Source organism: Lasioglossum baleicum, chromosome 4 (genome assembly GCF_051020765.1).
Source record: "Lasioglossum baleicum chromosome 4, iyLasBale1, whole genome shotgun sequence".
NCBI lineage: Eukaryota > Metazoa > Arthropoda > Insecta > Hymenoptera > Halictidae > Lasioglossum > Lasioglossum baleicum.
The window spans coordinates 9,370,847-10,505,535 of record NC_134932.1 but is presented as its reverse complement, the minus strand read 5'-3'; the positions used below and the strand labels follow the sequence as shown (position 1 = coordinate 10,505,535).

Genomic DNA, 1,134,689 nt, shown 5'->3' with positions numbered 1-1,134,689 from the left:
CCGGCATGATCGTTTATTTAGACTTTGTGCAATTTTAATCGTAACTAGACTGCGGATCTTTATGCATTTATGGAAAAATTGGTTGGGTGAAATATCAAACAATAATAGAATAGAAAAATTCAAGAATATTGTAATGTTGTTTTTAATGCCTACGTGAACTTCTGAAAGGAAAGTATCCACGTGGTTATTTATGACATTTTTGTTGAAAGAACAATACAAAATAGGTACATATAAAGTAAGGAGCAAAACTGATCACACACACTTTAAATCAGGATAACTTTTTTATGGCTGTAAGGCTAGAAGAATTAGTTTACTAAATGACGTCTAAAAAATATGTTGAAAAATGCATTTGGACGGAATTGTGAAAAACAATAGTAACAATTGATTTTTACTACTTTTTAAATACTTTACTACGTATAAATTATATACCCTCCGAAAATTTCATTGAAATTGGTTAATTGGTTCACGAGTTATAAACGATCGAAAGTGGTAAGGCCGAAAATCTTGAAAAGTTGCAATTTGTACCACTTTTGATCGCTTATAACTCGTAAACCAATTAACCAATTTCAATGAAATTTTCGGAGCGTATACATATAATTCATACAAGTTGATCAAACAAAAATTCCGACCAAATGCATTTTTTCGACATATTTTTTAGACGTCGTTTACTAAACTAATCTTCTAGCCTTACAGTGAAATTCAAGTCGTTTGATCCATTCATAAAAAAGTTATTCTGATTTAAAGTGTGTGTGATCCGGGTTAAGGGATGAAATGAATTTGTATTTTATTCCTGCTTCCCGCAATCAATGTTGTCAAAACATTTTTATTTTGCATAAAGATCCGCAATCGAATCATAACAAATGAAAACCGGGATGGTAGAGATCGATGATCAAGGCAGGTACCTCCCGAACCGAGGCGGTTGTTCGAGCAGACGCGCCATCGGCGGTCAGCCAGCAAAGAAGAAGATCCAATGGCGGCCGGGTGGGAGCGTGATCCACGATCCAAGGGATCTCTGTGCCCTGTGCCGCAGTAGCAGCGGGCGCGCGCTAGTGTCGGCATCGGTGCTGCTCGTCCCTTTCCACATATCCAGCACCTTCCACCTCCTCGAACACGACAAACTCGGACCTCGAGGGACAGAGCCACGAGTAGAGGAGAGGAGAGAACCGGTTCCTATCGGCTGGTGGAAAGCGGCACGAGTATCGTCCACCGGATACCAGAAGGCTATCCGACATGAGCACGTCGACGGTCGTGGGGTAAGACTCGATTTTCCCTTCGATCCACTTTTGCAACCCCTCGAACCCCTTAACGCGTTCACTGCCACGCGAACTTACTCGCAGAAGCGGTCAGCTTTATTAACACTAAACCTACCGAGCACTAATAGCGATTAAAATGTTTTAGAATATAAAAATGATAAGGCTCTACTTATTTATATCCTGTGCAATTTTTATTATAATATGTGCTTGGATAAAGAAAACCGAATCAATTTCCATGCAAGTAACTTCATCATTTCAATAATTTTAAGATGGAAAATATAAAACCGGTGATTTGACCGGTGATGGTAGCTTTAGTGCTAATAATTTTTTTTGCTTGACGATAAAGTTCACACCTTACACTATAATCTAGTCAGTTTCCAGGATTGCAAGGGTGCAGGATGCGCGTTTTCATTTCTCAATAATGCAAAGTTGGGCTTTTCCAAAAGTTCTACTTTTACGAAGTTTGCATTATTCGACAGCATGTAGCTGTCGTAGCTTTATGAGAATAGCTACATGCGCAGCTTTATCCTTCCGAATAATGCAAATTACGCCTCGTAAACGTAAAAATAGGACTTTTGAGGGCGACCGCTGCCTGGATTGATCTTTTATCTAGCACTTTTGGCCACTGAAGAACCCTATCTTTGCATTATTGAGAAATGAAAGGGCACATCACGGACCCTTGCAATCCTGGAAAAACGAGTCTACTTCCTTAACGAATTGATATTCTGTGGCATTTTTAAGTAATTCCGTAGCGTGGAACGTTTGTTAATACGCTGATCAGCCAACTAACAACCCTCTTCCCCTGAATACAAATCAATTTACTATCGCGGTAGAATCGTTGGGTTTATATGAACGATTCCTTCACCCAAATATGGGTGACACGAAGGCAGTCGACGCGTTGAAGAGGGAAATCCTCAGATCGCTAGAAAATTCGCGAAGAGTGCTCACAGCCTGAAAAGGTGGCAAAGATCTGGGCAGGCTCTCGTCGCCAGCCAATTTACAAATACGTTTCATACGAGCGTGAAGATATCAGCGAAACTTGATATCCGATAATGCGGACATTGTGTTGTTGCAAACATATCCCGTTTTACTACACGCTATTGTTGATAAGAAATCCAGATGCTTCTGGGATGAGTATAGGTTTGCAGACGTTTTTCGCAGTTCTTTCCTCGTGTGGTTGTACGAAAGATTGGCATGTTAGGTGTGGAGTTTTTGTTGGTAGTTATGTCTAAACTTTAGACTTGCTTCCGATCTATGTGACATTTTGAATACGGACAGCGTGGCGTCAATATTTTGCTGTACTCGAAGGAGTAACCCTTTGAACTCGGCGCTATTTTAAGAGTATTTCAGAACTCGGACGTTGCATGCAACAGTCAACATTATGATTATACGAGCGGGCCAAGGCACGAGCCAAATGGACTAATCACCTTTCGAGTTTTCTGACATTTTACTGCCAACACGCATGATCGATGTTCCACACTTTAAAAATAAATCTAGTGAATAATCAGGCTGGATAAAGCAGTCCTCGATGAGAAGAATTGAAAGGATTTTTAAAAACGAGTTCATCCATCGTATTCATCACGAATCATCATTTTCGAGAGTGATTCCAGGCTCGTACACGATTTTCTTCTTTCGAGTCTAGGTCTAGGGTGCTAAGAATGGAGGGACCAGGCGCGACTGGTTCCCACTTTAGCGACGCTGGCAACCCGTAGACCTAGCCACAGCATCGAATGAGTGATTACATCTCCAACGGTCGGTTGTTTATCGAAGATTTGCGATCGACCGCGCCGGCTCGCAGCTAAAAGTAAAAGTGAGAGCTTCTCGGGACGTCGGCGGCGGTTGTCTCTCGAACGTGGCAGCGTCTCCTCGCTGCCAGAAATGGTAGGATAGTCGGAACTGGTTTCCACTTTGGCGGTCGGAGCTACCTAATTCGTGAACGTTCAGATGTTTGTATTTTTATCATGCCATCTTGCGGCTCCGGGCTTGGTTTTTTTGCCTCGTTCGATGGTACGTGGGTGGAGATCCGTTGTTCGTCGATTTCTGGCTTCGATCGACAACGGCGGCGAGGCTAGTTCTGTCCTCATGAACAGAGCAGATTACTATACGGGAATAGTGCAGAAGACTGCAGCTGTTTTGGTAGGAACACGGTCGCGGAGACGGTTTCGGCGACCGAGGTAATCTGCGCAGTTGATTTTCTCTGTTTCCAGGTTGTTACGGAAATAGCGGCTGCTTTTTGGAGCACGTTAGGGGATTGGGAAAGGTCGGGATACCGACGGTACGAGACCATAGCGTTACGTCGGAGATTTCGCGCCGGGACGTTCTGTTCTCCGACGATTTTCCTCGTCGAAATCAATCGGGCCGCGGAGAGTCGATCTGTCATTCAAACTTTTCTTCTACCGCACGATTCAGCACGTAGAAAGTGTGTCTGTAATCATTCGGTAAATATTTAACACGTAAAAAGTACATACAAGTTCTAGAAAATAAAAATTGAATGAAATGCATTTCTTTTATTAACAGAAATTAATGTTTAGATAATCAAAAGTTATTCAGAATGCCAATCTAATCGATTAGAGAATCGTTTCGAACTAATTTCATAGTAAAATGAATTAGTTAATGATTTCGGCGCCACAGGTTCGATCAAATATTACTCACAAGTAATTCTGCAAATTTAAATTGTCCTCAACGTTTCGATCCAAATGTGGACCATTTTCAAGAGAAAATTTGCGTCTGTAAAATACTTCATAGTCTATGAAAATAATTTCATAGTCGCCATCATTGGTTTCCAGAGGTTTTAGAAAAGTTTGCAACCACGAGGTCGAGGCAAACACGCTGAAACAGCATGGAGTAGACTCTCTCACGATGTTTGCTCTAATGTAGGCCTTGCGAGGATTCCGAGAAAAAGCTGCTCGACCTATATATTTCGATGAGGAAAACATCGTCGTGAATTCATCGGAGTGACCAACGCAACGCAGAGTTCTTCGCTTAAATTGCTCGTAATCGTGTGACGCTTAGCTCGAGCAACATAGTGTGCGCTTTACTGTCGCTCAGCTTCTAGTCTCAGAAGCTTTCACCATTTCGTTTTGATCGTCTCGAGAGCCTCCATATATTTTTATTTGAAACACAATTTTTCGAGGCGAATCAAATGGGAAGAATAATTGAAAACAACCTGATCCAAATTCTGATTTCTCTAGCCGATTCTCGTTGAGCTTTGAAATTTTGGGGAGCCGCGGCGGGAGAGCATTTGCGTTATTACAACTCTTCGAAGCGAAACAAATGGGAAGAATAATTGAAAACATCCTGGTCCAATTTTTGATCTAGCGTGCGCATTCCTGCGCGATCTAGCCGATTCTCGTTGAACTTTGAAATTTCGGGGAGCCGCGGCGGGAGAGCATTTGCGTTATTGCAATTTTTCGAGGCAAAACAAATGGGAAGAATAATTGAAAACATCCTGGTCCAATTTTTGATCTAGCGTGCGCATTCCTGCGCGATCTAGCCGATTCTCGTTGAGCTTCGAAATTTCGGGGAGCCGCGGCGGGAGAGCATTTGTGTTTCGACTCCGAACACAAACGAAAACGCAAATAGCTATTTTTGAGGAAGCACGCGATACTCTCTCGAACTCGCGATGCACCGAAGTAAGGAGAGGCTTGGGAAGCGTGTTTATAGTCGCCACCCACGCCGGGATTCTATATCCACGCGGATGAGTAATCTCACCGGGCAGCTCGATGAAATAATCGATGCATCGAGACCGTTCGATTACCCCTGTCCCCGGCGAGACGCGGCGTGGACCGGCGGCGCTAGTCTCCCGAAATTCAAGGCGCAAGATCATCGACACCACGTCAAGATCCCAACATTCTCCGCTTTCTTTCTGGCTCCTCTTCGATTCTCGAGTGGCTATCGATCCTTGATACGCGCGCATTTGGATCACGAACCGACGCCGTGCAAACGCAACACGATCTGCTTCAGCACCTCGAAACAGACACAACAACATTCTCCAAAAAGTAAAAATAAATACACGACGCGATTGCGAAACTACCAAACGCGATTTCGATGTAATCGACGCGTGCTAACGCGTTCACTGCTATTCGTTTTCACTAGATTAACGCTAAACCAACCCGCGCAGCCTCGAAATAGTTAACTACTGTCTTCTCGATGCAGGGCAACTAATTTTAACCATCGAGCATGCAATTTCTACCAGTTTCGAAGAAAACTCGTCTAGCCGAATTTTTTAAGGTACTGCTTCAACACTAAGCCGGTCAAACGATCGGTCATACATTTTTAATTTTGTAATTATTGAAATGATTACGTTGCTTGCATGGAAATTGATTCGATAAATTTCTTTATCCAAGCACATGTTGCAATAAAAATTACACAAAATCTAAATAAATAGAGCCTTGCCAATTTTGTCAGCATTCTAATCGCTTTCAGTGCTCGGTAGTTTTAGTGTTAAACGATTTGCTTGGTTTCTCGGACTGAGACTGTTCAGTTCGAGCAGACATTTCGAGCATGCAATTTTGCTGCAAAGAATTCAGGGAGCTACGACACTCTCGATCGCCGAGAACGCCATTCTTTCGGATGTTTAGAGCGACAATAAGTTTCCGCGCGAGCTTATAATCCCGCGGTTGGCCAGGTTCCTTTAGATCCCCGCCCACGCGTGATCCAGTCTTGGACGACCCGTTTGCGCGGTGTCTGCGAAAAAACAATGTTTTGGATGTTAGTCAGCTACGCTCGATATTTCCGTCGGTAAACACGGGTTGTCTTCGAAGTGGTCGGCAATGGCAGCCGGAGAGGGTGCTTCGGGAAAGGAAAATATTGGTGAAATGGAATGCCGGTGATACAAGCAGTGACATAACGACCGTAACGCGCTGGTTCATACATTTTTCTGTTTGACTTCTGCGTCGTTGCATCGACAAAAATAATATTATAAATTATTGGGGAGTCATTTGTAATGTTGGGAGTTTGCGGAATAAATTGAAAATATTAGAACTCGCCATTTTGATGCGTTCCGATGGTTTACCGAGGTCTATGACTCACAATAAAAGTTGTAGTCGCATTCTCAAAGGCTGGCGGAATTCATTATCAAGGTCCTCTCAAGACCACCCACTCGAGAACCTAGGAGAATGCTACTTGAAAGGCATCTTCCGATGCAGAGGCGCCCATAACTCCAACCTATACGGAGCACTCTTCAAAAGTATCTCCAAAGTTTCATGATATCCCAAACGTAATGATTGAACTGCAGGTCTTTATGCTTCCATATTCATGAATCCGTCTAATTTATTTTCTGTTTGAAACTCCATACACTCGTTTCGATTATAAATATATGAAATCCACGGTCTAATAACAACAATAACAGCAACATAACATAGTCGTTTTGCTTCTACAGTGGTCGAAATTTCTATAAAGTCATCTTCTTTTTCATAGATATTTTAAAAATACATATCACCATTTTTGTGTTGATTTATCGTATCTGGTCTTGTGCCTTGTAGACACTCGGATAGAGGGACTGCGTACTCTAGACCGCTATGTTTACTATTTACGTTTTTTTAAATTTTTTTCTCTGTGGTGCAGAACACCAGTGCGAAGTTTTTATAAAGTCACTTAGTGTTTCTCTGTATTCTGAGAATCCAACAATTTTGAATTTCATCCACTCAACTTTGCTATAAATGCAGAAAGATCCGCAGTCTCTGGTAATAACAAAAGTAATAGGGGCCCTAACAAACAGCAATACAGAATTGTTTATTAGCAATATAGAATAGTTTCGCTGCGTTTTGGACCGATCTGAAAGCGGAGTGATTTCGTTCCGGTAAAATTCCGAAACGACTTCTCCGCGATCTATCCCGTGTGCGAGAGCGACGCTCGAGGATCGAACGATCGACGGGATGGAAATACACCGACGACGGGTTTCTAGGTCCACGCCTACGAATCGTCCAAATTTGAACGTCACGGGAACCTTGCACGCTATTAACAACCCTGCTGTACACTGTGTTGGCCGTACGATCGAAACGTCGTAGTCGTGGTTGTCGTGGTCGTCGGATGACGTGTGGTCGAGTCTCGGACGCCTCGTCATCAGGGAAATTCGCAGGTGTGAACGACCCCTTGATCGAGGGGGTACAAGAAAATTGTTCATTGCCACGTGCCGCGGCGGCCCGGTCGACGCGGTGTATTTTTAACGGCGCGTCTATCGCGGGCATCTTCGACGGCGACTCGACCGAACGGTTCAACGTTCAACAAACGACAGGCTTTCGAGCCGATCTTCCACCGAGTGAACTGTAATTTGTTGGAAATGTCTTTGTGTGGGTACGTTATTCTAAATAGTAAACTACACTTTATACCGAATACAGCTAGGAGCAAAACTGATCACACGCATTTTAAATCAGAATAACTTTTTTATGAATGGACCAAACCGACTTCAATTTCTCTATAAGGCTAGACGAATTAGTTTAGTAAATGACGTCTAAAAAATATATCGAAAAAATGCATTTGGTCGGAATTGTGAAGAACAATAGTAAAAATTGATTTTTACGACTTTTTTAGCTGGGCCAATAACGAAAATTGAAAAGATGCGTTTGGTCAACTTGTATAAATTATATACGAAAATTTCATTGGATTGGTTAATTGGTTTACGAGTTATAATCGATCAAAAGTGGAAAAAGGCCAGAAATCTTGAAAAATTGCAATTTTTACCAATTTTGATCGATTATAACTTTAATACGTGTGATACGTTTTATACAAGTAGATTAAACACATCTTTTAAATTTTCGTTAATGGCCCAGCTAAAAAAGTCGTAGAAATCAATTTTTCAACATATTTGTTAGACGTCATTTACTAATTTAATTCATCTAGCCTTACAGAGAAATTGAAGTAGTTTGGTCCATTCATAAAAAAGTTATTCTGATTTAAAGTGTGTGTGATCAGTTTTGCTCCTAACTGTACACTTTATTAGTATCAAAAAGGTGTTGCTCTAAATAACGACATAGTGTTCCCGCGTATCCTGTATTTAATCTATGTAGAAATAGTAAAAGCGATAGTTAGACTGCAGATCTTTATGCATTTATAGCAAAATCGAGTAGATGAAATTCGAAATTGTAGGAAATTTTGAAAATTGAAGATGTCAATATATGACTTCTTATCTGTTAAAATTATACACAATAAACCTACCACTGCCGGTCATATGACCGGTTTTATATTTTTCATGTTACAATTCTTGAAATTGCTTACGTTGAACTTGATTCGATAAATTTCTTTATCCAAACACATACTGTAATAAAAATTGCACAAGATATAAATAAGTGGAACCTCGATTTTTTATTAAGTGATGTGCAATTAAAATCTAATCTCATTAAATTAACCAAATAGAAGCTATATAAACTAGATGTAAGTTAAGAGAACTAATATGTAATATGTCAATATGTTCATGTATTGTATAAGATACATAAACCAAACTTGGTTTAAAGCATTAAATAAATAATAATAATAAGTAGAACCTTGTCATTTTTATGCTTTAAAACATTTTAATCGCTTTCAGTGCTCAGTAGGCTTAGTGTTAAGGCAGGGAATAACATTAAATTTCGATTCTATTTCTTGCAATCGACGCAGACAATTTTTATTTCGCATAAAGACCCGCAGTCTGGTGCTCAGGCTAGCTGCTTCTACCAGACTGCTTCTTCCGTCCTTGAGAAAAACCGCCCCTTACGCTTAAACCCTTATACCTGAGTCGCTATGGTATCGTTGAATTCCAACATAATTAATCACGCTTGGACCACCACGATTTCTTTCGGAGAAATTCGGGACCATTTTTGGCACTCACGGATCCTCTTGGACCCTACAAGATTAAAATTTATGAACCCCTGAAGAACACATTATTTACGATTATGGAATAGTCTGTTGAGTTTTCTTGGACCTCCTTGTTTCTGGAGGCACCTCTATCGGATCCACTTTCATCCTGTTTACAATCGGTGCCATTTAAATTTGTAAACTGTAAACAATTTAGAAAACTAGAAGAACACAAGCAATGCACTTTATTGTGCATTAACTACGATTATGGAACAGTCTATTGAATTTTCTCGGACCTTCTTGTTTTTGGAGGCACCTGTATCGAATCCTCTTTGATCCTGTTTACAATTTGTTCCATTTAACTTTGTAAACTGTAAACAATTTAGAAAACGAGAAGAACACGGGCAATGTACTTTATTGTGGAATAGTCGGTTGAATTTTCTCGGACCTCCTTGTTTTTGGAGGCACGTCTATTGGATCCTCTTTGAATCTGTTTACAATTTGTGCCATTTTACTTTGTAAACTGTAAACGATTTAGAAAACTAGCGCATTCTTCCGAATCCTCCTAGATCCGTTCAACCTGCATAACGTTAGGTTGATTTTCTTTTTGAAGAATGGTACTATAAAGATGTCCGGAGTGGAAAATGATCAGATCCCGTGCAAAAGCCGAACTTTCACAGCGAATCGAAGGCGCGACGGTGTCGCGATGCTCGGAACCCAGCCAACGCGGGTTGCCGTGGCTTGTACAAGTGTATTTAGGTAGATACGCGAGGTGTAGTTAAATTTAGAGCGGGCCGACCTGCGCACAAAATGCTTCCGATTATTTTATTTTTAGGGGCTTCGACGCCGCACGGTTTTTCCGCGGAGGTGAAGACACACCTGACGGTGCCCTGATCAATGTGACCCGACACTTTGCCAAATTCCAATCGACCTGTGGACCCGCAATCTCGTCGCTCCACTGTTCTTGTTTTCTTTTCTCCAAAATACCTCCTCAGCTTCATACTAAACCTACCACCGCTGGTCCAATGACCGGTTTCAAATGGTTTATTTTCAAATGATTGAAATTATTCATGTAAATCAATTCAGTTTTGTTATTTTTTTTTAGTATGAATCAGTTAACAAATCCTCATTGACCCGACGCGATTGTTACAGAGAATTTTAGAGAAATATAAATGATTCAGTGTTTCTTCACGCGGTAACATATTTTTCTAGTCGACTAAAAACAAAGTGTAATTGCTTGAAGTAATTTGGACCATGTTTTTTGGACCATTGGACGCTAACTCGATCGCATAATCGCCGATCTATAACAATTGACACAGTACAATGATTGTCCCAGGAATTTGGCAGAAGATTTTCCTCGGATGGCAAAGACGATGATCCGTAGTGGTCAGCGTTTATTTGATCCAGCGGATCGTGTTTCGCTCGGGGTCTCTCGTTTTTCATACGAACGTGGTGTAGAAACGTTCGATGGGTTTTCCGAGAAAGTCGGCCGCCCGTGGTGAATTACGATTCACCGTTTCACCATCGATAACAATGACGTCACCCGTCGCTGATTCGATGTTAAAATTAGTGGAGGACCGAGATCCGTGTGTCTGCCGCTTGTAGTTCGCGTAATCCGTCAGAAAATGTTCTCTCAGAGGCAATATACAAAAATACAGAAAACTGCGTATAGAAAAATAGAAATCAAGAGACGAAGAGTATACGAGTCCAGAGTATAAAAATCGAGGGAAGCTTAGAAAGAAAGAAAAGTACTCCACGAGTAGAAAACAAATTAACCCTTGTGTAGTCAACCAAAATGTATAGATTATTTAAAACCTTTCTGTATTTAACATGTTTGCCCTCATTCTCATTATGAGACTATAAATTAATATATTAGCGAGTAAAGAATGGACATTCAGGGAAATGTTGTAATTTTTTTAGAGCAACATTAACAAATTGTTGAAAGAAATACAGTAAATGGGTATCCGGGTACCCGTTGGTTGACTACACAAGAATTAAGTAGAAACAGAAAGCCGTAATCCAAACAGACTATAGCATAAAAGAACATCCGTCCAAATCTCCTGAAAGAGAATCTTCTACTCGTCCACCGAAGAATATTCCGGAAACCTCCGAGTTTTCAGTGTCGGTCTCATAAATCGCACGACACGTGCCACGAACCCGGCACGTCGGAGTAAAAGTTCTCCTTCAGAATGCTATTATTGAACCGGACTTTCGCACGGACGAGAAGTCTACCATGCGATGGTATTGTTCCAAGACTATAATTGATTCTCGTCATCCTCAAATATACGTCCAATAATCAATCTTCGTCGCTCTCTGTTTCGAGCAGGATGAGACCAGGGCTGTTAGTTTTACGAAGCTTAGACACTTTGCAGATTCAAAGGAACGAAGGGAACTTCGAAGTTTTGGAGTCTCGAAGTTCCGAAGTTTCGAAGTTTCGAAAGTTTCGAAGTACCGAAATTTAGAAGTTTCGAAGTCCCGAAGTTCCGAAGTTTCGAAGTTTTTGAGTCTCGAAGTCTCAAAGTTTCGGAGTTTCAAAGTTTCGAAGTCTCGAAGTCTCGAAGTTTTTTTCCGAAGTTTTTCGAAGTCTTCGAAGCGGTTTTCGAAGGCTACGCCCCCACGACCCGGCCGCGAGTCCCGCTTCCCGTGGCGGTCCTAGCGATGCGAAATTGCAAACAGCTATGTCCAAACTTTCGCATCGCCGACGCTTAAATTGTAACGCATTTTAGAAAATGAGTGTCTTCATTTGCGGAGATTCAACTTTCTTCGCCTCTTATCAGTTAACTGGAAACGAATCGAACAAATCGAAGCTTCGAAATCTTCGACCATCGAAGGAAAGCAACAGCCCTAGATGAGACACGACAGTTCTAAGAAGTTCGATCACCGAACAAATCGGCGGCCGCCGTGGACAGTGCGAATCGTAAAAATAGAAGCCTATCAATATTGAGAAGATAGTAGCTGCTCCTTGAAACCGTTGTAAAAATACCGACTCTTTAAATAGCGGATCATCAGAATCGTAACTAAACGCCGTTTCATCAGTGGAATAACTCCCGGCCACTTTTCGTGTCACGGACGTATCCGCGCGCCATTGAAAACGCGAGCCGCGTTCACGAAAATCCATGCGAGAAGGAAATCTCGATTCCGTAAAAGAGTACTGTCCGATTAAGCTCGTTTATCTCTCAAGATTGCTGCTAAAATCGTCGATGACACAGTTTATTTACTTGGCGAAAGAGTAAATGAAGGAGCGGCATGCCGTAAGAAGTATCCATGTATGTAAATCGAGCCGGAGGGGTCACCTTTGCATCCGAAATTAAAACGTACGTCGGTGTTTAAGGTGCGAGAGCCGAGTTTTATGAAAACGACACTCCCACACGCTCGGCTTTGGACGTCGTTTAAATGACAATAGCTACTGCTGGACCACCCGGCGTGTCCAATAAGCCCGTCCTATATATTTCCGATACCTCCAATCGCAGCTAAGACGGCTCGTTTCGAAAACAAAATCGAAGAAGATCACCGGCTTGAACTCCTTCCAATGTTTTGGAAGAACTATTCATCAGAAGACAAACAAGTTTCTGCAGTCAGGGCCTGCTATAGGGGGGGGGGCAAAACTTTAGGAGCGCCATTTTGGCTGTAACTGTGAAATGCTTTTATTAAAATTTAAATAAAATAATTTGATTTTTATTGAAGATAAAAAATATGTACCTTTATTTATTCTTAAGGGGCGGCAATTTGTCTTTTTGTCCGAGGCGATGTAACGGCTAGAGCGGGCGCTGCTGCAGTGTAGAAGCTATTGGGCTGGAAAGAAAGTTCGTAGCATTTTCAAATTGAGAATCGAAGATAAAATTAAGATATTCATTCATATGTTTATTCGATAACACGAGAAGTTACCTCGAAAATGGCAAAAAGTTATAGAACGGAATGGAAAACATGTTATGTATTGAATATAAATCTATGAACAAATATCTGAATTTCAGCTTTCAATTTTCATTTACAAACGCTACGAACTTTCGTTCCAACCGAACACTTTCGATTTTGTGGATTGTCTCGGTGAAGAGAGGCATTCGCTACTCACATTTGTGTTTCCAACACACATTTTTGGGAACAGTTCTGCTTGTTTTCGGTCCGAATGTGATCGGCATCCGACGATACGAGGACCAATTGATCACGAGCCGATTGCGAGCGTCGATTGCCGAGGTAATTAAGCGGGGCAGCCTTCCGTCGGTCTGGGGAGCTTCCTTAAAAGGGATTAGGTAATGAAGCGGGAGCGAGTCATCACGAGATAAGTAGCGGTCGTGACAATGTAGGTTACCATTCGAGGCTCATTCCTTGATAACTCCAAAAGCAGTTTAGACACGGCGGCGGTGGTCGGTAGCTCGCATCCGTGGCCTCCTGTAAATCAATTCGGAATCATAGGCTCGAACACGGCTTGCTAACAAGCTGAAGAACGATAAGAGCACGCTTGTGGATCAGGTATTTCTTCATTCACCTCAGTGTTTTATCGGAAGCCTCTGTTCATCAGTGATCGAACCGGTGTGGTATTTGTAACGGTGCCAATTTTTAACGTTTCGTTCAAAATCGTAAATTCCAGTGTCGTTCCTAGACATTTCCTCTTTGGAAATGTTACAAATTGTTTTATTCTCCCGATTATTTCGAATTGCACCTACTTATTTCCGTAAACTCATAAAATCCGCAGTCTAGTGATCACATTACCAAACCTCGACGACCAACATTAATATACAGGGTGAAAGTGTTTTTATCAGGTAAAAAGCATGGTTTCAAGAGAGCTCTCTTTCACGTGATTATAGCAAACTTTTCGTCGACTCTTTATTTTCATGATTTTTCAAGGTCACCTTCAATTTTTTGCAAATATGTACACCTATAATTTTTTTACGCCTATCCAATCACAATTGGAAATTCAAACCTTATAGTTTTCTATTTATAATGTAATTATGTTGTTAGAATTTTTGATAAAGTAGCCTTCAACGATTAATCGTTGATACGTTAATCAACGATTGACGAATAAATTTCTATTTCAATCGTTAACCGCAATTAACAATTAATCTCCTAGTTTAGTCGTCAATTGCGGTAAACAATTAAATACTTATAAATCTTTAATTGCGATTGACGATTACGTTCCTGTCAATTGTAATCGTCAATTGGATAAGTGATTAATGATGATTAACTGCTGAAACTTCGAAATGAAATACAGAATCAAAACTGTATGAATATTGAAAAAAATGTAAACTGAGTTTTTGTTGAGATATATTTCTGTCAATTCTCCATTACCGCTCTCAGCTTCATCAATCGATTGAATCAATCGCCGATTTTTCAATGATTTCTACTTTTAATCAACGATTGACGATTAACTTCATCAATCAATTGAATCAATCGCCGATTTTTCAATGATTTCTTCTTTTAATCAACGATTGACGATTAACTTCGTCAATCGATTGAATCAATCGCCGATTTTTCGATGATTTCTTTTTTTAATCAACGATTAACTTCATCAATCATCCACTTTCCAATGATTACTTTTTTAATCGTACACATTAATCAATCAATCACGGTTAAAATTTCAATTGATTGGTGCCCAACTCTGTTCTACTGGTCACGATTCGTGGTTCACCCTGTATAAGGGTCAACGAAGCAATGAACGTTTCGAACAGCATATGTAGCTAGAACAATGATAAAACAACGATCCGCCGAGGTTCGTTGAGGAGGTCGCAGGGTTCTCGAATGCTTCGAAAGGAATTCGCCGGACAACTCCGGTGTCCCGTGGCGAAAAGAGTTACGTCCTCGACACTTTAATTGGAACGCGAGCCGTCGTCGCGACGCAATCGTAAAGTCATCGAAATGACTGGTTTCGACAGAACAGAGCTCGCCGGAGCAGAGACACCGCGGCCTTTGCCGCACACACGGTTCGCGTAGGTGCACGAAAATACCGATACGTGAGTCAACGCGTTCCACAGATAAGCGCGGAATGCGTTTCCGTTGAAAACCTAAATGCGAGCAGTTGAATCGCGCGCCCGATAATCTTTGCGTGACATCGTTTTACGCGTCATCGATGATCCCCCGGATGATCCTGATCCTGGGATAGTCTTCGGGCTGGCTGCGTCACCGGAAGCGACGGCGGAAGCGGGCAACGTTGCGGTGTTCATTACTAGACAGTGCATCTTTATGCAAAATAATCATTGTCGTAGAAAAAGTTCTTTGATTTACACTGAACCTACCATTGCCGGTCAAGTGACCGATTTCATATTTTTCATTTCACAATTATTGAAACTGTGAAGTTGGTTACATGGAAATTGATTCGATAGATTTTTTAGAATAGAATATTTAGAATAGAATCTAAATAAATAGAGCCCCTTGTACTTTTTGCAAAGCTAAGACATTTTAGTCGCATAATCTAATCTGCGATTGATATGTATTAGGTCGTTCGGAAAGTAATTTCGTTTTTCATGTAGAGGTGACGTTGCTTCCACTTTTGGTTGGGTAAAATATGAAACAGTAAAAGATTAGAGAAATTTCAGAATACAGTAATGTTGTTTTTAAAATGTAACGAAGTCATTACGGGATGAAATCAATTTCCATTTGATTCCTGCTTCCCACAATAAGAACAGAACATTTTTATGCATTTATGAAGAAATTAACCTGCTGTTTTCGCTTTTCTCAACATTTCTTATGCGGTACAAATTTCATTTCGAATGAAGTCGTAAAAAGTCATCCAACTCAATTTTTTGCTAATAGAAAACAAAAAATTCTACGCGCATGGTAAATGGTAAAAAACTGGTTTTCATTTTCCCATAACTTTTAATTACTCACATATAGTATTTACAATCTAGAAACTTTAAATTTAGTGTTTTAAGCATAAACAAAGGTGTAGACCACACTAGCAAATATCTATTTCGCCTTAAAGTAGTTATTTTATTGAATCAAAATTGATTTATGTTGTAATTGAAGGTTAAGAAAACGAAACGATTTTCCGAACGACCTAATATTTTATCGGATAAGTATAAAGCATAACAACGTTTTTGAATTCGATATAAATAACGAGGTTTGCACGTTCTTTGTTGCAGGAATTCGGAGGGTCCAGTGGCAGGTACGTCTGCCCAAGAGAACAATAGAAAACGGGGAAAGTGTCGGTCAATGAAAGGCGGAAGTCATTGGCAACCTGCAGATCTTGTGCATTCATGATCCACGATAGTAACAGGCCGAAGCCTGTCCTAAGAATGCTCGATCAATCTATCGAAAGTCGAAATTAATCATTAATAGACAGCGGATCTTTATGCAAAATAAAAATGTTCTATCTGAACTGCAACGAACTGAAGTGAACTAGAAATGTATTTTCGTTCCTAATATGTTTAGTGGGTTGAAAATAATATAATAGTATTCGTAAATTCTTCTAATGTGTTTGCTATTTTAATTTACACTCACTCATTTTTACCATAAATGCATAAAATCCGCTGAGTCTAATCATTAATTTCTTATAACTAAAGTTATACCGATTCGCTTGGCAATCGTCCAGAATAGAACTTTAACCCCTTGCCGTAATTAAACGAGTCAGACTCGTCATGAAGATTTTAAACAAAGTCTAACAAATATGAATGGTACGCCTTTCTTTTTAACTGAAATAGAATTTCGGAAGTTTGTAATCAACGTTTAAGCATTCAAATAATTGTAGCCATACAAAAAATATATTTTCGGGATAAAAACGTTCTCGTCGCTGTAACTGGAAAGAAAAAAAGAACTTTTTAAAAACCACGCTTATATTAAAATGCACTAAAAAGCAGAAAATAATGCTTTTCCTGGTTCTCCATAAATACCGAATCCAGTTAAATGATTAATAATATTTTCCCCTAAGCAATCAGTTCAAAATTTCTTCTGTTTTAAAATTAGTGTCGGAATAGATAGAAAACTTTAATATAAATTTAAATAAAATCGTGACATTGGTGACTATAAAAATCAAAGCGTGGAGCGCTAAACTATATTGACGTAATCTTCGTGAGTGCTCCACGCTTTTATTTTTATAGTCACTAATGTCATGATTAGACTGCGGATGTTTATGCAATTTTCAATTTTTGTAGACGAATTTTAAGAAAGTGAAATAAAATGGAATCTTATTTTCCGCGGTAGTAACCTTTTTAGATCTGAAATAAATTAAAATTGTACTAAATTCTGTCATATTTTATATCCTAGCATTTTTTGAAAATTTTCAAATGCCACAATTGCATAGAGATTCGCTGTCTAATCATGATTTTATTTAAATTTGTATTTAATTTTTCTATCTATTCCAACACTAATTTTATAACAGAAGAAATTTTGAATTGCTTAAAATTTTGGGGGAAAATATTATGAATCATTTAACTGGATTCGGTATTTTATGGAGAGCCAGAAATAAAATTATTTTCTCCTTCGTAGTGCATTTTAATATAAGCGTGGTTTTTAAAAAGTTCTTTTTATATATTTTATTTTCTACTTTTATTGTCATCGGAAGCAAGTGTGTATACAAAATTTCAGCAAAAGATTGGACTATGGGAAGAGGTTTAAAATTCGATTACAAGATTTGACAACAACCATGTTGTTGATACAGCAACAACACGGCAAGGGGTTCAGAGTTTTTTCTGTAGAACATTGAACGCCATTCCTACGAGCAGTAACTGTAACATCCATTTGCTCGAATCGTGATGCACAAGGGAGGCATACTAGATACCCATGACCCTCGTTAGCATTCCACTAAATCGCTAATCGTTCCAGGATTCTGTCCAGCGCCACCTCCGCCACCGCCCCCGCCCCCAGTACCTGGCCAGGTGCCGGCCATGAGGATCAACACCGTCGAGGTGAGCCCAGCACCGTCAGTTTACCTTCACGATTCGTCGCGAACGAACATTGTCCTCCTTTCCAAAACGACTCCGCGAGTAAACAGTTACAAAAAAAAAACGTGGCAGAAAAAAAAGACCGCTCGGTTACTCGTTCGAACGATTCTCGCTGTGAAATCGAAAATATTTGCGTTAAAATGACGCTCGGGTAAACAGACGAGAAGGAAAGAATTCGTTCTCAGATTCCTCGTATTATGCATAGTGTATTGTGTGCCGGTTCGAATTTCTTTCTTCTCCGTTGCGGAGGAATGCACCGTGAAATCGAAAATATATGGGCTCGGGTGACGCTCGGATAAACAGGAAAAAAAGAACTTGCTCCGCGATTCTTTGAACAGTTTCTTGAAATTCGTTGGTCGAACTCGAAGGAAGAAACAGATGGTAAGAAACAGTGAAGATAAAATTATTCTGTCGGTGTGTGGTACGTTCGGCGTACCAATTAGCGCATTGGTTTCAGTCAAGTTCAGTGAAATTGTTATTTGGAAAGTCGGAAACACATTTCAAGAACGTATTCTTTATTTCTGACTTTAAAGTGTAGGAATTTCAATTTTGTTTGTTGACTCGCTGCCTTGAAAGATAAGGCGCAAGTGTCGGTGAAGCTTGCCGCAAAACCTTGTCTACACATCAGTAGACCGCGGATCTTTTTACAAAATAAAAATTGTGCGTTTCAACTACAAGAATGAGAAGTTACGTAAAACTACAATTCTTCTCTTAATAATTTCAACTTCTCTTATAAATTTCTTCTTTCGCAATCGTCCAATGCGATCGAACGAAAAATCAGCAAGAACGTCTTAATCGAAAGAAACCTGAGAAATTAGCGAGTGAATTAGCAACGGTCGACTAACGTCACCGACAGTTTCGATCTGAGCGTTATCTTTCGACTGCAGGCGCCAACGATAAGGAGGCCGCAGCTGGCTAACGACGGCTACGAGCCGCCTGCGGCTATTCAGAACGCGATGCTGACGAAGGACAAGAAGCCTTTCACGTACACGCCGGGAATGGGCGGCAAGCTGGACCTCTCGCAGATCCGCAGCCCGCGAATGGCCCGCAGAGTCGCGAAAAACGCGAACGACGAGGGCATCGAGGGTCCGCCAAAGTCCGCGCTCGAACAAAAACCGGCACCGGTCCCGAATGCTGCTCCGAACCTGTTCGTTCAGCCCCAGGTGGCGATACCTGTCTTCCCGACCAATATTCCAGTGCAACCCCCCGCGAACAGGACACCACCCACGCCATCAACAAACAGAACGCCCACGACACCATCTGCTAACTGGACACCGACCACGCCGGCTGTCAACAGGAGCCCACCGATTGGTGAGCAATTTTTCACGATCTGCGTTCATTGTCTTTTAAGAAGATAGACTCGTCGACAATAATGCAAAGATGGGGCTTTTCAGTAGTCAAAAGCGCTAGATAGAAGATCAATCTAGGCCGCAATCCCCCTCAAAAGTCCTATTTTTACGATTACGAGGCGCAATTTGCATTATTCGCCAGCATATAGCTGTCGCAGCTTTATGAAAATAGCTACTTGCGTAGCTGTATACTTCTTCTGTCGCAGAAGTCAGAGAATCCTCAATTTAAAAATATTTATATATCGACACCGATTTTTCAATTTTTATTAAAATAATAATTAGCCCAATTATTATTATTATACATTGTTAGATATATAGAAATTAGACCCCAGGAGTAGTATCGTTTGTACAATATACTCATTGGTTAGATCCGACAGCAACCACTATCCATGATGTTTAGTCCAGCATTTTCTTTTTTAGGAATATTTCATTTTTCTTATTAAGTGCACACATTGCCACAATTGCAGCTAATTTTCGCGCATCTATTCTGTTCACGAGTGTTCTTGGTACTATCGAAATTCATCTAAGGGCTACACGCATGAAATTCACATGGGCACATATCTCGGAGGACATTCAGAGATTGACTCCCACGTCAATCTCAGAGAACATAACATCTCTCAAGTACAGAACGACAGGAACTCTCCGATTGACACGTACCTTAACCCCTTACAACCTGACATTACCTGACTTCTCGCATTTCAGTTCCAGAGAAGCAGCCTGAAGTAGTGAAACCGGTGACGAAGGTGGAGACGAAAATAGCGCCGTTGGTGACGACATCGGTGCAACCGGGTAGCCCGGAAAGCCCTGGCACGCCTACCCAGGTGACCCTAGCGAAAGCGCCGACGCCCTGGCTGCAGAACAAGAACAAACCCCAGGAGGAATTACCCGAATGGGCGAAGCGTCCAAACGCGAACAAGCAGAGCTCCTCACCGGAAAGTCCAGTGTCGCCGCCGATTTACACGGTTCAGCAAAGTCAAGCAACGCCACCGCCTACTCAACCACAATGGCAACCAGCTCAGCAGAGGCCGCTGTCTCAGCAGCCTCAGCCTTACCAGAACCCACAGCCCCAACCGTTTGTTCAACAGCAACAGAAACGACCGTATTCTAGTCCTCCGGTGTCCCAGCAAGCCAGTCCGCAGACGCAGGAACGCGTGATACCGATCCGCGTAAGTCGGCCATCTTGGTCTCGGGTTTGCTCGCTTCGCCACTTTACGATTCCCATTCTTGGAAACCGTGCAACGAAGTTGGACAATTATTTTTGCATTTTGATTACGAGCCGTGAGAGTTTCTTCGTGGCTTTGGGTAAAGCTGAGTTTACAGTACGTCTGACAAGAGCGTGTCGACGATATATCTGTAAATATTCATATATTTGTAAAAAACATCAAACATTAATACGCTCTTACTTCGTAAGGGGTCCAATCTCCACCATTAGCAATTATAGCTTGGCACCGTCTCGCCATACTTTCAATTATACATTTGTACGCTACAGGTAGCGACCGATATCTTCCGAATATGGTGTACAAGCGTTCTTATTTTGGTAATATCTTTCCCTCTCAGCTTGCCCTTCATTATGGACCACACATTTTCTATTGGGTTTGCATCAGGGGATTGGGATGCCCACGGTAGTACTGTGATGGCGTTTTCCGCGTTCCATTCTGCACTCATCTCGGGAAGCTCTGTTCTCTTCACTGTCAGAAACAAAACTGACGAATGTTCAGCCAAGGTGTCTTTAATAAAAGACATCTGCGTTTGTCTACATATTATCCTTATCTCCTCCTCATTGGGTGACAGGTTTCGAAGATATCGCCGACACGCTCTTGTGGGACAGACTGTACATCGAGCTGCAATCGATTCGTGTGTTTCAGATCGAGGACAGGCCGTCCGTGTTCGACGTGAAACGCGAGCCAGGTCACCACCAGTTCAAGCAGCCGAGTCCTCACCATCAGCAACGATGGGGACAGCAATCGAATCCGAACCAGGTGCAAAACCAGGTGCAAAAGCAGCCGGTGAACAGTTCTCAGCCCGCGCCATCGTCTGGAGGAGCTTACATCATACCCATCATGGTGGAAGGCAGCGATAAGAAGCCTGTTGGAGGTCCTGCGCCCAATTCTTCGTACTCGCAGCCTGCCATGATCGTCAGGAACAATGGACAGGGTGCTGAGAGCCAGACCGTGAAAGTGTAAGTCTCTATTGCGAATTAGATCATCTCTAATCTGACTAGAGGATGTATAAGATTGAATTCTGCACAGGATACCGCAACGTGGACCAGTCTCGATTCAAGATTCAGGACCGGTTCAGTCCCGATCGTTCCGCGTGCTCCAGAAAATCACAGACACAGACTCGGCGAACGACTTCGATCCTGAACAGCTTCGTAAGCTTCAATTGCTAGAGGACGACAGAATTTTGATGAACAAATTCAAAGAACAAGGTACAGGAACTTTCCGAGATACACTGGTTCTATTTAGGTTTCTTTAGGGTCTAAAGGTTTGTCGTTTTCCAGTTGACAACGAGAACACGCTTCACTACGAAGAGGATCCAAGATATCGTTGCTCCGCGATCCCGTCTAGAGCCTTTCGCTATCTGCAGACGATGACTGATTCTGGAGATGTCCCTGTTACGTCCAGTGAGTGTAACCTAAGTCAGACTTTTCTGTAAATTCTGCTAGATTTATTGCTATCGATTAATTATATTTGTAGCGCCGCGACAGCAGGCCGCCATTAACAAGCGGCAGAACAGGAATTCAAAGTCTTTCGGTGAGTGTTTCGATCTTATATTTATTATCAATATATTATACAGCGAATATAATATATATTGGTTAATATATATTTATGATCAACCGATATTCTTCCTTATTGTACCGATAAATCACATACAAAGCATTCAGATTAGGGCTGTTACTTTCCTTCGAAGGTCGAAGATTCCGAAGCTTCGATTTATTCGATTCGTTTCCAGTTAACGGATAAGAAGCGAAAAAGGTTGAATCTACGCGAATGAAGACGCTCATTTTGTAAACTGCGTTACAATGTAAGCGTCGTTTGGTCGTAGCTGTTCGCAATTTCGCATCGCTAGGTCGAGGGGGTGTAGCCTTCGAAAACCGCTTCGAAAACTTCGAAACTTCGAAGTTCCCTTCGTTCCTTCGAATCCTCGAAGAGTCGATGCTTCGAAAAAGTAACAGCCCTAATTCAGATCATCTCCTTCTGTGTCAAAATGGACAAAAGAGCAGCAAGTGACCATTCAAGACATTTTGATTTCTTACGATCCAATGATTGTTCGACGATTCGAATGGGCAATTACTCATTGGATTCGGGAATGTTTCAGAGGAAACACAAGCGAACCTGCCGCCGAGCGAGCAACAGGCCCCAGAACCAAAGAAATACATGGGCAGCGCGATTCCCTCGAAGTCCTTCAGGATATTACAGGCGATGACTGCGCCAGAAAGCGTCGGTGAGTATCCTTGCAAATGACGCCGAGCCGTCACCCAATCATCTTGACACGTACCGTGGTATCCATCGGACGTACTGCTCCCGACAGAAAATATTCGATCAACATCCTCGACACAACTGTTGCAAGAATCAGTCTGTAAAAATTAATTGTATTCCGTAAAAATTGTAACAGTTCGTACACTGCGAGGAAGCAAATGTACCGAACGTTCAGATTTGATTGGAAACCATTTTTTCTTCAAGATGATATTTCGTTCCCCACTTCTGTACGTCCATACAAAAACATTTTTAAATCATTTTCTGCACGAGTTCAATTAATTCGATTAGTCATTGACATATTTAAGTGTTTGTATTAACTTGATCGAATACTTTTTGGCAGGCGTGTACACGCAATACACCCAGAGAATACCAAACACGCTACTCGTCCATCAGATTAATCGCAAATACGCTTTTATTGACCACTTGTACCATTAATAGTTCAGCGACAAGCATCTCACTATCTTTCTCTTTCACTCTCTCTCTCTCTCTCTCTCTCTCTCACTTTCTCTGTCCCATAATTCTAATGAACGATTAAAAATACTGATGTAGCAAATGACTGCGTGCCGTCGCTGGGACATTCCAGAATCCTGTGTTCACAGGAACAAACGAAAATTCCTTGGCGCGTGTTCAGGTCGATTTCCGGACTGTGCGAGCAACAGAATCTGATCAGACACCTTCAAACGCGTCCCCGAAATCCCACTTCTCAGTGAGAAGTCCGTTCGAAAGGAGGCAAAAATCATTCTAATGTGCAATTTCAATTTTTGAAGCTTGGCGAACGAGTGTCCGGTTGTTGCACACGAACTGGCCGATCCCTTATCTTATTTGACACATTAACTAGTCTGCCATAATCCTCAGAAGTTGTCATAACGTCAGAGTAATATACAGGGTCTACCCGTCGCTTAATGACCATAGTAGTTGAAGGAGCGACGTAAAACAATCAAACAAAAAAAAGGGTCTACCCGTTAAGTTATGTCACCATTTTTTAGGCATTTCCGGTAGTGCAATTAAAAAATGTTTTATTTTGTCTAGAACATTTTTGAATTGCACTACCGGAAATGCCTAAAAAATGGTGACATAACTTAACGGGTAGACCCTGTATAGAAAAACTTAGCTGGAGTTGCAACAGTCAATGTGTCAAAAAGCGAATTCCGAGTCCTCTTGAATTATATTCTAAATTAGTTCGATGATTTGCACTCGACCCCGTAGATCCGAAGAATTGCGTTCGGTTGGTGAAACGAGCCGATTCCAAGTTTGAATCGCTCGAACCGTGTTCGAAGACTGTGTCGAACGGTCTGGGAACAATCGATGAACATATCTCCATCGATCGAACAATATAGTTCACTCTAGAAATCAATATGGCGGACGTATGGCGAGCTACGAATGGACTGGGTACTTAACCGGGAATGTTGCATGTTCTATTAATGATTTCACGTGTTCACTGTCGCTGATCATTGACGATTTCAATAATCACAAGCGGTCGTTTTGCATGTATCTGGATACGAATCTTATTTTGGACTCCGATACACAGGACACATGGCGTCGAGGCGGCGACAGACAGCTGCTCCACGATGAAAGATCTTCAATCTTCGTCGGAAAATCGATCTTTGCATCGAGGAAAAGCAGTTCCATTCTTTTGTTAGATCTTCGAAAAATAAATGCAAGATCTCCGAAGCAGGAGAAACCTGCTTAACAATCGTATACAATTTTTAAGAGGAAAGAACCGGCCATTACTCCTGCTAATTATCCTGCTGGTCCGCAGCAGGGTACCAAGAACGATTCCTCGACAAAAGACACTTCCGTCCGGAATAATTGTTTATCGCGAGAGCATGTCTTCCTTCTCTGTTTCATCGAGCTGGTTACCGCGTTCACGAAATTTTCGATGGTTTCCTTTGAACACAGGATCACACGTTTTCTTTTCTCGTAACCGTCCGAAACTACAGGTCGCTTATCCTCGCCGTCGGATGTCTTACCCTCTCTTGTCTGTCGGTTTCTAGCTGCCGGAAGTGCGCCCACGGTAGACGTTTGCCTAGTGTCCTCCTCTTGAACGAACACTTTGTTCTCCTTACCATATCATCTCTCTTAGCTAGAAGAAAATATCAGAACAATCTAAAAACACTGCTATATTATCATTCTTCTTACAAATTCAATTTAAGGGGGTAGACAATGCAAAGATGGGGGTTTTCAGTAGTCAAAAGCGCTAGATAAAGGATTAATCTTGGCCGCAATCGCCCTCAAAAGTCCTATTTTTCCGTTCACGAGGTGTAATTACTCGCATTATTAGCATTATTTGCATTATTCAGCTACGTAGCTGTCGCAGCTTTATGAAAATAGCTACATGCGCAGCATCAGGCTTCCAAGCAGTGGCGCACCCACGGGAGGTGGCCAGGGAACCAAAAAATGTTTAGCTTCCAAAATTAAAATCGCGGTATAGCCCTTGACAGATATGTTGGCTAAAAAAGAAAAAAAGGTCATCACGCAAAACCTAGGGCTGGGTTCAACTCGGCCCACCCAAGATTGCATCCTGGGTGCGCCACTGCTTCCGAGTAATGCAAATTGCGCCTCGTAAACGTACAAATAGGACTTTTGAGGGCGATTGCGGCCTAGATTGATCTTTGATCTATCGCTTTTGACTATGGAAAAGCTCCATCTTTGCATTATCGAGAAACGAGAAGGGTCTACCCCCTTAAAAGAAGCTAACAAACATTTAATCAGACTCGATATTAAAAGGCGAGGGGATAGAGAGCCTCCTCTGCAGAACATCCTCAATCCCTATTACCTCACGCACGTCTACCGTGGCCGCAAAGTGTCCGAAACCCTTTGAGAGCACCCTAGAAAGTAGAAACGGCCGGGAACGGGGACGGAGAACGTAGTGGGTGGGATTCAAGGATCGGGTACGATATGATAAATCAGGGAACGCAGGAGCACACCGACACCTGAAGATCGGAACAGCTGAGAACTTGTTGTCTGAATGCATTGTGCTGTTTGTTGTAGCCACGCAAGAAAATCGTCAAGCAGATTACACCTGCCAAACCGAGAATAACGTTCCGGGCAATCAGCAGCCGGTTGTCCTGCCCCCTTGTCCACCATTTTGGACTCCCGAGGGTGGCTGGTGGGGTTACTACCCGCTACCCTATCCGAACGACTCCTACCCCTACCATCCTGACAACACAGCCTACGTGTACTTCCCGATTTATAATCAGAACTACTCGGGCTACCCTGGGCTCAGCGGCGACAACACACCTTATCCTTATCCTCCTTCTTACGTGGTCCCGGTTCCTCCGCAGGCTACCAATCATCGTTGCGAGCAAGATAACGTCGAGGAGCCAACCTCGAAGAGTCAAGAGAAGAATCACGAGGATGGGAGTCTCGAGAACAAGAGCAACAACAGCTCGAAGGACGTAAATGGTTTGACCGAATGGGATAGGGTAAACAACGTGTCGAGAACGGACAGCAGCAACAGTAAGGACAGCGACTGCACCACCGCGATGAACATCACCGACGAGGAAGAGATTCCCGAGACTGTCGTTCCCGAGGAGATCCAGGAGTCTTCGGCGGACAAGCTAGCAACAGCTAGCTTGAACGTCCCCGTGCCTAACTACACCTACATAGACACCAGCGACTCCAGCGAGTCGACAGACGACTTCGAGTCCCAGATGGAATCCATCATCGAGTCCTCCAAGAGTTGCAGCGATCACAACTCCGGGGACACGTCCTCGGACAGCGAGGACTCTGATTCCTACTTAGCTTACTCCACCGGTCTGAATCCTCACGGTAGAACAGAGAAGGATCAGGAAAGAATTGGCAAAGAAGATTCTAAATCCTCCGTGGAAGGAAACGTGGAGGACGCAGGAAGGATCAACGATGCGGAGGGGAAAGACACAACGGTTCCACATCAGCTGAGTGTGATCTACGAAGACGCAGAGCAGGACTTCGAAGGTGCCAGGAAGTTCAAGGATCGGAGCGGAACGGCTTTCGAAGCGACGGACGATCCTCCTGACGAAGCGGTTGACACGACGGTTAGCGTGAGTCTGCCGTTGAGGTTCAAGTTCTCTGTATCGGAAAACAATGAGGATGTCACTACGGTTATCGTAGGGGATAGCACCATCAAGCCTGAAAGAGTCTGCGGCAAGGAGGAGGCGAAATCCTCTGCGAGAAGTCAGGAGCAGAAGGCTCAGCCTGTCGAAGTGTCCGCTAACTTCCTGGTGAACAACGACACTTGCGCGGACTTCACTGTCAAGAGAGATTCGTCGGACGGTAAACGAAGAACCCAGCAGTCAACGAAGAGCGTCGTAGCTGATAGAACGAAAGTGGACGCGGCGGAGAAGCAAGAGGACCCAGTGGTTCCTCACGTGAACTTCACTCTGAGGAAAATCCCGACCAGGCTGGGTCGCATCAACTGCGAGGAGACGGTGGAGACAGAGTTCACGATCAGGAGGAGGAATTCGAGAAAAGAGGAGGATTGCTCGCTCAGCACTAGCACGGTCACGTCGAACGAGGATAGCTCTACGATCAGCAGGGAGACGGTGATCGAGGATAATTCAGAACCTCGAGACTTCAACAAAAACGTCTTGAAACCGGAGGTGATCGTGTCCGAGTGCAACAGCTCCAACAACGATTACTCGAGTACAAAGAGGAACAACGAGATTATGGACACCGCAGTAGACTCCTCGAGGAAGTTAGACGAAGAGAGGTCGACGAGAGACCCGAAGCACCTGCTGAGCGTGCAGAACTCTCGCGAAGAGACCGACGACGAAGACAGCGGCGTCACTTCGGACATGAGCAGGATGATCTCCGAGGTGGACACGGACTCCGAGTGCACGTCCACGAAGAACATGAGGAAATACCAGAGAACGCAGACTCATTCGCGACTCTTCAGGCTGCTGAACGATGACTCGGTCTTACCGGAAGATTCTATAAAGCCCGAGGACTCTTCTTCGAGGAGGCAACAGCTGAGCCTGCCGCTGAAGAACAACGGGTTCAACTATGACGAAAGTTATTGCTCGAATTATTCGAGCGGTTTGACCTCGCCGGAGTACTCGCCCAGCTGCGAGCAGTCCTTGAGGCTGCAGGACCCCGAACTCGCCACGAACATCCTCAGAACTCATGCACCCAACGATCAACAGGAAGAGTACCGTGCTGGGCATGCTCTAACTCGGCAGGATCGAGTCGCCTGCAAGGAGGACCCCTACTACCAGGCCTGGAAGACCAGCAAATCCCCCGTTTGCGGTGATCAAGATGTCGTCCCGTCCCTGGCCTTTAAGGTCCTGGAAAGTAGAAGACCACCGTGGGCCTATAAAGTGAACGTACTCTGTCCGAGGATCAAGAGCACGAAGAGCGTTCCTCGCACCTTGCAGCAAAGGAAGATCGATAACGATTCCCCCAAGGTATCCTCGAATCCCATGTCCTATGTGAACCTGAGAACCGAACGTTGCTGATGGCCCGGGGCAGATTGAGGTCCACGGAACGAGCCTCGCGCAACTTTTCTCTAGCATTCGCAACACTGGGCTGACTAGGCCCGGGGGGGCTACAGGCTACGTGGTTTTTTTTTCTATCGGTACATATCGTTTCCATGTAATGCTCATCTGTATCGCTCTTTACTTTTCTTTGTTTATCTAGTTTTTCTTTTCTATTTTTCTTACCAGTCTTGCGTATTTACTTGATACGTTCTTTTTTTTGGTTTTTTCTGTACTATTTTGGTCATTTTGCTCTTTCTTCCTTCCTATGTTTTTATTGTTTGTTTGTTTGTCTCTCTATTTCTTCTGCCTCCTACACGCATCTCTAGGTCTGGTTCGATTGTGGAAGCCATTTTCTGGGAGAGTCTCTGTTGCGCGATGGAGATTACGAGGGGACATGAAGATTATAAGTGACAACAAATCTATAAAATATATACAGGGTGGTCCATTTATCTTTTACCATTTGGTCCATTTACCATTTATATAAAATATTCTTCATATGAAGGGGCACATTTAATGGCGCTAGGCATATTTTTCCATAATGGCCCTTCAAGAATGTAAAATAAAAAATATGGATTTCCATTTCAAAAAATGAAGTTGCCCTTCATCTGACCCTTAAAGGGCCATTATGGAAAAATGTGCATAGCGCAATTAAATGTGCCCCTTCATATGAAGAATATATTATGTAAAACATTTTTTTATATTCCTGCTGGTTTCCGTAATAATTGACTGTCTCAAGATAAATGGACCACCCTGTATACAGGGTGTCCCATCCGATTTCGACATCTTGATTTTCTGGCTATTGTTACTCGTAGCAAAAAATGTTTCAGCAGAGGCTTGAATGGTATCGAGTGGAGCATATTTTGATGTTATTAGTTTTTTCGTGAGTGGACGCGTAAAGGTCATATAAAAGTCAACTTTGTTTTTTTAAATGGAATGAGGTATTTTTTAATACATCAATCGATGCAGCTGGACATTCGTTATAAAAAAGTAGTAACCTATGTATGTCGAAAAGTTAATAGTTCAGGAGATGTTTCAATTTAAATAACTCTAACTCTAAAATACCATTACTGTCGTACTTAAATTGAAATATCTCCTGAAGTACTAACTTTTCAACATACATAGGTTAGTACTTTTTTATAACGAATGTCCAGCTGCATCGATTAATGTATTAAAAAATACCTCATTCCATTTAAAAAACAAAGTTGACCTTTATATGACCTTTACGCGTCCACTCACGAAAAAACTAATAACATCAAAATATGCTCCACTCGATACCATTCAAGCCTCTGCTGAAACATTTTTTGCTACGAGTAACAATAGCCAGAAAATCAAGATGTCGAAATCGAAATAATTCCTGGTCGCGTGATACTCGCAGAGAAGTACAAAATAAAAGATGAAAGCCATCGGTCACACGCAACAGAGTGTCTCGCATTAAACGGCTCCATTTTCCCTTTCTTTTCTCAGTATAATCTCGCACCTATCATCAATATTTCTCGTTGGTCACAACGACAGCAACGCGTCCCAATCGCGTAGAATCTTTAATCGTCGCGACTGTATCGATCCTGTCAGCCGTCACCGGGAGTATTTTTCTATCTCTTTTTGTTTTTCTTTCTGAAAGTTACTTTCTTTTATTGATTTTATTTATTTATTACTTTTTTGGTTGCTGAAACGTGTTACTTGTTTGTGTTCCCACCACCGATTAACACTTGCGGTTTAGCGTTTTGTTTCCACGAGATCTTTTTTCTGTTTTTGGTTGGTCCACACTCTTCCTTTCTTCCTTTTTTTCTCGCCGGGAATGTTTTGTGAACGTTGAAGTAGTCACGCTTGTGAATCCAGTTTGAGAATGATCTGGTGCGTCTGGTTTTCTTGTAGCGGAGATTTCGCGGAGGCCGGGGCCCGACGGTTCGTTTGTCGATCGCGTTTGAAGATTTCGTTGCAGCAATATTGATTTTTTTAACTAGTTTTCCTGTGAAACCGCCTTCAATTCTGTCCAGCAATTCATTCTCTATCGAACATTCAGTACCACAGAGACCTGTTTTCTTTCCAGAAACCACGTAAACATGCAGAAGAAATCACGGAAGTCTTTGACACTTGATTTTCAACGCAAACGCCATAAGCGACACGTTCATTGTTTCATTCAAGCTTCGATAGCCTGCGAATTTTGTGCAATTAACGACTAAATTGCCGAATGTTTATTTAGCTCCTGTTTCTTGCAATCAATATGAAAAACATTTAATTTTGCGTAGGGACTCGCAGTCTGTCGACAACATCTCGAAAGAACATTTCTCCCCTAGGATTCAGCATGACGAATCATCGCCATCCCCATCTCACGACTAACAAAAATGGCCACCGTTGATCGCCGCGTGCATGATTGGTTGTGCATTTGCTATCTGCTACGATGCATCTTGCGATACAGCTATAATAACAACGTACACGGTGTCGTTCGGATGCGTCGGTTGATATGCGATTTCGCGAGATCGATCCTGGCGAGAATCACGATCGAATCGCGGTCTACTCATTCGATCAGTCGTTAACCGCTCGCCGATGTTAATCCACGCTTCGAGTAAATTGCACATGAATGTCATTCATTGCCTCGATCGGCTTCGGTTCACCAATGGGACCGTTCGCCACCGGAAATGGACCTTGATAAATCAATCCGACTGCAACCACCCTCGAATTTAGTCCCGAATCTCGTCTCGTAGAAAACCCTCGTCCGAGTTTCAAAGAGAAATGCAAAACGAAGTGATCCGTGGGAGTACCATTTCTTGACACGCCTCTGCACACAGTCGTGACAAATCTATTAACATTTGTTTCTCTGGTTTTTCAGGTCCCGACGCAACAGATTACTGAGCAAAGACGGGTACCTACTTAGGAATCGTGGCATTGTTAGTGTGTTTTCTCTCCTTGTTTCTTCTTTATTTTCATTTTTTATTTTGTCTACACCGGCGGTCCGCAGCGATCGATTATGCGACGCTGAAGAATCCGGAATCCTCCTCGTCACCTGTATATCCTACATTATTTTCTCTTCTCCTTTTCCTTCTCTCTCTCTCTTTCTCTCCCCTCCATTCACACGGTTTCTTTCAATAATCCCGCGGTGGGTGCGCAATGCCGAGGGACGATATCACGCGACTTCTTTTCTTCACCATCCTCCTCTGCCCCCTTTTTTTCGCGAGACGATCGATAAATCGCCGCGTCGCGTCGATCCGCGGCCGGTATATCCTGCGAGCGGTTTGTTCACGTAGAATCAATGCCTCGTTGTGACGTTCGTGTACCATTTCGTTTTCTTTCGTTCCCGTTTTAGAGAGAGCAGGTTCGAAACCGACCCGAAGTAACCGGCTGAAAGTATGTTTGTATCGATACTGTCGTTACCTTCGATCTGTCCTTGTGCCTTATTTAGTGTAAGTTGTGTAAAATAAATTATTTGTAAAGTTGTTCCTCGAGATTCATTCCTCCGGGTTACCCTAGCTTGATTTTTCTACGAGATTTCGTAAGAATCGAGAAGACCACGAGGACGGTAAGTTCCATCAGCGATCATATTAAAGGAATCATAATAAAGGTTCATAACGACTACAATGATCATAATTGTTCGTTTCTTGCGATCACGAAAACAAAATGGTATTCCGTTCCAAGATCACGATCTTCCCACCCAAGTTCCCGCAGGTTTCCCTCGAAATTTGAGATGATCGGACAAAAACGGATTACAATTTTTTCGAAAATATATTTGCTGAATTTCGCGAAGTTTCACAGAGTAATATAAACTCGTTGCCTGTGCATAACGTATGCGATCACTGTCCACAAGCCAACGCACCAGACTGATTCCAACAAACGCAGTCCTCGGCTCTCCATGTTGCCAATGCTCCAATGGAACGGGAATATTTGATAGCAGAGCATGTGGCCGACGTATAACAGCAACGGGTTCATGCCTGTTCAAAAATAACATCGACAATTGACTGATTTAACAAAATGAAAGTAGGCGTGCAGTTGCAGACGAGTCGTTACGCAATATCGCGTGAAAGTGGCACGTACCTGGGATTCGGAAAGGCCCGCCATTCCACAGGTTGACAACGTCCACGAGCAGGTAACACGCGGTCAGAAGTGCGAGAGAGAAGGACGTCGTGACGAACACGAACGATAGGGACCTGTTCGCGACGAATAAAATCATGTGTTGCAATCGATGCGTGCGCACTTCGTTTCTGCAAGAGCTATTTCTGGAAATACTGTACGCACCATAAGCTCTTATTCACCGGGATCACGTTGGTGAAATGCAGGGCGCAACCGATGCAGCCGAAAACTGCAGCCCACGCGAGCCACCTAATCACCCGCGCCTTCCAGTCCTTGTACGACATCATGATTATGCCGGCGTGCAGGCCGAGGAACACGTGGAACGTTGACGTAAGCGTACCTTGGAAAACAAAGCACGTTTTCGGCCGTGAGTCTCCGATGACGCGAACACAATAATAGACTTTGAAGCTATCTGCCTCGTGCAATCGGGAGAAACTTTTTCAAAAATTATTTCGCACTAACTTTCCCCGCGCGTTGCTGTGGCTAAGTATTTTTTAAAAGCATGTTTTTACCTGTCACAGATGTGACATTTATATGTTCTATTTTATAATGCTTGTGATGCCCGTTCTTCCTCAATTTGATTTGATCTTAATCGTCGCACTGCTTCCGCTCCGCGGGTACGACGACCTAAGTTTACTTTTCTGCGAGTCATTCTTTTTATCTACTAAAGTAGAAAGAAAGTTGTATCGATAACGTCTAAAATTGCTAAACATTAAATAAGGGAAAAACACGAACTAAAAAAAACAAAGAAAAAACTTAACAATTTAAAAATACTAACTAAATATTTCAATTCAATGAGAAACTTACAGACCAACATACAGCCGAATATTGCAAAATCATTGCTCGGAAACGTATAAGAAGGACTTTTGAGGCAAACAGAGCCCTAGATTGATCTTTCATCTAGCGATTTTGACTACTACAAAACCCCGTCTTTGTATTATCGAGAAATCAGAAGTGGAATCCCGGACTCTTGCAATCCTCGCGTACGTATACGTGGTCTAGCGGTGTGTGAGTGTACCCTAGCAGTGTGTGAGTGTTCACGTGCGAGCGTCATCTGCTGGAAAAGGCACCCTTAAGTAGTAATCGAAACCCATGAAATGAAACTTGATTATTGAACTTGACTCGGATTCGTGAGTACATATTGAACTTGATCGCATCCCTAGTGGTCGAGTTAATTGGCGAAGTGGTATACCTAAAATTCCTTCAGGGTCATAGGGGCCGGCGTTGTAAACGGTCGCGGAATGATGCAAATGAGGTTCTTTGAGCACTATTCTGTCGATGTAGCCGGCTGCCCCGCCGGCGCAGTCATAGTGCTTCCCATCGTCGTGCAGACCGCCGGGACCGAGGTATCCGCTGACAATAATTCTTTGAATCACTTGGCGCGAAGAGGAACGGTTGTTCGTTGCAATATACGTACGTACGTGGGACATCCGGGAACTTTCAGGCAGAACGTCAGGACGCAGTGGACGGCGACAATGGCGAGCATTACGCACCATTGTGGCAGCAACACGGAGATGTCTTGCACCTCGCGTAGCATGGGAGACTGTTGCATACAATTTTTGCGATTTACAGCTTCGAGACAGGAATTCGGCTTGGAATTAGACTATTTTATAAGGATCGTGAGGGAACTTTCGATCATGTTGCACTCACTTGCGACTTCACCGACCTCTTGGACATCAAACCGAGGTAGGTCAAGGCGACAATTAGGTAAGTCAGGCTGAAACGTTGCAGAACACCGAATATTCTGATCGTTTCGAGTTGAGCTCCAGCGGCGGCTGTGTTCAACGATACTCCGATCAGAAATAGCAGGATGCTTCTCTGTTAACGATAAACAATAAATTAAATGATTATCTATCTGTGACATAATACACACGGAATGTCACTTAATGATCGTCACGATAAGCCCACGGTAAATCGATTAATCAAAGATTAGATAACTTTAGAAGATCGGGCGAAAGTGTGTCAGATAAAATTGTGGAACACGATCTACTATCGCTCGACACAATTGTGTATCTCGATAAACAGTCCGATATCATGGAAACGTTGCAATCAAATTCGTGCAGCAGGAACGAGCGAGGGTTGAAGAACATGATGGAAGCAATCAGCTTGTAGAACCTTAACGATTCCTCTGAGGATGACGACTCTAGGTGTCATGCGCTTTATCTGGCCAGCCAGTGCTACGGGGATGCACACCCCCATGATCCATATGAAGCATGGGAAGACCAAGTCCCCTAAGAGCAGTCCGTTCCAAGTGGCGTGCTCCAGGATCTTGTAACCACCGGATCCGTCGTTTACGAAGATCATTAACAAGGTGCTCGCCCTGTCGAAATTCAAACAATTCGAGCCATCAATTTGCTAGGACTGTTTTTCAAAATAGAATTATTTTTATTAAAGTTAGAAAGTGATTAAGAGTTTAATGTCGATCGGTCCTGGAGGTTTTGGAGCCGATCTTCTAGATTTCTAGCCGACGATAAGGTGTCGGTAGAAACTGGTTGTTCAAAGGGAATGGCTGACAGGCTTCGAAGGCTCACCCTCGAACTGTATCGATTGCTTTCACGCGACGTTTCACGGGTTGGTTCGTCGCGTCGTCCACCTGATGTTTCGCGCACTTCTTCCGGCACAGGTGCCATAGTAATTTCAGGCTGGACAGGCCGAGCAAGACGACTATCAGCACCCCGAAAATAACGAAGAGCTCTGGAAGCAGTCGAGTTTACCGTTGAGACACCGAACACCCAGCAATTCTATCGGGCATTGAACGTGATCCGTACACATTTATGCATAAAATCAGGAAAAAGACACAGGACGACGAGAGCGTTAGAAAAAGTTGGAAATATCGTCCATTATTTTTAAGAAAGGAGATCTAGTTTACTTCAATGTTAGACAAATTTCACTTCGCATAAAAATCGGCAGTCTTTTCAACGGGATGATTAATCACGTAAAACGGAACGCTTGAAGCAGAATTGGAGGTCTTGCCTGTGTAAGCATAGGTGGGTGGTGTCAAGACCGTGAGTTCGCAGCCTTCCGGTTGAATGGACAGCTCGTAGACGCCGAATTGGCCAAGACTCGGCGTCAGCTCGCAGATCACGTTGCTGGAATGCGAAAAACAGTTTCTGGGACGCGCTCGAACGATGCAGATAACCGTGAACAACAGTAGAACCGGTTGAACAAAAACACCTCCGCTCGTCGCGTCGCCTGATCTACCTAGTGTTCTTCGCAGACAGATATTCGATGGGGTCCTCGGCGTCAAGGACCCTCAAACTGGATGGCCTGAGAGTGTCGATCGTCACGCTGGGACTCGAGTTTGCTGCTAGTTGCTTGATACGGGTGTAAGGACACTGGAAAAAAAGCACATCAGCGTCTCAGCCTGAGGTCTCGGGTGTTTGGGTCTTTACTAACGCGGGACCACAGGGTTTATTATTGTTACTTCAGAAATATGAACTACATTATATTTATGTTCTTGATGAATATTTTTGATGAAGTTTCGATAAGATCAAAATCATACCAGAGGATACTTCATCCGAAAGGGAACAGTTAAAAATAAAGAAGAAGATGATAAACTCACGGCAGCGCAGTCGAACGATAGCCAGTAGAGCCACGCGTCCAGCTCCTCGTGTTCGTTTCGCAGACGCAGACAGGCTTCGTCGAATCGCAAGCTGTCCTGATCGCAGACCTCGGAGCTGTACATGATCGTCAGCTGGCGGAATGTTCGAACAAACGCCGCTGCAAACAGAAACACACGGCGAACCGTTCGCGGGGTACAGTTTCACATAATTTCATTATATTCCGAGAGAACAATTTCAAACAGCAAATAGATTTTCCATCGTATTTGACTAATTCGTACATATGATAGTGCCTCGATTATCTGGACCTCGGATATCTGATTGCTTTATTGCCCGAGTGCGATTTTAGAATGCAAATCTTACGAATAAATTGTGGATCTTTATGCGAAATAAACGTTTCCGCCGATCGGTGCGGATAATCAGGGTTCTAGCGTGTACTCGTTATACATACTGTTAGTTTCAAAATCGCGCGTGCGTGTACGCTCTGGTAATAGCGGCCCGGAAGACAGCGTCGGATAAAAAAAAAATCCGGGTAAAACGTGCGAGACTTTCAGGGAAAGTGGAATGATCAAAATCGAATTTCTGGAAGCTTGCCGATTTGATCGACTCGGATACGATCGAGTACGATTTTCGCGCCGATCGAGCGACGTCGATCTCTAGCGAACGTCGGCTCGCGACTACGAAGTGGCACGACAGCTTTCCAAGATCCGCGGGACACGAGTCGAATCCCCGCGAATCACGTGGGTGCATCGACTGACATTTCACCTGGCATTCAACAGGTGAGATCTTACCTGACCGCTGCGCTGGCTGCGCTAGTTACAAGGCCGCCACGCAGGAGATGCGACTGCCATGATTCCAGAACTGTTATGAAAACAATTCTGAGTCTTACTACTACGGTACCAGAGAAGATTCATCGCGAAGAATTTATTTTGTTTTACGTACTCTTGTATGTACAGGGTTTATAATTGCATCTCGTCGCACATTCATCGCCGTCGTTTTTATTTTTCGATTTCTAATTGGGTAATGACAGCATTGTACATTTCTTTATTACCTGCGGTACTAAATCCATTTACCTACGCCACTGACGTAGTCGGGTAAACTTTCGAATGTCGGTCAAATTGTTCTGCATAAGAAACATGTTTCCCAAAGGGATTTTTGGAGACACGAAAAAAATTCTTCTTACAAGATAGAAAATTTCTTGTGAGGTAGAAAATTACACTAAAATGATAAGAAATTCTTTCTCCGAGTTACCAAAAAATCCCTCTGGGAAACATATTTTTAATGCAAAATTTTACCCAGAACTTTTGGCGATGTCGGTAGTTCAGATAACTGTAAGTTCCACGTTATCCCCGGGCCCACAATTTTTGGCACTGCTGAGGGGCCGTCGGTGCCAATTGGGCCCAATAATCGTGTCACTGACGAGATCGTGTGATCCAGGCTAAAGATGAGGTAGAAAGACAAGAACAGAGGCGTGGTAGTGGGCGTCGAGGGACGAAGAACTAAGTATGGATTTATAGTGGAGCAAGCGAGGTGAGCTGTGCGGTGAAAAAAAAAGAAAAACAGAGAGAATACATATGTACTTTTTCATTAGTATGTGTCGAAATGTTGGTTTCTTTTCACCGCGCCGCTATCATCGATGCTCGCAGCTCCACTATAAATCCACCCTAAGGGCAATGCGAAAAGTGGAGCCCCTTAGTTCTTCATAGGCTCGGGCACCAACTGCATAGTAGAGGGGCGGTCCATTGGACGTTCCGGGGGTGGGTGTTTACGGGGGTTCGCCCTCGGTTTTGGGGGTGCGCCGGAGCAAAAATATCACTATTTCCGCTCGCCAATCGGAGACAGAGAAGCAGATATGTTTCTCGCAGGAAAGACATTGACAGAGAATATGAAACAGCTTGATTTTTTCGAGCACGCGGGTGGGCTGCATTTAGCGAAGAAGCAATATTTTTTTATGCTCTTTGTGTTGAAATATTCTCTGCGGGGTCCGAAATTATCATGCAACATAGTGGAATAGGCCTACAGGGAATACCACAGAAAAAAACGCATTGACAATAGTACCTCCATGGTAATGTGGAAACCTATTGATACGGGTGTCGCCCTAATGCGCCACGCACAGTTCATACGGTCTGGGATAGGTACGGGCCTGAGGAGGTGGCGCGAGCCGAGAACAGCCTGAAAAGTCTCCTCCGTGCCGACCACTGGGATAAAGGAATGGCTAAAAACGTGATCGCTACAGTCATATAAATTTGCTCCGTGAGATGTCAGTAATAAATTCTGATGATTACAAAAATTATTTTCGTATAGACGAAAACCTATTTAACAGATTGGTGAACAAGGTAGCACCATACTTATTGCGAAAAAATACAGTCATGCGAGTACAGAGTACAGAGGTACAAAGAGGTGCTTAGTCTTAACACCTCTATATGTAATATGTACACCGTGCTTGTGACTCTCGAGATCGGGGATGGGCACGGTAGAGGCCCCTCCCCCGCCAACCACTCTTTCATGCAGCGCGCGCCTTCGTAGGCCTGCGCACTTTTTTGCGACGGGCAAAGCGCGTCCTTCGTCCTTCGTCCTTCCTCCTTCCTCCATGGTAACTGCGAATGCTGGTGAGGGACAGTGGGTGCTGTGGTCGGGACGGCCTTATCCCAATTTCGGCATCATCAGTTAAAACATTTTTTAACTATCCAGCTAGATTCGAATCTATTTGTAGTACACTTGATCCCATCTCTAATAATAACACATTTTGTTTCAAACATATTGTACACACTAAATATTGTTTGAATTATCGATCGTATGGTTATTAAATAAATAATATGTTGATGTTCTCGGCGCAACGATTCGATCAAATTATTTACACACTGTTTTACCCAATGTTCAGGTGTATACACCTTGTTTTTATAATATATATAGTATATTTCTTTATTACAAACAATAATAATATAAGTAATAAAGCATAACTCCTAAACTAGGTTATTTCCCAACACCGTCAGAAAAATGCGATGAAAGAGAATAAAAATGCATGGAAACATAAATACTATTGTGCCCTCGGTGAATTAACTTCGTTTAAATTGAATGGGAAAGCGCTTCGGACGTGTGACGTATGCTCAAGAGTAAAAAGTTCTTTTCAATACTTCACGAGTTTAAATTAGTGAAGAAATAGTTAAATATATAATCTTTATAGCATATCAAACATGAGATAAACTAATGGTACAACGAAGCCCGTCTTCGTCCAAGTACTGGCAAATATAATTTTCACCAACCACCATACTAGTCCCAAAAGTGCAGCTTGTAAACCCAAGTGAGCTACCATTAGTCTGAAAATTGCAGAAACTTGTGTGCATAATTCATTGTCAATAGAAATATAGATTATTCTCTTTTAATTACAATTTTACTCACGTTTTGTCTTTCGAGCGTGCTTTATTCAATGTTTTTGGAGGTTCGCGGCTCAGATACGTTCTCACACCTAGTGTCAAATCGTCGAAAAAGTCCACCCATACCAACGATTTGATGTCTAGATTAAACGACTGTTTATCCTCTTCTGATAAGGACTTATATAACTCAAGCTGGCCAGGATTGTGAAACTTCCATTCGGTGAAAATAAATCTTCCCAAACGATCCAAGGAATTGTTAACATTAGTGTGCAGTCTGACCAATCTGAAAATTAATTTTATGTTAATTTGATTAAGTACACTGACAATAAGTATCGTTTAAAGTATTCCATTTGTAGTTAACATACACTGGTCTTCCTCCTGCTAACTTAGTAACTGTATCCAAAATATAAGCAGGTATGAAATGCATAAAGATTGCGGAAAGTCTGAATAAAAATATTGACGATAGCAGTTTCAAATGTGGATACCACACTGCACTTGCTAGTGGGTACCTGTGCAAGTACACGTTTACTTTGTGTTCTATGTCAATCCATCTAAAAGGATTACACGTACTACTTGTACAATGATACACTTTCAATTCTTTTCCACTGTAATAGAAACATATATTATTAATATGTTGCATGTAATATACTAAACTTTATTTTGGTTCGACTAAAATTTTTATGGTAAAATTTCATTTTACCCATCTCGGTGAACTGCATAGGCTGCCACAATCAGATTGTTTACAACGATATCTACTGGAATGTAATCATAGACCAAATTTTTTGCAACTGGTAATCTTCTCACTACACCTTTGCTAGCACCCATCAAAAATCCTTGTGGACCATTTTTAGATATTGTCCATCCGGGAACTGGTTCTTTCCACGCTGCCAGAACTGTGTATGCATATTATATTTGTAATGTGTGCAAATCATACTTCTTCGTTTCTCAAAGAAACTAATTATGCAAAAATATTCGTGCATATAATGTACGTACTCATCGAAGGACGTACAATAGCAGCTGGAATGCTTCCATTTTTAACCTCGTGTTCAGCTAAATGTTTTGTAAAAGTGTAAGGGTTTGGATGATCTTTTAATATATTCGCAGTTTCTGTTCTTAAAGCGGAGTCGTCCAGCGATTTGATTAATCTGAGTAATTCGTTTACATCATACGGGGCAGGATAGACAAGCTCCTCTGCTTCCAGTAAATACGAGTTAACATAGGCACTAGAGACATGCACCATTGCCTATGGGATATACAAAAGAAAAATTATTTCATGCTACTTGACATTGCAGAACCGATTGGAGAAGAATGGATCGGTGAAGCAGATGCAAATCGTTTAGTAAACATAAAGTGGTTCACCTTTAAGTCTCTTATTTCTTGGCAAAGTTCAACAACTCTGCGTGTTCCCAACAAGTTACAATTAGTAGTACTCTTCAAATCCGCTTCAAAATCTAGCGTCGCAGCAGAGTGGAAGACAATTTGGACTTCTTCGACCAAGGTCAACCTATCCGCAGATGATAGTCCCAAATTTTCTTCCAGCACATCGCCAGCAACAGGAATTAATTTTTCAAGAAGATGCGCCTTGTTTTCTTCCTTGAGTCTATTGAATATCTAAAATTGCAAAGTAACATAATATAAATAGATGAAAGTAAATATTTTCAGAAAACGATGATCAGGGGATATAAGGAACATCTTAATAACCATATTATTAATCGCTTAATAACCATAGCAGTTGAAGAAGTAAAACAATCAATCAAAAGGGGATATAAGGAAGTATATTAAAGAATTTCATATAAATTGAAGCTGAACCGTTACGATCGTAAATCGAACATTTTGTATGCGGAAAAATAGGCATTGCGGACGTCTCGAATTTCTGATTATTGCCGAAGTGTCAATGACCGGCGTTACATTCTTTACGTGGCAAAGACCTACATACTTAACCGCTGCAAGTACTGCTATGTAAATGAAAGTAAAAGAAACCTTGAAGTAACTGTTACATTTATTCCCCTTGAACTTGAAAAGACGTTAAATACGTCGAGAGTCATTTATCCGAAAACGTGCGCCGGACGCAAAGATCGTCGAAAAGTTACAACGGAATATTTACCGGAAAAAAAGGCGTAACTCGGTGTGAATAACACTAATCAAAAACTGAATGAACTCTGAAGAATTATATATAAATGTAAAAGGCTGAAAATCGAGAAGAATTTCATGAGAACAACAATTGCATTTTTTTAATATTGTTCAATCGTACCGAACTTTTCTTAACCTCTTCCAACCTCTCCTTGATTTGTTTATCCTTCTTCGGCCGTAATAGTATATAAATATTTTTCACATCTGGGATTATTCGTAAGAATTTCTCGATCAGACATAATCCGAGGAATCCAGTACCGCCGGTGAGAAAAATCGTTTTGCCGCTGTAGAATCTCGTTACGTCCGACACCATTGTACTTAATTCGTGAATCTCTCGTAAATAACACTTAACTTCAAACAGTTCGAACCTCGTTGTAAGTTATACACTTTTTTCGTTAATACAATTATCGTAATATTTCGTAGACATGAAATAACCGGCGGCGCAGTACGCAGTACGCGGCACGTCGCAGATTTGTTCAGGTTCGTTGTGTACTGTTGTGTACTGAAGACTGACCAAGACTGACGACTGACTGCGACTGACTCGAGTCTCTCGAGTTCGAACGTTCGAACTTCGAGGGATTCGAGAGGACGAGAGGACGCGCGCTGGACTGCGCTGGACCGTTTGACTCGTTCGAGAAGAGAAGACCGATAATCTCAATATTAGTAGAATAGGTAGAAAAGAATACAAGATATGTGACCAATGTCAAGAACAAGGCACCGAGAAAACACACTTGGTGGGACTGCTAAACGCTTGGAAAAAATATGGAAAGTTTCCAATTAGTAATGCGTGCGTTAATACAAATCACCATGGTGGCACAACAATTATGCATAATTGTTAATATATTTATTGTAAGCAGTGCCGTAACGAGGGCGTGGCGAAAGAGGCGTCCGCCACCGGCGCAACTGGGTTTGGGGTGCAAAACAAAGAATACAACCGACCCGGTTGAGAAGTCGCTTGGACGCTTTTCAAATCAAGCAAAAAAATTACAAACTCTCATTACAAAACACGTATCCAAATCTAGACATAGAATTAAGGATTTTCATAACAATGCCTGTAACAACAACTTCCGGCAAACGTTCGTTTAGCAAATTAAAAATTGTAAAATCGTACCTTCGTTCTTCTATTGGACAAGAGCGATTAACAACCATGTCTAATAATATCAATTGAAGAAGATGCTGCCAAAACATTAAATTATGACGATATAATAGGTGTGTTTGCAAATGAAAAAGCGAGAAAAATTAATTTATAAAATATGCTGAACTGTTTTATGTTTTTATTATGTTATTTTAACGTATACCTATGTTTTGTATTTGTTTTATTTTGTCGTCATTGAATATAAATAAAAATTTGTTCTTATTTAGGTTATAGATGTGTGTTATAGACCTTGACAAATACATTAGTGTATATGTATACAGGCAACTCATTTTGATGAGTTATATATAATACTATTTAATATATTGCATTTAGTAAAATTTCACTTGTTACATTAAAATTTTTAATTTTGTTGTCATTATTGGGTTACGGGGAGGCGCAAGTTGTGGACACGTGCCACAGGCGCTTCACACCCTCGTTACGGCATTGTGAAGTTATGCAGCGATTATGAGCGATTGCTACACCTTTCGATCACGTGACCGTCATTACATAGCGCCATACTCACACACACTATCGCAAGTAAGTACGTGTCATCTTCTTGCTTATGCTATGTTATATCTTGCTATGTTTTCCTTTCAAACAAAATATTAATAATTATGTATTTCATGTTATGTATGCGAATATTGAATTTATATAATAAAAGGATTGATTAATTCACTAATTCGATTATAAAATAAATATTTGATTATAAAAAAATTCGAATTTCACTGAAACTTTTCAACACTATCGGTTGCGAAGCTGATACTGAACTAGAACTACCAGTTGCATATACTAGTACCATATATGTATATAGTAGCTGTTAGAAAGTTCTCTCGTTAACTTTTTACAAGTTGAACTAATAAAAATATTATTATAATGTAAACCCTGCTTATGTGACCACTTCATTTCCCGAATGAATGATCATCCGATTTCATAATAAACACGCCATATCTATACGAGCAACCTTTGCCCTACTCAGGTTCTTATATGAAATACAAGTCTACAGATTCATCGCAGAATCACGTGCAAATCTATTACAGAATACAATACAAATTTTAAAAAATTTAGAAAAATTATATATTGTAAGTTCTTTTCATCGAAACAAAATAATCATTTATTTATCATATTCATTTTTAATATTTTACTTTCCTACGTTACTGATTTCAATCGATTGTTTGACAATCCGGATAGACCGGAAATCCGGATAAATGGAGTTTTACTGTACCTCTACACTTCCCTGAACTTCCAATATTGCCGACACGCTTATTTCGAAACAGTGTCTTCAAAACTTCTCTTTAAAGTACTCATTATTTTCTTATTTCCTCGATTGGTAAATAACACGTTTTGCAACATTCATTATTTTTCATCATCTTGAGGCATTTATATTCTTCCTTCCTATTTGCAAATACTGAATATGAAATTTCATATTGACGTATTTTCTAAAATGTATATTTTTATATTGATACAAAAAGCTTCGACGCATGCTTTCCTATTTTTTTTTTTAATGTAACACATTTATACATATATCGTTAATGAGATATTTAATTCTTAGTCTTGGAGGTACATTGAACAAAAATTAAAAAAATAAATGATCTGTCGAAGGGGCACGCTGTTCTATTACAAAACATTGTCAGTAATCAAATTTCCGTTGGTCATATATATATACATATATGATTTCCTGGTTGTTTGATCAGGTCATTTTTTTAAAGTCCACATAGTACAAAAGAAAATCTTGCGCAATATTTGAAGCGCGCGCGAATGTACGTTTACACATCCGCGAAGCAAGTGGACGTCGAATAAAGTATGATGATGACGAAAATGAAGGAAAAACGTGTTTAGCAGTGATTCTCAGGTAGCTAGATATTATATTGTATATTCATGACTTACGAAAAATTCGTTTTTTCAATTTATTTCAAACAGTAAGACACACACACACAATTAATGCGCCTACATTCCGGAGAAGTCTCTAAAATACCGATGGCAATGGCACGACGCGAGATAGAAAATGTTTAAATGACGAACGCCGAGTGTTTTGACGTGACTGGCTGTTATTAGCATGTCTCCATTTAGCAGAAAATTAGTCTTACGTAAATATAGAACGTGCGACAATACGCTTGGCGATTCTTGAGTTTCTAGGCTATCCTTCCACAAGATTACTTTACAAGAATGGTTTCTACGCATTTCAACAGAAAAATTTGTTATTTTCAGCAACGGAAAATATTCCGATCACTGCTGGATTTGAATGTATGAAAAGAGTATTGAATTTCGTTGACTCTCTTCAGCAGACATTCTTTAGTAAATGTTTTCATCTAGTGATCCTTTATTTAACATATTAATGTCACTTGATCTACAGGTTTTTCGTATTCTGACGTAAATTAATAAAAACTATAGCGAACGCGATCCGCGCATCCATTCCGAGATTTATTTACATATGTATATAACTTCCGTTCGTATAAGTATACTTGTCTGATTATTTAATTAATACTTAATCTTTAGTTACATAAAGATTATAATATTATTTTATATTTTCTTTCGTACTTACACACTTATCAAAAGAAAGTGTTACAAGATAGAAAATATATATATGTATACATATATAGTTGTATGATTTACATAATCATTCGTTATTGTAGAACACTTGTTCATTCTAGGCATGTACTCCGGGTATGCAGTGGCGCACCCAGGATGTAATCTTGGGGGGGGGGGGGCGAGTTGAACCCAGCCCTAGGTTTTGCGCGATGACCTTTTTTTTAAGCCAAAATATCTATCAACGGTACCCAGGGCTATTCCGCGATTTTAATTTTGGAAGCTGAACATTTTTTTCTTGGTGGGGGACTTGGCCCCCTGGCTCCCCCCTGGGTGCGCCACTGCGGGTATGGTTTGAGAGAAAAAGGAAAACAAGACAGATATGGTGTGAACAGTGTGAATAAGATCGTTCATGTAGTGATTACACTATCAGATAGCCTAATTTTACATGGGAGACAACGCCTGCAGAATCCGCGGTAGACTGGCTAAGCAGATGGATATGAAATCGGTGGCAATATTGCGCTGTGTAACAGTATCGATAGTGAATCGATCACTTCCGCAACGTTAAGCGGACCCTACACGGTCAATCAGGAATGACAGTCTGATTGAACAGTCAGACCAAGTCGGACTGTCAATCCTGACCAATCCTGACTGATCCTTACTTCAATCACGATTGACAGACTGATTATCAGATTGACAGTATTGAATGTTGAAATTTTTTAACCAATAACTAAGTCGCAATGTCTTTTAAAGAGAAAGCCTGTTAGTCTCCCCTCCACTTCCCGTGATTGAAGCTCGGATTTCCAAATATCTGGAAATCCGTCAGTCCATTTCATCAGTACATCAGTATTAATCTTTCACGATCAATCCGAATCAATCCGAATGTCAATCTTCGACAAAACTGTCATTCCGATTGACCGTGTAGGGGCCGCCATAGAGATCGGTGACGTCTATTATGTACGAGTCTGAACGTACCTGTCACATATTCTGGTCAAGAATACGATTCTGTAGCATACTTCATAAATTTACATAAGTATATATCTTTTTAGGCCCTGTCAGTAAGGAATGCATTGTTCAGATTAATGAGTTATGTAGGATATACATTAATTTATGACTGAGGATCCTCAGTATAATCGATTATACATGACAATTATTTCTCTACATTGTATTCGTGTGTAAATAAAAGGCAGACCATTTTTATGACGTTCAAATGATGAAAACAGTGCGGATTTTTGCAGAGCTGAGACTTTGTCAATTTTCGAAAACCAATTTCCAGTGCACATGTATCTGCAAGTACGCCCATTGTGAAAATAGCTCCAGAACTTTATACACCCAGTGCGCATGCGTACAGAAGTTAGTATACCTTGAACATAGCTTCAGAACTAGTATTTAGATTTTAGATGAATTCGTAACGACTTTATCTATTAATAACTTGCTAAATGCACAAATTTGAATTTGTCATAGGCTTATTAATTGTACAAGTTGTAAGAATGCTAACCAGATGCAGTATGCATAAATACAAATACCTATAGTACGAATAAACTATATGAATATATGCTGTTCTTGATAATAGTTGCAATGCGGACTGTCGATAATGTTGGACTTATTGTTAGAGCTAGAATGGCGTAAGTTCAATCGCAGCTAAAAAATCTCATTGAGTGACTGATCTATTACATTTTAAGTCTATGTTGCATATCTAGGTGAATTATTTATATGATTATCAAAAGTGATTTGTACTCTGAATATATAACGTGATTATGCTGAAACATATTTTACACGCTTTAATATCTATTTTCTGGATTGTATGTAATAATTTCAATAAAATACAAAGCAGTAAGTTTTAGCTGTTTGTAAAGTGCATGCCCCTTACAGATTGATGTCCCGAGCAACTCCCTAGTGTGTCGGTTCCGCAAGATACGTTTTCATGTTTTTCTATTTGAAGTTACATATATCTTATTATTCGCTATTGTAACTTCAACAGATTTCTTCTGTATCCATTCCTCGACAATGAAGTTTTCCAGTGTAGAATGTGCATTTTCCACTATCTACATACGTTTTAACTACATACTACGTGCATGTGGTAGTAATTCGAACTGCAAACAATTAGTTACAAGACGTGCTACGGTAATTGATTTCGATAGCAGTCCTAAACAGTCAACGACTTCGATTTTTATCTAAGAATAAATTATATTTAAATGTAAAATTTTATTATCAACAGAACATAGCTATACAAATTGATCTCTTTTTAATGGTAAGTGTCAATATATGATCAGCTATTGCACATACATACAAAAATCGAAATTGAATCATTTGTAACCTAAGACGCAAGAAAAATCAACTTTACTTATGAATATGAATAGAGAGAGAGTCTATGGGATAGAACATACATAATAGAATTTCTATTTTGCATAGAATATAATGGAAAAATAATCAGTTGTAATTAAAATTGCCGATCATTTAGTATATGTTTTGAATTATAATACACAAATGACACAAATGAAAAGTAATCGCAATTCGAGGACTCCAGTGAATTTAAAAGAATTATTATGTATTATCAAAAGACAAATTGAATAGTAGTATGCTTCGTTTCATTACCAACGACATTACTATGTATATTTACTCACACTAAATGACATTCACCGATAGCTCGCAAGTATAATAAAATAAACACAGGATCAATTTAGTTTAGAATTACATGTGATAAACAGACGCGTTATCGAGAAGTTAACATGTTCCGTTAAAACGTAGGAAAACGTTACAGCGGAAGAGACAATTCCGAAAGTAATGTTTCGCATGGACGGGGGATACGAGGAGAATAAAGTAAAATGTGCTCGCGCGGCTGCATCGGAAGGGATGAAATCACTTCGAGAAGGAAAGAAAAGGACGAACGGTTGCTAGTGACTTTTCATGGGAAACAATTGTCTTGCCTGGGGAGATTTGGCGGTTGCCCCAAGATGGCGGACTCGGTTGGCGTGCGACAAGCACGAGCTGAAAAGTGCCGAGAACGCGAGAAGTTCGCGATTATGTGTTAAATCGGTCGCGTGGATTTCATACGTGGACAGCACGAGGATCATCGACGAGGAGGACACGTTCGGATAATTTAGGTACGTGGGAAATCAGTGACACGAAACCGTTTTCTCTTGGTACGGGGTGAAAAGCCGCGCCTACTGCTATCGTGCATTCACGATGTCGTGGGTGTGCGTGGAACCTCTCTGTGCCGTTCTGTTTCACGAATAACCGGGTAATTAACCGCGCCGCCGACACGTTCGTCGAATCATCGGTTTTCCGACGATCAGGGTAGTGATCGTGTCGCGGAAATTCATAGTGGGGATATTGAGGTTGGCACGGAAAAATCGAACGGTCGAGTGGCACGGCTGAATCCGTCGCCTGGGTTATTATGCGGTGTATATCTGTTGCTTTTCGATTTCATAACAGAAACCTTTGTCGGCCGACCGTTCGCATAATTCTACGACCATACGCGATATTCGCCGGACTATTTTCCCGCCGTGCCTGTGAAAGACATCGCCGAGAATCCGTCCCCGAAGTGATCCCCTTTTATTCGCTACCCGACGGATCCATTCCCGAACACCCGTTCTAATTGGATCTGGCATCTCGTTCGCGTCGCCTCTTTTCCGCCTTGTCACTGGGAATATTTCTACCCCTCTGATCCTTCATCAAAACCGATGATTACTGCCTCCTTTGACGCATTGTCTCGGGCCTAGTGTCAGTGTGTTCACGGTACGTGTATGCATCCGTGTGTGGCTGCGTGAAACTTCGTGGTGGCCGTGTGTGCGCGCGCGTTTCTTGGCGTGCGCAACACACGACCTGCATGCCGGTTCATCGTGTAAAATAGTCGTGACTCGTATATCTCCTTGATTTCTCTCGATATCTTCCTTCTTATGAACACGTACACGCATAACCGTGCGAAGACGTTTTGTTCGCCGTACGCGTGGGTGTTCCGGCTATTCGCTTAATTAGAATTTCTCTCTCTCTCTTTCTCTATCCCCCTCTCTCTCTCTCTCTCTCTCTCTCTCTCTCTCTCTCTCTCTCTTCCTCTTTCTCACTCTGCGGAAGAATTCTCTACGAAATTGGCACGCATTCCTCTATGCCCTATGTCAAAAATTCGTCGTCTTGCTGAGAGAGACAGAGGGGGGAGGGAGAGAGAGAGGGAGAGAGAGGGAGATGTCGGTAATACAGGGGATTGTCTCCACCTGACAGTGAGACATTTCGTGAATTAGAATACAACTCTAAAATAGATGTATCTACGGAGTATACGCATAGAGCCACGTTGACGTCTCTCTTGTTCGAGCATTATCCATGTTCTAACCGGTGTCGAGTACTTGATTTACTGTGGATAACTATGTAGTAGAGATTTAATAACTGTAAGGGTACAATGAGCGGTCGATAGATTTTTGTTCGTTTCCTTTGCGTTCTATGTACCCGATGGTGGAATCTAGTTTCTTTTTTTATATTACGGTACATTTTGTCTGTGCAAATAGTGTGCAAACTTCGTTAATGTGATACGTGTAAGGGGTGGTTAGATGGCTCTGGACGTGGGTGCAAAAGCTGGTTGATACAGTTTTATCTGTCTATTATTCTTCCGTGTTTGAACCGGCATCGAATGGTTGCGTTGTAGCGATATATCTTGCTGGTGTTTGGATAGTGAAATAAATATGGTAACTATGATAACAGAAGAGAACAATTCTCACGTCGGTTATCCTCGATCGTGGAAGGTCGAATGCTCTAATGGAATTTATGCGAACAGAAATTTTCGCGGTGAGTTTTTCCGATTTTGTGTACCTTCACGTGTAGGTGATACATATGCAGCTGCGGTTTAGACCTGCCTTAGGAGGTTACGTCATGGCGTAATTTTATAATGTACGTTCCAGGGTACGTAGATATGTACATAGATACAACGAACGGTTATTCGAACACGCACTGTTCTTGAAATTTTCGAATTTTTGTATTGTTTCTCCGAATACGTTCCAACATGATCGTGAACATGTTAATCATTTTATAGTTGATGTTTGACAGTAAATTCATTTAATTTTAGCCCTCGTACATTTCTCAGCAAAATTCACCCATTTCCTTTTTAACCGACTTCGAAAAAGGAGGAGGTTACTCAATTCGATCTGTATGTGCCTTTTTTTATCTGTGCTATGAGATGCATTTCTTTAAAATCTGACGTTACAAATGAAACATAATTTGTTGATTTAAAGTTTGAAGAAAAAATGAGTGATATAATAACCAAGGGTCTTTGATTCACCTATTTTTTAGGAGCGTATGAGGGTTTTTTCGTATAGTCTGCGGATTTTCATGCAGAGTATCAATTTTCTGAGTTGATTTCAATAACTTTTTTTCAATAATTTCAATAAATCTTAAATATTAAATTCTTCTCATGTCTCCACAGTTTTGTATTTTTCCCGTTCCCTTTTTATTATTAATGCGTAATATCTGCAATCTACTGATGAATAAAAATTCAAGTCAGTATAAATAACTTTGAAAAACCTTGAGAAACAAGTTATTCAAATGATAATATATGTATCTCAATACTTTCACATTACATTTAATTACTACGAAATATCTATATTTACTCTTGTGTAATATCCACTTTTATGAATGGAAAAAGATTCCCGCCGATAAGTAGCAATAATAAAAAAATTTCAATTGCCGTGATTTGCATGTGCATCGAAACAACATTTCTGCAATGTCTGTAATCCCATGGGTAATTAGATTAAAATGAACTGCGATGTAATCTTAACGCATTTAAATGCAGTGGCAACGACTCTAAACCAATTTCTTACTTTTTTACGTAATTTGCTAATTACAAGTATCGTCAACGGTAATTTTAAGGAGATGCTAACATATGCACATTAATTGTATATTTTTATGAAGCTCGTCGTTTTTATAAAGCAATCGTGTAGATTGTAGATAATTAACATTTAATTGCTCGCTCGATTTTCGTTATGATTTGGGTATCATGTTCACCAATTATAAAAATAATTTTTCCCGACTAAAATTTTTATCGAATTTTGCGCAATTTAAGTTTAACGTCATCGGGATGTTGGTCTAAATATTTTATAGCGCGATTCAATTTTTTTTCTGCCGCCGGTAAAACGTACAAAAACGTGTACCGATTAGTGTCAATATTTCACTATTATTTGTTAACATTTTATCTGCCACGTCAGTTGCATATACATATATAGACTGCGGATTTTATGCATTTATGAGAAAAATGAGAACATAGGTGTATTTTAAAACAGTAAAAATATTAGAACAACTTAGAAATACTATTACATTATTGTCAATCTATTAAACATATTAAGAAAGAAAATCAATTTGTATTTCACTCTAGTTTGTTGCAATTCGGGTAGAAAATTTTTATTTTGCATAAAGATCCTCACAATCTATTCGGTAGACCAAATTTCGTTTGTATCTACGAAATGTAAGAAGATCTTCACATTTACCCTCCTTATGGAAATAGCATTTTACCGAGATAATTGAGTAACGATTTGCGAATACTAATTTCAATAGACAAGCAGCAGCCTAATTGTTCATTTATTGAACAGGTCAGCCTATCGAGGCATTAACGTACTTCTGCGAGACGTTCGTGCGGTGGCGAACGCGCTAATTCGTATAATACAGGTTCTACGGTGCTAATATGAAAAAATAATGGTACTAGCATGTCGATTGTTCCGTTGCATGTCTTTGGAATGCTTTCAGCGTCGGTAAAACGAAGGAGGGAATTCAAAGGTTTCACGTAAGTCGAACGTGCACCAGGAGGGGGGGGGGACCCTTGTCGCGAGGGCAACCCTTTTACGCGGAACGGACGAACGCGGAAGCAACGCGCGTCGTATTGATCACGTACCACGGATTTACCGACTCCGGATAAAGCTTCCGGGCGAAGAATCAAATCGAGCCTTACCTACGCTCTGCCGACCGTTTTCGATATCGTTATAATCGAAAAAAGTCCGGTTTACTATTCAAAAAACTTTGGGAGTCCCCTGTCCGAAATGAACGGGGTATTCCGGATTCCGAGACCGCTTTTTCAATCTCTACTTGTTTCCTGTACCTTGTGATTGACGCAGAACATTTCCCTTTTATTTTTAGTAATATGTAAATCTGTAGACTGTAATAGCATTTGCATAGTCTGAAAATACGCAGCGAATACGCATGTTATTACATATGCACGAGGTACATACATATGTATAGGAATCGTCTGACGCGTTTGATGATGACCACTTAATTGTACTGCGTGTATCCTGTATACTTCCAAAAAATGTTATTCCTTCTTTTTCGATAAAATTTTTACACATAGAACTACTCCTGCCCGGTTGTATGTACTACAATTTCTGTCCCACTCTGTACATTTATAAGTATCGGTGCGAGGGTTACTGGGAAAATATAATTAAATATTGGAATGAAAGAAATTTAAATGAAACCGCGAATACAGTGCTCGAAATTACCATAAAGCCACCTGATTTTTTGGTGAAATCTTATAATTATGTCTAAGCAACGAGAAGCTGATGCACTATATCATTTTAGGATTAATAAGAAGAAATTGAGACTGACAATTTCATTTGTCAACATGATAACGCCTCAATTCATGCATCAAGACAAACAAAAGAGTGGTTAGACAACAAAAATATAAGGATTTTGACATGGCCAGCTTGTTCGCCAGATTTAAACCCAATCGAGAATCTTTGGGGAATACTTGCAAGAAAAGTATATGACAATTGTAAACAGTACAACTTTGTTCCTGAGTTATGGATTGCGGTGAACGAAGCGTGGACATCCATCGAAGCAGAAACTCTTCGTACTTTGATTTCATCAATGCATAATTGAATTTTCGACGTTATTCGAAGAAATGGCAATTATACTAACAAGTACATAACACTACCCAACTGATACTCACTGATTTGAATGAAATTTAACGTACTTATGAGAAACACCGAAAAATATTAAATACGTGTTTTTTTGTTTCGGCTAAATACGCTTTTTAGGGGTAGAAAGCACCCCTCAACCTCTGGAGATGGAAACGTTTGTGGATAATTATTTCTTAAAGGATACAGTTTCTGAAAAAAGTGCTAGATCAGTGATGCACTTGATGGCATCCTTGAAATCGACCTTGAGGTCGATTTTCAAGGTTCATTAAATTTGGAAATAATAAGTCGAACTTGCCGGATTTAGCAGTTGCCGGACCTGGAGCGCATCATGTATTTATAATCAGTAATTTACTATGGGAAAATAGGCTCAAATTTATAGAAAAAATATGCAGGAGAAAAAAGTTTTGTAACTTCAGAATAGAAGTAAAGATAAGAAAACATAAAATGTCACTCTAATTGTAAATTGAACATTACATTCACGCTATATTAGAAATTTTCATTTTTTTTTTTATTTTTACTGCTACTCTCAAGTTATCCACAATACCTTTGACTCTTTATTTTGTATTAGGATTTCACTCGGTCATATGATCAATTAAGACGGACGCCATCAAGTGCATCACTCTGAACTGTACAACTCTGGATCTAGCACTTTTTTCAGAAACTGTATCCTTTAAGAACGTTTCCATTTAATTTGTAAATATAGAAGAAATTTTCGACAATCATATTTTCGACAATAACTTTACGTTTTTCTGTAAATAAATAATATATCTATAAATGTAATCATGTAAATGGTTTCTTTTATTAATCTGAAAATGCTATCGTGCATCAGCTTCTCATTACTATGACATAATTATAAGATTTCACCAAAAAATCAGGTGGCTTTATGGTAATTTCGGGCAGTGTAATAGATATTTTGATCTAGACATTGTGAGCTGAATTCACCGGTGCGTCCCAGGGTCAATGAAAATGCAAGTGAACATTATCTGTTGAAAATTAAATAGCAGAATACACTTTTAAATGATGTACAGAGAGTTTTTTGACTGACTCGAGTATTTTCGGGAGTGTTGAACGGAGATTGATATCCCGCGCGTCTGGGTTAGTATGCGCACGATAGCCACGTAAATGCAGGTCATGGTGTAAAAACCGAGTAGTACTCACTTTAATATTTACTCGCGCGACTTCTCAGAAGGATCGACGAGCTAAATTCCTAATTAATATACGAGCGTGTCTCCGTTACCCAATGGCGTAGTTACACACAAGGACGCACATCGTAAATGCAGTTCCAAAGGGGAGAGTGAAGATGCGTACGATGGGACGTAAGGATTCGAATTTAGAATGAAATTGATTGTTTTACGGCGGAAAGAGAATGGAACCTACGAATTTTCGGTCGTCCTTAAAATTCCAGCACTCCGTGCGAAATTGTTTTTCGCCGAGCATCTCCGAGTTTCTTGGAACCGGGGGCATAAAAAATACAGGCCTGGTGCTCGCAACACCCGTACATAAATTATTCCCGCAGAATTGAGCGTCGCACAGGGCATCCCGAGCGATTAGCTAATATATTTGGGATTATGCTAAATAAGTTAGTCTCAGGACAGTCGATTCCCGGGCTGATTTATTTATCGGCGTGTAACAATTTATACGATAAGTGCATGTCCATCGTGCTACTAACGTCTCTCTCTCTCTCACTCTCTCGTGTAAAATCGTCTCTTTTAAAGATATAATGCTCCACGGGACACGCTGCCGGAAATCGAATACATCTTTCTGTTCGAGCACTTTCTGTTCGAGCACATATACGCACGAGATTTAATCGTAATTTATACGTACACACTTGATTAATATTTCATAACTCCTTTTTTGCTTGTTTGTATGTCCAGTTACATTGTAGCACGATTAAATCGAAAAATGTTATATTTGCAACGTCTAGAAATGATTCATTAAGAAGAAACATTTTCTTAAAATAGGAAGAGTTAAATGACATTACGTAACACGCCGATTCAGAATGAATATTTAGGAGGACAGACAGTGGGTAACAAAAGTATTCGGACGGCCTTTAAAACAGAATAACTTTTTGTTAATTGTACCAAACGACCTGATTTTTTATAATCAATTAGAAGCATTGGTTTACGAAATGATATGCAAAAATGATTTTCCAATAATTATAATTTACGAGGTTACATGCAAAAATAAAGAAGAGATGCTTCAAAACTTTCTTATTTGGGCCTGTAATGAAAATTTAAAATATGTTTTGTAGATCTATGTTAGTTATACACATGCTGAAAACTCCATCGAAATCGATTAACATACACTTCAAATCCACAGAATCGTACATCTTTCGTGTCGTTTTTTCCTGCGTCAACCGATTTCGATGAAATTTTCAGCACGTGTATAACTAACATGGATCTACAGAACATATATTATAAATTTTCATTAAGAACCCGAATAAAGAAGTTTTAAAAAATGCCTTTTTTATTTGTGCATGTATGCTTGTAAATTTTAATTTTTGGGAAATCATTTTTGCATATCATTTCGTAAACCAATGCTTCTAATTGATTATAAAAAATCAGGTCGTTTGGTACAATTATAAAAAAGTTATTCTGTTTTAAAGGGCGTTCGAATACTTTCCTTACCCACTGTAGGTACATATGCATAGTGATTCGATTAAATGAAATGGAATGGGAGATTCAAATATATTTGAGTGATAGTAGCACTTGAATGAAAGTGGTGCTCTTAACAGTACCTTCAAGACATAAGCCGTTAATATACTCGATCGAATTGGCCCTGGGGTCTACTGAAACATGACAACAAGTTCTCCAGTCACTGACAATATCTTTACTGCATAAAATCGTCGTCGGTCTGCTATTCCACGTAATCTCTCTTAGTACATTTTCATCTGTAGAAATTCGATCCCCGCCTTATCAGTTTTGTCGGCAACGAAACCGCAAACTGTAATCAAGAGGAAGTATTTCTTTCGTTGATACTAGTCTGCGGTCATTAAATTATTTCTGATCATGACTACAGTCGTAGTTTTAATTGTAGAATATTTAAAAAATTCGTTTCACCACTTGCGTTCACATCGAAAGTATTCAATATCATCTTTCTATCGCCTTCATTATCTTATAATTTATAATGTTGGTATCGGTTGAAATATGTAACTATGCGTCGGAACAAGCGATCATTCTTTGGAGTAATAAATTTCTCTAAACTGAATCTTTGAAGCTCCTCTAATGATCTTTATCGTTTGCGATCCAGTTTTATCACGGAGGAGTAGAATTACTTTGGTAGTTGATTAACGATGGTCCTGCTCGAGAAGAATGCAAGTTATAATTCATTCTCTGACTCAGACTTGTCTACATTCCGGATGATTTGTTTCGATCTACGGCGTGTTATTTAACGTTGACCAACAAAATAAACTCGGGTCACGGATTTCTCATAATTATTCGGTATAAAAACTACACGGAAGTAGCGTGCCATATGTAATTATATATTGTAATTTTTCTTAGCTTGTGTGCTCTCCACACATGGTAATCTGACGTTGATAGTTCTTGGTACATATGTACATATCTGGAAACGTCACATAACAGTAATTTTTCAATTATCATACATAATTCTTTTCCCGAGTAAAAATCCTCGAAATATGTTGTATCATTAACATGCAGTCCGTGTAACAGTCACATTACTTCGTTATGCACGTTTTCAGCAAGGACATATTTTTAACGAGACTTTCATAAAGACGAGTATAATTGCTCGTGTGCACATACATAGTTCTTTGTTTGAACATAATCTACTTGCACTAATGTGTCTACAGTGAAAATGTACAATTCATTTCACTTTCAGTAGCACAAGTTTGTATTCTTAAATTTGTACTTGTATATTCTTAAAAGATTCATTTATTCATGATTGTATCCTTAAATTTGTACTTTTATATTCTTAAAAGATTCGTTTATTCATGATTGTATTCTTAAATTTGTACTTTTATATTCTTAAAAGATTCGTTTATTCATGATTGTATTCTTAAATTTGTACTTTTATATTCTTAAAAGATTCATTTATTCATAATCATGACTGCCATGATTACTTTCCCTAGTCAATTGCAAAAGTACTCTCGGAGAACAATCGATTACTGGCCAACTCTGGTTCTAGCAAGAAATCTAACTACACTTCGGAGGAATTAACCTACTTAATGGTCGCAGAAATACGCGGTTCTGTCGAAATGAAAAGTTAGGTGTTACGTCGATGGGAAAATTGTGGTCACGGAAAATTGGAGCCGTCTAAACTACTTAACCTTTTTCCTTGGACATTACCCTAAATTTTCACGGAAAGGGAGGTACATATAAGCACACTGTCCCAGTTGTATGAGACTGAGCCTCTATGCATATAGATCGAGCTCAATAATAGCCGAACCGAACCATTATTCCGCGGAACAAACAAACGTGTTTTGTCTGTTGGCATAATACATATTTCCATATTAAATTTTATGTTCGAAAGTAAGGCCGTGTTCCAGATTCGTATGCTCGAAAAGGTTTTTTAGTTTTCGCGCGAGTTAATTTCGTTGCAAGCGGCGTTAGGAATGCGTTTTCTTAGAAATGCTGTTACACCTCTGATAACTCGTGCACTTGTGGACTAATTTATGGAAACATGAGTTTAAACAATACGTTTCTTCAGTAATATGTCCACGCATGATTTTGTATTATAATGAAGCAAACAATCTCCAAAGGAGTTTATTGGAAATTCTATGTCACACGGCAAATTGTTGATACATTATTTATAAGGCACGCTGACTTTTATTGTGATGACTTGGATGATTTACGTGTAACTCATTTGAAACTGTTTCCCTCGCCACATTCAACTAATGTTCTGCATATATTCTGCATTTTTTTCGTGTACATTTTTCAAACTGTACGTTTTACAATAAAATACTGAGGGAAACAGGATTTTCCTAGAAGCACGCGTGACAAACGTGACCGATTGTGCGTCATCGAAATCGTTTTGGCTTGTTGATTTTTAGCAATTTTCGTACCGATGAAAAGGAGACGTTTATTACCCATCTTTAACTTAATCAACAACTTCTACAGTGGGAAGGTTCCAAAGATTCGCTGAGTTTTATTATAAAATTAGGGGAAATTGCCACACGAGCAATTTACGGTGACGTAAATTCATTTATTATTATTCATCGCATGCGAGATTTAGCGATAAATATAATATTTATTGTCTTTTCATGGCGTAAGTGTATAATACATATAATCAACTACTTTTTCCGAAATCATTTTCGCACAGCATCCATCAAAAAATTCTTTTTTTTCGACTTGCTGGCCGATTTTCAGAAAATTTTATTGCGCGCCGAGTTGCCGTCTGAGTCAAAGCTAATATTTTTGGATACGCTCCTCGGCACTGTTAGCTCTTGCCTCTTATTAATTAATGTCATTCTTTGAGGTTACTTAGGTTTGTTGGCTTAACATATGCACATCTTTGTTTCCGCCAATTCGCAGAGTGAATCCAAACTTTCAAACCGGTAATAGATTATTCTTATATTATGCACGATTTGTACAGCTTTCCGAGGACTTTGGACATTGGCTGTTTTGATGAATGATGAAGTGGACATTATATCATCGTGTTAGATTATATGCTTTGATACATTCAGCTGTTGCTCAGAATAAACGAATTCTACAAAAATATGAACGTGAAAGAAAGGTTTCAGAGCTTAGAGCAGAAAACGATTTTTGCAAATGAAGGAACATCTTCAGCATGATGTCCGACAAGTTTCAAGTAAATAAGATAATCAGTCTGCGCAACAGATCGTGTTGATTCAACTCGAAAAATGTCGAAGTTTCAGATGTATTTGACTATTAAATCAATCTGACTTGTTAATCATGTATTTCAGCTAATTATGGAAACATTAGATCGATGGTTTTTTAAACGTATAAGTTCCTTTTTAATGGATTGTGCTTTTAATTTGTGGGCTAAATATGGAAATTCGAAACACTTCGAAGTTTTATCAAGATTACTATTCAATAGTCCAAGATCAGGATAACTTAGATTTGAGATCGTAGCTCTCGGTTTACAGGGGATTTAGAAAATACTTGAATGTCGTACCCAAAACTAAGGCAAACGCTCTATTTCTAACAAGTTATTCATTTTGTACCAACATTGACGACCGATGACGTCGAATTATGTTACTGGACCCGATATTGCCATCTGCTATAACAACTTGGACGAAGTTCGCGAAATAACCGCGAACAGTTCACCAATTGTTTGTCATCTCATGCAGGAGTCTAATTGAGACTAGGTCATTCGCAATCGGTAATTGTAGTAATAACGTGTTTGTCTTAATTTTACGAATTAGACGTTTTAATCTTGAACAATCTACGAATCTCAGAGGAACTACTGAATCGTTTCTCCAAGGAATGCAGATTTCGCATTGAAGCTTCACAGCGTTATCATTTATATTTTTACAGTATAATAAAGTTAGCAGAATTAATCGAACGTTCATACCTTTCGTTGATCGAGCTCTTTGTTTTCTGCGCTCTTGGAATCCGTCCCTATTTTTGATCTCGCTCTAATAAACCAATATGTACACGGTTGACCTGCTTGGCGACGCTTTTCACTGATCAATGAACCACCTGTGAAAGCGACGATCTCTATATGAATACATGTGCTTTATACGTATACATACTATATGTGTATACTGTATACTTTGTTTTCTTTTTCGTTTTACAAAGCGTTATAATTCCCTAGTCGCGTCACTTAGCCAAATTAATTTGCCGAATGCCGCAGCTAATTTCATTTGCTAAGTGAAGAGCGCAAGAAAGATACGGACGGCGCAAAAAATCAATTTTTCGAATATTAGGTATTGCAATTTAGTTTACTAGATAGTCGAAACAGGAAACCTGCGATTTTGGCTTATAAATGCGTCTATACATATGTATAAACGCAGCCACAAGAATCTAAAACATTAAAACACTTGAACAATATTATAATTTGATTTATTTAACGTAGATATAGTTAATGTAAGTGTCATCTGTATTTACCTAAAACACAAATTGAAAAAAGGGGTACAATTTTGAATAGTAGAATTAAAGTTTACATTTTTACGTCAAAAAATGTCAAGATAAAACTTGTTGCAAATTATGCAACACAATTTAAAGTACATATCCACCAGGTTTCAGCTGCAAACTCCTGCAATCTTGGCACTGAGACTATTTTTTTCTAACTATATAACAGAATAACTTTTTTACACTTTTATCACACGAACTGATTTTTTGTAATCAATTAGAAGCATTTGTTTACTAAGTAACGTGCATTTTTGAAAAAATAGCAATTACGTAAAAAAAGGCACTTGAAATTTTTTTTATTTGTCTCCGTAAAGAAAATTTAAAATATACGTTTAGTAGATTTATGTTGGTTATATACAGGGTGTCCCGTAACTGGTGGTACAACCGAGTAGGGGGTGATTCTACGTGAAAAATTGAATCGAAAATGTAGAATAAAATTTTTTCATATGACGCTTTATTTTCGAAAAAATAAGTGAAAATTTGTCGAGTACGCGTGCACTTGGACCAGCTTCAGCTCGGCAGATTTCATTGTAGATCACCACCATTCTTGTTCGTAAGCGTTGTCAATGGATCGATGGACAGATTTTCTATTTACACTATTTACAGACAGATTTAATTAAATTTTCAAACTTATTTTTTTCGAAAATAAAGGGTCATATGAAAAAATTTGATTCTACATTTTCGATTCAATTTCTCACGTAGAATCACCTCCTACACGGTTGTACCACCAGTTACGGGACACCCTGTATATACTGAAAATTTCATCGAAATCGATTAACATACGCACAAGCTACAAGCGGTTAAAAATGGTGAAAATCGTAGTTTTACACGACTTTTGTTCAGTTTCTGCTCAAAATCCACAGATTCGTACATCTTTCGATGCGTGTCGTTTTTTCCTTGCGTCAACCCATCTCGATGAAATATTCAGCGCATGTTTAACTAGCATAGATCTACAAAACGCATATGTATTTTGAATTTTCATTACGGGCCCAAGTAAAAAAATTTTAATAAAAAAATTAATAAATTAATAAATAGATAAACATTTTCCACAAATTTTCAAACAGATTTGTTGGATAGTTTGGTTTTTATAGATTTTTTCCGTGTTTTGGCCAAATGGGACCACCGTGCGGCGCGGCGCGGCGCAACAATTTTTGTTCCTGAGTCTAGTACTCTAGTAAGAAATCTGCGATGCGAATCAGTTTCTCAACTTGTGGACTGAGTTTTTCCTAGAGAGTATTTCACATTTAAATATGTCTACATATCGATAAACAGGTTTCGATACAATCCGTCTTGTCCCATAGCCTCGCCGTTTGAAAGAAGTCGTTATCATCATAAATAAGCAGACTCATGAAACAGCCAAATTAGGACATGCTAGAATTGCAAAACCTTTTGCGGGCGAAACTAATTAGTAGACTTAATTAATTTTATATGTAGACTTCACTAATTAGTAGAATTCTTAATAACTTTAGTAAGTTGAAAATAATACATCGGTGTTTTTAAATTCTCTGAATCTTTTCACTGTTTCAAATCGCATCCACCTTTCTCATAAATGGCCACCGATACCAACGAACTTTGGATCTGAAACGTTTCATCGCGACGCCACTAGAACCAGTTTAAACGCGTCATAGTCACCTACACATATAGCGATGGTTTTTTGATAGCTAATTCAGGAATGTTTCGTGAATGCGCCAAATAAAAAAGGCACGAGTGGTGGCATACAAAATGAATCGATCGGCGATATTCACAAGATGAAATACGTAGAAGACCATTGGCGGTGACGTAGGAAGGTCACATTGTCAGGGTTAATTAAATCAGTTTGATTCTATTTTTGGTTCTCGAATAGTCGGAAGTCGCGTTCAATCAATAAAAAAAATTTCAGATCGTTACTCCTTCGATTTTTGCTATTCCATATTAGCTTTGTGAAAGGTACGCTCCTGAACAATATGATAGCACATGCGAATACAAACGCGCGCTGCATGGAAGGGAGGTTGCTGGAGGAAGCAGGAGTTCGAGAGGCGCACCTACCCCGTGCCCATCCCTGCCCTACGCTCACCGAAATTTCTATAAAGTCACTGTCTTTTGCGCCCGTGCGAAATCAAGACGGGCCTGTTTATGTACTTCTTTAAGGCCTGGTTTACGTTGCATTTTTTTCCAGAAGAATTTAAAAGTTGTTGCACACGTCTTGCTGTTACTGGGAGCTTTAATTCAGCTCGAAATTGTGCTGCATTTTTCCTTTCCTTATGTCTCGTTGACATTTAAAAAAATCAAGGTCCCCACCCACAAGAAAACCACTAATACTACGTAATGTAGCCTGTCATACCAAACAACTTTTGCAGGAACACTGTTTTGATAACGACAACGTCTTCCGAGATATCCTGCTGATCTGATCTGACATTTATATATTGCATAAAAAGAAATCGCACAAAAAAAATCGCATAAAAATAGACCGCACTGAAACAGGTTTGACTGTGTTACGTACGGAGGCTTTGCCTACGTAATTTTTACTCCCTTCTTGGAACCACGTGTCCATGCAGGAGGTCCAGCTCGCATGCCCAAGTATGTAAACAGTTTTCCCCTTTATGGGAAAGTGCACACATCTGGGAAACAGACATATCTACCAGATTTCCGTTTACCCCCACTACCATTTTCTGAGCAATTTCACTACTATATAAAAGGCTCGAGCTTGGCCACCACGGGCTTAGTTAAAAACTGAACACGAATCTTGTGAGATTGGGTATTATTCCCTTCTGATCGTAAGTATTCTGAAAGAAGTTTCGAAACGCGGTTCTTAAGGCAAGTCAATTAATTTACCCCCGCATTTCTCAGTGCGTCAAAACCGAGAGCTCGGGAATTAGCGAATCATACAACACATTACAAGTGCATTTCCATCTTTATTATAGAATATATTCTACTCTTGATATTAGATATTTGAAAGTTGTTACATATGTATATGGTTTAAGTTGGAATACAGTAGAGGAGGCAGCGTTTGGGAAGACAGCATCTGAAGCGACGATCATTTCGGCATAAACGTATTTGAGTGATCTATTTGGTTTGCAGCTTGCAATGGATCAGAAGAATTATACTGGCAAATATTTCTACCTCTGGAGGAGCTAGATGTCGGCGGTGTGCAAATAACCTAGCGTGCTGGCTGCAGATTTACAGTCCATATCCCACCGATGTTATGATAGTGGAGCATTGTTGTTGCTGCCTATATCGAGTCTTTTGAGTCAGAGTTCAAACTCACGTGGCTTCACTTTTAGAGCTTAGCGTTCTATGTAGTAACATTATAAAGGTAGCAGAGTTGGGTATTAATCGATTAAAATTTTAATCTTGATTGATTAATGTGTACGATTAAAAAAAGAAATCGTCGAAAAATCGACAATTGATCCAATCGATTGATGAAGTTAATCGTCAATCGTTGATTAAAAACAGGAATCATCGAAAAATCGCATGATTTTATCAATTGTTGAAGTTAATGGCCTCACGGTCTATCCTTAAATTGTAATAAGGAGAGAGAGAGGGAGCAGAGAGCGGATGAAAAATTGACAGAAATAATAATATATTTCGACGAAAACATGGTCGTAGCTTTCCAGGAATAATAACTTCAAGCATAAAAGCACTAAAGTAGAAATTTAATCGCAATTAACGATTAATAAGTATTTAATCGTCAACCACAATTAATGACTAAAACGAGGAGATTAATTGTTAATTGCGATCAACGATTGAAGTAGAAATTTAGTCGTCAATCGTTGATTAAATTTTTGCCCAACTCTGAAAGGTAGAAGCGTTAGCTTTAACATAAAGTAACAAGTTGGTTGCTACTAGTTGCTATTAGGGTAGCGATATTTGTTTTTATTGATGCAAGCAACGTGTCAACGATCTCAAAAGGTTTTACGGATTTTAGTTTGTTTTTCATTCATTGATTTTTGTACGCAGCAGATTTTATTTTGTCATATTTTTATAGTTTCATATGTACCAAATAAATTGAGAATATTTTGATTATGTATAAATAGTTTGTTATTCTTTGAATTGTTTGTTATTTGTTGCCTTTTTATAAAAACACGTAAACTAAGACATTTTGCAATCATTAAAGTTTCATCGTTTTTCGGAAATGTTATTTGTTATTCTGTACCCAGAGTCCCATAAGGCAGACAGTTCCACAATGTATGCGTGTGCATCACGACGCTGCGTCGTCGTGCGGCACGTGGCTCTCGTGCCCCGGGGCTTCTCCTTGGAACCAGTGTCTCCACTGCTAGTACGTTCACCACCAAATCTAGTACTTTCGTGAATTTGAAAAGATTTGTATGATTTGATTCTGAAAAATGAATGTATAACATGTGTATTTGTGTATATTTTGTAACTTGTAGGACACGTCTTACAGTTTTTTTGTTCGGAACAGATTGTTTCGGTACTTTCGCGCCAATATAACTGTCTCAAGTCAAGGCGCAGGGCGTAGGGTTCTACTACCTCGTCATCATAGATACGTTACTGTTTTTTCCGCGCAGCGCCACCAGCGGCCATCCATCGTACGAAAAATCTTGGACGATATCGGAACACTGCTTCACGAACTCTTTTTTCTTAATAATAGAATAAAATAGAATTTAACAGTTTTATATTGAGTTTATCTGTAATATTATGGTACATAGGCATATAAGCGGTATATAGAGTATATACAATACCCCTAATTAGAATAAAACGTAAGGAACTCAAAAACCTAGTACTTTTTTTCAAATCTAGTACCTTTTCTTGTATATTCTAGTACGAAATATTTTTGCTCGGTGGAGACGCTGGTTGGAACTGCCTGCCATACAGTGTCGCCAGTTGAGCTCCAAACGGAGCTCACACATTTCCCTCTTTTTCCCCTTCCACTATCCCATTCCAGCACCATGCGCACACTCCAACGTCCCCCACTAAAACCGTAGCCACAGTGCCCGTGCCGTAGACTGGACTGGTCATCAGAGAGGGGGTACTTGATTCCCCTCGATTGCTGGCGACCTGACGACACTGCTGCAATAAGCAATGCGATTTTTCTTTTATACAATTTGTAAAAAGTAAAATACAAAATAAGAACCTGGACTAGGGTCTTATGTATTTTATCCCACATTCCGTAATTTATAAAACGATATGCAACAGATTAATGTTTGTGACTTGCCTTTTCACGTTCGAAAATGTTCATTAAGTGCTTATGGGACAACTTACTATTATGATTTCAATCGGAAATTTTTGTAACGAAAATTTATCATACTCCTCGTCTATGAACTAGAACTAAATCTTGTCACTGCGTTCTATAGATTATAGATAAAAGATTAGCAGTTTATGTAATTCATGATACTAGTCTCCTTGTTTGGAGTGTCCTAGACGAATGTTAAACATTTTTTTGGTGTATCGAAGCATATGCAAACTCGTCATAACCAAAAAAAAGGCTGCATAAAAACTGTATAATTACATACATCATCATTTATCGCAATACAAATCAATAATCAGAAATACATTTTTTGTGTTGTATCGCGACATTGTATATCACAGCTAAGTCCTAGTACAAAAAGTTCAAGACTCGTTTCCAGAATTACAGGGGTGCGGCATGCGCGTTCTCGTTTCTCGATAATGCAAAATAATGTAAAAGATGGGGTTTTTCAGTAGTCAGAAGCGCTAGATAAAAGACGAATCTAGACCGCGATCGCCCTCGAAAGTCCTATTTTTACGTTTTTGAGGCGTAATTTGCATTATTCGGCAGCATGTAGTTATAAAAATAGCTATGTACATGTACAGCTGTATGCTTTCGAGTAATGCAAATTACGCTGCCGAATAATGCAAATTACGCATTGTAAACGAAAAAATAGGATTTTTGTGGGCGATGGCGGCCTAGATCGTTCTTTTATCCAGTGTTTTTGACTACTGAAAAACCCCAGTTTTGTGTTATTGGGAAACGAGAACGCGCATCCCGCACCCTTGCAATCCCGGAAAAACGAGTCTACTCCCCTAATAGACTTCCTGAAGAAAATGGCTACTTATATTAGTCGCTAAATAACGGGTATTACGGCAGTAATCACATCCGTTATAGAAAATTCAATGCATTTTTGCGACTTGACGCATTTGAAACGCATTTGTGTGCAAGGTTTCCGATAGAAGCGCGTTTCGCATTTAGTATTACCGATTCATTCTTTATCAACGCGTTCACCTTGTTGCGATTTGTATAGTCACAATACAGAGCGTAAATTATCTCGCAGATTCGAGTTACGTTCCTGGTACAGATGAGGAGTCGAGTACTATCGGCGAGACTGACGTTAATGCAAGCGACGCAAAAAATTGAAACTTTTTCGAATTCTAGATCCAACGATACGACAGTTACGGAGACACTAATGTTTTATATGCCTCGTATCCGTTTTTGTCATAAATACATAACATTACCTGTGTATGCGGATCTCCATTATCTAGGTGCACGGTAGTGCACCAGCCAAGTTCTCGCACTACCTCCTTTTACACGAAACAACTTAGCCGTTTTTTAGAGGCTTATAACTCGGCACTGGAGGCAGATGGAGAGATGTAATTTCGTGCACTTGTTAAATGCTATCATGTCTCAATATTGACAAAATATTAATCCTCCAACATTAGTAGGTTCCGAGATATAGGACCTCAAAAATCGCTTTTGTCACTGACTGACTGCCTGACAGATCATCAAAACCTTTTGGGTACTTCCCATTGACCTACAAGCTTGAAATTTGTTACATACGTCCACCATAACAAACACTCAAAGGAATAATTATCAAAGTTTGAAATTTTACACCTTAAAGGGGTGGTATTAACAAAAAAAAAACATTATGAAATAGGTACGTAGGATAGAACATAGCAGCATAACATACATAAGTATACGTTTCATTAGCTTCGAAGTCGCAACAAATACTTATGAATAAAAAACAATCGCTCTAACGTAGACAAAAGAAACTGCACCGAGCATCGTCTATAGCGGCGAGGGGCAAACGGATCCGAGTGTCGCCGGCAGAGTGCTAATCTTCGATACATTGAATTTGGATTTTGTCTTGCAGATTAGAAAAGGATTTTTTTTCTTTAATACCTACTTGATAATTGATGAAATTTCAACAAAAATGGATGAAATCCCAACAAAAACATCCCGTAAACAGGAGCCAAGTTCCTATGGCCGTAAAAAGTTGTGAGATCAAGCAATATACGGCCAAGTTCGTTAGCTTAGAAATACCTCTTGCAATACTGAAAAAAGCGTTTGTAAAAATTAGTTTAAAAGAACGCTATTTAATTTTTAAAGAGTTACATGGAGGGCTAAATTATTCAAACTTGGCCGTTACTTTTTAATCAATGGCCATAAAAGGTGTTAGGTATAGCGGCCAAGTTTATAATAATTTAGTCCTCCATGTAACTCTTTAAAAATTAAATAGCGTTCTTTTAAACTAATGTTTACAAACGCTTTTTTTCAGTATTGCAAGAGGTATTTCTAAGCTAACGAACTTGGCCGTATTTTGTTGGATCTCACAACTTTTTACGGCCATAGGAATTTTGCTCCTGTTTACAGGATGTTTTTGTTGGGATCATGTCTACGGGAAAGCATAATATTAGCGAGAATTCGGCAACCCGACGCCCTTCAAACAACCGACTGGGCCCTCGTTAGATCACTTCTAACATCACAGGATGTTATGAAAGAGAGAGCACTTAACATGCCTCATGACCGACTGGAATTACAGTCCGCGGGGACATTGCGTTAAACTTCGTTCATGGAGCACTGTCAGCACTGGCGACACAGTACACTGGATTTTATCGTTTACGTACCTTTTCTCTGTCGGGTTACTACATTTTCGAAGAATTCAGATCAAGGTGGTCGAGTGGCTTTTCCGTTGAGGAGTAATGAACTGGCCGGTCGTTTAGTTAATCGCACGTGCGGAACGTAATTAGCCGAGTGATTTGACCGTTTCGAATGGCGGATCATCATTCACGCGAATACCGGTGTAGGTCACGGGAGACGTGGCTGTAATCGCGGTTACTTAAGCCACAATTCCATTAAAACCGAAATAATCATTTTATTGTTATATATAACTTTTCACGAATTTAAACACAATAGAACCTCGCTCGTTGCACGAATCGAAATCGAAAATGCGTGCGAAGGTCGAGCTTGTGCAACGGAACAGGCAAACATTCGTGGGATCTGTTTTTCCACTTTCACACTCCGTAAAATAGTTTTCTTCTCTCTAATAATAGTACTACTGAAAAAATTCGATCTGTTACTGACGTTGTTCATTTATATGATAGCGGAATGGAAGCAATCAAATCAACAATAAAACGTGTTTTTCCGTCTTCTTAGGAAAAAGTTCACCAAAGAAGGAAGACGTTTATGACTTGGACAGGAAGAGCTTCCATGTGGACGACTTATGACCTTTTTTGATCCTCGAAGTGAGTGGAATGTACTCTTAATGTATAATTGCTACTTTTCATCGTTCACGGCCGCCGCTGCTAGCCTCATTAAGTTCTAAGTTTGTTATTGCTCGTAAGATTCAGTGATGATTCTCGAGGGACCGTTTGTATGCGAACGTTCTATCCTTTTGCAGGCATGATATCGAGTTAGATTCGCGATCAAGTTCTCGACCAGTTTTTATCTCTTTCTTTTGGCTGCTCTTTACTGTACCGGACTCAAAATTTGTGTCTTTCTCCTATAAATTATGATGTATTTGGTATGTAATCCAGTAGATTTGTATCCGCGGTGCCTGCAGATCGAAGTTTCGATCCTGCCGGATTAATGGTTCAGGAGTTATGCTTGCTTAAAGTTGAGCAATCTGCAGTGTTTTTGACAGGTAAGGGCGCCGCTTACCGAGTTGATTGTGATTAGGTCGGGGGGGGGGGGCAAGGACCGGCGGTTCTGCTCGGTAAGCGGCTCGCGGTCGTCACTATAATCCAATATGGCGGCGGCCTTACCTATCAAAAACACTGCAGATTGCTCAACTTTAAGCAAGCATAGCTCCTGAACCATTGATCCCACAGGACCGAAACTTCGATCTGCAGCCGCCCCGCGTACAAATCTACTGGATTACATACCAAATACACCATAATTTATAGGTGAAAGGCACGTTTGAGTCCGGTACAGTAAAGTTTACCCCTTTCTTTTTATACGCTTTTTATGCGCTTCTAATTTTGTGTTTGATCAATCGATTTTTGTGCATAGTACTATTAGAAACCTCACGATCCTTTAACGATTTTTCATGTGTCACCGGGTATATACGGGTTTCCCGAAACATTTATAGTGCCTCAATAAACACGAGTAAACGGACGTCACAATACATATTTACATATGTACATACCTTGATTATCGTTTCCGTGATGCTTGATTTACACGAACCTCGGGGAAACACCACATTGATGACACTTCAGTATTTATTTTCACCTCACCTTGCATGGCACTTTTAAAAGCAGGATGACTTTTAATATTCAACCATACGACTGGGATTTTTTTGAAAAGTTAGAACAATTAGCATTGTACGAGTATTGCCGATCCTTACCGAATCGAGTTTGAAATTGGTTGTATGGGTTGTTTCACTATAAAAAGTCGTTCTCTTTCTAACTGTCGCCTCTTGTTGTATCCCTACTCTTTAAAAGTTCTTAAAAGTACTCTGAAGTGGTAACCTTCTCTCTCTCTCTCTCTCTCACACAACACACACACACACACACACACACAGCGAATAGCGAGAATGCGTTTGACCAATCAGACGGTTCCTTTGCAACTTCTATTCGTTTCGCATTTCTTCCGAGCATCTTCTTACGAGACGCGAACTGCACTTATATACTTTTCATTAGATACTTTTCACGACACACGGTACATCCGAGGTTCGGGACGTAAGATGAAGTGGGGTAAGTGCGTAACCGGGGCAAGTGCATTAACTGGTTATTTTTATTGTAATATGAACGAAATTTCTCTAGCTTGTATTTATTAATGTAGTATAAGTTAGTATGAACTATTCGACATATATGTCGCCCAAGAACAAAGGTGTTTTCCACGCTTAAATCAACCAATACCAAACAGTCACGTGCGAGGTACACGTACAACTTTGAGGTTACCCTGTACTTGCAATAGTTTACGAGTTATTACTATACAATATTCTGTGTTGTTATTTTAGGTAAGTACAACAAATATTGATGTAGGTTTACATGAAATAAACCGTTTTTATTGTATTTTTTTATCACGCTTATCTTAGCTTGCCGAGTTATCGTCGTTGTAGTTGTTGTATTATGCGTCAAATCCTGTAATCGAATTTTAAACCACTTCCCGATGAGCTAGAGACTTGAAACTTTAAACGTAGCCCAGAACTGGATGACAATGCAATATTAAAAAACAAATTAAAAAAAAACTGTGCGTTCAGGAGAAGAAAAAGATTTTAATATTAACCGTCACACCTCGTCGCGCGACACTCGGTAGTACGTCATCGCGTTCAGCGATCCCCACTTCGCGCGCCAGTGCTCCATACTCCACTACGCGTTCCCACTCCGACTCATCGCTACTCCACTGACCCATTTCGCACCGAAGGAGCTCAGTCAGTGTGGTCACCAGGTCACCACACTGTGGTGTTCCGTTCATTCAGTTCCATTTCGGACAATTTCGGACTCCATCAAGAGACGTCGTCTCTCGGAGTCATCCCCTCATTCTATCTCGCGTATTTGCTGTATATCTTGCGTTTCTATATCATACTATTTCATACGAGTATTACTAAAGTCTGTCTCATGAGAGAAGGGACTTGGGTAACGACCAGTTTGTGTCGTTCGCTGCGCAGGTTCGCCCTGATTGGTAGTACTCCCAATGCACAACGCATGCGCGCAGTGGCACTGAAGCGACGCCACGCGCCGCAGCGCTGCAGACTGCCTCATTCGCGTTCTACCGGGTGTACTCAGGTGTACTGCATTACGCACGCTTCCACAGTTTTCTTTGTCTTGTCTTTGCACAGTGTTTTTGAAGTGTCAAAATTATGTAGATACAATATATTAACACATATCTACAAAAAATGTACAAATTATACAAATAAATTAAGTATATTATTTATTACGCGTGCAAATAGTCCCGATTTCCCATTCCGAATCATTTCATGCTAACCCGTTTCACTCCGGTACACCGTGTACGTGAATACTCGCGTCGAGTAGAGTGGGGAGTGGGTAGTGGAGTGGGAGCTCGGAGGTTCGCAGCAAGCCGCTGCCTCAGTCGAGCTGCGCGAAACGAGTCCCTTTTCTCATGAATATCTTGCGTTCCATTTAAAAAGTAGAAAATAAAAAATATATAAAAAAAACTTTTTAAGAACCACGCTTATATTAAAATGCACTAAAAAGGAGAAAATCATTTTTTTAGACATTGGTGACTAAATAAAAGCGTGGAGCGCCCACGAAGATTACGTCAATATAACAGCGCTCCACGCTTTTATTTAGTCACTAATGTCTAAAAAAATTATTTTCTCCTTAGTGCATTTTAATATAAGCGTGGTTTTTAAAGAGTTTTTTTTTATTTATTGAGAAAAACACTAAGATGCTCTTACCCCGTAAATAACACTACACGGGTTCATACATATTAACCTGGGCTCGTCGATAACTTATTTTGCCGACACTGTTCTCATCGACACGATTTTTTTTAAAATTTATTTATTTAATGTTACTTCAACATCAAAGGTCATTAGCAACACGATTTAATTGATTAACTTTTGTCGACACTATGTTTTCATCGACATGGTCAAATCCATCTACAAATATTCTTCATCGACATGATTTGACCGACACTACGTTTTCATCGACACATGTGTCCCCTTGCATATTTCAGCATAAAAGTACCTGTTTGTTTAAAAATGGATAACTATAAAACTAAACAATATAATTTAATGCAATAAAAAGCATTTTATGGCAGGCTGGTTAATCATTCTTTTCTTGCCCCATTTTCGGGGCAAGTGCATAGTAGTTGACACTTTGTACAATATCTTATCAAAATGATAATTTTCAAGCAAAATTAGAATCCTACATAATTGTACCAAGTTTGATACTAACAATAAGAGCGTCAAGTTTTTACATACCAAGACTGAAAATACGTCAGTTTAGAGTCCAACTTTACAAAAACCAGTGCGCGCTTACCCCACTTCACTTTACCGGTTTTTTTAGTGATGATAATTCATTTCCAGTTGTTTATAATGATTGCTTTATCGATTAATTTTCTGCAATTCACAGCGTTGAATGTTTCCTTCAATGCTGATTATACAAATAAATTCACATAATGACATCGTACACAAAGCAAGTGATAAATTAAAAAAAGAAGCGGATGGATCTTACACGTCAAAAACACTAATGTCGTGACGCAAATACCTTGTCTTCTGTGCGCCCCTTTCGGGTCCAGTGCAGTTACGTCTCGGTAGTTGCAGAGTTGGGCAAAAATTTAATCAACGATCGACGACTAAATTTCTACTTCAATCGTTAGTCGCAATTAACAATTAATCTCCTCGTTTTAGTCGTTAATTGCGATTAACGATTAAATTTCTACTTTAGTTCTTTTATGTTTGAAGTTATTATTCCTGGGAAGCTACGACCATGTTTTTGTTGAAATATATTATTATTTCTGTCAATTCTCCATCCGCTCTCTGTCTCTCTCCCTCCTTATTACAATTTATGGATAGACCGTGAGGCGATTAACTTCAACAATTGATTAAATCATCCGATTTTTCGATGATTCCGTTTTTTAATCAACGATTGACGATTAAATCAATCGTCGATTTTTCGACGATTTCTTCATTTAATCAACGATTGACGATTAACTTCATCAATCAATTGAATCAATCGCCGATTTTCCGACAATTTCTTTTTTTAATCGTACACATTAATCAATCAATCATGATTAAAATTTTAATCGATTAATGCCCAACTCTGGGTAGTTGCGGAAGAAATGCGGAGTTATTTCTCTTTTATACTTTTACCAGTGTAGTTGTGACATTTTCCTGATTAAAATCAAAGCGTACACGATGGTGAAACAGGACAACGAACACAACAATGACATGACAATGAAAGTCGTTGGCGATTCGTTGAAGGCAATTAGTTCCTACCACGACGAAATTTTAGCACGCGTGTCTTCGGGTTTCACGTTTGAATAGAGCACCTAAATACGGTCGTCGTGTTTAGTGTTTGCATAACGATTAGATAAAGTATACGGTTCGACTGAACACGCCGAGAAATATGGAAGTACGGTCATTCAAAATTTTTTCGTTTAGCTGACGGTTACAGAGGTGTGAAGCACATAAGTTCATTTACGACTGTTTGCAGAGGGCAGTTTTCAGTTTAATGTGCAATTGTTGGAATTGCTATCCTCGGAACTCGTCCTTAGAATATTTAGTCTTTTACATTGGAATTTGCTTCTCGCATTTAGTCGATCGATTGTAAAAAAAACTGTTTAATTTGTATATTCTTAAGCTTCTAAAGGCAAACGATAGAAAAAGGTTTTCCAGACATAAAGAAAAAGTCACGTAGATGCAACAGACAAACAATGGTGGACTAGAAATCTAAATGAATTCAGTTGTGTATTTTATAAAACAACGTACACTGGGCAGATGTTCTGCTCGGTTAGCGTTGATGCATTACGCTTCTGCAGACAATGATTACTTAATTCTAATTATACGTAACGCGCGATTATGCGACCAATTGTACGTTGTCTGCGTTACACCTGGAGGTAAAAGGGATCAAGGTATCCAGTACAATGGCACGAGTTACTACACATTCTTACCAGTATGCAATCCGCCGAAAACGTATCGACAGCTTGCACAACACAACATTTTATAACTTCCCATGACCGGAATATGAATGTGGTCAGGTTCATCGTCGAAGCGTTGCCAATCTGTTCATCGGTTCGCATGGTTCTTAAGCTAATTCATTGTGGGTATACCAATTTCGGCTTTCCACTTCGTTTTACCCGGTTGAATTTTCAAGAGACTTCAAGATTTTGGTCTTCCTATGGCTTGATCCGGATCAGCGGGAAGGATTTATCTCGGATAAGTGCAAGCATAATCAGCTCATGGAGCATGTTCCGTCGAATTAACTCGGCCGATTCCTCTGCGCAATGCGACCACTCGGTCGACTGTCGAAGTCGATATTGTCAACCAGAGGAGGGCATTATTTGGCGAAAAAAATATTTGAAATACTATTTAATATATTAGATTTTATTTTGCTTAAAGAAAGTAGTATTTTATTTGAACAACCTGAACCTCGAAATAAAATACTTCTATTTGTGAACAATCTGAACCTCAAAATAAAATATTTCTATTTTAATAATCTGAAACACAAAGTAAAATATTTCTATTTTAATAATCTGAAACACAAAATAGAATATTTTATTTTTTGCGTCGTTATACCTAATACTTTCAGAAATCGCATTACTTATTTAATATTTCTTATTTTAGCAATAATTTAAAGAAGAAATGGTACTTAATATAAGAAGCTATATCATTTGTCACATTTTCGTTTAATTTTTTTGTTTGACTGCTGCTATTCGCATACAACAAGATGCAGCGTTCTAAATTGGAATCTGTTAGGGTGCTCCTTCGAGGACACAGAATCAGTCCAGCAAAGTTAAAATGTCCCTCAACTGGGGCAGAGGACGGAATAGCTGTGTTGTATTTTAAAAATAATGTTTCATGTATTTGTACTTTGCAATACTTTCAATTCGTGTATCACTATCGCTCAAATATTGAAATAATTCTAATTCTGCAATGTTTGTATGACTATATCAGTCGTTTCAGTTGTTTCTTTTTTCATAAAGGAAAAAAAGTCATCTACTTCTTTGTTCTGTGAAAGTAATTGAGGTCGTGACTCTGAATCTGGATTTGCAATCTGTTTCACAGCATTTAATACGGTTTCTTTGATAAAAGTACGTTTTTCTTCAGTTAAGCCTTTCGGAATCCATCGTAATTTCCATTTTGGATGGCTAACAGTACTAATTATACACATAGTCGCTTGCGTGTTCAGAAAAATCGAATAAATAAATTATTTTGAGCAATAATATTTAAAATTGAAAATAAAGACAAAGTCCAAATATTTTCAAAATATTCTTAAAATAAAATACTATTTTCAAAAATTACTGCAACGAATCAAATTCATAAAAAAGTTCTTCTGATTTAAAGTGTGTGTGATCAGTTATGCTTCTTACTGTATACTTTACCTAACAAAACACAAAATTGCGGGACAAACATAAAATAAAAAAAACACGGGAATTTATTAGAGTAACGGGTTCAGAAAATCGTTCTGTTGCGAATCCTCACAATCGTGTTTAGATTCGCTTTCACCGCGGGACCATCTCCATTCCACGCGACGCCTCAATAGGATAATTGCCTATTGTGCAGAAATTAGATGTTCATTAGGGAACGGTAATCGTCATGTTTACATTGTCTCCGGCAGTTCTTGCGACGTGCGTGCGATTGTGATGCGTCATTAGGTTCGAGGTACTCGCACCGGGTTTCCGGAGAAACATTTTCGCACCCCGGCTAAGCGTGAAATCTCGAAAAAGTGTCGATCCTTCTCCATTGTTCGATTTGCGATGCGTTTCGACTTGTTGTCGCTGGGGAAACATCACTAATTGATCGGCAATGTTGCCCCAGCGCGGCCCCGACAAAACAGTGACAGTGAATTTTACATTGAGGAATGACTCACCGTGTGTTTATCGATTCGTTTGCGAACCGATCGTCCAATTTGGACAATCATTTCTCGGGGAAACATTATTCGCGTTCAACGGGGGTCAATTCAATCTTTAAATATGAGGACGAGGAATACATACATTTGATCGAGTATTCTCGAAACTATTAGAACTGGAACGTAAATGCATTTCCAAAATTATATTGCTAACGTTTTTCATATCTTTACATATCGCAACGATCTTTATCTTTTCAACACACCTGATTCAACGCTGCAGATGCGAACAAAATGACTACACTGTGTGTTCCTCTCTTCTTCAAACGAAAGTATTCAAAGGACAGGGATTGTGCGTGGGTTTCCGCACACATATCGAAAGAACTATGATTCTTTAGATTCACTCGACATCAACCTTGTACCTCATTTTATTGGAACAAGCAAATAATCTTCTGAATCGTTTCGTCATTTCATTTGGGGTCAAATGATTTTGTGGTCAAACAAACGCCGGTGGGGATCAATTCACATAATATGGTTTTAGCACAATCTCTACGGCTTGGAGACTAAATAACTCAACAAATATTGTCTGGCCCGCTATCTTCGAATTCGAGAAAGCGAATAATAAACACATCGCATCTAATAATCTGATCAATTTTCAAATATTAGATGATTGCGTAAATTCGTGCCCGATTTGAAAATAAAATTCAATGGTTCAATTTTAAAGATTTGGTTAAAGATTGATTAAATTAAAATCAAAGAATGGTAACTATACATATGTATACTTGATAAATAAAGTTGTATTCATTAAAATTTAACCGTTGAATTTTATTTTCTTGACTTTTATTTTATGCAATCATCTAATATTTCGATTATATCGAGAGTTATGATTTTTAACCGACTTCGAAAAAGGAGGAGGTTACTGAATTCGATCTGTATGTGCCTTTCTTTTTTCCGTTTTTTGTTTCTACGTATGTTCACCGATTACGCCGAGATGGATGGACCAATCGGAACGAAACCTTTTGCATCTGTAGAGTATGTCTCCCGATTGGTCCCTTGAAAACAAATTTTGCATTTTTTCATTCTTTGCAGTTTTTATTGCAAATAACCAATAAGATCGAAAAACCACCCTACGGTGTTCTACAAATTCTGCTCGATCCACTAAAAAGTGTGAAATAAAAAAAATTAAACCGACTTCGAAAAAACTCACTAAAAAGTATGAAATAATTTCCATTTAATTTATGTGAATACACACGAACTTAAACACAATACAATCTTCTCGGAGGCGGCGCGGAACTGAAAATTTTCCAAATGACAGATGTTGCTGATTATGATTTCATTGGAATATGTTGGACTTGGAAATCAATAGGTGGAAAGAGAAGATACATTAATATGTGAAAGCATGTAGAAGAATTTAAGGTTTTTCGTAATTTCCAGTGTCGAAAATTTTCAATTTTTCGCCTCCTCCGAAAAGATTGTATTGTGTTTAAGGATTTTCTGGAGGTAACATGAGAGAAAAAAGTACAAGAAATTCGAAATCCACCAATCTATTGGCAATGAAAGCCATTCATGAGTATATTTTTGTTTTTGAGTGTATTTTTTTTTTAAGTTTCTAGTTGCGTTTTTTCAAGGCTTAAATAGGGTTTGAAGTGGAATTTTATGAATTCTCCATAAGAAAACGTGTTAAAATGTGCAAACTTTAAGTTGCTATAATTCTTAAACGGTGCAGTGAATCGAACCCAAACTTTGTGATAATTGCATTAATTTAGTAAGAATTATATCTTGTCAAATTTTCAAAAATTTTGTTGCGTTTTTATATACCTCTAGAACATCCTTAAGTTCACCCTAACAGATTCCAATTTGGAACGCTGCACCATGTTGTATGCGAATAGCAGCAGTCAAACAAAAAAATAAAACGAAAATGTGGCAAATGATGTAGTTTTTATATGAAATACCATTTCTTCTTTAAATGATTGCTAAAATAAGAAATATTAAATAAGTAATGCGATTTCTGAAAGTATTAGGTATAACGACGCAAAATATAAAATATTCTATTTTGTGTTTCAGATTATTAAAACAGAATTATTTTACTTTGTGTGTTTCAGATTATTAAAATAGAAATATTTTATTTTGAGGTTCAGATTGTTCAAATAGAAGTATTTTATTTCGAGGTTCAGATTGTTCAAATAGAAATATTTTATTTCGAGGTTCAGGTTATTCAAATAAAATACTATTTACTTTAAGCAAAATAAAATCTGGAATGTTAAATAGTATTTCAAATATTTTTTTTCGCCAAATAATGCCCACCTCTGGTCAGAATGTGCGAAACCAACAGAGGGTCCGAACGGATGTTTTGATTTTGTTGCACGTGGAGTTGATCGGCGTGACGCGGGTGATTTATAGCGCGGGAGGGTAACGTACGTCATCTTTCGTTTCCCGTCTCAAAGTTCACCGAAGGATCATGCACGAAGAGTGTGTTGTCTCTCGTTGGCGTGCATCCGACGTGTAGATGCGTCAACCGTATAGTAATCGGAGGGGCCCGGGATTGGTGGGGGAATCTGTCCCGGCCTCTCACGCGCCCGGGTATAAGGAACTCTGGTTGGTCCCAGGTGCGCTCAGTCCTACCTTTCGTTAGTTCGCTGGTCTTAAAAGTGGCTGGCCCACATATCATCCCCTTAGTAATCCTCGACACGCGTTCCCGTTCGCGTCGACGCTCACCGCTGAGGACTTAAACAGAGTTTCTCTGGGACGATCGTGTGCAACGACACCAACAACCCTGACATTTTACCTTGCCCGGATATTATAAGACCCATCATTGTCCCGGTGAGTTGAAGAAACACTTTTTTGCGATGGACACGGTGATCGAAGACACTTATCCGTGCACCGCGAGAACGCGCAGTGTGGTTGTTATTTTGTGGCGTCGTTTTATCTCGCATAGATCCAGTTACGCTGCGAGATCGCTTCGGTGCTCTCGCGAATTCACTCGATGATCTTGCGAGCAACTCGATCAGTTACTTCGTTATTTCACTCGAGCTTGTTGTAGTTTAAGTAGAATATTTTTATTCTGCAAAAAGATCGTCGGAAGTAGAAAAGTTGGAGCGTTGAACGGGCGATTAGAGTGTAGCGTTATCGCTCTGTGGATCTTTATACAAAATAAACATTTTTTCTGCGTCAATTGTGAAAAGTCCAATAAAAAAATCTTCCTTTCTCCAATGAATTTCAAAAGTTACAAGCGGGTTATATTTTTCTTGTTATAAATTACAATCTAGTTATCTGACCGCTTGGAATTTTTCGGTGCAAAACGGGATTGCTCGGCAAGTTTCGATCGGATTTTTGCGAACACCCGTGGTATTAAAGCCGTGGTTGATAACGAAACTGATTCTAAATGTGAAATGTCAAAATCAAGTGGTTCAGCAGTACTGTTGAAAATCTGAGACAGTGGTTAGTCGATTTGGCTTGTGAACGGCTCAATTAACACTGGGACTTCCAAGCACTAAAACTGACTAGCTTATACGGCCTCCGTTTACATAAATTACATAAAACGACATTGTGGTATTCATCCAGCTATTTAGTCCAGGGAAAACGTAAATTACAGAATGAAATCGAACTCGACAGATCCATTCAGCTTCTTCTGGGGCTGCAAATATTATAATATATTTATTGAAATTCGAAAGACAAAACCATGATTCTTAAATCACTAATCGTATCGTATCATCGTATCATATCATTTCCAACCTTTTTTTTTAAATCGCGATGAACATTAGTTAGCTGTTCCCTTTCATGCTTTTGGATATTTAATAGCGTTCTGACGTGTGCATTCTGTTTTTTGTTCGTTTTCAATGGCCAGGCTGAGCGCAAACCTAATCTTCGATTGTCACGGAATGGGTAAGCGAAAAAATTAATTTATATTACGATAGATACTATAATCCTCGAGGAAAAGACTTTTTAATTGATGTAAATATTTGATAGCACAGCTTTCTAAAACTATTTAAATCAAGATACATAACTACAATAAATTATTTGATCGTTGTTTCTCATTAGTTGTGCAGAATCTGATGTAATAATGTTGCAATAGAGACAGTGGCAGCTCGCGTTAGAATTAATTTAAAAGTGACGATGCTTTCAAAATAGTACAACTTTCATGTGCACTACTGTACGGTATACTGGAAGCATTAGTTGCATCACTCGATTATTAAACACACTATTTCTTGCAATGCTCGAGCGTTACGAACCAGAGGTGGGCATTATTTGACGAAACAAATATTTCAAATACTATTTAATATTTTAGATTTTATCTTGCTTAAAAAACTAGTATTTTAAATAAGATATACAATTTCGAAGATAAAATATATTTCTATTTTAACTATCTGAACCTCAAAATAAAATATTTCTATTTTAACAATCTGAAACACGAAATAGAATTTTGCATTGTTATAATACTCTGAGAAACCGCATAGACAATACAGTCTATATCTTATCGTTAAGAAACGATTTGCACTCATAAATGTATTGAATTCGGATCATTATTTTCAGCAATAATATTTCAAATTGAAATTGAAAATAGAGACAAAATGCAAATATTTTCAATGTTCTTCAAATAAAATATTATTTTCAAAAAAATTACCGCCTCAAATAAATTATTTTATTTTCAAAAATTACTGCATCAAATAAAATATTTCATTTTCAAAGTTGTACACATACTTTAAAAAATAAATAGGATTATTTACTATTTAAAATACTATTTTCCCCAGCTCTGTTTCGAACGTTTCGAGATTAACACTAAACCCACTAAAATGGTTGGCACCTGCTGCTTTATAAAAATCACATCATAGAGTTTATATATATATACAAAAGTGTGTATAATCATTTCCAGTGAAAGCGTCATTATAATTTGAATAATTGTGAAATAAAAGACCAGAATCCGGTTGTTTGACCGGTGATGCTAGGTTTAGCGTTAACGAATATGTTCGCGAGGACGGCGCTGAAGAGATTCTCGTCATTAAATTGTGCTACAATTATCCTTTACTCTGTTCGGTCCGAATCTCGAGTTACCAAGCAAGGTTTCTCGAGGCGAGGCTTCGCGCATTCTCGAACACGAGGACTCTTCTACGAGCCGGAAATTTGTTGCAACGTGACGGGATAAGGTGGATCATGCACGTAGCGGATCTCTGTCGCGCTCCAGAACCGCACTATACTGGAATAAGAAACCGAGGGAAAAGGCAGCGCCGCGAATTTAATCCGCGACGACTCGCCTGATCGCGCGGTTAAGAAGGAAATTTCATCGTGGTGTTGCCGTTTGATGACCGCGGCCGCCGACACCGCTTCTTAAGGGTCATTGATCGACGCGTGCTTATAAATCACGGTCGAATTAATTACACCCGCCAATACGTCCGATTACAATATGGCAAGCTAATTGCCCGTTCCGCGTCTGCGTCACGATTTCCGGTTCAAAACAGTACTCTCGATCGATTACTAATACACTGCCAACGGATTTTGTATGCGTTATTCTGGCTACGAGGAACGGCAATTGACTTCTAAGCAGCATAACAACGTTTTTTTTTTTTTATTAACTCGCTTTCTTGTCTGTCTGTTCGGTACAAATTTTGCAATTGATTTTTAACCAACTTCCCGATCAGATAGATGCTTGAAACTTTAAACATAGGTCAGAACTGGATGACGATGCAATATTAATCCGCTTTCTTGTCTGTCTGTTCGTTATTAAAGCATAGAGGCACTTTGCCTTGAACAGAAATACAGTAAGGAGCATAACTGATTCAACATACTTTAAATCAGATAACTTTTTTATAAATGGACCAAACGATTTCAATTTCTCTGTAAGGCTAGAAGAATTAGTTTAGTAAATGACGTCTAAAAAATATTTTGAAAAAATGCATTTGGTCGGGATTACGAAAAAAATAGTAAAAATTGATTTTTACTACTTTTTTAGCTGGGCCAATAACGGAAATTTAGAAGATGTGTTTGGTCAACTCGTATAAATGATACACGCTCTGAAAATTTCATTGAAATTGGTTAACTGTTTTACGAGCTATAAACGATCAAAAGTGGTAAAAATTGCAATTTTTCATGATTTTCGGCCTTTTTAGACGTCATTTACTAAAGTAATTCTTCTAGCCTTACAGAGAAATTGAAGTCGTTTAGTCCATTCATAAAAAAGTTATTCTGATTTAAAGTGTGTTGAATCAGTTATGTTCGTTAATGTATTAGATCGAGTTGAAAAATTGAAAAGCGCAATCTGCAATTTATGCTCGCCAACCTGTCTACTGACCGCCTCTTTGGGTCCTCCCCATGTGTAGGGGTGACTGGGCCGCGTGCATTGCTTATATATATGTATATACTTACTATACATATATACGTGACTCTACGACACTGGGACTTTACGATGCGGTCTACTGAAACTGCGAGGCTAAAATGAATGAATATGTCATAAAATCTTCTCTACTTGTGTTTATTACTATGTGTCATATGTTTGCTGCAGACTGGTCTTCTAAAAAAAAAATAAAGTGAGGAATTACTGAAAAACTACCAGATGGTCGACCGTACCATAAAGTCATTCCAAGGGTCCTTGCCTTGACCGACAAAATTCGCGAGAATTTAAGAGGAATTTCTGGATCTTAGAATGTTCTCCCGTAGGAATGTTTAAACGTTTGACAATTCGAATTAAAGGTGGCGCTTCATCGTAGGGGCACTGTGATTCAAAAGGAGGACGAGCGCACATGGAAGAAATTATTTAAATAAAAGAAAATTTTTAATATAACACGTTTTTAAGACCGACTAAAAAGTATAAAATAATTTTTCCTAGCCCCATACAGATAGTCCTGAAAGTTTGTGATTATGAATTTTTAATAGCTATAAACTTCTAAGATTTGAAACGAAAAACGTGGGGCGCGAGATAATAATAAGGAGTGTGGAGAGTAGCTGCGCCGTTGAGAAAACTCACGCAACAGTTCATATTATTTCCGGTGCAATAAAATTGTTAGTGACTTTGGTGAACTATTCATGCATCAATTCAGTTTTTCGTTTTAAATCTGACAAGTATTTTCATAGCTATTCAAAATTCACACAATCACAAATTTGCAGAACTATCTGTATGGCTAGGAAAAATTATTTTATACTTTTTAGTCAGTCTTAAAAATGTGGTATACCAAACATTTTCTTTTATTTAAATAATTGTCTTTTATGTTTGTCCAGACGTTCATCGATTGACATTTATTTGCGATCGGAACAACGTATGTAATTGTTCCATTTTCGTTGTTTCTCCTAAAGATCGAAAAGTTCAGTCGAAAATTAACTGATCGTGCCTGTGTCGTTACGACATCCATAAAAAGTTTTTTATAATGAAATTTCTCCTTATAAAAATACGATAAAACCGCAAGAAGGATTCTTTAAACGACCAGCACTACTCTCATCGTACATATTACGTCTCGGATGAAATCCGACGATCCAAACTGTCCAGAGTACGTTTTTAACGAATTAGAAAGTTTGTGTTGTAACTATTCCACGAATTTTTAGAGTATTTCAAAGTTTCAAGGCTGGATACAGGCAAAATCTTTCGTGTCAGGTTCCCTGATAAATTGCTACCGCACAAATTTTTGCAATTCTGATCAAGCCAGTTGTTTCGAGATCTGGGTCTAGGTCCAACTCTTTGAGGTATAATCTTTTCATATGATCGAAATGAGTACGTCAGTTGGCATGATGATCTTACACGGCCTTGACCAGCAAGAGTCAGAGAGACCAAGAGATCAGAGTTTTTGAATGGTGCTTGAAGAACACATAAAAGAGAACAGCGTGCTTCGGACGTCGAGAACAATTTCCATGACGGAATAAGTTTCAACGAACAAAAACAACGCATAAATTTTGACTGGACTAATATCTATAATAGAGTGATACTAATGATAATTACCGATTGTATAAGGCTGACAAGATGCTGCTGTCATAGAGACGTCATTTTGCAAAAAATGCATCCTACTTTCTTAAACAAAAAACTTCTAACACGAGATCTAAATGAAAGGATGAATATTGCCGTTCTATATAACGAATCGATGACAAGTAAGTATGGGAAACAATTCATAACGTCAACATCTCTCTTTTTTCCAAGTCGATCTTTTTCTGAGAACTTGCTAATACGAACTGTAACAAGTAAAAGAAGTGGGATTTTAGTTATGTAAGCACATAAATGAATTGCAGATGTTTATGCATATACATTTCCAATTCTTAAAAAATTGTTGATATTGAAATTGTGATCATAGAGTACCTCCTTAAGGGGGTAGACTCGTTTTTACAAGATTGCAAGGGTCTGGGATGTGCGTTTTCATTTCTCGATAATGCGAAGATGGGGTTTTTCAGTAGTCAGAATAGATATACATATGTAAGATCAAAATCGTATGTAGCTATTAGGTTGTAAAGAAAGAAATGCAGGATGTGAACGTATGTTTTTAAAATAACTCGCATAAAAAATAATTTTATTAAAATCTATTTTATTAAAATTGTTTTAATAAAAACAATAATATGAAAATTAATTTGATAGAAAATTTAAATTTGTGTAATAGTAACATTAAATTATCATGAGAATTGATTTTAATATTATTGAGGGGACTAGAGTATTAAAATTAATATTTTACAGAGAATTTAATATTATTTAAGAATACCTGTGCATTCGTCGACACTTGAGCGGCACCTCAGCCTAGTTTGAAATCGTAGAAAAAAATAATGCGAAAATCGCGTTTTGACATCCCGAAATAAAAGCCGAATAATTTAATAAAAATTTGAATGAAATCAAATATCAAAAGCATAATGAAATAAATCGTAAAACAAGCTTTAAAATTACATATAACTCATTAAATTAAGGTAATTGCAATTGATATAAAATTTAAAATAAAGGAACAAAAATCCTGCATTTCTTTACAACCTAATATTTTCATAAAGCTGCGACAGGTACATGCTGCCGAATAATGCAAATTATGCTTCGTAAACATAAAATTAGGACTTTTGAGGGTGATCGTGAGGGTCCTCTTTCATCCCCCATCTTTGCATTATTGAGAAGTGAGAAGGCGTGTCCCGCACCCTTGCAATCCTAGAAACGAGTCTACCCCCTTAAGAAATGATTTTGTTCGGTGTTTTTGTCTCGGTGGTTTTAGTGTTGAAATAGATAGGAGGTTGTTAAAAGCGACATAGGATGAAAGTAGCTGTCACTAAACCCGTGGTCTTGTTCACGCACTGAGCGACGTCCGCCGCGACGAGACAGGAAAATTGATGGTCTTCCTCCCGCGTTAAAATTCAAGGATCGCCTCTTTATCCTGGCCACCTCGGCCATCGATCCCACGCATTCTAAAGATCATATGGATCGTTCACAGCTCGTGACGATTCGTCGCCAAGGGTATTTACTATAGACCGCGGATCATCATGCAAAATAAAAATTGTCTGCATTGATTGGAAGAAATAGAAACTACATTGAATGTTATTAGGTGGTTCGGAACCCACCATAAACAGTAGGTCCCGCTGAAAAGGCGATGGTGAGAGTGGAAAGAGGAAGAGGATTGGTAAATGAATTTGAAACCCTGAGGGGACCAAATATCATGTCCAATGTTATTTCTTCGCGCAATGGTTTTAATAGAGGAGAAATTATATATTGACATCTTCAAATTTTTCAACAATTTTGAATTTCATATACTCAATTTTGCTATAACTGCGTAAAGATACGCAGTCTAGTAATTACGAGTTGGCTACCAGGATGACTATCGATTCCTAATGTTTTTGTCGTTCTTTGTCCGTGTCGTGAAAACCAACAATACGTAATTATATAGTAATTTATGACAGAAATCTTTTTATTGCTTTCAGAAATTACGCAATTACAGGGGACAGAGTTGGACAGCTTACCGGGATTTTATAGTTTAACTAATCATATTTTTTAGCCAGACCATTCGTTCTCCGAATGTACATTATGTGTTGGGGTAACGAGGTTGGGAGATCAAATCTAACTTTATGTACATATTAAGTGTTTATTTAAACTCCAGGACACAATGAAATCAACGTCTACCAGTTGTGAATTAGTACTGTTTTTTTTTATTGAGCCACTGAAACCTATTATAGTTTTATTTCAGCTTTAACAATTATACAGTGGGCTTACAATTAGTGTACAATGACAGACTTAATAATCACTAGAGATGTAGATTGCAGTCGTGTAAAAACTGGAAGATATATTCGCAGGCTTTAACATTAGGTTTAGCAAAGAAAATGTCCGCTTTTAATGGTAGAAAAAACTTAATTTTGCGCAACCTATTTACTAATTTAATTTTTTGGGAATCATAAAGACGACACTGCCATAGAACATGATCTAAGTCCTCGGAGCTATAATCACACTTACAACTAGGATCACTAACAATATTTACTCGATACAGAGAGGCAGCGAGATTATAATGATTGGCCCTGGTACGGTTTACTGTGGAGATATAAAACCCCTTTTAATGTAGTCATCAAAATTTTGAGCAAACCAGGAAGTTTGATTTGAGTTGTAGAATTTTTTGGAAATAATGTATACCCTTGATGGTGCCTTGCTCAGTAATTGAGGATCGAGTGTTGAGAATGCCTTTTAGTCTGAGGTGGCAAATAAAATAGGTGAAAGGAGCTTGAGAAATGTCCGCTGAGTTAGAAGATGTGACAGCTTTTGCAAGGGAGTCCGCATCTTCATTTCCATACACTCCTATGTGTGAAGGGGCCAGAAAAATTTTATGGAATGTGAGTTGTCCTGATAGAATTTCACATACTTCTTTTTCATTTCGAGTATTGAAAGGATTTGTTCTGGTTTTGAAGCTGATGGAATTTAGACTAAGCAAGGCACTCAAAGAATCAGTAAAAATAGCAAAAGAGCGATTTCTATGCTGAAGTGTAATGTCCATAGCGTCGCACAGGGCCAAGCATTCCGCTGTAAAGATCGACGAGTTCCTATCGATACCGTTTTTAAAACGAATGTTTAAGTCGTAGCAAATGCAAGAACAACCAACATAATCAGCATTTGCGATTTTGCTACCATCGGTAAATATAGCCGTGGCACCGTGGTCTATTAGGATTTTTTTAATTTGAGGGTTAGGCTCAACTGGATCTCTAAGCTATGAACCCAGAGTTGTGTTAATTGGGATGGATGTTACCAATGTATTGAAATCATGACAATATAAATTGTAATTAGAGATAATTTTATCTTTTAGCAATTAGTACTGTTCGCATATAACACAATATGATACTTTATAACTATTACATTGAAATAGAACTACATATTGACGGTTAGAAAAGATAGGTGTGAGAGCTGTGACTAGCTCGGTAGGCTGGCTCGGACTGACCGACCATTCCTTCTTAGGCCCTTTAGTGCGGAAAAAATGGCGACGTTTGAGGTGTAATAAACGGCAGCTCAAAAGAGACCTTTGATACATATGTGTGATACATATAATCAATGTTGTGTCTTCTGCGTCATGCCGTGTGCGTCTCTTCTTTATCGTGAACATGAAGAAACACGTAGTTAAGTCTACGGACTCTCCTATTTAATACATATCTACAGACCCGAAGAAGAATTCGTCGAACAAAATTTTATTTCCTCCGATGACGACGAAATGCAAGCTCAAGGTCTGTCAACGACAAGTGCAAATGCGAGGAAGTTTCCCGGTTAAGTGTTCGTTCAAACACACGCCATAGCGGCTTCAATGAATATCTTTCCGCGAACCACTGGGAAAATGCCGCGCATAATCATCGGACTACCGATCTCGCGTGACAAAAATCTCTAGATGAAATTTCCAATCGTAGGAAGACTAAAAGAATTTAAGAATTATATTGGGTTGGTAAGAAAGTAATTTCGGTATTTTAAGGTGAAATACATTTTTTTATTCAAGCAATGAATTTTAATGAATAAGATATTTTCCCTTTTGTTCGATGATCTCTTTTGCCAATGAGAATAAATGAGAAAATATTTTATTGATTGAAGTCCATCGCTTGAATATAGAAATTCGGTTTTATTTCACCTTGAAATACCGAAATCACTCTTCTTGCCAAACCAATAGGACAAATTCGTAGCATTTTCTTCCTCTTCTTGTTACAAGTACATAATTAATGTCTCTCTAATATGACGAGTGTAAGACTTGAACTTAAAAGAAAGTTACAATTGATTAATTCTGAAAGCTATTTGTACACGTAACATTTGATTTATGCGTACTAGTAGTACAAACCACTAATACTGACTATTTATTTAGATTTTACACGGAACTGCATGAAGTCCGCAGTTTACTAATAACGACCCTCGTACAAACAAACGAAGTGTTAATGAAACCGATATCTACCGACAGACTGTCGGAGACATTAACCAGGGGCGAAAAAGGAGGATCGAACAATTTGCGCGCGTTTCCTTTGGCTCTGCCGGTGTTTTCAAGACGCGAGGCGACGCGAGAAAACGAGGCTTCTGTTTGCGGAACGTTATATTCTCGGAAGATCTCTTACGCAGAGCTCACGGTGGGTTTTCGCAGAGTGTGTTTCATGAGGCCAGCATCGATCGTTTGTTTTTTCGCACGGCCATTATCTGAAATTCACAGCGGAGAAAGAATGTTTCTGCGAGCGAGCTAGTCGAGGAAGTCCAATGATGCTCTCCGTGGCAATGCTCGCTCTCGTTCGCGGACGTTACGAACCGAAATTATGCCAGTTTTAGGGAAGAGTTGCGCGGCGTTCACAGGTCTTTCTGCTGCGAAGACTAATCTTCTCTACACTAAACTGCCGGTCAAACGACCGGTTTTATATTTTTCATTCCATAAGTATTGAAAGTATGAAGTTGCTTACGTGGAAATTGATTCGATAAAATTCTGTATCCAAGCACACATTGTTGTAAAGATTGCAGAAAATCGAAATGAATAGAGCCTCGTCGTTTTTGCAAACTAAAACATGTTAATCGCTTTCAGTGCTCGGTAGGTTTAATATTAAAAAACAAGTTTCCATTCTCTATGCTACGTTCCAGAGTTGGGCAAAAATTTAATCAACGATTGACGACTTTTCTACTTCAATCGTTAATCGCAATTAACAATTAATCTCCTACTTTAGTTGTTAATTGCGGTTAACGATTAAATTTCTACTTTCGTCGTGCGAATGTTTATGCATTTATGGCTTATGAAAATTACAAAAATTTATACAATATAAAATTCGATAGTATTTAGTATACCTGTCTTTTTTTTAAGTACATCTACAAAGGCTTTGAAAAATAGGATTTCATTCCATACCACTTTCTTAAAAGTCGTCTATAAAAATTGGAAACTGCATAAACATCTGCAATATACTAATAACAGAGTAATCTGTACCGCAGAGTTGGGCAAAAATGTAATCAACGACTGACTAAATATTTCCTACTTTAATAAACTTACTTTAAAATAAACTCCTACTTTAGTCGTTAATTGCGGTTAACGATTACATTCTTTTAAATTGTAATCGTCAATCGGATAATTGATTAATGATTAACTGCCGAAATTTCAAAATGAAATACGGAATCAAAACTGTATGAATACTGAAAAAAATGTAAACTTAAATTAGGTGTATTGTTATTTGGTCTATATGTATTATATAATACAAACTCTGTTTACATGCTTTTATGTTTTTTTTCGATGATATCTTTTTTTAATCAACGATTGACGATTAACTTTATCAATCGATTGATCCAATCGTCGATTTTTCGATGATTTCTTCTCGTAATCAACGATTGACGATTAACTTCATCAATCGATTGATCTAATCGTTGATTTTTCGATGATTTCTTCTTTTAATCAACGATTGACGATTAACTTCATCAATCGATTGATCTAATCGTCGATTTTTCGATGATTTCTTCTTTTAATCGTACACATTAATCAATCAATTATGATTAAAATGTTAATCGGTTAATGCCCAACTCTGCTATGTTCAACCTTATTATACCGAATTTTATTTAGTCACTCTTGATACGTAGCAGTTTCGTTTTTAAGTCTTAATGGCTGTTTAAAACCAGTTTACGTCCCGGATTATTTCGATAATTATTCGACGTCGGGAATTCTCGAAAATCTCGAAAGTTTCGAGGGATTTAACAGCCTTAATAAATGTAATCATCTCGAAAGACCGAAAAGTCTTGGAAGTTTTTCAAGCTTTAGACGTCTTGAAAGTATTGATCTTGCACGTACACACACGCGGACTGTGGTATAACGCGAGTATTTCTTAACTGGTTTAGTCCTCCAAGACTTTTCGAACTCTCAAGACTTCTGAAATTTGCAAGACTTTTAAGGTCGTTATGGGCATTGCACTCTTCTCCCGTATTAGGGCGTGCTCTTTCGAATTTGCCAAGATTTCCCGGACCTTTTACGTTCGAATCATTTGCAAAATAACTTGGAACTTTAGTCGTATGTACTGAATATCGAGACCTCATCTCTCAGGAAATCAACTTGGAAAATTTATTTTCTTGATTTCTGACTTTTCATTCGTGTGCCAATTTTTATAAAACAAGACCAAGATGTATTGTGCAGCTTCTGTATGTCCAAAACCCGCGAATAACTGAAGGTTAACAAGCGAGGCACAACGTGTCGAGTTTAATTGGGTTTTCGTCATAATATGCATTCGACGGATGAAGCTCCCGGCTTCATCATCATCATCATCCCCTTTGATTCGATGCTCAAATAGCGGCCGACCGATTTACGTGCGAGGTGCGTGGTGACGTAAGAGATCCGGACGAGTTTGGTGGTGCATTTTGCAATTTTTCAAGTGCGAATTCCCTCCGTGACTGTAATCGTCCGCGAGAAGTTTCGAAACGTCACGACGGCGCGGCGCGCTACTATATAAATTATTCAATCACGCACACGTATCGTAAAAAATCGATAAACCATTGTACTTAATCTGACAATTGCTTTACAAGTTGTTACTCTGCATATTTTATGCATTCCCGAAAATGTGACGGCGAAATGTTTTAATGTATTTTATGCTACTAGGGAATCGTTGATTTTTCAATGATTACCTTTTTTAATCGTACACATTAATCAATCAAACTTGATTAAACTTTTAATCGATTAATGCCGAACTTTGCCCGATCAATTAATGCGAGTCTAGTCTTTCCTTACGAATCAGTTTATCGACCGTCGACTTGCATTGCAAATTTTACGCGGGAAAACAATGAACAACGAACCTAATCAACATACAATGTACTCGTTACGTATTTTTCTTCGAAATTGCAGTTTTCCACGTTTAACAAAACTTACTGTAATTAAATCGGAGTAGCTAAAACATTAATTAAGAGCACTGCAAACGAATGAACAGCAGAGAATACCTTTCCGTTCAATGTTGTTGAATACCGGGTGGCTTTTCTTGCGACGGGTTGCGTGTAAACTAAAGGAATTTATTTCTGTGGGATTTAATAAACTTTATGAAAGTTTTTATGGATTCGAAATTTCTGTGTGTGTGCGCGTGCGCCCTTCTTCGCTATTTCGTCAGGGGTGAAAATTATAACACAAAGGAAGTGGTAACGCAAAAGAAAATGGGATAAAATCCTGTAATTCAATCAAACAAATTCTCTCTATTCATTAATTTAGTTTATTAATTTCTTTTTTTTGCGTGAATCGTGTCTGATTTCGTGCGTTTGCAAATAATGCGTTGAAAGCGGTAGCGCCGAAAGCATCTTTAATTTAGATATTCAACGTTTACGATCGATAATTAAGGATTATTTTTTTTAATGCGTTGAACTGTGAATGACGGCACGTTGTAGAATTCACGCTGCGGCCGAGTTTCATTTCGTAGGAGGAATTTATGTGTCAGTCTTGTATAATTTGATACAGCGATGTTGGTGCCATAAACGCATAAAATCGTAGCCTGATTACGATCGCGTGCGACAAGGAGCTTCTGTATCCGAAGAATATTTGCTCGGTTGTCGGCGATGTGTACGCAGATCGCGCGAAGTGTGTCACGAGGACGACGACTTCCGAATTGTAATGCGAGAATGATCGGCAGGAAGAGCGCGCCTTTGATATGATTCAAAACGAGACGCTGCTCAGAATCCCAATGATTTCGTATCGATCCTACCGATTCGGCTAACTGTTCTTTTTAGACTTTTTTAGACTGGCGGTTCCTATTCGTGCCTTCGGAGTCCGGCTCCTCGCGACTCGATTAAACGAGTCTTTCATCGTCGAACACGGTGTTCCACAGACGAAGAGCAGAGTTTGATCCACGCGGCTCCGATTAATTAGAGAATTACTCGAGCGTCGCTAATACGAGACGCTTCGAGTAGATCTTAGGTCACTTTGCATAATTCGAAACACTTATGAGATTTTCTGGCGTAATCTTGCACGAAACTCAGTGTTGATGCGCACGTTCTTTCTGGCGTCTGAAGAATAAGGTTTTGCTGATATTGATGGAAATGTCGCGTCATCAGTCATAAGTAGAGACTGCTAATGATTTTAAATGAAATCTTCGTTTTTACGCGTGCATTATTCCGGGTTTGATTTTTCGATGATTTCTTCTTTTTAATCAACGATTGACGATTAACTTCATCAATCGGTTGATCCAATCGTCGATTTTTCGATGATTTCTTCTCTTAATCAACGGTTGACGATTAACTTCATCAATCGATTCAATCAATCGGCGATTTTTCGATGATTTCTTCTTTTAATCGTACACATCAATCGATCAATCATGATTAAAATGTTAATCGATTAATGCCCAACTCTGCTACGTTCAATCTTATAATCTTATTATACCGAAATTGATTTAGTCACTCTTGATTTTCTTGAGTTTGATTTTCTTTTCGAAGAACCGATTAACGAGGATTGAAATCTGCCTGAATATCCGCAGTGCAATTATAACAGTCGAAATGAATGGAGAATGCGATCGAGGTTACATTCGATGGAGTAACGAAGCACAAATTTCCCTTCAAAGTCAATTTCCTTCTTTGGCCTATCGTTTTGCCGAGCTTAATTAAATCACGATCTATAACTGTTCGCGAACTCGCGATAAACTCGATGCACTGGCGTCCGATGTTGTTTCGTCTCGTCCCGTATCGCGAAGTTTAATTATCCGATCGAACTTCTGATTCGTTTGCTCCAAGTAAAACTCGGATGGCTCGAAGATAGAACGAAGTATTGTTCTATCAAGATTCTATTAGGTCGTTGCATATGAATGACCGATTCGATATAATGGTTAATAGACCGCGGATCTTTATGTAAAATAGAAATGTCCTATTTTTTTTAATTACGACACTAGTCACTTTTGTCATAAATGCACAAAGTCCACAGCGTTACAACAATTTTTAAGAGTTCGCTAAATACGTTCGTTTTTTAAATACGATAAGAAACAAATTATATCGTCTGCTTTGTTTAATACTTCAGCAGTATTTATCTTTATCTTTGCTACAGTATTTTATCAATAATTGTCCCCAACACGGGTCTGTCCAGGGACAATTATCCCCGCCAGGGATACTATTCTTTGATTTTCGTCGAACATAGAAGAGGACAGCAGAGCTCGAGAGAGGCCTCGGTCGCCTAGAATTGTAAACAAAACTTCTTTATTTTTCATTATTCATTGATGGGACTTTGACTATATAGAACTGAAGTTCGTAGTTTTTATGTATTTATTATTTTTTTATACATACAACGAGAAACAAAAGTTTCAATAGAAATATAAAATCGCCCGGCGGACCGCGTGTTGGCCAGGTTTGGTGTAAACTGTAAACATTGTGAAAAAAAAAGAAAATGGGAATTGAGTAATTGTTAACTTGCATGTGTGCAACATTCTGCTCTATATTGCATTTTACATATTATATTGGGTTGGCAAATAAGTTCGTTCGGTTTTTTAGAGTGGAATAAATCACAAAAACCAAACGAACTTATTTGCAAAAATGGGAAGGACCACTAACCTGTATCTCCAGTCAAGATCAGCTTGTTGAACGGAGCAACGTATTAGGTACAGTTGATCGACGTTTAAGAATATAAACAATTAAAGTCAACAAGCGAGGGTTATCGAAGCAGCATTGACACAGCTGTGTGCTAGTATCATTGTCAGCGTGCGAGCTTATGGATTGGGTTGAGTCACAAGTAACCGTTGCCATAGACAATAAGAAAGTGCAGTGCAACAATGATCTAATAGTGTCAAACAAGAACTTCGGTGGAGATACGAGACAACTGTTGTTTCAATACACTCGTAGTTCCTTGTATTATTACTTTTTAGTACACTACAATATTTTTTCTAAAGGAATAGCAATGAAAGGCGTCAACGCTTTTGTCAAATCAAACAGTTTTTGTTAAAATAAAAATTGTCTGCATTAATTGCAAGAAACAGGAGCCGAGTAGAAATTCCTCACGTACTCCAAAAATAATTTTAGAGAGTCGAGAATAGTAGATGCAATTAAAAGCAGCGGACAAATTAAAAGAATTTAAGAAATTCGGTGTGCTAGGCTCAGCTTATCGAAATCATTCAAAGAAGAATGAAACGTCTATTTGACTTTCGTTTTTTGCAACAGACGCAACTTTTTGTCATATTTTGCACGTAGACCCGCTGTCTAGGAAGCACGTATTAGCATGCCGTCGACAATGAACAAACACGCCAAAGAAATATTCAAATTTTGTGCAGTAAATCAGAGTCGTTAATTGACACGTTCCGTGCCGAGCCGTTTTCGCCGCTTTGTTCTCCACTCCATTTTTTATAATGCCTCATTCTTTCGATGGAAATATGTATATTCTACAATCTTAAGAGCTTGTTATAAAATATATGTTTTTATCGCGTTTAATAAATGTGTCGGCGTATACCACCAGTGGCGTCACAACTGACTGAATAATACATACAATACTTATTTATCTGAAGCGTAAAGCATTCGATAAGACATTGTTCCACAATTACTGTCGGGTGGTTCTTAGGGGGTTTCTTGAGCTGATTCCGAATCTGTCCTTAATTTTTCTCCTAGACGCACAGTTTTTGGGGAACAGGACTCTGAAGAAAAAACATATTTTTCAACTTTCAACAAATATGGTGATGTTATTATAAAAGATATTGAATTGTTCTTTACAGCAAAAGATTCCGTAGACTTTCCCGAATACAGTAATATCCAACATTAATACATTATGATTGTTTAAACATGTTTAAAACATAAAAAAAGTTGAAATTTGTTGGACAGTGTAATTTCTCTATTGCTTCTCGATTGATATTAGCATAAGTATATCTATTCAATAAATTACTAAACGTATTTAATATTTTAATGAACGACCGAAAGTAGTGTACGAGGTATTACATGAGTTTTAATCGATAAAATGAAGGAAATTCGGTTTTCGAATTAGCACAGCTCCGAGTGCAAAGTTTCAAACTAGAAAAATTCTAGAAATATTACTATGGCCAGAACCATATAACGAATGAATAGTATACATATGTATAAAGCGTGCAGAGCCGACACAGAAATGGAACGTCGACTTCTCTGACTGGACTTAATGATTACAAACGAACATTGTTACCGGAGCGATGATGCGCCAGCGCCGCTGCATTCACCGTAACGACCTACAATAATAAAACAGTGAAATATACGGTGAAACAGTTTAATTCGTCTGTCGGAGCGAACAATTCGGTGAAATCGGTTTAAATCGACTGTTCGCCGTGCCGGGTGCACGTTCAAGAACGTTCTACAATTTATTTTCAAAGGAACTCCACCTCTCGCCGCGGCGAAATGAATACTCTATACGTTCCGCCGTTAATTTCACCGGTGTGGTTCGCGAATTCGTTATTTACCGAGTCACCTTTCGGGAAAAACTCGGTAAACGAGAGACGCGTTTAATGCTCGCGACAGTCGCCGCCGAAAATATGTTTCTTGGCCGGCGGCCAAGCAGACACTTGAACACCGATAGCTACGTAACACCAGTTTGTATTGATCCTCGAGATGATAGCGAAACGGAGAGCAGAGAAACAGGAATTTATTTCGGATCGTCGAATGATAGAGCGGGGTCTCCAGGCAATTGGCAACGAAGATCACTCGAGCCGCGGATAGTTTCGTTGGCTTGCGTTCGTTAACTGCAATAATCTTTCATCGATAGGGTCCGCGAAGCAACTCCAACGATGCAGCCACCGCATCGTTTCTCGTTGCGTTGCGCTCAGTTGCGATCAGTGCCGCCAGAATCGACCAAAACTGGTCGATTTTTCCTCTTCTCCTTTTCCCATTCCAGCACCATGAGCATGCCCCGACATTTCACACTAACAAGGGAAGGACCCCAAGTGTCCGACTTCGATTTTGATAATTTTTTGTGAGACGATGGTATATGGATCCATAATTATGTATGCAAAATATTAGGTGTAGTTACTCAATAGTTTCAAAGATATAAACAATTAAAGTTTCATACCTTGTTGATATTTTACCATGATTTAAGCTGTATGAAACTTTAATTGTTTATATCTTTAAAACTATTGAGTAACTACACCTAATATTTTGCATACATAATTAGGGATCCATATACCATCATCTCACAAAAAACTACCAAAATCGAAGTCGGACACTTGGGGTCCTCCTACAAAACGCATTTTTAAAATTTTCAATATAGGCCCACGTAAAAGAAAAAGTTGTGAAACGCAACTTTTCGTATTTTTTCTACAATTCCGATCAATTGCAATTTTTGAACAAATTTCTTTGCACATCCAGTAGTAAACTAATTGCTCCAGCTTCCCAAAAACGTTCAAATCGTATTCAACAATATCAAAAAAGTTATCGTCTTCTTTAGAGCGTCCAAATATTAATTCGAGTCACTGTATGGGCCCGTAATTATGAAAGTGGTCTAAGTGAGAATTGAAAAAGAAATGAGTTTATCAGTTATTTTCAACTAAATGAACTCGATGTAGGTTTTATGACATTGTCAAAAGATGAACCGTTTGATATCCTTTAAATATTTCGAAACAAGAAGTACGACTTGTTTGACTGTAAACCACTTTCATAATTACGTGCACATGTGCATGTGGGAGGGGTAAATTCCTTTTCGTAACCCAGATTTCTATGGTGGCGGAGTGTATGTCTCGCCATATGCCTCAGACTGATGAGCTATTCACATCTGAAGCGTGCGAGGATCCGAAGTATGTACTACTGTAATTATTTTCATGGTTCTCAAGTGAACAATTAATTTTCAATTTTGCCGCGCGGCTCTGACGGATTGCGCAAGGTTGGTACATACTCGTCAAGCTCTGGGCGGCGGAGTTTGCATACGCGGTTAAATAAACTTTCACTGTTGCAACCTAAGTTTTCTCTCTAATCACCGACAAAGCGACGTCCACGTCCGCGCATTCTTTCCGATGACACATGTCGGCGCACCGTGCAATTTCGCTTGTTCCGCTATTAAATTACATCCTCTTGTTACCTTGTTATGGCTGCTCTTGTCATGGCTCTTTTGTTAGCTTTGGCGATGAAAGTTCCTGTCCGGCGCCATTGTTTCGCAGTTATTGCAGATCCGAAAGCATCAATGGTGGAATCTGTGTGCGAGCGAAACCGAACGTTATCTGAAACTGTTTGATTCAAACGGTAACAGATTTAATGCATGCTTCGTTGTTTCGTCGGTAATTCTATAAGGTGATAAATCTCACAGTTTTTTGTTGAACATTCAGCCTATTAATTAAACGACGCGATGCGGTGATCGGGCAAGAAGATTCTCACGCCAATCCAGTACGTTACCAAATGTTTGAATGCACACCTCCTAAAAAATGTGAATTTGGCACCTTTCACTTTGTGGCGAACGCTTCATCTTCGGAGGAATTTGTTTATGCAATCTTTCTGCGTGAGACTTTACACGCGTACTTTTTCTAGAAAATCGGTCCCTTTGTATTTTATATGCGAAAATAAATTTCGAAGTTCGAGAGCGTCGGAATAAATCCTGAAGTATCGAAGTTTAATTGAGCGTTACACGTACAAATTCGTAGTCTGGTTGTTATACATATAAGAACTTGACACTAAACTTACCTAGCGTTAAAAGTAACTGGTACATGTTCTCTTATAAAAATGACAAGATTGATTTTATTTACAGTGCGGGTGTAGAAATATTCGTACGCACTTTAAAACGGAATAACTTTTTTATAGTTGTACCAAACGGCCTGATTTTTTATAATCAATTAGAAGCATTGGTTTATGAAATGATGCGCAAGAAAGATTTCCGAAAAATTATAATTTAAGAGGTTCATACACAAATACAAAGTTTTTAAAACCTTTTTATTCGGGCCCTTAATGAAAATTTAAAATATATGTTTTGTAGATCTATGTTAGTTATACACATGCTGAAAATTTCATCGAAATCGGTTGACGAAAAGTCGTGTAAAACTACGATTTTCACCATTTTTAACCGCTTGTAACTCGTGTGTATCTCAACCGATTTAAAATTTTTTTTGAGAGTCCAAACATAAAAGTTTTAGAAAATGCCCTTTTTATTTTTGCATGCAACCTTGTAAATTATAATTGTTAGAAAATCTTTTATGCATATCATTTCGTAAACCATTTCTTCTAATTGATTATGAAAAATCAGGTCGTTTGGTAGAATTATAACAAAGTTATCCTATTTGAAAGGGCGTACGAATAATTTCTACACCCACTGTAGACTTTGTGCAGCTCCTATTGTAATATGTGCTCCACTAAACATATCTATACACAATCATTTCTTATGAAATTATTTTTATTGTATCAATAATCGTAAAATAAAAAATCTGGAACCAGCCATTTTGACCGGTGATGTTTAGTGTTAAGTATTTTTATAGGATCTACTTATACAGCCATCATTTTCAGAAATGAGTGTCGAAGAGAATGAATCAACTAAGTTCTTCCTTAAAGTCCGGAGCTAGCTAAAAAATCCGTACTATAGAAGAGAGCGTCGAGCGACTTTTAATGATGAGATAGAAACAAAAAGAACGAGACTTGCAATTACTGCTTAACTCCAGCTTGCAATCGATACACACAATTCTCATTCAGCATAAAGATTTGTGACCTACCTCTCTACAGTTAGGAGCAAAACTGATCACACACGCACCTTAGATCGGAATAACTTTTTTATGAATGGACCAAACGACTTCAATTTCTCTGTAAGGCTAGAAGAATTGGTTTAGTAAATGACGTCTAAAAAATATGTTGAAAAAATGCATTTGGTCGGAATTTTTGTTTCATCAACTTGTATAAATTATGTGTATACGCTCCAAAAATTTCATTGAAATTGGTTAATTGGATTACGAGTTATAAACGATCAAAAGTGGTAAAAAGGCCAATACTTTTGAAAAATTGCCATTTTTACCGCTTTCGATCGTTTATAACTCGTGAACCAATTAACCAATTTCAATGAAATTTTCGGAGCGTATATAATTTATACAAGCTGACCAAACACATCTTTTAAATTTTCGTTATTCGCCCAGCTAAAAAGGTCGTAAAAATCAATGTTTTCTATAGTTTTTCACAATTCCGACCAAACACATTTTTTCAATATAATTATAGACGTAATTTACTAAACTGATTCTTCTAGGCTAACAGAGAAATTGAAGTCGTTTGGTCCATTCATAAAAAAGTTATTCCGATTTAAAGTGTGTGTGATCAGTTTTGCTCCTAACCGTAGAGGTAGGTCACAAATCTGTATGCTGAATGAGAACTCTCCCTCGGATATAGTCACCTTAAAATCGACGAAAGAAAGAGGGTCGATCGAGTTTTAATCATGAAATAAAATATGATAAGAGCTCGTAGGAAAGCTGGGGCGAAAGGGGTGGTGGGCGGTCAACGATGGGCGACAGTAAGAAAGAAGGTAAGGCAAGTCGTTGCAGTGTTCTGGTGAGAGGCGGCGCGTGGCGCGGCGCGGCACGGTGCGGCGGGGAAACGGAAAGGAAAAGAAGATTTCTGTCAGTCAGTCGGTCGCGGTCGTTGTTCGTCGCATAACGGGTTTTCATGTAACGGGGTCGGTCGGCGTTCCTCTCTTTTCTTCCTTGTTCCTTCGTACGTCGAGGCCGAGGAACGGGTGCGGATTCTCGTGACCGTTTCGAGGCCGGGACGCTGACCTAGAATCCCGTCGGAGCCGCTGCTTCTCTCTGCGCACCTAGCGTTTCCGAAGTTGCGTTTATCAGCATCGCATAGTTAGCACGTTCACTTGCCCGCCGAATTTTATCCGACTTGCCCCGTGCAACCCGTTCTATGGAATTCATGGTTTCACCCAGCGATTTTCTAGAATAACCGGTGTCGCATCTTTTATCTCACGATTATCGAAATTCTTCGCTCCTCATGGTATTTAACCCCCTTGCCTCACAATATCGTGTCAGACTCGCGTTGAAGATTCTGAACAGAGTCTAATAAATAGACTGCGGATCTTCATACAAAATAAAAATGTTTTCCATTGATTGTGGGAAGAAGGAATAACATAAAAATTTGTGTTGAATAACATAAGACTTTGTTACATTAAAAGCAACATTACAATATTCTTGAATTTTTTAAAGCTTCTACTGCTTTATGTTTCGCCCAACCAATTTCTTCATAAACGCATAAAGATCCGCAGTTTACTAATAAATATGTATGTTATTAATTTCCCTTTAAACTAATATGAAATTCTATTTTGCTTTCGTTAATGAATAGATATTTTTTAGGAAATTACGAACCACAAAGAAAGTTCTAATCACTGAAACCGTAAAATAAACCGTAGGGCAACGGGTTAATTTGAAGTTCCTGATGTTTGGACTCATACCGAATAGGACGTATACCAAATCAACTGTTCCCATAAGAAGTACATAATGTAAAAATGATTAAACCCCGTTCTCATGTTAAAAACACTCCTATTGATATTATACCTACATTAACGGGGTTGTAAAATAATTTAAACACGCATAAATAAAAAAAGAGAGTTCATTATAGATTTTTAAATGTAATCTCTGCTTAATGCGAAAATAAAAGAAGAAAAAAACGATATTCTATTCTGTGGAAGAAGAGTCCTCTTGCAAGGAAACCTTTCTGGTGCTTTTTCTTTTTCCATCTTCTGTCGCTTTTCACTAGGCTCAGCTGGTTTGACTGTCCTTACTTGTATGATCAGTCAGTTAATAATGCATCAACTTCGAATGTAATTGATTATTCATTTAATTTTTCCTCCGAGATAATTATTTTAAAATGACGCAAAATTTACACAAAAAACTTATGTCGTATATCGAGCAAAATTTGTACGTCCGAATTGGACGTACTCCAAAGCAGACGTTTACCGAGGCACCACTGTATGCAGTGGATCCTGAAAAACTATTTCAATATTAAATTTTCCATTCCCGAGATATTCATTTGTGCCAAAGATATTTTCGACTGGCAAACTGAAGACGCTTTTCAGGCTCACAGATTGCAATTTCTCATCGCTAAAACCGCCGCAGATTTAAAGATTAACACGCTCCTGACGTAGTTTAAGGTGAAAGAATTTTGTTGACCACGTCCGTCTCGCTTCGTTTAACCCACTTTATGGAATTCCCGGTTTAATCTGGCAATTTTCTCAAATACTTCGCAAATACAAAGTATCCAATAAAGATATTCAAGCGAAATTGATTTATTACAAGCGTTTTAGCTAACTTCGCAACGTCGATCATTCGTGATTAACTACACTGCGAAACTTTATACAAAATAAAATTTTTATACATCGATTGCAAGCTATATAGGAGTTAATTAAAAATTTATTTTCCTGATTAATAATTTTTATATACTAAAAATGGTATATCGACACTGTTAAACTCTTTTAATCTTTTCCCTGAATTGAATACACCTACTCATTTTTTGTCATAAGTGCATAAAATCCGCAATGATGACGTCTTTTTTTCCTTTTAACTCTTACGGACAACAAGTGTGGGTCGCTTCACTTGGAATTCGTTAGTCTCTCTGTCAACAGAAGTGAAGTTTGTGTGTTATGCGCATAGTGCGTCCTGTTTGCAAAAACTGAAGTAGGAAACTACGGAAAATTTGCATAGACACTTGACACGTGTAAAAATTGTATGACGATGCACGTGCTCATGATAAGCCTTAAGCATTCGTAGCGTATAAAAATTCTTTAAAAGATTATTAGTACCCACTTTAGAATTAATACAGCAGTTCAGGCAGCTTCGTCTAATTTTTAACTTACTGAAATTAAACTTTTCTTTTACTCGATATGCACAACAATTGTACAACAATGTACGTTTTCTCTCTGGAAAATTTCGCAGTCCATTAATTAGCGCCAGCTGTTGCACGTGTCCAGAAATTGACCATGAACGTTGATGCTTTCGAAAAGTGGCAATTTTACTGAAAGCACTTTCTATGGCTGCACTTTTCCTGATCTCTGAGAAAGTTGCCGGTGTGTCTAGCTAGAGAAAGGCTTGCGAATGAATTGGGCGCAGCGGAACTTAGTTAGTTTGCTTGATCTTCGTGAAGTGACTTGCATAACACAGTGTCGAGCATGTTAGCACCCTGTTTTATGTGATACATATACATATGTATGTATTCAGCGACTCAAAAGGTGGTCACTTGTTCATATTTCCACTTGACTGCCTTTACTGGAATTTAATCAATACATCGTCACCTTTCTATACTTGTTTCAACTATTCTTAATGTAATATATCCCTGCCATAATTGAATGATATGTTAGACACCTGCGATCGACAGATCCTAATGCGTATTGGGTTGAGGAATGAGTTCGTCATTCCATTTCGTTGCAAGAACATCTGGTGTTTCTACTTTTATGGAAAAGGTGACGTTTCGACCGTTTTGCGCTATTACTCTCCGCCACCTGGCTGGTAATTTGTTTATTCCAGTATGTACCGTGGAATTTTCTCGTTTTCAATCAAAAAGATATATTTAAAGGAAATGAATATACATATAGATCAAATGAATTCCATAAAATGTTGAAATAATAAGCACTATCTAACGGTTCATTTTCGACAATATCTGGAATACAATGGATAACAAAAGTAAGTTAATACTCATATTTTCAATAATGAAATCACGATAACAGTAATATTTATTCACTTATAAAAATAAACAAGTTGATTACATATTTAATGGTAATGTTGAAAACAAAATTTATCACGATTATCACAGTGATCTGAAGATTTATCAAGATATTGATCTTATACTATACTAAGTCTATACTAAATATACAAAATTTGCTGTGGCGAAAGTAAGTTAAAGTATCGTTTAATAACACTGTCCAACACCAAATTTGTGTCACAATTACATTGTGATAGTGGTACTTATAGACTTTTATGCGCTGATTCCGAATCTGCCCTTAATTTTTCTCCTAGACGAACAGTTCTTGAGATTTTTCAACTTTAAACAAATATGGTGATGGTATTATAAAAGATATTGAATTGTTCTTCGCAGCAGAAGATTCTGTATACTTTCCCGCATACAGTGATATCTAATACTAATACATTATGAATGTTTGAACATGTTTAAACGCGATGGCTCCTTACTACATATTCGCAATGCGAGAGAACCCTATCTCAAAATAAATTTATGGAACGTTATAAACGGTTTACTTTCGTTGCAAAACAATTGAAAAGATTGTTTATGGATTCGACTTTTTGTTAACTACACGAATTAATAACTTTTAATCTTTCTGACGTTTGCCGTGCGTCATGGAATTATCCTTTAGGTTTATGGTCGATAACGATATGTATTACTGATATCGTTAGACAGCGAATCTTCATGCAAAAATATATGCAAAATAGGGAAACCAATTATACAACGTGTACATATTTTCATTTATTGTTTACTGTAATTTGCATTATAATATGTAACTATGATTTGATTTGATTTGATGTCTTTTCTCGCTGAAAATTAATTTGTACACTGAAAATGTCCTTGCATCAATTTCGTCTGGTCCTTCAGTAGTGGATGCATATATGGAGTTTTGTTAAGTTTTAACAAAGATAGTCCTGAATTTTTTTTTAAATCTCCTTCCATTTATTTCGAATTCTTTCTCCACAAGCACCAGATACCCGTTCCAGCTCTTCAGTAATATCAGTAACTCATTTTACTGATTCCTGCAATATGTAGGTGTCGGTATTTACACATCTTAAGGCCAAGGCCAATTACTGTTGTTTCGTGCGAGAATCATATGATATGATACGATTCTTTACAATTGTATACACACGTACACACGTATGTATGTACAATTAAATGCAAAATATGTAATATATGTGAAATATTTGCAATGTGTAAAATATATGCAATATGCAAAATGTGCTAAATATTACTATATTTTCAAAATCCTCTACAGACTACGGAAATTTCTGTCTAGGTCCCATAACTTTACCTACTTTCTATAAAAATATACATTTCCATAAACATTCGCTGTCTAGATATTAGTTCTTTTGTTACAAATGATTGAAAATGCAATATCTATACTTCATACTACGTATAAAGCTATAATCAAACGATGATTCTTCTTATGTGCAAATACTGTTTGTAAAAGAGAATTGATTTTCCTGTTTTTTAATATGCTCCTTTTTGAGTTTTGTAAACATCATTCTTATATTGTTTTTTATGAGCTTTTTCCTAAACCTTAGGTCGACACTAAAAGGGTTAAATAAAAATTTCGAATAAAGTGGGTTTAAGTTTAAAAGCCATACATATTTTTGTTGAAATAAAATTTTTTAGCCGAACTCTGGATACAGGTTTGATATTGACGGTAGCGTAGCAGACGGGAACGCCAGAAAAATTCGCGTAAAGATTCGGTGAAGAATGTCGCTATTCTCGTGCGCGTGTTTCGACTCCATTGTTCCTGGAGGAGGAGGAGAGTGAACTTCTTTCGAGTTGCTCGCTAAATACCGTTAATAATGCAATTACCCCGAGTGGAGGCTAAAATGCCAGGTGAAAAAAAGGCAAGTGAGCAATTAGGTTCAGAGATTTGAGGGAATCTGGAAACGCTGCTCAGAAGGAAAGAGGGGGAGGATACGGGCAGCTTCGGTCTCTTTATACGTTCGTCGTTCTATCGGACACAGAAAGTCCCTCGCGTGGCCTTGCTCGAAAGCAATTTCTTTGATCATTATAATTTCCATCGTGGCTTGGAACGAGTCGCTACCGAACCGGGTTAGACACATCTAACGATTTTCCTTTTTCTGTTGCGAGGATTACGTTTTACGAGGACTTTGAACATTGGACCGACGCTGCATGCGTCATATTTATTAAATATTAATATACTTTCCCGTGGAATTTCAATTATGATAACGTCCAGTAAAAGTATTTCAATATTAAACTGTCCACACAGTTGAACTGTGATAATTTTTTTAAAAAAACATAGTGGAAGCCTCCACCTTTGCCACCTATTATCATTCATTTTTGTCTAAGAAAACTGAAGACGCTTCTTTCGTCCAAGCTTTTACGCGCAAAGTATCATCAATTTTTCTCGAGTCATCGATATGGTTTGATAGTCAACGCTTCGGGGTACGCAGTGGTAAAAGAATTCACGGAATTTCGATTTTCTTATCAAAGGCGTCGAGCGACAGTCGTACACATCGGTTTAATTATTAACACGTACGTATCTTCAATATTCAATAGATATCCACTTGGAATTTTTTGCCACAATCAACGTAAACTACGGCATAATGTATAGATTATGCTAATGCGGAATTAAGAGGAAAGTGAGAAATCTTCGACAGGTAACAGCTAGATTGCGTGTTTGATGCATTCACGATACAAATTAACGGATCAAATGCATAGTAAAAAAACCATTTAAAGCATTTAAAGATTACTATCAAATGTCTATGTTGCTTTGGTGTTTTGTGATTAACGCATCTAATGACAGCAAAAACGAATAACGAGATTAAAAGGTTAAGTGAATGATGGAGAAGATGATTCACTCGTCGCTGATAAATTAAAATAGTTGGACAGAGTTTATCAGCTTGATCAAATAAGAACATTACGTGGAAACGGTCACACTCGGCTGGAATTCGACGAGGCGATTTTTTTATCGCAAGCTCGGATTATGCTATAATTGGATAAAATTATCAGTCAGTCTGATGATCAATTTCTATCCGTCGCGTGTTCTAAAACCGGTACAAAATCGATGTGCCCCGTCCCCGTGCCTCGAATTTACACAAGTTACGTCACGCTTCTCATAACTCAGCCGGGCAATTGATAACGTGCTCGTCGCTACACTTGATTCGTAGGTAATTACACCAGGTGGTAACCGATGGTCTCGATAACGCAAAGCCTTCGCGGAACTTTATCATTCATCGGATCTTCAGGACCCGCCTACTCGTATCTTCCGATGGAGATTATGACTACAAACAGCCGATCGACAGAGAAGCAGAAACGCGGAGAGTTTGTAACCGTTTCGACAATAACTGTCCGAAACCGTTGCATAAATGCGATGATTAAAACAGATCATTGTGCGAACTAAACATATTATGTTACAGTGACTCCCACTTATATTCGGACACTCTTAAAAACACCATAACTTTTTTAATATTGGAATGTACGACTTGACATTTTTGGAGAAGTCGGAACAATTGGTTTGATACACAAGGTGACAAAATTTTTTCAGAAAAACTGCAAGTTGTCGGAGTTGCAGAGAAGATACTACAAGTTGTGTTTTTCAACTTTTTTATTATGTATCAATTAAACATATTCTGAAAATTTCATCAAAACCGGTCGATATTGTAATGAGCTACAAACGTTTAAAGATGATAAAAATTGTAGTTTTCCACGATTTTCAGCCGCCAACTGCAATAATTCTAAGGATTCTTACATCTTTCAATGCCTGTCGTTGTTTCCCGCGCCATCCGATTTCTATGAAACTTTCACAGTGCATATAATTCACACAGATCTACGAAACGTATTTTTTAAAATTTCAATACAGGCTCGCATAAAAAAGGTGTAAAATGCAACTTTTAGTATTTTCTCTACAATTTCGACCAAATGCAGTTTTTGAAAAAAATTCTTTTCGCATCCTGTAGTAAACTAATTACCCTAGCTTCCCGAAAAAGTTCAAATCGCATAGTCCAATATTTAAAAAGTTAGTTTTTAAGAGTGTCCGAATACTAGTGGGAGTATGCGCATTTCATTTCTACACACCGATCGATTTTGTAACACTAGGCATACGGAGCTCTAGAAATAACCATTTCACATTATGTTATAAATATAACAAGAATGTGTTCATCCAAATTTTTGGCCATTCTTCCAATATTATATTATACATAATACCCAAAGAAATAAAGGGTCTAGCAGAATAAGAATGGTCCTTTTAACAGCGTGCCGATCATTATAACCTAGGTGCTTCACTAGAGCAAGTAGGTATTGTCGATAATAACCAGCGTGAATGTAATCAGGACTGCGAAACTCTTGACCACATAATATGGCAATGCGTATTGTATAATTCACAAATGCGCATGTTAATAAATGCCCTTCTTAGTATGGGCCTTCAACCTCCTTTTAATGTGGATACACTCATAGCAAAGCCAAATATTGGAGCTTGCCTTAGTATTCATTCTTTTTTCAAAGATTGCAATCTACATATTTAGAGTTAACGGAAATTCACTTGTATTAGTATTGTATTCTTATTGAGTTATTACTGTATTCTATATTATTGTATTCACTTATATCATTCCTGTAAAGCGAAATAAACCCAGAAGGGTTTAAAATGCTTACAAATAAAAAAGAAGAATGGTCCAGCGTCCCCGTCCACACTTTTTATTGGTATTGCGTGAAAACAGTGGTTTTAGGTTGCAAAATAACCCCCTAAAATGTTAAGTCGCTAACCCTTCATATAAGGATAACATGAGGCTAAATACCCTGGACTGTATAATTTTTTTCCACCTGAATATCTTAATTAACAACCGAGAAAAAATGATACAGTTCAGGGTATTTACCCTCATATTATCCTTATATGAAGGATTAGCGACTTAAAATTGTAGGGGATTATCTTTCAAGCTAAAACTAAAACCATTGTTTCCCACACAATACCAATATAAATTGTGACCGCTGGACTATTCTTATTCTGCTAGACCCTTTGGTACATAATTCCTCAGGGAAGCATCTTTACAAGTTTGATAACCGCAAATTAAGAATATCGGAACCCGTCATTTTGACGAATCCCGCAAACCTAGTGTTAAAATTGCTTTCAACGTGTCCACCCACAGACAAAACGACCGACACACGGTTAGCAGTTACGAAATAAAATTCGACTGCTACGTCGTTTAAAACACAAAGAAGTGAAGATGTCAGACTATCTTAAAAATACGATTCTGTTATTTCGTATTTATCAAAATCATTAAGAGAAGACATAATTGTCTACGCAACTTCTGTTTTGTCGTAACCGATGCAGAAAATTCGAATTTCGCCCAAATATCCGCACGAGTCTGCGAGTTCTCTGTAGCATAAGCTGGCGGTCTCGAATTAGGCGATGTCGTTCTATTTTTCGCGGGACGGTGATCGATGAGAGTTCGATGTTAATGAGAGTCTGTTCCTTGTTAGGCGAGCGGAGGCTGCATCTGATTTCCTCGAAACGAGGCGAGATTGCGTTCTCCTCTGACATTGGTCGCTTCGATTATGCGAATTAGGAGCACTTACGTTAACCGATTATGCCCCGAGAACCTTCGGCGTGCAAAAGCGCGACAGGGTAATGCGAAGAAGCTGCACAATGACGAAGAATAGTATTCTCTTCGCGCCGCGCTGCTGCGCTGACGCTTGGTTTCCGTTCGCGACATACCAGGTCGACCACATAATTCATGTCGACCTTTGTATCGATACAAACTTACATCACACGTCCACCCGTGTTTTAAGGATAATATTCACTATGTTCAATATTGGCTTCCCTGGATTACTATCTCTTTTTCTAATAGTATATCTTTTCGAAATATAAACGGAAGAGATAGATTCAGAATATTGACGGTTTTATCGACGTAACCGACAGGGTGCGAGTAGAAAAATTGACACTCCTCAAAAGTAGTTACGAACAGATTCTAAGATAATGCTTAAGGCGGTAGACTCGTTTCCAGGATTGCAAGGGTGCGGGATTCGCGTTGTCATTTCTCGATAATACAAACTCGGGGTTTTTCAGTAGTCAAAAACGCTAGACAACAGATCGGTCTAGGGCGCTATCTCCCTCAAAAGTCCTATTTTTACCACGCTTATATATATTAACTTGCCCTGTTATTGTATGCGTCAAATCTTGTAAACGAATTTTAAACCTCTTCCTATTTTATATACACACTTGCTCCCGATGACAATAAAAGTAGAAAATATGATATATAAAAAATACTTCTTAAACTTATAAAAAATAACTAACCTAACGTAACCTCTTCCCATATAAATATCCAACTTTAATAGGATATTTATTTATTGGCTATAAAAACGGGATAATAAAATATCGAATCAAGACACAATATTTTCCCTTTTACAAAAGATCTTGGTTAGTTTATATATTTTTCGTATACGAGGCGTAATTTGCATTATTCGGCTATTTTCATAGCTACATGCTGCCGAATAATGCAAATTACGCCGCATAAACGAAAAAATATGACTTTTGAGGGAGATAGCGTCCTAGATCGATCTTTTATCTAGCGTTTTTGACTACTGAAAAACCCCGCGTTTCTATTACCGTGAAATTAGAAGGCGAATCCCGCACCCTTGCAATCCTGGAGAAAGGAGTCTACCCGCTTAACCCATTTTTTCTGCAGTATCTAAAACGTAAACAATGAATTTCTGTTCTGGCGAGCATAAGAGGATTTAATGGACAGGGATCGGTGAATAATAGATATACTGGATACAAATGCGACGACACTGAAAACGGACGGAGAAAAATATGGGGGATTAGAGTAATTTACAAAGAAATAGTTTGAACGAGACAAATGACTACTTACCGAGATGAAGAGGAAAAGTGATGGTATTATCATGATTGCGGGAGAGTTTAACGTGGGAATTGGTAGCGAAGTACAGAGGGTCGGAAGGAGTATAATCGAATGGAAGTCGAAAGATGATGTCATCAGTGAAGAAGATACGAGATTACTGGAGATAGGAAGCGAATATTAGAAGGGGGGCTTGGAGAAACATCGTAGTCTAAGACTCGTGGATAGTATCTTAACAGTACACATATGTGCAATGTACAGTTAAGAGCAAAACTGATCACTCACACATTAAATCAGAATAACTTTTTTATGAATGGAAAGGCTAGAAGAATTTGTTTAGTAAATGACATCTAAAAAATATGTTGAAAAAATGCATTTTGTTGGAATTTTTGTTTGATCAACTTGTATAAATTATATGTATACGCTCCGAAAATTTCATTGAAATTGGTTAATTGGTTTACGAGTTATAAACGATCAAAAGTGGTAAAAATCGCAATTTTTAAAGATTTTCGGCCTTACCACTTTCGATCGTTTATAACTCGTGAACCAATTAACCAATTTCAATGAGATTTTCGGAGCGTATATAGTTTATACAAGTTGACCAAACACATCTTTTAAAAATCAACTTTTACTATTGTTTTTCACAATTCACTAAACTAATTCTTCTAGCCTTACAGAGAAATTGAAGTCGTTTGGTTCATTCATAAAAAAGTTATTCCGATTTAAAGTGTGTGTGACCAGTCTTCCTCCTAACTGTATAATGCGCGAGCAAAGCTTTACAGTAAGACTAACCGTGCTCGCTTTTCAAATACCAGGAAGCAAACTTTAAAACGATCGCAGTAGAATTCCCAAAATTGTGTCAAAAATTGTCCAAGTCAATCCTTAGAAATACTGTTATATTATTTTCAACCAATTGAACGTATTAAGCGAGAAAGTAAATTTCTATTCCACTCCGGTTTGATGCAATCCGCTGTCGATTGACTACAAACGGACCGGTTGTGGGGGTTTCTAGGGTCGTAGAATCTAATTCTGGTGTTACTTATTTGCTAGAATGAGAAACTCCCCGATCCATTTCAACCAGGTATCAGCTTACGGGAAGACTATCCGGCGGCATGAAAATTAATCAATTAATTAGATGAATTCCACCTATTTTATAGAAACGGCACACCGCGCAGCGCGACGCTAAGCTCGCGACTATTGTAGACTGCTCCCACTCGCGCGATATTATATCCTGAAAATTTACTATCGAGTGGAACTAGACACAGCGCGGCGCGACATGACACGAGATAAGGAAGCAAGCAAGCCAGCCGGTTCGTATCATTCGCGAGTTCTTTTCGCGCGAAACGTGTCCGCGCGCGGATGAAAACATAAGAACGTGAACGGTGCGCTGTTTCCCAGCAAAAATCGTCGTCGTTATCACCGATTTCCAGGACCAGTGGTTCAGTTTTTGTTTGAAACGATGTTACCAATCATCCGGAATCAGGATTCTCATTCACGGTTCGTTACACGGATCTAGCGCCACGCTCCGCGCCGCCTCGGTCCCAAGCGTGACCGTTTTTGTCGCTCGGAAACTCAATTAGCCTCCATCGAAAGCCTTGGCCTGTCATCCAGACGTTCCGCTGCATTTGGGAATTATAATTTCAAATTAGCGCCGATCACGTGTGGCGCAGAAGCAGAGGGATACCTGTTCTCGCGTGGCTCAGTGAGTGCTCACGATAAGAATCAATTCACCAATTGATTTACGCTACGAGAGATTTGCAGTCGGTTCAGCTTTACGACTTTCAAAAGAACTTGTGTTTCACATACGTCGATAGTATTCCGAACTTTTTCCTTTTTTTTTTAAATGGCATATCTATGACGCTTCGGAGCGATCGCCTTGAGATAGCCGGTGGCAGGTTGTTGATAAACGACTTTCAACTGCTCGATTCCATACACCTAACGATTAGTTCAGCGAAACTCGCGGCCACGTGACTCGACGATTCGTGATAATGACCATTCGTGATAATGGCCATTGCAACGTTTCTGTTGGCTCAATTATCAGGCTCAGTTGGCTCAGTTGTCTGGGGTTAATGACTGTTTTTTATCAGATTCATTATTAATTAATTTTAACCCTTAAGCAGACCTTCAAGCTGTAGGTACATTTGAAAACAGCAATGATTCAGTTCAATTGTATAACGAAGATAAGCAGGTGTAATTGAAAGTGATAAAAAATACATCAGTTTCGACCCCATTTGTAAGGACGATATTTCACGGATTCGTTATGTCGCTTGAGTACGTATATTAAAATTCATGAAAAAGAAAGCAAACTTTCTATTCGGTGTCAAGCATCAGAAGTTTTTCCATAAAAAAAGTGCGCATTGCATAAACGCACAGTAACACCGTTATGTCATTTCCGCACTTCATTCATGCTTCTCAGCGAGTAGTGTATCACCCGCGGGCACCTGTGCAAATACTTGTCTTTGTGAAGTTACAGTTAGCTGGACTTTGACAGAATTCAAGTTTTTATAAATGCGAACCGCCTGAAACAGGTGATATTGCAGTCGATAAAGCGACCGCGCAAGGAAAATATTCGAAAATGTCGAATAAAATGTTGTCAAACTAGCCAGAAAATGTTCGAGTATTGACATTTAAGAGAATTGTACGATCACTCCTTGTCAGTTGGTTGTAAAACTACTCTAGAAGCATTTACATATTGTTCGCACATACCTCGCGTTTGCTTAAAAACTATGCAAGAGTTACAAAATGTGTGCAAAATAACATGTTTCTTGATACGTACGTAGATAGTCGTCGTATAATTTCTGTAACTCCATTGTACGTTTAGTAGTCGCGTCGGTATTTAAATTGACGCTTATATTTCTAGAAAATTGAAAATGGAAGCGTGTAATAAAAGCAAATGACGTATGAATTTGTAACAGAAATATATTTATTTAGTCATCATTAGACTGCGGATCTTCATGCAAAATAAAAGATGTTTGCATTGATTGCAAGACACAGGAGCCAAATAAAAATTTCATTCTTCTTTTGATGATCTTGTTAAGGTGAAACTAATACACTGGTGGCCTTAAATCTTTTTAATACCTCCACTATTTTAAATTGTACGTACCCAATTTTGTCATAAATGCATAATAAAGATTTTTTATATTTTTGCTGATGTCGGAAATTAAGTTGACGCTAAATACAATGTAAATAATATTATGCTAAACTATATAACAATGATAAATACTGAAGTAATTAATACGAGGTTTGACAACCCTTCGTATTTATTACTTCTAATAAACGACTGGCCATACTCTGTATTAATTTTTCGAATGTTTCGAATTTGACGCTCTAATTCATCCCATACATGTTCTATGGAATTTAAATCCTGAGGCGACTCCGAATTTCTCAATAGATTTAGATAAATTCTCCCTCAATAATTCTATGTATTTTACAGCAGTAAGTCTTCCATCAATTATTGTCAAATTTTCAACTTGGTTCAACGTCGGTTTAAACGCCTGTCCTTTTTTTCTCGAAACACACTTCCTCCTCTTATTCGATTTCAATTCGAATATGGATTCATCACTCCATATTATGGATTTCCAAAATAAAGTTGGTTTCTTGTACAATTCTTCGGCAAAGTTCAAACGTTTTTCTAGAAACGTACGGTCTTTCTCGAGATGTCCGTCCGTGTAAATTATGCTAAAGTATGCGTGACTTAATTTGCGTAATTGATATTGGCAATGACATATTTTCTTTCATTTCTTTTGCACTAATAAACGGACTTTTTTTACTTCTCTGAGTATTCGTCGATCTTGACTTCTCGATACTTTTCGAACACCTTCTTTGGATATTCATAACTCTATTGCTACTTGTTGCTAACTTTTTCCTTCCATTCTTCGGTTGTAAATTTCTATTCTATAAAATACCTCCAATACTCTAGTTTCAGGCATGCTACAAGTAACAACTATTTATAAATATGAATATTATATGTTGAAACCATGTTATACGCTATCGGGTATACCTTTATTATTAAAAAGTAATTATACTCCATGAATTTTGATTGGAAAATAAACTTACTTTCCGGCTGATAAAATATTGACCAGAATTTCAGATATTTGTAATTAGTGCACTTAATCTAATCTTTCTAAAAGGGAAGAGAAGCAGTACGGTAAAAACATAAAGAGTAGCGGTGAAAATTTCGTCCGAACGACATATCGTCTGACGACACTAATTTCAGTTCTCTCTTCTCTGTTTCCAGCTGAGTAAAAGCAGCGGTCGCAGGAGGCACGAAATGAATCCAGCAGAAATTAAATCCATTCGTATCCTGCTTGGAAAAACCCGGAACGGCGTGAACGTGTGCCAGTTTTCGTTGTGTCTTTCGAAAAGTCTGTTTCCCTATCTCTGAGCGAGAGAGAGAGAGAGAGAGAGAGAGAGAGAGAGAGAGAGAGAGAGAGTCTCTTCCACTGTACAGTTCAAACGAGATAGAAGAGCTAAAACAAGAGAGAGAGAGCGAGTGTGTGTGCGCGTGTGTGTGTTAGAAAGAGAAAGGAGAGAAAAAAAGAAAACACGACAAAAGGGAAGAAAATCGAAGAGCAGGAGCAAGTAGCGAGAAAAGAAGCGCAAAGATAAAAGACAGATCGTATCGAGACCAAAGAAAAAGCCGAAGAGGACGCACCGAATAACCGGAAGTGGCTATTCTCTGATCTTGTATACAGAGAAGCTTTCCAGGAAGAAAAGAGGAGAGATAGAAAGTGCAGAGAGCAGGCTGTTTGATAGCGCGCGAAAGCTTTCCAAGCTCTCTCGTTCCAGAAAGGAAAGTAATTAAGGATTATTTCGTTTCGCTAGAAAAGAAAAGAATAAAAAAGAACGCCAAAATGAGCACAATGACTGCCACCCAATCCACGTCCGTGAAGGACTTCTACAGGGACAGGTCTATCTTCATCACCGGCGGCACTGGTTTCATGGGAAAAGTACTCGTCGAGAAGCTACTCAGATCGTGTCCCGGTATCAAGAATATTTATTTGTTGATGAGAGCCAAGAAGGGGCAGGACGTTCAGCAGAGGCTGCGAGAACTGTTGAATGCACCGGTAAGACACCTTTTTCTATGTTTAATTACCCGATCCACCGAGTCGAACCTATAAATAGACCGCGCATTCTCATGCAGAATGAAAACGTTACCAAATGTGCATCAATCGTACGACACAGCAGTCGAGTAAAAAGTTCTTATCTTTCTCTTTAGTAGTTTCAGGAAATTTAGAAACATACACATCGAAGTTGCTAAATTCTTTTAATCTCTTTACTATTTTAAATTCTACTAAAAGCATAAAAGCTGCAGGCTACTTAATAGGCTGTGAAATATCTCGCAAAAATAAATTTGCCTCCATCAATTGCAATCTGATAACGAACGTCAAATTACAATTTTAAATTCTACCTATCCAGTTTTGGTTCTGAAAGCATAAAAGCTGCAGGCTACTTACTAGGCTGTGAAACTTCAAAGCTCCTCTAGCCATTGGAATCCAATATTTTATCGTATACGATAGCACAAGAGTCGGCAAAATAAAATCGTGAGCCTGCCGTTGACGTTCAATGTGTTTTGATTTGACCAGCTATTCGAAAAATTGCGACGGGACGCCCCGCACGAGCTTTCAAAGATCATTCCTGTTAGCGGGGATGTGACGGAACACGAATTGGGAATCTCGGAGGCCGATCAGAACACGCTCATACGATACGTGTCAGTCGTTTTCCACTCCGCTGCCACTGTAAAATTCGACGAAGCACTCAAGCTTTCTGTTACCATCAACATGGTCGGCACCAAACAGCTCTTAAATCTGTGCCATCGCATGGACAACTTGGAGGTAAGATCTACACCCTTCCACTACTTCCAAATAATATAAAAATCATCAATATTCAATCTTGCCCCGCTAGAATGCTGTAACAGTACTCAGTGCATCTTTGATTACCTTCCGCGATTACTGAAATCATAAAAATGTCTTCATCAGGAATCTTCGAATAAGCTTCTTCGTTGAAGAACATATTACAATTGTGTCAAGTCCGAATCAATTCCATATTGTCATTGTTATAAAGCAATTCTGGCGTTAAAACCTAGGACGAAACACACCACCTTTGTTTTCCTCCAATAGAATAGCACTTGGCATTTTTAACTGATTCAAATCCGAATCGGAAACGTTATCTGGTTCAAACCCGAATCGAAACGTTTCATGCCTCACATAGCTATATTTAGTGTAGAATTTGATCGAAACTGTGCGCCGAGAAAATATTACTATTAAAACCGTTTGTTGAGGAGGTGCCCGAACCAATGAATTGTTATTTTGAAGGCGCTGATCCACGTGTCGACGGCGTACTGCAATTGCGACCGCAGGGACGTTGCCGAGGAGATCTATCCAGTCTCGGCCGAACCTGAACACGTGATCGCATTGACGAAGGTCATGGATGCCAGGATGGTTGACGACATTACACCGACTCTGATCGGCAACCGACCGAACACTTATACGTTCACCAAAGCCATGACCGAGAGGCTGTTGCAGTCGGAGTCCGGTTATTTGCCGGTCGCGATTGTCAGACCTTCCATCGTGTTGTCTTCGCTCAAGGAACCGGTAGCTGGATGGGTGGACAACTGGAACGGTCCGACCGGAATTATTGCCGCCGCTGGCAAAGGTTTCTTCAGGTACAATGAACCCCGACGACAAGTTGATTCTCAAGTATTGCTTAACCGGTACCATTCTTCCGAACCGATAATGCTAATTAATATATAAACGCTAGAATATATATGTATATATATTCTAGGATAGATAAACGCTATCTATAGCAATTGCTACTACATAGATAGGTAAAGAATTACAGTCGAAGGTGAATTGGCTTTTCATGGCCTGTAACGATTTGTAAAAGTCTTATTGAATTAATTTCCACTTTGTAGTTGTACAAATTTGTAGAAGCCTTGTTCCTGGTTCGATTTCCATTGTTAGCTTCTATTAGGGTTGCCAGGAATGTTTTATCCAAATATAGAAGAAGTAAGTGAAAACTGCAATTATGTATACAGGGTGTTCGCGATCATTTGTACCAGCGTTTTTTCGTAAACGGTAAACATTAGAAAAAAACCGAAGAGGAGGAAGTTGTAGTATATTTTACTAACAATATGATATCGCATCTCAATTATTTCTATTTTTAATATTTTTCTAGAAACAAAGGTGACCTTCATTTTTTTTAATGAAACGCTACATATTTTTTACATCAAATGAAGGCTGGCATTAAGACGAGTTCAACCAGGTAGTATACTATGGTGTTCAGGGTCATACATGAGCAGATATCAAAGAAATAAAGTCGTAATACTGTACGAACACCCTGTATATGAGATAGGCTCAAAATAGGGGGGTTCAAGTAAAAGAGGTACACAGCACATTTTAAACTTTTTTATTCAAACAAAGATTTTTGAAAATTCCTATAGATATGTAAAGATCAAGTTCAAATATAGAAGACTCATATCAAATACAGAAGATCTGGCAACCCTAGATTCTATTTATTGTATTATAGCGATAGAAACCTTCGAAGAATGTCGTTTAGGAAATAGCGGATAGATGTGAATAAACAGATAGATGACTTAAAGGGTTAACATCGACGTGTGATCGTTTGCAGGAGTATGCTGTGCCACGAGGACTGTGTCGCGGATTTGGTGCCGGTCGACATAGTGATCAACTTGATGATCTGCGCGGCATGGAGGACCGCGACGAATCGCACGAAAACGATCCCGGTCTATAATTGTTGCACAGGCCAACAGAATCCGATCACTTGGAGAAAGTTCGTTGATCTGATGTTCAAATACACGCGGATGCACCCACCGAACGGCGCGATCTGGTATCCCGGCGGCAAATGCCGCAACTCCGTTATAATGAACAAAGTGTGCTCGGTCTTCCAGCACATGCTGCCGGCACACATTTTAGACTTTTTCCTGCGACTGAAGGGTAAACCGACCATCATGGTCAGCATACAAACCAAACTCCACAAAGCGGCGAAATGCCTGGAGTACTTCAGCACGCAGCAATGGAACTTTAGAGATGATAACGTCAGACGATTAGGTGAACAGCTTAGCCCCGAGGACCGACAAGTCTTCATGTTCGACGTCCGGCAAATTGACTGGCCGTCGTATTTAGAACACTATATACTTGGAATTCGACACTTCATTCTTAAGGAGAGCCCGGACACGCTACCAGCCGCTCGTTCACATGTTAAAAAGTAAGCGACTATGCTTCCACGAAAGCTCATGTAGGATTCATAAGATGAATGTTTAAACAACTTTACTAATACTGCACTTCGTTCTAGATGCTATTAGGTTCTTGCATACGAATTGTCTGACTTCTAGTACTATTGTCTAAAAGTTTATCTTGCATAAACCCTTATGTATTTTTAGACGCGAAGCTGATCTTTTTAAGGTTCTATCTTCAGTTTTTATTCAGACGTTCGATTGTACTTTTATTGAAAATGTATTCATTTTATATGAGCGGAGGAATAAGCATATTGATAATGTTCGGTCAGAATGCAGTAGTAAATGAACACACTATTTGCCAATGCTATTTGTCAATATATTTCTTTAACATTACTGATAAATGTCAGACATTTGATATGTAAGAACCTAGTACATAGCACGATAGAAACAGAGGATGATAGGGAGCATAAGTAATTCACTGAAGGGTATATTGGTCGTTTATATTATGATTCGTGAAAAAGTTAGAAGGTCTAACTCGACCGAGAAAGTAGAAAGTTTAACAGACGAAAGGCTTAAGAATAGAATGATGTTCGAGAAAAGTGTATCGGCACATGCAAGATACTTAATCGTTGATTTTTCTGTTCCAGGTTATATTGGATTCACAAAACCATTCAATTCGGAATGCTGTTGTTAGTGCTGCGTTTCCTGTTTTTGCGCAGTTCCGTGACCCGAACTGCATGTTTTTCACTGCTGTCTATCGTGTTACGCATGTGCCGTATGATTGTTTGACGGCTCAGAACCGTTGCCAAGGATCGCGAGAAGCGTCTTAAGAAACACAAGTTAATCGTAAAGCATAATTTAACAGTGCGGATCGTCGTTCGACAGTCACTGCTCGGCGTTCCCGACGATAAATCGCTATGTTCACACATCCCATGGGTTGGCCTTTTTGATGTTTCTATTTGTTCGTAAATAAATTAGCGTTCGGTAGAGGTGTAATTCCGCAAAGGTGTATCGGTTGTTTAAAGTAACAAAAAAAAAGAGTAAAACGTTTTAAGAAAGAACGAAAAAAAGGAGGATGAACAAGACAAAGCAGATGAATCGAAAAAAGTGGAAAGGATAAAAAAAGAGAAACAAAAGATTGTGTACCCGACAAGCTTCCGAAACGTTGACTGTAAAAATCCTTTGTTACTTGACGAATTTATCCATGGACAGTAATAAAAAAAAACACATAAGGATCTTTCTTTCTTTTCGTGATGTATTTGTGTCGCCATCTTGTTCGAGGCGAGACAAAACGAAAACTCGTTTTTAACGACCGTTTCTTATGTGACGTGTTTTTCGATGCCACACCATGGCGTTTTGTTCACGAACATCGATTTTTCGCATATCGTCAATTTGTAACGACACGACGTTAGGGATATACGGTCAAGTTAGTCTCTGGGAGAGCGATCATTGTCCTCGGACTTCCTTGACGTTCGTCTCGGTATTGTTTTGCGGTACCAGTACGAAAAAAGGCGAACTCCGTTGAGCCGGCAACTCGAATACTGCTCGAATATGCTCGACAGCTACCTTGCGACTCGCAATATCGGACAATTCATTCAGCTTGTTTTTTTGTAAATGATTTTGTGTAGCATCCTAGCTTGGCGAACGAAAATGGACCGAGCGTTTTCTACGTTCGAAATTTCTTCCGCACTTTCTCCGAGAATAATGTAATTTGTGTGGCGTTCGATGCTTTAAAACGATTTCCTCGAATGTTTATCGCCCACGCGATTTTACCGTATTTCGTTGCCGAAGAAACGCAAGTACGTGTCCTGCTGCTTTGTTTTTGCCAAACGACAAACATGGTAAACCCAGGTTTAATATTAATTGTAGAAATAAATCGAATGCGGTATTATAAAAGTATATATATAATATATATATAATATATTTTATATTATGCATAATATAATATACATATATTATATACATATATATATAATATATACATATATATATTTATGTGTATGTAAATGTATTTTAACATGGCCAAAAATTTTAGCGCCCGCTAACTTCCTTCCCTTTTTCATCATTTTTACGGAATAAGTTTAAGCGATACCGTAAACTGCGTGCTCGAGGCACTTTAATCCTCTTGAGAAACGGGCTTTGGAAGAGGAAACGATGGCTTTTGGGAGTGAATTTTTTCACGGTTTAATATAACGTATACAACGTACGTATACAAAAAGGAAAGGCAAAGGATTAAATGTTGCCCCCGAGAACGAATCCTTCCGAATCTAACTCTGAACAGTCTTTTCACATCCTAGTGACAAAACCACGAGTACAGATTTGCCCGTGGGGAGAAAGTAGTCTGTCCGTTTTCTAGACTCGAAAGGATCGTTTGGAAAATTAAAATGCCGGCTAGAGGAGTTACAAATTCGTCGTGCCTTTGTGTTTGTCGCTATCTGGAATTTTCTTCTGTTCACTTGCATTGCGACGTGAGATACATAGACGGATATTCAACTGTGTTTCTGTATAAAATATGTACATGTATATTCAATTTGTTCGGTTTCACCATCGACGAATCGTACTTCCAAATTGTTATTTTTATTATGTAACCGTTAATTATTTAAGCTAGACGTACGGATAAGAAATTTGTAAAAAGGAGGAGAGGTGTTCGTGAAATTAGCGAGTATCTTGGATTTAAGAAGGGTGTGTAATAATTAAAAATTTTACTTTGTCTGCATGTTATATTCTCCGTGAATTTTGCTTCCTTTATTTCAAACGATATATCTTTAGCTCTAGATATGTAATTGATATTACATTGATGTGCTTGGTTTGTTGTTGGTGAAACTGAAACCAAATTAAAAGGAATGTCTCGGTGTACCCGCCATTTCTAACGGATAACTATGGCGTATGCAAAAACACATTGGAAGTACATCGCCTGTATTTAATGTTTTTTCAAAAACTGCCACCGTAAGGCAAAAACTCATAAATAGAGTGATTCTCGAATCGACGGCGTTAAAACGTTCGACATCAAAATAAGAGGGAGAGAAAAATATCACTACGTATCTTACGCGTATAATGGTCATGGAGTTATACTGACGCAGAAATTTTGAAGGCATTGGCAACTTATCTTTATCTTCCGGTCAAGTTCTTCGCACGTAATGTAATTGTTAGTAGGCGGCTCATCGACCAAAGTGACGAGATTGGCCGAAACTTAGAATCGTTAGGCGAAGAGGAGACAAATTTGTAAATACGAGTTATTGATATTAACGAGGAAAACGATTTTATATAATATAATTCGTGCATCCATTTTCGTGACTCATTCGTGTGTATTAGAGTTTGTCCAACGCATGTTTTCGCCACTGTATCCCGATATACGTATTATGTATGTATATGTATATGTATATGTATACATTTATACATGTGTACATTTATACATATACATTACGTGTATGTCGCAGCGTCCTATGTACAGTACACATTCCAAACGTTCATTTACAAAGACACCGATATCGGATCACATATCCAAAGATCCTTCCAAAATCTCGATGCTCGAACATAAGAAGCTTTCGCCTGTACGTAGTTCTCTACAAAAATGTATGGTACAGGTCTAAATCTTCTTTTATGCGGTAGTCCGACTGCGGAACTTTATGCTGCTTCAGATAAAAGAACCAAAATTCACAGAGGTGTGCCAAATTATTGTACTATGCGTTTGTTGTCTAATGCTTAGGAATTTAATGTAAGATAATAATAAAATCCAAACGAGTTCGTTGAAACTAGACAAACAATCTATAAAGAAGAACAACTGTATTTTACCAAGAGATAAAGACGACGAAACATATTTCCTTACCATCGCTTCTAACTCACGACTAATGAAATTCTACAATTTATAATATATCGTATTCTCTTTCGCTATAATTTGAACGCTAACGAATTATAAGGAAACTGTATTAGTTCTAATAATTTGCACACCTTTGCACGTTTTCCATTAAGGAAGTTCGGCTATACTTAACTCCAAATAAGAATGTACTTGTACTGCGCAAGTCGTTGCGCGTCAGCCAATGATCGCGTGGTCGGCGAAGTTACGAGTAGGGGGATTAGCCAATGAACGAGTTCCGTTAGAGTCAGATGCGCAGTAGAGTCTTAAATTCGTCGGCTAGTAAGTACATTCTTATTTGGAATTTGGGACATGCATTTCGTTCTATACCGCAAATACACACGCAAACAAACATACTCTATAAACGCATAAACTCCGCAGTCTCGTAAAAATTTACTCATGATTTCAGTGATCCGAGAATATAATATACGAACCAACCGAATCAAACAATGTAATGTAGCCTATACAGAGTGTTTCGTTTCACTTGACCGATGTATTCGAGAAAGGAATTTGAACACCTTCCACACCTGGAAGGATTAGTCAGGGTGACTCTTTCTTTCGATACGATACCAGTGTACGTCTATGCTGAGCTACATTTTTAATGTCACTAGTCATACGCAATGAAACGTGGAAAGCCGGCTAAGTGATTAATGTTTAATGTTTTTCAGTGTCCCTGTACATTTATATAAGTGTCTCTGTGATGGATACGTTCTCGCTGATGTTGATTTCCCGGTTGAATTTCGCAAATGTGTGACTCAAAGTTTCCCCTTTGCAGCGTATCACAGTTTCGACAACCTATATTCGCATAACTCGATCTTGCTTTGGTGAATATCTTTTTCAAAATTCTTAACGTATATGCACCTGAAGGTGCCGATTTTTCAGTGAATTTAAATTTCACTGTTTCAACCGAATGCTTTTTAATGAGGTTTTACGAACTGAATTTTTGTCTTCTGTTTTGGCAGCAAGTCCAGAATCAAATCAGTAATTTTATGTGCGACAAGCAAACGGAAACGTTATGCATAATCAGGTACAGACGGTGTGTCGGTAAAATGATACAGGATTTTGAAATCGTGAATTATATTGAAATTATATTGAGTGATTTCGGTGCATATTGTACATTCATGTTAAAGATAGACTTCGTCACAACACCATTGGTGACTGAGATCGTCATCCGATGGATTGTCTTCTTAAAATAAGCCTCAGCACAAAGCCCTTTTCTTCCAATCTTCCAAATGGAACACCATACTACCAAACCCTTGCACATTCAAACGACTTTTTTTATAATTATACTTTCTTTTTAAGTATTTAGCACAATGATTGGGGAAAATTGATGTGATATCAATTTTGGATAGAAAATGAAAAGATTCTTGGCCATTTTGGCGCCATGCTACGACTCTGCAGATATAGTCACGTGGTCTTGCACTGACGAGAGTTTATATCTTTAACGCAATTGAACGATTTTTGAAAATTCAAATGGTCAAATGGAGGGTTCGGTTAATTGAAAAGTATCTCCGCTTTTTCACGTATGATCCGAGTGGTTGATCAGTATATATTAATACGTTTTTATGCTACACGTGTTGCCTGTGCCTTTAAGATGTTTAAGTCGTGAGCCATTCTTCAATCAACTATATAATTTATCGTTTTCTCAGGATCATAAAAACACGTTTCCCATAACTCAGTCGATCGTCTATTCTGAATTCGAATGGGCTTCCTTTGACTATGATTTCGCAATCCATCAAACGCTGCCAATACACAATAAGAGAGCACCCGCAAAGGAAGTGTGCGAGCGTGAGAGAGAGAGAGCGAGAGAGAGAGCGAGCGAGCGAGTGAACGAGAGAGAGAGAAAGAGAGATAAGAAGAGGAGACAGAGAACAAGTTGAAGGGAGTCGATTAAAAGAAATGGTAAACTAATTATTATTTAGCGCTAGGGATGAAAGAAGAAAACTGAAAGAAAAGGGGTAGCGCTACTGAAGGTCACCACCTGCTAGTCTCGTCTGTATCGTTATTCGGTTACACAATGCATACAAGGAAACAATATTTAATATAATCAATTTAATTAACATTATACTGTACTACTTATAAATTACATTAAAAACAATGAACCATCGCAAATCAATCTTTTACCATGCCCTTTGGAACGTACAATTAATATTAATTACAATAAGAATATGAAATCACGTTTTATTAATTTATTACAAGATATCTTTATTGAAAATCTTTCAATACGTTTGTTCTTACATTCTAGTATACAATATTAACTGTGCTGTGGCGACTGTGTTTGTACTATCAGATAGAATCTTACAGATTTAGAAACCCTTTTTGAAAGATCAAGATTTGAAATCGGACATTAGTTACAGAGTCGGTAAATTAGAACCATAAACACAAAATTATGCTGTACGGGACATCTATAACGATTTGAAGTCTGTGGTCGATTCTTAAAAGTCATTTCCGTTCTTGACAGATGGCGCGACGAAGCAATAAAATTGGAGCCAAATAAGACCATGTGAATTGGAACAAAATTAGCACTGGTTGGTTGCGAAAATATAATTGTTAGAAAGAAAGGTAAACTTCTTTTTAGTTTAAATGAAACCTGATGTACTCCTTTTTGTTATGAATTACTAGAAGCCACTTTACCAATGATAGAAATCGTTTCTTTAGTTCTAATAGTGATAGATGAGGTTGTCATTTCATACATTTCTACCAAAATATTAAAATTCTTCTGGCGCATCCATAGAAATAATGAAAAGATTTCGTTTCTCTGTTTATTATTCTGTTTCATTTCGCTAATTTTAGACACTCATCCAGACAAGTCTTTTATACTCTTATGCATATAATGCAACTTTCCACTGAACTTGGTTATACATCGAGAGTTATACAGTTATCTTTTTGCTTAAACTGTTCTCAATTTGGAATGCCTATTGTGCAACTTATCGTGAAAAGGACAATCGAACGCGCGAATGGATTAGAAGTGAACAATATAGCAAACTTTCGGTGCACAACAACGTTTACGGGTTTGTTTTGATGACAAGAACGTTTCCGTGAACACGCGCGATCATGCAATCGGTGCGTATTTGAAAACAATGAACGATTAAGTGAACGATAGGGTCTTGAAACTTTAGGAAGCTATATGTATATGAAGGAATCTCGTGTCGCGCGCCGCTTCCACTTGAATGGTAAAAGCGAGAAAACGATCCGTTGCGCCGTAAGCATGACACGGTCTGTAATACGGTGCCATAACTGCCATAGTGCCGTTCATTGATTGCGCTTGTCCGGTGCCATATTCCACGCTCCGTGTTTATTGCGCAAGACCCGATCATCCGCGTTTCGCCATTTTTGTTGGCCATTCGACAGTCCAGACGAAAACGGCTATAACCTATCCGTGGCTTTTACTTACGACTGCCGTTGGATATCGATACATCTCGACCAAGAAAACCGACATCCCCGGTTACGTTCTTTTTATCGTCGACCGAGATCGTTCTGCTTGACTCTTCTTTTTTCTTTGTTTAAAATTGCAATTTTTGTCCGTATGTAATGGTTCGTTCCAGCGAATTCGGTGGATAGACTTGTGTGTCAATAACACGTGAGTATTGTTGTACTTTCTTATACTTACATTTCTTTAATTGCGGTCGGTGCGGTATAAGAATGAACTTATAAATTGATTGGCACGGAAGTAGCTAGAGAACTGAAAAGATAATAGAGTATGTACGTTTGTATATATATTTATATGATAATCGTTACTCGGTACACATTATTGTAAGTTGATTGTCAAATTGATACTTCGGGAAATTATTTATTAATACCTTGGTAGGTTGTATCGGTATATTTTATATGCAGAGATCAAAATATTCGTACTGTAATTATTTTCAAATATATGTGTTCGCGGTAGTGTCATTATAATTAATATAATAACGCACGTAGGACCAAAAAGTTTAATTACACGATGGAGTATCTCTACACGTATAGTATACGACTCCGGGATATGTAATATGATGTAATATATGTAAAATACGCAAATACTGTACGCGAATTATTTAATGTTATATAACTAACGCAATCTCCGTACAGCAGAAAATGATACGTATTATATTTTATATTAAAGTGATAAATACATTGCTTCTTTCGGAAACAATAAATAACGGATTCGTTGTAAATTAATAATATTGTGATTGTACGTCGAGTAGGCTAAATGTATATGATAAATCTCAATTGCATTTCGTACATAAGAAAAACGCGAAAGAAAATTGTTTTTTGACGGAATACCAGGCATACTGAAATTTCTAGCACGCACGATTTCTGTGGTTCTATAGACCCGCTTGTTCATCTCTCCGTACCATGCTATTTTTGGACCATGCATAGGTACGGAGACGTTTAAGCGATTTCACAGTAATAGAAGCCCGGCAGACAGATGCAATTGCGAAAATCATGGCGAGCGTATATCGCTCAGGATATGCAGATTGCGCGAACCTCTAATCGACGAATCATCTTGTTATCATCGATTAACAAATGTCAAAACAACTAAAGTGCTTCTTTTTGTTATTACAGAGAATTATACTGACCTGTACATTCAAAGTACATTAAAATCGTCTAAATCGCATAGCCATCTTTCGATTCAATTACACCTCATCGCTAGACAGAAGATCTTTATGCAAAATAAAAACTTTCTACCTAAATTGCAACAAATTGCAGGGAAATGGAAATTGATTTTCTTTCTTGATATATCCAATAGGTTGAAAATAATATAATAGTGGCTTTAAATTCTTCTAATGTTCCTATTGTTTTAAATTACGCCTGCCCATTTTTGTCATAACTGCATATACAAATCCGCTGTTTACTCATCAACGTAGATAATTCGTTATTTCTTTATTAACACAATTTTAAATAATCATTACATTTTTGTTAGTACGTGTCGTTAATTTATTGTATTCTGCTAGAAATTTTGTGAACGATTAACACAATTTTTTGCATGTGATGTATAATGCGTATTTCGTAATTCAACTTTTTTAATCATGTTAACGTTACAGGCCGTAGCAGGTACAAGCATGCTCCAGTGAAGCCCGACGTGTTTACAATCGGAAAAAAATAGAAACATACACAACAAGATGTCACGGCGCTCGAAAAACATGTGCGGAAGCAAAATAAAGGACGAGGAAGAAGCGTCCACGTCGTTCGGCCTTCCGACTGAGAATTCCGGCGATGACGATTCGAACGTTGCTGAGGTGTGAGATAGAAGATCCTCGAAACTCGCGATCATTTAACGAAAACATTCGATCCTCTAAATCACCTTTAAAATATCTAACGGAAGCTCTAAATAAAAATAAAAGAACTACATCGAATACTGTCAACTCAATGATATGTTGCGCTAATAAAATTTAATCGAAAATTGACAAAAACGTAAACTCTTTGCCTATCGGAGGGCTGTTAAAAAATCTTCTTTCAAATAATAGTTTCCGAAGAAGTTATTACGTTAATTCGAGTTTGTTGAATTACGAATGAAATTGTAGTTTCTATCAAATTCTCAAGTATTGATTCCTGGTTTAACACTAACCGTACCACGGCCGGTCAAATGAACGGTTTCACATTTTTTATGTTTTAATTATTGAAATTATAAAGATGCTTCCATCATAAACTATTCAATAAATTTCTTTATTTGATCACGTATTATTATAAAAATTGTGAAACATCTAAATAAGTTCAGTTTTTATAAAACAATGTATATCCGGTACGGTTAGTGTTAAGAAACCGCCGGGAAGTAAAGTGTTAATAGCAATGAACTTGTATTCCAGGTGGTGTTATCAAACAAGGGCGGCCCAAAATTGATTCACCGAGGCTACATGTACACACTGCATAAGAAGCAGCCGTACAACATCCGATGGAGATGCGTTGGTAGAACGATGTATTGCAGGGGTAGCCTCATCACGACAACGACCTGCACCAAGCCGAGAGTGCGTATGGAGCATAACCACAAGCCAGATTTTGCGGCCGCGCAGGTTGCCAGAAAGCGATATTTGGCTCTTGGCAAGCCTCGCGTGTTAACAAGTAAGCGTTGTTAATTTTCATTCAACCAAAACTTCATTTACTTCCCGACTATTAATCGACTTTATTTTACAGACTTAGAGGAGAATAAAAATCCTATCAACGGACCGACGACGCTCAAAGATGACCCCCTATTGGAACGAAAGACTACGCGACCGAAACGAACAACCGCTGGAAAAGGTAAGTGTACTTTTTTTTACGCATATTAGACAGTTTATAATTAGCGTAATCATTGTATTCTTTCAATGTCAATTATATTAAATAATAAAGGATTCTTCAGAGGATATATTGGTACAATCGGATGTTTAAAAAAAGGAGCACAAATTGTAATGCGTTTAAATTATTTTTTGTGTTATTAACGAAGAAATTTTAGGAATAAAAATTAATAAAATGTTCATTAAACTGAGTTAGGATTGTGTTGTATAGTAGGGAGAAAGGAAATGTGATATGCTCTTTTCTTTACCATTTCATTCCTTTACAAGTTAAGTCCCATCTTTATATAAAGCTAGAAAATTCATACCTGTACAGTTATCCTGCATAAGATGATATAAAAGAACATACAACTATAGCTTGTCGTACAATAAATACTGTGAAAGAAAATTAGGATTCAACATCGAAATAAGAACAGCAATTATGCATTACGTTAGACTCCCGTATAACGTGATAAAGGGATTGTTTAAAAAAGCAGTATATGGTGTATCTTTTGTGGGAGTAAGTGTGCAATTTGTTTTTTAACATATCGGCCATCGATCGAACATCCTGAAAGATTCAATAAAATCGAAGTAATTAATCAATACTTTTTCGACCTCCTTACCGTTTGCAGAGCCTAATAAAATGTAAAACACTGAAAATAAACTCTGTCACCCGTACATTAGTAACATCGCGGCATTCAACGTATTAAACAATACTTTGTACATTTACTGCCACATAAAACACATGTATTCAGTATTTCTTTTATTAGCTTTTTATCGAATCCGGATCGTAATTCGTGCAATATATCACAAATATTCGAAAATATCGAAAATGAAGGAGCGATTAAATAATGAAAAACTGATAAAATAAAGAAAAACGCATAATAAACTACACGATTCGTGGGAGGCCGTGTGCCCGTCGAAAATCATAAATTCTAGAGATGTTCGTGTGTACCCGAAAATACAGATATTTCCGAAATTCTGGAGAACCCGTCCCGATCCGGCATTTTCCGGATTCCGCACAGCCTCCGGTCGGCTGTAGTTCAGTCTGGTTTTTCAATTTTCCCGGGAACACGTTCGGATGATTGGGATTGGCGTAGCGTTTCATAACAAAGAGATATATATACATATATGCGTCGCGGTATTCCGGAGGATCGACGCGCAGACCGGGTAAGCGTGAGAGTGGCGATCGATAAGTAACAAATTAACTCTCGTAGGAGAAGCGAGGAGCCGTGCTAGGAGATTAACGGTCGACACGTTTGTCGTTGGTTTCTGTGTTCCGCGTCCCAAGATGGCGCGGGATCTTAAAGATGCGCGCGAAAAAAAAGGGTAGCCCCGAGAGAAGAGCGGTTCCCGATCGATGAGAATTCGCGCGGCTCGCTGCCGGAGAAACGAGTCGAACGTGATCAGGTCGGTTAGTAATTCCTTAGCGAGGAGAGGACCCGGGAACGCGCACGCGATAGCAACACGAAACACGGCACGGCACGGATAATATGCGTCGACGACCGGCGGCGCCGTCGCACATGCGCGTCCTGACGCGCCCCTGTTCGTCCACCGATTTCGATTTTAGTCACTCCCGGGTTCGGCTTCGGGGAAAATCGTTCCGCTCTTCTAGCGAGGTCCGTCGGAGCGCGTCGTGGAAAAAGGCACAGATTCGGCACTGGGCAACGGTTCTCTCGATATCCGATCGAGATACACGAGAGCGCGTTCGTTTCTCGATTCGGCGATCGTTCGTTCGTTAACGAAGAGTACACTTTCCGTATACAGCTCTCGGGGAACACAGAATAGAACAGAACACACCACGGGAACGGGAGAAATTCGTAACGATACCTTGTTGTGTGTCCACGGGCTCGATACACGAACGGCAGCGAGTCTGATACCGGTAATCGTGGGATACGTTTGTACGGGAGAGAAGAGAGATAGGCGCACTGGATATACGCGATACGAAGTCAGTGTGTCGGTTTCGTGTCGGTGCGACGACGACGACGGCGACGAGATCGGTGCCAGTTTCTTTTTCGAACGTGAAACATACATTTGAACGAGACACGATCGTACGACTCGAGGGCAGATCGATTCTGTCGCGTGGCTCTCGACGAAACAGTTAGCCAAGCCAGGCAAGGCTCTCTCTCCGAACACGATACGAAATCGAACCGGTTCGCGGCCGCGGATCGAACGACTGCGTACGGTTAAGTGACACTGCGTGGAACGGCAACAAAGAGAAGAAGGAAAGAGACCGAAGGAGAAAAATTTTACAGAGGTACGGTAGAGACACGGGCAACGAGCAGTGGCGTGTGCCACTCGATATCGTGCTCGGTCGCAACGGTTGCCATTTTATAGCCGGTCGCTCGAGCGAGATCTTCGGGGAGGCAAGAAGGAGAGGGAGAGACTGACGGTGTGTCGAGTACAGGAGTGTGCGTCCGATAGAGTAACAGGGACGAGGAATGTGTGCGTGAAAGAGAGACGAGGAGCGAGAGCGATTGTGCGAAGCTAGAACCGTTGATCGTGGGAAGGGAAGGTAGTGGGGTGATTTAGAATACGGAACAGAGGAGGGAGAAGAGAAGAAAGAGAACCGAACAGAAGGTGTATAGCAGAACTTCTCCGTACAGATTTTTCAATCGTTTCTCTCATCGCGTGCCCCGGGCATTTGTCGAAATGTACACCAATGCTTCTTCTTCTTCTTCGCGCCAGTTTACCATTTTTCATGGCTTCGACTTTCCCCACTGTCATATCGATCTACTCCTACGGAATATACGTGTAACAGTATCGTCCACTCTCATCGGCTAAATCGTTAATACGTATAAAGGTCGATTTATACTGTCCGCACAGACACTGAACGGTTTCAAACATTCTTTAATGATTTTCAATATATGTAGGTGTTTATATTTGCCGATCGCGATCAACGCATAAACGCGTATCGGAAACTAAACGGAAGAAATATTCGAGTATTATTATACTGAACGGTTCCATGTCTCTGTACGGAGTACGGATAGTACAAATCGGCCTTTATCCGTGCATCGTCTGCTGGATGATGACACGATATATGCTAAAATGAGAGGGAGCAATAGGCAGAGTCGCCAGCCAGGGCGAAACAGATAGCACGAGAACCATGCGTTACATATTTTTATCTACTCACCGGACGATTATCGTTAGCGCTTTTTATAAACGCCGATTTTAGGTGTATCGCGCCGGCTAAATTATCGGGACAACTGTGCATATTTGCGAGCAATCTCTAATATCGATTAAAGAAGAATTTACGCGACTGCCTCTATCGCCGAAAACGGTTCCCCTGTCGTCGTTGTTTAGATGCTTTTTCTAGTTATTACTGATTCCATTCGGAGCATTATACGAAAATATATTTGATTACGAGTGAAATTGTATAGACATACTTTAAACTAGAACATTTTGATTAATTACTTATTAGTATACCGCGGATTTTACAAGGTTCATAGGAATTTAAGAGTCATGAGACAATTTTTATTTTTCCATAAAAATCTGCAGCGTAGGTTCTACTAGTCTCTATCGAATTATACGTTTTTGAAAACGAAAAGTACAAATGACCTTCGCATCCCCTTTCAACGATACAGCACGGGGAAACAAGGTAAAATAGGAATATTTTCGTTTCTCAAGTTTATTTTAGTCGAGTAGAACGTAATACTCGGTCAGTCGGAGTACTTTTAGTGTTAAAATGATCAATTCATTCGGGAATGATAGAAGAATGTAGTTTTTCATTCATGTCGACACTTCAAACGGGTTAAACGACATGACACAGTTATCTAGGGACAGGCATACAGCGAATCTCATGATATATATCTATCAGAAACGTTACATACATAGATGTACTTCTGATAGGAGCGTAATTAAATTACCAGTAGAAAATGTCGCGGATTCTAAGTCACGATGTTTTTTTACTCGCATTCTGTGTTTACGCCAATTCTACTTGTTCCTCTAACCTCGCTGACAATGAAGTGCCGCGACATTCGAATCATTGCAATTTTGTATGTACGTGCATCAAAAAACGCTTATCGATGAATGAAATGCGTAGAACGCATTGTTTACAATTGCCAAGGAAAATCGAGTTTAACGATTTTATCTAAAAGAAAATTCGTCTCGTCATTTTATATACTTACTGACTTGTTTTTTTAATGCGGATTACATATTATATACTTTTTTCTTTGATCAAAAACTCAATTTTATTAGTACATTCTTGCCAACCGATATCTGTAATATAGTTTATACATATATTCCTCTGGGTACGAAATTACAATTAATACAGTAATCATTGTTCAACGGCCACGCAATTTACGAAGCTTTCGGAATACGCTAATTGGTTAGAAGAGAAAAGCAAATGTAATTAAACGTCGACCAAACATTTCGAAGTGTATATTTGTTCGGAAGTGGACTCGAATTCGAGATTACGTCAATACAAGTACTTTGAAATCGGACGATTAAGATTCTTGCTGAAGCTGCTAATTTATTTGCGTAAACTACCTGTTGAACAATAGCTGTTAATTACCAGGGTGAGGAAAAATCACTTGGGACGACATAGTCGCGATATAGTTGAAGATCTCGATACGAGGACCGAGCTGAAAGAAGTCGAAAAGACTAGGAAGGCCGCATTTGGAATGAAAGACGAACAGAAATATTGCTGCGACAAAGGCGATGCTACTTTGACCTTCGAAGTGCGCCGTTCGTTTGTCCTATATTTCTAAACATATCCTGACTCTAACATTATTGCATAATAAACTCTCAACCACCCCGTGCGTTCGAGTGTCCGAACAAATAGACAGTGGATTTTATAATATTGCTATATCTTGTGTGTGTGTGTGTATTCGTTAAAATATCTTTTGATCTCAGAATTTGAGTTGGAAAACTTTTATTACGCGTCAAGATTCGCAGTCTATTTGTTACAGTAAAGTCGCGATCTAGCTCCCTGAGGATCTCCACGATCACAGTCCCTTCGCCTACCTCTTTATATTTTCGGCGCGGTCGATGCAGTCGACGCAGTCATAAAAAAATAGTTTACCTACACAATCTATGTCTCTGCTCGGAACAGGCGATGGGAGCTAGATCGCGACTTTACAGTATGTGGAAATGAACGCAGACAATTTTTATTTTTGTATATCGGACGTTGCGCTGAAATCGGCAGCACTCCTTACTAGGGCTGTTACTTTCCTTCGAAGGTCGAAGATTTTGAAGCTTCGAAATTCGAATCTCTGTAGTAAATTATTAGAGGATTAAAAGAATGCTAAGTTGTATTTGATACAGTTGCAGCACCCTTACATTTCGAAAAAAATACGCCACCACAGATAAAAGATTGATTAAGTTACAACTTCATCAGGGCCGGATTAAGCCCCGTAGCAGAAGTAGCAAATGCTACGGGCCCCGCGCTTCTGGGGGCTCCGCGTCACACAAACCGGGGCCCCACACGGGCGCTTCATCGAAGAGGCACCGATACATGAGCGTCTGTTTATGCCAGGGGGCACAGATATTTTTGCAAAAAAAAAGGTCATTCATTGTGTTTGTTGAAAAGGTGCGCACGGCGCGACGGCGCTGATACAAAGCCTAGGGCCTTGTCATATCATTTACGGGCCCCACGCTGGCTTAATCCGGCACTGAACTCCATACGATTCGAAGACTTCGAAACTCCGTACACTTCGAAGTTGCCTTCGTTCCTTCGAAGCTTCGGAAAGGTAACAGCCCTAATGCTTACGTTCTTAGAGCAGCGCGTTTTCGTTCCGCAGAGAGAGGGAGAGAGAGCGCAAATCGTCGAAACAGCAACACGATCGGCGTAGGGTCAGGTTTTAAAGCGGAGCAACCGAAACAAGCACAACGGCCGCGACGGCCGCGACGGCGGGTCGGCTTGTACTGGTGGCCTGTAAGGACACCGTGAAGCTGACAGCCCGCCGTCTTCTGAACGAGGACTGTGGTACTGACCCGAACCCAGTCACGTCGTCCACCGAGGATATTGTGGAGGGTCTCCGGCTCGAGGAGATCGCCATGAAGCAGGAACCGGAGGATGAGGAGGACTGCTACCTCGAGGCGGCTGAGCTGCCGTCTCCGTCGCCACCGTCGTCGGAAGGCCGTCACGCGAGCGCTACGCACCGCGTACGCTCGCATGCACGGAGCCTACGGGCCATGACCAACCCTAGCGCCGTTTGGGCACACTTCGACTTGTGCATCAACGACCCGCTCCGTGCACAGTGTCGTATTTGCGGAGCGGTCGTGGTCAGGGGCGGCGCGAACCCTCGACAATGCGGCACCACGAATCTCCATCGGCATCTCAGGGTGCACCACGGCGGCAGACTAATCGGCAGCCGTTATCACGGTAATCATAGTTAGCTATCTAACCGGTCGTCCTATGTATTCATGTTCGACTATCTACCACAACTTCCTGACGTGGCCCATCGAATACAGCGGCTAGCGTGTCCCCAAAACCGGCATCAACGCAAATGATGATCAGACCTCACCCAGAACAACGTTGCTCGTCGTTCGCCTTGCTGTCGATCTTTCTTCCCAGAATCAAAAGATGTTGATCTAATACGCTAACGCGTGGACGGAGATACTCGAATACGTTGGCCGCTGGGTTCATTAGAATGTGGGTCTAGTTAGAGGGAGCACGAACAAAAATGGTTAATTAGGAACCGCAGGCTGTTTATCAGAAATGGACATCTGAAACACACTTGTACAGAACTCCATCTACCCAAACCGTTAGGGGATAAGACGTTGTTTATATAACTGGATTTATATTCATTTGTTTGAGTACAGGGACAGTGGAGTTTTTCAAGGATTAGCAGAAGACTCGTTGCGATTGTTTTTACGAATACTACGAGCTCCGATATGTAGTAGTATACCATGCGCAGTCGGTTCACATAATGGGAGCCTCAGCAACGAGTTCGGTAAATTGGGCATTCTGATAATGAGGGTTCGGGTAATGAAGTCCCACTATAGTAGTTGTTCACTCTGCTCCTGTTTTGCAAGTCTCGAATAGAAGGTCGTAGGGTGGAGGGCTTAAGATTAAGATTACGAGCGTATTTCGGATAATCTTCTTTCGAAAAATAGATCATAACAGGGGACACCACCCAATTTGTATAAAAAGTTGAAATGATAAAGACTATTGTTGAAAGATTATTTTCACGTATGCTCGATGATCTATGATTAAAGGAATGTATATCTTTCTAAATACAGAAGAATCTATTGTTAGTATTATTGTCTTTGCAATATCCTCTGAAGAATCGTAATACTGTCTAGTACTGATATGTGCCAAGAGAAATAATGGTTGTAGCTAGTTTATTATTTATGTTTATACGTTATGTAAAGAAAGTTGATTTTCTTTTGCAGTATTACCACCCGCTAATACAACTACAAAGGCCATAAGGATAGCTACGCAATCCTTGGTAAGGCCACACATAAGAAACATTGCTCCAGCGCCGATGCCACAGCAACAGCAACAACAGCAGCAACAGCAACGACAACCAAAGACTCTTGTGTTAAAAACAATACCCTTAAAAGTAAAACAAGTCGCGCCAACCACTATTAAAATGCCACCTAGGCAACCTAATCAAGGGTTACCTCATAATATTGTACATCAACAACCCACTGAGGTATTTATTTGAAACTACCTCGAAGTATCGTTTGCACATTCCTTATTGGTAAGTTAAATATCGAACACTTGTATGTTTCAGGTCTGCTTAAGATGGAATAGTTATCATAGTAACATGCAAAACAGTTTTCCATCTCTATTGGACTCGGAGCAGTTCGTTGATGTTACCCTGGCCTGCGAGGGTCGCTCGTTAAAGTGTCATAAAATGATATTATCGTCGTGCAGCGATTACCTTGCAGAATTATTACGCGAGAACCCGTGTCAGCATCCGATTATTTTAATGAAAGACCTTAAGTTCTGGGAAGTCGAAGCGCTAGTCAAATTTATGTATCGTGGCGAAGTCAACGTTGCCCATGACAAATTGCCACAATTGTTGAACGCAGCCGAAGCACTGCAAGTGAAAGGATTAGCTGGTCCAAATCCTTCTTCGCAGGTAACATATGTACATCCTACGAGACGTAATGTCATCTTGACAGCGAAGAAACGAAAGGTTTTTTCTTGACGAGGTGTTACATTGCCATAGAGCGTTCTATTATAATGTCTTACACAGCGATTGTTTATTCTTTTAGAATCCAAAGCCTCCGCTACTGATCCCGCAATCTAAGCCAGCAACAACACAACCAGTTCCTCGAGCCACATCGGAGACCAAAGAGAAAGCTTCCACTTCCGGAGTTACTACACCATCTAGTCCAAAACGCGCGCAGAAACGGCAATATACAGAATCAATCGATCCAAAACCATTCACAAAGATACGCTTACAACGGCCAGTAACCCCGACGTCGCCCACTACCACAGTCAAAATGGAACCGTTAGATATACCCCTAAGTCCCACGATATTCCCCGAGAATAACGAAGATAGTTCGAACCCTTCAAACTTCGAAAAGCTAATGAGTCTACACGAAGACGATGATCCGGGTGGCAACGAAATAACCGATGGTGAAAGGGAAATGAATTTCTGTGAAATACCCGAACCACCGGACATAAACGACAGTGAAGATCAAATGGAATTTGTACCTACAGACTTTCTAGAACAGGAACAAGATATAGTCGAGGAAACGGAAACGGAAACGACCTCTATTAAAGACTGTAAGGAAGAGTCCAGGGATTTTGGTTCCGTTGAACTCGACGACGGTGAAAGAAGCGAGGTTGAAAAAGAAGAGCCTTCGAAAGAAAAGAAACCTGTTTAGTAATAAAGAAAATAAGTTTGAATGAAGTGAGTTTAAGGAAGCATTTTCCTTGGTAAGCGGAAAATGAGGGCTCTTCGAGAATCTCTTGCGGGAAAGGTATATCGGGTCATTCGATAAGTCCTTGCATTTTTTAGTACGAACAAATTCTATTGAATAACAGTACTTGATTATTTTGACACTCTTCATGTTAAAAGCATAGATCTATCAATTTTATTATAGCGTGAACAGTATTCGTCTCGTTTCTACTTTCATCAACGATAACAAGTGAATTCATATTTCGTATGAATAAAGTAAAACCTGATTCTATAGTAAAACATTGCAGCTCAATGTCTTTTACGATAAAATATTGCTTCAAGACGTATGTCGTTACAATGTTAAATCAACAATGTTACGACAGTGTGTCGAAAAAAAATCTATTCCTCGACACTCTAAATGAAAGTATTCCTTTAATACTTAAATCGTTTACCGAAAGATGAAAAACGAACATGAAACTACCTATAACTTGAATGTTTTGAAAAATTCATAGATTAACACATTATTGCGATAGAATTGTAAAGCATAGATTTTTATCCTTTGAAAAGCAATGACCTCGATATTTACCTTTCAAAATGAAACGTTTATAAAAAAGCAAGAAATATACTACATTTGTGATATTGTTTTCCATAATCTATTGTTGCCATAAACTTTTAGGTACACGCATACCTAGTTTTCACTCTCATCGAGTCTTGATAATTCGAAACACAAAATACGATATAATTTGTTTGTAAGGGAAACATGACAAATATTTCAGTGACAGTGTAAATAGAGCGTACGTAATTTAAAAAAAAAGTAAAACTATTTTTACCATTCACTGTACGAATCGTAGCGGCAATATATATCTTTCGAGCATGTTTTGCAAGTTCGCTGTTCGAAATTGACATTTCCATGCGAAAGATTACGCTAGAGAGTACGGTTCAAATTTAGAATTATTCGAATCGTAATTTTACTAATTGTACATATTTACAGAGTACCTATAATCGAGTTTATTGTGTGTGCGCGTGGGAGCTTGTACGCAGTACGCAGCTTTCACGTTTTTATTTACAAATTATCTGTTAACAAATCGACCTACACATATGCCTTCGTAATGTCTAGACTGCGGATAACGATGTAAATTTCAAATTGAGAATTGCTTTACTTGATCAATGGCGTTTTACGTCGAAGCAAAGTCGATTACCTTGTTAAATATTTAAGAAAAAATTTATTTTATCGCGTATATTTCAAAACGCCAAATAAATGCATAAAAAATCCGCAGTTTAATAATAACTCTACTATCATTACTTGGAAGTCGATTTAGATTACCAATTAGAAGTTGATTTTTCCATTTTAATTATGTGACTTGTAACATAAATCGTTAATTCGAATTCTGCTAAAAACTATACGCTTCGTTTTTTCAATTTAATCACTCGTGTACGAACACTGTGTGTAACGAGCTTTCGTTCTTTTTAAATGAAAAAAGAAACGTTGTATCTGTTGAATTTAAGTCAATTTTTACAGTATGATTTGAAGAGAACAGTACAACAATAGTATTTATGGATCATGTAAAAAGTTTTGTAATTTTCATCTTGAGTTTTTTGATGCGTAACATATTATTGAATCAATGAAAAAATGGATGCATTTATATATTAGCTGCGAACCTCTGTTATTATTAGATAAGATTACAAAGACGATCTATCGAAATATAAACTAACAACACTTTGACCTGACTTCTACTGTACTGTAATTCCATCTTTAGGTTTCTAGATAATTCGGTAAATTTCTTTCAAGAGAAAGTTGTATGCGCAATTTTTTTCCGAATTTATTCATACAAATTGTGTGAAAGTAACTCTCTACGCATACGACACGTACTAAAATCGAAGCTAGCTACGAAACTACGTTTACTGTAAAAATGCATGTATGATTGGAAAGTATGTGTACATTGTAACATGTGAAATTATGTCTTATAAATAAATTGCTACAGTAATGTATAGCAAAATATGTTCGTCTTCTATATATTTTAATCATTCAAAAAAAGAAATAATCTTCAAATGAAATGTTTAGATTGTATCTCCACAAAATACTCGCGATCAGTAAATTCGTACTTTTCTACCAAAATTTAATTCGCTTATACTCATGACGAAATGCATACGAAATGTACGATAATAATTTGATTGTACAATGGGGTCAGTATGCATGCTATTGTATATTGTTCAGTATTGCCGTATAAGAGAATTCGAAGTGCGTTTACGACTGGACATACGAGTTTTATTTAACCCTTGTGTAGTCAACCGGGTACCCATTTACTGTATTTCTTTCAACAATTAATGTTAATGTTCCTCTAAAAAATATTACAAAATTTCTCTGAATGTCAGTTCTTTACTCGCTACTATATTTATTTACAGTTTTATAATGAGAATTTGTGCAAACATATTAAATACAAAAAGGTTTTAAATAATCTATACATTTTGGTTGACTACACAAGGGTTAAATACATCGCTGCTCCTTCTCTTGTTCACGATTCGAGCACAGCGCGACAGTAACAGTAGAATCGGCTGGGTAAATATAGAATCCGGAATCAGTGTTCCGATTCGAATGTTTCAATGCCGTGTACCACTGATAACCACTGGTTATCACTGGTTATATGTTATATGCTGTACCTGACTTCACTGTACCACAGTCAGTGATGTCAGACGGGTCACCTTTTCTCGCGCATGCGCGTCCAAAACAGTAACGTATCTATAATGAGGCGATGATGTAGCAGAGCCCTGAGGCAGCTATATCGGCGGGAATGTACCGAAACAATCTGTTCCGGACAAAAAGACTCCAGGACGTGTCCTACGAGTTACAAAATATACAGAAGTACACTTGTCATACATTCGTTTTTCATAATCAAATCATATCAATTTCTTAAAATTCTGCGGGACACTCAAGGTGCCACATTTTCTCGAGACTCGTACTTTACTGAGGCTAAAATCGTCGCGCATGCGCGAGAAAAGGTGACCCGTCTGACATCACTGACCACAGTGCGGCTGAGTTGGGCTGAGTGCGGCGTGCAACAACGTGCGTTTTGTATACACGTGTAACAGCGAACAGTAGTTACTAATACTGAATTATAAATAAAACAATTTCATTGAACTCGATTTAATTTAAAATATACTTATATAAGTGCGCACAAGTCGAAAACATTTAGTGAACCGCTAAAATAATCTTCAGGTTAGTTGTTAGTTGTAATCTTTTGTTGGTTATGTTGATCCATTCATGTCAACAATATTCCCGTAATTAGTACATTTTACAGGTTTTGCACTCGAAATTCGCCCTTTTGCAAGTCAAATTCACCCTTTTGCAAATGAAGAATTTTCATGTAAATGAATAGTTGAGAAATTCAAAATTTTATTTATTGCAAAGATATACATCAAACACTTATTTAAAAGTAATTACTATGTAGACAGTGGATTTTATGCATTTATGACAAATATGAGTAGGTGTAATTTAAGACAGTAAAAATATTAGACGAATATAAAAATACTATTATATTATTTTCAACCTATTAAACATATTAGGATAGAAAATAAATTTCTATTTCACTCTAGTTTGTTGTAATTCAGGTAGAACATTTTTATTTTGTATAAAGATCCGCTGTCTAGTAATTACCAATTCATTAACTCTCAGTTGTATGAAAACTGTGTGATTAATAAATTTTTTAAATGAAGGTAAATACACATGTATTTATTGTTCACGTGTGTCTAAATAAACATATAATTTAATCTGTACAAATAAATAATTAATTTTAAATATTCCTAATGGATGAAATTGAGTTGCAAAAGGTTGAATTTAATTTGTAAAAGGTTGAACTTTTTTTTGATTTACGAAAGGATGATTTTGGCTATTTTTAAAAGAGCAGAAAGAAGAACGATCTTGTTTTTACACATTATATCACGTATTTTCACTTTTTCACAGGTGTTGCAAAATGGCAACAAAAAATGCAAAACGAAAATCGCATGCTGTCACCGACGATATCGTAAGTAATGAGAGTAATATTTCTAATGATGATAAGTCTAAATCGAAAAAAGAGAAAAGAGGAATGTATGAGAAACCCTTGAAAAATGGTAACCGTAAATATGGAGCAATGGGTGAGAAGGGAAAGCATGAAATAAATAAAAATCCAGAGCAAACGGAGAAACCCAATTGGGTGGAATTTAAAAAGCAGAAGAAAGAATTAAAGGAGAAGTACAAAGCGAAGAAACTGAACGATATCTATGAAATTGCAATTAGAGCTAAAAAGATTGGAGAGAAGTTGCGTAGGTCAGATTGCAAGGCGTTGGAACGTAAAAAGTTGACGTTACAAATCCACGACTTGCTGAAGTCTCATTATAATAAAGTAATGCTCACACACGATTTGTCTCGTATTATTCAATGGATGATCAAATACAGCAATCAGAAGATCCAAAGAGAAATTTACGCCGAATTAAAACCTTCCATTGTAGAAATGATTTCATCAAAGTATGCAAAGAACTGTGTGAAAAGTATATTGAAATACGGACCATTGGACTTGAAACACGAGGTCATTTCTACTTGTTACGGTAACGTTGTGAAATTCATGAGTCACTCGGTGTCTGCTCCCTTGATAGAACTTATGTACACAAAGTATATAAAGAATGCGGAGAAGAGATATTTCAAACAGGAATTTTATGGTGATATGTACAAACAAGCTAAAGACAATGAAATTAAATCTTTGTCCGATGTGTACAAGTCTGCGGAAAATATGAAATCAGCAACATTAACTGCTGTAAAAGGAAATCTAGCGAGGATATTGAACAAAAAGCTTTTGCACTATACGCTTGTACAGACCATCCTTCTAGAATACTTACACGAGTGTTCAACCGAAGACAGATCGGAAATGATAGTCACGTTAAAAGATTCTATAGTAGAATTATCTCAGACCAAACCTGGTTCAAAAATTGTTGTACTGTGCATATGGCATGGCACTAACAAAGACAGAAAGTTGATTATGAAAGGTCTTAAGGAAAATGTAAAGACCGTCTCAATGTCCGAGCACGGATATTTAATATTACTAGCTCTGTTCGATACAGTAGACGATACTGTACTTGTAAAGAAGATTATACTATCGGAAATTCAGAAAGATCTGACAGACATGATACAAAACGAACATGGAAAGCATGTGATTTTGTATTTAGTAGCCAGAAGAAGTCCTCGTTACTTTCATCCTAATATAATCTCGTATTTGGAGCAAGGAGATCAAAACGAAGCAAGTAAAAAGTTGCCGGATGTTCGAGAGAAAGAGCTTTGTGTTTGCGTTTCTGATTTGCTACTCGACGCTGTAACAAAAGACGTTACGACATGGTTGTCTAACAGTTCTATGGCAATGGTAACGTTGGCAGTTCTAAATGCAGGTGTTGGAGAAAAATTAAAGGAAGCTTTTGAGTCCATCGCTAAATACATTACAGACCCTGATACAAAAATTAAAGAAGGGGACACTGAACATAAGGCTGTTGAACATTCAGGTTTGCATATGATGTTGAAGAAACTTATACAAAACGATTCAAAATTACGAGAAAAGAACGGAGCTACTTTTGGAGAAGTATTAGTTAACCATCTAGAAATAAATGTCATAGAGGAATGGATAGAATTTAATAGAGGTTGCTTCCTACTAGTATTCTTGTTAGAAAACGAAATAGAATTAACAGTGGATGCTCTACGTTCTAAATTGAGTCCGATAAAGACAGCTCTGAAATCGAAAACGAGTCCAGGAGCGAAAATTTTATTTAAAAAGTTGAATTAAACGTTTACCATAAGAATTGTGAATTCTACAAGATGCTTGTTTTAGAAGCAGTTGTAAAAATGTGAGACATATAAATCATTTGCTGCAGTTTTATTGGCAATATAAATACTTACAATTTTTATTCAGTCAAATTCCACAATCGTTCGGATTTAGCATTCAATTTTTTCATTTGTGACACACGTAAGTGACTGCTTATGTAAAAACGATAATACATAATTCGAATTTTTATCTGTATATTGCATATTACTTACCTACAAGTATGCGAAAATATACTTGAAAAAGAAAATGTGTTCTACATAGAAGTTTTATCGATTCAGATAGGTTTCTATAACGTTATTAAAGGTGAAAATGCTCATGAACTTCGTAATCTGTGTAATATATTATTCGTACAGAACTTATAGGACGACAAATATATTTATAAATATACATTTTCCTATCTTTTTACAATCGTGTGTAAAAACATAGGAAACCATAAAAAATATCAGTACTAAAGTTAGATTTAACCCTGCTGCGATTCTTAATTGAACTGTGAATGTAAAGTATTCTTCGGAAAGGAGAGCATGTGAAAAATAATTGCACGACCATAATAATGTTAACTATATGAAAGTGTGTGAATAAGTTGAGGAAAACCTAAAGAACACAGCAGGGTTAAATTATGCACTATTAAAAACGATTGTTATTGTTATACATACGAGCCACGATTATAATGAAGTACTATTAAACGAACTTTTGCAAATATTACGCCTTTTTTTATCACCAATATTTTGCAGTTATTTAAATCGGAGTCGTAAATTGCCAACAACATCTAGATTAGATAGTACTTCAAATTTAATTTAATTCTCACAGTTTAAATGTTTGCTTGATATTCATAAGCCTGGTTAAAATCTCCGGTTCATTATCTTTCGCTAATTGGGGCAGAAACTCTTTGAGTACTGCAATCGTTTTATGAAAATGTTCAATATTTTTAGTGTCGCGCAACTTTGTACCAAGGGATAAAGCTATATCCAAAGATTCACTCCTAATCCTAGTGTACGAAATACCTGTAAAAAAAGAACATTTATTTTATTCACATATTCCGCTATGTAGAAGATGATCCTTATCACACCACTTACCTATACTGTATCCTAGTATTTTATTCAACTTATCGCAAATCTCGTGCAACATTTCTTTATCTTTCATTGATAATTCCGCGCTGTCCAATTTGAGCAAGGCAAGTTTAGTCACAAATAACGTAAGCGATGTCAACATTGACACCTGTATAATTGTCGATTGCGTGGGAAATACTTTTTCAAAACGGGTGACGATTTCTATGCAATATTTGTCTAAACAGATAGAAATTAAATGTAGAAAAATAGAAAGTTCGTGTATCGAGAGTCCAATTGATGTGCTTACCTTGAGTTTCCTTGCAAGTCGGCCATGCTTTTCCAAGTGCTCCGTAAACAGTTTCATGTAACTTCAGAATATCCTCGTTTCTTTTTGTCCTTTCATCGGAGAGCAGAGTTTCGTTGTCACTCTTATTCTGCACCTATGGCCGACAATATTGAGATTAAAGATAATAAATATTATGTAATATCCATTAAAATATTTTGTATTTACCAATCTCCAAATTTCTTCAAAAATGTTGCTTATCTCTTGGAATTTATCGATATCTAGCTCATGTAGAACAGTACCGAAGGCTTGTAGAGCATGTCGTCGATATACAAAAGCTTCCTTTTTACTTTCTCTGTGCAACGTTTCGACTATAACCGCACACATATCAGGGTCTTCTTTGAGAGCTTGCCTATAATTACAAACACAACAATGCAACGTTATCTCATTAATGTTATCTTATTTGTCGTTTAAATAGAAAACATGTTTCTAATCCGTACTTGCTGTTACACGACAGCGTAGCCAAAGCATTCAACACCCTTTCTTTTCCATCCCAAGTTCTTCCACGTAGACCATCTGTTAAAACCTTTAACAAAGTATTGCGAACAGTGGGATCGAGACGGTTTCCCAATTTCTGAGCCAAAGTGTCAACCGCATTGGCAGCTTGTGCTTTTGCAGTCCACGATTGTGACTCAAGAGACGACTGTAAAAGTTCAGTTATTGTTTCCAAGTTTTGCATAATTCCGGCTTCGGTTCCGGGAGTTATCTCGTTCCATAGGTCGGTCCACAAATTGACCATATTTTCATTCTCTGATAAGATAACGATCCATAAATATCGGAAAACATTTACAGATTTAATTGTTAGACCAACTACAAACCTTGCGTCTTCTGCATGTGCATCGCGAAGAAGGTAAGTGGCATAACGATATTCGAATATTTCTTCAGGACATCTTGATTATAATTATTTATAGCCTGCAGTGTTTGTCCAACCGATATTTTGGTCGAGTCATCTGAAATTAATTATGCAATTGTTTTCTTCTCTGTAATTCAACAAATACGTTTTGAGAACTGGTTTCTACGTACCTTTTTCTATATACCATGTGTAGAGTGTTTTGAATAATTTGTCGAGACTAGATTCTTTTACTGATACCACTATGTGACCGATAGCAATTGCATTATTCTTTCTTACGATCGAATTACGATCCGATAGACCGTTCAGCAGTGCAGACAAAACTTTACCTGTGTAATAAGTATTTATATTACATTAAGTCACCGGAGTGATAATAATGTATCTGTGATTTTCTAATTACCGGCGTAAGGTTGCAGTTCCATCTTATGATAAGTACACAAAAGAATTATAAAATGCGAACAAGCTATTTTTGTTCCAAATCCTACGCTAGACTTCATTAAATCTACTACTTTCGATATTAATGCTTTCAAAATCTCCGCGTCAACGTACTGTACACACTAGATCCAAATAAATAAAAAGCATTATTAATAGTGTAAATATATGTATATATTATACGCGAATCTCTTGCTGTAAAAACGAAAAACTTACTTTTGTTAATGTATCGGTAGCAGAGTGCCCTTTAGCAGCGCTAGCTCTAATACTATCGATAGTCTCTTGTGTTTCCGATGACGATCCATGTCTGATACTCAAGTAGGACAAACTTGGATTCTCTGATTCCCCAATGGAAGATAGAATAGCAGGAATCAAAGTAACCAGAGACGGTTTAAGCAACGGGCCAGCTTTTGTTACTAATTGCGACACTGTGTGTAAAGATACCGATCTTACGGTGTCCAGAACATTAGTTATTCCTATGTCCAACAATACAGGTAGTATCGCTTGTATCGTTTCTTCTCCTTCTTTACCGTTAGTGGAATCGCAATAACGGATACAGATCTGTAGTTGTAATTCGAACGGAGTTATGAAAAACAAGAACAACGGAGAGTCTTGATATATTCGAGAATTGCTAATATTTTAATACATTGTTGATCGTGAACCGTGAACAACATGCTGACATTGTTAATTTTACACAGAGGCTATCTCATGTCATCGGCTGTTATTTCGTAACTGAATGTGGAAGTAAAACAATCTAAATAAACTTCAATAAACTTTATTTATACATAATGAATAGACAGCGGATTTTATGCATTTATGACAAAAATGAGTAGGTATAATTTAAAACAGTAAAAATATTAGAAGAATTAAAAAATGCTGTTATATAATTTTCAACCTATTAAACATATTAAGAAAGAAAATAAACTTCTATTCACTCCAGTTTGTTGCAAATCAGATAGAAAGTTCTTATTTTGCATAAAGATCCGATGTCTAATAATGAATTAAAAATGAAACTTTGAATATATCTTTTATAGAACTTTTAATATTTCCTTTCGGTGTGACAAACTGTATAGTAATCACCAAATGAACAAAGGTTTTGAAATATTCTATTTTGCCGTAGCTTTCATAAATTGAAATTGATAATGCAAGTGCAAACACGAGTTAACTCGTGACCGGTCAACAATGTGTTAAAATATGAAACGCAAAACTTACCTTGCTGAATATTTTAGTCGTGCTCGTAGCTGCTAACCTGGTGCCCTCATGAATGTCATCCATTACGCGAAACAGTTTCTTCCACAAATCAGGCGCGCATTCCGCAACATTGAAACGAACATTCGCTCTTAACAGATCTGCAAGCGCATTGCAACTACTAATACGCACTCTCCATTCGTGATGTGTTAAATTATCAGTTATATCTTTCAATATTTCATTATGATACTGTTCGATCTATCAAGGCACGAAAAATTATTGTAAATGATTTCTTGCACAGATGAGAAAATTGAGAATCATCTAACGACAGGTACTCACAGCCTTGTTTGTCGAAGGAACAATTATACGCCAAATGTTAGACATACTCTGCTGTATTTTCGGTGTCGGGTCAAACTGATATCTATACAAGCGTGGTATTATGCTTGGTAAATACTTGTTCAATTCTTCACTGCCCATTTTAGCAATAGCTGCAAATCCAAATGCAGCGCCTTTTTTCGAATTCCACACAGCATTGTGATTCGCCAGATGCATAAAATAATATATTAAATCCGGTTTCTGTAGTTCCGTGGCTAGGGAACAAATTTCTTTGTATGTCGATAGGTTTCCGCTGCGAAACAAATGCTTTTAATATAAATATCGATTCAAAGTACAAGGTGCGAAGCTATTATACCTCGTAGGTGATTTTCCTAGTTGACCTTCCTCAAATAATTTTGTATCAGCGGTAACTTGTTTTACAGCCTTACGACCACGTATAAATTGATCTAGTATGTTAGAAACTAATACTTCTTTCTCCTCCTTCGAGCTGTTAATATGTATCAGACTGAGTGCTTTCGCTGCAATGTCTTGCACGATATCTGCAATTAGAATAACCGAATACTTCAGATAAATTCTTTAATTATTTTCTGAGAATTATAGAGTTTGGTAGCACTTACTGCTATCATCTGATAGGAAATCTATGAATGCATGGTGCAGCAATGAAAACCGTTCTTTGATACATTCCTCGTGAATGTTATATTTCAATAGTGCTAGTAGCCACACGCAGACCGCCTTACAAAAAATGGTAAGAGTAAAGAAAATGAAGAAACCATTGCTTTACGTTAGAAATTAGCAAATTAATACCTGTCTTAAGTTAGGATGCGGCTCTCTATGTATTTTAAGCAATTCGTCGACCGTGTGCATCAGCAATTCCGTACTGGTATTGCTGAGAGGTATTTTATGTTCACTCGGCAGTGTTTCCCAAGCGTTTCGTGTCTGTACGTGTGCTTGCCCTTGGACACAACACACTAAAGCTTCTCCCAAAGTTAAATGAACTTCAACATCTTTTGTCTATAAAATTTGAAAAGATATGCGTATAATTTCTGTCACTGACCTAATATTTTTATGACCACGCGAGTGTTAATACATATCATGTAATTACCTCCTTGACCGTAGTAATTATTTTGGTCACTACATCCGCGGTATACGGAAAATTTTCCCCTAGACACAAGTACCCTAAGGAAATCGCAGCCTTCTCTTTAATCTATACGAATGAAAAACAGAATGCGTTGTTAGAACAAAATAGTTGTTAGATTTTCTTTAGAAAGTAATCTAGAAACCTTGGTATTCAGTTTCGCGTCAGTCTGTACAGAAAATAGCGTTTCTACAATCGTTTTCTTATTTGGTTCATCGCCAGCATCAGGTAATGGCAAGCTATATGTTTTTCCCAGGATACCAATACTTTCTATTGCAACCTCCATTAAAAGTCGTGAATTGTCGTGAAGAAGTATGCCTGAAAGAACATTTTTGATATAAAGCTGGAGATGTTTTCATGGATTCGTATATCGATGGTGACGAACGTACATGTGAATTTTACAATATTAGTATACAAATCTATATTGAACGAGTCCATGGAATTTTTACGAGAAAATAATCTTCGTTCCATCATATATGTGAAGGCCAATATTGCTCCGTGCAGTTCCTCGATATTCTTTTTCTGTTTCTTTTCATATTCGTTCGTTACGGTTGTAAGTTGACGCACTTCGGCCCAGAAAGCAGAATCAACTAACGGAGCAGTTATCGCACCATAAATTTGGGCAGCTAATTGCCGTATGTCTGGCTTAGTAGACTTAAGTAAACCCTGAAGCCATTTTTCTTGAGTTTCTTTCTCATACAGTTTTGTTAGATACTGTGGAACAGAACCAACTACTTCTAATAAAGCTTGTAGGGAACATTGATCTGTATTAGATAAAACGTAACGTTTAGTATCGTAAACCATACATCAAACATACTAATGTCTAACGCATAATCGTAATCGTTACTTTTACCTGCAGAAACATGACTAAGAATTAGAATCATGTCGAGATAGTTATTTAATATCTCAGGCTGTTGTCTGTACAGATTTTCCAGGTAACGTGCAATCAATGGTGTACTTTCGCAAGGATGTTGCAATGATTCGTGGCTTGTAACTACATTAGCACTTCTCGCTAAACAAATGCGAAGATAGGAAATTATCTGTAAGAATAAAATTCATTAGTTACATAAGATATTTCGTCAGGCCTAATACATTCCTTTATTTCAAATCAATTACCTGTGAGAATACGGTCACGCTGAATGGAAGTACTTTACTTTCTATATTAATTTTCCCGGTGTTAGAAGTAGGCATTCTGGTCTGCATCTTCGAGTATATGTAAATTACCAATTTTTGAAAATCTGGTAGCACAACTTGACTGTTCTCTTGCGCGTCACTCTCGTTTCTTTGAACACTGCCGTAAAGAATCCTTACGGCTTCTGAACTGATCTCATCTTTGCTATCTCCAGATGACAGTAACAAAAGATAACGAGACGGTACATCATCCGGTGGGAATACATTAGCAGCGTAATGCATGGCCACAAATCTGTAGTAAAAAAAAATGTATTAACAAAAATAAGTAAAAGTATTGCACAGTATATTATATAAATATATTAATATAGATGGTCGTGTAGACACTTGCCTAACATTAGACTCGGGTGATTCGATGTAGGGGGACAATAAATCATTCATCGAAGCTATATTAGTTTCGTTTTCCTTTTTAAGCGCAAATGCAGATGTTACAGCAATTAAAGCGTCGCGCACAGCCCTTTGCAAATCGCCTTCCGTCTTAAAGATCATAAAAAAATGTGTGAGACATAATGTGAACATATATCAATGCAATTATTACTAATTTACTTACAGACACAAGCGCGTCAAATAAATTCTTTAGCGTATTTAGATTCATTCGAAGCAATCGTGGAACCCTCTGTCCCAACTGTCCAATAATGGTGTACGCCATTATTTTGTGACTGTCTTCAAATTCAGAGATTAATTGCATCATTCCGTTTAGAATGAGACTATCTACACAAGCCAAGGGTGCAAGACTACACCTTAAAGTGATGCAGAAAATATATAATCAATGTTTATACGAATAATAATTTAAAAACAACATAATTAGAACATATTAAGCTTACTGTTGAACAATATTTAATGTGAACTGCAACGCCATTGATTTCAACTTGGGATTTGTGTTCTTTCCATAAAGAGAGTCGAAAACTACCTGTAAGTTAAATTATATGTCATATATTATATATTAGATTGGAGGGAAAGTTCTGTCGTATTTTCTTTAGAATCTTTACAAGAACTTTCCTTCCAACCTAACAGAATTATAAAACATACCTCGATGCATGGCGTTATGATGAAATCAACTTTGGTTATACGACACAGATAATGCAACAATTTCAATCGAATTCGGGTACTAGCAGGCAGTCGCTTCATCTCTAGCTTAACTTCTTTCAAAGGGTTAGTACCCAAAAACAGCGTGTACAGCGGAGTAGCTAACTGCTTCGATGACCAGTTCAATGTACTGAATATTTACAAAAACAATTTAAAAAAGTATTGAACATACTCCATGTTAACATTTCTCATGAATTACATCTATATACGTGATTAAACTCACTTAACAATTTTCTTCAATTCCAAATCTGCCATGTTAGCAACGTTGAATCTAGTGTCTGCAGCAGCTACTATTAAATGTATAAGGATGTCAGAGTCAGGGAAAAATCCTCCAGCCAAGAATTTTACAATTCCAAGCTTCGTTTGTTCAAGCTGTTCAGCTGTTGGCGGTTTCTCTCCGATTACTCGTTTAAAGGCATATTCGCTTAATCCAGGTGGCACAGGAAACTGTGACCAATCTATTGCTTGACCTGGTTGTTGAGTCTCTGTTTGCCCCACAGATCTAGGATAATCATTTTCTATTAGAGTTTAATTAATTGCTATTAACAAGCTTGAAATGTAAGGATATAATAAATATTCTTACCCATACGGTAACAACAGTACATCAAGCATAAAGTTGATTAACTGTTTCGCTACATAAGGTTTGTCTTGCAGGCCAAGAAGGGATGCCCGTTTATCTGGATCCATAGGGATATCGATATGACCCAACACCGGCATTATTATCAGTAACAAACTGAAACATTTTTGCAGATACTTTCAATTGTGTAGATCGTTCTAGTTGCGTATACTACTCGCTCGTAGAAAGAAAACTGCGTAGTGACGATTACCATTTCCTTTAAGCGTAAACAAAATGCAACGAACAAGGTTCACGTAAAGAACTCTAGTCTGAAGAAATTTTATTGGAAACGCGACGAGCGAGAGCCTACCGTAGCAATAGACTATAAACAAACCTATCTTGATGAGACAAAGGTTTTCCTTCTATAGCGTTCAACACGCTCGGAACTAAGTTGGCTTGTCTTTCCATTTCCATCCTAGGATATCCTAATTTTATGTATATAATGGTAAAATTCTACAAACACATAAAAATTGATTCTCATCTTGTAAAAATGTTAGTAGTACTGAGTACATTTCGAAGATAACATACAATGACAAATGAACTAGCAGCTGGATCTTGATATTGCAATAATAGAGCCTCGACTGGCAGCTGAACTTGCGGTCTACTTTTTATTCTTTTATTTATGTGAACTAATAACTCCATCACTTTTTTCCTAACTCCTTCCTGCGAGCTGGATAACTTCAGCAAAACTGGAGGCAAAAACTTGCATACTGCTGTTTGCAATTGCTCGTCGGTGTCTGCGGATGCCAATCGGATAAACACTCGTTCCAATAGAACTACAATGGAGCAAATCGTACATAAATTAATTCTAATCTAAGAATAATATCTGCATTATCAAAAAATAGAAAAAGTTGATTTAAAGAAATGGATTGAAAACCTTCAAGTTTGATCTTTGATATTGTGCGATGAACAGACATTGTATTAATAATTTATAATAACTGAACTACACACACACTATATTACACGATAGAGAAAAGTAATTGATAAAAGATTAACTGTTATTATGGAATAAATGATAGGAAAGAGTAACAGTGTCGTACGGTATTACTCGATTGACAAATACAAATATGCAGAGAAAATCATACTAAGAGGTATGTTGAACCGTAAAATCAATTGAAGAGTAAAAATTTGAATGTGAATTATTGTAAAGAAAATGAAACAATTTAAAGTTGCCTTCTGCAACACGGCATGACAACTGACTTTCTTTCACAAGCAATTATATTTTTGATATTATCGTAATCGTAACCAATTTCGATTTGATTAAATACCTCATAGTATACTTGATAGTATTAAGCATGGTTCGATTCGAAAAAAACATTTCCACATAAAATAATTTTCAGTTTATTCGGGATTACTTACTAAGCTCGTCCGTAGCAGCTGCCATTTTGAAATAATGTGCGCAAGAGAAAGCGAATGACAGTGATTAATAAAGAAATATCACCAGTTTTTAATTCATTGTTTTGCATAAAGCAATTTCGAACTGGAAAATTATTAACGCACTGTATTCCTTTCTATAATTTCACCTGTTTCACTGTATCAACGATAATGTTCGATTTTCAAGATTTATCTTCGTAACATTGGGAACACTTATGGCATACTTTAGTAAATAGAATCAAATTTCTCTCTCTCTCTCTCGCTTCATTTATTATTAAAATATTATTCAATTGTATTTATATTTTTAATCGAAATATCACAAGGAACCATAATCGATTACACAATCATAGATCAAAATACTGTGCATTGGAAAATTATAACCTATTGCAAACGTAAATACTTGTATATATATAGCACATATCTCGACTCTTGTATACAAAAGTATCGATTAAAAGTAATGTAGTATCGCATCATCGCTATTTCATAATAAAAGTAATATTATTTCGTTTTTACTAACAACTTTCAAGATTTAAAAGTAAAGTGACCTATATAAATATTTACATTATTTACTACTTGGAAAAATGGGAAAACTCTTTTTTTCCCTAGATCTCCCTCGTAAAAAAATAAAAGCATACGCGTTTGCTTCAATAAATTTATAAAAACAAAATACGAAGTCATTGTTTTTGAAAACAAAATCTTTGATGAAACACATGAATACACAGCACGTGCAAATGTATATCGATACATAATCGTACTATTTAAAATAATAAAAAAAAAAGAACTGTTTGCTGTATTGTCATTGTTTTAGAATAAAAAGAAAAATGATCTCTAGACCATCTTCTCTCTATTATTACAATATTCTATATTTATACGATTCATATCTTCAAAACTAATTAGTAATAATAATAGACTGCGGATCTTTATGCAATTATAGCAAAATTGAGAAGGTGAAATTCAAAATTGTTGAAAAATTTAAATCAATTTTGAATTTTATCTTCTCAATTTAGTTTATATTTCTTCCAATCCACGCAGACAATTTTTATATTACATACAGATCTACCCCGACGGCACACCGGCTCGGTTTCAGCCTGGCCCCTGTGCACAAAAGGGCGCGTTTTCCGCCTGCCGAGGGCTCGAGCCCAGGGCCTGCCGGCCGGGCTAGGATTCAGCCGATTTGCAAGATTGCAAGGGTGCGGGATTCGCGTTCTCATTGCGTGATAATACAAACACGGGTTTTTTCAGTAGTCAAAAACGCCAAATAAAGGTCAATCTAGGCAGCAATCGCCCTCAAAGGTCTTATTTATTAACTTATTATACTTTTGTCGGTAACAAGGGAGACTGCTACGCATTTGCAAAGTACTGCCACATTGATGCGACCCGCCCTGTGTCGCGCATGCGCGAGAAAAGTTGGGCCCAATCGAAGCACTGATTGGCCACATTAGTGTGATACCGTGCTGCCCTCTCAAAAACAGGCTGAATCCCAGCCCGGCCGTCAGGCTCTGGGCTCGAGCCCCCGGCAGGTGAAAATCGCGCCCTTTTGTGCACAGGGGCCAGGCTAAATCGTCCTGATTTGGTCTCAACGCTGAGCCAAGCATTGCGTTAGCCCGTAACGTGTCGGGCTGGGGCTCGGCTAGCTGGGTCCGACGGTGGGCTCGGGCAGACTGTGCTGTCGGGGTAGTAATGAACGACTAATTTCGTAAAATCTTTCGAATCAAACGCGCTTTTCGATGACTCGTCTTATTCTTAATCGTAAACATTAATTAATCTATCAGATTAGAGATTTTAATCGATTAATGCCTCGCTTCGACGGGCAACCGATCGCAAAAATATATTTAAAGAACGGCTACGAAGTTGCCGTGGATGATTGTCCAATCAACAAGTCTGAATTTGTCATCAACGGCAACCTGTCGTCTGCTTTCAGCTGTTACTTTAAAACTTGAACCATGCTTCTATTTTCGTGACCTCTAAACTTTGTCTGCGTCGAATTAGAGGTCAAATTCGAGGGAAACGAGTTAGTCTTAAGTTTATTATAAAAATAATCCATTGTACAGTGAATCTTATTTAGTATTTGTTTCCGTAGAAATACGCGCGTTAGAACACCATTTCTCCCGACGTTGTCTCGTTTACACTTTTCTCCTGTTCTTTTGGAATGAGAATATAAGAGTTTTTCGTATCGAAAAGTTAGCAGAGTTGTGGTCAGGTATGAAAACAAATGCACGAGATTATACTCAGGAGAAAATTGTAATATTACATGTTTTCTAAGAAGTCGTTGTAACTATTTTATATTTTTGCACTTTTCTCCTGTTCTTTTGGAATGAGAATATAAGAATTTTTCGTATCGAAAAGTTAGCAGAGTAAACAAATGCACGAGATTATGCTCAGGAGAAAATTTTAATATTACATGTTTTCTAAGAAGTCGTTGTAACTATTTTATATTTGCATGCATCAGTTACACGAGGGAAAAACTGTAGAATTTTCTTTGCATTTATTAACCCACTATACGCCTATTACGATGTGCTGTTACAGATCAATCCTAAATATATATTCATATTATAACAACCATAATCGCGTTCGAGCAGCTTTGATATACTTATTTGAAATTGTTACATTCTCTCGGACAAGCTTTACAACATTAACGTCATTTTAAACTTTTATGTTTACACGATTGTATTCACGAATCTTTATTTCGTCAAACATAAGTTTTATACGAACATATTCTTTAACATTTTGAAAAAAAAATAAACGCAAGCAACAATAAATAATATTATTGTATTTTCAATGTAACCATATATGTATTGTATTTTTTATTTACATATATATTTTATGTATATCGAAAGGACAAATAAAGCAGTTTCCTAACAGATTATCTTGTTTTAATGAAACGGAGAACGGTGAATATTAATAACTAATTTAAAAAGAATTACCTATATAATATTTTTATTATTAAACGTGATTAACGGCTTATCATCTATTCTAAATATAAACGTATATATCTTTGCATCTGTTATAGGAAATGGCCTTTGCTTAAGTAACAAAATAAAAAAAAAAGAAACAACTGTGATAAGAGCTGTGATAATATACAATTAATGTAACGAATTCGCTTCGCTTAGTTACAAGTGATTTCAGCCGTATGATTACGTTATTTTGAGAATGGGTTCTGTGCTTGCAATAAGTCATTTTTTTCGAGATGCGTCAAAGGCACTAATCAAGAAGTTTAGGAGCATTCTTCGGTGTATTTACAGTTGTCACTACTTACAATGTCTTTGCTATTATGTAAGTTTCAACAGATATATCAATAATTTCCTAATAACTCCCTTACATTTGTATCATTTGTCATGATTGATAAGGGCCTCATTATTCATTTAATTACCATTCGATAATGCATTGTCTTTGTAATGCTCGATCAATAAAATCATGGCCATTTGGTTGGAAAAAATCATTAACATCCAAGATATTCTACTTGTATAGGTATTAATGTATGTACATGCAATTATGTATTCGACAACGAACAAAAATATATATGTCACATATATCAGCAAATAATCACACAATGACTTGTTTCGTTAAAATTAGTCAGAATCAAGTTGGAAGTCAGATATAGACCCGTAGTAATAAATGTACAGTTAATACTATATGGTAGGAAGTCTGCTTCTGTCCTTACTATTACAAAGAGGTAATCCAAGCATCTAGATGAGAATAGCTCGAGGCTTTGTGCATGTTCATGCAGCAGAACCCTGTAATGTAATACACATCTTGTACGCTCGCTAACTGCTTTGTGCTGCTAACTTATATTAAAGGGACTTGTGGCCTAAGTATTTATCCATTTACCGCATCTTGCGTGTAAGTACTAGGCTCTCGACCAGTAATTTGTCTTACAAGACATGAATTGTCACGCTTACTTTGAATTGTTTCATCAATTTAAAGTTTTGTAATGTAACTTATCTCGTTTCAATATGTACGGTGTGTTCGTTAAAAGAAATTTCTCTCATTTATTCTTTATTTAGTATCTATTAGTTTCGAAAGTCCTGTGTTGTGTTTTGCTAACAGAATTAATTAGTGTTTTAATATGGTGTATTGCAAGAAATATAAGTTGTGAAAAGTATAAAACTATAAATATTTTATGTATATATTTTATGTATATCTTTGCTACAATTATAAAATGTAGAAGTTAAATATTCTAGATCTTACAGAATATTTGTTTCTTCCATAGGCAGTAGCTGAGAATATGACAGAGCATATGTCATCGTCGCAAAGTGTGGACTCTGAGCAGATAAGAGTCTTAACTTTAAATAATGGAGAACATCTTGATGGGATACTGTATAGATTAAAGAAAGGTACGTAACTATAAATATCTAATTGTTATTTACGCGAAATATCATTTTTCTGCGATGGCTGTTTAAACATGAAACGATGTTCTATAGGATGGAGAGTGGAATTTCGATTAGGCGCTTCCTTGCTTGGGAAAACACTTGACCTATTTATAAATCATCCTTTGAGCAACACTCAGACATTCGAGAGACACACGTATTATCCGTTACAATGGTCAAATGAGACAGCCAGCATATGTTTATCTTTGGCTGGTTCATTCCATTATTATCTCACAGATCCTACGTAAGTATTGTTACGCGTACAATGATGATATTAACTATTTCAAATATTCTACATTAATATTTCACATTTCAGTTCCGAAGGCACAAAACCAATTGCTTCTGGATATCTATTGGTTGACCCAGAACTGAAAGTTGGAGCATCTGGAGAAGCATTGCCGTTAGATTGTGTTCAGTGTCAAACTGTTCTGGCTAAATGTTTAGGACCTTTCTCTACATGGGAAGACAAGCTTTTGGTAGCTCGAAATTCTGGGTATAACCTAATTCACTTCACACCGATTCAGGTAATATTATTTAACTGATATGAAACGTATCTAAAAAGTTGCCTATAATAAACCTCTAAACTGTAATAGCGTTTCTTGAAAGAACTGTTTTATAAGAGTTTCATTCTAAAATTGGGCATTTCACGTGCAACAGCTGAATAATACAATTTGCAAACTGCATTATTTTCTAGGAATTGGGATACTCTAAATCATCTTACAGCCTTAGCGATCAATTGAAATTAAATCCATCTTTCAATGATGACGATAAAACGATTACATTCGACGACATCGAACAACTTACAAATAAAATGCGCAACGAATGGAATGTATGTCGTTTAACTTCTAACAAGCAGAATCATTTCTTTTTCTAACATTATTTAATTACAGATGTTGAGTATATGTGATATTGTATTGAACCACACGGCCAACGAAAGTCCTTTCTTAGTATCTCATCCAGAATGTACATACAATTGTTCGAATAGTCCTCATTTGCGGCCTGCATATATTTTGGATGCTGCATTATTTGAATTGACGGTACAAGTGGCTGCCGGAGAATGGGAGTTCAAGGGTATTCCTTCGGTAGTTGAAACCGAAGAGCATCTAAATGTAAGTCAATCAAATTACATCCGTATTCGTGTGCAATAATAATAATTGTGTATATTAATTATTTCTTTCAGTCGATTCGTCACGCGCTTCATACATATTTTCTACCGCTCGTAAAAATACAAGAATTATACATAGTAGACATCAATGAAACCATTGCCGAATTTCTGAACTTAGCACGGAACCAAATGCCTCAGGACATTACTGAGCCAATATTGGAGGATATACAAGTGATCAAAGACTCCAAATACCGTAGATTGAAGGCAACAGTAAATATGCAGCTCGCATTGCAAAAATATAATATATACAGGTAAATGATCTTGTAACAATTAGAAATCGGACACGAACTTTTGCATTGAATCTAATAATATTATGCGATTACAGAGTTGATTGTTTCGACGAGGAAACTCGTTTGAAACGATGCGCAGAGGATTTGAGGAAAAAGTTACAGGAGCTTAACGATGCGATAATTAACGAGGTACAAAACCATTTGAATGCTGCAATCGAGAACACGGTTGCTGGTATCAGATACTTCAGAGTACAACCCGATGGACCAAGGCTCAAAGAAATAAGCGAAAGGAACCCTCTTGTCCCTAGGTATTCTTCTTTTAAACAGATTTCGTTTCTCTTCGGTTTTAATTCGTTTCTCTGATTCTACTAAATAATCATTATAATTACCATTCAGATATTTTACTGACTATGGAGCGCCTCAAACGTTGGCTGAAAGAGAAGCAACAATGTATTCAGACGTAGGATGTTATTTGATGGTTCATAATGGGTGGGTGATGAATGGCGATCCTTTGAAGAATTTTGCAGATGCCGATTCCAATGTTTATATAAGAAGAGAGCTAATTGCTTGGGGTGATAGCGTGAAATTAAGGTAACGCAAACATTTCTGTTTTTTTCACAAAAAGTTCTCTTATTACTAGACTGCGAATCTTCATGCAAAATAAAAATTGTCCGCATCGATTGCAAGAAATAGGAACTAAATTGAATGTTATTTCTTCCCATAATGATTTTAATAGAGGAGAAATCATATATTGACATCTTCGATTTTTCAAATTTTTCAACAATTTTGTATTTCATCTACTCAATTTTCCTATTAACGCAGTCTACTTATTACATTCGAATATTTATTTACGTATTTAAGGTACGGAGAGAAACCAGAAGATTGCCCATTCTTATGGCAACACATGACTACTTATGTTGAGCAGACAGCTAGAATATTTGATGGTATCCGTTTGGATAATTGCCATTCGACGCCTATTCCGGTCGCAGAGGTACTTGATAAAAAGAAATTGAAGAACGCACAAATTTCTATAAATATTTAACGCATCCTTAAACTTTTCAGTACATGCTTGATGCTGCTCGCCGAGTCCGTCCAGATTTATACGTCGTTGCAGAATTATTTACTAATTCCGATCAAAAAGACAATATATTCGTGAACCGCCTCGGTATCACTTCTCTAATTCGGGGTACGAACAATTAATTTTGGCTAAATATTTTTATAGGCACATTCTTGTTATTTTTATCAAGTAATCACTAGACTGCGGATCTTTATGCATTTATGACGTACGAAAGTGTTCAGAAAATATTAAAACACGAAATTCAATTGAATTTGGTACAACTTTCATTAATTTTGTATTTACAACGACCATTGCCACTGACAATAAGATTGTATTTGATTCCACTTTCTTAAAATTTATCTACGAAAATTAAAAATTGCATAAACATCCGCAGTGTAGTAATCACAGTAGACTACGGATCTTTATGCAAAATAAAAATGTTGTGCATTAATTTTAAGAAGGAGGAGCTACATAAAAAATTCTGCCATCCTTTAATCATTTTAATACGTTGAAAATAGTAAATTCATGTTTCTAAATTTTCTTAATCTTTACTTTATTTTAAATTGTACCTACTCATTTTTGCTATGATTGCATAAAATCAGCAGTCTAGAAATCAGTTTTAGTGAAATCGTAAATCTGGTGTTAATTTGGGATACTTTCGCGAACGAAATTAATGTTGCTATTAAATCTTGAATAATTTTCGAAACAGAGGCAATGTCTGCATGGGACAGCCACGAGGAAGGCCGATTAGTATACAGATACGGAGGTGAACCAGTGGGAGCGTTTATGCAACCACGTAAAAGGCCTCTAGTACCGAGCATAGCACACGCTCTTTTCTTAGACCTAACTCATGACAATCCAAGCCCGGTGGAAAAACGCAGCGTATTCGATTTACTACCAAGTGCCGCGCTTGTATCGATGGCAGCGTGTGCCAGTGGCAGCAGTCATGGATACGATGAATTAGTTCCTCATCATGTAAATTTCTTTATATCTACTCAATTTTAATCTTCAATTCTAATCAATTAATTCCCACAGATACACGTAGTGGACGAAACAAGACAGTATGCTTCTTGGACTGATCATGAAGATTTGGTAGACGGTATTGGACTTGTAGGACTAAAGACAGGCATAATTGCAGGGAAAAAAGCTTTAAACGACTTACATTATACTCTTGGACAACAGAAATTCTCTCAAGTATGGCGATCTTTCGCGGTATCTGTTTTCTACGAGAACTATGAATAATCTAATATTGATTATTGAAATTACAGGTTTTTGTTGATCAAATGGATAGTGACGTAGTAGCTGTAACAAGGCATTCTCCGACATCTCATGATAGCGTAGTTCTCGTTGCCTTCACAGCTTTCAAACACCCAGATCCTAATGCAAACGATCTGAGAAGACATGTGAAACCGTTGCGTGTAGAAGGTGTGGTGGAAGAAATTATTTTAGAAGCGTCTTTGTCTCATGTGGGAGTGAAGTAAGAAATTGTCCAACCTTTTCTTTCTATTCTTTAGCATGTATTTAAATCGCTAGTAACGTCGTATTGATTTTAGGAATGGAACATCGCCTTTCCATTATCCAGAGAAATATACGCAAGACGAAGCGTACATAAACGGTCTATCCGAATATGTTTTAAGTCTGAAAGAGCATATACAGATCTGTGATTCCGAAGTTTTGGAAAAAGTTGACTCTGGCGATCCTAAGATCACTCAGCTGAATTTTGTGAACTTCCAACCGGGCTCTATCATTGCTATTCGGTAATACACATCTCCGTGTTTCTTCTTATACTTTTTCTCGCAAAGATTTCATTGTTAATCTATATTTCTCATTTTCAGAGTGTCGCTTCATGTTAACATAAAACCTGCACTTGCGAAACTGCATAATACTATATCAGTGATAACATCGTCGAAGAGCTCTGATTTACGTGTTATAGCTTCTCGTATGAATTTGGTGGATTTGAACAAGGCATTGTATAGATGTGACCAAGAAGAACGCGACGAAACTTCGAACAGGTTCGGTGTATACGACATTCCTGGATATGGTCCTCTTGTCTACGCAGGATTGCAAGGTAAATTATTTAATATTTATACAGGGTGAACTACGAATCGTGACCAGTAGTGATTACTCTGTTATTTGCAGTCCGATCGAAAATGTTTTTATCAGGTGTAGCATGCTTTCAAGAGAGCTCTCACGAGATTATAGTAAATTTTTTGTCAACTCTTTTTTTCATGATTTTTCAAGGTCACCTTCAATTTTTTGCAAATACACCTATAACTTTCTTACGCTTATTTGTTAGAGGATTTCAAGACAAATTCGGTAAGTATCATAACATAAAAAAATTGCAAAAATTGCTTTCTTTATTTCTTTTGTACAAAAAGAAAATTTGCTATAATGTTTAATGTGATAAAAACATTTTCTAAAATCTCTCGAGACACAGAAGACATAGAAAGTTGAAATTTGGTACACAGACAGCAGGTAGCCCAAAAGGGTGCAAAAATTTTTCAGGATGAATTGCTAAAATTAAATCAGTGGCATAGCTCCAGAAATAAGCCAGCCGTTGATTTGTCAACGGGAATTATGCTAGTTTAGTATATAATTCCCTGCATACAGTAATGAATAAACGTTCTATTTTCAGGCGCCATTTCTTTGTTAGCGGATATTCGGCCAAATAACGATCTCGGTCATCCAATGTGCATTAATCTGAGACAAGGAAATTGGTTAATAGACTACACGTGGCAACGTCTGAAGGAAGACGAAGGAACTAAAGCTCTCGGAGAATGGCTGGAAGATGCTGCTGAGCCATTTAAATTGATACCTCGCTATTTAGTACCTAGTTACTTCGATGTCATAGTTGTAAACGTTTACATGATTCTCCTCGAACAATGCTACAGCTTAATGTCAAGTTTCGTGAAAGATGGTTCGACTTTCGTCAAAATGTTGTCTCTGACTTCAATACAAATGGGAGGTGTAGTAAGATCCTCGCCGTTGCCGGATCTGTCGCCTAATTTGGACCCTCCTAAGCCATTAGTTAAACAATACAACGGAGAAACCGAACAAATGTGCATGACGCTGTCTGCTGGCTTGCCACACTTCACTACCGGTTATATGAGAAATTGGGGAAGAGACACTTTTATCGCTTTGAGAGGATTACTTATTCTAACAGGCAGATACACCGAAGCAAGGTTCATCATCCTTGGTTACGGAGGAACTTTACGACATGGTCTGATTCCTAATCTACTCGACAAAGGAAAGAACGCCAGATACAATTGCCGAGACTCTTTGTGGTGGTGGTTATACACGATTCAATGTTACATACAAGAAGTGCCAAATGGTTTGAAGATTTTCACTGATAAAGTCTCGAGATTGTTCCCGACCGATGATTCGCCGGCATTGCCAGCAGGGGAAGCAGACCAACCGCTGCACGACGTTATCCAAGAGGCTTTGTTAACGCACTTCCAAGGTCTTTGCTTCAGAGAAAGGAACGCTGGAAGACAAATTGACGAGCATATGACAGATCGCGGTTTTAATAATCAAATTGGAGTGCATCCGGAGACTGGATTTATATTTGGAGGAAATGACACGAATTGTGGAACGTGGATGGACAAAATGGGATCTTCCGAAAAGGCCGGTAACAAGGGGAAACCTGCGACACCAAGAGATGGCTCAGCTGTAGAAATAGTGGGGCTTAGCAAGAGTATTCTGAGCTTTCTGGCTGAACTATACAAACAAAATCTTTTCCCGTACGGTAGCGTGCAAAGAAAGAACCGCGATGGTGAGACAAATTTCACTCTAGCCCCTTTCATTCTTATTTTCTCTAATCACGTTATATTATTTATATTCTTCATTTTCATTCTCTATTTCGATGTAACGTTTCAGGATCTGTCGTGACATGGAGTTACAAGCAATGGGCAGACAAGATTTCAATGAACTTTGAAAAATTCTTTTACGTTAACGAAACCAAAACCGAGAATGAATTGCAGCCAGAACTAATCCACCGACGTGGGATATACAAGGATAGTCACGGTGCAACGCAAGCATGGGCTGATTATCAGTTGCGATCAAATTTCCCCGTTGCCATGGTGGTTGTAAGTAAAATGTTTTATTTAAATTTTTCGAACACAAAATCAAAACATTGTCGTTTTAAAAAGGCCCCGGAATTGTTCAACCCGCAACACGCATGGGCAGCGCTGAAGAAAACAGAAGAAATTTTGTTAGGACCACTTGGGATGAAAACATTAGATCCCGCTGATTGGGCATACAATGGATACTACGACAACTCGAACGACAGTGGGGATACGAAATTAGCCCATGGTTGGAATTACCATCAAGGCCCTGTAATTAGTGTTTCAAAAATTCTCTATCTCCCTGGAAAGTATCTCGAAATGAAATTAATACAATATATTATAACCAACAGGAATGGGTTTGGCCTATTGGATATTTCCTTCGAGCACGACTATACTTTGCTCCATTGGTTGGCGGAAAAGAAGAATTACTCCGTACGATTGATTCAACTGAAACGATTATTTCTCGACATTATATAGAGGCTTCTACGAATCACTGGAGAGGCCTTCCTGAATTGACTAATAAGGACGGCGAATATTGCAAGGACAGCTGTAGAACCCAAGCTTGGAGCGCTTCTGCTATTTTAGAGGTTCTCTCTTTCTTACCCCAAGAAACGGTGTTCGTTCTTTATTTTTTTATAATTGAATATTTTTGATTCCAGGTTCTCTACGATTTAGATAAAATAAAACGGGAGTTACGTTCCGAGGAGATCGAACGAACGAATTGATACAATTTTGCGTGTGTTCACCACCGCCAATTACACTTAGAACATTTGCGACTAGAGGAAGAACGTAGACGTAGAAGTATACAACACGACGACAAGTTGCACCACTCGGATACTGTCGTAGGTACACAACGCACGGAGACACACGCATATGGTATTTCGCACGTAGACAAACCAAGCACACCGCCGTGCAGATTTATAACCACCGATATCATGTCCGCGAATAATGGTTTGTACTCGATCCAAGAATCCGACGAGAACAGAAGCGTTTCAGACATCAAGCACGAGTACATTTCTCCTGTTTTACTTGGTAATTTGGATGCAATCGAAACATTATCGAGTACCACAGACCTCTCGACGATATCAGGAGGCGATGCATTAAAAACGGTACAAGTTACTTATGGAAACGAGCCATTGAAATACTCGGCTAAACTATCAACAAAGTTCCTAAACGAATTCACCGATCAAAGTAACATAGTTGAGAACAAAGAGGCTGACGAGAATATGAAATATTTGGCGAAAACGGATCACGTTTACGAAGAAGTTCACGCATTCGAGTGTGACATCATGGATTATTACGAGAAATATAGTCCAACGACCGCGAAGACTTTAATCAATACGCTTTTCCTTCCTCGACAAAAGATTTGCAAACAGTGCGCCAGCTTACAGAATAGTCCAGTATACTCTGATCAATTGGTGTATGGGAAAAAACCACTTTACGCAAAGGAAGTCGATCTGTTTCAACAAAACGACGCTGTATGCTTTAAGTATTGTTCGGAAAATGGTAAACGTAACGGTATATTGTTCTCACAATACGATAATACTCAGCATTGCTTGTTAGTTTATACGTACACGAAAACGAATGCGTCCAGCATATTTTATTTTAATGGGTCGGCCAGAGACACTTTCGATGTGAAAACATCACTAACACCGAATATTCTTCTCGTTAACGGCCAAACGAAGGGTGTAGTTAATACAGATTTATTTCACCGTTGCGCGAGTAATTATCATACAAGGATATCTAATAACGGAGTTGCACCAGCATTTCGCGTCGATCACAATAATATTTTGAGCAGTATAAAGCATGTCGGTTACGATACTGATTTACAGAATTGGATGAATTATCGCAACGATGTGTTCCGATCGCATGGTTTTAAACAAGACGATCCAATCGAACACCGTGCAAATAGAGCTAGTTTATTGTTGTTGGAACCATTGTTATTGATGCCAGATTTCACGAGACCCAGAAACGGGCACAGGAAAAATCGCTACGCACAATCGGAACACATGAAAATAGTGAAAATAATTATTGCTTACACCCTTTCATTCTTCATATTAGCAACGATTACGTTTTACATAGTTTATTTCACTTGAACGTCATGCGATTAGTAGATGGAATGTTTTGTTACTTGAATGATAATTGTTCGTACGAAATGCAAAATCTATTTAATGTTATTGAAAGGAGAAAAAGAGAAGGAAAATGTTTTTAAAAGTTTCATTGGAAAAAGGAATTTTTCGAATTTTACAAAACAATATAATTCATTTCGTTCAAAACAAGATTCACTATTACGTCGCATATACAATCATTTTATTAATTATTATTTGTTAATGCTATTTGAAACTAATTATTTGTTCTTGCTTGTGTATAACCATGTAGAATATATATTTATATACTTTGTTAGGAAATTGTATTCCAGCGATTTTATTGAAAACATACCAGTATGAAATTATACAACGAAAAACAAATTGTATTTAAATGAAAACAAATGTCTTCGTTTTTTAAACATATATATTCGATATCTGTCCTTTATAGAGTTTTGGCATTCTGTAAAGCTTGCTGTCGAATGCAAATCGAAACGCATGTTTTGGGACTGAAAATGGGTTGTTGAGATTTCTAACTCCTCTGGTTTTTATTACATTAATAATATATTTATTATCAGATGCCGTTAATATTGCAGGTATATTTTGGACATATATTTTCATAACCGTTTTCATATCTGTATGGAATATTTGCAATAAAATTAATATACATAATGTTATTTTGCATAATAGTGGAATCATTATTGAACTCCTTCTTTTAGCTCTTACATTCTTCCTTTCCATTTATTTCATGTGGTATAAAATAAATTAGTTTATTGAACAATGTGTGCACATATAACATATATATATATATATAATGATAAATAAGTTTCGCAGTGTTATTAATTAGATAATAGAAATATTTCGCCTATTATTTACAAAACATATTACTATCTCATCGAAGCAAATAAAATTCTACTTACAGTTAGGATATACGGCATTGATTTAGTATAAATATAAACTTTTCTCCATTTGTTGAAACTTTAAAATAGCAACTCAACGGTTAACCTTCGTAACACAGATAAATCCCTGTTTCCATTGTAATCATGCAAATTATACAATCAAGCAGATACTTTTTTACTTTAACTATATGAGATAAGAATTATAAGTACCCACTTATATGTATACGTATAATTACTCAATGACACGATAAACTACACCTGTTGCAATCAAGCAATCAATTATTTCTATATTTTAAAACTTAATGTGTAGCTCTCCCTGTGCTTACTCGCTAAAGTGTCTTATTGTTTTAAACCGAAAATAAAATTCGGACCAGCAACACTTACAGTTTGCGTGCACACACTTCGATTTTTCTATTTATATAATTTACTACGATAATGAATATTTATGTTTATTTACGTATACCATAGCTACGTATTCATTGTTAAAAATATATCAAATACTGTACGAAATTTAACACTTTTTGTCGGATTAATAAAGCTATATTTTTACGATTTATTATTTGGACAGTGATAAGTGTTTCAATGATACGAATACAGAAATATGGATGAAATAAATCAACTTTCTGAAAGATTTAGTAAAAAAATCATTGATATACATGCATTCTACTTTTATACGTTTAATAATTTATGCATTTATGACAGATGCGGAATGGTAAATTACAAGGAAACGTATCTATGAACAAAAGTAATATCTTTTCATTTTACTTTGACTACAAATAAATCTTTGTGATCGACGAACAAACTTTCTCTTACTCCGATGTTTATAAAATAACTAATTGAAACGAATATATTTGTAGAAAGTTCTACGGTCTAGTCATAATGGACAGTGGAAATATGTAAATTGAAAATTCTTTGAATCGCACCTTTTAAAATTATAACTTGATCGATACTGTGTTTACGATAGCATAAATTGTGTACTATCCCTACCATTCAAACATATAATTATGTTCACAACCTCTGCATTAAAAAACTCTAATGTACCAAGAGTAGATGGATTAAATGTGAGTATTATTAACCATAAGTGTATTCGTTTACTAATTCATTACTGGGCAAATATACTAAACAGTGTCGAGTTTAAATGTCATCGAACAATCCTCTCGGTGGAGGACCTACACGGTTTGTGTTTGTAGTAAATGCTCTTGCATTGTCTATACGCTCTTCGTAAAAATCATCTACCGGATAGTCTCTATCGTAACTATTATTTGCACCGTAACTTTCTACACCGGAAGTCATACCGATGTAATAATCCGCCGGATCAAAGTCTCGTAGTAGTCCAGCCCTCGCTGATTCCACTGACTCGTCACGTTTCAAAGGTCTCACTGTAAAAAATACAATTTACATTGGAAATCTTATGTTTGTCTCTCCGTATTATCTCTACACAAAGTACACAGAGTTAATTACAGAACTGAGATTGATTAAATATCGTCGGCCTCATATATATAATTGCCTAAGTCCGAAAAAGTAAATTTTACAGGAGGCGAAAAAAACGAAGATTTAAAGCGAAAATATTTTACTGTACACGGAGATTTCAAATTCTGATATTGTGGCGCTACCTAAAAGCTTATCGTTGAGCTATTACCCTGAAATCGTAGAAATTGAAGTACCTAACAAGGCGAAGCTGAAAACTCAATTTTCATAAAAAATGGACTTAGGCAGTTTTCTGGTGAAAAATAAATTTGATACCTGTATCGGTACTTTGCCGTGACGTCCTGTAGCGGGACGAGGTTGCGGAACTGCTAAATCTTTCTTGAAACTCGCGTCTTCTACACAGCGAGTCCTCGGCTCTTTGTCGCTTGCGTCTCTCTGAAAGCAATATAGATAAAGAATACAAGAATCGAAATCATTGATAATAAATGTACAAACACAACTGTACCTCGTTTTATTAATTCTCGACCTTCTTCGACAAGATCCGTTGTAAATTCATCGTCATCAAGAAATTGTTGGAAACCCAACATAGAAAGTAATCTGCTTCCTATGCTAAAATATGTTGCCAGGCAAAATGCCAGAATTGCCATTGGAAAGTACACGTTAAATCCATCCGATATAATGGAAATAACATCCATGTGACCCATTACCTATGCGATTAAGTTGAAGAATAAGTCATGTTAAATAAAACTGTTGAAAAGGGTAGTTAGCACTACGTTTACGGAGCGCTAAAACTGATTGTTTTACATTACTTTGTAAAAATAACGAGAACGAGTCTATCGAAATTTTTAGCCACTTTACTTCTAATATATACTCAAAGAAATAAATTAATGAAATATATTAAAATGCGTCTCGTAAACCTAGTGTTAATATTGATCGAATGAACTAACTTGTGTGTAATAAGTTTCCAATATATGGGTCTTGATAATATGCGAGTCCATATGGATAAGACCCAAAAAATTCAAACACATAGGTGGCGTCAGACGACATAACATCATACCGCTAAATATTAAACTGTATTCATTGGTTTGATGATGTGGCGCCAGGTAATATAAATTCAAGACACGAATTTTTAAAACCGTCGAATAAGCACAGTAACAGAGGTATGCGATTATTAGCGTGGACAATAACTGAAATAAAATATTGCAACTCTTTAAATAGAATCTTTACGCATCCAGTATTGGTACTGTTCTACGATTTAGTCGAAGCAGAAAAATGTAAGTCGCATATACACTAGTAAGTTTGATCACTCATTCTCACCTCGATCGTCAAATAATCGTAATTCTCCTTAGCTAAATTCACAAATTGAGCAAACAATGACAGCACTGGAGATTTGTTGAAAAATGTTACTTCTGACCATACAACAGCTGCCGAAAGGCAACCAGCAATAATAGCTGCAATTTTCTGGACGTAACTCTTTACGACACATTTCCAGTACCACTCTAAAAATTTGAAGAAGTTGCAAACATTCAGTAAAAGATTGAAATTTTACGTGTGTCGGTACATACCGATAACAGGGTTGTAAATGACACGAAGGGAAAACGAACGATGCGCAGGAAAAGTTGGTTTAAATCTCCTGTCGTGACTTTCTTGATTTTTCGCTATGTCCTCTAAATCTATTATTTTATTGACTAGGATTCCCCATTGTGTTTCTATACGTTGCAAAGTCTGGAGCGCTTTTATAGTCTAAAGGAAAAGTAAATACGTCAATATTTCTCCATATATACATGTAAATATGCGAGTATTAGGCTTACGAAATGTCCGTTTCGTACGGATAACTATAAATGAACATAATTTCTCTCGAAATAAAACTTAACAAACATGTTTTTCATACGCAAACATTTCATACGCAACGACTAATATTTGTTATCAACTGAACGAACTTGTCTATGCAAACGAATCAACGATTTTTCAGACGGAGTATCAGTTGGCGTGTCATCAGGCAGCTGCCTTCTGTTCATTCTATCTTTTAATTCTGCAGGAATCTTTTGGAAGATAGTCTCTAAATTGCAATGAAACGGATGTCCGGGTCCAATGGATACTGTAGCAGCTTGCAGCGACTAAACGAAAGAATAAACAATCTAAACATCATACATTAAAATTAACCGTACCTGCATCGTCGAATATATTACCTCGAGTATATCATCCACTGTCTCTTCTGCCTCGCATTTGTCTAAACTTAACTTAGCAACTTTAAAATAGCTATAATTTAAAGTGTACCCAGGTTTACTAGCATTCCATAAACCACGAGGAACTTCCACGAGCGCATATCCAAGAAGCAGTACCAACAGAAACAAACCCCATGTATTCGATGCGGACGAAGCTATGGCTTTCAATTTTTGACTATAAAACATAAGGAGTATCAATGAAATCTATGCAGCAAACGTTGCTTATCAATTGAAAATATTTACCCGTCAAGATCTAGACCAGGCTTTAATGCTATGTATATTAGAAGAATGCCACATATGAACAAATAACTTCCGTAATATATAGCATTGTCGATCAAAGCAGATTTTAGTTTTCCTTGGACAGTGAAGTCTCCTGCCTTTATGTACGATTGCATAAGCGGTAGTATTAACCACGTCAAACATTGCGATGTCCAATATACAATTCTCCATAAATTTGGAAATACGTTTTCTGGAACGTTGGGCCAAGGCTCTTTGCAAGTATGAAACGGTATCGAGGTTGTGAGATCGCTAGTCGCTTTAGTGGTATTGTGAGCATTCTGTTCGACGCATGTTCTAAAAACAGTCTGCAGACATATACAATAACATTAGTTTCTGAAGAAAATATTAAAAACATCAAGTATAAAGTTCTTTAAATAGAATTTCACTTACTGACGAAACATCTGAAGGCAATATGAATATTATCAGCAGCGAGAAGTACCACGCTATGAGCACAGAGATCGTAACAAAGATGTGATGTCGAAAAATATTCCCATATTCGTACAACAAAGTTGCAGCAAAGCAAAATGCTAACACAATTTCTATCGTGAATGCTCCGAGAATCATTTTGTATGTTTGTTTTTGTTCAATTTTGGTTGACGATAAACTTTTTACATGTCTTATCTAAATTCTCAGATACTATTCATTGTTCTCCGCTTTGTTCTCTCCTTCTGCTGTTTCTCGAATTTTCAACTCGGCATCTCTTTGCATTCTTTCCAACTTTTCTAACGTGATTGATTTTAACGGCATCAACTTCGGTTTGCAGAGTATATAATCTAGATTTTCTTCTTGGTACAGTAAGCCCTGCCGTGGAAGTACAACATCAATTTTCTCCGTAGAAGTATCTACTATTTCTGACATTTTTGCTGGAACTGCAGGAAATCTGTAAACCAATGGAAAAACATTTATGTATTAGGTTGTCCCAAAAGTTTCTTTCGGAATATGTTCCTTTAATGCTACTAAATAAATACAAACAATGCGATAATCTTTATGTTAATGTTTTAGTATTTCCTAACATGAATTTGCATTATGTGCATGAATCGAAAACCAACTTTTGATTAATATTTATTTAGTAATATTAAAGGAACACATTCCGAGAGAAACTTTTGGGACAACCTAATATTCGATGATATAAATTGATATTTAGATTCTACTTATTCGAATTATCGTTTTAACTGTAGACTTTCATCGCTTTCCAAGCTTGTCAAGTTTTCGTATTTCGTTGCAAATGATATCTAGCAATTACAGAGTAACTACGAGAAGGTAACAGATGCAAATAATAAATAGTACTGGAATCGTATGTAAATATATCGCGTGTCTGCTTCCGTCAATTTATCCTGCTAGATTTACATGTTAACATACTTTTTACTATCGAGAAATTTAATGTTACCATTTTTTTATCCTCCTAAACGTTAAAAATACATTGTACAATACTATAAAAAGTATCGACGTCACACGAACGCTGTCAAATTGTCATACGCAAGATGCATCACGATTCACGATATTCACGATACATTTTCACCATTTTCAGACAATACGTAAAGCCACGAACTAGGGAAGAAATGAGAAAAGTTCGCGCCTAGGGTTTTGGTGTTTCTGGTATAGTGCTGCACCAAGCGGCGTTTGGTGGTCGCTGTCCATTATTTTAAATTATCTTGTGACGTCAGCTGTGGGTACCAGATGCTCTGTTATCTTGGAACACTGTGTTCATTGCATTTCTTATAACAATGCCGGGTTGCGAGAAAAGTTGGATCGAAATGGCCGAATCGCAGCACTGCTGGCAGATGGCAACAACGGTTTCTATAAGAACGTAATGAACGTAATTGAACGTAATTGACATTCGAATCGTAACTGATCGTAACATTTACCAGTTTTCGACTTATTAATTCTGTTAGTGGCAAATGATATTTTTAGTTAATGAATTACCAATTTCTGTTTGATTTTTTACGTGTAAGTTATGAAATTATTATAAGTGAGTCATATTATGGTACAAATGTGTATATACGTCAATCTGTAAAATCATTTTTACAAGATACATTTCTGTTTACATTTCTATAAATGCCCACGTTATCAAAGTGATACCAAGTTGTACCTTCGCATATTGTCTTTCAAAGTACATATTATGAAACATATGTTTAAACATTGATATTTATAATTACGATACATAATGGTCAGATTTTTAATATTGACATTTTCATTCACGTAGATTTGATGAAAGATGACTGAAAAAGGGAAGATTGTACTCGTAACTGGTGGAACAGGATTAGTGGGCAAAGCCATTGAAAGTATCGTCGAAAGCAATGAAGATAAAAATGAAAAATGGATATTTGTAGGTTCCAAAGATGCAGACTTATGGTAACTTACTTTTCCATTATTATAAAACAAGTACTACCAGCAGATTAACAGAAGTAAAATTTTTTCGTTTTCAGTGATAAACAAAGTACAGAAAAATTATTTGAAAAACACAGACCAACTCATGTTATTCACCTGGCTGCTATGGTCGGCGGCCTGTTTCACAATATGGCCCACAATCTGGATTTTTTGGTAATTGAGATGAGATCGAAAAGAATAATATCCGATTAGCATTACATTAATCTATTGAATTTTTAGAGGAATAACATTCACATGAATGATAATGTATTACAAACTTCTCATGAAAATGGAGTTGTTAAAGTTGTCTCGTGTTTATCAACTTGCATATTTCCTGACAAGACTACATATCCCATTGACGAAACTATGGTAATATTCTTATGGTTTATGAAAATTTTCAAAAAATGCTAAAATATAAAATTCCATAGAGTTTAGTAAGATTTTTATTTGTTTTGGATCTACAAAGGCTGTTCCCATTAAAAATAGGATTTTATTTTATGCCACTTTCTTAAAATTTGACTATAGAAATTGAAAATTGCATAAACATCTGCAGTCTACTTATTATTATATAAAATTCGAATTACTCTGTGCAATAAATCTATATCCTTTTCCTGTAATTTCTTTAGGTTCACAATGGTCCCCCGCATCCATCAAATTATGGTTACAGTCATGCCAAGCGGCTTATAGATATAGCAAATAAAGGCTATTATGAACAGTATGGTAGACTTTACACCAGTGTTATTCCTTGCAATGTATTTGGACCATATGATAATTATCATCCCAGTGCTAGTCATGTTATACCAGGATTAATGAGAAGACTTCATGATCTGATAAAAGATGGTATAGAACATTTTCAATTCATTTTTAACATTCGTATATTGTGCAGAATCTAATCGGAAGAGATATATTTTTCAGGAAATACTGAAGATAAAACGTTTACTGTATTGGGTTCTGGAAAACCCTTGAGACAGTTTATTTATAGTTTAGATTTAGCCAATTTAATAATATGGGTATTAAGAGAATATGATTCTGTGGAGCCAATAATATTATCAGGTACGCAGAAAGCATAAATTAAACATAATATTACTATATACAGTTCTCCAATTAATTGTTTACTCTTGTCTTATTCAGTGGACGAATCTCAAGAAGTTACAATAGCACAAGTAGCTGAAGCAATCGCGAAGGCATTCGATTTCAAAGGGAAAATAGTATATGATTTATCAGCAGCTGATGGACAATACAAGAAAACAGCGAGCAACGCGAAACTGCGAAAACATTTACCAGATTTCCAATTTACACCATTCAACGAAGCCATTAAAGAAAGTGTTGACTGGTATACGGTGAATTACGATCAAGCAAGGAATTAATAAACAGTATTTAAATATTCCTTTAACATATTTGCAGCTTATAATTATTCAAATAATATTAATTTAAAAAGTTGCATTTCGAATTGTGCGTCTGATTATATATTATCTGTTGGAAGGACGGGAATGAATTCAATGTAATTATGCTCAAGAATAAACTTGTAAGCTAAACAGTATCGTCATAAATATTGTATATTTTTGAAGAAATATTCTGTAGATATTATGTACTTTCTTGTAAAATAAAGATCAATTATATTTTAAAATAAATCGTCGTAGTGTATTGTTAAAATTACAATTGTCTGTCGGCGACCAATTCAAATAGAATATTGTTCACTTCATTATTATAAAAAAAGAGTAAATGTAGAAAATTGCCTAAATGGACTCGAGCATTGGTAAATTCGGAAAGAGCAATACAACTTCAAAGAAACATTCCTATTTCCAATTCTCCTAAGAACCATTACAAATTATTAAAAATTTGCGATCACAATAGTCGTTCACAATCTCATCTATCGCATATCGTCGGCCTCATAAGTCCATTTTTCATGAAAATTGGGTTTTCAGCTTCGTCTTGTTAGGTACTTTAATTTCTACGGTTTGAGGGTAACAGCTTCGCTTTAAATCGTTCTTTCGCCTCCTGTAAAATTTACTTTTTTGGCCTTAGGCAATTTTCATATGAGGTCGACGATATAGCAATCCTGTGGTGTTAGCAGTGAGGATAGACAGCAATTGGGGGTAGACTCGTTTTTCCAGAATTGCAAGGGTGCGGAATGCGCGTTCTTATTTCTCGATAATACAAAGATGGTGATTTTCAGTAGTAAAAAGCGCTAGATAAAAGATCAATCTAGGCCGTGTTCGCCCTGAAAAGTCCTATTTTTACGTTTACGAGGCGTAATTTGCATTATTTGGTAGCATACATAACTGTGCGTGTAGCTATTTTCATAAAGCATTTTTCCCCCATTTGCGTTTACTTCATCTGTCTAATTATCTTCACTTCCCGTTTTCACCCAAATTTTTCTATTAGATTGTACCGTTTCCAGGATTGCAAGGGTACGGGATGCGCCTTCTCATTTCTCGATAATCCAAAGATGGGGATTTTCAGTAGTAAAAAGCGCTAGATAAAAGATCAATCTAGGCCGCGTTCGCCCTGAAAAGTCCTATTTTTACGTTTATGAAGCGTAATTTGCATTATTCGGAAGCATGAAGCTGCGCATGTAGCTATTCTCATAAAGCTGCGACAGCTACATGCTGCCGAATAATGCAAATTATGCTCCATAAACGTAAAAATAGGACTTTCGAGGGCGATCGCGGCCTAGATTGATCCTTTATCTAGTACTTTTGACTACACTGAAAAATCCCAACTTTGTATTATCGAGAAATGAGAAGGCGCATCTCTTTGCAATTCTGGAAACGAGTCTACCTCCTTAATAGGATGCAGCGACGACGACCATCTGGCCGGCAATGCTCGATCGTACTGAATCGTAGTATCATTGCGGAGCGTCGTCGCGACGCAGCGTCTGCGGCAGACAGGCGTCGGGACGCCTGCGCGTCGTTGTAGGTAAATTGAGCGCCCCCGTGGCTGTCGGTGGTGCACAGTGGGTGAAATTCGGTGCTCAGTTGCGCTCGAGGTGGCTCACCTCGACGGTCACGAGTGATAAGCGTTTCCCGCGTTGATATCGTGGGAGGCACAACGCCGAAGTGATGTTCCTTCTGCACGTGGTGCGGCGTCGGTCTCGGGTCCGTGGGTGAGATGTTTCAACGGGGTTCGCGAATTTCTTATAATTCCTACCATAGAATGAGAGGGATGGTTTCGCACACGTTCTGCCATCGTGCACGGTAACGCCGGCCGATCGGCTTTGCCGGAGGGTACGCGGCCGCTATGGGGTTTCCGAATCTAACGAATCACGTAAGCGGAAGCAGCGTTGCGATTTCACCGAGTGATCATTGAACCGCATCGCCTGTGTCGAACAGCGTCGTGATTCGAAAAAGAGACACTGTTCTTAGAGGATACCGTGGACTATGCACCCGGAGACTATTTTTGTCTGAAGAACAGCGATAAGAGGTCTTAGGCAGAACGACGATTGTTTACTTGTTGGTTCGGACCACCGCACCGAGGTAAATTCTCGAAGATGATTTTCGTTCGACATGGATTAAAGCGTAATCTCTGCTCGTTTGTTAGAGAAGATGCAGGGTGTCGGAACGTCTCCGGCACACAGTAGTAAGGTGCTTATTTCTGGAGACAGGAATAAGTTGATTAGTATTGATTGTGTCTGTGGAATGGGGAATTGATTGAAGAATGATTTGTTCGTTCCTTTTTTATTGGGAGTTAATTGTGGAGGGATTCTTTTTGTGTGGGTTGAAGGTGATTTCGAGGGTTGCTTTTTCCTGTTTTTTTTTTGTCATAGAAATTAATTTTATGCTTATATTAAGGAGAGTGTTACGTCATCCTTGCTTTAGTACCATACCGAGTAACCACGGCGGTCTTTCTTTAAGGTCTTGCGACTCTTTTAACGGGTTCCATTCATTCCGTGTGAAAAAGCGCGGTAAAAAGATCGAGATACGCGCGACTACGGTTCCATGGCATAGTTCCATCAGATCCGTGGAGGTCCTGGGATTCCAGGAACCCGGTGTCGCACGGTTCTGGAAATCCTACGGGAATTAAAGCTTCACCTGGCACGCGTAAATGTCGTCGCTAATTACTCGTCTACTGTTCTGTGAAAAAAGTTTTTGATACCAAAAGGTTGGGTCGACACGCATGAAGTCGTGGGTAGCGTGAAAGTTGCTTTGGTTAAAGCGGACATGTGATAACTATTGCCACACTTGTCGAAAAATCCTGAGGAAAATTCGCTGCACAAATTATTGTATTAAATTACTTCATTCTTTATATTCATATTACAATCATTTGGAAATTGTACGAGTTTATCATGTATCGATTCTTGACGAAATTGAACGAAGTCTAGTATGAATTACAGCGACGTTTTATTTTTCTCGGTAGTGTAGAAACATCTCGTACAAAAATCGTGCGTGACACAGGCACGCAGGACTTAAAAAACTCGACCGGACCCAAAGACATTCCAAAAAGGAAGTCGCAACGGCGATGTCAGCAATGTCGCTGACAGAAACCAACACGTGACCGCAAGATAACGCGTGTTAATCACGGTGCGCGTCTTCCGTTTGAAAAACACGTTGTCAGTGCGAGATAATTTCTGCGTCAGTGACCAGTGACAAGTGAGAAAGAAAGAAAGAAAAAGAGAAGGAGGGAGCACCAACAAGTCCCTAACTGTTTTGACTCGGTTTTCGGATCGGGATGCGGTGTCGCCGGCTTACGGCGACGGTGCATTGCGTTGCAGTTGCACTCGTTCGGAAGAACAGCCGATAAAGCTTGCCCCCGAAAGAGGATGGAGAGGACTCGCGGTTGGTTGGACGATAGTTACGGAAATGCTTGTCTCGGGACACGACGACGAGCCCGAGGATGCAACCGGCGCCAGTGTCGAGCTTCGAAGAGATCTCGGTGCGAGGTCCAGATCCGCGTGGCCCGGTGATTCGAGGACAAAAATCATATCGAGGCCGATCCCCGGGTTTTCGCCGACCTCGAGAACTATAGGCGATTGAATGGGAGCTAAACCAGCGGGAAGACATGCCTGGTATCGTGGTATTCCGACGCCGATGGAGCGTCGGCAGCGACGACCTCGTCGTGCCCGGTGCTTTCCTGTTCATCGTACATCTGATATGGTGAGCGAAACTTTCGATTAGGTTAACCCTCCGTCGCAACCCGGGTCGTTTACCACCGGAGCGAAATTTCACTCTTCAATTTCTTTCGTTCCTATATTTATCTTTTCCCCATTACCCCCGCCCCCCACCCCCCGTGCGAACAACCAACATTTTCTACGATATACACTACCGGCCAAAAAAGTTTGGAGTCACAATTTGATATTTTTCCATGCTTCTTGTAAAAGTTGTCAAAGATGTCCGTTTAGAAAAGTGCATTTCGAGCATAGTCTTACACTGGGTGTATAAACTATACAAGAGCTTTATGGACATAAGAAAATGCTGAAATCTCAGATCATTTCAAAATTTTTTCGGTATATTGGTTTTTTTTACAAAAATCAGCAAGTGATTCCAAACTTTTAGCCGGTAGTGTATTCAATGATGTTGCGCTTTATACATATGTAGTTTCAACGCATATATTTATTTAATAATATTGCTATTTGTCAATAGAAGCGTTAGACAAGTTTTAAAAAGAAGTTGAAAGTAGATATAACTAACTACCTATAAATTACCTAACCCCCCGTGTGAACAACCAACATTTTCTACGATGTATTCAACGATGTTCCGCTTTATAGTTTCAATGCGTATATTCATTCAATAATATTGCTATTTGTCAATAACAGCGTTAAACGAGTTTTAAAAAGAAATTGAAAGTATACATATGTACCCGATTGTACCCGGTGTTGAGACACGGGTTAACCCATTATCACTGACGCATAATGCGCGCAATTTGATTGGCCACTATCGCCAGAGCGTATTGTACATACATGCGTAATTAGTTGACATTTGAAATGTGAGCGATTGTTGGGCGCGGACCAACTTTCTTCATTCTGGATAAAGCAAGGTATGATCAAACAAAATTTTGGTAATGGGGGAGTATTTGAATGCGATGCAAATGGGTTAAGGGGATCTTCTGGTTAGAGCCTTGAAAAATCGATTTTTCTTTCTCTCGAAGCAGATTCTATAAGTAACGCATAAAATCCAGTCCATTAGTGAAATAAGCAGGAAATAGATAGGTTGGTCGGGTCTAACAGGACCCAACCGCAACCAGGCGAGAGGTTGGCCTGCTAACGATCGTTGGTCGCGCGTGGGTGTGAAGAGTTTTCGCGGGCAGGATATTCGCGGACAGATCCTTGTAATTATAGCGTCGCCTTAAAATAGGATACGTGTCCGTAGGTAATCCTGTGTGACCTAGATTTTCGGCGTCGGTGCACCCACGTCGTGTGTTGTATTACAACTAATTAATAGAGATATTAGCGGACCGTCATTTCCGCCTGTTGATTACGACTGTAATTGAATAATCGGGTCGGGTGAATGCAGGTGCATACGAGCCTCCCTATTGACATTCACGGATACGTGTAGAAATCGGACGTTTAATTATATTGATGTGAAATTTAGCGTGAGTAGGCGTCGAGCGGAATTTCAATTATGCTTACGAGCATCTTCTCTCTGTCTCGCCAACCCCTAAACTCCTAGAACTTGGATCGTTTCTCTTTGTTCCCTTGCGAGAAACCCTAGAATTATGGAGCGAAGAAATATTATGCAGATTCACATTCTGCCTGGGCCCCTTTAACTGCTCGGGTTAGAATTAAATAAATATGTAGGCTCCTGCTGAGTCGGTGGAACGTTTAATTAATACCTCCAAACAAGCTTTCGTAGCTTGAAGATATTCAATTTTTTGATAACATCGTGCAGCTGTTTGTTCTGTAATTTACACCATTTTTCATCTAATCAATCCTGGCAGCTTAGTTCCACCAAAATGAACGTGTTACTGATAGTATTCGTTCATAATTCGTCATAATCTAATCTTCTACTGTCTGCTTTTTCATCCAATAAATTTCCTACAGATTGGTTCCACGAAAATGAACTTTTTCCTCTTTCACCGATAGTATTTGCTTATCTCTTTTTATTACTTCGCCCGTAACGAGCCACGAGACATTTACTATATTGACAGTAGCGCTTTCAATCGAAGCTTTTCTACAATTTCTAAATTTTGAGCCCAGTTTTAGAGTACAAGATAAATATTACCGCGCGAATATCGATAGTTCATTAAAGCAGAAACGTTTTATAGGTATTCATTACATGGTTAAGGAGTTATTAGGCGGCGATATCATTGGCTTATTATTAGCGCTGATCAAAGGGTAGTTTTCGCGTCATGATCCGCGTTAGCACATCTTAGCTTCGGAAAATCGTTAACGGACGTAGCAAATGACCCGGGACAGAGAGACAAGGGTAACAGGAATTGGCGATCGTCCATTTAATTTTCGTTGTCCCCCTGTGCTTTCGTCTTTCGAGATGTCGATGCAGCGACTCGGCTTCTCCGTGTTTCCTTTCACCCCCCCCCCTCTCGCCGCCGAAACGACGCGGTCGATAAAATTTTAATTAAACCAACATTCCTATTGTTGGCGGTTCCAACATTAATTCGTTTATGCAATTATGGTTTTTGAAAATTGTGAAAAAATGCTAGGATATAAAATATGACATAATTTAGGACGATTTTAATTTATGTCAGATCTGCACAGACTACTACAAAACACTATTACTGCAAAGTCTACAAAAATTGAAAATTGCAGAGACATCCGCAGTCTAATCATAGAAAAATTTGTGACAAAACGGGAAGTGAAGGCAATTATATGTATACACTCTTAGACAAAAAGATAGCACTCTGTGAGAAACTCTGTGTAGTATGTAAAACATATCATCTGCGAATATGTAAACAGAACATAGATTGACTTTAGTTCAATGAGTTCTCTTAGTTGGAGGGGAAACATATAATCCGACACAGACAAAATGGTCGCACACTTGAAAATTAAAGATATTCTATTTCATACAACACAACTGGATGTTTCATGAAACAAAAATACAAATATTTCTTATAACAATATACAGGGTGTCTCAGCTGAAGGAGGCCACCTAAATATCTCCTTTATTTTTAATGGCACAAAAAAAAATATTTATGTCATAATTTAAATGGTATCGAAGGAGGAGTATCATAGAAGAACAATTTCTTTTGTCCGGTTATTTTTTCAGTTTTTTCAAGGTCATCGTTATTTTTTTATCGGGAAAACTTTTCTTTTTATTCCATCTTATAGCGGCTGAAAAAATACATTTGGATATGCTTAAGTCATTAACAAGATGGAATAAGAAAAATAAGTTTTCCCGACAAAAAATAACGATGACCTATGAAAACTATGAAAAAATAACCGGACAAAAAAATTTTTCTTCTATCATATTCCTCCTTCGATACCATTTAAATTATGCCATAAATATCTTTTTTGTGCCATTAAAAATATAGGAGAATTAAAATTATTTATTTTTATTAATTATTTATTTATTTAAATTAAAAATAAAGGAGATTTATAGGTGGCCTTCTTCAGCTGAGACACCCTGTATACACCAAACTATATTCTGTTTACATATTCGCAGAAGACATGTATTACGCACTACACGGAGTTTCTACGCTACAGCATGATTTTAACACGAGAAATTAAAGATAGCACACGTGTGCTATCTTCTTGTCTGGGAGTGTAGACAGATGGAGAACAAATTGTTGAAAGAAATACAGTAGAATGGGTACCCGGTTCACTACATAAGGGTTAAATCATGTACGATTTAATAGAAAAATTTAGGTGAAAACGGGAAGTGAAGATAATTAAACAGGTGGAGTAAACGCAAATGGGGGAAAAACGTTTTCGCGCGTACCTTTCGGAGATGCACGGCCAGATTCCTTTAGTGTACTCCGTAACGAGGCGTCCGAGCATAGTTTCGTTCCGCGTTTCAGTGATTCAGTGCATCCGTGACAGCCGGCTGGTCACGAAGTCCGGCGTGGCGGTCCGGTCGTTCGCCTTGCTCGAGTCTGTGTAGTACGAAGAGCGCGCGATCCGGCGACGCAACGCGTCACCCGTCTCGCGTTGTAGGTTATGTCATCGTGCGCGGGTGAAGTTTGCCATCGTGTACGAGGGCGATTTCTGTATCGAGCCACGAAACATCCGCCGGAAGTATGCCGTGTCTGGTGGTGTTCGGCAGGCGTTGGAAAATCGGCAGCGACGACCTGTTGTTGCCGTCCGCAATCTTGGCTCTCGTTCACCTGTTCGAGTAAGTGGTCTAAAGCAAGTACATACATATACTTCTCGCACCGTTCTTCACGCGCGGCGTCTCTAAATACGTCCGGTTGGTAGACTCGTTTCCAGAATTGCAAGGGTGCGGGATGCGCCTTCTTATTTCTCGATAATACAAAGATGGGATTTTTCAATAGTAAATAGCGCTAGATAAAAGATCAATTTAGGCCACGATAGCCCTTGAAAGTCCAATTTTTACGTTTACGAGTAAACTGCGGGGCTTGATGCATTTATGGCTTGTGAAAATCTTCAAAGAAGGATAGAATATCAAGTTCGACAGAATTTTGTACAATTTTTATTTGTTTTGGATCTACAAAGGCTGTTTCTATTAAAAATAGAATTTTATTTCAGTCCACTTTCTTCAAATTTGTCTACAAAAATTGGAAAATGCATAAACATCCACAGTCTATGAGGCATAATTTGCATTATTCGGCTGCATAGCTGTCGCAGCTTTATGAAAATATGTAGCTACATGCGCAGTTGTATGCTCCCTGTTTATTAATTGGTGAGTCTACCCCCTTAACACATTACCGGCCGGTGATTATTGCATAATTTTGAAAAATCTATGGTACATGGCTAAACACTTTTTAATGGAATCTTCAATAGCAACAGCAATTTTCATTATGAACTAACAAGTCATCCTCAATAACCTTGTTACGAGCCAAGGTTCAGGCAGCGATGCGGGAACCGAGGGGAGTTTGGATTTGGAGTTTTCTGGGTCTAGGTAGGAAGGGTACACGTAGGACTAGCCAATGTCTATTTCACCACTGGGTCGCCTCGTGTGGAACATAGGAGTGGACTAGCCGATGTTTATCTCACTACCGGGTCGCCACTATAAAGGATAGGGTCGTGGTTCCGCTGTCTCGTAACTTATTTATTTGAATAGATACACCTCGAGCGGCAAAGGTGTATCGTCATAGGATACTAGCTACTGGAAGATCGAAAAGGAATATGCCTAATGGAAATGAACTCCAAATAGATTAATAAAAATAATATATTGTTGATAATAAATGATGGATACAAATGCTTAGAGTAATGTGTCGCGGTCTCGGGGACTAAGACGCACTCAGTTTTGACGCATCGAGAAATGCGGGGGCGATCTACTACAGAGTGCTCGACAACACCCGATCTTGCTCGAAGTGACTTTCGTCGTGGAACGATACGTACTGCGCGTGTTCACTTGAATCAACCCAACTAATAGGAAGGATCCATGCCTTTATATAGTACCCAAAATCGGCCTAAGCGATGGTGGGGGCCACGCGCGCGCGCGTGCTACTTCCGAGATTGGAAATGAATTCTTAGAAATTATACATATAACTCGCTGCATCGCTCGCAAGAGCCCTTCTATGATCCGATTTTGAGTGAGCGCTTTGTTCTTAAATAGGCCCACTGTTTCGACACATACCTCCGGAAGGGTCAAGAGTCACCAATGGTAGCGTCTCCATACGTAGCAACCTTATCTAATAGTTTCATTTAAGATTGTAGTGTAAAAGAAGATTTCTATGCTTTCTTTTCGTACAGCACAATTATTGATACGCACATCCGACATAAACTTCGAACAGAGAACTTCTACAGAGAAAACTATCATCGACATTTGCACTGTTACGTCACCCCCGAAATTGGCTTTCGCCGGTTAAATTGAGAGATCGCGAGAGTCGATAACGTGCGCTAGTACATTTCGTAGCATCCGGTTGTTACGGTCCCGCGGACCATGTGCACTGTGTGTATGTATACATACGAGTTACATATACAGGGTGGTCCACGTAACTTGCTCACCTTCGATAACTTTCAAAGTATGCATTGTATGAAAAAACTTTTTCTAGAAAAGTTGTATGGTGTGAAGGGATACATTATGTAATTCATATATTTTTTTTGTAAGTAGAGGCGTTTCGGTAATTTGAAGGTAAACTTCGTTTTTTTTTAAATGGAATGCTATATTTTTCATACCTAAACATCGAAGAGCGTTAAATTTTCAGTAAAAACGTACTGACCTTTATTAGCTGTAAACCTATTAGTTAACGAATAATTTCACTTTGTTTCTTGAAAAAGGACATGTAAAGGTCAACTTTGTTTTTTTAAATGGAATGAGGTATTTTTTAGTATATCAATCGACGCAGCTGGACATTCGTTATAAAAAAGTAGTAACCTATCTACGCCGAAAAGTTAGTAGTTCAGGAGATATTTCAATTTAAATTATTTAAATTCTCAAGGCATCATTACTGACGCAATAAGGCGTTAGCTCTGTTTACTAAAGTTACACTAACCGATGGACCACTGACTGGACCGATGTACAAACACCTCATTCTATTAAAAAAAAACAAAGTTGTCCTTTATATGACCTTTACGTGTCCACTCACGAAAAAACTAATAACATCAGACTATTCTCCACTCGATCAAGCCTCCACTGAAACATTTTTTGCTACGAGTAACAATAGCGAGAAAATCAAGATGTCGAAACCGGGTGAGACACCCTGTATATATGCATCGCATGATGTGTACATGTAACGAAACGGTTCGCGGGTTGCACGGTACTTTCGTTATGCACTCGCGGGTTCCGTCGTTATCGGAACGTGGAAACTGCGCTCTCGGTTTCGTCCGCGAAGCATCTCGAATCTCGACCTCTCGAACGTCGTACATGTCAACGTCGATCGTCGTGCTCGAATGGTCCGTATCGAACTTGTTCATCGATCAAAGTCGACGACAGAAGCAGAGACGTCGCGCGTCGGCGCGATCGATCTATCTGTCGATCTCGAGTCGAACGCAGCCTTTAAAAAGCGGATGACAGTTCGAGATACAGTAGTGCTCGGTTAAATTTACATTCGTTACGTTATAGTCTTCTTCCTTCAGATTATATCTAGGTTCTGTTCCTTTGCGAAGTGAATTGCGGGAGAAAAAGTGGGACCGATATAAATTTAACCGGGCATCACACATCCGTTTTTCTAACGTGCGGCGACCGTGCGACAGAATAACGAACGTGTACATCGATTGATACGCGATATTGTAATGACTAGGCTACGGTTCTTTATGCGTTTATGAAGAAATTAGTTGGGCTAAGTATAAAACAGTAATAGATTAGAAAAATTCAAGATTATAAAAGATAAGAATTAAGTTTTAGTTTATGGTTTTTATTTGCCGGTAAAATATTTAGAGATACACCACGATTTTGCGATTTAAAATGAGGTTCAGTTATAACTAGACTGCGGATCTTTATGCATTTATGGTTTCTGAAATTTTTTTAAGAAAGGCGAGAATAAAGAATTCGACAGAATTTAGTACAATTTCTATTTATCTCAGATCTGCAAAGGCTGCCACTCGAAATAAGATTCTATTTTACACCACTTTCTCTTAAAATTCGTTTAGGAAAATTGCGAATTGCATGAACATCTGCAGTCTAGTAAGAACGACCTAATAGTTTGATATCTCGGAGATGGTTCGATGGATTCTCAACCGTCGCAGCGTGTGTCTTATCAGTCTTTCCCTTCATCTCATTAAAAGTGACTGATATCGGAAAAATGGCGGACACGGTGAGTACGTGAAAGCGGTTTACTATAACAGAGACTATATCGATAATCCATTTAGTATATAGATGATGTCTTTTCTGTATGCGTTACGTGACAGCACCGAGTTCAGAGGAAAAGTTTTATCGAACACGGTGAGCAACTTCTCTGAAGAGTAATAACCGCGAATATGTGCACACAGCAGAGCATTTTCCTTCAAAGTAGCGTAGTCTCATATCTTTTTCCACGATGGCAGACGCTTTTCGTTAGTCGGATAGAAAAAGAGTTAGAACTATTTAAGTAATGGTATTTTAGAATTATTTAAATTGAAATATCTCCTGAACTATTAACTTTTCGACATACATAGGTTAGGACTTTTTTTATAACGAATGTCCAGCTGCATCGATTGATGTATTAAAAAATATCTCATTCCATTTAAAAAAATGAAATTGACCTTCATATGTCCTTTACGCGTCCACCTACAAAAAAGCTACTAACATCTGATTACTGCCCCCTCGAAACCAAGCAAGTTCCATCTGATGCATTTCTTCCTAACGCCAATAGCAGCCGAGTTATTCAGGTGGCCTGTTTCTGGCGCCTCACCCTGTATATACCGACGAACGCCTATATAAAAAGCGATTTTTTAAAAATGTATTGCAGGAATAATACACGTTGTAAAACGTTTTACTCCATGGGCGATATCGCTAGAAAATCAATCATCGGCGAGATAGCTTCAGAACTTTCAAATGATTCATTCTTTAATAAAAAATAAATGAACTGCTCGTATCTGACGCGAATCCAATTATCTCCGGCACGGTGATCCACGTGGGAGGTGAATTTGCATATTCCATCTATTTTGGCGTGGACAAATTGTATTTTCCTTCGAATTTTCATAGATAAGGTTACTTCACAAGAGAGACGTTTGCTTCGCAATGTAGAATCCTTTCGGATAAAAATAAATTGGAAATGCCATCGGCGCGGTGCGGTGTTTGTTACTACAAGCGTCTTCTTCCATTTCGCAACTTCTCGAACGGTGCAAATGCATCAAATGCATGTGTATTCGCGGAGTAGCGATGGGACAGCGTGTGTAGAAGCGAGTGGGCGACCGCAGATGGTCCAGCAGCGTTTCAGGAAAATGGTCGCATTTGCTTCGAACGGTTCCCTTTATAGCAACTTCCTTTGAGCTTGTTTGGAAAACGTGCAAGCATCGAGCGGCGTCGGCAAACCGAATAGATGATGTTCTTTTCTGCCGCGATGCTCGATCACGTACATATACATCTATTTCATGCACCGGCGCTGTAACATCCGAAACGTCCGGACCGTGAAACATCGCTACATTCGGCAGGTTTTCTGGATTTATCTCTGACCTTTGACTAACGCTTCAAACCGGATGCTCGTTACACCACCTGTGACATTTAAATCGATTCGCCGGGAAAAATAACTTTGAAAAGCATCCGAGTAATTTCGTTTTGAAGCTTTCCTTTCGTGATAACGCAAAACCTTTATATTTCGACTCGAATTGTACGTTCATGTTCGAGACTAGTATAAGCAGGTGGAGGTGGGAATCTAGTTTCTTGGATTTTGTCATCTTGGAGACGATACGGGATGATGGCGCGTGATAAATGATGATGTATGAAGGTTCTAGCAAAAAATAACGAAACGTGTAAAAAGATATGAAACGATCAGTGATAACACGTTTATGGCTTCCATTGGAGGCCGCATTGAATGCCTGCAAATTTACGATGTCGCTTTAGAATCATTTTGTAGATGGAAATGGAATTTTCTCATAAATAGTGACAGATGTTAAGGAAACAAAGTTATTGGTTGTAAGGATGTAGTACAGTATTCGGTGAAAAGTGGATTGAAAAATGTTATTCGAGAGCAATGGAAGTATTGATGAAATTTTAAACCAACCTGTTTTTAAACTAGTCATTCCCCCTTTGGAAATGGTTCCAAACAAACGTATATTTGGAAGAATCGCCCGCTGCTCTAGGGTCTAAAATTCTGCATAAAACCAAGTGACCTGGAGGAAAATCAATAAAAATGGATCTGGGTGGATCGTATATCTCAAACATTATGCAAAGGAAGATCAAGCTCGGTTACTGCGAAAACAAAGGAGCCTCACTAGCGAACTTCTCGCCGCACTGTTCGCATCATAATTTTCGAAGACAGTGAGCGATTATCGCGCGCAAACGGCCTGAGGAAACCTTCTGTTTCCGTTTAAAACGACGGTAAATAGATTTAGCTCTGAATCCAACCGCACACCGCCGTCGTATAAACTCGTCGGGCTTCCTCCTCGTGGGGCGTCGACGCGACGTTATTCTCTCTCTTGAGAGAGAAAGATACTTTTTCTCTCCCTTTCGATGAAAAATTCATGCAGTTATCGGGCTAGCGCAAAGGCGCGCACGTTTCAGAGTCTATTAAATTTCAAATTTCGCGACGACCGTGAAGCGCCGACTCCGACGTGAAACTCCGAGCATGTAAATTCCGCGGGAAACGGCCGTAACATTGAAGCCGGAGCAAGTGCGAAGGTTATTGACGGAACTGCGTCGGACAACTGCGGAGGCATTTAGACTCGGCTTGAATGCGGAATTTTTCGTTTCTCTCTGAAGTCCACGTAGAATGCGTCAGGATCGTTGACTTTGTGTGGGAATATTATACGAAGCTGCTGAATATCGTCATCTGCAAAATGTTAGGAATTATATAAAAATAATATCACTTTTCGCTGTTTGTAAATGTTCTCTACGATTCTGTGCTAGTCCAAGAATTTTCTAATGATTTTTGGGCATCTTTGTATAATTGTTTTTGAATTAAGGTGGAGTGGGGTAAGTGCGCCCTAGTTTTTGCAAAGTTGGACTTTAAACTGATGTATTTTCAGTCTTGTATTTAAAAACTTAACGCTCTTTCTATCAAACTCTTGCCACAGTTATTACTGATGAATTAGTATTATGTAGGATTCTAATTTTGCTTGAAAATTGTCATTTTGTTAGGATATTGTAGAAAGTGTCAACTAGGACGCACTTGCCCCGAAAATGGGCCAAGTATATGTATGAATACTACATATAGTCCGGAGCTCCTGCGGATCATGTTTCCATCGGAAGATTGCAACCCTGGATTCTTCCAGGGTATACTGCACGACTGCTTCTGTCGACCCTCACTGACATCAGGTCACTTTCTATACATAAACAATGACGAAAGAGTACAGAGAATAGTATTCTATGTATATTAGCTGGTTTTATTTAGATGACAGTGAGATATAGAAATGCATTACACGTACCCTATATTCGGAGCACATACTACGAAATAATATTCGAAATTTATTCAGCGGGTCGAGTCAGCACAGATAAACAATCCTTGGGTACTTGTTCTTTTATGAAGTCCGAAGAATATGTCTCTGTTCATTTATGTTTTCTCGTAAGCCAATGTTGTGTATATACAAACGGTCGCCATATTTTCGAATGGACTGCAACGTCAACTAATAAATGAATGGACAGATGTATTAAAATTATTTCTAATAAATTCTGTTCCTCTCCCTCTAACAATATCTAAATTATTTTTCTATACATTTATGTCTGAGAAGTATCCACCGTATTTCAAAACACGAATAGATTGGAATTTTCATTTTTGCTCAGAAAAAGTCGCAGGTCCTTTAGCATAAAATTTCAAAAGCGAATTTTAAAACCGGCTTTTCTAGTTGGACCCGACTCGTTCGTTCATTTCTGAAACGATCCCCTTTAAGCCTCGCAACACCGTCGACAAGAAGGAGCACGCACCCCCGTGAAAACACATCCCCCATAAGCGCGCGCGGTATTTTTCACAGCGAACCGAGCTCTCTACCGTCTCGCCTATTCGCAGACTTGTCCTTTTGGGTCGTATAGTAAACAGAAGAAGACATTGCGCGTGATCACGTAGCGCATATTTCTGTCAGTGATGACCTTTGGAAAACGCGGGGCGGGAGTGATCGTAAAGGAACTCCCTTGCTACGACACACGTTTATTCCGAGTTCTGCGAACGTGTTAATCCGGGCGAGAACATAAAATTCTCACGATCCTCTGGAAACGAGTGCTGCTGAGCACGAACGTCACCGGGAGGTCGTATTTATACGCCGAATACTGTTCTATGGATTAATGAAATATTTTTGATCACCCCGGATTGCCTCTGAAATTAAAACCGTTTCGGAATTAATAAAATTCCGGAGCCTCTGATACCTGCTTTGTGTATTTTTCATTTATACCGTGACGGGAATCGAGAGGTGTTCGATCAATGTTTCTTTCAGATAATCTTTTTTTTAGAACATTTTTATTCTATTTCCACTTTTCACCAAATTGTACAACATGCTTCGAGGCATCGTTGTACATAAAGTGGAAACTTCAATCTTCAAATCTGTGGTACAGTCCGTGCGTGTCCGCAGCGGACTGACAGGGATAGGTTGAATCAGTATAGCTATCAGAAATCGGCAAAAGGCATCGGCGATAGTACTCTTCGAGGATCAATACGTCAGGCACAACGCTTGCAATGGTTTCGCTCGTGAATGGCCCGTTACACCCTCTCTCGCCAGCTATGAATCATTTAAGGGTCACCCTATATATCCATTCTCATTCAGCGCTATTGTGTTTACGCGCGTGTTACGCGCTCGAAAGAAGAGAGACACTTCTATTTTGCTCTCGTTCGTTGCAGTTCACGTACGAAAGTTTTGTTTTGCATAAAAGTCCACAGTCTAGATTTTCGTATACATGTTAATCTTTCCATTTTGTTCGTTTGATCAATTCGCCAGAAATTGGATCATTGAAAGACGATATTTAATGTTTAAGTATCTTGAAATCAGCAGGTTGTCCCAAAAGTTCGTTTCCGACTACTAAGTGTGCACTTTAGGAAATAGAAGAACATTACCTCTAACAAACTTAATAAACAACAACCTGATAAACTAACGATTAAATGGAATTCGCGAGACCGTGCGCGCCGCTGAGAGATCCACGGAAAATTGTCTCGCGTAGCTCCTTTTGTTTTCCGCGGATTTCCTCGCAAAATGCCCGCCGGGAAACTCGTTTGTTCCCCGAGTCGCTTTCAAAGAAAGTTGAACAAACTCCAGCCGAGTTATATCGCTAGAACTGAACCGATAAGATTTCGCGGCGTGAACACGATAGCCGCGGAGAGATCTTGTCGCGATGCGAAAAACCGGAACGCTTTTGCGCATTATTTTCGCCGAGCCGAGCCCGTACACGCGACGCTGCTTTGTGTTTCACAGGTTTCACTGATTCAGCGGTTTAGTGTTTATTAACTCATTTGCATAGCGGAGCTGTACACGCGCTTTTTACGTTCGTATCGGTCGACCGCATTTCAGACAGCTGTGCGATTCCTCCTTCCTGTGAACACAAACCGTGTCTTTATCTTGATGAAGCTGCGATTGGTCGGTTGCTCAGTGGAATTAGCACGAATCGATATTTATCGATGACACGTTTTTCTGTATGTGTAGCACGTACCGTGTGCGGTGTTGTTTAATTAACCCGCCACTGCTAGACTGTGGATTTTAGGCATTTATAGAACAATGTAAGGATTAAAAGGCTTTGAGGGCAGCTGGGTATTACTAAAATTATTCATTTCTCTATCTGTTCTATTTACTGGAATAAATACACTCCCAGACAAAAATTGAATTTCTCGTGTTAAAATCATGCTAGCGTAGAAACTCTGTGCAGTATGTAAAACATATCTTCTGCGAATATGTAAACAGAACATAGATTGACTTTAGTTCAACGAATTCTCTTAGTTGGAGGGGAAACACACAATCCGACACATACAAAATGATAGCACATTTGAAAAATAAAGAATCGTGAAACAAAAACATACAAATATTTCTTATAATAATGTTATATATACACCAAACTATTTATATTTTTCTAATGATGTGTAGAACCTTCTTTGTTTTCAATGATTTCCACCATCCAGAGAAATTGAAGTAGTTTGGTCCATTTATAACGAAGTTATTTTGATTTAAAGTGTGTGCGATCAGCTTTGCTTCTAACTGTATCTTTATTTTTCAAATGTGCTATCATTTTGTCTGTGTCGTATTATGTGTTTCCCCTCCAACTAAGAGAACTCATTGAACTAAAATCAATCTATGTTCTATTTACATATTCGCAGAAGATATGTTTTATATACTACACAGAGTTTCTACGCCAGCATGATTTTAACACGAGTAATTAAAGATAGCGTGTTATCTTTCTGTCTGGGAGTGTATTTACTGAAATATAATTGACGAGCTGCATATTTTATGCACCTATGATCGCCGCAACTGGGTTAAACCAAAACCTCCTTAAAAGTAAATTTACAAGAAGCAAAAATATGAAAGTTTCAAGCGCGTTGGTCTACTAACGAATCTGTTTGATTAAATACCAAACGCAATTACCGCAGATTTTCGCACTACCGGTCGAAAAAGAGTACTTTTGGTTTAACGTCGGACATTTTAAGAAGGTTCTGACGTTTTGGTCGCGTCGCGTCGGGTTGAACGTCCGCGAAAGTCAAATTTTTCATCGCGCCGCGGTCGAATTTTTGACGAGCGTGTCGTTACTGGCAAACGGCGCCGTCGTGAAACTCGAGCGTGTCGCCGCAGATTTTTTTGGCCAAGATATAGGTAGCACCTAACGCCGGGAATGTTCTATTTATGTTACAACCAGGCCATACGTTTTCATAAATCATGGAATGCGCCAACGGCGAAATATTCTTGCCGCGGGTTTGCCGTTAACGCGCACGTGCACCGCAACTATTACACTGTCCGAAACCATTGCTACATGTATTGCACTAGCCGCATTCTATACCGATATCACGCTCGGCCGACACCGCGATATACATTATATTCGATAAATTTGCGGAGAACCTCACATTCTGTGTGCGTTTCTTCGGACGTGTTTTCACCGTGGCACGCGGCGATCCTTTCGGGCTTCCGGAACGCAAACTTTCGCTTCTTGGAAAATCCCTCGGCATTTCTCCTTGTTGTACAGGCCAATGGTATTTTGTGTACGTAGAAACAAGATTATTATTTATTATTATTACTTTTTGTAACTAGAGGTCCGTGCTGTCTTCGGGATCATATCTGTGATTGTCAGGAAGAACGCTGTATACCACATATGTTCACTTTTGAGATATTACTGATTATTTGAGATATTAGTTCATTGGTTAAATTGGATTATAATGACTTTTTTCTGCTAAATACGTAAATCCTATACTATAAAGTTCAATTAATGCAGGAACTCAAATTTTTTGAAGTTGTCCGACTTTGCCTGGCAACCACAGATATAGGATAAACTATACTATTGCTGGCACTGCAGTAGTTATTGACACTTTTGATTTAAACGGCAAATATTAAGAATTCCTGGTATAGAAAATCATTTAATATTGCTTATCATTTATATTTCAAAGCAACGTTGTAAGTTTCCATAACAGAGTTCCATATATGACTGTTAGCAACGCTGGTGCATCCAGTAAGAGTTATTAAAATTTTCGTTACAAGTAAGTATACTTTACAACTTAATTTCGGACTGTACTACAGATGTAATAAGTGCGTATATGTTTAATTATAAAACAAAGAGCCTGTTTAACGTTTACTTCTCGCTGTGCCAATGACTGTACTATTTGTCTTACGATTGTTATTCACTGAATATATTTTATAATAAAAGATTTATGACTCGTGAAACTGTTTGATTTTGCTGAAAAATCTCTATTAGCTTATAATAATACCAAGTTAAGCTCGTTTACACATTTCAAAAAAAGATAAAAAGATTTTTACTACGATTTTGGCTTAAGGTGCCAATCATTGTACAGTTTACCCTAGTTACTATGGTAGTTCTAGTTCTAGTAAGTAGGGCCTAGTTCTACTATTTTCTGCGACCTTGCCAACCTGGCCGAACGTAGAAAAGGACAGCGCGTGTAAACACGGATAGCGCCGTTGAAATCTTACCATATATCGTCAATTAAACCAGACCTGGGCAATTAGTGCTCCGAAATTCGGTGACATAGAATCAGCTACCTCCATTATCCCGCTCCAGGATTCTTTCCGGACCTGTCTCGTGCTGGCCGGCCGAGTGTCAATGACGTAGAATCGGCTACCTCTACTTTCGCGCTCTAGGAGTCTTTCTTCTCTAGACTCTAGCCTGTCTTTCGCGACAGGCCGACTCGCGCGGGCTGGATCTAAAAATTCAATTTTTTTTTATTGAGAAAATCTCATAAGAGATTTATTACAACATTAGGTACAAACAAAACCAAGTTATACTAAAAATAAGGGTATACCACATCATTTTTCCCTTTTTGTTTTTCCTTAAACGCGCAGGTTACAGTTTTTAGGAAAGAAAGTATATGGAGGCAGGCTTTGACAGAGACAGCTGAAATCTTTTAATTCAAAGGCCTCTCAATCTACAAGGATCAAATCAGATCCAAGTTAAAGGATCTACATACTGAAGAGATCTCCCAGCTTCACTCTAAAACCGCCTGTCACGTGCAATTTGTATTTTATTTCCTCCCAAACGTGTCGCCACCATTTGTACAATTCAGTTCCACTTCCGCAGAGTTTTATCGTCGCAGTTACACGAAATTGTTATTGGTTTTTTTCCTAAAAACAACTGGTCGACATTTCTCCTCAACTTTTTGTTTTGTCAGCGACCCCAGTATACGTGACTTTTCGAGGGTAAAATTACCCTTTCCACTTGTGCTTTTCGCAAACACTGAAAACGGATATGCAACTGACGCGAAGAACGTGGGTGCAAGGTTGTAGAGTTCATGCTTATCAAGTCAAATGAGATTTTGTTGCGTTGCACGTTGGAATCGGATTAACATATAACCTTAACGAAACGCCGGATTCATTTACTCTGGCAAGGTCCCGGGGCATCATAGCCTCGGTGATCCCGCAAACATCTTCCACGGGTTAGACTCGCGCACGTGTATCGAATACTATTTTTTCTCCGATATGCAGGCGGCTAAATATAAGCTCGTTCTATAAGCCGTCACCATTTAGAATGTATTATACAGTGAACTCTCGTGTAACACGATTAATTCGTGCCGGGTTCTATGGAAACCACGTTACAGCAAACTCTGAATTCATCAATCAAATTGAATTAAATTTGGTCGAAATCACAATTACTGTATTAAATGTGTTTTACAGATTCTCCTCTTCGAGACGTCAGCTCGACGTCAGTTGCTTTCTGCAATCAGGATGCTCGAAACTTCGAGTGCAATTTCTTCTTATCGGTGCTAAGTTCTCGTGTTTCGTCTCGGTCATCAAACTCGACTCTACTTGCCCGTTATGTAGCACTCAGTCAAGCACAACCACGAACAAGCTTGGAAATCGTTATTTCTCGCTCTCAACCTTCGATTGTGCTTTATTAAAAGTTTAAACACGCCTGGAGTGCGCGAAGAATAGTACAATAAATCGATAGAAGGTATTCTGGCGTGGAGACCTTTTTTTCTTTCGCTTCGGGATCCTATTGTTCGATGATTTATTCTCGAAACGATACCTTCTCCAGATCAAATTTCCCGCAGTTTCTTTTTTTACTCGTTCTCCTCCTTTTCTCCTTAAGAAAATCCCATTTCGCGGACCGCGCGCGCGTTGCGTAATAAATATCGCCTTCCGAAAGGGATGAGTTATGGCACCCAAAGTCCCATGCCGACGCGACGCTCAAGAAATAATATGCGTTAAAACATTCATCATGTAATCCAACCGGTATACCACCTTGTTTCGGGTGGTCTTGCTTGAGTGACAATACCTGCAAGTTTCGCAACGTTCACTGTCATTTTTAGACGACGGATGGACCTGTGGAAATAGAACTTCTCGAATTTTTCTTTTCGGCGCGGACGTGCCACGATTTTTCCACATTCATGCGCGAAACTTTCTCTGATGGGGACCAAACTTTTTTTAGCGCATTCGCTGCGTTCTAAAATGGTTGTATGTGCCCTCTACTTGATTGTACATTGTATTATATAATTGCATTAAACATCGTGCATTGTGTTGGACAATTGTATTCTCTAGACGTGCGACGGAAAGCGTTTCGGGACGCATGGATGGAGGAAAACATTTTATTTGGCAAATAGTTACAAGTTTTCCGTGCCAAGACACATGTTGGAGCGTTTATAGTAATGGTCGCGATGATTGAAAGGTGTTTTGTGCGCGGACAGACTTATGATTGTATTACACTACTTGTACGTATTAAATCGACGTTATAAAAATCGTTCGCCGCCTGAGGATACATCCCTTGAATTTTCATTTAGAGAATTGCTTGGACAAAAATAGGTCTGTACATATTGTGAACAAATTACGCTACAATTGTCCGCTAGCCGGCGCGATTGATTTCTTAGCGACCTAGATGCTGACAATCGAAATCAGAACCAATGATCGAGTCTTTAGAACGCACGTCGGGGGACCGTGTGTTTCAGAGGAGGGAAAAAAAGGAATTGTACTCGTCGGTGGTCGTCGAGATGTATTACGAGAACAGTGCACACATAAGGACAATGGACGAGGACAAACTTCAGTATCAGTGCTTCTGCCCGTTCCTGATAAGGCTCTCCACAATACTGACGAAACGTCCGAATCAGTTTCTAAGCAATGTTAACTTTCTTGTCCGCCGATAGACACCGCAACCGCCCCGACAACTTTCGAACCCTGATATCATCGACCATTTTATAGCAATTTCTGACAATATTCAAGTCCTGTTAATCCGATTTATCCTGTAAGTTTTAACGCCGACCGCGAAACCGTTGCAACCTTTCTCGCCGTGACCAAAATTGGAAATCCAATAATCCACGTGGGTCACACCAGCCGCAAAAGAATCGAGTTTCTTTGATCTAAAAATTGTCATCCCGTAGAATCAAGCTTCTTATTATTTTAATCTTAGGTTATTATCCGCGATAACAGCTTGGTATACTCGATTTAAGCCGATAAAAGCGAAGCCGCTGTGCAGACGCTGTTCGAGCAAAATGAAAAGTTTCGATTCGCGTACACCCAGCTCCGAAGCTGCACAGTGTTGACAAATTACAAGACTGGTAAATATCGGCGCGCAAACAGTTTCCTCCAGATGTTCTCGCGTAAAGTTATAGGTACAAGCACTTTGGTAATTAATTGTCGCCATTTATCAGCAAATATTGCTTTAAAGTATTGAATGTAGGAAATCTTGGCTCGAGTGTTGATGTATTATATTATTTTCATCTTGTTATTGAAACTGTTACACATAAAAGAACGAAGTGCGAACGCAGAGAAACTATGTAGACAATAGGCCTAACGCGTCAGAATGGACCCCGTTCCACATGATCCTGAACAAATACGTTAAAACTACTTAAAACCCTTACTGTATTCCGGACGTAATATCTGTGATTGTCAGGAAGAACATCGCGTGTCACATACTTTCACTTATTTATTTATTGATGCCGTAAACCATGTTTGGTTAACACTTTACAAATAATAATGAAGCAAAAGTAACTTTTTTAATATTGCACTATACGATTTGAACTTTTTTGGGAAGCTAGAGCAATTAGTTTATTACCGGATGTGAAAAGAAATTTTTTCAAACATTGCAATTGATCAGAATTGTAGAAAAAATACTAAAAGTTGCATTTTACAACTTCTTTATGTGGGCCAATATTGAAAATTTTAAAAATACGTTTTGTAGATCTGTGTCAATTAACACTAAACCTATCAAAAGTGACATTCACATTCGGAAGAACTGAACTGATGATTCATCTACTGAAAACCAGCAATAAAACGAAATTTTGTTTATAAATATCGTTTTACAATGTTTAAATAATTGACTATGTTTATAATAATATTATATTGAGATTGCTTTCAATATAAATAAAAAAGCCCACTTTGTTTCATGTCTATCATCAACAGAACAAAAAATTTTGTCCAAAAAACAGGCATTTCGCGACACTATGCGGCGCGCCAACTATCAACTGGCCGACTGTGCCAACACGCGTCTAGGTCGCGCTCTGATTGGTCCGTGGTTTTTCGTTAATAACTCCTTAACAAAGCCGCGGACGCCATTTTTGCAAAGGAAAATGTCGCTTCAAGTGATCTCAGGAACCTCCCATTTCCGGATGTTGAAGGAATTTTGAGACACCCTGTAGTATTATAAATAGACAAGATTAAATTGATTTATATTTTGTACGATTTTTACTACAATATATACTGGAGTCAAGCTCAATTAATGTGTAAACTCGAGTTTTTTGACATTGTGAGAGAAAGAGAGAAATACGGCGTTTTTCCTTGCAACTACAGATACTACGTCGTCGCGCCGGTTAATTAAAAGTGGCGTTTATCCTGTCATTAGCGGAGTGATCTTAATCTAACGAGTTACCATCGTCTTAAGAACGGTTTACCCGTCGCCGTGGAACAAAGGAGCAACCCACGCGAAAGATCGATACCGGTGATTATCGACTTGAGCAAATTGGAGGGAGCGCGGGCCCCTTAATCAAGCGGATGCGTAATCCAACGCGCGGAGCTGTCGCAAAGAGGAACGAAGGGGAGGAATGAAGATACATACAACTATGCATACATATATGCGACGACGGCGGCGCTCGTTTTCGATGATTATAGAATCAGTCTTGAAAGAACGTCTGAAATGAAACACGCGGCGGTCGTTCATTGATCCGCGGGGCTGCATATCACGCGCCCATTGTCGCCGCTCAGTTTCATAGCTTCGTTTGTGCACCGACGAGCCACGGATGCAACCGTCTCGCACAGATTCTATTAACACTTTGCCGTGCGACTAACCATTTAACTCGCCTGCAGTCGCAGTTTTTGCTGCAACGCGAATTCCACGGATTTACTCGTCTTTTGCGGATCAACGTGCACGTTGCTGATCAAACAGCTTCAGAAAATGGTTCAGTCGATCGTTCTTTCCATTCGTGTATGTCTTTAATGTTTAACGAAAATTTATAATTTCAAAATGAGCACCGCCGCACAAATGCATAAAGATCCGCAGTCTGCACACGATGAAAATCGTCGAGATTGTAGTTTAAATCAGGTCTCATAACTGCTAATCTTCCGGGCTTAACTACATTTAACAAACAATTCTCGTTTTATACCTGAGGGACCATTTATCAAAATCAGTCGAGAAAAACATTCTCCGAGTCTCGGAAAGAAAAAGTAGTTCCTCGGTAAAGCGTCGCTGCGCGCTGCGTGAATAAAACGTCTCCGCCCTTTGTTCATTCTTCTGCGAAAGTTTCCTCTTAGACAGTGGCACCCTGCGTCCAATCTCAAAGCACGACGATAAGGAAAAGGGCCGCGAGAAATTCCGTGGAGGAAGAGTGAAGCTCTTCCTTCTGGCTTCTTCCTGAAACCGAGCGTCTGCGAAAATCGATCTCGCGAAACTTCCGTCGCTGGGCTGTTCTCTGCACGCGACATGAAAGAATCCAAGAAACCTGGATTATAGTCTAGGAACAACACGTCGCTGTCAAGTCACGTTGTCGGAATTAGCTAAAATTTTGTAGCGTCGATGAAACTCTATGGCGAAAATGAACGTGCAAGCTACCACTCGCTGTTCAAGTTTCGTTTGGCGTTAAATTCCCAGAAGAGTGTGTTACTCTCACCGCAATAGAAGTCTAAACGCTATGGCAAGAAACTCGTTCCAGTTTGTTCCTTTCTTCAAAATGCCGTTCAGCTCGGGGAACATGCATTAGGAAACGTATTCGAGTTACTGAAATGAGAATGGAGTGCTCGCGTTCGCGCTCTGTGTACATTGTTTAAACGATTGCGCATTGTGTCTATGTATTAGGTTTGAACCAAGATTCTTCTTTCTACTCATTTTTACCACAAACGCAGAAAGTCCGCAGTTCAGTTACGAAAGTAATTGCTATAAGAAACCTTGTACATACCTTGATATTCTAACGTTACCAACACGTTAGCATCGTTACAGATAAGTGACGCCCACAGTCTCGCAGCCCACTCGGAGAGAGTCAAATTAATTTTATGCAGCTTGTTGCGTAAAGTCATAGTACACAGCATGATATTCAGTATGTTCCACCAGGCTGCCTCTGCTAAATTGTTTGAATGTTTCATAAAGGAGTTGCACGTAGCATTTAACAAAATATTTTAACAATGGAGGTGAGCAACGAAACCGATGCTAAAAATGTTAGAAAACTTTTTGAAACGTTCTTTCTCCTGTTGTTACGCGATTCTCGCGAAAAATCGACCACTGTACGAGATTCCCCTTGATTCTGCGAGTGCATGGGGTCGATACGGTTTTTCGGGGTCTGTTCCCGGCACCCCGTTGCGATAAATGCCCCTTTGTCTCCGGCAAACGACAAAAGTGGCTCCCTTTTGCGGCACAAGGCTGCCCTGCGACCGAGAACCAGCAACGTTCCTTTTTCCGCCTCTAATTTCACGAACCGATATGCTCTCGAAACGAGGCTCTCGACCCCTTCGTTGCTCCCACGTTCTGAGGAACGAAAACGGTGCTGATATACTATTAGGTTGGAACGAAAGTTCGTAGCGTTTTTAAATCAAAGTTCTCAGATAAAATTAAGATATTTATTCATATGTTCATTGAATAAAGGATAAGTCACCTAAGGAAATGGCAAAAAGTAGTAGAAGAGAATGGAAAATATGTTATTGAACAAATCTCTATGTATAAATATCCTAATTTTATCTTTGAGTTTCAATTTAAAAACGCTACGAACTTTCATTTCAACCCAACATTTACCCGACGAATTGTTCGTCGACGCGAAGCCCCGAGATCGGCGGACCCCTGCAATCGCGTTGGCAATTTTGCGAAGCTGTAGAAATAGGGTACTTCGATTTTCTTTTATACAGTGTCTGCGAATCGTGCAATTTTTCGCAGCTACCTCGTTCACGCTGGAACTATAGTCTCGACATCGTTTGATTGCTGTTTTATGCAAAAGTTGATTTCACTTCAGACGCTATGTTGATCGGAATTTTTACTCCGAAATCGGGAGATTTTAATATTGATTTCGGCCCGATTTTCGAGAAGAATCGACAACAGTGCGTTGCCCTGCCGAGAAGGGGTCGCGCGGGCGGATTTGCATTGATGTCGAGAAGGGGACCACCCTCCCACGGTCGCGCAGATACGTAAAACAATTCGGCGTTTGACGCGGGGGACGACGCACCCGTAAGGTCGGCCGAAAAAAATCGACCAGTCGAAATAGCCCTCCAGATGCGTGGGATGCTTTCCGGAACCATCTCACCCTCCCACTGGGGTGAGACTGTCGATAGGGCATGGGGAAAACATTTTGAACATTCCGCCATGGACGCCGACTTTGATTAAAATCGACAGCGCGTATGGTTTCCTGCTTGGACTATTTTGTTGCTCGAGGCTCGCTTTTCATCGTTCATTGCGACACGAGGAAATATTCACGCGATCCTTCGTTGGCAATCATTAGATCGTTCGGAAAGTCATTTCGGTTTCTCGAAGGAAAATGAAAGCCAATTTTTTCGAAATGTCAGCTGTCAAGACATAAGGCGCAGTGGTGTAAGTACGCCCTAGTTTTTCCAAAGTTGGACTTTAAACTGATGTATTTTCAGTCTGGTATGTAAAAACTTAACGCTCTTGTTATCATAATCTTGCCACAGTTATTACTGATGAATTAGTATTATGTAGGATTCTAATTTTGCTTGAAAATTATCATTTTGATAGGATATTGTACAAAGTGTCAACTACTAGGCACTTGCCCCAAAAATGGGGCAAGTCCGTCTCTGGGAGTTAGAAATGATTTCGAACCTTGTTTCAAGTGCTACGGGGCAAGAAAAGAATTATTATCAAGCCTGCTACAAAATGCTTTTTATTGCATTAAATATATTGTTTAGTTTTATAGTTACCCATACAGTACGCACTTACCCCACCGTGATAGTACGGACTTGCCCCGTGTAATGATATTTACGGGGCAAGATCATCCTAGTGTTTTTCTCAATCAATTCTAAAAAGTACAATAAAAACGGTTTATTTAATGTACAACTAAATCAATATTTGTTGTACTCACCTCAAATAATAACACAGAATATATTAACAAACTGCCTTTCAATTTAGAAAATATTGCAGGCGTGATGAGATATTAACTAAAGAAGTTTCAGGTTAGATTAGAATGCCCGGTTTACGAGTAAAGATACACGGTAGCGACAGTCGACATCGGTACAGGGTGTTTGGTAATTTTTCATGTACTTGGCGTCGAGACGCTACCGCGTCTCTAGATAACTTGTAAACTATTGCACGTTCAGGGTAACTTCAAAGTTGTACGTGTACCTCGCACGTGATTGTTTGGCATTGGTCGATTTAAACGAGGAAAACACCTTTATTCTTGGACGACATCTATGTCAAATAGTTCATGCTAACTTACACTGCATTAATAAATACAAGCTAGAGAAATTTCGTTCACATTATAATAAAAATAACCAGTTAACGCACTTGCCCCGTTGACGCACTTACCCCACTCCACGTTACCACGATTTCGTGATTTAAAATAAGGTTAATTGTCTGCATCGATTGCAAGAAATAGAAACTAAATTGAATGGTGTTTCTTCCCTTAATGATGTTAATAGAAGAGAAATTGACATATATTGTCATATATTGACATCTTCAATTTTTAAAATTTTCCGACAATTTCGAATTTCATGAACTCAATTTTGCTATAAATGCGTAAGGATCCGCAGTCTACTAATAACAAATGGAAGCAATTACATCGCTACACGAAAAACGAAATTACTTTCCGAACGACCTAATACATTGAGTATTTTATTGAAAAATAAGACTGATAGTAGTAATCTAATAAATGAAGAAATGTTTTAATTTATTCACTGTAGATGTTCACAATGCGCGTATCAAGTTAAGAAGGATAATAGTAAAATATAGCGGACGAAAATGACAATGATCAGAATATTCCCTACAAACTGGTGCTCAAGTTGCCACCGACATGAAAGACATCGTGAAGGGTTAAGGGTTGACAGAGTAACTTCGAATAAAGCAGAGAAGCGTATAGAACACGATCTCGGGTTATTGAAGATTCACGAGAATCTGTCGGCGTCGACAACAATGTCTGCGCGATTCAAGGAAACTTCTGGAGTATCGTTAATTAATGAATAATCTGAATTAGTGGGTTGTACGGCGGTTGTAGCAGGTATGAATGTAAAGTCTCATTCGGGTATTAGTCAAGTTAATATCGGGCTCTAACTTACTCTCGAATCTCGGGGCCGCGCGCGAAGTCAGGAAACTACTTCGTCAATGTAAACCTGTTATTTACTTCGCGTGACAGTTCGAAGAAACTTGGCATGATATTTTGAGGTGGGTAAGTAACAGAGGGTGATATTGCCAACGTGACTTGACTGATGAGGCATGAATCGCCTAATTGGCGAGGCGCGAGATGCCAATAGTCATCTACATGAAAACGATTAAACGCAAATGTTTTTTGAAATTTTTGATATAGATGTTCTAGATCTAAATATAATCATCTGCGAGAGAAGTCTGAAAATAAGAATGGTATAGATTTTTTATACCGGCTGAACCGCAGTGCGCCCCTATTATTTTTATTATTAGTTGATCAATCAGGATTTTTTCTGCTGCGAAGGGCACGGTTGAAAAGGTTGTCGAAGATAATATTGTTCTCTAACTTTTTTTATGGGATTATTTAGCCTTGTTTCTTCAATCCGAGAAGACGTAGTGTTCATTCCCCCTATTAGTTACTCTTTTTTTTTCTGTAACCTCCCGGAAAAGCGCAAACTTCCTCCATTAATTTTGGATATTACCAATTCAGTTTTCCTTATACTGAATTATGGAGCTGCACGGAAATCCATGACCGTATTTCAAGAAGACTGCGGTTCTTCGTGCGGCTTAGAGAAATCTTTAAAGAAGATCACACGGAATCTCTCTTAAAATCACTTTAACAAAAAATTTCACTTTATCACTAAAAAAGTGTGAAGTCGATCATTTGCAGTCTGGCGATGCGATCAACTGCAGCCTAGTAATGCGATCAACTGCAGCATATGATTATCATTCTCTCTCGCTTACGTCATTCTTAATACCTCTCATTGCCAGTTGGGAAATTAACATTACCCTGACCTTAATTGAAATAGAAAACGAAGAAAACTCAATTTTCATTACACTAGAACATTTTCTCAGATTGCAATTAGATTCTCAATTTCCCTATTATATCCTAAGAGAAACTCGACTTTGCTAATTTATACGTTCCCGACCTTTTCAGAGTTCCGTACCGCTCGGTGCCTAAAAGCAGCAACTAACAATCGTTCGCATAACCAGCGGGTTATAGATTAAGTCGATACCTTAGCACCCAGGGAGAGAGAGAGAGAGAGAACGAAAGAGAGCTGGCGGAAACTCACGAGGCCGCTAATAATAGCGTTGCATCTAATTGCAACTATTACTCGTGATTTGTGATCGATAGCTGAGTTATTTTCTGTTCCGTGGCGTAGGTTCGCTGATAAATGGCAAAACCAACTTCGCCAGGATCATTCGTCGGCGCAACTCGACCAGCTCATCCAATCGACGCAGAAACGCCATTAAATGCTACCGACACGCTCACCGATCGTATCTACAGTACAATTTGTTCATCCAGGAGTATATAGGGTGTTCTCCCTAAAACAACTCTTCTAAATCTCTCTCGAGTGCCACATCTATCAGAAATGACGAAGTTATTTTTCCATTATTATGTTACAACAACAATTTTTCACCGAAGATTCATCGCAGTGTATTACTTAAACAATCACTTCCAAAGTGATTTCTTCTAATAACGCTCGCGGCGTGCACAAAGAGGAAACATATTCAATTTTCTACCCTACAAAATTGCTCTCAGAAATAGGTGCTCCGCGCGACGCGACGATCCGCGCACAGACTTCGGGTAAAAAGAGTGGTACCAGCCGAGTGCCATGCAAAGCAGCTTCAATCTATATTAGTTTCAGTTTTTTAGAACAGTATCGAAGATCTTTGAGATGCTAAGACGTTCCCGGAGATAGCCGGGAAAAAGAATTCCCGCTCAGAATCCCGGCGGGAGAATCGTGTCCCGCTAAACCGCGATCTGAAAGTGTCTTCGAGGAAACTTTCTGATAGGTGTCGGACAGACTTCAAGAATCTTGGTAAACTCCAGTGCACTATTCGGATACAACTAATACAACAGTAAGGTCTTGTTTGAGCCATTACTAGTCCAATTGCAAAGCTGCTCTCTTTATTCTTTTGTGTGACATTCGTCAGTAGACCGCGGAGAAATGGGTAGGTCTAATTTGTGCAACAGCAAAACAATTTGAAACATTTGAATATACTACTATATTAGTGTTATCCTATTAAATAAGAAATTAAATACATATTTATTTCACCCCAGCTTGTTGCAATTCAGGTAGAAAGTTTTTATTTTGCATAAAGACCCGCAGTCTATTCATCAGCTTATTGGTGGCATTTTTCTTATTAAAATACCACTAAACACGATATAAGAAGCGCAACTTTGCAACCGGCAGTCGAATAGACCCCTTTTGACATTTTTAGTAAAGGCTTTGCACTCGACTCTTGAACCCGGGACGCAACAACTTCACCGATGCAACACGCAGAAACTGCTATAGAACGGAATCGCAAATTAAGCAACCGCGGAGCAAAGTCGATTAATTATCGGCGCGGTTTACCAGTAGCGTTGGGACACGTTCTTTCGGAAATCGACTTAGTTAATTGGGCCACTGGCTCGGTACCAGTTCGTCAAACGGCACCGCTGTTTATTCCCGGTGGAGCCTACTCGTTGAAAACGCCGATTACACGCGCTCTGACTATTGCCGTACACGCGAGTAGGCAAACGAGGTTACGCCGCGCCAGCGAAACGTAATCTCGTGTTTCGCAGTGATTTGATCCTATCTCAGGAAAACAACTTGTACGGATCGAGGTGTTCAACGGAATCCCGCCGTTTTGCCGAGATTGTTTAAGAAAACTGCTGACGGCCAATTTCCGGGTCGAAAGGGCACGCCGTTTCGTGTCTGTGACGTTCTCGGAAAGTTCCATTATACATATACTACCTCAAGCCTAATCAACTGGATTGTGAATCTTTATGCTTCGTATAGCTTTAATTTATGATGTAAAGTTACGAATCGTCAAGTTTACCGTCTGAAACATATCGTATTTTACCACGTTTTTATTTTTATAAGAATTTCAATCGAGCGACATTGAAACTGCGACGAGGCATTCATAATTTTTGCAACGACGCATTCATAAAAAGAATAGATTTCCATTTAATTGACACAAGTGGTTCTACGGCTACGTTTGTGTAGAGGAGAGGTGAACGATCGAATATATTTTCTTCGTAACGAAATGTTCGGTTGCGGTGAACTTTAGCTCCGGTTCACAGTTTCTATTCTTAGAGCGTAACATTCAAATACAGATTTAAATACCGGCGCTCGTAATGGAGCATAAAGGTTAATACCGCGTGTGAGACAACGCGGTGCACGTGGATCGATGTATTTTAAGGAAACGACGTCGATTCTTGTCGGGATGAGAAACGCTGGTTCGATTTTACGATACTCCGGCAGCCATTGTATGTAAAATTAGAAGTGCGATAAATTGGAGAGGGCTAGTGAAACAATATTTCGTGTAGTTAGGCAGAGTTGTAGATTAACTGATTCGAGTTCGAGAATACTGTGGAAGTTTACGTGTTCTGATCAAATTACATTCTACACGAATATGTTAATATTTTGAAATGAAAATTTACACTAAGATCCACAGCCTGTCGATAACAGAGTGTTTAGCAATTCAGTGTCCCAGATATTTTTAAAAGGCAAGGAAGGACTCTGGTTTCTGGGTGGAACAACGATTCGATTACGGAATGAACGTCCAATAAGTTTGATTTAACGTTATTCCTAAAGCGCATCCCTCTAGAAGAATCCAGGATTGTCTCCGACGGAGCCAATTTCCGGGTAATGAATTAGATTACATTATTCACCTCTCAGATTCCCTAGGCTCGAAACGCGAAATTCATTTTTCTTCGATTAGCATTCGATATTACACTAAATTTTTCAATATCGAGATTCCTGGTCGGATCAGAGAGATTTCCCCGAGAGATCACCTTAACGAGAGTTTCACGAATATCGAGATCTACCAAAAATTTTCGATCAAAAAACAAGAACGTTGCTAACGACGACAGGTAAAATTGATATCCTGCTAGTTAATCAGAAATTTCAACGCGTCCGTTTCTTTCGAAGCGAATTCCATTTCCGGAGGCGAAGACAGATTGCTGTCTTAACAAGATTCCGAGGAAAACCCGAAGATGAGATCATTTCAATCGGTCCTCGTTGAGCGAAGTTCTGCCCGTTGATCGAATTTTCTAAAGTCCAAATGGAACAGACGAGTGCAAACACATTCCTCATCGAAGGAAACAAACATTCCGTGACCAATCAGCGATCTACGCTATCAGGGGTGAATTATACACGATGATTCAATGCTGACATGATCAGATTACTTGCTGTCTAATCGATATCATGATTTACGATTGGCGAATTAGAGCTGAGCTGGCATTGGCAAATATGATGGTTTTTCTGGCAAATTACGAAACTTCGATTCACTGTCCAACACCAAATTTGTTCCACAACTACTGTTGGGTGGTTCTTATAGAATTTTTCGCGCTGATTCCGAATCTGTTCTTAATTTTTCCCCTAGACGCACAGTTTTTGAGAAACATAACTTTGAAAAAAAATATATTTTTCAACTTTAAACAAATATTGTGGTTGTAATATAAAAGATATTGAATCGTTCTTTGCAGCAAAAGATTCTTTAGAATTTCCCGAATACAGTGATATCCAATATTAAGACATTATGATTGTTCAAACATGTTTAAACAATGATTAAAGACGGAGAGACACCACTTTTGCACCAATTTTTGAGGATATTTTTCAATTTATCTCAAAAAATAAGGGTCCAGCGGAAAATGGCTGTTCGTGAATGTGTTAGAATTGAGCATTTCTTCGAATTGATGTCTGTAAACGTGGTCGGGGTGGTCATTTGACAAATATCGTCTTTCACACATAAATGTCATAGATGATACCCGATAATTAAATAGAAAAACCAATAAAATTAAAAATAGTATGTTTTTTATTATAAAAAAACTTCCTATAGTCTATTTTGGATAACCCTATACATGATTATGTATAACTAGATTGCGGATGTTTATGCAATTTTCAATTTTTGTAGACAAATTTGAAGAAAGTGGCATGAAACAAAATCCTACTTTTAATGGAAACAGCCTTTGTAGATCCAGAACAAATAAGAATCTTACTAAATTCTATCGAATTTTATACATTCTAGCATTTTTTGTAAATTTTCGTAAGCCATAAATACATAAAGATCCGCAGTCTAATTATAACAAAAAAATCTCCTTAGAAGGGTGGACTGAAAAAAAGAATTTTTCTCGAAAATTGAATTTCGGCGCTGTGAACCTTTCGAACGAGATCAATTAGCAGCTCTCGACAGCATATATAAAATCTGTTTGCGGCGACATGCTCGATGTATTGCGTGATAATCGCGCGGACATGATCGATCAATTTTCTCGGATTGCGTGGAAATACTATTTCGTTTCAATCGTTTCCTACACGAGGGAAATTGATGAACGTTTGTCGTCGTCATTCTCATTTCACTCGATCGACGGTCCGTTGATACTGTCGCTGGGAAAGCCCGCAAAATTTTGCGAATGGTCTCCGGTATCCGTTGTTCGTCCGCTTGTCGACAGCTAATCGATCATGCTCGATCGAGTTGTCGCCCGATGAAATTTTGATGAAGCCGACGATTCGTGCGATAAGACACGATCCACTTCTTGGAAAATATCCTCGGTTTCACGCTTTTATTGCAGTATCGTAAATAACGCGTAATACTTGTATGTTCATTCCACCAGTATTGCGAATTTCGTTGTCTGTTTTTGTGAAATGGATTCTGTGGATTATAGAAAATGTAGAGAAATATACCTGGAATATTAATCTAGGTAGCATTAATTGAAGGACGAGCCGACACTTGCTACCCGATACTGACAAAGTGGAGTAGCCATTTTGTCGTTAGCTACATAGAGAATTGGCTTCGCGTTCGAAAAAATATCCACTCTCCTTAATACGTACACACCACAGTCGATTTTTTATTTGTCTGCGGATTCGAGAGCCTTTTTCGATTACAAGAGGGGTTCCAATCGTTCAACGATTGTGTTACCCTGATTAAACACTGTAGTTCCGGATGCTACACAGATTGAACGGCACTAAATATCGCGGGAAGCACTCGGAAGTAATTCTAGCAGGGAAATGGCACCGGGGGCCTCGTTCGTAGGATTTTTATGCTCCTTTAGTGATTCACTAAATTTGTCCAGACAGGATCTAACCCTCCGGTGCACGGAGTCTGCGAGATCCATGGGGAAAATTATTGTTCTTCCAATTTCTCTCGGGTTTCCTGAATTTTCCTCCTCTCGCAGCCGTTTTATTGGGTGAAGTAGCAATTTTATGTCGCCTGTAAATCCAGTTACATTCAAATCTCATTAATTCGAAAATCTTATCAATATCTGTAACAACTGACTGAACAAATTAACTGTATCTGTTAACAACGATGACAAACGTTTTATATTTAATAAGCTAGTCTCAGGATTCGTTACGTGAACCGAACTACGATTTATTTTACGGTTTCAGTAATTAGAACATTTTTGTAGTTCTCGTATAATTTCCTAAAAAAGGAGAAAATTTATATCCACTGTATGTTTATATATTTTGCAATAGCTGTACGTTAACACAACCAAAGTAGAATTTTATTTCGGTTTAAAGGAAATTAGTAGGATACATATTCATTACGAGTCAGACACGATATTGTAGGGGAAGGGGTTAAAATCGTGGCGTGTATTTCAACGCGAAGATTTCGCAAGCTCTGTTTCCTAGAAACTTAACGATTCCAACGTTGCCGTCTCGGTTCGATTACTTTTCTGAAAAGCCATTCGAAGATCAAGGATTCTAGCGTTACCGTCTCGATTCCATCCATCTCTTTGTATTCGAATAACGGGGCAGGGTTAATCGAATAAGGATCATGTTAATAGAGTCTCGAAACCAAGCGAAGTACGATCACGTTGTACGGCTGCCGGGGGCTAGGAGAGACAGGGTCAACGACTCGCTGTAATAAACCTCTGTCTCTCGAATTAACGTCGACCGATTCTTTACCGTTCGATGCCTCGATGCGGCTAGCATCTGGAGGACTGCATGGAGACCTGCAGAACTCCTCCTGGAATTTCTCTCGACGAAGCTCCGGTGACAGCGTTGCGAAGTGGCTACTTCGTCAGGATTGCCCCGGATGTCTCTTTGAGCGAAGTTACCGCTAGGTTCGCGTTAGCGGTCGCTCTTCTTCCCCAGCCGGAGGACACGTTCTGTCCGCAATGTTATTCCCGTCGACTACTCTCTTCGACTGTACCTGTGGGTGTGCTTTAGGACTTTAGGAGATTAAAAGGTCAACTTAGTTTTTTAAAATGGAACCACATGTTTTTCAACTCCTACGATTGTAGCCCTTTTCGAGACAATTTCAACGATATAGTCGTTCAAGGTTATTCAAGGTCGTAAACTTTAAAATTGATGAAAAACAGGAATTTGTCGTAAATGCTTATGAAATGGAATATTCTCAGCTTTATTAATGAAATCGAACTGTTTCAATTCAAAATGTAAACGAAGTGCTTAAATCCAAAACCATGTGCTACAACAGATGCTCAAAGTGATGACCAGTCACAGATAGACAGCGTCTGAAGCGTTCGCCCACTGATTGCGTTACACAGTAAAGTGTGTGGCGATTAATATCAGCACAGGATCTTCGGATCCGTTCCTGCATGTCTTCTTTTGTAGTGGATGCTGCACCCACGATAAACATCTTCTTTTAACTTTCCCCATTAAAAAAAATTCAATGGCGTTAGGTCTGGTGATCGCGTTGGCCATTTTCGATGTCCCAATTGTCCAATTCAACGATTTTTAAATGTATTGCTCAAAATATTAGTAACTCTCTGTATTTCTACTACAGAGATTGCCGCACGTTTAATGGAACATCTTCTAATTTAGCTAGTATTTTGATGTTGAATTGTCCCCTTGCCTTCCTGACTTCTCGTCATCAAGATTAAGTGCCATGACTTCTCAACCGGAGAGTACCCCTGAGTGAATGTAAACGTAAACAAACTTTGCGACTAAATTTCTGTAACTTCAAACTAATGAGGATATTCCACTTCATAAGGATTTACGATAAATTTCTGTTTTTCATCAATTTTGAAGTTTACGACCTTGAATGACTATATCGTTGAAATTGCCTCGAAAATGGCTACAATCGCAGGAGCTCAAACATATGTGGTTCCATTAAAAAAAAAAAACTAAATTGACCTTCTAATCTTCTAAAACGTGAAAAAAGATATGTAGACCACGTAATGGGCCTCTAGAAACCAAACAATTTTTGTCTGAAGCATTTCTTCCTATCTGTTGGATTCTGACATGAATCATTAGTTTATATTTTGAATTGATTTAAAACGCTCTCTATACTTCCTTGGTTCTTTCTCTGTTGTAAATCCCGGGAAAATCCTGTTTACCATTACGTGCGTCCGATGACGTTCCGGCAATTACGAGGGTCACTGTCATAAAAACCCTTCCTTTCCGTCTACCGGGTAACGGCTGGTTTTTTCCCGAAAAAGCATGCAACTATAATTTCTCCGATGCAGACCTTTGCCGAACTGAAGTGAAGAAACGTTTGCCGAGTTAACAGCACCGCGCAAGTAACATTTATACTTCGTTTTTCTATATTGTTTCCCTTAATAAATATTCTTTAGCGTTTTGGAAGCAAAGTCTGTTAATTATTTAACACTATCTCAAAAAATGTAGAAGTTCGAAGATCATTTGAGGGTCAACATATTAAACATGGTTGAATTCGTCTTTCCATTAGCTAAAATGTTACACTAATAAAAATACGTCGTTCCATTTAAAAACAACGACGATGGCATAGAAATATCGGAAAATATATCCTAGAGAAAAAAATCGTCTCCGTCACAATAATTGCCCCACCGAACCAAACATTTTCTTGTATTATTAAGAACAACAGAGATATTTTCGATGTAAGTCTTAGGTGCCTCACCCTGTACATCACCCTCGCGCTCACCGTTTCTTACACTATCGCCGAAACCACTCGCAGCCTGGCAGAGAAAGAAAAACCGCTTAATTCCTGGAATTCCAGGCTCTCTGGAAGTACAGCGGTTGGGGTAGACGATGATCCCGCACCGGTAACCGCTAAGCGGATATTCACTGTAGTCAAATCCGGATGAATACAAGACGTGTGCATCCGTTTATCTCCGTCCTCCATTCTACGCGCGCTCTCGCAGATTGTTTCTGACCGTTTTATGCTCGAGCACCTCGTTTCAGCTTGCTATTCCAGTTTGATTGCGTTGCGATGGAAGACTGGATGGTAGTGATTAAACATGAGGGTATTTGATCTGGCAGATGCGAGCATAGCCGAAAAACACGACTGTTACGAGAGTAACATGATAAACAAGGGGAAGATTTATCATGCCTGTTCAAACTTCCTTAAGATCTGGATCGAATAGTTTGAAGTTTGAGCCTGGCCACTCTGTTTTGAACAAGTTTGAGAAGAAGCTGAGTTTCCTTGGTCAAGGATGTTCTCCATCAAGAATCGGCCTTCGCCGTTGACACTGTTAAATCGTTTGCTGTTTCACGGCCACTATCGATGGAATTAACGCCTTCCGCGACTACCCAATCGATAACCATTTACCGAAGAACTCGATTATAAATCCGCGTCATTTGTCCCGCTGACGCGGTCGTTACAGCGTCCTCCCGGAAACACCGAGCAAACGCAACACCCGAAGGGCTATTAATTCCGGGAAACTTGTTCATCCTCCGTGGAAACTCTATTACGTTATTTGGAAACGTATGTGTATCGGTTGAAGGGTTATGCTAAGTGCTTCGCGAGACTGCAGAAGAGGTTCGTTCGATCATCGAAACAATGTTTATCCGACCCGGCGAATAACCGAATTTGATTGATCGATGGAACTGCAGCAACTGAATACCCTAACCCAGATAGATTCCGCGATCCTCCTAGTTGCATTATACCGTATCTTATGCATTTATAGGAACATTGAGTAGATGAAATTCAAAATTGTAGGAAAATTTTGAAAATTCAAGATGACAATATATGATTTCTTCTCTATTAAAATTATTAAAGGAAGAAAAAAAATTCTATTTGATTTCTACTAGTAATATATATTTTAATTTAAAATTTCCACTCAATTTTAAATTTTACGATAAATCACAATAAATTTACTAATTTATATTTTATTTTGAAATTTTTCCTCAATTTTAAATTTTATAGTATTTCTTGCAATCGACGTAGATCATTTTTATTTTGCATAAAGATCCGCACACTACACATTACCTATCTAAATACTTTTTAATGGAACCTTCAAAAGCAACAGCAATTCTCATTGTGAACTAACAAGTCACCCTCAATAACGTCACCTAATAGATCCATTTCAGATTATATAATTAATGTAAAATAAAATTTCTAAGCTTTCTTTTGGTACAGCACAATTATTGAAAATCCTGTTGATAGGCTTTCGGTAGGTAAAGTGTTAAACGTATTTAAAAATACAATTTACATTATGACGGTAGAGTTACACGAGAGCATAACAAGAGTTCTAGTAAAACGCTAAGCATATTAATCTCTCTTAACCTACATTAAACATTTACAGAAAATAAAAAAATTATACCGACTTCGAAAAAAAAACGCACTAAAAAGTATGAAATAATTACCATTTAATTGATGTGAACACACACACGAACTTAAATACAATACAATCTTTTCGGAGGCGTGTGCAAAATTGAAACTTTTCCAAATGACAGATGTTGCTGATTATGATTTCATTGGAATATGGTGGACTTGGAAATCAGTAGGTGGAAAGACAAGGTACATTAATATGTGAAAGCATGTAGAAGAATTTAAGGATTTTCGTAATTTCCAGTGTCGAAAATTTTCAATTTTACGCCGCCTCACATATTCACGTATTCACATAATTTAAATGGAAATTATGTCATACTTTTTAGTGCGTTTTTTCGAAGTCGGTTTAATTTTTTTTATAAAATTTTTTATTTCACACAGTTTAGTGGAACGAGCAGAATTTGTAGAACACCTTAGGATGGTTTTTCGGTCTTATTGGTTATAAAGAATGAAAAAATGCAAAATTTTTTTTCACCGGACCACCCCAGGGACATACCCTACAAAATGCAGAAGGTTTCGTTCCGATTGGTCCATCCATCTCTGCGTAATCGGTGAACATACATAGGAAAAAAGGTACATACAGATCGAATTGAGTAACCTCCTCCTTTTTCGAAGTCGGTTAAAAAATATTCAAATATCTGCGTACTATAAACGAACTGCAACAACGAACATCGAGTATATGAAAAGCTTAAAGTAAGGAATACGAAGGAGTCATGTCGACTATGTATTCTCGTTCCATATTATAATTTCCCGTAGCTTCTTCCGTACGTTCAGTTAATCGAACAAATCGATCGAACAAGTATTTCGGGGGAAACTCGATGTTGTCGTGTCACGGAATGGCTATCTGTGTGCCTGATTAAAAAGTTTCGATTTTTCGAAGCGCCGATACAACTCGGAGCGAGTTTCCTTCCGGCGCGGATCGGCATCGTGCGAGCATAGAAGTCAATAAAATACGAGTCTCATCGTTCGTCTGGACATTTCTCGATACACCGTGGACTCAATAATCCCGTCGGCGGTAGTAAACGTAATCCACATAGAAGACCTGTTTCCAATATTTCGTTCTGTTCAGTTTATATCGTGCGTTACCCTTTTTCTGCTTCGATTTTTCGCTACGCCAGCACGATTTTGTCGACGGGTAGGTACACACTTATTATTTTTATCAGCGATTGGAGTTCAGAGGTTTTTGCTTGAACCCTTTTGGTGTGTCGATTCAACGAAAAACGGCGTGAACCATGTCGGTGAGATTCGTGAGAAAACTCATTAAAATTTTGTACAAATCGCGTAATCTCGTGCCAACACGGTGTTATATCGTTGTCAGCAGTTTTCGCAAATGCAGCCGACAATGATACATCGTTGTTCTTCTTCTTTCGTTCGTTAACGTACCGTCGACAGCTTGCTCGTTAGTAGACAGTGGATCTCCGTGCAAGATGGAAATTTCTTTTCTTTTCAAAACATCATCAACCAGTGGTTATTTTATAATTTTTGATATATTTTAGAAATTTCGTATCTCAGTTCGATACTCTAAAGGTTAATTAATACGTCGCTGTCAACATTCGTTGAACACTGTTAGACGAGCGAGGGTAGTCAGGCGATTGAGACGTCTCCGATTCCCTCGGAAGTCAAAAGTAAGAGCGTGATTACCCATTGGACGTTTCTTCTTTTTGCTCTCCGGGCACCATCTCTGGGGAAGATTCTCTTTAACTATCTTCTTCGCTTCCCTGTCGACCCGATGTGCACTGAATCTATAATCTCTGCAGCCACCGTAACCTCCTCGTCAACGTGGACGTCATCTTTATCGCTTACTTTGTTCTTTTTCAACGTTTACTCAGTCCCTTTTCACCGGAAGCGTTCGCTCGAAATGATGACTAGAGGAGCTCAACCCTTTGTTAATCCTTAGGTAAGCTAAATGGTTCCTCCGGACGTGAATGGTGACATTAGGTTCATTTTATGTTCAAGTTTCGTTCTCGACAAGTTTTCTATGCAGGATATACACAGTATTCATGGAAGCACTGAGAAAGGGTGACACTGTGTGCAAAAATAAGTCTGAAGGGCAGAATGAAATTTGTTTTCGAGAAAGCTGGCTTTGAATATTTTAGGAGGAATGCATAAGAATTTTTAAGGGTATGTGGTAGGCCACGTCAAACACAGACACACTCTATACGTAAGCTTATTCGGTACCACCTGTGCTTCATGAATTTTAGATGATTTTTATTCTTGTCATTTTGTATGATACATCTACCTCAAATACTGGATAAATTGGAAATTCCCAGTTCAATCATCGTTATAAGTGGTGTTCTGACCAGAAATTAGAGAATTCCAGGATTATCGGTAGTTTTTAAGGTCCAAGCCAGGCGCTCGATACTCTAATAGTGTCTTTTTAATGACAACCGAGTCCTGTGAAGCACCGGCAACGCTTTGAAATGGTCTCGAAGACACACTAAGGCTTCCAGAGATTTTCCGGCGACGTTACAAAGATTGCGAAGGTCCTGACGCAATCGTCCGCTGCTCTCTAACGGGTTCACGGGAAATAACTCCAAGATTAACGTTGTTCTTCAGGGGCATTATTGTTGTCCACTCTGCGAACTGGAAAGCTTCGTGGAAATCGAGGTCGTCTAATGCGACGAATTTTCTCACCGTTTCCCTAGTTCTCGAATGTAATTAGAAGTTATTATTTAAGAGCTTAGAACACGTACTTAGGTCTGGATTAATTTCAAGTTTGCTTAACAGTTTATCTACTGGTATCCTATTAATAGGCTTTTAAATAATTATGCTGTACCAAATGGAAGCTTAAAAATCTTCTTTTACCCAATAATCCCGGCGGAAATGATTGGATTTTGTTATTGAGGGTGAGTTGTTGGTTTATGATTAAAGTTGCTATTGGTATTTAACGATTCTTTTGAAAAATCCTCATCCATGGACCATAGACTTTCAACAATTATGGAATAATCACCGATAGGTAATGTGTTAAGGTCCGAGTCTGCTCAGTTCATCAAGAAGTTAAGATTTAACTCTTCGACAATGTTGGACCGCTTCCTCCTCGCTGAAGTTCGACCAAACAATTCAGTGTCTGCGTTCTGAGCCACTCGTTCCTGGTTTCGAGGGGAACCTCATCCTCATTATTCCGCCAAAGTCGTAAAAAGTTAGCGACAGTGTCGCCTCGGCTTGCCAGGAACTTGTTTCAAAAACTCCATCGCGTTTCAGTTTAATTGCTCGGCCCGCTTTGAAATAATAGCGTCTGACTGAGCCGCGGATGCACTTTGCCTGGCTCCTTGAGCCGGGTGCGTGTCCTGGCACCGCGTTGCAACAAATAAAAAAAAAAAGAAGACCAGAACCGTGGAAAACAAGGAGGGAACAGTATCCATAAAACGCACAAAGGATGATAATTCAACGACACGCGGGGAACGCGCCGCGCTTTAAAATCGCTCCGTGAGCCAAGAGATAGTCGCGACAATACGCGGAACGTTTGTGCGACTATGTTTGTCATCCTGGTGCACGTAAATGGGCGTGCACGCTCCTCAAAGGAACATTTCCCATGGCATAAAAGCGACGGCACCAGGCCGCAACCGATTTCCCTGGCAACTTATCAGAATCAAAGTATTTTGCATGTTCGACGAGCCTGCGGACCTCGCCTCCGCTTCTGTCGTCTCGGTGAATGCCACTCGAAAGTATTTTGAACTCTCAACGTCTTTCAATTAGGCTGTTGGCCATCGACTGCGGATCTTTTCCATTTTAATTCTACATTATATTAATTTAATCGATGCAATTTTAATTCTACATTATTGTATATTGTATATGATTTAATGTATACAATTTTAATTCTACATGTAATGTAGAATGTTTGCTGACATGTTTGAGCACCTGAATGAACTGAATAAAAAAATGCGAGGTCGAAGCGAAAATTATCTGACGTGTTTCGAGAAGTTAATGGGTTTTAAAAATAAGCTCAAACTTTGGTAGCAAGAGTTAAAAAAGGGATCTCTAGAAATATTCCAAAGGACTTCTGATCTGACTCAACAACATTTAAGTTTGTTGCCAGAGAAATTTAATCACTATTTTTTCACAATTAATACGGAGGAACACAATTGGGTTAGAAATCCGTTTCTTGCCGACGCCAAAAAATCAACAGAAGCACTTTCTCTTCAATTTCGAGAGGAATGTATAGAATAAATTAGTTATTATGTTTAAATTAACATTGATTAAATAGGCGTAAGTAAATACCAAACAACAAACTTTATATTTAAATTTAAAAGAGGAGTACATTTTTTTATAATACATGTAATCTTTAACTAAATATTCGTGTTCTTGATTTAGTGTACAATTCAAGTAGTTTTATATAAAATTTAAATAAAAGTAAATATCTACATATATAGAGCTATTTTATTGTGTTTTTTATCTAATAAAAACATATATGTATATTGTAATTTATGTATTTGCAAGATTTTACTAGTGGTGTGACGCGGGATTGCCGAAAAAACTTTGGTGTGCTGTGGAAGATAAAAGCTTGCTGAGCACTGTTATAGCTGATAAAAACATTTTCGATCGGACTACTAATAACAGAGTAATCTCTACTGGTCATGATTCGTGGTTCACCCTGTATAATTTAATTTAGAATTATTATAAACTGTATTGTGCGTAAAAAGTGATACTGGTACAATCGTTTCGCGTGTTAAATGGAGAAACAAGCACTATTGTTTCGTATGCAACGACGTAATGGCTTAGTTCTGCAGGATTTCTTATTCCCACTGTTTATTTAGACTTAAATGAGCCGTGTGCGTTCCGCATGAAAATTGCACCGGCAATAAAACGAACTAATGAGGGAGAAGCTGATATTTGTGCTCGTGGGGAGTACCCTCGATGTTAAATATGCAGTAAACACCTGGCTCAAGAGGGTTGCTTTTGCAGTTGTAGCTTTCGCTTCGGTCTACACACCGTTGCTCGAAAATAATTGATCAATCGGAATACCTACGGTGTTTTACGAAAGGAGAAACGTTGAAGGAATAACTACGATAATTGGAACAACGAAAATTCTATATTTCTACACAGTACCAATTTCGCTTGCTGGAAAACTGCAATTTCCACGCGTCTACACAGTGCTTCATCTACGTGATTGCACAGATATGTTTAATTTTTGTCTATTGATTTTTTAGTTCGAGTTCGACTAGATTCGCGAAATCCGAGCGAGAGAAATATTTCAAGCTTTGTTTAGAACCGGGCGTGATCGTTTGTCCGGCATATTTCTGTCGAATAATCGAGTTTCAGAACGCACAGCGGTGTTCCGAGTTTCCCGTGCGCACTTTTCCGCGAGCGATAACTTTCCGCGTAATTAAACACATCGCCGTGTAAAAAATATTTTCGCTACGCCGGCTTCCATTTTCCTTTCACCATTCACTCTTTTCACGCATTCAAACATTCTTCGCTCGAGTGTGGGAGTTTGCTCTGAATGCCAGCTAGTACAACACGGACTTGGCTCATAAAAAACATCGAACAACAGCAAACAGAGCACAGAGACAGTTTTCTGTTTTTCTGAACCGTTTGGCGGAAAGAGGGAAAGGATGACGTTTATACTTTTGAATATCGCTTATAATGCGTGCACTGATATTTACGTTTCGTTCGGTGGTACTTAAATGTCCCAGGGGAATTAAACGTATTTTCAAAATTTCATCAGCGCTAATGTGGGTCAATATAATTTCAGTTTGTTATTTACTTCACTGTTTCATAATGCCTCGCAAACAGTATAAATAAACAAATACATAAAAAAAACTTTAAAAACCACGCTTATATTAAAATATAAATATGTTTCTTCTATCGATCGTATTTGCTGTTAATAAATGTTAAATTTAACTGCGGTGCAGTTTGTATGTTTCTCGGTCCTGATGTCTGTACTGGCGTAATTTGTTGTAGGGAATTTTAGGGGTCCCTAGCCGGCCTCTGAATAAAAGGGGGGAAGTATTGAAGTCTTTTTTCGATTATGGGGCACAAGTGTTCGCAATCGAGGGGGAGTATTGACGTTTGAAGGATTCTAGCAATACTAGAACGTTGCATACAAGGTGACCAAAAAGTGCAGACCAATCTGCAAAAAAATGCACTTTCAACGCAGATAAAAATTTAAACATTTCTCGTCATTCCTGTTACGTTAATTTTCTAGGAATTTTAACTTGTTTCTGCCTTTTGCCATTGATAACATTGAAAGTCTTTCTCGATCATTTTTCAGATACTTTACATTATAATGTATGAAGATAAATGTTAAATCAATGCGTGAAACACACTGTAATGGACGCCGCTTTAAACTACGACAAAAATGTCCAACAAAACAATGCAAACGATTGGCCTGCATTCTTGCAACACCCGGCGAGAGAAGTTTCTTCGTTGACCTGTTCATTTCTTGAACTGATTAAAATTTGTATGACAGCCTGCCAAAACTACGACAAAAATTTCCAACTAGATGATATAAACGTTTCTTGTGGCACGCGGTGGCAGAAGTTTCTCCCTTACCGTGTTTTTTTCACGAATTGATTAAAACTTTTACGGCAGTGGCTTAAAACTAAAACAATAACATCCAACAAAATAATGCAAACGATTGTTCGGCATTTTGGCGACACCCGTTGTGCATCGTCAGCGGCGAATGGATTAAACCCGAGAAACACGTGTGCGTATCTCGGAAAAATAGCGCAGTTGAGCCATGACCTCCGTTATTTCTCTCGGTGCTGTACCGTCGTAGTGAATTTTGCATGAAGACGATGCACCAGTAACCTTTTGCGAGCGTGGCTTCGTTCCACGAGCTGGGACCTGGGCAAGCGTCTCTCAGCAATTATTCCTGAATGTATCATATTTGTTCGGCTCGCTTGGTGGCCGAACAAAATTTTATCGCGGCACGTTAAAGCTCTATCTGCGAATAGGACGTAACGAACGGTGGAGAACGCGGCTCCCACGGGGAATATTAATCCTTAGCACTCGAATGGTGACTCTAAGAGAGAGAGAGAGAGAGAGAGGCGCCACTAAAAATTGCTGTACCATTATTCAAAATATTGTTTACATTATTAAATATGTCGGTATCTAATCAATTACCCTCTCCACCAGCCAAAACCAGAGACCACAACTGTTATAACAAAAAAAGTCCTAGAATAACAAGTATTTCATCGACTAAAATCGTATTGGTTACAAATAAGTAAATAAGGATTATAAGTAACCAAACATTTTTTCTCTTGTTGGTAAATGTTATCGTTGAGAGAAATTCATTTCGATCGCTCATAACAGTTATCAATGGGAGAAATTTATTTCGATCGCTCATAACAGTTATCAATGGGAGAAGTTTATTTCGGTCACTCATAATAGTTGTCGATGAGAGAAAATTTCGATCGTTCATATAACAGTCATCGATGAGAGAAATTTATTTATTATAGCTCATAACAGTTACCGATGAAGGAAATTTGTAATAGTTATTATTAAATAGTATAACTTTCAAATGGTAGACAATCAATTGTTTCATAAATTTTTTATTCGTAAAATGAATTGCTACAATGAAAATTTAATGTGACAAATAAACAGATTTTGAGAAATTTGATTTTGAACATGTTTAACATGTGGATTCGGAATCAGCGCAATAAACTCTATAAGAATCAAAAAAAGTTGAAATTTGTTGGACATTGTTACCAAAAATTTAGGTATTGTATAAGGTTTTATGCCAATTTGATAAAATTGACAAAATCATAGGGAATGGAGATATTCTAGGTCGGAAGAAATGTTTCATTTTCGCGTTAAAATAGCTCTGAGTGCAAAGGGTTAAAAATGGTCAGAAGAAACCGACGACGAAGAGGAAGGCAAAACCTCGAAGAGACGCAAAGAAACGTCGGTCGGCGCAAGCGTCGACCCTTTTCACTCTCGTTATCTGGTTTTCCTGGTAACCGAGTGCGGCCAACCCGCTCTCTCTCTCTCTCTCCGGCACTTCTTCGTTATGACACGCTGCTTCGGAATTCGCATAAACCGACTACACTCGCGAATGCCGTCTACGAATCCCGTCGAGTCTGCGTCGTTGAAAAAAATTGATTTTTCGAGCACGCTTTTTGGATAGACTGCTCCCTCCCACTTCGTTCTACTTCGTTCCAACCTCGCTGCTGATTCCACCGCGGATGGTTTTCGTGGTTGCACTGCTGCCAATGTTTCGATCCATTTGAACTGTTTATCAATTGTCCTAATTTATATGTTTATCTGTTAAATTCAGAGCCATACATTCTTCTTTGAAGCTGGTTATCGAGAAAATCAATATACAAGGATTATAATGACCTCTTTTAACAAGCAAGCTTGTGTAATGATATTAGATAATCCAGGCCACAAGATAAACCAGTTCAAAAAGGTTGTTTTATCACTACAAACTGCACTTACTAAAATAAAAATGTAAAATTATACATGTTATGCAAATGTATTTAAACACTTGAACTCACGAGCTTATCTGAATTGCTGCGCCTTTATCTTAACCATGTGACCTAATTTGAAATAAACATCGAGCGCGAAGCCTCATAAATAAAACACACCGAAGAAAATATTAGAAAAAAATTGTGACCATCTTTTACCTATTACGTACATTTGCATCTCTGTGTAGATTACGGGATCCGTCATTGTCAAGGATAGCAACCGCGCGGCGTAATTCGGGAAGTTCGTGCAACAACGGGTCTCCGGCCGAATGCTCGTCGATCTGGATTTTCGTGAACGGGTAGCATCGTTGGTAAATTTGTGTCGTCGTTCGATACGCTAATTTATATTCGGAAAGCATTCTCGTGAGTCGACCAGCAGAGCAGTCCGCGCGTTATCTTGTTCGGTTATTTCCCGTCGTCGTGCCCGGTGTACACGAACGACTGGTTCACTGTTATCGACGCTTTAAATTAAGTCCGAACAAGTATCGGTAGACCGCGACAATTTGAACACGTCAGGGTCGACCGGCGAAACCGTGAATATTACTAGGGTTCTTCGTCGAAACTCGATTGCATTCTCGATTCTATGTGAAATCGTTATTCGCCTCGCCGCAACTACACAATGGAAACAGAGAGAACAATCGAAGACTTTTATACATATATATATATATATCTTATAAACATTAAATATCACAACTCCATAAATAGCAACCGCATGGGTTCGATCAAATTTTAACTAAAAAGCAATTTTGCAAATTTTTAAATCGTTCTCAACGTTTCGATCTGGATAGGAAAACGATTTCTTTAAATTAATTATTGAAATTTAGAAATAATCGTAACTGAACTACATGTTGGTTGGCACCACACACTGAAAGAAGAGTGTTGGTCTTTTTTCCTCTTCGGAAACAACTGCAGCAATTTCTTTGGCCCGATAAAACAGATATCTACGTTTACTCGCGATGCTTCATACTCCAGCTTTTGAAAGTTTTCGATTTTTATCTCCGAGTGCAGTTCGTCCCCACTTGAAAATAAAAAGAGATACAATCTCGCTGCGAGAATGAGCCGAATAACAGTTAAGACGATCCCAAGTGCTCCGACAAACACAATAGACGTCTATCTCTCCTCCGTTAGCCACATATTACGAACTTGGAGTGTTTAGATTGAGGTGTACAATTATTATGGTCGCCTGGAGTCTTTTCTTAGGAAAAACAAGCTACAGATACGATAATGGCGGCAATTTTACCGAGACGACTGGGTTAGAATAACGAAACTCTTTATCGTGGTGTATACTCGACACGGGAGAGCTGAAAATTACCATGTTTTCGTAGAAACAACTCGGTATTAGCAGATTTAAATTAGACCAATGTGGAAGGGAGTCAAATAATGACTTGAAATTGTTCTCAGCCGGAAGATAACTACTACGGGTCCAGTTTAAGTGTTTACGTTGTAAGTAGGGGAGCCTTAAATTGCCCCTTCAACAAGAATCGTTTGTAGGACTTTGTATGTACTCGGCAGAGTCTTAATGGTTCTCGTTCTTTGCCGTTGAATGGAGTATGATTCCGAAGAACGGGTATTATTGGCGTGTACTTTGTACGTGTAATCGGTGAAGCTAATATTGCTAAATCTGCGATCGAGTATCTTGTTACCTTCGTTCCGATCCCGGAAACTCTATCAACTCTTATCTCATTAAACTGTATCGGGCTTCGAGATTATTAGTGGGGGCAATAAACGAACGGGCCAATATCATTGGCAATTCCCGCTAGAACAATTCTTGAGCAATTTGTTAGTTCAAAAACAGCCGCACAGCAATTTAAAATAACTTTTCGCGTAGTGTACTCAGCACAAATTTTAACCATAGTGAAAATTCTGAAAAATCCGAAGTACGAAGAGTGCTCAAGGGGCTCGCTATCTTAAAATCCGAAAGTTTGCAACGTAAAGAGAGAACAATATTTCACAGTATATAAAAACAGAAAATAAATATTTTCACTGTGATGGGATACACGTTCAACACGGATAGGACACCTTGTACATGTCCAATAAATAAGCAACGAAACCTCCAATTTCCGCTACCACCAAAAAAATCCTTGCAGCATCCCCGATGGTTAAAGGTGAATGTCCTCTTCCGTCGCCTCGAGGTTAAATCCTCCTCCAGCACGTTCTAGCTTTTCGCACGAAATTCCCGAACCGTTCGATCAAACCGCTTTTCGCCAGGTTTCTCCCCTGGCTGTTCGCGAGTTTTCCGGGCGAATCTCCGCATAAAATTTCGGGGCGGCCGGAGTCGGTGTACAAAGAGGTAAGGGGTAACGTTCGAAGACGAAGGACTCGTTTCGTACGAGTCGTCCGGGTTGCGTGAATGATCATTTTCACGAGCGTCGTGGCCTACGTCACGGTAAAAACAGAACCAAGCAGGCTAACCTCGGTTAGGGGTGCACAGGCGGTTCCGCGAGAGTCGTTGGGGGATAAGGGGGCACACGCGGCTCTCGCCGCCCGCGATGGTAAACTTTGTGGGACGAGTAGCACTCCATTCCCATCGCTGGCAGCGAGCACCATAATCTGTGCGCGAGGGGGTCGCGGATGGCAGCGGTGGCAAGAGGGAACGGATAGGGGTGCGAAGAACCCGAAGAGGAGGAGAGAAAGTAGAGAAGGGCCGTCAGCCTTGGCTGCTGCGAGGTCCGTATCGATTTACCTTGTGTCGAGTTCTCCGCCGTTTCCACGTTACCCTATCTCTCTTTCTCTCTCTCTCTCTCCCACTCTGTGCTCGAGCTTTGTCCTCCCATACTTCTCGACGAGTTAAAAGCCAGAGGCCGACTGCTGATTTTCTTCCTCTCTTTCTGTTTGCGTTCCGCTACTTGTTTTCGGCCCAACATCGTCGTCTCCGCGATTCGTTGACGAAATCCACGTCTGACGTAGCTCCGCGGAGTCTCGCGATAAGTCGTCAGTTGGTTTTCGGCAAATACTGATAACGAGGATTATGTCCTCCGAGTGTGACGATAATCGACGATTTCTTTTTAGGCGGAGCAGTGTCGAGAGAATTTTTTGTACGCGTTTGCCTTCGTTCGTCGACCAATTTTTCGAAGTGTAGAAATTGTCTTCCGAGTTAGGGTTGAGGTTAATCGATGTAGACCTCTACTGCCGTTAATTATATCCGCAACTAAAATTCTATAGAATCCTGAAAATTCTGCAAAATCTTGGACAAATGACACATTGAAATGAAAGTAGATAAACTGATGAAATAATAAATTGAAAGTTGCACTTGCAGCAGAGTGGAAACACAATGATCGTTCGAGTAAAAACTGTTCCATTACACGTTCCAGGTCTATAGTACTTGAATGAGTTCATACACCCGTGTATACATACAGTCGCCTCGTTTCTTCAGTTCAACACATTAAGAGATTCACAACGCCCCGGTCTTAGATTGTCTTGTTATTACGAGATGTCAAGTGCTCTGTAAAATACAATTGTTGAACACGTACCGGATATCTGTAGAATTCCGAGCAGTGCCAGCTGTAACCTGCCAGCTCTTCGTAACTGTTTTTATGCAAGAAGTTGTCGGTGCTGTTTTATCATCGGTATTCATAGTCACTTGAAAAAAGAATACAGCATACCGCCATTCATCGTTACTGGACTGCAAGATGCCAGAATGTTTTTCGAATAAAATAGGACAGAATAAACTGGTCAAATGTGTTTCTGGAAAATTTAATCAACGCTCGCGCATCCATAAAAATCGAAAGAATTTTCGTTGTCCGCCTCGTGCAACGAAAAAGAAAAATTGCTCTGCAATCTGTGCTCTTTACGAACTCCTGCACCACGCTGAAATGTGCAACGTCAAGATTGCAGCTAGTCAAAAGAAATGTCCGGAGCCAAGAAATTTGAAAAAGTTATAAACCAAGCCGGATCAAAAACCGCGATAAAATCGGATGGCAAGCTTGACCTTTTCGAGCATAGCTGTGCAGTGGAGTTGCAGGTCGTATCATAAGCTTCATTTAGCGTCCTCCACAGGAACTGTGCATGCAAGGTTGCGCGTGCATTTTTACGATGAGCTCGCAGGCCTGTCTTCGCACGATAGCGATAGAATTCTTGGGATATCAGTTTCCTGCGAACGGTTGTACGGTGATAGCCGTATATTTTTATCAGCTTCAGACCCCCGGAAACGGACACTTGTGTGTCTTGTAATTCGACACGCACTTTCTCGGGGGGTATACACATTTAAGAGCGACAGCAAAGTTTGCTTAGCACCCACTACCGACAAAAAAATATCACCAGAGTGTTATAAAATTGATCTGACCGAACGAAATTATATATGAGCTTCGAATTGAATTTCGGAGTGAGCTGATTTAACTCTCGGGAGATATAAAATCGAGAATGTAAATTAAACGAGAAGAAGCCGATTACCTGTTTAGAAACATCGATGCTCAATTTCCGCTGGATGGAAGGCAATATCTCGCAGAAATTCTCTGCAGCTAGTGAAGACGGATATGCTTCAAGTTATGGCCGGTTCGGTCTCGTTTTAATCAGAAGAACGTCATTCTTGTTTGACTAGGTTCAGAAGCGAATTTTTTTCTACGATAAGTAGGTGAAGCGTTGAAGACAAGATAGAAGAACATAAATTCGTGAAAAAGTTGCCGGTCATAGCGGACGTTTTTTCCCGACTTCCGCACACAAAATATGCAAAATTAGCATGTCCACGTTCGAGCAGTGTTCCATAAATATTTCTACGGAATGTCTTGTCTCCGTGGCAAAATTAAATTTGAATTTTCGCGAGGACAGCGCGATAACCCAGCCATAGCGAATCGTCGAATCGCGTCGACGAAATTCGCGAGGAATATTTTCGCCGGGTATTCAATGAACGGTGTCCGGGTTTGACTGGACCATATTTCAACGTGGCACGCGCGGTTTCATAACTATAGCCACAAACGAATTCTCGTTTCATCGCGATCGGCTGTAATGCTCGCCGGTTCTAGCGAAGGCACGTGGAAAATCGTTAATCCGATGCGCAAGTGGTACTTCCGGTTGATGTAACCGTTTGAAAGGGCCAACGGTCTCCATTGTGACCGGCGCTGCAGATTACGTCCAGCTTTCGGTCAAAGTTCACCGGTTGATTCTTAACTTATCGCCAGTGTACGAATCTTTGTGCAAAATAAAAATGTTCTGCATCAGAAGATTGTGTGTTTCAGTCATCGAGGCTTTTTCGTGGACTGAATATTGAACTTGGCAGTGCGAAACTTTACTGCTGTCTAATTGTATCGAATATACCTTTTATTTTTTTCTGCGTATAGCTGCAACGAAGGGGTTCAGCGAAGAAGTAGAGCATCAATGAAGCATTTTCAAACCCGAGGAAAAACTGTCGAAAGCCAAACTTTGATAGAAAAGCCTGCAGTATGCTATGAAACGCTTAGAAACGTTATGTGCACTTTCGTTAATCCTCCAATGAATGAACTAAATAATATTCAAGATGAAATATCAAAATATCTTGATCCGTGTAGTTACATTTAGCAGAGCCCGATATTTGTGTACTACTGAAACACGATTCAGCAATATTCGAAATGGAATGAAATTAGGACTGTCGGCGGAGCATTAAATTAGAAAACAGTCGAAGTGCTTTCACGAAAAGCGCATTAAAGCGCAACGAGGACATCAAACGGATAAACCAACGCACTCGTGGAACGGCCATGGGCATTGGCAGAGTGTATTAAGGGTATCGCGGCTTTACTGCCGCATAAATTCGTCGCTATCTTAATGGATGCACTGTAATGCGTTCGGGTGATACGTCTGCAGTAGGACGGACACCAATAGGAAAAGTTGCATGGATATAAACTTAACGCGAGCCTCTTGATCCCGTCGCTACTTATCCAGGATGGAAACGCAACCCCTCTAAATCTCCCCTAACCGCGCGCACGTTCCTCCTTCCTCGTTTCGGGACCCGCATCTTCGCGTATTTCTTCGTCCCCCGCATGTTGCCATCCCTTATCTCCTTCACAATAGCCCTTGCTCTTTTCGAATGCTCGGGCTGGCCTTCAGCTATGCCCGAAAACATTCTCCATCCCCGACAACGAAAACGAAACCGTTCTGGACCATTCAAAACTGCCAAGGTCCTGCGAAAGTCCTGCCAAGGTCCCCGCGTTGTACATTCAATTCTTCAAGATTTAATACGCGCCGAGTGCAACTTTACAAAGTGGAACTTCATAACTTTACAGTAATATCCCAGTGGCGACACTCATAAAATTTTAACAAAACCCCTCTGTTTCGATTGATTTTTTAACGGACCTTTCACGAACATATTTGTTAATTTGGATCACATTTACTTTGAGTAGATCCTCGGAAATTAAGTGTGTCAGCCCTAAGACAATCGTGTTCGGAGGAACAAGAAAATACGAGACTTTAAGCCAGACTGTCACGAAGATCGTAAGGGTTCTGGTAATTTATCGTTGCTCCCGAAACTTCATGAATGAGCTATTACACAAACTTTCCGCCCAGCAGCGCGACTTAACGCGGCGGGACTCGACCAATTAAGGTATCAAGAGGATCTTCGGCTGGGCGGAGACGTTTAAGAAATCAGTGAATTAAGGCGCGATAATAATCCCATCGGGACGGAAGTGTAACACTCGTTCCGAAAATTCTCCTTGACAGAGAGAGAGAGAGAGGGAGAGAGAAAGCCGAAGGAAGAAGCACGCGTCCCACTGCACGCTTCAAGTCCTCCGAATTGTGCCAGCGAGTTACGAATCAATTAAGTCTGCGCTTTCGAGCACTCGCTAACTTGAAGAACATTTGTCAAACAGAGTTTCGTAGCTCCCCGGAACACGAGCCGCGGTGTGGAACGTTTATCTTTGACACTAACAGTGATTCATTAGACCTGTGTCGCAGGCTGGTGGTCTTCGAAATCATTCGGATAGATCAGTCCATAAAAATAAACGACCCTCCCCCTTATCGGGAATTGCGCTTAGAAGACAAGTGCACTGGCTGGAAATAAATATTGCAGAAGTGTTTTGTTCGGCTTCTGTAAGGGTAGTTTTCACCCCACATAAAACGACACATTATAATGTGATTATATATATAGATAATTATAATGTCTTTGATATATATTTTGTATTTATTGTATATATATTTTTATATACTATATTTATATGTATACAGGGTGAGTCTCGTAACGTGACGATCTCAAATATCTCTGTTGTTTTTAAAGATACGTCAAATCTCTGAAGGACAAAGTTGAATGGTAAAATGGGACTCATACAATACCAAAAACCTTCATTTTTTAAATATAATATAGTTTAACATAATAAAGGGTGCATTGACGTTGTATCTGCCCCTTCAAGTGCGCTTGGTGTATGCTTTTTCTATAAGAACCCTAAATCTCTCGATGTTTAAGAAAATGTATGTGTCTTGACAGTGGCAGCTCTGTCGCGCCGCCCAATGCTTCTCGCCGCTCCGCTACATGTTGTCGAATAATGAAAATTACACCTCGAAAACGCAAAAGTAGGCCCTCTTAGACACCAAGCGCGCTAGGTTGGTCTTTTATCTAGCGATTGTGATCACGTAGGAGCCTCAATGTGCATTAGGGAGACGTGATTTGAGATTTCCCGAACCATTGCAATCCTCGTGTACGTATACCTGAATCTAGAGGGTGTGAGTGTGTCACCACAAGCCCAACTAAGGACCGACAACCTTAAAATAAAAAAAAAAGGTTCGGTTATTACGATTGCCAGTTCAGGGTGCAGCTAATTGGACGGAAGTGTCCGCATTTCGTGAAATTTCATTCCGACTTGATAGCAGAGCACAGTCTCGAGTAGCATTCCGCTTCGTGACACGTTCATTTTCCGCTCGGGCCTGTCTGAACGTGGTGCGCTCACTGCGAATACCGTCGCGGCACAAGGCTGTCGAGATCGTGTTCTGAAGTGGCTAACAAACGGTGAAGCACAGCGATCGGTCATATCCCTTGAGACCTTTATCCATAGAACACGATGCACACGTTGCATTATTAAAGCACAGCCCCGTGTATCTCCATTCACAGTTGCCTGGCACGTTTCACCTCGTTTCTTGCGGCTGCTTTGAAGAGATTTCGTGATGTAGTCGCGCGCGAGCGTGCTTTCACGAGATTCTTTACTCGTTCTCTTTCTATGTATAGGACGCATCGTCCGGGATTTTCTTTTTCATATACTCGCAGCGTATCAACCGCAAAATGATTAAAAGGAGATCTCTCCGCGGGACAGTCGACTCGGCGAATGAAAAAGCCGAATGAAATTAGAGGGTTGTGTCCAATCTACAAACGGTTAATCGGCCTGTACACAATGGTCCTGAAATTACAAGCTACTTCAACCCTTTGTGTATTTCGAAATTGTTTCTCAATTTTGTTCCCAACGATTCCCTATTATTTCAAGACGTGCTTCCAAAGACAGCTCTCCTTGTTTGGTACTAATTTATTGATTTAAGCTTCACTCATTCATAGAGTGACATTTTTTATTGTCACATTAGTAGACTGCGGATCATACACACGGAGACTTATTTTACTGAGTGTATGCATTTATAGGAACATTGCGTAGATGAAATTCAAAATTGTAGGGAAATTTTAAAAATTGAAAATGTACATTTATGATTTCTCATCTATTAAAATTATTAAGGGAAGAAATAACATTCTGTTTGGTTTCTATTATATTTCTTGTATTCGATGCAGACAACTTCTATTTTGCATAAACATCCGCTGTCTGCACATTCGTGTGCGTGACACTTGTATTCAGAATTAACGAACGTCACACGTCAACAAATTGGAAAGGAAGCTGATTGATGAAAGGGTTGTGTGTTTGAAGAACCCGGTTCCATTCTTCAAAGAAGAATACAATAGCTCGCGAAGGGGTTCGTGGGCAAAAACTATTTCAAACTCTCCAGAACACCTCGAAAGTGAAAACACGTGATTTATGTTATTTCGTTTCGCAAACACAGAGACGTTCTCCAGCGGAGAAGTCGGCCGACTCTGTGAAGCTTATTTTTGAAACTCGGTAACCGAAACTGCGAGCTTGCGTAAACACTCGTCGTCTGTCGTGAAATATTTTGCCATTAACGACACTAAAGTTTCGTACACACGCTCATAGTAACCATACAAGTCGATTGTCAAAAAAGTATCGACACATTCACTTCCTATAATTCATTTCTCAGCTTTTTAATGTATGATTATTGAACCACTACTAATCCAATTACAAAACTTCTTTATGTTTCATTAATTTTTTATGGGCGTTTCACCAACTTATTTGTGGCATTTTTTTACCACGCTTATATTAGCTTGTCGAGTTGTCGATGTATGCGTCAAATCTTGTAATCGAATTTTAAATCACTTCCCGATGAGCTAGAGACTTGAAACTTTAAACATAGCTTAGAACGGAATGACAATGCAATATTACAAAACAAATTCTTAAAAAAACTGTGCGTTCAGGAGAAAAAAATTTTAATATTAACCGTCACACCTCGTCGCGCGACGTTTGGTAGTATGTGATCGCGTTCAGCGATCCCCACTCCGTGCGCCACCACTCCCTACTCCACTACACGTTCCCGCTACGACTCATCCCCACTCCACCGACCCACTTCGCACCGAAGGAGCTCAGTGTGGTTGTGGTGTTCCGTTCACTCAGTTCCATGCCGGACAATTTCGGACTCCACCAAGAGACGTCGTCTTTCGGAGTCACCCCCCTTTTTCTATCTCGCGTATTTCCATATCTTGCGTTTCTATATATCTTACTATTTCATACCAGTATTACTATATCTTGCGTTCCATTAAAAAAAAAGACTAAAAAGTAGAAAACAAGAAAATATGTAAAAAAACTTTTTAAAAACCACGCTTATATTAAAATGCACTAAAAAGGAGAAGCTAATGTTTTTAGACATTGGTGACTATAAATAAAAGCGTGAAGCGCCCACGGAGATTACACGTCAATATAGTTTAGCGCTCCACGCTTTTATTTATAGTCACTAATGTCTGAAAAAATTATTTTTTCTTTTTTAGTGCTTTTTAATATAAGCGTGGTTTTTAAGATGTTTTTTTATATACTTTTTTCTGATTACGATAATACTAACCACGATATAATTTCAACTGTGTTTAATGGTTTAACTCAGGCCTGAAAAACAATACGGACGTACTGTCACCTTTCAGATAATCATTGTCACAGAAAATTCGCTATTATTTCACTATGGCCTTTCAGAACATTTACGAATTCGGTTTTATCTCTGGATCAGCATTATTCCCACAGTGACCGAGATTAGGTTCGGGAATTGTACTTCTCGATGTTTTTTCACGTCTTCAGTCCTTGTTTCTTTGGTTCCCGCGAATGATTGGTGGTCCCCCGACGAAATGGCCGCCTCTGCCCCTCGATTTTATGTCTAATGAAACGACCGATCGGTCGAGGATACTCCAATAAATATTCCCGCGAGAGCACCACCGTGGCGTCGAGTGTCGTTAGCGTTGTATTGTCGATTGTAGACAGATGGGGATGACTTATTAACGATGCACAATCGATGGTCGCCACATGGATCAGGGAGAATGGGACGCAAGCATTGTCCGGAAAGAATCGGAGTGATCGTTAACAGTAAAACGCACGAACCATTTTAATGGCCCGTCTTTAAAATTCTACGGTTGCGAAACCCTTTCGTTTTCGCCTTTGTTCTTTAATGGCGGTCTTTTAAATAAAGGGTGCGTTCCTTAAACCCTTTGTATAATTTGTTTTAAGCTTGAAATATCGGTTAAAAGATTTTGTACCGAGATTTCTGGTGATAAAAAGAGTTGCTACAATTATTTTATCTGATTGTTTTATTTTAATTCTCGATTACAACTTAATTGTAGAAGTCCGGAATTATTATGGATTAAAACCCACAATGGAAAATTGGAATTTTGAAATATTTGCTCACCAACCAAGTTAACAAATACGTATCTATAGCTTTAACGTTATTTATTATGTATTTATTGTGTGAGTTTAACAAATATGTTGTTCAACGTTTCGATATAATAAACTACATTTTGTACCATTGTACATGCAAATATAATGTAAATAATATTTGCACAATATTCCATTTCTAAGTACAAGAAGCGCGCATTATTCTCGATAATGACCACGGTAAAACTGGTAATAACCGTTTGTGGAATAATTAGGTAACTCGTACCGCAAGTAAAAATTACCTGTTACACACCGGTTGGACGACAAATCCTAAACTAACTTCGTTTCTCTGCGATCGTAACTTTTTTTACATGAACAACACAAATTCACTTCGTCTCTTTTCAGAAATGGGAAGTTAATTGATGTTTTATAATCATAGTGAAATTCGTTCTATGCAGAAAATAATAAAATTGGAAAAACTAGGGTGACTGGGTAAAGGCATGCTTAACAAGCTTTGCAAATTTATGGTAATACCGTACGCAATGAATTAATTCCCCGGCGGGCTGTCCGAAACGAAGTAAATTAGGAATGTGTGCCATAGCATTTTTTTTTCTTTTAATCTCGTCGCTTTATTACCGTGCTGTGAGGGATCCCGCGTGACTACGATGGAATAAATATTTCATAACATTACAGTCTAATTGAACTTTCAATTAAATTACAAAATTGGATCAATTAAAATTTTATAAAGGGAACGATATTTTACAGGCAATTGTTATCAAAAAATTTTTATTTAATCAACGGTATTTCTATTCGAATACACTGGAAAAAAGTTACAAATTGCAAGTAATTGATGCGTGGCACTCGAAGCAATAAAAGATTATTTCCACTGTCCATTTGTTTTTCATGCATTTGTTAGTAACAATCTATTCTTTATATAAGATACTCTAATTTTTAATCCTGACACAGGATGGTCCACCTGAATGTAGTCGTTTAAATATCAGAGTTGTGCTAATTCAATTACATTGTAATTCAATTACGCAATTGAATTACATTGTATTTCAATTATTATTGTATTTTAATTACATCGTAACTGAATTACATAATTCAAACCTTTCAATTAATTCAATTACTAAGTATTTTAATCACATGTGTAATTGGAAATTCCTGGAGTAATTCAATTGTAATTCAGCACTACTCTGCTAAATATCTCCTTTATTTTTTATGACACAACAAATGTTTTTAATGCAATGTAAATGGTGTCACAGGGTTAAAGGTTTTCAAATGTTATTTTTGTCTCAAGATATTCTTTTCATTGCATATTCTTTTATGCATATTAATAACACGACCTTGAAGTAACCTCCGACTTCTAAAATGATATCACTGACATTACTAGCAATAAGTAAGAACCTGATAAGTGAAACTACTACCACAGGAAATAAGATCTGATTCGATGAGATTTTCTTAAAATTGGTCTACGAAAATTGCAAATTGCATGAACATCCGCAGTCTAGTTGTCATAAAAATGAAAACGACTGAGAAGTTATAGTGACTGTGGACGTGGAGAAAGTGTTAATGCAACGGGTTAATAATTAAAGTTGGAATAATTGGGTAAGTTCGGACATTGAAATGGCTCTTGCGAAACAGAAAGTAAAAGAGGTGATCGACTTTAAGTAGTCAACAACTGAAAGGTTCGAGACGTATCGTTGAATCGATCGAGACAGTGTTTCATTCTCAAGTGGAGAACAAGCGCGTAATTATCCGGACGTGTGATGATGTAAGAAACGACCGAGCAATTACGTCGATTGCTTCTCGAAGTAAACTCGCCTCACGTACGACTGACTTAAAAGAATCTTCGCGAACTTCTCGATTCAGATATTACCTCCCCGCATTTGCATAAGAACAGATGCCTCTTCCCAAGCTGATTCCTCGCGCGATCGAATGAGTTCCATCGTGAGCGAGAAAACGATTGTTCTTCGATCACGAGAACTTTTTCTCTTTTTTTTCACCTTTCTTTGAACCTTTCTTAGATCGGTCACATTCTCATTTCTTTAATGCTATTACGATTGCGTGATTAATCTAGAGAGGGTCATCAGAAAATTGTTCCAATGAACGATTCCTACCTAAAATTATGTCCAATGTATATAGTTCGACAGAGGACCACAGCAAGACACTTCAGAAGATTGTAGTCGACGTGGATTTGATCCTCGATCTTCCAGCTATCCGAGGGCATTAGTGCCTTTCGGAGGATATTGAAGTTGCCGGAACTCACCGAGCTGCTGGTTCATATCATCGCTCCTGTTTTATTGGGAATTAAAGGTCGACGTCTGCGATACACCACATTTTCACACTGAATTGAGCCGACAGATCAACTTGAAATTTTTAACCGACTTCGAAAGTGGAGGAGGTTACTCAATTCGATCTGTATGTGTCTTTTTGCTATATGTATATATGTTCACCGATTACGCCGAGATTGATGGACCAATCGGAACGAAACCTTTTGCATCTTGTAGAGTATGTCCCCGGGGGTGGTCCCTTGAAAACATTTTTTCATTCTTTGTGATTTTATTTGCGAAATATGAATTATTTCATGTATGTTCACCGATTACTCCGAGATGGATGGACCAATCAGGACGAAACCTTCTGCATTTTGTAGGGTATGTCTCCCGATTGGTTCCTTGGAAACAAAATTTGCATTTTTTCATTCTTTGCGGTTTTTATTGCAAATAACCAATAAGACCGAAAAACCATCCTACGGTATTCTACAAATTCTACTCGTTCCACGAAAAAAGTGTGAAATAAAAAAATTTTATTAAAAAATAATTAAACCGAGTTCGAAAAAACGCACTAAAAAGTATGAAATAATTTCCATTTAATTGATGTGAATACACACGAACTTAAATACAATACGATCTTTTCGAAGGCGGCGCAAAATTGAAAATTTTCGATACTGGAAATTACGAAAATCCTTAAATTTTTCTACATGCTTTCACATATTAATGTATCTTCCCTTCCCACCTACTGATTTCCAAGTTCACCATATTCCAATGAAATCATAATCAGCAACATCTGTCATTTGTGAAATTTTCAATTTTGCACACGCCTCCGAAAAGATTTGATTGTATTTAAGTTTGCGTGTATTCGCATCAATTAAATGGAAATTATTTCATACTTTTTAGTGCATTTTTTTAGTACGTTTTTTCGAAGTCGGTTTAACTTTTTTGTATTCTGCAATCATAAATATCACAAGCAGGACAAAAGATATCACGAAACGTGTAATTTAAACTTCCAGGGCTGTAATCAATTTATTGCATACAGTACTTGAGGACTAAACGGCTTGGAGGATGCTTATTGCGCCACTCTTGAAATCTATTCCTCGAAACTCGAAAGGAGTATACATCAAAGCAGCAATCTTCCTTCTACCCTTCCAAACGACTAATAAATTCATATTACCTTTCTCGATGACGCCGGCTACGAAATTTACACGATATCGTCTTGTTTTAAGCTGTTTAAAGCGTCCTTCACCGTAGACTTGGAACAAAATCGAAAACGATTCTCCGCGAGGCTCGTATCCGTGGAAAACCGGTTTCAAGGAAACCGCGCAAGTTTAGCTAATAAATTATCGCTTTATGGACTCGCGAGCACATATTCTTTGTTTATAGTTTATACACAGTTCCAGAAAGTAACAAGAAAGTAGTATTCCCAATCGTAAATTATTCCTCGTGTTCGCTGTTGCACGTAGCAGTTATAGTCATATTTGAGGTGACCTATAATGCGTGGAATGCGACGAACTGTTAATGCGTTATGTACATAATATATGTATATATCGAGCTTTTAACGAGAATTCCCTATTTTATAAATGGTTTCCCGAAAATGGGACACACCGTTCGAGCAAGTGGGCTATAAATATTACGGCTGAAGGCAACGATGAAATACGACCCGGTGGAAATGAGTGTAAAGGGGGATGGTAAACGTCATGTGAATTCCGGACTGTTTGAAACCTCAAAGACCCCTGGATAGACTTATACTGCTCGATATATCTGTTCTTTATAGCGTTCACTGTCGCGGATAGAATTTTCCTTATAATTTATTTCCACGGAGTCTGGCGAACTTGAGATTTATTGGTGTTCGGAAAGCGTTCGCTGGCTACGGGGATTATCAGCCAGGTATATTACGCTTTCAATTAGTCGGTTATACTGTTCTGTCTATCACAGATTACCATTAAATCCAGAAATTAATATATATTTTTGCGGGGATTTAACCCTTAGCAGTCGAGTGGTGACTCTGACGCGCCATTAAAAATTGCTGTATCTATCATTATTGAAAATATTGTTTACATTATTAGATATGTGGGTATTTAATCAAATCTCACAAAAAATGGCGATATTTTAGGTCCGAAGAAATGTTCAATTTTCGCGTTAAAATAGCTGTGAGTGCAAAGGGTTAAAATGTGTATATTCGTTTCAGTTGCCCGACGATTCCCGCCATTTTCTATAAACGAACACAGTATTATAGGTCACCAGTTTAGCGTACACTGCGCAATCGATTTTTAGAAGCTTTGTTAAGCTTTGGCAAAGACTTCGAGTCTCTCCAACAATTTCGCACAGATCTATCGTGGAATGCATAACATATGCGACTCTTTTCGCTATAGTACACTATAGTATATATAAGATGGAGTGGGGTTAGTGCGCACTAGTTTTTGCAAAGTTGGACTTTAAACTGATATATTTTCAGTCTGGTATGTAAAAACTTAACGCTCTTGATATCGAACTCTTGCCACAGTTACTACTGATGAATTAGTATTATGTAGGATTCTAATTTTGCTTGAAAATTATCATTTTTATAGGATATTGTACAAAGTGTCAACTAGGACGCACTTGCCCCGAAAATGGGGCAAGTCCGTCTCTGAAAGTTAAAATGCTTTCGAACCTTGTTTTAAGAGTGCTACGGAACAAGAAAAGAATTATTATCAAGCCTGCTACAAAATGCTTTTTATTGCATTCAATTATATTGTTTAGTTTTACAGTTACCCATACAGTACGCACTTACCCCACCGTGATAGTACGGACTTGCCCCGTGTAGTAATATTTACGGGGCAAGATCATCTTAGTGTTTTTCTCAATCAATTCTAAAAAGTACAATAAAAACGGTTTATATAATGTAAACCTAAATCAATATTTGTTGTACTCACCTCAAATAACAACACAGAATATATTAATAACTTGTAAACTCTATTGCACGGTCAGGGTAACCTCAAAGTTGTACGTGTACCTCGCACGTGACTGTTTGGCATTGGTTGATTTAAGCGAGGAAAACGCCTTTATTCTTGGGCGACATCTATGTCGAATAGTTCATACTAACTTATACTGCATTAATAAATACAAGCTAGAGAAATTTCGTTCATATTATAATTAAAATAACCAATTAACGCACTTGCCCCGTTGACGTTAGTACACCATTCGACAACAAAACTGAACAGTCACTAAATTAACCCTTTGCACTCAGAGCTATTTTAACACGAAAATTAAACATTTTTTCCGACCTAGAATAATTCCATTCTATATGATTATTTTCATTTTATGAATATGCAATTGATCTAATACCTCATATAATACTTAAATGTTTAGTAATTGGTTAAATTCCAACATATTTTTAATAATATAAACAATTTTTAGTAGTGATTCTGTGACACCACTCAGTGGCAAGAGTTGAAACAACGATTTAGATAGATAGCAAGCGCCAAAGATCAATATTTAACACATTCGGGATCCGAAACTCTTGAAATTGTCGGGATCAGTAAATCTAGCATTAAACAAGGAGCTGTCGAACAGATATGAATGCGTTCGATTGTGCGCCTAATTGACGGCTGATTCGCAATACTACAGGCGTTTAATTATCCGAGAGCAATGGGGAGAAGGGTTAGGGTACTTTGCATTATGCTAGCGTAGCAACGAAAGTAATTACACGAGAGGTGCGAGGGATTCGCTGTTAGAATGTATTCTGTTCACGGTTCGACAACTGATTCGATAGTCGTGATATTTTTACGGGAACAGCAGGTGATTCGGGTCAGGCATTTTTCTCATGAAGTTTTTTTTCTGATTTTGTTACAGGGTGACAGTACTGGGCGTTCTGCTGGGGATCGTTACATGGGATCGCAGCGTCACGTGCATCCTCCTTCTCTGGGAGTACGTTGTGGGATACTTGGTGATTTTTGGCTTCTCGATGCTGGTCGAATTCTCGATCTGCTTCCTTTCCACCAGGGGAAGCATCCTGGACACTGCGGCCAGGGCACCGATGCAATACATTCTTTACATTCGACTTTGTAAGTCTCACAATTCCGTATCTCTGCCTTCCGATTCTTATGTAAATTGTTTATTTATTCCAAGCAGCAGTCATTGCCAGTTTCTGAACAGTTCTTCTTCAAAACCCAACTTCTAATTTCTTCTTCAAAATAAAAACTTTCTATCCGAATTTCAACAAACCGGGCTGAAATAAAAATTGAAACAATATCGTGTCTGACTCGTGATGAAGATTCTGGACAGATTCTAATAAAAATGTATGTCAATAATTTCCCATAAGCGAAATAAAATTCTATTTTGGTTTTGTTAATGTACATCTATTAAGTTGTCTCCTTTTTTTAGAAAATTATGATCTACAAAAAAGTTCGAATCACTGAAACCGTAAAATAAATCATAGGGCCAGGGGTTAATATGTTCGACAGATTGAAAATAATATAACAGTAGCTTTAAATTTCGTCTAATGTTTTTACTCTTCGAAATTACGTCTGCTCGTTTCTGTCATAAATGCATTAAATCCTCAGTCTAATGATGTTCTCGTAAATAAACACGATTTTACAAATATAAAGCATTCAATTCACATAGAAAAAACATTTCGAACACGTTTCGAACAATCTCTCTTGTTCAACAGCTGTAAGCTTACACCGCAAGCCGAAAGTTTGGAATCGCCCGGTGAATTGATGGAAATAGAGTTATGCTTGTTAAGTCAACAAACTTGGGCAACCGCGAACAGTCTAACTAAGAGACTCTGTGGTTGTTTCTAAAAATAATTAGCGTTGAATCAATAGGAGATTGGTCACGCGACAGAATTTTGTTGGGAATCGGTACCAAAACTTTCGGTCGTTAATGTTCGTTCAAGGTGAGTTTGCCTGTTGTGCAACTCCGCTGACAATTGCCTACGTAAACGTTAATAATTATCACACTTTACGTGTTCGTGTGTTGGCACGTTTCCTTATCCTTCGCCGATGTTCTTTTTCAAATGCTAATCTATTAAAATAAAAATGATCTGGGTTTAAAAAGATATATAAAAAAACTTCTTAAAAACCACGCTTATATTAAAATACACTAAAAAGGAGAAAATAATTTTTTTAGACATTAGTGACTATAGTGTAAATAAAAGCGTGGAGCGCTAAACTATATTGACGTGTAATCTCCGCGGGCGCTTCACGCTTTTATTTATAGTCACCAATGTCTAAAAAAATTAGTTTCTCCTTTTTAGTGCATTTTAATATAAGCGTGGTTTTTAAAAAGTTTTTTTACATATTTTTTTGTTTTCTACTTTTTAGTCTTTTTTTTAATGGAACGCAAGATATAGTAATACTGGTATGAAATAGTAAGATATATATATATATATATAGAAACGCGCAAGATATGGAAATACGCGAGATAGAATGAGGGGATGACTCCGAGAGACGACGTCTCTTGATGGAGTCCGAAATTGTCCGAAATGGAACTGAATGAACGGAACACCACAACCACACTGAGCTCCTTCGGTGCGAAGTGGGCCAATGGAGTGGGGATGAGTCGGAGTGGGAACACGGAGTGGAGTAGGGAGCGCTGGCGCGCGGAGTGGGGATCGCTGAACGCGATCACGGTGATATAAAAATTTGTGACGGTTAATATAAAAATTTTTTTCTCCTAGACGCACAATTTGTTTTTAAATTTGTTTTTTAATATTGCATTGTCAGCTACTTCTGAGCTATGTTTAAAGTTTCAAGTCTCTAGCTCATCGGGAAGTGATTTAAAATTCGATTACAAGGTTTGACGCATACAATGACAACGACAAGTCGGCAAGCTAATCTAAGCGTGGTAAAAATATCTTGATTTTCGAATTAAAATTACTCCAAGTCCAAGAGTATATTAATATTTAATACATGCACGACAGTCTAGACACCGAGGTGGAATAGTAAAACTAATATCGAGCGAATGGCTGATGAGAACAATGAAATAAACCGTAAAATGAGGGCTCGAGGTTACGTGGACAGCAGAAGCGAGAAACGGGGGCGTGTTGCCTCGGTCACCAGGATCGATCAGATTTTTATCAGTTCCCCCTATAAACAGAAAATCGAGCGTCGTCAATCTCAGAACCTTTGCCCGTCCTTTCGTGGTTATCCGATATATTTATGATATCGAAACCGGAGGACGAGTCGGCACAAAAGGGAAGTTGGCGTTGGAAATAGGTGTCGTGACGTGTTGCAGTGCTGGGAGAGTTCGTTACTTAATACAGATCTGTAGAATGTGCATTACTGCACGTTGTCACGATAATGATTATACCGTTGTTTATACTAAAAAGTCGAGACCGCTGTTCAACACGCTAGTTAATGTTCTTAATACTGCCTGGTTGGCTGGTAAAGTGGAGTGGGGTAAGTCCGTCTACAGAGCAAGTCCGTTAATTGGTTATTTTAATTATAATATGAACGAAATTTCTCTAGCTTGTATTTATTAATGCAGTATAAGTTAGTATGAACTATTCGACATAGATGTCGCCCAAGAATAAAGGCGTTTTCCTCGCTTAAATCAACCAATGCCAAACAGTCACGTGTGAGGTACACGTACAACTTTGAGGTTACCCTGACCATGCAATAGTTTACAAGTTATTCATATATTCTGTGTTGTTATTTGAGGTGAGTACAACAAATATTGATTTAGGTTTACATTAGATAAACCGCTTTTATTGTATTTTTTTAAATTTATTGAGAAAAACAGTAAGATGATCTTGCCCCGTAAATATTACTACACGGGGCAAGTCCGTACTATCACGGTGGGGTAAGTGCGTGCTGTATGGGTAACTATAAAACTAAACAATATAATTGAATGCAATAAAAAGCATTTTGTAGCAGGCTTGATAATAATTCTTTTCCTGTCCCGTAGCACTTAAAACAAGGTTCGAAAGCATTTTTAACTCTCAGAGACGGACTTGTCCCATTTTCGGGGCAAGTGCGTCCTAGTTGACACTTTGTACAATATCCTATAAAAATGATAATTTTCAAGCAAAATTAGAATTCTACATAATACTAATACATCAGCAATAACTGTGGCAGGAGTTTGATACCAAGAACGGTAAGTTTTTACATACCAGACTGAAAATACATCAGTTGAAAGTCCAACTTTGCACAAACTAGGTCGCACTTACCCCACTCCACCTTAATTCATTGTTGAAATTACAGAGGATCTACTATTTATTTGTAAACAATTTAAACCACAAAGTTGGAACGCCGTCGTTTGAATTAACACCTATCAAGTGCAAGTGCTGTTAAGCAAGCCAATTAATGCTGAATTTGAAATGAACGGAAATACATAGGATCTACGCAAGCATGAATAAAAAGAATTTGTTATCAGGAATTATTTATTTCGAACAATTTACATAGCCTTGTTAAGATAACGAAAACGGAGTTTTTCAAAGTCTAGAGCTTTATATTCGTCGCAGCTAATCAAGAAACTCTGCATTGCAGTCTTGCTGCACTCGTTGCAGCAGCTGCCTATTTTTCTTTGATCCGAAATTCCTTTAAAAACCCTCTATCTTTGTACATTCGACGAACACGCATGCAAAGTAGCCTACAGTAAAACACAATAGCCCTGGCTCGATTGTCGCCTACAAACAATTGATATTTTCCTAGAACAGAAGCTCTCAAATTACGTTTCGCCCGATCCAATCTAAACGGTTCTTTCTGTCGCGCGTTTGGACGCATAAGTTAATCGACGATCGCCAAATGTGTGAAATTTCACACACGGAAGGTGAAAGAGATTGTCAGTGTATTTTATGCACAAAAATATAAAACGAAAAAATTAAAATGAATTAAAATGAAACAGCTATCCAATTATAAGACAATCGCAGGCTTAAATGTTCAATGAAGATACGTATGCATGAGGGTTAAAATTCTGCAGAATCGCAGGGGACAGCAAATCATCGTTCGAGAATCGTACGTTTTAATTTACGTCTTATGATTGCAGCAACTGCGCGCTAGTCTAATGAATTTTATTATGCGACTCTCTTTGACGATTACGTGGGTAATCAAAGATTACTACGGCCATCAAAGATACTTTCAGAAACGTCAATAATCACGTCGGGGGGAATCAAAACTGATTCGTAGGCGTGCGGTGTGGGGTTCGTTAGCGAAAGCTTCGTTGGTGGCGACGGGAGGCCACTTCTTTCCCTTTCGACCCTTCCAATCTTCGCAGGGCAATGGGGAGAATATTAATAAGGGCTGATCCTTTAGTCGTAAGTCCTTGCCGATAATAAACCGAGGGTAAAAAATTTCGGACCGCGAGGGTTGGCGATCGTTCGCCCCTGGAAACCGTGAAATTCGCTGCCGAAAATATTTATTGCACGCAAATTCGATTATAGAGGACGCTTCTTCGTTTAATTGTTCTGAGACTTAAGATTCCGTAGGTCTCCATGTCCAGCTAGTTAGTTGAAGTGACGAGTGAATGAAGAATAAAAATGATTAAGAAGAAAAGTTAAAGAAAATGTGTTTATGCAATCATATTACATAATTTTGGCATTGTATTACAGTGTAAAAGCGAAAGGCTTTTATGCCACGCAAAATCGATGCATTCGCGTACGGTGTTAGAAGGCAATCAATTTCGCTCGATAAAAATGTACAGCCCTAGACCTAGACCGTTTGAATGGCAGTTCTGACACAAATAATAAATTCAATTACCAACTTAGAGAGGGTGTGAAAAAAGAATTTCAAGGATTCAGTTCTCCGATGGCGGAGGCCATCAAGCTCCAGCGAATTAATTTGCAAGAAGTACGTTCACACACAAAAATATCTTTGAAGAAATGGATGGTTCTAAGCACGAAGACTGTGATACTAACCAACAAAAATAAAATTTGCCAATTTTACACATTATCAGGATCTCATTTTCTCATTGAATACATTATCAGGATCTTTATGCAAAATAAAAATAGTTTGCATCGATTGCAAGGAATAGAAACTACACTCAGTAAAATAAGTCTCCGTACACCCTTTAAAACAGAATAACTTTTTTATAATTGTCTCAAACGATCTGATTATTTGTAAGCAATAAGAAGCATTGGTTTACTAGATGATGTGCAAAAAAGATTTTCCAAAAATTACAATTAATCAGGTTACATGCAAAAATAAAAAGAGCATTTTTTAAAACTTTTTTATTTGGGTCCCTAACGAAAATTTAAAAATGTTTTGTAGATGTATGCCGAAAATGTCATCGAAATCGGCTGACGTAGGAAAAAACGACACGCATCGAAAGATGTAGGATTCTGTTGGTTTTTAAGCAGAAACTGATCGAAAGTCGTATTTTCACCATTTTGAACCACTTGTAGCTCGTGTGTATGTCAATCGATTTCTATGAAACTTTCAGTATGTATAATAACGAACATAGATCTACAAAACATATATTTTTAATTTTCCTTAAGGGCCCAAATAAAAAAGTTTTAAAAAGTGCTTTTTTTATTTTCGCATGCAACCTTGTAAATTGTAATTTTTAGAAAATATTTTTTGCACATCATTCAGAAAACCAATGTTTCTAATTGCTTACAAAACATCAGGTCACATTTGGTATAATTATAAAAAAGTTATTCTGTTGTAAAGGGTGTACAGAGACTTATTTTACCGAGCGTACAGTGAATGTTATTTCCTCCCTTAATGATTTTAATAGAGGAGAAATCATACATTGGCATCTTCAATTTTTTAAATTTTGCAACAATTTTGAATTTCATCTACTCAATTTTGCTATAAATGCATAAAGATCCGCAGTCTATTTATCAGTGCTGCACTATATTTAATCGTCGCGATATTGCATACACTATAATCAATAGGCCAGGAGAATTAATTTTGGTCGGCGACTAGATTACGTAATGGAACCGATGGTTAGAATTAGGCTTCATGTCCTGATCCGCCCAATACGTCTCGTTAAGCCAGCCCTGAATTAGTTCCCTCGCTGCTTTCGCCACGCCCCCTGATTAAAAATTGTTTGTGGAATAGGAATCTGATATTGTCGAAGATATCGGAGGTCGTGACCGCCTTGGCCGTGGACCACACGGCGTGCCGAACAATGCATAAATCGATTGTGAGGAAGAATTGTTGAATTTCACTCCGAATAATCCAGCCAGCGTACAGACTGTTCGAAATCCACGGAGTCACGTAACCGTGAAAGCCCATAGATTGAAGCTTACTGACCAGAATAGAGTGATTTGCCGACGGTAAAAGCCTTTTCGAAGTCTGTGTAAATGGCATCGACGGGTCCCTCACGTTCTAAAACAATAGGAATAAAATACTGGGAGAATGTGGACCATGTAAACATACATAGATTAGATATAGATCCGCAGGCACAGATGTCGATCAACTATCCTTTCAATCGATGTAGTCGCTCGATTCCATCGATTTCTGACAGATATTTCAAATGGTAACACAACCCATCGAATTGTAATCCAAAACAGTTACCATATTAACAAAGTCCATCCTTAACAATGATATATCGTAAATACTCATAGTTGAAACAACATCCCCAATCCTAAATTAAACTTCCTTCCATTCCACGCTATTCAACGCCAAATAATTAGACTTATACGGTCAGCTTTTCAACAGTCGATAATCAAATTATGAAATGTGGAGCAACACCATATTCCGGAAACTTTCCTGCGTTAACAAGAGATATTTTTCCCTTCACGTCAGGATAATAAATATTCCTGCTGACGCAATAAACGCCTCCCGCATCGTAAACGCAAGGCACGATAGTGCCGGCCAATTATTTTCTGTTTTTACGGTTCGAAGGTAACCAGAAACCCTTTAATTTACCAGAAACCTACAATTAACATTCGCCGAGGTTCAGTCTGTGAGCGATAGCGCCGAGATTTCCCGATTGTTTTGCAGGGCGAGAAATTCTCCTCCAGTTGCCTATTACTTCGTGCGATGAAGAAAAGAATTGATCTACTTTTTTAATTTACCGTGCTGTCCACTTCAGACAGAGGAGCGTCTTCAGCTTTTTGCCTGTTCCCTTTCTCTGCGGGAAGACGGGCGTGAAATTTTCTGTCCTTCTGGCCATTAAGAAATGGGAAGTTGCGTCGTTCCACCTCCTTTCCCTCTGTCTTAGTGTACCGAGGTGACTCATTAATTGTTCGTTACGCTAATGCGACCCGTTCGCGTGTCTTCATCAGCGAGTAGGTTTGCACTCTAAAATCGGACATTTCATATATGCAACAAGCTAAGAGATGCAAAACGCAGCGATCTCGTCTCGTAGCCACCCTCAGATCATCCTGAGGATAAAAATTGAATTCTCCGTCCGCCCTCGGAAAATCGTACTTCCCGAACGTGAAAAATTCAAGCTCTCCGCTCTTCGAAACTAGTTGAACTCTTTAACTTAAAAGCCCGAGCCGGAACGTTTGAGCCCGGAGAGCTTAAAACAAAGTTTCGAACGTCGCGCGAAAGCTCACCGGGAACTTCTTTCAAACTGGCGAGGGTCTAATTAGGGAGATCGACTGAATACATATATCGAGGATGACGGATTTTTCTGTAGATATTTTGCTTTCTTCTTGTTAATTCAAACGTTGTAGAACACGAGCAAAATTCCTGGAATTAATTTACGACGTCTTTTATCCTGAACCTCTCTCGAATCTGTCGGTTCTGTTGTGCATTTGTTCAAGATACAATTTTATTTTGCATGGGACAGCAAAAATGTTCTCGCGCGTACGTTCCCGGCATTTACGTTCGAACAGAAGCTCACAGTCGGCATCTATCGAAATCAGACGATCGGAGTCGTGGCGAACAAAAGATCCAAGTGTAGGAGGTGCAACGTCGGTGGCCTGGCACTTCGTACGCATCCAACCAATCAGCTGTACGTGATCGGAATTTCCATGAAATTCTTCGTTGGTGTGCTACACAATTCCCTGGGTCCCGATGGAACAGCGGACCGATGTTGGATCGGTTCCAGAACCGTTAATACGCTACGATGTATGTGTCTTTCCATGGAACAGACGGTTGGAAGCCATTCCTTCGACGAAATACCCGGTACATGATGCGCTGGCATATTGCGACCACTTTAATGTGTACGATGTCGTATAAAACGAAACAATTTATCAGCGGATTACGAACGCGTCTGACACATCGCTCATTTCTTTTTTCTTCGATGATCTTAACCTTTTGCACTCGGATGTATTTGAACACATTACCGACCGGTGATTATTGCGTAACTTTGAAAAATCTATGTTACAACACATTTTAATGGAACCTTCAATAGCAACAGCAATTTTCATTGTGGACTAACAAGTCACCCTCAATAACGTCATCTAATAGTTTCATTTCAGATTGCAATGTAAAAGAAAATTTCTATGCTTCCTTTTGGTACAGCACAATTATTTTTAATTTATCTCAAAAATAAGGGTCCTGCGGAAAATCGAACTATACCACGCGATAGAGCAGACTTTTATCTTGAGAAACCCCCCTTTGAGGTTTGCGACATCGACGTTTTTTTCGAACCAGAAAGCAAAAATCTTCGCCCGACATGAGTTTCCGCCAGTGGCGCTCGGGACGGGATACGGCGGCGCCGCTAAGTGTGCGCGTCCCCATTGAAACTACATACATAGAAGAAACCCAAAACGGCGCGGCGCGGCGTCGGTGGTGCGATGCTGGACAGGTGGCGATGCGGTCTAGTGTGCAACGACCTTTATGCTTCCGAATAATGCAAGTTACGCTGCCGAATAATGTAAATTACGCCTCGTGGACGTAAAAATAGAAAATTTGGGGCGATTGCGCCCTAGATTGATCTTTTATTTAGCCCTTTTGATTACTGAAAAACCTCATCTTTGCATTATCGAGGAATGAGAAGGCGCATCTCGCACCCTTGCAATCCTAGAAACGAGAGTCTACCCCTTTAATCCAGCGACTCTGCCTATACCTTGACTGCATAGGTGTTTGTCAACACGGAAGATCTTCGTATATCTTGACACAATGTCAGGCCTACAATCTCGTCGTTTTTCTCAAATGCTCCACCTTCCAGTAAACGTAGAACTCTAGCCAGAACAGGATCGTGTAATCATTGATCTCCGTTTATCCCGTTAAAGTGAGCGACTTAAGTACCCTCAGAATGATTTCGTGTTCCGCAGCCGCGTTGATAGGTAATTAGGTCAACCCTATTTACCGCGATTCAGTCAGCATCAAAAGCAACCACGGAGCGTGTCAGACGGCTTTGTGACGAAACTATCTCCAGCACGGCTAGCCACGAAGAAAGCTCTGTCGATACGTTCAATCATTATCCGGCACGACGACGCAACGGCATTTGCGTTGACGCAGTTTCCTTTCAACGAAGAAATGCCAACCATCCGTGACAAAAAAAAACGAAGAATATCCACGCTTGTCGTCGATCCTGCAAGACGTTCGACCTAAATACTCTCCAAGCCTTTCGTCAGTCGATAAAGATTTCCCGAAATGCTATTAACGCGTAAGATGTTCAAACTACAAGGATGTTCAAATTGAAATAGTCTATTTTCACTTGGGAGCAAAAAGGAAGCGGCTTGGAAAGATTTCAATTCTAGTCTAGTCTAGTCTTGGCAAGGATTTCTCCTTTCTCGCGAGGAGTATGAAGGCAGGTTGAAAATGTAATAATGTTTATCCGGTCACGCGAAGATAGCTGACGAATTTTTTCTTTCTTTTTACGCCCTCGAGTACTAGGAAAAACGTGCAAGAACTGTTGAGCTTCCGATGTATTTACAGTGAGCCACTTCAATTTGTATTTATTTGCTTTCGCCAAACACGAATCGAAGCCGAGTGTTTTCGCGCGATTCCGCTTGCTTTAAATATAGAATGACGATCGAAGGGTTATAAAATGTTCAAATCGCTTTACGAGGACATCTTTTTTTTTAAAGCTGAGCTTTCACGATCTAGACAAAGATCCTTTGAGGTCTGTTGCCCTCACATCAAGTAATCGGGAAAGTGGAAGATGTAAAGTGTTCTAGGTGGTTGTATAATTCCGTGGAAGAAAGCTGAGACTGCACTTCTCTAATAGCATTCCTCGGCGTGAAAAAACGTGGAGGTATCATCCGGTTGTTCAACAAGTTTCGAGGATCCCACAGTATTTTATATTTTAGATATGCTTTGGAAGAAAATATTTCCATATTCCACTAAATGCACATTTACAATTCTCGTAGATAAAAGAGGCTGTGTTAAATTACAGAATATCTTGCACTGTTTTATAAGAAGTGGAACTGTTCAGAAATTAATTTCTTCGAGCAGACTTTTTGTGGCTCGCATTCTCCTGTCGACAGGATAATATCTTCATTGTAAAACCAAACCACGGAGAAACGTTCGCAAAAGCTTCCGGCAAACTTTTATAATGCAACAAGTTGCGAAGTAAATGATGCCTGAAACAATGGTTAAACGTTAAATTCGAAAGTTGCGAATATCGATACTCGATAAGCTTCTCTACAGGATGTTTTCGAAATCGCGAGGCGACTTATAAACGCGAGTATAATCCTTCAAAAATGAATTAAAAGTTAGAAGTAAACGTTCTCCGAGCCGAGACTGTGTTCTCATGGAAAAAAAGAAAACGAATTGTACTTCGACTGGTTTATTCCTGTGAAAAGTGGGTTGGTTTTACGAATCACCCCGGTACAAGCGTCTTGAAACTCGAAATTGCGAGTCGGTCTGTACGAGTTCTGTGAAACTTTATTTCAGTTCTGTTGCTGGTGGAAACAGGATGGCTGTGCGCAGGTGTGACGTGGCTAACACACTACTACCAGACCTGTCCGGTCGACCAAGTCAGAGAAGTAATGTTAGGTAAGTGAGAACTTTTCACGAAACACTCGAAAACCCGTTCACCGGAGCAGCGTTTTCCCTCTCGCAGTGCGGCGGCATTAAACGGAAACGATTTTCACGGGCAAGAAATTCTTTACGACTCTAATTATACAACCGTGCCTCCGCGAAACTTTTCTCGATATGCGAAACTGCCCCCGCAAATCGTACTTTCTCAATGTCGGTCCTCAGACGTCTAATGGATGTTCGCTAATCGACCCACAGACTTTAAGTTGCTGAACACAATTTTTCCCTTACGTCCATCTCTGGAAAATCGCTTGGAAAAACTAAGAGGAACATTCTGTAATACCGTGCGATCTTCTTTGTTTCTGATAAATAGTCTGCGTTCTTCAAAATGATGAAGGAAGGCTAAAATATAAAATTCGATAGAATTTTGTGCAATTTTCATTTGTTTTGGATGTACAAAGGCTCTTTCCATTGTATAAATATGATTTTATTTCATTCTACACGTTCTATATTCAACTTCATTGTACTTATATCATTCTACTTATAAATAGACAGCGGATCTCTATGCAAAATAAAAACTTTCCACCTAATTTTCAACAAACCGGAGTGACATAGATATTTATTTTCTTTATTAATATGTTCAATAGGTTGAAAATACTATAAAAGCATTTTAAATTACACGTGCTCATTTAGTACGCTGTCTACTTATAAATAACGATTCTATATATTAATGATGAAGGATTCTCAGGTCATTGATCGTAGTTCCAGCGTTAAATTCGTGAGAAGTCGCATATAAAATCGGATTGCGGTGATAAAGCATTTAATGTGACGGGAATCCAGGGAAACGAGAAATAGCTTTACTCCAATCGGAACGATTCGATTACAGTATAAACTTTACGCACAACAGGTTTAGTGGTATCGAATTGGTGCGTGCTGGCGTTCGTGTCGGTGACCGTATGGTGCACGTATGACGCCGCGGGTAGATCGTGGGTGAAAATGAAGAAATATCAGCGCAGCATGAGAGAGGCGGAATCAAGAAGCGGCAAATTGCATTACAACCGAAGCGGCAGCAGAAAGAGAAACTGGCGGCAAAGGTAACGGTTCGGCAATCCTTCTTTTGCTCTTGCCGTCTGACTTATTGCCATCCACTTCTACTGGTTGATACTTTTCCCCTTTATTCATTACCATATTCCCTTTGAATCGAATCCACGACTGTTCCTTCTGCTCCCTATGTTATAGGATTTTATGCATTTATGATAAAAATGGGCAGGTCTAATTTTTGACAGTGAAATAATTTGAAGAAATTAAGTTATAAAGCGATAAAAGTATACTTACTCGTAACGAACATTTTAATAAAACACTATTTACACTGCACTGTGGTCATCCGTCGATCTTACTGAATGTAGCAGCGTTGCTAACAGTGGAATGTGGAACTCTGTTATGAAAACTTACAGCGTTGCTTTGACATATAAATAAGAAGCAATATAAAATAATTTTCTATACGAGGAATTTTTAATATTTGCCGTTTAAATCAAAAGTGCTACTGCAGTGCCAGCAATAGTACAGTTTACCCTACTACTTACTATATTATTTTCAACCTGTTAAAGATTCGCAATCCAGTTATAACAATTTGGAAATTTCTCTGGCAATTTCTCTTCTAGAAATTCTGGCCAATTGTATTTTCTCTTAATTTAATCCACATCCGCAAAGACCTCTAAACATTACTCCAATACCAATAGTGTCTCTAATTTACCGTCCTCCTTTGATTATAATTGATAAGAACAACGCGCACAGAAAGCTAAATTCCATCCGACCACAATTCCCTCAAATTTCCTTCTCAAAGGTGAAACACATTTGCATGGATCCCTGCAGTGAGTTGCATCGCCAGTGAAAACAATGCAAGTTTCGTTGCAGGAAGGTGATACGTGCATACCAGGACAGTTGGGACAACAGGTGCAGAATGCTGTTCTGCTGCATGGGTAATTCGGACAGAAGTCGAGTAAGTGTGCACCTAGATGTGCAAGACTGCGTTGTACTTGTCAATCAAAAAAGAGTTTATGCATTAATTGAGCTGTTTACGTATTCACCAGAAAAGAGTCATGAAAACAAACTCGGAAGGCTCAGAAAATAATGCAATTTAACCAATGTTCTATGTCAAAGTATTAGTAATCAAAACTTTACCCCTCATCCGTCCCTCGTGTCAATTTGACACAGTTTTCCCGAAATAAGTTATGTTGTTCTGTTATTTGTAGGTAAGTTTGACCGAACCTTCATGGCTTTTATTTTTTTTTTAATGTCAACTCGTCAATTTGAATAACAAAAACATCGAAAAATAACTGTTTACCTTGTTATTGTATCGATTTCTTATCACTGTGTCAGTTTGACACCGAGGGACAGATTCAGTTCGTGAAATGAGGGACGGCAGTCTCTCGAAAGTGAAAGTATGCGACACGCGGCGTTCTTCCTTACGACCACGGAATGGTGTGTTTAATCGAATTTGAAGAAAGTAATCACATAAAATTGCTGTGTCGCAGAACTCGTTCGCGGACATCGCTAGATTGCTGAGCGATTTCTTCCGGGACCTGGACGTGGTTCCATCGGACGTTGTTGCCGGGCTGGTGTTGCTGAGGAAATTCCAGAAGATTGAGCGCGAATTGATCGTGAAGCAGCGGAAAAACGACACCTACGAGTTTTTGTCCGGCGTGCCGGTCACGCCCCGCACCAAATTCTTGTCCTTGACCGAGGATGGTGATCTGGGCCACTTTCAATCCGCCATTCACTACATGCACTTCGCCCTTGCTGCTTATGGCTGGCCCATGTTCCTCGTTAGTCACTCGTCCGGCATCTGTCAGCTGTGCGCAAGGTAACTTAACCGCCACACATGCACACAGGTGTGTTGTCAACGCGGTTACGCTTGCCCATTGATTTTCAACAGGGTTCCGAACACCAAAACGATCGATCCGCGGTCATTTAATTACAACCATTGTTACTTCCGGCGCATGTCCACCACCTGATCCTGGCCTCGTCTTTGAAAGAAGCTTGATTAATCGCTCTGTTACTCGAACGCCCCTGCATTAGCGTGATTTTGCACTATTCCTTCCATTGTCTTCCATAATTATCCCTCGGTCGCTAGCAACTCCCTTGTTGCACTACATCCGCAATCTAGTGATTATTTTCAAAAATCATTAAGCTTCTCTCGAATCAAGTAATTATTACGGAATATTATTTAGTCCCTTTCAATCACGAATTCATTTTCTTGCCGTCCCGGGACTGTTGGTATATTTATTGCGCGAAAACGTCGATCAGTTTATTATACGCATACATATCGGCATTTGGTCTGTGATTAACACGAGTGGTTCTGGGTTAGATTTACTAACAATGTAATTCTCATCGTTCAACGTGACGGTTTGTGGTGGAATATTAATTTTCAGAAAGCATATACATTTTGTACAATAGTTTGATTATTCCACTTTCGGAGCGAAAAGTAAGCACAGTAAATTTCATTCATTTTCAATGATCTAATACACATTTCTCTTAAAAATTGCTAATCGCGACACCATTTTTCCCTCGACAATTCTATGCAAATGAGTACTATAGAGCATCGTTGAGCCAATGAAAAATTACTCTGCGGCACCGGCTATAGTTCATCGCAAGTAGAAACAGTGAGTCATGGCCAGACACATTAGTCAGACGAATTCAGATGCACGCGTACCCGATAAATTTTCGTGTTCGATTTTGTCCATTTTTTTTTTTGGACATTATTGATACGATTCTGCACGTAACGTAATATTGTCTTTTTTTTAGTTTTATTATGCAAGTGCTGCGTCCAATATAATACTTGAAATTCTACATGAAATTAATACTTGAAGTTCTATACGAAATTCATACATGAAATTGATAGATGCGGTTCTACGTGAAATATGGTGTATGAAATTTTACATGCAAATTAATACATGCAGTTCGACAGTAATATACAAAATCAATTGGTTGAATTCACAACGTCATGAAATTATTAGGGGTGTACGTGTACCCGAAATTTCGCTTCGGGTCGAGTCGGGTTGGGTTGGGATCTCGAAAGTTTACAAGGTTCGGGTACCCGCGATTTCGCGATTCAAAATAAGGTTAACTAATAACTAGACTGCGGATCTTTATGTAAAATAAAAATTGTCTGCATCGATTGCAAGAAATTTCTTCCCTTAATGATTTTAATAGAAGAGAAATCGTATATTGACATCTTCAAATTTTACAAAGTTTCCGACAGTTTTGAATTTCATCTACTCAATTTTGCTATAAATGCATAAGGATCCACAGTCTACTAATAACGAATGGAAGCAATTACATCGCTACACGAAAAACGAAATTACTTTCCGAAGATTGAGAAACTTTCGTATCGAACGAGATGACAGTGTCAGCGTATCGAATTCTAAATTTCTGAGCAGGTAGTGTCTTCGCTTGCCTCTGTGCCTTGTTCAAAACAGTGAAGACATTAAAAGAATTAAAAGATACTATTATATAATTTCCATTCTATTCAATTTCTATTTCACTCGAGTTTGTTGTAATTCGCGTGGAAAATTTGTATTTTCCATCAACATCCGCAGCGTAGTAATTAGATTGGGAAAATTTCGCTATCGATCGAGATGAATTCTGAACAGGTAGTGTCTTCCGTTGCCTCTGTGCCTTGTTCACAGCCACGGACAGTGCGTTGAATTCGTGATTCGAAGGCGGATGTTCGAGATGCTCGAAATGATTGGTGCGAGCGGATGAATTTCCCGGGGCGAGGGATTGTTCGCGTGATAACAGCGCCGGAATCTTGTCCCGTAGAATACGATGCAGCTGTTTCCCCTGTGGTGGCCACCAGGACGATGCAACCGTGGTGGAGGACAATTGTTGCCAGTGCAATTACGCCGCTCTACGAAAGATGGTTGACGTCGCCGAGGTGGAGGTCATTTACGCGACTTTTCACGTCGACGTCGGCGAGACGCCGTTCTTCGTCGCGCTTGATTACACCAGGAAAAAGGTTTGTCCCCTATCGATTCGAATGCACTATCCCTGAGCAGCAAACCGGAAGTGCATCCAGGCCGGAACGCATTCTACGACCCTCTCCCGCAATCGCGTTCGATCGGCCTCGATCGAAAACAGCGGATTATGCTCATCGCCGTTGGCCGTTCCGACAGTTTAATTCGGAATTAAATCGATATCGTTCAGCTCTGTCATGAATTTTTCATTTAATATCAGATCGTTGCATACGAAATGTCCGATTTTTAACAGTAACGTTAATTAACCGCAACTATTTCTTATTGATCAAAGAATCACACGTTTCTTGAATTGTATTCTGGTAGAAATCGAATTTTTTCATCACTCAAAGGCTTCATTTTCAGGATTGTCATCTCTATTTTGTAGTTCTTTTTACTATCAACGAATAGTGTGTTGATTAGTAGACTGGAGCCACATAAATAATATTCTCACTTTAGTCATTTTAACAAGCTGAGAAAAATATATTAGCCCTCTTAAATCATTATAACCTTTCTACTGATTTAAAATGCACCCGCTCATTTATGCCATAAATGCATAAGATCCGCAGTCTATTGATTAGCCACCACATTTTCACCAAATATCACATAATTAGACTCCGGATGTTTATGCAAAATACAAAGTTCGTGCATCAATTGCAAGACGCTGGAGCTACATATATTCTTTATTAATAATTCCATGACTTTTTTTCTTTTTCGGTTATAACAGTTAGGGCCCCTGCCTGATACTTACCGTGATTCGGCTCGCGTCATATGCACCTCGGTCTCCGCGATTGCTTAATTATAAAGCGCGAGAGGACCGCTGTTAATTAATTGCTGTCCAGTTCGCGTTGGACATCCGACTATGTCATTTTTCAAGAACTGCACCGCTGCTTTTCTAACTTTGCTCACGTTTTCCGGGATTCGTTTAGTCATTGGCGTAGTGGTGCGCGATTCCGTTGAGATTTTGGACGCTGCTCATTAAAGTAGCTTTGCCGTTCATAGTTGAACTGCGAAACTTTTCGGAGGTACAGGCACGGTATCAAATATGAAATACCAGAGGCGGAGCTCTCGTTCGGCCTTTTCAATATTTTAATACGACCAGTTTTTAATAGATACCATTGAAAATATAATGAGATGTTACGGTGTAGAAAATTCGAAAAAGCTGCTTTAATATTCCGTAAAGGATTTGTTAACCCCTCGCCTTACGATTTAGTTTACGATTTCAGTGATTAAAACTATTTTTGTAATTCTTAATTTTCTACTAAGGAGAAACTTTATATCTATTGTACGCCTATATGTTTCCCAATAGCTGTACATTAACAAAACCAAAATAGAATTTTATTTCGGTTTAAAGGAAATTAATAGCATGCATATTTATTAGACTCTGTTCAGAATCTTCATCACGAGTCTGAAACGATATTGAAAGGCAAGGGGTTGAAGTGAAAAATGCTGGTTACTGAAACACAGAGTATATGTTAAATAATTTTGTCGGTAATTTCGGTATTTTTTAATCTAGATGATTGGAAGTTCCGAATGTGCGCTCATTAGCGCCGATTATGTGTGTCCCGTGTGACACTGACTTCGTTTTCTCGTAGAACAAGAACTAGTTTATCGAGTTTAAAAAGAAATTTACTTCGACTGCAGAGAACTTAAAAAGTTAGATTAAACTTTACCAAAGTTTCAAAGAGTTCGACCGAACCAAATAATGTTCCGAACATCTGTAGATACTACAAAAACATAAAGTACGCAGTATAGCTGCGACCTATCAAGTAACTAACGAAGTTAAGAGAATATCCCCGATCAAAGTGTTTAATGTTCCCGGGAAACTTAATTATTGCTGAAACCTAGACGATAACGAATTCAATTAGACGATGAAATATACGCTTCGAAGTGCGTAAATATTGCAGAATAGAGCTGCAGATATTGCAGTTTAATTGCTCATTTGAATTTCAAATGTACAGAAGTGGGTCGTACGAATTTCTACTTACGATATTAAGATCTGGAATCTAAGTGCCGCCATTTTTGTGCCGATGAAACGAAGCGTCACGTCCTCGAGTAATTGCTAGATCGTAGATATTTGTGGATTTATAGCTCATGAAGGTTCTCGCAGGGCAGTGAAATGCAAATTTTAATAAAACTTTAGTGTTATTTTACGAGACGTTCCATCTGCCAAACCTGTCACCTCAGAAATAAAATTTCACTTGCGTTGTCTGAAACCTTAGCAGCATGACCTGTCACGAAATTCTGTATTACCTTCGTGTATATTTGTTTTGAAGATCGAGAGAACGCGGAACGATGTTGATAGAAAAACGATTTACTTAGGAAAATCGAGGCAGTGTATTTTGTTTGAGTGCCGGATGGAGAAATCTGCAACGAAAGCTGGTGAAATTTTAACGATGGACTACGTGAGAGAAAATCGATATCGCAAATGATGATGTGTTATTCGAGACAAATTGGAGGCGGATCTACATACGTTGAATGCGTGTACCAGAACAATGGACATTACACTGGAAACTAATTAATATGTAGCTCTTTATGTGAATCGATATATCCCGAACAAGACCGAAATACGTGTCGTAATAAATGAAATATTATATTAATAAATACTAGAGGAGTATTTCGACTTTAATAGAGTGCTCTTTAGAATGACAGAACGCAAACTGACTTGAAAACCGTGGTAAAAATTCGAACCGAAAGTAAAGTGATTAGTAGACTGCGGATCTGTATGCAAAATAAAAATGTTTTGCATTAATCGTGAGAAACGGGAATAACATAAAAATTGATTTTATCCCTTGACTACGTTGTTACATTAAACGCAACATTACAACATTCTTGATTTTTTAAAATCTTTTCTGCTGTTTTATATGTCGCCCAACCAATTTCTTCAGAAATGGCGCGCAACTTTCGTTTAAAAATGATTTCCGAATGACAAGCAATTCCCGAAGGAAAAGGTGGCAGCGGCAGGTGGTAACATTTCGAGCCGCGACAGTTGGATTTGTTCGACGGAGCAGTTTTTTTGTCGGAGTTAGATTATGAAAGTTTCGCGTGTGCAGCTGCGCGCATAGAGTGATCTTAACGAGCGTGGTTCTCTTGCGATCATTAAAGCCGCTCAGCCGCGAGAATCAGCCCGCCTAATAACGCACTCGTAACGATCGCTTTCATCCCGCCCCCGGAGCCGGAATGTTTAATTACCAATCTCGCGTTCCCTCCGGTCTCTTTTTCCTGTTTTCCAGGTTGTCGTGAGCATACGGGGCACGCTTAGCATGAAGGACGTGCTAACGGACTTGAACGCCGAGGGTGAAGTGTTACCATTGTCACCGCCGAGGGAGGACTGGCTCGGGCACAAGGGGATGGTCCAAGCCGCCGAATATATCCGTAAAAAGCTGCTCGAGGAGGAAATTATATCCCGTGCTTTGAACAAGGTACCGTTTCTCTTCTCAGTCGCTTTAAATGCAAATCGCGACCTGCGCCCGTTGACTCGTTAAACCAGGCGTGGGCAATTTTGCCTCAATTGAGGCAAAACTGTCCCCACCGTAGCGCCCACTGTCCCCCACCAGCATCCGCCGTTACTATGTAGGAAGGACGCGTTTCGCTTGTCGCAAGCAGTGCGCAGGCTTCGTGCATCGGAGCCACGAGGAGCGCCACCGAAAGGAAGCTTGGTGGGGGAAGCAGGCGTTTGAGGGGCTCCACCCGTGCCCACGCCTGCGTTAAACGGAATAATTATGCTTGCCGAATATCGCTTAAGAAATGTTGGATCCTCTGGGAAATTTGCTTTGTGCTTTTTGCTTTTTTCTATGCATGTATCACAATAATCAGTAGATGAACATTTAGAGAATTTAAACATATTGCTCTGCTTGTGAAAATATCGGGACAAAACATAATTTTGGATTCTGAGCTGGGTATTTTGAATGGTACAAAACTGAATTGAATTATGTTACATCATGCATTCTGAAAAAACGGCTTGTTTCTTATTAATATACAGTCAGCGGCAATATTAAGTGGACACCCTTAAAAATCGAATAACTTTTTAGAAATTGGTCCAAAGGACTTGAATTTTTTAAAGATGTTAGACCGGCTAGTTCGCTAGAAAATAAGTAAACAAAAATTTATTACGATTGCAATTGGTAGGAATTATACAAAATTTTTAAAAATGATGTTTTGTCAACTTTTTTATCTGGGCCTGTAACAATAATTTAAAAAATGCGGAAGATTTTGAAATGCTGATTTCAAATCTGGTCTCAAAAGTCTACGACCTCAGGATTTTGCAAAATCATACTCATACATGTAATAAAAAATAAAGGTAAATGTACTAAATACTAACAATAAAAGAAAGATATTAAAATTAATAATAAGTCTATACTTATTCACAGCTTAAGCCACAATTATACGGACAAATGCCATTTTTTCGAGACTTCTGTGGAACAAAACTATTAATTTTTGTTTGCTCACTTTTGTTTTATATTAGACTATAAAAATGCATAAACGGTTTCGTCAATGTTTGTTTCTTTACTATGAAAAACATAAAAATATGGTTGAGTTTATAATTATTCACAGCACTGTAGCTCCTGTATCTTGTAATTAATGTAGACAATTTCTTTGATAACGTTTTCTCTATTACTTGTGACCCGTTCGGTCTGAGAAATAGATATGGCCAGGAAAATAAAACGGTGTCCTCTCTCCCCCGGGCGAGATTGCGTTCGAAAAACTTCCCCTACATCATCTCATAAAGTAGATGCTAAGTTTATCGTGTGAATTCCCGAGCTGTTTCATATTTACGACTGTTAGCGTGCTCACGTAAGATGCCCTACATACAGGACACACTAGAGAGAATGTTTATCGACTCGAGAATCTTATCGACCTTCGAAACGCCTGCCACTATCATTCACGGTTGCAGAAATGGTCGGTTTACTTGACAGTAAATGCCCCCTAAATTCTTATTCTCTGCTGTCCGTTAATTGACCCGGGGTTTACGCTTTTTCCTCTGCGCGGAGTGGCTGCGAAGGTATTCGACGTTTTAGGGGATCGGTGTAAGGGTTCAATCTTCCAATCTATGGCGGATTCAGCATCTTTCAACTTGTAGCATTTCCAAGAGAAATTTTTAGACATCATGCAAAAATATCTTGAAAGAAAAGAATAACAGTTTAAATATTGACAATTCATCAAAAATTGGAAATTCAGTGTTCAAACATTTTTTGAGTAACTGTAGGGTTAATTGCGAGAGTTTTGTGGCATCTATATCGTTTGGGAATGGACACTATGGTTTATCATAATCCACGAAGCTTCTTTCTTGTCAAAGTCCACAAATGAGCGGGACCAACTTACGAGCAAACGTTTGCTCACTTTGATCGCTCTAATTTGTTCGTTAATATCTCCATTCCTCGCTGTTGACGCGACCAAAACGAGTTTACCGCCAGCATGATTATGAATAGCCAAAGTGTGATTCCAAACAGAAAACACCGTATTTATACTTATTTATATGCACAGCCTTAATTGCATACTCCTCGGAGGTATATTTATAAAGCTGAAGAGATAAAGTGTGCGTACAACGTCTTTGTCATTTAAAAATCGATCTTATTGTGAAGCAGTTTAAAATTACGGTGGAAAAATGCTCGAAGAAAGAATATTTCCATCTAAAGGGAAACGTAATACAAATTATAATGACACAGCCAATATTGAAGCGAGCAAAAATCTTTTTATCGATCACTTGGATATAGTTCAGTGCTGCATTTTTCAAATTATTTCAAAGACCTTGATTTCTCAAAGGTTTTGTGGATACAGAATCCATTTATCGACAATCAAGAAGACGAATTTGAGCTGACAATCATCGAAAAGGAAAAATTGATAGAATTATCATGCGACAGCTCACTGAAACAGAAGTTTCAAAATGAAACCATAATTCAATTTTGGGTGAATCTTAGTGGAGAGTATGAATCTTTGTATTGCAAAGCAATGCATGTGCTTCTACCGTTTGTAACGTCTTATTTATGCGAAACGAGCTCTTCGGCACTGGCTGCAATGAAAACCAAATATCAAACCAGGTTAATAGTCGAAAAAGAGTTACGAGTGGCACTCTCCACATTGCCCCCAAGATTTGATGAACTTTGTGCCAATAAACAACAACAACACTCGTATTAAATTTTGATGCATTAGATGTAGTTTAATTAGTAATTAATATAAAAATAAATAAGCATGTTCGTATTGTTATAGCAAAACCTTGTTATTATTCTGTTAATTGTAGTTTTCAGTATTTTAAAACGTGTGTATATTATTATATCGATTAAAAGATAGGGAGGCGCGGAGAAAAAGTTTTTTCGGGAGGCATAGTAGCATAAAGGTTAGAAACCGCTGCTATAAATGCATAAAGATTTGCAGTCTAATGATCGCTGTCCTAAGACTTATGAGCGGGAGAGTGTATAATAAGAATACAAGTGGATATTCTTTTAGTGTTATATCATGCTAGAATCGCATACAAGTTGTCACATCGTTGCCTGGTCTCGTTCGAATCGTTCGAATTTCTGTTTCAGGATCCCTCGAGGGGCACGGATCAATTCGGTCTGGCATTAGTTGGCCATTCCTTAGGAGCTGGCACGGCAGCTATCCTTGCGATACTACTCAAACAAGACTACCCGGACCTGGTGTGCTTTTCGTTTGGTCCGCCTGGTGGTCTGTTGAGCATGCCCGCGCAGCAATACACGCAGGAATTTATTACATCCGTGGTGGTTGGAAAGGACGTCGTGCCTAGGATAGGGCTCCGGCAAATGGAAAGCTTGAGGGCCGATCTTATCAATGCCATAAAGAGGAGCGTCGACCCCAAGGTACGTATTTCTCGAATGCGAAAAACTGGAGCGCCATAGAACCCGGTTTATTGCCCGAAATTATTATCCGAATCGCAAAAATGCATTTACTTTATCACAGACTCCGCGTCTATACAGGGTGGTTTTAGGAACTGGGACAATCCTGTACCCAAAATCATCCTGTATATTAATCTTTTTCACAAAAATGCATGTACATACTAAACCTTCAAACGACTTTCATCGCAGAACACGTAAATATATTAATTGCTTTTAATAAGACCGGTCGAGAACACTTTTATATTCTCAATAATTGATACACGAGTCTAAAAGCAATCCACTACTACCAGTGTTCATTAGTTTCACTGCGAGGACGTGAAGTTTAAATTACCTCTCGCGACAGATGGAAAGTTTAATTACTTCGCGAACGTGGCACGTTTTTAACGAACATTTTCAGAAGTATCGAGTCCTCTGAAATGGATTGCATTTATGCGTTTACTTTCAGTTTGCTTGTTATAGACGCCGAGCTTAAGGTTCCTCAAAAGAGCAAATATCACATATCTGAATATCCTCGTTATTTTCATTAATTTCTAAAAAGTATTCTTGTCAAAGACGCCGAGCTTTAATATCTTCGTCGCGTAAGATCGTTCGTAGAAATTGTTAACTATTTGCGAAACATGTTGTAAATGTTCTCAATAAAGTTCTCCGGAAACGTCAATCTTGTTTGTCAAAATAGCTTTATTTCTATTAATTTCTAAAGAGTTTGTTGTAAGTGGTACCTTTACTCTAGACCGTTGAACCTGATAGAGTGGTGTATTGGTCAGCTATTAAAATTTCGAGGCAACTATGCGACCGTAGATTGCGACTATGCGCCAGAAACTGGGGGCCAATGATAAACCGGTGTATCAATCGCGGCATTCGTTACAGTGGAAAACGATAGCGTGCTCGGTGATATGTTGCGGTTGCGGTTCCACCCCCACCTCAGCCGCAAATTTAGAGGCTGGCGGATGCATCAGCGAGTATCAGAGGGACAAGGACCTGGCCCGTTCGCAGACCGTTGTGCCGAGCGACTCCAGTATTGCGTTGACATTGCACCGACCTCTATACCCACCTGGTCGAATCATACACGTTGTACGACATCACCCAAACAAGGGAGAGTAAGTTCAAACATTTGCTGTCCAAGCTTCGATTGCTTCCTATAAAATCATTCGCGAAGAAATTTCGTGAATCGAGCCTATTGTATCTAGTCTATCTCTAGGATCGAAGAACCGATCTCTCGCCAAATCGACTGTTTTAATCGAGCAATCTTTTCCATTTCTAGGCAGAAGTATGAAAGCCGCTGGAGGTACGTTTATTCGAAAAGTTTGCGTTTTCAGGGCTGCTCTGGGTAATTGCATCTTGAGGGTCTGAGCCCGCATGCCTACCCTGGACTTGTACTTCTTCACTTCTTTTCCCTGACAAGTCTGACGCACCGTCTATCTCGTCCCAGACGACGTTGCTCCCGCAATGGTGTCTCTCTTCCTTCGGCTGGTCGATCAAGCAACCGTTCGTTCGGATTCCATAATCAAAATCTTCGAGCAGATGATTCTTCAAGTTGCACAAGATGCACAACAACGGAGAAACGTTATTTCGAATTTTCAACGATCGGTTGCTTCACCGATCAACGGAACGTGCATGAACGAGTCTAGAGAAGAATTACATTTAGTCCAATACGATACGTAGAATTTGGTGTTTTCTGCACGGAATCATTTTCGTAGATTGATTGATCGATCGAATTATTTCGAAATATTCGGAAGTGTGTTTAATTTACAGGGGATGATGTATAGTTTGCAGGATTCTCACCGGCACGATCATCCTTTTTTCATTATTTACAGAGATTCCCTGACACATACAAAGAGTTTGTAGAGAATTATAATCTAGATCAACTATATCGAAATATCAACACCCTTCCGCTTTGCATTAGTCGAATACAAGTTGACGATCGCTCAAAAGTATTTGATCGCTGCAACAACAGCGAGATCATTGTGAATATACGATCCTTTCTTACAACGTTGAATAAATAGAAGGTTCATGAGCAGCAACTCGCAATTTTGTTACTAAATAAAACCGAAATCATGCTTCGTTGGCGACAAACGATCAGGCATGTTTGAGCGGTTGAGCAGTCGTGGCAATTTCCGGGTGCATAGCATAGAAAATCGAGTTTCCCAACTTCTGGTTCCGCGAATGCCTTCGACTGCATGCTCCCAGCGTATAGTATAGTTGCTCGTAGAAGACGGCAACCGTCGCACGTAGCAGTATTTTCACAAAGGAAAGACCTAACGATTACGAAATTAGATACAGATCAGAAGCAACATTTCCAGGTTATCCGATCGGAAATACATACAAATCAAACTTGAACTTGACATTGTCAAAATTAAATACAGGGTTAAGGGAGTAGACTCGTTTCCAGAATTGCAATAGTCAAAAATGCTAGATAAGAGATCAATCTAGGCCGTGATTCTATTTTACCACGCTTATATTAGCTTGCCGAGTTGTCGTTGTTGTATGAGTCAAATCTTGTAATCGAATTTTAGACCACTACCCGATGAGCTAGCAATTTGAAGCTTTAAACATAGCTCAGAACTGGATGACAATACAATATTAAAAAACAAATTTTTAAAAACTGTTCGTCTAGGAGAAAAAAATTTTTTATATTAACCGTCACACCTCGCCGCGCGACGCTCGGTAGTACGTGATCGCGTTCAGCGATCCCCACTCCGCGCGCCAGCACTCCCTACTCATATTCAGTTCCATTTCGGATAATTTCGGACTCCATCAAGAGACGTCGTCTCTCGGAGTCATCCCCTCATTCTATCTCGCGTATTTCCATATCTTGCGTTTCTATATATATATATATATATATATATCTTACTATTTCATACCAGTATTACTATATCTTGCGTTCCATTTAAAAAAGACTAGAAAGTAGAAAATTAAAAAGTGTATACAAAAAGCTTTTTAAGAACCACGTTTATATTAAAATGCACTAAAAAGGAGAAAATAAATTTTTTTGGCATTAGTGACTAGAAATAAAAGCGTGGAGCGCCCACGAAAATTACGTCAATATAGTTTAGCGCTCCACGCTTTTATTTATAGTCACTAATGTCTAAAAAACTTATTTTCTCCTTTTTAGTGCATTTTAATATAAACGTGGTTTTTAAAAAGTTTCTTTTTATATATCTTTTTAAACCCAGATTATTTTTATTTTAAAAAAGATCGTAGATTGTAGCCTAGATTGATCTTTTTATCTAGCGCTTTTGACTACTGAAGAATTTGTTCAATCATAGAAAAACGAGTCTACCCGCTCAGAAACTATAAAGAAACAGTAATTTATCCAGCTTGGTTCCCAGATACTGCTAAGTGTGTCGATCCAATGAAGGAGACAATTGCGAAGCGAGTCTACTCTTCGATGTTGCATCTGATCCTCTCGTTGGATTGCAGACAGGTGTTGAAGAAACGAGAACCAGTGTACCAGGCTTTGTGGGCTGGACCATGCGACTTCGACGAGGTGTTGATCAGCCCGGTGATGATACAGGACCACATGCCGGACAACATGCTGAAAGCATTGAACAAGGTAAGCCAGGCCGACTCGATATTCGGACAGATAAAGAGGTCGCAGACACCGGTTAGCCGGATGTCTTCGGTAAGGCCCGGTAATTACGAGCTGTTGGAAGAGACGACCGACTACCCGGACGTCCCGAGGGATGCTCAGAAGCTACCCGGAAACCGGGTGCTGGTTGACGGACACGCGAACGGTCGCGAGCGTGATAGTACGCAAGTTCAAATCGCCACGATCAATGTCACGGAAACGACCGGCGAGACCATTGTCGTCGACGTCGAGGTACACGAGCGAAAGGATACGCAATCTGGAGCCCGTTGACGCGACGTCCTCGCCTCATTGTTGATCGGCAGACCCTTTCGAACCAGTCTTTTTCAAACGGTAGACTGCGGATATTGATGCGTTCGCCGTGAACAAAGTGGCAAACGGGGCCAATGAACTACGAGCTTAAATCGCGCGTGCTCTTTCTCTTCATTAGAACGAGCAACTGGATTAAAAGCCGCGATTCTCCAATTTAGCGACCTTGGAATTAATCGCAAAGGTCAGTGCACTGGCAACTTTCATTTAACCTTGGCTTTAGTTTAAACGGTATATAGAAATATATGTTTTCAACGAAATCATGTTGTAGCGAGCTCCTCTTTGGACTACATTTCTAATATCGTACTTTTATACTATATTTGTGGAGAATGTAATGAAATCTACAGCTGTGTCTTGTAAAAACGCTCGTGAAACAAACCGCTATGACATAATCAAGAAATTTCTCGGTCTCTATGTATATACAAGCTTCAGGTCATTGACAACATACTACAAGGTCATTGAAATCCATGAGATAGCCTCTAATATATCTCTTCGGAAACAAATTATGCTAAAGAATTTTCTAATACCCGTCAATTTACATATGCATCCGCAGTCTACTATTTTCGAGGAGCTTTTGTGACTGAAAAGATAACGACGTTCTACGTGTTAGGACCGAGCATATTTCGTTTTATCTATTATGTTCCGTCAAGTTTTTGTACAAGATTATTTATTGTAACCGTAGTGCGAGATAGTTGTAGACGTAGCTGTTGACTAGCGTAGTGTTTTACATTTTTAGTTGTCGTTAGCGATTTGATTTTAGTTTTAAATCGATACGGATTATCGACGATATAATGTAGATATACATATGTTTTCTCTTAGCAAACGCAACGCTCCATTAACGCAATAATATATTTCTACGGCGATCTTGTTTACCGAGCATCGTTTTCTATTATGTATTATTTATTGCTCAGATTTAGGTCGACCGACACGCATGCTCCTCGACACTGCATGAATTCTTGTCGTAACGTTGTCGCAGATACAATTAATCGTGTACGTAGCTCTTTCACGCAATCGATATATGTACTACATATTCTTTTATATTCGATCGTTTCGTTCTGTTTTTTTTTATTTATTATATTTTTATTTATTATGTTAAAGAGGGCTCTCTTTTTTATTTTCACACGAATTGACTGCATCCAAAACGACTGAAACACGATGTTGCACCTGTGTGCTAATTAATAGCCGAGAATTTGTTTAATTACCGGGTGTAATCGAGCAATAAACAAGCTTCTCTGATTCTCTTGTAATTGCAACATACACTACCGGCCAAAAATTTGGAATCATGGCGTAAATTTAGAGAAACAGAAGGTTTATAAGAAGAACTGAATGCCTTTAGAACAATCAAGGAAGATTAACTTGTCAAAAAACTTACGAGCAGTATATTTTACATTTTGTATTACATTTTTTTATCAAGGAATGCGTATTTTTCTTCAAATTGCTCTTTAAAAAAAAAACCGCCTTTATTTTTAATAACAGCCTGACATATTCAGGGTATCCTAGAAATTAGTTTTTCGAATGTTTCTAATTTGATATTTTTTCATGCTTTTTGTAGAATTTGCCAAAGATGTCCCTTTAGAAATGTTCATTCCGAACATTGTTTTACACTGGGTGTATAGGGTAAAGTGCCCAAATATGAACCACTTTTTGTTGATGTCATTTTTTGATTATTTTGGAATGCTTATTTTTGTCCAAAAAAATTACCAGTTGCAGATGCATTTCCTCCCTATAAGATTTTGGGGTCAAGTTTGTTCAAACATTAATACAGCTTGGGAAAAATATTTTTTTTGTGGTGTGTCATTTGCTGGTTCCAGCGAAAGGGGTTCTTAATATGATACACCTTGAGTCCTTAATGAACCACTTTTTGTCGATGTTATTTTTTTATTTTAGAATGCTCTTTTTCGACCACAAAATTACCAGTTGTAGATGCATTTCCTCCTTATAAGATTCTGTGGTCAAGATTGTTCAAACATTAATACAGCTTGGGAAAAATATTTTTTTTTGTGGTGTGTCATTTGCTGGTTCCAGTGAATTGGGGGTCTTAATATGGTACATTTTTATGGTAGTCATTTCAAAGTTTATCGATATATCCGATTTTTACAAAAATCAGCATGTGATTCCAAACTTTTGGCCGGTAGTATATATAATACATATAGTTATATACACGTATATATACACACGTTTCGAATCTTGTTAATAAACTAGTGGTCGTTTTGATTGCACCCGTAACTACTCGATTCTGTATAATTTGCAATGTACGCTACTTTGATCAATATACTTTTTACCATGATGAACGTTGTTATTTATTTCATAAGATTTCGCTTCCTAACTACGCTTTTGAGGCATCACGAACAAGTATTCGTAGACGAATTACAAACAGCGTGGTTTACGTTCCATTGATGATACTCGTCGCTTTCGTAATTTTATTTTCTCTATAAAAGGCGTTCAAGCGTCGACGTTCACCCCGTCCAATTGTTCTATGTGCAAAAACATTTTAAAAGAACGTATCAGCGAACTTGGAATCGTAAACGCGTTGTTAAAAAAAGCCACAGGAGGAAAAATACACTCCGAACGCCTTTAATTCCACTATAACGAAACGGTAAACTTCGCGCACTTACGAGCTGAGTTATCCGAGAACACGGTATAATAAACGGTTTAATAAAGTTTAATGACAATCTCGTTCCATTTGTAACCTGTCGGAAGCTACAATAACAGAGTAATAAAATCTCGCTTTGTCTCCAGTGTCCACGCATTTCCGGCTTCCGTTTAATGCGATGGTATCTGCGAAGATCGCTGTAAAGACTTCATCCAATAAGGATGAAACAACCTCAAAGAGCCTCTGATTATGCTCGTCTTTGTATTTTTCATCCCTGTGGCTCGTGGGTTTTTATCACTCATAGAACACGCTTAAAACATCCTGTATAAAACACTCCCTCTCTATAGTCGTTCTTGAACCATTTTTTCACAAACTATAAGAACTTTTCTAATTAATCTGCATTCTGATCTCTAGACTGTGGATTTATATATCCATTACAAAAACGAATGGAAGAAATAAAAAAAGAAATACGTTTCTCATTTAATTTCTGTTTCTTAGAAAATAATTATTATTAAACAGCGGATCTTCGTGCAAAAGAAAATTTTGCCACCGGAATTGCAACAAACTAGAGTGACATACAAATTTTCTTCTTCCACTCGCTGTCCACTCATAAATCTGTATAATGTTGTTGTCTATAGAGAGGGAACACTATAGTAAATAGATGTAACAGTGAATTATATTGCCGCTTATATTTGTATTATGATTTCAGTGATACTTTTAATTGATTTCAGCTTTTCGTCGATCTTTATTTTAATTTCGCTGTTTTTAGATCACGCTAGTGTGTCGACGCCGAGTGCATCCCGAGAAAATGGCTGTTCGTGTGCTTCCGCTTTGCATGAGAGTGAAACGTCGAAGTTCTTGCACCCTTTGCGATTAGGGTAGTCCGGTATCTAGTTGCAACTTCGACTGTAGGACTTTTACGACTGAATGCACTCCCGCACGGGAACTACTTAACGAAACTATAGAAAGCTGTTTCAACAGTTTGTAGCTGTGTTTTAACTGACACCGGACTCCGAAAGAAACAGTTGAATCATTATATGTACTCCGGTATATTCTACTCGGTAAATTCATCGATAGATCATTTCAACTCCACAGGAGTCCGAAACTTCAATTTTCCGTCTGACTGCTGTATTTGACCCTCTCCTGCCTATCTTGTAGCTTAGGCTGTAGATCAATAGATTGGGTCGCGATCTACGAAATAAGGAGTCATTTTGGTAAAGATATCTCTTTTAAATAGTAAAACCAATTTTTAACACTGAACCTACCGATTGTCAAAAGTAACTGATGTGAAGTATTATAAAAATGACAAGATTAAATTTATTTAGATTTTGTTATAATATAATACCGGAGTAAAAAAATGTATTCCTTCAATTCTCATGAAAACACCTTTATAATTTCAATAATTGTGAAATAAAAATCTATACAACCAGTCATTTGACTGGCGGTGGTAAGTTTAGTGTTGGGAAACAACAGTTTTTCGGAAATTGTGCACGTATCAAAGTAGAACGTGCCGGAAATACAATTCGAGGGGAAACTCATTTGTTTTTAACGAGGGAGAATAAAAAGGCGACGAGACATACTCCATCATCTCGGCCCGCTTATTTCGTACGTTGCAATCCAATTTGTCGTTAACGAGCTCTCTATTAGACTAGGTATTAACCCACGGCAGATAGACAGCGAGACAGCTGCATGCAAAGTGAACGCCGGGTCAGTTCTTACCCATAGTGGACTTTAACTCTTGTAATATGCATTGCGCAACTGCATGGGAATGTTAGTTCTATTTATTTCTTGTCTGTTTCCGAAAATTACGTAATCATTTCAGAGAACACAGGATACGTGTTTGTAAATGAATAAAAGAGATTCAATTTGATTCTTGAGTGTCGAATGACCCGGTGTTTGCTGATGGAGGGTTAATAGCGTACAGGTTGGCTCGATAATTTTCGCAGACTGCAATGTCTCCATTGTTTTTAATGGTCTGGAAGAATTGTAAAAAAATTGAAAAACACGTTCTTTTCCCAGAGAATCTTTCAAAATGTCAGGGTCGCCTCTATTTTCTATGAAGTATTGCAATGACCCCAGCGAAAGATCACTTTCCATAAAGTTCAAAAACAAGTCAAAGGTTCTTGCGTTGAACAGTACGTGAAGAATAAATTCTTGAAAAAATAGAAGACAGATCTCCAGACCGATAAGAACTGTCTCTGCATCATCCAGCATGTCTATGCAAAGGAAAGAAAATGATAGGGGTGGACGGGTGTACCCGGAAATTGGGGTTCCGCTCGGAATCCGAGAATTTGTATTGTTTGGAGACCCGAATGTCGTAGATAGACCGCGGATCTCTATGCAAAATAAGAATTGTCAGCACGATTGCAAGAAACAAAAACCAAACACTCGTTTCTAGGATGGCAAGGGTGCGGGATGCGCTTTCTTATTTCTCGATAATGCAAAGATGGGGTTTTTCAGTAGTCAAAAGTGCTAAATAAAATATAAAAGACCTATTTTTAATTAATTCATTAATTAAATAGTAATTTGCAATATTCGGAAACATACAGCTGCGCATGTAGCTATTCTCATAAAGCTGTAACAGCTACATGCTGCCGAATAATGCAAATTATGCCTCGTAAACGTAAAAATAGCTTTTGACCATTGAAAAACCCCATCTTTGCATTATCGAGAAATAAGAAGGCGCATCCCGCACCCTTACAATCCTGGAAACGAGTTTACCCCCTTAATGATTTTCATAGAGGAGAGATTTCCCACAATTTCGAACTTCATCTACTCAATTTTCATATAAATGCATAAAGATCCGCAGTCTAGTCATAGATTTCCGGGTTGCGATCCGACCCGAGTCATCAAAACCGCCGACCCCTAGAAAATGGAGACACTACAGATGAGGGAAACGATCGTGCCAGCCAGTGCACCCGCGAAGTACACGTTCGAATGAAGTAACGAAGTGCATAAGAGCTGGCGAACGATGATCCTTCGAATCGTGGCTAAACCAACGAGCCTTACGAGAGGATGTGTGGCTGAGGGTGTGTGGTGTGGATTAGGTGTCAGCGTGCAGAGATCGGGGCGCCACGGAGGCCGGTGCAGCAACGCATGCAACAGTTGCAGTTGCAACGGACCCAGGGACCCAACGGAGGCCCGATCAACGACACGTCGTACTCCATCATCAAAGTACACTGGCCACCTTGCATAGCCGCGACGCCGACCTCAATGCCACCACACACTCTTCTCGCCACGACACAAGGTACATAAGACGTCTTTAGGCTTCGCTCGGTGTCTTCTCTACACGAGTTTACGCGTGCACCAGCGCTATTGTTTTCCATTAACTACAAAAACATGATAAATCAGCATTTTAACACTGATCCTCTCAGTTCTACTTGCCACGGAATTCATTACGCTCGTGCAGGATGCAAATAATTGAATTCTTTCATGCAAAGTAAACGAATCTATACTTTTATCTGTGCATGAAGAACTACTTCATCGTCGTGTGTACTCTTCATTGCATTCTTTATGAGTACATTTAATTCTGTGATGAATAAAATTGTGAAGATCAGTCTAAAAGTGTTCAGACATTTTCTATAATGTATTTAAGTAATTCGTGGATTGGAAGAAGTTATTAAGACATCTACGAAGTCATTATATACCTCTGGCTAACATCTGTTGTAGGTTGTTAACAAAAATAGAAATTAGTTATAGCGACTTCGAATGAAATCAAAGCATTTACTTACCAAATTAAGAAGAAGACAGGTAGTCGAAGAACGTGTATAATACACGAATTGCACCAAAAATCGAGGCAATTGTCTGACCTATTTGACTATGCAAAGTTTATCATTCCGCTCTAAATCTGCTAAATGCTAAAATTAGCATTGAATGAAATGCAGTTTACGCCCCAGTCGCGTGCATAAATGGATCAGCGTAATTACAACATTTGTAAACGCTTTTCGCAGTTGAAGGGTTAAAACACTAGGACGGACCCTCTCGCGGTCCAAGGGTAATAACGTTAGGTAGAGTGATAAATGCCTTCCGCTTCTCTTTTCCAGGTCCACTGTTGTACATTACAGTGCCGTGTAATTGTTGCAGAACAGTCGTGCAAATAATTCAAGTGGATGAAATAAAATTTTATTCCGTGAAAATGAATACTTCAATTAATGCTGCAGACCATTAAATGAAGTATTTCGAAGAAAAATTGAAGAGAAGGGTGAATGGTTATACGTCTTTGATTACCTGTCTCTTTGAATGCACTTCGAAACGTCTCTGGCCGGAGAAATGCTTCGTAGATGTTAATTCGGTAGACATCTCGCTAAAAAGAACGCTTGAATTAAACTTCGATCGAACGGTAAAGTGGAGAGAGGAGCTTGAAAAGAACAATATCGCTGGTGCGAGGTCGCTGAAGACGAGTCTCCCTTCTGGAAATTACTTCATTGAGAGCTTCTCCAACAAACTGGTTCGAGTCCAGTCATTAATTCTGTTTATACTAGATACTTAATAATATACGCATTGCAAAAAAAATTCCAATCAATTAAATCATTGCACTTTAATACATATTTTAATGTCTCCAGTTTTCTACGCTCTGCTCGAGTCCACAACTGTCCAAATGCAAACGCGCAAACACGAAACATCTTGCAGTTTCAAGAGCTACATGAAAGATCAATATCAGCAATACAGACTTAATGTTCTAACTGGATGGATCAACGTTGTAATTCATTAGATTCGTTAAGGACGAGTCTACAGCGACCGGCGAACTCCGAAAGATAAATCATTTCTGTCATCGTCACCATTGCAGCCCATTTTCGCCACCTTCGTTTGCATTCGATCAAAACGCACCCACGATCACGGTATTTAGTGGTATCGCTCACTTCCATTCCACCAACGTCCGCTCGAAACGAACCCAAACTTTCGAGGGAAGTATGTATCACAACTGGACAATGTAGAGATTAGTTTTGTATGACATCGTCCGAGAGGACGGTATGGCGATTTTTCTAACGAACCAATTCGTAGATTGGCGTCTATATGATTAGATACAGATCGTCCATTAAAGCAGTGACGAGCAATCTTTCTCAGAAAGAAAAAAAGTCCTTCATCCCTGGATGAAGCAATTTGATTATTAAATATATCGATCAGGTCACAGGTTACTCATCACTGGATTAGGGAATGGTATTCACAGTCGATCATGCATGTGCACCTCGCATCATTCTACATTTCGTTCTATAGTCGCGCCATTCTGCAATAATTCTTGCCGGATGCGATTTAGGTTTCTGCCATTAACATGTTAACCGAGGAAGACGCTAATTTTATGTTCTTCTGTTTACTTGCTTCGAGGATAGTCTCACTTAACGTAGCGTATTATTTGCAACTAGACCGCGAATTTCATGCAATTATAATTCAATTTGTCGATGGAATACATTTGTATTCGGTGAAATTCTGATTTCGCATAAAAATTCGTGGTCTGTTTATGGCAGTTTCAGTTCGATCGTGTTCTTTATTCTTTCCGATGGCTTTCACGGTCGAAAAATCAGTTAACAGGTTAATATTCTGCACACTCCTCCCCTAACCGACTTTCAGCAAAGGTAAAATTAGTTATCAACGTCCAGTACGTAATCCTTTCATCCCGTAAAACTGCAAAAAGAGCGAATTTTACAGGGGAAATCAGCTCAAGCGTATTAGTCGTTCTGCTTTGTAGTGTAAAATGGCGGTTCGAGGTTCTCCTATTCCGCGCGAATTACAATAATCCGTTTTGAGAGACTTCGTTGCGCGACCGAACGGCATTACACGCTACTTTCGGGCGAATTTAAACGAGCCGTCCGCGTTCGGGGACAGTACACGATCAGCGTTAAATATTTAACGAACGTTTGCCGGGAGAACTTCCGCGTCGCATAATGGAGATTAAAAATGTATGATCGTTGGATCGGTTAACGCGTCCTGGTTCCTATTAACGAAAAAGCTGCAGCCGCGGCGACCGCGAAATTCTAATTCGGCTCTCAACGAAATTGCTTCGTGCAAGACGCGAAGAATGGGAATCGGCGGGCTCGCCTCATTACCGAAAACAGTGGTCCTTGTCACTGCAATTGTCCCGCGATTATTCTTTGAGAAAGAAACTGGAGATCAACGCATACCGCTTTTTTCCGCGTCCCAGTTCCCACGAATTTCGGAAAACTTTCGCTCGTTCCAGCCGCCCGAACAAAATCGATCGTTCAAGGCCACCAGGGAACTACCTCCAGCATGCATCCTACGTCCGACATGATTCACAACGTCTTGAAAAGTGGTCTTGAAACGTCGACTGAATTATAGTTTGAAATGATTCGGGGAAAATTGAATTTTTCCGTGCACGCTCGCGCTGTACATCGTGTTTCCCTCTCTATAGACGCGCGTCCAGGGAGGCCGGTAACGTAATTATAGAGAGTTGTCAGCACCTGACGTCCCTGTTTTTCTCCTCTCAAGACAGAATTTCCTACGAGGATCAATATTTTTTATCGCTATCGGGAAAACTGACGCGAAGACTGGCCATTGTTCGCCGGACAGACAATATGCCGACGCGATTACAACGACGACGACAAAGCGCGATTATAGGGAGGGGTAGCGTACGTAAATTGCTCTGCCTCTTTTTCGTTCATCTATACGTCTATTATCTGCTTTGCGAGAGAAATCTCCAGACCAAATAGCTGTCCACCGCGCACGATGCTTCAAACTTGCAACTGTGTGGAGTGGGCTGCTATTAACACATTATTGTTTCATCATTTTTATGAACATGGAACCTGTTTTCTCATACGACATTTGAATTTTTAGCATTTTATAAAATACAGAAGAATTGTCTGATTTAGAAACTGTTCCAAATAATGACGTAATGTCATCTAATCATTTATTCGTTTGACATTATACTGTAGGATCAGAGATATTTATTCACTGAATTTTCACAAATCTCCGTCTGAGATTTACAAACGTCACAAACGTCTTTCTCTGTTAACGTGTCGTACTCGAACAATAATTCAACATCGCATCTATAAAATATGAAGACCGCAATCAACAACGCCGATAGTCGCGTCGCTACCGTTTCCAACGTCGTCGTAACGCTCGGAAACGGCATCCTACAATAATGTAAAAGATTTCTAAGCTTCCTTTTGATAAGAGCAATTATTGATGGTCCTACTAATGGGCTTCTGGTAGGTAAAGTGTTGAGACTGCAGGTATCTTTCGTAAAGCAGACTATGGATCGCTTCGTTGCACATGGGAATGATTCTGGCAAATGGAAGAGCATAAATTGGTTGGTAGACTGCGGATTTTTATGCAGAATGAAAATTATCTTAATCAACTTTACATTTTTCTAATGTCATTTTATTTTCGTGTTCGATTTGTTCGTTTTCGATATAGATGCATAAGATCCGCAGTGTGGTAATCGAATCATGTGCAAGAGCGGAATTCAGTGTAAAAGATTATTACTAGGCTCGAAAGAAGTAATTTGATCAGGGTAGCAACAAAACGTGCTAAAAAAACGGAATATGCAAGTAGACTCTACAATTTTCCAGAAAGCAAGCTCTAGTATCGAGCGCCGGATTCAATTATTTCTTAATCGGCCGGTAATTCTCGAGCACCGAGGTACAAAGCAAGCAATCGATATTAGCAAACCGCACGATCGGATACAGAAGAGCCCCGCTAAATCAGTTCCATCAGTAACACCACTTTATATTCCTAAACTGGCAACTATCATTCGATCATCCGCTAATCGGGAACCACAATAGTGAGAGAGAGGGGGGAGAGAGAGAAAGAGAGAGAGAGAGCGGCGCGAAACGTGGAGAGAGTTCGTAAAACATCGGCGAGCGCGGTTTTGCGCCGATTAATCGGTGATTGAAACGGGAATTAATGAACTTATTCGGGTGAAACGATTATATGGAAATACGCGTCTGGATATGCCAGGTTGTAACGACGTTGGGGCCGGCGAAGCCGCAGAGGCTGGCTTCCGGTCACGCATCGTCGACGGAGGCGTCGGAGGCGCGCGAGGTCGTCGAGATCCAGGAGATGGAGATCGAACAGGAAATGAGAGCGTTGCTGTCTTCGTCCAGCCCGGTGAAATCCCATCCGAGCAACCTGGCTGGCACACCACCGCACAGACTCTGCCTGGAGACCAGTTTCACGTCCCTGCAGAGTCCTTCGGAGTTTCCTCAGGCTGGCCGGGAGCTCAGCGTCGATTCAAGAGGGATCCCATGGGAGTACGTCAGCCTGGCCAGCGAGTTGCTCAACACGCCCAGGGCCGAGGAATGCAAACTGTAAGAATAGCACTTTTATGTACGGGACCATCGAAACTGTCTGGCCACTGAGGATACCCTAGGATTAACTTTGATAAGGAGCGGAGACAGAGAAAGAGAGAGACAACGTTCGAGTCTCGAACGATCTCCGGGATCAACCGTGATCAGGCGACCCCTCGACGACCACTTTCGTCGAGACCGAGCTAAATTTCAGAACGTTGATTCTTACGCGTATTCGTTGTTACCTCAGGATCTCGTTCATTCGATAATCCCATCGGAATTGTGTCACGCTCTCGTTCCCATCCGCTTGTTTCACGACTCGCAGTAATCACCGCTTTAACAGCCGCGCACATAGGCGAACATCGCACTAAAGTTTCCGAGGAACCGAGAGGTATTCTTGAAGAAACGTCGTTCTTGGAGGACGCGCTGCTTCTTGAGAGCTTGCAGCTGTTTCCACGTGTCTATAGAGACCCCTCGAAATTGGCAAGAGTTATGGGTAAGGGAGCAATTACTTTTCAAGTCAAGTCAATTACTATTACTATCATCCGCTGAAGTCGCCGATTTAACATCTCGACACCGGAGAGCCTGTACTAATCGGCTTTCCGGCTTTTACCGAGTCTCCGAGCGGATAAAAATCACCTCTGAAATGTGATCTTTGTTATTAATGATTAATTTGATTCGTTGCAACGAGGGCTACTTATAGACACATAGAGAAATTGCTGCGGCTATTCCCTATCGTGTACTTCAAGAACGAACGCGATCAACTTTGACCCTTTTGGACGTAGAAGAAAAACATTCCAAGCAGTCTAAGAGAAACATTCTGTTTTGTCAGCGTTGTTTTCTCGTTTGGGAAAGTGGAATGTTACTCTTCAGCTACTGTCCTTTTAGAATTGGTCGCGAGAGAAGTTTATCTGGAATGTTGTTCTCGTACAAAGGTCGAACCGGCGAAGCGATTGGGACGATGCATCTCGAACAGCGCCGTTGGCGACGCCGGAAACTCTCTCGGAAGCATCGAGTAATCCACCATCACCGGTACCACCACCGAGACCGATGAGGCGCACCCCGAAGATATCGGGAAACTTGTCAACGGCGGCGGACGATTTGAAGAACAACCTTCACTTCGCTATGCTCTCGGCGAAGAACTACTTCCTGAGGGAGGGAAACAACGGCAGTAACACAAGCAGCGGAAATAGCGAGGCGAGCTACGAGAGCGCCAAAAGCTTAACCGCTGGTCTTCCGCCGCCAGTGCCGAGGAGACGGGACTCGGTCACCGTCAGAAGGTAAACTCGATTAACTCTCTGCCCTCGCCTCAGCTGATAAAAGATTTCTTTTATCTTAAATTGTATACACAATGTGTATAGTTTTTAATTATTTCTAGTTTACAATGAAACAGAAGATTCCTGTTATTGTTACCATCGGGTCCATAATTGTGTATAGCGTATAGAATGACTCAATTAACCCTTCATCTGCAACCCAATTTTCTGTTTTAGGTGATTACGTTTCAAAACCTCTCAGAAAATTCTTGAACACTCCTCCGCGTTGCTGGAATGTCATTAAATTAGTTTTACATTTAAAGACATTTAAAGAAAATTATGTAAAAACGAGAAATTAGTTAAGGATTTCAGCTACCTCTTATTGTTCAGATGAAGGGTGAAGTTTCTAGTAAATAACGAATGTAACTTGTATGAAATATTGCAGAGAGCAAAGAGTATGCACGGCTGCCTGCTGTAGGGACGACCTGTCTGAAAATTCCTCGCCCCACACCTCTTCTCATTCCTCTGGAGCGTCCCACGTCTCGAACAGAGCTCAACCAGGCTATGCTGAAGAGGAAAACGACACGAACGGTTCCAGTTTAGACTTTTATGAAGCCAAGGTACAATACATATCTCGTTTAAAGCAGAAAATGCAAACATACCTGTCAGAACTAGATATGCAAGATCATGGAAGAATTATTCTCCTTAGAAATTCAAAAAATTTTCTTTACGTAACCACAAGAATAAGCTCTAAAACTTATTCCATCGTTTATAAAACTCGGTACAGGAGAATGCAATAAAATGTTTATCCTCCTGGCAACATGATAGATGAATAAGAAAATATAATAAACGGATATCTGGATAATCAGTTGCTCACACAAAGTACGAGTGTAGGGGATCAAGTAAAACTTCGAGTATAATTTTACTAGAAAATGAGCTTACTTCATACGATACTTCAATGTTAAGTTAATTAATTAGATACCAACATATTAAAAAATGTAAACAATATTTTGAATAATGGTACAGCAATTTTTAGTGATGAACAATGATTTGACATTTTAGGGTTCTTCTGGGCAACGCGACAGTAGCAACGACGTGTTCCTCAGCGTTCGAAGTTCTCCGGAATGCAAGGGCCTGATGGCACCGGCTACAGATTTAGGAGCAGAATGGAAAAAGAAGTTCGACGCGACAGGATTGAGCGGGGACGCTTCTTTACCTCTTCTACGTGGGCTTTCGCCGACGCCCACGCACGGGCAACATAGTTCCCCGTTTTTCAGCGCAAAACGGAAAAAATACGTGTATCCGATCACACTGGTTGGTCGAGGCGAAAGTAGCGTTTAACAATAAGATTTCCGACCAACCGGGGACCATATGGAAAGGGCCAGGATAGGTGTAAAATAATGTTGTTAGCAATCTGTGCCAATACCACCGTCGCGTGCGATTATTTAAAAAGTTAATTTCCTGAATCCTTGAGTGGATGCAATTGAAACATTCTAAAATTAAGGGGCCACGCATTGCAGCCTCCTTTTTGTATGAACTTTCGCTGACCGTCTATATGCACACTCGATGAACCTGCAGTTTAATATTATTCTGTAAAATTTTCTCGCTGTAAGGAGTAGATAGTGAAATTCAAATGATATTCAATTTTTATAGTAGAACTCTCTTTCTCTTTGTACAGACTTCATTGACGAAACAGAATATTTTTTAAGTCAAGAACATTTTCTGCCAACAGCAAGCAAAAAACATGGATACCGAATAAATAATGTTAACTCTATATATAATGTATATGTATATATAGTCTTTCTTTCTATATACATACATGTATATGTATACAGAGATTTAAGTACGTGTAAATAGATACCATACGAAGCTCATAAAAAGATTAGTATGAAGGCAACGTACTATATATATATACATATATATATACAAATAATAGTTTACATACAATTGAAATGCCTTGCTACAGAAAAATGAAATAAATTTTTCTTATTAAGTTTCACTCGCGTAATCACTGAACTATTGTAGTATCGTGGAACTGTGTGGACGCTGCATGGCAGTTGCACTGGCCTATTCTACACGGATATTGTTTAATACAAAACTTTGGAAAGACACATTTTTGTACAAGCTTTTTAATAGAGTCAAGAAAACAATACAAAATAAACTGTTAGTTGAATCTATCGTTTGTGATTATCTATGCATAATTTTGTTGTATTGTTTATATAGAAACAGCGTAGTTAAAAAAACCAGTAGATTATTTTATTCACACTCTTCAAATAATTATGATTACTTTTTTACTGATTTTTATGAAAATGCAAAAAACGGGACTGAATAACGCGTATATGTATGTAAATTATATATGGAATGTAAGATACGCAGCCATTGAAATAAGCCGAATCTATAATAAAGATTGAACGACGAGGCATGATGATTTTTACTAGTAATTTCTTGATAATTGAAATTCCAAGGTCACTGTATTTATGTAAAAAGTAGATAAAATATTTAACTCTATACAATATTTATTGAACTTATTGTAAGTTATACCTATAGAATATCTTTAGGAGCAAGTGAAATATAGAAGAAAGGTTCATTTAATGTAATAAAGTACAATACTTTTTAAGAAATAAAAGAGATGAAATCAACTCTGTTTCCTTTTTTATTGTTCCATTAAATCCATTTCTTTCATTCCGTGTTCATTATGTTTTTCTTTATGAAAATTTAAAAAAAATTGAGAGCAAGATATATTAATTAGTAATCAACAAACAGTATAGAGATTTGAAATATATTTATTGAGTTGCAGATGCCCACGGCGGTGTCATAGGTTGTGGATTTTGTAAGTACGACATAACAACTGCCGATATGGACAGCATAAAACTACTAAGAATTTGTTTTGTATCATCGCTTACTTTAGAATTCGCGAAACTGATGCAAGAACAGTATAATGCAACCCATGCGCACCATTTTAATCTCATCATTAAACCACACATGCTAAATATCATTCCTAATATGTTCATGTAGTCTGGTGTTGAATTATCGCCTTGCTGAGCCTGACTGCTCGCTGCAGCAGGTTTATACCTAACTTCCCGTTCAGGACGTCTCGGATCTGCCGAACTGTTCATTTCGCAGCTGAAATTTATACGTACACTATGTACTTAATGGCAAAAAGAACTTTGAACAAACACAATCTGCCACAATGCTACGATACAATTTTATTACAATGAAAATCGTAAGGTTAACGAACTAATTATGTACATGTTTCCATACATTGCTGCTAGCATTAAATCAATACTCATCTCTAATTATAGAAATATACTTAAATCTACTCACCGATCTTATATAAAAAGTACCAACTTGTATATTACAAAATTTTCTAGTTAAATTAATCAATTTAAGTCAGTTCCAGTACCTAATTTATGAAGAATTTTGTCAACACGATCAGTTGAAGTGCGAGTGTACACCTGAAAGTTTTATTTACGATGAATAATAACGTCGAAAATTTATGTTTTATCATACTTACTTTCGTTTCTAAATGATTATAAATATTGTACAATTTACTTTTGGCACTAACTAATGAAATTTTGATAAGTCATACTGTCATATGCTGTCATACCAGATCATACCAGCTGGAATCTGGAATGGAATCACCATGCAAGGTTCTTCCATAGACACTGTATACAATACAGTGGTCGTATTGGGTCGTATACAAATTATTATTGTGAAGCGTGAAGGTTCATGTTCATGCCGTGTAACAAGATTATTTCATCTATACATATATGTACCAGATGACGGATGTGGGCAAAATACTATAGTCTGTTGAGAATTCGCAGTACCACGAAACTATAAAGTGTACCTAGAAGGGAAAGGGAATCGTCGCCTATATTCCTATTATCCATGCTCTCATCGCCAAAGAGTTTGCTCATGCTCATCACTGTCTCATCACCACTGATATATATATATCATTATATCAGTGCTCATCACTCATTCTCATCAGTGCTTCGATTGTGACCAATTGTGACTGATTGTGCCCAACCTGGCCCAACCTTTTTCATACGATGGATGGCCGCTAGAAGCGCTGCGCGGAGAAACAGTAACGTATCTACTATTGGGTAGATGAAATGGGGTTCCTTGAGCACCCCGCAGAATTTAAAAAATTTATATGATTTGATTCTGAAAAATGAATGTATAACAAGTGTATTTGTGTATATTTTGTAACTCGTAGGACACGTCCTGGAGTCTTTTTGTCCGGTAAGATTATTTCGATACATTCCCGCCAATATAACTGCCTCAGGGCTCTGCTCGGGCCGCTCTGCTACCCAATAGTAGATACGTTACTGTTTTTCCGCGCAGCGCCTCTAGCGGCCATCCATCGTACGAAAAATGTTGGGCACACTCGAAGCACTGATTCTCATTCACTGACATTCACTGATAATATCAGTGTTCTCATTGCGTTGCGATCACTTGCGATTACGATAATCTGATAACAGCTAACATTCACGGTGATATTACTTGCGAACACATGTATTGAAATTGACTTTAGAAAAAGACAGAGTCAATATTATTGTCATAAATATTAATTGAAATATATATAATAAAAATGAATGTAATACCGTGCATGACTTGGGTGAGAAAAGGTGTTGCAGCTGAAAACCCTGTGAAGGTTAATAATTTAAAATAAATTACTAACTAAATATAATAAACACAATAACTGCATTAATTTTATGTTTTCATGTTAAATTTTACATTTGGTTGTAACATTTCTAGGTCGAGCTAACAACAACGGAGTTAAAGAAAATTTTAGAAGAAAAACAATCAGAGTTACAGTAAGTAATTTGTGTTATTAAGAATGATTTGACTTTTGACATATATTGTATGAATTTTGTCTTCGAAGTGCTGATCTTGAGGATGAAGACGATGAAGATTCGAAGCTGGAAAACGAGATTGAGTCACACACGCTTCAACAGGATGAATATGAGTTTGATAACTACGATGAAGAATGTAAGAGAACAGCTTTATATATTGTTTAATTAATACATTCTTCTTGGTACATTATTTAATAGCTTTTTCTGATATATAGCTGGTAACATACATTGCTCTATCGGCAATATTACAACATTCGAAAACTATGGGAGAGATCCATTAGTGACAAAGGATGACGATGAAGATTCAGAGAAGGAAGATGATGGTATAAAATGTACCGACAACCTCGTGTTGGTAGGACATGTTGATGGAGATGCAAGTATCTTGGAAGTATATGGTAATTGCACAAATTAGACTTTGTTTGTTTGAAATTATACAATGTATTCATGTTAAAATTATTTTCAGTGCACAACGAAGCAGAAGATTCTTTTTATTGTCATCATGACATATTGTTACCATCGTTTCCATTGTGCATAGAATGGCTCAACTTTGATCCTACAGAATCGAAACCAAGTAATTTATGTGCAATTGGTAATATGACTCCCATTATAGAAGTATGGGATCTAGATTTAATAGATTGTCTAGAACCAGCTTACAAACTTGGTCGTAAGCCGAATAAAAAGAAAAATTTAAAACGCATTGGGCATAAAGATGCTGTTTTAGATTTAGCTTGGAATGAGAATTTCACGTAAATAGCTATTAAAGTAAAAAGTTCTGTACCAATATAAACATCGATACATTATAATGTTGCGGATTTCTTTGTTTTTTACAGGCATGTACTAGCTAGCGGATCAGTTGACCAGACTGTTTTATTGTGGGACTTGGAGAATGGTACGCCTGTTAATAAAATTACCTCTTTCAAAGAAAAAGTTCAATCGATAAAGTGGCATCCGACAGAAACACATCAATTATTAACAGGCTGTGCAGATAAGTAAGTATTGTTACTATTATATTTAGATACGTGTTACTTAAATCCTGTGCATATATTTATAATATAAATAATTTTCTTTTATAGAATGGTTCGATTATTTGACTGCAGAGATCAAACAGTTATAAAATCTTGGGAGATCTCGGGAGAGGTGGAAAGAGTATTGTGGAATAAATTTGATCCGAACTACTGTATAGTTAGTATATCACGTGTAATTATCTTTTTTATGTCCGTAACAAAACTTTTATAATCATTAATAATTGTATTACAGGCAGGCACAGACAATGGTCACATGCTATACTTTGATATCAGGCAAGATAAACCAATTTGGAGTGTAGAGGCGCACACAAAAGAAGTTACAGGTAACTATTTGTAGACAATAAATTATGTACGGAAATTAGAAATGTATTTATAATATTATGATTTTAGGTCTGACTCTAAGTTCATCGTGTCCTGGTTTCCTTGTTACCACCGCAAATGATGGTACGATAAAAGTATGGGATATTATTAAGCATGAGGAACCGTTACGTGTTTGGGAGAGCAAAAGTAATCTTGGTGCTTTGCTATGTCTCGCATCAAGTCCAAACAATCCTCTTATATTTTCTGCTGGTGGTGATAACAAATCACACAATCTTAGAGTATTCGACTTCTCTAAAATAACAGAGGGTGAGTTTTATGTATATACATATATATATCTATACATTTGATCGGTCTGTGTTTCTATGTAAAATAATATTGTTTTGTTAAATAGTATGCGAGAGTTTTGGGGGTAGGATACCGAGAAGCAATAATCAGAATCAAATGATGGATATAACAGGTGATATGGGATCGATAGTGCTTAATAACACTTCTGGTAATACTTCTACCGCTGCGTACCTAAAGAAGAAACAGAAATTTAAGAAATCTGTAAGATCGAAATGGTAAATTGTACCACTGTTGAATTTTACGGAGACTGTAAATAAAAGGTATTCATGTTTTGTTATATTTTGTACATTGCTTGATACAAATAAAATTTTGCCAACGAATCACACTTGGACAGACATGAAAGTTTTCAGGTTCTTTTTCTTAAAACATTTAATTTATTTTTTTCTTGTAATAATATAATGTTAATCCCAACAGCGTTTTTTCGAAAGTTTTACAATCTGTACAACGTATTCATTTTCCTAATCATTTACAACACACAAATTCAATTTTATTTGGTTTAACATATTCTTATACGATGAAGGCAATGGGTACATATTTTTGATTCACATTAATTCAATACTATAATAATATGAAAAATGATTTTTAAAAAACTGATGTTTTTAATATTCACTAAATACCTACTATATTATAAAATATGGATACCCAAATTGCATACAATAAAGTAACAATTTTAAGACTATATTGTTTTAAAGTTACTAATCGTTCAATTTTTTCGCGAAACTAGTATATACACAATAAAATTGTTTATCGAAAAAAAATGTATATTTTACATATCAATAAGAAATAATAAAAATGTTAATCAAAACTGGTATCCTTTTAGTACGAGTCGGACATTTGTTTTTATAAAAGATTTATAATTTCGATGACATTTATGAAATGTGGAAACTACAAGAATGTTACTTTTATTGTAAATTTATCTTAAGGTTGCACGATTGATTACGTATTCCATCAATGCATTTTTTATTTGAGTAATGTTGTACTTATGTGTAAATATTTGCAAAAAGTATTGTTCACTTTCAGATTTATATGATGCAGATTGTTAATTTTCATAACAAGGTAATTTTTATATTTTTGTATAACTGGCATACTAACATTTTAAAATAATTGTTTATGTGACATTTTGTAATTTTATACACTTATGAAATAATCCCGTTATTCTCTGGTCCTTACAGTCAATAATTTTTTTGTGATTAAATTATTTATCACCTGGTAACGTAAAATATCTAAAAAAATAAATATGAAATGAATTATAGATCACAGTGATTTCAAATCAGTGATTAAAAATGATTGGGCAGTTGCTAATATGTGCCAGCTTTGTAGCTTCAATGGTCATCTATAACACCAATAATAAAAAAAAGTTTCCCACTGCATTGTTCGAAATTTCGTGATATTACTAATTACAGAAATTAATATTTAATAGATTGTTCTACGATTGTTTACAGTTCGTATATAAAATCTATGTACTCTGACATCATTTAAGTATATCGTGTAAAGTGTAAATATTTTTCTCTGACGTGTTTTAATACCATAAACAATATGAACCATCAAAATGAATGTGTATGCTTTCCATTATATAAAACCAAATATCTTCTAAAATTTATAAAACTGTATATCACTTTATATTATATTACGTATTTGAATTGCAAAATTCTTTCGTATGTATAAATTGGAAACTTCTGTATGATTGGTATTGATTGTTATGAAAGTATAAAGCTTATACAACAAATCAAAAATTCATACATAGATTAATTTTGGAATGGGATAAAAAGGTATGCATATATATATATACGTACCAATGCCAGTTTCTGAGTTCACTGTCATAGTAATTATTAAATAATCAAATTAAATAACTCATACATAAATGAGTTGATTAAAACATTCTAATTAACAATAATCTTACAACATGCTTCCTGGCAGTGGTGTTATAGATTCAATGAAAGTCATGCAGACATTATTATGTCAACAATGGATATACAAAATTCCATTTTGTAATATTAATGCGCATACTGCATCGGTTATGTTCGATACTATGTAAATAGAGTAAGTAATAATCCGAAGTTGCACAAATAAAATTATATAATATATAAATCAATTAATTAGTAATTTCGAATACTTTCAAACTATGGAATAAATAACATTAAGTACAACTTCGATTGATGGTTCTAAATGTGAACTACATCATTGTTACAAATAGGTAAATATCTGATATTTATAAAAAGAAACAACGATAAACGACAGAAAAAAGGTCTTATATTACATTGAAATAAAGAAATTCAATGATTTCCACTGATAGCATAAAACGTCTGACCTCATTGAATGTTATATAACCTGCAACACATAGAAAAAATAGTTGCTTTTGTCCACAAAATGTACCATAGTTCATAGAGATTGACATAGATTATATAATATATTAATTAGATTAATTCATACACATATGTGATATAGCGCGTTGAGCTAAGCATCAGTTCCTATATCCAAACTTCTAGAGTCTTGATTGGAGTCATGTTGACTTCCATTCTCAGATGAAGCACTGCTGGATAAACCAGACTGATCCGAACTCTTCTTCACTTTTGGCTTATATTCCGTAATTACGACAGTGACGTTATTAACTGTCACTTCATTGGTTTGAGCTGTACTGCGATCTATATTTTTAAGACGTGGTGGATGCCTATTTTTGCGTCTTGGTTTGTCCAATTTACGGTCTTTTTCTTTACCACTAGTAGCTGTGCTACCACCGCTTCCACCCTCCTTTTTCCCTGGCTTCAAAAGTGGTACATATTGTTGCTGCGCAACCTGCATACAGAATGAGCGTGTCATTTTATAGAGCAGAGAAAACAGGTACACAGCGAATAGTACATAAAATTGTGACCTGTTGTGCCACTAGCTGAGGATTTATGCGGGGTTTCCGCGTAGAAGTTCCTTTACGGACGTCACACATGAGGCACTTAAATGCTTCTGCGGTATTTCTATACGTGCAGACACTGCAATCCCAATAGTTTTCTTCCAAAACCTTCGCCTGACGTTTTCCACTTCCCGAATGGTTCATTGTTCATGAAAGTCAGTTGTAGAACACTGTACGTTCTCAAAAGAGAGTCCGCCTTCCTATACGTGCCTTCAGCCTCATTAAAAATGATTTTATGAACACTGGGTACTTTACGACAATAAGATTGCTCCGTAAGAGCAAGAATAAAGATATGCAATAAAGTTAATTGAGAATTGTCTAAGACAATGGTCTGTGCATCAACTAAACAAGACAAACAGTTGTTGAATGTATTCATCTTTACTATAAGGACTATCTATATCCCTTTGTTGTATCATTCTGATGTACATGTTTCAAATTGTACCTGAAACAAATAAAAATTTGGGTTAGTCCAATGATTCGATCTTTAGAACAACTAATCCTATCATAAATAGTACAGAATCGTTTATTTAATATTCTTTATTGTTACTTAACATACTCGCGCGTGCGTGAACGTGATCGTGTGCAACGTATTATTTAAAAAACTAAGATCGATTTATTACAAAAATCCTTCAACGATATAGATTTCGCGCGAGGCAACGTCGAATATTATTTAACCATAAACTTACCGATGGAAAGTGCCAATTTATGGAACTTTTCTTATATCGAGGGTTATCCGTTCTTTTTTTCCTGTGCACTAGAAATTTTTCTTTTCCACAGGGAAAGTTCCGTTTCCTTATTTAAATATCCATGGTAATGTACAACATAAAAAACAAAAATTGAATTCAGGAAAAGTTAGACGTTCCTGGTAATGTAATGGTTCCAAACATTCTTTTTCTTAATGAAACAGATGGAATTCCTGACTTGCATATAAAAGTAGCATTATTGCACGTATACGAACGTTCTCCTTGACAGTATTATCTGTATACCTCATACGTACACGTTACACACTCTGACACATTTACAGTCAGGAGATTTTTTCGGTCTTTCGTGTCATCGTAAAACAATTGGTTTACACAGAAAAGTCAGTAAAAATCAACGAACTCGGAAGATATTGACAAACAATCCACGGCGCTGTTCCTCTATCGGTCGAACAGCGGAATGTTGAATGTGGACCAAAATACTGTTCGCTTTGGCAACATTGCATATGCCAGTAATGTACCCTCTAATGGAAAAGCCCTTACTACACTTTATATAGGTATTGCCTCCATGGTGTCTCGCACTTTCGTGCACTTTCGTGCGACAACAGAGAGAGAGGAATAATGTTATTCTTTGCAGTGATTGGCTGACGATTCGCCGATGCGACGCGACGGTGCTGTTCTCGCTGTTCGAATAGACCCGGCTTCAGATAACATACCTTGTTCCAAGATTACATCGTCTACCTGTCTACCTGGTATAGACTCTATTGACTCTATCAAATGAAGGATGTGGGCAAATTGTAGTCTGTTGAGAAGTCGCAGTTCATTTTTACTTTACTCATTTTACTTTTACTTTACCTACTAATTTTAATGTAGACGTTGATAATATTGAATCTGTGTTTATTTCCTCACAACTTTCAATATGTAGTAAGACTTATAACATACGAATTTCCCGCTCTCATCGCTCTACCTTCTTTTTGAAGCCCTGCGCACTGCTGGATGCGTAACGGAGTGGCGGGGATTGCAAACGCGACAGCGGAGAAGTTGCAAAACGCGACGCTACGGAGGGAATACTACACTTATATATTTAATAATACTTCAAATGCTCTAACATACTATAAATGTCTAAATAAATCGTTTAAACACAATTAGAATGAAAAAAGAAATTAGTTGCTACACTTGAAACAGAAATACAATTGTAAAATTCATTTTATTGAATATTTATAACGAACAGCTTACGTCGAAAAAATATTTGTAGAAGAACAAGTAATTATTTCTTTTAATGTGAATTTATTCGATTTTTATATTATGTTCTTTATCGTATTTCAATTTGTCGATGTACTGAAAATAGTTCTCCGCAAAATAGTGGCCTCTAGCTAAGTTTTGCACATACCTGAAACTTTTCTTTTGTAAGACGGTTTGAATTGAATTATACGGTGGATGTCACAGCACCGAACACCGTGACTGATAATTCCGATTACCGAGTGGGTGTTTTTTTCTTTTGTTCAGTTTGATAAAAAAAAATACCCGACATATGTAAATGTAATTACGAAGGAAAACAACAGTTTATTGTATCAAATTGGACTGGGTGGTATGGTATGTCGTGCCACATAATTGTTTACTAATTTAGAATTGACGTTTCCCTCGAAATTCATTTTCAGGTTAATAGATATAAACAAATATATTATTAGCTATTACTACTTTCTCCGCGTAGAGAAATCGCGATAGAATTCCATGTTGTATTTAGTCGATCATTCAAGCATATTGTACAGTTCTATGAAATACACTTGAAAGAATATTTATAGAAAATTTGATACGACAGGACATATCAGATGGAATGGACAAATCATGGAATCATCCATGGACCACAGAGGAAATGAGAAAGAAAAGAAGAGAATGGAGTTTGGCAGGTGATGCAGGACTTCTTAAACATCTTCAACAATTTTCCGAGGTATCGTTCAAATCTGAGATTTGTTCCTTTTCCTTGTAACCAACTAAAGATAAAGGTACAATCAGCGTTATTCTTTAAAGAATTTAACATCGAGAGCAAATAAAACCGATGAAGCACTAAATTCGTTGACAACACAACTGAACGAAGCAGCGATACTTATAGATAATGTCACTAATACGTCGCTCGCTTTGGCCAACACCCAATTCATCGAGAGTCGTGTGCAAGAGGACGATATAGAGATAGAGAAAAAAGAAACATTGGTTCAGGTGATTCACGATTACCAAGTAGAGAACATTTTAACCTTTGAAATTGATATAATAACTTTTTAGGAGTCCAAGAATGAAGATGTAGCAACTGCAGATTTAATAGCCAGTGTAAGCGAGAGTATAAGGGAGGGTCTAAACATAATGGACTTGAAGTATAAGAAAATGGAATTTGTTGATAGCGATAGCGAAGAAGAAAGCAACGGAGTAGTATTAAGGTAAACAACCTTATCGAGGAAAGCTTCTTATTAAAACTATTCTGTGTTATTTCATAATTCAATTTTAGTGTTGTATTGGGGCCAAACGATCCGTATCAAGATCGGCCATTACCTTACGTTATTGGTTCCGAACAGTGGAAAAATTCAAGCAAAATTGGTTTGGAAAGTAGTAGCAGCAGCGAATCGGAACAAGTAGATGAGGAAGAGGAATCGGAAAGTGATAACGATACTGCAACGCTTAGGGGTTATAATATTGACACTGGTCCAAAATCAGACGTGTTAATTGGAGCAGATTATGGTAAAAGAACTGATATAGCGTACATGGACAGTGATAAACTCGACGTAGTTAGTCAAAATAATATGTATTCTGCTTCTGAATCCATTACACCAAATGATAATACACCAAAGGTTTGTTTATATTGTCGTGTATTGTTCGCATATTCTACCGTACTTTGTATATAATAATACAAAATCTTTGTATGTCGTTTAGGCACCGTTATCGAACAATTTGACTCCAAATTTTGCGGAAGAGTTAGCCAAACGATTAGGTACGGTCCGACAAGCTGAAAAACCAGTCGCTGTGGATGACAAAAGCGAAGCATCGATAAATCGTTTCAAAGGTAATTCAATCAATTTTTTAACTCCGTTGTTGATCGTGTATGTTAACTGTTGTTATATGTTTCAGACGATTTATTTACACCAGACGGAGACGAGAATGCCTTAAGCGATAAATCGAAACCTATATTTACTGGAAGCTCAATATTAAACAACCAAGCTTCTGAGAATTTATGGAAAGAGAAACCTATTATTAAGCCCTACGAGAATAATATTATACCGGCTAGCATCGACGTACCGCCTCCCATTAGCACAGTTTGTAAGTCTTCTTTCATCTTAAATTCTTTTCAATGGGGTAATAAATTTTTACGATGCAATTTCATAAAAATATTTTATTTTTCAGCCACGAAACCAAAATCTGCGATCGATGATCTGTTCGCCGATGCAGATTCCGAAGATTCCGACGATATTTTCTCCTCGAAAAGTACAATTAAGACGATCGCAAAAACTAAACATCCGAGTAATAGTAATGTAAACCCAGAAGCTGTGAAGAAAAAATACTTGGACACCATAACACCGCCGGTAATGAAGGCAACAAGTACCCCAGAGTCTAACACGAACGATAATAATATATTTATGGATGACGATGAGGATGATTTGTTCGGCTCGTCTAAAAACTCGGTGCAAAGCAAAAGAGTAAATTTCGAGTTTGATTTAATATTCGTTTTGCTGAAAAGCGTGTACGATGTAGAAATTTAAGAGGAAAACTATTAATCGTTACAGCCTGCGGGTGGAGTGTCGATACTTGGTAATATTTTAACGTCGGACATGAAGAATAAATTATCGAGTAGGATGATGCGATCCCAATCATCCGAATCTTCTGGCAGCGACACACCGCCAAGGCGCGAGAACAGCCAAGAGTCCATGCGTGAAAATTCGAGGAATACTGTTTCGAATGAGAACAATGTTAACGAATGGAGTCCTATCGTGATGGGAATGAATATCACAGGAATTATGCCTGCTCCTTACGACGGCAACAGCAGTAGCGGAATATCGATCCATCCACCGAGTATTAATATTACAGAAGGTTCTAGCACGAGGTAAGTTTTCAATACAACCCCTGTTTAATTTATTCTATTTCTCTAATTTGGTTTTTACGTACGTGGAGTCTCGTAATCGGGTCAAGTTGCGTCTTGATATTGATTAGAGATCTATTTTCTTACTGACCTAATTACGTGATTCACCTTGTATATAGCTACTAATCACTTCCCTCTGTAAACAAGTTTTGCAGCAGAACTATTTCTTGCATCATACACAATTGGGAACAAATTTAGAAAATAGATTAAAATATTAAAATGTTTTTATGACATTGTCTTCTTCCATATCTTAAGTAGGTTTTAGTGTATTTGCATAGTGATTCATGTAACACGATTGATAACGTTATCACTTCAATTTGCGCGGGCACGACGGAGCTATTTATTCATCTATTGTCCCAGTTGGAGTCGCAGATTGCATAATACATACGATTAATTTTACAAGTATCAGCGTGAAACATTCCAGTACCCACTAATTTGAACACACACGAAATGTATGTGCAAACAAGTGCGTGTTCCTATGAAATGAATTCACGCAGTGGCTCGAAGTTCATGGAGGTGAAAATCCAATAAACATGAAACGCTCAACACGTAATGTCCCGACGTCACTAGAAGAATTTGTTAAAACGGAAGTCATTGTCTATTAAGTTGACTGTTTTCAAAAAATAATATACGCTACTGTGGAAAAGAAAGAAGTACTCAGTATAATTAATTATAAGATATAATGACAAACAATATCTTTTATACTATACTATAAACTATATCTTTTATTTTTTATGTAGAAATCGTATTGTACAATGATTGATTTATTGCATCTAAAGTATTAGATAATCCGCAATAACACATATTCTCAGAACTATTCAATTAAACAGTAGAATCCTTTCTCGAAACTTACTGTGTTCTTACTGATTTTCTACGCTTTTCTAAATAAATATGGCCGGGTGCTTCTTTCTTTTACACAGTAGTGTATAACATGTTTTCTGTATGAAATTGTTCTTGGATCCAAGTTTGAATTTAGATAAGATCGAACGATGCAGCGCAGTTAAAAATATAATTAATATCAGCAGTTTTATCCTTTCTCTGATTGGAGACAATTAAATGGATTTCGGTGATTGAATATGCTTGCACAGGATCTTTTCACGCACACGATAGAACAAGTACGCGTGCCAAATACTTAAAGTGTCATTGAATTGATGATCCAAACATTAGTCATCCTCCATTGCGCTGTGGTGATTGTGTGCCAAGTAAACGGGAGACTCAAGGCGAGCTCCTTCAGTTCCATAGTATCTCATTCAGTATCAGTATCCCGCGCGCGTGCAATTCACTGTCAATTCGCCTTCGACTCAGTTTATTTTCTAATCGGATGGGGTATCAAATGAGTCGAACACAGCGCGCAGATTATGGTACGAGTTTATTTCACTGTACATTGTTTTCGAAATCGTGGGATTTCGTTGAACCCATTCTCTCTGTGAACATCTGGCAGAGTTACACTACTCTCTGCAATGCAGTACCGGACAACATCCTGGAAAAGGTTTACTCAAGTCCGCTTCAGGAGGTGCAATTGGCTTACCCGGGCATATGTACACCCCGCATCTAAACAGTTTTAATTATATTAATTACGATGATTTAGTAGACTGCAGATATTTTTTCGTATTCATTGTTTGAATCCGGGCGAAATTTTAAATATTAGTTTTATACATCGCTTCTCATAAAATTTCGGTCACAACTCCAAGAAAGTTTTAGCGAGTTTTGGGAATTTTATGAGTTGTATAAATTAGAGTGGAGGCGAAGACGATTCTGTCGTTTCACGGTTTATATAACTGTTTTTTTTTCATTTATTCCGAGTTCCCATTGTTCGCAAATTTCTGGTTTGCATTTATTATGTCACGCGGCCGCGTACTGATAACAAGACAAAGATTCATGAACATCTCGATGCAATCGATCAGAACTCGACGTTTATCTCTGTGACGGTTCAATCATGTTTGAAAGGTGCTTCATTATACATTCATTTTCAGCTCCATTTGAAAATCCACGTGATCGCAATGTTTAGAAAATGAACATGAATTTCTCTGTTGATTTCGATTCATGCAACTTACGAACGTCCAAACATAGTTCCATCGCTATTGCACGTCATTTGAACGCAGGTTTTATCGTTAATTACTGTTAAATTTTCTCCGGCTTGCAGTTCCTTGCCTTCGTAGTTGCAAGTTGCTGTAAATGCAAATTCAAATGTATCTTCTGACGTAACGTGTGCTGTGCTTCAACGCAGAAAATAGTTTGCACAAATACAATTCTGCCGTTACGCAATTAAAACATTCGATAAATTTACTGATAGATTGGAATATTAAAGAGTGACATACCGAAGGTTTCCAAAATCAAACACATCGCCACGAAAACTGAACAAAGAATAATTTTCTTCATCTTGCTACTGTAGTTGGAGCGTCTTGTCCCGTTTAGCTCTCTACGATCATTGATTCTTTCAATGAAGATGCTTCACGCATGTTAATAAATACTATCTGCATCATATCGGTGACCTTTTCAGACATTCTCCTCGTGGAAAAGGTTTTATCTGTAATTTTTAAAAATGTATCCCTACCACTACTCTATCGAACTACGTTCGAAAATAACACTGCATCGTATACAATTGTATACATACAGGGTGGAAATTATAAAGCATCACAGACGAATATCTCCAAAAATATTGATTATACGCAAAAATGTTTCAGATAAAAGTTGTTCAGTACCGAGCGCCCCCCCCCAAAGAAAAAAAATGTTTACCTTCCAAAATTAAAATCGCGGAATAACCCTTGACAGATATGTTGGCTAAAAAAAAGGTCATCACGCAAAACATAGGGCTGGTTCAACTCGGCCTCCCCCAATATTGCATCCTGGGTGCGCCACTGCATATATTGATACATTATCTTTACCGCTTATTAGATTACAGTAAATTCTCGGCTTACACGGTTAATTCGTTCCAGCGCTTTCCGCTGGAAGTTGAAAAACCGTGTAAGTCGAATAGTGCCTGAGCACCACCGCTGAAAGGTTTTTAATACGATCTGCTTTGTACATATTAAGTTGTCCGGGAAGTTCTTTTCGCGTTCGTTGCTCGAGGCTTTATCTCGCTGTGCTTAAGGGAATAGATTCGTTTCCAGCATTGGATTATCATTATTGTTTTTTAGTAGTCAAAAGCGATAGATAAAAGATCAATCTAGGCCGCGATCGCCCTCAAAAGTCCTATTTTTACGTTTACGAGTCGTAATTTGCATTATTCGGCAGCATGTAGTTGTCGCAGCTTTATGAAAATAGCTAAATGCGCTGCTTTATGCTTTATCTAGCGCTTTTGACTACTGAAAAAGCCCATCGCATGTTTTATCGCGAAATGAGAAGGTGCATCCCGCACCCTTGCAATCCTAGAAACGAGTCTATCCTCTTGCGTACCGAAAGCCTATTAATAGAATTTTCAATAATTGTGAAACCATAGAAATTTTCTGTTACATTACAATCTTAAATGAAACTATTACATGACTAGATTATTCAGGATGACTTGTTAGCTCACAATGAAATCGCTCTTGCTATTGAAGGTTCCATGAAAAAGTGTGTAGCCACGTACCATAGATTTTTCAACACTATGCAATAATCACCGGTCGGTTATGTGTTAAGTTGTTTTCTCTTGTGCCAAAACATATGGTTCTTTTCAGCGTGGACTTCCAGCCTTCGATGACTTCATCCCGTCTGAAATCTGAAGAGATCTACCGCGAGAGAGTGGGCAGCGATAGCCTGTTCAACGCCCGTAGTCGTAACCCAGTGAACGTCACTTTAAATTCGAATTCGACGGGTAACCAGGCTCAAGAGGAGGCTGTCGCGGAGCCCTCTTTAATACAAGAGGACGACGTGTTCGAAAACGAGGAGCTGTTTGGTCCGCCCCCGTTGCCAAAAGCGGATTCGAAGCCGAAATCGAAAGTCTCGTTCCCGTTCGACGACTCCGATTCCGGGGATGAACTGTTTTCAACAACCAGCTCGGGCTCCAGATCCCAGAAGAGCACAGACTTCTTGACCGGTGTTCCTCAGCTGTCAGACAAGTCCAAGGTCACTCAGCGAAGAGGCTTGTTCGACGAAGACATCGATATATTCAACAGCAAAGACTCGCCGGACGTCGACATCTTTGGTATAGCCACGAAGACGCCGAGAGAAGATAGCAGTGTGGCAGCTAAGAAGATCTCGGACACTGTGGATGATGCTCTCTTTGCCAGGAGCATCAAGGATACGATACCTAAAATTGATAGCTTAGAGAAACGACCGCGAGCCACGCCGAAGAGGATCAGTCTGTTCGACGATGCTGAAGATACAGATGAAGGAGACCTATTCTCTGCGAAACCGGTCAAGAACGAGGTCAGAACCGAGTCGAAATTGTTCACCACCGAAGACGACCGTGATCTGTTCTCGGTGAAGAAGCCCAGCAATGGAGAACAACTTAGGGGAATGGGTTCGATAGGGAAGGATAACGACGAGGAAAAGTCTGCGCATAAGACCGAGAGGAAAGGCAGCGATATTTTGACCGGGAATGGACTGTTCTCCACCACAATCGGTTCCCACGGGTTGATTTTCGAAGACGACGATTACGATGATCTATTCAGTAGCAAGACTGCAACCACAGATAACGATTTATCGGTATCAGATAATAGCAGCGACGTGAAAACAACATCAGCTGTGACTATAGAGGTTGAGCATACTGTCCCCGAGGACCGTACGGAAATAAACATCTCTGATACCAGTGAAATGGAACAACGCGAGAAAGATGTTGCTCCGGCTGTGCCTATTGTTGTTGAAGCCCCGGAGGTTGAACCCAGAAGAAGTCCACCGAGGTCTTTGGATATTCAAGCGACTGTCCCGTCGTCTCAGTCCCAGGAAAATAGCCAAGCTGCCAGAAGAACAGTCTCCGGGAAGATTAAGAATTTGATGGGGAAAATGGGCGACTTAAAAATACTTTCGCCCATGGACACGCCGCCGTTGTGGAGGAAGAGCGACGAGAAGGCGGACGAGGATGACAGTATGGCGGATAGAGACAGCGACGATGGTGGATGTATTAGCACACAGGGTCACAGTTCACCGCCTAGTATATCTGGTAATTTGCAATTTGCATCGCGTAAGTCACTCTGGCGGGGAATGGGTAAATCACATTTGTTCAGAAGTATGAATTATAGAGTCATTAGTCGATCCTTTATTCTGTAAAAAGAATAATTTTTCTTTTTTTTTTTGAAAAAATCAAAAGACTACATACTTCATGTGGTTGGGCATACCCTGTATGCTTTCGGTGGAGCCTTTTGAAAATTCCGTTATTTTTGCGGTAGGACGCACCATTCCCGAGATACAGCCATTTTTTATTTGAGACTAGCTCGGCTAACCATTCCCACCACTTCCGTTACGCATTTTCGTGTCGTGAATTCCGTGACGCGAATTAGGCTTACACCCTGCCAAAAGAAGTTTCACTTCAAAAATGGTCAAAAAACAGAATTGTTCCGTTTGGCTTCTAAGTGGTTCAGACGCTGTATCAAAATGTATTCTTGCCTTTAAACTATGAGAAACAACCGAACTTCTACTCCTTCATATCATCACGATTTTTCTTATGTTATTGACGAGGAATAATTTATATCGAGAACAATGTAATTTAAATATTGAACATTGTCTTGCAGAAGACAGCACCGCTCAGAAGCAGTCCCTGCAGTCGACGGTCTCGGGTGAAAGCAACGTGGAAAGTGCCATTAGCTTCGATGAGCCCGCTCAAGTGGAAACACTGTCTACCGCCGCCTCGAAGGTAACTGTTGCAATCATAAAAATATCCCTCTACTTCTAATTCTATCCTCTAACTCGTGGATAATGTTTCAGACGCGAGTCAGAATTCAAGCGAAACGCAGACCTCAGAGCAGACATGCTCGGAAAACGGCTCTCAGACAGAGCGGAATCGATTTCGATACCGTGGACGCGTCAGGAAATATCGTCCAAGACGAAAGTCATGGTCACAGATCCTCGAATACACATATTAAAGAGCCTGCCGGCTCCTCGAACACCAACATCCCACAAATCTCAAGTTCCGATCGTTTAGCTGCATCAGGCTACGACAATATCCATCGATTAGCTGATCCCAATGCGTCCTTAGCTGCGGACGAGAAGTCCGAACTCGGTAGCATAAGCAAGGAGAGTTCAATGAGCGCTAACAAGAACACGTTACTGTCCCCGTCCACGGATGAGGAAGATCTGTTTGACGTACCACCTGATTTACCGGAAGATCCACAAAGAGAGGACACGCTGTTCGGCAGAGCACCGATTCTATCGCCGGTCGACAAAGTTCTTTCCGAGAAACCGGTGCCTAGTTTCAAACCCCTAAGAGACACCCACATTAAAACGATAGAAAGCAGAGACACGGCTGTAGAAAAAGACGTAGATAAGGATGAAAGTAGCAAATCGGTGGAAGCTGGTAACGACTGTACCGCAGAAATTGCAATTCCCAGCTTGGATGAACAAAATCAGGAGGATGTTGAACCGAGGGATAATTCCATGGAAGTGATAGATCCTTTGAGGGATAGCAGCCACGATCCCTTGAAAGATCCTAGTCAACTGTTCGCATTCGTCACGAAGACGCCTTCTCCAGAGAAAGGTAAGAGTCTGTTGTTCTCTGAAGACGACAGCCTCTTCTCCACTGGTAGCAAGAGGTCGTCTGAGGACCTAACGGCGAAGAAACCGATGTTGGATCTGTTCGCTGATGATGCGGAAGGTGATCTATTCTCAGCGAGCTTAACCAAGCCGGTGAAGAAACCTCTGAAGGACACGAAGATCAGCTTGTTCGATGACGATGGCCAAGACGACGAAGACGATAGTCTCTTCGGTCCTGTCGCGAAAAAGCCAGTAGCGCAGGCCGTGGAAGACAAAAAGCAGCCGATTCAACAACTTCGGAAGAAGATTAGCGTGTTCGATGACGACGACGATGACGCAAATCTGTTCTCCGAACAGACCGAGCATGCGCAGAAGTCTGACACCGGAAGCGTCCAAGAATCGACGAATAAAGGCGAAATGTTCGCAAGCATTACCGAACGCGTGAAAACTTCGCATATCACCGACATCTATGCCGACCACTCGAGCGGCGAGGACGACATATTCGCTGCGAAAGTGATCGCGAAAAAGGTTGCTACATCGAAATCGTTGTTCCCTTTGGACGACGATGACGATGACGATGGTAACATATTTGTGAAGAAAACTTCGGCCAGCGAACCACGAGCAAAACCGATCGAAACACGGTCCACTGTAAAGAAATCGGTCACGAGGGACCTGAAGAAAACGGCCGAGAAGATCAGCGAGGATCCCTTGAGTATTTTACAGGACGATTGAACGCTGTTACGTTCGATCGAGGACATAATATATATATTTTTTTTATTTATGCTCGCCCCACGATATTCCCGAGTTGATTTGAAACAAAACGATCTAAATTCTATGTGAATGGGGAGGGAATGACCGAGAGTAAATATATAAATTGCGTGTAAATTATTGAACAAAAACGAACGTCGCGTCGCGCGTTACGGGAATGGGCACTGTGCAAAGATAATACGAGTTTAGCTGTACCGTTTGATTTCATTCGTTTTCCACGCGGAGGAAATTGCGAAGAACGTTCTGATTTGTAAAATATATACGAACAAAAGATATTTTCTGGTATTTTTCCATGAGTATTTTTGTCCAATGGGAGGTCAGGAGGATATTGAATCCCGATAGACGAACTTCTTTTTTTTCAGCGTCGAGAACAACGAACAAGAGAATATTATTATATACATAAGAATAGATTTGATTTATTGACATTGATTTGTAATATTCGACGATTTTGCATAATCAGTATCAGTCTGCAGGCAGTGCGTTACTAGTAGATGTTATATTTTGTTTCTTGTTTATAATATGTATATGCCATTCCATGATGTATTGTATTGTATATATTGTAGCCTCCTTGCAAAAGATATGCATGTATCGGTACAAATAAATTGGTAGAAGAAATCTAATGTAACATATTGTGTACATGGCTTTAATTTACTCGATGTCATTCTCGCGGCGAGTGAAACACGTTTGTGCTCGCTTTACGTCAGTATTAATTATGCATACTGCAACTTAAACAGATACAGTTAAAGTGAAAGGGTAAATACTAGAGTGACCCCAAAATAAATTATATAAAAGCATAGTCATTGTTTGGTATTACGTTAGTCCACATTCAGACGCATGTTATGTGTGTGTTGACAAAATGAAACGTAGGCATCTTTGTTTGAAGTATAAATGTTTTAATACATCTTTTAATTATATGTAATTGAATTAAATTAATTTAAAATTAAAAATTAAAAATTATAAATTTTAAAAAAAATTATAAAATTTAGAAAATTATATATTTACATTAAGTTGTTTATGTTTATTTAATTTCCAGTATACCACCCGGTATATTATATACATATGTATATGTATGTATACATATGCACATACATATGTATATGTATACATATATGTATGTGCGTCACGTAACGTTTTCACCTCAAATATCTTTGTTGTTTTCAAAGACACATTAAATGTCTTGAGGACAAAGTTGAATGGTAAAATGGGGCTCACACAATACCAAAAAGATTTTTGTTTTATATCATTTTTTGTGGAGATGTCAAGGGTACCTCCATTTTTTAAAATGGAACCACTCTATTTTAAACACCTACAACGATAGTCCCTTTCATTACGAATTCAGTGACTACAATAACTCTAGGTCATTCAAGTTCAAGGACAGAAAAAACATGTAAAACTAAAATATCGAAGCAGAACACCTGTATTTCATAAATGTTCGAAATGATGGCCGTCTACGTCTACGTCGCGTCGATGCATGCCTGTAAACGGGCTCTGAGGGAATGTTGAACTCTATCAAGTACATCCGAGGTGATACATATTCACACATGCTGTGACGATTCGATACGCTGATGCATATCTTAAACTGTTGTTGTAGCATTCTTGTACACATTCTCTGTTAGCAGATCCCACGAAAAGAAATCCAGTGGATTTAAATCAGGCGAACGTGCTGGCCATGAAAAAGTTGCACCTCGTCCAATCCATCCAGTTTCAAAACCTAGAATCCAACATTTCTCTTGTTGCTCGTGCATAATGAGCAGGACAGCCGTCATGTTGGTATCACATATCATAGCGGTTTTGCAAAGGGACATCTTCCACCAAAATTGGCAAATCTTCTTGCAAAAATTGAGCATATTTTTGTCCTGTCATCGTTCCGGTAATGAAGTGTAGTCCGATTACTTTTTCATTCAAAATACAACACCATACGTCATACGTTTACGCTCCATTGTCTTTGGTGGTTAATTTCTCGAACCCAATGTGGATTATCAACGGACCAATAATGAGCATTCCGTAGATTAATTGAAGCATGATTAGTGAATGTTGATTCGGCCGTAAACAAGATATTAGAAAGAAATGAACAATTTTGATGCAGTTCCCATTGACAAAAATTAACTCGATTTTGAAATACGTTTCCGTGTAATTCCTGATGTAGCGATATGTGAAACGGATGAAATATGTCGGGCCAGAACTCGGATTACGCTACTTTGACTCATGCTTGCTCTCGTACTCACATGTGGATTGACAGCTATATGTATAGCTGCTAAAATATTAATTTCATCGTCTAGAGGATATTTGAAAACATTCAATAGCATTGAAGGACCTTAGCATGTTTATTACAAGTCTCACTGTTGATAAACGTAGTCTGCTTTCATATTTTAAATTTTATATGTTCTCTCTGTCCGTGACCTTGAATGACTTTGAGCAATTATAGTCACTGAATTTGTAATGAAAGGGACTATCATCCTAGGTGTTTAAAAAAGGATGATTCGGAAGGAGATAGATTCTGATGATCATGTGTAATCTTAATCCACTTCCTTTATTAAACCTTTAATACCTGCACAATACAAAGTAACGCACGAGAGAACGTACCACGTGGTTTGGTAAGACGAATGTAAAAGAACGCGGAGCGGAGTTCGACGAAGTTGACAGCAAGAAATCGCAAAGTCAAAAGAGACCCTCCGACGCTTTCGAAGGGCTATTTATTTAGTCCTCTACAAAGGACAGCGTGCCCCGTGGAAGGGGGACGAAAGCTCGGCCGCGGACGCTCCTCCAGATGCGGACACGTTCCGCGAGAAATCCCTTGTTCGTGCGGGGGTGACTACCAGGTATGTACGTATACCTCTGTTAGCCGTACGAACCAAGCCGTTACGAACCAAGGACTTTACAAAAAACCGGGTAATTCCGGCCTGTGCGAATCTGTTTGCCAGATGTGTTGCAGGCCTGTCTTCGGCCGGCCCGTACCGGGCCTAGGTAGAAATTACCGTAATTCTCGGGACACGATAGCGATCGAGTCGCTACAGTTCTGTTTAAAAAAATGAAGGTGACTTTAATTGACATCTCTAAAAAAATGACATAAAAACAAAAATTTGTTAGGTACCATTCTCAACTTTGTTCTCAAGACATATAATGTACCTTTGAAAACAACAATGATATTTTAGGTGAAAACGTTACGTGACTCACCCTGTATATTCTGCTTTAAATATCTATTCTGCTGCAATTGCAGAATCCATAAAAAATATGTATTCTATACAAATCAATATTATAAATTCTGTTTTAGATAGATTATTTTATCGAATTCCGTCGCATCGTACGGTAATCATAATAACGACTGCATGTAGCGACGATTAGTAAAACCTCTATAGTCGCAAAAGCCTCGGGGAGGTTTGTTTGCAAAGTTTGTAGACGGACACTATTTTTTTGAGCTTCAACGACCGAGTCCAACGTATACATAAAAGGACCGCGCGTGTAAAGAGAGATCGCTCGCATCTCTTTCTTTCCATGTTGTCCTTCCTGTCCTATCCTTACGTGCGAAACTTTCAACGTCAATTAAACCACTAAATATAGTTGAAATTACATAGTGTTTGGCATTATTTTAATCAGAAAAATGCCACAAATATATTGGTAAAAGATCGTAAAAAAATAAGTAATAATAAAAAAATTTGGTAATTATGTATTCGGAAAGTACCACTGTTCTCCGATTTTGATGAAATTTAAATATGTTATGCAGCAACACATTTTGAACAACTTTTCCCTTTTCCAATATAGGGAGGTCGCTTCTAGTTTTCGAGATATTCGCAGTTTCGTATGCGTGGTCGGGCCGGCCCTTTCAGCCCCCTCAGCCTCCTCCACCACCTAACCACAACTCATTCTGTTCGCATGATTTCTCCATTGTAAAAAAACAAGGTTTTAATTTTTTTAAAAATAATGAAATAAACAATGGGAAGATTATGCGATTGGAATGAGTTTGGATTAGGTTGTGGGAGGGGGCGGAGACGCCCGGCCTGACCACGCATACGAAAATCCAGGAGTAGTCTTTCAAAATTGAAAGCTCACCCTATATATGTATCACCCTATACATATAGAGTGACACCCTGTTCTGTTATCTATCTCATCCCCACAACGTGTTTACGTATTTACAAAAAAAAATTAACAGACGCCGCGCGCCGTGCCGGATCTCCTTTGCGCGTTTTGCCGTAGCGTTTTGTTATTCCAGCGCCATTTATATATTCAATTCGTCATACTTCACATCAGAACTGAATTTAGGCGTGAGCCACTGCGTCTAGACCAGGCTTGCCAGATGCACGCCGTGCCAGGCCCCTTACGTTTCCGTCTCTCGCCACCAAGTTGCGTTAGGGTGCGCTTACAGTGGACCCGTTTCGGCCGACGTACGGCGTTGTGTCTCTTTTTCGCACGCTTGAAAAAAGAGACAGATGCGTCGAACGTCGGCCAAACCGGACGAAAACGGGTTCACTGTAAGCGCACCCTTAAGCCTGCCTTCGCTTCCTCTACTCTTACCACTGCCGCTGCCGCGTGCCGCGTGGAGCATGCTACCGAGTGGCGCAGAAAACACCGTACGCTTATACAAGCTGATTTGCTTCGGAAAGGTAGGCTATACTGCTATAATGAAATAAATTTATTCGTGTATTGTTAAATAAACACAAATTAAGGTTTGTAAAATGTATATTTGCGACCTGCTAATTACAATCACTGCTATTTCTTTCGCTAGTATTCTACTCTACCTAAAGGTAAGCTATACTGCAATAACGAAATAAATTTATTCTTGTATATTGTTAAATAAACACAAATTATGTTTTAAAAAATGTATATTTTCGGCCTGGTCTAGACCAGGCTTGCCATATTCCGCGCGGTACCAGGCCCCTTACACTAAGCCCGCCTGACGCGTGGCGGCGAGTGGGGCAAGCCAGGCGGGCTTAGCCCAGCAGATGGGCGAGGGGCGCAGCGGTAAGGGGCCTGGCACGCGCGGAATATGGCAAGCCTGGTCTAGACACGTGCGTCTACACCAAGAAACAATATCGCATAGGAATATTCAAAAATGTCCCACGATAATGTTTTACATTTCTTTATTTATCTCCCGTTCTTTAGTACGTCCTTGATTATCGAATCAGAAACACGTGCAGAAAGCAGGAACGCAAAGCAGTTCTAAGCGAAAAAAAATGTTTTTACAAGTACTAATGCTACTTCTTAAAGAAGAATTGGAAGATGAGATGATTCTTGAAAGGAGTATAATGAGAAAACGACGAAGAGACAAAAAAAGCATTTATAAAAATCGGCATAGAGATGGTTATGTCAACATATTAAACGAAAATCATTTGCTAACAGATAATAAAACATTTAGAGGAGTTTTTAGATTAAGTAAATCACAAGTGGATTTTGTTTTATGTCAAGTTTCTATCAATTTAAGTAAGCCGCCATCTCGTGTTGTAAAAAATCCCATTACAGCAAAGGACAAATTGCTCCTTACATTAAGGCAAGTTAGTTTTTAAAAAATGATATTTATTAATTTAAATTGTACAATTATAATAATTTATTCAGAGAAAATCCATAATAAACATATGGAAACAACAGTCAGAAAAATGACCGATAATATGATTTGTGAGGCAACTTCATTAATAATTATTATCTAATAATGATTAATATTAGAACATTATTTAATAAAATTTTCCAATTATGGATTTTTAGTTAGTCTCTTTGTTCCTGCACAGCTCTTAGTTCTAATTCGCTGACGATGGCAAATATTCGTGTCTTCGCACAGTGGTCGGAAATCGCCAAAACGTGCCCAAAATAGGAAAGAGTACTCCAATTTAGTTAAAAATTGATACTCATAGGTTTTTAGGGTCGCTGATAATGACTAAATAAGTAACAAATGAACAATTTAAAATTTTAAGACAACAAAATTGAAACAGTTAATTAAAAGATGATTACAAAAAATATATATTTATTACGGTAATTATCAGAACATAAAAATCAGTTTTTAATGAATTTTAGTGGAAATTTCATCTCGATTTCAAGAGTTATTATAAAATGTCACGAACCAGCCCACTGTGTTCTTCGGTCGTCCGAGATTGTATATCGCGGTGCAGCGTTCGCTTCAAATAATTTTAATTTCGTCAATTTTCAAATGTACAGTTTTTTTAAAAACAGGTCCGTGAAGGGGACACTTGGGGCTATATCCCCATTTTTTCAATTTTTGAAAAAGTGACTCACCGTGAAAACACAGCATTTGTTTAAAACAATTGCAAAATGAATGGTAAGAAAGACATTTTTTTCAAATAACAACAGTTTGAGTGGATACTCTTATGTTTTCACTACAAGCTCCTAAAAACTCATTTTTCTCGGTTTGCTAGTTCTGCTTATTATAATCGTATTCTGAATCAGTGAGTCGACAAAACGCATAGCTGAGCGTCTGGACTGATCGACTCGAAAGTGAAAGTGAAATTCTGGATCGTCGACTTGACCGCGCATCCCTTAGGCCTTTTACCACCGGCTGTGCAGTTCGTCGACCTGGCCGTACGTCCCTTAGCTTTCGGTACTGTCGTATACCTGAAGACATCTGTGCAGTTCGTCACCGAGTGACCCAGTGACACAACTTTCGAAGCAGCAAATGGATTTACGGCTGAATAAGTGAGTTTTTAATACAATTAGTTTCTGCTTCTTCCCTCGTTCGGGTAAAATTGCCGTAAGTCGGGTAAAGAGATCCACCCATATGAATTGACAAGTAAAGTTCTTCCGACCGACAAAAACTGTAAAGGGTAATGTTGTTCAGAATCATGGTCTTGACAACATATCCAAAGCTCATCCAAATCGGGTAGAAGATAGTACATCGATCGATTTACAATGACAAGTTTTTACAATTATGTATCTCGTAAACTAAAGCCGGCCGACAAAAACTGTAAAGGGAAATGTTGTTCAGAATCATGGTCTTGACAACATATCCAAAGCTCATCCAAATCGGGGAGGATTCACATAATCTCGAGAAACTCTTGTTCGTTACGGCATCGCGGCGTTACACCACGCTCGTCTCCCGGCGCTCCGGGCTGAACGTGCCATCGCGCGTCTAGGTCGCGCTGTGATTGGTCCGTGTTTTTCGTTAATAACTCCTAAACAAAGCCCCGGCTGACATTGGTGCAAAGGAAAATGTTGCTTCAAATGACATAAGAAACCTCCCATTTCCCAGAGTCGAAGGGGTTTTGGGACACCCTGTATTTATTGAACACACAACTGAGAATAACAATATAAATGTAAACTCTTTAATAATTAATTGCGTAACCGTAATTCGTGTTCCGTTTATTGTTTGTTTGTCTAACTATTTACATCGTTGGTTACGTAGTCAATCGGTATCGCATCAATTGACTCACGCACGCACACATATAATACACACATACAAATATTATTACACGCATACAGAAAACATTCAAAATCTCGCTCCTACACTAGTTTTGAGTATTAAATTGTGAAGACGCGCGGGGCTTTGAACTTTGCCGGCGACTCGACTCTCCGCGTCGCATTAGTAGTGGTTCACACCGATATACCTAAGCCGAGATCAGATTACTACAGTGGAGGGGATATTCTTTTTGCAATTATCGTGTACTGCCTTTTTACGACTATAGCCGTACAACAGTCGATATTCTGTCGCCTACGTGTTTGTGACACAATGCTCCGTGGACGGACGTCATCTTAATTGTTATTATACATATATTGTTTCCGCGGAGGAAAGTAGGCAGTTTAAAGTCATTCGTCGTTGAGTACGCATCGTACTCAATATCAGTATCATCGTGATCGGAGGTAGTTTAGATCAGGTGAGTGATAGAAAAGTCAACACATTTTTTTTACCTGATTCCTAAAATTCTTTAGTAACTTTTATATAGAACTTCGTCTTCGATTGGAGTGCGTGACATTCTGTATTATACAGTAAGGAGCGAAACTGAACCAATAACAAAAAGTTTTGTATAAATCATTATTTATTGCTAGGAATATAGAAGAATAACAAAAAGTCAACATTATAATTATTTTTATCATAGTTAGAAGTAACTTAAAAAATTTTTTTCAATAATTAATGTCTCCTCGTTTAGCAATGACAACAAAAATAGATTGACTCGGTTTTGCACCACGTCCAATACTTGGCAGTATTTAATATATTATTCATTTTTAATATTTCGTCCACAACCCTTGTGCTTGTAAAAGTGCACTAATTCGCTTTGGCATACTTTCTACTAATTTTTTGCAATAATCCGGAGATATTTGTTCCCACTGTTCTTGAATTCTATCATACAAATCTGTGATTGAAGTTGGTTGGGAGTCATATGAATCCCGAAGTCGTCTTTTTAGTAAACCCCATAGATTCTCTATGGAGTTGAGGTCAGGGCTCTGTGCAGGCCAATCCAGAACAGAAAATTTTTTAGTACTGAGCCAATTTTTTACACTTTTAGCAGTGTGCTTAGGGTCTCGATCATGCATGAAAATTACATTTTTTTCTTCAAAAGGCATATTTTCAACAGCATCTATGAGATGATCTTGTAAAATATCCTTGTATATGTACTGATTCATGATGCCATTAATTCGGTGCAGTGATCCAACACCAAATGCTGTTAGGCACCCCCAGAACATTAAGGATCCGCCTCCATGCTTTAACGTTTGTTACACATGTCGTGGTTTAAGCCTTTCATTTTTACGAATCCAGCACCAAGACATGCCATCTGAACAAATTCTGTTAATTTTGGTCTCGTCTGACCAAATAACCCGTTCCCAGTCAGTAATTGTCCAGTTTTGATATTTTGTAGCAAATTCCAAACGACGTTTAATATTTTTTTTCGATAACATTGGCTTCTTTATTTTCTTAATGCTTCTAAACTCAGCTCCTTTGAGGGTTCTTCGTGCTGTCCACTGACTTATTTGTATATTCGTATAAATAATAGAACTTGAAGCTTCACCAGATGTGACAAACTGTATAATCCTTCGTTCATCCTGCGGTGATAATATTTTTGGTCTTCCTCCAACATTTAATAATGTACTTTTACAGTATTTTTTTCTTATTCTCTGCACTGTCGATTGACTAACACTGCAAGTTTTCGCTGTCTTACGTATTGACAAGCCGTCATTCAAAAGAGAAATGACTTTTTTTACACAATTTGGAGCAATTGACTTCATATTTATTCTTACTTCACTTGCGTGCTTTTCCGTTCGACTGATTGCGAAGAACTGAGTGTTAAGACGTAGACTAGTAGTTTGTAAACATACCAAAGTGCTAGATGTAAACATACTACGAGAACATTCCACGTAAACATTTCTTGTAGGGACCGGTGCAAAACCGAGTCAATCTATTTTCGTTGTCATTGCTAAACGAGGAGACATTAAGTATTGAAAAAAACTTCTTAAGTTACTTCTAACTATGGTAAAAATAATTATAATGTTGATTTTTTGTTATTCTTCTATATTCCTGGCAATAAATAATGATTTATACCAAACTTGTGGTTATTGGTTCAGTTTCGCTCCTTACTGTACATAGGATTGAAAAACGTAGAATTGACAAGTTCTCATGTTAAGCTTTGAATGTTATGCAAGTGTAACAGGTATACCGACGAGATGACTTCCGACAGGAGTGACACGAAGAATCAATCTAATTCACAAGTTTCGGAGAACAATAGGAAAAGCGAGATCGTCGAATTTTATAATGGGACCACCGTTCTGATAACAGGTGGGACAGGATTCCTGGGGAAACTACTCATCGAAAAATTACTGAGGTGACCCTTCTCAAAGACAGACATATTCAATTTTTCATATTAATCTTTCATACTTCAATATAACATGAACAAGTATAATTGCAATTTAAAAATTCACACTGATATTTGCATTACTATTCTTATTAGACATTAATATTTTTATATGACTGCGTCTACCGCGTCGACCGCGCCGAGAGTTGAAACGAAAGCCGAACGTAGAGAAGGAAAGCATGAAATACGGATCGCGTGGCCGAAGCGTATGGGTGTGAATCACTACTAATCGAATGTACAAAGACTTCTTTATGTTTCATTATTTTTTCATGGGACTGTCATTCATTTATTTCCAGCATTTTTCTGATTAAAATAACACCAAACACGATATAATTTCAACTGTATTTAGTGGTTTAATCGACGATGAAAGTTTCGGGCGCAAGGAAGGACAGCGAACACGCGGGCCTTTGAACTGTGCCGGCGACAGCGACTGTCCGCGTCTCTTTCTTTTCCCATGTTGTCCTGCCTGTCCTTCCTTGCGCCCGAAACTTACATCGTCGATTGAACTACTAAATACAGTTGGAATATCGTGTTTGGTGTTATTTTAATCAGAAAAATGCCAGAAATAAGTTGGTGAAAGTCCAATAAAAAAATAATGAAAAATGAAGAAGTTTTACTCGAGTCGTGATCAATCATCGCCGCCCTGCGGCACACAGTGAGCAATTTGAACGAAATCGGCGACAAAATCAAAGAACTTTCGATAGAAATAAGATAGAGCGATGAAATTTTTTTAAATTAACGCTGAAACTTTGCACAATATGGGAAAAATAGGGAGATTATAGTACGACCGCGTTTTTTAACCTTGAAAACAGTCGTTAAACCTGCACAATTTCAAGAAAATTTTGGTTTTTCAATACCACGCGCGGAAAATTTTTTTTAACATGTTATGCATCACTTCCAGTAGATTTTTCACGCTGATTTCAAATCTGGCCTCAAAATTTGCATTTTTTTCGAAGTCAGTTTAATTTTTTTTTATAAAATTTTTTTATTTCACCCTTTTTAGTGGAACAAGCAGAATTTGTAGAACACCGTAGGATGGTTTTTCGGTCTTATTGGTTATTTGCGATAAAAGCCGCAGTGAATGAAAATAAAAACGTGGTAAAAATGCACAATTTGTTTTTAAGGGACCAAGCGGGAGACATAAGGTTTCGTCCTGATTGGTCCATCCACCTCTGAGTAATCGGTGAACATACATAGAAAAAAAAGCGAAAAAAGGCACATACAGATCGAATCGAGTAATCTCCTTTTTTTCGAAATCGGTTAAAAATATTTAGCATTTCATTTTAAAAAATGTAGGTCACCTTTGTTTCTAAAAAAATATTAAAAATAAAAACAATTGAGATGTGCTATCATATTGCTAGTAAAATATGCTACAATTTTCTTCTCTTTGGTTTTTTTCTAATGTTTACCGTTTACGAGAAAAACGCTGGTACAAATTAGCGCAAACAACCTACAGTTCAAACCGAACTTACGTATAAGTCTCATAATCGTATAAATTAATGTGAATGTAAACTATATTAATTACTCATTTTAAAAGATTAACAGAACAACGTATTATCCAAATGTTTGTTGTGTATCCTACTGTTCTGAAAATGTTGTGGCGACATCATTTCACGCGCCAATATTAATGGAATAGTTCAAAAGGTTCATCCGGTCTATTCAGAATAATCAGAACCAGTGTCATAACGTTCCTAATTGGAATTAATAAATATTTTGATGAATAGTAATAATAGATGAATAATAGATGAAACAGTGCAATTTTCCCGGACGTATCCGGAGGCTATTATTTCCATTTTGTTTACAAAAAATTATGATACCAATATTATTATGAGAAAACCTTTCAAATCATTGCTCATATATACCCGTCCACAAGTCACCGGACACTTATTCAAATTTGGATGCAGAAGATTTTTTGTTATTACAGGACCTATATTATGAAATAAAAATGGGACTTGCTGATTTTTTCTAATGTAGAGAACATGTAAATCAAAACTGACCAAAACATCGTATATTTTCTAAATTTTTATTGCAACTATTTTCCAATTTGGCTTCCAGCATTTTAACATTTATTCAAATACTATATGCATATATTTAATTTTGCATTGAAATATTATCGTATAATAGTTATATCTAATCAAAATAAAACAATCAATTTAAGCTGAAGGCTTCTATTCTATAATTACCATTTTGTTGAAGATAAGTGAGTGTCCGGTGATTTATGAACAGGAGTGTACATACAGTGAACCACGAAAGTATTTGAACGCACTTTAAAACAGTATAACTTTTTTATAATTGTATCAAACGACCTGATGTCTTGTAAGCAATTAGAAGCATTGGTTTACTAAATGATCTGCAAAAAATATTTTCCAAAAATTACAATTTGCATGCAAAAATAAAATGAGCATTCTTTTAAATTTTTTATTTGAGTCCTTAATGAAAATTTAAAATATACAGGGTGAGGTGCCAGAACCAGGCCACTTGAATAACTCGACTGCTATTGGTGTTAGGAAGAAATGCATTAGATGGAACTTGCTTAGTTTCGAGGGGGCATTAATCAGATGATAGTAGCTTTTCTGTAGGTGGACGCGTAAAGGACATATGAAGGTCAACTTCATTTTTTTTAATGGAATGAGGTATTTTTTAATACATCAATCGATGCAGCTGGACATTCGTTATAAAAAAGTACTAATCTATGTATGTCGAAAAGTTAATAGTTCAGGAGATATTTGAATTTAAATAATTGTAAGACGTTAGCGTTTACTTACTTGCGTAACGTTTTACAATAGTACACACACGACAGTAATGGTATTTTAGAGTTATTTAAATTCAAATATCTCCTGAACTATTAACTTTTCGACATACATAGGTTAGTACTTTTTTATAACGAATGTCCAGCTGCATCGATTGATGTATTAAATTGAAACCAAGCAAGTTCCATCTGATGCATTTCTTCCTAACACCAATAGCAGCTGAGTTATTCAGGTGGCCTCTTTCTGGCGCCTCACCCTGTATGTTTCGTAGATCTATGTTAGTTATACAAATGCTGAAAATTTCATCAAAATTGATTAACATACCCAAGAGCTACAAGTGGCTAAATGTGGTGAAAATCATAGTTTTTCGCGACTTTTGGTCAGTTTCTCTTTAAAATTCTTACATATTTCAATGCGTGTCGTTTTTTTCTACGTCAACCGATTTCGATGACATTTTCAGCATGTGTATAACTAACATATATCTACGAAACGTATATTTTAATATTACATTATGGGCTCTAATAAAAAAGTTATGAAAGGTGCCTCTTTTACTTCCTCATGTCAGTTTTAGCAATTGCAATGCTTTCATAATTTTTTTGCATGTAATTTGGTAAATTAATTCTTCTAATTGCTTAAAAAAAGTCAGGTCGTTTGGACAGATCATAAAAAAGTTATACTGTATTACAGTACGTTCAAAGTACAAATACTTTCGTGATTCACTATATGTATGTATGGAAATAGTAGATGTGTTTGCGTAAAAGCTGGGATTACAAACCGCGACGTTGCTGAATCGTTAAAATTGTTTTCATATAAATAAAATAATCTATATTTTTATGAACACGCCTATGTTACATAATTACAGGTCCTGCCCAGATATTAAAACCATTTACATGTTGATAAGACCGAAAAAGGGGAAATCCGTGGAAGAACGATTCAAAGAAAACTTCCAGGAAGTTGTATGTAATGTATTCGAACAAATATATAAATAATGATAGAGTACTAATCAATATCTTTTATGAATCTAGATCTACGACAGATTGAAGAAGGAACAGCCAAGTTTTCTAAGCAAAGTAGTAATGATAGAGGGTGACGCGGCCGCAGAAGACTTTGGCATGACACCGGAAGTTAGAGCAGCGTTGATGGATACGAATATTATTTTCCACGCTGCTGCAACTGTTCGGTTCGACGAAAAACTCCGTGTGGGTGTGAACACGAACGTGAGAACTACAAAATGTTTGTTGTTGTGGGCGAAACAGCTGTCAAACTTGAAGGTATCCTAACAATTTTCTTAAACATTTACAACGAAATGATTAATCTGTCTTTAATTAATCCGTTCATAGGCATTCATCTACGTGTCGACTGCATTCTCAAACTGCGTTAACAAAACGATCGACGAAATCCATTACCCACCTCCCATTGATGCCGATAAATTGATAACATTGGTAGATTGCTTGGACGACGATAGACTTCTAGCAGCAGGACCTTCGTAAGCATTGTTGCAAAAAATGACAGCGGTAGTTACGATAAATTACAATTGTCGTATCTTATAGATTGGTCCAGAATTGCCCGAATAATTATATCTTTACGAAAGCAGCCGCAGAGAATGTTGTACTAAAATACGCAGATGATTTTCCAGTAGGGATAGTTCGACCTTCTATTGTCACATCAACGGCTGAGGAACCACTCACATCATGGATAAACAATTACTATGGTGCTACCGGCGTAGCTATGGCATCTTGTCTTGGATTGATGCATACGATTCACTGCGTACCCGAGTGTAAAGCAGAAATCATACCTGCGGATTATGTTATAGCGAACATTGTTGCTGCTGCTTGGGACATTTGGAATAGGTAAAAATTTTAGACGCACGCATATTCATTTTATATTTTATGCATTTATGACAAAAATGGGCGGGTTCAATTTAAAACAATAGGAACATTAGAAAAATTTAAAGCCACTGTTATATTACGTTCAACCTATTGAACATATTAAGAAAGAAAATAAATTTCTACTTCCCTCCAGTTTATTGCAATTTAGGTAGAATGTTTTGATTTTGCATAAAGATCCGCTGTTTCTATTTAGCTTCAAGATGCCGTGTAACCTATAAAGTGTAAATGGCACATTTTAAACTTTCATTACAAGCACAGATAAAAAGGTTAGATATTGAGATTTCTAAATTTTCATTACAAATTATGATTTTCTATTAATCTTTTTCATATATTACCTAGTAAACGGTTCGGTCCAATTTTAAAACTGTTATTAGTTGTTAAAAGGTGTGCACTTAATTTTGTCGCCAACCGATTTAGTTTCGATCTAAACCATTCAATGGTTTCTAAGATTTCTGTCAGTTTTATTGTCTTAATTTCCTTACTTTGCGAGACTGATCAGAGTGTCATTGCATCTTTCCATTTCCCTAGCTTCGCTTACCGGAAATTAACTGAAGAAAGTGACTGTAAATGATTTTGTAGAAAAGCTGCAGCGAAATTAGAGCAAAAGTCAAATATACCGGACGAAGAAAGGATACCTGTTTACAATATAGTGGCTTCACCTCAAAATCCACTCGATTGGCAGACGTATATGAAATACACTAGCCTATATGGCATACCAATCGCCTCCGTTAAACAAGTTTGGTACTACATGTTATGGCTGAATAGATACTTAATTGTCCATCAAATATGCGCTTTTTTCTTGCACATAATACCGGCGTATATTGTGGACACAATCGCACGCCTTGTGGGTCGGAAACCTATGTACGTTCGATATTATACGTACATATAACAATTACACGAAATGAACGAATCGTTATTTTCATTAATAAAAAATATATTTTTCAGTTTAGTAGATGCGTACAGGAAAATAGGTAAATTTAGTACCGTAATACATTATTTCTCGACGCTAGAGTGGGACTTCCGGAACGAAAACGTTCGAAAAATGTGGTGGAAATTAAACGCTGTCGATCGGAAACTATTTAACTTCAACGTAGAGAACATAAATTGGGAATTGTATTTATACTACAACATTAGAGGCATTCGTGTATACTTGCTCAATGATCCACTAGAACAACAATCCCTGGCCAAAGGACGTGCTAAATATGCCAAGTAATATTTAATGTTATAGTACTACAATTTCTATGATTAATAATGCACTCGATTTTATTAGACATAATCTTTTTGCATTTCAGGCTACGTATCGCGCATTACACGGTATTGACATTATATCCGATGTTACTTCTATGGATTGCCGTATCTTTTGTATCATTTCTTTGGTCCTTCTGTCCCTTGTCACATTAGTGTTTAATGCTGTCGGTTTTGTAATTTTTTTATTCCAGATTGACTGGTGCCATTACACGAGGCCTATTGTAAAATACATGACATTGAAGATATTTAATACTTATCCTTGATCTATGTTTTGTTATGTACCCAGATAGCATGCGACATATACACGGTGTCCCAAAATTCCTTCAACGTTATTAACGAAAAACACGGACTAATCAGAGCGCGACCTAGATGCGAGTTGGCACAGTCGGCCAATTGACGGTTGGCGCGACGGGAAGGACAGAATAATACAAATTACGTCTCGTAAACGAAAATATAGGACATTTGAGGGCAATAGCGGTCTAGTTAATCGATCTAGCGCTTTCGACTGCTGAAAAACCCCATTTTTGTATTATCGAGAAATGAGAACGCGCATCCCGCACCCTTTCAATCCTGGAAAAACGAGTCTACTCCCTTAAATATCTATTCTGCTGCAATTGTAGAATGCATAAAAAATATGTGCTCTATATAAATCAATTTTATAAATTCTGTGTTAGATAGGTTATTTTATCGAATTCCGTTGAAGTCAGTTGCAATTATGATATGATCAAATAATGAATATTCGGGACTACATTCCAATGAAACGAACGAAGTATAAACTAAATTAGGATGTTGATGAGAGCCGGTTGCACGTGTTACATGTATGTATAATATATGTACATACATATGTACGTTATATATGCACTCTTATAGGTGTGCGAGTTTTTCTTTTTACCTATTGTTCCCGAGAAGGACAGTACGCAGTTTAAATTCATTCGTCATTGAGTACGCATCGAATCACTTATCGCGTTCGGAGTTAGTCTAGACCAGGTGAGTGATAGAAATGTCGACACATTTTTTTTACCTGATTCCTGAAATTCTTTAGTAGCTTTTATTAGAACTTCGTCTTCGATTGGAGTGTGTGACATTCTGTATTATACATAGAATTGAAAAACGTAGAATTGACAAGTTCTCATGTTAAGCTTTGAATGTTATGCAAGTGTAACAGGTATACCGACGAGATGACTTCCGACAGGAGTGACACGTTAACGAAGAATCAATCTAATTCACAAGTTTTGGAGAACAATGGGAAAAGCGAAATCGCCGAATTTTATAATGGGACGACCGTTCTGGTGACAGGTGGGACAGGATTTCTGGGGAAACTGCTCATTGAAAAATTACTGAGGTGATCCTTCTCAAAGACAGACATATTCAATTTTTCATATTAATCTTTCATATACATCGATATAACATAAAAAAGTAAAAAAAAACACAATAAAAATAAATATAACGAAGTATTTGAACGTTTACTTGACGTATATCACTTGATGAACGATCACTTGACGTGTCGCTGGCACTCCTTGTAGGGTATGTGTGACTGTAATGTAATTTAAATTAGATATCTATTTTCCATAATTATATTTTCATTTACACTTGGAGCAAGGTAAGTATTTAATCTTTTGAACTTACTTCTCATCATCGAATTTTTTAACTTCTGGTGATACCTAATTCTCATTTTTATCACCAGAAATTAAAGAATTTGTTGATCAGAAGTAAGTGAAAAAGATTAAATACTTATCTTTCTTCCTGTGTAAATGAAAATATAATTATGGAAAATAGATATGTAATTTAAATTACATTAAGGTCACACATAGCCTACAAGGAGTGCCAGCAACAATGACAGCGATACGTCAAGTGATTTCAAAATTCACGTAGAATTGGCTACTATCTCTTTAGACGACAAATGTTCAGAGAAATGTCTTCAGCAGAAAGGAAAGAGTCATCTTACATATATGAATAGTACACATGCACCCGCGAATGGCGGGTGGCGTAATCTTTTCAATCCTTCAGACCGAACTTACAGTGACTCGAATTAATATTCAGACGCTCTACAAAAGACGATAACTTTTTTAATATTGTGGTATACGATTTCATCTTTTTTGGGTATCTAGAGTAATTAGTTTACTACAGGATATGAAAAGAAATTTTTTCAAAAATTGCAATAGATCGGCATTGTAGAAAAAATACTAAAAGTTGCATTTTACAACATTTTTATGTGGGCCTATATTGAAAATTTAAAAAATACGTTCTTTTGATCTGTGTCAATTAGACATATTCTGAAAATTTCGTCAAAATCGGTCGACGTTGCAATGAGCTACAAACGTTTAAAGATAGTAAAAATTGCAGATTTTCACGCGCGCGATTTTCGGCCTCAAACTGCAATAAATCTTTCTTGCAATAAATACATCTTTCTTACATCTTTCAATGCCTGCCGTTTTTTCCAGCAACAACCGATTTCGATGAAACTTTGTGTTTCATTTTGAATACAAATTTTAGTATATTTTCTACACTTCCGAACAATTGCATTTTTTGAAAATTTCTTTTCACATCCTGTAGTAAACTAATTGCTCTAGCTTCCCAAAAATGTTCAAATCGTATAGTACAATATTAAAAAAGTTATCGTCTTTCTTAGAGCGTCCGATTATTAATTCGGGACACTGTACGTATAAGTTTCAGAATCGTATAAATTAATGTGAATGTAAACTATGTTAACTCCTCATTTTAAAAGATTAACAAAGCAACATATTATCAAAATGTCTATTCTTTATCCTATTGCTTTGAAAATGCTGTGACGACATCATTCCACGCGGCAATATTCAACGCAATAGTTCAAAAGGGTCATCCGGTCTATTCAGAACCACTGTCACAGTGTTTCTAACTGGAATTAATTAATATTTTGATGAATAATAAGAAAAAGTCCAATTCCCGGACGTATCCGGAGGCTATCCTTTTCACTTCGTTTACAAAAAATTATGTTGCCGTAGATCTCGAAGAGAAAATGATTGAAAAAACCTTTAAAGTCATTGCTTATACACCCCCGCCCATATGTCACCGGACACTTATTCAAATTTGGATGCAGACCATTTTTTGTCAATAAAAATTGTACTTGCTCATTTTTTCTAATGTAGTGAACATGTAACATTATTCTTGTATTTTCCAATTTTTTAAATTTAAGGGGGGTAACTGTTTTCCAGTTTGGGTTCTATATGTAGCTGTCCATAATCATCCTCCAATTTCTCAATCTCTTGTTTCCAATATTTACTCAAAGAGTATATGTATATATTTAATTTTGCATTAAAATATTCGTATAATAGCCACGTCTAATCAAAATGAAACAATCAATCAAGCTGAGTGTGTACATATGTCCATTTTTTAAAATTATTTATTTCTTTATAAAGGTCGCATGTACATACATATATGTATGTATGGAAACAGTAGATGTGTTTGCGTAAAAGCTGGGATTACAAACCGCGACGTTGCTGAATCGTTAAAATTGTTTTCATATAAATATAATAATATATATTTTTATGAACACGCCTATGTTACATAATTACAGGTCCTGCCCAGATATTAAAACCATTTACATGTTGATAAGACCGAAAAAGGGGAAATCCGTGGAAGAACGATTCAAAGAAAACTTCCAGGAAATTGTATGTAATGTATTCGAACAAATATATAAATAATGATAGAGTACTAATCAATATTTTTTATGAATCTAGATCTACGACAGATTGAAGAAGGAACAGCCAAGTTTTCTAAGCAAAGTAGTAATAATAGAAGGTGACGCGGCCGAAGAAGACTTTGGCATGACACCGGAAGTTAGAGCAGCGTTGATGGATACGAATATTATTTTTCACGCTGCTGCAACTGTTCGGTTCGACGAAAAACTCCGTGTGGGTGTGAACACGAACGTGAGAACTACAAAATGTTTGTTGTTGTGGGCGAAACAGCTGTCAAACTTGAAGGTATCCTAACAATTTTCTTAAACATTTACAATGAAATGATTAATCTGTCTTTAATTAATCCGTTCATAGGCATTCATCTACGTGTCGACTGCATTCTCAAACTGCGTTAACAAAACGATCGACGAAATCCATTACCCACCTCCCATTGATGCCGATAAATTGATAACATTGGTAGATTGCTTGGACGACGATAGACTTCTAGCAGCAGGACCTTCGTAAGCATTGTTGCAAAAAATGACAGCAGTAGTTAAGATAAATTACAATTGTTGTATCTTGTAGGTTGCTCCAGAATTGCCCGAATAACTATATCTTCACGAAAGCAGCCGCAGAGAATGTTGTACTAAAATACGCAGATGATTTTCCAGTAGGGATAGTTCGACCTTCTATTGTCACATCAACGGCTGAGGAACCACTCACATCATGGATAAACAATTATTATGGTGCTACCGGCGTAGCTATGGCATCTTGTCTTGGATTGATGCATACGCTTCACTGCGTACCCGAGTGTAAAGCAGAAATCATACCTGCGGATTATGTTATAGCGAACATTGTTGCTGCTGCTTGGGACATTTGGAATAGGTAAAAATTTTAGACGCACGCATATTCATTTTATATTTTATGCATTTATGACATAAATGGGCAGGTTCAAATTAAAACAATAGGAACATTAGAAATTTTAAAGCCACTGTTATATTACGTTAAACCTATTGAACATATTAAGAAAGAAAATAAATTTCTACTTCCTTCCAGTTTGTTGCAATTTAGGTAGAAAGTTTTGATTTTGCATAAAGATCCGCTGTTTCTATTTAGCTTCAAGATGCCGTGTAACGTATAAAGTGTAAATGGCACATTTTAAACTTTCATTACAAGCACAGATAAACGGGTTGGATATTGAGATTTCTAAATTTTCATTATAAATTGCGATTTTCTATTAATCTTTTTCATATATTACCTAGTAAAACGGTTCGGTCCAATTTTAAAACTGTTATTAGTTGTTAAAAAGTGTACATTTAATTTTGTCGCCATCCGATTTAGTTTCTATTTAAACCTGTAAAGGAATAGTAGGATCGTGGAAGGATGTGAAAGATAACGGAACTAGAACTGTTAGCTTAGTTTTTTAATGCACAGTCATTGTCCAGTTTATTTAAAATGAAGTCAAAGGAACGCGTCACCATTTAGAACTAACTTAAACTAGAACGTAAAGAGTTTAAACAAAAGAAGCTAGAATCCAGTGTAGGCTGCAAAGTAAAAGACCAGAGAAGTGCAATGGCCTTAGTATTTTAATCGCTCAAGCAAAGCGATAGTTTTAAAGTAGCGAAAAGTGTTAGCCGCTCAAGCGAAGCGGGAGTTCGAAAAGCAACTGACTCTTCGGGTAATCAGATGTGCCCGAAGAGTCAGAACGGTGGGGGTAGAGTAGAAGAGGAGCCTCTATGGTAGAGAATCATTGTTATGGTTTTGGCAACCCCGTCACCTCTCTCGGCCCTGTTCCATACTAAGTCGCATGCCGCCGCATAGCTCGCGCGATCCGCAACAAAACCATTCAATGGTTTTTAAGATTTCTGCCGTTTTTATTGTCTTAATTTCCTTACTTTTGCGAGACTGATCAGAGTGTCATTGCATCTTTCCGTTTCCCTAGCTTCGCTTACCCGAAATTAACTGAAGAAATTGACTGTAAATGATTTTGTAGAAAAGCTGCAGCGAAATTAGAGCAAAAGCCAAATATACCGGACGAAGAAAGGATACCTGTTTACAATATAGTGGCTTCACCTCAAAATCCACTCGATTGGCAGACGTATATGAAATACACTAGCGGATATGGCTTTGAAGTCCCCAGCAATTATATACTTTGGTACTACATGTTATGGCTGAATAGATACTTAATTGTCCATCAAATATGCGCTTTTTTCTTGCACATAATACCGGCGTATATTGTGGACACAATTGCACGCCTTGTGGGTCGGAAACCTATGTACGTTCGATATTATACGTACATATAACAATTACACGAAATGAACGAATCGTTATTTTCATTAATAAAAAATATATTTTTCAGTTTAGTAGATGCGTACAGGAAAATAGGTAAATTTAGTACCGTAATACATTATTTCTCGACGCTAGAGTGGGACTTCCGGAACGAAAACGTTCGAAAAATGTGGCGGAAATTAAACGCTGTCGATCGGAAACTATTTAACTTCAACGTAGAGAACATAAATTGGGAATCGTATTTATACTACAACATTAGAGGCATTCGTGTATACTTGCTCAATGATCCACTAGATCAACAATCCCTGGACAAAGGACGTGCTAAATATGCCAAGTAATATTTAATGTTATAGTACTAGAATTTCTATGATTAATAATGCATTCGATTTTATTAGACATAATCTTTTTGCATTTCAGGCTACGTATCGCGCATTACACGGTATTGACATTATATCCGATGTTACTTCTATGGATTGCCGTATCTTTTGTATCATTTCTTTGGTCCTTCTGTCCCTTGTCACATTAGTGTTTAATGCTGTCGGTTTTGTAATTTTTTATTCCAGATTGACTGGTGTCATTACACGAGGCCTATTGTAAAATACATGACATTGAAGATATTTAATACTTATCCTTGATCTATGTTTTGTTATGTACGATGATCTTGACTTGGAAATTGTTTTGTATGAAACTATGTATTAACTGTTTTCCATATTTATTAAAATGAAATACTAAACAAATGTATTTTGTATTTTAATATTTTTATGATATGTAATTATAATATTAATATATATGATAATATATTATAATTTATAATATGCTGTATTTACTTTCCACTCGTTAAATACTTGTTCTTGTAATTACATTTTTATGCATGTATCATGTCCAGGATAAGTATTATTTAGCACAATAAAGAAACACTGCCTATTATTTTGTTTCTTATTAATTAATGCGTGTGTTTGTCTGTTACTATAACCACTATTGTACAATATTACATAAGTAAACACATAATTTAATAAATATTTCGGTATTAAACATATGAAGGAAATTCAAATAACAGTTATAATATGAAATCGGATATTTTTACATTGTTAAATTATTCTACAGTTTATACAAACACACTTTCCTCGTTTTGGGTTACGAACTCGCATTTACAAAAACAATTAATTACTTCCTTATACGCAAAATGTCTTGACTTCATTCTTTTTATTCGAAAAGCAATAAAGTATTTGCCGGAATTAACATACAAAGATTTTTACATTTATATAAAACTCTATTTAATCACTACATTACAGTTGAAATTCATACGTCGTCGAATGCACTTCGAAAGCATCATTTTCGGAAGTTCTACAATCTAGCTAAACGGTGAGAAAATGTTTCATTATTTAAATAATTTTTACTTTTAAAAGTGCAGCCTAAATCTGTGATTGTACAGAGAGCGGTAAGCGGCAATATCAAAATTTATAAATAATATATAAATAAATATACAAATCGGCTTTGAAATTTTGCCGCTTTTCCTACTTCTACCCATATTTATGATAAACTTATTTCTATAATCTTTATGATTAACTTGCGATAATATTAGCCTTTACTGCACCTCAGTTATTAAAGATTCAGTATCAAAATCTTTCGTATTTATAATTTGACGATTATAAGCAACAGAGATGGCATCAGACACCAATGAAGCAAACAATTTATTGAACTCATCCGGACCACAAGTGTCGGAGACAAACGGAAGAAGCGAAATCGCTGAATTTTACAATGGAGCGAACGTCTTAGTAACTGGAGGAACAGGATTCGTTGGCAAGGTACTCATCGAAAAACTACTGAGGTAATTACTTTTAATAATAAACGTGTTTAAACTTTTCATCAATTTTTGCGTTTCAGTATTTTAAATACAGCAGGCCGCGCGTACATACGGTACATCGATACAGTCATTTTTAACACCAGAATTAATTAGTATTCATTTTTACCGACAAACAAGGAAGAATGATGGGTATAATGACCAGCGGAATTTAAAACTCATTTTATGCTTTATTTATAATTAGCCTGCGGATTTTATGCATTTTTATTGAAATAGAGTAGTTGAAATTTGAAATTCAAAATATTCACAAGATTTATTTACTTGAGATTAATATTGCTTATTTATTATGGATTTTCATTCGTATTGTTATTTTGTAGGTCCTGCCCAGGTATTGTAACAATTTACATGATAGTGAGACCGAAAAAGGGAAAGTCTGCAGAGGAACGGTTTAACGAAAGCTTCGGTGAAGCTGTACGTAATATGATTAAACGAATATTTAATAATAAACAAGACCGAATGGTAATAAGTAGACTGCGGATCTTTATGCATTTATGGCTCCTAAATATGTTCAAACAATGCTAGAATACAAAATTCCACAGAATCGAATACGATTTTTAATTATTTCGGATCTATATAAAGGCAACTACCACTGAAAAGATGTTATTTGTTCCCACTTTCTTGAAATTTGTCTTGAAAAATTCAAAATTGCATAAACATCCGGAGTCTAGTAATATGTGTTTTTGACGTGGTAACTAGGTATTCGATAGGCTGCGGCAAGAACAGCCAGATTTTCTAAAGAAGATAGTGATGGTAGTAGGCGATGCAGCTGAAGAAGATTTTGGCATGACCCCGGAAGTTAGAGAAATGTTGAAAAATACAAATTTCATTTTTCATGTAGCTGCTCTTATTCGGTTCGACGGCAAACTCCGTGTGCTAGTGAACACCAACGTGAGAACTACGAAGGTGTTATTACTGTGGGCAAAGGGACTGCCAAACTTAAAGGTACATTAACAATTCGTTCAAGTCTTTTGAAATTTCTTTTCCTGTAATGATTTTTTAAGAAGTTAAATATAGCACATACATATTTCATAATAATAAAATCGTCCACAGGCGTTCCTATACGTATCAACGGCATACTCGAATTGTCTGAATAAGACTATCGATGAAATTCATTATAAACCTCCCGTTGATGCCGATCATTTAATATCATTGGTAGGTTCTTTGAATGACGATCAAATCGACGCCATCGGGCCGCTGTAAGTATGAAAAAGACAAAAATTATGTAGAGAGCAGTAATGACAAATTGTAATTGTTCTATTTACAGATTGTACGCCGAAGGCCCTAATAACTATGTCGTGTCGAAAGCAGCTGCGGAAAATATTGTACTAAAATATGGTGATGGAGTCCCAGTAGGGATTGTTAGACCATCTATTGTCACAGCTACGGCTGAAGAACCAATTAAAGCATGGATAAACAATGTATATGGTGTTACCGGTACAGCTGTAGGAACTGGTGTTGGATTCATGCGTACAATGCATATCATACCGGAGATTAAAGCAGACGTTATACCTGCCGATTACGTGGTAGCCACTGTTATTGCTGCCTCTTGGGAAATTGGTACTAGGTACAAATTTTAACTCCATTTACATTTTAACACTAGATCGTACGGTATTTTAACGTATTTTAACCTTAGGTTCGATTCTACTACATTTGTATGATTTTCTAGAAAATCTGTAGGAAAATCGGAGCCAAACGCGGCAGCCTTACCTGATGCGGAAAGGGTACCCATTTATAATGCAGTAACTTCTACTCAAAATCCTCTAACTTGGCACCAATTCATAGAATGGAATAGGGAATACGGCGTTCAAGTTCCTTCTATGAAATGTATTTGGTATTTCATGTTTATATACGCCAGATACGAGTTTCTATATTATATCTATGCCTTCTTCTTACAAACAATACCAGCAATTATTGTAGACACCATTGCACGTCTTATGGGACGGAAACCAACGTACGTACATATTCGATATTGTAATAATTACATAAGACAATCATTTTCATAGAAGGATATTATATTATTCAGGTTAATGGATGCATATAAAAAAATAAATAAATTTGTTCTTGTGTTACACTACTTCTCGACGCGAGAGTGGGACTTTCGGAATGGAAATGTTCAGAAACTGTGGAGAAAATTGAATCCAGTCGACCAAAAAATTTTTAACTTTAACGTGGAAAATATAAATTGGAGTGATTACTTTTATCATCATATTAGAGGTCTTCGTATATACATTGTTGGCGATCCAATGGATACTTTGGAGCAAGCTCGTGTCAGATATAGCAGGTAATACCTATTTGCAAGAAACATTTGATTAGAAATACATTTGTTATTTAATGATTATTGAAATTACAATGATACTTTGTATATGTATATTAATATTGGATATTGCAGGATGCGTACAGCACATTATACACTGGTGACATTAGCTGTGCTATTACTTCTTTGGATTGCTGTGTCTCTCGTAACTTTTATGTCGTCGTATTGTCATTGGGATTAGTAACAGTTAATTGATGCGGACCGATATTTTCTAGCTGAAGTAAATAAATTATTTTAAACCATTCATTGTTCCTTCTCTTTCTTATTAATCAATTTGACTATACTTGAATCTGCAGAACTACTGATTTCTGAAATCCCTTGCAGTACAGATGTGCTGCTCCATCTGCACATACCACCGGAAGCTTTACTTGTAATCAATGCATCCAGCCAAGTCGATAAAATTCGGATCGTGATGCATGTACCATCAACAAATTACCAAATAACCCAGAAATAACTGGACCTGTTGACCTGTGGACCTGGAAACCTGTTCGTCGCTAACTCAACAAGTTTTTTTTAAAAATAAAAGGTCTTATCAACCTGTGTTCAAACTTCTCCGCCCGACTATTTCACATTTTTTGTCGGAGTGAACATGGCATTAGTTCCTACAATTCATATCGAGAGTTTCGATACTTCTTGTGGTAAAAGTACTTGTAGTAAACAATTTCTCTACCACTTCACCCATGCGATATTAAACAAATAAATAATGCTCACCCGCAAGTTTCCGAAAGTCCGCGCGTCCGTCACCTAAGTCGATGTGCTTGGCATTATCGATTTGGTCGTTTTAACGAGTGCCATTCATTAAGGCATCCAACCTCGATCCTCTCTTTTCTTCTTCTCCGATTTTTTCTTCGTTTTTTTTCAAAGCGAAACGAAAGTCCGCGTACAAGCCCGCGTAAAGATACCGTCCTCAAGTCGTCGTCGCGGCTATTCCCGCGCTGCGAGGCTACAATAGAGCGGAAGGTATGTACTAATTGGATGCAGCCTTTCAGCCCACTGGTAGGAGGCGAGAGGGGTTGGTTTTAGATTGGAAGAGAGCAATGTCGGAGGCTGGCGCCGTTGCTGGTCCCGGTGTGCTAGCACTGGCTGCGACAGATCGAGTTACACAAAGGCAGCTTTTTAATTGGATAACGTCATATCGACGCGTTCGCACGCGTGTCCTAACTTTTCCCATCGATTTGCCTGGTCCGCTGTCCCAGCGGCCAGAGAGCCACGCCGTTCTACCTACATACAGTCTGTCCCACAAGAGCTTGTCGCCGATATCTTCGAAACCTGTCACCCAATGAGTGAGCGATTAGGATGATGTAAACAAACGCAGATGTCTTTAATACGCTTTGACTGAGTATTTGTCAGTTTTGTTTCCGACAGTGAAAAGACCAGCTTTCCGAGATGAGTGCAGGGTACGCGAAACCATCAATTTGGTACGAAATGGAAAGCGGAAAACACCATCACCGTACTACCTTGGCCATCAATTTCCCCTGATGCAAACCCAATAGAAAATGTGTGGTCCATAATGAAGGGCAAGCTGAGAGGGAAACATATTAGCAAAATAAGAACTCTTGTACACTATATTTGGAAGATATTATGCAGAAATTAGTATGTCGAGACGCTACCAAGCTATAATTGCTAATCGAGGAGATTGGACCCCTTACTAAGTAAGAGCGTCTTATATCAAGTTTTTTACAAATTGTATATGAATATTTACAGAAATATCGTCGACACGCTCTTGTGGGACAGACTGTAGGATCGAACACACACGAGGTCGCGTCATACTCTAGCTCCGCTCTCTCGCCTCACCTGGCCGCACCTTTTCCCATAGCGGAACCAAGCAGAGCAACGCAGAGCAGAGCAGAGCAAGCTTTTCCTCCGCAATCGGCCCCTTTCCATCGTCATCGATACACGGGCGCGAACTCGTTAGCCATTTCGACAGAGTTCTCGCTGAGCGTGGCCACCGTCCACGGACAAAAATACGATACACACCCTGCACCATTCCCCCCACCTCCCCAATTCATCCCCGCGACGAACACGCGAACGCCCCTATCAAAGAACGCGATTGTATTCCCAATTTTCAATCAGTCCACCGACGACCGACAGAGGCCCAGGCGACCTCCAACGGGTCCGTGGCCACCGAATCCTGTTTTTCTAGTCCAACGACCGCGAACAACCCTGCTGGTTCCGGCAATGTTTTTCTAATCGCCCTTCCGCGAACCGCTCTCTCCCGAACACCCTGTCACAAAGCGGTGGGATTTCTCCTTGCTGTGAACTACGTGTAGCTAAAGATTCTTGCATCCTTCGATTTCCATGTCGTCGTGTTTACAGAGCAATTATTATCTATTGATGAGCTTCCGGCAGATAAAGTGTTAAAAGTGAGACGTACGCGTTGGAATCGTCATTTTCGTATCCATTATGATTTTTAATAAAAAATATATTAAAGCTATCGGCGTACTGGTTTGATATAATTTGTTATTTGAAAGCAATTTTGCAAATTACCACATTAACTTCAACGTTTCGATCTTAATTTAGATCACTTTCAAGAAATAATTACGTCTGTAAATTATTATATTATATGATATTATACTGCATGTTAAACTAGATTGAGGAAAACTATTACCTAATTGCTTTGTGAAAAAGAATTTTTGAATTTGTTGAAACAGTGAAATACGTGTTGATTTCATGCCGGTAAACAAGACACTGAGGCAACGTGAACATTTGGAAAGAACGAATCAAATTATCGATCGACGTATTGGCCAATCAATATTTGGTGGTAAATTTGAACCGTGAAATGTCTTTACAACCACTTTTAACTGCTTATATACCATGTTGATGTTATGGTAATATTTTTACCTGATTACATACAGTTCTGAATGTATGTGAGAACAAGTAGATGTTAATCCATTTGGTGAAGCAATAAAGGAATTTTATATATTTGAAAAGGTCATCATAAAACATCAATTGGTTCAGTAATGTTGCATAATATTCATGTATCTTAGGTGTTTCATACGCAAGGTTTACGCTACGGTGTTTACGCTACGGTCTCGTCAATGCAGTATGTTGTATTGGAGGTAAAAAGATGTTACGTTTATGCTCTTTCATATGCGTCTCCAAATGTTTTCACGTTTCTCCAATGTATACTTGGCTACATCCCTTATAAGGTATTGAATATACTATATAATAGTTTTTTAATAGCGGTAACTTATCTCTTTGACTGTTGGAAACCAATTTTTCAAATAATGTGGTGTTTTGAAAATCGTGTGTACATATATTCCTACTTTTCAAAATATCCTTCGTATGTCGTCAGAGATGTTTCCGACATAAGGAACAACTACGGTATTTTTTCAATTAATTGGTCCCGTTTTCATAAATCTTTCCTCTTTTCGTTTTTCAGCGACAAGAAGAGGGTGATATATTTCGAAAATACGTTCTCATATTTTTTTAAATTATGATTTTTGTATGAAGCGGAAGGTCTGAAGGAGGAGTCAGCTTTTTATCGAAACATCTTCCACTCCATTTGCATAATTACCCCCGCGGCCTCGTTGTTAATGATTAAAGCCGCGAATCATTCGATTGGCGAAATGAATGTTTGATGCGGCCCGCCTTCGGCTGCTCCATTTTCTACATCAATTCCTCATATACCGGGATTGCTTCGACCGGTGTTTGTATGTATGTTTGATATCATAGAAAAGTAACGGTTCCAGGTGTCAGAGTAGCAACGGCGGTGAATGGAGGGGACTAGTCGCAACGTTCCAATTATTCATAACCAATTACGGAGCTGAAGAAACAGCTATCGCTCCCTGCAGACGCTCCAAGACACGGCACAGGTAATTTACTAATGTAGAATCGCCCGTTCTCCCCTCGAACATCTCCTTTTATCCCGGTGCCCGTCCTTATTTCACCGACACTCCTCTCGGTCTCTGTCACTCGACGGGAACGCGCGCGATTCTTCTTTCCAGCATGCAGCCACCCATTCGAATCTTCCGGGCTTCGTCTCCCGCGCGCGCTACGTTATCTATCCACTTGAAGCGAGCTATTACGCGATTGTATCTTAAATAAAATATCACCGGCGTCCCGTCGCCAACCACTCAAAATAATAATTGCCTTCTCGGTGTCAACCCTCGCCCTCGCGACTCTTCGACCCTCTCTCGTGTACCATCTCTCCACCCTCGTACCCGGACCCGTCCATCTTTCTATTCTGTCCGTCGCGCGCGAGATCAAGGTCCACGGCGCAAGAAATTTATCCCCATTATCTGCTTGTTTGTACCCTGGAGCAAAGAGGATCCTCTATTCAAGTCCGTCCGACTTCTACATCTGCTTAGACTGTAATCAATATACGCTGGCTTTCGTACATTTGCGACAAAAACGAGTTCGGCAGCGTCTTCGGGACCGAAATGTTACGTATATCGTGTACATACACACTATTCCTTGATATTTTATAGCTGGAACATAGAAAGGAATAGTCAGTCAATGAGGCAACGGCATCGACGTATTGGTGAGAGCTCTCTCACCAATACTCACGAATCCAATAAGGTGAAGTGAGATAAGTGCGCACTATTTTTTCCAAAGTTGGACTTTAAACCGATGTATTTTCAGTCTGGTATGTAAAAACTTAACGCTCTTGGTATCAAACTCTTGCCACAGTTATTACTGATGAATTAGTATTATGTAGGATTCTAATTTTGCTTGGAAATTATCATTTCGATAGGATATTGTATAAAGTGTCAACTAGGACGCATTTTCCCCAAAAGTGGGGCAAGTCCGTCTCTGAGAGTTAAAAATGCTTTCGAACCCTGTTTCAAGTGCTACGGGGCACTACTACTACTACTATTGCACGTTCAGGGTAACCTCAAAGTTGTACGTGTACCTCGCACGTGACTGTTTGGCATTGGTTGATTAAAGCGAGGAAAACGCCTTTTTTTTCTTGGGTGACATCTATGTCGAATAGTTCATACTAACTTATACTACATTAATAAATACAAGCTAGAGAATTTTCGTTGATATTACACATAATAAAAATAACGAGTTAATGCACTTGCCCCGTTTATGCACTTACACCACTCCACCTTAATAAAACGTTTTCGTTTCTAACAGTTTTTTTATGGAACTTTTATCAGCATACTCACCATATTTTTTTCTGATTGAAATGAGTCCGAACACACCAGAATTTGGTTCATCATCTAATCCTTTCCCTTGTTCTAAAATCAATCTTTCTAAATACAGACGTCGAGTGAAGGACTTAAATCGATTATCGGTGAGAAGTTGAAACAACGTGAAAGTAAACCGAGGGGGTAGCAAAAATGTTAACTACGAATGTTGAATAACATCAATTTATTTAGTCTACGGTGCGTGATCGAGTAACAGAGATTACAGGGCTGATTATTCTCGCATTTATGAATTGATAATGACCGGGTATAACGCGCGAACGAAACGAACGATTCAATTCTATCGGTAATTAACATAATTAATGCTCGGCCCCGAGGTTTTTTCCTCTCTCCGCAAGGCGTTCAGCGCTCTCTGCAGCGCCGTTTCAATTAAATATACGAAAACCTTTGTGAACGCTCGGGAAAGGGGACACTATTTCCCTTTATTGCATCAAGCCACCGTGGCACAATATTGTACTTTTAATTATTTCAAATACCGTGATCCTGCGAGCGTTATTAAGCGAATTGCAACAGGTTTCGCTGCGATTCCAGAAATCGTGTCGTTCCAAGGATCGTTCGGAATGCTCGCAACAAAAAAATCCTATCAACCCGTTCTTCGTCTATTAGTTTTAATAGAAGCGGAACGTTCGACGATTTCCTTCCGAAACTGGAGACAATTGAAAATCAATATTAAATTACGATTCTGGATCTCGTGAACAATACGACCAATGTATACGACCAATTCTTTAATGAGGACCTACTCTATCCACGAATCCACCAGTATTATTCTTTCCAATATTTCGTGACGACTTGGAAGTTTTTTATTAACTTGAAGACATGCTGTAATTTATTTTGCATTATTTGTGATAAATAGACCGCGGATGTTTATGCAATTTTCAATTTTTATAGACAAATTGTAAGAAAGTGGCATGATGTAAAATACCATTTTTAATGGGAACAGCCTTTGTAGATCCAAAACAAATAAAAGTCTTACTAAGTCCTATCGAATTTTATATTCTAGCATTTTTTACTGAAAAACGATTGATTCGAATAAACTAATTCGGCTGGGATTTAAAGCGTTTCAATCGGATGATTTTGATTCGTTAATCAGCAGCCAAGTTCGCAGGTGGTATAACGTGACGTTTCACGTAACATGGAGAGGTTGATTTCTGCCAAAGAACCCTTTCTTTGGTGGCGTTTCTCAAACGAGCGAGGGTCAGTCACCCCGCGCGCTAATTAATGATCCATTAAAAGCCAAACGAACAACAAACGCGGTCTTGGCCAGATTACAACTCCGTCGTTGTCCGATCGTGCGGCGTCGTCTTCGACGAGAGCAATCTCTCTCTCCGTTTCTCTTATAACCAAACTCACAACCCCCGACAACCCCCTGTCTGTTGGTCCTTTAACGTGGCCGTTCGTTGCGTGCAATCCCGTGAAACGAGAGGAGGGCAAAAATAAAAGGAATATATTAAGAGTGTCTCCGCCGTCGGCGTTCTCTGCCTCGCCGTGGTCCGTTCGGTCTAATTTCTAATTATTCCGCCGGAGTGGCTCTAATTAGCGTAGGTAGCTACGTACCGTACAACTGTTTCCCTCGTGTCAGGGGGTGTGCAGCCGGAGCAGCCTAGGTAAATAAGCTCTGCGGCTGTGTTCGTGCACGTGTGGTGGCCGCCATTTACGGAGGATTTTATCGTGCACGTCGCACGCTTGCTGCCTTTGCCACAATAATTATTCTCCCTTCGAGACACGACGATGTCCGACGATCGAACGCCGATCGATCATCCATCGGGGATCCTTCGATCCACGATCGAATCGTGTAGGATCGCACCGGCACCGAGGACCAGCTTGGTTCACGTCGAATAGCGTGTTTGCCTGAAATCGTGGACCCAATCGGAAAGAACCTATTTAATGTCATTTTCTTATAAATGAATCATTCCCTTTTCTTGAAGTTTATCTTTATTGATGCCGTTGTTGTTACTGTTCTTGATTGGTTCATGGGAGGATCTCTTAAATTCTACACTTTCTACAACGCTAGAATTTCATTACTTTGCGGACGCCATAACATTTTCTATAGGACTCGCATCTGCAGACTCTCAGGACAAACCTAACGTCCCAATGTCGTCCTCCTGCCTTCCCCACTCTACAACTGTAATAGCTTCCGGATGATTGCACTTAAATTTCGACCATTATGGACTGGATCTTTGCAGAGAATACAAATTTCGTACATCAATTGCAAGAGACGATATAACAACATTCTCGAGTTGATGAATTTTTCAAATTCGTGATGATTGGTGTCCAAATTAGGACAGACTGAAAACTTTATTCAGACAGATGTTGAATAGACTACATCCAGATTACACCTAAATGATCCGCCGTCGGGATTCTCGGTGCAATCATGCTAAACTGATTGACACGCGGTTAAGCAGAACGATCGGCAACGTTAATTTTAAGTTAACGAGGCTCGCCGTTAACAAGGAGCGGTGCACATAATTTTCGCGAAACGCGTACATCCGCGATTTAGCAAGAAGTAATTCCGATGCCGGCGGCGTATCATGAATGGAGCATTTCGTTGCTGTTTCTTGTCAGTTTATTTAAACGGGACGGGAATATAACCTAGCTAGCAAGCGAGAGAGAGAGAGAGAGAGGGAGGAGGGGGCGATAAAATAAAAGACTAGATCGATGCGGGTCGTAATGTCGAGCTCATTAAAATGTAAAGTGCGTCTGATTGGCGGCCGCGGAATTGCCGGACGAGCACTTGGGCCTGTCAGTATCAGGGGCGATGAGGAACCAGAAACCATCAATAACTAGCGGGACCGGTGCTCGCTTAACTCTAACGAAGGACGATTTCTAACGATCCCTCGGCAACGTCCAACTTCTGGACGTAATTAATTCCCCGGCTAACCCGGAATGCTATAATTAATTGCCGGTGGCCGATGAGGGGCAGAAGGGTGGCTGCAACAATATGTACCCCGAGTTCGATTAGAAGCGCGGACCTCCGTGCAGTTATGCAATTAATTAAATTCAGTTTGTTATGCGCGCGGACCGATTGTTAATTACCGCTGAACTTCGACGGGGAGAGAGAGAGAGAGAGCGGGAAAGAGAGAAACCCGGGGCTCCAGCCGCTCCGTTGAATTCGCGTTCTGGCCATCGCGTTGTCGCCGTTTTCACGGAAGACGTCTACACCGACGTCGCTCGAGACAACGATGATTGGTACCGGCTAAATGTTGACACCCCCTTCCCGGCTACTTTCTGTCGTGTGAAAAATCAAAGACTAACCGGTCGGACTTATTGTTCAAGCGAATCCTCCAACAGTTTAAACCATTTTCCACGTCGCGATCGACTCTGCACTCTGCACGCCTGCCTCCACCAGTAACAGGTTCATTTGCAACCCTATCACTCTTCGCTCTGTCGGAAACACTTTGCTCGATGGACACTCTTCTCGCCACCGTTTTTCGCTTTTCCACCTGTCCTGAGCTGAACATTGAGCAAAATTTTCTCTGTCTTGCAAATATTTGACCTAAAATATTTGTACCATTCACGGATCTACAAACGCCGATCCCCATCCGTCGTGAATTTCGAGATCGAAACCAACACACTGGCGACTCGAAACGACTAGAATAAATCAGAGCGGGCGACGTCATTTAACTAAACGACTCCGAAAGGGACTAGCTTTCCCCGGCTGAGAATTATATTTAGAGATTTCCACGTCGGTCGTGCATTCGTGACAATTAAAGCGGACCCGGTAACGAGTTAGCTACAGTCAATTAAGAAAAATTCTGGGCCCCCCGGTATTATTAGAAATCCGTGATCGTTAAAGGCTCGGAAATCTACGAAGAAATATTGTCTTCGTTAAGTAGATGTTTTAACGATTGTCTTGTCCACTTAGAAAGTAGATTCTTCAGAGCTCTTTCAGTGACCATTGGTGTCGCTTGTACTACTGTAGTTAGATTGGTGAACCAGGAACCAGGGAACAAACGATTCTAAATTTTCGCGCGAGGTAGCCGTTGTCGTCTTGGTGTCCGGATCGTCTGGTCTTGTCTGGGCGTCTAGGACAAACTTTTCTTCAAAGTGGCATAAACTTATGGTTGTAATAGATGCGCGCGGGAACGCAGCCGCGCCGTTAGTATCCGGCATTCGCCGGTCGAGGAGGCCAGGCATTTAACGGACGTGCACGTGTTCGACCATATTGCATTTGTGTCGTTCGATAAATAGGCGGGTAAGCAACTCCAACAGAAACCCGTGTTAATTAACGTTGAGTTTCAGGACTGATTTACGTGGCGTCTAATTAGCGGGCCTGCCGGCGACGTAGTAGGCATTTTGATTGGCCACTCCGCGAATAGAGCACGGGCCGATTGGCCTTGCTTTCCTGTTCCGACAGTATCGATTGTTTTCGTTTCTTCTCTGCCCTACCGCCACCATCCCCCTCCGATCCCTCCCCATCACCACCCACCCACCTTCTCTGCTTCTCCTCATCTTCTCTCTCCCTCTCTTTTGCCTCTCCCATCCCTCCACAGGCCGCCCTTGCTCTTTTTGTGCTCCTCGGAACAAAGCGCGCGGATAGCTGCTGTAGTTGTGCGTCCTCAAAGGGATTCCGTCGCAAGAAGAGTGTCGGCTCGAAAATAATGTATTACCGGCCGTCTCGTTGCCCATTAAACCCCACTTTTTACGCTATTATTAAACTTTTATTTCGACGGTGGCCGGCCTCGGGCCCCGCGATCATTGTTCTTCTTCTTTTACATAGTTCGCCGGGCCCCGACGACCACGCGCTTTTTCCCCCGGTAGTTTGTCTTTAATTAAGGGCGAGTCTCCTCGCTACCGAACTCGGCCACAGCTGCTCCCGCTATACCTACTCGATCACCAGTTTTGGATACCCGCTGGCCAACTTTCGTTCGATTCAATAAACCAAACGCCGGATTCGAGGGCCGTTCTTCGGGGATGTTTTTAAACGTGAGTTATTACCGTTGCATTAAACAGCTGGTACTGCATCAAGTCGTGCGACAAGAACCCAGAAGAATAATCAAGACGTTCACTAACCCTTGTCCAGTATTCAGGTAATTGGGACATTTGTGTTTTGAGAATTAACCCTGAAGTAGTTCTACGTTTTATGCTCGTTACTGAGTTTTTACCACGCTTATATTAACTTGCCGAGTTGTCGTTGTTGTTGTTGTATGCGTCAAATCTTGTAATCGAATTTTGTTGGGAATTGGTATCGCAACGACTGAAAACGCTGGAGAATTCTTTCTAAACTGTGAAAGGACGATCAGCAGACTCGAAGTGAAGAAACGAATGTAGCAGGGGCGAAAGAGAGAAAATCAGTCGCCCACTTGAAATAAGGAAAAGCCCAAGGCTGCATCGTTTATTGCCCTGGCCCTTGGGTGCGACAAATACCGGGCCTATGGGTCCGATGACATCTGGTCTGTAAATCTACGAATGAGAAAGTGCAGTGTTTCTCATGAACAACGAAATTCATTTTTGCTCTTTGGAAGTTGCATTATTATTGCTAATAATCCAAAAAATTTTAGGGACTTGAAACTTTAAACATAGCTCAGAATTGGATGACAATGCAATATTAAAAAACAAATTAAAAAAAACTGTGCATTCAGGAGAAAAAAAATTGTAATATTTACCGTCACACCTCGCCGCCCGACGCTTGGTAGTACATGATCGCGTTTAGCGATCCCCACTCCACTTACCCATTTCGCACCGAAGGAGCTCAGTGTGGTTGTGGTGTCCCGTTCATTCAGTTCGATTTCGGAAAATTTCGGATTCCATCAAGAGACGTCGTCTCTCGGAGACATCCCCTCATTCTATCTCGCGTATTTCCATATCTTGCGTTTCTATATCTTACTATGTATTTCGTACCAGTATTACTACATCTTGCGTTCCATTTAATTAAGGCTAAAAAGTAGAAAATAAAAAAATATATAAAAAGAACCTTTTAAAAACCACGCTTACATTAAAATGCACTAAAAAGGAGAAAAGCATTTTTCAGACATGTGACTATAAATAAAAGCGTGGAGCGCTAAACTATATTGACGTGTAATCTCCGTGGGCGTTCCACGCTTTTATTTATAGTCACCAATGTCTAAAAAAATTAGTTTCTCCTTTTTAGTGCATTTTAATATAAGTGTGGTTTTTAAAAGATTTTTTAAATATATTTTTACATCTTCGAAGGCGAAAGATTGTTTACCGCGGAACCAACCGCTTCGATAATGCTCCCCCGGTTGTTGTCAAACTCTAAACAGCGCTCAATGTCAATTGGCCGCTGTTTCTATTCGGAGAAAACATTAATTACGGTATGGCATTGCTTGTGTCACTATTAGCTGAATTCGAGCCCGAGGATGTTGTGGAGATTGCGATGTGATTACAAGGCAGTCGTCGAAGCGAAATTGTGTACTGCATTGTGGACTCTAGGAATTTAATCGTCAACTATTTGGTCTCCTCGTAAACGCAGTAGAATTTTTGCATCCGATCATTAAAACATCGACTCAAGGTATTCCGGGCATTAATTCATCGGAAATATTTCGTGCAAGTTAGAAAAAGACAAGATTAAAAAATCGTAACATTAAATTCATAACAGAAATGTCATGCAAAATAACTATGCATTTTCACCGGGGTGAATCTCGTAAGAGTCCGCGTTCAATTTGCTGAGAATATGTTCAGTGTCTTTCAAAATAAACATTTAATTTGTCCGAAGAATAGAATCGGTGATCCGGTGGCTATTTATCGGACGGCTATTTACAGAACGGTCATTTACGGAGCGACTATTGGCCTAGCGACTACTGTAGTATAATAATCGTTTAATAGCCCGACGATCGTGTTATATGCAATTATTCGTCGAATTGGTTGTTGCGCGACGTGAAATTAATTTCTTCTTTTAGAATCTGTTTTATGGGTGGGGACGAAACTCAATTTGCAGGCATCACTACCTGCCAATTACCGTACGCTGCATGTAGAACAATTTAATCGCGCAAGTATACCGTGCTTATGCGCCGTGTGTGTTTAAGTTATGCCGGTAATAGCTCCGTGGGCCGTGCCACGCACAAAGCGTTGCGTGTAATAGACGGAATCGCAACTATGTTCGATTTTATTACGCGTTATTAGAAGCGTTTCAATAAAATTTCGATAACGATAGAAGCTTATTGGCCTGCGACTATTGTGCGCGGTATCAATCCCCCTCCTCTCCGCGCTCTGTGTGATATTAATAAAACGTTGCAGGCAAATTGAAATTGAAGGACACTTTTCGCCATTAATCTCGGCCTTTGAACATTAATGAAAAATTCCCTGCTTCGGCTCACAACCCCCTTCAGATGTACCAATTATCATTTAAAATCATTTTTATCTTAAATAATTCTCGTCTTTCCAATTATTCAAATTTTGAGTATTTTTTTGAAAAATTGTTGCTTTCCAGTTTTCTTGTGTTCGTAGAATCATTTCAATGTAATGCGATCGCGATACACGACAATTATTGATTTATTGAAGGTTTTCGTTCGCTTTACTGTTTATTCCTGGTAAGTGATAACAAGCTTACTTACTGACGATATTCTAGTCGGTAAAAGTGAATGCTGTTTTGCTGATTCTCTAAAATTCTGGACTATTTTCAACGACCATAACAAGGAAGTTGGGACTATTCATTTTTAGTACACCTATCTTATATACGAACATTTAATAGTTCAACACTCTGTTTAAGGACATCGATTTTCTCAGTCGATAACGGAGCGTTTTCAACTTCGGTCGAATGCTCAACTGTTCGACGCAAAAACGCATCGTCTCTGTATCGCCCGCATCACGAATCACATTGTTACGACGAGATGGGATTGTGACAGTAATGAACACTCTCCCTGCGATATTCCGCAGATATCGCATAGACTATTAATCGGTTAGTATTGCAAATAAATAGTTGTGTTCACGGTTCCTCTTTATCGAGGAGCAGGAGGAGCAGAAGTCGCAAAGTTTCGCTTGGAAACGCAACCTCGGGGATAAAAGCGTGTTCAGAGAAATGTGCGATCAGAAATTGTCATTTGACGAAGGAACGGGGAAGTGAGTATTGTTCCGTAAATCGAAACGTCGTTCGAGGAACGCCGCGAAAGTGTGCATTCTTATGGTGTTTTAATGCGTGTTTCTCATTAGCGGACGCCGCGCCGCGAATCAGTTATCCTGTCTCTCGCGGCTGACAGCCCGGAATAACCGGCGAGGAGGATGATGATAGCATATATGTATACGTCCCTACGTCGAAGGACAAAGATGAGAGCCATGAGCGGAGCAGACTGCGACTGTCTATTCTCTCAGCCTCTCTCAGCCTCTCTCTCTCTCTCTCTCTCTCTCTCTCTCTCTCTCTTGAGTCCTGTTCTCGCTTTTTCTTTCGATTTTTAGCGAAATTGCCGCGGCCGGCCGTCAAATTCGATATTCGATAGCCGGCTTTCATTTATCCGGCATTCCCCGGCTCGGTTTCAATAAACGCTTGTTTACTTTATTCACGCGACAAGCCGGGAAACCGTGGCTGGCCAGCCTCGATATCACGCGGACCGACGCGAAATGGCCCGAGCGAAACGCTTAGGCGTCATCTTGATCGGTGACGGTAATCCTTCGCCCACTGGAAATGATACTCGCGAGATGTTCCCAAAACAATTTCAACTCCACCTCTGTGAGTCGACCTTATTAACCCCTTGCACCCTTCAACTCGAAGATTAAACAGTTCTTCCAACTTATTGTAGAATAATTCCATTCTATATATCATCTTTTTTCTCATTTTTACCATGTTTATATTATATTAGCTTGCCGTGTCGTTGTTGTATACGTCAAATCTTGTAATCGAATTTTAAACCACTCCCCGATGAGCTAGAGACTTGAAACTTTAAACATAGCTCAGAACTGGATGACGATGCAATATTAAAAAACGAATTTAAAGAAAAGACTGTGCGTCGAGGAGAAAAAAATTTTAATATTAACCGTCACACCTCGCCGCGCGACGCTTGGTAGTACGTGATCGCGTTCAGCGATCCCCACTCCGTGCGCCAGCGCTCCCTACTCCACTATGTGTTCCCACTCCGACTCATCCACACTCCACTGACCCACTTCACACCGGAGGAGCACAGTGTGGTTGTGGTGTTCCGTCCATTCAATTTCATTTCGGAAAATTTCGGATTCCATCAAGAGACGTCGTCTCTCGGAGTCATCCCCTCATTCTATCTCGCGTATTTCCATATCTTGCGTTCTATATCCTATTATGTATTTCGTACCAGTATTACTAAATGTTGCGTTCCATTTAAAAAAGACTAAAAAGTAGAAAATGAAAGAATACATAAAAGAAACTTTTTAAAAACCACGCTTATATTAAAATTCACTACAAAGGAGAAAATAAATTTTTTATGCATTGGTGACTATAAATAAAAGCATGTGGAGCGCTAAACTATGTTGACGTGATCTTCGTGGGTGGTCCACGCTTTTATTTATGGCCAGTAATGTCTAAACAAATTATTTACTCCTTTTTAGTGCATTTTAATATAAGCGTAGTTTTTAAAAAGTTTTTTTATGGATATAAAATTGTGATATAACAGCTCGTACGATATTTAACTGTTTAGTAATTGATCAAATGATTGACCAACATATCTAATTAATTAGACTGCGGATTTTATGCATTTATGACAAAAATGGACACGTACAATATAAAGCAGTGGACGTGTTAAAAATATTCAAGGACATCAAGATATCAGTTCCAGTTTAATAGGATAATTAGAAGAAGGATACAATTTTTATCTGGCTCCTGTGCTCTGCAATCAATGCAAACATTTTTTATTTTGCATAAAGATCCGCAGTCTACTAATAATGTAAACAATATTTTGAATAATGGTACAGCAATTTTTAGTGGCACCTCTCAGAATCTCTCACCACTGATTTCAGAAAATTGATTTTACAACTATTCCGGTATCAACCGCAGCGTTTCGGAACTCATTTTCGTTATAAGCACTTCGTTTCGGAAGGAGCAGCGCGACCTTGAAACGTCCTTGCTACTTTCATCCGAACAGAAATTGCTTCTGCCATGACGCCAGACCAGCCTGCGCTGGAAAGTTTCCTGCTATCTCCGAAAACGGGGCCGATAAATTTGGATGAGTAGTACGAAAAGTTTGGGAAGCCGGCTCATTAATCTCGTCGCGTGGACTGGAATTGCGGGAGATCCCATTTTTTTCGCTTACCTCGACGTCGATACATTGGTCACTGCAAAGTGTTCGTCCTCTGATGTCCACTCGATGTAGTCGCATACCTTTTTTATTCATTTAATTGATAATTCTGAATAATATTTTCAACGAAAGAAGAAAGGACGAATGTGAAAAGAGAAACTACTTTAATTTTTGTACCTGTGACTTACACAACTTTTCTTATATTTGCTAGACTTTGAACAGCCGAAGTGTGAAATTACTTAACCCTTTGTACTCGGAGCTATTTTAACTGGAAAATTTCTTCCGATCTAAAATATTCCCGGTCTCTATGACTTCTGAAATTTCATGGATATGATATTGGTATAATACCTCATACAATACCTAAATGTTTAGTAACTGACTAGATACCGATATATTTAATAATGTTACAGCAATTTTCGATGGTGTCTCAGAGGAGACAACCGAGTGCAAAGGGTTAAATGCTGTGGGAACGGAGGGAAAGAAATGAAGCCGGACGGTCCGAGTGTGGTTTTCTAAAAACTTGTGATTTTATTAATTAATAAACGTGTTTTGTATGTGTGTCCGTGTAGTTTGTATTTTACAAGAGGCCGCGAAACCATTCACAGATGTCGGGTCCCGGATAAGAAGTCGAGATTAAACCAAATAACAAAATTAACTAAACGCGACGGACCGCGTGTTGGTCCGGCCGCGTGTTCGCTCAACTGAGGACGTTGCTCTACGTTCCAGCGCCACTGGATGCGAGAAGCGTTCTCAACGGTTAGGTATTCCCTAAAAACATTCGTCTGACAACGTGATCGCGATCTCTCGCGTTTCGTCCAATTTCCCCTCCCGAAAGAAATAACCGAAAAAAGACCGAGGAAGAGAAAACAGAAAACTCGCGTAACAGAATCGCAATGTTCGCAGTATCGCACGCTCAACAACTAATCCCTTAACAGAGGATCGATCTTGGCGTTTCGTCGGGAAAGAATGAACAGAAAGGAGATACAAATCATTTTCACGGTAGATAACAGAGAAAAAGGGAAACGAACCAACGCTATCGAACGTTCGGCAAGTGGGATCGGCTTTAATTGAAACCAGGGAACCAAGCACGATCATCCACGCGAAGAAACATGATCGAAAAACACGTTCTACACATCCAGTGGTCCTGGTTCTCGAAACTATCGCGCGCGGGCGCGCACGCGATCGCCCATTGGACGCGCGATGTCCCATACTCGCCGCATTAATAGTAAATACATAACCATTTATATCACACAAACTTTTAACAATATACAAAATGTACCCTATGTACAAGATTAAATTACACGATCCATCAGCGCCATACAATCTCTCTTTCTCGCTTTCTTTCTCTCTTTCTCTCTCTCTCTCTCTCTCTCTCTCTCTCTCTCTCTCTCTCTCTCTCTCAATCTCACTCTCTTTCTTTCTTTCTCTCTTCGTCCGATCGGTTTCTTTGTTCGCAGAAAATGAATCTCGGTCCGTTTTTGCAGGCCGATTTCGCGGGTGCGCGCGCGCGCGCTGTAGAGCCTTAGAGCGGATTTGCGAAGCCGAGTCGAAGGAAACGCGAGGGGCCCGGGAAAAGGGCTGTGTTTTAATCGACCCTTAACGCTGGGCCGTCTCGGAAGAGCACCGTGGTCACTCGCTCGGCCGATTCGCATAATTCATCGATTCTCGCCCTTGGATCCTCGTAAGCGCGCGTCGGCGGCGCGGCGCGGCGGTCTGAGAGACAAAAGTTCAGCTAAGAACGAGACGGGTAAACGAGTAACGATCAGTTGCGCGGAGCGGAGCCGGTCGTTCGGCCGCTTTACGACGACCCGTCGCTTTTTGCCGATCTCTCCTCGGGAATTTGCAACAAGCCCAACACTGTTCGCGGACCCATCGAACACACAATGCTAATTCAGTTTGCTTAGGCTCGCGAATTCGACGGATCCTCCGCTGGATTCTAAGTAAGACTTTCCTGATCGAAATACGTCAGATTCAAGAGCTAAGCAATTGTGAAACAGCATCAACTCTTTGCACACGACGACTTTGCAAAATGATCATTGGACTGCGGACTTTATGCGTTTATTACAGGAATGAGTAGGCACAATTTAAGACAATATACAAACGAAAAGAATTTAAAAACACCAATGTGTATTACAGTAAATCCTCCATAGTCGCAAAAAGGTCGTACACGATAAACGCAAAAAAAATATCTCCTCCGCTGTAGTAATCTGATCTCGGCTCGGGTATATCGGTGTGAACCACTACTAATGCGACGTGGAGAGCCATAGTCGCCGGCACAGTTCAAAAGCCCGCGCCTCCTCACAATGTAATACCAATATAAACATTTTTTTATTATTACTTATTTTTTTACGAAACTTTCATCAATATATTTGTGGCATTTTTCTGATTAAAATAATACCGAACACGATATAATTTCAACTGTATTTAGTGGTTTAACCGAGGATGAACTTTCCGGGCGCAAGGGAGGACAGCGTATGGGAAAGAAAGAGACGCGGAGAGTCGCAGTCGCTTCGGCCGTCTCTCTTTACACGCTCTGTCCTTCTCTACGTTCGGCTCGGTCTTTGAAGCTCAAAAAAATAGTGTCCGTCTACGAACTTCGAGGTTTTTGCGATTATAGACGATTTACTGTAGTATCAACTCATTGAAATGATTATCTAGAAAAGAGAAAGAATTATCGATAATAGAACTTATCATATGATTAAGAGAAGAAATTATCTCGAGAAAAGAACTTATACGCAGAAAGATCCGCAATCTAATGATTATATTTTTATTCAAAAGAACTCATACATTACTAAATATCTTTGCGATTAATAAATTGGTAAACGTGTGGTACGAGTAAATGCACTCCATGTCAAGTAAGCAAAATGGAGAAAGTTGTACGTAACGAGGTGGGTCGGCAAGAGAAAGAGAAGGGGGCCGTAAAGTTCGCCATCGGAGCCGTCCCCGCCGTTGATTTACACCCAAAACATGTGTCTTTAGTTTCGCATTGAGCTTCGAACGTGTCCGAGCCCTCGTCGTTTTTATTTCGACGTTCCTCTCGCGATCATCGACTTCCGGCCGGAGGTACACCGACGGGAAACAGGAGAGAAGAAAGACGCGCGCGCGATTTTTGTACAAGCTATCGGGGGGCGAGAGGGCCGCGGATATCATTCGGGAACGGCGACGGGCTCGGACGATGGTTAGATACATCGTAACGTGTTCACGATTAGACATTTACGTAAATGTTTATTGCGCATGTCGAAACCTTGCCACTTAGAAAAAGTATGTTACACGGTCCATCGTTTGCCTGTTTGAAACACATCGTCGACACAAGTGGCGCGCGCTGGCCCCCGTCGCTCGACAGTTTTCCGTTCCAGCAATTTTCAAGCACCTTCTTGCAATTTGTTCACCTGGACACGCAGCTGCTCGCGCGATCGGCTTCGAAACAATAATAAAAGAAAATGAATACATTGTTGAATCTGCGAGACAATTGTCTGCGATCGTCATTTTATTTCGCTTCGCCCAGAAAAGTGGAAAGGATCGAGAAGATCCATGTCGATCGGCTTCGCTTCGCAACACAGCGCAAGGAAGAGAGGCTCTGGACGAGGACACGTTAACAAGGAAGATTCGAATGATAATTTCTCTCGTTCGATGGTTTCACCTCGGCGCTGGCTTTTTATTCCGCGGCGCGCGAGACTCGGTTAACGATCGCGGGAACAAGGAACGCTTAATGAGTTTACGGAGTCGGGGACCTTCTCTTCCCAGCGCGAAGCGACGCGACTCGAAGGGATCGGTAATTTTCAAAGAAAAATAATTTTCTAAGGGCTGGGACCTGGCCGGGGCCACCGCTTCAATCGACCGAATTACCCGACCCCGGTCCACGCAATTTTCTTGCTTCATACGTGACAAGTTTTTCGGTGGCTCGGCCAGACGACATTGCCGATCTTGCTACTATTCGACGCCGTTCCGCGCGAAGAAGTCAGAGTCTGATTCGAGAAATTCTGATCGAATAAGAAGTAGCACCATTTTGTTTGCCCGGTTTTTCACTTTCTCTTGCAGTCGTCGTATTTTTTCTTTTTTTAACTTGCTCAGGAGAGATCTGCGAATTTCGCGAACGTTTGATCCGGGCAGTGAATCTCTCCGCAGCGTTCGTTAACGTTAAAGATGGTGTTGGTGTCGGGTCCATTAAGCAGTTGATTATAAACATTTTGGACGTGTTTCAAGATGTTTGCGTAGAATAGAATTTATCTAGATTTGTGCCGGTCTCTTCAATGCGTCCATTCAAACAGATTATCAATACACGAACCGCAACTAAACAAATATTCGAGTAAATGCACCTCGGAATTATTCTTTCGAGCAAATCGTACAGAAAAGAAATTAGAGTTCTTAATTGGACCCACCACGTCGTCATCATATCGCACAGTCAACCTTTCCGAAAGCAAAGCGCGCCAAGCGCGGGTGAACGCGAGCATGAATGACCGTCGCCTAACACACAATTAACAAGATTGGCGAATCGATTCAGCCAAACATCAAAGAATCGGATAAAGCCTCGGAAAACTGTCGTCGCTGGTATCAGCGAGTCGAAGAGACGGCGGCGAGCGCGTAGCCAGGTGCTTCAGTACACTTTGAATTGTATTCGGTTCTCCGTGATTGAGCAAAGATTATCGATTAAAGGGAGACCGGTTGAAGGACGCGTGACAGCGTTGGTAACGCGCGTGCCGTTGCTCTAGCTCGACAGAGGTACATACGGCTAGTTCGAGGTCCGTCTGGATCGCGGATCGACGATGAACACGCACGCACAGAAAAGAGTTCCTGTCTCCGAGCGATCCCACAAGAGATTCGTGACGGAGAGGCTCGTTCACCAGTTATCTCAGACTCGGTCCTCGTTTATCGGGGTTCTGCAGACGTAGAGGAGGCTGGGTACACGTGATCCAGGCACGACGATTGCGTATGGGAGTTACCATAGCCATCGGGAGAGGCCATCGTAGGATTCGAGAGACTGTTGGATTTCGATGAGAGAGAATGGGGAGCTAGCTGAGGTTGCTAGCGGGTCTCTGAGGTCTGTAGATTGCGGGGTCCGTAGGTCACAAGGTTCCTACATCACAAGGTCCCCAGCTAATTCGAATCCTAGGTCACAAGGTCCTAGGACCCGGAAGGTCGTTGTCAGGTTGCTGAGTTCCCAAGGTTCCAATGTCCTCAGAGCCCAATGTCCGCAGAGGCCAATATCCCCAAGTCCCAAGGACCCGTCCTCCGTGCCCCGAAACGGTTCAGCAATGCGGTGGTGGGCCTTGGAGGATCTCGAGTCCCGACGATGGCGCGCTCAGTCGCAGGTGTCCTGGGCCCACGGAGACCAGTCCTGATAGGTGGACGCCTGCAGGTGCGTCGGCTGTACCGCCAGTCCCGGATGCGCGAGGCCCATCTGATGATGATGGTGATGGTGGTGGTGATGATGGTGGTACTGCTGATGACCCGGCGGAGGCGGCGAATAGGGGTCCCCTCCGACTGCCACGTCCACAACGTCGACCTGGGACGGTACGACGGCGGGCGTCGGCTGCGGAGAGGCTTGTACCTTCTTCGGGCGACCGACCGGGTTGCCGCCTCATTCGCGACTCCTTCGAGGCCGACCGACCTTACCTTTTCTGACGGGGGCACCGCCGTTACCGGCCGCAGCGGCGGCTGCTGCGGCCGCCACGCTCGACGACTTCACAATTTTGTGCCAATCCGTCTCGCATACGGGGGACCCCGACAGCATGTAGTACCTGAAGACAGAAAAGACATTGTTAGTTTGGTCAGTCAGGTATTCTCGACCCTCCGCATCCGTATGCAGTAGAGTGCTGCTTATTTTTCAATGTTCGAAACGTTTAAGAAGGAAGTATGCTCCGACTTGTGTGATAGTTGTGTTCGTATTATTTAATGCGTCGTTGAGCCCGTGTTGGTATGATAAAAAACTGCTCTTTGTAATTAATATCGCAACGAAACGATCGGAAACATTTTTGCGTTCTCACTTGATCATTATTTCAGAACATTATTTGATCATTAAAACGCGGAATGAACCCGGCGGAATATTACACGACAAAGTAAATAATATATATTAATAAATTCAGCAAATGAAGTTTCTTTCATTAAAATCGGGAAAGCCCGAGTTCGTCGAACCCGTTTTTGCAAATACTTTTAATCAAAATCGTTGAACCAAAAATGTGCACAAAGGGGAGAATACAAAACGATTTTAAGCGAGATTTTCAAGGTTGATTCTTATATCTGGGTGGGTTGGTTGAATCGTAGATTCCGCGCGCTCGATTCTTTCGCGGTGAATCAGAAATTGGAGAATCGCCGGAAGCATGATTTCACGGATAAAGGAGGCCAGATCAAAGGAAATCCCATAATCAACCGGTAACGGGATTCCCGCCGATGCGACAGAGTACATATACGGGAATCGACGTTCATAAACAAGTTTGCTTCATTACAGGCCCGGAATAATTGTTTCCCTCCTCCTTTATTACAAAATCCCCAATTGCAACCCCCGCACCAATTAACCACCGGCGACACGCCTCTTTTCCAACCCTTTAATTGCCGCATTTCCTCTCGTATCAACGGTTCCCTTTGAGCCGTATCGATTCAACCGATTTCTCTCGTATCGATTACCTCGCCGTCAGAACCGGGCGACCCTTACTTTTCCCTCGACGTGGAATCAAGACGTCCCGAAATGCTTTCACGACTGTTCATTAATTTAACAATCCCGCACAGATCGCGCGCATAATCACCGGAAACCATATCGCGAAATCGTAAAATCAATTTAATCACAAATTAATCCTGCCGCGCATCGAGGAGCATAAATTTTCATGCAATAGATTGATTCAGCTATTTGGACAAACTCAGGCATCTCCAATTTATCATATACATACATGATTTCGATCAAATATGTCCGGATTAGAGAATTTTAATTTTCCAGAATCGATATTAGTTCTAACGAAATGATCAACGTTAACCATAAACAAGTACGTTAAAACATTTTCAAACGATTCTTTACCATAGTTCATGCAACGTCACGTTGCGAAACGCTTTGCCGACTGTTTATTAATGTAACACTCCCTCAGATCGCACGCATAATCACCGAAAACGATACAGTGCTGTCGCGAAATCGAAAATCAATTTAATCTCGATTGAAGGCGCACCTTGAACAGCCTGGCCGAGTAGAATAAATTAATCCAGCTGTCCACCGAGGAGCATGAATTTCGATGCAACAGATTAATTCAGCTATTTTGACAAACTCGTATTTAATAGAATAATTCGGCCATTCCGACGAGTATGAACTCCGATTTAATAGATTAATTTAGCTGTACGTAATTCGATTGACGAGTGCAAGCCAAGCAGAAGCTCGACGCGCATTAAACGGTAGGCGCAGCGTCCGAATTACTATTTATCATTTTCGACGGACTGACAGCAAAGGCTCGAGAGTTCGAAAAACAGTGTTCTTTGAATCTGCGTTTCACACGTTCGGATAATTCCTCGCTAAATATCGGGTTGGGTGATTTGATCTTCGGGCAATAAATGATTGAAAAGATCGGCACAGGTGTCTATTTCATACTTTCTCAAGCTTGGGATGTTTATGGCAGAGTATCAACCGGTTTCGCGGATCGATTCGCAAGAGTCTGTGTACCGTTTTCACCGAATGCATGCAATCAACGGGAGTTATACTCGCGATGCGGTAGCTTATTAGCGGACTCTGGGTCTTACCTATCGCCGGAGACGAGTTGACTGCCGCATTTGCTGCAGGTGAAGCATTTCTGGTGAAACGCCGATCCACCCGCCCTCATCACCAGTTCGTTGGCAGGTATCGCGTTGCTACAGCCCGCGCAAGCACCGCCGCTTCCGAACATCCTGAAACAATCGCGAATATCATCGATTAATTAATCGGCTCGTATCGAAGACACCTTCGCAGAAAACTTCCAGTCCGGTTTTAATTCGCTGAAGTCGTCCCATTTAAATTGCCGACATCACTTTCACGGATTACAATACATTTCATCGACGAATTTCTACTGTTTTAATTGACTTTACGTGAATGTAAATTTCACTCATGGAGTTCTACATTACATGCTTGTTTTATATAGGATTTATTTTTGTATTTTATTTATTTATTATTTTATCATAGGATTTTATCTATTGAAATAAATATTGTGGATGATACTCACACAGTAAATACTAATTTTCTTCAGTTTAATGTACCAAATGAGGAAAAACAGAAAACGATGTGCTATCTTTTTGTCCCGGAGTGTATGAAAAGGTTCTAGTTTCTAGAAGTGGGAGTTCGAACAAAGAGTGATTTTTCGAAAGGGTAAGATCGCTCGAAATGTTAATAATCGCTCGATATTAATCCGCGTACGCGGAAATTAATTAATCCCAGCTGTATCGATGGTTCATTGAGTTATACGGGCAGCTGGATATTCTAATGAGTGTAGATTTATGTCAGGCGCGTATTATGAATTCAATAATGTTGACTGAAAGCTTATACATATCCCGCAAAAACATAAATGGACGTGTATGCTAAACAGATATTAAATATATATTATCCGCATTATCGGGACACCGACAAAGCAGTTCCCCTCCCTACCGCCCCTTCATCTCGACCCCGCCTCACCGAAAATTGATGTGTTTATTAACCTGGTTCGAACGGTATGGCGGCCCCCGGGCTCGGCATGACTTATTGAGAGGGAAAACGGTTTTCACAAAATACTTCGCTTCCCGCTGTTTCGGCCGTATGAAAATTTGATAGTCTCCCGGTTAATTCGAGTAGATGCGCCCGGACATTTTACTTAACGATAATGTCGGATTAATTATAGGCTCGATACTTCGATCCGTGGATATATTTATATGTTGTCTGGCCAAAATATCTATGATCGAATGTTCTATCATTATGCGGTTACGCAGATTTGCATTTTACAACTGCACCCACACGGACGGCTCCGTAAAAAATCACAGTACCCCTTGAAGAAACGACAACGTGAGTGTCAGTAGGGTGCATGCTGATTTAATCCGGCGCTAATTAGAGGATCGCCTTGCGGCGGAAATAAACTTGCCAGTTCTCGAGGCAGCTAAACAGAATAACGAAAAACGCTTGTAGGACAAGGGGCGAGGCTCTCTAACGGGTTAATCAATTGATACGGGATTCATGGATTCAGTTCGCGGAGACGGGTCGCGATTAATTGAAAGCCACTGTACGGGTTGACGGGGTTTGAAAGAGCTCGGGTACGAGTTCGTAAAACTAGACCAAGTCGCGCTATTAATCCGCATATACAAATTCAACAGGGGTTCCCGTGGGTGGTAGACGAGAGAGAGAGAGAGTGAGGGAGAGAGAGGGTTTGCAAGGGTCGCCAGAAAATCCTGGCGGATGGAGCGAGAAAGGCGACCAATTACTGGCGAGCGGAGGGCTCCGAGGATGACATTCTCGGAGCGGTTTGCAGCGCGGAGTGCCGGAGAGCGATAGACACGAGGCGTTTCCAATTAAATCTTGCACCGGTCTCGTCGCGCAAACACTTTCTAACTAAATGAGGTTAGGCCAGTAACAGAGAGCCCGGGCGGCCATGTAGAATCCTATATTCAACCGCCACGGTCCCTTTCTTCTTTTCTCCCTTATTATGCGCCACCGCCGTCGTCGTCGTCGTCGTCCCTGGGTATACCATCATGCCGGAGTCGTTCCAGCTGCTTTAAACGAGACCTGCTCCGATTATAATAAGGCGTCGCGTATAATTGTCGCGGCGTCTTCGTCCGCGCGAAACTCGCGCGCCCACGAGCCTCGACACCTGTCCTCTTCCTCCTCCAACAACAACTACTACTACTACTACTCCTCATCCACCTTTTACCTTTCCTAAACGGTCTCCGTCGGGCTCTAGCCCCCGACAGGGGAAAAAATGAACACGCGAACCGACCGCGGGGAAAACGGGGAAATTCGTGGCTTTCACCAGACCCGGTTTTTGTAGCTTTTCGTAGCAAAATGTTACAGCAAAATGTTCCGCGTGTAACGTTGGTCGCGCAACGACGAGCTGTAAGAGGATGGAAATACGAGGTTGTTCAAGCATCGGATAAAACGATAGTCTGCGTGGTATTTTAATTTTTTAGGCACACCTTTAAGAATGACAAACGTATTTCGTTTTAATTCTTGAAATATTGTGCATTATCTCCCGAGTTCATCATTCAATTCCTCCTTAAAGAGACATCGTTCAAATAAATCTTCCCTCCACCCCAGACCGTTTCCTCAAAACACATTCAATAGGGAACAATCGTAAATCGGGATTCCACCGAGTACAATTCGGTCCTCCGTCACTCAGCCATGCTCTTTTCGTTTTTCATTAGTTCGGGAAGGGCGTGAATTCCTGTCAAAAAGGCGAGGAGGGCGTCAGAAAGGGTGGATTAGTGAAACGGGAGAACTCGAAAGTTCAATCCCGTCGGGGACAATGATTCGTCCAGTTGCAAAACGCATTGTAAACGACTATGGAACAGAAGGACAGAACGAAGAGGACCAGGAACACCGAGTTTCGGATTCTAGAGAGGTCGGACCTTCTCCCCCGCCCCTTCGAAAAACGAAAGGAAGGGTCTCTCTCTCTCTCTCTCTCGTGCGCCGGGATGCCGGCCGCTATCTCGAGATACCGAATAATCGGCTTTACAAAATGTTCTTCTCCGGTGCAGCCAAAGCTTTATAGGTTCCTATAATCTTTAAATGTATGCTCCGTCCTGTGTACGCGAGACGGCGACCAGGCTTCCTCGGTTTTGCTTCTCGCGAGCACAAGAGAGCGCGCGTGGTGCACACCACGCCTGCGCCGACTGTGTGTCATTAAAATTCCACGCTTTATGATCAGCAGCCTTTTCTGAAATGGTTATTAATAGTCGCGTGACTCGTTGCAATTAAAAAAATAATCAATGTAAATATGTGGGTTAAGTGTGGCCCCGGCTTAACGTCCCGTCGCGTAAAAAGCCGTCAGGTCGAAAAGGCGCGCGACGACGCGACGCTCAACACCGTGAAAACCTCGACAAACTTGTTCTCGATCGACCAATGAAATATCGAACGTTTTGTCCCCGAACGGCCATTTTCATCGTGCCCGCGAACAAACATATTTTCCGCTATTGTTCCCCATTCGAACTGCCGCCATGCTGATCTGCAGAGTCACATCGCGACGCGTTAAATCTCGAGGTATATTTTTTTCCTGCTCAAATTCGTGAATCATTCGGGTTTCACCGACTTTTTATCAGACCTTGTGAAGTTGAAGACGTGTAAAGAAATCACACGCTGAAGACGAGTATAAAATTTCGAAGCGATCGCTTCATTGGTTTAAAAAATCGAATTTGAAGGCACTTGCGAACATCAAACAATTTCGCGGATACATTTTTGGGATCAGAGACCATGAGGAAGGAATAGTTAGCGTCGCGCGAAGAGGAGAGTGGCCGGTAACGCGAACGATAGCTACAAGGATCTTCGATTAAGCGAGGTCCGAAAATAATCGAACGGGCCGAGAATCCCGGAGGACGAGCGAAACCGTTCGATCCTCGATATCCCGAGATCCTTCGAGCGTAAATTGCCGTTCGCGACATTTCCGCGGAATCCACGAAACGAGGCTTCTTCGATCTCCGGCGAACGACGCGACGTCGCTGTTTATCGTCGACATCGGGGATGCCCGAGCTTTTTCTCATCCAAGTTCTTCTTCCTCGCGAGCTTTCGCAACTCGTTCTCATCCTCGAGATTAGTTAAAATGTATTTGCCACGGTCAAATTAATATCCATCCATTAGCATTATGCGCGCCGCTATCTCGGGCCAATTTCCTGGAATGTTCGCGTCAGGTGTTCGATTACGGCCGGCGATCTTAACATTTTAGCGTATCCCCTTGACATTGCGGATCTCCAGCGCGGACGCATCAATACGCCGCGGGCTTATATCTTCGTTAATGGCGGCTAATGTTTGCTGAACGTTGTCAGCGGTATACCGGTGCCTCGTAAAGTCCGCTGTTTATACCGCAATTAGCCGTGTTACGATACGTAGGTATGTCGAATCGAGGCGCGACGCTTGGCTTTCTTCGCTCCCACGGGCCGTTTCGGGATACTACTCTTCTCTTCCCCCGGGATCGTCGAACTCGCCCCTCGGTAATTAATTCGTTTCCCTACGATCGGCATCCGTCCCGATTCCACCGAACGATTCCGTTAAATCGAAACGCCGATTTTTGTCGAGGTCGGGGTGTTGAACTCCTAGAAGCACAGAACCACCGTGCAATTTACTCGACAAGTACAGTGTTCCCGCGATTCATGTGACTTTCGGGTATGCGGATGACGTGACTTTTTTATCCCCACTACTAGGGGGTTCCCCCTTGGGCGGTCGATCGCGCTACAAAGAAATTAAGGTATTACGGTGTTTAAATTGGGATTTTATAATACTCGATGTATCATTCTCAGGTATGCAATAGCATTACAACAATACAACAATTTCCCGCTTAGCACCTTTGTTTACCCAGGATCGTCGTTTACACTTGGAAAAGTTATCCAAGAAATCTGTGTTCAGCACACACGTAAAAAAACGTAGTACAGTATTTTATCGATAAATGTCCGAAATGTCTGGCCGACAATTGTCCCAGAACTATCCCCACTCCTGCGGGGCCAAGAAGCTCGAGAGGCCTCGGTCGCCGAGAAGTATGACATCATACGGCTCGGATATATCGGTGAGACCACACTAATCCAATGATAAAACTTCTATATTTTTCATTATTTTTTTGTGGAACTTTCACCAACATATTCGTGGCATTTTTCTAATGAAAATTATACCAAATATGATATAAATCCGATAATATTGACTTGTGTAATGGACGACGAAAGTTTCGAACGCAAGGAGAAACAGCGTACGGAGAAGTTGTTTGAACTGTGCCGTTTGAGAGGCGCGCTGCGACTCTCCGCGTATCTTTCTTTCCCATACGCTGTCCTTCTTTGCGTCGAAAACTATCACCGTTCATTACACGAATAAATATAACTGGAATTATATCATATTTGGTATCGTTTTAATTATAAAAATGCCACGAATATGTTGGTCAAAGTCCCATCAATAAATAATGAAAAATAAAGAAGTTTTGTTATTGGATTAGTTATCTTTACATTTCTCGGCGACCGAAGCCTCTCGAGCTCCGTTGTCCTTTTCTACGTACGACAAAAGTCAAAGAATAGTGTTGGGGACAATTACCGATGAAATACTGTACCATCTCGTTTCCCGAGACTCGATATCCCCGAGGTTTTCACAACAAACGCGGGAAAACTGTACTCTCTTCGATTCTCCGCGACTTTTATCGCGATGTGATAGCCTGTGGATGCGTCCGAACATCCAAAGAAATGAATTCTTTCGCGATTCATCGCACTGTTGCAAACTTGCATCTCTTTATTCTATAGAAATTCGTGGACGAACATTTGATTGTTTAGACTTTTAGAGTGACAGCCTGTGGATGCGTGCAAACATCCAAACAAATGAATTCTTTCGCGATTGATTGCACCGTATGCATCTCTTTCTTCAAATCGCACGAATCCGTCAGTTCTGTAGAAATTCGTGGACGAAGATTTGATTGTTTAGAGGTACACATGTGTGCTTTGATGCGAGTCTGAACAATGGTGCGGCTACTTTTGTTGCTCGGTATTCTAGAACACGATGTTGCCGAGACTCTTTTCGGTATTTTTTCCGGGTGAACGACCCGGCAGGTACGCCTTTGTCTAGATCGAGGGAGAGATAATGAGCAAGTCATACTCTTTAATTAAACGGTTTTACTGGTACAATAATTCTTGTCCCGAGCGGGGAGCTTGATTGATTCCGCTTAGGTTCTTGCCTCGAAAGCTCTCCGGCATGCAACATGTTCCTGCTTAATGAGGTAAAAAAGGGTGAATCATTAAGTCTGTACAAGTTTGTAATCAACTCTGCGATGAACAATCTTCAATGCTGCCTGTGGAGATTAATTGAAAACTGCTCGCAGAACGAAGATTATTCTAGAATGCAATTTCTATCAGAATACCAGTGAAAACGCTTGCTTCGACGTAAAGAAGAAGTTTATACAGCAAAGAACTAATTAGGAAATTTCCAAATTTTCTTCGCTGTTCGTTCTGTTAATCAAGGAACAATACTCGCGCGATGTTGGCATCGTTTTTGGTGGACAGTGATGCAATCTCGCTTCTTACGGCAAACTCGATTTTTACACCCGGCCAATTACATTCGACAAAGAAACCCAAGCGAGTCTTCTTTTCCCGCGACGCGACGCTCTATTCCCTGGATTATTTATTCCAGCTAACGGGGAAGTGAAAATGAGAAAGCGTGCAAGTAGAAAATGAAATGAAGTTCTTGCGTACGATGCACGCCTTGGGAGTGGTTGTGCGTTTAATTGCATCGGAGACTGTGGCTGGCTTTGCATACGCTCGAAGATCCACGATCGAGAAGCGAGAGGAGAAAAAGCGGGGGAGGTGGAGGCAAAAACATGGTTGCGAAAGATGGAGGAAATCTTCCCAGAGTTCACGGTGCACTTGTTTCCTTTAAAATGAAATTAAACGATCATCACCATCGATCTCTCGATCACCTCGCGTCCTGATCCAAGAAAACTTGGTTCACGATCCTGAAGAATGTTTCATGGCTTGTCCAACAATTTCAGTCTCGTTTTAATAGATTTGAATGTCGTCTCGTCTGCAGACGAACTTCGCGACTTCCGTTCACTCTTATTAAGGCCACGGCGTATCGATTGTATCGTAGGCAACACTATCACGCACAAGATCTACATTGTCAGAGATTCGCTAGTAAATCAAGTGCAACCGAGTGTTGCGTTTCAATGCCACATGCAACACCTTCGTGCCCAGCGGTCTGAACTCGACGACAGCTACAGCTGCCTCGCCAATGCAAATTGCTTTACGGAAGACTGGGATTAAAATGAAAAAATCTTATACGAAGCGAACAATCAGCATTTGGAGATAAACGCGGCTGTGTCCGCAGATTTCATCCGCGTTAAATCGCGAGGGTGCACAAACTGTTGCAATTGTTTCGCCGCATTGTGGAAATGGAGATATTTTTTGAGGCAAGCGTGAAATACTCGTCGAGCAAATTTTCTCCGGAATGTGAAAGGCCTCCCACATTTATATTCGTTCGGCTACGTGTGCGAACACCGTTCCGCCTTCGCGGCCACGTATAAACCAAATCAGCGAGATTGTCCACGAGTGAAGAAATTGATCGAAATTATCACGGCCAAGTCGATTTTCGATACATTCGGCCGGCGTGTATCGATTCGAGAGAGCCGGGTTCGTTGCACCCGGCTTCCCGCTGCTTGCTGCTTGATTAATCAAGCACGGTAATCATTACGGCGATTCTCCGATTACCGGGGACACGACGCTGTTTCTCTCGAAAAGATATGTGTTTTTCTCCGGAAGAAACGATTACCTGTTGGACCGAGCCATCTGGAAAAATCGACATCGATCAATTCTTTTTTTTCCAAATTTTCTCTTTTTACTCGGAATTCCAATCCACCCGATTTTTTGTCCAACTACGTGTTCCATTTTGCGCATATAAAGCTTCGTAATCGTTCATTCTATTAGTTTTATTTAGAGGGAAATATTGCGTACGTACCGGCGGCGCCGCGCGGCGAATCGAAATTGCACAATAAAATTTGCCAGCGCGACACTCGGTTTTGAAGAAAATTGAGTTTGGAACAGCGTCGAGCACGCGGATAACTTATTAAAGCTATCCATCACATATACGGAAAAAAATGTACACGCGCTGTTCCACATTTTTTAGTCGTTCCGCTATGCAGATTTTTATGGCGATTTTTCTTGGATGCTCTTTTGACGCGATTTCGTACGAGTATCCGGTTAACTTTCGCCCGGTTTACACGGGTTTATTTATGCATGGTTTTATTTGTTTATTTTATTTGCGCGAATTCGCTGATTTCGTTGTGCACGGGTTTCGCTGACGAGTTGCGCAACTGTATTTACATCGTTGATGCAGGTGCTCGATCTTTTGATAAAAAGAAAATTAAGTACACCGTGGATAATCGTGTTGGGTATTGCTTTACCATTCTAACCAATTTATAATTATTCGGGCGAAAATGTAATTGTGTACACATGTACGTAACATGATTTAATAAAAGCAAGAGAAACAGAAAGAGATACAAACATACAAAGTATTTTTACATTGCAGAAATTGGGGCGAAAATGTAATTGTGTACACATGTTACATGATTTGATAACAGGACGAGAATCAGAAAGATACAAACATAAAGTACTTTTACATGACGGACATTACAGAAATTAGTGACAATAATTCAGCCGATGCGATCAAATGTATGCGACGATTAATAATGGCGCAGGACCAATTCCCCAGCTAAAAGGATGCAGGCAGCTCGCATAAGTGGTCGGCCGGTTGTTCTGATTGCCCGGGCTTGCATTCCTCGAAACAATTCCATCTAGTAGGATATCTCGTTCGGCCAGTATGGCATTCGGTTAAAACGAATGGGAAATTCGGTCCCGATTCAGCGGAACGACTCCGACTGAACGAACGAACGAACGTTTCCCATCCCGTGTGCACATGGAAACACACGTGGCCCCCGCGACGCATGCAAGATCGCATTCGTTCGAGCGTAACGACTTGGTCACAGATACTGCACCTGTATGCACGTGCATACGGCGGAGGCGTTGGCCGTCTCGCAATATATACCACTAAAATACTTTATCTGGTCTGCGGACCGATTCAGAAATGGTAATTCGTGATCCAGGAGGAAAGTGTGGGGGTGCATCGAGGGGAGAGAGAGAGGGAGAGAGAGGGAGAGAGGAATGGGACCAAACCTGTTGATCCTCGCGCGGAAATTCGGCGGCAGCGTCGACGAATTAAAATATTGAGCGACTTTTTCCCCGTCGGTGGAATATTAATTTGTAATCGGATCGGGACAAGCCGAGCCGAGCTAGCTCGCCGATTGTAGACGGCCAGTTCGATCGAACTTTCACGCAAGCGATCTACGATCTTATTGCTCCGGTTACGGGGAATCTAGTTTTCGATCAAATATCGGCTTGGAGATCGGCCCCGGTGTATCGGGGAATTTTAATCGGAGATCCGCTCGCACTGCCGTGTATCGCTGATTTTCAATCGCGCGCTAATGCGAGAGATCCTACTCTTTTTTTTCTTCTATTTTTCGCGACGACGCGATTGCGACGAGAAGAGTTGACGAGGAAATCGAACGGAATCGATTCGAGGATGTTTGATGTTTTTTTTATTTTCGGAGTGTTTCAGATCTCGGGGAACATTCTGATTCGGTAATTAGCGGATAACACTTTAAGACTTAACACTTTGCTGACAGGCGATTCGAAGTAAAAATCAGCTTGTGTAGTGAGAAACTGCTCTTCATTTGAATGCAAGATCAAGATTACTAAGATAACTAAGAATACCTAAAATGCTCTTAAAAACACCAATATTGCTATCAAGCACATCCCGCACACTTGCAATCTCAAAACGGGTTTACTGTCTAAAGGATTGTGGCGAATTGTATTTGTGCGATAATCACACTCGAGCATATTTCTCGCGAGGAAAATAACTGGGTGATTCGCAAACAGTTTTCTGCAACGTATCAGGAGGCGAGAGACAGAGAGTGGGAGAGAGGGAGAGAGCGAGAGGGGTCGCTGATACGCAGGAGAAAATTGTCTGCAATTTCTGACAGCCTTCAAAACGGCCTGCACACACTCATATATCGATATTGCACTGGGAGATCGAGAGGGAGGGACAGAGGGCCCCGAAAGGTTGCTACGACGGATCGGATTGGATTCGAGGTTTCTCGTTATTAATTTAATTACCGCTTGACAGTTCCATAATTAAATTGCTAATTTATCTGTCCAGGATCTGGCCGATCGTGTGCGCGCGCTCGGCAGCTCGATGATTGCTCGCGGAATGACGTTTCAATTCTTTCTCCAATTTTCTTTCTTCTTTTTTTTCTCTCTCTCTTTCTCTCATTTTTTCGCCCCCTCCAGCTATCCACGTCGCCTTTTTCTCGTTGTTTCTGCCGGACCGTCCGGTGAGGAGCGTTATTAATACGGCACCGTCGAACAGGGAACATTGATTTTCATGCTTCAATCGATAAATATCTCCGAGCGGCGAATTAACACGGAAACAAAAGGAATTATTTATTTCTCTTGTCTTGCGATGTTATTCCTTGTGTCATTCACGAGAATAATTAAAGAATCGAATCTGTATTCGATTTTTCAATCCAGTTTAATTAACTCAAGATTAAACCGAACTTCAGGACACTGGGAGGGAAGTAGACCGTTTTCACCAATTTCTAAGCAGTGCCTCATCAGTCTATTTAACTACTATCTCACCGATGATAATCACTAGACTGCGGATCTGTATGCGAAATGAAAATTGTCTATGATAGATAGAAACTAAATTTAATGTTATCTCTTCCTTTAATGATTTTAAAAGAGGAGAAATCACATATTGAAAATTTAAAAACTTTTTTAACAAGTTTCAATTTCATCTACTCAATTTCACCATAAATGCATAAAGATCCGCAGTCTAATAATCACCGATCACAGATTCCTCAGGACTGTTTCGCATTGCCGCGCGAAACAGGTACGGAAAGGCGTCCGACTCGAGGACAAGAACGAGCAAAACAAATTCTGGAGCATCCACAGTGTTGCAACTATCCGTAATGATCGCGAGGTTATCGAGCCGGATATATTTCGAGCGGATAGCCGGCGCGGCGAGTTCGTCTCAAATTACCGTAGCATAACGCGGGCAAAAATGATCGCGAGTCATCGTGATCGCGCGGCAAAGCAAAATTCCCTGAAAACGAACGTCCACGTGAAATCGAGATAACGCGGCGTGCACGTAACCGATTCCGCGCGGAACTATTTATCACGCTCCCATTACATGGTCAATCTGTTCCCGGTCATTTCTTTTACTCCTATCCGCGAATTCAATCCGCCGTGGAACAAGTCGCGAGGATGAACGGTCTCCGCGATCGGCGTACCGTGAACTTATTATCACGACGAGGAGATCGCGTCGCCGTCCCCTCGATTCGACAAATACCCGCGGCCGATCCTCTAACGGGTCCAGCAATTTCCGGGAACCGTTATAGCGCTGCGTAAGAATCGCCGATCGAAATGCAATTAATTATATCGGGGCCGGAATGCGATCCTAGCCAGCCGAGGGACGATCCTCCGTTAACATCTCATTACACCGTGATGAATCGCTGAAGAGGCCATTCCAAGATCGTCTGTGGCACCGAGCGGCGCACAGTGGGACAAACCGATGAATTCTGTGTCAAAATCAGACTACTTTTCATAGAAATCAGATAGAATGATGATTTGTCTTTTTAAATTAAAGCTGAAATATTGCAGAATATGGTTTATAAGTCAAGTGGTTAAAAGTTCATTCGTAAGACTGCGGATCTTTATGCATTTATGGCTTATAAAAATTTTCAAAAAATGCTGGAGCATCAAATTCGACACAAATTAGTACGATTTTTATTTATTTTGGATCTACAAATATTATTAAGAATGAAGACAGGATTTTATTTGGTCCCACTTTTCTTAAAGTTTGCCTACAAAACTTGAAAATTGCATGAACATCCGCAGTCTAGACATGAACATTGGATAAACCACAGTTTTCTTGAAATTCTACAAGTTTAACACAGATTTTTAAGGTTAAAAAACAAAATATTCTGCAATATTTCAGCTTTAATGAAATAAAAATCGTGGCTCTATCTCATTTCTATCAAAAGTTCTTTGATTTTGACACAGAATTAATCGGTTGTCCCACTGTTCGGCGGCTTGACATTCTAGCCAGGCTGTGGACGGTCGTGCGATCTTGCAATTCTGTCGAGGAACCTCGTGAAAGTGCAGCAGAAAAGGCGATCTTTATGAATTTTATGCAAAGTTTGTTTTGAAGACAATTCAATAAGCAAAGTGATCTGAACAAAGTATTCTTGATAAAGTCTGTGTAGACTCAAGAAAGAAATCCCAGATAAACAAGCTTCCAAAGACCAGTAGAAAGATTCTTAAAAATCCGACTGAATAGCTGAGTCCGGTGGTCCGGCTGGCCGGACGACGACTCGGGATCGGTTAACGAAGACACGGGCGGATTGATTAATGGAAAATACACGGTTCCCGGGGAAATTCATCGAGGCGTGAGCCCGTATCAAGGTTAAATACAGATTCTATACGAGCGAACGTTTAATAATTTTAATGAGGAAAGTTCAGCGCGCGGCTTACTTAAGGAAGTAATTGGTGATTACAGCCGGCGGGTCGATCTTTAACGAGCAATCCGCGCTATTTCTAATTAGTTGATTTCACTAATAATAACGCGAAACGCTCCGAGCCCAGCTCCGTCGAACCCCGCCCACGCTGCCCGCCGGAAACCCGTCTATCCGGCTGTGTTCGTCCATAGCACACGCGATTCATTTGGTGTCCCTAACCAAGGGGATTCCCCGCGTCTTAATTATACCGAAACCCCGGTGTCAATCTTTCCGCGGTTAACGAGAATTTCCGGAACGGTTTGTCGCGGGCCCCCGGCCGCTAATTAATACGATCGATTTGCATACAATCCGGCGCCAAACGAAAAAAGAAAAGAAAAGAAAAAGCCATCGGATCGGGAAAAGGGGACGACGTGAATTCAGGCCGCGCGAACAAAGCTTATAAATTAGGGACACCCGTTGTTCGGTGCCGCTTTAAATAGCTGACGATGTCGGCGAAGATGGATCGGATCCGAATCTTCGGGAATCTAAAAGACCGCGGGGGTGAGAGTGGCTTCGAGTGCTTTTCAGTTTTATTGTAGCGGAGATAACCGGATCGAGGAATTGATTTCTTCGTTTTATACGGACGATCGTTACGTTTTAATCAGGCTGCAGTGTCCGGGGATCTATCTCTGTTGTGTCGTTTTATTCAGAAACACCGGGAATATTGATTTCCTGCGATTTTTATCCTGGTAACTAGATTAATTCGATCGAATGAGATAGTTTATCCTCGAAACGGTGCTATTTGATGGCGAATCAATCTTTCTTAAAGCCAGATACAATTTTTTCTTTATCTTCGAAACTTTACAATCATTTTCTGAAAAAAATTCACAAAAATCCTCTTTTGTCCATCTTGTGTTACGCCTAAAAAATTAATTCTGCTTCAATCCTGAACATTGAAGCTTTTAAGTGTATAAAGAGGAGGATTCAAGATCTGTTCCGATGTAAAACGATGTTTCAAAAGATCCTATTAGGCCCAGAAGGCCATAATGGAAGGACTGTGATTAGAAAGAGAATCTAATAATATCATAAACAAAATTAGAAATCCCATGACTGATCCGGGTTCTTTCGGTGTGTAATCCGTTCCAAGCCTCCCCTCGGCTTCCTAAATCGGAGCGATTGTACGATCCGTAATAGCCGTAATTACGCCCATGCCGGGGCCCCATCTGCCACGCAAGACAATTAATAATCTAATCAGACGGGAGTGATTAACACGTTAGACACGGATAAATGCCGAGCGGTGGAACGGCCGAGATGAAAAGGCGCCGTACCAGCCAGCCTCTTTGTACGTCTCAACGGGATCGAGTGAACGAGAGGGAAGGAGAAAGAGAAAGAGAAAGAGAACTCGGGATCGTTCCCAAGAAAATCGATCGCTTAAGAGAAAGGAAGCAGCCAGAAAATTTTGATCGAGTTTTTATAATCGAGCCACCGGAAAACAATTACGGGCCCGTCGCTAAAAAAAGCTAATGATCACCGAGAACATAATCATAATTAACGGACGCTCCTAATAAAAGAAATCTGTTGTCGAAGATAGCTCCGAGATACCCCCTTCGATGATTTATCAAACAATTACACTAAAAATACGAGGTTGAGTTAATTAATTAATTTATAAAATTAATTAATAATTTTTTTACTGTGTACTTTGGATAAAATTTTTTGTAAAAATTATTACTGGGTTCGGGATTGAAAGGGATTGAAAGGGAACAATCTTCCTTTTGTTGAGGCTTTTATTATTAGCCTGCGGATTTTCATGCATTTATGAAGAAATTGGTTAATCTAAGAATATTGTTATGCTGTTTCCAATGTAAAAAATCTATTAAGGGATGAAGTGAATTTTTATTTAACTCCTGCTGTCCACAATAGTTACAAAATATTTGTATATTGCATAAAGATCCGCAGTCTATTTATTATGTTTAGGATAAGATAATCAAAAATTGACTGTCCTCCTTCGGAGTACTAATTCGAGATTCCTTCTTGTGTTATTTCTTCTGCTGGTTCTAGCCTATCGACGCGAGGTGACGGAACGCAATGCCTCTCTCTTTCCCTCTGCCTCTAATTAGTAATTAAGGAGAAATCGAAAATGGAGCGATTCGGTCAAGCGGCTCGCATCTCTGCTCATTACGCCGGAAAGGACGCGGCGCCGGATCTACCGGCGAACGTCCAGGACTAGCTCGATAAGGTCGGAGCAATTAAAAGTTGCCACGTCGATTCGTTTGAGAGCGAACTCTCTTGCCCTCTCCCCTCCTCTCTCCGTGCCGCCCACTTTGATTGGGATTTTCGTGATACGGGAAAGTATAAATCTGCGGCGTAAGGAAAAACAACGGTTCTCGGAAATTTACTCTTTACGCCTCAACCCTTTCACATTTAGAAGAAAACCTGATCGGTCGAAACCAAAGCCTCACCACACAATGTGTCCTATTAATTCTCTAATAACGTCTTTACATAAATTCATTTTTGTCCTGATGTGTCAGCTCGAAAATTTTTATTATTTTTATTATCGAAAATACTTATGTTACTTCCTGATTTAATTCGTTTCATCGAAGTGAACGTATGAGTGAAAATTTCGGCTGCTCTTTATCACTTTACCGGACTCAAAATTTGTGCCTTTCTCCTACGAATTATGATGTATTTGGTATGTGATCCAGTAGATTTGTACCCGGCGCGGATGCAGATCGAAGTTTCGATCCTCTAGGATTAATAGTTGAGGAGTTATGCTTGCTTAAAGTTGAGCAATCTGCAGTGTTTTTGACAGGTAAGGGCGCCGCCGTGTTAGTTTGTAGTGACGGTCGCACGCCGCTTACTTAGTTGGTTAGGACTAGGTCGGGGGGGGGGGGGGGCAAGGTAAGCGGCTCGCGGTCGTCACTACCTGTCAAAAATGTTCAACTTTAAGCGACCATAACTCCTCAACTATTGATCCTAGAGGATCGAAACATCCATCTGCATACGCGCCGGGTACAAATCTACTGGATTACATACCAAATACATCATAATTTGTAGGAGAAAGGTACTAACTTTGAGTCCGGTAAAGTTTACCCAAAATTTCGATCGCTGAAGCTTCTTTACTAGACAGCGGATTTTATGCATTCATGGCAAAAATGAGTACATATGTGCAATTTAAAGCAGTGGACAGATTAAAAGGAGTTAAAAATATTAATGTACTCCGTAATATCTTCTGTAATATCATTACAGCAAATATTACATTTCTATTTGGCTCCTATGTTGTACAATTTGTGCAGGCAATTTTTATTTTGCATAAAGATCCGCAGTCTATTCAGTACCATTGGAAAGATAAGAACAACTCCCGAAGAACCGGGTCGGGCGCGGCGTGCAAGTTGACACAATTAATCAAACCGGCCCACATCTGTATTCCAGCCGCGTGATTTCGATCGAATCTAGTCGGGCCATCAAAATGTTAATTGGTAAACGCTGCGTCGTTAAATACCGGACGTTGAACGCGGATCGATGGATCGGCGAAGACGAAAGGGTAAAATATTATCATCTTGCCCCAAAACCAATGAAAAACACTAGAGAATTCTAAACGTCGTACGCAATTATCCGAAATTTTCATTGAATAAATGACCCCTGCGGCGCGGGTGTAAAGCAGGCTCGTAAACGGACGTTTATACGGATGGATAAAAACGTGTGCGTGGATATGTTTTATACAGCAATGATCCCGCGCAAAATATGCGTTTTAAGGGTGGGAAGCATAGTAGATGGAGTTTCGATTCCGGCCGAATAATAATCTTTTATACGGGAGAGACGTAGGGACGACTAATTTCAGAAGTTGTAACTCTGCTGGAACAGCGTCGTTACCTTCTCTCCCTCCTCGTCTTGCTTTAGTTATATAATAAAAACGCTGGAATTCCGCGACGCGGATCGATCGGAGAGATATAAAAGGAAAAAAATATGGCGAACCTCGGTCGAGGAGGGAAAAACACGGATATTTGTTTCGTTTAAGGGCCTGGCTAATCGCCTGGTGTATATGTAAATATCGCGACCGGTGAAATAATATTTCGGGCTAAACGGCATCGCACAGGTCTTATCCATATTGTATCCGCCCGTATGTTACTATTACGGGCAATTTGAGCTTCCTATTATTACTGGCACGTTCGCCACTGTAATAATATGGCATTAAATCAAATTGCACGAGCGGGACACCAGCGCGCGCGGTGCGTTTTGCGCAAAAAGTCCCTTTTCTAATTGAAATTTGATTGCATCTGCCGGAAGACTCGGAGAGAGCGAGCGAGACAAAATGTCATGGCGGTGAGAAGTGGGAGAGGGAGATAGAGAGAGAGAGAGAGAAAGAGAGAGAGGGAGAGGTGGGACGTATTTAATTAAGTGCCTCTGAAACGAGGCCCTCTTGCATCTTCGCGTGAAATTCCTTCATTGTGTTATTAAAAGACTTTACGATTAAGGAACATTTTTACGCGATTATTCTTTTGTACACGTTTGTTGGCGGAATCGAGTCTTGAATACTTTTCGAGACGTTACCGTCGATTATGGCGTTTCCGCGCGCATTCGAGACTGTACACGAGAAAGTAAAGAAGATATTTAGATATAAAAATTTAAGGGGTTTTCTTAGCTTGATAGGTTGTAAAAAGCGTTTTCTGTTTTGCGCTTTCTTACAGCTTGGCGCCTTGAAAACGAATCCCTGAAGCATTACAGGTAAATTCAAGGGTTTAGTAACGCTAGAACTGCTTGTTGTACACTCTGGAACAGTATCTAATACTTCAAATGCACTTTTGTTAGACGATTATAGTAGTTAGAATAGTTAAAATCATGTTCGCGAGCAATAAGCTTCGTCTGCGATTTCTTTTACATCCTCGCCGCTATAACTATCAGAAAAATGATTATTATTCATATAAGTTCACAATAAAAATGTTCTGCATTTATTATGGGAAGCAGAAATGAAATAAAAATTGGTTTCATCTCTTAATAACTTCGTTTTATTAAAAAGCAACATTACAGTATTATTAAATTTGTCTAATCTTTTATTGTTTTATATTTCACCCAACCAGCTTCTTCATAAATGCATACAGACCCCCGCAGTCTAGTGATTAATAATAAAATGTACGAGTGATAAAATTGTTAATCGGCGCAACAGTGACACGCTGGGACAGAGGTTTCTTCGGTCACGGCAAAGTTTATGCGAAATTCGAACAAACGAATGAATATTTCATGTTCCCCGTGCCGCTGAATAGATGGCGTGGATCGAGAAAATTGAATAGCGAATTATTACATTCCATAGTAGGGAAAATGAGTACCGCTTTCAATGACGGCCGACACAGCGGCGCGGGTAGTTTGGGGGGTGGGTGGCTACGTGTAAAAGGAGGAAACTCGGAGGGTGAGGGTTAGAACGTAATTCCAATTAATTCGGCCCAACTGTCTGCAGCGACTATTCAGCTGCCGTATTATACACGGTGTGTTTCTAAAATTACGTAAGAAAATTCGCGGAACACTTTTAATCATGATACATATTATTCCGAGCAACCAGCAATTAAACGGAATTCTTCAATTTCGAACGGAACCTTCCCAAACTGTTACTCGCTCGAGAATGTTTTGAGCGTTCTAAAATAATTCAAAAAAGGATTGCCTCGTCGGATCCTCGTTACTTTCGATGATCGAACGCGTTTAAAACATTTTTCCATGACGACGATGAAGATTGCAGTGCACTAGATGCTCCGTCGGGCTATATAATTCGAGCGTTCGATAAAACTGTTGCCATAGTTCAATCGCGTTCCCTAATTGTCCGAAAACTCGATCCCCTAATTCCGTGGAGCACTCGATCGCGAACGAGAATCGCCGGGAATCGAACGGGAAATCGTTGAATTCTTAAAAATTCAGCGACGCGTTAATACCGAATATAGAGAAAACTTGAGTTAGATATGATACTGCGGAAACATCTCCTTCAGGTAGCCTAATTGCATTTCGACAGCAGATTTTCAGACGGCGTTAGATCAGAGTCAGGCTGCGTTATACCAAGAAATCAATTACCAGGCATCTGGACGAAAGAAAGTAAAACTGACGGTAGACGTGTGTAGTTCTAAATGCGATTTAGCTGACACGGCTCTCCATTAGTCGCTGTTTCCACTCCTCGTAAACATTGATTGTGTTACAACATTATTTCTCCCATCGCACGCACGACTGAAAGCGGGGGGACCGTGGGGATGATGCTGCCATTACAGGGGAACACAATAGAACCTTGATACGGCAATGGGCTCGTTGATTAGGAGGCAATAATCATATTTACTGATGAAAATGCACAACGCGAGAAATCATGGCAATCTTCACCGTTCAAATACAATGGAGCAAATTAAGGACTTATTCTTTGATTGGGGCTCGTTATAGTGATCGTGTTCATTGCAATGTTCTTATGTGGGAACCTTTCGGTGAATGTCTTCATGAATGCCCTTTATCAGTATTTCTTCCTTTGGATTCCGGATTGTATGCATTTATAACAAACACGAGTGGGTGAAATACTATAACAGTAAAAGCGTTAGGTGAATTATTATCTTTTTTACTACCAGAAATATTTTAGTGTTGAATGCCTTAACGAATGCTCGTTATCAGCATTTCTTTCTTTGGACTCCGGATTGTATTTAGTGATTTATTTTTACTTTTTACTACTAGAAATATTTTAGTAAACGAAAGAACCGTTGCCTTGTTGAATGTCTTAATGAATGCCCTTTATCAGCATTTTTTTTCAGATCCCGGATTGTATGCGTTAATGACAAACACGAGTGGGTGAAATACTATAACCGTGAAAGTATTACGTGATTTATTTTTATTTTTTAAAGAACCGTTACTTTTGAGCAATGTACCAAGCAAATTGTACGCAGCAACATATCAACGAGCGTCTTCCATATCCAAAAACCCATCTCCAGGGGTGTGTATCCACTCAAACACCCCATTAGCACCCTGCACCCCTAAGTCATACACCTCGGATCCCGGAGGTCCGCGTATCATCGTTGGCAGAAGACAAAGGCATGGATCGCGAGTAAAACAACGTCGACAGGGTCTCGACAATCACGCGTATTCATTAACGCAGGGCTGTCTCGCGTCGGGGTTGGTACGAGCCCTGAAAATCGAGGCCTGGGGTGGTGGCAAATTGGACAAGTCCGTGAAGGTGGTCCCGGGTCTCTGTGAACTGGGATTTTTAATCGCGCGACGTGCTAACGAATCTATTTAGACTCTGCTCCTCTCCGCTTCACTCTGCTTTGCTCTGCTTCGCTCCGCTCGGGTCCGCTCTGCTCTGCTTTCCTTGGCAAGAGGATTTTGCGGGGGTGGACGTTCGCTCGGGCCCGGGCAAGCAGCAAGCAAGCGAGCGAGCCCTTCGCGGCCGCTCGATACAGGGATCTTGGATAAACGGACAAACGAACCAAATAATTACGCTAATTAAAGCCGCCCAATTTGCGCTTTAGACAATTAAAGTGGCGAGGGTAAGGTGGTCTAACTCATTAACAGCCCCCGACGCCGTGTGTGCACACACGCGAGCGCGAAACGAGGGGGAAACACGCGTGTGTGAATGCGTTCATTTCAGCGCGCCCGCGCGTTTCCATGTTTCCCTCTTATTCCCTCTTGTTAGCGATGGGGGCTGATCTCCCTCCAGGCTCTCTCTCCTAGCTCTCCGAGGAAAGGGGAAACAGTCAGACGGACAGACGGATGGAACGAGAAAGAGAAAGAGGATAGACGAGGAAAAGATGGCCGGGGTAGCCAAGTTGTTTCGTGCACTCCGTGAAACGAGAACATTGAACGAGAGAGCGAGTGCCCGCTTCTAGTCTCAACACGATGTGTGTACATTCATACGGAGAGATCATCTAATTCTTTCCGAGGAGCTTAGCGATCTGGAACCTCTTCCACGATGATATATAAACTCGCCGGAATCACGACGCAGATCGACTGCCAACCAGTTTCTATTTTATTCTCTGTGCACTAGAGCAACGGAAAGTAACACGCGTTTAACTACCAGTGGCAACCGTAGACATTTTATGAAATTGAAGTAATTGATTCTGGTGACGTGAACGCTGAATGTTCAAGATTTATTGGTGGACTTTTGAGCACAAGAAAAGATGTCCTCCTTTTCAATCCTCTTGATTTCGATCAGAATTTAGTATGTTTAACCCCTTGCCGTAACATTTTCTATACAGCTACAGTAACCGAAACGTCTTCATCCCAAAAAAATATCGGAAGTTTATAATGTTCGTATGGCTACATTTCTTTGAATGCTTAAATATTGATCACTAGACAGCGAATCTTGATGCAAAATAAAAATTTTCTACCGGAATTACATCAACCTGGAGTGACATACAAGTTTATTTTCTTTCTGAATATGTTTAACAGGTTGAAAATAATAAACAGTATTTTTAAATTGTTCTAATGTGTTCGCTGTTTTAACTTACACCTACTCATTTTTGCCATAAATGTATAAAATCCGCAGTCTATTGATTACAAACGATAAAAAATTTGTTTTGATAACATTCATATTTGTTAGTCTTTCTTCAAATCTTCATCACGAGTCGGACTCGTTAAAACACGGCAAGGGGTTAACACGAAAACGAATATAACGCTAGTTTCGAATTTGTACTGTGTTCGAGGCAATTAATCAAAGTTTCTCGATGAAGTGCGTCTCGCGCAGGAAACCGATGCACGCGTTTCATTCTACGCTATCAATTAGCTGGATTGAACCGTCGGACACTGATAATCCACGGGGGCCGGCGACCAGGCTGTTCCTCGAACGAGCCAGCATCCCGAATCCTACGAGCCTTCCGCGAACCCGAATCTAATTAGCGAGTCATTTTATATTTCGCCGAGCGATAAGGTCGCGGGAATAAGCGGCGCTCTGTTTCGCGAGAACGGGCGCAATAGAAACAACCGGTCGAGGTTTTCCTCGAAGCGAACCGTATTTCCGGTTCCGACCGAGTAAGGAGACTGCCTCTCTCTCTCTCTCTCTCTCTCTCTCTCTCTCTCTCTCTCTCTCTCGTTCTCGCGTGATAATTAAAGACGCGCCTCTTCGACGTGCTCCTTGATTCTCGTGTTTCAGATTGCGCTCCCGCGCCCACGCTAAACGGGTTAATTCTCGAGATAAAACGCAGGCGATTTCGGGGCGTCCGTCGAATCTCGCGTGTAACGCGATAGGCTTCTATAAATTTTGATCGCGCGCCGCGCCGCCCGACAGCGCAATTTAGTTAATCTGCATATAATTGCCGCAATACGTACACACCGGGCCAAGGCTTTTGAATATAATCGAGCCTACTTGATGATATCGGCGTCTCCCTTACGAGCCCCAAGCTCCGACAGATAGGCAATCGTGGAAACCGATGCCGATGACCTTGGATCATGTTTGCCTTTCCAAGTGAATGAATCATCGTGCAAATTAAAAATCAAAATTGGTAATTCCTAAAATTATAGAAGAGCTGCGAACCGAGCCGCGAACGGTTATGAAAAAATTGCAGGGAGGAAGGACGATTGGTGGAGATATGGCGGGGAATGCGACAAAAGCTGTCCTATTTAACCGCGACCGAATCGCATCTGGCGAGAGCGTCGCGCATAAATCCGCTCGGGAGGGCCGAATTTTTCAGGACGGGAGTCATATTAATACGGCAAACAGAGTGGACGGGGTCGTGTATCGAATCAGTAGTAATTAAATAAAAGCTGCAGCAACGTGGAAAAAAGCGTCGGAACGGCGTGGCCGATTGCGTGGGTGTGAGAAGGTGTGCGACGTTGGTGAAGGAAGAAGGGGTACGCGCGGGGATGGCGAAGGGGTTGGAGAGGTTTCCGGGGGTGGAAAGAAGGGAGTCGTTCAGAGAGCGCACGAACGACACGGAGGGTCGCGGCGGGAGAGGGAGAGAGAGAGAGAGAGAGAGAGAACGCGAGCACAAAAAGAGAGAGGACAAATGAGGAGGAAATTAAATACCGAGCGACTGCAATCGCGCTAATTTAACTACAGAAAATTACGCCGCCAATTCAACGAATCGCGTTCGTTCCAATACCGCTAAACAAACGGGCGTGCGAACACGCTTTCTCGCTATGGTTGCGTGCATGCGCGTTGCTTGTTCGACGTATCTTGGCGACGGCGAAGCCACAACGTAGGCTAATTGCACAACCGGAAGGCGTCTTCGAGAGTGTGCCCGGGGTTTTTTCATTTTTCCTGACATAATAACGATTAATCGTGGCAAACCGGCTACCTCGGGCACACCGGGTTTAATTAAAAAGCGACACGGCGTATGACGAACCAGATCTCCGCGTCTCTCTTTCTCCTCTCTTGCTACCCACCATTTTGTTCGCCCGTCCTCTCGCGACGAAACGGCCGGCCGACAAATTAAATCGAAATTGACTAGGTCTGATAATGAGACAGAGCCTTAGGCACCAGTTCGCGTCCCAGAAAATTAGTTCTGACTTAACAACAAATTCTTCCTCTCTCTTTCTCTCTTTCTCTCTCTCTCTCTCTCTCTCTCTCTCTCTCTCTCTCTCTCTTATACTTTCTGAGAGCTCCACCCTCTTCCTGCTCCCGCTCCCGTTCTTCCACCCCCTGTCCTACCTATCGCGACACCGTTTCGTCGATCGAGCCGCCCCCGATCCCCACCCGCGCGGCCATCCCGACAATTCGGACCTAATATAGCTAATCGATACAAAAAGCCCGAATTTCCAATAACTATTTAATTCAGTCAATCAAAATTCCTATTAGCTCCCGAGCGCAATTTGGCCGGATATACCGAACATCGCGCTCATATTAGAAGTTCGCTGAGATATTGGATGGGGGCCAGCGATGGCTACGAGCCGGCCGCGATACCGAATTAATCTTTTAACCTAACCGGACCCCGGGCCGAGGGGACGTTCCTCATTAAACCTCCGGCACGCTGCGAGGTTGCTTATCGATCTTCCCTGCGAACCCAGTATCTCGAGATTGATCGGATCCAGGGAGCAAACTCAATCTAGAGCGTGAATCGAGATCGACAAAACCTCGATCTTCGGGGATTTTGCGAACAAGAGGCTCCTTCTCGCGTGCCGGCCGGCGAACTTTGTTTCCTTTCGATTATACAATAATACCGTTTCATCAAGCGGGGCCGCGCGCGATCGCCATTTTTTTAGAGGCCGTTTATACTTTCTCAATTTACCGAATCGCGATTTTACAGCCGAGCCATAAACCCCGACGACCATAATACCCCTCGTAAAACAATTCTTTCCACGGGGAAACAGTCCGCGCTCTTGATTCCCGACACGCGTCGAATTTCTCGCGAGAGAGAAATCCTCCCACGCGTCTCACCCGATACGTTCGCTTCAGATGGCACGGTATTTGACCTTCGAAAAGTCGACTCTTTAATCGATCTAATAAACAATCAATTTTTGTGTGAAGTGTTAAATTTCGAATACACATTTGACACACATTATTCGGTGTGTTGTCAAAGCAGACCAAATTGAATGAACGAGTGCGATAGACCCACAACTTCAATCATTTTAAACCTTTGCACTCGGAGCTATTTTAACTCGAAAATTAAACATTTCTTCCAACCTAGAGAATAATTTCATTCCATATTAATTTTTTTGAATGAATATGAAACTGATATAATACCACGCACAATACTTAAATGTGTAGTAGTTGATAAGATGTGAACAAAGATTTATAACATAAAGAATATTTTGAATAATAGTATAAGCAATTTTGAGTGGGGCCGCAGAGTCATCACCCGAATGATAAGGGTTAAACATTCTGTCAGTTCGTTTTTCTTTTATTTCATCACGCACGTCTCCGCAATTAATTGTAAAAACTAATATTAATGCATTTCGCAAACCTTGTCCGAACAGTCCAGCCCGGAAGAAAGTTTCGAAGATTACAAACAGCGTTGAATGCCAGCGTGGCCGTCGGCGCTCCTCAAGCGCCGCTCGAGGCCATCGTCAGGCAATTCTGATTGGTCTGATCTTCGACTCATTTTAATGTAATTAACGTTTTGATTGCATGCTTTGTTTCCTCGTCTAACCTTCCTTCGCCGGCGCTCGTCGGGCCGCCCCTCGGCCGCCGCAGTCGGATCCCACCCCCGCAACAAGGGGACCGTGCACCAGGAGGATCGATCAGTCGTGACTGGCATTCCGTGCGCGTGTGTGCGCACACCGCCGGACACACAATCTCACGTCCACACAATTTCACTTTCCTATAGTTGTCACTCTACGCTCTTTCCTCTTGAATACCTTCGATCGGCCTCTGCGCCTGTCTTCGCGAATATGTTTCCAGGCCGCGTATATAATATACATACATATACGTATACCCCGGGCCCCAGATATTCTTAATATCCTCCGGATTGATTTTTTCTTTTCCTCCAACGAAGCCCGAACCGTCGCGTCGCGCCCGATGATTTATGGAAACGCTTGGAATCGAACGAAACCGATCCGGACGAGAACTATGCGAGACAAGTTCGAATTAGGAGGGCGGACCTGGCTCCCGTTTATTTCATTCTGTCTTTTGCCGAACGCTCGGCCCGTCCAATAAGTAATGCGAATTTCCTCCTGTATTTCTGGAAATTGATTTTCCAGATTTTTTTTTCGTTCATTTTTCGGTACACGGTTCGTGGAAATCCGTCTGCTTTCGTTTTTGTTCTTCTTGATGTATTCTCTCGGGACACTGGTGCTTTTATCGGAATGAGTATCAATTTTTGTGGAATTTTCTGACGAGTGCACGATGAAGTTGACGAAGGAATGAAAATGAAAATTTAATTGTAGGTTCTGATACAGCGTGACAAACTCTGATTCTTATAGGTCCCACTGTGATCGTAAAATTAACTTAGTAATAATTTTCTGCCAATTCGCCCATAATATCGTATTTTATTTCTAGTGATAAAACGCGCTAAGAAAGCTTTTCTTTCTACTTTGTACATTGCTTTCCCCAGATGGAATTGTTGTCAACAACGGGGATTAAGTCGGCCGCCGAGGAACGAGCGTTGTTCTGTCGGAAGGAAGCGGCTAATTTAAATAGATTAATTAAGTTGAACCAGGGACTCTCCAAGGTTTTACGAAGTCGAGCAATTATTGCCGGTGCAGGACATCTGTCGCTCTACGCTCCCATAGGGATCGATTATACGACGGAAAGATTTGAGCGAAGAACAACGGTACAATTCCCAGTGATTGTCATCGCGTTACCGTAACGAGATTCTTGCAAGATGTCGAATATAATATTTTACTCGACCAAGGTACGGTTTATTTGAAGAATTATTCTTTTCGTTCATTTAACGTGGGTTAACATGGGTTATAAATGAAATATTTCCATAAACTGTAATTGTACGCTCGGTCGTTTGCGAACATAGAGATTTTTGCGAGATAGAGCGAGTTCTCGAATTTCTTGCAATATTGCGTGCGAGCCATACATATATCACGCTGCTAGCCAGAAAGTGAGAGAAATAAAAGTGAAAGAATAGCCATCGCTTTGAACACACGACGCGAAACGTGTATCGACCGATCTCCATGTCTAACACGTGCTCCGGGAAAATTGATTGCCTTGCAAATCGAATGGCCGATTGTCTACTGCCCTGTTTACTTTTCAGTTTATTAAGCGTTGCGCGATTTTTCGCTCGTGCGAAATCTCGGTAACGTCGGAACTTTGAAAATTTCCAGCTTCGTAGCATGGGAATTCCCAACTTTGAATAGTTGAAAACATGAACGTGAATTGAAACGCGGCAACTTAAATCGCGAATCGCGCGACGTGGCGCAGCAATTAAAAGCAAGTTCATTAAAGCGCGACCGCGTTAAAAATCGCGTCCGATAAATCTGACCGACAACGCGGCCGCAAATATTTGCAAACGAATAACGTCCTATAGTTCGCGGCGGGCAGCGCAAACTCGTTAAATGATTCGCAATAGCGCTCAAGGCGATCGTTTAACCGCCACAAACCGATTGACGCAAACGCAACATGTGCCGCAATTAATGCGTCTTGATTAATTCTCTACAATCCGTGTGTGCTCCTCTCTGTCCTCCTTAAAAAATTTATTAAAACGAACGTTACTGGTATCTGTAATTTCCTTACCACAAAAAAGTCTCTGTAAGAAGCAGGGACCCTAACTGTTATAACCAAAAAGAAAAAAAGTCATGGAATAACAAGTATTTCATCGATTAAATTCGTATTGGTTACAAGTTAGGATTATAAGTAACCGATAATTCTTTCACTTGTTGGTAAATGTTATCGTTGAGAGAAATTCATTTCGATCACTTATAACAGTTATCAATGAGAAAAATTTATTTCGATCGCGCTCATAACAGTTATCGATGGGAGAAGTTTATTTCGGTCGCTCATAACAGTTGTCGAGAGAGATCGAAATAAATTTCTCTCATTGATAACTGTTACGAGCGATCGAAATAAAGTTCTGTCATCGATAACTGCTTTGAGCAATCGAAACAGTTTTTCTTCATCGATAACAGTTATCGAGGAAGATCCAATTTTTTGGACACTAATAACTGTTACTTGTAACCAAAAGGTATAAAAATCGATATTTTTTAATAATTTTGTTCTTCGAAATTTTTTCATTATATTTTGTGTAGATTATCTTAAATTTCAATAATAATCAACTTTTTATTAATGATTTTTATCATAAAGAATTTTAGAATAACTATTATTTTTGGTCCCTGTTACGGAGTGAAACCTTTTTACAACAAAGACTAATTACAATCTAATCGATTATCTGATTATGTAAGTGAAAATACGTGTTGGACTTCATAAATTCGAAATAGCGATTACGATTGAACGAAATTTCGGATCACGCGGAACAGTCGGCGACCATTTCGCTTCGAATTTAATAAGACCGCGGATAATTGGACCGAGCGCCTACTTTGCGTCAACTCCCCCACACCGGGCTCTATAAAAACGCGACCACGCACGGACACGCCGTGCAATTACCAATGAGTAACAATCATATTTCTCCGGAAGCCGGCCATTTCGTTTTTCTTTCGTTAGCCATCCGTAACCCTCCGCGCTTTCTCCGGCTCGGCCCGAAGGTCAGTTGTCGTTTCCACTCGTTCCATTTCCCTGCGAGCACACTGCAGCGTTCTGTTCGATCGAACACGATTGCTCGCGATCGCGCGCTAATTGGCGTTGTTTATTGCGAAGTGGATTATCGAGCTCGAGAGAGCGCGCTCGGCTAACGAATTTACTTACTCGGCCGCGCTCGCGTAGATTTTTCCTCGCCTAACCGATGGAGAACCGGGGAAGCCGGTATAGAATTTTTCCGTGCGCGGATTAACCTCTCGTATCAATTCCAATCGGGCGAAGACTGCCCCTGGAGACCGAAACGGGACACTTACAGGCGCAATCGTAAATTCGTCCCCGCGAAATAGCTTCTTGTGGCTCGCCTCGATACTAGTCCGTCCTAATCCCACCCCACGCCGAGCTGCTTTCGATGAAACTACTTTAACGATCTGGCCGCAGCGATTCCGGAACCGTGATCCTCGTTATACGTTATTTAATAGACCGCTGCGGACAATCTACGGGGTGCTCCGCGAAATTTCGACCCACCATTTTTAACCCCTTAACCCTTGTATAGTCAACCGGGTACCCATTTACTGTATTTCTTTCAACAATTTGTTAATCTTCCTCTAAAAAATATTACGAAATCTCTCTGAATTCTTTACTCGCTAATATAGTAATTTATAGTCTTATAATGAGAATTTGTGCAAACATGTTAAGTACAGTTGGGGTTTTTCATAATCTATGTATACATTTTGGTTGACTACATAAGGGTTAACTTGTGTTGAGCGTACTCATCATGAAAAGATTGCTTGATCATTAATGCATTTATTATTGGTCTAATTAAATTCAAGAATAATTGGGTAATTAGTAGACTGCGGATCTTTATGCAAAATAGAAATTGTCTGCGTCGATTGCAAGATATAGAAACCAAATAGAATGTTATTTCCTCCCGTAATAATTTTCATAGATGAGAGATCGTATATTGACATCTGCAATTTTCGAAATTCTCCTGCTATTTTGAATTTCGTTCTCTAAATTTTCCCATAAATGCATAAAGATCCGCAGTCGAGTAATTAGTAATTATTAGGTGGATATTAAACAAACACAACTTTTTTGTACACAAAACCTACTGACGTCCCGTTGGGCGAGGTTTAATCGATTTGGATCGAGATACCGTAAATTGTTTAAATCAACGGACGTAAATAAAATGGAGGCGCGATACAGGACGCGATTCCCTGTGTCGTCGAATCGTGTCTGGCGGATCTTATTGAGTGTCCTTTGGCCCCGCTTCGCGACATCCCATCAAATCCCGGGAAAGCTACACGGTTCTTCGATTGCTTTTAAGATGGACTTCGCGGCGGGGACGGGGGACGGGTCCATGAGAAAATTCACTTAATAGAACAGATCGATATCCGTGGCTCGCATGTTTCTCGCCCCGGAACCGTTCTCACTTAAAAAGTAAGTGGATCGCTGAAAACGGGTAAAGACAGAGATAGACAGGAAGAGACGGGGGTTAAAAGAAAAAAGAGAGAAGAGAAGATAAGTGAAACGCGGCTCGTTTCGTTCGACGATGTTGTCCTATTTGCGGTCGCGGAGGATTCACGCCACTTACGATTTAGATAAACGAAAGCCGGAGTGATCCACGGAGAGAACGTCATTTGCGGTTGTAACATTACTTCTTGCGACAGTTCGCTCTTTCAGCTATTCCCTAACACCTCTCTCGCGAGAATTTAAAACGTCCGCTGCGCGATACTTACAAATTGGACCTCGATAAGAAGACGCGGAGAAGAGTCCGGGGACGATTGATACGTATTCGACCGTGTAATGGCTCGATTAATGACGCATACGTCACTGAATTATCTCGGGGAACAAGTTTTAAAGGGTTTCAGTGCCTACGAGATCGCTTATGCGCTAGGCTAGAGCCTGCAGAAACTGGTTTAGGAAGTTTCGTCGGGGGATAAGCAGCCTGGGACGTCGAGAGCTTCGTAGATCAATGTTTCAGAGAGCTCAATGCGGTGATAAGAATTGCGTATTAAGATTAGAATGTTAATGGCGATGGTGGAGCGCTGAAAATCGCCGGAACTTGGCCGTGTAGTCCGATTTTTGAAAAATTCAAGTGAATTTTTTGTATTCTTTCATTGCGTTCTTGTCTGAGAATATTCTGGTCTGTAAGAAATTTTTTAATATTTTGCAATTGATTAAATTATGAATGGAATTACGGTATGGTGATTTTTAGTGGCACCGATGAATTTCATATCAAGCGAGTCTCAATGTCTAGTTGTTGCGTTTGGGTAGACAACTCATTTCACCGACACTGTTTTCATTGATGATTTGACCGTGTTAGTGTCGGCCAAACCGTGTCGATGAAGACATTTGTCGCCGATTTGATCGTGTAGATGAAAACATAGTGTCGACGAAAGTTACTGTCGGTCCAATCGTCAATGAAAACAGCGTCGGTGAAATGAATTGTCGACCAACCCAGGGTGTCCCGTTGCGTTTCGCGTGTACGTAGATCACAAGGGGTTGCAGATTGAATTTGACTTTGTATATAAATAACAGATATTAAATCCAGTCTTTATTATTGCGAAGGCAGGAGCGCTTTAAACGGAGGTGGAAGCGGGGGTGGGACGAGAGTAGAATCTAGGCGCAAGGAAAGCATGTGTTCATCGTAATATCGAGCGCAGCGTCGACCTCGATGCTCCAGCACCTTCAATTTCTGCTGAAAAATAGCGTGCTTCGTGTTCAGCCGGTTCAGCCGAGGGTTCAATCTGCTGGCCCGCCTGAAATCTGTTATCGCTGTTTAGCCGTCGACCATAGTAACTCCCAAAAATACACCGGTTACGTGCGTTGCAATATGGGAGTAACGTCGTTCTTTACGTGTCAACTAATCTCGTTCATCCCTCGACTTTCCCTCCGTTACCACTGCGAGAACCTGCCACATTTGCCAACATTCCTTAGTTACATTTCACTCGACCACGGTATTGCCTCGTTACACGATCTTCGCTCTCTACAAATGTTACATTCACTTTTCTCAATACGTATTCGAGTATTTCAGGGATTTTATAATATCAAAGAAATGATATGCTGTTTACAATTAACTCTTATATCGCACAGTCACAGGAAATGCCTCGTTACATGTTCCTGAACCGATACGTTTGTATCCAATTTACACGATCTTCGCTATTTGCAACTTTAGGTTAAAGTACGTTAATTGGAAAATTTTGTTCAATAAGGGGAACTGTGTTGGTATGGGGCTGATACAACCGCGGAATACCTCAATACATGTGTAGAAGATTCATGCACGAAAAAGCACATGACTGATCAAGGTACCGATAACTGGACAGTAGATATTTATGCACTTGTGACACCTGGAAATTTGTAAAATGAAAGACGACTCTTATCTTAATGGAAGTTACTAGCGTTTCTTTCTGTCTTTATCGCGAGGAATCTTGTAGTCGACGAAATAAATTTCCCTTGTAACCAGGTTTCTATGGACTTTGCTAGATAGACTCTAGTAAATAAGTTTTCCTTCTTCATCAATTCAAGACAAGAGTTCTTAAAATAGTCTTGCTAACAAGAAATTGCACCATGAAGGGAAGATAAAAGACTCAGAATTCTTGCAATCGATGATAGAAAATTTCCCAATGAACAATTTTTGAAAAAGAAGAACAAACGAGAAACCTGATTTACATACAACCAACAATTAGCCACGAGTAAAGTGAAATTGACTAAACGCAAGTAAGTGGCATATGTTTTGAATGAAGATGCCGGAGTTTTGGGAGTCAAGTGGCCGATTTCGAAAAAATTCCAGCGAGCCTCCGGGACGGGGAAGGTCGAAGGATCCCGAGAAGGTCGTCGGGGATCCAATAAATTCGCCTTGTAAGTACTGAAATCCCGGGATACCGGCATAGAGGATTGCGTACGTGGAAAGAGACGGGCTTCGGATGGGTTCGGTCGGCGCGGAAGATAGGTGGGTGGTGCGGGCGTGGGCGGGCCGGGTAGGTAGCAACAAAAGTTTCTAAACGGTACGGTAATAACAATAATAACTTTTGTAACTCTGCCGGTGCACGCCGAGAGGAGGAGAAGGAGGAGGAGGAGGAAGAGCAGAGAGGGAGAGAGAAAGAAAGAGAGAAACAGAGCCGCGAGCGCGCACCACGAGCTGGTCGAGGCTCGAGGAGCGGCAGGGCTCACCGACGCGTAAATTGAACGTCCAACTTGTATTTATATGATAATAAGCGCGTTTAAATATACCCGGTGTACCTAAACTCGCTACTTAAATATCGAACGATTACCGGGGACCGTGACTTTCTCCCCCGCAGCACGCGGACTTTCTTTATCCGCGCGGCATGTACGCGTGCAACGTACACGTAATAACATCCACCGGCCTCATATTTACATATTTACAGAGCCCGCGAGACTTCGGCGTAAGTTTCAGTTAAACCCGCCTTTATCCCCACGGAAAGTATCTCTTCTTCCTCTACCACCCCCAACCCCTGTCTCGCGATCAGACAACCCAGAACCAGTCGAATCGTCGCGCAGTGGCGTACTTGACTGATCTAGCTGGCAAAAATGTTCCCACTTATTTATTTACATTGTTTCTTGTTGATACTACATACAATTGGTATACGTACTAGAGATTATGCTTTTGGACGTGTATTGACGGTACACCTAATCACGTGTTCACGTGTACTAATACTATGTGTATATTCTTCTTTATACACGGATACACGGGTACTGAAGTAAACGTGTGCATGTGTATCAAAAAATATATTACATGGATAATACACGTGTACCCGTATATTTTGATATTTTGATACACGTGTTCACGTGTATTTCAGTACACGTATATCCGTATACATATCAAATAGTATCCGGACTTCTGCACGGATTCTATTAATTACAAGTGTACTGTATTGAAAATACATGTGAAACGGGTATCTCTAATACATACACACAAGTCGAGTTCGTGAAGCTCAATGTGTAAAAATGAGCCATCTAAAAGAGGAGATAATGGGTGGTTTAAAATGTTGGGGACGAGGGTAGTTTCGAACTGTGACGGAGAAATCTAGATATTCTTAGACTCCAGAGATGGAGCCATAGATGTCGCTGTGGAAAAAAAAAACGTTCGGGTTCGATTAATGATTTTCGGGAGGGGTCAAGGGTGAACCACTCGCGCGACCGGTCGAATGTTTTTACCCCGGCTGATTCACCGGAGAAGTGCAGATGTAGCACTCCGGCGAGTTTCTGTTAGAAAATGGATTTCTTGTAGCACTCCTGCGAGTTTCTGTCAGAAACTAGATTTCTTGTGGAACTCTTCCTATCTCTTTAGCTTCCGTGCGACTCCATACAACGAAACCCCCTTTTGTATTCTTCCCTGCCGCGATAACATCGTGACACAGCGCGTGTCTCCTCTTTTTACGGCGACAGTGACTTGTTAGACGATAATAAATTATAAACGGTTGATTTTTTACGAAGATATTTAGCCACCTAGGAGAATATAATTGTTTAAGGTGCGACGTTTGAATTAGAGTGTTTCTCTCGAGAGTTCAATTGTTGCGTTTCACGGGCCGAGGAGAATCGGTCTCATTAACTTGATCGAGATACAGGCATTTATTTAACGGTTACAGCGAAGGCGTGTCATTTTCATCCCTCGCGAGGCACTTGCTACTTGTTGCTGCCAATTATTAGAATCTGGATACTTGTCAACGGACATTGTTTAGATATTTTTCGTTTTAACGTTCTCGTAAGAAACATTTATAAACCATTTGAAAAAATCGTTCGATTTTTTCCGTACGAATCCACACCAAAGGGGGTGTAAAAATTTCGGCAGGTTCTGCAGGGTGCCTGCCAAAACCGTGGTCGATGTCCGATTAAGCTCTCGCGGGCCTGGCGCGAGCGGCGCGCGCCCCCAAGCGAAAAGGGGTGGAATATACGAAACAGGGGATGGATGGCGATACGGTGGTGGTGGTGGGCGATGGAGCACCGGGGTGGTGATACAGGAGGTTGGTTATAATTTTAATGACGGCGTGTCCGCGCGCAGACTATTAAGAATACGCGTCGCTAGAAACTTTTAACGAGACGCTGTGCCGCCCCCCTTTTCTCTCTCTCTTTCTCCACAAGCTTTCGTGCAACGAGGAGAGGAGAGAAAGAGAGAGAGAGAGAGAGAGAGAGAAACGATGCAGGCGAAGGCGAGCAGAGGGAAGCACCGTCGCAAAACCTGGAGCAGAGAGCCGGGTGCACCCGCAGAGAAAACGAGAAGGAAAGTAGCGAGTTCTCCTCGGCGTGGTGGGGGCGGGAATGCGAACTGGCGGGGAGGAGAACGGTAGTAGGCGACTCGGCATTATGTATTTTATAATGATCTCACAACAAAATTGCAATTTGCAGCAGGCGATGTCGCACACCCCCGCACAACCGCCCGACTCACCCCTTCCTCGAGTTTTGCCCCTCCATCCGTCGCCTCCCCTCCGCGGTATGCTCGTTTTCTCTGCTTAGTACACTTTCTCTACTTGCCTCTCTCTGTCGTAGTAGTCTCTCCTTCTTCGTTCTATCCGTTTCTCTGCCTTCGTGTCTCTCGATCTTCATCCCCCTCGCTCCTCGCTTCTCCATCTTGCTCGTTCTTTCTCTCGGGTACACTGTCTCCGTTCTACCAGTCGAGTCTCACGGTCGGTGCACCGGCGCACACCTGCAAACCTTCGCTTACCTCCGATTCAAAAGACCTCCTTTTCTTCCAACCTCCACTCCACCTCGCAGCCACCCTCCTTCATCGACAGTGTCTGCCGTCCTCCTCGTGGCCGACACTCCGACACGCTCCTCTCGTCTCTCTAACTCTTCCTCTCTATTTCTCACTCTTTTTCTCGTTTCTCTCTGTCGAACCTTTGCTCGCATCGCTTCCTCCTCCCTTTTTTTTCGGTGCATCGTTATATACTCGTTTAACGCCACGCTCGCGGAATGCCTCGGATCAACTATCGCGTGCACCTAATGGCGCGGATTCGAGGAGAGAGTGATTATCACGGCGAAGCCGAAGCTGGACCGGGACCGTGTCGATTTTCGTGGCGTTCCGGGAAATTGGGATTCGGAGGATCCAATTTTGCAGAACTCTTCTTCCGAGACCGCGACGCTCGCTGATCGCTTCCATCGGTTTAATAAAAGGAGATTGTAAATTTCGGTGGAACCGTTGCTATACCCCTTGGGTTTACGTGACCGTTTATTATTACTCGAACACTCTACAGGAATTTATTAAAGGAATGAAAATAAATACAGAATTGTTTCTACTGATATTCTTAAGGTGTTACGGTATTCATCATTAACAAGGTATTTTATGATGATCTTCCGCAATTATTAGTAGGTCAGTCCAAACGGAGGCTTTGTCTGTATCTACATTGTTAACGGCGCATTGTCGTGGAGTTTAGTGCTGTTATCTGTAGAAAATAGCACATTCAACATTATGGACTAGCCTTCTCGAGCTACGAGATATAGTAGATGAGTCAGCTTCATTTTATGGTAATTATATTCACTGGGAATCTAAGAATAGTCTAATAGACTACCAATTAGTTCAACAATTGCACGATGCGGAAGTTTTGCAGCTCTAGAAGTCTTTGGTACGTTAAAGTATCTGATGCATATTTCTCAAAAGAAACACATCGAAAATTATGAAAAATATAAAATCCTAATTTCTTTATGAAAATACCATTTAAAGCGACAACCTCTAAGATTTTTTTTCGGAATTACCTTCGTCATTCAGGTTTGACAATTTAATATTAAGAGGAAGAGGATAGGATACCGGTAACAGAAAATTACAAAAAGTAAGCGGATTACACAATCTTTTTCAGAGATTGACCGAGAATCGCGAAGAAAAGTGTTTCTTTGCGAAAATAGTCGGTTTTGCGAGGAACACCCGGTAGATCAGACTCGCCAGGCACTTCCCATATTGTTCGCGGTCGAGGAGGAGGGACGTTCGTCGCCAGGGAATGAACGGGAGGCTAAATGAAGGTTGCGAAACAAAAGTGCGTTGTCAGTACGCGTCATTACTGGAACATTTGCATGATGTTAACAGTTCTCCAGCTAAACAGAGTTCGGCGACGTTAATTATTCGCGCGTCGAGATTACACCGGCAGTTCGTGATTAATAAACCGTTAATTGCATATTACACGCCCGGGAAATTCCCGGTAATTGATTGGGTCGCTGAGAAAATCGAACGAATCCGCCTCGGAAACGCGATAAGCTCGGTCCAACGTTGTGGCAACTTGTTTTACGTAGGAAAATTGCACAGAATTAGGTATCCTTTTGTAGAACAACGTATTAAAATTTTTAATGGATCCAGCCCGAAAATTAATATTTTACAAAACGCTTATTGAAGTGGCAGCATCGAGTTTTATGAAACATTAGATGCAACCTGGCGGATGAAGCTCTTTTGAAGACGATCGTGCTTTTGATTGACGGTTCTCTTGATGCTTTTGAATCATTATTTCGCCACGTATCGAGTGACTTTCTTCTCGGCAAACGGTTTCTTCGGCGATTAGAGTGGGGTTCTCTATAATGTGTTCTCCGATTATGCATTCTGTCCGGCGAGACCTCGATCTTCCGAGCGTGACCAAGAAAATGTGTAGCCCGCGAGAATGAAAGCACGAGAGAGTGATAAAATATCTAGGAAATCGGTACACCTCGAGCCATTTAGACCGTCACACCACTTTCTCGAACGATTCTGCTTTAGCATTATACTACGTAGAGCGAATACAAAAAGCCCCATATACTCTGACAATCGCCATTCATATTATAATCCATAATTATCGAACAGTCAAACTATAGCACCAAACAAATTATACACGAACATACCAGAATTCAAATCGATACGTTCTACCAAGATCTCAAACAGGACCAAAAAAAGAAAACCCAGCAACAAAACAGTACCTTATTCCGAAAATCCGAACTCCAGAAAATTTTTTGCATCACCGAGGACAATCGCGCGTGCCATAAGCTCTGAACCGGCGCGGCGCGGCGTGGCATGGCGGTCCGATCGTTAAACGATCCGGGGAACGAGATCGACAGACGGTTCTCGGGTCCACGAGTCCCCAAAACGAGGGTGCACAGTGTAAGAGGGGGATGGCCGTGTCGGATTTATTATCGCTAAAACTAAAAAGCGGAGCCGGGCGTTACATATTCCAATGACATCGTCAACTCCTGCCCGAGGGCGCAGCCCATTACGATTCACAACCCTTAAGCAACGTTCTTCGAGCCGGCCTCCCCCTTTACACCCCCGCAGCCCGAAGCCGACCGCGCCGGCACCGTTGAAACCCCTAACCGAGATAACGACTCCGCTTTATCTCTGCGCCAGCCGCCGAGTATAATACTCACTCGACGCTGAGTATTATATAAACGAGTGCAGACTCGCGAACCCACGAATCCCAGACCTGATACGCAGTTGCTTTACGTTTCCTAGGCTGCCACCGTGTGTATCGTGATAATTTATGGCCGCGTATCTGGCCCTCTCTACTCTTCGTTTTCGCGGCACCACGACACCGTAATGGTCGTTCCCTTCGTTTTCGAGCTCGCTTCGACCCTTTTCCAAATTTCCACATCCTGGATTCTCACTGTGTCTTGCTTGGAACCATTTTCCGTGGCTCTACTCTTTTCCCGGTGCTCGGGGTCAGCTTAAAACGATTTTCTTGCTCTCGATAAGTGTACCATTATTCACAATATTGTTCACATTATTATACAGGGTGTCCCACGTAACACTTTTCGCGATTTTTCAAGTACTTGCGATAATCTGACAAAAAAATATTTCAAACAAAAGTTGATCAGTTTTCAATTGGCTATACATTGCAATAAAAAAAGGTTCGAAATTTTTCTTTTATTTTTAGTATCGTCAAGGCCACCCTAATTTTTTTAAATGGCACTTGGTATTTTTGACTTAACAGTACTACAGCCCGTATCAAGACGATGACCTTGAAGTACGATTTAAAAAAATGAAGTTCGCCTTGGCAATAATTAAAAGGAAAATTTTCGAACTTTTTTATTGCAACTTTTTTATTGTTTAGCCAATTGAAAACTGATCGACTCTTGTTTAAAATATTTTATTGTGAGATTATCGCAAAACTCTCAATTGAAAAATCGTGAGAAGTGTACGTGGGACTCCCTGTATACATATATTGGTATCTAATCAATTACCACACATTTAAGTATTGTACGAGGTATTGTACATATAATTTTCACATCCACAAAATGAACAAAATCATATACAATAAAACTATTCTAGGTCGAAAGAAATGCTTGATTTTCATGTTAATAGCATTTGTAGTGTACGACAGTCTGTGAATTCTGTATGAGAATTTTATTTTATTCCCTGAAGTCTCGAAACTCTTAGCTCTTACTGGAGGCCTGTTAAAAGTCCCGAACAATACGACACCCGACCTAATGATCAGCGTTTCGAGCGTTGATTCGCGCACGGATCGGATCGATAGATCATTCGCGAAACGAGGAGAACGTGGCCGGTCACAGAATTTTAATCAGCCCTGCACGAGCGACAGTACATATCGCGGATTCCCGCGGGCGACACGCGCCGATCAAACTGAAATAAATCAGAATGACTCGCGGCGACAACGCAGAAGCGCAATTGCGTAACGCACAGTGGCCCGCGATGTAAACACGAGTGCAGCGCCGCCACGGAGAGATACACCCTTATCAGAAGGGTGGCACGCATTCCCTCATTACCGTCGACCCCCGGCGAGAGAGCACCCTTCTCTCACTTCTTCCCCCACCCCTTCGGGTTTCCACCCTTCCTTTTATCCCTTGTCCCGTTTTCCATTGGCGCCGGCGAACGGGACGAATGCGGCGAAGATAACGCACGCCGACTTGTCCGAGAGATACGGCTTGAAAAACGATTGTTTATTTTTCCCTTCTCATTGTTTTCTTCTTTCTCTGTCGGTCCCACTATTTCGATCGCTTCACCCACGACTTTTTTGCAAGAGAAAACTAACAACGTATTTTCAAACAATTCTTTAAACGCGTCTGTATTCAATCTTTAACCCCTTGCCGTGTTTCAAGGAGTCAGACACGCGATGAAGATTTAATTTTAAATCATTAGCACACAACGGAACTTTTTGCAAAATAAAAATGTTCTTCCTGAATTGCAAAAATCTGGAGTGAAATAGAAATTTATTTTCTTTGTTAATGTGTTTAATAGGTTGAAAATAATATAACAGTATTTATAAATTCTTCTAACACTTTTACTATTTTAAATTACGCCTACTCATTTATGACATAAATGCATTGTATATGCACAGACAATTTTTATTTTGCATAAAAATTCGCAGTCTAATATCATATCATTTCCCGTAGATTTTGCAAAATCCTGAGGTCGTAGACAAATTTTGAAAAAAAAATTTTCCGCGCGTGGTACTGGAGAAACCACATTTTCTTGAAATTCTACATGTTTAACGAATTTTCTCAACGTTAAAAAACGTTCGTACCATGATCTCCCTATTTTCCCATATCCTGCGAAGTTTCAGCTTTAATTTTAAAAAAATTTCATCGCTCTACCTCATTTCTATCGAAAGTTCTTTGATTTTGAATCGAGTTTGGTCCAAATTTTCCACGTACAGCCGCTGTACGTGGCGCGCTAATGTCTGCGAAGCACTAACTTCAAACACAGCTGCCATAGGTAAAAAATTGTCGCAGCGAATTCATGGGGTACTCAATCGAATCGGCAGAGTCTCTGCTTCAATCTGACGTTCCGATCATGGTATTACGATCATTTCTCGCCGAGATACAGCAAGTTAAAGGAAAAATGGAAATTGTGCATTTCTTAAGCATATTTTCAGGAACACTTGGTATATCGAAATGTTAATGAAATTGAAAAAACTAAAGAAGTGCCTCCAAGAGAAAGAAACGCTCTTTCTATTGCTTTTTTGCACAAGATTCTACGATAATTTTTTCGCTTTCTGGAGCCAGTTAAAGTTAAAAAGCCCATATTTACTTCAATGTTGAATAACTCGAATAAAAAAAATCGCACAATATTCAACAACCACGCAATTTACACGGGAAAGATAGCCCTTCCAAATGATATTAAAGCGATTTATCAAAAAAATTTATTTCTCCCGTGTGATGTTCCAAAGTTGCACAAAATTTTTGTTAACCGACTTTTTCCCTTTTTGGTTATAACAGTTAGGGTCCCTGATTTTAATAGAGGAGAAATTATATATTGACATCTTCATTTTCAAAAATCTCCAACAATTTTGAATTTCGTCTACTAAATTTTTTTTATAAATATGTACATAAAGTTCCGCATTCTAATGATAATGTTTAACTGTAGATCGAAAAATTCGATTCTGCCAATTTATGTTTGTCCAGGGGTAGGTCGCGCTAACGTTAAGCAAGAAATTAGTTTGCAGGTCGGCGGAACAGTTTCCGGTCCGTCTAATTTCTTTCGTTGTTCGCGCATGCATGCCATAAACCGCGCCTCGGCCCGGCAATAAATAAAACCGTGTAATATAGGAAAAGCGTTGAGAAACGCGGAGCGTAATGGCCCGTTCCGGTAGGTATACCCGCGATTTTATTGCCGGTATAGACAGACTGAATATAGAATACAGAAGGCGATTGTCCAATCCGCAACACGCGTTTTTACCCCCCGCGTTACCGCCGGTTTTTCTCCGGGGCCGGTCGTCCCTGACGAATCCCCCGTAAAGCGATGAATTATTGCAAATTGGACGTTGTATATGGGGAGCCGGGGGCGACCGCGTCGGTGATAAAACGCAGGAAACTTTTGGAACTGGGACAAGTGCGGTTTCTTGCGAAAACAGTGAGATATAATGTAGCGCTATTATAGCTTGAATTACAGGCATCGACCGCGGGGCCTGGCTCTCTGTCGGATGGCTCGCGCGATAAAAAGCAGTCACGCGTCGCGATGCCTTCGTTCTCTCCTGTTTCAACCTCCTTATCCATCGCCATAATTAGTTCCGAGACAGTTTCATAGAAAAGACCCTCCGCGGCTCGTTAGTTGGCGACGCGAGTCGCGCCTAAGAGGTTATTGCATATGAAATGCCTGATTTTAGAATGCAATTCTTATAAAACGTTTCGATCAAGAAATGCTATTACAGTCTCTATAAGTTTATTATATAAAACTTTGAGTTACTGTGCGGAGCACGAGAGAAAACTAGCGGGAAGGCAACCGGGAAAGAAGCCTGACCATTCAGCTTGCCTTTGCGTTCCTCTTGCCCCGTTCTCCTCCCGCTAGTTTTCTCTCGTGCTCTGGATAGTACATAGCTAATTCTCAACACTAAACGTACCACGACCGGTCAAATGACCGGTTCTAGATTTTTTATTTCACAAGTAATGAAATAATAAAGATGCCTTTATAAGGAATGATTTACTATTCACATGTTATAATAAGAACCGCACAAAGTCTACATAAATTAATTCTTGTCATTTTTATAAGGTGACCACGTGCCTGTTACTTTTATAGGTTTATAGTTTATTGCATTTCAACGTCAATCAACGCAACTGTCTGTGTATTACTTTTATGCAATATATCTGGAAAAATAACGTATTCACCACAGCATTAAATGAAAAACGTGAATAACCAAAATATCTTATTTTTCCCGCAATACAATCAAGAAACTTACAATTTGTACTGTCTGTCCAACGAGAGTTGGCACAGATCTTGCTAGTGGGGTGCAGGGGGATCTGTGAGACCCAACTCCTGACGCTCGGCTGCGGACCCCACTCCACCCCACTCTTACGCTTAGGTTCTGGCGGGAACGGTCGTCATGGGAGCTCGGCGTCACCACATCCCTACGAGTTTCTCTGTGCCAACTCTTGTTGGACGGACAGTACATAGAGCACATTGGGTAGAAAATTGTGTTTGTTGAATGTCACTGCTAAAAATCATATGACATTTCATATGCAACAACCTAATAATTCGCCAGGATTTTCGCGATTGAGGTAGTGCACGGTTCAATTTACAGTAGAACCTCGATCGTTGTAACCTCGTTTATTCTAGAGAATCCTCGTTCGTCTGCTATCGACTCCCACCGCGAGGTGCTAGAAATTCTGAAACTTGTGGACCCCCTCCCCCCCCCTTCATAATTGTAGCACTGCCCGAGTGTAAATTTAACCGTGCACTGTTGTAATACCGCGCCGCGATATTAAATTGTCACTCGCAACGGATTCACGGCTCGATTTCGTACGCGAGACGGCCGTCTACCTTTATTGGGCCGGCCAAGTTTGCATCGATAACGCTTTAAACTGTTATTAAACGGCCCCAGCACGGCCCGACCTTTTTCGTTCGCTTCTGCTCGCTTCAACCCGCTTCGAACAGCTCCGGCTTGTTCTAGCTCGCTCGCACGCCCGTGCCACCTTGTTATCTTCTACACGAAAAATCGATTCGCTCGGACGGCTTGTAAAATAAAATATCGCGCTCTCCGCTCGTCGAAAGCGAAAGGGACACGCTGCGTGACAAGGTAAATGGTAACGAGCGATGGCACAACGACGGATGCGCCATTGACGATTGCCAGCGAGCTCTGTTCCATTGCTGAATTTGGATTGGATGCTTTTTTCGGTGGAACGATAGGGGCGTGAAAGGAGAGCAGCTGGAAGAAATTCGTTTGATATTGATTGAGAGGGTGAACCATCGAACTTCTTTTTTATTTAATCATCTGGAGGCTGTGAGTATGGAGAACGTTGTGTGATGTTGTTTTACATTCTTTTGATGCTGCTCTTCTTCTTAACTTTGTCGATTTAAGTATGTTCGAGAAATATATCTTAACTCTTCAATGATATTGTTCTGGTTATTGTATTAGGTTGTCGTAAAAGTTTCTTTCACCACGTGCACATTCCATATTGTTAGATAACATACGCAAACGACAAAATCTTCTGTTGGTTAATGTTTATTTGGGAACCCGGGACTGATTTAGGTTTAGGAGTGGACTGTATGGAAAAACGAAAGGATCGGGTGCGAACACAGACGGGAGTCCGAATTGGGGAATCGTGTGGGAAGCGTGAGCGGAAAGAGGCCGAACGAAAGAATTGGAGACTCGTTGCGCGGTAGATATTGAACCGTGGTTTATTACACGCAATCGCGTAAACGACAAACAAGTTCAAACGAATGGCAGAACAAAACGACTTGAGCAAAGGGCGCGATTGACGTGTGTAGCGTGTGAACGATAGAACGAATCTCATCGACGAGGTAAGACGAGCGATTAACGGTGGTTGTCGGTAATCACGTGATCATGCATCACGAGCGCGATACCGGGAATCGTCAAAAACATGAGATTCGCGTACAGTTGATCCTCAGGAGCGTAAATTCTGGATCCGTGTAACGCGGGGAGCTACTGAGGGCCGTATCGCTCGCCCGCGACATTTTAAACTAACTTACTACGAAGCTTACTCCCAAACAATGTTTTATTATTCTGCCAGTTATTATTATTATTATGCCATTGGTTTTCAGAAAAACTACTCTGAATTTGCACTGAGCACATTAATCGAGAACGAAACGAACTTTTGGGACAACCTAATGCATAGCGTCCGACTAATGACTTTCATACAAGTCAATAAGAAACACCGAACCTAATTACACGTAGTTTCCACAAGCACCGGGCTTGCTAACCTAAATTGCCCGGTTATTCATTGTTGCATCGTCGGAACGGAGGTAACATTAAAAAACGCTAGTGCCCGGAAACGTTTTGTTGATACCGTGCACATGTACACACCCGTTGGAAAGATGCAATGAAAGCCGGTTCGCGATAAAATAGAATTAATACAGCCGAGAGGCGAGTGGTGAGCAAGACTAGTGAAATTTCGTTGAACAACAATACGGTTCTACGGTGATTACCATTTTGTCAGAAACGCGTACGTATATAAATATATATTTATTTTATATAAAACATGCACACGCGAGTGTGTACATACGTACGTGCGATCTCCTCCTTTTCTGTTCTCCTCCTCAGAGGGGTGGAAGTAACGAGGTACTCTAGCTGAGAGCCCATTACATTTATTATTGCCCTCGCATTCGTTTTTGTTGTGCCCCCGCGCTGAGAGAAAAGTTCGTTAATGAATTTACTATAACTGCTTGGTCGAGGTTTTATAATTGGTGTTGCCACATTCGCGTTACATAAAACCACTCGCAGCGAATCGCGGGACACGTGAACGTGAGCGAGCGAGCAAGCAAGCTCTGTTCACTGTTCACGCGAAAAAAGAACAAAAGGAACACGAGAGGAGGAGAAAAAGAACCATTAACGATAGTCGGTTGCGTTATAATTAATTACTGAAATGGAATTACGATGGAAATCAACGGCGTGCCCCGGACAGGCTTTACATAACAATCTCCGGGACCGACGAGCCCGGCCGGAATTACGGCGAAATTTTTATTCCTCCTACGCGTTGTTGGATATATCCCTCGGTGTTTCGCCGTTTTACCGCGCCTCGCTGACAGATTAACGTTACCGGCAATATTTGAAATTGAAAAATGGAATGGAAAGAGTTACTCTTGCTTTTCCATTAGCCGGACTTTTCCCAGACGGCTGCTCTCAAACGAGAATCAAGCAGCGGGTCATCTCGAGATATTTATTCAAGCATTCCACAAACGATCGGGCACCGTCACAACAGTGTTCGAAAACGCCGAAAACCCAGCCAAGCATTAACAACACTGAAAACCTTTCTGAAAATACCGTGTACTCGGGTTTTTGGGTCGCTCTGATCAGAAATTTAATGTTACATTAACATTTTAATTAACTGTTCGTTAAGGAAACAATTTCAAGGAACAATTTTCAATCGCAAGATTATTCTCTAAACTGTATAGATTTTTAACACAATATGAAGAGATAAGCATAACAGTTTGCAGTGTTTGAATGAAGGAAAACTGGGGTAAACTTTACTTTACCGGACTCAAAATTTGTGCCTTTCTCCTATAAATTATGATGTATTTGGTATGTAATCCAGTAGATTTGTACCCGAGGCGGCTGCAGATCGAAGTTTCGATCCTGTAGGATCAATGGTTCAGGGGTTATGTTTGCTTAAAATTGAGCAATCTGCAGTGTTTTTGACGGCACTACAAACGTGCGACACTACAAACCAATATGACGGCGTTCTTACCTGTCAAAAACACTGCAGATTGCTCAATTTTAAGCCAGCATAACTCCTGAACCATTCATCATACGGGATCGAAACTTCGATCTGCAGCTGCCCCGGGTACAAATCTACTGGATTACATACCAAATAGATCATAATTTATAGGAGAAAGGCACAAATTTTGAGTCCGGCAAAGAACAGTCGGAAACTGAACTGAAGATATAATTTAGCAATGTTAAAATTCATTTTTGCATAGTTCCTTGTAGTTTGAACTATTACGTAACGATTTCACCACTCACATGATTAAAAGATTCTTCACTTCGGAAAATTGTCTTATGACCAGCTTTTCGGCATTTTGGGACACTGTGTGTCGCTCGTCATATCAACGTCTCATTTAACCGCTTGCCGTGATCAATATTCTATAAACACAGTCTAATAAATATGTATGTTATTAATTACATTTAAACCAAACTAAAATTCTTTTCTGGTTTTGTTAAATGTACAGCCATTGCAGAACACATAGGCATACGATAGATATAAATTTTCGACTTCTTTAGGAAATTACCATTTACAAGGAAGTTGTTCTAGTCACTGAAACTGTAAAATAAAGCGTAGGGCAAGGGGTTAATCTCTTTCAGAGTTTGTGGAACGTCGTTCTCGGAGGAGGACGAGTGGAAGAGAGGACACGCGGTTCATATTGTCGCGAAGGTCACGCGAAAGCTTCGAGATTTGTACAGCTTCTGAAGTGCGTCGGTCAACAGTCAGTCGGCGATTGTCACGTGTCATTGACAAGCATGCTCGATCCTCGATGCGCCACTTAGGGCCTCTCCACCGGAGATACTCGGCTTCGCTTTTCTGCCTTACCACATATTCACACGTTTTCCTTAGTTCGAGCTGCTGGCGACAAAGAAAACGCAAAGAGGGCACAGTTCTGTGTAATGGTTTCAAGTTTCATCAATGAACAAATTGTTGCATCCGAACTTCCAATTGAATCAAAGATCACGAACACATGTAAAATAGAACAGAATTCTGTGCAACGCAAGGTTCAATGTAATTTTAAGGTACAGGGAGATCAAGGTTTTTGAAATTTCATGAAGCACATATGTATATACGATAAAAAAATTCCCACTGGCAAGCTGCGTCACGTAGTCGATTCTAACCACCCCCCCCCCTCCCCCGCGACCTCAACTGACCCTCGTCACTTCCGTAACTATCGCCGCGGAACAGCGATTCGCATAAATCAGCGTGCAACCTGCGGCCGACTGTGCTGGCCAACGAAAAATCCCGCTGGAAGATTAAACACGGAAGGACGCGAAAATATTGGACGGCTGCGAAAATCTGATGGGGCTTTCTGCAAACACACTGTATTACTCTACTGGAAATGATAAATTTATTCCGTCAATTTTTCGGACCGCTAGTTGGCTTAAATTTTTTCGGACATTATAGTAAAGTCGACGTATCGACCACCGAAAAAGTACAATATACGATCTAGTTTACAAATAAAAATTGCTGTTCTTCAAGAAGCAAACAAAAATGGCCCTGATTAACACCTAAACTAAGTTGCGACCCATACTCACTAAGAGAGCTTGGAGCTTTTCCAGAAAACAAGCAAAGCCACCGAGGATGTGGATCAGAGAGGAATAGGGTGGGGTGGGTGGTTTCGAAAAACGGTAAAAATTGTGTGGGATGTGGTCGGGAATCAATTGGCCGGGTGACCGGCAGCTTTTACGACGGTCTCCTTCGCTGGTTCGATATCGTCCAGCCGGTTTCGAGATGCCCCCTTCTCGACTTCTTTCTTTCGTTGGTTTGCCGCCGCGAGGCAATTATCCTTAATTCGGTCCTGCGGACCTTTTCCCCACTCCTCCATCAGTTCGTCGGGTCCCCCTCCTACGCAAGGGGGTACGAGAGAGGAGACGCGTTTCGGTTCCCTGCCCCCCGCCGGTGGACGTCGCGACACAACGTCGTCGCGTAAAAAAGGCACGACGGCCACGGCCTGGACGGGACCACGAGAAGAAATGTCGTTCAATCTACATAATCATTAACAGAAAGGAAATTTATTTAATCCTGCGCCCGGCCGAAGGACTCGTTATTTCCCCTCCGGCTAATTTGAATACATTTCGCTCGCGGATGGTAAATTAGAATCCAATTTCGGCGTAATTTCGTGCTATTAAATGCGATTGAACCCCCGGCTCTCGGCTCCCTTGTCTCTCGCTCTCTCATTCTCTCTCGCTCTCCCCCTTCGTTACCATTAACCAACCTCTCCCACCGGTCCCCTGTTAACGATTCAACGCGCGGGTCCTAGTCCAACCTCTTTTTTCGACTTTAAATCACTACCCCCTCCCCGACCGTTTCCTTCGTTTTTTCACTGATGAAGGTTACGCCGTTCTTACCCCCATCATGATTTTATTCGAGCCAGCGCGGTTAAGCCTTTAAGTGGAAATCGTTTGTCGAGAGGCTGTGAATTTATGACACCGACGGTGTAAGTGTTATTCCATTATCGTGCGCTAACGTGATAGGAGTCTGCGTAATGACGCCTGGCTCCCACAGAAATTTGCACTCCTTGTTAAACTGCCTTTCCTGCCGAACAATGTGGCGATAGCGAGTTCATTTATTAATCCCGGTTGATTCTTTCGTTTCCCCATCATTATAGTAAAGTAGTGAGACAAGTCCTACAACAAGTACGAAGGTAACCTATAGTTCAGACCGATCAAACTAATTATTCTTGGACACTATAAGGGGAGCAACGTACCACCAAACGATTTTCTCTCCGACCCTAAAGATTTTGTGCATCCTGTATGTCGCACAGGAGTTTCGAGACACAGTCTCTCGCCTAGTGCGCATCAGCAAACAATGAGCCGATGATCCTAATCACGGCCGATTGTCCACGCACGCTGTCCGGCCGGATCATTAGGCTCGCGGCGAGGACGTAAGCGATCGTCCCGCGGATAAACGATTCACCGGCGAAAAAACTTCGGTCGGCGAGACAAGGCTGCATAATTTTCGAGCGTGCCGTGACGCTGTGGTTGCAGGAATTACCGGAGCGACGAATCGCGCAGGTGAATCCACGCCAGGGCACACGTGGTGCGTGGAATAACGGAGGCTTCTCGACAAGGTATTAAATAATCGTCCAATCAACGTTCGAGCAACTCCCAAAGTCTTTAGGGGGGCAATCTGCATGTTAAGAGGCTGTTAATGCCTTTTCGCCTATCCCCTGCCCACCGACTTCGCGCGAGAGCGTACACACCTACGTGTACACATAGAAACTACGTGGTAGATCGAGTGTCCTGCGAGTCTAACCTCGAAAATCTCGGGGTAAGCCTAGGATGAAATTGTGTCCAGTGGAAATAGAACTTTATATGTGTAACAATGTTTTTTGTGCTTAAACACTCTAAACATCTTCAGCTCACAGAAAAGTAGAGTAAAAGTAGAAACAGCGTATAATGGTCAGACATACTCGCTGAAAAGTTCCAGCGCCCGATGAACGCTTAAGTTTTTATCTTTCACTAAAACGAAGAATGCTATGAAGATAATACGAGGGTATTAGCAGTTCGTCTTTGTACGTAGAATCTTTGTCCTAGTTAGAGAATGTCCTGCGCGTAGAATCAACGACAGACACGCACAAAGAGGTTTCCATCCCCGTTTGAACACGGAATAGCCTCCTTTACCCTTGCCAGGGACAATCTACGCGTAACCAGTTTCCTCTCCGTCCTCTCTTCGTTCTCGTTTTAATCCAACGCCCCCGCATCCTCCACCCAAACAGCGGCAGGCTGTGAAAGTGCCTGGACGCCGGTCACCGCGCGAAAACTGGTTCGGCCGGCAATTTATGCGCGAGTCAATCAACCTGGTAAATAGTAATTAACACCTTTTGCCGGCCGGCACCGTGTGTGCTCCGCGCAACGCGCTATTAACGCGACTCTGCCAACGATACAGCTTCAAAGAGCCATCTTGTCGCCCCTGACTTTGCTAACCTACCGAGAATTACGATACTGCGATGTCTTTGTCGGTTGCCGATCATCGAAAGTTTATGGAAAGTCCAAAACATGGTTGGAAGTTGACGCAATGTACCCGAGTTGTTTCGTTCTTTACAGTTTCTGAGATTGGAACATTTCGAACAGATTTTGAGATTTTCAAATATTTACATATTCAAGTATCCAAATTCTCGAATATCGAAATCTTTCAATTTTCGAATCTCCAAACTTCCAAATCCTCAAATTGAAGAATCCTTCATGTGCTACTTTTGATTCCCACTCTGGTACATGTTCCAGCACCGAGATTATCGATCGCTCCAATTTTCCAACGAGCGAACATTTTGGAAGAATTTAAGATTCGTTAAAAGCGAAGAGGCGTTGCGAGGCAATGTGTCGAAGACATGTCGGTTCGCCTTGGGATCAGAGCCGGAAGAAAACGCTCGATCCGAATATAATCGGCGCGGAGTGTGGAAAATTTGAGGGTCCGCAGGATGAGACACTTCGCAACCACCTGTGGCGCGGCGTTTCGAGAGGCGTTCGAATCTTGCGGGCTACCGACTGCAAGGGAACGCGTATTATCGAATTTCCACCGGTGGATCGAAAGTCTCGGAATGCCGGCACTCGAGATCGTCGAACGGAAGCTGAGCGTGAAACCGTTCAGGGGGGCCATTGTCGTTTGACGAAACGGCCGTGGGGAAGGACTGCGTGGAAAGCTGATCGCGGCCTATTAAATGCTACCTTTTCAAGCTTCCAAGAGACCTGTTACTTCAGATTTACCTCTTCCGCGCAGTTACCTCTGTAATCCCGCCGCGAACACACATTTTTAACTGTTCCTCCAAATGCTATCACCGCTACCCCTACAATTTACTACTAAGCAACATTATATACCTTTCTGTATTCTTCGTTAGTCTAGCAGTACAATTGTAAGAAACAAATAATCCTTGAAGATCACCGAATCGAAATGTTCACTATCATTCTTTATTATCATACAAGAAAGAATCTGTGAATCGTTTTCAACCTGACCGTATAATTTTCTTCGTTTCCAGCCATCTGTATCCCACGTCACAAAAAGCAAGCAATTAATTGCTGAACAAACTTAGGTGAACGTTCGCCCATACACTTCCTCGTGCGGGAAATAACGAGGAAATGATTTTCCAGTGCATAATTTTCTCCATGTTCAGGTACCATTTCTCTCTAACGTTGAACGTAGAAGAAAACGGTCGAAAACAGCCGGGTTTTTTTTTCCGCGACCATAAATGCAAGAACTTCATTTACGGACATAAGAGAAGCAGGATTGCGCAACGAATTTTTACTTCTGCGAAAGAAACCTTGTTGCTGACGTGGCCAACGGTAGCGCAGTAGTTTGCAACACGAGCGAGTCGCGGGGCGTCCAATTAATTATTATTCTACCAGCCGAGTGCTCGAACGTCCCTCTCCCCTCTCCAAGTTGCAGTAACACACTGCAGCTAGAAGATATTATCTTGCGCGTCTTGTAATTAGTTTTCCGAAGAAACAAGGTCTTTATTTGTATTCTACATTAGCGTTCCGCGCGCAACTTCTACGAGGGAAGCGTGTTACCCGATACGTACTAAATATCATATTTAATTTCGTCGGCCGACGCCGCTCGCTAATTATCTTCTCTTTAACGATGTATTGTGAAATGGTTCATCGCGCCGTCGAATCGCTCCGGAAGTTATCCCGATAATAGAAATTCCTTTCGAATCGCTCGGTCTAATGAGAAAATGGTGCGAATCGAACACAGTTTATGGGGAAATATTGCGTGTTTTGTTTATTTCCCTCAAGTTCCATCAGAGCACGCTGCGTCGCGGCTCTCCCCCCTGTTACGGGGGTTTCATCCCCCCTCTCTCTCTTTCTCTTCCTCTCCTTCCTGCTTCATCCCTCTGTTTAGGTTCGTGCAGCCTTCTCTAACCTAACCCCCGGACTTCTCTCCCTCTCCCTACCCCGCCGGCTCTCGTTATACAGGTACACAGATGCGTCTCGTTTCATCCCTGGTAATTGCTTATTAAATTCCTGGGGGATGAGGCGCCATACCCCTCGCGCTGCCGCACCCCCTCGCCCACGTTTCTCTATCCAACCGGAGGTATGTAGAGGGCCAGAAGGGAGACGTCCGACAGAATTGTTTTCCCGTTACCGTGAAAATATGTCGGAGGGTGGATCTTGCCGCGTAATTGGATTATTAATTAGATTGTTAATGAGACAGATTTCCCGTTAAAAGGGATCTGCCCGGCGACCGCGTGGCCCGACAAGTCTCGCGGAACCAATCGCGTGAAACCCCGTCCCGCGGACATTATTACCCACCCACCCCTTCATCCCCCGCGTGAAACACACCTACAATTTCACGGAAAGAACTGTATTTCCCTCTGCACAACTCCCGGAACTCTACGCTCGCAGATTCGATGCAAGTTTTCTTATTAGCGACACTGTTCGCGGAATTCTCGAAGCAAGTCGGGAAAACCTAATTTGTTGTTCACCGATGTTTGCTACAGACGTATAATAACACCGTTTTTAGTATTTATATTCTTAGAATAGTTTCATTTCACTTGCGATAGCAATTTAGGATGCTGTAAGTCTCCGTTCTCTCTCGCGAGGGGGATGAAACCACCCCTAACTTCACTAGTCTATTTCTCCAAGTACAAATGTGATGTGTCATTTAGATTAAAATAATGTGAGGTGTGTAATATCTGATAAACTCATTTTTTCAGAATATTAACTTGTTTATTAACTCGAGCAAAAAATATTTGTTACTTCCAATGTTTGAGAACAACCAGAAAATCGATCTTTCTTGCGACGAAGATGGATGTTACAATTCTTTCGGAATCCTTTTTAACAATGCCTTGATCGAGGGTCGCGAATGAACATTTCTCAGTCCCGGAATTAATGATAGTAATCACGCGTCGCCATTGAAAAGAGCCACATCCCGTGCAACAGTGCAGCGTCACGAAGCAACTTTGAATTAGAAGTAAAATTGGTTTCGGCACAATTGGCGTTACGAAACTTTTGCGCGAGACTGTGCGCCGCACCGCGTTGTCTCCCAAGAATTTCGCAGACGACGACGACGACGACGACGCGAAGTTTCCGCGCTAATGCGAGAATAAAGATGAACATTTTCGATGATAATCCTCGGCCGGTCCCTGGGCAAGATACAGGTCTAGCGAAGAAGCGTTTAGAATTCCGCGCTGGTTGTTGACGACGCTTAATGATACTCTCGCTAATGTTTACGCAGTTCAGCCACGCAATTTAAAATTCGCCGGGGAGCAGCGTGCATAATTGGATCTCGCGACGTCGCTTGTTTTCCCTTTCGCCGCGGAAAACAGGCGAAAATTAAATTTCATACGGTCTACGATGTTTCTAGTTGCTGGCTCGAGTCGCTGCGAAAAAGTTCATTCGGCAATAATAATTGCAATCTATGATCCGATACGAAGATCCAATTATTTGCAATTCCACGGTGCATCAAAAAATTCATTTCTCAAAAAAAAAACAACAACAATCAAATGGGTGAATCTTTACGTAGAGAAATTTATAAAAACTAAATAGGTAGTAGTATCATGTTTTCCACGATCAATTCGCAAAAAAAATATTATGATTATAATCTATGATCCGATATGAAGATCCAATTATTTGCAATTCCACGGTGCATCAAAAACTTAATTTCTAAAAAACAACAACAACAATCAAATGGGTGAATCTTCGCGCAGAGGAACTTATCGAAACTAAATAGGTAGAGTTTGTATTTTCCACGATGAATTCGCAAAAAAAATCTGTAGAAAAGTGCGCTGCCTGTGAAAATAGCAATTAAGGGAAGCAAATGGAAGTATTTCGATCAGAGGTTGAAATTTGCCACGACGTGCACGCGACGGGCTTCAAAGGGGCACACGATGGGGCGCAATTAACAACGTGGAATCCGGGGGTTTCATATCGCTGCCGAAAACCGGGCAACGACGACGCGACACGCCACTTAACGGTAATGAGTGCGCCGTCTAAAAGGCTCGCCGCTAACGCGAGACGCCGGACAACGAAACAATTATCCGCCGCGTCCAATTACGCGGCCCGTCGATACACTCGGGGAACGAGAGAGGGAGGAGGGACGCGCGCAAGGTGGCTGCGCTCTCTCCTCTCTCCCCCATTGAAATCAATCGGCCGAAAGATAAAGAGAAAAGTAATGCCACCCGGAAACACGGGGGCGAGAGCCCAGCCGGATCGGGGTCCCCGCTTCCCTGTTTAATTGACCGGGCCACAACGTTGTGTACGTGTGTACGTGTGCATCCGGATAATGACACGGACACCAACCGAGCCCCCCCCCGGATCTTTTCGATTTCTAGCCCGCCGAAAACGCCGGAATCCAGTTTCCCCGATTTAGCGACATCGCTGCGACTCTCTTTCTCTCTCTTTAATTAGTTTTCTACCTCTTTTGGGTCCAGCGTCCTCCAACGCCGAGAGCATTCGAGCAATTTCATTATGGATATTTTTTTTCTTTTTTTTCTGTGAGCTCCAGTCTGTGAAATAGAGATTTTCTAATTGGAGAGACTGAGCAATTGTTCAATTAGCTCGGGAATTGTTGCGTGGTGTTCTTATTAATTAGGAGACTTCCTTTTCCTGCTCTCGTTTGAAGCTCCAGTTTCCTCGATACGATTCGACATTTGTTAACCAGTCTTCTTGGATCACGTCTTAAGGTTAGATTGTCTTAGAATGTAAAAAGAATTATTTTCACGATGGAATCTTGTTTCGTTAGTTCGAGTCTGCGACATGTCGATTTTCTAATTGGAGAGTCGGTGGAATTGTTCAATTAGTTCAGAAACTGTTACGCACTGTCGTATTCTTATTAATTAGTGGCCTTTCTTTTCCTGCTCTTGTTTCAAGCTCCAATTTCCCCCGGCACATTTCAATATTTCTTAGCCAGTCTTCTCGGATTACGTCTCAGGGTTACAAGCAACTTCGTGTAAAAGTGACAAGATGCAAATTTATGCATAGTTTCCAGGGTTAATGGCGCTGCGCAGTTTAAAGGACTTAAAAGAGCACTTCTCGCTCCTCGAGTAAATCAGGTCTACACATGTACGCATTCCTGTCTCATTAAAAGTGACTTTGCTCCGCGGATTTCCTTTATAAAACGTATCTACTAGAGGTGTGCGAAACCGGGACGGGACGGGACGGGAACGGGAACAATGTTCGGGATCGGGACGGTATCTTGAAACTAGGGATTCCTGAGAATGTTCGGGTTTCCAGAAAACCGTATTCCACACAGTATCAGCAATCCCGAAAAAATGTTCGTGAAATCCGAACACCCACGGTAATCTCGAATATTCTCCGGAAACCCGAACATTTTCGGAATCCCGTCCTGACCTGATACGAGTCTTCCCATCCCGTCCCAAGCATCGGGTTTTGGGAATTCCCGGATCTCGCACACCTCTAGAATCTACATCACTTCCAATTTGAAATTATTTAAATAAAAATAAATTTTTTAAAAATATCACGTTTTTAAAACGGACTAAAATAATTTTTCCTAGCTCCATACAGATTCCTAACCCCGTACAGATAGTCCTGAAAGTGTATGATTGTGAATTTTTAATAGCTATGAAAGTACTTGTAAGATTTAAAACGGAAAACGTGGATTTAAATTAAGTAAGATTTAAAACGAACGCACACTGAGCTTCTTCGGTGCGAAGTGGGCCAATAGAGTGGGGATGAGTCAGAGTGGGAACGTATAGCGGAGTAGGGAGCGCTGTTGCGCGGAGTGGGGAAATTTAATAGTTTATATCTCCTAAACGCATAGGCTTTAAAAAATTTTTTTTTAATATTGCATTGTCATTCAGTTCTGAGCTATGTTTAAAATTTCAAGTCTCTAGCTCATCGGGAAGTTAGTTTAAAATCAATTGCAAAATGTGTACCGAACAGACAGACAAGAAAGCGAGCTAATAAGAGTTTTGCACCACAAGTTTATCCTCAAGTTCTTTCATTGCCGATCAAAAGCGAAGAACTTGAGTGAAACGTGCTGAACGCAGTGAATGTAACTTTATAAAGAATTGGAGTAAACAAAAAATGAAACAGTTCCCAAGATGTCAGTGAAATCGTGTGTAGTCGACTACGTCCTTCTGCGTCCCTAAAAGGGTTGATACCACCTTCGATAGGTATGTGGCACTTCTTAATCGTATGTATTAATGTAAGTCCATCTGGGCGCAGCACGTTAATACGGAAAGATTAACAATTCCAATGGGGCCGTTTTGAATTTCCCGCCAGGAGGGACACGAGAAGCGGGGCCGTAACGAAGGTGCATGCCAGCACGGTATACGCAAAAAGGGCGAACAATTCGAAACGATCCTCGTTAGCGAGAGGACGAGAGAGCGTCGCGTCGCGTCGGTTGGCAGGGTGCTGGGCAGATTTGCCAATTAATCGTGTGCTCTCCCACCTCGCGCACCGGCAATTTCTTCCATAATTCATGCGCGTTCCCGCGGTCGTATTTGTTTTTAATCGGGATTCCCTGACCCCGTAAGGAAGCTGGGCATCGAGCAGTGAGCGAAATGGGGGACCGATTGTCCCCCACCTCTCGATCGTCGATCCCGAGGCCGATTAATTAATCGGCCGGGTCCGAACTTCGGGATCGATTATAATTCGACGGCCGTACGGACTCGGGACGAAACTCTCGCGTCGGAATGCCACGGTAATTAGAATTCGATGGGTAACGAGGGAGAGACAGCCGCTGAGAGAGCTACGAAACTATTACTTTTCTTTGTACATTGTAATTAGTGTTATAAGAAGAAGAAATTGCGTTCCTTCGCTGTCCGGTAAGGAGGACACGGTTCGCTGCTAATTAAACAAATTTGCGGACTGCAAAACCTTGTTAATTAGACGGTTCCTGGGACTTCTGCAAGAGAGAGAGACCCTTTTTAGGCTCGCGGAACGGCGGTTTCACCCGAGGGAACTTCTTTGTCAACGCGCATGTATAAAACCGTATCTCGCTTTTGTTCGAATCGATTCTCCCGGAACATGATTGTATTATTGTTTTCCGGAGCGATAAAAAATTTATTGCACCAGAGGTTTTATATAAATATAAGCTTTCTTCGGAATTTATCGAACGTAATGGAGAAAGCTCCGGCATCGGTATCTTTCGCGTTTATGCTCGGCAAATGCTCGGCAAATACTCGTTACGACCACCCGAGTCGATTCCTTTCTTGCTGGATTCTTAATTATTATTAATTATCCCCGTCACTCATAAACATCACATCGGTATCTAATGTGTGTACGTCCTTGGATTAACTCTTTGCCGTTGCATTAAGTGTGCTCTTTCATTTCTGTTTTATTAGAGATAGTTGGTTTTCGTTAATTGGCAACACTCGCGAAGTTTTGATGTGGATATTGCTACTTACACGAACGGTACCAAAGAGTCAGCGTAAAGTACATACCTGGAACAAAAACAAAAATCAGTCAATTATACCAATAGAAAACTAAGAGTAATTGTATATTAATCACAAGAAGTATTTAGAATCTGAAATGTGGTTCATGTAAAAATGAAGAAAAGTTGTTTTGGATTTCACTAAAATGTTTATTGATTCGTCCTGTATTCGTAACAAAAAATATCAGAATATGATATTCAATAGAATTTCGGACGATTTCTATTAATTTTGTACCTTTGATACGACTTTCTTAAAATTAATCTACAAAAATTAAAAATTGCACAAACATCCGCAGTCTGCTTAGTAATAATGACGCAGTTTCAATTCCAAGCAACAGTTCCGATCGACGAGTGATCCACGGCTGTTCTTCATCGGCGATCCTTAAAATTCCCGTCGTAAACGAACACGGCGGTGGAGAGGCAGGCTCCTCTCTCTGTCAGGGCTCGCTCGACTACAATAATAATCCTATTTTGCGGCCACGAGCCGCATAGTAAATAGCCTCGCGACGCGAATTTCCACGTCGGGCACGACGTTCGGTTCGAAAGAGCGGCGGGGGTGGTTTCCACGGGTTCGTGTGCGAAGGGGGTTGAACACGGCGAGTACACCAGACGTGGCAGGAACACGGAGAGAGGTAGAGAGAGAGAGAGACTAGGGGATGAAGTGTGCAGGAGAAGGAAGAGAGACGAAGGGTGGCTGGGCAGAACGGGCCAGGGGTCGTTCGAATGGGGGTCCGGGGGGTGGTTATACCGTGTACCCAACCTAATAACCGCGATCAGCCGTCGCTTATGTGTACCTAATATATCAAATTATGGCGGCGTGCCTTGAATGACAAACCACCAGAGCGCTAGATGCGGATAGAGGGGCGAATTCCTGGACGGTGGTTGTACCCGCCTCGCGAGACCCGTCGATATCCTTTAATTCGAGACCCAACCAGTCTGCCTACCGGGTTCTAAAACTATTTGTTAGTCCGAGTTGCTCCTCGATTCATAAGCGGATCGACGTTTTAGGCGATCGCTGTACCCGAGTGCAAAGAGGCGATTAGGAAGTAAATATTGACAATTGCACGAAAACAATTTCATTTCAATGGAAAAGAGTGGAATAACATTCTCGTTTAGTACATTCTGTTCGAAATCTGCATTTTTGCAGATATACCATTTAAACTTTAAACCCTTACCCTATAATATCATATCAGACTCGAGGTGAAGATTCTGAACAGAGTCTAATATAATAAATATGTATGTTATTAATGTCCTTTAAACCGAGATAAAATTTTCTATTTTGGTTTTGTTAATTTATAGTTATTAGAGAACGTGTAGGCATGCACACAGTAGATATAAATATTCTCCATTTTTAGGAAATTACGAACTACAAAAAAGTTCTAACCACTGAAACCGTAAAATCAATCATAGGGCAAGGAGTTAATTCGAGACCCAGTCCGTCTGCCTACCGGGTTCTAAAACTATTTGTCAGTCCGAGCTGCTCTTCGATTCATAAGCGGATCAACGTTTTAGGTGCAAACATCGCAATTACGAAGTAAATATTGACAATCGCATGTAAACAATTTTATTTCGATGTAAAAGAATAGAATAACATTTAAGTTCCAGTACATTCTGTTCGAAATCTGTATTACAGGCTCAATACCATAAAGGGGTGAAATAATCGAGAAATATGCTCTCCATCTATCAGCTCATTTCCACCCTAAGAGACGGACCGGAAGTAAATTCGCGGGTGCCGGTGTCTCGATCCGACGCAAAGAAAAATCAACAGTAACTTTGGGAAGGGGTGGCTGGCGTTAACGTAACAGCCGAAAAGAGGGTGGCCGAGTAAAAAAGCGGGAAAACGCCGAGAGCATATCGTCGCGGGGATTAAGAGCGAGCGACCGTTAATTCGTGCCGCGCGACGGTTTTTCCCGAATTGCCGTTATTTTTACAAGGGGACGGTGCGCGCGGCCGCAGACTCGGTATCACGGGCAAACGCGTCCACCGGAAGGGGTGGTTTACCCCAACTGCGGCGCCTTTGACGTCCGAGCCGCGCCTGTGTACATCCACGACCACCCACGGCCCTTCGACCGAAAGAAAAACGCGAAGGGCCCACCTGTCAAGGCCTACGAATCCCTCTAATCGAATGATCCGCCGACGTTTTTATCAAAGCCCACCCCCTCGGCGGTTTTCGCCAAACTTTGTCTTCCTGCTGACACTTTTACATATTTTCGACGTATTGGTTAAATGCTCGTTTTATTTACCAGAACAGACGAAAATCAATTTTTATTACGATCTATTAATTCTTTGATGAATCACATTTGATGTCCATCAAATACTAAAGAAGAAAGAATGAAATTGTATATCTAGCGTCAGATGCAAGCCTCCAGTGCAATGTGTTAAATGACGATCTCGGTTATATTTTACACACATTATTGCTGTTCAGTCGGTAGCGTAAAATTATGGTGAAGACACTCGAGGGTAATGGGCGTCTAAAAAGAGCTTTCTTGCGTGTTTCGCAAATTACACACGGTATTCAGCATAGCGCAACGCCAGTCTCCGAGACTGGGCATAAAAAGGACTGTAAATGCTTCTTGTCCTTCCTCATCATATAAAACATGTATTCCTCCCTGCAATAACACTGCAATAAATTATTGCAATGCACCGAATTATTGAAATATTATAAAATAACGTTGCTCACCGAACCATCAATTTTAATACATTCCAATAATAAATAACTTGTGCCGACAGGAAAATCGGTACACCTAATATTCGCTGTATAAGCTTCGATGCTCGATATTTTACAAATAATATAATCGAATTCTTGAAAGCTCTTATACTACTTTCTTATACTATTTTATAAATGCATAACATCTGACATCTTCACATTACATAGGTACGAATAAATCTATTGGTATGGTTAGAAAAAGAACTTAAAATAAATGACTAAAACAGCTTGAATAATTTTTTCTAATAAACGGCTGCCAACAATGTGCTCAGTAAGAAGATTGTCATGTCTGCCACATTTTTACATTTCCAGAATCGAGCGTTGCCATTCCGAATTCCCGGGCGAAAAAGATTGTTTCGCAGAACCCGCGCGAGAGTTTATGCTCGAAGAACGTAAATTCTCGACGAGGACGGATACTTTACGAGGCGAAAAAAAAGAATAAGGAACGAGTTAACGTCAATCGACCGGTAGAAAGAAGAGAGAGAGAGAGAGAGATAGAGAGAGAGATAGAGAGAGAGGGGGGCAGAAAAAAAGCGAAACGGTCGATATTTAATTGAATTTCTCGTCGAGCCGAGGGCACGGTGCGATTATGAAAATGCAGGATTTATTAGGGAAGTTTTACGACGCGTTCGACGCAATAAATCTCCGCGGCAATAAAACATTATAGTTGCGCGTTTATCCGCCGGTTCATCTTCCGTTTCTTCGTGCCGGTGTCGGTTTTAATTTCGATTCCGTTTTAACGCGTCGACCGCGCCTCGTTACTCGCGTACCGGGCGACAGAGCTTTCGATCCGAAGTTATAAAATTAATCTTCCGAAATGAACCGACACGAAGTATTCATAAAATTCTATGGGCCCGAAAGTGCTCGACGAATTCGCGAAATATTTCCAGAGTAACAATTTTCCCCGACAAAATCGTCAATCCACGCGTCGCAGCTGAGAAATCGTAACCGATACAAAATATTATTAACCGGGGACGCTTCTTTAAATTTCCTGCGAATGTCGACAGTGGATTAACCTACAATTTAAAATGAAAAATCGACAATTAGGTTAAAAAGAAAATTTCAAAAAATTCTTGGTCCGATGTGAAGCATTGTGACCGCATACCGATTTATTTTCGCGAGGAGTGAAAATCGCGTGGGAGGGCGAGACACGATATAAAAGCGTATTATTCCATAAACTTGATCATTGTTCGTGGAACGACGAAAACGTCGACGGCACTATTGTGCTTGAACAAAGTCACTGACAAGTGCGAGAGAGTTTCTGTCCAGGGTGAACTGTTTTTTCTTTCTCTTCCCTCGGTTTTCTCCTCGTTCCTCTCTTCTGGTACGGTTGTTACCGACCGCGACGCCGCGCGCCCATGAATTTTAATTCTTCCTGCCGGATCCGAGAGAAGAAACACCGTCAAAATTTTCCCTTTTGCTCCCTCGTCGGTAGAAAAAGAAGAGTCACGCCAGCGAAAACGAGAGTGATTCCGCGGGCGAAACCACCGCGTTCGATCGTTAGCGACTGCTGATCGATATACCTCGTTTCTGCCGGTCCTCATCTGGTTAGCAAATAGCGAAACGAGGAGGGATCGAAGGGAAGACAAAATACACTTAATATTCTTGCAAATGTTGGAGAACGATCTCTTAAATATACATCGTCGGCTCGAATACGATTTCTTTCCGCGATGATAATACTGACTTCCGAGGTCGCTGCAGAAATTTTAGAGGAAAGAAATTTAGAATTTGTACTGTTCGAGTGTAGTCTGCGAGAGTCTAAATAAAAATTATTTGCTCCTGCTTAAAAAATATATCTAAAATCAGCTACTCCACAAACATGAAGAGCCGCTAAATTCGGACCGAAACATAGTTGAACATTGAATTGTATATTTGTGAAAAAAAATCGTACGGCAATCTACCTGCGATTGTTGTAAAGAAGAAACTTTGCCCTGTAAAATTATTGTTAAGCCAATCAACGAAAAAATTTTTTAATCTCTGCACGATCGTTGTAATTGGCACAACTTTTTCGAACAAAATCTAACTTTATATTTGTATTCCGTTCTTTTTTCCAATAAAACGAACATTTCCATGGGAATTTCAATCGAGCGATGTAAAAGCAGAGGTTTTACTCTTTAAAATGAGCAGAGACAGAGTAACATATGATTTTTATTTTATGAATAAAAATCATATTTATTCGTTTAAGTTTAAGTTTAAGTGATTTATTTGAGTGTTTATACAGCAGTTCGAAGACGGGCAGTATTTCAATCAGAATTTAGGATTGAATTTCTAAATTGCATTGATCGTGTGGGATTTTTCTGGCAGATGAGTCGTCACTCAACGTGTCTTAATTCCCGATTGCGAGCGCGGCTAGAGTCATCGAACGAAAGAAATCGGATTTTTTTCCGCGGCAATGAACCTTCCGATGCGGCGCGTTTTCCCAGAGTGTCAAAGGTTGTCTCATAACTTTCCCGGTCCCTTAATTAACCGGCCGGTAGACATGCTCGCAGGTGAAGCCGGCTGGGAAACGCGTGGCACGTGGAAAACGACGACGGCTCTCTCCTTTCCTCTCTTCTCTCTCTCTGGCAGCTTTCGCGCGCTCTTCCGTGATGATCTCATCGCGAAGAATCCCTCGACGGCGGCGCGACCGTTAAAATCGCTCCCCAGGACCGTTAACTTCGATTATCCTGAGCAATTAGCGAAGTTCAGTGCAGCCGCGAAACGGCCGGCTTCAATCTCCCTGTCAACGTTCACAATTTGTCCGCCATTAAGGGTTATATTGATCCGCGTTGCGACGTGATCCGACGGGAAGACCTGAACCGACTCGCAGATTCCTGAGACGTCACCAGGTGTGCGTTCAATCCTTTTATTTTCAACCCTTGCCCCCTCGCCGCTCGCCTTTTTTCCACGAAGAATACGTTCGTTAAAGGATCGAATACAGAGAACGGGGATGGCGACCTTAAGCCGCGTTCCCACGTGCTCTAACGCACGAGGATCACGTGGAAATTGAATATTCGGGATTCCCCGAGTTTGCGGTTGTGATTTTTAGTAAAGTAAAAATACATTTGGCACACCTTCCTATAAAATATAAAACAAGACACGTTCAAGATTGACACAGAGCAATTATAAATCGGTGTGCTATCGCGCAATAGATTACAATTTGTGATAACGACGCTGAAAAAGTTAATTTCCTCTGCTTTACGCACAATATAAAATTGTAACGACTTGTAAGGAATGTCTCGAAGTAGGTTACACATGATAAAATTGCTATACATATATGCGAGACACGCATATATGTATAAAGCAAGTTTTTCTGTCGCGAATTTCGCAAGTTTATTACTAAGTTTGCCAGTAATTGCTGCACTACGTATCATTAATTCCTGATTACGTGTAAAAAGATACTGTCCGTTGCTTCAACCTGCTCGCCAGCTATTTGTGCAGTCATTTAGCCTGCCATTAAAACTGATTTTTTCGTTATATGTACATTCCCTTCGAACTTTATAGAGTGTAAACGTTTAACCCATATGTTTAAACATTTCTTCCGACCTAGAATATATCCATCCCGCATGATCTTTTAAATTTTGCGGATACGTAATTGACATAATATAGTGACCGAAATAATGATAGGTTCACTTCAATTTGTTGATATAATGTTGCGATTAATGCAGTATTTTTGATTTTACTTATTATTATTTATTCATTCTAATATAGTTAACAAAATACACAGGTCAATTGAATAATACAATGCTAATTAATGTCTATTACAAATTTTCTATTACAACATTTGAAATTTAGTTGCGAAATAGGTTCGTTATGTATTTTTACATAAAACATTAAAAAACAAAATAAAAATAATTCAGTACTTAGTTGAACCTCCTTTGTGTTTTAATAACTTCAAATATTCTGCGTGGAATTGATTAAATTAATTTTTGTAATGTTTCTAATTTAATCAGACCACGCCTCTCTAATCCCATTTTTCCCTATCTGTTAATTTTTCTGGATGACCTGTAGATTTTTTACTGCCGTATTTTTCTTTTAATTTTAAACAATTGTTTATGACATTTAATGACCTTTTCAATCTTCTTGCAATTTCTCTGTTAGAGAGACTCGTATTGTCGAAAGCAATAATTTGACTCTTTTCGTTATCATTTAACGATTTCCCCGTGTCATTGTGCTTTAATAATATTAAACGAAAATAAAATATTTATTATAAATTTTAAACTTTATAAATCTGTGTACTTACCATACGGAAACGTTCAAAAAATGGCACCATCAATAGAAATCTTTAAATATTTCTCCGTGAACCTAAGATTATTTCGTATCTCGTACTCGATAATTTTCAAAGTATTTTTGAAATAGGTACGTCTTTACACTCATACTGTTGATAGTTGTCTGACTGCTTACACAATGTGTAGAATACATTCTTGCGAAATAAAAACAAATATACCACAGTACACTTCCGAAAACGAAAATAGAAGTAGAAGCAGTAAACCAGCCGACGCGGCTAGTGAACCTATCATTATTTCGGCCACTGTACTTCATATAATACTTGAACGTTTAATAATTGATTAGATACCAACACAAGCAGTTTTTAGTAGCACCTCAGAGTCTACTAGAATATCTAAGTAGTTGATACACGCGCACAATAACGCGCGATGCTTTCTTTTATCGGAACAGTTCGGTAAAAGGAAAAAACGACGAAGGAACGGGATGAAACAAAGTTCAAAGATTCGATGCGCGACGGGATCGCCGGGGTAGGAACGTTTCAAGCTATTTCCGATATGGGTGGAGGGGGGGGGGGTCGGCATCAAACGGAGCCACAAATCACTCGGAAAGCACAGATTTGTCGGGGCCACGATTTAATTTGGCCCCGGATTAAGTTGCCCCGCGGCCGACCCGCTTGTATTACGTCTCGGATTTATCGACGCTTATTTGCGGCACGCGCGCGCCCCGACTCTACCCTTTAAGCCGACGGCCTAACTGAAAATGATCTCTCCATCGGGTAGAAGACTTGTCCCCCGGGAGAACTTGCCGTAGAAACTTTCGCCCCGCGTTGTTGGAAAAGTGTGATCACGTGAGGAAACGAAACGAACCGCGCTGGGCAAATTAAAAAATGTATCACGGGCTTAAGGGACGAAGTTCGACTACTCGGTGGTGGAAGTCGGCCCAGAAAATTCTATTGCGACGATTTACTTGAGGGAAAAAGAATTTTACCTTTATCATTCATACATACATTTATTTTGAGGAGGAAAGGTTGTACATTATTATTCGTTCTGTTTAGGAACATTTTGTTCCATATACTCTGTAGGAATGCAGCTTAATGGTTGTATAATTTGTCTGAAAAGAAAGGGTACGTCTCCAGATTGTTGTCGCTAAGTTTGGCGTGGGTTCGGACTCTCGACTGTACCCAGTGTCCGAACATTTGCAGGCATCAAAGATGGAAGAAGCAACGGTGTTGGCCCGTTACGTGTAAATCCGTGCGGGGCCGGGTCACGGCGATTACTGAAATATTAAGAACGTGCTTAGCCGACGTGGCTCTATTATTAACCTCAAAGGGAGCCTGTCAACGCGGACCCCGACCCCGTAAATACCGACTTAATATGTTACCGGCGACAAGCGCGCGAAACACGGAATCGCCAGGCCCTCAAAGAGACACCCTGGCCGACGCGGGTCCAACAAATCGGACGAATTGCACACCGCGGACTTATTAACGACGCTAATCGCGGACAAGAGACTCGGCCCGCGATTTACTGGGCTCCTTGGAAGATGCTGCGACTCTGGACACCTTCGGAGAGACGCTAATCTTGGCGAAGAACACAGTGACTAGAACACACTCCATAAAAAATGATACCCTTTTTAATCATGAACACCACTTGAATTTTTTTGTTGAGTTGTTCGAAAAATTTTTTACAGAGTTCTCCGAGGAATTATTAGAGCAATTGTTTCGTGAATGTACCGAGAATATGACTGGTTAGCTCGGTTAGACAGAAGAATCTGGAAGTTTATCGGCAGTGGGATCTGAAACGAAACTGAATTTATGCATCGGTGCCTCGGCGGAATATCCACGCAGACGAAAATGTTCCCCAAGTCACGAAATAACAGAGGTGTGTTCGAGAACCGGTTTCGGAAAGGAAAACGATACGCACCGTGTTAAAGGGGTTAATACACTGTCCGAAAAGTTGGCGCTACGAGAACCAGAATGGAACTGTCGTGCCTCGGACAGTCCCTGGAACACTGTTCACGACAATGAGCAACAGGGACTGTACATTTTTGTACATATTATATCTAAAACTACATTAATATGTAGATGACAATAATTAATTTCTCAAATTTAATTAAACTTTTTAGGCAACTTAAAGATTGAAGAAGATAAATGGGAATATGGTACTTGATAGGTGAATTATTTATAGATGGGAGAAGTTTGTCGGTGTGTAATTCTAAAAGCATTAAATTGATTGACTGCTGTGGGCACGATCAAAGATCCAATGAAGCTTGATGGCACGTTCATCGGTTATTTATGTTAGGGCAATCGGTGACCAGTGGCCAAAGTATTCAAATATGGCACTTGATTCAGCATCAGACCGAGTAATGATATTTGGACAGTGGCTCGTTCAAACTGGAAGGCTCGCTAGAAGCGTTGGCTGTAGATAGGTATTGCCCGCTCAAACATGGATACACGCGCGTGTCTAATCGTGTCTTCGTCAACGCTCGTTAGACTTAGCGAGTAATGCCGGTGTTTACAATTTCGGTACGAAGTAATTGTACACATTAATGGGTTCTTTGTGGGGAACTGATTACGTTAGTCGCTCAAATCTGTTTGATCACTCTCATAGAGTCCCGGGATCCGCCTATGCGCGCAACCAAAGAACGCAAATAGTGTACATGTGCTTTTCTGACTGCTCAAACCTCCTCGACCCTAATACACTAGAATATAACACGTTATTAATGAATAGACTGCGGATCTTTATGCAAAATAAAAATAGTCTGCATCGATTGCAAGGAATAAAAACTAAATTGAATAAGTAATTGTATACTGACATGTTCAATTTTTTAAATTCTCCGACAAAATTTTGAATTCATCTAATCAATTTTACTATAAATGCACAAAGGTCCGCAGTCTATTAATGAATAATACCAGTTTCGTTGATGCCTAGCTCAAAATGAGTATCATTCAGAAATATGTAATACTTCGAGCAAAACAAAATGTTTTGTGATAAAAATAACAACGACAAACACGTCACACGACACGAACGCTCGAAAAAGATTCTGAAAGGTTCTACAACTTCGCCCTCCGTCGGCTAGATGGTACAAAAGCAACGTTTAATGGATTGTTTACAAACAGCAGTGTAGAACTCGTGACTTTCGGTCCTTCCTTACTGTCGAGTATCCCTTATTCTTGTCTCGCGAATAGGTTCGCGTGAAATTCGCTCTCGGTCGCGTGGACACGATGTACGTGACACGCCGCGGTGCCATAATCTCTGCCGCACGGATATATCTGGACACTTTGCGACCCTTTCCATGGGGAGGGGAGCGGGTTCTCTTCTCTGCTGCCCAAAGAGGACAGTTTGCTCGGCCGTAGTTTGCTTTCCAAGCGAATTCCGAAACGGGTGGAACAACTCGCAGATGGACCGATAACGGACACAATGGTTTTATTTTATGGCCGTGAGTTAGGCTTGTACCCGCACAGAATCTTTCGGCTGCGTTTGGGCACAATGTTCGGCAGGTGGACGCCGAATGCCGGCTCGGCGGGTTCCATTTTTCTACGAACAGCTTTAACTCTGGGAAAATGGTCTAATTGTTACCCACAAAAGACTTTGTTCGATTACACGAGTTGTTTGAAGATGGTCAATTTTGGACCCCTTTCTTCTTTATCCAGTACTTTTTTAACCTTATCGTTTTTAATCCCGTGCAATCCATTGTGACTCTTTTAGTTATATCATACTTTACGCTCGGTGACTTTCTAAGATATTCTACCAGCCACTAAAACACATTTATTTAGTCAGGAACGTCTGGCTTCGTACAAAATCGTGTAGGGATGGAAATAATTGGTCTATTTCAGTCAGAGTTGTAGTAATTCAATTACATTGTAATTCTATTACGCAATTGAATTGCATTGTATTTCAATTATATAGTAATTCAATTACGTCGTAACTGAATTACATAATTCAAACCTTTCAATTAATTCAATCACTGAGCATTTTAATCAAATGTGTAATTGGAATACAATATAATTGAAATACAATGTAATTAACATACAGCTCTCCAAATTATGGCCCAGAACTTTGAAGAAGTGCGATATATTTTTTTATGTTTTTCTTTCATATACTTGTTTGCTGTCTGTGCGGCGTAGTTTCTATTCCTCGTCCTCGTTAATAATACGTAACGCTATTTCATGTTTATGGTTGAAATTGAAAAAGTGTGTACCGCAGAAAGTTATTTCTGTTCAGATATTAGAAATCTACAAATAATAAATTTCTTCTGTTTGAAGCCATCACATAGATCTTTCAACCTTTCCCTACCTATTACTTTATTATTCTTTAATTTTTAATTTTAATTTAATCACATCGTAATTCGTAATTAATGTAATTTAATTACGAAGTATTTTATAATTGTACTCCAATTGCAATTACTTAATTGCAAAATATTCTATCTGACTTTTGCAGTGAACTGGGGTAAACTAAAATTTTAATTTCTTTTTTTAATATGTTTAATAGGTCGAAAATAATATAACAGTGTTTTTAAATTCATCCAATTTTTTCACTGTGTCGAATTACACCTACTTATTTCCTGTTATAAATGCATAAAATCCGCCGTCTAGTAACTATAATTCCTGGAGTAATTCAATTGTAATTCTGCACAACTCTGATTTCAGTGAAATTTGGCCTGAAACTTTATTAACACTGATCCGTCCCTCGTGTCAATTTGACACAGTTTCCCCGAAATAAATTATACTGTTTATTTTTATAATGCGAAACACACAACCGAGAAACTTGAGATGTAAATGTTAACTCATCGATTTGAATAAAAAAACCATCGAAAAATAACACTGTTTACCTTGTTATTTTATCGATCTTTTACCACTGTGTCAATTTGACACCAAGGGACTCATTCAGTGCGTGAAATGACGGACGGATGAGGATTAATATACATTTTATTTTTGACCTGAATTATTTTTTCATCGCAATGTCTGCGAAGTGTTTCTTGGACGGACAGAAATTGGAAAAATCGTACTGCTTCGCTCCGAATTTTCTCGACGAGCGAATCCGCCTCTCAGTGGGCTAACAATCAGTATTATCGAGGAGGAAGATCCCAGCGGCGATATATGTTTAATGTAATGAGCTTACCAGGGAATCGGAAATCAACGAGCCACCTGTCGCGACCCCGTATTCGCTAGGGGATGGGTGGAGGTGGTGATGGTGGTGGTGGTTTGTGGTGGTGGGTCAGATAGAACAATTTCGTCTCGAAAGGGTTGGTTTCAGCTGATTTTCCCTGTAATCGTGGCGATCGCTTTATACACGCGGCACGGAACAGATGCGTGAATTTTCGTAGGCGGTTGCTATTGAATATTTGATGAACATCGATGGCATCGTTTTGCTAACATGCGATCCTGAATATAGTGTGTATCGATCGATGGAAACAACGGCTCTCGTTTGGCCGCGGATATCGACTGGCGGTTGGTTCGTGCGACCGGCCGGAACAAGAAGGTGGATGAGGCGGATAGAGGTGGTTGGAGAAGGAGGAGGAGGAGGTGCAGCCAGGAGGAGGTCCTCTCTCCTTTAATATCCAGGGGGTGGGCAAATGTTCCCGGCGGAATAAATTTAAATATTAAGTTTAATCTCAAATTAAATCTCGGAACAACATGAATTTCAAGTCGACTGTCCCTTGTTCGAGGCGGAAAGAACTGGTCGCCGGGAAACGGGGGCTTTTTTGAACGCCGGCGGAAGCGAAGAATCGCCGGGACTTTCTAGCTGAAAGACGGAAGAATTTTAAATTAATTTTAATGTCTCTCGTGAACAACAAATTCTGGAATACATATCTATGGTTGTCAGGAAGAACACCGCATGTTGCATACTTTCACTTTCGAGATATTGCCGTTTAAAGTTTTCATCACTAATGCTTTGACATAGGACATCGGCTAAATTTTATTCTTTCGAGCTGTTCGAATTTATTTTCATGACTTTTTTCTGATAAAGACGTCAATCCTACACTACAGTGTTTCTCAAAGTTTCGACACATGTGTACCCCTTCTACAACTGTCGTAACACTGACAAGGGAAGGACCCCAAGACCCCGTATATGGATCCCTAATGATGTCTGCAAAATATTAGGTGTAGTTACTCAATAGTTTTAAAAAGATATAAACAATTAAACTTTCATACCTTGTTGATATACCATGATTTGCAGCTCAAGTTTTCGAAGTTCTATTAGCCATATCTTTAAAACTATTGAGTAACTACACCTAATATTTTGCAGACACCATTAGGGATCCATATACATACCATTATCTCACAAAAGATTATCAAAATCGAAGTCGGACACTTGGGGTCCTTCCCTTGTGAGTATCCCCCAATAAGAAGAATCGGTATTAAGTAGCAGGCATGTACATGCTTTGTACACAACAGTAGACTCCCGCTGCACCAGGATTGATGCACTACAATACCCTCCAAACTCTTCCAGTACCCCCAGGAGTACGCGTACCACACTTTGGGAAACACTGCTATACTATAAAGCTCAATTAATGCGTAAACTCTAAAGTCTTTCCTGGCAATCACAGATATATGAAAGTGTCACTATCTCAGAATCGATGAAACACGTGAAACGTTTAAAGTATAAATATCGGCGACTGCACGATTTACTTTTGTCGAATAATTTATTTCGTTAATACCTGGCGCGGCGTCCCTGAACAGCTGGTCGACAATCGAGCATCGAGATTAAGTAACGTAACGAGAAGAAGAGGACGCGGTCGAGTCTTCAATCACGTCGTTTGAAAGATTCGTGACTGCCAATGTAAACGGGAAAGCGGGCGGGACAGTCGTTGGCAACTATGAAAGCAGATGACAGGTCCGTGGAGGGTCACTGATTGACCGAGCCGGTGAGACTGTGTGGCCTATGCAAATCCCCTGTATCCCCGATCATTAAGGTATGCGGGGTGCTCCCGTGGATTCTGCGGAATCGTTTATTACTCTATTCCCCGCTATTACGCGCATTCAGCGCGCATAGTCGAAAAAGAAGAAGGTCCTTCGGCGTACACCGTTCCATAATTCATGCGGCGACGGTGTTCCTGTGAATTCCTTTTTTTTTTCTCTCTCTCTCTCTCTTCCTCTCTTTCTGCCTGTTCGCCTGCGAGTCCGGTTAAACGCGCGCTCTTTATTCAGAGAGATTTTTGCTCAGCCGAGAGACTTTCGGGACATCGCGATTTTTTTCGAAATACCCGCGCGAATCGCGCAGACGAATCTGAATGCGGAGGATCGGACATCGTGATTTCGGCGAACTGTTACAGTTCGTTTGTCCGGTACACGTCCGATGGGATCCTTTCTCCCGCGTGATCACCGGCAATTCATTTTACTCCTCGCCCATTGGTCGGGAAGTCTCATTGTGCAGCCTGCGGACTTTTATGCGAAATGAAAGTCTCCTCGACACTTTTGGTTACTGTCTTATACTTCATCTACTCATTTTCGTCGTAAACGCGTAAAATCCGCAGTCTACTTATCTGCTTTAACCCTTAAATAATCAACCAAAATGTATAGATTATTGAAAACCTTTCTGTATTGAACACGTTTCCACAAACTCTCATTATAAGACTCTAAATTAATATATTATTAGCGAGTAAAGAATGGACGTTTAAGAGAAATTTTTATGCAGTAAATAGGTACACAAGGGTGAAACCATGTACATACAATTGAATAGAAAAATTTGGGTGAAAACGGGAAGTGAAGATGATTAGACAGACGGAGAACAAATTATTGAAAGAAATACAGTAAATGGGTAGTCGGGTATCCGGTTGACTACACAAGGATTAACCACAATGATTAGAATTATAATTGGGGTTAGGTAAAGATTAGATTTCGAAGAGCTTCGGGAAGAACGTTCGAACTGCATCCCTGTATCCGTTGACGCAACGGCGGCACCGCGCGATTCGTCGGCTGAGGTCGTGTCCAAGCGAAAGAAAAATCCGCGGATGGAATGAGCCACGGAGCCAGCCATTCGTGGTACAGAAAGGGAAGCAAACACGGGCTCGTCGCGACGCGGCGGTTTATTCCAGTACGCGTACACGGGAACGACGTTACTCCCGCATTGATTATTCCCCGAATCAATTCCAAGTGAGCCGTCCTGTCGCCCTCGCGGCTGCTACCACGACGACGACGACTGCGACGACGACTGCGGCGTCGACGTCGACGAGTATATGCACAGAGAGACAGAGAGAGAGAGAGAAAGAGAAAAAGAGCCGGCCGGCTCTCCTGCACGCTCGCGAAAAACCTAATCGTTAAAGTAAAGCCCACATTACGTTCCCGGGGACGTTTACCTACGATCGAACTGCACACATAGGTGCACATACGTACATACGTGTGTGCGTGTGTGTGTGTATGCATGTATGAGCGAGCCAGGGCGGACCCTTTCGAGCCGCTGAATAATAAATGCTGTCGCGATCGTCGTCGTGCCTCGAAACGTATTTGTCCCGGCGTCGCTCGAGCTCCTTTGACGTGGCTACTCGATAACGTCGATACTCATATTCCGACGTGCCTGCGTATGTACACCATCGAGCAACTGAACCCCTGCGAAACAAACTCCGTAGATACGTTTTTCCAGACTACCCCCCATGGAAATGAGTCGCGTGACCGGCGCAACGCCGCTAATCTAATTGGAAGAGCACCGTCCAACTGGACGCGTATTCGGAACGATATTTTCTATTGGTCACAAGGTTCGCGGAAGCTCCCAGGACTTTCCCCTTAGCGGCCTTCCAAACTCATTTCTAGAACTATATACCGCGCCCATCGAAAATGATTTCAGATTTCTTATGGAGACGTAGCGAGATCAGCTTATTTTCCAGATATCAAGCTCAGTTTTAATGAGTTCTGCTTGACCCTTTGCGCTCGGAGCTTTCAATTCTAAAATCAAACTTTTATTCCGATCTACGATATTTCTTATCTGCCAAAAAGTTTACCGAATACAAAAAGAACGTAACAATACTTTCGAACAATAATACAACAGTTTTTGCGAACTCCGTAAAGTATGAAAACCCAGAACACGCAGAAGGTATATTATTAACCCAGAACGCAGAACAATTACGTGGACTTTTTCGAAAGAAGATAGTTGCAGTGGTAATACGCAGTTGCCGACACCACTCCCAGTGGTTCAGACTTGCAACAAAGGAGTAATTACGGTTATTACCTCGTCAACTATCTTCTCTCGAAAATCAGACCACGGTGTTGCTGGCGTGTGGGTTCTACAGTATCGATGGAATCAAATTTCCTATCGCAGCCGTGCAAACTTGCATGATGGACCGCGAGAGCGCAACAATGTCGATACTTTCTAACGAATTCTTACGTGGGTACCGCGGGTAATGGTTTCCCCGGCCGTTGCTAATTGAAACGTTCCGCGGGGCGAACTAATTGACGCTGTATCTCTCTTTCTCGTGGCACTCGCAGCCGCGTAATTGCATAAGCAGTTCCGCGCCGAACGTTGAGCAATAACAACGAGTGTTGTATGCGGCAATAGAGGATATATCTGTTGGCGCGATCGGAAACGTTTCTGGAAACGCGACGTGACGGCAACTGCCTTTCTACTCTGTCTACTCTGTCTACTTTCTCTCTTTCGTTATACGTGGCGACAGTGTAAAACGTATGAAAATCGATATTAGGGACTCGAATCGCAGCGGGACCGGCTAATTGCCTCTTGGGGGGCTGTTTCGGTTTCGTATCAAGTGCCTGGCAATTTGCGACGAGGCTACGGCGTAGGTGAAAAGAAATCCACGGGAATATTGTGGTCGAGAGACCTCTCGAGTGCTCGACACATGGAACATTTATTAGGAGAGTCTGCGCACGGTAAATTGGGATCTCCGTTGTGAAAGATTCTTTTATACCCCGCTGGAAAACGCGACGACGAACCAGTGCAGTTCTAATGCAGGCGTCGCATCGTCTTCGCAAATGTGCATTATAATCCAGTATAATCAATAAATGTAATACTAGGTCGAATTTAAAAAATTGAACATGTCAGTATACGATTTCTCATTCAATTTAGTTTCTATTTCTTGCAATCGATGGAGACAATTTTTATTTTGCATAAAGATCCGCAGTCTACCTTATTTTAAATAGCAAAATCTTGGTATATCTTGACAGCTGACACTTAAAACGTCATTTCCTGCTTTGTAGTGCTTTTCAGCCATTCACGTATAGTAATATAATAATGATTATCGTGTAATATAATTTTAAGGGATCCATACATTTTGCAAATGACCGATTTTTCGGGATCGAATCGATCTCGCCCTGTCACCGGATACAGAAACCATAGATTCGCAGCAAGCAGCTGGGCTTGGGCTGTGTATCAACGATCGGAACACGGGGCACAAAGCTTAACGCCGTCAAAGGTGGAGTAATAATGTCGTGTTTGTTATCAGCCGTTATTAGCCAGACGTCCGGAATTTCGACTAAATTGCCGGCTGAAATTCCGGGCCAGTCGAATGCGCGTTAATATCGAAATCCGTCGTGCCCGTCGTTAATAAAATCAAGTTCTCTGTACTCTCTGTATTCGAGTTCGAAGTACGAACGAACATTATCTTCCCTTTACAGACGGTAATCGAGTTGTGTCGAGGGTTCAATCCCCGTACACGCTTGGACCACCTTAATAGATAGTAAAAGAAAGTATTTATTTCCTTTTAACCCGGTGCATCGAAAAGCCTGAAAAAATTCTTGAATTCTTACAGCCAGGATTTTCCGCAGTACAACCAGGAGTATCTGACATGTGTTCAATTTCTTCCAGAATTTTTGCACACGGACTATCAGGAAAAATAGTCCAAAAATGAATTTTTTCCATTTCATCCCAGAACTACCCTCCTGGTCGAGGTATAGGGTTCAAATTTGATACGCGTTTTTTCTGCTATACCCTTTTTAGAATAATTCGAGGGTTAATATTTTTTCCGCAAAAACCAGTTCCGCTTCACCGCGAATTCCGGGGCAATTAATTCGTAACGATCCCTCGGTGAGCTAATTTTCGATGATTAAGACGCGGCTCCCGTGGGTTTTATCGCGCGATCCTTGGATAACGCGCGGCCGCTGTTGGATCAAAATAACTTCACGTTCGAATAATGGCGGACGCATCGACACTCTAATGCCATACATTAATTCGAATTACAATTATACTACGAACGATCGACTGTTATTACAGGATCCTCGTAAATTACACGCGGCAGGCGGACGTTATTTGCTAAGCACTGAAATATTACCATCATTAAGACAGTCGTTTCCGAGGATTACCAGTTCAAGGAACGTAAAATTAATTACGATACGTTCCCCGTAGATTCGTAGCTGTTTTCCACGAGCGTCAACGGAATTTACGAGCGACCCTGACTTCGGTCGTCCCTCATAACCGAAAACTCGAAATTGGAATGGTTGCGACGGGTTTAAAAGAATCTGATCGATTTTACAGGCAAGAGTGCTTCTTGCAATCTTGCTCTCGACATTTCAGATAAGTTAAAAGTCTAGAAGAGCTCTAGAATATCAAAATAAAATATATATATCATTGTGATTAATGAGAAATACAGGGTTTGATGTATTTTCCTAATCAACACGATTTTGTAAAATACAAGATTGTGCTCCAGTTTTCAATTTTTGAAGAAAGTAGACTATTCGAATAATCACGATTCAGCGGATTCGAGTCAGAAAAGACGCGCTAGCATCACGCGCTAACAACATCCTGCAGAGCGCGACCTTATATTCATTGACCCAAACAAAACGCGCTTTATTAACGGGCGCGAATCACGCAAAACATATTCTATAAATGTCGCGCGTTCTCGGTTACGGGGGGGATCGCATAATTTAACCGCGGTGGGTCGGAATAAATCACGAAAGCGTTTGAAACTGGACCATCGGGTGCGATCTGTTCTGGGAAGGCGGTTCAACAATTGCAACGGTGTGAAAAATACCACAAATGTTGTTTATCGAGAATGTAAAGAAGCCAAAGTTAGAGACCCTGCCAAGCGTCCTCTACATTTGACTAAAATAAACATCACAAATTGTTCAAATGCATAAAGTAAAAGTCATCCTTATTGAATCTCACAGTTCAACGATCAGTTTAGCTCCCAGAAGGCTTCCCAACAGGGACCACAGGTTGACCAAAGATCCCAGGGACGGTTCCAGGGGGAGGAAGAAAGAGAATCGGTAGGAGGAGTAACTAGTGTGCACGGGGTGAAAATTTCGCCACGATGGTGGCCCGAATTAAGCGTCTAATTGTTAAGGCGACACGTGCGAGCACGGGGTTTCCAGGGGTGTGTGGGTGGTGAGAATGGTAGGGGTGGCGCAGAGAGACCAAGGCACAAGAGAAGTATGGAAGAGGAAGGAAGGAAAGGAGAGTCTCTTTGGCGCACGGGGGTGAAGTAGGTGGTTCCGCAAGGGTCGAGGAAAGGGTAGTCGAGTATAGGTAGGTCGGAGGTGAGAAGGTGGCGGAGGTGGAGGTAGCAATTAACTTCTCCTCGCGAGATTAGAGCGAGATATTACGAGATATCGAGCGACTTAACGGCAACACGCGAGAGACTTCAAAGGCAGTAATAAACTGCCTCTAATGAACCCCTTATCGCTGCTGCCACCACCCTCCGCCTTCTTCAGCGACCTACCACCTCGCCACCACCTACCGAGGACCTAGCTACCTGTGTGTGTGTGTCCGCGTGTTTCCGAACCGAGCCCAGAAATTCACCTGCAACCATCACAACCACCCACACGGTGTAACAAAGGATGGCAACTACCTGCACAAAACTATATTGTTGTGTCCTTCCGTTCTTCCACATTGGGTTCAAAAGAATCGATCCAACTCCCAATGTAGTCGATGGTTATTAATTCAACGGAATAGAATTATATAATATTAAGCAATTGGATTTTTTAAACACATCCACCCCTTGCCACTACCTACCCCTTAATACTAATCGTACCGAGTGCAAAAGGTGACTGACATACATTATTTTGTGAAAATTACAAGACTGAACTTATTTAGATGTCTCACGATTTTGATAAGAATATCTGCTTGAATAAATAAATTTATGTAATAATTTCTGATGGAAACACATCTTTATAATTTCAATAATTGAAAAATAAAAAATATGAAACCAGTCATTTGACCGGTCGTGGTACGGTTAGTGTTAAAACAACGTCTCAGAGACGTCATGGATTTCTCATGGATTCATGGAAACAATTAGTACATTATTTTCCAGTTTTAAATGTTACTTAGCCAGCACTGTGTTCGAAACACTGAGCGACCGGTTATTCTCTCGTCGTCACAATCGTCCCCGACGTTCTCGGAAATTTTTCCTTCCACCCCCGGCAACGACATATACCAGTTCCATCGTTCTTTTTCCCTTCAACCCCCCTGACCCATCGGCAGCTTCGATTTTCCCAGCCGCGTGTCGCGCGGATCACGATAAGGCGCCATTACCGCGTCGATCGCGATTCCTGTCATACAAGAAAGTCGTCCTCTATTCATCGTCGCGTGCCCGCCCCCATTATACCCTCTACTGTAAATATTTCCCCCGATCGGGAGATGAACGTCGACGATCGTTCGTTCTCGCCCAACTACGTTGCTTTTCGCGGTCGAAAACCACCCTCAAGATATCACCCCCGTCGCGTGACACTTCCACTGGAATCTACGAAACTGCTCGCGCAGAATCTCGTTGTCCAAGGTCGGGGAACCAAATCGATCTACTGGGATCCCAAAAGTTCGTTTCGCGTTCTCGATTAATGTTGTCAGCGCAAATTCAGAGTAGTTTTTAAAGAAACCAATGGCATATGGTTAAGAAATGGGAAGCTTAAGGAATAATAAAACATTAACGAACAGAAGATTGTATTGTTTGTGTATGCTGATGTTATCTAACAATATGGAATGTGCACGTAGTGAAAGAAACTTTTATAACAACCTAACATGATCATCTTGCGAGATCAAAGAGTTCATAAAAAAATAAATGAACTATTATATGTACTAGAGGCTCTCGCGTGCAAATCTTTCCACGAACAATATAAGCCTGAAACTTGGCAACGACGTACCAAATAATTCCAGTAGCGCAACGTAACACGACAAAGCACAATGCCTCTGCGACCGAACACAAGTTCATACAATCGAAACAAGTTTACTCTTTCTTCGAGGGCTTAAGCCGCGATCAGTTATCATCTCGAGTTGGCTAATAGCTGGTAGAATCGTGTGGTCCGCGAACACGACTCGGTACCTCGGCTCTCTTTCTCGTGCTATTCGATCGCTTCATGGTGCCTATTGTTTCTTCTTCCACGGGACGAAGTGACAACGCGTGGCGTAGCCGCCGCCGCCACGGCCACGTTCTACTCTTAATGGAATTACCACCGGCAAACCGGTCCGTCCGCGAAAGGGTTTACGAAGTTCCCTCGCGCTGGAGCGAACGATAGAAAGAGAGAAAGAATAAGAGAAATAGAGAGATATAAAGTGTGTGTGAGAGAGAGAGGGAGGGATCCGGCGCGTCTTCCAGCCGGCCGGAATCGCGCGGCACGACCAGACGAAGCGCCCTGTCGCCGGGCTCCGTCAAGCCCAATCATGTTGATTCAACAAAGTACCCACCTACCAAATTGCTGGAATTTGGTATTCGGCCAGAAAGACGGAGCGAGGAGAGAGGAGAAGAGAAAACGGCGGTGGAGGGATGCTTTGGGGGCGGCGATGGAGGGAGAAAGAGAGAGGGAGCGAGAGGAAGGAGGGAAAGGAGGGAAAGTCTGGAGACAGAGGCAGAGAGAAAGCGAAAGAATGAACGAGAGAGCGAGAAACCCGGACAGACAGATCGAGACACGTCGTGATAGAGAGAGCGAGTCGGAGGGACAGGGGTAAAAGAGGGACGGATAGAGAGAGGCGGAGTGAGAGAGCGAGGAGACGCTCTGAAGCGGTCTGATTGCACATCTAGGCCAAACCAGCACCACGACGATGTCGCTCCAGCGGAAAGCCGAGCGATGATTGGCCGCTCTCTTCACTCCGCAACCCCAGCCCCTTCGCCCTCCGTACACCTTCAATCCCTTCAGCCCTCGTCCGTGCACCCGAAACCCGATGGCGTTGGAGGCTGGGGGTGATTGGACGCATCTCGGTGATTGTGGCACCCGCCACCCTCGCCTCCAACCCCCCTGCAAACCCCTCCCGAAACTACCAGCCACCGGCGTTCCCCGCCAGCAAACCGTTTCCTCCCCTCTCACCCCCATACCTATATATACCCCCGACTCTCCCCCAGTCCAGATCTCCTCTTCACCCCCTTTCACCCCTGCTACAGCCGCCCTCCACCCCCCTCCTCCTGCACGGCTGTAAATCGAGTTTACCCTCTTGCCGTGGCTCAGCCCTTCAATCAAACTGATTGAAACATTCCTTGAATCCAAAAGAAACGAACCACTACCTCCTACCCTTGCCTGCTGCCTCTCTGCTGTCTCTTTTCTTCCCACCCCCGCGCTGCCCGTGTTTCACCGTCTCTCTCTCTCTCTCTTTCTCTTTCTCTGTCACGCTATCTCGCCCGTGTCTCTGGATCAGCCTTCTCTTTCGCCTTTACCCCCCATTCACTCGGTCGATCGTCGAGTCTCTGTCTAACCGGATACGCGTTTCTCTCTCTCGCTTCTCTCCTCGATCCCCTTTTCTACGCGAGGTCTCTCATTCTTTCTCTCTTCTTCTTCTTCTTAGTAGTATTCGACTACTTCTTCTTCTTCTTCTTTCTTGGACGCCCCCTTGTAGCAACCCCTACCGCAAGGCTTGATGTCGATGCTTCTTCTGTCGCGTCACTCCGCTCCGAGTGCTACTTCGCTCAATTCGGATAGCGGCTTGTTTCCCGATCGAAATTTCAAGGGAAATTTCGCGAGCCGATTCTCCAATGGGGTTCCGAACAGCGTCGCGGAATTCGCGGGACCGTTCCTACCCGTTTCCGACCGGGATGCACAAAGGAGACATCGTTTTTCGCGAGACTGCGTCAAAGGACACCCCTCCGCGTTCAAGATACGCAGGATAAACACCGTGATGCAGTTCGAATCGTTTGTACTGGGAATCTAAATTGTTTCCGAATATCTGTTCGGATTCAGGACGTTTCAAGGAAAGATTAAGAGCCTCAGTGTGAATATAGCTTCAAATAAAAAACTATTTAGTATTCAATTAGTATTTTTTAATTAATGATTCGAGCAAAATGATGGAAATATGCATCTCCGAATTTCGTTTATTTAGAAACACGCGTGTTCATCTGCGTCCCTTGTGTTACGTTTCCCCACCTTCTGGAACACGAGGGACAGGAGCGGGAGAACCCGGTCGCAATTAACGGGACGTTTTTCTCGCGTTGGCGTTCCCCGGGATCGATTTCCACCACGACGTCCGACTTCCGGAAATACGAAGGAGCCAGTGGACATCTGGATGGACGATTCTGTCTCCAATTCCGGCATGCGGGACGGAGACGCCTCGTAATCAAATATTGATACTACGCTAGACTAAATCGTTCGACTGTGCTAACAGATTAGGGCGTACGTGTGCTGCGGACTGGTCCGACGGTCCTACCGACGAGAAAGACGACGACAACGAAGAATACAAATGCCAGGGAAAATCTTATAACCGCTAGCATTCACCGGAAATCGAGATTCCATGCTATTCTATTTTTTCCCTCCACCCCGAATTATAATTCCAACGGTTTTGCTCGATTTGGCGCGGTTCGAAACGATTTCAGGGATTTTAGAGCGATTTTTAGAGAGGTTTGATTCGTTTAGGAGAAATGTAATTCACTTTTGATTCCGGATGTTTCTGGAGCATTTAATCAATTTCTTCCTGAGAGGTTCTGTAGTGATTTAACGTTTCTATCAACTTAATTTGATTCGTTTTAAAGCGATTTAATTTGTCTCGAGATAATTTTATTTGTTTGAGACTGACTCAACGTGTTTATGGAGTTGCTCAATACATTTTCGAGCGACTTGACAAGTTTAGTAGCAATTTGGCAAATTTTTGAGCGATTCGTAGCTCTTTGAATTAATTCGATGCAATTTGCAACGGTTTGATGCGTCCCGAAACAATCGTATGCATTTCGGAGCCAGTTTAATGCATCCCAACTTAATTAGAAACGTAAGAAAATGCTTATTGCATAAATGCGTGAGAACCGGCCGTTATTTAGTCGACTGCTGAAAGGATGAGCGAAACACTAATTTGCTTAAATTTCCTTTCACGATTTAATAAGTGTTTCACGGACTTGATGAACTTGACGTGTTTACGCGTTCGATTTCGGAGGGGGGTAATTTATTCCCAGCCTCCCGAGGCCAGAGAACTGATTTTTGAGATGCATACGTAATGCGATTGTGTGCATTTACGTTATTACATTTGCATTACTTTGAATTTAATAAGCAGAACGGCCAGCCGCGTGTGTTTCTCTGTGCGAATGCACCAGCGCATGCGACTCCAATAATTCTTACCACTCGTAACTCAGCGCCATATGGCCCGACCGGCAAGAATCATTAAAGCACTGTGTACACTTACTTATTAGCCTCTTAGCACTGAATCACCGCTGGTGCGGAGCAGCGGTATTAATATAGAGCCGAACATTAATTATCATTAATTGTAATAACTGATAGTTGCACTTTTCAAAGAATTTTTTATCTAACCAACTTTCCATCGAAGAATTTCTTCTCGCCTTTCTCCGTCCTCGAACTTCATTAATAGAATTAATTGCTTCAAAAGGAATGAATTAAAGGAGCGTTTGGAACTTTGAAAAAATCGATTGCTTCGTAATTGATAGAAGAAATTGAGAAAAGAGTTCGATCATTGAGATCTGTCTTTGTACCTAATTAATTAAGTTGATTCGGCAAAAAGTGTGTGTTAGACACGACGTTACGAGCTTTAGAAACTCGATTATTCTGATAATTGAAAAAAAGATCGGTTCGCGCGGAGATAAAAGGAGAAACGGAAGAAAATCGATTGATACCCGGTGTCCGGCAATTAACCGTAAATTAATCGGATTGTACGGGAATCATTAACCGAAAATAAACGGTCGATGGAGTCTCGAGGGGTCCCGTCGGAGCCCGAGGCTCGTATATTTCCCGGTTTTAATCAGAGATGAAAAGGAGCCGTCGGTTCCGTCGAGAGTTAACAGGTCAATGAAGAAAAAAATATGGACAGACCCATTAGATTCCGTACACACGGCCCCGGCCAGATTGTGCCGATCTATTTTCGGGTACGCTAACTAACTTCTGCGTCTGTTTCTCATTAAATTGCGCTTTGACCTCGAATCTTCTAAATTTGGAACGTGGTCCCCGCCGATTAGGTGTATCCACCGCGCGACGCGGCGGATTTCAAAAGTTTTTCTGCTCCACGAGGGAACAGAGACGCGCCACCTGGTATAATGAGCTCCGCAATAATGCAGTGTGTATCCTTGAATACTCGTATAACACGAAATTCGACCGAAGAAATGATCCTCGTACAAAAATTGAATATTGCTCGATAAAGTCGACGAGTAGAGCAGGATGAAATCGATGTAATTCCGCTTTATCAATTTTGTGATATAATTACATTTAATTAAAGCGAACTTCTCAAACATTAGATTTTATGGACCGCCAACTTTTTCCTTTATCCGAGCATTTTTTAATAACAGCTTGTAATTAACGAAAAAGTTCGCTTTGATTCCAAGCACTGACCTGCGGGAGCAGAGACACATTATGTTCGGTTTTAAGCGAGTTTTATAGAAGATTAAATCGAAATAAATTAATATGTTTAATAATTTGCGACGATGGATTACGATTGCAGTGATCGTGTGGGACAAGGGGTCTGAAAATAGGTCATTTCGAGCTGTCTGGTAGAGCTCGCAGTGTCAAAGAAGTTATTACAAACAATATTTCATCAGCGGTGCCTTAATCAACGGTTATAAGTGGCAGCTTCCTAAATTGCACCTACTTTGTGTCCACGGAATGTTGATTACTCGATACTTGGGAGCCGGCGTGTCTCGACTTAATAATCAGTGGCACACCGGAAGTGTCTAATTGAACCATTTATCACTAATAAAGACTCGGTAATCCTGAATAAATTTCGACTGCGCCCGCGTGCGTCATCCTCGCTATTTTTCTGCTTATTAATTACTCCCAGAACCACGGTAATTACTCGACTAACAAGGAAAACGATACTTTTTCCAGCTGAACAAAAATACTGTCAAAAACCTGATCCATGGATACCTCTAAAAATATTGGCGATACGAAAGTCACTGCTACCGTTAATTATTATTAGACTGCAGAATTTATGGTTTCTTTCATGAAAATCAATGCTAAAAGAATTTAACAATTATACTATTTCCAGTATTGTATCATTGAAAATGACTTTATAATTCATAACGATTTTGCCGATTTTTTGGCTATTATTTAACGAACGTAATGAAAAAGGGGTTTAAACTGCTTCACTGTTGCGGCTAGTGATTCGAGGTGTACCTGGAATTTTCGTCGTTCGAATCCGAGTTGGGCATTAATCAATTAAAATTTTAATCATGATTGATTGATTAATGTGCACGATTAAAAAACGAAATCATCGAAAAATTGACGATTGATTCAATCGATTGATGAAGTTAATCGTCAATCGTTGATCAAAAAAAGAAATCATCGAAAAAAAACATAAAAATACACCTGAATTCAGTTTACATTTCTGTCAGTAACATACTGTCAGTTTACATTCATACAGTTTTGATTCCGTATTTCATTTCGAAATTTCAGCAGTAAATCATTAATCAATTATCATATTATAAATAAATGTAATCGTTAACCGCAATCAACGATCAATAAGTATGTAATCGTTAACAGCAATTAACGATTAAAAAGTATTTAATCGTTAACCGCAATCAACGACTAAACTAGGAGATTAATTGTTAATTGCGATTAACGATTGAAGTAGAAATTTAGTCGTCAATCGTTGATGAAATGTTTGCCTAACTCTGGCCTGAATGGTAATTTTTCGGGAAGATCGGTTCGCCGCCGATTTTAGCGGCACGTCTAGCGGCGAGAGTCGCTTTGAATAGAAAGTTAGCTCTTACCTTCTGTAGTCGCTTTTGCAGAGAATCATGCCACTCCTGGTGTAGCACGTGTGGCCGATTTCCGCCAGTGCTGCGCCGCAATACGAGCATTTCAAGCAACCGTTGTGCCAATACCGATCCATCGCGTAAAAGAGCCATCTTTCCACTATTTGGCCGCCGCAGCCGGCACACTGTTGGATTCCCGTTGCTCCGCTTGGACCACCTTCTTGCTGTAACAGTGAAAAGAACAAATTCATTGTCAGTTGTAAAGATACTTCAACGTCATCGCCATTTAATCATCAAGGTCATGAGTAAACAAAAGACAAATATTGAATCTCATAAAATTCTGGAAAACCTACAATTTTTCTAAATTTGAAAATTCTATTTAGGAATAATTTCGCAGCAAGTAACGCTCGATTGTTCGCCGAAGAATGGCTTCCCGGTTTTAAGCCCATGCTGAAAAGCGAGATAAGCTGTTGCTGAAACAGGATGGGACGTGACGTCGCGGAGATGCGCGTCCGTTGGCCGATTATGCAACGAAATTGTTGAAAATAATAACGGGTTGCGTGGTCGGCGAGCATCCGCGCGACCGGCGCAGCTTCTCTATTAACAGGAACCCGAGGCATTCCTATAATTAATACGGAATCGAAAGTCATTAACGGACGATAAATCATCGCGCACCGTCGAGTGAGTAATCTCGGCGAACACTTAGTCGCGATTATGTAAACGCCGGTAAGCGTGAGTAATCGCAGCCGACGTGGCTGATTATTAAAATATACGGTTCCCTCGATAAACGTCACCGGAATTGTTCCCATCTCCTAACTCGATGAATTCACAGCTGTGCGAGAAACGAGCCAACACTTTCATTCAGTTTATGCTGCGCGAAAGATCCTTTTTACAATGCTTTATGTTACCTGTTAATCGAGGTAAATTATCTTATTAGCTGGCCGAGGTGTTTCTCCTATTTTATATAAAATATTTGTGATTAACACAATACTGTCCTTTAGAATGGAAAATTATATTACGAAATCCGATCGTTGCGGAATCGTTGACTCCGTAAGAATTCTGAAACAAATATGAGTATATGTATTTACCGATACAGATGCTCGATCGCATAAGCACGTGCATGTAAACTTTGCACTTGATTTAGTAAGGCGCGTACGCAAACACGAACGGTAATTTATTAACCTATTCGCAACGTGACCTTTTTACCGGTGTAGAAACGTTTAAAAATGGAATTGCAAATGCCAGTCATCGATCCAAGATTGTGGTTTCTTGTTCGCGTAATCGACGTCGAGTGTAATATCGCGTTCGAACGCAAGAAAATATTAAAAGCGCAGGGATATGAAATCGGAGCAAAATACGGCATTTAGGATACGCGCGAGTCCGCCGATCTTAAGCGGTCGTTTTTAATCCGGCATAAGCGAGCTCATTACTCTTTCAGCTCATTACACCGGTAGTAGAAGGAGGAATTCATCAGATAACTACGAAGAAAACTTCACGTGCACGATAACAATATGATTAACGAAGGCGTTATTGCAAAATGGTTCGAGGGGGATCTCGGCCACGGCGATTTCTGCGCAGCCGAGAGCGAAAAAAAGTGAAACGGTAGACGAATCGAGATTAATGACGCCGATAGATACACGTTAATTAAAACTAATTCACGATACACCGAGCATCGGGACTGGTCTTAATCTAATTTCCTTACGGACAGATAAAAACCGCGCGTTTCTCTCCGCATTAATCCTAGATTCTAGTCAACTTTCGATGCTCCTAATCAATGTCGAAAATATTCCTTTCTGTTTTCGTTGTATTAGATCGATGCAAACAATGTTCTACGTGAATTACAATAAAGTAATAAAATTAAAAATGTTAATAAGTTGAAACTGAAAATATCAATGATTCAACGGGCAGAGTTGGGCAAAAATTCAATCAACGGTTGACGACTAAATTTCTACTTCAATCGTTAATCGCAATTAACAATTAATCTCCTAATTTAGTCGTTAATTGTGGTCAACGATTAAATTTCTACTTTATGCGTTAATTGCGATTAACGATTACATTCCTTTCAATTGTAATCGTCAATCGGATAATTCGTTAATGGATTAACTGCTGAAATTTCGAAATGAAATACGGAATCAAAATTATATACGAATACTGACAAAAATGTACCCTGATTGTGAGTTTAGGTGTATAGTCATTTGGTCTATAATATAAACTCTGTTTACGTGCTTTTACGTTTTTTTCGATGATTTCTTTTTTTAATCAACGATTGACGATTAACTTCACCAATCGATTGATCCAATCGTCGATTTATCGAATAATTTCTTTTTTTAATCGTACACATTAATCAATCAATCATGATTAAACTTTTAATCGATTAATGCCCAACTCTGCCAACGGGACGGTAATTGGTTCGTGCTCCAAAGAAATTCCGTGCCCGTAATGAGATTCGACGAATGTCATTCATTGTCGAGTCTTATTAGAAAATCGGACAATTAGCGCGGCGAAATATCACTGAAAATTACAGGTGGCGCAAATGAAACTCGACCGTCATTAATCGACGACAAAAGAAATCGCCTTTCACTGTACCCCACCGGCTGAACCACGCGTTTAACTTCGACGCGACAACTCTACACCGCGCTGTAAACGCCGATAACAAATTACGCGACTTTTAGACGCGTTAAACACCGATATTTATTCTGTTGTTAGAGACCGAGCCTCGTAAACCCCGCAATCAATCATTTCGGGGACACGGTTGTTTTCAACGTGTTCGTAATCGTGTTCAACCGTGTTTGCCCAATTGATTTTCTATTAAACGTCAAGCTACTCGATGTGGAACACGTTCTTTTTCAGAGCGATCTAATCAATTATAATAAAACTCCTTTTGGGGACTGCGCAATGTCATTGTCGGATTCAAAACAGCCGGCGAATCATCATGCGAGCGATACTCGATGTCTTCAGGTGAACGTGACTCATGCTATTATGAAAATTACCCGAGTCACATGTTTTTCGCTTTTTGTTTCCTTCAGATGTCCTTTCTGAAACTGTTTATACAGTTCTTCCTTCAAGATGTTTTTAGATGTGTTCTTTTAAAAGATGTTTTTGACATAATTTTTCGAAGACGTTTTCAATGTGCCCGAGAAAACGGTCTCCACAAAAGCTGTCGTTTAAATATTCACAATGTTATCAAGAAAATACCGTTGTACATACTTGGAAGAGCGTAGAGAATCGTTCTCTATAGGAATCATTCTTGCAGCTTTTACAGTTAATGAGTTAAGTCGAAAAAAATTCTTGAACTTTAAACTTCATTTGTTCATTTTCTCGGAAAGTGACGTTGATGGAGAAGAACGGTTCGCAGAAATTCTATTATACATAGCAGGTTGTCCGGCTGGGTATAAAAAGACAGAAGAAATGTGGAATTTGTGGACCAGTGTGATTAGAGTGGTGGGTCACGTGCGGACGCGTTAAAAACGCGATTATGTCGAGCGAGGCTGAAAATTATTCATTCGTAGCGAGCGCGAGGAATCTCGTCGATCCAATGGAAATTTTCAAGCCGTGGCTTTGTTGTAATTTGCTCACAGTCGTGTAGAGCTTATCGGTCGGCTCCGATCTCGCGAAATATCGCGCGAGGCTAGTCGATACGAGAGCAGGGAAGGGTTCAAGGCAGCCGGTTCCCGTGAACAAGCGAATCAACACACCGGGCTCACTCGCTCTCTCTCTCTCCCTCTCTCTGCCCTCGGAAAAACGACGCGTGCGCCTCGCTAATCCATCTGCGAAAAACCGTTTTCCATCGCGTACCTCTTTTTCTCCCCACTCAGCGTCGCTTCTAGGCTTAACGACACTTCTTTCGCAATTACGTCGCAATTACCAGCGAAGTTACTGTATAATCGAATCAAACTCGCGTAATTGCGCGGGCCGATCGAGCCGACGATTGTTCGCGACGTTTCGACGATTCGCAACTTAAGAAACTCCCGGAGACAATTCTTTTTTAATCACCTATAGTCGTCCTTGTCCTCCGAGAAAAATTACTTGCTGACTGATCGATCGATAGTAAATCTGCCGAGCATTAAACACGTTTTTTATTGCCTCGTAACAATGACATGACTTCATTTATTTAGATTTTGTTTGTGCCCCGTTATCAGGCTTGAATATGCAGTTATTTCTTTGAAATGCACTTTCGTCATTTCAGCTATTACGGGAGAATAAAAGCCAATCTTCTTAACACGTTCGCGACCAGCGTCTTGATGCGACGTTCATAATGCCGCTAGTTAGAGATAGTTAAATTAATTGTATACACTTCGTTGTATAACGAACATAGTGCATAGCATATTATTCAGAGAATCCTTCCTGAATTCTATGTTTCAAATCAAATCTTTTTACAAGGTAATGAAATAGCATCTGATTTCAGTTTAAAGGAAGTGAATAGAATTGATTGGAGTGTCGATGATTTCAATAAAAAGGAAGTAAAGAAGTACTGTTCCATAATCAATACTCAGCATGATAAAACAGAGAGAATTAATTATTAATCCACGTGGTAGCTAATCAGCTCCGACAAGACTGTAAATGTCACATTAGAATTCGCCGGAGAAAGAATTGTTAGCCACATGAAGATACTGAAGGAATAACTAACGCGAACAAACGACTAGAAGTCAGCTAAAAGCTTTTACATTTGGATGTTACTTGAAAAGTATATATACAAATTAGTCGTTGAACGAACGGAAAATACGTACTCGGGCAAGCAGCGAAATGGCAAAAACTACAAATGAAGAATAAACAATCTATACTTTCACCTTGCAGTTAAACCTGCAGAAGCAATTAACCCTTCCACGGTGCTCGGGTCAATATGACCATGTCACAGACATTTTAGTTTTCGTTCGTTGTACAAATAAATTGTGTATAACTTTCTCCTACGTGCTATGGCGTAATGGCAGATTGAAACATTTTCCAATTACTTCTCTACTTCGGACGGAGTTTCACTAACGCAATATACGAATCCACCGATCGAATTAAATTCAATTCACATTACCACACACGTGAAAAAATTGTTTTATTAATACATCCGTACTAAGCGTAAAAATTTCTTTCAAATTTTTGTACAGTAATTCAGAAGTTCGCCGATTGATCCAGCGAACAAAGTGTTAAGTTTCCAACCGAAGTGTTCCAGGATTCGCAAAAATCGGCCGCATTTACTTTCGCCGCTCGCGAATTGTCTCGCGTTAGAGGATAAATCCGCCGACTTCTCGCACTCGTTTTCGAACAAGAACCTCACTTTTACGGTCGTTCGAGCAACCAGTAAAATTCCCCGGGAATAATATAATCCTGGCAAGAATTCGCCAGCGAACAGCACCATTCCGCGTTTCAGCTGCCGGTTCGCAATCGCGCAATCAGCGCAGTCTAAACAAATGTGCCGCCGGTATTTGTTGCGAAATCCTTCTACCGTTCGGCAAATTTAAGCAGTTTATTTAAATTCCTAATTCCTAGTTGCCTAATATCGTCCGAATTGAAAATTCTCACCGTGTTCTATGAATTTAGAGCCCCGTCGAAATCTCAAATCTTGAAATAAGATTTTCACAGTGGAAACAAATGTCTTCTACAATTTAAAATTTCTAAAAAAAGTGTACGATTTCCACAGAAATTAATATTTTTCCAAAAAATTCGACGTGCTTTGCTAATAGCAGATACTTAATTATTTCTTTATTTCAAACTGTGGAAAAAGAAAAAATATACATTCTTTCTGTTGCAATATAAAATTGGGATATTATAATTTTCTATTATTCTGCCGCCCTGGTCTTTAGAAAATCGCACGTTCCCGAAAAGCGAGGACAGACAGGAAGAGATGATTGCAATTAGAAAAATCGAGCGTCATTTTCGATTGGGCAAGACCGATGAATATGGATTTAATTGTGGGCCCCGGTGGAAAGTTCGATCTGCCCTGATACCATTAATGCAACGTTGTAATCGGAAACAGTCGAGTATCGAGACAAATCAAGTCAATCGAAACTACCCGGAGTCGTTTAAGTAATTTGCCCTGGCTAAAGTCAAATCCGATAGGGAACGGATCCCGGAGATACGTGGCGGGATTCCCGACCACGGTGCCCGGAATTTCGGGCTGGCAACTACGGAACGGCTAAATACGCAACGATTTTCCGCGCACAGCCGTTGCCGTTTGTTGTTATCGCCGAGATGCTCGAAATTGATTTCGCCAGGCCCCAAATCCCACCGTTCAAAGACAGAGGTCATGGCAATCGTTCACATTATCTTTCCAATCGATTTCTACAACATTTTAACTTCAAAACGTTTGTTCTCAACGTACTCATTGTTTAGTACATTTGAGCATATGTACATAATCATAAAAATTAAATAAATCGCATTCTTTCTTCGAGTTCACTTCTCTAATACTGTGACGATTGTAGAACATTTGTTATTCTACGCTTTCTCAAGTCCTGTAGTTTATGTCAAAGGTTGACTGTGGCTCTATACAATCCAAGTATGCACACGTAACAATTTTCTGAAACTATAATCGACCACGAACATCACATTAGAATCATCGCTATCCCGAAACAGCCTCCTACTTCAATGATCTCACTTTTTCCTCAGCTCTGCAACGAGCATACACAAAAATATTCCTCATCCACGGATCCGAAGCACCTCGATCGCAAGAAAGATCATCATGCTTCGAAACTGCGCTCCAGGTTCATCACTATCGCTATTACCAGTTACCAGGGTATCCACGCGGAGCCGTGGCTCAAGGACATTTGCTAAATTACTCTGCGGAACAATAGCGTCCGGGTGCGGGGAGGGTACAGTGTCAACACGGTGCAGCATCCGTCGAGTAATCTGCGAAAAAGAGGGATTCTGGTTGCTTACAATTTTGTCTCCGGGGAAGCACTTCATCTGGTTCATCCTTGACGTGATGGTGTTGTAGTGATGCGCGTGAACCTCCATGATCGGTGGTGTGTTAGCTGCTTTATCCTCGAAAAAGGGGAACGTATCCTCTCCTCTCTCACGAGAGAAAGAAAGAAAGAAAGGAAGAACCAAACAAACAAACAAACAAACAAACAGAATAGTGGACCCAGTCTCGGGTTCACCTTCGAGTCGGTCTCATCCGTGGGTCCGTGTACTGGCGGGGACCAGTGGGCTCAAAATCCACAGAGTGGCACACAGATTATTCTTCACTGAGCACGTTGATGGGATCGCGTCGCCGTCGGCAACAAGCAGGTACAATTTGCGGAACGTCTCGCAAGGATCATCCCTGGAGGATGGGGATCTGTCTCCAAAAAACCGGAGCGCGAGAAAGAGAGTGGGAGAGGAACAGGAAGAGGAAGAGGGATAGGGATAGGGAGGAGTGGGAGAGGCCCAACGATCGAGCAAAAGCGAGCTAAGCGACGCGAGAGAACACGCGTCGCGAAGGAAGGAAAAAGCGAACCGGTCGCGACCGAAGTCAACAGTGAACTGACTGGTCCGTCGTTGCTTTGGGCCTCTGAATGCCTCGCGAGGCCTCGGGTTCAGGTACCCCGGCAAGCCAGGAGAAGCGGACCTGGTGGGGGGAATAAAAAGGTGAGCCTAGAAAGGACCTAACTAACGTTGAAAGGGGACGGGACCCATCCATAGCTCCGTCCAGGCCCGACAAGGACGGCCACACTGTGGAAGGGGACCCGAGAGCGAGACGACCGCTGCATTATGGAGTGAAACGCTGAAGAAGAGAAGGGACGAGCGGGGCCCCTGGGTTTCTCGCAGTCCCCTCCGCCCCTATTCAATTATATTTCTCCATGGTAAATGCCTATATTGTTACGTTTGTCAATGGCGAGCTAAGTGAGGGTCACGTAGACGGGTAAATGCCTTCTGAATTTTAGCCTGCCGACCCTCCTTCTCTTTCTTTCTCTTTCTCTGCTTGATCCTGTGGCACAGCTCTCACCTGTGTGCACGGTTACGCAGATTTCGCCGGGTGAAAAGCCGTCGCGGACCTTGATTTGTTGACAGGATCATCACGATCGTCTCGAGAGAGTCAGTGTCCTCGAGAGGGTGGAACGTTTTCGACCCTCGAGAACCGTGTCAATCGACAGTGTGTTGGGATAAGGTTTTCTTGCGGTGATCCCCAGGTGCCCGATCCGTGATTTCTCCTTTGTCGAGTTTTGTTTGTTAGTACGGTTACTAATGGCGATACCAAGAGCTTGTCTATTAATCGGACGATTCGGTGCTTCGGTAGCCAGAGGGATTTATTTGAATTGTAGATGGCGGAGAAGTGTACGTGACCGAAGCGGGGGAAGATGGTTAACTGGGAAACCTGTTTTTGGGGAAACGTGTTCCGAAGTTTAAACACTTTGTTCTATATTCATCGCGGATTTATGATGTCGACTTCTTATTCTTGCTCTTCGGAGAACTTGGAGAGGACTCTTATTGTTCTTTCATTTTAGTCCATGTTTTCTTTATTGGAGACAATTCTCTGTCGGTATTGCAAAATATTTGACGTCGGATTCTGGCGAAATCGATGAAAGAATAGATTTCCCTTCTTTTTACGATGCAAGCTTTCTTTCTGGAACAACCGTGGTTTCAATTTTAATCAATCGTTTTCCGAGGTCTTCGAAAATCGTACAGGATGTTCTGCAATTTAATAAATACATTTTTGGAATACTTCACGCTGTATATTGGATTTTGACTCCTGACTGTTCAGTTTTTCTGATCATCTTGGTACTTCTACATTCCCGTGAACAGAACTCAAGCTGTCGAATCCAATTTTGAAAGAGTTATGCGTTTTTATAAGGTGTACGAAAATTGCAGTCCAGTAAGGAGTATAACCAGTTGTCTGTTGATCATTGTAACAACAGAAGCCAATAATATTTCGCTATCGATGAATGGAACTTTTCCCCGAATCAAATTTTGACGAACGAACCGTGAAGAACGAGTATTAGCAGTCCATTGCCGATTATAATCGGCAATCTCTCGGTGCACCTATGGCACCAGCCGCCGATTACGTTTATTGGGCACGGTGGTAGATTACGGACACGTTTCTCGTTGGCGGGAAATCGTCGAGCGAAGTGGCCTTACGTAATAAACGACCAACAGTGGTTATTACGCGAACAATGCGGTACGTACTCGTTCGTTTTACTTCCGGTTGAAAACTTTTTCTCGTGGCCATCCTCGCGCGACGGCTCCGCGTAGAAAGTGTATTTTAATCGCGACTCGCCTAGAGAGCCTAACCGTTCACTATGAGGATCTATGTCGACGAGAGATGACGAGGCACTCGACCAAAGTATCATTAGACGGGAAGCAACGAACGAGGGGACGCCTTAGGGAAGTTTAATTTCATATTTTCTTCTTTTCTGTTAACATTGTTCCTCTCGCGCGCCAGCTGACCAATGGATGAACGCGACCAGCAAATAACGCTAAATGGGACACTAAATAAATATGAGGGTTATGAAGAGCGCAACGATCGGCGTTCTTACGGTTTCGAATTACGCGGCCGCGCCGTGAAATCAATTAAAATTCCAGACCGACTTTTAGCATTGGAGAAAGGCTGATTTAAGTGTTACTCGTCAGATTTCCACGATATTGCCGAAGAAAATCGTTTAATGTAGCACTACCAGCAAGTGAAGTACGCTCTTCGTTTAATTCTCGTTTTCCAAAACGAATTTGTGGAAATGCGTCTTGAAAAACGCGGTAGACACGGGCCCGCGTGTATAATGCTTTTGAAAAGATTAGCGTAACAGCTCGTTTATAGCACGAGAGTTATTGTAAACACAGGAAATTTATTTACACTGCTTTGAGTCATCGGTTAAGCAAGGAATAAGGACGACGCCGAGCGTTCGTTAGAGCACGACGAACGGTATTGCTAGGGAAATAAAGGAAATTAGGCAACGGATTTGAAATGTGGATTGTCGGAACAATATGTGACTTGTAAATACCCGGCGCCACGCAGCTTATGTTTGGGTTCGTTCACCCTCGATCGGACGCCGGGCTCGAACAGCTGAGTGTCGACGAGGTGTATTTGCAAAAACTATCGACGCGCGACCGTACTTATATGTACCAGCCATCGGTGACTCGAGCAAGAAGTGTTATTGCCAGAAATAGCATCGCATCGCAGAAATTAAATTTCGGATCGCATCTAACGATCTGACCTTCTGTGTACAAGAACTTCTGCGACCTTGCGTTAACACTAAACCTACCACTGCCGGTCAAACGACAGGTTTTATATTTTTCATCTTACAATTATTGAAATGACGATGTTGCTTACATCGAAATAGATTCGATAAATTTCTTTAAATTTAAATAAATGGAGCCTTGTCATTTTCGTAAGCTGAAACATCTCAATCGCTTTTAGTCCGCGGTATGTTTAGTGTTAAAAAGTCCTCAACCATGGTTCGTAGACTTTCTATTCTATCTATTATATCAAGAAGGAGTGAACAATTTATTGGAGATGTAGGGCCGTAGAAAGAGAAGGGTAGAGTGGAAGACAATCTTAATCTGTCGTGCTTAGTCTGGTCTTACCTTGAGCGTACAATTGTTGTTGTGATTGACCGGTGGATAAGCGGGGTGTCCTGGTAAGTGTGGATGGGGGTGTCCCGGGTGATGGGGATGATCGGTCATCATACCAGCGCCGCCGTGATGGTGTCCGTTGCTGCCCATCCCTTGTCCGGGCTGCATCGATGCGTACGGGGTCGCCGGGTCGATTCCGGGCCCGTGTGGCGGTGAATGGGGACTTGGCAGGTCAGGGGTGGTGGTTGTGCCACCCCCACCGCCCCCACCGCCGGTGCTGTAGCCGTGATGGGGCCCCGAGTGATGGGGACTGCTCGAAAGCGAGGGATGATGCGGGTAGGCTGCAGAGTGGCCCGGGTGGTGGGGGTTCATACCAGCGGTTAGAGCGCTCGCCAGCTTGACCGATGAGAGGGTGGGCCCGACGAGCCCACCAACAGCTTCCCACGACGAAAAACAAAAAGCTTCGCTAGCCTACCACGCTCGAAGCTTATTGGGGCCCGGCTCTCCTAGAACCGGCTCGCTTCTTCCGGCTCTCGGACGATATCTGTAACAAGAAAAATACAACGGTGTCAGGCGTGTTGTTGTCGTTGTCGTCTCGCTTTCGGATTGCGGGTCGTTTTCGCTCATCTGGCAAACAGGGACCTTCCTCCGATGCCGACGATGGTCAAACATACATTGATTCACGAAAGTATTCGAACGCACTTTAAAACAGTATAACATTTTTATAATCGGTCCAGACGTCCTGACTTTTTCTTGATATATTCGAAGAATTGGTTTATCAAACGACGTGCGAAAAAGATTTTGAAAAAATGCAATTGCTAAGAACTACAGGAGAAAATAAAAAATGCAGTTTATAAAACTTTTTTACTAGAACCCGTAATGAAAATTGAAAATGTGTAGAAATGTGTTTAGCACTCGACTGGTGACTCAAAGTCACATTAGTGACAGTTTACATTATTTAGTATATTGGTATTTAATCGATTACTAAACATATAAATACTGTATGAGGTATTATATCGATTTCATATTCATGCAAAGAAAAAAATTCATATAGAATGGAACTATTCTAGGTCGCGGAATAAATGTTTCATTTTCGTGTTAAAATAATGCTTTCATATAGGATATCGGTTGAATTGCATTATTTTTCTCGAGCCTTTCGAATTTGTCTCCATGACTTTTCCTCTGATAAAGATGTAAATCCTATACTACGAAGTTCAATTAATGCATGAACTCAAATGTTTCGAAATTGCGACATGCGGCGTATTTTCCTCGCAACCACAGATTTGCTCGAATGAAAATTTGCCACAGCTTCGCGGCTTGACCACCGATCAAATAAATAAGAGTGCTAACGTGGGACGCAGAAATGGTTGCGTCTGTGCAAGATTGGAGGACACTATCCACCTCAAGTCTGGGAAATTGGACATGGATTTGTTTCTTCTTTTTTCATTAGCTTGATGTTTATACTGAACGTTCGGATGCATTGTTTGCCAGCTCTAATACTTCGTACATACGAACCAGAGTCTGACATACTAATGAATTGTGATTGTCGTGGGACAATGAGAGGTATCGGGGGCCGTTAATTAAGTTCAAAGGATAAGCAAAGTGGCGCGATCGAGACTCCTGATCGGGACAGTTCAAACAGCCTTCGAAACTTCTTTCATAAGAAAATCTCGAGGCAAGGATATTTAGCTCGGTGCAGTTCGGAACTGGCCGTAAAGACGACCGCTGCATTAGATCCTGCGATGAAATTGTGCCCGGCTGATATTAATTTCTCCGGAGTTCCGGTGCAATTTTATTGGTCCTTAAGACTGTAGCGCAACGATTTCATAATCCCCTGCCCGATCCCAATGAAACAACGGTACGTAACAAAACGAATCCTAGAGGGCGGGGTTGGAGAGTGCCTTTTACGACGGAGCAATTCGCGGAAGACTTTGTCGGTCGTGGAAATATTTAAATTCAATCCGAACGGGGTAGTATCCAGGAGTCGTGGTTGGTTAACAATCCGAGAAAACCGTAACCTCCGGGAATATTTACTGACAAAATTAATGCATTGTTTCTTTAAACGTGTACCTTATTTAACCCTCCGTATACTGTGCCAGAGTTTATAATTTGCCCAGGAATATCCAAATTGTCATTTAAGTACTCACTTTGTGGCAATTAAACTAAGTGAATAGCTGTTTCATTGAGGATATTGGAAAGACTAATGTGTCTACACGAGATATCATCAAAAGTAAATTTTTTAAAATTATTAATTAGAGCTGTGAACGGTTTTAAGCATTGCCAATTATACATACAGCTATAAAAATAGACCGTTTAAACTATTCACACAGATTTTGTTCATGTATGAACTTATTTAGCAGATGAACGAAGGATGCGTTCATATCTTCATTTATCATGCATCGCAAAACGATTTTCAAGGGTGTTTTTTTAGAAATAGGTCCACAAATTGTTTCAGAAAAAATTCCTAACAATCATGCTTTTTACAGACTGTTAACTAGGCCCTTGAGACAGGTTCCAGACAGAATGGCAAAACGCAATCTTGTTTCGTCAAGGTTGTTTCTCTAGATTCCACCCCCGCCAGATAAAGATGTACTCGATTGTTACTGTAACCGGCGAGGGGGAACGCGGAGCGATAGCCGTAATAAACATTTTACGAGAACCGATGCGACCGGTTTATTTGTTTATCCGGGTGCCGTGCAATTAAATCGAGCATCCACTAGCCCCCACCAGTAGCCCAACTGCCGAATCCGGATCACGGAAACGAGGAATCTCAGGCGAACATAGAACCGCTGCGAACTACTGTAACAAGTTCTCAAGAGTTTCATGCTATGCAGATCGGAAGATCCGTCTTCGACTTTTCATATCAGTTTGAATAACCTTTCGCAGCAAAACCTTGAAAACTGCGCAGTATAAACGAGACAACTAATTGTAAGAAAATTACGAAAGAAAGGTGGTCACCGACAATGGCGCTATTGAATTAGGGGATGATCCCGAAACTCATAGGCAGCGTCGCACGAACACAAAAGGAATAATCCCCTAATCATTTCATGAATCTATTTTAACCGAGAGTATTAAAATTAATCCTTTAGAAGAGCAAATACATGCAAGAATAAACAACGAGAAGTACGTTGTGTGTCTTTCGAGTTGTTGCTTAGACAACAAGGCTTCTAATAAAATCGTGAGCTCCTGCGAAACGATTAACGAGGGGAGGCGTTGCGTGGACAATGGCGTTTGATTGGTTATCAAATACCTCGGTGACCGTCAACACCTGATAATACCACGGGCCGTCGGCCGTGAATAGGCGGGCTAATTGCATTAAGAGCCGGCCGAACGAGGTTAAAAGTCGGCGAGAGAGCCCGACAACCACCGGTGAAATGCAAATGCGGTAGGAGAGAAATTTCGTCAACTGGCCGAACAAACCTAGGGGGTGTAGAGGGGGTGGTGAGGGGGTATGGCATTAGAATTCATAAAACGGGGCTGACCTGTCCCTTCGTTAAGGGCCGTAGAACCGGTGTGCGACTTGCCCGGACACGCCCACCTTAATTAACAATAATCGTCCTTCCTGGTAGCTCAGCGGGTGTCGTTTTCGGGACACGATCGCGGACCGACCTGTACCCGACAAACTTCTGTCTTTTTGTCCCTCCAGGTGCCGTCGGGTAACGAGTGCCTTTTCTTCGACGCCTTATTTCGCCCTGGGACCAGGGCATTAAGGGCAAGATCTAACGGTACACCGGACGTTTACAACACGGAGAATACACCTTCGTAAAATAACCTGAGCACCAGGTAGAACCAGGTAGATCCAGGTAGAACCACCGGACTATCCAATTTATCGTGTTACCGCTCGCGTGGTTACCGTCCTGCTGATTAACCCTCGTCCACCCCGTATTACTGAACCTCTTATGCGGAGTCACCATTTTTCCACCCTGCTGAATTATGGCACAGGTGACGCTCAGAATTTTCGGCTCTCTCTCTCTCTGTGTGTTGACACTCTGTCGACGTTTAATCCCCCGTTACGGCGTTAATTCTATCATTGAAATTGGATTTTCCGTGACAATACAATGAATTTATTTATCGCTGGAAAATCTTGTGCCTTGTTATAAGCTGTTCTTCGTTCATCGTCGACGACACACCGTTTCCGGCGTCGAAGATTTCTCCTCCATCGATCCCGACGTATTCCCAGATGATTCGAATTAGCAAAGAAGATTAGACCTTTGATGTCGTCACGCCGACGACGCGCTCGCAAAAAAAATGTCTCCGTCCAACCCGTGCCGAAACGCAAATAATCTGCTCCATACCCGGTTTTCGATTTCATTTCTATTTTCGGGGACGCGCGACCTTCTCCTCACGGGAAACGCAATTAAATATATATGCATACCGTGGAATATTGAAACGACTGATGAATCCAAACTATATTCATCAGAGTACCTTAATTCTACGTTGCAAATCTTTGATGAGTGTTCTGACATGACTTTTTTCCACCTAAAATGGCCGTTCGGCACACTGTGCAACGTCCAGCGAAATCGAAAATGAAATTGAACTAGTCCGAATCAAGTGCGCGCAAAGACAAATTGCTAGGTCCCTCCAGAGTCAATATTATATTACAAAATAGCAAACATCGAACACGTTTCTTGGCGATAACCCACTTCCGTAACACCAATTAACTTTCGTCTCCTATTTGCTGCGATCCGATCGATCGACCTCGCTCGACGAAACGCTGCACCCCGGCGTTCACAGTACTTATTCAAAGGTGACGCATCTGCGAGTCGCTCTACTGCAAATTGACTAAATAGTTAACCATTTCCGAGGTCCGACTGCCAAAATATTTGTACTCGGAGACATTCGAAAATCGACATTCATTAACTGTATTTATTAAAAATGGTAAATGGCTTTGCTGTCGGAGCTGTTTTAACTTGAAAATTAAACAATTCTTCCGACCTAGTTTGATATGATAGCTCACACAGTACTTAAATGTGTAATAATTGATTAGATGAACATATTTAATCGTGTAAACTGTGAACAATATTGTGAATAATGGTACAGCAATTTTGAATGGTGACTCTCTTTAGTTATGACTAGACAACGGATCTTTACGCAAAATAAAAATTTTTTATGTGAATTCCGACAAATTATAGTGAAATAGAGATTTATTTCCTTTCTTAATCTGTGCAATAGGTTGAAAATAATGTAAGAGTATCTAACAATTTTTATAATATGTTTACTGTATTAAATTAGTCCTACTAATTTTTGCCGTGAATGCATAAAGATCCGTTGTCTAGTTATGACGATTGACAGAGCTACTCGATTGGGATGCCTAACCCAGACTAACCAGTTCTTCGTTTCTTCGTACATCGTCGAAAATCGACGGGTGCTCGCGGGAATGCCCGCTTAAGAGCGTTTTTACCGAATTTAATTATCCCGGTGGGTCTTTGAGAATCTCCTGGCCGGTAATATTTATCAGTGGTGGTTGGTGGCGTGCCGGTGGAGGAAATTAAATTCAGAACGGTGGAACGTCGAAGGAGTCGCGCACGTCCCGTCGCGCTCCACCTGCCCGGCCCCCGTATGTTACGTCCAATTAAACCTGGCGGCGTTACGCGCTAATTTCACTCTTAATTGTTAACCGTTAATTATTAATTACCGGTTCCGCTTATCGGGCCATCTGGACGACAGGCTTTCATCGGAGCAGGCGCTACGCGACGCGACGCTCGCTCCGATAGAAATTCAAAAGGGAGGACCCATTTCATTACCGACGACGACGGCGACAACAACGACGAGAAAGAGAAGTGGTGGGGCAACGCGACGGGCAAGATATTAATTAGGGAAAGAGGAGATGGAGATGGCCAAAGGGGTGAGGAACGAGCAAACCCGTTTGCTAGGGATTAGAGGCTGACGAACGTCCCGGTGCACTGCAGTCGTTATGCAGATTGTTGCACCGGGCCGCCATTAATCGCGAAGAAACGTCACGCGCTGATCCAACGGCATAATAAGATCCTGCGTTCAATCTGTTCCAATTAGTCGCGAGATTTGTTCATTACGCTTGATCATTACTCGACGCCGGATGAAAGCGAACGAAGGACAACGGAGACTTTTATGGAGAAACAAACGACAGGTTGCATGGGGCTTATGCTCTGTCGAACGATTGTCGAGAGGTTCGTTGAACTAGGAAATGGTTCATTAGTCTGTGAGGATTTTTATCCCATCGCTGAAATAATTATTGGTTGTCGCTTATTGACTGTAGAAATGCGGGACTAGTCGCGATGATGGGTTTCAAAGTGTTGGATTTAGGATTACATATTGAGATGTGAGGATATATTTATTGGAAATTTATTCACACACACACACACAGTGGATCTGTTTCTTTGGACGTATATTACGATATAAATTGCTAGACATCTGAATAAGTATCTTCCTGTTATTTCTACGAAGTAAGGTAAAATAGTGAACACAACGTCTGTATTCCTCTTAATATGTACGTGTGTAATTTAAATGTTTCTCATCGCGTCTTACCTCAATATTTTTTCCCATGTCTATATGACAAACTATACTTTCAATTTCATACTTCATATATTCGTTTTCGATATGGTTCTTCTGCTTTGTTATAAGGAGCAGGAGAGAAAATAATAAACTGCGAAATTTGTAGATAACCTCGGGCGGTTGTCGCTTGTAATTAGTTTCAACTGTGAACGGCAATAGACCAGGAAGAGACGGGAATTCGCAAGTTAATAGCAAAGTATTTATTTTGTACGGCAACGTAAATGTCACGTTTAACGCGCTAATGTTTACTGCCTCCCGAAAAGTCATAACGAGTCTGACTCGTTGCTTTTATATTTAGACGTGAGTTACGTATCACGAGTCTGAGTAGTTACGTGGTCTCAGTTGGTTAACGTCGTACTACGACGATGTACGCACATGTGCTCGGTAGATGGACGCCGCGCCGCTCAATCTTCTAATTTAATGTCCATGAAATGTTATTTCGAGGCGCGCTCGCCTATCTCTCCTTTTCTTTATTACAAAAATCTCTAATTTCCGCAACAGTATCATCCTAGCGCTACAATTTAGTTACAGGGCCAAGCGTAAATGAAACTGAACGTCTACATATTAGAGACGATGATGAAACAGCGATATTAAATCTTCCATTCCGCCTCTTTCCATCTTCTTCGACCAGAAGACTTCTTTCCACAAGATTCCACGTTTCGTCGGAATAATTCCGTGCTTACACACCGCCGACCGAAATTACACACCGCCGATCGACAGTAGGATATTCATTTGGATTCGATGAGATCGAGCTAACGCTATACTTAAATCGAAGTCAGAGTGCGTATTAGTCGAATTCAGGTCGATCAACTGTGTGCCTAAACGTCGGGGCGTACCGTTTCCCATTTCAACGAAACGTTTCGGAATAATTGAGGCCTCGTAAACCAACCATCGTTTCTCATGCACGTTCCCGAAGAAAATCGAAGCCGCAACATTCTCATCCGAATAAAAAACACTGTTCCGTTGATAAGCAGTTGAAGAAATAACGTAACGTCCTATAATTTCACCGACCCCTCGAATTTCGAAAAATTGAAAAGGTAAAGTTGTATTCTTTAAGTAAGTCCTGTTCATACTACCACATTCGAAGGAAATATAACAAACGAAACACGACCAGAGAGAAATCGAACATTTTACAGAATCCAAAGACGAGAATGGGTCACTTTTCACCCGGGGAGTGCAAGAGGGATGAAATGCCTGAAATTTTTACGTGTATTGAACGATAGAAAATCGAGTATTCCATGAATACATAAAATTCGTCTGGCATAAAAATATATAATTCAGAAAAATCGGGAAGGGAGATTTTTATATCTTTTAAGGGTTGTATTAGAAGAACGGTTGAAGAGGATGAAGAAGAAGACGATTGAAAGAAAGTTTTACGTGCATAGAACGATAAAACGTGGAGTACTTGATAAAACTTGGCTGAAAAAATGTTGAGAAAAGCCATGGCATCGTGGGGAGACACTGTGAAGTAAAATAGGAACCCGAAGGATCCAGTGCTCATCGATCCGTTAATTATTTCCCTGAAGCCAGCGAGGCGCCGAGCGACCTAAGTTCTAATGGAACAAAATTCCGTCGAACGTGCATACGCAAATGGTGTTGCACGCGCAACACGATCGATCGATTTGGAATCGCAGTGATCCTTTTCCAAGGCTCGACTCGTCTGGGACGGTGATCGCGGGATGATCGACGCGTCTCCGACCGGGTGGATCCCTCGAAATTCGATCAGCCGCGGAAGCGCACGACGGTCGAGCGATAACAAGATGATAACGAGAGAATACACCGGTAATTACCGGAATGATAATGACGAGGAGAACGACGACGACAACAACGGCGACAGCGGGGAGATGTTGGGCGAGGAAAGAGGTGGGGTGGGTGGGGACGACTGAAGGGGGATGGCAGCCGAACGAGAAGCGGAGGAGGAGGACGATCAGCTGCGATAGGGATAATTAACGATCGCAATCGTACGAAAATGAGGACAGGGCGAGTGCGACGACGACGATAACGAGCGGTCCAGCGATCTTATTAGCGATAAGCGACGATAACGAGGACGCCTCGTTCCATACAATAACGACGCCGTTCCGATGCTTGTAGTGGACGAAAAGAATCCCTTGCGTCGAGGAGTTGCGACGGTGACCAAGACCGGGCTGAGCCGCGTTCCGAGTGTACTATGCTTCTACTAGATCGCTCGAAAAAGCTGAATGTCTCGTGGATGGGGGAAAACGATCGTTCGAACGCAGCTGAACTGGAAATGATGAGGACGGGAGGATGTTCGACTTGACTACGTTAACGAGGCCTGAGGATTTCAGGGGAGATCCACGGATCCTGCGATCCAACCTGAGACTCGAACTGGGGACTCTAGGGTCGAGGATACGAAGCAGGGACTCGGAATTCTCTCGGACTTCATATATTCAAGGATTCAAAGAGTTTGTTTGATCGAAATCTCATTATTAAAACACGAATCCGAAGCGATTTCGTCGCGCTCACGTATTAGCGAGCTCGTTACCTCCGGCAGGAATGCCAGCGAACTGAAAATACGAATGCAGGAATTAAGGTGGTCAAAGGAGTCGCCGCAGTTGCCCTCCCCTCCCCAAAGTGTTCTGACCGTCTCTCTTTCGTCGTTGTTCGCGGAACCGGGGGGGGGGGGGGGATCTAAGTCGGGAGCATATCGCGCTCGCAAGAAAATCGTCCGCACAAAAGGAGCTACCCGTCGTCAAATGCCGCGTCCTCTAAGAGGCGATCATTTCGAGATTGTTGCATTCAATGCATAGCCAAGCGATCGGGGAAGCTTTCTTCCGCCGTCAGGATTCCTACATAATTGCATGCCGGGAACGTGGCCTCACTCGGGTCCGTTTCTGTTCTGGTCTGTGTTCGGCTTGCGCTCTGTCCCGAGGGCACGCGGTTCCTCGAAAAGGAGGTCCGTAGGAGTGTACACCTTTTCATTTGAACGCTCTCATAGGCAGCGTATACCTGTAATAGGTGGGCTGCGGCAAACACGAGACTCGTCTCTCTTCCTTGAAGAAGAAACGGAGAGAGGTCCGCTCCCTCTTCTTCTTGCCTCTGCATCTAATTACTATAATCGTCCTCGCTAATAATTAGATTATTTTCAGTGTCTTCGAGCGCTGTCCCTCGCTGGTCATTATACCCCGGGTCCAAGTTACCATTATATCTGCTCTCCGGGGCTGATTCCTCTGGCCCGGGCTTCACCTCGACCCCACCGTGGCCCGACCGCCTCCTTTTGTTTGCGTCTCGTTCGCTCGATCCGACAGTTTTTGTACCCCCAGTCCCTTTTCCCTTCTTCTTATTCTCTCCTTCGCCCTAACGCGTTCGTTGCCTTCAATTACGGGGGACTTCAGATTTGTGAGATCGACCCGCCCGCGGAGCCCGGCGCGGCGCGGCGATCGCAATGCTCCTTTCGTTTAAAATTGCACTACTCCAAAACACAGGTTGTAAAATGTTTTAGTGCGCTCGCGGAGACTACTTTTCGCACCGGGCTCTCTCCGCACGGGTCTAAACACCCTGGTGCTATTTCACCACGCCGGACTGCTGGTACCGGGTCCTTTGGGATTCAGTTGTGTTCTCCAACACTTCAAGAATGATGCTGTTTCGGTCATTTAATTCCTACAGCGATCCTCAAGATTTTATTCGAGAGAGATGTTCAATAATCTGATAGTTTAATAGTTTCAGCCAATCGCTCAAGATTTGCAGCAAGTATCGTGATAATACTTGATAAACATCAGGAAAATTTCCGGGAATAAATCGAGCGATTCTCAGTCGAGATTAGGCGAGTTCGTCGCCGGATTCGGTAGTCTCGGGCGATCCACGAGGATCGTTTTACGGCCTCGGTCGAAGCAATTACCTGGCCGCGTAACGTTTTCCCTTGACTTTCGAACAAATGTTTCCGTTATTATCCTCCATGCGGTGCGATCGCTTCCTAGCGGAGCTAAAGCGGCGCGGCGCTGCAGTAAAGACTGTTTTCTAATATGGCGTCGGCCCGTTCCTCGAAGGGGCCTCGCGTTCACCGGCAGGCGTTTATTACTGAGAACAAATCTTCGCCGCGAGGGTGAGAACGTCCGCGCTACACCAAGCAGATAGTAATGTTTTATTTTATTGTCGTTGGCCAGTTGCACAGGAATGTCCGAACGATACTAACCCGCCGGAGGAGAGAGAGAGAGAGAGAGAGTATTCGTTTCGCAAAGGAGGTGGACAAGCCGGCCCAGGTGCGGCCAAGATGGAGGAGGAGCCGGAGGAACGGAGTCTTTACCATCATTATGGACATTCCCCCGAAGCGCTTTACGTACCGAGTATTTCGTTGCCGGGTTCCCGGTCCGAACAAAGGAACGGCATAGTCTGGCGAAAAACGATGCCCAAGTTAATTATTGCGTAATCTTCGGCGGAAATTGTCGCTCTATGACTTTAGCCGGGCGAGATCTAGCTGGGTGCTTGGATTCTAATTGCGAGTAGATGCGTCGGGGCGTTTCGAAAGAATATTATGTCGCTTGAAAATTGCACACAATTCGGTGAATAAGATCAGAAAGCTGAGAAAATACTTGAAAATATCAGCTCCCCCAAATTTCCAAGATCCGTAACGAATAGAATCTCTTCCCGGTAACACCTCGCGAAACGTAATCATTGCTGAGGAGTTAGGAGGTTGGGGCAAGGGTATTGTCCCCCTGCAGCGGTTCTAGGTGAGCGTACATATATTATGGGGCGATACGGTCGTACATTGGAACACACTCAGGCCCTTAATACGTATTTAATTAAGTATGGCCAGCGAGGCAGTGGGGCGGAGGGTTGGCGGGCGGGGTTTATAGTTGGATATCAGTACGGGCCACCATAACTCTGCGCCAGCATCACAGACCGAAGCAGCAGCGCCACTTATGCACGCGTACCTACCGCGATGGAATTTCATCCCGACCGTTACGGCATAAATCTCCGGCGCATTAACGCCCCTGAGGGCCTGGTCCCCTTCTCTCGGTGTGGCGACCACCTTAATACGGTCAGTCCGCGGACCCCCCTTATCGATGTCGCGTACCCCGCGAGCCTTTCCACCCGAGTTTTTGAATATTTCGCGGACACGGTCGCTCATTATTCCCGTCTCCCGAAGCTGTTCCACTTAACCCATGACCCGGGAAACGAGAATCGAGCCCTCCGACGCGATAAATCGTTGGATTTGGGGACTTAACGCCGCGACGTGTGCGTGTGGCCAACGATAAGGACTCCTCCACAGCTACCGAAGGTGTCCTTTTTTGCAAGAAGCCTTCCGGCGCCGCGGGATTTGTCCTCCTCGCTGCATAATATATCGGTTATAATGGCACCGAGGGCCGCGACTGCCGCGAGTAATGGCGGATTTTTTCCCCCGGTGCCCACTGACGATTTGTGTCCACCAGGCTCATCGTTACTGCGGTTCCTACGAGTTGGGTTTGCATTTTTGCAGCCCGATTTCGTGTTTCATTTAGAGTTTAACAGGATGAACTAGTTAAATTGTTTTTTCTGAAACAATATAGCATTATGCAATAGAATATGCGAACTCGAATGCGTTAATGTAACAACGTCCTGTTATTCGAACGGAGAGCTTCCTAGCAGCAGATATGCTTTCCCGCTACAAATATGTAATGTTTATGTTTACTTTCCTCTGTCCGAACGAAGGTATTCCGATCATAACAATGGCGTGACTACTCCTATGAGGTCGAGAATAGTCGACAACCGAGGGATCGTGCGCAGGAATTTTACGTTTACCGAAACAGCAAACAAAAGCGACGATTCGACTGTAAAAGTTATGCAAATATAGAAAAATCTAAAGAAAAATTCCATTTCCTCCGATTACATCCAGCAAATTTATCAAAAATCAATAGAAACAGACAATCTTTTTTACGCTAAACGTTATCAGATGTCGCAAACACTTAAAACATATTTTTTCTTCATAATTTCTTGATACGGACAAAGAGCTTCTATTATTAGGGGTTGAAAAAATTATAATACATAATAGATTAGAAGGCACTTCGAAAAATCCTTTTATCCGGCCACTTATTTCACCATTAATTTCTCCTCCCCGGAACGTCACGGTCCCCACCAGAATCGCTAAACGCCGAAACATCCTGAAGAATTAAATAAACATTCTCGGTTGCTCGGAATAATCCTGGCACTCGACAAAGTCCTCTACGACTTCCATTATCTACTTTCCCGATCCATTAATCTCGGCCGTGGAAATCTAGCGTCACCTTCGACGACCTTCGTGGAGAGCAAAGGGGGATGAAGGGTGGCTCGACATCGAGGAGTCCTCGTTACCAAAGATCACGCTCGTTTGTCCACATCCCATAAATCACTTTGGGTGCCGCGAGAGAGAAGGAGGCAGAGGGTGCATGAGAGGGGGGTAGTTTCGGCTTGCGAGAATTTGCTTACGCGGCCCCGCGACGGAAAATTGATTTTCGAGGGGGCAGAGAAAAAAGGGGGTAGAGGGGAACAGGGTCGTACTCTGCGCAACGAAAGAAGGAACCCTGGCCTCGGAGATAAAATGTAAAGGTGTTAGCCTGCGTTCGACTCCGTAGCAACCACGGCTTCAACGTATTGGACGGTGTACCGGCTTCGACCCCTGACGGCCCTCATAAATATCCGACGGTGGCAGCTTGTTACTCCGCACCATGCGAACTTCAAACCGACCACAACACTCAATAACCCCCGACTACTTATCCGTCGCGTTCCCTCGCCGTTCAATTACCGAATAATCCGGAGGAACTTACTCCGCTGACTGTTTTATCGTGATTACAGGCCACGCCTGCCTCGAAACGCAGATCCGCCAGCCTCTTTCCTCCTACGGAGCCTAAACCTTTCCCAGACAGTTCAGCAATGAACAAACAAAAATTTTTATTCGTCCTTGTTTCTGCCTTAACACAATGAAAAACGCGTATAATTGAAGGTAAGGTGGAGTGGGGTAAGTGCGTCAACAGGGCAAATGCGTTAATTGGTTATTTTTATTATTATAGTATATATATATTTATTATTATTATTATTATTATTATATATGTTATTTGTTAATATATATTTATTAATGTAGTATAAGTTAGTATGAACTATTCTACATAGATGTCGCCCAAGAATAAAGGTGGTTTCCTCGCTTAGATCAACCAATGCCAAACAGTCACGTGGGAGGTACTACACGTACAACTTTGAGGTTACCCTGAACGTGCAATAGTTTACAAGTTATTAATATATTCTGTGTTGTTATTTTAGGTAAGTACAACAAATAATGATGTAGGTTTACATTAAATAAATCGTTTTTATTCTATTTTTTTTAATTTATTGAGAAAAACACTAAGATGATCTTGCCCCGTAAATATCACTACACGGGGCAAGTCCATACTATCACGGTGGGGTAAGTGCGTACTAGGCAGTTCATGCTCACTATGTCAGCCTATTTTTTGTACTATAATTCTTAATGAAGGGTAAGCAGATAATTTGTTTTTTTTTTACTTTTTTTTAGCCATAACATGGTTCGCAACTACGTAAGAAAAAACTAAAACTTGGTTTTATATCACTGTATCCCCTTTCATATTTCAGCATATAAGTAGCATTTTATAGCAGGCTTGTTAATCATTCTTTTCTTGCTCCGTAACACTTGAAACAAGGTTCGAAAGGATTTTTAACTCTCAGAGACGCTCTTGCCCCATTTTCGTGGCAAGTAGTTGACACTTTGTACAATATCCTATCAAAATGATAATTTTCAAGCAAAATTAGAATCCTACATAATACTAATTCATCAGTAATAACTGTGGCAAGAGTTTGATACCAAGAATGTTAAATTTTTCATACCAGACTGAAAATACATCAGTTTAAAAAACTAGAGCGCACTTACCCCACTCCATCTTATTCATTTTTATTCCCGATACCTTTTTCAACAACATAAAACAATCCAACCTGTTGACAAATTCTGAACATCCACATACAAGTTTTCAATTAGTCCCGTCTGTGGTAGTTGTGAGCAACGTTGCTACAGCGAGGCAATGTATTGTAATGAAACCGCGGATATTCATGTGGGTTCACATTTCCCTGAAATAATTTTTCAAGAGCGTAATTAAATAGAATTTTCCTTGGTGCGTTCAAAATGAAAATTTTTATTTCATTGTGTTTTGCATAGCTGAATACATGAATAAATGCATAGAATCAACGGTCTATTTATAATTGAATGCAATATTGATGTTGACAGTAGTTCTATATAGAATTTCGTCCATTAAGGTCTCTGAATAATTTAACCATGGGAGCGTAGCTAAACGTGGAGTATTAGGCCAATTTTGTAATTTCCTATAAACGTGGAAAAGTGATAGATGCTGTTCGCGCATAGATTCTTTTTCTTCAAGAAATTGCTATTTCCACGCTGATTAAAATTCGTTTTTAATTAAAAAATGGATGAGCATTACTTATCATACACACTATATACTAGCAAAGTCCACGGACCGTCGACAAATCAAAATCATTCTGTACACTACTTTCGAGTCGCTGTTCTCGCAGCAATTCCCAAAAACGGTCCGTGGCGCAGTCTCTCGTCGAGAAACGAGCCACTGGAAGAGTGTATTTATTATTACGACCGGCGAGTAGTATGTTCGGCGAAGGGGTAGGCGTAGGAGAGGCTTGCGAAACGCGAGTGCATAAATTACGAGGGTGGACGGGCGAACGATAATGGAGCACTTCAGCGCCGATAGGGAGGGTGCATATTCGCATCTCCCGTTGCATCGGTAGCCGGACAGAGCTGGATATTAACTTTGTTTTTGGAAGCTGTGCCCCAGCAGTGTATCCGATATTAAAACCGCCTTTCGAATCGAAACGCGGACAAACGAATTACAATCGCCTCTTGACAGTGTTTCGAGCATCGAATATGGTGCGGGGGGTGGATCGATCGTTGCTAGATATCGGATAGCGATCAATTGCCGGCGCGTAGGGCAAAACATAGGGGCGCCGGTTCGCCGTAGATCTAATCAAAGGGCAATCGATCATCGCAATGGCAACGTTCGATCACCATTTGTCCCCGTTACCCCGTCAAATTAGCCGGAATGTCGGGATCGCGTTGCGCGCGCGCGTGCGAGCGTGCGAGGTTACAACTGAAAACGGGTCGCGCGGGTGAAAGAGGAAGTTTGTGTAAACGGGGAGGGGGAAGAGGATGTTTAATAAGAAAATATTTAATCCGCAGCCGCCGCCGCCGCCGTCGCCGCCGCCGGTCCGCAGTGCGCAATGTACCGCGAAATTAGGAGCCTAGCGTCTATCGGTCAAGGTAAATGCGGCGCGCATTAGACGGAGTCTGCAAGTTGGCTCGAGCGCAGTGCGGGGGTGGCGTTGTCGGTGACTGGGGGGTGGTTTTGGGGAGTTCTAGGGTTGGGGGTTGGTTTCCAGGGGGCTGAGGGAGGCTGGGGGTGGTAGCCCGGTCGGTCGGGTGGCGAAACGGGCGGCGAGAGGGGTGGCAGGAGCCTAATTGGTCGAAATTAGCAAGTTTAGTCATTAGTGGAGTTTCCGGCGGTGGCGGTGGGTCCACTTGACTCCACTTCCTGGGAAAGGAAGGACGGAAGGAAGGTGTGTACACCTACCATCGGTTACGCGGTGCCTGCCTCCACTCTGTGTGCATGCATTGCCTGTGTGTATGTATGCTTCTACGGTTCTGTGTGGAGCGCGCGTCTGTTTGCGCGCGTGTAAACGCACGGCGCTGCGCACACCGTCGACCTGCATACACGTATGACCGACTCCGGGGAAGTTTGCACGCGCGAGCGAACGAACGGCCGAGAGCACGGGCCCCGGGATACGTCACGAAGCACTTCGTGACCGCAAATAACTGTTTCCATTGGAATCCTGCGGTTTTACACCTTACCGTCGCCGCGATATCAACGCCTTAACGCGGCCTGTGTATTTAAACCGTGTTACCGCAGTTTCGAGCTATGCCGTAGCCCCTTTCCCCCGAACAATTTTCCTTTTTCCGCAGCTCGTTCGGGAGGGAGGGATACATGATCGTGTTTAATTAACCCTGGTCCTGGTGGTTTTCTGCTCTAAGTTACGTTCGGTTTTTATTTATACATCGCTCGGTTACATCCGAAGTGCCGGTCACCGAGATTGAATTTTATGTTGGAAAACCGCGCGGGAGACTGCGGGTAACAAGTTCCAGTAAACATGAACACTGAAATCAATTGCTCCGAGGATACGACCACTTTAGGTTATTACATGAATTATACGGAAGGCTTCGACGTTGATATAGTTGCGAGCAAAGTGCACGTGACCGAGAATTATACATCCCACGCACGGAGCTCTAATTTATAGAAATGTCTACATAAATTCGCAAGCACCTGTAATGGCTGTAAGCGTACTGTAATGAGGCTGGATTCATTCCGCGGGGATTAAAAGTGCAGTTTAGTTCGACGTTGCGATGGGAGCGCCATGATTTCGCGTTTTAATGTCTTGACTGCACCGTCGTCGCTCATCTCAGAATATCGCTGGTCTTCGCCTGGGTTCGGAAATGATTTATTGTTGCGCAATATCTCATTAGAATTTTACCTACTTATAATTAGACTGGAATTTATGTCCCAACTGTTACAATTATTAACAGTAGGAACAAATGTTTGCGTCACTATTGTTCCTTGCAAATGATGCAGAACATTTTCAGTGATGGGATCAGGATTATTCCGCGTTGATCGTGTCCCGTTTCCGTACAATAAACGCGCTCTGGATGAGGGAAGGTATTAGCGACTTCCTGTCCTGACGAATGTTTACAACAACTCTGTCCGATCACAAGTTGGCGACAATAAACCGTATTCAAACCGTATTATCGCGGTCTAGTAGCTCGGGATGCAAACGAACGTGTCCTCGATCCCTGTATTTACCATGGAAACTCTTAACCAACTTTTGGACCGGTGCCCACCCCGATGAGGGCGTTTTACAATAACAGTACTCTAACTATCCAGACCATCAGCGGATTTCTCCTTCACAAGCTGATATTCAAAGAGCTATCACCAGTATCACATTGAACATGTTTCGCCCAGCCTATACATATACATACACATACGCGTATCCACGATTCTTTCATTAAAAATACACCGTGAGCGATTAACATTATAAATCGAATATTTATTTACCAGATTTTCGTAACGACCGACAAGCTAATTAAGGCTGCAGGATAAACGTAAAGAGACCTCTCTCTCGACGGTTCACGGTGCACGGTTACATAAATCACATATTAATCCTTACAGCCGAGGGCTATCTTTCAGTGGTAACGTAACGCTGTATTCCTCACTATTCATTAGCCGTCCACTAATCTCCGTAGAATCTTTATTGGAATAACATCATCACGCGAAACCCATTTCGTATTTTAATGACGCACCGAGAGGGATTAAATGTTGGTGAACGCATGGGTGACGGCGCACCTGCGAAAAAATTCGGCTTTTCACCGCGCTAGATTTACCACGATCGCTCTCCGTTTATCAATCTTCCATTTGCAAGTGTTACCTATCGATTACCTGAACTCTACAAGAGCATTACCTGAATACATTAGTTGGATCATCATTAGTCAAAATATAACTTCTCTGCGTTAATTGCGGGACGCGAGAGCTACGTAGATATTTACTTCTTTTTCCAATACAGTAATCCACGCTCAAGTTCCACCGAAGACTGAATAAAAGTTTTCATTCTAGCCCAAGAAAAGTTGACTTTGAAATACAGATCTCAGGGCCCGATGGGGTTGAAAATAAGTAAACAGGATGCACGGGTGGGCAGGTTAATCGCGGGTCACCGTCTAAGTTGATCAATATCCTTGGCCGGTGCGGGTCTCGAGGAGCGGGACGCGGAAAGCGGGGAAAAAAGAGCATCCGAACGGATTGATCCGGCTTCTTTCCGTTTCAACGCACAATACCGCAACTCGCATACAATCGCGGGGAACAGCTTTCCCCGTGGTTCCCCTCGCGGTTCCCTCTTGGTCCCCTCATGACCAATTTCTTCTCCTCGGTACAATAAATTTATGGTTCCATTCAGCGGCCTTACTTAGCCCCCCCCCCCCCTCCACCATCTATATCAACTCCCTGTATATCTGTCTGCGTGAACACGCGGGGAAAATGTACAGGCACACACAGAGAGAGAGGGAGAGACACAGGGAGACAGAGATACGGAGAGAGAGAGAAATACAGAGATTGGGAGGGGTAGGGAATGAAGGTGCGTGGCATTCGCGATCGCGCACTACAATAAGTCCGCGGTCCGTTTAATAGAATAATTAAGGGCCCTCGTAGCACAACGCGGCAGCTGATGCCCCTGCGTCCTCGGGTGCAACGATACACGATTGCACGCGTGCACCCCCGTACGTATTGACGTTAATATGCCGGAGGACCGGTGAATGCTACGGGATAACGCGGACCCACGACGCATTGTTGATTCGTGGGGCGCGCGGCCCACGTACAATGGGGTCACCGGGGAATTAATGCATTGATCTAAATTCTGCGCGGCCGGATTAGCCGTGGAAAAACCGGCGCTCGACCGCGAGAAAAAAGACACCGCTATGTTTCTATTTGCCAAGCGTAATAACTGTTGCGTGGCTGAGCTAACGTGACCGTCTCCACGATTGTGATCAGGCATTTCATTTCTTTTCAATTATCAAATTCGTTGCGGTTTTTATCCATTTATTGTTCATTTATTATCTGTTCTCTCCATAAAAACAAGTGTCTAATTAATATGTTACGTTATAAGCATATAGACTGCGGATTTATGCATTTATAACAAAAATCGGTACGTACAATTTAAAACAGCGGAGGTATTAAAAAGATTTAAGGCCACCAGTGTATTCGTTTCACTTTAGTAAGATAATTAAAAGAACAGTGAATTTTTTATTTGGCTCCTGTGTCTTCCAATCAATGCAAACATTTTTTATTTTGCATTACTTCAACCCTCACACGCTTCTCAGGAATAATTGCATAAAAGAGACAAGGATAGTAATTCACCCATGTTTGCTCTACACATAAAATCAACAAATTTTTACCCTGAGGATCGTACAAGGGTTAATAGTTGAATCGAATTTTTATAGAAACGCCGCATAAACATCCCCAGTCGAACTAAATAATTCCATCGGTCAAAATATCGCATGCATTTTCGTCCACCCGAAGTTTCCACACGCGAATCGATTAAAGTCTAATGAACCACTATTCCGAAAACGCTTGGAACAATAAGTTTTTATTCGGCTCGCAGTGAATTTATATGAACGTCATTATGAGTGCCCGGAGCCCGAGCAGCAATCACAATGTTTCACCGAAGGTCGCGCTGGAGAAATTTAATTTCGTCTCCCGAACGTTGCATTACCATAATAAAAATCTATTACAGAGCTCCGTGGAAATTCAGGGAATTTTCTATTTTATTGGACGCGCTCCGTGTAATCCGGTGTACTACGAACGCATAAAATCTGCAGACTACAATTCACGACTCCGCGTCGAACATCGTCTTTTAATCATGGCGCGAGTGCTCCCCGTTCTGTTCAATCAATTTAACGAGCGATGCCGTCGAAGCAACGACAATTCCGTACGATTCCGGGGATTATAAACCCCCGCCACCCCTCTCCGGCGTAGCCCAACGAACGAAAACCCCCCCGGTTCCCCGCCGTCGGTTTGCAATAATTTCGTTTTCAAACAGTTCGCCGATAAGAAATCTGCGATACGGCCTGTCGGAATTGGATCGGCCCGAATTGGCCGGCCTCAATTGGATCAATTTCGGCGACGCGCTCGAATTACGCATATAACGTCGCTTTACGATCCCCGTAAAACCGCTTCCCAAAAATGTCGTTTGCCCGCGAATCGATTTATTTAACCATCGACCGCCGCCGCTAATCTTCGAGCTCCCGCGCGCGCCGCGTCGCGTCGATCGGCAACGGTACGGCCAATAAATGGCACATCAGCCGGTACGTAACTTGGTTATCGCTCGTGAATGCGAGGCCGACTTCTAATTTCGCCACCATACAATTGAAAAGATCGGTTCAAACGCCCCGCGGTTTATACGACCGAGGAACAAACGAATCACCCCGAGAAATAATCTGGAAAATCGTTGACCATCCTGACTAATCATTTGTAGATGTTGCAGTTCGTCAAAAAAATTTGTAATAAAGCAACGAATCTGTGAGTAAAGAGTTGCATCGACTAAAAATTAAAAAGTAATTCGACGAACCGTGTCACGAAGATGGATACTTTCAAAAATCACCGTGCGAGTCAGGCAGAAGGAAATTCCCCGACTAAAAATCATTTGGCGTCCCGGCTAAACGGTTCCAGCTATAAAAAATGGTTACACGCCGGGCAGAAGCTAATCAACCAACAGTTTCATTTCCGCGTTCGAGTAGTGCAATTTAGCTTTTAGTCACGCGGCTAATGCGTCTATCTGGAACAGGATTTGGTTAAATCTGGCCGCAGTCAAAGGGTCAAGCTCGAAACATCCGTAATCGATATCAATATCACCGTGCACAGGTAACCCCGGTTTCGATGTTTTTTCCAATCTGGTAAATTTACTGATTCCGTTGAAAAAATATCAAAATGTTTCGCGTTTTGAATCGCGACAGCGGGAGAAACGAGAAAGAGAGGGAGAGAGAGAGAAGGAATCCGTAAGAGGAGGATGAAAGCACGAGAACGACGAGGGGGACGAAGAGGGGGGCTGAAAGCGTTGCAGTTGCCTGCGGGGGCACCAGGCAATTACAAAATTGCAAAAATTAACCATAAAACCTGGCCGGCATACCGGCGCGCTACCATAAAGCTAGCTGGACGGTCGGCCAATCGGCGCATATTTTTGGCGTTTACGACCAATCACGTGGCCGACGGGAACGCGCGTTGCCCCCTCCCCACCATCCCCCGCTTTCCGTAACTGCCCCCTACCATCGCGGATTCTCTCGCGGAAAGAAAATTGCACGGTGATTTCGCAGCGGCGTTCGAAACACCGCTGTAAAACGACCCTCTCTTTCTGTCCCCCTCCATTTTGCAACCCCCCGACCCCCGCAAGAGTATTTCGCTCCATCGATGACCTGTTCGAAGTGGAAACATTCTTTCGAAACTTTTCGCTCGTTCTTCCAAGCTCGTCAATTTGCCTTCTCGAAATGAAAATTGTAGGGTTCCGAACCCGTTCCACGATGGAAAGGGGGGGGGGGACACGAAGTTTCGACTTTAACTCGACAATTTATGGACTGGCGGAGGGTAAAACAGCGGTTTTAAGGCCGCGAGACGTTTTCGCATTTTTCCGGTCGTGCGGGGAGAACATTCGCCTGCGCGAAAATGTTTCGCGTTTGCGGATGCGGCGAAACTTTTCTTTTGTTGTTGCTCTGGGCGCTTTCTTGGAGTGCGGCCGACTAGTGTGTCTCTCCGAAGACGCTGCTTCAGTGTGTGAGTTTCCGATTTTTCGAAGGAAAAGTTCAGAAGTGATTCTACCCACAAGCAGTGGGTCTTTTCTTTAGAGTTTCCACGATTTTAATCTTGAAGATCTCTTTTGTTTGATTCTTGCCGTAGATTCTATTAGGCCGATGCAAAAGTCCGTGGTCGATTCTGCAGTAAACATTTGACCGATACTTAAACAGAATTAAATGAAATGATGTTGTGGTTCGTTGTGGAAACGAGAACTCCCTGCACTCGAAGCAATTTTAATTCGAAAATCAAGACATTTCGTTCAGTCCAGATCATTTCTATTCTATGCAATCTTTTTTACATTGTGCACATTAAATTGAAGCTGTTCTCTCGTATAACAGCTGAGTTTTTTTTTTAAGTTATAGGACAAATGAATTTAGTAATATCAAAACTGTTTTGCATAATGCTATGGCAATTTTTACAGGCGTCTCAGAGTCACCATTCGAGTGCAACGGGTTAAAATACAATTTCCTGCGCTGGAAAGGTTAAAAAGTCTTGAAACGTAGACTTTTAAAAATGACGGAATAATCGCCGACATAGATAACGCGTTAGCATATTGCTGGAAGAAATGATAGTAGCTCTCCGATAGCAATCGTTTGCCCCGGAAAGAAAATCTGCGAACTCATTAGACTGGGTAATGCAACATCGTGGCCTTTCGAATCGACGATCCGTGTATCGTATATTTTAGCAATCTTTGTTCCCTTGTCTCGTGCGTGTTGCCTTTCCCGAGTACGACGACGAGGACGAGGATCGGCTGTAACACACGGTCTCCGCTTTCACGAGGTTCCCAGCGCAGCACCGTAGCGCGGCGCTCGGCGGGATAATTTCGCGAGCGGAATGGAGCGGAATGAAGCGGAGAGGCGCGCGGGAACGTGCATCGGCTCGCGATAAATTATTGTTCCGCGGCAACGGTGTGTTCCCCCCGTGTGTGTATCGGCCGTGGCGAACGGTAACGGCTGAAGTAATTATGGCAAGTCAACGCGGCGCAACACGTGGCCGCTGATTATCGAAATGTCGGGCTGCTTGGCCCGCCGATGGAATCGCGTTTCACGCGCTGCGGTTTCTCCGCTCTCCGCTCTCCACGACAACGTTTCGATACTCCTGTCACCTTCTGCCGTTTCCTCATCGATGCAGATAATGACCCATTCTACGGAAATCGTTTTTCCCAGCCATTGTCCGCGAAGAAAGTCGAATCCCGAACGTTTTCCCGCTGTTCGACGGCGATCACGGTCTTCCGGGCTCGTAAACCTGTTGAACCTGCCCCTCTTTTAAGGTCTACAACCACTGAAGCGTTCATCATACAGTACTCAACCCCTGCGTACTTCTAATTCATTTATTCCCATCGCTTTTCTGGCCGATTGTGTAAAATAAACGATTTTCGGAACGTTCATCAAGAGACGATTATATTTTTGGCGAGTTACAAGGGAAAATAGATTTGGAATCGATTCCCTTGTCTTTAAATTTAATTCTTTGAACACCACTTATTTTTCAGCGAATGGGAGTTGATAATGGAAGAATAGTGTATTCCCAGAGTTCACGAATATGTGTTGCATCCGCAGCTCGACTGCGCCATTCATTTCTACCTCGTTATGTAACGAGCACGAATATTTCTGTGTAAACAGTTTTACGCAGCGGCCAAGTCGGACGTTGGATTCAATTATGCCAGGAATGTGGAAGCATTCGAACGAATTTACAGGAACGGGATCTAAACAGAGATTCACGTTGAAGGCTTTGATCATCTCGAGGGTAGAACGAATATTAAAGTTCGTTAACTTTTCTATTTTACGGTGTTCTCCAGAACTGCGGGACCTATAACCGCGCAAAATGCGCAATCTAGCCGTAATATCTTTAGCCTAACTAACCAGCCGCGAGAAACTTCCTATCCCCCGGTTGAAAGAGTGGAAGAAGCCGGGAAAAAAGTAAATATTAGTGTCCTGAATAAATATTATAATCGAATTCTTTCTCGCGTCCACTTAATATTCCAGCGAAGTTGGTTAATCTGTTTTTAATAAAACTTCACGATAATGCAGAGCACAGTGAAATAAGTTAGAAAACAAATTGTTCCCCGTTTTCAGACCGGGAATTCGCTCGGAGAGGGATGAAACCACCCTGAGGTTTTATGTACTTTTATATCTCTTTAAATCTTATTAAATTTTTCTTTTCCGTGCCGCCATAAATCTTTCGAAATAATACTGTCTTCGTATAAAAAGTTTTCCTCTATCTGTTACGACTGATGAGATCTATCGTGCTAGGTGAGACCCCGTGCACTTTGACCGCTGATTTTATGCCCTACTCTCCCTCGGTTAGGGCAGCGCAATCGACGCCCCGGGATTTCGCTCGAATTAAAATTCTTGAATCGATGAATCCCTTTCTGGGAACGTTGCCCGATCGCTGACGTAAAAAATTGATTGATTAACATCACATTCAGTAGCATGTTCATCATTCAGAAAAGCTTAAAGAACAATTTTCTTTTTCCCTGGCTATACATTCTAGATCCTCGAGCGCCTATAGATCCTCGAGTAAGGAGGTTTTTCTGACAGAGGTTTAAAATTAGGCTTGTTCCTCGTCCGGAGGAGTGAAGAGGTGGCCTCGTATTTCATTAAGGGGGTGGTCGGCCCGGCAAATTTCGGCGAATTACGCAGCGAAACGGCTCCTGAGCCAATAACTGAATCATAATCCCTTAGTTTTACACGGAAACGCTCGACCAAGGGTGGGTAAAGGGAGGTGAGTTTAGGGGAAGGGGGACGGTGACGCGCGAAGGGGATTCGACGACGGGGCGGGGAACTTTACTGCGCAAATTAAGGCGAAGTGGCAGTCAGTAATTTTATGTGCCCATCTCAGCCACTGATATTGAATTTCCTTAGTCGCTTAATCCAAATCCTCGAACGGCCACGGCCGGGCAGAGAGAAAGGGTCGAATGGCGGGGGTATGGGAAGACGCGTGGGTGAGGGGGTAAACCCTTCGTAGCTGGCGCAGGCAGCGATCTCGCGAAATTGAAATCATTACTTTACGGGCGCGCCGGCAAAATTGGCTACACCCGGTGGATCCCGGTGGAATTTGCAAAAACCGGTGTGTCGCTACACGAGAGAATTATGCTTTCTAATCAGTCGCGACCCTCGGGACTGATCACGGCCTCGGTAATTAGCTGGACACGGCAGTGTGGTCATCGGAGTGAGAACTATACTCGAAAAAGGGTTCGGCTGAATTTTTAGCACTCTTTGAGGCGATTTAATTTTTGTCGACATTCGTTAACTCGTTGCATTCGACTGTCAAGGCACTGCTAGAATTTATTAGATTGGATTGGAACGGAACTTCAGACATTTATTTACAGATTTGTTCAATAACATTAATATCTCTCAGGACTCTGATGTGTCTCTGCACTATAAACTTGGGAATAAAACACCATTCAATGAACGAAGAAAGCTCCATCTGAGAAACGCGAGGATTCACAGGTAATAATTTGATGGTTTCAGGTCGCCTCGAACATTCCGCGATCCAAATAGCTCCAAGATCGCATTAACGCACTTCGGAGGGGTGGTTCACGCTCGCGTTGAAGAAACGGAGAACAAAGGGCCAGAACAAATTCGAGAAAATTGACTGCAACGAGAGCTCGGAGTCGGCCGCAGGGTCGAACAATTCCTGCGAATCCCGTGACAAAAGGTTCGAGAGCGGGCACCGCCGGCCATAAACCTTGTCCGAGTTCGTTCGCAGAAACAGTGCCATTTACAATCGCAATGGTGTCGGGCGCAACGGTCGGGGAAAATCCGACAGTAAACCAAAACAGTCGTAAAACGAAACATCAAAAACGTCGCTGAGCGCGTACACACACCACGTGCGAAACGGAAGCGTGGAAGATCTTGAAGAACCTTGTGGGTCTCGCCAATTCACCCTCTCCTCCGAAAATACGTGGGGGTGTGGGTGCATTCGCACCCCTTGACACTGGCATGTGTCGCTTCTATCAGTTTATCAGATGCTGAGGGCGACTGCGCGACAGCTGTTACCCAAAGGTACGGCAATTTTACAAAGAGAACTAGGCGGAGAAAGTGGATGGAGACGAATGAGGGTGTATAAAGAGAGAAAGAGCGGGAGAATTTGTGGTTTATGGTAAGGAGGGGGTAAGACGGCCAATATCTGTCAAACACATATTTTTTCAGATTTATCACGGCCCGGTTCCATGGACCAGACCCAATTTAATTTTCTTTGCCGCAGCCCACGCATCCAACCCTCCCTCTTTCTCTCTTTTTCTTTCGGTCATCTCGCTTTCTCTCGGGACCGAGCCAGTGAATTCAGATTATTCGGTTTCGGTTTCGTGAATCGCGAGGTGAAAGTAAAGGGGACGATAGTAACGGATGTTCCCCTCCGGGCGATGTTGTATCGGATTATTTTCGAACGGTGTCGGGCTCGGACCAAGTTTTCGTGTCGATATCGCGCGCCGCAGGGGTTGAAAGAACGGAAAAAAGATAGAAAGACGAAAAAAGGTAGCTGCGACTCGCTTGGCGCCGATTAAACCTGGTCACAGGACCCCGACAACGTATTCTGGATGCTGGGTTTCGCAACATTGCAATATAATTCCAAATATCACATTTCTTTCGTCGTTTCAGGGTTAGGATTCAATTTGTTCGGCGATTCGGTTCTTCAATTTTCGAACCGGCCGGCGAACGTGTTTTTGCTCGCGAAATTAATTAAAGTGAGGTTTGAATTAACTGAATTCAGGTCGCGGCGAGAAGTTTAATTAAATTTCAGCCGAGAAGAAAATATATAAACTTTACGCGGGCAATCGAGTTTTAATTGTTGGGCCGGCGCGGCGCGGCGGCAGCGGCGCGGGGGAGGACGCCCCGCTAATGATTCGAGAGCCGTGGACCGTGTAAGAGCGCCGCGGGATTAGCGTGATTCAGTGGGAATGATGCGAGTCTCGTGGCTTGGTCGATACCACGAAGCGTGACGATGACGACGATGGACTCGTGTGGATTGGTACGGAATCGTACGGCAGCATGATGCCGGTCGTCTGGAACTCGTGAAATTCGATTACCCTGGACTGGCGACGAGCGATGATAATCGTGTTGTACTGCTGTTCGGTGGTCCTACTCTAGACTGGTGACGTCAGGTCCTCAATGAAGAAATGCTCACTCTGGAACTCCTTTTCCAAGATCATTTCTTGATAATGCATGCAATGGGGGTTTCCACTGGTGAAAAGCACTAGATAAAAGGTCAATCTAGGCTGCAATGGCCCTCGAAAGTCCTATTTTTATTTTTACGAATCGTAATTTGCAATATTCGCCAGCGTAATTTGCATTATTCGGAAGCATAAAGAAGCGCATGTAGCTATTTTCATAAAGCTGTGACACCTACACGCTGCCGAATTTCGTAAACGTAAAACTAGTACTTTTGAGGACGATTGCGGCCTAGATTGATCTCTTACCTAGAGCTATTAACTACGAGTACTACAAAAACCCCCATCCTTGCATTATTGAGAGATGAGAAGGCACAACCCGTACCCTTGCAATCCTAGACATGAGTGTACTCCTTTAATTAACGATTGATAATGAGCACCGACTAATACCTAGTGCTAATAACTAGTAGACATCAACGTTAGATCGACTACCCATAGAGCCGGACGATAATGACCGCGAGCTCTAAAATTTAGTATAATCTTATTAGAGCTCGGCAGCTCTAATTCGTGGAAGTAAGTAGTCGTAACAGTAAACGCGGGATATTTGAGTCACATGGAAACTAGTATCAACGATTGAGGACTCGCGAGGACTCATGAAAGTGAATACTACTGAACCTGATCTTATGGAATGCGGTACTGATGTTCAACGACCATAAACGTGTTTTCCGTGGGCTCCATATACGAGAATATCTGAGATCTCGGGGATATCTCAAGAGTCTCAATCATGTCGTATAAGTTCAGGGACTTGGGTATTGAGTCCCCGGAGCCCGAGATAATATGCATCAGATCCAACGGGACATTTTAACAGCCAGAGAGAATAAGATACGACTTCGGTATTAAAGGTGGTTCGCTCTGTTTGTGCTACATTGTTTACAGGAGACGGTTCCTGGGGAAACGTTGCTCTTTGCCATTAATTCGAACATGTACGTACATTAATCCAGTTAATGTCGCTCTGGACATGATTTATTCACCCGCTAACTATTACACCATCGATTGTCAGAAAAAAAGAAAATTAAATAAAAGGCATAAATCGAACAGGGTCGAAGCACCCTCTACCCTGCATCATCACCCCGTCATCGAGCATCTCCCGGATGATCTGAGCCGGGGGAGTCCGATGACAAGCGAAACTAACTAACACGTCCCGCGTCTAATAAACCCGCGTTCGCACTAATTGCATCCCCGGCCCGATGACACGCTAATTGTAAATCCCTCTAACGATGCTCGAGTGGATTCACGTGATCGTCTCCCTTCCCCTCCCCCGCCCCTTCCGGGCAAAAAGGTCCTCTTTCGCCGTTACCCTCGCCATGTCGCAGGATGACGGAGGGAACAGGATCCTTAACGTGCCTTCATCGAATTAATTTGCCCAGCGACGACAAAGGACCGAAGTCCTTAAAGAGTGAGCACTTCCTCCCCCTCCCTTCACCCCCTGTCGCCCGCAGCCACCCCTTCTAACCACTGTTTCTCTTTTTCCAGGTTCCCCTTTCACCCCCTTTTCATTCCTTCACAGTCTCTAACTCCCTGTCTTTCTCTCTCTCTCTATCCATGTCCCCTCTTTCTCTAATACAATTCCGAGACTGTCTCTCTTTCTCCGACTACATTGGGGGATGTTCTCCCTCATCCAGAGTGTCCCGACCCCTCACCCCCTTGTCATGCACCCCCCGTTTTACATCTGCCTCCGCGGGAATAACGAAAAGAGCTCCTTTCAGCAGATGCAATCCGGCATGACGTTGCTCCTCGATCGCTCGTGGCTTCCGACATTTGTCGGTTCTCAGCTTACGCCGCGCCGCTGCGGTTTCGCACATGCGTGTCCCCGCCATTTACGTGCTCGCGAAAATGTGCGCGCCTTGATTTCCGACTCGTTCGCATTCGCAGACGCTGTAAGAAATAGACTCAGCTTTCCAATTGTACTATTTTTGTGACAATACGTACCTCATTAGTAGACTGCGGATGTTTACGCAATTTTAAATATCTATGATCAAATTTTAAAAAAGTGGGAACAACCTTTGTAGATCCAAAATAAGGTGGAGTGGAGTAAGTGCGTTAATTGGTTATTTTTATTATTATAATATGAACGAAATTTCTCTAGCTTTTATTTATTAATGTAGTATAAGTTAGTATGAACTATTCGACATAGATGTCGCCCAAGAATAAAGGTGTTCTCCTCGCTTAAATCAACCAATGCCAAACAGTCACGTGCGAGGTACACGTACAACTTTGAGGTTACCCTGAACGTGCAATAATTTACAAGTTATTAATATATTCTGTGTTGTTATTTTAGATAAGTACAACAAATATTGATGTAGGTTTAAATTAAATAAACCGTTTTCATTGTAGTATTTTAAAATTTATTGAGAAAAACACTAAGGTGCACTTGCCCCGTAAATATTACTACACGGGGCAAGTCCGTACTAGCAAGGTGGGGTAAGTCCGTACTGTATGGGTAACTATAAAACTAAACAATATATTTACTGCAACAATAAGCATTTTATAGCAGGTTTGCTAATCATTCTTTTCTTGCCCCGTAGCACTTGAAACAAGGTTCGAAAGCATTTTTAAACTTTGTTTTAACATCACTGTATCCCCTTTCATATTTCAGCATAAAAGTATATGTTTCTTTAAAAATGGATAACTATAAAACTGAACAATATAATGTAATGCAACAAGAAGCATTTTATAGCAGGCTTGTTAATCATTATTTTCTTGCCCCGTTGCCAAAGCATTTTTCTATCGGTAAATTTCTATAAATTCTATCGGTTTTTATATCCTGAAATTTTTTTAACATTTCATATGCCTTGAATGCATAAACATCCGCACTCTACGCATTAGTTCTGACTAAATACATATATTCTGCTTATAAAATAATGCAGAAGTTTTTTTTGTCCGTAACACCTAATATCAATTTTTATACTTGCACGTGAAATAAAACTTGCTCGGCGCACATCGAGGAATTCGCGAGTGGCCGCAAGAGAATCGTTTCCCGAAACACGCGGCAAGTATTCGTCATCGACAAGCGACACCTCCGAGTACATATTTACGCGCCATAAATATTCAAACTTCGGCAATTCGAGTCACGTCCGCGGAGTGGAGAATCAGCGGCTCGAACTTCGGCCAATATCTGACGGTGCTTGTAGCAATAACGGTGGAAGAATCGAAATTCTCGAAGCTGGGAGAACAGTATGCGGTTGGGGGAGGATATATCGATGCAGCTATAACGAGGTCGACAAAACGCGATTTAGAGAGAGAAAGAGGAAACACACTAATTGCATAATTGCGACCGCCACTTTACCTCTTCCGCGAAGGTAATTAAAAATCCGGACCCCGGGAAAACAGTGAAACGGTTCTGTGTACTTGTTAGTCAATATACACCGCTCCTCAAAAATAATTGATCCCTCGTTTTGTGAACAATGAGCGCGCGTCCGATAAAAGGAAAAGCGCGGGAGCGGCCCCGGAAGCTTCAACTTTCGCGGTTCTGTACACGATCGCGGAGAAGAGGCGAAACAGGGATGGTAAAACGGTTTGCTGCGGTGCCTTTTCACTTTGTTGTTGTGCCTGAACTCGAAACACGTAGACAGCGAATGTTACGGATTTATGACGGAAACGAGTAGAACAGAAAACAATATTTTTACTGGAAGAATCTGGAAATATTTCAGTTTGTTGCGATTCAGGTAGTCGAGTTTTATTTTGCCCAAAAATCCACAGTCTAATTATCCGCTACTTTATTTAATCTACAATTTTTGTTTTCTCGCAAACTTGCTGTACCCTTGCAAGAACAAATAATAATTTAATTTCCTTTTGCTTGGAAACCGTAAAAGTTTCCATGCTCCCGCGTGCAAAATTGTAAGAGCAAAATTTAAGGGTTGGAAAGCGGGAAAATATTGATTGTCGAGCCGTCGGTTTTTCGAGAAATGGAGATAAATGACAGCGTTCCGTTCCGGGGAGGTAGAAGTGCGATTGTTCCGCGTGCGAGAAATAAAGCTCGACGGTAACAATTGTTGCAAGGGTGGTCGCCTCACCCCAATCCTCGAGTATCGACGGTTTCCTTCAGATCTCGAGTAGTTAAATCGCGGAGGAATGAAAGGGACAGTAAATAGAGGCGAAGAGGCAACGGTAAAAGGTAAAGCAACAAGAAAAAGGGACAAAGGAAGTCGAGGAAATTGAGAGTGCTAGGTGGGATGAGGTTCCGTGGCGAGAGGAGGATGAGGAATGGAGCCTGGTACGCGTGCAACGCCGAGGGTGCATTCGCGCATCCTGTAGCCGTTCGCTTGCGAAACAGGAAATAATAGAGCATTAGCAATGGCAGCTGCGATATTCAATCCTGGATTGAAATGTCATTCAAAGGCCCGTGGAAAATTCGGCAGAAGGGGACAAGTTTCGGGGGACGTAGCACAGGGGTGAGAATCTCGAACGATGATAGCGTCATTCGGAACTGCAGTGGAATTAATTGCTGCGATTTGTCGGTTCGCGGGGCGACAGTGTTGCTGGCAGGTTGCAGTCTGTTGCACTGAAAGATTGTGCGAGGATTACCAACCCCTTTCTTTATTGCTGCCTTCACAGCTGCGGTAACAAATTAGAATTCTTCCTCATTTCTAACAATTTCCTAATAGAGGAAGAAACTTTGTATATATGTATGTACTTATGATTTCGTGTTTTCAACAATTACACTGACGATTTCGATCGAATATAATCCAGGGGTAGTAATTTGGAGGCTCACGCATGACCGCGGCGTAGGAAGCAAAAAGCCCCGGTTATCCGGTGAAGAACTCGGCAAGGTGCTCGAAAGTTAGCGGGCAATGGAAACACGAGGCTTATCGGGCTTGTCTGTTTCGTATCGCGTCGCTTTTCCAGCGTGGCAGCAGGTCTTTTTTCACCCGCCCCGCAGAGAGAAAGAGCGGGAAAGAGAGAGAGAGAGAGAGAGAGAGAGAGAGCTCTTCCTCCGGCCCGTTGTTCCGTGGAAAACGCAGTAGTCACCACCCCCTCGCGGCCCGTGCGTTTTCATCCCCCTCACCTCGCTCAACTTGGAAATTGTTCTGAGCCCCTCCTCGATCCCGGCCGTCCTTGTCGGCACTCGAACTAATAAGCTCTCCGGATTAATTAAAATTTCGGCCGATGTTGCTGGGTCGCGCTCGCGCGCGCTCCAGCTAGCCAAGACCCGAGTTCTCGGCCGTATAAACAAGAACGCGCGCGCTCTGCTCTCTTGTTCTTCCGCCCCCGCTTCTCTTTCATCTCGTTCTCCTTTTGTTTCTTCTCTTTTTTTTTAATCCGCCGATTCCGACTAATTACGACGAAGCACACAACCGTTTCTCTCTCTCTCTCGAACTCTCTCTCGAACTCTTTCGCTCTCGTCCGTTCTCTCCGTTGCAGACTCTCGGCCTTCGACCACCTATTTTTCGGAATATTTTTCGACTGCTCTCCTCCTCCCCTCCTCTCTCGACTGCATCCCCGGCAGTCGCGCTAATTGCCGCTCGAGCGCTAATTACTCATTAACGACGGGCAATCGTAGGATTTTACGGACACGCTCGATAATTTCCGAGGCAGAGCAACGAGTCGCGAGCCAAGCTGGTGCGGCGCGCAGCCCGGAGAGCTCGCGACGAGCTACTCGCGTTATCGAGGTGAAAGGATCTTTTATTTAGTAATAGAAGTTCGAAGCGGAATGGGTCTGAAGATAAACATCGTTACGTGCTCCCCAGCCTGCGCCGGATAATTATTAACCATTAAGCGGGCCGCGCGTAAGGTCGTACCATTTCCCGAGCTCGAGCCATTCTTATTTTTTTTTTCTTATTTTTCTCGCGCCCGTTAATCAAATAGGATGTGCTCGAGCTATACAGCTCGCTATAGAACCCGGTAACTTGTATAATAGACTGCCAGACCCGTTCTACTCGCTTCTCTGTATTCTGTCGCCAACTGTCTTTGTCAGACTCGACCATTTTGCGATATTCGTAAATTACCAGTTGTTATTGAAGTTTTGACGACCTATTATTTCAATCTTGATGCGTAGTCTTTTTACACAAAATGAAATGGTTATAGTTTAGCTCTTTTTGCTGTACGGTTTAAATCAATAAGTTGTGTTTTATTTATAATGGCACGTTTCGAAGAAATATTACAGCATCTAAAGCGTAGCTTTTTTAATTCAGGAAAGAAGTGGAAACAACAAAGTTGATGAAAAATTGATAAATTTGTTACTGAAGGCTATACAACCCAAAATAAAAATTAGTACAATGATATATTATTATTAATACAAATTGTTAGAGGGGCATCTCGCAAATTTATTTACACCGTCGGCCATTAGCCGGTGCCTTATGCACAACTATTGTCCACATTACTCTCAGGAGCAGATGAAACGAAATATTAATGGGGTCTATACTCGTAGCATTTATTGATCGTGTATAGTAGGTCCATTGTAAACGCTCCCTCGTGTCGAGAGCGTCACTGTCAGTGTTTCGTTCGAATAAAAGTTCCGGCGCTCTAATATTGGAATCCTGAATAAATTGCTCGGTGATATTTGAATTTCTTTTTTTTGTTATTTACTACACGGTCACCGAGAAAGAAAACCGGCAGCCCCACCAGTAATTTCATTGTAATTGTAAAAGTTTGTATCATTACGGGAATTCTTTCACGTGCGAAATAATTGAACGTACAGTTCTTTACATCGCGATAGCTCGGGTCTCCTGGAGCTTGGCCAAATTCGTTTCACTCAATACCGCGAGGGCGAGAGGATTAACTTTCAGATCTAGACCAGAGATTATCGAATAATCAAACTGATAAGAAAGTTACACATCATATTTTTTTATTCTCAACGAACTACCGCGGAGAATTGTCCGTATCGTTAATCACGATCACCTGGTTTCGTCGAAACGAATACATGTGACATTCGTAGACCAATTACGAAACGTTTGCTTCGTTGCTGATGCCTTAACCGCCGATGACGCCACAGCGGCGTCGCGTCCAAAATTTAACTCGATCTTGATTCCAGTGTTCACAAGCTGCACAAAGAAGTGCGATAAAATGCATAATAAAATTTTGATGAAATTTAACACTAGGTTTACGGAGCTCTAGAAATAACTATTTCACATTATTTTATAAACATGACAAGCTTGTGTCTATTCAAATTTTTGGCCATTTTCTTAATAAGAAGAAGAAATGAACTTGGTATGTAATTCCTCAGGGAAGCATCTTTACATTCTTAATAATCGCAAATTAAGAATATTAGAATTAATGTTAACATTGTCTAATTTCAGCTATAAACATTCCAAACTTCATCCGACTGAACATCGTCTCGTACACTTTTTCTGAAAGGGCTGCAAACAGTCGGATAAAAAATTGCGAGGCCGTTTACCGAAACAAATGGCGACAAGAATATCTCAATCGTGAGTCCCGAAAAAGAGATAACTGTCTACCGTAGCTTGCAAAACCAGCGATCGGTGACGGGGGGAAAAAAACGTTTCATTCACGAGGCACACGAGCGTATTCCGTCCGGAGGAAAGTCCATCGAGGTGGAAAGGAGCGTTTCACCGAGGACTGAATGGCGGAGTGTCCAGCCTTGAAGAAGTCGAGGATGTTGGATGACGAAAGCCAGGCTCTTGGCCGAAGGAAATCGAGCGAGCGAGCGAGGCGAGGCGAGTCAGCGGACGATTAACGAGCGTCACATTCGTCAAACCGTTCCCAGAGCCACCGGGTGATACGTGTAACGAGCTAATTAACTTAATTTATCGCCGTTTGACGGAGATCCAATCGTAGATGCGCGGCACGTTAATTGTACGTCCATTAGCCGCCGATACGATCGTATATACCCGTGGACCAGTACTCTCTAACGATCGCTCGACGGCTCGTCTCGTCGCCGAGGACATCTTTCGATGAACGACCCTCGTCGACGTCGCGATTTTCGATTTTTCCGACCGTACCTACCCGCTGGCTAATCCTGGAAAGTGCCGGACCATGATTGCGATCCATGATTTTGCATACTTTGTACAGAGACGACGAGGCCTTTTTTTTCTTTGTACGTTTTGCGCGAGTCGAGAAACTCGCCGGTCTTTAACCAGTTAAATGGACCGTTGTTAGTCAAATGGGTTTTATGCGTTTTATTTGATAATTGTCCAAGTTGTAGAGGTCTTTCTGTGGGAGATGACTGAACACATCTTTTTATTCATGTCTCATCAATGATAATTTATCATGAGTAGATGAAATTCAAAATTGTTGAAAAATTTTTGAAATTGAAGATGTAAATACGATTTCTTGCAAAATCCTGAGGTCGTAGATAAATTTTGAGACCAGATTTGAAATCAGCGTGAAAAAATCTACGGGAAATGATATATAGCATGTTAAAAAAAAAATTTTTCCGCGCGTGGTACTGGAGAAACCACATTTTCATAAAATTGCGAAAGTTCAACGAATCTTTTCAAGGTTAAAAAACATTCGTACCATAATCTCCCTATTTTTCCCATAATCTGCCAAGTTTCAGCTTTAATTTAAAAAAAAATCTCATTTCTATCGAAAATTCTTTGATTTTGAATCGAGTTTGGTCGAAACTTCCCACTGTGCGGCGCGGCGGTAGCGTATTCAGAGATGTCAGGCAGCCGTTGTACGTGGCGCGCTAATTTCTGCGAAGCACTACCTTCAGACACAGCTGCCATAGGTAAAAAATTGTCGCAGCGAGTTCATGAGGTACTCAATCGAATCGGCAGAATCTCTGTTTCAATCTGACGTTCGGATCATGGTACTACGATCATTTCTCGCCGAGATACAGCGAGTTAAAGGAAAAATGGAAATTGTGCATTTTTTAAGCATATTTTCAGAAACACCTGGTATATCGAAATGTTAATGAAATTGAAAAAAACAAAAGGAGTGCCTTGAAGAGAAAGAAACGCTCTTTCTATTGCTTTTTTGCACAAGATTCTACGATAATTTTTTCGCTTTCTGGAGCCAGTTAAAGTTAAAAAGCCCATATTTACTTCAATGTTGAATAACTCGAATAAAAAAAATCGCACAATTTTCAACAATCACACAATTTGCACAAGAAAGATAGCCCTTCCAAATGATATTAACACGATTTATCAAAAAAATTTGTTGCTCCCCCTGTGATGTTCCAAAGTTGCACAAAATTTTTGTTAACCGTCAATGTTGTCTTCATCTCGCTATAACTTTGTAAAAAACCAACATAGCAATAATTTGAAACAGAGCGTCTGAAACTAGAGGTTTCAGGCTTTCGAACCATTGTTTAACGATATCGATACGGCAATTTTTGACGGAGTTATGATCACGTAAAGTGGGAGCAATTCTTCGGGTTCGCACAAGTGATCCCTCAATTCTTTGAGGAGTGTATGATGTTTCCTCTATTAAAATCGTCAAGAGAAGAAATAACAGTCAATTCAGTTTCTATTTCTTGCATTCGATACAGACAATTTTTATTTTGCATAGACTCCCTCAGAATTAAAACGAGTGATAACTAGACTGATTTTACGCATTTATGGTAAAAATAGATAAGTGCAACTGCAGAGGCGTGAGAAGAATTTAAGAATGTGGTTCTATTATTTAGAAACAGTGCATCCTGGTCAAGAGTTCAACAGCCAAAGCGCAGAAAGAAAAAAGCGTTGGTAGAACTGGCACCCTTCAATCGTCCATAAAACAGCATGACTGAATGGCGGAGTACGGCAACGAGCAGAGGATTAAGACAATAAACTCCTCGTAAACCAATATTGTCTCGTCATGGCTCCTAAGTCCTGTACGTTCGACCTTTCTAGCAAAAAGGTCTTGGGTGTTTGGGGGCTGCTGGATTTCCCTTCGTGTTGGGATTTTAGGGTCCCGTTTGCTGGTGTCCTGGGGACCAGCAATCTTTTTGGTGGCAGGGACCAGGGTCCAGGTAGCGAGGACACCTTGTCTGGCAACCTGGCGCACGGTTACTTAAATTCTCCGGGAGCCGCGGACTGAAAGAGAAACGGCTTTCGTTCCTGGGGTGGAGAACGCTCGAGAACGATGGTGAGAGAAGCAGGGCGAGAGAGAAAGAGAGAGAGAGAGAGGGGGTGTCGAGAGAGTGAGAGAGAGAGAGAGTCAGGGAGAGAGGAATGGCACGGAGAGACACCCGCAATTTCGTGATTGCTTTTCAGACGACACTTTGTACACCCATGGACAGCACCAACCAACTCATTACGGTAATGACACGTGTGCATCAATTCGCATTAATATTCTAATGGACGTCAGGGAGGGAAAGTGGTTCGGCGCGCGACAGAGATACGGAGACTGACAGAGACAGAACGAGAGAGGAGAGGATCAGAGGGAGAGAGAGAGAGAGAGAGAGAGAGCGATGATGTAGACGCACGAAAGGGGTAGAGAAACGCATGGAGGGGAGAGAGAGTGAGGTGGGAGAAGAGGAGAGGAGACACTGGACCAAGGGTGGGAGCAGACAGACTAGGGGAAGGGAAAAAGCCCTAGAAAGGAGCCAGCGAGACGAAGGGAGACGGTGCGCTATCTTGCGCATAATGCCAATTAATTAATGGATACTGTGCCCGTGCCTCGGCTCGATATTATGTAACTGGTGCCTAGGACGGCTGTTATCGATTTACGGTTTCGTTGCCGAGGTGAACGTAAGTCGCTACCCGGCGTTCGTTAGAGCCTGGGACACGTTCTCGTGGTTTCAGGATCTCCCTCACACAGTCTTCTCTTGCTTTATAGTTTCTTGGAAATTAGGCCCTCTCTTTTTTTCCTTTCCCAACGTCATCCACGACAATGATTGCTCGAGAATATTTAAGAAGGTCAGTGTTATCACCAGACAACGGATCTTTACGCAAAATAAAAATTTTCTATTTGAATCGCAACAAACTGCAGTGACATAGAAATTTATTTTCTTTGTTAACATGATTAATAGATTGAAAATAATATAACAGTATTTTTAAATTCTTCTAACGTTGCTCCTGTTTTAGATTACACCTACTCATTCTTGTCACAAATGCATTAAGTCCGCTGTCTAGTTAACACTTTTACAATATTGTACTCCTTATACAATAGAGATAGTGTAATACGTTTTGTGTTGTGTTATTGGTCTCCTTGTTTGCCATTAATTCCTTTCCACTTTACGAGAACGAATGGTCTGCTTTATTTCGATTGCGGAATGTTTTCCTGATGTAAATGCAGCCTTAGGGCCTTCTAGAATGTGCTCACTAACGATCTTAAGTAGTTAGCTAGTCTCATTTATTATAGTTTGGTTTAGTGTGAATGAACGGTGTTCCTCTTTAGCAGTGTTTTTAAGGTTTTATAGAAGTAATTACATACTTTTGCCATTTCTAGTATCAGAAGTTCGAAATAGTGAAGCTTACAGTGCAGTTTGTCTTTGGCCAATAATATATGTCCCTGGAACGAAGTGTACAAGGCTAAAAATATAGAAGGGTGAAAGTGCAGGGTGAAAAACAATGGGAAAGTTGTTAGAGTTACGTTGCTAAAATTAGCTGACATGAATTTCAGACAGCAAACTTTAGAGCATCTAATCTTTGTCGGTCAACTACGACCTTTCACATTTTTGTTTATCCTTTTTCCGTAACCTTTTATGGTTCACTGGTGAATCGGACAAGTTTAGCATCAAAAAGGTTATTAAAATTGCGACATAAAAATAACTACATTCACGAGTAACCCAGGAAAATGAAGAAATAATTTAATTATTTCCTTTACTTATTGGTTTTAAATAGATTGCGAACAGAATAAACTTGCACTAGATATAATCAAATCTTGTACCATATCGTATTATATTATTGTAAACGATTTCGACTCGCTATAAATAACAATATAAATGGACATCAATATTTTATCTCGCGTTCTAAATACGAAACGGATTACCATCACCGACCGGTTGATTTTTGCAATTCTTCTTTTGAAATTCCGGCAATATTTCAATTGTCATTACTTGCTCTCTGTTTTGCTCGCATTGTGTCCCTTCACTGAAATCCATAGAAGACAAAGACATTCAAAGTTATTCAAACTTGCGTCGTGAAACGTACAAACGACAGGTCGATAAATCACGCGCGGGATATAAATAATGCCGACAATATGGTCCATATGGATAGAAGAGAAAGATCAAAGGCTGAACAGACGTCTAGCCAGTTGGATATCGTTATCAATAACGTAATTTACAGCTGCACCGTTAAATGTCACGTATATTTGCGATATTTATGATCGGTGTCACGAGAAAGTTTAAATCTATGGACGGAACTTCCGCTAGAACAGTGAAACGACAGACCGGATCGAAATGACTCGTTTGTAACTTAATTACAACTTCTACACCTTCGCTATTTTTAATCCTCCATTTAGACGAGACTGCAGACCACTGGAGAAAAATAGTAAGAAACTAACTGGATGAAGCTAATGTTCTTACTAGGACGCGAAACAAATTTATTTGCGAGGCGTCTTCCTTTACACGCCGTTTATCTTAATTTTATTATTATCCGCGCGATAATGTATTAAAGGATCTCGGCAACAGGTTCGACTATTAGACTGCATTTCCTAGCAGTTAAAAGAGTAAATTGCAGCGTGCAGGGGCACAAAGTTGCTCGAGAGCATGCTCGGCTGTGTTACATACACACGTAGCACCGCTTCCTCCAGTTTCAGGACGCGTACAGATTACACCAATAACTGTTCCCCTGAAATATCCCCGTTATCCTGAACAAATGACTCAATAATGATCTCGCAAATGGAAGAATGGAGAATAATTGTCGCAAAAATGATCGGGGCGAACGAGGAAGGTATCGTGTAATGGGACTAGTTTCTTTGTGAAGTAAAAGTAACGTACAGATCAACTCGGCCGGACCTCATCTACCTTTTTGCGTGCGAAAGATTAATAGCCACCTCGAGAGTTGGATTACTTATAGTATTTAACAAGCACAAACAGACAGTAAAGAAAATGTAAATGTCAACATTATTTATTGCGGACCCGCGAGCCGTGTTTTATTTCTAATATGTGAAATATAATAAATAGTTCGACGAGGCTTTTTTACCGTCGGTCATGAATAATCTTTCCCCACCACGGCAAAGAATGGACCGTTTCTCGAACGTAATCTTTAATTCACGAGCTTATGTTTCAATAAAGAAGTTTCCGAACTCGCGAACTTAGTTTTCTCATGCATCTAAATTTTATTAATATCAGGAAGTAGTATGGGCTCATCTGTTTGTTTTTAATATTATTTTCTGATGGACTTGTAAGCAGTTTCTGAAATTGTGATCGAAGATTAAGGTAATTGTTGATCGTGTCTCGAAGCACTGGCAAGTTTACTCACTCGGTAATGAAACTTGCCACTTTCTGCGGAGAAATATGTTTTTGTGGTTGTGGATGATTTCCTTACCTGCAACAAACAGAAAGTCTGGTGTTAAAATCGAAGTATCATGAGGCTTCGTAAAGAATACAATTTTTGCATTAATGAGTGAAATAAGTTTAATAGTATTGATAGAGCTTCAGACTATCGCAAGGAAATCCTGCGATACAACTATACAAATAGAGCAGCACCAGCAAAAATTGTCAGTCACTCTGGAGCTGTCAGTCTCCCTATACCCCTAGACCCTAGTCTCGCTAGCGTTCCTAACCTTCACTATGAAGGTTCACCGCAGGGTGCTCTGGTCATGAGGTTAACGAGATTATGTTTATATCTATAATAATAATATGAGGGCCCAAAGTAGAGAAAAAATGTAGAGAAAAACCCGCAGATTTCAATGCATTTTTCTGTCTCCAAAAGACTCTTTGGACTTATGAGATGACTGGAGCGCTGTGCATCTAACCTTCCTCTTTAGAATGAGCCCTCACCCAGCCCAAAATTTGCTCAAATAAGGTCGAACAACTTCTGGGCGCAAACCCATGTTTCGACCCATTTTTCTAGTAAGATTCTAGTTCCTTTCTAGTTACAAATCGAGCCTATACTACCCCCTTAAGGGGGTAGTCTACCCTCGATTTGTAACTAGAAAATTACTAGAATCTTACTAGATTTTGGGTCGAAAATATGGGTTTCGTACTAAACGTTGTTTGACCTTATTAGAACAAATTGTGGGCTGTGTGAGGGCTCATTCGAAAGAGGAAGAATAGACGCAGCGCGCTTTTCTCACGAGGTTAACGAGATTATGTTAATAACTAATAATATGATGGCCCAAAGTCGAGAAAAAATCTAGGAAAAAATCCCGCTGATTTCAATGCATTTTCTGTCTCTAATAGACTTTTTTGACTTATGAGATGAGAAAAGCGCGCTGCGTTGAACCTTCCTCTTTAGAAGGAGCCCTCACACAGCTCAAAATATGCTCGTATAAGGTCAAACAACGTTTAGTTCCGAACCCATTTTTTCGACCCAAAATCTAGTAAGATTCTAGTAAATAGCAAATATCTAGCAAATAACTAGAATCTTACTAGAAAGAATGGGTTCGGAACTAAACGTTGTTTGACCTTATACGAGCATATTTTGAGCTGGGTGAGGGCTCATTCGAAAGAGGAAGGTTCAACGCAGCGCGCTTTTCTCATCTCATAAGTCAAAAAAGTCTATTAGAGACAGAAAATGCATTGAAATCTGCGGATTTTTTTCCTAGATTTTTTCTCGACTTTGGGCCCTCATATTATTAATTATTAACATAATCTCGTTAACCTCGTGAGAAAAGCGCGCTGCGTCTATTCTTCCTCTTTCGAATGAGCCCTCACACAGCCCACAATTTGTTCTAATAAGGTCAAACAACGTTTAGTACGAAACCCATATTTTCGACCCAAAATCTAGTAAGATTCTAGTAATTTTCTAGTTACAAATCGAGGGTAGACTACCCCCTTAATAGCCTCCTAGCCCCTAGTTGCCCTAATATCCCTTCTAGTTCCCTAGACCGTAGTTTCCTTAGCCCCCTAGACTCTAGTCTTCCTGGTCTACCTAGTATCCTTAGACCCTAGACTCCCTAGTCCCTATGTCTCAGTCCTTATTCCCCAGTTTGATGGATCTGAAATCTGAGGTAACAGAGACGGGGTCGTCCACACAAGGGTTGCTGGGACGTCAAGTGTTCCTCGAAGGGACAATGGATTTCCGTGTGGCTCTTCGGTGCTCGAATCCGGTGGCGATGCCAAGCGAAGGCAAGATTAATGCGCGTGGCCAGCCTGGGCAGTCCATCAGCCACTAATGCAACGGGAATCTCGTTCGAACGTTAACAAAGTTAACGCGGTGGTCGCAGTCTCACGCAAAACGCACGTCATCGGCCGTAATGACCGATTACACGGGACGAGTGTCATCGTCATGGCCGGCCGAGCTTGGCCCGGCCTGGCCTGGTCTGGTCTGGCTGACGATGGCGTCGTCGCAGCGGCGTTATGCCTAAACCACCGCGCGCTGGATCGTTATTGAATTATGCGCGATGCCCGTAATCGAATCATCATTATCCCCGGTTAACGATCCAAACAGGGACGAAAGGGCTCTCGCTCTGTGACACCGTGTAAAAAGAATTTTCGAGGAGCTCTTGCTCCGCATCTTGCGAGGTCATCCTCGAGGAGGATGTTCCGCGTCAGTTTGCGATCGGGAAATTTTATTTTCTTATCTTAACACTGATTTATATTTTACCGACTTATTTTAATCAAATCTATTCATACATTTTATAAACATATTTTTCGATATAGGTCTGTTGTCAAAGTTTGTCGAGAAGGTTTATTTATTAAGGAACCGCCTAATCAACAATGCCGGAATGAATGGCATAATTGTTAAAGTCATTATTTGTACCGCGAATACTGGATTGACTAAATTACGAACAATGTCAATTAATAATGAAACGCTATTACTGGAGAACGTGAAATGGCTACGGGGATAGACACGTTAGTCGAGCGGATCCATTCATAGATCGTTCACGAATTTTTAATCATATTTACAGGGGAAGAATGCACGCTGTACATTTTAATTGGGTGGATCACCGTTGTAGCCGATGCATCGTGCTTTTAAATCACGCTCCAATTTGGCGCCTTCGATCAAGGATACAAAAATTTAATAAATCACCGCGTATTCAGTGTCGTGACCCGGCTTCAATGGTAATTTGAAAATGCACTCTAATTAAATCTGTAGAGAATGGATCGACCAGTACGAACAACGCTCTATTTTTGAGTGGCTCATCAATTATTCATCCCTTAATACAGCCGAACTTTCGTGCACCGAATGGCGAGCCGAAATCGATGCATCTTTCAACGATTTCGTTTATACAAATTCATTCGTTTAACCCTTGCGAGGACTTTTCGAAAAGCTATTTTCTTCCGATATCTAGATGGTACTGTCGTAGCATAGACAGTATAAGGCAATAAAGGACTAGCCTGCAATCGTCAACGCTATACATCGTTGTCTCTTTATTTACCCGGTCCCGGTAATTGTTTCAAACAGAAGTAAAGTTTTCAGTCGCAACGGGTTTAGTTAAAAATAAAGTGCTACGTCCCGATGCTAGTTTTCTAGTGCGCAGGTGAGAACCGGGAATCGACTGCAGTTTTTCGGCTATCTTTCTTCGACTGGGACAGAAAACGGGCGCATAGCGACTTCAATGACTCACGCTGCATAGTAATAGATACGATCGTAGCTCATATATGGCTCGGAAACGTGCTCGATCAGATTTCCCAGGCCGAAACAGCCTGGATCCACGTCGGTGGCCGGGCGACACGCGAAATTTACGTTCTCCTCTAGTGTTTGTAACGCGCGTTTCGTTGCCGCCGTTACGAAATCGATTCAGATGGCCGGAATGTTGTTAACGCGTTTTAGCTTTCAATTTTGAACGCGACATTTGGTGTCTATTGTGGAATAGTCCGGGGTGGGTGCAGGTGCAAGCGCATCCCCGTGCCGGCCACATTCAATCCACTCTTTCGGCACTCATACTGTCAAATTTATTGGACGTAATATATTCACCGTGTACACACGACGATGGCGCGCGTCAAATTACCGTCACGATTATCGTCGATGCTGTTATTTTACGCGAACGCGGAAACAGCCACGCGAAATCGTCCCTCGGACACCTCTGGACATCCTGGACATTCAAACGTCTTCTAAAAGCTAGTTCCCCAAACGATCAAATGCGAAACGCGTGCTAACGTTCTTATCGAAATTAATTTCCTGGACAACTTATAAAAAGTTCGATCGATACCTTTCTGTAGCAGCTTCCTCTGAAAAGAAAGAGGCCCGAATTTCTCCGGGCACGGGAGATCAGCAAGGTTTTTGTTCGTGAAATCAATGCGCATCAATGTGGATCAGAATAAACAGGTAACGGCATTGTGCGTCTTTTTTCCGCCCTCAATCGCCTCCGTTCTTTTCTCTGTTCATTTTGTTACCACGATTCTCGTATTCTCGCCGGTGGTGGGTTGGTTGGTGGTCACGGTTGACTCATCGTTATTAGAAAAAATAAAGAAGAGGCTTCTCAAGTGGGGAGTCCCGATCCCTCGAGACGCTGCCACTCGACTTCGTGAAGTGTACGGAGGAATGAAAATACGATGATTGGAATTCAGTCCGTGGAGTCTCGACAAAAACTCATAGTACCGGGCTTGTTCTTTAACAATTAGCCGCTTTCATCTGATTTTTCATTCGGCTGGGCACTCGATCCGGTTCTATCCTCATCGGCGCGGCGCGGTTTACTTAATCCGCTAGATTCGGGAAAACTTGACACCGATTGCTCAAACGTGGCAGACATTTTCCGTTTCAGGCGAAAGAATATAATACAGGGATAAAGATACGTTAAATGTCTCAAGGACAAACTTGAATGGAAAAATGGAACTTCAACTTGTATGTAAGGAATATCGAAATAGCGAACGTCGAGAGCGGGCAGCGTGCGGCTCGACAGCGCGACGCGTACCCTTCAGGTAAAAACCCAGTGCACATTTGGGGTGCAGGTAGCAAACACGCTGGCAACAATAGAGTTTACCTGAGCGGTCACTCTTCCAGTGACGCTCGGAGTGTCAAGTACGGAAAGATTCTTTTAATAAATCGCACCTTAGCGGACGGCTTCACCGTCAGTGGTTGTATTTATTTACCGCCCACACCTTCAACCTAGCGATAAGTTTAGTCAGTAGGCAATTATCTTACATATTGTATATAATTGATTGATAGAAGGAGAAATGATTGAGGAATAAAGATACGCTATTTTGAACGCGTTCGAATTCGGAGCGTTTAAAATCCATTAAATACCGGGCGGTGAGGAATGGGTCGAGAGAGCAGGGCCGTATGTTTTTCGTGTCGCGGTGGCGGTACTGTCCCCCGGGGCTCGTTTTTTCAGCGAGGGCCCGGCCGCATAACGGTCGCACGAATATATATCCCTCCCCATTAGATTTCTATCGAGCGACGAACGGTGTTCTCAGGCGATCCTCTCCTCGCCGCTTAATCTCGCCGCAGGATCTCCGTCCGAGATGTCTTAAGAGCACGGAATCAATTACCGCGACTTTCACCGCGTGGGCGCGCCGCATCTGGCGTGTCCGGCTCTCCCACGTGTACGCGTGCATGCGTATGCGTACATGCACATATATGTATGTACTATGTACGCGCCGGTCGCCTGTGACCGACGCGACGGCGAGCGTGTACGTCGACGGCCCCGCACACCGTAACGCGGAATTAACGGCGACGGCCACGGCGACAACGACGTCCGTTAGCGAGAGAGAACCCTTCACGAATGAATCCTCCAGTCTACGATGCTAAAGGAAAGCTTCGGGCTACACCGTGGGACCGATACTCCCACCGACGCCCACCCTCGACACACCTGCTGTTCGCAGAAATATTCCACCTCGCTTTTCGCGCACCTTCGCTAATCCCTCTGACTGTTCCTTGATTCGAGGAATCCGCGATTTTACGAAGACGCACCTTCCGTGAGAATTCAGTGGGTTTTCAAAATTTTTTCTGTGGTAACACGATGCTATGAGTGCACTTTGACGAAAAGGTAATCTAGTGTTCTTGGTAATCGTGGTCTGGAGTTTATAATACGGGCGATCAGCACTTGTTTGCCCCCAGGGACAGTGCAAGAGCAAATGATGTCGAGGATCTTGATTTTGTTAGTCGCGAGGAGAATTATACATCGTAGTCTTTATTTGAGGAGGGTTCGAATGGGCGTGGTTTGGCAGATCGTGATTTTGAGGGAGCCGGAACAGTGCCCCAGGGGGCAATCCTTTCTCATAAATCGTTTTAAGGGACAAAGGAAACTTAAAGAAACTCTACTACCTTGCGATTGTTGTTCTTCTAGTTGTATTCAGGAAATATGTCTCATTGTTCCTATTGAATTCTTTTTTTTTTTTTGTATTTAGCCCACTTTCGCGACGCGAGCGGTTGCGCGCGCGCGGTCGCTGAAGCGTTTCCGAGGTCGTAACGTTCATCGAATTGAAAGATAAAACCGGCACAGGACGCGAGCATCGGCTTCATTTACGAGTTTCATAAAAATGTAGCTTGATCGGGTCCGTGTGGGGACACCTTGCCGACAAAATGGGATTCCAGCGCCAGAGAGTTCCTGGCCTCTGTAAAAGCGTCCGCTCCGCGAGAGGCAGGTATTTACTTTGCCACGGGACACTTTAGCGGTTCCCACCTACTTCCTCCTTCTTCATTCTTTCCTTCCCGGCTGGATCTTTTTTTAATCGCGCTTTAATTACGTCGGCCGGTCGCTTCTCGAACAGGTTCTTCTTCGAACGCGTATCACGGAAGCCGGGGTGACCAGGCACGAAACCTTCCCGTCGTGCACCAGTCTGCGATTTATAATCGAGAATTCTGCACACGGGATCGTACGCGAATCGAAACACGAAAGAGATCGAAAACACAGCGGCAGGAATATTCGGTACGCTTATGAACTGCCGGCGTTGAAAATCGGTTCCGTTTGCCGATCGGGATCGTTAAAACGGTATCGAAAACCGAATTTAATCTGCCGGAAAATAGACGTCCCGGAATTTGTTTCGAATATCATTTGATACGTGTTACGAGAAGGAAAGTAAACCGGCGAATGTTTGCACAAAACTGCGCGCGGCCTCTATTCCCATCCAATTTGCGCGCAGACTTTATTTTGGCCAAAGCTTTCGGGGATTGCCGCTCGCTGGACGCCGGCAGCAGCTCGTTCCCCGCGTTTCTATCTCAAATATCTCTTAAACTGTAAATATTGCGTGGAACAACGGAACTTTTGTGGATCCTTTAAAATCGCTCGCCCCGAATCCGCGCGGATTAAACGCCAGTCTTGCGCCAATTCCTTATCGAGCATAATGTTTGCTCAACGTCCGAAATTGGCACACTCGAAAACACTTCGCGAGATGCCTTTTCCATATTTACTAGACCTAAGAAGTGCGTAGAAGATTAAATTAATAATCTGATAAAAATTGTTATACTCAACGACGTGAAAAAATTTTGAATGACCCCACGACACTGTAACTACGCGAGCGAATAAACGTCACCGAATTATTAACGGTCTCCCAAGAAAGTTTATTTAAACAAATAAAACGAAACTAGTTTGAGAGGCATAGCATTTTGTATAGCTGTCATAAATCGTCATTCACTGCGACAGAAAGTCGAGAGAACGCGAGTCACGTTATCGCGAGGCGACAGTTCACCGTACAAAATGGCTCGGCAAGCCGAGTCATGCATGTATCAAAGATTCACGTAAACTACCTTCCGGAACAATAGTTAGATATACGCCAACAATAAGATTATCTTACGGACTCGGCAGATAGTGTTATCTCGTGGTGGAAACTGCACGGTCCGAGACGAGACACGATAAAGCTATTCCAGGAGCTCCCGAAACCTTGCAGTAACCGCAACAGGTTTAATGGCACTGCGTATCTGTGTAACGCACGATTGAAATTTGCACTAACATCTGCACGCTGGCGGAACGTGGCAGGATTTTTCCAAAATTGATAACCACCACAAAAGAGTCCAATTACTTCATTCGATACAGTGATAACAAGAAAATCATAAGGCAGTTCAAATTTATTCACACCAATAATTTATTCATCGAATTCTTTATTTGTTCTTCTTTAAAAAGTGGAAACATTATTTTGTGTTGTTTCAAGAATTTTAGCGTGAACTGTTTCGTTGAATGTTTTTTGAATGTCATTCGAGGGCGTATTGCATCATCCCCTAACGCGATCAGCGATCTCAATGACCGCCGATGATGGCCCGTTGATAATTCTAGCTGTTGACTGGCCGCCGGCCAGTCCAGTATTTATAAATCTAAATGCGTCTACTCGGAGCTGAAAATTTGATTTTCCGCGAGCCGCAGGTGTGACGACACCTTGTGGGGTCTTGGGCTTGGAACGGTGCCGCGTTTCCAAAAATACACTCGTCCTAGAGTCGGGAAATGGTTCCTGGGTCAAACTTTCGAATCGACGATGTCCGAGAATCGATCTCGGCCGATCTCGACTGTGACTGGCCCGACGGGGCCGATGTTTACCTTAACCGGGGCCAATCATGTTTAATTCGCGGTTGCGGGGGTCGATGAACGCTTTTGGAGCGAAAGTAAATCGGAACAGAGGATTAATTGCAGCGGAAACCAGAATGAAAAACAATGGATTCGTTAGCTAAAAATAAGGGAAGAAAGATAAAAAACTTGTTACTTTGTTGAACAGAAATGCGAAAAAATTGACTTTAATTTACGAACCCTAAGTGTTATAACCTAAAAGAAAAAAAGTCATGGAATAACAAGTATTTCGTCGACTAAAATCGTATTGGTTACAAATAAGGATTATAAGTAACCGAAAATGTTTTCTCTTGTTGGTAAATGTTATCGTTTAGAGAAATTCATTTCGATCTCTTGTAACAGTTATCAATGAGAGAAATTTATTTCGATCGCGCATAACAGTTGTCGATGAGAGAAATTTATTTTAATCGTTCATAACAGTTATCAATGAGAGAAATTCATTGCGATCAGTTATAATATAATAGTTATCAATGGGAGAAGTTGATTTCGATCGGTTATAACAGTTATTGATGAAGGAAATTTGTAATAGTTATTATTAAATAGTACAACTTTCAAATGGTAGACAATCAATTATTTCATAAATTTTTTAATCATAAAATTAATTGCTACAATCAAAATTTAATGTGACAAACATGAGTTTCTCCAAATTTTCTCCTGACAAATTACACTGTAAATCATTTAGCGTTAATTTTAGAGCAGAAAAGGCTCGTTCAACATTAACCGCGGGCACAGCGTGAATTATGCACGTTAGTTTTTTGATAAATACGGGAGTCTATATTTCTAATTTTCCCAGTAATCTATAATATTTTCGTCTATATCGATACGCTTTTCCGATAGTACGAGTAAAGAGGATATTTGGAAATTTATTTTAACCGGTAATTTTTAACGACCACGACAATATATTCGAGGAGTCACGAACTTATTTTCGCGTGTCGCTTCTGAGAACAGTTAGCGATCATTTGTAAACTATAGGATCGTCTTGTGTATTAATAAGATGCCTGTTGATAGTAAATTCATGCATAAATCAGCGGTGATGTTTTTAGCCAGAGGCAGCTGGCGTCTGCCTCCTCTTCTGAACGAGGATCGCACGAAAACGGTTTACTCGCGGCATTAAGAGTAACGCGTGATTACAAGTTACACCGCTATCTTGATTACAGATTAATCGTGGCGCGGCAGTTCCCCTGTTTTTTTCTTCTTCCCTGGTTGCTCCTCCTCCTCGATTTTCTTCGCGATTACCGATAATTATCGTGATCAATTATTCGCTGATCATCGTACCAGATACCGATTAAACATATTTTTCACCGGTTTTTCTGGCCGGCCGACGAAAAAACCGAAGGCCGTGCTTCGCGCGCAACGTTTGGGCGATGAAATAAAATCGACCGACAATACATTATAAATTTTAACACGAAGAGGCACGATAAATATTATTTTCTCGTCCAATACGAATTCATTCACTAGTCGCTCTGTGACCGAGTGGCACGCAGAGCGTTAAGCAACAAAAATGAGGGATGGAGGAGGGTTAAATGGCAACCATAATCGATTCGCGGAAGATCGTCGGGTGCTCGTCTGCCGATGTATCGAGCAACACAGCCACTTTGCGGGCCGGTATGCGCAGGTATTTCGGCACTTCCGACATAGTCGTTTGTCAGCATTAGAGAGAGAGACGGTGGGGCCGTTCGATCGGAATAAGCCAATTTTCCGAGCGATTTCTTATCGACCGCGGTGATCGGCCCTCCGGCCCGTGATCCAACGCCTTTAACCGCTCCACGAGACTCTCGTCACGTGTCGTCTCAGTGTCGAGGACGGTTTTATCGGTGGTCGTTAAACGCGTTGCGCGTAAGTCGCGCTGTTTCGACCTCTGCTGACCGTCTCTCCTCTTTTTCTCAGTTCCTGGCTCCAGCATACGGTCCACCGTGGTCGTTACAGCGTAATAAATATTACCCTCTTCCTCCCCGAAATTTTTACCAATTTTTATTCGACGTCATACGGGTAATTGTTTGTACGAGACGCTGATCGTTACTCGAGGACTTCCGGTTTAGACAGAGACGCCTGGCCACCACTTCTCTTCATCTTCCCTGGGTTCATAATTTAATTCACTAAACATTGTAGACTCGTTTTTCTATGATGAACGCTTAAAAATATATAACGCCTTCTAAAAATATATTTTTGGAGTAGTTTTTCTACCTTCTTCTGTTTATTGTTGGGGTTGAAAAATAACGATAGGAACTGCTTCGCTGAGGGGAGGAAAAGGAATAACTTGATCACGCATCTAAGTTAGTTAACTTACGCCAAGATACACGTTATTTTGAGCACCAAGAATTGTAATTTCTTGGAGGATCAGAAAAATTCTGATTTTACAGGTTTGACGAGGGGGTAGGAGAAATGTGCTTTTCGAGAGCCCGGTCGACGACAGGAAGCCTCGACCAGCCGTTTCGAGGGATCAGGGGGTCGCAGGATCGCGGGCTGATCCATCCGAAGGAAGAAGGACAAATTGTACGCGGGCGAAGTTTACGAGAAGCGTAAAACGGCCGTAAAGATCTCACGAGTGCGTATTAATGCCCCACTGTGCACAGTGTTATCGTGCCATTATGGAAATTCATTAATGCTCCGCCCGGAACCAAGCATTCTTCGTGGATCACCAACTTCAGCCACTTAGATACCGGATGATTTACGGCGCGCATAAAACGTTATCATCGCGACCGATATATTGAAACTTCGTGTAGAAATCGTGGGACTACTGCCGGTGCCCGGGTAAACGCTGCCGAGCTACGGGTTCTGGCCACTGTGCGTTTGACATTGACGATCAACGGTAATTAAATGGCTTATAAATTTCTAAACGAGCCCCCCCTCCACGTCGTTGCAGCTTCGTGTGTTTAGTATATTTTACGGCGCGGAACACGAAACACAAGGCAGCCGAGGGATAGGACTGGTGTTTAGCATTGTGTTCGACTGATGAGGATGTATTACGTAAAAGCTGGTTTAATTGATGGCCGGATTATCTCGTTAGAAAGTTTATTGCTACTGGAAGATCGCTAAGAAATCGCGCGGGCGCAATTTGTCGAATGAATAATGGATAGCGATATGCGCGAATATACCTAATATCTATAAATCTGCGGGACGTGTGTTCGAAAGTAAAAGCTCTCGTCTGTTAGATGAAAAATTCAAGATAGGAGATCCAGTAAATTTTATACCCAGCTCTCGATATTAATGGCCACGAGGCTCTACTGTTATAGATTGACTGAACCGTAAGTCGTAGCATCGCAATCGTGGCGAATTAAAGCTAATTAAGACGGAATTAAAATTGCGGAATGCACACCGCGAAGAGGCTGGCCAGATGCTATCGAGTTTGACTCGGCCATAGAAAACGATTAATAATTTCCATGCAATAATAGTTTCACTCCGTTGTAATTACAGGCGTATCGCATCGATCATCGTTCTCTGATAGCGGACGAGTAGCGAGAACACTCTTTTCCACGATAAAATTATAAGGCAACAATTACTGCAGAAATTGAATTTGATGAACCAGCTGGTGCAGGAATCAGATGCGCCAGTCTTTCTTGAAACACCTGCCCGGTATTACGGGAATGCCGAGAAGATGGTCCCGCCGTTTGTCGGATGCGTTCGTTTACTTTCTTCTTTTGATTCCTATTCAAAAACTGCTTTCACTGAGTTTGCGATCGTTATAAATTAGTGGGAGACCTGAAAACAGAATGCTGTCGAAGGAACACTAGCCAACAAATAATTAGTGGAACTTGGGAACCAAAGAATGATCTTAAAGACTTCGTAAATTATCCTGATTGAATGTTCATCATTCAATGGAGAGAATTTCTCTCTTCGAAAAATTCGCTAACGACCGAAGCAGTTGAAAATAGGGATCGACGAAGAATCGGATTACGGCGATGAAAGAAAACGGAAAAATGTTAAGCGAAGCGTGGCTGGCTGCCGATGCAACAAAATGGGACTTCCACTTGGTTGCTCGTGAATAGTCCCAAAGCACTGGGCCTTAAGGTCCTCCGTGGCTCGATGAAAAAACAACAAAGCGTTTCTCCTCCTCACAATAGCCTGCCTCGGATTCAGCTTTTCTATTTGTGTTTACAATAAGGAACACAGAACCGATGGAATTCGCTCTCGTGGCCAGCAGGAGTGACTAAAACGATGCTGACGTCCCGGAATCTCGTTGGGAACCCTTTGCATTACGAATTCGAGCGCGGATCGCATTACTGTCTGCAGAAAATTCTACAATGCTGAATATAGACACGCATACTGTCTAGCGATATAGGGTATACACACGCCCATGGCAATGTAGAATGCAATTACGAGGAATTTTTGTTTTGGTTCACACAGATAGACGTCGGTTCAAGGTCTCACTCGCAAGACTTCATTCTATTTCTTATTTCGAGGGAGATTAACTTCTTTAATTGCAGTCGTTTTTAGCAATCCTGTACCTCCTCCAAACAAGCTCATCATCTTGAACAACAAATCATCCAAACACTAGGATTAACTTAATCCTCATTAGGATTAACCATAGCGAAGAAAATTCCAGCGAGAAGGAATTTCAGCTCGGTGACCTTCACCACCCCCGGAATGCCATAGCTGACCTCGAAGGTTCCTCGCCAGTAGAGTATCCATCATTGCCAGTGGAGGATCTCGATTCTCCGAGAGGACTGGCCCACGGCTCGATTCGAAGCCGGCCCACGCTCTTCGTGGTAGCTGGTCCTGGGTTGCGCAATCGGCAGAGAAACTTTTTTCTTAAATCAATTTCAACATGTCTCGCGGGGAGATGGAGAGGAGGCAGAGAGACTCGTAAAACCCACGCGCGACCAGTTCAACGGTTTCCTTCACTCTAATTGAGACCGGCGGCAGGTAACGATAGGTGGTGGTAGGGGGAGAGGAGAGAGAGAGTGAGAGAAAAAAAACCAGCGAGGAAGAATGAAGAGGTAAACGGCACAAAAATGGGCAAATAAGAAACGCCTGGTCCCCTCTCGACGTTTGCACGACCCGTTTTCGTTCACATCATTGCCAGGAATGACTAGCAGATACGAGGTCTCGGGGCTACGATACACTCTGGCGAACGTCCGCCAGGTATAATAATGAATGACCGTTATTACGACGTCAACGACGATGACTGGGGACCGGGCGTTGATGCCTGGACAGGCGACAATGATCCTGGTCTCGTTCCCAGCTTCGACAATGCTGGTTTCGACGATTGAAATCGATATGCGCTCGGTTCGGCAGGATGGCGGGACCTGGAGGACCTACAGTCAGTGGCGGACTAAGCGGCCGCGTAGGGCCCCGGGATATTTTCCATTACTTTTCTTTTTTGTTAACAAGTTTATGAGAGTTTTCTTGCAACTTCTACAGTCCTCGACAAAATAATAAGACACCTAGCATATTTTTAAATTTCTTATATTTAAAGGTAGAAAATGTACACTCCGTTGTATCCTATATGTATATTACATACTATGTCCAAAGTAAACATGTAAAATCTTAGGATTATATCGCGTACCACAGCAAAATTAGAGAAAGATATGTGAACACGGACTGACATTGCTTCGACAAAAGTATAAGACACTAACAGAAAAATGTTTGATTAAGCAAATAAAACTACAAAATTACTACTTTGTGATACCTCCTTTGAATTGAATTACGTCTAGTAATCGTTTTCGGATAGTTTTATATAACTTTTTGATTCGTTTTTGTTCTAAATGTGTCCAATTGTGATTTATACTTTTTTTTAGTTCATTTACGTTATTATAATATATTGTCTTGACAAATCTCCCCACACATTTTCTATAATATTTAAATCGGGAGAACGAGCGGGCCATTCCGAAATATTAATATTTTTTGAAGAAAAGAATTGTTTCACAGATTTTGCAGTATGGATTGCTGCATTATCCTGTTGAAAAATATAGTGACAGCGCGTGATACGAGCTGCAGGCTTGTTTAACTGATCTGCTATTAGTTCAATATATTTATTAGTATTCATCCGACCTGATAAAAAGTTTATTTCTGTTTTTCCATACTAACAAATAGCGGCCCATATCATAACACTGCCACCACCCATTTGACGGCAATATAAATGGAGTTCTTCCTTTCTGCAATCATGAAAGTAGTAGGCCCAGCCATCAGGGCCATCCAGATTGAATTTTTTCTCAACACTACTAATGACTTTTTTCCAGTTTTTCATTCAGTGGACGTGTTCCCGAGCGAACTTTAGTCGTGCTGCTTTGTGTTTCTCCATTAAGGGTGGCCGTTGTTTTAATTTCTTCCGTTTAATGTGTTTGCTTCCTTGTAAAATGCGATGTACATTTCTTAAATTTGTTTTCACACCTGCTTCTTCGGCTATTTGTCTTGTTGTGTCCTTAAAATTCGAAGTAACGCTATGTCTTCCACTTCCTTCCGTTTCTCCATAAGCACACTTGGATTTTTTAACACATTATATATCGCGCACCTACTACTGTTTAATAATTTCGCAATTTTATTAATACTGTACTTTTCCGTGCGCAACAGAACGAATCGATCGACCTTACTTTTATCTAACTACTTTCCTCGACCTATTATTTATTTTTCATTGTAATAAATGTACTTATAATGTAAGAAAATCACAAGATTCAACGTCTGAATATGTTCGCAGTAGAACACTTAATGGTAGAAGTCACATGATCGGAAAATAAGCCAAATGTCTTATACTTTTGTCGAAGCAATGTCAGTCCGAGTTCACATATCTTTCTCTAATTTCGCTATGGTATGCGATACAATCCTAAGATTTTGCGTGTTTACTTTGCAGATAGTATGTAGTATTCAGGATATAACGGAGTGTACACTTTCCACCTTTAAATATAAGAAATTTAAAAATATGCCAGCTGTCTTATTATTTTGTCGAGGACTGTATTTCTAACTTGCGTTTGAGAACCCCAAAATTTCTATCGCTTGGGGCCTCCACTTGAAGGTCCTTGATCCTTTGCGCATTGCGGGAACTTTATGATTGGTAATTCGATCGGTTTTTTAATTTGACGATTTCTAGATTTTCATATCGCAGACAACTGTGCAATCTCTTTCCACTAATGTGTCGGACAGTTGGCAGATGACAAAGAACTTGGAGGTACACTCTCCTTGGTCGAAAGGAGCCGAACTTCTTCGGCGAGATTGTTGCCGGCAGATACTCGTCGCTTCTCTTCGTTATCAGAAGCGGTACCGTATAATTTTATTACATCCACCTGATGGTGCATTTCCAGATGCACTTAACGAGGCAAATGAAGTGCACTTTTAGCTTGATTTACTACACACTCTCGTCAATACTTACGACAAATGTAATGGAACCCGGCCGTGCCCGTCCCGCGAATACATTATTTCCTAATGAATCGCCGCGACTTGTTTTATTCGTCATTGTCACGAAGAAATAATGGTCTAACTCGGCTCGATTCTTGTTCCGTCCCGGCTGTTGTGTGCTTACCTCACTTAACACGCCACGTCTAATCTCGAATATATTACGTAACACGCTCGCACGTGATCGCTCTGCCGTTGTCCTTGGTTCAAACTTGATCGAGAACGTAAGCGTGCGCTCGCGTCCCAAGCGCAAAAACCGGTGTTCCTAATTATACTCGATAAAATACAGACGGCGAAAAACAAAATCTGATAAACCACAGAAATTCATGTGGAAAAAGGACGCGGATTAAGACTAAAAAGCCTCGTTAATCCGGATCCATGCATAATGCTAACTCCGGCCACCTCTTACTCCCGTACAATCTTTAATCCGCGAGCCGGTTAAGTAATAACGACATTAACTATGCAATTAGTTTACAAACTTTCAGGCTACGCCGTTCTGTTTGCGCAACGGCTAATAAATCTTCCACTTTTCACATTTTCCGCCGCGAAACTTTCGATGCCCCTCATATTTTCGCTGCGGCCTGGCAGTGCAAGAAATATGCATGCTGGAAAACGTGCTCTGCCAGACCTTAATTCGATACTGGAGCGTCGAACTTCGATACCTTGATCTTGGAAGTGCACCGAGATGCTCGATTACGCTCTAGTCTGGAGATGCTCGCGTTGAGAGCGACATTTGGCAATTAATTTGAAGAGAACGATCGAACACAGTAAGCTGAAATTTTGCAGATTTATTTGCACATGTCTGAAGCAGTGGCAACAAATTTTCATATTCAATACATTCAGGAACTTGAGATATTGTCGTTTAAAGTTTTGGTCACTAATTCATTGAATTGCATTATTTTTTGGAGCCTTTCGAATTCATTTTCATGACTTTTTTTCTGGTAAATACGTAAATCCTATACTGTACAGCTGAATTAATGGATAAACTCAAATGTGTTTTGAGATTGTAACACGCGCCGTTTTTCCTTACAACCACAGAAATATCTGAAGGATGATTTGTTTTGAAAACTAAGGTCGCATAATTTCGCAATAATCGTTTCGGCAGGAAAAAGTGAAGCTGAGCAACGGGACTCTCGATCACGATGTCAAGCCCGCCTCCGACGCGTCGCAGGTTTCCCGTGTTCGTTCAGAATCAGTTACACGAAATTCTAATTTCCCCGGGAGAAAAATCGTGGTGAAATCTGGGGATGGTCGTTCGCTGTCATTTAGCGAGTCTGCGACAGACCAATGGTGTCGGGAGCCGGGCTGTGAAATAGTCATATCTAACATTTATCAGGCGACGTGCTCGTTCCTAGTCTCGTCAAGATCCATTTGCGGACGCAGGATGCAGAGGAGCATTACCGTGTCGCGATGTCAAATACTAACGGCGGAGAAGCGAGTGGTGTCATTACCGGACCTCATAGCGCGTCTCATCCCCCGCCCCCGCTCACGCGAACTGCCACCCACGCTACCACCCCCTCGGGCCGTATTTCTCCGTTGCGGAACAGAGAACAGCGTACACCGGCGCAAACAGGTTGATAGATCTTGATGGAGCACCGAGAGCCTCGGAACCCCGGCTATGTTAAATACCCGTGCCGCAATTAGACGCGCGGTGTAATTCAATTACACGCGAAATAAATGCGACCGGCTCCCTTAATAAAGCCGCTACAATGCGAATTTGTCGCGTCCCTGGAAAACATCTCGTCCTCGCGAATCGATTCTCCTTGGAATGACGCAGTTTTTAAATAACGATTATTTAATATATTCAAAATAGTACATCTATGTATATATATAATAATACATATTGTTCTAAACGCGTAGTCTGATCAAAATAAAAATTGTTTGCATGCATTCCAAGAAAAAGGAATTACATAAGCATAGGTTGGAAATAATGTAATTTTAAATTCTTAAAGTCTCATCCGCAGTCGATTCATTGTAATTGGCTACTATTGGCTTGCACCAATCTCGAAGCCACAATCGGCAACGAATAATTTCCAGAAATTGTTTAATATAAAAGAGACAACGTGTTTCCGATATTATCCAATCTGTGAGTTGCGCGAGCCTTCCTGATTGTTCCCAAGGTTAATTTGCGTCACGAGGGTTCGTCGGTAAGAAACGTGGCGGGCCGAATCGCGTCGGGGATGGCCAGCGGAGGGTTGTTCGTAGGAGCGCGAGGGCAAAAGGAACAAGTTAAAAAAAGAAGACGACGAAGAAGAAGGAAACGAGAGTGTCTGTGAAGGAGGACGGGGGAGAGGAAGAGGAAGAGAAGAAGGAGTCGGTGGAGCGAGAGGGTCGGGGGTTGTGGGGTGGGCTAAGACGTTGTCCTGCCAACAGGTGGTAGCAACCTCACACTACCGGGCTTGCTGCTTCAGCCCGGCAGCAGCTCAACCCCTTTTTCACCCTCCGTGGCAGCAACCACGACGATAACCCGCGGCGACACCCGATAAAACGGGCCGTAGAGAGGGTTGGAGGTCTTCTACGATGCCGGGATAAGTGGGTCGTGGTCGGGGAACGGAAAAGAAAAACACCGGAGGGATTATCGGCCGTGGATACACCCGCCCCGTCTCCTTCTCGTTCTTTATCTCACTCCCTCTTGCTCTCTAGCTCGCCTTCTCGAGCCAAGCCGCCCCTTTAACGAAAGAAACTTGCTCTTTGCTAGCAGCACGTGCGCTGGCTCGAACACGTCGAGACGAGGCGCGACGAGACCAGACGACGAGAGACGCTCACGATTCCAAGCCTGGACCATCGCGTGCCTTCCACAACCGGGACGCTCGAGTGGCCTGTATTTTGCGAGCGAGGATTTTGCGGTCTCCCCTCGGGAAAAGGACACCCACACCATCACCACCTCTGCGCAGCTTCCTCAACGCTCCTCTATGGACTTGCAGTCACGTCACGACTCGGTAGACAGCTCCAGCTCGGCCAGGGCCTCCGACGAGCTGGAAACTTGACCGTGAGCACGATTTTTTCACAGATCCAGAGCCTACCTTCCTATGAACGCTTATAGTGCGCTAGGTCATCCCATAAGCAACGGAACTTCTTTTGCAATATGCACACGTTTAATATCGTTAGATAATACGACGATGTAACGCAATCATCTGTTCATTAACCCCTTCGCTTACATTATCGTGTCGGACTCGTGACGAAGTTTCTGAACAGAGTGTAATAAATATTTTTGTATGCTACTAATTTCCTTTCAACCGAAATAAAATTCTACTTTGGTTTTGTTAATGTACAGCTATTGGAGAATATATCTATAAGCATACAATGGATATAAATTTTTTCACCTTTTTAAGGAAATTATACGTACTACAAAAACGTTCTAATCATTGAAACCGTAAAATAAATCGTAGGGCAAGGGGTTAATGTTTTATTCTAGAAAAATTAACATCACAGGGGTAGAGGTCCGCATGAATCTTGAGTAATTAGAACGATCGGTAGGCGTACTAGGCAGCTCTGTTTGAAAACATTCCCGAGCAACTGTACTAATAAAATCGGTAGCGGCGGTACAGGGGTGCCTTTGAAATCGCAAAACTAAACAAACGATAGATTCGATTTGTTCGAGCGGACGTTTTCCATTCTACGTTGTCTTCCCCCTTTTCTCTCCTCTCTCCCTGCTCCCTCCACAATCCCGTTCGAACGGAGGACAAAGGCCCGTTTGTTGGGCCCCCGGGGCTCACAAAGGGTTCCATTGCAGCCATGCGGCCGCAGAAACCAGGGAACAGCCTGTGAGCCTTCCTTCTTCTCGTTTCTTTCTTCGAACACGATGGGTTCTGCTGTTAATAAGAATTCTGCTACATTGACGCCATTCGACCGTCAGCCGACGCCGCGCCGCGCCGCGCCGCGCCGCGCCGCCTCTTTACCGTGAAATCGGAGGAAATTGTAACATCGCCCCCGAGAAATCATTCCTCCCGTTCAATCCTTTTGGAATAACATTTTGGCAAACTCGATCGACTCGTCCTAACTTCTTTGCATCTCTCAGAACCTAACCAAAATACGTAATTCCGAATATGTCAGCGCAAAAAGTAATTTTTCAATTTACTCGAAGAGTTGCGTCTCCAACATCTGGAGAAGAATGAACGTACTATTGTTAGGTGAATATTATTCGCGAACTCATTAAGGGCCGACCGCCGTCGTCTGGTACAACGGCCCGCGAAAACGACTGCTAATCAATAAACAGCTTCCGGGTGCCTCCGATGCATCTCGTCTCGCTGCCAATATCGTAATTGGTTCAGCCGCGATGCCAAGGAGAATAGACCACGGCAACTGTGAGGGGAAACGAGGCGGATGGCTCGTTATTCAAAATAAAAATCGCGGGGACAGAGAGGAAGGCAACAAAGGACGAAGAGAAGAGGAGAGGAGAGAAGGTCGGCCGCTTAATTCATTCCGCGTTTTATTAAACGGCGAAAACACGGCCGCTTTGTGCCCGGTAATAATTCACATGGGTTCATTGTTCCTGCTCGTTAAGATTTTCCTTTGAGACGACCGAATCCTTTGCATCGGCTCGCCCTCCGATTTAATGGCGTCTCCGCTAAAATTACTGCGACAAGGGGCGGGTCGCCTAAACGCGGCACAACAAACGTTATCAGATCTTTCCCTGCAGAATTTGACCGACGGACATCCGTTGCTGAGAACACTGTGTCAACCGAGAAAACACACATAATACAAGAATATTGTTCGCATGAAACAATCGAAAATAAAATTAAAATTTCCCAAGGCAAAACAAGGATCGTAGCCATCGAGTTTCGAACGGAACGATGATTCCCGGGTTTTCTTGGTCGGTTATGCTTGCGGAATGATGCCGCGGCGCGACTCTCGGTTCCCGGGTCGAGTTCAAGGGTTTTGAGGTGAAAACGGGACCGTGATTCCGAGCACAAACTGGATCGACGGGTTCCTGACTTGACGAAGCCCTCGACCTCCGACCCCCCGGCTCATGGAAGAGGTCGAGATGAAGTTGCAGGATCGTATATCGTCGGTTCACTTGCAGTAAACCGACCTTTCGCTCCCCACCTCCCCCTACGCCTGCCCCCTTCTCTAATTCTCTCTCTCCCTCGTGTATGCTCCTTTTTACCGTCCCTCTCGCCTTCTCTTTCTCTGTATTGATCTCCAGGAGGCAATTTACGTGGCACTACTCCGCGATCGGGCCAATTCCGAATGAAACATCTCCTCTATGATAGTCGGAGGAACGATACGGCACTTTGTCTACTCGCGGTAGTATTTGTGTAAAGAGAGAGTCTTCGACACATTTTACAATTTTATGTTCGTAAATTAGAGTGAGATATATCGAAACCCATTTTCTTAAAAGTTTCCGAAAAAGATAATCGAAGACGCTAATAGCAAGCTCGCCGAGCTCGTTTCATCTACAGGCCGTACCGTATCGAGAGCAACTGTCCAAGCGGATGATCCGCCGCTTCTATCAAGCTTGAAAACAATCGCGTCGTCGGCCGGTTTTCGCAATCACGCGGTAGACAATAGCAACCTTGACACGTTCAGCCGGCCATTTATTTCGGGGGAGGAGGAGGAGGAGGAGGAGGAGGCAGGCGGACCGGGTCGAAAAGCGGCGCATGCCTCAATCTCCTCGTCACAGGTTCGCCTCGTCTCGTCTCGAAGTAACTGTTCCATATACATCAAACCGAATCCCCGACCAGCCCTCTTGTCCCCGTCGGAGCTACCCCCGGGGCTGCTCGGAGCCCCTGAGAGCCGAGGCGAGCCGAGGCGGGGCGACACGATTCCGTGGAATCGGTTTTCGGTACGGTGTGTGCACGGTATGAACCGGGGCTTCGTTTTAATTAGCAGTAAACAGCCTCCATTAAGCCCGGAGCAGTAAATCACCCGCACTTATACCAGCCGAGCCTCTTTCCATGGTGGAACAACGAGGCATCTTGGGTCGCGAGCGGACCGGGGCGTGCTGGGAAACGGAGCGGACAGAAAGAGGAAGAGGAGGAACGGGTGCGTTCACGGCTGGGGGATCGGCCGATCGGTGTGGGAGGCTGGAGGGGTGTACATTACATTTCAATTTGGCTCTGTCCGTCCTCCTCGAGAGCCCAGAACGAACGAGAAAGCGAGAGAGAGAAAGAGAGAAAGCGAGAGAGGAGAGAGCACTCTCCGGCCATGGCCCGATGCGCTCTTCGAAATGGGGGTTGGTTGCCTGTGAATTTTCCTGGTCCTCCACCCACCCCCTCGACTCGCTACAGCGAAAGAGGGGGCTGAAACAGAGGGAGAACGCTCTATACAGATGTCTTGCTCTCCAGCTCCGGCTCCAGGAGACAATAGCAGCACGCGAAAGTTGCCGTCGCGCTTCACGGAAGAAGCCGGCGCGGCGCGGCGCGGGAGCACAGCTTATGTTTTAACTTCGATTATCGATTCCCGACGGTGCCGGCCGCCTTTTTCCACGATGCGTCCTCCCCGTCGCATCGATCCGATACTATACCCCTTTTTCTCTCTACCTTGAGACACCGCGCGACTCTCTAATCTTTTCCTGTTGCGTGCTCGATCCCGCGCCGCAGAATGCTTCTATACATACATATACGCCGCAGCATATTCGTTCGACAACCAACACCGAAATCACGGCGTTCGTTTCGGAGAACCAGACACGCGCAATCGCTCGATCCTCTTCTAGGAGATCGGGAACTTTGTTACAATAGGGCTTTGCCAGTTCTGTTCGGCACGATTCCCTGCAGCGTGTATTGTTTTTAGTTCGATACCGCGCTGAGAAGCCACTGTGTGTTCGGGCCCTGCTGCTTTCGATGGGAACGGATTTTGTGCGGAAAAGGAAAGCCTTTGGATCGAGTCTACTCGAATGAATGGGCTGTGATCTTAATGATGGAAGTATCGGTATATTTTTTAATTTGCGATTATTTTCAAGTTGGACGTAGGAGTAGCTCTTTGTAAAAATTGTTAGGCGGCAGTCCAACATTTTTATTTTGCATAAAGATGCCTGCCCTACCAATCAGTCTGCCAAACGACCGGACCCATCCACTTCCGGTCCCCGGCGTGCATCGAAAAGGGCCAGTTCTGGCTGATCTACCGAAAAGTACAATTAACCGTTCCCTCCAATTAACGCGATCGCCGATGTTGTTTTATTCATAAAGGGCCGGGAAAAGGACATCCTCGCGGCTCGTTGAATTATAGAACCATCCCCAGGAGGGACACCGGGAAAAAACGCGAGTGGAACGTCGTCGGTTGGGGCCTAGGATCTTTGTCCAGGCTGCGCTCGAGGATAATTGCTATTCTTGCGGGGAGGACGTCTTTTTCGAATGGAGAGAGCTGACACGCGTCAAACTGCCGCATCTAGCGGTGCACGGTAAACAATCGTGGGCTGGAGGAGAGAGAGAGAGGCGACGTTACTCCAATTAGTCCCCGAATAATGACAGGCCCTCTGTGTTTATAACGCAGTAATCCGGCCGGCGGATCCAATAAGAGGCCACCACCTCCCTCGTCGTTACGGCTCGGCTCGTTTCGGCTCCACCTTCCCCACCTTTGGCAGCCTCCTCCCACCACACCTTCTTCAGCTCCTCCACATTCTCTGTATCCTCCTTCTCTACCTTCGGCAACCTCAACTTCTCTGCATCCTCCGCTCTTCAGCATCTCCACCTTCGGCTGCCTCAACTGCTCTACATCCTCTGCTCTTCAGCTTCTCCACCTTCGGCAGCATTCAACTTCTCTACATCTTCCATTCTATCGGCTTCCCTACTTGCTCTATGTCCTCCACCTTCTCTGCACCCTCCACTCGTTCAGTTTCTCCACCTTCGCTATATGTATACTTCAGTTTCTTCACCTTCTTTTCCTACTCCATCTTCTCTACGTCCTCCACATCTTCCTCTACATCTTCCACTCTATCAGCGTCTCTACTTTCTTTATGTCCTCCACCTCCTTCTCCGACTACCTCTTTTCCACCTTCTCTACACCCTCCACTCGTTCAGCATCTCCACCTTCTCCACGTCCTCCACATTCTCCTCCTACTCCAGCTTCCCGAGCTTCTCCTCCTGCTCCTCTCCTCTTCCCAATTAAACCGCGCCACGCTACGCCGAGCTTGCATACTGCGTACCGATATCAATTACCGGGGCCAAGTGACACGGCGCCGCGACGGGGACAGGGACGACGATTAAAAAAGGAAATCGGCGGACAAGAGGCCCGGGGTGAGGAGAGGGAGGCACGCCACGCAGCCACCGGGAAAAAAGGAACGCAGGAAAGAAGTGTGGAGACGTAATGAGAAAGATGCTGGTGGCGCGGGCCTAACGAGCCACTGCCGAGTTCGAAGGATCGCGTGTGTACGTACGTACCACCGGACCGATTCCTGCTGATAATGAACGCTCCGCGTCAGATAAGAACCGAGTAGGTAGCTTGGGGACCGCCCTGTCTTCGATCTGATTCGACTAGAGTGCTGAAGCGTTGCTGTTTGTGAATGTTTCGCTGTGGAAAAATGTATGCTTTGGGTTTTCAATTTTTGATGATGGTGCACTCTTGGATATGGAGTTTTGAAGAAGATCGAGTTAGTTGGTTGAGACAGTGGAATCCCTTTCACTCAACCACGCCCATTCACACTTGTCCAGGTGTTGGCTATTTATAGCCACGTCCGTGAAACGCCTACAGACTTGATTGTGGAATGTAAGCTACATAAACGTAAAAATTCACGATATTTATATAGTACTCTTAGCATTGTTCCTGAGTGAAAAGGCTTTCAGTTACAGGCTACAAGTTGTCCCACTCGGATTGCAACGTTTAAATCACTCTAAAGAATTCGAAATCCAGTGTGATCCTTCGCAGGTGCTCTGCTTAGTAGACCGCACTATAGAAAATTAAGATCTAACTGTGCATTCTCGAGTGTCTGAGAAAATGAAAATTTTTTCCGGCTGATTAGGCAATGTCCGGTTTTAAAAATATTATACCTGCATCAATAATTCCTGCCGCTTTCACAAAGTTGCACATGGGATAAATGGACGAACATACGTGGCGTATTAATCAATTAATTCCCGACAACATGTTGCTAATTTATATGTATATGCAGCAGGTGGATCTCAAACTAGTTCCGAAGTACCTGTACGCGAACCTATATTGCGTCGTGGGTCATGCACGACCCGGTACACATTTCGCAACGCTGCCAAACTGGTCCTTGCGTAGAAGACATAAATACAAACGTACATATCCAGCTCCGTATTTATTGAAACCCGATTCTAAATCCTGTTCTTTCACCTCCGAGAATAAGGCACCTGAAATAAATTTTAGGAATTCGTGGCCCATTGAAAATTATTTACGATCTTCCATAAGCAAACATTTCAAGAAAATAATTCAATGAGGACCGTGTAGATGATGCACCAAGCGCAACAGTCTACAAACTCACCGTGGACTATCTTTCACAAGTGATCATCCGGCGACCTTAAGCAAGCGTTTCAAGAAACCAACGATTAATCACGGTCGCGAGTTCGCATATGCAGACAGTAATGGCCACTCAGAAATGGTAACAGTGACTATCCCGTGGGCCAGAGCTTTCGATCTTCGGCGCTGAAGATTAAAGGGCCGCTGAGGGGCGGGGAGTATTACTCGATCGACAAAGAGCTTAATGGAAGCGTATCCATCGTCCCCGGGCGATCGGTCATTTAATTTCTTAAGTGGCAGAGGGGCAAACATTAGCTTTCGCAAAGATAGAGGAAGAAGAGGGGTAGATCAAGAAAGAGAGAAAGAGAGAGAGAGATAAAGAGTGAAAAAAGAGTGAAGGGGGAGAAGGATACCTTACGAGGTCAATGTAAGGAACGAAATCCTTACAAAGTTCCGACGCTGGAACCGTGTTGAAGGTATTCGTCGGCAGAGCACTGGAAATGGAGCTTTTATACGAAAGTACTCCATATCACTTTATTTAAGATTTACCCTCTCGCTCGCCCCTTTCAACCCCCAACAAGACTCGTCCATTTCGTTGCCACCCCCTGTCCCGCCGCGGCCCGCCACGACCCGCCTCTACCCGCTCGTTCTACTATTCTTAAGCCCGATCCTCGCTGCTCCTCGAGCGTCCTTCTGTATCGACGTCTCTCTTCTCCCTGTCTCTCACCCCCTGTCGCCCCATCTCTCTCTCTCTCGCACCCTCACTCTTTCTCTCTCTCTTCCATTCCCCGACCGGTTCCCTCTCCTCGACCGTCGGCCGCCCTCTTCTGCCTTTCGAACGTCTTGTTTGTTTATTCCACTCAGCCTCCTTAACATGATCCGTCTGCTTGGCATTCCACCTTGCCCCATCTCGAGAGGAGCGTTTTGCAAATTGGACGAACACTTCCGGCGATCGATCCGACACGCGATTCGAGATCATAATCACGCCCCGGACAATCCGCCGACTCTAGCTACTCCTCTCTCTTCTCATCTTCGTCTTTCGATGATCCTCTTTCACTCTCTCTCTCTCTCTCTCTCTTTCTCGTTCTGTATCTCTCAGTAAGTAGATGGCCAAGCGGCCTGAGCTAATAGATATTTCAACATTACTCGGACGCTTCGTGCCACCCGGTCGATGGAGATCGTCTCTCGTCTTTTGCTTGTTTTCTGGCGGCATCGCAGGGCGCAGGAATTGAACGAAAGGGAATACAAGATGCGAACGATGTTTTTCTTGCTCCCTATGTATTTATTCTTGTTGCGTATTCCATTTGCTGCCCTGTTTTCCTGCACTCGCGCAATATTATGTCCTTCAACGATCGCTTGTGCCCGTTGTACTCGAAGATGATGCTTTCCGGATCTCTGGTGAATTATTCTGACAACCCGAGGATACTTTTCGTTGGAAGTATGGTCTGGGAGCTATCTTAAAGAGAGTCTGATAGTTGTATTAGGTATTGTAAGCAATTTAGTAGAAGGTGGACATCTGTGAATCAGTTGAAACGTTTAGCGATACTCTAAATATGTGTTTTAGTGCTCGAGAGTGTCCAGATTTATGTGCAGGGTGCAGAGAACACGAATATTCACGATTTAGGGGGACACTGATCAGTCCGCAGTGACTAAATGGAACGGGAGAGTGGCTTGATCCCCAGTGGATGATTTCGACGCGAAATAGATGATGTCCAAGCACTGCAATCTAAATGGGAGACCGGTTCAAGGTGTGGAGGATTCGACCGTTCAGCATTTAGGGGACACTGATCACCTTGAAGGGATTAAAGTGGAGTAAGAGCACGTTTAGATCACAGGTTAAGGATTTCTACACCGAATGGATGACGTTTAGAACACCTACCAACGGTATAGACGAAGTTCAAGTCCTACGATCTAACTGGAAGACCTCTATACGGCACAAAAGGACAGAAATGTTCAAAAACCTAGAGGCTTCGATGGACCTAGAGGGGTTCAACTCCAGTTGACGATCTCCAGGCAAAAAGCTTGCCGTCCAAGTCCTTGGATCTAAATGGTAGATCCGATAATCCGGAATCAAGCCGTTCCAGTGGCGAACGACAATGTCGGGTCTCCGGTACGTGTCTCAAATCCACTCTATGTCCTCGCGTTTTGCCCTTTGGTACCTTTCCTCGGTTCACGCACGTACCAACACGCGTGCGCTTCTCACAATCGCTCCCCTACCCCTAGTCCAGTCGAGTCTCTCGACTGGGTATACACCATGGATCTCCTCTGGTGGATCTGCTCTCTGTCTCGCTCGCTAGGAGAGCAAGAGAGAGGACGAAGAGAGGCGTTCTCGGATCTCCAGCCACGTAAACCGGTCAGTCTGGTCGTTCCTGCCCCACCACGCCGGCCACCTGCTCGCCTAGCAAGGCCCCGTAGGGCCCGTTCGGCTCGACACGAAGCCCTGCCATTAAATTTATTCGAATTTCATCGGCACCGGGCCCCGAAACTCGCGCCGCCACGGCTCGTAATGCTTACACACTCCGAACCACGTAGACACCGAGTCCTACACCACTGCTTCTCCGCGCCTATCTAAACGACGGACGTTTATGCTAATTTATATCCCACTCGGATCGATTCGGAACGAGTTTCGAAAACTGTCCGGATCCGGCGAAAATTGCTTTCTAGCGGGGGGGAATCTTATTAGTAGACCACGGGTTTTATGCGGTTATGGTGACCACGGGTCTTTCGAACGTTTGCTGGAATTTGAGTGGGTTTCACTTTATTCCGGAATTTAAAGGGACACTTGATTAGGCGAATTGCTTTCCACTTGACTCTTCGGCTTTTGTAGATTACAAAAATTTATGCGTCTGCAGATGTTCGGAGGTAGTTGCGGGCATTCGAATGCAGCTGAATAAAGTTTATTGAATTTTTTAGTTCACTTTGGAATATTCTGCCGTACGTTTCAATAAGTATTCCAGTTATCTAAAGTAAATGCAAGTGGATTCTTGAACCACATTGAATATTCATACATTGATTCGAGTGTTTTTATTTATTACATACTTTATCGGCAGTTCTGTTTATCAAGTGTTTAGAACTTTGAATACATAAAAATGCCCATAAATTAAATCTAACTTTCCCTACCGATACAGAGGACTTCCAGGGAACGTTTTAGCCAGAGAATAAAGTAAAAGCCTACCACCGTGACCTAAACAAAAACGCCTAAAACACAAAGGCTAAAAAGGGTAGCCTCCGAAGCTGAACATCAGGTGAAAGACGATTCCATGGTGGTTCCAGGCGGCCGATCGTCACCGGACGAAGCTGTCCAGCATTTCCGCGGATAATCGTTAACGATAGAACGATGGTACGAGGTCTGTCGAGCGGAAGTAATCGGTCGCACGTTTTAATAAAGCGTCCGAGCTCGAGAACGGATTCATTAAAAGTCGCCCGGCCTCGTCATTACGTTTCCGAAACGATTCCGACGATAGGCTCTCGTCGGCATCGCGTCTCGTCTCGTCTTGACTGGTCCGTGACTCGCGAAACTTTCTACCCCGTCCGCTAATTATTCTATTATTAATTGTTAATTGTAATTAATTGCGCGGCGACCCCGCGAGCCGGTCTAATTGACATTGATTTATGGGTTTAATTAAAGGCGGCGCGCCACTGTCTTACGCTGCCCTGGAAGGGCTTAACAACACCTTTTCACCGGAATCTCGCTTTGTGCGACGGCCTTTCAGACGGTCTCGGTCTCTTCTGCTCCAGGGCGGGTCACCCCCTCGCAGAATTGAAACTGTGCCGCGACGACATTTTTCACGCGGAAACCCGGCCGGGCCCGCCTTAAATTAAACGCTTCGCGGCGTAATCTCTCCTATCGCGTTCATTCCCTCACTGCGACCTTAAGGGGGTAGACTCGTTTCCAGGATTGCAAGGGTGCAGGATGCGCGTTCTCATTTCTCGATAATGCAAAGATGAAATTGCTAGATGAAAGATCAATCTAGGCCGCGATCGCCCTCAAAAGTCCTATTTTTACGTTTGCTAGGCGTAATTTTCGTTATTCCGCAGCATGTAGCTGTCGCGGCTTTATGAAAATAGCTGCATGCGCAGCTTTATGCTTCCGAGTAGTGTAAATTACTCCATAGAAAAACCCCATCTTTGCATCATCGAGAAATGAGAAGACGCATCCCGCGCCCTTGCAATCCTGACAAAAACGAGTCTACTCTCTTAACCCCTTGTCGTATTATTTTCTTTGCAGTTCCAGTGACTAACCTCTTACCCTACGATTTATTTTACGGTTTCAGTGATTAGAACTATTTTGTAGTTCGTATAATTTCCTAAAAGAGGAGAAAATTTATATCTACTGTAAGCTTAGATATTCTGCAATAGCTGTACATTAACAAAACCAAAGTAGAATTTTATTTCGGTTTAAAGGAAATTAGTAGCATACATATTTATTAGGCTCTGTTCAGAATCATCATCACGAGTCAGACACGAGATTGTAGGGGTAGGGGTTAAGACGCCTTTATCCCGAAAAATGTCGTAGAAGAGTAAAGAAAATTTATATTTTTTGTACGGCTACATTTGATTACAAACGAATCAAATTTTATATCATATAAAATGAAAGGCGTAATATTCGTATATGTTGGACTTTGTTTCAAGTCTTCATGACGAGTGTGACTCGTTAAAATACGGCAAGGGGTTAATGGTTGCTGTTATGTGTCCAAAACGACGAACCTGGACACCTCGCGCACGCACGATTCTTTTCTCGATAGGAAACATAGTTGCCACCTCGTGAGAAATAATTTTCAACCCTTTACCAATTACATTCTTTTCAAATAAAGCGTTTCGCACTTCAGGAAGGGGTTGTCTAATGAACTTCTTCTCTATTAGGATAAAACGCACGAGTTAAATTGTTAGAACATTTAAACGAATGCTTACAACGTGTAGGGGCTTGCAAACCGGGAGCAACTGCGCGTACTAAGGAGAACATATACGGCATTTTTGTTTGAGCACGACCAGAAATCGACGTTCCATTCGTCGAAACTATTTCTCGTTTGTATTGCAACACATCGGGAAAATCGTTTTGCCGTCCCCGCCATCTCCGCAGGAAACGAAAGGCCGTTCCGACGATTATGGGTCTCCGGTTCAATATTTCAGCGGGTCTGGCGTAAACGGCAGGAATCTCGTCCCATCGTTCCATTCCGTTTGGACAGGTCCAAGGAGAAGGGAGCCCGGCGATAATGAGTGTCCCGGCGTGAAAATAAAAGCCGCTCGATGCTTTAACGACACGGATTGATTAAATCAATATTTCACAAGAGTTCCCGGCACTGTCAAACACAAGTGTGCGAGACCCGATCTCGTCTCCTCCCCGCGGATCTGCACGCAGAGATTTGCATACCGACGTGTAATAAATACGTTGAACAGGTTTCTATGAGCAACATTATTAGTTTATCTCGCGTGCGACCGTCTCGGATCAAGAAATCATTTCCACGGGACGATGGAACCTGTTCTCATGGCGAGAGGGGTTGCGAGGGGATTGACTATTCCCGTTTCTAGCGTTAACAGGGCCAATTAGAAACGTCTCTCAATTAGGCGTTCTCGAGGTATATACTCCTCCTTACATCTTCTTCTTTTTCCTCTTTCCTCGTCGATATACATAATTGACACTGTCCGCGCTCGCGCGGTCGTTCACGCGAAAATAGGCGAGGTCGCGTGCTTGTTATGCACTCTTCGCCGCGAGCCGTTTACACGGTGTTCCTAGAAACCGACGGCAAATATATTTGAAACGGATGAGCTTGTCACTGAGCCGCGACAAAAACGCAAGGAATATTGAAAAGAGAACCGGCTCGAAGGACCGGATGCACACGGGAAACGCGACGCCATCTTCTTGTTTCGGTTAATATTGACGGATCACGCCGCGCCGGCGGTGAGCAAAAAGTTCGTCTACCTTGCGTTCTACTATTTTCACCTCGCTGACAAGACTATGTGTCATAGTCTTCCTTCAAACTCTTTGTACCTCGAACCTTTTTTCATGCCATCGGCTACGTACCTTTTTATACAAAAAGAAATCGAACGGAGCGACTCGTTTACTCTTACTCATTTCGTCGGTCTGCTCCATTTCAATTAAGGTGGAGTGGGGTAAGTGCGTCAACGGGGCAAGTGCGTTAATTGTTTATCTTTATTATAATATGAACGAAATTTCTCCAGCTTGTATTTATTAATGTAGTATAAGTTAGTACGAACTATTCTACATAGATGTCGCCCAAGAATAAAGGTGTTCTCCTCGCTTAAATCGACCAATGCCAAACAGTCACGTGCGAGGTACACGTACAACTTCGAGTTTACCCGAAATGTGCAATATTTTACAAGTTATTAATATATGCTGTGGTGTTATTTCAGGTAAATACAACAAATAGTGATGTAGGTCTACATAAAATACACCGTTTTGATTGGATTTTGTAAAATTTATTGAGAAAAACACGAAGATGATCTTGCCCCGTAAATATTACTCCACGAAGCAAGTGCGTACTATACAGTACCCATACGGGTAACTATAAAACTAAACAATATATTTAATGCAATAAAAAGCATTTTGTAGCAGGCCTGTTAATCATTCTTTTCTTGCCCCGTGGCACTTGAAACAAGGTTTGAAAGCATTTTTAACTCTCAGAGACGGACTTGCCCCATTTTCGGGGCAAGTTGACACTTTGTACAATATCCTATCGAAATGATAATTTTCAAGCAAAATTAGAATCCTATATAATACTAATTCACCAGTAATAACTGCGGCAAGAGTTTGATACCAGGAACGTTAAGTTTTTACATACCAGACTGAAAATACATCAGTTTAAAGGTCCAACTTTGTAAAAACCAGGGCGGACTTACCCCACTCCATCTTATGTCATTTTCGAAATCAGCTCCTTAGGATCAAGAAATCTCCAAGACTGGTTTATTATTAGTGAATGAAGAATGACTAGGAAGAGGATGCGTGTTTTGTGAGGATCTTTGGGTAAATTGGGGATTGTGGGTTACGAATGCCGTCCGCAGCCGCACGAAAATATTGAATCCGCGGCCCCGTTTCACGGTCCCGGGGCTAGGCGTTCGGCTTTCGCGTGTTCGTAATTTCGTTTACACCGGAAAGCGTCGGTAAATCAGTGACTTAATGAATTCAGCTGAGAGGCCGGTGTGCCACGGAGATCCCACGCGACGCGGAGCCAGGGCCATTTAGAAGAGCGACGAGGCTGCCGCAGCCAGAGGGGGTTATTCGCGGTTATCTTTACGAGTCGAAGAGATACGCCTCCCTTGTCTTACTTGTTCCAAAGGCGGCGGAGGGGTGGCTCCGCAGGGGCCAGGAAGTCGACATTAAATCTTCCCTGATGTTGAGCTGCCACTGCCCCGGAACGCCGGCCGTTCGTTATTCTCGTTAACATTATGATCATTGCACGGCGAAACGTGTAATTTCGAATTAACGGGTCGGCCCCATTTTACCAACTAACGAAGAATCACCGACGTCACCCCTCCCCCTACCCCTTTTCGTCAGGCTCTTCGGAGCACTGTGGACTGGATTTGAGGACGAATTGATACTGTGTTGTGGGATTAACCTTTCACCCGTAATGCAATGTAAAACATCGATCAATCTTTGTGACAGCACTCAAAATTTTCTGTGGTGTTCAAAAATATTGTTCAAGTACATTATTCTGAAACGTGAATTTAATTTGTAAGTAGACAGCGGATCTTTATGCAAATAAAAATGTTCCATCTAAATTGCAACAAAGTGGAGTGAAATAAAAATTCATTTTCTTTCTTAATATGTCTAATAGGTTGGGAATAATATAATAGTACGTTTTTAACTTCTTCTAATATACAGGGTGAGTCACCTAACGTTGCCACCTCAAATATCTTTGTTGTTTTTAAAGCCTAAGTATGAAGTCTACAAATAAGGGGCTTCGAAAATTAGTGAGTGATTAACGAGTAGAATGCGAATTTTTAATGGTTAATGCAAAATAATAATGTTCTGTGTCAATGTTATAGTCACTGAATTCCTAATGAAAGGGACTATCATTGTAGGTGTTCAAAAAGGGTGATTCCATTAAAAAAATGAAGGTGACCTTGATATCTCTAAAAAAAATCACATGAAAACAAAAATATTTTTGGTATCATATGAGCCCCACTGTACCATTCAACTTTGTCCTGCAGACATTTGACGTATCTTTAAAAACGACAAAGATATTTGAGGTGTCAACGTTAGGTGACTCACCCTGTATTTACCATCTTAAATTGCACCTATCCATTTTTGTCATAAATGCATAAAATCCGCTGCCTCTTTATGAGTATCCCAGGAGTGTAAACTTCTAACAATTTTGTTATAACGCTCCAATAACAGGTAGGTTCTATCCTCGTTCACCGATTCATTGTAATAGTTCCCTGTTCCGAGACCGAATTGCTCTTGACAAGATCTAATTAGCTCGTCGCTCCCATTTTTCTCGGCGCGAGACGACAGCGGCCGACCGATGGACGAAATCGAACTAGGGGTTGGATCGATTAGCAGAATCGGGGGATTATTCCTCCGTCGGTTTAACCTGCTTCGTTACAGTTCGATTAATACAAGCCACCGACGGCGGCGGACGGCCGGCACGGTAACTTGTCCATTAATTTTCATTATTTCTCTGACAGTCGAAGCCGAATCTCCATCGCCCCCCGCGCAGAAAATCCAGTTCCCCTTTTGCCAGTCGAACCGATCATAAGCTGTCGGGGAAAGCTCCTTCGGAACCGAATCGCGGCAGAGTAATCGACCGAATTAACCAGGAACAGTCCACGGTCCAATTAATCGTTAAACCTAAATCGATGGACGAATTTGTCGGCGAAGGAAAGGCAAAGGAAATTTGAAGTTCATCAATCGAACATTGAAGACGAGTGAGTATACATCACTTTATACTATATCTAGATATTACCTTGAAACTATAAAGATGACGTTGACGATAGACATTGTCGGAAAAATATTCCGAACGCGAGGGGATGATTAAAACCTCCCTTGAATCAATGTCTAACACATTCTGTACAATTTGCTCATACGATTTGATTATTGCATTTGTTTGTATGGTTAATGGAGCCATTTCCAGATTTAGACTACTCGATTTGTTCGATCGAATTGGTTTATCCAGGGGTAGTAGAACGATCCAGCCGAAAACCTGACTACTGGAAAATCGAATGGGGAAGAAAACGACCATCGACCGTCGCGTCGATCCAATTAATCATCGAGGCCGAGTCAACGGACAAATTGATCAAGGAATAAAAGGCTTGGGCGTTAGCATTCACCGGGCTCGGTTAACCGTCTAATTTCGTCAAACGATTCCGGCCGATCGATCGCCGGTGCCAGTATTTCCGGGCGGTCGCATTACCGGAGGGCACACCGTGGCGGTCACCGAATAAACACGGAACAAGCCGGTAAATTGGCGATAATCGAAGTCTTCGTGGTTGAAACGCTGCACCGCGTTCACCCCGCCGTTGGTTCGGTGCGGAACGGAGCAGAGCCGAAAAGAGCCGAGCGGAATGGAGCGGAGCGGAGAGAAGCGTGCAATATCAAGGCTCCGGACGCTGCGAGCGGTTGATGTATTAACCCTCGGCAGACCGGGCGCAGTGTCGGGTTCGTTAAGACCATTAGTACAGGAGGGACACACGAGGCGCAAGAGAATCCACAAAGGGCGACGCGGGGGCTGCTGGGCGCTGCTTCTTCCTTGCTAATGACGATCGTATCGCGGCCCGGCCACGGCCGCGGGAAAACGGGAACGACTCCGTCGAAATACCAAGTTAACGAATCCGTCCCGCAGCGCGTCTGTCTCGACGTCGTTACACCGTTACATACTGGGAAATGAAGTTTCTTTCTTTTACCCCTTCCCTCCCTCCCCACCTCTCTCTCTCTCCGTCTGTCTGTCTGTGTGTGTGAGTGTGTGTGCTTTTCCACGATCATCGGTCTTTATTAACGAACCCGCAATGCGAATTTCGCGACCATCTTCGATTTGGGCACCGATCAGCTTAGGAGACCGCATTTTACGTACGAGGGTAGATCAATAATTACCCGTGTTTGAGGACAGGCGGCGTTGCTGAGGAAAGTTGGCATTACTATAGTATAGTGACAAAATTTCATACAAAATATAGATTATGGACAGTAAATGTTGTTTGAAATATCGATCGCAAGGTTATAAATTGTATAATATGCTGATGTTCTCGGCACAACGGTTCGATCAGTTATTTAGGAAAAAAGCAAATTTTGCACGTTAGTTAAACTTTCAACGTTTTGATCCTAATTTGGATCCTTTTCAAGAAAGAATTATGCACAGTGATTAGAATTTTCTTTAGTGGTCTATATACATATGTATATTCTGGACGATACACTGGTTATAAACACAAACGACTTCTCGCACGCGTGTGAGTTTGCCGTTTCCTCGCGTACGCCTCATTAGATACATGATTGCTTACTTCTAGTGAAGATGTTTGCGATTACGATTATTGATCGGTAACGCAGTTTTTCTGGTTTCCAACAGACAGCCATGGCAGGAACGTTGGGAAAAGTGTATCTTCCTGAAAATTGCTGAAAAACTTGCATTTTCATTCCTAACACAGGTACTTATTGATCCACCCTCATAATTGCGATAGAAATAGGTACGCGATGATTGAGACTTATTATTTTGATCCTGTCCTTCCAGATGGGTCATCGAATTTAGCCTCGTCCACAGGGTACAAATCCCTGAAGCAGTCTCCGTCTAGCCAGCTCGAAGACCCGCGGCTCTCGCCTGCGTCTTGGAGGCCCATAATGACACTTTTACACGCGGATAATGGCGCAGCAAAGGCACGCACAATGTGGCACAAAGCGTGACTGTGGAGCCCCGGGGCGAGCATAAAAACACACGCGTGCATGCAGCGAAGAAAGACAGAGAGAGAATAAGAAATAGAGGAGAAGAGAAAGTGGAAGAGTAAACGAGCGAGGGAGGTTGGATCGTAGGGTAGGACGGCGAGAGCGAGAAAAATGTTTCGAAGGTGAAAGGGCGACAGGAAGACGAAGAACGAGCGGAGAAAAAGAACCGCGAGAAGAACGGGGGAGAGAGAGAGAGGGAGAGAGAGAGAGAAAGAGAGAAAAAGGGAGCGACGAGCGAATCTCGCTTGTTCGTGTAAGAGCACGCCGGTTTCGCGTAAGTTCATGCTCGCGAATGCTAGTGTACGTGCGCAGAAAAACGGGGTGGGGGTTGTAGGGGGCGAGAGAGTGGACGGCGAAGGTGCCGAAAAACGAGCAACACGCCGGCCCCGGAGCAAAAAAGAACTAAACTCATTTCCGAGGCATTAACCAATTACTTTTTGCGAAAGGGTGTCGGTTACCTTCGACTCGAACTCCCCTCCCCACCTCCTCCTCTTCCTCATCCCCTGTACCAGACCCCCCGTCATTCGTTAGCCGACCAGCCACCCCCGCAAGCCCCACCAGCTGTCGGTCGAGAATGTCTACTGTGTATGGCCGAATACACTAATGAAGAAAAATCGAAACCAACGGAAACACAGACCGTGGCGTGCTACCGCCGTTTTCCGGTCGACAAAGGAAACGATTGTCCGCGTTCGAGGGCTTCCAAAGATTCTTTAAAGGGTGGTTGGAAACAACCCTTACAGGTTCTTAAGAGATCCACCAGGTTAGAAACCAATTTATAGTCTGAGAATTATATCTGCAATGAAATTTTTCTAAAGTTCTAGTTTGTTCTGAAAAATCAGAACGAACTAATTAGTGTTCGAGCGTCGAGGTATAGTATCCGAATGAGCACGCAGCGGCACAAACGTGAAACAAGTATCTTCGTAGCAGAAAAGGAAATAGAATCGTTTAAATCGCAACTTTTCAGGCTGTATTCCTTAGAAGATCGTTCAACGAGGTTACCGAGTGAAAACTTTTGTTATTTCTAAGACGCATTCTGCTCGGCGTAGAAAATCAAGCGAGACTCGAAAGCAAGAAACACGTCGGTTGAATCGAGAGACTCGGGTGGATGATACGGTAAACGGGATAATAATAATCGTAATAATAGCATTTAATGAAGGAAACGTAAGACCACGATTGTGGGAAGGCAGACAGGACCCAGAGGTTCGTGTACATTATCTTAGCTGGAGCGAGCGTTCCCTCCGCTGAGAAACCGACAATAATGAATCAATTTTGACCGAGCGAGTTGCCGCATTCATGGTTAATCTCCGTGCCTTTAATTGCTGTTAGAGATGCATCGAATATTCGGCAACTATTTGGTACTCGGAATTCGGTATTCTGCAAATTTACCGAATAGTCCGCATACTCGGACAGTTCGCGTTAATCGAACCAGTCGATCAGGTCCTCGTGGATAATTTTTCCCCTGGTATGAAACAACACGATCCACCCTCTCCGCTGAATGCCTGCTCGAGTATTCGCTGTATCATTTGCGAGCGAATTCTATCCGTTTTCACCGCGTGCAAAATTGATCGAACCTCTATAAACACACTAAAGACCATTCCAATTAATAATCATCGTAATTGACAACCGGAATAGCGAAAGAATTAGGTATAAAATACATTGATTTTTATTAAGCCGAGCGATTTAATATACAACGAAAACAAGATGCCATTTTACTTTTGTGCTTATTGATCTATAATATTATATAGCCATGTTCCAGGTAATTAATTCCAGACAACTAACCTAATTTCCTGGAGCTAATCCATTTAGTTCTCAACCGGATGATAAGTTGTTGCTAGAAGTAACGGGTTCCATACAGGCACTCGTACAGTGTATGCCGCAACTACATATTTTAGTGATAAATATGTATACATGGTAGTTTCTGATAAGAAATATTCCGCAGACGCGTATTTCTTAATCTACACATATTTTATCTTGAAGGCTAATTATAAGTGCGCATATCATTCCAAAGAATAGTTCGTGTAAGAATGTCTTCTGTCTTCAACACAATGCTTTAAAACACCTGTTCAATGTTGCAAATTTAAAAACTGGTTTGGAGCTGGTTTTAAAAATAGCCACACTACATGAGAATTCTAGTACAGATAGAAAAAGAAAAATTTTTCACTTCTTTAAGTAATGCACTTTGAAAGTGTTTAAATGTGTTTCGGTGACAATATTTCTATCCTCGAAAAAAATAATCGAAACGTTAAATACTCTACAAAACGTTCCAACTCTTCAATAAAAATTTTTGTACGCTTCTAAAAAAAAAGTGTTTGTCGACAGTTCAACGAATGCGCTTTAATATGACATGGCAATTTCGGTCACGGAGAATATTTCCTCCCTCGAAAAAATTACCTTGGCCAGATAACCCTAAGACGCAATTTTCATCAGACTCGCAGGACACCCCACAGACTGCCAGCAATAGCAAGTGCAGATATTACTGCAGGGGCTGTCGAGGGTTTGACGGTAGGCTTTGTGCTTGTCTAACCAACCAGGGGGGGCAGCGGAGAGCTAGGCGAGAGAGAATGGCGCTAGCCCGGACCCCGATCTAATATCGAGCGTCGGGACGCGAGGCGTCGGCGTCGCGTCGCGTCGGGCCGAGTCGAGCCGGGCCAGGACACGAAGCACATATCATACGGTTAATCTGAAAACCGCGTCTATAAGAATCCACTTAATGAAATTTCCGCCGTGACTGGACGTCGTGCGGCCGGATCGGTGAGAGAGCGCGGCAGAACCAACCGCCTCCTCTTTACCCCGTGCCGCCCCACGCCCCTGGCATTGTGGAGCAATTAATAATGTCATATCGCGTCCCTCTTGTTCCTCATCTCTTACTCTTCCCACCCCTGCACTGCCATCGCTACCGTCGCGGCAGGGCGAAGGTACGCGATCACTATAAGGGATGAACGTCAGTGACGACGTCGGAAACGGAATCGGCAACGGGACTGGTACGACAATGTTGTATGGGAGGTCAGGGGTTGTTTTCGATCATAAATATTGTAGTGGCAACACGAGGGGTGGTTGCTAGATTTATATTTGTTGTACTTTAGGGAAAGTGAAGGTTTTTTTAGGTGGAGAGAGTTTAACTGTTGAAAAGAGGATGTTGGGCTGGATACATTTAAATCATCCCAATGGGTTATATACAATAAAAATGTCAAAACGTTTCGTGCGAACAGGCATCTTCCAACTGAGAACCACCCCCTAACTCAACCACTAAAATACTCCAAACCCTCCTCCTCCCCCTCCTCTGAAATTAAAAAATATTCAATCCACAAAGCACTCGACAGTCCAACCAACGACTGTAACTAAAAAAACATTCGATTGTTCTATCGGTCAATAAAATATTCAGTATTCAAACGATTCACGCAGCCACCCCCGTACGCGCCACCCCCGCCGTCGCGAAAGCAGCGCACGGCGCGTTGCCCTCGCTCGACGAAGGAACTATGGGAGCGACGTATAGCGATGCAGGAACCTGAAGAGGGTGGCTCTTCCGGGGGTGGACGGAAGGGGTGTCGGCCACCCTGACTGCCAGCTCGAATATAGGCTGTTGCGAATATTACATTCCCCGTGTATATAGACGCCGCGGGTCCCCGGCTACGCTTCGAGGCACGAGGCCAGAGCACAATAAGACGCCGAGCGCAATTAATTTTCGGGCTTTTGCTAATTAAATTTTTGCCCACCGCCCACCCCCCACCCCCGAGCGTACTCCCTCGGCTCGCGTGTGTCGTTCGCGCGAGCATTGTGCTCGGATCCGGTGCGCCGCGCGGCTCGTTGCACGATTAGAAAGGAGATTGGCATTAGAACGCGCTGTCGAAGGATTTTATTGAGGAGTGCCCGAGCCTGTATATTGCTTCCCCGGTTGCTCCATGGGGAGGATGCTGACAGGTCGATCCGCGAATACGCACCTTCGCGGACCCGTTCTATTGGCCCAAGAAGATGGAACATGTATTTTCGTGTTTATCAAATTGAATAGTCCGACATACGAACGATAAAGACGAACAATAAATCAATGGACCTCACTTTTGTGTCTACATAGTCGCCAAAGTTGTAAGCTTGTTTCGTTCTTAAAAATCGTCGAATACTTCGCAAATAGTGCACCAATTATCGGTGCGTCCGACTAGTCACTAGAAAGAAGCGTGTTAAAAAAGGTCTCTTATCGTTAGACTTGTTACAGAGTCGAGTCGCACTTTAGAAACTTCCTTGCCAGTTTAAAAACAATTATTCGCTTCCGGGAAAAATGAAATCTTGTTGGATCTCCCGTCGCTAACTTCGTAATCGGAAAGTCCACGGTATTCCCTCCTCCGTGAAAGAATTACTGAAAAATTCATCATTTTTCTTACAATGAAACCAGATGGACGGATTCCATTCCTCTTTTAATAATCTTAACAAGTTGGCAGTAATACGATGTTTTTAAATCGTTCGAAACTTTCTACTGTTTCAAATTGTAACAGCTCGTTCTTGGTCATTCCCGAGAAAAATTCCTTCCCTTTCGAGCAATAACAATGACGTGCTCGAATCGATCATCGCCGATGACTGCGATCAAAGGATCGGGCCGGACCGGGGCTGATTGGACCTCGTTCTCGATTCTGGTGTGTCGTATGTTTCCACAAGTGCCCCGGGGGTTTCTCCGCGACCGGGGCTTCATAATGGGATTCCCCGAGGATCTCTAAAACTTCTTGAAACCGTGTGCTCTGGAGCGTGGATACGGTAACGAGGGAGTTCAAGGTTAAAAGTGATGGAGACGGAACCGAAAGAGAGATGGTGCAAGCGGAAAAAGGACAGAGGTACGAACGCCCCGGCCACGCTCGGATGCCCCCAGATTAGGATCGTAATAACAGCATTAGAATAATAAGATTTATGCTGATAGACGATAACGCGGATGCTTACAGCGCCGCCATTATCGTAACGCTGAAAGGAATCGCGATGGTAATTAAACGTCGGGGAGATCGTGTCCAGAGCCGGCTAACGATACATTCTGGGAGCCACCGTCAGACGATGGATACAGAGATATAACTCCGGCTAGGTGCATTTGTCGAACCGTTCGGCGCAAAAACCGTTTCTATTATCCACCTGCTTCACAGCATCGGACCAGGCCACCAGATCTCATGAATATGAATGCTGTTTACTTCTTCTCGCCTGAAATTAACCGCTATTGTTCTCCTAACAATTTTTAACCCGCCGCGTAAACACAGAAGCACGATGAATACAAATTTTCTGATCCTTGCGCAGAATTCTTCGCACTTTACCTGCCACAAATTATTAATCCTTGTACGACCCTTAAACGTGCCCGAATGCACACGCAATATTTCATCCATTCTCGCTTTGTATTCTGAATTAATCAACTTTCATTTATGAATCGTATAAATGATTTTATTGTACCATATATGGAAGTTGTTGTTGTATTCAAAATGGAAGACATTGGAGCTTCTACTGAATCTCGAGAAGAAATATTTGCCACGTTGGCGTCGTCTCGGGGAAAGAAGGTGTTTGACGAAGAAGAGCCTGTTTCCAGTCAAACGTCGTAGAATAGCGCCGAACATCGTCAACACAGACACTCCATTCACTCGGGGACAATAAGCAACAAGAATACTACACAAAGCGCCGGTGTACTAGAAACTTAGTTGGATCAAACTTATATGACCGTCCGAGGCCACTTCCTCCGTCAGGATTCTGACACCAACGCAAACTCAGCTTCTGCTCGTCGCCTGACAGACTTACACGATGTGCCAATAATTCGAAACTGTCTCCTACAGTCTAATTAGAGTCGTCTAACACAGTATCATGTACTGTGAAATATTCTTTACGGAAGAAAGAAAATGTTCCTTGGAGACTGCAGCAATCGATTTAATTTAAAAAGTGAAAATTAGATGGCCCACCGTCGAAAAATTAAGTATTTAAACTCCCCGTTTCAAAGAAAACAAGCTAATACGAGAGCAACAGAACGAAAGAGAGGTATGAAGAGAGTGTCGGACAACAAAATATTCCCTGTCCCCTAGAGTCGAATTAGAATCGTGTAACACGGTATCATTTACTGTGAAATATTCTTTACGGAAGAAAGAAAATGTTCCTTGGAGACTGCAGCAATCGATTTAGTTTAAAAAGTGAAAATTAGATGGCCCACCGTCGAAAAATGCTTTCCCCTAGCTCAGCCGTTTTCTTAATCGAATCCGGCGTAATTAAACTCCTCGTTTCAAGAAAACAAGCTAACAAGAGAGCAACAGAACGAAAGAGACGTAGGAAGAGAGTATCGCGGTGGGGATGAGGGTTGGTCGTGGCGGGTCGCTTGTCCCGAAATAATTACGGACTCAGGTGTTCCGTTGTGTTCGTGTCTGCGTTACACCTGTACCCGGTGCTTCTTACCTGAGCAAATATACTCGTTCGTATCGAAGACGAGTAGGAGAAAGAGCGGTGAGGTAGAGGAGGAGGAGGAGGAGGAGGAAGGTTGAGGAGGTTGAGTCTCAAAAAGAAAAGGACAAAGAGCGAAGAAGAAGCGGAAGAACGGAAAAAGAAAACGAAGGAGGAGGAAGACACACCGAGGAGAAACGAATGAAGAGGTGGCCCTGAAGAGGGGGAAGAAGAAGAAGAGGAGGGGGCAAAGTACATTTGCTCGCGGAGGAAGCAACGACAGAGGCAGTAAGATAATACGAAAGCTCTTAAAGGGGGCAAAAAGCGAATTGCCGTAAATCTTGACACACAGGTGGGGAAGCCACGGGTGGCGCGGCTCAAGAGAAAGAGAGAGAAGAGAGGGGTCATTTAAGCCACGGGCCCCGATTCTCTCCGGCTGTAAACGACTGCGTGCCTCTCCCCTTACCCCTCCACGGAGCCCAAAGGGCCCCGATCCGTACCTCGAACTCTCGTAAAAACCTCACCTCGTCCTTCTGCTAATCGGCAACAAACACATTGTCTTTGTATCGTTCCGTACCCTTTCTCTCTACCGGGCGGGCCCCGTGCACACAACCCCCCACCTTCGTCGGACCCCCGCCACCAAACGTTTCTTGCCAAGTTTCCTCGCCCCCTTCGACACACAATCTTATTCCCTCTATCGCCTCCTTCGGTTACCTTTTTCGGTAAATGAGCCCCGGTTGTTAGCGTTTCCCCCTGTCGATTTGATCGATCCCGGTGAACGACCCCCCGCTCGATTGATCCACGTCCTGGTGATCCGAACTCGCTCGCCGTTGATCGATCTCGCAGAATTTCGGCACGAGACTTTCACTTTTGTTCGGCGAAAGGGAGTGGCGGACTGTCTTGTTGGGAGACTGATTGCGGTTGCAGTATTGTCGATTTGTTAACGATTTATACACTGTTTATGTGGATTGCAATGCCATAAACTTCGGAAAGAAAATTCTTCTGTACGGAAAAAAGTGTTATTTTATCAACTATAGCGCGCTCAACCAAAAAGTCTGATAAAATCGATGACAGCAATAACAATGTATCGCTACAGTCGCAATAGTATAAACGATGCTGCACATGTTCCCTTCTTTTTAATTTTTCATATCCAGGATTTTCACTGAAAAAAAAAAATGGAGAAAAAATCCGTAGTACGTGCCTCGATAGCTGCAATATGTCCGATTTTTTTTTTTAACAGAAGTTCTACATGCAACTAAATAGTAAAAATCGACCGAAAACCGATAATCCGACTTTTCTGTAACTACCCTCTATCGATCAAATCAGAGGGGTTGAAACTTGACCCAAAACAATTCTCCTTGATAACTGAATTTTTCGTAGCTACAAACTGAACATTGTTCATAAGTTTCTTTTCGTGTTAATTAACAAGTTAAATCTCTATCAAATGAAGTTAATTCAATCCGCCCCTCCGGTTGGTACACTATTGGTAGCAATTCTTTCGACTTTTTGGAATAATCGGCCACCATGGTTTTCATATAATGGTTCGAACCAGTCACAACAATAGTTAAATCTTCGGATGGGCGAGGTTTTCGACGTTTATCATCGGCGTGGATCTCTGTTGCGTGCACAGGCCTTGTCGTGGGTTACGCGTTTGTGCGTACGCGAAGGACAGAGTGTCCGACGGCACCTGGTGCGCGCGTAGAAGGCGCGGACGTGTCCCGGACGGTTTGCGGACTGGTTTTCGAGTGGGTATACAGTATACAGTATATGTAGAGGGATAAGGTGTATGGGCGAGCGTGCGTGTGTACGAGTGACGGTGCAGCCAGCTAGCCTGGCACATGGTTTTCCACGACGAGGGAACGAGGGAACGAGGGAACGAGGGAGGACGAGAAGGTAGAAGCCCCAGCTAATTAAAACCGCGGATGGTAATTAATTAAGCAGACGTCAGAGGAGATCTTAGGATTCTACGTGAGCCAGGGGTTCTCCGAGCCGACGAATCGAAGCTAACGAGTCCCTGAAACTGTGGCTGCAACACGATCATGTCGCGAATACAATTTTTGTTGAACGCGTTCGCTGATTAACAACTGACCCAAACATTTTTCGGGAGACCGGGTCTTCTGGAAATTGTTTAACCCTTTGCACCCGGAGCTATTTGAACTCGAAAATTAAACATTTCTTCCGACCTAGAATAATTCCATTCTATTTTAATCCTTTCTCCTTTGTATGAATATGGAATTCATATAATACCTCATACAATATTTAAATGTCTAGTAAGGTGGAGTGGGGTAAGTGCGTAAAAACGGGGCAACTGCTTTAATTGGTTATTTTTATTATAATATAAACGAAATTTCTCTAGGTTGTATTTATTAATGTATTATAAGTTAGTATGAACTGTTCGACATAGATGTCGCCCAAGAATAAAGGTGTTCTCCTCGCTTAAATCAACCAATGCCAAACAGTCACGTGGGTACACGTACAACTTTGAGGTTACCCTGAACGTGCAATAGTTTACGAGTTATTAATATATTCTGTGTGTTGTTATTTTAGGTAAGTACACAACAAATATTGATGTAGGTTTACATTAAATAAACCGTCTTTATTGTATTTTCTAAAATTTATTGAGAAGGACACTAAGATGATCTTTCCCCATCAATATTACTACACGGGGCAAGTCCGTACTATCACGGTGGGGTAAGTGCGTACTAGGCAGTTCATGTTCACTATGTCAGTCTACTTTTTGTACTATAATTCTTAATGAAGGGGTAAGTAGATAATTTGGTTTTTTTTTTACTTTTTTTTTAGTCATAACATGGTTCGCAAATACGTAAGAAAAAACTAAAACTTTGTTTTATATCGCTGTATCCCCTTTTATATTTCAGCATAAAAGTACTTGTTTGTTTAAAAATGGATAACTATACAACTAAACAACATAATTTAATGCAATAAGAAGCATTTTATAGCAGGCTTGTTAATCATTCTTTTCTTGCCCCGTAGCATTTGAAACAAGGTTCGAAAGCATTTTTAACTCTCAGAGATGAATTTGTCCCATTTTCGGAGCAAATGCATCCTAGTTGATACTTTGTACAATATCCTATCAAAACGTATATAATACTAATACAGTAGTAACTGTGGCAAGAGTTTGATACCAAGAACGTTAAGTTTTTACATACCAGACTGAAAATACATCAGTTTAAAGTCCAACTTTGCAAAAACTAGTGCGCACTTACCCCACTCCACCTTAATTGTTTCGGTACTAAAATATTTAATGATACAATATTTAGAATAATGGTACAGCAATTTTTAGTGGTGACTCTGAGTCACCATTCGAGTGTTAAGGGTGAACACTTGCATCGAGCAACCAGCAATATTATGTACAATCAACATCGACTTTAAGTAGTCGAATGTTACTATAGAATGGCATTGATTAATTTTTGTATCATAGTCTTCCCTTCTTTGAAAAGTCTTGTTCTTAACTCGCGTGCAATGTGCAGTTGATGTTCAATCAATTTCTACTGACAAGAAACATTACAATTAGTAGCAATGCTCTGCTTTTGCTCAACGGTGAATCGAACAATCCTTGAGGTAGTCTTCAAGGATTTTAGATCGGATTATCGTTGGTATTCTTACTACGAGAGGACCGTGGCGGTCTATCGATCGTGACCTGCAGCACCACGGGCTTCTCTTGATTTTGGTCCCGATATTGCGTTCATAAATTCTGTCTCTTGATTTTTTATTGGACACTGAGAACACTTCCATCATTCCGAGAAAGCGGTCTTGTAAATATTGCTGGGATGGTGTAAGCACCGTGAGCGTACACAGCGCGGATCAAAAGTTTCGCATCGGTTTCGGGGAATTTTCGAGTTTTCGACAGTGCTCTGCTCACACTCGAGGCTTCGTAGTGAGATATTTTTATTTACGAGGACAATAGAAAATTACGAGAAATAGAGAACAATAGAAAAATAAAGAGTTGTTGAATTTGGAGCGGAACTCGCATGTTGAATCACCGTGTACCTTGGGTAAGAGAAATATATACAGTGTTTTTGGTGGTATGGACTATGAATTATATTTTATTATATACAGAGTGGCTCACGAAAGTATTCGAACGCCCTTTAAAACAGAATAACTTTTGTATAATTGTAACAAACGACCTGATTTTTCATAATCAATTAGAAGCACTGGTTTATGAAATGATATGCAAAAAAGATTTTCCAAAAAATTATAATTTACAAAGTTACATGCAAAAATAAAAAAGTCAGTTTTTAAAGTTTTTTATTAGGGCCCTTTAAAGAAAATTTAAAATATATATTTTGTAGATCTATGTTAGTTATACACATGCTGAAAATTTCGTCAAAATCGATTAACATACACACGAGCTACAAGCGATTAAAAATGTTGAAAATCGTAGTTTTACACGATTTTTGATCAGATTCTGCTTAAAATCCACAAAATCGTACATCTTTCGATGCGTGTCGTTTTTTCCTGCGTCAACCGATTTCGCTGAAATTTTCAGCATGTGTATAACTAACACAGATCTACAAAACATATATTTTAAATTATCATTAAGGGCCCTAATAAAAATGTTTAAAAAATGCCTTTTCTATTTTTGCATGTAATAAACCAGTGCTTCTAATTGATTACAAAAAATCAGGTCGTTTGTTACAATTATAAAAAAGTTATTCTGTTTTAAAGGGCGTTCGAATACTTTCGTGAGCCACTGTATGTATTATGCTATTTATGTTATTTGTGGTGTTCGTTGACTAGGCCTTATAAATTATGTTCAATCTAGGAACTGAGCCAAAATTGGCATCCAAAACATGCAACTAGCTCAAAACAATTAACAGTAAACTAATACGAGTTGCAAATGCGTTTTTCAAAAATTGATGGATCGAGGTCTGAATAATTCAGAGCATCGTAAACCGCGTAAAAACGATGTGCCAATGAAAAATGATGAAAATAAAAGTTTCCCTACGACATACAACAACCGTTCCATCCAAAACTAGCCTAGTATGAACACAACCCCGCGGAACCGATGCCGCCTCTCTACAGTCTCGCATCCGGCCCTCGAGCGCGACCATACAGAGGCATCACGGCATGTTCGACGGTAGTCAGCGGGTCCATAAAGCAGAAATGTTTGAATGATACAGAGAGCGAGCGCTGCAGCTTCCTTTAATTGGAACCACAATCCACCTAAAATCCACGAGCCGGTCGCCCGCACCGGTGTTCCGGGCGCGCATCGTTATTTGCAACAGCTTCTAAGCAATTAGTTCCATTCCAATCAATAGCGTCGACATAAAAATACGAGAAAACGAACGGCTCTGCGGGGGTGGTCGGGGCAGAGGAAGAGCGGGGCGAAAGGGAGCGGGGGTAGATAAAAAAAAAGGAAAAACCGATCGGCGTCACGTGAAACGGAAGTTCCTCGGTGGGTGGTTTCGAGCGATATGAAATAAAAAAAAAAACAGGGTGACTGGTCGAGTGCGGGGGCGGGGAAGTGGGGATGCCCCACCTCCCACCCCTTTCTCCACGTCACTGCTCCGTTTCCCGTGAAATCGGCGAAATGGCTCGAGTGGCCGGCAGAATCCGTGGCAATTGAAATTACAGCAATTAACGTTATTGCTCCGAGTGGCGTCACGCGTATCCGTCTTGTTCTTCCCCGCGTTTCAATCCACTTTCTCGCTCCTCCTCCTCCCGCCCCTCCGAAGCCGTCCGTCCCACCCCCCGACGATAGCCGAAGCTTCTAAAGGGGATTGAGAGTGGTTCCGATAGCCGGCCAGGGGCCGTGGGCTGCAGCGATCGTGAATAAGGCTCGAGGGCGGAAGTATATTGTGTCCGATAAGGAACCTGGTGGCCAAGGGGTGGGGAGGTGGGAACCAGGGGCCGGGTCAAATTCTTTCTCGCATTAACCCCCCGACAACTCGTGTCCGTGTTTAACACCGCCACGATATCGAGCCGACGCTCGTAATCGGAGGGCGGGGAGGAGGCACGGGGGCTGCGAAACCACCCCTCGTCGACTGAAACTGACAAGGAGGATGTATCGGCTCGTAATGTTCCAAGTGTCCGCTCGGGGACCGACTCGGATATGTTTATGTACCAGAATGTGGTCGAAAATGTTTGTTGTACTAGCCGTTTCCGGTTTTTCTCCGCGGCGAGGGTGGCTCGGTAGGGGTGGCCGATTTATTGGGACGGTGTTTGAGCTTCGGCTACACTGTTCCTGTTTACTTGACACGGTTGTTAGTGATTTTTATTAGTTTATCTGCCAATTTTTTTATTTTCGGAGAATAAAATGTGTAAATATTTCTCCTTTTTCCCAGCAGCGTTTCTCAGTAGGTTAGAATTTAAGTTAATGATGAAAAAGATGAATGGAATATCCGCAGTCCACCGTAGCACTAACTAGATAAAAGTGTTCGCGTGTCGCTGATAATTAGCGAGGCCCGTTCGGTCGAAGTACTGATTGAAAAACTGGATTCGCGTTGGATCGAGTCCCCGGGGTGTGCGCGATTAATTATATCCGGCAATGGAGCGTCGCCGAGCGAATCTGTTTATCCCGCGAGAGGGAGTAAACGAAAGAAATTTCTCCCGATGGTGGTCGTCGACGCGATATCACCGTCGAGCTTTCAGCTTTTCAGCATCTGTTCGGCCGCGAGAGAGCCTGTGCACTCTCGGCCGGTGGCGAAAAGAAAGGAAGAATAATAAGAACTCCTGGTGGCTTTTAGACGTTCCAAGGGAATACAGTGCCGGGGCGAAAACGTCCGCAGGATATGCTACTGTCCACTATTCCCAGCGAGAAGCCAGAACCAAGAGCCGGAGAGAGAGGCGGCTAGCTTCCTCGCTAAGAGGATCCTAATTTCGGCTGTAACCGTACGATTGTTGTTTATTATTATGTATACTAATGGAGGTCTAAGGGGTCCGGGGACCTCTCAGGCTACTCCGATTCGAGAGGATTTCGCTAATTCAGTGGTGCCTGGGAGCAGCTTCTAACGATGGATCATAGCGCTAAATGGGAATATGCAGTTTGCAGATGGGAGAAGCTTTTCGAGCGAAGCGTAAGCGGAGATTATCTAGCCGCAGCCTCGCGATACGTACGCGTTGATTCCTCTTAATGGGGCCGGAGCATCGTTACAGACGTGTCTGACTCACGTGACCGCGACCCTGCCCCCTCCATGCCGAATCGAAAGAACCTCGAGACGATTCAACGTCACTGTTCACTGACCGAAGAAATCCGAAAATGAGAGGATCCAGGTACCTGTTGTACTAGTCAGACGTCACTAGAAGAAATTCTCCCTCTTATCAAAGCTGTTTAGCATCAGAACACGAAGAAAACCATGGCACTAGGATGCAAGAAATTTGCCTAATGCCAGAAATCTTCAGTTGCAAGCATAGTAAAGATCACCACATGAAAGATCTACTAGAAGACAACGCGAAGTGTTCGAGAGAAAGAATTTTTCGTTTCCAGTGCCGGTGTCTTTCCTGACGTGAAATGAATGCGTTCGAAGGTGTTCCAAAGCCCTAAAATAAAAATGTTCGTTCGCGATGGCTTATCCGACGAGGTGAAAGCAATTAGAAGATTCTCTCTCCTATAATCACGCTTCGCGGGCTTCCTTATAATGACATCGTCATCCCCATCATGTTATGCAGATAGCTAGTTCACGGTAGGTGAACCTTGTTTCGACCATGTCGAAAACACAGGAGCCTATCGAGAGTGCAGATCTACATGCAAAGTCATATTGCTTCGGCCGTAGAAAGGCTCATGTTTTTCATGGCTTTATAATATTCACTTATTGTTAGATCGTTGGCGAGTTCCGCAAAAATATTTTCGAATTCTCAAAACCATAAGCAACTTGGACACCGAAATTCAAAGACTCGAACTCCCAGGATTGAAAGAATGCGAAAGAACTACATATTGGGTTGGCAAGAAAGTAATTTCGGATCCAAGCAATGAACTTCAATGAACAAGATAAATTTCCCTTTGGTTCGATGATCTCTTGCCAAAAAGAATAAAGAAGAAATAATTTTATTGATTAAACTTCATGTCTTGAATAAAGAAATTCGGTTTTATTTTACCTTAAAATACCGAAATTATTTTCTCGCCAACCCAATAATTGTCACTGCCGGAAACCAGAGTATATTCCGAAGTGATGTAAAAAAAAGGACTCGATAACTAATCAAGTCAGAGGTCGAACTCGCTAGAAAAACGCTAGTGGCACTTCTCCAAGGATTCGAACGCGTCTGTTCGAGAACCAGCTGGTAAAATCGCAGAAATATTCTGGGACACAGAAAGTATACGATCGGATCACGTCGGCTGGGACCGGCCCGGTAAATCGTAAAGGTATTCGCGTCCTCGGATCGGCCACCTGTCGGCGAGTCGGGTGTCGGGTCTCAATCCGGTCACCCTGTAGACCGTGGCTCCGGGATAAAGTAAGGTAACAGAACACCTAAGTAAGAGGTTCTGTCGTGTACGGTTGTATATATGGTCGTGGTAGTGGCTCGCGCCCCTCTATGCAGTGGAGAGGTATATTAGCGTGTGTTGTTTGCACGACGATGAGCGTAAAGACGAGATAGAGAGGGATAGAGAGAGAGGGGAGGTTGAGCGAACGAGAACGAAGTGAATGAAGGTGGAGGAGAGAGACAGGCAGACGTAGATAGAGAGGGGAGAAAGGGAGAAAGATACAGACGAGTTTGTGGGAGGACAAGGACACCGTGAACGGGGGTGGAATGAATGAGAAAGAGAGGCTTGCAGAGAGCTCCTCTCTGCTGAAGAGAGACAGACGGTGTATGCGGACGGGAACGGTCGTTGAAATAGAGATGAGAGAAAGGAGGAACGAAGGGGGTGGCGGTTTCAGGGAGAGAAACAGAGAGAGAGAGAGAGAGAGACATAGGAGAGAGCGCAGGCGCGCGTGAGTATGTTACGGGGATGGCCAGAGGGCAGCTAACGTTTATAATATTAACGCTAATGGACTACCTTATACCTTATATACCGAGCCCGAGCCCCTCACCAGCCCCCACCGACCCCCTCCGTCTCCAGACACCCCTCTCTCAGCCCTCGCCAAAGTACGGGATAATATTCATGGATGTGTTCAAGCTAATGCACCAAGGCGTCCCGGAGAAAGAGAGCCCAACAACCGACCAACAAGAACATTACAGATGGCAGGCAAAGGGAGAGAGTGAGAAAGAGGGACAAAGCGAGAACGAGTCTCCTCTCCGCGGGCAACCGTGTATAGTCTTTTCCGATATTCTCATTCTAAATTGACTCCCGAGTCGCGACAGGCTTCTCCACTCCGACCGACAGACTTCTTCGCGAACGATCCCGATCGAGCATCTTCTTTCGCGAGGACGACTGCCAGAATTATTCACCGAGGCGCGAATTGTTGTTTGGATCAAGTGTTCCTACGTGGTTGTAATCCTGTGCGTGATTTGAAACCCCTTTTCTGCTTAATTAGTCGTCGATTGACACTCGCCTAATAAGCTAAATAAAAGCGGAGTCCATCCTCGCAAAAAACCACGATTACTCGTGAAATATTCATCGTCAGTTGAAAATAATGCTCGCGCGCGCAGCTCAATAACGCTCGACATCCCCGGGCGAATGTAAATGCGCGTTGGTCAATAAAACAGACAGCTTCGGCAAGAAGTTTTTATTCGCAATCTAATAATGGCGTCGGCGGAAGAAATAAATTACGGTATCGCTACCGGTTCTGAAAATTGGTCTATCAAACCGCGAATTTGCATAAACATCCTCCAGTCTAGCGATCGCGTTAGCCGTTTTCGACGGGAATGTTTTTTACCGGCAGAATAATACATCGTCGGTGTGTATGTCTGCGAATGGATCCGATAAATCTCGTATCGGGGGCCCCGTTAACACCGGTAATTCGGTAAAATGGCGCGTCTGAAAACGCAAGAAATAATAAAAGCCGCCGCCTCCGCATCGCACGAGATGCACCCTCTCCGACGGAGAAACCGGGATTCGCGCAGCTCTTTCTCTCTCTCTCTCTCTCTCTCTCTCTCCCTCTCTTTCATCGATATATACTTACAGGAGGGAGGGGAGTAGAGTAATATTCATAATGTAATGGAGGCGGCGTAATGTAAGCTAATGCATCCTGCAATTTCTTGAAAGCATTCGAATAACTCAGCCACAGCCAGTGTATTCCTAATATACTTAAAAATTTCTGCCAAGTATCGAGCGGCGAATAATCGACGGCGCGCGGGGCCGAGGGCTTTATGAGATTGAAAACGCGTTCGAGTATCTCCCGGGGATCTTGTTTCAAAGCGGGATTTTCATTCGTCCGACCACCGCGCCGTGCCGACACGGTTTACGTAACACAGACGAAAGGAAACTATTCTTCCTTTTAGAGCGTTCTATCGGGCCATTTAAAATGCTGACCTAAGGATCGATCGTCGAGCCCGAAAAATGAATCGCGCAGGTCGATATTACCCCTTTAGCATCTCAATGAATTCTCTAAGAATTTTCAAACATTACCCTTTTATATTTTTATTTGATTATACAAATTCGTTTACGAACTTGGGTGAAACAATTTTTCAGTCAGTTCTGAAGTAATGATTCTTTAAAAATCGAAGAATTAATCAATTGTTTACCAGCGACATTAATTTCATACGTAATCTAACGAATTATCTTTGCGTAATGTAATCGAACAACTCCTTCCGAGATTAGTTTTGCAATCCGGCGTAAACCAGAAAACTATCTCGAGTAATGTAATTTAACAACTTATCCTGAGATTGTTCTTATCTAAAAAGCATATCTAGCTTCTTTCAGATATAGCACAAACATTAGAAAAAGAAGTGTAAAAGCACTTCACACATCCGACCACTTCTGCCTTATAAAATCGATATACAAATTAAGAATATGAAAATTAATTCATTAGTAAAAGAGAGTTACGATTGAAACTAACAACCCAAAAATATATCAGTTTCTTCGTTCGAGAGCAATCATTTTGTTCCCAATTTGGAAGAATTAATTAGCGCAGAAAAGACTCTGTTGTTTCAAGGATTTTTTGCCAAACTTTTTCTGTCTGTCTCTCGGACATCCTTTTATTGGAAAAATTGTACGAGTTATTCTTTCTAAATAGAAACGTTCGCGCAGTTATCAATGTTCCTCGACGTTTTCCCAAAAAACCTGTCGGCGGCGGCTCCTCTAGAGGCTTCATTAAAAATAATGGATATTCATTAAAAGTAATGAAACTCCAAACGGAGAGAAATACCGACTTGATTATTTGTTTCGATCGCGTTTAATGTGATTAAAAAGTGCCATTACGTTTTTTAATTGCGCCACCCGCGACGGGGGACCCCTGGGTGCGCGCTCTCGCTGTTTAAACTGGGATCTTCTGATCGATGCGAGAGAGAATCGTCGCGCGCGCCTGTTGTTTTTATTCTTTTTTTTTCGTTTCTATCGTCCCCCCTCTTTGTTGCCCCTGTTGCGAAAATGAGAGAAACAACACCGTCGGGGAAAAGAGAATTGATATTTATTATATAAATTCGCTCGGAACACAGACATTCCCCGGTTTCTTTGGCCCCGACGGCGCCGCCACCGACCCGCGTTTTTCGCTTATTAAATCGGACAAGCTATTCCGCTCGCTGACCGTGTTCCCCGTCGCAAAACAACATTCAATTGGTTTAGTATCGGCCCGAGCACATATTGAAAATACTTCGAGAAAACTATTTGTCCAACCGGCCTCTATACACTTTCGCAGAAATGTATTCCTGGCCGCAGAAACCGGCACACCCTTTGTCCACGTAATGAAAATTCGAGACTTCAACTATTTTCTAATTATTACTTCGGCAACGGTGCTCAAACTTTCAGGTTGCGAAATTTATTACATGTCGCTCGATTTTTATTTTTATTGACTTTGCGCATTTGCCGAATTTTTGATCATACTTCAATTCCGTCAATAAACGAGAAAATAATACCTAAGGACCGATATCCATCCGAAAATAATCGCAGTCCCGATGAATCTCGAATCTCTCGCCGGTCATCGATCACGCACCCCCAATTACGTTCTCCTCCTTCACCCTCCACCCCGCTGCGTCGGAACGATGTTTGTCTCCCTCCAAGATGCGCTTAACTTTTAATTACTATCATATAACTAATTAGCCCCGGTGGCCAGGGGTTTTGTGTATTAATTTAATTTTCAATCTCACGGGGTAATTCTTGGCGCAACGTTAGTTTTAATCAACCCTTCGCCCCTCGCGTCTCGGCCTGGCTGGTTCCGGAGGGTGGTGGGCTGATGATGGGGGTTTCGTGAGGGGGTTGAAGGGAGGGCGGTTAGACACGAGCAACGGCGGAGAAGACGATGAGGGGGGTTAGGCAGAACCCCGTGGAAACGGTAGGGGTAGAATGGAGTACACCTACTCAGCTAATAAAAACCTGCAATAAAAACCACCCCTTAGGACCGTCGAGGTTCTCTCGTTCTCTTTTCATCCCCTTCGACCCCTCTCTTCATCTCTCCCTCTCTTCCCCCTTGGAAACCCTCCTCGCACACCCCTCCGCACCCCTTCCTCAACTGCATCTTCTATCTTTCTCTCCACACCATTCTCTGTCTCGCGCGTACAGCAGGTTTATTCACCTGGCCGGGATTAACTTTAATCAAGTATTTACATTTTAATTCGCTGCCATGTACATTCAACCGACCTACAGGTCCTTTACGATAACATCGTCGTTTAATTGCAAACTGCCACTTTCGTACGACAAGACGTCTGCTCTAGCCCCACCAGAACGAGAGAGCCGGAGAGAGCGAGAGAAAGAGGGAGAACAGCCCTATCCCCGGATAATAAGTCGGACTCGCTGAAACGTGGCCAGCAAGACGTGGCCGAAGAAAAATGTGCCCGAGGATGGAAATTGTTCGTTGCAAAATGATCGCTGCCCAGGGACCACGGAGAACTCTGTTCCGTTCTGTTCCGCTCGCCGACACATACGACGTCTGTCTTTTTCCGAAATGTTCCCCGAAAAATCACAAAATCTCACGCAATTTTTACTATTCCAGTCGCACCTCCCTCTGTGCCTCGGAGGGTTATTAAACAACAAGTTTTTAAAAGGTTGAATCAAAATTTTGGCAGATGAGTACAAATCAATTTTTTATTCGTCGTAGATTAAAAGAAAATTAATTCGCAATAAAATAAATAAATCGTAAAAAATTGTTCAAACACTGAATTTTGAAAAAGTTCATTCCAATAACCACAACAGATTTGCATTGTTTAATTTTGTACAAAATGTACCAGCAATCATTTCTCGTCCACTGTGCGTAATGATGAAACTAAACGATTGTTGGTGCAAGATCAAATTTTCTAGATACATTCTATAAACGTGCAATATTTTTGCCAACGAACAAAGGGCTTGCGAAGTCTTGGTGGTAATTCAAAGTGTCCAGAACGTGTTCCATTTGGTAGCCAGAATGCCCATTGCGAAGGACTAATGAATTTTCCGACGGGTATACAGAGGGAGTGCGCTCCGAATATTATCAAGTCGGAGCAATAATCACACCTAATCTGACGCGACGCGAGGCTACAGCTTATCTCGCGTGACAGCTGTTCTATGCCGCGATACGTTTCTAATTGGACTTAATTGGACCCATTGTTGAATTTCATTTGATGCAAACTCGTCCTGCGAGATGGTAGATAAACTCGAAATTGAATTGCAGCAGCGCGAACGACGGATGGGATTTAAAAACTGGTCCCCAACTTTACACCGGTTTCCTATTAAGCCGCGATTACTCGCGCTCGCCGACATTTTGTTTCGGTGTACACGGCCGCGTTATCGAATTAAGTGCACCTTGAGTCGCGAAAACAGAAATTCGAAAAACAGTTTCGAACTAATTTCGAATTACTTTCCTGGAACACTCACTCGAACAAGTACATCTAATTTTTAATTCGTTTTCAACTTCCTGTAGAAACTGCAACAGCTCCCTTGCCATCGTTTGGCTCAATTTTTATTCACCAATTCACTCAAAGAAGTACTTTTACGATTCTCGGAAATGTGTTGGATTATAAATGAAATTACCATTTGTGGCGATAATCGACAGTAGCCATAAAAGTCGGAACTGTTTAGTCAAAGTCCTCAGACTGGCTTTGGGCAGTTTTTGGAGCGACAAGGGAACCCGAGGACGGTCCAGGACAAAATCCCTGGTTTTCGAGTGCCAGCAGGTACTAAGAACTCTATTCACGCTTCCAAAATATTTGGGTCGACCATTTGACAGGTTGTAGAGGCTGGTTATGGGTTTCGGGGTGGTCAAGGACCAAATTCATTATTTTACGACTGTGCCGCTCCCTCGCCCCCGACCTGACGACTATTTTCGCGCCTTTTTTTTCGACCAGACCCCGGCTACATTTTTACGATCTCATTCAGGTGTCAAACTTTCCAATTAACGAACAGGACGCCGGGAACAATGAGTCGGCGAATTCGAGGTTATGCACGTTCACGCCCGTGTTCCGCCTCGAACAAGCGAAACGGAGCCGAAAGTCGTTCCTTCATTCTTCGAGAATCTGTATTCCCCGCTCTACTTGCTTCGATCATACGTTAACAAACTCATTTAGCGCGTCCAAGTTAATATGTTGCCTGTTATGCCTCGAAAAACACTTTTTCAAACCCTTTGTGGACGAATGCCGGCATTGTGGCAGTACGAAAATGATTATTCACGAATATAATTAATCAAGTGTTCACTCAACATAATGAAAAAATGTGACTGGTAAACGTGATATGTTTTTTTATTTGAATAATCGAATGATTTATTTGACGTTCGTGCTGGAAGGATTAAATTACAATTTTCCTATCGATCCAACTGGAAGAATGCAAGACGAGATCGATCATTAGGAGCGGAAATTAGGAGCGCGGGTATATCGTACAGCGAATGAAAGAACTTGCGAAGTTCCCGGGGAGCGATTTACATAATAATTTACGAGAAAGAGGACGAATAACATTTCTGAGAAAAGAAAGCTCCAAGTTTTCAATTGACAAACTTTTATGGGGAACAACTTCCACGGAACGGAGCACCGTGTCTTATTTACTTTTGTAACACGCTTTCTTTAACGGATTTAGCTTTACACCCGGCATACCGTTAAACTCTGTAATTTATAACTTGGTGCTTGTTTAGGTGTTCGCAAATTTATAACGTAATAGACCGACGAGCGGCAGTTCGACGAAAACCATCCAGAGATTATTTTCAGAATTTCGTGGGCTCTGTCAGCGATGCAACATTTCACGTGAATATTGGTGGATGGGATAATAAACTGGCGACTAATAACGGTAGGTATACGAATCCGAGGATAGAATATTGGAGATGGACTAATCACTGGGAAAATCATTTTTATTTGGAAATTATAGGCAAATGTACAGACACTATAATTACGAGGAATATTCTGTTCATCATTGACCTCAATGCATCGAGATTTACTACTTCTCTACCACCATACGGAAGACCATAACTTCTTAAGAGAATTTCAAGCTTCTTCGAAGACCCAAGCGTCGTCTATCAATTTTCAACTGTCCACTGTTTTATTGTGAATACAGATGCCACTGAAAATGTAAGGAATAACAGAGGTCAACAAATTTTAGCAGACACCTAAATGCGCCAAGCACACTTTCTACTACTGTACAGAGAAATATACATATTTAATACATGTTATAACAATTTCAAGAAGCATTGCCAATAAATTTTCGAATGTCCTGCATCTTATGGAGAACGTAGATTTCAGCGGATACGTTGATGTTAATACGGGTTAGCTAATTTTAATGGACATCTTCAGGCGTCATTTATTAAGAGCAACGTCTGCTAGAGACCCGGACAACCAGATCACTCTAAATTCGCGTGCATACACTACCTACGGCCACGGGCGAAACAACGCGGGTCAAAGCTGGCAAACCAAAATAACCCCCGAGACGAGATATTACAGCCGCGGGAATACTTTATTGCACCGCGTCCACGCCAGAGCAAATTACGCTATCGATAGTGTCGCTAGACCTGCTAGCCACTCGTCAGAAATAGAGCAGAACCGTACGAGCGTGGACTAGCGCGCGGTCAAACATCCGCAATATCGTTGAATATTCATGAAACCCCGGTTGATCGATACCAAACATGAGCATTATCGTTAAAATAATTCTATATTACACCATAAATTCTTGGGACGCATAAGTTACCCTAGTCCCCGGTAAACGTCGAATAAATTACGCGAATGATACAAGCTCTATATCCATTAACCTTCGCGTTCGGTTCGTTAATTAAAACCAGACTGTACTTAGCGAACCTATAAAATAAATTGTACATAAATTACGCAATATCGGTTTATTTAGATAGCACGCGGAGAGAAATCTAAACGAGAAACGTTCCCCCGCTCACTGTCACCATTTTAATAGTTCTTCCTAAAATAGTCAGCCACGAATTTAAATCACCAATCTTTGAGAATATCTTTTAAAGAATGACTTGCTTGAAAATCTCCTTGAAAAAGAGCTCGTGCTCATTCTGGCTGAAGATGTTTTATAGATTTTGCAACGGGGAATTGATTATCTAGCATTTCCTCGGTTCGTGGGCCGTTCGAACTGACTGGCAAGATGCAATTTACACCCGCATCAACCAGAAAACGATCGGCCGTTAAATAATTCATGCACGGTACGTTCATTTATCGACACATTAATTATTGAAACGACAGAAAGCTTCCTCGGGCGCGCGTCAATTTTTGTCGCGCGGGATGGCAATTTTCCGATAAAGGTCGCATCGATGGGAATTTTCAACGTGTCAAAGAAGGCGCCTATCGTTTCACGAGCCGTGGCATCGAACATATCTATAACCGACGTCGTCGTTGCTCTAACTATCATGCGTCAGCGTCCCATATTCCTCGGGCCGTTCCTGTTCCCCGGATCGGCCGGTTCTAACGCGAGAATAGAAACAACGTTAAATAACCGGGGAAATAAGCGCTCGATACGCGAGCCTAACGCACGGATGCAAACATCGAATCAGCTGTAACCACCCCTGCGTCGTTTCTACCCTCTCGAAGATTAATGACGAGGTAGATAGAGGTAATTTCGAGGCTAGTGCCGACAGGGATCCGGGGTTGCGAATTTCCTGCGATTTTTCTCGCGATCTTCGAAGATCCGGTTCCAAAAATGGCGAGCAGTCGAAAAAGAGAAAAAGAATGTCCGGGGAACGATATCGAATCGTTAGCTCGGTGTGTGGCGCAGGGACGATCGCCGGTCAGTCGAGAAATTGTAAGCTCGCTGCTCGATAAGGAGCCAATTACATTTTACCCGATGCTATCATTCCGCCACCAGCCGCGATAGCGCCGGCAAACTAATTGGCCGCGCCAGAAAGGAGATTCAGCGGCGATAGCTGTGCGAATTACAGAAAAGAAAGGAAGGACAGAGAGAAAGAGAGCGAGAGAGAGAGAGAGAGAGAGGCGGGGAGGGAGAAAGTACCCTGTTAGAGGACAGGGGTGGCGGAGGCAAGGAATATCAGTTCTCTAGTTTCGTTGTCCTATCTCCGGCGCGCATAATCGCTGGCGAAAAGAAAGCCTAGCGAGCGCAATTTCAAAGTTCGAGGCTCGTTTGGCGGGCTGCCAGCGCTCACGTAACTAACTACTTGTTTTGCCAACGGTGCTGCTTGCCTCCCCCGCGTCTAGCTAGCCTCGACCAACTCTCTGTCTCTCTTCTTTCCTCTTTCCTTCTCTCTCTCTCATTCTGTTCCTCCAAGCTTCGTTCAGCCAGCCGGCTGATCCTCGATTTTCGAAAAAGGTTAACACCTCGACCACCGCGGATGGATCACCATTCGACCACGTGCACGGCGACGGACGCGCCTGCGTGCCCCAGCCTCGAGACCTTACACGGAAATTTCTTCTCTCAGTCTTCCCGTGCCCACCAGTTGGCACGATAGCCCGACGACCGATTGGCAAAATGTTCTGCGAGCTAACTGCCGCGGACATTGGGTCCGGCAGGTTCGCGAGGGTTCAGGAACCGGGACTCGGGTCTCTGCCTGACACTTGTCACTGCGAGCAGACACCTGAGAAACGATCGTCGACGTCCTTTCTTTCTTTAACTAGTTGGTGGTGTTATCGGTGAATCCACGAATGCCGATTTTCCCGAAAGGTCAAATCGGGTGAGAGATAGCGTGCGTCAGTCAGTGATGATCGCTTACCTGGATCCACGGCATGCGTGTAGACTGTGCTCCGGGGGGCCACGTTAATATCCCTTCGGGCCGGTGGAGGCTGCCCGTGGGCACGCAACAACAAAACAAAACACTAATCCGCACAATTCCCGGCGATCGGCACACCTCGAAACGATACACAATTCTCAGATTCAGCGATCGTGATCACGATGATCACGGCCGGTCGATCGTTGCGCTGGCCTGGGCTAGAGCAGGTCCAGCGTAGCGGTCAGCTGTCACCGGTCCAGACCCCTCTGTCAATGGAACGCGTGCAACTGCTACTGCTTCACCGTAGTGGTAAAACGTGTCCTGTCACTGTCACCGACGCAGCCGGCCGAGGTCGAGGAGAGAGACTTTCGGTGGCCGAAAGCCCGCGTCTTCCACGTCGAATTATTGATCTTAACCCTGGCGCTTTTGGTACCGCGAGTCTAACTGCTGCGATGCCGCAGGGTTAATCCACGGCGGTGGTTAGTCCTGTGCTCCCGGGGCTGCGATGCGGGCAGAGGCTCTGTCCCATAGGTGTTATCCAAGGTGGCCTCTGGCCGTGACAGTCAACAGTCCCATGCCACTGTGCTCCGGGCTCGGAGCCAGTCGGAGAGGATGCTAGCTGCTGCTGCTGCTGCTGCAGGGAGATACCGGAGTAGGGTAGAGAGACGACAACACACAAACTGACAAAGCACAACCTGTCACTGGGACGATCGAGAGGAGATATCACTGTGCCACCGTTGTTCGGGAGATGAGGAGGGGCGTTGATCGTGGGTCGGTACGCTGTCAAAAGCGCTGTCAAAAGAAGAGGGCTGTGAATATCGGCCGCGGACGCGAGCACACCGCGCGACACTCGGAACCCGTACGAGCCACGACACGAACCGCACGGCACGACGGCAGACGAGCGAGTGGGGCTTTCGAGCTTTCCCCCACCATGCTGCGAGCCGTGCAGCGGAGCAGAGAGAGCGCGACGAAGATCAGAGCGGATAGGCTGCGAACCGTGGCCGCTGGGACGGGAAGGGACGCATGCGAGGCGCGCCGCGGAAAGGTGAAAGAAGGGGTAACGTTCGCGACGGTGGTGGGAGCTCGACGAGAGGCGAGGTTGCGGGAGGAAGGGGCGCCGAGCCGCACACCGATCCACGGAAGGGCGAACGGGGTGGGGGAAGGATAGATGGACGTCAGGGGCGTGAGTGAAGGAGGGGCATCGATATCGCCCCTCTTTCGCCCTACCTCGACGGTGCAGGCAGCGCGGCTCCACACTCCACGCGACTTTGCGAGTGAAACATTTCGCGGGTTTCGCGGACGCTGGGCGTGGGATGGGGTTCCGCCGGCCGGAGGGGGAATGGAAGGGAAACGTAGTGAGGGAAGACAACAGTATTCCCGTTAATTGAACGACTCTCGTAGAGAACGAGGGGGGTGGCGGCAAGATGAGGAGGCCGGGGACGCAGGGGGGCAGGATTACTCGCAGTAATTACTTATTTTTATTACGCTCCGCCTCTCTGCTTTCCCCCACCTCCCTCTCACCCCCTCTCGCTTTCAACTCTCTGTATCCGTGTTCCACGACGACGAGGACGACGTAGAAGACGACGATGACGATGTCGACAACGAGAAGAATGATGACGAGGACAGCTGAACTGTGAGTCGTTTGCGATGGTCAGTGTTATTAAGCTACCGCCTCTTTTTTTCCTTCTTCCTCGTGACTGTGTCGACCCAGGCCTCCTCCCCGGTGCACCTGGCGTTTATTCAGAGATCGAGAGTTCGACTCCTCTCGCGAATCACTCTCTCCCCCCGTTTGTGTCCCTTTCGGCGACACGGATTCCTGAATGTTCCGGGGAACGGTCGCTGCGGTAACCGTGCAAGTGAAAGAACACTTTCAGCTAATTGAACGACCACGGTCCCCGGGAATCCAGAATGGTGGCCGATTACTCCCAGTAATTACTTATTTTTATTACTTTCAGCCTCTTTGCCCCGCCCCCTCCCCCGCGGGCGTCGCGTCGCTCGCGCGACGTCACTTATCGCTGGCCAACCACGAGCACCCGTGGCTCCCCACGGATCGGACCATATTTCGTCCCAGATGTCTTTGGTACGTATTAACCGGAACGCTGCCCTGCACTGGCCGCTTGAAAAGCGCGGATTTCCATCGCGTCGCCAATTAATTTATGGCCGACGACCAAACCAACCCTTGTTCGTCGTCAACGAAACCGACCCGACCTTCATTACTTCTTACCTCACTCCTGTTGATCCTGCTCGTCGAAACACAAACACCTGCCAGAGGTAAATGGACAGTGCGTTTCGCGGGTCGAGATCGATCGTTTCCTTTCGCAACTTTGCCCCGCGTGTTTGTGGACTTTGTTTTGGTTTTGGGTCACGTCGATCCTTGTAAGGACCTCTCGTGCTTAAGCCTCGAGTGGCTGTTACAATTTTCTGCCTTGTCCTACGTTAACCTGGAAGGTGCAGATGCAAGTGCAACCCCCACCGTCGTCCCCGAAGGGTTAATCCTTGAATGTACTATTAGCAGCGCTGACCCATTCAAGTTTAAATTAACATATGTTGTAGCTGTTCGAAAATTGAATTAATCTAAGCTAGATTGATTCCTCAACTATGTAGGTCATACGAAAACTGTAACCAATTACAGTGCAGGACGAGTTTGGATAACAGAAACTCAACAACTACCCAGAATATGCGTTCGTATAAGTATAACTGAAACATGCGGCTAAGAGGTACGCTAAAGCAGATTCTACTGTATTATGATGGAATCTGATATTTAATCAAAAGCTTTGTTTAAACTTAGTACTTGATACTACGTAGTTCTGACATATCGGTCCACCGAATAGATAAATCGTTAACAGCAACGTTATCCTTGAATTATTGATAGCAATGTCGCCCTTCATATTTATTTCCTCAGCAGAAGAAAAGTCGTGCAGCAAGAAGAACACAAGTATTGAGATCAACTGGACCTGTTCCAGAGATGAAGACTCGACCTTGTTCAGAACAGTGCCATGGAATTCGTTCCAAACAGAGATTAACACGTGAAGTAGGAGCTCATTCTTAACCAATTTTGGGATATCAGTGGAATAGGACGTCTGTTATGTAAGACAACTAGAAACAATCGTTGATCATTGGAGATCGTACATTTCAGCAGGAACTTGCTGTAATGGTGATACAAGTAGAATAAGACATTCCTAAACGGGCAGATGTAGAGCAATTAGTCAGTAGATTAAGACAATTGCTTCAGACACTTCAAACCGGCTACAGTAGAAGTATTAACCCGTGGAACGCGGAAACTATTCATCTTCGCAATATCGGTAGAATAGTTTTTATTTTTGTATTCTCAAAAGTAGAAAAATTCTTTTGTAGGTCGGACAATCTACTCTTTAATCCCCAACCTTCGCCCCCACGAAAAAGTTGACGTTGCTCAACTACAACAAAGAGATGAAGCTCGAAAAGCAATTAAGTCCCGCGACTAAAAGCAACGAAACGTCATACGTCCAATTTTTGTCCAAATTGAGTTACGTGTTTTTCTACCTACGTCGAAATGAAATGTAGAAGTTGTTAGAACCGAGTTTCAAAACTCTGAGTTTGGATGCTGTTAAAACTGTAAAATTGCTGCACTATACTAGATTATGCGTTTCATACTTATACTGCGACAATTTTGTTTCTATTAAACCGAGCAACTTTCTGAAACTTTGCAGACATATTTACACGTATCTAGACTGTTCTCCTAAATTTTTCTACGTTGAAGTAATTATACGCCGAAGATGCAGGAAACCTGACACTGAAGCCATCTAAAATGAAAGCAGGAAACAGTTAAATTCTGCACACTCTGGAAGGAGAAATTATATTTTTTTAAAATAATAGCATCAATCTAGACTGGCACTATTTTCATTAAGACTTCAATATTGGTTCGGAAAATGATATATGATAGGGATGTAATTTCCCGTGATTGCAGAGTTATCTTCGAGTAACATTTACTTGACAATCCAGCAAACATGGAGTATCGTGCAACTTGAGTACCCCGTGCCACCCGAAAGGGGCACCTGGTAACTGTGATTGCAGCTGACAAGTGTCACCGTTAAGGACCATCGATCAACAGTTCGCGCGAATCAACGGTCCAGAAGCGGGACAGCATTCTTCCATCCCCGATGAACGCTCGTTTCATGGAACGTCGGGCTTCAGTCAGCTCCCATCTAATCCAATTGGCCCGCGGGTCTTCGTTTTTCCTATCGCGAGACTTACTTTTACGATCTTACACGCGAAAGACTCCCAGCGACACGCTCCTCGATTTCCGATTTGCTCGACACGCGGATTTCGAAGCCACGCGTGTCTCGAATCAAACATCCGCGAGTTGATTCGCGCCTCACAATACCTGAGCCAGCATGCAGTAATTCAATCTTCGATTCACTTGTTGCCGTTCGAATTAACGCTCTTTTATCCCTCACGATTTTCGCTGAACAAAAAAAAAATCCGCCTTTTCCTTTCCACTTTCTCCAAAAATTACAAAACTCGATACGTTGTTCTTGAGCAGTTGAAACGGACATTTCAAAATTTACATCAAAAGTTATTTTTGTGATAAATGCATAAAAGAAATTTAATATACAGTTACTCGAATTAATATTCGGACGCTCTAAAAAAGACGATATCTTTTTTAGTATTGTACTATACGATTTGGACTTTTTCGGGAAGCTAGAGCAATTAGTTTACTACAGGATGTGAAAAGAAATTGTTTTAAAAATTGCAATTGATCGGAATTGTAAATATAAATTGGCTAAAGGACATTTTCATCACAACATCAATTTCGTGATAAATGTATAAAAAAATTTAATATAAATTGGTTAATGGAAGTTGAATCTTTTCGAAAGAAAAATGCATATAATGTTTGTGGATGGTCGTCGAGACTCGTTTAAAAACGTCTTCGGCATAAAAATCGAGGCAAGACCCGGCGGACGGGGTATTATTAATTGCAAATCGGTCGGAACATTATTTTTCTGCGAGCGGCACGCCGTTCAAAGCGACCGTGCACTGACAATAAAATTCTTTTTGCTAGCCTAACAAGATCGTTAGCGACAAAGCGACACCATGGAGCGCAGTCGCGAAAAAAATGGTAAGGCAACGGTTTAAGATCGTTCAGGATCGAAGCGTGTAACTCGTTACAGGTCGACGACCAATTACACTTCCCCCTGGCTTGCGGCCACTTTTCATTTGCTCGTTTTGTTTGCGAGTAAACAAAGGAGAGCACGGGCGGAAATCGCAGCGAACGACAGACGAGGGGTATGGGGAGGAGGGTGTACCCTCCGTTCTCCCCTGCTCGTAGAAGTGCTGCCGGACTCGTTTATCCCGTTTAATTCGTTTAATTATTCCATTATTAATTACTTCATTAATTACGATCGCGCTCTACTTATTCCGCGACGGGCACGTATTACGTGGATTTCGGGAGGGCCGGAGGGGTGACGGACGGGATCGTCATAATGCACTTTTAATAATTAACGCGGTAAATAGTAACGCGAATGAATTATTTCGCCTCGTGTTCGAAATGATTGAAATCGTCGACGCGCGCGCGGCTCGTTACTCCGAATCGCGCATCGATCCGCGTTCCCGTCGATCTCTCGTGAAAGCCCCTCGCGATCGTATTCACACGATGTTGTCGAAAAGTCATGGCAAAAGCACGACTGCAGTTGCCCAAATTTTCTTCGATTTTGATTATTTACAAGGAAGAGATTATTTTGCAGTACTGTGCACAGACGTTTCAATGCATTATGAAACTTTATATAATACAATACAAATTATACACAATCGTAGTCTACTACACAAGCAGTTTAAAGATGAGGAATTTCGGGAGAGATGTTTTTATTGCGACATTACTGGACGATTTTAAACTGCTTTTCGCGTGTCATTTACATCGCATTAACCTGTGCAAACAACTTCGTTTCGAAGAACACGTGTGTCACATCATTTACGTGTAACAGAAGCATAAAAACTTCTCAGTGCTCCGAACTCCTGACGAAGTATTGTTGTAAGTGGTAAGTACAAATGTTATTACGTTCTTATTTTGTGGTTTTAACTATCAGTATCGACTTAAATAGAGACAATCGTTTCTCCTTTACGATTTTTCATCGTGTTATGACAAAATTTTTTGTACTGGTTCTTGTTTTTGTATAGGTGCGTCTCTCCCTCTATTTAGGAATAGGCGTACCAGTAATTTATGTAAGTATACTAGGCAGTCGTTTTCGTCATTTTTTAATTACATTACAAAGCGATAAATGAAAACTGAGACTCGTTGTTTGATACACTGTTTGTTAACATTATACGCTTTAATTAATTAATATTGGTACTTATTTAGAAAGAGGTACTCCTCTCCGATTTTGATGAAATTTAAATTTGTTATAGATTTCGAGATTTTGAACAACTTTTTCCTGTTCATTATGATTACATTATAAATAAATACTAAATTTGTTTTAAAATGATAATAGTTTCTGTAACTGCTTGATCAATTTTAATCTCTGTTCTTCAAATGTGGGACATTGTCAGTATCTTGAGTTTCACATCCGCATTGACACCTCAAATAAATGATACACTTTCAAATAATTTCAAAATACAAAGAATGAAGGCTTCCAGTATTGAGAATTGCAAATACCATGAAAATAACAGTTCGTTCGTCGTCGAAAAGCATCGAGAGGAGTCGCTTAAATTTCGCCTTAACAAAAGCGCGTCGACAAGCACCTGCCGAATGGCCAGTGTCCACGAGCAAGAGAAAGATGATCGAGGATCGACAACGATGATCGTCGTACCGGAACGAGCGAAATGTTTATCGGCTGGAAGCGTCGCGGCAAACATTTCGAATATGTTTTACAAAGGCGCGGAACAAAACGCGGTTTCTCGTATTTCGCGATGGTCGTTCGTCGAAATTCTAATTTCACGCGGCGGGATATATTTTATGTTTCGGCGTTTTTTCGCGGCGGTTCGGGAGCAGAAACGATCGGGCGTGTGCACACTGTGCCTTCGCATTCTCTCTTTCGCCTTCCGTTGGCGGGGAGCGTCTATTATTATTATTATCGTTTCTGCTCGCGTTTCAGCCCATAAACAACACGGTTGCACAATGGCCGGGAACAATGCCGCGCGACTGATTGATCCTTAACTTTTAAAGTGACTTTCCGCGTGGGACCACGCGGCTCCTCGATCGTCGGTATCGATCCCCCGGTCCGTTGGCTTAGCCGGATGCATTTTCAATTTGCATATCGTAGAAACCCCACCCCCTCACCCGTGTCAATGAACAACCCCGTGTATCGAAGTTTCGCGGGCATTGTCGCGCGCGAACCCGTCCGCGGCCGCACAATGAACGTTTATTCTGTAAACGTCTCTGTTATTTGCTCGCTGTAATTCACGGCACCAGATTTTATATTGTCGAGCATGGAGTTTATCGCTCTCCCCTCCCTCCACCCCCGGAATTACACCCGCTGTTTGCTGCCGCGATTTTCAACGCTTCGGACCCGCGATTTTAGGCGGCCCCTACATCTTCCGTTTGAAACTTAAATTTAAGAATCGAATATGCATGGGACTGGCTTCCTCATTGATGCTCATAAAAGTCACACGGAATCAGAACAATTTATTTATTACGCTCTAACACATGAATTAGTTCAGTGGATAGCATAAAGTGTTCTGTATTTATTGATTTAGTATGATTCATTGTGAATGAACACACCTGTAACTGAAGAGGCTTGAAACGTAAGAATATAAAGTTACTAACACACGTTGGCTGTCACACCAGTGCTCATAAAAGTCACGTAATGTCAGAACAATTTATTTATCAGGTTGTCACATGAATTAGTTCATACATGCATCACAAATCCATGAACTAGTCGTATATATATTACACGCTGAAATGTTCAACCCCTTGCCGTAAAATTTTCTTTACCGTCACAGTGAAATTGTGAATTTATATTTTTTGTATGGCGGAATTTATTTTGATGCTTAAATATTAATTACAAGCGAATCGAATTTTATTTCATGTAAAAAGAAAGGCGTAACATTTATGTTTGTCAGACTTTGTTAAAATCTTCACCACGAGTCTGACCCGTTAAAATACAGCAAGGGGTTAAGCATGATCAAAAGACCAGAAGCCCGAAGGAAGATCGTCGATACAATAAAATCAAAAATGGGCAGCAGTAGAAGGTTTTGCCCGATTCGAAAGTAATCGAGCGCAAGTTGCCTGGCCCGTAGGCAGATGGGGGCAGAAAAAGAATAATAAGGAGAGAATGGCAATCTAGGGAAGTCGCAGGACATCTGACTATACTCGGCGGTTCATCGGGAAGTTCGAAGACAATCCTCGGCCGGTCTCTCCGCCGCACCGGGAATTTTATCCTTATTGGATTACGAAGAAACAATCCTAAGTCGTCCTAACGAGTCCTCCGGGTCGCCGGATATCGTCGGTACTCGCGATAGATATCCTAATGCCTCCTGACAAGCGTGCCGGTCCTTAGCTGGTCGGCACCTTTCCGAGCTATCCGGTGCAATTATCCGAAACCACGGTGAGCTTGGTCGTGTTATTGTTTTTTTTTCTTTTCTCTGTCCCTCTTTCCACTTTAACCACCGGCTCTCCTGATCAAGATCCTTTCCAGGGATTCGCCTATTGTCTTCGGCGAAAGGGACTACGCCGCTCTCGGGATCCTTCGGCTACTTTGCCAGGCCTGCTTTATTGTTTTCCTGCTGGTTGATGCAACCATTGATAAAAGTTTTGACAAGTACGGTGTGGATCCACGAACATCCGAAAAAGATTCGTACACTGTCCCTTCCCCTCAGACTATCTTTTCTATCTTGCTGTGTAACGTTTTTGTCGTCGCGAATTTGACTCAAATAAAGCAGTGGTTCGTACCTTTCTCAATGAAATTGTACCAATACTTTCTTAACTGTGTTGATTGTAATAACGGCAAGTCTGTCGATAAAGTAGGTGCAAACAATTATCATCTGAACAGATAGTTGTAGTGACACCTGTTGTGTACTACTGCGTGTTGTGTATACTCTGAACAATGTATCTAACACAGTCTCTGTACGACCGCACAACCAGAAGGTCTTATATACAAGTATCAGATTAAAGTGTTATATTAAAACCAGTCTATATATTCCTACTCTGCTCATACCCAGTAAAAGTAATACTGTTATTACAACAGACAAAACTCAACAGGTTATGGGCCCAGGTCCAAAGAAAAGTAAAAAAGGTAAAAACTAAAAACTAACCTAATACTAAGAGCTGTCGAAAAGTCTAAGCAAAATTAAAATCAAGTAAAAAAATAAAGAGCAGTAATAAGTAAAACTGTAGGAAAGTGAAAAAATTAATAAGGCTAACAAGTTAAACCATAAGTGTTCTGTTCGAAATTCAAATACACGTGGTCGTGAAACAAAAGTGAAAATGGCTGCCAGAAACGGTTATAATGAAGCAGATCATATAGAAAAACTGAAGGACGAAACCAACTTTCAGTTCTGGAAATTCCAAGTGACGATTCTGTTTAAGTCGCAAAACATACTCGATGTAGCGACTGGGAAAATTGTGCCAGCAAACGATTGGAACGAGCAAAAGAAGCTAGACTGGGAACTTAAGGATGCAAAAGCGCAAAAAGTTATCATACTTTCAAGTGAGAAAAAACCGCAAATGCATCTCCTGCATTGTAAAACCTCAATGGAAATGTTCAAGAAATTAACGGCCATATACGGAAAAGATACGGAACAAATGAAATGTACATTGCTGCAAGAATTCTTTAACTGTACTTTCGAAAAAGGAAGCGATATATCGACTCACGTGAGTACTCTTGAAAACTTAGCTCATCGATTAAATTCATTGGATCAAACAATAGACGATACAATGTTAATAACAAAAATATTAGCTACTCTTCCTGTTCAGTTCAAACATTTCGCAAGCGCGTGGGATTCGACGCCATTGGCCGAAAGGACCTTGACGAATTTAATAACAAGGTTACAGCTAGAAGAAAACAGAAACAAACAAAAGGACGATTCGCCCGACAATGTTGCCTTTAAAGCTTCTGTTAGAAGGTGTTTCAAATGCAATGGTTTTAACCATTTGGCTAAGTATTGCAGGTCAACAGAACGTAATCGCAACGAAAGAGGATATAAGGAGAAATCTTTCGAATCGGCGAGTGACCAATCATCACAAAGATGCGGAATCTGTAAGAAATCTAACCATTTAGAGAGAGACTGTTACTTTAGAAAGAATAAAAATGTATCAACTGCTAGACGTACTCAAGACAAGGTATGTTTCTACGTTAATAAAAACAATGACTGTGAAAATAAATGGGTAGTTGACTCAGGTGCATCGAACCACATGATTAACAACATTAATCTTCTAAGTGATGTAAAAACTGTAGAGTCCGAAATATCTACTGCAAAAAAGTCGGTAACTATGAAGGCCAAAGCAACAGGGCAAGTAATAACTGAAAATTGCACACTAAACAATGTAATACTGATTCCAGAACTCACGAAAAATTTATTGTCTGTAAATGCAATCACTCAAAACAATGGAAAGGTTGTGTTCACCAAGGACAAAGTAGAGATTTCAAAAAATAATACAACGATACTTGAAGGATCTCGAGGACAGAATGGACTATATGCAATCGATTTCAATAAAACAAACAAAACTACAAGTTTGCTAACATTGCAAAACGAGACCTTACTATGGCACCGAAAACTTGGGCATTTGAGCGGAGCAAACATGAAGAAATTGGAAAAATTAAGTAAAGGTATGAACTCAATGTCTATATCTACTAATAACCTAGAAACATGTGACATATGCATGAGAGCGAAACAAACGCGAAAACCGTTTAATACGGAGAGAAACAGAGCCTCAAAACCATTGGAAATCATACATTCCGACGTGTGTGGACCGATAGAACCACCTACCTGGGACGGGATGAGATATTTTGTAACAATTCTCGATGACTTCACGCATTTCACAGCTGTATTTCCCATCAAAGGAAAATATGAGGTAACAGAAACAATTAAATACTATTTAAATCAATGTAAAACTAAATGGGGAAAACAAGTAACAAAGCTGCGGTGTGACAATGGTAGAGAATTTGCAAATAAAGATCTAGAACAATGGTGTAAAAACAATGGAACTGTATTAGATTTTACGATACCTTATTCTCCACAGCTAAACGGCAAAGCCGAAAGGTTGAACCGGACAATTATGGAAAAAGCAAGAGCTCTTTTGCTGGATTCCGGATTAAACAAAGAGATGTGGGGAGAAGCTGTAAGAACAGCAGTTTATTTGTTAAACAGAAGTCCTACCACCACGAGTGATAAAACGCCAGCGGAAAATTGGCATGGAACAATTCCTAACCTGGATAATTTACAAATCTTCGGATGTAACGCCTATGCAAAAAAGCTTGGACGACTAAAAAAATTAGATGAAAGGAGTACTAAATATGTTATGGTTGGCTACTCCACTTGCGGATATCGCTTATGGGATGAACAAAATAGAAAAATAACACTAGCACGAGATGTAATCTTTAACAATGAGAATAAAGAAGAACAAGAAAACAATGAAAGTAAAATATCAAAGGTAATGATTAGAATAGAAGACAGTAAAACAGACGAACATCAAACAGAGAATACAGAAGAAAATCAAGAAGAAGAAAACTCGGAAGAGACAGACAGATCAGAAAACTCTGAAGAGACAGGCAGATTAGAAAACTCGGAAGAAAACGAAACATCTGTAAATGAGGATGAAGATATACAAAATACTGATCAAGATCGACAAGAAATGCCAAGAAGAAGTGAAAGACAAAGAAATCTACCAGAAAGACTTGGAGAGTACTATGTACATCTAACGTACAAGGAAGCAATCTATGGAGAAGATGCAGAAAAATGGAAAGCTGCAATCGAAGAGGAAAAGACATCCTTAAAAAAAAAATAAAACATGGATTGAGGTAGATCCTAATCACATATCAGACAAAAAGATTTTGAGTGCAAGATGGATATTCAAAATAAAGGATGATGGAAGACACAGGGCACGTTTAGTAGTCAGAGGATGTGAACAACAAAAAGGAGTTGACTTCAACGAAACCTATAGTCCTGTGCTACATGCAAATCTTTTCAGACTGTTAATGGCCTTATCTGTTTTAGGAAATTACAAAATTCTGAAATTTGATATAAAAACTGCGTTCCTGTATGGACACTTAGATGAGGAAGTCTATATAAAGTTACCAGAAGGATTCGGAAACACAAACAAATTCTGTAAGTTGCAAAAAGCTTTGTACGGACTGAAACAAGCTCCAATAAATTGGAATCAACGTTTCAAATCATTTGTAAAACAAAACGGGCTAGATCCGATTCCTTCAGACCAATGTATTTTCAAATCAAAGGGAGGTCATTTGATATTGGCAATATACGTAGACGACGGAATAATACTAAGTAAAAATACTAAATATTTGAATCAAATTAAAGAAAAACTGTCAAAAGAATTTGAGGTAAAATTTTTTGGCTCTTTTGAAAATTTCTTAGGTGTTAATATAACTAGAAATAACACTTCGTTAATATTAGATCAAAGTAAATTTGTTGAAAAAGTATTAACAGAATATGGAATGGAAAATTCAAAGGCTGTTTCCACTCCTATAGTAAGTATTCATACGAATACTAATTTAAATGATGAAACATCAGATACTCGTTTTCCTTATAGAGAATTAGTTGGTAATTTACAATATCTAACGTCGAAAACTCGACCGGACATCGCGTTCGCTGTCAATTACGTAAGCAGATTCGTAGACAAACCAACAAACCTAGATATAAGTAATATAAAACGCATTCTCAGATATTTACAGGGAACTAAAAACATTGGTATTCAGTTTTCAAAACAAAACGCTCAACGAGAAAATGAATTAATTGGCTACAGCGATTCGGACTTTGCTGGTGACGTATCCACAAGAAAGAGTACTACTGGCTTTGTCATATTTTATGGAAATGGACCTATCAGCTGGTGCTCCCACAAACAATCCATAGTTGCACTGTCAACCACCGAATCCGAATACATCGCTGCTGCAGAATGTTGTAGAGAACTTACATACCTAAAAACTGTGTTAGAAACTTTAACTAATTCAAAGGTAAAGGCTACACTATTAATAGACAATCAGAGCGCTTTGAGCCTAATTAAAAACGGAATAATTCATAAAAGAAGCAAGCATATTGATGTACGATTTCAATTTATCAGCGAAAAATATAATGAAGGGACTATTGACATAGAATACTGTCCATCTGAAAAACAGTTAGCTGATCTACTAACTAAACCCTTAAGCAATGTAAAATTTAAAGAATTTAAGAATAGTTTACAATATACTATGTAGAAACAAGCATTAATTAACAGCGCTCATGAATCAATGATGTGTATTACTCAGTTTGGTTTATTGTTCTTGTGACTACATATGTTAAAAGCTATAGACAAGGCAATTCAGTAATATTTTTTGGTTTCTAAAAGAAATAATATTCAATCTATGTTGTAATTATAGAAATAAAAAATTAATAAATCTCTTAGACAAACTTACCGTTAAGAGGAAGTGTTGATTGTAATAACGGCAAGTCTGTCGATAAAGTAGGTGCAAACAATTATCATCTGAACAGATAGTTGTAGTGACACCTGTTGTGTACTACTGCGTGTTGTGTATACTCTGAACAATGTATCTAACACAGTCTCTGTACGACCGCACAACCAGAAGGTCTTATATACAAGTATCAGATTAAAGTGTTATATTAAAACCAGTCTATATATTCCTACTCTGCTCATACCCAGTAAAAGTAATACTGTTATTACAACAGATAAAATTCAACAAACTGTATAACAACTGGAAAATCAGACAACAGCTTATCCGTAGGCTATCTTTCCTATTTTGCTGCTTAACGTTTGTCGTCACGAATCTGACTCAAATAGAGTACCAATACATTCTTAACACTTTACCTACCGAAAGCCTATTAATAGGATTTCCAATACTTGTGCTGTGCCAAAAGAAAGCATGGAAATTTTCTTTTACATTACAAGCTTGAACGAAACTATTAGATGACGTTATTGAGGGTGGCTTGTTAGTTTGCAATGAAAGTTGCTCTTGCTATTGAAGGATCAATTAAAAAGTGTTTAGCCGTGTACCATAGGTTTTTAAAAATTATGTAACAATCACCGGTCGGTAATGTGTTGACTGTGTAACAACTGGAAAAAATGGAAAGATTTTTTAACCGCACGAGATCAGGATTGGTCGCACCGATCAAGATGGCCACCTGGCCGATCCCTGCTCACCCCCAACAAGACCTGGAACCGCAATAAACACGTGCGCGACATCCGCTAGTCGTTCGCGGCTCGACTTTTTTTCCGCAAACTTCCGAAGATCATTACGAGAGCGGCGAAGGGCGCGCGAGCCTCGTAAACTCTCGTCGTAAAAATCGCCAAAATACACGCACCTTACATGGCAGGGTCGCGTAGGCGTGTGTCATATCCCTGTAAAATCATTGCCACTAAAAATCACGGGTTCCCGTCGGAAATTTACAGCGGTCATAGCGACGCGCGCGTCTCCGCCGCGAATTTTCTTTTTCTTCGGGGTACCGGCTTCTTTTCACTTGAGACCGGTCCCCCCCCCTCTTTCCACCGATTCGCGAAACACCATATTTTTTCCGTATTTGCATTCCAGCCGCCAATAAACGATCGGCCCGACTGCCCGCGGTGCTACCATCGACTTTCGCGCGCAATTTATTCCGGCGCGTCTCGTTTTCTCTGCCACCACCGCGTTCCGAAATCCGAAAACCGTGACAAAGTCCTCGCATACGTGCTTTCTCGCCGGGTATTAACGAACGCGGGGACATATTTCATATTTTACTCGGATCGCACACGATTATTGGTTTCCTTTTTTCATATTCGTTGTGCTGCGTTGGGAATTTTGACTTTTGGGGTTGTTAGGGGAAGGATCAAATCAAACTATACATGCAGTGGGTAACGAAAGTATTCGAACGCCCTTTAAAACAGAATAACTTTTTTATAATTGTACCAAGCGACCTGATTTGAAGTTATTGGTTTATGAAATGATGTGCAAAAAAGATTTTCCAAGAATTATAATTTACAAGGTTACATGTTAAAATAGAAAAGGCATTTTTAAAACATTTTTAATTGGGTCCTTGATGAAAATTTAAAATACATGTTTTGTAGATCTATGTTAGTTATACACATGCTAAAAATTTCATCGAATTCGATCAACACACACGAGCTACAAGCGGTTAAAAATGGTAAAATCGTAATGTTAGATGACCTTTGATCAATTTCTGCTTAAAATTCATAGAATCATACATCTTTCGATGCGTGTCCGCTAGTTCTTGAGAAAACCACCTGTGAAGGAGGGAGCGAGAGTATCTCCGGAGTTACTGAATCCAAAGTTTTCAGTAAGTGTATTGACTGTTGCGGCAAGAATGCAAGCGGACGACGTAAGTTCGAATGTAAACAATCAGACGAGACGTCAGAACCGATTCTGTTTCGCAGTTGAAACGAATACACACGGTGAATCGATAAAGTAAAAGGAGATATGAATTCCACGTCTATTTTCTCTCGAGCAAAGGAAAGAAAGAGAGAACATCTCGTTCCAAAGCGAGCGTCGACGTTGAAATTATGCGGGATCGAAAGCAAAATTCAAGGCTGGCTCGAGTTTACGGTGGACCGACGGCGGCGGCGGCGGCTGCTGAAAAATCGACGCCGAGTAGGGTTTCGCTGGTTGTTTACTCTCTCCCTCTCTCTTTCTTCTCAGTTTCAAATTAGGGATGCTTTCCATTTGCCTGACGTTCGCCACGCCCCGTGGCAGCTCCTACGGTAGCAGCCTGTTCGAATTCCAAACTGACCTGTCCGCCGAGCAACCAGCTGCCTTGGCGTGGGGTCCCACGTCCACTTTGAAAAATCCACCGACGGAACCTGACTGCAAGCCACTGCCCCCGAAACCCAGAAATCCGTCCACTGTCATCGGACAAAGTATTATTTGCCGCGCTGTCGAGCCCTGCCACTCCCGAGACGTCCGCAAACATTTCCAAACAGAAAATATCGCTTGCGCACATCTTTCGCTTCTCTAGAAAGCTTGATCTTGATCAGTACACATTGTTTTACTTGTTCTGAACTTGTGAGAATTAGATGAACATGGAAGAGACAGAATTTGCTTGTAACACAAGAACAATTTTTTGGACACTGGTGAAGATAACGTCTCTAAACAATTAACATGTTGTTTCAAAAATTCATATGTGTGGATCAAAAAGCCGCTCAAATCCCAGTCGACAGAACGCGAATGAAATATTAAATATAAAACAAGAGTGTGAATATAAAGTGCCCGGACAGAAATGTTACAGCACAACTGGACAGTGTCGATCTCCACGGAGGGAAAAAAGGTATAAGAACAGTGTTTCGGCTGTTAAAGTGCGAGAGGGTCATAGACAGTGCTCGAAGGATTACTGGTATCGCACAAAAAGCTTTAACGACAGGAAAATTGATCAGAATTAATGAATACGGAGGACCCACAGTGCGACGGTACGAGGAGAGAAGCGTGTGCGGGGGTGGAAGAAAGACGCGGACGGTTCTGCACGGTTTTGCACAGTCTCGGCGTAGGGAAGGCCAACGGGAATATTGAAAAGCGGTCCTACGAACGCGATCAAGAGGGCCAATTACCCTGGGGAGAGGGGGTAGTTACCCTCCCCCGCGTGTACGTGCATCGAACGTATTTTATCTACGTGCCTTACGCGAATACTCGAGGCGCACTCGAGCCACCGCGAGTGCTCGCATACGAGCGGCGCATTCGAACGCTCGCCCGTGAATTTACCTGCTCGTTCGTTCGCTCGTATGTTCGTATATTCGTATGTTAGTACGTTCGTTCGAGGAGCCCAGATACACATAATGCCCCGACTAGCTAGCTACGTATGCTCAGCAGCACCATTGTGCGGATCGCGACCCCGTTAGGGGGAGGCCGAACCAGTTGAGGGCGACCACTGTCGCTCCGAACATTTATCCGATCAAATTTCCTCCGAGATCATTTTTACCAAGAAGAGAATTTTCCAAACCCCTTATCCTGCGACTACAGCTTGTAACGAACGAAACCGTTCTGCCACTCGAGCAACTGCCACGTGGATCGTTTACAAACCATTGGGGACCAAATTTCTGGATGCTGGAACCCAAACATCCTATGTAAAGAAGAGAACATTTTTGGAACTTCAGCTCCGTTTTTATTTATTCAATCGAAAAGGACAACCCATATTATGTAGATACACACACAAGAAGACGTCGTAGTACGACGGGGGTGAGTCCAGTTAATTAATCGACGGCCCATTCACCGGATGTTTACGAGGGCCATTGTAATTTCCAGATGAAAACAAAATGGAGGACCCTGGATGAAAAGGATCGGGCTCGCGCGCGGCCCGTCGGAGATTAAATTGGCCAGTGGCGCAATCTTTACGGCGAACAAGGGGAGGGGGCACTGAAATCTTAATTCAAACCTCCCCTCCTACTTCCGAGACCGTGCCGCCATTTCAAAAGCGAAGCTCGTTTTCACGAGAACCTTACGATTGTTGTTCCGCCGCGTAGCACGGCCGCTTACAAACACGTTACACACACAGTTAGGTAATTATATTTACCTTCGCAGTTTTATTATTTACGGCCCGTGAGCCGGATGGCTTGTTCGCCACCCCTACAAGCCTCCTCTCGCCCCATCTCACCCACTTTCGCCCCCTCGTTCCCTTAAATAGGCCGAGTCTCACCCCCTTCACCCCCGTACGTTGATCAATCACGCGACCCCGCGTTTACCAGTCGATGATTATCGAGCAAATATTGCCCGGCGACCGATAACGATCTACAGGTGCTTCTCGCGGCCTTCTTCCAAAGCACGATCCAGTGAGACAGAGACATACGCGTTCGTCCCTGGATTCTACGATCTTTATCCTTTCGGCTCAAGCCGATCGGTTTTCGAAGATCAAAGAATTTTCGAGTATCAACACATCGCTCCCAACTTAATAAAACTAGAAGACAGAGAAATAAACTTTTATTTGGCTTCTCTGTCCTGCAATTAATGCTGAGAATTTTTATTTTGCACGAAGATCACGATAATCTCGTTGTTACAGAGCGAGCTTCAGGAAATGCCTTCCTTAATGAATAGACTGCGGATCTTCATGGAAAATAAAAATTGTCTGCATTGATTGCAAGAAATAGGAACCAAATTGAATGTTATTTCTTCCCTTAATGATTTTAATGTAGGAAAACTTATTGTATATTGACATCTTCAATTTCTAAAATTTTGAATTTGATCTACTCAATTTTGCATAAAGATCCGCAGTCTATTAATGAGGAATTTCTTCTCGTGTTCCTCAGTATGAAAATTCCTTCAGTTTCTGGCAAATGAAAAAAGACTGGAGAAGATCAATTGTTGAAGGGATTCAATGAATAGAGAGTCCGCGATCGAGCAGAAAACTAATCAAATCGCGAACATTTTCCGGAGAGCGTAAACTGCTAGGGAATCGACCGGCCGGATTAATTCGAAAATGAACCTCGTAAAGGTTAAAGTGCTTAACGAAGTTCGGTATCAATGCAGCCCGTTAGCTAAGTGCGCGGCTGCCACGCTGTTTTCAAGATCAAAGGGTTAGGTTAATTAAACGCTTTCTTTACAGGGGCCTCTGTTGCTCCCGAGCTCACCTGCTAAATCTGTTTCGCGAAGTACCGATACCTACGACGACGGCGAAACACTACCCCTCCACCCCCAACCCTCTTCACAATTCCGCGATCGATCCTCGCGAATTTGCTCTACGCTCGCATCCACGCGAGGTTCGATTATAATTGGAGTTCGCGGGCTCGGCTCGGCGACGTGTCGTCTCAGAAATGGATTTTTACACGTTCGAAATATAGATGTAACTTTCTCTACCTCGATTTTCGAACCCATTTTTCTGCCGGACAGAGGCGCGCCGACAATTTTTGAAACGGGGACACGCGAAACTAATTTGAAAAGTTCATTTAATTACGTGCCTTTCGTTCCCGGCCGATGATTCGATAACTTTTACTCGCGCCCTTAATTAGCAGAATTTATTGCTGACACGAAGTGTGTTCGGGAATAATGAAATATTTATGGTAATTGATGTTCGTTTTTACACAACAATGAATACGTATGGCAAAATTAGAAAAATTTTGTTAGAAGTTTGACAGACTGTGATCGGAGCACATTGCCTCATTGTTTGTAAAAAATTCGCGCTCGGAATAAATGCATAAAGAGCCGCAACCCGCAGACAAGTGCATAAAGGGGTTGTTCCGCGATCGTTAAAGCGAGAGTCCGACGATTTTAAGGTTTCCCAGTCTCTCAAAACTATTTGCTAGGCGCGGAACGATCCCGTTCTTTTCCGCGGACAACGGTGCGAAGCGACGAATGAAATTGTTATTCTGCAATTGGCACTCAAGGATCGTGCTCGGATTGGCTGTATTAAAATATCGCACGATCTCAACGCGCAATCGTGTCGAAGGTTAGTATCGCTGTACCGCTGCTCTGTTACAACGACGACGGAACGGCGCGGCGGGCTATAGAAAAGTAACGCAACATATGTGTCGGGGATTCGACGTTAAAACCGCGCCGTGATGATGACGATAACGATAATAAAGAGATGGGGGGTGAAGGGGCTGGCCCGTGAAACGAAACAACGCCGAGGGTGTCGCGGTTGCAAAATGAAAAAAGAACAGACCGTATTTGCTGGAATCTGCGCGCTACTCCGCAATTGATTCTAGCTTGCGATTATCGTCAGGAGCATAATTTTCGACTGAATAATTCATTCAACATTTTGTGCTATTATTTTTATTCTAATTAATTATTTGATGATTATGAAATATTTCTATAAAAGATTGTATTAAGGTGGAGTGAGGTAAGTGCGTAAACGGGGCTAGCTTGTATTTATTAATGTAGTATAAGCTAGTATGAACTATTCGACATAGATGTCGCCCAAGAATAAAGGTGTTTTCCTCGCTTAAATCAACCAATGCCAAACAGTCACGTGCGAGGTACACGTACAACTTCGAGGTTACCCTGAACGTGCAATAGTTTACAAGTTATTAATATATATACTGTGTTGTTATTTTAGGTAAGTACAACAAATATTAATGTAGGTTTACATTAAATAAGTTTTTATTGTATTTTTTAAAATTTATTGAGAAAAACACTAAGACGATCTTGCCCCGTAAATATTACTACACGGGGCAAGTGCGTAGTATCACTGTGGGGTAAGTGCCTACTGTATGGGTAAGTATAAAACTAGACAATATATTTAATGCAATAAAAAGCATTTTGTAGCAGGTTTGATAATAATTCTTTTCTTGCCCCGTAGCACTTGAAACAAGGTTCGAAAGCATTTTTAACTCTCAGAGACGGACTTGCCCCATTTTCGGGGCAAGTGCGTCCTAGTTGACACTTTGTACAATATCCTATCAAAATGATAATTTCATCAGTAATAACTGTGGCAAGAGTTTGATACCAAGAACGTTAAGTTTTTATATACCAGACTGAAAATACATCAGTTTAAAGTCTGACTTTGCAAAAACTAGTGCGCATTTACCGCACTCCACCTTATACGACTTGTGAATAGACAGCACGTTATGTAGACAGTAAAAAAATGTTAATAAGCGAACAATAAACCGGAAACCCCGGCTGAAAGCTGCAGGGAAAACTGCGGCGTGTGTGTCGAGGGTGGTTTTCGAGGGTGGAAACGTGTCGAGCCATTCCGCGACGTAGGATGATAGCGGAACACGTCGGAAACAATGCTCTGACACCGCGTACGTAATACAATATTGCGAATGGTTACGCGTATCATTATCTGCCGGCCGTTATCGTGCCGCGCCGGCACACTTCGCGCGAGAACTGAAAGAACGATTTCACGGTGCGATGCTCCGCCGTGTCTATCGATACCTGTAACCGGTCCCTGTTTCGCGTATTATCACCGAGCAACTCGTAAAGAGGGTGGGATCCGTTAAAGCCCAATGAAATTGGAGTAGTTTCGCGAGAGGAGAAAAAAAAATCGGCGAGCTGAATCGCCGTGCCGCGTCAGAATCGGAACCTGTATCTCTGTATCATATTTTCCTGTTGGAGCCGGGATCACCTGAACCAGATAAGCTTTGTCTACAATTCGCGGACACCGTATTCTGTTGCACTCTATTGTAGATATAGTGAGAAACATTAGAATCTTTTTTAATTGTTTTAGATCATTTCTTAAATCACGTTATATTTAAAAAGTATTGTACTTATCAATGTATTAGGTGTGCAAATAAGGTCCTTCCCCTTTTTTCAAAATTCAAGGTTTTATTGCATTTTACGCATATAAGATGTAATTTTACGCCAATTTCTGCCAATTCTTCTTGCGTCTGAGTCGGATTTTCGTTGAGCAATTCCTCTACCTGACCGTCATCGAACTTTCTCGGTGCATCTGAACGATCGTCGTCTTCCTAATAAAAATTTCCGGCTTTAAATCTTTGGTACCACTTTTTGCATGTTCTGTAAGATGCAGCATTCCCTCCCAGTGCCGCACAAACCATTTCAGTAGCTTCAACAGCTGATTTCCTAAGCTGGATGGCAAAGTGTAAATAGTGACGCAAATGATGCTTCTCGCACGCCATATTGCTTGAAATTGTTGCATACGACTGGAAACTCTTTTGTTAGAGCGCTCATCATGACTGTTCCGAAAACTAAAAGAACGCTCTTTCGGATGGCACCAGAATCGGGAAGTAATTCGAATCCAGTCAGCAGTTATGATCGTAGAAAAAAAAGGGGAAGGGGAACTTATTTGCAGACCTAATAATTAAAGAAAGAAACAATTTTCTGCAGTTCGTGCAGACAACTTTTGATTTGCATATCCACGGTCTTCCAAAAGAAAGCCAGTGTTTCCTTTTATCTGAACAAATATCCAATGTTTAACGAAAACAGGTGACATTTTAGGAAGTAGGATAAATTTCCTTGAATCGCATCGATTGGAAAACACGTTGAAACCGTACGAGATGAATCGATGTCACGAGTTGACGACGCGTGTCCCAAGACGCAGACACCGGAACGTGGAATTCGCCTGAAAAACTAGAATGCACTCGGAAGCAACGATGATTCCGAAAGTCAGTATCCCCCCGGATTAATGAAGCGTCTCGTTGATTCGACCGCTCGTGCTATTTATTCGATTACCGTGAGCGCGATCGTGATTGGTAGAGGTGGAGGCCAATGAAATTCCCATACAATATCGCCCCATGTCTTTCACAGTCCGATGAACTTTGACAATCGGCCGTTTCGGCATTGAAAGGGAACGCGGTCAATTTGAGCCAAACGATCGCTGACAGGCAGAACTCTGACCACACCGGATCCCTCTAAAAACCTCGAAAACGTCGAATAATGCTCTTAAAGACCGTGACAGCTATTCTTTCATTCGAGGAGGCCGCGTTTCTACCAGGTGTGCGCACGGTTTCTCTATGGGAAAGTGTGCACTCACCGGGGAAAATCGTGAATACCGTGAGAGATCCTTTAATGGCCTAACTGCGTCTCCATCCATTGACATCTTTGTCCAGCTAACTGTGCGTTGGCTCCCCGAATAATCCGCTGAGAATTTTCAACATGCCTCGGAGACACAATCGGTACGAGTCAAAGAAAGTTGGGTATTTTTCTGCAAACTTTATTCTACTTTTTATAAAAAATTTTCATTGATTTAACCTTGCTAGACATTAACCAATAAATATGATTCTGTCTGGAGAATGAGTAGAGATAAAAAATCAATATTTTTTACAGAAATAAACGTGACAGCGTTTTGTATAAAAAAGAAACAATACAAATCGTACGACCTACTGATGCCTGACACAGATTCCAGACCCCAAAGGGATAGAATTAAAGAATCGCGTGGTAAGAAAGTCAAATAATGGAAAAAGATGGGTTACCAGCTGGGAGAAGTCAAGATCGAGGCGGAAAACGCGGCGGCAGGAGCCGAAACGCGAAGCGGATTCGGAGCGGAGCGAAGCCGAGCCGCAGCCTGACGATTCCGCTTGTCCCTGGGACGGAAGTGACGTCGCAGGCACCGACGGAAATTCGTACTGGAAATTCCGATGGGTTCGAGAGGTCGAGGAAGGGAGAAGAGGGCAACAATCAGGGTAGACCCGGCATTACGCCCCATTCATCCCCTGCTGCCGCCCCCTTACCACTCTCGAACTGTATTTGGCTGACAATTCTTCATTTGCGTGCAGCAAACTCTACAGAGCGGCCACGGGTATAGCGAAAGGTTTAAACGGCTCGCAAAAGCCCGGCTAAATTTGACTCCAATTTGCCGGCTCATTCGTGCAACGATCGGAAACAAAATGCCTAGGCCGTTCAATTTTTACGTCCTTTTTTTACCTCTCTCTCTCCCTCTTACTCTTTCTCTCTCTATTCCACCCCTCATCCCCTGTTCTCCACCCACCCCGTCGACTTGTGACGCTCTTTTTTCCGCGGATACCCCTTGCGATCCGCTGACCGAACCGGCCCATCGATACACGCTTTTCCAAATCAACCAGCATTGTCTTCCATTGCGAATTTTTGATGCGAGCTCGATCGCGACACGCTCCCCTCCGCACCACCGCTACGCGTTCGCTGAAAGAAAAACGAAGCCAGTGTCGACTGACTGATCATGCACGAAGAGAATTAGGCGAATTAACCTTCCAATGCACGCGTTTGGTCCGCGACATCCGTGAAAAAAATTGTTGCTCCTTTACTTCCGTTTATGACTTTTCTCAAACGCTTTCATCGTGCATACACTACTAAAAATATATGAATAAAAATTTAATATTTTGACCTTGAGTACCTACCAAAATTACCATTTGACTCCTCAAGTGTTGAACGACTGAATTAAATGATCAGTTGTTACATTAGGAACAATAGCAACACTAACAAGAGATGTACTTCAAAAACACTTTTTTTAGTTGAATCGCCAATTGTATACTGGTAAAAATGACGCCGTGTCCGATTGTTAACATGAATGGATTTTGAAGATTTCTTTGCTCGCGGTAATTGGACAGTCAGTGGATTATTTTCTTGTGGGATCCTTGGTTTTTGATGCTTGATCCTTTTTGCGGAGGCTTGAGGACATTGCTACGGCAGGGTCAGGCGGACATTTCGTACGGCACAGTTAGGTGTACATACCACATACATACGCGGCGACGTCACTTGGGCGGTATTGTCAGAAGCTGACTAGCCTACCATCCGGGAATACGAAATTCGGTGGTTCCGCGATATTCCAGCGCCACCAACTTACCGGCACTCGTCGCGCGTGCAATCTCCCAGGACGCGTGACAAGGTCCCCAAATATTTTCTTTGCCGGCGCCCCTTGCCCAATCGGATTCGTCGATCGTTCGTAGACCGCTGCCATTGTCTTTCACTTGAGGAGGTTGCTTTCCAGGTGCAACCCCCCCCCCCACGTATAGTGCATTGCATTGCGTAAGCTTCTTTTTCTTTATTTTTGGTTTTACGTTGCATCTCAACTGCTATGGTTATTAAGCGACGGGACCTATAGTTTTTATTAAGGAGGGTTCCGAACCACCTCGGGCACCACAGTTTTTAAATGGCACATGGAATATTTTCAGAGATGCATTGCGTAAGCTTCTATGGATTCTTCATAACTAGAAGCTTACGCAATGCATCTCTGAAAATATTCCATGTGCCATTATATATATATATATATATATATATATATATATATGTGCTATATATATGTATGTGTATATACAAGGTGTCCCAAAATTCGTGAAAATCCTGAAAGGGGGTGGTTTCTGAGACCATTTCAAGCGACATTTTCCTTTGCAAAAATGTTATCCGCGGCTTTGTTTAGGAGTTATTAACGAAAAAAACGGACCAATCAGAGCGCGACCTAGACGCGAGTTGCCACAGTCGGCCAATAGACAGTTTGCGCGCCGGGCCGACTGTGGCAACTCGCGTCTAGGTCGCGCTCTGATTGGTCCGTTTTTTTCGTTAATAACTCCTAAACAAAGCCGCGGATAACATTTTTGCAAAGGAAAATGTCGCTTGAAATGGTCTCGGGAACCACCCCCTTTCGGGATTTTCACGAATTTTGGGACACCCTGTATAGAGAGAGAGAGAGGGAGAGAGAGAGAGAGAGAGATTATACATATTTCACCGATATAAAAAACATCGATTCGACAATCACGACCTATTTTTCCAAGAGCTTTCATCACTCTCCAACTTGAATAATGTGTATCCCCAAGAACGTGAATACTTTTAATGAATGAAATAAATGATAAACCCGTCTCTCGTTCGAGCAAATTGCAACCGGTATTAAATACGGGCGGAATTTTCCGAGAGAAAATTACTGATAAATATCAACCCCTCGATGACTTCTTATAAATAATCGATAATTCATTAAAGTTTCCTCTGCACCTTTCATAATATGTATTCCATACGAAATTCACTGTTTTTAATATTTCAATAACACACAAAATCCTCGAGCCAGAAATGATCTTCTACGTCACTCGGCAAATATTCAAATGACACATCTACACAGAGAAGAAACTCACCCTCGGTTTTCTGCAGAATTCGATTCACGGTCGCAATGAAGACGTAACTGCCACTTTCCATAAGAAAGCTCTAGCCCATCAAACGCATCTGAAAATAAAAAAGAGAACGATCGTAAGAAAGAATGTCCAATCAAATGTTCAATATTAAAAGATAACGTCACCGAGTTCACGCCGGGAACACGGTTCGCGTCGCCTGGCGGTGAATTTCCCGAATGAACTTCCGCAGGAAGCGGAAAATTCGTCGGTTAACTTCCTAAACGCAGAATTACAGAACAACGCGTAGATAACAAGCCACATCGCGATCGTATTTAAATTCCCTTAACTTTCGACAGTGGGCCCTTTCGCGCGGATCCCTTTAACGATATTTAAAGGGCACTCAAACTGCGATCCGTGTACCGATTAAGGGCATCGCAAAGACTTCCAACATCTTCCTACATAATGCATCCTCTACTGGTTTTATTGTTGAACGGGCGAAATTGACTCACCGTGGCCTTCTAACTAGCTCATTTTAACGAACTTTCCGTACCCAAAGTTTCACCGCTACTAACCACTAGCGGCGTCATTAAAAAAAGAAAATGTTTTAACAGTGCATATTTTTTACATTGTATTTAACGCTCTGACTTCGTTTTATTAGAATCATCGAGTAAGAAACACTTTTGGCATGGACAAGAAACAATTGCAAGAATTAAATCCTGAACTTTTCTAGTTCAATATTAGTGTTGTTGTTTAAGGGATGATTTTGAGGACGATATTAAGAGTTAATTGGATCGATGCAGAACAATTTTCCAAAAATCCCAACAACACAAGTTTTGTCTTTATTTTATAGAATCATGGAGTAACAAACACTTTCGGCCATTCGTACAGGAATTGTTTAATTGTGACGAATAAAATGATTGTTTAAGCAAGAGAAAGAATTGCAAGAATTAAATCTTGAACTTTTACAGTTCAATATTTGTGTTGTTGTTTAAGGGACGATTTTGAGGACGATATTAAGGATTAATCGGAACGATGCAGAACAATTTGCCAAGAATCCCAGCAACATTCTGCAAGGATTTTCCACGAAGAAAGTACTCGTTACCGATTATCCAGACACCGTTCGCAACCAGAAAGCATCTCGTCAGCCAGGTGGTCCAATTTGAGGCGACGCAAAGGAGATGAAGGAAGGAACAAGCGTCAAGGGGTGGAGCAGCGGGGTGAGGTAGGGTGTGGACGGAGAGAAACAGGACTCGGATGGTAGGGGATGTACGTAAAATTGATCCATATTAATAAGAACGGTGGTTCGCGTTGCTGGATTTTTGCATAAATTTGAATCGGTGCCTCGGCGCGCGGCTCGCGGCAAGGGTTGCGAATTTGAATAATCGAGAATAATTCCGAAGTTTTCTCGCCGTGTAAACGCAGGCCGGCGTAATCAGCGCGCTTGGGCTTCGAAACATTTCATGATGTAACGTTTCCCGCGGATGTGCAGCTAATTAAGCGCTCTCCCTGGCCACCGGGCATCGGAAAAAAATACGGTTGGCTCTACGAATTTTCCTCTTTCCACCCCCATCCTCGAAATCCGCCCACACCCTTCTTCTTTTCTTTTCGTTGTGTTCGCGCGCCTCCCTTTTCGGTTTGAAGCTGGTTGAATGGGATCCGCGTTTGCGATTTTAATGAATCTTGACCGTGTGATGTCTCGCTTCTAGGGGTGTGCGGGTACCCGAAATTTCGGGTTCGGGTCGGGGTGCCGAAAGTTTGCAATATTCGGGTACCCGATGGTGTTTTAGAGTTATTTAAATCGAAATATCTCGTGAACTACTAACTTTTCCAGATACATAGGTTAGTACTTTTTTATAACGAATGTCCATCTGCATCGATTGATATATTAGAAAATACCTCAGACCGGATGATTATATTCTGTTTCTTTATCCTTTAAGTATCACGATCAAAATTGCTGATTTATATCGGGAACGACATCATCAAAGATTTATGGCTAAGAAGAAATTCATGTGGCAGTATGAAGATTAAAATAAAAAATGTTTCTTTATCCTTTAAGTATCACGATAAAAATTCCCGAGTTATACATATCATAGATGACATCGGATTTAAAAAAATTTAATTTTTTGGCTAGTTTCCGGCTCTCGCAATAGATGTAGAAAATTATTTTGCATAAGCGACACCCCGACAAAACATCGAGGAGTAAAATCAAAAGTTGAATGAACAAAATGCAAGGAAATCAAAGTGGCGAACAGAATAAAAATTCCAGGGACGTAAATAAACATTCCGTGAGATGGATGCAAGTCTTTGGTATCCATAAAAGGACCCCTGGGTGGTAGAACGGGTAGTAATTCGTATCAGCTCGAGGACGATCGTGGCCTGATTTTCTATCGCGGTAAGGAATGTGCCACACTGTTGCATCAGTGGAATAATATGTGGCCAGGAGTACGGGGAACGATGCTTAACAGTTTTTATCTCGGTATGCGGTAATCTGCGAGCGCTCGGAGCGAGCCTCTGCGCAGCGCAACGCGTCTCGTTCCTTCGCCCCGGCAGATTAAAGCGAATCTTATTATATCGAATGACGAGATCACGTGATCAATCACAAAAACACACAACAGAACTGTCGTGCCTCTAATATGAAGCCGGAGGAAGACAGCGATACTCGGGGAACGGGCCACCCGTCGAGAACGTGGAATGTGGAACTGTACCGACAGGGCCGGCAATGCTGCTCTCTTCGCCCCTTATCGATCATTCCGTTCCGTCTGCGATTAAAATTTCTTCAAATCCGCTCGTACGAGCTGGCCACACATTACAATTAAAATTGATTTCATTAATTTTATTAATTTCAAACAGTTCAAGAAGCATGTCCAAATGATGTACTTCGATCTCACGGAATTTTGTGGAGGTGATTTCTACATGATCAACGCGTTAAAGGGATAGACTACGTTTCCAGGATTGAAACGCTAGATAAAAGATCAATCGAGGCCTTGATCGCCCTCAAAAAACCTATTTATACATTTACGAGGTGTAATTTGCATTATTTGGAAGCATGTGGCTGTCGCAGCTGTATGCATCCGAATAATGCAAATTGCGCTGCCGAATAATGCAAATTACGCACCGTAAACGAAAAAATAGGGCTTTTGAGGGCGATAGAGGCCTAGATCGACCTTTTATCTAGCGTTTCGAAAAACCAGATCTACGTATTACCGAGAAATGAGAATGCGCATTCCGCACCCTTGCAATCGTGGAAAATCGAGTTTACCCCTTAACCTCTAGGCTACGGATCCTCGACAGATCAACAACGAAACCATGGTCCAGCTCTTTAGAAGCTGACGCGTACGGTCGGACAAAAGGCCATCCGGCAACAATAAGATAATAGAAAATTCTTGAACGCCGTCTCTTATTATGTGCCACATCCTCGGCTCGTCTGCGAGCCGTTCCTCGAACGGGTCCAGACTCTCCGAAGCTAAAACGAGCCGCGAAAGAGCGAGACGAGCGTCTCTCCAAGCGCGGGGGTCTGAGGATAAGGGGTAGAGGGCAGAGCGGGAACAATTAAAACACATTTATACGTCGGCCAATTCGTGATCACCATTCTTGTCGGCGCTGGGCCCTGAATGGGTCCCTGGATGACGTATTAACTCATATTTGTCTCTCGACAATACCCGGCTAAACTCTCTGCCCAGGTGTCCGACGTTTTACACTCTTCCCATCTCTCGGGAGGACGTACGGGACGACGAGCGTGTGCATGCTCGGAATTATAATGGGATAGACCATAACAGGACAAGAGAGAGAGGGAGAGGAAGAGAGAGAGAGAGGGAGAGAGAGAGAGGGGAGCGAGCCCGGCCAGTCCAAGTGGTAACAGGATTTCGTGAAAGAAAAAATTTCATTTACCTCGTCCGGAAAGGATGAGTCTCCTTCGCATGATAATAGATCCTGAAGTCGATCTCGATTGAAACAAATGAACAATGTGAAAATTTGAAAAGCCCTAGTACAACAAAATTTCAAATTTTGCAATTGTCGCATAATCTTCTTAGGGTCCAGACGTTATATTTCGCAGGATGATAGTAAAGCGTTCTTCTGCGATATATGTAGAAGATAGAAGCTCGAAGGGTTTGAGCGACCGTCTTCTAGAATAGATAGCGCGAATTTATATCCTCGAAACATCATCGTCGGACGTCAGCGCTCATTTAAAGTGGCATTATTTCAGCGCTGCGCTTCGATTATGAGCATCAGACGGCCGAGCACTTTCATCCCGGTCATCGTTCCTGTTTATCGCGAGACGATACCTCGGGGCATCGATGATCATCTCGGCTGACGAAGAAAAAGCGAGTCGCTGAACCCTTTAGGGACGAAGGGAACGGAATGGAGATTCATCTGGAACATTGTTTTGAGGCGTTGCTCGAACGAGAGGGACGTAAGTGCTTTAACATTCCAGAATTAAAAATTCATCTTCATAATCCTGTATTCCGGGTGAAGAAAATTTTGGAACGTTTTAGGAGATGCAGGGAGATTAACCCTTCGATATTTAGTTTGTCTCGAAGAAATACGTTAAAAATGGCTGGGCTGATTCTTTTAGTTGCCCGTTGAACAGCAGTCTTGATTTAGTGGGATTTTGATGATTATTAATTTGACAGTTGAATCCTCTCCTTCATCAGGAACACCCTGTAGATTCGTGCACGTGCATACCCAGAGATGCATGTCCGTGTGATATGCACAGGCACAGGGATGTACCTTGGAACGCGTTGTCAGTGGCGTATCTTTGCATTGACATGATGGACGGCCGACGTGGAATTAACAATCTTATCCGGTCATTAATCCCAACGTGCGCGTATAATATTCGGCTACGCGGATCCTATTAATTAAATTAGCTTTATCTATGTTTTTTGGATCTCGATGTAGCGGCGTGCACGTGGTGCCTGCGCCTTCCTTAATTTTCTTCGCTTTTATTTGCATTACAATAGTGACATAAAATTGGACAGGTACGACGATTTAGGAGATTGTTCTATTTTCTTATCTCCTTTTTCTTTCTCTTTCTTTCCTCTCTACGAGGAAGCGAGAGAAAATGACAAGTTTATACTGGAATGTCTCGCAGCAAGTTTAAATTGTGACTTTCGCCCATAGCCTGTCAATCTGCTTAAGACGTGGGCTCGAACTTTCAATTCCGTGTCATAAATTTCACGGTTCATTTAGCCTCGCTGTTCCATTTCATTATAATTCCTCGCCAGTGTCAATCCGCAATATTTCATCCCTGTCAAGATTCAAATTAACTTCGGCCTGCGCACAGCAAAACCACACTATCCTTAATGTTCCTACAAACTCTCAGAGTTCTATCTAAAATCTCTCAGCAATTTTATGCATTCGTTTATAAGTAAAAATAAATCTCTACATATTTCTGATCAGAACAATGAACAAAATAAATTGATGTGCATATGTGAAACATAGAAGTAATCTGTTGTTTCAGAACATAGTTCAGCGAAGTCCGACGACTACAATGTAATTGAACGTCATAAAGAAATGTTGGACATCGATATGCGGATTAAACGAGGAAGGGGATGAGATTCGAGCAATTGCAATCAAGTCAACAAAAAATTCGCTTGCATTTGGAATGCAGCAGCATAGCCGGACAAAATCGGCGCGACCCAGAATCTCGACTTCGAACGAGAATGTAGCTGGGCGAACAAGAGAGACATAAATTGTCCGAGCATATCGCTTGCCCTTCTCTCGGGGCCGAGTGATCGATTAGCCTGCCGGTCACCGCCTCCTTTTAATATCGTCGATACGATACGCGGCTAGAACGCGATATGTAAATTTAATTACGGGATTGTCGTGTCGCCGCTCGCACAGGATCATACGTCTAGTTGCGTAGGTGGACTCGGCGAGCCCGAGTCCTCGGCTTGTTCCGCCGATGCATGGACCGGCTCTTTGTTTCGTGTACCGCTGATTCGGAATAATAATGGAGCTTCGCGTCCGATGCGAACAAGATCCGAGCGATCTGTGCCTTGCGAGATTGAAAGCGTCGAAAGAAATGGCTCGATTTTAGATCTTTCTTGGTTCCTTGAAAAGGAACTTGTCTATAGATGAGTGTATTAATATAACTCAAAACCATGAATTTTATAAAAATTCATTCTTAATAGAAATTACCTTTATAAGACTCCTCGTATCAGAACGTCGTTTCGTAGTTAATTTGTCCCAAGTGTTTCAGCGATTCATTTATAGAATGAATTATTAGATGAGTGTATTAATACAATTGAATAGTGTGGATTTCTTTTAATTCGATCTAAAGAGTAATTACCCTCGTACGTTTCTCGATGAAGGAATTTTAGTAGCTGATTTGGACAAAGGATTTAAACGATTTCGAAAGAAAATCAAACAGCATTTCCTCACAAAAACGCCGATGTTCAGCCCTCGGTCCATCAGAATGCAAAAAAGCGCAGCAACACGATACCGTCTCGCCGCGTCAGATCACGAAGTTCGATTCGACGGGATTAACTCGAGGATAGCGAACGAGATGGGACGTGAAGAGACAAGGGAGAGAGAGAGAGAGAGAGAAAAAGAGTCGGGATAATAATGCGGCGTAAGAGGTGGTAATGGGCAGGAAACTCGTGTCCTCGAGAAAATAATCTCGGGGAGATTAGGCGAGTCGTTTAGTGGAACAGCACGCTCCATTCAGATGCAAATGTCTGTCAACAGGTACCCGGGCTCTGTTCTGTGCTTACGCGAGATACGCTCTTTTGAAGCCCCCCCTCGGGTCATCCCACTCTCACTCTTTCACGTGTCGGAAATTTTAAAAACGATTAACCCTTCTGACGCTAAGAGGCTTTTTACCCGGGAAGAATACTGATTCCGTCGGACCCTGATGCCGAAGCTGCGAAGCTTCCCTGTTCGAGGCTCTTCCTCTGCGAAGATTTATGGATTCCCCTCGGAACAAATCTGAACGTCCTCTCGAATCATTGAAATCACCTTCTGTCCACGTTGCACTCAATTCTCCCTAAAAAGGTGTTTAGTTGACCTTCGATCAAGTTGCTCATTCAAGTAGCATTTAGTGTCTTTATTTATTATTTAATGCCTACGTATATCCGAGAAAAAAATAGAACACATCTAGAAACAAACTGCTTAGGAAACTGGCCAAGAAACAGACTTCGTGAGATTTAAAACGAGCGAGACATGATTCGAAGCATCGGATAGCTATCCCAGAAGCAATCCATCAACGAATAACATTCCAGTTCGCGCAGGATCTTCCATAGCACTCAAAGTTTCGCTTTCATGGCCGCGTTCACCGGCAAAGGACATCGAAGTGCGGCTGATATCGCCGGTCCTTCCTGCTTAAGGACCTTTAGGGGACTGGGCTCGTCTCTTTCCGCGATTATACGCCGGAATTTCCGAGAAAACAGATGAAAATCTTGCACACGGCGAATGCAAACCAGTCGCAGTCGCGCGTTGTCGCGCGGCGCGTTCCCTCTTTCGTTACGGAGCTGGTTCGCAACGGTCCTGGTTCTGTTTGGTCGGCTTTCGAAGATCGTATCGGGGTACGTGGCCGCTGGAAACGGGCTAAAGGGGCGACTAAATGCGCCCCGACGACTTCTAATGAATCTTGCCGTACGATTTCCAAAGGAAACCGAGGGAGGAAGAGATGAAGAAGAAGAAAGACAGAGAGAAAGAGAAGAGAAGGCCGAGTGTTTGCGAAGCAGGGAGAGAACGGCCGCCTCTAGTCATTGGAATAAGATTAACAGGAAATCGTATTTTGCACCTGCGCGCACCAGCTACGACCTATCTCGACTGGCGAGCCTCCTCTCCGCCTACAATTGCACCGTTAATCTCGATTTATTGTACCGGATAATAAACACTACGCGTCGAACCTGTCTGTTCAGCCTCCGGCGCCGGAAAGGACTGTTTGCGTGCCGTAAAAATTTGTTATTCTTTGTCTTCGATGGATGCGGGAATTAGGAGGAAACAAAGCGCTGAGTAATGTCTTAATAAATCCTCCGGCGAGATCGAAATAATACTTCCAACGAGAAGGTATTGCAAGTTGGACCTCAAACTCGAAAAAATATATCGAAGTATATTACCGATTGATTAATGAACTTTTACTTCGGTTAAAATGTATACAACGAATTTTTGGTAAAACTTGAGTTTCGTCTCCGAAAAAAATGGTGAAAATCCAGCTGACCCAGATGTAGAGAGGACCGCGAGCCGAAATCGCGCATTTGTTTACAAACGCGGACCAGCATAAATCCGCGTGCACGGTCGGCAGATCCCGATGGAAGATGGCCGTCGGGCATCCTCGTTGAACCGTGGAAGCATAATTTTTACGGTGACCTCGCTCAACCGAGAAGAGAGACTCAGGTATTTACGATGGCACTCGGCCGGTGACATGGGTTTCTGAGACCAATGAATTTTAATTCCTCCCCGGCTCGGGGCCTCATTCTTCGGTGCCCCGTTGGCAGCCCCGCTGCGACACCAGAACGATGATTTAATATTTTAAGAAAATGAGGGGTCCACCCTTAATTTCAGCTCGCCGTAGATGGGACCGTGTTCTTGGCAGCGGGAGACCCAGAAAGCCATTACCCAGATATTCGATTCGACAGTTCAGAAGATGCTTTCGTATACATATAGAGGCGAGTTCTCTCCTTCCTCTCCTCTCGTTCTCGTCCTCTCTCTCTCTCTCTCTTTCTTACTCTGCCATCCGACTACTCTCTCTCCATTGGTCCTCGTCTTCTTTCCTTTTCAATAATCCCTCTTCACGAGGCTTACGATGCACCGGACACGCGATCAAGATTCGTAGATTTCGTATATAACGACGGAGATGGACGGCGAAGTTGACCGTTATCGAAGGAAACGCCGCCACTCGAGAACAGATCGGTTTATGCGCGACGGATTTACGTTCCATGGACTTTTAACAAAATATTACGACCCATTGAATTACCTGCACGCGGTCCTTTAACATTCGAACGCCATTGTGAAACGTTCCAGCGCGATTTTGATCCCGAGTTTGCAGGATTTCGAATTTTTCGTCGAGAACCACTCGATCGGTCCTTCCTTGCCTTACTTGCAGAATTATTTAGCTCTTTTCGAACAAGAGGAAATCCATGTTCGAAGATTTCAAGAAGAGAAGAGGAGAAGACTTTATGGCGGGGCCTGATGAAATAAATCGGCAATCTAGTTAGAAGTTTAACGCACAGGTAGACGGAAAAATGCAGTGATGGCTGCGGCGACGGGTCCGTAGAAGCACGCATTCCACGCACGTGAAGGGCCTCGAACACGGGGCCTTAGGACTCGGTCCCGACGTCGAGGAGGGGGTGGAAGAAGGGGGAGGGGACCGCGACAAAGGACATTCTAGGGGGCGATTCCTCCCTGCTTCTCCCCTCTCTGTTACGGCTTTTTTCTCGCTTTTTCTCCTTACCTGAGAGACCGCGGGACCACAGCGTCTCGACGTTGCCGGTTCGACGACTTCGGGGTTTTGTGCCCTGCACCTACAGGCCTCGAGGGGCCTTATCTCGGGCCCACGCAACGGCACGTCATGCTACGCTATTTTTTTTTCTTCCTCTTCCTCTTCTCTCTCGATCGATCGAACTTCACGGAAAACGGATGTCGACGGCGGCGCTTCGACTTTTTTCCGGTTGGTGTTCCTTTGAAATTCTACTGTTTCTTATTTCGTATATTTTTGACGAATATAATGCTTTTTCGAATTGTTTGAGGAACCGAGGAAACTTGTCTCAATGAATTTTTGAATAAAACTCGTTGAGGTTACAAGTTTGGGACGCGTATACAATGATTTTTTACAAATTTAAATGACACGATCATTGTATCTTCATTAATCAGGCCTGCGTATGCAATTCGAAGCCGTATATTTACTACCGACATCTTCACAAACAAAACGAATTGCACAACAAACATTCACTTTACCGACACAGAACAAACTGTTCGTAGTGTCTCGCAATTTCTTGATGCTCGTATACCAGCGCAATCAACGTCTCGTCAATTACAGCGACTGACACTTAGGGGCAGCAACATTAAACGAATAAAAAGTAGTTAAACCGCTGGCTGGTAGTGTTAATGGTATTCGAAGACGGCAGTATCTCGCGATCGGAACACAGAGCCGCCGCCGGTTGCCGGTTGCCGGTCGCTAAACGAGTCAGATTCGTTAGTGGATTCAAAGTGCAGGTTTGTCTAAGCTGCTAGATAGAGAGGGAGAGAGACAGGCTAACGATCTCTCAGGATGCTGTGCCCCGGTACGGATGACCGGTATTCTATCGGAGGGTCGGTGGTTACACCCAATTCCTCGTCGATGTAATTGAAACGTAACCCCATTGTTAAGGCGTAATTGACTGACACCGTGCAGCCTCTGGCTCGCCTTGGCCGTGTGCTGACTCGATCCGATCGAGGCTCGCGGCAAAAACACCAATCAGGATGCCGCGGGCAAAAAACCGGCCTGGTAAAACGACTAGCTATGGTTCTAACTTCCCTCTACGCGTCTCTGTCGCTCACTATGATTCAACTCCTTGGATACAGCCTCTAGAAAGAGGGGAACGATCACTATGGTTCTCGCGACAAAACCAATTCCATTTTTTACCTCGAATCGGGCCTCGATTTACGATTGTCTTGCTCGATTTGTCTCATCGATGTGACCGATCGACTCTTGACACTTGACAATTTTTAGACACAAGCAAAAAGAATAACATTCTCAAAGAAACTATACACCACTGTCCATAAGTATTTCACCACTTGGCGGAATCGAATCTAAAAGTTTATATCAACGTTATAACTTAAATTACTTTGAAGCAGAATGAATATAAATGTATATGATTCACATAGAAGCATTATAATGCATTACATGTTAAGGATTTTACTAGTGAATAGATGAAATCACTTTCTAAATAAGACCACAATTGTTTCTCCGATTTTGGACACTTTATTTTCACCTTTCGATCTATTTCACACCACAGCTTCTCAATCGGATTTAAATCCGGCGATTGCAGCGGTCAGTGCATAACTATAAGTTTATCAATGTCCTCTAATTGTCTTAAATAATTTTGACACACTTTTGCACTATGTTTAGGATCGTTATCTTGCATAAAAATGAAGTTTTCGCCTATCAGCTTCGTTCCTGGCAAAAGTTACATTGGGACGCCTTATTTTAAATGTATTTTGTATATTCTCGATAAACTGAAATCAAGCTGCATTGTAAAAATGTCTCTTTTAATAATACAATGTACTCGAAATCAACGGAAACAGTCCTGCGGTCTACGAAGAACAGACACACTATAATTGTTCCTGGTAATGATACTCATCAGAGCGAGCTGTTTGACGAGCAATAATTTTTATGGGTGCTAAAACACGGAACAAAGAAACCGATAAATTCCGTCCTATCGTTTTCGACGGTCCCTGACAAAACCGCTCGTTATCGAGCGATCAGTGTTCGCCGAGAGGAGAGAAAAGTTGCGCAAACCGTTAGGACGATCCCGGACAGGTTTCGGCGCGAGAAACCGTCGCAGATTGTAAACGCCGATAAGCTGGTCCGTGGCAAGAAACTGTCGTCTTTATGTGCCGAAGAGGACCGCGATTATTGTCCAAGGAGTATCGGCCACAATCCTGATCGCAAGAAGTTAATAAAGATCCTGGGAACCGGGGACCTCTGGCTATCACCTAGATGCAAACGATCTCATCCCCTATGCACGGTTCAGGTGCGTCGTTGCATTCGTTTGAATCTTTATGATCGATCGAGGCGCGATCGGCTTTGCTGATTAGTGCTGCTATCGGCTGGACGTGTCCCTTTATGGAGTGTGAATAGTTAAACAGAACATTTTTCGGTTTTATCGGTCTTGAAGAATCGAGTGGATTGTGTTGGCGTTTGTTTGCTATGGTGATCGCGGGGGAACGGGGTGCTTCGGTCATCTGTACGTAATGAGATCAGTGATGACGATCGAAAGTGGTGAAAATGGCAGTTATAGGCCGAAAATCACGAAAAATTGCAATTTCTAGTTTTGATCGTCTACAATTCGTAAACCAATTAACCAGTTTCGATGAAACTGTCAGAACGTATATAATTTATACGAGTTTACAAAACACACCTTTGAAATTTTCGTCATTTGTCCAGCTGAAAAAGTTGTAAAAATCAATTTCTACTATTGTTCTTTAGAATTACGACCAAATGCATTTTTTCAACATATTTATTAAACGTCATTTACTAAACCAATTCTTCTAGCCTTACAGAGAATTATGCTCCTAACTGTGTATTTTCAGGATGATCGAGGATTTCAGCCATTGACAAAATTCTGAATTGTTTGAAAAAAAATAATAGATGAAATTAAGATGATTAAAAAAGGGAGCAAAATGCTTGGAATGTAAAGAATCTGGAAAGGTTAATTGATTACTTCAGGTTCGTCGAAAGATCGAGTATGACGCTGTAGCTAAAAAGTGGAAAGTTCAGGGTAGAATTTGATAGGGTGAGTGGCAAGGGGTAGATTCGAGGATGCAGCACATATCCCCCGCGGTATGCCAGGTTCAGGGAAGGGGGTACGGGAGGAGGGAAGGGTGGGGGCTATAGAAGCTATCTTAGATCGAACGGAGTCCAATTACCGACGTTATTAATTAATCCCGTACCCTCGCTGGCCGGTCCATCGTCTCTCGCTTCCATTCTCAACCCCATCGTCGTCCGTCTGTCCGCTAGAGATACCTGCTACGGATATCCCCTCCAGCAGCCCCATGGCCCCGTACTCCATTACCGTGTGCTCTCCGGGTCTTCGAAAGCTCCGGAGGTCCTTTAAACACGTGCTCCACGACCTGCGATCTCGGCCCATTATCTCGTCGATGAATTTTCTGCGATTGAATGTTATGAAGACGTGCGGGGGCGTGGCCGGCGAATATACGAGCCACGGACCGACCGACCCCTCGTCCTAGCTAATGGACGGAATCTGTTTCCGCTGGCTTTTCTAGGAACGTTCCCAACACGACCAGGAACAATCTCTTTACATAGAAGCTGGTCGTCTTTGTCGTCCCGCTGAGTCATAGGGAAATGAAACGAGACTATTTTAATAGTTGTATGTATATATTTATTTCTGTGCTTGTAGATGATCGTTTATTGGATACGAAAGTGTGCGAAGAAATAACACGATCTTGTACATCAAGATAATCTTTTGGTCGGTATTGTAAAACAAAATATTTTATATGTTCGCGGATCGAAGCTGTCTTTACGTCGAGCTAGAAATCGGCGGGAGAACGACGTCCGCCATCGTCGACGAACAATTTGTATTAACATTCGCCGTGCACCGGGAGACAGCGATTACCGTAATGGAAGAAAATGAGACCGCTGACAGGCGCCATTAATAGAAGCCGGAGCGAGAGTAGATAGCGCTCGCAATTTCGAAGCGGATCGCGGATGGGGCCATCGAGAATTAAGTCACTAAGAGATCCGAGCTGAAATTTATTCGGAAACGAGGGAAAACATCAGAGCCTACCTCCGGGAGATTATCATCTTAACGGCCTCTAATTACGTCTGAGGCGTGTATCAATCGATTGACTAGCGACCGGTGAAAAACCGATCTCGCATAATGACCGCCATTACTGCACGGGGTGTGACGAATCTCCAATTTGGCTCGACAAAATCCAAAAAGAACGATCCTATCAGTTGAGTCGGATCGTACATGAATATCAATTACGAAGATCAGACAACCACTTGTTAATCTCTTATCGAGTCTTCGTATTTATCGCTGAAGGGTTGAAATATTTGGGTGAAGCGTCGCTGATATAAACTCGAAAGATGGCCGGCAAATTGTCGCGGATCTCGGCGTCGCGTCGTGTCGCGTCGCTGCCATTTCTCGCTGTCTTCGTCTTGTCATCGTCATTAGCGTCGGCGCACGGTATGTATAAGAGAGTTGGTTCGTTTATACGAAGTAAACAGTGCGTGGACGTGATTTAATTGAAACCCGAGGTGGCTCGGCGGTGTGGCGCGCACCTCTCGCTGGGGACTCGTTGTATGACTCACAGAGTGCTCAGTCAAGAAGTCCATTGACTTGCCGAGTGACGTAAGCAATTAGTGCGCTGTTTTGTTTGCGCAAGTACACACGGCTTAAAGTTGTTTGAGTTCGAGTTCGAGTGGTGCACGGTTAGGCTCGGTGACTCGCCTCAAACCCTTCTTCCAACAACTTACTCCCCCACCTTGGGACACAGGGCACCTACAACCTTCGCTCTCTCCTCTTCTTCTTCTTCTTCTTCTTCTTCTCCTCCTTCTTCTTCTTCTTCTTCATCTTCTTCTTTCTCCTGTTGCTCTTGGTTATTCTTCCTCGTTTCTTGCTCCTCTACTTCTTCTGCTTTTTCTTCCCTCGATCAGAACCTCCAACTTCCCTCACACCCCCGCAACGAAGGCTTTGTCTCCGGGAACCTCCTTTCCTCCCGTTTTCCTAAATCCCAGAGACGGTCTACCACCTCGCCAGCTCCTCCTTGAATATGACTCGCGTAATTACAGCGAATTGTTGCGCTGATCTTGTAAGCGGATCCGAGTAATTGCTTTCGCAATCGCAGCCCCCAGGAAAGAAGTTTCACACGATCTGGAAAGTTGTTTGCCGCCTGCTTCGTTGTTTTCTCGGCTATCCGGGCTGGCTCGATTCCCTCTTTGATCGCACACCGAACACTGTTGCACTGTTGGATTGCTGGGAATGATGACCTTGCCGCCGCTGCTGCTTCTTTCGGGGTGACCGGGTAGCTTGTCAAGGGAGTCGAGCTGGCTTTTTTTTCAAGTGAACTTCATTATCTCGTTCGTGGCCAAGCATTTATACTTGCTCGTTCTTGCCGCAGATTCCTCGGTAAGAGGCGTTGAATTGAAGCATTCGCCAACGAAGTTGCGAATCCGTGAAATTGTTCGCTGCGGGTGTGTGCGCTCGGCTGTTGATTGCTCTTTGTGCAATCGGTGGGAATTTTAAAGTGTTTGGTCGATTTCTGGTCTGCTGCAGCGTTTCGCGGCCCTGAATCTTTCTCGTATTCATGGTTCTTTGGTACGCTTTCATCATCTGCTATCTTGATATTTATAAACGTTGATAACCGGCTACCCACTTTCGATTTCTTCTTAAAAGTCTCTAGCTACTAGCACTAAAAAATTGACGAGGACATTTTTATCTACGAACTTTGAAAATATACTTATATAAAATACAGTAGGCTATGGATGACTTGAAAGTTTCGCACCGTATGCTGTTACAAATGGATTTGGTATGCAATGTTGGTACTCAGAAACGTTTCCGCTCTTCAAGATAAATTGCGTTCCATTAATCAGCCAAGGAAATGTCAAATTTTTTTAATTTTCGCGCGGGAGTTGCAATGACATGGCGAATCAGGTTCCAGCTGTCGGTGTATCCTCAATTCTGGAAATCAGGATGACGGGGAACTAACCAGTATTTGAGAAAATTGCGAGGTAAACTTCGTATATACCGATTCAAAATATCAGAAGCATCCATCACAGCATCGCCGTGGCGAGACAGTGATTGTGATTCATACAACAAAATAGAAAGTTCAAATAATCAAGATTCGCACATCAATTTCCCATGGCCCACCCTGTATACTGACAGCAACCGTAGCCGTGGCCAGTATCTGTGCCGTTATCGTCAGCAATGTCTCTTTCCCCGTTCCCACAGCAAGCAAGAATCTAAGGTAGCGCGAAACGACACACAGTGGGCTGGATCGAAGATTTTAGTGACATTTCAGTATAACTTCTGAATCATTAGAAAATTTTCCCTCAATTTGAATTTTTATATGAATTCAAATAAATTTACTAATTTATATTTTTATTAAAAATTTTTCCTTAATTTTCATTTTCATAAATAACAATTTTACTAATTTATATTTTAATTTAAAATTACCCCTCAATTTTAAATTCTATACAAATTACATTAAATCTACTAATTTACATTCATTCATTAAAAACCATTACATTCATTAAAAACCATTAAACGATTCAAATGAAAAATTCTATCTTTTTAATAAGGTATAAAAAAAATGTTGTTTCGGCAGTGTGATTTAACGTCACATCGACAACAGTTGTTGAATTAGTTTTTGCCATGTTTTAAATATCATTGTTTGAAGCAAATGTAAGAGAATAAACCAAAAGTTTATTCCTTACATTAGATAAAAATATTGTTTACATTATTAAATATATCGGTATCTAATCAAATACTAAACGTTTATTAGGTATTGTTTGAATTATTATACCAATTTAATATCCATAAAATTTCAAAAATCATAGGGAATGGAAATATTCTAGATCGGAAGAAATGTTTAATTTTCCAGTTAAAGTAGCTTCGAGTGCGAATGGTTAAAAGTTCGGTACAACTACAATTTGCATTTAATTTTATTACTTCTTCCATGTTTGTGAGGTCAGTGGATATTCGAAAGAGAATACCAAATGATTAGACATCGATATGAGAAAGTTCATGTCTTGGTATAATGTCACTAAAATCTTCGATCCAGCCCACTATGCATCAATCCGATCACAGTCCGATCAATCAGGAGTAACGATGATCGTCAGCGACGCGGACAACCGGCGACGCTACGGACCTGTTGAGTCAGCGCGTCAGAACGAATCGGGACGGGTTGAAACAAGTCGGTCCGGCCCGACCCTACCTGGACCGGGTCGTACACCTAGCGGTCGGTTACCTGGCCGAGCTAACGGGCCTGACACGGTTCTCTCGTGCACGTTATCGCCGTGACCGGCTCTCGCGGTCACGGATCAACGTTGCGGCGCGTTTCCAAGCCGCTGGGATTTCGGGCTGGCCGCGGCTTTCCACGTTTCCGAGAAGAAGTTTGCACGTTAAACAGGCCCTCAGGCTCAAACAGGCTGCCCCGACAACTTCCCGAGATAAGCCGCGCCGATAGAGGCGTAAACTCCGCTCTCCTTCGCGCCTCGGTCCCCTCTCCCCCCCTCCCTCCACCTTCCCGTGCCCCTGGCCCCCCCTACGTGGACCCTATCTTATCTACTACAAACAAGAATTACGTTTGCCGCGTAATCTCCGGCCGGCTCGCGATTTATTGCACTCACCGGCGGGCCCTCGCGGAATCGGAAGATCGCACACGCGTCACGACCCTACTCTCTTCTACTTGCTATAGCCCTCCCCTCTCTCAGTTGCCCCACCTTGCCTCGTCTTCTCACCTGTGGAAAAAATGTTTCCTTGTCCCGCCGGTTGATGGCGTACCTCTTATATAAGGATGATTTAACTGGCTCGCGATTCGGGACTCCTCTTATGAACCCTGGGCCCACATTCTCAAGCCTGGGGTCCCACGTTCTCACACCTTGCCCTACCATTCTTACCCCCCTGGATTTATTTCTAGATTCAAAGTTGGGTAAACTTGCATTTTAATTAGTCTGTTTGAAATAGTACTTGAAATAGTATTATTGTCACAAGATGGCATAGAGTATACAATACATAGCCACAGATTCCATTAGAATGAATGAGAATGCATGGGAAGGCGCACTCACAAAGTACAAACACATTTAAGCGATTATTATTATTAAAGTACAATAGCCAGAATTTGTCGACTACTCCCAAGGAGCACATAATGAAAACTTTGAACAATGCACCTTGTTACGTCCTCATAACCGCGCTTCAAAAGAAAATGAATTTAGCTGCTAAATATTATAGACTTCCCCTTGCATTTTAATGCAAACTGTCTCCTTCATCTATGCTCATTGTCAAAATATTTCAAGTAATATTTTTGATACGAGTTTGAAGAATGTCGCAACGGTTTATTTGCGGGTACAATTAACAACGCGTCAAATTGATGATGTCGTCGCAGGTGAAATAAATTTAGTGTAGAACCGTCGTCCCCCGATAATGCAGTTTCTATATTTGTTTAGGTGACTCGTCGTCGAATAAGGGGGGTCACAGGTTCTTTTTCGAGAACAGGAGGTTTTTAAAGGAACCTGTGCAGCGGAGAGATTGTGTGTGTGTGCGAGGATGCGAAGGTACTGTTTGACGAGTGTCAGAGAAGCATTAAGTGGTTAATGTAGTTTCCTGGTTGGTGGTGGGAGTATTGGGTGGAATGCGCGTGCAATATTGATCTTGGAGAGGTGTGCTGGGTTGTTTATGGACGGAACTCGCGACTTATCAATTCTATTGGCCTGCGAGTTGGGAAAAATCGTTTATCACTGCGCGTTTAATAAATCTCTAGCAAAACATGTGAACAGCAATATCAAGTAGCCGATAAATGGAATAATATCGATTTAAGCGTCTTCTATTTTCATTACGTATACAACATGGATTCCGCTTATTTGAATCATGGTTTAACGCTAAACCTATCGAGCACGGAAAGCGATTAAAACGTTTCATCTTATAAAAATGACAATTTTTATTAAAGCGTGTGCTTGGACAAAGAAATTGATCAAATCAATTTCCGTGTAAGCAGCTTCGTAATTTCAATGATTGTATAATGAAAAATATAAAATCGGTCGTTTGACCGGCAGTGGTAGGTTTAGCGTTAATCGGCGCGTCAAAGGACAGAACACCTAATCGAATAGCTCCGGTTCTCCTTGCTTAATTAAGACTGCCGCTTAATCGGCCAAAGGACACTAGACTCGTGATGTGCCCGAAATAATTGGAGTCCATTGTGTTTACATTGGTTCGTCTGAAGCACCAACATCTGCCTTCAAAAAAGATAAAGCATTGGAACGTTGTAGTAATGTTAGGTGGTCCTAAAAGTTTCTTTCACTATGTGCACATTCCATATTGTTAGATAACATCAGCATACACGAACAGCACAATCTTCTGTTCGTTAATTTTTTATTATTTCTTAAAAATTTTCCTTTTTTAAGAATTACTCTGAATTTGCGCTGAACACATTAATCGAAAACGAAACGAACTTTTGGGACAACGTAATATAACATGATGACCTTGAGTCATCACTTTGATATCGCAGAAAAGATTGGGCATAATAAATCAAATTGCACATAGTGAGATCATTGCACACAGTCGAGTACCGAATGCAACGTTGCTGGAAACGAGCGACGCGCGACGTTTAGGATTCTCCGATGACCTCGGGTCAGGAGTAAACGGTTCGGGGCCTTAATTACTCGGTCGGGTGGCAGGCCGTGACAGAAACGTCGGTGTCGACTTCTCTCGGTTCTCTCCCCTCCCCCTCTCTCCCTCTTTCTCTCTCTGCAGTTTCTCCCTCGCGGGGTTCAGCTGCTTGTTTTCGCAACAATTCGCACACGTAACGTTACAATGTAGAGCCGGGGCCGTTCTCGACGTGGCGCGGGGCGTGCGTCCGTGTGCGGCGCAGGTTTTGCCATAATTACTCGACCGGTAATACAGAACGGCCCTTGAGTGGCAGCTCATATTACTCGCCTAACCCGCGTGAAAACTAACCCCTTGGGGAATGAGGCGGAATGGGAATTACCGTGGCCCCGAGTCGACGGGGAACGGTGGCCACGGGGGACCACGGGGGGCCAAGAGGGGGCGGGGGCACCGCAGGAAAAAGAACTAACTCGACCGTCCTTTTCAACGATCTCCTTCTTCGCCGTCCCGCGAAAGTCTCGGACGGATTTTTTACGAGTATCCTCTGGTGGCGTGTCAGAACGGACAAATAAATTGCGAATTACCGTCGCGGGTATTATAATCAAGCCCGCGCGACCGCCCTCGGCGACCAGGTACCGCTGGGAGTTGTCGCCAAGCGGATTTGAATTTCGCGCGGCCAATTAGACTCGTGGCGAACACTTCCGGGGACGTGCTGGCACCTGTGCGTCCCAAAGAGATTCGAACTCTTACTTTCCGCCACGGTTTTCCACGTTCGTGACTTATTGCTGCAGTCCTACTTTTAATATCTTTTCCATTAGCCACCGCTTTGTTGTACGCTACTACAATTTACTTTAATTTTGTATAGACTCGTAGTGACTCTAACTTCTGAAAAGAGTGCGTCTCAGAACCTTCAACTTCATGAAGTTCCAAAATTTGAGGATCGAAGGGTTTGAACATGTGAACAAGGTACGAGGGCAAGTCAAAAATTATCTACACTTTTGACAAAGCTCTTCTTACGTTGTGCACATTGATTTCTGTCTTCGCTTATTTTATTGTTATACTGTCGTGGTAGTGCTATGAAAGCTTGATCCTAATGCCGCCATTTTTCTTTCTTCTGGTGCAGATTGATCATGGCCGCTCCATTAGAAGTTTTCACCAAAGCGGAACAACAAGCAGTGGTCCGATTCCTTTGGTCAGAGGGTGTCAAAAATTCATCGTAGACTATGATGAAATTTGAGTTACTGGAACACCCTCCCTACAGCCCAGACCTAGCTCCATCTGACTTTTACTTGTTTGGGCCGCCCAAGGATGATTTGCGAGGTCGCCGATTTGTCTCATACTTAGACGTGAAAAATGCGGTGCAGAAGTGGCTTCACGAGCAACCGAAAACCTTTTATTTGCAAGGAATTCGTAAGCTTGTTGACCGTTGGGCAAAGTGCATTGATAAGGAGGGAGATTACGTAGAAAAATGATGTGCATAGTGAAACCCTAGCTTCATGTAAATAAATTGTAGAATGAAAAGTGTAGATAATTTTTGACTTACCCTCGTATAGTAGGACCTCGATTAACTGGATCCCGATTATAAACGAATATGCGTTTAAATAATAATAATAAAAATAAAAAATTTATTTTGGAACATAATGTACATTTTAGTTATTTCCTCGGGTCTCGATTATCCATCGGGCCTTAATTTATCCGGGCTGTTTGTCTCCCGATCAATCCGGTTAATCGAGGTCCTACTGTATTTGTATCGCGATCCTCGACTCGCGGATTTTAATTTGGGCTCGACCTTCTTCGCGGCGCGGTTCTTATCCAATTAAGAGAGCCCGGGTTGCTCGTCACTTTAACGACGTTCGCTTTTACCCATGCACAGTTGCGAAACGCACTACAATCTCCATCGCGCGTTTTTATTTCGCGCGGTCGTCTTCATTCAACTGCCCTGCGCTCTTACTGAAAGCAAGGAATAGGTGCGGGGACCACCGGCGCAACACAAACATTTACGACGATACACACGGCGAAGTGGCCGAAATATTTAATTAACGGAACAATCGCCATTAATTAAACGGAAATGAATAATTATTGTGCCGGTTATTAAAATTCCGGCGCTACAAGCTTTCGACGAATCCGCAGCCGTTAGAGAACGCCGCGCCGCCCCCCTCCCCCCTCACTTCCGCCACCGAATCCCCAGCTGCAAATATCGTTTAAATTTTATATCTGCTCGCCCGGTATTTGTATTAATTACTGGCTGTATTAGCCTAATTAGGCTAATTAGACCCTGGATATATATTTGCGCAATGCGGGATGCAAAACCCAAAGGATCGGCGCGCGTGTTTGCCCGCGCCGGATCACTGTGATCTAGAGTCTAAATCCCGCGTTCGGCGAATTAGAAATTTCGGAGGGTCGACGAGAGAGTTGTGAATAGATTTTGTTCCCCCCCCCCCCGGTAATTCGCGCGGATTTTTTCGAAAAAATGTTTTACCCGCGCGTTCAATTTTTTACGCGTCTACGCGAGCAATGTCGTGAATCAACCTCTGGCTAAACGGTTTAAATTAATCGCCAGAAACGAAGTCTAACTTGCCAATAGTCATTCTCGTTTTTTAGGCTCGAAAACAACGTCATCGTCTAACGTCTAACACATCGACGATTAAATCTTACAAAAATGTTTATACACATCCATTTCCACTTATTTCGACAGCACTTACGGCGAACATTAATTGAAAAACAGGAATCACAGGAACATTCACAGTCTAATTACCAAATCCGATTCCCTCAGACTTGAATCACCGCGTTCCAATTCATTAGCCATAGAACCACCGGTTTCTATCACATCCTCGGCATTATCCGCCACACCCGTTGATATTCGAACGGGAGTGCCCACCTAATTCCGCCAATCAAAATCGCCGCGCGACACCCGAAAAGTACAATACCAACAGAGACATAATAAAGCAAATAATTAAATGTACCGCCCTGATTGCAACGAATCTAATTAGAGTGGGCGAGGGGGTGGATAGAGGGTGTTCCAGTAGTCGTTTCTCGGGAGTGGCCCCTCCTCCTCGAAATCGTCTAATTTGCCTGATGAAAAGGGTGTCGAGCTCCGGCTTGAATTGGGATGGGGACGCATTGGCGTCGGGCGAGGTGATTATCATCGGCAGTAGACGTTAGACATTTTATATGCATTGCTGTGCGCTTTTTTTCGCAGGCCCATCGAACAAGAGGTGGGTACCAAGTCGGGTACGAGCGGTAAGCGGGTACAACCCTTTTCTGAACCCGGTGCGTCCTCCTGCGCCCTCACGCTTCCGCGTCGCACCCGCCGTCTCTTTATCACTCCACCCTTGCGGCACGAACGACGTTACGAGGGCGATACCGGGCAACACTACGATACCTGCACGAGGCGGCCCTTTGTTCCACCGTGTCCGCCATTGTGCCGTTTCCCGTTTGCCAGACTATCGCGATAAACCGCCGGAAAAGCCACGATGAATGACGCGACGCGCTGCGATCCGTTGCGTCGCGTTTTGCGTTGTAGTCTCTGCAACCCGCGACTCTTGTTGCGTCGATATTCGCGGATTCGAAGGAATTTTTGCGGAGGACACCTGTCACCTGTGGATAGTGAGGTACGAGAACCTCCGGATAATTTTGGGTCAGCGTGAGCTGAGAAGAAAATTTTAGACTTGTGCACAGCTGGTTCTGATCGCTGAGATGAGAACCCTTCAATTATGTTACAATGATTTGCTTTCAAAAATATGATTTACAGAATATAGTGTCATAAATGTTATCTGCATCGATTTTTAGTAGAGGAGAAATCGTATATTGATATCTTCGATTTTGAAAATTTTCCAACAATTTTGAAGTTCGTCTACTCAATTTTGCTACAAATGCATAATGTTCCAGAGCGTTCTGGAACGTTCCCAATTATCATCGATTACATAACTGTCGAAAATATCCGCCCAGTCACTGATTAATGTTTTCGAGTGAAAAATTGGAACTAATCTGGTTCTTTATTGAAGGATTAGCGCGAGCTCCAGTTATCTCTTTTGAGAGGTACCTTGATGAATGATAGCTTATGGAGATAATGGCGCGGCTTGCTTTGGAAAGTACACTTACACCATAAGCTTTGTAATACCTAGTTATGAAAGTTAGTGGAGCTTGTTACAGCGCGAATGGCGTTCGTAGAATTGGTGAAAGTTTCATTGAAAATGGGACATCGACGAATTGCAGCTTTTGTGTATCTGATTAATTCTGATAAAAAATCAACTAGCGCTTCTAGTAATCAATCAATTTTTATAAAGGATTTTATTCGGTTACAAATTAAGTGAAACATTTTTTGTACATCGAAATGGAAGAATTCTTTATACAGAGAAATTGCAGAACAATTTCTCTTGCGTTCTATGTTTTATGTTTCCATCTTGTAAATGTAAAAAATGAGTTTTTTTCAACTATTTTGAACGTGTCGCTAATGGTCTCGGTAAAACGCATATAATCCGCAGTCTAATAATAACGTTCGGACTGATCCCTTGAAAAGTGTCCTGACAGTACTGCACCGCAGTAATCTTTAATCGTGTAGATCGATACGACGGAGAACAGGCGGCGTGGGCGATTTACAATCGGCGGTGAACGAGATCGCAGGCGAAACCGAAATTTATTGGCCGTGGCGCATTCGTTCCGTTAGTCGATTAGGCTTTGCGCCTTAGAATCGGCCGATAAATAATAATTTGCCATCACGGCGACGTGGAATCGCGTGTTTACGAACCTCGATACGAAATAATCGTGCCGTACCGTTCGCCTGGACGCCGGGAAATGAATTCTGCGAACACCTTGCTACTTTTATCCGCACAGTTTCTTAAAATTCCTCAGAAACACTTTGACAGTCTATGGAAACATATTCCTTAATTTCTTTTCAACAATGAAAAAAATTATATGAAGTTTTAAGGTCGAGTAGGGTAAGTCCGCGTCTACGGGGCAAGTGCGTTAATTCGTTGTTTCTATTATAATATGAACGAAATTTCTCTAGCTTGTATTTATTAATGTAGTATAAGTTAGTATGAACTATTCTACATAGACGTCGCCCAAGAATAAAGATGTTTTCCTCGCTTAACTTACAACTTTGAGGTTACCCTGAACGTGCAATACTTCACAAGTTATTAATATATTCTGTGTTGTTATTTTAGATACGTACAACAAATAATGATGTAGGTTTACATGAAATAAACCGTTTTTATTGTATTTTTTTAAATTTATTGAGAAAAACACTAAGATGATCTTGCTCCGTAAATATTACTACATACACGGGGCAAGTCCGCACTATCACGGTGGGGTAAGTCCGTACTGTATGGGTAACTATAAAACTAAACAATATATTTGATGCAATAAAAAGCATTTTGTAGCAGGCTTGATAATAATTCTTTTCTTGCCCCGTAGCACTTGAAACAAGGTTCGAAAGCATTTTTAACTCTCACAGACGGACTTGCCCCATTTTCGTAGCAAGTGCATAGTAGTTGACACTTTGTACAATATCCTATCGAAATGATAATTTTCAAGCAAAATTCGAATCCTAGATAATACTAATTCATCAGTAATAACTGTGACAAGAGTTTGATACCAAGAACGTCAAGTTTTTACATACCAGACTGAAAATACATCAGTTTAAAGTCCAACTTTGCAAAAACTAGGGCGGACTTACCCCACTCCACCTTATTATGTATTTCTAAGGTTTCTTAAAGCGTAAGTTGGGCACCTCTATGCACATGACCATGAGCATTGATTGCCCTGTGGGGCACTGGCCTGACTCCGTCGGAATCGAGAGCAACGAAGCCACGCCTACTCCAATTGGGCGACCTTGGCCAACTATATTAAGACATCATCACCGATTCTCCCGGCATCAAACAATTTCTGTCACTCTTCCCGGGTCACTCGACAGAAAGAGGAAAAAGAAACTGTACTTGAAAAATGAAATCCCTAAAATGAAAGCAATGATCAGACTATGCGCAATTTAGGATCGCATAACGTCCACGTCTTGTTGAAGATCGTAAGAAGGCTTGCGAGGTGTCATGTCGCAGGGCAGGGAACGCGAAAGATTTTCAGTCGGGTCGCAAAAAGACCGGTTTCTTGTCGGCGCACGACACTGCCATTGTAACCTTCCTCGTTCTCTTCATCTCCTTGGACGGTATCTTAGCTCTCCTTCTCCTGCCTCTCTTTCTCTCTCTCTCTATTTGCTCTGCTTTCCGTTAGCGGAGGTTAGTGTTTCGAGAGGAGAGAGAGAAAGAGAGAGAGAATCGAGGCGTGACAAGGGGCGAGGAGACGGAAAGGGGGTTGGAATCGGAAGGGGGACGCAAAGGGGGTTGACTGGACGAAAGGAGAAGGGCTCTCGACACGATCGCGAGATTATACCTACACCCACGCCAGGAGATAATAGATAGTAATTGCAGGGTTGTCCGGTCCGGCTCGGAATCGGCTCGACAGATCGATCGCTGTGAACAGAAAAGAGGGAGATAATGATGCGCCCAGGAAGAAATCGTTCTCACATTATTTTCTCGCGGCGCAAGCACCGACGTTATTATTATTATACATATGCATGTGTACGTGGGCGACCGGTACGTGTGTGCCCCGTGACGGTGCCCGAGCGAAAATCGAAACGGAATTCGCGTTCGACCGATCCATCTCGCTCGATCCAGACGCCATTTCTGAGATTGCACCGATTAGGCGTCCATGCTTCTTTTATCGTTGTCCGGGCGATGCCGATCCTGAGCTTGTTTCAGGATCGTCGGGATTTTTCCGCTAATTCTGGTTTCTATAATAAATCACATTGTGCGCGAGTTGCCCCAGAATGAATCGTTTACAGTGAAACATATTGTATCACAATACGTGGCGGTGTCTAGCATTAAACAGTCGATCGAATTAATTACGATTTGCTTGGTTGAAATTTCGAGCAGCTGGCCACGAATTCAGCAAATTACTATCACAAAGTATCAACGAATACTACATCAAATTTGTTTATCCAGACAATTAACTTTTAATTCATTAAGTGATGCCTGTTGTATTATTACAGTAGTATGATCGAACGAAATCAATGGAAGTGCATCGAATAACTGAAGCAACGTCGCCGACTTTTTCAAGATACATATATGCAACATCAAATTGCTCGTTGTTGCATCATCGTGGACGTAGCGTTAAAAATCGGACGGCAATCGACGCGCGGCGGATCGTTTAAATAAATTCCCGGTCGAATTAAAATTGTATTCGACGTTCACGTGACGACATTAACAGACAGCGGGGCACTCGAGCCTGGCAAAAGGACAGGAATCGATGGAAAGCAGTCCGTTTTCGAGCTTTCAGTCCGCTCCTCGAGCGTTCGTCGTATTAGCATATGCAAATACACCGGTAAAAGGGGGTCAAGCTTATTTATGTATTTCGTTGCCGATGCTTTTTCCTCCTGGCCACGGATCGGAGGAGATTTGCTCCTGTTCGAACGCATTTTTACGGGTATCTGTTGCACTCTGATTTACGATCCCTTAATGAATTTATAATTTCCGGCGGAAGCTCGAATGGGAAACAGCGCGGAACCCAGCCCGGTTAAAGTTGTTTGTCAGCGAATACGCACGGTTAACGTGGATTAATGAACACTTCTCGATGAATATTTACAGCATAAACCGGTTCAAGGTGTTGCACACTCGACCCTCTCGATTCAAACAGATTAAAAACTTTCCGAAAGTAACCGGGGCGTTAAAGGTCTTCTATTAGAATGCCAAAAGTCGATCAATAATTAAACGCGTTCTCCGGTTTTGCTATTTATACACCGGTCCTCCGATGCGCTTATGGCAGACGTGTCTGAATAAATCGCAACAAATTCGAAAGTTACTTTTAGCGTAACGAAGCGACTAAAGCGGAAAGTTGACGTTCGCGTAATTTCACTCGTCGTAAATCAGCGGATTCGCGAACTCGCGTAAACGCTCGCGGTCGGAACGAGCATTAAGTGCTCCGATAATTTATTATGCGCATAAGTACACCAATTCGGGTTTTCAAAATGCACGTGGATGCATCTCCTGTACGCCGAATGTCGTGGAAATTGATACGGACGTATGTATATGTTTAATTAGCTAGGATTAAATATTTGGAGAATCTCAGATGATCTTTAAAGGACCTTGATCTAACAAAACTATTTTTTCTTTAATATTCTATTTGGATTTCAATCTCAATCTCAAAACTGAATCAACGAAGTTGAAGCAATAAGTCCTCATACTCAAGAGCCAGCTAAAATCGCATTTTGTAAATTCCCGTTGAAAGCAGTCCCGTTACAAGTCAGCGAATTATTTGCGCCGTCGCGTCGCGCGCAGCCATTTTTCAAAGTATTCGCTTGTCAGAGCCGGCCCTAAATCACCGAAATTTACGCGCAGGATATTTTGAAGCGGCGTTTGTTCCAAAACACGATCTTGGCAGGGGGAGGAATTCTTGAAGGCTCCGGTGGACCTTTTCCAGACATGATTCAGCGTTTGTATCACGCAGGATTCCCACAGTTTGCGAGAGATCCTGCGATCGCGAGCTTCTCCGTCTTCTTCTGATCCTTCGGGTGCCCCTTCTCCTCGGAGAATGCCCCCCACCAGCCATTCCAGTTTTAAAGAGTCGCGCGGGGGCCCGTGGATGCTCGAGCTGCTCGTTTTCTATGGATTTACATTATTTACAAACTGGTTTCTCGCGATGTGAAATAAAAATCGCTGCCCCCCGACAGGAGCGGGTCGAAAAAACACGCGGAGATGGGGGCTGACTCCCCCCTTGAAAGACGGACGAGTCTTACGGCGATTCGCGACGTATATGTACGTCACCGTGGTACCCTAAGTATTCGAACTCGGTCTGGCCCCTTAGAAAAAACGCACTCGCGAATTATCCAATTCCTTGATCACCGGAGCCCTTCGATTTCTGCCTTGTTTTTCAATCGATTTTGCTTTTTTCACCCAATCAGGGAGCCCTCTGAATTGTCCCCCGTTTTTCGGCCGATTTTGCTGTTTCGTCTCCTCGGGGACCCCCCGATTTGTCCCCGATTTTGCTTTTTTATTCGATCAGGGAGCTCCTCAGACAAAAATTTCAGTCGGTGTCGGCCCCCCGTGTGCGTCCCGGCACCGATACGCTTCCTCCAGTCTTATTTTGTTGCGCGTATGGATAATTAAGGCAATTTTCGTAATTATTGGCTCGCCGGAAAGTAAATGGCTGTTTGAGCAGTTAAAACACGATTACCCCCGCCGGAGCTGTAAAATACGTGGCACTTGGACCGTTTTTATAGGGGGGGGGGGAGGCAGGCCGCGTGTCTCGTGTTATTAAAGTTAATTAATTAAATGCGTACTGTTGTATATTTCTATTTTGCTAAAATATTTCTTTCATTACCACGCTGACTGTCCGGTGACTAAGACAAGTCTAGATAAAAATTAATTACCTCGACAGTAGGTAGCAATATCTTCGCCGAAATCCAGTCACCCAATTAAAAGAAGAATCATGTTTGACGGCGGTCCCCAGTAATTAATTAACTTTTCGCTGGTCGAGGAAGTGAACCGGCGAATTGACAAACGAGCATTGTTCCTTTCCACGTTATGCGCCGTTTGTGGGGCCGCGAGATAAAACACGTATAAATTAAGTTAGCGTTCGCTTTACACGCGAAACAGGCGTCACCGTGGAGCGGCGTTACAACATTTTTACACCGGCGGCCATAGATTACACGCAGCCGCAAGCCTAGGGGGTATCTAAGCGAAAATAACCGGTTTTATCTAAATTGCGTTGTACCGGTGATTAGCGAGGGGCCACCTCTTTTGTTTCGGCACGGCACCAGCGAATTTTCAATTTGCCACACGGTTCCGCACCGACCTTTTCAAACAATTGACACACATTTACCGGTGCAGGCGACTATAAAAATTCTGCGACAGATTTATCTAACGATGTGGCGCAAGGCTAATTGATTTGTTCTTGCTGGCGGAATGAACTGGTACTGCCACGTTAATTAATGCTGGACCGCGTGCACCTTTCTACCAGATTACGCTCTCGAGAATTTTTGCAGACGTTCTTGTTAGGCTAGGGCGAATGTAAAAGATCTGAAGTGTGTCAAATTGTTCATTTGGTTGATTTTTATCAGACAGCACTATCCGGTGAGACAGATCTAAACATTCGATGACTGACAAAATTTCTCAACCAATGGACACCAAGAAAATGCCACAAGAAGCCCGAACAACTATACCAAAAGACAAAACATTGAAATTCCAGGACTTCGCAGCTCGGTGAATTTTACAAGATCGCCGTAGGACGCGGTCTCGGTAAAAAAACAATTTATTAACACTCCGGACAAGTCAACAGGATAATAAAATCTGGTCCGACAATGTTTCCGTGGACGAGTCTTGATCGGAGATCAGCTGGATCCTGTATCTTCCGGGCGCGTCGCTCTTAATTAACGCCTTTATGCCGATTAGGCCACTTGTAATAATCACGATACCGCTGACACTCCATATTTCACGGTTTTAACGATCCCATAAAAACTCGGGCTCTGGTAGGCACAGAATTTTCAGGGAAAGAAAGAGAAAGATTAAGATTGGCTGAACGTGGACAGGGAGAGACACGGGAGAGAAGAAGAAAAGGGAGAGAGAGAGAGAGAGTCGACGCGAACGTGTCACCCAATCAACCGGTTGCCCCCGGCGTGGCGAATTAATATAATTTATGAAAATGAGGCTCACCGTCCGATGGCCAGTTGATTCTCCGAGGCATTCGTACATTCGAAAGCCACGCGATTCAGCACCCGGTTAAGAATTCTGCGGTTAACTGGTTCCTTCTCTTTCTCTCTTTCTCCCACTCCGTTCCTTCATATCGGTTCCTCCACCGATTTTTCGTGGCTCGGTTATTTATTTTATGTCCGGGCCTTTGATTGGCCTCCTCCGAAATTCATTACACGGGTTACGTTATTAATGAACGCGCAGGATTCGCGGGTGATTGGGTCTTTTGAAACTAATTTCGGGAATTTGGCGGCGGCGCGGCGGCTATGGCCGATCGATTCACTTCTCCGGGGCCAGGCGCGGCGTGTATTCAATGTAACGCTCGGAATATAATTGGATTTGTTCCTTACGTGTCCCGGAATCGACGAACTATTTGTGCGAGATTTCATTGCGTGTTTTTTCATTCTCTTTCTCCCGTCCTCCTACTTCCCTCGCTCTCTCTCTCTCTCTCTTTCTCTTTCACGTTGTCGTTGTCTCCCTCTCCCGGCAGGAAAGGAAACGCGAGGTTTGCACGAAGCTGCACACTAAATTAATTACGAATATAACTCTCGATTTTACGAGATTTTCGGTTCCGTGTTTATCGAGATCTTCTGACTGCCGGTTTAAAAAACCGAGCAGAATCGACAAGAGTTTCATTTCAACCGGATATTTTCGCATTCGCTTTCGTGATACTGTTTTCGTGTTCGCGTTCCTGCCACGTCTCGTCCTCCTTGTCCCTCAGATTGTTCGCCGTGATACATTGATCTAGAAGCCTGGATATTAAAACGTCGTGGCTAATTGTTCGCGATTAGATTATTTATATGTATAAGCTCCGAGACAGAGCTTAAAGCATCGTGGACCTAAATTTGAGATCTCCTGATATTAATAATCTTGTTTAACCCTCGAGGGGTGGCTCAGAGTCACCACTGAAAATTGCCGTACCATTATTCAATCACTATACATTTAAGTAAATTGTATGAGGCATTAATCAATTTCATATCCATAAAATGAAAAAAAATCCTACAATGGAATTATGCTTGGTCCGAAGAAATGTTTAATTTTCAAGTTAAAATTGGGGTAAACTTTACTTTACCGGACTCGAAATTTGTGCGTTTCTCCTATAAATTATGATGTATTTGGTATGTAATCCAGTAGATTTGTACCCGAGGCGGCTGCAGATCGAAGTTTCGATCCTGTAGGATTAATGGTTCAGGAGATATGCTTGCTTAAAGTTGAACAATCTGCAGTGTTTTTGACAGGTAAGGGCGCCGCCATATTGGTTTGTAGTGACGTGACAACCGCAAGCAGCTTACCGAGCAGAATCGCCGGTTGGCCCCCCGCCCGAGCTAATCCCAACCAACTCGGTAAGCAGCGCGCGACCGTCACTACAAACCAATATGGCGGAGCCCTTATCTGTCAAAAACACTACAGATTGCTCAACTTTAAGCAAGCATAGCTCCTGAACCATTGATCCTACAGGATCGAAACTTCGATCTGCATCCGCCCCGGGTATAAATCTACTGGATTACATACCAAATACATCATAATTCGTAGGAGAAAAGCACAAATTTTGAGTCCGGTAAAGTAAAGAGCAGCCTAAAATGACTCCGACTGCAAAGTGTTAAAGAGGTGCAAGACCTAGAGACTCCATCTACGGACTTTGCGTACCCCTGGCAATTTTATGTATGGGCTCTGTGCTCATAGATCTAGATCCGAGAGTTTTCGATCGTAAAATATCGCCTACCAGGTCGACTAGAGAGTCCTCAGGATCGGGGACACCAATCCTCAAGGATCTAAATATGATCATCCCGTAACCCACGGATCTCTGGACCTTCTAAGAATCTCTGGCATGAGTGGTTTGGTTTGCGGAGTCTGTAGGCATGGCCAATGGACTCTAATGTGTCTCTGGCTTTGGCCCTTTGTTACAGGGAGTCTAGGCTAACGTTCAAAGCTACCGGAAGTCTTGGGCTCGTGCCCTGGAATCTAATCTGAGTTAAGCTTAGATTAGACTTATCTTCGTCTAACATTCTGCAGCATACAGCTGTGTATAGATTTCTAATTATTCATCACTCACCGAGATTGTTGCTTGGTTGCAATTCGCCTGGATCTGAAACAAAGAATGACGAACTTTCATGATGAACACAGAATTTGAAAATTAAACACTGAACGTGCAACATAAATAAAATGGATTGTAGTTCCTTCTTTAATGCTAGAAGATGCCCTAACTGAGTTGTTGAGCTGTTTGTTGAGATTTGACCTCAATGAATGTTATTTAATATAATAATTTGTCTCGTAATAATAGTAGCTGTATAAATCTGAGATGAATCATCTTGATTCGTTTAGCGATCTTAGGGCTGAGATTCTGTACGAATTATTTGGTAAATGCAGAAGATAGCTAAGCAGATTTTGTAGTAGTAGCTGAATAAATCTGAGATGAATCATCTTGATTCGTTTAGCGATCTTAGGGCTGAGATTCTGTACGAATTATTTGGTAAATGCAGAAAATAACGAAACAGATTTTCCAACCTATTTTGCGAGGTTTTTCCGGTAATACTAAATTCTTCTGTATAAATCGGCAAGGTTGCACGGCCAGACGAGCCGCCGCATTCATCACGCACAATGGGAGAACGTATCCCATCGGAAAATCGCAACATCCGTGTGCAATTGGTTTGAGAATTCGAATATTATCTCTGTTTATTGGATCATATTAACGAGCGTAAATTCCATACGTTCAGCTTAAACAGCAAAAAGGGATCGCGAGACTGCAATTTTTTGACCGGCATACTCGCACACACAACACACACGTTCCGTTTCCCCAGCCCTTCAAGCGTCCCTTCATGCGTCCATATGTTTTTTCACGGTGCGCGCAATTCACAGATTAAAGCTCGAAACATTTCGAAAATTATTCGTCGCATTTAACGTTTCGTTCGTTCAATCGAAAAATGGAAAAAGGAACAGGATGGGATTGCTGATTCTGAAATGCCTGAAAGGAAAAAGTTTGAATAATTTAATTGGCCGAAAAACGTTCGGTGAAATGTATCCACGAGCTTACAGAATATCGCCAGAACCCTTTTCCGATTGTTATACAATATATTTCTATATAGCCGCCGTTGCCGTTCCAAGCTATTCGCAACTTTGAATAATTAATCCGCATACTTGTCTGTTAATGAGAAACGCTCGTTCCGTAATAATTGTAACTTGGCGTCCTTTATGGGTAAACACAACACAAATCGAGATCTGTTCTTTCAATTTTTGCTTTCTCTTTGTTCCGTCGAATTTTCCTGCGCGAGCATAAAGAAATACATTGCAACTGTAACGGGTAATAATTCCGACAATTATTCGTTCGCACTTTTTGTTCTGTTGTTAAACGAGAATGAAAATATCCTGCATGCGAAACACGTTTTTCAGAAACAGTACTTAAAAGATGGATGGCTTATTCACAAGCCTCTCGATCAAGAAATGATGATTTCGGTAATTGTTTAGAAAGAGGGTCTCCTCTCAGATTTTGATGAAATTTAAATATGTTATAGATTTCTACGTTTTGAACAACTTTTTCCTATACATGTTACCGCCGCTCGATTTTAGTTTTCGGGATATTCGCAAAAAACTATCGCTTATACAGTATTGAATTTTGTTTTAAATCTTACAAGTATTTTCAAAGCTATTCAAAATTCACAATCACAAATTTTCAGGACTATCTGTTCGGGCTTAGGAATCTGTATGGGGCTAGGAAAAATTATTTTATACTTTTTAGTCCGTTTTAAAAACGTGGTATTTTTCAAAAATTTATTTTTATTTAAATAATTATCTTCTGCTTTTTAGTCTTGTGTGTGTGAAATTTTTCAATCGATTTTAAACATTTTGATGAGATTATAACAGAGACATATAGTTTTCAGACGGTATTGTGACCGCGTCATATCGAAAACAAACGCCGTGTTAAAATGTCAAAGATAAAGGTTCGACGGAGAATCTCGGTGTAACGGTTCTTTCGCTTGGTAAACAAACATTACAGTATAACAATACGTAGTAACTTTGTAAACACCGCACGGAGCTCGAACGCACACTGAGCTCCTTCGGTGCGAAGCGGATCAGTGGAGACGGGGATGAGTCAGAGTGGGAACGCATAGTGGAGTAGGGAGCGCTGTTGCGCGGAGTGGGGATCGCTGAACGCGATCACGTACTTACTACCGAGCGTCGCGCGGGGAGTAACGGTTAAATTTAATAGTTTATATCTCCTAAACGCATGGGCTTTTTATAAATTAAAAAAAAAAATATTGCATTGTCATCCAGTTCTCAGCTATGTTTAAAATTTCAAGTCTCTAGCTCATCGGGAAGTTAGTATCAAATCAATTGCAAAATTTGTACCGAACAGACAGACAAACAAACAGGCAGACAAGAGAAAACGAGTTAATAAAAACGTGGTAAAAATGAACTATCTGATTCGGATATTTTCATACACTGAAAAGATCCATTCACAGTAAAAGTTTCGTTGCCTGTCGAAGGATCACTGAAAGAAACAATCGCAGCAGATCAAAACCCGCGGCGCATTCGAGTCTCGCATTTTCCCCGGCACGTTCTCGAAATCATTATATCCAGAGAGTAAAAGTTTCACGATCCGATTCACAGTCGTTTAGTTATGAAAAATCCCTAAATGGCTTTGTCTCGAGTGAATGGCCTGTCGAAACCCCTCGACGATACAAATGAGAACACGGTGAAATAAATTCCGTCGGAACAAACGAACCGCCGTTAATTGTTTCGTTCGAACGCGGATCTACGTCGGGACGCATAATTGGTCATAAAGAAACAATCATTATGCAACACTCGGGCAGCTTAAGTGATCGTCTAGCTGGAGAGAGGGAGAGAACAAGAGAGGAGGGAGTTCAGCTTCCCACTTACCGTTAAACGAACCGTGTATCGATAACCATCGATAAATCTGAGGGCTTGCTTGCTCCCTGCGTGCATCGTTGTTGAATAGGCGACAACGGCGACGTCCGCGTTCCCTGTGTTAATACGTTCGCACAAAGGAACTCCCACAGACGCGTTTGTCCCGCGACATTATTAATTGCATCATTATCCCGTGCCCGCTTCTAGCCCAAACAAATGCTAATCGGCCGAACGTCTTCCCTATTACGAACCCTGGACCTCTGCGATTATCGATAGAGTCGATTTGTGGTCGATCATCTCCTTCTCGATCGTCTCCTACAGTAAGTCACCGATAAATCACGCTAAAATTAGTCTTTGCAATCCGAGCTATTACAGGTCAAGAAATTAGTAATTGTAAGCAATAAAATAAAAATTGTTTCCCTCAATTAGAAGTAAGAGGAGCCAAGTCAAAATTCCTTTCTTCTGTTAAGCATTTTAACAAGCTAAACTTGATATGTATACAGTAAAGTCTTCATTCACCAGCTCTAGATGCATAGAGATTATGTCCCCAAAAGTTTCAGCCAGAAGTTCGAAGTAGTCATGTATATAATACAGCCCGGGAAACGACAGCCCATCGCGCAAATGGATATACTTTTATGTACATCCATTATAATGTTATAATCCATTATAATATTTTATTTTCTACGTTAAGTAACTCGGATAAAAATACCTTCGTGCGTCATTTGTAACGTGAAATATTATTTCTGGACTGTGGGTCATTTATTATTTCAAACAGTATCTTAAATATTTAAAAAAAAAAACAACTGGAAACTGCTCCAAAAGAACGACTCCAGTCGAAATAAATCTGTGGACTTATTTTGCCTCGTTTCGACGAGTTTAAATATTTGATTATTATTTAAAAAGCGTGAGCTTCTCTAATTTATCGATCGTCCCGGGCGAGTACTCTTTTATGTAGAATGATCAGGGAGATCGCGTTCCTCCGGGTGCCATTTAGAGTCCGCCCAGCAACTTTTTATTCCATTTCCATCCAAGAAAATGAAATATTGTACGAGACCAAGTCCTATGGACCACCCTGTATGCACATCCGTAGCATGTAAAACGCAAAAGCCACCGCTACTACGTTTATCGTCATAAAATAAGAAACTTAACCGAAGTTCGTTTCAATCTCTGTCCGGGAACTTATCCGTCGGACTACGACGACGACGACGGACTACAGTTAAAACTGGCTTCAAACAATTATTCTCAACTCGGTTGAACAATTTATTTGCAAATGTTTAACTCTTTAATGACAGCGGAACAACCGCGCTGCCGTGTTACATTGACAAACTTCTACGATCTTGCCTCGACCGACAAAATTCGTTCAAACTTTAATACAACGTCAAGTGCCACCGGCGAGTCCGCCATTTTATATGCAACGACCTAATACTAACATCTGAACAACATAAGAGCGGTTGCCGTCGCTGTGCAAAATTAATTCCAAAAAGATTAGGCAATTTTTACAGTTCTTAACGTGATGACGATTTGTATAACAAATTACGTTATCATCGTAGATTTTTCTGTAAAATTTATTCAGGGTGTCTCTGCTGAAGGAGGCCACCTAAATATCTCCTTTATTTTTTAATGGTACAAAAAATATTAATGGCATAATTTAAATGATATCGAAGAAGGAATATCATGGGAGAACAATTTATTTTGTCCGGTTATTTTTTCATAGTTTTTTCAAGGTCATCGTTATTTCTTTATTGCGAAAAATTTTTTTTTATTCCATCTTATAGCGGTTGAAGAAATACATTTGAATATGCTTAAGTCATTAACAAGATGGAATAAAAAAAAAAGTTTTCCCGATAAAAAACTATGAAAAAATAACCGGACAAAAAAAACTGTTCTTCTATGACATTCCTCCTTCGATACCATTTAAATTATGCCTTAAATATTTTTTTTTGCCACTAAAAATGAAGGAGATATTTAGGTGGCCTCCTTCAGCTGACAATGAGACATCGTGTATAAAGATCCGCAGTGTAATAATAACGTACTATTAAGGGATAATTAATGTAGTAACTGCAGAATCTTTATACATTCAAAATAAACTTGATAGAAAGGATTTAAAATGCTCAACAGTAACGTACAAGCATGCGAGTCACACTGACCCGATTTTCCGGGCAGATTGGCAATTCGCTCGATTTTCTGGCAAGATTCGCCGATTGCAAATGTTGGCCCATTTCGCGGCAGAAAAGCCGCGTCGGTTAATAAGGATCTCGCGGTGGATATCGAGCAAACATTTCCCAAGCTGCCCTTATTAATTTCCCTGATTTCCCGGCAACTTTACTTTTTCTGTTTCTCAGCGGAGGAAGCCGCGATGAATCGGCCCGGCTCGAAGAATCGAGACAAAAAGACACGTCTCAATGGATTATTTGTGCTCAGCGGAAACGGGAGCGACGAGAGAGAAAGAAAGAGCGGGGGAGAACGAGGGAGAAGCAGCGAATAAAACGCGGCAGCGGACGATCGTGGTCGTGTTGCGTTAATTATCGTGGCACGAAGTCGCGTTTCAATTTTCCTGCGCTTTCTCGTCGAGGAAAAAAGAGAGCCGAAGGAGAGACCGCGGCTCCCCAGCGGATCCGGACTCGATTATAATTATCAGACTTATTACCGTACTGTGCGACGCGATTCATCGGCGAATCGATCGAACCGTGTCGCGTGCATTGAATTTTGTTTGAATCGCAAATCGCGGCGTCGCGATCCACAACGTTTCAGCTGTTCGAGAGCTTAATTTGTACGCGGGAACGAAATGAACGCGATTAATATTAGGACAAATGCTTCTTAATACAGCATGGGTCACGTTAAGCCATCTAAAAATGTATTGGTTCAATTTTAAAAGAGTCGAAAATACTGTGTGAAATCTTTCTTCCGAGTATTCACATACCATACGTGAATAAAAAAAGCCGACTTCGAAAAACGCACTAAAAGAATGCACTACAAAGTATGAAATAATTTCCATTTAATTGATGTGAATACACACGAACTTAAATACAATACAATCTTTTCGGAGGCGGCGCACGATTGAAAATTTTCCAAATGATCGATGTTGCTAATTATGATTTCATTGGAATATGGTGGACTTGGAAATCAGCAGGTGGGAAGAGAAGATACATTGATATGTGAAAGCATGTAGAAAAAAAGGTTTTTCGTAATTTCCAGTGTCGAAAATTTTCAATTTCGCGCCGCCTCCGAAAAGATTGTATTGTATTTAAGTTCGTGTGTATCCACATCAATTAAATGTAAATTATTTCACACTTTTTAGCGGAACGAGCAGAATTTGTAGAACACCGTACGATGGTTTTTCGGTCTTATTGGTTGTTTGCAATAAAAACCGCAAAGAATGAAAAAATGCAAAATTTGTTTTCAAGACATACCCTACAAAATGCAGTAGGTTTCGTCCTGATTGGTGGGATAAAATCGTAAGCAATAAAAAAATGCAACATTTTTTCACGGGACCACCCCGGGGACATACTCTACAAGATGCAAAAGGTTTCGTTCCGATTAATCCATCCATCTCGGCGTAATCGATGAACATACATAGAAAAAAGCGAAAAAAGGGCACATAGAAATCGAATTGAGTAACCTCCCCCGTTTTCGAAGTCGATTAACTAGTGTCTACTATCAAAATGTGAAGGAGGCACTTGGATAAGGATTGAATAAATTACATTGGTTGTATGGAATTATTTTCGAGATTGCTGGGTTGTAGAAAACAAAATATTTGATCGCACCGGTATTCACGGTTTATCCCCAGGATGCCGGGCATTTTGAAAAAGACATGTACAATAAGGTTTCCCGCGGTTTCAATTAAATTTACTCGGGGGATCGACGGCGGCGCACACCGGCGCGATGCGGCGGTGATCGTTGTAAGAAAACACTGAATAGTGTCAGAAGCGGCGTGCGCTTGGCGCATACGGAGTAGCTGTTTCATGTCCAATTTATTTCCAGGGCGAACGAGCGCAGTAAAGTAACTCGCGCGGGCCCGGGCACTACGTGAGAAACGATACATACGGTACGCTTGCTCATAATATTTGCGAGTACATTTTTTAGCATTCACGGCCGTGTGTGTCGGCCCGGAGAGAGAAGCGAGCCGTACGCGCGCCGCAACGAGACCGAGAACGTGGTTGGAAAATGGCTGTCCCTTTCGTTACACGACAATTTCACGTGGAATTACATTTGTTCGGGCTATCTCAAATTAACCCTTAAATAGCCCTTAATTTTGCTCCCTTCAATCGCAACCTTTAAGGTGACCTTCGGATAAGCTCCAGGAAAGTTGTTCTTAACTCTTTGCCGTATTTAAACGAGTCAGACGAGGTCTAATAAATACGATTGTTATGCCTTTCTTTTTAGATGAAATGAAATCAGATTCGATCGTAATCAATATTTAAGCATTACTCTTCGAAAAGCATACCTGAAACGTCTTGGAAAAATCTTTCAATCGGAGAAAGAGAATTGGGGAAAACGTTTCGAACATTCCTCCAGGGGGCGTTTTCCAGTTACCCGATAAATTTTCCGTTGCTCTTCGAGGATTCAGAAAAGCACACTCGTGGCGCGTCTCCTCCGAACAAATGGTAAGCATACTCGTTTGCTCGCGACACGTATGCAAAACTAAAACGGACGAGCGACCTTAAATTTAATATACGAAAAACATTAAAGCCCCCGGAGAGAGACGGTGAATTTTTTACATTTATCGCGCTGTAAATCCGCGACGGTAGTTTTATTTGGTGCGTTCCGCGCCTCTTCAACATGCTCGTTGAATTAGACGGTGACGGTAAAAAAGGAAAAAAGAACGGAAGAAAAAGAAAAAGGTGGGGATAGGTAGAACGGTAGCGCACAGCGAATTTGACGTGCACACCCGCCTTTTCCTTTTTATTATATCGCCGCCCCGCTCCCCCCCCCCCCGGTAATGCTTTTCGGTTTCGCGTTCGGTTAATAATTTCCATTCCGGCGTTCCCGCACGTTCAAGATTAAAACATTCTTGGTGCCATTAGCGGGGTCGTATTAGCGCTCGCGTTGACGAGCCTGCGAAGTTTCACGGAATTTTTCACGTTCCATTCGACGCCGATCATTTTATTGGGCGGCCATTTTAATTTGATTAGCCGTCGGCGCGCGACCGCTGCCGCGCGGCCTAATTGCAGGGAAATCACCGTGATTGGGAACGCGATGTTCGATCGTTGTCCGAGACGTTATTAGAAACGATTGAATATCGTCGACACCCGGCCGACATTGTTTAATTTAAATATTAATATCTTGAACGTTGGGAGGACGGTCCCTTCTCGTTCGATCGAGAATATCTCACCGGAAACTCATTAATAGACCCGTGTCGATGTATGTATATGCTAATGCGCGTTTTTGCCGACTAATTTATGGAGATAAGGTTTAAAGGGGAATCTAATTATCGGAGATGATGGCTTTAGTTGGCAATAAATTGAAATCTGCGATAGACATCGTGTAAGATTGTGTTTTATTGCGCCCCGTTCACTCGGCCGCGCTATAAACGCATGAAATTCATAGCTTGGCCCCGTCGTCGTCGGTGAGCCGAGTTAATTAACATTTTACTCGAATTGATTAGCCGAGGCGCCTCAGTCCACGGCGACACCGGCCGAGTTACTTCATTTCTTGCAATCCGAACCGCAGAATTACATCCTTCTCTGCCATCGTTAACTCGTTTACCGACACTTCGGCAATTCCTATATACACTCCCGCTCATAAGTCTTAGGACAGTGATCATATTTGTATTGAACTCTGTAAAAATGAAATAATCGTTGAAGTCAAGGAAAGGATGCTGCACTCATATATCAAAAATCTTACCAAGAAGTAAAAAAAACACATATTTATATTTTCTATTTATCGAAGAATCCGCCACGTTTCTTTATTACAGTTTCCACTATTCTTGGCAACCGCGTGATCAATTTTTTCATACTTTCTGTTGTTATACAGTAATGGCGCGTTCACTGTCCAACAGCCGTATTCTGTATCAACAGTGATCGCGCAGTGGGGTCATTTCATGCCAAATCGATCACTTTTTGCAGGCACCACCGTCGATTTTGTTCTAAATGAAATATGTTGTAATCCATGTGAAATTAGGGGGGGGGGTTTAAGTCATCATTTTGCCGGTTTCGAATTTTTTTAGAAATGGCAGGCCTTCAAAGTTTTCAATTTTTGCCCATTTTAGCGAAAACAGGCCTCACTTACGAATTTTTATCTCAGGAACTGTTTGTCCGATTAAGCTACATTTTTTTGGTTTTATTCGGAAAGGATTGAGCTATTACAAAATAATTTTTTCAACCTCGAAAATCAACTTTATAATGTCGAAAAATTTTAACAAATTCTTTTTTCACGTTTTTTCGATGAGGGGCCAGAGTGATTTAAATTTTGAAAAAATATGATTATGTTCTTTGAAGTTTCCCCTTTAAAATGAGCCCTTGAATAAGATGGAGCCACATAAATTAGCGTCACAATGAGCTGGTAAAGGACGCCGTGTACCCCCGTTTCAGGTAGAGACGAGTCGAGCGCGGCGTTGACCGGCAGTGGAATGGGTAGGCACTTGACAGTGATCGCACAGACGACCGCTGACAGCAAACGCGCGATTACTGTATTATTCCTTTCTCGTTCGAAAATATTCCACAAATGTGGTTTCGAAGTAGGGCAAAAGTTTCGCACCTGTCTGCATCCCATAATTTTTCTATGGTTCAAATCTGGTGATTAGGGTGGCCATTTCATAATTCTTAATGAATTATTACATTGAAGTTGATCCAAATAGTTTTTACACATTTTTTACGTGTGTTTTTGATCATTATCATTACATTTATATTATGTAGTTAATACAGAGTTAATGGTTCATAATCTATACGAAATACCAGAGTTTTACGAAAACCGGAGGTGTCCTAAGACTTATGAGCGGGAGTGTACGTTCTCGCAACAAATTACCGAATAAATTTGTTTTTACTAAAGCTCACATTACAATAAAAAGACCAATCTTGTAGTCGCAGCGTTAATGGACGCGAATTTTCACGGAAAGAGTCGGAAGGCTCCGAATCGATGGAATGTAACTGGCAGTTTCTCGTCGCGTAAATTGCAAAATAGTGTTCGAAACGGTTTCTGCTCGGTCGTGTGCCCTCCCACCAACAGCCGCGTTCGTCCAGACACATTCGCCCATTTATATTTCCGTCTTTCATGTAAGTAGCTTTATTTGAAAAAGCACATTAGACGGCCGCCTACGTGCCGTCCTCTTTCACTTTGGACTCGATCCAAATACGAAAATCATCTCTATACCGGGGAGAGCCCCCGGGTATAATGCGGTACAGTGGAAATTTGTAACCTTGGCATTTAGCGGGATTCCCTTTGCGGATCCACGGACGTACTTTCCGTTAATCATTTTCATCGATCCCATTCCTCGATACTGCCCGGCCGGCCCCTTTTCGGATACAGTCGCCAGTATAATCGACGAGACCATTACGTGCCACCATTTGTTTCCCTGATACTCATTCATACAGGATTTCGAACTATTCTTACTGGATTTGATTAACTTGCTGATTTTGTTTTACAACTCTTTCATGTCTGAGGTATCCAGAAATTGTTTTGAGAAGTTTAAGTTAAATGATCTTTTCTAAACAGTCCTAACAGGGGTGGCTAAAATATGAAGGTCTTCAAAGTAACCGAAACGACAGCAATTTCGCCGATCGACGCAAACAAATTTGCAAATGACGCGAACCTAGTAAATTTTTGGTTGGTCCGAATAAAGTGATGCGTTAATTCCGTCATAATAAACAGGAAACTGAGAGATAAGTAGCCGAATCTGAACGCGGGGGGATTTAAATCACTGAAACACGTATAGCCCGGGTCACGATTAATTTATACCGGTACGACGAATGTAAATTCATTATAACCATAAAGTATGGCTAATTGGAAGCGTAAATCTTGAACGACCGGGCACGGACAGACGGTCCGCAATTACGGTGGTAAAAAGGAGAGGCTAACACGAGTGGATCCGGGGGTAACTATCAAAAGGTACTGAACCGCGTGTGGCATTTACGAGGGCTTTTCGAAAAATCCAAGCCCGGTCTGGATCCCGCTGCGCGCACGACGCCACACGGTTTATTCCGTCTGCTTAACGTTAAAGGGACATTAATGTATAATTTACATTCGGCCAATTAAAGGCCAATTAGATACGTTTCCGTTTTCGCGGCACGGAACGGGAGAGAGATAGGGTGCGCGCAAACCATAAAAACATCGTGTACGCGCACGCCCATTCTGGGACACCATATCGCCGGCTTTGATGTCGATCCTTGAAAAAAATTATCCCGTCCGTCCGACTTGTTACTATGTAAATACTGCAAGCTTTCTCTTCGATTTTTCTATCCCGGTCCGTTATTAGTCTTCGTCGTTCGTCTTTCCCCTCCACCGAGGGACGTCTTTGTCGTTCGTTCGACCATTTGTACAGATTTCATTGGACGGGCGAAAAGAAGGAATGGTGGAGAACGAATCACACGGCAGGGAGATAATGAAATTAGTCGCTGTGCAGATGAACCGCGCTGCGCAACATTGCCCCGCGAAAAATAACGACGAATCCGAATTGCAAATTCCCCGGTTACATTATTTCGCCGCGCTGTAATGTTAGGCGATGATTGGCGACCGCTGGAAATGTTTATACTGCGGAGAGCGAGCTTGCAAGACGGTTTTAGATGGCTTTTACTTACAGTTATAGTCTGACTGTAATTAGGAAAGATTTAAGTCAGGAGTCTGTATTTAACGATTTTATCCGATCATCTTATCCGATCGACGTCGCAGCGGGTAGAAGTCTCATTCCTGGTTGATACCATTGATGTCCGCTTAAAAGTAGTGTCCGCTAGAAGCCACAACTTTCTTCCAGCGATCCTCCCACTTACGGAAACACTCCTTAAAATCATCTTCAGGATAGCGAACAGCTGCCTCGTCGTATTCTCTTTTATTGCTTCTACGTCCGCAAATCTTCGTCCTTTGAGAGGTTTTTTCATTTTGAGGAACAAGCAGAAGTCACAAGTAGCTATATCAGAACTGTACGGAGGATCGTACCAATGGTTTCCGAACAGCAATGCCCATGTTTCTGGCAAAATTTAATGCATATCCGTTGTTCCACACGTTCGGTCATTATAATACGCGACGCTCACTTGACTCGATTCTTAAATAAAAAAAAACTTTTTTAAAAAAAATTAAACCGACTTCGAAAAAACGCACTAAAAAGAATGAAATAATTTCCATTTAATTTATGTGAATACACACACAAACTTAAATACAATACAATCTTTTCGGAGGCGGCGCAAAATTGAAGATTTTCGACACTGGAAATTACGAAAATCCTTAAATTCTTCTAAATACTAATATATTTATATTTAAATAATATATTTGCGCCGCCTCCGAAAAGATTGTATTGTACTTAAGTTTGTGTGTATTCACATAAATGAAATGGAAATTATTTCATTCTTTTTAGTGCGTTTTTTCGAAGTCGGTTTAATTTTTTTTTAAAAAGTTTTTTTTTATTTCACACTTTTTTATCTCTGTCAGCCGTTACATTCCAAATCGTAATTTATAAATATCTGAAAGCGGCAATCGATAACGGTAACGACGTCGCGTCGTTACTGTTCCTAATGTCTAACATTCAGCGGAGTTCACGACGGTATCACCACCCTACATTTTCGCAAATAAAATCGTAATTAATAAGGAAATGTAAAATTTTTTTGCACGGGACCATCCCGGGAACATACTCTACAAGATGCAAAAGGTTTCGTTCCGATTGGTCCATCCATCTCGACGTAATCGGTGAACATACATAGAAAAAAAAGCGAAAAAAAAGGCACATACAGATCGAATTGAGTAACCTCCTCCTTTTTCGAAGTCGGTTAAAAAAAGGCACATAGAGATCGAATTGAGTAACCTCCTCCTTTTTCGAAGTCGGTTAAAAACTGCGTATCGCTTTGAAATGACGGCATGCAGAGATTTGTTGCATGGGCAGGCCACTTATTACAACGTCGCCTCTAATATAAACACGCGCTTTAGCCCACTTAGGAACGAAGATATAAGCAAAGGTCGAATACTTTCCGGACAGACCACGTATATTGGCTTGAAATGAACTTTCCGGTGAACGTAATGCATAATGCGTAAATCATGAATCTCCGTGTCACGCCTAAGTGGCGCTCGTAGTCGGAAGAATCCCGCGTGCATTCCAGGCGCGTTCCGCGCGGAATCCGCGAGCGTTTCGCGCGAAGTTCCGCTTTCTATCGCGGGTTCCAGTCCGGGACAAGCCGCGGCGCTTTCTAACGGAAAATCAATTTCCATAAATCGAGCCGTGGGCTAGGGTACGCAAATGAATTCGCGGGGGAATAAAGGTCCGGCGCAGTGGTCGCGGGACAGCCGCCGCCGCCGCTTTCCAACGGTAAATTAATTCGCGGCGGGTAAAAGTTACGACGGCACGCTGGCCGTGGGAATGTAAATAAGAAGAGTGGCCAAGTAAGATGGACGCGCTTTTATTCGTAGCCGGGACTCTCTGTTTAACCGGCTAACTGTACAAATGAGAGAAACAGGGACAACGCGCGAACGCGAGTGTATGGGGTTCGCTATTGCCCGATTGGTAGGGAGGAACGAGGGGAAAAAACCGTCCTCCGACGCGCCGCCGCGTGGAAACCTGTCCTTAATTGATAAGAAATTCCTGCGAGTGCGAGTACCTACCTGCCAGATTTTTCAACGCCCGTAACAGGTTGGAACTGGATACCTCGGCGACGATTTGTAATCCGCGCGCCTCGATCGCACGCAGCCCTCTGTCCTCGTCGACGGATCAGCTTAGGGCTTAGGAGGATCGAGTGATCCTTGCCGGTTCTTATCCGACGGCACAACGATAAATTCCACGACGATCGACTCTCCTTCGCTGGGAATCGCGACGATCCACCGCTTCGGCGGTGGCCTCGCTACTCGCCGAATCGATCACTTTCATTCCAAACAATACATCTTATGCGGTCTGTTCAAAATTAGGGGGTTTCAGTGGGTTGACTCGTTTCCAGGATTGCAAGTGTGCGAAGTGCGCGTTCTCTTTTCTCAATAATGAATTGATCGAGTTTTTCAGTAGTCAAAAGCGCTAGATAGAAGATCAATCGAGGCCGCGATCGCCTTCAAAAGTCCTATTTTTACGTTCGCGAGGCGTACTTTGCATTATTCGGTAGCATATACCTACCGTTAGGAGCATAACTGATCATACACACACTTTAAATCAGAATAACTTTTTTTATGTGAACAGGCCAAACGACTTCAATTTCTTTAAAAGACTAGAAGAATTACTTTAGTAAATAACGTCTCTAATAAAAAATGCATCTGGTCGGAATAGTGAAAATAGATTTCTACATCTTTTTTAGCTGGACCAATAACGACAATTTCAAAGATGTGCTCTTTAAACTCTTACAAATGGTATACGTTCTGAAAATTTCATTCAAATTAGTTAATTGGGATTTTTACCACTTTTGATCGTTTATAATTTGTAAACCAATTAACCAATTTCACTGAAATTCGACTACTTGAAAAACCCCCTCTTTGCATTATTGAGAAATGAAAAGGCACATCCCGGACCCTTGCAATCCTGGAAAAACGAGTCTACTCCCATAAGTGGTCATTTTGTTGGTTTTGAATGTTTATAAAACACAGACCTTTGAATTTGTTTTGCTGTTTCAATTATAGTATTAACTTTTAATTACTCTGAGTACTTACAATATCAAAACTTTAAATCTAGTGGTTCAAGCCTGAACAAAGTTGTGGACTACACTTTATTTTATTGAATAAATATATATCTATCATATGTTGGACACACAAGTTCCAGATAAACGGTTACGTAGAAAGTGAAGTGCCAGTAACTGAAGGTTAACATTAAAGAAGATCAACGGTCTTCAACCCCACCAGTCTAAGCAACAATTTCATTCTTTTTCTTGTTCTACTTATGTATAAATTATTCCAGAGCTATCATGCGATCTGGATGTCACTCTGGACACTATAGTGGACAGTCGTATAGTACCTAAGCGCGAAACGAACGACACAGTGTAACATGAAGACGTCAAGATCAATTAGCGACTAACCACAGTGGCGACTCGCTAACCGCTATAGTTTCAGCTTGATCGACGATTACCTCTGCCCATCATTTTTTTTTGTTCGAACTCCGTAGATGGAGCAAGCATTCAGTTTATCTACGATCAATGATCGATGAAGACTGAAAACGTCTAATAAACCTGCTTCGATAACTGTCCGTGCCTATATAGCTCGTACATGTATTACATCGCGTACAGGTTGGTGCGCGCATGACGTCGCTTTTTGCACGATGAATTATAGCATCTCCACTTATTAATAGACTGTGGCTTTTATGCACTTGCATCGTGCACGGCAGTCTGCTGCTAATTACGCTGGCCTCTGTTTGGAATTCGAACGAAAACGTCAAAAACTTAAGTGGTTGTCCAGCGTCGGTTCTTAAAAATTTAAACAGGGTCGAAATTAAAAAATCCCTTTACATTCTGAACGTCATTCTGACGGGTGTTCTATTTTACATGAAGAATATCTTCGTGAAAAAATTTTAATCACACTTTTATGGAGTAGCTTCAATCAGGCATTAACCCTTTGCACTCGGAGCTATTTTAACTCGAAAATTAAACATTCTTCCGATGTATAATAAATTTGGTGGATATGAATTGAATTTGGTGGGGATACAATACGTAAATATTTAGTAATTGATTAGATACCATCATATCTAATGATGTAAACAATATTTTTAATCATGGTACAGCAATTTTTAGTGGCGCCTCAGAGTCACAACTATTAGTATTTCCTCAAACAATAGAAAACAGTGCTCACTGCTCGCAATAGTTTGGCACGACGTTAAGGGGGGTAAACAGCGCATTTAGGTCTCCCCTGTTAAAGTGCATCGAAACCGCAAATCTTCCTGGCTTTCGATGGCCCAATAAACGATTGCCAGGTGATTCGTTCGACAGTGGATCCCGTTATCCCCGATTCAAGTGACAGATAGTCTGCAGAAAGTAGATCTCGGGTCGGCGTCGTCGGTCTTGTCGCACACGGAACAACCATAAATTTATCGGGAACCCGCGTGGTCGTCCACGCGATATCGGTTAATTCCTGGGGGAACGTCGCGTCGCGCGTCCCGGCGCCGTGCTTACGTAGGTGCGTGCGCAATTAACGACAGAGAGCCGAGTATAATGAAGACCGGTCGAGTACTGTCCTGGAACAGCTGCGAACGAAGGTGAACAGTAGGTTGCCGTGTCGGACGGAGCGAGACGAGAGAGACCAGTTCATTAGCGACACTCGCGGACTGCCTCGGAGACGTCTGTTTTATTTATTCGCTTATTTTTCACCTACTCTCCGGTGCCACGGCAAACCCGCCTTCGCGTTTTCACTCGGTCGACCGCAGCTCGATGTCGTCGCTCTCGATCGCTCGACTTCGGACATCGTTTATGGTGTCGGACCGAATAATGGTACGTTTCATGGGATCGAATATATTCTACAATCGAAGTGATCTAGTCCTTTTCAGTTAATTCCTGTTCGATATGGATTTTAATTAACCTCCAGTTACTCGCACACCACTTTCTCTATAATTGATTAGATGGAGCTTCATACGACTACGATATGAATAAATTATTCAATAAAGTAACTATTTTATTGAATTACATAAAGACACATTTGCTGATGCTTGAAACGCTAAATGTAAAGTTTTGATATTGTAGGTACACTAAATACGACTATAAAAATATTGTTGGTATATATTCAGTTTATTCTTGGCTGGCGAAGTAGGTTTAAAAGGCGCTCCCACTACAGTTTGCGCAACTTTTAGTCCCCGCTATTACGATTGCCCGAGGAACGACTATAAGAGAGCACGAATCACGATAGAATGCATTACTTTTTCGTCGACTCACGATCTGGAAGCTCTTGCACAATAAAATACAAACTGACAATGCTTGCGGAACTCACGTTGCATTTTACTGATATTACGTGTTCAATCGTGACATAAATTTCGTAATACGTATCACGAGCTTGTGCAAGAGGCGGACAAACTATCGGCCCTCTCCCTTTTCACACTAAAAAGTCGCTTTATTAACCGCAGGTAGACTAAGGAAAGGGTAGGAGAGAATACGGGACACGCGCAACACAAAGAAAACAAATGTCCACGACCTAAAAAAAAATAAAACAAAATCAAACGGAAGCAACACAGGTCCAGAAACAGGAGGAGAAACCGAGAAAGAGCGAGAGAAAGAGTACAAGGCGCGAGTTAGCCCGCGGAAAACAAATTTCCGAGGCGAGGTCCTTTCCCATCGAACGGTGACCGCAAAACCGCCAATTTTCCCGATCGGCGTACGTGCAGGAGACCGTATGGGAGAGGTACGAGGCGTAGGAGGAGCATCAGCAGTAGCAGGAGGAGTATCAGGAGGATTGGGGTACAGTTAGGACTGGGGTGTAGAAAGGGACGAAGGCGGGAGGATGAAGGGAGGCGCTAGCAGCAGCAGCAGCAGCAGCAAGCACGGGCCGTGGCGGCTTGGCCGGGGCGACGAGCGACAACAGGTTGAATTAATTGACAAAGATAGCATTTTCCGCGTCGACGTGCCCACCTAAACGCAAATATTCGATTGCGCTCGGCTGGTTCTAGGGTCACACAGAGGCTTGCGACAGGGCGCAGAGAGAGAGAGAGAGAGACAGAGAGAGAGCGAGAATGAAAGTTGGTAGCATGCCGCACGATGGATAGAGCGACGAGGGGGTGGTTCTGCCAGAGCTAGGTAGGTGAAACACGGTGGGTGGATGGTCGGGAGTGGGCCCGCGGTTCGGTTGATCGAACACATTTTAATCAATTCCATTAGTCCGGCCTGTAACCGTCCACACGGATATTTGACGGTGCTCGTGATGGTGGCCGGAGCGCGCGTGCTCGCTCCTCTTCCTGCTTCCAGCCAGCCTCGGGCTCACCTATGTGTGCCCTGTATGCCTCTGTGTGGGTGCTCGTGTACGAATGTATATCTCATGTGCGTGTTCGTGTTTGTCAATGTGTCCGCACGAAGGCGCAAGAGAGTGTAGACACGCGCAGGTGTGCAACACCAACCCGACTCTGGTGGAGACGCGATAGGTAGTCGCCGAACGGTCCCGGCCGGTTTACGAACGGCGAGGGCGTCGGTCGTTGGTTCGCCAGCGACGTCATCGTTTCGGTTTACACGCGCCAATCATCGGCCGACTAATTGGTCGGTACTCCGCGACCGATTCCGCGCTCCATCGATTCCGTGTGCCCGCGCGCCACCACCGCCACCACCGCACCCCTGTCCAAATCACGCGCGTTTTCGTCAGAATATATCGCGATTAATGGCGTTACCCGCCTCGCCCCGCGCGAGACGACTACCACCCGTCTTTCGCAACCCCCTTTCCACCCAATCGCAACCTCCGGCACCTCTTTCGGTCGCGTTCTCGCGTTTTTCATCTAGATGGCCGAGAGATCTTAGATTCTACTTTGGATCCTTTGGGAATGGTTTCTGAAAAGGCGTGGACAGTCATTGGAAATAGGTATAGAGGGTGTAAAAGAAATATTACGTACTTGAAATTACATCAGGAATCAATGATGATGGTAGATAGATGGCCGAGAGATCTTTGATTCTACCTTGGATCCTTTGGGGATGGTTTGTGTAAAGGTGTGGACAGTCATTGGAAATAGGTATAGAGGGTGTAACATGAAATGTTACGGGCTTGAAATTACGTCTGGAATCAAAAAGGAAAATTTAGGTGAAAAAATTAGGTGGATAGCAGGACACATTTTCGATGCGCCGATGGTTGGCACCGACGAACGACAATCCAATTAATGAACGTCTGACCAGAACAGCTATAATAACGCGTTACACCGGCAAGTTTCGAGAACGTAAGACTCGAGTTTCCATCGGCCGAATGACCGAGTTTAGGAGTTCGGTAGAATAGACACGTTACCGGGCGCGTGTTGCCTAATCATCGCGATCCCAGCGCGCGGACCATGGGCGTGAATACCTTCTAAATTAGATACACGGCTGAATGCCGTCCGCAACTGGTGCCTTCGTTAGACACTTGTTTGTTAGACACCAGTAAACCAATACGTCGTTAATGAGACGATACGGTCGGACTTTCGGTGAATACAAGCACAGACGAGGTATAGGAGTAGACCAATCATGAGCTTTCGTGTTTCGCGATCTAAAATACCGACTTCGATAAAAACAACTTGATCTCTTACATTACAAATGCAACTAGACCCACGAAAACGATCAAATCGGCGCTGTTTCTTAGATCGTGTAGTTCTATTATCTTTTTCTGGCCTCACCGAAAACAATGTTTTATTAGGTCGTTGCATATGAAATGTCTGATTCTGAACAGTAACGTTGAACAACCGCAACTATTTCTTATTGATCAAAGAATCACACGTTTCTTGATTATATTGTGGCAGGCATTGAATTTTTTGGTCACTCACATGCTTCATTTACAAGATTGTTATATCTATTTTGTAGTTCCTTCTACTATCAACAAATAATAGTTTAATAAATAGTTTAATCTTACTTTAATAATTTTAACAAGCTGAGAAAAATGCATAGATTAGCACTCTTTTCGCCATAAATGCACAAAATCCGCAGTCTATTGATTGGTCACCACATTTTCACCAAATATCACATAATGCTATCGTCGATGTGTTGTTTTCCCATACATACAAAAAGAACACGCGACAATCGCACTGATTCATGTTGAAATCAAAATTTCAAAGGAAACATGTGTAAATTAAAATTGAAGATAGGATCGTAAGCTTGTACCTCAAAGTGACGTACAATGAACATTTGCATTCTAAAATCGGACATTTCATATGCAACAACCTAATAGTTTTGCAGATGAAACGAGCAGTGTCTGCTCGTCACCACGGAACATTGATACACGTTTCGTATACAGTTGATAATTTACGTGTAACGTCGAAGTTGTGGCAGTCCCTCGGCTCGCCCGAAATTAATCCCGTTATCGGGAGCAGTTTCGAAAGTGAGCGCCGACAAAGCCGATAGAACGTAAAAATTTTCATACGTCGTTCCGGGCCCGGTCGGCAGCCGGAACATGCTCGATCTTATCGCAACGCGATAGCTCTGAAAACGTAAATTGGATCTATTCAAAATTTCATTTTTCCGGCCGGCCGTAAAAACGGGAATAAATTGAACTACTAAAAGTATTCATATCTTGCCGCTCTACTTTTACAAGTTCACGTCGATGTAACCTTATTACGCGGATTCGGGCCACGGTAAAGGGTCGGTGGTGTACAGGGGGTGGTGTGTTCGCTCGCGTGGGGGTAAAAGGGAAAAGGGGGTCGAAGAGGTAAGGGGAGGGGCACACCACAAATATGTATCATCGTACGCGAACGAACCAGCCATAGATGGGAGAGAGAACGGCCAGATATTTCCGGAATTTATGCTCGATTATTGCCACAATTCGAACCACCTGCAGCGACACAAAGCCCCCGGGCTCGGATTAAGGGTGTCTAATACACGCGGCAAATTTTGATTGACGCAAAGATCGGCTCGTGACACGTGTCCCGATAGATGCCGGGACTCCGAGAGCGGATTTCGATCGACCGGACATCGATACACAGTAATTTTCATGGAGGTGGGGGCCAGCGTTCAATCGAAACTTCCAGCTGATTGTTTGGACTTTTATGGGGAATATAAATTGTAGTGGAACGTTCTATCCACCGGATCTTGCGGATACTCGCGTAAAAGCTCGAGAAAAAATTCGAGGGCGTCGTTTTTCCCGAAGAACATCGTTACGGGGATAATAACATCTTCGAATGGTTTTCGGAGGGATTCGTCCGAACGTTTCATAATAATGTCTTGAGGTAGGAGTTTTTCTAAACATGGATATTGATGAAATAATTGCTGGTTTTGAGGCAGAATGATTTTCATAATGTTTCGGAATCGTTGCACATAGGGGTAGTTATATTCAGGTGTTGTTGAAAGGTTTCTAATGGTAACAATTTACAATAAATCCCACCCCTATTTTACACCCTTCAGCATCCCGAAACGAAAACCGAGATATTTCAGAAGTTCCCCAGCTTTTGTTTGCAGTAGGATTTGTTAATTGAGGTTAAAGTGGCCGGCGAGTCTCCGTAATGAGTGTGTTCAGGGCTGTGGAAGGGCCAGGAGACGATTTTTAATTGGACCTGACAGGATATGCGTTCCGGGAAAACGAGAATATAATATCGCGAGGTTGGTTGCTATTTACAATTAACCCAAGCAATCAAGAGGATTTATTTATCGACGTGGCAGGCGGAACGCAGACCTCGTAAAACAGTCGGGGTTAACCTTTTAGGCTAATATGACATATAGGGACGGGAACCGCACTGCTTCACCGCAACGGCGGTTCCGCATACACGCGTGTGCTTTGTGCAACATGATGGAAACTTTACGTTACACGTTCGTTACACACTGTCTATTGATGCCCAGGCAAACTAAATGAACTGACGGTTCATCGGCGAACGTTCAACCCAGGGTCCGATCGTAATAGGGAACATTAGTGATTTATTCGCGGCGCTCGCCGATCCTCGGAAATCCAAGAGAATCTTTTCCCCGATGGAAATCCGGGAACGATACATCGATTCAACGGTAATTTCAACTACCTAAACTTCCTGTTCACTGGACTGAACATCTTCATGCTAAATATGATCTTTTTGCACCGGCTGCAAGTTACGAAAGTTCTGTACTCGTTCTTTCCTTTAACAAATTTATTAATCTAGAGTTACATTTTCCGGATGTTTCTCGATCATTTTCATTAAGGTCGTCAGTGTATTCATGATAATGTCTTCTTAAGAGACGCGAGGAAAATTCAACAAATACTATAATAATCATGGCACGTATCACGTCATAAATCGTAAACATTGTGTGCACCTGAATATTTAGCTTTTTATCTCGCAACATGCAAAATTGAGACCATCAAACACTTTTAGACTGGAAGATTGAGTTAAATTTGATGCAGTTTAATTTCGCGGTTGCTAAAAGCGTCTCACTCATGATTTATTATAGTAATGCAATCGTGTCCAACCCGGATCACGTGAACAAGTTCCCGGAGAAAGAAAAGAAAAAAGCATAAATGCTGGAGATATTTACGGGATCCTATTTACGTGGACCACCCTGGCTGAACGAATTTTTTTCGTCTGAGCGCCGAGAACTGGACGAACTTAATTGATGAAGTGATTACGCGGAAATGTAATTACTCGACGCTGTAAATGAAGATTAAGGTACATCTTGTTTCTCTTTCAATGGAGTACCGTCCTTCATTAATTTTTATATAATTGAGAGCAGAAGTTCTCGACTACTCGATGCAAATCACTATTTACCATCGTTAGCAGAATTCTGGTGACTGCAGTATCATTTTCAAGAAAGATGAAGATACATATTATTTCTTTTTCAGTGGAGCACCACCCCGCATTTTAATTTGTTTATAATGAAAAGCAGAAACTTTCCTGTTTACTACAATCAGTAGAATTTTAATGACTGGAACTTCTGTTTCATTCATTAATTTTTTGTATAATTCAGAAGCTTCCGATGCAAATTATTGTTCACCGCAATCATTTGAATTCTACTGACTGAACCATCATTTAATAGGCAGTCTTGTGTTTATGGGAATGATTGTGGAAAACGGAACAGAGAAATATCACGCGCACAGATGCGCGAAACAAATAAAAGTCCATCGGGTTTCGTGTTCCGCGAGAGCCGGTTCTATTTTCCAAAATCGTTTAAAAACCCGGCTAAAAATTTCAATGTTTTTTTGCGAAAATAAATTTCATCCAAACCGAAGGGACTGAACAAATAGCTTCCTGTCCCTCGGAACTCCCGACCTTTCCCAACTCCGTGAAAAGCTAGTCGATCGTCGGGGTGAAAGCACTCGCTCTCATATAAAAAAAAGAGAGAGAGAGCCGCACGCACACACAGAGAAACTATCGCAATTACGTATATATAAAGTTTGGGAAAAAGCTAATCCAATACCTTGATTAATAGAAACTTCGCCCCGGAAGTACAGACTACGGTAATGTAATTCTACGGTATTAAATCAGCGGGAAGCTCTTCGATGTCCTGCTATACTTCCAAGTGGATTACAACCACGAAATGAGATTTCATTTCGGTTTATCAACGACGGAGAGCCTCGGTGTATGCTCGATCCTTGTTTATCCTTTGGCATCAATAATAAAAGCCCCGATTTTCAATCAATCAACCCCCCCCCCCGCCTTCACCCCCAGTGTCTTATTTTCATTATTGATATTAACCCTTTGCACTCGGAGCTATTCTAACTCGAAAATTAAACATTTCTTCCGACCTAGAATATTTCCATTCCCTATGATTCTTGAAATTTTATAGTCATGAAATTGGTGTAATACCTCACACATAATAATGTAAACAATATTTTAAAGAATGGTGCAGCAATTTTGTGTGGTGACTCAGAGTCTCCATTCGAGTGCTAAGGGTTAATTCCGACACTTGAAAATTTTTATATTTTTCGCACAGGGGATCCTTTGGTCAACGAAAGCACCTTTCCTATTTAACATTCGACAAAATCAAACATAAAAACGGGCATTTGCATAAACATTCAAGGGCCACCAATTGAATAGCACCGATTTTCCGTGATTTCGAGTCGAACGCGTGAAAGGGTGGATGCACCGATCGACTAGGTTAATGTTCCCGATGCAGAGATTAACATGAGCCTTCATTCGATGTATCCGCGAGTACGATAGGAACGACCCGTATTTTTTAAAGGCCGCTCGCGCGCGTCCCGGGATCGTTCGACGCGCACGGCCTCCGTTGTGCTAGCCGAGTGTTTGCCGTTTTATACAGAGCATCAAAAATGAGAGCGAAGCCGCGGTAGTAATAGAAGATCAGTTTTATGGCATGTTCAGGCATTTCCATATTAAATCACGCTCGGCGGGAACGTGAATGCGGTTATAAAGCCACAAAGGCGGCTCATAAAATATAAAAAACACGAAATTGCACGGGTGTAATTCATGTCTCCGTGTTTCGGACTCGCGGAGCCGAATCAAAGGTTACAAAACGCAATCCCCGCCGCCCGTCCGGCCCCTCTCTTCACCGTACACCTGGCCCACCGAGTAATCTGATTAGACACAATACAAAGATTTGCATGGGCAGCACTCGCTCTCTTTGAACGCGCACGCGCCCGAAAAATATTCACGTTCCTACAGTGTCGTGGAAATCTAGTTCGCGTTCTTTAGCCTGGCTTCCGGCGAATATTCAACAACCTCTAGATAAGTCTAATTCGCGCTTCCGACCAGAAGCTCCGGCGCGAAAAATCGATGAAACCGCCACACAATTACCTCATTTTTTACATAATTAAACGGACAGCTCATCACTCTGTTGCGGAAAAAGTTGGCACTGTGTCGCAGGCTGTCTTTATACTGTTTCGATGTCGGGATCAATTTTGTATCGGCATTTGCTAGTGAATTGTTCAAATGTTAACCCCTTGCTGTGCGACTCTTTCCGCAGCCTCATTAATTTTTTAGAACAATGCTATGTTATTTTATTATTATTAAGAAAATGATCGTTGCTTTACGTGTGCATTGTAATTTGCAGGAAATGGTAGAAGACGATAAACATCTTATCGTGATCCGTTCTTTATCTCCGCGCGGTGGCATTGTTACTGGATATCAGGTTGCTCGAAATGCTATTTCTGGATGCTGCTGTCGTCGATATTAAACGGTACCGGGAGGTGGGGGGGATAAAAAAGAGAGTTTAATCAACCGCGCCGGGGAATTTGTTATACACGGTTGTGCCGCGCCGGAAACAACACGGACAGACAATGTTTTCACCGTTTATTGAGTGGTTAAACGCGGCCGTCTTGCCCTGCCGTCCACCCCCGCTGCATATTCCCACGTTTTAACAGAATAAATGCCCGTTTACACGGTGTTGTTTCGAGAGCTGAACAAACATTTTATGACATTCGAAACAATGAAAGTAGGGGTCGGGGTGCTTTTTAATATGCCCCGCTTAACAATTAATCGACGCCAGAGGAAAAAAGAATAAACATGTAGAGAGGATGAACCATACGCGTCCACCGAACAAATACTTTCTCGTGACCAACACACTCGCTACTCAATTTACGCGCGTCGAATTGCTTCTGGAATTTTATGTACCCGGACAAGCATCTCGATGATCTACAGAAGCATTCTCAGCGATCTTCTGCAAACGCGGGAGACAGAACAAAGACTGAACACGTACAGAACGATCATACGCATCGAGCGAATGGACATTTTTTACAGTTCAAAATATTTTTCGCTTCCAAATCGTCTCGATGATCAACGAAGGCACTCGACAACGATTTCGTCCGTTTCGATCCCTCGTTGACACCCACGCGACACTCGAAACCGGTACAACTCGTGCGCGGCAGCTCGGTTGGAACACTGAAACGAAAAATCCCTCTTATCTCGCAGCTCGCATCCCTCGCGACAGTATTTGCGAACGACTGTCCATCAACTCTCCTCTCCCCTTTGCCGATGATTCGTAGCGATCGAGGACCTGCTCGGAATAATTGAAAATATCCAAAAAACGCGACGCCGTCGCCAGGACCCGAAAGCAGACGGAGAAAGCGAGAGAGAGAGACAGAGAAAGAGAGAATATCAGAGGAGCGGGGTTAGGTTAACGTTCGAGGCCTAATTTATATGTTAATTCGCCGAGCAAACGATTCCCGGAATGGCTTCAGGTAACACAGGGATCGGACTCGATCTCGTTCGTTTCTCGTCCGCCCTTCGTTATCGATCTCTCGAAGCAGAGAAGTTCCCGCTGATGAGATACAGGCCGAGTGCTGTTGGCCGCACACATGGGAAATTCTGGTAATCCGGGTAATCATTACTTGTAGGACACCACTCAGACATGCATGGAATACGACGAAAAAATGACGAATGCCGCGCGCACATGACTCCGGGAACAGACGCGTGTCTCTATCGATCTTTCGTCTTTTTATTCCGTCGCTTGTTTTTTTACTTTGTGTTCTGCTTTCTTTTTTTTTTTGGTCCGCGAGGATCGGTTGTTCCGAGTGCAACTCCCCCCACTGTGCGCGATTCTTTTTCCTTGTTTTTTTTATTTGGTCCTTCGCGTCTTTTTTTCGGCCGGGTTTTTTGTTACACGTCGGCCGCGAGAGCCGCCCAGGAGAAAGAATAGAGCGATACTTTGATGCGCCGACGCTCCCGAGTTTTGTTACACAGAAAACAAATTCTCCCGATGTTGTTTTATAACGACGGATTTCGACTCACCCCCGACGTTTGTTCGCGACCAGCTTTGCGCGCGGATATTTGTCCCTTCTGCTCTCGATTTTTGTCTCTGATGGCGCAATGGCGGATCTTTTTCCCTTTTTCGCGTGTTTCACACCGGTGGAAAATCGGATCTTGCGGACCGAGGCTGGGGAAGGGCGAGTAGACCGCGGCGAGACTTGCTAATGACAATTTTCGTTGTGACAGGTCTTATTGTATGCACGATTATTCAACCACTGTTTTAAAAATTCTTGTGGAAGCTGAGTAATTTGGTAAGTTGAACCACTAGTAAATTGTGTTTTTGATTTCTTCGTTTTCGCGGTGTGTGTTTTTAGATGTTCTTAATGGTTAAGGTATATTCTATTCTTGTTGTCGATTGTTATTATACTGTTCCTCTTTACGAAATATTTTAGGTAAACTTTAGTTTACCGGACTCAAAATTAGTACCTTTCTCCTACGAATTATGACGTATTTGGTATGTAATTCAGTAGATTTGTACCCGGCGCGGATGAAGATCGAAGTTTCGACCCTCTAGGATCAATAGTTGAGGAGCTTAAAGATTGCTTAAAGTTGAGCATTTTTGAGAGGTAAGGGCGCCGCCGTATTGGTTTGTAGTGACGACCGCGAAGAAACTGGAAACCGGGTACAAATCTACTGGATTCCACACCAAATACATCATAATTCGTAGGAGAAAGGCACTTTTGAGTCCGGTAAAGTAAAGAGCAGCCAAGATTTCATTTCAAGATTAAAATATTACCAATGCAATTAATTTGGAATGAGAATGACGTCAAATTTTGTTCTCCAAGTGTTAGTTTTCCAGAAAATAAAGTGAAAAAATTCGACGAGAGCGCGCGCTATTGACTAGGGATTGTCTGGCGCGTCTGATCATGGCTGGCCAATTCTACTTGTAAATTCTACTATCCGGGAGCCTCATGAATTGTAAAAATTGATGCTCGCTTAAACGAAGCCTCCTTTCATAAAATTGTATAACATTCTACACTTTTCACGCTGTTCCATTTGAAATTTGGTCTACTATCATTTCTGTCATAAACGCATAAAATTCGCAGTCTACCAATCATTGGTCCCCGCGTCAAATAAAATGTTTTATTTCCGGAAGGTGCATGAATCGTCTAGATGGGACCCAGGGTTCGATCGTCTTCGAATTTGACGGAAGTTTGGCCGCGGTTCGCAGCGCGCGCGGGTCTGTCCGGCCTCCGTCGGCCGATATTTAGCTTGTTTTCGCCTGTCGGCGCTTCCGAGGGAATTTTAATTAAGCGATTTAACGCGGGCAAAAACGGGACCAGCGGAATAGAGGAATTTAATTTTTTAAAATAACCGTCCGCGCGCGCGCGGAGCGGGGCGGGGCGCGGGTCTTCCAGAGGCGGCTTCGCGAGCGCCAACGTGAATGCGTTTTAATTTCGCGCCCGGGCAACGGTATCACTCCGCGTATTTAGCCCGGTCTATTGAAAATCCATAGGCGGTAGAATATCGTTAAACGTGTGTCGGGAACAACTTTTAAAAAAATATTAATAAACTGATGAAAAGCGGCATTGTATCCCCGCGGAAAAATAATCAACGCTAATTGAAGTGCGCGGCCGCACCATGCGTTCGCCGCGCACGCACTCCGCGGCGATGATGCGGAAAAACAATGCCGGCGGCCGGCGCGCCGGTTTCCTGTGCGTGTGCATCGATTAAAAATTAATCATCCCAATTACACAGGCTTTTTTCCGCGAGACGGCGTACCATTTGTTGCTGTAATTGAATCTCGAAAAATTCAATGCATCGAATATCACTGTCCGTAATGCAAACCGAACGCGGCGCTCCGCGAAATTTACGATATTTATGCCTGCATTATTATTACAGATTTTCATTATTGCGCCTTTATTCGCAACGGACCCCTTCCCCGTGGCCTGGGTCTGTACGATTCTATTGAATGTAATTGAATGAAAAATATTTTTTTTAAAATCCGCCACGTGTATCCCGCGCGCTCACCCGGTCGGCGAGCACGCGTTGAAATTTTTCCGTTCGCCCCCTTATCCGGCGGAATCCATATTTAAAGAAGGAAACAACGAGCGGAGCGGTCTTACGCGGATGTTGTTGCGGACGCGAGCTATTCCCGCTCAATTAGCGAAATTACTCCAATTGAAATTTTTCCTCGCACGGTGTGTATCATTTTTTTTTCTTTTATTTATTTCCACACGGTCACGCTCCCGTTCTTCGCCGAGCTTTATTTATTACTTGCTGGATTTTATCGTTGCTGGCGTGGGAGAGCTTGGCTCTAATTTGTGGAAAAGTAATTCACATCGTAGTGAAAAGAAAATTTGATGACTCAAATATTTACTCTGAAATAATTTCTCCGAAACAGCCGCATAATTCCTTAACCCTCTGCAGTCGACTGACGACTCTTAAAAACCACTAAAAATCACGGCTAATGCTATAACTCATACCAATTTCTACGTTACTAATATGCATTTAACGTACTGCTGAAATGTTCTATGCGAAATTCAATTTCATCCGTATGAACCGAAAAAAATCGTCAGCAATTAAAACGTTCTCATATTAAATATCCAGAGTCGCATCAGCCCCGAGTGTAAAGGGTTAAAAACGACGGTCACGCAAAAAATGTAGAATGAGAAAAATTCAGAACGAAGCAATTTTGAGTGGTTGAGGGCCCGGAAAGTTGTCGAAGTTGACAATTACAGAGGCTTTACCAACGACAGCGGGCGAAAAATTACGCTCGGGTATATTCGAGCGTCGGATCACGTCCAAAGGAAACGATAAAAGGCAACCATAATAACTCTTTCCCGCGTGAGCTGTTGCGAGCAGAAACAACCGCTAAACTGGAATGTCGTTTTCATCGGTGATCCACGAGCTGGCCGTTCAGCCTATAATGGTCCTTTCCGAAACAGTGGCCGCCATGAGGAATGAATCGTACGTGACCGATCGAGAATACGATTGTCCCATAGACCACAAAAATTAATTCTGGAACGACATTCTGGGGCTGCCAGCCAACAAAATTTCATTTGTCCATCTTTGACGAAAACCAGCTTCGAAGTTCGTACACGACCGCTTTTAAACACAAAATTGCTCAGACAAGTATATTACGTTCTAGTGTAAAATTGATCAAAGAAGAAATGAAGAGAATAAAAGATTTCAGTTTGGGAAGCTCGCGACCCCGCAATGGCTTGGGTGTCATGATAGTATTAAATGCAGTTTTGTCAATCGGATTCAGGTGGTAGAGCTCTTCGATAGAGAGTCAGTACCGGACACCGCCGACTTTATTTGTTAAATTACTCGCAATTAATGATTAATTCCTTTGTTAATGGCAAACATCGGTGTAATTGCTAATTACAAATTAATTTAGCCGGGCCGGGCACATGGGACGCGCGGCAGGCGTAATTCGAAATTAATTACTATATGATCCGTGATTTAAATTTATAATCCTATTCGGCCGGCATTCTAATTTCCGAGTTATTACCGTTGCTGTCCCAATTTCGATCGGGGCTCCCGGCCATTAATACGTTCATCCCTTGCACGGTTGATCACGCGAAATTAGGGATTTCCTTGCGACAAAAGCTGTTTAAAAGCGAAACGCTTCCCAATCCTGTGCCCCGGTACCGTGTTACATGCAATATTCAGTCACGCGCATGTACACGGTGTTCACGCAAAACCCAATGGGGACTGTGCAATTTTACCGCGGCAGGAAATTCAGTTAGAAACGGAAAAAGACCGATACTTCGTTGCTTTCAATGAATTTCTCGACATGAAAATGATTTCTTCTTTTTTTTTTAGAGTATCGGATACTATGATTTCCAGAAACTAAATACATCGAAACATATGCAGACTCAACTGATTCCAATTCTGTTGAGTTATAAAAATTTCAAAGGCTGTAGAATAAAATTTCATTTCACAAGAGTCATATAAGCTTTACGAACACGGTGAGCCACCAACGTAAAAAAGAACAGTAGAATTTTCTAAAAGACCTCTTCCATTCTTGATTTTTACGCTGTACAATTTTCGAGTAACGATTATAGCCTATCTGCTCACAACATAATTGTCTGACTCGACCATCCCTTTTTAAAATGTATACGACGCAAAGGATTGAAACAGCAAGCCCAGACTAGACTGCGGATCTGTATGCATTTATACCAAAATTCGGAAGATGAAATTCAAAATAGAAGAGAAATGTAAAAAATGAAACATGTCAATATATGATTGCTTCTCTATTAAAATCATTAAGGGAAGAAATAACATTTACAATTTATATTTTGCATATAGATCCGCAGTCTACCTATGACACAAATTTTGAAACCATTACAGTGATGATTAAACAAAAGAAAAAGACACAGTCTGAATCTAACTCAATTTCCATGCGAGGGGTAGATTGCCCCCGATCTCGAACCGGTTGCTTAGAAGATTCACCCCATAGAGCCGATAACCATGGTCCATGGCAGGGAAACTCGGCGAAGGGATAATACCGAAAAACCAAAGCTCCGCCACGACAAACAATACGGGGGTAGAGATCTGGATCGAGGAACGTTCACGTTCCTCGTAAACGTTGGCTGGAACGGTATCCCGAGTTCCTTGTCGGTGGTCGTTCCCTTCGAAAATCCCTCGGCCGTATTCTCTAAACGATAAAGACTTCGGTGATAAACTACCCCTGCGCTGCTGCCGAAAAATCGGCGGTCTTCTTGCTGGATAAAGAAAGAGGGCAGGGAGAGAGAAAGATAAAAAGGGAAAGGGGGTTGGTTTGGTCGGTACGGTAGGTGCCGGTAGTACCAGCACCTAATCAAGCAATAACTATTTGTCAGTTCCCCGGGCAACCTAAATCCAAGCTAATTCGACATCCGTGTCGGACACAGATTCGCTATCGGGTATCTCTTTCTATCTGGACGACAGCATATTCGCATTAGCCAGCCCCGCAACCCACGCTCGATCGGCGCTCTCGACCACCGTCAGCAGTCTCTCCTGTCCTCTCCGCTCCCCTCACCGATATTACCCTCCTGTGATACTCCTTCTACCATCGGAGAACTCTCATTCACTCCAACCGTATACGCTCTGTCCTCCCCCTTTCTCCGTCATTTCTTTCCTCGTTCCGTACCCCCATCTCTCTCCCCCACCCCCTTTCTCTCGACGTTCCCTTCCGATGTCCCATAGACTCCCCTTCTCCCTTTATCTCTCTCCCCGCTGTTGATCCCCCTTCTGCCTTCCCGTTGATCTCTGCTCGCTGTCGACTAAGTACGCCATATACCCACGTGCATCACACCATAGGACCAGATCTCGACACGATTAGGGCGGTACTCAATTCGACGTTTCGTCGATTCGGCCCCTTCTTTCTTTTCTCCAACGATCGCCAAGAACCGTCCTCTATATGGCTCCGGTCCGGTGACGTTTTTACCCCGAAGCGACCCACCACGACAGAGCCACCGTAAATGCGACAACCCTTTCCGTGTGAGCCGGGAACTGCCACTACCGAAGAGCACACCAAACCTCCAGCTACCCAGGATTCACCGTTCGATTGTCCACGGTTTTTACATGGTGAGCTGCACCCCGGTCTTCCCTTTTTTAGTCGTCTTAATGCTGGCGATCTATTTCTGCGATCGAGAGGTCACGGGGTGGCTTTGCATTCTTTTGAGAAACAGCAGGACCAGTTATGAATTTTATTTGTCTAAGACAGTCGAAGAGGAGGAACGCATTGTTGCGTAGAATTTTTAAGATTTTTATCATCCATCAAATAATTTTCAACCTTTCTGAAAGGTTGATTTTTGAAAACAGTCTTGAACTTCACAAAATTCCATTGTACCAATTTTCAGTCTTTTGTAAATTGAAGATTTCTGTTTTAAGTTGTAATTTTTTTTAGTATTTTTTACCACGCTCATGTTAGCTTGCCGTGTAGATGACGTTGTCGTTGTTGTACGCGTCAAATCTTGTAATCGAATTTTAAACTTCTTCCCGATGAGCTAGAGACTTGAAACTTTAAATATAGCTCAGAAGTGGATGACAATGCAATATTCAAAAACAAATTTTTAAAAAAACTGTGCGTCTAGGAGAAAAAAATTTTAATATTAACCGTCACACATCGCCGCGCGACGCTCAGTAGTACGTCATTGTGTTCAGCGATCCCCACTCCGCGCACCAGCGCTCCCTACTCCACTACGCGGTCCCACTCCGACTCATCCCCACTTCACTGATCCACTTCGCTCAGAAGGAGAGTGCGGTGTTCCATTCATTGAGTTCCAATTCGGACAATTTCGGACTCCATCAAGAAACGTCGTCTTTCGGAGTAATCCCCTTATTCCATCTCGCGTATATTTCCATATCTTGCTTTTCTATATTTTATTATTTCATACCAGTATTACTATATCTTGCGTTCCATTTAAAAAAGACTAAAAAGTAAAAAATTGCAAAATATATATAAAAAAACTTCTTATAAACCACGCTTATATTAAAATGCACTAAAAAGGAGAAAATAACTATTTTCCTGGTTTCCCCAAAAATTTAATATTAATTTAAATAAAATCATGACATTAGTGACAATAAAAATAAAAGCGTGGAGCGCTGAACTATATTGACGTAATCTTCAGGCTTTTATTTTTATAGTCACTAATGTCATGATTTTATTTAGATTTATATTAAATTTTTGGGAGAACCAGGAAAAAAATTCATTTCTTCTTTTTAGTGCATTGTAATATAAGCGTGGTTTTTATACAGTTTTTTTTTATATATATTTTTTTCCTTGTGGTGTTAGAATAGTAACAAATGGAACAGAATCCTCACTATCGCATGCTGAAACGTTAGCGCACCCCCAGTATTCTTCCTCTAGAGACTTCTGATGTAGTTTCATGTTTGGAAGCAATTACGGGTTGCACTGTACATCATATTTTCATAATGATCCACGGGTTACGTTTTATCGCCAATTAACGCTGGTTGCATTATTGCAGTCTAACAATGCATCTTCGTAGTGGTCGGTAATGCAGCTTTCACACGAAATAGTAAATCAATCTTATCGCGACGATTAAGACCGCCGATTACGATCTACGTTCGGAATTTATGTTGAATATATTTTTCTGTTGAATATTCTTCACATTTTTATGCGCCGACTATCAGCACTGAATCTTCCAGTTCTGGTTTAACTGGGGTTTATGTAAACATCCAATTTTATGCGAAATTAAACTACTAATTTTATAACCATTTTTGTTCAGGCGGATACATTAAGATTTAACAAATTCGATCAAATAATTGGTCCAATCATTCGCAAATCGGAATATTTGTGGTATGCGTTATCGTAACCAGCGATCCATTTCCAGCCAGATTTTTTGCCGGCAAATTTGTTATCCGGCCCGCTGTAAACGTTATTATTTACACACGAGCCTGACAAATTTCCATCCGCGACAAAAATCGCTGTTTGCTTTCATTAAAACGTTCCGAAGGAATATAAATACATCACGGCGGCGCTCGAACGAAATTAGAATTTATAATTCCGGCCCGGGGTATCGCGCGTGCAATTTCCCACAGCTATCCTTTTTTTCACCCATGCGCCCAGCTTTTGGTTAATATAAATTGCTGTTCCGATCTGTGGCGCGCTAAATTCGGGAAACGCGATTTGTATCTATTTTTTAATCGGTTGAAGGATTAAAACCCTGTTTAACCTGCCTGTTTAACCCCTAAGAGCCTGTTTAATTCCTTGCCGCACTTTGACAAGCCAGAATTCAAAGTTTTTAACGAAGTCTAACAAGTATGAATGTGACGCGTTTCATTTTAGATGAAATAAAATTTGATTCGTTTGCAATCAATATTTAACCATTAAAATAAATGTAGCCATACAAAAACTATACATTCTCTTTCCCCATACAGACGTTCTAATCACCGTACCTGTAAAAGAAAATCTACGGCAAGAGGTTAAGAAGGTGCACAAATGAACCGGAAAATTTTCATTGGGAATTCGTTACGTGAAATTGAAAACAGTGCAAACAAATTGTTTTTCTTTCCCGCTTCGCACAAAATGGCGGCGTACAGACAATTCATCCGGCATGTTTCTAGAATTTTGCCCGAATTCAAACCGACAATCGCCGCCGTCGATTTCTCTTTCAGCTCTCGGGTTCTTCGTTTTGTTTGAGCGCGGCTCGGGTTCGATTCGAGCAGGGAAACAAGCTCAGGCGACGCGACGCTCGGAATAATTCCGAACAAATATTATTTACAACACCATTAAAGTTCACTCGCGCGAGACGGCCGCGTTAAACGTCGAGCATTTACACCGGAGGTCCGGGCCGGTGTTTGCGGATGTAAATAACAATCCTGTAGCTCTTTCCTTCGTGGCTCCTGTACCGTGGCGCTGCTCTCCGCGCGTTATTCCGCGCCGACGGACAAAATCCCCCGCGCCGATGGAAAAGTTCCCTTATTTGCATCGGTTATTGTAACGTTTTGGAGAATGTAATTCGTTACCGCGCGGTACGGAATCCCGCGCGGGGCCTGGATTTTCAACTTGCCATTTGGTATTCCGGTTGTACCTCAATTACGAAATACCGTCGCGGCTTCCGCGCACCCGGCTCTCAAACTGGAAAATCCGTCGACGACGTCGACGATGGTTGGCGGGAGCATTGAAAAATACGCGTCGCACGCGGGCGCTGGAAAACGTGTGTTAATTTTATCATACCATTTCTCGGTGACGTTCCTATCGGTACACTTTCCATCCACTCTGTCCCTCTCCTATCTTTCCCTTTCCCACCCCCACAGTTCGTCCCTTTGTCCCCGTCTCTTTAAACTTCGCGCCGAGGGAACTCGTTCCATTTTAATTAGCGACAATATGGCCGGGAATAATTTATTAGATGTTTTTTGGTAATCTCCACGGAGGTCGGAAGAGGATTAACAGGGTGGGGGACACTTTGATAATTTTGCAATTAAATGTGTAATCACCGGAGCGAGCGCCGTCGCGTTTGTTCGATCCGCAAGACGCGGATGAATGTTTTAATAACGTGTAATTGGGGGCTTGCTTTGCTCTCGCGGCGTTAGAGACCGGAAATGAACGCGCGAATTTGTTTTCCGTACCGGCTTTCGGGGATCTGAGTGTTAATAGTGAAATTAGGTGTTGGTGAATATGCAGTGCATCGATAGTTATTAAAGATTCAAGAACATCTTCACATGGATTGAGATTGCTTTCTGCGAATGTGAATGTACACCACCGTTAGGAACGCGTTCGCGAGTCTTTCTCGACGTCCATCGCAATCGGGGAACCAGAATCGGTTCCGATTAATTCGAAGGCGAAGGATCGGCCGCGAATCCGGTTTTGTAAACCGAAACGTGCACCGCCGGCTCGTAAAACACGTCGGTCCATGCTTTCGGGGATTAAACGCATCACGTAACAGGAAGCTGCGCCCGGCGAATCCTTAATTCGCGAGACTGAAGGACACCGCGACTCGCGTGCGTCCGCAGATAACCGACGGATACCCTGTGCTAATTGAGCGATAGTCTTCACGGATACACACTTTTCTCTTGCACCCCCTTTTGACACGCTTATCGACCACGTTCTATAAAGACCACTAGACGACTTGTATTTTCTTGAGAAAATGCTGGAAGTTCTTGTTCATAACTTTTTTAGGTAGTCCGAAGAGTTTCTTTGGGAATGTGTTCCTTTAATGTTGCTAAATAAATACAAACAATGCGATAATCTTTATGTTAATGCTTTAGTACTTCCCAACATGAATTTGCATTATGTGCATAAATTGAAAACCAGCTTTCGGGAAATCTAATCATGAACACCGCCGTACGAACCAACTTCCCGAACGAGGAACAAAACTGAGCTGCTTCTCGGACTCAAAGAAGAAAAAGCCGACAGTGCTCTGGCAGTCTTAGGCGAAATTGAATCGATCAGGGGTGCACGCAGGATCGGTGCAAAAGCCAAATGATATTCACACCCCTGGCCAAGAAGATAAGAGCAAAGATGGATTCGTCGGCGTCCGCCGAAAATATTCGGCAAACAATGCTCGAGCCAGCGGTGAAAAAAATCTCGAACTGGAATCTAGAAGCAATATATCAAGAGAGTCGATCTCGGCCGGAGAAAGTGGCGTCGGTTTCGCGTGTCGGTTCGCTGATTGGCCGTCGCGGCCGAGTGAAATGGACGTTGCAAAATGACCATTCCGGCGAGTCGCCCCGGAGCCGGAAAAATCCTGAAGAGACGCGGGATTATCATAGTCGTTAATCATCCGCCGGCGTGCCGCGGCCCGTTCGCGGTGTAAACGATCCACCGCGATCCACCTCGATCCTCCTCGATCGTCCCCCGGGGCCCTCGGTTAGCCATGGGAACGCGTAAATCGTTCCCGAGGACGTATTAGAAAGCCGAGGAAGCGAGAACGGATCGGGGCCGAGAGAATGCCGCGCCGGTAACGAGAACAGGAATTCGGGGAGATACATGTGTCCAGATAGCTGGGCAGCCACTAAAATGAGATATTGCCCGCTCCCTAATGAACATCTTTATCGAATTAATTTATCATTCGTCTTCGGTTGCGCGTCGCGTATCGCCCCGCAAAATGGTAAACGTCTCGTCTCGTCTCGTCTTCGCGCGACGCGACGTTGCTGTCCGAGCCGGTTCTCACCGAGCCGCCATTTTCTATCGTGGAAACCAATTAACTCTAATTATCGATATCCTGGGCATTAGCGTTATTGCCGGTGCACGGCCGATCCCATCGCTGGGCAATTAAAACGCGACTGAGCGCTCTCCTGAATTAAAAAAGAAGGGGCAGCCGGGTACAGGCCGATTCGAAAGCTGACCGACTGATCCACGATTTTGGAAATGCGGTTTTTCTGATGACAAACTAGTCCCCCAAAATCTGTCAATCGTATACAATTTAATTGATGCTTTCAGAGAAACAGAAATTGTGAGTTGCGACTCAAAAATCTTCAATCTGTCAACATCTATGTATCTGACGTTGTACTACAATATCAGCAGGAGATATACACGTGTAACAACGCGAGAGATTCTTCCAAGATCGCGAGATTCAAGATCTAACGGAATCCAATACAGATTCGTCTTCTCCAGAACGTATTGAAAGTATCGGGAAAGAAAATTTCTCTGACTTTATAAAAGTGTTTTTCCCGAGCCTCCGCAGTTCTAGTTATTAAATATGCAACCATTGATATCTACCGAAGCGAGAATAAATTCTGGAAGTTTGCTGTACAATCTATAAGATCACTCACGCATATTCTCCTCTAGGTATCTCTTCTTGAATTTCTACATACCAATATTCTCGCATCACTCATCCAATATCCCCGTCTCCTACTCTCGCGAGCAGAGTCCTCTTTATTCATCCCGCATCATCGCTCAGCCAAATTCCAAGCTCCTTTTTTTTCTACTTATCCTCTTATTATTATAATTCCTTTCCTCGTAATATCCGTGCTCTATCATACTACCCCGGGATTGCAACGTGCCGCCAAATGCTTTAGCGTGCACCGTTACGAGAACAGTCGTCCCTCTCTTTTTCATTTATTATTTTACACGGTTTTACAGCGGGATTAATAGCGTCGTGCTGGGGCATAAAAAAAATATTTAAAATAGTGCATCGAATAGTCGACGGACCGATAAATAAAACATTTTTGTTTTCGTTGGCAGATGGAAAAAACAAATGCTTTTATTTCGGCCGTCTCACTTTTGTGTTTTATGTCTAAAATACAATCTTGTGTTTCGGTTTTCCATCGAATGTATTCAGAATAAAACTCTGGCAAATATCCATATTATGATATTATGTTAAAAACCTTGATCCATCCAGAAAAATGTTTTATTTTCGAAGTAAATCGAATCCCTGCTGCATTCTTTGCATTCTGATCAGGGACTTGCACTAATTGGCTTCTAGGTGCTCCAAATGTAACTACGCAATAAACATGAATATCTATGCAGAACATTATGGGGAACAAGGTAGTCTTAATAGCAGTGTTTATGAAGGACAATCGTAATTCTGAACGTTTACATGCACTGGCATTTTTCTTTCTTTCGAGTTGCACTAATTAGCTTCGGACTGCTGGAAATATAAACATAAACTCTCCTTCGCACAGAGACTATTATCGACAACAAAGTAGTCTTAATTACGGTGTTTATGGAGGGAATGGTGAGCGAATGGGTTAACGTGTAGGGTATCGTAGAATCCGTAGCGTATCCGAACCATGGTATCGGACGTCCGCGCAGGCGAATATAAATAGACGGGCTACCTACGTAGACGTCCGGTGGATGTCCTGGGTGGGTTCAATTAAGCCCCCATTACACTTTTACACGGGGCCGCATTAAAGCTCGCAGCTGGTCGCGAAGTCAGATATTATTTATCGGTTGACTTACGCCGAGCTCATTTGCCCGGCAAAACGACCAGCCGGAGAAAAACGAGCCCGTCGGAGCACTTACGTAGTAGGAAACGCACCGTGTGCCCGTGGTCCGCGGCGATCCATGATTGGCCGATCTCGGTTAAATCTCGAAGGTGATTGGCCGTGGGTGCCCGCTTGGAAAGTTTCGTCAGACGAAACGGCCCCGGCCACCGCCGCGCCGCCACGACCACAGATGATAGAATATCTTATTAGTCGGACAATGGGCAATCAGAGACGCCATACAGCCTCTCTGTTAGCGGTCCAGTCTCTCTCTGCAGTGTTCGGTGCGCGCTTTCGTCTGTTTGTCCTGCAACGGAGTGCAACGGAGCGGTGCAGTGTGTTCAGCGCAACGCGCGCCGCTGCTTATTCGCCTTGCCTCGCCTCGCCTCGCCTCGCGGGTATTCAAGGTCGCCTGGATCAACAGTTTCAGGCTCTTCTCGTCCGGACACGCTGGCTCTCGCCGGCCAGGGACCTTTTCGATCCGACGCGACGCCCCGAAAGAACAATAAATATCGGGGCCACCAAATCTCTCTCTCTACCTGCGTCTCCAAACAAATTGCACGCCTCGCTCCATCTTCGCCGCGAGGTTTCTCGTTAGCGGACGCTTCGCATACTCTCCTAGCCTACTTGCTTCTAGCTGGTCTGCTCTTCCGGTCGCTAGATGCACCGTTTGATCGAAAACGTGGACCAAATTCAACGACCGAGGTCAATCTTCTTCTTTCATTAACGTGTTCATTTTTACGGACATTCGACGGAACATGTTCATTGCGAACAGACCAGCCTTACATTGGATGATTTTCATTTATTATAAAACGTTCTAGTATCACCACATTAGTTCAATGCAAATCTTCAGTATGAATTACAACGAACGTACACGTAACAGACAATAAAGAAATTATTATTTCGTTTCGCTGTTCTCGCCGGCAACAGTACACCGAGTACATCGAGCCCGATCGAAATGGCAGGCTGGAATAATAAAATGTGTTTTATCCACGCCTGTTCTCGAAACCATGGATATTGTAAGCGAACAACCAATATCTTGGCGGCGAGTCTGCTGTGTCTGTTTCATGATTAGTGGATCGACATATCCTACTGCGGCGCAGTCTTGTGGTAAGACTGGCCATGCATAAATCCTCTTTACTACTGCGTTTCTCAATGAAGTCGTATATCGGAGGGTATGGTAGAACTTCTTTTATTACCTTCCTTGGATCCGATGTGGAAAATGGTGTAGCCCATGGTGGCTTTAAAAACGTTCTCTTGCCCGCATCGTCCGATAATTGGGTCGTCAAACTTGGAATATAGTAAACACCTTGAAAATTACTGAACGGTGTTCACGATTTATATGTATATCCTCTCAGAAATCCAAAACTCTAACAAGGGAAGGACCCCAAGTGTCCGACTTCGATTTTGATCATCTTTTGTGGGACGATATGGTATATGGATCCCTAATGATGTCTGCAAAATATTAGGTGTAGTTACTCAATAGTTTTAAAGATATAAACAATTGAACTTTCACGCAACCTGCTTACACGTATAATGGAACTTCTATTGAGTAACTACACCTAATATTTTGCAGACATCATTAGGGATTCATATACCATCGTCTCGCAAAAAATTATCAAAATCGAAGTCGGACACTTGGGATCCTTCCCTTGTAAGCACCTAAAAAAGAAAGTATTTCAATTCACCGGAATCGTAATAGGCGCGCGCGAAGGAGGAGGAACTTTCTGGTCCCTATCTTTAGCATTTAAATTTGCTGCTCAGAGGCCAATTTCTGGTCAGATGTGTTTAATTTGTGGGTTTCCGCGTAAACGGTAAATAATGGTTAATCAAGCGGGAATCCCTGTCAGGCGGGAGGAGAAATTATTGCGCAAGAGATTCGTTTACGCGCACAAATTACAAAACACTGGGCGAGAGACTCTCGCGTTAACAATCTTCCGCGAGTCCGTATTTTCCCGGGGACGGTTTTTTTAGCGAGCCACCGTGCAAAAATTATTACCGCCGCGCGCGGTCTCCGCGATGAGGTATCGCGCTTGCTCTCGCGTGCGCGTACAAAAAAAATTCTGTTGTCGTGAAGAGAACAACGCTCCTAACTATTTCGGCCCCGTGCGGGAACAATGGGGCCAGCCCCGAACAACCACTCGGCGTGTCTGCGAAACAATCCGCGCCCGATGCTTTGTTATCCCGACGCCAATCGCGCGATTACTATTCCGTTCGGACGAGCGAAATTTTTTTCCTCGTACTTGCGACGATCGAATCAAAGCTTTGTCGGGAGAGCGCGCGGTACCCTCTCTTTCTCTCTCTCTCTCATTACAACAGTTACACAGGACCTCGTTATCGATGTATTTAAATTATTCGAACGCGCCGACGAATACCTGTTTGCTTTCGTGCTGGATTTTTACCGTCGCGTCACGCGCGCACTTTGAATCACATTTAAATTACAGATCGCCCGTTGGAAATTAAAATTAAAATTTTTCCGCGTGAACGGCGATCATTACACAGAGTTTCGCGGGGATGCAGATTTCTATGTATTTCATTGCGGAGACTATTACCGTCGCTTTCCGGACGGGAATAGTTGTGAATTTTGTTGCGAACTTGTGAAGTATGGAGGAATGTTGATTGTATGGAATTGGGAGCATCTATGTATGTGAATGAAACAATTAATAAAATCTTTTCTATTAAGAACCAATTTTTCAAACACCATTACGAAACAACAACATTTTTAGAACGAGCAAGCAATAAACTAGATTACTGCGAACCAAGCTACTGGATAGACCAACTGGGTAAAGTGTTAAGCACCTCACAGAAAGCGCGTTAACCGAAGCCAGAAATGTTCGGAACGGCATTGCAACGTATCAAACGGCCGGTTTCGGTCACACGATCCCCACGGGGTAAAAAAAGGTTCGAAACAGTCGGGGGACAGGTTCGAACAGAGGAAATTGTCCGCGACGAAAATCCCCCGGCAAGAATCGGACCAGGCGCGAATCATCAGATACCGGTCAGCTTCGGTGCTGCGTCCGAATCTACCCGCGAATCTCTGTAATTGAGGTACTGGGGACAACTGTGGCCGAGGGGGTGGCTCTGGCGAAAATCGTCCAGAAAAAAAGAGAGAAGCGAAGGACAGGTCCGTGTGATTCACACGAAAAGCCCTAGAAATCCCCGTGTGACGAGTTGGAACCGGAGATCCTCGATAACGAAGAAAAAAGAACCGGGCGGCTTATGGTCGAAATCGGCATATTTTTCTCCGGTGTTGTGGCATACATACGTACTGTCATTTTAATAAGATAAAGGCGGTTATAAAAATTTTATCTGCGGTTATAAGGAAGGACCGCCGCATGTCACATCATTTCATTTGCGAGCTATTGCCATTTAAAGTATTGATCGCTAATTCTTAGACTGTGGATCTTTATGCATTTATACAGGAGAATAGAGTAAATGAAATTCAAAATTGTGGGAATATATTTTGAAAATTGAAGGACGCCAATACAGTATTCCCGCGAATGATGTGACTTTCTGGTATGCGGATGATGTGACTTTTTTATCCCCACTACTAGGCGGTTCCCCTTGGGCGGTCGATCGCGTTACAAAGAAATTAAGGTATTAGGGTGTCTAAATTGGATTTATATGATACTCGATGTATAATTTCCCGCTTAGCACCGTTGTTTACCCAGGATCGTCGTTTACACTTGGAAAAAAACGTACTACCATTTCGTTTCCTGAGACTCGATACCCCCGAGGTTCTCACAACAATCGCGGGAACACTGTATATGATTTCTCATCTATTAAAATTATTAAGAGAGGCATTCTATTTCTTGCAATCGACGCAGACAATTTTTATTTCGCATAAAGATCGGCAATCGGCACGACGGACATCGGTTAAATTGCATTATTTGATTCAGCTTTTCGAATTAGTTGTCACGACATTTTTTCTGGTGAATACATAAATCCCATACTATAAAGCTCAATTACGTTTTGATCACTAATTCTGAACGGACATCGGTTAAATAGAATTATTTTTTTGAGTCTTTTTTCTGGTAAATATGAAATTCTACGCTCTACATGCGTTTTTCCTTACGACCAGAGATACATGCAACAACCTGAGTAATTAAGCAGTCATTTTCAGCACCTCTGTTGCGCCCTATGTTTGCGGGGGTGGTTCCGCGGCGGTGGCGAAATTCGCAGGCCATATCTTGTGGACAGTGCCGATCGGAATCGCGGCCAATAACGATAACTCGAGGTGGAAGCCGGAGATCGAGCGATTTACTCGCTCGGTGAGGAATCTCCTCGAGTTCAGAGGGCAGCGCCCTTGCTGCGCGTTAACTCTCCCCCGCTGCGCGCACCGACATGCGATGGTACGGGGTTGATGAATGGATTCGGCATAACGTTCGGGCTTTCTTGAACCGGGCCAGAGGGGTATCCGAGGGGATAGGGAATAAAGGGGAAGAGAAGTTCGGAAGCGGAGGAGATCTTGCCTCTGTGCCATTGGGAATCGGCCAGTGACCGATCGGGTATTAGTATAAGACGACAAGCCCTCTCGTGGGCGTACCGGGCTCTACGAACAGCACCATCGCATCGTCCAGAACGAAACAAATGTGCACGTTCCTGAATGGGGTTGCTACGTGGAGTGGCTTCGTTCCGACACGGGACTCTTGTGTTCTTCAGACCCATCCTCTTTTTCGCCATTGCTGATTTGAGGAATGGCCGCTGAGCTTGTGAATTATACTTCTCTCCGAAAGTGTACAGTGGGTGTACAAAGTATTCGTACACATTTTAAAAACGAACAACTTTTTAACACTAGAACTACTGAACCAATCAAAATGACTGGTTCCAGGTTTTTTCTTTTAGAAATACTAATATTATAAATATGTTTTTCTCAGAAATTTTTTTAGTGAACTTCTTTACTGAAGCATATATTTAAACAAAACTCAAACGAAATCTAAATAAATGCAGTTTTGTCATTGATATAAGGCATGTATGCCAATTGCGGTTAGTGCTCGGTAGTTCTAGTGTTAACAATCTGACCCAAGAGCTTGAATTTTTTTTGAGACGTTAGAAGGATTAGTTTACCAATTAATGTGTAAATAATTTTTTTTTTAATTGTTATTGGTCGCAATTACGAAGAAAAAAATAAAGGTCACGATTTTTAAATCTTTTTGTCTGTGCCTGTCATGAAAATTTCAAACGCGTATTTTGTAAATCTAAGTCAGTTATATATATGTACAAATTTTCATTAAAATCAGTTGACGCATAAAAAAGCAATAGACATCGTAAGATGTAAAAATCTTTGAATTTAGGGTTTGCGATTCATTTAAATCGCAGATTCTTACAATTTTTCGAGGCCACGATGAACTTGTTGGACTACAGAATGATGGATAAGATGGTCCATAATGGTGGGTATTTATGGTTTGCCCGATGAATTTCGTATTTGGCTTGCAGTCGCCGTAGCTCACTTGAAATTTGTGCTGTCATTTTTGTTGTTGTTCGTCGTACAAAGACATACAAATTTTATTTGTAGATTCGGAAGAGAAGATTGATAATATCCGACGAAACTCGTCAAGCGCTACAACCCTTAGGGATCGTCGTGGCGCGAAATTCAAAAGCTTGAGACTCCGCGGACCCGTGAATGAATCGTCCAAAAGTTTCTTTACGAAAAAAAGAAAGAAAAGAAATGGAGGGGAACGACGGTGGCTCGTAAAGACGCCGGTATCTTCTCCGTGGCGAAATAAAAATATCACGCTGCGAATTGGTCGGTGAGCACCGGTGATTTATTAATTCGATTAAACCCTTATAAGAAGCGTACCGGTGGTTTAATCTTAGTTGAGTGCGACCGAGCATTTTTATATAGTGCGTGCTCTCACGCGAACCACTTAATGCGGCCCGATTGAAGCTCGCGTAAACGTTCCCCTTCGACGACTATGACCCGCGCACTATTACCAACCCCCTTCCCAACCCTCCTCCTCCTCCTCTTTCCTCTTTACTCTTTACTCTCTCTGTCCTCATCCCCCATTCTCTGCCGATCGTCCCGGCGGCGTGTAATCTATGAAAACATCGGACCCGAGCGATACCTGTTATTACTTCTAAATGTTTTTCCGACAATGTTGCTTTTTTCCATGGTCGTGCCGGCACGGCGCTGCGTTAAATCAGTGTTCCATTAAATATACACCGTTATTATTCCACGTCGTACATATTTATTCTTCGACTTAATAACTTTATCCACCGGGATACCAACGCTCTCATTAAACCGAACACTTCTTTTTACCAAAGACCAGCTAAATTTTCGATTTTTTTGCGAGAGACACACGCAGTCGACGACTCTGAAACTTTGTGGGTGTTTCCGTCATACTTCAGTCGTCGTGTTACTAAATTTTTATCGGTCCCATTTGTCCTCCAATCTGACATGAAAAATTCCAGTTTGATCTTATCAGGCTAATATCTTGCCTGTAGGTTTTCTTAATTTCTTCGACCAGCTGCTAAAATGTTGAACATGTTGCAACGGCAACGAGAACAGAATTCAATAATGCAATCATCAGCGGGATCAGAACGGTAGATTCGAATCGCGATAGATAAATTTAGTTGGCGTTCTTAATTGCCGCTGTTTTTCCCTGCGACTACTCTCGCAACCGGTGTATTAAATCAGTGTTTCGTTAGAGGCATGGTATTATTCTTCGAGTGAATGAAATTCTCGAAAGAGTATATCGCGTTGATCTGGTTGTGTTCGTCTGCGTCGATGTGTGCTCTTAATTAGTGGCACATTAGCGTTGCATTAAATACGAGGCTTTCTTACACGGTTTGCATATACACGGCTATTCTTCCGCGGATTAACCTCGTTCTCGAAACACATACGGGGCCGCGTGGAGTATTCCGGTATCGTTATTAGAAAAGTTATGAAACGGAGAAAACAAATTTGCCTTCGCCGAGTCCTTAATTGGCGCGTCCGACTTTATTAGAACGGCAGCTCCGTGCGTTTCTTGTAGCAACTGTAAAATCCCGTTGCGATAGCGTTGCCATTGAATAATCGTTTGGTAGTGGCCCGTTTCTCCTGTATATTTATTCCACCAGCTATGTAATATTATCCACGGAACGAGGGCGTGTTATCGCGGACAGAGTGAGAGAAATTGATTTCCGAAGTTACCGATCCAAATTATTATATATGCAAGTTTTCAAGATCCCAGACGAACGGGTTATTAGCGATACATTACTAGCGACTACTCCCCTGTCACTTCTTATCCGATGCATGCCTCTTATAATAGTTCATTTGGCAAGCATAAAAATTCAACTTTGTTTCGCTGCAAAGATCAAGAAAGAAGAGCAGCAAGAGAGACTCCGGGAAATTGCCGCTGGGTAATCTCTATGCATAACACGGGGGTAATGGCGAATGATTAACATGGCCTATGGAACGTTTATTCCGTCCTTGACCCGTATCTGCTTAACTTCGAATGGGGCTCGTCGGTGTTTCGCTGAAACGTCACCAAAATAAAAGTTGATTAAACATTCCTGAATATTTCAATTCCTTGAAACATGACCTTGAGAGAAATTTTCTCTATTCATCATAATAATTGCCTCGTGGAAACAAACAATTTCCTTCTTTAAATTTCTTTTTGTCATCAATAGAAGGCGGATCTTTATGCAAAATAAAAATATTCTGCATTGATTGTGGGAGACAAGAATAAAATAAAAATTGATTTCATCCCTTAATGGCTATATGTTACGTTAAAAACAACATTACAATATTCTTAAATTTTTCTAATATACAGGGTGAGTCAAATTGAGTTGAATGGTTCAGCGGGGCTCACATGACACCAAAAATATTTTTGTTTTCATGTGATTTTTTTTAGAGATATCACCTTTATTTTTTTAATGGAAGCACCCTTTTTTAAACACCTACAATGATAGTCCCTTTCATTAGGAGTTCAGTGACTATAATTATCCAGAACATTATTATTTTGCATTAGTCATGAAAAATTTGCAGTCTATTCGTTAATCACTCACTAATTTTTGAAGCCCCTTATTTGTAGACTTCATACTTAGGCTTTAAAAACAGCAAAGATATTTAAGGTAGCAACGTTAGGTGACTCACCCTGTATTACTGTTTTATGTTTCGTCCAACTAATTTCTTTACAAATGCATAAAGATCCTCAGTCTATATTGTTCATGTTCTATTTGCAATTTCAGGAATTGGATGTGCAGTTCCCATGTCCTCGATGAATGAATTGAAGAGAAAGAATACGAGCATCTCGTTAAAAATTCAAGAAGTGTCCATTCGGTGGGCCAGTGGACATATTTCCGAAATGTCGATAGGATTGAAAGGAGCCAGATGTCCGACGAGAGTACAAATGCCACGAGTACCAAAATTCGGAATGGATCCGGCGTGTTACGGTGTCGCGGCATAAATTTACGATGCGATTAACTTCAGAACGCTTCGGGGAGCCCTCGGTCGCGCGCCGCCCACATCCCCGAAAAACTTCTCCCGGCTTTATTAAAAAGACGAGGACTATCAAAGCCACTTCTCGGGACATCGGAAACATTTTACCAACGCAACGTTACGCCCATCATCGGCTATCTGCGGAATCGGCGAGAGTACATTAAATTACGGGTCCGTCGCCCCGGCTACAAAGCAACACTCCCCGCCTCCTTGCCCGATACTGTCAACCCGTAATCATGGTCACCCGTTCTGACGCTGATGAAAAAGCGTATTCCGTTTCGTTCGATCGAAAAGAAACCGAAAAGGAACGAAAGAAAAATCACTCGAGAATGAGAATGTCTCGAATGCCTCGAGGTACCGATAGTCAGGGGATGAATTGCATTGTGATTAGTAGACTGCGGATCTTTGTGTATTTATAGCAAAATAGAGTAGATGAAATTCAAAATTGTGTCGGTCAATATATGATAACATTCAATTTAGTTTCTCTTCCTTGCAATCGATGCAGCAATTTTTATTTTACATAAAGGCGGATCTTTAGTCTAGTGATTAGCGATAACTTAGGGTTCGTGAACTCTGGAGACCTTTATCAGTGTTCCTGCTCGCCAACGCGGAATCAGTTACTTCCATTTGTATTCATGGCACACCCACATACCGCGTTAGCTTAATTGTTGCTGTCTCTGGTGTTATCGAGTAACTTGACATTTATCCTCATTGCAAAATGAGGTGTAGGAGAACAATTTTTCTTCTGGACGTTTTTCAGCGGAAGTGTTGTGAGACGCGGTACTCTTAAAAATCAGATTTAATTTGTTCTGGTTTGTACTAAATCCGTGTTTCCTATAATACAGTTTCGACTGTACAATATTTTCACGAAGCTGCTGCTCGAGACATTGAATCTCTCGAGACATCCGCGGTCACCGTCGGCAAAAATGCAGAAACATTCAGCCCGGCAAAAACAAAGACTGAGAGCCGATGCACACCGTTTTATTGCTATAGCCAGCGCGCGACTTATTACTAATTTACAGTGGCCATTACTGCGGCGAGTTTCCGCGTGGACCGCAGGGTTCAGAGGAGGCCTTCTGCGTCAGTAGGGCGAGAGGTTAATCGTCGCGGAAAAGAAACGACCCCTGGGAATATCTGGGGGAACGATCCGCGGCTGTTCCCATCGTCTAACGCGGCCATAATCGCGTCATCGCGGCACCTTTAAGATACCGGTCCGCGTAACCGCAAGATTTTCAATTTCCTCGTTATCCTTACGTGGTCTGGTCGTGGTCCGCGCGAGGCAGCGAGTTCCAGCCCTCTCCCCTGGCCCAGGCCGCCTCGTCCGCTGCATTCATTAACGTAACACGATTTATCAATTAGCGTAAAAGGCAGCGATAGATAGTCGTTCTGATATGTTGTCCCGTTCCAGCTACGAGCCGCTCCCCGACCCGCCCCCGCCCCCGGGTCCATCGTTCGGGTAGCACACACGCGTGTTTCGGCGCGTACCCGCTCGCTCGCGAGCGCAGGTTCTCAGCCTGGACGGGTATACCCGTGGGTCGACATCGACGACAGGTTCGTGTGCTTCTCTCTTTGTACTGGAGAGCTACACGGATGTAGAATTCGTCCACGGAAATCGAAGGATGGAGGAAACTGGAGACGTGTGCGTGGGCGGGTACGATGCACTCTGAGAGGAAGATGTCTGTTGGGGATTGTCTTAGAATAGTCCGGATTATTGTGGTTGATTACTCGGATGGTAAGTTGAGCGAGGTGGGATTCGTTTTGTAATTGTAATCTGCCTTATGATAGGCACACTTATGTTTAACAAGAAATGCGAAATCATGTCGAAAACTTAAGGGTACTCTTCGAGCAGATTTTACAATTTGTTTATTCAGAAATTAGCGAGGTTGCAAAGTAGCTTTGAAAGTAGCCGGTATAAATGCATGTTGCCTCATAAAAATAACACGATTCAATCTATTTGAACTTTGTGCGGTTCATATTATAATATCTGCGCTATTAAATATATCTATTTAATCATTTATCAGGAAAGCACACATCTTTAGAATTCCAATAATCGTGAAATAAGAAATCTGGAACCGGTCAGTCGACCAATGGCGATAGGTTCAGTGTAGAAAAATTAAATAGGCGAAAGGGTGTTTATAATAATGAGTTTCCGTTCACCATCCGATCCATTTTTCGCAGCCCCGGGGGCGTTCAGATTAATACACCGTGCCTCGGAACAAATTCCCTGCAATCAGCCATTCAAAGCGAACTACAGAATCAACCCCGTGCACTTTCAAACGCGTTTCCATTGTGGGGGAGACTAATTATACGGGTCCGCGTGAATCCAAAAAAAATCTACGAAATCCCCTCGACTCTCCTTGCGCCGGCAAATTGCAAGCCGATCGAATCGATTGATTCGCGATACACCCTGTGTACCCGGCGCGCTCGCGAGCGCGTTACCAACACGCCAAAGAGCGAGAAAGAGAGAGGAAGAGTGAGAGAGAGGCAGAGAGAATGTGTGATGCGTCCCTCGCACACGCTTTCGTTTTTCCATTCTGCTAAAACTCGACGCCGGGCGAAGTGTGCGAGGGTGTGTCGAACGTTCCTACGTATGAAGGGTTGCACACGGTTTCATTAATGGAAAAGTGGCATTTCGGGGTTTAAGTGCATATTGCCGTTCACGCAGCGGCCGTGCAGCTTCTTTGCGCCGAATACTCCGAAAACAGATCGATGCAACCGGCTGCTCCGATGTGTATCGTCGAATCGAAACGGCGCGTCGCGCCGCGCCACGAAACACGATCTTCCCCCTCGATTTCTTCCAACACGAGCCTACGACAATAATTTGTGACGCGCCACGTTAGTACACCGCAGATCTTTAAGGATGTTCTGGAGGTATATGAAAACGCAACAAAATTTTTGAAAGTTTGGCAAGATATAATTCTTACTAAATTAATGCAATTACCAAAGTTTGGGTTCGATTCACTGCACCGTTTAAGAATTATAGCAACTTAAAGTTTGCATATTTTAACACGTCTTCTTATGGAGAGTTCATAAAATTCCACTTCAAACCCTATTTAAACCTTGATAAAACGCAACTAGAAACTCCAGTTTTTTTTTCATACGTAGTAAAAATTATGTAATTAATTATGTTCAAAATTTATTGGGATTCACTAAACAGTTACAGAGCAAAAAAATTATAAACTGTTACAAAACGTCAAATTGATCGTGTTGTCTCTCACTAGCATGGAAACGTTACAAGCGTAGACCACTGAATATGTATAGCTACAGAGGGTACAGTATTCGCAAAAGTTTAATGCAAAATATCCTTGTGGATAACTTTCATTGCCAGTATATTGATGGATTTCGAATTTCTTGTACTTTTGTCTCCCATTGTACCTCCAGAACATCCTTAAGTAAAATCAAAATTGTTTTTCTTTTCTGTGATAATCTTAACCCGTATTGAGAGAAAATACAATCTTGTTAGATGAACTCCTAGTAGCTACGTAGTTGGCTACTGGAGCTATCAAGCGGGTTAAAATCACTCAGTATGCAGCAATAAACATTTATTGCCTTTTTTACTGCATTCAGTAGCGGTAAAGGCAGGTAATTAAGAAGCGAACAAAATTTTATAGGTACAAACACCTGTGTGCTTTAAGAGTCTTCGTGAAATCCTGACACTCGTTTTACATACCATTAAACTACGTATTTTTCATATCTGTATTCCTCTCTTCCTATACAACGTCTGCTTTAAACGTAGTTTATTTTAATTCTTCGAGGAATAATACTCGGCATATTATCTCGAGGATTTGTTTTCGAGAAAATCCAGTTTGAAAATTCGGTGAACTCGCGTTCTATTGAATAGGAATCGTCTGTTCATGACCTACCGATTCTACTTACGAATGCTGAGCACGCGAACTCGACGCATTTTCAAAATCGGTTTTCTCGAAAACAAAGCCTCGTATGAGAAAATTTTATTCTCCATTTTCGACTTACTTTTTTCCCCATAGAATCATCCGCTTTTTCGTTGTACCAGCCATTTATCCTCAATGTGTCGGAAAGATATTTTCTGGGCCATAAGTATTTTAGAACGATTTTTCATTTTTTCGAGCGCCATTAAGTATTCGTCGGCGGCAGACGTAGCTCGTCGGATCCGAGCTGAAATTATTTGACTTTCATCAGCAAATGGGTTAACGTCTGCTAACATGGACACGCGAGCCAAGTATTAATTTTGTTATTACTGCAGCTACAACACACGGATGATACAATCATAACATGCCCATTCCTGGCCTGGTGAACCGCGCCGGGGGATATTATACAGTCCCTTAAAATAACTGTAATTTCAGCGGAGGCTTCGCGAGCTTCCCGGTCCGTAGAGTCGTTAATGAACGAAATTATCATACTGACAAATACCGATTATCGTTCCGGCTGCGATAAATTGCTTCTTTTCCCGCTGAAGAATGCTGCGCGTACCAGAAAAAACTATATACACGGCGCCGAACAGACGATTCGTTACCAGCGTACACGGTGAACACGATGAACAGCCGGACTCCCGGTAATTCCTTCGCTAAATATTTCTTCAAAGCGCTCGGCCACGGAACCTTGTTTCTGTGACGCGCACCGCGTTACCCGAGTTTTCCTTCGCAATTACAACCATAATTTCACTCTGATACGCGCCATATGCGAACGGGCTCGCTGTCTTCGTTCTACGCGGATTTTAATTGTAGCGGTCAGTCCACTCCGGCGGAATGGTAGAGCTGTATTTAACACGTAGAACCAGAAAAATATTTCAAAATCGGACTAATTCATTTAACACCAGCTTTATTATGCCATGAAAATAACGAAAGGTGTCTATACAAATTTGTAGCCATTTTTTAAAAATACATACCCAAATAAATAAATTTAAATGGGCTAGAAAAAACTACTATAGATGTACAAACTGTATTTTACACGTAGAACCAGAATATTATTTCAAAATCGGAGTAATTCATTGAACACCAGCTTTATTATGCCATGAAAATAACGAAATGTGTCTATACAAATTTGTAGCCATGTTTTAAAAATACATGCCCAAAGAAATAGAAAATGTGTTAGATTTTAATTTATAATTCAGATCTTCATTCAATTAAATTACAATGTAATTCGTAATTGCAATTGGAGTACAATTATAAAATAGAGTTACGTATTATGAACGAGGACTAGGAATAGAAACTACGCCGTATAGACAGCAAACAAGTATATGATAGAAAAACATGAAAATATGCCGCACTTCTCCAAAGTTCTGTGTTTTAATTATATTGTATTTCAATGACACATCTTAGTAATTGAATTAATTGAAAGGTTTGAATTATGTAATTCAGTTACGACGTAGCTGAATTACTATATGTATAATTGAAATACAATATAATTGAATTAGCACAACTCTGTTAAAAAGGAGATGTCAATAACGATTATAATCTTCATTACAAATTTTTCTATGGAACATCCGAGAACAAATGATGTACAGTGTCGCTATGGGTCACTGTATTTTCTCGATGACCGTGTACCAATCACAAAAGAGTTGAATAATAGTAGGAAAGTGTATCTTCGATCGTTAGAGGCGAAGTCGGCGACACGTCAATTACAATGTTTGCCGGGCGGCCGATTTCCGGTGGCGTGTCATTAATCAATTAACAGGGCGCGTTAATAAAGAGAAAATCATCAATCATCGGCAACGTTCGCGATCCCGTATTTTGATTGATTGTCCGGCGAGTACGCAAATGCGGTTTTCCTTTTAGTATTCGGTCGGCCGGATGTGTTTAAATAAAACGTCATTAACGGGAAACTGGGTTAGCGGGCTGCGCCATTAATGGCCGTTCGATGTAACCGAACGAGTTAATAGGAAATCGAATCAACTTATTTCCGCGTTCGTATTGTTTCGCGCCATTGAATTGCACGAAGCAACGTGCGCGCTTGCGATCCGCACACCTGCCGTTTCCATCCAGATGGGACCAAAAAAAAATTCTCTAGCCTTTTCATTTCTTCGTCAGGCTGGGTATCCACGTTGGGAAAATTTATTCGTTGGATTCGTGCTCGCGATGCGAGCGTCGCGTCGCACCGACGGGCAAAATCATTTTTCCCCGTGGCACTCGCGCGTAAATTCGGCCCCCGAAAACGAAAAACCCCGCAACTTTCTCTGTTTACGCTAATTCCGTAATGGCGAAAGTTCGTTCGGTGTTTTCGACGGCGCTAACTGACTCACGGAAAATTACCGGGGCCACTGTAACGCGGAAAACTTTCCCCGCGACGCGTTTTCAAGCGTCCAACAACCACGCGTAGACGATTACAATCTGGAAATCGATATCCAATCGATAAATCCTCTTACAGCATCCTAGATCACAGGGATTCAATTTTTATCTTCAATTTCCCAAAAATGGTCAAAAGTTACAGACATTTTAAATTATACAAGGTGCCCCGTTTAAGTGAGAACAGCAGGTATCTCGGAAAACGTTGTCATTATCAAAAAGGTGTTCCTACTAAAGTTGTTTGGTATGACGGGCTGAATTACGTAGTATTAATTGTTTTCTTGTTGGTGGAGTGGTGGAGGACATTTCAAGGTCGCCGACAACGTCTTCCGAGATATCCTGCTGATCTCACTTCAGCAGGACACCCAGTAGAAGAATGGTTTATAGCTCAAAGATAATGTAATAAATCAACAGATTGACTTTAAACTTCCTGTGTACCTTCAACACACCTGTAGATATAGTCCAGTATCATAATCAAGATTAAAAAAATTTGTCTGTCTTTACTACAACCCCAGCTATGCAGAAAGAGGAAGAAAAAAGGATATTCGATCCCCTATCCTCTAAATGCAGCGATTCTTTCAACAATCAAGGAAATGAGACCGAACAATTGAGTATTATATACATTTACAAGGGCTACAATCGTAGGAAATACGTTTTGCCATTTTCTTGTTTAATAGAGTCCAAAAAAATCGATTATTTGATGGGCTTTGCTCGCGTTCATTCGTCAAACAAATAAATGCAGAGGCGATCGGGAGATCGGTCTCGGCATCGGATCATAAAAAGGTCCGAAGTAGTCCAGATCGAATCCGCGTCGAACCGGGATCGTGGATCGTCGATCCTCAACCGGAAAATCGAAATCGTTGCGGAATCCGTAACGGAATGATGGCTCGGGGACGAAGGAACAAGGACGCCGGGACAAAATCGGCGGGGAATTAATTTCTTCTTCAATAACAGTTTTGCGCCTGGCTGGGCACCGACGCCACGAAAGTGGCCGCGGTGTGCAACAATCCCAGGCCGCCGAGCCGAGCCGGTGCATCGCTCTGTTGCAATCGCCGCGCCGCTTCGAGCTGCACCGGAAGTGGCCACGCTACACCGCCACGCCAGAGAAGAAACGGGGGAGAAGGAACACAGTCGGAAAAATTTCGCGGGATTCGATCAAATTGACCGTTGAATGCAACGCCGGGGAAAAAATTGGGGCCGCAGGTGTCGCGGATCTGATACCGCGGTTATCGTTCTCCGAGACTGTACCCTCCTTTTTTATCCCTTTCGCGTACCTTCGAACCCTAACGATCTGGAACGCGCGATAACTCTTTTTAGTTTTTGGTTTTCTCCTCTTCCTGCTCTCGCTGGTTTTTGGATCCATTTTGTTTGATCACCTGGGGATGCTCTTGCACACAGGCTACCGTGATGGCCTTTGCAAGGTAAGTTACGGCTGCCCATTTTGGATGCTGAGTATTGCAGAAATTGGAAAGGAAACGCGAATAAACTTCTTCATTTCTGTGTTCGTAACAAACGCAACAACAAACTTTGTTATTATTATTATTTGTTTTATGTCGCATCCACTGCTAATGGTCATTAGTAGGGGTGTGCGGGTACCCGAAATTTCGGGTTCGGGTCGGGTTGGGATCCCAAAAGTTTATTAAGTCTTGTACCTCGGGTCGGGTCGAGCCGGGGTCACGAAAATTTGCAATATTCGGGTACTCGAAATTAAAGTTGCTGTTAATGTGCTGTGCATATTAATCCTTTGCACTCCGTTTTCGCCGATAATGCGATATTTGAAATATGAACTTAAAACCACTGTCGCTCTACGGCGACACGACTGTTTTGCTTACTAATATAGTGCTGGAGTTGTTGGTGTACTATATAAATCACTAGGCTAGAGTGCTGAGGGTTAAGATCTACAATCATCGGTTGTAATAATATTTCGATTTGTAGTAAACACCGTTTACTAAACGCTGATTTGATCGTAGACTTGTCCCAACTTTAACTTCGGTTACCCGAATATTGTAAACTTTCGGGATCCCAACCCGTTCCCGAAATGTAGGGGTACCCGCACACCCCTAGTCATTAGCGACGGGACCTACAGTTTATTAACACGGAAATCTTTTTCCAATGAGAAGACTGCATTGGAAATATTTCCAGAGGTGCCGGCGGGAACAACAAACTTGATCAATTTAAATGTGTATGCATTCTTTTTCTCTTGACATCAATTTTATGACTGTGTGAATCTGATTTATTCATACATCTTTCTAGATGAACAGATATAAGAAACATCATTGTTCTCATATAAAATAATATATTTCCAAAATCTTTATTTTCTATTTTAGAGGGTGCATACTTTTTAACTTCAGGTCCCCCCAGTGAACGTCGAGAATCGTCTGGATCCTTAGAACTGGTGGAGGATCGCAGTGAACAGTGTTGAATCGCCTAAGTGACAACTATATTGGCTCGGCGGCGGTCTCTGGGGCGCGGATATCTGGACGTGTAATCGACGGGTCGGTTTGGCTCGCTTCTTAGGCCGTTTCAATTAACCGGAATCGTGTAATCCAGCTCATGTGTACCTGGACTCGGTTTGGGGACCGGTGCGAGTCTGGGCCCCGCGTTCTACAGGAATGCGAATAGCAGGGGCGTGTCGGCGATTTGCGGAGAGGAATCGCGAGAGAGGAAGAGAGTCGGAGAGGCACGCACGAAATGTTGGCTTGTCCGTTCTGCGCCAGGTGAAACAACGACGGACAAACAAATTGCCGCGCGGAAAGAGAGAAAGGAATTAAGAAACGAAAGAACCACCTCTCTCTCTCTCTCTTGTTCTTTCTTCAACAGAGGAGGGGACCTGAAAGGGAACTGAAAAAGGACGGACAGGAAAGGTGAGCGAAGGAAGAAGACTCTCCCCGAGTTGGGTCGGTGCCTATATAGCGGCTGGTAATGAAGGTGTTATTAAATAGATTGAGATTAATTGCGTGATTAGTACTTTATGTGTAATTGGATAGCGAACCGAGGTGGATCGAGGGGGCGGGATTAAATTGGTGTTCGTGTACGTGTTTATATTCTGCGCCTACCCCTACCACGGATAGCTCTCCTGCGTTTATTTGCTGCGTCGTCGTTGCATTCGTACAAAGCTGCATCGGTGGGATTTTTCAGGGAAGAAAATACGGAAAAATTCTTTTTCGAGTTTCTTGATGGTTGAGAGTGCGATGGATGGTTTTTAATGGCAGGATAATTGGCGGCGACCGTGTGACCCCAGGTTCTGCTACGCGGACCGGAATATGATGATCGTGATTAAATCTGTAATTAGCCGAGTGCAAATTACAACTCGGGAGCCCGAACGGTGTTGAGGCGATTTGTTCGACCACTTGGCGAAAATCGGCGACGAGGAACATAGGTCAGAAACCACCAACAAAACACTGTTCGCAGAAAAATTACAATTTAAAAATCACCTGTTGCCGATAAACATCGTAATTTTTGTATTTCTACGCTTACTTACACTACACGAACTTAGTCGTTTGTGTTTCTATAGTAATCCGGCACTCGACACGTGCGTTTGGCATAGTAATCGAGGGGATGTAAGCGCGATTAGTCACGGGGACGAAGAAATATAGCGGGAAAGCGGCCGGGAGGAATATTTGATTCGATCGGGAACATTAAATAACAGCTGACCTTTTGTCGAGTGTAATAAAGAGACTGGAATTGGGAAGATAGCGAAGAGGAAGAGGTGGAGGAAAAAGGTAGACAGAGAGAGAAGGTGTGAATCGGTCGAACGAACGATGAAGAAGGACAACGCAGGAAGAAGAGGTCGAGGAAAGATTGAAAGATGAAGGGAACCCAGAGGAACGGGTTAGTAGTTTATCGAATTAAGGCAATTAGCGGTACAACCATTCTCTTGCCGTGCCACTTAACCGACTATCTCCGTGGACACTCGAAAGCTTTTCGGGTTCCAGCATGCCAGATAACCCGACGTTTTAAGGCACCGTTCACACGTCCGTTTATTATAGCATCCGCCGAGTTAGATATCGCCGCGCGCCGATTCACCGGTGGTCGGACCGACCCCCTTCCTTATGGGGAACCGTCAATGGGGAATCGGGCAGCTATCTTTTCTGAATCATCGGATCCTCCTTTCCATACGTAATTATTTTATATTTCGTACTTTTTAATCGTATTTTAGGAGATCGTCGTCTTCTGGAAACAATTCATAATTTTCGCACCTTTCGAGCAGACATAAAATTGTGTGCAATTTTTCAGTGAAAATATCAGAAAATGATTTTGAGCATATAGTCTTTAAAACTTCCAGAAAATTATTTGAAGAAAATTTTTAATTGAATCTTGAATTTTTGAATGACACCACTTGAATCTTTTGTGCGTCAATGTTTATTCATTCATTTATTTATTTAGAAAACGTGACTCTCAGAGCACATCTCATTATAAGGGATGGAAGAGGAGGAAGTTTTTGCAGAAACGAAAAGTAACTTCCGCGAAAAAAGTTGTTCGTAACGTCCGCGGACAAATTGGTACGATTTCGCGAGTCTTTCGAGTTCGATGTTAACAAGGAACACGCGAATGGTAGTAGCTACGTTAATGAGTATTGTCAGGTAGTTGCGATACGGCGCTGCCGCAAAACAACCGACAGTTTAATTGAATAATCATGTAGAACACTTTGTAAAACACAAATTCGTTTGTCGGGTGCTTGAGCCACGGTTACGTATACCCCGCGGAACTTTTCATTAATTATATTCGTAACTTAATGAAGAGTTTTCGCACAGTGGAAAATTCGGACCTAATCAAAGGAGAATTTTAAACAATCCTCGAGCCCGGATCTGCCGGGGAACGTATTCGTGTAAATTCATTTTCTTTTTGTTTTTTCTTTTTTTTTGTTCAAATGCTCGACTCTTTAACGTAACAGTTTAATTTAACAGTCCCGGCGCGCACAGTAAAATGAAATTACTCTCCGCCTTTCAAGAACACGTTACATTTATTCTTCACTTTCTCCTCCGCGATTGTTGAACACGAATTTCACCTACTTCAAACAGTTAATTAACTCGGCTTAATTATCGCAGACCACATGACCACCATGATCTTGCGGTTCCCTCGAAGAAATCAAGGTGTGCACAGTTTTTAATTTCGTGGCAAATTCTATCGTGCTGAAACAATCGAAGATTTTGTTAAAAGTCAGTTAAAAATTCGTGAACACATAAAAATCCGAAATTCCATTGATACAGAATTGTAATTTTGGTAATTGCGAAAGGAATAATTCGAAATTAACTGTTTCGAGTGGTCAGGTGGTCAGGAGCGGTGTAAAGGAGTCCTAAATGCGATCAGGGCGTTTCGCAGAAATCGCAGGCCTCGGGGTAACAAAAAAAGAACCGGCCCGTAATGTCGGACAACGACAAACGACTTTTTCAATTAGGTTACCGCGCGCATCGACGGAAGCGTAATTAACAACCACGGGAAAGGAAGTTCGAAAGAGGGCGGCGCGTTCAACAGAACTAATCGCTTCGTTCCCATTCTTACGTTCGGAAAGAGCGGTGCGGCGCCGGTTAATGGAGTCGAAAACAATTCGGTAAATACGAGCGTCGACTTCTTCCACCCGGTGGGCATCGCGCTAACGCTCGGCTTCTCGTGTTACAAATCGCTCAGCGCCATCGTAAACGGCCTATAAAAATTTGCCATGGTTATCTCTGTCTGTCGCAAAAACCGTTCGACCGAACAAACCCTTTGTTCCTCGAAAAAAATTGAAAACTTTCTCGTAAACTTGCAAGCTGGCGGTATTGACAAAATGTTGGAAAGATCCACGTCCTTGACAAACCAAAATCAATAGCATTTTCAGTGGCAGAAATGAAAGCAGAAGAGGTGCGACGAGCAAGAGAGAATGATTTGCTTGCAAAGCTTGTATCCAGAATTATAATACGTATCACGAACCTGGTGTTCCGAACGAAGAGTATAATTTTCTACATGCATTAGCGTCTTCGATACCTCCGAGCCAGACACTGTCTATTCAAGTTGTAATAAGTTACCGTGGCTGTCAGGAAAAGTTCAGACCCCGTCACGAACGTCGTACAATTACATAGAAAATTACGGGAAAAACAGTAACTGGTTGATGATATGCGGGATATATCCATGTAAATGACGTTGGATTCCCCGACACGGATTCGTCAGTATTCATGAATTTTGCTTTGGGTTGCCCATTTTCTTACGAAGAAAATCAATTGATGCAAAAATGTACTTTGAGAGTGAAATGTACTTTATACAAGGTCTTAGCTGAAGGAGGCCACCTAAATATCTCTAACAATTTTTTTTGTCCGGTTATTTTTTCAGTTTTTTCAAGGTCATCGTTTTCTTTTATCGGGAAAACTTATTTTTTTTATTCCATATTTTTTTTATAGCGGCTGAAGAAATACATTTGAATATGCTTAAGTCATTGAGACACGATGGAATAAAAGAAAATAAGTTTTCCCGATAAAAAATAACGATGACCTTGAAAAAACTGAAAAAATAACCGGAGAAATTGTTCTTCTATGATATTCCTCCTTCGATACCATTTAAGTTATGCCATAAATATTTTTTTATGCCATTAAAAATAAAGGAGATATTTAGGTGGCCTCCTTCAGCTGAGACACCCTGTATACTGAACTAAGTGAATGCCTTTAGAACAACCAAGGAAGATTAAGTATGTTTTACATTTTATATTATTTTTTTATCAAGGAATGCATATTTTTCTTCAAATTGCTCTTTCATTAAAAAACCGCCTTTATTTTTCATAACAGCCTGACATATTCAGGGCATACTGGTGATTAGTTTTTCGAATGTTTCTAATTTGATATTTTTCCATGTTTCCTGTAGAAGTCGCCAAAGATGTCGCTTCAGAAAAGTGCATTCCGAACATTGTCTTACACTGGGTTTATATTATTGAATATTATTGGTTGAAATATTATTCAACTAGTTAATATTTGATACTATAATATAATGATGGATCATTTCAAAATTTATCTCGATATACTCGAATTTTACAAAAACCAGCAAGTGATTCGAAACTTTTGGCCGGTAGTGTATACATAATAATTTCCCCCTGTGATTCGAAGAGGGAGGGTGGCATAGCATCATGCTCCAAACGTTACTCTAATCCAGTCCCTCTGTCTATTAGCCCCGAAGTTATCAAAGCAGTGCACCGTCCGGTTATCCAGTCGGAGTCCATCTGTCTGGACTCGCGAGGATTTCGCGGAGAAACTCTTGGAGCAGTATCGTATCGCGCAGCATTGTCCCCAGACCGGCCATCCAGCCGTAAAAACCTCTGGGTGGAGGAGAAGGCGGTTAGGCGACGAAGTTAGGCGAAATCGAAAATCCGGATACGGAAAGTCCGAGAGAGTCTCGCGCGGATCCCTCCCGACAAAGGGCCGACTTTCGTCGATTTTCGCATTCCGCGCACGTCCCGGTACCGGGCGGCACGGCGCCGGAAATTCTCTTTTAATTTTCCGCGAAATTCGAATAAAGTTGCCTGGCCAAGCAGAGTATTAGGGCCGGGATTCGGCGCGCACGTCCGTCGGTAACATTTTAAACTCGCATTTCACTGGCTTGAGCCCTAACTTTATCTCCGCCGATGGGCAGAGGGTTTGAAGCCTCGCGATGCGACAACGTGTACCATCAAAACGAGATTCTAATGCTGGCTGGACGCCGCCAGATTTCCACAGAAACTTTCCCTACCCGGACAGCCGGTTCCTCGTCCCAGGTGGACACCGCGGATTTTTTTCGAAAGACAATATAAAAAAGTCTAAATCAAACATTGTCAACAATGTAGGTTATTCGAAAAGAATTGTTGACGTCATTTGTGAAGCGTTGTGAAATGTGTAAGCTATATCCAGAGTCTCCCAAGACTTGTCTCCAACGCTACTCTTCCCTTTCTACGCCGCTACGAGAGAGGGTATCTCTTTCCCCTGATCTGGCGCATTCAGAATTTTTAGAACACTATGAAGAAATATTTAGAAGCTTAGCAAGTTACAATTTTCGTAGAAAACGGTCTCCGCGGCAACGAGGTCTTCACTAGCAGCCGGCCCTCGACTAAACATCGATCTTTCGCGGAAAAGCGAAACGATCGCCGAGGAAATAAGTTTCGCAGTTTTATTCGCCGTTTTCCTATCGACGATCAAACAGAAAATACGACCCGCTCGAATTGCGTGACTCATCTGTACCGTCCGAAACCGGGTAGGTATCGTTCCCGAAACGACAGTCGCCGTCGGGCAAAAGTTTATAAAATTCCGCCCGACACGGTATCGTTCCATAAAACTTTTACACTGTTTTATACAATTTCATTACACCGGGTCTCCAGTATTTTTTCCTTCTCCTTATCCACTATATTTCCTTGCTTCTTCTTGATTTTCTTTTTTTGCGCCATAGAATATTAAAACTACCTTGCATTTTCCAGTCTACCGCCGCGCGCGGGCATTCTATCCGTACCAAATACGATTGCGAGACGTGGGAAAGTTCGGCGGGAACGCGAAACCGGCCGATATTAAACTAATTCCTTTAACAAAACTTCGCCGCGGTCCCTTCGACTTATACGGTGCGTTGCTCTCCTTTTTTTCCGGCCTCCTACAGTTATCGGAATAAAACGGAAGGTACAGGCTGGCTCTCGGGTTTATGGGACTTCTTCTCCATATAGTTATTTAGTTGCGATTGGGGTGCATCCTGGACTTTGGAAATTGTCTCCGGTGGTTTCTTTATGCATTGAGTAGGAAATTAGGACGTTCATATTTCAAGAATTAGATTAGATTACATATTCACGTTCAATTCTGCAACAAATGTAGGGTAATTTCGGGAGAGATGCACCATTGAGAAAAATACACCAGTTTTTATTGTGGCATAGTGGACAATTTTTAACTGCTTTTCGCGCGTCATTTACAACGTATTAACCTATGTACGCTTGTAGTAGCTTGCCGAGTTGTCGTGATGTTGTCGAGATGTTGTCGTTGTTGTTGAACTGAACGACAATGCAATATTAAAAAACAAATCTTTAATTTAATATTAACCATCACGCTTCGCCGCGCGACGATCGGTAGTACGTCATCACGTTCAGCGATCCCCACTCCGCGCGCCAGCGCTCCCTACTCCACTACGTGTTCTCACTCCGACTTATCCCCACTCCACTGACCTACTTCGCATCGATTGTCCATTTCGGACAATTTCGGACTCTATCAAGAGACGTCGTCTCTCGGACTGATCCCCTCATTCTTTCTCGCGTATTTCCATATCTTGCGTTTCTATATATATATATCTTACTATTTCATACCAGTATTACTATATCTTGTGTTCCATTTAAAAAAGACTAAAAAGTAGAAAATAAAAAAGTATATAAAAAAACTGTTTAAAAACCACGCTTATATTAAAATGCACTAAACAGGAGAAAATAAATTTTTCAGGCATTAGTGACTATAAATAATAGCGTGGAGCGCTAGACTATATTGACGTAATCTTCGTGGGCGCTCCACGCTTTTATTTATAGTCACTCATGCCTAAAAAATTATTTTCTCCTTTTTAGTGCATCTTAATATAAGCGTGGTTCTTAAAATGTTTTTTTTTATATATTTTTTTAAACAGTATATTAATGTATTAATATAAAATTTTACTCATACAACGTTATATTTTATTAAAGAGATGTAAATAAAGAATTCAACTATGCCTGTCTACAGTTTCAATTCTTTTTAATAAAATTTTTATAAGCAGAAAACAAAATGTGGTACATCTCTCCCGAAACTACTCTGCTCTTGCAGTCGTTCTGCAATTTCGCAACACTTACTGTTGACGTGCAGAGAAATATTATAATTTCATCGTCCACGTATTTAAAAGATAATAAATTTGATACGAATCGATCCGTGCGGAATGGTGAAAATTTCGGACAGAAGATCGAGAGACAACATTAAATTCTCCGGCAGTGCGGCAGTTACATAAACCCGCGGAATGCACCGTGGCAAACATGACGAAGTGGCCGACCGGCTTTCATCCGTCTGGTTTTCCCTTGGCCCGGGGGAAGAAAAGGAAAATCTCTCGTTCGCCGTTACACCGGGCATTTTTAATCACGTGTTCCGCGCGCGCTCGGAACGAACAACTGCGCTCTCCGTTCGCGAAGGAATGCTTTTCTTTCGCCGAATGTTTCGTGGAGCGGCCGTTTTCTTGATATTTCCTCCCCTTCGCTCTCCGCCTCCTCTTCCATCGTCTCCTCTCTCACTCCCTCGTTTTCGTTCCGCCGTTGAATTCCGCGCGCCGGCGCGCTAATGAAAATTGCGATTAATTATAATTTTTCGCAATGCACCGACGGGCCCCCCGGCAGCCCCCGTAGATCGTAATTAATTAAAGAAAGAACGAAGCTTCTGTATTCCCCCGGCCGCGCGTCAAACAATGCGTTACATTTCTGTACCGTACCCGGCACGGCGTTTTATCGCGACGCCCGAAGAAAGCGAACATTTTCGCGCTACGGACGCGCCGAAGTTTCCCTCAATTTCAGGATACCGTCCCGGGCAACTCGGAGAAAAGAGAGAGGAGAGCGTCGGGTTTTAAATATAACACACCGCTCGACGTTCCGCTGTAACGTAATTAAGAAATATTCCCGGTTCGCGCGAAATTCGTACAATGCGCGCTACAACGGCGCTGCACAACGCGCCCCCTCTCGAAATCAGAAGAGAAAATTAAAGGGTCTCCCTTGTTTGATGGCCGGGGAAAATCGTTCTTTGTTTCCTCGATTTTTCTCAAATTTTTCTATCCGCTTCCAGCTGCAGAAATTATGCTCGTTTATAAACGAGACGTTTGATACCCCTGGGCGGACACGCTATTTCAAGTTATAATTTGTATAAGATGATAGTATAGATGCAGACAGCTATAAATTAATAATGATCTCTATGTTTATTGAATATCGTACAAGAAGTATGAGGAAATGGAGGAAGAGTGCTCGAGTGTCTTATTTCTAGCGTGCGCAGTATAGCGAGCGATAAGCATGGCGTCTGACCCATCCGCGGGCCAAATCCGACTCCACTTAACGCCGTAGTCTCTCGACTACGTAATGGTTCAGCGGTTAATTAAACATCCGATGGCAACATTGAAATAGTTGGCTGCATTATGCAGGGAAATTTGCAGTCAATGCGCGGAACAATCGGAATTCTAAAAGAGACTAAAAGATTTACGACGCGACGCTTCCTGGCTCGTATTCAAACGCGGGAGAGACGGGGCCTTTTGACGAGCTTTTCTAATGGGACACAGAAATATCTGCAGCTCCGATGACACAATCGGAATTAATATACATATTTTATCATTTTATTTGCTGTCTGTCCGCCGTTGATCCGGAGGCTCGTGGCAACGTTGTGGAACATAGAAATACATACACCGGGGCGGAGATTTAATTGAGTCGATGGCTATAAATATAAAAGTAACAAAGATAATTTATACCAGCGTTTCAAGACGATGATGCTTCGGCAAAATAGGCACATAAAGCTCTTAAAGCGCGGAGTAACCGATCGACTGGCAAAGTCATCCCCGGGGCAGACGGATCCTCGAGCACCTTTCGAGCAGTCCATCAATCGAGAACTCAATTGGCCCTCTCTTCCATCAGTGACATTTCCATAATGGCCCTCCAGAAATAGTACCAATCACTTGAAATCAGAAATCAAGCGCCCGCGCAATCACTTTTACGGCCCGCGGATACGCATTTTATTGCGGTGTGAGGAGCTCATAAACCGAACCCGGAGTCGATTCCGAACCGCGATCTATCGACGTACACGGGAAGTAAACTGCGATTCCGAAACGGTCATCGTTTCCGGCAGGGATAAAACGATCGGCCACGACGATTCGCTGTTTTACGAATCTTTTGAATCGAGACCAACTTTGTGGCCACGATGATCGATCCTCGGATAATTATGACTTTTCATTTATAATTTTTTCAACGGAGAGAAAAGTTTCTGCAACAGGCCAGGCTTTTCTGACTCAAGTAAAAAATATTTCAACTGAGTCAGACGAGTGGTTATGGAGCCAAAAACTGGTGAACAAGGAATTCGGAAAACTCCACGGATCTCGTTCTAGGAGCATGGTGGAGAAAATCGAGCGAGGAGCGCAATCAAAAGACGATCGACGCGGGCCAACGAGTTTAAACAAACAGGCGGTTTCTAATTAGAAGTTACGGAACTCGTGCCCGCGCAGCCGGCTCGCAAATTACCCTCGTCGCGATTCACAAATGTCCCCGGAATCCGGTGTTATCTGTTTAGAACCGATTGCGGGGAAACACGGGTTCTGTTTCGTATCGATAACCTCGAAATCGTTTGGCCTCGTGCTCGAGGAAGAGTGTCGGCAGGGTGAGGCCCGGCTTGGAGAGAAGGTGGAAGAGGAGGAGGAGGAGGAGGAGGTGGTGGTGACGGAGAAGGAGGATGCTGGGGGAGGACGTCGGCGGAAGCTGGAGGACAAGATAGAAGGGAAAAAAATGAGAGAAAGAGAAAAACGGAAGGCTCGTGGAAGGAGCGAGAGGAGCCCTTCTCGGCCCTATTAAAAAGCCCGTTTCTGCCTCCGTTTCTGAAAGCCTCTTACGGCACTCGAGGCAACTGCGAAAGCACTTGAAAGCTCCTGAAAAGCCCGACAACACTTCCCTGGTTGAGTGCCGCGTCCCGCCAGGAGGCCGCTGCGACTTCGCACCCTGTCACCGAGACATGGAGCTGCTGCGAGCCCCTCTATGTGTCGCAATATCGCCACTATCCTATGTATTAAACATCGAGTGCCCTCCCTTCCGTCGACAGAGTAGGAGGACCATGCCTGCTAGCCAGCCACCCACACCAACAACCTCGTGGAATCACTACTCTCGGACAGACTTCGGCCACGTTAAAGCAACCCTTCGCCGGCAGAAGCGACCTGGACCAAGAAAGAAGCTTCATGCACGATGAATGTTTTTGCTGGGGAGGCCGGACTCGTTATTTTCGGCTCCCATTACGTTTCTTAATGGCACTGTTCTTTATGAAATTTGTCCAACTTCTTTGAAAACATTGCAACCCTCAAATAATCTTAGAACGACGGATTGATTTAAATTAACACCGCCGGTCAAAATGACCGGCTCCAGATTTTTTATTTAACAATTATTGAAATAATAAAAATGATTTCATTAGCAATGGTTGTATAGATACCTTTAGTAGAGCACGTATTACGATAGGGGCCTCGCAAAGTCTAAATAAAATCAATCTTGTCATTTTTATAAGGGAACATGTGTGTGTGTACCAGTTACTTTTAAGGCTCGGTAGGTTTAGTGTTAATTTCTATGAAAAGAACAGGTGTGGAGTCGGGCCTAAAGCCATATTTCGGGTCAAGTAGATAGTAGAGGGACAGCCCATTGGCTGTCCCGAGTGAGGTTGAGGTTTTTAGTGGGTATGGGTACGCCGATCAACCGCGGCCGTGCCCCACACCACCCCCTTCCGGGGCACTTTCCCCCGCATCCTTAACAAAAAAAAGAAGGTTTAGTGTTAATTTGATCCCCACCAATAAAGTAAAATAAATCTATGCAACCAATCTGTTAAAATTTCCACGCACCACCGCATTCACATCGAAAATTACCAGAAGTGCACCTAAGGAGTTCACGGTTCAACCAATTCACTCGATGATCTCCGAAGCATCAACATCATAAACTCAGCTCTGCTCTGGCCATCGCGAAAACAATTCTACCCCGGTTCGGTTCTACGATTTCCATTCGTGGTAGTAGCGATCGATAACGGAGCTAGAGCATTTAGGAATACATTGTACACAGCCATAAGCAGAATCCAAAGTGGATGTACTCGGCAGTCGGAAGAGAAGGCACGCCCACGCGAGTAGATCCCGAAGAGAGAACCGAGAATCCCCAAACCCCGTGTCCTCTCTTCCTCAGGATCCCGACAAAGAGAAAACATCCCTGTGACCGTGGAGAGTGTCTTGCCGGAACTTCTTTGATAGAATAAAGAACACTTATCCCGTCCCGGCTCCGAGCTGGAATCGTAAATCCCGGTTCATCCTATCCGAGGAACGCAATCGGACAATGGAATCGGCGATACTAATCCCGAACGTGTTTACCACCCGTGTCGGGAATCTCTGGTGGCTCGATTCGATTCCGCTGGAAAAGGAAACGACGACTGACGGAGTGTGGGTGGTGTTTCCGGTGAACCAATGGAGGGGGTGAAAATTAGTGGAGGACGACGATAGTGCTCGATAAGTCTCTATCAGACCATTCTTCTTCGAGCTGAGAACGCTAACGAGGGAACGAGCCACGATCGTCTCTGTTACCGAGAACCACGCTCGGAAACGAGCTAACAGTGAGCTGGAGGGCGTGTGGGTGGATCAAGGGATGCTTTCTTCATGGTCTCGAGACACCACTAAAAGTAGCAAAGAAACCAATTTTCCCAGTCACTAACATTCGCAATACGAATAAACACGTTTATATTTCGAATATCGCTGTCGAATAAAATATTAGACTTTTTAACCCTTAGCACTCGAGTGCTATAAAAGTTTCTGTATCATTATTTAAAATATTGTTTACATTATTAGATATGTCGGTATCTAATCAATTATGAAACATTTAAGTATCGTATGAGGTATTATATCAATTTCGTATCCAGCAAATTAAAGAAATCACTGAGCATGGAAATATTCTAGAATAGCTCCGAGTGCAAAGGGTTAAGAGGTAAAATAGAGTTTGAGACCCAAAGAAAGAATCCTCAGAACGTATGCTCCGTGATTCGAACAATGACGAACTGCAGAGAATATATTCCTGACCTCGAATGTCCACGCGATGAAGTGAAATGAAATCGTTTTTGTCGAGTTCGGTACATTGAAAAAGTAACAAACACAGGTATTATTTTTAGGCCGGAGGGAGAGAGTGATAGGGATTGAGAGTTGTCGAGGACAGAGAGAACCGGGCAAAGAAACGAAATGGAGAGGAACAGAAGGTGCTGGTAATCTGCGTGTTGAAGCGTTCTCGGGCCGGAGATAACGGGAACATACATAATGCAGTGTTTCTCCTGCGGACGGCCAATCGGTGGCGGTCTTAAGCGAAAATGGGCCAATGGTTTCTCGCGCGAGGAGCTTTCCCCTCGAACCTTATTACAATACATTAGAATATCGCCGTGGTCGTCTGACTTCGTGCGCGCCGTCGAAGAGGTAAAAGGAAACGCGGCCACAGGCCGATTTGCGTACCTCCGCAGGAAACTGTCCCTACCGGTCTATTAAAATCCACGCGTCGAAATACAACGGCTCAGCAACGGCGAGAAGCAATTTTTCTAGTGTTTCGAAAACTATTAGGTCGTTGCATATGAAGTGTCCGATTTGTAACAGTAATGTTAAACAACCGCAACTATCTCTGGATCAAAGAATCACACGTTTCTTGATTGTATTACGGTAGAAGAAAATAAGTCTCAATACTTAATTTGCACACCTCGTATGTCTGGGTCAGTAAAGACCCAGCTGAATTTCTAAATCGTTTCGAATCGGCAGAACAAACGTGTCCGCGTAAAATACAGCGGATCCACGGACGGACTCCTTGAAAACGTGCATCGACGCTGTTTGGCCTCTCCGGTCTGTTCGCAGCGAAATGAAACAATTCCTGGAATTCTTCGTGACTTGCCCAGGGCCGACACGGGGGGGGGGGGTGGCTAAGGGCTGAGGGTTGGTTAATTTCTGGACAGAAGGGGTGCCGGCGCACCCCGGTGTTTGAACGGCCAGGGCAACCTCGCTTAATCTGGCGCAGTTTAGACAATTTAGCGCGGTTACCCGGTTAGCGTCAAACATAACCTCGCCACTTGGCCGGGTGTAAAGAATGGCGGCCGTAATGTCGGTCCACGCACGGTGAGTTACCTAACGAAGAGAAGAAGAAGAGACTCGGGGTGGTGGCCGGACTGAGGGCCTTTCCTACACGAAAGAGAAAGATAGAAGAGAGCAGCCCGCCCCGACGAGGGAGGCTATGTGCTTACCAGTCACCGAAGCAGAAGGAAGAGTAGAGGGGTTGGTCGGCACCGGAATAACCCGGCTCTTTAATTTAAAGCCGCCGGACAGTAATTAAAATAACCACCCCCGACACATACTCCTTGAAGCGGTGCCCAACCCGGCGAAGACACTCGTACGATTCTTTCGGGCTTGGTAGATCTGCAAACAGAATTATAATGTGGTCGTTAAAAATAAAAATGTTCTGCATTGATTGTGGGAAGCAAGAGTAAAATAAAAATTGATTGCATCCCTTAATGACTTTATCGCATTAAAACAATTTTTCTAATCGTTTAGTGTTTCGATGATATATATAGTCAATAATAATCATTTCAGGACTGCACTAATTGCAGTACGTCGCCGCGTAAAGAGATGTGGAATACGAAATTTTCAGCACAACTTTTTAACCACCCTATATATTGTTGCATACATAACACTTTTATCTCTTCTTTCAAGAAACCAGCTGACCTCGATTACGTCCACATATCCTCAGCATTCTACGCGTTCATTTTTCAATCGCGACGTTTACATAGACCTGCGCACGAAAAGGATAGTCACCCTCATATATTCAGATTCTATTTACTCGGTCGTCTTATCTGTTCGATCTACAATGCCCGTTTCCTTCGGATAAGCGGAAATTTTAAAAACATGAACGTGCTGTTCAAAAGAATTCACCGAAGAAACTACCATTACTACTTTGACGATAATGCTTGTGAGTAAAGTATGCAGCCAATTCCTACCTATATGTATAGGAAAAAATGTTTAGCCCTCGTAGGAATTTACAAAACGTATTTTTAAAAACTTCGTTACAAGCTCGGATAAGACTGCAATTTTAACCGACGGGAAATTTCTAGGGAACCTTTTTACACACAATTTTAGAGTTCGGTCCGAATATTATTTGCGAACGGAGCCCAATAATTACTAGCTTTCGCGTAATTTTGTAATATATTCCCCTTAAATGATATGTGTTTTCTTAATGAGCGTGTTATATTATACGGCGTCGGTTAATGCCGGTGATTCAACGAGCACGGCCTCGTTGAGCACCGCGTTTCTGTTCACGGTCTTCTCGTTCGCGACCGCGAGCCGAGGTCAGGACACACGCGTGTGCCTCGTAAGATTGAAAATCTGATTTAATTTATTGCACTCACTCCTTCATTCTCCCTCCCTCTCTCTCTTTCTCCATTTCTCTCGTTGCCGGTGTAATTTTCTTCTCCCGTGGAGGAAAAAGAATCTGCAGTGCAACGAAGGAATCGCGTTTATTAAACTGTCTTTAATAAAATCGTGTCTGGGGCAATTAACCTTCGACCATATTTTTCTTGTAAATAAAATGCATCTTATAGCAGGTGTCAAAGTCATCTCAACACTTGCTCGATTCTATTTGTAAAATGAAAATAAAATAAGGAAATAAAAAAGAAAATGAAATTAAAAATTTGAAGTAAGGTGGAGTGGGGTAAGTGCGTCAACGGGTCAAGTGCGTTAATTGATTATTTTTATTATAATATGAACGAAATTTCTTTATCTTGTATTTATTAATGTAGTACAAGTTAGTATGAACTATTCGACATAGATGCCGCCCAAGAATAAAGGTGCTTTCCTCGCCTAAATCAACCAATGCCAAACAGTCACGTGCGAGGTACACGTACAACTTTGAGGTTACCGTGAACGTGCAATAGTTTACAAGTTATTAATATATTCTGTGTTGTTATTTTAAGTAAGTACAACAAATATTGATGTAGGTATGCATTAAATAAACCGTTTTTATTGTAGTGTTTTAAAATTTATTGAGAAAAACACCAAGATGCACTTGCCCCGTAAATATTACTACACGGGGCAAGTGCGTACTATCACGGTGGGGTAAGTCCGTACTATATGGGTAACTATAAAACTAAACAATACAATTTAATGCAATAAGAAGCATTTTAAAGCAGGCTTGTTAATCATGCTTCTCTTGTCCCGTAGCACTTGAAACAAGGTTCGAAAGCATTTGTAAACTTTGTTTTATTATAATATCACTGTATCCCCTTTCATATTTCAGCATAAAAGTACATGTTTGTTTAAAAATGGATAACTATAAAACAAAACAATATAATTTAATGCAATAATAATTCTTTTCTTGTCCCGTGTACTTGAAAAAAGGTTCAAAAGCATTTTTAACTTTGCCCCGAGAATGGGGCAAGTGCGTAGTAGTTGACACTTTGTACAATATCCTATCAAAATGATAATTTTCAAGCAAAATTAGAATCCGACATAATACTAATTCATCAGTAATAACTGTGGAAAGAGTTTGATACCAAGAGCGTTGTTTTTTTACACACCAGACTGAAAATACATCAGTTTAGAGTACAACTTTGCAAAAAATAGGGCGGACTTACCCCACTCCACCTTAGTACTTTTCCAAGCTAGCTGATTTATTCATAGAGGCGGATGTTTTAGAATAGTACGATTGAAAACGAAGTCAATTAGGCTGCCGATCGATTAACGAACAGGAGACGTATCCCCGTTGAATATTTGATGCTGACGCGTATCGCATTGAGAGATCATGGTCATCGCAAATCAGGCACCTCTGTATACGGCAGCCTTGAAGTAAATTTAGCCCTTAGGTGGCCACAGTATACAGGCTGATGGAAAGATCGATATCAAATTGCGGGTAATGACGGAAATAAGAATGGTATTATGTGGGTTCGGCGTTTAAGGTATAATGGCTGGGTACCGGGTGTAATATCGTTTAATAATTTACTTAGCCGAGGGTATCCTTAAGCGTTCCTCGTCCCATCCGCGCCGCGAATGTCATGGTTCGAAGGTACACTTTCACTTTTGGATAAACGACGTTGATGCTCGGCGATAATGTCGTTATTGGTGCGCATAACGACACCGGCGCGGCGCGGCGTCAGCTATTCGATCCGGGAAGGACTGAATCATTTCTTTGAGGTAATAGTCTGGATTCCTTGATTTTGATAATTGTGTTTTCAAAGACAATTCCATATTGTATCCTCGTTGATGGATCTTGGTGTACAAGAATGGACACAGTGTTCAACCTTCTCCTCAACAAGGAATTCACAGATCTACACCTGTGTACACAGTATCCTTATCATGCACTCAGCCGTGTTGACAGAATACCTATTGAGCACTTTGTGTACACAAAATAACAGCCTCTATATTGTCAAATGCAAGTTTGTTAATGCACAAGCAATGGAGGTAAAAAATACGCACTTAAGGCGGGAGACTCGTTTCCGTTGCCTTGTCGTTTCTCGGTAATACAAAGATGGGATTTTTCAGTAGTCAAAATCGCTAGATAAAAGATAAATCTAGGCCGTGATCGCCTTCGAAAGTCCTGTGTTTACGTATAGGAGGCGTAATTTGCATCATTCGGCAGCATGTAGCTGTCGCAGCTTTATGAAAATAGCTTCATGCGCAGTTGTATGGTTCCGAATAATGCAAATTACGCCTCGTGAACGTAAAAATAGGACTTTTTTGAGGGCGATCACGGTCTAGATTGATCTTTTATCTAACGCTTTCGACTACTGAGAAACGAGTCTACCCCCTTAAATCGGAAAAACCGCGCCTCGCAGAATTTCGGCAAGTATCCTAAAAAGGCGTGGGCGCGCGTCAGGTTCTCGCCGTCACGTTTCGAGTGCAATCGTGGTCTGAGAAAGCGTCGATATAACGTAGGCACTCAGCCGGGGGTAGAGCGTGGTCGAGTTCCGATATACCAGGTGTTACGATAAATTTAAACGATATTTTATTCAGGCGGGCCGATCGCTAGTTTTCAATTTGCCGGCTCGTATATATTTCGCGAAGGTCGGCGGCAGTGGGAGGGGTGACTGCTGGCCCTGGAGATGCAATTTCTTGGGGTGGTCCGTTCGTCTGGACCCTCGGCCGAAAACCCTGTTTCTCCCCTCTCTCTCTCTCTGCTATCCTCTCTTCACCCCTCCCTTATTCCCTCCTTTCGGGGCTTGATGAAAAAATAATAATCCCGGGGGAACGGTCAGTTATGGGGAATGAAATCATCCCGGCGCCGTTCGTGCCTCGCCCTATTGAACCTGTGTACTCCTTGTTTTCCGGCCTCCCTCAATCTTTATCTCTCTTTCGGCTTGGATTCTCCAAACGAACTCTGCCCTTTCGCATCTGAACCACGAAATGAGATGATTCGATCCGACGCTCAAGATAGACTTAGATCCCCCTCCCCCGTCTGGATCTTTAAATATTTTCGGAATCGAAAGACGTTTGACACTTTGTTTGATTGGTTCAGACTACACCAACTCGTTTTCGTTATAAATCCATCAAATCTAGAGATTCCGCGAAACTGACCGATTTTTATATGGACGTCAAACTACGCTGAATTCTTGTTATAGTTTCAGAGAAAGAAGAGAATTTAAAATTATTCTTGTTAAGAGACAATAAAAATTGGTTCAGAGCCTAGCTCGAAGGCTTAGGTCCATCAGGCTAATGTAAGCAAAGCCTTGACCCCTCGTTCTGTATTACTACCAGGCGAGCAAGTTTTCGGGCTTATCAGCTTGTCCTCCGCAGGGACAAGGCGTCGGATGATGTACAATGTCTTATCATCGTGAGATCGAAGGATAGAGGGGTAGATATCTCGATACTTCTGGCAAACATGTACATTAGGTCGATTCCTGTCGTAAACGTTTAGCCGCTATCTACTGCTTGCTCGTCGTGCAACGTCGTGCTGAGAAGCTGAGCTAAGAATTTCACGATTACTACGAAACGAATTTGAATCGATATTTTTACGATCGAATATACAAAGTCTGAGTTAGGTAGAAAATGTTTGCGAGGCATTGAATATTTCAGTGAAAAGTAAACGTTTTATCGGCGACCTGATAAGTATCTTCTTCTTTTCTTTCGTAGTTGAAGACGTTCGGGATCAGTTTTACTTCTTCTCTTGGATTCCGGGACTTTGGAACAAGTCGTTGGAGTTTCTTGGACTCTCTCGGAGTGTTTCAGGAAACTTCCGGAATAAACCAAACAAGAATTTAATGGCCCAAAAAAATCATCTACGATTTCTTAGTTCCGACGATCCACGAAGCTGGGAGTAAAATAAAAATTCTCGGGTATATCTCTTTCTTGCGGACATTTTACGTTTGCTACATTGACCTTGCGGTATTATTACGATAGTAATATGGATTGTTAGAGTCAGCCTTGTATCTTGCAGTTCGAGGAATTTGCTATCTTCACCTTCGAGATATCGGCGATGAGAAAAATATCGATCAAATATTGACGCGCCTTGAGATCGAAGCGTTAAAAAAGACTGGACTACGCAATTGTTTATACGCGTAAACTTGTTTCGTATATTTGCAGCTGCAATGCTCTAGAACAGAAACTGCATTCTATTCTCATTGGCAACAATATTAGGCGACTTCGTATTACTGAAATATTAGCGAATCCTCAGCTTTGAACTATGAAATCGTTGAAAACGTAACAATGCAGGAAACTGAAATCGATGAGAACAGTGCGTGTAATCGAAGAGGTTCTCCGCTAAATATTGTTGAAGATTTGTGCAGTACAGGGTGCGGGGCATCGTCGGAAAGGTGGAGGCGCAGTTCGCTCGCAACTGCGATGCATTAGACGCTCATTACGAGGGGACTCGATTAACGCAAACGTTTCGGTGTAATTCCTCGGGACACAATTGCTTAATCTACACTTAAACGCGCGAACGAAACGAGTTACTGCAATAAGCGCAATTCCGCCGGGAGTAATTCCATTATGAACTGCCGAAGAAAGGGAAACGCGTTCCCCGTCACCGCCTCCACCCGCCCCGCTCCCCCACGAGTTTCTTAATATCGGGAGCTGCAGCGAAACGAGACGAAATTGTCCCATATTTCAATGAAGCTGGAACTCCAATTGACCTTAAATTGCGAACATTCATTCGCAATTTGCTTAACTTTCTCCGCTGAGAGAGCGCAGCGGAGAGCAATCAGTACGATGCAACGGTGCAGCGTGGAACTGTGCGGGGGCGGAGTGCACCAGAGGAGCGAGAGAGAGAGAGAGAGAGAGGCGGGGGAGAGGGGGGGGGGGAACTCGGCATTATCCGTGGGACCGTTTACAAAACGTGGAAAGAAAAACCCCGGTCTCTGAAAAGGCGAAGTCATCAAGGCACTCTTAATCGAAACGATCCAATTGTTCCGCGGGGCCGGCGCGCGTGCATTCGCATAACTCGCGTCGGGTTTCGTCGGGGGACGCTGCGAATTAACCCTTTGCGACACAGCAGGTTTTGAAAAGGCGCGGTGTTGTTTCCTTGGAGGACTCGACCGTAAATCGAAATCTTGAAGGCATTCAAGCATCCTAGTAACGAGGTAAATGCACCTGCTGATGATTACTTGATAAAATTATGCAACATGTAACATCGGAGTTTGTGGCAGCAACACGGGGGAGCCCTAAGCGAGTGCTATGACGCTCACGTGTGTCAGGGGCCGCGGCGGTCGGTGGGCGGAAGATGGCCGCGGCAGTCGGAGGAGCGAGTCGGTAGATGTTTGGCTTCTACTGAAATTAAAAATATCGATTCCCATTCGCACGCCGGGCTTCATAGAAGCTCAATTCGTTTCTCTCCTGCAAGACAATACCTATTCTTCCCGCGGACAGTAAGAGGTACAAATTGCAGTTGCATCCCTCCTGGTTCGTTCTCGGTCCCTCGACTCTCTCTCGTTGCGCAGGAATCCCAAACACAAAGGCTCTTTTTCATTTGGTTTTTCCTCCCCTGCTCCCTAACCCCTTACTCGCTGCCCCCCCCTCCTCGCCCCTTCCCGTTCACCCACCCCAACTAGTCTACCCCTCTTCACCACCCTTCCACGCGTCGATTCACCCCCCAATCCCCTCTATCCACCACCCCCCTCCCCCATTTCAACCTCTCATCCTGTGCTGGTCGTCCCGCGAATCGGCACGATCCTTTACCGGGCGTTGTGCTCTTCTTCCCCGGTGTGTGTTTGCTCATCCGGAGTGACCTGTCCCAGAATGCACGGAGACGCAACCGGTATACATAATTGACTAATCCATCGGATTACACGGGAAAGAGCCGCGCAACCACCCCCGCGCCATGCCTCGCCACCGAACCTGCACCCGGACCGGGCCGAAGCCTCGCTTTCTAATCGATCGAAATAATGCCACGGCCAATCGGCCCGATTGGAAAGCAGGAATTCGGCAACCCTGATTCATCCGATCGCACCGCCCGCTCTTAATTGGACCAACCGAGCCCCGCGAACCTGTAACCCCACGAAAATTTATTACGGAGAATGCCAATCGCTGCACCCCGTACTACTACACCAGTTTCCGCAGAGAATACAGCGTCGTCTTGGATATGAAAATAGTAAAAATATTAACCGATGTATATTATCAAGTTTCCCACGAATGTTGGAAATTTCCAGTAGCGATTCTGTCAGTGGAACATCATAATCTCCGGTTCTCGCCGAGTCAAAAATCGTCGATCGTGGATCGGCAGGGCAAACAGGCGCTGCCTCGCATATCTGTCCCCGTCCGAGTCGATCAAACACAGAGCGCGTCACCTGCACGGTGGCTTCGCAATTTCGAAGGGGTTTCAACGATGCGGAGCGACTGCTACCCTCTTCGACTACGAGCCTTGATTAGGCTTCCGGTTAATTAATAACCTCTCGTGCACACATAGCCGTGGCCCACGTATGAATATGCATGCGGCCTGTTGTGCGTTTCGCGGTGTGAGAGTGCCGAGTGTATTCACGACGAGAGGGAGGAACGGGAGGGGGGCAGGGGCACTGGAGGGAAACTGTGGAGGGAGATAGAGCGAGAGAGAAGGAAAGACGAGAGAGGGTGCCAGGAAACGAGAGGGTGTTCCAGAACGAGAGACAGAGGAGCTGACTATGCCGCGAGAGAGACGGAAAGATAGGGGTGAACGAGGGAGACGAGTGGCGGAGGGCTACTTATTTGCATTCGGAAAACAAAGGGTGTGGGCCGCAGTGTATGCTTGCCCCTCATTTCGCGTAACGAAGGACGAAGGGAGGCCGATCAAAAGTCTTTTCCCGCCTTCTTCGTTGTACGCGTTTGAATCGCGAGTTTATGCTCGAGATTTTAATTAGTACCGCACTCCATTCCCACGCGGGCGCATTTTAAGGGCCATATCGTTGAATTAATGTGGCTGTTTACGGTTTGCTTTACTCTTTGGGATTTTTAAGCAGCCAGAAGGAGCCGCGTTTCCTTCCTTCCGCCCGAGCCACCCTCTTTCTCCTCTCTTTCTCTCTCTCCCACCCCTCCGCCGCTCTTTCTCCAACCTCCCCACTCCGCGCTGTTTATTATTCCATTCATCGCGTGATTTCGCCCGACAAAAGCTCTCGGCAATAATCGTCTCGAATATTTCGTATCATCGGAACGATTACGACTTTCTTTTGTATCGCGATAACTCGTTAATCGACCGATAGTATTTCAATCGATGATACCCTTCCGCTTGATCCAAGATCAACGTGCGAGCCCCGTAACGCCGATTCAATTATCATACTTCATTAAGACGTCGACGCCGCGTATAATGGAATTAACAATTCCCCGTAAACTTCAATCGACCGACAGCCACCGATACCATCTGTTGGCTACACCTGCGTTTTCGGTCCCTCGCACCTTATGGCGCACGAAACTCGAAACTATGACGCATCGCAGACCCCGGCGAAATTCATTTGGAAAATGATAGGCCTCGACGCTATTAAAGTGCTATTACCGCCATTGCCAGACCACCAGCTTCCCCTTCGAAAAATTTATAATAAATTCGAATGCTCTCGCGGTAAACATCCATGCATGTTTACTCGAACCACTAACAATGTTTAGAACCACTGCAAACTAATTGTTCTAACTTCTCCATTGAGTCTGGGACTTCAGTGTCTTCCATTGTATAAAAGTATCTTATCTAGCCAAGTTTGTTATTTTCCGCGCCAATGAATCGTGTGTTCAAACAAATCCGACAATACGTGTTCGGCGAGTTGTGACTTGTCAGCGGAGCTCGATGATCACGTTAAAATCGCGACGGAAATTCATTGAATGTCAGATTAATTTGTAAGATTGATAATACTGCTCTCGTGTCACACACGGGGCCCGGGAAAACACAAGCGCGAATAAAACACAACGGAAGCGGCGCTCGTGAGAATTAATCGAATTTACAGGTAACACGATCCATTATTCGATGTCGCGCGACAGTGTACAATTTTCTGACAACGCGTAAATGTCCGTGGCGAAACAAACGCGCCGCGGTTAATGACGATCGCTCGTTCTTCGTCGGTTCACGCGAAATTGAGGAATCGTCGATCATGCAAGCTAACATTTGCGTCCCTCGATGTTGGACAAAGATGCAAAAATGAAAAGGTATAAGAAATCTTTTTCAATCATGATTTTATCAATAGTTGTGCAAATCTTTGCAGCAGAAAAATAAAGGACTGGCTAAAGAAAGTATTAGGTCGTTAGGAAAGTAATTTCGTTTCTCGTCTACAGATGGCATTGCTTCGATTTGTTATTACAAGGCAGCGGATTTTATGCATTTGTGGCAAAAATAAGTAGGTGCAATTTAAAACAGTAAAAACATTAGAAGACTTTTAAAATACCATTATATCCTTTTTAGCCTATTAAACATATTAAGAAAGAAAATAAGCTCCTGTTTCACTCCAGTTTGCTGCACTTCAGGCATCAAATGTTTATTTTGCATAAAGATCCACTGTGTGGCCCGCGTTAATATTCGCGGGAAGTTGAACTGTATATCTCCACTGTTAATGGACTTAAAGAATTCGTCGTTTTGTAATGAGAAAAACCGCTTATTTTAAATGCTAGAAAAATGGTTTTTATCCATTTAATTTGTATACTTTTCGCGTTTATCAATGTTAAATAAAATAATGCTCAATTTTGACGTCGCAAAAATATTCGGACCTTCCATAAACTTCGCAGTTTGACCGTCCTGTTAAGCCAGAAACGGTGTTCGGTGGCAATGTTTGTAAACGTAAGATGTAAGCACTATCTGGTAAAGTTAGTTTCATTTCGAACTTCGTTCGTATCGCACGTATTAGTTGTGAAAATGCCACGTAAAGGTAAAAATACATCGTTTGATGTAAGTACGTCAACTTGTTATTTATAATCGCGAAAAAGAGAAATCATATCGAGAAATCGGGGCTTTATTACGCTTGAGTAAGAGTACTGTAGCGGACACCGTACGAAGATATATGTAACTGTGAGGATAGAATTGAATCTATTCCTCAGAATGGTCGTCCAAAACTACTTGACGTTCGTGACAAACGTAATATGATTAGAAAAGTGAAAAAATTGTTTGCAGAATTGTTTGGAGATACCGGAAAGGAAGTTCATTCTGATACAGTTCGTCGAATGCTACATGAAAGTGGGTACCATGGCTGAATTCCACGAAAAAAAACCATATATCAACGATATGAATCGAAAGAAAAGATTACTGTTCGCCGAGGAATACATTTCTTCAGAAGAAATATGGTCGAAACATGTCATTTTTGCAGATGAAAGCAAGTACAATATTTTTGGGTACGAAAATCTCAGACCCATCCTGAAACACGGCGGAGGAAGTGCAGTGGTTTGGGGCAGTGTCGCCAGAAAGTGCCAAAACTGGCACTCGATTGGATACATCATCTCACCTTGATTCCCCTCATCTGGCGACACTGGTTTAGGGTTGAATTTCGGCTGCTGGAGTGGGCGAATTAGTTTTCATTGATTGAATTCTGTCACTAATATAAACATTCGTCACAGTTTTAAATTTTATGAAGATAATGATCCGAAACACAAATCACGTATAGTTCAAGAATATTTATTGAATAATTTGCTACAAGTATTGAACCTCTTCCACAGTCACCGGATCTAAATCCGATCGAAAAATGGGATTATTTAGATTTTAGATCGTCGAATCAGAATATCACCGATAAGGTCGAAGGAAGAATTAAAATTACGATTAAGTGAAGAATGGTCTGGGTTAAGCGGAATACGTTTCCGCTAAAATATTTAAATAAAGTTATTTCTAGTATGCCCAAACGATTGAGCCATGTAATTAAACAACAGGGCAATCCAACAAAGTACTAAAATCGATATCTTTTTGTGAAAGTATATGTACATTTTTAAATACAAAAATTATAATTCTCGAAGTGTCCGAATATTCTTGCGACGTCAACATTATTTTGTTTAACATTGATTAAATCGATAAGTGTACAAATTAAATAGATAAAAACTATGTTTCTAGCATTTAAAATAAGTGTTTTTTTCTCATTACAAAACGACGAATTCTTTAAGTCCATTAACAGTGCAGATATACAGTTCAACTTCTCGAGTAGCATGGTGTCCGAATATTAACGCTATTTTCATAACTACATGCTTCCGAATAATGCAAATTACGCATTTTTATCTAGCGTTTTTGACTACTGAAGAACCCTGTGCTTATATTATCGAGAAATGAGAAGGCGATCCCGCACCCTTGCAATCCGCAAAATTCTGGTATATTTTGAGAGCTGACATTTCGGACATCATTTCCTGCCTTGTGCTGCTTTCTAACCTTCCAAGTATTGTTTTCTCGTCGAATAATTTTTGTACGAAAATAATGGACGGGGAACCCAGTAGGGAAATGAGAGCCCCTGGGAACTACTATTCCGGTATCGGGGTAAAAACGCAGAAAATGAATTAACTTTTTGCTGAGGGGGGTCCCGTACCCCGCCACGCTCGAGTCACATTCTGAAGCATTGTGCGCCGTGTCACGTGGGGTCCCCATGATGCCCCGGCGTCGCGAATTAACTAGCTGTGCCCCCGTCGATGGACATCGGGCCTGACCTCGAGAAGATTGCCAACGCGAAAGGAACGGCCTTAATCGAGGTCACGCCACGAGGAACTTTTGGTTTTTACAGCTCGTCCGCGGAGAAGAACGCCGTGATTCGTCTTCGGGTCGAGTACTTCACTTCGCTAAATGAAGTTTACGCCTACAACGTTGCCCCTTGTCCTTAGCTCCCTCTCCGTCACTCCAGCTTCTGTAATCTCTTTATTTTTTGGAACGTCATTTATCGTGTCGGCTATTGGAACTGGACGATGAGGTTGCTGAGGAGATTTGAATAAATGGCAGTGTCCGTCAGATTCAAGGACGACGTCTGTATTGGAGATTATTTGTGCAATGGCTGCTGGTCGGACGGATCTTTTAGTTAGTACACAAGAAAATGAAATAGTAAATTTTTTCGACGTTATTTTAGAAGTATCGTACAATATGGAATATGTAAATTGAATGCTCACAGTATTTTAATTTCCTAAATTAACCCTTTGCCCTACGATTTATTTTACGATTTCAGTGATTAGAACTTTTTTGTTGATCGTAATTTCCTGAAACAGGAAAAATAGGAGAAAATTTATATCTATTGTATGCTTATATGTACATTCTCTAATAGCTGTAGATTAACAAAGCTACATAAAAGGAATGTTATTTCGGTTTAAAGCAGCGCCAAAATTTTTTTTGCGCCAGTATTTTTTTGTAATAAAACGTGTCTATATTATTATATCTATTACAAAATAGAGAGGCGGGGAAAACATTTTTTTTTAGGGTGGCGTAGTAGCATAGAGATTGGAAACCGCTGATTTTTAAGCGAAATTAATAACATACATATATTTATTAGGCTCTGTTCTGAATCTTCATCACGAGTCTGACACGATATTGTAGCGCAAGGGGTAAATTAATTTTTCTAACCGAGTTTCGAGACTCGTTTATTGCTAAATGATTAGTAAGAATTAGTTTGCAACTGGTGGGAGATTTACGTTCGAGTTCAGCATGTTTGGAGAAATATTTGGACAGCATAATGTTTACAAATCCGACGACAGAAGCGGTGGCGGAGACATTGTAACCTGGTTCGTAATTCTCCATGAATGGGGGAGTTTTATCGTCCGCTAGGAAATTTACGCAGCTGTTGGATGTATATACGTGCATTCGCGTCGTTATCGATCGCATCCAACGGCGGAAACGCATCTTTGTGCGTGCAGTTGTATCCGAACACGCGCGTTGATTTAGACGTTGGAATGCCGCTTTCAACCGCGAGCTACGCAGCCAGCAATCCCGTATAATTTACGACGATTCGGATTCAGTCAAAGTAAATTAAACGTTATTAGAACAAAGTTCATGTTTTGGAGCTGCGCTCTATATTAGCGGATGTTGTTGCACTCTCTGCTCGGAACATTCCATTGTTGCCAGTCATGAATTCGTCCTCCGCAAAAAGTCTGTGGAAATGAAAACACTCTTTCCCAATATCTGCTTAACGTTACAAATATTCGAGGAGTACAAAATATAGTTATTTCTCGCCTGCATTTTCATCACTAGACTGCGGATGTTTATGCAATTTTTAATTTTTGCAGACAAATTTTAAGAAAGTGGAATTAAACAGAATCTTATTTCCACTGTTAATAGCATTTGCAGATCTGGAATAAATACTTTTTTTGAACATTTTCAGAACTGAACATCACATTTTGTACTGATGAGTAATTAAACTGTGGATTTTTATGAAAGTAAAATCCATAAAATGAAATCCAAATTTTAATTTGCGATCAGCGATATATGAGACTAAGATTGTCTTCGACAAGTACGATTTTATTAAAAAATGTACAGTATATTCAGTCCTCGTACCAAGATCTTTAGCTGAATCAAAGAAATTCATTCTCTCGCGACTGATCTGCATTGACTGGAAAACCGAGGATCGATCGGAAAAATCGAGTGCACCGAAGCCAAGCAGAGTGCATCGAGAGGATTGCAGGATCGTTTCGCCGCGTCACCTCCGTGCAATATCGTGCAGGTTGCCGGATCGATACTGATCGATCGAGCCTCGCAGATTATTATATCCGTCGATCGTGTCTTCTGAGAAATTGATACATCGCGGCGATGAAGGTGGGTTTACAACACGGCCGTATGGGCCGGGTGTGGTGGCTTTACACGAGTGGACCCGAGTATAGACCGACAATCTCGCGCCATTACGATCGCATAATGATCGTTATCCGTGAGCACAAAGGGCTCGGGAACAGTGGTGCTCATCTGACCGTCCCGATCTGCTATGAGTCGCACCACCGAATCACACTTTGCCGCAATTATGATTGCAAAAGATAACTGTCTCGGTAAGCCCATTTAGGGTTTCAAGATCGAAAGTCTTCAAGGCGCATGCTTCGAAGATCGGCTGAGGCGATAATCGTCGTTGGATCGGCCGAGCCGCGTGTGATTTCTATTTAAATAAGCTACGATTGAAACCACAAGGTAAATACGGGATGCGTGCGGAGCTGGCGCACGCGTGTGCGTGCGATTTTCGCGTGGTATCGCGAGCCCGAGCATGATCGCGTTGCGGTTACAGACGGAAGACACGCGGGACGCGTCGATTGCCGATCCACGATTGCCGATCGATCCCCCCACCGCACCGGAAGAAATCCGAGAGAAATAAGCTGCTATTTGTTTTGTGGTCCTTTCTTTTTCACGGATTCGGGACCCTCGATTATGCCGCGTTTCGAACAGCTATTTGCCGACCGATGGCTGCGGGCATGTCCCTGGAATTGAACACTTTGGCACTGGCACCGGTTAAGTACAATCACCCACTGTAATAATCTTGCATCGTTATTGCGCTAACTTCGAAAAGTACGATTTATGAAGAAAGCCAACTCGATCGGTTCAATTATTTGAAAATTAGTTAGCAATTCAGTTTTGAGCAACTTAGCTCTGCAAGGTATTTTTTAGAAAAATATATGGGTGCGACACAAATTAGTCCCCACGATTTTTCAGCCCCTTCGGATGGTCGGACAGAAAAGTGTTTCGTACCAAAGTTAATCAGTATTTAACCGACAAGAAATCGCAATTTTTTAAATTAAAAAAATATCGACTTTCAACAAAAAATCAAGGTCGCTGTCATATCTTTAAATGGAACTGGGTAGTTTTAACTTCATAATATTGTAGGCGCCGTCGAAACGAATTGAATGACCTGCTATACGATGACTTTCCGATGACCTTGAAAGAAAATATCGCCATGAATCAATAGCCAGAATATTTGAAATGTAATTCGACGGTACGTAATAGGAACGCGTCGCATTTAGAGGTAAACGAATGAACGTAAACATTACCTCACAAAAAACCAAATCTATATGGAGCCAAATTGAAAACACAAATGTTAAACGTGTACATGTAGTTAATTAATAATTCAATTAAATTTCAAGGCCATCTGAAAGTCATCGTATAGCAGGTCGTTCAATTCGTTTCGACGTCGCCCACAATATTATGAAGTTAAATACCCAGTTCCATTTGAAGATATGACAGTGAGCTTCATTTTTTGTTTAAATCGATTTTTTTTAATTTAAAAATTGCAATTACTTGTCGGTGAAATACTGATTAACTTTGGTAAGAAACACTTTTCTGTCCGACCATCCGAAGGAGCTGAAAAATCGTGGGGACTAATTTGTGCCGCACCCTGTATATGTATACATATACAACTAACATGTCTGGCAATATTGCCAAGTTTGTCCGTGGACAGTGAGCACTATAGCGGTCAGTACGACCCTTCAAAGCTTAATCCTTAAAATACACTAGTAATCCTCCAGGATAAGAAGACTTTATTTTAGATCGTAAAATGGTCGAGTTCTGTGAACTGTTCTTTTGCTGCATTTTCAGAGACACGTAATACAGAAATATGTAATAAATGCATTTTATAGGATTTATTTTCTAATCGAGGACTTTATTATTTTTTTATTAGATGCAGCATTTTCTCGTTGATTTGTGTTGACTTGTCCAAGGGAGAACGAGTTATTATGAATATAACTAGTTCAATATTGGCAATTCTATGTCCGTGTGCCACAGAAAATTTCGAACTCGTGGAACGCAATACAGTACATACATACAAAACCCGAGAAATTCGATACAGATAACGACGGTTCGATCGTGCACAATGCAGTTGATTCTGAACATGTGCAAACCAATCCTGTTGACCTCTGACTTGCTGCACCTGATACCGTCAATTTTCAAGGTGTGGAATTTGGCACTGATTCTTCAGACTTCGCCGAACACTTCTAATCAATCGAGTCTCTCTATTATGGTGACTTAAAAGTCTTTAAAAAGTATTTCCCTCTCGCGTTCTCTATCGAGTTCCTTATACTCGAGATGACTTTGACCAGCAGTCTTGAGTTCAAAGCAGCTTCTATTAAGTTTATCGAGTCCGAGGTAATGGGTTCGAAGGATGTAGGTTCACCTGTATCGGGTTTCGGAGATCCACGAACTTTTGTATCGAGTTTCCGGTACGCGAAATAATTTGATATCAAATCCAACCACTTCGGAATCGTCTTAAACCAATACGTACACCCACATGAACTCGCCAGGATACTATTGATATTTAATAACACGGCTACATGTCCTATCATTTCCCCAGATCTTGAATTATGCAAATAAAGAGTTCTATAAATATATTTCTCAGGACATGTACCGTGATCAGGATTGCTAGAAATCTGAATAAACAATAAACGTTTTCGTTGCTCCGATAAAATAACGTCAGCCACTTCCAACTAATCTTGAGGGAGCTCCTCGAGGGTTGCAAGTTCGAAATGCCACATCGCGGCAGATGAGCCCCGGCATTTATCCCGCCACCCTTTTACAACCCCTATTACTATCCTTCGGTGGCCTGTGCCGGGCGTTCGCTCGCAATACTTCAATCGGAATTGATGAACGGTTTGTTCCGCGAGCGAATTTGCCGCGGCTGTTATTTCACGCGCTATCTTATTCCATTAACAACGGTATAGTTTCGACAGCGTGGGGGGTGAGTAGGGGGGACGGCAGACGGGGACGGCGGAATGTTCGCGCTCCATCAACGACAACGAGGCAAGCGAGCGAGTGATAATCGACGTGTAATCGTCCATTTGCCTCGGACAAGCGTGCCGCGAACAAACAGCTTTGTCCGTGTTGATAGGCGTGTAAATATTGTAATTAAAATGTTCGATAATCATTGTCATTTTTCGGGGAACCACTTCTCGCCCAGTTTACGTTACGTTATGGCAGCGCATCAAGCAAACAATGATCGCAACAACAGGGGCCCGCGCACACCTGCTTCTCTCTCTCTCTCTCTCTCTCTCTATCTCTCTCTTTCTCTCTCGCGTTTATTGTCAATTTCACGTTTCCTCGCCGTTTATCGTCCACGTTCGCGCGCCCTCAGCGCAATATCAAATGGCTTTAATAAATACAAACTGCAACGCGCGCCACTACTTAAACATAACTCACTGTAACCTGCCCGGGGAATCGTTTAACGGCAATGCTACCGGGCGTCGTGAGTCGCGAAAATGGCACTGCTGCCGTTTTGATTAGGAACACGAGGGTCTATTTCGTCGAAAACCACCCGGGCACTGCTTATTGGCCGGAGCAGCTGCCGGGCTCGCCGAGATTTCCGTCAGTATTCATTTTTTCGACTGTTTAACCAACAAGCCAAACAGTTCCGAAAAAATCAGCCTGTGACGTCATACACAAGAGGCCCAGCACCACCTGGTGATGTCCAACTTCGTGCTGTCACTTTTGATTTGTACAATATGTAATTTTACGGATATTTGCGTATTGCGTGTGGATTTGAACGACATTTTGTGATATTTAAAGTCGTTTCAAGTGTAAATAGTTATCATTAGTTAAAAATGGTTACTAAGTGTTGTGCACCTAGGTGTAATGGAAAATTATCTGCTGCTGATAATTCAAAATTGCATGTTTTTAATTGTGGTGCAGTACTCTGTATCTTTCCAGAGTTTGCCCCGTATTTAAGCAAACGAAGAAATCACACGGAATCTCCATCTGAGAGGAAGACCAGACGAGACGCTGTAGTCATCCAGAATGCATGAATTGAAAGTGAAAAGACTGCTGCAGAACACACAAAACGTTTTTTCTTCAAAACATTTGAAGAATTGTGCCAAGCAGTGAAATTGGTGAGTATTAATGAAAATTGGACACTTATGATTAAAAAAGAACGTTATTAATCTTTATTTAAATTTAGAAAAAAATCAACACGATATAATGTACTAATAACTCTTTAAATATAATGTACATTTTGATCGACTCTAACTTAAATGTATACACTATTATACGAATTTATGTATTATATGTTTCAACAGTTTATTAATTTTTACTTTTGTCACGTTACAGATGAGATTCACGCGGAATAGTTGGAACGTCGAGTTGTGTCGGTGTTTGCAAGAATAAAAAATATTACAATTAATATGCTAAACAATAATGTCATTCAACTGTTACTTCTACAAACCCCATCTTTGCATTATCGAGAAATAAGAAGGCGCATCCCGCACAAAAAGTATTTCAGATTATTTCAGCATCCCTGCTGCCGGCAACAACACATTTACAAGAACCACACAAATTGGTTATCATCAGAAATGCTTACCACCCTTACTTAATTATTTTCGTACATTCAGTCTATTTTCCAGTCACTCCCTCGCCACCTGAACCCAAGATTTGAACTCGAGAACGCACAATAAACTTTCATAAACGCACGTAGACGTACCTGGAAAGAAATAGCAGGATCCACGTCGTGGGTGTAGCTGATTGAATGGGGTTGGAGGGGGTTGGAACTAGCAATCCATATATGCAGATCCGAGATTCGCAGGCGGTCGGGTTCGATTCCCTGCTCGAAGTTATTATCACATATATTAGACAACTGACCCGGCCACCCCCAACCGTTTCTCGTATCACCGTGTACGTATGTACGTCTGTTGCGTGGGTGCCCGGGACTCGGCCACCCCCAACCAGGTTCCCTCTTCTCCCTCGCTTCTCTCTCTCCCTCCCTACCGCCTCCGCCGGATACAATATCGTGCCGGCTCAACCGCGCGGTTATGGTAAGAACCCTTTATTGTTTTATATTGTTTCCAGGCTGCCTTTATTATATGGCCGGGCCAGCCTCCACTCCGCAGCCCGGCCAGAATCGAAATAAAATTGCCGCGAACGCGCCCCGGTATTGCGGAAAGGATTACGAGGGCGGGGGCCGTGTATTTGGGGCATGGCAAAGACAGTCGCTCGAGAGAACAGTGACTGACAACGGACCGCACTTTTTATTACTACGCTTGTATTAGCTTGCCGAGTTGTCGTTGTTGTATGCGTCAAATCTTGTAATCGAATTTTAAACCATTTTCCGCTGAGCTGGAGACTTGAAACTTTGAACACAGCTCAAAACTGGATGACAATGCAATATTAAAAAACAAATTTTAAAAAACTGTATGTTCAGGAGAAAAAGAAATTTTAATATTAACCGTCGCACCTCATCGTGCGACACTCGGTAGTACGTAATCGCGTTCAGCGATCCCCACTCCGCGCGCCAACGCTCCCTACTCCACTACGCGTTCCCACTCCGATTCATCCCCACTCCACTAACCTACTTCGCACCGAAGAAGCTCAATCAGTGTGGTGTTCCGTTCATTCAGTTCCAATTCGGACAATTTCGGACTCTATCAAGAGACGTAGTCTGTCGGAGTCATCCCTTCATTCTATCTCGCGTATTTCCATGTCTTGCGTTAAAAAATATATGAAAAAAACTTTTTAAAAACCACGCTTATATTAAAATGATATTCACTAAACAGGAGAAAATAATTTTTTTAGACATTAGTGACTATAAATAAAAGCGTGGAGCGCCCACGAAGATTACGTCAATATAGCTTAGCCCTCCACGCTTTTATGTATAGTCACTAATGTCTAAAAAAATTATTTTCTCCTGTTTAGTGCATTTTAATATAAGCGTGGTTTTTAAAAAGTTTCTTTCATATATATTTTTATTGTTGAAAAGTTACGCGAAAGTCGTGGCAGTCAATCATCATCGAAAGCTGATGATTAGACTGCGCATCTTTATGCAAAATAAAAGCTTTTTACCTGTATTGCAACAAGCTGGGGCGAAAGAAATATTAAAATTTTTGCTGAATATGTTCAATAGATTAAACATAACATATGTAGTAGTACATTGAAATTCTTCAAATGTTTTTATTGTGAGAAATTAGAAATACCCATTTTTCTCATAAATGCATAAAATCCGCAGTCTACCGATGATCTTTTCACTGCTGTTCCGTGTTCCTCCTTGTCCGAATCATCGATTCGGTCCGACGAAAGTTTGTCTTTAAAAATATTTCCCGGAAATCGAAGTCGTCGGACTCCTTATTGTTTCTTTCGCTAGGTTCTACATTCCTTAATACAGTTTCGAGTTCAGACTTTTCGGCATCGAGCTTTATTTCGCAAAAGTTAGTAGATTTATAATTTGACTTTTTCAGAATTTCCGAGAGAAAATGACGAGTATCGATGGCCACGCGGAGGCAAACAAGCTACGAAGATGGGGTTGGGAGAACGATTATTGGGGTCGAAGGAATCCCGTGCTGGAAAAGCTTCCTTGCCCCGAATCGGGGTTACATTCCGTAATTGAATGGAAAGTGATTCCTATTGTTCGTCTTGGTGTCCTCTTTCGAGGAAGTTCCGACATTTTTAGCCGGAAAGTCCGCAGTCGATGAATGTTTTCGTTGGTGGGGCCAAAATACGCCGAGAAGTATCGGCGACTCGTCTAAGAAACTGAATTATTGATCTTCGGCTACTCTGGTTATCCATTGCAAATTGTTTGGTTCGGTTGTGTAGCTTTTGAAGATTATTTCGATGAGGGATTGTGTTTTCCCTGTGGCAGGTCGCACACTTTGCTCAGAATAATAAATGAACTTTCAATAAAGTCTGTAGGACTTCAATGAATTTAAAAAGTATTTGTTATGACAAATAGTAAAAACGTAGTCCCTAAAAATTAGTTTAATGTGGGGTAAATACAGATTTTAAACAGGTACCCTAACTGTTATAACCAAAAAGAAAAAATGTCATAGAATAACAAGTATTTCATCGACTAAAATCGTATTGGTTACAAATAAGGATTATAAGTAACCAAAAATTTTATCTCTTCTTGGTAAATGTTATCGGTGAGTGCAATTTATTTCAATCGCTCGTAACAGTTATCGATGAAGGAAATTTGTAATTGTTATTATTAAATAGTACAACTTTCAAATGGTAGACACAATCAATTATTTCATAAATTTTTTATTCATGAAACTAATTGCTACAATCAAAATTTAATGTGACAAACATGAGTGTTTCCAAATTTTCTCGTGACAAATTACATCGCAAATGATCTGGCGTTAATTTCAGAGCAGAAAAGGCTCGATATTTTTTAATCATTTTGTTCTTCGATTTTTTTTCTTTATATTTTGCGTAGATTATCTTAAATTTCAATAATAATTAACTTTTTATTAATGATTTTTATCGCGTAGAAAATTATAGAATAACTGTTATTTTTGGTCCGTGATTTTATATAATGTGAAACAAAATGAAAACATAGTCGCCCGATGCTCAACGGTTCCGTCGAAGAATAAAGCAAAGGTCTTGCGTGTTTCCTGCCGAACACATAAATTTTCCTTTCACTTTGCTATTACGAAGCATCGAGTTCAACCCGAACGCCGCTAATCTTCATGTAGAACCATTATTCGGTATGTTGTTACGTCTCAAATAACCAACGAATTAAAGGGAGCCAGACAACCTAACCACAGCCGGTCCTTTTAATATACAGAGTGTTTCACGTAAGGTGCTTTTACTACCTCATAAAGGAACCGTATCATTCCGGGAAAGTAAGCTTCCATTTACAGAAAAATCCTTACTCACGGGACGGCTTACTCTTATCCTACAACTTTCATACCGCAAATCCTCTAGACCGCATTATAATCGAAATAGCCGAGGTAACAACAATATTTACATCGCATTTACATCACCAAGAATGACGGAGAATCGCTCGAATATTCGCGTATAGTGCCATTCGAGAGCTTGGAACTGTCTGGATCTGGAAGGACCCTTACTAATAAATTTATAACTTCTGAATAAAAAATTGTAGGAGGTTGAAATTTGCCATGTGGGTACTACGTAATATTGTAGAGACACTATAATAGAAATTAAAATATTCTATCCAGCCGTTTGACTGAGAAAAAGTTCGAAATATACCATTCTTCCAGGTTGTGCAAATAGATAATTAAAAAATAGTTAGACTGAAGATTTTCAACAATTGTGTCCCAAAAGTTGTGTAAATCGGTAAGCGATAAACATTCTAGGTCCCGTTGTTTCTTGCCTCGAAATTCGAGGGTATTTGGAGTGCTTCAATCCGTGAGCGCGTTCGAAATTCGGTAGGATTCATGAAAAAAAGGAGAACGATGTAGGAATACGAGCAGGGTAGGTCCTGTAACCATGGAGCAGCTCGTGGAGCGTGTGATCCGCGCGTCGCGGCCACCCTTATCCATCGTCTTTCCACGTGGTTTCTGCCGTTGGTCTTTCGGCGCACGGTGCAACAAGCCCGAATGGGACGTTCTCGTCGCATTATATTACGTTACGTCACATTATGCGGCCCGGCCTGCACGCCGGAACATTACGATGTTCTCTGTTATGCCGGCTGCCTGGTTAATGTTCTGTGGCAGGATTCCAGCCGAGCGCTGTCTTCTCGAAACAAAGACTCTGTTTGCCGTTGCTGAAGTGGCCGCCGCGCCGCGTCCTCTATCGGGCCACAACTCACGATTTACATTCGTTGTTCCCCTTCTTCTCGTACCCTGCATGCCCCCTTTTACGGGCTCTCTCGCGAACGAACCAGCCAGGAAGCTGGCCGAGAAGGAAACGGGGCACGGAACGTAAACTCCGACGCAATGAGCGACTCTTATCCCACCGTAAAGATTATTATATTAGGCATTTATGGCGGCGGAACGATTCACGACACGCTCCGAACACCGCCAGTCGAGTTTAGCGAGACACCTGTCTATGGTCTCCACCCCCTTCCCTCCTTTGGAGCGCGTTCCCCTTTTCTGACGCTCTTGCGTCGCGCGGGGAACTTCGCAGCGGAAGAGGCAGCCTGATATACAATAGGCTGACAAATCATTTTATGTTTATATATATACGTATATATATAATAATTGGACTGCAGATGTTTATGGACTTTTTAATTTTTATAGACAAGAAAGTGGTACCAAATAAAATTCCATTTTAATTGGTAATAGCATTTGTAGATCCCAAATGAATAAAAAAGTCGTACTAAATTCTGTTGGATTTAATACTCCAGCATTTCTTGAAAATTTTTATAAGCCATAAATGCATAAAGATCCGCAGTCTGATAATAATGAAATTGCATTTGAGAAGATAACGAAACGGTAGATCGTTTAATATGACGGTATCGAATTTTATGTATTAGATGATTGCATAAGTTCGTGCCCGACTTTCATTGATGTCGCAAACTATACTGCACGGCGGAGAGTAAAAACAATTATATATATAGTCACCATTCTTTTCTACAATTAGAATAAAATACATATAATTGATGAATAAAGCTGTATACTTTAAAATGCAACCATTGAATTTTATTTTCAATTCGGGCACGAACTTATGCAATCGTCTGGTAGTACAGTGAAAGTATATTTTCGTTTTTGGAAGGATCAGCAGCATCGCAGCGGGTAAGTTGAGCGACAATCGTGTTAGGGCGCCGGTCGAAGATCATGCTAGTCCCAAGAATCCCCGCGAATAGCTTGACAAAGAGCCGCGCCGGCGACCGAGGAATTCAGGAAGGCATAACGAGCGTTTTCACGCATCTCCGTGTAGAGGAGTGGCCCCCGCCGGTGGAATTATTAATTAAGCACACTAATTAAGCGCGTTCATCGCGCTCGCCCGGAGGGGTCAGCCGACGGGTGCCATAGAGAGACAGAAAGCGAGGGAGACACTGGAGAAAGACGAAACAGAGAGAAAGATAGAGCGAGCGAGACGGCGCACTGCGAAGGTAACACGCGATTACAAACGCGATCGATAATAAATTACCTTTAAGCTAGAAACGCGGCGCACCGCCTTCTGTCTGCCTCCCACCTCGGCTTCTCTTGCTTTCATTCGGCCATTAGAAGTCGTTGTTCCCTAACCGTTCATTACGGGGTCCGAGCTTACGTGTGGGTCATGCTGCAGTGAGAAAGAGAGAGGGAACGAGTCTTAACGGCCAAGTAATTATGCTTCTACCGCGGGAACGTTCACGAAGAAAGGAGGGATGAAGAGTGGGGGAGATGGACTTTGAATTGCTGCTAGGGCTGCCTCGAGGTACCTCTCGATTGCAATTTTAGCGTCAAGGTAAACACGTTTCCGTTTATCATTAATAGGTTGCGGATCTTTAGGCATTTATAGCAAAATTGAGAAGACGAAATTCAAAATTGTTGAAAAATCTTTAAAATCGAAATCATTAAGGGAAGAGGTAACGTTGAATTTTGTTTCCATTTCTTGCAATCGACGCAGACAACTTTTATTTTACATAAAGATCCGCAGTCTAATCGTTAATGATAGATTCTTGCATAATTCTTTTCTATCGTGGGTCAATTTTTCGGAAAATTGGCCAGCCGTCAAGGGCAGCGTTTACGGCGGACACGGACCTATCCCACGAAATTTCATTAAAACCGTGGAGGGCCAGCCCTCGGCGAGGAGAGCACGGTCGCTTGTAATAAATGCATGGGATTAACGAGGAATAAATAACGAGAGACTGTTAATAATGTCGTACCCTTCGCTCGGAGCCCTTTTCGCGACCCGTGCTCTCCCTTTCAGCTAGATCTCGAGACTCGCTTTCGACTCTTTCGACTCGCTCGTTAACGTGAGCGACTTGCAAAAATTGGGGGGAGCACGCGACACGCGGCGCGGCCCTGCGTGGGCGGTAACTTTCAAGAATCATTAAAAACGCATCTTCGAGAACCCCGGCGATCGGCCGCTTAACGAGGACGCTCTCGCGATCGCTACTCGAAACTCCGCGAAGAATACGAACACTCCTCACGGTAATGGGGATCGTAGTCGGGGGGTTGGAGGAATTGATATCATTGCGGGGGAGAGCGTAATGAACGCTCCGTCGTGTCTGGGATTAAAAATTTTGCACGCAAGACGTTCTTTTTTTTTGCCACAGATTCAATTAAGGTCGAGTGTCGCTAAATATTGTACAAAAGAGGAAGTCGGTATTTCATTTCGTTTCTACAGAAAAAATTTCAAACGGGTCTAATTTTTCCTCCCACTGACACCTGCGCGAAGGAGTCAATAACCAGGTCCGGAACGAATTGCGGAGCTGCCTCGTTAGTTGTTCGGTAGTCTCTTTTCCTCGGGAAAAATTCCAGAAGGTGTCTCGCTTCTGAGCAATTCGACTGTGAGTCGGTCTCCGGACTTTTTCTTCCTATTGACACCTGTAAAGGAGTCAACCAGTTCGGGAATGAATTGTGGAGCTGCCTCGTTAGTTGTTCGGTAGTCTCTTTTCCTCGGGAAAAATTTCAGAAGGTGTTTCGCTTCTGAGCGATTCGACTGTGAGTCGGTCTGTGGACTTTTTCTTCCCATTGACACCTGTAAAGGAGTCAATAACCAGTTCGGGAACGAATTGCGGGGCAGCCCGGTTGGATGTCGGGTGGAAGAGGCACGCGTACGAGTACACGAATCCCATTACTGTGCACAGACGCAGAAAAGTGCTCGTTCAGTGCCGAGGGAGGAAGACGAAAGGTTACCGGTGTGTAGGGAGCGTGGAGACGCTACGAGAACTGCGAGGGCGGCGGGGGAGAAGAAGAACGAGGCGAGGGTAAGGCACTAATGAGCAAATAAGGCGAAAAAAGGTGAAAATTCATTAGCAGTCAGCTAGCAATGGACGGCGCGGAGGGAAGGGTTACCGAGAATCGGCGTAACTCTTTTCTCGGTAAAGGACTCGAAGCTCGACAAAGGACTCTAAAAATAAATACATAATTAAACGTCGCGATAATTAACTTCTTTGGAGCGGGGGAGCATCGGAGCGACGACGAACCGAACCGCGTCGGAAACGCTCCCTCCGGATTCTCGCGTACACACCGGACTCAACGACGGAGCCTGATTTACCGGCTTCGACTAATCGATTTTTCCTTTCTGAATCAATGACAGCATATTTGTAAATTGTATCTGTGAAGTTTCAGACGGAAATTCGAAGTAGTTACGAAGCTACAGCTCCTTGATAAATGTACTTTATATACAGCTAAAAAATTAATATGTACTCTTTGAAGTAGCCACAATATATCCTAAAAATTTGAGAAAGATTCACCTCACAGTTCCTTAAAAATAATTTCGCAAAAATCACCTTACTGTCATCGTTTCGCCCAACGATAAAAACAATGATTGTGTAATGGATAAATAACAGATAGTGAGATAAAAGTGAAACTCAAAGATCCACACTAATTGGCCAATCCGTGATTATACAACAGGGGATCCGGCAAAAATTCGACGACAAATGTCGAGCGTAATTTCTGCGCGTCGATTCCGCATCGGCGTAATCCTTTTTTAATCTTTCGATCTTTTATTTTATATTTTTCGCCGAACCCGTGTTGCGATGTCGACAAATCCTCTTTATTAAATAAATAAAGTTAATCAAATTTGTACGCCGCGCGGGAGCCAACAGTCTGCAAACACGCCACCCAAATATAAATCATTCGAAAAGCTCGACGGTTGTTGCATAGGTTACGATAAATTGATAGATACATTCGGTAATATTTGCTTGTTCCCGAGAAAAATGTACATACACTGTTGCAGCCCTCGCGGTTTGTTAATAAAATCCTATTTCGTTCGGAAATATTGACAACCTTAATGAATTTGAATATGGCGTTCACAATAAAAGAATTCAAAAGATGACCTATTCTTAACAAGAAAAATGAAAATACATTTTGACTTCCACGATCCAATATAATTTCACATATCAGGTTCTTTCAATTTCTTCCGAACATTCACATTTTCTGGGCTGATACAGACTTCAAAGCATTTTTACAAATTTCTCAGAATTTCCAGACTCCGGTGTGACACTTTACAATTTCAGGAAACGAAATGAGGAATCAGGGTTGCCGGTTGCGTCGGTGTAGGACGAAATTAGTACGTGCAAATTTTCATTCGGGTCCTTATTGAGCCGACTCGATTGAAGATCCAGTGGCAACGGGAATCGGGAACACAATCACGCGACTGACCAAATTCCAGCCTCCACCCCCGCTTGTTCGCGGAAAATCCGCTCGATTCGCTCGTAGGCTGCGCTGATCGACTCGCGGATCAGACGAGTCCACACTAATTTAGACATTTTCGGCCGGCGGGTATATTTGTTATATTTTCGCTCGAATCATTATTACGCGGTGCCGCACGCGTTCTGTACCAGAGGATTACCGCTTAATCCGGTCCACTATAAATTGGGCAGAATCGCATCCCCCGCGCCGACTCTCTCCTTGTTCATCCCTTTCTCATCTCTCTCTCTCTCTGTCTCTCCTGCAATATCCTCCCTCGCACTACCCACGACTCCTTTATCTTTCCTCGTTTCCTGTCGTCCCTCGTTCTAGCCATTCCACGTGAAATCGCACAGAATATGCCACGCGTTCGCCGATTTTTTCAAACACAGGATTCACTGTCCTCTGACCAATTAACCTCATGTTACTTGATTTTTTCCCTCGGGTATTTAATGCACGGATTACTCGAAGTGTTAGTATGATTTATTACAGATTTCTGGTTGAACGAGGGTTTGATAGACACGCTCATTTTTATTTTATTTTCTAAATAAAAAATTTTTGCACAACTGCATTTGTAGACGGAAATGGTTCCTCCGAGTCTGACAAAAATTGGTGATTGGCCAGCTAGTAAAAATCGTCTTTCCGTTGGTTCCGGAAGGGTTGAGGGGGTGAGTAGACTTTCTGCATGGGGTAGTTGGGGGTAGAACCACGGGAGCATTGCGTCTGGGAATAAAAAACGAGCTAGGAAACATGGGGAGCAAAATCTGAGAATATCGTAAGGTCTGGGTGAGCGTGGGGGTGGTACACGTACGTGGAGCAAAACGAGAGTCGAATCGCGGCAAAGAAATATCGTCGGTCAACGGAGAAAATCCGTATCCTGGCAGTAACGACCGGGATGGACGAACGGGACCGAGAGAGGCTAGTCCAGAGAGAAAGAAATCGAAGGACGTGGACGGGGCAGTCGGAAGAATCCGAGGAGAGAACGAGAGAGAGAAAGAGAGAACGATCCGTAGAAAGAAAGAAAGAGAGAAAGAGTGAGACTGGGTGGGGAAAGGGAGAGGTACCCTTAGCTGGTTTCCCTCAGGAGATTTTATAATGGCGTCCAGTTATTACCGCAGGACCTCGGGCCACGAACGCGATACGATTCTCCGACAAGGGACGAAGGCCGATTTAACAAGTGGTCAAATATACGGGCGCACCGATGCTCTGAGCATCCTGGCCTCGAAAAGCGGACCGACCTCGAAAGACCGATACAACGGACACCGATAATGATAACGATGATCGCGATCATACGAAAGATCGACGGACCGATCTCCCTCCTCGGATTCTCGGCTTCTTCCTGGCTCGTCGTTTCGACGGGCCTCGACGAACCGTGTATGTTGCGTCTTCCGATTTGTGGATCTGGTCCGTACATCCCCCGGCAAAGGTCGAACTTACACGCTAATTATATTTAATTGTTCGTTTTTGATGGGAGAATTTTTGCGAATTTTTACGGAGACAATTAGCGAACGAACAATTCTAGGATTTTACTAGTATACACGTGTAAGTTGTAGCTATATGCTCCCGTTTTCTGAAGTAGAAATCTTGTAGAATTAATGTTGAAAAACATTTACATTTTGGAGGAAGTTGTAGCTATATGCTCTCTTTGTTTGAGTGGAAATCTTGTAGAATTAATGTTGAAAAACATTTACGTTTTGGACGAAGCTAATGGCATCCTCTGATTCATAACCATTGCACGTAGTTAAAATGGGGAGAGGATGAAGGGGTGGGAGCTTTGATGTGCGAGATCGATACGATATCGGGTCAGAACGTCGCCGAGGACGAGTATTAATTATGATTTAATTAGACGAGACTGATATCGAGACCATTCAAAGGCACAGCGACTGAAAAACTCTTTATTCATAATTATACTGTTGGCAGTGTTAACGAAACAACAAACATATCGTATTACCAATTATGCTCCTTCATCGCGGCGCTGGATTCGAAAAAAAAAAAAAAAACTCACAGAGAGAAGGAAAATAAAACGAGCCGCTTTGAATCTGTTCGAACGAAATCCGACAGTTTAATTGAACGTTTCCTTCTGACGCGCTCGTAATTACAAATTTAAATGAATTATTCCGCTATCACGAATACAGGTCTCTGTCCGTTGTTTCCACGTTTTCTTTTTAAAATGCAATTAACGACGCGCCGCGGCGTGTACTTAACAATACTAGGTTGGGAATGGAGAAAAATTGATATTTTATGCTGATATCGAATCCACGCGTCCGAACTTCAATAATGATTTTTTATGGGCTCCTGATGCACCAACGTAAATAACACAATTAATCAATTCTCCTGCGGTAATTACCATGCGTATCGCAATTCATATTTTCCAATTGTTAGGATTCATTTTTCTTCGTGCGAAACAATACGATTCCACAATTTATTTCTACAAGCAGAAAGAAATTCTTTCTCTGAGCCTTTTATGTTATAAAATGAAAAAATTATGTTCGAAAATGATGTGATTCTGAACATTAGAATAATTGTAGCTCATGTTCTGCGTCTCCTCGCAGATTCGCGGGCGTAGGAGTCGCACAGAAATCGATCTCTGCCGTGGTACGTCTGTTATAATTAGAAACAACACTGAGACTTCGTTAAAATTAATTGAAGTTATTACTTTAACGCTTTTTGGACGCTGGCCACAGGAGCGCGCGCGGGTTCTACGGTCTGTTCATTAATTATTCCCGTCTGCCGATTAAATCGGAGACACCTCTCGGTTCTTTTTAATGAATTCCTCGAACCGGCGCGCGGCGCGGGAAACTCAAACGGCGGAAGGTTGACGAGCCGCGGAATGCTTTTCGGCGGACGTTTCCGCCCCAAAATTCCCCGAATTTCGTGCGACCAATTTAGGACCGTCGCACAATAACGTATGCGGCCGTGTGCGTGTGTTTCGAAACGAATCATAGTTTCCGCTGATATATGAGATGTCAATTTAATTGCAGAAAATACTTCGGAGAGAGGGGGGAGACAACGACACACAAGCCGCGTGTCGGGAAGTTTAAATTAGAGCGAGAGCACAAAGACGCGAGCGCCGGAATCCGAACAACGACCGAACTTGTTTTAAAAGAACGGGCCCCAGCGTTAGATTACGAATCGAACTATGCGTTTTGTTTAGCCGGAGAGGTCGCAAACAACTTCCGGGACCGTTTGAACCTCCGATCGCTTCCGTCCGACAAGTAAAACGACTGTAACACTAGATTTCGAACAATCAGAAACGCCAGTAATATATCTCCGCTTCGTTGCCACTTACGAAAAGGATTTCTTTTTTTCTGGTGGAAAAAAATTAATTTTCTTTTGTGAGATCTTGTAGACCTACTGTTCGAAAATGTACACTCCGGGAGCAAAAAGATAGCACATCATCTATTTTTCCTCATTTGGTACATTAAATTGAAGAAAATTAATATTTTAATATGTCAACATATTCTGACATTCCTGTACGTACAATGTACTGAATATCATCTACCATATTTACTTGAATAGAATTTTCGAAATGGAAACGTAAATATTGGAGCTCACAAGCGGGACAAAATGATAATAGCACAAATAGCAGTTTTACATTTGTCAGTAGTGCATAAGTTACTGAAGAGCAAACATTCATTGCAAAACGCAATTGATAAAGTGGGTACTAGCCAGAGTTGGGCATTAATCTATTAAAATTTTAATCATGATTGATTGATTAATGTGTACGATTAAAAAAAGAAATCGTAGAAAAGTCGACGATTGATTCAATCGATTGATGAAGTTAATCGTCAATCGTTGATTAAAAGAAGAAAATATTTCTATTTTAACAATTTGAAACACGAAATAAAATACTTTACTTTATTGTTATAATACTCTGTGTGTGTGAGAAACCGATATAAACATATAGTCTATCTTATCGTTAAGAAATGATTTACATTCATAAATGTATTGAATTCGAACCATTATTTTCAGCAATTCCAAAATATTAACGATTTTAAGTAGAGCATTTTGGACGAACGGGAGAATATTAGCCAAAACAGTATTAAAAAATTGTATAAATATTTACCAAACCGAATGATTAAAGTCGTTAGCTGTAAAGGAGGTCCTACAAAATATTGGACATTGATTTTTATCGATTAATTCTGTTATATTTCAAGTTTTTCGTTAAGTGTGCTATCATTTTGTACCTCTATGTTCCGTTAATAATTCTACTTCGTTCAATAAAAATAGATAAGTTAATGAAGCTTTGTTTCATTTCATTCATATATGTTAAGAAAAACACCCTAAAAATATGTGCATAAAAAAATTGAATTTCTAATGTTTAATAAACAGAAATTACATTAATTTCAAAGTGTGCTATCTTTTCGTCCCGGAGTGTACTTGTAAAACTATAAATATGTATAAAAAAGTGTAGTTTCTCGTGACAAGATAGAAAAAGATGTAGAACGTGGAAAATGTAATTATTACTGTTTCCAGTGAAAGACAAATAAACGAACAGTTCTCCCAAGGAAAATGGCATTCGCTGATCAACATGAACGAGTTTTTAAAAAAATATGCATTATAACAAGTATTTATATTATCGATGATGATACAGTTTCAATCCAGCGAGAGGACAATAAAAAAAACTGAAATCCGTGTCTCTAATGCATCGTTCAATAATGACTGGCAGTATTTGGGAAAATTAATGGCGCGATCGACGAACGCCGCGAACGCTACGTCCGAATATTCAAACTTTTTCAGCGAAACAAATGAAACTAATTGCGCGGAACGCAGAAAGAATTATTCAAAGGTATTATCATCGTTTAATAAATTTCTCGTTGGAACCAATGGATGCTGAGGGAGAGAAATATTTCGCGGAGAGAGGGAGAGAGAGAGAGAGCAAAAATGATTTCTATAAGCCCGGAGTTATTAATAATGCAATGAATTTTATTGCGCGGGAATTGAAACTGTGCCAGAATAAGGATTAATAATGGAAGAAGGGAATTGTTAGGATGAATGTGTTGCCCCGATGAAAAGGCGTCGTTGTGAACGGCCGTCAATTCAATTTATAATAATACCGTATATTAAAGGTCAACATCGAAGAGATAGTAATCTCGATTTGATCGCGGTGTCGAACAGAACAGCACTAACAGCCCGGCGAACAGAAAAACATAAAAAAATATTCGGCAGACAATAGCGAATGGGCAAGGTTCCCGGTTAATTGCAACGTTGCGAAATCCCGAACGCTATTGACTCTAACATTGTTATTAAACATGTTGCGGTACGATACATGCTCTCCGATGGCACATGAAAAAAGAGAACTTGTGCAACTACGGACTCAACGGTGAACGTAACTGAAATTCGTTCGAAATGACTATACAAACTTTGGTTAGGTCAAGTGTTTTAATTCTTCTTGATACAGATTGCGATCATACATTTAGCAATTATCACGATACACATTTAGCATCATTCGCTGCGTCTGGCTTTAAAATTCATATGAAAATATTTGATGTAGCCGATGGAAACTGTGTAAGGCATAACGAGACTTTTGTACATTTTTCATTAATATTTTGAAGGACGTTGCTTAAAAAACGCGGCTCGTATTTTCCGGGCGGATCACGAGACTTGGCAAATTGATTTTCGAAAATATTATCGAGCCATTGGCCGGGCATTAATTTTATACAATAGTAATTACTGGGCGTCGGCGGATAGGATGGGGGGGATTGAGGGCGAGCGCGGGAACGAGTTCTGGAAATTAAAAAGCGGAACAAAACTTCCCGCCTCATTATTGCGGCAAATACTCGAGCGTCCCGATTAATCTCGCTCCGAAATCGGCGAATCGAAAATTGACCGGCGCGGCGCGAGCAACAGGAACACAGCTCGAAGCGAAACGCGAGCGAGCGGAGAGAGTGCGTTTTCCGTCGGAGGAAGAGACGCCGGTAATTAACAGAAGTAAGAAAATTAAAACGGGAAAGCAATTAACAAAGGAACACACACGGGCCGTTGTAACGCGGTAGCCGGCTGTAAAGTAAACTAGTAAACAAAACCGGTTTAATTAAATGTTCCCCTGTAAAAACTGCTCGGAAACTTTCGAAAGTGGAAATTAACGAAGACGCCGTAAATATTTTATTTCGGGATAAAATCAACCCGAGAGAAAGAACGGGAGAGAGAGAGGAGAGAGAAAAAAGTAGGAGAGAGTGCCGAGATATCCTCGTTTCTCGCCTTCTGTTTCCCACGATGTTTGGCGAACAAGAAATCATAATTTCCATTTGTCTTCGTTTCGTAAATACTTCGGCCGGCCGGGCCCCCATCAAAAGTCTCTTCAACTTCTCTAATTACGCCGCCTCGCGAGCCAAGTAAACCGAGCTGCGTAAATACTTCGTTATACTTGCGCGAAACACGCCTAGCCTCGTCCCTCGTCCGAACGGACCGGCAAAATCGCCTCGCGCGTTTCCGTCCACCTGCATTATTTTACCTGACATGCTGGAACCATCCACAGACTGTCACACCTCGTCCATTATTAGCACTTTACCTGCCGAAAGCCTATTTTCAATAATTGTGCTGTACCAAAAGAAAGCATAGAAATTTTTATTTTACATTGCAATCCTAAATGAAACTATTAGGTGACGTTATTGCGGGTGGCTTGTTAGTTCACAATGAAAATTTCTGTTGCTATTGAACGTTCCACTAAAAACGTGTTTAGCCATGTACCATAGATTTTTCAAAATGATGCAATAATCGCCGGTCAGTAATGTGCTAACAATAAGAAAAGATATCCGGGAAAACACAGTTCGATACGCAGGACGATGCATCGCAGTTAGTAAACGATTTGTTAAGAATTTCACAAGTTCTTGTGGTTCGAATCCTTTTTTAAATGAGACTCTATACGCTAATGCCTCGATTCCAGGGACCAAAAATAACAGTTATTCTAAAATTTTCTACGATAAAAATCATTAATATAAAGTTGATTATTATTGAAATTTAAGATAATCTATACAAAATATAAAGAAAAAAATTCGAAGAACAAAATCATTAAAAAATATCCATTTTTATACTTTTCGGTTACAAGTAACAGTTATTAGTGTCCAAAAAAATTGGATTCTCCTCGATAACTGTTATCGATGAAAAAAAACTGTTTCGATCGCTCAAAGCAGTTATCGATGAGAGAAGTTTATTTTGATCGTTCATAACAGTTATCAATGAGCGATCGAAATGAACTTCTCTCATTGATAACTGTTATGAGCGATCAAAATAAATTTCTCTTATCGATAATTGTTATGAGCAATCGAAATAAATTTCTCTCATCGATAATTTGTTATGAGCGATCGAAATAAATTTCTCGTATTGATAACTGTTATGAGCGACCGAAATAAATTTCTCCCATTGATAACTGTTATAAGTGGTCGAAATGAATTTCTCTCAACGATAACATTTACCAACAAGAGAACAAATTTTCGGTTACCTATAATCCTTATTTGTAACCAATGCGATTTTAGTCGATGAATTATTTGTTATTCCATGAAATTTTTTTTTTTGGTTATAACTAGACTGCGGATCTTTATGCAAAATAAGAAATATCTGCATCGATTCCAAGACACAGAAGCTAAATACAAATTTCTTTCTTCTTTTAATTATTTTATTAAACTGGAATTAATATGTTGATGCACTTCAATTTTTTAAATATGTCCACTGCTTTAAATTGCACTTAACATTTTTTATATCTATAACATAAAATCCGTAGTCTATAGTTATAACAGTTAGGGTCTCTGTTCGAAATACATTTCGAAGTTCGAGAGCAACCCGTATAAAACGATTACGCGTCAAGAATTCTTATGAAAACCTCATTAATATTGTGTATCAACGGAAACCGCCTCGAAATTGCCTCGGATTTCTGAGCGCGTATTGAACCCGAAGCCTAATATGCACTTTGAGAAATAGAAAGGGGAAAGAAAATCTTAGGAGGCTGTTTAGCCTGTTGGAAGAAACTATCCTGTTCTCGAATAAAAGAGAAAGAAAACGCCGCGGTACGGCACGGTGGGGCCGCATCGAACCGATCCGGGCTCGAAGTAACTTTGTAGCGGTAATTGCGAGCTGGCGAGCTTGCGCGCGCGCGCGGACGAACGTAAATTCCGCTTCAACTTTATTTACCGGCGCGGCAATTTAATTAGAGAAACAGAAGACCCGTGCCCGGGTATTATCGGTCTTGTAAAATTCTTTTCGAAAATCTCCGCGTAACTCGCGTCAATTTAGTTCCGTCAGCCCCCGATTCAATTATCCCTCCGTTTGTATTTCTGCAACCCAGTTTACGAAACGTTCCCCCGATGCCTCGGATTTAAATTGTAATGTTTCCCCGGCGTAAATGAGAAAAGTCCCTCGCAAATTCTCTCCCATAATCCCAAGAAAATTAATTCGATCACCGGATCTGGTTCAACGGGCTTCGCTAGTTATCCCCTCTCGCTCTCTCTCCCACTTTTTTCCTCTATCGATCGACAATTAGCTCGATAGTGGGTCAATTGTCATCTAAATTCAAATTTTTCTTTTATTCTGCATGGCACTGTTCAGTAGAGTTATAAATAACTTCCGTTGCAGTACTGAAAACTTAATGAATGAGTGCGAATCGAGAGAATTTAATTACGTGCAATTTGCAGTTGCATCGGTATTTTTACTTTACTAGAGAATACAACAAAAAAAGATCCGAATAGGTCTGGGCTATCGGTAACAAGATTTATTTTTGCATATATTTTATGCATACTATGTATTATGCAGGTTGTACATTATCGGCGCATTTGCGATGTGAAGATATAACTGGCACAAAGGTTACAAAGCCGACGTAAATTGTAAATAAAATTACTATACATGCATACGTGGATGAAAGCGATCCAGTAAAATTAGAAAAACAAACCATGTGCAAAATCGGGTCAGAACCGACCCAGGAACCTCTCACAATCGCGATCATCTATCGCAGACCATTGGAGCGTCCAGGAGCAGGACCATCAGGCGATGGTAATCGAAAAATAAAAGCGTCGTCGGTTTCGAACCATCGAAAAAGGAGCCCGGATCGTCGTGGTGCCGCGCCAGCAAAAAAAGGCAGGGGGCAGGGGGTTGGGAACGAGGATGGGCTATGGGGGTTGGGATGAGTAGTGGGAGGGATGGCCTGTTTCCCATTAGAGTGTCTCCGCAGGCGTTTAATCACCCAATTAAGAGGATTTTCACGTATGTTAATTAGTCGAAACACATGCAAAACGTCGCGCGGCCCCTTCCATCCCTTTGCCCCTGGCCCGGTGCCGGCTGGCTCTCACCCCCTCCGGGGCCACCCTCTCTCGAGGTTCCGGTGGTGCTTGAAGCCCGCGGGAACGGGCGCCTCGATTGCACTCGACGGCTAAAAAGAGATCAAAAGGAGGGCTCCGAGGGCGTTGCAAGAAATATCGTACGTGTACAGTTTTGCTTCGCTACGTTCTGCTCTGCTTCGTTCTGTTCGACTCCACCTGGTTCAGTTTCATTCTACTTGGTGCGACGATGTGTCTGTCAGGTCCCTGCGTCACCAGGATCAAGGAGGCGCGTGTATCGTTTGTTCACGAGAAGATGCCTACCTGTTACCCCCACTTCGCGTTACGAGTACTGTCTGCGTCTGCTAAGAGCAGGCCTGGCCAACCCAAATGGTTTCAGGGGCACTTTGATGACGCGTCACGTTACAGGGGCCGCACTTTAAGTAAACATGCTTTTAAAAAATGTAATACAAATACAAAATGAATGAAACTTTATTGTGTATGTTATACTTAGATTCAATATAATTAACTCTAGAGTCTTAATTAATGAGATATTTGTTTATCCTTCCTTTTTTTTCTGTGAATCTATATTTATGTTCGACGTTGCGCATCTTAGCTGGTTTTCTAAATTGGCATCAGTTAATGAAGCACGTGATGAACTCTGTAAATTTCATCTGCGAAAAAAATGTTTTACGTTACAACTCGTTGTGCAAAATATCTTAAGTTGTGTGGAATATCTCTGGGATGTAATATAAGTATTGTATTTTCATTTATTTAACTTTTTTTTTAAACGAAAGTTTCAATAGAAATATAAAATTGTCCGGCGGGTCGCGTGTTGGCCAGGCCTGGCTCGGACGGAACGCGGATCTTATTAGTCTATGGCAAGAAAGTAATTTCGGTATTTTAAGGTGAAGTAAAACCGAATTTCTTTATTCACGCGATAAACTTTAATCAATAAAATATCTTCTTATTTATTCCTTTTGGCAAAAGATCATTGAACAAAAGGGAAAATATCTGATTCGTTAAAGCTCTATTTCACCTAATATACCGAAATTACTTTCTTGCCAACCCAGTAGGTCAGCCTTTGCATAGAATCCGGAAAGAGTCATACATATCACTTGAAGCCCACACACACACAGTAGTGGCTAACAGAGGAACGTCAAAATTGGAAAGCTACTTACGATTTATTATGTAGAATACGAAATACGGATTTTCTTGAAAGACTATTTATTCATTTTGTGTATTTTTGTTAGACACGAGGTGCGCGATAGAATGAAATTAGACGAGCCCAGGAAACATTCCAGAGCCGCCTTCTATCGAATCAACCCTGGAGCGGAATATCGAGGAGCGCATGGTTTTCTCTTGTTTCCTCGGCGACACGACAAAAAATAATCACGAGCTGGTCTCGCGGGGTCGCTAACGAAGGAAAATTGAAGAAGGGACCGGGTGGCTATCTATTCAATTATCACCTTGGAACGGCTGCATACGTAGGAACAGGTAATCCCATTTCACGACTTCCGGCCATTCTCGGCCCTTGAGCGACGTGTCCTGTGACGTCAGCGGAACAAGATCGCCTGTTTTACGGACAAGGGTCACCGTTTCGCGTGGATTTCCACCAGTTTACTGAATCTCCATCTCGCACCGAACGGGTTCGGTTCACTCAATCTGAAACATTGCCTCGAGAGATACTTCCAGACCCTCGCTCAACAAATCTCCAAAATGATTTTACGGGAAAAATATTCATTCCACAACCAAATCCCAATGTATTCGAAATACAACGGAAAGTAATTCCAATTAACAAAAGGATGACTTCTAGGACTGTTAGGGGCGTAATCACCAGACGTCTCGCGACCCGAGTGATAACAAACGTTTTTTCTCGCGAAGTGCAACGCGTTAACCGCGTCACATCGGAAAACGATAAATTTCCGGGAGAGGAGGGTAGATCGTTCCATAAGCGGCGGTCCACTTCGGTAATAATTTATCGACGGAATTTTAAAAGGTTTAAGGTAAATAAAGCGAGCGGATCGCTATCGAAATCAAGTGGTTGGAAATATCTTTCACGGCAATACTCGCTCGCCGTGAATTCGTTCCAATTTCTCTTTCCTCCGCGTTTCTCTTCGCTCTCTTTTCTCTCTTGTTTCTTCTCTTCTCTCTTTTTCTGTCTTTTTCCGTCACTCTCTCTCTCTCCCTCTCTCTCTCGCGCGCGTTCCGCGTTCGTTCGCTCAGCCGCGAATTGCACATTTCGAAGTAAGTCTCGAAGACAATGAAAATTTCAACGGCCATTCATTTTCCGGTAATGAGTTCTTTGGTCGGTCTTTTAACTGTGCCAAATGACTTTAAAATTGTGCCGTCGGTTAATGGGCTTCGCTCGCTCACTGTTCTCCATCCTTTTTTCCCCTGGCTAACTCCTCTCTCTCTCTTCCTCTCTCGTTTCCCACCCCAACATCCCCTGGAGAACCCACCCCCAAACCATTCTCGCGAAACATTAAATAATCACAAATTTTCCAGGCTTTCGCTTTTCGAGCGGCCGCGTAATTGGGCTTTTGTACGTTCTCCGTTCGTGCTCTTTTATATTATCGGCACTACGGCGGGAGGACTGCGGGGTTGAGCGAACAACGGAGAGGGGATAGGAGAAAAAGAAACGACCGGTCTTTGCCTGTTTCCGTGAAAGATTTAAAAGAAACAGCCCCGGTATAATGAAAAGTGGCGGGAGAAGTTAATATTTGCCTGTTACCTTTAACCGGCCGACGCGACGCGGTGAATACAGTGGGGCCACTGTTGGTCCTCGGAATTCTAAAGGAATCTTGGAAACCGTATTATACATTATCGACGAGCCGGTACGCGTTAATCCGGTAATTTGATGTTTTGCCCGGAGCCCTCCGCGGTGAGTACCAATTTTTATTTTGGGATTGAATGTGTTGGTTAGTGCAGCGCGTGTGCAACTTCATGCGTGCCATTCTGCAAAAATGGAGTAGGAGAAGCTGAAGGTTAATTCTGTGTTACGCGCGTGGGTGATTGGTGTCACCCAGCCTCTTATCCGTTATGGTAATTGTGGAAGCTAAAAATAGAAAGCGGAGTATTGTTTCTTCTGACAGCATCGTAGTATTCTTCAGTGTTTGTCCATTGTAAAATTTCTACATTCTACATGATAGAACGATAGTGAAATTAACACTGCTATTGTAAAAATACGAATACAAAAAACAGCAAAATTAGAAGTGACAATAAATTGCCCGTAACCATATATTTTCCGTGTCGGCAAGCCGGCGGATCCCGCGCGTTTACGTTCTCATTATCCAGAAGGAACTCGTCGACGGGCAATAATGCCGTCCATAAAAAAAAAGAACGATCGCGCGATAAAACAATGGGAACGGTCGGATAATTTTCCAGCGGCCTAGGCGGTAAACAGAATAATCGATTGAAACAGCGAAAGGACCCGTCGCCGGTTCACCTCTCTCTCCCCTTGGACCGCCGCGCGCCGACTATTATCCTTGCCCGGTTTAACCGGATTGATAATGATCAGAAGTAATATGCGCTTTAATTGGCTAATGGCGTGACGAAAATATAATAACCGGCGGCATCGATTAAAACGGCGGACCTCAAATCTCTCCGGCAGCACCACGGGCCGCGCATTTCGCGTCCGACTAAAACCGTACAACCAGCAGCAGTCGTACCGCGCAGGCAGCCGTCCCGGAATTTCGGATGGTAATTCAGTCGAAATTCCGGAATCTACTCGCCCGTTCACACGCCCGGCACCCCACCCGTCCCCTGCACCCGTAATGGCACAAATTTGCCTAATTTTCGACTTATTACCGAACACTTGTTACCGCATTCGTAATCCGTTCGCCCGATGAAAACGAAATCGAGAATCTCTCCTGATCCCGTTTCAACGAGCTCGTCGCCGACGAAGACGCACATTTATTAACCCCTTCTCGACGTTCCCTCGGATTTCATTTCATTTAAGGCGCTAGCCCCCACCCCACCCCTCCCCAGCCGCCGGATCGTTCGCACTTCATTGGAACGAGTGGATCTTTTAATTAATTACGCCGTAACGCGAGCGTGTCGGCGAAAGAGAGCATTTTCGATTCTCTTTTCTGCGAGTCTCGTCAACGAAGTTTGCTTCTGCGTACTGCAAATAATTTACTGGAAAAGACAAAAATTTATATGAAACGGCTGATGCGTTGCTCGGATTTTTCAATTTAATATTTGATTCTAATCTTTTGTATATTTTTATGATTAGTGTTAACGTTCGTGTCATCCCCACGATTTAGCCGGGAACAATCGAGCGTAAAAATGACGACGGAATAATTTTATGGGGGACACTTCGCGCCCCGTTCTAACGTAATCGACCGATCCGTGGTGGATTCTAAAGAAATTTGTAAATCTCCGTTGAGAGACAGGGGGTTTCTAATTCCACGGTGGTTGCGCGCGAGGATTTCATGCGGGGGACACGTTGCCCGTTCTCGTCCCGCTTATTCAAATTGTAAATTTATGAGACGTTGGAAATGAACTATTGAGAGAGGCTATACATATAACGAGCTACTGTAATGCACCTATATAGCGCCCGTGGTCCCGGTTTTATTCACGGAGGAATGGAAATCTACTCGTGTCACCGGCTGAAGTATGGCCTCTATAGGTTCAACTAATGCTGTCGTAAAATATGAATAACTCCGGGAAACAATACGGAGAAACGCTCGCGGAAACCGTAATGGAACTGTTACATTAGCCGCGTCAAGAAAAATAACCGAGCGACGCCTGTATGAGCTTGCTTGACTAACGAAGCTTTGTTTAACGACTTGTCTCCTGAAGCAATTTATTGGAGCCTGTTCTGCATGTTCACATCGCAAAAGGACTCGAAACATTCGATATATTCTTCGTCGTTATGCCCACTTCCATCTGAAAGGAGAATCTAAGTAGCTAGTTAGTAAAGTAAACTAACTAGTTTATGGTGATTTTCTGTTTTTCATTTTACCACGCTCATATTAGCCTGCCGAGTTATCGTTGTATGCGTCAAATCGTGTAGTTGAATTTTAAACCACTTCCCGATGAGCTAGAGACTTGAAACTTTAAACATAGCTCAGAACTGGATTACAATGCAATATTAAAAAACAAATTTTTTAAAAAAAACTGTGCGTTCAGGAGAAAAAAAAAATTGTAATATTAACCGTCACACCTCGTCGCGCGACACTCGGTAGTACGACATCGCGTTCAGCGATCCCCACTCCGCGCGCAAGCGCTCCCTACTCCACTACGTGTTCCCACTACGACTCCCTCACAAGGAGCTCAGTGTCGGACTCCGTCGAGAGACGTCATCTCTCGGAATCATCCCCTCATTCTACCCCGCGTATTTCCATATCTTGCGCTTCTATATATCTTACCATTTCATACCAGTATTACTATATCTTGCGTTCCATTTAAAAGAGACCAAACAGTAGAAAATAAAAAGATATATAAAAAACTTTTTAAAATCACGCTCATAATGCACTAAAAAGGAGAAAAAATTTTTTTTAGACATTAGTGACTATAAATAAAAGCGTGGAGCGCTAAACTATATTGACGTGGGCGCTCCACGCTTTTATTTATAGTCACTAATGTCTAAAAAAAATGATTTTCTCCTTCTTAGTGCATTTTAATATAAGCGTGGTTTTTAAAAAGCTTTTTTTATATATTTTTTTATTTACGTTTATGACGTTGAATGACTATATCGTTGAAATTAAGCACCCCCACCTGAAAAGAAATTATGTACTAAAAGAACATCTATCTAAAAAAATGTAGAATTTATTCAGGCGGCTTGTCTTAGGTAACTCATACTTATATTTGTATGAAGAATACTTGTAGTTATAGTGGTTGCAAAGTGGTGACAAGGTAAACTGATTCTAAAACATACATTTTGCGAAATGAGGACAATGGAGTGAATATGTTCCAATAAAAGTAAAAGAGGAGACGAAACCGAACGATCCCACAGTATCGACAGCAAACAGTTCCGTCAGAGAAAGAAAGAGAGAGGAGGAGTATCAAAGGTGACGATTTCCCCTGTAAAGCATTTAAATTCCATTTAATGCCGATTCCCACCATCCATCGCGAGCACTGGTCCGCATAAAGATTCCTCGAACGATCGCATCGCGTGGAACCGTGACAGACATTACAACCGTGAGGAAAGCCCACCACGAGGAATGTTTCGAACGCGACGGATAGTGTGAATTCTGTGTAACGATGCGACGCGACGACCTCCATTTCCAGGTAATCGCGAGTCCTTGTGCTCGACAATCGAACGATTCGATTTCTGTGTCCACCTGATCTGAACAAGTGGATATGAAATATTTCATATAATACGTAAGTATTAAGTAATTGATTAGACACTAACATATCTAATAATGTAAACAATATTTTGAATTATCACCTCAGAGTCATCTACTCGAGTGGTAAGAGTAGATATAGTTATAGATAACGTAATGCAGACACGCCAGTATTTAACTAAAAGTATTTCAATGATTATTTCTAGGCAGTGGATTTTATTCATTTATGACAAAAATCAGTAGGTGTAAATTAAAACAGTAAAAACATTAGAAGAATTTAGAAATCCTATTCTATTATTTCCAACCAATTAATCAAATTAACCCTTCGCTGCATAGTGTATCATATCTGATACAGTTAACAAATCTGGTATAATAGTAAACTAAGAATGTGTTTTCTTACTATTCTATAGATTTTATCTCATTTGATAAAATATTGTTTTAATTTTTTAAAATATTTTTCCCCCTCAAGTAAAACACAAAAACTGACCTTTCAATTTTTTCATCCCAATTAAACAAATCATGCAATGAAGGGTTAAGAAAGAAAATACACTCTAGTTTCTTGCAATTCAGATAGAAAATTTTTATTTTGCATAAAGATCCGCTGTCTAATTATTTCCAATACCAATTCGAAATGTATCCAGGCAGGAGCAACCGGTCTCCACACCTGGGAAAGTAACTCTTTTGTTTTCAGCTCGAGACGAACAGTGTGCGAGTGCATGAACGTGCCAGATGCGAGCGTGTTTGTTGGTAGGTGTTTACGGGGCGTATGTGCGTGCGTGCACCCACGAGGTAGATGCGCCGAGACAGATAAGGGGAGATACGGTTCGGTTTAAGGAAGCGGTTAATTACCAGAAGATAGAAGATTGCCGGTGGCACGGTCTTATGCTTCGAGTACGACCGAAAGAACCCGATCGTACGCCGTGCCATGCCGGTCGCGGAGGATGCCTTCGGGTAATCATCTTTCAGACACTTCGCTGGGCCCCTATGGTTCCCCATTCGTTCTATCGATGCGCGACGGGGAACACTCGATAGGGTTACCAGGAAACGGATGTACTCGCGCGAATGCAGAGATCGGATTGATGTGATGGATCTCCAAAAACAGAATAACACCTTTGATCCTCTTGGAACTGTTGCGTCGATCCACTTTGATCTTCTCATTTGACTTTGAATTTTAATCCTCGGATCTGTTTTTCAGCTGATTCACTGCGTCGCCTTTAGGCTGTCAGTTCGAGTGCTAATTTTATGATTAGGTATCGGATGTTGGACTCTATTAACCCCTGCGCTGCTGCTTTTCATGATTCCATGGTAGTCGTAGCTAGATCTAGTCAAAGTATACGTGTAAATATTTCTTTTGCATAGTTCACTAGACAGAAATCATCAAAAATTGTTTGAGAAACTAGAATCTTCATTCGGTAGCCAAACCAGAAGTTGAACTTCTAATTTCCTGAACGGCCGAGAAGTTTCCTCTATAATTCGACTCGACAGACTTCAAGTTAAAAATTCAAATATAGTAAATAATTTCTGGTTCGTGCATTATTTAGCTTATCAGAAATTCTGGCCGAACGAAAGCAGAAAATCGTATTAGTGCTCGAACACACATATCGAACTCGATCTCATCGCGATTTGCTCACGCCAGCGCAGCAAGTCGAAGTGTGCAGAAGCGTGTGCACGCGAGGAACATACTAAAGAGAGAGAACGTGAGAGAGAGAGAGAGAGTGAGAGAGTGCATACGGGTGCACACAGGGATTACAGGGAAAGTCCCGGGACGCAGCCAGGTGGCGAAGCTTAGTACAATTTCTTCGAATCAAGCGAAAGCCAATTACAAGTTTAATACGAAACTTTGCGCGGGCGATAATTAGCCGGTAAATTAAATTTACTTTCGTTTCAAAACAATCGCGGAAGTTTCGTCCCAGCTCGGCTCGGCTCGGCTAGGCGTGCAAACGGCTCCAGTCGCGACGTAACGTCGCGCCCCGGGATAATCGAGGATTGTATAAAATTAATTATGCGAAACAACGAGACCGCACCGTCCAACCGGCCGTCGACGACACTGCTTCGTTCGGATGACGACCGTCGATTCGAATGTATCCCATTTTCATTCGTATTAACGGAGAACTACGGATCACTCTGTTGCTCGCCGATCCCCAACTTGTCAGAATGATTGCACAATCATCGCTCGATCATCCTCCGATTATTTCTGTTTATCAATTCTATTCGATTCTCTTCCTTTCGAAACAAATTAGTATTTTGTCAACATTTTATTCTGATTCTAATATTTATTAATTACCTGTACGAGTCGTTTGAACTTCAGAAACAATATTGTACGTACACCTACAATTTTTTGCGCGCTTCTTAAATATTTCTCTGCGAAGTTTGGAAGTTTGTTTGCAGCCATGGATTGGACAATTGCAAATAAAAAACGGTAGGTGGGCGAACGAAGGAAATTCACGCGGAATTTCGTCCTTTTAGTGTTAAACGTCCACGTCGAGTGGACGCTTTCGGGTTCCCGTAAACGGAACTGTCTATTCGATATCGGTGTTTACCGAAGGATCCAGGACGTAGCTGGAAATGGAAAGTACATATCGCGTGTTTAATCGGCAGAAGCTGCTTAGTCGTACCCCGGTTCTATAACAGGTATCCGCGTTCGCGAAAAAGTAACGATTACATCGGCCCGTGAAATCCTGCGCGAGAGAGCGTACCCACTCTACTACAGTTCTCCAGATCGTAGAAATTTATTTCCCGCAAAACGACGCGACTCCGACTGAAAATTCCAGTTCACCAAGCATTCACCGATTCATTCGACATCGTTTCTTCGGGATTTATCGCGCTTTGTTACCGAGCTGGATCTCAAAGCAACACTTTGCACCGGGGCAACAATTTTCTATCGCTGTTGCAGATTTTTTGTAAAATAACAATGAAACAACGCCATTTTCGTTATGTGGACTTTGGGGATGAAGTTTAAATTTAAATTTGACGAAGAAAATTATAGCCACTTTCTGTGCTTCCATTTATTGCATGATTATTTAAAACAATTACTCATTAATAAAACAGAAACTTTCTTTTTATACTTTGTGAGGGCACTTTTGCTAATACAGGAAAAATCAGAAGCACTCTCTATACATTGGCAATTGTATCCGTACGATCCTAAAAGAATTGCAATACAATATTAACGACTATCATAGGCTACGGATGCTTTCTATACTGGCCAATAACAGTTTCTCTTAGAAATAAGTTAGAAAAAATTCAAAATTCAACTGTTAGAATTGCACTTGGCTATCGTAGAAGTACTCCTCTCAATGTAATGATAGCAGAATCCAAGTTGATACCACTATCGGATAGGTCAATCTTTCTATGCGAACGATACCTTGCTAAAATTGTTTCAAACAATGGTTCCAAAATTTTTAATACTGTTTGTCACCTTGCCACCTCAGGCTAAAAGGCAATCTCAACACTCGTTCCTCAATTACAGAGCAAGGCACCATCAAGGGCATACATTATTTCCAAAAATTCTACAACCCAAATCAAACTCCTTGGTTTGCTGAAAATTTTACTGACTACATCAAAAGGGGTTTTATATCCACAGTCAACCGTATCAAGGCCAATCATTATAATCTCGCTGCCTCTCTGTATCGAGTAAATATCGTTAATGATCCTAGTTGTAAGTGTAATTATAACTCCGAGAATTAAATTAGTAAATCAGCTGCGCAACATTAAGTTTTTTCTACCATTAAAAGCGGAAATTTTCTTTGCTGAACCAAATGTTAAAGCCTGCGAATTTATCTTCCACTTTTTAAACGTAGCAATCTACATCTCCAGCGATTATTAAGACTGTCATTTTACACTAACTGTAAGCTTAATGTATAATTGTAAACCTATAATAGGTTTCAGTGGCTCAATAAAAAAGAAAAATAGTAACGAAACAAGAGGAAAACTTGATTCACAAACGTTGCAGAAAATCGAAGAAAAATCTGTGCTTCTTGAAAATTGTGAATCGGATGATAATTAGCAAATTACGCGAAGAAAACGATAAACTAGATTTGTAAGGAAGGGGTTCGTTGAATAATTCTTGTGAGAAATTGGTAAGCGAGCAGCTATTTTTCGCCGGACAAAAGGCGAGCGCAACAACTCAATTTCTCCGGGCCGGTGGCACCAATTAATCGATACTGCCGCGCGATTAATCAAACCCGCCGCGTTTCCTAAATCCATTATTGCCAGCTCAATCAGCCGGTTTCCACTGTTTCGTTAAGCTCGTTTCGATCCGTAAACGCGAGGGCGGCTCGGCACGGCGCGCGGTGGCGTTTCCAGTTCGGAAAAGAAACGGAAGGAGCGTGTTCGGCTTCGTTTCTCGAACGACCTCGTGTTTCCCCGCGACGATCGATCGATACCCATGCGATTAATCCCAGCGAGAATCTATTCGCTGGTAATTACTGTTACGGACACAATCGCAACGAGCTTCCCTTTTCGCGAATCGCGGACGACGATCGCGTGGGACCGCGATTCTCAATCGTTTGCACGCATTTGCAGCGTTTCTAACAATAGCTTCTAAAAATAGCTCGGCATGCATTGTTTTCTAATAGCCCTTTGATGTACAAGAGAAATAATTAGGCTTAAACAATAGAGAATAATTGAAACGATACATAAAAGTGAAAGTTATAAGTTGGAAGCTGGATAGTCGTTTTAGAATTCACAATTAAACGTGGCCGGAACGGTCATATTGGAACAATATCAGATTCATGTTTTGACTGTTGCGCAAAATACTGCTACTGAAATTCTACATAAAGGGAGCCGTATTCATGTTGCCATATCAATCGATTAGAGTACACGGATATTAAAACCGCGTTTATATCCGTCGTACAGTTTTATGGCTGTCGATATCGATAAGCGTTATTAATTATCGGTAACTATCTGTAATTGGCATATTGGGTTATCGGCTATCGGCAGTAATAAAGATACAATTCGATAACGCTAGAACGCGGCGAGATTCGCCGTCAATACTGGTAATTGGTCAGCGTTACGCGCACGTACGTTACATAGGTACACGCGCACACACATGTATCTGCGTACGTATGAACGTAAGATCGCGTGTCTCCGGGCTGTGTATCACCTGCAATTATCTTAAAAATTGCAGTTCCGGGGGGGCACGTAACTGTGACGCGTTACAATGACTTCGGGTCAGGTGTAATCGAGCGACCGATAGAAATTCGCACAGCTGATTTTGCTTACTGATTTTGGTGCCAATCGTTACTCTACTGATAAATTAGTTGTAAGAGAAATTGCGTAAAATCCAAATAAGTTGAATCCTAGAAATTTCCATGAAAATTTTTACGTTCTTCTTTCACGAGACATTTGTCGCTAGCGAAGAATAGGATAAGTTAAATGTAAATAGATTTGTAATGACACGTCTCCGGAAGAAATGGGCAAGCAGAAAGCTGAATATTCCTCGGGGGGGTTTCGCAACCTCGCAATTATTATCAATTGCACTCGAGAAACATCTGAACGAGTCGGACTCGGTACAAAGAGCGAGTCTCCGTAGCGTCTCGACAAATAAGTCGACAGAGAGGAATTAATTTCTCAAGTCAAACAGTTCATCGTAACTCGGTGTCCCCTTACTTTAAATTACACGATTTATCACAGTTATTATCAAACAGCCGTTTACAATTATCAGGCTCGTGCTGCTGCACAAATGAGCAAACGAACCGGCCCTGCAACTTCATTCTCGGAAACACCGGCCGACCTAAATGTACAACACACTATGCAACTTTTGCATTTCAGGTGCGTTCCGACCGCTCAAAAATTGGTCGAACGATCCCTTGAAACCTCGACGTTGTACTTGAACATTTTCATTTACGTAGACTGCATTACCTTTCTCGAAATTCGCAATTTTCCGAAAGCAACCGGACAAAGTAGCGGCAATGGAGTGAAGAGACGAGCGCTGGGAGGGGGTGGACGACGAAAAAGTTTCGTAAAGTGACAACGACGTGTATCGCGTGACCGAGGGACGATGTGCCCGGCGAAAAGAAGGGACGTGGAATTTGAATGGCGCATAAAAATGAGATGTTTAGATGAAAACAAGGAGATAAGCGTGCATGAGGGAACGGACGGCGGCCATTTAAATTGTAATTTTCAGTACCGGGGCCTCTGTACGAGGGATCGCGTGTCCGTAATGTATGCGCATCTCAAGACGTGGAACGTTCCACCTTTACACGCCAGCAATACTGCGTAACCTCCCTGCTAGTATGTTGCCGCCGCGATCGAGCCACCGGGAAGAAACGATGATGAAATCTACCGGGTTTTGCTCGATTTTCTTCTTCGATTCCCATTATTAACTCTTCCCCACCAGCACGCATTTTTCTAGCCCCCCGGTACACATTTTTTTTTTACGTCGTTCCGCTACGAAAGCCTAATTTCCATGTATCGAGGAGCGATTACAATCGCATCTCTCGTTCTGTGTTATATTCGCAACGGTGTTGGCTTCGGTAGCCATCGTACAAAAATTTGGAGATTCAATCAGAAGGCACCGGTGGTTTTTAATTAAACATTAAGACAAATAAATGTGGTAAGAAATCATATAATTCCCACACTTAAGGGCCCCGATGCTCTCGAATTCGCGAGATTTCGCTTGTAAATGGAAACGAGACATTATTCCCGGGTCGTGTGCATTCTACATATTCTTCGTGGCTCTTCCGTGCATCGAAACTGGCATTATCGAGCCGCGGGATCTCGATGGTCCCGCGCGGTCTCTCCATATTTCGCGAATCTTAATTTCATTTTAGAGTCGATTCCGGCTCGGCGAACAGTAAAAACGGGTTGGTTCGAACATGGCGCGGCGGCGGCGGTGGCGGATAATAACATCGGATAACAGTGGCCAGATATGATCGTGATAAGCAGCCGAGAGCTAGACCTGACAGAGACATAATTGAGCGGAATTTTTTCAAGCCGGAAGATTGCGCGTAGAACCGCGCGGCCGATCAATCAGCACGATGACCGCGCGTTTTCGATTTTAATTAGAACACTTCCGCGCTATCGGGCCCCCGGTCCATAAATAATGCTCCCCCTTTTTTTGCCGCGCGCGCGGTAATCAAATGCTGGCAAATTCGGTGACGACGTGTTTCGTCGAGAGACCGATCGACCATTTTTTTTCTCTTGCTCCTTCTCATTCTCTCTCTAGCTCTCGCAATTTCTGTCCCTCGCTCCCCCTCCGTTCCAGTACAAATTGCATTCATAAACCAGGAATTTTTTACAGCCAATTGGATTTCGGAACAATTCGTTTCCTGCGAGGCCGCTCTTCGGAATTGATCAAACGATACGCGAACTGGCGCCATTATTTATGAACATTAAATTAATCCCATGCTGGAAGATTGAATTTTTGATTGACGTCTCTCGCATTGTCGATTGAATGTTATAGTTTTCCTGTGTCTATTATCACAGTCGTTTTTGGGATGTTGAGGCAACCGTTCTCTCCGGAGTTTGCTGAGAGCTGGAAAAATTGTGTGGCAACTGGGAAAGCGAGTTTTTACGACGTCAAAACCTCAAAATGGAGGCAGACTGAAGGTTTCAGTTCGGGGGCCATCAGCATGCAAGATGGATGACGCTAAAACCGGCAAACTTGATAGCCGGTTTCACTTCTTTAAAGAAACATGTTCTAAAATGGAACGACACCCCTGGGCTTGGTCTCCCACTTGGTCACTCACCTAAGGGCGAGTGCGACACGCTCTTACGTCGAACGCGAGGTTATGTGCGAAGTGTCGGGGCCATTTACCACGAACCGTCATTTTGTCGGTGGAAATAAAACGTGCGGCACGTGTTCGTTCTGTCTCGTCTGAAGCACATGCTTCCAATGTCTTGTAATACACAGAGAAAACACCCGCGTCCCTTAAAAATCTATGATATTTTAAATCTATTTTAATATGTCAAAGAACAGTTCCTACTATCTAGAATGATCAGCTACACGGTCGTGCTTTTACCGGAAATAATTACAACGGGAGACCGTTTTGCTGTAAAACGCGCGATGGAATTACAATTCGGAAATGGCGACGTTTAACGAAAAGCAAACGGACGGAGCGCATTGCGGCGTGCACAGTTCTCGTTTGCGGTGGTGCGTGGGCGGGGATCGATGATATTTCAAATAATAAGCGAAACAGAAATAATGTTTTCAATTTTTATCTCGAAATCGGTGAGCGGGCGAACGGAAAACGCGGGCCCGCCGACGCGTCGAGTAATTTCAAAAAACACGGGGAAAAAGTGGAATGTAAATTTCCGGGGATGCGCTTTGCATGAAATGAGCCGGCTCATAAATATTGGAATTTTATTCAGTAGGTACATTTCGGGAACCGGACCAGTCCGAAACCGGGTCCGGTTTGGAGCCGGTGCTCGTTATAGATCGCCCCTTTCACAAGATTGCCAAGCATTTGTTGTGTTCCGGGTTTTTCTTTTCGCTAGGCGAAATCCATCGGATTCCTTTTAATGGCGCCGGATCTCGTTTTCCCGTTTCGTTCTACCCCGTGTCGGTCAGAAAACAGACGGCCGTCGACCGCGAATCGATTTTTTCGTTTGCTTGTTCTTGGATAATCCATCCCCTACCTCTTTCCCCTCCTCCGTCATTCTACATTTCATTATTTACGCTAGCCGATGTCGTTCTACTTGCTGAGGATTCGTTCTACCACGCCGACGTTAGATAAATCGCTTCCTAATTGACAATTAAGCAGCTAAAAGTCGGATTTTGAGTGCAGCCGATTTTATTTGCCTCCGCGCAACTTGATTCTCTTGCGAGCGCGCGTCCCCGTGAAATCTTGGCCAATCAATATTTAATTACTTACGCTGCCACGCATTCTATTAGACCCCGATATTCCTGGATACGGAAATGTAAATGCCTGTAATTGACAATTACCGGCTCAAGAGAACCCAGTTATTCGATTCTTTGCAATTCGATCTTTCTTTTATGTCGAGTTTTCGCTCCTCCGAATTATATCTTGAACGGACAAAATTATTGATTTATTTGGGAATCGTAGATTGACTACCTTCATTTAGATTGAAGTAGTTCTTTTCGATTTTTAATTGACATTTGTGCCACAATGATTGACTTCAGTCAGGGTACTCCTCAATATTCATGTTTCTTAAATATTCATTTTCTATGTTTTATCCGAGAAACATGTGCTCTCTGAAATTGATCTGGCATCAATATCTAAAGCACATCACGTTAGTTTGATGTTTGAAGAATTATTAAATTTAATCCCTAGGATTTATGAGGAATTAACAAATGATAGCCTGACAGATAGATGGAGTTCGTAATCTTTTCATGAACGTTTCAATCTCATTTTCAAACGACGCACTTATTAACATTTTAATACAGATGAACTAATGAAATATTTAGACGTGCATAAATTCAGGTTCCTGCTAATTGATGGTCCGTAAAAAAATTCCCCAAAGTCGATCTTACCAGATTAAAATGGTGTTCGAGAACGAACGCGGCAAGATGGCCGGCCGGCCGATACGATCTGTTTACAGATTCTAATAATCCGTCGGACGATACCGACGATAAATTTCAGCGGCTCGTAAAATCGCAACGATCGGGTGTTCGGCCCGCAGGTCGGGGTTCCACGGTCCTAAACTATTTAATTCTCGTTTAAGTGCCTCCGCGACGCGGGGGAATACCTTCGAAATTGGCGGGACTGGGACCACGGGGGTGGATAGGCGTTCGAAAGCTGCGATCGTAACCGGTCGAAGGTGTTCCGGTAGACACTCAATATCGCGGCCGGCCATTGTAAAATTAAAAACACTACGCTTAATATCGGACGACGCGTAAACTCGTATCGTAGCGGCACAGTGTTCCTCTCGACGTTTCTCAATTTTAAAAATATCCGTGGGACCGGGATTGATTCCCTTAAGTGCTCTTACATTCTTCCATTTTTAAAAGTGTTCAGAACTTCTGCGTATAAAATTTCGTATTTCGTAGTTTCTATTCATTTTTCGTCAGTTGTTATATGTATAGACTGCGGATCTTTATGCATTTATAGCTCCTAAAAATTGTCAAGAAATGCTGGAATATTAAATTCCACCGAATTTAATACGATTTTGATTTATTTCAGATCTAGAAAGGCTACGACCACTGAAAATAAGATTTTAGTTGTTCCCACTCTCTCTTAAAATTTACCTGCAAAAATTAAAAACTGCATAAACATCCGCAGCCCACTCATAATTTTGCCGTTTCTTTCGATAAATATCATAGATGTCGAAACGAGTCGCATTTTCCTTCCGAATTCCATTTGAAGATGCGGTTCCGTTCAGCCGTTCCCCGTCTCTCAGAGCACCATGAATCCCTTTAAGACGTTTCCACATGCATCCCAATGGTGTATCGAGGTTCGTTCGACGAATCCTCGTGGCGATCGACGAGCCTATTTCGGCGTGCAGCGAGAGAAAAAGGAAAGTGTTCGGTCGAGAGCGTTCGGGATGCTCGGACGGACAAGATATGGGTACAATAAAGCCGCGTATAAAATAATTGGCTGTAAAGTTGTGCTCTCCGGAGCCTCCGGGGGCAGGAGGAAGCCGGGGGCAGCGAAAGGAGAGGGCTATGGGGAGGATCCTCCTGTAGTTCCTCCCTTTCTGTTCAGGGGCCTTTAGAAAATCCTGTTCATGGAACGACCACGTCGTAAATTCCTCCGAATATTTTATTGTGTGACAATTTTTATGGTAATTGTCATTATAAATTTGTTTCGATTATTTATGTCAGCTGAGCCCGAAAGGGGACCTAACGGGGGTGGAGGAAGAGAGAAAGAAAGGAACAGAGAGAGATTTTATTCCGACTACGTCAGTCGAAGTTCAGGGATCAGCGAGCGTAAATCAGAACGTCGTCGATGAGACTTTCGAGATAGAGGGAGAGAGAGAGAGTGAGGTTTACATGGTACCTCGGGGTCCTCGGATTGCCCGCTGAGAAATTCATTAAGGGCTCACTCCCTCGTTAATGGTGTCTTCGTGGCGCAAAATTTATATGGTTCTTCTGCGAGCCGTGACACGCGCCCGCGTATCGCCATTGTGTTGCAGCCAATAATAACGCGTTCACCGCGATTTATCGAACGGAATTTGCATCCACCGGTTGGTTAGGTCTCCGTTAGGTACGAAGGACCATGAATGTCGTGGTAGTTAGCTCGCTGATCGAGATGCAACTGGGCAAAGAAGGCTCTTGGCATCACCTGTTGAGATTTTCGAGCGCGTCGATCGGTTTACGGCTACGGGTGCAAGTAGCCAACTATGGAAGATATTGTGGGGCGAGTTCTTTTAACCAACCGAACGTTTCCTCTTCTTCCAAACATTATACAAGGTGTCCCAGGTTTAATGTTCAAACTTTGTCAGTATATTCTATATATGTCACTAAACAAATTAAATTATTAAAACTTATTAAAAAGTTATAACAAAAATACGGAATACAAGTAATGTTAGGAATAGTAACCGATTTGCTGTTACTGCGAGCATTGGCTCGAATAAATCAATGTATTTCGTATTTCTGTTATAACTTTTTAATAAAGCTCTATGTGACCGATGTTCCCAGAACATTTTTTTCTTATTCAGTGTCATATAGAATATACTGACAAAGTTTGAACATTAAAACCTGGAACAGCCTGTAGAATATTCTCTAAAAAATTGAGATTTGCATAAAGACACTACGGAATTGAAACGTTCGATTTAATCAGAACCGATCTAACAAGACAAGAAATTTCGCTGTGAGACGCGTCGCCCATCACGAGATTCCTTAAATTTCTCGAAGAAGTCAGAACCAGGTCGTTCTCCGGGTGTAATCGAAAGCTCCGGATCGTTCAGAGAGAAGACATGGCGAGCGTTCGTTAGGGCAGCTAAGCGGCGGATTATTTACATGACAGTCGTAGTCGTCGTAGCCGAAGAGTTTCGGCCAGGGTAAGGCCGGTAAGAGTTCGGTTGACACATGGCGAGGCCGGCCGGCCAGGAATGTGCTAATGAGATCATTTAGCTGCCCCCAACCCTTCTCCTTTACACTCTTTAGCCCGCCTTCGCGTTTACACCGGAGTCCGAGGCCAGCTTGCTACCGGCTTGATTTACACTGGGCTTCTTCTCTCTCAGTCACGCTTTCGCAAACTCACTGTCCCTCTGTCCTCCTCTCTCTATGGTTCGCAGAGAGGCGATCTGGAAGTAGACTTCCCTCGGAGGTTGTTAGAGAAGCTCCGGAGCCCCGGTGTTTTCTCCTCTCGCGGCTCCCCCGCGACTTTTTTCCCTTCCCGGTTCCTTCCTTACATTTTTAACGAGCCGATGCCCCGCGAAATGACTTTATGTGTCTTCGACTTTCGTAACGATCAGTACCGCGGTTAAGCGAACGGTTAGGATGACTCGGGATTTTGGATATTAGGAGCGATCATCTGGATTGTGTCACTCTCGAAAAGAGGAAACAATCCAGTCACCTGTATAGAATCTCTGATTCTGCCACTCCAGGATCCAAACCTGAATTGTATTCTTGAATTATAGGATCCAAGTCAATAAATTGCTAAACATTCCATTATGTTGGAATTAAAATTGTTGCGAATGCAGATGGTTAAAAAATGTGTTCTTCATACAATAATTCCATGATCCATGAGGACACTTTCGATTATTTTCTGCCTGCCATCAGCTTAGAAAGACGTTCAGAGACTGCCTGACGGAAATTCTTTTTTTAAAATTTATTTATTTATACGTCAATCTCTTTTACCATCAAGGACCTCATTAAGTATGATATTATAAATTAATTCGCGGGCCACAATAAAATGAATGCAGATTCGAAATAAAGAAGATACACATTTTTTTGGTTAACATTGTAGTTACACATACAAAATAACATATAGTACAAACACTACAATATTACAAAAATACATATGAAGTAGAATTTCCAAATTTTTTCCAAATTTAGTTTATTTGAATGAAACTATTTCATTTTTTTGTTTTGAAGAAACTTGGCAACGGTTTTCAGTACCCAATTTTCAAAATTCGGTTGAATTTGTTGAGCTGTAATTATTTTTGAAATTGATTGCACACGCTGGTCTTAATATCTTGACCATTCAACTTTTTATATTTTAACGTTGAAAAAGTGAATCGCACACAGTGTTGGGCAATAAATAAATTTATTTAAATAAATAGTTATTTAAATAAAAATTCAAATAACAAGTTATTTGTTATTTGGATATTGAAATAAAAAGCAAAAATAATTTTTTATTATTTGAGCAAGTGTAAATAGCATTATTTGAAATAATAAAGTTAATTGTTATTTACAAATACCAAAGACAAAGACAAATCACAAAGACCAAAACTATTTATTTGATTTTCACCTCAATCCATATGATAAATAATCTTTTATTTGAAAATAAGAAATAATAAATAGATCACTTTTGGAATTATTTAAATTATTTTTATTTCAATAGAAAGTTTAGTTATTATTTGCAATTAAAATCACACGTTTATTTATTATTTAAAATAAAATTTGCTCAACACTGTTTGCTACCACTGCTACCGAACATAGCTGAAATACGCCTGCTTGCACATAACATATTGGAAAATCCATCGACAGATAAATAATTCTAGAAATCTGGAATCCCAGCGTCCACATATTTTTTGTTAGTTTCAATACGGAATCACACTGTATTTTGATCAATTTCGGTTGTAAATTGTCAGCAACAGTTTCAAAGTTTTTGGTCGGGCCGCAGAGTACTTGTCGACGGGCCGCGTGTTCTACATGCCTGATCTAGGTCATTAGCGACCATAATGATTTGTACATACATTACATTTTTACAATAGACAAATTTACAAGTACATTGGGAAATCAGTACGCAGTAGTTACTACCTACTTAGAAGTAGGATAACTTGGTCGATGCTCTTATCATTATCGAGACATTCACTTAAATTGCTATGGATAGCCAAGCGACGCAGGGAAAATTCTTGCCGAGGGGTGTTCTGGTCTGAATCTTGAAATCGTTTCTTTATTTCTGTCTGTTCTTACGGCGGCCGGGTGTATATAAATTAGCATCACGTAGACTCGCGATATTAATGTCAGGTAGCTTGGGATAATTATATTGTCTATTCTTCCGGCGGGCAGCCGCCGACGCCGGTGTTAGTTTTCCCGATAAGATAAGCCGAAGTTGGAGTGCATAGAAGCGGAGGATTTTAATTAGCGCGCGTTGCATATTATATCGCGGAGATATTTAGACCGGCCGCGGCATAATGGCACCCGCTTGAGAAATTAATTGGCCCCCGGGCATAATGTAAGGACAAATCTCGCACGCTGTAATTCCGTCGGCCATGTCTACTGAATTATCGCGGTGCGACGCACTTTTCCCCTTCGATCGTCGTCGAGACCCGTAACGACGACGACGACGCTTTTCTTCCTCCTTCTCCAACGACCTTTCTTGTTCTTATCTACTCGCCACGCTGCGAACACTATGATTATTTATGCGAATTTTGCCGTACAAATTATCGCTTCGCTCTGGTTCGTGGGTCGAGATCGGGGGATTAGAATGTTGTTTTGCGATTCAGATTCGAATTTCATACTTCTTCCGCGATAGATGAGTGTCACTCTAGAATAATTTTGGCCTAGGTCCCTTAATCAGTTAACTGCGTTCAACGTGTGTACACGTCAATCCAAATTTCTATTGCTGTGTGGCTGACGTGTATACTCGTCGTGTAAAATAAAAAATTACCATTGACTATAAAAACTCGAAATTTCAATAAAATGTAATAAGTAGACTGCGGATTTTATGCATTTATTATAAAAATGGGTAAGTCCAATTTAAGAAAAATCAGGGGCGAAAAGAATTTAGAAACACCAGTGTATTGATTTCAACTTATTAAAGTTATTAAAGAAGGGAAGAACTTTTCCCTTGGCCTGTGTTTTTTAAAATTGATGCAGAAAATTTTTATTTTGCATAGACATCCGCAGTCTAGTAATAAGAATATTATTCGGAGGGATGGTTCCTTTATATTACCAATACAACGCAAATCCACTTCGAGGAACAAAAATAACCTTTTTATTAAATAAAAATGTAATCCTTCCTCGTTTTTTGTAAAATTTATAATAGGACCATTTCCCCTGCGTTCGACGTGCATACTCGTCATTGCTCGATTTTGTTTCCATACACTGTGGGGAATTTTTAAAACTAAATTCCGCAGTTAAGAGGTTAATCTTGACACTCTAGCTGAGTAATTCTGTGCTCCTGATCTCACGCTATGGCTCTTATTGCTTCTTCTCCATATTTCAACAACAATTCCTGAACGCGACAATTACTCGGTGATTTTTCTTGCCAGTTGACTGCAACACCAAGCAGCGAAAGCACGAAAATTTAGTCGGCAGCGCGAATTGAATGTACTTTCTCTGCGCTCTATCTCTCCTCTCTCTTCCTCCGCTCGTTTTTCATTCGTTTTGTTCCGGATTTTTGGTATCATAAATCTGCTCAGGTGCCGGACCAGCGAGTGAATATCACGTTGACAAACGTCGAGCGCGGATAAGCCGTTTCCACGGACTCTAAGTCGGCCCGTAACTTGCAATATAGTTATCAAAACGTTACGTAATCGTACGTCATCGGATTCGCGTAAATCTTACTTCGCTCGCGGAGCCGGCTGCTAGTCCGACGCCTGTTAAAAAATATGTCACACGCGAAACTTCGGGTACGAAAGCGAGTTTTGTGATGAACGTAAAAAAAGAGAGAGAGAGGAAGAGGAGAAATAGTGATGAAGGGGAAGGAAGGGAGAATGAAGCGGGCTTTAAATCATGCAACTTTTATCCGAAACATTTTTCCATTCTGCCATTGGCTGCCGATCGAGCGGATATAATACAGGTGGACGGTTTACCTGTGCGCGTGCAGTCGTTGCCGAGGCTGACTGCGTTTTACACGGAGGGCATAAATTTTAATGCGTTTCGCGCGACTACATTGTCAATGCAAAGCAAACAGCAAGAAGAATTGCGGCCATCATTTGACGAGCTCCGGCTGTCTCTTCGAACAATAAGTCTCGTTCTCTGCGAAGATTTCAAAAAAAAATTCGCACGATCACGAAAGATATAAAACTGTTAATAAATAATTCTTCACGAGAACGTAGGGCCGGGTGTTTTGTAGATTACACGAAATTAAAATATGTATTTATAGAGGGAAGTTACGACGCGAGGCGCGGAGGGTTAAATTGTTTCGTAGATTAGGGGCGGGGGCGTAAAATATAGCGGCGGTGCGAATGTACAGTTTACGAGGCGCGCGCCCTTTCTCGCACGCGGGCGGGGGCGCGTCGAACAAAGAGGACTGGAAGAATTCAAATTTAACGAGGAAGAATGCATGAAGAATTCAGTATCAAAGTTGGATGCACCATGATTCCTGACTCATGCAATCTTTTCACTGCGCAACAGCGGGGAAACGCAGCCGGCGAGAAATATAGGTAGGAAAGGAGCACATGGGGAATTCGGATGCGTCTAAGGGTGCAATAAATCTGGACCGACTGGGATTCGATGCTCGATGAATAGATCAATATAAATATTATAGAAGAGCACGGCTATTCTCCCAGACAACTGCTATTTTCCTTCGTGATCGTACATTTCCTACATCAAATTTTCTTTTCAGTTTATATCACGCTATAATGTGCATTTATTACGGTGTTCACTGTTTTTTTCAACGATCAGTTTCAATCGATCAGTATTAATCATTCCTCAAACAATTTTTCTAATTCCTCAAACAATTACATTTTTAATCAATTTCAGCGAAGATGTGCAGGAAGAACAACTAGCAGACAATCAGCAGAATTTCTCCGTCAAAAATTTTTTTAAACATTGCTAAAAGATGATACGAAACAATTACATTTTCCAAAACGTGAAAGTGGGAGTAGAAGTTTAGGATGTTCTGGAGGTACAATGGGAGACAAAAGTACAAGAAATTCGAAATCCGTCAATATATTGGCAATGAAAGCCATTCATGAGTATATTTTGCATGAAAAAAATAGATTAATTTAAAAAGCTTTCGTTTAATTAGTGAATTTCATGTTATACTTATTTTTTAATCAGATTGTTTTTATATTATAAAAAATTGTAAGTGACTTTTGCGAATAATTGTACCCGCTGATTGTAGCTATATTCAGTGGTCTACACAGTTGTCGCGTTTCCATGCTAGTGAGAAGGACAACACGATAAATTTGACGTTTTGTAACAGTTTATAATTTTTTGCTCTGTAACTGTTTAGTGAATCCTAATAAATTTTACATAATTTTGACTATATATTAAAAAAAACTGGAATTCCTAGGTGCGTTTTTTCAAGGTTTAAATAGGGTTTGAAGTGGAATTTTATGAATTCTCCATAAGAAGACGTGTTAAAATGTGCAATTAATTGCATTAATTTAGTAAGAATTATATCTACTCAAATTTTTAAAAATTTTGTTGAGTTTTTTATATACCTCCGGAACATCCTTAATCAATTTCGGCGTCGATGTGCAGGAAGAACAACTAGCAGACAATCAGCAAAGACGATAAAACAAGCGAGAGGCAATAACAAAACCGGATCGTTACAGGGTCCAAGAATTCTGTAACGCAGTTAAGCCGGGGGTCTCATATTAGGCAACTTTACCGTTCCAATCGAATTCCACCAAGACAATTACAATGGGAGCGGTAATCGGGCCGAAAGTTTCATCGGAATCATCCGGACGAGGCAAATACAAAGACGTCTGACGTGTAGCGAGGCCAAAGGGATAGGTATTCCCCGGAAGATCCGAAATCACTCCGCAGTCTCCGACGGAAAATTGGAGCCTGTTGTCTCGGATACACGGCGTGCACTGTATAGAACTATACCGAACGAGTCCGTGGCGGAACGGTAGGTGTGGGTCAGGTTAGGTACCCCGAGTAATTGGTCCCGTATTACATTCTTGGTGACCCCTGGAGAGACAGAGAGCGAGAGTGAGAGAGGAACAAGAGAGTAAAAGGGAGAGGAAAGACAAGGCGTTGCTTTGTACGCTTTTATTGCCAGCGACGAGCGGACTCGACAACGGCACTGATCTCGTTGCCTCCGAAACCGGAGGGACGGAAAAAGAGAGCATCGTGAGCCCGGCTCGGGATAGTGAACTTAGGGTACACGGGGATCATTCGCTCGTTACGACCCTGAGAGACATGTCCATCATCCTTGTCCAGGTTAAACATGCGAGAGATTCCTATCCGAGCTGGCAGTTGGAAAATGAACGACGTATTCGCGTTCGATTAACTCGACATCACTACTAGATGAAATGAGAAAAACGATGAAAATCTGAGACGAACTACATGTTTGCGTTAAGAGAATGAAGGGTCGCGATTCCGAGATATCGACTTTATATTGAGTCTCGAGCAGGTGAGAGTTTCCTGCCGGCGGAAAATCCTGCTGGCGCCCGTAGGATCCTTCTTCCGTGAGGTTAGAATAATGTGGAATAATGTCAGGATACAAACGCGAGGCGTGCAAGCATGAAGCAAAGAGGCAACCGATCGGCTTCGTCGCAGACACCAGCCGAGCAGAAAAGTTTAAGGGTAAGAGAGTGAGAACCAAAATAAAGTGACTCTCTTCCCCGGGGCTCGTCAACGTCTTCGGGATCTGTCCCGGGTCTTGACGCGCTTGTTAAATTCGATTAAAAGCTTCGTTACCGCGGGACTTGGGAGACCCGTCGGGTTTTGTAAACGCGCCATGGTTTTCCCCCGGCGAAATGAAACCTGGCCTGATGAATAACGTTTCCTTAATAAACCGTGTAACGAGATTAATTCTTTTCTTCCCTTCTCCTTGTTTCCCCGTACCAAATTAATGTTTGAAAAAGATACTCTTCTTCCTGGCATCGCCGTTGCACGCCAAGGACTCCGTTTCCCTCCGACTTTCATTTCCTTCTCAGGAAACGACTGACGTCCCGGCGTTCCTTGTCCTTAGGACCAGATGCCGAGGAAACGTTGGGCTACCCTGCTTCCTGAGCAATCGGATTTTACCTGTATCGCTGTGTGTTCAAGGGCTACCTTAAATTTTCGTGGAAAATTCTTTCTTCAGTGGAGGTGCTGCTCTTTGTATGAACAAATTGAAATGAATAGTTTCGCGAGGAAGCGAATTTTTCACAGTTCTCAAAGAAGATCATCCGTAGGACGGGTAAGCCGGGTAAGGACGGTTGTGCCTCGAATTCCCGTGGCGGATCCTGTGCGAAAGGGTGTGCGGGGCTTCGCGGGGTTTGGCAAACGTCTCCGGCGAGTATTCCGCAATAACGGCAGACGGCGCGGTGTCGGGCCGCGCGCCGTGACCCGGCCAACAGGCGACTTCCTTCGGCAATTTTCGTCTGCAGGGATACTAATTTCGTAACGTCTTCGTCTAATCATCCTAAAGATCCCGCGGGCGCGCGCGTCCCCGTGTATACATCCCGTTGTTTCCATCCGCCAGGCACCAACACCAAGCAGACAGAACGGGCTAGAGACTAGGGTGGGGACACACACCACTGTTTTCGGGGTGCGTCTTCAGGGGGTGGGTCTCGAGGAGAGCTGAAACGGAGGGAAGATGTGCAACCAGCGAGAGAGCCCGGTATAATTAAAACAGCGCCGAGAAGAGAGAGTGTGTCTGCGAGAGGAGACACAGACACCGTGCTGATTTCATTAAACGTCTTACCTCAACGCAGACCCGGTCCGCGTTTCAGTTGCACGGGATCCGCCTGTCGTTCCACAAGTTCCGTTTTTTCTTTTAAAGGAACAATTAATTATCCCTCTGGTAATCGGGTCGTTAATTAGCCAGGTGTTCGATTCCGACGATCGCCATCTGCTCGACATTTATTAACGTTGTACCTGTGGCTTCGATGCTCAAATTTTCCACTTTTCTAGATTGGACGTGTTTCTTCCCCGACTACTTAAGAGGTCCAACCTGATTTGTATTAGGATAGTGGTTTCCAAAGACCCCTCAGAAGACTGAGCAGCTCCGGTCGATTTTTTCCCAAAAGACCGAACTAGTATTTCGGATATTATAGAGGATCGCGAGGTGCTCGAGCAAGAAGGTAAACGCCGTCGTCGATGTCGGTAACTCAACGCATCCTGCCGGCGGACTTAATAACAGGGACGTTAATAAACCGCGGAGCACGGTTTAACGTCTCCGGGTTCTGGTCTGGGTGCTCCGGTTCCTCGGTTTTTCCACGGTTTCCCGTATTAAATTAATGTTTGAAAAGGATACTCTTTATCCTCGGTATCCGGCGGGCGTCTTCTTGAGCCGCAACACGGCGCGGCTACGTGGAGGTTTCGGCGTTCATCGTTGCAGGAGAAGGAAGGTTCGCGGGATCGTCGTCGTCGTTGGAAGAAGAAGCGGGCAAAAGCGGGCAAAGCAGAGACTCGAAGAGGAACGTTGGAACGAGACCCCGCCGTGCCCCTCTTACTGGTGCCCCTCCGCGTGTGCTCTTGAAATAAGTCCGCACACGTACGCGAGAAACATTCAGCGTTCCGTAGCGGCGCTAGGCGGATTTAATCCTAGCAAATTAATTCCATTTTCTCGGAGCATCGCGCATTCTCTGTGTTTCGTCCTTCATCAGCTCGGCTATGCGCAGCTACCCCTTTTCCCTTGGTCTGCCTTCTCACTCTATCTTTTCACCCTCTCTCTCTCTCTGCCTGTTCCTCTCTCCCTTTCACTCTAACGCGCGTCATCGTTTCCCTTACGTGTACACGTACACACGGCCTTGCTGAACCCCTCCACGTGAACCCACGACTCCAGGTTCGGTGTGTGCCTTACCGAACCACCCCCTTTCGACGGGCTTCCCCTTCGACGCCACCCCCTCCCGACGACGACCGCCTCCGCCACCCTTCCACACCCTTGAAAAGCTATACTCGAGCCGGTCTACAAGGAATTGTTAATTGCTCGTGCAGCGCCAATTTGCATAAATCAATTTTAAATCAACCCTCGAGCCCGCGAAGAGTGCGCCGCCTGCCAGCGCGGAACCGAACCACGAATATGCACAGGTGCCCGCTTGCTCCTCGCGAATACCCTCCTACTACTTCTCCTTTACCTCCGACTTCACCCCCTTCACCTCCTCCTGCTGCTTCATCCCCTTCGCCTTCTCGAAAGCTTCGTTTAGTCCCCGCTCTCTCTCTCCCTCTTTCACTGTGTACACATATACACGGTGATTAACCCCGTTGCAAGGAGTTATACTCGCTGCGCCGAGATTATGGTCGCGGTTGTATCACCCTGTGCACCCTCCGGAAGCAAATGCTCGGACCCACGTTGTGTAGGGTGCTGAAGATTTCTTGCCCCCTTGCGGAGACTGCGGATCTTTGGGAGAAGGAACAATTTTCTGGGTCTTCTTCGCATGAAATTGGAAACAGGTAGACTGTCCTTTCTTGGTTCAACTAACTTTTCGTAAATTGCCACCCGCACCCCCTCTCATTTACAAAGTGTTGATGTTTTTAAGCACCCCTGATAATTTGCTACAAATGCTCGAAACAATAACTACAAATTATAACAACAAAAATTTCTCTCGGAGATCAACCAAGATTTAACACAATAATGTATAACGCAAATATTACTCCATGACCTTCGGATAACCTTAAAGGATGAAGAACCGTAGTCTGCCTCCGCAGCGTCGTTTCTCCAGCTTCTAAACTGAGGAAATTGAAAAGCACATAACTCTCGAGACCCTCTTTCTCTTTATTCGTTGATTCTAGCGTCTATCCACCTTCCAGTTGCTTCTCACCTGACCTAATCTTCGAGGCAACTCCAGCGGTTGCTCTGCGGAAACCGTTCTTCAAATTTCTGCAATTAAAAAGCAGTTTCGAAGGTTTTCCGTGTTGAAGGATACTCGTTCTTTCCGAGCGAATGTTGTATAGGTAACTCGACAGTTACCAGGCGTTGAACGGGTTGAATTCTCTCAAGCATTCTTGCTTACTTTAAGGGCTGCTACGATATTTCTGTTTGAAGCTGCTAGTTCCGATGGGGCGGAGGTTCTACGAGCGAAAGATGAATTTCTCCGCTCATTTTCCTGGCTTCTTCAGAATAAAAATTATGAAACCAGAGATGGCAGTGTGGAATCCGTACAAAAATATCCGAGCTCTGGCTACCCTGTCCGCCTTATTATACAGGTTATGAGGCAAATCATGTCTGTCCATATGTAAGATAATTAGACTGCGGATCTTTACGCGAAATAAAAATTGTCTGCATCGATTGCGGGAAATGGAAACTAAATTCAATGTTATTTCTTCCCTTAATGATTTTCATAGAAGAGAAAAAATATATTGACGTCTTCAATTTTAAAAATTTTTCAACAACTTTGAATGTCGTATACTCAATTTTGCTATAAATGCAGTCTAAGGATAATAGATAAAGCATCAATTAATGAAAATATTGTGACAAACACCTCCACAGTACCAATGACAAGACAGCGGATCTCTATGCAAAATAAAAATTGTTTCCTTTCGTTGCGAAACGTATTAACCAAATAAGAATTACCCAAACAAAACATATTTTCTATTCTCCAGACCCTTCTCTTTCCCCGGATAGTCGAGTATCCTGTCGGATAAAGCAGAGATACAGAATCTCCGATTCTCTCGGAGTTTACATCGTGTCAAACCTCTCGCAGTCGTCAATTAACGATTCGTCGGTTTCGAACCGCTCCGGAAGGATTCGAAGAGGCGGCAGCGGTGGTGGCGGTGTCGTGGGGGGTTGGAGGAGGGTAAAAAAGCGATCGAATCGCGACAAAACCGTTCCCGGAGCTCTGGGAGTAAAGTCTGAGCGCTAACGAAGCCGATGGAGAGGGTACGGTATACGACGCGGTACATCGTGTACGACATGGGGACACCCCCTTGTACCCGGCGTACCCAGCGTTACCGGGGCCACCCACGCCCCACCACCCCCTTTTACCCGAGCAGCATTGTATCCCGAAGGCCGTTATTCAAGAGGAGCTGGCTCGATTTGAGAGCCGCGGCGATGCAGCTGGCATTTAGCAGGCATTCAATTAAATATTGATCCAGCTCCGTTTAGCGCCGGTAAACAATTATGCACGCTAATTAATGCCCCGCCGTTGTCGGCGCAATCAAACCGTATCGTCCTCGAGTGCGCCGAGCCGAATCCGACCAATGCCTCGTGCCCCGTCGATGGATCATCGATCCCGAGGGATGCACCGACTGCCTATCGATGACCCACCTCCTTGACTCTTGTTGTGCATCGATCTTTTCTGCTGGAACCCTTTTCTTCTTCCCTTCTCTCTGAATTGGTTGGAACCAGGGCCTTATACCGGTACGTAAAATACCGGTAACGTACCGGTATTTTTCGGTTATTTCTTCATAACCGTTATAGAAACCGAAATATCGGAATACCGGTACATTTGCATATATTTATCGGTACAGTAAATCCTCTATAGACGCAACAATTTCTATACGATACATGCGACCAAGAATACCCCCCCCCCCAACGTAGTAATCTGATCACAGCTCCGTATATCGGTGTGAACCACTACTAACGCGACGCGGAGAGTCGCAGTCGCCGGCACAGTTCAAATGCCTATGCGTCATCACAATGTAACACCAATATTTCATCTTCTTTATTTTTCATTATTTTTTTATGGAACTTTCGCCAACATATTCGTGGCATTCTTGTAATGCTAAATGATGCCAAACACGATATAATTTCAACAGTATTTAGTGGATTAATTGACGATGGACGTTTCGAGCGCAAAGAAAGACAGCGTATGGGAAAGTAAGAGACGCGGACAGTCGTCTCTACGTTCGGCACAGCCTTTGGAGATAAAAAGATAGCTACCCTATACGATAGATGCGACCATATCCCCCCGAGGCTGCCGGTCTACATATAAAGGATTTACTGTAATAATTTCGGTTTTTCTTCCAATGTATAGGATAGATTAACTTTAGTAGGATACAAATTTTAGTAAATATTATATGCTATAAATATGTTTAAAAATCACTTAATTGGGAGGCACATCTGGAAGGTTTTTGGCTTAATGTTTCATGACGGCCACGGGAGATACATCGTCGGTGGGTAGTATACCTGAATTTGGACTCGCGCTTGTTCCTTCGCACGGAGGGTTTTACAATGGAGAGAACCTATTTATAATGTGTATACTGAATTATATAATTTTTAGATGACTGTGCTTTTTGAGGGTTCTGAGCTAAGTGGCACGCTGTTCCTTTTTGTACGGGGCATCCTTTGCATTGGAAAACCGAAAAAATACCGGTATTTATTTCGGTTTTGGTAGTATATTGGTTATACAGAATCCGGTATTTTAACGATTTCGGTTTTCATCCATTTCGGTATTACTTCGGTTTCGGTACAACCTCTTGGTATAACACCGGTATGAAAATTTTACCGGTATTAATTCCCTGGTTGGAACCTGTTTGTCGTTGTTTTTGAATCATCCTGGACTCTACTAATGAATTCTACCGACAGTCCCACAAACACATAGACAGCTCGTCTAATGGTGTCCGATCGACGATCGTCCGATTCGTTCTTTATCGATCGTTCGCTCGTGGATCGTTCGAGCAGGCGTCAAGATAAAAAGAGAAATGGAAACAAAAGGACGGGTCGATCATGCGGCTAATGTCATTTCTAAGTACACACGCCGCCATCGACGCGGCACAACATACTATTTTCCATGGCGTGGCGCGGCCGTTGCACGACGCTCCGTACCTGCTCTGCGCTTTAACTATCCCTCGATCTAAATGCACTCTAATGGACTGCATTAAACAGAGGGACGGGAGAGGGTGGAAGGGGTTGAGGCGAAGCGAGAGGTGAGGCCAGGCGAGCCGGCGAGCTAGGGGGTGAGCTCTGGTGAGTTGGGCAGTCGTTCCGAACGGGGGTTGAGGGGAAACGGGACACCTTCGAGGCAATGGCTGACCGACGCAGACCTACGAACCAGACTGTTGCCAGACGCATCCTCCTTCGGTGCTGATCTCTTCTAATGGTGCGCTTAGACCAGACGAACGAATACTCGTTCGGCCCCCACTCCGAAAAAATTTCCATTCCAGCCTTCGTCTATAGTCTATGCTCACCGATCGTTCAGGATGTTCGAACGATAACATTTCACGTGGTGCAAATTAATTCGTGGCTGTAACACTAAACCTACCGACCATCAAAAGTGACTGATGTGTATAGTATTATAAAAATAACAAGATTAAATTTGTTTATATTTTATGCGATTTTTACTACAATGTATATATTGGAGTCAACAAATATATTCAATAAATTCCCATGTAAACACCTTTACAATTTCAATAACTGTCAAATAAGAAATCTAAAATGTGTCATTTGACTCCTCGTGTTAGGTTTAGTGTTAGAGGGATAGTTTCGTTTCTTCAATCTCGGTCGCGACAGACCGCGACAGACGCGCTGATCTTTACTCGCGGAAGGTACAGCGATATACAGTGGGTGTACAAACTATTCGTACTCCTTTCAAAAACGAATAACTTTCTCAAAATTCGACCCAACAGCTGGAGTTTTTTTTCAGACGTTAGAGGATTAGTTTACCAGCTGATGTGTAAATAATTTTCTTTTTAAATTGTTATTGGTCACGATTTTTAAATTTTTTATCTGGTGTTGAGGGGGTAGACTCGTTTTTCAGGATTGCAAAGGTACGGGATGCGACAAATAGTCTTTTTGAATGTTAGTCATAGCAAAATAGTCATTAGTCAAAACTTTTTGACAGGGACGGGGAACGTCATGTAAAACTCCCATTTCTGTGTTTCTCTTCCGTCCAACGGCCAAATAAGCTACGTTCCGCCGTGTGTTCAATTTATGTCCGCAGGAAAGAGTCCCGGAACGTGGAAAAAATTCGGCTCGTCATTATTAATTTCTTGCGCGCCGAGGGGAAAGAAGTCAAATACCGGGGCCATTTGTCTGGATACCTTCTCTCCGCGGCCACAATTACTCTAATTAACCGGGACGATAATAAAAGCCAGTTGAAATGGAGAAACGTATACTATCGGTAATCAGACAGACGATGGGGCTCGAGATAGTGGCTTCTTTTCACACGAGAATGGTAAGCAACATTTGGAAAATGATACTCATTCGTCGAGGGAGGAAATTGTTCCCACACATATCAAAACATTTAAAAATGTTTACGGGAGTTTATTAATAGGATTTTCAATAGTTATCTGCTGTACCAGAAGAAAGTTCAATGATCTTCTTTTATGGAATAATCCACAATGAAATTATTAGATTACGTTATTGAGGGTGTGAGTTGTTGGTTAATGATTGAAGTTTCTGTTGTTGAAAAATATATTAAAAAATCCTTAACAGTGGACCACAGACTTTCAAACATTAAATTGAAAATGTGTTACTTATTATTTCTCGAATTCAGTCTCCAGAAAGAAAAATTCGGTCTGGTTGATTTCCAAACATTTCTTTTTTAGCACCTGACGGCATTAGTGGGAATATGGGAACTCTTTTGGAAATCGAAAATTTGGGGTTCGTTCGAGGCAGAATGAAATGAATTTATCGTCGAATAAGGAAGGTTGCGAATTGGCCGGGGCTGTCAGACTATCAATTTCGCGGCGAGTAATTCGGATACAGGTGAATTTATGGGGCCCGTGATTACACGGCAGGCGTTCTGAATGAATAGAGCAACGTGTCATTACAAATAGAAATTCCGTGTTCCCGTTTGACGAGTCACGAATATTCGGAAAGTCAGGGAATATTGACCGCTGACTTTCTTGTCGGGGCTCGCGTGCAGAGGGACATCAGATCGGACGCGCACCGTTTACAATAATTATGAGTTACGAGGCCGCATGAATTTGAAGAGCGACCTGTCCAAAACGTTTCGCAACGGAGAGCCACGCAACACTAATTGCGACAAAAAGAAGACCTTAGGCCAGTTGGCCCCGTTCAATTTCCAGAAATTCACCTGGGCCCTCTTTGTTCGACTGTCAACCCTTCCAATAGAGTTTATTCAGGCAAACTGGTAAGGAAATTGGCCTTCCCAGCACAATAAAAATCATTTCCTTATTTAAGGTTCATTCTTTACCGGGTAGAAGTACCAGAGGTGTAATTTTACCATTCGGGACTATCAGCGTGAATTTGAAAAAAATACACGTGCTAATTAATTTAATAGACGGTGCGTATGTATTAAGAACTATTTTCTCATTGATTATTTCCACTTACAACTGCAACAGTGAAAATAGAGGTGATCTACTGTTTCCTTCCAACAATTCAAACTCCATCAGCAAAAGTAACTTTAGCTTTTCAGCAAACTTTTATTAGGTCTACCGGAAAGTATTATCCATTATTTAAAACTAAGTTTCCAAGCTTGAAACTACAAAAATAGATGGAAAATGACTACTTTGTTGTACTGTTCCTACCAGGTATTCACTACACACATGTGAAAACAAATTCGAAAATTCAATAATTAATTTATGAACGACAGAAATTCACAAGAACTGTACAGACACTTCTCTCTTTTCTCAATCATTCTAATAAATTGAAAATAATACATCATCCTCTGAATATTTATACTGTTTTGATGATCATAAATAAATGATTGTTATCATAAATGGCATAAAATCTGCAGCCTAGCGATGACGATACAGGAACTATGAAATATGACTTGACAACACAGTGTACTTTACGACTCATGAAATGAAAATAGCTGTAATCATTTGACAAACACTCGAAAGACTTCAGAGTAAAGTTTTAAAGGTAAAAGGCAAATGATGTGCATTGATAAAAAATTTATACTATAACAGTAAACAGTAACAACGGACTACGGAAGCAGAAGGAAATAAAATTGCACAGTACTAAAACGATGAACGCGATTTCTCCCAGAACTCTCCGTTGAACCATTTACTCTTAGAACCAAGACAATGTCCGACGATTCAGTCTGCAGACAGACGACCCTATCGATTGGATGGTCTTCAAATTTTTTATGTCCGTAGGGTCCACAAACATAACAGTCTCGTTCGAAGGGAAAGGGCAAGGTGCGTAGTAAAAAACTTTCCCGAAAACAAACGCGATGGTTCCGAGCGATTTCCGATTGGAACACACCACTCGAATCGTTTCCTCTTTTAAAGAAAGAGATGCGACGGAGAATATTTTGCAAAGTTACAACATTTTGTCTGAACAGTCACTGTGGTCCACGTTTAGCTTAATCAAACTAGACATAGACTCATCACTAATGGATAACGGTACGCTCGATTGCTATAAAGTCAGGCTGCGTGTCATTTATTCATGGCGGGACTCCTGTGTGCATGTGCGGCGCATCGCGCCGACATGCAAAACGTTTTTACGTCAGAACGATGTACGGACATGAAATAAGTCACTTGACAGATCAATACGGCGAAACGAAACGTTGTATTGGACGGTGGCAGGGAATCGCAACAGTTCTAGCCACACCGTTGCGAATACTTCCTTGACGAGCTCAGCAAAAATGCAGAGCGGCGGTGGACGGTCATTGAAGCGGTCTTTCCGTTGCTTCAATTCCCTGCGATTCGAGTTTTCCTTTGCCAATTTCAATTGTCTCCGATTGAATTTTTACTGTGTACAAATTTATAGTAGAAGTCACTTTTAAGGTATTTGATGAATTTGATTTCTCGTTTGGTTTCAATAAAATGTATGCAATTAGTGGAAGTGATCTCCGAAGATCTTTAAATTTCTGTGAATCTATTTTCACAAGAGATTGCAATTCCAAAAAAAAAAATAATTTTAATTGTCTCTGATTGAATTTCTATTATGTACAAATTTGTAGTAAACGTCATCTTTGAGGTATTTGATTTCTGAGGAATTTAATTTCTTGTTTGGTTTCAATGGAATGTATGCAATTAGTGGAAGTGATCGTCGGGATCTTTAAATTTCTCTGAATCGATTTTTCCAAGATTGCAATTCCAAAAGAAAAAATAATGTTATTGTGTACAAATTAATAGAAGTCATCTTTGAGGAATTTGATTTCTCGTTTGGTTTTAATGAAATGTATGCAATTGGTGGAAGTGATCTTCGACGATCTTTAAATTTCCCTGAATCGATTTTTCGAAGATTCCAAGAAAAATCAGATTATTGCAGAAATCGTTTGAATAAAATATAATTACCAATTACACAGCGAACCAGCCGATTTGTCGAACAACGTTATTAGTCTCGAACGGCCGTTGACAATGAAATTTCGCCGAGCGAAAGTAATCGCGAAAAGCAAGCAAGCAGGCAGAATCGCGCGGCAGGCTCGGCCAGGTAAAACGCGTTCACGTTCGTCTCATAATGAACTCGACTTTACAAGCAGGGCGGTCCATTGTCTCGGCGGCGGGCGCAGATTGCGAGTCCTCCTTTTATCGTGCTACCTCGGCCGTAATCCGATTAAAAGTAAAGGAGATTACGGCTTTTTAAATATCCCCGGTGAAATAATAACAAGACTTAGGAATTCGACGTTGGGAATACCGTCGAGCAGAGTCGAGCCGGAGCTCCGTGCTTTCCGACTCTCAGCAGAGTCGAAGGGACACGGTCCGCTTAATTCCCTAAATCGGAGACGAGTGTAATTACACCGGTCCGGAGGATAATAATTGTACATTATCGATTATCCAACAGCTCGGCGCGACGCGACTGTGCCGGCTCGAGTGTAAGGCAATATCTTCGTAGAAAGCGGGCCAAGTTATCGGCGAACCGGTCTAATTATCGTTATTAATTTAATTGATTTATCGTGGCCCAAGTTTCGTCTTCGTTATGAAGAAACGAGTGGAAATCTCGGATTTGGCGATGTTTCCGCGTTGTTGCGTCACTATCATTGCTCTTCGACGATTTTGCGGTGACGAATCAACTCATGACTCTGCGATTTCATCAATTCTCACTAATAATAACCATCCTGAATTTTTTGGTGTTCGTAACAAGACTGGAAAGGCTAGAAAGTTGCATGGAAAATTAATAAACCTATCATATGTTTATTAGATCAAATCAAATCAAGATCAAAGAAGATCAAATTTAAATTTTTACATGGGATATACTAATTCGAACACGTAGAGGACTAAATCTTTTTCTTCTACCCACAGAGCCCACTAAAAAATTGAATTTCCTCTGTACATCAGCATGAACATCACTATGAATAAAGAACTGTGTCACCCACATTCATCTGATTGCAACGATCGAAGCATCAACCTCAGCTTCAAGGCTAGACTGTACACCAGCGATTATACCAATCAATCTTCTATCAGGTGCAGCATAGAACTACATACGTAATCTCTGAAGAATAATTTAAATGTTATCTCAAAATAAATTCGATCAAAACATTCCAGCCATTGTTTGAAGAATGTTGAACATTCCCGCACACTTAGCTGCTGCTTATCGGCCAGCGTTTCCAAAGAGGTAGCATAAAAGCGTTAAATAAAATAAAACGGAGGAAGCCAGATGATTCATCTCGATTCCGAATGAACACTGTATGGATCCTGCTATCCTCGAAGTTTCATTCAGTATGCCGATCCCCGGCGCGTTCCAGCCGAGGAGGTGACTAAATTTTACGACGTCGGAACAGGTCGATCGTCGGTCGACCACGGCGTTATCTCGGCCGCGACTTTTAAAACGTATATTTCAATTAATCGAGCGGCCTGATAGCTGGCCGGTGAATTAACGTTCTCGGCTAGGCTCGCTCTTTTACTGTGTCCTCGTTATCTCGATGAAGGCCAGGTGTAGAGCGTCGCTCGATAGCCGTTGAGGGAGAGCGAACGCGCGGAGAAAGGAGACACCGAAGAAAAAATGGTAAGGAACAGGAGAAACAGAAAGAAAGGGAGGAGGATCTGAGAGAAGAGGAACGACGAAAAGAGAAGAAGCGAAGCGCGACAACGAGAGTCAAGAGGAGAAACAAAACAAACCCTCCTCGCTCGGAAAATAATTTGCGAAAATAGAAGATATTCTGGAGAAGGAGAGGGAGAGAGGTCGACACGGTGGAGAGGAAAAAATGGATCGGAGACGTGCGTGCGTAGATAAGGGGAGGAGAAAGAACGAAGCGGTGCGCGGCGCGGCGGCCGACAGCGGAGAAAGCGTTCGAAATTAGCCGTGAAAGCGGCGCCTCGTGTTCCCTCGCTTTTACCCTTAGGACAGGCATTAAGCAGCTGGCAACTGCTAGACGACAGGTATGCCGTGACACATGCCGCTCACGAAATGCCAGAACAAGAGACGCCCGGATCGACTGCTCGCGAGGATGTCGAAATCTAACGGTCGCCAGAGAGTCTGCACGCCAGCCGAACCCAACACGATATTTAACATCTCGGAACTAACTTTGTTCTTCGACCCTTCGTCCGAGAGACCGGATCATTTCAACCCTATGCGACTTTAGCAAATTCTGTTCCTGCTAGCTTGTTTCTATCCGATCATCTGGCTGCTCTTTAATTTACCGGACTCAAAATTTGTGTCTTTCTCCTATAAATTATGATGTATTTGGTATGTAATCCTGTAGATTTGTATCCGGGACGGTTGCAGGTCGAAGTTTCGATCCTGTAGGATCAATGGTTCAGGAGTTATGCTTGGCTAAAGTTGTGCATTTTTCAGTATTTTTGATAGGTAAGAGCGCCGCCATATTGGTTTGTAGTGACGATCGCACGCCGGTTACCGAGCAGAACCGCTAGATGGCAGCACGGGCACGCGTTAATGCTGATAATATAGAGCGGGTATTGCGATTGTTGTTTTAATTTGGTCTGGGTTAGGTTTTTGTAAATATTTTCCACGATGTTTCTTCTCCAACATTTTCTGAAACATTTTCTCTATGCTAACGATATTACTGTGTGCCGGTGCTGCTATCTAGCGGTTCTGCTCGGTAAGCGGCTCGCGATTGTCACTACAAACCAATATTGCGGCGCCATTACCTGTCAGAAACACTGCAGATTGCTCACCTTTAAGCAAGCATAACTCCTGAACCATTGATCCTACAGGATCGAAACTTCGACCGTCAGCCGCCCCGGGTACAAACCTACTGGATTACATACCAAATACATCATAATTTATAGGAGAAGGGCACAAATTTTGAATCCGGTGAAGTAAAGCTCTTACCCGATCATGTTAATAAAAATGTTTGACAACTCTTCCAAAAATGCCCACACACGCAATAATTGCATTAAACAACCGATCGCTATCACCTCGGTGGCCCTCGAAGCCTCGTTTCACTCCACGTGATCCTCCCCTTTCCCCTTCTTCCGCCGACCCAGAGGTTCCGTTCAAAACCCTTGTCATTGTTATCTTTCCCCCCGGATAATTGCGCGAGCAATAATCAACGGCCTATCCGACGATCTATATCCTTCTCGCTGTCCGATCTACCTGCAGCTGATCCACGCACTTTCGAAGAACAGCCGAGTCATACTGCTGACTCGAAATATTATTGCCATTAGGCTCTGGAGTGGTCGCCATAGTGTTTCCAGTGGTCGGAGCTCGAAAGTCGGGCGAAACTTTTATTCCATTCGATCTGAACATTTTTGAATTACTAAACCGGGGATCTTTATAGTCTTAATCTGGTGACACTGATCAAAGTCTACAGACTACTAATGACCGTCATAAAACTTTTGGAGCAGAACAAGCGTTATTTGAAATGACAAGCAGCACTGAGAATTTTATTGATTAATTAGGAGACAATTTCGTGGCTGGGTGAAAACGGGACACCCGGTATATTCGTCGCACAGTTCGCCGATCCGTTTCCGTTCGCGAAAAGGGGTTGCAGCTCGCTAATTCCGGGGCAGGCCGGGACACTTGGAGACCGTGGCCTGTACTTAACCGGGCCGATTGAGACGTGGCCAGCAATTAACAGGCCGATTACCGGCTGCTTAAAATTATGTAAATATTTCGGTTGGCTCGGTTACACGGCGCGCGATCGTCGCAACAAACTTGCTCGACGAACACGCTCGGCAAGGTGGCAGCCGACGCGTCTCGCGACCACCAATTATCGACGGGGCCCTGTTCCTCGTGATAATGACAAGGACAGAAAGGCCCCATCGAGAGAGATCGGTTAATGATACGTCCGCGGGGACGAACCCCGCGCGTTCCGCGAACCGATTACGAGATAAACCGTCGCGGACCTAACCGGCTGACAATTGCACCCACCAATTATCCATACCTGGGCAGAGAAGGGAGGAGAACGCGCGAAAAACTTCAGGGACGAACGCCTTCATCCCTTTTCGTTTCTCGTTCTTCTTTTTCTTCTTTCAGCTATGGTTTCTCTTTCTTCGTCTCGCCTCTATCGATTGCTTCCCGAAGACACTTCTTCGAGAACGCTGGATCCCCGTGATTCGATTACCGGCCTGTCTTGTTTCGCGCTCGGCTTTCCCGACAAGCTTTTTGTTGCTTCGTTTGTCGCGATAACGAGTTGAAAGTTAATTACCGCGGCAATCACGGGCCCCCGGAGTTCCGTTTCCAGCCCGGAAGATGGAACTTCGCGATGCAGTTTTGTTTACAGGACCCTTTAGCCGCGATCGAACTCGCCGGCCGAGTCTGATATTGAAGACTGCGTACCGAGTTAATGCTCGCGATAATTGGCGAGACCAGGTATTATCTCTGCGGATTAACGCGCTAATTAACTGCGATCGATCGACTTCCTATTTTACTGACACAACGGTAAACAGGAGGGACGAATAAAATGTTTCGAAAAGAACAGAAGCATTTATTCCTCAGGGTCAAGGAACGGGTAACAGATTTCCCCTTGTACTCGATACACCCGGAAGAAAATCAAACGTTCATGTTGGATTATGGGTATACATACAATAAACCACTCTCTATTAAGTATGAAATAGAATTTATTCTATGTAATATATATCTCTGAAGGCACGTTGTGAGGCACGTCTTTACTGTTCGACAATCTCGACACGAGTGAGGATACTGAGGATCGCTCTAGAAAAAAAAAAACAGACCACGATCTAAGAAACAAGTGAGAGTTGAGGGTCCCATGACGCGGACAGCATAGATACAATGTATCATTTGTGTAGGCCAGTGATGGCGAACCTTTTTGAAGAGTGGGTCAATTATTTTTATTTCTTTTTTAAATACTAGCCCGTGGGTCATAGACTGCGGATCTCTATGCATTTATAATATGTCGAAATATGCAAAATATATGCAAGATGTATGCAAGGTATATGCTAAATATATGTATAGGGAATGCATGTATGGATCTGTAAAATAGTAATTATTTTATTGTTTTATTTATTATAATTCAAATTACAATATACAACAATAGTTTTTTCTATAGTGTCGATTAAATTAATGCCTCTTGTCTGTTAAATTTAACTTATACGCTGAAAAAGAGCGTTCTACATCATGTTGATGTAGAAGGGTTCACATGATGTTATAGGGGCATATTTTTTACCCCAATGATTTGCCAGAACCTCTCGTGGTCCTTCCACGTGTTCACCCTTCAAAATCTTGCTTATTTTTAATAATACGTTAAAGTATACATTTCGTTTTAATACAGATTCCATTTTATGTGTAACCTTTTCTCCATAATCGCCGGGTATAATTTTTAAATTTTCTATAACTGTGTGTAGTTACCAAATCTATAGATTCCGTTATTATAATTTCTTCATGGCCTCAGGTAACATTTGGAAACGGCTCTGAATAATATTTATGCAAAATTTATGCAAGATATATACACTTATGCAAAACATATGCAATATGCAAAATAAAAATTATATTTTTAAAATCCTCTAATGTCAAAACAAATTTCTGCTTAGGTCCCAGTTTTTTTATCTATTTTCGATAAAAATATGCATTTACATAAACATCCGCAGTCTAGTCATAAGTCAGTGGCTTCAATTAGAAGAGGCGGGGGGGGGGGGGGGGGGGGAAGGGTGTCAATTATTTGGAAACATCAAACATTTTGTTAAAAGATAAAGTTGACAGTTGAATCTTTTCGGTTCTCACTTTTGAAAGAATCAAAAAAAAGTTTTAGCTTGCTTTTTGATTTATAACTTTAACTTTTGCAGATCAATATGGCAACAAACGCGTGGGTCACTTACAAAGCCTTCGTGGGTCAGTATCTGACCCGCGTGTCATAGGTTCGCCACCACTGGTATAGGCGTTCGAGAGTCAAGCGACCGAATCTGCCTATTAAATAACAGTAGATTATTTTTGTCAATTTGTTTCTTAAATAAATTCCAACAGTTGAAAATAATACAGTTTTAGATAGTTGCGAGTTTGTCCCAATTCGGCGGGGAATTCCGCAAACCAGCGATAGTAATCTTCCGATTTGAAAGCAATCCGGGGGTGTGGGTAACGCGTGGTGCTCCGAAAAAAGGGGCGAGAGACGAAAAACAAGCGTTTCGCTTTTCGGTACGAGCTTTTATGCTGATTCGGTGGGGTATCAATTTAGAGATGAGCGGTTGACGAGAGACGTTCGAACGAGTAGTGGAAGTAATTCCGGGGGAGCGAACACAGAGAGCGAACGAGAGAGAGAGAGAGAGAGAAAGACGGAGATAGGGGAAAAAAGGGGTGAGCGAAAATGGCGGTGGTCGGTAGGTGAAAATATCTATAGGAGAGCCGGCCGTCCCGGCACCGGTAGCACTACTTAACTAGATGAATTCAATATCTCGGAATAAATACATTGATAAATCAGCCACTCCGCTAAAAGCTTACTTTACTTTGGCTAGCTGTTGCGGCCGCGCGCAAACAACCCGAGCCTGTGTGCGTCCATTCAGCGAGAACCACCCCCGTACACGCATACGTATACACAGCCACGTACACCGAGAAATGACTGGCTACACGAATAGAGGCCCGTGCGAACGGTAGAGACGAGCGTGCAGAGTGTTTCGGAAATAGGCGGTCGAACTTTGACCAAGGAACTACCCCTCGCGTGTGGACAAATTGTTGTTGGTGCTGAGAAATTGTTTAAACAGAATCTGAGCAGTGGATATTCGGATAGTAGAAAACTGCGTATCTTTATGCATTTATGAAGAAATGCTTGGGTGAAATATAAAACAGTAAAAGATTAGAAAGATTTAAGAATATCCTCATTAAGGGATGAAATAAATATCTTATTTTATTCCTGCTTCCCACAATCAATGCAGAACATTTTTATTTTGCATAGAGATCCGCAGTCTGGTTATAATTTTCAAAGTTGGCGTCTGCAAGCCGTTTAAAATTACTCTCGAGCGATACGATCTTCATCGCGGAACGTTCCCGACCGAAGTGTCCGATCGCCGTCGAACAACCATAACCGGGACTCCCCGAATTATCCAATAAAACGCGTAGCTGTAAGCGTCACGACCATACTCGTGCGGTTTCCGTTGGGCTGGAGACGCGCATGCACGATGAAGATGTACGCGTGCCACTCGCACACCTAACTCTGGCATGGCATGGGGCTGGCAACGCGTAAGGAAAGTTTTCCGGGACGAGCATAGGCAGAGATGGACCTGGGACCTTGAAGAAGGGGTTCGCGAGGACAGGGGCGACGGTGTACTTATGGAAGAGTGGTTTGCTTCGTCTATAAAGAATCTTGTTTGTTTCTGGCCCACGGATATCGAAGAAAAAGTATTTGCCTTGGGGATTTCGAGTGTTTCGCGAACCCTTCCTTCCTGCACCAGGATCACCGACGCCCGAATCAGTTACTACCACCAGGAACAGAAACTGGCAAGGCCAGCGGGGGTGGGATTGCGAACGGGGGCGGAAGAACGGACCTAGCGGAACGCCATCTCACGAAGAGTAATACACGAGGCAAATAAAACTTCATTCTTGCCGATTGTCCATCGACCTATCCGCTGCTACGAACCAATCCGCCAGATGGACAGGGAACGAGGGATCGATCGATCCCGGCTTGCCGCCAGCCACATTTAAATCACTGCCGCCGCAGGGCCGACGCTCGCTACCAGAAGGTCTGCGTTACCTTCCTTTCTGGAATCTTCGAGATTTTTTATCGAGTCCCTGCACCGTGTTTTCGTCGTTCATGCTTTCAGCGTTGTCGACGCTGAAGCTACATACATCGAGCAACTTTTTGTTGCCTCTTCTTTATTTTTCTGAATAAAACTCTTCCTTCGATTTTTCAGGTTGTTCCATGATTTTCAGCAGGAATAAAGAGTCTATAGGTAGTAGAATTTTACTTACAGTGCTGATCCAGACCCCGAGGAACCAGTTCAACGACGACAATGATCTCAGAGAATCCTGAAACGGAAAGAACACTAATGTTAGAACTTGTAATTGGATGGTCAGGGATTAAATCATGTAATTTATCGCATAATCAGATGATCTCGCCAACTTTGATCATGCTCGACACGAACATTCATCAAGGTCTCTTTTGAATGCGTCCATTAAAGGTCCTCAATGTATCTCGAAGTTCGCCCGATAGATTGCGGCCATTCAAGAACCTCAATGTTTTATACAGGTCAAGAGACGAACCTTGGTTGCTATTCTAGGTTCCTGACGTTGCTTAGAGGTCATTCGGTAAACCTTGATGAATATTGAAGATCGTTACAGTGTGCCGAAACACCTTGGCATCCCTTCGACGATGTCCGATGAACCTTGGATGGTCAAGATGGTAATTAACCTCTCAACGATTTGCCATTTGTGAGCCATTGATTTGATGGGAATCTCTTGAGCAAATTAATTAAATCTAATAAAATATTTGATATCCACCATCCCACTTTCATAAAACAATTTTCCATTTGATACCAATAATTTACAGGGCTGCTCTTTAATTTACCGGCCTCAAAATTTGTGCCTCTCTTCTACGAATTATGATGTATTTGGTATGTGATCCAGTAGATTTGTACCCGGCGCGGATGCAGATCGAAGTTTCGAATCTGCAGGATCAATAGTTTAGGAGTTATGGTCGCGGCTTATATATAAGCGGCTCGCGGTCGTCACTACAAACCAATATGGCGGCGCCCTTATCTGTCAAAAATGCTAAACTTTAAGCGACCATAGCTCCTCAACTATTGATCCTAGAGGATCGAAACTTCGATCTGCATCCGCGTCGAGTACAAATCTACTGGACTACATACTAAATACATCATAATTCATAGCAGAAAGGTACTAATTTTGAGCCCGGTAAATTAAAGTTAAATTGCTGCTGAAAATGACCGAACAACATCAAAAATGGAGAAAGTGAACCGGTCCCATTCTTTCCCAGTCATTTCTCTCTCCACCAAGCCGGGTCGAAGTTAAATCCAACTTCCTCTCGTGACGTAGCCGTGCCGCGCGGCCAGCCGAACAATTTCTAATAAGTAGCTAACTAACTTTGACGAGTCTGTCGATTGATTACGATCGAGCTTTGTGATATAATAATTATAAACTTCCCGGTAGGAAAGTATCCGGGAACACCCCACCGCTATATACAATCTGAACAAGCGTCGAATGTCGAACGTCGTCGGAATATTCCATTAAAAATCTGTAGAAAAATATGTTTCTCATTTTTCCATTACCGATGATCATTAAAACTCTTCCGGGGGTGCATCAATATCAATTCCTTGGTTCCTCGTAGACGGGTGGTGCGGCGGTGGGCGGGGCGAATCCAATTAATCGCGACGCTCCCGCGCATTTAGGCGCATACCAAATCGACGATAAATAAACGGGAGTAAGCACGCGGCTGCCGCCGGGACGGCGAAAAGAGCCGCCGGATTCCCGGAGCCTTTTCGCGTAAGCGCCGCGAAATCGCTTCCTACCATAATTCGAGTAAGTGGCGTGAACGAGCCGGGGGCTGCCGCCGAGTCGGGGGTTAAAGGCTGATTAAAGAAAAATCCGCAACTTGTTGATCGTCTTAAATATTCATCCACCGATGTAGCATCTACTTAATAACCGGTGTTGCCGACGTCCCTCCGAGCAACCGCCGTCTCTTTTTCTCACCCTTTTGCCGTGTTTCCCTCGCGCCCCCGCCTCCACCTCCTTCTCTCCGCCCTCCCGCTCCTCGCCGCCACAATCTTCTCCGAGATCCATCGTCTCAGAACTCCGCCACGAGGAGAGAGCGCGACGACGGGCAAATGAAATCCGCTAAAACGTTTTCTTAGCGGTATCGCCCGGGCTAAAAGCTAAAAGCGCTTTTAAATTCCGCCAACTCTGCTTCCCCCACCCTCCGCGCCCCTCCACGCCCCACGAACCGTAGACTAACCTCTGCCGTGCTCCCGCTAGGCCGTCCGATCCCCCCACCACCGAGCCCTGAACACGCAGCGGCGTAGGCTCGTGATTGATTAGGCAATTTGGACCGCATTTGTTGGTTTTAGACGAGCTCACCTTTTTTCGGTGTTCTGTTCAGTTGGTGCAGAGTGGACTTTGTACACTTTGTGAACACAACAAAAGTGTTCGGGGAAGAATTAGGGAAATGTGTCCGATTTTTGTCGGACAGATAAAAAGGAAAATTATCAACCGGAGTTTTCAGAAGGTGTTGGTGTCTTGTTGATCCCCATCGCATCGGTTCCGGGGAGCAAAGTTTCAGGGTAAGAAGAGGAACGTTCCCGGTTCCTCCGCCCGTTATCTTAATTCATGGATCAGGATCGTTTATCGCGGAACTTAATAATCCAACGAGGGGTTGAATTATCAGGGACTTCATTGAGCGGAGATCCCAAGTAGAACCGATCCTCCCCCGTAGCGTCGCGGTGACGATCGCGCGCGACTCGGTTCTCTCTCTCTCTGGTCCGGGAGTCTCGCCGGGATTAAAATATCCCGGTCATTAATTCCGGGACCTGCGAAATAAGCTTCTTACGTGGCGCGTTATCTAGGATGCCGGGGCAAATACACCGAAGGATAATAGAAACATCCTTCGCTTAATAACAACGCGATAGCGGTGCCGGGGCCACAGAGACAGGGCCATTTTCGCGCAAATGCCGGAACGGAGAAAGCGACTAGGCTAGGCCTCCTCTCTGGGCTGGACCTCTCTCTGGACGATGGTCCTCGTCCTGTCCCTATGCCTCCACCCCCGCACAACCCCCTCTTACATCCAAGGATGAACAGACCAGGTAGACACGGCCCTGAGGCAACACCGGCGGACCTTGATAAGCATTCAGATTAGCGTGACGCCTCGAATGTGTTTACGTTTAATTACGCTAAGAGTCTCCATTAGGCTGGACCGCTGCCAGCTTCAATTCGGAGACCGGTCTGTTTTACCGAGCGTAGGTGCACCCACTTAACTTCTTCCTCATCTTCCGCCTCGCTCCACCCTCCCTCGCCTCCAAAACCCTCTCGACTCTGTTCGTTTTCTGCTCCCCTGCCAACCCCCCCCCTCGTTTCATCCGCGTACCCTACACTGTCTCTCTTTACAGTAAGCTTCTTCTTTTTCCACAGATTTCTATTCCTCTTTCAAGCGACGACTATTACTGTACACAACCCGGTTTCTTCCGCTCCTCGGTTACTGTCCCTTCTACAGGGCGACTCCTCGGTAAAGTTTCACGTCATTGACGATTCGTAGCTGCTCAGTGGACTGCGGATGCTTATGTAATTTTCAATGTTCGTAGGCAAATTTTGAGAAAGTGGAATCATGTAGAATGTTATTGTCAGTAGTAGTCTTTGTAGATCTGAAATAAATAAAGATAGTGGCTGCTCTTAATCTACCGGACTCAAAATTTGTGCCTTTCTCCTACGAATTATGATGTATTTGGTAGGTAATCCAATAGACTTGTACCCGGCGCGGATGCAGATCGAAGTGTCGAACCTCTGGGATCAATAGTTGAGGAGCTATGGTCGCTTAAAGTTGAGCATATTTCCAATTTCTTGACAGGTAAGGGCGCCGCCATATTGGTTTGTAGTGACGGTCGCACGCCGCTTACTGAGTTGGTTGGGATTAGGTTGGGGTGAGGGAGCGGCAAGGTAAGCGGCTCTCGAGGTCGTCACTACAAACCAATATGGCGGCGTCCTTACCTGTCAAAAATGCTCAACTTTAAGCGACCATAGCTCCTTAACTATTGATCCTAGAGGATCGAAACTTCGATCTGCATCCGCGCCGGGTACAAATCTATTGCATTACATTCGTAGGAGAAAGGTACTAATTTTGAGTCCGGTAAAGTAAAGTTTACCCAAAGATAGTACTAAATTCTGTGGAATTTTATTTCCTAGCACTTTCTGACTGAATTTTTTCGAGCCATAAATGCACAAAGATCCGCAGTCTAGTGATCAGCTTTTGTCATCAGTAGACAGCGGACCTTTATGTGTTTATAGGAAAATTGAGTAGATGAAATTCAAAGTTGTTGGTAATTTTTAAAAATTGAAGACGTCAATGTATGATTTCTGCTGTATTAAAATTGTTAAGGGAAGAAATAACATACAGTTTGGTTTCTATTTCTAGCAATCGATGCAGACAATTTTGATTTTGCATAAAGATCCGCAGTCTAGCCATCAGCCACCTCCACTTTCCTAATCTCTACATGGTGTTCTAAAAATTTTGTACTTCCAGGAAAAGGGCGAAATAATTTTTTCCTTGGTGCCACTGCTTCTGGACGCAGTGCCCAGTGCACAGCAATGCAACTTCCCTTCATAGCATCTTCCCTGACCACCACCCAGTCGCAAATTACCGCGAGACGAATGATCCCCGCCGCGGCGGATGAATTCTCGAAGCGGAGGATCCAGATGGCGCGGCTCGAGTCCGAGCACGTTTATCAGCGATCTCGGAATGACAATGCGGCTCTCTCGGAGAAACCCACTACTTTGTTGCTATCTTAATGGCAATCGATTCCACTTAATGCCGTTTTGTTGCGGGTCGGGTCGGGATCAGGCTACGTGCTGCATAGGAAACTCTTACGCGAAACCGTTATAGGTTTCTTCTAACACGAAGTCGAGGAGTGTTAACCTTGCAAGTCCTGCATGAATTACTTCGCAGCTACAAAACACAAACGAGGAGCGATTAATTACAAGCAATCGTTAAATTCAATAAAGAAAATTCTGGTCGACAGTCATTCCCATCAGGTCGATATATGCTTCGTGTAACACGCCCCCGTGTCGATCGTCGACGTCCACGGTGTTTCACGAAATTGGCAACACCTGCGTACGCGTCCCGCATAATTCAGTGGGCCGTCGAAAATAAAACGCCACTTAACCACCGTCGGTAGATCAGCAATTAATTTGAACGGAAGCCCGAACCACGGTGTTAAGGAGGTAGGCTCAAGACCGGCCGATCAGCTCTCGAGAGATCGAATTTACGAACGAGCGAGCAGAGCGAGTTGAACGAGCGGAGTCGGCCGGCGCTAATGAAAACATCTTAGCGGCAAACGACAGCTCTTAAATCGCCTTAAAGCTTTCCCCCCTCGCACGCACTATCTCTCTCTCTCTTTCTCTCTAATCTTAAACCTATGTTAACCACTTAACCACGACGCTCTAACCGATTGACAAACTCTCCGCCTCGCGCGGCAGCCACTTTCCACGCCGCGTCGTCGTCGCGAGCTCTTTCCGGTTCAGACCGTTTTATTCCTGTACGAGGGGACACCGTCCGAACGGTATCGATCGCCGAAAATAGGATCCGGGAATTCGAGACGGCACCTGTGAGATCGTCGACTTTTTTGCTCGTCTTCCCTGCCAAGTGTACCAATTAGTGAGCCATTTCCCCTGCCTTTTTTCCCCTCTGGAAAACTCCGCGCCGAAGGAAATCCACCGTACGGACCCTGCGACGAACGAGTGAGACGCGACGATTTTGACAGTCGACTGTGACTATTTTTCAAATATATTTCCGTTGGACTTATTTAGGTGCCTTTATACGAGCATCGATTTTTTGCACTGATTTTTAACAATTTAAATTGAGTACCTTTCCATTATTGTGTTCCAACGAAGTAAAAATTGAGCGTCAGAAATGCCACAAATTAATCGTCTATTTTATATTGAAGATTAATAAAAATGTTAAAAATGCTCATTACCGTTCATAACCCTGCGTTGTTGATAAACTATAGAGCTAATTGAAAGTTGAAACAGAAGTCTAAAGATGTACATAACAAAGTGTAGAGCTTATTTCAAATTCAATGTACACACATTTTCCATTACACTGCCTTTCTTGTTTCATTCAAGTTCAGCGAACCTCTTTCATTTTTTGTTTAAAGTGAGTACATACACAGTAAGGTAAATTGGAGTAATTCCGTCGTAATTTGTTTGAAAAGTTTCGGGAAGAAGGTGGGGGGCAGAGGGGCAGAAGCGAGAATCACATGCTGTGGCAATTACACAATGCAAACTTAATAAGGAGCGGATTATCAGATATCATAGGAACGCGTATAAGCCCTATCCGCGTGAAGTGTAATCAGCATTCCAGCGTGCCGGTACAATGAGAATGCTTTTTGGCAAGCTTCCCTCCCGGCAAATGAGTTAAATGAGCTTATACTTTATACTGCAAATGGTCTCGTTAATTTCGGTTCAGTCGTGCAAAAAATAGCGCACGGCAACCGTCTAACGATGCTGATCATGCTGTCGCATGGGCCAAATGTAGAACGGTAATCTGTGTTCTCATTAAAACATTAGCCGCAACGCCGCGAAAGATCTGCAGCGAATCTAAAACACACATGCCGCCCCCTTTGATCACAGTAAGTAGATTATGCTCGTGCCAAAACAGGAATTTCCGGAATTACACGCCGAAAAACGAACTTCGACGAAAGCTGCAATTTAGAAAAATACGGAAAATCAAAGAATTACCAAGTCATTTCGAAACGTGTTTGGAATCACTGGGGTACTGAAGACAGAAAGTTTTAACTAATAGATTTACTTACATTGTACGGTGTTGGGTTATCAATAAGTTTTACCAACACAACGAACTTATTAACCCTTTAACTGCGGCTGTGGTTTATAAACCACATACTAAAATTATAGCCAGAGGAGGGTGTGGTATATAAACAACATGTTAATTTTGCTGGGGCTGGGGCTTATATACCACTAAAATAAAGATAAAATAAATACAATAAAAAAAATCTTTCAAAATTAGAGATCGGCTGTGCTAAAACCTTCAACAGTGACAGCAATTTTCATAGTGAACTAACAAGTCACTCTCAATTACATCATCTAATAATTACTATTATTATCATTAGAAAATGATTACATCATCATTTCAGATTGTAATGTAGGTATGTTACGTATGCGGACGTTTACGTTGGTGACACTTGACCCTTCCGGGGATATGTGTCGAAACAAAGGCCCTATTCAAGAACAAGGGCTTACTCGGAATCGATAAAGATTAGGGCGCTTGCAGGCGATATATGTACATATACAATAATTTCTAGCAACTCAGTTTTAATCAAAAGTAGCACGTGGTCCCCCACCATCGCGCATCCTTTAGGCCCGATTTTGGGTACTATATGTATAAGGGCTTAGATCCCTCCTATTAATTGGACTGATTCAAGTGAACACGCGCAGTTCCACGACGAAAGTCACTTCGAGTAAGATCGGTATGTAGTAGATCGCCCCCGCATTTCACGATGCGTTAAAACTGAGTTAAACTGAGTTAAAACTTCCTCTAAACATTTGTATTAACCACTTCTAGTCAAGAATATATTATTTGTATTAATCCATTCGGAGTTCATTGCCATTACGCATATCCCCTTTTCGATTTTCCCAGTAGCTAGTATCTTATGACGATACACCTTTGCCGCTCGAGGTGTATCTATTCAATTCAATAAGTTACGAGACAGCGGAACCACGACCTTATCCTATACAGTTAGGAGCAAAACTGATCATACTTTAAATCAGAATAACTTTTTTATTGAATGGTCCATACGACCTGAAATTCCCTGTAAGACAAGAAGAATTAGTTTAGTAAATGACGTCGAAAAAATATGTTGAAAAAATGCATTTGGTCGGAATTGTGAAAAACAATAGTAAAAAATGATTTTTACGACTTTTTTAGCTGGGCCAATAACGAAAACTTAAAAGATCTATTTGGTCAGCTTGTATAAATTATATAAGCTCCGAAAATTTCAATGAAATTGGTTAATTGGTTTACGAGTTATAAACGATAAAAAGTGGCAAAAATTGCAATTTTTCAAGATTTTAAGCCTTTTTACCACTTTTGATCGTTTATGACTCGTAAACCAATCAACCAATTTCATTGAAATTTTCGAAGCGTACAGAATTTATACGAGTTGACCAAACACAGCTTTTAAATTTTCGTTCAGCTAGAAAAGTCGTAAAAATCAATTTTTTCTATTGTTTTTCACAATTCCGACCACATGCATTTTTTCAACATATTTTTTAGACGTCATTTACGAAACTAATTCTTCTAGCCTTACAGAGAAATTCAAGTCGTATGGTCCTTTCGTAAAAGAGTTATTCTGATTGCAGTTTGTGTGATCAGTTTTGCTCCTAACTGTATTGTGGCGACCCGGTGGTGAAATAGACATCGGCTAGTGTACCCTAGTAGCGACCCAAATCTCTCAATCCAAACTACCCTCGGTTTCCGCATAGCTGCCTAAACCTCGGCATGCAAAAGAAAATTTCTATACTTTCTTTCGGTACAGCAGAATTATTGAAAATTCTATTAATAGGCTTTCGGTCGTTAAAGTGTTAAATTAGAAGAAATTAACAGAAGCCGAAGTCATTTAAAAAATTCCATTTTTATGTTATAGCCGTTTAGAAAAATAGAAGTAGCCTTTCTGAGATCCCGATCAGAAATATGGAGGGTTGTTGAAATGTCAGTTGCAGGTATGAGAGTCACTGAGAAGCGACACAAAATAGTGATTTCCCCTGAAACACATACTCTCGATGTAACTTCCAGCAGTAAGGGGAATCAGAACACGTCGGACATCTTAACGCGGCCGAACACGAACACGTAGAACCGTGTCGTACCCTAGTCAGACAGTAGATTCCGACTTGCGACATTACCATAATCCGGCTTAATCTACTTACTTCCATAAAGCAGACATTGCGAGGCCGTCCACTTGCAGCGCACTCTCCCCGGGCTCGGTAAAAACCAGAAAAAAGGAACGCGACGGGTCCTACTACGCGATGCCGGTAAATGTACATTTAATGTTTCGAATGATTATTCTTCGTGAGTATGCCCCGCTTGGAATCGGTACCACGCCGAATGAAAAATGATGTTACCCGGCTGTCGCTTTAAATGCATATTTAATCTTCGTCGAATACTCTTATATAATTACTTGTGAAATGTTGCATGCGTGCAAACGATGATTTAATGTATCACAGTCGGTATTCGAGTTAATGATTGATCGTGAACGCGGCTCGAAAGAAAATGTGGAAGACGTGTTGCTGGAAGATTTACATTACGGAGTGGACATTTCAGATTGGAGGCCATGGGTTCTTTTGAGAAGTCAGAGGAGATAGGAGGGAAGGTAGAGGGGACTGTAGGGTCCCCTCTAGGCAAAGTAGGGGGATCCAAAGAAGGTAGGGGTTAGGTCCGTCCTTCGAATCTTCGAGCACTCTATCCGAAAGTACTTGAGAAACGATGCCATTGCCACATTGTGGGAGCCGAATCGATCGTTTGATCGTCGAACAGAGAAGGTCGCAGAGAGTAGGCCTCGCGCTTTCCATCAGCTTTCGTTTGTTTGTACAGCCGGCCCCGTGTCTCGATTTTAAAGGGGAAGTAGGGGCGCAGAAAGGGTTTGTTTTCTATCGATACCGTGCAGTTGATCGGAGTTTGTCGGAAGACCCGATTAGGATCGTCGGTGGCTGCTTTGAATCGCTCGATCCTGTCCTCTTTACTCCACGGTATATCCCACAACCCCGTCATTATTACCCCATCGCTTTTATTTCAGTTCTAAAAATTTTGAAAGGATTTCTAACCATTTTCTTGGTATCGAAGAAAAGGTACTGGATGAGTAAGGTTGGGGCCGTATCGTTGCTGTCGTTACTAATTGAAACGCAATTCCCGCTTTGCGAACGAACGAATGTACCTGATAAATTTCCCGGGGACGCGCGGGGACACGCGTGCGACATAAACTCTGTCAAACATTCAGGGGACCGCGGCCGCTGCAATATAAATAAGGTTTTGGACTCGCGTGCACGCCGCGACGCGACGGAACATCCAGCGCTCCCTTGTAAAGAAGTAATGAGGTCATCCACTCGAGGTGTAACACAACGTCCTTACTCACGGTTGATTTACAGGCGACGATCGTGGACCGGAGAGATTACACGGAGTGGGTGGGACAGATCGGCCGGGGAGCCAAGGAGAAACACATCTCACCGATCCGGGAACTGAATCGCGACCGAATCTGGCTTCGGACGCCGGTGAACTCCGCTAACGATTTTTCTAACGGTTTTACTCGATTGAAAAGGTTGTCTACACATTCGAGACATTCGTTCCTGTAATTCCACATGATAAATTTTGTCACCATCATTCCGTAAACCGATTACATATTTCATTCGTAAGAGAAAGGTACGAAAGAGTAGTATGTAATCGTATTAAGTTCTTCGTGGTTACTTCCCCATTTTGTGTATTCTCTTTTAAAGCTTTCTTGGCGCATTTTAATAATTATCCAAAGAACCTTTTCGACGAACTCTTTTTCTCTTAATCCAATGCTACGGTTGTGCTTGCTGACTGTGAGCAGGATTCTTGAAAAAGCATCTTTGAAGGAGAAGTTAATAAACTGAATTTTTGAAGCGTAGTAGTTATACAGTTTACTTCGTTCACGCTAAATGAATTGCTTGAATTTCGTTGAATTTATAAAAATGCCCGGCAAAATGGTAGCCGCACGACACCCATGACACATGTGTGTCCAATCGATCAAATTAATCGATAGTTATTATTTAATACGCCGGGGAGCTAATAGCCAGAAGTTTGATCCCTTTGACGTGGAATCCGCGTAGGACGCTAATGGACGCCGCGGCATTATGCAGATCGAGCAGGTGGTGGGTTCCGAACCCTTTTAAGATCTCGATCTCGCGGGGACAGGTCGCGGGGATCTACGGCGTATTGATCCCACTGAAAAGTGGCCGTGGTATCGGTGCTTAATTGCCACGGGACATCGGCCTAAATATTTTTCCTGCGGTGGTGCTTGCGAGGAACAATGGAGTCGTCGTGAGAGGCGGAGAGAGAGAGAGAGAGAGAGAGAGAGAGAGAGAGAGAGAGAGAGAGAGAGAGAGAGAGAACGAATGGCCCCGGCGAACAGGTGATTCCGGCCGGTTCGTTTCAGATTTCGATCAGCAGTCGCGCTGGTTTCGTGTAACGAAGTTATAAATTACGAGCGGGGAATAAAGAGATAAGCCTGCGAGACTAGCGACCCGTTGACGAGCCTTTATTGCAGAATCATTGCGGCGTTTGTTTGAAAGCTTCGGCCCACGAACCGTTTACGATGATGAAGATTTCGCCCGCTGTCAACGTGACGCCCTCTCGCGTTAACCGCGCCGATATCTCGATCGTGCTCTCCCATCTTCCCAGAAATTGGCCACAGTGCACGACAGATTTTTGAAGAGTCTCATTGTGGACCCCGTCAAAATGTTTCTTTTTTCGGAAATTGAAAGATCGAATTAAAAGCATTCAAACGAACAACAAAAATAGTAATTTCAGTGATTGCGGAACGAGAAGTGATTTTGATCTATTTCAAAGATTCAAAGAATCAGCTAAATGGTGGTAGAAATTTTAGTAAATTAGAGCGAAAAGTTTTTATCGACTCCAGCATATTAGTTCTACGATAGTATGCAGCTACCATTTTTAACACACAGACTACAGTGTCGCGCACACACGCGCGCGTTCGCCGGTTTGAACCAGTTTCGAACTAAAAGCATACGAGAATGTAATTTGAAAATGGAGAATAAATTTTTGCAGCTGGTTCTGCTTTCTGGGAAAGCTAATTCGAATTTTGGCTCGACTCGGACACGCGATGCTGATCATGTGTCTGATCTTTGCTGACGGTTTCTACTTACTGGAGAAATTACCAATTTTAACTTTCCGCTGACGTCTGGCATAGAGAATCTCAAACGATCAAATAAAATACGTTGTACGTTTCGTGATGTCCATGATCACAAAAATCTTCCGAATAGTTTCAACCATATTGCACTGGCAGACAGAGGATTTCATGCAAAATAAAGATTGTACATACGAAACCCCAGCAAAATGGAGGCTGTTCCCCAGCGTTATTAATTCCAGCCCGTCAGGATTGAAACGAAACAGCATCACGCGAAAACCGCCAGTCTCCCGGCTCCGGCAACATCTTCATAAGTCACAGTGGCGCAAAAATCTGCAGCCGAGCGATCGCTCATTTCATTATCGCGATTCGAAGGTAGCAGGCGGTCGGATCGAACGCGGCCGAGAGCGGTATCGCGAAGAAAACAGAGCAAACCGAGGGTAATCCCATAATCGGAGCCGCGGCTCTCCGTGTAGCCGCGGAATCAGAAATTTAATCAAGGACTGTCACTCAAAATTACCTCGGTCGTTTAATCAACCCGTGGATCGGTTACGACAATGGCCTCTCTCTTTCTGTTGCGCGTCGGAGATTCCAGTAATCGCCGGGTTGATAGTATCAGACGGGATTCGAGGGGAAAACATTAATTGGTTGCTCGTTTTTACGTGAACGTAAATGACGCGAGCCATGGTGTCCCGTGGCGGTCCGGGAGCATGATTTTTCGCTAGGCCGGCTCGCGTATAAAGTAATCGAATGTCCGTCAGAAAGAACCTAATGTCCGTCGACCTCGAGTTACCCCGGTGACCGTGCGCATAATGCCGAAGACGTGCCCGTGATAAATTACCAAGCTTGCTAACGTTTCCAGCTTGGCATTCCGCGATCCTGCCACGGTTTTCGCAGTGTATTTAAAGAATCCCGCCGTTCGGCCCGACTAGGCCCGACGCGACGCAACGTCCACGCGCGACTATCCGCGAGTCCGATTAAACCGGAGAATGCTATTGGCGAATTCAATAAATTACTGCCACGATCGCTATCGAGCCACGCCATCTACGCAAACGAAGATCCGATCATCCTACACGTCGAAATTGTTCGACGTTCTTGCTCATTTGTTTATTTATTCGTTGGACGAGCCCGGAGGATGTCGCGAGATTGACTGATGCGTTTCATGCTATTCCTGCGGAGGAATGCTGTGTTATTTTCGGAACTCGCAAAACTTGATTTTTGTGAATTCTTTTCGCTTGATCTGGTCATGTTTAACATAAATACATAAAGTTCGCAGTGATAATTAGACAGCGGACCTTTATGCATTTATGACGAAAATGGTAACTGTAATTTAACACATTAAAAATATTATTTCCAATCTGTTGAACATGGTAAGAGAAAAATTGTTTGTTGCAATTCAGGTGGAAAATTTTTATTTTGTGCTGTTCGTTCATTCGAAACTCGTTCGTTCAAACTATTATAACTTCGTAACAGAAAATCTTGCAACAATCTATTCTAATTCTAGGTCCATTTCAGACTACATATAAAGCGCCAGCCTTGAGAGTCTTCAGAGTCTGCAGAATCATTTCATTATTAAGTAGAATGTACGAGAATCTGCCAGTATACGTATCGACCAGCAACCGAGTTATTAGTCCATCCGGGGAGTCGAAAAAACATGAACCTGACCGAAAGCGATCCATCAGGAAAGGCTTCTCCGCAGGTAAAAGCCGCCTAAGTAACCGCTACAGTCAGCGCCGAAAGTAAAACTTTGGTAACGAGTATTCTCCCCCCTCGTTACCACCATCCCTCAATTACTAACTATCCTCGGCGAGCAATAACTTCGGAAGAAAACGAACTTCTTCTACGTTTCTGTTTCCGTGGTTCGTCTTGTTACGGTAGAATTACTGGTTGATCCTTCGTGTTGGATCATTATACTCGCTCGCGATCAGAATCGAATAAAGGGATCGGCTGTTGTTGCTCTATTGCCGTCGTTATACCTATTGTCGAGTATCTGTTGGGAGTTTTGAGTATAATGCGAGACAAAGAGAGAAAGAGAGGAGAGACGGCAAGAGAGACAGAGGGAGAGAATTAGCGGGGACTCGGGCGCGTTGGCAAGGTTCGGGGGCACTCTACGAGTCGAGAGCCTGCCTTTGACTGGTCGTTGTAATACAACGGCAATTAGCAGTAAACCTAGCCCTCCCTGGCCGGGCTTTTACCCTGCGCATTTCATAGTGTTTGTGTCGCCTCGTCAACAGCGACATATGAAGAGGTTTAAGCCTTGTTTAACTCGGCAATACGCAATTAGAAATTTTCCCCTCAGGCGCCACGCGACGAATTATTTCGGCCGCGAACTACGTCTCCGATCGTTCTCGACGACACGGTGCTCGTTAACGATACTTCGCCACGCAACTTCCAAAACAGTCGACGAACTACCGTCCTTTTCTAGTCGTTTCGCACGGTCCTCCGTCGATCGTGTTTTTCCCGCAATTTCATCTTGGAGACTGATTTTTGTTACGTGTTCGTTTTCATCCTGGTGTTTAGATAGCGCACCAACTCGGTGACCAATCTGTTTCACTTTTAACCCTTTGCAGTCGAAATAGAATAATTCCATTGTATATGATCTTTCCCATTTTCTGAATATGAAATTGATATAATACTTCATGCAATACTGAAATGTGCAGTAATCGATTAGTAGACTGCGGATCTTTATGCAAAACAGAAAGTGTTCGCATTGATTGCAAGACACAGGAGCCAGATAAAAATTTCTTTCTTCTTTTAATTATTCTATTAAGCTGAAACTAATAGATTGATGTCCTTAAATATCTGTAACATGTACACTGTCTTCAATTGTACGTACCCCTTTTTGTCATTAAATGCATAAAATCCGCAGTCTATTGATTAGATACCTTAATTATTTCTTGATAAAATATTTACAGACGCGTGTTCGTTACATTTGTATGAGTAGAAGAATCTCAATAATCGCGAGTAGATTTTATAACAATTCTTATCATTGTCCAAGATTTATCTTCGAGGCAGTCTGTTCAAAAAATCATTGAACAGACGTGACTGCGCAATCTTGCAGCGAGTCAATCAAAATCAAGAATCGCGGAAGCTCATCACGTGGAAGATCGCGGCTAGTTGAAGGCCGAGAGAAAGAGAGAGATGGTGTATCAGGCGACGGGACGGGACGTTCTTCGGACGGGACACCGGGTCTCCGTCGTCAAGAAATAAATCCGTCGGCTAACGACCTATTATACGCGGCATTATGAGCGATTAACGCGTCGGCTCGCCCGCAAAAATCCGCCCGTAAACGGGAATTTTTCCCGAGCGGTTAGAGGACGGCATTAGAATAAGAAGCGGCGCCTGACTCCCTCGCGCACCGCGCCGCGGCGCCGTGCGGCGTCACGCGGCCCTAACAGCTATGAAATTAAATGAAAATTAACCGTGTTCTCTCTTTCCTCTTCCGTTTCCTTTCTCCGTCTTTCCCAGCGGCAGCGTCCCGCCATTTTTTCCGTCTGTCTTCCCTATCGAGATTCAACCGGCGAACGCCCCGGGAATTACGTTATTACAGGCGACTAGCGTCTCCCAGCCATTAAAATCCCAACGTGGTAATTAGAGACAACGCGTCCGGAAATTATTTATCGCTCGAAATCGGAAAACACGGTTTTCCTCCTAGCCCGATCGCCCTGCGTTTCAATAATCGATGACCGACTCTCTCTTTTCAAGAATCTGCAAGTCTTTCTGAACAATTCGTTGAGAACTATTGGATATTCTTTTTAGGAAATGTTGAAATTATCTTAGCGTAATTGTTATTAAATTCTTCATGTTTTACCCATTCAAATATTCTTTAATGCTGTATCGCTTAGCTAAAGATGTCTTAAATATTGTATATTTCAGAAAAATGTACAAATATTTTAAACGTATGCCTTAACCGAGGGCCACGGAGGAGTTAATTCTGAAGAGAAAATAACACTTACAATTTTAAAAAATTACAGTATCCTAAATAAATCATTGTCTCCTAAATAAACAATTCGAGCAATTCATTTGGGATTTTATACGCAATGTACGGTTAAAACGCAGCTGGAATGAAGCTACAGAGGACTCGTGCTTAATAGAATTATTATTATTATCGTGAAGGGGAAGTTTAAATATTGGCAGAAAGTCGCGCCGATTCGTAAACCGTTACGATTTTAATTAGAAACTGTGTGTGCATTAATCAATTAACGATAAAGAGGCGGTGGGCGGGGTGTCGATGGGCCGTGGACGGGTAGGAAAAAATAAATGTGAAATTCCAAGTATGCGGGGAAAAATTGCTGAAATCAGATATGTTTATTACCGTGTATTCCGCGAACGATGGCACGGAATTTTTCCTGCCCCCGCGCACACCAGCCGGCCGCGGCGCGGCGGCGGCGGTGGCGGTGGCGTCGGTCCCGCGTAATTACTCGATACCGGTGCGCCCGAACGTTTTTCCCTCCAATTAATTAAAATTCAAATTTTACTTTTACATAATTCGTAATATATTGCTTTATCCCCGTATTATTTTTACGTTATATGGAAAACGCCCGGTCCCGGTCGGCCCGGCAGGCGTGCATTTATTTTATACCTTGTTCAATATGTATTGCAGATAAAAGTGCATCATTGGGGCCAACCAGAGAGAGAGAGAGAGAGAGAGAGAGAGAGAGAGAGAGAGAATGCAAGGGCTAGGGAGAAGGAGGATGGGAGTGAAACAGTGCGTGTAACGGAAACGCAAACCGCCAAAGGAAGATAGAAAGAGAGAAAAATGAGTCGCGATATCGTTCGAGGGGGAAAAGGGAGACGAAACAGGAGGACGGGAACGAAACGAGCTAGGGCGGGAGAAGGGAGGAGAGGATGCAAAAGTAAATTCAGAGGCATCGTTTTTCGAAACACAAAGAACACTGGCGGGTATCAGTGATTTCCACGGCGCGAAAGAGTACGACGGATGAGGGAAAAAGGGAGAACAGAATCAATGGAAGACGACGAGGGGGTGGTCCGTTCGGCTATTTATTAAACAGCCAGACACGGAACAGGCGCGGCGATCCATGCATCAGTGTCCTGTTGCGGCCGCCACTCGAAACTATCGCTTTAAGAGAATCGCCGACGCGCTTCCCGGTTTTATTTCCGCTGAACAAACGTTTCCCGTCTTTACGAGATCCCGCGGATCGCCGATCCACCGTTCCAGATCACCCTCTCGATCCGAATTGCTTTTTAACGCCGCCGAAGAACCCGCCGATATTCCTCGACCCACAATCGAATGCAATTTCGACCTCATTTTGTACTCTGCCACGATCTGCCAACGAAAATTCACCGATTTCCGGTTTCTGGAAGCTTCACTTACTTCCTGGGGGGGGGGGGGGGATCCTCTATAATATATTTTATTTATTTCACTGTCAACAAAATATTCTTCCTTTAAGCTCGAGCGGCTATTAACGATTTTAAAGTGTATTGAACGCGCCAGACAACTTGAAGCAATTTGCAAACAACAATTATAGAAATTGAGTGCGTTATGCAGACTTGCGCGAATCACAGGAATTTTTAGGAGTTGCTTAATTATAAATAAATTTGCGAACGCGAGAGCAGTTCGCGAGCAACTCCGAATATTATACGAAATTCATGGACGCGCAGGAAATTATGGCATATATAAATTCTTCACCCTTTTTCCGAGGATAACAGGAAATTAGTATTATCCAAAGTGTACGGAATGGAATACATTATATATTTACGGGTAATGTAAAATATTGACATCGTTGCGCATTTTCTGTAAAATTTATGCGTCTGTATCCGCGTGGCTAACGCGTGCGCATAAAAATGTTTAATATTTCTTTTAATCGCATTAGCAGAGAATTAAAATTATATGAAATTTATGGGCTGCGTTTAAAATGCTGAGATTACAGGCCGTTCGAGATTGAATTTATGTGTCTACGCCCGCACAATCAGTACGTTTACATACTTTTTCGAAGTTGTCTGTCGTTTTCGATTTTGTTAACGAGGCTGCACATTTGTTTCCGTCATTATCAGGAACGGGGAATGTTTTTAACCGGTGACAGGGACCCGTTGCGGCCAATTAGGTTCTGGATTTTGCTTATTTCTGGTAAGCGAGATTTAGTATAATTAGAAATAGTATATTATTTCCAATTGATTAGTATTATTAACCTTTTGCACTCGGAGCTATTTTAACTGTAAAAAATTAAATGTTTCTTCCGATCTATAGAATATTTCTATTCCCTATGATTTTTGAAATTTTATAGATATCAAATTGTTACCTCATACAATACCGAAATGTTTCGTAATTGAATAGATATCGATACATTTAAATAAGTAGTATTATTAACCCTTGGCACTCGGAGCTATATTTTAACTGGAAAATTAAACGTTTCTTCCGATCTAGAATATTTCAATTCCCTATGTTTTTTGAAATTTTATGGATATGAAATTTATATACTAGCTCATACAATACCTAAATGTTTCGTAATTGATTAGATATCGATGCATTTAATAATGTAAACAATATTTTGAATATGTAGTATTATTTATTAACCCTTTGCACTCGGTTCTATTTTAACTGGAAAATTAAACATCTAGAATATTTCCATTCCCTATCTATGATCTATGATGAGGTATACTACCTCATACAATACTTAAATGTTTCGTAATTGATTAGATACCGATATATTTAATAACGTAAAATTTTGAATAATGTTACAGCAATTTTTAGTGGTGCCTCTCAGAGAGGACAACCTAGTGCAAAGGGTTAAAAAGAGAAAGGAAATTTTTTGTGTCAATGGTTTCCTACAATAAGAAGGTCCACAGTATACTAATTATACAGACTTGACAATACATGATTAAGAAACTCATAAAATTTATCAGGCGAAACAGCTTTTAATGATTCACCGTCGTCGGGGAAGTTCGGAATCGTGGCTCGATGAAAACGTCGGTGCTCCCTCGGCGGATATGAAAACAATGAATTAAACAATCCCGGCGCTGCACAATAGAAAATAAACAGTTACTTGGCAGAGCCAACAACGATGTCGGGGTCCGGTAATAGGTTCGACACGATGGACGACTGCCCCCGGCGGTAGCGCGCAGCTGTTAATGGAATAGACAACGACAATATTCGTTTGTAATTGGATTAATTATTGACGATATAATTAATGTAATTGGTAAGTAAATAATTCGAAATGCGGCCGGCAAATGGAGCCCCGGGGCTTGCGCGACAATAAAATATGTAATCAGGTAATTATGGATTAACGTTCGGTTGCGCGGCCGTTCCGGCTGTTTGGCCAACATGGACGGCCGAGGATTTAGTTCTGGCTGTTCGAACTGTCAACGATGATCACCGGGCCATTTATGACGCGACGAAAGTGTTCCAGAGAGGGAGCAAGCTTAAACCGTACAAAAGCGCGACTCGTTAATAAGACTTTTCTCACGTTGTTCACCTGTCAGGATCAAAAGCCTGAGATGACACGTATACGCGAGTATACGACCGGGCCGCTGCTGCTGCTTAAATAGAAAACCAGTTCCGACCGACTGTTTCGGCTGCACGTGGGTTGGGCAGAAATGAATTCTTCGGATTTAATTATCGGTTAAAATTACCGCGGTGCTATTTTAAAGACAGTCACACAAAATCAAACTTATCCATACGAGACCAGAGAAGACAAAGTTTACTATAAAAATAATTTCTGTAACATTCTCGCAGCTCGTGGCTCCATAAAAATTTGTAATGCGTTAAACCAGTGGTTCTTAAACTTATGTAGTCCGGGGCCCACCTTTTCAACAACATTTTTTTGCGGACCCCATCCCAACCCTATGCATTTTACGTAGTTCTTGAGACTTAATTTGAAACATGAAAATGTGAAAACATGAAACATTTTGAACATGAAAGTGATTTGAATAATCTTTTTTCTTTTTAGTAAAAATATCTGCTAATGTCAAAATTGTTTCGCGGACCCCCGGTAAAGGCTACGCGGATCCTCAGGGGTCCGCCGACCACAGTTTAAGAACCACTGCGTTAAACAATCGTTGCTTACAATTCTGAACGAGCATTTCAAGATTCCCGACACCGCACAGTGGGCTGTTTGCCCGATTTCAGCGGCTACAGCTAGATCAACATTCGCTCAATATTGAAACTGCTGTAACTTTGCTAAAATTTATCCAAATTTAATAAAAAAACAACCATTTTAAAGCTTGAGATTTCTAGTTTTTGTAATACATACCGTTTTTACTAACATGGATGTTTTGAGTGCAAAATCTGTCCATAAAGAGGAGCGTATTTGTATTTGTAGCTATTTTTCAATCAGTACTGCAGATTATAATCAATATTTTAACGTTATTCATCTATTTTATGTACACATGTCCAAAATTGTAATCGTTTACAATTAAACTATCTTTTTAAAATAGTTATTATAAAGAATAATCTCCGTTATTTGTAATAGTATGGAAAAATGTTATGAAGAAAGTTTGCACGGTACAAAGGGAGACATGTTGTGGCACAACATTTTCTGCGTTCACCTTGATTTTTTTAAACAGAATGTTCTTTTTTATACCATAGATCGATAGAGCGTCAAATTTTGAGTATAAAAGTGTTGACTGTCTAAACGATGTCCTAAACCTAATAGTTAACGAGATATTATCCAAAGAAGAACGAAAATTATTTCGATAATATCTCGTTAACTATTAGATTTAAGACATATGGAGGTCAATACATTTTTACTCAGAATTCGATAGTCTATCGATTATCGATCCATGATACAAAAAGTAGGTCTTTCCATTTAAAAAAATCAAAGTGACCTTAAATCTCCTCTATACCTCCGCCCACGCAGAAAATGTTTATGTCACAACATGTGCCCTTCTGTACCGTGCAAATTTTGTTCATAACATTTTTCCATATTATTACGAATAACGGCAATATTCAAAGTGGACATAGTTATTGTCCCACCCTGCATATAATTTAAATTTTATGTATATACTGTTTCCTTATTTTAGTGTATATTGTGTGTTTATTATTATTATTTAGTATTTAGTAGATCAACTATAAAACACTTAGTCGGACGTAGTCAGAACCAATTTTTCTTGCATCTTAATCAGAAAACTTCAAAGAACACAATGGCACAGAAATGAACACCGGGACTCTCCCGGAAGTATAACACAATCACTACCGAAGTCTTAGAATCATAAAGAAAGTGACTGAATCGTTGGTTATCTTTAAATATTAATAATTACAAAAATGCATATAGTACAGAAGTGAAATTCTTTTAAAAGTATACCTTATACTTAGCTAAAGAAACTTCTATAAAACAAAAATCTGTTTAATGTATGTATATAAGGTAACAATTACTAATAGGTGAATGCGTTGAGAAATGAAAGCATGTTAGCAGAATTTCAAACTTCCGATAAATTTCAGTGCTTTATGGATACATGAACGGGAAAACGAATGATGGGAGATTGTTCCTCAGACATGCAACTAACTCAAGCCACAAAAATCTTGCAATTTATGTAAAATTTTAAAAATTGAATTTTGACCGCTGAAATCTCGCAAACAGCCCACTCTGCACCGCGTGGGTCCGTTGATTCAGGGATGGTAGCGAAGCAGGTTGACGGCGAGCTCGAGGAAGAATCCCAAATAGAAACATTGTGCTGCGTATAATTCATCGGCAACAGGCCGTGACAGACGCCAGCAGCCCCGTCTGAATCCCTTCCGGGAAGCATCTCGAAGATTTACGAAATTTCTCGTTAAACGCGATCGGTGGCCTCTGGTTCCCTCGGAGGGTTTGTAGGGCGAGTGCGGGGGTGTGGGCGTTCGTTAGCCGGAGCTTTTCTCACGCGGCTAAGCATCGTCGAACGAAAGGGTGAGTAGTTTGGGAACGTGGCCGGGGCCACGAGGAAGAGAAACGAGGTGGAAGAAGCAGAAGTAGAGAGGAAGAAGAAGAAAACGAGGTTCGCAAGCGTACGTGTCGGCGGGAAGTGGTGATCTAAATAGAAACCTCTTTAGGGGCATAACTCGGCGCACACCGTCTGTGAAAGACGCATTGCCCTCGCGGAGGGGCGTCGCCAGTGTCTTCGTAACCGGGCCTGACGGATAGCGCCGGAAATAGCGAAAACCAGCAACCAGGGGCAAGATATCGCACAGCCACGGGCTACCGTCGACGTAAACCATCGGCGAAGGTTAGGTGTCGGGCCGTCTGGGAATCCGAGTGTCGCGCGGATCATGCGTCTGCCATGTCGCGTGCCATCAACCACCTCCTTCGCCGGATCTCTTTGCTTTGGTCCCGTCTGATTCATCGACACCTCCTCTGCTCATCTCTTTTTCAAAGCTTTCGGTTCGTAGTAAAATGTCGAAGCTGTTCCTGGAAATTATCTTAGCATTTGATAGACAACTGTTTGATTTGTACAACGCACAGTGGAGTATTTGGCCCGAAAAAGTGGAAAAAACTATTTTAGCGTTATTTATAGGCTCAAGGTTATAATATTATATATATCGTTGGATTCGTCTTAAGATCAGCTGCAACATTATGAAATCCAAAATACATTTTAGTATTTTAAAAATCAAATTTACCTCAATTTTTCGAAAAAAAATCTTTTTTTAACGTTTATATATTGAAATTTGTAGACGTCTGAATACTGTTCCTCTTTTGTTCGAAACATTTTTGCCTCAGATTATCGAGAACCCATGAAAAAGCGTGGCGATAGTGGAATATTTGCACTATTATAACTTGAAAAAATATTTAAGAAATAAACATTTTATTATAGTGTTTTAGAAAACTGAAAACAAGCTATAAGAATATGCGATAAAAAAATAGGGGTTTCTATTTAAGAAATTGAAGATGACCTTCACGTGATTTTCAAACGACTATCCAAGATCAAATCAATGACACCATTGTATGTCCCCTTCGAAACCATACAAGTTTTGTCTGAAACATTTTTCTCCAAAATGCTTCATTTCCGAGATATATGTCTGTTTCACTTTAAATGACTCACCCGGTATATTATAAGAACATTTTAGAATTATTACCATTAATTTTCATCCGAAATACATAAGAAATTTCTTCCTCAGACAATGTTTCTTCTTCATTTGAGGCCAAGCGTAGCCGAACGTACAGGCGTACGCGAAACGCTGCTAAACGCTTAATGCTAAATTGGCTATAAAATTTGAATCCGGACATATCCGGAATCAAACTTTGTTGGTTTATAATCACAAATCTTTACCGAATGTAATGTGACCAAAAAGAGCACGCAGACTCGCACCGAAATATAACAAAATCGTCAATAAATTTTTGTAATCGTGAAAGAACTTACACAATTATTGGCAATGTTCAAATACTAATAACTATACTAATTTAGATGATAACAAAATGAAATCTGTGCGAAAGTGCTCTGTATATCTTTCTGAACAACTTTTGTAGTACAAGAATTTACACAATTTTCCTTAAAACACTTGAAAATGGCCAATGAACGGATGCTGTTTTAGAGACTGTTTAAGAACGCAAAGCACGCCTTAAAATCTCTTGACTTTCGATGAAGTTTACTACTTCACGGGTGTACAAATAGAAAAAACAATGTTGCAGCTTTATTCTTCAGACCTTTAACTACGGCGCACAACAAAAACTTTATAACATACGCAAAAATTTAGAAATCGACTTTTTTCCACTTTTTCAGGCCAAATACCCCACTGTGCAGCGATCAGCTAAGAATTAAAAATTATTATGATTATTTTCATTCTGACGCTTTTTTTGTAGGTCTCGAGAAGTCGTGGAGTAATAATGAAATTAGAATTGTCGAATCTGTAGATAACTAGCTCGAGACAATTCAATTAAACTTTAGCATCTCTAGAATAGTAAACACGGTATTTTAAGAATGGATACCTGAATGTTTTACAGCCACTAATTAACTTATTTTGCAGGATATATTTTCAGTGAATGACATTTGAAAGAACGGTGATAATTTGATTGAATCACGTTCTCGAGATTTCATCTGTTTTTCCGGAATTGAAGCATGACTTTTTCATATTCGTTGCCTTTTAACAAACTCTATATTTTTGGACCAGAATTAATTACGTTCGACTGTTCGTTCATTCTTGCGTAAAAATAAGGTTCGCCGCTGTTGGTTTGTGTATTCTGTGTTTCGCAAATATCAAATTATTTGCTGAATAAAGTAACTTCTAACAATCGCGAAGTTTACTGGAGCCAGTTTCAAATAACTCGTTCTGGTTTCATTGTTTTACAAGTGCTGCAATTGTGATTGTATTATCATCAGAGGAAACTATCGAATAAAATGTGTTCATGTGTTACAGCATGGACATTTTGCATCTTCCTCGAAAAACAGTGAATTCACTAAACACTAGATCAATTTTCCTTCGCATTTCATGAAAGAATAGAACAGAATGCAGACCTCTGAAATATCAAAATACCCAAGAAATTTGAAGGCTCTACCATGCACACCTCCAGAGACAGGTAACGCAGAAGCAAAGTTTCTGCCAGTCCACCGAAAATAGCGAAGAATCTCGCACGGTGCGCCGGCATAGTGTGCGTTAACTATTGTCGATGGCGCGCGAGTGTCTCCGTATCGGGCGCATCCATCTGCGGCGAAAAGGACACACATTATCCGCGTACTTGTACTCCGTGCATTAGCGGGGACAGAGTGCTAATGCAGAAATCTGGTATCGGTTAATTAATAACCGTAAAACTCAAACCCGGCCCTGCCCCCCACCCTTATCTCCATGCGCGCGGCGCGTTATTTGATTTCCTCGAGATACACTCACCTCCCCTCTTCCACCCCCATACCGCCAACGTTCCCACGAAACTCATGGCAATCTCCTCCCTCTATAGTGTTTCCGCGGCGAGCACAAGTGGGCACGAAACGCGACGTTTTAAAAAAAACTTGCCGGGAATAATAAGTTCCTTTTCACAGGACTTTTTCAAGCTAATACATTTTCTCGTTAATGTAACGTTACTTACCGCGGCCTCTTTGTTCTCCCCGCTCTCCTCTTTCGCTCCCTCTTCTCCCCTCTTTCTACACCCTGGCTTCTTTTTCGTGAATTATACGCGTCCGCCTTGCTCGTCTTAATTAGCGAATTATTTAATGAAAACAGATCCGACGGTTTCCGTTTCGCGGAAACCGCCTCGATCGTTTGCTCTCTGAGTTTCGCGGTTTTTTCACCGCGGTTAATGGCCTCCCATAGACAGAGAAAAGCGTCTGGATCGTGGTCGGCGCCGTGGTGGTGTAACGTATTACAGTGGAAGTTTGCCGTAACGCGCGCTGTTACATTCTCGAAAAATCGATTGTTCAAATCGCTGGCGAATTTTCTTTAACAGTCAGTGTGCCTAAATAAATGTAAACTTGTAATTGTACCCCTCGTTTAAGAAATTTCGAGAATTGTGCTTCTTTAAGAGAAATTGGCCTGAACAGCTGTTAATAGTTCGCAGAATTAGCGATGCAATGGCGAACAGTAAACATCGATTTCATCGTTTTTTACCTTCATTTAAAATTTTGAATTTTCAGGTTCGAATAAATACAAGCGACGGTACATTGCATCGGACTTGATCGCGGACGCGCCGAGCAAATATTATTTTTATTTCGACTGTAAATATTATCTTCCGTCAAACAACGTTTTTTCTGTTAATTCAATAATACCGTGAAGTAGCCTGCAAGTTCCAAAGGGATTCGCTCTATGATTCTCCGAGGAAAATATGATCCGAATGATTTGTAGAACTAATTGATGTGATTTTAATCGGCTCGGACGAACCTCGCCTCTGAACACTGTAAGTATTGCTGGATCTATAGTGATCGTTAGGGGATGGATGTGTTTCGCATTCTCGCAGGAACGAATAGGATTTTAATTGACTTGGATCGACGTTGAGCTGCGATGGCTGAGGAACTTTTGTGCTGAAGATTGATTGATAAATGCGTGCTTGGCTTTCTTGATGTTTTGCGTTGTTATTGGAATTGTGTTACAATCTTCTGCGTGGGAGTGCCTTCTCAAATATTCACAGCAATTTTCTCTTGAAAAGATAGTGTAAATTAGAAAACAATTTTGCAGAACAACTTTTTTATTTCACATAAAAATCCACGGTGAATTCACGAGGAATTAAAAGCAAGTCACTGTAACTAGCAGTTCCAGCGTTAACGCACTGTATCGTGCACTATTACAAGATACCCATTGCCTATCACCGAAAAGTAGATGGAAACGGGGTTGCACGGGGGTGGGAAGGGGGTGAACGGGGGGGCGAAGAGAGGGGAAGCAATTACAAAGTTTCGCGGGGCAACGTTATACTTTCGACGTGACTTTCAATTTTACCGGGGGAACAGCAGCGGCCGTTATTAGAATATTTTGTGGGCCGGATGTTCGATTACCGCAGAATAAATTTGGTGATCCGAAACTTGAGCCCCGCAAGTTATTATCAAGTTGTCCAACGTATTACGCGCAGTTTGCTGTACCGATATGCTTACTGGGATCGATATTCCTCGAGTAATTTTCCCTAGCAACTTATCGTAATTTATCTTTTCTCGCGGGCCGGCTCCGCGCCGCCGTTCCGTCTCCCATCGTCTCGGTTCGCAATGAGAGACAGAACTATGCGAAAGAAATTACAGAAGACAATATTGAATCCTGGATGACGGAGCGGGCCACCGGAATGAGACACGGGAACTGCGAACCTCGGTTAATATAGCCGAAACGTTTATCTCCTGCTCCTGTCATTTAACAATCTCTTTCAATGTCGTTTTGCATCGGAGTGAGACAATATTTTTATGCAGCTGGGCTTTCGGTTTCATGGATCCATGAGTTATTGGGTCTTCCCAGGCGGAATACGAATTTTGTTGTACATTTTGGGAAGGTGAAATTGCAAAGAAATGATTATATTAATGGTTGCAATTTTAACACTTCAGTTAAACATCTTTTATCAAGAAGATTGAAAGAGTACGGAGTATCGTTAAACAAATCACCTTGATTTTGTGGAACTTTTGAGGTTTGCGGATTGTCTCAATGTTTTTAACCATTGTAATCAACGAAGTTGTTCCAGCGGAGCTTTTTAAAATTACCTGAGAAGAATTCTGATTTATATGCAGCACATTCGTTCGCACCATGATTCACGATTGTTCGAGATTCAGTGCAGTTGGAAGTTTGATCGAGTTAAATCATCTTCCTATTTTATTTGCACCCTAAACAGCACCCTTGAGGATTTACATCCGAACTGCACTAAATTAGTGCATGAAAATCTGTATTTGCATGTATTCCCGCAGCCCGGTGATAACGAATACATTTAACCCCTGTGTACTATTTAAGTAATTACTGCGCGGGTATTCATCGATTATTGTGTTGGGCCAAAATTAAAATTGAATTACCGAAACGTATTGTTGTAGACATCATTATAGTAATGATCATAAATTTTCTGTGAGATACCCTCTATCCATTAATATTTTCAATACCATCAGTACCTTCTAAGATCAATAAAATGAAGGTTTTCATTCTCTTCACCCCTTGCAGTTGCAGCGATTAAAACATCTCTATCCCCAAAAACATCGTAGAAGAGACAAGAAAATTTATATTTTTTGTACGACTACATTTATATTAATGCTTAAATATTCATTACAAACGAATCAAATTTTATTTCGTTTAAAAAGAAAGGCGTAATATACATATTTATTAGGCTTTGTTTAAAATCTTCATGACGAGCGTGACTCGTTAAAATACGGCAAGGGGTTAAAGTGAAATTGAAAGTGTTCCTGCCCCAAAACAGCGTAACAGCTCGCTGCAGGTTGCGAAGGGGTGGCTGGGGGAAAGGCTGCGGAACAATCAGCGATACGTCGGTAGCCTAATTTATCGATCAGTTTCCATTAACGAGCGTCCGCGTTAATAACCGGAAAATTGTGGAAAGAAACACAGAACGCGGGCAAAGAGAATCAAACGCGGCACGGGCTGGGGTGTCGTGGGCGGCGAGGGTGTCTCGGGAGGAACGGGTGAAGGTGGAGGATGAGAACTATGATGCAGGGGGAGGGGGGTTGGCCCGGGGAGAGAGAACGAGAGAGACGAAGATGGAGAAAGCGAGCGCGGGGGTAGATCGGGGGTTGCGTCGTAGTCGCACGCACACGAGGACACACTCTCGCGTGCAGCCCTCGCCTCGGGCTGCGGAGGAGCCTCGCAATTTAACCGGTTCGACATTCGCCTCGAGCTCGTAATTGGCAGGACGAATGAAAGAGCCCCGCGGACGAGGACGAGTGGTCGGGATTAACGATGGCGAATGGATCAGAAATTCTCCGCGAAAATAAAGTAGGTAGCTGGGTTGGCGGTATAGGTATAGTCCGCGGCCGTAGGTACGAGCCTTTGTTTGTCGTTCGCTCCAATTACCTCCGGCCTCTCCCGGTAGCTTCATAATTAACTCCCACTCATTTAACAAACTTTACTTTTAATGTTTTAAAAATAGTAATTAGCAGTGGCGGCAAGAGAAGAAGAAGGTAGAGGAGGAGTAGGAGGAAGAGGAGGAGGAGGAGGAGGAGGAGGAGGAGGAGGTTGAGGAGGACGAGGTGCAGCAGCAGCAGGAGGAGGGGTGAAGCGAGGGTGTAGAGGGGGTGAGAGAGGGAGAGCTGAGAGGGTAGAGAAGCTCGGAGGTGGAGGAGATGTATGAAGAGAAAGAGGAGCGGGGAGAGAAGAGGGTTGTGGAAGGCAGACGAGGAGAAAGGGGTGAACAGGGGGGGTAGAAAACGGTGTGGTGGGGCTTGGAAGGAGAGTAGGTAGCAGCGGCGGCGGAGACGGCGGTGATGGCAGTGGTGGTGGTAATGCTGGTGGTGGCGATGCGGGGGAGTGTAGAGGGGGTGTAATTAACTATCATGCAACCCCTTCCCAACAGCAGCAGCCGGCGTAGCAAGGAGGTAATTGGACCGGAGTCTTATACGTGTGGAGCTCCGCTCGAGGGAGGAGGGGGGAAGAGGCTGCCAGGATAAAGGGTTGCTTAAAATTGCACACAGTGCTGCATTATGGAACCTCTGACGAGCTTCCAGGGAACGACCGTACGGATGGCGGCGTGGAAATCCATTAACCTCCCCCGCCGTCGCCTCTGCCACCCTACCCCATCCACTCTCCAGTCGCGAATTAATTGCGATCGTCTAAGGGCGAGTCTTTGTCGGAGTCTGCCCCCACCTCCTCCACCTCCTCCACCACCACCCTCCTCCACCTCCTACGCCTCCTACCTCTGGCTCCTCCACCCTCGAGCCAACCCACCCCCGACTACCTGTATGGTCGAACTAGCGATTCAATTTTCGGCGTACCTGCGACGAGCATAAGCAGCGAAAAAGCGATCGCCCTTCGTACACATGAAAATCGTTGCGACGTCTTCAAGAGCTCCAACCACTCTCTGAAAAGGGATGAAGCGTGTTAAAGAAATCCTACGAGTTTGTCTCCGCTGTAGGGCTAAGTTTAGCTACAAGGTCGAAATAGCGATTCAATTTTCAGTGTACCTGCGACGAGCATAAGCAGCGAAAACCCGACTGTTCATTCTGTATGAGAATTGTCGAGTCCTCTTGGAGAGGTCCCTGGAAAGGGATGAACTGTTTTAGAGGACGAAAGAAGACTTACGAGTTTGTCTGGACTGTAGGGTCCAGACTGATTTGCCCCACTTCGGGGTTGTTTAAATAAATTCAACCTGTTAGCGGATTGCATCCGCTTGATCGGGACACGGTTTGATCCTGCCACCCCAGGTGGACATTCTAAGCTGTAGCGTAGGATGGGTTTAGGCAAATCCCAACTGAACTTTGTCGCTTTCGTACTCCAGCATTCTTCGCTCGATGAATCGGACAGAAATGGTGCTGTTGGAATTGTCTCTTGCTTTGTATCATTAGCGGATTTAACTAACAACGTCACTATAATAAAATCGTAAAGTTCGTTCGGAGTTTTGCGTGTCCGAACATTTGAACGTCGAATGAACATTGTCAGAGTTGTGTCGAACGAACAGAGAAAGACGCAGAATTTTCTGATCGATACCGGAAGATAGACAAAGAGGCCAAGGAAAGAGAGGGGCCAAGAGAGAGAGAGAGAGAGAGAGAAGAGAACGCACATTGCGGCAGCGTAATAATCGCAGAATGGCCTTATCAAAGGGATTATGACATTGGCACAGAGTTCAGACTGCGTTAATCAGAACTTAAAGGCCTTCAGTTGGCCGAGGGTACACGGTGTCGTAAGGGCTTCCCCGTAGGGAAGAGAAACCCCATCGGTGCTCCCAACTAATCAGCACCAAGACGTCAATCTGCCTCAGCCGTGCACATAAGTGGAGTGCGGAACGTGGTTCCCGATGTAATGCCGTGTATACGACTCGCGAAACCGATGCGATCCGCGTTAGGGAGAAACCGGAGATATCATTAGACTGTACTCATTAACTGTTCCGTCCCTCCAGACATCCTTTTTGCACTTTGCACTTCATACCCGAGCGCTGTAAAAAGAAACGTTTAAACCGAGCATCGTCCGATCTCGGGAAATCCGTCATGGCCTTCCCATAATTTTTCCATAACCAATTTGAATGGAGAAATTGAATTTACTACATAAAGTTGTGAACAATTTATAATTGTTTAAAGGATCGTTTCGCACATCAAAACGGTTCAAGACGTGAAGAATCATTAAAATGGAGCACACGCGAGACCAGAAGCCGATGATTCGAGTCACTACGATGACTCGGCAAGTTAAGACGCCGCTCGTGTAGCCGGCCGGGGCGATTCGCGGGGTCATAATTAACGAAATTCATTATCCCCGGTCGAAACTAATTTTGCAACGCCTCGGTCGCGCCGCCGCGGCCCCTTAATCGCGAAAAACCGTGAAATTTAATTAAATTTAGGAACGCGAAAGTGAACGGGGCAGGACGGACGGGAAAGAACGACGGTGGTCGATGCTAACAACGTTCTTGTCGTGCCATAAAGGTATTAAACCGCTGGAAATGAGGATGTTCCGGATTATCGCGGCGATATCCTTCGGACGTCGTGTCTCGATAGTCGAACGGGGAATCTGATCCTGGAAAAACGAATGTCGTTTCTCTCCAGCGGCCCAGAAAATTTCTTTCTCTCTCTTTCTCGACACGGTTCGGTATCTTAACAGGATCTGCTCGTCGAAGGAATCAACTTTTATCGGCCCTTATGGTTATTAGCGGACTTTCGATTTCGTACAAATTCATGTGAGCGTTGAATCCCACGGGGAAATAAAACTTTGCTTCTCTTATTAACGGGCGATATCGAGTAAAAAGTAAATTAGCTCCGGTGAACTTTTCATTCGGGTTTTGTAATCTGTTCTGCTTGGCTACGTGTGCCATAAATGCGTACGGGTAATTATTCGGCTCCTCAGAAAGAATGCATTTCAAAATGCCTTTTTAAGCGACGATAAAAATTGCGAGCGTGACGCAGATTTTTTAATATTATTTTTGTTTCGTGCTCTTACGCGCAGTCGTTATTTCGGCAATTTATGATCGATAATACTTCTGGGATTATTATTAATATGATCATAAAAATGAAGAATTATGAAGTCTAAAGGACAATTGAGGTGGCAAAGAATATTTGAGATTAAATCTATAAACTGGTGAAAAAATGAGTTCAATTGACAGGAAGATAGGAAGAATGCAAATAGATTTAGCGATTAAAAGTTTTGGAAGCCTGGCGCGACATATTCGCAGGATCGAAGTATTTACCGATTAGCTGGTAGTATTTACTATATTGGAATAGCATGGGAAGTGAAATCGAATTTTCTGAAATTGTTCCAGCAGTTTAATTCAACAATTTGATACGGGAGGACTGTTGGAATCCCCTGTATCGGGCCAGCGAGCGCACAAAAGTTTACTTCGGTCGATCCAACGACGTTATAAAGAGAAACGTAATTAATCCTATATATATATATAATAGTATATAGCAAATATATATACATATACATACACTTTCACAATAAAAGTGGCAATAAAATCTCGAGCCGGAGGAGGATACAACGCCTCGGAGAGAGGAATTCAGGTTATAATACCGGATGAGATACGCCTGCGATATTACAAGAAATTGGAACAGCATTACCCTCCGTAAACGTTACGTTATTATATCAGAATTATTGCCGCCGCGGCTGATATTGCGTTACGGAGGATCGTAAATTAAACTCGGCCCTGTGATTCCTGTTAATTTAAATCAAGTCAATTTCTAATTAAACAATTTCGCCCGAGACACCGTCGCCGGTTAAACGGGGGCCAATTAATTTCCCGTTTCGACGAGAGACGCTCTGCCTGAAAAAGTTGAATGAGTTGGCGGTGTTCTTGCGCGCCACCGGCGAAAAAAGAGAAAACTAGCAAAATTTTTCAAGCTTGGATTATTGAATGCACGGTTTTGTAAAAACCGGCGACAGCGGTTTAATCCTGCTCTTGACGACGGCAAGATAATTCTCTTGGTTTTATTCGACTTCTTTCGGCAGATTCTGTATTCGACGTGTTTTATCCTTTGCGAGTTTGCCGTTTTCCTTTTGTTTCCATTTTTGTTAGTAACAAATTATAATATAATACCTAAACTAATTCTTACCTAAAACGATTTCAGATTAACCGCAATTTTTTGAATGAAATATCAATGATAAAAAATTATAGCATATTTTCATTCTTCAATTATTGAACTCGTACAAATAAGTACATGAATATTACATATATAAAAATATTTTTTCTAGGAATTATAGTATCAACGCTTCACTTTATCGACGAAACATCGAACACATAATTCCATTTCCCGCGACTCGTCCAACAGAAAGAAATGCGAAAAATTCATTTATGGTTGATTATTCATTGTTGCAAAGAAAGCGTGCTTTCCGTCGGAAGCTTCGTCATCGAAGTGACTTCGAAACTCCATCAGAGCAGTGGGTATCAGCGGGTCGAAGAGATCGCTTCTGAGAGGCCGGCCAAACAACACGCTCCTCGAAATATTTGCACGGGTCTAACATTTTCTTCGCGCGAAGGATCGTTTAAGACGTTGCAATACCAACAGTGCCGGTATAATGTTCCGCCGATTTTGCTCTTATTGGGATGCCATCGAGTCGTTCCACTCGTCGTCTCTCTTCTTCCATCTTTAACCGAGGCTCACCACACCTCCGCGTTCCCTCGTTTCCATTCCATCCACATTCGTCCCGTCTCTGTCTGGCGACACGCTCCTCGGACTTCCATCCTTGTCTCCTCGATCCTCTTCCTTCAGCTTTAAGTCCCCAGGTAGGTGTGCTTCTTTCCTCCAACGATTTCACACAGTCTGTCTCTTTCGTTCTCTCCGGCGAGCTCCGTTCGACGACGACGACACTTTATCCTCCTCGCGGGAGGAGACACCCCGAGATTCACGGAGGCGTATGTCCCTTCTTCTTCTTCTTCTTCTTCGCCTAACCCACCCCTCGCGGGCCAACTTTCCACTGGCTGGGGGATGTTCCTTGTTCCTCCGCGTGTGTGCCGCCACACAATTACAGAAACGACTGTGTTAACTCTTGCGCCCTTTCGCCTCTCGCAAGCCCCGCCGAGCATTAACCTAACGCAACCTCGCCGGGATTTTCTAGCGGAGTGTATTTTCGGTCGTGATAAAATTCCTCTCGCCCACCGACGCCTGTTTCTTTAAGGTTAATTCAATCGCTGCCAGCTGGAGCGAGGCAGCACGCGGCAACCGTTCTTTCCTACGCGTGATCAACGTCGCCCTTGGGAACTCGGTTAACCAGCCTCGATTAACCGTCTCGCTGCTTCCGCCATCCTCCCACACATCTGTTTTCTTTATCCGCCGTGTACCTGTTCTATGGAATAATGGGAACACTTCGATGGGACCCGGGTCTATTTTGATCCACCGATTCAAAGGTCTAGCTATTCAGATCCTGGTGAGAGGAATAGACTGCGGAGTTTTATGCAGAATACAATTTTTATCCATTGCGATCTATAGGAGCATTTATTTTCCTCGCTAACAATTTTGCTAAATGTTGACAAAAGGGGGAGCAGCTCCGATCGCGTTGCCCTTGAAATGTATTGTCAAGGTCACCTTTTTCTTTTACTCGAAAAATGTATGGTGTTCAGTGCCACCCCTGTACACGGTTAACACTAGAATAGCAGAGAGAAGGTTAACCTCGTTTAATCTTTTTACTGTTTTGAATAAAAGACCAATTCACTTTTACCAAATATGTATAGAATCCGCAGTGTGGTGACGAATTATAACTGCAAGTTGTGCAATATAAAGCGCGGTTTTCCAAATTCGCGGTGGTTCTCCGAAGATTGGGAAATCATGTAAATCATCCCGCATCCCTCGCGCACAGCATCGAACCGCGTCGTCGTCGGCGCGGCGTCGTTGTTAGAAAAATCAATTTTACATCGTCGGTGTCGGTAGGACAATCGTTCGTCCCGGAAATTATTAATGAAGACATTTCGAGGGTGGTAGTACGCGATCCGCATCCGACACGGTGTCAGTGGGCGGGTACAACTGTTACCCGCGAGCTGTGTTTCCGCATATACACACACCGGGTCTCACAGAAGCATCTCCGCCGCGGCGACCCAGCTACACATCCGCGCGGTCATAAGATCGGACTTCCGCGAGCCCGCGTTTCCTAATTAATTAAAGTAATTAAGACTCAGCCGAGTTATTGCTCGGACGTCCGCGCGATGCCACATCACGGCCGTATTATGAACCGCGTAACGAACGCGCGGCTGTTCTCGTGTCTACCGGGTGGCTTGTTCTTCGTCCCCCTCCGTAAAACACCCAACGATCGTGTGAAAAAAGGCGGGCTGTTTTATCGGGTACTGGATACATTCCACGATCCCATACGAACGCGAGTATTTCTAAGTTTACCGGAACGTACAATTGCTTCGTAGAGGTAGATTACACTTTTTACATACCGGAGAAAATAATCGCAATTTTGTTACTTAACTTTCAATTACTCGCATATTTAAATTATAATTATATCTTGTAACATTGTAATACCAACCTGTAAAATTGTAAAGCGGAATGTGGGTCCATTTAGGGGTCTAAAGAGCTTCAATTAAAAAAAATGACTCGCATATGATACTGAAAGTCTCAAAACTTTAAATTTAGTGCTTCAAGCATGAACAAGGGTGTCGACCACACCCTTTATTCACGAATCCGAAGCAATTTCAATAACCAAGTTCCATTTCTTGGGTTTCGATTACTACTTAAAAGCAATAATGTTTCAATGATTATATTTGAAGAGTATTCATTTTTTTTTTATACAAACTGATATCAAACCTCGGAATGAGTACTTACAAGTTTCGAAAAGATACTTATAAGTACTTCGATGTTGAAAGGAATCGAATCTTTCACAAGTAATACTCGAATCTTCGAAATCAGAACTGCATGGTAGGTTTTAACCACTTTCTTTATTAAATTCGTAACTATTTAAGAATAATAGTTCTGATAGATTATGAAATATAGTTATACATGTTGAATGAAATTATCCATTAGAGGACGAGTATCAATCAAAGTTCCAACCCGTTTGCGAGGTACTTGATCCCATCCCTACTAGCAAATATCTATTTTGCATTGAAGTATATAGTTATTTTATTCAATAAAAATTTATTTCTGATGGAGTCATATTTATTCTGTGGTTATAGCAATTAGAAATTCTTCATCGTTCAGAATTTCATAGAACTTCAGTTGGTTGGAACTGAACAAAATTTTACTTTCCATCGATGTCTATTAATAACGTATATATTTATCATTATAAATGCATAAAATAAAATCTTTTAAACGTCCCCGGTATTCTACAACCCTCAAACCCGATGTACCCTCATCAACCCTTAAACGCCGGAAGCGCGCTACGAGAGGGAAACAATGAAAAAGCACTAATTCCCCGGGATCTCAGACGAAATATTCGTCGAAGCTACTAGACACGGCAATTATTCATCCCAACGGAGGATCGTTGATCCCCGAACGTCCCTCGTTCGTCGACGGATCAAAAAACACGAGCCCCGAACGTCCAGCCGTATTTCCTTCCGGTACGTGATCTTTAATCCCCACTCGGACAAAAACGGGACCGGTTGGTCCGTTCTCGATCTCCGTGCCGGTATAATCTATACATATACACACGCAACGTACTCACACAAGTACATAGATTTTTTCTCCTAGTCGGAATACATAATTCCTACGTTATTATATCCGCTTTTCGGTGTGCAGTGGCAGACGCGAACCGTTCGTTCGCTCGTCGAGTGGTTTTAAACAGTTCGCCGGTGGGAACACGTTCCACGTGGACACGTGTGTACGTACAGGAGTGTATACAGGGTGTTCGACACTGTCCAATATTGTAGAACACGATTCTCCAAAAAAATCCGAGGAGGATTCGTTTGGTTGGTTGTGAACTGTTTCAAAGGGATCTTCTCTCGTTTAGAACCTTGAAAAATTCAATTTGTTGTCTCGTATATTAGCACACACCCTGTTGTCGCAAGAGAACAGATATTTTTAAAATCCGTCAATTTTTTCTTATTTTTTTATCGTATATAATATTTAAAAATTTAGAAACTCGGTAATTTCCACCGTTTCTATTTTAATTTCTACCATTTCCACGTTCAGAAACCTTTATTTGAAGAATAGAAGAATTACCATTTTCTCTCTTAAAAAGAAATTTGAAATAATAAAATCGAGACAGTGGATCCTGTTCCGACCGACGGAATCATGCTCTAAAATATTTGGCATACGTGGCCGAACACCCTGTATATGAGCGCGGATGTAAAAGGAAAGAAGTTACCGTAGGGGCGGCGGGGTGTGGGTGCGCACACGTACACACGCGGGCCCGGATGCACGTTCAATATTTGAGAGGATTTAAATTCGGACGTTGGACGTCCGGACGAATTTCAGTTGGATCGTTTAAAGGTACGCCCGCCGTCAGGCCCTCGTGAATGATTAAAAACGGCTCCGTCCTTGGAAAAGGAGCGGGCCGCGCGGCGCGACGGCCGAGCCGCGTCTTGGCGAGACTTTTCCCCGGAATTGTCTACGTGCGGGCGAAATAACGCCGACCGAAGTCCTGCTCGCGTATAAATAGAGAATTTTTGCTTTTTTTCCCAACCCCCCGCGCTCACGCCCTTCGCCCTGGACCACGTTCAACCGGCTCGGATGAAGCCGAACACGATCGTCAGGCTTCAGTTTACTGCTCATACGGGTCCGCAACTTCGACGTGCGAACGCTTTGAAGTGTGAACTCTTCCTCTGCTACCTGGCGCGATGCGCACCCTTCCTGAACCGACGTTGAGTCTTGTTTTGGGGGTTGATCGATGGATTCGGACGTAATTGTCGCGGAGACGAGGGGGGAATTCGGTGAACCGATCAAATTATTTTCCACAATCTTTCCGATGATGATATCAAAGACAACAATTAACACTAGATTTGCCCCGGCAATTAAAATATACCTATTTCTACCGAAACCAGTCAAAATGACTGGTCTTTAGAAAAATGCAGGGCTTCGGAGTCGGTAAAAAAAATTCTTAACTCCAACTCCGACTCCAACTCCTCCTTTTTTTTACCTCCGACTCCAAATCCGACTCCGACTCCGACTTTCCAAATTGAAAAAATATGTACTCAAAATAATTAAGAGTTGTAATAAAACTGAATAAATAGTTGAAATATTGTAATAAATTCTAAGAATATGGAACACAGATAACTCTGACAAAACACAACACGACTGTTGCTTCCTCACTTTCAGGCAATAGTTAGAAAATACTACTACCATAACTTTAACTGTTTCTCCTCTAGATAGTGCCGAGGTATATGTATACATATACAATACGTCTATACTGTAGATCGAATATTAGCAATTTATTTATGTATACATAGATCTATTAATGATTTATAAACAAAAGAGTTGGAGTTGGAGTCGGAGTCGATATATTTTTTTCGACTCTGACTCCGACTCCGGGAGTCGATGTATAGCTTTTTCTTACTCCGACTCCGACTCCAGTGATCAGCAATTACTCCCAAACTCCGACTCCGACTCCACGACTCCGACTCCGACTCCGAAGCCCTGGAAAAATGTATACAGGGTGTCCCACACAACTAAAACAGGCTGTACCTCCTAAACGGTCGGAAATAGAGGAAAATGTTATAAGAAAAAGTTGAATGGCATCAGACAGTGCATACTACGCAACTAATTTACTCACTTTTGTGCATCAGTGCATCAGAAAAATGCAACTGCACTTTTTTTTAAAATGGAAACCTACATTTTTGACTGCACCAATCGATGCAGTTTTTGTTGTGCTCTACATAAAAGTGCTAACATACTTATGCCCTAAACTTATTCGTTAGGAAGTTGTCGAAGCTAAAAGTTCTCCGATTTATAATGGAACATAACGTAGGTACTCCGGAACACTTGCCGAGACCGAAATAATTCAGTGAACTTTTAGCTTGCACTTTCACAGTGCATATAATTGACACAGATCAACAAAGAGTATTTTTTACATTTTCAATATAAGCCCACAGAAAAAAGTTGTAGAATGCAACTTTTAGTATTTTCTCTACAATTCCGACCAATACCAATTTTTGAAAAAATTTCTTCTCACATCTTGTAGTAAACTAATTGCTCTAGCTTCCCAAAAATGTTCAAATCGTATAGTCGAATATTTAAAAAGTTATCGTTTTTCTAGGAGTGTCCGAATATTAGTGGGAGTCACTGTATCTAATTAACGGTTTCAGGTTCGGGAAACGGATTATAGGATACTTTTCTACTTTGAGAAGTACGAGTCAAAATAACTAGTATTGGTATAAATAGCCATGATACAAAATTATTTTCATTCTGTATAAAAAAAACAAAAGTAAAATTCATTATATTACACCTTTAGTTATCGCTGTAAAAGTCATCACATCATTGCGAAAAAAATGTAGCATGAAGTAGGAATTTCAGAATGAAATTGTAAAATCAGTCGTTTTGACTGGCGTGGTACATCTGCCGTTAAAGAGGCTGAACCTAAAAGTTTCTGGTTTTTCACAAAATCGAAAAATGTGTTATTAAATGTTTTTTACCCGTGCCGCGTGTATTGATCATTGGCTAGAAACAGAGTAACAGCTGGTTAAGAATGCCATCAATTTAACAGCGTCTCGCGAGGATCAGTTGATTCGGTGACAACAGCTCTAATCCACTGATGGACGTATGTATATTTCCGGCAGCAACGTAGCTATTGTTGGAGCAAAAAATAATAAAAATAGAACTGACAGAAACCGGGTAAAAAATATTTTGGAAAAATTGTTTTTATTAGAAAAAAAATCGGGGAATTCTATTTTGAACAGGTTAGCTCTCTCTGTTTGAGGGGGTATCGTGATATATGTCAACAATCGCATAGAAAGTCATTTATCGCGGCAGCAAGTATTGAAACTGATATTGAAAAATAAGTCCGCGAACCATAAATCGTGGACGATAACGCTTCGGTGTATCGAGAAACTGAATCGTGTAACAAACGCGATTTGAACGTGCAAACGTGGATCTTTATCTCTGAAATTTTCCGGAAAAATGTTCGTTTTGATTGCGCGAATGGCAAACGTTCTCGCGTGAAATTAAAAATGATTAAAGATAATGATCGAAGATAATAGAACGCATTTATTAGAATAATACGCGTAAACATTTTAAATCGCCAACGGCGGGCGCGCGCATATCCGGCACACGGAACCTGCGATGCAAACGCGGCCGATAATCAACATATTAAACGGCAGCGAGGCGTTAATTATTAATTCTAATTTTCTCTCAAATGTTTAACGTACTTATAACTCATTAACACGCATTAAAAACATATATAAATGGGCTATATTATGCGGCGCTCGGTCGATGTTTGAGAACATTACTTGTACTAAAATACCGTAATTAATTTATGCACGAACTTCGATAAATGTTTTCGCAGGGTAAACGCGTCGCGATGAATAATAACGCGAAAGCGTACAGTTTGCCGAAGATTTTGCGCATCGTTGTAGAGATTCTTGCATTATGACGCATCATTTCCAACGCTGCGAACATAATTGGAAAAATATTATTACGCGATTGGTTTTTTCGAGATTTTATTATTCACGCAGTGAAACAGTGTTCGAATGCTTGCAGGTCACTTTTTAATATGAAATATAAATCTGATATAAAGACAATTGGCGGAGCAAAATAATTTAACAGCGTTTCCGAAACAACAATGTAACGCCGGCTCTCCATATTTAATTATAGCGGGAGCAGAAAACCATTCTAATCCTGGCAAACGTACTTTGTGCATGCCGTGTTTAATGGAAATTTCATGCTGTAATATTCTTTGTAATTGTTTTAAATACTATTTTAATTGCTGGGAATTATTCCAAGGGAAGCCAAGCTCTTTTCGTGTGTGTTGAATCTTTGAACATTTTTCAATGTGAGTGACCAACTTTTTTAGTCCAAGCTGTGTAAAACAATTTGTGCAAAATGTCGATTCTACGTAATCCCTGGTAGCTAAAATATATTCGTGAAGAATTGATGAAAATATTTAAATATAAAAATTACGAGGAACACTCTAGTTATTTGCTGCTTTATGAAAAAAGATTCGACGATCTGTTAGAACCTTGTTGCGGGAAAATTGCGAGAGAATCTGCACGTCATTTCGCAATGCAACGAATCAAGTGCAAAGAACAACGCGCAAGGAAAAGAATGAACTGTAGAGTGGGGAAAACGAGAATGTTCCGTAGCCGTATGGGGTCCATTCGTGAATGGTCAGCATTATCAGATGAAAGAGAAAGAGAGATACACAAGAAGAAGAAGAAAAAGAAGAAGAAGAGCGAGAGAGAATCAGGGCCGACAACAATGGTCCCCTTTCAGTAATTCGACTCTGTCCACAAATCGCGGAATTATGTACGCTGGAAACAATTGCCAGTTTGAAAGCAAACCGATGAATATTTATAAGCTGGCCTCGGAAGTCTTAGACGAAACAATAATCGTAACTCGAGAAGTTTCCTCGCGGACCGGGCGGAGCAAAAAGTCAGCGCTCTAACGAACAGGTTGACGAATACTACCGTTACCAGACAACATTCACGAAATTCCGGATGCGAGGAGAAGAAATTCTACCGGCGACAAAGGGAATGGACTATCAGGCCTAATTAACGCGTCGTCGTCGGCGGAAACGATGCCGAAGTGCTTCACTCGCGTCTGCGAATTTCAGTAACGAGTGGATCGGATTATTCAACAAAAATCCAACCGACTTATTTATGTTTATACAATTCCTTATCATTGAAGGCACTGGTTAAAAAATTTTTCAAAAAGTTCCTTCAATTACTCAGTTTCTGTCGAATTAATAAAATGAACGGTGAAAGCCTATTAACAGGATTTTCAATAATCGTGCTGTACCAAAAGAAAGCATAGAAATTTTCTTTTAACGTTATTGAGGACGACTTGTCAGTGGACAATGAAAATTACTGTTGCTATTCAAGGTTTCATTAAAAAGTGTTTAGCCGTGTACCATGGATTTTTCATAATTATGCACTAATCACCGATCGGTAATGTGTTAACTATGCAGAATAAAAAAGTTGGCTGAAGTAAGAGATGGTAGGAAGCGCATCGATTTCCCATTTCCCGAGAAAAACATCTCGACCCGGTACGAGCACATGGGCGCTGGTCCAGTAAAAAGGGCGACGAAGTTAGTAGCCTAATTCCTCCGTCGATTCGAAAAACTGCACAGAGCGACCGCGTAGGTGACCACACGAAAGGGGTCACTCGGGGACAAACAACGAGGGCATCGGTAACTTACTTTTCGAGGCTAATGGCCGATCGGTATGCAGAGTGGCGGCACGGCCCTTGCGCCCCAACCCCATGGTTCGCGTATTTTTTTCTCCCGTGTTTCGCGAGAGAGCCCACCCCCGCGCACGCTCGCGTGGGCAAATCCCCGAAATCCGCAGCGGGCCGGACAAATATAAATAACGGAATGATAATGAATCAAATCGCACGTGAAAAACCAATAAGTTATTGGCCGGCCGCGGCCGGGCCGGCGCGAATGATTGGCCCCGGGCCGCGTTCCTGTACGTCCAACCCCCTCGAACCCCTCGTCAACCCCCAGGCGTCGCTACTTTCTCCTTCCACCCCTTGCTCGCGAGTCTCTGTCTCTCCTCTCCTCTTCCCCTCCACCCCTCCTCTCTCTCTCTGTCCCGTTTTTTTTGCCTGTCAGCTCTCCCGGTCTCATTCGCCGTTTCGTTCCGGCGACACGAGCGCGATCGGACAACGCACACAGTGCATATTTTTCAATTAATTTAAATTACAAAACATCGCGGTAACGGCTCTCCGCGCGACCACCCTCGACCCCCACGCTCCACCACCGCACACCCTCGAACCACCCCCGATATCTGCACGCGCGAGCATAAACGCTGGTACGCGCGTGCGAGCGTGTACATGTATGCTCGTACGTGTCCACCGCGGGTATGTAATCATTTTTATTTTCGTGCGTGTCCCCGCCGGCCTTTTTTTTTATTCAACACAACAGCACCTCTGTTTCTCTCTGCCCCCAATGGTTGTCCTTCTTCGTTTTACTTGGCACGGTGTTTTTAAGCTCTTTGTTTCACTATAGTCGGCCCGCTCTTGTCACCGTGCACCACCGCTGTCGCGGGAACGGCTGTTTTCGTGTGTTATCTGCGGAGACGCGTGATCATCGCGAATTTGTGATCCAGGGAATTCGTTGACTACCTGTGAAGTCTATGGGGTGAGAGGTGCGAAAAAAAGGGCGGATAAAGAATTAGAATCAGAGAATTTATGCAGATGAAGTTTTTGTAAAAAAATAGTTTCCATACAGCCAATGAAATTTTCATGAAATTCTCAAATTTTTCTGGGAATTGATAAGTTCGATGATAAATAACGACTGAGGAATTTCTAACGAATACAAATCTGGTCCGGCATCTCCGCGGAAGAGCAAGAAGGACGAAGCTAATATCCGGCAGCTTTGTTACACTCTTTTAATAAATCCTCCACGCTTCGGCAATATAAAATTCCTGGCCGTTTATTCCCGCAGGATATACTGACACAATTCGCCCGAAAAAAATCTGCATAGAACCCGTTGCGCGCCCCTTATTTTCTTCCTCTCTGTAGTTCTTTATAGGCCAATGAAGCTTCCTCGTAAAATCATGCGCTTCCTACCGCGAATACGTGACGCGATTCGTTTCCTTATTACACGGGACTCTTTTCCGAAGGAAACCCGATCCCGTTCCGCGAACGACGCCACGCCACGAGAATCGCGAAAATCGCGGAAAGCGAAAAGGGCTAGAACGGCCAAGCGAAACACGAAAAGTTCACGTGCGCTCCCATTTTTTTATTCATAAGAGAAATTAAAAAAAAAAACGTATTTGAATCGTGTGTTCTTCGAATGATTTTGCTTTTTTTCCCCCGCAGAATTTTTATCAGAAAAATCGTGGAAAGCGAAATGCAAAGAGCAAACGGTTTACGCGATCGAACCATGGAGAAATTTATTTCCCTGGCGCCTCGATCGTGTCCTCTCGGGATCACCGAGCTCACGACTCGACCGTAAGAGACTCTTAAGTACTCACGATGGTGTCGAAACGTTCTTGAATAAATAGGGGTCGGCTGCGGGACTCCTCTGCTCGAATACCGAATCGAGAATCGTGCCATGAAACTGGCGTGTCCACGCCGAGCCGCGCCGGTCGAGAGCCGACTTATAAATCGATCGAAACACTCGTCGATGAAATCCGAGATCGCCAACGAGAGATACATTTTACCCCCGGGCGATTTCCCTCGAACCTTACCCTTTTTCCCGTCGTTCGTGGCGCAACAGCCTCATTGTACTCGTGGCGACCTAAAGACCACGTTGGGAAACACACAATCTAGTTCGTTTCCTTCTCGAAGTTATTGTGATTGTTTTTTTTTCGTCGTGCTTCTCATAAACTGATTATAATCAAACTTTACAACATTGCGCAAATTTAAACAGTGCGTCGCAAACATTTGAAAACGTAGAACGACGATTTGATATTTTTTTTACTGATAACGCCGTTTTTATTTCCCCGGTATTTATTATCAGTAGTCCTCGAACTTTTGCGCGTTTATAGCTAAACGTATGAAATGCAGTAAAATAAATGTATTAAAAAATTTCAACATCGATTTTAATATTTTCCTTTGGCTAACAAAAGCGTTTATTAAAATACGCAGGCTTCATTCCCCCCGTTTCACGTCCCCCGCTTTCGTTAATCCGCCAATCATACCTGTTTTGTTACTATAAAATTGTATTTTCTTCTTTAATGGGCTGCACTGAGAAATTAAATGAAACCGTATGAAATTTTAATTAACTTTGTACTTCGTAGGTCTTTTGCAGTTTTTGTATTTTGTGATTTTGTGATTGTGTTAAATATGCCCGAAATAAATCATCCGTCCCCGAACAGTGTATAGCAAAGTAATTCGATTTTATCAGCATTTATAAAAATTTCAACTCGTTGGAGACAATAAACTAAATATTTACCAAAAAATGGGTGGCTACCTCCTATATTTTCCTACCTTCTGTTTAAAAAACACATTTTACGTAAAATCTTGAAAGGGGAACTAGAAGATCTAGAATATTTTTTCCCAATATTTTCGGTGTAATAAATCACTGATTATCTGATTGAAGGAGGATGAAACAGCGATCGAGCGAATCTTGTTTCCGAAATGAAAACTGCGGAGGACGCTCCGAAATTTTACGAGCACGATTCGCAATCGCTTCGAATTACTTTTGCACGGATCCACCCCTCGTGTCAACTACCCTCTCAGCGTATTGGTACAGGGAAAATGGGGGTCGCCGAATGGCGGATTGATAACAGCGAGTTTTTTTTACGATCGGAGAAAGACAATAACATTACCCGGGCGAATCGCGGCTCGTTAAATCCGCCGTTGGAACTTACTTTGAAGCGATACCGCGTACTCCAAAGTATCTATGAGCGGGCGGTAACGGGTGTAGAGGGGTCGCGAGAGGGGAATCAGATGATTACGATCGTCACAGTCGTGCATTAGCATAGACGAAAAACAGGCTCGTAAAACAGCTCGGTGCCCGCTCGACTCTGTTACCATGGAAATCACACGTTGCATGCCACTGACACTTCCTGTTCCAACGGTTCCGACAGCGGATGGGAGAAAGAACCGCGAGATTCGAACGAAAAATAACGGATGAAAAGCTGCCGTGAATTAAGGAGCCCACTGTCACATGGACAAAAAATAATGCCTGCTGTTTCGAACCTTTTTTCCCCCGGGAACGAAAGAATGAACCAAAAACTTCCTTTTGTCTCGCGTAATGGTTTACAAAACATGCTTTCGAAGTTCGAAGAGAATACTTTCGTGCGAATTATGCGTTCTTTTGTTCGAGTATATGAAAAATTATTTGTGCATTCATTATTTCTGAACGATAAAATATAAAGGTGAATATAGAAGAGAATTTTAGACAATCCTTTACGGGCTGTAAAATTTGCTAGATTGTTCACCAAGAAGGTTCACGTTAACTGTTTAGAGTAAAATAGAACAGGATTTTTTATTAAATTTGATCAGCAGAAAAGATTTGTGCGATGTTCTCTACGAACAGAAATTTTGCATAAGAGCCCACAATAATTTTTGCACGAATATTTCAGTTCGATTAAAAGATTTGTTGAATCAACAGTTGCAATAAAGCAAGTTCGACTGTGCAAAATAAATAAGTAAGGTCTGGAGAACGAGGACGACACAACGTTCGAATATGGTTTCGCTATGAAAAAATAGGTTTCGAATGGGATTTGTGGGGTTAGCGAGAATTATAAGGGCGAATCGCCCTTCATCGTAGAATTACGAATAGACTATCTGGCATAGTTGCAAAGCTCGCCCGTGTTTTTGCGGTGGTTACCCGTGGCTCGACAGAAACCCAGGTTAATAATCCATATAAATTTATATTAAGCTTTTGTCCGTGCACGCGAGAGGGGAGGTGAGGCGCTGTAACGTTGAGTTATGCTGACGCGCACCGCTCATTTCCCTTAATTACGATATTGCTTATGTGTGCCGCGCCGCGCCGTGCCGAGCCAAAGACAGCCCTTGTTCTGTACTCTCAAAAACGGGATTCAAATTTAAAGTTACTGCGACGTAATTACCGAACAGATGGATGGGAACGTTTCACTGTCTGTTTCGACTGGACAGCGAATTTTTGTGGTTGATATGCGAAATTTTGTGAGAACGAAAATCTTCTATGTGAATCTGCACAGTGAATTATGGTCGGGCGGTGTACAGCTTTTTAATTTTTATTAGAAGCATATAAAGCAGTCTATTATTCAAGCAATTTGATTTACGTCCGCGGATGTTCTTAAGTATCGATCGGACACCTTCCTGACTTAATTTGAAACAACAGACAATTACAAGAATCCCAAGAAGTCTGACGAAGAATTATTAATCAAGAAATATATATAAAAAGTTCACCAGCAGACTGGCTTAATTAGCTGGAGCTTGGCTATTTTGAAGCGTAACGAAGATATTAATGAAGCGATGTTTAACATTGTTTGCAGCATCAAATAAAGTTTGTAGAGAATTAGTAATTATCTTTGAATAGCAGAACTTTTGAAATATAAGGAAATCGATTTGTGAAATGAAAAAAGAAAATAGAAAACAAATTTTATTAATAGCCTTTATAAGTTAATTAGTGCAGAATATTAATTGTTGCTTGTTGTTAGTTCTGTAATTTTTCCTCCGTGGATAGGGAATCCATCGATCAGACACACACAGGATTAAAACTACCATTATCAGAGCCACAAATTGTAAGAATTTTAATTTGAACATGAAAATTGATGTTTAATAGGACCAATTGGCTGGTACAATTTTTATTCCCCTAGTGCACACGTGCACTTCATTACAATTAAGCTTATTATACCCACCATACTGCACCGAATCACAGTGTAATCGATATCAGACTAAGTATATTGTTATACCTTGAAACATTGTAGTATTACATTTTCATAATAAATTACGGATCGATCTAATTAATGTGTATTTCATGGCATAATTACAACGTTTATAATCCGTTATCCAGTGCCATTCGTTCTATTATAACGGCCGTTCTCATCTTCGTCCGTAATTAGCCTGCGTGTGATCTGCTATAACTCGATCCGGAAAACTCGAATTCGAAGAGGAACAGCGAATTTAGACTGCGTAAGATTGAAGAAACGAAGAAAAATTTAAGTAACACTCAGTTTCTCAAAGTATTATAACGACGCAAAAAGTAAAATATTTTATTTCATTTTTTTCGGTTCAGATTGTTGAAATAAAATATTTTATTTTGCGCTTCACATTGTTAAAATACTATTTTCTTTATGCAAAATAAAATCTAAAATATTCAACAGTGTTTGAAATATTTGTGTTTCACCACGTATCCCAAAGACTCCTTCAAAAACACGATCGTACCGCATCGAACGCAATCAAAACAGAGGCACCACAACATCACCGACGCCAGCACAAAAAGTCGACCTCGCCCCCTCCCCAGCCACACCTCCGTCTCCACTGATCTCGAATGCCTTTCTTCCACCATCGAAATAAATCGGCGATCGAATAGACCGACCTTCAGCCTTCGGATAATTTAGCTGTATCTCCTGACTGTGCTGGATGTGCGTAGGAGGGTTGATGGTTCGCGGGCGCCCCCCGTTGTCGCAGGGGGCGGAAGTCAAAAAATCGTGGCCACAAATCACGGCGCACAATGGCCCCGATTGTGTACGCTACTGCGCCGACCTCTGCTCCGCTGTTCCCCCCCTGATGCCCCCTCGCCCCCTAACTAACTATCCCGTTGTAGTTCCGACACACAGAGGGGTAGCAGGGGGTTAAGAGAACGGGAGCGAGGGGTTGAAACGTTGGCCGTGGAACTGTTCCACTGGTATGGGTGGCTGGGGGCGTAGCACCCTCTTCGCCACCCCCGCGGGGCAGTTAGGGGGGTAGGAGGAGGATGAGGAAATCTATTGCCGGAAGTGAGTATATTCAGCGGCGGTCTGCGGTGCGTGTATGGAAATTCGAGACCGCCTTCCTCGGAAGGGTCCTTCCCAAAACCCGAAGGGAATCCGCACGCGACGACAATTTGACGATGCCACCGGGGAAAACGAGCACCGGCTGCGGGACGCACCCCCCGGGATGGTAAGGAGAGAAAAAAAGCTTCGGGTGGCAGGACGGGGAGGAGGGATGGAAAAGGGAAAAAGACGAAACCAGAGAACACGAGCAGAGAGAGAGAGAGAGAGAGAGAGAAAGAGAGAGAGAAACACTAGGAATCGGTGTGCTGCGCTCTGCGATTTCCACCGGAACGCGCGGTCGTTCGACCCCCGCCCGGTTCGCTTCTAGTTTGATTAACGATTGATTTGCGGCGGGGATCGTTTGAATCGGGACGGTGATCGAACGATCCAACGACCCCCTACTACTACTACTACTAGGAAGCTTTCGGATCGACCACTGAGTCAGTCACTCTCGAGGCAAGTCGGGGTTGCCGATCATCCGGGAAGTGTGTCGGGACTGATGAGAAAGGGAGACGCGACTCCTCGACCGGCCCGGCCGGTTAGACAATCGAATGAATTATGTGGACCCGGACATCGACGACGATTCCCGATCGAAATGGTCTTTTCTCTGGCCGCGGTCTCCGGGCGATCTTCGGCGTCGTGTTTGCTCGGTTCGGGAAAATGAAAATGGTCGGGAGGATGAGATCGGACCGTGTTTGCTCGATCATTACTGTTTAGGTTCGTGAAGTGGTTGTAGATGGTAATATTTGAGATTGACACGTTCACCGCGGAACAATCGGCCCCGAACATCTCGACAAATGAAAGTAGTTCGATCGTTGTAATAGACATTGCAGATTTTATGCAGTTCAAAGAATTTAAGAAATGCATGCCAATCGGTTTTAGTGATTGGTCGGTATATTGTTAAATTCCAACCAGAATGTTCTTCTCGATTTACCGGATGAAAGCGACTTTGCGGATCAGTATGCGGCCCGGTCTGGATCCCAAGATCCTGAGGGCCGTCGGATCGATCGATCGAAATTATCGGGGCCGAATCGAGGAGGTCCGGGATGGATTTGGGGCCTGGTCTGGTCTGGCCGCGTGCGAAAAAACGCGTCACGCCAGTCTCACGGCGCTGTTGGCATGGCGTTCTCTTTCTCCGTCTTCTACGGTAATGATCACGGGCCCGTGGCCTGGCAGTGTTCATGCGAGGCAATTCCAATCAGAAATTAAGTCCGGGCCTATCGGAGATTGCGAGATGGATAGCGATTTCTCTTTTTCTCCCGGGCTCTGCTCTCGCTCCCGCGGAGCGTTTCGAACCCCGCTACAGAACAACAACGCCGTTCCAAGATAAAAAAAAAGCATCGGTGTACTCGCGGTGGGGGTGAAGAGAGGGCCAGAGGAGGGAGGGAGAACGCCATGGTCGTAGGATAGCCGTTGTCTGATTCATATAATGAAATGTCTGTGAGATGATGAGCTTGGAGGCCGGTAAGTATAGCGTTGAGTCGTGGCCCGTGACCTCTGTCGAGCAACACGGAGAAAAAGTCCGAACCAGGGGGCCATAGGGGGCAGAGCGGGGGCCGAATACTCGAGTCGCGTGCGAGATGCATCTCGCAGGGTGCGCTTGTACAGGGTGTGTCCGAACTCGGGGTCCCGAACGATTATTCGCGCGAAAAGGGACGGTTTTAATTGAGAAACGTGAACTCACTGACCCCCTATTGTCTCTTCGCGGTTCCCGTATTTTTAATCTTCTTTTTAATATGTTGTTTCTCAAGTGAAAAGGCTGCTTAGAGAGTCCACCTATCTGTGATTGCATTTTAATGTACCCAGAACAATGCTAAAATATTTCTTTGCAATTTAAAGATGTGCAAAGAGCGAATACGTAGATGCATCTTGCAGGATCATGTTTACACGAGCAACCAAATTACAGAACATTCGTTTCTGACCAATTTTATAAACACATGTATTATATAAAATGATTTTAATGAGTCAGTTTACTAGATAGACCAACGTGTCTGATCATTGCCGACCCTTTCCACTTGCAAATAAACGGATACGCGACGGAGGAACTTTTTAATTGGACACATGATTTATTTTGCATTGTTTCGGTGAAGTTCGTGTAAGTATAGTTGTTGTTCGGACTATCTCGAACACACCCTGTATACATCGCGTGTGTTTTACGTGTTGGTCCGCGGAATTGCACGCGAGTCGACCTTTGACCCCCGATAGACGGCGTTGCCCTATGATCCAGAGGAGGCCGCGTTAACGTGCGATCCACCGTGATCCATCGCGCGATACCTCGTGAAACGGCCGAGCGATTATAACCTAAGAAATGGGATCCATTAAAATTGTCTTGGGATCGTTCCGAATGAACCCCTCACAATGTTGCGGCACGGTGTTGCTCTGATGGGAACGAGAACCTGTTAGTCCCACTTACCGCAATGAGATCGTATATACTATTTTGCTGTTCATAGTTCGTGTGGTGGGCGTCTACGAATCGATTGTTAAATCAAAAATGTACAACACTCGTGTGTACTGTCTACTACTGAAAGGCATACTGTATACAAATGTATACTGTCCCTTGAATGTAGATTGTTCCGTATGTAAGAATAAGCACGGAGAACAGAGTTGGGCAAAAATCAACTAATAATTAAAAATGACTAATAGTCTGATTGATTGTTAGTCAAAACTTTAAAAACGTCAGAGTTAAAACTTTTTGATTAGTTAGTCATAACTACATGGCACTAGTTAGTCACAACTCTAAGTAATCGTTAGTTATTGCTTATTAGTTATGATTAATCAGTCAATATTGTCCGATTAACATACATTAATATGTATACTTAAACTATATCGGAATTAGCAGTGACCAAACGTGTCATAATCTGTATTTTATATGTTTATAAACTAATAGGCTATTTTTTGTTATTATTATGTCTTATTTTAACTTACAACCATTTTTAGACATTAGTCATAGTAAAATTCTGATTGCGTATTTAATCATTAGTTACGTCATTACAGTTAGTATTCAATATTCATCCTTAATAAAAATTTAGTCATTATTCATTAGTCATTACGCTCAAATACTTATGTAGTCATTACTTATAGTCACGCCCAAGTATTTACTTAGTCATTAATTATTCGTCACTTTTGTAGAGCTTGTGAAGTTATTAGTCAATCATCATAATTGTGACCAGCGTTTGCCAAACTCTGATGAAAATTGAAGTCTAGAGAATTGAAATTATATCGTGTTTAGTGTCATTGTAAGAAGGAAAATACCACAAAGAAGTTAGTGAAAGTCGCATAAAAAAATGATGACAAATAAAGAAGTTTCGTAATTGGATCAGTAGTGGTTCGAACAAAGCTCTGTGATATAAAATGATGTTTCTGTCGTTTTACACGTGCTTGGATGAAGGTACATACGTCTCTTTTTGGGTCGGAATACCAGTTCGACGACACCGTGTTACGCCGAGATTGCGTCAACGTAATAAACAAAAACGCGCCGTTGGACTTTTTGGTCGTGCATTAACAACCTGCGAGAAACACATTAATTTTTACCGGGCTGTTCACATCGAACCACCGTCATCGATTTTCGGCGGTGGATCGCGTCGAGAAAGAGCCGAAGGAATTCCCCGCCCTGTGAGCGGCTAATTAAATGCATCGCACGCCGCTTCCCCGATAATCGACTTAATTAATCGTTTCCTGCGGCGTCCATGTTTCACGTCTTCGTGTTTCAGGGGGAAAAAACGGAATCCGCGGCGCATAATTGAAACCCGTTCCTGGAGGATGTTATTTGCATAAGCGGCCGCACCAATCCACGGCCCACGCTCGTAAATAACAACAATTTTAAGGAGATCGATAACGCACGGCGGACGATCGATAGGTCGAGAGGTCGATGCTGTGTCTCGACTTTCCTCAATGAAAAGCAAAAGGTGATGGAAATGCGTACTATAATTTTGCATAGTTTATGCGATGATAAAAAATATACTTCAAAGATTAAAAAGCACAACAAGGCAGGAAATGACGTCCGAAATGTCAGCTTTCAAGATATACCATGATTTTGTGATTTACACTAAGGTTAACCCTTTGCTCTCGGAGCTATTTTAACTGGAAAAAATTAAACATTTCTTCCGATCTAGAATATTTCATGGATATGAAAAATTGGTGTAATACCTCATACAATACCTAAATGTTTAGTAATTGATTAGATACCGATATATTTTATTAAATATATCATGTAAACAATGTAAACAATATTTTTAATAATGATACATCAATTTTTGTGTGCAAATGGTTACGTAATATTAACAAATAGTAGCAATGCCATCTACACAAAAAACGAAATTACTTTCCGAACGAATATTAGATGATTGTATAAGTTCGTGTCCGATTTGAAAATAAAATTCAATCATTTTTTTCTACGATTAGAAAAATATGGTGACTATACAGGGTGAGTTACCTAACGTTATCACCTCAAATATCTTTGTTGTGTTCAAAGATGTACATCAAATGTCTTCAGGACAAAGTTGAATGGTAAAATGGGACTCGTACGACACCAAAAATTTTTGTTTTTATGAATCGAAAGACAAATTCGAAATTTGGATAGACTCGAGATGTCCCGGCGGAGTCAACATCTGATCGGCTAATCCATAGAGCCGCAACCTCGAAGTCCCGTTCAACTATCGGCATTCAAGCCCCAGAATTGAAATGTTTAGCGAACGCCTGGATGCCTCGGTGAACTCTCGCCGGCCGAAGAAAGAAGCGTTAACGTGGATTGATTGCGATGTCTATCGGGCCTGATCGCGTTCGAGGCTTTCGCACGCCGCTCTTCACCGGCGAAATAATTCGAGTGTCATCGTGTCTGGATACCCCCGTCCATTAACGTCCCGCGAGATCTACGCGCGAAACCGATCAATCGACCAGCCGGAATCTACGAATCGAGCGAACCAAGAATTGTGTACGATCGCTGATAATATCGATGGCTGCCAATCACCCTGCGAAATCATTGTTTGATGATGAGGGATGGAGTACCTTAAAAGGTTGCAAAAATACCGATTTTTATTCTCATTGAACATAAACGACCTTATTCTTGTATCACACATTATTTTGTGATGCACGCGTTTGATCGTGTATAGCCAAGTCAATTTTTATTGTTTCTGTCCCCAAAAATTTGTGAATGTAGCCAAAACATGAACAAATATGTCCGCCCAAGTTTTGCAACGGAAGGTTTAGTGGTTTCCAAGTAAAAAATGCCGAACTTCGCGATTTATTCTCGTCGAACATAAACGATCTTATTCTTGTATCACACATTATTTTGTGATGCACGCGTTTGATCGTGTATAGCCAAGTCGATTTTCGTTTTTTCTGTTCCCAAAAATTTGTGAATGTAGCCAAAACATGTACATATATATCCGCCCAAGCTTTACAACGAAAGGTTTTGTGGTTTCCAAGTAAAAAAATGCCGAATTTCGCTAGAACAAAATACTGCACACCCGGAGCGATAAAGAAGAAGATCTGCGAGCTTAGGGTTTCTGTGAAGGCCATGTGTAGATAGTAGATAGAGTATAATCATAACGAGCAGGTGTCCGAGCAGGCGGCTAATAAAACGCGTCTCTTTGGTACACGACTTGGCAAGGATTGCGGTAGAACAACGAAAGCCCACTGTTTCGCAAATTACGTCGATCCGATCGTCGCCGATGAAAATACAAGCGAATTCTCGAAAACGCTTCATGAATATATAAATGCCGTCCCCGGCTGCTCGAATCCGATTGTATCGCTTGATAAAACGACACGCGATAGTAAATATCCGGCGAAGTATGTACTTTCTTCGATCGGATCCGTATTTATGCATCGAAATATTGAATCCCGCGCGGTGTCCCGCACCCCGGATCACCGTGCTTACGTCCAATTAGGTGAAACACGTTTCCCCACCATTGTGCATGCGCCAGCCTAATGACTGTTCATTACGGTGCATTACGTATCCTCGCCTTTCCCCCGGTAATTTGAAATTACGAGAAACTTTCTTCCCCCTCGATCGGTGTCGTGGATCAAGAACGATCCTACTATACGACGACCGTGATACTTTGCGCGAAATGACGTGTTTTCGGTGGAAATAATGAAATGATTACAGCCGCGAGCGAGACCAGCGTCGTGATCGGCAACAGTTACCCGGCTACGTGTTTTTAACCTGTTTTTGTAACTTATAATGTTGTTACTACGTAGCTCCCGATCTCGATAAACAATCAGCCGATGGGGAACTGATATTTTGCGAGGTGAACGCAACAAATTGATAAGTACCGCCCGCTGTCTCTGTGTTCAAATTAAAGAGGGTTGTTTGGCATAATTTCATTCTTTTTTACGGTTACCGCAACTGTTACATATTTAAAGGCGATCTAATATCACGGGCACGCGCGGCGACCCCCGCGGATGTTATAAAACAGAAATCTGTCAAACCGGAAACCCAGGAGGCGGACCGTTTTATCGTTATCTTCGACGTCCGACGATTTTCCAATTATATTATTTATTTATCTATCTCCTTTTTCCCTATGTTGCGCGCAGCCCGACCTCTCCCCTCCTTTTCGTCGAGGATTTCGCCGGGAATCGTATTGTTCGCGGCTGTCCAGAGAAATTACCATAGAAATTGGATGAAGTTCCCGTGTTTAACAAGAAATAGTACTAGTCCAACCCCCTCCCTCTCTTTCTCACAACCCTCTCGCGACGAGCTTGATTTTTCTTTCTCTTTTTCGGAACGATCGAAATTATATTAGCCGCGCGCCCGCGCCGATATTGAAGTAAACCAGCACCGTTCGAAGACGAATGGCGGTTTAGGGAGTGGAAACCAGTCTCCATCTGATATAACTGTAATTGCACGGCCGTTTAGACACGTAGGCAGATATACACCCAATACGTATTGGATGAGCAATAAATCATTCCCGCGCGGCCTGGGCTTATTATGACCGCTCGTTTACGTTCGTAAGTTATCGTCCGGAGGAAAGATTGTAGAAATTATTGACTTTACCCCGAGCTCTGCAACGAGATCTGCACTCGGGGATTTGCACGCGTATTTACATACATACACACGGCCATCCTCGGTTTTGATTTAATTTCTGAATTATGATCCTCGACCTTCAACGCGAAGGATCGGGTCGCGGTCGGGTCGACGATCGATCAACGATTTCTGTTTCGTTTCCTGCGCCCAGGAATCACGTTGCGCGGGATTGGCAGCGGAATTGGCACTGTGAGAAGGCAGTGTGCGCGCACGTGTGTGCAAATGTGATTGTATTGAGAGAAGCCATATTTAAAAAGTTCTTCCATCGTGTGCTTCAAAAGCCATTTCTGTGTGATAAGTATTATTAGGTCGTTGCATATGAAATACCCGATATTGAATAGTAACGTTGAACAACCGCAGCTATTTCTTATTCATAAAAGAATTAGGCGTTTCTTGATTGTATTATGGTAGATATTGAATTTTTTGGTCACTCACACATGCTTCATTCACAAGTTTGTCATCTCTATTTTGTAGTTCTTTTTACTATCAACGAATGGTGCGTTGTTAACTGCAAGTGACAAGTGACATAAATAGTTCATTCGTACTCTAATAATTTCAACAAGCTGAGAAAAATACATAGATTAGATTTGATTATTAAATTTTTGGGTAAACTTTACTTTACCGGACTTAAAATTAATACCATTCTCCTACGAATTATGTTGTAATTGGTATGTAATCCAGTAGATTTGTACTCGTCGCGGATGCAGATCGAAGTTTCGGTCCTCTAGGATCAATAGTTGAGGAGCTATGGTCGCTTAAAGTTGAGCATTTTTAACAGGCAAGGGCACCACCATATTGGTTTGTAGTGACGACCGTGAGCAGCTTACTTTGCCGGGAGGGGGGGGGGGGCTCGATCTAATCCCAATCATCTCAGTAAGCGGCGCCCTTACGTGTCAAAAATGCCCAACTTTAAGCGACCATAGCTCCTCAACTATTGAGCCTAGAGGATCGAAACTTCGTTCTGCATCCGCGCCGAGTACAAATCTACAGGATTACATAGCAAATACAACCATAATTCGTAGGAGAAAGGCACAAATTTTGAGTCCGGTAAAGTAAAAAGCAGCCAAATTTTTTACTGTTTTAAATTGCTCCCACTCATTTTCGCCATGAATGCATAAAATACGCAGTCTATTGATTAGACAGCACATTTTCACCAAGTATCACATAATGCTATCGTCGATATGTTGTTTTTCAACACACATACAAAAAGAACACGCGACAATCGCACTGATCGATGTTGAAATCAAATTTATTTAAAAGCAAATTGATATGTGTAAATTAAAATTGAGGATAGGATCGTAAGCTTTGTACCTGAAAGTGATTTACAATGAACTTGTCAACTGTAATAGTATTTCTTGATCAAAACGCATTGCAACATTCGCATTCTAAAATCGGACATTCCATACGCAACAACATAATTGTAGAAATTGCGAAGAAGCGATGATCAGACGATCGTCCTGGACGATTTTTCTCAGGCTGGTCTAATTATATAAATCAGACCGATTAAACCAGGCCGGGATTGCGTTAGCCTCTGCTTACCATTAATTCCTCGGCGTCTTCCTCGTTACGGATTGCAATTTACATGCGCCGCGGTCTCGAAGCTCGGCGTCGCTCGTAAAATTATTCAGGTTTTGTAAATCCTTGAAATTACGTTGTTACGTGTTCTTACGCGCGATGGGAACGAGCCGTGCGTGCACGCGTGCACGCGTGTGTACACGTGGAAATATTTCACACGTGACACGTAATGAGTGAGCGAGAGTTAAGCTTAAAGTTGGCCACCCCTCTTCTGTGTCCTCCTTCTCTCTCTCGCTCTGCTTGCCTCTTCTCTCATCCGGGACGTTCATCGTGACGGCATGTCTTGATTTACGCGAGAGAGGCGTGCCTCCACGGAAGCCGCAATTAGTTTATTAATAATTAGTAAACGAGCTACCGCTCGAATACACGTCGCGAGGCCACGGCGCTCGCCGTGAATACGAAGGAACCCTGAGACAACGCCGGAAAAAAGTGGGGGAAGAAAAGAAACCGCCGCGCCGTGACAAGCCGACGCGTTCCATCGATCGTCACTTCTTTTTTTATCAAAATATACCGCCCAATTATTATCAGTAGACAGCGGACTTTTTTATGCAAACTCTTGAAATTTTTGACTGCTTTAAATTGCACCATTGCAATTTTGCCATGATTGTTTTTTTTTGTTAAATATTATAGTTACAACAAATTATCTTATGAATTCATCTCGAAAACCCTGAAGGGCAGTTCGATCCCCGAAACACAATCTCAAGCATCCCCAAATAAATAGTATTATCCAGACAACACAAAAATAGTGTATATAAACACATAGAAACCGAATTATCCGCGGAACTCGTGAAAAAACGCCAAGGGGAAGTATCCACCCCCGAAAATAGAATCTCCAGGATCCGCGTGCGGTCCGTCAAAGTTGCGGCACTAAAAAAATAGTACCGAGGGGTTGGTTTCCCGACGATGACATCCGTCTCTCACCCCTTTCCGGTAACTTTTATTCATAGCGTCGTCCCGCTAATAAAAAAGTGCGCGTAGAGGCATTAAAGTCTTGGGGATCCAGCGTGTTGCTGTCACGGAAGGAGGAGGCTGTCCACGAGGCCGCTTCATACTTTGTGCGTGCACGTTAACAAGGTGCGCATTATATCGCGAAAACATACGCGAATATTTGCTTGTGTTAGGGTGGGCACGTGACTTGGGACGGCATTGCTCGTAAAGAGAGGGTCGTTCCTTCTTTCTTTCTCCCTCCGGTCTCGTTCCCAACACCCCGGAGCACTTCACCATCGAGGTGCGTCGATCTTCTTCTTCGTTCTCCACAGACTTCATCTTGTTTCAACGTTTGCGAACGGAGTGTCAGAATCCGCGAGCAAACCGTTCGTCCCGTCGCGAAAGTACTCGCGTTATGTACCGACAAACTCGAATCGAGTGCGGTTTACGATCGGTTTATTCGCGCTGTCGCCCACTGGGGACCGGCAGACGTCAACGGTACCCGACGGTGTCCCCCTTTTCGGCGATTCTTTATTTTCGATCGCTCCGTTTATCGACGGGAAAGTTTTCGCCATCTTGGGTTCTCAATTTGGACCTTCGATGTCAAGTTGATACCGAGTTATGCTATTCTGTTAATTTATTATTATTATTAATTTATTTAATATAACGTTTACCTTGTTATTTCATCGATCTTTCACCACTGTGTCAATTGGACACCGAGGGCCAGATTCAGATCGTGAAATGAGGGACGGATGAGGGTTAAAGTAAAAAGTGGAAAATAATGTGGCGCCTGTGGCGCGAAGACGGTCTGGAGATAAAATAATTTCATGTCGTCCAGATCATTTAGTATAGTACAGTCTTCACTCGTTGAACCGTGATCGATCGGCCCAAGAAAAATGTGGTAAAATCGCGAGCGATTTCTTCAGTGTGCGAAGACGAGGTCGTACCTCGAGGGTTAAGGTTTATCCAGACACGGATTGGCCCGCGAACTTCTAAATTCGATGCGTCGCTTGTGCAAACAGATTACAAACACTAATAAAAAGCGTTGTTTGCGTAGCCACAGGCGGGGCGCGGCGGGGCCGGCCGGGACGGGCCAGAGCTCATCGATTTTGGATTTCCGAGAATTTAATTAAGCGTAATCGCGACCCGGGGAATTTATCGCGGTTCAGTAAAAGTTTCGGAGCCGTGGCGCGGGGCGCCGCACCGGCGCAGCGAGTAGTTTTAATAAGACGGTGAATATTAATTCGCGGGACAAGTAATTCGCATCGGCCGGCTAAACTGCTTACGTCGTCTCTGGACAAGCGGGGAAAGGAGAGGAGCCCCGGCGCTGCGGGGTTGCTATACGGCTCCGGCACCAGGATATGCAGATGAAAGAAAACTCGTTACAGAGCGACAAGTGCCCGGCATCCTCGTAATTATCACATCCAAAGTAATTACAGAGAACGTGCCTTATCCTAACCTGATTAACTCCGCGGCCATAAGCGACTCCCACGCGCAGACGCGCTCCTCTTTTGCACGCGTTCCCTCGAGCGTATTTACTTGCCGACCGAAGAAAGCGGGACAGACTGTGTTCTTACCAGAATTGTGGACGCGATCGTCTCCGCTTTTTCATGTGAACATTTCGGTGAATTCCTTCTGGAGACTCGTCCCTTTCGTTATCAGTAGACTGCGGATTTTTGCTGAATTGTAACAAACTGGAGGCAGATTGAAATTGATTTTCTTGAACCGCTTGCCCTACGATTGATCTTACGGTTTCAGTGATTAGAACTTTTTCGTAGATCGTAATTTCCTTCAAAACGAGAAAATTGATGTAAATTGTATGCCTGTATGTTCTCCAACAACTGTATATTAACACTTTACGTACCGAAAGCCTATTAATAGGATTTTCAACAATTATGCTGTATCAAAAGAAAGCATAGAAATTTTCTTTTACGTTACAATTTTAAATAAGATGACGTTATTAAGGGTGACTTGTTAGTTCACAATGAAAATTGCTGTTGATATTGAAGGTTTCATTAAAAAGTGATTAGCCATGTAGGTATATATTCGCCAGTCGGTAATGTATTAACAAAACCAAAATAGAATTTTATTTCGGTTTGAAGGAAATTACTAACACATTTTTATCAGAATCTGTTCAGAATCTTCATCACGAGTCAGGCACGATATTGTAAGGCGAGGGGTTAAATTCTTCTAATGTTTTTACCGTTTTAAATTACAGCAGTAAAACAAAGATCTAAAAGGCACCTACAATGTACAATGTTTTAATCCATCACATTCCCCCGCTGTTTATCAGAAAAGTACAATCGGAAGTTCGTAATGCGATTAGAAAAGGCTGCATAGCGCAGACGATAGCGCGAGGAATGCAGTACAATTTAAAACGAAAAAGTGTGTCTTGGTACGTTATTTCTGCAACGCGAGGAATTCAGCACGGGCAGAAACGGTCTTATCGTTCTCATTTAAATAGATGAGGATCTCCCCAGGTTCGATATTTGTAACACCTGAATCGGGCCGAGGATTAATGGTCGAACGAGCTTGACGGGCACGAGAACGGCACGCTTACCGTCGCGTCGCCCACAGCTCACTTTCAGTATTGTCGGGGTCTCGTCTCTCGAGCACGTGGCCCCGACGATCTCTTTGAAATCGAATTAGTTCCGATCCGACCGGCGAATACACCGGTAGGTATAGTGTGCACGATATCTTCTCTAGCACGTGGTACAATGCTGCGATGAGTCGCTTCGTCATTCTGAGCTCATAACAACGCGCCATTAGCCTCTCGATCGGATAATTAAACAGTCAAATTCAATTCGTTACAGTGAGACCAATCCAACTGTACCAAATAAAAATTGTTTCTTGACAGGCATGGCTGGACTTTGGATTTTTATGCGAAATAAAAATGGTCTGCCTTAACTGCAAGTCACACAATACGATTTTTAGATACTTAGAATATCTTCACTGTTTTGTATTTCGACTACATAAATAAAAGATTAAGGAATGATTTCACCCCATGAATTCGAATACTACCCTGTTCAAAAAGGTCCAGGACAGTCTCGTTTACAAGAAACGCAGTTACTACAGTGAGGAGCAAAAGTGAAGACACATACAATACTTTTACAAAAACATATTTTTATTTCATGTTTGTATAAGAAACAGAATAAAAATAGAATACATAGCATTAAGTACAAAGTTTTAGCTTTCCAAGAAAATTTTACAGCGTTAGTTTTGCACCGAATTAGAAGGTTTGTGGCTGAGAAACGTAGACATATTTTTTGTGAACAGTGACCGGTGTTATTCGAGTCCAGGAGTACTCTAGTAATTGTACTGTTGTTGTTCGTGTTTTCCCAATTTTCCATATAAGCCCACGTAAAAAAAGTTGGAAAATACAACTTTCAGTATTTTGTCTGCAATTCCGACAACTTGCAGTTTTTTCAAAAATTTTTGTCACGTTGTGTAGCAAACCAAACGTTCTAACATCTCCAAAAATTTCAAATCGTATGTTCCAATATTAAAAAAGTTATAACTATCGTTCGTGTGTTCACTTTTGCTCCTCACTGTACACCTTTTTAAAACATATTTGCGTTGCCAACTTCAGACCAGTCGAATAGTTTCTAAATTCAATTTTGTCAATTGTCCATTAAATTTTGTGTGAAAAACCATCAGAGAAATTGAACTTTTGGGATGTTTTCAGGAGTGAAAAAAACGTAGGCAAATATCTATCGTTAGCAATGGGGATTATTTTAAGTGACAAAATAGAAATTCATAAATAAATGAATAGTACGTGTATTATTTGACTTGTCCTGGAACTCTTTTTGGACAGGGTAGTTAATCGTACCAAGAGAAAACTGGAGATGTATTCTGAACAATATGCTTTGCTATGCTAGCTAGAATTTATTTTCGAATTTCCAGAGTGTCGAGCTTCATTGTCACCGAAACACGCTGACAGATGCTAGTTTCCAGTTCGCCTAAGCGCCGAGCGCTATCATTCGCATTGGCCGGTCGCGAATTAGCAAGGGTCGACGATATATAAGACCTCGTCCCACACTCTCGGACTTGTATTTGCGTACCTGAGCCCGTGGTCGGGCTTGCATATCGATTGGAACCCGTAAGACGTATCGATGCGTTCTCGCGCGGACCCGGAATATGTACTATACTACGGCGAATAAATTCGTTGACGGGAATTTGGGCGCGGCTCGGCCGCCAGATGACGGAATGACATCCCGTCCACGATAATTGGAAAGCCCGTCGGGGACGAATTGGCTCTCCGCGACTCGTATCGTATCGGATGTTGATATCTGAATATCAATTATTTGCCGAGCGGGGACACCGGCTGACACTGACGCCCGTAAGTATATTTTTAACCGCTTCTCGAGATAAACGTCGCCGATATTCGATTGCCGGTGCCTTCGTGACTGCTCAGCCATCCACTTCGCTGAACGGTTTTCGCATTGCGTGTATCCTGTCGGCCAACAATTCGGGTCAGCAGTTGCATTATGCTTCTGTAATCGGGGACGAGTAATTTCTGGCTGATGCACGGGGTGTTTCGATCGGTGACAAATGCCTGGACGCCGTCTTCATCCTCAACTGTTTGAGAAATGTCGAATATTTTTACTGGGCTTCCTCGTTTCTTCCAGCTGGACTTAATTCGTGATTGTTATCGCTATTCAAGAATTTTTCAATTTCTTCGGAATTTAATGAGCAAATTCAATCGATTACAATTAAATTCTTGCTATATCTAGTTGAATTGATGTGTTATGTGTTCCCCGTTTTGTATTCAACTATGTCTGACTGCAGACGTTGACTATAGAAAAAAATAATAAAATTGTAAGGCAACGTGAAAATGGTATGTGAGCTTTCTCTCGTCGATAGCAATCACCGGGACTTTTCAATGCCCATGAAATTCGCACCTGTCACGTAGAAATCGACGTAAGAACGGACAACTATTAATTAGATAGAAGAATAGCCATGTCGGAACATAGACCCTGCAATGCTACAGTGACAAAGTACATTCTCGTGTTGCTGAATGGCATTACCTTTATCTATGATCGTGTAATGCTATTGTAGCAACAGAGTTGTGACACGCTGACAGTAGACAATGTCTTGTTACTTCGAACCTAATCATTTTTGTACTCGTGTCTATTGAAATCTTTCGTTTGTTCCAATCAGTACATATTTCTCACTGGAATTCTTGGAGTCGCTCTTGGCAAAGTCAACGTTAAGCAATTTGTTTAACTCATTCGCATCATAAGGAAGTATGAAACGAAGGTCCTTATCACCAAATTTTCTTTTATTACATTAAAGTATAAAAATTACAAGTAAAAGAACTTCATATTTCAGTATTCTGTAATTAAGGCTGGAAAAAAATGTGAATAAATAATAATAAAGTGTACATAAGAAAAAATAAATTGCAAATATGTGGTTTACGCCCATGTATATTATTGATAATGGCGGGAATGTTGATTAGTTATTTTGTGCAGTATGATAGTATTATTTGAAGTGTTCAATACATAAAGCCACTTCACAATTTTCACAATGATAAATTGTTTCCCTTCTTTTCTTCTGGCTAGAGAGAAGGAGTAAAAGGGTCCTCCAAGCTCCTGGGCGGTGGGGGTGTGCATAAAATGCATTCTCCACCGCCCTAAAGAAAGGCTGAATGATAGTGATAGCAAACGGGTTAATAAAATAGACAGAAGTTAATTAATTCTTGTTGAGACGACCGTCGTGATGAACCAGAATCGAATCTAAGGTTGACCACATTATTTCACCAACGAAGCTAGGATTACGCGGTTTAGGAAGAATGAAACGTTCTTATGAATGGTTTAATCGGTCGATGACATCATATAGTCCTCTCCCTATGTCTCTCTTCCCCTCCCTCTCTCTAATTCTCCTCCGTACCCTCCCTATCTCTTTTCCCATATTCTCCTTCTATCCGGCTTTCTATTTCTCCCGTACGAGGCAGACGTTAATTTTCTGGTTTAATAACCAGGCTGCGTTTATTAACGAAGCTGCTCCGAAAGCGGGCCAACCGTGAACTCTGGTTATTTGTTTCTTAATTAGAAAGAAAACTTTGACTCGCTCCGAGGCGACGATTATCGTTCCCAACTCCCATTAGAACTCGTTAACGCGGTATTGGAACGATACGTCTCGCGGGATGGCGACCCGATGGCCTTCGGTTTAATAACAACGGCCACGGGGATACGTCGTTTTTGGATAGAACGGCTGCTAGGCTACCGTTTCGTGGAAAAAGAGCCGGCCTAGTTAGCCTAACTTCCCTTTAATAGCTCGCCGAATCCTCCTCGCTAAATCCTCGATCTATTAAAAACAATGTGTCTAAAAAAAGAAATAGACAGGTTTCATATTTTTTTAGAAAATTCACCGTCAAAAATACCGAGACCTGTGTTGAGAAGAATCTTAAACATACCCTCGGAGTTTCGTGAATGCAGTTCTCAAATATCGTTGGGAATTGTTAATATTTCTTCAGTAAAAGACGTCCGAGATTCGTCTGAGAAGTATAGTCTTTCGTGTAGGGCAGGCTTTACCGTAAAAAGTTTTCCAGTTTCCTCATGAAAAATTCACAAAGATCATGTTTCTTTCCACCTCTTAAGCATGACGCACTCAAACGGAAATTAGCATTGATACGATCTCCAGAAAACAGCTGTATCTTTGAATATTGTTAATATTCCCAAATGAAAGAATTATGATAATTACTCGAAAGTATAGTCTTTCATACACAAAAGAGTGTGTTGCAAAAAGTTTCCTGGCTTCCTCTGGAAAAATTGACAAAGATCACCTTTTTACACCTCCTGAACATTGCCATCTAAAAACAAATTAGTATGAAAATATCTTTGGAGATTACGGATATTGTTTGATAAAAAGATTACGAGAACTGCTTGAGGATGTAGTCTTTCAACTGCGGAAAGATTTATCGCGGAACGATTACGAACGATTTGAAGAGAAATTGCCGAAGACGGTGCTTGTCCAGTTGAACAAAAGCACAAAATCCTGAAAAATTCGATTGGCCTAGAAATATTTTTGGAAGCAGCTGCAAGAAGTCCTCGACAACTATTATCGCAGATGTGATCGGGATTGTATGAAAATCGACGCGGAACAACATTCGATCGAACCTGAGGAATGGAACGCGCGCGTTTTCCGCGCTATTTATAGTTCCCGGTTGCGTCTTTCTCGACGAGAACGTACGAGGGAACGATATTAAGCCATAACCGCGATATTCGCCGCGATTCGCTAGACAGAACGATCTTAGCATTTTCTTAGCTCGCAAACTCTGATCGAGCGCCGTTATCTGTCCTGAGCCGTGCGGCACGCCCACGCTTTTTCTCTCTCTTTCCTCGCGAACTTCATACACACAGCTCGATCGCGTTACCATTTTTCGTCCCGTTTCGCGTTATTGGACCTGGAGAACGTATCGGAGCTAACGAGACGATCGAGTAGGCTGTTTGTAGGCGCGAGTTTTATCGATATGCACCCGTAAATCTCGACGCTGCATTCGAACGGCCTTATCGGCGCCAATTCCAAATATTAGAACCGCCCAGAGTTTTTTATATCGATACTCCCGTCTGCGGTGTGTGGTATAAATTGTTTCTATCGAGCGACATTTATTGGCAAATTCTACTACAAATATGCGTTAAAAGGTTCTGCTGCATGTTTCAATATTTAGAAGCATTGGACGCTTTATTGAATTAAACTTTGTGAAAATGGTAAGTGGTAAAACATATCGGCTTGATCTATACTGAGAAAAATATTAGGTTGTCCCGAAAGTTCGTTTCGTTCTCGATTAATGTGCTCAAGTAGTTTTTAAGAAAACCAATGGCATGGTTAAGAAAGGGGAAGCTTAAGGAATAATAAAACATTAGCAAACAGAATAGTAAATAGTAAATAATCCTATTTATTTGTGAGAGTATGTGTATAACTTCGAAAATAAAATAATTTATTTGAGACAGTAATTTTTGAAAACAAAATATAATTTATTTGAGAGACTAATGTTTGAAAATAGTATTTTATTTGATGGTTATATTATAAAAATATTTGTATTTTGTCTAAATTTTCAATTTTAATTTTAAATGTAAATAATAAAATAATAGTTCGACTTCAATACATTTACGCAGTGGAAATTGTTTCTTAACGATAAGATACACTGTGTAACGATGTGTACGATAAGATACATCTTGCGTTCCATTTAAAAAAGACTAAAAAGTATAAAATAAAAAAATATATGAAACAAACTTTTTAAAAACCACGCTTATATTAAAATGCACTAAAAGAAGAAAATTTTTTTAGACATTGGTGACTATAAATAAAAGCGTGGAGCGCCCACGAAGATTACGTCAATATACATAGTTTAGCGCTCCACGCTTTTATTTATAGTCATAAATGCCTAAAAAAATTATTTTCTCCTTTTTAGTGCATTTTAATATAAGCGTGGTTTTTAAAAAGTTTTGTATTATATATCTTTTTCAATTTATCTCAAAAAATAAGGGTCCAGCGGCGCGGCGATCGCCCGTTCTAGTGGTAAGCGCCACTGGCGGCGACTCATGTCGGGCGAAGATCTTTTGCTTCCTGGTTAGAATAAAACGTCGACGTTCCATACTTGAAAGGGAGGTTTCTCAAGATAAACGTCTGCTCTATCGCGTGGTATAGTTCGATTTTCCGCTGGACCCTTATATTTTGAGATAAATTGAAAAATATCATCAAAAATTGGTGCGAAACTGGTGTCTCTCCGTCTTGAATGATTGATTAAACGTGTTAAACCAAAAACTCTATGAGAACCACTCAACAGTAATTGTGGAACTTTGGTGTTGGACAGTGTAATTTGAAATGATCGATTGTGCAGATCGACCACAGCACTATCGGGCAGAATCGATCCCCGGCTTCTCGCGGACCTGCGAATCGTTAATGGGACTGGCTCCGAGGGCCATACTAATGAATTTAACAGGGCCGGATGGTTGAGGGCACGGGAAACGTGTCCGCGCGAAAGTACAGCGGCCGTAAAGAATTCATGGGGAATCGGTGTGCACGCGGTATCGGTCGATTATGGCCGCGCAAACATTTGTGCATCTCGGGCGTGAGTATACGTGAACCTGTAGCTCTCTCCGTTCTCTATCTCTCGATTAATGTATATACACGCAGACACACGAGGCCACACATGTATACGTACAACCGGGCACGGGTAGTGTGTATACGAGGCGCGTGTAGTCAGTGCTAATGCGTCCCTAATGGTGACTAAATACCAAATCATAGTTTGATGTGCTCCCATCAACGGCGGTCCATCAGCGGAGTGTTACACAGGCAAACAAAATCAACCGGATCAACGCGCGCGATAGTAAAAACGAGACCGGCCGAGCACGCGCAAGCGGATTAGAATGAAATTTGCACGACCCGACGCGAATTTACGCGCGCGAAACACACACGATAAGCTCCCGATGGTCTCCGGGAAGTAAGTGGATTTATTAAACGCGAAAATACCCGCCGTACGTTCTACAAGTTTGACATGTACATCTTGCTTCGGCGCATCCGCTTTCTCTCAGTTTCGCTGCTTGATTTGATCGATGGGTTCTGTGTGGACGTATCACAAACAAAAAATTGCGCGAAATTTATAATGACACTTTGTATTTGATAAACTGCCCATCTTTATGCATTTACAGGAAAATTGATTAGATGAATTCAAAATTGTTGGAAAATTTTCAAAATTAAAGATGTCAATGTATGATTTCTCCTCTATTAAAATTATTAAGGGAAGAGATGGCATTCAGTTTTCAGACATGCAGACAATTTTTATTTCGCATAAAGATCTGCAGTCTATTACTGACCAATAAACGATAGTTTTCAATATTTAACTTGTGCTCACATTAATTCTCACACTAATACGTACACCTAATGTACCGAAAAGTCGGGTTTCCTCTAAGTGTTTCGAAAGTTTCAGCCGAGAACAGGCAGTTCGAGGCCGGACCGGAAGTTGCGGCGCAACCATACTTGTCTCGGCGAGGGTAGGTATATGTTCGTATCCGGCAATCGCTTGGCGAGGAGCGAACAAGATGCTAGAGCCGATCGAGGCAGCGCTGCCCACGTCAGCGTAAAGCCCGAAATCGTTGGAAATTAAATTTTTCCCCGGCAGTGCCCCGACCACACGGGCCACAAATTCATAAGATTCAATATGCTACGCGAGCGAGCAGGTTGCCAGGCTGGGATGGGGGCGGACTGCGACGATGTTGGTGGGGTTGCCGGTTAGGGGTGGCCGGGAGAAACGAAAGAGAGAAAGAGAGAGAGAGAGAGAGAGAGTGAAGGGAAGGGTGGGAAGGCCGCAAACGGGGTACGTTTTATAGTTTACATCGAATACGTGCCCTTCCTCCGCAGGGCCTCGCGGGACCAGCTACTTTTACACATACTCTTTCCTCTGCCGAAGCAAACCCCCGACCCCCCATCCACCTTGCCGCCTGTCTCTGCGTCGCTGCATGTTTACCCCCGCGATATATATGAACTAATATCACGTGGCACGTGATGCCAACGCAGCGGCACTCGTGCGACCAACCCTCCACCCCTATATTCTCTTTCTTTCTCTTTTCCCTGGGATCTCACTCTTTCTCTTCGTTGCGAATTTTCAGGATCGAACATCTCATTTTTCTGGCTCCCTATATTAACCCTTTAAGTGACTAGCCCGCGATAGTCGCGGGTATTCTTTCACCAACTTGCTTAAATAAGAAGATTGTTGGAATTTATTTCATAAATAAAGAACAAAATTAATCTATTAGTTCTTTAGGAGGAAGGAACGATTGAATCGGCTCTTGATCTGTATATACATTGTGTCTACACTCAATATACATCGTATATTGTCCCCGGCATGGGACCCTCGATCTCAGGCTGTTCATAGGACCGTTACTCTTTTGATTTTGGCTTGAGTGTTCCTCATTCGCGCCGTTTCTTTCGAACTATAAAGACGTGGTTTTGCGTGCCTCTAATATACCGGTTTTAATAAACGTATGGTTTTTCTATCCACACAAACAGTGTATTTAGTTTACCATATACAGGGTGAGTCACCTAACGTTTGCACCTCAAATATATTTGTTGTTTCTAAATCGATGTATTAAAATATACCTCATTCCATTTAAAAAAATATCGATGACCTTAAAATCTTGTAAAAAAATGACCTTGAAAATTTTTTCCCTTACACCGTTACATGTGGCCCTTCAAACAGTGTAACTTTGTCCTGAGAAATTTTGTTATACAACGAAAAGTAACGAAGATATTTAGGTGTTCTGTTTCTCTTCGGACTCACCCTGTATACCCATATTCCAATGAAGATATAACCAACTTGTTATTTCTACGTTAGAACAGTTTAGCTATACTGTAAATTTCCCATAAAAAAAACGGGCTGAAAGAAATGATGAAAACGATTCAATATTGAAGTGCGATAGATCATGCGAGCAGAGAGTATGCGAACTGCATGACAGTAGGTTTCCACGAGCCCGATCGGTTTCATCGCATTAGCAGCCCCGGCCAGCAGCATGGGCGCCGAGGATCGGCACAGGCGGCCGCTATCCTCAATTACCACCCCTAATTTCCGAATCCAAAACAGTCGTCGAAGGAGGTCATTAATGGAAACAGGGGAATTCACTTCGATTCCGAAGCGATCACGAGCGTTTCGCGGAAACCGCTATCTCCTTTCCCCTGGTCCCGTTGCTACAAACCCCGGCGTGTTGGTTACAGCGGAAATAATGTCGGTGCACTTTGAAAGTCAGGGTGAGAGGAGGGTGGAAGGGAATGGGGGGTTGTGAAGGGAGGGCAGGAGGAGTACGGAGGGTTCGCGAAATAACGGGAAGGCGCTAGGGGATGGAGAGAGGGCAAGAGAGAGAGGGTAGTGAGATCGACCGAGTGAGAGAATCAGGCGAAGGGGCTGGGAGGGGTGGTACTCGGAACGGGGGCGAGAATATTGGTTGACTTGTAATACCGAGAGTGGAGGAGGCAGGGACCCGGCGAATATTAAATATATTATTACATTCATTCTCATTTCCCTTTTAGTCCCGGTATCCCCGTTCACTCGCAACACCCTAGCGATGTTCTCGAGCGGGGCTCGTGCGTGAACAACCACCCCTTTCACGCAATTGTCGCTCAACATCAAGTACTATTTTCTTAGTTTGATCTTTAATCCAGTTTAACTTTCGTGGAAAATTTTTCATAAAATATTTTAATTAATAAATCCAACACCAAATACAATTAGGTAACTTGCTTTAATTCTGAAGACTCTGTCACGATTCATTAATAGATGTATATAATTGTAATTAACTCAGATAGTCAGAGACTATGTAATTGATTCTGAACCTACACACACAGTACGATCTACACAGCTGGTTTTATTAATTCTGAACGTCCTATGATGATAATATTGTTAATTACCAGGTGAAAACTAGCCTGGTCGCTAGGGTAGTTGAATCGCATTAATACGGCGCCAGGGAAAAATGCGGTTACATAATGCTGCGGATCCCGAAGCCAATAAGGAAGATTGCAACATCCGCAGCAAGGAGGCCAGGGAAGTATAACGGATTCGTCGAGTGTGTGTATTCGGCGCAAACACATAATCGAGGGTATTAAACGTAATTAACTACCCCTTGCGAGAGCGTGCAGATAGATAGAGGAAGAGAGGGATACACGGACACAGGATAGGGTTCATCGATATATCGATCGATCGGTGCCTAGGAGCACGTAGACTGTAGACGGTAAACGTGTAGCCGAGGCCCTTTCCATTAGCGTACCAGCGTACACCACACTATCGTCCCTCTTTTACCTTTACCCGGTCGCAGTGCCCCTTTGTTTTCCCTCATGGGAAACACATCCGCTCCTTTCTAATTGTTTTACCTCTTCCTATCGATCTAGTCCCATAGAGCGAAGGTTACTCACCGATCTTTGAGGTAGACTCTCCTCTCCTCTCGTTCTCTTCTCTCTGTCGACGCTGTCCACCGAAACTGAAACGAGATAACACGGTTCAAGCTTGTCGAACAGGTGAACGCTAATCGCGAATCGGCCGAGTGGTTTGAGTAATCGTATTCTATTCGTCAGGCGAGACGCGATTCATAGGTTGAACTCTTAAGGATTTCTGGACAAGGATCAGGATAATTCTGGAAATATTACAGTAGTGTGCGAATTAATGTAACACACTTTTTAATGTATTATTACTTTTTGAAAGTTGCAACATGAGTTGCCAAGTTGACTGTACAACAATAGTTTCCAATATTTCACGTCTGTTCACATTAATTCGCACACTACTGTAAGTATGTACTGTAGTTTATGGTTTTATAGAGACGGTGAACTAAAGAGAATTAAAAAACGGATCGATTTCTTTCAACCGAGGGAAAAAGTGTTCTTGCAAGCGACACTTAAACGTGTTTCCAAGTCTGACGAGTATTTCCCTTATTATAACGGGTTGATAATGAATGGAATTCGTAAATGCATCGACAAGCCTCCTCCTCGCCCACGAGGCGTCCGGTTAATTTGTAAAAGCGTTTCCAGGATGTATTTCAGAAGGAGGCAATCGGTTTCGATAGGCACCGGTGCCTTGTTTACGGCGAGGCAATCAGCTTAAGAGGAAAGCGCGCTCAAATGAGGGACGATTGCCTCAACAAATGTCAGTCCGTGCAACCAGCTAATGTCTAGGAGCGGCGCAGTTAATGATCCCGGTGAGTACGATTGGCCAATGCCCGACGATGTTTGCCTAAAAACATGCTTCACCGTTTCTAAATAGATCTTCGTTCTCAACTAGCGATCCCTATCTGTGCACCTGACCCCGGAACTAGCTGGTACAATTCATTTCTTGCGAACAAACGTAAGAACCAGTTTATAATCACTCTGACTAATGATCCGAATTATTAACGAGCCATAATGAACTGCATTCTCGACAGAATAATCCTCTGACTGATAACATGGTACAGGATATTCAGGAGAACAACGAATTTTTATATATTTTAATAAAATGACATTTTTATATATTCGTATAGCATGGTTCCAAAAGAACTTTCACGTGATTACAGCAAATCTTTTGTAAAAAAAAATAAAAAAGGAATTTTTCGCAATTTTGTTATACTATGATACTTACCGAATTCGCCTTGAAATCTTCTAACAAATGACGTAAAAAAGTTATAGGTGTATTTGCAAAAAATTGAAGGTGACCTTGAAAAATCGTGAAAAACAAGAGTTGACAAAAAATTTGCATAATCAAGTGAAAGCTCTCTTGATATAGTAAAAAAAATATTTTCATACAGTTGAAAGTCCGCCTGATGAGTCTACGTTGATAAATTTTCGGGAAAAAGTATTGAGAGTCGCAGTGACCGACTTAAGATCGAGGTCCGTCCGGCAACAGATAAACGAGGACCTCGTAACGGAGTGGGACCCGAGGACGAAATTTTTAAGCGAATTCCTATCAACTCGCAGACGGCCCCCGCTCGCGTAATTGCGTCCCGAGCGTAAAGCTACAATTACCGCGGCTAATACAAGTAATAATCATTACGGGTGATTTAGGACGCGCGGAAGGAGGACAAAGCTATCACGTGTCGGCGGCGCATTGTAGCTGCCGGAGAAACGACGCGTAAATTTCCAGCACTGTGTTGCGGGAATTTTCTAGGGGGAAATTGCCTCTATCGCGATCCTTCGATAGCCTTAATGAACCTCTTCGTTATTTCATTACCGCGAACGTAGCCCGCATGTAAATGAGACTTTTTCGCGTATAAATGGCCGGCCGCGGACTGTAAATTGCTCGGCCAGCTAGCCGACAATGACGACGGTAAAATTAATTTTCGATTGATGACATTTTTCAATCGGTAGCGACCCGTTGCTAACCTCTTAAGAAGACGTCTGAACCGTAAGAACCGGTACGGCGATGCTTGATTGAATATTAATGAGTTCTCCGGGCAAATAAACTCGTCAGTTCCATCGAGCTTACGGGAACTCGGAAGTTCAAGGGTTAATCGCTGTAAATAATTAGAAAGGCGGTAGCTTGGAAGCTGTACAACATTGAAAGAAATAATTGTTCCTGCGAGTAATTTGCAAAAGAATAAACGTGCCTGGCTCGAGGATCTTATAAAATTCGACGAAAGTTGAAAAGACGAGGTAATACAAACAGGATGATCACGACGCTAACAATTACCACGACGCGCGACGGGGAATGTTCTCCGACTAATAAGTCACGCGGCGAGGGCTCGACTCATTGACCTTTTCCTCACCATGTTTCTCGAAAGCGGTGATATATCGAGTGTCATCGCGAAGATCACCAATAAGCCCAGAAATATGACCCACTTCCATCAAACCAGATGCTTCTTCGCCAACATATGTTCCCGTTAATGAGAACGAATGGCGGGAACCGGCGAGAGACCCGTCCGGCAACCTATTAACGAGCCTCGACTTTCCTCGCGCCGCATTCTAAATCACTGTCACTCGATTACACGCGCGATTCGACCTCGCGCGCGCGCGCTAGCGACGCGAAAGCATCCTAATCGAACGCGCGCAGCGGTGTATATCCTTAGGCGAGCAAGACGCAACCGTCCGCTTTATTAGCAAATGTAGCAAGGATTCGACAGCAACGTCTGCCCGATTGGGATTCATGGGGTATCGCAACGAACTTTCGAATTTCCCCTGCAATTTCCCTTGCACACGCGGCCCCGGAGTTGAGCGAGGGCGGAGATCGATTCGACGGAAATCGCGACGAAAATTGCTCGAACACGACTCCGTCCGGGATCGAGCCTCGGATCCACCGCCGAAAAATCGGGGGTCGTTAGATCGATCTATGCCAGTTGCCATAGTGATCCGTTCTCGCGTACACAAGCGAATTTTGAGAGGACTCTTTCCAGTCAACTCTAGAACGAATTCTTGTAGAAATTTTCGAATGTTTGACGATTTAAATTTAAGGTGACAGGTAGCACTTTACGATAAGTGTACTTGGGAAACGTTATTAGAATGTCGAACAAAACAGTCACAAATTTCGGTCTAGCAGGGTAAGGTCTCCACGACAATTTTTATTGATATCGTGTGCACAACAATGCTTTTAGGTTGAAAGATAATCATTTAAAGAAAAACTATATTAAAAAAATTTTTTTAAACCACGCTTATATTAAAATGCACTAAAAAGGAGAAAATAATTTTTTTAGACATTAGCTCACGAAGATTATGTCAATATAGTTTAGCGCTCCACGCTTTTATTTATAGTCATTAATGTCTAAAAAAATTATTTTCTCCTTTTTAGTGCATTTTAATATAAGCGTGGTTTTAAAAAATTTTTTTCATTTATTTTTTTATTTCCTGCTTTTTACTCTTTTTTAAATGGAACTCAAGATATAGTAATACTGGTTTGAAATAGTAAGATATAGAAATGCAAGATATGGAAATACGCGAGATAGAATGAGGGGATGACTCCGAGAGACGACGAGACGTTTCTTGATGGAGTCCGAAATTGTCCGAAATGGAACTGAATGAACGGAACACCACACTGACCGAGTTCTTTCGGTGCGAAATGGGTCAGTGGAGTGGGCACGGGTCGGAGTGGGAACACGTAGTGGAGTAGGGATCGCTGGCGCGCGGAGTGGGGATCGCTGAACGTGATGACGTACTACCGAGTGTCGCCCGGCGAGGTGTGACGGTTAATATAAACAATTTTTTCTCCTGCACGCACAGATTACAAGATTTGAAGCATACAACAACGACAACTCGGCAAGCTAATATAAGCGTCGTAAAATGAGGATAAACACCCTAAACTTCAATCGGGCCTCGATAAGACGCATCGGTCAATCTGTTTAGATCTTTGAAATGCATAGATTTTACGTATTTGATAAATTCTTTTTCGTTATAATTCTGCGAATTTATCCCAAGGATAAATTAAGATTTCCAAGAAGAGGGAAGTTACTCGTTAAAGGCTCGACAGGGAGAGCGTAACATCGACGGATCGTCTCCGAGTCTGTGACCACAGAGAAGCGAGAGAAAGAGAAAGAAAGGAGGAAAAAAGTCACAGCGATCGGAACGGATTCGAAACGGAGAACGAAAACCAGTGTATCTTTCAATGATTTCGCTTCGGTTTTCGACCGGGTCTCTCTCGCAGCGCGCGCGCTTGATTTCACGCCGGCGGATATGCCGGTGAAATCCGATAAACCGCAAAAGGCTATTTGTTAGAATGAAAAAATCACTTCCTCGTGCCGGGCCGCTGATAAACCCCCGACGGATCGTATCGCCGGCCGCGATACGTCAAAACAGAAATGGCGTGAATTCAATATCCCGATTCCGAACTCCGGGCCGACATATGCGCCTCACCGCCCACCGTCCACACAAAGACTCTCTTCCACCCCCGTGTGTTCCCTGTTTCGCGCCTTCCCTCTCGCTGTTTCTCCGTTATTCGCTCTCCCGTCTGCTCGTTCGACAACTCTCTTACCCGAAAATTCGCGCGCGCCAGAGAGAGAGAGAGAGAGAGAGAGAGAGGAAGGGAAAAAATAAAAAGGAAACGCGCACGTGAAACGACGCGTGACAGAAAATTGAAAACGAGGGCGGTGGGACGAAACCGGTCGCGCGGTTAACCGTGAAGTTACCGATCAACACCGGCGCTTCCGGTTGTAATCGCTCGATCCAGATCGAGATGGCGAATTTTCAAATAACCACGCTAACCAGCTAAATTGAAGGATCACTGGACCTTGGCTGGACAGTAGGCGCACTTAAACTGCTACAGAATCGGCGGAAGAAATCGTACGATGCTCCAACTAGGCTCATTTTAAAGCGTAAACCTTCTACTTGCAATCCCTTAAATTGATTTTTCTGCCGAGGTACTTTTGCAGCAAGTGGCGGACAAAATCCTCAAGATGAACAATTTGGAAGACCTCGGATTCAAACAGGTATAATTGTTTTATGTCGCTTCGAGTAGAAACCAGGGACCAAAAATAACAGTTATTCTGAAATTTACTAGGATAAAAATCATTAATAAAAAGTTGATTATAATTGAAATTTAAGGTAATCTACACAAAATATAAAGAAAAAAATTCGATTATTGGTGCCCAAAAAATTGGACCCTCTTTGATAATTGTTATCGTTGAGAGAAATTTATTTCGATCGCTCATAACAGAATCAAAATAAATTTCTCTCATCGATAATTGTTATGAGCGATCGAAATAAATTCCTCTCGTCGATAACTGTCATGAGCGACCGAAATAAACTTCTCCCATCGATAACTGTTATGAGTGATCGAAATAAATTTCTCGCATCGATAACTGTTATAATAGATCGAAATGAATTTCTCTCAACGATAACATTTACCAACAAGAGAAAAAATTTTCGGTTACTTATAATGCTTATCTGTAACCAATACGATTTTAGTCGATGAAATACTTGTTATTCCATGACCTTTTTTCTTTTTGGTTATAACAGTTAGGGTCCCTGGTAGAAACTAAATATGCCAAGTATAAATAAAGAATTCCAGTGCATTGACGAAATCATTAAAAATAGTCTGCACCACTAAACTATTTGGGATTACTAATTCAAATAATAAACGCCGATAGTATTCGAGCACTCGCGGTCCCGCTCAGTTACTCATAATACCATTCACTTATTCATAGTCTAATGAAACGTTTTAACTCGCGTTTCGTTTGCTGGTTCGCCGCGGATCCCGATGGGAAAGTGACACTTGTTCCAGCGAAAGGGTGACCGTACAAAATTTCTTGAAACTGAACGCGCATGAAATATTGAATTTCACCACCCTCCGTAGACACACGCGCGTGCGTTGTCCCGCTGATTACAATTAGTTTTCCATGGAACCGGTGATTTGCGAATGAAACTTTAACGAAATCACATTTCCCGTCGCGAAGGGTTTGCTCGCGCAGTTCTTCAAAGTCCTGGGCGATATAAATGTAGAACACCGAGCGGCAGCGGCGAGATCTACGTCGATAGCGGGCCGAAGATCTATATCTGACAACCGGCATAACGGATCGAGGGGGACGATCGATCACTGGGTCAGATGTACGACACCGGCGATCTCTCGGACGCGTGACAGCCCGACAGGGTCAGAAGTCGCGAGATTAATCGCTCGAAACGTTGAATACAAATCAGCCGTCGAATACGCGCGGACGAGTTTGTCACTCGCTGCGAACAAGGCGAGCGGATACGGAGCGGAACGCGCGCGAGTTCCAAACTTGAACGTTCGTAGTCGCGCAAAATTGGGTCATCTTTGATAATTTATTTCCGGAGAGCTGAATGATGTAAAGATACGGAAACCTTGTGGAATGTGTTCGAGCATGTTTCAGTATTGTTGACGAATTTTTGTTTCGGCTTGTGCCTAACGGTTTTTCTTGGACACGGTATCATTGGACGTACTTTATCGAGTCGCGCAAAAAGTTGCAGATGGTATTTCCTGTCGTAAATCGCAGCTGCTCATTTTCGTCACGAATGCGTAAGACTCATAGTTTAGCAATCGCGTTTATTGTTTCGAGAGTGAACTGAAATGATCAGGAACACCGGGTTCCAGGAGTGCATTCTCTGCTCAAGGATTAGTACCTGGCATAGTTTAGTGTAGTAGCGTCTTCGCAAGCCATTTCTCAAGATAACAAGGCTCGCGGAGATCAGCTGTTCGCCGGACGCAGCTCGTTAATCTTATTTACTTCGGTACTCTTTGCTCCCTAGATCGGCCGACCAATTAACAGCGGCGATCGAGCGGTCCAGATCGTCGTCGATCCTCGATTTATTCAGGGGGTCTCCGGGCGCTGTCGTATTAGGTTTTGCGGAACCAAGGACGGCCGTTCTCATTGTTCCAGGGGCCGATTATCGGCCGCGTTAACAACCCCATTGACGCCGAGACGCTGGCCGCGCATAAATCTTGTTCCTATGAAGAAAAGGTCCTGGGCCAGGCTCTCTCTCGCGGTCTAATCTCAGATCGATCTTTCTCTTGTCAAGGCTTGGTAGCCGCGTTGGCTACTAGTTACCACCTGCCAGCCAACAATGGCCCAATTATACCTGCCGGTTGGCATCCCGCCGATAAAACTCCGCGGTGCCGAGTCGATATGAATCGTTTCGCGCCAAGCTGCACAGGCAGATACGCCGATCCCACAATGCACTTACGCTCTGCCATTCGCCAAAGGTAATGCCAGCGGATGGCAACGAAAAGCCTGCATAATGCCGCTACTTAGGGAGAAACGGGCGAGAATCGTCGAAGGAAACCGAATTGTTCGCGGCTGCTCGGTCGACTGCACTTTTATCGTATGCATTAATAATTAGCGAAAACCCTGTGCAAATTCAACGGGTCAGAGCCTTTATTTCGATCGGCTGGCCGCCACCTGTTTGCTTTCTTGGACGTGACCGATGAGCTTGTTCGTTACTTGCTTCGATAACGGTGTACAGAGGCAGCAGGCTTTGTGTTAATTGTATCTTAAATTTTCCATGTTGATTTAATCAGTCAGGCGAGTACAGGAACATTGAAAGATAAGGAGGTAACGTAGTATTATTAATAGACAGCGGATCTTTATGCGAAATGAAAATTTGTTTATGTGAATTACAAGAAATTTGAGTGAAATATGTAGATTTCTTGCCTTTCTTAATATGTTCAATAGGTTGAAAGTAATGTAACGGTTACTTGAAATTTTTATTCGTCTACTGATTTTTGTCATAAATCATAAATAATTGCAAGCAATGATTTCTCAGGGGCGGTGAATAATCGTGTCGATAATTCAGCAGCCGTCGAGCATCCCTTATCAATCAAAAAGTCAAGCAACGTATTGAAAGTAAGTTGAACAGTGCCACTTTAAGCTTTTAAACTCAGATGTTGCACGTCAACGAAGACTGGCAAATCCACTAGTCAGCGATCAATTCGCCTAACACAGAGACCAATGCCAATTGGTCCGTTTTAATAGTTCAGAAAACATTTGAATAATCGATGGTCTCCCATTCGCACGATTAAATCATGTAGCTGATATAATCCGGTTCACGTCATTACGTTGATTAACGGGTCTGACTCGGTAAGCGTTTAATCTTTGCCTAATTAGTTATTTGGCTGATTAAACATCAGCCTGCGCCGAACGCGCGAACAAAATGTCGCGAGTTCATGAACCGGGATCTACAATTTCGAACTTTTGACCTTTGGATGACCTTGATTTCTGATTCTCCTCCGCTCCTTTAAATTTTATTTGGAGATAATTCCCTGTTAAAAAATCAGACAAATGTAGGCACGATGAATGTTACAAAAATTCTATAATTTTTTTAGTAAAAATGTTGGAAGAGCCTAAAATATACCACTTCAAGTATAATAAACCGTTTGAATATAGTGTAGGTTCTCCTATTAATTTGACTTGATGGCGATGTTATCAGTTAGAATAGTACTCTTGCGAATAGTGGGAGGGCGGGTGGAAAAGATAGGTAGACAATGTGGAGGGGAAGGGGAAGATGCGGTAGGTGTATAATGGAAGCATTCATAAGGGTTGGCAGGTCCTTATCACATAGATAACGACGGGGGCAGCACCGATACACGCGCTCCTCGTTCGAGCTGCGGTTTGATAACGGATGAGGACGGTGTAGTGGTCCTTTCCGGTTCTCGGTTAGAAATCCGTCACCGTTCTGATTACTATGCTCTCTACGAGCCATAAACATTACAACCATAACACCGGTGACCGCGATGCGCACCTAGAAATTCACCGGACCCCGCTTCCGTAATATAGTCTAGATATAATTTCAGTTATACCGTGACTATCAACGATCCTACTATATCGCGGCAAATATAATTGCATCTCGATAAAAATCATTATTGTATTGCATACATACATACATGAATTAACGGAGCCGTGATTACGGAGAATGTGGCTCAGTCATTATCGTGATTAGCGATTACAACACAGTTCTGCACAAAACACAGTACAATATACCTACCTCGCAGAGTCTATCAACTCCTTCAATTTTGCAAATTTGAGGTTAAAAATGTATAGTCAAATTCCCAAACCCTTACGATACAAGAAAATAATTTTAAGAAAATTTCTCCGGTATATCGAAAAAATCGACCAAAAATTACCAAAGTCCCTGTGTTCCGTGATCCCCAGCACTCTGGCGTGAGTATGCCATTTTGCGCGGGGGTGTAAGTTTATTTTTGAGTGTCGAGGGTTGAAGGGGGTGGCCAAGGGGTGTCGTTGGTGGATGCAGGAGACAGGCTCGTCGAAAGGCGCCGTTAAAATGAAAGCCGTGGCTACATGGTGGGGGGGATGGGGGCTAGGCTAGAAGCTCGCTCCCTCGCTTTCCGAAAATCCGCCTTAGTATGGTAATTGATTTAATTTGGGGGATGAATCCGCCCTTAACGAACGCACCGCCGCGATGGGGTTGGAAGGCTAAAGGGACCGTAAAAGCACTGCGACGTCTATTTGAGGCGAGAGACGAACGAGCGAGAGAGAGATTTAGAGACGAAGGAACGTCCACGCGAGAAGACGAGCGCCTGATTACTAACGATCTGATTAATTCATGATTTTTAATTAAGGGGAAAACGGGGGCGGGGTTTCTCGTGACGTCGAAGCACCCGTTGGTTATTTAACACTCCCGCGTCCGCGCGAGCTCTGCAACTTGTACGAGTAATCATTACGAACATAATTACGAAGAGTGTCGCGTAATGATTACAAGCTTTTATAAGGCGCTCACCCGCCCCGCTTACCACCCCCCCCCCCCACACCCCGCGCCACCCTTAGCACCCAACAGCTCTTCCTCTTTACCTTATTCCTGGGGTAAAAAGAAGCGCGCACGCCGCCACCGCCGCGCCGAGTGAAATTAAGACCGATAGGAACGGCGAGGGAAGAAAATCCGCGCTTTCAATATTTCGCCGCGGTGAAAGCAGCTTAACTGGAAATTTAGTTTTGCTTGAATACGTTAATCACGTTTCATTTATTTACTCGGCCGACACCCCCGCGCACCTCGACCCCCGTCAACGAGACAACCCCTGGCTTTTCAACGGTGATTAGTTGACGTTTTCAAACTGGTTTCCGCTGTTGTTCGAAACTTTGCTGTTGGTTTTTTTTCTTGGCGGATCTGTTGCTCGTTTGGAAACGCAGAGGAGGAGAATGATTTCTCCACATATTATAGTGCATTCTGTACAGTATTATAAAAATAGTTTATTTTGAAATCCTACAAACACAATAAATTAGTAAGAAGTATTCTTAACGTTTGCGACTAAAGCTATTTCAATCGGCGAAACCAATTAGCGCGAACAAGTTAGATTAAAACCGTAATAGAAGAAAATATTTGAAAAAACCATTCGGTAATAATTTCCAATCAAAATTTTTCATTACAGCCCTTAATACGATTTTTTATTACACAGAAGCGTTACATCGGGATCGAAAACAGAGGGAGGTAAATATATTTTGTACGATCATTCGAATTCCAGCCGTAAATTCAGAGGTCAAAGTACCGCGGAGGTGGAAAAAAAACCGGAGAGAGAAAAAAGGAAAAACGAGGCACTTCCCGCAATAAAGTAACCGGGCGGGCAATGTTTCACGCCATTAACCATAATTTGTCAGTAAAAGATTATCCGGTCGCGATATCGGCAGGCTTTTAGCCGGGACGCATTGATATGTCGTATTTCAATAGAGCAATAGCACTCGGAGCGGCCGCGTTAACGAGAAAACATTTGTAGAACTAATTGAGGATTGTGACACGCGGCCGAAAATAAATCGATCGGCCCCCGGGTAGCACAGTTTTCCACCCGCGACTTTTACAATATTTTCTTGCTATACAGAGGCTCCCGGTTTGGGGATCGGCAGCGAGCTAATAGCGAGGTGTGCTCGCCGAGCGAATCGCCTCGGTTATGCGGCACGGCGATTTTCCACGCGCGAAAGCAAACAGCGGTTATTTGTTGAAAGACTAAAAATGTCCCGTTGCACTTCGGAACGGTGTTTCGTTGTTAACAGGGTCGCGGATAGTCGCGGATTTGTTGCAGCTGCAACAATGTCGAAACTCGAAAAACGTAAGTGCTCCGGGTCTCCCGGTGCAAAATTCGGGAGCTGCGATTATTTCTTATTAGTTTTATTTGTAGTTCGTGTAGGACAGTGACGAAGGGTTTGTCGATCTCTGTACACAACAAAAATATTCTGCTTTAGTTAGAAGGAGTAGGAGTTGAGTAAAAGCTTATTCATATTGTTCGTCGTATTTTAATTCTGCGAGACGAGGCAACAATTAATGAAGCAACGAGGAATGTCGCGAGTTATCGCGAATCAATAGCGTCGTCCATCATAGACCTTTTCGCGAGTGCCATTAAAGGTATTAAATGGCATCAACTGAAGAATGCGCGATCGCAAAAAGGGCTGTTTTCCTTGTAAATGTTCCTTTGCAATGCAGCTGCACAATTCTACTTCATCCCCGAAGCACATAGTTAGATCTTTACTTTAAATCTGGGTCAGGTAGACTATAATGGTCAAATATATTCTGGTATATAGAATTTCCCATTATTTATTGTGTAAGTGCAAACAGGGCAATCCTTTGAGAAAAGTGGATGAAAAATATAAATGCACTTATTTCATACGGGAAGAGTAGATTTGATCATGACCTTCTCCCAAAATCGAGGCATGGTTTATTAATTTGACGAGGTATTAAATCCATTAAAATTTAATCCACTAATATTTTCAAGACAACAAGACCCGCCGAATCAAGCGTACAGCAAGCACCGCGTCCAATTCAGAGGCGGCCAAATAGAAATTTAGAAATCGCCTGGCAAACGAATAGTTTGCGTTTCATTTGACCGGGGCCGTGGTACAATTCGAGCATCGGCAGCATAGATTACTCCGGGGCCGATTCGTCGTTTCTTCTTTGTCGCCGTTTCGTTTTGTTCGCTTCTTGTTCCCCCGATGTCCGGTTTCTTTTTCGTTTTCGAGCGTTAAAAGCGAGGCCGCCTCTCAATCGTGCCCGCGCGTTACAAACGTATACACGCACGTACACACGGAACGAAAGAGAAAGAGAGAAAGTGGCCACGAGCCGCGTCGAATGCGATGAATCGGATAATTAATCTGTGCGTGGCCGTCGCTTCCTCCGCCCCCGCACCCTCTCCGTTTCTCACTCTTGCCGGCTCGCGATATTTGTTCACGAGTTCGTTGGCGAAAGCCACTTTAGCGATTATTTTCCACTCAAAAAAGCCCATAGAATAAACCCGGCGTAGATGGACGGGCTACGCGAGAGAGATGGCCCGGTTTAATATTTTTTAATTGCGTCGCCGCGCCGCGCGCCGGGACGAGCCTCCGCTCCACTCCGCTCGACTCCGCTCGGCTCGAACTCTCGATCCCGGCTCCCTATCGCTGGCGTGTAATTAAACTTTATGTTCAGCTGTCGTATTTGCATTCTAGCTAAACTAGCCATTCGAAAATTGAAAAAAGTACCCGTCCCCTTTCCCACCAGCCTAACTTCAGGCATCGAAAAGTTCATTACTAGACTGCGGATATTTATGCAAAATAAAACATGTTCGCATTGGTTGCAAGACGCAGGAGCCAAATAGAACGTTCTTTCTTCTTTTAATTGTACAGTAAAGTCGCGTTTACTGTCCGCGATCAGGTACGCGTTCACTGTCCAGTGCCTACCCACTCCACTGTCATGCTGTCCTTCTCTACGTTCGGCTTTCTTTTGAATTCTCGACGTGGTCGACGCGGTCGGCGCGGTAGACGCAGTCATAAAAAAATAATGTCGGTATGCGATCACTGTCCGTGCAGAACACAGGCTGTTACATTACCGACCAGTGTGATCGTTGCATAATTTTAAAAAATCTGTGGTACATTGCTAAACACTTTTTAATGGAACCTTCAATAGCAACAGCAATTTTTATTGTGAACAATTACGTCATCTAATATGTAGTTTCATTGAAGATTGCAATGTAAAAGCAAATTTCTATGCTTTCTTTTGGTACAGCACAATTACTGAAAATCCTATTATGTAATAGGCTTTCGGTAGGGGTAAAGTGTTAATATACTGATATCCTTAAATCTTCTTAATAAGTCGACTGCTTTAAATTGTACGTGTCCATTTTCGTCATAAATGCATAACATCTGCAATCTATTTATGTATTACCATACCAGTGGTCGTAGAAACCTCGGAAAAAGTCAAGACCACTCTTCTGTAATACTATAATGCAAAAGACAAGATGTTATTTTTATTGTGCAAAAATGAAAAGAATTTTGCATTTTTCAATTTCATATAAGCATAATGGTTATACAACCCTCTTTCCATATACGCAATTATGTATAAGACATTGTGCCTCCGCTAATCATTGATTGTTTGAATTCACATACTGAAATTTCGTCAGCAAAAAGTGGAGGTTATTTTGCAAAATAAAAATACCGCTGGAAGACATAAAAATACGCTGTTTACACTGGAACACCCCCTTAATTTCCGTGGCCCGGTTTAACTCGCCGGGATTGTTTACCGGCGGAATTTACATAAAGTTCCGACCCAGCCCCGTCCCACCTCCAACCCCCGCAACGCGACTGTCCCGCCGCCGATATATAAAACTTAACGAATGAATATTCCGTCAACGGAGAACCGGGCCCCGGCTAAACTGATTTTTTATTAGACGCGTTTGCGTCGCGAAAATTGTCCGTCGTTCGACAACGACGACGACGATGACGACGGCGCGACGTCGAGACGCAAGAGCGGATCCGGCGAGCCCCGCGAAATTGCGAAAGTTAAACCGGCCGAGCGAAATTGTAAACTTACACCGTGTCTAATGAGATTCTATTTTGTTTTTCGTTTGCCACGCGTGACTCGCGCTTCCTTTTGTTCCGTTGCTGGATGACGACGTTGCAGCGTTGGAGGATTGCAATTTGTTTTTTACTTGAATCTACGGCGATGTTAACAAATTTTTTAATCACTCGTCTGCAAATTTAGGAGTTTGTCTTATACAATCATTTTTACGATCAATTTTAATTAAACGTTCGTATACATTATATCGAAAAAATTAAAACGCTTTCTTAAAACAAGATATACTGCCCGAAATTTCCATAAAACCACCTGATTTTTTGAAGTCTTATAATTATGTCATAGTAATGAGAAGCTGATGCATGATGGCATTTTAGGATTAATAAAAGTAAACATTTACGTGATTACATTCATAGATATATTATTTATTTACAGACAAACGTAAAGTTATATAGTTTAACAAAAAACGAACTGCTAAATTTCCATAAAGCCACACGTTTTTTAAGTAGATAACATCAAGATTATCGAATATTTCTTCTATATTTACAAATTAATGCTTAGTATAATTGCCGTTTCTTCGAATAACGTCAAAAATTCGATTAGGCATTGATGAAATCAAAGTACGAAGAGTTTGTGCTTCGATGGATGTCTTTCACCGCAATCCATAACTCAGAAATAAAGCTGTACTGTTCACAATTGCCATATACTTTTCTTGCATATATTCCCCAAAGATTCTCAATTGGGTTTAAATCTGGCGAACAGGCTGGTCATGTCAAAATCCTCATATTTTTGTTGTCTAGCCACTCCTTTGTTTGTCTTAATGCATAAACGCCTCAATTCATGCATGAAGACAAACAAAGGAGTGGTTGTACAACAAAAATATGAGGATTTTGACGTGGCCAGCTTGTTCGCCAGATTTAAACCCAATTGAGAATCTTTGGAGAATATTATACCTGCAAGAAAAGTATATGGCAATTGTAAACAATACAACTCTGCTTCAGAGTTATGGATTGCGGTGAACGATAATCTTGATGTTATCTACTTAAAAAACGTCTGGCTTTATCCATGAATGTAATCATGTAAATGTTCACTTTTATTAATCCTAAAGTGCTATAGTGCATCAGCTTCTCATTACTATGACATAATTATAAGATTTCACCAAAAAATCAGGTGGCTTTATGGTAATTTCGGGCAGTGCGTAGGTGAACATATTGTAATATCATGATTTAACATGATTTTAACATGGTTTCTCTTTTTTGTTTTGTTTTTCGATACAATAGGTTATTTCGGACTTGACAAAAAGTAGCACGATTGTGTCGCTTCCGGTGACAAATTAATATTAAAACAAACGTATAGGGAAATCGCCTGAATCGCGCGGTAATTAGAGCTAGAAAGTTGGTGTTGACGTTTATTTTGGCCGTGCGGAACGCGAACAACTTTTAATGAGATATGTCTGAATTATAGAAAGCCGTTACCGAAACGAGAAGACAGAAAGATTAAAGCGGCTGTAATTACTTCATGTTCATTAATTGCTTTTCCAAACCTTCGTGAATTAAATTATAGCGAACTTGGGTCACGCTAGGCCCTCGTTCGGCGCCTGGGAACACGAATCAGTCCTGAAACTACGTATCGCCCGTAAAAATCACAAAGAACGATCATGAAATTGTCGTTTTTATCATGCTGTTCGTTGAACAATTGTTTTGGAATCATAAAATTTCCAATTATCATAATCTGCGTTTAGTTAAATCTCATGCAGGAACATTCAGATTGTTTGTCTTTAATTAGAGTTTTAGTCAGGGACTAAAATAATAGTTATTCTAAAATTTTCTACGATAAAAATCATTAATATAAAGTTGATTATTATTGAAATTTTTAAGATGATCTACACAAAATATAAAGAAACAAATTCGAAGAACAAAATGATTAAAAAATATCAATTTTTATGCTTTTTGGTAGCAAGTAACAGTTATTAGTGTCCAAAAAATTGGATCCTGCTCGATAACTGTTATCGATGACGAAAAACTGTTTCGATTGCTCAAAGCAGTTATCGATGAGAGAAGTTCATTTCGATCACTCATAACAGTTATCAATGAGAGAAATTTATTTCGATCGTTCATAACAGTTATATAAGTGATCGAAATGAATTTCTCTCAACGATAACATTTACCAACAAGAGAAAAAATGTTCGGTTACTTACAATCCTTATTTGTAACCAATACGATTTTAGTCGATAAAATACTTGTTATTCGATGACTGTTTTTCTTTTTGGTTATGATAGTTAGGGTCCCTGCTTATAGTAAGTGAACATGTTTAAAATACAAGAAAATATGTAGTAAACATTAATGATATCTCTACTCTACGCTTACCGTAAGGAATTTTCTAGTAATTGAACTTGTTCCTCGTGCAGATTTTTATGAAATTTAGAATTTGCATAACGATCCGCAGTTTACTTAGCGCGAGGAGCTAACATTTCCCAGAATTGAAGAAATTGATAGAAGATCTAGAGACCTGATCTAAGGTGCATGTATCTACTTAAAGTTCCAACAAAATCGTTGCGAGTAATGGGGTTGATACATTGCACTCCGATGAAAATGATAACGTTTCGTCGCGTACATCGGGTTAATTAGAGAGTAATGAGAATCGAATCGTTATTGGTAATCGACCACTTAACGCAAGGAGCAACCGTGGAATCCTGATCGTCCCTGGACTGGACGTCGGGGTACGTTAGCGTCAACCTCTCCGAAGGAGCCGGGTAAAACGGGTAGGAGAGTCGCGCAGCTGCGGGACCCGCGTTTTATCGTGAATGTGCTAAAAGCAAAATCTCCTTGATACACCATGGAACCTTTTAGCGTCTCCTCGAGTGAAAGTCAAACGAGGTTCGAACGTCCGCAAAAGGCCAGTCACGACTAACGTGGCCGTAGACGAATGCTCTTTGCGAGTTACTCAGCGCCCGTCGTCCCATACCCGTCCCGGACCCGAACCCGTCCGCCTTTATTTTGATTCGCGCGCGCCATTCTTCAAAAATTCACTCGCGCTTTGGAAAAGCAATCGCCACGATCGAACATTCCCACCGTCCATTAAGGCTCCATTTTTCTTACGAATCGTCGCCCGACCATCTTCCGCCATGTTTGTCCCGCGTCAATAAAAGACACTTACTGCTTAATTACGTTTCCTGACAGCCCCTTCTGCGAGTTTGTTGCGAATTTTCATAAGTTGTTCAGAATTCAAGATGGACACGCATGTGTTTAATATTTCTATTTGTATTCTTTGTACCTTTGGTAGACTATTTCATCGAATCGCATGAACACGGTCTCGGGACAAAGTTGAACCACCGAAATCTTGTGCGAAGAATCGTGTGGAAGGGAAACCCGCGGTTTTTTCCGGGTGGCGATCGAAGAGTGGGAATCCAAGTCGACGTCTCTGAGTCATCTCCGTTTAATTAAAACAAATTCCGTCGCGAGGAAGAGTAGCGAGTGGAATCAGGAACCGAGAGCGGTAACCTGGCTGAGGACAAAGGTGAGGGAGCGAGCGAGCAACAAGAAGACAACGCTCTCATCGATGAGACGAACGCTCAATTATCAAGCCATCTCGTTCGAGGTTCCCGGGGAACTCCTGTCGCGTCTCTCTCTCCCTCTCCCTCTGAATCATCCCGTCCTTCTCTCCTCTCTTTTTTTACCCTTTTACCCACGAGATTCCGCTTCGCGCATTTCGCGAATGGCCGATCGCTATTAAACGGAACGAAACAGAGAGGGAGAAGGAGGGCGAGAGCTGAAAGAGAAACGGACAGAAGGTGGAGGGACAAAGAGGATAGCCAACTCCGCGATGGGAGAAAGAACGAGATAGAGTTGGAAAAGGAATGGTGAGGGAAAGGGAGAGAATAGGGTAGAAAAGCAGAGAGAAAGAGGGAGAGAGAGAGAGAGAAGAGTGGAGAAGGGGGAGAGAAGAGAGGGAGGAGGAAGCTCGCGCATCGTGCCGGCACTTAGGCCTGGCTTTTAATCTTCGAGCCTCGAGAAGAGCTCTAATTAGAGCTGGCTCTAGCTCTAGCTACGAGCCCGGGCTCCGTTATAAGCAGGAGTTAGAGTAGGTACCACCGGGGTGGGAGGAGGTGGAGGTATGTTTAGTTTTTAGCCGAGCGCGCAGTTACACGCGGTGGTAATTAAAATCTTGATTAATGCACGTGTCCATCAGGGCTGCCTCTAATGAACTTTCACGTCGCCCGGGCTCGTAAGTCCACGCGAAACCGTGATCGTCTTCCCGGATGATCCTAATCGTTCTGAACGAGACACCCGCCGTCCGAGGAACGAGCGAAACAACCCAGTCGGCTATTGTCTTTTACTCGTTACTCTTCCTTTTTTTCGACCCCTCCTCCGCGCAGTCGTTTTCGGTCGAAGATTAGGACCATAGTCTGCGTCGGACGCGAATTTCTTCCTTTCCAAAATCCAAAACCAACATCTACATTGATCTCTTGTCTTAATCATTCGAATAAGTCGAAACGACTTCGAAATGTTGACGTATACATGATTCGAAACGTATTCAAATTATTCTGAACAGAACGAATTTTGTTCGGATTCTGCTCCCTACAATTTATCCAGATATTTTTTAATTTGCACGAAGAAGAAATTTTGACGTGGCTCCCCCGTTTCTAGCAATTTATGCAGGGAATTTTTAATTTGTTGCTTGCTGCACGAACGCATACATTTGAACATTTAATAATTTGCTTATATTAAATGTTCTTTGGAATACTTGTTTCGTGACTGCATGAAAAAATCATTTTTCTGTTCGGCAACAAATTGCTCATTATACGTGCATTTTCTATTCGAACTTATATCGAGGAACTTACGTGCAGTTAGTTCTGGGTTCAGCGGAACGTGTCTATCGAACCAGCAGAAAAAATGTCTGAGCCTCTTAGAGAGGCGACTCCCCGAAGACGTTGTTATCACTAGAAATTGTCAACTTCCCCATCCGCCGCGTTTAAATATTATTAGAAACAGGAAGTTTCTGTTTGCTCTTAAAAGTATTGATTTCCCAGCACACGCACGCACACCGCGGTCCCGAAACTTTGGTAACCCTCCGCGAATCAACGGGGTGAAATAAACGGCTTCCTCCGGAATAAAAATAACGGCGGACAGTATAAATGAGTTATAAGTTAAAAAATTTGCCCGCGTGATACGAGCTTTATTAAAACTCGCAAGCGATACACCAAGCTTTCGTCGAGGCTTGCGCGCGACGTCGACGAGGGCCACTTTTTATTCAGTTTAACGAACACCGTTAAAACACTAAAATTTAAAAATGTTTCGCCACGAAAATGCAAAAACTTTCCCCCGGACCTGGTATTTCTGAAGTAAGTAATAACCGTTGCATACATTGTCCCGAGATTTCGCTGCAAATTCGATATTCGACGACTGTTTTTCATTTGCAAAAAGCCCATAAACTTCAATACGTGATCTTTCATCCTTTCGCACGAGGTAGCCATTTTATGCGGATTGTTCATTCTTATTAAGAGCGGGTTAATAAACCTTATAATTCTGGCGGAACGACGGTGTAGTAATTTTTCCCGCCACCGAGCAAGGATTAATTTCGTTTTGCCGTTCGAAAACACGCGAAGAAAAATAACCGGTCCATTATACGCGACGCGAGATATCAAAATCTCGATGTATTTTTAAACGTCGTTCCCAATGAAATATCGTTTTAATTACCGGGGGCAGCTTTGTCGATGCCCGATGAAATTCCCGCATCACGGCCCGGCCAAAGAACAATGCGGCCGTTTTAAATAATTCCGGCTGGTCCCGCGGTTCTTACGATAGAAAAACCCGTTTTCATCGGCCGCGAAATTGATTTCAAGTTCGGATTTGTCCAAATGCAGAACGGTCTCCGTTTATTAAACTTCCGCGCGGTCGAAAATTCCCGACACATACAGGGTGAGTCGGTTCTCAGCAACCGCCTAAATCGATTATTTTTACCTCGATATCTCAGAAAATATGAGATCCAAAAAAATATAACTGCATCCATTAGATGAGTCTATCGAAGTACAACATAACTCGTTTGAACCTTTTTTTGATATAACTTCTTCTACGTTAGTAATGAAAAAATAAAGTCAAGCTTATAGATCTTTTGATAGAGTAAAGAAACGAGTTGTCGGCCGTCGAAGAAGGCATCGAGGGTGCGAGAACGCGTTTGGAAACGGCCAAGTCGATGGAACGAGAACCGTCAGGGGTGGTTTCGGTGTACGGGGGTAGTTTTCGGTCGAGTAGGAGGCAGTAAAATCCACAAATCACCGAATAAACCAGAACAATGACGTAGCGCGGGCACGGTGATTCTGGAAAGGGGGTAGAAGCGAAGGGGCCGGAAGGGGTTGCAGAAGCGGGGGTGGAAAAGCAGGGGGGTTGCAGAAGAGAGACGACTGGTTTAGCAGGAACGTTGTAGACGGGGAGGACCGTTGAGGACCACTATACAACGAAACGCGTACTCGCGTTCCTCTCTCTCTCTCTCTTTCTCTCTCTCTCTCTCTCTCTCTCTCTCTCTCTCTCTCTCTCTCTCTCTCTCTCTCTCTCTCTCTGTCTCTGTCTGTCTGTGACGATAAATTTGTCCGCGGAGTCAATAACAGAGGCTGTTTCTGTGATTTAATGATATCTGCCGCGGCGTCTACCGTTCATGCAGCCCGACTGTTTGCGTGTTTTCACTTTTCAGACGCGTCGAACCAAGCCATTCGATTCGCGTCTCGCGATTTTGTCAGGATGCTGTTTAATTAGCGCACTCTCCTTCTTTCCGAAACGCTCGGGATTGTTCAACTGACTGGAACTAGCGCCCCACTTTTGCTATAAACTATTATACTTGTTATATTATCTGGTGTGAAAGAGATGAAAAGGCGCAGGAGGATGGCTAAACTTTGTTTGTAATGATGATTTTCTGAAACCATTGCCGACATATTTCTGACATTGTTCTTATTGAATCGAGCCCAATCGTGACACAATTCGGATCATGTTTGATTGTTTAATTCACGATTTAACGTAATGAACCATCTGAATTCTCCATTATTCTAATACAATGCTATCATGAACAGTTTTACCTAAAGCGGTCATTATACATCACGATTGTACAGGGTGGTTCAAAAGCCACGAGACCATTTTCTTTACAAGAGTAAATATGAATTTTTCGAAAATGAAAGGATTGGTCGATTTTATCAGGATCTAGAGCAGTGTTTCTTAACCTTTTTGAAGTCAGGGAACACTTTTGATTATACGAAAAATTTTCGGAATTCCAAAATTAATGATTCAAAAAACAAATAAAAACATCCCGCGTATAAATAAATATATTATTAAATATATTTGATATATTTCGCGGAACACACTTGTAAAAAGCTCGCGGAACACCGGTTAAGAACCAGTGATCTAGAGAACCACCTTATTGTATGAAGGAGATGGAGAAGAAAACTAATTTCCAATAGAATCGATTCTCGCGAAGGATGCTCGCGTGTTGTGAACGGCGCTGTACACGGCCGCTAAGTATGCCGTCATAGTGATAGGCCAGCCGGGGATTCCAAATTGCTCGAAGATTAAAGTCGCGAAGAAGGAGGCCGCCGCGATTAACGCCGCGATAGGCGTTAACAAGCCGTCGACCCGGGGGCGTTTCACGTTTCGTCGAACAATTTAAATTTCAGAGGTTGTACCGACAACGGGGGACCCGAGACTCGACCCGGCCCGACGATCTCCGTGGCGAGATTCGGAACAAAAGGCCGGCCACTATGATTTCATGGGCGCTCTCGGATCTATTAGCATCGATTAGCCTCCTTGCCTCCGGGATATCTGATCTTCCGGTACCGTCGTTCGCGTCGTCGCGTCGACAGTATACCGTTCGACTCCGATCGCCGATTCATGAACCCCTGGAAGCCTGGAAAACGTTCCCCGAGTCGTATTAATTGCATGCGTCTGGCTGATTGTTCCACGAACCGATCCCTTCCGGGACCCTGAAATATAATCGTCGGGGTCGAATCGACACGCTCCTGAGAGAGAAGGAGAGAGAGAGAGAGAGAGAGAGAGAGAGAGCTGTGAAAATTACCATCGACACTTCTAATCGCGTCCCTTCAACCAATTATGATTGCGAGCAGATAGAATGGGTCGGGAAGAGCACTCTAATCATCTTCTCAAGAAGATTCCTGGAGAGGATTTTAATCAATATCCTTGAGCACTCGTTTCTGATCGGAAGAACACTTAGGATGTGATTGTCAGATTTTTGTGTTAGACTTCGTTTTAATTTTGCTAGAACAAACTTTCAACTGTAAAATTAGATAATAACAATGCAGAAGAAATGGCATACAAACAGCACCGGCTAAAATCCCCGGTGAAAAAAGCAAGCACAGTGTGCCGAGCACAATTAACCATGCACTTGACCAGGATGCATCGGAAATTCGGATCGCAAGGCTAGGCAAAGCGTGGAATTATGCTCGTCTATCGGTGCGCGCGCGCCTGTTTCTGGACCAGCGATCAAAAGTCGAAACAGGCCGGGCCGACTATTATTTCCGGCCGGTCGCGAAACAGAAAAGCAATATTTAAAATCCGGTCGGGTCAATGAATTATTTAAGCGAGCAAATGAACGGGGCTGCCCGGGTTGAATAGCGGTAACTATTATTTGAATTACAATGGGCTTTTAGGCGGGCCGTAGCAGGCTCGAACGGGCCCGAGCGAGTTCGAGCCAGTTGAAGCGAGTACACCAGTGCACGGCCGTGCTGTTTCTCTCTCTCTCTCTCTCCCTCTCTCTTTTTCTCTCTCTCTCTCTATCGGCGATGCAAACTTTAATTCCGGCATCGATTCGAATCTCTGCGATGTCTTTTGAAAAGGAACACGGAGAAAGGCGGAACGGGAAGGTATCGCTAGGTGAACGGAGTCGAAACGGTACCATTTATTTAACCCACCGCGAACGATGCATTAACTGATTGGTAGACCGATTAACAGCGGCCATTCTTTTGCCTTCGATAGATCGAAAGATCTCCGAGCCATTGTTTGTTGTTTAGCGGCGGCACTTGACGTCGACTTGAACCCTTCGTCCAAAATCTTCGTGTAAAAAGTAAATGCCGGTCAACAATTTGCAATCACGGCGTAGATTCAGAGAAACAGAAGGTTTATAAGAAGAACTGAATGCCTTTAGAACAACCAAGGATGATTAATTTGTCAAAAAACTTGCGAGCAGTATGCTTTACATTTTGTATTATTTTGTTATTATCAAGGAATGCGTATCTTTCTTCAAATTGCTCTTTCATTAAAGAAACCGCCTGTATTTTTAATAACAGCCTGACATATTCAGAGCATCCTGGCAATTAGTTTTCCGAATGTTTCTAATTTGATATTTTCCCATGCTTCTTGTAGAAGTTGCCGAAGATGTCCCTTTAGAAAAGTACATTCCGAACATTGTCTTACACTGGGTTTATAAACTATACAAGAGCATTATGGACATGAGAAAATGCTGAAATCTGTTAAGAAATATTATTCAACTAGTTAATATTTCGATTTTTACAAAAATCAGCAAGTGATTCCAATCTTTTGGCCGGTAGTGTATGCTTGATTGAAGAAAATCCTTCATCCAAGAATATCTCCATCATTTCAATAACCGTGAAATAAAAAATCCAAAACTGGTATGACTAACAGTGGTTCAACAACTTTTTCGTGCCACCGTTATCTCCATAAAAATGAGAGGGACATAAGTTAGGTAATTACGTGCACATTCTAAGAGTCATTAGGCGTGATTCGACCACTTGAAGCTATTAAAACGCGGACTGGAAGGCTGATCTAATATTATTCCAGAGAATCGATGTGCTCGACTGAAACAGGTACGCGTACGGGATCGATGAAAATTTCCTGCGCTAAGCGATCGTAAATCACTATGCCCGTCGATCGTTGAGTTGCTCATTTACCAGGGACATTAGTAAGATCGGTAAAAATCCGGTGTATAAATTACGGAAAGTGAAGGAGCCGAGTTGGATCGCGAAAAAAAGGGAAAGAATGTGAAAGCGGCGTTCCACGGAATTGCTTGGCCGGTGAATGAGCTGGTAAATAAGACAAATAAATTAATAAGATGTTGACGTGGAGCGGAGGAACTAATCGAGGCGAATTACGTGTCCCCTTCAACCGCATTAACAACATAATGTGTTCGTACGTGCCGATCGCCTTCCGCGTGTAACCCGTCGAGGCACTTGCGGCACGCTGAAGCAGCCCGGAGAGACACAGAGAGACTGATAGAGAACAAGAGAGAACACGTGAGAGAAGGGGAGAGAGAGAGAGAGAGTGATCTTGCGGCTCGATGATAATTAAATTGCCCCGCGGAGCTAGCAGTGACTAAACAGTCATTACAACGACTAGGTCATAATTGCGGGATCAGCAACGAACATGCTGGCAAGATAATCGCCGTCCGAGATATATCTATCTACCCGCCTAGGTCAGCCGTTAATTTACCATTATAATTGATTTGCATATAGATTGAATCAGATAAATTCGCGGCGAGACGAGCCAGCGCTGGACTGGCGAAGGAAACCAGCCTGGAAACATGCTCAAACTCGCCCGGTTACTTAAATTTCTCCTCGTTCATGGGAGGATCGTCATTTTTGCTGATCATTTTAACACCCTGACATGATGAAAGGTAGGCGGCATAGACGGTCGTCGGTGTACAGGTCCGTCCTCAACACGTGTTACTAGTTAGGCTGTTACTTTTCCGAAGCTTCGACTCTTCGAAGATTCGAAGGATTCGGAGGAACGAAGTTTCGAAGTCTTCGAATCGTAGGAAGTTATAACTTAATCAATCTTTGAGCTGTGGTGGCGTATTATTTTTTTTCGAAATGTAGGAATGTCTGTAATTGTATCAGATATCACTTTTCATTTCAAATCTTTAAAACTCCGTTTCTTTGAATCCTCTAATAATTTACCACGAAGGTTCGAATTTCGAAGCTTCGAAAATTCGATTCTCATTACCTCCGAAGTGTCTGAAATCGAAGCTACAAAATCTTCAACCTTCGAAGAAAAGAACAGCCCTAGTTGCTAGCACAACAAAAAAATATGATGAACTCGTACTCATTTCGTAGATTTTGCTTAAATCCTTTACGACTAGATATGATCTTCAGGTGCACTTAAGAATTAAGATTGTTCTAAGGAAATCAAAATTAAAATCCGTTCAACAAAGGCTTATTTCTGATCCACAAATTCACGAATGTCACGCAAGCATAAAAATCTGCAGGCCTTGGTAAATTTTTTAGACAAGGAGAGGATCGATTTTGTTCGCTTTAAAAAATTATACTGCGGAGGCGTTATGGCGCGGAGGGTTAATAAACAGCAGCAGTTCATACGGGACACCTGATCACCGTAATACACGGTCCCAGTCTAGTCGAGGATTGAGTAAAGGTTCGCTTATGGGGGTGTGGGTCTCCGGGTTGATACCGAACGAATCGTAGAGAGGAACGGAAGAGGAACGACAGAGGAACGGAAAGAAAAGCAGTGTACACGAACGAGTCCTATAACTACCACCTATAGGCGTATCTTCGCCGGGGTAACAGCGACTACAACACCAAGTCCATTCAATCTAATACTTCTAGGGTGGAGGTGGGGGAATGGAACGGGGGTGCGAGATAGGTCGGGCCGAGAGGGGGTTAGCAACAACCATTTGAACTCACACAGCCAAAGGGGTCGACATGAACGTGGTTAGGGGCAGTTTAATATCGGATAATTGAATTCGAACCTCCCACCCCCTGGCCACACGACCTCTGGCTCACTCCTGGCCACGAAGGAACGAGATGAACAGAGGCCCTGAAGAGAGACGAGGAGAACCAGAGGACTGCGAATTCGAGAGAGAAAGAGAGAGAGAGAGAAACGACGATACGGGGGAAATAAAAGGGACACGCGAGGAAGGGAAAAGAAAAGCTGCGAGAGGAGCTGGCTGGGCCAAGAGAGGAAGATAAAGAGCAGATGGGCCGGCCGGATAAGGAATAAATGAAAACAGAAACGGGATGAAGAGAGAGGGATGATTACCTGGGATGTAATACTCGTAGATACGATACATGTGTCATCGATTTCGTAACCTCGAAGTATGTACATGCTGAAAAATATTTCCGTATATCTGTATTGTTGGCACAAAGAACACCGCATGTCACATAATTTCACTTTCGAGATATTGCCGTTTAAAGTTCTCGTCACTAGGTTCAATTGCATTATGTTTTAAAGCCTTTCGAATTTATTTTCACGACTTTTTTTCTGTTAAGGACGTAAATCCTATACGGTGGAGTGGGGTAAGTGTGTCAACGGGGCAAGTACGTTAATTGGTTATTTTTATTATAACATGAACGAAATTTCTCTAGCTCGTATTTATTAATATAGTATAAGTTAGTATGAACTATTCTACATAGATGTCGCCCAAGAATGAAGGTGTTTTCCTCACTTAAATCAACCAATGCCAAACAGTCACGTGCAAGGTATACGTACAACTTTGAGGTTATCCTCTGAACGTGCAATAGTTTGCAAGTTATTAATATATTCTGTGTTGCTATTTTAGATAAGTACAACAAATATTGATGTAGGTTTACATTAAATAAACCGTTTTTATTGTATTTTTTAAAATTTATTGATAAAAACACAAAGATGATCTTGCCCCGTAAATTACACGGGGCAAGTGCGTACTATCACGATGGGGTAAGTGCGTACTCTGTATAGGTAACTATAAAACTAAACAATATATTTAATGCAATAAAAAGCATTTTGTAGCAGGCTTGATAATAATTCTTCTCTTGCCCCGTAGCACTTGAAACAAGGATCGAAAGCATTTTTAAACTTCGTTTTAATATCACTGTATCCCCTTTCACATTTCAGCATAAAAGTACATGTTTGTTTAAAAATGGATAACTATAAAACTAAACAATATAATTTAATGCAATAAGAAACATTTTATAGCGGACTTGTTAATCATTCTTTTCTTGCCCCGTAGCACTTGAAACAAGGTTCGAAAGCATTTTTAACTCTCAGAGATGGACTTGCCCCATTTTCGAGGCAAGTGCCTCCTAGTTGACACTTTGTACAATATCCTATCACAATGATAATTTTCAAGTAAAATTAAAATCCTACATAATACTAATTCATCAGTAATAACTGTGGCAAGACTGAAAATACATCAATTTAAAGTCCAACTTTGCAAAAACTAAGAGAGAGAGAGAGAGAGAGAGAGAGGCGGACTTACCCCACTCCACCTTACTATAAATCTCAATTAATGCATAAACTGAAATTTTTAGAAATTGTGACATGGCTGTGACAATTGTTTTCGGATAGATTGTAATGCAATACTGCATTGTTCGTCAAACTGGCCAACGGAGCTATCATCCCGACAGCAAGGTAAAAATAGGGTGAGCGTCAAGTGGCGAGCTAATTCCTCGCGCGGGCCGATCCGAAGATCGGAAGAATTATTACAGAGTAATCCCGGATAACTTCATCTTCGTACCAGAAGGGAGGGAAAGAAGGGGCTAGAGGGTGGGAGAGCAGCAGATAAGTTTCCCGTATTCGCGAGGCAATCCCGTCGAAGCCAATAAGAGTAAATTAAACCGGTCGCTACAGGGCGCGCTAACAATTCGAACTGTCGACCGCCGCTCTAAATGGCCCCAATATATGCGTCCCCTTCACGTTTCTTTTTTTTTTCCTAGCGCGATATAAGTCGGAACACTCCCCGGTACCCCGCACCCTCTCCCCTCTCTCGTTCTCTATATACACACATAGTTAAAATAGTAGCTGGGACGTGGAATGCAGGACCGCGCAGAATTTATTTGGTCAACGTAAATTTTCTGCCGACGAATCCCCCTGGGAAGTTATTTAATTTCGAAGCGATTCTCAGATCTGGAGTGCCGCTGCCTAGAGTTCCGACTTTTTCGGCCCCCCTCGGCCAACCGGGATACCTGGCCCCCGGAAATTTATGTCGCCGGACTGTCCGCGTCCCGCAGAAATTGCTGAACCACGGCCATCTTTCCTCAATTGCATAATTAATTAACTCTCGAGTCACGGAACCTTCGTCTCGCGTTTAATTCGTGCGAATATACTAGTGATCGGATTCTTTCGCGTCGCGCTTTACTAACTATGTTCCTCTACCACATTTAGTTCGTAGAAAAATGAAATTTTACACAGTGTAATTATTGTGACGTGAAATTTAATCCCGAAAAAGTGGACGATTTGAACAATTCCATGACAGTCTTGGCTAGATTCAACCAAATTCGTAGATACACAAACATCAACGATCATTCTCTGCGCAAAAGTTGCCAACGGTGATCGCACCAAAATGGCCGCCCAGGTAACCTCCAGCATATCGCGGACCGTAAATACTCAGCCCGGATGGTGTACCAGCGACAAAGCTAAATAAAAATTCAAATTTCCTTATCGGATTCATAATATCCGTCGCGTAATGAATTTTCCAGCCGGGGGTCACAAAGCGAATCGAAAAATTCAGGAATATCAAGTCTACGGGAAATATCATCGAGAAAAATATCGTTCGAAACGCGAGCACAGAAGTCGAATAAATCGACCATAGGCAATTATGCGTGTATATTGGTCCGAGGGAAGGGTGGACGAGAGGCTTTGGTCGAGGGGTGGCCCGAGAGCACAGAGTGAGAGAGAGAGGAAGGGGGTGTGTGCAGGAGAGAACCGTAGAAACGAATTGTGCGGGGGGGGGTGGGAATCGTTAAAATCCAGTCGCCATAATGACTCCGCGATATGCAGCGTGAGTGTACACAATGACGACCGGGGCAATATACATACGCGGAAAAAATCAGCTACGCGGCCGGGATTTCGTTTAATTAATTTTTTAATTACAAACTCATCGAAATGAGTTCTCCCCTTCCGCGCCGATCGGACGAACGGTATCGACCAATCCGGGAATTTTTGATGTGATTGATGGGCGGCGAGGAGGGCCGCAAGGACGAACTACCTACCCGCGGTACGACAGCGCGATTATTATTAATTTTACAGGTATTATTGGTCGTATCGTTTATATTTATTCAGTGCCACCCAGCCAGGCTCGCCGCGAGTCTCCTCTCGATACTCTTCCGTCTCTCTCCACCCCTTTCTCTCTTCCTCTCATTCTCTCTCGAGCCGCGTATTTGTCCCCAGGCCGCAGGATAGAGACGAAGTTGCGTATGTATGTAGATCCGAACGATTGCCACGGAATCGAGCCAGTATTTACAAGCGAGCGACGATATGCAATATTAAAATGCCAGATTGGAAGTAGGATCCGGCGAGTGGCTAATAAAAAATCGTTTCAGATCGGTGGACCTTGTCGCCATTAAATGTGTACGCTCTTGGTAGCTTCGCACCGATTCCCACAATCCTCTTTTCAATTCTTAGATACCGAAGGTTATCAAATTCATATAAAGATCGAAGTCTCGAAAATTGCATGAAAAATCTGAAAGATCGTAAATCTACATTATGCTGTTAAAGAAAAAATAGCGTCCACGATTAAGCAGTTGGAAACACACTCTGTGTGCAGCAATTTGTAAGGCGAAACCCCCAGCAATTATTTTTACGCGTGTGCCCTCTGTATTCTTTATTTCCCTTCGTTACCAACGATCCACTGTATAAGCGATCCACGGGGACGACGTTCGATCATCGTTTACCCGGTGCGATTCGTCTCTGCACGGGTCCCGATAAAAACGAAGTAAAATTCGCGGCCCCCGATCCCGAAGACGAATTTCTGCCGGACTATTATTCGGAAGCGAAATTAGCAGAACCGTAAAAAGGTTGGGGGCCGGGTGCGAATAGCCGTGAGAAGCCGGAGGCCGATCGATAAATCGTTGGATCGAAGGGAACGCGAGGGTTAGCCGAAGGTTACGAAAAAGGCGTGAGAAAGAAATGAAAGGTCTGCGAACAGAAAAGCTCTCTTTTATTAAACGAAAAATTGGATCGTGCTTGTCGGAATGCAATATTTCGACGGATTCATTTGGTGGAAACATTTCTTCCTCGGGAAAAAATTCAATCAAATCCAGAAGGTGAGAGGAAGGAACGTGAAAAGGGGAGGAAGAAGCATGAGAGAGAGAGAGAGAGAGAGAGAGAGAGAGAGAGAGACTAGGAGGCAAACACGCGAACGCTGACTGGAGGCAAAAGGAGACACGAGAAGGAACAAGAAAAAGAGAGAGAGAGAGAGGGAGAGAGCTACCGAAAAGTCTTCCAAGTATTTATACAAGGACGAGGAGTTATATTATTTAATTGGCTCAACGATCCTTTCCACCGTGGCGCCGACAAAATTCAATCTCATTGATTGATCGATCGGCCGTTTATAACTTCGCCGAAATTGCATCGTTAGCGGTACCCGGTGTATCGATCAACGCCGGTTCATTATTCCCACGCGTAAGTTCTCGTCGCGCAAATGATGCTTTCTTCGGGAACCACTGTAGTCATTCAGGTTGGCCAATTCCGACACCGAAACATCCGCGAAATCTTTAAGCAGATCCAAAAATGGTGCGAGATCATCAAGTGCATCCAAAAAGTATCTGTGTACTAAATTGTCGCAAAAGATCGAACGTCTGTAAACACGTGAACAAATTGGTTCTGGAAAATATTAGAGCAGACGAGAAAGTGGCATCTTCAGAAGAATACATCATTATGTCGCAGTACTTTGGGCTACCTGACTACCTACGGTCCCCAACGAAGCAAAATTAAGACGCCCGTTAGCCGGTGGGGATCTTTGTTTAAATTTTAATTAAAATAGTCGGGCCGGCCGTTCGTTCTGATAGCTCATTTAGATCGAGTAGACGCAATATGGAGGCCGGTACGCTCGGTTGCCTCCATTACCTCGTTAACACGCGGTATCCGCCGTCTCTATCTCATTAGAGGATCTCTCGGCGGCCTTTGTTGCCCCCGCCGCCGAACACCCCCGCGTTTTCCTTACATAATTGAAGGTTCTACGATGGGACGTGCTAGGCTACGTCACACGTGTCAGTTGTGGACGGGTAGGTAAACAAAAATAAATCCTCCGGAATCACAGAGAGATTCTTCGCGGAGCCTAGCCCCGGATGTTTTAATTTTTCCAGCTCGGATTTCCGGGGGCCGCCGCCGCCGGTACAAAGCCACGCCGAAGGAACGAAGGAGAACGAATCCCTTCGGCGCAAGGTCCCCGGAGCGGTGTGGCAACCGCGGGGACGCATTCCTCTCGTCCGTGTCCACCGGTGAATTTTCACTTTGGCCCTGGGAACGAGCCGCGACGACGATGGTGATTTACTTAATGAGCAGAGCGAGAGACCGGCCAAAGCGACAGAGACACCGACAGAGACCGAGAAGGGATGATAGAGGGCGACTGCGGCGGCTGTTCGACTAACAAGGAACATCAGCCAACAGTGACACGCCGATTTTCATGAAACTTTGCCCGCGCGATGGGGTTCGCATAAACATTCGACGAGGGCTCTTTTTGAGGTAACTCGCAAACTGCAGCCATTTAGGAAAAATTGATGGACACGAGGTGTTCATACTCGTAACACCCGTTCTGTGAATTTATATGAACTCACTTCATCCTTAAAGCCATTTGTTTTAATTGACTGGCAAATAGTTAGAATGCAACGAGAATTACTTAGCGAGTTGAACCGCATTTCCAGCGGTGACTTCGTCCATTTTTGGCCCCGTAACACGGATACGGTAAAAAGAAAACACGTGTATTTTCGCGAGAAGTTTCATCAAAATCACCGTGTCACACTCGGGCAATGTTCCCCGGCTAGAGGAGGTTGCGAGCATGCATTGTCTTCGACGAGGACCAGGATAAAGAAGGGAAGTGTGTCGAAAAAACAATAGCCCTCGTCTTTCTTCGTTGTCCTTCCTCGGCGAACCCTTTTCTTCGGATCATTTGGACCTCGGTCCCGCACCTCGAGATCTTGATGAAAACGTGACCCAGTATCATTTCTGTCCAGACATCTGCCATACCGACCGTGTTTCGCTTCTCTCGTCGTCGAAATAATACGTACAGGGGATTCCCAAGGTGTTGCCGTACCGCTGTTACGCGAATGGACGATAATTATTTAATTTCATTAAATCGATCATTTTATCAAAGTAAATAGGAAAGGAATATCACCATCGAACAGATGCCGCGCAGACGATTGCTGTCGTGAGATTCATGCGCAACGAATTAATTTTCTACGTGTCTTCTATACAACTGCGTCGAAGAATGAACATAGTGGCGAGAAACCACTCGACGCTAACTATCGCTGGTACGAAGTAGCACGGATCAATTTGTTCCCCGATTTGCATTTCTTTGGATATCATTTTAACCCACCGTACCCCCTGTCCCCGGTTATTTACGACATGTCGTGATAGCATGCCGGTACTCCGGTCAGGATTAATGTCGCGACCCTAATTCATCGGTCGAGCGACCTCTCGGCTGGCTTTTTCACTATTCCGTGCGGATGGCAATGAGTTCATTACGAGACGAATGTATTTCAAACGAACGTATTGACTCGACGCTACTCATTGAAAAGATTCTTGAAATCTGCTGAAATCTGTCTTAAACAAATTCATTTCTATTCATAATTATGGGAACGAATATCCGATTTCAAATTCTATAGTATATATTTAATACATAGCGGAACTACACGATCTAAGAAACAGCACGAACCGGACGGTTTTCCTTCGTTTCAGACTTTACTGCATAATCAACACGTCAATCTACCGTGTTAATAGATGTTTAATTAAAAGTTTCATTTAGCCCTCTTATTTTATTTTCTGTTCCCGCCCGTTGGAATGCTTAAATGGGTATTTAATTTGAAGTTAAATATAATTTTTAAAGAATAACGTCGAGGCGAGAGTTTACAGGAACAGCGAAAGAAACAGCGGGCATTCTTATCGCGCGTGTCACCGAGCCCCGCGATAAGACGTTTAATAATAATAACAGCAATAATTTCTGCTTCCGCCACGGCGCGGCGCAGCGCGCTGGTAGCGAGCTCCCTTGCGGCACGAATTAGTTTAGCTTTAATACGACCAGTTTTGCCGGTATCGGCGCAATTTATCACCGGTTCATTATTCAAGAATCTAGTAGTGATACGGTCACGTGCACTCCTAGTGATACGGCCATGTTAAATAGAATATTAATGCCACGGAAAATAGAGTAACATTTATTATTTATGATTAATGACGGCTTCGTGGCTCGTTTTAAATATACGTACCGGGTGCCCCCGGTAAGCCTGGGTTTTACCTCGCACGAGCACACAGATACGACTTATCTCATTCATTTCATCGCGCTTCTTGCAATTAGAGCGTACGATGTCATACGAATGTTTCTGTTCCTCCTTTTGGACGCCCGGTTGTTTCGTAGAAAATTTCTACCTCGTTCCCGGTCGTCCGGCTAAACGAACCCAGACGTCGCGTCGTTCGTTACTTTTTTAATTAATAATGGAAAGGAAACGGTCCGATGGAAATTTCCTTCTGGATTAATCGTTACTGTAATCGCCGGCCTCCCTCCGCTACTCAAGAGAAAAATAAACGTGTCGAATCGAAACAGACGACACAGGAACTACTTATTGCAAACACTTTAACACAGGACTTTCACACTCTTTCAACCTCTACTTGCGAATTAAGTTAAATAACGAAATAAAACGAAGCTTCAGGCAGGTAAGATTACATAGTAACGGACCAAAATGGATCGTTTCGAGTCCAGGATTGCAGTGTACCCGTCATTTTCCGTTTCTGATCGTCAGTTACGTCGAAAAACGAAAGCGGTATCGATCTCGGTCGCTGGGGGTGCAAGCCGGGTAAAAGGCACCGGCTAATTACGCGGATTAAACAAGAGAAATGACCTTGCCATATTCATCCGGTAGGCTGTGGGGGTGGAAGATTGCAGGGGGTGCCAGGGAGAGAGAGAGAGACGAGAAGGGGTGCAGAGCCGCGGCTCGCCGTCGGTCTCCAACGGCTCGAGCCCGGGTTTTCGAGTGTGTCTTTCGAAGGGGTTGTAGAACATTCCCACTAAAATATAAAGTGGCTTTCGGGGTGGCATAGCAATGGGGTGCCTATCGCATGCACTCACCCGGGGACGCAAACGTGGGGGTGCTATTGATCGACTGGAGAGCCCAGTCAACCCTCTCGGCCCTACCACGTACGTAAACCTTGCACGTGGAATGGATATACGTGTACGCATCTGTGCCTGTAGGTCACGCAAACGAACAAAGGGGAGGTGATAGGTTTAATGTCTAACTTTCGCCGTTAGCTACGTTTCCATCCCCACAGTACGATGCTGAGGACTGTGCCGGGTCCCTGAAGACCCGACCTCACCGTTGTCCGGAAACATTTAGCCGGTCACACCTGTCCTGCGAATTGCAAGAAACGCGAGCATCGTCGGATAAACCCACTTTTCTCAGGTCTGCTGCTTTTGCTGGAATTCTTGGGAAATGTTCGTTGGCCCATTAACATTAAACCTACCGACCATTCACAGTGACTGATATGTATTATAAAAATAACAATTGTAAAAAATGTATTCCATCAATTCCCATGGAAACACCTTTAAAATTACAATAATTGTATCATAAAAGATCTAAAACGTGTATTTAGTGTTAAGTGCTCTGAATTAGGTAAATGAAAATAGGAATTAATTAAATGTTTACTCTGAATTAGGATTTATACATTTATGATTTATACAGGGTGAGTCACCTAACGTTGCCACCTCAAATATCTTTGTTGTTTTTAAAGATACGTCAAATGCCTGAAGGACAAAGATGAATGGTAAAATGGTATTATGTAATTTTTTTTAGAGATATGAAGGTCACTATACATCAATCGATGTAGCTGGACATTCGTTATAAAATGAGTACTAACCTATGTATCTCGAAAAGTTAGTAGTTCAGGAGATATTTCAATTTAAATAATTCTAAAACACCATTACTGTCGTGTGTACTATGACATGAGCGTTCATTTACTAGTGTCCTAGTACGACAGTAATGGTGTTTTAGAATTATTTAAATTGAAATAGCTCCTGAACTACTAACTTTCCCACATACATAGGTTAGTACTTTTTTTATAACGAATGTCCAGCTGCATCGATTGATGTATTAAAAAATGCCTCATTCCATTTAAAAAAATGAAGGTGACCTTCACATGTCTAAAAAAATTACATAGAAACAAACATTTTTTTGGTATCGTATGAGCCTCATTTTACCATTCAACTTTGTCCTTCAGACATTTGACGTATCTTCAAAAACAACAAAGATATTTGAGGTGGCAACATTAGGTGACTTATCCTGTATAATTGCGATCAGTTGCAAAAATATCGCACTAAAAGGAACGATCCTCGAATTAGCGCACCACTGTACCTCGGATAACAGTGAGAAAGCACTCGCTTTAGTGAACAGATGAGATCGCTGGGAATAATATCTCCATCTCCCGGGTATTATCGATCAATCTGTCTTCGGCGACGAATATTAGTAATACATTAGACCAGAATTGATCCCGTCAAGTTACCCCGGCTACTCTCTTCGCTTTCACAGATAAATTGGGTCGATTCGCGGTAAGCAGAATTCCCTCTCCTCGGATTAGCGAGCCGTTCGAACCGAGTCCCACCTCGTCGGAACGCTAAATTATTTACCATTCGCGTCGTCCTGCTGTTCTATCCCCGTAGATGTAAAAAATTCGATGCTCTCCGTATCGATTTCGAAATTGAATCAAGGGAGAACGGGTGCGCGCGCGCTTGAACGGTGTCCAATTCGGAAAAAAGGAAGGAAAGAAAAAAAAATAAAAAATGGAAAGTATCGAAATGGAAATTCGGTTGGGTGGCCGCAATCCTCGTTCCGGACGAGCGAGCGAGCGAGAGAGAGAGAGAGAGAGAGAGAGAGAGAGAGAGAGAGAGAGAGAGTCTGAGACCGTTAAAATATTAATACTCGACTTTTAATGAGTGCTGCTCATCTTTTCTCTCGCGGAGTGCCGTGCCGATGCCCTCTGCCCTTCCCAGCCCTCTATCCCTCGCGTTTCATCGCCCTCTCGTGGCCCTTCAGCCCAGTCTCCACTTGTCACGATCCAATAAACGCCGCGCGGAAGATCTTGATCCGCGAACTTGTTCCGAGACATCTTCGCGACGGACGAAATCAAATAATATATATATATATATATATTCCCGTCTAATTTTTTACTTAGCCTCTATTAACCCTTTGCAGTCGAATGGCGATTCCCGGGTGCCGTTAGAAATTAGATTTTGAACAAATATTAGGTACGTGCTGTATCTTCCTGATAACACCGACGATTTTTATTTGCCATAAATTGCGACATTACGTGAGCCATTTCACACTTTTACGCTTCCAACAATTACGAGTTGGCTTGTATTTAATAAAATATCAGTCGAAAGGATGAAGTCTACACAATGTTATCGAACCTCGTAGCAAAATTTCGGGTATTGGCACAAGAGTTAAATTCTTAAACGGCTTCAGACAATGACCACCCTTCGCGAACGGAATTAAATTATGTAGTCCGCTAATTCATTGAAGCCCGCAGGATTTCACGAGCGACGATCGATCGGAAACCCGTTCGTCAAACAATGCTCAATCATACCGGAATCGGTGAAAGACAGATTTATAATTAGTCCGCGGACCCTTGTGCATTCAGAATGTTCGAAAATGGTCGAAAAATTGTCGGACTTAAGGCTCCTTTATCCTAAAGAGCTGCAAAAGACTCGTATAAATTGCTTTTCCTACGGTTCACTCGTTGAGGAATTAAACTGATTAACTATTAGAGTCTGTTGTAAGTCGTTTTTACTCGCAAAATCTGCACAGTAATGATAACTGGACTGCGAATTTTTGTGAATGTATTACAAAAATGTATAAGACACCATTCGAAACAGTAAAATGATAAAAGAATATAATGATCCAGAGAATATAATGAACACAATATTTTTACTTTCTTGGAAGAATGCAACCTGCGTATACAACCAGATATGCTAAACAATAATGTTATTTAAATTGTATTCTGTAATATAATGTAAATTACATCCGGCTGTATAGACTTCATTTGGAGGACTGTGTAACTTAACCCTTGTGTAGTACACCGGGTATCCGGGTATCCATTTGCTGTATTTCTTTCAACCAATTTGTTAATCTTTCTCTAAAAAATATTCCAAAATTTCTCTGTATGTCCATTCTTTTATTTTCTTATAATGAGAATTTCTGCAAACATGTTAAATACAGGAAGGATTTTTTTAAATAAAAAAAAATGAACACAATAATTTTTCCCGAGCCATAAGCACTAGCCAAATCCCGGAAATCTGGAGCGATCCTGGCGCGGCTTGACACACATCCGCTCCAGGCAGCAGATATCCTTCTTCAGCTCTCCTGGCTCATCCTGCCTCTTTGTCCCGTGGCCGTTCAAGGACCGTACCCCGACCATGCTCGCAACGTTCCTACCTATCTCTCTCTCTCCCTTTCTTCCTCTCCATGTCCTCGTGCCTCGTGTTCTCGGTGATCGGCGCCGCCATCTAGCTTAGTCCTGTGCCACCTCCTGCCACGAGCTGCCAGCCTAATCGCGGCAGGACGTTTTCGCGCCTTCTGCGTCCGCCGGTGGCGCCGGAACACCCCCACCATCACCTCGAAGCCAACTCTATAGCGAGAGAGACAGAGAGAGAGAGAGAGAGAGAGAGAGAGAGAGGCAGTCCTCGCGAGAAGTCGCTCGTCGACTACTTTCTTCCGCTCGGAGATTCCGGTTCTCCTGGCCGGACTATCCTGCGTCACGCGATGCTTTGCATGGCCCGAGTGTGCTAGTGTACTGACACTGTTGCCTGTCGACTCGTGATTTTCGCTTGTTGTCGAGGGCTGGTTGATTTTATCGCTCAAGAATATCGGCAGGATCTAGATTTATATTTGGAAAAGCGATTTTCTAGACTCCGGGTCCTTCTACCAAAAAATATATCCTTTCAACCGGACGATAGATCATTTTTGCAAACACAGTCTGTTTTCTTCAATCGCTAAATTCGCTGAAATTCTTGAGTCGCAATTTTTCCATTTTACGAAAGAATCGGGTTTCCCTCAAATTTCGAGAATTTGACATATGACACTCCTGAAATTCGTGATGCACAACATTCTTTCAATGACAAGAATTCCGTATAATAATTAGATATTTATATTATAATAAATATACGATATATTAATGAATATATAATATAAAGAACAAATTTTTTGTTTAGAGAATCCTGGTACATTCGAGAATCCCTACTTTTTCGGGAATCCTCGCACACCCCTGTCAGATATCTTGAAGTGCATAATTGAAGACTAAATGATCCACATGTTCTGCAGAAGTTAAAGAAACTTGATATTTGTAATGATCGTACAATGCACTAGCGAAAGTGTACAGTTTAGTCTACGAATTAAGGGTTAATTTCCACAGCTGTGTTCGAACATTAAGTCCCTTTAAAAAGTCGTCGAAGTACACTCAGTAAAATAAGTCTCCGTACACCCTTTAAAACAGCATAACTGTTTTATAATTATACCAAATGACCTGATGTTTTGTAAGCAATTAGAAGCATTGGTTTACTGAATGATGTGCAAAAAATATTTTCTAAAAATTACAATTTACAAGGTTGCATGCAAAAATAAAACAGGCACTTTCTTAAACTTTTTTATTTGGATCCTTAATGAAAATTTAAAATATGTGTTTTGTAGATCTATGTTAGTTGTACACATGCTGAAAATTTCATCGAAATCGGTTAACGCAGGAAAAAACGACACCCATCGAAAGATGTATGATTCTGTGGATTTTAAGCAGAAACTGATCAAAAGTTGTATTTTCACCATTTTTAACCGCTTGTAGGTCGTGTGTATGTCAATCGATTTCGATGAAATTTTCAGCAGGTGTGTAACTACAATAGATCTACAAAACATATATTTTAAATTTGTATTAAGGGCCCAAATAAAAAAGTTTTAAAAAGTGCCTTTTCTATTTTAATTTTTAGAAAATATTTTTTGCACATAATTCAGTAAACCTTCAGTAATGCTTCTAATTGCTTACAAAACATCAGGTCATTTGGTATAATTATTAAAAAGTTATGCTGTTTTAAAGGGTGTACGGAGACTTATATTTTACTGAGTGTAGACAGTCGGCAAATTCGCAGCGCATTCTAGGCTCACCGTTATAGCGTCCAATTTTTGGCGCAAACTCTCCCCAAGGGAAGGGTTGAGCAATTAACCGGACACGTTGGTTGAACGTCGTCGACCAGAAGCCTAACCAAGGTAGCAAGCTCCAATAGATGCATCAAGTTCGCCAATGTCGATCCTTCGGTTTTTATAATCGCGTCGCGCACGAGTCGAATAAAACAGAGGCGGTGCCGTCCGAATATCTGGACGATTTCAATCGTCTGCTGTGCATCGAGGCATTAGCTATCGTTTTGAACGGCACAATGGGCGGAATTGTATCGGAGTTCTGTCCACTCAGGATTTTTCTGTAAAATTTGACGCGGGCCCCTAGCGATGCATCAACCGCCATAACCGAAAACGGTTTTTCCTACAAAAAAAAAGGAAGACAGAGAAACAAACGCGCTCTCTCTCTTCTCTCAACAAAAAGAGGCAAAAACCGATCCGAAAATGGGCGCGGAACGAAAGCGAAAAAAAAGGACGCATTTGCGCGCGCGCGAACGTACTCGTGCGGATCACGAAATCTCTTTTTAGCCGTTGTATATTTTCCTGAAAATAAATCACGTCGCGCGACCTCTAAACTGTTCAACGATAAACAACATGCAGAGAGGAAAAACGAGGACGGAAGACGCGCGCCGCGTCCGACGCGAATTTCATCGGAACGTCGTTAAAGGATCGCCGATACTTGCTGACGTTTTGCCAATGAAATATCGCGTATCCGTCGCCGGGATTCCCGGCTCTAATGCGAACCTTTTCCCCCACCACTTTCCAGTCGTCGGAGTGAGAAAAAAATCAGCGAATAGAAACAGCAGAAGGGTTGCAGAACACTCGAAACGCATCGATTCCGACGCGCCGGATGCGCCTTTTGACGCGCGATCTTCCCGGAACCCGATGCCCCGTGCAATTACGTCGATCTCCGATGTTTGCCAATCTACCCCGTGATACCACCCTCGAGCCCCAAAAGGGTGCTAATCGAACGTCTGAGTTTTCATAAAAGTTCCCGTTTTCGTTTCGACCATTTTTATATTTTATCCATTTTTTTGATAGCGCTGCATTGAATGAAGGGAATGCTGGAATTAATAAAAATTTACTAATTTAAAATAACTGAACTATTAAATCTAGTATTTTTCTTTAAGAAATACGATGTCAAAGAACACAGAATGACCACAGTCATTCATCAATCACCATTCCGGCTCATACAATAGCATAATAGAACGCGTCTGCGGATTTGCATGTCAAACATTAGCCTGATTCATGAAGATTAGTTTGACTAGAATATATGCTCGCACTGCAGCCGATACCAGTACAAAACGTTAACATTGTAGTTCAAATAAAACTAGTGAAATTCATTTAACGACATCCTTTTGCTACACTGTGTTAATATATTATAATTTATATCAAATATTTTAACGAGATGAAGCTGAGCAAAAAAGGTGTCGAAAACGTGTTCGTCAAATAAATGCTTAATTTTTCCATCCACCTGAAAACCAATTTCCCAAATTTATTCGAACAAACTCTTGAGGAATCCAACATACCCTAATTTCCCTGTACCTCGACGCAAGTCCGAAATGCAACAAATTGCGTTACTTTTATGAAAGAAAAAAGAACGCTGAGGGTCTGATCCGAAACCAGAGGGGTAGAAATGCGGAGCGTTTTTGGCTGGCAAAGTGCTCGGCCCCGGCAGCGAAAGCCTTCTTAGGGCGCTATCAGCCCGTAATGCGTTAGATTAATTAACGTAATCATAATGAGACGATCTCATCTTGACGCACAATGTAGCCGGGCCGATATCACGAGTGTCCCGATGTCCCCGTGCGTGCGTGCACACGGTCGCGTACCTGTAACACGCGCACGCGAACGCCCACCCACACACGAAGGAGGGAGCCGTGTATTACTGACAAGATAGGTCGAACAATGGCTTCCATTACGGGTAGAGACCGGCTGAGTTAATGGGCAAATTGTCTGCTAAGTCATTTAAAGGGCTAAGCCTGCGCACGCGGCGGCCCGGGCTTGCTCCAGTCTCTCTCTCTCCCTCTCTTACCCCTTTCACTAACTCTGTCTCTCTCTCTCTCTCTCTCTCTCTCTCGGTTCTTCCTCTTCTATACATAGTCTCCCCTCCTCTCTGTCCCTCTATTCGCGCGGTTTGCTGACAATCGATGCAATTAGATCGATGGCGTACCGCTAAAGGGACGATAAGGTTGCGAAATTTCGGCCGGTACACGCGGAAACTTTCATTCGATTACGGCGCAAAGTTCGCGGAAATTGAGGCTGTCCGTACGCGCGATGATTGCGACTACCATCCCCCGAATGTGTTCTCGCGGGATTGACTGGAATCTGGGTCCTTTTGCGATTCAATCTGTGGCTCGAAGCGGTTCAACTTCGTTTGATGATGCGTCGGTGACCGGGACCTGTTGACTTTTCGATTTTGATGGAGTGTTGCGTGCAATCCGGAAAAATATTTTATCTATTTTTTTTTGGCGGCTCTTGTTTGCGCTGGAGCGGGGAAAATCGTGCCGAAAGCTGATTGATTTCCGAATGAGATTGATAATGGATCTTTTTTAGAATCACACAGTGTTGACGATAACTAAGATTTTATGAAAGATATTTTTGGCCGTGCTTCCTGTAAATCGTAAATCGTTTTCAAGTAGAGATGACTTTTAGGTACTTAAGGTAATGCGATACTCTTGTAGAGCACCACACACATAATTAATTTCCTTCAGGAAATTGTACGAACGGATAAGTTATTTTTTATCGGTTCGGATATTACAGAAAATTTGCGAATAATGCGAGCGACACTACACACGAAGCTTCTTTGACAAAGCGCATTATGAGATGAACGTAAAAGAAGCGTGTACAGTGCGTTGCTGCACAGGGTACCCATTTCAGAGAAGCAATAGCCTTGAAAACCATTAAGACAAATTCATGCCGATCAATTTTCGTGTCAATGAAAACACTTGTATAACGTGTAAGCATACTTTTCAATGCAATTTACCCTTTATCACTCGTGAGGCGAATAGTCTATTCTAATTTCCCTTATTCCATTCTGATTCTTCCGCGTCAATTTTTTCACATACGCTTAAAGTTACTCCCTTAAAATTGGCGTTGATCTTCAAACTGTTAAAAAACGCTAAAATCATTCCCGAAGTGGGTCCCCGGTATCGCGATACACCCTATATAAACAGCAAAGACGGAGGGTTCGGTATCGAGCCTAACGCAACAAAGAAGACCTACCCTACGCATTCTCCCGGCAAAGCAAGTTCAAGGACCATCGACAATAGCCGTGTGCTAGAGGCGGGAGAAGGAGGGGGACGGGGGTTAGAGAGGGGTAACGAACACGGGACGGAGTAATGCGGGGGTGGGTGGTGGTGCGGGGAACGGTGCAAGGCAATATGCTACAAGTTTGTTCATCGTGACAAGGGTACTCACTCTGGCTGGCAGGACGTTTTCCTAGCAGCACCAGTTCCGAGTGATCCTCTCACTCTCTCACTCTCTCAATCTCTCAAACTATCCCACTCTCTCTTTCTCTCTCTCTCTCTCTCTCACTTTCTCTCTCGCCTTATCTCGTTCGCGGGAATTGCGTGCAGCTCGTTCTTTCCCGGCCAGTTCGAGGATGCAGAGCGCTGATCGATCGAATATGCGGCGAGCACGACCACGTGGCGATCACGAGCGAGCCGTCCAATGGGGAGCGAGAGCGGGAAGAAGAAAGGGGAGAGCGAAGGTAGATCGCGATCGTAGCGGCGTGGATCAACGTTCGATCGAACGAGACCGACTCTCAGAGGATCGACGATCGTTTCTCTCCGCTGATTGGCATCTATTCATTCGATCATCTTCAAGGAGATTTCTAGGTTGTTCGGAGCGCTCGGAGCTCCAGTTGGCCCTTCGACGTGGCCCCACAAAGCGGCGGCAAGCGTGTTCACGCCACGCGGACCACGACACGTGACAACGCGACGCCCGCCCGCGGCTGACTGAACGCCCAGACCGGAAATAGACCCCGTACCCCGAATTCGTGTCGAATATTTTTCTGGCGGCTCCTTTTCTCAGCGAGATTTCGAGCGTCTAAGATTGGTTGGAGATTCTCAGATGGCGCAGACAGGCGCGCCGAAATGTGCTCGCCTGCTCGTGGCGGGCTTTTTTTCGAGCAGAGACGAACAACCGCACGGTCTGGGCGGCGCGGAGCGACTGCGATGGATCGCCGAAAGAAGGCCCCGTGCCATCTAGCGGAACCCGCCTGAAAACGGCGACCCTTTCGCCAACCCCCTCCAACCCCAGCCACCAAACCCTCCCCGTCCCCTCGCGATCCCTCGCCCCGCATCCCAGAACCCCTCCCCGTTTCACGGGAACCGATGCGACGGTGGGAGCAACGATTCAGGGGAAAGACGATCCATTTCCACTGTCTGTTACTTCGAGGGATAGTTCTGAATATCCGTGCTATTGTGTCCCCTAAACGCCACGGTGAAACTTTCATGCGATTTGAGACAATGACGACGGTCTTCGGAATCGTTCTATCGGCGACGTGGTCCCGCGGGGGGAGCGGGGGCTTCTGTCTCCGATTAACAATAACCCGAGTTGATTATTGTTAATCTGCCCAGGCACGATGATGCATCTAGCTGTGTCGCTTGACTCGGGAAATTGCTCCGGGTGATGATTAAATGTTTCGATGATTTTCTGTTAAATGGGTAGATTGTAGTTTTGGGTGTTTCGTGGTATGGCGGAATTTTGCAAAATGCTACAGTCAATTCAGAAGTGGAATTTGATTGTCTTTAGAATTCTGTAGAGATTTTAAGGAGCTTGCGGTGGTGTTTGTGTAAATAAATGTTATCTCTGCAGAGTAATGTAAGTATCTTGAAATACACGATACATCGTTGTGTTCTCGAAAGACTATGAAACATGAGAGGAAACTCTGCAATGCTTGAGAAATGGTCCAATGTTAGACTGCTAGCGTCGATAGCGTTCCACGTATCACGAGTTCGATTAATTTCGAATGTAATTCCTCGACTACCAGCTGATTTATCATAAAAGATAGTACTACATTCTGGAGCGGCTACATACGATGTACATATTACAATGTGTTGTTACTGAATCCATCTTGAGCATGACTCGAAACATGATTCGGGCAACTAGCCAACGATCGAGGGAGACGAGCAAGGTATTCGAAAGAGATACAAGAATCATCGAAACAAACGAAATCAGATCGGAGAAATACAACTCTGTATCACAAGTATCGAGTCTGAGTCAGTGATAAACGATCTGCGATTCTGGAGGCTGAAGAAATATTATAAAAACTATTAGAAATATTATTTACACCGAAATGCACACCAACCTGTTCCACTATGTCACGAAAACATTACTATACAACAGAAGAAGGTCTTGCGACTTCAAAATCTTCATTCGGCAAGTAAACAATCGACTGAATATTGCTTTAAGACGATGCGCGGCGGCAGGTAGTACCGCAGAGCCTTCTCCGTTTTCAGTTAAAAAATTGTTGAAAATTGCTAACCCAAGGGCACCCTGTAGCTAAAAAGATTCGAGTGATCGTGGGATGCATTGCAGCATGCAGGGAGCCAGAAAATTTCCCCTCAAAAATACGAAAGACATCAGATCCAAACTGTAAACCTTGACTAAACGAAATCTACAAGCTTCTAGGACATGATGTACCTAAAAATCATGCAAAAACATGACGTGGAAAGGAAGATTAGCGATCGTGGGATGGGTCGCAGCATCGAGGGAGTATCGGGAGCGCCGCAGTGGATTCAGACAGTGCGACCCAGACGTTACTGGTGGCCGAAACCTCGTGGTCCCTGGTCCAGCGATCCGGTGCCCCACCGCCGCCGCCGCGGAAAGCGTACGTGTAAGCACGGAAAAGCCGCAGGTGCGGGAGGCGGGGCGTGTAGCGCAAGCGCAGGTGCAAACCACACCTCCGTAAGCTCGGGCAGGGGAGGAGCGAGACGCAAGACCGTCCACGGAGCGGTTCGTGATTGGCGATTCTGTTCACCTGCTTGGTCCCATGTCCTTGCCGTTCGCACTCCATTCCCTTGATCCATCCCCCCTGTACCCGCGCGGCGCAGCACCCCCACCAACGCCACCCTCAGAACGGAATCTATTAATGCACCTGCATGACGTTAGTAATCACCTCTCTCTCTCTCTCTCTCTCTTTCTCTCCCCTCGCCGTCGCCACCCCTCGCGTGGTGATCTTCGTTTCTGCCGGCCCCATCGGTTCTGGACCAACACCGGTACCACATATCGTCTTCTGGACTCCGCTCCTGGAATAGCAAACCGCAAACCCATGAGGAATTTATCACCCGTGGCCAACGACGCACTGTCCCCGCTGATGATAATATTAACGATCAGCATACACCGCTTTTCCCTGTTTGGTAACGTACGAAGAGTCGCGGTGACCTCTTTTTGACGATGGCAAAAAATTTCGGTATTGAGATTGAAGAGTTTCGTAGAATTTTGTTCTTTTTACCACGTTTTTATTAGCTCGCTTTCTTGTTTGTGTGTTTGTTTGTCTGTTCGGTGGCAAATTTTTTTATACTGGTACCACAATGGCATAAAACAATCGCACGAACGTCTATAAATTTCGTTTAAGGTGCAGAATTTTCAACGTCCGAATTTTCGAAGGAATTGTCACTGTAGTAAACCCACGAAACTGTCTCTGGAATTTGACTCTGAACCCCAAAGTCTTCAACCATCCGATTAGAGGCAGTAAATTAATCTATAAGTCGAAAGCTCTTGAGCCGGAAGCGACGGGACTCGCCCGATTTTTAACAATTGAAGACAGCGTCTGGACCATTCCTACAGCTCACCCCCAATTTTCTCCCATTCTCTTTACCATCTCCACCACAAATTTCACACCCCTTAACCAGTTAACTGCGTTCGAAGTATATACACGTCAATCCAAATCTCAATTGCGGTGCAGTAACAATATGTATCCTTTTCAAGATTGAATTGTTAATTTCTCATCAGATAAAAATGTAATTCTTCCTCGTTTTTTGTAAAATTTTTAATAGGACCATTTGCCCTGCGTTCGACGTGTATACTCGTCGTTGCCTCGCATAAGCCACAACGTTATTTACCGTCATTTACCATTCAACAAAACACCTCTCTCCAAAGCAAGCCAGAAGTGACAGATGTGAGAAAAGTCATTTTACCGGTCATTTCCATCTCCGCGCGTACAAATAGAATCGCTCAATGAATGGAAAGACGGGATGCATTAAATCACAGTTTTGATCACAAAGATGCAGATTGTTGGAGATAAAGTCCGTCGACGTGAAAATAGATTAGCCGATTAGTGTCTCGTTTTTAGTTCTGACGTTGACACAATGATGCCCGGTCGGAAGGCAGTTGCTGATGCTTTCTATGAAAGTTGGCAGCCAGCGGCAGGAATTAATTACCCAGGAAACCAGACGCGGCACTTTGATGTCCGACTGGCTTCCGGCGGCCCACGTAAGGGGCAAGGTAATCGACTTTGCTCGTTTGAGCACAAGTCGTAGACTAACCACCTACGGCAGTGGATAACCCACGTGACTGACGGACGGCCACTGACTACTTCACCGCTGCACGCAACCGAACAACCGACTAATGTTACTATCGTCCCTCGTATTATCGCTGATCCTAACGCACCGAAAAATTCGTTTTCAAGATATTTTTTAAATCAGACCTTCTCGATATTGGTTCAACTTGTATATCATTATTTTATTTTATCTATTCTGTTTCTTTGTAGACCAATATATATTTCTTGTCAGATAAACAGATTAATATTGTGTCAGTGATTTTATTCGACGTCGTCATTTCCGAGCAGATTTATTCGTGTAGGGTGAAGGATAACATCGAATGTTTGCGACGAGGTTACTTTATTTATCCTGTTTCTTTGTAGACTAAAATATGTTTCTTGTCAGATCAACAGATTAATATTGTGTCAGTGATTTTACTCGACGTCGTCATTTTCGAGCAGATTTATTCGTGTAGGGTGAAGAATAACATTGAAGGTCTGCAACGAGGTTACGTTTCATTATACATATTTCGCGTTCTTCGGTAATGTTCGTGGAACGAACTTCCCCTTCTGATACACAATTTTTGGACTAGCTAGTGTGCACGAGCATATTTCTGAAAAATTCTACGCACGCACGGCGAAAATTAATAATATCCATATTTCAACGAAGAGAACAGCCTGCGCTGTAAAACTTGAACAGAACAAATGTCAGACGGCCACAATTCAGAACATGAATTATTTAAAAGCCGAAATATTACGTACGTAGCGTGTGGTCTGCTCGAAAAGTAGACAGTGCGCGGTTTCCGGAGAATTTAATTGAACGCGATGGAAATGTATTTGGAAATTACGAGTCCGCTGAAACTCGAACCGAATACCTCTCCCATGCGGAGCCTTTTAAATCGCGTTCAAATCTTCAATTTTTCCATTTACGCGCGTCAAAGCGTTTTCGCATTCTTCCAAATGGAACTATATTCACGTTGTTATATTCAATCGCGATAATATAATCGATTCGATACTGTGAATTTCAACATTGAACAGTCCACTGCTGAATTCGTTTTCTTTTGCATAATTATGAGTTACTATGCAGTCCTTAATATTTTCATTATTACTTCGAATATGAAACAAAAGACAGTTTTCCCCGCGCCCCAAGTACCATATTCATTAACACCGAAGGTTCCCAGAGTCCATCCGTTTGTCCGGCCGAACAATGGCGTAGAACCAGCTCGGAAAAAGGTTAAACTGTTGTCGGGGTGGGCCGTACGTTACGTCATTATCTTGTCATCAGGCTTAGGCGGGCGTTCCGAGTAAAAAGGCACTCGAAAAGCATAAAATGGCCCCTTAAGCGAGCGCCGGCCGTCCGGGATCGGCCGACGGGACAGAGTTAAGTCGGCGAGGCGCTAAGGGAAAGAACAATGGCTTATATAATGAGGCCGAGTGCCGTGGCGCAAAATAACACGTGGAAAACTCCCCGGCGGAAATCCGGCTTTCCTCCGGGGACGAAATAATTACCCCGTGCAAATATTCGTAGGCGCTCTCCCGACTTCCACCCTTGCGCCATCTCGCCAACCCCTTCCTCTCTCCCTCTCTTTCTCTTCGAGTAGAGCTCTGTCTCTGTCGGTCCCATTCCGTTCACGGAAGGTTTGGTCAAGATTTACATAAGAATAACCTGGAACAACAATCCCTCGAACAATTACCTCCGTATTTAGCCGGCCATCGTGCCTCCCCAGAAGCCACTGCGCGACCGTATTATTCTAATAAGTCCGAGCCAACCCTATCCGACAATGATATCCGGGTGGTCGACGAGGATCCACGTGGACCAAAGTTATTCCTTTTATTTTTGGATCGTCCAGCGAGACACGGATACGCCCGCGAGCCAACCGTGAACGCGCCCCGAGAATTTTCCGCGATTTAGTTAATATGCGGACCCTATTGTTTTTGAATAGCTCGCTCTATTGTTCCGGCACCGACTCGTGAGCCAACCGGTGCTCCACGTTTTTAGCTTTTTCGAAACTGGCCACCGGCTAATCCGGTATTTGCAATACGCGCCGCGAAAGCTGTGCGCATAGATCGCACGGCGAGAGTGCAGTTGTACAGAAGAAGCTTCGATCGCGAACAAAACTTTACCCACCCAACACATCGTTCAAAATCATCTTCAAGCTTTAAAATGAGTCGAAGTTTATCGTCGTACCATTTTTATTGATTAAATTACTAGACGTTACAGTGTTCGAGCACATGGAAAAGCCATTGTATTAGGTTGTTGCATATGAAATGTCCGATTTTTAACAAATTTCAAGTTTTTTGATTCTATTTCGGTAAAAATAAGATACACTCGTCAAAAGAATTAAGATAAGATACACTCTTCAAAATCGATTTTGCAAAATTTGATACCAGTTTTGAAATCAGCGTGAAAAAATCTGCGGAAAATGATATATAGCATGTTAAAAAAACAAAATTTTCCGCGCGTGGTACTGGAGAAACTACATTTTCTTGAAATTCTGCATGTTTAACGAATTTTCTGAACGTTAAAAAACGTTCGTACCATAATCTCCCTATTTTTTTCATATTCTGCAAAGTTTCAGCTTTAATTTAAAAAAATTTAATCGCTCTACCTCATTTCTATCGAAAGTTCTTTGATTTTGAATCGAGTTTGGTCCAAATTTTGCGCTGGCGCGGTGGTAGCGTATTCAGAGATGTCAGGCAGCCGCTGTACGTGGCGCGCTAATTTCTGCAAAGCACTAACTTCAACCACACCTGCCATAGGTAAAAAATTGTCGCAGCGAGTTCATGGGGCACTCAATCGAATCGGTAGAATCTCTGCTTCAATCTGACGTTCGGATCATGGTATTACGATCATTTCTTGCCGAGATATAGCGAGTTAATTTGTGCATTTTTTAAGTATATTTTCAGAAACACACCTGGTATATCAACATGTTAATGAAATTGAAAAAACAAAAGGAGTACCTTGAAGAGAATGTCTGGGCATATTTAAAAATGAAATTAGCGAATAACTACAATGATGTACCAACGACAATAAATGATTTGTGGCAAAGAGTGCAGTAACAGTGGTACTTTATTCCTCCAGAATACTCCGATAATATAATTTCAAGTATGCCTAAACGCATTCAAGCCACTGCGAAGACCAAAGGCTTCTGGACAAAGTATTAAATGCATAAAAATATGAAATGTTTATTTGAAAATGAATTGTGGTGCAAAACCGATTACACGAATACAATTTGTATTTATCAAAATAATAATAATATTATCATTGTTTAAATTTTTTTGGAAAGCTGAAATATTGCACTTAATACTGTGTATTTTGTTTCTTTTTATTTCTATATGCAAACAATAAATAAAAATACATTTTTTTTTAAATATCGTTTGTGTGTTCACTTTTGCTCCTCACTGTATATGATTTTTTTCAGCATAGACTGTAACGGTATTTCTTGATCGAAACGTTTTATAAGTCGCATTCTAAAATCAGACAAGTTGTAGACACGCAACGAATAAGGAAGTTCGCTGGATAATCGTCAGTGCTCGTCACCACAATTAGGAATGATCGTCGCGGCGACGAGACTCGTTATAAGTTGCCACGAAATCGACGGGTCTTGTGATTACGCGACGCGTACTACAGGTGGCGGAGAGTTTTACCGTAGAGCGACCCGTATCCGGGTCGTAGTAAACCCGTAAAGTCGGGCTTGTAGTAATCTCGTTAACGAAGTCTCTACGGGTCCCCGGATGGCTCTCGTGCATCTCATCTTATCTCGTTGTCTTCTCCATTCGTCTCCTCGTTATCGTCGAATCGCTCGTAAATCGGGCGTGCTCTCGCAAAGAGAAAGACAGAGAGAGAGAGAGGAGAAAGGCCTCTCGCTCAAGTTGTTCGCTCCAGGGGAATCGATATCGTGTTTGCGGGACGGTGATCTCAACTCGATCTCGCAAACTGGGGGCCACAGGATCGTTCTTTGACTCGGATGGTCCCTCGAATCCAACCATTTTATCTGATACCCGTCGCCGGACCGAAGATCACTCTGTTACCATAATACCTCGATCGACGTGCGAAAAATTGCCGGCGACAAATACTACAGATCTTCTGGCGATCCTCCGGCGATCTTCTTCGAGAATTCTTGCTTGTTACCTCGGGTTCAACTTTGACTGCACTCCTGAGGATTGTAACTTTTCAGAAGATAATATATTATATTTTTAAATAATGATATCACGTCTTCAAAAAATACTTTCATCTATCACTAACTCTGTTTGAAAAGTTTAGGCGTCGTCCTGTACAAATCTAATTTTTCAGATCCAACGTGCTGCACTCCTCAGGATTGTAACTTATCCGAAAAAAAATATATTATATTGTTAAATAATGATATCACGTCTTCAAAAAATACTTTGATCTACTGCTAACTCTGTTGGAAAAGTTTAGAGACGTCGTCCTGTATAAATCTAACTTTTCAGGTTCAAGGTGCTGCACTCTCGGGATTGTAACTTTTCCCAAGAAAATATATATTTAATATTTTTAAATACTGATGTCACGTCTTCAAAAACTACTTTCATCTATTGCTAACTCTGTTTGAAAAGTATAGAAACATCGTGCTGTAAAAATGTACTTTGTCTTCGTTCAATGAGCTCTTACTGAAGCACCTGATAGTAAGCTGTTACAATGATTGCCATATTAGAATGCGAATGTTAGCAGGAAGAAATAAATGTCAGCAGCAGCCGGAGCTCTCTGGAACGAGTATTTCTCGCCACGAATATCCAGCGGCATTAAAATATTCGAACGAGCATACAGCAAGGATCTCGAAAGGCGATACCATGAACCCCGAGCAATGAGTACGCTATATTTCTCATTGGGCCGTTAAACGAGCCCATTATCCGTAATTTTTTTCCTGCGCCTACTATCCTACTTGGATAGCGGGTAAGTGGTTGATAGTTTCATGAAACAAACGGATAAAAGGGCGCTCTCTTCCGTCCGTCTACTACGTACTACCCGTTTTTTTTCAGTTTATGAATTGCAAGGGACAAAATGTTCATTCCGGTGTGCAATCATCGGCCGGAAGTGAAACAGCGGCAACTCGGCGTCGGTTGAATGACGCAGAATAAAGCCGAGTTCGAAAAGAACCCGGTTTCCGCCGTTGTCGTCGTCGCCGTTGTTTGTTGTTGTTCTTGTTGTCGCTACTTTTCCTCGTTTCTCTCCGTTTTTCTCTCTGTCTCTCTCCTCTCCCCCAATTTGAGAGAGCGCGCGCATAGAGAACGAGGTCGATAAAAAGAGCCCGTAGGAAAATACAAGTTTTCGAGCCTCCTACCTTCTCTCTTTTCATGTTCTTTCTCTGTCTACCCTTCTGGCTGTTCTTTTATTTCTCGCCGAGCGAAAAAAGACGCGAATCAACGACGGTTCCGCGACCGAACGACCGAGCTTTCAATCCTTTTTCACGGCGGTTTAACTTTCTAAAACGATGAGTACTTTCGAAAATATAATTTGCTTATTGTTGGCTCGCTCCCGATGCAATTACCCTCGAACAATCGCTCCGTGTATAATTACCACACGGTTCTCGTTCGCGCGCACGTATCCACGAGAATAGAGAACACGAGTACTCGTATATTAGGGAAAACAGTTTTCCAATTCCGGCATTTCCGAAATTCGGCTGAACAGCGTCGCGCCAACATTTGTAGCGATTCTATAATACAATACACTTTTTGCAAAACGCTATAGTTTTTGCACATTAATTGCAGTGAGTAGATCCGGCGCTTTTTAATTAAAGAGAGGATTCTGAACGGTGGAAATTCGCGGGGACAACCGTGTTTTAAAAAACCGGCGAACCCTAATTCGCATCGAGCATCGAAATAGTAAGAAGCGAGCGTTTTAGTTCGCCACGCGCGCGCGAGGCTGGTTTTAATCTTCGAAATTGTGCTCCCGTTCGAGCCATCTCGCTCGCTGTTTCTGTGCGACCGAGCTCTCAAAAATTTGAGAAACTCTCTTTCTCTCTCTCTCTCTCTCTCACTCATTCTATCCCTCGACAGGCAATAAGGATATAAATCTTTCGTTCTTATTCACCACCAACCGTCTCCCAACCCCCGCGCCATCCGTTTTTTATCCATCCATCCCCGTTCCACCGTTAACAGCGATACGCATTGTTTTTGCTCCGAGCTTTATCCTGGTTTATTAATCCTTTCGCCTCGTTCCGCTCGTCGGCCTACGGCTAATTAATCCGCGGCTGTTTAAGTGAAAGCTCCACTGGCGCCGTTCGGGGTTGGGGGTAGAGGAAATATGATAATAAAAAGTGCACTCTCGAAAGCGAATTACGCGGAAGAACGAGGACGAGTTCGCGTTGTGGGAGCTGTGATCGCGATGAACGTGAAAATCGCGAAATTAGGCGGACAATGCTGGCGATTATTTTTGTTTCTGTGCTGTTTAATGATGCTGGTGACAGTACGTTTTAAATTCGTGTAAGAGACAGTGTAGCATATAGGAAAAAAGAACGAGGAAAAACATGTGTAGACAAAAAGAGAATTAATGTATCATTAAGAATGAATATGTTATTCTCCAATCTATAATTCTAAAGAAAACAGTGTGCTGGTTAAAGCAGTCGATAAAATATATTTTTAATAATCTAATAAATAATCACTTTGTTGCAATCAGTCTGCGAATATAATGTATTTCATTCACGAATGTATGTTAATGATATAAAATGAATAAGTCCGAGTGTAAGAAATGAAGAATAAAAATTTCATGTGGGCTGGAAGAGTTTGTTGTTCGGACATGAATGATTAAGAAAGCGAAAGAAGTTGATCACGGCGAGTGGTTGAATATACTTCGGGGTGCGACAGCAACCACGTTGGATCGTTATTAGAGAATTTGTTTCCGGCGCGGCGCATGGATGAATATAACAAGGCAAGAAAACTAGATGCTGCCGCCCGAAGAACACGTGCTCGATATTTTAGGAGCTCGTCCCTCTGGGACCTCATGTTTCATGGAAAAGATCTCACCGCGAGGTGAGTTCCGGCGCGCCGCCGCGCCGCCAATGTTCTTTACCTTCCGGTGCAGGCTGCGTTAGCGAGTCTACTTAGAGGGTGGATAGGCGCATCACGTTGCTTCTGGATTCTTTCGATCGACTTATGCTTTTGGCATTGTCCCAAATAATGTACATTATTTTTCTCATTTGGACAATCTTGGCCAATAAACTGTGGCTAGAAAATCAATTTTCAAACAAGGGATGAAACTCGGTATCTCATTATAATCGATTTTATGAAAAATTGGTACACACTGGAGGAACGAGAGCAATATTATTAATCCCATCATTCGCATAGTTATTAGTGCTGCACATTTTTATGTGCCTCATTAAATTGAGTGAGCTGGTATTTAATTAAAAAATAGACAGTTTTGTTAGTGTATTATAGGATTGTTTCACACTTAATGTACATTATCTTTCTCATTTGGACAATCGTTCCCTTGGATAATAAACTGTGGCTCGAAAACAATTTTCGAACAAGGGATGAAACTCAGTGTCTCGTTACAATCTATTCGACGAAAAATTCGTACACATTAGAGAAAGAAAAGCAATATTATTAATCCCATCATTCGTATGGTTATTACTGCTGCACATTTTCATATACCTCATTACATTGAGTGAGCTGGTATTTCATAAAAATAGACAGTTTTGTTAGTGTATTATAGGATTGTTTCACACTTAATGCACATTATCTTTCTCATTTGGACAATCATTCAAAATCAATTTTCAAACGAGGGATGAAACTTAGTGTCTTGAAAAAGAGCAATGTGCACATTTCTATGTACCTCTTTAAATTGAGTCAGCTGGTATTTCATTAAAAAATAGACAGTTTTGTTAGTGTATTACAGGATTGTTTCACACACTGAGAAAAAAACAAAATTCGCACTACTTCCAAAGTCTTCCATTTGAAATTGCCGATATCCGTCGCAGAAATCAAACAAAATTCAGAACCTAAATTCACCCATGCGCCAAAGAGCTCCAATGCGAGCCAGAAGCTTGAAGCCATAATTACCGTATGCCAACCACGAAACAAAGCAATCGTCCAGAAAGAGGAGTATAAAAATCGCGCATCGGTAACCGAAGGATGGCGTGTATACTCCCATCGTTCTAAACCGCGATTCTCTGTCGACCGGTAAGCGTTTAAGTCGAACCGGGTAAAATAAACGGGGGATAAACCGTCCGAGCGAGTGCGCTTCTTCGAAAGCGGCAGCGGTACGGAAACGAGGGGGTTGCAGGGGGTTTTGCGAGGGGATGGAGAAGGGTATATCCAGAATCGACAAGAACGGTGAGAAGAACAACGACAACAACAACGACGCGACGTCAACGGCACCGGCGACGTACCTTCCCAGGTAAAAAACGCGCTCGCGTGCACACGTACACGCAAAACGACAACAAAAAAAGCAGAGAGAGAGAGAGGAAAGGCTACGTAGATAAAATCGTCGAGCGAGGAAGCCGTAGCCGAGCGCGAATTTAACAATAAACCTCCGTTGAAGAGAGAACGAAAAAAAGAAAAAAGTGAGAGCGAGAGAGAGAGAGAGAGAGATTGGGGTTGAAGGGAGGGGTGAGCCGGAGGCGAGTTTTCACATTTAATTCGCGCTCGTCGGAGTGAAGAGGACCGTCGGCGGGGGTGGTTGAAGAGGGGGTGGCTCAGGGATTAACGTCGCGAAATATCACGGAAATATGTAAATATATCGAGAGACAGGCGTGCCGGTCGCTCGGTAGGGTAGAAGTGGGATGAAGTTTTCGAGGGAAACAGAGGAGGAGTAGGAACAGAAGAAGAGGAAGAGAAGGGAGCGGAAGGGTTAACGGGCACGGGTTAGGCGGAAACGGGGGTAGAGAGAAAGGAGGAGAGGTTCCCGGAGAGCGTAGAAGGCCCATTGAAAGATTAAAAAACTCGCCCGCGTACTCCATGTCGAATCTATACTCGCGGATCTTGCTTCTCCAACCCCGTCCACCCTTCCTATCCAACCCCCGCAGCCCTCGGTTTTGCCTACCGGTCTCTACGGTCTTGCTCGCTCGTCGGCGTACAAGTGCGTCCGTAATCGGGACTATCCCGTGGAAACGAGGAGCCGAGATGAACGTGGAAAAACAGAGAGACCAGCGATGGACGAAGACAGAGACACTCGACAAGGATATCGAGAAGAGACGGAGAGAGAAACGCGGGGGAGGATAAAAATGAAGAAAGGGTGCCGGTGAATGGTGTCGGAGAGTTGAGGAGAGAGAGAGAGAGGGAGAGAGAGGTGGAGAAGGAGAACAGAGAGGATGAAGGACGAGAGAGGGAGACAGTATTTAACTACGAAAATGTTCGGCCAAAAGCCGCCGGTTCGGAGCCAGGTACCTACAACGATGAAAGTAGGTGTATGAAGAGATACCAGGTGGATGTGGGCTGCTGCCGTTACCAGCAAAAACCGAGAGCCCCCGGGTCGGTGGTACGGTTCTACTTCATTTTATTCGGCTCCGGGGGTGGTTCTCGCAACGGCCACCCCCGGATATAAGGGTGCACCGGGGCTTGTACGTAACACGCCGGACGTAAAACAGATCTCGGCAAATCTACCCCCCATTGTTCCGCCTTCGGGGAGAAGGAGAGACCCATCGGCTTACCTCGAACGAGCCCGGCCTACCCCTGCTCGATTCCAGTTTTAGGGAATGCCTCGGATCGCTTTTTTACGCCGATCCTATTCTATGTATTCCTCTGCGAGATGTTCGGAAAAAAACAGCTGCCGCTTTCTTAATGCCAGACTGCGGATCGCGCTTCTCTCGAGCAGTCTCACCTGGCGAATTAGCGAGCGAAGGGTTTGCTGAACCTTTCAGGAGATCTGGCTTTTCGAAGAGAAAAAGCCGCTTTTCGATAAGAGAGATTTCTTCACGTGGGGAAATTATTTTAATGGCTTTCGTACGGCCGAAAGCTGGAGCTTTTGGGGATCGGAGTGATTAGACGAATTGTGGAGTGTGGAAGGGATGAAGAATCATATGATAATCCCCAATTAAAAAAATAGTTCTCGAATTATGAACAGAATCGCTGATATAATCCCAATCCGATCTCGGTGTTCTCGTCGCAGTCGCAGTCCCCGCGTATTTTAATTGGAGCATAGAATTCTATAAAAGATCACTAGTTTATTCCCAGCGGATGCGACAAAAAAAAATAGAGAGGTGTACAACGGAAGAGCGAGAGGAATACGTGTAAAATTAGACAACTCGATCAATAATATCAGAGAGATCGTTCGTTAGTCTCCCAGTTACCGTCGCCTCTCGAATCGCGAGTAATCAAAGCCAGCGCAAACGTGATTGAAATATAATACCGTGCGAGTTTGTTCGTATCATTCGCCCTACGGCGGCCACTGGCCGTCAAAGTGAATCCCTGCAGCTCTTTCGCAATGTTCTGGTTAATTCTTTACTCTATATATCGGGTGCAATCCATTGAAATACTGCCCTACAAACGCCCACACACCACTCCCGCATTCTCTGTCTTTAACAACTCCGCGCGGGTTCCTTTGAAGTCGAGATACGTGTCATTAAATCAGAAGAAGTCTCATCCGCGACGGGTTAAAACGGAAAACTATCGTCTGCCCCCTCTATTTACCTGTACGGGCCGCCAATTTTTCAAGTTTTTACTCGGACCGCTGTTAAACCTTTAAAATAAATAATTTACTACTGCCACCTTCGTAATTCACAAAATTCTACGACGAGAATCTCTCAAAAGAAGGACATGAAAACTACGAGTCCGAATATTCAGGAAATTATTAGGTGTACATACAATACAAATAAGTTCAGTCGCCATTTTTTCCAAATTCATTGTTTGGTGTGACTCACAATATTTCTGCTAATTGTTGCTAATTGAGCAACTCCTCCAACTCCCCGTCATCGAACTTTCTCGGTGCACCCGAACGATCGTCATCTTCCCAATTAAAATTTCCGGTTTTAAATCTTTGGTACCACTTTTCGCATGTTCTGTAAGATCTCGTTCTCTCGCAGTGCCGCACAAATCATTTCAGTAGCTTCAACAGCTGATTTCCTAAACTGGAACGCAAAGAGTAAGCAGTGACGCAAATGATGCTTCTCGCACGCAACATTGCTTGAAATTGTTGCATAGTTACTGGAAACTCTTACAGCGCTCATCATGACTCCTCTTAAAATTAAAAGAACGCTCTTTCAGATTTCACCAAAGTCGGGAAGTAATTCGAATTCAGTCGGAAGTTATGATCGTAGAAAAAAGGGGGAAGGAACTTATTTGCACACCTAATATATTTTCAAAGGGATGACACGGTCAGATAGAATTTTAATGGCTTCGTCTTTCTAAAAGCATAAAGCGAGCTGTTTCCAAAAAAAGACGAAGCCGAAAGAGGACCGAGGGTGCAATCGCATAAGAATGAACCGTTTTTCGGTTCGACTACACGTCGTCGTCGGACGGAATATTCGCGCGTTCCGTCGGACTCACGCGAAATTTGGTCGTCGTCGAGGCTGGTCGTTTGTAAGCCGTAAGGGAGGTAGGAACGAGGAGCAGAGAACGAGGGAGATGAGGGACGCGCTCCTAATGGCGGTCATCTCGAATGCCCTAAGGCGGCTATTGTCTCGGTTTATGCCCTCCTTGCGCGCATACCGGCCACATGCACGCTCGAAGACCTACGACAACTACCGTCCGTTTTCAAAGGACCAACTGACATGCACGAGGCACACCGCGTACACTTCAACGCCCTCCCTTCTGCCTTCCCCCTTCGAGGCACCGCTTCGTTAGGTTAATACGCGCGATAATCATCGGCGGTTCGTAACATTTCGCATGCCCTCTATCCTCCTTTAGCATCACCGACGGCTATCCTTCTATCCCGCCATCTTGATCCGGCCATCGGAAAACAAAGCTGCTTCTTTGACGTCCGAGAACAATGTATCGACGATGGAGATACCATTGTTCGCGACGTTAATGGGGTCGGGCGTTTTATTAATTGCGGTAATGACGCGGCTACGCGAAGAGTTTAACGAAGGGGAGGTCGCTTAGGGGTAGTCATTGACGAGCTTGTTTCTGCAGGCAAGTTTGATGGAGGTACCCCTTGTTTTACAATCTGGAATGTTTTCATATTGCTCCGACATTCGAACGTGTTCAAGCGTAGACATACCCAAAGCTCCGTTCATGAATTATTTAACTAAACATTCTTGTTTCGAATTATCATTCGGTGAAACATTTATCGGCATACTTGTGACGTTATTCCGAGTAAAATGATACCTAGGACGACACATTGCCTAGACGATCAAAGTACGAGTTCGGATAATAGAGGTTCTACATTAAAGTATATCGTGTTGGGTATGATTTTAATCGGAAAAGCGTCAGGAATATGTTGCTAAGCGTTCCACAAAGAAATCTCTGTGAATAAAACGCCGATGCGAATTATTATTTACCGAACCGTGGTTAAAGTAGCATTCTATCGACAGTTCAACTAAAAGTAGTCGATTCTGGCGGTCTTTTCCAGTCGACTGGGACTTAGGTGACCGCTTAGGCGATGTTATCAGCATTATCGGTCGGCGTGGGCGTAACCAGTTAATCGAGCCGTTTTATAGGGCAGCGGAAAGTGTCGGATCGAGGGTGTCTACAGGTTCTGGTCGGAAGCAGCTTCGTCTTTACCGTCTGTCCGATAAGATCACGGTCCGGGGTGCGTTCGGCAGGATCTAATACGCGGACGCAGGCGTCGGGACGCTCTAATCTGATCCACGGGACGCTGGTGAACGAGCCGTTCGCGGTTATTACGCTTCGCGACTTTGTCGACGAAGAAGGAACATCGATGGTGATACGTGCGCGAGGAAATTATAGTTCGCAACGCTTGTAGGATAGTTCAAGAGATCGGAATCGTCCCCCCAGGCGGACCATGGTTTGCTGGTTCCTTACCCCACTCTGTCTCTCGTGGCTTCAGCTATCCCCCCTAATTTCTCACACGAGTGGCCCCGCCGCAATTATTACACGTACCTCTGTTACCGGCCCGGGAAAGACTTTTCGATTTATTAGAACGTAATTCAATTTGGACGTCGCGTCGGCGAAGTAATGAAGCCTGAAATTCGCTAGAACGAATTTAGGGGGCCGATGATGCATCGGGACCTGGAACCGCGGAGTAATTTGCGGGGACTTGATCCCGGGCCTGATAGATCGGCCGCGCTCGGTTTTTGTTTCGCTTCTCGTGTAGTCGTCGAGTTAGGATCGAGTTATGAGAAACGTTGCTGGATCCTTCGTATTCGCTATTCCAACTCGAAAGCTATTGGATTATCAATAAGTTACCAGCACAATGAACTTATTGTTCGTTGTCAAAAATGAATCAACGATCTCAGAATCGTATTTTTAAACAGAGATTTCGAGGTAACCCATTCTATGTATACTTTCTTTCACGAGCCGGACTGTGGGGGGGGCTAACCTAAACAGTCTGGAGATACAAGGGAACCCTGGTTTCCTTTTGGTGGTCCTAACGTTTTCCCTCTTATTGTTAGAGTCAGTCGAAGCTAAGACATCGTTTGGTAAAGAGCTTCCTCCCGCGCCGTGAAATAAAAACTTATTTTATTTTAAAAGTACCAGTGTGCATTTATTAACACCCATTTCCAATAAAAGCCAAACATTTCTTCCGGCCTGAAATATTTCGGACATAGAAGAGTAATTCGGGAAGCAGCAAAGGGATCGAAACAGTCCAGCTAAAGAAATTTGCGGGGACTTGATCCCGGGCCTGATAGATCTTATCTGATAGTTGAATATCTTTGACACTAGCAAAGAACGTTGCTTAGTCCTGTTCTTAGTATTGTTCCAGCTCGAAAGCCAAACATTTCTTCCGAGCAGAAATAATTAGAATATACTAGAAGAATGATCGAGAGGAAGCGGCGAAGGGATCGAAACAGCCCGGCTAAAATCAAGAAGATCATTCCCGGCGGCAGCTGGCCAAGATCCTATTAATCGAACGGAGATAACAGGCTCCATTAGACCGGCAGGTAAGGGAAGGTTGAACGAGTGCGGTCGTGTGGCGCAGAAGTTCCTCGAGTATCAGCGGAAACATCGAAACGAGGGGACCGTGGAGTTTCCGCGGCAACTTTGCGTAACCAACCCGGGAACATTATTCTCGGCCGGCGATAATCGGTGAAACTGCGACGCGAGCGGAACAAGAAGAGAGAGAGAGAGGAGAGAGAGAATGAAACAGAGTCCGTTTCCGAGGTATTCGAGGCGCGAACGATAAAGGGAGGAGTTTCGAAAGCGAAGCCGGAGGGCGAGGGAGGTTTCCTCGGCGAGGATATATGGAGGGAAAAGAAGAAGGCGGATGATACGCGGCGGAAAGGGGGCCGGTTTGTACCGGGGAGTAAGTAATAAGCACCTGCCCGCCTTGGAACCAGAGACTTGATTCATTTCGCGGTAAGTACAGACCGCGCCGATGCGGACCCGGCAAAAGACGCCTTGGGCTAAGAACAGTCCGACTTATTCGCCTACTCGGAATACCACACATTTCTGAGGCACCCCCTCTTTTTCCGTCCCTGATCCTGGGCCCCACTTCGCTGTTGCACGCTCACAGGGACAGGCGAATTTCTTATTTCTAAATGTGAAGTCGAAGTGCAAGGGATGGAGTGTTACCAGCCATTTCGATGAACATTGCTTTTCCACACAACAATATTTTATCCAATAATTTTTGGTCGTTGAATCAGGATGAAGATTCAAGACTTTTAAAATTTTTCTTGTTTTCGACTTGAAGGGATGGTCCATGATAGAAATTGTTTGCTCGCTCACAAGAACAGTGTGAAGTCGAAGTGCAAGGGATGGAGATGGAATGTTAACAGCCATTTCGAAGAACATTTGTCTTCTACATAACAATATTTTATCCAATAATTCTTGAACGTTGAATCAGCATCAAGATTCAAGATTTTTAACATATTTCATGTTCTTCACTTGAAGGGATGGTCCATGTACAAATTTTTTGCTCGCTCACAAGAACAGTGTGAAGTCGAAGTGCAAGGGATGAAATGTTAACAGCCATTTCGATGAATATTGCTTTTCCACGTAATAATATTTTATGCAATAATTCTTGGTCGTTGAATCAGGATCAACATTCAAGATTTTAAAAATTTTTCTTGTTTTCAACTTGAAGGGATGGTTCAAGATAGAGATTGTTTGCAGTTTACCATTCTGAATGGTGTTCCACCTCTCCTCGATACGTGCACGTCAGCTCGATTGTTATTTAAGACGTCCGCCGCGGATCGAGTTCGACGAACTTTCTGCAAATATTGGCGCCGGTTACACACGGCCCGCGTCGCTCGAGCTTTGTTTCGATACAATCGAAATCGACGTCGAAGTGATCGCGTCGAGCTATTCTCTGGAGCTCAAGAAAATTGATTTGAATTTTTGATACGTCGCTGAGGAACGCTCGAATATTTGTATGTTTGAAGAGGGCTGTCACAAAGATGATTAATCACTCGTATGTTGCTAGTGAAGAGTGGACGTCGAGAAGGTTACTCGTTGAATTCCGCGGCAAATTGACGGGAATGTGGGAATAGGCTACGTGATCATCGAACTGTCGGGGATTAGCGGTCACGTAGAACAATTCCGATGTTATCCTGGCAAGTTGGGGGCTGGAAAAAAAGGCCGAGAGGGGAGGAGAGTAACGGGATTACGTCAGATACACAGAGGGAAAGAGTGAAAGAAAGGAAGAAAAGAGAGGCCGGATCTCGTGGCGTGTCGGAGAGGGCGAAACTGGCTTGGCGGGCGCAAAGTGGTCGAAAACAAGGTTATCATTTTCTCGGAGAAGAGCCGTCAACTGGACGAGGACCAGGGGGATAGGTGGAATAGGTTCTAGACAGTGGGAAAAGTTGACGGGAGAAACGTTTGACGGACGAATATCCAAAGTTTTGACGGGGACGTCGCTTCGGCCCGATACTCATGAATTACGAATGAATCGCTCGGCTCTCTCTCCCGCTGCTCTTTCCTCCCTTTTTCCACGTTCCTTCTCCACCTGTCTCTTGTTCCATCCCTCTTTTTTTCGACCGCGCACCCTCTTCGTCTCCTATGTTTGCTCTCTCCTTCGAGAAAGCGAGCGCGAAACTCGCTAGACTATCGGGAAAAGTTATTTGCTCTGTCCATATATGAGGCGAGAAGCTGAAATGAAACTGCACGAGGCCGCCATCATAAACAAGTCAGAAGTCTAGACGAGCGTTACCGACGCGAGCATCAGCCACCGATAAATGATTCAACGCCGAAAAAGATGCGACCTGGACCACTGCTCCATCCGCGCCACGACCATTCCGATTCAAATGCGAACGACTGCTTCGTCGAACACTCGATTCCGACGAAATTCCCTGTTTAACCGGCTTCCCCTTCTTCGCTTCAGAGCTACGGCCAATGTTGTAATTAGACTGTCGATCTTTATGCAGTTATGGTTTATAAAAGTTTTTTTAAAATGCTGGAGTGTCAAATTCGATAGAATTTAGTACGATTTTTAGTTATTTTGGATCTACAATACAAATGCTATTACCAATGAAAATAGGATTTTACTTGGACCCACATTCTCAAAATTTAAAATGACATTAACAATCTATTTATGATATTCAATTACTGGGTTGTGTTGTATTATTACGATTTCTGAGGCCCGAGGAGCACTCGATCAAGGAAGCATTCGTCGCTGCGCGAAGAAGACAACGCACGCTCACGTCGGCGAAGTAGGAGAAGAAGAGCAGTCGAAAGCGTCGGGCTTTCGTTTTTAACGGTCACTTTCGCGGGGCGGTTGCAGACGTAACCGCGGCTGTTCTCACCTAATCGGGGCTTTATGTCTTTATTCCTCCGTGGAATAAAGGGGTCGGCTGTTCCCCGGCGTGCAAGCGCCGCGAAATATTCGACGGTATGGAACATTTAACGCCGCGGTCCCTCGCACCGTGCGAAATAGTAAAAACGAGGGGGATCCGCAGGGTGAGGCGGTCCAGGGGAGGTGGAGGTTGGAAACAGAAGGGTAGGGAAAAAGGAGGTGGAGCGCGATAGGAAGGGAATCGGCTGGATGGAGACAGAAGTGGAAGAGCCTCTCGTATTTGTACTCTCTATACCGAAAACCGGTATTATTTCTCTGTGAAATTCACCTGGTTTATATTTTCTGTCGTTTCCGGCGCATCGCGTAATTCTCGCTCCCTCTTTCTCCGACCGTTTCCACCCCCTCGTCCCACCCCTCACCCGTTCCCCTTCTCGTCACACACAGTTTTCGCAACTCATCCAAACCTGCTGCCCCCCTCCGTCCCTTCACGCGCCATCGTCCCGTCGTTCTATGGTTCCAGGCACAGGGATTTTTATGGGGGATAATCCACCCACTCGCGGGCACGGCACTGACACTTGTTTTATCCGTCGGTGAACGACGTTCCATGCTTTCCCCGTGTCCTGCCACTTTTGATAGGAGAATAGCAGGTGAAGGGGGTGCAAACCCTGTGGTGCTGTGGAAGGGGTGCGACGATGGGGTGGCTGCTGGGGCCGGGACGCGTAAACGGTTTTTTATTTTCTCGATTCTCCTACGCGCCGCGCCGGGCCGACGAGCCGTCGATGAAGTCCTGCAGCTGCACGCGATGCCCCGTGTAATCGTTTATTAATTGCCGCGGAAACTTTCAGAGGACCGCAAGCGCAACAGCCGCGCCCTGCGTTTCGGTTGACGCGGTCCCGGATGCCACACCGTGAGGTTTGCCGCACGGTTCTACTGGGTGTCAGTTAACTGGTGCTACGGGCGGATGATTCTACGTTTAAAAATAAGACGAAAATGTAGAATAACAATTTTGCGTAACAGGCTTCGTACTCGGGAAAAAGCGACATTGAAATCATTTAAGCAGTTTTTAAATTGTTCCGGTGTTTTCACTGTTTCGTGTTTCACCGATCATTCTTTCGACGTATACGTGCACGTACACATCGATAGATTTTCTGTCAAACACTTTTTCCAAGCTCCGGCAACAGAAGAACCGCGAATTCTCGGAACGTTGTATTTCCACGGAAAGAGGTATACGTTTTCAAGAATTCCGAGCGAATCCCTTCTGATATACGCGTTTGAAATAAAAAAGAAAATGGAGGGACGGTTCCTATTCGATTTCGCGGAGTAGCAAAGTCTCGAGCGACAAGCGATCAGAATTTCCCGGCTCGTATATCCGCCCGGTTTCCCTCGTTGTAATGCCCGGCTAAGGTGGATAATGCTCCGCGTAACCAGATTCGTGGAAAAGGCGAGTTTCCCTCTCTGGCCGATTCGACTCGACGCGGCACGGTTCTCGGCTCCCGGCTGCGGGCGAAACTTTATCGTTGGCATATTTTCAAAAATTCACGATCGCTTCTAAGCCGTCGTTCCACGGGGCACTAAACGTTCCGCAAACGGCCGCGGCGGATGTAATTCCTACTTGGCTCTGGCCGCGTTTTCAACGGCCCGGCCCGACCCGAAAAACCTCCCGGATATTTCACCGTTTCGTGGAACGATCGGAACACGGTGTGTACGATAGAGAAGAACGTTTATCGCGCGTTCCACGCGGAACTTTTTCCGTTTAACAACGCCACGTGCAACGTTTCCGCTGTCTTCAGCATCGTTATCGCCGCGGATCATTCATTATACTTTCAGAAACCACGGAATTTAGATGTTCTACATGGATCGTAACAATTTTCCGAAACAAGTCTGCGCAGACTGGAAGAGGAAAGAAGATACAGTCAGTGAGAAAGACGTTCAAAGTCGCATACTGGTGTAGCAGTATTTGACCACGCTTGTATTAGCTTGCCGAGTTGTCGATGTTGTCGTTATCGTTGTTGTATGCGTCAAATCTTGTAATCGGATTTCAAATCACTTCCCGATGAGCTAGAGATTTGAAACTTTAAACATAGCTCAGAACTGGATGACAATGAAATATTAAAAAACAAATTTTAAAAAAACTGTGCGTCTAGGAGAAAAGAAATTTTAATATTAACCGTCACACCTCGCCGCGCGACGCTCGGTAGTACGTCATCACGTTCAGCGATCCCCACTCCGCGCGCCAGCACTCCCTACTCCACTACGCGTTCCCACTTCGACTCATCCACTGACCCACTTCGAACAGGAGGAGCTCAGTTCAGTGTGGTGTTCCGTTCATTCAGCTCCATTTCGGACAACACTTATTCTTTTCAGAGTTGGGCAAAAATTTCTACTTCAATCGTTAATCGCAATTAACAAATAATCTCCTATATTAGTCGTTAATTGCGGTTAACGATTAAATTTCTACTTTAACTAAAATTTAACTTTAAATTGCGATTAACTGCTGAAATTTCGAAATGAAATACAGAATCAAAACTGTATGCATACTGAAAAAAATGCAAACTGAGTTTAGATGTATTGTCATTTCGTCTATATATAATACAAACTCTGTTTTTTTCGATGATCTCTTGTTTTAATCAACGATTGACGATAAACTTCATCAATCGATTGATCCAATCGTCGATTTTTCGATGATTTCTTCTTTCAATCAGCGATTGACGATTAACTTCATCGATAGATTGAATTGATTGAATCAATCGTCAATTTTTCGATGATTTCTTTTTTAAAATCTTAATTGATTAATGCCCAACTCTGATTCTTTTGCGACGAATTCGTAACCAACGGAGAAAACAATTTTCTGAGATGTTCAACAGCATTGTAGTCGCAGCCTAAATCTGCAAGCTTGATTGGCAGCCGATTTTGTCGGCGATTGTGCCGATTGCGAAGGCAGGGGACACCGCAAACACGAAAGAAGAGAGATCAGTAGGGAAGAGATTTGTCCTGTATGGGATCGCCATCCAGTGAATTAAACATTCGGCCGATATTTTCGAAAATCGACGGGTCCGATTCAAATATTTGACTGTGTACCCTCCATTGCCAAGATTCCTGTTGACACTGTTGGCCTGCGCCTCCCCCCTGGCACGCTCTCGATATCGCGGTATCAGTTTTGTCTTCCGCAGAATTATTCAAGTCGACCCCCCTGTGTTCGACGTGGCCCGAGGATCGATGTATCGATTTTCGGGACAGACGCGCACGGCCCGCGCCAATTCCATCCTCCCTAGGGCCATTCCGAAAAATAAACGAGCCCGGCCCAATGGATGGATTATTTGATGTTCGGTATCAATGAAACGATCGAATTGAAATGTTGGCAAGCCCCGAGCTCCTCCACTCGGCTAATAGAGAATTCTTCGCTCCTTTTTTTACGATTTCACCGGAACGAACGCAGCACCGGTGCCTTGGACCGGCGAACGTTTTTGAATTTTGCCGAAACGAATTTTTGCAGTCAGTTGAATGGAGGAAGGAACATTGCCAGTATTAGGTGTGGACAAATAGTTCTGCAAGGGATTTCTTTTTTTTTCGTCGGTTTTTTTATCGGCGACGTTGCAGTTGTTTCTTTGATTGACGTGTACGTGAGCGATCAATCTGTCTGATGATTTATTTGCCATCTGGTGAAGTTTTATGACCATACGAACGCTGGAGAATTTTTTTTTTGGGAAATTTTATTTGCGATCATTTTGGAACGTTTTATAAAATATCCCATAGAAACTTTGAAGATGAAAATACAGATTTTGATCGAATGCAGACAATGGACTGCACATTCGGATAAATAATTTTGATCAATAATGTCCCCGCGAAATATTTTCCCCGACAAAGCTTGTAAATGTGAAAAATGTAAAAATATCCTAGCATTCCAGCAAAAGCTCTCCAATGAATTTCTGCTCATTTTTTTTATCAATTCTGGCGTATAAAGTTAATATTGGATAATGAAATTGATATCCCCTGTGTTGTTTCGTATAAATAAAATTTCCAATAATTATAATTAAAACCAAATGTTCCAAATATGCGAAGAATCATTCCAGGCATTTTTACACTATATTTATTTAATATTCTGGCGGAACATCAGCCAGCAAGCATATTTTTAAATTTATTCGTTTGAAGCATCAGTTGCAGGAAAATTCGCGCATGGAATTATTCATTTTCGATCATTTCAACTGTCCTGTAGAAACAAACATTTTCGACGAACTTAATAGGTATTAAAATTCATTTTTACAATATCCGTTCTAGAAATGTGCCCATAATTATGAAAGTGGTCCGATTGTAAATCAAACTAAATTAATTCGTACGAGTGTAATTAAAAATTTAATTCGAAGGTTTCCAGTAGTAAAAAAATTTCTTTTAAGACGACAATGCATTTCTACACCATTAACATAAAATAATACAATTAGAAGCTATCTTCCTGAAAGAATTCCTACCAGGTATCCAACAAGCACAATAATTTCCACCTCCTCCGCGGGTCTTACTATAATTTCTTGTTGCACGCCACACTAAATAGTTTCCGGTAATTGCGCAATGATTATTGCACAGTTTGCATAGTGCAGGTGGCCCGTGATGACGCGTGAAGGCCAATATTAATAGCGAGGCGGCTCGCTCAAATGATTCCGTCGAATCACACAAACGAACGAGTACCTGTTCGACGGTCTGCGTTTGTCGGCCGAAAGTATGTGCTCTCGCGTTTACATAAATATATAGTATACATATAAAGCTGTGCGGGTGTCTGTGTATAGAGGAAACGTATAAATATATATATATAGATATATATATATATATATGTGCCACAGAGAATATAGAGGCATATAAATATCGGGCGAATAGGTATGAAACAGCGGCGAGGGTAGCCTAGTGAGGCTGATCGAGCAGGAGATTCAAAAGGGGTACGAGAGGGGGTGAGGAGGAGGGTGGCTGGGCAAGGGGAGAATTGATTTTAGCGCCGGGCTTTGTGAAATGAAACCTGGCCGAGCCATCCCCATTAACAACGATAAAAATAATCCAATCCGGCGTTTGTTTGATCTATCAGCGCCTATATTTCGCGGGCTGTGCGGCTGATTACTGGCCTTCCCGATTGCCAATGACGCTTCCGCCGGTTTCTAATTGATTCCTAACCGGCTCGTCGAATTTTAACGGCTGGTACACCTACCTGCACCCCACGCACTCGAAATGGATTCGCTGCCACGTTATTGGACAAAGGAATCCTGGCGACCATTACTTATCGATAGTCGCGTTGTAATCGCGCGGCTTACTATACCACCTCCTTTCTACGCAATTATTCCAGTGGAAAAGTATTTCACTCGAAGGATAAATTCGTCGGGAAAGTCATGACGGATTGGCCAATACATTATTGATTGAAAATTACCCAAAAATACGTCATGACTTTCCCGACAACCCAATAAAAGTGGAATTCTTCGACACAGTCGGGTCACAACGTCGCAGATTAACCCTTTGTACTACGATTTATTTTACGGTCTCAGTGATTAGCACTTTCTTGTATTTCGTGATTTTCTAAGAAAGGTGAACATTTATATCTAATGTATGCCTATATGTATGTTCTCCAATAGCTGTACATTAACCTAACCAAAATAGAATTTTATTTCGGTTTAGAAGAAACTAATAACTAGACTGTGTGCGGATTTTATGCATTTATGACAAATAGGGATACGTACAATTTAAAACAGTGAACGTATTAAAAAGATTTATAAGGCTACCAGTGTATTAGATTCATCTTAATAAGATAATTAAACGAAGAAAAACATTTTTACTTGGCTCTCGTATCTTGCAATCAATGCAAACATTTTTTATTTTGCATAGAGATCCGCAGTCTACTGATAACATACATATTTATTAGACTCTGTTCAGAATCTTCATCACGGGTCAGTTAATCATAAAAATTGAATGGGATTAGAACAGAAGCGAGACACAGTGTCCGGGACCGTCTTCAAAACCCCATTAAGTGAAATGCAAACGAGGTTGTATGTAAATCGCGAGTTTCGTGAAAATCGCACGCGTTTTACGTTTCACGCGAGGCAGCACAGCTATCTTAAATCCCGCGCGCAGATAATAAACTAATTTAGTTCGTGACCAAACTTCTTGCCGCGGTTGAAACAGAAGTTATTATCGTCCATGTATAAATAATGGTTTGATAAGGCGGTGAACTTCGGTGCGTCGGCGATCGTTAACAATCTACACCGGAGGGTTGCGCGTTTGTTTCCAGCCTGCACTTCCTAATTGATTAAGAACGGTGGTTTCCGGCCCATCGACTCGTTCTTCGAATACTTTAACACGTGCTGAAACCGTCCACGTTCATTATCCGCATAAAATAATAATTTAACGCGTCACCGGTCTCCAATTTTTGTAAGTAATATTTTAACAAACCACAGAAGAGAGTGGAAACCTTCCGTACCTAATCTAGTATGATGTCCTTGAGATCACATGTTAAGGTCATCGGCCAGGAAAGCTCTAAACAGCAGTCTCACCAATTTGAATACCAGATGGAAGGTGAACAACGTTCTTTTACGATACCGGGCGATGAAAAAGAGGTTTCGGAGAAGAATGGCGAAGGAAGTCGGGAGCAAAGAAGTCCGGCAATTATCGTAATTACATAATCGTTATGATTAGCCGGCCGGCTGATTTACGCGCATGCTAATCGAAGCAGACCAACCACCCACGACGTTCCCCGCGTATGAATTATTAATTGGAGCTGTAAGTCGCGGCGCGACGTGATTATTTATTGAAACTAAGCCCGGCTAGATCTGTGAGAGGTAATTGTTTGCCGAAGACGAAGGAAAACAACAGGCGAGATTCACTGTGTTGCGATCATTGTAAATTCCATTTGAAGCTTCTTAATCTATCTACCGAGGACCCTTCGTGATCTCCAAGTTTCTCTGAAGAATAATAAATGTTCCTCTAAAATAATTCCCTAGCAAGAAACAATTAGCAAAAACCTACAAAGAGTGTATCACGCTGATGGCGACCCGCCTCCTTGACGATCCCGGGGAAAGCAGCCCCAATTACGTAGCAATGAAATCAAGAACCCGAAAAGAAAGCAGAGGGGCGTCGTTGCACGTTGCCATCCTAAGCAAACAGGAGCGGGTAGAACGAACAGAGCCGTTCTGGTGCAACAAACGCGGGAGATCACACGATCTGAAGCAGTTTCGAGGGTGCATAAGCGACTCGGCGAACAAAACCGCAGCTAATTTTCCTTCCAGATGGGATTACCGTGTCGAGTGTGTTCCTCGGCATCGAAAGGGTAAAAATTCTGCTCAGAGAAGATGAAAGCAGCGATCGAGGTGTTCTCGAGCGAGAGAGAGAACAGAGAGAGGAGGGGGTGGGGAAAAAATAAGCGACAAAAAGAGGGGTTGGTGGGTACGATCGTAGGCAAAGTATCGTGTAAACAGAGTGAATGGCGGCGTTGTGACCGGCGGCGCCAACCCCGCGCCGCTTCCACCGCAGTCACGTGGTCTTAGTTTCGTGAATAATGGCCCAATTAGGAAATAATAATACGTCTCTTCCCGTGGCACGGCTCCGAGTTAGAGTTGCGAGTCTCGAGTGGTGTGCGGCCTCTCATTATGATGCCTCACAAAGGAGGCTCGGAAACGTAGAAAGACCAAGGGTGAACGGGCTCGCGGAGAGAGGAGAGAGAAAGAGGAGAGAGAGGGTTGTGAGAGAGGGATGGGGACGTAGGGAGGGCAGAGGTGAAGAGGAGAGACGCCGCTCGCCGACCAAGAATAATTAGCAATTCTTAATTACCAGTCAATTACAATCCTCGGTCCTCCGGGGCTTCCTTCCGCGAGTTTACTCCGCGCGTTCTCGCCGCGATCGCTCGACCTTCTTTTCACTTTTTCCTCTTGCCCCTGCCACGTCTCTCCTTTCCTTTTCCTCCCACCCCGCGAATTAAGTACAATAATTGCTAATTAATTAGTGGAAAGATCTCGTCGTAAACTCACGGCTCCATCCTCAGGGTGAGGAACCTCCTGTGAAATTATCCGGCCGATTACATTCGCTGAATCCCCATTCTCCGAACCCTTGCTTTTTGCGATTCACGTCCTCTTTCTCTTGGAATTTCATGTTGCTACCTCTTTTTGCGACCGTGCGATCTCCGTCATAATGTTTGCGAGAACGGTTAGGTAATAACGCCGAACCCTGGGTAAACAAGCTGGGAACTAAGAATGTAATCGAACTGCAGTAACGTCTCGATAGATGTCGCGGAGATGTGCGTGGTTTTTAATACAACTAAATTTGAACCGCAAAGAGTTGGCATCTACCTCCGGAGTCTCGATCGAAGACAGTTTAATTCACGGGGACGCGGTCGTAAACGCGAAATTTCTCGAACACTCCGGGACGATCGAGCGAAATAAAGCGAAATAAAGCGAATTAATCCGCGACAGAGGGAGCGAGGAGTATTAAAAGAGTGCTGCTCGTCCGAACGAGCGAAAGAAACGCGTTGGGAATGAGGGACTGACAACTCGCGCTTCGACGAGGGAGCTAAAACGCTGGACGAAGTAGATCTTGTAAAATGCACGAGCGGTTGCGAAATTTTCATCAAACTCGAGATTTCTGCGAAAAAATATCGGAGGGTAGGAATTGAAGTGTTCGAACTCGAACAGAAGTAATCGGTCTACATTTCGAAAATGTAAAAATAAAGCTTTACTTTAGTTTGCATAAGAAACAAAGACAGGGAGCACACAGTTTAATCGTTTCGGACTTTGAACAGCTCGTATACACACATAGCTCCGCAACTAGGGTTGGAAACACGACGCAAACGAAGGGTCAGGGCGTCAGGAAGAAAGGGGGTTGACGGGAGACGGCGAAGCGGATAGAAACGCGGAGAAATTTTAAAGAGAAAAGAGACGTACGGGGTGTAGACGAGGTGGGGGGTCGGTCGGAGGCAAAAGGAAGAAAATAACGAGAGAAATTTCGAAACGCGACGGGTTCGAGTCGCAGAAACGAGCAAGCGAGCTCGCAGGCTCGCTATTCGTTCCATGGAAACCTAATTTGAGCGTGCGCCTTACCTCTACATGCAGGCACGTACCTACACCTCTATACATCTGGATACCCTCCGTCATTGCCGCAGCCTTAATTAAACGGCGTTCCACGGATAATTAGCAATGAGTTTCGCTACTTTTGCCGCGTGCGGCCCCGAGATCCACTTCATAGACAATCGGGGTCGTGAGAACACCGAGGCAGTCATTCAAATACGAACGCCCGCGCTTATGACTCGAGCCGCTAATTATATTTGCAATTAACCCCGGAGCGTGCGCCACGGCGGCCGCGAGACGAACAGAGAACGGGGGAGGCTACGAAGCACGAGGAGAAAGAGATCCGCCTGTTCGGTGGAACGAAGACGAGAGAGAGTAAAATGGAGAGAGAGAGGCAGAGAGAGAGAGAGAGAGAGTGGAGAGAGAAAAAGAGAGAGAGAGTGAACGCGCGCGCTCGACCCACCATCCCCGAGCTTAATGTCTCGCGCACGAATTCCAGTTTACGATTGCAAATGAGAGCCGACCCCCATTGTGTCTCGAATTAAGCAAGTATGGCGGACAAGTAAGTAAGTAATTAGTCCCCCAAGCGTGCGTACGTTTATGTACGCACGTCTCGGAGTTAATTAGCCGGATTGTATTCCGGCCAGCGTTATGAATTACGATTGAATTATGGACATTGATTGCGAATGCTTACCGCTGCTGCGCCAACTCAAACCTCTGCCTCCCTCTCTCTCCCTCTCTGCGCCCTTTGTTGGCGGATTAGAAGTTACTGTTCTACAGGATGGCTCATCTGAAACGGACCGTCTTCCAGGCTGATTAACCGACACCGGTGTAACGAATCGAGATTTGCGATAAATTGTTCGAGACGACCGTGCAAAAAGTTCTTTGGCCAAGATTGTGCTCATGTTCGAGCTGTAATGGAAACTGTAAGCGGCTACAGCGGGTTACTAAATTAATAGAACGACTTGTACACGTTGACGAGTTTATGGTGGAATGATCAATTTCTATTCTTCTGGTCGCAGGTGTTGATCGCAGTTCTCTGAACAGCATTTTTGAAAGATCTACTTTTTTCTAAACCACTAAGCAAAATTCTCTTGAAGAAATGCCGCAAGATCGTCCGAGAACATAATCAGAAGCAGTCGCGTCGAGCAACGGGTGTCGCCTCCAATCAGGAACCGAATTATGTCAGCTAATTAGCCCAGAGCGAACGCATCAGCTGTAAAGGGTTGCGCCGGCTAGCAGGGGAGCAAAGTAAATGTTTCCGTTCCCGATGAAATAACCGGACTACGGTCGGAACAAAGTAGACAGCGCTCGTGTTTTCAGAAAGACAAAAGAGAAAGTATCCTCGGATCCAGCGGAACTTTATCGTTTCGGATTCGTAACAAAGAGCATATAGCCAAGGGACGACGACGTTGGGAATACGGAGCACAGAGGAATCGGTGGAATTTTACAGCGGCAGTGTGTCCGACGTACGGACGTACCCAAAGTAATTCGTGGCCGGGGCCCCGGCGATTTTAACGTGAACACGAGGCTATATATAGTATATGCTCTAGACGAGGAAGGGAAATTATGTTTAAAAAGACACTCCACGCGAGCAGAAACGCCATAAGGGTAGGCAAACATTGACAGAACGTAGCGGCGGCTGAGCCGCCTACGCGGGATACACCTGGTGTCCCATTAGCATCAATCCGCTCCTGGCCCAACGTATTTAACCGAGAAAACGCGTCGGACGCCTCCGAAACTTTCAAATTGCATTTCAAGATCAAAGGGATACACCCCTCCTTCTCCTACTTCTCCTCCACCTCCTCCTCCTCCTCCTCCTCCTGCTCTACTCTTCCCGTATGCTTTCGCCGTAAGTATAATATTGGCAGTAAGAAAATAGTTTAATTATCCGCGTGCCTTGGACGGTTTTAAAATAATCGCCCGTACACGGATCCGCCCACGGCGATCCACGGCTATTACACCAGCCATCGATATGTAAAGAATGATATAAGATTCCTTTGACTCAAACGAAAAGCCGTGTTTCCAACGCGCGCCGCCTGCCTCGCCGATCCTGTTACAATGCGTATACGGCGAAACGCAAACCGCTCGGAATCGTGGTAATTTCAGAGAATATTAACTTTCCAGAGTTCATGGGAAGATCGTTAATTCCTCCATTATCGCGCAATGTTAATATAAAAAGCGCGAGGGGCGAGTCTCCCTTTCTCGTTCCAATCTTAGCCTAGTTAAATATTGTCGTTCGTCAGCGCGATTTGCAAAAACTTTCAGGAACGTTTTCATTTCTGGCGTTCTCCAATTTCTGGAAATGTTACGCAAAACTATTTTAGCAGTATTAGGTTATTGCACATGAAATGTCCGGTTATAGGCAGTGACATTAGTTTCTTGATTGTATTACGGTAAAAATAAGATATGGTCGTGCACGTTTTCATTTACAAGATTGTTATCTTGATTTTGTACGAAAATCACATAATGCTATCGTTAATAAGTTAATTATCCAGACATATAAAAGGAGTACACGACAGTCGCGTTGGTTGATGTTGAAATAAACTTTATTTAAACGTAAAATCATATTATAAAACTATAAAAGTAACAGGCACGTGGTTCCCTTATAAAAATGACAAGAATTAATTTACATAGACTTTGCGCGGTTCTTATTATATGTGCTTTGATAAAGATATTTATTAAATCATTTCTTGTGAAAGCGTCTTTATAATTTTATTAATTGTGAAATAAAAAAATCTAGCATTTTTTAGCAATAGCATTTCTTGATTGAAACGTTTTCTGAGAGTTGCATTCTAAAACCGGACATTTCATATGCAACAACCTAATTTTATCTTACACCGTTTCTCAAGTATTTTTCACATAGTTTCGAGGGGACCAAGACTGCAGCAATTAAAATCATCATCAAAGTCATCGTCAACTCTTCGCGCTGACCAATCAAATCTTAAATCCATGTATCTAGATATTTCACCGTTAACCAGGGCCGTTCAGCCGTAGCAAAATGAACAAAGGTGTGCAAACGGCACGGCGGCGGACTAATGCGTCGTCTACCTCGACGTTTCGCTCTCACACGTACGCAAACATACGGACAGTTTTTCTCCCTCGTATCTCCTTGTCGATCCCTCTTCCCAGCATCCCCCTGTCTCATTCCCAATCCATCTCTCTCTCTCTCTTTTCCGCCGCTTTAACCCCCTTCATTCCTCCGGCTCGACCACTTAAAGCCACTTAACCTGTTTGCTGAAAATATTAAGTGCCGACAAATATCGTAAAATAGAACAAATTCGTGTCGAGTGCTTTCGCGTGTGACTGGCTGACGCGAGTCCCTTTGTGGAAAGAGATTTTTTAAGCGACACGCTGCTCTGCTCTGCCTTCCACCCTTTTAAACTTTCGACCTAGCGCAACCGACCGCGATTATATGTATAGGGATAAGGACGGATATAATATATACATTAACGAGGGGGATCGCAATTTTCAGGGAACTTTGCGGAAAGATGGCCGACACTTGCCGGAGAAGGACCTCGAGACAACAAGCATGCTGCTACCTAATGATTAGACTGCGAATGTTCATGAAATTTTTTATTTTTGTAGACAAATTTTCAGGAAGTGGAATCAAATAGAATCTTTGGTTTTAATGGCAATGGCCTTTTAGATACACACTTCATAAAAATCGTACCAAATTCTATTAAATTTCGTACTCTAATATCTTTTTGAAAATTTTCAAATACAGAGTAGGACCTGGATTAACCGGACCCCGATTATAAAGAAATATGCGTTTAAATATGATTATATTATGAAGGGAAATAAATTGTCAAAAATAAAAAATTCATTTTGGATTAAATAAGGGTAAGTCCGCCCTAGTTTTTGCAAAGTGGGACTTTAAACTGATATATTTTCAGTCTGGTATGTAAAAATTTAACGTTCTTGGTATCAAACTCTTGCCACAGTTATTACTGATGAATTAGTATTATGTAGGATTCTAATTTTGCTTGAAAATTATAATTTTGATAGGATATTTTACGAAGTGTTAACTAGGACGATCAAGTCTCCCGATCAAGCTAGTTAATCGAGGTCCTACTGTACCATAAATGCATAAAGATCCGCAGTCTACTAATAATATACTGAAAATAAGAACCGTGTCTGACTATCTGTTAATAATAAACACTATTACACATTTTCTTGCAAGCGAAATATTCCGTTTCTCGAGGATAGCGTTCAAATCATGACGAAGAGCGAATTTCAAAAAACGGAGGGTAGATTTAATAAACCGTCATCTCCACAACCGACGAGATATCAGAGAAATGATAGCGTTCCTTCCGCGTGCAACCACCGCGACAACAATAAGGCCATAAGCCGCTTATCCTCTGCTATTGACATATAATATTCCCGCAGGAACACAGAGCTACATCCATTTGTGGCGAGATCCGGGCCCAAGTTCGCTGTGCGCGTCGCGCCGCGTGTCCTCCATTTTGTGTACCTAAAATGTAGTCGTGTGCAGCCCTTCCACGTTGTAGATAACGTGTGCGCGCCAAGACTCGACCGAGCCACACATACTTTTATTATTCAAAAGCAAACAAGAACCGGGGAGAGAAAAAGGACTGGGTACGCGCGGGAAATGTTTGCCTAGGCTTAGAACAGTCACGGGACGGCTGGAAATTGTATAATGCAGTGTAACGCTGCAAGAATAATCTACCGAAGTACACCGACTCGCCGCAAAACACGAAATATAACTTCCCTAATCGTTTCCGATGCAACCACGAATTTTTTCCAATTGTTAGAGTGCACATTGCTTTACACGATCTACTCTAATGCACACATTAATAGAAATTGGATGCATACGCTGCAAGAGCAGGAGCTGCATAGAAATTTATTCCTTCTTTTAACAATTTTCATAAGTCTTAAATACGATAATTGTACAGTAAAGTCTTGATCTAAGCTGAACGGAGCTGTGGAGCTGAACAACTTTACCAACAATTTTCTTTGTTATAAACAATTTTGCGGCAAGTTTCTCTTGCGAATGTCCACCGATCCAGAGGTGTAGATTCACCTCTAGGACGGATGACCATTACTTTTTATACACCCTGTACGATCTTAGTCTGTTCACCTGACATTTTTACTGTTTTATGTGTCTCCTGCTTATTCGTGGCATGAACGCATAAAAATCGTCAGTGAATTAGTAATTAATTAATCAAGACTGATATATAAGCTATTCAACATCAGTGTTCCCACCTAGAAACAGTACGTTTCTATCATTCGGACTCGAAATAAAGGCGACACGCAGCGGCGCTTGAAGCGCGTTCGCTCGATCAAGATCTTCATGATTTAAGCGACTTTAGTTGAAATTTACGAGTACGAAATATGACAAATACTGCTCCCGCGAACCACCAGAGCGCGAACTCGGAAAGAAAGAATTAATCGCGGGCATAAAGTAAGAAATTTGACATTTATTATACGGAAGTACGTGTTCCACGTACGTTTTATTTCCTGTGCTGGTTTCAATCTTCTCCCCGTACTACGTTATTCATCGGACATTCGGGGACCAACGGACACTCAATTACAATCTCATACGCAACGTATCATCGTATAACATCGATAACATCGGAATATGTTCCACAGACTCACTCTCGCAAGACTTAGGCGCCGTTTAATCGAAGAACACGCCGGAGATTTATATCGCGAGCGCTCGATATAAATCAGCGAATCCGAGAGTTTCACCGCGCTCAGCGATTCCGAACTTCTTTCCAATTATTTCGCGCGAAATTAAATGCTTCCTCCGGCCTCCTCTCCACGTTACCTTACCCTACCCTCCAATCGTCCGGTAATAAATCTGTCTTAGCGATATTTAATAATGCCCCATTAACAACGTTTCAATCCGACGTTCTCCTGCTTTATTAGTTAACACTCGCCACGATGAATCTTGCCGTTTAATTAACGAAAACCGCGATGCCGATTCTAAGCTTTCTCGGTGCGTGCGCACTAATTAATTACCTGACCGATGCTTCGATGCAAGACCCTAGATGAAAATGTAGTCGGGGATTCTCGTTGCAGAAGACTTTAATTAATGATGCGCCGAGGGCGCGTGTTCTTTCGAAATTTTGTTGGGAATGTGTACTTTCGGTAGGAATTTTCTCATCTTCTTTAGAAAGTGCAATTCTGGAAGTATCGCTTGAAAATGGCTTCCAAGAATGTCGTTCAAAAGTGTCTTAAAACCATCTTTTGAGAATGTTGTTCCAAAGTGTCTTTCAAAAATGTTTTTTTCGGGGAGGAGCTAAAAATGAACGAATATCATTAGAAATTGAGATCCTACTTATTCACCCCTTGCCCTACGATTTATTTTACGGTTTCAGTGACTAGAACGTGTTTGTAGATCGTCATTTCCTAAAAAAGGAGAAAATTTATATCTATTCTATGGCTATATGTTATGCAATAGCTGCACATTTAACCAAAAAAGAATTTTAGTTCGGTTTAAATGAAAGTAATAACATACATATACAGGGTGTCCCAGCTAACTTGACCACTTTGAATATCTTTGTTGTTCTTAAAGATACGTCAAATGTCTGACGGACAAAGTTGAATGATAAAATGGGGCTCATACGATGCCAAAAAATTTTTTGTTTGTATGTAATTTTTTTGGTATTTTATGAGCTCCATTTTACCATTCAACTTCGTCCTTGAGACATTTGACGTATCTTTAAAAACAATAAAGCTATTCAAGTTAGCTGGGACACCCTGCATATTAGACTCCGTTTAGAATTTTGATCACGAATCTGACACGATATTGTAGGGTAAGGGGTTAACTACGAATAAAAAATTGTTATTTTAAATTCTCCCGTCTCTTATGAGATTTTCTACGATAAAAAACACCTGCGAAAAAGACGGCTCACACCAGAAAGTCACGAAAACAGAGTAGATTATCTTCCCTTTAAAAACCCGGGCTCACCCAACAGATCGGGGTTCAACCACCTGTAATTGGTCGATCAAGGTCGCGGCTGCCCCCTCCTCCGCGACTAGGGTGAAAAACCGGAAGGTCGAGGCGTTTGACAACAAGGGAATAACGCGAGTAGCAATAGCGATCCTGTTGGAGAGGAAAGCCGTGTGTATTCAGCGTGGCGCGGGAGAGTATGAACATGTGTGTGTGTGTGAGAAGACAGTTTCATGTAGCCGGGCAATATTTCCCAGTGGGAATCGACAGGTGTCCCCAGCTAGGTACCCCCTAAGTACTGCTTACCGGGGAATTATGTCTGTCACGTCTGTCCGTTTGCCCGATTCATTTCACGTCGTCCGTTCTCGTTTCACCTTCCGCTTTCCGCCTCCCTTCTGATTCCTCTTTCTTCTCTCCGGGCCACCTTTCAATTGAAGTTGGCTTATAGCAACCGAGCGTGTCAAAACGCAAATGCTCCTTCAATGGGACCATCGCCGTTCTACACCTTCGCTTCGGTTTCCAAACCGCACCGCCGTGTACGATCGATCCCCGATCGCGAAGGGAAAGTAAGCTTTTTTTCTTCTTTTTCTCTCTCTCTCTCTCTCCTATCTCCTTCTCTCGAGCACCCAGAATCCTTTCAACGGAAGCAGACACGATACCGTCTTCTTCTCCTCCCTTTGAGAAATAAATAAGGTAAACGCGACTCCGCGATGAAATCCGATGAAACGGAAGAACCAGCTTGCTAGAAGAATTCGAGCTCGTATCAATGATCGTAATATCTCCGCGAACGAGCGTTGAACGGCTCGCAAATGGTCGGAGCTTATTATTCGGTCTGGTAGAAGACGTTATCCCCGTCGCACTCCTCAATCGACCTTTGTGCCGCCAGTTCCTAGATGAATGCTCAGGTGAGAAGATTTTTTTAGCGGACTTTATTGAATTCTTGGTGATAAAGATCCTCGTACCTCTGTAAACGTCCATTGAAAAATGCGGGCATGAATGTTTTGAGCTTATTACCCGACTCCTTAGAACGGTTTCTTGTCGCGCTTTTCAATCGACGTTTCTGCTGCAAGTTACGAAGAAGTGCATTAATGTTTGAAGCACGTATGTGCTCAATGAAACATTAATCTATCTGATGAAAGAGTGACTGTAAGATTTTGCTGTTGTGTTAAAATGCAAAGAGTAAATGCAGCATTATGGTGTTGTACGTAATGTTAACAAATCATCTGGGAGTTAATGGAACATTCCACCGAATTTCGAAGCAGGTTCGCCGACTGCGCGATCGCAGACCGTGAAAAGAAGCGAAAAGAAGCGGTCGCAGCATCGGGCTCGCCGAAACGAGATTCACCTGGGAATCCATCAGCGCGCATAAGTTATTAAAATGCAGGATGGTCGAGCACCTCTAATCGATTTAAACGTTCGAACGGGCCCCGGTGGGTGCGCCGGTGTTCGATCGGTGTGCAGGATACCGATTACGGAGCACATAATAAAATAAAATGGCCGAGGCGAAACACGGCGGAACAGCGTGCAGCGGCGCAAATGCAAAAACGATTCGAAAACGGTCGCGAAACCACGATACATACAAATCGATCGTCTTCCTTCCGGACTCTGTGTACAGAGGTACCCGGGGGTGGTTTCGGTTTGAAAGAGAGAGAGAGAGAGGAAGAGGGAGAGGGTGGACCTGTCGGTTCATGACCTTTTGCACCGGTAAAACCGGCCGGCACCCGACACCCGACATATTTCCTGATTTCCAGTTCATTTGCCGTCACAAAGCGCGAACCGGCCTCCCCCGCCGGACAATGCAAACGCGAGCGCGAAATGCAAACGCCGATCGTTGTCGCGATCGCCACCCACGCAACCCCCTTTCTCTCTTTCTCGCGGCGGCATCTCTCTGTTTCTCCCGCTGTGGAGGTGCCTTTTCCAAGTAACGTCGAAAAATATGGTTTTTATTGAATTTTAAGCACCCATGAAATATCCGGTGATCGCATTTTCAACCCGGCAAGAATGCGCGAATTCAATATTCCCGGTGCTGCCCGGCTGGGAAACAAAACCTGTCGAAAAATAACAAAATCGTCGGGGCCCCGTCCGGTCTTTGTGTAACGGTGATCCGCGCGGGAATGGATATTGTTAACAAAGAGTGTAATACTGTTGGTTAAAAACAGTATTCGATTGCGGAAAGTATCGAGCGAGCCAGAGGAAACTTCGCGGGGCCGCCTTGTTCCCCTGTTTCGCGACCAGAGCTGACTGTATGGGTATCAACAGGATTCAGGTGTGGCGAAATCATTGGGTCTTTCAGAGTGATCTTTGATGAGCTGCAAATTCGGAGCTGCGATACAGAGATCCTTCGAATTACTGAGAAGCAGTAGAACATACAAGTAAGTACAGAAAGGTGAACATGAAATTATAGTTAAACGTATGCAATACATATCAATCCATATCTTAACACTGTACCTACCGAAAGCCTGTAACAGGATTTTCAATAATTATGTTGTACCAAAAGAAAGCATAGAAAGTTTCTGTAACATTACAATCTGAAATGTAAGTATTAGATGACGTTATTGAGGGTGATTTGTTAGTTCACAATGAAATTTGCTGTTGCTTTTGAAAGTTCCATTAAAAAGTTTTTAGACACACACATGTACCGTAGATATTTTTAAATTATGCAATAATATCACCGGTCGGTAATGTGTTAATGTAAACTCGTCATCTTATGCGAGTAGCTCAAATAATATGGAGCTACAGTGTTCCCGCGATTGTTCTGAGAACCTCGGGGGTATCAAGTCTCAGGAAACGAAATGGTACTACATTTTTTTACGTGCGTGTGTGTGTGTGCCGAACATAGATTTATTGGATAACTTTTCCAAGTGTAAACGACGATCCCGGGTAAACAACGGTGCTAAGCGGGAAATTGTTGTATTGTACTAATGCTATTCCATACCTGAGAATGGTACCTCGAGTATCATAAAACCCCAATTTAAACACCCTAATACCTTAATTTCTTTGTAGCGCGATCGACCACCCAAGGGGGAACCCCCTAGTAGTGGGGATAAAAAGGTCACATCATCCGCATACCTAAAAAGTCACATTAATCGAGGGAACACTGTACTCGGCGAAAGCACTGATTCACCGCATCCGTAGATCTCCACAGGCAGAAGCCACGCTGCCAGGCATTAGCCTTCGCAAATAGCGACGGAACAGTCGGTCCTTAATAACACTATCGTTGCAAACAGAGTAGCGGCTAGCTCTGTAACAGGGTCTCGCGTAGCGAACGGCGGCGCCGAGCTCGATGGTTATTCATTTTTATGAAGCTCCGTTTGCGAAACGGCCCAATAACGGCTCGGTCGCGGCGCTCTATCGTCGAATGGAACAATAAACAAGTCGATATTACCAATCATTATTGTTTAGTCGAAATCAAACAGACCCGGCCCCCTCCTCCCTACAGCCGATTTATTTCTCTCTGTTTCGCTCCTCCTTTTTTTCCAGTTGTTCAGACTATATATAGATGGGAAACGGGGGTGTGAGAGGGGGCAAAGAGAAGGGGGGACAGAAATCAACGCGACACGATCAAAGGCCTCCCTACCCCCGGTCCTTCGTGTACACGGCAATAATTGAAAAACTGATCACCGAGAGGCGAAATCTCATGCGTGAAATTCTTTGTGCGTCGATGTTTTTTTCGCGTTTTTCTCTCTCTCTCTCTCTCGCGCGCGCCGATCTATCTTTTTGTTTACGCGCCATAGAAAAATTTTCCGAGCGTCGAGAGATTTGAAAAAGAGAGAGAGCGCGGGCGCGCGCGATGTTTTTAAAATGGATTGCCTTTAATCTTCCGCCGGGTACGTACGGGGCTGAAACATTTCCCCCGAAATGCACCCCCCCTCCCCTCCCACTCGTCGATAATAGAGTTGCGCCCGTCAATTTATTAAGTGAGCCGTTTCCATTTCGAAAATTGTGCGCGAGATAAGGGACGCGATTCAAGCCGGCATCGCGTTACCGGGAAACGATTATACGCATGATCGTCGGGCATCGCAATTTCGATCGGCCCGATACACCGTGCTACACTTCGCTCGTCAGTTCTGACACGCTTTCGCATTATTTTTTCCCGTTCATTCGCGATTCAGTCCGGCTCGATCACATTTCAGGGCGTCGGGAATTTTTCGATCGCTCGTGTACTTAACACGTTCGCTGCCAACGTTTGTTTCTTTTGGTACGGAACGTGATATAAAATATAATTGTTAAAACATGAAAAAATTGATGAATAATCACGGCTTCTCGAAAGACCGTTAAGCGACCACCAGCGAATGCACCGTTAAAAGAGTATTTCTCTTCGAGAGGGACCACTGTTTCAGCAACGCTAACATTTATAATGAACTTTCCGCGTTTCTTGGGGGCTAAATGCTCGGATAACTCGATAACAGGAAAGATACAAAAGAACGAACGAAAGAAAGAAAGAGTGTAAAGTGAGATAAGGTAAAGGATTGCGGGAGAGAACGGCGAGACAATTTGATTCGTTCAATTTGCATCGAATCGGGCCGGTTGTGTCGGATGGGAGCCGGATAAGAAAGGATTTGGCTAAGTCTCCATTAATTCTCATCTTCGTGCCCCACCGATCGCGCAGGTTGCACGAGGAGGCTCCTTCTTTTCCGGCGTGGCAGCAGTTTAGTCGTCACTTAGTTAGTTACTCGCTTACTTACGTTCCTTAGACCACTTACTTTAATCGGGCGCTCGTTCCGCGCCGCTTCAACCCGATTTCCACTTGTTTTTACGCCTTATCCCTTAAGGCTAATTCATTAATTAATTCCGTTAGTCCCCGCACCACCGCTTCTTCGTGTTCTACGCCCTCTCTTCGCCTCTCCTCTCCTCTCCTCGTTCCCCTCGTCCTCCTACTCCTCCGTGAAACTCCCGCGAACCTCTTCGAGCACGGCTGGGTGCTCACTAATTAAAGTAATTACTAAATAAATTGCAATTACACTAATGGATCGGGTACGACGACGGATACAGTCATCAGGAACTGTCGTCGAACTTTTCCGGGGTTATGTTGCCGATTTACGTGCCTTGCACCCTCCTACGTCTTCCAAGCCGCCCACGCCTTCGTTTTAGATATTTGGAGGAGGAGGCGGCCGATTGTTCGACGACATCGGAGAACTCGAATATTCTGTTACGGTAATCCGATTGCCATAACTCGATTTTATTTTTCACTCGTTCCGATTGGAAACAGATTATTGTGTTCGAGTCTCTTCCTTGTAGTCGACTGTCCCCTCGGAGCTGCCACTCGAACTTACTATACTGTTATTCAAAATAATTCTTGCGTTACTAGACTAAATTGCTAAATGTTCAACTATGGTACGAGTCAATAAACTCGATTTACAATACAATTATTAACACCAGAAGTACATTTGAATTTTGTTTCTGTTTCCGACAATTTTCTGAAAATCTTGACCGTGTTAAACAATTGATAAACATCAAAATAATAATTGTTTGACTGCAGCAGACTGGAGTGAAATGCTAATCTTTTTACTGTCTTAAATTACTTCTACTGATTTTTGTCATAAATGTGCATAAAATCCGCTGTCTACTAATAATAATAGGTTTTTTTAACTAAAACAATAGTTCGAATTTCATCTGCTCCCGAGAAAACTCGAAATCGAGAGGAAACGAAATGGCCCGGACCTATTTAAAGGCTAGACTAATTCTGGCCCGTTGGCGATTTATGCCGTCTGGCTTTTAAACGAGCGTAAAAAATGAACTGAAATACGGATTTAATTAGCGGAATCAAATTGCTGGACGTGATTGACTGAAAGGTTCTCTGTGAAAGTCTCTGGACATATCATTTAAGCCCGGGTCAGCTAACGTCAATTATGCAAATTATGGGCACGCCGGTTTTGCGGTGGATCCAGTGGGTGGAAGGAAAAGCTAAAAACACATTCATCGTGTTTTATTTCCAATGAAATTTTTGGCCGGTTAATCGCGTTATCCTTCTGTTACCTGCCACCGTGAACCCACTTGACCTTTTTCGCCGTTTTCGCTCTACCCCCTCTAATGGATCGTAAATCTCGCGTCACTATCGCTGACAGTCTGAAAGTGACAAAATTATTATGGTCGAACAGTTATTTCGATCCTAATCCACCGCGACTCTGTTTCGTCGAGCACGCTATATTTTTTCTTACCGAGATAACCTAACTTGAGAATGGCTGAACCCGATAACATGATAATTCAATTTTCTTTATTTTCATCTGACTTTCTTGTATATTTTCGTACGACTTACGATCCTTCAAGCAACTATTTTGGGGAGGAATGGGGTTGAAACTGGCAGAATACCGAAAAGTTATGTTACGCAAGAAGGAAATGTAAGCAGGGACGGAAAGAAGCGTAATTCCGTGTGATGGAATTACCCCTTGTTACTAACATACGTAGCAGCCACCCCTCGGAGTTATTAAACGCGTCAGGGGGTGGGTTCCCATGGAACGGTCAGCGTGACCGGTTCGTTTCCAACCAGGCCCCCTGTAGGGAAGCCCCATAAAAGTTTCACGTCTCTCGATTTCGAGCAATTCGAAAGATCTCCAGGGTTCTCTGGTCTCCATTCAACCCTGTTTCAACCCCGTTTCAACCCTGTGTCGTGCGCGCGCGACGCTTAATCGTAGGAAGAAAGCCCGTCGGATTTTTGCTTCTAAAGTGGACGAAAAAATAGATGAAGGGCTCTCCGGAGTGGACTCGTTCGAATTCGAAAGCGAGTTCCCTGGGAGGAGCTAATTTCCTGGAAAATCGGGTCAACCGATCCCTCCTGCTGGATGGATGGCCACCATGCACTTGCCATTCCGGATAAATCAATCGTATTAACCAGGGTCGAGCCAGCAAGGACAAACGGACCGTATGATACAGCTTGTCCACCCTTTCCTTCTTATGTTAGCGTTTAACTACCCCTCGTCAAGGACCCACGACGGTCATATCAATTATCTTCCTGGTTGATCTTCCTGGCGCGACAATTTGAAGACCTTCTCGATCCTGAATACTCGAGAGGACGGTTTTCCACAAACTTTAGATGCATGATTCAGCTTACATTCACCCTTTCTCCCTTACGGTAGCATTTAACTACCCCTCGCGAGAGATCGGCCAGGAAGAAATTATTGCCTTCCGGATGATTTTCCTAGAACAACTCTTTGAAAATATCTTTGGATTTTTGACGATATCACGAAAGATGGAGACATTGTAGAATGTCCTAATATAATAAATGATGACAAATTCGAAGAAATTCAAAGCTAACGAAGCTTAGCACAGCTTTATCACCTAAGTTCGTCGAATAATTCGCAAATAATTTCCCAGCGTTTGGAAACAATTGACTGCACATTATTCACGGCCGTTTGTTATTACAAAAATGTCCCGGTGAACAAGATCGCCGGTACATCGGGTATCGAGTGTCGCGAATTATTGTCGCGCATCGGAGGAACGGTTTAGATCCTTGTCCACATAGATTTCGGGGTGGGAAAAAATCGAACACGGGGCAACGCGACGTTCCTAAAATTTAGCACGGGTTTTTTTCGCTGTGCCGGGCGCGCGCGGACGTGTCCGCGGGATTTTTTTTTGTTTTTCGAAACAGTGAGAGGCAAAACGAGAAAGAGAGAGAGAGAGAGAAAGAGAGGGAACGACGAAAAAGGGTGAACGAAAAAAAACGAGAAAAACAAGGAAATTTTTTGGCGCGACCGGTAACGGCAGTTGTAGCATCGTGTATTGCATTAGTACGGAGGCATGTTATCATACCTGGGTGATTTTTCTCCATTAGCGGTGTTATTCTCGTACGAGTATTCCGCTAGTCTTCGTACTACACAGGTCGCGCGGGGCTCTGATTTGTAGCCGGGCCGCGGATAAAAAACACAAGTCCGCGCCTTATTTCATCCGCCGCGCGCTTCGAAATGCTGCATTACCGTGACAAACCTCGTAAAATATGGTTTTCAATGAGCGGAAAGCAAAAAGTGGTAAAAATCGACGGTCGCTCAGCGTTTCCACCGCTGGCTGTCCACTCTGCTGCCGATCGTTGCCTGAAGACCGCCGGGGACACGCGAAAATGTATTAACGATTGTGGTATGGAATATTGGAATGACTATCACGACGTTACAATTTGTACAGGTGTAGTAAAAATGACTGCCCTCCTCGAGCTTGCCAAGATAAAATTATTTTTATCATTCTCCTGATATTAAGACTATTTTACTGCAATATTAATAAGTGTCGCAAACTCACTAGATGAAAATTCACCATTCGTTGAGCAAAGTGATAAACATTTGCGTAATTATTGCATCCGCTGGTCGCACATCGAATCTTCCGAATATAACAACGACAAGTATCCATATTCGAAAGTGATGAATAGACTGCGGATCTTTATGCAAAATAAAAATTGTCTGCATCGATTGCAAGAAATAGAAACCAAATTAAATGCTATTTCTTCCCTTAATGATTTTAATAGCGGAGAGATCATACATTGACGTCTTCAATTCTTAAAATTTTCCAACAATTTTGAATTTCGTCTACTCAATTTTGTTATAAATGCATAAAGACCCACCGTCTAGTGATGAATAATGCATCAGCCACGAAAGCGAGAGAGATCGGCCGAGAAGCAACGCGTTCACACGAGAGATACGCATTCTCCTCGAACTGTCGAAATATGCTTATTACACCGGAGGCCTAACACACGGCACGTAAGCAGCTGTCGATTGCTGGGCGTTAATTAAAAGCCCCCGGATGAAGGAGAAATTCGGCGGCGAGGACAGACGGAGTGGTGAAAGAGGTCGCGTGGTCCCAGCAAGCGGGGGCCATACAGTAGTTTCGTCAAATTGTACATTTAATTAAGGTTCCCGGATACACATAAATTTTATTCCCGGGGAAGGTTGAAGCGCAAAAACGAAGCACGGAAGTGCAGTTAATTAATTATTCCCTTATTACGACAGGGCACGGACGGGGCTCGGTTAGGAGGGCCTCGACGACTGCGCTCGTGGGTGCAAAAGGGGGTGAAGGGGATGGGTGCAAGGGGGTGCGTGGGTCTCGGTGAAAAGTAGAGAGAGGGACTAGAAAAGCTCCCGGATCCGCGGTCGTCTCGTTTCTGACTAGCTAGCGAAAATTTCGCTAAAGTGCTGCTCATGTGGAAATGACATAATTCGCGTGCGGCAAGGGCAATTGGCAGTAATTAAAGCGGGGAAAGAGGGTAGGCAAGGGCATGGCGGCGCGGGGGTGGCCACCCCTCAGGGTACAGAGGGCATGAATGAAATTAAGGCGGGTAGCGAAGATGGCCGTTTACACGGGTCCACGTCTGGTCGACTCTCTGTGCCGCGACAATAAAACGAATTTGCATACCGGACAACTCGTCCCCCGACGGATGTCCTCCCTCCCTCTCTCTCTCTCTCTCTCTAACTTGTTCTCATTCCTTTTCGCTCAACGCTGAAGAGAGAGAGAGTTATCCACGGATAGATGGCGACCGGTCGAAATCATCGACGGAAAACGTGGAAAGAAAATTGGCAAGGGTCGGCTTTAAACGGGGACTGCTCTCTCGGAATCGAGGATATGAATTAATTAATTCTACAGGGAAAAGTCTCGGCGAATTTAGAAAATCGGATAATAAGGGCGACGGTGAAACACGACCGATTAAACGAGAGACGAAACCGGTCCCTGCGATACGCGAACCCGGAAAATGAATTTCGCCCAGTCTTTTTCACCCTTCGACACTCGGACAGCATCCTACACGACGATTGAAAATAATATTTCAATATTCTCGGAATCATATTTATTCTTCTGTTTCACACTTCACCTCTACAGACTTTCTTCATAAAATTTATAGTCATCAGAGTATTTCTTGTAATATGTACAAATTTGCCTGTTCATTAACAAGTTCATCAGTGCCACAAGTGTACAATAATATTTCAATATTCTCGAAATCATTTTTTCTTCTGTTTCACACTTTACCTACAGACTTCCTTCATTAAATTCATAGTAATCAAAATATATTTATGTATTACAAGTTTGCATGTTCATCAACGAATTCGTCAGTGCCATAAGCGTACAAGGATCATGTCCCGACCACAGCAAAGAGAAGCCATGTTGAAAAACGTGATGTACGGCTGAGGCAAGAACCGCGCCGGTAATATCGAACGGAAAGATTCGTTTCCAGGCGAGCTGGCTCGGAATTACAATAGTTGCCGAGGTGTTCGGGTCCAAATCAACCAATTAAAACTTAGCAGAATCCGGCATTAATTACCGGCGAGGGAAGCCCAGGGAGATCGTAATCACCGAGTATAATGAGGTAAGAGGTGGCGCACGGCGAATCCGCTCGATGCTGAATCGAACGCGACGCGAAAACAGGGCCGCTGATGTAACGTAGGTCAGGAGTGCATCGGTGTTTGATTGAGACGTCGCTCAACCGTGTATGTTGACTGATAGCTCCATTAACACGCTGACGCACTATCTGTGTTTGCCGGCGTGCCTAGGAATCTCTGATGTACACTACCGTCCAGAAGTCTGAGGCCGTTTGCATCGCTTTCGGAAAATGGATATCGCGATTGCGTCACGACTCCGTGAAACGACCTGCGCGCACAGGAATTTATTGCTGAAAATCTTCTATAAGTTCACCAAACTTTTTTCCTCATATACACTACCGCTCAAACGTATCCGGATACTTCTTTTTTCTCTACAAAACGTAGTTTAAGTCAGTAGAAAAAATATTTATAACAATTTTGTCACTTGTAATTATTATTATGTATGTTGTAGTATCATAGCACAATAGAATTTATTTTTATGTACAAATTATGTAATGAAAATGCAATAATATAATTTCTATCCACAAATACGGAATCTAGGGGAACGGTCTCGGTGCTTGAAAGGGGGATTCCAAGTTCCACTTCATTTCATTTCTAAGGTGCAGAGCGAATTCACAGAATTTTTCGATACAAGTACTAATAATAAAATACTAATAGAAAGATTTCCGCGATTACTGCAAGCGGTAATATCTAATCGCGGTGGAAACGGCGACGAATCTCGTATTTAATCTTAATCTAATATTGGTAAGTTTCCACATAGGTAGTTTTATTTATTTATTTTAGATGCTCAAGGCACTTTTATGCGTTGCTATTACACATGTCGCAAGTGTCCGGACACTTTTGAGCGGTAGTGCAGGTAACCAAGAAAAGGTGGAGAAACTAAGTCTGGAAGAAATTGTGTCACTTGGACATTTTTAAATATATCGCAGTACAAAATTTACCACAAGTAACCAATACGTGCACTTTCAACTCGGACATTCGTTCAGGGAACCGGTCCATTCATTTTTCCAGAAAAAATTCATTAACCAGACGCACCCTTAATTCGGACTTTAATTCGTTTCGTTCGGCAAGTGTCTATTCATTAGCAGTAAAAAAGCTTGGATGCTCGTTTTAACTTTTGTAAAGTAAATTTTTTAATTGCCAAGTCACATTTTTCTCGGATGATTGACTAGTCACTTGAATTGGGACTTCTCGTTCAATTCGACAAGTGCCCGACGACTTATGGATGAGAGTGTATGCTCGCAACTCGTGCGCTCTCTCCCTCTTTCTGTCATTCTCTCCAAGTCTATTTCCCTCTCTTTCTCTCTGTGTACCCCATCGTTTTCCATACGCCTGTCCGCTCGTCTACGCTCTACCGTGCAGCCGATCACCAGCGCTGCTTATATACGTAATAACGCGGCAGGAGCTCGGTAGAAGTCGAAATTGTAGTCGGCTGGTAAATAAACGTGGCCGTGTGTATGCATTTTAATGGGAAATTAAATGTATACGGTGTAACGGGGCCGCGTGTTCCCCCCCTCTTTCAGACCCACCACCCCTCCCCGGCCTGGCCCACCCCGGCACGCCGGAGAATTTATCGGTTCGCGTGATTTTATTTTGCCGGAGAAAATTAACGCGTGAACGAAAGCGGTTTCAGCGTGAATAAATGCGGGGACATTAGTGTAATGGGGTGCGTAGGATGAGTGGAGGAAATGAGCTATGGCGTGCCCGGCCCTCTCTTGATGGAGCACGGGACGATTCGAAGGAACGATATACTTTTTTCGTGAGACTTACACTTTGTTCGGCTGTATCGCCACCTTCTTATTGCTCATTCCTTCATTGTTCTCCGTTATTAATTCTATCAAATGCACGAATGAATTGTGTCTCCATTACCAGCTTTTTATTTTGCATTCCTTCATTGTTCTCCATTACGAATTTTATGGAGTGCCCGAATCAATCATGTCCTTCATTGTTCACCGTTATTAATTTTATGGAGTGTGCAATTACTGCACATCAATTGTAAGTTGCTCAATGTTAAACTTTCATGCAACTATCATTTGTTGCCAATTGCATTTATTTTAATTACGCACATTTTTTATTGGGCAGGACGCAATTAAGTGATTTCTTCCCGTCCTATTTAAATTTCGAGGCGGTCGCCGCGGTTTTTGTAAACGGAACGGCGTATTTTGATTAGTGCAATGCTGTAGATAATGGGAAGAGATCGCGATCGAAACGGGGCGAGGACCGAGACGGTGTTTCCCGTTGCGTGCGTTTCCCCCTCGCCGCTGATGAAAAAGTTTCCATTGCGCGATGAAAAGTTTTAATTTACACGGTTATAAGCGTCTGATATCAACGTTCTGGAAAGATAGCCCCGGGGGCGGCGGCCCGGGAACGTGCGTTTGGCAGTTTTAATCGAGCAGCTGCGCGGTTCTGCCGCGGCGAGTCGATACGTTCTTAACGAAGTTAGCCCAGGCGAATACGTTCTAACGCGATGCCGTGGCGAATTAATTTACCCGATTTCAACCCCTTTGGCTCGCGACATTTTTCTTACCCTCCGAACGACGAAAAACATTTTCTTCTCTATTTCTCCACTCGCGGCACACGAAAAAAGTAAGTCGAAAATCTGGAATAAATTTCTTGGGTCCAAAAAGAGTATGGTGCTTTTAATAGTTCCCTCGCGCAAAATGTGAGGAAGAATAGAACGAGTAATTCCCGATAAAAATTTCCATTAATTATACTGTTCAACACGTACCTGCGGTTTCTATTTGTAGACGAAGCTTTTTACAAAAGATGAGAAATTATGAACGATTAGAGATCTCCCTCACGCACGCGTGTGCGTGCAAGAATTGCGCGGGCGTAATCGCGCGTGAAACGAACTTTTCATTACCCGTTCGCGTGCCGCGATCCAACCAGAAGATTACGCGTAAATTACAGCTACGAAAATAGTTGAACATACGGTTTTACCCGCCCGGATTCATCGTTCCGTGATTTGATGACTTATGCGCGATACGAGCTCATTCTTCCCCGTGACGAGTTATTTCGTCTTTCGATCAAGTTAGACATGTTCCATCTTAATTATCAGCCTTGCACGCTATCGACCAAAAGCTGTATCATCCATTTAAGACATTAGAAAAATGTTCAACCTGTTAATGAAGACGAACCTTAACAAAAATAAAAGGTGGTCAGTATAAAATCCATGGAGCTCGTAAAATGATTTCTGCGACTTGTCTGCGCACGTTTGTTCGCGACAGACACAGAAGCGTTTTCACGGTGGAACAAACAACGAAACGCAGCCGGGAACGATATACTTGGGAAATGAAGCAAGAAACAATAATCGTATAATTTATTCAGATAATTCGTAATTACGCGCGACCGAAACTTTCATCCGCGCGAATCAACAGAGAACCAAACAAAGAGTCCGCTAATAAATTTCGCTCCCATTGAAAACGCCCGTTATTGATAACTCATTTCGGAAATTAAACATTTGTTTCACGGACGCCGCCATATTTCCATCGAACTAGCTCTCTCGCGCGCGCGGTGCTGTATTCCCGTTCCCAATGGGGACCGAATAATTTTCGTGGTATCTTTTAAATCCACCCCGCACGCTTTACGACCCTTCTATTATTTATCTCTTAGCCGCCAAGTTATGTTCCTCTTAAACATTCAGCCCAACGTCCACTGAAATGTCGGTCGCGAAATTCCTACGCTCGTTCCCGCGGTCGTAACTTTCGGCCCGGAAGCAGCCGAGAAAGAAAAAAAAAAGGAAACACCGTGAAATTCTGACTGGAAGTGGATGCCTCCGTGAGAAAAATTATTTCGATACTTCCTGCTGAACTGGAGAAAATTTTATGACGATTGCTTCTATTTGTTTACCCATTTATATCCACAACAAGTAAATAAAGCAACTTTACAGAATGAACATGTTAGTTAGGGGTGAAATAATAGTTTCCAGTGTGCAGGTGAAAACAAACAGCTCTTTAAAATTCTTTAGAATTCGTTACAAACATTCATTGTTCCCCTATTAATACTTTAACAGTCGCAAATTAATTCAAGCCTATACAGACCGCTACAAAAAAGTTCGAATAAAAAAGTCTCACACAATCCACACGGTGGTCGATGTTAAAATAGTAATTTCACATTCCCGGCGAACAATAAATAGCAACATTCTCATTTTTCGCGGATCATGATCCATTTCCACCACCATCTCACACCCCATGGGTGTGAAGAGTAAGAAAAGCGGTACCAGTATCAAAATGCCCGGCACTTATCGACATCATTATCGTGGTCCTTGTCTCGAGTCGAGACACGTCCCGTATCAGCGACGGGGGTGGCAAAGGAGAACGCGTCCCCTATCGGGACCTATCGTCCCCTATCGTCTCCTACCGTGGGGGTAACGGGGAACGTGGAATTCGAAAGCAGCGGGGGCGTGCGAAGACGGACGGTTCGCTCGATTTGAATAAAAAGAAAGGCGGCGGGGGTTGAACAGAAGCGGATGGTACGGGGGGCGGCAGACGGTGGCAAAGTAGCGGAAAAAGCGGTGAAAACAGGTCGCGCGATCGATCGGTTCAATTAAATTATTCGCGCCCACCCTGTTACCTCTGCTCGCCACCCTGGGGCCACCCCCGCGCACGGCCGCCCCCGCACGCGTGCCGGTCGGGGGTAACAAACCGAGGCAATTAACAATCAATCACAGGTGTCTCTCGCGTCATTGAAATGACGTCAAACATTGTATTTGTGTAATTGTCCATTTATTCCAGTCTCTCGGCTGTCACCTGACAAATTGCGAGCCCCCAGCCACTACGTGCCCCCTCTCTCACTCTGCCCCCTTCGCCACCCCTCACCCTCGTGTTCCCCTAACTCCGCGCGTTTTGTTGGCGAGGCAGCAGCTCCCTCTACGGCCAAAACCCCCCGGTGCCCTAAACGCGCCGCGCGGATCCCGGCAACTCGATCCCAAGCATTTTCCTGTCAATCGCGAACGAATCGTCGCCGGTTATATTAATTAGCGCCGGCCCTCCGGGAATCGTTATCTGCCGGATAATTGCGATCGTCGGCTGCAATCGACGTAACCGGCCAACCCTTTTGCTACGGTAAGAGCACCACCGACACACGGATACAAGCACTGACAGTTACCTCTGCGGACTGTCGGACCGGAGAAGTCAAAAACGATGCTGCTCGCGGTATGATCCGCTTGGCAACCTGTCAATGGAGGAAGACGAGCTGTCCCACGCAACGCTCTCTCTTGTCCCGCCCAGCTGAGGTCTTCCTGATTTTTCCACTGGTTTCGAACGGATTTTATCCCGTTCAACGCGATATCGTTCGCTGCTCGTTCCTAACTCGGCTTAGGGGCTCTCTCAATTGGGTATCGTGCTAGATTCGCGTAAAATGCAAATACAAATGCTTTTTGAGATTGAAAATCTTGTAGGTTTCGTTCGGCTAAAAGCATGACGGTTGGGTGTCACACAAATGTGTAACGGAAGTTGTATCTTGGGGTAGTGGGGTGGGGCCAGTTCTTAGGTGCTCGTTCGGCGAGGAGCGTGACGGCGAGTGTCACAAAGCAGTGTAACGGATGAATATTGATAATTCGACGATGTCCGAACGTATCATCCCCGACTTTTTAAAATAATAAATAATTAAATAATAAATAAACGTGTGATTTTAATTGCAAATAATAATTAAACTTTTTATTTAAATAAAATTTTATTTCTTATTTGCAAATAAAAGATTATTTATTATTTGGATTTAGGTGGATATCAAATAAATAATTTTTGGTCTTCTCTTATTTCTTGTATTTTGTATACACAATGAACACACGTACGCGTTTTTTGTCTGGTATAGCAACATTTTCAGGTATACGCCAGTGGTCGGGCCCGTCCGGAGGGCCAGCTGTCTATAAAAAAATACAATTTGATTTATTATTTGTCAATAGAAATAACTTTATTATTTTAAATAATAATTCATTTACACTTGCTCAAATAATAAATAATTATTTGCGTTCCGTAATTCGACGATGCCCGAACGTATCATCAATGATTTTCAATATTCTCATCTCTTGCGTCCTCGCGATGACTGTACATTCTTTTTAATGATTGTATCATTTTAAGTGTTCACTTTTTTTGTCACAATTTGCAACAATTTGATTTTGCATTTTCATTCACCTTTTTATGTCTGCGTTCCTCACTGTTTTCTACGATTACAGATATTGCAAAGTTGCATTCATTAATTAATGTTTACTTAAGAAAGCGACTAATATAATTGTCTCTCGAGTTTCGAATCTCGCGTTAAAACCGAAGTAAAATCGGATCGTGATTATAAGATAGTCCGATCGCGAATTAGCAGAACACAACACACACACACACACATTCCGTTGCCTCTAATTTCGAGGCGTTCGAAATTGCCACCGACTATCGGTCATAATGAACCGAATTAACGTATCCCGATCGATCTGCGAACGATAATCGAGTTTCGAACCGTTTCAGGCGAGTTAATGGAAAGGAACGATCAACCGTGTCCCATTTATTTTAACACCGGTTAAAGAGATCGCGATGAGGCGGGGGAGGGCCGACAGGGGGAAGAAAAAGAAGAGGAGGAAGAAGTAGAAGAAGGAGGTGAAAAAATAAAGAGGAAACAGAGCAAGAACACGGTGTACAACGAACAGTTTTTAGTACTTCCAACCGGGTACTTCGGGTACTCCGGGACTCGCTTTCAGTCGTGCGGCACACTGGAATTTACTTTACGATCGGTATTAACATAAATTACCGAATGCCCGCCGCAATTTACAGTCCAATAATTATCCATTTTCTGTTTGCATTGTTCTCCGCGAAGGCAACCGACAATTTAAGGAAATTTCCATAATAAGCTACGGTTAAGAGTAATATTACTCGAGACATAAATCCCAGCCACCCCTGTTTCTCTCTCTCTCTCCCCACCTTCACCTTCATCGAGAACACTCCACCCGGTTCGTAGTTTCCCCATGACAAAACCTCCAACCACCATGTAAACGACAAGACATTTTTTATTTCCTAGTACGCAGTCACCTCTTCGTAATTTGTTAACAATTGGCTCGAATTTGTCCCATGATATTAAATTCACACAGTGAGAAACAATAAATGCAATGCTAAATAATTAATAAGTAGACTGCGGATTTTATGCATGATATTTTTTAATAATTTTGTCCTTCGAATTTTTTTCTTTATATTTTGTGTACATTATATCTTAAATTTCAATAATAATCAACTTTTTATTAACGATTTTTATTGTAGAAAATATTATAATAAAACTGTTACTTTTGGTCCCTCGAAGAAACCAGTTGCTCCTGTTTCTTATTTTGCTTTACGATACACAGTTTTCCTGAGAGCATTTTCAAAAAAATTTGCCTGCAATGAAAAATTGCGAGAAATTCGAGTGTTTACGCGGAGTACACTCGATGACAAAAGTCTGACGAGGAACGGTGAACACATTACAGAGTTCCATCGCACAATCAATTTTCTCTCTCGCCTCATTCGTCGCGGTTGTCGGAGGAGTGGCAATATACCGGGATCCAGAAAGATACACATTTCAAACTGTCCTCTAGGTTCGATCGCGTTAAAACGTTTGCGTTAATACATTATGGAAACAAAAGTTAGCTCTCTTGAAATAAAAGTTACAAAAGTCCTCCCTCTCTCTCTCTCTCTCGCTCTCCGACCAGGGTGAACTCCCTACATCCATTTGCTGCCGACCAAATCCAACGCGAAAGTTACCGAGTCGTTCCATAAAGTGAATTTCGTTTCATCAAGTAATCCACCTACACTCTCGGAGACGCCGCGAATACGAAATAACCGGAATTCCTTCTTTGCGTCTAGCGCTGTTTGCGACTTTAATTCGCGAAGTTAACACGCGACGACAACAATGCAAATTTCGCCGGTAGGTTTAAACAATTGTTCCATCCACACTGGTGACGTGTATTCATATATCACAGCTAGACTGAGGATTTTGTGCATTTATCACGAGAATGAATAAGCGTAATTTAAAACAGCAGAAACATTAGAAGAATTTAGAAGTACTGTTATATTGTGTTCAACTTGCTACACTCTTATTAAATAAATTATCAATTTAAAAATATTCTTCAGAGTCAGTACGATGTACAGACGTCATCACGAAAGGGTTGTTTGTATTAAAATAATGAAATTGAATTTTTGTTCGATTTGCTACTTAGAGAATGATTGAAGAGATAGATGAATTCATGAAACAAGAAATAAATGACATGGACCACTTGCATAATTACGTGCAACGCAATTCTTCGGCGCAGCGTTTGAGTGAGTAATGCTCTCGTTTATCGATTCGTTCGATCGTGGACGTAAATTTCGGCCGAACAAAGAAGGGATCTAGGCGAAAAAAATATCGCTTTCATATCACAGCCACGCTAACCCGCAAACCACGATTCACGGTACCTATTTCGACCTCATAGACTATAGACGCTGGGAACCACCATAAATCAATACCACTTTATCCCTTGAAATCTCTATTTTCGCTTTAGCCGGGATCACTGGTATACATATTCAATGGAACCGGCGCGGCGATGTATCTGTACGACAGAGGCGCCGGGAAAAATGCTTCTGAAGAGATCTTGTCTTCCGTAATAGAGATCTTATACTGCCACGTTGATGGTACGCACACTATTAACCCTTTGAATTATTTTAAGCATACTTGATCGTATATCGAAGAGCTACAATGGATCCGAAATGTATTTTTGAACGCTGAATTTCCCATTCTCGAAAAATTGTCTATATTTAAACCGTGATAATCTCGTTAAAAGAATAGTAAGGTGGAGTGGGGAAAGTGCGCACTAGTTTTTTGCAAAGTTAGACTTTAAACTGATGTATTTTCATTCTGGTATGTAAAAACTTAACGCTATTGGTATCACACTCTGGCCACAGTTATTACTGATTAATTAGTATTATGTAGGATTCTAATTTTGCTTGAAAATTATCATTTTGATAGGATATTGTACAAAGTGTCAACTAGGACGCCTCTGAGAGTTAAAAATGCTTTCGAACCTTGTTTCAAGTACCACGGGGCAAGAAAAGAATGATTAACAATCCTACTATAAAATGCTTCTTATTGCATTAAATTATATCGTTTAGTTTTATAGTTATCCATTTTTAAGCAAACAAGTACTTTTATGCTGAAATATGAAAGGGGATACAGTGATATTAAAACAAATTTAAAAATGCTTTCGAACCTTGTTTCAAGTGCTACGGGGCAAGAAAAGAAATGCTTTTTATTGCATCAAATATATTGTTTATAGTTTTATAGTTACCCATACAGTACGCACTTACCCCACCGTGATAGTACGCACTTGCCCCGCGTAATAATATTTACGGGGCAAGATCATCTTAGTGTTTTTCTCAATAAATTTTAAAAAATACAATAAAAACAGTTTATTTAATGTAAACCTACATCAATATTTGTTGTACTTGCCTAAAATAACAACACAGGATGTATTAATAACTTGTAAACTATTGCACGTTCAGGGTAACCTCAAAGTTGTACGTGTACCTCGCACGTGACTGTTTGGCATTGATTGATTTAAGCGAGGAAAACACCTTTATTCTTGGGCGAAATCTATGTCGAATAGTTCATACTAACTTATACTACATTAATAAATACAAGCTAGAGAAATTTCGTTCATGTTATTGTTCACTTGCCCCGTTTACGCACTTACCCAGGTCGTACACAGGTCTTCAATAATTGTGCTGTACCAAAAGAAAGATGGAGAAGATCGCGAATGGCTGGGGCAGTTTGGCAAATTCCGGGCATTGATCGTTCGTGAATGAAAGGGACTCGGTCACTATATAAGCTCGCAGTCTCTCAAGGTCCTCTGCCAGTTTTTAGCAAGAAGGATTTCTTTCCGCGATTAAATGAGCCGTTCTCTCCTCTCCCTCTTTCTCGCTGTTGGAGGGGACCACGACACTCGGTGGATGTTAAACTCGCGCTTTAGACATGCAAATCAGGGCCCGGCCGAGAGGTGTATGTAACTAACCCCTTTCCTCCGGTTTCCCTCCTCGTTCTTCCCTCTTCGCCGGCTAAAGAGTGTCTTCGCGACGTATTTATAACCCCTTTCCTTCCTTACCCTCGAGCCACGGTTCTCTCGCCGCGCGGTTCTGATGAATGCTCACCTTCGCTTTAAGTTTATTAAACTAACTTGCGAAAATTATGAATAATTCCGGTGCCATTGTGTCACACTCTCTCTCCACCCTTCCAACCCCCTGTTCGCTGCGCCATCCGTCTTTAGGACGATGGCAAACTAACCAACCCCCTCGTAGCCACCCCCTGTCGTCGGCCGGATGTAATCGTTGAAGTGTCACGAAAATGAAGACCGCCACGAAGACTCCGGTTTCATTACGGGATATTCAATGCTCGGCTCTTCATTCGATTATAACCTCATACGTACCACGAGATCAAATGAACCGTTCTGAGATGATCGTTCGGTGAAGTATCGTGTTAACCCCGCGTGCCTGATTTCTTTCACAGTTACCGTAATTATTAGTTCATTCTAGCGTTAAACAATTACATAGTTCTGGCACCGTTCCGAGCACTGGTTGCAAGAATGTGGATCGCAAGGGCGAATTTACTGGCCAACAGTCAGCATGTCATTTTAAATGTCAACGTTACCCTCGATTACACGAATATTTGAAATGGATAATTAACCACTTAACGCACTCGCCCGAGTCAACTCGTGAGACCTGCAGTTTTGGTTATTTTAATTTTGTATAATTTTGTTTAATTTTGTATAATAATTGGTTATTTTATCTAAAAGCTTATTTTTCAATATTTTTTTATCCTTTTCAAGTTTCTTTTTGTTGCCCAAATTAACTCGGTTAAGCAAAGTAGGTGCAATTAGCTTAGTCTTTTTTGCATAAAACTACATTTTTTGTGTTTTTTTCAAGATTTATTAATGTTGTTTGTATCTTAAGAAAATAGAGAATAAAAAGATTGGTGGAAAAGAACGACCGCATTTTTGAATTTTTAATTGGCGCGTTAAGTGGTTAAGTATTAGGTGTACAAATAAGTTCCATGCCTGTTGTGAGCATACTTCTGATCTTTATTTATAAAGGAAAGAAATACACGTTACGTTTCGAAGCTCCCAAGCTTCTTGAAACGAACGGAAATTGCTTGTTCAGTTACACCAAGGTCCTCAGCAAGTCTCTGTTGTGTTTGACAAGCATTTTCATTCAACAATTGCTCTAATTCCTCGTCCTGCACTTTTTTCGGGATTCCACTGCGTTCTCCATCACTGAGATCAAAATTTCCACTACGAAAGCTTTGGAACCACTTCTTGCATGTTTTATAGGTTACTACATTTTCACCTAACGCGGAACTAATCATTTTCGTAGTCTCAGCAGCATTTTTGTATTTTTGAATATGCTGTTTCTTAAACGCCATAGTGCAAAGTATTGTTTTCCAGGTTAGCTACCAATTAGCGGAAATTTATATAACGCGTTTAGTAGGGTAAGGTTGATGCTTTAAAACACCAAAGCGGCGGGAGAAAATTTTCGTTTGAAATTCAATCACAATTGAAGGCACCGAACTTATTGTTAGTTATACACCTAATAAATGTATAATACAATTAATTTTTTCAGAATGTTGAACTTCGAAAATTGACTTCTGGCCAGTAAAATCGCGTGTTCGGAACACTGTGCGACGCGAAGACGCGCCAACGCGACGATGACTTCCGGTGTGGTTGTCGTGGGGTCGCGGTGATCACGAGACATTAATATTTATGCGGGAAATCAAATTCCTAAGCCGAGGTCCCGACCCAGGAGTCGGCGGAAACGTAAGCAGAGGAATCGAGTCACCTAAAACGCAAGACAAACACCAGAAGGAGAGAGGGACAGAGAGGGACAGAGTGAGAGAGAGAGGACGGGTGTCACACGGGCCCCACAGATTTCCCCAGCAGGTATTTCCACGGATCCACCGAGCCGCGCGTCATCCAAAGCGCAAACCGTTCTGCTCTATTCCAAAATTTACATCGTTCGCCATATTCGCCGCCTTACCAGCCGAGCATCGTCGGATTCCGGATTAAGATTCGGCTTTGTATCAGCCCCCGCCCCTCCGCAAAGTAACCCGTGTTTGCCTATCCGTGAAATAACACTACTTTGCCGGAGACAATGATACTGGCTTAGTCACGACTCGACGGGCACGGATCTCTCTCTTACACCCGTCCAATTAAATAATTATTTATTTACTCGACTGCGGCGAACTTGAATCGAAAATAATGTTTTCCTTTAACATTCGTTTTTTTATCGTCAAGAACAAGTCGAATATTTCAGATAGTTATCTGAAATATATAGCAACGTACATTCTTTCTGTTAGTGTTTACGCCAACACTTTGAGCGATTTGTCTCGCAGTCATCCTCGAATTTGATGCTGTTCTCAATGTTGCACGTTTTTCACCGGCAGTTAAACTTTGTGGACGCCCAGAACTCTTCTTTTTCCCGTAATTTTCAGGATTTTTTAACAAGCTCCTAATAATTTTTCGGCATCTATTCACAATTTTTGATCTTTCTCTAACTTCAATATCGTATGTACTTACTTCACATAATACACTCAGTTTTTTTCCACGACCCATTCTTAACACTTTAGTATGTTGTTTTATTAAATAAGCACGAAAGAAGCTAGTACACACTTTATCAATTACGTTTTGCAATGAATGTTTGCTCTTCAGTAACTTCTGCACAATTGACAAATGTAAAACTGCTATTTGTTCTATCATTTTGTCCCGCTTGTGCGCCCCAATATTTATGGTGGACGATATTCAATACATTGTACGTACAGGCATGTCGGAATATATTGATATAGCAAAATATTTATTTTCTTCAGTTTAATGTACCAAATGAGGAAAAATAGATAATGTACTATCTTTTTGTCCCGGAGTGTATAACACTAAATTTAAATTTTAAAGTTTAAAAAAGCGTAGAAATTTTCTTTTACGTTACATTCTGAAATGAACGTATTAGACGACGTTATTGAGGGTGACTTGTTAGTTCGCAATGAAAGTTGCTGTTACTATTGAAGATTCCATTAAAAAGTGTTCAGCCATGTACCACAGATATTTCAAAATTTTACAACAAAATCGAAACGAAAATACAGCAATAATTCGATGAACTAATAAACGTGTCCACTGATTATAATGGTAATAGAATCCGTGCAAATGGCGTCCCCCGTTTCCTCTCCATCGATTTCGCGGATAAAAACGTTTGTAAAACGAGGAACGAAGGAACGTCGATCGGAGTAACATTGGAACAAGTTCCCAAGTCGACTCCGCCGGTTCGTGACAATCGTATTAAAGGATCTCCGGTGTCGTTAATAACAGTTAATAATTATGGGCCGATGCAAATCGTTTCCGTTTTCAGTGAAGTAGAACACTCGTGGGCCCGTGAGCGAAAAAGGGTCATGTTAATTAAGATAAATTACGCGGGCACCGTCTTGTAACGAACGGGCCTGGGTATATCCCATTTTCTAATTTATTTCCTTATCTCATTTAGCGCAAACCGAGGCCTACACGCTCAATTATTCCTCGAGGAATAACTGCGTAAACTGGTTTGCAGAGTTAAGGCTACAGGAGAGCTGCGGACCCGAGTGCAAACCAGTTTGTGCAGTTCAGTACGCACGGGCAACACGGCGTATTTAGACGGTCCTACATGCTCGGCCTAATCCGTGCAAACCAGTTTGCACAGTTAAATACGCGCAAGCAACACGCCTGATTATGTTTCGGTGCTGGCCTGTCCGGCGACTCTTAATGAGCCATAAATTCCCATAGAAAAATTGGTACGCTATCGGGAAAACGCTGCCAGGACTTGTTCGATGCTCCTTTTATTCGCGTGGCGAATGATCTCTCCCCGTTCCTACACGTGTATTATAGTTAATTAACCTCTCCGTTACGGACATCATGCATCCTACGAAATTAATTACTCGCGTGATAACCGAAACGTATGAAGCAATATCCACAGACATTTTCGAATATCAAGAAAACAATCGTAGAAAGTTACGATTCTAAACATTCTGATGATATTCTAAGGAACTGTAGTTGAAGGAACGACATTTTATTTTGAACAGAGTCACGGAGAATTCGTAGTCTGCTTCCCCGGTTAATATGCTGGCAATGTCTCGATCGTAAACTTGGATTCTGTTCAATGAGGGTTGCAATTTCGATTGATCATCCCCATCTACCAATCCTTGGCTCCGAACGTTTTGGAAGCATTTCTGATTGATATATTCAACGTTGTGCTGGCCCTAATGTTGCATTCGATTACCGGTGCCAGAATTTTCTGCTCGGAAAGCAGCGCGGCGACGCGCAATAACGATTCTGTGGATCGTCATACGATCATTAACCCCTCGCCCTATACGATTTGTTTTACGGTTTCAGTGATTAGAACTTTCTTTGTAATTCGTAATTTCCTAAAAATAGAGAAAATGTTCTTCAATAACTATACATTAAGAAAACCAAAATAGGAGTTCATCTCGGTTTAAAGGAGATTAATAACATACATATTTATTAGACTCTGTTCAAAATCTTCATCATGAGTCTGACACGATATTGTTAGGCAAGGAGTTAATTTTAAGAAGTTGGAGAACAAGACGTACGCCACGCCTAACATCTTGTTGACATTCGAGAAGAGGAAGTTATTACTCAATCGGCAATTCCTCGTTGGACCACATTCAGTTTCGGACTCGAAAACGAGAAATGACCGATCAGCGTGTCTCTCACGAAAGCATACTCCACGTTGCTGCGGGTGTATAAATCAACCATAAATTCCTTGGCCATTATGCGAGGCAAAGGGCTCATTCTTGCCGTTCCGGCTGGAACTTTTCTATTGGGCTTCTTATGTCTGATTCATGAACTTCGTCGTGGCTACCACCCACGAATCTATTACGTTCGTTGCTCAAACGGCCGACTTAACGGGATCGAGGGATCGTCTAGCAGTTCGCGTTTGGTCGTTACGCTTCGTACATTTCTATCGCTTTTGGTCTGCCATGGTCCTTGGCCGAGGCTCGTATAAATCGGTCTAGCATCGATCGAGCAATCGATCTTGAGGAATTAGCGATTATAGGGAGCTTGGCCAGCCAAATGAATCCCGAGCCAAGAACCTCGCTTTGATCTTTACGCGATTTAATGGCATATTTTCAGAGTTTGCTAACCGGTTCCCGTTTGATTCCCTTTTATATATTTCGTTTCGACGCCTTATCGCTCCGAGAAATAATTATAATAGTTTTAAGCCTCGTTCCTCTTCGATACAATTTGTACCTTAATGTCCGACCAAAAAATAGAAACATTTTCTGGCATGTTGATTTCATCTATCGCACAAAAATACAATTTTATTGAACATATATTATATCCAGTGTTGGGTAAATTTTATTTTAAATAATAAATGAACGTGTGATTTTAATTGCAAATAATAACTAAACTTTCTATTGAAATAAAAGTAATTTAAATCATTCCAAAAGTAATCTGTTTATTTCTTATTTGCAAATAAAAGATTATTTATTATTTGGATTGAGGTGGAAATCAAATAAATAATTTTTGGTCTTCTCTTATTTCTTGTGTATTTTGTATATACAATGAACACGTGCGCGTTTTTTGTCTGCTATAGCAACCTTTTCGGGTATACCGCCAGTGGTCGCGCCCGTCCGGAGGGCCTAGCTGCCTATAATAAAATACAATTTCATTTATTATTTGTCAATACTAAAAAAATTGAATAAATACTTGAAATTGTATTTGTAAATAACAATTGACTTTATTATTTTAAATAATTCATTTAGACTTGCCCAAATAATAAATCATTATTTTTGCTTTTTATTTGAATATCCGAATAACAAATAACTTGTTATTTAAATTGGGAGCTAGGTTGAGATGCGTTGTCTCATCCACCATATAGCCCTTACCTTGCGCCTTCAGATTTCCATGTATTTCGTTCCATACAGAACTCCTTAAATGGTAAAATTGTTAATGACGCTGATGATAAAAAATATCATTTAAATTCAGTTTTCTGCTGGCAGAAATCATAAATTCTGTGAACATGGAATTACTTAATTAATTAATAAAGTTATAGTTTCAAGTAAAAATTTTGAATTTTCCGTCTTATCTAAAATCCGCAATCACTCAGTTGCCAATCCAATATTTAAATAAATTTATTTATTGCTCAACACTGATTATATCATATTTTCTAGAAATTCGCTGGGTTCGGTCAATCCTCCAAAAGGATTACCTAATAGATTGCTAATTGGCGCCCCTAACGTGCCCTGGAGTGTTTCTGCTCCAGTTTCTCCGGTTTCACGCTCTAAAATTCGATTCCCTGTGGAAAGAGTATTGTATCTACGTACACGTATACATATGTATACATATATTCCCGTTGAATATAAAATATAGGACGTATGTGTCCCGTAGGATACCCGCGGAAAACTGGGCGCAACATAGTTCGCTAATTACATTTCTATTCCTTCTGTTTTGCCTATGGTTTGTCGGGACACCGGGAACGATTACGTCGAGTTCAGGTGTCCTTTCTCTCCCTCGTCAGGGTGGCGCCTTCAGACTCAGCCATTCTGCACGAGTCATCCCCGACTACTGCCATCATAACCAACACGCCGCGCCGCACCGTTCAACCTACTAAAACCCTCCACTTTCTCCCTATTACTGTAATCGAAACTGGAGCATCGAGGACCGCGTTGTATACTCCGCAGAATTGTTTGCACCGAATTTGCGGGACACGGGACAACGTGCGCGGAACGAGTCTGCGGCCATAAATGCCCAAAAAAAATTCATTCGCCAATTTCGTACAAATTTGGTACAATTTGGTACTTTCGCTTGCAGTTTCAGTATCTGAAGAAAGGCTAATATTTTATCGAGACCGCGGGAGCCGAAAAGTTCATTTGTAAAATTTTTGCTTAAGCATATTTGAAAAATATAATATTAGGACATCCCATAAGTTCGTGCCGACTTTTGTGTGCACATTTCATGCTTCGATTTATAAACTTTACGCGTAACTGTTCGGGAACAGTCTAGAGAAGGTTTTCGTGGGTAATAAGATCGTGAAATAGTGAACACTGTGATTCTAGCAGTGAAAAATCATGAGCGAAATGCGTCTCCATTTGCGACATCTCATGTTATATGAATGTCGGAAAGGAATTTCAGTAACAATCGCCACGAACAACAAATGTGCTGTTCACGGAGAAAGTGCGTTTTCATCTCGTAGCTGTAGGAAATGGTTTCAACGTTTTAAAGGTGGGAATTTTTGTTTAGAAGACGAGGAAGATAAAATTCGAGACCTTGTACAGGGTGTCACAAAATTATATGTCGTGGACACCATAGCGCCATTCTACACCCCCGATTTAGTCGAAAATGACGTAAGAAACCCCCCGCAAAATTGACTTTGAACGTGAAAAACAAGGTTAAAAAACCAACATTTTTTAAAGGATTAAGATTTTTTAAATTTTTATACCAAAATTTTCTTTTAAGATTTAAGAGTGTAGATTTTAAAAGAAAATTTTGGTATAAAAATTTTAAAAATCTTAATCCTGAAAAAAATGGTTGGTTTCTTTACCTTGTTTTTCACGTTCAAGGTAAATTTTGCGGGGGGTTTCTTACGTCATTTTCGACTAAATCGGGGGTGTAGAATCGCGCTATGGTGTCCTCGACATACATATAATTTTGTGACACCCTGTACAGAAATCACGAAGTATATCAGTTGAGGAGATGTCAGATGTTCTGCAAATACCTAAAACAAACTTAAAGGTACGTTTACAAAATTAAGATATGCAACCGCTCGAAAAACGGCATGAACTTATGGGATGACCTAATAGAATCGAACGAGCGTTATGGTCGAGCAGTCCCGGACGCATGGGAAGCTGGACAGACGTCTAGACCTAGACGAACGACGTTGAAACGGAGCCGGTCGATAACGCGATGCAGCACCTCGAGTCGTGACGAGGCTGCGACATCGGGATTGTGATTAGGGGCCGGTCGGCAAACAATGCCTAATTACATAATTATTGTGCCGCGGGCCCGTAATTAAGACACATTACTCCTCCCGGCTGGTAATTCATTACGCTTAATGTCTTCCCTGCCTCCACCATTTCATCGCGGATGACAGTCGCGACGGTTCCGCTAAATACCGTTACCGTGAAATATTACTGCCCGCCACCACCATCGCCGCCACCGTCACTACCACCACCCCCGCCTACCGCTACCACGAGAGAGAGAGAGAGAGAGAGAGAGAAAGCCCCTCCAGCTTGTGAAACCCAGCGAGCAACGCGACGCGACGCGTCGTCGAGAATCATTGCTTTCTCTAACAAAGCAACTGCTCCTCTCCTCCGTTAGACGATCGTTGCCCCGGGAATGCCGTTTGATCCTCGGAATGCCGTTCCACCCCCTCGAGGCGTTTATTTTATTGGACCAGCCGAATAATTGTAAGATTAATTGATACCGATTGTTGTGCCGCGATCGCTGTGGAAACCGGGACGAATACATTTCGAATCGTTGCACAGAAATTTCTGCAACGGAAGACAACGTGAACAACAATTACTAGTTTTATTTTTACCAGGAAGAATAGTTTCGACCGCGAAGGAAACTTCCCCCGCGTTTCATCTAGCAAGGGATTTATTAAATTCCATGTAAAACAATACACTCATTTGGGTTTATTAAATTTTTTATCGCGTGGGTCTTGCTGCGTCGAATGCGTTATAGCCCCGGCATCCAAGCTTTGCGCTATTCGGATGCTCTTGTATCCTTTTGTCACGCCATTATCATGACGATTCGACATGAAATTCTATGCTGTTGTATATACAGCCGGACAGGGGGTAGTTCGACATCCAGAAAACAATTAGTAACATCTTTTTTACGATGTTGAATTGAAGCAAAGCTTTGGATTGTGTTCTCTCTGTGCAAATTCCATTATTTGCGCCCCTATTAATTCGGATACTGGTCCGTGGCGTTACTATCGGAGCGATTGACTTCATTAGTAATTTCTAGACTGCGGATTTTATGCATTTGCGGCAAAAAATGGGTGGATGAAAACATAAAATACATTGAGACGATTTAACAAGGTCCATATGTAATTATCAAGTTATTAAAATTGTTAAAGATATACAGAAACTTTTATATCGTTCGTCCATCTTGTAATTGACGAAGAAAATGTTTATTTTGCATAAACAAGGCACTTGTTTCCGATTTGTGTAGACAAATTTCAAGAAAGTGGAATAAAATGAAATGAAATGAAAAAAGGAGGAGGTTACTCAATTCGATCTGTATGTTCCTTTTTTTCTATGTATGTTCACTGATTACTCCGAGATGGATGGACCAATCGGAAAGAAACCTTTTGCGCCTTGTAGAGTATGTCCCCCGGGGTGGTCCCGTGAGAACAAATTTTGCATTTTTTCATTCTTTGCGGTTTTTATTGCAGATAACCAATAAGACCGAAAAACCATCCTACGGTGTTCTACAAATTCTGCTCGTTCCACTAAAAAGTGTGAAATAAAAAAATTTTATAAAAAAAAAGTTAAACAGACTTCGAAAAAACGCACTAAAAAAATACAATAATACAATACAATCTTTTCTGAGGCGGCGCAAAATTGAAAATTTTCGACACTGGAAATTACGAAAATCCTACTGATTTCCAAGTCCACCATATTCCAATGAAATCATGATCAGCAATATCTGTCACTTGGAAAATTTTCAATTTTGCGCCGCCTCCGAAAAGATTGTATTGTATTTAAGTTCGTGTGTATTCGCATAAATTAAATGAAAATTATTTCGTACTTTTTAGTGTATTTTTTTAGTGCGTTTCGAAGTCGGTTTTTAATGGGAACAGCCTTTGTAGATCTAAAACAAATAGAAATTGTACAAAATTCTATCGAATTTTATATTCCAGCCTTTTCCGAACATTTTCATAAGCCATAAATGCATAAAGATCCGCGGTCTAGTAATTACAATTGCAACAAATTCACGGTATCTCGCGTCTCTTACCAAATTAATCTAAATATTCAGTCGGGAGAGAGGCGCGGCCCCCACCCGCGCACGTTTCCCGACGCACGCCGCGCCGGCTCATCGGCAGACGGATCGCGGGAGAGGCAATTAATCACAATAATGCTATAATTACTTAATGCATCGGGTAACAAACATCGTCGGCAGCAAAGCGAGAGAGCCACGTAAAGAGCCAGGCGTTTTGAAAGAGCAAGGGTGGATTCGCGGTAATTTTTTAACCCGCCGGAAGTCGCTTGGGACACGAGGCGGTGGTATCGCCGCCATATCGAGATTACGTGTAAAAAAACACAAACAGCCGTGTATCGAACATCCGCCAATCTCCCTGTAAGTTTCAATGAGAGAAAGAGAGAGTACGCCGGGGAATTTTCTGACTTCGCGTTAGGTACAATAAAACGTGGATATTTTTTGTAGATTGTCGTAGATGAGGGTGGTGTCTATACTCTACTCCTTACGACAGTTTCATTCATGACACGGTGCTTTTCAATTAGCGATTTTTTTCCTCGCGCCCTCAAATGAAATTGATAACTATAATATCCTCAGCATACTCGACTTTTCCCTTGCGTCCCACTGGGAGACTAGAAGATCTGCGTTTGTGACTTAATTACCACTCCCCAGTACATCTTCAATGTTTGCAGATTCAATGAAAATGTATTTCAATTTTGGTGCGGCAGAGCCAGATGAATGAAGAAACGAATATATTAAATAATTTTTAGTAATTAGAGCCACCAGTGAACGAAACGAAATTCGTGGATCAATGATTCTTCCGCTTTCGAATTGCATGGCACGCGATTTTTTCAAACAATGCTGCGTGCCATTGATACACGGTGTACCGTGCAGCCTCGGTACAGAAAAGAATGTTGATAATGCTGTTTGATTGGCCGACGTGCGTCGCGTTTTCGAAATCCGCTCGAGGGGTGTTCCGCGTCACAACAAGGACGGGATTAGTGTATTACGCAAATATTTTTAGGCACATTACAAACACGTCAGCTAAAGCTGTCCTGTTCAAAGTTGTTTCTAATGGGAAAGCTGCTTTGCCGGTTCGTGAAAGGAGAATTGTTTATTTATTTATTGGGCAGAGTGCAATTACGTGAACCTTTATCTTATTGTTAGCTTTGCTAGAAGACTGCTGAAGTGAATGTAACTCGCGACGAACGCTCGTCTGCAATGTGTCAAAAGATCCGAACATGAAAAAGTGCTCTAAAAATGTTTCGGAAGGTTTCGAATCGAATTCGAGAATCAACCTCTCGAGTGGTCGTCGTAAATTTCGTCTTGACAGACCGTAAAATCTGCGCTGGGACTGTGCACATCGGTGTGTTCTGCGTTTTTCCCTCCACGGTCGCTCCTATTAATAATAGTCACGTGCAGGACTGATCGCGTTTACGTGCTAAAAAATTTGAAATTGAACCGTGAAACGTTTTAAAATTCATACGGGCGCGCCCGTATGGTGTGCGAGTGCGAGTGCGAGTGCGTGCGCGTGTGAATTATAATTTTCGACGCGTTGCCAGCACGGACGCAAAATTACGTTAATAAATTCGCGGCGCTCCGGCGCCCGGCGGATTTTTATTGAAAAATTACATATTAAATAGCTCGCATTCAATTCGTCCGAGAATTACGCACTCGATCGACTCGGCTCGAACACCGTCGACATTTTTAATCGTCGCTCGGTGCGTTCTTGCGGAAGAATTATTGTAGCTTATTATTATCATTGTCTGCCACGCTGAACGTATGCACAGCTTGACCGTAAAGATTTTTTCGCATATTTTTATTTCAAACATTTCAATGATAATGGCAAATAAATAAAAGTAGTTTGACGACTGGTTCAATTTAATTAGCAGCCTGTTGCCACACGATTCTTTAATTACGAAAATGAATTTGTCTTTTAGTGCAGTTTTACTTGTCCGACATATTTGTGCTTCTGTCTTGAGAAATTCTTGAGAAAGTTTGAGTGCCCGGCGAATTTCCAATGTTTCCACATAAAGATTTTCCATTGGCCCGGATTTACGTGTGATTAAATTCTCACATTACTTGGCAGTTACAAGGCGTTTAACGACAGACGCCATTATCCATCCAGCTCGCAGGCACGCGGATTAAAAAACTTTCTTAATTAAAAGCCTCTTTGTGCGCTCTATTTCAGTTGCAAGAGGCGAAATATTTTAAATATGTTTCCTCGCCGGATATATTAGTCGTTTTTCTCATTTATTTAACGCCCCCGCAACCCTCCCGCACCACCGCCTCTCTTTCCCCGGACCCCACCTATTAATTATGGACTTTCACGGCTCTCACCCGCGGCTATTACGTCACGTTTGAGCGTGAAATTTTTATTCTAACGATCTCGTATATCGCGTACAATATTTCCGAATGCGATCCGTTACAAGCCAGCGATGGTGACACGTACACTGATTGGCGTCATTACTGCGCTGACCATTTTTTGGGAGGGATTGGATAAACCGTTTTTCCCTCTCTCGTTGCGTTTCACTCCGCGCCTGTACTCTCTCTCTCCCTCCCTCGGAAAAAACGACCCTTAAAATCACCATCGCATATATTGGAAAAATTTAATTTGTGGTAGCACAAAAAGTTAAATTCTCGCGTGAAAAATAAACATTTCAAAAATATTAATATCTCGAGCTCCGTCAACTCTATCGAACATCAACAGCTCAACAGGATATTAAAATAACTTTTATATTTGTAATCATTTCACGATGTGCTCATTATTAGACTGCGGATGTTTATGCAATTTTCAATTTTTGTAGGCAAATTTTAAGAAAGTGGAATCACGTGAAATGTTATTTTCGGTGGTAGTAGTCTTTGTATGTAGATCTGGAATAGATCAAAATCGTACTGAATTCTGTGGAATTTTATTTCCCAGCATTTCTTGAACATTTGTTGAAACCATAAATGCATAAAGATCCGCAGTCTACTCATTATGTATTGTCTTTCCTAATTTTCCATTTTGATTTTCAAAAGAAACATCTGTTTAATAAATGTGAGGGTGGACAGAACATGTAGAAATCAATTTCTAGTATCTACGTTTGAATCTGTACTAATGGTGCAATATTCATGATGCTTCTACTCGGCTGTCCGAAAGCTGCCGCGGCCGTTCCCGCGAGCATCCGTCGCGTTATAAACAATTCTAACGAACAAGTACGAGAATACGTAATTTTACAGGTTGCTGTCAGAAGCGGTGGTTTCTGGAGGTCCTCCTTAGCCAAACACAACGACGACGGGCTCGACAACATGGCCTGGGAGTTCGGAGGTCTGTTTACACGAGTTCGCAAATATAGCCATAGGTATCGGAGCCAACCGAAGCGAAGAATTGATAAATTAGTTATTCCGTCAGTCGCCCGCCGCTGTTTCTCTAGGTACGTTTGATCTGAGGTTTCGAATAATCATGCGTATTTATATTGAATACCTTTGGAGGTTTCCCAACATCCTGTTACATGGATCCTGACGGTCTCTCTGGTTGTCCCTCTGCGAAACACGCCGATACCATTGAAAATACAAACCCTTCGACCCGCGGAGGATCAAAAATTCATTTACTCTGTCCATGACCAACCGATAAATATTTTTTGCAAATCAACAGTCATGTACAGTGTCTACATTATACATATACAGTTAGGAGCATAACTGATCACACACACTTTAAATCAGAATAACTTTTTCACGTATGGACCCCAAATAGGGTTGCCAGATCTACATTTGATATGAATTTTCACAATTATCTTTGTTTGAATAAAAAAGTTTAAAATGTGCTGTATACCTCTTTTACTTGAACTCCTATATTTTAAGCCTATCTCATATATGCATAATTGCAGTTCTCACTGCTTCTTCTATATTTGGATAAAACATTTCTGGTAACCCTAGGACTAAACGATTTCATCTTCTCTGTAAGGCTAGAAGAATTAGTTTAGTAAATGACGTCTAATAAATAAATTTATAAATATGTTGTAAAAATTAAATTGTACAACTTTGTTAGCTGGGCCAATTACGAAAATTTCAAAGATGTGTTTTGTAAACTCGTATAAATTATACACGTTCTGAAAATTTCATTGAAATTGGTTTACGAATTATAAACGATCAAAAGTAAAGTAAACTAATTAACCAATTTCTATGAAATTTTCACAACGTTTATAATTTATACGGGCTTACAAAACACATCTTTTGAGTATTCGTTATTGATCCAGCTACAAAAGTTGTAAAAATCAATTTCTACTATTGTTTTTCATCGTGAGTCATGAAAAAGTTATTCTGATTTAAGGTGTGCGTGATCAGTTATGCTTCTAACTGTGTATATCGATAGCTAATAATTTTAGAATTGTGTCGGGCAAGCTTCGTTTTTGTGATCGGTATTTTCTCGATATATCGAAAAATGTTTTGTGGGTAATTATCGATTCGCTCGTCACGTCACTAATACTTGAGGGGACAAACCCGAGCCACATCGGACAAATTGCGTTAGATTGAAAAATTTAGGGGATGCATGATGGACCCGATGCTGTGGGGACGTTGTCTCCGTTATTTATAGGCGTTGGGAGATTATAATAGGTTGTAAATTGCTCGAATTAATTCGGAAAAGCTTTAATGGAAGCCGTAGCCGGCTCATTTATCATCGGATAACAGTTCCGGAGTACATCCTTTGAATGTAACTCTACCCGTGAGCAAACAGGAGTAAGGGTTATGACCATTCCCGTTTGTCTTTGCGTCCGGAATCTTCGCACGAAATCCCTCGCCGAGGTCCCAATTAACTCTCTAAGAATTCGATGCTATCCCATGGTAATACCCAAGATAGCGCAACTCCGACGGCAGATTAGAAAAGACAATATTTACCTCGGTGCTTCTGAGTCTAATCGCGTATCGCCCGCCCAGATGCGCCTTCACTTAATATCAGTTACTATTTGTCCTTCTCCGGAATTGAATAGGGACCCTCCTGCTGCATTCCCGAAAGTTCCTTAACAACCTGTAACCCTCGTTCACTGAAACAACCGAAAATTTCTTGCACGTTCTCTTTCTTCTTCTAAAATACCTTTACATAAATGGCAAATGAATCGATACACTCAATCTATGAAGATAAAGATGAATTTTTAAATTAAGAGAACATGCTCATTCTGTCCAATCTGAAGCAAGCTTTCCGCGGTGAACGTATGTCGTGATTTTCTTGGGAATGCGAAAGACTGTCGACATGGCGGGTCGCGAAATGTCGAAGTACACTCAATATATGAAGATAGAGATCAATTTTTAGATTAAGAGAAATGTCGTTGTCCGAGTATGGACAAGGAACATGCATATTCTGTCACCTGTGAAGCAAGGTGTCCGCGGTGAACGAATGTCGCGATTTTCTCGCGAATGTGAAAGACTGTCGAAACGGCGGGTCGCGAAATGTCGAAGGACCTGTCCAGACCGCAAGCCAGTGCCCGCAGGGACGTCGGTTTGAATTGAAGATTTTTGCGGACGATAACTCGTTGGCTCACGCGCTAACGTATTTGCAAGATCCGCTGCGCTGATGGACATATAATGCGACGTGTGATTGTAGGCCCGCCAATCGCGGCCGATTGTGCCTCTGAAGGCCCGCTAACTATCTCAAACTAGCCCCATTCAAGCCGCCACGACCTCTCTCTATCCGTCTCTATCCGCCGCCATCTGCCTCTATGCCTCGCTCGTTCCAACCCTCCTCATTCACCGTGTTCACCCCCTGTACCCTACACCTCTCACCCCTATCTCTCTCTCTTTCTCTTTCTCCCACTCTCATCCCCCGAGTAACTTTCTTCTCGCTCGTATCCAGTCAGCTTGTCCCGTTCGCTCCGACTTCACCAGCGATTTTTCCCACCCCCGACCATCCCCTCCGCAACCCTCAAACCCTGTCTCTCCTCACCTCATCGTTCCCAACTCTGTATTTCTTGCAGCACGTTTCTTCCCGCATCCTGCTCTAATTTTCGGGCCGGCTCTCTCGCCGCACACGTAATCCTCCATTTTACTCGCCTACCCCCCGATACTTTCTTCCACCCCCGTGTCTGCCCTCCTTTTTTTCGCTTCTTCTACCACATCCTCGCTCCATCGTCTACGCGAATGTTTTGCTCCCCATTTAACCGTCCTTTATCGCGCCCGATCTATTCACTGTTCCGCGCCCGCGTTTCCCTGTTTCCGAGGTTTTCGCGATTTCTTTCCGCGAACGCTTTCACCGACCGAGGCGCTCGCATCTTCTCAATTCGCAGACTTTTGTGCAACGTTTACTGCACCGTGTTCAACGTGTTTCAACCGGTGCTTCTGTGTTCCCAAATTCGTACGTTTCCGCGCTACCGCGCGTATCAGAATCTACCGACACTTTAACGAGTGCTAACCATTTGCTGGTTTCACAAGAAACTGGGTGTCGTAATCATTCTGTTTATTAAAAAGTGCAAGGCGACCGTCGAATGACTTTGAACATTGTGTACAAGCAGTTTGTCTTTCTGGAACTATCAAAATATTGAGGTATCGAAGGGCCAACCCCCTCGTTACCACTTTTCACCCTCTTCCCTTCCCATCCCGTCAAAGCCACCCGCGTTTCCTCCTCTCTTCTTGACAGCAGAACTACCGAGCCCTAAACGGGACTGTTGTACATTCCTTTATTCAGATTTCATAGAATTTTTATGGTGACATGTGCATACTTGAATAAGGAAGTATACTAAAAAAAAGTTTCAAGAAAATAGTTTCATAACATCACGAAATGTAAAAGAAATTTTGACGGGCTCTGTAGTTCTAGTGTTAAACTCGTTTCTAACGGTCTCTCTCTCTCAGTCTCTCCTCTCCGTCAATTCTCCGGCAACGTCGTTCCTCCTTCTTTAGGGCAACCCTCATCCCCTCGTCGACTCTTGTCCCGATTCGCCATCTCCGTTCGCCGGCCGCGTTGACACAATCACGCGCGGTTACATAGGTGCAGCAGAACCATATCCAGCCCCGCAACCAGAACCACCCCCTTCACCCAGCGCAGTAGCATTCGTCCCGATTCGAATTCTCGACCCTATATAACCGGCGCACGTTCTACGTGGAAATTTTGAATCTATCACCGACCCAGACGAATGCAAATCGCGCATGAAGCGCGCTTAATAAAGCCCCGCACGCGGCCCGCAACTCGCAATTTTCTTTCCGACGGTACGTGTGCCGTGCACCAACCCTCGCTACCTCCCACCACTTAATGAAACCTTCGTAGATACTGGCTCCGCCATTCAACAACCCTTTCGACCCTCGAAACCGAACGGAAACCTGGCTGTCTTCAACCAACCAGCGACGAGCAATTCGAAAAAAATCGCAAAATCCACAGCGAAATTCGCATCTGTCCAAATAAACACGTTGTTTGCTACAAACCATATTCATTCTACCCACAAAATTTGAATTATTACTAGACTGCCGATGTTCATGCGATTTTAAATGTTTGTACAGAAATTTTAAAAAAGCGGTACCAAATAAAGTCCTATTCTCATTGGTAATAACTAGACTGTGGATCTTTACGCAAAATAAAAAGTGTTTGCATTGATTGCAAGACACAGGAGCCAAGTAAAAATTTTTTATTAAGCTTAATTTTCGTATTAAACTGAAAGTAATACACTGATGATCTTAAATCTTTTTAATATGTCCATTGCTTTCAATTGTACGTGCCCATTTTTGTCATAAATGCATAAAATCCGCAGTCTAGTAATAACATTTGTAGGTCGAAAATAAATGAAAACAGAATCATTTTTTTAAAATGTTTATAAACCATAAATATATAAAGATCTGCAGTCTAATTATTACTTTAGGGATACAACAAAGTATTATAAAAATTCCAGGAGGATCGGTGTCACAGTTTTCCAAAGAAAATTCCAAAAACGCGCCTGATCCTGCAAGGAGGAAGATCAGCTCCGAAGCAGCCCTGAAGAAGACGCCGACGACGACCTAACCGGGAGCTGAATAGAACGAACGAATCCACGGTCTTCTTGACCGTTTAATGAGCATTTAACGCAACCGGTGCGCCTGAATGGTAACTCGATCACGAAGATTTAAGTCGGTAAAATTTGCCGACAACAGACCAGTTAGTATGAAACGAGACAAGGCTACAGGGTGAAAGTGTGTATAAGGGAGCCAGCAGAGAGACGACGAGGATGGGTTTTGGCGTTTCTATCAGCCGGTCTGGTCCCCGGTTGCTTCTCGGTACCGAGTTCTCTAACTGAGTTTGTTCGGTTTTCAAGCTTTGGTGATTCTCGACGGTGTCCGTGGTGCGGAAGGTGAACTGCTCGGTGGGATGGAAAGAGACGAACGAACGGGAAAGAGTGAACAAGAGACAGAGAGAGGGTCGAGGAGAGTACATCGAGGAGCCAAGGCCCCGGGATATTAGCCGGCTTGTTAAGGGAAAGCCAACGCCGTCAAACGTCCTTATTAAGGCCACGCAAATAGCTAGTACCGCTTCTCCTCGCTTACCTCTTGACTTGGCTTCCTGGAAATTCAATTTTCGCCTGCCCCGAAATGCGGTCGGTCAAAAGCGCCGCCCTCGGGTTCAATATTGTTCGCGCCCCCGAAGATCTTTGGATTCGCACGCTTCGACAGTTTTTGCAAGGGATTCGCGACCACGTGGCCGAATTTCCCGGATAACTGAATCTACCCGCGCAAACCGTAACAATTGCTAGGGAAATACACGGTGGCCCTACGAACCCTAAAACCTTCATAGACAGATCGATAGAGATATCCCTTAGCAGATAGTTAAAATTACATATAAAATTTATTTCTCCTACAATATAAAACAGTACGCACATTGTTCTAGTAGTGTCTGTGCGCGTGTACGCAAAAATACGTGAAAGTCTCTGCTTATTTATCTATCGAGGAATACGTGAACGGAAGACAACTTGCTATCTATCTAATAATACATCTATCTTTCTGCAACGTGCAGCTAAATTAGTGACAGATCTTTCCTCGGCTTGCAAATCTCCGGTGGAAGCATCGATACTGTGAATGTTGAACTGATCGTGTCATCCGACGATAAAATGGCCCAGCACCATTGTTTTAGGCTTCTGGTGAATTTTGAGGAACGTGGCTACGTTGCGATCCCATTCGGGAAGTTTTGGCTTCTCTGTAAACGAAGTTGTTACAAGTGGTTGTTCTTGGATGTTCGAATCGTTTTGACATATACTTACGCGTTTCTTTTTCAAGTCTGCTAACAATAGACTCGCTGTTGCTTGGAAATCTGTGGGCGCGGCCACAGTTTCGATGTTAATGGTGGGAAGCTTTGGCTTTGGTAGTAATCTGAAATTAGTTAATCATTTTCCTAAACTAATTTGTTCTTTGGATTTTTTTTCGTTGTTAATCTGGCGAAGTAGTGGCAATTGATTAAATTGCCACGGAGCACAGAGACGAGAATGAAAAATAATTTCTCATCGTAACACGATGTGATCGACTTACGAGTGTATGACAGGCGACAATAACTTTTTATCGATCTTAGAAGGATCTATAGGTCCCGTCCACCAGCTGATGAAATTACCCACGACGATCACTACCAACGTTCCCAATCCAGTGAACCAGTGATAAGATAATCGATAAAGAGGAAACACATCATCCTCGCTAAAAAAAGGTGTAAGTGAAACCTCGATCAGGAGTCGGCGGCGTTAATAGTCACTTAAGATTAAATTGATTATGAAAGACTTAATGATTAGTGTCGGTACTAAGATTCACTTACTCCGGATGCTCGAACTGCTTCAGGAAACTTTCGGAGATATTGGCTGGGCAATGGGAGAGGGGCACTGAAAGTTTCTTAGGGACCAGTTGGCCAGCACTGATAGACCAGTTTGCGCCGAAACTCGCCCAACCGGCGACCGCGAATCCTGCAATGGCGCCCATGAATGCGCCCTGATTAATAAAAAGGGACTCATTAAAGTTTATTCATTTATTCGCTCATTCAATAACAAACGGACCCGTCACGCTCGTCCTACGGAACGTCTACGTATTCTGCATGGGACGAGCTTCGCGCGTAATTAAATGGAAATGCGAACGGTAGGTCCGACGATAAGACAACAGAGTGCGGACATTTTTATTAATCGTGTAACACGACTGCCCACAAATTTTAATAAACTCCCTAGAAATTATCGTCGCGTGATTTTCATTCATTTTCATTTCACACCTTGATTTGATCAGTTGTACTTTAGCGGTAATTTAATATTTTAAATGAATATAAAAAATTACCACATCACTCCCAGAATTACATAGTCTACTAATTCTTTTATGCGTCCATCACTTAAAAGAATATTTTTAAGCCGTAATATATTAGGTCGCTCGGGAAGTCATTTCATTTTGCTATAAATGAAAGACCTAATAATACAGTCATTAAAAGATCTATTAAAAAATTCTACGAAAATTGTAAACCCACCTTAGAGTTCGTCCATGGGAATAGAATGCCCAGGGTAAACACCCCGAACGAGGTACCAGCAGCTATCGCAGCAAGACTTCCAGTGATCTGACACAGAAGGATACAATGAACAAATCGCTAAATATATAGTATAAACAATTTTATGAAAATAGCAACTCACTACTAAAACGCTGCCCAAATGTTCTACTAAGTAGAGCAGGCCCAAAGCCATCGCGCCAAGGATCACGACCAAAATCTTCACGAAGATGAACGAAGCCCGGTCGCTCAGTTTCAGACCGAAACAACCCTTAACGAAGTCCTCCAAGACGACGACGGAGGTCGAATTGAAGCCCACGGAGAGGGTGCTAAAACAAAAAAAATCGTACACCATAAAAATCCTTAATTTTATTCTTCCTTTGTTCTTTGCGTGGCGGATAGATTAAAGGATACTAGATAACTTGTGAAAATCCTACCTAAGCGCAGCGCCGAAAATGGCGGCAATGAAAAGGCCGGGCACTCCGTGCAGATGTCCCGCGACTTGCATGACATAAGCTGGCAATAATTGATCGTCAGCGGTGATCAGACCAACGGCCCTAGGGTCGCATTTCGGCGGAGACCACCAGGCAATCAGAACAAGGCCGCACCAGCAGCAGAGCGATATGAATAGCATAATACTGATAGTGAATATCGCCAATGATCTGAAATCATGAAGGACAATACCGTACGTGGATAATTGGCCACGAGTGATTCGCCATAATAGTCCTACAGCAACGTGAACAGATTCTTTATTTATTGTTTCATCGACGTATTCGCGGGCTCACCCCTGAATCGATCTATGGAATTAACGATTCGATTACAGCGCGATGATAGCGATCGATGTACTCACTTACAGTTTGGACGTTGCCAAATCTTTCAGCGATCTGTACCGCTGTACCATCGTTTGATTCACGGCTATGTATGCGGTGCTGTAGAGCCATGAGCCGATTAATACTGTCCATACTGTGTACCTCGTGTACGGGGATGGGTCGAAGCTGCAGTGAAAAGAATAAATAAATAAATTGAAGAGAATCTGGTAATCTACACATTCGGCGAAGTTGGAAATCGAAAGGTTCTTTGTCTATGAATTTAGTGTTTCTCAACCTATTCTGGTTGACGGCACACTAAAAATATCTGGAATTATTTGTGGCACACCCGAATACAAAAGATGTAAAAGTTGTATGATACCAACAAACAAAACAAATTATTTCTTTACAAAATTTGAAAAAAAATCTGAGCCTGTTTTCTTGAACAAATTAAATCAAAACGAGGTTCCAAAGTCGCCAGACAAGTTCGAAGTTACAAAACACATGCAATTTTAATTATTTGTCAAAAACTTGCGGCACATTTGACAATCACACAGGTTGAGAAACGCTAGTTTAAAGTCTGAATTGAGTTGACTCAATTTTGCAAGTTATTTAACAATTACGAGAGAAGTCGGAAATGTTGTTCTTACTTCAAGAATTCAATTCTATTTGCAATCGATGCCTGCTTCCATATCTCGGCAGCGCCGAGTCTATAAGTGCCCAATACGGTAACGGTTAGAACACCGACGATCATCACTCCAACTTGAAGCGCATCCGTCCACACCACCGCCCTGATGCCACCCTAATAATCATAATTGCCTTGATTAAATCAAATTACACGTTCCCACCACCAATTAACTAAACCACGCCTCCTTCCCAAACAAATTAGAGGAAATATCTTCTCGAATCGCTTGTGAAACACAAGAAAGGGAACGAACGTTTTGCCGCACTCACGGTAGTAGTAGTCGCCTAGTTTTCCTACTCAAAAATTCTAATCATCACTTCAGAGATATAACAAAACACCATAAAATTTCAACCCGTCGCCCGGTTTTCCAAGGAAGAATTCCGAAAAGAGACCTCGTCTCACCTTCCGATCACCTGGCCATCAACGAGATCGTTAAGCACATAGAAGGGGAGGGGGGGTGGTCTTCGCCGAGCATGAGGCCGATAATAAACAAATTTCCAAAGAGTCACCGGTCCGCGATAAATTTTCATTAATTCGGGGGGTGGTACAACAAATTGCTTGAATAATTACAGGCGTGCGAGCACGCGATTAATCACTTCGGCGCTGGCTTTGTGATCCGCAGGCTACGGGGAACGAGCACTCGACGTGCTCCGCGCCATTGTTTCCGGCGGGCCATTGTCGGGCTCTCAGTTTCCGTCCATAAACATTTCGAGTAGCCGGGTCCGCGTGAGAGATTCTTCGCGGCATTGTCCACCGAAAATTGTTTCCTACGTCGCGCAAACCCGGCCCCCCGAAGGAACTCGAGCAATCCCCAGGGAGAATTCCGCGAGGCAGAGCAGCCCCCCCCCTCGCAAAATTAGCTCGCACACACCTAACCGGCCCTGTTTAACTTGACCCTAAACGTGCCGGGCGGGCGCCTCGTATATTTCATCGTTGTTGCGTCTTGTTAACTCCTTAAACGCCGACAATGAATTCGCATCGTCATCGCCGAACGATCATGATCACTATACAGTGGTACCCTGGTCATCCATCTTTGCCTCTGATAGCGTCTTTCTTTTTCAAGAGCGTAATTGGTGCTCGTAGAGGCGGGGTAAACCGATGAATTTTGTGTCAAAATCAAAGAACTTTCGACAGAAGTGAGATTGCTGAAATATTGCAGAATATTTGTGTATGGCTGTAATGTAAATTAAATTATATTTTCATTTACACGGGAAGTAAGGTAAGCATTTAATCTTTCTAACTTACTTCTCATCAACGAATTTTTTTACAGTTTAATATTTAATACGGTCTTTTAATACTTCTGATGAGCATTATTTCATGCTTTTGTTTATTAACAGTAATATTTTGAACAATTGTGTAGCTGATCTAATTGTACAAAGAAGACAAGGTACATTTTTATAAAATCTATAAATAATGCAATCACACAATTGCACAGAAAGGTGAAGGATTATAGCCATTGACTTCGTATTGTTAGAAAACGCTATCAGATCGCATATGGTCAGCATAATTTTTAAACATTAAATGTACAAACGAACCACAAAAGAGACCGGAACGTGTTCGAAACCGGGGAAACCGAGTTAAACAATGTTCGCGACGCGACGGGCTGATTATGCTATTGAAGTAAGCGAAACGCGGCCGAACGAACGAAGAAGCAACATGTCAAAACGTTCGTTCCCTTTCAGCGGCGTGTGTCGGTCGATTAATTACAGAAATGTCGAATTAATTTTCGGCCATAAACTTACCAGAACGGTGTAGAACACACACGTGAAGCACACAATGATCGCGATCAAATGCACATCGATGCCGCTCACTGTAATTAATCAGGGAGATTTTAATAGTGCCCGGTTAATGTTCCACTATGAATAATATGGCCGCGGGATACCTTGATTTAGCGCCAACGCAGGAACGTAGACCACGATCGATTGGTAAAGGACCTGAAATTGGTTTGTTACGGAATTATTACTGTGCCAGCAGCCGGGGCTGATCATTTTACGCGCGGAGAGGACAAAGGACATGCACACGATCGAGGAACTGCAATTTTCCTCCTAATCTTCCGTATAATATTATAATACATTTACAAAATCTCGATATTTCCGAAGCTAATTGGTAGACTGCGGATGTTCATGCAGTTTTCAATTTTGGTAGACAAATAAGAAAGTGGTACCAAATAAAATTCTATTTTCATTGGCAATAGCTAGACTGCAGATTTTATGAATTTATAACAAAAATGGGCATGTATATTTTAAAGCAGTGGACATGTTAAAAATATTTAAGAGCATCAATGTATTATTAGTTTCAGCTTAGTAGGATAATTAAAAGAAAGATACAATTTTTATTTGGCTCCTGTGTCCTGCAATCGATCCTGTGAATGCAATCGCAGTCTACTAATAGCATTTGTATAGATCCAAACTAAATAAAAATCCTTCTAACCGCTGTTGAATTTAATACTCCAGCATTTTTTGAAAATTTTTAGAAGCCATAAATGCGTGAAGATACGCAGTCTACTAATCAAATTAATTTGGCGACAGCTAGACAACTCTTCTACAATTTTACTACTTTATATCTCAATCTAGTCTAGTGATAGTCAGTAGTCAAATTCACACATCGACGAACGTTCCAACGAAGACTAAAAAGAACATATAATACAGAAGCCTATCACGTGCGATCTACTATCAGTCGGTTTTTTTTCTTCGTTTTTAAACAATTATTAACACGCGAAAAGTTACCGCAATCAGTCATTTAAAGTTCCTTCGAGCGTCCCGATAAGCCGCGTCGATTAAAGTTCCGTGTTTCCGTCGCGTAACGTGGCGTGACATAACTTCATTCTAAATGAGTTACCGTCAAATTAAAGTCAATGATGAATTACTTTTCTCAAAGTTTCTGATGCTTTGTGCCGGGCCGAAAATCTAGATAAGAGGAGCCGAACACAGGGAGAGAGAGGAGGGTGGTCCCGTGTGCTTCAGGGTTCGTTGACACGTTTTATGCTTACCACATCAATAACGAAGATCAACGATATGAGGGTCCTTACGCCTCGATTGAATCTTATCTCTAAATACTGAAACAGAATCGTGACGATGGCGAATTAAACAAGCGCGCAACGCTTCGACGTTCTCGTGTCGACGAGGACTTTGCTTGCGGTCTCACGAATGCGATTGTTACTTTGCCTAAACGTTCTTCTTCTTCTCGAGGAAGTGTAAAGTTGGTCGAACGAATTCGTACCTCGTAAACGGAGTTTAGGCCCATTTCTACGAACACGGGGGCGTAGACCGTGGCCACGACCACTCCCGAGAAAAATATGGAAATGATTGTGATCCAGTACTGCGTCCCGAAATTGTAGATCTCGGACGGGGTGCCGAGGATCGTCACGCCGGATATGAAACTGCAACGTAGCAAGCAAGTCTGAGAAACTGTTGATGTAAGGATGTTTCAAAATTATATGGTTATAGGTAGGTGGAGATTTGTTGCAAAAATGGACCGCAAAATTTACCTTAACATTGATTCCCAAGGTCAAAATTGTGTTTCCAAAAAGTCTCAAAGGAGCCATGTGTCTCATATCAACCGTTCTCTCATAAAACGACTTTACTACTGACATTACGAATATCTAGAGTGCGCATGTTTATGCATTTTCTAATTTTTCTAGACAAATTTTAAGAAAGTGGAATAAAATAAAATCCTATTTTTAATAGGAACAGCCTTTGCAGATCTAAAACAAATAAAAATTGTGCAAAGATCAAGAAGAACATTTTCATAAGCCATAAATGCATAAAGATCCGCAGTCTGCTAATAAAAAATGGAAGCAATGCAACAATACAGCTCTGAGAGTTTTGAAAGTTTGGTCCCGGAGTCCTAGACTTTCGGAACATCGACTTGAGACTTGTCAGGGTCCGGGAAATTTGAGAATGTAGCTGTTAGATTATGGAGTGAAATGTTCTTTGGCTAGCCCTTGGAGGGTAAGTGATAGTAGATGTATTTTGACCGATTTGACTGGTCGCCATTTAAAAGGTTCAAGAGGAATACCTAGCGATGAGAGAAGCGGACACCGGGAAAAGACCCAGGCTGTTTCCTCCGAGGAGATAATCTTCTGTGCTCGACTTCTGTGCTTTCCTGTAATGCCATAATCCTGCAGCGGCAGACACGGCGAGCATCACCCCGAACACCAGCCAATCTGCCCAATGAAAGTATCCTCTTTCCGGCGTTTCCTCCATTCTCTAGCCCCGGAGAAGCTGGAACCGGGCGCAAAACCTGATTTACGAAGCCGAGATTTGCTTGATAACGCCGATAATAGCGGTAATGGAAGTCAAGTAACACGGATGAAAGCTTAATGGCTCTTGCGATGATACGCATAATGGACCTTCAACGAGGATTTAGTTTTCACCGGGGCCATTCGACGTTGCCCCGGAAAAATCTGTTCCCAGGAATTAAATGGAAGGATGGTACGTGCAGAATAATGATACGCTTCTAGCCAGAGAGAGAGAGAGAGAGAGAGAGAGAGTTCTAAACAGTTCTAATTTATTACTGAAAATAGAGAGAAAACGGACATATCACGTTTTTTTCAATTATACGTGTCTTCTAGATCCTCTATTTGCGTCGAACAGGTAGGAATCTCAACCCTCTGCACTCGGAGCTATTTTAATTCGCACAAATGAAACATTTCTTCCTACCTAGAATATTACCATTCCCTGTGATTTTTTCAATTTTAAGGAAAAGTAAACAAGTTCGCTGATTAAAAAATTCAGATTCTTTCCGTTTATTGTATGTATCCACACACCACTACATGGACACCGCTAATTGGTACTTGACACGCGACCCTAATGCGGTTCGCAGCTGTTAGTGCTCCAATAAAGCTTGTTAGCTTGATAAACGTTGCACTTTGTATGAACACAACACAACAAACCTATTGGTAACCTACGCTGGTGGTCAAAATGATAAGGCACCTCAAGGTTTTAGCAATGAATATTCATTTGTACATATATACACGTGGAAAGTGAATATACAACAAAATAATGTACTAACTTTTATGTAATATACTAAAAATTAAATAACTCGTTCAAACCATTTATTATTTCTACAAAAATTGACTTTTAGTGTGGGCAAAATGATAAGGCACTTCGCATATAAAATAGGAAAAGTATTAGAATTCAACAAAATTACACAATTTTTGGCAGCTTTATTCAATCGATTCAATCATTCTTCTTGGTAAACTTCTATATAGATTTTTTATATCATTTTGATGTTTGCTTTCCCAAGCTTCTAAAATTGCTGATTTCAATTCGGATACTGTACTGTACTTATTCTTGCAGGCCAATTCAAAACCTTTATATTGTATTTTCCACTTCAAAATAATTTTTTACTATGCGAGAAATATATATTTTTTGTTAGCAATTCTGCGAGCCTATGTTCCAATTTGCTCCTTAATTAAATTTAAGTGGCCAGCACCATTCATACGGCCTTGAATAAATTTTATTTCCATTTTTCCTCTATAGCCGATTCCTCCCTTCATCATTACTCTACCGCCACCACATTGTCGACGACTCAAAACTCTTTGTTCCTTTCTTAAATCATGAAAATAGTACTTGTATCCATCTAGACCATCCAAATTTAGTTTCTTTTCATCCGTGAATATACTGAGATTTGACGACATGAAACTTATATGAAATTTTGTGTGTGTACAACGGTGTCTCATCATTTTGTCCACCATTGTAATAACATAACGGTCGGACAAGTCTTACGGTATTTGCAAAACGGACGGAATTTTGGGAAAGATTCGAATATACAGGGCGCTGAAAAAACTATACTCTATACAACATCGTAATGTTGTTTCTAATGTCACAAAGTCATTCAGGGATAAAATCAATTTTTATTTTATTTCTAATTCCCACAATCAATGCAAAACATTTTCTACAAACTAGTTTGTACGGTAACGGTAACGCATATTTAAAATTGAAAATTAATTGTTTTGAATTTTTTAAATCGAGGTTCCGGCTTTTGAACAACGCTGTACACTCTCGAATTTTAAACACGTGTTATTTCAGCGACACATGGCTACAGTTCGGTCTTTCTTCGACTATCGTATCGGCTACGGGACAAATAACTTACCAGCACACTCTCAGAATGTAATTTCACACTATAACAGGAAACGCGATTCGAACTTTCTAAACGTAACTTAACGACGACACAAGTGTGCAAAAGTGCCCAATGAAGAAAACTGCGTAACTACTTTCACAGGGACGTAAACTTAAATCACGCTACTTACGGAAATCACGTGAATGCGTGTAACTTGTTACGAACTCCGTGACCGTATTTGATTAAAACTGTATTCGATGCCATTGCGTTTCAAGGACTACCGATGCGATCGATGTAGGTCTTTGTCATTGGAAAATCTCTGGCAAACATCTTAGTAGAGTAAACTTCAAAAATCAATAGACTTATTCTTAAAATTGTAATTCACAATGTTCGGGCCATAAAAATAAGATGAATGTGTCCGGTCAAAAAGTGGTAAAAAAAATGCTCCTAGATCATCTAAATAGCTCTAAGCATCGCCAGCTGTACACTGGTTAGAAATGTTCATCCTCTAAGTATTAAAAATGCAAAAACTAAAGTGTCTACAACCATAAATCCCAATACATTTATAAAATGGTAAACTATATATCCTAGAGTAAATAAGGAAGTCGAAGAATGAAATCAAGAATTCCTTTTTCAAGTAAGCTCTTGTTTCCTAACCAAGTGGCAAGGTTGGCAATAAAAATAGAACCATTGACACGTCCAACTACGTCTACTTTACTTAACGGAAGATTCCTAGAAGTGTCGCTATTCCATAAATTGAAACACTTGTCGGAAATCAAGTACAGTAAGTCCTCGACTTGCGTGGATTCGTTTTACGCGGATTCTTAGAAACGAATCAGAAAACCAATTCCGAACTGTGAAATTCGTTTTTTGATTGCGAGAACGGGAGCTTGTGCGTTTGCTTGTTACAGCTTAGGCATTCAGATATTTATGAGTGAGCAATTTTCCATGAACATAGTTGGTTTATTCAAATTTTCCTTTCAAATGAGCTCAGGCACTATTCGATTCACGCCGGAAGCGCTGGAACGAATTAACAGCGTAATTCGAGGACATGTTAAAATTTTATAAAGTCAAATATGGCGCACGTCGTGATTAGTTTAAGAAATTCCACGCAGATGTCAGAAGTGTACAGTAGAAGTGTAAAGTAGAAAGAGCGCGGCGCCGCGCCGGTTAATATGAATGGTCACGGGTCAGTAGATCAAGTAGAATGAAGTGAAAGACATGGGGGGGGGGGCTGAAGGGGCACTATTCCAGGAATGCAAGCAATAATTGCAGAACAAGCATAACGGCAACAATCCGCGAAAACACCATACGTCTGGCTCGTAAATTTCTGGCCGTTCTCACTTCCCAAGAACACAAGTCCCGCTTGTTCAACGATTAGGCACATTTCCTACCATGTAGCAAAAGAACATTGCAGACATTGATCAAAATTTTACTCGTAAATAAAAGCAATTCTAAGGGTTAAAACGTTTAATGATGGACCGAGCAGTTAAAATTACTTCAATGTATATATCCAAATTTAATTAAGGAATCATGAGGTATGATTTGTTATTTGTTTGTCAAGCAAAGAAGAACTTTGATCTCGAGGATGTTATTTTAGGTTCGTGTAGAGTTTGCGTAAAGAATTCCTCCGAGTTCTAAAATTATACCAGTCACGCCTATTTCTTAAGATTTTGTTTTAACGATCTAACAAATGAGTATCTTTTTACGCTTTAGATACGAAAAATGATTCGATTGCATTCAGAAATTCAGAAATACAAAAGGAAACGAGGAACACAGACAGTCTGTGCAAGGAACGAAGAGGAACGGCGGCATTATCGACGGTTAGTAATTAATTGCATTAATGCCGACTGTTGGTAAACATCCACTCACAGGTTCGGCTTTATAAATAGTTCTCCTTTATATTTATAGTCACGCTGAAGCGGTCCACTGCAAGTCTCGAGTCTCTCTTCCAAATTTTTGTCTGTTCTTGACGATCACCTGACGGAGATATTACGACCACAATTGTCTCAAACGTTTCCCGGTTAAGTTACTCGTATTCCTGACACGATCACGATGATTTTGATCAACGATCGGTAACGAAACTGAACCAGGTAACTCTCTCGCACGCTATGACATTACGATTCTCTTCTTTCTCTTTTTATTGTCTTCCTCAATTGATCTCTCGCCGCTCGACTCGTAATTCCAACAAACACTGACCGTGAAACACTTTTCCTCTAGAAAGCAATTCCTCCGTGCTCGTTTAATATTTGAGCAAAAATTGCGTCGCCGATTTTTCTTCTTTCATCACGTACGCGTGGTCCTCCCAAGCCCCCGGTTAATTAGCGACTGTATTACCATTATTTCCATGTAATTATCCTCCGAACTTGTCACCAACACATGTCCTACAGCCGATTGAAATTTCAAATCGAAAATATAAACACTGCGACTCTTGGACGTGAAATTGGAAAATCTGATTCAAGACAAATATTTACACTGTACTAAACCGTAGCCGCGCGTACAAACAACCTATCTGAAATTTTAATTATTCAAGAAAACAAATGAAATGTTACAGAACTCGTAAACCAATATCGATATTGGAATCATTCATTCGAATAAATTGATTGATTACCGTCATTAGTTTTTGAAATTATATGCATTTATGAGTTCACTGCGCTGGCATAGAATTTCATAGGTATAAACAAACGATCGATAATGATCCACGAGAAGAACGACACGTACCGTTAAACGATAGTTAAAATGGTAGCAGGAGAGTATGCTTCCGAGCACCGACACAAAGGCCGAAGCTAGATGTACGAAAAAAAGGGAAACACACTGATGAGTTAGGCAAACGGAGGTATAATAATGTCGCGAACAACCGTCTGCCGTGACCAGCAACAGACTGTCGTGAGGTTCGAGCCTCGATGTCGAGCTAACCGGTTTCCTCGATTCTTCCTCCAGCTCGGTTAGAGTCCCGAGCGAAATTTAAACGGCTGTTCATCCAATCAATCGTCGAAGAAAATTCCATTTCGTGCTCGCAAGCCGTCGACAGCGATCGCGAAGCGATCCATGCACGCTGGCGATCGACGTCGATCGCTTGGACTACTCTGGACTACTCGCTCGATCATTGGAATCGCAACGCAGTGTACAATTAGGTAATTATCCTCTTTACGTATCAATGAAAAAATATGCGAAATACCCAGAAACAATCCGTACCAATCTAAACGTCGATGATGAGTCATCCATCCTTTCCCTATGGTTACCTAACGCCGTGAATACTAATTTATTTTGTCACCGATTACTATCGTAAAGAATGAAATAATTAGGATTCTTTTCCATTAATTTATAAAATGCATAAATTTCTTTAATCTTGAGAAAGAAGTTTAAAATTTGCACTCGAATGCTCTCATTTCTTTTGTCCCCGATTACTAACATTTAACTAGGATCTTTATGAAAAAATAAAAATTTTCCACCTGAATTGCAACAAACCGGATTGACGTAGACATTTATTTCACGTTGAAAATAGTATAAAAGTATTTTTAAATTCGTCTAATGTTTTAAATTACATGATAGAGAATTTTAAAGTTTGCAGTTCGTTGTGTTTTGCATACCTTGTAAATTTGAGTAGTTCAAATCGAATGAAAGAATTTCATTTTTACTTACTTCGCACACGCACCGAGATGTAGGTGATGTGAAAAACAAATTCAGTGTGATATTTACAACAAATTAATTTATCATTATAGAGAATTACAAACGTCCATAAGACAACGATATACAATAATCTTTTAGGTATGTCATTCGATCTAAAAGACGATGCTGTAAAAATTTAACATCATACGGTACAGGGTTGATAAACTGTAAACATTTATCCTATGCAACGCAATATCATTCGATTTGTTCGTTCGCGGCAATGCGATCGGAATATAAATCGAAACATATCCGCATTCGTGAATTATGCTAATCATTATAATGAGTAGGCATTATTTAACATTTACTCCGTATCGAAATAACAAATATGTCTTTTCTCTAACGAAATGAATCGTATTTCAAATTAAAGTACTAATCTGAGTTCGTTCTTAAAGAAAATTGCAAATTGAGAAAATGGAATGTACAAGTAATGATTCCTAAATAATATTAATGTACTATTCTCTTTTAATGAAACCTGTTTCACCCCCAAAATCACAAAATTAACGTAAATGGACACATTACACTGCACGAGAAATCAGGGTGAAACTAGTGTATTATGTGTAATACACTAAGAACATAACTTGACCATGATTCAAGAAGTGCAATGACCTACGACGTCGCTAACTGCTGATGACGACTAAAATTTCTCGTATAATTTTGCTTATGTGCTCGAAATGTTGACGTATTTCATTAAATTGTAATATTCGTATAAAAAATGTGAACTTAATTTATACAACTATTTCCACAGTGCAGCGAACAAATTTATGCAATTTGTGATCGTTCAATGAAAAAAAATATGAAGAAAAAATTCAGAATCTTAAAATTTAAAGTGAAATAATATTTTTTTCTTGAATATGATTCGTGTGCATTGTTTTCGATGTTTGTGAAGAGAAAGAACTGCTAAAATAAAAATAGATTTTATCCGAGCACAAAACACTTTGAACGTAAAATTCTACAAGACCCTAGTTTCGATTAACGATACCTTAAACACAATAATATTACAATGAATCGTAAGTAATTGATGTCGCAGGTAATAAAACTTATATATTAAACTACAATTAAGTTAATAACGAAGACGCGCGAAAGAAATGCGAATTGTTATATCTTTTTATGAAGTGATCTTTAAATTCAGTTTTTTTTATAAATTACAGTACAATTGTTTATCATACTTTGTTGACTATTTATAAACTAGGGCCTCCGTATATGTAGAACGTTTGAAAATCGATAATGCACAATAATCGTGAATTATGCAATTATTTAGCTACTCTCTGTACATACTCACATTACCTATTCATTTGTTCTATTTCATTTTGCGTAATAATACTTACACTCATTAATATACATGCATACCACATGCTCATATACACATATGTATATCTCTCTTTTCCATTTTTGTAAATTATTTTCATTATTTTGTTTCACAAAGAATCATCCGTATCAATTAGTATCTGTAACTTGTGTCCTTCGTTGGTGTTCGTGTCAGTCTTTCAGAAAATGTTATTTTACATGGCAGTAAGACGACAGCAATCCATGAAATGTAAGAATAGCGATGAAGGCGCGATCGCTTCATTCTTTGTGAAACGTAAAAAGAAAACAGATCAATTTGCACATTTACTGTTTTACACGTCTTTGAATTCAGAAGTGGTATATGAAAGATGTACTCTGATCACAGTTTTCGATATCTTCCTTCCCCGAACAGCCGTAAACAGGCTCTGTCCGCTATATAAGCAAGAACGAGATTTGCTATCATTACTTGAACTAACAGGTTACGGAACTGCAACAAAAAAATTTATTTTCAGATGTTAAAACGTCGATGTAACCGGCAATTTTAAATTGACGCGTACTTACATCCCTTGGGAATTCCACAATTTCGAATTGTGCTGCTAAATCGGGTACGAATCCGCATAATCCCAATATAACAGCAATAGTGCCTATAAAACTGTACAGTAAAGATTTGTTTTGCATTAAACTCTCCATATACGGAAAACCCTGTGCAACAAAATTCGGCAGAATTAAAACAACGTACATCGTATACGTAAGCATCGTTGTTGCTAGACTGCGGATCTTTATGCAAAATAAAAATTGTCATTTTTTCCATGCATGATTTTAATTTCGAATTCGATCTTGTCAATTTATTATAAATGCATAAAGATCCGCAGTCTAGTTATCGCGTTCTCCGCTTCGTTTAATATCTTACCCGATAATTAATTGCAAAAGTAAACACTTGGATTGTCATAACGACTATGTAAACTGTGCTGTTTATCAGATTTGCTTCGAAAGGTTTATCCTTGTCGTCGGCGGATGCACTTGCAGAATCATTCTGCGGTGTATAATTCGTATTCAATATAACCGATAACGTATCGTTCCTTCGCAAAGTAAACAAAAAAAAATATTAAACTATAGTTCTACATGCGACCTCTGCTCTGTCGCGTATATACCTCGTTACCTTGGAGCTAATATAGTTGCTTCCCTAACAAGATACACAAGCGAGACAAAGTGTATAGCGAATTGAAGCAACACCGTAGATATAGTGTACAAATTGAAAATATTTGGTAGAGGTCTCTGCTTCGATAACGTTTTCAACGGCTTCGATCTTGATATAAACAAAAAGTAAGTGGCTATTAGACCACCCTGCAGCGTTGCCTGGGCATCACTAAATTTAATTCCATCTAAATAAAGAACAGATTGGCTATACGCCGCTCCGAGCGCGTTAATAGCTAAAATTTTGAACATCTGTAGAGTTGTGACCAAAGTGCATCGTCCTTGCTTGATAACATGGCATACTGCAACGAAACGCGACGTACAATTATAGATCACGTTCGAATGATTCAACATCCTTACGTAATGAAACTTACTGCACTCGATGGATGACATTTTGCTAGTGAAAGGTGCAGCAATCGAAGCGTCACCGAGTTTAACAATTACAGGTTGCTCGTCTAGCTCTTTCAACAACTTTTGTATCCTAGTATTATATCTACTGTTGCCGGACATTCTCGAGTTCATTCTTGGACCATTAACTACCGGGGAATTTAACATCATGGTTTCGTTCCTCGTATCATCCTGTTGCTTACGTTTAGAAACCCTTTCAGGCGGACTAGAAAGAATAGCGACCCCTAACGAAGAAAGTTCATTAATAGAAATTGCTTTCTCCTACACGGCAGCATTGAAAATCCATGGAGTCAACTAACCCACTTGGGCATGTTTCAAAGCGCCAACATCGTTAGTACCATCGCCACACATCAGAGTCGAGTATCCAAGATCCTGCAGAGTTACAATTATAAATTCTTTTTGCTTCGGTTCGCACCTCGCGAATATAACGATGTGCGGTAACAGTGTACGTAAAAGATCTCGGTCGTTTTCCCTCAAGTACGTTATACCCTGGAAATCACAGATATAAAAAGAAACACGGTGAACATATGAAAATTGTACAGTTCTCGGTGGAAGTATTCTTTCAGGTGCATTAGCTGTTCACCTCTCCCGTTACACAAAGAGCATGCTCTCGCCAAATCTCTTTTCCGCGATTCACATTTTTCATTCCCAAGGGTAGACTGATTTCTCCATCCACGCTCTCCCAAATCCATTCTTCGTCGTTCAAAGTCAGTATAAGTGTACTCGGTTTCTTTGTGAAGTGTAGCTCGCGACTCACGTGACACGCTGTTAGGGGATTATCGCCCGTGATCATAACAACCTGTAAAATGAGATTGTGTTAAAGACAGTGATATAAAAGTTGCGTTAAAAGCAAATGGTATAATTATTGAAATGTTACCGAATGCGAGGCATTCACTATCTCTTTGATGACGGCCTTGGAATCAGGTTTTAGCGGGCAGCTTATGATTACGAATCCAGCGAATGTCAGGTTCTTTTCTAAATCTTCTCGCGTTAGCTCTCTCAAATCTTGGGACGATAAAGGACCAGGAATTTTTCTATATCCTAAAGCTAATACTCTTGCACCACGGCGGGACAATGACAAGTATGTTGAGTCATAATTCTTTGGCACGGATGATAACTAAGGAAAGGTTGAAACAATAATTATGCGATGCAATGGGAAGATTTGTGATATCTAGACTGCGGAGCTTTATGCAAAATCAGAATTTTTTACGTTGTTTTCAACAAATAGAAGTTGGCCCTTTCGTATTTCATCTAGTCGTTACTATGATGAATGCATAAAATCAGCAGTCTAGTGATATCTTCAACACAGTAATCACCATGGTCTTGATTATTTCGGGTGCTCCTTTCACGGTGGTCATGTAATTCATTTCCGACGATCCCGCCATCGTGTATCCAGCTACCACCGACATTCTTTTCAACGCAGAGGAAAAATGATGTCTGTGAACAATTCTTAAGGCAGGCGACTGGCCTCCCTTCCTGGGTATCATACAATCATCTAATATAAAAATAATATCGTAATTATGGTAGCACTAGTTTCGACTCTAGTTTCGAAAAATCCAATTTTATCATACTTTTCGTAAGCGTCCAATTGACAGCCTTCAACGTAGCTTTTTCAAGCGGGTCACCGACAATTCCGTCGTCGATTTGTACAAGCGAATGGCACGTTGCAAGTACTTGTATACTTTCTATAGGTGCGTCAGATAGTTGCATAACATCCGCTTTCTCTCTGAAATATCAAGTAATTATTTTAATGGCAGTGTTCAGGAACAACTGATGTTTTGAGAATAATTATAAAAGTCTTACTCGAGGCCCGCTATACCCTCGACTACCAAGTTGTCGCTGGTTAGAGTGCCAGTTTTATCGAAACAACAAATTTCAATTTTTCCGGCGAACGGTATCCTAAAAGGTTCCGTGCAAAATACACCTAGAAAACAAGATAGCGGTGTTGTATATATTACTACACGATTATACGAACCGTATACTGAACATGTTTATTAAATTACCAAGTTTCGATAGCGCTAGTAAAGACGTATTGACAGCTAGCGACAATTCGATCGGTAGTTCCGGTGGAAAAACTGATGTTAGGATAAGTGTACATTCTAGGAATAATTTATATCTGTTTCTTGTGGGATTCTCGCTTCCTGCAAATAGTAATTCGATTAAATATCGAAGGTGTAGCAACAATACAATAACGGTGTTATGATATGTACCTTTAATCCATACATATGTAGCTGCCGCAACCGCGAAAATTAACAAAAATAAGATAAAGCCGAATGTTTCCAAATTATTCGCCGTAACACGCTTAACTCCGAACAATATTGTCCTCAACAGTTTACCCTGTGACGTTGAGAATCCAGTACGTAATACATAAGCCACACAGCCATTGTCAGTAGCTAAAATTTTCCAGGTAGATAAGTAAAATGTTTCGATAGATGATCATTATATAGTTTTGGAAGTGTGCGAGAACCAGAAAATATCGGAATTCTCCGGGAATTTTCTACATAGTACTTGAATAGGTACCTTTCAGACCAGGTACACTTTTACTGGGTGCAGTATGCTGTACAACTTTCGTGCCACCAAAGAGTACGTGAAGCTTATCACACTCTATATCTAACTGTCTATCGTCCCCAAGATCATCCACTGGCTCTTTCATTTGCGGCACCGACTCTCCTAAATATTTTTAATCGTACCATGTAACACAAAATCGATTCTATCAAATATTTCCTACTAAAGTTAATCACCTGTTAGCATGCTCTCATCGACTACGCAAAGCCCTCTTAAAAGTAACATATCACATGGCACTAAATTATCATTCTGAGATCTTGTTATTGAGACAATATCACCAGGCACTAGCTGGTCGGTGAACATTGAACGCCATCTTCTATTTCTATAGACCTTGAATACAAAATGAATTTATAAATATACTCGTAAAACAGGCCCAATTTCGTTTTAATTTACTAACCATCATCATATACGGTTTGTTCCCCATTTTCCTGATCTCTGCCATGTTCCTAAGTTGCTGCTGCACCAGTGTACATTCGAACATGATCAGCATAATAATTGTAAAGATACTGTAGTACCAGTACCTGTCTAAGCACCACAAAGAAACACAAAATACTTGAAACACAAAGAACGGTGCAGTTGCTCTTTCTTTGAATAGTTCTGAGAATTCTGGTACCACCATATCTAATCTGAAAAAGAAGGCATAGAATCATTCAACATAGGATCATCAATCATTTATCTCGCATTATCATAACGTATATTCGGAACTCTGATAATTACTTGTTCTTGCCATATTTCTTCTCTGCGAATACAATTTCACTTTCATTTAAATACCCTGTCCATTCGCGGTAATGCTTCACGGAATGATGAATGGGAAACTGAAGGCCATCGAAATGTTTCTTGGTCGCGTTCCAGTAGTACTTGGTCTTCTGAAATATAAACCATGGTTCCTGCTGGTTCGAATGGTACAGCTTGACCAACTCCGAGCTGCCATTATTTGGAGTTGGAACTACTTTGGCTACAGTCGCATTGTACGGGGTTTTCTCCTGAAAAATAAAATAATGTCAACGTACCGTAGGATGATCTAGGGCTGTTACTTTTATTCGAAGGTCGAAGATTTTGAAGCTTCGAAGTAGACTGCGGATGTTTATGCAATTTCCAATTTTTGTATACGAATTTGGAGACAGTGGAATAAATTAGAATCTTTTTTCATTAATAGCATTCTCTGCAAATCTGAAATAAATAAAAATTCTACTAAATTCTTTTCAAATTTTATATTCTACCATTGTTTGAAAATTTTCAGAAGCGATAAATGCATAAAAATCCGCAGTCTAGTGTTTCGAAGCGTTTGATTTCAGAATAATCTCCACCATTCAAATATTCCCGCCAACAATTCGGACGACCATTACTAGCAGAATGCCGGCTCGAATGGCTGCCACGTTAGCGAAACATATTGAACGGGGTCTAACTCGCACGTGGAAGAATGTTCAAGGAAGTAGCACGGTAATTGTCGACGCAACGAAAAAGGCTTGCACTCACTGAACTGCAATTGAGGAAAGTGTACACGTGTACGGACCACTGGCAACACAAACATATGAAAATCTGTAATAAGCCAATGGCCGCAACGCCTACTAATCCTGCTTCATAGTAATCGTTGACACCGTATACGAAGATCCAACTGTAAATCCATATTGTGTATAATACAGCGAACGGCAATATGTAGCCGGTAAACAATAACTTCCTCGGCTTGTGCAGGGTGACACTTTGCACAAGCTCGTCTATCCGCGTTGTAGCAATAGTCGCCATGATTACAATTCGCCGTAACACAGGGGTATGGGTTTTGCTGTGAGAGATTTAGACCGTTTCACATGGAAAAATCTGACAGCACCGACTTCGGGAAACACTTGACTACACGTATAAGCAACAGTTGTACCGTGCGAAAGGTGTTCGTGATGTTTACCCCTTTCGCACTTTGCTTCGATGCCCTATATGTATACTAAATTATAATACTAGGACAAAAATGAATCTTGGGCTCTAGAGATATTGGCGCTGCCGTGTCATTTCCCTAGGCAAGTGCCTAGAGAACACTAGAAAACATTCCCCATGATTCCCCAACGAGATTGGCAACTTTGACCTCGGGAAAAGCAAACGGGAGAATCGCCGTCGATCCTCTCTCGCTGCTCGAACCTCGATCGATAACGACTGATAACGACGAGATGCACTGATGTTACATATGCATGATGCGGCACAAATTAGTCCCCACGATTTTTCAGCCCCTTCGGATGATCGGACAGAAAAGCGTTTCTTACCAAAATTAATGAGTATTTAACCGACAAGAAATTGCAATTTTTCAAATTAAAAAAAAAATCAAGGTCGCTGGTATATCTTTAAATGGAATTGTAGGCGACGTCGAAACGAATTCAACGACCTGCTGTCAAACGGATAGGAAAAAATAAATAAATCCTCGTTACTCATAAAAGTTTCTTGTATTTCTCATTTCTCTCTTATGTATATTCACAAAGGACAATTACATCTTACTTATAACATATTTCATCATCTAAATGTACCTCTTACGTCGATAATAGTCATCGATAGCAATGATCAGTTGTATATTTTATTACTTATCGTCTATGAAATCGCTACTAAACACTAAGCATACTGTGTCTGTCTGTGTGTTTGTTCTGTGTGTTGTTTTGTTGTTTTCACGTGTGTAAGTGTATGGTTTTTCTGTGTAGATCTGTGTGACTGATCGTTCAAGCACACCCCGCGCTTAGCGCCGTTGCGTCATCGCGCGCATTTCGAATTTCCCGCGGGATCAATCCGCGATCGAGACGATCGACATGCGCGTAGATCAACGCCCGGCATTGCTTGTACCCATTCGGACGCCTAACTGCGCGAATACTAATACATCGAAAATAGACCATACGAAACGAGAATCTGGAAAACATGGGGGAAAAGAAAGATTTACGTTTACAACATCTGTCACGGCACGGCTACGACAAAACACTGTTTCCGCAAAAAACATTTTTCATTACTTTTTCCGCGTGTTCACACGTTCACTCGTTCACCGATGATCGAACATCGAATCGAGAAAATTGATTCTTCATTTCGCTTCCTTTAAAAATCTCTCCTCTTTTCACCATTGCTTTCCCTTTCGCTGGTTCGGCTCGATTTTTTTATAGTTTTCGTGTTTCTATTTTGGCGCGATCGAACGGCGAAAGGCGGCAAAACGCTTTACAATATATATATGTATATATATATATATACATACATATATTTATTATATTTATTATATATATATATATATATATATATATATTCATATATGTATATATTTATACTCATTATAAAACTTACAATTTAACTTACGACCATCTATCTTTAAATCGTCAATATATTAGATTTTCTTCTTCCATTCGTCGCAATTACTTTTTCATCATCTCAACGTTTAATCTCGCGTAAATAAATATTCATAAATACATTTCGGCCCGATGCGGCCGGACCGTTCTCTCGATGGATCATCTACCCGGTTATCCGCCATATTGTTTGTCAGGTGTTCCTCGGCGATCGATCGTCGAACGAGTACGCAAAAATCGACTTTTATTAATTAATTTCCCTTTAAATTTCGCGCGCGTCTTTTTTGTCAAGAGTAACGCCGTTTAGTTTATTTTATAAATAATAACTCGCGTTCTCCCTCATGATTTCGTCTCGACGATCGAGAAGCCGAGAAATGAATCGATCGAGGCAACCTCTGATCCGCGTCGCGGCCCGAATTTCGATTTAAAATTTCTTCATGGTTCTTTCATCCAAAAATATATGTACACATATGTTATCGGTGTATACGTAGCGCTATATTCGTATGCCCTATTCTTTTTTCCTTTTTTGGGGGGGAGGGGAACCCACGGGGGGGGGGGGATATATTTTGGTACCAAAAGTGCAAAAATTGTGAGCGAGCCGATTTCCGCTTTGTTTCGTTTCCGATTTTCGTCGAGTACGCGGTTCTTGCAGTGTTAAAATCACCCTTCTGCGCACAGGACGAGTCTTTCAAGCGTTTTCCTAATCTTCAATATTATAAAAGAAATGTGTAAATACAAGCTGAAAGTTCGAAAGCATTTCCTTCTATTTATTCCATTGATTTAAAAAATGTTTGAATGATCTGTACGTTCGTAAATAAAAATCTGGAGAACGTGCCATGATATGTACCGTGTTAGTTGCTGCTAAAAGTCAGGATGATTTTCCAGCATTATATAAAATTGCATTAGGTTTATTGATGAATAATTCACCGTGTCAGTCAATTGTAATCTAAAGTCATGGCATTTGTGAGTCATCGAATCCATTAAACACGTTGATTGTGCAGATTTCGGAATCAAAATGCAACTAGTTTATTTTACCATCGAGTATTATAAACATTCAGTTTTTCTAGCAGATGATGGTAAACACTGTTCAAATTCATTAAATTCATTTATCGTATAATTCATCACGCTCGTTGCTGCGCCCAACGTGTTAGACTACACCCATTAATTCCATTAAGAGAAAAACACGGCGAATCACTGATTAATAAGCTACCTAATGAGAAGATTCGTTTCTAAAGAAACGCTTCGGCGATTCTCCTGTGCGCAAGGATCAGTTATTACATGTACATACAGGCGATCGCATATTTGATTTCCTTCGTTTATAATCGCAATAATAATAACCGTGATAATCATAATAATGATAATAATAATAGTAAAAAGTCTCACGATTTTCGCAGCCCCGGTATGCTCGCATTAAAAACCATTCACCCGTTCTCTCCCTTCCATCCGTTCCCTTTCCTCGGAAAAAGAATTTACTCCCAAACAACCACATAACCGTCAATCAACTATTATTACTATTTATCATTTTTTGTTGGTCGACTCGCATCGAATCGATCACCCCTATTGTTTCAATCTGCATCAATCGTTTTCATAAGGCGGACATGAGTGTGTTCACAATTCTTCCATTCTTCCCTCTCTTTTTATTATTATTATTATTTTTTTTCCCTCGCGAGACAGAATATACAGTCGAGTGTATATCATTTATCTGCGGTTTGTATCTTCACTTTTGTATCTTGTAATTACATCTATATATATTTATATATATTATGTATATATACACTATATAAATTTATATAGTATATATATAGATACGTTCGCTACAAACTATTTAAAAAATTTGTTCTTCCTCGCTTCGCTTCACTGTCACTAACTTTCCATCATCATCATCATCATCATCATAATCATCCTCATCGTCATCACCATCATCATAATCGTCGTCATCATCATCATCATTATCATCATCATCATCGTTCCGCTATTTCAGTTATCGTTACTATTATTACTTTTATTTATTTATTTATTTATTTATATCTTTTTTTGTAAGTTTTTCGTAGGTTTTTTCGTACAAAACAAAATGGCATCTTTTTGGCATTGGAAGAAAAAATACAGTTTTCAACCTCTTTCTTTCTTTCTTACTCAATCGCGCGCGCGCGTTCTCTCTCTCTTTCTCTCGCTCTCTCTTTTTCTCTCATTCCGTTTCACTCGCTCAAACTCGCGACCCTCGAAATAGAATTCTAACCGGCAACGTTCGAATCGCGTCTCGTTCATCATTTCTTTCTCCCTGATCGATCGTTCTTCGCGTCTCCCCCGAAAAACAAATGATCGATAACGCGCGTCAGCCTAACCGCGACCATAAATCCCTGTCGTCGCGCGCGCCATTAATTTACATCGTTTTCTTTTTCTCGTTTAGCTCCAGCTTTAATACTATTTTGGCATCGTCGCGAATCTCAAGTTCCCGCGGTATCGTTCGCGAACTGAAAAATCCGGAAACGAAGAAAAGAAGCGGCAACGACAACTCCGTTTTTCTCTGGCTCCTTCACCCTTATTGCCTTTCATCATCCCCCCCATTCTTCTTTCAAAAATAACCCTTTCTTTTACTATCCCTTCGATCTTGGAAGCGGCACGATCGATCCCGATGGATCTGTCGAAGCCTTCGTGGAAGATTCTCGTGTCCTGAGAATATCCCGGAGATTCAGAAGAGACTCGTGGTCGGATTCATATATCGCGATCGAGGAAAGAAGCATGCGCGAGTGAACTGAACTGTGATCGACGGGTTCTTCATGGTTCCAGTATCGTGCGAATATGAACATTCTTCTTTGAGACATTTGCCATTGTGTTTAAAAGCGAATTGATCTATGGTAAAATACAGCTCGAGACAAATTACTAGATTGTGTCATAAATAATTTCAGTCTGTGTAAACAGACTGCGACGGTGCTCCCTCTTCTCGTTCTAATTCATTGTACTTAAGCTACCTGATAAATGGCAGCAAGTCATTGCAAATAATGGCGAATATACAACTGATCAATACGAGAAGTTCCAAGTACTAAAAGTAACCTTTCCGGAACGTACTTATAAAAATTCTACGAGAGTCTCCATTTCAGAGTTTGTACGTTTTTCATTTAAATACGTGCGCGCGTAAATAGATTGATTCGATCGTAAATTTAATAACAAAAGTATTTTCTAAAATATCCTGATTGTCGTCTATTTTAAAATGGATGGATGTACCAAGCATGATCTATGACTTGATCCAGTGCTACCAATTAAAAATCCGAAACCATGGAAGAATCGGCCGCACAACGAGATCGTCAGTGACTCTACCATTGGCGGAACGTTTTCCGAACTCTACTGGAGGGATGTATTTCGGAATCGAACCGGAAGTGGCCTGAAAGGCGTCGGAAATGAGAAGAAACGTGCTCACCAAACGGCAAAAAATCGCAAAAAGAAAAAGTAGAGCCTGCATTCGGAACGTTTGCCTGCAAGAAGAAAGCAAATAGCCGTCGAATCTGGCTCGCGGGGACGTTTATGTTCCCGAAGAAATCGGCACGATCTTTCGCGCCAGGAAGATTTTCCGCTTAATTGACTGACCGAGAGATCGGATCTCCTCTTCAACGAAAACGATCCGTGTGTGTTCAATCCACACGGATTAAAAAATAGATCTCTGGCGACGATCGATCGTCGACTTCCTCCGGTCGTTTTCTACACGGGATCTAGGGATCCTGGAGTCGCGTGATCGAGCCTTTCTCGATCGAACTGGAGAAAAGAGAACCTGGAAAGGACTAGCGTGAAAACACCGTCGAGCGCGAAACAACTTTCCACCGATGAATATCAAAGGAATCGGTCATCGACTCGACAAATATCTGGAGCGGACTGATTAACCGACTGTTTGATTCGAAACAAAAACAAAGAGAAGGGCAAAAAGATGAGGACAAAAAACGAACTAATAGAATAGCAACTAGAACAACACGTTTCATCTAGAAAAACTTAATAAATAATCGATTAAATTAGATTATATCGCTAATTATTACTGTTTTGCCGCTAATAATTATTATTACTACTACGTTATGATAGTAATGAATGATAATATATTAATGATTCTTATAATACTCCGATGGGCGAGGGTCCCGGACGCGTCTTCCGCCTCTGTGGCTTTAATCCACCACGTCCTTGGTGCCACGTGTGCTGACCCATCGACCCTCTGGCGACCCAACATCCGGTTCGATATCCGTTTCCGGTCGCCGAGTGGTCGAGAGTCATTGCGAAAAAGGTGGGGATGACGGGAGAGGGAGACGCGTTGATTCGCGAAACAAGAACGATCGTCCCGCGAACGAATAAATAAATCGTCGTTGTCGTGATCATTAAAGAAGATCATTGTCAACGAGGCGAAGAAGCTGACCCTTGCCCTAGAAACGCGTTCCTGCCTGTCCTCTCGGCTTCCCCTGTGACCTTTCTACGCGAACGTCGTTGATTCATGATCCCCGTCGATCGCTAACGACAGAAACGTTCGATCGCTGGCAAAAAGGAAGAGAGAAAGAAGGGAGAAACGAACGAAACGGACGAAAGAGAACAGACCGAAAAACGCGACTCGAAGAAACACGTGAAGGGGGGTGGGTGGTAGGGGGTTCGCGGGCTATTTACAGGTGCGCGAGAATAGGGGACGCGAAAGAGAGAGATACACTCTGTCTCCGCGAACTCTTGAATCCGACGGGACCTCTTTCATCCCCATCCGATTAGCCCCATAAACTGATATCCGGGCCCCGCGCTGGCCGGGACCCCGTGCTAGACTCTAAAAGGCTTGGAAAAACACGGTCGGAAGAACGTGACTGACGAAGAAGACAACGAGAGACGCGCGCCTCTCTATTTCCCAGCCCTTACCCCCTGTTACGTCGCGCGTCCCCACCTCGTTACGCTCTCCCTTTATCTTTCTTCTCGTCTGTTCCCACCCTCGTCGACTCGCCCGCGCGCGTCTCACCTCTCGACATTAGGTTAGATAAAGATGCTTTGTACTCAGCGCCGACCCGAAGGACGAGAATTGTTAGTAATTAATTACCGCGTATACGCGTCCGTATAATATACTTGTGTGTATGTGATTTTGTCTGTGTACATATGTATGTGTGTATGTATGTGGGCGTTGTACCCCGAGACCCACCCACGGGTTTCTCCCTTAATCGGTACATAATCGGTAATGATAGAGCCTACGTGGGTGCAAACACGTGCAAAAACGTTTACAAATAAATACGATGATTAAGAAGCGCAATGTACAATAGGCGAACGAAAACAACAAGGGAAAGGACTTAAAGCGAGAGAGCGAGAGAGAGGGAGAGAGAGAGAGATTGTGTTCAAAAGAAAATAGGAAAACAGAGAAGAAATTAAACGCAGACGATTATCGTTTAATCGATTAGCTTATAAAGTTGAGATCATTTTCGCGTGTATCCTGTGTGTGTGAGTTCCTGTTCGTTCGTCTCTGTCCCCATGTGTGTTTGTGTGTGTGCGTGAGTATATGTTCGTCTGGTCGAGATTGTGCACACTACTATCGAAACAAAGTATAACCGACGTTCCTGTTCTCGCTGGCGTTTTTGTGGGGTAGATGTGGGAGGGTGGCATCTCTCATCGTTTTGAGTTTGGAGTAGTATGTCCACCGTGTTTGGGTGGCGTGTGTGTTCAGGTTTCACTAAAAACCGAGGACTGAATGTGCGGAAAAGAAAAAAATGGCAGATCGACGACTCGTCTGCGTGACTATACACAATCGTAGATTGGCTTTGTACAGGAATTTGTACCGGCACGAACCGCTCGTCGTCTCTAGGCTTGGACTAGCTAAATACGATCACGACTCTCAACGCGAAACCGTCGACATCGGTTTCGTCAAAGGAAAACACATGTACAATCATCAACCGGATACGTCTCATTCATCCACCTGGCGGTCCGACGAATCGAAGTTCTCGATTTGGACCGTCTCTGTTCGACAGCCTGTTCACGATCCTCTTCATCATCCTCTGCGGCGTGTTCCAGACGCTGAAGGACTGGCCAGGTCCGTGGTTTCGTGTAAAAGATCGATATCAAAAAGGGAAGCCCCGATTTAAAACTTCGCATATCCTCAATCCGTCCTCGTCTGTCCTCGTCCCCGTTCATCATCTTCTCTTCCCCATGGTAGCCCCGGTTCCGTTTGAGCTGAGCTCGTGCTCCCCGCAAAAACGTGAAATAGAAAAATGGCAGTGCAAACGTGTGTGTTCGTGTGTGTCTCGTCCCGTTCGTTACACAACTGTACACATCTACGGGACGACGATGGCTCACCGAGCTGTTGCTCGACGGTTATTTTGATCCCTTCGGGAGTACCACTCCTTCTTCTTCATCTTCTTAATCTTCTCCTCTTCCTCCTGCTCTCGGCCTCGGTCCTGTGGCTACAACAGTGTCCACTGTCGACGCGTCCTCAAGCATCAGCGAGATCGATCGATCCCTGGCACGGTTCATCATGGATGGCTAGAACCGTAGCCCCCGACGTTCACTCATCCGATAGCACCACCTTCCTGATACGGACCTGTTATCATACACGGGTGCATGGGAAACAGTGTAGTCCAGGTCATCGTGGTGTACGTCGGCGACCTCATCATGAACTGCGAGCTAGGGACGTTCGGCACGTGAGGAATAGGGGTGACCTTTTCGGTGGTGGTGGCAGGACTAGTTGGCGTTGATGGTGTCGACGGCTGCGACGTGGTGGAGGAATTGCTGCTGCTGGTGGTGGCAGTGGTGGCGGTGACGCCCAGCTTCCTCAACCTCATCTTCTCCTCCCATTCGTCCCAGCCGTGCTTCGGTCTGTTCAAATTCCGATGCTGATAGAACACCAAGCTGATCCTGGTCGGGTTCAAGCGGTTGGGTTTCTTCAGGGCCGTGGTAGCGTGCATCTCGTGCTTCGCGCACTCGAACAGCACGCTGCCATGGCCCAAAGCGATCGCAACACCTCCCATCTGCGAGTCCTTGAAGCATTCCTCATTATCAGAGTAGTCGGCCACCTCGCCCAAAGGCTCGGCCTTCGGCGGTGGCTCTGGTATCACCGGGAAGTAAGGCGGCGGCCCGTAGATGTCCCATCTGGGAGTGTCCCACCTAGCCCAGCTCGGATTCAGGCTCTGATAAGGGGGCACTCCTTGATAGGGATACTGAGCCGAGGGGAAGCAGGCTTCCCTCTTTGGCTGTTGGTAGAACTGCGGCGGATACTCCGCTGTTTGACCGTGGTAAGGCTGGTGGTAGTTGTAGCCTTCCCAGGAGTTAGAATAAGGTTTGTCGAAGACTGGATACGTCGGGTAATCGTACTGCGGGAAGGACGCGTGAGGATGTCCGAGGCCAGGCATAGTGTGGAAGTCTTGTACTTGCTTCATCTCCTCTGGCCACGGGCAGCAATTGGCGTTCGGGTTTCCTGCGGGCTGCCTGGTCTCATGGTAGCCTTCTTTCATCTTATCCTCCGGCCAGTCCGGCCTCCTTTGATTACTCTGAGGCCCGCTGCTCTGGACGTGGTTGCTGGGACTATCCGCGTACGCGTTCCGCGCTGGATCCTGCGGTTTCAGGAACGTCCTATTGGAAGTATTTTGATATGTATTGTCCGTGGGGTTCTGGCTGGTCGCGGTCCTCGATGGTGGTCTGCCCTTCGGCACCCGGAAGGGCGACGGGTCGGACGGTGCTTCCCAGCAGTGCTGCTTTGATTGATCCGGCTGCTGCATTCTCTCGTTCCAGTTCAACGTTTTCTGATGATCGATCTGCGCCTGATGGTTCCTCTCGACATGCACTTGATTGTTATAACCCTGCTGTTGGTCATAAGGCCTGCCCTGCTCTGGACACCACGAGCCCAGCATGTTCCAACCTCCTCCTCCTCCAGCCTGATCAGACGGCGCCGGAGACATCTGATTGATTCCCGCCTTATGCTCCGGCTTCTGTTGACAATATTTCCTCTGGTCCACGGACCCGTAACTCTGCGGATCGTTCGGCTGATTGTTAGGTGTCAGGCGTGCAGAGCTATGAAGCAGGAGGTCCGAGTTGCCAGCGCCGAACGGTTTATGACTAGCGTTGTTGTCCATGCAGGACGACACCGAGAGCCCGCCGGAGAACGCGTCGTTAGGGTCGTTGTGCTGACCACCTTGGTACGCAAAGTTCCTTGCCGGTTGGACAGGATGCGCTGCCGGGTAGTGTCCTTGCAGCCTGTTGGCGAACGGCTCGGCCTGCGACCGCTGAGCCTCTAAGTAGTTCTGCGTCACTGGGTATTTCTGACTAGAATCTTGTGGTAGCTTCGGGAACGGTAATTTCGACTGGTCGCAAACCTGTCCGACGTTGCGCAGGCTATTTTGGACACCAGGGTGCGACTGGTTCGATCGGATCAATGCGTTTCTCTGGTCTAAGTGCGGCGGATACGAGCCGATCTTCGGGGATACGTTCCCCTGTCTGTTGTCGTAGACGTTCTGATAATTCCTGGGAGGATAGCCTGTCTCAGGGTACGAGCTCCTCGGCGAGGCCATCCTCTGGTCCTGCGGTGTTGGAGGACAACCCCTAGGCGACATAGAGTAAGGGTCTGCTGGTGTACCCGCTTGAGAACTTCGAGGTGAAACCGGGTGAGCTCTCGGTGAATGAGGATAGCAACTCCTAGGCGAGTCCATGGTGGAATTCGGCAGGTTCCTCGAACCAGGTCGATGCTCCTCTTGGGAAACCGCGCTTCTAGGCCTTGTGTCATCTAAACTGGTGCTGTCAGGGTCCACCTTCGCGTCCCGATCCAACCCACCGAACGAATACTCGCCCCAAGGGTTCAACCAGTTGTTCTTCCTTTGATCTAACCAACCGTTCCGACTCCATTGCTGTTCGTTCTGATACCCCCAACCCTGGTACATCGACACCGGACTATCCAGGACTGTCGAGGACACCTGAGAGCTCTGCAGCTGCGCGTCCATCCCCTCGAACATCGACGCCATCTCCAATGACAGCTGTGGATCCCTCATCTGTGACCTCGCTGGGTCCTGGTGAACCGGTGTACGACTCTGATCCGATACCTTCTCGTTCGAACCCTTCGAACCGTCCTTCTTGCTGCTCGCTGTGTCCGGCTCGTCCTCTTTCCGCTTCTTCCCGTGCCGTCTGCAGGGCTGGAGCGGAACTGAACGGACCCTCACCTCGCAGGGGTATCTGGAGATACATCGTTTTAAGAAAATCTTGTTATAGAGGTTTTGCACTCCAAATTCACCCTTTCGCAAGTCAAATCAATTTCATACTTGAAAATTTCAATATGGAAAGCCAGTTTTATAATATCTACTTCTTCGATCCAAGTAATGTTGAACGCTTTGAACAAACTTTTTTATAAATGGACCAAACGAATTCAGTTTTTGAAAAAGAAAGATCATGTACACTGCGAAACCAATCAACGGAGACATCTGCTTACTTTGTTAGCAGTTCTACGTGTCCAGCACGGACCTTCTCCTCCTGTCCTTCCTTCGACCCGGTCTCGTCAGTAGTGTCCATAATGTAAAGAGGTAGAACGTGTAACTGTTCGTCGTCAGGTTTGGATAAAGTCCGGTGTTTCGTCAGCGTCACCACCTGTGGAACGAATCTACTTTAAAATCCCCTCGAAACTCTTAGCAATTTCAAAGTACCAATTCTGAAGTTTTACTGACCACGGTGCATCCATTGTTCATGTTATGAAGGTCACGATGAGAGTGCGCGCAGAAGTCGATGCAGGCTGTGACGCCGGAAAACGGTCGGCCGGGCTTGAATCCTAAACGGCATTCGCTCGCTTCGCGTTCGAACTGTGTTTGATTGTTGAAGGCTTCTGGTGCAAGGCTGAGGTAAAGCGGCGACAAAAGTGTCGCCAGGACGTGCATTCTTTCTTCGACTTCTTGCTCCTGCAAGCAACAGGTGGCCATTGTGTTACCGTCCACTGTTATAGGTCAGTGCACGCCTCGCCGGATACCGAACAGATTTGTCATTGTATCCGGCTTGGTCGTGCGAAACTTTCAATTGTCAACGCATTGAGCAACCAGAGAAGCTGTGGATTAAGAGGGTATAAAGGGGTAAAGATGCTCTCATTTCTCGATAATAATAGATTACTATTAATTAGACAGCAGATTTTATGCATTTACGACAAAACTGAGTAGATGTAATTTAAAACAGTAAAAACATTAGAAGAATTTAAAAATACTATTGTACTATTTTCAATCTATTGAACACATGGAGAAAGAAAATAAATTTCTATTTCACCCCAGTTTGTTATAATTTGGGTACAACATTTTTATTTTGAATAAAGATCCGCTGTCTACTAATAATTTGCATTATTCGGCAGCGTAATTTGCATTATTATTTATTTTCTTAAAGCTGCAATGCCGAGTAATGCAAATGACGCCTCGTAAACGTAAAAATAGGACTTTTGAGGGCGACTGCGGCCTAGATTTGATCTTTTATCTAGCGCCTTTGGCTACTGAAAAAACCCATCTTTGCATTATCGAGAAACAAGAGGGCGCATCCCGCTACGCAGCTGGACTATGTGAAAAGAGTATCTCCGGCTGCTCATTGCTGGAGTATTGAACGATTTGTTGGGGAATCTCACCTCCGATCGTACTGAGAGTCGAAATTTGCGGACGGTTTTGCTTCTGGCGTACTTGCAGCCATTGTAGTACATGGACCAGGAACAGCCGAAGGAAAAGCTGGCGCCGCAGGTATCAGGATCGAGTCCTTGGCAAGCGCAGGTTCTTGGCTCGTTGGTCCCGCACCTCCTGGTGGTCGGCAGACCAAATCGGTTCAGTTTGTGGCTCAACAGGGAATAGATCCGATCAGCTTCGTGGGTCGGGACACCTTCCCAGGCGACCATCGCTACGACGATCCAGGCTGTAGGACACTTGTGTCCTTGCCGGTGTTTCACTATAGTCAGGATCTTCTCCTCCATACCGGATCGTCGGATTATCTAGCGAATCACTGATATTACAATCCCATCACCAACCTGGACCACAGAGAGACAACTTGTGCCGGACGATTCAAAGCGATTCGCAACTAGGATAGGAGTTAGGTGTGGTCGATGGTGTCAATCAAGGACGGGAGGGTTTCGCAAGAGTTTTGTAGAGATCAGATTTTCGCAGAAAAAATGCCAATTTATTTTATTCTCACGTTCCATCGAGGGTTTACAAGAACAGTTGTTTTATCAGCGAACGAGTTCACAATATATTATCGTACCTTGTTGTATTTCCTAGTCAGCTGGTGTCTCATTTATTCTCTACTTACGCCTTTATTTATCAGTTAAATAATTCTTTTAAAGAGAAGTAATTAAATTAAGAAATTTGCCGTCTACTTAATTAGCGTTGAATGAGTATTTAAATTATACGAGTATTTAAATGAACATTTAAAGTATTACTTTATTCGCTATTCCAATGTAGATATATTAAAGAATCAGTACTAAAGTGAAATAAACCTAGAAAATTCAGCTACGTTTATTGTCGAGTTTGATGGAATTCTGCAATTCGATTCGAATACAAGAGTTATGTTTCCGGACAAAACACGTTCAAACACACGACCGTATCTTACCAACTAACAGATCAAACGTCTTAAACTGTACTAATTACGGGTGAAATAAATACTCGTGGTCTGCTAATACTAGAATCGATTAAATATATTAGATCCTCTCCTCTATATAACAAACTATATGAAATTCGAATGTAAACGGCCAATTCCCATAAGTATCGCCGCGTGATCATTGATACACGATTACATCCGCATTTGTACAAACTAATTTCCAATACAATAGACATACTAATTCATTACTCGATAAAACTTGTGTATAGAAGTACACAGATGTATAAACTTATCCCCTAAAATTCAGCTACATCGAATATTTGGTAACAATCAATCATAATCGACAATAATAATAATAATACTAATAATAAATCATCGTTACGCGATCTCGTCAAAGAAGCAACAAACGCAGAATTAAATAGAAATAACAAACCGGTGAGAGTCAGTACGATAAAAAATACCGCAAAGTAGAATCGAAAGAGAATTCGAAAAACTAAAAGTAATACAATCATTTAAACATAATACAGATTCTTAGCGATCTGACACAGTGATCTACGGTCAGACTCTGCTCGATCAATTAGGATACGATCAGAAGAAGAAACACAGACGTGTGTGTGTGTGAGGCAAGAGACACATGGAAACGGTAGACTGCGGACTTTCGTTGCAAAATAAAAGTTTTCCAAGCCAATCATAAGAAACAAACGTGCAACGTTTCTACAAAACGTTCTTAAAATTTAGACAGTCTCCAACATGATTGTACTATGATATGCTAAAAGATGAGTCATTTCACTTGGCCAATCTGGGTCATCCTCATCTTGATCAATCATCCTTTATGCAAAGGATGCAACTGTTTGTGAAAAAATCTACAGTTTCTGCTGCAGCTAGCCACGTTCAATTCGATTTTAAAAATTTGGTGGATATCAAATTGATATAATACCTCATACAATACTTCAGTGTTTGGTAATCGATTCCATACCAACGTATGCGATAGTGTGAACAGTATTTTGTATAACGGTGCAACATTTTCAGTGGCGCCTCTCAGTTTGCACCACTTGGATGCTAAGGGTTAAGGTCCGCAGTCTACAAATGGGTGAATGGGACTCGCTTTGAACTCGCCAGCCGTTTAGTTCGCTTACCCACTTAGCCATCGGACATCCCTGGGTGGTCTTGCCCTCCTTTCCGGTGTAGATGACCTTTTCGAATCTAATGGCGTTTCCCTTAAGGCCGGTTCTTCGTTCAAGATCGTTCCGTAGGTCGGGCAGGCTCGCGGCCGTCCCGAGATGAGTGTAGTACGAGCCGGGCTCTGGCGGACCTTGTAGTTGAACCTCATTTTACTTAAGAGACCGAGCGTATTGTTTCAACGGATAGGAAGCAACAGAGAAGCGGAAACATTTATGCCACGCATATTTAACGTAGGTAACACTCCCCTCGTCGAAAGGGGAGCTAGCTTTTTTGGGATCACAGCGAGCTAGGTTTTTGTTTATCGTGCATACTTCTCTTTTGGGTGTCACAGTCCGATCGAGGCGCTTTCGAATTTTTCTATTATACTCATCTATATCGATTACGATATATATATGTGTATATATATATATCTCGGTGTACGTCTCGGCCGGCAATTGGTTTGATTAGTGGATTACAGTGGTAGAGCGGGTTAACACGTTCGGTTTTATTCACGGTTTGCTTTTTTTTGCGGATTTTGTTATTTTTTTTTGTACATACGGGTCTCTCTCGGTTACAACCACGGCGTACAAAGAGGCTTTGTTTATTTCTCGGTGTGATAAGCGAACGTTATGGTATATTTTCGTGGTTAGTGTGTTCTCTCAATGTTAGTGTCGTGCTGAATACGCAATAGCAACTCACATTTGTCCGCTGGGAAGCAGTTGCAGTCCGGCACTTCGGTCCTCACATTGTTCTTCAGTTTGTCCAAGTGATCTTGCAGTTTCACGGTCGCGGGGACGGTCCGCGGGCTCTGCGGGCCTGCTTCGGGCTTCTCGTTATTCTCCGGCGAGTCGGCTAGTATCTCGTCCCGGGTTTGCAGACCCTGGCAGCATCCCTCGCGCAGGTGCTCGGGCGTCGGTTGCTCGGTGCCACCGCGACGACAACACCAGGAACCGACGCCCGCTGACACTTTCGCAGGCCCGCCATCGCCTCGAAACTTATAGTCGCTGGCGTCTTGCGACCTTTGATCCGGCTCGGTCTTGATCTCCCTGGCTTGATAACCGTCGCTCTTCAAGGACACGGCTGGCGATGGCGCGCATTCTGAACCAGAACACCCGTAATCGCCTAGGTTCTCCTGCTTGATGGTCGCAGAGGAGTCGCAGTTCGCATCTGTTGTGGCCGATGCTGTCTTTTCCGGTTCACCTTCCGTCCGATCCTCCTCCAAGCTCACCCTCGCCGTCCCCTGGAAGTCGATAGCTCCCGTTGTCTCGGTCTTCTCATTCTCGAAACTCCTTTCGTCCAGCTTCTCCGTCGGACGGTCCTCGAAGTCTTTCGCCTGCTCTTCGGAGGACAACTCCCTCTGGAAGGACTTGTCCTCGTTCGTCTGATTGTCATCGTTCTTATCACCCTCCTTCCACAACTCCCCTCTGTCCGGCTCGTCGACAACACGTTCCACCGGCGGTTTCTCGAGACACGGTTCCTCGAGACTGGTCGTCGTTGTTGTTGTTGTCGTCGTCGTCGTCGTCGTTGCTGTCGTCGTCGCCGTCGCGGTCGTCGTCTTCTTCTCCTCACCGAACTTCATGAAGCTCTCGATGGACGCAATACCATTCTCCGGCAGCGTGTTGCTGTTTGTCAACGCGCTGCCACCCCCTGACCACTCCCATAAGCCACCACCTTCGGGCAAACTATCGACCCGAGGGTGGTGGCTATGCAATAAAAAATTACCGGTCAGAGATTCGTTCGATTGCGCCATGGAGATCATGCCCGCCTGGCTGAGATACTGATCGTTCTGCTTCTCTTGAAGCTTCTCCGCGTTTTCGTCCCGCACCCTATCCTCGGCATGATGATACTCGCCGTTGGCACCGCTGTTGCTATTCACGTGCTGCGACTGCATCTGATGGTGAAGACTATGATGCTGCTGTTCTTGATGGGACATCTGGTGCTGCTGGGACTGTTGCATCTGTTGATGCTGCAGCTGTTGCTGTTGCTGCTGCTGCTGTTGTTGTTGCTGCTGATGTTGTTGTTGTTGCTGCTGCTGCTGCTGCTGCTGCTGTTGTTGTTGTTGTTGTTGTTGCTTGTTCAGTATCATCGACTTCAGCCGGCTGTTTAAATTAACACGATTAGATTGAGCAAATACGTTACTCTCCTGAGCATCTTGGCTGTCCGAGAACCCGTTCGGCTTTGTAGCGTCGGCGGTCTGTTGCTGTTGCCATAACACTCTTTCACCAGAGTTCTGCATGTCCTGCTTGGTCGCCTGCTGGCCCCAGGTCGGTTGGTTCTCCGCCACCGAGCTCGGCGACCAAGACATCTGGCTCTCCATCTTGTTCTCTTGCGGTTGCGGCTGCCACGCGGCAGGTTGATGACCGGGCGTTCTTCTCGGGCTGGGTTGGGAGTCGGGCCACTGTTGCTGAGGCTGTTGGCTGCCTTCGCTCTTTATACTGTTCGGCGACCAATTCGGTTGACTAGTGGGCGTATCCGGCCAGGACATCTGGTTCGACGGCGTCAGCCTGGGACTTTTCTCGATCTTCGTCTGCTGCGACCATTGCTGCTGTTGTTGCTGCTGCTGTTGTTGTTGCTGAGACATCTGCTGACCGGATGGCGTGAGCCTCGGGTTCGACTGACTCGAATTCTGCTGCATCTCCGGGCTGCTCTGCTGCCAGCTATGCTGAGGCTGTTGCTGTCCTGACGGCGTCATCCTAGCGTTCTGATGCTGCTGAGCCTGCTGGTGGTCCGACAGTTTCGGAGAGTGCTGCAACCAGGCCTGGTGTTGCGCTTGTTGTTGACTAGAGGGTGTCAATCTCGGGTTCTGGCCGTCCCGCAGCTTCGGGCTCTGCCGCGACCAATTCCCCTGAGTCTGTTGCTGCTGCTCCGCGTTCTCCGACCACGATTGAGGTGTCTGAGGCTCCTTCACGCTACCGTTCTCCCAGCTCATATGGCTCGCAGGCCTAGGCAGCTCCTGCTGACCCTGCATCTGCATGCTCTGCTGCTGTTGCTGCTCCTGTTGCACCTTCATACTGTTCGCCTGCATACTCTGCTGCTGTTGAGGAGGTTTCTGTTGCTGCTGTTGTTGATGTTGCTGCATCGTTCCGTCCGACCAGCTCATGTTGTTGCTCACGTTGTTCATCTTAGCCCCGGTACTAGTGTCCGACCAAATGTGTCGCTGGCCACCATCCCCCACCGAATGTTGTCGTTGCATATGCTGCGACTGCTGTTGTTGCTGTTGCGGATGCTGAGGCTGTTGCTGCTGTTGCTGCTGCTGTTGTTGAGCCACCTGCTGCTGCCACTGATGGTTCGCCACGTGCTGCTGACCCATTTCCACGTAGCCTGGATATCCGTTAGAGTTGTGTAAACTCTGTGGGCCCGGTTGAAGTGGATACCCAGGCATCTCGTTTCCCGACACATTGCTCGCGGCAATCGTCGCGAATCCCTTCACCTGCGTGTCTGTCTGAGGCTGCTGCGACTGAGACTGCTGCTGCTGCGAGCCTTGCTGTTGTTGCTGGTTTTCCATGTGCACCGAACTGCTGCGACTCGTCGGGGTCGTCGACGGCGGCGGCGCCATCGTCACGTCCTGGAAAGAGCATCATTCCAGGTCTATAACTTAAAATCGGGTTGCAGGGTTGCAGTATCGCCCTGACGAGCTTGGTTACGTTTCTTTATAAGATCGGCCGCGGGCGCAAGGTGTTCCTCATCGACTCTACCAGTCTTTTTCATTTCATTTTTGGAAATAGCCTGACGATATAGCAGTGCCCATAATTGTGAAAGTGGTCGAAGTCATATATTTATTGTTTCGAGATATTTAATGAAAAAGGATATTAAAAGTGGAATGAAATACAATCTTATTTTACGTGGTAGTAGCCTTCGCTGATCTTTTCTGAATTTTATATTCCACCCTTTTTTAAAAATTTTTAGAAGCCATAAATCCATAAAGATCCGCAGTCTACATGGAATGGTGAAATAACAAGTACTATCTAACGGTTCATTCTTGACAGTATCGTAAAAACTACATTGAATTAATTTAGTTTAAAATAATGTGATGTGAAATCAATTTTAACTTATAGACCACTTTCATAATTTTCAGTTTCATAATAAATTTAGCAAAGCAAAGTTCGACCACAAAGGGTTAATTTCTCTAAAAGAAATGGAGACGTGTTGTAATTTGTTAACACGAAGATTCGGTTGAGATTATGACGACTAGGTAGATGGGTTTGTATCGATTGAAACACCGTGCACGCAGCGCAGCATATTTTATGAAGATCGTTTTTCGTTTCCAATTAAAAACGATTCTCGGGAGGCAACCGTACCTGTTGTTGGTAGCCATTCACGTAATCCTGCCTTTCATAACCGACTGATTGGTTCGCTGCGGCAGCGGGATCCATGAATTGACCGTTTAGTGGCCTCTGAGCTGTCGATGGTACCGTTTGCGGGGCTACCGGTGGCAAGGGCGAGGGCTGCCCCGTGATTGTGTATTGTCCTGTCGCTCCGGCACGTTGAAACGCCGACTGATCCGTCGTAATGAAAGTCTGCTGCTGATATGCGACTGTAATCAGAAAATTCCCGTGCTGATTCCACAGAAAACCGACCGAACCTCTCGGCAAACACTCGCGCGGTTTCGATCTCCCGGTCCGAGAAACTCGAAACCATCGAAACACTCGAGAGCTTTGCCGAGAGATCTTACCACGTTCTTAGTACTATTACTATATAAATTGTTGCTAAATATATTTGTTGCGAAAATATCTGTGGTGGTCAGGAAGAACGCCGCATGTCACGTACTTTCTCTCAGTTACTTGAAAGTAACTGGTACATGTTCCCTTATAAAAATGACAAGATTGATTTTATTTAGACTTTGTGCAGCTTCTATTGTAAATTATTTTTGTTATATCAATAATCGTAAAATAAAAAATCTGGAACCGGTCATTTTGACCGGTCGTGGTACGTTTAGTGTTAAGGATTAAGCTTTATACCTCAAAACAGTTTTATACGATAAACCTACACTTTGTAATAGCATTTCTTGATCGAAACGTTTTATAAGAGTTGCATTCTAAAATCGGACATTTCATCTGCAACAACCTAATACAAAGTTCAATTATAGCATAAACCGAAATTTTTTGAAATTCTGACATGCGGCGTTTTTCCTGGCAACCACAGATATTATTCCATGGATTTTGGTGGGTTGAAATTGCTCGCGAAACCGACGCCGACCGAATGGACGGACCCATTGGTCCGGAGATCCAATATGCGTGGCATTCATAACTTCGTTGAAATCGATTCGTTCTTCAATTACCTGGCTGCGGATGGTAAGGCGCCGCGGCGGTGTACTGGGTATGGTACCTCAGCTCTTCGAGCTGATTCGGAGCTGGAATTTGTTGAATGAACTGCTGAGGTGGCCATGGTGCTGCTGACGTTTCAACCGCGACTGCTCCCACGGGAGCGACTCCCTGGTGCCAAACAGTATTCCCGAACCCGGCTGCCGGCCGGAAGCCGGCGCTCGAGTCGCCGTAGAATGGCATCACTCCCGGTGACTGTGGACAAAAAAAATTCCAAAAATTAATCCACCGCGGAAAGGAAAATTTACATTTAGATGACGAGAATTCCCATAGCCTCCCTTCCAAAAATACTCCGCTCCAATCTTCCCGGATTTTTTAATCTCTTATCAGGACACGTCACTGTTTTCTCTGATTCACAATTTCATCCGCGCCACGAACGAATAAAATCTGACATTTATTATTAACTGCAAGTGTGTTAGTTGAATAAGTGAATTCTTGTCTGTAAATAAATTCACAAATGAACTGCTACGAATTAACTTTCACACCTATTGCGTAACTCAATCCCGAAATAAAGCGCTTCAAAAGTATTTCCAATTTATAAAAACCCACTTCATCTCCAACGCGAGGTTGGCTTCCCAAAAATACACCGTTGCCAGTGCTGCAAGCTTCTTAGATTTTTAAATGATTCACGAGTGCAATTTTCAATTTTTCTACGCAAATTTTAAGAAAGTGGAGTCATGTAAACCGTTATTTTCAGCGGTAGTAGTGTTTGTAAATCTGAAATAAATGAAAATCTCGTACTAAATACTGTGAAATTTTAATTCTAGTATTTTTTAAAAATTTCTTGAAGCCATAAATGCATAAAGATCCGCAGTCTATTTATGAGAAAGATCGAATTCTATTATTTTCTTTCAATTAACTTTCTCGGTTTACGCCGAGCTAAAGGTCGCTATTATTTTTTCATTTGTCCATCGAGAGGAACGAATGCTGGGATTATAAATCGTAAATGGATTTCGAAGACGAACGTCGCCATATCGGGGACGTCAAGCTCTCCAATTCCTAATACCGTAAACGAGTGATTTAATTATGTAATTGTCGAACAAATTCGCGCGAAACTAGTTGAGAACCATCATGGACTGTCCGAGATGGTAACAGCCATTCGTCAGCAATAGTTCTCCGACTATGCAGGGTGCAGTGGCTCTCAGCTTCGAACTTGAGGAAAGTTCGCGTTGGTAACGCACACGTTCCCAACCCAATTAAATAAAGGGCTTCTAACCAGACCGTAATAGAGCCATTAATCAAAACGCGAAAGCTCCACGTGTGCCGGGAATGGGAGCTCCCGTTTCCTGCGGGTTCTTCGCGTTTGTTCCCGTGGTCAGAAGTTACATCCGACCGCGGGGGCTATCAATTTCTCTCGGCGAGGAGACTATCGCGTGACGATTCGACGTTTATCACTTCCGTTTTAATTGCCACCAGTCCCCTCGCCCCTCTCTCCCGACTCACCCCCGCCACGATAGAACGCCGAGAATTCCGCGGAGAGTTTGTGAATCGCTGGAATTCATCGGCAGTTTTTCAAGATCGCTGCCGGGATAGCCGGTTATACTCTTTCCCTTCTGCAAATTGGAACTACAGCCACTATGATTCGGCCCCGGGAACGTCGATAACGTTTTCCTGTTGTTCAGCGTGCTATACTGTATCCTCTCTATCGTTCGATGGGTTGAAAAACACTTTCGAAAAAGGAGCTGCGATTTGACAGGTCTCTTTTCGGTCGAGATGGCAGAGAAAATATTTTAGAAGCGAATCGAGCGTCCAATTTCATTTTTTTAAAAAAAGAATCGCTGCTTTTATCAGGTAAGTAATTTTGATTTTTAGGGAATTTGTTGGAGACCGGGAAGTCTCAACGTGTGTGTTAACAAGTCGAGGCAAATGTAGCCTGAAATGTTGCGGTCACCCGTTGCCTGGTTGATGCATTACTCGATTCTAAAATAGTTTTCATCTAAGTATACTGAAATGTGCATATTCGCGTAGCATGAGTGGACACATTAGTAACAAGACGATTCCTACAAAACCTCCGATTTTCAACGAATTTCCTCGTTCAATATAATTCTGCTTTTTATCGTGTTGTATTAATATGTACGATAATAAAAGATCTTTGATCCCATTTCGCTCAAAATATCGCTCGACAAAGCCGAAACTGTTTCTTCGGCGGAACAAGCACGTACAGGAATAGATTTAGAGGAATAGATTAGATAGTTGATTAAACTGTTGAAATGACCGTAGGTACATAAATATGCTGTATGTTCTGTATGAAATGAACGTCCACCGTGCTGTGCACACAGAAATGATATATGACGAAGCGTCACTTCTGCGAATTAATCAAACTTTCGCGCGAGTATCAATTCTAGCAACAAGAGGATCCATTGGAAGGCTTGTACAATGGGTTTCGTTTATTTTCGTTCGTCCCACAGTCGGCGATGGCTGTAAGAAGTCTACGAAAGGTAGCTGCTTTCGCTGCTGCTAAAGCTCCTCGAAAAATTACTATCGCGTCCGGCTTCGATTCCATACAGAACTTGTTTAAAAACACTGTATTGTATTGTATGTTGCAGTAAACATAAAAAAGCAGTAAGACGACTGTACACTTGCTGCCACAGAAGATGTAGACAGACAGTAATTTTAAACAATTTTCTCACCGCGTTATTTGGCTGTCTAATACAATAAACGGGAATACAAAAATCTAGCTCTCCAAAAGCAACAGATTCGACCAAACGATTGTTTTCCAATTTTGAACCGTCCTGTAGAACCCGCCCAGCATTCCACAAACATGACTGCCGTCTCTCCGGGCCGAATGCTTCTCGTGACCGAGAAGAACGTCCGCTAGCTTTGAGCCGTGCTGTACAGTATAAAAATTCTACGACGCAAACCGTAAACGAGAACTCGGTTGAAATATCGAAAGAGTAGCCGACCAGGGCTCGGTAAAGCGGGAGGTAAGGGGTGGGAGAAGTGAAACAATGGGGGTCCGGTGGCGTGTAAAGAAATTTCCGAACTCGACAAAGAGGCGTCTTGTATTTAAACCGTTCGTTGTGCTCTCGGCCTTTGAAAAATCGATAGCCAGGGAGAGTGACGAGGAGGAACGGCGAGGAGAAAGTGAAATAGAATGACAAAGCCTTCGACGGGGAAGAGAGGTGTACGGACGAGCAAACCGATCGTTCGTGCTCGCCGCCTTCGTTTTGCAGCGAGTTTTATAGTCCGGTTGCGAGTTTGCCAATTCTTTCCTTCGTTCCCTTCGCTTCTCCCTTTTTAGCCTCGTCCTTCTCCCTCTTTCTCCCCCAATCTATTTGCGGCCCCTGTTTCTGTCTCTCTTCCACCCTCTCCCACCCCACCCCACCCAACCGCCACGGTTGCTATCTGCTGTCCTTGTTCGACGCGAAGCTTTCCTTTCGATTAACGATCCTCCGTCTCTCTTCGAACGTCCCACTCGAGGCACACACGTAGAGACACGCACACAATAGGCACACACGGATCGAAGCTTGATTCTCTTTCTCTGTCTTACTCTCTTTCTCTCTCCTTTTCTCTCGTTCTCTTTCGCTCACTCCGCCACGATGGAAAGGAGTAGTGATGGCCTCAAGACAGTTTTAATGCTCGACGGGCTGCGTGTGGTCTTCGGAATTGCTGGGACTGTTCGATATTAAATTGCAGACATTTTCGAAAAGTGGAGTTTCTTTTCATCGGCGAATTAAAGAGCAATCTATTATTACTAGACTGCGGACCTTTATGCATCTATGAGGAAATTAGTTGGGTGAAATATGAAACAGTGATAGATTAGAAAAATTCAAGAATACTGTAATGTTGTTTCAACAAAGTCGTTAGGGGATGAAATCAATTTTTATTTTTTCCTGCTTCCCACAATGAATGCGGAATATTTCGATTTTGCATAAAGATCCGCAGTCTAATCCTAAACCTACCGAGCACTAAAAGCGATTCAAATGTTTTAGCTTACAAAAACGACAAAGCTCTATTTATTTAGATTCTGTGCAATTTGTATTACAATTTTCATAATTGTAAGATGAGAAGTATAAAACCGGTCATTTGACCGGCGCGGCAGTAGTAGGTTTAATGTTCGCAGAAAAAGTAGCCAGCAAAACAAACCCCCAAAATTCAGAAAATGAAAATATGATAAATTGGATTCCGAGCCACGAACATTAAACTTTTGCGATATCTGCTGGCTGAGTGGCGCAGTTATTCGAATAAAGGATTCCAGGAGTAATTCCAACGGGAACGCGGCAGCGGCGGAAAAATTATTCAAAATTCGTGCGGAAATTCGGCACCGTGGTGGTCCGATCGAGCTTGACGGAAATTAGGCAGCCGATTGAATAAAATTCCAGCGTGTTCCTCGGTTCCCGTTCGTGTATAATCTCTGCTTCGTGTATTCTGCACAAGCGACGTGTTTATCCGATGTTGCGCGGCGTGCAGCTACGGACCGTTTTGCGGGTTATTACCCTTGTTACGCGGTACAGTTCAATTAACTGAGTTACGATGGTAATCCCATTGACGGTGACCAAGGAAGTGAAATTTCCTCCGTTGATATTCGAGCATGGAGACCACCGTTCTCTCTCTCTCTCACTCTTTCTCTGTCTATCTATCTTCCTCCCTTGCTGCTCGACGTCGAGTTCGAATCGAGCGACCGCAGGGGGTGAGTTCCACCCTTAGACGACGGGAAACACCGTCCGCCGTGTCTCGTCTGCCTCTCAACTTTGCTCCCCAGTCAAATTATCATAGAATTTTCTAACGAGCATGCGGTAGACTTTATTACCCCACCAAAAAGACATTTTTCGAATAATCTAATTTTTTTTGGACGACTTCAGAAGGAAAATTTTATTTCGCCCTTCCATTTGCATGCGGACGACTCGGAATGAAATTTTTGATGCAAATGTTAGCACTGGATTCAACGAATAAATCATATTGAAAATTTTCAGAACAGGGTGGAATATAAAATTTGACAGAGTTTAGTACAATTTTTATTTATTTCAGAGATCTGCTATTTTATTCCACTTTATTCAAGTTCGTCTACAGAAATGGTACGTAAGATTCTGTAGGTGTTTAAAAGAATTTTTTACATCACCCAAAATAAAATTTAAGTCATCTTTATAGACAGTGAATAACGATCATGTGTATTATTCTTTAAATAATTATCTTTCTACGTGTTTGGTTACAAGCTGACATGTGGTTTAAGGACTTCTGGTTCAATCATGATTTACATCGTTCGTTGTTGCTCGCTTGGAATATTTCGTGTAAACGCGGAACATTTCAGACTAGATTTATTTTACCCCGAAACTAATGGAATCGGGAATAGAGAATAACCGATGAATTGATTGTGACGGATGAATACATGGAGGGATTCCAGCGTTTGAATATTGATCTCCGATGATACGAATTCGCGTGAACACATTCACATTCTGTGAGTAATATTATATTTAGCAGTGTACCGGAAGCTTGTTAATGGGCTTTCCCGTGTCTGCGATAGATCAAAGAGGAGCTCGATCATTTCAGTTCAAGCTGGTAATCCTGGAGGAATTGATTATATTACTTGTAATTCGTTAATTAGAATTATAAACAGTGCTTGATCACTGATTTACCAAACACCTGTGAGCAGTGTTAAAATGCGTTGAAAATATTTCAATATTAATTTAGAATAAAATATATATTTTATTAATATTGAACAATCCTGTAAATCTGAACAAAATCCAGTTTGCTCGATAGATGATAGTAAAAATTGTGATTTTCAAGTGAGAAAAGAATTGTTAAACACATAATCTTGTTCCACTTTCCAATTAGGTAGCACATAAATACAAAAAGGCTTGCAAACCCCATGTCGGTTTAAGACGTTCCAAGTTCCAACAAAGTCTACCGAAGTTCCTACTCAGCTTCCTCAGGGACCAGTGTAGCCTTTAGCACACTAAACGATTACCCAACAGTCCTCAGAATCCGTTTCACGAAATCTCAACGCAAAGCTCCTCGGTCCATCAGAATCATAACCCAGTGGACCCTGAGCTCGCCTTAGTGTGTCGAGCAGGTATCTCTAATCTCCATGATCGCCTTTCTTTCCATGGGGGTCTAATCGGTCAAAACAGTGTCCAGCGTGCGCTGTCCAGCGATTTCGCCATAGTGGTGTCCATGAATCATCGCGAGAAGGAAGAACCAGTCGCCGAGGTGGAAAAACGAAGAATAGGAGAAGAAGAAGAAGCAGAAGAAGGAGTCTGAGCGGAAGGGGTCGAGGTCAACGAACGGCTCGAGTTCCTCGGAGACGAGAGGGTAGCATGGAGACCACGAATGAAAGAGAGATAGTGAGAGAGAAAGAGAAAGAACTATCTAGGGAGAAAGAGAGATAGATAGCTGGGATAGATAGAAGTAAAAGGCTCGGGAGGGTTATGTTTGGGTGCTGTCGCGGCGCATCCCGTTTTATCACGCCTGGGGTTTACGTTGCCCTAGGTCACGATGTCAAGAGAACGGAAGGATTTTCCCCCCCTGAGAGAGTCCCGAGAAGAGGGACGAGGATGAGGAGAACCGGCGTTGGTAGACGATAGAAGAGGAAAGGAGGAAAACACGAAGCCGAAGCTGAGGGAGGCGGTTCTCGGTCTCTGCCTCTGAGGGATCGCTGACTCGGTTGGCGAGACGCCCGTTCCTCTCTCCTTCTCGCTCTTGTTCCGTTCTCTCTGCAGCTCTCTCCTCGATGCTATCAACCTCGACCACAAACACCGATTCACGGCCACTTTGGGGGTTCACGCGGAGTCTCTCGACTCTCGACCACCTTTCCTCGCTGTTATCCCGGCACGCTCGACCCACTCTTTTCGACCGAGGCTCCTGTTTCCGGAGTTGCTCCCTCTGTGGACCAGTCCGTTTCAAATCTGCAGGTGCCACTGGCTGTCGCTGGTCCCAAATCTGCGGTTGCCAGGAAAACCGCCGCGTGTCACAATTTCAATAAATTTCAGCTCATGCATTAATTGAGCTCTGTGATATAGGATTTACGTCTTTACCAGAAAAAAAGTCACGAAAATAAATTCGAAAGGCTGAAAAGAATAATGCAATTTAACCGATGTCCTATATTCTATGTCAAAGCATTAGTGATCACAAAACTTTACACATGCGGCGTTCTTCCTGACAACCACAGAAATATCGTCCCCATTGATCCTAAAGCCTTCGACACAACTGATGAGCCCTCAACACTTCATGTACCCAGGCCCTTTGAATACAGTCCCTTTGAAACAGGACTACTATTATTCAATTCGTGTTATATCGTATTTAATAAATTCCTCTTACGTCCACAAGATCCTAGCCAGATAATTTCGAAACCCAATAGCACAGAGATGAACAACCACACAGCGCAATGGTCGATCTCCAGATAGCATCACGAGGATCAGGACATTCCGATTGCGGAAATCGGGAGCGGAGGGCTGCGGGTTGTCCGAGCCGCTTTGAAAATCGAGCCAGAAATTAATTTCAGTGTGCACGCCGCTCTGTCCGCTGTCGGGCTAGGAACAGAGGGGCGGCTGCAAATTTATCGACGAATTAGCCACAGCAATCAGTCCCGCATCGATACGTTTATTTCATTAAGCGTTCCGTGCGCGCGGATGATCGCGCGCCCGAGCAGACCGCGGCTGGTTGAGCGTGCGTACACGCGATCGCGCGAACGAGCGCACCGTAAATTCATTTATCAATGCGACGTGGTGTCGTGCACCCGCCCCCTCGGTGCCCCACAGCCCCCCCGGTACTCGAATTCGCCAAACCCCCTTTCGTTGAAACGGCATGGATCGACTCTTTTCGAACTGGCACGGCGATCGCGACACGTTCCGCGATAAAACCGAATCGTTTTCGGTAAAACAGTTTTTATCGCGCTATTTATGTATACTGCGGGACGGGAATTTGGACGACTCTGAAAACATATTGAGTACAGGGTATAAATTCTGCTCGTCTGCTTTTCATTGAACATTTCTAGACAAGATCATCAATGAAACATTTTTTAGATACAGAACCGCAGAAACGATCGAGTCTGTTTCTTCTACAAACGATTTTACGACCTCGAGAATATAAGTTTGCTAGCTGTGAAACATTTTCCACATTACAATCTCACAATCAGCTAGAAGACTGAAATTACTCATTGATCCTCGCCCAAACTTAGCGACACGAATCGCAACAAGGTTGATTCCATCACTGGACGATTCACAGCAGCTGAATGACTGTTTCCTGAATCATTTTCCCTCGTCGGGAGAATAATTTCCTCGAAACCGATTTTATCACGGTTCCCGGGCGTCTGTTCGGTTCTCCGTTTCGCTCGCGATTCTACACGAGACAGAGGATTTATATACACCGTTCCGGAGCGCTTAAATCGAGGGTGCCAGGGGGAAGAGCGAGAGAGAGAGAGAGAGAGAGAGAGAGAGAGAGACAGAGAGAATCGTTGAGCAGGAGCAAGGGGACCGCAGAAAACGGGTGGCCGCTATCTACATCTCGTCCGGGGCGGCGCGAAGCGGTTTTATTCACGGCTGCTCGCTTTCGGGCGAAAACAATGCGACCCCCGAGCCGATTCCGTGAAAAAAGGAAACCCTCCGGAGCCAGGCGAGAAAAAGGAACGAAGAAAATACCGTCGGAACAAAGCGTCGCGCGATACACCTTTCGCGCTTTTTTCGCTGTACACCGCCGCGCCGGAGAACGGATCCGAGATTAATGCGAAAGAGCTCGCGGAAATTCCCGGCCGATTTATCGGCGACGTGCCGTCGCGTCGGCGGAATTTCGGGAATTCAGATTCAGGTCTGCGATTCCCTTGATTGACCAGATTCGAACGAGTTGGAATTTATACGAAAATTGAGTAGATGAAATTGATGAAGTTGAAAAAGAAATAACATTCAAGGTAGTTTCTATTTCTTGCAATCGATGCAGACAATTTTTATTTTGCATAAAGATCCGCAGTCTTATCATTACACTCCACTGATTTTCCCATAAAACACCGAACGCCGCTGAACAGAATTTCTCGGCACCGTGGTCTTTCGTGAAATCGTAAATTTGGGGCAGCTTTGCGACGACAATGCCGTCGGAATGTTCGTCGAACACGTGTACCCCGCTGGCGCGGCGAATGTATTCGCCATAGGATTTCGCGAGGGGGTGTGCGGGGGATGGGCCGGGCGTTAATCACGCGTTTCGAGCGCGTTAAACGAGGCTATCTGCGCGCGTAAACGCGGTCAGCTCGGCGATACGGTAATTGGCAATATCGCCGCCGATAAAGGAATCAACGTTACGGTGGTTCGGGGGTCTACGGGGGAGGGGAACACAGGGGTGCTGCGAATAGTTGATGGATAGGGAGTCGAGGGGGACACGCCGCGCCATTATGCAGCAAACCGAAACCGCGAAACGCCGCGTGCCCGTCGCTCGTCCGCGAATTGCGTCCGACCGCGAAGCACGTGCGGTTTTCTACCGTCGAGATCGCGCGGACACGCGCCCCCGATTTGCACGGACGTTTCGCGAACCTGTTCCGAACCTGTTTCGAACCGGATCAAGGGGTACCGTCTTGGAATATCAATTGCTACCGCGCTGCTTGCGGTCGCGATTCAGAATCGTATGAAATGTAACCTATTCTCGAGCGTTCGGTACTTAGCACTTTATCTTTATCCTTATATTTGTTTATCTTTATCTTTATTTTAATGACTGAACTGTATTTAAACAGAAGCTCAATAACTTTCTTCTGATAAAAACTTGCATTCATTCTAATTAAACAATCTATTGAGGAATTCTAAAATCCTAAAGCGACTATTGTAAATAGTATGACTATTATAAATAAGTGCTAAAACGTAAAATGGGCTACCGATTACCCCTAAATATTGATTGTCTTGCAGTTATATTCAGTCGTATTTCACAAAGATTGTAAATTATCTATTTAAATCATAATTACACCTTGTAACATTGTAATACCAACTTGTAAAATTGTAATACCACATTGTAAAGTGAAATGGACCCATTTAAGGGCCTAAAGAGCTTCAATAAAAAAAGAGTGCTAAAACGAACTTGGAAAATGGATCCAACATAATTCACTCTAAGATCGGAGACCGCAAGATCCTAATAATTCGACATCCTAAACACTGTTATCATACGTGTGGAATAAATAGCGAACACTGTGTAAAAGCAAGTAGCTCGGAAGAACAGACCGATGAAGCTAAGTTTCACCTAAAAGGTGTTATTGCCTCCGGGATCGTGGTAGAACGTGTACAGCAAGCCTCCCCGGAGCATGTCGGTTTTTCAGCTCCGTGCAACGCGTTTCTCGACGAGTCGTTAGCTACTCTGTTGACCGTGACACGCCGAGGACGGGCCGGTTTGCCGCGATCACGCTCCGATGACTATAATGTCGGCGAACAAGGAACTTGCGGCCGACTCTCTCGTAATATAGGGGTGTAATATTCGCCGCTGCCCTGGGGACCCGGCTGAATTTCGACAGAAATTCGGCAGAGCGAACACACACCTTTAAATTGCCGATTATAAGGTGCTCACAGTCGCCCACCGCTGTCGGAGTCACTCGCGGCTATTTAACACGCTACGCGTAATTGATGGCGCTTGTGAACTCTGCGAGCTGCTGATGCGATTGCGAACTACTACTACACTGGTTATGTTCGCCGGTGGGACTGTTTTGCGTGCTCGAAAATTTCGCACTTTATTCGTTGCTTGCATTCTTCGGTTTTAGTTGCTGCTCGTGTTCATTGATTTCACTCGTTGCTTGTATTCATTTATTTTACTCATCGCTTGCATTCTTTGATCTTAGACGATGCTCGTGTTCATTGATTTTACTCGTTGCTTGTATTCATTTGTTTTACTCATTGGTTGCATTCTTCGATTTTAGACGGTGCTCGTGTTCATTAATTGTGCTCGTTGCTTGTATTTTATTTTACTCATCGCTTGCATTCTTTGATCTTAGACGATGCTCGTGTTCATTGATTTTACTCGTTGCTCTTATTAATTTATTTTACTCGTTGGTTGTATTATTCGATTTTAATTAGTGCTCGTGTTCATTGATTTTACTCGTTGCTTGTATTAATTTGTTTTACTCATTACTTGCATTCTTCGGTCTTACTTGCTGCTCGTGTACATTGATTTTACTCGTTGCTTGTATTCATTTATTTTACTCATTGGTTGCATTCTTCGATTTTAGACGGTGCTCCTGTTCATTGATTGTGCTCGTTGCTTGTATTATTTTATTTTATTCATCGCTTGCATTCTTTGATTTTAGACGGAGCTCATGTTCATTGATTTTACTCGTTGCTCTTATTAATTTATTTTACTCGTCGCTTGCATTCTTCGATTTTAGACGATGCTCGTGTTCATTGATTTTACTCGTTGCTTGTATTCATTTATTTTGCTCATCGATTGTAATCACTGCTTTTATCTATTCGTTGCAAGCAGATGTTTATGAGAATTTGTATTTTTATACACACGTTTGGTACACAGGATAAATCTTAACAGTTGCAGTTCACTCTGCATGGGTGTTTCTCATTTAAACATTTTGGGTTGTCACTGAAAAATTTTCTTGTAAGGTACACACAGCTCTGGCAGGCGTTTCAGCGACGACAGCAACAGGGAAATACAATATTATTATTTTCCATTTTACGATAGTATCAATATTGGTTCGGAGTTTCCAACATAGTTCCCGTACCACAGCGACGTAGGAAGAAATTGGGTTAGGCGATTCGGGCAGAGAACTCTATAGCGTACCATGTATAGCGAGTCTAAACTGGTATGGGTGTGTGTGTTGGTGTTGCGCAATACCGTGATGCAGAAAGCATGCGAAATCGGAAAATTCTCGGGGACAAGCGTGCGAGTTACGCGTGTCCCGAGTCGTTCGGCCGTGGATATTACTTCTTTTACTATAGGCCACGGCGAGGAAAAGTTTAACGAGGCTCCATAGAGAACATAATTGAAAGACATTACTCGCGAACAAGATTCTCGGGAAACGTTGCCACACCGTTGCGAGACATTCTTTGAAAAGCCACCGTCGCGTCGTAAGGGAAGAAAAATCGCTCGAAGAAACTGCTATTGTTCGGGGAACGTTCCAGGGAAACAATAACGTAAGTTTGTACACATGAATGCGTGCCGATAATCATGGTTTTCCTTGTCGACGGGGGGAATGAGTTTCAAACAATGCCCGAGTCGAAAAACTAAATTCGTGAATTATATTCTTGTGACTGAAACAATCAATTTTTAAATGAACGTCTGGCTACACTGAATTATGAAAATTGAAAGTGTTCATCCGGCAGCACTGTAGATATTTAGACATCATTGATCGCGAAGTTAAAAGATACATTCTTCGTACTGTGGCTCTAAGTGATGATCGAATAAATTGTGAATGAAATTCGAGTTATAATTAACGTCCAATTAAGGCATAAACCTCGCCATTAAATAAAAAAGTATTGTATCATCTAATGGATGTACGTTCTGAAACCACCCCGTGGAGGATACTTATCTTACCATCCCTTATAGGATAATCTTCTTACCACCATTTACGGGGTAGTTTCTTTTCTAACTACCCAATCAAGCTGGCTGATATATTCTTGCAACAAAACAACATACTAAAGAAAGAACAACAGATTCTTGGTTAAACTAGCCTAAATAAGGGTAGTGCATAAAATGTACTGACCCAAACAGTGCAGAAGAGTGAATATGAAACAGGAATTTATTTGTACGTTCCATTTGCTAATCTGAATAGCTGCGCGGAGGGTTAATTCTCGAAAGCCAATTAAAAATTCGTGAATCCACCGAGCCACCGAGTAAATTAGAACCCTTGGTAGCTAGCACGGCCGAAGTACGACAGTATAGAAAATTTATGGAGTGTAACCGGGAAGTTGGGAATCGAGCCGGTTAACCGAATGGAGCGTGTAACGCTGCTCGGTTATGATAGATAAGGGTTCGACTGCATCGAGCCTCGTGAAATATGTGAATACGAGTCGTCTCCGTTTCCATAGAAGACAAAGAAACGAAGGGATGTCGGGATGAAAAGAAAACAGTGAAGAGAATCGAGCAGAAGAGGGGTTGTTCTTACCCTGTGGCGATCCGGCGGACGGCTGGACTGGTTTTCGCGGGTTTTCCACCCCGTGACAAGGGAGCTGCGAGGAGATCGGCCGCCGAAATAACAGCATAACGTCGGGGCAAGGGTAGACTAGCGGCAGACAGCGACTATGGGGGCGGTGACCGCCCGCCAACGCGAATCAATACCCGCAGGAACAGGAACCACCGGCCCGGCAAGAGAAAGGGAGAGAGAGAGGGTGCGTTCCGGTGAAAGAGGGATAGAAACACGAGAGAGGGAGAAGGAGAGAGGGGTGGAAGGAAAAGCGAGCAGTATCAAGAGGAGCAAGCGGGCGGCGGAGGCGGAGAATGACGGCCGGGTGGAAACGGGGGTGGAAACCGCCCTCCCCCCTTCCCGCACACCCGCGACAGCCCGGTGAAAACGCCGCGGAGTAAGTGCCGATACCTGTCTACGTTCCCGAGCCCGATTCCTTCTGCGGGTGCGCCGAGCGACGCTCTGTTTCGCGTCTTTCCTTTTCCACCTTTACAACCCCCTACCTTCTTTCCTGATTTTTCGCGTTTTAGATTTTCTTCCAGAGCAACCTGGACTGTGTGTGTGGAATTCGGGATCTGCTATCTAGATGCAGAGGTGCTTGGTCAACAGTTGACGAGAGGAACATAGGATTTTTGCTTTTTAGTTTTCTTGTGGACCGGCCCGAACGCGCAGATATCGAGTGCAACGGCACAGGCGTGTGACCGAATCTGTTACTAAATCTGTTTCCACTAGGATTACCCATGTCGAATCCAGAATTTTGATCACTCGACAGCGTAGAAGCGCTTATTTTTAACCAGCAGAAAATCACCTCTCCTGTTCAGCACATCGAGCTTCTCTCAAGATTTTAATTTTAGCACTGAGTCAGACAAATGAGAAGAGGATCTGAACGTGCACTCCAGCAGAAGAATTTTTCATCAGACAGAAGCAACATTCTAGTCTGGTCAGCTGCTCGAAGCCCATCTATATGATAATTCTCACCCGGAGAGAATGTATAGGAAGCACGCGAGAGAAAGAACTAACAATAAAACTGACACGGTTGACAGACTGCTGTACGTTTACAATCCGTGGCTAGTGGATAGCTTGGAATAGAACGTTGGCGTTCAAATAGTGTGGCAAAAAGCTGTGCTAGTTTTAAAGTTAAATTTGTTTGATTGCAGATCGTGAATAGAAAACACTTTCATGTTTAGGTGATGAAGGATCGGTTCGACATGATGGTTCTATATTTGGACCACGGAGAGTCACAAAGGAAGAGGCTGGTTCGATATTTGGTAACCTGGTATACTTGGACCTAATTTACTTCGTACTATTTATTAGATAAACTAATAAACTGCAAATATTTCCGTTGTGCAAGATAACAAGGCCTAGAAGAGACTAATCAACCGTCTTAGTCCGCATCAACCACTTTAGAAGCGTTAGCGCTGATCAGAAGGTTCACTTTCTCAATGAGCGAAGCAGCTCGAAGCAAACTGGAAGGCAGAATATTTTCCGTGCGGTGAAGGGAAGCCCCAGTGGTTCAGGAATCAGTGCAGGGTCCGAGACGAGAGCAGGGCCAAGGACATAAAACTCGTGAGAGCCAGTAAACGTCCCGTTGAAGCCGCGTCTGGCATGATCGTTCGAGGTTCGCCGGTAATGGGGCAGTAAATTTCACCGGGGCTGGCCCGTTCGGGGAACGCGTTCCCGTTCCCGAGATTGAATCCCGGGGTTGCAAAACCGGGCGCCGGCCTTGAAGCTACGGTAGCCGATAACCGGAGAGTCGTGTCCCTCGTCAGAACTCCTTCCAGAGTGTGCTGTTCCACCGGGTTCGGATTATCCTGGCCGTGTGTTTCGCGCGGGAAACACGCGTCGTCCTGTGCAACAGCAGACTGGTTTGCCCAGTAACCTCGCGCCGCAGGATCCACGGATACACGGACGAAAACGAACGCGGTGAAACCGCATTCCTTCCTCCTTCTTCCTTCATCTGAAGCCGGCTCTCTCGACCTCTCTTCCCCAGAGGGGAAAGTGAGGGGCGCGGATAAGCAGCTTGCTTCTTCTCCTTCTTCTGATGCAATTCGATTTTTCTGTCACGGGATGCAAGTGCACAATGTTGTAGATCAGTGTAGGCTCGCAGTCTAGTTAGTCTGATTTCTTATCAATGAACGATTATGATACCATTGGCTTGGGAGCTAGAATGATCAGCTGGTATCAAATGGATGAGCGCTTGGCGAACTCGCTGCTAGACGTATTTCTTATTAATTCAAGTCACTAGAATGAACAGGTCGTAGACTAGTGTAGACTGGTAGTCTAGCTAGTCTAGCCAGTTTGTTTCATATCAATGAACGATTACGATATCATTGGCTTGGGAGTTAGAATGATCAGCTGCTATCAAATGGATGAGCCGTTGGTGAACTTGTTGCTAGTGGTATTTCTTATTAATTAATAAGCTAATAAGCTAGGTAGTCTCGTTTCTTATCAACAGATAGCGGACCTTTATGCAAAATAAAAATGTTCTGCCCGAATTGCAACAAACTGGAACGACATAGAAAATGATTTTCTTTCCTGACATGTTTAATAGGTTGAAAATAATATATAACAGTATTTATAAATTATTCTAATGGCCTGGCTGTTTTAAAATTCACCTACACATTTTCGCCATAAATGTATAAAATCCGCTGTATACTCATCAATGATTGAGTATGATACCATTGGCTTGGGAGTTAGAATGATCAGCTTGCTCACTGGGGTGAACATATTAGTACTGTTGTACCAATAAGATGAAAGAAAGAACTTGAAGTCTACCTTGAACACTTCCATGCAAATTTAAAATTGTCCAAAGGCTTCTTCTTCCTCTTCTTCTGAAGAGTAAGTATAATTTGTGTGTAGCCATCGACGAGCTCGAGGAGTTATGGCAGACAATAAACACATCGTCGTCGTCTCACGAACGGAAATTAGTGGCAGCAAGTTTGCAATCCACGCTCGTAGGTATTCGAAGCACGCCAAACAGGCGAACCAGGCGTGTTTCCTTGTAGGGTGAAGACAGATTGAAGTAATGAGCCGGGAATGGTCTAGGTCAAGGTCCTTGGCCCGGGTTTACCATCGCATCGGTGTACTGTACACGAAATGGAGGACTGGGTCGCGCCGATGGGGAGCTGTTTATTCCCCGAAGTGTGCTACGTGTTACATGCCAATATACAGCCAGAGATTACGCTACCCTGGGCTGCCGGGGGTGGCGGGATCGATGCGATCCTTGGGGACCCAAGACGCTTGTAATCCCATAAAGGATTTTCAACTCGAGTTGAGCTCATGCCAGACAAGCAAACTATCCGGACGCAACAGACGATTCTCCTGGCACGGTAGACCCACGGAATCAGAAACATTATACAGGGAAACAATTTCTTTCGAAACTGTCTTCGGTCGACGCCTGTTGCTTGCAGTCTTGTGGCATAGTACATAAAAATGCCCTTTTCATCCCCCTCGGTTTTTCGAACCGTTTCTCGGTGGAATAAATTGAATCGCCACCCTTCTTAGATGTTGTAAGGAATAGAATAATTTATTTCTCGAACAAATACTGAACACATCTTGGTCAAATGAACTGGATGTCTTTCTTACAAGTTGTGAGACACTCTGAACCTGAATAAAGATAGACATTGACCAAAGCACATTCAGCCTGTTGCTTTGAGTCTTATGTTGAAGTACGTAAAAATATGCTTTTCATCTCCTACGGTTCTTCGAACCGTTTCACGGTGGAATAAATTGAATAGCCACCCTTCTTAGATGTTGCAAGGAAAAATTCATAGAATGATTTATTTCTCGAACTAATACTGAACACATCTTGGTCAAACAAATTGAATGTCTTTCTTACAAATTCTTAGACACTCTAAACCTGAATAAATAAATTTGTTATTGTTTAGTATGCATAAAGATGGACATGTTCCACTTTCTGGTAAATGAAAGAAGAACTTTAGGTTCACGTACAAGCTGAAAATAATGGAAGAAGTGCGGCGATGGCTGACAAATTACGAATCAGAGATAACAGAAATCGTTACGCGAGCCCTCCTGTAACCGAATCCCGAAAAGAAAAGGTGGGGGGAGTGGAACTCACCATAGAAACGACAGGCGGCGGCGGATTTCCGTTCCTGAGGGCACCGGTTTGCTGGTTCGCCGCGGGATTCAAGCTGTCCTTGGATTGCTGCATGGGATCCGGTTGATGGATCGTTTGTTGGGTTTGTTGTTGCGGTTGTTGTTGGTGTTGTTGCAGCGCGCCTATGCCAGCTTGTGGACTGCCCAAGCCTGCAGGTGCGCTGTCCGGCGTGCTGACTTGTCGGGCGATCTTCCGATAACTCTGCAACAGGAACGGGTTGATCTTCCGTTAGAGGACTACAGTGAACAAACGTGAAACTTTGTTTACGCTTGAAACACTAAATTTCAAGTTCTCAGATTGCAAATATGTATAAATGCTATATGCGCAGAGAATATGAATAAATCTCTATTGGATTCCGGTACTTCGTAATGTAATTGTTCTCGGGTAATATATGTAGTGTCGGAAATATAAAATATTGGGTTGGCAAGAAAGCAATTTCGGTATTTCCAGGTCAAATGAAACCCAATCTTGTTATTCAATGTGTACATAGCCGTCGCGGCTTTATGAAAATAGCCAATAACTTTATTAAGCTACCAGAGAGATGGCAAAAGATCATCGAACAAAATGTAAAATATTAAAAAATTAAAGAAATTTTTAAAGAAACTTTCTTGCCAGCCCCCAATAGCATAACATGACGCCAAGCAGCTTCTCCGAGATTTCAATTTACGTTCACGTCGAGCACACCGGTCGTGCTAAATACTTTAGTAACCAATAACTCGTCGCTTGCTTATTGTAGTGAGGCATTCGCTGTCTCGAATCATGCGAAAGCATTCCAAAGAGGAAAAAGAAGGGGGTCTCTCATCTGCAGACGTTCCCGCGTAAAGAAAGATGGCGGACAGGAGGAATTCGAGACGCGGAGCCGTTAAGGGGGCAATTTACGGGACAGAGGCGGCCATTGGCTCGGATCTCAATTATCCAATAACTTTCATCGTCGAGCGACGCTATAGTCAGAAAGAGAAAGAGGTTGAACGACACACGCGAGTAAGTTTCTGTTCTTGCCTGAGCAAAATGTCGTCTCGTGACAAAGAGGAGAAGCTTGTGAGACGAAGGAAGGAAGGAAGGAAGGAAGGAAGGAAGGAAGGAAGGAAGGTGGAAAGGAAGGAAGGAAGGAAGGAAGGAAGGAAGCATGGCGTGCAGTGGCCGGTTGCACGCCGCTGTGACCCTAATGCTAAAAATAACAAGGTGGCCAGAAGTAGGCCGAGGCGGCTGAAACCGTTTCCATAGTTCAACAAGCGCCGCTGGCCGAGAGAAGCTGTGACCACCGGGACCCCAGCCCCCTGAGGGGCAAACTTGATCAATTATTACGACGTCCCCAAGAGCGACGCTATCTCGCAGACCTCGGTTCCCTCGTCCCGTGACGCGAATTATCGAGGAACTTGAACACGCCGGTCTTACCGCCATGGAATCGGACCCTTAAGACCCCTGTTGGCGCCGTTCTCGCTCCGCTGCATCATACATTCATTATACACGCACTCAGGATCGCAAGTCGACCACTGATTAATTTTTTCGAATCTCTTATGTAACCCCATACTTTGAAATATTCACATTTGCGGCGAAAGAACCCCGCACTAATCATATGGAAAATCTATCCCGGTAAAATCACTTGGATTTTTCATATGTTGTAGCTTATGATCTACTGAACAAAAGATGCAATGGGCACAAAGCTCAATAATGGACAGTTATTGAGTTATAATCAGTCAAACATGACAAATTCGAGCTGCTGAATACTCAAATCAGAGACCACCACAACAGAATCCATACGAGTAATACATAATAAGATCATTTTTTTATTAATCCACACACACACAGCAGAGAGGGTTTGGATTTTTGTGAAAGATTTCTGTTCACAGACCTTTTCATGGTCATTCAAAATTCAAAAATAATGACACCACCTAACAGATTTTGTGAAACCCTACTATTTTTGTTTCAAACATTTTTCCAAAAGATAAATACTTCCCGAGATTTGAGTATTCGGCATTTGTCATGTTTGACTGATTACAAACTCGATAACTGTCCATTGTTGAGCTTTGTGCCCATTACATCTTTTGTTCAGTAGATCATAAGCTACAACATATGAAAAATCCAACTGATTTATTGCGATTAGTGCGGGGTTCTTTCCAATGGCGATCTGACGCATGGAAACAATACCTTCGAATAATTTATAGAACCGTGAACGGTCCATTATTAATTCTATCGTTACAATACTGCTGCGCATTGTTCAGCATTTATTCCAGAAGTAAAACTCAATTAACCTAAAAACGGCAAGGATTGAGCAGAGCGTTCCGAAACAGATTTGCGGCTCTCTCGTCCCGGTCGAAAGAGTTTCGTAATCGAATCGGCGACGATGTTACAGAATATTACTGATTGTATCGGGCCCGTGAATTTATTGGCCACGCCGCTGTGGAAATTTATGCAACGGAATTCAATTTACATTTACGACGGTCCCAGGTTGCTGCGCTGCGCTGTCAGGAGTAAACGATAAAGCCGGGGAGCACGGTTCGGAATCACAGGGATCATTACTCGTTGAACGGTGCCCGGTGATCTCGCGGATGTAATTCACACCTGTCGAGACGAGCCACGACGAGGAAAGAAACCCGCGATTTCATATTCCCTTGTACCACCTCTCTCTCTCTCTCTCTCTACCTCATTGAAATTCCTCCGAGATTGAAGAGCGTGGCCGGACGCTAACAGAATGATTAAATTCCTCTTCTGGAGGCTCGACGTGGTATTTTTGGGATTACGCTTGGTTAATATTAGCTGCTTTCGGAGTTAACGTCTCACTAACTTCCCTCGCGGTCTTGACACGTGATATTTTTAGGGCGTAACGACCAGCCCGTAAGATGGTATTTTTCAGATTACGCTAATCTTACAGGGATTAAAGTCTCCGATGGAAGATGATATTTTTTCGAGGATAGAGCAATTTCGAGAGGCGAATTGCTTTGCGGGGCCAGCTCGCTGATATGCTCGCTAGATAAAGGACCTGTTTAGAAAGTACAATCGCTGCGGTATAGCGCGCAATTTCGAGTGGAAATTTTATTCATAAAATTCTTATTCGATTCAGTCTTGCTGGAGGGTCACGGAGCTTGCGGTGGCTGAAAGGCATTTTTACTTGTACGTCTGCCAATATGTTAGTCTTTCATCCTTATTACGTAAAGAGAGCTTCTATGTATAATTTAAATATCAGCATCACAAAAATTATGAATTTCTAATATCATGATAAAGATGAATATAATACACTTATAATATCTTCATATAAAAAGAAGATATATTTTTAAATCACGATTCAACTTTAATGGATGCATTTTAAGTTTCTGATTTAATCTGAATGGGTGATCGTACCTTTTGCGGAAGGAACGTGGTGGTAGGGGATGATTGCACCGTTTTACGTACAATGTAGCAAAATATTGACGGCCTAATGAACGACACGAGAAAGTGCTTTCCCCACTTAAGTCGTTAAGTGGTTCGAGGGCCCTAATAACTCGGATAACGATTGCCGAGAACCGCGTATGCGATTCTCAAGGCGTTCGAACATCGTTCTCCATTACATAACAAGCGAACTGATCCGCAACAGCCTTGCAGCGAAGTCTGAAATTACCTGGTGGCATAATCGGGGCGTGTCGATTTACGACACGCTTCAATTTTCCATGTGTAGAGTCCTTTAATGATTCTTACCGCTCGTAAGCAGATAGCACGCGATCCTGACGTGGAACAATCGGAATGTAACATTTACGGACGCGAATCATTCTCGCCGCCTACGACTCAATTTTCTATTGTTTTACGAGAGATCATTATTCGAATTCCCAGTTCACGTCGGTTACAATTAAAACCTTCATTACAATTAATATATTCGTAACAGAAATGAATAGGTGAGATCCAAATCAATAGATCACACAAATTCAGGAATAGCGATTATTAGACTGCGGATCTTTATGCATTTTGGCTATAAAAAATTTTTGAAAAATGCTAGAAAATAAAATTCCACAGAATTTAGTACGATTTTTATTGATTTCAGATCTACAAAGACTACTACCACTGAAAATAACATTTCGCATGATTCCACTTTCTTGAAATTTGCCTATAAAAATTGAAAAATGCATAAACATCCGCAGTTTATCAATTATATTCATATTAAAAATGTTGGGGGGTTTTACTCTTACCGATTGCTGCAGAGAATTTTCATTTTGCATAAAGATTCACAGATTAGTTGGGAATTATTTTTCAAATGTAATAATGAAGCAGTTAATGTGTCTGTACTTGAATCCGTGCAGCTAGTTATCAAACATGCGTCGAAGCAACTATTTGAACCTAACCGTAAACATTTGCTAACTACGTTTCCGACGCAGCAAGGCAATATTGATTTCCATTTGCCAATTCGGTTAAAACGGTCTCTGAAAATATCACTTTCATCAAGCGCTGCTTATTAGAGTTTCTCCAATTTATCCGAGGATAATTTCAAGTAATACATTCGTGCATGATCAGTATAAAAGGTATTTATACTTGGCGTACATGTTATCCGAACAGACTCGGAGCATACATAATAAAGATAGCAGTGAAAGTAACACTTTCTCTTATCGTGTTTGTCGTACGAATAACAAGAATCAGTTTATTCCTGTATACAAACTATTTCAACGAATATTGTCGTGAGTACACATTTGAAGAGCAATATATTTTTTTATAAAGAATACATAGATGAATTTCAATACATGTAGATTGACCACAGAAAAATTGATTGCTTGCACCACCCGTCTGAAAAAAAATTCGGAAAACCCGTTCAGCAGGTTGTTAAACGTCCCCTCTTGAACGATCAGGTGCAAAGTGCACGATTCTTGCGTGTACCTGTGCGATCGCGCATGAATCGGTCGCATCACGTGGGTGTTTCGTTTATAAATAGACAAGGTCTCGGGCCCACGCTAAGCGAACGGGGGAGTAGATATCATGTACGTACGTATTATACGCACACGAAACGTCTCCTCACCCGCTGAGATATTTTCCTCGGACTGGCGACGACGACGACGGCGCCGCGGTGCTGCTCCCACGAGATCAGAGATCCCAGAACAGCAACACGTGCTACAAACCTCCTCTGGGAACGGTTCCAGCAACGCCTGGAACCTCTTGTTACGGTCACGTGACGGAAATATGACTTGCAGACGGAGGAAGTCTCGGTTGGTGAGACGAAGAAACCGAGATAACAATTACCGGAGCCTACCGACCCGTTGAAAACGGTATGTGGGGCTCCATTGTGCTCCGATTGCCCGCAAAGCGGCTCCCCGTGAAAAATAAATTCGCGACGTACACTACAATTTGTTCGCACGACTTTCGCCAGGAGTTTATAGCCATACTAAATATAAAATCATACACAGGCACGATTTCATTGATGATTCAACAGCCAACAAGGTCCTTCATACGAAATTAGATCAGCAGACATAAAATTTGTTCATTGGAGAAATTCCCGACCGCGTTACAATTTCAAATGTTGATTAATAAGATGGATGTTCATTGAAAAGCAGGTCGACAGCGTAAAATAACATTTAGTGTTTGTTTTTGAGAAAATTGACGTTCAATTCATTCAAGTAGAGACGGCCAATGACTGACAGACACGAGGCCCGTTTAATCCGTTCATTGTCCGTGCATCTGAGCTCGAATTCATAAAGGAACAACGACGTTCTTGCCAGCGATAAGCAACCTGCTCTCGAAGATTCCACACTGTCATTCTATCGACTGCAATCGGGTTTCTGGGCTGAGCTACGAAACCGTCTTTGAGGTCGACTTTTCCACAGCTTCTGTTTACGCTTTGTCTCATCGACGAGGATAAAGTACAAAGACGTTCAAAGCGGCGTCAACGATGCTGCGTTGTCTCGTCAGCGTCCGCGACGCGTGTTTTATTAATTTTTCGATTAACTTGCCCGAGGTCGACCTTTTTTGAGCGCGAATTCGCATGATTTTACACGACGCAACGCAAACCAGTTGCATTGCGAACAACGAGTTGCATCAAAAACAACGAACTCATTAACTTAACGAATTTATTTCACGGTTCCAGTTTTCGTAGTTCGTATAATTCCCTTAAACAGGTGAAAATTTATATCTTACAAAACCAAATGTAGAAATTTATTGCGGTTTAACGGAAATTAGTAGCATACATGTATTACACTCTGATCAGAATCTTGATCACGAGTCAGACACGATATTCTAAGGGAAGGGGTAGAAAATCGTGATAATTTTGATTATGTCAGGCTGACGATTTTTCTAAATTAATAGAAATTGAAGTACACGTTGTGCAATGAAAAATTCAACGTAACTATTTAAGGCCTTCGAAAAATATTTGCAACGAGACCTTCGCGGATCGCCGGTTTTTCAAGATTGCCCGAGCAGATTGCGAACGCGTAAATACCATTATCACGGTTCGCTTGCGACCCATAACGCGTTGTTTTATCAGTCAGCCATCGCAGAAGTCCACGACCTAGATCTGTGTCACCGAGCACGTTTAGCTACTAACAATTTTTCTAGGACTCCAATGGAATTCCTGTTTGCGGTAGCGCGGACATAGATCATGCGACCGACGCGACACCTAATAGAAGCAAACACGGTAAGCCGCAGCCATAAACACGCTCCCGGAACATGGTAGAACAGCATGTCCGAAGAGGATGCACCGCCGTGCATCACGATTAGTCTTGATTTCCATAACGAACAATTTATCCGAGTCATTTGATCACGTTAAGTCTTCTATGGCCAGAATGGCATGCAATTGGTGTCCACCTCTGGCTACAATGGCCGCAATGGAGTACTCTAAATCGTATTAATCACATTTATATACTCTTTAGCCGCGGACTTCCGCGTCGCTGAGACCTCCGACGTCGTTTCTATCGTCACCAGGCCAATAGAATTAATGTCGCTACCATTTGCCACCGTCGAATTATCTATTTAGCGATCTCGATATCGAGAATCCCGATCCAGATAACGAAAGGCTACTGTATTGTTCCCGGTGCACACGGAGATCGACGGTATTAATTACGATCCAACAGTCGTCTCGAGAGCCGCGCTATAAATTCCATGGTTCAAACAAATTGCCGTCATTAATTCCACGGGAATGAGTCATAAAACGTCCCGGTCGAGGACACCGGCTGCTCTACTCGATCATTCAGCCGATTCCTCTCGCGGTTTCATTCAGCCACGATCGAAATATCGCGATCGATTCAGCGATTTCAATTTTACAATTTTGTCAATGCTGTGCCCGATTGTTGACTCCTGTTTAAGATGCACAATTATTTCTTGAATAAATTTGCGTACATACACTGCCGCTCACAATCTTAGAACACCTATGGTTTTTAGTAAAACTCCGGTATTTCATTCGTATAGATTATGAACCTTCAACTGTATTAACTACATAATATAAATATAATGATAATGATCCAAAACACACGTCAAAAATATGTAAAAACTATTTGGATCAACTTCAATGTAATAATTCATTAAAAATTATGATGGCCACTTCAATCACTAGATTTGAAACTCATAGAAAAATTATCGGATGAACTGGATAGACAGGTACGAAACTTTTACCCTACTTCGAAAACACATTCATGGAATATTTTTGAATGAGAATGGAATAATACAGTGTTATCCAAAATAGACTAGAGGAAGTTTTTTTAAAATAAAAAACATACCATTTTTAATTTTATTGGTTTTTTTATTTAATTATCAGGTATCATCTGTTACAATTGTGTGTGAAAGACAATATCTAACAAATGACCACCACGACCACGTTTACAGACATCAATTCGAGCATCAAAATTTTCAATGACATTTTGGCATATTTGCTCGTTTCATTCACCAATTTCATTTCTAATGTTGTTTTTTTAGGTCATGAATTGTTGCTGGTTTGTTGGCATAAACTTTGCTTCTCAAATAACAAAGCCAATTCACATCACCATTCCTTGAAAGTAATCGACCATTGAATTTCGATCGCAATAAAGTCATGTTTTCACGCGTTGTGTGTGGCGTAGCTCCGTCTTGTTGAAAAGAAACATTGCTTATGTCGATTGCATTTAATTTTGGCTATAAATAATCAATAATCATTTTATTATAACGTGCACCATTCACTGTAACTGCATCTTCATTCTTGTTTTCGAAAAAGAATGGACCGAGTACACCTTTCGACCAAAATCCACACCAAACAGTAATTTTTTTTGGATGAAGTGATTTTTCTTGAATGGCTCTTGGATTTTCATCTCCCCATATGCGACAATTTTTCTCATTGACATGTCCATCCAATGTGACATGAGCTTCATCGCTGCAGATGATGTTGTGTGAAAACAATGCATCAATTGAACGATGTTCTAACAACCAATCAGCGCAATTTCTGCGTTGCAAATGGTCACGTTCTTTCAATTCTGTGTTAATTGAATTTTGTACGCATGCAAATGCAAATCTTTATGCAAAATTCGCCACAAACTGCCATAAGAAATTCTTGAGAACAACATGGAATTGATGTTGATGGGCCATTAGCAACACTTTCACGAACAGCAGCAATGTTTTCATTCGAACGAGCTGTTTTTGGTCTGCCAAACTTTGGTTCATTATGAACAGACCCAGTTTCATCAAATTTTTTAATCAAATTTCGAATTATTTGCTCGGATGGACAATTATGTATGCCGAAAAAATCACGTAGTTTACGATGGGTATTTTTTATTAAACACTGATTTGCAAAATAAATTTGAAAAACTTTAACACGCTCTTCAATCGTATACGACTCCATTGTTAAAATTGTCTATCATTGTAGGTTAGAAATACAAGAAAGTGACAAGAAACATACATATCGTTTGACAGATATTCTCATTCAACTTCCTAAAGGTACTTTTGGATAACCCTACCTACTTTTAAAGGTACTTTTGGATAACAACCGAAAGTATGAAAAAATTGATCACGCGGAAGCCAAGAATAGTGGAAACGATAAAAAGAAAATATAAATATCTCTTTACTTCTTGGTAAGATTTTTGATATACGAGTGCAGCATCGTTTCCTTGACATGCAAAACTTTTAAATAAGGAAAAATTTGTACATACATTTACAGAGATCAATACAAATATGATCACTGTCCTAAGACTTATGAGCAGTAGTCTAAATGTTTGTACGTTTATGTACATGTGCGCAAATATTCGGGTTAAAATGTTTCCGTATTTCGGCAAACAAAATTCAAACGCGGCAAGTGAAGCACCTTATCATTTCAAGGAGGGAAGATCAGCAGAGCTCGCGTCAGTGAAAACTGGATTTATCAATCAGAGATGCGTTTAACACTCGGCGGTGCAGTTTCAGCCGCCGGGGCCGTCGACGAGAATTTGATTATTCTGACGAACGTCATCGAGCTTCCGTCTTGCAGAGCTCGCAATTTGTTTCGATTTCAATCGCTCGTAATTACCGCGTGTACGGGCGCGCTGAAAAGCCTGGGACGCGTGAACGCGGGTCGGCTGGCTCGCGACCGTAAATTGTCGATCCAATTAAAAGTTTCTAATTTTGATGCGTCTCGCGTGAAAGCACCGACGCGCGTCCGTGTGTTTTATAATGGCGAGGGCGCGCGCGGAGACGCGTCGTCTATGGGTAATTCCCGGTGAAAAATGTTGTTCCGGGCTTTCGAAACTGCGCGCCTCTCGTCAATTGCCTCGGCACGAGGCGCCGCGACGCGACACGAAACGTCAGTTTCATTCACCGTTGTAGTGCGACGTACTCGGAACACGATTGTCCCAGACACAACATTTCCAAACGTTCACGAGCTGCTCGCCCCGGTAAAACAATCCGGAAAGCCGTTACGACGAATAAATTAGACTCCCGAAGCCGAATAAAACTCGTTTCTATTACACTCGTCTGGAAAGCTCTGTTTTTCATGGTTTTCCGGTGCAACATTGTTTCCGACGCTATTTTTCCGGTCCCATGTTTGATTCAACTTTTATCATCCTGATCTGGAAATGATCTTAACACCTTACTTTACAATTTCAGATTGAAACGCTACTTTCGGTTTGCGAAATTTACAAAAATATTGTACTTCCTTGAAAAGGGAGGATTCCTCAGATTATTCGAAACAACTTTTTCCTTTGCGACAATCTTCCCCGCGGCTTCGTGCAGGAGTTATTAACGGAAAACCAGGACCAATCAGAGCGCAGCTACGGCGGACGGATTCCGGCTTGGCCAATGGGAATATCACGCTCTACTGTAGGCCTGCTGTAAATGGTCCGTGTTTTTCGTTAATAACTGGTTAACAAAGCCGCGGAGAAGATTTTCACGAAGGAAAAAGTCGTTTCGAATGATCAAGAAATTCTCCCTTTCAAAGAAATATAAGACATTTCTAGGACACCCTGTAAGATCGACGGTGTAGAATTTCTGAATGAATTGCTCACAAGTGAAAGCAATTTCATTCACAGACTAATAAATATAGTTTTCAGTTATGTAACCGAACGAGGCCATTGTTATTATTTATACTCGTGCGACCATTATCCAATACAGGAAACTATAAAGCTGTTTACAGATCTAACAGAGTCTTCACTTTCCGGTAGCAAGAGTGATGATTGACCTCTCGTTGAATGACAAAGTGAACTGATTAATGTGTCTATTTTATCACGCAACTGTCCGATGATGCGCAAGTATAAAACAACGTTTTTGTTCGTATAGGAAGCGTGTGTGATGGATAAAAGTCGCCGCACTGATATTGTTTGTTACGTTATATTAAGGCCGTCTAAGAAAATTATTTATAGACGATACCTCCGATAGAGGTTCCTGATAATGTTAACGTTCAAGGCAGCTAATCCTAACGTCGCTGTTCCTATTTACAACGCTATTTACAAAGCGTCTCGTGTAAACAGCACGAACCCACGTTACATGTTGTTAACATCGCCGTGTAATTGTACCGATAATAGAGGCCTCGGTAATCAAAGAGGAAACACGAGAGATAATGATACGGTTTCACGTAACAAACTGATATTTAGACGAGTACTGGAACATTAATTAATTATTATAAAATTGTTAGAAAATTGATAAGGCTACAAAAATTGTAATTTCGATGCACATATCGTTCGTTTGTGTTTCTCTTAACAAAATTACTGTTTCTATTATGTTACCGAAAACGTCAGCCAGAAAATCATGTGGAGGGGCAGCAAGGGTATACTTTACGAGACAATTGCCATCGAAACAATACCGTTTCGGTAGCAAACAACCGCGATACGCCCTCGGATCATCGAGGCCCGCACCCTTAATGAATTTCCGTGCTCCGTTTCAGTCGTTAAGAGCAGGATACGCTTTTACTTATGCCCGTCATTAAAAAGCCTCGCTACGCGGCACAGATAAAGAAGAGTCGTCGTTCTCTTCTTCCCTTCGCCTTGTCCCCCCTTCACTCTCTCTCTCTCTCTTTTTTCCTTTTTTTTTATTACTGTGGTCTGTTCCCCCGACCGACGGGCAGATTTATTTCCGACGAGATAGTCGGAAAAATGAGCTCGCGAACAGAGAGATGCAAATGCGCTTCTGGTTCCACCGTTGGAGAAATGAATCCTCCTTTCCCTTCACGGGTGGTTCGACCGTGACCCTTTGAAGTGCCCCCCTCCCTCTCTCCAACCGATCGAGACCAATGGGAAACGTCGATGGCGCGCTTATGGTCGAGAGAAGTGGCTACACGTTTCCATACTGCATTCTATGCTACATATCATTACAACTGTCTAACGCGATTTTTATACTGGCATCAGTACTTAATGTCAATCTTTTGTAGTGTTTTTGGTTTGGCGAGACTTTGTTTTTGTGTGATTATTATAAAGGACTATTATAAAGGTATTGTAACGATTCACACTCGTCATGAAGATTTGAAACAACGTCTAACAAATATGTTGCAAAAATGCTACGCCTTTCCTTGTAAATGAAATAACATTTGATTCGTTTGTAATCAATATTTAAGCATTAAAATAAATGAAACCGTACAATAAAAATAAATTTTCTTTTCTCTTCTACGACATTTTTGGGAATAAAGACGTTTTAAGGAGGTTCTGAAGGTATATAAAAACGCAAAAATATTTTTGAAAATTTGACAAGATATAATTCTTACTAAATTAATGCAATTACCAAAGTTTGGGTTCGATTCACTGCACCGTTCAAGAATTATAGCAACTTAAAGTTTGCACATTTTGACACGTCTTCTTATGGAGAATTCATAAAATTCCACTTTAAACCTTGAAAAAACGCAACTAGAAACTCCAGTTTTTTTTATATATACAGTAAAAATTATAATTAATTATGTTAAAAATTTATTAGGATTCACTAAACAGTTACAGAGCAAAAAATTATAAACTGTTACAAAACGTCAAATTTATCGTGTTGTCATCTCACTAGCATGGAAACGCGACAATAGTGTAAAAAAAAGTATACAAAAATATGCAAAATATACTCGTGAATGGCTTTCATTGCCAATATATTGATGGATTTCAAATTTCTTGTACTTTTGTCTCCCATTGTACCTCCAGAACATCCTCAATCACTGTAACTGTAAAGAAATGCTTAAATATTGTCAAGGAGTACAGTCATATAAAATTATGCCAGTACTCAACAAATTAATAAAATGAATATTCAAGTGGATATGAAACACCCACGATCACATATTTTAATTAATGCTTAAATATTTACAAGTAGTACAGCCACATAAAATTATATCAGTGCTCAACAAATTAATAAAACAAATATTCAAGTGGACATGAAACACCCACGTTCACACATTTTAATAAATGCTTAAATATTGACGAAGAGTACAGCCACGTAAAATTATGTCAGTACTCGACAAATTAATAAAATAAATATTCTCAATTGGATATGGAACACCCACGTTAATTGCCCATGCTTGAGGAGTTGACCGGGTAACGAGGCTTGTCAACAACAAAATCGCTAATATTTCTGGGCCGCCCCTGCATTCAAGGTTCTCGGGGGCAACCGCAGGTCCCGTCCAGCCAACAATGCCAGCCGATGATGTTGAAGACGAGCTCGTTCGTCCCGCCACCGTAATTCGTCTCGGTGTTCGCGTTTTCCCTGGCGTGCGTGCACGTGTTCCTGAATCCATCGTAGTCGGTCGTCGACGAGGATACGAGGGGGTTTCGGTGGAGAACGGGGATGGTGCACCGGGGGTGGATTTACGAGCAAGTTATACGAGCGAGACGCGGCTTTATATCGTCACTCCCACCGATCCCCGCCTCTTTTATTACCAATTCCGCCGGAAGTTTGGCCCGGTCGTTCCAGGTACCATCCGAACCAACGAACGAACGAACAAACGAACGCGAACCAACTTTCCCTCTTCTCCCTTTTATTCGCCGTTTAACGCGGGGAGGAATTGAATGCACCGAGCGATTATGGGCGCCGATGCACCGGGAATCGTTCTAGAGAAATGCGCCGTGGACCGCGATCGAAAACCAGACGGGAAAAGAAAGGAAAACAATGGAAAAACGCCGAAGAAATATGACGGATTCCTCGTTCGAAGATGATGGGCCTCCCTTTCAGACGTCAATCACCGATTAGGCTAACGGCGTCGAACTCTCCCGAGGATTCAACATGGCCACCGACCACCTGGACTTAGCTGTACTTGTAGCGGAGCACCAATTATCTGAATCATTGTTGTCGGAATTTTATCGAGCTCCTATCATGCGAACTAAAAATTGTTTACCTGAGTTACAACAAACTGGAGAGAGACACGCAAGTCTATCTTCTTTTGTTAATATGTTTGATAGGTTGAAAATAATGTAGTACTTCTAAATGTTCATGGACAATAATGAGTAGACGGCGGATCTTGATGCAAAATAAAAATTGTCTGCGTCGATTGCTAGAAATAGAAACTAAATTGAATGGTATTTCTCCCCTTAATGACTTCATTAGAGGAGAAATCATACAGCGAGCCATGAAAATATATAAACGCACTTTAAAACAGTATAACTCTTTTATAATTAATATAATAAAACGATCAGATGTTTTGTAAGCAATTAGAAGCATTGGTTTACTAAATGATCTGCAAAAACGATTTTCCAAAAATTACAATTTACAAGGTTGCATGCAAAAATAGAAAAAGCATTTTTTAAAACTTTTTTATTTGGACCCTTAATGAAAATTTAGAATATATGTATTGTAGATCTATGTTAGTTATACACATGCTGAAAATTTCATCGAAATCGATTAACATACACACGAGCTACAAGCGGTTAAAAATTGTGAAAATCGTAGTTTTACACGTCTTTTGATCTGCTTAAAATCCATAGAATCGTACATCTTTCGATGCGTGTCGTTTCTTCCTGCGTCTGTATATTTTAAATTTTCCTTACGGGCTCTAATAAAAAAGTTATTAATGGTGCCTCATTTACTTTCTCATGTAATTCTTCGCAATTGCAATTTTTTCAAAATCTTTTTTGCATGTCATTTGGTAAAATCAATTCTTCCAATTGCTCAAAAAAAGTCAGGTCGTTTGGTGCGATCATAAGAAAGTTATAATAATATATTAAAGTGCGTTCAAATACTTTCGTGGTTCACTGTATATTGATGTCTTTAATTCTGAAAATTTTTCAACAATTTTGAATTTCATCTTTTCAATTTTGCTATAAATGCATAAAGACCCGCAGTCTAATAATGAGCAACTGCAATTTGCAAAGATCTTAAAAACAAATCAATATGTCGGTTTCAACTGATTAAAATCTGGTTGTGTGTTGTACATATACATATAGTATGTTATATAAGTTGCTGTTCGAACAAAGAGGTAATATCGAAGGGGAACTTTAGCAGACTTCCATTATCGGAACGATGCAGTTGAATCATTTCACCCCTCGGTTTCGATGTAGTCCCATAGTAAATTGGCATTATACACCGGGATTCCCCGGCACAAAGGAGCCTAGGTGTACGCACCACGTGCTCGCACACGTGGTCCACCGATGGGAAATCCTACTTTTATTCGTTGCGACACGCGTCGCAGATCGCGAACGATAACTCCCCTTTGACGGTCCGCCGATTATTAATGGCCGTTCATTGGACCATTTTTCCCCCGGTGCCGTTTTTATCGACACCGGCCGGCGCGCAATTTAATTTGCCGCCGGTGTGTTGTTTCGATTTTTTAATGGCTCGCGTCATGGGGATTTCCGTAGATTATTGGTTTCGGTTTCGCGTCCGCTATCTGCTAATTAATTTTTGCTTTTTTCGCCTCTCCGTGTCCACCGATATCCGCTCGATTTTTTTCTCGTCCTGTTTGCTCTGTTAGTTTCGGATAAAAACGTTGATTTCCGCGTTGTTTATTCTGATTCGCGCTTGTTTGACGACGACAGTTTGTATCGATGAATTTTTTATTTTCTTCTTTTAATTTGATTGATATTTTTCGAGCGGATTTCGCCAGAGTTGCATAGCGAATTAAGCTCGTGAATTTTCGATCACTATGATAAATCACGGCTAGTGATATTGCACGCCATCGCTAGTGAAAAGTGAAAGAAAAAAAGGGACGCCGCGCCGTGTCGAAGCGAAATCTGTTTATCCTCGAATTACCAGGTGCGTGCAAGCTTGAGAAATTCTGACGCGGACACGTGAACATGATTAACACGTCCGACCGTGGATTTAACGATGACCAACACCCGACTCTGCTCTGCCATGGTGTCATCGATGACGAACGCTGAAAATCTGCTTCAGATATATTTGTAATGTTGAATATCGTCTCTACCGTAATTCCTGCAACCACAGCATATGCAAGTCTAGCTTTCTGCTCTAATAGGAATCGCCTAGATTTACTCGTTCAATCTGATAAATTCTCCGGAGCAAACGGAATGAATTTGTTGTTCAGCAAGCCGGCAATTAAGAGTTAAGTTTAGATATAATCATTCGTGACGCGGGTAGTCATGAACGACCTATTAAAAGCACTGATGGGACCGGAGAAGAACAAGATCAATAGAACAAGGTTCGCCTAGACATACGGTCAGCCTAGCACGATTCGTTTGCATACGGTAACATGTAAATTACTATTTTTTTTCTTTCAAATGTTGGTGCACTTTTAGCGACATCAAGGCCTTCAGATCATTTTACTGGAAACTCAATGACGCAGTTTTGTAAATGTAGTTTGTTCTAAAAAAAGAAGCATCAATGCTTTTTTTAGGATTCTACAGCGCGTGAATCGATAGTTTATGTGGAGTTTGTGGAAAATTAGGAATTCTTGCGTGGAAAGATCTTGGAATTCGAACGCCCACCGTATCTCCCGCCGCAAGATGATCTATAGATCGCAGCTCGACCAGCCAATTCGATTATCTCCGTGTTATCGCAATTTCGACTCGAAACCGTCCATTCATCGGAAGCAGTTCGTCCGTCGGCTATTTCTAGAAAAGGGGGCCTTGAATGAAAATCTGTCAACCCACGTGGTGGAACGCGTGGCCAATGACCGCGTCCAACCGGGGCCGTTCCACTCTCGATGACTCGCATTCCGCTGACTCGAGTCGAACGAGACGGCGAAACGAACGCGAGCCGATTCCCGCCATTTTCGTCTTGCAACTACGCGAATCTCGCGCGAGCTCTTCAAACAAATTATTCATGGAATACGAAAAATGTCACGATCAGATGTTGCTAATGTTTAAAGAATGATATCTAGGAACTCTGTAACAATTTCTATCTTCTATGTCGAGCTTTTATGGTTCAAATTTATTTATGAATGCTTTTAAAAATTCCTCGGTCCATTACCAACATAATATTTGAATGAACTATAGCTCCCGACAATTTTTAATTGCATATATCATTGAAACGAACGCGGTGAATGGACACCGAGACTCTCGTGCGAATAATATATTCCTCCATTGATTATGCGTCGGACAAAGCATCGGATGTGTTGAAAAAGCAAGCTTGGTTCAAACATCAAGGCCATGCCTCCATAAGTCGCTCCAATAATTCCTCACCGCAAATTCGCGAGCCACCTACATCCTACCCAACACAAAATATTTTTCTTTCATTGTAGAAAATCTCGTTGGAGATTTATTTCAACGGTATACGAAATTCAATGTAAGAGTAACGAACAAGGGAAATTTTTACAGAACAAGAATATACAATCTGAACGTTCCATCACGCATGCGAATTGTTTAGGCGATTTTGACAGCGGCAATTGTTGACACAATAGATAGTCTTTTGATTGGGACAGGGGTTTGTTGCCGGGAGATGCGAAATCCAATTTCCCGTTGCCGGAAGGAAAATTCGGCTTTCGTAATTGAGGTTTTTGAAACGATAAATATATGACAGATCATAATAACGGGCACAATTGTCACTGGCAACAACGAAATCGATGCTCGAACGACGAGAATCTTGCTCGCGCGACGAGCTCACCATAGGACACGACGACTGACCTGAATTCCACGGACAACGATAGACGAACGATTGCGTAACAAGAGTGGTTTGCGAACTCTGTGCGATTCGCGACGCTCGTTGGTCCTCCAGCCGCAAAAATAAAGGACACAGGACCCGTTCCCGTGCCAATTTCCAAGCGACAGAAACTTCCAACCCGTCCCTCTGCTCTTTACGCGATAATTCCGACCGCCCCGGCCCCCGTAAACATGATTAACAAAATTTCAGCCGGCCGGTATCAACGTAAACACGTCGATTAAGATGGCTTCCTACATGCAGAGCTCGGCGGGTTTTCATTATCGCCTTCTCTTTAGTACTCGGACAAATTGTCGCTGCAATTATCTCGCTTTTTGTTCGGACCACTTTCACTGAATCCATGGACTTTGGTGTCAGTTCGCGCGATAGAGGAATGGAAAATAATATTTTCAATATTGAATTGTTATCGACGAAGTCCGACTTTTGAGGCTGCCGACACAGATTCAATTGTATAATCTGTTGTCCGGAGATTCGCAAGCTAATAATTCATTTCCCGTTTCTTTATTAGAGTGAATGATTTAATTACGCAATTGTTGCAAAGTTGGACATTTTATTATGAAGATATGATGTTCTTGGAAATAATTATCATCGCTCGAGCAACCGCAATGAAACAATTCCGAACTAAACGAGACGCGAAACTGTTCAACCAGCATAATTTACAGCGAGCTATTTCAAGATATCTTTCCGAAATAAGTTCCAGCGGTTCATATGTTGCAGTAATGGTAATTTAACGCGTTCTACAATACATACATGAGTCACCTGTGACTCATGGCTGATATTAGAATCAAAACTATGATCAGTCGGACAGCATTATCCTCGGGCGTCGAAGTAGAACGTTCGAACCGAATAACAAAATTCCAATAAAATTCCATCTACAACTCACTGTAAAAATTAATTACATAGAAATCCTCGATAAAAAGCGAGATTATCTTTCTAAAACCACTAGAATGTTCCACAAAATTCAGTAGTCGTTAAAAAGTGGCAAAAGTCGCTAAGAATAGAAATTACGATGCTCTCTTTAAGCGGCTTATGAAAGAACTTCCGGTCGAGCTTGATTCCCCGAGTCGTGGGTCTCCTCCTTCCCTCCGAGATATTTCCTTCGCGTTCCTTCGTCGCGTAAAAACAGCTCCGGTAATAAATACGTTGTCTAGTAAATGTTTCTAATCATTCTCGCCAGAAGAAAAAGCGCGCGAACTCTCGGGACGGGTTAGCAGAGTCCGGCGAACCGAACGCGCTCCATTAAAAGCCAGAAAGAATGAAACGCCTCGCGAATACCAAACCGCTCTCCTCGTTGATCATTCGCGGTTGTGCGAATCGAAAGAAAAGGCTGCGAGATGCGCGAAGCCGAGCGAAGGTTTATCGCGCGTCTACCATCTCTCTAGGTTACCTTGAGGATCCAAGGCCTCCGGTTCGAATGATACGAAACGCGTTCCGCGACTCCGTTTAACTCGTTGCTCGAAAACTCGATATTCTTCTCGATTCTACACCGCACAACTCCTGTGGATCAGCTCCGAAAAGAGCGGGAAACACGGAACGATCCCCGTGGATATAATCGCGGTTCTCTATACTCGAATTTATTCAGTGAAATAAAAATTGGACACAAATTTTTGTTTTGGTACATCAACGTATCATTATAACAGCTTAGCTCGAATTAAGAAGGTGCACAGTCACTCGAGTGCATGCTCTCACGGTGTCTGATGAAACAAATGATTCTGCATCTCTTGAGCGTCTCGCATGTCCGTGATTACAGGTCAACAGCCACGTCAGTCGCATCTTTGCTATTCCTCGTAATTCTGGCACTTCTCAGAGCCGGAATAAACGTTATTCTCGTACGAATTAATGTTTGATTTTTGCAGTTTCAAGCAGGCAGAAAGACGTGCCGCGGAACAAAGAAATTTATTGTAGTAAACAGTGTGTCGCAATCGACGTGCACGTACGACATGCAAAGTATGTACTATACATTTATAGCTATATGGATACCATGACACGAAGTGAAAGGCTCATTGGTAGAATCGAGAATAAAATGAGAAGTAACTGAAAGGCGAAGATCGTGATACGCTCGATCCATTAGCGCAAGAATTCGTTTCCAAGTTGAATTTCAACGAACATACATAAGGGAAGTGGATAGAACACTACGTCTCTCTGTCTCTAATTATAAAAAGAATAATTACATAACGGGAGAGAGGGGTAATATGTAAAAAGGTTGCGCGGGCTCGTCGATGGAGTTTAACAGAAATCTTTTTCGACTGTTCATATTTTCTTTCGCCGTGGGGCCGGTTAATTCCATATATTTCGGTATTTACGAGTCTCGTGTCGCCGGTCGTTTCAAATAATTTTTCATGCGTGTTTATGGTCGGTTCATGGTCGAAAAAATCTCTCGGTTAACAGGTTGAAAAATATTCATGACCGGACGTGCGATTTTAACGCGGCGAGGCGTCGCACGGGATTAGCCACCATTATTTAGTTGCGGGTAGCCGGTGGATGCGAAATTAGACGACGGATTCCCACGTAAATACGTGGACGAATATTCCGAATATTCAGAACCGGGACGTGGGCCTTTTCGAGCGGCGGAAGAAACAAGTCTGGAGGATTGATCACATTATATGCGGGACACGTACGTACTAATACCTGTTTCGTATATCGTCCGACGAAAATTTAAACTTTAACTGAAAAAGATCAAATGCACCGATAATTACAGCGATTCTTTTAAAATTCTGTCATCCAGTTCAAAATAGCCAACGTATTATTAACAATTCCAATCGAGCACTGGCCGCGACTCGATTAAACCGCAGGAGAAATCCACTTCGGAGCAGCGACGTTCGAGACCGCGAGAAGATCGCGAGAAAGGCGGGTAGATCATTGAAAACGAACTCACACCGCTCGGGATCCAGCAGCCGCGGCCCAAAAGCGATCCACGGTATGTTTCGTGCTGTCTCTGTCCGGCGATCGGCTTCAATTACTCCAATTATCCTCTCGCGGCGCACGGAAACCTCGTTGGATGGTCACCACAAACACCACGTTTATCCCGATATCCTCGTGATATACGGAGAGAGCGCGAAACCACTGGGAAAATAATCACGATCCACCAGGGGGAGGCTAAGGGGGACGAAGAGCACAGAGGAAAAAAGAGGCTTCCGGGGAATTAAAATAAATCCTCTTGCTCTCTCTTTTTCTTTCGTTCTTTTTCTCTCGATCTCTCTATCTCTCCGTTTCGGAGCACCGTCACACCACCGTTTACTGCGTGTAGCAACCTCGTGCTATCCCTCAACCGGAGCTCACCGTGCACTGACTCTGGCTCTCGACTCGACTCGGCTCGACTGCGCTCGCTGAACCGCCAATAAGATCGATCGAGACCGCTACTCGCGAGAGATCACACTAGTCGCGCAGCGATCCGCCGAAAAACTCCCGTGGGACGCTTCTCCGCCCTCTGCAGCCCTCTCTCCTCCCGCCCCTCTTTCCTCCCACCCTGTGTCGAAGTCCTCTCTATCCCTCCCACGTTCCCCGCTCTCGCCGCAGTCCCCTCTCCCGTTATCCCCCCTCCGCGACACAGGCGCACACGGGCGCGCAACGAGGGACGCGTATAGAATCGTGGGAGACCGTGTTGGAACGTGTACGTTCTACCTCCCCCCGCCGTGCCCTCCTCGCGTTCCCTCCGCTCCTCCCCCGTACACCACCATTCCCCTGACCCTGCTTGTTGGCTCCCGTCCCGCCCCGCCACCGCCCTCGATACCCCAACACAGTGAACACAGCCGTCTCCCCTCCCGGCTCGTCAACTTCGATCGTCTTTTTCTAGCCAGCCGCGTTATCTCGGTCCCTCTTATCGGACGCTATCAGGAATTCCGGCGGACACCGGCTTCGTGAACTCGACACTGCTTCTCGAGGTGTCATAACACCCGTAACAGCTTGTCCTCTGGACCATTAAAACCGGTGCCCCGTGTTATCACGTGGCTTCTTCTCTCGGACACGATCGCCACACCCCGCAGGGTACACAGATCGTGGGAGAGGAGAGACAGAGAAGGAAGACGCCGATGAAGAGTGATTTTTGGTTGAAGGTCAGGGAGACAGTTCCTGTGACCGGGGTCGTTGACATACGATCGGGGCCGATGAGCACGCTGGACCCCGCGAACCGTTCTACTCTCTTCTCCGGAGTCTTTGTAATGGAGATTTTTCAGAACGCTTTACGATCGGGTTTAAATAGCGACGGGTTCCCGACGATGTTATTTGCAAGAGCGGAGCCATCGAGATGAGTTGTTTGACTGTAAACCTCTAATGCACGATTTGTTGCTGTTGCCCGCAGTTTATGGTGCCACGGGACGAGCCTTTGTTCGCCGCACGCTGCGCAGATACGGTTTAGAGCCGATGACGAATGAATTTGTCTGCGAGCGGTGACGGGCTAATGGCGGAGATGAATGGTACCTCGACGGCTCACTTCTTCCGGGACCATTTTGCTCAACATCGTTCCAGCCTCGTGTAATGGCTGCGTCGAGACTATGGCTTCATCTGGGGTCGATCGAGGTGAGTTCTCGATTTGACGCGTTACCGAGGTGCCATTGTTTGATCGTGTCCGAGGTTGTTGTGCTCCAGTTTATGGTTCTGGTTTCTGGATTTAGCAGATTTTTCTGAGAGGTGCCTTTTGTAGGTGCCGTTGCGAGAAACATTTTTGTCTAACAATAATTGCACAGAGCCTACTTTTTTCTTGCATTATGTCTACACACAGAATACACCATCTATAGATGGCGTGTCTCTGTTACCATTTTTTCATTACCATTGTGTATACCCCAGTGTCTATGTCTTCCTCCGCGTGTAAGCCTGTCTCTAGCTCACTGTCTAGACTCTAGACACTTTATTAACACATTGCCGACCGGTGATTCTTGCATAATTTTGAAAAATCTATAGTTCATGGCTAAACACTTTTTAATGGAACCTTCAACAGCGACAGCAATTTTCACTGTGAACTAATACTCATCTAATACTTTCATTTAAGATAGTAATGTAAAAGAAAATTTTGAAAATCCTATTAATAACAAATACCTACTCAGGTACCATTTTTATACAACACACGATCCCATCGACTAATATCTTCTTGATTAATTTATCTCTACGTACAAGCGTTTATCAAATTTTTCAATAACAATAAACTAGAGTGCGCGTTCCATTCAGAGATTGTTTTACATATTATTTAAGGCGTAGAGAATTAATTGTATTACAGTGGGCCGCCGCCGTGCTCCAAAATCGGTCATCGTCAAGTGCCCGCTGTTTCTTCGTGGCTCGTCACACGTAGCTCGGAAACGTTCGTGTCTTTTCGTGTTGATCCGCTTTCCCCCTGTTCCACCCCCCTTCCGTCTGCCAGCCCCCCTTTCGCTTCCTCCCTCTCTCTATCTCTCCGTCCGTCTCTGAATCATTTCTCCGCTTTTCCTCCCGTTTCGATCTCTCGCGCCGTCTCTCTTTCTGTATTTCCATTTCTCCCACTCTTCCACTTCTACTTCCTTCTCTCTTTTTGTCTTCCCTTCGTTATTCCGTCGTAGCCCCCCTGTCGCCCCTCGCCCCTCTGTCCCGCTTCCTCCCACACGAGTTCACTGTCTCTTTCTGTTTCGCGTTGTCTGTTTCTCTATCCCACTACTATCGTTCTTTCTCCCTTCTATGCTGCGACCCCCGCCGAGGGTACCAACGTGGTGGTCTAGCGATGGATGTGAACCGCTCGCGAACAATGTAATGCACTCCCATGGAAAATCAAGTGTTTCGAGTGTGAGACATTCCGGAACAAGCACCGATACTGTTCAGGTTCGTAATAAACGCGTAGACCAGTGAAACGTTTCTTTCATCTCTACATAGTTCTCACAAATGGGAAATTAGAAGCTGTGTCAACAAATTTGTTGTCAATCGATGACAAAAGAATTATGACTCGTAATTGAAACGAGTTTAATGGGGTGGCTCGTTTTTCTAGGATTGCAAGGGTGCAGAATGCGCGTTCTTATTTCTCGATAATACAAAGATGGGGGTTTTCAGTAGCCGAAACCCCTAGAGAAAAGATCGATCCAGGCCGCTATCGCTCTCCAAAGTCCTATTTTTTCGTTTACAAGCGCCCTAGATTAATCTTTTATCTAGCGCGTTTGATTACTGAAAAATCCCATCTTCGTATTATCGAGAAATGAGAATCTGGAAACGTGTGTCTACCGACTTAAATCAAGTGAATACTGTTGCAGAACCGCATGAACCTCCCTCTTCGTCATCCCAAAATTGCCGAAAATTTCTGAAAGATTATTCTAGCACATATTATCCCTAGCAAATATATGAAATTATTCATCGAGTTCCTGTAAAGTAAAGTTTGACTAGAGATTAAATTAGAACCATCTTACTCAAAATTAACTCCAGTTAAGATTGAGGTAACATCGTCTGATCAAATGTTACCATAGAGTTTAATAGCCTGAGCACTATAATCGGCCAAGGAATGGTACTCTGTGTCGTCGGATAATTGATTGTTCAGGAAGACGAAGCGCGCAAAAACCACCGGAAGATGTGTATGCAAAATAATTTAGCGCAAAGTCGGATAATATATGGGCACACATGATCGTCGACAGAAAAACCGTTCGGCCAACATAGGTCTGCAGGTTAAGTCTGAAGAAGATACCGGCATTTTGTTTGGTATCGTCGGTAGTGCACAAACTCAGAAATCTCATGATTCATGGTACCCCGATTTATCTCGAACGTTGGCTTATCTTGCTCCTTATCTACGGTTCGCAGCAACGAAAATGTCAAATGTACTTTCCGCGACACCGTGCGACTTTGATGGCAGATATCTGCACGGTTATACTTTTCTTAAAATGGGAAATTTAGGAGAGAATTCTGAATTGTTCAAAAAGGAAACTCTATTTTACTCCAGCTTGTCTCAAGGTAGACAGTTTTCATCTAGCAAGATCTGGCGATCGTATACTTAGAATCCAAGGAACGTATTTTAAGACTTAGCTGATATAGAAATGCCTGAAGATTGTCACACGCTCGAATATGGACATTTTTGATACTTCAACGTCTCCGGATATTTCCAGATCGTCTGCAGTATTCCTGGACTAGTCTCCATTTCTCTGAATATTCGATGACAATAATGCCCACCGAAATTCTGGCTAATAGTGAAATGTATTCGGAAACGTCAATTTTTGAATCCGAACGTTATCATGACCGAAGAAGATATTTAATTAGCTACCTTCAGGTAGAAGGTCTAAGGTGTTTCCATTACTTTGTCGAACCCGTACAGACCTGAACCACTGTTCAACCTTAAAATCCTCAAAGACGAAGTCTAGAGGAAATCAAGAGGACAATATCATCCGGTAGCTTCAAGAGGCGAGTCTTTCGATGACGGAATCAATCCCATCGTTATCCCTGGTTATTACGCTACCTTTCCACCCCCGCTTTTCGTTTCTTCCGATACGCGAACGTTTCCCTGTTGGAGAATCAGGTAGTCCCCTGAACACCCGGACTCCCTTTGGAACGCCACCCCCACTCGACACACCGCGTAGCCACCTCCAGTTAGGATGACGCGTTCGAAACTCACTCTCTCTCTTTCTCTTCCTTGGCTTGGTCGTTGCCATAGTCTCCTGTCCCTGTTCCCCAGGCATTGTCGTTGTCAGCTACCGCCAACGACGACGACCACCGCCAGGTAGCCGGCCGCAGACGTTAGCTACCGACAAAAGGTACCTACTACTTCGGTCCTCGATTCTTTCTCGTTGGTCCCGATCGAGCCTCGATTGCCCATTGTACCGTCCACCAGGATCGAGATAATGGAATGATAACAATATGTGGAACCGGCCGGGCCACCTCGCCTGATCACTTTGCGGAATCATCTTCTCCGAGCATCGGACACTTTCCTCTCGGCGACAAACTGTGGCATTCGAGGTCTCTGCTTCTCGTGCAGCAATATTTTGAGAGTTAGAAGGTACCGAACGGTGAAAATACGTTTGAAACTTGCTTGACGGTGGAGCACGTCGTTTTAATAAACTGCTACTGCTAGATGAAGATTGAATTGACAATTGAAGAACGCATCTAGATTCATGTGTTACACTTACTCTGACAATTTCACTCTTAATTAATCTCTTAACTGCGGAATTTAGTTTACAAAACCCCCCACAGAGAGCGGAATTAAAATCAAGCAATGACGAGTATACTCGTCGAACGCAGGGTAAATGGTCCAATTATAAATTTAACGAAAAACGAGGAAGGATTATATTTTTATTTGACAAAAATTTAATAATTCACTCTTGGAAAGGTTATTGTTATTGCACTGCAATAGAGATTTGGATTGACGAGTATACACGTCGAACGCAGTTAACTGGTTAAGTGAGTAGACTCGTTACTAGGATTGCAAGGGTGCGGGATGCGCCTTCTCATTTTCCGATAATTCAACGACGCGGTTTTTCAGTAATCAAAAGTGCTATCTAAAAGATCGATCTAGACCGCGACCGTCCTAAAAAGTCCTATTTTTACGTCGCACCTTTATGAAAATAGTTACATGCGGAGCTTTATGCTTCCGAATAATGCAAATTACGCCTCGTAAATGTAAAAATAGAGCTTTTGTATTTATCTAACGCTTTTGACGACTGGAAACCCCCATCTCTGCATTATCGAGAAATGAGAAGGCACATCCTTGCAATCCTGGAAAAAACGAGTCTACCCCCTTAATCGAATAGAAAATTCTAGAAAGTGAAAATAAAATGTTAATGATACCATACCATAAATTCAAGCAGCCCCTCTTAAAACATTGTTATCACCAAACAACAATTGATGTAAAAATTTCAAAAATTTCTAAATCCACGTGGTAAGCCTGCCCTGCGATTTCACCCCGAGAAATTGAATAGAAAAATTCCAATTAGCACAAATAAAAGCCAGAGTTATTTCGCGGGAGAAGGACGCTCTCTCTCTCTTTCTTTCTGTCTCTCTCTCTCTCTCGCTCTCGCCTTGAGGTGTCTGAAGATACACGTGGCGGATATCGTAACGGGGGTGTTAAGCGCCGGAGGAAGCCGGCAATCGAGGGAATCTCGAAGGGCAACCGCGATTACCTCGAGTGGCAGAAGTGATTTGGCAAACGCGGAAGCTCTGGCCGCGGCGGTGGCTCTCGGCAGGGGTCGCGGATGGTTGAGAGTGGTTTGTCGGTGGGTTGGTGGGACGTGGCCGGGTGAGTAGGGGGAGGGTTGAACTTGGCTTCCTTGAAAGGAGCGGCGTGGACAGGGGTAGCTTCCGGGCGAGGTCAGAAGGGCGGTTATTCAGCGGGGAGAGAACGCGCGGTGGCCCAGCAACAAGTTGCAGCGACGTTAATAAACGAACCCTCGAGGAGCCATTTTGCCCTCCGTTAGATATCCGGCACCGATCTCTCTGGCAGCCACCCCTCTCGATATCCACTCCTGTTTCCCGATTCAGCCAGCGTTCCGCTCGGGAAATGGGCCAATCGTGCGTCTAACCGTCGCGTCGCTCGCGACAGTCCAATGAAAAACCAAACGAACGAAAAGAATCCAACGGGAAATATTGTTCGGTCGTGGCGGGGACAAACAGTCAAGAAAAAAGGATGAAAGTGGTACACTTAATTGAGTATTAAGTCGCCAACGACGACGACGACCTCGCTGACGAGCCGGAACAATTAAAATATCGATGATACGGAGAGGACGTCTCTTTTGCGACCCGCCGCTGTTCGAATCGGGGGAGGACTCTCGTTCGATCGGTTAATTATAGCGAGTCGATTATTTACCGCCACGTTAAGGGGCAATTCGAAGCTGACGGGGTTGCGAATCCTCTGCCTTTGCTTCCTCCATTAATGTTTTAGCTGATCAATCGTTTAACATCACTTTTATCGGTTCTCTCAGGTTCAATTTCTTTATTGAGACATCCACGTGTATTCTTACACATCCTGAAATATGAGAAATTTTTCACTTCTGTTAACCTCACTCTTCTCTCCAAATTTTCACTCTCTTTATCTCTCCTTCTAGGCTGTCTCGAGGACCTTCCCATTTCCCTCCTCAATATTAAACGTCTATGAGCTTGTCTTATTATTTTTATTAAAATTCCTCCAGATAGATCGAGGAACCCTTTCATGTTATTCGAAGGAAGGAATTTTTTCAAGCTAGTTGCAAATAATGTTTCAAAGGAGCAAGGATTTGAACGGGAAGAACGTAGCGCACTTTACTATAATTTTTCATGTATGAAAACTTCTTGCAATATTTATTTATTTACCTCAAATTCAATTCTATAATGATTCAAATTCTATAATATTTCAGCTGAGAAGATGTATACATAAAAACATAAACAATATAAACAAGTGGAATTGTGTAACTCGAAAAAGATAAAAATGTCGAGCTGCGCTTTCACCTTATTTTGGAAAATAACAATCCGAAGAAGCACGGATGTTTTCACATGGTCTACCTCCCGCTCGGGACAGCCGAGATCCATGTAATAATCTAAACATACGCCGTGACATGTTTCTTGTTATATCGCGGGGTAAATATTTATTCGTGCAGCCTACTGATAACCGAGGAGAAACGGTATCGTCATGCATAGTACACACGACACCACACAGACGCATCGTTTCTGCATGTTCCCTCTTACGGCTCGGGTAGAATTTACACACTTGTCATGGTTTTGCAATCGCATTTTACACTCGACGGTTTCACCCCTCCTCTTTACATCTTCTCTATCTCGCGAACTATTTGTCCTGACTATTTGACAATAACATCGGGAATTCGAAGGGCGAGATTTATAAAACATAGAACCTGAAGGTACTGCACATTTGAATTCAATACCGAACGTAATCTGACGTCTTTTGAATTATTCAATAATTCTGTTATTATATGCGAGAGTTTCATAAAACATGACCCCATTATTTCGAGCTTGTATTATTCATTTATGATCGATCGATTTTTCACTGAAAGCTCCTGGTAAATAGGTTGACGTTTGATTTAAGGAAAGAGGAAGAAATTCGAGTAATCGTGTTGATAATTGTTCCAGTGTTTTCTGAAAATTTCCCATGATGGAAGTGGCTACCGTAGTTGCTGGAAACGAGGAGCTTTATCTCTGCGCAGTGGAAAATAAGAGTAACTATCTTATCCACGGGCTTAGATAAGGCAAGGGAGAGGCCCAGGAGAGACTCCGAACGGAAATCGTGCCCTAATTCCTTCATTTATGCTTCTCCGATAGTCAATAGTTAATAATTGTACCAGCAATGAATTTTTTAACTTCAATTTAAGTAACTCTATGGTAAATGCCATAAGACTGCTTTTCAAAATTGTTCACAATCTTGTCCAATTCAGCACGTTTAGCACAATTTTCGAATGAATTGAATACAACGAATAATCCAGAAAATCCAATTCTTTTCCGAAAATAAAAAGGATGAACGACTGATAAGTCTAGAAACTCAGGAACAAATTGTCCAATCGAAAAAGTGTGAAACAAAAAATGTTATCATAGCTGAAAACACTTTCCCACATGACATGTGAATCACGTTATCCGCAGTTACTCATATTTGAATAGAGCTCTTTAGCAAATCTACGGAACGATAAAGAAACGCAATCTGACAACTTATGTGTACAGTATGTTGAGCTTCTACTTCTACGAATGTCAAACACATTTTCTCGAGAACACATTAATTCTTGGATTGTTTATTTTTCTACGATTATATTTGATTAAATAAAGTCTGGAAACATTTAAGATTTGGAACTCTTAAGATTGTTAATTAGAACTGATCTTTTAATTCGACCCGTGAAAGTTTGCTCATCCTCCCGATTGTCGGGAATTATTGGACTTTTTATGCGAGTTTCAGGCTGTTAGGGGCGTTTCCAATCCTTCCTTCTTTACGACCAGCCTCCATTTTATTGTATTGAATTTATCTCGCTATTAAATCCTAATTCGAATACAGACTGTAACGAAATGAAGGGAACGAAGATTGAAAAACAAGCATCGTGTCCAACAAACTATTAAATATTTACATTACCCAACAACGTTCCACTCTGTTAAAATAAACAAGCCCGCGTGGTTATTGAAATGTGCATAATATTTTCTCGCGAAACCGGATTTTATGGACTGAATAAATAATGTGTAAATTGATAAACGTGCATGTGCCGCGGCCGCAGTGTAATGTTAAAACTTTTATGATTTAGTGCGCCAGCAGCTGGCAGATCTGTGTTTCGAGGTTCTAACTAGGTTACCATAATCGATTAGCGCTAAATTTAAATGCAGATTTAACAGCGATCTGATAACACCGAAGTCGGCTGTCGTGTTTTATTCGAGTTGCTATTTTCTGTGCAACTCTGGAGGCGCTTTAATTTTAATCCGTAGAATAAAAACTAAATATTTCTTTCCAACCTTTATAATTTGCTCACGATTGTGTTCAAGAAGGAGGAATGAAATCTTTGGCGAGAAACAGGGGGTGTGTGAGTGGTACATATAGTTGTTGTCGGAGAAATACGTAGAGGGGGATGTGGGGAGTTCGCTCGCATAAATAATGTCGGCGTTCGTCCTAACTCGATTATTTCGCACGGCCCCAGAACTTCATTATCTTAACAACGAGAATTATGGGGAACGGTTAAGCAACGGGTTCCGTTGCGTCGCTCGCGTAACACTTAATGGTCCTCTCCTCGGAAAAGAAACGTTTAAGCGGAATGGTACCTCTTGCCGGAGCGGGACGTTTATGGGGAATGGAGGACAACGTTTATGGGACGATTTAGTGGAGAACCGTCCGCGCATACTTATGGAAAATTGAATCCAGATAGGTACTTCCCTCTCTAACGAATCCCCGACGTTGAAAATTAAACCTGAGAGGTCTCCTCTTTGCTTTCACTCTTCTTCGGGGCCATTCTTCAAGCCGCGTTTCATTCGTAAACATAGCGATTTATAAATATCTGACGCGATGAAAAATATGCGGAGATAAAATGTAGTTGTACAAAGATTTTAAAGAAAGTCGAAGAAATATGAATGTTACGCATTTAAGCGTTAAAAGAAATGTAGCCACACAAAGAAAATCAATTTTAATTCTCTGTTCTATGACATTTTTTCGGGATAAAGACGTTTTAATCACTGTAATTGTAAAGAAAGTGATACGGCGAGGGGTTAATCTATGTTACAGTAAAGAAATAAATTATTTTATGGTACATAATTTACCTTCAAACAAGGGAACAATAAAATTAACAATAAATATCGAATGGTCGGCTAGGTATATACCATTATAATAATCCGTGTCAATGCAAGAGACCGGTGGAACAGCGGAGTCTCAGGGGGTGAATAGAAACGGGCCAGTTGGCAGCATGCCCAGAAAGAACTGGATCATTAGTGCGAAACTGAAGAATAGTACCGAGTAAATCGTGGCGGCGGATAAGTATGCCAGCTGAAAGGACTTTCTAAACTATATACAGCGGAGGAAGAATCCGACATCGTGTGCACAAAGTGCTGAAAGGAATCGGAAACGGGGACGGACACTTTTCAAGGTCGATTCCGAATTCATCAGAAAACTGGATCATTACATATTTCATATCTCTGACAAATTTCACGTCGAAAGAAAATCCTCCACGATCTAATGTTTCAATCAAAGAACCTCACGAGGGAAATAGAACCTTCAAAATCGTGGGGGTTGATTTTTAAAAATGTTTTTATGTGTGTACGTTATTCTAGGAAACTACACTTTATAAAATATATACTTTATTAGTATTTAATCTATGTGTAAATAGTAAAAGCGAAAGATGCTCTATGGTACCCTTAAACTCCAACCAAAAAGATGAGAAAACGTTGTAACACACATTAACCCCTTGCCGTATTTGGACGAGCGAAACTCGTGATGAAGGTTTTTAACAAAGTCCAACAAATATGAATATTACACGTTTCTTTTTCGATGAAATAAAATTTGATTCGTTTGTAATCAATATTTAAGCATTAACCCTCCACTGCATGATTTTTTTAATTGGGATGAAAAAATTGAAAGACGTCAGTTTTTGTGTTTTATTTAAGGGAAAAACATTTTAAAAAATTAAAACAACAATTTTATCAAATGAGATAAAATGTGTAGAATAGTAAGAAAACACATTCTTGGTTTACTATATACCAGATTTGTTAACTGTATCAAATGTGATACACTATGCAGCGAAGGGTTAAAATATAATAAATGTAACCATACAAAAAATATAAATTCTTTTCCCTTCTACAACATTTTTGTGCATAAAGACGTATTAATCGCTGTAACTGTAAAGAAAATGGTACGGCAAGGGGTTAAACATATTTATCCATATTCTGATGGTGGATCAGAATCCCGAGCAAGGGTCAGTCTCTCCGAAAACGCAGTCAAGGGCGTGTCCATTAAGCTCACCCCTGGAGCGATGTAGTTCGACTGCACTTCAGGGTTCAACCAGAGCAAGGTCAATCAAAATAATCCGAACAAGCGTGGCTTGGGTAAAGACAGCGGGTTGGTATCGGGGTAAAAATCGTTTCCAGTTTCACCGGTCGTATCTACGAGCTTCCCTTTTGTTGGGGGTGTGGGACCACCCCCGATTCGGTTCGTTTGTGTATGTCAACAACGCGGCAGGAAGCTGGCCGTGGCAGTGATCCGTCGGTTTCGCGATCCGCCCCCGCAACGACAATCTGAAACCGTTTGCACCCCCCGATCAACCACGTCGCTTTGCCCCGAGAATTGCTCGTCGAAGGGTGAACGGCAGGGGAAAAAAACCGAAAAAGAGATAGGACAAGAGAGAGAGAGAGATAGATAGAGAGCAAAAAAGAGAAAGAGGGGAGAGAGAAGAAGAAAGGGGTGCACTGTACGCGGCGGTGCACACGGATGAGAGGGAATTAGCATTTTATTTGTGCCCCGCGCGCTGCGATCGATATTCACGGACAGGTTCGTCTTCGTTTTCCGCTGGAACCTTCCGAGCCGACACATTGTTCGCGAATCCAAGATGGCGGACAACCCCGACACCTCTGCCGCCAACGACTCCCTTCCACCGACCCTCTACCCCATTCGCTATCTCTCTCCCTCTCTCGTTCCCCGTCTCGTTTTCCGTCTCGTTCCCTCTGTCGCCCGCCTAATGCAATTTAGCCGACGACGACGGCCACCATGGAAGGGGTAGACAGCGAGATAAAGCTCGAGGGAAAGAGACGGGGGTGAGATCGCGGGGGTTGAACGAGGAAGACCGCTAATTATTTCACCCAGGACACCCCGTAGCTCGATCTTCCAGTGCCTGGTATCCCGGCGTCGATTGCCACCAACCCCCTGCAACCCCCTGCAACCCCCTTCGGATTTTCGATTAAATCGTTCGGAAGCGGGAACGAGCCGCGGATCCAAGCCCCAGTTGCTCCGATTTCGTCGCCCGAAAATTATAGGATCGGCTGGATCCTGATCGGCGACCTCGGCTAACCGAAACTGGGCTTATTCGATCTCCCTAGATGTACGAGGGTCGATCAATAAGTACCCGTGTTAGGAATGCAAACGCAAGTTTTTCAGAAACTTTTTTGTTTTATTTTTCAACATGATCTCCTTTTTGGAGGATACACGTTTCCCAATGTCCCTGCCATTTTTTAAACTCTCCAAAAAATACGATTTGTCAAATTCTTTAAAATATGCTTCTGTCTCGACGATGATCTCCTCGTTTCGGCCGAAATTTTTCCCCACGAATCAGGTTTTCATGTTGGAGAACAGAAAAAAGTCGCAGAATGAGTGAGTGAAAACACCAAATGCGTTTAATACAAATGGCTGTCAAATCAAAACTAACTAATTAATCAGTATGAAATTTTGTATGGCGTCGTTTAAGTGATGAGAGTATACTATACTAATGCCAACTTCTCTCGACAACGCCGCGCCGCCCGTCTTCAAACACGGCTAATGGGTAAACTTTACTTTACCGTACTCAAAATCAGTACCTTCCTCCTACGAATTATGATGTATTTGGTATGTAATTCAGTCGATTTGTATCTACTACTATTAATAAGTTTCGATCCTCTAGAATCAATAGTTGAGGAACTATGGTCGCTTAAAAGTTGAGCATTTTTGACAGGTAAGGGCGCCGCCATATTGGTTTGTAGTGACGACCGCGAGCCGCTTACCTTGCCGCCCCCCGCCCCACATCCCTCGACCGAATCCTAACCAACTCAGTAAGCGGCGTGCGACCGTCACTACAAACCAATATGGCGACGCCCTTATCTGTCAAAAAACTGGAAATATGCTCAACTTTAAGCAACCATAGCTCCTCAACCATTGATCCTAGAGGTTCGAAACTTCGATCTGCATCCGCGCCGGGTACAAATCTACTGGATTACATACCAAATGCATACATCATAATTCGTAGGAGAAAAGCACAAAATTCAAGTCCGGTAAAGTAAAGAGTAGCCCGGGTAATTATTGATCTACCCTCGTACAAGACGAATTTCTTTATTGTGGAATTAATATATAAACAGCTGCCAATCGAATAGCAAACAAATCCGTGTCACCGCAAGACTGGTAGCGACTCGGCGGTAACCGGTTTCTATCGACGCGCCTAGCAATCCACAGACAACAGAAGACAAATAAGACCGCAAACCGGAAGTGACTGACAGGAGCCTTCGGAAACCGCAAAAGTCAAGGAATAATTTACAGAACACAAAGAGAGATGTAGAGGAGGAGTCCGGGCAGAGTTCAGGTCTCGAGCAACAGAGTCTTTTTCCCTCGTAGTTTGAGGAGGCTTTTGACGCGCGAAGGACATCGTTGTCTCCTTAAACAGAATGCTCTGCAACGCGTTTTTCTTTTATTACCAGACGTACCAGTGGCTCTTCAGACGGCCGCAAGGACGTGCTAGATGTAGAAGCTACTGCCGAAGGACGTATGCACAGAAACCAGAAGGAAAAGGACCAACACGAGCTCGGCTTTTCAAGCTTTCTCAATGGAAATTCTCTCTCTCTTTCTCTCTCTCTCTCTCTCGCTCGCTCTCGGAAACTTCCGTTTCATCGGTGACGCGTTTTTCGACTCGAACCACTGATTCGCGGAACTCGGAGTACAGGATGTTTCTGCACACTGCGGAATCGTTCCGCCAGCTCTCACCGTGCACAGAATAAATTGATAATGTTCAGTTTTGCGGTTTCTGATTTCATTTCAAAGGCTCTCCCAATGTATCATAATTTGCACTGGCAGCTCAAGCTACTTCTACATTTATTTCAATCCTCATTTACAGTTATATTGAATATAAATTCCTCTCCTGCTTCGAGTCATTTGATATTAAGATTTCAGGTCACGTTCATTAATTCTATTTGTTCCAGGACCCCTATCACATTTTTACAGCTACTCCAGAGTCCCGAACATTTCCTCCCGGTCTCTCCCCGAGTCCCATAATCCCCCGGCAACTCCGCACTTCCGGATAATAAAGCGAAGACATCAGCGTTGACGTGAAATAAAAAAACTTTCGGACAATTTCGGACGAGTGCCGACGTAAGGATCCGGTGATAAGAAAACGCAATGACCGTTTCCTTCGAGCACGAGGGTTGCGGGGAGTCGGGATAAAACCGTAGTCGTTGAAAATGGCGCGGGGGATCGATCGAGCGATGAATATAAATTGAAACGGCGAAAAAGCGGAATTGCATTCTATCACGAAGACGTTGCGTCGACACAGGTGCCGGTACACGTGTGCACCGGTTGTCTCGAACGAGGATCGATAGCAGAACCGCCACGAAGATATCGAATGCTCGTCGAATACGTCGCGATAGAAATCAGCTAACGTTTGCCCCGTAACGATGCGCACGTTTTATTATTTATTTCTTGGGCGATGATAAACGCTGGCGTCCGCCAATTACCCCTATCGATCGATACCGCGTTTAGAATGCCAGGCAATTGTCTCGTCGCGAAAAAAGAGCCTATCCCACCCCTTCACCCCTTCCAATCATTCGGGGGAGGCATCATCGTGATTGACGAGCCGGTGAGAGGTGACGTGAACACTATCATTTCCCTCCCGAAACCCTGCGGGGCCCCTCCGCAACGCGATAGTTACCAACTATTTAAAGTATGCTACTCACCACGGGGAGAGAGAACCGTGAAAAAATTATTTATTGCCGTTTGTTTCGCGGTGATTCCCGTCCAAGTACCGTTTTTACTTCGGAGCCGGTGCTCCTTCGAGCGATCACGGAAATCAACGGTTACGCTTCCCGGAGAGATGGCGAGTGTGAAAAATTTTCGCTTCGTATAAACATTTTTACAGTTTCATATTTTTCGAAATGAAGCTCTGGTGCACGATCCGTTTATTGTGACGAGTTTTTCTGATATTTTGCTTCGCAGGGAGAATTTTTGCTTAATTTTACTCTTTGGCTAACTGTTATCAAGGCAACCTAAATGTATGAATAATTTTAAAAAAGTTAATTCTTTGGTTAACTCTTATCATGGCAACCTAAATATATGAATAATTATAAAAATGCAATATTTAGGATTTTATAAAGTATTTCCTTTAATGTTACGAGTATTTGTAGTGGGTTGCTTTGCAGGGAGCTTTTTTGCATAATATTATTCATTTGCTAATCAACCTAAATAGTATATTGATCATTTAAAAAAATGTAATGCTTAGGATTCTATAAAGTATTTCTACATTTGATCCAATTTGGAAACTACGACACCCCGGTATAAACGATCATACTGTTCGTCGAAAACAGCTATTAATCTATCAGATAACACAACAAATAACACAATGCATACACCGATTAGTATGCATTATTCTGCGCTATTATACAGTGCTCGTTATCACCAGATCGCAGACTTTATGAACTTCCGGTATACGGGAAACAATGTCCAATCCAAACATTGATAAATATTTATTCCTCGTTTAGCATAATAAATCTATTAACCCTCGGAGCAGATTTCTCCACGATCCGTTAAAAGAACGGAATTCGCGTTAAAGTCTGCGATTATTGTGTGCAATACTTGTAAACATAGAAAAGGGAAATGTTTAAAACAAGACACAGATAAACATTTTTTTAAAAATGCGAGAAAATGGAACGCGAGCGCGGTAAGCGTGGCGTGAGGACAAACAGCTCGCGGGGACCGGAAGTGCTCGGCGTCGAAGCCGGAAACGCATCGGGAGGCGGGGAATATCGATGGCTCGGGCTCCGTTGAAATTTCTCGCATGGTTTCGTCACGAATGAATTTTCTTTGGCAGTCGGCAGAGTTCGAGAACTGACATTAAGCAAAGCTGCGGTATTGATCGAACCGCGGCGCGCCTGTGCGCTCTCCTGCACCGCCATGTTTAAAATGCTCGTGGCCTGCAACCGCGATCCACAGTGTTGCATTCCTGCATCGAACGATATCTCATCGGAAACGTTGTTGGTGCGCGTTTCACCGATTTATCCGCGGCCATATGTCCGTCCGATACCTGGCAGCCTCTCTCGAATATTTTCGCGCACGCGAAAACTTTCCTGCAAGCACTTCCTGTCGCGAGGACTTCCGGAAGCACGATCGTTCTACGAAACGAAGTATTATTCGTCTTAGTTCGCGCGCAATGCCCCGAGATATTTAGCTAAATCGAAATTTATGTCCGAATCCGAAGTTCCCAAGTCGAGCTTGAAACCTACGCCCGGGATTTTTGTTTTAGTATTCTCCGTGCTTCGGCGGGCTTTATAAATGCATGGTTCGTGGCCGAGTGGAAGAAGTGTGCTGTTTTTTTACGAGCTGTTAGGGTTGCGCGATTCTTGTTGACCCGGAAAGTGACTGTTTCATTTTGTAGGATGCAAGACGATAGGTTCAATCTATGATAATATAATAAACAGGCTGCACGATATTTTCGTGGAAGAAGTGTGCTCTTTCTTTACGAGCTGTTAGGGTTGCGCGATTTTTACTGACCCGGAAATTTGTGAATGTATCATTTTGTATTGGGTTGTCCCAAAAGTTCGTTTCGTTGTCGATTAATGTGCTCAGTGCTAATTCAAAGTAGTTTTTAAGGAAACCAATGGCACGATGCCATTGTATGCCGATGTTATCTAACAATATGGAATGTGCACGTAGTGAAAGAAACTTTTGGGACAACCTCTATGTAGAATGGAAGATGATAGGTTCAATCTATGATAATATAATGAACAGGCCGAAAGATATTTTCGTTCGCAGGATATTCTGTCCACTCGTAGTTTCTATTTTTCGAGCGGGTGGCGCGCGATTGGCCGCTCGGGGGGCCATTTTGCATGCGCGTTACCGCGTTTCCGGGATTAGAGGAACGTGGCGGATAAGTGGCTCGGCCGAGGGCGCTCCAGAAAGAAGAGTGGTCGTCGAAACGGAAGAAAGATGGAGATGAGAGCAGTGTAAAAAAAGCGTCGAGTGAAAAAAAATAAAAACAGGAATTAAATTCCGGCCGAAGCTGGGAAAACGAGAGCCACGCGGATCGTAAACAACAATGCACCGAGGAGAAAAAAGATGCATCATTTTCTTCCTTAAATCGAGAGACAACGACGTTCTTTTTAAATAAAACACGTAAAAATACAAAATGCCCCTAAAAAGTCAGTTGGAACCAGTGAGATGAAAATCTTACAAAAATAGATGAAGGATAAAATTGCCGCATTATTCTGTTCTATCTCGGTTCTTTCTAAATAGAAAGTTTAAAGCTGTGTTCGGAAAATATAAAAGCGTTCGTCACCGGAGATTCACGGCAGTCTCTAAAATAAGAAGCAGTGGCAATATTTAAATTGAGTTCATTTGATTTAGCAGTTTCCGGGAAACGGGAGCTCTTTGCGGCTGCAACAATTGTAAAATAAATCCGGCACCCGTTATTTTTACGGGCTCAGAATTCAACGGCGGAACGATACGCGGGTTATTGTTTGTTTTACTGGATATTTTACGAAGAAGACCGTAACCATCCCTGGAACACGTATCAAGCCGGCGAAAGGGATGGAAGTATTACGGCTCCCGGAAAAGAATAAACCATTCATCCGTTTTATCGCCTTATATTTCGCGGTCCCTCGATTCTTTCAGATCGTCGACATTCGGCGGCGTTTCGAATATTCGCAGACTTCACGATCCAATTTATTGTCGTTTTGAAGAGACAAGGGGAAAAAGAAAGGAACTATATATTTTGATCCCCTCCCGCCCCGACCATCTTTACCTCTCATTTTACTATGTGCGAGGAACACTGAATGTAAATTTATGAACCGGCTTTTAGGTGCTCGACGTACTTTTTATTCCATCCTGGTGCTAGAAGCATAATAAACTGGAAAATAACGTCCTTTCATCTTCGTTTAAATTGATACTTGGATAAATATCCTCTTGCTTATATAAGAAGAAATAGAATGAATGTATTAATTGACGCATTTATACTGGACGCCACAAGATTTATATATTCCGACCGTCATTCTGACGAAAGTAAAATCTAGAGTCAATTTAAAGAACATAATAAATTCAAAGGAAAAAAACGGCGGCGGCGTTTTCGGATGCAAAAATCCAGGTTGCTCGGACGATAAATAATTGAACGGGGAGGGGGTAAAGATACGTTGAAAAATATCTGCAAGATTTACGTCGGAATCCGTAGTGTAGCAACTTCGCCATCAAAGTCAATGAGAAAGTGGGCTAATAAATCTCGCAAGAGAAAAATTCTTTCTCCGCCCCTAAAAACTCGCGGGGAAAGAACAGCATAAAAATGGTTCGCCGGTTTTATTCATCCTCGCCAAGAAGAACTAGAATAGCTTGAATATTCTTCAAGAAGAAGTCTCGCAGAAATTGCCTTTCCACCCTCCACCCGTGCAGCGGCCAAAGACGAAAAAATACAGGGGCCGGAGAAAAACGAGGAGGCATAAAACTTATGATCTTTCTTACATCGATCGCGCACAATGTGGACCAGGTCGCAGGAAAATGGGTTTCGAGTTACTTCGTAAGAGATAGTATGCGTAGACGCGCGTGTGAGCCGTCCGTATTTTTCTTTCATAATGCTGTCGTATGTTGCACGAAACTACCCCTGGTGAAACGAAAATTCGTTGAGCACTCCGACGATGGTTTAATAATTATTTAACCTATTAGGTGTCGTTCGGAACGTAATTTTGTAATTTAGCCTCATTTTAAATCGCAATTTAGGACATCATTTAGTGCCGTTTAGTTATAACTAGACTGTGGATCTGTATGCAAAATAAATCATTTGTGGGAAGCAGGAGTCAAATAAAAATTCACTTCATCCCTCAATAATGTCTTTTACATTGAAAACAACACCATTGTTAAATTTTTCTAACATTTCATTGTTCTACATTTCACCTAGCTAATTTCTTCATAAATGCATAAAGATCCGCAGTCCAGTTATAACATTTTACTATTTTTTTTTTGGAGGGAGAGGATTAAAACAGTAGACATTTAATTCATGGATCAGGCAGACTGGAGGGTTAACAGGAATAATGAACTGTTTAGAAATCCCGTTTGGCAACTTACCCTGGTTGCACCTTTGCCTCGTCCCCTCCCTCTTTCTCGAAATGCACCCTCGCCCGTCTGCAGGTGGTACAGGTGCTGAAACAGAAATGAGAAACAGTACGATTAAAATGATGTTTCGGTTTGGTTAAATGGTTGTAGAGGATCGCGGTCGATTCTGCCGACGGGCATTCGGATCGTTATCGTGACCGGCGACGGACTATCGTAAAATCAAGGCAACCGTATCACCTCAATTGACCTCGTTAAGCCCAATAGAGGCGCTAATAAAACTATAACCTTCCAGGGCCAGCTGGTATTAGATTAGATTCCCGCGACGACGGAACACAGCTTCCAGCTACGTATCCACCGAAGGAACACTTCGCCGCTTATTACTAGGCCGCGGGTATATGCATATGTGTACGCGCGAATTCATGTGCGAATTCGTAGCTTCGGGGACCGCTTTATGAAACCGTCTCGTCACGCTACTTCGACATATTGCCGCTGTAAGCGTTTTAACCTCCTCGGTAATTACTGATCGCAAATAATCGCCTTCGTGCACCGCCATTTCCAGGAAAAGAAACACTGTGCACCGGGAACTTGCAAATTAACCCCTTGCCTTACGATTTATTTTACGGTTTCAGTGATTAGAACTTTTTTGTAGATCGTAATTCCCTAAAAAAGGAGGAAATTGTTATAAATTGTATACCTATATGTTCAACCATAGCTGTATATTAACGAAACCAAAATAGAACTTCATTTCAGAATCTGTTCAGAATCTTCATCACGAGCAGAGTTGTGTAGAATTACAATTGAATTACTCCAGGAATTATAATTACAAAGTAATTGAATTACATTGTAATTCAGTTATATTGTAATTTATAATTCTGATCTTCATTCAATTAAATTACAATGTAATACGTAATTGCAATTGGAGTACAATTATAAAATACATGGTGGGGGTGTACTGACATCAAGGGGACTAGAAATATTCGAGAAAAATTGTCGTATTTGTTCGTTTGGTGGAATCGCAGCTTTAGAATATTGTACTAGGCAAAGATGAGTTTCGCATCGTGGCGGGCCGCGGGCGATACACTTCGATCGTTCACCGTGGGCAATTAACGGAGAGCTCGCGGGGCTAATTAGAACAGGGAAATTACACGGTGACGGTGAGAAACCCGGCCGTTTAACGTTTTTTACACGACACGTTCGAAATTGAACTTTGTGAATATTGCTTCGGTGGTATTGGAGTCGGGGATGGGAATCGTTCGACTCCGATGAAAAAGAATACGTTGTCTCGATTTCAAAATTCGATCTGTGGGAACAGAAATATGCTGAAAAACAGAGTAAGATTAAGAGTTAGATCAAGGCTTTACTGTAAGAAATGCTTGTGGACATTGTTGGCAAAAGAGTATTTCTTATTTTGCGTAAAGGTTTTACTAAAAAATTAAATGGCAAGGTAGTCAAGGGAGAGCTTGTGGACATCGTTGGCAAAAGGAATTGTTTAAATTCCATTTAAAGTTAAAAAAACATTAAACAGCTAGAAATAATAAATTTATCAATAATTGTCACGGCGATCGATATCGATCGATATTCGATGGGGTGGGGAGAGTCAATGCGCACGTGCCGCCTGAGCTCGGCGAGAGCGCTCAGGCTCAGTCAGTTAGACGGGCCGGGGATTCCGGCAGGAGCGGTCGTGCTCCGGAACCAGCAAGACCAGGAGGACCAGGGACTAACCAGGGATCATCTAGAACTACCCTGCCCTACCCTGGCCTTCCTTCAATAATCTGGGGGAAGACCAGAAGGAATAATGAATTCGTTTTGACTCCCTTTCCGGGTCTCTTGTGCAGCAACCTCCTCGTGGTGAGACCTGGGCAATCGATATTATCCTCTACTTGTAAGAACTTCTAGTGTCTTACAAGTAGTGGATAATGTCGAGCTAATAGCGGCACACTTCGATTTTTCGTTAATATTGTATACTAGAAATTGTAAATGAATATCTATGGTTATTTCAAACCTATTCCCTTCCATAACATTTTCCAATGTAACCTTTCCTCAGAACAAAATGTATTATTCAAGCTGGTTCACTTCGCGCGTGAACACTCTCATACATTCTCTGGTTCTAATTAGGTAGAGAGCGGGGAACCACCAAACTAGTATCTCGTCGGCGGAGGAACTTTTAGCGATGTTGGTATTTCAGTTGGTTGGCAGTTCTAGTGGAAAATGTGTTTTCCACGATCGGTAAGGTCCTGCACACATTTTTCATCAAATACAATTGAATATTTTACGATTGGATAAATACGTAAATGACTTTAGAGTATTGTCTTTTATGGTATCAGAATGTTTAAGATACATTAAAACAATTTGACTAGGATTAAAAAAGATAATGAAAGGCCACTGTTCCTTGTCGACAGTCGCTCAAAGTAGAGCCCTGCTTTACCACCTGGAACGAAGAATTACTATACTTTCTAACTAGGTTCGATAGATGGCGCATGCTGTGACGGAAGAGAGTTTTTACCGACGCGTCGCGGGAAAATCGAATCATAGAATTTTAGTTATAAGTAGACTGCGAACGTTTAAGCAATTTTCAATTTTTGTAGACAAATTTTAAGAAGATGATACCAAATAAAATTCTATTTTCATTGGTAATAACATTTGTAGATCCATAATCAAGAAAAATCGTTACTAAATTCTGTTCAATTCAATACTCCAGCATTTTTCCAATATTTTTATAAGCCTTAAATGTATAAAGATCCACAATTATAAGCATAATATAAAAGTTTTACAGTTGCTGACCAATTTTTCACATTTCTCTCATAGTTTATGCATTAATACGTCAAACATTCGCACAGTCTTCTACACGTCAACACTTCTTTGTTTTATAATTGATATTATTTTCCCTGCAGTGCAATTTTTGTTTTTATCGTTAGCAATGTTGTATGGTTATATTGTTCATTAAATGGCAGTCAGCTTTAAAAAATTGTTTCGAAGGAAAGGATCGCTCAATATTTACAATAGCATTTACAATACCATTTTTTAAGTAAATCTTACATCATTGGAAAGACTAATGAAAAACTTGCAAATTAATTTCCATCTCTGTTCTACCTTACAAAATCTATATTGAACTATATTATACTGTTAACACTCGCATGCACTCCAGATTCACCCTAAAAATCCAATGTATAATTAGACAATAATTTTAGGACTACTTCGGTGGCTATTCTACTACTATTAAAAATCTATGTTGACAAATCCACCCCTGCAACACTGTTATAACCCACGTCCTCCTCCACAAGATCGGTTGGAAAAATTGTGGATAGTATCTGGACAAGCATGAAACCGCACGAAACCGGAAATTCGTGGTGTCCCGGTAACGAGGGTCGAAGAAGCGAGCGAGAGAGAGAGAGAGAGAGAGAGAGAGAGAGAGAGAGAGAGAGAGCGAACCGGTCCCGTGGTTGTCCGCGCAAAGAGAGAAATTTCTTTGCATCGTCGATTAATTACGCCCTCATTGCCGCCCCAAGTACCATGGGGGTCCGTCGTTCGTCGATGCGCATCGCCGATATTGACATTTGCCTTGCGTGCACGCACCTCCTTCTACCTTGTCCCTCTTTAACCGGCTTCTCCTGTTTACCGAGAAACCGCGATATTTACGCGAGAACAGCGCGCGACCGGATGGGGAGAAAGCAGGAGAGAGAAAGAGAGAGAGAGGGAGGGCGACTACGAACAAGAACGACAGAGAGAAAGAGCGATAGAAGTGAGGGAGAGAAAAGGGGGATGAGGGAGAAACCCGAAGGTGCAACTCTCGAGATAAAGTGTGGGGACCAAGAGAGAGAGGGAGAGAAAGCGCGGTAGAGGAGAAAGGGAGGAAAACCTGTGGAAAGAGGAAAAACGCGGGAAGAGAAGAAAAGCAACGTCGAATCGAAGAGAGTGAGCAGCGATGATGCTCGAGGGAGAAGAGGGGTGGTGAAGAACGGGGCAGGAGGAGGAAATCAGGGTGAAAAGCGGGAGAGAGTGAAAGAGAGATGGAATTAAGGGGACACACCCCTATCTTTCGAGCGTACGCTTATCGAATGCACCGACAACTACGCTTTTCCTCGTTCGCTCACCAAGACGGTTCTGTCATGCGAGGCAGCCAGGTAGGTTGGTAGGTAAGCTAGGTAGGTTGGTGGGAATGCGCGTACAAGGGAATTAGACCATAATCGTCCACGCGTGTGCCGCGCGAAGGGGACGTTTTCCGCCTGCCTCGGACCTCGATGTTCACTCGCGCGGGGATCACATCTCTCTCCTCCAACCTTCTCTGCCACCAACCACGCGTTTATCGCGTTTCTTTCTCCACTTCATCCGAATCGACTGGCATCACCTCCGATGACGTTGCTTTTTCTGCAGTCCGGCTCGCGAACCACTCTTCCCGATCTTCATCCCCTTCCGTTTTCGGCATTGGTGGGCTTCGCGATTAGAATATTAACACTTCACCTACCGAAAGCCTATTAATAGGATTTTCAATAATTATGCTGCACCAAGAGAAAGCATAGAAATTTTCTTTTACATTACAATCTGAAATGAACCTGTTAGATGACATTGTTGAGGATGACTTGTTAATTCACAATGAAAATTGCTGTCGCTGTCGAAGTATCAATAATCACCGGTCGGTAATGTGTTCAGCTTTTCGGCTAGATAACGAAGCTGACTGACTTTATTCGGAAGTATTGATGTGCATCGATCAAAAAATAGTTCACCTTTATTTCAAGAAAAGCAAGAGCGCCTACTTCGAGCTACCACCATGAAATTAAAATGTTTAATTCTTATTCTGTATATTATTTGTATTGTATACTTTCAATAATTGACATCGTTAATTATATACTGTGGGCAATACCTATGAAACGATGAAAAATTTTTCGCGATTTATCGGAATGTTTCGAAAACGATTTTCTTGTTGGTTCGAATAAAATGTGAAAAGGACCACGTCCCCTTGGTATATCGAAGATTAATGAACGATGTGGGGTTAATTGTTTAAACGTGCGTTAAGACGTCTTGTGAGGCATCGCGCGCGCGTCTTGCGTCAGAAGATCGCGAAAGTGACGCGTTTCTATTAAAATTACACGTTATCTCCGCGATATTACGGAAGGATGCGTAACGCATTCATCTCATCACTCCAATAAGCTAATTATAACGCTGTCAAACACGCGCTTTCTCGTGCATCCGTCCCGTTAACTTCTAAGGAAAAGCATCGAACCGGTGTCGAACGATACGTGGGAGGGGAGCGAACTAGTGGATCTTGAGGGGTATATCTTCGATAATGTCGCGCACGGTAAAAGTCCCTCCTTTCTTCGTCCTGTTCGCCACAAAGGGGAGAAAGTGTCGCGGAACGTCACGGGAATTAAAATCTTCTTCGCCTTTGTTGAAGAGGAGCGAAAAAATGAGGGAAATAATGGGAGGAAGAAATCACGGTTTAGATTCAACTTCTCCAATCGAAACTGTACATTGATCATCTCAGAAATAAATACTACATACGCTTAGATCATTGTAACAATGAAAGACAGAAATCACTGATCGCGTCATTTTCATTTTTCATTCGCTGTTTGTCACCGAAATATAACAAAATATGAGAAGAATAAATCACACGGTTTAGATTCAACTTCTCAAATCGAAACTGTACATGGATCACCTCAGAAATAGATACACACATACACTTAGATTGTAGAAAATCACTGATCGCGTCATTTTCATGTTTCTTTCGCTGTCTAACACCAAAATGTAAGAAAATGTAAAAAGACGGGGGAAAAATGGGAGGAAGAAATCACGGTTTAGATTCAACTTCTCAAATCAACTCTGTACATTGATCGCCTCAGAAATAGATGCAACATACACTGAGACCATTGTAACAATCAAAGACAGAAGTAAAAAATCACTGATAGCGTCATTTTCATTTTTCATTCGCTGTCTGTCGAGCATAATTCAGAATACCGTCAAGTATAATTCAGTTGGGAAGTTCTTGTGATTAACGTAGAAACGAGAGGATCGTCATCTGCGTTCTAGATCGGCAATTAGAAGCACGCGCGTCCTCGGGCCAGCTGTCACCGATTCCGATGATAAGCTAATTAAAATATTTCGTAAGTACATTTCCTTATACCTCTCTCGCGTTCTGTGGCCGACAGATGCACGGTTTTCGATAAGAAACACGTTCGGCCGAGAAATGATTTAACGTGAGTTTCCTACGCACGCGTTCTTTGTTTCCTCGGGTATCGATCTTCTGGATCTCGGTCCTTTCAGATCAAGGGACGAAATTATACCTTTCAAGCGGAGATATTAAGTCCTTAAGTGGTCCGAGCAAGGTGACGATTGGGACGAATGAAAGAATAAAGGGAAAGACCTCATTCATTTTTTTTCGATGCCACTTGTTTCTTTCTTTCGGAAGGTTTGATTGATTTTTTGGTTAGGGGAGAATGTGTCAATTTTTCTGCGATGTGTGTGTGTTTTGTGAGAGTACAGCTTAGAAGGACATTTTATTTAGACAGTAAAAAGGGCCAGAAATTAATTTATAAATACAGTAGAACTTTGATTATCCGTTCTAATTACTGGAACAGGATTGTTCGGATAATACAACAATTACATAGTTTCAATGCTGAACTTAATCCTTATTGAAGTGTGTAGTATGAGTTGGTTTAACGCCAACTAATTCTTTGTGGAAAGTATTCAGACGATAAAGAATTCGAACATAAGAGGCCCCGATAATCGAGGTTCAACTGTACTTAACCCTTCGCTACATAGTGTATCATATCTGCTACAGTTAACAAATCTGCTACATATATGTATAGTAAACTAAGAATGTGTTTTTTTACTATTCTACACACATTTCACCTCATTTAATAAAATGTTGTTTTAATTTTTGAAATATTTTTCTCTTAAATAAAACACAAAAACTGAACTTGTTTCAATTTTTTCATCTCAATTAAAAAAATCATGCAGTAAAGGGTTAAAGCATACAGAACGGGCAAACATTCATTTATGGAGCGAATAAGGGTTGAAACAAGATGGATGGCGCTATTTTATTCGAGTCGGATCGAAATATGAATGTCTCTTACGAAAACACGGAAGCTAGAGTTTTATATAAATTGAGAACTTGTGGGGGAATGAGATGAATAAAAGAGAATTGTCTCAACGCAAACTTATATCGTTCTGAAGGGGTCCATCAATCTTCCCGGTCCACTCCGGACGATTTGAAAGCCCGAAGGGGCTGCAGCCCTGCTGGCTGTTTAAGTAGAGGGCCTATTTAAGCAGAAAACGCGTATATACTTTCCAAGTTTCCAAACAACGACGGAAAGGAAACAGCACGGTGGCAGCCGGCTCTTTTATTTGTCTAAAAGTCCCGGCGACAAGGAACATTTGCCCGGGAAGATGGTAGCGTTGCTGTCAAACACGGGCCCGGCCTGGTTCCGATGAAATGATTAGTGTAGGCACATCTGCCACTGTTGACAGTGACGACAATGACGTCGTGAGGAAATGGTAAATTCTGATTTCTTCGACCGTCACGTTAAACATGTACATCCGGGACGAATGCCTTTTTCCGCTAAAAATTATTATACAGCGTTTCCCAAAAATGTTGTACTTCCTTGAAAGGGGTGATTCCTGAACTCATTTGAAGTAATTTTTGCTATTGCGGGAATCTCCGCGGCTTCGTTAACGAGTTATTAAGAAAAAACGGTGACCATTCAGAGCGCGGCTACTACAGACGGATTCCGAATCGGCCAATACCACGCTTAGCAAGATTAACACTCTGATTGGTCCACGTTTTTTGTTAATAAGTCCCTAACGGAGTACGGAGAACATTTTCGCAAAGGAAAAAGTTATTTCGAATGACCTTAGGAATCACCCTTTTCAAGGAAATACTTTAATAATGGTGGAAGAAGCACCTCACAGCCAATTGTTTAAATAAAAATGCTTCTCGAGAGTCGTTTTATAAGGAGATATATGTAGTAGGTAAATTTAAAGGAGCAGTCGCATTCGCTGGTGAGATAAGGGGAGCAAAGGGGCAACGTGAAACAAATTAAAAAAAGAAGGGAGAAAGGAAAAATGTGAAACGGGTAGGCGAAGCGAAATATAAAACGGGACCGAAAGCCCGGATTTCCGTGACTGGTCCTTCGGCTAATGAAAGAATTCGACATCGAGATCCCCCGCGACTCCCTTTGTCCGCTTTTTTCCATTCTCTTCGCAGCGCGGCGCGATTCTGTGAAAGTGTCGCGTGCATTCGGGGGTATTCACGATAAAAACGGTGAATGCGTCGCGACGCGCACCCCGAAAACGTCGATTTCAATGGACGACGACGACGACGTTGCTCTCGCAACGCGATCCTGCGATCTGAACGGCCGTTTTTGTCCGTCGGATCCTGAAGGCCGATTGTTCACCTCGCGCTCGGCGAATATTGTCTAAGCAATCGGAAAATTGGAAATCTTATCATCAGCTAATTAAAGCCTGGATTCCAAAGAATTCATAAAGGATTTGTGCCCATAATTATGAAATTGCTCTGAGTCATATATTTCTTGTTTCGAGAAACTTAAAGGAAAAGCATATTATTTTTAATTTGTTGGAGCTATTCAAACAAGAAATATATTTGTCGTTCCGTATAAAGAACCATAATATTCATTTATGAACCATATCCGTATGATTTAATTTGAAACCTTCGAAATGAAATTGTAAAGCAAATTAATTGGAAATGAAATTTGTGGACAAAGGTGCAAAATAGTGCGGCAATTTCCTGTTAGGTTAAGTAGATGGAAATTGTTCGCGACTCGGCCGGAAGTGGCTGGAGGAGACCAATGGCGTCGCGGCCGGATCCGAATATGGCAGAGCGATCGACGTTTCACGAAAGAAATTCACTGTTTACGACACAGAGGCGTGTGTTTCCGAGAAACTCCGGCAAACATTATGAAAATGTTGAAACGCACATACGCGTTCGCAACTGGAGAGTGCACATGGTACGCTCGATAACCTGTCCTTCGGACACGGTACCTACCATTTTTAACCGTCGCGGTTCTAATGGGTGCAACGGCTCTTCCGAACGGCGCGTCGACCATCTGTCGTCCATTGGGTATGTTCTGACGAAATTAAAGTCAGCTGACCGAGAAAGCGGACGTCTCTAACCATCGCTGGAATTTCGTCTGCGTTTTTAATCACCCTGGCCTCACAAAACCCATTTCCCATTAACCGAATTCTCCTCGAACGAACAACGCTCCACGTACACTTTCGAATAACCAAGAAAACCAATTTGGACGAACAAGAAAAATTAAACCGTACCAATTACACTACAAAGTGCCAAGAATCGTTCGAACTCAATGTGCAGATGTCAGTTCGGTGATTTTTTCCAGGAATAGTAATCTGGCTCGCATCCAGAATGGTTAAAATGGTACAAGCAATTTTTATGAACAAATTGTTTGTACTACCTTAAAGCACAGTAGCTGTTTTATTTCTGTACACTTTAAGGAATTTCTAATTCATTTTCAAGCAGGATAAAATACTTCTTTCTAAACTAAATGTGCAGATGTCACTCCGGTGATTTTTTCCAGGCGTAGTAATCTGGCTCGCATCCGCAATTGTTATGAACAAAATGTTCTTGCTACCCTGAAGCACAGTAGCTGTTTTATTTCTGTACACTTCAAGGAATGTCTAATTCATTTTCAAGCAGGATAAAATACTTCTTTCTAAACTACATGTGCAGATGTTACTCCGGTGATTTTTTCCAGGCATAGTAATCTGGCTCGCATCCAGTATGGCCAAAATGGTACAAGCAATTTTTATGAACAAAATGTTCGTACTAGCTTAAAGCACAGTAGCTGTTTTATTTCTGTACACTTCAAGGAATGTCTAATTCATTTTCAAGCAGGATAAAATACTTCTTTCTAAACTAAATGTGCAGATGTCAGTTCGGTGATTTTTTCCAGGCATAGTAATCTGGTTCGCATCCAGAATTGTTAAAATGGTACAAGCAAGTTTTATGAACAAAATGTTCGTACTACCTTAAAGCACAGTAGCTGTTTTGTTTCTGTACACTTTAAGGAATGGCTAATTCATTTTCAAGCAGGATAAAATACTTTTTTCTAAACTAAATGTGCAGATGTCACTCCGGTGATTTTTGCCATAAAAGAAAAGGCATAACAATCTGGCTTAAATTCAAAATGGCAAATGTGATCCAATTTATTCAGACGAACGAGGTGTTCGTATTTTCTGGAAGCATAATTTGTCCCACTGTGAGTCGGCCGTGTATCGATATGCTCGGATCATCGAATAGTTTCGGGAACCATGGGGGTTGAACATAATAATCCGGGGGAGCCACGGGACTGACGTGGAATCCCATTTCCCGTACGGGCATTAAGCCAACCAGGCATTCTGATCGGCTAAAGAAAAGAAATAATAATAATCCTGGAATTATTTCCGCGTCGTCGGACGGGATCGATGACTTTCGGGGATATTCGGCACGCGACTCTGAGCCGATTCATTATACGCAAAATGGATTGTCAATTCAGATTATGCACAGAATGTGGCTCGAGGAATGTATCTAATTATCTCCCACGTTTTTAACCTCGCCCCGTACCCGTATATGGGGCCCCATGATTTTTTGTGCTCGAGTTGGCTGAGAAAGAAATTCTTCTGGGTTCATTTTCTTCTGAATTAATTAGTGTATTTGTTGCGTACATTTTATTCGACGAAGTTATGGGATATCGTAAGCTGGAAGAATTCTTGGAAGTTTCTACGAGTAATTGTTTAAATTCATTCTTGTGTTCACTTTATTAGACGAAGCTATGGGATGTTTCTGTTTGAAAATAATTTTTACGATATTGTCAAAAATGAACCGTTTGATAGTTCTTGTTATTTCAACATTAATATGGAATTTATTTAGTGTTGATATCCTTTTGCTTTAAATATCTCGAAACAAGAAATGACTCTCATAATTATGGGCCCACGTGTAGGCGAAAAATTACCTCCGAGGTAATGAACAGATAGGTTACCCTGACATTTTTAGAAGCATTAAAAAAATTCTCGGTTTGCTTGAGACTTTATAGTTGCTTAAATAAACACTTGTTTTGTGTGAAAATTGCGACGAAGGTGACGATTTTGTTGATCAACAAATTGCGACGAAGGTGACGATTTTGTTGAGATCAACTAATTGCAGAGAGATTGTCGACGAGTGGAGCGGATTTTGCGCAGGATAAATCGCAAATTGGATTGTCACGCGTGAAAGAGCGTCCGGAATGATAGATGCACTATCGTGACGCAGCTGTCACCGTGTCCGAAGGAGAAAAGCTGTTGATAACAACAAAATTGCAACTGCGGTTTTACGATGCAGCTGCAAACTCTTCGAAATTGACCTTATCGCGGCCCGGCCATAACCGTTGCACTGCGATGCACTTACGGCTCGTTCACACGGGCTGAATGCATCGTAACTGCAATTGCCTCGCTGCAATGTAGTCGCAACTCGTTAAAGCAACCGAATACAGAGCTCCGACAGGAATGACTCGATACGGTGTTTCAATTTGCCGATCACGTTTATAATACCCATAAAGTCTTGCTGCATCTCGTTGCATCTTCGCACTGCATTTCTACCGCACTGCGACGCCGCCGCGCCGTTGCGATTATTTCGGTCGTTAAACCAAAGTCACAAAATCGAAAATCCTTCGAGCGTAGACTTGAATTCCAACAGCTTGCGCAGTTGCGACCTAATCGTAAACCGCGTCAATAAAAAAAAAAATATCCCAGTTCTTTAATTATTTTTCTGTTTTTTATTTTACGGTGGCGGTAACGATTTCACGCGATCGCAATTAAAATCGCGGAGGTCTTTCGCCGGAGATGCAAATTAAATTCTTTCGTTCTTTCTTTTTCATGCGTAAAGGATAATATGGAACTGGAAGATTGCATGTCCGGTGAAAATGCAATGGGAAAAAACGCGAAAGAGGGGGAGGACGCGATGTGTCACGGAGTTTGTTTTCTCCATCAGGAGTACGCTCCCCGATATTTTGCATGCGCGAATCGTGCAGCCGCGGCACGGCATGGTAACGGCTTTAATAATTATTTTTACAACGTTTCCGAGTATACGCGACCTTAGTCCGTCTCGGTTGGCCGGCTTGCAGCTGGCTTCCATACAACCCCGTGACACCGTGTACAAGGGTGTCCTCCTCCTCTCTACACGTACAAGCTCCCGATTCCACGCCGGTGAAAGTCTGAAATTCCGGCCGCAACGCCGTTCGCGACACACGCCATTTGCACGATGAAATATTCGCTAATTGCCTGCCAGACATTTTTTCTCCTCCTACGCCAATGCCGGCGACGCACGAACAACTAGATTTTCGTACACTTATCCCCAAAAAAAATTGATAGGAGTTTTGCTGGATTTCTTGAAAAAAGAGGAACCGTGGTAAACGCTTGTATACGTAGTCAACGATTTACTGTATTTCTTTCAACAATTTGTTAATGCTCCTGTAAAAAATATTACAAAATTTCTTCGAATGTCCATTTTTTACTCGCATATACTATATCAATTTATAGTCTTATAATGAGAGAATTTGTGCAAACATGTGAGATACAGAAAGGTTTTAAATAACACTGTCCAACAGCACAAAACGTTTCGATTTTCACTATGCGTTCAAACACATTTAAACATTTGTAATGTATTAATATTAGATATCACTGTATTCGGGAAAGTCTACAGGATCTTTTCCTGTAAAGAACAACTCAAAATCTTTTATGATAACATCAAAATATTTGTTTGACGTTGAAAAATATGTCTTTTTTTCAAAAACAAATTTCTCAAAAATTGTGCGTCTAGGGGAAAAATTGCAAAAAACTATAAAAATCGCATAGCAAAAATCGAAACGTGAAAAAAAGTTGACATTGGTTGGACAGTGTAATCGATACATTTTGATTGACTACACAAAGGTTAAATAAACTGCGAAATACGTCACAGTGGAAATTGAATGAAAAAATGCTTTGAAATTTCGTCGAAGATTTCTCGTGTTGGTATTGCGAATTTCCCGGAAGAAATGGCCGCTCATTAGAGGTCGCACAGAGATAGAGCGGCCAGGAAGAACGGCGTTGGCCTCAACTTGATTTTTATTGTCACGTAACGAGCCAGTATATTATCACGTAATAAAGACTATGCGATAATGATAATAACAAGGATGGGGAGCGTTGTAGTTGAAAAGACGTCTGTTTAAGGAGCGGATTAATAAGCAGTGGTATATGTAACGAGACCTCCTACGACCTGCCAACCTTTTCGACCTTGTGGGAAAAACAGGCGGACCAGATAGTTGCGGCCCTTCTCCTGAGAAACCAAGTCCGTGGTAAACAGTTCTTGAGTTGATAGAAACGCGATTAACTTTCCTGCCGTTTGACTCTGCATCTCAATCCAATAAAAACAATATCTTATTGTTACTCGAGCCAATGAAAAATTCTCCTCGAAGTAACAGAAGCAGCATTAAATCTTCGGGGGTTGATTTCACGCTCTAAAATTGTTTCGGTGGTCGTAAAAAACATTTTCTTATCGTGTGACTGTCTTTGTTAGTAATTGAATATCTTATTGTTACTCGAGTCAATGAAAATTTTCCTCGAAGTAACAGACGGAGCATTAAATCTTCGGGGGTTGATTTCACCCCCTAAAAGTGTTTAGGTGAACGTGAAACAACATTTTCTTATCGTGTGACTGTCTTTGTTAGTAATTGAATATCTTATTGTTACTCGAGCCAATGAAAATTCTCCTCGAAGTAACAGAAGCAACATTAAATCTTCGGGGGTTGATTTCACGCTCTAAAATTGTTTAGGTGGACGTAAAAAATATTTTCTTATCTTGTGACTGTCTTTGTTAGTAATTGATTCGTAGATTTAAGTTTGTTACATATAATAAAATCTAAAAAACAGACAAACAAGAAAGCGAGCTAATAAAAACGTGGTAAAATTGCAGGAAAATGTTGTAGAAGTTTAAAGATTGTTGAAAAAATGATATAAAAGTTTGTAAATTGTAGAGAAGCATGAAACTTGCAGAAATATATTGCGAACGGATTGAAAATGCAGGAGAACCTTGTAGATATGTATAATAATGGTAGGAATTTGTTACGAGGATTACGTTTCACGATCAAAATCCCAGATTGTGGAATGAAAAGTGGAATCGTTGGATAAAGAGCTGGACCGTCGGATTCGCGAATATAGTAAGTTACAACGCGGTCGATGGAATGTTGAGTATAATCAGGGCGATCCATTGAACCGTGACTACCTTCCGTACTCTCGACTTTATAGCTAATAGAATGATAAGCGATGCAACCGCGTTTCCAATGAAACGTCCTCGTTGCTGGGGGATTCTCGATACGCGGCTCGCCGAGGTTTACAGACTGAATATGCTCTCAATATTTTCTGTAACCGTTATAGCCTCCGCAAGGCTAGTACTTATTTCATATATTTGGAAATCCAAAAATTATTAAATATAAAATTATCTGCACTTCAAATCCTCTTTGAATTACATAGTAGATAGTCCTGTAGAAATAATTTAGATTGTTTTATTTTTTAAATTGATAATTACTTTTTTCACGAATGTGTCTGGGGGTGGGGGGGGGGGGGGGTTAGAAAATTGAATGACTGTGGCATTTTAATTTTTGGTCGATTCAAGTATGGTTAATGATTTCCTCGTTCGACGTGTTTGAACTTGAACTGGCCCGCCATTTTCACGGTACCAGCGGCGGCGTGGAAACGACGCCGCAAGCAGGTGTAACTAATGGATGTAACGTGCTTTTAAAACAGCGGGGGAATACTTAATACGTGTTTTTCTGGGCCAGGTATTGTGCCTAGTGCACGCACTCGCTCCTGTAATTTCTTTATTCGAACGCCGCGCTTGAGAATCGCATTACTTTTCTTTTCTTTCAGATTTTTCCTTCCTATTCTTCCTCTTGCTCGTACGTATATTTCATATTTAATCCAACTGTATTTCTCATTGTTCTATCAAGTCTGTCATATCAAGATTTAATTTACAACCATTTTACTTTTGCGGAGCATCATAACTCCTTGTTCCATTTTACATTTCAATAGAACTCGTACATTATTTTACACAATTTTGTTCGGAGATAAAATGATTTCTAATTAAAGAAATATTGTAAAAACATATACTACAAGAATGATCGGAAATCAGACTTTCAAATAATAAATATATAGATGATTAACATCTCAGCCTTTATGCGTGTACAACGCAGGCATACACTCACAACTTCTTGAATAATTTTACGTAACTCGCATTGTGCGCAGCGAAAACTACCCCTATAGAACAGACAGTCATTTACTTTTAATCATTCATTTCATAGAAGTGCATTTATATTCAATTCCTGGTTCTCGCAATCGACTTAGAAAACATTTTTTTTACATATGTATACACCCGCACATGAATTATGCAATGATCTTCATTGTCTGTATTAGCTGCAGGTCATTTACGACTGGAGTCATTCGAACCCAGGCTTCCGAGAGCTCTTTAACCTTCCTCGAACGTTCCTCAGAAATAGTTACACGACAAATCATTCCACTTTTCAATTACTCGTTTGTCATTTACAGTTACGCTAAACAGCGACGCATGCTTGCAACGCGATATTCAAAGTTGCAATTCGTTTAGAAAGGAAGGGAACATTCTGAAGATATTTAGAAAAGGGATACAGATGGAAGTCGACTCCCGGAGTTATTAAAATTGAATTACCTAACTTCTATCGATTGAATTGAATAAATAAAATGTCACATTAAGGAACATCTTGAAAAATATGTTTTAAAAAATTGTTGATCACTGTTGCGACTGTTGCGAGTGGTCTTGAGCAATGTCAACTTCATAGATGTGGCACGAATCTCTTCACTGGCCTGATAGATCCAATTGAGATGAAAGTCTGCAGAGATTAGGGTATCGGTGCCAGGATAATCGAGCCTACGTGTCGAAAACCGGCGAACGGTTAGATGCATCGATGGCAAACAGGTGGATAAGCGATCGGAAGAGGTAATATCATGAACAGAGGGACGAGAAAGGGGGAGGAGCAGAAGGAGTAACCCGAAGTCCGCAGGGAGGATGGTAACTGACCTAACCCGCGTTTCTCTGGCCGCGTTAAGTAGGATGCAACACGAGGGCGTCCTTGTGTTTGGCTCTCCCTATCTCTCTCTATCTGTCTCTCCCTCCTCGGTAACCATCCCTCCGTATTAAGATATCAAATGGCCAAATTCGAAGTCCCCTTTCCAGATGTCATGCGCCGCCTTGAGCACGAGCCATCGAGAGTAGACCCCGAACAGAGAGAGTCACACCGGGGCTACCCTTTTCTCTGCTCTGGTAATGTATCGCTTGCCCTCCAAGCCCCTGGAGAAACTCCGGGGAACACCGGAGGGGGTGGGTGGGTTCAGTATCATGAATGAAATCCCTCCTGGAGGGTCGAGTCTGGGGTGCCTGACCCTCCGTACCCACACCATACGCCCCGTGTGCCGAGCTCCTGGCCCAGCAGCACTTGCGATCTCGAAACAATAACATCACCACGTGGACAGGGTCCACGTGTCCCTGGTGGTTCACCTGTCGACGTCCACTCCCTTCGGTGACACCTAACCCGACACTGGAACGCCCAATTCTTGCGGTCGAGGTCTTCAAACTACAGAAAAGTGTTTATGAACACACTGCGAGCTTCCGAAAGTACAGCCCTTAAGGGGGTAGACTCTCGTTTCCAGGATTGCAAGAGTGCGGGATGCGCTTTCTCATTTCTCGATCATGCAAAGATGGGGGTTTTCAGTAGTCAAAAGCGTTGAATAAAAAATCGATCTAGCCCGCGATCGCCCTCAAAAGTCCTATTTTTACATTTGCGAAGCGTAATTTGCATTATTTGGCAGCGTAATTTGCATTATTCGGAAGCATAAAGCTGCGCACGTAGCTATTTTCATAAAGCTGCGACAGCTATATGCTGCCGAATAATGCAAATTATAAAAAATAGTAGTAAATTTAAATAGCTAAATACAAATAAATTTTTGATGCCGATGGCGGCCTAGACTGACCTTTTATCTAACACTTTTAACTATACTGAGAAACCCCATCTTTGCATTATCGAAAAATGAGAAGGAGCATCCCGCACCCTTGCAATCCTAGAAAAACGAGTCTACCCCCTTAAGGTAATACCAACTGGATCTTGCCAATTAGGAGATAAGTGGAGGGGAAATATTTAGAGGGTAGTCTCAGCTTGCACGTCGCACGGGGCCGATCACCGGGTAGTCCCTCACGTACCGGGGTTGCGATGATCCCGGGAAGCAGTGCGTAAATGCACTTCAACCCCCTCCAACCTAAGCGATATAAAAAAGAAGCTCCCGGAATACCAAGAGGAGAAAACTGGCAAGTCCTTGAAATTCGAAGCCAATGATCGTCCTTGTGTCGAAAGACGAAGTAGAGTGATTTGTCCGGTTCTCGTGGAATTCGACGAGTTGTCCAACGCATCTTGGATACCGGAGGGAAAGAAAGGGGGTGTTGTATGATAGTGTGAAGAGCACGGCGGCAGCGAAATGGGGCGCGGGCGAACGAAACCGTGATAAAGTGGAAAGCAGAGGTTGGCGAACCCTCGATCGTGGAAAGGCCCTCGCCGAATGGAAGCGAGCGACCGTTGCACAAGGGTGGTGTTACGATTGTTGGCAGGGTCGGGGACACGACTGTCTGCTACGGAGAAATCCGCTCCATTCCCGATATCAAGGTCATAAGACCAAAGCAAATCGACCGGGCCGGATCTCGCGTGCACTTTAACCTTCGCGCGATCGGATATCCCACGCAAGATCCTACGGTAACAGTTTTGCGTTACACTTTACATCAACTTGTGCATCTACTGTATCTCATTTTGAAGGAGAATGTCTTGACACGCGCTTGTACAAACAGAAGTTATTCGTTTCATAGAGTATGGAACACGAAGACGAATGAACTAGCAATCCTTGCAAATTAATTTTTTCATACAGAAAACATGCTGTGCGCACAAGATCGAAGTGAAAAGATCTAGGGCGATTTCACACCTGTCCGTCTCTCGCTCGAATAGCGTTTCATCTCAGAGCGTGACGGCTCAGACTCGTTCACTGCGTCTAAAGAAGTGTTCACTTGAAAAATTGGAAAAAATTGTAAGAAAATTGGAAGCTTGTAGGCATGCTTACGAGTAACGTGTTGGAATGGCAGCGTTCGCGGGTGCAATTTAAATAAAATTTCAAAGTGCGCACCGAGAGGCTGCTTGCCGCGAGTAAGGATAATGTAGGAAACACGTGTTGCATGATTTTTAGGGGAAATCGAAAACGATTTGAAGTGCCGGTAATGATACTTTCGTGGTCGCGTCGAAGGTCTTGCTGGTTCGGTGGTAGCGTTTTCGAGCGGCTCGTTATTATGTTTAATAAGATACACTTTATCTTTAACGCGGCAGATGCTGTGCAAACGATTCCCGGGAGCACAATAGGCCAAGCGAAGGTCATAAAGAAATGATTCTTCGTAAAGGCCCCGTAGAAAAAGAGTGATTCTTGCCGGTCGCAGCTGGCCGACATATGTCCGGCACGGCAAGAATCATCGGCGCTTCGGCGTTACACACGTGAAAACCAGGCAGCCACTTTTACGAGAGAGCCGGTCGCATTAATGACCCCGCCATAACGATAAGTAAATAGTTTATTACCGTAGAGAGGGGGGATAAGGGGAAAAATGCCGGGAAACGATCTTAACGATCCGTTTCGAATATTCGAAGGCTCCGGGCAATTATTCCCTACGGGACGAAAATTATAACGAAAGCAGACCGGGACGCCGCGCCACGCCGGTTATGGTAATAACCGTAATGCCAACCTCCGTTGCGGAGAATCAATGTTGCGATTTTAAAAATCGTATATTACCGAATAAACCGATTTATACTACCCAAATTTGTTAGGCTTCTTCCTCCCCGCGCGCATCCTTCGTTAATCGATACCTTTCTTGGGCTATTATTAAACGAATGTTTATGCAGCCTCGGCATGCTTGAATATGCAAATCACAACAAAAGACAAATTTGAACAACGGTTGATAAAGCACACGTGGTATTTTTAATCGGTGGTGCCCCTTTGACAACGGCCGCGTGATGTAATTTGTTAATCGTTGCAGTTTTTCGTCGACGAAAATTCCGGGACTTTTTGTCACTGTTCTTTCTAACTTTACGATTATTTGCAATGTGAACACAGATGAGTGTAATCAATTCTGATGACTAGGCTGCGGATTTTATACATTTATGAGAAAAATCGGTGTATCTAATTTAAAACACTAAAAACATTCAGACAATTTAACAACGCCCATATGTTATTCACGATTTATTTCAATTGTTGAAAATAGAGAGAAAGTTTTATATGGCTCCTGTGTCTTGCAATTGAAGACAATTTTTATTTTGTTCAACGGCTATTCCTGCGAATTTTGTAGACACTGAGTAAGTGGGAATAGGAGTTTGTGCTTTTGTGAGCTACGGTACGATGAAATGCGTTCCAGCAGTTTCCCTGAACGATGACCGACGCCAACCAGCAGCGCCAGGACGTTCGAAAGGACCCTCAGGTCCTCGTAAATCAGCTGTGTGTGCCAGGTCAAAGCAGCGGTGTCGAGAGGAAACGGCGCAAAAAATACCGAACAGCTGAAATTCGAGTCGACGTGTGACTTCGAATACACTTTCTCGGCTTTCCTTTTTGTTCGACGACGACTGACGACCGACCGTTCCACGTTCGACCAGAAATTGTTTGCAGTAAATGAAGGCAGTCACACGAGAACGTGCTTCGTAAATATTCTGGAATCCCGGGGTCCATTTTCGAACGCCTTTTCCAAATAATACTACTATTTCACTTGACTTCATTTTTATCATCCTTGCTCAACACCTCGTTTGATCCTCCCATTACATAATACCATCCAACCATTGTAAGTTCCATCTTTGGAACCTGTGACGTCACGTATTACTTTATCTCTGCTTGAAGGAAAATTATCTGAGCCGTGTCTATAAGTTTATATGATCTAAGGAAGCAATGACGATGGGGCAGCATCGTCGAAAGTGTCGCATTGCCACGGAGATCGGAAACTTCTAATGAATTCTAATCAACGCGCAGAGAACGATAAACTGGAACGCGGAAGCGTCTGATGCGGGACCAGTCCACCCAAACAGCCTTCGCTCTAGGGTCAAGGCTCCATCTCTCAGACATAATATCACCATCTCACCCACCCCCAAAGGTCAATACACGGCCGTCGTCCGTCACGCCGACTATTAAGGCTCGTGGAAACGTTTGGCGCGTAGAACCGCCGCCTTCAAGAACTACAAACGCCTACCCGCACTCACTCTGAATGATTCGTGGCTTAATACTGTGCAGACATGATCTGCGAGAATCATATTTTAGCGACGGAGATGCACTCCGCTCGAATCATTCTTGACGTTGCGCTCCACAATCGTAAACGTTTATAAAATCCAATAAAAAATTCGATTATCAGATATACATTGGATTAATCATTCCTGAACATGCAACAGGAAAAGGGAACATCACTCTTCGACTGGAGACAAGTCGAAAACCGGAAGTGGCAGCTGTTTTCCAGGTAAATCTCGAAAAACGAGCCGGCAATAGATGAGTTTTCTAGGTTCGATATCTCGTGAAGCAACTTTTGCTGTCGTCCCTGACCCGTCGGCGACGGTATCGTCGTTTCGACGGCTCGATGACACGGAGAACTTCCGTTCGCGAGCGTCGACGGCATTCCAACGTCTCTCTTTCGTTCCTCCGTCACACGGTGAATGCGTCAGCTCGGTCGCGTTTCTCTCTGCACGACCGGGAGAGAGCGTGTACCGAGCACGCACAGTGTAAAGAAAGAGGAAAGAAGAGGCGAGAGGAGGAGGAGGTGGAGGAGGAGCAAGAGGATACGTATGCAACGCAACGATATATAAATTGATTAGGCTGGTCCCGAGCACGGCCGGTAGTTTCGTTCGAGCCGGCTCGGCTGCGATCGTGGATAGAAAAATCCTGGGAACGAGACCCTCGCCACAAGAGGCCCGAGAGCGAGCCAATGAAAATAAAAAGGATGTCAGATTGCCGCGGCGTCGGAAGTTACGGATTAAGTTAGGAAGTAGACAGTTAATGTCGCTTCGGAGAGAGACAGACGGACGGACGGACCGACCCGGTCGCGATCAGAGAGAGCGAGAGAGAGACGAGGAGAGAACGACAACGGAGAAAAAGAGAGATCGTTCAGCGTGGATACATTGGACAAACTGTGTTCGTTCATTGGTTCGATCGCGGGCAGCGCCATTGAAAAATTGCCGGCGGCTGAACGCGGATGTTTTTTCCAGAGCGCGATTCTGCGATACCGAGCACGGTTCGCAAACGATTTTCAACCGTTCCACGTAATCCCTGCTTCGATCATTCGCTGATCATCTGTCAGTTTTACAAAATTGATGGATTGAGTCGTGGGTGTGGTTAAATTTTTTAATTATTGGCTATTAACGGTGCAGAAATTGTTGGTGATGATTTAAAGAGGATTGGGACCTGTTTCGATCACTCAATAATTAATTTAACTATGACTCAAAGGATTCGCACATTTGATATCGCATTTAAAAAGTTCTAGATGCTGCATCTTTAGCTGATCATCTGTCAGTTTCAGTAAATTGATGGATACATTCGTGGGTGTGGCTAATTTTTTAAATTATCGGGTATTAACGGTGCAGAAATTGTTGGTGATGATTCAAGGAGGATTGAAATCTGTTTCGATCACTCAATAATTAATTTAACAATGACTCGAAGGATTCGCACATTTGATATCGCATGTAAAAAATTCTAGATGGTGTAGAAGAAATTCTCGAAGAAAAATTGATGATATAAAGTACTTGGATCACTTATGGTATATTGTGTAAATTTATCTTAGTAGTAGATCTGCGTATGGACCTGTTTTTAGGGAGGTTTTTCGTGATCAAGATACACGTCACTGCGAAGCAGCATTCACGCGAAGCACGTCTCATTCATGGCACAGCGAAGAGCGTGCGTGTCATCGTGTCGTTATCATTCGGAGGATGACGGCCGAAGTAGCCGCCTTTGATCCTTAACAGGCGGTAAAGAAGGAGCGGCGACGCTGATCCTCGAGAGGATCTGGTTTTGCTTCTCGCTGCTGTTCGAGTGTGTTCGTCGGGTTCGCGCTGTCGACTCCTGAAACGGCTCTCCTCTCCTCTAATTTATCGCTCCGATAAGGATACACCTGCCGAGGACTCGTAACGCGGTTCTCGGAAACGTATTTTGTTCACTGACCTGCTAACCGGGACATTCTTTTATTTCCGAGCACCGTTTTACCGTGCGCATTCTTTCCTGTAACTGCATGTTGAATTTGCAACGCGCAAGCCGACGCGTTTTTGCTCTGTTTCTTGTCCCGAGGCTCTGTTACAGGTTCATTGCAAACTGAATGCCAGCTGGGCTACTTTCTTGAAACGTCCTATACATGCTCGTTAAGATTATTACGTTAAACTTTTGTTTTGGAACGCCCTGTACTATCACTGTACACTCAAAATGCGAGCAGAACACAAAATGACCAGAGTTGTTTTGAACGACCTGTACAAATGAACATCGGTAAACAAAGGATCGAGTATATGAAGCATCCTGTAGACAATGCGAATAAACTATGGAAGAGCTAATAAACCTGGTTCTGAAACAGCCCGTAAAAATTGAGCGCCACATTTGAGCCAGTCAGTAACTCGAGACGATTTATTCCATCAGCGCGAACGATCGCCACCCCACCGATTAGTTGACTTGTTTATATTATGCTAAACAAAACATTCCCGACCTTTAATCGTTCCGGCGTCCGCTTGACTATCTGGTTTTCGCGGGCGCGCGCGTTCGTGCGTTCCCGTGGTGGGGGGACGCGAGGGGTTCGCGGGGTAGTGGGTTATTATGTTAATTAATGTGTTAATACGGGCTGACCGTATAAAGCGGTAATTAATGCATTAATGAGAGTACGCGGGCCTTAATTTCGCGTCACTAGAAAAAGGTGAGACGAAGGCGATCATCGGCGGGAAAAGCCAGATAAATTTAACTGACAAAGTAATTACCGGCCTCGCGAGCGCGCAATTTTATACACGGCCTGCATCGCGTCTCACCTCTGTCTCTCTCTCTCTCTTTCTCTCTATTTCTCTGTGTCTCTTTTCAGGACGTGCGTGCGCGCATCTGATAAACGGGAGCGCAGCACATGTCACGCACACGCGTGACGTTTAACGAGCGTCGAAATAAAATACGGGACCCGAGGCAAAAGAGGACTTGCAAGAGCCCAGAGCCGATCGAAAGAAGACACGCGGAGAACAGGCGAATGCTCGATGCCCTGCCATTCCCGTAAGCTGCTCGACGGTGTAATTGAATGATGTTCCCGGCGCGCCGCACCGCAAGGTTCTATCCCTTCGACAAGCAGGACGTCTTAATGGTAGATTCAGGGCGGTTGGGGCTGACTTAGATCGATGCCTAGAACGGGAAAATACTGAGCTCGCACGGTTAAGGTTGCGTCGAGGATGACACCGTTCAGGTCTGGGTTATGCTTGCGAATTTTAATTGACGATTCTGTTGTGGGAAGGGTTGGATCTGGGTTAGATCGTGCTAGACCTGCCGTGGGTCTGCTTCGTTTAAAACTTGGCTGGATCTGGGTTAGCTTGCAGTTAGCCAGCAATTAAATTCGGGTTACAGTGACCCTCCTCTGTCCCTTATACTGAACATCAAGCATCCTTCTTTTTCTACAAAAACGTTCAACTTCTTTCGGAGGTTGTTGTAAGTTTCTTTAACCCTCATCCGTCCCTCATTTCACAGTGATAAGGCGAATTGTTTCTGTAAGAAAACGGAGAAGAAAGGGTTGCAAAATGTCCGAACCCTCAGAAAAGGAAATATGCTCTTGCGCACACAAATGTTCGACACGCGAAACGAATCGGCCCTCTGGCCGGGACCCAATTACACGCGACGAACACGGTACGGAATCCCGTAGTTCGCCGCGACATTTGCATGGGGTTATGAAGAAATTCTTGAGCCAGCGGGCATCATTCACGGGAATCCCGGCGATTTTAATTAAACCCAACGACCGGACGAACAATGGGACGAGAACGTCACCGGAATCGAGCGTCGCTCGAAGAATTCTGGAACCTTCTCGAATTCTATCGTCCAATACATATTTTTCCTTACCATGACACCGAGGTGGCAACGCAGCGCTTCCTCCATAATTTTATTCAATCTTCAAACTGAATCCTCTATTGTCGATTTTTAAGATAAATGATTAATTTTCTCCAGACAATCGTTTTCGAAAATATTCTTTCGAGAGAATCACTGTTCAAGTTTGACCATGCATTGAAATCACCAGAATAGAAGATACTCTAATTGTTCAGTGCCTCTTCACGCATTCAAATCACCAGACTACAGGCGAATGTTTACATCGATACCAGTCAAATCGATCGAATAAGAATCGATTAAAAATATTTCAAATGTTCCATTGCTGTTCGTTGAATGTTCTTCTACAGAAGTATTGATTTTCCAAAAAGTTTAGCGTGGATTTCACGAGCGAAGATACCAAGAACCCATGTATCTCCGCTGTCAGACGACGAAGGCTATCGATATATGCTTTATCGCGGCAAATATTTAGGTATGGCCGTCTTACCTGAGGTTGGAGATCACCTATGTCTCTTGTACGTTAACGAGGACAGTCACAGATAAATTTATACGTATCGCATGAAGATACACGTGCTCGGCTTTCTATTATCGTCGGGGATTCATGATCCTTTCACGTGGAATCGCTCCTTCTGTTCCGGCGAACCGACTAAAAGTCATCTACATAATTATATGCAGCCGTACAGATTAGTGTACTAAAAAATTTAACGAAACTTTTATTCCGCTGGTTACTTCCCCTTTCATTCTAGCGTTGCAACAATAAAGAGTCACTGAACTCAATGATGTTTGTTAGACTACTTCTTTCCTTATTAATATTAATTTTTTTATTACATTCAACAGACTATTCGTCAATCTTCGTGACAGTTAATTAATACAAAAATGAAGAAGAGATTCTGAAAATAGTTGATGCTTTCGCTGCCATTTTTCTGAACAGATAACTCAATTTCGAGGAAGGAAGATTACGCAAGAAGACTGAAAAAAGGCTTCAACGAATCTCGTCTATGGGTTTAGAACCGGGTGGCCCTGAAGGGTGTCAAGTTCTATGGGACTCGGTCAGTTAGTTGGGGAACGGTTCACGGGTATTCGAATTCCACGTGATCCGCGATGTGTATGCGTCCGTATGCATATTATAAACGTGCCGGTGCATAATGTCCCGTGTATATTCTTCGATCGCGATGGCGGGTTCGTCATTGAATAATTCGTCGCGGAGACGGAAGTGCCGGGCAATTTTCTAAGAGTCCATCGTTTTAACGCCCGCTGCTCCGTCATAATGTCGTTTATCAACGAAAAGTTTCACCTTTACCTCGAACGGGAATTCAATTTTCACCGCTGTTCTCGTTAATCCCGCCAATTACGATTCTGGGCCGTTAATTGCGAATGAAAATCACTTATTCGACGACTTAGAAATTGAAAAATTCAAATACGAGATACACAAAAGATGCAAAAATTAATTTCTAAATCTGGACAAACAATTGAGTCTATTATTTTTGGGGGATGGGGAAGAGTTAATTAGCGTTTGAGAAAAATGACGAGTTCGCTCGTCTTGGCTGCGAGGAATAAAAATAATTTATTCAACTACTAAGAAATTGAAAAATTAAGGCACCAGATACCGAGTAGTACACTCCAGTGTATCAGGGCAAAAATTAATTCCTAAATCTGGGCAAATAATTGAGTATTATTTTTGGGGGATGGGGAAGAGTTAATTAGCGTTTGAGAAATGTAGAAATAATTGGACAGGAGAAGTGACGATCGTTGGTTCGGCCTGGGAAACAAGTGAATCTGGAGTAAATTGAGTTAGAGAAACGGGCTCGTTCAGGGAAAAATGACAAACCTATGAATAAAACATTTTACGAGCGCGGTTATTAGACACTTTAAAGCTCCCCTTTCCCGTCCGCCGCCGCGGGGTTTAATTGTGCATTAGTGCATCGGTTCTGAGATCTCTGTGAGTCACGTTTTAACGCTTCGGAGTTGGCGGGCAGCGTACACCGCGCCGCGCGAACAATCATTTGAAATTGTAATTGGTGACTCCCTTTCGAGGGCGTATTGCCTGAAGGGTTATTCATGCTGAAAAGAAAAATTACGTGAGAAACTGGATAGAAATGAGCTTCTCCGACGAGAGAACTGATTTATTAGCCCGGGAAAAAGACAGTATCGCGTGATAATTGGTTTGGCGAGTAACACCGGTGGTCCTGTTTGATTATTAAACATTGATAATTATGATTGAATCGACGCCCGACATTTATACATCATTCATTCGAAATGAATGTTAACAGACTGCGTTATGTGGAAAATGCCGGGAGTGCTTATTATGGAAAGTATATAGTATTAGTATGCTGGATGGTAATTAGAAAATTAACGAGCTGGTGTATTGGCTTCGACTATTTTAAAATTCATAAGTCTTGCACTGTGTGCATCGTCTGCCACTTCGTTCTAGTATATCATTTAATCGTCAGAGAAATACTCGGACAAAATATTACTTAAAATTACCCGTGCTCGTTTACGTGATGAACGATAGACGGCGGATTTTATAAAAATTAGAAACATTACAATGTAAGAGAAACACCTTGCGCTATTATGTATCCACGGTATGTTTGTCCGTTACGCGAGGAAAAAGTATCGTTCCTCGAACAATATGTATTATGACGCGCGGTCGTCGCCCCATATTTCGTCACAGGACAAACAGCTGATCAACGACGACTCGCGCTCTTAGGCACAATATATGTACATATAAAAACGGCGGACAACCAGACCTTCGTTCGAATAATCCGTTTCGGAAGACAGTTAACGTTCGCACTCGACAGAGAACAAAAAAGCAATAAAGCATTTCTTAATTACACGCTTCCACTCTACAACAAGAATTTAAAAATACCGTTATATTATTTATCTCCAACCTCTTAAAGATATCGAGAAAGAAAATAAATTTCCATTTCACTCAAGTTTGTTGCAATTCAGGTGGGAAGCATCATTCCACCATGATAAGAATGAGAACGTGTTTTCGATGGAGATCGGGTCAGAACGATGGCAGTTTGATGACTCGGAGGATCGCAGGAAGGCTCGGAATGAAATAGGAACTTCGGTGAAAGGAGCAGTGCGTCGCGACGGCATTAAATGACACTTTTAATGATCGGTTACGTCGGAAGAATGCCTATGGGCCGTTGATTTGCTCGTAAGGGGAAGCGTTTCCCCGAGGCGTGAAATTTATCGCGGAACGCAGCGAGCAGCCACATGGAAAATGCAAAAATGAACGTGAGAGTGTAGAGAACTTGGTTGACCACCGTTACGGCGTTGTCGACGTCGCCGTCGTCATCATCATCATCATCATCATCATCATCATCATCATCACCATCATCATCATCATCATCATCATCGTCATTATCATCAATCCTTCAGGGCGCACGGTGCTCGCGCACAGACGCGTAATGTATGTCTGTAGGTTAATGCAATTCACTCAGATCTCATTGGGTGAATTGTACCGGCGGAGAATTGATTGATTGGCTGTTTCGTTTCAGCCTCGTACAATACGAGCGACGACGAGCGAGGAGCGTCCGTCTGTCGCGAAAACGACGCCCGATCATCGTACCGCTGCGCTGCATGTGCATCGTGCATTGTGCGTGTGCAACAGGACCCACGCGCGCACTATGCCCATGACCGTGACTATCGGTCGCCATTTTGCCGGCGTGCGAGCTCGTTCACGATCGGGACACGCTTCCTGCGCCCCCTCTTTGTGCGCGAAAATCCTCAGGAAAATCCTCCCCGTCGCGAATTGCATATTAACCTCTGAAGTGGATAGACTTGTTTTTCCAGAATTGCAACGGCGCAGGATGCGTGTTCTCATTTCTCGATAACTCTAGTCAACAGCGCTAGATAAAAGATCAATCCAGACCGCAATCGCCCTGAAAAGTCCAATTTTTACGTTTACGCGGCGTAATTTGCATTATTGGGCAGCGTAATTTGTATTATTCGGAAGCATAAAGCTGCGCATGTACAGTTAGGAGCATAACTGATCACTAGACTGCGGATCTTTATGCAAAATAAAAAATGTTTGCATTGATTGCAGGCCACATCTTCTTCTAGTTATCCTATTAAGCTGAGACTAATACATTAATGTCCTTAAATACGTATACATTTTTTTCATAAATGCATAAAATCCGCAGTCTACTGATCACACACACTTCAAATCAGAATAACTTTTTTACGAATGGACCAAATGACTTCAATGTCTCTGTAAGGCCAGAAGAATTAGTTTAGTAAACGACGTCTATAATAAGTATGTTGAAAGAATGCATTTGGTCGGAATTGTGAAAAACAATAGTAAAAATTGATTTTTACAACATTTTTAGCTAGGCCAATAACGAAACGAGTCTTAATGTCGGATATTCGCACCTCCGCTGACATCTCTTCCGGAAACAAAAAATCCTTTGTTTATCACAACCTCTCGAAGCATGTTTCTGGAGCTAATTCTCGTATATATATATATATATATATATATATATATATATATATATATATATATATATAATCGTACTTCGGCGAAAGAGAATGTTTATGTAGTAGGAACAAGTTCTTAAGGAAACAACGACATATTTAGGAAGTACTTTATCACTATCTCCGAGTATCTAAAGTCTTCTATCAGCATTCTCAGCTCGGTAATACCTTCCCATCGCGATAACTGCAGTCCGATAGTTGGGTGAGATAGTAAGGTCGATGGAAGAGGATAATCTCATGGTCAATGTTTATGAGCGTAAACGAGAAGGAACAAACCGCGACGAGGACGCGTAAAACTTCGACGAACCAAGCCCGAACATACATACATACATACTTCAAAAGTATCCATCATTCCTTTCGTTAAACATTCTTAACTAACAGACTACAAAACCTTTATGTAAAACAACAATGTTCCAGTTCAATTGCAAAAACCAGGAGATTTTGACCAGGCTCAAAAGATTCATCATTATTCTGATCAGGATTTTGCTACCAGAAGATGATAGTACGATCAACTGTGATAAACGTTCTTTCATGAAAGAAACGTTCATTAAAAAATATAGAATTAACACCATTTGAAAAAATTAATTCAACTAAGCTTTGCTGAGAACCACCCACTCCATATATGGCACAATAGGCTCATGCATATTCAATAGTTAAAGCATAGCAATTTAATTTTCCATTTAATGAACGTTTAATGTACCGTACGTGGTAGATCCGACTGAATGCAATTACTTTAATTTTGTGGGAATTTTTGGAGTCGTTATCCAGCACTTGGAATATTAACCCTTAGCACTCGAATGGTGACTCAGAGTCGCCACTAAAAATTGCTATACCATTATTCAAAATATGGTTTAGCTTATTAAAGATATTCGTATCTAACCAATTACTAAACATTTAAGTACTGTATAAGGTGTTGCATCAATTTCATATCAATAAAATGAAAAAAAAAATTAGAATGGAATTATTCTAGGTCGGAAGAAAAAAATAAAAGTCAAAATTTACTTACAAATAACAGAACAGTAGAAATTATTTATTTAAAATGTGCAATCTCGATGGGGGGGGGTTCAACATTATTATATACCATTATTGAAGATATTGTTTAGCTTATTAAATATGTTGGTATCTAATCAATTACTAGACATTTAAGTATTGTATAAGGTGTTGCATCAATTTCATATCAATAAAATGAAAAAAAGAATGTAGAATGAAATTATTCTAGGTCGGAAGAAATATTTAACTTTCTAGTTAAAATAGCTCCGAGTGGAAAGGGTTAAATAGCCAGAGAAACCCAAAGAAGCGGCGACACACACAGAGTTTGAGTAAAAGGACGACAGAAAGAAGCGATCGAAAGTGAAAAATGGAAAGATAGAGCGAGAGAGCGTCGATAAAAGAAGCGTTTCGGTGGCTGAACGGTAGACCGTTACGTGCTTAGGCGTCGCAGACAATGCCGGATATTTTTATAGCGATTCGCGACGGCAGCTACATCAACACGACCGGTTTTCCACTCCGCGTTTGAACATCTGCCGCCTCGGTTCACGCGGTCTTTTTCACTGTGTAAGTGAGCACATGGAGGGAGGGAGGGAAAGAGAGAGTGAGAGAGGCATGCGTGCGCGCGTGAATGCACGCGACGCGATGCAACGCGATGCACGCAATGAAATCGGGAAAAGCCGGCGTGAGAGACTTCGACGCGTGGTTTACCTGCTCGAGGAATCATCGCGTGGCCCTGGGCCACGATAACTGATGATTCTAGATGATTCTAGATGATGCTGTTTGAATTCTCGTTGGTTTTTTAAACGTATCTTTGTGCAATTATTTTACATAACTTTATCAAAATAACGGGAATTTGACTATCCAAATTGTTAGCCATTTTATGAATAATATCTGTGGTTGTCATGGAGAACGCCGCATGTCACATACTTTCCCTTTCGATTAGAGTTTTGATCGCTAATGCTTTGACATAGAACATCGCTTAAATTGTATTATTTTGTCGAGTCTTTCGAATTTGTTTTCATGACTTTTTTCCGGTAAACCTATACTATGAAGCTCAATTAATGCATAAACTCAAATTTTTTGGAATTGTGAGGTATGCGGTGCTTTTCCTTGCAACCACAGATATGCACATATATCTGTGAACACCGCCGCATGTCACAATTTCAAAAAATTTTAGTTTACGCATTGATTCAGCTTTAGAGTTTAGAGTATAGGATTCACGCGTTTACCAGAAAAAAATGTCACGGAAACAAATTCGGAAGGCTCAAAGAGATAACGCAATCTAATCGATGTCCTATGTTCAATTCATACGCATCAAAACTTTAAACAGCAATATACTTTCTTCCTTACAAACACGGTTATACCCAAGGAAATGAATTTGAAAGAATTGAACTTCGTCGATAAGATGCAATGATATTTGAGAGGGTTAGTTGCTGTCAATTTCGACTGGATTCCCAAAAACCACGTAATACACGGCACGATAGGTGTCCGAAATGCGGGATGACGGATGACAGCATCGCGGCGTGCTCCGATTCGCCAGTCTGCGCAGCGCAGGATGCATCTAATCCGTTTAACATGACAATGAGGAACGAGAGAGCCCGACGCGCGTCATCGATTCTGGGGCAAAACGCTCTCGCGGGAATAACAAAAGGCCAGGTATATCTCGGGTAATCGGTGCTCTGTGTCCGATGGGAGGGGCTAACTGGAAAGAGAGAACCCTGATCGACTAAGAGAGAGAGCGAGAGACAGAGAGCCAGGTCAGAAATATAATAATTGTAGACAGCTGCTCTCTAGCTGGGAGAGGATCGGTTGTTCCTGACACCCGTGTTAAATTGAACGCCGCCCTGCGCTCCATACCGATTCCGATTATTTATTTTCTTTCCCTGATTGCTCTTTTCGACCGACTTTCTCCCGCTCCATTATCGATACGGTCCTGCCCCATACATTATGTGACACTTTTACGGCAACAATGCTACTTGATTCGGACAGAAATTAAATCTTGGTGCAATAAATTTGCTTGGTTCTCATTTCCGGACAAATTCGTCTTACATCATTCATGTTTGCTACATTCCATTTTTATAATGTTTTATTTTGCATCTCAAAAACGACGCAACGCAGACCCACCACCCATAGTCAATTAACAGACACGAACAATTTCGAGGAATCACGTACATCTTTTCCCGAAATGTGTAGTTTACGTTCCCCGTGTGTATCCGATTGAAATAAACATCCGGTCGCATCTGCGTTTCCTCGAGGCTGGCCCGCGGCCGTGTGCTTTTCCAGCCCCGTAAAAGGAAATGGATTTCCTCCGCACGTGGTCCTCGTTTCGTCTCGTGTCGACGCAGCGTCCGTTTCAGGGCTCAACAACGAGACGGAACAGAGAACATCTGTCCCAGTGTGCCGTGGAACAGTTGTCGGCCGTGCGGCCGCCATTAAACGCGACCGTATAGGGAAACCGGTGAACGAATCGATTCTCCACTCACCCTCCATAGAGACGCACGGAATCCCAAAAATTACTATTATTCCAAAAATCCTTGCCGAAAGGTTCAGCACCAAAAACTTGTTCATCGAACCGTGCATTTTTGTGCGAAATGAGAATTTTCCTCGTTTCTGTCGTATTTTAAATAAGCAGATAATTTAAATCAACAAGAAATTATGTCATCGAATAATTTTTTTTATTTATATTTATTTTTTACGTCGCTTTCTTAACTGTCAGGGTTATTTCGCGATGGGACCTACAGTTTTTATAAGGTGGGTTCCGAACCACCTTGGGCAACACAGTTTAAATGGCACATGGAATATTTCCATCATCATCGAATAATATTACATAACACTTAGCACTCGAGGGACGACTCTGAGAGGCGCCACTAAAAATTGCTGTACCATTATTGAAAATATTGTTTACATTACTAAATATGTTGGTATCTAATCAATATTGCTAAACATTTAAGTATTGCGTGAGATATTATATCAATTTCATATTCAGACAAAGAAAAGAAATTATTAATTTTCCAGTTGAAATAGGTCCGAGTGCAAAGGTTTACAGTTTAAACATATATTTTTATAAATTGACTGAAATGTTTTCTTTAAAATACGACAGAACTTTACCTCCAACCTAATACATACACTGTACGTAACAGTTATTGTTGAACAGTTTTTGTTGATCCGGGGCGCGGCGTTGGAGAGCCGCGAATTAATATCGGCTCCGAAACTGATCGCTGATAAATCATCGAGGTCTTAACCGTGCCGCCGGATTAACGAGGGAAAGCCACCGGGGACCAGATGTGCCAGTCATTTCTAGGAAAGATGGCGGACGGCCAGCGACAGCCTAAATGATCCTGTGCTCCGGCGCACCCCTTCTTCCTTCCAGCCTCTAACCATCCTCCATCTCTCTCCCTTCTTCCTCCCCCGTGCACCCTTTTTCTATCGTTCTCCTCTCTGCACTCGACTCCGTTTAATTGCCTCGAAGAATTTGCGTCGGAATCCTTGCTCCGACGCACACGTGCGCCCCTGGCTACGCATCCTGCTCTAAATCAATCGACCCACCCACCCCTCGAGCAACCACGCACCAATAGATCGCGATTTTCGAAATGGCTTGCCGAATCGAGGGGGCAGCTGCTGCAATCGCGTTTTCTCGCGACGATCAAACACCCCAGCTACTGATTGCTTGCCTTGAACTTCGTATAAATTGCAATTGCATAATTGACGAGGTATAAAAACATATATTAGGTCGTCCGGAAAGTAATTTCGTTTTTCGTGCAGAGACGGCATTGCTTCCATTTGCTATTACTAGCTGTGGATTTTTATGCGTTTATGAAGAAATTGGCTAGGTGAAATATAAAACAGTGGAAAATTAGGAAAGTCTACAACTAGTGTTATGTTGTTTGAAGTGTAAAAAACTATTAAGGGATGAAATGAATTTTTATTTATCTCCTGCTGCCCACGATTGCTGCTGAACATTTTTATTTGGCATAAAGAACCGCAGTCTTGACAGATTTCCTCCCCTGTGCTTTCGAACCTGATAAATTCATCAAAAAATTCCTTAGTGTAAAAAACTATTAGGGGATGAAATGAATTTTTATTTAACTCCTGCTGCCCACAATCGCTGCTGAACATTTGTATTTAACCAACTTCGAAAAAGGAGGAGGTTACTCAATTCGATCTGTATGCGCCTTTTTTCGCTTTTTTTCTATGTATGTTCACCATTTACGCCGAGATGGATGGACCAATCGGAACGAAACCTTTTGCATCTTGTAGAGTATGTCCCCGGGGTGGTCCCGTGAAAAAATAATCCTAATGACGCGACAACAAGATCAGGAACAAGTCTCGATATCATATTTTAGCTATCACAAGCCAATTGTTTCAATTATGGAATCATAGAAAATCGTAGGACATAGAAAAAATAAATGAAAGATCAAAATTTGCGACGCAAAGAAGGAGAGCATATGGGAAAGAAAGAGACGTAGTTCATAGCATTTCCCGTACGCTCTCCTTCTTTGCGTCGCAAATTGTGATCGTTAATTATTTTTTTCTATGTTCTATGATTTTCTATGATTCTATCATTGAAACAATTGGCTTGTGATAGCTAAAATATGATATAAATATCCTTGATTCAATTTTGTTTAAATGTCTTGCTAATACTGCATCGAGAGTTGTTCATGATCTTGTTGTCGCTTCATTAGGATTATTTACCATTTCCAATCTTAATTTACTTCTAAACATTACTAGACTGCAAGAAGTTTCACTTCTGCCGCGCGTGGTTTTCCACGCGTATGTTTTTTTGCTTACCTGACACCGGTCAAAATTTTTCAGGTTAGTTCAGGGTATATCTCCCGATTGGTCCCTTGATAAAAAGTGTGAAATAAAAAAATTGTATAAAAGAAATTAAACAGACTTCGAAAAAACGCACTAAAAAGTATAAAATAATTTCCATTTAATTTATGTGAATACACACGAACTTAAATACAATACAATCTTTCCGGTGACGGCGGAAAATTGAAAATTTTGGACACTGGAAATTACGAAAATCCTTAAATTCTTCTACATATTAATGTATCTTCTCTTCCCACCTACTGATTTCCAAGTCCACCATATTCCAATGAAATCATAATCAACAACACCTGTCATTTGGAAAATTTTCGATTTTGCACCGCCTCCGGAAAGATTGTATTGTATTTAAGTTCGTGTGTATTCACATAAATTAAATGGAAATAATTTTATACTTATTAGTGCGTTTTTTCGAAGTCGGTTTAATTTTTTTTGCATAAAGATCCGCAGTCCAGTTATTACTTAACCTCACTGTAAATCGCAAAATTGTGATAAATCTTGACAGTCATTTCCTCCCTTGTGCTTTTGAACCTTAAAAATTCATCAGAAAATACCTCCCCAAAATGAAGGAGCTCGGATCTCTATCGAAGAGTCCGCAAGATTGAAAATGGGGATGAAAATCGGCGGGTTCGAATTCTACAATCACAGAGGGGGACAAAAGTGTGTCGCAACGCCCTGCAAAATCCGTGAGGGGGGTGAGAAAGGTAGGTGGTGGCCGTCCCATAAATTCCAGAAATCCAAAACCGTAGGAAGAATCGGCGCCGAGATTTTTCTACAATGTGTCGCATTAGCCACGGGGGAAAAACCCCCGTAGAGAGAGAGAGGCGACGTCGAAGAGGACCCGAGCCGCGGTTGCCTGACCCCGTGCATCCTTACAGAAAGGATCTCCCATGGTAACCATAGTAACAGTACAAACACGATGGCTGACGAGCTTCCGGTTTCGCCCCGCGACAGCTGCGAGGATCTAGTTTCTAGGCCGGGAACAGAGAGAAGCACAGCATCGAATCTCTCCCTCTCTCGCTCTCATTCTCTCTTGGGTATCGAAAGAGAGCAAACCCTTGGAAAAAAAGGAATCGATTCCTGCCACGGGATCCGATCTGCCGCTTTTCTCCTGTTTACCTTCGTTCCCGCCTCGAGCGGTGATTAATGTTTACCACGAAATCGAATTGCATGCCCGTTTAATGAAACTGCACCCGATATCGATCCCGAACCGACTCGAATGGGTTAGGAGCTTGCGTTCCGATTTCTTTCTGCCGATCGAGGGTGATATTTCACTGGAAATCGCCGTGTACTCGGTTCATCTATTTTTTTCTATCTTTTTTCTGCGACTGCGGATCTGTACATTGTCGTCGGACTTCGAGATTTATTTGAAGGAACTGGAATTGGACGATGCTATCGTTTACGCACTGCAGCTAGCAGTATGTTAACAGTTAAATGAAATTGCATCGTGCCGTTCTTCGGACATTTTTACGTCCTGTGATAATAGCTTCTTTTTATATTGTTCTTGAACTTTTCGATTCGCCTGGAAGTAATCATGTTGGACCGCCTTTCTTTAAAATTTGAAGAATTATCCCTTAGCATTCGAGTGGTGTGCTCTGAGTTATTATATCAATTCCATACTCATGGAATTTTAAAAATCATAGGCATAATCATTCTAGGCAAAGGGTTAATTAAAAAATTTTGATTCTGTTCAAATAGACTGAGAAATCGGAAATAGTGGAAACTGAAGATTACAAAAAATGGGCCCAACCAGACCCATCACTCATTCGGTAATCGGAGAAGCAGTTTTTCGAACGACCCACGTTTTCGAGAATGTTTTTGCGGGTTAATCGATCGAAATCGGAGCTCAATTAGTCCCGGTGCCTGTAATCATGGTCACGTCGTTCCGATTGGACCAATTAAGAAGCTCCGAGAGAGGGAGAGAGAGAGAGAGAGAGCCTTCCATTTTCGCGGGAGCAATTTCAAGCGGTGCGCGTCAGCCGCCGTGCGCGCACTCTCCCCACAGTCGGTGCCATGGTGTCCCATGGCGCAAATAAATCATACGTAAGTGTGCTTACGTGTCGCCGCGCAGCCGGCGTTCTGCGCGATCGGCAAAGATGAAAATTAATCGCCCCGACAGACCTGTCGGTGGTGCCTCCGCACATATATTTGTTTTTTCGCTTTGAACCGGCCGAGTCCTTCGGCGATGTTCGAGATTTATATAAACCGTTTTGCCAGCGACAAAGGGGACACGTAATTCCGTTTAACGGGATTATAAGGAGTTCCGAGCGGTTCAACTAATCCGATACCGCCATAGATTTCAACCCCTCGCGCACGGTCTACACTTGCTACTTGTTATGCAAATTTATTTGTTGCTCCGTCCACTATTCTTCCTCGATCCGATCGATACACTTTACCGTCCTCCTATGAATATAGATCATTGTTCTCTTTGCTGTTTATTCGCAGCTTGATTTGTTTTATTTCTGTTTAATTGTGGTTTCGAGAACTTTCAGGGTTGAAATAGCCGGAACGACTAGTTTTATGTACAGATCGCGTGCACGATTTTTGAGCACAGGTCGGTCAGTTTGTTCCATTGTATTTCCTTCTTAGTCACAATCTTATAAATGATAACAGCTAGAATGTGGAGGTGTGTGCGCGTGGTGAGTTCATCAGCTGGGGTCACCGATGACTCACGAGGGAAAATCGTTAGAGCAATGTGTTTACGGAATGATCATTTCGATTTGCTAGCTGGCGGCCAAACAAAGAAAAATTGTTGCAACGTGCACCCCGCATGGATCAACAACATTATTTCCATTATTTGTACATCGAACTACAATTGGCAGTCAATCTTGCTAGTCTGTTACCGAATTCAAGTGTTCCACAAATGACAAAATGTCGACATAAATGACATTCAAATCTATTTCTTTGCTGAATGAGATGGTAATCTGAATCAAAATGCTGATCAAAAATGCAGTAAGATCCTTTCCCTCTGGTAAATCCAATTCCCGGCGGCATTAATTAAAAGTGCCGGGTAATTTGCAAGATTTCGGGATGATTAGTAAATTTAGCAACAGCGATTACAATGATTACAGAGGCCCACAAAGCGTGTCGCAGATCCCACAAATCAAATGTCGTGGAATTAAAATGTTCCACAAGATTGAACAGAATTATTCCTCAATTCGGAAAATGACAAAATGTCGTCACGAATGACATCCCAAGCTATTTCTTTGCTGAATCAGATGGTAATCTGAATCAAAATGCAGTAAGATCGTTTTCCTCTGGCGAATCCAATTCCCGTCGGCATTAATCGAAAGTACCGGGTAATTCGCAAGATTTCGGGATGATTAGTAAAGTTAGCAACAGCGATTACAATGATTACAGAGGCCCACAAAGCGTGTCGCAGATCCCACAAATCAAATGTCGTGGAATTAAAATGTTCCACAAGATTGAACAGAATTATTCCTCAATTCGGAAAATCCCAAGCTATTTCTTTGCTGAATCAGATGGTAATCTGAATCAAAATGCAGTAAGATCGTTTTCCTCTGGCGAATCCAATTCCCGTCGGCATTAATCGAAAGTACCGGGTAATTCGCAAGATTTCGGGATGATTAGTAAATTTAGCAACAGCGATTACAATGATTACAGAGGCCCACAAAGCGTGTCGCAGATCCCATAAATCAAATGTCGTGGAACGTCCCTCGCGAGCGGAGTCAATCAATCTGGCCGGCTGATTCGACAGTCGAATCCCATTTAATAGCTGGAAGCTCGTCAATGTGATCCACGCGTGGATCCACGGGCGATCTCTCGGACCCCGATCCGTCCGATCGGGAGAGAGCTGCAACAGCAATTGCAATCCCGTCGAAGTCATGTGCCCCAATGGCACGAGCCGCGGAACGAAGTAAGCCACTGGCTGATTCCAATTACGAATCGCCATTAGTTTTAAACCCACGCCCGAAAATCGGGTCAGAGATTCTGCGTTTGTTCTTCATCCTGTATACACTATTTCTATCTCTCTCTCTCCCTCTAGATCCCCCTCTACGCGGCCGCTAATCGATCCCTGGCTGCCGCCTACCTTGATTTATGTTGCACGCTAATTACGCTCATTTACATGAGGATAGATCAAGCTCCGGCCAATTAGTGTCCCCCCGGGGTACCGATCGACGGGCCACGATCTGCCGTGATAATCCCGAGGATCGCGTCTTCGCAGATCCTTCGAGATTCTGATTAGCTGATCGCTCCACTGGCGTTTATGCGAATAATGGAAACTGTTTGAATCGTCTCCTGTTCTCGGCGTGTTAGAATATTTATAATTACCGTGTGGAATATGTATAATTATGTTATCGGTATTTCGCGTGGTATTATCGTTGAGATTGAATTGTTGATTGTTGACGCGGTAATTGGCTCTGGGACACCATTTTGATCTGCCACGATCAATACAATGATAACCAAACAATCTCCTAATCTAGTACATTAATCTTGAAACATTGGATTGCTGGAGTACATCATCCCCTAAGGATATACCCAGTTTTATTAAACAGTTGCAAGTGTTTCTTACGATAGCGTCACGCATTCGCGTGACAGCGGTCTCCAGAGCTCGGACAGCAAACGTCGGCAAATTCTAGGTTGAAATTAGGGTTGGTAAAAATGGCAGTGATGGACCGAAAATCGTGAAAAATTGCCATTTTTACCACTTTTGATCATTTATAATTCCTAAAGCAATTAACTTTCAATGAAATTTTCAGAACGTGTATAATTTATAAGAGCTTGCAAAACACATCTGCAATTTTCGTTATTGGCCCAGCAGAAAAATTTGTAAAAATCAATTTTTACTATTGTTTTTCACAATTCCGACCAAATGCATTTTTTCAACATATTTATTAGACGTCGTTTACTAAAGTAATTCTTCTAGCCTTACAAAAAAATTGAAGTCGATTTGTCCATTCATAACAATGTTATTCTGATTTAACGTGTGTGTGATCGGTTTTGCTCCTAACTGTATATTAGTACACGCGAACACGCGAATACGTGTATCCTCAATACACGTCCAAAAACCGTGATCTCTAGTTGAAATCGCGCGAATCGTCTGATTATCACCGAGCTTTCGGGGGGTGGTGGAGGGGGGTCAAAGCTCGATTTAACTCGAGCGAGCATTGTATATCGGAGGAAGCGTCGGCAAACGGGTTAACCGTTGATTATTAGCCGCGGTTGATTACGGGAGCGTAGCCCGGGGCATGCGTCGGCCCCTTTTCGTTCCCATTGTGTCCCGTGTCCCGATGGAAAAGCCACTACACTCTCTCGACGCGACGCGACGATTTTCACGCGGGACCCACGTGCAAACCCGTGCAAACCCGAACGCAAACGCATGGAGAGACGAGGCGCGAGCGATCCGCGGTTTTCGCGCTGGCCTGTACGCGTTTGACAGCGATTATCCTTTATCGTCGCCGGTACTCGCTGTACATACCGTACCAACTAGATTCGCTTTTATGACGTCATAATGAACCGACAATCAGCAGCATTGTCGACATAATTCCCGTGGCGTTGTCTCACTCGACGGGCTCCATTGTCCGCGTTCGACTGCTTTCGGCTTTTCGTGTCTTTCGCTGCCTGCAGCCCGTTTCAATCTCCTAAGTGTTTCGCATGATTCACAAACCGTGCATGTATCCTCTGTTGTAATGATTTTTATGCATTTTAGAAAAATTATACCGCAGCTCTTTTCCAGGAATTTGTGTTTGGCCTACGATATTCTAAAGTTTCTGATATGTTCGAATATTTTTACGGATTTTATTAATATTTTAACTTGAATCGCAAATGATAATCACGTTTCTTATATGTTGAATGTATTCTAACTGGTAATTAGAATTCTATGCATTAACGACGAAAATGAGTAGATAATATGCAAAATAGTATAGTATCGTTTTCTACCAACTCACTAAAATTATTCAAGTCACTAAAATTATTAAGTAAATCAATTTCAAGATTGTTGATCTTATATGTTGGAGGATCAACGAAATTCTTATTTCAAGAACGAAAAGACATTATTGAATCATTTTCTACAACTCGGTAAAATTATTAAGTAAATCAATTCCAAGATTGTTGATCTTATATGTTGGAAGATCGACGAGATTCTTATTTGAAGAACGGAAAGGCATTATTGTTTCGTTTTCTACCAACTCACTAAAATTATTAAGAAAATCAATTTCAAGATTGTTGATCTTATATGTTGGTGGATCGACGAGATTCTTATTCGTATGGATTGAAAGGCCGATCCGGCCAGGTAAGGTAGTTTAACTTTGAAACACCCTGTACAACTGGCGATGTTCCTTCGGCCGTGACAAAAGAACAGCTGCCATGGGCGAAGGATCCTTCGACCGCGGGAAACACGGTCCTCCGATAGGACACTTTGGAATGTCAACTGGTGAACGGTGACTTTTCGAGTTATCTTTGAATCTACTTGCTAATTTTTCTTTCGCTACCAAAAGGCACCGACAGCGAATGCAAATGTGAACACGATTGTGTCGTAAGAGACTGCTGTATGAAGTTGGACTCTTTGTTCATCCTTTGTAGTAAAACATACTGTTTCCAACAAAGTACATAGAATGTACGAACATTTTTGAACTTGTTCCTTCGATGTATAATGTGGCTTCGTTACCACCCGTTGAAGATTTCATAACGTCGGGAGATGTATCGCGAGAAGCGTCTGGTCTCAGAGCATAAATCAACGAATCCCGAATCATCCATATCTCTCGACGATCCCGGAGCTGCCTTTGTTCCATCGATTTCGAGTTCGCGAATCGCGATCTCGGATCGGCGCGGCACGAGCATAAAACGTCGACGGGTAAACCAGTTTCGTTTCGACGCGAACCGTTTCGGCGGGCCGCGGGACAATCGAATATTTATGCGTGCGAGTTTCTCGAGACCGATCGGCAAAGACGGACAAACGGACAGTCGATGGCGAGTCAGACGAATGGACGATCGAACGAATAAGTGGCCGAACACAGAACGAGAAAGAGAGAAATGTGGCCGGGAAAGAGAGCAAAACAGAGTGAAACAGAGTGAAAGAGAGAAATACAGAGTGAAAGAGAGACAGGGTCCCAGGGGCTGGCGATGTAACGAGATTCGCAGCGGGCTCCCCGTGGGGGGCATGGCAGAATCGTAGAAAAGGGATGAAATGATGCGCCACTAATTCTGGTATGGCCGTGATCGGCCCTCCCCGTTCGTCACACATTCGGGCGCAACGGTGCACGTGCACCGAACAGAAAATGCATTTTGTCCGAGCGTATACGGGGTGAGCCGTCCCTTTGCAATTGTGCGAAAATAGGCCGGCCCTAGATTCGCAGATAAACAAATGCATCGGTAATGAGCGTCGCTACAGCGTGTTTCTAAAGAAAATTTATTCGGCGAACTTGCATAAAGAGTGGAAGGAAACAGGCCAACCCCTAAATTCAGTACATTCAACAATTTTATGATTCTACACTGACCATTAAATTTATTTCATGATCATCTGCAAGAAGATCGACTTATCCAAGTTTTGTGGTCGCTGAACACATTTTTCGCATTGGTAATTAATGAGCGGCGCTACAGCGCTTTTATAAAAAAATTTATTCGGCGAACTTGCGTACAGGGCGGGGGAAAGGAACCCATCCCCTAAATTCAGTACATTCAACAATTTCATGATTTTAGATTTAACATTTTTAATTTATTTCATCACATCTGCAAGAAGAGCGACTTATCCAAGTTTTGTGGTCGCTGAACACATTTTTCGCATCGGTAATGTGCGTCGCTACTGCGCTTTTATAAAGAAAATTTATTCGGCGAACTTGCGTACAGGGTGGGGAGAAAGAGGCCAACCCCTAAATTCAGTACATTCAACAGTTTCATGATTTTAGACTGAACATCTTTTTTTTAAATTTCATGATTAAATATCTATCCAAGTTTTGTGTGGTTGCTGAAAACATTTTCCTTTGATATCTTCTTGATAAAATCAGTGGACAAAAATTTACGTGTTCATAGAAGTTGTGCATTGATGTAAGAGAAAACGGATCGCGTCGATTCGGAAAATTGATATCACGGTCACGGTCGGTCCGTGAACTCCCGACTTCGGACCCACCCTGTACATACCTGTGTACATCGGTCCGCGTTTGTGTGCCGAGACGGTTCATCACGTATGTATATAGGACAGAGGCGGCAGCTGTCAGACAGCTGTAAGGGGCTTTTTACCTGCTCCATCCAGCGTGTGCGCGAGCCCAGTAGCCGGAGTGCATCGGCAGAAAGAAAGAGAGAAAGAAAGAAGGAAAGAGGAGCAAAAAGAGGAAAAAAAAGAAATGTGGAGAGAGAAATAGAGACAGAGAGAGAGGGAGAGAGAGAGAGAGAATACGAATCTAAAGTGGCCGAACGAACGCGCCGAACGGCCACCGGGAGTCGTGCGTAAAAGTTGGCCGGCGACGAGGAAACGTCGACAGCACGTGCAACCCGTCGCTGGCCATCACCGACAACCAAAGGGGTGGAAACGGAAAATAATAAGCGCGCCCTTTCGACGACCACCGAGAGCTTGCCCTTTTCGAGTCGATCGTTATTGATCCAGATGGATTCGCGGCCCGGATATTGCTCGTCGTGGACCCTCCACCCGTTAACGACTCCGCGAATGTTTATATCAACCCTTCCAACAAAGGAACCTCGAATTTTCTGGCAGACCCTTTCCTAAAACCTATTTCGTCGTTCGGAAAGTTATTTTTTTTCTCAAGGGAAAATGGAAGCTAATTCTTTACCATTTAATAAGTTTCGTAACATTTTGTTCAATGATCTCTCGCGATTTTTCTATTATGATTCACTAGTCATTCTTATAGCATTACTCAAAATATTTGTTGCATTATTAAATTTGAACGAGGTATTATGTATATCAGTTTTATATAAGGAAGAAAAATTCGGTTTTTGAATTAGGATAGCTCCGAGTGCAAAGGGTTAAAGAACCCATAAAAAACTTTTATTTTACATAAAGATCCGCTGTCTATTTATTACCTACTAAAATTGCTGACGAATGAATTATTTAAATAATAAAATTTAAATTGTATTACTTAATCTAATTTTCTCTAGAGCACATTTTTTGCCATTTCAAAAGATCCTCTTTGGTACAGGGTTGGTACTTTGTGAATGAGCGATCCTCTTCTTTTGTCTAAAGTACGTGTGTTTTGCGAGCTCCGAAGGTAAATGACTCGGAGGCTCGGAAAGACATTAAACTCGCATAATTACAATAATTTATATGGATGACGAATCCGTTTCAGAGGTCGGTCGCTTTGTCACGGTCTCCGGTGGCCGCCGAGAATGAAGCGGCGTGTAAAACACGTGAATAATAACCGAAAGAACACGCGTATAGATACGCGCGACAATTCTGCGGCTCCGTTGCGAGATACGCATCGGGAACGTAGCGAACGGAAAACATCGTGACAAACAAGTTAGACATCCGTCAAGCCCTCATGCGTGAACTATAAATTCCAGCCATTGTTTCAACAATACTTTATCTTGGAAATGCTACGAAAAATCAGTCTCTTGCGCGAAGCGATCGAACAAGAGAGTTAAGGTGAACGTACGTATGTATTTCGAAAAGCGGAGAACCAAGTGATGCGAGAGGGGGCGAACGTTTCTTTCCGAAAACGAAGCACGATCGATCAGGTGACGAGAACGTTGGGGAAGAAACAAACCCCTTCCGAATCGGCAGATGCAAAAACAATTGAAATAAATTGCCTCCGATCTCGATCGGAAAGAGATTTGCAAGGGGGCGAAAATGCTCTCGGGAAGATTAATTCTCAACACGTTGACTGTCGCGGTGAGCATTAGACTGAGGAAGTTCGTACAATTTTCAATTTTTCTAGACTTTGAAGAAAGCGGTACCAAATATACAATCCTATTTTCATGTTGGACATGTTAAAAATATTTAAGAACTTCAATGTATTGGTTGGGCAAGAAAGTAATTTCGGTATTTTAAGGTGAAATCGAACAAAAGGGAAGATATCATATTCATTATAGATTCTTGCTTGAATAAAAAAATTCGGTTTTATTTCACCTTAAAATACCGAAATTACTTTCTTGCCAACCCAATATTAGTTTCAGCTTGATAGGATAATTAAAAGAATTCAATTTTTGTTTGACTCCTTTGTCTTGCAATCAGTGCACTATTTTTTATTTCGCACAAAGATCCGCAGTCTAGTAATCACAAATTCTGTGGAATTTGATACTCCAGCATTTTTCTTGAAAATTTGTATAAACCGTAAACGCGTAAAGATCCGAAGTATAGTGATCATGAATGGGTGACATTATTTTCGACACTAGGTTTACACGTTGATTTTCACTGTACCGTCCTAAACCAGATCACGAAATGAAACATTAAAAAGGTTCACAGGTAGGACGATTCAGGGCGTGCTAGAGGATTTCGGTGAAACTGGACCACGAAATTCCCAGGCCCTGGCGGAATTCCTCGTGTGTCGCCTAAACTCGTTAGGGTCGCAACGTGTCCTAAGGGTCGTCGGTTTTTAGGTTCGAGTTCACGAGGAATTTGGTCGAACGGGGTGTCTTGAGTTTCCCTTTCACGGGATTGACGCGCGAACTCAAGGTCTCGCCTTGGCTTCAGGGTCGGTGCCACGGCCTAACGGTGGAGCAGAGAGAAAGAGAGAACCGACAGTGGGAAGAGAAAGAGAGAGAGAGAGGCTCGCGAGCCGGAGAGAGGCTCTCCCGCGCTCTCTCGCGCGCCCGTATCGATCCGAACGGCTGCCGGATGTAGTATCTTCGACGCAAACGCAAAACCGAGCGAAAAGGTGAATGCGAACGCGAAATTAGACACGCGGCCCCGATGGAGACCGGCGCGCCGCGGCGCCCCGCGTCGAGAAATTGTGGAAACGCTGGCTTGTTAATTGGACGCCGCCGCCGGCCCGGTAATCGACGGCACGGCCGAATTGAAAGGGAAATGGAAAGTAACGGGAACAATTGTTGCGCGTTCACGTCAAATTTTCGTCGACTGTTTTACAATTTTGCGTCTCCTTTCTTCTCTGTCTCTCTCTCTTGCGCGCGCTCCTCGAAGGGGTGGTTTTCACCCTTTGCGCTCTGACGCGGCGTCTGCTCTTCTGAAAACGAGTTCCGACAGCGAGATTAATTATTAAGTAGTTATTTATTTTGCCATTCCACACTCATACAATTTTGTAAACGCAATGAAAAGCGATTGCCAAATTACACAAGACATCCGACAAAGTCGAAGGGGTTGTTCGATGAAACTTCAGAAGATTGAGGGTAGTTTTAAAAATAGGAAGACATTCGGTTCAACTATTGACCTTCAGGTGGCGAGGAAGTCGGAGTCACTGACGCCTGCCGTACGCACAATGACGCCATTTTTCCGCAGAATATAAAAAAAGATGTTCCTCTCCTTTCGATAATCATTATTAGATGTCGCGCTGTGCGAGTTAATTCAATCTAGAGTTAAAGGTCGAGAAATTGTATGTTCATCCATACTCGAATGCACCATCTTAATTAAACTGATGCGCTTCTAGCTAGAAATAGCTGCAAACACTGTGGACTGCAACGAGAATTACAACTCTGTATAAATAGTAAAAAACGAAGGTAGGTACTGCAGCAGGTAAAGTCGCACAAATCACAAACATGAAGTTGTTTAGCAGTTTCAACTCGTGCGTTAAGATGCATGTTTTACAACTGTGACATTATAAATGAGTCACAGTTTGTTAATTTAGATTGCAGAGCTAAGAAGGAGTGTCTCAGGATCTTGTAGATAAATCAATCGCTCTCGCTGCGAGTACTAAAATGCAACATTATAAACAAGACATGCAGAATTCCTTGATTCGAAGTACGGAGGAAAAACGAGCGAAGTATTGCAGGACCTTGCGTGCAACAATTTCAAAGATGCATATGCAGGTAAATCAATCAATCTCGCCTGAAGGACCTCGATTGAATTTCCGGCACGTTCTCGGACAACAAACGTCCCAACAAGCTTAACAATTGTTATTTCTGAACAATTTGCCCAGGTGCGTGGCACAGCGTAAGCTCCCCTCCACAATCGAGGTAAGCCCCAAGCAAGAACCAATCGGTGTGTGTTATCGGTGTTCATTTACAAAATTTCCAGAAAACACGCGACGCTTCGATCGTCGACCGTGGGAGCGTGTAAGCACGCATATAATGCGTGCGCAAGGTCGCATGCTGCACACGCCGTCGTCGCGCGTGTGCGAACGTGTGCGAATGTGCACGAACGTGAACGCACACAGATGCACGATCGCGGACGGCATGAGTCACGCTTGCATCGCCGCCGTTTGCGTTTGAAATGCGCGCGCGGCCACGCGCGTACGTGTGCGTGCACGCACGCTGAAAGCCGGGCCCGGAGGAGACGCGTGCCTGACGCATTAGAGCTGCACGGCTCAAAATCGATATGGCGAATCTAGCCGGATTATATCCTTCACGGGGCTTCGCGCAATGCTCGTAATCCCGAGTAAACTGCGGCCAAGAGTTTAGCCCTCGAGATGATACCGAGCGTGATGCTCGCCGGAAATCGCGAGAGGAACGTCGTCGCGAGCAACAGCCTGCTTTTCCGATTCCTTAATCTGCGCGCAAACCTCCGCGAATCTATTTTCATCTCGATGGATCGCTTATCTTCTGCAATTCTTCTTACCCGGCGCGTAAATCGTTGAGCTTAGCCAACCGAAATGTATAGATTATTGAAAACATTTTGTATTTAACATATTTGCACAAATTCTCATTTTAAAATTACATTATGGTACATTATGGTTAAGGGACAGACAAACAGAAAAAAATTTGCTTTTGGAGGATCGCTTGCCAAAAATTGCGAGGGTATATATTTTCATTTTTTCCTAGCACGAATCGAAGATCTTGATAAAGGATTGACACGTTCCCGAAAAAAATATTTCCAATACACCGAAAGTCCTACCCGTAGAATAGCCGACAAGAGAACAGAACGGAAAGCGAGTAGGTGAAAGCAGGGCGACTCGATAAGGGATCGTAATAGGTGGATGTCGCAGCTCTATCTACCTGTCAACAGTTCCGGAAAAAAATGCCTGGTAGAAGAGATGTTCCCCCGGTCTACTATTTGATCGATTGCCATCGCCTCATCGTCCTACTGTGTGCGGAGCAGTGACAGCGTTAAAACTCCGGCAACGTTGGAGTACTTTACATTTTTCAGCTGTAATTGCACGCCGCATTGGACCGCCCCACCTTGTCATTAGGCGCACGTGAACGGGTGCACGTGCACGTTATATCGCTGGCGTGTCCTGTTCGCGACAATGGTTCCGACCTCGCAAACTATCGGCTCCTTCTCCCTTCGTACGATTCTTGGAAGCGAACCTGGTCACTCGGGGAGAGAGCACGTCGAACGAATAATTCGTGCCCCTCGTGGTCAGTTAACCGATGCTTGCGCCCCCGTAAGAATTATTCGAATGGTCCGAGACTTGCGCAAGACTCGTAACAGACTTCGAGTGAACGATTCCTGGCGCTCTCGTCGATCTCTGATTTCTTGTCGTTTTTTCGAGTATTTAATTTTGTAAGATGTCGAACGAATAATTCGTGCCCCTCGTGGTCAGTTAACCGATGCTTACGCCCCCGTAAGAATTATTCGAATGGTCCGAGACTTGTACGAGACTCGTACCAGACTTCTGGTGTGTTCGATTTGGTAACTGATTTTCTAAACGATCGTAAATAATCGAACGAGTTCACAGTCGTTCAATTACCGCGACACGGGACAACGACAATCGACTCGACTATAGTCGAGCGTTCTCTGTGATTTCACTCGGCGTCACCGATCAGCAACGAACCGACGCCCGCCAGCCATGAAAGAGCAGAAAGAGATACCGAAATCCGCGTGGCCGACAAAAAGCGGTGCAATCGGGTGCATCCCGGAAGTCGGGTGGCAGAGGACCGTCATCCCGGCGGGACGAAATCGAGCGGGAAACAAAAGGGAAATGGTGAAAGTGCGGGCGCACGTCGTGGGTGGGGTATGGTTGGGGATAGTACAGGTGGGTCGACGAGGTGCGAAGGTGGTGCGAGAAGAGCGGGACCGCGGAATGGGGTGGAAAGAACCGCCGTAGGAAACGAAGAGAAGAAGAGTAGAGAGAAGAGAGTGACAGAGAGAGGAGCAGAGAGTAGAGGAGAAGAGAGGTGGCGGGTAGGTGTCGGGTTCCTGACGTGGCGTCCGCGTCTAGCGGTGCAAGTGGCGAAGTTCGACGGGTCGATCGAATGCGTGCACAATTTTCCGCGTGCGTTTCGTGTGCGTAGGGAGAGAGCTCAGAGAGGGAGAGAGAGAGAGAGAGAGAGGGGCGGGGGAGGGAGAGAGAACGAGAGAAGAGAAAGAGTCGTTTGATGGTGTGGCTGTCGGTGTGTTACGGGGAGGCTGTGACTCATCCTGCGGGAGAGGGAGAAAGAGAAGGAGAAATACAAGGGTGGGGGAAGAGAGAGACCGAGAGAACGAGAGAGAAAGAGAGAGGCAGGAGAGGATGGGGGAGAGAGCGAGTCCTGTTCCCGTGGCAGGAAGCAGCGAGTGGGGGCGGGGATCGATATATCGACTCGAGAAACGTTCCTGCCGCTAGCAGGACTGCGTAGATTCAAGGTCCTCTTTTTCTCTGCCCCTCTCTCTCTTTCTCCCTTCTCTCTCGCCCTCGCTTTCGCTCGGCCCGCCACGTCGCGCCGCGCCACGTCGCTCGTAGTCTCTTTCTATAGCCGGGGAACAAATGCGCGCAAAACTGTAAATTCCGTCCGCTTCCAGCTCACCGCTCCTCTCTCGACCCTGGAATCTCGACGATCCCGAGACATCTATGTTCTTCGTTTTATTTTCTTTTTTTTTTTGTTGTTGTTTTTGCCGGTTCCCTCGCCCTCTCCTTTCTTCCACCGGCTTTCGCAGTCCAGCCGGAAATTTCGTTGTCCAGGGGGTGGAGGACGGGGGTGGGACTTGGATCAATTTCGCCTGCTCCGATTACCGCCACGGATACTCGCCGATGGGGATCTTAATTTTCGCGATGCCAGAATGACAGCGTGGACGACGCGAATTTTTAAATAGAATCATCGGTGGATGATCCTTTTTTACGATCGAAGAGGATTGCAGGGTATTGAAGTATAATCAAGTTGATAAATACCAATCTAAATAACCAACTTCGCTGTGCTCAAACATATTGTATATGTATATCCAAAAATTGCTGAACAAAAGTCTGAATCATAGACATATAGAGATAGACTGCGCGGCCTGTACGGAGCGCTGAAGCCCACAATGGCGGCGTGCGAGAGAGAGACAGCATTAGCCGGGATCCATAGCGCTCTCTTTCTAATTGATGTGTCGACACATCATATAGAAAGAGAGCGCTATGGACCCCGGCTAATGCTCTCTCTCTCACTCTTTGTACCGCGCGCCGCCATTGTGGGCTTCAACTCGCCCATAAGACGGCGCAGTCTATCTCTATATGTCTATGGTCTGAATGAACCCAAACGTTGCCAACTCGATAATCGGCAGAAACAAGTTTCCTTTCCAAGGACGGAAGTGCCACAAACAATAATAAACACAGGAAACGTAGACATCATTTCCAAAAAAACATCTTTACCATATTAGCACCCTCTCATGTTCGAAATTGCTATCACAACAATTCTTTGTAAACCATCGATGAACACAGAAGAAGGTGGCAGATTGGTAGGATCGGGGCCGGGATTTTTTTTCGCGAGGGTTCGCGACAACAACAATTCGGGTCCACGTGACGTCCGCAGGATATCATCGGTTCGTCGAGCGCATCGCGGCGCGAGATGGCGCGATGACGTCAGAAGGGACGCGTTGAGAACATCCGGTAGCGGGTTATACCGAGCGATACTCGCTCTCTCTCATTCTCTCTGCCATTTTTTTCTGCCCTCGCAGCGGCCTATCGATTCGCGGTACATCGCGAGAGACGACGGTTCGTCGAATTGGCGCGCGCGGCGAGTTTTTCGGGGGAAAACCGACGCGAATTGAATCGGCTCCGAACGAGAAACGGCGCGCAATGACTGCGTCCTTTAAAATTGGATTCCTGAATAGCATTACGAGACGGAACTTATTGTGCCCGACAGGGGTTCTCAACCCCTTCGCATTCGATACGATCCTTGAAACTTTTTGTTTGGCGAGGTATCAATTTTTTAGATCTTCGTTCCGATCGTTTGGCTTTGATCTGGATTGCAGGGGTTATCAACCTTCTTAGCAACGATGCAGTAAACCAACCCTCTTCTACTTTTCAATCCCTTGTTTCGCGTATTCATATTTTACAGAACTACTTTCCAAGTTTTCCAAACAAAAAGGAACATCTACATCTGAGAAGACTGTTGCTTCACAAATAATCAACTAATCAATTCAGCTCGTATTCAAGAGTATTCTTTTACCCTTGACGCGTCCATTGAACTTCTCTTTATCTTCTGCTTTCACAATTGACACGAGGAAAAATTTCGATGTTCGTCTATCTAAATATGTCGCGTATAAATCACTCCAGTGACTCTCAACTCAAGGTTCCATATCAACAACGATCCTATCTAAGGATGACCGATGAACCGAACGAACACGGATCACCTTGAAAGTATTGTTGTTTCTCATCGCTGATTTTCTTATAATTTATCAGTAACGGCTAACGTCGCGTAATCGTGCAACTATAGCGGTAATTAAGATTCGTTCCGAGAAGAACACGTACGAACGATATCGCCGTCGTGACTAATGGTAACCGAGATTTCGTCGAACAAAAGTATCAGGAAGAATAACAGCCACGAGAACCGATATGTTTCGCGTTAAATTTCTTGATTGTTGAACAAAGTAGCACTGCCATGTGGATTAAGAGGACATTGGAATTAACAGGACAGAAATTGTCAATGAAAACTTCTTGATACAATTTCGCAACTTTATCGTCAATTTCTCCAATGGGCTGCAGAACCACAAAGCGAATTCCCAAGATTCCAGAAGAATATCTGCTAGAACGTCATTCTGAATTGAGCGTAATCAATAGATTGCGGATCTTTATTCGTTTATAAAGAAATTGATTCGACGAAATATAAAACAGTGAGAGACTTAAAAACTTCTAGAATGTTGTAACGTTGTTTTTAACCCCTTGCCCCCTATTTTAACGAGTCAGACTGGTCGTGAAGATTTTAACAAAGTCCAACAAATATGAATGTTGTGCGTTTCTCTTTGGATGAAATAAAATTTTATTCGTTTGTAATCAATATTTAAGCATTCAAATAAATGCAACCATAGAAAAAATATAAATTTTCTTTTCCCTTCTATGACATTTTTGGGGATAAGGACGTTTTAATCACTGTAACTGGAAAGAAAATGGTATGGCAAGGGGTTAACGTAGCAAAGTCATTAACCCCTTGCCCTACAATATCGTGTCAGACTAATAAATATGTATATTATTCATTTTGTTTAAACCGAGAAGAAATTCTATTTTGGTTTCCTTAATGTATAGTTATTGGAGAGCATGTAGGCATACAATAGATATAAATTTTCTCCTTCTTTAGGAAGTTACGATCTACAAAAAGTAATCTAATCACTGAAATCGCAAGATAAATTATAGGGCAAGGATTTAAGGGATGAAACAAATTTATATGTGTTATTCTTGCTTCCCACACTCAATGCAAAACATTTTTATTTTGCATAAAGATCCGCAGTCTAATCATCAAACAGAATCACACCTGGACCCCATCCCGGTGGGTCCAGCATTTGAATCAGTCGCAACCGCTCGGGTTCGCGGCAGAAGCTGGTAACCGTGGTAAAGATCGTAAATATAGTGGCGGTTCGATACACATTTTACGATAACAGATGTTCTTCCGGTGGACAAAGAAGAAGCAGCAGCCACCGCGACAGTCGCAGAGGCCAAAGAAGAAGAAGTCGCAGTCTTTCGAAGTCGACGGGTTCTCGAATTCGCGGCGAGTTTGTCCCATGTCGCATAAAGATTATCGGAAAACGCTCCATTTAAATGCGAGCAGATGTACAACCGAGGCGACAGATGCTCCGGGAGGCAATGCGAGAAATGGCGGGTCTGTCGTGTCGCCACGAATTCGTTCTGGTGTCGCACACGGCCCGTTTGTGTGCCTGGGACCCATTCGACTGCTCTCGGAATCGAGAAACGGACCCCGAGCGTTCTCGATCGATACTCGGCCAACACGTTCGCCATATTCGCGCGTGTTTTGTCCCGTCGCACATATACAACGCAGTCGGTCGCGACTTTGTGCAAACACGAGCCAACCAGTATTTCTGGATTAACGAAAATTAAAGGCTGCCCAGGCTGAGCAAGATCCACGATGACGTTAACCAGTTTCGCAAACAGAGCCACAACGGCAGATGGCGAATCAAAGAGAACAGAGAGACGACACAGAGGGAGTAGTTAGATCTCGTTGCGAGATTTTCCTCGCGAAATGATCCGGCCCTCCGAAATCCGAACCGCCATCTGCCTTCGCCCGCTAATTACATTCCGGTAACACGAGATTGATTCCACCGATACCCGCGCCAGCGAGCCACGGGATTTTCATGAGGAATCCAGCACGTGTTTCCGCGAGGGATGACGACGGAGAGGGTGGAGAGATCGAAAGACCCCGGGCGGCCATCTTGGGGTGACTTCTTGCGACGTTTCGGCGGGACGAGGACCGCTTTTTGGCCGACGCGAAACTTTCAGACGCTCCGCTCAACCCTCGGATACACGAGAGTTTCTGCTACTGTACAACCGCTTTATTTAACAAGCTTTTTAAATTGTGTTCTTTACGCGACTCTTTCCGGCTTCGTTATTTCCAGTCGAGCTGGTACCGATTCAAACGAAGGGATGAAGTTGTAGAATGTCTGTGGAAATTGAGGTTATCCTACAACAGTTGCAAACGAAAAACTTTTCGGCTGATGCGAAAGTTGGCGGCGTTGTTTAACCTTTCGATGGAGAACGTTCTTTAGTACCCCGTGGTTTAATATGAAATACGAATAAATCTCTTGAAGAACGATATTATTAAAATTATTAGGTTTTCCCAGAAGTTTGTTTCGCAATGCGTACATTTAATATTGTCACACCGCATAAGTATTAGGTTAGGTTAATCCAGACCTACCCCAGTCCGTTTTATTACCAAGTAATGAAAAGTTAATAAACAGATGATCATGTTGTTCCTACATACTTGTGTGGTGTAACAATATGAAATGTACGCATTGCGAAAGAGACTTTTGAGACAAGCTAATAATTCGCCGAAGAAAACCGTCGAGAGAAATGTGTTGCACCGCGTTCTCTCCAAAGAGATTATCCTCTCCGCCTGGAGCGTTTAAAAAATCACTCGACAGGAGTGTTATTAGCATAAACATCGTCACTTAGCGACGTACAGATGACAGAACAGCGGTTTCACGGTAACGAGGTGAAGGGTTGGTTCGCAAAAACCTCGACCGATCTCGGTGGCGAAGTCGGGCGGAAGCCTGTAAATCTCGAGATCTCGATCGGCCGAGCCGACGAGGGCTAACGACCACGAAAAGTGGATTTCACACTCGGCTGATGAAGGTCGTCCTCGAATCTGCTCGGTTCCGAGAGAGCGTGCACCAAGGGCGGGATTCCCTTGGCGAAGGTAGAGAGCTCTGGATGGATCGTTACCCGCGCGATCACGGCCGTCGCGGCGCGTTCTTCGCGCGCCTCTCCTCATTCCTCTCTCTCTTTCTTCCGTCTTTCTCTCTCTCCTTAGGGAAAATCGAGTTTTCCGCTTTCCCTCCGGGCAAAACCTTTTACCGGACGCGAACGAGAAGGAGAGACCATAACTCCGACGAAGAGGTACGTCCTAGCACGGTAGGAAAGGCTTCGTCAATTTAGCCGAATTTTACGTCTTAATCGAGTTCGCCGTGATTGAAGTTAATTGATCGACTTCTTTCCGCACTGTGGACGGCGTTTTGTGTATACCGAGCTCGACGGGAAAAATTCTGGTACTGGGAAAATCGTTGGAAATGATTTTTCCTGCAGTTATTGCGATGATGAACTTCTTCTTTCATTTCAACGTGGAATTTGTTCAATTTAAAAAAAAAAACACGAATAATAATAAATGATTGTTTAAGAATGCTTCAAGGCAAGAGAGAAAGAGTAATTGGTGTCAAGTAAGGGTGAAGAGAAAATATTTTATGGTGGATAAGAAGAACGTGAAGAGGGGGTGGAACATTCACGGTCGCGAAACGTTTTACCACCGTAGAGCCAGGAAGTGGGACGAATTTTTCGACTTCCTTGGCTCGATCGATCCCTCGAGTCCCGGCGCGGTCTCTCAATATCCATTATTACGACGAAATGGGCGCACCACCCTTCTGTCGTCGCAAAAAAAAAGCCGAGTGAAAGTCGAAAACGCGTTTTAATCGCTCGCTTCGTTTACCCTGCGCCGGGTAAACACAAAATCAAATTTTTCGGAACCCCTGAAAAACTTGTTCTACCGCTTACGACGCGCTAATGAAAAAACGTGGTGGAAGAGGGAAAACGCCCCTAACTGAACGGCGCTAGCTTTTCCGAAAAAAGCAATCTAAAGTAATCTTGGTTCTGAAATATATTTAACGACCATTTTTTAGCACAATTGTGTTAACTGCAAGATACTGGTATGACTGCAAATGTCCTATCTATTTGTTGACGATTCGTGAGGACTTTCTAGGTGTGGATCCCGCTTAAACTTTCTATCAGCGCCCCGAACAGGCGGACAGGGAATTCCCGGGATCGATTCGCGAAAGGGACTTTCCCCCTTTCAGCTCCTGGCGAAACGAATAATCGGCATCGGGCGGGCTTTTCGGTTCCGGTTTCTCGATAAATCGAAACTGTGCGAAGCCCTTCGGGCGTGCATGACGAAAGGAAAGAGGATCCCCGCGACTAGTGTTCGGTTACGCGCAGCACCGACAACGAACCGAACCGAACCCGACGACAACGTCGCGCTTGTTCGCACTCGCGAGAAAAAGACCGAGCGAAATTGAGAGAAAGAGAGGAGAGAAAAGAGAGCTCGTTCGTTGCCACGAATACGGAGAACGATCCGCGAGCTATTCGCGAAACCGATAACCGCACGATGACCGGACACAATTGTCGAGTGGTCAGGGTTATCGTCCATCAGGCCAATCAACTCTGTCGCCTCTTCTCGCACTCATCTCGCGCCACGGGAAATAATGACTCGTTAAGAAAGGCTCGAGCCGCTTTTCCACGCCCTTGGCCGGCGAAACCGACCACGAAAACGACAATGGGAATCCGTACTAGACAGGAAGCTGCTTAAAGGCTCCCAGACTCGACGTGTTATGGTCCCTTGTTTGTTAACACCTCGAGTGTCGTGCCTTACAAAATCATTTACCAAAATCAAGAAATTAATTTTGTCCAGTTTGATTAGGATCTGCTACTTTTATTTTATTGAACGAATTACTTGGCCAGAACTTAGAAAAGCGCTGAAAGAGCTGAGGGTTAATGGACAGTAAAGGGTGACTTTTAGTATAATCCTCCCTTCAACGAAGAAACCCTTGGAAACCCAAATTACTGTGAAAACACTCCCCTTATTAGATATTGTACTATCAGGTTCAAAGTAAGCGTCGCAACTCATTGTAAACGAACATTGAACTACATCGAAACTTTTATTTTCGTGGACTTTGCACATTTTATTGCGACGTGAATGTGAACAGTGTCTACTTATCAATGCGTGAAGCAAACTTGAATGAAGATTGCAAATTTATTGAGGCTCCGAGATAAACGTTGTTCAGGAAGTGTCAGGTCTCTTATCCGTTATACTAATAAATACTCGTGCAGTATAAACGGCATACAGTGCGTAAAAATAAAAAGGTCAGAATGTCTTCCGATTAATTCATATCATTGCGAAATTTATTGGACGTCTCCCGGGACAATGAAAGTATTTCGAAAACATCCTCTACGAAATTAGCATCGCTCATGCAGATATTATCTTGCTCAACAATTACTTTCTTCCTTAATTACAACATTTATTGTACGTCTCTGAGAACAGCGAAAATATTTCGGAAAGATCCCCTACGAAATGAACATCGTTCTTGCGGTTTATCTTGCTCAACAATTGTTTACCACCATAAATCAGTTCCATAATTATTGTCCCTAAGTGGACGTCAACTTTGATTCAATCTGATTACCAGAACATGGTTAAATTTAGTTTCGGTATATGCGGGGGATGAGCACGCGCGTTCTTCCTCGTGGAACTCGTAGTCGATCGGAAAAGGATGATCGATACTGGCACGAAAGAAAAAGTCCATTATCGTGACTCATAATTCGTTTACATATACGTGTGGTGGATAGTGTATATAAGATAAATATGTTATATATATATATATATATATGTCGCCCCCGTAAGCCATGGGCGGAGCACGACAACAAGGATTCATGTTGAATGGGATCGCACGTTGTCCACTCGGATTTAACCGATTCGGTGGTGGTCCCCACCGCGCGAATCAACTCCGCCCATGCTGTGCAGCAATTTCTAGACCCGGTTGCAACGAGTGCTCTCTCTGTGTCACCGGTGTCCCGTAGGTCAAGCGGGATGCTAGATTTTCCCTTCGCCCTTGGCCTTCGTTCCGCCGAACGGGAAATGCTGGACAACGTTTATCATTCCAACCCGACTCTAGGGCGAACCATGTCGAACACGGCCTGGAGACCTGACAGAAAATCTGCTGCATAAAATTTAATCGATTTTTAAAAGATTCCTCCCACACACAATGTTTTTTAACAAATAAAACCAAACTCTACATTCATCATAGAATTGCATCTACTCCGAAGATTATCGTATGTGCCCATAATTATGAAAGTGGTCCAAGTCAAAATTTTAAACTAAACTTTGTCAATCATTATATATCAATCTAAATTCAAATTCAACGTTCAATCATTATATTTAAATCTAAATTCAAATTCAACGTTCAATCATTATATTTAAATCTAAATTCAAATTCAATGTTCAATCATTTTATTTTTGAATCTAAATTCAAATTCAACGTTCAATCATTGTATTTAAATGTAAATTCAAACTCAACATCGCTTCTCGCGATTCTTTAGCAGAGTAAAACGAGCACGTCATGTTCGAAGTAAGCAAAGTCGCGTGGATCGTCGTCCGAGTTCATTGACGAACACGCGACGAGTCGGTTGTTTTCCAGACAGTGACACACCGTCTTCGTTGGTTTCCCTCTCCGGGAATGATCTCGTAATTGTCAGCGACCACGTGTGAATCGCCCGACAACGTAATACGTAACACGACGCGCGAGTTCGCGTGGGCGTCCACGAGAGAGTCTTTCGGTGTTGCCGCGGTGAATACACTCTCTCTCTCTCTCTCTCTCTCTCTCTCTCTCTCTCTCTGTCTTTCCTGGTAGCGCGATAGCCGGCGTATCGTGCTAACCTTGGCATAAAGAGGCGACGATGCAACCAATTAACAGGTCCGCGACAATTCCGCGTGCGAGACAGTGTGTACGGTCGGTATCGATCCGGTTCTCGCGAAACCCTACGAACAGCGAGCGTTTTGAAGGGTCGATCGGCGTCGTAGAATGGCAATCGCGATTTCGTTACTTCTGACTCTGCACGTTCCGAATTGTCGCCATTCCTATTCCTCTTACAGAACTTAAAAATTGTTGGTTTGTCCAGAATTAAATAAATATTTTGGTTTCAGAATTAATCTCTACGTAGGCGGGCTGTGGTAAATTTAATTCAACAATTGTGGACAATTTTCTTGCAAAATTGTCTGTTGGAATTCAGCGATACCATAGCGTCTTAGGTATAAGGGTTTAGGTTATACCTAAGGGGCGGTTTTTCCAAGGATATAAAGGCAAGACCGTCGTCAGTTTGGTAGAGGCAGCTAGCCTGAGCAAATCGCAACATTGTACATATTTTGACTAGCAGATGATTGCATAAGTTCGTGCCCGATGTAAAAATAAAATTCAATGGTTAAATTTTAAAGAATACAGCTTTATTAATCAATTATATAGTCACCATTCTTTTCTAATGGTAGAATATATAATTGTTATTATATATTCTACATTTTTAATCATCTAATATGTACACGTAGATGAACCCCTTCCCTTACAACATCGTGTCCGACTCGTGATGAAGATTCTGAACAGAGTCTAATAAATATGTATGCTACTAATTTCCTTTAAACCGAAATAAAATTTTACTTTGTTTTTGTTAATGTACAGCTATTCGAGAATATGCAAGCTTACAATAGATATAAATTTTCTCTTTTTTTAGAAAAGTATACGAACTACAAAAAAGTTCTAATCGCTGAAACAGTAAAATAAATCGTAAGGCAAAGGGTTAAATACAGGATACGCGGAAACACTTTATAATACTAATAAGTAGACTGTGGATCTTTATGCAAAATAAAAATTGTCTGCGTCGATTGCAAGTAATAGAAACTAAATTGCATGTTATTTATTCCCTCAATGATTTTAATAGAGGAGAAATCATATATCTACATCTTCAATTTTAAAAGTTTTCATACAATTTTGAATATCATCTACTGAATTTTGCTATAAACACAAAGATTCGCAGTCTACTAATAAAGTATATACGGTATAAAGTGTAGTTTATTAGAATAACGTGCCCACATAAAGAGATTTCCAACAATATCAAATGAGGAAGAGATTTTTTAATCAATATAATGAAGCTTGTACACAGGCTGGTGTCTAGAAAAAGGAAGTGGAGGTGAAGTAGGGGACCAGGATCGACGGTTTCGGAGGCCAGCGCGTGTCCCACACCGGAATGTTTCCCCTGTCGAGAGCGGGAACCGGGTCAAAACAACGAGAAAGACGATAAAAATTGGGGCATCGCGCGATGGATACCCTCTCAACGGCAGGTGTACGATGAACCCGAGGGTGGCCGCCTGTTTCGCGAGGCAAAGACACCGGGGGCGAGCTTTCCCTCGGGATAAAGAGGGTGTTAAGATCGCAGAAGGGTGCGAGTTGTTGTGACGGCGGGCCTACACACGCCTGGCTTCGACTCGTGCCCGTATATACCCATCTATCATCCGCGTCTCTCTTTCTTCCAGTCGTCTTTTTTCCCCTCTTCAACCCCCCGCTGGCAAGATTTTTACCAGTGAAATCGAGTGAACGATTCCACAGAAGTCGTGATACGGCCGAGATTGTCATTCATTATACCTTCATCTGGAAAGGATCTCTATATGCACTACTGAATTATTAGATTATGCAAATTAATAGTATTTTCACGGATCCGAAGGGTTTCACCGGGTACACGGTTTCGTAATTAATTTTGATAACGCGGGATGATCGACCGCGGATTAGACAGCGGTTGTGATGTACAGGGAGCTCCAAATTTTGATTCGTTAATTTATTAGGAAATGTTGCAGGTTGTCTAAAAAATTGAGGAAAATTTCTGCTGATAATTCTGCGGTTGTCGCTTAAAGTAAATATTGCCGTTTAAAGTTTTTACCAGTTATGCTTTGATATAGGTCATCGGTTAAATTATTTTTTGAGCGTTCCGAATTTGTTTTCATTTTTCTGGTAAATACGCAAATCCTATACATTTACCTACAAATTTTTTGAAATTTGACAACCACACAATTATCCACCGTCCAAGTATAAGAGTTCTTCCGTTTTGAAGCTTACAAGTAACAAGGTACGATGGGACCATAGCAAATTTCGCTTTCCGGCGGAATGCCACAATTTTCTCGGTCCCTCTTTTTTTCACGTTACCCAGGATCACTTAGCGTCATGTATTACACGCTCGATGGAAAAATAAACAGTGTGCCCGTCCGGCTAGCCGGTGCAATTCTGGCGCAATTACATCTCGCCCGAGGCCGAGGCCCGTCACATCTCCGTTTTAATAAGGCGTAAAAAGGAGACGGGTTTAACATAATCGTCCGTCAGAATCATAATGGTTAAGGTGAGCCGATACCGTGGCAGGGTCGCGGTCGGGGCCCGATCGACTTCCACGGTGGAATCGCATATTATTTTCAGTCGACAGGCTATCATCGAGCGGAACAACAATTTTCTCGTTTAATCGCGGCTCATCACGAGATGCGGTCTGCCTACGCACGACTGTCCGTGAAAGTCACGATAATAGCTGTCAGTGACTCACTTAAGGTCAGCTCGGAAAGTGGCACGATAAAGCCAAGAAGCAAGGAACGACTATACCGGGGAAACAACGTCTTTACACTCGAAATCTCACCCCCTGCTCGTTCCACCATTTTGAAAACTATCAAACCTCGCGTGGTATTGTTAGCGAAAATTTTCAAGGGAATATCTCAATAGTTACAACTTCTATATCGGTATCGTTCTATTCGGTATCGATTTCAACCTTCTTCGAGAATTCACCCCTTACCCTACAACTTCTAATGACTAAATATCAACAACAAAAGATAGAATACAATTTTACTCAATCTTGATTTAATGATTTAATTCTTGACAACGAGTATGACACGATATTACAATGCAAGGAGTTTGGAAACTAATTAAAATTCCAATATTCAGCAGCTCCAGCGGTTAATTCAGGAAACTCATAAATGAAAGCAATTCGCGATTTGTTCTCAGGAAAGCAGAGACGCGAAACGAATCGATTCTTAATTGTCAGGGAAATGGGGAGGGGAGGTGGGGCAGTAAAGGGGTTTTTATCGCGGCGTATGCAGGGAGGGGCAAGGTGTCAGGTTTGTATCGCCGGCAAACAACACGTTTGTTTCCGAACAGGCCGGAGTTCGATACGCGATTATTATGACCCGCGACGAGCCTTGAACTTGCCCTACGATAAGCGGAGCTGCTTACGAGCTGCGGCGCGGCGTGCAGCGGCGGCTGTTTGTTGCACATACTGCACATTCACGCGCGCATACACACACACAGACACAGAGGAGTTGCTCGTTGCACTTACTCGACTCCAGCCTCGCGACTTTGCCATTAAATTGACTCGCGTCGGGGTACAATGACCCCCGTTGCTTCGAGTTTTCGAAACGTATATATATATATCGACCTCGCTCGTTCTCGATAGTTCCCGATCGCGATATACTAATGCGAGAGGCTAATGACTTTTCCTTTTTTCTTCGCCATTCACGACGAGAACTTTCTGACTAGTGGTGTGAGAAAAGCGACTGGTGAACGAGCTCCTCGAGCACCTGCTTTCTGCGTTGTTTGGGACGCTTGAGAGATGTGTACTTACTTAAAAATGTAAAGAGGAATTTTGTTTTTCTTTTCAATTTGATACTGAGAACCGTTTCACCCCCTTTGCAATCGGAGCTATTTTAACTCGAATATTATATTAAATCTTCCTACCTAGAATAATTCCATTCTATATCATTTCTTTCATTTTATGGATATGAAATTGATGTAACACCTCCTTCAATACTTAAATGTTTAGTACATAATTGACTAGATACCAACATATTAAATGCCACAGCAATTTTAAGTGGCGCCACAGAGTCGCCACTCGAGTGCTAGGGCTTAATAAAACCTTGAACACAAAAACAACTTTAAAGTCACCCGTCGTGACGTAATGAAAAAAGTCTGAATAAAATTTTTGTGGGTCGCAAAAGTGGATTGGTCGACCAGGGTTCGCAGCCATCGCTAGAATCGAGTAAGAGCAGCCGAACAGCCAACCAGCGAGCCAACGAGCCAGTCAACCCACCAACCCCCTATTCAATGTCGCTACAATAATAAACCACCTCGGTTATCTGTATTTCTGTATTTCCCTCTGGGATTCTCGGCACATTCAGGCATCGGGGCCAAGTTCAGACTCTCTCTTTCTCTCTCTCTCTCGTTCTCTTTCTATATGTATACATATACTATATACATAGTATATATTTTCAAACACACGCACACGCAACGACAACAATGGCTATGTCGGTGTTTATCCTACCCTACCGAGCCTACTGTTCACACCCTTTCCCTACGCCCACCACCGATGCACCTGGATTTTCACGAATTTCGCTCGAACCCACCTTGTCGCGTGGCGAATTCATTTTCGTCCACGTTTTACGACCGCACATCCCCACACACCCCTCCGGAACACCCTAAATCGACACGTTTTTACAAATTGTTCCGGTTACGGGGCTTCCACAGGGTGGGGACACTGCGCAACAGGAAATGGCGGTGGCCTCTTTGTTTTTATCCTTTACGTAAATACGTTGTCACTAGAACTAGCTCTATCTTTCAAATTTTGTCGTTCTCTTCAACAACAAACGATGCAACAATAAATGACAACCAAAAAGGTCAACTAAGAATGATCTCAAACAATCTTTCCCTTGATGAACTTTTCTAATCAGACTTGAAGTATAACTTCTAGCTATCCAAGAACAAAAGATTGCTCTCAATCACGCAGAATGACGATTGTGGAATAAATTCACCGATCGGTAAACATCCCCGTGTTACCTCCACATAACCAGGTTCCCCATCAACCCCTTTAAAAAACCATCTCCACTAACCTTTTTCTCGGTGAGTTTCTCGCATCGCCTCATCTTGCAGATCTGATGGCTCTTATCGTTCCTGCATGGCGCGCAGTCCCCGCAATTGTCCTTCCGCTGGCATCCGATGCACTCGCCGCATCGTTTCCGCTTCTTCTTGGCAGGTTTGTCGCTGAGTCCTCCATCGCCATCAGGATCGGTCATGCCTCCACCCATATGATGCGGCCCTCTATTCGCCGTGGACGAAACAGCGGCCACTTGTCCAGAGCTTTCAACGTTTCCAGCTCCAGCACTATCCTCGGACTCCATGGATCCTGCGCGTATTTTTCTACGCTCCTTCTTCCTGCCGTCGATGCCGATGGGCCTGGAGGTTGGCGAGGAGTCTAGGACCGTGGACATCGGGTTCTGGAAGTTGGCGTGGTGTAGCTGCGGGTATTCGGATTTGACGACGGTGAGCACGGTGTGATGAGGATGTCCCGGCGGTGGCGGCGGGAATGCTTGTACCGGGCTCGAGCCGAGCAATTGTATGTGCCTTTCATCGAGTAGCTGTTGCTGGAGCGCCGGCACCTCTCGAGCCTGGACCGGGGCCGGGACCAACGGATACCCGACGCTGCCTCTATGGGGATGCGGCGCGGGCAACGGTGTGCCGAGTGTATGGAAGCTGGGCAAGCCGACCGCGGACGTGACAGGTGGAGAGTGCGATATCGAAGCGGGCGACAATGGCGTGAGCGCCGTTAATTGGGGCTCCGCCTCGCTCGGAGCGGTGAATTGGCTCGCGAAACTAGGCAGACCTTCTCCACCAGGAGGACCACACCCGCCGACCGCGTTCTTCGACTCCCAAGGCCTGTACTGGCTAGCGAGCACCACCTCGCCCCGCGAGTCGATCAACCGACCAGTCAATCCCTCGTAGTAGTCCCAGGAGGACGTCAAACCAAGCCCGACGTCCTGCGAGTGTAGGGTTGTCAATGTCGTCGAGCTGTCCATCGCGTTGTCACCGGCGAAGCTGCTGAACGGCGGCAGGTGACGCGCCGGATCACCTGGCCCCCCGACCGAGCCGCCTGGCGAGGTCGCTACCGCCGCCGGAGGGCTGCCTGTTACCCTCTCGGAGGCGACGACCTCCTTCTTGACCTCGACGCTCATCTTCCCCGCCACGTCATCGCGACCAGTGCCCCCTGCGAGCAGGAGGTCGCGGAACCTTTCAACACGATACTCGTTGTAACCCTCAATTCGAAACAACCACGACAACGCCTACACCCCTCCTTGCTCTTCGACGCTCGGTCGAGAGCAACTGCAATCCTTGATCTCTAGACGATCTACAAGCGATCTCTATTGCTCGTTCACCGGGAGCTCAATGTTCTGTGATGTTAGACAACAGGACACTGGCGCTATGACTTGGTGCTCGTCTGACCTGAAAACTTTCAACAGAACACCTACCCTTGTCCTACGATCCTCGATCAACCCCTAGTCGATTTCTAGTCGTTCTCTATTGCTGGTCCAGAAGGATTTCAATGTTCTTCGTCGCTAGATAGCGGGTCGTCAATAATGGTAATCAATGATGATTGTCGATGGATGCTCGGGATCCTTCCCGAGTCCTTCTCGTCTCACGTTCACAATACTTGCTCCTTCTTTGACCTCTTTAGCTATCGTTTTCTTTCCTCGTCTCCGTTAGGTGATCTCGTTCATTCACTAGTTCTCTTCTCTTTCGCTCGTTCGCTCACGTACTCAATGCTCTGTTTAACTGTCTTTCGCTCGCTCGCTCACTCGCACATTCTCGCAATTTTTCTATAATTCTATTTCTGTCGTTTGTACTCAACAGGTTTAGGCTACGAACTGAAGTAGATCGGTTTCTCTGGGAGTAATTATGCGCGAGTCCCCTTCTTTCTCTGGATACGCAGGCTCTGCCGGTGATGCTCACTCTATCTCTCTCTCTCTCTCCCGCTTTGGATGGGACTGCTTTTGGTCGGTGCGTCCTCTCTCTCTCTCTCGAAAGGAAAATGATGTTCAAAACGTTGTTTACCCTTGTACCCCTTTTGTGATCACGTTTATAGTTGGACCTTCCCTCTATAGAAAACACCTCTTGTCTATGTCTCTTTTTTACTCTGCTGCTGTTGTTGATGTTTGTTCTCGGGATCCTCTTTTTCTAAAATTTAATCTCGCTCCTCTGTCCTCGCTGAGTTAGTTGAGTATCGTTACTTGCTGAGTTGATTAGTAGAAAAAATGAAATGGTAGATTCTTTGGTTTACGGTTTGTCGTTTCGCGCAATGTTTGTATTCTTTTCCTGCTCTCCCTCTTATCTTCACTGTATTCTCTTAATGTACAACAATCGTTTTTTTCTTCTTTTTTTTGTTTACTTGTTTCCCTCTCTCGATTTGGCACTGGCGGACTTTTAGATATTTTTTCGTTTTCTTTTTCTTTCTTACCCCTCCCACGTTTTCCCTTATCTTCTCGTTCTAGTTATTTTCAGATATACTTTTGTACACTAGTTAGATATTATAGCTCTTAAACCTCTGTCTTCTTTCTCTCCCTCTCTCTCACTCTCTCTCTCGCGCTCTCTCTCTCTCTCTCGCGAACCTAAGCTCTTGGAATATTCTTCTTCTTCTTCTTCTTCTACTTCTTTACTTTTTTTGTTTGTTTGTATGTTTTGTTTTGTTTGTTTGTTTCTTCCTCGTCTTTCTTCTCTTTTCGTTATCGTCGATATAAACACACTAATTACTTCTTTCGCGATTCGTAAGAAAATAGAAATCACTTGAGGTTAATGTGGCTTGTTAGAAGGCGGTTGATTTGTACGATCTGGAACAGATAAGAACGGTCGCTCTGTTAATTGTCTTGCGTATTATTAGCGCGCGTTACGCAAATCAATTGCGTCATATATAAGATCACTTTCTCTCTCTCTCACACACTCCTTAAAATATTTATACCCGATGGTATATTTTTGTTCGTGGAATCAAATCATACATTGTCCTCTCGATCGTCCAATTAATTTTTCCAATTTATTTAACCCGTTTAGACGTGTCAGTGAACGTAACATTTCAGTCAGAATTGTATAGAATTTTTGTAAATGAAATAAAATGTTTGAAGTTCATCCGGAAAATACAAACAAAATATTTTCAATGAATCGAAGAGAATATGATACGTACAATGAATCTAAATAGGTTAAAAACATTTTTCTAAATCTGGATTATAAGAATCCTCATAAAATCTACTGGTAAATAAAATATTAATTAGCATGAACGTTTGTAGACTGCGAAATAAAAATTTGTATAGCGGTTTATGGATGATCTTGAACGTTTGAATAATTTTACGCGGACGACGTGGAATCATTGAGCGCCGTCGGCGGTGACGAAGAGCCGATTTAAAAAAAGAAATGATATCAAGGTAAAGAAAAGTCTGTCGGCAAGGCTGATTTATCGAACCCTCCCCTTTGGCCAGCGGTCACGTGAGCCGATCGTAAGCGAGAACGTGACACGCGACTACGTGGGAACGTGTCATAGACGTTACCATAACGTGACCATCGCTAAGCCAAGGTTACTATTACGTTCGGCGTGTCTGCACACCTACTCGCTCGCTTTGATACCCGCGAATGTTGTGCCCTAGTCCCCGGGACGGTTCATTCACGCTGCTTAGAGCGGTGACGATGGCTACGAGCTCTTCGCGGTCTCTGCCTTTCACTCTACGCTATTTCCGATGTTACTATGCCTCCAACCAAACCAACACACGCGCGACACTCGCATGAAATTAGTGTGACCACGAGACTGTGCATCTTCGTGGACATTTATATTTTTTAGTCTTTTATAACAATTTTCTGCGGGAGAATGTACTTTTATTGACGAGCAAGTTCTTTGTAGTATGAGGAAAAGAGAAATATATTTAATTCTTCTGAATCTGATACATTTTGTCGGTACAATGATTATGCGTCAAATGTGCATAAATATGCGACATGTTCTTGATAACCGACAATATGGGAGAATATTTGTGTAACAAAGATTTTGCATTCTATGGCAGATGCAAGAGGAAACTGTGCGAAATATATCGCCGCCGACTTCCGTAATAAACATTCCGTCATTCGTATAAAATATTTCGTCAAAATTGACTCTCTGTTACCCAACAACTGCGGCCTGATAAGGATGCAACTGCCTCGCATTCAATACGATCCTGCTATCGCTACTGAGAGACTTCAAGTTTGTTATCAACTTGAAAGGAAAATGTCTACAGTAAAAAAATTCTGCTATTTTATATTTCTACAATTTGAAGTATCTGGACGCGAAACAGACCCACCCACCGTAAGACCATTATCGAACCAATCCAACTTCACCAATTCATTATAAAATTGATTGATACAAAAGCAGCGATTGAAACATTTGAATCAACGTATAACCCTTTAAGATTTCGATCAGAACAGACCCACCCACAGCAAGACCATCTCCAACTCCCCTCAGAAGGTCAAGTACTGAAAACCACCCCTCGAGCCAATACCTCCCAAAACACCTAGAACCTACCACCCCTACCATCAGAAGGGTGCTAATTTCTACCCCGTAATCAACAAGAGCTCATCCCCTACGTCCTTATCCTACCAACTCTCGATTGCTCGTTTCGTTGTTCAGAAGAGGTTCGAAGCCATCGTCGAAAACCGATGTTGGCCCTCCGTGAGATATCGACCGGCATTTAGCCCCACCCCTCACCCCTCTTTCCCCCTCTCTCTTGCTCTTCCTCTCTCCGCAGGTTTCTCTCGTCGTTCGCAACGCGCGTACATGCAACACGCGCGCGAGAACTGAAACTCCGGCTCGTGTAACACGTAGATCTGGCACGCTCGTGTGTGCTGGGCCGTCACTCGAATACATCCGCGCACACATACATACATACAGTTGCGTACACACAGACACAGCGACACACCATGCTTTTGCACGGCTGGTGGATGTACATAATGCCCGGTTGTACCTATGTACTCTCTATAGAGTGCAACAGCTCTCGCTATCTCACGGACGACGGTTTTCCAGCCCGCTCGCGTGGTCGTGACGCGCCAGCCGCAAAACTCTCTCTAATAGCTTTACTACAGCTGTGTGTGCCCGCCGGAGCTTTCGCTATCGTTGGAAACTTGCACTGTCGTTTGCACTTTCGCTTGTGCTGATCGCGAACGCGCGCACAGTGCAGCACACCACGCGCGCAAAATCAAACCGGCCCGGCCCGTCCCGGAGCATTCCTCCCGCGCGTGTTTCAAGCATTTCGCGCTTCCGACACGTGGCCTGACCTTGCTCGCTCGAGACCTTTGGCCACTGGGAAACTGGTTGCGCGGGTGTTCAGGTAAGATGCAAACGGGGTTCGTGACCTACAAAACCGTCCCGCACCGACACAAAACCCGTACGCCTATAGCAGCGATGCTGATTCAATATTTTCGCGTTTGATACCACTCAATATCTACAAACCACGAAGTCCTAAAGAAATTTGGGTGTGGGTCGATAGATACTGTAGGCTAGATACTCTTGGAATTAGGGTACCTCAATCACCTGGGTTATGGATACATTTTTGAAAGGATAGTTTCAATATTTTAGTGTTTGATAGCGCTCAATAATATCTGCAAACCACGAAATCCTAAAAAAGTTTTCCTGTGGATCGATAGATACTATGGGCCAGATGCTGTTGGAATTCGTGTACCTCGATCACCTGTTGGATGGATATATTTTTGAAAGGGTAGTTTCAATATTTTAGTGTTTTATAGCGCTCAATATCTGCAAATCACGAAATCCTAAAGAAATTTCTGTGTAGGTAGTTCGTAGGTACTGTGGTAGGTAGTTGTTGTTGGAATTAGGGCATCTCGTCTACCTGAATGTTGGGGATATTCTCGCAGGGGTGGTTTCGGAGGTATCAACAAGGGATGCTGAGTGGACCCTCCAATTTTGATGAGAGATCAATTTGACGGGGATTAAAGAGGTTCTGAGGTTAATTGGTGAATCGTGAGTTTGTTTAATTCTGTGAGAGGACCTCTTTTCTTCTCTGATTGATAGCAACCCTTGAGTAAAGTATTTCTCTGCTAATAGTTGTGTAGTGTACGTTGATATTTGTATTTGAATTCAATAGTCTATGCATTTAATAGTTTGTTAAAAAAATGAAACGCACATGAAACTAGCAAACCCAGGAATTGAAGGATCACCAATTTGCCTAAAAGAGTCAGAAAGATAGACTCCAAAAGAAAGCTGGGGCTACCAATGACGTCCATAAAGCAACCACTAGATACCAAATAAGCGAAAGAACAGTGAAGGCCGCGGTTACTAATGAATGCGTCGCAGACTCTAATCGCTAACTATCGAAGCGAAGACGTTCCCATTAGAAGTCTGAAGAAGGAGTCTCGTGATCAGGGGTTCCACTGACTTGGATGTCGAAACACCTGTGCACGCAGGCCACAGGCGATTGAACTTTCCTGGAGGACTATAAATCTAGTCTAGACCGAATGCCGCGAACTTTAGTCTTTAAAGGTCGTGGAACTGGCTGAGGCCCCGATAGTACCCTGTACGTGTGTGTGCTTCGGCAAAAGATGCTCGGTCGCGTTCCTAGTCGTTCGATAAAAAGGATCGAGGGATCGACCACCATCGCATTGGGAAGAAATTCGAAGAAGTTGGTAATCCGCCACCGACGACGACCGACGGCTTCTAACGTGTATAAATCGCCGTCGGGTTGGAAACGCGGCTGGAAATCGATCGGTCTCGTATCGGCGTCCGTCTTGCCGGGCTGACGCGAAACTTTCCAACTTCTGCCGGGATGTTTTATCGTTCCAGCAGTCCTGGAAACGCGCGATATAAATTAAACCTATCTCCCCGACTTCGATTCCGTTCGAATCAGACACCGGTCGCGGACTATTCGATCGCTCAGACTCGATATGGACCTCACAGGAAGACCACGTTCAGACAGTCTATTCTCTGCAGCAACATTTCTTCGAAAAACTTGCTTCTCTCACATGACACTATCACATCTACCAAAACAGGAATTCATTGAGCAATTCAGAAATAGTTTATAGTGGACACATTCTCGCCCGTACCGTGAAAGAATTCGAAAAGAAACAATAATCGTAACTGAACATTCGGATTGAATGGACGTTCGGAGTAGGTCTGTACTATTTTTGGTCCATTAACCCTTGTGTAGTCAACCAAAATGTATAGATTATTAAGAACCTTTCTGTATTTAACATGTTTGCACAAAGTCTCATTATAAGACTATAAATTAATATATTAGCGAGTAAAGAATGGACATCTAGAGAAATTTTGTAATATTTTTAGAGGAGCATTGACAAATCGATGAAAGAAATACAGAGAAAACAGAAACACACAAAGCGTGTGTACGAGCAACGTCAATCTGATAATTTTCGAGCCACCCTGTACAGGATGAAGAATGCGTCGATGAGTTTTCCGATCGCGACAGGGGCGAGAATTCCATCGAATCGGGCGGGCGCAGATCGATAGCAGGGCGCGGAAGAAGACGCTCGGTCCGGAACGATGACGAGACGAAATTTGGAAAAGCTGAAGAGTCGGGGTCGTACGCCGGGACGAAGAGAGGGAGGGGAGGAGAGGGAGAGCTTGTTTCTGAAGAGGCGTCGTCGTCGCCGAGAGGAGAGAACAGCTGGCGCGGCGCCTCGGCGTTGCATTTTCGTCGAATCGAGCGGTAGGCCCGCTTTGTACGCGCGCAGAAAAATTCAATACGCGGCGGGAGAAGAAGCAAACGTTGCGAGAGAAGCTTGATGCAGAGACAAGACACCGAACCAACGAATCAACGAACCAACGAAGGAACGAACGATATATCCCGTCGTCGTCGGATTCTTTCGTCGGCGGAACGCAGGACGCCGGTTCCCAGAAGCCGCGTGTGCAAACCCAGCTGGCCAACAGAAAGAGATCGGAGATTCCGCGCGCTTGGAATTAATATTAGACGGCGACGAGTTGCGCGCCATCGAAAAAAGCCGAGCTAACGAAACGTGTGCGCGAGAGCGCGACGTATGCACAGATGCACAGACGCACACGGGCGCGTGCACGAGCTCGCCGAGAGCTTTTGTGCGCGGATATACGTCGGGACGCCGCTAACTACTTCGCTCGAAATAATTATAATTCCTCGGAATCGAGAAAACCTCTCTTCCTCTTTCTCTTTCTCTGAAGTTAGAAGTCTGTCTACCGTTGTTTCTTTTTTCTCTGTATTTTTCGAGAGATGTATTATATTTCTATGCAGTTTCGCAAGGTGTAGAAAGAATAAATGGCTACCCGTTGGCGGAAAGTACTATATAGTGGTGCTTTGTTTTCGGCAGATGCGCGCATATTTTTAGGTGAATGTTCGATTAATTGAACGCCGGGATGAAATGCATCTGCCGGGTCTATTTATAGTCGGCTATTTGCATAAAATTGTGAGCCTCGCCCGCGTGCGACTATAATTTCACTGTTGATTTTGCAGAGTATGATTTGCGCTATGCAATTCCGAGAGATGATTGGATTGTAGTCGGCGTTTGCGAGATACTATAATGTTGCTTGATGTTGTGCGATCGAGTATACTTTGGATGCAAGTAGTCTGTATTATCGTTCTCTCATCGTTGCTCTGTATGCAGACGGCGGATTTCATGCATTTACGATCGAAATGGTGTACGAATGTATTGCGGATGTATTATGTCTGATCTACTAAACTGATTCAGAAAAGAAATTGATCATTGAGAAATTGACAAACTCGCGGAAAATTTTTGCTAACTATTGCAATATTATTTCCCTATAGCACAACGAAGTTTCTGAATTTACAAGCGACTATTCCTTATGTGACTTTCACACGATACGTTGCATCTGAGGTCACGACCAGGCGATTCGTGCATTGGGCCGATTAAGTTTATCAATACAATAAATAGTCAAGTAAACGTAACCTTTAGACTTCCCGCCGCCAAAAGATTTCTCTTACCATTTTCAGAGTCTGGGCTGTATCTAAGAAGCTTAATAAATTCCCTTCCGATACCAACGACGACTACAGTCGTCCAGCGTTGAATAAGATTGTAATCACGCGATGAGATGGCGAATCCCCATCCGATCTGACTACAATTTCGGGTGTGTGAACTTTAGAAACTTCCCAATTCGAGCCCGAGTTTTGTTTCATACTGCAACTTAAGTGTAGTCTACGTTGATATGGTGCTGTGCCTTAGTAAAGCATTCGCGAACAAGGCCGCCGTATCGAAAGCGTTCAACAGAAAATGTGTAACCCGTTCGTAATCGTGCGTGTTTACCGGTCCGCGGAAACGGAGATAAGCGGAACCGGGCCCCGAATAATTATTCTCGGACCCCTGTGTCTGCGCTCGCGATTCTCTGACCGATTTTTTGCCGGTTTCGCCACGATGAATGGCGAGAGAGAAAGAGAGAGAGAGAAGGTGGGTCGCCGCGGCTTCCTGATTCGTACCCGCTAATAGATTTCTGGTATCTAATCGGGGGGACGTTTTTGTCGGGGCCGTTACCGTCCAGGGAATCAGCGTTTGCCCCTCTCAAGACCATTTACGATATGGACGTCCACTCGCGACGCTTGATTTAGTGTTCCCTTAGCCTTGGATGATGTACTCGGTCGCGTTAGCTGCCTCGCGCAGACAGGTTCAATGTCGTATATGGAAATTCGTTATTTTCATTAGCCGGCTGATTTATGGAACGATGCCGGGGATGCACAAAGGTCTTACCTCCTTCGGAGGCGCGTTGAACATTTGCCAAACGGTTTGGAAACGGTGGGGTGTGCGTTGGAGCAGAGGATTTTGATCGCGAGCAAATCGGCGTGCCCGAGTTTCACTTCCGGATCCCAAACAATGCGAATTTAACACTAGAATTACAGATTACAGACTTTCGCTTTCACAATTCGTGAAGTTGTAGACATTTTCTGGAGAAAAGTTTTTCAAATGTTCTATAGCCATCGGTGGTCGGCCGTTCAACGTTGGACGACTATAGTCGTCGTTCGTGTATCAAAAGGGTAAACTCTTTTTCGGTTTTCGCGACGCCGCGTCGTGGTGCGCTAATTCCGGCATTACGGCGTGCAAAAATGGCGGTTCGAGAGCCTGCGGTGTCGGCCTGGCCGGTCGAACGGCCGAGAGCCGGGCCGGGTCGGGTCGGATCCGACCCCGCGCCCCGTTGTTCGCTACCTCGAAAAAAGGAAACGCGAGGAGGAGTTCGACGAGCAGGAGGAGGAAGAAGTAGACGAAGAAGAAGAAGAAGAAGAGGAGGAGGAGAAGGAGAAGGAGAAGGAAAAAGAGAAAAGAAAGAGCTCTCCTCTCGCGGCGGCTCAGAGCAAAAAAGCTTCGGGTACACTTTCGCCGACCTCGTGGTGGCGAGCGCGCGCACCCGCGCCCGCTCTCGGCTCTCGCGACAAAGGCTGCTTGATTCAAGGTCCCACGCACACGCACACAGGGACCGATTCGTACACGCGGCCGCACGAATGCACGCGTTCTCGTCCGAGCGCATGCCGACATCGGCGTGTTCGACGGATTCGGTGCCCTGTGCTTCTAGCTCAGAGAATCTCAACCAATGTGGGTTCTTCAGATTCACCGATCAACACGTCGAGTGCCACGCCAATGCAAAGGTCACACAAAATTCAAACCACTTATTCCGTAATACAAGATTGAATAGAAAAGACAAAGCTTCTCGTAATAATAACTTTTGTAACATTCTCGCAAATTGTGATTCGCGTAATACGTTGACTGCCGAACAATCACTCGAAGAAAGTCAGGATAATTCAGTCATTGTAATCGAGGCTCCCGGAGAGCCACTTTTTACCATAGCGCGTTGCATTATCGCATTATTGACGCATTCGTATGCGTTCGGTTCAACATTCAGTCACGTTTCAAATAGAAATAAGGATCAAATCGAAGACCACCAGTGCACTACGATTAATCGACGGGAAAGAGTTACAGCACATCGCTGGAACTACCTTTTAAACTGTTTTAGATTATACCGTCGTCCGGCCGACTTGTGTTAATAACGCCAAAACTAGAAAGTTACGATTCGTCATAGAGGATGCTGTCGTGTTTAAGGATAGATCCACGAAAATTTAAGAATCCTCTAAGATTCGCACAGTAAATTCATAAAGCAAAAGTGAAGAAGTGCAGTCTCCAAGTGCTGCTGCATCTATCAATGAATTCTCTCCGCGTGCAAAGACAAGAAGAGATCGCGGAGCGAGATCGAGAGAAAGAGAGGACACATAAAGGAGACCGCAGGCGAAAAACGGTGGCACGCGGTGATCGTAAAGCAGTATTTACTCCCGTGTTAAGTAGCAATAAATAGCGAAGAAAGAGGCCGTGATAACTGACGTCATCCACTTACTCGAGTCATAACAATACTGTTTTTGTGGCAGCCGATTGCTAGCATCGTCGCGGGCTATAACTTATTCATCCGCGGAGAAAGAGGATCGGAGAGAAAGAGAGACAGAGATAGAGGGACTACGGTGGTCTCTCGGGCATACTACGCCATTGATAACCTCTCGTTGAACGGCGATGCAGTCGCAGAGAGCGTCGAGACGCACCGTTAGGCCGAGGCGTTCCGCCGATTATCGATCCACACCGATTCGTCAACGGTACGCGGGTCTCGGAGCCGGGTGAACCGGTTACACCTTGAGGACTCGCCCGAAGGACGGGTCTGGGGAACTCGAGGAACCCGTGAAGTCACGGGCAACTCGCGGGAACCTTGGGAACTCACAGAAATCTCGGGAAGAAATGCAAACCTGGGGGACATCTAAATTCGAGGAACCCGCAAACTTGGAGACTCCGCAGAAGCCCTGCACACACAATCCCTTCCCCAGGGAACCCAGAAACTCGCGGGAACCTTGAGAACACACAGAAATCCGGCGAAGCAACGCACAAACCCGGGGAAATTCTAAATTTGGGGAACCTGCAAACTCGGAGAACCCGCAGAAGCCCTGCACCCTGAAAGGTCTGTTTCTACCTAACCTAGGGAACCCAGAGAACCCAGGAAGAGCCAGCTTTCCCAGGAGGAGTCGCGACAGGAGGGTCGTCGCCGGTCGGGTCACTTGTTGCTGCGCGTACCCGGCGTCGAAATCGCCTGGACGCGGGTCCCGTGGGTCGCTAGACCGACGCAACGCTTTTACGGCACTGGGTACCGGTGCCGGTGCTGGTAGAGCTGCTGCTGCTGCTTTGCTCGCTGGTCGGCCAGACAAAACGCACTCGAGTGCGCACTGATTCGCGCACGAACACGAGGATCGAGCGTATGCACGCGAGCACGTACCCGCTCGCTCACACACGCAGCCCCTCGTAAAGCGGACCACAGCTGGTGCGCTGGACGGACGCCGTTGCCCATATACAGGGTGTCTCGAGTGATTATCACGAGAAACTTCGCTTCGCGGATCGACGGAGAACGTGAGAAGCACAAGGAACAACGAATAGTCTAGCCATTGTTCGACGGATCGCCGTACCTCGAGCGACCGAGTTGTGCTCCTTCTTTGTCGAAAATATATTTTGCGAGGTTAACGCGGTGTTATCGGTTCTTGATGAATTATACAAATATATCGAAGCATCCTTGAAGTTGGTGTGGGTCTTTGTTTCGCAAGTAAGGGACGGGAGCACTACCTTTTTTTGGAGTATTCTTCGGATAATGTTATAGAACAGATGAAATTGTCACCTTCTAATCAATTCATTCGTGCGACTGATATTCGTAAAAAAATTGCTTTCGAACAACCCTTAGCGAGATAGAGCCAATTCTAAATCGATGTAACATAGTGTTTGAAGAACGAACATACCCAGAGCAGTTCTGTGATATTTTTAGAGCATAAAAATCCGCGTTAAATGCAAGACCCAGTGGGTATCTGTGTACCCGTTTGTCCACGCAAGAGTAACTCATCAAAGCGAGACTTGCCGGTGGACACTTCGCCGGACACGAGTTAAAAATCTGTACGCGAAGTTGGTACAATGACCCTAAAAACAGTGAAGTCATGTCCTAAATAAGACTGACGACTGCATCGGAGCGGTCACGCATATGTGACAGCAGCTACCTATATGCAGTTCAACCTCGCTTATCCAAACACATCGAGGAACAAAGAAGTTCAAATCCATTAGCATCTCCTAGTGCATCCTAGTATTCTTTCAAACAATTCTTTATACATTCTCTGTACGTATCTTGTCGTATAAAGTGCATATATACAGCCTTTCTAAACAGTGTCTTGTTCAAACAGTAGAGGAGTCTAGTCCGTGCCGTTCAAAATTTCAAAAATTAAGCGGGAAAGCTCACCCCCGAGATCGGTAACTATCGTCCCACCCAATACACGCGGCGTACCGTATATGCACACGCACGCACGTGCGCGGATACGAAGGCGCGCTGTGCAGCGCATGCGCTCGTGCACTTTCACGGGATATACCGCAAGTACGCGTAACGTCGTCACGACGGCCGATCACACGCGAGCCCCGTGAAAGAAAGAGACCGCTCATCGACGATCACGAGGGACCGAGAAACTCTGTGTCGTAGTCGATCGTCGCGGTTGACGTCAACGTCGACGTCGAGCGACGAAGACGAAGCGTCGTCGTATCGAAAACCGGCGGCGGCGGCGGCGGCGGTCTGTAGTGGTCGTTGTAGTATCCTCGTGTCGAGGTGCGTAACGGTCCGCGGCGAGGTGGTGGAGAGACGGTGGTGGGGGTAAGGGGGGCGGGCGCACTGCTAAACCCACCCACACAAGCACATGATATCGGAAATGATATAAAATTGCGTCGAGCGCGCCGCTGATATTTAAATTGGTTCGCTAAACCACGGATTAATGCGCGCAACGACGTCCGACAGCCCACGCAGCGGGCTTCGAAAAAGGGCACAACAGAATGGACGCGACGCGGTGGGGAGAACGAAGAAAAAAAAAAGAAAATAATCAACTAAAACGAAAATACGCATACTCTTGTCTGTCGACCCGAATCGTCCGGAACATTCGCGTCGATACCTGTTCCTCGTGTTGGACAGGTGTTCTCGGTCCGGCTGGCCACAGTCGTTCTGTGTAGTCGGTTTCTTTATCGGCGTCGCTCGAAAAACCGTACGCAACTGCCGTTCCATTTTTCAGTTCCTCGTTCATACATAATTGCCGGCAAGCACCACCACCGTTGAGATAAACGATGTTGGGCTACTTCGAGAATCATTTCGATAAACTGTTGGACCATCAAGAGATTCGTCGCTAATCTACGTTCTTTTATAGCGGTTCATTTGAATCGGCTTCGTTAGGAGTAATGTAAAGAGTTCAAGAAATATGCGAAAAATATGTATGTAAAAGAATTGATAAATAAGGCTGTAAAACGAACGTCTATCAACAAAGTCTGCTATCCGAAGGTTAAAGCATATAGAATTCTATTCAGTATGTACATACATCGATAAATAATTATCTATTTTTGACCATACGATGCTGCTATCAGTGAGGACATCTAGTTTTGCAACTAGCGAAGACAGAGTTATACGAACCGCAATATACACAGTCTAAATTCGCGGGTCCCACGGCGGTGAGAGTGCCATAAAGGACTTCAATAAAGATTCCGTATCGCGGACAGGCAAATACCGGGCGGGTTATCGAGAGACCGGAACGGAGTAAACGCGAAAAATCTTTCTCTCTGTGTCGCAAGCGTGCAAAACGACCGATTGTTTCGAGAAGTTTCCGCGTCGCGATCGGCGCACGCGTTTCGCGAGAACCGTTGGCGTTCGTTGGAAACGATTCGCGGCCAACTTCGCCGGCAACCCTTTCGAGCGTGCCGGCGGCGGCGAGCCCGCGCGTAGAATTCCGACAGCTATGACCGAGAGGGTCTGAAGAAACAGAGACGCAGAAATGGAGGAAAAAAAAGGGCCTAGAGAGACGAAGCGCGAGACCGCGGGAGAGAGAGAGAGAGAGAGAGAGAGCAAGAGAGAAAAAGAAACGAATCCAGGGAACGGGTAAAAGGGATACTGTGCGTGCCCGTAAATCTCTTGGCGCCCGTTGTTCTCGCGGTCCACGACGTTGGTTCCTTGTCCGTTCCGATCCGTTCCACGTTCCGTAGGCCGAAATTTGCCCCCCACCTCTCGTCCCCTTCCCCGGCCACCCCCTAACGCGGCTCTCTCGCCGACACAAAAAAGGAAGGAACACCCACAGGAAAGGGAACCCGAGGAAAAAAGGAACGAGACAGGAATAGAGCCGAAAGAGAAAGGGCAATTGATCGCGCGTTCGCGACTGCGAAACAGGAGCCTCGGACCGAGAATTTTACGTTACGTTACGTTACGTTGTTCGCGATATCGTTAATTTCGAAAAGGGAATTGCACGACCCCATAGAAAGAGACGCTATCGCGATTTCCGTTATCGGCGCGGGAACGCCGCCGGTCCATATTCCGGAATATCGATTTTTCGCTTGCGGGCACAGAGGACCGAGAGGCCCGATGTGTGCCGGTTAAATGCCGCCCTTAACGATCCCCGAAGTCGATCGCGTGCGTACGCGCCGATTATTATCGCGTAAACTGCAAATTGCACGTTATTACCCGGGCCCGTATTTTTCCCTTTTGTGGCCAGACGCAAACACACGCGTGTATACACGGCCGACAATCGCTCGTGCCTTTATCCTTTTCGCGGTGCACACTCCGAAACCCGTCTCCACACGATATCATGTATAATCCCACTTCCGATGGCACACACGGCGGGCCCCGAACAAGTAGAGAGTCCCAAACTCGGAGAAAACGATCGAAATTTCGCCGAAGCGTGCCGCGCACCACGCGCGACGATCGACGCACCTCTCGCACCGGATCGAGACACAACAAACCGTCCGTCGAGGAATAACACAAACGCGCGAACAACAGGAGGGAAAATTCGGATACCGTTTCTCCTCTATTTTTTCCCAAGCACTTGCGCAACGGTTTTTCGAACTGTAGAGCATCGAGGAACGACCACGGTGTGTCCGTAGTCGATAATGGTGTTTACCAAAGCGTCGTTTGTTCTAGCCGGTCACACAGGCTAGGTTAGGTTCAGTTCGCCCAGGCGGGGATGAAGGGCAAAAAACCAACAAAATAACAACAAACAAACTCGAAAAAAAAAGATTCCTCGCACGTTTTACGTGTGACGAGGATACCTGTGTGTGTGTGTGTGCGTGTGCGTGTGCGTGCGCGCGATATATGTATAAAAGTTAGAGAGAAAAAGAAACGTTAAGAACCTGTTTCCCATACACTACGCGTGGCATCGACGAAGCGTCTGAGCCGAGTCTCGAAAACACCGGGAGAATTCTCGAAGGGATGCACTTTGGCCCGTCACTTGTCTCTCACGACGACACAACGCGTTTTTGTCTGACGCACCGCGCGAGACTCGTGAAACATTCGCAGCACGATGCGTGCACGCCGTGCTCGAGGACACTACCGTGCATCGCCGCCGGCTAGCAGGAGGCGTTGACGGCAATGGTAGTGGTGGCAGCGATGGTAGTGGTGCTGCTGGTGGTGGTGGTGGCGGTGGTGGTGGTGGTTGGTGGTTGGTGGTGGTGGTGGTGGTGGTGGTGGTGGTAGTAGAAGAGGTGGTGGTGGTGGTGGTGAGATTGTGGTAGAGGTGGTGCCGATGGTGATGGCGGTGGTGGCGATGATCAGCGGACGTAGCAAGGAGGCCAGGACGACGGAAACGTGCCGCGGGTGCCAACTTCCGCATTTTTATATCGCAGTACCAAAGAAGAATTTACTTGCAGCAGAAACTCCTCACGAATCCTCCATTTTCTTTCAAGCCTTGGTCCTTGCCGGCAGACACCATGCTTCCCTTGAGGCAGCTTCACGATATCAACAACAACAACAACAACATCAACGACGACGACGACGATGGCGATCCAGTAATCCAATTGGCGTAATTGGAATGCATTTTACCGAACAGTTTCGTCCCAACGGGCACACATATCCACGGAAACTACAGGCTCGCGCATTTACCCTTCTCCTTCCCGGTTTCTTCGGTTGGACGAGCTATCTCTCTCTCTCTCTCTCTCTCTTTATTACTCCTTCTATCTCTCTCTGTCTTTCTTGGCGAATAGCTCCATCTCCATCCCGCAATCGTTCTCTCTCGCTCTCTCCCCGTTCTTCGTGACCAGCGAGCAAGGGAGAAAGGAAAGAAGCAGAGAGAGAAGGATAGAAGAGGGAACGAGAGACAGAGAGAACCAGAGCCGAACGAAAGCGAGAGTGATCCTATGCGCGCGCTCTCTCCCTCTTGCTGTACACTCCACCCGTCCGGTCTGCCTGTCGCCGTCGTTGCCGTTGTCGCTGTCGCTGTCGTTGCCGAGCTGCCACTACCGTTTCAATAGCCCCGCTGCCAGCGACGACGTAACGTTCCCAAAATTTTTCCCTCGATCGGTAATATAGGACTCGTAAACCTTTATCCACGATCACCGGCACCAGATCGGCGAACTATAACCTCGAAAACCATTCGACACTGCTTCCCACCCCAATTTCCCCAAGCCCCCTATCCTGGCCCTTCGATCTAACTGTCGCTCCGTTTCCCCACAGGTTCCTCCGTTCAGTATCACCGTGCGTATACATATACCGAACCCCCGATCGTGCAATAAATACTCCTAGTCGGCGATCAATTCTACGACCGAAAACAAGACGAAAATCGGATACTCCATTTTTCAAACACACAATCAACGATGAAAAACTACGTATACTCCGATCCGCCAATAGTGGCGCGCGTAAGTCAGGTTAGAAGGAGCGCGCACAGTGACGTACCGAGCGAGGGACAGAGGCCCAACTCGCGCGCCGCTATTGGCCGACTTTGAATCGTTTAATAACTCGCGAACGATACCGTGGAAACTGTGATTTCATCACTCCCGACTTTCGTCTTGTCTTCGTGTTCGTATAATCATCCGGGTCCGACACTCTGTTTAATTCCCACAGTTGCGGAGGTTGATCCTACGGGACTGGCCAGACCCCTGAGGACAGCGACACGTGTGTGCAGGTTATTAGCAACGCACCCGAACAACGCTTTCTCCGCGAGGATTCACCTTATTCGTTTTGACCAGGCCCACGGATCAGAAACTCTCCTCGGAAACACAACGCACACACGTACGTATCCCGTTTCTCTTTCTCGCTATCTATCGGTTTTACGTTCTCTCACCCGTTATGTATATTCTCACTCGGTTAACTCCGTTCGAAATCCAACGAGAGCTTTGCTTTGCAACCCCTCGGTCTCTTCGACGGTCGGTCAGTATACGTAGAGAACGTTTTATCACTCCGGCGGGTCCGTGTAGAAGGTACTGTACACCGAGATATACATACACACCGAGGAGGACGACGATACGTGTTCACGGCCGGACACCGTCGGCCGGCCTCACGAGCACGCATCAAAACACTGTAGATACCTTTGGTTCGGCGGACTGCCCCGTGGTGAGTGTGCTCGCCGCGCGGTGACTGTATGCTCCAAGAGTATTCTTTGTCCGTGCGGAGTCGCAGCTGCCCGCGTTTCGGCGGTCGGTCGCGATTCGGCGCTGTTCGGCACCGCTCGGGTGTCATCCCGTTCGTCATGGCGGGAACCCAGGATACGGCCAGGACCATCGCCGGCCAAGGGAAAGGGAAAGGGGAACTCGAGCGTCTCCCTCTCTCTCTCCCTCTCTCTACGTGACAATCAACAGAGAGAGAGAAAGTACAAGAGACAGAAGATACTATGAGAGAGTAACGAAGAGAGAGCGAGCCGAGTTAGTTGACCGAATACAAGACGGAGTACGAAAGATTTCGATGCGTTCCCAAGGGTGGGGGTACATCGAGCGTTGAACGGAGGGGGACGAACCAAGCATGCGCAATAACCGCAGCTACAACCCCTCGCGCGATACCTAAGCAACAAGGGGATGCTGCGAACCTGCTTCGACCGAACGCAAAAGCTTTTCGCCTTCTTCTTCTGATTCCTCTTTCCCGATGACGCTTTCTCTCGTTACGCGCCCGGCTTCTCTTCGATTGCTCCTCGTTGCGCAATCGTTCCGCCCGGGAAAAATCTACCGGAAAATGTGTCAGCTTCGGGGAATTTAGTTTGCCGAGTATATTCCTTTGGCGCCCCAGGGGCTCAGCTCTGCGAGCTCCTTTGCTGTTTGACGATTTTTAAAAGTCCCGGGAATTTGTATTAATGACGAGTTCTATCGATGTAGCGTGTTCTTCTGGTAGGAATGGAATGGACGGGTAAATCTGTACTCTTCAGGTTCCAGAAAACCACGCTGAAAGAGTGGATGATTATGAATGTTTGTGTTATTGTTACTGCGAGCAGCTGTAGATGAGTCTTTTCTAAGAAAATGTGGATCTTATTTTTGGGTTGTAAGGCAGAAGAAGGTCTCTGTTGTGTGACAGAGTTTTAAGAACAAGCGGATTTGCATGATATACATTACAGTATCGTAGCTCTTAACCAGGGAGTGGATTGTTTTGGTCAGCATTGACAGTTTAACCTTGGAATGGACGTTTATTGAAGGATGATTCGCGATGTACACTTTTACGGAGTTGATCTGTTCGCGCGAATTTCAGCTTCGCAGCGGTGCTAATCATGTCGAAGCTTCGTAACAACGAATTGTTATAACTAACAATTGACCCAATAAATGTTAGAGTTCAGGAAGGCAGCTATTTAGAGAATTGGTGTATGAGTCGGTCCACGGGCCAAGTTTCTGAGCGAGTGCTCCACGGAGCATTTAGGAATTCGTTGACCCAAGAAAGGACGCGTCCGATTCCGTTGACCAGAAAACGCGCCGCGATTCTTTCCGCTCGAGCGGTCTCCACCGTGCGAAAGGGTTAATCAGGTTCAGTAACCCAAATTTCGGAATGAACGCCCATCGACAAAGGCGGCCGCAGAAAGGACACGCCGCGTGTCAACCGTTAGCCGACGCTTCCTTCTTCGCATCCCCGATTTCTGGCGGGTGTGTACGAGGGACAAATCCGGGTAGGGGGGGTGGAAGGGTTGCCGGTGTGGCCTCCGGGCCCGAAAAGTCGTTGATATCGAATCCGTGAGAGGCTCGTCGAAATAAATCGTTAGCGACATAACGCCGGGGAGGGAAAGTAGAGGAAGAAGCTACGGATTGGTCGCCGGCATGGCAGTTTCTGGGCCACGGGCAGGGAACCCGAGGAGAACGTTTTACGAGGCTTTTTTACGAGTCCCGGAAAAGAAACTCGGCAGCCTCGCAAATTGAACTCTAATTCCACGGGAAACGCCGCCGATCCTGCTCCACGTGAAACGAGACCGGGGCTGGGGTGGAACCGCAGGATCATGGGATCTCGAACCGATTGCCAATAGCCGAGATGACTTTGAACTAACCCCAATTTAAAGAAATGTCCTCCATTCGTAAGGATTCGGAATCGTTGCCGAAACATTCCGGAGGAATCGAGGTTCGAAGTGTTGCGGAAGAACGTCCAGTTTGGACGTTCGTCGAGAATTATTAAGACGTTGCTGTCCAACTGGCTCATGAGGGTATCCTCTATACGCTAGAAAATAGACGCTCGTCCAAGGTGTCGACGCAAAGCGGACCGCGTATACGGGCAGACGTTTTTCTTATCGAATGCTATTATAACGGACGATGGGTGCGGGCGCATTCAGGGATTTTTAAATTCTGTTAAGGCACACATGTTTGCCTCGGATGGTCGAGACTTCAATAACAGCATAGAGTATAGAGAACCAGAAAGTCTCTTTCCACGATTCAATTTTTTAAGCTTCGCTGGAATTGTTTTTTGTAAATGCACAAAATCCGCAGTCTAGTTCTGACATAAATTAACACACGTCGGTCCTCTAATTGCTCCATTTGTCCCCCGTGAGAGGAGATAACGAGAGACTCGTTTGTGGGGTTGATCTTGCGACGAGTGTTTTTGAAAAAATAGCACGACCGGGGTGAAAAACATTGATTCGCCAGTGTTGGAACGATGAAACGATCCTCGCCGATGGAAAACCCTTGCGGTCGAGTTTCCCATGGCTTTGCCGGGGATGCGTTTAATCGTGAACACCTCGGAGCCGCGAAACGTTCGACGCTCTGGCTGGGTTGCCGCCGCGATTAACATAATAATGGCGTATGCAGATATAAATTAATGCGGGATTCTTCTAAGAAGGGTCGACGACACGGTGGCTTCTCAGCCAACGGGAGGATGCATCGTCCCGAGCGAGGACTTCTCTCGTTTCTCAGGACGCGCGACAACGTCAACGCGAGAGACGACACACAACGATCCCATAAAAACCTGGCCGTAACCTCGAAAATAAATTTTTGATTTCGAAAGTTTCAAATCTAAATGTTTAAATGAAATATGAAATGAGTACAGTTTTGTTCAGCTAGATTCTATATCACAGAATTGTGCGTCGCCTGCCGACCCCATTGTGCCGCAGCGAGCTCCCGAATATGTTTTATCACCGCCATAATGCCCTCGATCATTCCCTCTCCTTATTCACATTTGTTTCCTCGGATCTACGGATTATGGAGAAAGAATTTGCTTCGCTCTCCGCCTTGATCTTGATCGATGCTGACCGATACAGATGATTCGAGTCATCCAACTTACAGGATGAGAAAATTATCTGCGCTCCTATAAATCATAGCGACATTATTCTTCGATATAAATAGAACAACAGTGGCAGTTACTATGTGTTACTTACGTATTACTTATGTACCCTCGTGGGAAACAAACAGGAAGTAATAGAAAACGTGTTTCTTCCATTAATGATTTCATCGAGCTTCGCAGGAGATACGCATCTCGGTGAATATTATTAGACATTTTATCATGTTTTAAATACTTGCACATGCTGTAACTGTATCTGCGTACTCCGTATCCATAATTCTTCATTGAAGTGTTTATGTTTCCTCTGGTCTACCACTTTCGAAGGGGTACATAGTCTTGGATAATTAAGTTGATAAATGGAACGAACGGGTCGGTCGTTAACCCTTGGGTAACTATGTCTAGATTGACCAATGTATTTAGAAGTACCTTGTAAAAGAAGAATTTTCTCAATTATACCAAATTGATGCGACGATTCTAACAATATTTTTGCAAACGCGAAAATTTCGTGAACTTCCGAGCCGAAACTCCGGAGATTTGAACGCGTGTGCATCGGTGCCGGAGATTTCGTTCCCGCAAAATTTCGGCGAAAAGTGGACGCGTTGAAATTTCAGGTTCGGCCACGTTGTAATCGATTCGCGCGGAGCCTGGCCGCGCTTTCGAGAAATTAATATCGGCTATCGAACGCGCTCGAGTTCGAGGGAAATTCAGCGGTTTATTGTGCTCCTTTCGAACTTATTAAATGATACTCGATCTTAATGAAGTTTGCGATGAGCCCGGCAGCTGCCGCCTTACGGGGCCGGCTCGGATCGATATTGGAAAGAATCCAAGGGACAGATAAAATCTCTCCGACGGATTTTGTCCTACGGCAAATATCGGACTAGTCAAAGCTAAATGTCAGGTAGACGGGGGGCTAGGGAACCAGTCTCGCGTGTCAGGGTTTCTCTTTACACAATTCCTTTTTCCTGTGAATTGATCGATCGCCGTGTTATCAACGTTCGTCTAGAAAAATCTACCAGCTCGTTTCGCTGCTTCAAACTCGACGTATCGAGTGGGAAAAGTAGAAACTGTTCAGGAGAAATCTCGAATGAAATTTAGTTATCTTGGCGGATAACTCTATTTCATCCCCCTGATGCAACTCGGCAAGCATGACCGTCAGAGATGAAGCAAAGAAGCGCATTCTTTGAAAAGATCTTTGCGAAATCCGCGTTGATCGAAAGGCAAACTTGTTCGAAGACAAACGCATCTTCTCGCATTTTTTGGCTACCGGAAGACAAAGGGGTGGTTGTTCGTGGACAGTAGCAGGCGAAGTCAGCGTTACAAAGGAACGCTTTTAAAGACGGCAGAGGCGTTTGTCGCGCGTCGGAAAGTTCGTTTCCCTTGTTTCCATGCCATTTCGTGAACGGAGAGGTGCCGCGACGATTGAGAGTCACTGATCGTTCGCGAGACACAATGCCTCGTAGACCAGTGTAGGTACAGAGCGGAGAGGTTCCCACCTACCTGGTCTCGATAAACTGATTTATTTCGACATCATTGTACCGGCCGGAGTCGCATCTGTTCCGGCGAATTTCGTAGCCGGAGACGGTGAACGCCGTGATTCCCCGGTGCCGTTGGCGAAACCGCCGTGCGCCGCGGCTATGAAATACACACCAACTTTCTCGTCCTTCCTCTTCCTTCTTCTTCCTCCTTTTTTTCCCCTCTTTATTCCCGCTTTTTTTCTTTCCCGGCAATATCGGCGCCAGAACCGTGCCGCTCCTCCATTCTTTCGCTTCATGATCGTAACATAAATAACAATAACAAGATACTTTTCCCCGCGCGGGACTCGCGGGTGCGCGATCATAGCTCACGCGAGACGTCCGCCATTATCTTCTCTTCGTTCCTGACGGCCGCGATTCATTTTAAAATATATTGTAATAACGAGGCGAGGCTGCGTCTTGAGTTATTGCCGCCTCCATCCACCGCTATTTTTGTTCATTTCTTTATTTTCACTGACTGTCTTATTAGGTGCTTGGAAAAATTCAAAGAATTGAAAGAATTCTCGGTCCTGATTTGGTACAGCGAGAGCCGTTTCGATCTTGCGAGGCACGGTCACGCGCGTCATTGGCCCGCGTGCCATGTGCACGGGACAAATACAGTGGCAAAAGCAGCTGCAACATCGTGACACGCGTCTATTGTCGGCAAGCCGTGGCATCGAGAAATGAAAAATCACCCCCTCCCCCTCTCATCCAGGCCCCACCCTGTCTGTTCTTGCCCTTTTCGAACGATCGGGCGCAGGGGATGTTCACCTGGACCACGAAATATTATTTTTCGGGACGAAACGCGGACGTAAACGAATTACCCTGTTACGTCTTCGCATTGTGCACCCCTGCGCAACCATCCCCTGAATGCACTTTTTCGAAAATCCGTCAAATATCGTGTTTCTTACGGACAGTTAAAAAACGGTCATCAGTGGAGAACGATGGACTTGAAAGGGGTGGTTTACACACTGGCCACCCTGTTTGTAGCACAAGTTCAATTTAAAATATTTTTTAGTGAATGATTTAAAGATAAACATTGAACTCGGCAGTAAAAATTGCTTTGAAACGTATAAGTAAACCGACAGATTTAATCCAGCAGAGGGTTAGAATGTTGTATGGAGTGTTAAGGGTTTAAAAAACGACGTTTCCCAAGAACGGTGGAGAAAAATGGCGCGTTTGCGGAGGGAATGGTAGCTGCGAGTAGGTCCGCGGGCCGCAGTGAGTGAGCAAACGAGGCGAAATGTGCGTAACGCGGTGAGAACGGCGAAGGTACGATGACACGGTCGACGGTCGCGCTTGTTTCACCTAACCCTCGGGTTGATTTTCCACCGCAAAGGGTGGTCAACGCCTCGCCGCTGGAAGAAAAGAGCATTTAACCCCTTTCCGATAGGGCACCGCGGTAATTCAGAGGCAAGCTACTCCAGTGAAGAGGGCACGCGCTAGCTATCCGGGACGGTAGGACCCCCGATATATATGCGGTCCCACAACTGAACCAACCCCTGCACCCTCGCATCGGGGCCACTGCGCCAAAGAATTCACTGACTTTTCACCGACTGCTACACCCCCCTTCTACCCCCCCCCTCACCCCCTTTGAGCAAGGTGCCCGCACTCGACCTCTCGATGCCGGATTACTTGTCACTATTGTGTCGAGAATCTTCTCGTTGTACGGCTAATTGATACGGGATACCAGGTAATTCGCTACTGTCGAATCTACAGGGTGTCTCGATTAATATTCTTCATACTCGAAAACGATCGATTTCATTCCGAACTTTGTGCATTTTTAACTCGACGTCTGAGATCCAGTTCAATGGTTCAAACAGGTGGTCTGACGTGAAGTAACATCTAGACTTTTAAGAAAGTGGAATGAAATAAAATCCATATAAAAAATAAGCCATAAATGCATAAAGATCCGCAGTCTAGTACATAACAGCAAATCAAAGCAATACCATCTCCTGAATGACCTAATATTAACTATGAAATTTCTTAACAGTCTTTTCCTATAAGATCAATTTTTCCTAAATTTCCTAACAGGATTTGTATATTTCTTTTATATGTAAAGAGAAACAATATTTATGCATTACATTTATTGAATTGAAACGAAATGGACGGATTTCTCGAGAATCACGTATGCTAAATAAAGCCTAGAACAAGATGCTGAATAGCCTCGGCCTCGTATTAACAAGCAGTCATGCAAGCATAATACAAAATGGCGACGGAATATTTTTGTGATTATTATTCGAGAGTTTGAATGGTGTTTTATCAAAGGCTCTCTGATTTCATCCCCGGGGTCTGTAAAGAATATTTCCAGTGCCGGAGAGCGTTGCATTTCAGGTTACGATTTTAGTGCCGGTCCACGGTATCAGGAGCAATATTTTCTCATACTTAGGCCGGCTCATCGTTCATCAGAAACATCTGTCGTTCGGTAGGTTCAGGACCCGGTGCGTGTATACCTCGTCTGGCGAACCACTCGGACAACTTCTGTGCATTGTCCTACATACCTGCGATTGATATACTCCCCCCTCTACCCTTCTATCGGGACAAAAAAAACCTACTGACCTTTGCCCTGCCATAACCTTCCGATCCACCACGAAACCAAAAAATTCTACCAAATCTTGTGCACTCAGATTAATTCAAATTGGTCGAAGTTCGAACTCTTCGAAAATGCTAGGGGCCATAAAATAAGGTTAAGTGATAACAGCGCATCTTTATGCAAAATAAAAATCTTCTACTTGAATTGTAACAAACTGGGATGAAATAGAAATTTATTTTCTTTTTTAATGTGTTTATCGGACTGAAAATGATGTAACAGTATTTTTAAATTCTTCTAATGTTTCACTATTTTAAATTACACCTAGGGAGAACTCTACTCTTGCCAGCACTGCAGTAGTTATTGGCACTTTTGATTTAAACGGCAAATATTAAGAATTCCTGGTTTATAATTACTGGTTATTAAGAATTCTTATTTATATTTCAAAGCAACGTTGTAAGTTTTCATAACAGAGTTCCACATATGACTGTTAGCAAATGTGCCAATGACTGTACTATTTGTTTTACGGTTGTTATTCACTGAACATATTTTATAATAAAAGATTTATAACTCGTAAAACCGTTTGATTTTGCTGAAAAATCTCTATTAGTTTATAATAATAGAAAGTTAAGCTCGTTTAAACATTTCAAAAAAAGATAAAAAGATTTTTACTACAATTTTGGCTTAAGGTGCCAATCATTGTACAGTTTACCCTACTCATTTCAATGCATAAAATCCGCTGTTTAGTAATAACAAATGGAAGCAATGCCATCTCTACACGAAAAGCGAAATTACTTTCCAAACCACCTAACAATTTGATTATTCTTTCAATAATTTTTTATAAGCGGAAGGTAACATAAGAAATTGATTCAACCCTTGCAACACCTTCAAGGTTTTATATCCCGCCTTTTCGATCGTAAATGCAGAAAATCTAATAATAGCGAGCAGTTAGGGCGATCGATTCCTCATCCACGTTAAAAAGCCCATTGTTCGCGTAGGTATCTCTGGGAAATTAGCCGTCTAGCCGGTTTCCACGATTTTTCCGGCCCTCTGGCCCAGTGTGTCAACAGCTGTTCGAAATTTCCTCGTCTGGCTTTTCGGGCCGGTGTTTGATTTTTCCCGCCCGAGGCACAACTTCCCCCACAGGATGAGGATCGGGCACGCGCCTCGTCCTGCAAAAACTGACCGATAGAAAGAGCCTAATCCCCGTCGTTCCTCGGGGATCTTCGACTTTCCCGCTCCCTGAGCCATCGTTTCCTTCCAGCTCTTTTTCGTCTCTTTTCTCTCTCGTGGCGTCTCGAGCCTGGCTCCAAGCTCAAAGCTCCGTGTCCTATTCGGGAAACCGTGACATCTGGAGACTGTGTAGCCGGCCATTGGATCACAGGATCATAGGATCACGCAGATGCGAGGAAGTTGCGACGGTGAATTATTGCCGGCTTGAAGAACGTCGTTTGGACACACGCGCGCCACGATATCGATCCTTCGGGGTTCAAACTTCGTCGTAAAACATTCGTTAAACAACGATTTTTCTGTACAGAGGGTTGTGCATTTGTCACAAGAATGAAACTGTGATGACATTAGAAGAATTGAACAGCTCGATTACTCTGTTTACTGTTTAGTGACACTATTAGAAGAAAAAGTAAATTGGAAAATAGAATCGCGCTTGAGATCGACGGTGACTTTTGATACACCGTGTATACGTCTTTATTTACTAGGGCGGGATAAGTGACGCGCCTTGATCAGCCGATATATTGATTTAACAAAAACGTAATTGTTGGGGCAGGGGTGGCGGCGAACAGGAAACGAATCATGTTTTGTGGGAACCTTGTATGTAAATTTTGAGGAGAACCCCTATAAAATTACATTGTTGCCCAGGATGCGTTATAAATTTTCCCTTCTGTTCTAAACGTAAATCGAATTGTCGAATTTCTCTTCGGAGGTCGAGAATAGGTGCGATTTAAGGCAGAAAAAATATTAGAAGAATTTAAAAGTACTATTATATTATTGTTAACCTATTAAACATATTAAAAGAAAGAAATTATGTTTATACTTATTGCTATTCCAAGACTATTAAAATTTTTTTTTAAATCTTGAATTGTAAAATACCACAAGCTTTAACAGCGATGGACGATAACAGCTTCAACAACATGGAAATGAAGACGAGATAGGGTGAAAGAAATGATTGTGTCATTTTCTTCATGTATGTGTAAGGGCAATTATTGCCTCGAGGATTGTTTCACAAACTGAAAAGGCGCGTCCTTGTAAAAGAGCAGAAAAATCCCGCGCCCTCTTTTGTAAAATCTATCCAATTCTTCGCGATTTGCGCCAAGCCATGCAGTTGAATTTAACAGTACACAGTGGCCCAGTAAATCCCGCGTGGGGTTGAAATCGACACAAGACTTTCCACCTCTGTTCACTCCCCTGCCCGTTTCCGTGAGATATAGATATTAACCTTTCGCGGTTCGATGAGCGTTCCCCATTCGTGGAAATCGGAATAAATTAAACGGCGGATACCTATGTCGCCCGTGTACACAACAATTTTCTACCGAGAAACAAGCCAATGAATTATCACTAGCAACGATAAACACAAGTTCTCTAACTTTGTTTCGCTACGGAAAGTTAACAATCGACCGTCGCGTGCAAAGAAACCACCTGAGCTATCAGTTTCTGACTTGACTATCAAACTATTTTAATGCCAACTGCGTTAATAAACCTTACGGTTACAGAAATAAATTCTATTTCCAACCCTTGTGTCAACTCTAAAATTTCTTCAACCCCTGATTCAAATTTTCGAAGTTCAATATCGCTTTTGCAAAATAATTGGTTGGAGAAATAAATCTAAATTCTTTGGATTCGATCAGGGCTAAACATTTTAGTTTTTAAATTGCATGGATGACATGAATATTGTCTATCGTTTTCACTGTATCAATACGATTAAATAATCAATAATTATTCTAAAAGATCATAGAACAGAATGTTCCAGAACTTATCCTAACCGGTATAAAATTGTCTTCCAATTTCTCTTGAGAAAACGAAACGACTCCAAACGCCCTAATAGAAGTAACTTGTTGGTTCGCAATCGAAATTGTTGCTATTGAGGGGGATCCATTAAAAAGTCTTTAGCCACGGGCCATGGACTTTTAAAAATGACGAAATAATCGCCGGTAATGTGTTACGAACGATGTCGAAGTCCTAATTACAGTAGGAGCGAAAGAAATCGCTAAGAGGGTGGAGTAGGCATTTTAAGTGATGCGTGTTTGAAAGTTCCGTGGTCCTGGCAGACGTAACTTTGAACAAGAAAAGGAAGCGGACTATAGAGGGTTAACAATCATCCCCGGGGTCCATAGAAGACGCGCGAGCGAAAGAGTGGTCCAGAGGCGAGAGAGGCAAAAGTTGCGGGGACGGTAGCCAGGCCATCTAGCTGAGCGAAGTCGCGCACACACATCATCCCCAAGCGTGAGCCTCTTTTCTGTGCGTGCGTGCGTTTGTGCGTGCGCTCGCGCGGGCTGGCTCCTACCAACGTGTCCCTTCTTCTCCGTCAGGAGGTTCGTCTCTACGCACTCGACTCGACGCACCGTCGAGCGGGAGTCTGCGATCAATGCGTGGCACTGGCACCGGTCGTCATGGTAACGGTGCGCGCCACGCACAACGAACGAACGATCTGCCTCGATCGTGCGTAAGTGCGTGCTCGCATAGTCCGTCGGGGCGATGTGTTGGTCCCGTTGCGTGAGCGAAACCCTCTCTCTCTCTCTCTTTCTCTCTTTCTCTCTCCCCTTCTCTGTGCGCGCGCGCGTATGTGTGCGAACCGCGCGAATGCGTGCGAGGCCCCGTACTCAAAGGGCACGGGTCGCGTCGCGCTCTACTGCTAGCTAAGGATCCTGGTTCGGATCCTCTGGAAACGCTCTTCAGCAACTCCAAGATTTTCTAAGAACCACAGAAATTTTTCGAACATTTTTTCTGCGAAGATTTTCTGAAAAGATTCGCTGGAAAAATCAGGGCAAGCTTGGGAACGCTCTTCAGTTCGGTAAAAGGGATTTTGTAGATTTTTCAGGTGACTCTGATACAGAGAGGTTTTGGAATTGATAGATAAGATTTCATGAGGAAATTTGGGTGAGTTTGAGGGCAGTAGCCACACACTGGTTTCTCGTAGAGATGTTCTTCAGGATGTTTAAGAACTTGAAGAGCACCTCGAAGAACTTGTGATAAATGGGGAGGAATTTTGAGGAGTTTTTAGGTGACACTGATGGAAAGCGCGCGGAATTGATAGAAAAGAGGCGATGGGAAAATTGGGGTGAGTTCGAGGACCGAAGCTGGGTTGGTTTCTTCGAGAAATATTCTTCGAGGTCTGCGAGAGCGTTCGGAATAGATAGAAAAATTTTGCTGAAGAGATATCGGCGAATTTTAGTGAACCAGCTGGATTCAGTTTTTCTAAAGATGCACTTGAGGTTTCAGAATAAATTTTGATCGGAAGGAGTAGAATATTTGTTCTTGAGGTGAAACGACAATTGATAGAGAGTGGTTGGAGCTGACAAAAAATCTGTTGAGTGAATAGGGGTTGAATTTAGAGGAACAAACTGAATCGGGTTCTTCTAGACTGCACTTGAGATTTCGAACTAGTTTTTTTATAGTATCAGGGGTTGCGACGTGTTGGGACCTAGGAAGATGAACCGAAGAATATTTATACTTGTACTGACAATGAGAGAAAAATTCAGCACATAAAATATATGAAAATGAAGATAGGACCAGCGAGGAACAATTGAAAATTTTTTCCGAAAAAAATCCTGCCATCTGGAGCCACGTATGTATATTACCGTAGCTTAATAAATTTTACTTACTTACCGACAAAAAAATCTGTTGAGAGAATAGGGGTTGAATTCAGAGAATATTAAATTTAAGATTCCGGACTAGTTTTTTTATAGTATCAAGGGTTGTGTGCGACGTGTTGGGACCTAGGAAGATGAACCGAAGAATATTTGTACTTGCACTGAGAGAAAAATTCAGTACATTTAATGCCGAAGAATAATTGTAAATTTGTTCCGTAAAATCTTGCCATCTGGAGCCACGTATACATATATTACCGTAGTTTAATAAATTTTACTTTACCCGCTAATGGCGTTCGTGCTATAACTCTCTATAGCGGAACGAAAAAGATCCTGAGTTTTTCGCACTATAGCTTGGGTACAGGATTGTAGGCGTGCACGTGCGTAAGCACGGTTGGCGGCAGGCGCAAGCGTGCGGCACACACGCACACAGAAGATATCCTGCGGGCAACGAGGAAAGTCGCATAGAACCGCGTGTACGAGGCGAGCGAACGATCGATGCCCTGCAAACTTCGAGCCGGAGAGCGCGGCAACGAGCACGTGGCATTTGTGTACGTACCTATATATATTGCTGCGCGTACACACTTCCACGCGGCCAGGAGGAAAAAACCGTAGGAGAGAATGAGGGGGAGAGAGAGAGAGAGAAAGAGAGAGAGAGAAAGGTGGGGGGAGAGAGACCCGGGTTGTTCAGCTTCCGGGAGCAGGTTCGACGCCTTCGGGATCAGCGGAACAGAATTTTCTGCCCTTCCGAAACGATCGCAATCCATTTTCTTCTTCCATTTTTACACAATCTGGTTTGCCAATCATTTTTTCTCCGGAAACAGTCAGAATCCATTTTTTTTCCTCCAATTTTGTATATTCCGACTTGGTAAATCTACCAAGAATATTTTTCTCTGACCCGTCAATAGACTGCGGATCTTTATGCATTTATAGGAAAATTGAGCAGATGAAATTCAAAATTGTTTTAAAATTTAAAAAATTGATGACGTCAATATATGATTTCTCCTCTATTAAAATCGTTAAGGGAAGAAATAACGTTCACTTTAGTATCTATTTCTTGCGATTGATGCAGACAATTTTTATTTTGTATGAAGATACATGTAGAATCCATTTTTTTCTTTCTCTTTTGGGGACACTCCGATTTGGTAGTGTACTTTCAGTATTACACGTGTCAACTTTTCAACTTTGATTAGGTCGTTCAGAAAGTCATTTGGTTTTCTCAAGGGAAAAATGAAAGCCAATTTTTTCACCATTTAGAATCAGTTTTATGACATTTTGTTTTATGATCTCATGCTTGCAGGATTTCTGTTTTTTATTATTAAAGAACTGAGTTAGTATGACTTTTTCCGACATTTTATTTTTAATTTTACGGCTCGTTGAAACACGGCGAGGGGTTAAATACCCCTGTTTTATAGAAATTTGAGGCAGCTGACCCGGAAATTGTTCGATCCAGAAGATAATATTGAGCTGTTGATCAGGAGGTTAAGGGTGGGTAGTTTGAGGTTGACATTTTCCATGAAATTGCGGAGCATTTTTGCGGGACCGCGGATTGTGGACGAGCATGTACGTCCGGCGACGATGAAAGTTGGATGTCGAGGGTTGAGGGTGGTCGCATTAACATGTCCGCGATGCTGTTGGAAACATTCGGTGCAGACGGTATTTCGGCAGGGTGAGAGCGAAACTGCGTGCAGCCAGCGGAAGGGTCTCCTGTCAGAGAGGGCGAAGAGTGGTAGGCGAGGCGAACAAGAGGAAGAGGACCCCACACCAAAAGCAAAACAGAAGACCGCGGCATGTTTCGGCTAAGCGGGAAGGGTTTATGGAGAATTGGGGTATCTCGTAAACTTGACCTATCTGACCAACGCGCTTAGGACATTGCGCCGCGGCAACGTCAGGGAAGCGGAAGTGGGTCAAATTAAATATTAACGAAACTCCCCCCGGAAACCCGTGGACTGCTTCCGTCGTATGGGAAATTCCCTGTTCTCCGGGAATTTGACAAAGGACGGATTAAAACCCTGATATGCCCTTCAATCTCTCTGACCGCGGGAATAATCCCTTGTGATACACCTTGACGCACCATTTTCTGCTTTCATGGTCAATCCCAACTTGGTTTCACGGCTCTTCTCGCTTTTATTTATTGTTCGACGACTCTTCAGTATTTACTAATTAAGTGTAATATTTACTAATTTCGAAAAGTTACGTTGTTTTATAGAAGAACGAATACTTATATACGTGATCCGGTGGAAATGTATTAATCGAGCTGGAAACTTTTAGTTGTATTTATAGTCGATAATAATTGTTTAGCGTAGAGAGATTAGTCGACGCGCTACTATTATAATGGTCTGACTTTAAAAGTTGGTCGTCATTTTTCACTTAAGGTTAATAGCGACTCAATGGCGTCGGAGTCCGGTAAGCAATATGGCGGCGCGTTAAGGCGTCCATGTTTTATTTCAATCATTCCGTTGGTCACGACGCACTAGCGACAATCAAAAAATATTACCGTGTAAAATTGTACATATATTTTTACTACACATACTTTGCTGAAATAGTAATAATTCAATCATAATGCAGAAGATAGCGAGCTGGTCTTACTACGTAGCCTCTGATTGGACTGATATTATTTTCTAATCTAATAAAAACAGACACAGTTCCAATTGAATATTACACCTCATAGATTTCGTGAAATCGTTGAAGTAGCAAGGTTACAGACGAAACGTAGAAGGAGGAAAACCAGTGAAAATGTTTGCAGATGGTTGATCGACGACGATCGATCGCGCACCGAATTCCTTTTCCGGAAAACCCCGGTTGAAGGTAATAAAGCCGCGCGTCGACGCGCCGGCAGAAGCGGCAATGGATGAACGAAAGGGTTAGCTTCAAGATTAAAAGGAAGTCACCCCCTCCGCCCCGGCCGCCCTCCCTCCACGTCTCTCCATCAATCACAATTATATCCTCTCTCTCCCCTGCTATCGTTCATAATTACTGCTCGTGACTTTATCCCGGCGCTCGACATCGCTGTTGCCGGACCGGGGCCGCGATCCGTTCCGCTCCGCACCGCTTCGTCTCTCCGCTTCTGTATCGTGGATACAGGGGCGATCCATAGGTGACAACAGAAATAAAGCGTTTCAGGACGAATCCGAACCCTGGAAGAGCTTTTCGCGCGTGAATCGCGATTCACTAGACGCGCGTTCCATTCCCCAGCCTGTTGTGCACGATTAAATTTACATAAAAGTGCACTATTTGTATCCTCGCGTGTAGAAGGGCTCGAAGCCTCGCGTTTACGGGGTGACCACTCGACTTTTCGCTCTCCCGAATCCCGCGACGTTGTCTAGAGGGTGCAACGGGGGTGAGAATCTTCCTGGCGGCGGAAAAAGTTGGATTCGGCACGAGGACAGGACCAGAAAAGTTTGATACGCTCGAGGTGCCGGAACGCTTCGCTCTTTCTTGTTTTTCTCGCTTCAGGAAGAATATTTTGGGGATGCTGAGTGTCGGGGGTGCGTGCTAACCTTGGCTCGGTGCTCGAACAGAAGCATTCTGGAATATTGCAGGCTTTATGTCGCATAGTTCGACGGCATGTTGCTGCTAGATTGTTTCGCAACACCAACGATCGGGGAGAGTGCTTCGGAAAAGTGTCTTGTGAGAAGAGGGTGGGGTTTCAGGGTGAGAATGTCAGCAAAGATTCGAATTTACCTATCCTCAAAATTATCAGCAGTATCGCACGAGGGAGTATTACTTGCAATAAATTAAAACGTGTAAGACAAACATTTTATGGAACAAGAAATTACCTTAGATTGACAAGTGTGTAAGTACAGTGTAAGGTGAACAATCTCGCGTTCTAAATACACCGTGCTCGTACGTTATCGGAATATCCAGCGACAATTCATAGAGTAAATAAAATTGTTTAAAGTCATTCTCCGTCGGCCGTTTATTATTTATTAGTTATTATTCACTAGAGCACGCAGATTACACAGGAGAAAGCTTTTGCGATGAAGTCTATGGATCGTTCGTTAGCGTGTCCCATTTATTCACTCCGTATTATTTTTTCCAATCTGGCCGCTGTCGCGCAATCAGAAAACGATGAAAAAAAAAAACGGGAAAGAAGGCAGAAAAAAGAGAAGATCTCGCGGCGCGGCGCGGCTCGTCTCTGGAATACGATTTTTATCCGTTCTTTTTCCATAAAACGCTCTAGAAATCCCCACCCTCTGTTCGTTCCCCTCTTTTTTCTCTCTCTCTCTGTCTCTCTCTCCACGTCGAGGCTTGATTATTCCCCGACGTCGTCGTCGCGGGAAACTAAGATGTATATAGTTATTTTCAGAAACGGACGCCCGCTGCCGAGGAATAAAACCGCGCCAGCGTTACACGTATGTATATGTATAGTCCGCGCACCCCGGAAACTCTGTCGTATCGGTTTTATAGCGAGAACTTCCCGGAAAATCGTATTACGTTTTAAATCCGACGCGTTGGTCCTGTTTCGAAAATTTGTCTGGCCCCCGACAATTTATGAACTGGACCTAAACATTTACAGTCTCCTTTCTGAATACATATACTGTAAGATATAATATTTCATTAGTAGGCTGCGAATCTTTATGCGTTTATGAAGAAATTGGTCAGGAGACATATAAAACAGTGAAAAATTAGAAACATCTAAAACTAGTGTTATGCTGTTTTCAGGTGTAAAAAGCTATTAGGGGATGAAACGAATTTGTATTTAACTCCTGCTGCCCACAATCGCTGCTGAGCATTATCATTTTGCACTTGGGAGATAATGTAAATGCAATTGGTTAAGATTAGCTACAGAATTAGCAGAAAGAACGCAGCAAGAAAATGTTCAACAGAGTAATGAAACGCAAGAGATCAACGATCTCTGGCAACGATCCACGGAACGTTGAAACCGGGCCGAGGAAGTTCGGGAAACGAAATGCTTTCGAGTCGCAAACAAAAAGCCACTCGACCGCCCCCTCTAAATCATGATCGCAAGCACCAATAATCCCATCGCGCGGTAAATTCAATTCCACGAGATTCAAGCCCTGCGGTTGATCCCTCGGGTCCCGGTACGCGGAACACGGAACACGGAAGAGATTCTCGAGGCTCTCGATTCCGGGGAGAAAATCAGAAGACTTGCCGTGCCTGGAAAAGCCTGGCGCGGGTTTTCCACCGTGGCGGTTTCACCGCGACCGAAGAGGAGCGGAACAGCGAAAAGCTGCGTGGCGGGCGGCACGCAGGATAATTGCGCGCGTGCTGATATACGGTTGGCCTATTACCGCGAAGAGAGAATGTAATATATACTCTCTCTCCTCCAGGAGCCGAGTAGAATTCGTCTCTCTCTCCCTCTTTTTCTCCCGCCCTCTATCTATCGCTCTCTTTCGCCGGGTCTCTGTCCTCGTCGGTTTTCTAGAGCGGAGGGTGGACTACTCCTTGTCTTTCGTTGGGGGTGCGTGCGCGAGCGCCCTTCGACGAGTCGGGGTGCGTGCGCGCATATAAATGGAAACCCTTCAAGTAGCCTCGGTACCCGCGTTGCCATCCGCCTCGTGTGCGAGCTACCCTCCTCTCCCCACCACTCCTCTCCTTCTCCTCCAACTCTCTCTCTTTCTACGCACTCTTGGATTACCGTGGAGAAGGAGGAGAGTGTGTAGCGGGGAAAAGGGTGGCTCTCGGCGACGATAGTGCACGACGCTAGCGATGGGCATTCGATCCACCTTCTCGCGAGTTTTCGTGCAAATTCCTGTCTGACGATCGCCTCGGCCGCAGTCACAATCATCCTTCGATGTAGGCTGACCTGTCCGATCAATGAACCCTTAAGCTGCATGTCTGTAGAATTTCGCAAATTGTTTTAGTATTTTGCATCGAAAAAATCCGGTCGGAAATGTGACACGTATCCCGTACAAACGGTAGACAAGACTAATTTACCCAAGAAACTTCTTTATTTATTACCATTCTTTTAGAAACCTTTTACCAACGTATCGGAGACATTTTTCTGATTAAAATGATACCAAACACTTCGCAATTTCCAAGCATTAATGAAACGTACACTCTGGAACGGGCCAGGCCGAGCTGGGCCGCGCCGGAGCATTTCGTGGCTCGCTGGACCTGGAAATTGTTTGCGGAACAGGGAACTCAAATTGTGTTATTTTTGTTGCTCGCCCGCGGCGATGTGGTCCGAGATGATTGCTCGTGGACGTTCTTCAGAGGTCCAGAGATTCGGGAAGCTGACGAATTTGCTTGTAAATCATGCTCTGCTCGATGAGTCGAATAGACCGGTCTGAAATTGTTGATTTTACAATTAATTTATCAATATTATTTTTCATTAATCAGTGCACGTACCTTTATGATCTATTGTGGAAAATTTGATTTCTTCTTAAATTTACCAGTTGTGTTGTTAAATGTCATTTTCAGCGAATAATAACCAACGTACAGGGTGTTCATTTGAAAACTTTCCAGCCGAATATCTCGAAAAGTATGAAAGATGGTAAAAAAGTGTAAAGTGTTTTTCATTTGGGTGGCGTTGTCAAAGTGATTTGAAGGTCAACTTTGTTTTTTCAAATGGAAACATATTTTTTATAGTACGCGAATAAAAAAAGGAATCCTACGAAACTTGCTGGTCTTTTTACGCACAATAAGATCCCATAATAAAAAATACAGGTTTCCATTTGAAAAAACAAAGTTGACTTTCAAATGACCTTGAAAACGCCACTCAAATGAAAAACTGATACTGCCCCCCTCTTTCCCCCTCGAAGTCCTTGGACTCGTGTTTTACACTTGTTTAATGTCTTTCATATTTTTCGAGATATTCGGCTGGAAAGTTTTCAAATGAACACCCGGTATACATTAGTAGACTGCGATTCTTTATACAAAATAAGAATTGCTTGCACCAATTGCAATTGACTGGAGCCACATAAGTAGTTTATTCTTACTTTAATAATTTTAACAAGCTGAAGAAAATAGATTTGTACTCTGAAATCATTGTAACCTTCCTACTGTTTTAAATTGCACCCACTCATTTTTGCCATAAATGCATAAAATCCGCAGTCTACACGTTAGTAACCAAATTTAGAGAAGTGCCGAATTTTGGACATTTGTCAAATTTTCTCAAGATTACGAAGAATTTGCCAAAAGAAGTATCTCTAGAATTTCCAGCCGGAGAATATGAATACCGAAACAGTGGGATCAGAGACTGTCTTAATTCACGCGAAGGGGTTGAAGGCGACTTGAGGACATCGCTAGAGGCAGCTAGAGGGTGGGAAGCGCGTAGAGCACAAGTGCACGCAGATAGTCGATGTAGGTGCGTTGCACGAGCGCTTACGTGCCTAGAAATTCACCCCTTTTTTCTCCGTTCTCTCTTGTTCTTCCTCTCGTTTCCCGTTGCTCTCTCTCTCTTCCCCACTGACAGGTGGCGCGAGGGAGAGAGGGTTGGTTAGAGAGGGTGAAAAAGAGAAGGAGAGAGAGGGAAAGGGCCTCGAGAGTGAATACGGCACACAGGAGCGGCACGCACAAGTACACGGTTTCGCAGAGTGGAACGAAATCTATAGCACGCACTTACGCGACTGTATATGCGTGTACGCGCACGCAACCCTCCGCACCACCCCCCGAGGACACCAACCGAGAGAGAGCTTTCAATTTTTCCTGCTGCCTTCGCGACCAGCCGGAAGCCGAGATTCTCGCGAAAGAATACGCGCCTGGCGTGCCCGTAATCTAGCGTCTACCCCGGCACCCCACTTGGAAATACAGATACTTCCAAGTGATGTAAGAAATATCATAGCAGGATCTGCCATGCTATAGAGTTGTCTCGCGCGTTGCACACGTGCAGTAATATCTCGATACATGTGGAAACGACGTTCGCTACATTGATCAATTTTTATATCCGTTATTTTTGGACTGAAGATCAGTTTTACTTCAGCAAGATTATTTTTTGACCGTTTCGTTAATCTTTAAAGTTTGTTTGAGTGTCTGATATTACTCGATAGATGGATACAGTATCTTTATTATTCGACCAAAAGCGTAAAACAACACCACGCATACAGATGGAGTGACGGAGCGAAAAATAAATCAAAAGTGAAAGACAAATATTATGAAATTTGACTTATGGGAAGCCACCCCTCAGCCAGTGGAACGTTGGAGATGGATCCCGCCATTCGTATACATATCTACAAATTATATGCTTGAAGATACGTGATCGTAACTTTTCGATGTTCCGTCGAATTTTGTAAATTTCGTCCGACTTTGTAAATTCCATCGAGTCATAATTCCGATTTCTACGACGAACAGAAATTAAGTTTGATCATTTTTTAGTGGAGGATAATTTGATATCTCCTTTACAATCGCGCGAGGAAAATTGCACATGATTGCGCGAACTTTCGATATAATCATCGTTGTAATTCAACCCGGGGCGGATTGAACGCCGGAAGTGCGACGTTCGCGCGCCATCGAAAATATTCCGAGCGCGTGCGTCGCCCATTTGCCGCTCCTCAATCTAACGTAATTTTCAATGGCCGCGAATTTTCCGTTCTAGTAAAATTAACGGCCATCCGCGCTGAATATGCTCGACTTTGACCGACCGGATCCCTCCGCGTTCTCCACAATTTTGTAACATCAGTTCCTAACTCCATGCTCAATTGTTAGCAACATTCGACACGGGGATATGCTTCTAACAAACACTGTACAAAAGACGATTCATCATCAACCTACAGGTTTGTTTCAACAAGTTTATTACAAATATAAATATTCTGACTCTTAGATAGACAAGGTTCGCAGACGATAATTTTCATTCTCTAGTAATTATTCTACCGTCGGAACTGGTTCCAGAGATTAATTTCCGCGAAAAACATAAATTATCCGGCAGGATCGCGGTCCAGCAGCCGTCCCAGGCGGTTCTTCGTTTTTCCTTCGAAATTATTTCCCAGGGTGTAATCACATTTCCGTAATTAATGGCTCGCCGGGATTCCGTGCGGCAAGATGGCCGCGAAGGAATCGAAAGGGCCACATCGCGTCGGAGGGTTGAAAACTCGAACGATCGCGTTCGCCTTGTAAAACGAAGAAGGGTGGTGCGTGTGGCCTCGGTGTGCCGCGAGAAAGAGAAAATTCCGCGCATCCTGCGCGTGTCTGACCTCCTAGCAGTTATTCCTGCCCCTCTCTGTCCCACCCTGTTTCCCTTATTCTCCCATTTTCCCTGCGCCTCCTTTTCGTCCTTTTTTCCGCCTGTCGACGGAACGGGCCGAGATATACTTTTATTTCATGGCTGCGAGGTCGTATTCGCGTTCCAACGACACGCGGTTTAACCTATATCGCCTCCGTCCTTGATAACCAGTTACCATCTCCCGTAAATCGCTTCCCGCTTTGCGCGATATTCTTCAACGGTCGATCTAGATCGCACGGAAATTGACTACACGCGATATTTCACCGATCCAGCAACGCGAAATCCAATTTCGATAATGATCCGGCCGCGCAAAATTACACGTGTAATTTTATTTTCAATGATTATATTTAAATCTAAATTCAAATTAAACTCTCAGCAATCCGATTCAAATCGAAATTCAACTTTCAATCACTATATTTAAATCTAAAATCAAATTCAATTTTCAATCATCACTTTATACTTTTTAGTCCGTTTTTTAAACATGGTATTTAAAAAAAATTTATTTTGTACTTTTTAGTCCGTTTTGAAAACGTGGTATTTTTAAAAAATTTATTTTTATTTAAATAGTTATTTTCTGCTTTTTAGTCCCTTGTGTGTGTGAAATTTTTCAATCGATTTTGAACATTTTCATGAGATCATAACAGAAATATGTAGTAAATTTCAGACTGTATTGCGACCGCGTCATATCGAAAACAAACGCCGTGGTAAAATGTCAAAGATAAAGGTTCGACGGAGAATTTCATATATAGTATAATAATACGTAGTAACTTTGTAAACACCGCACGGAGCTTGAACGCACACTGAGCTCCTTCGAAGCAAAACAGGTCAGTGGAGTGGGAACGCGTAATGGAGTAGGAAGCGCTGTCGCGCGGAGTGGGGATCGCTGAACGCGATGACATACTACCGAGCGTCACGCGGGGAGGTGTAACGGTTAAATTTTTAATAGTTTACATCTCCTAAGCGTATAGGCTTTTAAAAATTTTTTTTAATATTACATTGTCATCCAGTTCTGAGCTATGTTTAAAATTTCAAGTCTCTAGCTCATCGGGAAGTTAGTTTAAAATCAATTGCAAAATTTGTACCGAACAGACAGACAGACAAGAAAGCAAACTAATAAAAAAACGGGGTAAAATGATCTGTAATTATTCAACTGCGGACCTTTATACGAAAGAAAAATGTCGTGCTTCTTCTGATGTATTCTGTTTCTCATCGAATGAACTAGAAACAACGGGTTCATTAATTTTCCGTGTGTATTATTGATAATATTCCAGTACGCTACAAACTAATGCGGATATTGCGTTGTGGGTCACCGTATATATTAAATTTCAATG

At 42.2% G+C, this 1,134,689-nt stretch overlaps 22 protein-coding genes and 6 long non-coding RNA genes across 65 annotated transcripts; 14 read left to right on the top strand and 14 right to left on the bottom strand.

Annotated features, from left to right (window-relative positions):
• Window positions 1-1,083: 1,083 nt before the first annotated feature.
• On the top strand, window positions 1,084-31,609 carry LOC143207762 (uncharacterized). 2 transcript variants are annotated; one of them, XM_076421534.1, is made up of 12 exons: window positions 1,084-1,253; window positions 16,097-16,119; window positions 17,775-17,857; window positions 18,781-19,204; window positions 19,945-20,408; window positions 21,108-21,421; window positions 21,492-21,670; window positions 21,743-21,865; window positions 21,939-21,995; window positions 22,561-22,686; window positions 25,713-28,275; window positions 31,005-31,609. In XM_076421534.1, exons 1-11 carry the CDS (start codon window positions 1,231-1,233, stop codon window positions 28,154-28,156), a joined length of 4,260 nt encoding a protein of 1,419 aa, XP_076277649.1. In that variant the 5' UTR covers window positions 1,084-1,230; the 3' UTR covers window positions 28,157-28,275; window positions 31,005-31,609. The 2 variants fall into 2 exon arrangements, with proteins under 2 accessions (XP_076277649.1, XP_076277650.1); XM_076421535.1 differs by lacking the exons at window positions 1,084-1,253; window positions 16,097-16,119; window positions 17,775-17,857 and adding an exon at window positions 17,899-18,274.
• Window positions 31,610-31,875: 266 nt separating this feature from the next.
• On the bottom strand, window positions 31,876-38,541 carry LOC143207763 (heparan-alpha-glucosaminide N-acetyltransferase). Its single transcript, XM_076421536.1, has 12 exons — window positions 36,251-38,541; window positions 35,802-35,959; window positions 35,441-35,574; window positions 35,213-35,328; window positions 34,771-34,933; window positions 34,355-34,559; window positions 33,890-34,057; window positions 33,661-33,782; window positions 33,432-33,592; window positions 32,405-32,579; window positions 32,204-32,316; window positions 31,876-32,100 (listed from the first exon to the last, which is right to left on the bottom strand). Exons 2-12 carry the CDS (start codon window positions 35,922-35,924, stop codon window positions 31,919-31,921), a joined length of 1,662 nt encoding a protein of 553 aa, XP_076277651.1. The 5' UTR covers window positions 35,925-35,959; window positions 36,251-38,541; the 3' UTR covers window positions 31,876-31,918.
• A 421-nt stretch (window positions 38,542-38,962) lies between these two features.
• LOC143207764 (putative fatty acyl-CoA reductase CG8306) lies at window positions 38,963-42,024 on the bottom strand. The gene is made up of 7 exons (XM_076421538.1): window positions 41,425-42,024; window positions 40,533-40,784; window positions 40,167-40,416; window positions 39,874-40,066; window positions 39,539-39,778; window positions 39,199-39,456; window positions 38,963-39,116 (listed from the first exon to the last, which is right to left on the bottom strand). Exons 1-7 carry the CDS (start codon window positions 41,614-41,616, stop codon window positions 38,978-38,980), a joined length of 1,524 nt encoding a protein of 507 aa, XP_076277653.1. The 5' UTR covers window positions 41,617-42,024; the 3' UTR covers window positions 38,963-38,977.
• Window positions 42,025-47,882: 5,858 nt separating this feature from the next.
• Window positions 47,883-123,498, top strand: LOC143208209 (putative fatty acyl-CoA reductase CG5065). Of its 8 annotated transcripts, none has more exons than XM_076422387.1 (8): window positions 47,883-48,065; window positions 68,223-68,311; window positions 79,383-79,420; window positions 113,574-114,402; window positions 114,922-115,170; window positions 115,651-116,000; window positions 116,966-117,562; window positions 118,181-123,498. In XM_076422387.1, the coding sequence occupies exons 4-8, from the start codon at window positions 114,190-114,192 to the stop codon at window positions 118,320-118,322; spliced, it is 1,551 nt and encodes a 516-aa protein (XP_076278502.1). In that variant the 5' UTR covers window positions 47,883-48,065; window positions 68,223-68,311; window positions 79,383-79,420; window positions 113,574-114,189; the 3' UTR covers window positions 118,323-123,498. The 8 variants fall into 8 exon arrangements, with proteins under 8 accessions (XP_076278502.1, XP_076278501.1, XP_076278507.1 ...); XM_076422389.1 differs by lacking the exon at window positions 47,883-48,065 and adding an exon at window positions 49,061-49,737; XM_076422386.1 differs by lacking the exon at window positions 79,383-79,420.
• Window positions 116,963-126,458, bottom strand: LOC143208213 (uncharacterized). Its single transcript, XR_013008873.1, has 2 exons — window positions 125,187-126,458; window positions 116,963-125,068 (listed from the first exon to the last, which is right to left on the bottom strand). It is a non-coding gene; the product is annotated as an uncharacterized LOC143208213 (long non-coding RNA).
• LOC143208208 (uncharacterized) lies at window positions 124,256-136,777 on the top strand. 2 transcript variants are annotated; one of them, XM_076422383.1, is made up of 7 exons: window positions 124,256-124,966; window positions 126,408-126,602; window positions 127,170-127,422; window positions 127,495-127,599; window positions 134,949-135,211; window positions 135,293-135,643; window positions 135,780-136,777. In XM_076422383.1, the coding sequence occupies exons 2-7, from the start codon at window positions 126,486-126,488 to the stop codon at window positions 136,395-136,397; spliced, it is 1,707 nt and encodes a 568-aa protein (XP_076278498.1). In that variant the 5' UTR covers window positions 124,256-124,966; window positions 126,408-126,485; the 3' UTR covers window positions 136,398-136,777. The 2 variants fall into 2 exon arrangements, with proteins under 2 accessions (XP_076278498.1, XP_076278499.1); XM_076422384.1 differs by lacking the exons at window positions 124,256-124,966; window positions 126,408-126,602; window positions 127,170-127,422; window positions 127,495-127,599 and adding exons at window positions 129,105-129,867; window positions 133,352-133,935.
• Window positions 136,778-137,971: 1,194 nt separating this feature from the next.
• Window positions 137,972-142,235, top strand: Peng (Pumilio and CPL domain-containing protein penguin). Its single transcript, XM_076422382.1, has 2 exons — window positions 137,972-139,625; window positions 140,370-142,235. Exon 2 carries the CDS (start codon window positions 140,380-140,382, stop codon window positions 142,210-142,212), a length of 1,833 nt encoding a protein of 610 aa, XP_076278497.1. The 5' UTR covers window positions 137,972-139,625; window positions 140,370-140,379; the 3' UTR covers window positions 142,213-142,235.
• A 46-nt stretch (window positions 142,236-142,281) lies between these two features.
• On the bottom strand, window positions 142,282-152,244 carry LOC143208203 (proteasome adapter and scaffold protein ECM29). Its single transcript, XM_076422376.1, has 28 exons — window positions 151,831-152,244; window positions 151,000-151,247; window positions 150,806-150,924; window positions 150,439-150,588; window positions 150,079-150,357; window positions 149,799-149,985; window positions 149,594-149,679; window positions 149,320-149,509; window positions 149,101-149,246; window positions 148,698-149,004; window positions 148,435-148,621; window positions 147,971-148,345; window positions 147,727-147,899; window positions 147,549-147,650; window positions 147,251-147,457; window positions 147,064-147,178; window positions 146,802-146,985; window positions 146,450-146,738; window positions 146,135-146,368; window positions 145,139-145,483; window positions 144,891-145,047; window positions 144,664-144,819; window positions 144,459-144,590; window positions 144,081-144,390; window positions 143,809-143,992; window positions 143,605-143,737; window positions 143,325-143,534; window positions 142,282-143,252 (listed from the first exon to the last, which is right to left on the bottom strand). The coding sequence occupies exons 1-28, from the start codon at window positions 151,853-151,855 to the stop codon at window positions 143,053-143,055; spliced, it is 5,430 nt and encodes a 1,809-aa protein (XP_076278491.1). The 5' UTR covers window positions 151,856-152,244; the 3' UTR covers window positions 142,282-143,052.
• Window positions 152,245-153,738: 1,494 nt separating this feature from the next.
• Window positions 153,739-165,499, top strand: LOC143208204 (glycogen debranching enzyme). Of its 4 annotated transcripts, none has more exons than XM_076422379.1 (22): window positions 153,739-153,856; window positions 153,926-154,045; window positions 156,056-156,179; window positions 156,267-156,456; window positions 156,529-156,736; window positions 156,907-157,041; window positions 157,103-157,321; window positions 157,393-157,628; window positions 157,703-157,915; window positions 158,004-158,198; window positions 158,469-158,598; window positions 158,670-158,793; window positions 159,374-159,639; window positions 159,700-159,858; window positions 159,933-160,141; window positions 160,218-160,421; window positions 160,500-160,732; window positions 161,300-162,436; window positions 162,541-162,749; window positions 162,813-162,998; window positions 163,079-163,315; window positions 163,388-165,499. In XM_076422379.1, the coding sequence occupies exons 3-22, from the start codon at window positions 156,071-156,073 to the stop codon at window positions 163,451-163,453; spliced, it is 4,665 nt and encodes a 1,554-aa protein (XP_076278494.1). In that variant the 5' UTR covers window positions 153,739-153,856; window positions 153,926-154,045; window positions 156,056-156,070; the 3' UTR covers window positions 163,454-165,499. The 4 variants fall into 4 exon arrangements, with proteins under 4 accessions (XP_076278494.1, XP_076278495.1, XP_076278492.1 ...); XM_076422377.1 differs by adding an exon at window positions 154,856-155,118 and having other exon boundaries at window positions 153,847-154,045; XM_076422380.1 differs by lacking the exon at window positions 153,926-154,045 and having other exon boundaries at window positions 153,833-153,856.
• Window positions 165,500-166,844: 1,345 nt separating this feature from the next.
• Window positions 166,845-170,207, bottom strand: LOC143208206 (LMBR1 domain-containing protein 2 homolog). Its single transcript, XM_076422381.1, has 10 exons — window positions 170,034-170,207; window positions 169,608-169,948; window positions 169,329-169,539; window positions 169,080-169,256; window positions 168,705-168,882; window positions 168,457-168,638; window positions 168,087-168,326; window positions 167,645-167,846; window positions 167,455-167,574; window positions 166,845-167,090 (listed from the first exon to the last, which is right to left on the bottom strand). The coding sequence occupies exons 1-10, from the start codon at window positions 170,205-170,207 to the stop codon at window positions 166,846-166,848; spliced, it is 2,070 nt and encodes a 689-aa protein (XP_076278496.1). The 3' UTR covers window position 166,845.
• Window positions 170,208-170,279: 72 nt separating this feature from the next.
• Bbip1 (BBSome interacting protein 1) lies at window positions 170,280-171,201 on the bottom strand. 3 transcript variants are annotated; one of them, XM_076422400.1, is made up of 2 exons: window positions 171,003-171,201; window positions 170,280-170,523 (listed from the first exon to the last, which is right to left on the bottom strand). In XM_076422400.1, exon 2 carries the CDS (start codon window positions 170,499-170,501, stop codon window positions 170,280-170,282), a length of 222 nt encoding a protein of 73 aa, XP_076278515.1. In that variant the 5' UTR covers window positions 170,502-170,523; window positions 171,003-171,201. The 3 variants fall into 3 exon arrangements, with proteins under 3 accessions (XP_076278515.1, XP_076278513.1, XP_076278516.1); XM_076422398.1 differs by having other exon boundaries at window positions 171,031-171,196; XM_076422401.1 differs by lacking the exon at window positions 171,003-171,201 and adding an exon at window positions 170,795-170,950.
• A 144-nt stretch (window positions 171,202-171,345) lies between these two features.
• Gmer (GDP-L-fucose synthase-like protein) lies at window positions 171,346-173,641 on the top strand. 4 transcript variants are annotated; one of them, XM_076422395.1, is made up of 7 exons: window positions 171,346-171,450; window positions 171,847-171,995; window positions 172,070-172,184; window positions 172,251-172,379; window positions 172,637-172,850; window positions 172,926-173,063; window positions 173,142-173,641. In XM_076422395.1, the coding sequence occupies exons 2-7, from the start codon at window positions 171,859-171,861 to the stop codon at window positions 173,375-173,377; spliced, it is 969 nt and encodes a 322-aa protein (XP_076278510.1). In that variant the 5' UTR covers window positions 171,346-171,450; window positions 171,847-171,858; the 3' UTR covers window positions 173,378-173,641. The 4 variants fall into 4 exon arrangements, with proteins under 4 accessions (XP_076278510.1, XP_076278509.1, XP_076278511.1 ...); XM_076422394.1 differs by having other exon boundaries at window positions 171,373-171,590; XM_076422396.1 differs by having other exon boundaries at window positions 171,376-171,530.
• Window positions 173,642-174,958: 1,317 nt separating this feature from the next.
• Window positions 174,959-277,988, top strand: Inae (inactivation no afterpotential E). Of its 9 annotated transcripts, none has more exons than XM_076422703.1 (17): window positions 174,959-175,486; window positions 176,372-177,103; window positions 237,845-238,056; window positions 248,680-248,781; window positions 249,671-249,857; window positions 250,678-250,762; window positions 251,298-251,626; window positions 253,585-253,780; window positions 257,009-257,197; window positions 260,300-260,590; window positions 261,494-261,723; window positions 261,888-261,911; window positions 264,047-264,179; window positions 275,026-275,375; window positions 276,290-276,634; window positions 277,053-277,227; window positions 277,670-277,988. In XM_076422703.1, exons 2-17 carry the CDS (start codon window positions 177,009-177,011, stop codon window positions 277,946-277,948), a joined length of 3,222 nt encoding a protein of 1,073 aa, XP_076278818.1. In that variant the 5' UTR covers window positions 174,959-175,486; window positions 176,372-177,008; the 3' UTR covers window positions 277,949-277,988. The 9 variants fall into 9 exon arrangements, with proteins under 9 accessions (XP_076278818.1, XP_076278815.1, XP_076278821.1 ...); XM_076422700.1 differs by having other exon boundaries at window positions 176,367-177,103; XM_076422706.1 differs by lacking the exon at window positions 275,026-275,375 and adding an exon at window positions 270,162-270,361 and having other exon boundaries at window positions 176,367-177,103.
• Window positions 277,989-279,374: 1,386 nt separating this feature from the next.
• LOC143208339 (PAT complex subunit Asterix) lies at window positions 279,375-280,288 on the bottom strand. 2 transcript variants are annotated; one of them, XM_076422714.1, is made up of 3 exons: window positions 280,122-280,288; window positions 280,011-280,062; window positions 279,375-279,730 (listed from the first exon to the last, which is right to left on the bottom strand). In XM_076422714.1, exon 3 carries the CDS (start codon window positions 279,721-279,723, stop codon window positions 279,391-279,393), a length of 333 nt encoding a protein of 110 aa, XP_076278829.1. In that variant the 5' UTR covers window positions 279,724-279,730; window positions 280,011-280,062; window positions 280,122-280,288; the 3' UTR covers window positions 279,375-279,390. The 2 variants fall into 2 exon arrangements, with proteins under 2 accessions (XP_076278829.1, XP_076278828.1); XM_076422713.1 differs by having other exon boundaries at window positions 279,932-280,062; window positions 280,122-280,287.
• Window positions 280,289-280,996: 708 nt separating this feature from the next.
• LOC143208337 (periodic tryptophan protein 1 homolog) lies at window positions 280,997-283,373 on the top strand. The gene is made up of 10 exons (XM_076422710.1): window positions 280,997-281,261; window positions 281,366-281,424; window positions 281,493-281,599; window positions 281,679-281,858; window positions 281,927-282,209; window positions 282,294-282,452; window positions 282,537-282,645; window positions 282,721-282,811; window positions 282,879-283,115; window positions 283,201-283,373. The coding sequence occupies exons 1-10, from the start codon at window positions 281,199-281,201 to the stop codon at window positions 283,371-283,373; spliced, it is 1,461 nt and encodes a 486-aa protein (XP_076278825.1). The 5' UTR covers window positions 280,997-281,198.
• Window positions 282,644-287,810, bottom strand: Rybp (ring and YY1 binding protein). 2 transcript variants are annotated; one of them, XR_013008888.1, is made up of 4 exons: window positions 286,743-287,810; window positions 286,024-286,498; window positions 284,948-285,947; window positions 282,644-284,377 (listed from the first exon to the last, which is right to left on the bottom strand). XR_013008888.1 is itself a non-coding variant. In XM_076422711.1 (4 exons), the coding sequence occupies exons 2-3, from the start codon at window positions 286,198-286,200 to the stop codon at window positions 285,609-285,611; spliced, it is 516 nt and encodes a 171-aa protein (XP_076278826.1). In that variant the 5' UTR covers window positions 286,201-286,498; window positions 286,743-286,880; the 3' UTR covers window positions 282,644-285,482; window positions 285,585-285,608. The 2 variants fall into 2 exon arrangements, 1 of the variants encoding a protein (XP_076278826.1); XM_076422711.1 differs by having other exon boundaries at window positions 282,644-285,482; window positions 285,585-285,947; window positions 286,743-286,880.
• Window positions 287,811-288,188: 378 nt separating this feature from the next.
• Nclb (PWP1 homolog no child left behind) lies at window positions 288,189-298,873 on the top strand. Its single transcript, XM_076422699.1, has 12 exons — window positions 288,189-288,347; window positions 288,574-288,702; window positions 288,783-288,968; window positions 289,032-289,183; window positions 289,252-289,591; window positions 289,674-289,803; window positions 289,869-290,057; window positions 290,142-290,434; window positions 290,522-290,838; window positions 294,531-295,954; window positions 296,523-296,644; window positions 296,716-298,873. Exons 1-12 carry the CDS (start codon window positions 288,345-288,347, stop codon window positions 298,210-298,212), a joined length of 4,782 nt encoding a protein of 1,593 aa, XP_076278814.1. The 5' UTR covers window positions 288,189-288,344; the 3' UTR covers window positions 298,213-298,873.
• Window positions 292,227-293,353, bottom strand: LOC143208340 (uncharacterized). The gene is made up of 3 exons (XR_013008889.1): window positions 293,193-293,353; window positions 292,929-293,043; window positions 292,227-292,425 (listed from the first exon to the last, which is right to left on the bottom strand). It is a non-coding gene; the product is annotated as an uncharacterized LOC143208340 (long non-coding RNA).
• A 7,002-nt stretch (window positions 298,874-305,875) lies between the features above and the next one.
• LOC143207815 (fatty acyl-CoA reductase wat) lies at window positions 305,876-314,170 on the top strand. Of its 2 annotated transcripts, none has more exons than XM_076421617.1 (9): window positions 305,876-306,059; window positions 307,830-308,000; window positions 311,643-311,736; window positions 311,806-312,051; window positions 312,121-312,266; window positions 312,331-312,630; window positions 313,249-313,530; window positions 313,615-313,878; window positions 313,962-314,170. In XM_076421617.1, exons 2-9 carry the CDS (start codon window positions 307,843-307,845, stop codon window positions 314,068-314,070), a joined length of 1,599 nt encoding a protein of 532 aa, XP_076277732.1. In that variant the 5' UTR covers window positions 305,876-306,059; window positions 307,830-307,842; the 3' UTR covers window positions 314,071-314,170. The 2 variants fall into 2 exon arrangements, with proteins under 2 accessions (XP_076277732.1, XP_076277731.1); XM_076421616.1 differs by having other exon boundaries at window positions 307,822-308,000.
• A 145-nt stretch (window positions 314,171-314,315) lies between these two features.
• On the top strand, window positions 314,316-324,251 carry LOC143208485 (uncharacterized). Its single transcript, XM_076422956.1, has 17 exons — window positions 314,316-314,904; window positions 315,075-315,259; window positions 317,471-317,564; window positions 317,634-317,879; window positions 317,949-318,094; window positions 318,159-318,458; window positions 319,567-319,848; window positions 319,933-320,196; window positions 320,280-320,371; window positions 321,516-321,690; window positions 322,041-322,134; window positions 322,420-322,665; window positions 322,774-322,919; window positions 322,988-323,287; window positions 323,390-323,674; window positions 323,747-324,004; window positions 324,113-324,251. Exons 2-17 carry the CDS (start codon window positions 315,096-315,098, stop codon window positions 324,216-324,218), a joined length of 3,198 nt encoding a protein of 1,065 aa, XP_076279071.1. The 5' UTR covers window positions 314,316-314,904; window positions 315,075-315,095; the 3' UTR covers window positions 324,219-324,251.
• Window positions 324,252-339,849: 15,598 nt separating this feature from the next.
• Window positions 339,850-540,968, bottom strand: LOC143208090 (uncharacterized). Its single transcript, XM_076422165.1, has 5 exons — window positions 540,826-540,968; window positions 440,332-440,863; window positions 429,865-430,073; window positions 347,058-347,201; window positions 339,850-345,082 (listed from the first exon to the last, which is right to left on the bottom strand). The coding sequence occupies exons 2-5, from the start codon at window positions 440,689-440,691 to the stop codon at window positions 344,923-344,925; spliced, it is 873 nt and encodes a 290-aa protein (XP_076278280.1). The 5' UTR covers window positions 440,692-440,863; window positions 540,826-540,968; the 3' UTR covers window positions 339,850-344,922.
• LOC143208091 (uncharacterized) lies at window positions 461,436-859,713 on the bottom strand. 3 transcript variants are annotated; one of them, XR_013008838.1, is made up of 7 exons: window positions 819,005-821,845; window positions 816,690-816,754; window positions 746,737-746,793; window positions 667,215-667,386; window positions 598,123-598,155; window positions 566,369-566,456; window positions 461,436-480,710 (listed from the first exon to the last, which is right to left on the bottom strand). It is a non-coding gene; the product is annotated as an uncharacterized LOC143208091 (long non-coding RNA). The 3 variants fall into 3 exon arrangements; XR_013008839.1 differs by lacking the exons at window positions 667,215-667,386; window positions 819,005-821,845 and adding an exon at window positions 823,302-826,416; XR_013008840.1 differs by lacking the exons at window positions 461,436-480,710; window positions 598,123-598,155; window positions 667,215-667,386; window positions 819,005-821,845 and adding an exon at window positions 858,940-859,713 and having other exon boundaries at window positions 566,443-566,456.
• Window positions 565,943-586,847, top strand: LOC143208092 (uncharacterized). The gene is made up of 3 exons (XR_013008841.1): window positions 565,943-567,610; window positions 570,549-570,755; window positions 586,457-586,847. It is a non-coding gene; the product is annotated as an uncharacterized LOC143208092 (long non-coding RNA).
• A 48,662-nt stretch (window positions 859,714-908,375) lies between the features above and the next one.
• On the top strand, window positions 908,376-934,645 carry LOC143208088 (uncharacterized). The gene is made up of 3 exons (XR_013008836.1): window positions 908,376-908,560; window positions 929,130-929,323; window positions 933,758-934,645. It is a non-coding gene; the product is annotated as an uncharacterized LOC143208088 (long non-coding RNA).
• Window positions 934,646-934,664: 19 nt separating this feature from the next.
• LOC143208083 (sodium-coupled monocarboxylate transporter 1) lies at window positions 934,665-947,210 on the bottom strand. 4 transcript variants are annotated; one of them, XM_076422155.1, is made up of 15 exons: window positions 945,763-947,210; window positions 941,845-942,050; window positions 941,047-941,206; window positions 940,817-940,882; window positions 939,710-939,761; window positions 939,570-939,637; window positions 937,793-937,944; window positions 937,191-937,331; window positions 936,774-936,998; window positions 936,482-936,665; window positions 936,322-936,408; window positions 935,635-935,804; window positions 935,361-935,519; window positions 935,096-935,204; window positions 934,665-935,031 (listed from the first exon to the last, which is right to left on the bottom strand). In XM_076422155.1, exons 2-15 carry the CDS (start codon window positions 942,030-942,032, stop codon window positions 934,996-934,998), a joined length of 1,797 nt encoding a protein of 598 aa, XP_076278270.1. In that variant the 5' UTR covers window positions 942,033-942,050; window positions 945,763-947,210; the 3' UTR covers window positions 934,665-934,995. The 4 variants fall into 4 exon arrangements, with proteins under 4 accessions (XP_076278270.1, XP_076278271.1, XP_076278272.1 ...); XM_076422156.1 differs by having other exon boundaries at window positions 946,612-947,210; XM_076422157.1 differs by lacking the exons at window positions 941,845-942,050; window positions 945,763-947,210 and adding an exon at window positions 941,315-941,439.
• LOC143208087 (uncharacterized) lies at window positions 945,073-954,968 on the top strand. The gene is made up of 2 exons (XR_013008835.1): window positions 945,073-945,490; window positions 945,607-954,968. It is a non-coding gene; the product is annotated as an uncharacterized LOC143208087 (long non-coding RNA).
• Window positions 947,651-954,970, bottom strand: LOC143208082 (endoplasmic reticulum transmembrane helix translocase). Its single transcript, XM_076422154.1, has 18 exons — window positions 954,487-954,970; window positions 953,728-953,993; window positions 953,408-953,636; window positions 953,187-953,340; window positions 952,966-953,115; window positions 952,656-952,838; window positions 952,449-952,586; window positions 952,249-952,369; window positions 952,017-952,171; window positions 951,762-951,940; window positions 951,323-951,562; window positions 951,029-951,244; window positions 950,745-950,934; window positions 950,412-950,669; window positions 950,003-950,339; window positions 949,754-949,922; window positions 949,405-949,545; window positions 947,651-949,330 (listed from the first exon to the last, which is right to left on the bottom strand). The coding sequence occupies exons 1-18, from the start codon at window positions 954,751-954,753 to the stop codon at window positions 949,223-949,225; spliced, it is 3,501 nt and encodes a 1,166-aa protein (XP_076278269.1). The 5' UTR covers window positions 954,754-954,970; the 3' UTR covers window positions 947,651-949,222.
• A 1,275-nt stretch (window positions 954,971-956,245) lies between these two features.
• Tet (tet methylcytosine dioxygenase-like) lies at window positions 956,246-1,112,384 on the bottom strand. Of its 5 annotated transcripts, none has more exons than XM_076422151.1 (12): window positions 1,112,229-1,112,384; window positions 1,093,961-1,096,729; window positions 1,031,183-1,031,257; window positions 991,405-991,644; window positions 974,260-974,497; window positions 973,280-973,515; window positions 969,681-972,546; window positions 968,957-969,132; window positions 966,865-967,218; window positions 965,936-966,163; window positions 965,704-965,858; window positions 956,246-965,450 (listed from the first exon to the last, which is right to left on the bottom strand). In XM_076422151.1, the coding sequence occupies exons 2-12, from the start codon at window positions 1,095,077-1,095,079 to the stop codon at window positions 962,801-962,803; spliced, it is 8,337 nt and encodes a 2,778-aa protein (XP_076278266.1). In that variant the 5' UTR covers window positions 1,095,080-1,096,729; window positions 1,112,229-1,112,384; the 3' UTR covers window positions 956,246-962,800. The 5 variants fall into 5 exon arrangements, with proteins under 5 accessions (XP_076278266.1, XP_076278265.1, XP_076278267.1 ...); XM_076422150.1 differs by lacking the exon at window positions 1,112,229-1,112,384 and adding an exon at window positions 1,111,985-1,112,214; XM_076422152.1 differs by lacking the exon at window positions 1,112,229-1,112,384 and adding an exon at window positions 1,110,073-1,110,494.
• Window positions 1,112,385-1,134,689: the final 22,305 nt, after the last annotated feature.

Coding starts and splice junctions, on each gene's coding strand:
- LOC143207762 (XM_076421534.1), top strand. CDS start 1,231: ATGAGCACGTCGACGGTCGTGGG. Junction 16,120..17,774: donor TTCGGAGGGTCCAGTGGCAG/GTACGTCTGCCC, acceptor TAATCGTTCCAG/GATTCTGTCCAGCGCCACCT. Junction 19,205..19,944: donor CAACAGGAGCCCACCGATTG/GTGAGCAATTTT, acceptor CTCGCATTTCAG/TTCCAGAGAAGCAGCCTGAA.
- LOC143207763 (XM_076421536.1), bottom strand. CDS start 35,924: ATGTACAGCTCCGAGGTCTGCGATCAGGACAGCTTGCGATTCGACGAA. Junction 34,058..34,354: donor TCCTCAGAGGAATCGTTAAG/GTTCTACAAGCT, acceptor TATCGTTAACAG/AGAAGCATCCTGCTATTTCT. Junction 32,101..32,203: donor CGGGCCTTTCCGAATCCCAG/GTACGTGCCACT, acceptor ATTTTTGAACAG/GCATGAACCCGTTGCTGTTA.
- LOC143207764 (XM_076421538.1), bottom strand. CDS start 41,616: ATGGTGTCGGACGTAACGAGATTCTACAGCGGCAAAACGATTTTTCTC. Junction 39,779..39,873: donor TATGCAGTTCACCGAGATGG/GTAAAATGAAAT, acceptor TTTCTATTACAG/TGGAAAAGAATTGAAAGTGT. Junction 39,457..39,538: donor TTAGCAGGAGGAAGACCAGT/GTATGTTAACTA, acceptor ATTAATTTTCAG/ATTGGTCAGACTGCACACTA.
- LOC143208209 (XM_076422392.1), top strand. CDS start 114,190: ATGAGCACAATGACTGCCACCCAATCCACGTCCGTGAAGGACTTCTAC. Junction 114,403..114,921: donor GAGAACTGTTGAATGCACCG/GTAAGACACCTT, acceptor TGATTTGACCAG/CTATTCGAAAAATTGCGACG. Junction 115,171..115,650: donor ATCGCATGGACAACTTGGAG/GTAAGATCTACA, acceptor GTTATTTTGAAG/GCGCTGATCCACGTGTCGAC.
- LOC143208208 (XM_076422383.1), top strand. CDS start 126,486: ATGTCACGGCGCTCGAAAAACATGTGCGGAAGCAAAATAAAGGACGAG. Junction 126,603..127,169: donor ACGATTCGAACGTTGCTGAG/GTGTGAGATAGA, acceptor CTTGTATTCCAG/GTGGTGTTATCAAACAAGGG. Junction 127,423..127,494: donor CAAGCCTCGCGTGTTAACAA/GTAAGCGTTGTT, acceptor TTTATTTTACAG/ACTTAGAGGAGAATAAAAAT.
- Peng (XM_076422382.1), top strand. CDS start 140,380: ATGGCAACAAAAAATGCAAAACGAAAATCGCATGCTGTCACCGACGAT.
- LOC143208203 (XM_076422376.1), bottom strand. CDS start 151,855: ATGGCAGCTGCTACGGACGAGCTTA. Junction 147,651..147,726: donor ACGCGAAACTGAATACCAAG/GTTTCTAGATTA, acceptor TCATTCGTATAG/ATTAAAGAGAAGGCTGCGAT. Junction 146,739..146,801: donor CTAGGAAAATCACCTACGAG/GTATAATAGCTT, acceptor TTTGTTTCGCAG/CGGAAACCTATCGACATACA.
- LOC143208204 (XM_076422377.1), top strand. CDS start 154,996: ATGGGTTCTGTGCTTGCAATAAGTCATTTTTTTCGAGATGCGTCAAAG. Junction 155,119..156,055: donor TACAATGTCTTTGCTATTAT/GTAAGTTTCAAC, acceptor TTTCTTCCATAG/GCAGTAGCTGAGAATATGAC. Junction 163,316..163,387: donor GCGCTTCTGCTATTTTAGAG/GTTCTCTCTTTC, acceptor TTTTGATTCCAG/GTTCTCTACGATTTAGATAA.
- LOC143208206 (XM_076422381.1), bottom strand. CDS start 170,207: ATGATTCTCGGAGCATTCACGATAGAAATTGTGTTAGCATTTTGCTTT. Junction 169,257..169,328: donor CAGTGGATGATATACTCGAG/GTAATATATTCG, acceptor TCTTTCGTTTAG/TCGCTGCAAGCTGCTACAGT. Junction 168,883..169,079: donor TGATTCGTTTGCATAGACAA/GTTCGTTCAGTT, acceptor CTTTTCCTTTAG/ACTATAAAAGCGCTCCAGAC.
- Bbip1 (XM_076422400.1), bottom strand. CDS start 170,501: ATGTCAGAAATAGTAGATACTTCTACGGAGAAAATTGATGTTGTACTT.
- Gmer (XM_076422395.1), top strand. CDS start 171,859: ATGACTGAAAAAGGGAAGATTGTACTCGTAACTGGTGGAACAGGATTA. Junction 171,996..172,069: donor TCCAAAGATGCAGACTTATG/GTAACTTACTTT, acceptor TTTCGTTTTCAG/TGATAAACAAAGTACAGAAA. Junction 172,851..172,925: donor TCATGATCTGATAAAAGATG/GTATAGAACATT, acceptor TATATTTTTCAG/GAAATACTGAAGATAAAACG.
- Inae (XM_076422703.1), top strand. CDS start 177,009: ATGCCTGGTATCGTGGTATTCCGACGCCGATGGAGCGTCGGCAGCGAC. Junction 251,627..253,584: donor ATCTGTCAGCTGTGCGCAAG/GTAACTTAACCG, acceptor CTTGTCCCGTAG/AATACGATGCAGCTGTTTCC. Junction 264,180..275,025: donor TGCTGAAAGCATTGAACAAG/GTAAGCCAGGCC, acceptor TGGATATGCCAG/GTTGTAACGACGTTGGGGCC.
- LOC143208339 (XM_076422714.1), bottom strand. CDS start 279,723: ATGAACAGTTCGGCAGATCCGAGACGTCCTGAACGGGAAGTTAGGTAT.
- LOC143208337 (XM_076422710.1), top strand. CDS start 281,199: ATGAATGTAATACCGTGCATGACTTGGGTGAGAAAAGGTGTTGCAGCT. Junction 281,859..281,926: donor AAGTATCTTGGAAGTATATG/GTAATTGCACAA, acceptor AATTATTTTCAG/TGCACAACGAAGCAGAAGAT. Junction 283,116..283,200: donor CTTCTCTAAAATAACAGAGG/GTGAGTTTTATG, acceptor TTTGTTAAATAG/TATGCGAGAGTTTTGGGGGT.
- Rybp (XM_076422711.1), bottom strand. CDS start 286,200: ATGAACCATTCGGGAAGTGGAAAACGTCAGGCGAAGGTTTTGGAAGAA. Junction 285,948..286,023: donor CTCAGCTAGTGGCACAACAG/GTCACAATTTTA, acceptor TTCTGTATGCAG/GTTGCGCAGCAACAATATGT.
- Nclb (XM_076422699.1), top strand. Junction 289,592..289,673: donor CAAATGATAATACACCAAAG/GTTTGTTTATAT, acceptor TATGTCGTTTAG/GCACCGTTATCGAACAATTT. Junction 290,058..290,141: donor GCCTCCCATTAGCACAGTTT/GTAAGTCTTCTT, acceptor TTTATTTTTCAG/CCACGAAACCAAAATCTGCG.
- LOC143207815 (XM_076421617.1), top strand. CDS start 307,843: ATGACTTCCGACAGGAGTGACACGAAGAATCAATCTAATTCACAAGTT. Junction 312,052..312,120: donor AACAGCTGTCAAACTTGAAG/GTATCCTAACAA, acceptor ATCCGTTCATAG/GCATTCATCTACGTGTCGAC. Junction 313,531..313,614: donor CTTGTGGGTCGGAAACCTAT/GTACGTTCGATA, acceptor TATATTTTTCAG/TTTAGTAGATGCGTACAGGA.
- LOC143208485 (XM_076422956.1), top strand. CDS start 315,096: ATGACTTCCGACAGGAGTGACACGTTAACGAAGAATCAATCTAATTCA. Junction 318,095..318,158: donor CTTCTAGCAGCAGGACCTTC/GTAAGCATTGTT, acceptor TGTATCTTGTAG/GTTGCTCCAGAATTGCCCGA. Junction 319,849..319,932: donor CTTGTGGGTCGGAAACCTAT/GTACGTTCGATA, acceptor TATATTTTTCAG/TTTAGTAGATGCGTACAGGA.
- LOC143208090 (XM_076422165.1), bottom strand. CDS start 440,691: ATGAACCCCCACCACCCGGGCCACTCTGCAGCCTACCCGCATCATCCC. Junction 347,202..429,864: donor TGCAAAAGCGACTACAGAAG/GTAAGAGCTAAC, acceptor CGATTGTTTCAG/GATGTTCGGAAGCGGCGGTG. Junction 345,083..347,057: donor CAACTCGTCTCCGGCGATAG/GTAAGACCCAGA, acceptor TTCTGTCTTCAG/GTACTACATGCTGTCGGGGT.
- LOC143208083 (XM_076422155.1), bottom strand. CDS start 942,032: ATGGAGGAAACGCCGGAAAGAGGATACTTTCATTGGGCAGATTGGCTG. Junction 940,883..941,046: donor GCCTAAACTCCGTTTACGAG/GTACGAATTCGT, acceptor ATTCTGTTTCAG/TATTTAGAGATAAGATTCAA. Junction 935,805..936,321: donor TCCCATGGACGAACTCTAAG/GTGGGTTTACAA, acceptor TTTATTAATCAG/GGCGCATTCATGGGCGCCAT.
- LOC143208082 (XM_076422154.1), bottom strand. CDS start 954,753: ATGGCGACTATTGCTACAACGCGGATAGACGAGCTTGTGCAAAGTGTC. Junction 952,839..952,965: donor AAGTGTACCTGGTCTGAAAG/GTACCTATTCAA, acceptor GGAAAATTTTAG/CTACTGACAATGGCTGTGTG. Junction 950,670..950,744: donor TTTGAAACATGCCCAAGTGG/GTTAGTTGACTC, acceptor TTTCTTCGTTAG/GGGTCGCTATTCTTTCTAGT.
- Tet (XM_076422151.1), bottom strand. CDS start 1,095,079: ATGAGCGTCGAGGTCAAGAAGGAGGTCGTCGCCTCCGAGAGGGTAACA. Junction 974,498..991,404: donor CGCCGCCTGTCGTTTCTATG/GTGAGTTCCACT, acceptor TTTTGTCCACAG/TCACCGGGAGTGATGCCATT. Junction 965,451..965,703: donor CACGTAGAACTGCTAACAAA/GTAAGCAGATGT, acceptor ATGTATCTCCAG/ATACCCCTGCGAGGTGAGGG.